The sequence below is a fragment of the Microtus oregoni genome, unplaced genomic scaffold (assembly GCF_018167655.1).
Source record: "Microtus oregoni isolate MIOR12 unplaced genomic scaffold, Mior012 000029F_ref0000214, whole genome shotgun sequence".
NCBI classification, from domain to species: domain Eukaryota; kingdom Metazoa; phylum Chordata; class Mammalia; order Rodentia; family Cricetidae; genus Microtus; species Microtus oregoni.
In genome coordinates, this window is record NW_024543088.1 from 30,040,001 (window position 1) to 31,005,000 (window position 965,000).

The 965,000-nt window shown below is 40.6% G+C and overlaps 2 protein-coding genes, 1 long non-coding RNA gene and 1 pseudogene across 5 annotated transcripts; 2 read left to right on the forward strand and 2 right to left on the reverse strand.

The window, feature by feature from the left end:
* The first annotated feature begins 153,487 nt into the window (after positions 1–153,487).
* On the forward strand, positions 153,488–154,938 carry LOC121464929 (annotated as a pseudogene).
* A 52,000-nt stretch (positions 154,939–206,938) lies between these two features.
* Fgf12 (fibroblast growth factor 12) lies at positions 206,939–737,523 on the reverse strand. 3 transcript variants are annotated; one of them, XM_041677851.1, is made up of 6 exons: positions 737,388–737,523; positions 737,079–737,221; positions 415,870–415,980; positions 390,043–390,146; positions 226,474–226,672; positions 206,939–209,129 (listed from the first exon to the last, which is right to left on the reverse strand). In XM_041677851.1, the coding sequence occupies exons 2-6, from the start codon at positions 737,089–737,091 to the stop codon at positions 209,011–209,013; spliced, it is 546 nt and encodes a 181-aa protein (XP_041533785.1). In that variant the 5' UTR covers positions 737,092–737,221; positions 737,388–737,523; the 3' UTR covers positions 206,939–209,010. The 3 variants fall into 3 exon arrangements, with proteins under 3 accessions (XP_041533785.1, XP_041533784.1, XP_041533783.1); XM_041677850.1 differs by lacking the exons at positions 737,079–737,221; positions 737,388–737,523 and adding an exon at positions 559,829–560,270; XM_041677849.1 differs by lacking the exons at positions 737,079–737,221; positions 737,388–737,523 and adding an exon at positions 461,886–464,049.
* Positions 397,568–400,464, forward strand: LOC121464769. Its single transcript, XR_005976555.1, has 3 exons — positions 397,568–397,631; positions 399,758–399,826; positions 400,448–400,464. It is a non-coding gene; the product is annotated as an uncharacterized LOC121464769 (long non-coding RNA).
* Positions 737,524–794,736: 57,213 nt separating the features above from the next.
* On the reverse strand, positions 794,737–893,586 carry Mb21d2 (Mab-21 domain containing 2). The gene is made up of 2 exons (XM_041678268.1): positions 893,135–893,586; positions 794,737–797,585 (listed from the first exon to the last, which is right to left on the reverse strand). The coding sequence occupies exons 1-2, from the start codon at positions 893,343–893,345 to the stop codon at positions 796,321–796,323; spliced, it is 1,476 nt and encodes a 491-aa protein (XP_041534202.1). The 5' UTR covers positions 893,346–893,586; the 3' UTR covers positions 794,737–796,320.
* Positions 893,587–965,000: the final 71,414 nt, after the last annotated feature.

The following is a 965,000-nucleotide window of genomic DNA, read 5'->3' on the forward strand; positions in this document are numbered from 1 at the left end:
TATATTTTAATTCAATCCTCTTCTTCTTCTCCAAAGTCTGGTCCTCAACTCTGATATCTATGGGGTTTGCCTTTTTATCATCTTCCTGGGCTGTATCTGAGAGCCTTTCTAAGAAAAGTACATTAGGAAGAAATCATATTCTCTCAGAGATAGCTGCCCTCATCATTGGAAGTCCAGAGTTTTAAATATGGTTGGTTCATGACTATTCTTTGCATTGTTTCTTGTGGGAAACCAGTTGACTTCCTGATATTCTGTCTGTACATGTCTTGCTTGGTTGTTAAATTGCTGATTTCACTCTTTCTTATAATGAAAATTTTCTTACTTTAACTTTCTTTTCCTATATTAGAGGATTATTATTTGTATCTTTCAATATTTCAAGTTGGTATTTTAAAGTTTCATAAGATCTTTACACCAAGTCAAGATTTTATTACCTAAATGTTAATTATTTAACATTTTATTTAAACATATAGAAAAATTATAATCCCACTCAAAGACCTTCTGAATCTGCTTACTAGCTATAGCACTAAAATTGGTTGGGGAAGGGGGAAATAAATATTCAGTTGTCCAGAGCTTTCTAAACTATGTGAACTGAGAACGTTGTTGCAGGGAAGTGGGTCCTTTGTCTGGGCCACCCGGCTATCTTACACCCAAAATAACCACAAAGAAACTGTGTTCACTTAAACACTGCCTGGCTCATTAGCTCTAACTTCTTATTGGCTAACTCTTACATAATAGTTTAACCCATTTCTATTAATCTTTGTATTTCCACGAGACTGTGGCTTACCAGCAAGATTCTAACCAGCATCCATCTCAGGCAGGACCTCCATGGCATCTGACACTCTTTCCTTCTTCCCAACATTCAGTTCTGTCTACTCTGCCTACCTAAGTTCTGTCCTATCAACTAGGCCAAGGCAGTTTCTTTATTCATTATCCAATGAAAACAACACACAAACAGAAGGAACTCTTATACCAGAACATGTTAGATTTCTTCCTTTTATCCATCAAAATGCACATCAGAGAAATGTAAGAGCAGGCAAATGAGTGGAGCTAGATAACATCATGTTGAGTGAGATAACCCAGACCCAGAAAGACAAATATCATATGTACTCACTCATAAGTGACTTTTAGACATAAAGCAAAGAAAACCAGCCTACAAATCACAATCCCAGAGAACGTAGACAACAATGAGGACCCTAAGAGAGACATACACGAATCTAATCTATATGGGAAGTACACTGGGAGCATGGGGACCATGGGAGAGTGTTGAAGGGGAGGGGAGAAGAAGGGAGGGGATTGAGCAGAGAAAAATGTATAGCTCAATAAAATCAATAAAAAAAAAAGAAAAAAGAAAACATGGACCAGGACTCTGAACTAAACACTAAATATTATATTTCCACAAATGCAAAGGAACTTTATGGCAATTATAAGGGAAAGTTAGAAATGAGTACATTAGCTAATGACATTTTATTAAAAATCGTATGAGCAGCATCAAAGAATTTGGAAAAAGATATTCATCAAGCTTGTCTGCTCTGGAATTCTAGCATCAGAGTGCTTGCTTACTTGCAGATGACCTCACATCTCTAGTGCCACTGTGCCTCTTGATGGAGCCAGCGATAACTAAAGCATCTTGTCCCATCCATGCTCCTTGTTTTCAGAATCTCCATGGAGATTTCAACTCTCCAACAAGGCTGAGCACAGGAGCATGAGAACAGTGGTTTACTTGGTCTTAGGACATGAAATCAGATCACATCTAATGTCACATGCTAGGCCGTTCACAGGGTCTTACACTTGGGTCTACCCACAAAACGTCTGCTTTTATAGCCTAACAAATTTAAAAAATGCATTTTTTAAAACATTGTTTAGCCTTTCTGCCTCACTGTTTGTTTCTTTAGTTAATAAAATGGACAAAGTATGTGGCATTTATGCAGGAAGTCACGCAGAGTAAGGTTCACTGAACCTAGGTTATAGTCACTGTCATTGTCAGATCACCGTTGTCGTTTTCGTTAAATTGTGTAGAAAAACCATCAAGAATTGGACATACTGAGAGAAAAACATGATCCAAGTGCTAAAGCACCAAATTCAGCATCAAAGCTCTGGAAATTACCATAGTATATATTGGCTTAGATGGCTTATTTTACAAATGTTCTTCAGAAAATGATCTTAATTATGACTAATAAAGATCTTGTCCTCAAGAAGATACACATAATAGCACTACACAAAATTGCAATCAAATCTAACTACTAGCTTCATGAAAATGGTAAATAAACTGAAATGTGATATTCTTGTCATGTTATGAACAATGCCCATCATTTTGAACCCCGTCACAGATGTCACATTTAACAGAGAAGTGGAGGGAAGCTAGAAGCTAGAAGTTTGTCCTCTCAGTCTAGAAAAATAGCAGCAAAACAGGTGAGAGCTGCTCTTGGTGTCCAACAAGAATTTATCTTCAAATTTCAGAGACACTAACAGTTAATGAGGTCCACAAATAACATGCTGACATAGACAAAAATGATCCTTGATGAATATAAATGCTAAGATAAGGCTAAATAACTGAAATCAAATAGACAGCTATTTTTCCCAAGTTAAGGAACATAATTTAATCGTCATATTGATGGTATAATTCAAATACTTCGTTATAAACTATGAAAGCTTTTTCCATTCATCAAAAAGTTAAGAGAACAAGTAACAAAATGAGACTAGCAACTGTAAAATATACTGCAGAAAAAGTATCATTATAATTAGAGAGTTACAGTGAATTCTTGGGACTGCAAGTGTTCCTTTATGCCAATGGAAAAGCATGGTTGTTTAGTTAAAAGAAAATTAAAGCATGTATATCTGTGTGTATATACATATGTACATAGTTATGTATATATATGGAAATATATAGTAAACATAGTCATAAAAATTGAAATAAAATAGATTATCCCTTAGGTTATTATCAAATATTTGATGAAATATGCAAATTAATCACAAATATTTTTAGCATAACATACTCACATTTTACAACTGATGCTTATCAAGCAGTTATTATATTAAGACTTTTGTTTACAGCATGTACATAAACTATATTACTTCATTAAATAGTCATACTATCCTCATGAAATTGGTATTTATTTGCATCACTTTACACATCATAGACAAAGGAAAGGAACAGAACAACCTAAATGATGCCCAAACATACTGTCAGTAAAGGCAGTCTTCATCTTGAACTCATGTTGTCTAAGTATTCTACCTCATTAGCCAGAGAATTGTGCTGGAAATCAGTCAGACTGATCCAGGAAGCAATGTATGCTCATGGGATCAATGTCTGAATGACAGCTACCCTATTTCATGACACTCCAGAATTCCTTCCTTGATATAACTATAATTTAGGACCCATTGATCAACATCCCCTCCTGCTGCCACGTCTTCACAAATCACCATTGTACTTTCAAACTTTTTAGATGGATATTTTTTCAGATTCCACATCACTGAGATCACGTGATTTTTTTTTTTTTACTACTGTATTTGGCTTACTTTCCTAAATAGGATGATCATCATTGTCAGCTACCTTTTGTAAAATGTCAGAACTTTGTCTTCTTAGTATGTTTGTTTTGTCTCTTTAAACACAGAAGACAATTCACCTCACTCATCTATTTATAGCTTTGTGTTCCATTTTAATATGACAGCTACTGCTTTTGAACTTGAAATACCTACGACCTAAGGAATGGAATGGGATTAAGTGGACAAAAGAAACATATTAATTCCAGTTTGGAATGTAATTATGGCGTTACTTCTTATATAATGTACAATTATATTTAGTAAACCACCCAAACAGTCCTGACATGAATGAAATGCATACATGTGGAGAAAAGATTAAAAGCTACAAGATGAAGGAGAAAAAGCATTCATATACACAATGTTTATTTCACCATCTTGTCATATTCCTGGATCCTTCACCAATGTCACATGAGAGAAAAAAAAGAACTGAAAAAAAGAAAAGAAAACAGACAAAAAGAAGCTGAAATCATAATTACCAATGTTATCCTGTAAAGAAACAAAGAAATTAAAATCTGGCATCTATCAGCAAGAGTACAATAAAGACAAGGCTGTTAAAAAAATCAAAAATAATGAGAGAGCAATAATAATCAAAACAGCATGATACAGATACAGTAACAGATATATTTATCAATGGAATGGAACAAAGGATCCAAATATAAGTTGCTGTAACTACAGGCACTCCATAATTGATAAAGTTGCCAAAAAAAAAAAAAAGGCATGCTGAAGAAAAGACAACTTCTTCAGCAAATGGTCTTTGGGCAACTGGATATCTTATGGAACTCAATGCTTTTCTCTCACCCTGCACTAAAATCAACTACCACAGTGTAGATTTGGTACTGTAAGAGGAAAGAGTAAGGACCATACAACAATATATAGCCCCAGGAAAGGACTTTCTATAGAGGCCTCCATTCACACAGGAAATAAGGCTATTTGTTAACAAATAAACTTGATGAATATAGAAAGTTTTTGTGTTGAAAAAAAAAAGAGTTGGGTGGCATGCCACTTTACTCCCAGTACTCAGGAGGCAGAGGCAAGTGGATCTCTGTGAGTTCGAGGTCAATCTGGTCTACAAGAGCTAGTTTCAGGACAGGTTCCAAAGCTACAGAAAAACCCTGTCTTGAGAAACTAAAACACAAACACAAACAAAGAAAAAGCTATCAATCAAGAAAAAAAAAACACAACCCATAGAATGAAAGAAAATCTTTACAATCTACTCATTGACACAGGATGAATATATATAACATACAAAAAACACAAAAAACTAAATAACTATATGAACAACCCAGCATAAAATGGATGATGAAACTAAACGGAGTTCTCAGATGAAGAAAGACAATGGAAATAAACAGTTCTTCTTGGTAAAATGTTCAATATCATCAGACTTCAGGGAAATGCACATTTTGAGTTTTCATCTCACCTCAGTCAGACATTTTATCACAAAATCAAATGACAAAATATTTTGGCTAGTATGTTGGGTATGGGGAGTATTTCTACACTGTTAGTGGGAACGAAGTCTGGTGCAACCATTGCAGAACTGGGCTAGAAATTTCCTCCCTGCTGGCCAGTGTCATTGTTCTGTCAAATCTAGATAGGCTCTAGGGAAGGGAGCAAATGCCTTGTAGTGGAAACCTGATCCTACAGAGGAAATCTACTATTGATGTTTTGGGATAAAGGTCTTTTGGATTTTGTTGAACGCTGTTTCAACATTTCATGAGATGATCATGTGCTTTTCTTTCTTTCATTCAGTTGATTGACATAGTGGATGACATTGACCAAATCGATTTTCATATGTTAAACTATCCTTGCATCTCTGGGATGAAGCCTACTTGATCATGATGGATTATTATTTTGATGTGTTCTTGAATTCAGTTTGCCAGTATTTTATTATTTTTCTCACAATATTCATGAGGGAGATTGGTCTGTAATTCTTTCTTTGTTGCATCTTTGTGTGGTTTGGGTATCAGGGTGATTGTAGCCTCATAAAAAGAGTTTGGCAATGTTCCTTTTGTTTCTATTGTGCGGAACAATTTGAGGAGTATTGGTACTAGTTCTTCTTTGAAATTCCGATAGAATTCTGCACTGAAACAATCTGGTCCTGGAATTTTTTTTGGGGGGGGGATTGGGAGACTATTAATGACTACAGCTATTTTCTTAACAGTTAAAGGCCAATGAAGTTGTTTGACTGGTCTTGATTAAATTTTGATACTGCTCCAGAAAATTGTCCATTTTTTTAGGTTTTTCAATTATGTGAAGTATATATAGATTTTTGAAGTATGACCTAATAATTCTATGGATTTTCTCAGTGTCTGTTGTTATGTCTACCTTTTCATATCTGATTTTGTTCATTGGAATATTCTCTCTCTGGATTTTGGCTAGTTTGGTAGGGTTTGTCTATCTTATTCATTTTCTCATAGAATCAGCTCTTTGTTTCATTGATTTTTTTTTCTATTTTCCTCTTTGTGTCCATTTTATTGATTCTGGCTCTGAGTTTGATTATTTCCTGTCATCTTCTCCTCCTGGATGAGTTTGTTTCTTTTTGTTCTAGAGCTTTCAAGTTTCTAGTGTGAGATTTCTCCAAATCCTTTATGTGGACAGTTAGTACTATTAACTTTCCTCTTAGCACTGTTATCATAGTGTGATGGAGGAAGGTCATTGGTTAAATAAAAAGAAACTGCTTGGCCCTCATTGGTTAGAAGATAGGTGGGAGGAGTAAACAGAACAGAATGTTGGGAGGAAGAGGAAGTGAGCTTAGATTCCACAGCTCTCCTCTCGGGAGCTGACGCCTCAGAGAGACACCATGCTCCCAGCTCGCAGGCAGACGCACGCGATGAAGCTCTGACCCAGGATGGACATAGGCTAGAATCTTCCCGGTAAGGACACCTAGGGGCGCAACACAGATTATTAGAAATGGGCTAAATTAATATGTGAGAATTAGCCTAGAAGAGGCTAGATAGAAATGGGCCAAGCAGTGATTAAATGAATACAGTTTGTGTGTTGTTATTTCGGGCATAAGCTAGCCAGGGAGCCGGGGTGCTGGGGACGCAGCCCTGCCATCCCTATTTACTACAATTAGGTGTAGGTGAGGGTTATGCCTCTAGGGCCCTCTGATTCTTCTCTTTTTTCCAGTTAGTCCAGGTGGGGGGCTATGCCTCCAGGGTCTTCTGAAGCAACTAGAATGGTGGTGGAACAGCCTGACCCCACATTCTTAAGCAATAAGCCTAATATTAGTCATAGGGCAGCCCTTAGTGGCTGTGTCTGTTTGGAACTTCTGGAGGATGATGTTACCTATTTTCACATGCCCTCCCTCCATTATTAGTCAGAACTGTATGCTTCTGTCTTATCACTGATAGCTTTAACTTACAGTGGGCCCTCATGCAACCTTATCATAGTCAGTAGTGGATTCTCCAATTAGGCACAATAGAATCTTTAGCCAGCCCATCCCTGATCTTTGTCTCTGCTATTTCTTCACGTCATTAGCTACCATCTTCACCATTTATTTTTCTTATCTTCACACATAGTCTCAGTATGATTCTTAAAATATCAGTGTTCAAGCCCAAACATGTTCAGCCAGCAGGGAGAAATACAAGATCAATCAAATATTTACTTACCAACCTTTGCTTTCATCCTGTTTTTAAAGAACACATCGGTACCCATCTGTCTCATATAGAATATTTAATAGAGGTTTCTGAGTTGGCAGTCTCCTGATTAATTTCTATTTTCTTCTCTTCTGTGGATGGATGACTAAGAGTTGGTGGTGGATTCCTGGGATGGGTGAAGGCAAGACTGAATCACTCTGGGTCATAAAAACCCATTACCTGGACTGATTTATTCCCACTGGAACCTGGAATTTGTAGTAAGAGGATGTACCAAAGTTTGGAGGATCCCCTATGGGACAAAGAATCATGTATTCACGGCAAAAACCATCATAAGCCACAGCATCTGATACATCTGGTCAACTAGAGAATACTGTGAAGGTTTGACTTAGTTCCCACTCATGCTCACAGTCCCCAAAATGTGAAATAAATTTTATGAAGTACAGAATCAAGTCTTTACCAAAGGCAGTCTTCAACATCGGTCCTACTGTTTAAACCCTAATGCTGTTTGCATTAACTGAATTATGAAAACCTATATTTTATGGCTTCTTACTTTTTATTTCCCAATTAGAAAACTTAGAAGAATTGAACATACTTGCTTCAACTCCATTAATTCGGTTTTTAGAAGCTTATCATCACAAAAAAGCACATGTAAACATTTCCTTCTGCATGGCTGGTTTTCTCTAGAGAAAAACCCGTTATCCTTCATCCAGCAGCCCAGTGTAAATAGATGTTTAAATATAGTGCAGGAAGCCAACTGACTATAGCTGGGCTAAGCCTCAGAACACAGACATTAAGCAGAATTATTTACCTACATCTATCGAGTTTTTTGTCCTATTTAACATTTCACTCAGAAATCAAGTAAACAAGACTGATTTAAATGAGGATGTAGGCCAGCAGATACTTAGCATCTATAAAGCCATGGGTTCAATCCCTGGTACACATGGGAGTGGTAATTCTATCCTATTTAATCCCATAATCCCCATTTTCTGCAAGTCTTTTAATAATTTAACTATGTCTGTTTTCACACTGTTTCAGCCCAAGCATCCTTGAGTTGCAAGGCTTCTCAATTCTCAGGATGTTTCAAAGTGCCCACACTCATGGATCAACATTCTCCATACAGTAGTTTAGTTCTTCTTTGAGTGGGAAGAGAAACTTGTGATTGTGAGCAATGCTTTCTTCCTGCTCTCCTGGGGAAGCCCAATGCCAGATTTCTCAGAAATTTTCTTCCTTTCACTGAACATTCCCAAGATTCCTGCTTCTAGTATGACCATGATGAGGGTAGTCCCCCTCAGTTAGTGTCCCCCATATAAGAGCTATTACACATCTAGTTGTAGCGGATGGTGGTACAGTACTCATAGTACAGGTGACTCACGTGGTACTACTTACTTCATGGTAGTTAAAAGTGTTGCTTTCCATCCAAGGACTCTGCATTCATCTTCAAGACGCTGAAGTTTTGTGGAGGCCCAAAAATGTGAGCCTGTTTGCACCTAGTCTGAAGGTCAGAGAGTTTTAGCTTACTCAAAGTTGTTGCCATTCCACCCTGAGCTGGTCAGAGAGTTGGAACTTACTTCTATCCCTCCAATGTTATTGTCTGTTTCTACTGCAAACAAAAGACCCACCTAGATTTAAGTCAGAGAGTTCTGCTCTCTCAAGGTTATTGTCAATAAGTGTGGGTAATATCCAGATCTTGAATATTAGGTATAGAGAAGTGGACCCGTTTCTTCCCCAAACAAAAGTCTAAGGATCCCACTAAGTTCCTACTCCCTTAGAAAAAAAACAGTGGATTCCACCCAAGGAGTAGTTTGCCTACAGAAAGGTTTGGTGTAGGGTGTGAGCATTACTTGTCTTGTTCTAGCAACAAAATGCTTAACTAAGAATGTGATCCTCAACCTTAAACTGGTATGTTCATTTCCTTGTATCATGTTAATACAGTTTTTTAAACTTATACTTACCATTTCTGGTCGGGGGATTTAAGCAAATGGAAATTAATTAAACATGGGCCCTTTTAAGTATTCGCTGGAACTCCCTCCCAATGCTATTCTCATATGATTTCTGTTTTATTATTTTCGCTCACATCTTCATCTTCTTTTCTAGCTTCCTAATCCCTAACCCCCTACCTTGGTAAGTGATATTTTTGTTGAAGCTGGTCTCTAACAAAGTTTGGTGTGGTGGCACATGTTTTTAATCTCAGTACTTATGAGGCAGTGGTAACACTGTAAGTTTGAGCCAACCTGTTCTACAAAGTGAGTTCTAGAACAGCCAGACATATTCCGGAGAGACAGTGAAAACCTAACTCAAAAAAAAAAAGCAAAAAAAATTAAATCAGACAATGTAGGGTTGATAATGAAAGCCCTTCATGGAAGAAAGCTGAGAGATTTTTCAGAAACTGAAACCTTAACATCTACAAGACCAGATTCCAGGCTCACACTGGAACTTGCTACGACTGTTCCTGAGAAAAGAACACAGAATATTATTCCCTTTGTCCTTTCACCAGGACAGCTGAGAAAGCACTGTTTGGGTATGGCTCTGGGAAAGCCTTGCATGGGTGTGGCTCTCAGATTGAGAGTCTTCTACACCAACACCCAGGAAATCATGCAAGTATGTGAGCAGCTGTTCTTCCAAGGAGCCTATCCCTCTCCTGAGAAATGTTCTAACTAGGACTCACTCTGATCCCAGCAGCTCCCTGTACCCAGGATGGTGGCTATGGACTCTAGTTTTTTATTTATAACAAGATTGACTATTTCTGATTTACCTTCCAAGAGGATAAGTGTGATAGTTAAAAGTTAAACATGCTGGAACAATCTACATGTAAATGCTAGATGCTAAGACAGCAGTAAGGAAGTGTTTATACTCAAATGCATAGAGATCGGACTTTGACTATACTTATCAATGACTGGAAAGTTTCCAACTTACAAATCCTTATATTTAAAAGTTGCATGAGGCTAGTGCTAAAGGGAACATTTTGAATTCTAATATTTATGTACATCCCTTAAAATCCCTGTTATAGTAACTTTTGATTTTGCTTTTACTTTTAACAGAAAAGTGAAAAATTATGAAATGTTAGCATTTATTAAGCATGCATGTATAGGGTGCACAGAGACTTTGAAGTTAATACTCCCTTTAAGATGAATCCATCTGGAGCCTAGAGCATTCACACATGAGTGCAATGAATAATAATATTCTCTAATTGCATAATGCTTTTTCTCTGGTAGCTTAAAGCGCCTTACATATTACAAAATCATGCAAATTTATACCTTTACATAAAGTCAGAAGCTAAATATGTTCCAGCAAAAAAAATGTTACTTGAGAGAATAAAGTAGGACTGAAAAATATTGTACACTTTTCAGTGATAATGATAGCAAATATTTATAAAGCCACCAATAAGCCACAAAATCATCAGGTTTTGTGTGTGTGTGTGTGTATGTGTGTGTGTGTGTGAGAGAGAGAGAGAGAGAGAGAGACAGAGAGAGAGAGAGACAGAGAGACAGAGAGACAGAGAGACAGAGAGGGAGTGGAGTGAGCCTCCCAATACCCAACACTCATAATCCCCACTCATTAATGAATGGACTAAGGATCTTGGACGTAATATAATATGTTCAAAATCTTCTAGTTACCATATAATAATAATCCAGGTAGGATTCATGTCCATAGCCCTCATGGTAACCGTAGTCCTACCAATTTTTAATCATACTTGTAGTTTTACAAAGCTCTTCCTAGAATGTACCCAACTGTACCAAATTTCACCTTTGTAACTATAATAATGAAAGGTTTCACCCTATTTAAGCACAATTCTTTGTATATCAGAGAAAAATAGTTGAAAATTAAAACAGCAATGGAGCATCAAACACTGAGTTTACATTAGAACTAAAGAAAATGAATCCCTTGCTAGCATTTTAAGTTGTATACTGTGAGTATAAAACAACTAAATGTGATGCCTCACTCAGGATGGTGGATGCAACATGCTGGCCAGGAAGAGGACCTTGTGGGAAGGAAGAGGTAAGGAAAAGCTTGAAGAGATGGAAGAAAGAAAGCATGGAGGGATGGAAGGATGGAGTGAGGGGCAGGGACTGTCAAAAAGAAGAGGGAGGGGGGGCAGGGTGGTTACAGGTAATACAGAGGTGAAGGATTTTATTTCAAAAATAATTTTGAGATAAGCTCCGAATATACTAACTGCTGTGACATGTCTGGAAAAAGATAATGAGCTTCCTTAGAGGCAGTACCAACCCTTAGTAAGATACACACAAAGTATGGCTAGGGGATGTAAAAATAGATCTGTGGGTAAAATGTTTCTTGGAAAAGCATTAGGACCTAAGTATAATTCCCAGCATCCACTTGAATAACTAGGCATGCTTCTGTGCCTGTAATTCTAGAGCTGAAGAAAAGGGAACACGTAAATCCCTGGGCTTGTCGACCAGCCAGTTTAACTTCATTGGTAAGCTCTAGATTCTGTGAGAAACCCTGTCTCAAAAAATAGGGATAGCGGAAGATAGCATACTGTTGACCTCTTACCTGCATATACATGCACTCATGCACATAAACCACAAACCACACACACACACACACACACACACACACACACACACAGGAGGGGGTATTGCTGATATTTCTGAAATTGGCAAGTATATTTAGATTAGAAAGGAAAACATCTGAATTTGCAGTGTTTGTGTGGGTTATGCAACAGCTACTAAGAAATAGATTAACAGAACTATATAACTGATGAGGTTTTATATTTGAGCCAGAAAAATAAACTTTTTTCTTTTTTATTTATTTATTTAAGATTTCTGCCTCCTCCCCTCCACCGCCTCCCATATCTCTCCCCCTCCCCTAATCAAGTCCCCCTCCCTCATCAGCCCTAAAAGCAGTCCAGGTTCCCTGCCTTGTGGGAAGTTCAAGGACCTCCCACCTCCTTCCAGGTCTAGTAAGGTGAGCATCCAAACTGCCTAGGCTCCTACCAAGCCAGTACGTGCAGTAGGATCAAAACCCAGTGTCCTTGTTCTTGGCTTCTCAGCAGTCCTCATTGTCCGCTATGTTCAGCGAGTCCGGTTGTATCCCATGCTTTTTCAGACCCAGGCCAGCTGGCCTTGTTGAGTTCCCGATAGATTATCCCCAAACCCCTGAACCCAGCAATACCACTCTTGGGAATACCCAAGAGATGCCCTATCACACAACAAAAGTATATGCTCAACTATGTTCATAGCAGCATTGTTTGTAATAGCCAGAACCTGGAAACAACCTAGATGCCCTTCAACAGAAGAATGGATGAAGAAAGTATGGAATATATACATATTAGAGTACTACTCAGCAGTAAAAAACAAGGGCTTCTTGAATTTTGCATGCAAATGGATGGAAATAGAAAACACTATCCTGAGTGAGGTAAGCCAGACCCAAAAAGAGGAACATGGGATGTACTCACTCATATTTGGTTTCTAGCCATAAATAAAGGACATTGAGCCTATAATTCATGATCCTAGAGAAGCTAAATAAGAAGGTGAACTCAAAGAAAGACATATAGTCATCCTCCTGGAGATTAACTTTCATTGGGCGATGAAAGCAGACAGAGACAGAGACCCAAATGGGAACACCAAACTGAAATCCCAAGGTCCAAATCAGGAGCAGGAGAGAGAGAGCACGAGCAAGGAACTCAGGGCCGCAAGGGGTGCACCCCCATACTGAGAAAAATAAACTTTTATTGGAGAAATTTGTGTAAATTATATAAAACTACCTTGGTGACTCTCCATAATGTATACATCACTGAAGAATGTAAATTAGTCCTGTATGGAATTCTGTGCTAAATAAAGGGAGTAAAACCGAAACATAAACAGAGAGCCTGGTCCACAACCTGAATCTGATACAGCTGTATATGTGTGCTTAATTGCTTCACAATTGTTGATAGCCCAGTCATTTCTCTTGACCAATCCTTTACATAACAAGCCCTGTAGCTTTTGAAGAAAGAAATTTGGAAGAAGAAAGAGGTTTTATTCTAAACCATGGTACCTAGAAAAAGCAGCTTTTAGCACCTACAATCCAACCCTAAGCTGGGTTCCCTGGGAGCAGATGCTGTTAGAGTTTGTGGGAGCAAGATGTTCTAAAGATCAACAGATGTGACAGAAAGTGATGCAAGCAGGCTTAGGCACAAAGAAGCCACACTGTGCTGCTTATGAGGGAAGGCTGGAGCAGTCCTGCAGGGAGCTTTGCAGAAGAAGGCAGGGCCTATACATTTTTGGGGGGGTCATGGAGCTGAGCCTTTCTAACCTTGCCTATTATGTATGTGGTGAGCCAGGAAGCAGGGAGCCTCAGGTGAGGACTAATTACAGACAAAGGAAGTTGGAAATATCAACAGTTGACCCTTTAGATAATACTCCTTCGTAAAGGACTGACTTTCCATTACCAGAAGAGCCATGGCAAAGACCATATCAGAAACAAAAACCAAAAAAAATTATTGCTATCCCTAATTTATCATAATGTTAACATTTATACATTATGCATTTGCATTATTTTTATTTATTAACATTGCAATGAAAGAATTAATTAGTTGCTAAGTGATTTTACAGGTGACGCCCCTTAAATTTTGCAATAATGTTTCCAGCAATGTCTCTTTGTCTGCCACACTTTTCTTAAAAGAAGAAAAGACCTGTCTATCATTTTTTCATGGAGTCCCTTCTAGAAGGCACAGGGTACACAGGAGCTATTAGTCCTGTAGGTGTAAAATATGGAGTATTATAATCAAAGCTCCATGGAACAGAAAACAAAAGGCAAACTTCATGTCCAATTTCTTTCTTTCTTTCATTCTCTTTCTCTTTTTCTCTCTCAATCCCTTCCTTCATTTCCTTTTTTTAGATGTTCCTATTTATTCTGTATACTGAGTATCTTTAGTGTGTGTGTGTGTGTGTGTGTGTGTGTTAGTGTGTGTGTGTGTTAGTGTGTGTGTGTGGGGGGGGGGGGGGGGATGGGTATGTAGGCACATGTCACAGCCTGTCTGTGGAGTTCAGAGTAAAACTCACCTAAATCAGTTCTTGCTTGCAACCTCACAGGATCTGAGAGTCAAACATGGGTGTTTAGGTCTTGAGCAAGCACTTTTACCTACTTAGCCATCTCTCTCATACCCAGTTTCTCCCAGCTATTTCAAATAAGTCCTTCCATTTCTAGGCAGACTTCTTGCAAAACCTATGCCCCTAGTAGTCATAGCACTTGATATAATTTAAATATGGTGTAGACCATATGACTGAACTACTACAGAATCCTGGCAGGTTTAATTGACCTAATGACATCTACCATATAGGTGAGAATTAGAGAAAGTACTCAACCCATCTCCCAGTAACTCACAATGTAAAAGCAAGAATTGTGGAGTTTCTCTGCACCATTTTCCAAATCCCTTAATACAATATTATATTAAACCACAGAAATTTAACACTGTATTGTAAAGCACATGATGGGTATTTTTCCTATAACCATGAATATATATTCAGCAGAAAATAATTTTGAAATACCTCCTAATATAGACTTCTTTATTTTAAAAAAGGCTAGATTTTTCACTAATATCCTAATCTCAAGACTCAACTGGAAAACAAATGGTTAGCGTCAGAAAACAATATGACCTCAACTAAGAAAAACCTTAAAAGAAAAAAGTAGACACCGGCCAGCAGAGGCAGCCCTCCGCAGCCGGCGGGGACCGAATGGGACAGACTGGGACAGGCTGGGACCGGCTGGGACCGGAGCGGCAGCAGAGGACACAGGCCTCAGGTGGCAGGAACCATCGTGGCAGCAGAAGCAGGCTGCAGGGACCGCGTACAACACCGAGAGCAGATCACCCCACTACAATTAAATCAAAGAGGTAGGCCTTCGGTTGGGGAGGTCCCTGACAAAGGAGGAGCCGGGTCCTATTCCTGAAGAACCTTCTGAGGGGTGAGAAGGATCTTGGCCCCCCGGCAGGAACCAGGAAAAAGAGCAAGGGCATTTTGTAAGAGGAGCCCCTGGCCAGCAGGGAAACCTGAACCAGTTTTAACAGACCCCTTAGATAGCATCGATATGAGGAGATGGGCAGGCGCCAAGGCAAAAATTCACCCAATAATCTGAAAAACAGCATGAAAACACCAGAACCCAATGATCTTACAACAGAAGGTCTTCAACACCCTAACACAGAAGAAGTGGAAAAAAATGACTTTATGAAAGCAATAGAGTCCCTTAAACAACATGTGAAAAATGCCCTTATAGAAATGGATGAGAAGTATAACCAAAAATTTGAAGAAATGAGTAAATACATACATAATACCCAGGGAAACCAAGAAAGAATGATCAAACAGGTAATGGAAACAGTTCAAGAATTGAAAACTGAAATGGAAGCAAGGAAGAAAACACAAACTGAGGACCAGCTGGATATGGAAAATCTAGGTCAACGAGCAGAGCCTACAGAAACAAGCATAATCAATAAAATACAAGAAATAGAAGAAAGAATCTCAGATTCTGAGGACACCATAGAGAAAATAAACGTTCTGATCAAAGAAAACTGCAAAGCCAACAAATTCTCATTACAAAACATTCAGGAATTATGGGACACAATAAAAAGACCAAACCTAAGAATAATAGGAATAGAAGAAGGAGAAGAGTCACAACTCAAAGGCCCAGAAAATATTTTGAACAAAATTATGGAAGAAAACTTTCCCAACATAAAGAAAGATATTCCTTTGAATATTCAAGAAGCATATAGAACACCAAACAGACTGGATCAAAGAAAAACATATAATAATCAAAACACAAAATATACAGGTTAAAGAAAGAATACTAAGAGCTGCAAAGGAAAAAAGGCCAAGTAACTTATAAAGGTAAGCCTATCCAACTTACACCTGATTTCTCTATGGAAACAATGAAAGCCAGAAGGTCCTGGATAGAAGTACTGCAGAAGCTAAGAGACCATGGATGCAAGCCCAGACTACTATACCCAGCCAAGCTTTCATTCACTATAAATGGAGAAAACAAGACATTCCAGGATAAGAACAAATTTAAACAATACATAGCCACAAATCCAACCCTACAGAAAATAAGAGAAGGAAAATCGCAACCCAGGAATCCAACATTGCCAACACTGCCTACAATAACCCAGGCATCTAGCGACCCTTCACTAGCACAACTCAAAGAAGGGAGACACACAAATTCTACTTCCAAAAACAATAAGAATATCCAGCGTAAACAACCACTGGTCATTAATATCACTTAATATTAATGGTCTCAATTCACCTATAAAAAGGCACAGGCTAAGAGATTGGATAGGAAAACAGGATCCAACATTCTGCTGTTTGCAAGAAACACATCTCAACCACAAAGACAGGCATCTACTCAGAGTAAAGGGTTGGGAAAAGGTCTTTCAAGCAAATGGTCCTAAGAAAAAAGCAGGTGTGGCCATATTAATTTCTAACAAAACTGACTTCAAACTAAAATCAATCAGAAGAGATCGAGATGGACACTTTATACTCATAACAGGAACAATTTGCAGGATGACGTCTCAATCCTGAATATTTACGCCCCTAATATAAAAGCACCCACTTATGTAAAAGAAATATTACTAAAACTCAAGACAGACATCAAACCACACACACTAGTAGTAGGAGACTTCAACACACCTCTCTCAGCAATGGACAGGTCAATCAGACAGAAACCTAATAGAGAAGTAAAAGAACTACTGGAGGTAATGAAGCAAATGGACTTAACAGACATCTATAGAACATTCCACCCAAATAGGAAAGAATATACCTTCTTCTCTGCAGCTCATGGAACCTTCTCGAAAATTGACCACATATTCAGAAACAAAGGAAACCTCCACAGATATAAAAAAAATATCAGTGTCCACCTGTGTCTTATCAGATCACCACAGATTAAAGTTAGAATTCAACAACAATCCTACCTCCATGAGCCGACAAACTCATGGAAACTGAACAGTCAACTACTGAACCTTGACCTGGGTCAAGGAAGAAATCAAGAAAGAAATTAAAGTCTTCCTTGAATTTAATGAAAATAAAGGGACAACATACTCAAACCTGTGGGACACTATGAAAGCAGTGCTAAGAGGAAAGTTCATAGCACTAAGTGCCCACTTAAAGAAAACAGAGAAAGCATACATCGGAGACTTAACAGCACACCTGAAAGCTTTAGAAAAAAAAGAAACAGACGTGCCCAGGAGGAGCAGAAGACTGAAAATAATCAAACTGAGGGCTGAAATCAACAAAATAGAAACACAGAAAACAGTCCAAAGAATCAATGAAACAAAAAGTTGGTTCTTGGAGAAAATCAACAAGATCGACAAACCCCTACCCAAACCAATTAAACGACAGAGAGAGAACACGCAAATAAATAAGGTCAGAAATGAAAAGGGGGACATAACCACAGACACAGAGGAAATTCAGAGACTCATTAGATCTTACTACAAAAGCCTGTATGCCACAAAACTAGAAAATGCAAAAGAAATGGACATTCCTTTAGATAAGTACCACATACCAAAGCTAAACCAAGACCAGGTGAACAATCTAAATAGACTTGTTAGTCGCGAAGAATTAGAAACCGTTATCAAAAATCTCCCTTCCAAAAAAAGCCCAGGACCAGATGGTTTCAATGCAGATTTCTACCAGAACTTCCAAGAAGAGCTAATACCTATACTCCTTAATGTATTTCACAATATAGAAACAGAAGAGTCATTTCCAAATTCCTTTTATGAAGCTACAGTTACCCTGATACCAAAACCACACAAAGACCCAACCAAGAAAGAAAATTACAGGCCTATCTCACTCATGAATATCGACGCAAAAATTCTCATTAAAATACTGGCAACCCGAATCCAAGAACACATTAGAAAAATTATCCATCATGATCAAGTAGGCATCATCCCAGAGACGCAGGGCTGGTTCAACATACGAGAATCTATCAATGTAATCCACCATATAAATAAACTGAAAGAAAAAAAACATATGATCATTTCATTAGATGCTGAAAAAGCATTTGACAAAATTCAACACCCATTTATGATAAAAGTCTTGGAGAGATTAGGGATACAAGGTTCATACCTAAATATAATAAAAGCTATTTACAGCAAGCCGACAGCTAACATTAAATTAAATGGAGAAAAACTCAAAGACATCCCACTAAAATCAGGAACACGACAAGGCTGTCCACTCTCTCCATACCTGTTCAATATAGTGCCTGAAGTTCTAGCAATAGCAATAAGACAACATAAGGGGATCAAGGTGATTCATATCGGAAAAGAAGTTAAACTCTCGTTATTTGCAGATGATATGATAGTATACATAAGCGACCCCAAAAACTCTATCAAAGAACTCCTACAGCTGATAATCCCCTTTAGTAATGTGGCAGGATACAAGATTAACTCCAAAAAATCAGTGGCCTTCCTATACACTAAGGATAAGGAAACAAAGAGGGAAATTAGAGAAGCAACACCTTTCATGATAGCCACAAGTAGCATAAAATATCTTGGGGTAACTCTGACCAAGGATGTGAAAGATCTATTTGACAAGAACTTTAAAGCATTGAAGAAAGAAATTGAAGAGGACACCAGAAAATGGAAGGATCTCCCTTGCTCTTGGATTGGGAGGATCAACATAGTAAAAATGGCAATTCTACCAAAAGCAATCTATAGATTCAATGCAATCCCCATCAAAATCCCATCAAATTTCTTCACAGATCTGGAGAAGACAATAATCAACTTTATATGGAAAAACAAAAAACCCAGGATAGCCAAAACAATCTTATACAACAAAGGATCGTCTGCAGGCATTACCATCCCTGACTTCAAACTCTACTACAGAGCTACAGTATTGAAAACAGCTTGGTATTGGCATACAAACAGAGAAGTCGACCAATGGAATCGAATGGAAGACCCTGACATTAACCCACAAACCTATGAACACCTGATTTTCGATAAAGGAGCTAAAAGTATACAATGGAAAAAAGAGAGCATCTTCAACAAATGGTGCTGGCAAAACTGGATGTCAACCTGTAGAAGAATGAAAATAGATCCATATCTATCATCATGCACAAAACTCAAGTCCAAATTGATTAAAGACCTCAATATCAGTCCGAACACACTGAACCTGATAGAAGAGAAAGTGGGAAGTACTCTACAACACATGGGCACAGGAGACCACTTCCTACGTATAACCCCAGCAGCACAGACATTAAGGACCTCATTGAATAAATGGGACATCCTGAGAATGAGAAGCTTCTGTAAAGCAAAGGACACTCTCGTTAAGACACAAAGGCAACCCACTGACTGGGAGAAGACCTTCACCAACCCCGCAACTGACAAAGGTCTGATCTCCAAAATATATAAAGATCTCAAGAAACTAGACCGTAAAAGGTTAATCCACCCAATTATAAAATGGGGCACTGAGCTGAACAGAGAATTCTCAACAGAAGAAGTTCAAATGGCCAAAAGACACTTAAGGTCATGCTCAACTTCCTTAGTGATCAGGGAAATGCAAATCAAGACAACTTTAAGATACCATCTTACACCTGTCAGAATGGCTAAAATAAAATACACCAATGATAGCCTTTGCTGGTGAGGCTATGGAGAAAGGGGTACACTCATCCATTGCTGGTGGGAATGCAAACTTGCGCAACCACTTTGGAAATCAGTGTGGCGGTTTCTCAGGAAATTCGGATTCAACCTACCCCTGGACCCAGCAATACCACTCTTGGGAATATACCCAAGAGAGGCCTATTCATACAACAAAAGTATATGCTCTACGATGTTCATAGCAGCATTGTTTGTGATACCCAGAACCTGGAAACAACCTAGATGCCCTTCAATAGAAGAATGGATGAAGAAAGTATGGAATATATACATATTAGGGTATTACTCAGCAGTAAAAAATAAGGGCTTCTTGAATTTTGCATGCAAATGGATGGAAATAGAAAACACTATCCTGAGTGAGGTAAGCCAGACCCAAAAAGAGGAACATGGGATGTACTCACTCATATTTGGTTTCTAGCCATAAACCAAGGACATTGAGCCTATAATTAGGGATCCTAGAGAAGCTAAATAAAGAGAACCCAAAGAAAAACATATAGGCAACCTCCTGAATATTAACCTTCAGCAGGCGATGAAAGGAGACAGAGACAGAGACCTACATTGGTGCACCGGACATAAACCTCAAGGTCCAAATCAGGAGCAGAAGGAGAGAGATCACGAGCAAGGAACTTAGGACCGCAAGGGGTGCACCCACACTGAGACAATGGGGATGTTCTACTGGGAACTCACCAAGGCCAGCTGGCCTGGGTATGGAATAGCCTGGGATATAAGCGGACTCTCTGAACATAGCAGACAATGAGGACTACTGAGAATTCAAGAACAATGGCAATGGGTTTCTGATCCTACTGCACGCACTGGCTTTGTGGGAGCCTAGGCAGTTTGGATGCTCAACTTACTAGACCTGGATGGAGGTGTGGGTTCCTTGGACTTCCCACAGGACAGGGAACCCTGATTGCTTTTCGGGCTGAGGAGGGGGGGGGACATAATTGGGGGAGGGGGAGGGAAATGGGAGGCGGTGGCGGGGAAGAGACAGAAATCTTTAATAAATAAATAAATTAAAAAAAAGAAAAAAAGAAACAAAACAAAAACAAAAGAGTGATGGTTTCAATGCAGAATTCTACCAGAACTTCCAAGAAGACCTAATACCTATACTCCTTAATGTATTCCACAATATAGAAACAGAAGGGTCATTACCAAATTTCTTTTATGAAGCCACAATTACTCTGATACCAAAACCACTCAAAGACTCAACCAGGAAAGAGAACTACAGGCCAATCTCACTCATGAATATCGACGCAAAAATCCTCAACAAAATACTGGCAAATCGAATCCAAGAACACATCCGAAAAATTATCCATTATGATCAAGTAGGCTTCATTCCTCAGATGCAGGGCTGGTTCAACATACGAAAATCTATCAATGTAATCCACCATATAAATAAACTGAAAGAAAAAACCATATGATCATTTCATTAGATGCTGAAAAAGCATTTGACAAAATTCAACATCCATTTATGTTAAAAGTCTTGGAGAGATTAGGGATACAAGGGTCATACCTAAATATAATAAAAGCTATATACAGCAAGCCGACAGCTAACATCAAATTAAACGGAGAGAAACTCAAAGCCATCCCACTTAACTCAGGAACACAGCAAGGCTGTCCACTCTCGCCATACCTCTTCAATATAGTGCTTGAAGTTCTAGCAATAGCAATAAGACAACATAATGGGATCAAGGGGATTCGAATTGGAAAGGAAGAAGTTAAACTTTCGTTATTTGCAGATGATATGATAGTGTACATAAGCAACCCCCAAAACTCCACCAAAGAACTTATACAGCTGATAAACAGCTTTAGTAATGTGGCAGGATACAAGATCAACTCCAAAAAATCAGTCGCCCTCTTATACACAAAGGATATGGAAGCAGAGAGGGAAATCAGAGAAGCTTCACCATTCACGATAGCCACAAACAGCATAAAATATCTTGGGGTAAATCTAACCAAGGAAGTAAAAGATTTATTTGACAAGAACTTTAAGGCATTGAAGAAAGAAATTGAAGAGGATACCAAAAAATGGATGGACCTCCCTTGCTCTTGGATTGGGAGGATCAACATAGTAAAAATGGCAATTCTACCTAAGGCAATTTATAGATTCAATGCAATCCCCATCAAGATCCCATCAAAATTCTTCACAGATCTGGAGAAGACAATAATCAACTTTATATGGAAAAACAAAAAACCCAGGATAGCCAAAACAATCCTATACAATAAAGGATCTTCTGGAGGCATTACCACCCCTGACTTCAAACTCTATTACAGAGCTACAGTAATGAAAACAGTGTGGTACTGGCATACAAACAGAGAAGTCGACCAATGGAATCGTATAGAAGACCCGGATTTTATCCCACAAACCTATGAACACCTCATTTTCGATAAAGGAGCTAAAAGTATACAATGGAAGAAAGAAAGCATCTTCAACAAATGGTGCTGGCACAACTGGATGTCAACCTGTAGAAGAATGAAAATAGACCCATATCTCTCACCATGCACAAAACTCAAGTCCAAATGGATTAAAGACCTCAATATCAGCCCGAACACACTGAACCTGATAGAAGAGAAACTGGGAAATACCCTACAACAGATGGGCACAGGAGATCGCTTCCTATGTATAACCCCAGAAGCACAGACATTAAGGGCAACATTGAATAAATGGGACCTACTTAAACTGAGAAGGTTCTGTAAAGCAAAGGACATGGTCACTAAGACACAAAGGCAACCTACTGACTGGGAGAAGATTTTCACCAACCCCACAACAGACAAAGGTCTGATCTCCAAAATATATAGAGAACTCAAGAAACTAGACTTTAAAATGCTAATTAACCCAATTAAAAAATGGGGCACTGAACTGAACAGAGAATTCTCAACAGAAGAAGTTCAAATGGCCAAAAGACACTTAAGGTCATGTTCAACTTCCTTAGCAATCAGGGAAATGCAAATCAAAACAACTTTGAGATATCATCTTACACCTGTCAGAATGGCTAAAGTCAAAAACACCAAGGATAACCTTTGCTGGAGAGGCTGTGGAGGAAAGGGTACCCTCATCCATTGCTGGTGGGAATGCAATTTTGTGCAACCACTGTGGAAGTCAGTGTTTCGGTTTCTCAGGAAATTCGGGATCAACTTACCCCTGGACCCAGCAATACCACTCTTGGGAATATACCCAAGAGATGCTTTATCAAATGACAAAAGCATTTGTTCAACTATGTTCATAGCAGTATTATTTGTAATAGCCAGAACCTGGAAACAACCTAGATGCCCTTCAATGGAAGAATGGATGAAGAAAGTATGGAATATATACACGCTAGAGTACTACGCTGCGGTAAAAAAACAATGACTTCTCGAATTTTGCATGCAAATGGATGGAAATAGAAAACACTATCCTGAGTGAGGTGTCCCAGACCCAAAAAGATGAACATGGGATGCACTCACTCATAATTCGTTTCTAGCCATAAATAAGGACCACGGAGTCTACAAGAGGTGAACCTAAAGAAGCTAAGGAAGAAGGTGAACCCAAGGAAAAACATATAGTTGTCATCTTGGCTAAGGGAAGTAGACCAAATTTCCGGGGAGAAAATGGGATCTTGGGGATGGGGTGGGATGGGGGTAAGGGGAGATGGGGAGAGAAAAGGTAGAAGGGAAGGAGGGGGGACCTGGGAAACAGGAGAATTGGGATAAAAGAAAGGTGGATAGGGGAGCACGGAACCACAATTCTTAGTTAAGGGAGCCAGTTTAGGGTGGGCAAGAGACTTGACCCTAGAGGGGCTCCCTAGTGCCCAAGATGGGGTTCCCAGTTAGTTCCTTGGGCAGCTGAGGATTGGGAACCTGAAATGACCCTATCCTAGAGCAATACTGACGAATATCTTGCATATCATCATAGAATCTTCATCTGGTGATGGATAGAGATAGAGACAGAGACCCACACAGGAGCACTGGACTGAGCTCCCAAGGTCCCAAGGAGGAGCAGAAGGAGGGAGAACATGAGCAAAGAATTCGGGACCACGAGGCGTGCATCCACCCACTGAGACAGTGGAGCTGATCTACGGGGAGCTCACCAAGGCCAGCTGGACTGTGACCGAAAAAGCATGGGATAAAACCGGACTCTCTGAACATGGCGAACAATGAGGGCTGATGAGACACCAAGGACAATGGCAGGGGGTTTTGATCCTACTTAATGTGCTGGCTTTGTGGGAGCCTAGCCAGTTTGGATGTTCACCTTCCTAGATATGGACGGAGGGGGGAGGACCTAGGACTTACCACAGGGCAGGGAACCCGGACTGCTCTGTGGACTGGAGAGGGAGGGGGGGTAGAGGAGTGGGGGGAGGGGGAGAAGGGTGGGAGGAGGGGGAGAAGGGTGGGAGGAGGGGGAGAAGGGTGGGAGGAGGGGGAGAAGGGTGGGAGGAGGGGAAGGGAAATGGGAGGCTGGGAGGAGGAGGAAACTTGTTTTTTTGTTTATGTTTTTTTTCTTCTCGCAATAAAAAAAAATTAAAAAAAGAAGAGTACAAAAAAAAGAAAAAAGTAAAAGAAATAGTAAAATAGAAGAGTATCTGCTAAGGGCTGTGGGAGAAATGTTCCACTGAGCCTACAGAACACAGTGCAGCAGGGTCATCTGCTTTCTGTCTCCTGATCAAAACACTGGGGGCAAGAGTTATGCTACAGATACTGAGGGGATGCTGAGGGCAAACAAGGTCATGGACATCAGTCCCAGGCACCGTGAGAGCCCCTCAATAAATGCACCAGTGTGATTGCCTGTGAGACAGATGGTGAGAAGGACCACTTCTTTTTGGCCTTTTGTAGCCCTAGCTCAGGTTTAACATGAAGATTCTCAGTCCTTGGGAGACACTTCAGGTTCAGTGAGTTCAAATCACTCGCTCACTGGATTTTCCAAGTGCTCTTCAGTTTATATAGAAAAGCCTCCACGATCCTTTGGCCCCCTGAAAATATATTTTAGCATATATATTTATATATAAATAACTATATATCCTGTTCATGAGCTCATCCAGGATTTAGTCAGAATAAGAAAAACTTGTGATAAATCTATGCCATGTGTTATAGAATATTTTCACTATGACAGTGTGGCTGATCTATTGGGAGCTCACCAAGGCCAGCTGGACTGGGACTGAATAAGCATGGGATAAAACCGGACTCTCTGAACATGGCGGACAATGAGGGCTGATGAACTGGCTTTGTGGGAGCCTAGCCTGTTTCGATGCTCACCTTCCTAGACCTGGATGGAGGAAGGAGGACCTTGGACTTCCCACAGGGCAGGGAATCCAGACTGCTCTTCAGACTGGGGAAGGAGGGGGAATGGAGTGGGGGGAGGGGGAGAGGAGTGGGGGGGAGAGAGAGAGGAGTGGGAGGAGGGGGAGGGAAATGGGAGGAGGGGAGGAGGTGGGAATTTTTTCAAGAAAGAAAGAAAGAAAGAAAGAAAAAAGAATATAAATACTAACTCCCCCCCCAAAAAAAACAGAGATGATGAACAGAGAAATATAGCTCAAATATGGTTGAAAAATGACAGTTGCTCCCAGTGATCTTACAAACAGCATAAACATCAAAAAGAGTACAAAAAAAAAGATGTGTTACACTTGTTTATGCTTTGGAACATTTGTTTAATAATGTAAAGATGTGTTGCATTCTTTTGTGTTGCATTTGTTTAACTCTGTGAAGTTGTGTTCCTTCGCCCATCTAAAATGCCAGATTGGTCTAATAAAGAACTATAGAGCCAATAGCAAGGCAGGAGAAAGGATGGGTGGGGCTGCCAAGCAGAGAGAATAAATAAATAAGAGGAGAAATCTGGGAGGAGAAAATCAAGGAGTAAGCAAATAAAGAGGGCACCTGAGGCCAGCCACCCAGCCACACAATCAGACACAGATAAGTAAAGAAAAGATATACGGAAATAGAAAAAGGCAAAAAGTCCAAAGCAAAAGATAGACAAAATAATTTAAGAAAAGCTGGCTAGAAATAAGACAAGCGAAGGCCGGACACTGTAAGAAAGAATAAGACTCTGTATTTATTTGGAATCTGGGTGGTGCCCTTCCTCACACCCCAGAAAAGTCAATGTTTATCGAAAATATACGTTTAAATTTTTGTATTTGTATATGTATAAAATAACTAGAGTAAAAATAAACCTCTGTGACGAACTTTTAAAAACTACAGTAAGAAAGAGAAAAGCCAAGCTGCAAACAATAATAATTATTAAATGAATATAGTTTGTGATGAGAATTCTGGTAATTCTTTGAAAGTATACTTACAGAAACTATTTAAGTCATAGAAATTTGTGGAAGACAGTTTCTCTATTTGTATCTGCGTATTCTGTCACCACCAAGCAGGCAATGGGTCTAGAAATAATCTCGATAGTGAGACTTGCCCTCAGGATTTCGAACTTCAGGAGTTAAGAATTAAATTCAACCTATCCTGGACTAAGAAAATCCTCTTTACTTATTGAATGGTATGTTAAACTAACAAATACCATGTTTGAAACAGTGGGTTCTTAAAAGTACTGAGCATGTTATCACTTGTAATATCAGACTTTGGTCATTGTGACAAACGTAGAGATTCAGTAAACTCACGTGTCCATCACACATTGTGACTTTCGTGAGATGAAGAACTGTCTGATTTTTCACAGAGGCACAAGTCTGGGATGCGAGAATGAGACTCTATCTCCTCACAATGCACAACTCAGGTAATAATTTCTCAGGAAACTTCAGGAACCATTGGCTATTCACAGTTCACAGTGAGTCCCATTTTCCCTCACTTTCAGTAAGACAGCAGTTAAGATAGGATTGGCACATATGTTCGACTTTTCAAACAATGGGTTTTTGTCATTTTCACAGAATTAGGAAAAGTTAAAAGATATGGGATGGTAGATTCAATTTTCCACTTCAGTTTATTTTGAGCTGAAGCAGCCTGGAAATACTTCAACAAATATTTCCTAGAGAACTAAAGATGACATTCAGCTGGAGGCTTTCTTAAGTTATTCAATGGCATGCACTTCTGCACAGCAATACCAGCATATGTGCAAATTAAAATGTAACCATCTTGGGATGCATCTACCTAAGGCTTTCTGTTTGTTCTGAACTCAGAAAGGAGCAATGGATTTTCATATATATATACCAAAAATACAAATAAAATATGCACTGGAGAATGGCAGTTTGTAATGGCAGTCTTGTTTCAAACAATCCACATAACACTGTATTTCCATCCACGTTGTACTGAATTACACTAGCGGATGCCCACACCAGAAGCACCTTTCATGTCTTCTGTCTGTAATTTCACTCACACACACTGTGCATCGCACCAAATGCTGTTTACTAGCCCCTTCTCCCTTTCCTTCTTTACTACACACAAAGGAAACTCCCAAATGGAATTACCTGGAAAGCTTGCTAAGTATTAAGTCACTGATCCTTGCTGTAGGTGGCTTATACATGAATATGACAAATCCCATTGAAGACAAGCTGAATAACAATGCTGAAGAAGAGGTCCCACAGGCCAAACCACTGCTTTCTAATACAAATTGAAAAGTCAAATTTTCCTTTCTGCAGGTCTGTGTAGTCCTGTGTATTTTCAGAGAGAGCTGATGCCTCTGACAAATGGCTGTCAGAGAAAGGTGGATGAAAGACCATAGCTATGTCCTCAATTCACATGTAAAGGAGGAAAGCCAACTCTGAACTTTGATCAATGCATCCATGGTGTAAGCAGAGGCCTGGGCAGTTTTGATCTGGAATATGCTTGGAGAATGTGGCAGAGGGGAAAGGATATAACAAGCTCCAAACTGCACACCTCAGAGTTCATACATCATTTTCATGTGAATTGTGTTGGCAGTTGGGAGTGACTTTCCAGAAAATCTTGGGACGGGAGGGGAGAGTATGGCAAGACTGAGGAATACAGTACTGTTATTTGTTGGGAGGAGAAGACCTTGGTTTTACTGCCCAGAGGTCTGACCCACCATAGATGCAAATCTGATGAAAACTTTAAGAAAGAATCGGGCTTGTTGGGTATGCTTCTTCTGCATCCAACCCTCTTCAGTATACACTGCCTTCCTAACTGGAACAAGGTGTACTGTTTGGAGGTATAGTCATCATATTGAGGAGAGAGGGAGCTAATAAACAAAAGACTATTTTCTATTTTTAATAACACTTTGTCTGACCCATTGTCTATTTTTAATAACGCTTTATTGGAACTTTCAAGTTTGTTCTTTTATTTGTTCTCTTTGGGGACTTTCATACATGAGGACAGAGCTGAGTAATAGAAATCTTAAGGTATACAAAGCCTAAAATATTTACTCTGACCTTTTAGAAGAATGTGTCTACTTTTATACTAAAGTTTTTAGTAGAGGATGATGAAACTTTAAATAGCATCTTTTATCTCCTACACGCTATGGAGTATTTTTAAAGGCTTGTTTTTTAGAGGATACAAATATTAAGCTATTTATTTGAGTCAGGGAAACAGAGTTTATTACCTACAATCAAACAGTGTTTAACTAATACATCTCACTACAGATAGCCCATGCTGACACACAAACTGTATCCAAGTGGTAAAACGTACTCCGAGGGGAAATCGATTGGTCCAGGCTCAGGCACTAGTCTACTCGGAAGGATCTTGACTACAGCTGGGAATATGGGTCTCCAGACCAGAACAGCATTTAGATGCATTGCAATATTGTTAAGAAATAAATCATTATATTGAAGAAGCTATAAATTAAAGCAAAGAAAATAATAACTATAATACATTCGGGAGAAATGGTGCAGATAGGTAGGCATCAATTCATGATTTCCCATTTGAAAGTTTGTTTGAAAGCATCAGATAAAAGTGCACACAGAAAAGGAACAGTGTGGACCTTAGAAAGTGTAGTGGCTGGAGAATTTACTAAATAGAAAGAGGGCACCATCACACTGAGTTTACTTTGTTCCACAGCCTTTTAGTGATTGGTTATATAATTCAAAAAAGAGGCGGAAGGAAGGAGAGAGAGAGACAAAGACAAAAAGACATAAAAAAAAGAGAGAGTGAATCTAGAAGAAAGGTTTTATTTAACATTCTGGGAGAAATTCTTATATCATTTTAAGAAACTGGATTGATGCATAACTCACAGTACTGTTGTGGGTTTTAGTTTTGCTTTGGGGGTTTTATTTTGTTTTTTAATTTTTTGAGACAGGGTTTCTCTATGTATCTCTGGCTGTCCTGGAACTCTATTTCTTGTAGATCAGGCTGGCCTCACAGAGATCTACCTGCCTCTGCCTCCTGGGTGCTGAGATGAAAGGTGTGCATCACCACCACAGGAATTTTTTTAAATTATTATTTATTTATTTTCTGTTGTATGTTTTAAAGTTAAAAATTCAGAGAAAACATGGAGCACACAGCTTGCAGCCTGGTAAGTACTTATTACATGTGAACAGTAACCACCTCACAGTGTCACCATCATTATTCAATATTATCAAGTTTCCTTGTTTCAGTCTTTCCCTTGGGAACATCTCTTATCAGTAGGATGATAGTTTACTATTCCCAAACCATAATCCTCTCTTTAATCTTGCATAGAAATGTGTCTTTCTTCTCCCATAGTGTGTTTTAAGTCTGTGATCTATGCCACAAATTTTATGCTTTATGAGATTTGTATTCTTATGTCTTTTTCAGCTTCATCCCTGCCTTTGATCATTTCTTCCATGTCACCAGTTTTATTTCCCTTATGAGAGTCTCAGATCCATTTTCCTTAAGGTCATGTTGTCTTCTTTAATTTGAAACAAGATCTTAAAACAGATTCCTGTAGCCTATATCCAGTATATATGCTTTTACCTTGAGTCTCCTTAACATTGATTTTACCCCTATATTCTACTACATTGGTTCTTAAAGTATAGGTAATGATCCCTTTCACAGGGGTCACCTAAGACATCAGAAAACACAAATATTATAATATTACACCGATATTACAATTCATAGCAGTAGCAAAGTTATTTATGAAGTAGCAATGAAAATAATTTTATGGTTGGGGACCATCACAACTTGAAGTTGCGGTATTAGGGAGGTTGAGAACCACTTTTCTAGAATTTTATTTAATATGTAGATTTTTGAAAACATTTTATTATATTTGTTTTCAAGAAAGGAAGAGAGATATAGAAACAAGACCTTATTACTGGACAAGACCAAGGACATCTCGGCCTGTTCTACAGTGTGTGGGCTTACTCAAATCTTTAACAGCCGAGGAAGTCGCTGCATGCCCCTCTGGAATCCTGGACTGAGCTTCAGTCTGTGCATCATTAATCTGTCCTTGTCTACTTCTGGCTAGGTCTTCAGTCCTTTAAAGGGATGGAACACACAATACGGTTGCTAGCAGGGTTGACTACTTGTGGCTGCACATTTCGGTTGACTTCTATGATAATGAGGATTATCCATTCTACTTTTCCGAATTCTACTAGTCATGGCAGAGTATGAAAACCTCCTGGACAGTCTATATATGAAATAGATTCTGACCACACTCTACACACATCCCAATCAACTATCTACAGGTACCAGCTCATGAAATAGCAACTAATCCAAGAGTTTGATTAAAAATGCCTGCAGCAGAAGAAAGGAACCAACTGTACCTCATAACAGCTTCCCTAACCTTTGTTCCCCTTTCATTTAGGATCATCCAGGAAAGACAAAGACGGGTCTTAAACAATCACACAGGCGTTTCTGTTTCTACTCAGCCTGTTTTCAACTTTCTCATGTTGGCACAGCTATGACCCCACACTGCCCTCTGCAAAGACAGTCCAGTGATTAGCATGAAATCAGCGCCAGCCACGAGTGATGCTGGCTAATTTTCTTGGGACAAACTCTGAATAAGCAGTCTCTTCATATTCTTCTTTGAGTGCTCTTCACTTATTTCCTGCTAAATTCCAATCTGCAGCACCTCCTCCTTGATAAAGACAAATTAATTTGTATTTGGAGAAATAATGCATCTTAGACAAAGCAAGAGCAACCGCAAACTAACATTTGATCAGCTTCGTTTCTTTATTAAGGGCCCTACCTTTGATTTACAAAGTGGTTTTCAGTGGTTTTATGTTCTAATTTTTTTAAAGTTAGAAGCATTTCCATTTATGTTTAAACAATGGTAGACAACATATTTATATTTCTCTAGATATTATGACACAAGTGCTAGTTCACTAAATTCAAGGTTAATGATGTGTTTTCAGGGGAGGAAATGTTATTATCACACACACACACACACACACACAGAGAGAGAGAGAGAGAGAGAGAGAGAGAGAGAGAGAGAGAGAGAGAGATTCTGATGATTAATGAGTCCTATTATCCAGATCATTTTTTTAAGTTTTCCATCAAATGTACCAATATTTTAGATGATAGTATTATTTTCCTGGAAGCAATCATGAACTAATTTAGTGAACCACTCAACTGTCTAATAAATGTTCTAATTAATGGGATACCTTCTAATTAAAGGAGAAATTTTACTTCAGACTTATGTTCCTAATAGCTTTATGGCTTTATGAACAGTGTGAGGACCCAGCACTCCCCTGCATTCTCACCAGAAGACAGACATCACGCTACTTAATAGCAAGCCCGGGGTCTTTTGGACTCTTTGAGGTGAGGAAAGTGATCTTCACAACTGTGCTTAGTGTGCTTGGAGTCTGTTTTTCTTGTATCTACTTTTCACCTCTGCACGCAGACTGTGTCCTTGAGACACAGAGTAATTTAAAGTGGTTCTTTGCTATTCCTAGTAATGCAGTCTTGTTTTTCTACTGCACACTCCAAAACTCAGTGTGAAACATTTATCCTACTTAATCATGACACTGTAGATGCCTGGGGATTTGAGGAATGTGGCAGTAGGGAGAAGATCCTGGCTCCTGCGTTGTTGCTAGGAACTGCAGTAGAATGCACTCTTCCAAAAATTTTAACAATGTTTTGTGTGTGTGTTTAGTGTTTCAAATGACCAATTTGCATTCTGTCCCAACCCAAATTTATATTTCTTTGTAACTGCATAGCACATATTATTACATATGCTTAAAATTAATAGAATGACTTCTGCCTTCAAATCCTAAAGATAAATTCAGTGTTCTTTATTTCTATCTTGTTAGTAATATTACTGTGTTCTGTGAGGCATTTGTCTCAGAGAATTCCATGAAGACAAACCTTATTTGAGCAGACTTCCGTATTTATTACAACTGTTCCTTGAAAACACAGAGCTATGTTGAAACCACTTAGCATCATGCTCAACCCTCTATCATTTGATTCCCCTGTGCTTTGATTTCATTCCCTAAATATGTATTTTACTAAACAGAAATAGTTGAATCACTTGAGTGCTATTAATCAATAATAATTACTGATACCCAAACTGGAATAGTAATTATGATTAAATACTTGTTATATGCTGTGCAGGGCGCTGCGGAGCTATAGTTCACAATAACCTCAAGAAGGAGAAGCCATTATATTATATCACACACACACAAACAAAACCAGCTCTGAAAACTGTGAAGGAATTTTCTCAAGGCCACATAGCCTTCAATTCAAGTCCGTTTTCAAATGTATGTCATTTTTGTTCATTCCTAAAATTCTCCATGATAGCTATGAAATATGTTCTCTGAGCCTCATAGCTATTAACATCTAATCAAAGAATCTATAATTACCTAAATTAGACCCTCAGCAAATGGGAGCCTACTGACTGCCCCTCATAAGTTTGGCTGCAGAAGTTCATCTTACCCTTGCATGAGAATCCAGCCCCACTTCTCTTACCAGTGTTGCAGGTTATTTGTACACTGTGTGAAGATGAGTCACTGTGATTGGATTAAAAAAAGAGCTTAGTGGCCAATAATTAGGCAGGAGAGATAGGCAGAATTACAGGCAGTAGAGCAGAAGAGGAGGAAGAATCTAGACACAGGAGATATCAGAAGATACAGAACAAGTCAGGAGTACAGAAATGTAGAAGAGGTTTAAAAAAATGCCTCCAAGTTCCTCCCCCCTCAAAGATGACCCTAGCCAAGACCCTAAGCAATAGCGGAGCAGGTGCCTAAACTGGCCTTGCCCTGTAGTCGATTGATAATTATTTTAAATATCACCATAGAGACTTTATCCCTTGTAGGTAGAGACTGCTCATTCATTTCCCAGCTGCCCAGACCCAAATAGTAACACAGAAACTATATTAATTACAACACTGTTTGGCTAATAGCTTAGACTTCTTTCTAGCTAGCTCAAATATCTTCTATTTACCCTTTTCTATTAATTTGTATCACTACGAGGCTGTGGCCTACTGGTAAAATTTCCAGTGTGTGTGTGTTTTTTTTGGAAGCTACATGAGAGTCAACCAGACTCTGCCTACTTTCTCTCTACATCTTTATTCTGATTTCCTGCCAGGCTTTACTCTACTAAGCCATTGGCTAAAACAGTTTCTTTAATAACTAATGGTAATAAAACATATTCATAGAATACAGAGGGAAATTCCACATCATCTCCCTTATTCTGTGTAAATAAAAAGGAAGGTTTTCATTTTAACATGTTAAAATTACATATAACATAAGAGATATTAAGCAAGAATTACAGTTACAATAGTTATATCTACTTTATCTTTTATCATAACTAAGGAAAACTATAATTATAACTATCTATTCTTCAACTCCCCCAAAGACTCAAGAAGAATATAATATTACCTAAGTTAACAGGAAGCAACTTCTAAAACTCTAGAATTGACAGAGACATTTCACTGTCTGACAGTCTCCCAAAGTTCTTCTGTAATATTGGGTTATTCCTCTTTAGCCTACAGACCCAAAATATTTGGCAGACTTTTCCATGAAGCAGAAAATTTAAAAGACTGTTTCACCTCTATTGGCAGTTTTCCAGTTACTTTCTTCTGAATCCTGCAGAATGTCTGGTAGACTTTTTCATGTAACAGGAATCCCAAAGAACTGTCTCACCTTTAGGCAAGTTCAGCAGTCATTTTTCTGTAGCTTCTGCACATCCAGTTCATACAGCATACCATCAAGAAGTTCAAGCAAGAGCAGTTTCTTGCCCAAACAAGGTGCTCAAACACAATACCTTAAGCAAGAGCAAAAATAGACATATAACAAAATCGACCTTAAATTTGTATAAATAAACCAAGATTCATAGCAACACAAAGTATTCATCTCTATAGCATATCTCCCTTTAAATGTAAACAAACATTAATAAACAATCATTTAGGGAGTTTTAATGTTGATCTCTAGACTAATTCCCACTTATTGGGGGCACTGTTAATCAGGTCTTTCATGGTGTATCTTGTGTGATAGGTCCATCTCAGCCAGCAGTCCTGAAGCTCTCAAAGATGTTGGACCATCTGGGCCATTACTTCAGGAAATCTTGTTAGATCAAACAATATTAGCTGGTAAGGAATCTGCAGCTTTCTACCCTCTTTAGAAACACAAGTCAGAGCCTTTGTGCCAGCACGACCAGGAAGCCCTCTCCTAAGGAAATGGAACAGCCTTCGATGCTAACGCTGAGTCAAACGTACCTCTCTTAAAGGAGTTGAGGTGCCCCTGCTCACTACCAACAAACAGAGCCCATCTGAAAAGAAATGCAGCCACCAAAATTCTGTACTAAACTCTCTTTTTTTGTGTCTGCATTTCCTTCCAAAGTTCTCTCAGGTTTTATGTGGATGTATTTGCCCGACATTGGCATGCCATTTTATAACCAATGCTAACAAAATTAATTTTTATTCATATTCATAGCATACAGAGGGGAATCCCACGTCAGTCTCTTCATCCTGCAACTATACCCTCTGATTGTGGGTGATAGTTGTATTTCTGGGGCAGACTGTGGGGCCACTGGAAATGACACCAGGATTTATCCCTATTGCTTGTACTGACTTTTTGGAATCCATTCTCTTTGGAGGAATACCTTACTCAGCCTACATATAGTGGGCAGGGTCTTGGTCCTGCCTCCAAGCAATGTGCTAGACTTTGTTGACTCTCCATGGGAAGCCTTAGCCTCTCTGCAGAGTGAATAGGGATAGGAATGGGGGAAGTAGGAGAGGCAGTGAGAACTGCAATTGGTTTGTAAAATGAGAAAAGATAGTATTTAAAAATAAATAAATAAAGATCAAAAAAAGTCACATGGTAGAATATAGACTAATTGAAGCAGATTAATTTAAGTTATGAGAGCTAGTTGAAGGCGAGCCAAAGATAAAGGCCAAACTTTCCCAATTAATGAGAAGTCTCTGTGTCATTATTCAGAAGTTGGCTAGTGGGACTAACTCACTGCACAACGGCTGCATGGAATTTTGTCACAAAGTTCGTGTTTTGAAAAATCCTAGAATACAGAGGGGGTGGGAAGTTAACTGAAGCTGGGACTAGATGAAACTATATGTGAGAGTTTTTGATGATCCAGCTGTTTGGGGGGTCAGTCACACTCCTGTCACTAGTGCTCCACTCATACTCATATAAGTAAGTTCCATGAATGCATTAGTTCAGTGAGCTAGGCATTGCAGAATATTTCCTTTAGACTGGTGTTTCCATTCGATCTAAGACAAGTAGACATTGCCTTGGGTTTCCCTAAGAAAAGCATGTGAAACAACTGACAAAAAATAGCTAAATATTATATTTTAAATCTGTATTAAATACCAGTGTTAAAAAATAAGGTGGGAATATATGATAAGAGAGAGCACATAATGTAAATAAGCCTTTCTCTTAGGTCATTCTTATAGACAGGTTCTTATGTATCATAAAATCTCCTCGAACTCGCTGTGGAGTCTAGGAAAACCTTGAACTTCTGATCCTCCTGCCCCCACTCCCAGTACTGGGCATACAGAGAATGGGAGAGAGGAACTGGCCAGGTAGGACGGGGATCCCCAAGCTCATATTCTTGCAAAAGGCCAGGAGTGTCCAGATAGTTTGTTTTGGGTTTTTGCTGTTGTTGTTGTCTCCTAATGACTGTCTGTGCCTAGTGACGGAAGTTGAGAGCATTCATCTGCACACCTGGTTAAACTAATCAGTGGAGAATCACCACTTATGCCTCCTCGCACAACTCATCCCAGTTTTTGATATAAATCCTTTAAAAAGCCTCCAGTACCTAATCCCTGGGATTCCTCCTACTATAAGAAAACTCAGTGCTTTCTACACCCTGTCCTCCTCCTTTTCTTCCCTTCTTCCCATCACTTCTTCCTCCCTTTTATGCTCCTACTTATAAATCTATAGTAACTATCTCTCTGAAACACACCCTTTGTAGACCATAAAGTCCATCTTTTTGCATTTACAAAAATCCAAAAGCCTCTAACTCAAGGCAGTTTAGGTGATCATTGAGTTTTGTAGGACCCTATCTCCCCCAAAAAGGTCCCATTAGTCTCAGTTATTCTCACAGATACCCAAGTATTCACTCATCAGTATTAGGAATTAAGCACAGGGCTTCATGGATGGTAGGCTAGTACTGTACTGTCTGAGCTCCCTAAATAATCTTTTCTTCAGAATTTGACATTTATCCATGGAAAAGAGAAATACATATACAGTACTCTATTTCACAATCAAAGTTGGTCACTATAGGAACAATTTCAGCCCTTCTGCCTCCTAAATACTTGAATTATGTGTGTCCCTAATAACTACCTGCTTGTTTTCTTGCTTTCTCCTTTCTTTTATACCTCCTTCCTCTCTTCCTCCCCTTCCCTCCTTCCTCCGCATCTCTCTCTCTCTCTCCGTCCCTCTCTCAACAGTGTTTCTTTAGGTGCTCTGTTGTCTTTTATTCATCCTAGACCTATGGTTTTTTATTTCACCTTCCAGAAATAAATTCCTTAGACCCCCTAGAGACCAGATTTCTTTATGTGTTTAAAAAAAATGCTTAAGTGTTACCATGGAGATCATGGTTCTGAAATGCTCAGCAAAGATTCCAACACCCAATCAACCTAGCTGATAAGAATTTTCTCTAACAGTTGCCCCCATTCCTTTGATTGCTGTGATCTTTCTTCTATTAAATTCCTACCTTAGGAATGCATAGGTGTCTGTATCCATATACAGCATAACATCTCATAAAGTACTCTGAGATAAGTATATAAGATCCAATATACCCAAAATTTCTGCTTACATATTATGACGCTAGGAAATCACTAAGCTTCCTAATGAGCTATAATTTATACTGTTAAAAATAAGATAGGTGCAGTGAGCTCTGACACCAAACACTCAATGAAGTAAAACTTCATAGGCTAATGGTTCAGTCTGCCATAATACTTTTTAACTTCAGACACCAGGCATAAGTTCAGGATCCTCCGGTCATCCTCGTTGACCAGTTGGCTACAAATCAGGATTCGCTAAGACTCACCAGGTTTGCTAATACACTGACTGTTGGAATTCAGAAAAGCACTATTTGGGTGGTCTCAGTTTTACCCTATCAAAGAATATATAAATCAGTGTAAGACAAAAGGCATTATACCTCAAGGCCTGGGAAGTTCTCAGAGGTAAAGAGGTATTATCCACAGATGGAAGAAGACTGACAACCTGAGATATTCATTCCAACCTCAACACCCAACAGTCTGTGGGATTTGTTATATATGACTGACCCAATCACGGGTCATATAGGTGAATGCTGTCTCTAACCCCTCATCCACCTGGGGCTATCAGGTAAGAGAGAATGTAATGGGAATTGGTTAGCAAGGAGATAGCCAAACTGTGAAGAAAGTGAGAATAGCAGCTTTTACCAACATTTCTTCAGGATGGGGAGGGATCCTAAGGTTGATTCTGCTAAAGGATTCTGATTGGATGCCTTGCAATACCCCTGAGTCTTCCCTTATCTCCTATTGGTCTCATGTATAGATCTGGAAGAAACTGCCATCTAAGAAAGCCTGTTTTCACTGCCCATCTACCTACATCCTTCTCCCTCATTCTTAACTTGTACCACAATGAAAGCCCCAGTCTGAATAATGCCAGGGCATTCTGCTGTGACCAACCTTATCTGGAACCATCTTTTAAGTATTAATTATTTAGGGTCCCTGGGGAGATGCCTCATTAGCACGAATTATCTGGAGAAGTCCCAGAGGTCCATGAGAAATTAGAATCCAAAAGACAGGGAAATGTGAAATACTCAGTGGAACAAGAGCTGATAGGTAAGGAATTCTCACTTTTCTACTAGGTGATACATAGTGTGATCCTTAACGACACCCAAACTTTCTTTTCTAACACATTCGTTGAAAGGGCCTCAGAATTCGCTTAGAACAAACACACCCAGACACCAAATTCTCAGCACAACCAAAATTGATTACCCTGGAGGAAGAAGCAGTGGTGCTGGAGGGAGCTGCCTCTGGATCAGGCATACAGCAGTAAGTATAGTTGCAGGAGTAACTTTTAATGAGAAAAAGAGAAAGTCTTTGCTAAAATGATTTGGAACATGTATATTGCACATGTTAGCCAGTGTAGCCAAATAATGAGTGTTGATTGCTGAACTATATTTTGATAGCTGAGTCTTGGTGATCAGCCTCCGGAATGAGACCTAAGGAACTGGCCAATTAGAATGAATGAACCTTGGTGGCTGGCTTAGGGGTTGTAATCTAGTGTTTTAACAAAGGAGAGGGAAGGGAAGAAGGCAAGACCTGTTTGCCATGCTTAGGCCTTTTAGAGAGCCCTTCACTCCTTGTCCCAAAATACTGAATCCAGGTACATTTTATCAAAGTAATAAGCTAAGGACGGGCATCTGCAGAGAACATTTATTCCTGATTATCTTTCACAAAGATGGCACAGAGGAAAGATGCCTTTGCCAACGGAAAAGAACTCCGATGAAACAAGGAAAAATATCCAGAGAAGGTGACTGTGGATACATGTGCCTGAGCTCAACCATCTCCCACCTAAAGCTTCAACTATACCAGTTCTAGAAACGGAGATCTGCTGCCAGATACTTTGCAAAAATATCCTGGAGACAAGAATTGGTAAAAGAAATGGGTTTATTTACAGTTTTGACCTGTACTAGGAAAAGAAAATTTCTCAGCTTCTCTTCCTTTTTGCCCTGTATTGCTGTTAAATTATAGAAATGATGCGACAGAAACTCGGAGGTAGCTACCAGCTCCCTGCTTAAATGGGTTGAGGCAACATCCATTATAAGAGGTGTCAAAGGAAAAAAATTACAATAATATAAAGTTCTCAACTGGGGTTACCAAGCAACACTTGATTCTGACAAGTAGAGTAAATGTTCCCAAGAGCCAAACCGAAGAGATTACTTTGTCTAGAAAAAAGCAGTGTTGATTTTAACCTTCGCGAGATGGTATAAAAAGAAAAATAGGTTGGTGAATGTCATGTTGCTTTCTGATACCTGGTTTGAATGAGGGTAAGACAGGAGGAACTTCCTCTTGTCATTTAAAATGGACTTTGGGAAATGTATCTCTCATCTCTTTAATCCTAATTCCTCAGAATATATTAGTTACTTTTCTCTTGCTGTGAGAAACCACCAGGACCAAAAACAACTTACAGAAGAATTTATTTTTGGCTTACAGTTCCAGAAGGCTAAGAGTCTCTGGGGAAGCATGGCATCAAGCAGTAGGTATGGAGGGCAAGCAGAAATCTGAGCACTTACATCCTCGCCCCAAGCAGGAAGCAGAGAGGGAAAATGAACAGAAAGTGAGTTGGGACAATAAATGCTCAAGTCCTGATCCCAGTAATGTGCTTTCTTCTTCAAGGCTTCACATTCCCATAGCCTTCCAGTCTTAGTTACTATTGCATCACTGCGAAAAGATACCATAACAGAATCAACTCTCCTATTTTGTGTTAATCCCACAGATCTGAGGAGAAAAACCACTGGCTCAAATCATCAGAGCCAAATTAATTAATGCAAGCTTCTTTTTTTATTCATGTTCTTAGGTTGTCTCTCCCTAAAGTGGGGTTAAAGAAATCAGCCTTGGAGATGGGGAAGATATTTATAGTTCAGGAATAGGAGATTTCCAAATGGAGGATTTGGTGAGCAGATAGGCAGGGTCACAGAAGCAAATCATAAGCACAAGTTGGTCATAAACAGTGTCCTGAAGCAAAGACATAGTTGCAAAGTGGTCATAGCAAGCTAGTCATAATAATCATTTGAAACAAAGGCATTGTTGACATTCCCTGTAGAGAACCATTTGTATTAATGTTACAGGTGGGGCACAGCCCATTTCTTGAGAAACAGAGTTAATCATAAAAAAATGAATGAATCTAGTTTGTTTTTATTGTAAGATGGTTTTCAAGTCAAAGATGGAGGCAGGCTGGTTTACCTCTTGCTTACAGTTTCAGAGGGTTAGCTCCTTGTCATCATGTGAGGGAACATTCTTGCTGCTGGAGAAGTAGCTGAGAGCTTAGCATAGCTAATTTGCTGCCAGTAGTCAGAACGAGAGAGAGACAGAGATAGTGACAAAGATGGACAGACACACAGACAGGCAGACAGATACTGAACCTGGCATGGACATTTGAAACCCCAAATCTGATCCCCAGAGGTACATCTTCACCAGTAAGGCCACAAATACTCCCAAAAAAGCTATGCCTCCTAATCCTTTCAATCAGTTTCAAAAAACTGGGAACTAAGCTTGCAAATATATAAGCCTATATGCAACACTCTCATTTAAAACAACACATTCCCAAATATCACCACCATCTAGGGACAAAAGACATAAATCCCTAAGCCTCTAGAGAACATTTATCATTAGACCACCACACAAGCCAAGGAAAAAGCGAGTTTTCTCTTGGAGATACAGAATTATAGTACAGAAGGCTCTATTCTAATTTGTGGTTGAGTCTACTGAAGTCTGGTACAGAAGCTTAGTCTGGAGGCTTCCTGCAACTTTGGTTTTATTTGTAAGGGAAGTGCCTAATACATTAGTGGCCATAGATAGCATCTCCCATTGACATGTAATGCTCTCATATACGTACCAGTATACAGATTGCCTGGACAGACATACAAGAGTATCTGTGCCATTCTTATGTTTTAAATAATGTGTACTCAGAAGGCTTTCACACGCCAAGTCAAAGTTTAATGAGTACGTTAGAAGAGAAAACGTTTCTAAGACTTAATGTGAAGACAAAAAAGGAATTAGCTGCAAGATTCCTCCATGCAAACATTCATTTAGCCAACATAAAGCCAAGTTAACCTAAATAAGGTCCCAAAAAGAGACATGTGCAAATTTGTCCTTTTGTGTCTCACTATAAGCCAATAATGTTGTTATATTCCACAATTTAGTGAAGCCAACTTTGCAGTTTAGCTGTTCTGTTGGCTAAATTTTAGAGAAATCACTCAAATAACCTTCTTATTAAGTAAATTTCTTATTGAATTGTCCCAAATACACACTTTGTAGAGATGTGACACAGAATGTTATGAAAGTGCTGGATGTGCTGCAAGATTTATTTGCCCTCTCTGATACCAGAAAACCCTGTAAAAACATTCCTGACATGAGCCAGGAAGAATGAGAAGTAGCTTTGTAGGAAAGGGTGCAGGGAGAGGAAGAATGATGTAAGATAGAATGAATGAACTTCCTTTCTACCTGGCTGTATAATAAATGGGAATTCATTTTACAGAATTGGGAATTTCAAAGGGTTGATTTTAATGTGGCCTGGGGGAGGGATTGAGTCCACATAGAGGAACAGACATACAAGAGTATCTGTGCCATTCTTATGTTTTAAATAATGTGTACTCAGAAGGCTTTCACACGCCAAGTCAAAGTTTAATGAGTACGTTAGAAGAGAAAACGTTTCTAAGACTTAATGTGAAGACAAAAAAGGAATTAGCTGCAAGATTCCTCCATGCAAACATTCATTTAGCCAACATAAAGCCAAGTTAACCTAAATAAGGTCCCAAAAAGAGACATGTGCAAATTTGTCCTTTTGTGTCTCACTATAAGCTAATAATGTTGTTATATTCCACAATTTAAGTGAATTAAGATTTAAGTGAATCTCTGTGACTGATTAACAACAAGAAAAAGGGAAGGGTTGCTCTGTGCTCCAATAGCTAGTTGCAAGTTTTTATAGATTGCCTGTAGGGCACACTCAGCATGCCCCATCCCAACAAAGCTCAAGTATTAACAGCTTGATCCATGATCAAGGCAATATTCAGAAGTAAAGTATGGGGTAACTGTTTGGATCATCAGGATTTTTCTTTCATTGATTGTTGAATTAAAAATCAAAATAGACATTGGGTGAGGCTAGGTTGTGGAAGGTAGGGCACTGAGACTTTATTCAAATCCCGTGTTTTGCTCTAGTTCTGCTCTCTCCCTCCGTTTTCCTTCTCTCCATCTCTTCCCTACTCCTCCCTCCCCTTCTCTCCTTTTCCCTCCCATCCACGTCCCGCCTATAATATAATAAGAATCTTTTCCTTCACTACACTTTTCCCATAAAACTCTGCCTCACCACAAGGCAAATGCACAAAATCATGTCACCATGGTGTTACTAGAGTTGCATACTGGGAAGAGAAAAAAAAAAGACATCCAATGACCTCTCAAGTCCACTTTCAGGCCCTAACAGAAGGTTTGGTTTTAAATAGCATTCAGGAGGCACACATAGCATCCCAATCCTTGTTAAACTGAAGTCTGACCATCCTTGGCCCAGCTCCATTCTCCCCTGCAAGGTGTTCAGCCTGATATTGGCAGTACTGTGTGAAAGCCAAACTCCTTTCTGGCTGCTGGACCTCAGTCTTTTCTGTCTTCTAGGAAGAGACTCCCATGGGAATCCCACTTTCTAGGGGTTCCTTGTTTCAACAGTCTAATAACCTAAGAAGAAAACAAAGAGTCCCTTCAAATAATTTGATCCCTGCTAGGAGAGTTCTAAAGGGATAAAAGGCTGGAAACTATGAGACTACATAATCTCCTTCTTCTAAGTTGTTTACATAAGTATGAAGGGAGAAATAACTAAGGTGTAAGACCTGTCTGCAAGCATGGCTGGTATTCCATGTCTGGGATCCAGAATCACCATGCATCGTTTCTTTTATTGACAGGGATATGAAAGGACACATACATTAAAATGCCTATCTTAGTCTTTCCTTCCATTCTAGCCTCTTCTGCAGCCTTGGGAATTTACTCTTCTGTTTCTAGGCTTAATTTGAAAACCAGATTTCTGGTCAGAATTCCTTCAAGCCTTAACTGCTCACTTCCTGCCTTGGCACTATCTCCTTACCTGTCTTTGTTCTTTAATTTGATCAGAACAGATAAGAGTTTGTGTCTCAATTTTCAAGATCAGATGGTGTGTCAATATCGCATTAGAGTTATCCATTTTTCCCGTACACAATGAACCTATCAGGAAAGTTGCATGTTTAGATTCCCAAGGGCTTCAGAGCCATGCATGGCACATAAAAGGATGCTGTCTATATACTTTCAAAAAAATTAAACCACATAATATTTTTACTGAAATTGTCAAATGAGGAATCATGCAGGCCTCTATAATAATTATAATTTTATGCAAGTAAGGCAGAATCTTATGATGTACAGTAAGCTTTTATTGTACGTCTTTACCCAAAATAGAAATATACCACCAGGTGTGTAAAAAACATTAAAGTACAGACTTATATTTTGACACTACATAATGTAAATTAATTTTCCATTTTTGAAGTCCCACACACTATTCTTTCATAGCTCATCCAACTAGGAGGTTTTGCTGTATAATTTTATACTCCCTTTGTTGATGTACCCAGATAAGTTATAGCTTTATGAGCTATAGCCTATTAGCAGGCATTCATATTGAGAAAGTTATTTTGCATAAAACATTCCTGGGGAATTCTAGATGCTGCAACTTATTAAAGCACCAGTAAAATACACTGCTTGTTGAGAAAAGGAAAATCCTTTGTTTCCTATCAACCTCTTTTCCTAGTCATGTTTATTTTAATAGCACTTCTCTAGCAATTATTTTCCTCTCTTTTTGGCCCTTTTAACAGACTTAATTTTAAAAATCTATAATAGTTGTATACTGCTTCCCATTCTGTGTTATAGAGCACAAGGAGGAAATCTGACTTTTCAGACTCCAGCCCCTGTAGGATGATGTGATAGCCTTACTATTTGGCTCAGGGGAGATAAGTTATTGAAGTGGAAGTAAAATAAATAAATAAATAAAAGACTCATTGAGATGAGAATTGATGAGCCCCTTCAAATCACCAGCAACAGCTTTAATTCTACAATTTAGAATTTCAGCTTCAATTACAGCTCTTTGGAGTGTTCCCTGACATCAGAGTGTGACCAGGAAACAGCTTCATGCTTTGATTTTTGACTCACTTGTGCCAAGTTAATTTCACTTCCTTTGGTTCCATCTCTCAAATGAGGTAAGACCGGATATTTAAGGTTCTCTTCAGATTGAATACTCTATGATTTTTAGCAGATATATTTTGGTACACTTAAAAAAGTATTCTACATTAACCTTTCCAAGCCTCTACCTGAATTTTTTGTAATTCTCTGAGAAATTATTTCATAATTTGTATAGGTAGGAATCCAAATTTGTTAGGATAGCCAGACAATAGTATCATATATTATAGGTACAATTTGTCTTTCAGATCATCAGCTCTCTTTGGTCCAGATCGAAGATTAATCTTCTGGGAGACAGGAATACAAATCAGGATTGAGTATAGATGCTTCTCCTTTATCTGCTACTCTCCTCAAATAAAGAACCTAACAAACTTGTACCCCTTTTAAAAACTTTAGTAGTAATTGAAAATTTCTATTTAAAACATACATAATTAAAACACCCTCCATATCTAGTTGTCTCATCATTGAGTGCCTCTATGTGCACTGATGTTGGTGAACAACATTGCTAGGACTTGTCCATCTTTGAACATTAATGAAGTCTAATATCGACCAGTAAAGCAACATCCCAAGTCTTTTTCTATCCACACCCTTCCTATCTGCCCTGACTCCTCCTTTCTGTACTTTCTAGAAAAGCTGGAATTTTTGACCCCCATTCCACTAAGCAAGATCCATTCCTTTGCTTCACAAAGAATGGTTAACCATAATTGCCATGAGAGAGTGGTTTTTAAAATTCTTTTTAAAGTTTTAATCTCTTACCTTAATTAATCTCTTTTATACCAACTTGTGCCCTCTAAGAATCTATCATGAGAACAAGTTTTCCAAAAGAAGCAGCCTGTTAGATTTTCAGTGCTTTGAATCTTTTGATTTCCATGGAAAATTATAAAGAATGCGTTAATTCAAATGATGAAATTATATTTCAATACTAGAAAATAGTCCACCTACCTGCTTTTATCCTGAAGGAGCATTTTTCAAATACCTTCTAGAAGCCAGTGTGTGTAGGGCCAGATCTGTGCCACTCCCTTTGTGTGCTCTGCCACAAGTCTGGTGAAAGTTTGGAAGATAGAAACCTGTCACTTTCTCAGGTTTTAGCTCCACAAACCGAAGCTCTTGCTGTCCGTTGATTCACTCAGGGTTCACATAGAAATCCATTACTAGAGATTTGTGTTGGATTCTTCAATCATTTCTCATCAGAAAGGATTTCTCCAGTATAACCATCACCATGGTGGACTCTCTGAGTCTCTGTCAGCAGCGATATGCCATGCCTGATGGTAAGATGGTCATGATCATCTCTCCCAAAGAGTTCAGCACAGCTGTAACATCGGAGCTAAAGCAGCAAAATAACCTCGTATATGGTTAGTAGCTTCCTTTGTCAAGCCTGAGAGTCACTCATTTGGCCAGAAACAAGATTCTGTGTTAAAGAAGATAACTTAGAAACATGTGGGGAAATTGGTACCTTGCACTATAGAGAACGTAAGACATCAGCCCATATTCTGGCATCAGCTACGAAAGCAACTACTGACAGGAGCTACTAATACCAATTGTCAATGACTAAGTGATTCCTAACTGCTTATTATAGGCAATAGGTTTTAATTTATGGGAGAAAGAGACTTAGGGTAAAGAGATAAATTTAAAATCCCGTATGAAAAGAGGTTACTGATACATTTTTCGAGGTTGTCTTCAAGATCAGAAGGTTAAAAGCCTTCATCATAAACAGCTTCTGTATACAAGGGATAGCAAAAGAAACTTACAAGATTTAAAAGAGTTGAATTAGGAGATCTAACTAGGAATTTATAAAAATAATGATGGAAAAAGAAGTTTTAGTAGAAGTTTTGGAGAGACTTAGAGGTCAGAGTAAAGCCCTTGGGAGGCACTGTCCAAATGAAATAGAAAACTTCAAGAGATCTGAGAGAAATAAGAAAAGTTGACAGAGGATCCTGTCAGAAATACTGACAAATCAACCAAGCAGCCTAAAAGGGATTAGATTTCAGGCAGTCTGAAGAAATGGGAATCTGAGTGGCACTCCTTGCAATCACTCAAGGAAGCAAAAATGGCCCCACCATTAGAGTAATAGTAGAAGAAACGAGACAGAGTGATAAATTTTCACTTCTGACAGCTCTACTGGCTGGAGTAACAAGATTGGTCATTGGTTCTGGAAGATACTGAGAAAGACCACACCAGGATTTCAAGAACCCATGATGGAAATGGAAGCTCAGCAGCAGTTTATGTCCAGCTCAATAAAACCTGATAGCACCGGTAATTTCCAAGGATAGTGGAATTCCAATGAAAGTTCTTTTTTTATTCCTTTTTTTTTTCCTTCCTAAGTGAAATTTGGTCATCCTGAGAATTTCCAAGGTACTGGCTCTCATTCATACTGTGGCAGTTTTTGAGCTTGTTGGCTTCCAGGGATATAACAACAAATATTAAACAACAGTTAAAGTGCATGCAGTAATTGTAGTTGGTGAGGCTTTATTGATTCCCTCAGCCAAAATAGTATCATTTCCGCATTTCCTTTTCTAGACTGTTCCATTGTTCATACATATGTAAAACGAGGGAGTCTCTGAAGGTGTCATTCAGGGAAGAGAACTGTTCAAAGAGATAAGGATGAAAATTCAGTACAAATTGACTTTGTCAACCTATATTATATTTGGGGGAGTCTAATATCAGGCAGTTCGTTATCAGCATGTTTTAAACACAGTAGAAACTGGGGGAAAGTTTCCAAGCAACAATCAGCCAAATTCCAGGTGTACACTAACGCAAGGTGTGACTACACAGAAACCCTTTTATAAAGTACATGTGACCGTGAGGGTGGGTTCTATAGCTAAAAGGCCTGGAATCTAATAACGTCTCTGACCAAGAGAGCATAGAGGTCAGCAGGACATAAAGTACATGTGGCACCTCCCCTAGGATGGGTAACAGCCTAGGGAAGGAAGAGTCTGGGGTTATCTTTCTGGGGGATTTGGGTGAGATCTGCCTCTATAGCAAAAGGTGGATGTAGTCTGCAAAATGGTCACCAGGTTGCTAACAAAATTCACTATCAGTTTTCAAGATGGAATGTAAGTATTTGATTTTTAGCTCCTCCATTGAGGAGATACCCCTGTGTGATGCGTAATTAACATTTCTTGTTTTCTTAGTTTTTCTCTGCAGGTACAGGGACCTCTGTGCCCCCAACATGTGTGTGTGTGTGTGTGTGTGTGTGTGTGTGTGTGTGTGTGTGTGAGAGAGAGAGAGAGAGAGAGAGAGAGAGAGAGAGAGAGAGAGAGGTAACGTCACTTAAAGCAGCATCTACTAGATCGTTGATCAGGAGATTCTGCCTTTGGTACAGACCTAGGTCATTGTGGTAATCACTCTAGCTTTTATTTCTTTGTCATTGGCAAACTAAATGAATAAAAAATCAAACCTAACAGAGAAAAACACTAGTGCTTTGGGGTAGTCATGAGTGGCCAATTCTTTTTTTTTTTTTAAAGAATAAACACCTTACAATAATAGATGAGGTTTGTCTCCCTACATCTAATGTGTCAGACTGTGAGGAAGGGGACCCATGCTAACCGGTATGCAATAAAGAAACCTTGCTTTTGCATTTGGAAGACTGTGGCCCCCTTGTGGTCTTCTTGGGGGTCTGGGGATTTAGGCACAACAATGGGAGGTCTTACCCTTTCTGAGTTGTAGCTGGGAAGGAAGGTTGGGGAAGGAGGAGGGGAGGGAGTGGGAACAGGGATAGCTATGTAAAATGAGAAAAGATTGTATTTTAAAAAATTAAAAAAATAAAACAACTCCCTTTTAAAGCACTGTTGGGTCAGGGTAAGAGCTATAGACTGTGGGTGCTTTCAGAACTAGGAGATCGTTTATGGAAACATTAGAATTACCCAAAACCAGAAAAGCAAGATATTAAAGAAGATAATGGTGGAATAATCTGAGGGGAAAAATGAGTCCATCTCAAAGTTCCTAATTTACCATTCACGCAGTAGCTACTAATGTGCACATAAGTATGAGCACAATCAGAGGATTCCCAGATGAAGTCGGCTTCAATATCCATCATGTGTGCTGTTGAGAAAGTTACTTCCTTTTAAGAATATAGGTTTTCAAAATGTACCCATGAAAGCCATTGATATGATAATAAAGACTTCAAATTAAATCATTAAAAGATCTAGAGTAAAATTTCAAAAGCTTTCCAAACAGCATTTGCCTAATTTCTCTAAAGAATAAAAGGTAGAGAAGTTAGTAAAGTAAGTTATACACATACACACACACGCACACCACACACACCCTAGATGTTTGTCATCTACCAAAATACTAATTGCCAACCATTTAAATATATGTGATTTCAATAAGAACTCATTGGGAAAAGAGTAAAATTCAAGGCAGAAACTGGGAAATCCATTTTGCACAATGAAGACTTGCACCATGCTAATTCTAACTACTGTAAAGGGCCAGATTAAAATCACCATGTGTACAATAAAACAGCCTGATTTAAAAAATGCAGATAAGTGCTCAGTAACAACTGTGTAAATATTCAAATAATCAATAAATATATAAAGAAACATTTAAAATTATTAATCATTAGAGAAATGCAAATTTGAATTATCATGTGTTACTAATACTGTCAACTAAAATGACAGAATACACACTGAATACCAAGCATTGTTTAGTAGTGACAGGAAACTTGGAGTCTCGTGGTTTTGAGGGAAGGATGCACATTAATGGAGGCATATTAGGGAGCTAGTAATGTTGACTAACACTGCCACATGAAACAAACAGATTAATCTTATACAATAAGAATGAGAAAATGAAGTTTAACAGAAAATACTCTATTCTGTAACTTTCCAATTTTTTTTTTTTGCATGATTCTTTTTTTTTTTTTATTTTATTTTTTTAAATTTATTTATTTATTAAGGATTTCTGCCTCGTCCCCACAACCGCTTCCCATTTCCCTCCCCCTCCCCCGATCAATTCCCCCTCCCTCATCTGCTCGAAGAGCAATCAGGGTTCCCTGACCTGTGGGAAGCCCAAGGACTGCCCACCTCTATCCAGGTCTCGTAAGGTGAGCATCCCAAACTGCCTAGACTCGCACAAAGCCAGTACGTGCAGTAGGATCAAAAACCCACTGCAATTGTTCTTGAATTCTCAGTATTCCTCATTGTCCGCTATGTTCAGCTAGTCCGGATTTATCCCATGTTTTTTCAGACCTAGGCCAGCTGGCCTTGGTGAGATCCCAATAGAACATCCCCATTGTCTTAGTGTGTGGGTGCACCCCTCGTGGTCCTGAGTTCCTAGCCCAGGACCAGATGGTTTCAATGCAGAATTCTACCAGAACTTCCAAGAAGAACTAATACCTATACTCCTTAATGTATTTCACAATATAGAATCAGAAGAGTCATTGCCAAATTCCTTTTATGAAGCTACAGTTACCCTGATACCAAAACCACAAAAAGACCCAACCAAGAAAGAGAATTACAGACCGATCTCACTCATGAACATTAACTTTCCAATTCTATGAAGGTCAAAGACCTTGACCTGATGGAAAATTTTCTCTATGGCTATGCAGTGCAGTGTGGGAAAAGACATTTGCCACTGCCATGCCGGACACCATAAACAAGTCAGTGGATCAATATATCACACTGTTACTTTCAAACCTACAAGTGATATAATAAAATTAAAAGAAATTGAAATCCAAAATGCTTATAGTTGTATTTACGAGGCAAGATCCACGGCGGTGTTCACTCCTGGTAAAGAAATCTACTTTCAAGTTATTATAAAAACACTAAAATGACAACAACAACCAAAAGAGATCATATTTGAGTAAACCTATTAGATTAAGCTTACAGAGATCAGGATTTCCTGCCATAATGTGAGTCTTCCCACATTGGTGACCTTCCCATCATTCTTCACTAAGTAATGAGTTTGGTACTTGGAGTGTTGAAGGCTGAGGGCTGAGGGAGGAACTAAGAAGAACTAAAGTAGATTGTTCTGCAAGGGTGGTCTCTTGACAAAGGCAAGCGGCTTGCTAAAGCTCAGGGAAAGCAGGAAAACTGAAGGAAACTTCTGGGAGGCACCCTAGGTATTTAATCTCCACTGCAGCTAGCCTCCAAGACCTGAAGCAGGGCAGCAGACTAAAGGGAGTCTTTGAGTCACACTACCCCTTTTAGTGTATGAAGTGGCCTTCTGGAGATGGGCAGAAATTCATCACAGAAGAGAGATAGCCGTAAAGGTCCAAAGCTAGAACAAAATTGGAAAGCAACGAGAAGGCCACAGACGTCACAAGTGGCACACAGATCTTATGGCAGAAATAGCCTTGCAGATCAAATGGAAAGTATCAAGAGACCTCCAGAGTTTCACCAGTGCTGTGCTCTAATCCTGGTTGGATAAAAGGATGTTACTCTCAATAGTTCTGAAACAGTAGCAAACTGGAGAGCACAGGGAGAGAGATGGGAGGATGGGAAGGAGAAGAGGGAGAAGAAGGAAAGGCGAGGGGGAATCCCTTGAAATCTAGATTACAAACAGACTCAGATTACCACCAGATTAAGGAGCAACACAATCAGAGGTAATTTTGTATGGTCTAATTTAACTCTTCTCTAAAAATGCAACATAAAGTAGAAAATGATTTTTAACATAGGGAGAAGAAAAGAGATCTGCTCGTGGTCAAGAAAGGAAACAGGAGATTAATGACAACTCAGAAGTATTTTACAAATTAGGAGAGTAACAGCAGCTTCCAAAAGACAACAACTAAACTATGTCTATGGCTTGGAAATGAGGCTCAAAGCCCAGACCAAATCCCATTCTTCTCTCTCCTTCCTCCAGTTCTCTCTGCATCTCTTTCTGTATCACCCAAATAACAAAATCACCAAACAGCTATTTTCTAGTAGAAAGGTGAGTCATAGTACATTGGGGGCATCTACATCCATTCCCAGATTCAATAACTACGAGGAAGTTGAATAGATCTTAGCATACACTCATGGATGTGAATTAGTATACCAAATTTAAAACGAATACCAGCAATGGAAAGAAGAGATCACACAAGCTCAAAGGAACCCAGATGTAGCATATAAGAGCCATTCACACTAGAGAGGCACAGGATGGATTATTTATCCCTAGCAATAATTCTGGCCACACATCCAAAACATTACCTATCATAGATTCTTTTTAGAGGCTCAGTGGCGTCTTGTTGGAAGCTAATCACGTAGGCATGCTTTATTTAGCACTTCAGAACATCCAAGGTGTCTAAAAATGAAAGTGACATTGAGCATGAGTCATATTGTCTCATAAATAGCATAGTCAAATATTATCATAGAATGACGAGGAGCATCCTGGAATTAAGTTTTTAAATATCAGCCATTGATCGTGGTAAGCAGATCTTTCTAAAGACAGTCCTCAAAGATAGTCTAGGTTAGCTAGTGAGTTCATTTGTTTTTGTTGCTGTTGTTTCCCTTGAACATTCAGAAATGGAAAATGTGTAGGCTATTTAGCAAAAGGAAAGAGGACATTTGGAAAACAACCACATACAGTCTTTTTATGACTTTATTCCTGACTTGCATATGTGAGGATCTGATCAAGGATGGTGAGAACTAAACTAACCCACATGGACCTATAAGTAGGACAGATTAGAACAAAAATGGTCAAGATAAAGTAAAGCTATCCAGCACTAAAGAGACACTGGAACCATTGACAAGAGAAAACACATTCGAGTGTTTTGTTTGATGTTAAATGGTCAAATGCTTGTAAAACCAATTGATATTTTCGAAGGGATTTCAAGCAATGGTTGGTCATATAATTTAATTTTCAAAATCTCCAGATACATGTACAACAAGGCATACTAAACCCTACAGAACCACAAAATTGTCAACTACAGTTGAAAATTTTAACCAGGAGATTCCAAGAATGACATAGAGCAAAGTTTGGGTGTTCTGAACCAACATTAAACACAGTTGCAAAGTTAAATTTCACCTGATCAATTGCAAGTGCCTCTGGCATAAAAGTAAAGTAAATGATAAAAAAAATATAAAGAGAAGCAAACAAACAAAATATATAAGAAAACCAAATATCAGAATTTTAAATTAATGATGTGGGATTCCCTCTGTGTGCTGTGTATACCATCAGTTAATAAAGGACTGCTTTGGATCTATAGCAGTACAGAATATAGATAAGTGGAGAAAATTAAACTAAATGCTAAAATAAAACTAATTCATTTAAAAATGTAATATAATACATAGTCATCTATAATAGTCAAACATGTAGTCATGATAGTTAAGTTTCCTAGATGTATGTACAGAGATGTATTTCATATGTATAGGCATTTTATTATTAAAATTTCTGCCTCCCTTTACCCCCCTCTCCCCACTCCCCTCCCCCTTCCTCTCCAGTCCAAAGAGCAGTCAGGGTTCCCTGCCCTGTGGGAAGTCCAAGGTCCTCCCCGCTCCATCCAGGTCTAGGAAGGTTTGCATACAAACAGGCTAGGCTGCCATAAAGCCAGTACATGCAGTAGGATCAAAACCCAGTGCCATTGTCTTTGGCTTCTCAGCAACCCTCATTGTCTGCCATCTTCAGAGAGTCCGACTATGTTCATAACAACATTATTTGTAATAGCCAGAACCTGGAAACAACCTAGATGCCCTTCAATGGAAGAATAGATGAAGAAAGTGTGGAATATATACATATTAGAGTACTACTCAGCAGTAAAAAAAAAAAAACAATGACATCTTGAATTTTGGATAGGCATTTTCAAACCTTTCAAAGACTACAAAATTGAAATTGTAATTGGCATTGAAAATGTTTAAGAATTAGGAATTTTCGTGACAATGAGACACATATGCTCCTGGCAGCACCAGTCTACTTCAAGAGGAAGATGGAAATTGAAGAGGCTCCTTGTAAAGGTGGTTAGCCATTTGGGTAAGAAACTGCACTTGCCTGGACTGCTTGATGAACTGACATGCAAGACCCACAGAGAAATGACTACTGAACATGCCTAAAGTTGAGGTGGTCCTTTGGCATTTCTGCTTCATGAAAGTGCCTGCTGGATATTCTGCAGGACATAGAAGAAACTGACTGGCAAACTGCCAATATAGAAGGAACTCTCTTTGGAATTTTCTGCTTTATTGAAAAGTCTGCCAGAGACTATGGACCTATATGCTGAAGATGGATGCCCCAATGGTACAGAAAAACTTTGAGTGACTGTCCAGGCAGCAAGATGTCTCTGTCATTTCTAGGGTTTTGGAAGTTGCTTACAATATATTTCCTGTTTACTTAGTTAATATCCTTCTGGAGTTTTTGATGGAGTTGAAATATTTCTAGTGATAGTTTTAGTTTTCCTTTGTTATGATAAAAGATAAAGTAGATATAAATATTGTAACTATAACTCTTGCTTGATACCTGCTTTGTTATATGCAATTTTACCTTCATTTTTATATAAACAGAAAAGGGAAGGTGATGTCATTTTCCCCTCTGTATACTGTGAATATCATCACTTAATAAGGACTGCCTTGAACCTATAGCAGTGCAGAACTTAGATAGGTGGAAAAAATTAAACTGAATGCCAGGAGAAAGGAGGCAGAGTCAGAGAGAAGCCATGGAACTGCCACCAGAAACAGATGCACTGAAACTTTACTGGTAGGTCATGACCTTGTGGCAATGCACAGATTAATGAAGATGGGTTAAATTAAGATGTAAGAGTTGGCCAAAAAGAAGCTAGAGCTAATAGGCCAAGCAGTGATTTTATTAATACAGTTTCTGTGTGATTATTTCAGTTCTGAGTGGCTGGAATAAACTTAAAAATATTAAAATTTCATTGAATGTTGTAATAGAAAAAGGGAGCTGTGGAAAACAAGAGTGAGTTAAGTTGGAGAACAGTCAATGGAAACAGTCACAGTAAGAGAATTATAAAGACAAAGATTGAAAACAATGAAGAAAGCAACAAAGCATATTATCAACCAACTGAAAGGGGAACCAATAAAAAGAGGAACTGTACTACCATTTAACTTCTGCAGTATTAATATTAAAAATGATATAAAAATAACTACAACTGGAAAACATAAAAGGAAACAGCAAAATTCTAAGTGGGCAAAGAACTAAAATTAACATATGCCCATAGACAACACACACCTGGTGCATGCAGGATACTTCATCTCTTAGTTGTGCTAACATTATCTAAGTGAAAATGTAAAAACTGTAATATGATATCATGTATATACTGATTATAACATGCTTATACTGAAAATAAAATATGTTAATGTGGTTGAGTATTGAGGCACGGACACAAGCTGCCATCATTCCTTAACATCATACTAGAAATATTTTTGTGTCTGGTTTTGAATCCTTTATTTTTTGTTCATTTGTTTTATTTTTGCCTCCCTCCCCCATTTTCTTTTATTGAAAGTAGATTTTTCTTCTATGATATATTCTGATTATGGTTCCATTTACCAAGTCCCTCTGGGATCCTCCACACCTCCTCTTCCATCTAAATTCATACCTTTTCTGTATATATTTAGGGTATTTCAATAATAATGACAAAATAAAATTAGAAAATCAGAATAGAAAAAATGTTTATTTAAAAAGAAGAAAAAGCACAAGAAACACAATAGAGTCAGAGATACACATGTTCAGCCACACAAAAATCCAATGAAAACACAGAAATGGAAGCCAATATATATATATATATATATATATATATATATATATATATATATACACACATACATACGTATGTATACATATGTATACATGTGTATACATATGTATATATATACATACATACATATATGCATATGTATACAAATGACCTGTGAAATAAAAAAAAATGTCCTGACAAAATGTTATGAGACAATATCCTTCATACATATTATGATACACTTATATTAAAAATATCAAACTTTAGTATTACTGTCATTCATTATCTCACACAATACTAGAAAACTTAACCTGTGCATTTAAAGGAAGTGTCGTGGAGAAGAAGGAGTAAGGGGAAAGAAGGAAGAGAAGAACCAAGGGAGGGAGGGACAAACTCTAGGTAAATACAAACTAACTTGGCCTTGCTTAGATCTTAGGTAGCTAACCAGAGCTGCTTGTGTGGTGACAAGTGAAAGGGCCCTATTATGTCTGGAAGACACTGTTTCACACTCTAACCTCTGCCATTTACAATACTTCTGCTTCATCTTCGGAGATATTCCCTGAGATTTGGAGGGAGGGTACATGATGTAGATGTTCTGCTTCTGGCTGAGCACTCATTGAGCCTTATTCTCTGCCCTCTGACTATCTGTGAGTTTGTATTAACCACAACCCACTACAAAGGTGAGTACAGAAAGATGAACTAACCTATGGGTACAGAAATATATATTTAGAAACAAGTTTGATACTATACCTAATTAGCAAAATAATAGTAGTAAGGTCTCCCCCATGCTTATTAGCTCCTTAGGTATGGGTTCTTGGACAGAATTGCAATACCAGACATCCATTTCCTTCTGTGGAAATTGGAAATTGGAAAGCAGTTGGTTACTCAAAGAACATTCATGCCACTATTCTTATGGGCAATAACTTCAGTTTTAAAACTTTGTCTTTTATCTGTTTTCTTATATCTCCAATGACACATTGGTTGTCATGATGGAAATAACTCTACTTGGATTCCTGTAAGAATTTCAACAAAATGGATTTAGCATTTCAAATTTACCCTTAGTTTTATTGATTTATCCAGAGATATCTTCTTATCTTTCTCTTCCATTTGGTTCTTTTATGTTGGTTGCTTGCTCTGATATTTTTAAACTTCTATCTGATGATTCATGCTTATTCGTTTATATATTTTTAAATAAACAGTTACCAATAGGCTACTTACGTACATGGTGTAGGTTTCTTCTTTCTTAATCATCCACCTTGAGTGAGAACTTTGACTGCAAGTTCTAAAACTGGAGGTGGAAATAGAAGAATTGCATACTTCACTTTAGGGAAGCATAAAAATAGACTCGCCCCTCTCCACACACTCTAAATACCAAAAGAAAAGGTTTGCATTCCACAGATACCGATCCACTCTTCTAACTAACTCCCTGCTGGTTATTTTCCTATTTTAGCAGAGACAAGTAGACGCATAATAAGCCATTGCACAGGAGTCCGTCAGTCCCTGTTTCCGTTGAAGGGTATTGCCCTCTTTCAATGAATAAATAGAAGAAAATTAAATAGATACTAAATATCTCATTTCCATGGGGCCAGCAAGATGGTTCAGTGAGTAAAGGCTCTTGCCACCAATCCTGAAAACCTGTGTTTGATCCCCAGAAATCCTCAATGAAGTAAAAAGAAATTGACTCCCAAGAGTTTTCCACTGATCTTCACATGTACACCTTGGTGCTCATGTGTCATTTCCCCACTCTATGAACAATAAGATAAATAAATATAGTAAAAGACAGACTTGTGTCATTCTGGGTACTGCAAATCTCAGTACATGCTTTATAATCCAGAATGAAAACACAGTACAATGCCTGCACTCTGGACATCCAGTTGCTAAAACCCTATGCCCGCAAAGAAAATTGCATATGCACCTACTCACCTAGTCTCAAATTCTCAGTTTAATAAATGTGATGGCTAAACACTGGAATTTCACTAAGCAAAGGCATAATGGAACAACGTCTTTATGTAAATGTTGTCCTTAGAACCATAAATCCACTGCATTTCTTGGGAGCCACAGTCATTTCTTATATCTCCCTATGTTTTCTGTGTACCAAGGTTTCCATCATTCATTATGCTTTTTGAATTTCACAATATTCTTATGAACTATGAAACGCTAAGACTGTAAAATGTTTCCTGCTAAAAGAAAAATAAGTCAGTATGGACAATAAGTAAATTGCACCTTAACATGTGTTCAAATCCATGGCTGTGAATTTCTGGTTCAAATGTTTCCTCCCCAGGAACACAACAAAGAACGGGTCAACAAATCCCGTACATAAGGAAAATAGGAGCAGCTACCTAACAAAAGGCTACAGACTTTCCGTTGACCTCTCAAATTTCTCTGTGGCCTTAGTAAGCCTCATTTTTTTTTATTATGATTATGTTCTCCTTTTCCAGCCTAAAAGTGCACAGGAGCATGTCACCCTGCCAGCAGAGAACTAAGACATGACCAGGTTTCAACTGTGATGTGTTCAGCCTGGGGCTTTTACCGAAGTGCCAGAAAACATAGTTCTGCTTTTCAACAAAACAACAGGCCCTTCTTTTAGCTTACTCAAGGCATCCCGAAGTACGGGAGCTGGGGATCACGCAGAAAGAACCAAAGTAATGTAATCTCTTCTCTTATTTTCCCTTACCCATGGAGGTGGTTTTAGGATTCAGCTCAATCTCTTTGAGGTCCATAAAAGAAACTTCAGCAAGATATACAATAGTGGTAGGAGGGAGCAGCCAGCACTTTTAAGCTCTATGATTTGTGCTGGTTTGGCATTTTTCACAGGCTTTCCTCGGGGATCAAAATATTAACCACAAAGTCTGCACACTCCACAGGGAAATCTGATGACTGGGCAAAGTCATTTCAAAGCCTCCCAGTATCACTTTGTGGATATCAAAGTGTGGTGTGTTTTTGTGTGTGTGTGTGTGTGTGTGTGTGTGTTTGTTTCTTGTTTTTAAAACTCAAAATTTGAAGCTTAGTACTTTTGACAGGTCATCTAAGGCCTTCACAGTAACTACAGGACCCTCTGGATTCCACTATTTAACATCCCTGGGTAAATAAAACATATTCAACAACAGGAGGGCAGCAATTGGCCATCTGAGAAATGTGTTCAGCAGTTAGACTGGAACTTCAAAAGACTGATTGATTTTTCAATGATGAAACTTCTCTTTTGTTGTTGTTTTGGTTCTTGTTATTTTTCGAGATAGAGTTTCTCTGTAGTTTTGCAGCCTGTCCTGGAACTAGTTTTTATAGACCAGGCTGACATCAAACTCACAGAAATCCACCTGCCTCCCGAGTACTGGGATTAAAGGTGTGCTCCACCATCACCAGGCTCATAAATCCACTCTAAATTCAGAAAATTCTTGTGTGGAATATATTCAAATGAAAATATAGGCAGACTTTTCTTTCTCACCCACCAACTTATTATTAATAACCACTCAGAGACTTATTATTAATTATAAATGCTCATCCAATAGCCTGGATGTGTTACTAGCTAACTCCTACATTTTAAATTAATCCATATTTCTTGTCTACTCTCTGCCACATGGCAGTAACTTCTCTCAAAATAGCAAACACATCTTGCTTCTCTCTGCATCATCATTTCTTTGACTTTACTGTTGTTCCCAGTGTCCTTAGCATGGTTCTTCCACCTAATCTATTCCTGTCCAGCTATTGGCCAGTCAGATTCTTTATTAAACTAACCACAGTGACATATATTCACACTACATAAAGGAATATTCCACATTTCCCCATTTTTGTCTAATTAAAACAAGAAGGTTTTAATTTTAACATAGTAAAATTATATACAAAAAACTGAAAAAGGCAGCCTACTGACTGGGAGAAAATCTTCACCAACCCTGCAACAGACAAAGGTCTGATCTCCAAAATATATAGAGAACTCAAGAAACTAGACTTTAAATTGCTAATTAAGCCAATTTAAAAAAAAATGGGGCACTGAACTGAACAGAGAATTCTCAACAGAAGAAGTTCAAATGGCCAAAAGACACTTAAGGTCATGCTCAACCTCCTTAGCAATCAGGGAAAGGCAAATCAAAACAACTCTGAGATATCATCTTACACCTGTCAGAATGGCTAAAATCAAAAACGCCAAAGATAGCCTTTGCTGGAGAGGTTGTAGAGGAAGGGGTACACTCATCCATTGCTGGTGGGAATGCAAATTTGTGCAACCACTTTAGAGATCAGTGTGAGGCTTTCTCAGGAAATTCGGGATCAATCTACCCCAGGACCAAGGAATACCACTCTTGGGAATATACCCAAGAGATGCCCTATCATATTACAAAAGCATTTCTTCAACTATGTTCATAGCAGCATTATTTGCAGAACCTGGAAACAACCTAGATGTCCTTCAATGGAACAATGGATGAAGAAAGTGTGGAATATAGACATATTAGAGTGCTACTCAGTTGTAAAAAGCAGTGACATACTGAATTTTGCATGCAAATGGATGGAAATAGAAAACACTATCCTGAGTGAGGTAACCCAGACCCAAAAAGATGAACATGGGATGTACTCACTCATTCTTGGTTTTTAGCCATAAATAAAGGACATTGAGCCTATAATTCGTGATCCTAGAGAAACTAAATAAGAAGGTGAACCCAAAGAAAAACATAGTTATCCTCCTGGATATTGGAAGTAGACAAAATTGCCGGGCAAATTTGGGAACTTGGGGGTAGGGTGGAATGGGGGTAAGGGGAAATGGGGAGAGAAAAGTGAGAAGGGGAGGATGGGGAGAGCTTGAGGGGATGGAATGGTTGAGATAAACAAAGGGTGGATATGGGAGCAGGGAAGTATATATCTTAATTAAGGGAGCCATTTTAGGGTTGGCAAGAGAATTGACTCTAGAGGGGTTCCCAGGTGTCCAGGGAGCTGTCTCCAGCTAGTTTCTTGGGCAGCTGAGGAGAGGATGCCTGAAATTGCCCTATCCTATTGCCATACTGATATATATCTTGCATATCACCATAGACCCTTCATCTAGCGATAATGGAGATAGAGACAGAGACCCACATTGGAGCACTGGGCTGAGCTCCCAAGGGCCAAATGAGGAGCAGAAGGAGGGAGAACATGAGCAAGGAAGTCAGGACCGCAAGGGGTGCTCCCACCCACTGAGACAGTGGGGCTGATCTATTGGGAGCTCACCAAGGCCAGCTGGACTGGGACTGAAAAAGCATTGGATAAAACTGGACTCTCTGAACATGGCAAACAATGAGGACTGATGAGAAGCCAAGGACAATGGCACTGGGTTTTGATCCTACTGCATGTACTGGCTTTGTGGGAATTTAGCCTGTTTGGATACTCACCTTCTTAGACCTGGATGGAGGGGGGAGGACCTTGGACTTTCCACAGGGCAGGGAACCCTGACTGCTCTTCAGACTGGAGAGGGAGTGGGAGAGGACTGGGTGGAGGGGGAGGGAAATGGGAGGCAGGGAGGAGGCAGAAATTTTTAATAAAAAATTTATATACAAAAAACAGTTATCAGGTAAGAATTACAGTTGCAATATCCAGTCCATTTGTATTTGGCAAAATAGAGTAAATAATCCATCAGCTGTCCTCTCCTGATAGTCCAGAGTTTCAGACCTAATTTACTTTCTACCGTGACTAGGAAAATGGCAGCTGTGACTGTTTTGTCTTCAAGGCCATCAAAGACCGGAGGAGGATTTAATACTACCTGAGTAAACAGAAAGTACAAAAGAAGTGGCTTCCAAAATTAAGAGATCATTGAAACAACTAATTGCCTGGAAAGTTTCCCTCGGTTCTTCTGCAATGTTGGGACATCCAGTCTTGGCCCACAGGCCTAGTAATCTGACAGATATTTTTAAGAAGCAGGAAATTTTGAAACATGATCTACCTTGTCTTGGCAAACTTTGGCAGTCACTTTTTTTTTGTATACTACTGATCCAGTTTGTACAGTACACTGCCAGCAATTGAAACACGGAAAGTGTTTTTGCCCAAATGGCTAACTTTTTTTTTTTCCATAAGGAAATCACACTCCATATGAAGGTTCTTTGTTGCCTATCATATTCTCTGAAGTAGACCGGTGCTGCCAGAAGCAGACTTGTCTCACTGTCATGAAAAGCCTTAGATTATTAAGCATATTGATTGCCACATTTGGTAGGTTTTTGAAGTGTTTGAAGATCATCTATTTATCTAAATATATCTGTGTTATGACTTTGAAAACATACCTAACATTACTATAAGTTTGACTATTATAGATGACTAAATACTAACCTATATTTTTAATTATACATTTTGAAATGAATTGCATAAGCACAATGCTCCAAACAAGAGTAGAAACATTTTTACGGTATAGCAAAAATAAATTGAAATGTATATCAATAAACCAAAATTCATACCAATGTAAAATATTTTGAGATTAATAGTTGTTTTTTTATTAGATTCAATGATCTACTCTTTTATCCTATGATTTCTATATTCCCTTTTATTTTCAGACCAGTCTAATATCCTAAATCTAATCTCCTTGGTTCAACTTTTTTATTTAACCACTACCAATAATAAATTGCAACCAACCTCCCTTACATGTTAACAAATATCAATAACCAATATTTTGAGAATGTGGGCCTTTTTCTCTAGATGGCTTCCTGTTGTCTAGGGGTACTGGAAACTTTGGGGAAACCTTGAAAAAAATCAGGATAATGATTTCATCTTGGCTGGCTGGAATAGTCAGTAAGATTGGACCTTCTCCATCATTAGCCTTAAAGCTAATTTGGATGTAGGACTCTGGGGAGACAGTAAGAGAGGTGTTTTGAAATACTAGATCACCTGGGCCTTCTGTTTTCATTGGTATCTGATCTCTTTGATCTGAAAATAAATAAACTTTTAAAGGTAACATACATATCTGCACTAATAAAAGTATAGACTGTACATTGTATGCAAGTCAGCCAGAAATTATTTTTTTGTTTTATGTTTAAGCAAGTAAAATATATGTCATGTGTTTTATAGTTTTTCTAGGTTTACTTCTTTCTATTGCAGCCCAATTTTTTTAGGATGTCTTCCTCAATCAAACCTGATCCATATCAACCTGAAATGAATCCATCATCTTTTATTTTAAGAGGAAAAACCTTTCCCCCAAAGAAACACATCTTTTGACCTCAATTTTGAGGTCAAAACATTTTAGAAATATTTAGTTTGGTGTAATCTAATAACTTTTATATTAAAATGTCTTTTAGCAGCTATCACTCCTTCTTTAGCAGTCAAAAATTTAAAGACAACACAGTGACATATAGGATTCAGACGCTCTATGTATTTCCCATCTTTAAATAGTTTATTATATTTTTATTACCGTATTCCTTGTTTTAGGACCTTACAATTTTTAAACTATTTTTTAATCTATGACTGTATATACCATTTGCCTTTTTTCCTCCCAAAACTATACCTATTTTTAAACACACTATATCCCATTTAGAGGGTTTTTTTCCCCATCTGGATCTGTCCTTATTACATATCTGTGATCTTTTCTGTCTGCAAAAGGACAACTTAAATCCACCATTTGGCTTAGTTCATAGTGTGCTGGCAGAACTCAGGTGGTGGCTCAAATCTATAGGCAGTAGTCAGGAGATGCATCTTCACAACATATCTGATATGAGAGGCACAAGATTAAGAAGACATACCTGGCTCCATTATTGTGTGTCTAGAATGCTTTTCCAAGACCTCTCAGGTTTTATATAGATGTAGGTGCCCCACATAAGGTGCTATTTGTAGGCAGAAGTTTTTATTTGGTCCACTCCCAAGTAATAAACAGCGGCTTAATATTAATTATAAATGCTTAGCCAATAGCTCAGGCTTCTTACTAGCTAACTCTTACATTTTAAATTAACCCGTATCTTATCTTTGCTTTGTCATGTGACTTGGTACCTTTGCTTAGTATGAAATAGCCATTGGTGTGGGAGAATTGTCTGTAATCTGTCAATCATGTGTTAAATAAATGCTGATTGGCCAGGCAGGAAGTATAGATGGGAAAACCAGACAGGAAGTAGAAATGATGCAATGAGAACAGGAGAATTCTGGGAAGGAGGAAGTTGATTCCTCCCACTCCTGCCCAGATCACCAAAACAGCAGGATGTGATGTGCCTCACTGAAAAAGGTACTGATCCACATGGCTAACATAGATCAGAAAAATGGGTTAATCAAGATGTGAGAGTTAGCCAGTGAGTGGCTAGAGCTAATGGGCCAATCAGCTTATAATTTATGGAGACCTATGTGTGATTTTCTTTGGGGCTAAACAGCTGGGAATACCAGGTGGGACAGAAACCCCAACAAACAAGCAGGCCTCTCATGTTACAACACATCTTGTTTTTGTATCTGCTCACTAATCCACACTACACCTTCCTTTTCCCCAGCATTCTCTGTTTGGCTCTCTGCCTAACCTATCCTGTCCAGTTATTAATTATTAACCAATCACAGTACCATATATTCACATAGTGTAAAGAAATATTCCACAGGCAACATTGTAGCAATTTCTATTCGACTGACTATAGCAGAACACTGGAAACAATTTTAAGGATGCTTACCAGAAACAAGTAAAAATCTCCAGTGATAGCAATAAGAGATGCCTATATAATGCATCTAAAGGTTTAAATTGTACTGTTTTACAAAATGGATAATATTATGTAGGAATTTATCTAGTATTGATAAATAGACTAATTTCATTCTAAGGTAATTTACATGAATTAGAATTTTTTATCAAATAGTTATTGTTATAGCTCTTTTTTGGATAAAAACAGCAATCTCTTCCCTTTCTTAAAAACCATACATAAAACCAACTTGCTTTTAGCCTAAAATTTTGAAATAGCTCTTTCAAGATCTAATGTGATAATGCATATTAAAATCCTCAATATTGAGAATTACTGTGTCAGTCAATGTAATATCTACTTACTGTTGCAATGCCCCAGAACATGAACAATTAAAACTTGAATAGTTAAAGTGAAAGAGATGAGGAGAAATGGGATTATCTTGTGTGAAATCTGGAAAAGGTTACATGCAAAGCAAATGCAATGCTGAGGGAAATGGAATAGCAAACAAATGTTGACTCAGACTTTTCAGCATCCCCCAAACTGTGTTACTTGCTCTTTAGTAGTTAAGCCTTGGGAATACTCCCCAAAATACAAGGTCTTTGCTCTTTTGGCAACAGGCTTATAAGATCACATTGTCCTCAAATCAACCATTAACATCTGCTTTATTCCAGTCTATTCTAGACCATTCAGTTTCCATTATCCCTATAAATAAAAAAAAAACCTTAAGATAAATTTTCTAATGTAATGTAAGACAAATGCATTATTTACTGAATGATTTAAAACTCTAAGTGACCATAGCAGAAAAAAATTCAGACTACAAACAATATATAAAATTTACCTGTCCACATTTCTACTAAAAGCAAAAGAGACAACACATTTGGAAAAGAGGAAGAAGGTAAATCTGGAAGGGTTTGGAGAGAAGGAAGAAAAGGGAGAAATGATGTAATTATAATCTTAGAAACATTAAAGTATTTATATATCTATGTTTAGGGATGTAACTCAGTGGTAGGCTACTTCTGATCATGCATGAGGCCCTGGATATTTAACTCTAGCATAGCAAGTAAAACAGAATTAAATAAACATGAGAGGGAGGAGGTAGGTAGAGATGGAGAGTAAGGAAAAGGGAAGGAGGGAATGGACTGGTGGAGTGGAGGAGTGGGATGAAGAGGTGGAGGGAGGAATACAGGAAAGAAACAGATGGATAGAACTTTCTTATCTAAATAGTTCTGCAAAATTTCAAAAATGTAGCATGAGATTTCTTTAGGCACATAAAACTAGCACAGTTTCACAGTAGGGTAAAATATTGTGTCTAGAGTTTAAACCAGTGTAATATTTAAGGTTAACAATTAAATATTAATGTAATCTAAAGTAGTAGAGATTATTTCTTACAAATACCTTTAGACTGTTATGTAATTCTGAATTACCATATTTGTCAAGAATTGTAATTCATGTGACAGGGTTAATAATGAGAAGGAAAGCCCCATTAAATGTTTTCAAATATGAAAATCAGACTGTCCTTTCAAATGAAACAATTATTTGGTGGATATGCTATTATAAAGAAATCTTGCATGTTTCATTAAATTGAGTATAGTGCTAAATGGCTATTCTTTTACTACAGACCAAATTGCATCAGTTTAAGAAAAATTCACTTGTTATTACCCATAGGAAAATAAGATGGAATGAAATAATAGCTTTCAATAAAATGAAAGACTATAACTTTTATATAATGGGAAGAAAATCAGATGTGTTTCTGTAGATAATCTTAAATTCCATTACATCTGTTTATGAGATATAAATCACTACTAAGAAAAGATAAAACAGGCTATAGGAGTAGTTCAGTGGTTAACATCATGCCTTCCAGGGCACCAGGGTTGGTTCCCAACACCAACATGGTGGCCCACAACCCTCTGCAGCTCCACTTCCAGGGGATCCAGTGCCCTCTTCTGGCTTCCACAAGCACCAGGCAAGCATGTGCTGCATAGACAAATATGAAGGCAAAACACCCATACACATAAAAATAGAAAAATAAATTAAATGTTTTTAAAACCCTTAACGTGTTAACAATATAAATTATGTATTTCAGTTTGCATGTTTATATATTTAAAACTAAAATTCAATATTTGATAAACAAAATGTTTAAGAAGGATTAAATTTTTCATTAGTGTAAAAAATAACAATGTCTTCATATTTGCAAAGTGCCTAAAACTATCAGCATGAATGACTATATTCATGGGAAAATTAATTATTTTCTAACATCTTTTATTAATAATTTTAATTAAAACATTTTAACAATGCATGTTACTTATTACATATAGCATTAACATTTCAATATTATAAACTTATATTTGGAGTTTGTGGTTAAGATTTTCATGTGTGCTATCAGAAAGCATAACATTTGAATGCAAAAATATTGAAAGTTTTGAGTAAAAATTTTCAGAGAAAACTGTGACCATTGCTGTAAACGATGTGTTAATTAGGGTCATCTTACTCAGTGTGTGCTCACCAGCTGGTATCTGGCACATCTAACTCTCAAGAGTTTCTTACTGACTCACTTTCCTTTGATGTGCTTCTCAAGGTCAACCTTCTCCCAAAGGTAACTGGTAGAATTTCAACCAACTTCTGTTTTGAGGATTCAACATGACATGTGGTACCTTGGATGATCCAGTAAAGTCAAGGGGGACTCCTAGGGCAGTTCATTCCTCAGTTCAGAGCTGAATCATGCTTCTTACCATCACTGCTCATTCATGTATTAGATTTCTCCAAAATAAGGAAGCTTGGTCTTCGATTTGCTTAGCATAGAAGTGGATAGTCATTAATAGACACTGGTTATATTTAAAAAGAACTCCCAACATGCTCCTTCCTTTGTGATGCCTTCCTGGTTATTTCTGCTTTCCCACTGTTATTGCAAACATTGTTTTCTTTCTACAAGGTAAGATAATAGCATGTCATGTTTTGTTGTCTTCAGTGCTTTGAACACTGGTATAAGAATAGAAATTCTTGGGCTGGGGAGATTGTCCAGCCAGTAATGTTACTTACTGACAATTTTGAAGACCTGAGTTCAGTCTCAAGCATTCACACAGTGGAAAGAAAAAATTCACTTCTACAAGTTGGCCTCTGATTTTCTGACCTTCATACATTTACTTTGGCAGTGCATGTGCATGTACACAGACACACACACTCATACATGTGCATGGAAACACATAAAAATAAATAAGTATAATGAAAAAGAAATAAATAGTAGGAATTCCCATAACTAAATTCCCTTTGCAAGGGGCTGGAAAGATTACTCAGGAATTAAGAGTGCTGGTTGCTCTCATAGAACATAGGTTTAAGTCCCAGCACCTACATGGTGCTTCACAAACATCATAACTCCCATTCCAGGGGATGAGATATCCTCCTCTGACCTCTAAGTGAGCCAAGTTTACATGTGCTGCACATAAATACATGTAGGCAACACTTACACATAGGCAATAAAATAATTATAAAAAAATCTACAAAACAAATGCTGAAGTGCTTAGATGTATGGTAGATAATATTAACAATAGTAATTTGGGGCTTCTGTATACATAGATTATACCCAAATGCCAAATACTTTTTCATTAATGTAAAAACCTAAAGATATTTGATTGATTATTTTGAAAGGTAAAAGCTAATATAGACAGAAGTGTAGAATGAGCTGCAGGCAGGCCTGCTTTTTGTCCTGCCCGGCTCCCACATGGTTAGCTTTACACCCAAAATAACAACACACAAATTGTATTCTTTTAAACACTAACTGGCCCATTAGTTCTAGCCTCTTCTTGGCTAATTCTCATATCTTGATTAACCTATTTCTAATAATCTGTGTAGCACTACAAGGTGGTGGCTTACTGGGAAAGATTCAGCATGTCTGACCTAGTGGCTGGCTCCATCGTGTCTGCCCTGGAGAGGAGAGGCATGGCGTCTGCTTAACTTCCCTTCTTCCCAGCATTCTGTTCTGTTTGCTCTGCCTACCTAATTTTCTGTTCTATGAAAGGGCCAAGGCAGTTTCTTTATTAACCAATGAAATCAACAGATAGACAAATGACCTTCCCACATCACAGAAGTAAAGCAACCAACATCACATAGCCAATATATGGTCAAATTGATTGATTTTTGTTGAGTCTGGTGATGATCAGAGGGATGGTGCACATCTGGTGCAATCACAGAAAAATGTTGGACTTCCAGTGGGTCAGTTGCTTTGAGTATAATCTACCATAACCCACAAGTGATAACAATGGTGTTTGCTAATGTGTCTCTTCCTCACCCTTCTGAGTGTGCTTCTTGGTTATATAGCTCCTAGGTGTTTATCATCTAAGTCTGCCTGTCCTTGACCCACAGAGGCTCTTTTATCGTAAATAATAGACATCTAGATAATAATTTCATCCTGCTAAAATTAAGGAAGTGTACTCTGGTTTTTGCAACTAAGAATTCTCATTGATATATGTTGCAAATTATTAACCGTCATATAGAGTGAAGACAAATGTAAAAGGTATTTCTGAGCAGAGAAATTTTCTATAAATTTTTAATTAAACTCAAATGGAATGGAATTTAAATTCCAACTATTAAATTGAGTAAAAGGAAGGCTGTAAGACAAAAAGTCTTACACAAAGTCATCATGTAAGAGAGATGTCTTCTTTTTTGCTGTGTGCTGGAATATTCCTTCCACAGGATTTGAAAATAACCTTTGATAATCACTCTTTCTATTTACTCCTGCTTGCATCCTCTGTTTCTTGTGCATACAAGTTGCTACAAAATCAGCTTTCTTTTTACCTCAATTTTTTGTCGTAATTCAGTTATTTGGAATATCACACCTGTCAAGTCCAATTTTCTGCTTTGTTTTTGTTTATGGAAAGCTATTGCTATGAAGAACTTAAGAAATAACTAGTGCAGCTTTTGATGTGTGCCTGTACTGAGACCTCGAGAAAGGTTGTGAACCAGCTGTGATTGGTGATGTTTTGTGAAACTTAACTCAAAGCTTCAGTCCTTGGATTCTAACACACATGCTTTTCATGCCCTTTGAAGTAAGAGAGCTCTGTCTCAGTATATGTTTCTCTGTAATTACTTAATTATGTACATGATATTATACTCTATATTCCCTACAATGTACAGAAACTAGATATTAATAGTTCCAGGTTAAACACTGTTTTTAAAAGCCTTATACTGAATAGCTGTTGAACTACAGTTTCCTTGAAAGGTCTGCATTATTAAGGCATGGTTTGTGATCATGGGAGCTTTCTCACTAAAGTAAATAGTTATTTCCAAAAGTCTTATGGATCATTTAATTTATTTCTTTGAGTGACGATGGTTCTACTTGGCTTAAAAACATCAATGTTTACCATGCATAGTAAATCCTAGAAATTATTAATTATATCACTTAAATAGTATACCCAGATACATCAATATTCCTTTCCTTAAAAGACTACTGCTTTGGAGGAAGGCATTTCTTAATGCGCATTTCTTAGAATAGAAAATCTTGCCCCAGTCACTAGAAGGGGTAACCAAGTAGTACAACAAACCATGTTCATGGAGAATCGAGTCATACAGGTATTCTCTCTTGGATGACTGAAAGTCTTTGGAATAAATCCAATTAAAGATAGATGTATTATTAACCAAAATAGCCCTTGGTCTGGATATCATTGATCTGTACCCTAATCTTGTACATTTTTGTTCCCAAAATGCTTTATTTTGTGCACCAGAAAAACCTTCTATTAAGATGAAAACCAACTGTGTCCTGTGGCAACTAAAACAGTAAAGGCAGGGCTCATCCACACCAGTGTCTGTTAACCCTACATCTGACCTTCAGTCTATGAGCAGGGCCCTTCCCAGTACAAAGAACACAGGAAACTTCAAAGCATAAATCTGAAGGTACAAAACTTGAGACTGAGGTGCATCATGGGAAAATCTGACTAGTCACATCAACTAAAGTAAGAGTCTTATTCTACCTTAAAGAGAGTAGACAGAGGCCAAGGACAAACCTACAGTGATCATCCTCTGATGATGTAAGTCACAAAACAATCCCACATCAGTACATAATTATGAATAATAAAAGGGTTATTTATTTAAGGGGAAAACATACAGATCACTGTCCTAGACAACAGTCCTCTGTATGAACAGGAACAGAATCTAACAGATGGTACCAACAGCAGGCACACATTTACCTCTGCTTTTATAGTATAAGAGACCATGCCTAGGTGGGCTGGTATCTTAAAGGCTATTGGCTGAAGAAGCAAAATGTGCTCCCACAGCACCTTCCGCTTTTGTTTAAATAAGAGAGTTCCAAACCCAATATAAAACTATATATGTTAGAAACAGATATCAAGTATAATTAGAATTACAAACAGTATAAACAATATTAAGCAAGGAACATATGCTAAATGTTTAGTAAACATTCTATCCTATAGAGTCTAAGTTTTGTATAGGAAATGGCTTGGCTAGATCATAAGAGTACAGTAACTATGATTATCTAATCTTCAACCCCATCGAAGGCCTGAGAAGGGAGATAATGTTCCTTGAGCAGGCAGGAAGTAAAATCAAGTAGCTTCCAAAGCAAGCAATATATGACAGAGACAATTAGCTACCTGAGCAATCACCCAAAGTTTCATTTTGTAACAATGAAGCAATCAACTTTGGCTAAGGCCTAGTATAACTGACAGACCATTTTCAGAGGCAAGAAATTTTTCAAAACCATATTACCTTGTCTTGGTAAGATTTGACAGTTCTGCTTATCCATTTCCATATACAGTGTAACTTGTCAGAAGTTGAGTCATTGTCAGTTTCTTGTCCTGATGGAGGAAGGTCATTGGTTAAGTAATAAAGAAACTGCTTGGCCTCATAGGTTAAAACATAGGTGGGGAGGAGTAAACAGAACAGAATGTTGGGAGGAAGAGGAAGTGAGCTCAGACTTGACAGCTCTGCTCTCAGGAGCAGAGATGCCATGCTCCTCTCTCCCGGGCAGACACACGCGATGAAGCAAGCCGCCAGGTCAGACATGCTGAATCTTTCCCGGTAAGACCGGGGCTACACAGATTATTAGAGATGGGTTGATCGGGATATCAGAATTAGCCAGTAAGGGCTAGAGCTAAAGGGCCAAGCAGTGTTTAAATAAATACAATTTGTGTGTTGTTATTTCAGGGCATAAGCTAGCCAGGCAGCCCGGGTGCTGGGGATGCAGCCCCGCCACTCATATTACTACATTGCCCAAAGGCCAGTTTTTCCAAGAAGAAAACAAGCTCCAAGTGGAATGTCTTGGGTGCCCAACATTCTCCAGGTAATAGATTGGTGCTGTCAGAAGCAATCTTGTCTCAAGTAAACAGAACCCTAAGTTATTTAAATGCCACATTCCACAGATCCTTGAAGTGCTGAAATATTACCTATCTAAACAGTGTATAATTTCTAAGTATCTAAAGAACCTAATTGATATGACTGTATGTACAACAAACAAGAACAACAATTGACCTATAATAACTGATACCTATATAACTTAAAGACTAAAATATCATGTCAGAATATTAAATAATCTATAAACAAATGTGCAACAAATGAGGACAATGACCTCAAAATGTAAACAATCTGTAAGAATCTTGATCAGGATTTTGTTTCAATAACCTGCCTGCAGGAAGCAAGGTAGGTGTTTTGTTTACGAACTACCCAACCAGCACAGAGATCTGATCTCAGGACCAGGAGAGCCATCATTGGGGTGAGTTTTGGACCTGTGGCAGCAGCCCGGGACAGGGAACTCAGACATTCGTTATCCTCCAATACTTCCTGGACTTCCTGCTGGGCCTATACTCCCAGCATACTGCCTCTCTCTTCCTATCCCACCCTGCTTGCATTGAGAACCCTCCCCCCTTCTGCCTCCCTTCCCCCTTTCGGGGTGCTGGGGCCGAATCTCGGGGGCAACCTAGCAGGAGGGAGCTCCTTTTTACAATAGCCTGCCTGCAGCAAGCAAGGTAGGCACTTTGTTTACGAGCTACCCAACAATCACGGAGAGCTGATCTCAGCACCAGGAGAGATATCACTCGAGCAACAGGAGAGCCATCACAGGGGAGTGCCATCACTGGGAAGGTACATCAGTAGGCAAGAAGACCTGGTCCTGTAAAGAAGACCCATAGGGAAGCATTCAGAGGAAGAGATGGGCAGGTGGCAATTCACCCAACAATCTGAAAAACAACATGAAACCACCAGAACCTAGTGACCTCACAACAGGAGGACATGAACACCTTAATCAAGAAGAAGTAGAAAAAAATCGACTTTATGAAAGTGACTGACGCCCTTAAACAGCAAGTAAAAAATGCCCTTATAGAAATGGATGAGAAGTATAACAGAAAGTTTGAAGAATTGAATAAATCAGTGAATGATACCTTAGGAAACCAAGGAAAAACAATCAAACAGATAATGGAAACAGTTCAAGACTTGAAAACTGAAATGGAGGCAAAGAAGAAAACACAAACAGAGGGCCGGCTGGACATGGAAAATCTAGGTAAATGAATAGAGACTACAGAAACAAGCATAACCAGCAGAATACAAGAGATAGAAGAAAGAATCTCAGATTCTGAAGATAACATAGAGAAAATAAATGCACTGATCAAAGAAAACAGCAAGTCCAACAAACTCTCATCACAAAACATTCAGGAAATATGGGACACAATAAAAAGACCAAATCTAAGAATAATTGGAGTAGAAGAAGGAGAAGAAGTGCAGCTCAGAGGTCCAGAAAATATACTTAATAAAATTATAGAAGAAAACTTTTCCAACCTGAAGAAAGATGTACCTATGAAGGTTCAAGAAGCATACAGAACACCTGATGTGGGAGTGTCATATATCAATCTGTTAATTTCATTGGTTAAGCAATAAAGAAACTGCTAGGCCCATTTAATAGGCCCACCCTTAGGTGGGTGGAGTAAACAGAACAGAAGGCTGGGAGAAAGAAGCTGAGTCAGTGAGTCGCCATGATTCTCACACTCCAGACAGAGGCAGGTTAAGATCATTCCTGGTAAGCCAGCTCGTGGGCTACAGCAGATTATTAGAAATGGGCTAGTCCAGGTGCGAGAGCTAGCCTGGAAGAGGCTAGATAGAAATGGGCCAAGCGGTGTTTAAAAGAATACAGTTTCCATGTAATTATTTCGGCTAAAGCTAGCCGTGGGGGCGGCTGGGAGCCGGGGACGCAGCCCGCCGCTCCTTATTTCAACAAACACCGAATAGGCTGGATCAAAAAAAAACATCCCCTCACCATAAAATAATCAAAACACAAAGCATACAGAATAAAGAAAGAATATTAAGAGCCGCAAAGGAAAAAGGCCAAGTTACTTATAAAGGTAAACCTATCAGACTTACACCTGACTTCTCTATAGAAACCATGAAAGCCAGAAGGTCCTGGATAGAGGTTCTCCAGAAACTAAGAGACCATGGATGCAAGCCCAGACTACTATACCAAGCCAAGCTTTCGTTCGCTATAAATGGAGAAAACAAAATTTTCCAGGATAAAAACAAATTTAAACAATACGTAGCCACAAATCCAGCCTTACAGAAAGTAACAGAAGGAAAATCACTAACCAAGGAGTCCAACAATGACCACAATAACTCAGACATCTAGAGACCCTTCATCAGCACAACTCAAAGAAAGGAAACACACAAGCTCTACTACTTAAAAAGTGACCGGAGTTAACAACCACTGGTCATTAATATCAATTAATGTCAATGGACTCAACTCGCCTATAAAAAGGCACAGGCTAAGAGATTGGATATGAAAACAGGATCCAACATTCTGCTGTTTACAAGAAACACACCTCAACCACAAAGACATGCACCTACTCAGAGTAAAGGGATGGGAAAATGCTTATCAAGCAAATGGACCTTAGACACAAGCAGGTGTGGCCATACTAATTTCTAACAAAATTGACTTCAAACTTAAATCAATCAGAAGAGATGGAGAGGGACATTTTAAAATCATAACAGGAACAATTCATCAGGATAAAGTCTCAATCCTGAATATCTATGCCCTTAATATAAAATCACATTCTTCTCTCACCAATGGACAGGTCAATCAGACAGAAACCTAACAGAGAAATTAGAGAATTAATGGAGGTAATGAATCAATTGGACTTAACAGAGATCTATAGAATATTCCACCCAAATAGGAAAGAATATACCTTCTTCTCTGCAGCTCATGGAACCTTCTCGAAATTGACCACATACTCCGGAACAAAGCAAACTTCCACAGTTACAAAAAAATATTAATAACCACCTGTGTCTTATCAGATTACCATGGATTAAAGTTAGAATTCAACAACAATGCTACCCCCAGAAAACCTACAAACTCATGGAAACTGAACACTCAACTACTGAACCATACGTGGATTAAGGAAGAAATAAAGAAAGAAATTCAAGTATTCCTTGAATTCAATGAAAATAAAGAAACAATAAACTCATACTTATGGGACACTATGAAAGCAGTCCTAAGAGGAAAGTTCACAGCACTAAGTGCCCACTTAAAGAAAACAGAGAAAGCACACCTTGGATACTTAACAGCCTACCTGAATGCTCTAGAAAAAAAAAAAAGAAGCAGACTCACCTAGGAGGAGTAGAAGACTGGAAATATTCAAACTGAGGGCTGAAATCAACAAAATAGAAACACAGAAAACAATCCAAAGAATCAATGAAACAAAAAGCTGGTTCCTGGAGAAAATCAACAAGATTGATCAACCCTTATCCAAACTAATCAAACGGCAGAGAGAGAATATAAAAATTAATAAGATCAGAAATGAAAAGGGGGACATAACCACAGACACAGAGGAAATTCAGAGAATCGTTAGATCTTACTACAAAAGCCTGTATGAAAGAAAACTGGAAAATGTAATAGAAATGGACACTTTTTAAGATAAATACCATATACCAAAGTTAAACCAGGATCAGATGAACAATCTAAATAGACCTGTTAGTCGTGAATAATTAGAAGCTATTACCAAAAACCTCCCTACCGGGCTGGAGAGATGGCTCAGAGGTTAAGAGCACTGGCTGCTCTTCCAGAGGTCCTGAGTTCAATTCCCAGCAAATACATGGTGGCTCACAACCATCTATGATGAAATCTGGTGCCCTCTTCTGGTGTGCAGGCATACATGCTCACAGAATGCTGTATACATAAGAAATAAATAAATCTAAAAAAAAAAAAAAAAAAAAAAAAAAACCTCCCTACCAAAAAAAGCCCAGGACCGGAGGGTTTCAATGCGGAATTCTACCAGAACTTCCAAGAAGAGCTTATACCTATACTCCTTAATGCATTTCACAATATAGAAACAGAAGAGTCATTGCCAAATTCCTTTTATGAAGCTACAGTAACTCTGATACCAAAGCCAAACAAAGACTCAACCAAGAAAGAGAATTACAGGCTAATCTCACTCATGAACATCGACGCAAAAATCCTCAACAAAATACTAGCAAACCGAATCCAAGAACACATCCGAAAAATTATCCATTATGATCATGTAGGCTGTATCCCAGTGATGCAGGGCTGGTTCAACATACGAAAATCTATCAATGTAATCCATCATATAAATAAGCTGAAAGAAAAAAAACCATATGATCATTTCATTAGATGCTGAAAAAGCATTTGACAAAATCCAACATCCCTTTATGATAAAAGTCTTGGAGAGATTAAGGAAACAGGGGTCATACCTAAATATAATAAAAAGCTATTTACAGCAAGCCGAGAGCTAACATCAAATTAAACGGAGAGAATGTCAAAGTCATCCCACTAAAATCAGGAACACGACAAGGCTGTCCACTCTCGCCATACCTCTTCAATATAGTGCTTGAAGTTCTAGCAATAGCAATAAGACAACATAAGAGGATCAAGGAGATTGGAATTGGAAAGGAAGAAGTTAAACTTTCGTTATTTGCAGATGATATGGTAGTGTACATAAGCGACACCAAAAACACCAAAGAACTTTTACAGCTGATAAACAGCTTTAGAAATGTGGCAGGATACAAGATCAACTCCAAAAAATCAGTTGCCCTCTTATACACAAAAGATATTGAAGCAGAGAGGGAAATCAGTGAAGCTTCACCTTTCACGATAGGCACAAACAGCATAAAATATCTTGGGATAATTCTAACAAAGGAAGTGAAAGATCTCTTTGTCAAGAACTTTAAGGTATTGAAGAAAGAAATTGAAGAGGATACCAGAAAATGGAAGGACCTCTCTTGCTCTTGAATTGGAAGGATCAACATAGTAAAAATGGCAATTCTACCAAAGGCAATTTATATATTCAATGCAATCCCCATCAAAGTCCCATCAAAATTCTTCACAGATCTTGAAAGGACAATAATCAACTTTATATGGAAAAACAAAAAACTCAGGATAGCCAAAAGAATCTTATACAATAAAGGATCTTCTGGAGACATTTCCATCCCAGAATTCAAACTCTATTACAGAGCTATAGTAATGAAAACAGTGTGGTATTGGCATTAAAACAGAGAAGTCGACCAATGGAATCATATAAAAGACCCGGATTTTTACCCACAAACCTATGAACACCTCATTTTCAATAAAGAAGCTGAAAGTATACAATGGAAGAAAGAAAGCATCTTCAACAAATGGTGCTGGAACAACTGGATGTCAACCTGTAGAAGAATGAAAATAGACCCAAATCTATCACCATGCACAAATCTCAAGTCCAAATGGATCAAAGACCTCAATATCAGTCCAAACACACTGAACCTGATAGAAGAGAAAGTGAGAAGTAACCTACAACATATGAGCACGGGAGATTGCTTCCTATGTATAACCCCAGCAGCACAGACATTTAGGGCAACATTGAATAAATGGGACCTACTAAAACTGAGAAGCTTCTGTAAAGCAAAGGACACTGTCACTAAGTCAAAAAGGCAACCTACTGACTGGGAGAAGATCTTCACCAACCCTGCAACAGACAAATGTCTGATCTCCAAAATATATAGAGAACTCAAGAAACTAGACTTTAAATTGCTAATTAACCCAATTAAAAAAAGGGCACTGAACTGAACAGAGAATTCTCAACAGAAGAAGTTCAAATGACCAAAAGACACTTAAGGTCATGCTCAACCTCCTTAGCGATCAGGGATATGCAAATCAAAACAACTTTGAGATATCATCTTACACCTGTCAGAATGGCTAAAATAAAAAACACCAACGATAACCTTTGCTGGAGAGGTTGTGGAAGAAAGGGTACCCTCATCCATTGCTGGTGAGAATGCAAACTTGTCCAACCACTTTGGAAAGCAGTGTGGCGGTTTCTCAGGAAATTCGGTATCAACCTACCCCTGGACCCAGCAATACCACTCTTCGGAATATACCCAAGAGATGCCCTATCATATGACAAAAGCATTTGTTCAATTATGTTCATAGCGGTATTATTTGTAATAGCCAGAACCTTGAAACAACCTAGATTTCCTTCAAGAGAAGAATGGATGAAGAAAGTGTGGAATATATACACATTAGAGTACTACTCTGCGGTAAAAAACAATGACTTCTCGAATTTTGCATGCAAATGGATGGAAATGGAAAACACTATCTTGAGTGAGGTAACCCAGACCCAAAAAGATGAACATGGGATGTACTCACTCATAATGGGTTTCTAGCCATAAATAAAGGTCACCAAGTCTATATTTGGTGATCCTAAGGAAGCAAAATAAGAAGGTGAACCCAAAGAAAAACATATAGTTATCCTCCTGGCTATGGGAAGTAGACAAAATTGCCGGGGAAAAAAATTGGGATCTTGGGGGTGGGGTGGGATGGGGGTAAGGGGAGATGTGGAAAGAAAAGTGAGAGGGGAGGATGGGGGGAACTTGGGGAAACAGGATGATTGGGATAAAGGCAGTTTGGATAGGGGAGCAGGGAAGCACAAATCTTAGTTAAGGGAGCCACCTTAGGGTAGCAAGAGACTTGAACCTAGAGTTGCTCCCAGGAGCCCAAGGCGATGTCCCCAGTTAATTCCTTGGGCAGCTGAGGAGAGGGAACCTGAAATGACCCTATCCTATAGCAATACTGACAAATATCTTGCATATCACCATAGGACCTTCATCTGGTGATGGATGGAGATAGAGACAGAGATCCACACTGGAGCCCTGGACAGAGCTCCCAAGGTCCCAATCAGGAGCAGAAGGAGGGAGAACATGAGCAAGGAAGTCAGGACCATGAGGGATGCACCCACCCACTAAGACAGTGGGGCTGATCTATTGGGAGCTCACCAAGGCCAGCTTGACTGTGACTGAAAAGGCATGTGATAAAACTGGACTCTCTGAACATGGTGAACAATGAGGGCTGATGAGAAGCCAAGGACAATGGCATGGGGTTTTGATCCTACTTCATGTTCTGGCTTTGTGGGAGCCTGGCCAATTTGGAAGTTCCCCTTCCTAGACATGAACGGAGGGGGGAGGACCTTGGACTTTCCACAGGGCTGGGAACCCTGACTGCTCTTTGGACTGGAGAGGGAGCAGGAGAGGAGTGGTGGAGGGGGAGAAGGGTGGATGGAGGGGGAGGGAAATGCGAGGCTGGGAGGAGGCAGAAACTTTTTTTTTCTTTTTCTCTATAAAAAAATTAAAAAAAAAGAATCTTGATCAGAAGTAAGAGTAATATATAATGCAATATGAAAATATATCCTAAAAGTTGTATCAGTATACAAAGTGTCCTAAACAGAGGTAGAAACATGCATATATACAATATGACAAAACAACTTTGCATAGGTTGTTTTACACATAATGTAAACAAAAGTAACAAATATAATTTGAACTTGTATCAATATACAAAAACTATACCAATGTAAATTATCCTTAAATAATAGCTCACAATTATTCAAGTATTCACTCTATTACCCACTATTACTATCCCTTTTTTGTTTTTTTTTTTTTGAACAAACATTGTTTTCACCCCTACCCTCTATCTAGTACAAGTAATAATCAATAACCCCTAAACAGTGTTCCCAACTCTATGGATAAACCTTTCTAGAATTGCTTCCCACTGTCATGATGTTCTCTTAATGGGATCCTGCAAAAGTAAAGTTATGGTTAAGTTTCAAAATTACCGTCTAGTATAGTTGCAAACAATTAGCAAGTAGTCGATAGGGGCGTCTAGCCTTTTCCTAAATACATGGTCCAGAGTGATTAATGAAGCTGCACACAACATTTGGATATATGCTACAGCATGTTTGATATTTGTGTTCAAAGAGTAGTAATTTTGTTTATTCCTCTACTAAGCATTTACTGAGTAATAGAGTAAAATACTAATGACAGAGGGTTTCTCTGTAGCTTTGGAGGTTGTCCTGGAACTAGCTCTTGTAGACTAGGCTGGCCTTGAACTCATGAAGATCTGCCTGCCTCTGCCTCCTGAGTGCTGGGATTAAAGGCATGTGCCACCATCGCCTAGCTAGCTTTATTTTTTATTTATTTATTTTTCAAATTCAAATTCTATTGTTGTTAAGATGTACACTTTACTCCTGGGGTTGATGTTAAACCCCCAAATGAAGCTAATTTTTATAATGATTTCAACATATATTTTCACAGTTCCCAAGCACACATTAGCCATCATACTATATTTTTGTTGTTTTGATTATTTCTGTTGCTGTTTTGTTTTGTTTTTCTTTTCCAGACAGGGTTTCTGGAATTCACTCTGTAGACCAGGACTGGCCTTGAACACCAAAAGATCTGCCTGCCTCTGCCTGCTGGTATTAAAGGTGTATACCACCACTGCCTGATCACCATATATGTTTTAAAAATATTTATCAACTGATGATATACATTGAATGTACAGTCATTCAAGTCAAACAAGTCCTTGTAATCTTGTAGGTAATCAGCCAGTTGCATTGTGAATTCCTGTCACTTCAAGGTCCCTAGTGCAGCCTCTGCTACAACCCAGGACACCTTGCCTTTTGCTTATGTACAGCCACTTCACCCTCCATCAGCACTGGTTTTGTCCTGACTTGGTTAACCGTCCAGTCATCAGTCTAGACTAATATCAAGGACATTAGGTCGGTGTTAAAACTATCCACAGTCAAGATTGCTGATCTACATTCCAAACTCCAGGGGCAGATGCTTTTTTCTTCAGATCTGTTTAGATGCCATTGCAGAATAAGGAACTTCTCATCTGTTTTTGGTATCTGGCTAGTGAGGAACTGTCACTTCCCTACAATCATCTGCTGTTTTAACCTACACACCTATGTAAACACATACTGCATATTGAGATGTGTTCCTTAAATAAAGAACTAGCTCATTTTGCAAAGAACAGTCCCCAGTACAAAATTCTTACAAGGAAATGGTGATAGTGATTTTTGTTCTGACAGAGAATTTCAACAAAAGCCTAGGCTTTCATTCAACATTCAACATGCTAATTAGACATCTATTGTGTGTCAGGCGTTACTCTATCAGTGGAGATAAAGTCATTTGAAAGAAAGGAAAACAGATTAAACTCCTGTACTCATGAAACTCATGAAGTAAACAAATACACAGAGTGAGAATAAAAATGGATTGTTGGTATCATCCTTGGCAACATTAAGTAAAGAAAATCAGGATTTTATGAAAAAGAACCTTCACCCAAGATTGCTTGATTGAATCTGTCACAGACGCTCTGTCAGCACCATAACCTTGCACATAAACTCCTGTAATCTCTCACACACAAATACTGGCTACATAGCATGTTAACCAATGTATTCTGCTATATGATCTGGGTTCAAAGAACTTTATTAGGGGCACAATCTTTTAGGAAATGCAACCCTTTGTTTTCAATTTCAGCTTCGTTGAAATACAGTTATAGGGATAATATTGATTAGTCTCCTCTTGCTATATCTCTGTAAACATGCTATTAATTGAATTAAACTCTTCAAGTAAACATTTGCCTATGAGCTAAATGTGAGTCTATTCACAAAGGGAGCCAATTGCTTTCCTCTGGCCCTCCATCCCTTCCCAACTGTCTTTGAGAAAATCAGTGTGATAATTTGCACAAGTGCTCCACTCTGTCACACTCAACAACTTTTTTTTTTGAATTTGGTAAGGAAAGTGGTGACTTGGTAACATTCAAAATTCCTTCATGCTATTGTCTCATTTTCACTCTAAGGAAACTTTACACAATAAAAAATGAACATAGCTTCATTTTAGGAGGGAATAAATGAAGCAAAGAGAAGTAAACAAATTGCTATCATAGAAATAGAGGGCCCATGTGTCCTGAGATGCTCCACCTAATGAAATGTATCCCCTGGATTTTCCCATCTACTCTAGACAGGCGGGCTATGCTCAGGATGTTAAGGCCTTTCACAGACTCAAGCAGGTTCTTCTTTTCTTGGCTTTGGGATGCAGAGCTAAGACTCCTGGGCTCTGACTTGGCGGCATTCTCCATTTAACAAGGCGCACAAAGGACATAGAGAGAGACAACAGGAGTCCAAAAGGCAGACCCTGCTTGCTTCTTGCTCTTTCCCTTTTCCCAGGATTTCCACTGCTTTATTTTTTGGGGAGCAGAGCCTCAGCAAGATTTCACTGTCATGAAGGCAGCAACTGTCCTTTCACCAGAAATGCCTCCCCTCCAAGGTCTGAGTCCTAAATAGAAAGGTTGCTTTCCTGAACTCAGAAGACAGGAGGGGAGAGTGACCATGCCCTGTTCTCCTTCCTTGCGTAGATTATCTGACCCGTCACCCAGGGCTCTTTGATCCTCAGCTGCCCTGAAAGCAGTAGCTTCCTACAGTTTCTGGGCTTTAATCCTTATGTAGTATTCTATCCTTTCAAGTTTGGCAACTTCATTCTTGATTGAATTTCTGTATACTCATCCCTTCCCCATCAAATCACTCATTTGGTTTCTGTCTCCTCTACGGGTCCCAACATAGCCTCTTCTCTAAGGCTACACTGCAAGTCATATTTCTGAAAAGGACTCCAAATGCTTCCTGCTAACATCTCTAAATGTTAAACATGTGCCAAGAAGTCGTCATGCCTCTCTGCATACTCCTTATTTTCCAAGAAAATGCATTTCACTTGTTTTACATACTCTCTTCAAATAGATTCCTTATGGCTCTTTGCGTAAAGTGAGAATTTTACTGTCTTTAATTCCTTTTTTCCTTCTTCCTTCATCTAGCTACATAACTACCTGTCTACACACCCATCCATCTCCAGCTTGCCACTTAGTCCAAATATTTCCCAACTCGCTCCACAATTTCTCTTCACCCCAAATATTTCTATTTATATAAGTTGTATAGATTAATTTATCACATACTTCATAAGTTATAATGTATTTATAGAAAATAATAATATAAACACAGTCTTATATTTTCAAAATAAATAATATTACCAAGTGTTATCTAAAGGAACCACAAATCGAAAACAACCTAAACGTTTAATATTCAAATGATGCTATTTATTCATTATAACATACATGTAATAAAATGTTGCAAAAATTCTAGAGACATGAAAAAAGGATTGACTTAACATTACATGAATAAACAGATATAAATTCCACCTTGCTAAGAGATCTCAACCACATTCAAATACAGAAAAATGACAAAAATAATTTATTCAATAAAAAAGAAAAGCAGAGAATAATAATTTTTAATAGTTTTACTTAGAGGCCACTGTAATTTTTCTATTTTTTTCCCATTGTATCATGTGATCATTGAAGAGGAACATTTCAGAAAATGCAGTCAAATTATTTCATGTTGCCCTCTGAACATAGTAGTATCAACCTATGTGGACAGATAAACTTATCTCTCTAAACACAAGTTACTACTTTAAAGATGATTTTCAAGGTGAATTGAACAATGTAAGGCATTGTATTTGTAACCTGAAGCTCAGAATGTAGTTTCAGGTTAACCCTTTATAATAATGAGCTTCAAGTAATTTATTTCACTTCTCTGATCTGTATTTTCCCATTCATAGACACATATTTTCAATATCCCATAGGACTGGTTTTAGGCAGACAGTTTGCTTTTATTGGTAAAGTAACATTATACTGACTGAAAAATCTGTATTTAGGAATATATATATATATATATATATATATATATATATATATATATATATTAGTGGGGAAAATGGCCATGAGATTGAAGGAGAATAGGAAGGGTTATGTAGGAAAGCTTTGAGAGAGGAAAGGGAGAGATACAATTATTTTATAATCTCAAAAATAAAATAAAAAGTTCTGTATAAACTAGAACGGAAATATAAAAAATATTTTCTTGCCACATTGTTTTCTTTCTAGGACAACTTTGTCCCAAATAATTAGAACCTCGCTCTTCAAGCTTCTAAATGCTGATCACTTGTTTCCTTTTGACAAATAACTATTATAATTCTACATTTTCAATTTGAGGAAATGGAATTTTCTTCAAGATTTAGTTGGTTTCAAGGATTTCTATATTCCTCTCTCCCTCCCTTCCTCCCTCCCTCCCTCCCTCCCACTTTCTGTCCCTCCCTGCCTCTCTCCTTCCCTTCCTCCCTTCTTACTCCCCTTGTCCTTCTGAGGAACTTGAGATCCCCTAAACCCACAGACCAAGCATTTATTTAAGATTGAGTTATGTTCTACAAGTACACACACAGAAGCAGGTTCCCCTGAGGTCTATATTGCTATAATATATCTTAATTGATCACTGTCAGCATTAGTCTTTTTAATGGCCTCATTATTCTATCCTTCCTCTGTTTGGGATTCTGAATGTTAAGAAGAATATATTTCACAGAGTGTTTTTCACAAACATGTCAATGTTTGGGTGATGTTTGGCTGCATTTGCTGTCAAGTCTATCTTCATATTTGCCTTATTCAAAGATTAATTTCTATATGTTTAATAATAAATCATGATTATTATATTTCACCAGTATTCAATTATTTCATAAATACTACTTCCAATGTAAAGATTTGCCATTATTTTGATCTTATGGATATTGTTAGAGAATACACAATCTCCTGAGCTCTCCATAAACATAAGGCCAGGAGGATTCCTTAATTCCTTCGTATTACTAAATAAAGCTGGGTGCTTTATTTAAAAAATATGTGTTTATTTTAGCTAAGAGATTTAGAGGCTTGTCATAGTTACTTTTCTATTGCAGTGATGAGGTACTATGATGAAGGCAACTTACATAAGGAGTTTGTTTGTGGCTTACTCTCCTTGACTTTCATGGCAGGGGCATGGTGGCAGACAGGCAGACATGGAGCTGCAGCAAAACCTGAGAGCTTATATCTTGAGACACAATCACCAGACAGATGGAGGTGGGGGTTCCTTGAACTTCCCACAGGACAAGGAACCCTGATTGCTTTTCGGGCTGACGGGGGGGGGGGGGACTTAATTGGGGGAGGGGGAGGGAAATGGGAGGCGGTGGCGGGGAAGAGACAGAAATCTTTAATAAATAAATAAATTTAAAAAAAATGCTTTAAAAAGTGAAAAAAAAGAGAAAGAGACTGACAATTAGTTTTTGAAATCTCAGATCCTGCCCCTAGTGACTCACCTTCTCCAAAACGTCACAGAACCTAATCCTTCTCAAACAGTTCCATCAGTTGGTAACCCAGAAATCAAATATAGGAGCCTATAAGGTCCAAGCTCATTCTAACCACCACAAGACAGAAACACCTGAATCCTCACAGTCTCATTGCACATCATCCCTGCCTCACAAAATGACAGGGGAGAATCACATTGAATAGTGTCTCATTATTCACACTATTCATAAGAATCTGGGCAGGAATCTGGAATAGACTCATTTGGCAACAAACCAGCTCTTTAAGTAAGTAAATCACTTGCACAAGACTTAACCCAATCCCATGAGAAGGGAATTAGTTTCATCCAAGCATGAACTATTGATGGAGGAAGGTCATTGGCTAATAAAGGAACTGCCTTGGCCAATTTTATTGGTTAGAAGATAGGTGGGAGGAGTAAACAGAACAGAATGCTGGGAGGAAGAGGAAGTGAGCTCAGACTCCACAGCTCTCCTCTCGGGGGCAGACGCCTGAGAGAGACGCCATGCCCCGCTCCCGGGCAGACGCATGCTATGAAGCTCCGACCCAGAATGGACATAGGCTAGAATCTTCCCGGAAAGACCGGTGCTACAGTTTATTAGAAATGGGTTGATCAGGATATCAGAATTAGCCAGTAAGGGCTAGATAGAAATGGGCCAAGCAGTGATTAAATGAATACAGTTTGTGTGTTGTTATTTCGGAGCATAAGCTAGCTGAGCAGGCGGCTGGGGTGCTGGGAACACAGCCCCACCACTCATATTACTACAAACTATGTCTTATTTATCTCCCATAAGTTTCCTCTTCTAAACAGTTCCATTTTCTTATAATACTGTTACATTGTGGATTCAGCTTTGAGTGCATGAAAGGATGGGGTAAGGAAGGTAAAACATATCCTGAACATAGTGTGTATCAAGAAAATAAACAACAATTTTCCACTTTCCTATATTTGGACTATACCAAAAAAAAAAAAACCCACCAAGTTCCCCCTGTCCTGAGTGGTCAAGAATTTATTTCAAATATCTTCCCAGTCTAGAAATACCTTTAAAAGTTTTTCAGACTATGCAAAAACAGCATTTAGAAAACTTCTTTGGAAATAGTGCACAAGCACATCAAGATATTCTACTGTTTTACACATAGATCTAATTTACTCATTTAAGCATTGAGCATCCTTAATTACAACGCTTGGAAGACAAAAATATTGTAGAAGTCAAGGCATTTACACACAGTGCCAAAAACTACTTGGTACTTGTTTCCTACTAAAGCCCTCACTCCACTTTGCTATGAATATGGTGACAAGCCTTTCATCTAGATGGAGAACAAATTCCATGAGAGCTGAAAGCATGTTTTGTTTTTGTTGCCTTTTATACCTAGCTATGTGTTCTGTTGGGTAACAAGTGAATAATGAGCAGAAGGTGAAATGTTTCCTTTATTGAATGGAAATAAATGAGCTTGTGCATACCAAAATAACTTTGGATTCTGATGCAACTGAGAAAAAGTTTTCTGCATTTTCCCAAGGTCAGTCTCATTATCAGAAGCAGCTCCCTTCAAACTCAGCATTTGCACTCCCTACTTTCCTCTATGTAGGCGGAGGCTGCTCATTCATTCCAACTGTCCAGATGCAAAATAATTACACAGAAAATATATTACTTAAAACACTGTCTGGCCAAAAGCTTAACCATATTGCCTGCTATCTATTATATCTTAAATTAATTCCTTTTCATTATTTTATATTTTACCACGAGACTCGTGGTTTACAGGTAAGGTTCTGGTGCATCTGTCTCCTGAGGCAGATACATGCTTTCTTCCTGACTCTGCCTTCATTCCTCCTCTCTCTGTTTGGAAGTCCTGCCTTGCTCTATTCTGCTAAGCCACTGGCCAAAACAGGTTTATTCATTAAATAATAAAAGCAACACACATACAGAAGGACTTCCCACACCACCTTTATACTTCATAATTGACTGATATTTTACTAAAAAGTTACCAGGATATAGTTATGCTTGTCAACATGGTCAACATATGGATTATCAAGGAATTAGATAGAAATGCTTCCTTAGATGCAAAATAATTTTTTGATTTTCAAATTAAAAATGAATTTTAGATGGGAAAGTATGATTAAAATACAAAATATAACAGGTCATGTTGACTGAGGTTTCTTTCCTGTCTGATTCCCACAGTCATTAAGTCCCAACGAAATCACACAGAGGTCTACATTAACTATAAACTGATTGGCCCATTAGCTCAGACTTCTTAGTAACTCTTATAACTTATATTAGTCCATTATTCTTGTCTATGTTAGCTACGTGGCTTAGTACCTTATTCGGCAAGGCAGTCACATCTTGCTTCTTCTGAGGTCTGGTCAGGACTGCAGAAAAATGGGCTTTCTTCTTCCCAGAATTTTCTTACTCTCATTGACCCCCCTCTACTTCCTGTCTGGTTGTCTCGTCAATACTTCCTACCTGGCTACTGGCCAATCAGAGTTTATTTAAAACATAATTGACTGACTACAGACCACTGTTCCACACCAAGGTCACAATTGTAAGGAAGAATGTGAGCTGGAAGACTTTTGGTTGGTTTTGGCTTAGTGTTTTTGTCCCTTACACACTTGGCTTGGTAGATTAAGTAATGTAAATCATAAAAATGCATTTTCCCCTATTTAAGCAAGAGAAAGTTGCTTAAAATGATTTGGTTTCTATTAATGCAGTGATTCAAGATTCTTGACCTCAGGTTTCATTAATTTATAGTAGCACATTTAGTCTCGACTAATACTAATTTTCTTGGGGTTAGAGAGTTTTGTGGAATTTCAATGGAAAATATTCTTAAGACAAAGGCATGTATTTCTATTGCTATGGGTACACAAACAGATTGTTAGCAAATGCATTCCAGCTAAGTCTCATTAGCCATAAGGGATTAGCACTGAACATAATACCATATATCAAATAAGACAGAGATACAAACATTTCATTCTTTTATTCTATACCTCCACATTTTTCTCTTCTGAGACATCATTTTAATGTATTAAATACCTTTTCTCTTAAAGTCTTTTCCCATCTCTAGCAGAGTTAATCATTTTCCATTTTGTATAGCCTGTCTATTAGATAAATTATCAAGCTTAATATAAATACAACTAAAAGCATCTCTGTTTTCTTAAAATTTCTTACGTGTAATGAAATTAAGAGACTTTAACTCATTATCGTTTACTTCTGCAGAATAGAATGTACAGGTGTAGATAATCAGTATTTATATTTTAGAAAAAATAATAATTAATTAAGATTGTGAAATTGGTTTTTGTATATTTGTGGTAAATATTATTGAGTTCATAATTTCTTGCTCTCTCCCTGCTGGTGAAGGGGAGCTAGGAGGATAGAATGGCTGGGTTATTTATTTCACACTGTGGCTTTGCAAGCTGATAAGTGATTGTGTTTGCAATATCCATTATAGATGCACAAAAGCACTGCTTTATAAATAATGTCCTATTCATTCATCTGTTTTTCTCTCCCAGATGCCACAGTAAGCAATCAATTTCAAAAATGATCAGCCTTATTCAGAAACCATATGTGTAATTTTTGCAAAGGTAGAAAACTGAACTGGTAGACACTTGCCTTCATAATTAAAAACAAGCAAGACAAACAAAAAAAGGAAGGAAGGAAGGAAGGAGGGAGGGAGGGAGGGAGGGAGGGAGGAAGAAATGAAGGAAGAGCAGGAAAGATGGTAGGCAAATTTTTCAATCACTTTCCAAATAGAGAAAACAGACCAAATGAGGTTTTCAAATGAAGAATTTTAAATTCCAAGGACTGGTTCAAAGTCCTTTGTATTTGAAAAACCAAACACCAACTTCAAAAACATAACAGATTTCATAGGAATGTGTTTATCCTGAGGATGAGTCAGTAGGCATATCAGCAGTCTCCACTGCCTTGCTTGGTCCTTCCTCATAGATTGCTTTTGATCACTATTAAAATAAATGCAATCTAATAAATCTAATTAACTTATTAATAAACTATGTTAATAGTATTATTACCAACGTTGTATTATTTCCTGATAACAAACATTTCAGTTGAAACAGAGTAAGCAATCATTTCCTATGGCTACTAGTAGGTAAATGAAATAAATGCATTGCCTCCTTTTTCCACTGTGTGCATAAAGAAAGCTTTTAATTCTCTCCACATATCTACCTACAAATCACTAAACAAAGAATGCTAATTTAATAGTTTCAGAAGAATAAATGACTGAGTTACAGAGAGGTGGAGAAAAGAGAGAGCTATTAGGCCAGTTAATTACAGGGATTTATTAATTACTTTTGTTTATTCCACTAGAGTCCAAGGAATAGGTCACAAAAAGAATGAAGTATTCATGTCTATTTATTGAAGGATTAAGCATTTGATGTGCAGAAATTTATTCTCATATTTATTCAACTGTACAAGGGGTAACAGATTTGCCTCAGCAATTTATCTTGTAAGTGGAAATAGCATCAACATAGATTAATCTAGCAGGTTTGTGGTAGTTGCTGGCTTTCCACACATTGTTTTAGTAGTAGTAGTAGTAGTAGTAGTAGTAGTAGTAGTAGTAGTAGTAGTAGTAGTAGTAGTAGTAGTAATAGTTATTATTAATAGTAATACTTAGGATTATGCTCATGGCTTCCTCATGAGTGCTAGGCAAGCATGCTAATATTAAGCAAGGTCCTTAACCAAATCTTTATTGTTTTGCTTGTTCACCATTTTCATTTTGCTTTTAAAAAACATTACATTTCTGCCGGGCAGTGGTAGCACATGCATTTAGGCTCAGCACTCGAGAGGCAGAGGCAGGCGGATCTCTGTGAGTTCGAGGCCAGCCTGGTCTACAGAACGAGTGCCAAGTTAGGCACCAAAGCTACACAGAGAAACCATGTCTCAACAAAAACAAAACAAAGTGTGTGTGAGTATTCATATGCATGCGCACGTGTGTGTGTGTGTGTGTGTGTGTGTGTGTGTGTGTGTGTGTGTATCTGTCACACACAATAAAAGTGTGAAGCTCTTTTCTTCCATCATGGGGCAGGGGTGGGGGGCCATTTTAAGATCAAACTCAGGTTTAAGAATAGAGACAAGTGTTTTTACCTTGTGAGTTATTGCACTAGCCCCATTGTGCTTTTGTGAGATAGGGTCAGATATAGCACTTGATAGCTTCAATCTTACTATTTATCCAGAATGACCTTGAATTCTTAATCCTCTTGTCTGTACCTCTCAAATGCTAAAATTGAAGCCACATATCTCTATTTTTACTTAAGGCTTTTGTTGCTTTGAGGGGTTTCTTCTATATCTAATTTTGAGAGGTTTTAATTAAAATTGGTTGTTGAATTTTGAGAAGTTAGGTTTTCCTTATGTAATGCAAAAATTGTGCAGGTTTTTATTCCTTAATACTGCTGTTATAGTATAGGACATTGATGAATTAGCAGGTGTTGAAGCACTCTGCACATCAGCCATGAAGTCTGCATAATCACGATGTAAGATTCTTTCAATGTGCTCTTGAATTTGGCTTGCTATTTTATTCATTTGATTTTTATTTCATGTCCTGTATGAAGTCAACTCAAAATGAGTTAAAGATGTAAGTATAAGACTTGAAACAAAAAAAAAATGGTATTGGAAACCACAGAGAAATTGTCACATTATCTGGGCAAATATTTTTTTTCCCTTTGGATATGACAACAAATGAATCTTAATCAGTAGCACTACTAAAGACATGTTATTGTACTAAAGTGTTTTTGAAAAAACCTGAAAGAAGGGGAAGAGAAAGAGTGAGGTAGAGAGAGAGGGAAACAAAGAAAATAGAGGACAAATGGAAGTCAACAGGACAATGTAGAATTTTAAAAGTTTGTTTTATAACAGTTTAGACTCAACTGTGTCTGTCAACACCTGGAAAGTAAGGAAAGAAAGCAGTTTGGTGGTTGGGAATTCTTCTGGTACGCTAATGCACATAGAGCAGTCACTCTACTGTGGTAGAATACAGTGGGAAAATTTTGTCCATGTCAAAAAGCTAGAGAAAAAGATTTTGAATACTTCCATCACAGAGGTGATGAATGATATTTGGGGAGATATATGCATTTATCATTAGTAAAATTATAGTGTGTATGTGCATCAAAACAGTACATGGTGCCTGATAAGTATGTACAATTCGTATGGGCCACTTAAAACAATCAGCTTGTGTGAGGGCAAATTCTTCAATGACAGCACTTATCAAGTTGTTGGTCAGGGGTATTCAGAGACCTCCCCAAATGCTGCAGTTTACTCTCATTGTTCTTGATGGCCAACCAGAACTTGATGGTAAGGCCCTATTACTGAAGACATCAGACACTTCGGTTTTAGGAAATAAAAAACCAAGTTGGTTCTGACTAGGAAACTTCTTCCATACTATATATCTCTAACAGTCCTAGAAAGTGCTGTGCCGACTGCTGTGGGACAAAGTCGTCAGTAGTATTACCCAGATATGAGCTACAATAATGAACAATTTAGCAAGATATGCCCATGGGTATGATAGTGGCATGGGTGTTATGCAGGTAACAAAACAGTTTCTGGTTGGATTTGGTTTTAAGGAAGAAGCTTATCTCTAGAACTGTAAATATGACCAAGAACCCACGGCTGAGGGAACTCATAGAGCTTAGGAGTAAGCCTGTCACTAATTTGCTAAATGAATATGGTATTTATATATATTTATATAAATTAGTGTATGTCTCAGTTTTCATCAGAGGAACTTCTTTATGCAGGGCATGGTGTAATTCACAACTAGTCAAAATGCAGAAAACATACCTGGGAAGTTTATATCACAGATATAACAAACCCCATCATGGCTCAGGGAACACCACAGAAGAGGAGGCAGAAAGATTGTACAAGCCAAGGTTGAAGAGGACTGCTGTCAAAGTCTCTTCTGGACACAGCAGGCTATTGCACTCACAATTTCACAGCCTGGACAACACCTAGACAAGATCAAGACCATCAGCATTCCAATATGATGAATGGGTAGAGAATACAAGAGTCTCTTCCATTAGGAAGAGTTACTATCAGTTTATGGGTACTGGAGAGGGATCAATTGTATTTAAGTTGTACTTCCCTGGTAGGCTGATCATGCTCTAGTGGGTGATTGCACATATATGGGCAGCACTAACTGGACTTAATAGGCTAGAAGTAAAAATAAAGAGAACCTGAAGGTGAGAGGGTTAACTTAAGGACACCTGGGAAGAACTGGAAGGAGTTAGCATAGAGTGAATGGCTGACTTAATAATTTTATTTGAGAATTTTAATTCACTATATGTAAGTCCAAAATATCTTAAACACAGAAAATTCTCAGTTTTTACTTAGACTGCAATAAAACTGAGAGAAAAAAAAACACTATTTTATAATAGATGTACGCACCCTGTAAAAATGGTGATTACATCTATATATTTCAGAGCTTAAGACAGGAGCTGACAGATACAGAGATCCACATTCATCTTTAATGCTGAATTCACGTCCACCTAATATGATTAATGCCACATTCTCCCCTATAGAAGATAACTGAGAATTGCCGTTATAGGACTGAGCAGTAAGCATAAGTCATTGTTGATTATCAGCATTCATGCTTTTCCACTTGGGGGATCGCCTGAATCAAATTGCATGTGAGATTGGTGGCAAGAGCCACAAACAAACCTTGGGTCCAGAGACGGCTCCACTGATATTCTGAACTATTCCTCAGGATTACTTGCCCAATTTTTGTTTCCTTTTAAAATATATTTCTCGGGGTTTCCTCAATTCTTTAATGGCTTACCACCAAATTACTAACAGATTGATCATTCCAAATTAGCAAAAATATGTTCCTATTGCAGGCAATGAAGCAGCCCCCAGTAAGCTGTCCGTAATAAGTGACATCTAATTGATTTCCTTAGAAAAGTTGCCCAAGTGGTCACAAGCAAGTTAACGATTACCAATAACAGTCCAAATAGATGACACTCTGCATTTCAGCAACTGACAGAAAATAAGGTCACAGGCAGGGACTGTTTTAAATTCCTCTCATTCAACCTAATATGAATAGCATCTGAATTCATCTCTAGAAACATAAGAATGCAAACACTGAGGAAGGGAACTATGTTGCTCTCTAGAAGATATAGCAAATGCCTATCCCTCGACCCATGACAACCGCCCTCAGTTAAGAAGTTCTGAGCTTCCAAGTGCTGATCCGCCAGCTGTGATTTGGTCTGGAAATTAATAAATCAATTTCTGGTAACATAGTTAAGTGTAAGTGCTGCACAAATTTAGAAATATAGCTTTTATCACTACTGCTAGAAAACAAAAGTATCACATGAGTGTATAGACCACTTATAGTTTTTATTGGAGTTATACCAAAAGCAGAGCTGACACTTGGGTCTTAGGTACCCTTTGCCAGTTCTAGTTGAAGAAGCACAGAAACAAAGGAAGGACTGGGGCAATACAACAACACTTTGATCTTTTCCCATGGGGAGGAAAGTCACAACCCCAGTTTTCAGAAGAAATGGGAGAAACTGTTCCCTAAGAACATTTCTTTGACGATCCCGCAAATGAAGCTTTCTAAGGCATCTACAGCCTTTTCATTGTACCCTCTAGGAATGGAAGCTATTCTGATGTGTTGGAAAAGCTGCTGGTTGGTTCCCGGCCACCTGGCTAGCTTAGACCCAAAATAATTACACAGAAACCTTATTAAATAAATCACTGCTTGGTTTATTAGCTCTAGCTTCTTATTGGCTAACTCTTACATATTAATTTAACTCATCTCCATTAATATGTGTATCACCATGTGGCAGTGGCTTACCATCAAAATTTCAGCATGTCTAACTCTGGCAGCAACTCCATGGCATCTTTCTGACTCTGCACTTCTTCCTCCCAGCATTTAGCTTAGTTTTTCCCACTTAGTTCTGTTCTGCCTTTGCCATAGGCTCAAAGCAATTCTTTATTCATGAACCAATAAAAACAACATGCAGACAGAAGGACCTCCCACACAACTGATACATCCTGCAACTGGTTTCAGGTACATGAACAAAGAGGTGTGAGAAATGTATAGAGTAAACCTTTTGCCATATGCACATTTAAAGACAGTGCATAGGAAGTAGGTTCCCTTTTCCTCTTGCTCAGCTGTTTTGAGGTGATTCAACATCTAAACTCAGGTCCAATGCTTTCTTTCCCTTTGGTAAACCACCATGAAGGCACCAGTGCACATATCTGAGTGATTCTCGAATCATATTTACTTCCTTGAATTGTGCTTCTAAGGATATTATACAACCTTGATCATTAGTGTCCTTGAGAATTAGCCATTGAGTAGACAGTGTCTTTTTTATCTTTTGCTCCTATGGCTATCTTAGCCATATTAGGATATCTGTGTTTTGCTCATTATGTCCCTCTTTCATGAGCCCCTAAGCACATTGTGCTAATGGTGATAGGAATTAATGCTGTCATATATTTTAGCTACTAGCCCATCTTTGTATGATTATGGTCAGATGAACCCTGAGCAGATTCCTGAATAATACTGAGGATTTAATTAAATAACCTTTAGGCAATTTCCCAGAGATTCTATGCCTTTATAAACTTTCTCCCAATCATCTCTTAGAAGGGCAGTTAACTTCATCTTTCTAAATTCATCAGCAAGCAACAGTGTAGATGACCTTGACCACAACAGCCTTCGGTATGAGAATGCAGTGTTGCCAGGATTGGGGAAATAATTGACAGTGCATAGTCCATTGAAGCTGGAGGAGTGGTGTCATTTCTCTCTGTGAAGTCAGACACATAAAGTATAAAGGCTAATCCATGGGCTCATAGAGCCCCACTAATCCCTGAGAGCCATAAGCAGCTTTGCAAATTTTATCATGAACTTGCAAAGCTTGTTTGCCACTCTATAAAAAATTCACAGAATTTCTGAAATGTTTACTTGGAGGACCCAGTAAGGTCACTCACTAGCATCCTTCATTAACCCCTCTCCAGTCAGCTTTTCTTAAAGCACCTCTGAGAAAGGAGTCTTCTAAAGTTCCAGTGTCCAGATCCTCTTCCTATTCTACAGCTCTCAAAGTGCACTTCTTCGTATCATTAATTTATACCTCTGTCAATCAATGAACTTCTTAAAATGCAATAGACAAAAGTGAAATAAGATTAAAAGTAAATAAATCCTATAAATAATACTAATGGGCTATATTAAACCAAATTCACCAGGTTTTTCAAAAATCCTGTTTTAAACATTAGAAGATGCATTTGTGCACTGTGCTTTTGTCCATATAGTGCATAACGTCATTCATTTTGGCCTTTACTAGTCTTTTTAAACTTTTCTACTACAAACCTAGTTTTCTTTCAGTTGTTTAATTTCAAGCAACAAACACAAGTTCTATCTACAGTACCTTGGTTACTGTTTTTACTTTCTCAAAATGTCAAATCAATATCACACTTGAAAGTACAATCTCTTGTGAGATTTTCCTAGCTACACATCAATACTCCATGACTAAATCATCTTGAAATGCAGTTCTTTTATATATTTCTGAAACAGAATATATCATAATATACCAAACCTATTTCTGTCTTATTAGGTCTATTTCCTTCAAACAGAAAACTAAGTATATTATTATCATTATGTTTATTTTGAATGGCTTGGAGGCCACTTGTATTAAATAATATTTGCTAAGTTACATGCTACTTATGGACTGTTTGGCTATGGAGAAATAAAGAAATGTTTCTCATTTTTAGTTTGATATGTGATAAACATTATTCCAAGAAAATTTCATCCTATACAGTTTCTTTAATCCATTGAAAATTGAGGTTGATATCAGAATAACAAACACATAACAAGCAAAATAGACTATCAATAAAGGAAGTTTTAGTGATCCCTTCATCTAGTAGACAAAAAATGAAAAGGTAGGTAGATATAAATAACACTCAACATTAAGTGATTAAAATTATTCCATGATTAAAAGTTATAACAATTAACTATGACATATAATAAGTAGAGAAAACTTTTATATCATATACATTATATTAATTATAAGTGTAAGAGTTTATAGAATATAATTACCTTTCTGAAGACTCTTGTGTATAGATAAAAATAACCTGAATAAATTTACTCTGAGTACACTGATTCTTATATATACTATCCTATTTTCAAAATATCTAAGACTTAGAAGATATGTGGAGGAATAATTCCATAAGCATCACTCTGAAAATGTCACTTATAGCATGTTCTTTTCACTGGATGGCTAGAACTTCAGATTTTAATATTTTTTGATAGATAAAGAACTGATGGTAGACTTTTTGAGTTCTTAAATTTTAAGATTAGCAAAAAATTACAGATTAATACTGTATAAATAAAGTTAAATAGCACAGTTTTATGCCTTCTATTGATTTTAACCAAAGTGAGTTAGTTTATAAGGTTTATCTTAGGCAATGACCAGTCTAGCCAAGAATGGGTGAATTTGCAGATAAGAGAGGGAAGTTTAGACAGAGGTTGTGTAACTTACGGAATACACTATCAGACAATAGCACTGAGCTTTGCAATCATGTCTCCAAACTCAGTGCCACATGGCCTCCAGCCTTGTATCATAGCTACCACTACTGTCAGGATACGATTTCCATAAATGTAAAAGAAGTCTTGATTTCTAGTTTCAGCTCTGACGTTTATTTCAGTAAGACTAATTAAGGCACTTTTCCTAGCTATATCAAAGAATTGAGGCCAAAGACATCACCAAAAATGTGAAAATAAAGAGAGAAGAATCCAAGATATAACACAGATATCAATAAACATATTAGAATAATAAAGAATAATTTTGATGAATTTCTGAAGATGAATGCAGACTAACTTAAGTGTGAAATATTTTTGAGGGCCAATATCCTGGTAAGATTCTTATACTGTTGCAGTTTGTGTATAAATGTCACACATAGATGTAAAATTGCCCACAGGTAATTGAATGTTGAGACTCCAAACTAGTGGTATTGCATTGGCAGATGGTGGAACCTTTAAGATATAAAGCTTAGTTGAAGGGAGTAAGTTGTTGGGGGCAGACTTTCACTGTAATAGCCAAGCCCTACTTCCTGATCTACCCAAATGTGAGCAAGCAGCTTCCTGCCCCTACTGCTACACCCAGAACCATTCCTGCTGCTATGACTTCCCCACCACAGGAACTGTAGCTTCAGTGAGGTAAAATAAACCTGTCCTCCTTTGCCTCTTCTTCAGTATTTAGTCATATCCACAAGAAATACAGGAAAATAAAATATTGACCCTGAGAATCAGTCATGGCTGTAATGAACTTGACTGTGTAATTTGTGAATTTTTGGAAATAATTTGCATGAGATACCAGAAAGATGTGAGAGATGTGAGTTAGAGTGGTGTAAGTACCCCTTAATGAGTGACTCCTGTAGATGAATGGAAGATGAGAATGCTCACAAAAACAAGGACAGTAGAGGCCAGTATCATAGGTTTAGGTGGGAAACAGAGGCTATGAGGTATTTAACTAGAAGCCATCTGTATTACATGCTGGGAAGGCATCAAATTATTTCTGCTTGTGTTCTGTTCTGATAGTTAAGAATATGACTTAATTCCAAAGAAGCAGACTAAGATGTTTGGCTGAGAAAATATCAAGACAACATAACATTTAGGCTGTGGCATGGTGAATACTCCCAGTTCTTAGTCTAATTTACAATGAAAGAAAACAGAAAAAAATTTAGGGGCAGGAAGTACACAGATTTTTTATTGAGCTCTACATTGTTCTCTGCTCCCCTCCCTGCCTCTCCCCTCCCCACTTTAACCCTCCCCCAAGGTCCCCATGCTCCAAATTTACTCAGGAGTTCTTGTCTTTTTCTACTTCCCATATAGATCTATGTAAGTCTCTCTTAGAGTCCTCATTGTTGTCATAGGTAGAACCTGGAAACAATATAAATGCCCCTTGACCGAAGAATGGATAAGGAAAATGTGGTACATTTACACAATGAAGTACTACACAGCAGAAAAAAAATAACAACATCTTGAATTTTGCAGGAAAATGGATGGATCTAGAAAACATTATTTTGAGTGAGGTAACCCAAACACAGAAGACAATTATCACATGTACTCACTCATTTGTGGTTTTTAAACATAAAGCAAAAAAAAAAAAAAAAAACCAGCCTACAAACCACAATCCCAGAGTACACAGATTTGTAAGAATAAGCTCAATATGGATCAGGAAATAACAGGTTAACAATTTTCCTTTGAATAGCAAGAAGGAACATGTCCTCAGGACACCTAGACCCTTTGGATATGCTCACCCAGCTTGTATAAATGTAAAGAATTTTTAAAAGAGAGAGTCTAGGTTAAAAATGTCACCACTTAAATTCTCTGTTAAAAAACAGCCATATAAGGAAGTATTTCCAAAGGTCAACAAAAAAAGGCACGGAGTTGTAATAGAAGTGACCATATCTTAATCTTGTCAGCAGTACCAAACGGTTTTGTTGATACACAAGGTACAAAGGTTAGCATGTCATGCAAGCTTATGCCAAGTCTCTATAAAGCTGGTAAGGTTCTGAAATGTGTGGCAGGTTCAGTGTCTCTACAAAGAGGCACAGAGAAAAAGGTTTTGTGCAAAAATGTGGAGGCAAAGCTTAAGTTTTAATGGTGACCCTGGGGTATTGGAGAGCTCCATGATAGCTACAATACAATATCCAATTATCCAATACTACAATGGGATATTGTAGAAATTTCACTGAGGAAAGCTGTACGCACCAAGTAGAGTTACACCAAAAGAATTCACTAATGCTACAAACAAAATACTGCAAGAGATGGGACTTCTTAGACCAATAGAGCATAGACCTGAGAGACCAGATCTGTAACTTGGGATCAGATGTTTTATTCTTTCTTTAGTCCAATATTTTTCTTGATAATTCATTATTTTCTCTTTAAGAATGTAAATATTTGTCCTGAGCCAAAGTGTATTCTAGTTTTTGTACTTTAGTTCATGTTTTTATAGAAGCTCACAGATCATAGGCTAACTGTGTCTAAGAACAGACTTTGAATTCTGTGGCTATTGAACAATGATCAAATTGTTTGGAAACTTTTGAAATTGAACTGATATCATTTTATGAATTATGAGAAGGTTATGAGCCTTCAGAAGTAAAACATTATGATTTGGATGTTAAATATCCGTCACAGGCAAATGTAATCAAAAATGTAGGGGATGATGGAAGCTTTCTTAGGTCACATCTCACTAGATAAAACTGGTCACTCAGAATGAGTTTTGAGATTTATAGGCTAGATCAACTTCTTTGTCCATCTCTACTTCTTTATGCCCTCACATGTAAGCAAATGGACTGAGTGTCTTAACCCCACAGTCAAGAGTCACTCTTTACTGCTATGTCTTCCCACATCACGGACTAAACTGAAACCTGACACAAAATATACCACTCTTCCCTTAAATTTCTTCTTCCCAGTTATTTGGTCACATTAATAATATTTATCTGTAAAATTTCCCATAAAAATATCAGTGTGAGCTAAGAGAATTCAAATGTCAGGTCTGGAAGAGGAAGAGGGAAGCCAGCATCATGAAGTATACACAAAGGGCTTCCCATACAAACCTCTATTCTCCAATAGAAAGATTTTTACCAGTTCTCCATGTGGCGTGAAAATAACATATCATAATTCCTAGTTTATTCTGCCTTCCTCTACTATCTAATTAGGACACACGAGATATATTGTGAATGTCACAGCTCAGAGAAATAGACCCATTAAAAGATAATACTTGTTCAAAGACTACAGAATGTTACTCTTTCCTTCATAGAATATTCTTCAACTTAGAATGGCATTATGCTACCATTAAACCCATCATTACTTGAAACTATGAAGCAGTGAAAATGCAGTAAATACAGCTAACCTAGTAAGTTTGATAGTTTACAGAACAATATTATCAAAGTATTTCTTTGCCCATGATCAGGACCCATAACTGAGTTAGTCACTATCATTAAGAAATAACATTGTAGCATAAACTGCTAGATTGGGAAATAAAAAATATTCCAAGTTTAAGGTATATTTCTAATGAATAGTATTACTACTTTGTATAACATTAATAAATAATGATAGTGATAATACTAATAATCTTTATTATTGTAAGTCAATTGTAGTATGTACTCAATGCTACATTATCAGGGCACCAATATAACAACAATATGATTATAGGTGGATAGACTCAAAGATACAGACTTGTTAGGAGAGACTACTTGCTAGTTTCCCAGATGGCTAGACCTGAAATAATCACATAGAAACTGTATTAATTAAAGCACTGCTTGGCCTGTAAGCTTATAAATATTTCTATCTAGCTCTTACATCTTAAATTAAACCATTTCTGTTCATCTTTGTATCACCACATGGCTGTGGCCTACTGATAAAGTTCTGTCTAGCATCTGGCATCTTTCTCCTGTGATGGCTACATGGGATCTCTCTGACTCTGCCTACTCTCTCCTCCTCTATCTGCTTGGAATTCTGGCCTTGCTCTATTTCTACTAAGTCACTGACCTAAACAGCTTTATTCATTAACCAACAAAAGCGACACATATACAGAAGGACTTCCCACACCATTTCCCCTTTTCTGTCTAAATGAAAAGGAAGGTTTTAAGCTTAACATACTAAAATTAAATATAACAGAACAGGTATCAAGCAATAATTACAATTACAATATTTATTTCTACTTTATCTTTTATCATAACTAAGGAAAACTATATCTATTCTTCAACTACATCAAAGATTCCAGAAAGATATACTGTTATCTAAATAAATAGGAAGTGCATTATAAGCAACTTCTTGTTGACAGAAGTTTTTGTTCTGCCCAGTCCTGCAGTTGTTTAGTCCCAAAGAAACACACAGAGGTCTACATTAATCACAAACTAGGTTGGCCTATCTGATAAGGCTTCTTATTAATTAATTCTTATATCTTAACCTATAATTCTTATCTGTGTTAGCCACATGACTTGGTACCCTTCATCAGTGGGGCATTCTCATCTGTGTCCTCTATGTCTAGGTGACAATTGCAGACTGACTCTTTCCTCTTCCCATAATTCTCCTGTTCTCATCGCTCTACCTCTACTTCCTGCCTTGTCACCCATCTATACTTCCTGCATGGCTAATGGCCAATCAGCATTTTATTAAACAAGTACAAGAAACAAATCTTTATAGGGTAAAGCCATTGTCCCTAAGCAACTTCCAAAACTCTAGAATTGACAGAGATATCTCACTGCCTGGACAGTCACCCAAAGTTCTTCTATGTTGTTGAGCATTCATCTTCAGCCTACAGGCCCATAGTATCTGGCAGACTTTCCCATGAAGCAGGAAATTTTAAAAACAGTTCTGCCTACATTGGCAGCTTGTCAGTTACTTTCTTCTTTGTCCTGTAGACTGTTTGGCAGACTCTTTCATGAAGCAGAAACCCTGAAGAACTATCTGACCTTTAGGCAAGTTCAGCAGTCATTTTTATGTGGGTCCTACATGTCCAGTTCTTACAGCATAACATCAAGCTGTTCAAGCAAGAACAGTTTCTTGCCCAAATATCTAGCTAATTCCATAATGAGCCTCTTCAATGCCCGTCTTTCTCTTGAAATAATTGGTGCTGCCAGGAGCAGATGTGTCTCATTGTCATGAAAAGTCCTAAGGTTTTAAAATATTTTAAATACCATATTCTGAAGTCTTGAAAAGTTTGAAGAATAACTATCCATCTGAATTATATCTCTGTTCATCTAGAAAACCTAACTAACATGACGACAAGCTTGACTGTTATAAATGACTGTATTTCTTAATTATACATTACATTTTTAAATGAGCTGCACAAACACAATACATTAATCAAGAACAGAAATATACATATAACAAAATTGACCTTAAATTTGTATCAATAGACCAAGATCTATACCAGTGCAATCTGTATAGCCTATTTCCTCTCTAAATGTAAACAAATATTTAAAAACAGTGTTTGGGAATTTGGATGTAGTTCTCTCCAAACTACTTCCTGCTATTTATTAGTCAAAACATTTCTAGCGTTTATGGAGACCTCTCAGGGAAATGGGTCTTGTTTCATCAAATCATATTAACCTGGAAGGAATCCACAGGTTCTCATCTGTGGAAACAAAAACAGAACATCTTTTTCAAAGCAACTTATCCTTAGATCTAAAGGTACCTTTAAAATATATATGTGGTGTAGCTTAACAGTCCCCAGAAACAAATATCTCTCTGTACTTAGCTCATTGACAGTCAAAAAGTTCCAAGAAAACACAATATATGTAATCCAGACTCTGTGTATTTTCCATCTTTACATGGCTTGTTTTTTGTACTCCTTTAATACATGACTGTCTGTATTCTGTCTCTTTAATTTTTTAAAAAACCAATTACTTCTTTTTATAACTGTCTATTCTCTCTCTCTCTCTCTCTCTCTCTCTCTCTCTCTCTCTCTCGTCTACGTACATTTAACCAACACTGTGGCCCATTTAGAGATTTTTTTTCCTTCTGGATTTGTCTTTATTGCATGTGTATCTGTAATTTTTTTTTTTTTGACCAGGAGCGCCTTTTAAAATAAATGCTAAGCAGGCATGGCTAGAACCAACTCTGCCACCCTGCCTGTTTGCTTCGATCAGTCCAACATGGTGAAAACATGTTCACTGCCTCTGAGACTGCTGCCTGGAAGCGGTCCTCACCACTTCAACTCTGAGAAGCACCATTTAGCATATAAACTCTTTTTATTTGAGTAAAAGATAAGTCTACCATGCAATGCACTGCATGACCTGAAAATATCTCATCATTTCCTAAAAAAAAAAGCACAAAACTAAAGGTCAGAACCTATATGTTATATGATCCTTACAAACCATGTATGTAGATCAAACCAACTACCCGTGTTCCCACTCACAGTCAATCACCTTTTATTCCTCTTGCAAACTGCACTCAGCAGACTTTGTGATATGAATCCCTCTTCAGTGTCAATTCACACATTTCCTAAATCCCCACAGAAAAATCAGTCCTGGTAAGCTCTATCACTAGACACCATTTTTCTGAGGTCTGAGGGGAAACAGGCAGGGATTATTTGGATAAGGCTCTTTGTGGGTTCTTAGTCTTGCTTATTAATGAGGGATATGTAGCATTCTTTAGATATAAATAAGGATTTTTCCTACAAATTTGATCTTTCTTGCTAACAGAGCCTTATATATTTTTTCTTTTGTAAATCACACAAAACATAGCATAATACTCTGTTAATCAGGAAGGACCAAATGAACCCATCAGTTAGACTTTCTTATACCTGTGGGCTCAGGAAAAGGCCCATTCTACAACCGTCAAATTTAAGGTTATCTATAGTTCCTATGGTGCTTCAACCTGATCACTGAAATTCTCTAAGTTTGAAGCTCTGCTTGTCAAATTTTAATATGCACCAGTTGCATCGCTGTTTGTTTAAATATATTCAATATTCCCTGCCACTATGGGTGAGGTCCAGATTGATATGTCCAATTGATAACTACTTCCCATTAATTCATTGTCATAGTCAGGTATGTGTTTATGTTCAGCCTCTGCTATGCAAGATGATGGTAAATGTTTTAAGAGATGTAGGAATTAACTCCCAAGCAAACCTACATTTATACCTTAGCTCAGCTACTGTGTCAGTTGTGATTTTCTTATTGGAACCTGTTATACAGGTCATTTAATGTCTTTCTATCTATAGAATTCTCTAGTGCATCCAAGGGGACTTATTTTTTATTAGGAACTTCCTGTGAGATTTGTATTACTCTGGAAACCTTCCCCACACCAGAAGCAGAAGTCAGAGCACAATTTCAACGTGTGAGATATGTTATTCCCAGAACCCAGAAAGGTTTATGAAATTCTGATACTTTCTTCCTGGTAAAAGTTGCAAGATAATCCTTTACCTCTGGAGAGGGGGATAAGTAACCTATTGTTCCCTTAACACTTGGTATTAATAAATCCAGATTGTTGCCTGAATTATGATGAAGTTTTACTTTTAAACGTTTCACATTTATATATAGAAGATATACAGCTATATTTTGCCACAGTGATGAAATTGATAGAGTTGTGATAGAGACTGTTTTGTCGGTAAAGAAGAAAATTTTTAGTATTTGGCTCTCCAGAAGCAGTCTGCCAACTGCCACGCTAAATCTCAAACATTTGATTACTTCTCCAATGTGTCAGAAATTTGAATGTTGGTGGCATTAGTGCCTCATCATTTGTATGCCATATATTTGACTACATTCCTTAAATACTCCCAAAGCCAGCTTGTCACTGAAATAAGTTTATGAGCTTGTTGGGGCATCTACTGACTTTTAATTTCACATTCATCGACAGTTTATCGTACTTACCCTTCCATTATCTTTCTCCTCTGTATCAGTAGTAGTCAACATCAGCCAAGTGACTCAGGGTAATTTTTTTCATCTCCCTCTACATCTCAGTTACCTCATGGAAACTCTCTGAGAGAAGTCTTATCTGCAGACAGAGCCCCACCAGTAAAACTCTGATGTATAACATGGCTATAGCTAGACCAAGGCTTAATCATAACACAGAACCAGAAGTATGGTAAACTCTTTAAGTCACACTCAAGTGCTTATCTGTATCTTTTCTGGATGCCAATTGTCTTGAGTTTACCCTGATTTATTTTTTATCCACCTGTTCACCAAATAAAAGATGTATTTGAATAAATAATTTCCTTTGAAAGAAAAAAAAAGACAATATGATTTGTACAGTTTCCACAGTGGTGTCTTCTAAAAATCAACTCCCAGAAGGAGTCAGGACTAGGCAAAAAGGGAAGCAAAATTGTAATGCAATCATAATGGAGGCTTAATCCAACACACGGGGACCTCTGTAGCTGAGCAGGTTGGGCTTCAGAGATGCCTCAGATTGGGACATCCATCGTGCTCTTTTCCCTATCATCTCACCTAGTTTGGAACATCTCAACTAGAGGGCGTAATCCTGGGAAGGCAGCCCTCTGTAGATGTGGCAAGTCCTGTACCATGTTACATGGATGAGATGTTAGCATGTTGTGACTCCAACAACTGATGAAAGAGAAATATGGACTCTTATGTTCAGAAGGTAGCGTGTTCTGAGCAACAGAACACAGTATCTGCTTCAGGGGCTGACAGGGAAAATACAGAGTATGGTAGCGTCACTTGTGAGATAGTTAAAATAGCAGAAGGAAAATAATAACAAAAGCTGGACTTTAGCATTCTTGGAATTGGTTCCCTGGAAGTAGAGACAGCACTGTCTGCAGCATCTTGTCTGCCACCAGTGGGAAAGTAAAATGGCAGCCACTCTGGAAAGAAGCATCTCAATTTCTAAGGACAACATTTGGTGCCTTCCATTTTTAGCTCCAGTTTGGGCTGTCATGTTGGTGAGACTTTATGGGAAAAGCTTCTGATGTTGCTAGAAGACACAGTCTCACAGCAAACTTCTTTATTCTCTGTCTCTTACAATGCTTTACTCCCTCTTCTGTAATGTTCCCTGAGCTTCAGGTGCTGGAGTCTCAAAGATGTATCTACAGGGACTGGGCTCAACGATTCTGAATTTTTATTAGTGGTGAGATGAACAAGTAGAACACCAATGAACTTGACAAACTGGACAAGAGGCCTCAACCTTACACAATGAACTAGAGTTAACCAAGGAAAGCTAAGAGCAGGACACACGGTCTTCCCCAAGGAAGCATGCACCAATTGGTTGTCCACTGCCAGACATTCATTCCTGAAAACATACATACAATTAACAAATAATTGGACATAACAGTTGTTTTGGAGTATGTATATGTAACTGTATGTGTGTATACAAATACATATATGCATAAAAATAATTAAAAGAAAAGAAGGCCATGACTATGAAGGCAAGCATATAAGATATCTGGGAGAGTTCAAAGGCAAGAGAAGAATGTTGTAATTAAATTATAATCTCAAAAAAAAACTGTATTGGTACTTACTTTCTGATCTAGCCCCTCCTCTAGGCTATATATTTCAAACAGAGGCAATTATATGTCCATTCAAAACTACATAAGAAATGCATACAATGACTTTATTCATAAAAACTAAAAACCAAGCCTTTGATGGATGCAGTGTTAAACCAGAGTATATTCACACTGTGTAATACTACTTAGCAATTAAAATTAAATAAAATATTGCTCATAAATAATCTAAATGAATCATCTATATCTATGAAAAGTAACAATCCAAAAGATTGCTCACTGCTTGCTGTGTGGTTTCCCTCATATTTCTTCCTTCAAATGTTAAAACTAAAGAAGTGAAAAACAGATTAATCATTTCCAGGAATTAATAATTGTCAGAAATCAGGGAAGAAGGAAGAGCAGAATTATCTAGCTGTAAAATGACAGCAAGTGAAGCCCCTAACAGGAGGGCTCTGCGTTTTCAAAATTATAAGACTCATACATAGAGAGGTGGCTGTGGAAAGCAGTGTTATCTGAGGGGGTGAGAGGGTTGGGTCAGCGTGACTGTTTGGGTTGTGTTACTGCACTACACTAAGACAAGCACCACTGTTGCAAAAAGCAAACTGATGCTCGTGTAAGAACTGCCTGTATTGCCGCTCAGGATGAATAATATAGATTGACATTGCTCTCAAAATAGAAAACTTAAAACTCCATTTATAGGAAGGTTACATCACAGAAAATGATAAATAGAAAATTTTGCAAAATCATAGTTTGTGAGGAGCTTGCAGCTGTGCTATAGGTGAGAATGTTTGTGTGTAGGACCAGTGACCTCTGGTTGGAGGAAGCAGATTGGGAAAGTTCTCTATTAGGAAACTAGAGGAATGGAGCAGAAAAGAGCAAAGGTCTTGTACCCTTTGTTTCTTTATTTTAATTGTTTGTTTCAAGGTAACACCAAATTTTTTTTAAAATACATCTATTCCATACTCAAGTTAGAAATATTTCTTTAGAAACATAGACACTGTCTTACAGGTCAGCACAGAACATTTCAACCAAAAGTGCTTGAATCTGAATATTGGGGTGCACTAAGGATCTGCGTTTATTTCACAAAAACAAAATCTTTAAAATGAGAATATTGCATTATTTTTACTTTTGTTTTTCAATACTCAGTTTGTTCAGAATTACACCTCCACTAGAAACGTACCGGAGGAGTTTTTCAGAGCAACACAGAAAGAATATATGTTATTTCAGGTTCTGCCCAGTAACAGAGTAAGCTGCCTGAGAGCATTGCAGGCTTTTCCATTTTCAAATTGATCCACATGGGGAAGGGTGGCTGGCAGGAAAGTAGACTTGTGGTTTTATTTAATAACCTAAGTTTTTCTTAGGACTTGAATTTCTATGAAACAAAATTTTTACATGATTCCTAATAATAAACATTTTTAATGAAAAAAATCTTTGCTTTGATTAGCCAAAATTAAATTTTGGAAAAATTCTAATAAATGCTGTTAAACCTATTGTAATGCCTAAAACTGGGAAGGCAACTTAGCAGTTAACAGACTATTTTGTTTTCTGAGAGTTCTGGGATTCCATTTCTGGTTTACACATTACGTAACTCACAACTGCCTCTAACTTCATCTATGATCTATGGAATCCACTGCAGGTAGCTGCACACACATACACACACACACACACACACACACACACACACACACGGGCACACACAATTTTAAAAATTAAAATCTTTCAGCCTAATGCCCAAGAAGATACACAACCTCTTTCGTTGTTTAATATTTTTCCACTAAATAAAGAAAATCAGGAGGGAACCACATATCTTCTGTGTATCAAATAAGATTTTTTTTCTTAAAGAATATTTCCATCATTCATAATTTGCCTTTAGAGTGATAACATCACTCCATTTCCTTCTTTGCCAGTCCTCCCAGAGTTATAGTAACAATCTTCACCAGACACTGTATGACACCGTCATTATGCCTTAAATTGACCCACTCCCTAGATATCTTCAGAAAGACAGTTAACTATCTTATGTTTCAAGATAAGTCATTCAGGAAAAGTAAATACATATTTTGTTGATAAAAATGATTTTACCAATGATGATTATTTGGTAATAAAAATGTGACATGAGAGAAACCCTAACAGAAAAATGTTTTTCAGTGTTACTGTAAGTACAGAAATTTGTTTTTATATAATAAGCAACTGTCTTTACTTAGTTATTCATGAGTAAATGAGTATCAGGGAAATGAGAGAAAGAAAACATGAGAGAATGTCAGAGCTTTGACTGATGAACTATACAGATTGAAATCCATATTTAGACTTATATAATGCCATGTCTTAATTATATATTTAGTGATTATTTTCAATTCATAGAAATTCCACAATCCAACCTACAAAACAAGTTGTTATTAACCTAAGTGAAGGGTATGCATGCCCTTGTAACTCTTCTAAGTCAAAGTCACTGTCATGAATTTGGTGTTTATGGTATTCCCCCTCCATTTCATACTAATTTATTCCAAGTGTTTCAAGAACTTCTATATATGTATAAGAATTGTATTTTGAATTAAATAGGTTAAGATGAAGTGTTTACTATTCAACAAGAGACACCAGCTGTGCTGTGCAATAGAAAATGCCACCTTAAATGCAAGATGCATTAGTTCTGTTCTACTGTCACCTAAAGTCACAAGGAGCCCTTGTTTTCTTAGTGGTTAGGATGGAATTGTCCTAGAAGAGTGAGTCCCAGCCTTTCATAAAAACCAGTTCTTTGTAGTATTTGAGTTTCAATTTTAGTTCTAGGGTTCGCCACACTGTAGAAGTACTTGGCTTTACCCTCCCAGTTCATAATGCTTTATGATGTCATCAACAAATTTCCTGATACTCATAAGGCACTCAGTGTTATCTTACTAAGTAAACTTAATTCTAAATCAAGGTTTAAAAAATTCCATTCTAATACTCCTGTAAAATACTATGTACATATGTTCTAATCAGTCAAATATGTGTATATGCATTTTAGATAATATTTGATACACAGTCTTTAAGTAAGTGAAGGAAATTGGATCCCAAACCTACTTTTGATCCAAGTGATAACTTAGCTGCTTGAAAAGAAAACCTCTCTTTAGAAGGTCTTCCACCCTCTGTCATCAGTCATATCATGCCAGTTCACAATGACAGCCTCATTCTCAATCAGAGAGAATAATAGATAAGTTCTCCTTATAACCAACATGCAGGCTTGTATTAAATTCATCTACATTTAAAGTTTGACTCTAAAGAGCAATTGCCTACATAACTACAAATGTCCTTGTACAGATACATTTGGAAATGGTGACCCTTATAGTAAATGGCTCAAGGATTCAAGTAGTTCAGATTAGTGGATGGATACCAAAGTGTAGTGTGTGGATGGCTGCCAAAAAAATCACTAGAATCACATAAAGTGTTAGTTGCAATTCAAAGTTTGGGGGAATTATTGACATAGGAGAACAGGATGCTCTTGACAAGTGAAAATTGACATTGAATATTGCATTTCTTTTTTTTTTAATTAATTGATTTTATTTATTTTTTTTTTAATTTATTTATTTATTAAAGATTTCTGCCTCGTCCCCACAACCGCTTCCCATTTCCCTCCCCCTCCCCCGATCAAGTCCCCCCCCCCCTCATCTGCTCGAAGAGCAATCAGGGTTCCCTGACCTGTGGGAAGCCCAAGGACTGCCCACCTCTATCCAGGTCTCGTAAGGTGAGCATTCAAACTGCCTAGGCTCCCACAAAGCCAGTACGTGCAGTAGGATCAAAAACCCACTGCAATTGTTCTTGAATTCTCAGTATTCCTCATTGTCCGCTATGTTCAGCTAGTCCGGATTTATCCCATGCTTATTAACCTTCATCAGGCGATGAAAGGAGACAGAGACAGAGACCCACACGGGAGCACCGGACAGAAATCTCAAGGTCCAAATCAGGAGCAGAAGGAGACGGAGCACGAGCAAGGAACTCAGGACCACGAGGGGTGCACCCACACACTAAGACAATGGGGATGTTCTATTGGGATCTCACCAAGGCCAGCTGGCCTAGGTCTGAAAAAGCATGAATATTGCATTTCTGAAAAGCTCTCTGGATGATTCTTCTGTTTTACAAGCTTATTTTGCACAAGAATCCAGTTTTTCTCATCAGTCAGTCCTGTGAGATCTGTCCCACTGTTGAAACTATAACAGCAATGATGAAATAAATTTATAACTTGAATCAGTAGAAACCCATCATCAGAATGGTCTAACCTGTGCTCTGAAGGACTCCACATTGGCTAATAGCTACATCCTTACTAACAAGAGTCCAGGAACCCTTGTTGGGCTCACTAGTGTAATCACAGAAAAGATTTGATGTCAATTCTTAGTTGCAGGCCTGATTTTCATCTCTGAGAACATAATATAATGACCAAACTGAAAGCATAAAATCTCACCCTAGAAGCAAAGCATCAATTATCTCACGCTCAGCAACATATTGCCTTTGCATTTTTACTTTATTTCTGAGAGAAGCTGTTATGCGTAGTTGGGGCAGAGACTCAAACACAACTCCCAGCTCAGGATTTAGAGGCAGAGACCAGCTGTCCAAATTAATAGGCAAGTCATAGGTTCAGTACCTGACACAAATTAGACTAAGGAGAAATGTTAATGGGAATTGAAAGGAATTCCCATAGCACCTGCACTGGGCTTCCCCTCACAACATGGGCTCCCAGCTGCACCATTGTGACGTCTGTCAAGAGCATGATCATAGCATCGAGAACCCTCTTGTGGTAAGAGGGAAGAAAAGAATCGAGGCCATGCATTGGATTTCCACTCCATTTGCAGGAGACCAAAAGAGTTAATCAGTTCTTTAAAATACTGAGTTACACAGAACGATAATGCAATAAAATCTATTGAAATGTGACTGTAGAAAAAATATTAAGAAGCTGGAGTAGGATCATCCTGAATGTTTACTTTCATTTTATCACAAATAGAAAGCATATGAATTCAATCCTTTGGATGAAATATATATATCGAGTGCTTGTGTGAAATACAATTGTGCTTGTGTGCTTGAGAACAACTAGGTGTGTGTGTGACCTTCTCGGGGAGTGAAATCACATAGGCCTCAGATCCCAGATAGTCACTGTGGTGTTGCTCTTGCCAGCACCTTCCTCTCCTGGGACCTTGTTAGAAATGATAAACACCAGGTTCCACCTTAGACTTGCTGAAGCCGACTCTGAACCCTAAGAAAATAGCAGATGGTTCTGGTGACATTTTCATTGTAGAAACATCAATTTAAGCCTTTAACTAAGCTGGTTTTTTTCTATTGGTTTGGAAATAATATTCGAAAGTTAAGACTGATATTTTGAAAGTCCCCTGAGTAGAAAATGATTTCAGAGTGGAAAGCATCTGTGGAATCATATTTTACAGTTCTTTTTGATAAATGGGCAATGTAAGGGCTCAAAGATGGAAACAACAAACCCAAAGCCACACACACAGCTGTTTCAGAACAGAGCCAAGTTCCGAAGTCTTTGTCTCCAATTTCAAACATGGAAGGAAAACAATATTCATCCAAATACAGGAAGATTAGTTTAAAACTCATGTTTTGTATCACAAAGACGTATACTATTATTTACTTCTTCCATTTGTGCAACTTCAAGAAAAAGCTATCATTTGTGTCTAAAACAGACTCCAAACTTAAACGTTTCTATCTCTAAAATCAGTCATTTACTCCTTTAGATCAAATGTGTTCTCTGTCAGTCCTTTGATGCCAGTATATTCATCTCTAATGAGAGATAAGCTTACTAACTATATACACCATTGTGATAAGAATGGGTGACCAGGAAGCCAAGGACAGTCAATGGCAAATAAGTGGGCACTAGAGGGCAAGGACTTTGATTGTTTTGTGTGTTTTTGAACAATGGGAAACTATAAACCTAACATTGCAGAGTCAGGCACAAGTCAATAAACCCTGAAGCCCCACACAATCAAGGCTGTTCAGAATGAAGAGAGGGTGACCACACCAACACAGAGTCCCAATGAGTGAGTGGCCCTGCCAACTCACAGCTACACTATACAAACTGTAGTCGCTGGGAGCATCAGCGACTATATATATATATATATATATATATATATATATATATATATGAGCATGTATATATATGTATATATATGTATATATATTTGTGTTTTTTCCTTTTTTATTATTATTATTAATACAAATTTTCACCGCCTCCCCTCCTCCCATTTTCCTTCCCCTCCCCATCCCCCCTCGCCCTCCCTCTCCAGTCCAGAGAGCAGTCAGGGTTCCCTGCCCTGTAAAAAGTCCAAAGTCCTCCCCCCTCCATCCAGGTCTAGGAAGGTGAGTATCCAAACAGACTCAGTTCCCACACAGCCAGTACATGCAGTAGAATCAAAGCCCAGTGCCATTGTCCTTGGCTTCTCAGTCAGCCCTCCTTGTCAGCCACGTTCAGAGAGTCCGGTGTGATCACATGCTCCATCAGTTCCAGTCCAACTAGCCTTGGTGTGCTCCCATTAGATCAGTCCTAACGTCTCAGTGGATGGATGCACCCCTCGCGGTCCTGACTTCCTTGTTCATGTTCTTTCTCCTGCTCCTCATTTGGACCTTGGGAGCTCAGTCCAGTGCTCCAGTGTGGGTCTCTGTCTCTATCTCCATCCATCACCAGATGAAGGTTTGCTCTTTGTAAAACATTGAACCAGCAATTAATGTAGTAGAACTCTCAAGAAAAAGATTGAAAAGTTTAAATGAAATACCTTTTAAAACGTAATTGAGGAAAGGTTGGGGGGATGTACCAACTGGTAGAGTTCTTGCCCATCTTGTCCAAGTGCTGAGTGTGACACCCAAGCGCGGAGTAAACTTGGAATGGTGGCATCGTCTACAGTTTCTGCCACAAAAAGCCAAATAAAGCTAACCAACAAACTAAACAAACAGAACTATGGATAAAACTTACAAAATTCTCAGCATGTAGAACACAGTGATTCTAAATTCCCTACAACAGCTGTTCACAACCTTCCTAGTGCTGTGACCCTTTAATACAGTTGTTCATATTCTGGTGACCCCCCCCCCAAACATAAAAATATTGTGTAGCTACTTCATAATTAATTTTGATACATTTAGGAATCATAATGTAAGTCTTATATGCAGGATATCTTATATGCGGTCCCCAGATTGAGAACCACTGCTCAAAAACATCTAAATAGTAAGTGACAGAAATGATGAAGCCATGCCCTGGGGTCTGAAGGAGCTGTGCAGCATATCACCACATTCAGATTTCCATCGGTCAGTTTAAGCACCTTAACTCCTGGGAGGTTTTGATACTGAAGTAGGCATAGGAAGCAGAGGAGGCTGGGGTGACAGAATGAAATCCAGAGTATACAATCTGATAAACACATGTGAAATAACATAGATACATAGTGAAAATACACATTTTAGTGTAAATGCCTTCCTAAAATTGAATTTCTTTGATGAATGTGTCACAAGTTGCACATTTTTTTTCAGACTCATTTCTGAGTATTCTATTCTGTTGAGACCACTCCAGTAATATCCAAAATTGAGATTTTTATATATGTTGAAAATTAGGAAGGGACTCATTACTATAACAAATATAATACTATATACTATTCGTTGGTACTTGTGTCTCCTACAAATAAAAAGTGAAACATTTTGGAATTCCTGGTGTGAAGCATGCACAAGCCATATTTTAAATTCTCATTGAGTCAGGTTATTGAATAGCCATATTGGGCATCTCCTTGTGACTCCTTAGTTTCCTCTGTCTGCACTAACACTCAGAAAGTGGCATGAATTCCCATACTGCTCTACTTCAGCTAAATTAATCTTTGCCTCTCCTCACTTTGTAGCCAGAAAGGCTTCCAAGACATACATACAAATGTTTACTATTTGACTTTAAACACAAGGTCACTGTGCTTGAGCTAACACTGTACATGGATCCAGGACAAGTGTCTGTATGTAGTCTGGGCTTAAATATCTTTCCTACATATACCTGCTTCCTAACCCCCAAACCTTTATGGTTACTCACATGGTAAAATTAATTAAGCCAGGAATATCAAGATGGGTAGGATACCCTGGGTTCTCCAGGCATCTGGTTTTTTATAAGAGTGAGACGTGAGAGACAGGCCAGAGAAAGACACAGGAAATCAGGAGCCAAGATTTGAGTGATAGCTATAGAGTAAGCATCAAGGTCACTTCTGTCAGCCTACTCCCTATCCAGCCTTCAAAAGTATCATACCCTGGATAGTTATTTTCAACTGCTAACCTATAGAGTTGCAAGATAATAAATAAATTTCTATTTGAAGAGATTAAATTTATGGTAATTATTAGAGTGGTCATTGAAAATGAACACAAGTACCTAGGATAAGCTGATGATTGTAAAACACAAAAAAGACTGAAAATTTTAATTTATAATACTGATTTTAAAAAGTATTGAGTTCACAGTTTATATAAATCCACAGCATAGAGGTGTGTGGTCCCATTTACTGGCCACAGTGTTACATGTCTACTGAACACTTAGAATATGAAATAAGCACCTCTTTTTGAAATAGATAGTAACTGTTGATGTTAGAAAATTTACTGGGAATAATTGGAAATACTCTAGAAATAATTTCAGAGGAAAATGTTATGGTTTGGATGAGATTGAATTGACCCTCGTGGGCTCATATATTTGAATGCTTAGTCCCCAGTCAATGACTGTAAGGGAAGGACTAGGAGGTGTGACCTTTGCTGAAAGACATGTGTCAGCAGAAGTAAATTTTGAAGTTCCTAAAACCCTTGATGAACACAATTAGATTTATCAGCTTTGTGCTTGTGAATCAAGATATAAGCTCTCACCTACCGCTGCAAGGCCATGCCTTTCTGCTCCTACCATGCTTCTAATAATAATGGCCATCATCTCTAACCCTCTGGAATCATGAGCCCAAAATTAAGTGTTTTCTTTTATAAGTTGTCTTAGTTATTGTATTTTGTCAAGGCAATAGAAAAGTAATTCAGACATAAGTATATACATAATATATACTGAAATGTCAATATTTGACATTGAATGAAACAGAATTTATCTCTAGAATTGGCTTCATCTACAAGGTTTTCCTTTCAGTACAGCTATGGGAACACATGTGATGAATGTTATTTTTCTACCTATAAAGCTTACACAAGTGTTTCACAGTGGCTCACATCTGAGATGTCTCCATGCATTTTGAAGTTCTATGCACTTATACCTAACCTCAAAATAGGATAGTGTAGGTTCTCACTAAGCACTATTATACAAATGAGAAATGTCTCAGCAGTTACCATAATACACTGTTCTCACAGAGAACTCAAATTTCGTTCTCAGTTCACCTAAGGATGGATCTAAACTGTAGCAGCAGCTCCAGGGAATATGGCTCCTTCTTCTGGCTTCTCAGGCACTGCCTTCATGTGTACACACCCACTGGCTTAGTGATTGTTCTATAGATGTGAAGAGAAACAAAGATCAAAGCTACTCTTATAAAAGAAATCATTTAATTGGGGACTTGCTTACAGTTTCAGGTTAGAGCCCCATGACCATGGCAGGAAACAGGCAGCCATGGCCCAGGAGCAGTCGACGAGAGCTACATCATGATGCAAAAGTACTGGGGGGGTGACGTGTAGGGTAGAAGGGAGAGAGTGAGAAGGAGGGAGACTTGGCTTGGCATGGACTTTGAAACCTAGTGACACACCTCCTCCATTAAGGAGTCCCACTCAGACAGTCCCACTCCCTGGGGACTAAATATATAAGCCTATGGGGTCCATTCTCATTCAAACCACCACAACTACACAGACATACACATATACACAGTTTCAAAAAAAAAAAAAAACCTTTAAAAATAAGATTGCATATAATGTTTAGCTAGCTCTGCCGCAAGGTATACATGCAGCTATTTTTCATATATATTAAAGACACTCAAGGAGCCTGCTCTGTGGTCTTACTGTCAGCATGAATTTGGATGTCTAATATTCTTTGAAATTACATCATGAAGCATGAAATTTCAATCTGCTTCAATGGTTATCTGGAGGTGGCATTGCTTTTCTCTTCCCTAAGATAAACAAATCTCTTTGAAACTAGAATAATGTGTCAGAGAGAATAAAGAATGACTTTTTACTCATTTTGGCAAACACTTGCATTGGTTTAATCATGTTCTCTATTGCATATAAGGCAAAACAATAAATTGAAAAACTATGCAAACCAATGTGATAAATCTGTTAATGGAATATTAGAAATATTAATAGGAATTTTACCAACTACTTTAAAATTCCAAGTAGTTTTAGGACCTCAGTCAATTGAAATATTTCCAAAGATATATTTTATAATTTCCTAAAGTTTAATTAAAATAAGCCTAAGTTTTTCTCTGTGCTTAGCAAATACTACTTTTTCTTTAATTAGATGAAATATAAATGCCCACCCCAAACTATCATACATCATTACTATTGTGTAACTACTGACGTTTTCAGTGTAAATCATAAAGGAGAAATAAAATAGTATCAGAGACGACACAATAAATTATGCTTGCAATCAGATCGTTCTTATAACCTTGAATAAATGAGAGGTAGGGTTGAAAATCATTTCCATAGCAGTCCATTTGTCAATTAAAATTATCTCACTATGGAAATACAAAGCCTTGTTATGACTGTTCACCCAATGTGTAGGAATGTGTTCCAAGTGCCACATCTGTCTTCTCTCTGTTCATATCCCAATTAATTTAAAGAGTGATTACTCTTAAAGGGGAACTTAACAGTCAGATTCAAACCTCTAATTTCGTTTGGGAAATCGGGTAAGAATTTGAAAACCTTTGGCCCATACAATAAATCCAGGAAAGATTCTTGTTCTGTATTTAAAATGAATGAAACTTAATTGAAATTATTATAAAACTTGCTGAAGTGTGAACAAAGAAAATTACTTTCATCTCTACTAAAGGTCCCTTGTGTTCCAGCTGCCTTGATCATCACCACTAGTCATATACTACAGAGAAAAATCCAGTTCACAGACCAAAGGAAGTTGGGAAATCACAGAAAGTTTGCTTCTGGATTTTTGTTTTTACTAGGCAAATAATTTTCAGTAGGCAAACAAATTGTAACAGGCTTATACCATGTCCTGTGAATATCAATAAATTGTGCAAATTGTAACTCCTGCATTCCTCTTGTCCTTGCACCATTCGCCAGCCAGGGAAGGGCCTGGAGATTGAAAGAACACACAAGAGACCTGGGTCATTCAAAAGGAGATCAGCCAAATGCTGTTTACACAAGCTTAGGAAAAACCTTATATACCAACTGCTGCACAATAGAATTCCCCCAAGGCAGGTGGGAAATTACCATGCCCAAGGTGGAGTAAACAATGGTCCTATAGCTAAACACCAGGAGAGGCAGAAGGAGCCCAGGAACAAACAGGATTTTTAGCTGGCGGGCCAGAAACTGTCCTTAAAATGAACCCCGGGAGAAGGGGTAGACCCATGGGCCCTACAGCAAATAAAGTGAAGAAACACCACATATTGAGGAGAGAAGGTTGAGTTATAAATTGTAGGACATTAGACTTTTCCTTTCAGGAAAAAAAAAAGGGGGGGGCGGCTCATGCAAGACAGTAATAATATTTTTTAAAGTAACCAAAGAAAAGCTAGAGAGTTATCTCAGAGGTGCAGAGTACCTGATACTCTTTCAGAGGACCAGCACTCATATGGTGGTTCACAATCCATAACTCCAGTCCCAGAAAACCTACACCAAACATGCATGTGGTGTACACACATACATGTTGGAAAAGCACACAATCACATAAAAGAAAATAAATAAATCTAAAAATAATTTAAAACTAGCCCAAGGGATGGGAAAGATCCCTGAGATGTGTCAGAAATGTCAAAGAAGCACAGCTTGGTAACTTTGAGTTGAATCTATATAGGCATCTGGGAGGATAAGACTAAAAAGGCCCTGTCAAGCAGAAATGTAAAGATCTTAGAAGAACCTGTTTTGGGGACATATGAAGGCATAAAGCAAGCCTTTTATTAATAAATATAGAATAGTAACACATTTTGAGAAAATTGTCATTTATATAATGTGTGTGCATTTGTATGGAACTTCTTATGCTAATCTCCAAATAATTGTGCTTCAATTTTATTCTCTGCTTTCATCTTATTCTTTTTACAATTTATTTTTTTTCAATTTATTTTTTAAAATGCCATGCCATCAAGCTAACAGTCCTGCCATATACTGCAATCTGTTTTAGACTGCTATGATCCTATTTTCCTCCATCGATCACCTCAAGGATGAGGGAGAAACAGCACATGATTCTGTGAGAAGATCAAGGGACAAGTGCCACTGAGTAGAAGCCATACATTCTAAGAACAATGACATTTATAAGCAGCGTTATGAAAGTACTAATAGCCCCCTGATATGGAATTATAATTGGACATCTCAATTTAAACCTCATTCTGCTTTTTAAAAATAAAGTTGCTGTAACCTTTAACCACAATCTCTAAGCAATAACACCAGTGGCATTGAGCAGATTCTGAGACAGTTCTTAATTGTTAAAATTCAATTTTTATATAAAAAATGAATGTTTTCTTTTTATAAAGAATAAAAAACCTATACCAGGCTAGGCAGTGTTCAAGTGCTAACAAAAAATATTATACCTGTTGCAAATTGGAGTGCATTAAAAAATACAGGAGTCTGTCTCTAGGAAATTTCTGTGGGTACTTTGGAAGAAACAGAAATTGCTTTAATCTATTTTATATAGAAAACATTGGAAAAACAATAAAATATTTGCAACCCAAATCTAAGAACACATTAATAAGATAATCTACATAATCAAGTAGGCTTCATCCCAGAGCTAGAGGATGCTTCAATATATGTAAATTGATAAAAGTAAGCCACCATATAAACAAATTGAAAAACAAAAACAATATCATCTCATTTGATCCAGAAAGGGCCTTTGACAAAATTTAAAATCTCTTCATAATAAAAGTTCTAGAGAAACTAGAACACAAGCGACATACCTAAACATAATAAAGGTGATTTACAGCAAATCCATAGCCAACAACAATATAAATGAAGCTCAAAGAATTTCCACTAAAATCAAGAAAAAGACAAGGATGCTCAGTCCCTCCATAGACTAAGAAATCAGGGAAATAACACCATTCACAATTGTTGGTAGAGCTGCGGGCCTGCTTTTCATCCTGCCTGGCTTTCGCACGGCTAGCTTATGCCCCGAAATAACAACACACAAATTGTATTCTTTTAAACACTGCTTGGCCCATTATATCTAGCCTCTTCTCGGCTAACTCTCGCAACTGGACTAGCCCATTTCTAATAATGTGTGTAGCATCACAAGTTGCGCTTACTGGGAAGATTCTAGCCTACATCCATTCTGGGTCGGAGTTTCATCGCATCTGCCCCAGAGAGGAGAGCTATCGAATCTGAGCTCACTTCCTCTTCCTCCCAGCATTCTGTTCTGTTTACTCCACCCACCTATGTTCTAACCTATGAGGGCCTAGCAGTTTCTTTATTTTTTAACCAATGACCTTCCTCCATCATTTCCCCTTTTTCTGTTTAAACAAAAAAGGAAGGCTTTAACTTTAACATAGCAAAATTACATATAACAAAACAGTTATCAAGCAAGAATTACAGTTACAATATTTACATCTACTTTATCTTTTATCATAACTAAGGAAAACAACTATAACTATCTAGCTATTCTTCAACTCCATCAAAGACTCAAGAAGGATATAATATTACCTAAGCAAACAAGAAATAAGCAACTTCCAAACTCTAGAAATAACAGAGACATCTCGCTACCTAGACAGTCACCCAAAGTTCTTTTGTACCATTGGGGCATCCATCTTTGGCCTACAGGCCTATAGTTTCCAGCAGACATTTCAATGAAGCAGTAAATTTCAAAGGCAGTTTAGTCACTATCTGCCGTGTCCTGCAGAATGTCTTGCAGACTCTTTCATGAATCAGGAACCCCAAAAGACCATCTCACCTTTAGGCAAGTTCAGCAGTCCTCTCTCTGTGGGTTCTTGTGTCCAGTTTATGCAACAGTCCAGGCAAGAGCAGTTTCTTGCCCAAATGGCTCTCAAACTCCATAAGGATCCTCTTCGATTCCCATCTTCTTCTTGAAGTAGACTGGTGTTTCCAGGAGCAGACATGTCTCATTGTCATGAAAAATCCTAAGTTATTAAAACATTAAATGTCATATTCTATAGTCTTTGAAAGATATGAAGAATGTCTATCTAAAATATATCTATGTACATCTAGAAAATCTTAACTAACATGACTACAAGCTTGACTATTATGATTATCTACTAACAACCTATATACATTACATTAAGTGAACTACACAATCACAATACCTTAATTAAGATCAGAAATACATATACATATGACAAAATTGACCTTAAATTTAAATCACTAAAGCAAAATCCATAACAATGCAAATTATTCATATCTATATCACAATAGCCTCAAATATCTTAAGGAAACTCTCACCAAGCAAGTGAAAGACTTGTAGGCTAATCTTTAACATTTTAGAGAAAGAAACTGAAGAAAATATCAGAAGATAGAAATATCTCTCATGCTCAGGGATCAGTAGAATTAATAGAGTGAAAAGGGGCCATCCTTGCAAAAGTAATCTACACATTCAATGCAGTCTCTCTCAGAACTCGAACACAATACTTCACAGATCTTCAAAGGGCAATTTTCAGTTCTATGAAAACCCCCCCCCACATAAACGCAGGATAGCTAAAAACAATCCTGAATATAAAAAGAATCTCTTTAGTTATCACTATCCCTGATCTCAAATCATACTAAAAACTATAGTAATAAAAACAATATGTCGTTGGCATGAAAAATATACATTGAAGCAATCAATTTGAAGAACCAGACATAAGTCCACACATATGAACACTTAATTTTTGACAAGAAGGCAGAAATAGACACTTGAAAAAAGACAGAATCTTCCACAAATGGTGCTGGTAAAACTCTATGGCTGCAAGTAGACACATATTTATCATCCTGAACAAAACTAAACTCTAAAAGAATCAAGGAGCTAAGATAAAACTAAATACACTTAACCTAACAGAAGACAAAATGAGGAATAACCTTGAAATCACTGACACAGGAAAAGACTTTCTGTACAGGATAACAATAGAAGAGGCATTAAGACCAAAAAACTAATAAATGGGACTGGTGTGGAATAATTCTTCTGTACACTGTGAATATGTATAACTGTCATTGGTTAGTAAAGAACTGTCTGGCCTATAACTGGGCAGGAAGTGATTGGTTGGTAAATGGCAGGTGGAAAAAGAAATGTACATCCACATGGGACCTCATGAAACTGAAGAGCAAAAGACACCAACATTCAAAATAATAGGTAGGTTACAGAATGGAAAAAGATCATTACTAAATTACACATCTTATAAAGGGCTAAGATCTAAAATCTATGAAAAACTAAAAAACAAAAACAAAAAAACTGGACTTCAAGAAACCAAATGACTCAATTTAAAAAAATGGAAACAAAACTGAAGAAAAAGTTTTAAAAGATGAACACAGATGGCTGAGAAACACTTAAAGAGATGTTCAAATTCCATAGCTATTGACATACAAAAGAATTTAACAATAGCTAAGAATGGAGTATAACAAAAGTTTATTTATCTGGGGATAAACTCACAGAAAGAATTGTGATCTGCAGTCCTCTGTGAGTTCTGGGAACTGGAACTGAATTCAACAGCCAAGAGGCCTGCTGGATTTAATTCCATTTCATATATATATATATATATATATATATATATATGTATATTACATGAAACCACACCCAAAGTGGGCTAGTATCTTAAAGGCTATTGGCTGAAAGAGTTCCCACAGCATCTCCCCCTTTTGTTTAAAAAAGGAGTTGTTTGGCCACGGTAGCCATCTTTCAGTAACTTGCCAAAATGACAAACACAAAGGGAAAGAGGAGGGGCACTCGCTATATGTTCTCTAGGCCCTTTAGGAAACATGGAGCTGTTCCTTTGGCCACGTACATGTGAATCTACAAGAAGGGCAACATTGTAGACATCAAGGGAATGGGCACTGTTCAAAAAAAAAAAAAAATGCCCCATAAATGTTACCATGGCAAAACCAGAAGAGTCTACAATGTCACCCAGCATGCTGTGGGCATCATTGTAAACAAGCAAGTTAAGGGCAAGATTCTTGCCAAGAGAATTAATGTGTGGATTGAACACATCAAGCACTCGAAGAGCAGAGACAGCTTCCTGAATCGGGTGAAGGAGAATGACCAGAGAGAGAGAGAGAGAGAGAGAGAGAGAGAGAGAGAGAGAGTTGTAAGCTGAATACAAAATTATATACAATGATATCAAATATCAAGTATTGTCAAGGGAAAAGAAGAGGCAAAGTCATAAATAAAAATTAGAATTGCAACCACCAGGAGCAACATCAACAAGAAATATATGTTCATGTTTTAATAGTTATCCTATCCTAAAGATTCTGAGTCTTTTTATTTTTAATGGCTTAGCTAAGTCATAAGAAGAAAGTCAATAAGACTGTCTAGTCTTCAACCCCATCAAAGACCTGAAAAAGGAAATAACATTACTTGAGTAAACAGGAAGTGAAATGAAGCAACTTCTAAAAGATACAATAAATGACAGAGTCAACTGGCTATCTGGGTAATCAACCAAAGCATCATTTGCAGCATTGGGGTAAACAACTTTGGCTGAGGCCTAGAGTAACTGACTGACCATTTTCAGAGGCAGGAAAATTCGAAAAATTGTCTTGCCTTATCTTGACAATGTTTGGCAGTCTTTTTGCTTGTATCCTGCTAGTACAGTTTTGACACAATGCAATTGTCATGGCAGTGGTAAAGGCAGGGTCAGTTCTTTGCCCAAAAGTCAGTTTTGCCAAGAATAAAACAAGCAACAAATGGAGTATTTTTTGTTCCCAACACTCTCTCAGGAATAGATCAGGGCTGCAGGTATCAATTATGGTTTACATCAAAAGAACGCTAAGCTATTTAAATGCCATATTCTATAGTTAAAAAAATAAGCCACATAAAGATGGAAAATACACACAGTCTGGATTATATATATTATAGTTTTTTCTTTAAATTTTTTTACTGTGATGGAGCTAAGTAAAGAGAGACATTTCATTGTATGGGCTGATATATTATCATAACTTCAGAATTTGATTTATTGCTTTGGAAAAGAAGGGTTTTTTTTGTTTTTTGGTTTTTTTTTTTTTTTTTTTTTTTTTTTTTTGCTTCTACTGAGGATGGGAACCTGTGGAATCCTTCCAGACTAAAGTAGTTTGATGGACCAAGACCTCTGAAAGATCATCATGAACATCCCCAAAAATATTTCTGCTCTTAATTCAGATATTGTTTTTGTGCAGCTCGTTTAGAAATGGGAGGTATAATTAAAAATTATAGGTTGATAGTATCTATAATATCAAGCTTGTAGCCATGTTAGTTAGGTTTTCTGAATCCACAGAGATAAATTTCAGATGGATAGTTATTCTTCAAACCTCTCAAAAACTAACATAATATGGCATTTAAAATGTTTTAATCACTTAGGACTTTTCATGACAATGAGACACATCTGGCCCTGGAAGCACCAATTACTTTAAGAAGAAGATGGACAATGGACATCAAAGAGGCTTTTCATGGAGTTTCTTAGCCATTTGGGCATGAAACTGCTCTTGCTTGGACTGCCTGACATGCAGAACCCATAGAAAAATGACTGCTGAAGTTGCCTAAAACAGGTGAAACCGTCCTTCAGGATTCCTGCTTCATGAAAGAGTCTGCCAGATATTCTGCAGAACACAGAAGAATGTGACTGACAAACTGCCAATATAGGTGGAACTGTATTTGAAATTTCCTGCTTCATTGAAAAGTCTGCCTGATACTATGGGCCTGTAGGCTGAAGATGGATGCTCCAATGATACAGAACTTTGGGTGACTGTCCAGGCAGTAAGATGTCTCTGTCAATTCTGGAGCTTTGGAAGTTGACTACAATACACTTCCTGTTTACTTAGGTAATAATATATCCTTCTAGAGTATTTGATGGAGTTGAAGAATAGATAGTTATAGTATTCCTAAATTATGATAAAAGATATAATAGATATAAATATTATAACTGTAATTCTTATTCTATAATTGTTTTGTTTTATGTAATTTTGCTGTGTTAAAGTTAAAACTTTCCTTTTAATTTAAACAGAAAAGGGGAAATGGTGTGGGAAGTCCTGTATATGTGTTGCTTTTATTGATTAATGAATAAAAAAGCTATTTTGGCCTGTGATAGGGCAAAATAGAGCTAGGCGGGAAAACTAAAGTGAATAAGGGAGAAAGAAGGAGGAGTCAAGAGAAGCCAGGTAGCCCCACCCCCAATTGGAGACAGATGCCAGATGCCAAACAGAACTTTACTTGGAATCAGCTAAATCCCAAGTCTGCTGGTCATGCTTTATTGGATCATTTAAGATTAGAAAGTGTACCTTAAATCTGTATCATTTGAAGTCAGAAAATAAAACCCTAAATTTGGACCACTCTTTCTGGTGGCATCTTAAATTTAAAAAGGACATAGAAGAAAAAAGCTTTTGCCTTTAGTGTGCTTGGCCTCATTTTCATAGGTAAATTTGTCTACTCTGATGCTGAGGCATTTCTTAGTTTGCAAAGGAACCTACTTCTTTGGTTATCCAGCATATACTGAAGACCACCTGAGATAGACCATAGCTTATGAGCCATATATATATATCCTATCGTTCTCTATAGAACCTTGATTAATACTAATTATGGAACCAGAAATGATTCCACAGTAACAAAAGCCTAAAATTAACCTTTAATTTCTGAAACGGGCTTTCCAATTTGCCAACATCTATAGCTACTAAAGTCTCTTCTAGAAGCATGGAGAGCCCAAAACAAACAAACAAACAAACCCAAAAAACAGCTATGTTATGGATTATTTAACAAACATACTGAGATAAATGCATGTGATTACTGTGATTCTCCAATCGTGAGAAGCAAGGAATTTGGTGACCTAATACATAAAACTTTTGACAATTTGTGGAAAAGTAAGGAAAATAATGGTGCTATTCAGTGGCGCCTAGCCACTCTGGATAAGCTGACAAAGAACAAGAGGGAGCTCCGTGATAAAATTAATCAACTTCTGACAACTTAGGATACAGGAACAAAGGAAAAGATTGAACTAAGAGATAAAAATAGACCTGTTCCATACGAACATAAACAGTCTAAAGGTTTCTGAGTGTGCCTTGCAAGAGAATCTTCTTTCTAGCTTCCAGAAATCAGGATCCCAGAAGCCAGCAAAACAACAAAGGCTATTGTCATCCTTCTTGGTTGCCCACAAGAGCTAGGACATAATACCCTACTGCTGAAAATACCATACATCATGCTTACAAGATATTTAGGGAAAGCAAGTTACACCTAAACTGCAAATTTCTTCCCTGCTGGTTGACATTCTAGTCCCAGAACATGCTAGGCAGGATGCTGAGCGAGATAAAGCCTCAAAGGTATTAAAAATTTGTGAACCTTGGGAACTGCAATACTGACCACATCAATGAGTATCAGCTGGTTATGGGAGCAGCCATAATTGTCCTCAGATCGGACTGGAGGCCTGTTCCTCATAAGATGCCTGATATAGTAAGCCTGGAAGGGAAAATAGAGCTTGTTTGAAATAATTATGGGTGAATCATAGTAATGTTTGTGCTAGTTTTCTGTATATGGGCAATATTTTCTGTATATTCACAAATCCTAAAATAAAATGAGAAAAAATTAATTAAAAATAATTTGGCGGTAGTGGTGCATTCCTTTAATCCCAGCACTCGGGAGGCAGAGGCAGTTGGATCTCTGTGATTTCAAGGCCAGCCTTGTCTACAGAGCTAGTTCCAGGACAGAATACAAAGCTACAGAGAAACCCTGCCTCAAAAATGAAAATAATAATAACTTGACAAAAATTAATATGTGTGTACATGTGTATGTGTGTGCACATGTGTATATGTGTATGTGTGTGTTGTTAGTCAAAATCATCAATAGAACAGTTTTCTTTAACTCTGTGGATGAATAAGAACTCCTGGTCATCCCTTCTAGCACATATTTACCTGTATTCTTCCACTACTTACATGATAATAATTCTCCATTTCTATTGTTCAATGCCAAAATCTTAGAAAACGTCACTAAAACGCTCTCTTCTCTATTCTTTCACACTTTTTTTCTAATACTTCAGAAAATCCTATTGGCTCTAAAATCCATACATATTCAGCATCACATTCCTCTTCTCTTGTCCAAACCATCTTACACACTCATGTGTACATTGCTAGAATACCTCCTAACTGCCTTGCTTCCATATTTGCTAATTTATACTCTATTCTCAACCCAGTGCCCAGAGTCATCCATGAGAGCACTCAGCAGCACAAAAAAAGCAGAGGATGACTGCCTCCCTCAACATCATCCCTTCAAAATAATTGTACTTTTGGTGAAAGTATAATCAATAAAGAAGGAGAAAGGGCCCAACAAAAGCACCTCTTAGGAGATAATCTGAAGGCTGATACATATGTTAATTCTTCCTATGCATGATTAACCAATACTTTTGCAAACTCACAACTTACTATTAGTATAAATTGGGACACTGCCTATATTTCTTGTTGATAAGGAATCCAGATAAAATTTAGTTCACTTCAGAAACTTTGGAATCTTTATAAAAGATAGCACAAAGAAAGAAAAAGAAAGGAAGGAAGGAAAGAAGGAAAAAAGAAAGGAAGGAAGAAACTGTGAATAATTAGAATCCTCCAATTCTCCATTCTTGTGTAATGATATTTTGTTTGTGATCTAACAAATAAAGCCTATCTGAAGATCAGAGTGCAGATCTTTAACCATAGAGGCCAGGGAGTGGTGGCACACATCTTTAATCCCAGGACTTGGGAGGAAGAGGCAGAGGCATCTCTTTTAGTTCAAGGCCACCCTAGGCTACACAATATTTAATCTGTCTAAAAGAGAAACAGAACTCACACAAAGATCCTATGCCTTTACTGCCAGCACTAGGGAGGTAGAGATAGGAATGATATGACTGGGAGGAGAGAGAAATATAAGGCAGAAGGAAACAGAAGGTCAGATGCAGTCTGAGGTTTTATAGAGAATTTATAGAGATAGCATTGTCCCTTCAGTCTGAGCATTGGTAGAAGTAAGAACTCTAGTGTCTGACTGCTCTGCTTCTCTGATCTCTCAACTTTCACCCCCTAATATCTGACTCTGGGATTTTATTATTAAGGCCATTTAGAATTCTTGCTACATCCCAGTGGCAGAAATTACAGCAATGTTTCTAGCTGTTGACTAAGCTTTCTGTTTAACTATCTGGATCCCCCAGTTTATACATCTGGGTATAACCCCTTCACAACTTTGTGTGGCTCCCACTGCATTGTCTTGGACATCATTGCACTGTATCTTTACCACAAACCTGAGGATGAGTTAGCACTTGTTCTACTTTTGGTGCAGGACAGCCTTCAACTATTGGTTCAGCAATGGTTTGAAGGTTCAAGAGTTTATCAGTGACCAAGGTCTGCAGTAGAACTCCTTTCTTACCATTCTTTTGCTGTCCTTCATGTGGGGACTGGCGAATTTTGTTATTTGTTTTTGTGGTGTAGGACAATTCTGTATTCTGTCAATTATGTTTAAATAAACTCTGATTGGCCTGTAGCCAAGCAGGAAGTATAGGTGAGACAACCAGACAGAAAGTAGAGATGGGGCAATGAGAACAGGAGAATTCTGGGAAGAAGGAAGCTCTTTCTCCAGTCCTGCCCATACACAGAAAAAGCAGGATATGACCTGCACCACTGAAAAAGGTACTGAGCCATGTGGCTAACATAAATAAGAATAATGGGTTAATATGAGTTATAAAAGTTAATAAGATGCCTGAGCTAATGGGCCAATCAATTTGTAACTTATGTAGACCTCTGTGTGATTTTCTTTGGGGCTTATTGGCTATGGGAACTGGGCAGGATAGAACCCCCAAACAAGCAGCCCTCATTGTTACATTTTTGTTTGTTGTTTGTTTGTTTCAGATTTTCTTTTAATTTACGTTTGTAGGTATGTGTATATCTCTGTTGTAGAACTTCTGCTATAAAGATTGCAGCCCACCATGTTGAGATAGCTCTCTGAGCTGGAAGTAAAATAAAGGACTTTTTTTCTCTGCTGGGTTCTTTTTTGGCGTCTTAATTGGAGAGTGTCTCTAAGCTCAGAGGCCTGACCTTATTTAGAGGATGACCCTGCTCAGAACTCCCTGCAGATGTTGTGTGACTCAGCACACAAGTCTTGCTCTTTCCTCCCACCCATATGATGATTAGGTGTTGTGTCATAACCAATCTGCTCTTCCCTCCTATAACCATGAGAGTTCTTATATACCTTACCCCGAGATCAATAAAATGAGCAGTCTCTCTGAAGTTGACTCTCAAGAGTTCTTTCTGTCAGGTTCACAAGCCATCTGAACCCTGCTAGTCACTTCTGCTCCGTTTGCTTTTGTAGACCAGTAGCCAACAACCTCCAAGGAAAGGGAGACCCACATGTTTCTATGTATGCTACATGTATGCAGGTACCTGTAGGGTCAAAAGAACCTTACAGATCTCGAGGAGCTGGAGTTACAGGCAGTTGTGAGCCGTCTGATACAGGTGCTTGGAAGTGAACTCAGGTCCTCTGGAAGGGTAGCAAGATCTTTTGCATTGCTTTCCTTCCTGCACTTACATACTGCAGTATGAGAAGCAAGCACTATAGAATGATTCTGAATTATGTCGACTGAATTTTCAGAAGCACAGGCTGAGAAGCACATTGCCTGCCTTCCAAGCTATGGCACAGCAGCATTGCTGAACATTTTGCCACAGCATAATGACATTTGTCAGTTTCACAACTCACAATATTTATGAATTTTTCCATCTGCTACTTTGTCCATGTTACATATAATCCTTTTTTTTTCTTCATGAATCATCCAACTTCCAGATACCATCTTTATTTTCCAACAAAAAAAAGTTAGCATTTGAAATTTAAAATAGATGTACTCAATGTGGATAGGTTTCTAATCTTGCTCTCAATTGTCACCAGTAATCAGCTAACAAAGAGGAGAAATAATGAATCAAAATAAGATCCTAAGGATCTCCATTCCTGCTTGGTGGGGGTGACACAAATCTTTAATCCCTGCACTCAGCAGGCAAAAGCTGGTGAATTCCAGAACAGCTTGGTCTATAGAGAGTTCCAGGACAGACTCCAAAGCTACACAGTGACACCCTGTCTGGAAAAACCAAATAAATAAATAGAAATTCTATTCCTGCTCCTATAGCACTACAGAGTTTTAGTCAAGCACATGTCTCTACATTTATTTGCAAAAAGAAAAAGGTGAGCCTCCATGCACTGTGACCTTAGCTTCTAGATTCTATTATTAGGAGTTGCCCCCTATCCATTATTATACCCAATAGAGATACAATTTTTAATGATTCAACTATATAGTATCTTTATTTCTATGGATTCCAGGAACCACCTGTGTTTAACATTTATGTAAAATTATTCTCTGACAAAGTAATTGCCAACCTTGTAAAGAGAGAAGGATAAAAGATTCCTTTAAATAAGTTTGGAGCAAAATGTATGAAGAAGAAAATAATGTTAAAAGAAGGGCACATGAATATAGAAGACATTTGATGGAAAATAAACATATGAAAAAATTTTTAGTATCACAAAACATTTCAAACCCATAATGATATTGTCTCTCACCAGCTAGAATGCCTGCCTCAAAATCAAATCTAACAAAGCCTGAGGAGGATACAGGAGACTTACACACTCGCGGTGAGACTTTAAATTAAGAGCTGTTGTAGAAGTGGTTTGACCACCACTATGAAATAGCTTTTGATTCATATATGATGTGAGATTCCACTCTGTGTGCTATAAACATGTTTATTTTTTTTCTTCTTCTCATTTTTCAAGACAGGGATTTTCTGTAGCTTTGGAGCCTATCCTGAAACTAGGTCTTGTAGACCAGGCTGACTTCAAACTCACAGAGATCTGCCTGCCTCTGCTCCCAAGTGCTGAAATTAAATGCATGTGCCACAACTGCCCAGCTTTACAAATATGTCCTATTACCATTGGTTAACAATGAAGTTGCTATTGCCTATGGCAGGGCAGAATAGAGCTAGGCAAAAAATTAAACTGAACGCAGTGAGAAAAAAGGTAGAGTCAAGGAGGTGCCATGTAGTTGCCAAAGAAGAAAGACACCAGAACCTTACCAGTCAGCCATAGCCTTCTGGTAGTACACAGATTAATAAAAATGGGTTAATGTAGGATATAGGAACTTGTTAGGCTTATACCTGAACCATTGGCCAAATAGTGTTGTATTTAATATAATTTTTGTGTGATTATTGGGTCTGGATAGCCAGGGAATGAAAATGTAGTAGCCTCCCTTTACACATAAATACTACTAGATCTCCAAAGGAAATCAAAACGCAGTATCAATACAGCACTTAAATGCCTCATGTTTATTTCAGTACTATTGGTAATGGCTAAAATATGGAAACAACCCAAACTTCCACCGGTGGATAGATGAATAAGCAGAATCTCTCTTTCTCTCTTTCTCTCTCTCTCTCTCTCTCTCTCTCTCTCTCTCTCTCTCCTGTTCAACCATAAAAATGATAAAACACCATCATGTGCAGCGGCACAGATGGACAGAAATCACTGTTAAGCAACATGAGACTGGCACAGAAAGATAAATCCCATACGTTTTCACTCACTGACGAATGAATTCAGTAGAATGGAATGTAACCGTGGTCATCAGAAACTAAAAAGCACAGCAGGGAGAAAGGACAGAATGTAGGAAGGTCACCAAAACACAGGTAGATACCAGAAATTAGACTGCTTCCAACAAACAAAATGCCGTAAACTATGTTTTCAGAAATAACTAGAAAATAAGAGTGTGTTTCCTAGCACATGAAAGGACGAACATTTGACAAGATGGAAGTACTTATGACCTTGCCTTGATAACTTCACTGTTTGTGTAGATCAAGTTATAATTATGTATCCCATGAAATGTATAATCAAGAAAATTTTTACAAACATGACATTGGTCATTTCATAAGACAGTAAGCAGTAAAACACTCCACCTGCCTCCAGCGGTAGATGGAATCAATCTTTTAAATTCTCTATAAACATGTACGAGACTTTTTCTACTACCTTCTTTCTTGTTTGTTTTAACTTCCTAATGAGAAAAATCACTTTGTATTTCTCAATGAACATAGACTTAATCTATATTTAATGATATTATCTTAATAATAGTCTGTAATATGTGAGCCACACAGCTTCCTAATTCCCTTATGGATAGACTTTACTTTATCTTTTTTAATAAATATCCATCACTTTATTTCATGTGGAAAGAAAGATATATTTCAATCTACAGTTTCTTCACATATACTTGTATGTATCTGTGTGTGCATGTGTATATATAGGTATGTGTGTTGGTGTGTGTACCTTGTGTTAGTGTTTACATATGTATGTGTGTGTGCCTGTATGTGTCTGTGTTTGTATATATGTGTATGTATTATGTGTGCATGCCCATGTGTACCTGTGTATGTGTGTTACCTACAAATTAGTACATACATGTCATTGTGCTTGTGGAGGTCAGTGAATAACCTGCAGGAGTTGGTTTTCTACTTCTACCATGTAGATTTTAGGATGGAACTCAGCTTTGTCAGGCTTGAATGGCAAGCCTCTTTAGCTATAATACAAAAGAATGATACAATTTTATAAACTATCAAATCCTAATCCAGTTATGTTATCACACAATTTTGTCAATGAATTAATTTTGTACTATAGCAAACTTTCTTATTTATAAAAGTTTAGTCCTAAAAAGGCATTTGCTTAAATTCAAATTAATAAGTGGACAGCATGAAACTCTTCAGCTGAGCAGTCATGACTGGCTCTACAATGGACATGAGATTGACTCATGCCTGGAGAAAGCAGGAAGGATTCATGCAGGGATGGGGTGTAAGAGGATAAAAGCTCCTTGAGGGCTTCATCTCTAGGCCTGACTGGGCTTTCCTTTTGCTGTGATGTCCATCCAGATCTCTCTGTTAGCACTGAAAAGCACAGCACTCCAGCTGTGGCAAAGCTTGGTTGATATTGCAGCCAAATGCCTATGCTTTCATACTATATTCAGTGTAAGGGAGGAGCTGCCACAGTAAAATCAATAAATCCATTAAGGGCAGCCTATCTTGAGTACCTAGGTGATACAAGGTATGAAAATAGAATCTTTGTGGAAACTAAGATCACCTATAGAGGTTATTACAACTCCAGAGATGATCCACTAACACACACACACACACACACACACACACACACACAAACATACAGAGAGTATTATCTGAGATATTAATTTTTTTATTTTTCGAAACATAGTTTTTCTCTATATAAAATTCTGACTGTCCTGGAACTCATTCTGTAGATAAGCCTGACCTTGAACTCACAGAGGTCTGCCTGCCTCTGTCTCTTGAGTGCTGGGATTAAAAGCATGTGCCATCATGCCGGTCCTTAATTTTAAATAACTATAAGTTAGTTTTTCCTTTTGGTCTGTGAATCTGGCTTCTCAAACTGCCTTGCTATTGTGCTCAAAAGTACATTCTCTTATGAATTTTATGTACATAAATTTCTGTGTCCCATTGTTTTTATGGAACCTGGCCTAAGACACATTTGCCTTTCCTACGTATCAATGAACTGCCACCGGGTGATAACACAGGATGCCAGCTCAGACTCATCAATTTGAAAGTGGAATCTTCTATTACATATTATGTGGTCCTTAAACTGAACACCCTTTCAGGCAACAGCCTAGCTCTGTTTTGCTTTAAATGACTTTGAATATTTTCAACACAAAAGCTCACCAACAAACTTGAAAACTCTGTCCTCCTGTTCATCAATTCTCAATAATTGACAGAATTGAGTGGATCCAAACGTCAAAGCCATGGCTTTAATCCTAGCAATTTAAAGATTCATGTGGTCAGAGAGATATATAGTAAAGATAATTTCAGATGAAGGAATTCTCTAAACTGTTTGCAGTGTAATTAAAAATACATGTAGGCTTGGGAGAGAATAGAAAAAGAATAAAGTCCTTAAAAAAGGAGAGAGAGAGAGAGTAGTTGTTTATGGTAGCACACACCTTTAATCGCAGCATTTGGGAAGCAGAGGCATGAGGATCTCTGTGATTTCAAGGACAGCCTGGTCTACAGAGTGAGTTCCAGGAAAGCAAAGATACACAGAAATACTCTGTTTCAATAAAGAATAAAAATAAAAGATATCTTAAAATAAAGCCATGTAAAGATAGAAAATACACAGAGAATCTGGATATTGTACTTTACTGAGTTGTCTTTGAATGGTTTGACAACAGCTGCTAAAAGATATTTGATTACAAATGCTGCTAGATTAATCCAACGTATATATATTGAAAATGTCTTGACTTTAAAATATAAGTCAAAAGATATGTTTCTTTGGAGAAGAGATTTTTTCTTTTGTTTCCACAGGAAATGAGAGGCTGTGGATTCATTCCAGGTTAAGAAAAATCAGGTTTGATCAAGGAAGAGCCCTGAGAGATCTCTGATAGGAGTGGATGGCCCAGATGTCTGAGTTCTACACCCAGAACAGCCTCAAGACTGTTTGTTGAGGTGATCAAGCATCACAGAATATTATAGTCAAGACTTGACCATAATCCCAAATTTTCTTTAGATCCACATAAAATTACCAGTGCCCCAAATCTGAAGGAAGTAGCCTAGAAAATTATGCCCACATTCCAAAAAATTATGGATTATGGATGTTTGACTCTGTTTAGAGTGTTGTTTGCTGTGGATAATAGTCTGGAAGAAAGTTAAACAAAGGAGATTATATTCAGAGTTTTTGTTTTGAAAAAAAAGGGGGTAGGGAGTGTTGTAGGACAATGGTCTTGTACCTTGTAAATATTTATTTGTTGTATTGGTTTAATAAAATGACGATTGGCCAGTACAATACAGGAAGTATAGGTGGGGCAACCAGAAGAGGAGAATTCTGGAAAGAGGAAAGACTCAATCTGCAGTCATCATCTAGATGCAGAGGAATCAAGATGAGAATGCCTTGCTGATAAAAGGTACCAAGCCACATGGCTGACGCAGACAAGAATTATGAGTTAATGTAGGACATAAGAATTAATAAGAAGCCTGAGCCAATAGGCTAACCAGTTTATAATTAATATAGACCTCTATGTGTTTCTTTGGGACTAAATAAATGGCTGAAGGACTGGGCAGGACAGAAACCTCAATCAAATTTATTGTTTATAACTATTTCTTTACACTTTAAGGGGGATATAGTATAAAGAGATGCATTGGTATGGATCTTGCTTTATTGGTATAAGTTTTAGATCATTTTTATGTATATTTCTGCTCTTGATTAAGGTATTGTGTTTGTATAGTTCACTTAAAATGTAATACATAATTAAGAAATATAGGTTTATAAATAATCTACTGTAGTAGTCAAATTTCTAGTTATGTTAGTTAGGTTTTCTAGATATATAGAGATATATTTCAGTTAGATAGGCATTCTTCAAGTCTTTCAGAGACCTTCAGAATATGGCATTTAAAACGTTTTAATAACTTAGTACTTTTCATAACATGAAACACATCTGCTCCTGGCAGTACCCATTACTTCAAGAGGAAGATGGGCATCGAAGTTTACTAGCCATTTGGGCAAGAAACTGCTCTTGCCTGGACTGCATGATGCTATGCTGTATGAACTAGGCATGCAGGACCTATAGAGAAATGACTGCTGAACTTGCCCAAAGGTAAGACAATTCTTTGGGGTTCCTGCTTCATGAAAGAGTATGTTAGACATTCTGCAGGACACAGAAGAAAGTGACTGACAAAATTGCCAGTATAGGCAGAACTGTCTTTGAAATTGCCTGCTTCATGGGAAAGCCTGCCAGATACTATGGGCATGTAGGTTGAAGATGTGTGATCCAATGATAGAGAAGAACTTTGGGTGACTATCCAGGCAGCAAGTTGTCTCTGTCATTTTTAGAGTTTTGGAAGTTGCTTATGATGAACTTCCTGTTTACTTAGGTAATACTATATCCTTCTGCAGTCTTTGATGGAGTTGAAGAGTAGATAGTTATAGTTTTTTTTTTAGTTATGATAAGAGATAAGGTAGATATAAATATTGCTACTGTAATTCTTGCTTGATACCTGTCTTGTTATATGTAATTTTACTATGTTAAATTTAAAGCCTTCCTTTTTATGTAAACAGAAAAGGGGAAATGGTGTGGGAAGTCCTTCTGTATATGTATTGCTTTTAATGGTTAATGAATAAAGAAACTGCTTTAAGCCTATAGCAGGGCAGAACAGAGCTAGGCAGGGAAAAATAAAGTGAATGCTGGAAGAAAGGAGGCAGGGTCAGGGAGACTCCAGGACACAGAAGAAAGTGACTGACAAAACTGCCAATATAGGCACAACTATCTTTGAAATTAGCCATCAGAGGGGAAAGATTCAAGCTGCCAGAAGGGAACCTTGTTGGTAGATCACAAGTCTCGTGGTAATATATAAATAATAGAAATGGGTTAATTTAAGAGATAAGAGTGAACTAGAAATATGCATAAAGTAATAGGCCAAACAGTGTTGTAATTAATACAGAATCAGTGTGATTATTTTGGTCTGGGCAGCCAGAAACAAACAAGTGACCTTCATACAACAACATGCAGTCATATTCTATAAAGTTGCTGCAAACCCTGAATCAATACAAAAACTTGTTTTTCATCTATTTCTGTCCAAACATACTTTAACATATATTGCTGATTTGGTCATATTGCATTTAGAAACAACAGCATTATAACTAACTCCTCATTGATGCCTATCTAATACACAAGGGTTCTTCTCGTGTTCTTCTTGCCATTAGGAACATGAGACAGTATACTTCAACATGGCATTAGGTACCCTATTAAATGGTGAGTTGGCCAGCACAGAGAACAAGCTTGTGAATGGCGCAATGAGGAGGCCACAGGGAGCACACTTGTCTACAATCCAAGAACCTCAGCAAGAAAGCAGCAGCCACTTTATTCTGTGCCAGCCAAGGACTTGCAGTTGTGTAGTTCAATTTTCTGGCTGCATTAATTACATACATAACTGATCAGGATGATGGCGCAAATGTTCTAGTTTACACGCAGATATTATCTGGGGGAAATTTTGCAAATGTAGGTAAGAATGCTAACAATGCTCAAACCCAAAGTTCAAACTTCTACGAGTTGTTAAGAGTCATTCTGTATTCTCTTGATTGCTGATGTTTTTCAAAACTCCAAACAGTTTCGTATGATCTTTTCATACTTTTCTGGAAAGTTTAGGTATTTACATGGGTAGAAGGTCTATCTGAATGGGGATGGTGTGGAGGTCAAGATAATAATAAAACTAGTGAAGCAGAACCAGAGACAGTTTGTGTCACCCAGCCATCCCTGGCCCCATTCTCCAGCCACGTAGAGAACTTTATCTCTGTGGACTGATATTTGTGATTGAAAGTTTTCTGCTACCTTTGCTGCTGTGTGAATGTTCTCATATAGAAAATCCTCTGCTGTTTCTTCATGAAAAAATTTCCTTTTCTTTTATAGCTATGTGGTTTACTTTCAGTTAAAACCAATCTAGGAAAATATATTTCACCTCACTTATAAAAAGGTAATACAAAATGCAGAGAAATAAGATCATATCTTGTTACTTGTTAAAAGAAAACAAAATTACTTCCTGCTTATGGATTCTATGGTGACAGTAGGTAGTATCTTGGGCTGCTTTTTTTTCTCCTTCATTTCAGGATTTTGACTAAAGAGAAGGTCAGTTGCTCCCTCAGACTTAGCAGTAGCAAATTGAAAAGAGACCTCTCCTACCCCGTGCCCTCCCTGCATTCTCTTAATCATTATCTAGCCTTGCAGAACAAAAGCCCACATGCTATTAACCAGATGATCCGCAGAGTATTAGAAACCCTGAAATAATGCACAACCATGCCCCCGAGGCAGGATGCATTGATACACACTGATTTTCTGTCTGCTCTAAATCATACTAGGTAATTTACAGCCTGTCATTTCCTCACTGAGTGGGAGGAATTCTTCCCATGTTATCAATGAAAGTGCAATATAATTTAAAATGTTCTGCTCTTCGATCCCTGGTATCAGTTTCCTCTGACAGGAAAGAAAATGCCTAAGTAAAGGAGAGCTATAAAACTGATTCTTCCTGAGTGTAATCAGTAGAAAAAAAATAATAAAAGGAATGGGGAGAGGAAAAGATGGAAGGCATGATGACAGAGAGGAAAAAAAACAGAGGTCCTTTCAAATCCTGGTAAGGAGAATAAGGAATGCCAGTGTGAGAATTAGGTTCTCCACAGGAAGGAGTGATAGTACGCCTCAGAGGCTGTCACCAGATTCCAAAATGTTTCAGTAAAGATGGCGGAGCCAATGCAAGTATCTTGTTTCATGCTCGCCTAAAATTAAGTGCATCTTGAAAAGAGGGGAATGAAGAAGGGGATGGAGATGACTGTCTATCCTAGTGGCATGGTGGACTTAATGACTCTGAACCTGGCACTTATTGTGGATAGAGAGATGGTTCAGTGGTTAGGAGCACTTGCTGCACTTCTAAAGGCCTCCCTAGCAGTTTCCACTGTTCATGCTGGGCAGCTCAACAGCCCCTTGTAAATACAGCTTCAATATATCTAATGCTCTCCTCTGGCTGATCTCTCCTCTGGCTGATGCTGTTACCTGTGCACATCACACACACACACACACACACACACACACACACACAAACATAAATAAAAACACGTCTAATTTTTACTTATAAAATGCAAGTTCAAGGGCCATAGAAATTCTTTTTTTTTCTTTTTATTTATTTATTTATTAAAGATTTCTGCCTCCTCCCCGCTACCGCCTCCCATTTCCCTCCCCCTCCCCCGATCAAGTCCCCCTCCCTCATCAGCTCAAAGAGCAATCAGGGTTCCCTGACCTGTGGGAAGTCCAGGGACCACCCACTTCCATCCAGGTCTAGTAAGGTGAGCATCCAAACTGCCTAGGCTCCCCCAAAGCCAGTAAGTGCAGTAGGATCAAAATCCCATTGCCATTGTTCTTGAGTTCTCAAAAAAAAAAAAAAAAAAAAAAAAGGCCTGGAGGGAGGGCTCAGCAGTTAAGGGCTAGGCTCACAACCATAGAAATTCTTAATGACAGAGGACTGGAGTTCCTAGAATCCACATCAGGCATCTCAAAACCACCTCTAACTCCACTTTGAGGAAGATCTAATACTTTCTGCTGGCCTCCTTGGGCTCCAGGCCTGTAGGTGGTGGACGTACATACAAAGAGGCAACACATAAAATAAAATGAACGCTTTGTTAAAAAGTAAACTTTAAGCTCAAAATATTGACAAGATCATTAGAAAATAAACATTGTTTTGATTGAATCCGATGTAGATAAGAAAAGCTGTGGGAAAGAAACCAGAAGGGAATAAAATGAGTACTGAAGCAGAAGAAGAGAGAGCTAACAGACTTAAGAGGTCCTGGGAAAGCCAGCATGCACAAAAGGGCCCAAAGGAAATACAAGAAATTTGAGAATCAAAATCTCCCAAGAATGAAAGAATGGAGAAGTCAAATAACATCTTACCATATACTGAGAGGACAGGACGGCCTGTGCCTGCCTGAGAGGTTTCCCAGGCTCAGATGGATCTGCATCACTCCTCAAGTAAGTTTTGACCTAAACATACAAACTTCAAAGTGACAGTTTCTCATATAATGTATTCAGATGAAATAAAAACGGGAGCTTGGCAGTGGTGGCACTCTCCTTTAACCCCAGGACTTAGAAGGCAGGCACAGGTGGGTCTCTGAGATGGAGGCCAGACTGATCTATAGCACGAATTCCAGGTCAGTGCTACATGGAAAAACACTGCCTTGAAGAAAACAAAACTGACAACCTACTAAATAAATAGGTGAACAAAGCCAGTTTATACTTTCAATTTATGTGACTATGACTGCAAAACTAGATATAGGCTGAAAGGATTTACTGTTCAATATAATAACTGGAAGAAATTATTTTGAAAAAGCCAGCCAAGAGCTAATCAACTACATGAGAAGCCCTTGGATTTTATTTGGTAATTTCATTCATATCTATTAATCTTCAGTCTTAATCAGACTGGAGAAATGATCAATAGGCAAACAGAAGGGAAATCTTCAAATACATGCATCACTAAAATGATTTCACAAAGGTTCTCTACTTTAACAAAATGTCTTAGGATGTAAAAATGAACATTGAAGATGTCACTATTTGAAATGCTAATTTTAAATTTTCTGCTTTTAACAACCCACTTGAGTTCTTAAAAAAGCCATTTACTCAGAAAGAAAACCTTGTCTCACTCCTTGAAGTAAATGTTTATGGATTATGCATGTGAATTATGCTAGCTGCATATCCATTTATACCTGAATGCAAAGCCAATGTGAAACATCTTACGAAGATGGCTGGATTCCCATAAACCCCAGCAACCACATTAGCCAAGCAGCTGAAATGCAGTAGGCTTCATAACAGGATAGTTTGTTTCCAGAAAGGTCAGAGTGACCTTGCCATTTCTGAGTCTGTAAATAGGTAATTTTTAAATTCACCAAACAAAGGGGCCCTATGGTCTGCCTGAGTCAGAATCAGTATTAGCACAAAAGAAAACTTGTTAATTTCCCACATAGTCCTTGGCCCTCCAGACATCATTCCTGAAGCTCTCAACATCTTAAGTGGGAGCCCTAGGAAAAGTATTGCCCCTTGCTAAGCACCTCCTGGTGGCATTTTCCAGATCTAATTACAGAGGCCCATGTCTCATCAATACTAAATACAGTGGGGATTCCTGCCAGACAGAAATTACTCAGGACTGTTCTAATTAATGCGTGTGACTCTCACAGGGATTAAATGCAGGCTGGGCTCAGAACTCTGCAGGGAGAGTAGTTGGATCTCCAAATCCCAGGGATAAAGATGTGTGCAAAAACAAGGTGGACTCTTCTTGACAGAAACGTCCTTCCATTTCTGCCAACTGTGACAAAGGTGGGGGGAGGGGTGCACAACTAGAGGCTGATCCTCCGTGAGGCACAGCCAATGGAGGGGAAGAACACTAAACACACACCTCCCTCATATATTTAGATTGATTGGCTCAAGGCATCACAGGGAAATCCAGAAGGCAATTAGACAACAGATACATAATACAATAAGAAGAAAAGATGCTGAGAGATGTGGTCTGTTAAAAGAGTGTTTGCCTACCATGCATAAAACCCTGGGTTTGATTCTATGTACTTTATAAACCAGGTGTGGTGGTACTCCGGGGAAATAAAGACCAAGGAATAGGGAGTTTGGGGCCAATAGCTACATGGTGATTCTGATGACAACATGGGCTGCATGAGACCTGTCTCAAAAAGAAAGAAAGGAAAGGAAAGGAAGACAAAGAAAGAAGTATTAGACATCAGAGCAAATGTTTTTCAAATTCAAAATAATCTAAAAAGCATACATCTGATAAATTTAAACTTCCAATTGTGTGTGTGTGGGGGGGAAGCCTAACAAAACACTGTTCTATACTAAAAAAGTTATTTGATGAGATTAATTATAAAATAGTTTCTGTAGAAAAGCAAAAACTGGAGTCTATTTCTTGTAGAAATAGTCTGTGGGATAAGAAAAAAGTCTTCAAGAAGAAGATAATTCACATGGATTTACAGATGAATAAGAACTGGAAATAAATGATGATGATATTAAATTTTATTTTTATTCTTTGAAATTTATTCTTTTTTTTATTCTTTAAAATCACACTAAATGTAACCATTAAAAGCAAATGTTAAAATTATCTATTTTGTGTCTATAATCTATGTAAAGTAAAAAGCATAACAAACAATAGAAAAAATAAAATGCAGCAAAAGAATTGACAACAAAGTATAAAATAACACTGTAATGCTTGAAGACAGACTTGAATGAAATACATATTGTTACCCTTAAAGCAAAATGTTATAAAAACTATAAATAATAAAAATAGGGCAGATAGCCGGGCGGTGGTGGCGCACGCCTTTAATCCCAGCACTCGGGAGGCAGAGGCAGGCGGATCTCTGTGAGTTCGAGACCAGCCTGGTCTACAGAGCTAGTTCCAGGACAGGCTCCAAAACCACAGAGAAACCCTGTCTCGAAAAACAAACAAACAAAAAAAAATAGGGCAGATAAAATAGGTCAAAAGCACATGTAATAGTGACTTAGTTGGAGTTCCTATTGCTGCAACTAGACACTATGACCAAAAACAAAGTTGGGGAGAAAAGGGGTTCTTACAACTTACATTTCCACATTGCTGTTCATCACCGAAGGAAGTTAAGACAGGAATTCCAGCAGGGTAGAAACCTAGAGGCAGGAGCTGATGCAGAGGCCACGGAGGGGTGGTGCTTACTGACTTGCTCCATATGGCTTGGTTAGCCTGCTTTCTTATAGAGCCCAGGGCCACCCACCCAGAGATGGCACTATTCATAATGGTCTGGGCCCTCCCCCATCAATCACTAATTAAGAGAAATCCTTATAGCTGGATCTAATGGAGGCATTTTGTCCATTGAGGGTCACTCCTTTTAGATAACTCTAGTTTGTGCCAAGTAGACATGAGACTAGCCAGCACGGATAATGACAGTTGTGAGCATATGGGTGAATTATTTGTTTCTTTAAGATGATGTATCTTTTGAAAAGTATTTATAATCACTAATTTTTATTATAATATATAAACATAAAATCAATAAAGAAAATGCTTTCTAAGTTACCCACAAATTCACTGAATTTTAAGTTTTGTACAGAAACATTTGCTTCCTAGTTTTTTCTTCTTCTTCATTCAGAAAAGGAGATGGTCACTCAGTGTATTGAGATTTGGTTTTGATAAATGAAATAATCCTAACCTGTGTATTTAAATGCATCACCTGGAATGTTTTTAACGCTCTCAAGGTTTTCATTTTGAACAGCTCACTTGTTATTTGGACTACAAAAGTTTTTGAAAAATGCCCACTCAAAACCCACACCTGACTTCTTTTCTTCTAGCTACAGGACTTGAGCCCTGAATTAAGTCCTTGAGAGTTAAATCATCTGTCACTTGGAAACTGTAGCATAGAAGTTACAGTGAGCGATGTTCAGGGCCAGGCCTTGGCTCTTCCCTGATTCACTCACTCAAGGATCTCAAGTATAGTAACAGACATATAAGTTATAAACATGAGTAATAAATTAGATTCCTCCTATTCGCCTTGCCACATGACACACATTTCTTGCCAAGGTTGCTCCATAAAGATGTTTTGTTTGAAGAAATGCACCTACAGCTTTACAGGAGCAATTTTTTTTTTATTGCGAAAAGAAGAAAAAAAAAACATAAACAAAAAACAAGTTTCCACCTCCTCCCAGCCTCCCATTTCCCTTCCCCTACTCCCATCCTTCTCCCCCTCCTCCCACCCTTCTCCCCCTCCTCCCACCCTTCTCCCCCTCCCCCCACTCCTCTCCCCCTCCCTCTCCAGTCCACAGAGCAGTCCGGGTTCCCTGACCTGTGTTAAGTCCTAGGTCCTCCCCCCTCCGTCCATATCTAGGAAGGTGAACATCCAAACTGGCTAGGCTTCCACAAAGCCAGCACATTACGTAGGATCAAAACCCCCTGCCATTGTCCTTGGTGTCTCATCAGCCCTCATTGTTCGCCATGTTCAGAGAGTCCGGTTTTATCCCATGCTTTTTCGGTCACAGTCCAGCTGGCCTTGGTGAGCTCCCAGTAGATCAGCTCCACTGTCTCAGTGGGTGGATGCACGCCTCGTGGTCCCGAATTCTTTGCTTATGTTCTCCCTCCTTCTGCTCCTCCTTGGGACCTTGGGAGCTCAGTCCAGTGCTCTACAGGAGCAATTTCTGATAATAACGCCGATTCCCAGTTTCTACTATCTCTAAAAAAGCAATACTCAGGCAGCAGTGCCGGAAATTTGCCGTAGCCTACACAGCACCCATGACCTCAGGTGAGGCACATTTTGCCTGTTTACACTACTTGCTTGGCTTCGACGACTATGCGAGTTCATGACACGTGACTACATCCTCAGAAGTCAATATTTCCTGCTGAGAAAAGATGTCCTATCATCTCACAGAGGTAAGCCAGTGTAGGCAGGGAGAGGAAAAGATGGAAAGCTAGTAATTAGCATGCGGTGAGGATCTTAACAACAGGGATGAGGAGGAAGCAAGCTGAATTTGAGCGCCCAGATGTACTAAGGGATTGTGCTAAACAATTACATATTTACACCACTTATTCATGAGGACATTCATCTCAGATATTATTTGCCTTCTTTATAGAGGGTTCAGGAAGGCTAAGAGGGGAGCCAGTCAGCCCCATCAAAGCAGATGGCAAGACAGCCAGGCCTGATTTCCCCTTTATCAGCCACAGGCCTGAACCACTGTACCTGCTGGGGCATGGGAGTCTCTGTTACAGAAATTAAGAGTTGTTATATCAATGTTATTTCATTTCATCATAGTACACATGGGCTCTTCTATTTTGAAAGAATTGGCACACTCCAGTATAAATACAAGTATTAATAAGCATTTGTATTTACAGGCTTTCAATGCAAGAAGGAACTTAAACATTATCTGTTTGGATGTTTCACAAACTTTCATGTTTGGAAATGGATTGTTTTTTTTCTTTGAATTTAACTCTATCTCGAATAACTTCATTATATATAATATATATAAATATATGCATATACACACAATTATATGGCTCTGCTATGTGCTTCAACCTGTTTTCCCTTTCTACTATCATTTTACCTGTATTCTTCTACCTTTCCCATTTAAATGTATCTCTCCTTCCAATGACCTGTTTGTAGTTCCCACATATATATCATTTGATACATATACAGCAAAAGATTGGAAACTAGAGCCTCATATATGAGAGAACACGTAGCATATGTCTTTGGGGCCCTGGGTCATTGCATTCAATGTTCTTTACAAACAATCCATATAAAAGTTCTATCCTGCAAGTTCCATTTTTTTTTACAGCTTAGTATGTTCCATTTGCCTCATATTAGCATTGTTCATTTGTAAGGTGATGCACATCAAGGGGGGATCCATTGCCTAGCTGATGTGAATAGAGTGGTGATTTGATATCATGATCATTTTTCGAAAAATCATGAATAGGTTCTTCTACAGAGCCTAAGAACTTCCTGGTTGCAAACTTGAACCATGTTTGCATTGTAGCCCTAGATGGCCTGAACTCATACTGTACACCAGACTAGAGATGAACTCACAGAGCTGTACCTACCTTTACCTCCTAAGTTCTCGGTTCAAAAGTGTGTACTATGCCTATAAATATTTATTTTTATATCCATATATTTGTTCTGTTGTCAACCTTGCCAAGAGAGGCTTCCTTTTGCACTGGAATAATGATTAATGTAGAGATGGATTATTGTCAAAAGGCTGAATGTGGAATATTCCTTGACACTGTGTGAATATATGTCACTGTCTTTGGTTTAAAAAAGAAGATGACTGGCCAATAGATGAACAGCACAAAGATAGGCAGAAGAGCCAAACTGAGAATGAGAAGAAGAAGGGCGGAGAGAATGGAGTCACCAGCAGATGCAGGGAGAAGCAAGATAAGCATGCCGTGCTGAGAAAAAGTACCAAACCATGTGGCAGAGTGTAGATAAGAAAGAGGTGTTAATTTAAATATAGGAGTTAGCTAGTAACAAGCCTGAGCTGTTGACCGAGCATTTATAAGTAGTATGAAGACACTAAGTGGTTACTGAAGAGAGGCTGCCAACACAGGAAAACTCCACCTAGAGCTGAGAACTAATATGTGTACTTAGGTGTGCAGCTAGCTGTAGATAGCACAAATCTACACTGTATCATCAGCCTAGCAAGGCTCAGGAAACGTCAAGGAATTGGAAGGAACACGTAGGAAAAGAAACATGGTGAGGATTGCGATGAAATGCTGTCCTCCGGACAGGACATGGCTATTGCACACATGAATTCACTGCACCTATGGTTATATAGGCAAGATCTGTTCAAGAAAAAGGCAGTTAAAATTGCAACATGGGGTTAGGGTGGGGCTCCCAAGGTCCCACTTCTAGCTGGGGGAGCAAGAGTCACTTCTCTTTAGGATTGCAATCACTGATAGGTTTCCCAATAACCCAGTGGATAGTCCCAAGTTCATGGCAACACTAACTAAATCCAATGGGCTAAAAATAAATAAACAAATAAATATGCAAACAAATAAATATAAAAGGAGGACATGAAGTTAGAAGGGAGTTAGGAAGGGAGATCCTGGGGAAATTAAAGTGAGACACAGGGGTAGATAATATCAAGATACATTGTATAAATGATAAATGTATGGAGTGTTCAAGGAATATATATATATATATATATATATATATATATATATATATATATCGCTAAGGCCTCTGGTAGCTTTAGCAAAGTGAGTCTGAAAATACTATTACTAATATCCTTTTAAAAGTCACTTCTATCAGTGAAGTTCTATTAGAACTTCAGAACGATGAGGTAGAGAGAAAGGAGATAAAAGGAAGAAAACCTTCCTGCCCCTTGCTTTTTTTTCTGTAGAGGGAGTCTAAAGTTCAAGCTCACATAGAAAGTGTCTGATTGTGGGGAGAATGTGGGAACTCAGGCTAAAGTGATAAACGGCACCAGTGCTGAAGACAGAGGAAATAGTGGCCCGATCAAAGTTTCAACTCATTTCAGCCCAGGTCTGGCTGAAGAGCCTTTTTAAAATGCTGTAACTCGAAAGTGATTCATCTTTTGCCTGTCCAGTGTTCTGTGGAAGATAAACTGCAGGACGAGGTGATGAGGGACAGAAAGCATCAAGAGGACAGGTGGTCGGGATAATTGCAGACCTACACACTCTCTATGTCCCAGTTCCGCAGTCTACAGAAAGGTAAATTGTCTCCACCATGCTAGAGGGCTGTGGTGAGAATTATGAGATGGGGTTAATCTGGAGGCTGTGCCAGTTTGAAAATATTAATAATAAACTCGAGTCACCAATACTTCATCAGTGTCACATTGAGGGAAAGAATAACAGCACTTACTCTTGGGGTCATTTGACCACCAAAGAGCCCAGACTTGCATTCTCTACTTTGTTCTCCCTCTATCTCTATATTGTATGAGTTTAAATACTGTTTTGTGAACCTGCCTGTCCTTGCCACTGTGCGTGAGAGCATGTGTCTGACTGTCTGTCTGTCTGTCTGTCTCTCTCTCTCTCTCTCTCTCTCTCTCTCTGTGTGTGTGTGTGTGTGTGTGTGTGTGTCTAAAAAAAGGTTTTGCTCTCTATCTGTGATTTACTAAACACCACAGAAAGCATCACATGGGGAAAGAATGAGGGACGTGACAGGCATCTTTAATAGAATTTTATAAGAGATCAAGTCACTGCCTCCAAATGACCCAGAGAATAAACAGTATTATAAACATTATTGTTTATCAAGCAGTATCCATATATCATCTCCAATATTTGTGAAAAAATATTCATTTTATAAGGTGACATTAGTCATTTTTCTGTTTCCAGCCAATGACTATCACAACACACCTACAAACACACATGCATTATCCCAGTCAGGTTCTTGGAAGAGTATGCAGCTATGAACTAGCTTGGGCTGTAGAAGTTGACTACTTGGGGAATCCAAAGGGAGCATGGTTGGTTGTTAGTGTTCCCTTCAAGGCAGCCTAACAAACTTGCTGAATATGCTGGAAGATGACACTCTTCACTCTTAAGTGACCTCAAGTTGTACTATTAACTCTACCTGTGAGTCCAGTTAAAGTTCCTATCTCTGAGAATGCAAGAGACCTTTTCATAATACTGCATCACCCTGGGAGGGGCTGAGGAAAGGAAATCCACATTAGCATTTTTAATGGCCAGAGTTACAGCTTAGCATTTGCATTGTTTGGGTCCCTCTGTGCTCTGCTGAGTGTGACTATTGCGTCTTCCTGTACCATCTCTGACTGTTATTATTTTTTCTCAACATACATGTTGTATGATTCAATTACCTCTAGAATGTCTGTCAGGCTGTGTTATAGACTCAGAGGCCCAACAACTTGTGCCACTTTGAAAACTGTATTTTGCTTTCAAAATAAAGCCTGTTCTGACAAAAATTCCCCTCCTGCTCTTGATACATGGCGGGTCGGCTTTGGGAGCCATTTGATGGGCCAGTTGCAGCCTGGCTCTTTGCAGAGAAGAGGCGCCTGTCAAGCTCACTCCTCTTGGCTTTGATCCAGACACAAGGCCTCTTCACCACCCCCACTATTTCCTGGCAGCTGGAGCAGGAGGCTGGAAGCCAGTGGCAAACTGTGAAGTCTGGCTGTTTTGGTCTGTCACTAATGACAGCCCCCACTGAATCATGACTCAATAACTGTGCCTTTCCTTCAAAAGGCTTTAAGTGAGGGAAAAGAAAAGGCCGCTCTGACCTCTAGCCTACCTTCCTGGGGTATAGAATGCTCCTATAGGCTATTCTCCTGTAGTTTCCTGGGAGGAAGCCAAATCACAGTGTAAAAAGGAAGTTAATGAATTTTTCCCCCAGCCTTGTTGAATTTAAAACACAATGGTGCTACTGCAGGAAGGTAAAAGAAAATGGAAAGACAAATCAAGATCCACTTGCCATGTTACACTGACATGAACATTGTGCATGCTACCTGGAGGTCCTAAGCTGAAGGAAGACCACGCTGGGAGTAATTGCTCAGCACCCCTGTGTCCCTCTACTCTCAGGCTCTGATGAGAAGTTGCTCAGTGGAGAACCTTTTCTTCTACCTCATCTTATGATGCACCTCTGTGGCGTCTACCAGGACCTTCTCACGCTTGTGTGTGGATCCAAGGGGTATGGAGGGGCATGCCCAGAGTGCTAAGACAGTTCTGCTGAAGCACCAGGGACTCCTCAGGCTGAGACCCAGCGGCACTTGAGGCAGCAGAATACCATCTGACAGGCGCTGGAAATGAGGTACAAGGATCAGTCAGGTGGAGGTCAGTGAGCTCTCTTTGCAGTCCACGTTCTCCAACAGTCACTGCCCTCTGAGCACTCAGAGGATGCTCTGGGAGAACCTGAGGCTTTTCATCCGCCTGTCATTCACCTGTCATTGCCGCTGATGTTGTTAGAGTTTCAATTCTCACTGTTTTTCTTTTTTTTGGGGGGGGGGTCCCAAGAACATTTCCCAAGTTTGCCTCTTTTCCTTGTTCCCCTCATTTGATCTCATTTGATATTCCCTGCCTAAATAATGCACCCCCTCTCTCCTCTCCTCCATCCTCCATTCTTGCTTCAACAACTCCACTATGAGAATGGGCATTTTCACCCTTCCCTTGTTCTCCTTCAGCCTCTCTTTGAATGACTCCCCTTTCGCTTACATTTATTCTTTGTAACCAGGGCCTTGCCTTTGTCCCTTTGTCTCTGAAGTGAACACTCACAAAGGCCAGGTAAACTGAGAAACACAGAGTACATCAGCAATTGCCCCAAAGCAGCGAAAACGTAGGCTGCTGTAGAGAGTTAAATGAAAGCTTTGGAGCTGGCAGGGCTGCTGGTAGTGTTATGCCTGCATTCCTAACCTTTTCTGATAAGCATGCCCAAAAGGAAGATAAAAGAAATCAAAGGCTGGTTTTGCAGCCTGGTAGTTTTGAAGTCTGCTACAGCAGTTGCTAGAAGCTCCCATTTTCCCTCCCTTCTGGAAAAAAAAAAAAAAAGCTGAGCCTCGACTCAAAATCAAATGTTTCCTCATTATTCCCTCTGGCTCCCTTGTCAGACTTTCTAGATACTGAAAACACCAAGCTTCACATTCTAAGACAAAGTGTTTTAAACATAGATGATCAATGAACATTTTACCTGGAGAAAAAGTGTGCTGTTGTAATTTGAGCAACTAATGTAGCCAGTGAGTGATTTCACTTTCTGTTTTAAGTGTGCTACCCTCTGAAGTGTGTGCCACTCTTGTGGAGGTCTGAAGGAAAATATCCCCCATAGTCTCATATATGTGAATGTTTGGTAAACTGCTTGGAAAGTTTCGGGAGGTGTGGTCTTGTGGGAGGAGGTGTGTCAATGGGGTTGGGCTTTGGAGTTTAGCTCTCTCTGTCCTATACATCCAAATAAAGACATGAACTCTCAGCTACTGGGTCTCCATCACTCCTGCCTGCCTGCTGCCAAGCTCCCCACTATGATGGTCACGGACTCTAACCCTCTGCAGCTATGAACCCAAATCAAATGTTTTCTTTCATATGTTTCCTTGGTCATTGTATCTTATCACAACAATAAAACAAAAGTAGCTAAGACACATCTCAAGATCTGTGGCCATGCTATTATCTTTTTGTCATTGGAATACAATATACGTTTGAAAATCTAACACAAAAATAAAAATGGAGTAGAGACCCAGTTTAAACAGTATGACAAGCAAGCGTTTCTTTAAAAGGCTGCCTTTGATTTTCAGTCAATGGATTTTATTTATGCCATGTGAACAGCCACCTATAGCCATAACAATTTAGTCTGTATTTTCTCTGCATATCAATTAACAAATACATTTTCCAATGCATCTTTCTCTTTGCTGCTACTTCATCAAGAAAATCAATTCAGATCCAAGAAACAGTGATGACCTACATAACTCATAATTCCTGAAAGTGCCATAGATTACCACATACATAATATAAGTATTCTGTTAATTATTTATTAGCACATAGAATATGATTGACATGAATGTATAAATTTGGTCACTTATAGTCAAATTGAATATTCATGTTAAAATGATAAGCACTTGTGGAAGTCATTTTTGGGGAAGAGAATGTTGGGAAACGATGTTTCCATGGAAATATAAGGATAATAACTTAGGAAACAAAAGATCAGAAAGTGAGCAACTGTATTCATCTTTTCTTCTTACCACTACAGTTTTTTTTTCTTGTAACTAACCCTGGGACTATCAAACCTATTTATTAGGCATTATTTTTTAAATATCTTTCAAGTCTTAATCTTTTAAAGCAATTAATTCACTAATGCATTTAAAGCTAAAAAGTGAGAATGGAGTTAGATAGGGGCTTTTGGAGAGTCTAATGATGATAAGAGTTGAATTAAACATGTAGATGGGATTATTTTTTAATGAAATACAAGGATTAGAGTGTATGATGAAAGTGTCATTGAAGAATATGGAAAAGAGAAAGACTTCTAAGATAATTCTAAATTATGTTCTTAGAAGAATGACGTTTTACAAGAGTTGATAAGCTTGATTTTAATGACTCTCTTGTTGTGGCTTCAGACTGAAAATGATAATATTGGAGTTTCTGAATCACAATTCCAGTATGCCTTACTGTAAACAGCTTCAGTTAGCATGCATATCTGAACTGGGTTCTTCAGAAGGAAGTGTCTATGTCAGGATATACATAACATGTAGGAAGTTTGATTTCACATCCCTAAGAGCAGACTTTCTACATAAATTAAATTTCTACATGGAATATTTATCTATTCTGTCCAATTTATTTCTTTTTATTCAACTACTTATTATATCAATATAAACTCATAGATGTTAATTTCATATTTTGGCATACTTTTGGTTACAAACTAGCAGTACTTTATTTTATTGAATAGACTGGTCCATCTCAGGACACTGGAAGTACTCTTAGTTGGTCTCTGTGTAGATTTAGCATCACTGTGATGAATCTTTTGGTTTGGGATACTACAAAGTTGTCAACAGATCTAATTCTACTACTGTCAATAACTTTTCTGAAGTTCTAAGGACATGAGTTCTTCCTTGAACTTTGGGAGTCATAACTAAAACCAGAGCTTTATAAATTAAATTTTAATATGATAAAATTAGTATTTAATAAATATTTTCTACTTTTCATATTAAATTTAAGTTCATATAAAAATAGGTGTTTTGCCAAAAGAAAAGGGTTTCATTCTCTGTTTTGTTTCTTTAATTCCTGTCTAGCATTATGAAACCCTCAAAAGAGAGTTAGCCATTTAATCATTAATATAATATTTGCATAGCAAAAGAGGAAATAATGGCAGAATACTAAAGGATCAGATCACTTTATTCATTTTTCAGGGTTTGTGTATGTGTCTATGTATGTGGTATGTTTTGTGTTGTTTGTTTGTGTGTTTTTGATTTGGGTTTTTGTCATATATATATATATATATATATATATATATATATATATATATATTGTTATATTGTTCTGTTGACTGTCCAAGTTTACAACACATTAAGTTGCACTGAATTTAGGATGAACCTCCTATGTCTCTGTGCCAATTGCTGAGATTATACTCACAGACTTCTATGGACAACTTAACTCAGTTTTAAATATTCTTTCAAATCAATGTAATTAATCATTCACAATAATTTTGTGTAAATTCCATCAATGAATCCTTTTCCGCACTTGCCTCAGTATTTAATGTTTTGGGAAGAAACCCAAAAAATATAGGACTGTAGTGAACATGTTACTCTAATCCTATGAGGTTTGCTGCAGAAGCAAGATTCAAGATTTGTAGTCCACGTGATGTTTCCCAGATTCCAGGAAAGAACCTTGTGCTTCTCAATGTACTTGCTGCTCTATTCCAAACTCCCTCTGGAGTCCATTCTCCTTGTATTGTTTTTCAAAAATTCTCTTGCTCTATTTTACCTACCTACCCTTCTCTGGGATACAATAAAATGTTTCTTTAGGAGCTAACCATCAAACACACATGCTCACAATACCCAGATATTCACACTTAGTCATCCTCATATATATGCGCGCACACACACACACACACACACACACACACACACATTCCACACACACACTCTCTCTCTCTCATACATACTTACACATACCCAGAGAAGCATACACTCACCTCACCCACCCACACATATGCAAACAATAATTACCAGTTTTCGATACGTTTTTTTCTGTCATAAGATCACTCCACATCTTCACATTACCACCTCTCCTTAACTGCTGTGTGTGTGTTTATGTGTTCCAGAACACTTACTCCTGTGCGTCACTTTCTATCAACAGTTTTTACAAAGCAGCAACATAATGCCAAGTACAGCATCAAATAAAATGCTCATCTGAATTCTAGTTCTGAGTTGAACATTTATGCTGCATGAACCTTGTATGTAACTTCCTTTAGTTTTTATATCCCTTTTATAAATATGAGGGTCTGTTGGTAAGATTCTTACTGATGTTTTAGCATTTTTTTAATGTAACTGGCTAAAGAAAAACAATCAGAATTTAAAATAATGCCATTTGAAACTAACAGTTTATTTATGTACATAACACTAATACATTAATTGGCTTGTAATTAGGCTTTAGAAAATACAATTTTATAGAGTGTTAGGTCTAAAAAGTAAGGTTCAAAGACAAATTTTCCTGATGTCAAAGAAATGTGATACCTCTACAACTGTAATAAATACTGTTAGAATTTATTAAAATCCCATTTTTCTTAGTTTAGGCTAACACTAAACCAGTTTGCATTATTTTTTTATCATCTGACTTCATGGGAAAAAAACACATTACTTAGTTCAGTAGAATTTCTGAAAACCTAATCCTTTTATTGTTGACAGTGATATAGGAGAAACTTGAAGTGAAAGAATTAATGCTATAAAGGATTTACTAATGGGTTTTCTTGTGAGATGTTAAATAGAATTTAGCTAAGGGAGCATTGCCTCTGAAACACTGCCCGCTCCACTCCCCCACCCCCAAATAACTAGAATGCTCTCCAGACCCATTAGAGACAAGCAGGAGCTCAACTCCAGTTAGGCTCTATTAGTACAACAAAAGGAAAACACTCTTTGACCTACAACAGGTCATTAGATTCACCCCAAAGCAAATACTCACATTTTTGGGGCAGCTCAAGACAGTGGAACATGGCCACAAACATCATTAAATCCTGGTCTGCCATTAACTCTCCTGTGTTCTAGTCAGGAAAAACCTGCTTCTGCCAGCAGAGTAAGATGAACCTGGTTAGCAATTATTCAAAAAGATACTGGTGTATTTAAAAAATAGTTCTGACAGTAATTTTTGCTCTGGGAATCTCTAATCTGGAGCTGGGACCTGAAAGAAATGACAGAATCACAGTGTTTCTGGATAGCATAAGCCTAAGGTGAATGCATGCTTTTGCATATACACTTTGAAAGTACATAATATCAAATTATGGTAGAAAAATCTTCTATCCATAGCTGGCTCCTCTTTGAGAAGTAACTAGAGTAAGACATCTACTATATTAAAGAGAATATTTCCTTTATTGATCTCTAAGTGTATAGTGACTTCTTACTGGGAAGGAATATTAATATTTATTCTAGAATTCGAGAGTCTTTTTGTGTTGCTGCTTGCATTTCTTTAATTTGTGTGTGTGGAAGTATTAGTGGGAGGGGCTTGTTCTATAATATCTGCAACAGTATTCTTCCTGGGAGAAAGTGAATGGTTTAACAGCATGTCTTCTGATCCTGGGAAAAGGGCAAAAAAGAATGATTTTCAAGTATTGCAAACCGGCAGTTTTATTCCAAATTAAAAAACAATAACAACAAAAACAATAAACAAAAAGTGGAGGAGATGAGCTCAGCCATTGGGGTTTTCCACATAAGTTGAAATGAGAGAAACCTATGATCAGAATTCATGGAAGACGACCTCCTCTCTCTTCCTATCCCACCCAGCTCGCATCCAGAACCCTCTCCCTTCTGTCTCCCTCCCCTCTTTGGCCACATAACATCTCCCAGCTCAGCCTGTTTGGGCGCTAGGACCGAATCAGAATCGGGAGGGCAACCAGGAGGGCGGTAGTTCCTTTGTCTCAATAGCCTGCCTGCAGCAAGCAATGTAGGCCCTTTGTGTACGAGCTACCCAAGCAGCACGAGATCCAATCTAGGCATGGGGAGAGCCATCATTGGGGTGAGTGAGTTTCTGACCAATGGCAGCAGCCCTGGACAGGGAACTCAGATGTTCCTCATCCCTCCTACACTTCCTGGTCTTCCTGCAGGGGCTATACTGCCCGATACATCCTCTCTATTCCTATCCCACCCAGCATGCATCCAGAACCCTCCCCCTTCTGCCTCCCTCCCCTCTTTGGCCACATAACATCTCCCAGCACAGCCTGTTCAGGAGCTGGGACAGGTAGGCCCTTTGTGTACAAGCTACCCAAGCAGCACAGAGATCCGATCTAGGCACCAGGAGAGCCATCACTGGGGAGTGACATCACTGGGAAGGTACATCAGTGGGCAAGGAGACCTGATCCTGTAAAAGAAGATCCATAGGGGACCATTCAGAGGAAGAGATGGGCAGGCGCCAATGCAAGAATTCACCCAACAATCTGAAAAACAACATGAAACCACCAGAACCCAGCGACCTCACAATAGGAGGCCATGAACACCTTAATCAAGAAGAAGTAGAAAATATTGACTTTAGGAAAGCAATAGAGGCCCTTAAACAGCATGTAAAAAATGCCCTTATAGAAATGGATGAGAAGTATAACAGAAAGTTTGAAGAATTGAGTAAATCAGTGAATGATACCCTAGGAAACCAAGGAAAAACAATCAAGCAGATAATGGAAACAGTTCAAGACTTGAAAACTGAAATGGAGGGAAGGAAGAAAACACAAACAGAGGGCCAGCTGGACATGAAAAATCTAGGTAAATGAATAGAGACTACAGAAACAAGCATAATCAACCGAATATAAGGAAAGAATCTCAGATACTGAAGATACCATGGAGAAAATAAACGCACTGATCAAAGAAAATAGCAAATCCAACAAACTCTCATCACAAAACATTCAGGAAATATGGGACACAATAAAAAAGACCAAACCTAAGAATGATAGGAGTAGAAGAAGGAGAAAAAGTGCAGCTCAAAGGTCCAGAAAATATATTTAATAAAATTATAGAAGGAAACTTTCCCAACCTAAACTTTCCCAACCTAAAGAAAGATATATCTATGAAGGTTCCAGAAGCATACAGACTGGATCAAAAAAAAAAAAAAAAAAACCATCCCCTCGCCATAATCAAAACACAAAGCAGGCCTCATTGCGTTACTTACCTTGACTCTTAGCTGTCGGGAACGGTAACCGGGACCCGGTGTCCGCTCTGTCACCCTCGCCTTCTAACCCGTAGCTACCATGTGTGAGTGCATCTCCATCCACGTCGGCCAGGCTGGTGTCCAGATCGGCAATGCCTGCTGGAAACTCTACTGCCTGGAACATGGCATCCAGCCTGACGGCCAGATGCCAAGTGACAAGACCATTGGGGGAGGAGACGACTCCTTCAACACCTTCTTCAGTGAGACAGGCGCTGGCAAGCACGTGCCCCGGGCAGTGTTCGTAGACCTAGAGCCCACGGTTATTGATGAGGTTCGCACTGGTACCTACCGCCAGCTCTTCCACCCTGAGCAGCTCATCACAGGCAAGGAAGATGCTGCCTATAACTATGCCCGTGGCCACTACACCATTGGCAAGGAGATCATCGACCTCATCTTGGACAGAATTCGCAAGCTGGCCGACCAGTGCACAGGTCTTCAGGGCTTCTTGGTCTTCCACAGCTTTGGTGGGGGAACTGGCTCTGGATTCACCTCCTTGCTGATGGAGAGGCTCTCTGTTGATTACGGAAAGAAGTCCAAGCTGGAGTTCTCCATCTACCCTGCCCCCAGGTTTCCACTGCTGTGGTTGAGCCCTACAACTCCATCCTCACCACCCACACCACCCTGGAGCACTCTGATTGTGCCTTCATGGTGGACAACGAGGCCATCTATGACATCTGTCGTAGTAACCTCGACATTGAGCGCCCCACCTACACTAACCTTAACCGCCTCATTAGCCAGATTGTGTCCTCCATCACTGCTTCCCTCAGATTTGATGGAGCCCTGAATGTTGACCTGACAGAATTCCAGACCAACCTGGTGCCCTACCCTCGCATCCACTTCCCTCTGGCCACATATGCCCCTGTCATCTCTGCTGAGAAAGCCTACCATGAGCAGCTTTCTGTAGCAGAGATCACCAATGCGTGCTTCGAGCCAGCCAACCAGATGGTGAAATGTGACCCTCGCCACGGTAAATACATGGCTTGCTGCCTGCTATACCGTGGTGATGTGGTTCCCAAAGATGTCAATGCTGCCATTGCCACCATCAAGACCAAGTGCAGCATCCAGTTTGTGGACTGGTGCCCCACTGGCTTCAAGGTTGGCATTAATTACCAGCCTCCCACTGTGGTACCTGGTGGAGACCTGGCCAAGGTCCAGAGAGCTGTGTGCATGCTGAGCAACACCACAGCCATCGCTGAGGCCTGGGCTCGCCTAGATCACAAGTTTGATCTGATGTATGCCAAGCGTGCCTTTGTGCACTGGTATGTGGGTGAGGGCATGGAGGAGGGGGAGTTCTCTGAGGCCCGTGAAGACATGGCTGCCCTGGAGAAGGATTATGAGGAGGTTGGTGTGGATTCTGATGAAGGAGAGGGTGAGGAAGAAGGAGAGGAATACTAATCTGTTCTTTCAGCCCCTGAATCATGTCCAACTCCCAGAACTTCAGCTTCAACGCCAGCTGACAGTCATTGATGCTTTCGTGTTACCATTGTTTTGTGATCATGTCTTTTCCATGTGTCCCTGTATGGTTTCCATGATGTCTCAAAGTAAAAGCTTTAAAGAAAAAAAAAAAACAAAGCATACAGAATAAAGAAAGAATATTAAGAGCCGCAAAGGAAAAAGGCCAAGTTACTTATAAAGGTACACCTGACTTCTCTATGGAAAACATGAAAGCCAGAAGGTCCTGGATAGAGGTTCTCCAGAAACTAAGAGACCATAGATGCAAACCCAGACGACTATACCCAGCCAAGCTTTCGTTCACTATAAATGGAGAAAACAAAATTTTCCAGGATAAAAACAAATTTAAACAATACGTAGCCACAAATCCAGCCTGAAAGAAAGTAATAGAAGGAAAATCACAAACCAAGGAGTCCAACAATGACCACAATAACTCAGACATCTAGAGACCCTTCACCAGCGCAACTCAAAGAAGGGAAACACACAAACCCTACTACTAAAAAAGACCAGAGTTAACAACCACTGGTCATTAATATCACGTAATGTTAATGGGCTCAACTCACCTATAAAAAGGCACAGGCTAAGAGATTGGATACGAAAACAGGATCCAACATTCTGCTGTTTACAAGAAACACACCTCAACCACAAAGACAGGCACCTACTCAGAGTAAAGGGATGGGAAAAGGTTTATCAAGCAAATGGTCCTAAGAAACAAGCAGGTGTGGCATACTAATTTCTAACAAAGTTGACTTCAAACTTAAATCAATCAGAAGAGACGGAGAGGCGCATTTTATACTCATAACAGGAACAATTCATCAGGATGAAGTCTCAATCCTGAATATCTATGCCCCTAATATAAAAGCACCCACTTACATAAAAGAAACATTACTAAAACTCAAGGCAGCCATCAAACAGCACACACTAATAGTAGGAGACTTCAACAATCCTCTCTCACCAATGGACAGGTCAATCACACAGAAACCTAACAGAGAAATTAGAGAATTAATGGAGGTAAGGAATCAATTGCACTTAACAAACATCTATAGAATATTGCACCCAAATAGGAAAGAATATACCTTCTTCTCTGCAGCTCATGGAACCTTCTCGAAAATTGACCACATACTCGGTAACAAAGCAAACTTCCACAGTTAGAAAAAATATTAGTAACCACCTGTGTCTGGTTCCTAGAGAAAATAAAAAAGATTGATAAACCCCTATCCAAACTAATCAAATGGCAGAGAGAGAATATGCAAATTAATAAGATCAGAAATGAAAAGGGGGACATAACCACAGACACAGAGGAAATTCAGAGAATCATTAGATCTTACTACAAAAGCCTGTATGCCACAAAACTGGAAAATGTAAAAGAAATGGAAACTTTTTTAGATAAATACCATATACCAAAGTTAAACCAGGACCAGGTGAACAATCTAAATAGACCTGTTAGTCGCAAAGAATTAGAAGCTGTTATCAAAAACCTCCCTACCAAAAAAAGCCCAGAACCAGATGGTTTCAATGCAGAATTCTACCAGAACTTCCAAGAAGACCTAATACCCATACTTGTTAATGTATTCCACAATATAGAAACAGAAGACTCATTGCCAAATTCCTTTTATGAAGCCACAGTTACTCTGATACCAAAACCACACAAAGACTCAACCAAGAAAGAGAATTACAGGCCAATCTCACTCTTAAACATCGATGCAAAAATCGTCAACAAAATACTAGCAAACCAAATCCAAGAACACATTAGAAAAATTATCCATTAAGATCAAATAGGCTTCATCCCAGAGATGCAGGGCTGGTTCAACTTACAAAAATCTATCAATGTAATCCATCATATAAATAAGCTGAAAGAAAAAAAACCATATGATCATTTCATTAGATGCTGAAATAACATAGGACAAAATTCAACATTGCTTTATGATAAAAGTCTTGGAGAGATTAAGGATACAAGGGACATACCTAAATATAATAAAAGCTATTTACAGCAAGCCTACAGCTAACATCAAATTAAATGGAGAGAAACTCAAAGCCATCCCACTAAAATCAGGAACACGACAAGGCTGTCCACTCTCTCCATACCTCTTCAATATAGTGCTTGAAGTTCTAGCAATAGCAATAAGACAACATAAGGGAATCAGGGGATTCGAATTGGAAAGGAAGAAGTTAAACTTTCGTTATTTGCAGATGATATGATAGTGTACATAAGCGACCCCAAAAACTCCACCAAAGAACTCTTACAGCTGATAAACACCTTTAGAAATGTGGCAGGATACAAGATCAACTCCAAAAAATCAGTTGCCCTCCTATACACAAAGGATATGGAAGCAGAGAGGGAAATCAGAGAAGCTTCAGCTTTCACGATAGCCACAAACAGCATAAAATATCTTGGGGTAACTCTAACCAAGGAAGTGAAAGATCTATTTGACAAGAACTTTAAAGCATTGAAGAAAGAAATTGAAGAGGATACCAGAAAATGGAAGAATCTCCCTTGCTCTTGGATTGGTAAGATCAACATAGTAAAAATGGTAATTCTACCAAAGGCAATTTATAGATTCATTGCAATCCCTATCAAGGTCTCATCAAAATTCTTCACAGATCTTGAGAGGATAATAATCAACTTTATATGGAAAAACAAAAAACCCAGGATAGCCAAACAATCTTATACAATAAAGGAACTTCTGGCGGCATTAACATCCCTGACTTCAAACTCTATTACAGAGCTACAGTAATGAAAACAGCGTGGTATTGGCAAAATAACAGAGAAGTAGACCAATGGAATAGTATTGAAGACCAGGATTTAAACCCACAAACCTATGAACACCTCGTTTTCGATAAAGGAGCTAAAAGTATACAATGGAAGAAAGAAACCATCTTCAACAAATGGTGCTGGCACAACTGGATGTCAACTTGTAGAAGAATGAAAATAGACCCATATCTATCACCATGCACAAAACTCAAGTCCAAATGGATCAAAGACCTCAATATCAGTCCGAACATAATGAGCCTAATAGAAGAGAAAGTGGGAAGTACCCTACAGGAGATGGGCACAGGAGATTGCTTCCTATGTATAACACCAGCAGCACAGTAAGGGCAACAATGAATAAATGGGACCTATTGAAACTGAGAAGCTTCTGTAAAGCAAAGGACACTGTCAATAAGAGCAAAAGGCAACCCACTAACTGGGAGAAGATCTTCACCAACCCCGCAACAGACAAAGGTCTGATCTCCAAAATATATAAAGAACTCCAGAAACTAGACTTTAAAATGCTAATTGACCCAATTAAAAAATGGGGCACTGATCTGAACAGAGTATTCTCAACAGAAGTAGTTCAAATGGCCAAAAGACACTTAAGGTCATGCTCAACCTACTTAGTGATCAGGGAAATACAAATCAAAACAATTTTGAGATATCATCTTACACCTGTCAGATTGGCTAAAATCAAAACACCAATGATAGCTTTTGCTGGAGAGGTTGTGGAGGAAGGGGCACACTCATCCATTGCTGGTGGGAATGCAAACTTGTGCAACCACTTTGGAAGTCAGTGTGGCGGTTTCTCAGGAAATTCGGGATCAACCTACCCCTGGACCCAGCAATACCACTCCTGGGAATATACCCAAGAGATGCCCTATCACATGACAAGAGCATTTGTTCAACTATGTTCATAGCAGTATTATTTGTAATAGCCAGAACCTGGAAACAACCTAGATGCCCTTCAATGGAAGAATGGATGAAGAAAGTGTGGAATATCTACCCATTAGTGTACTACTCAGCGGTAAAAAACAATGACTTCTCGAATTTTGCATGCAAATGGATGGAAATAGAAAACACTATCCTGTGTGAGGTAAACCAGACCCAAAAAGATGAACATGGGATGTACTCACTCTTAATTGGTTTCTAGCCATAAATAAGTGACATTCAGTCTATAATTTGTGATCCTAAAGAAGTTAAATAAGAATGTGAACCCAAAGAAAAACATATAGTTTTCCTCCTGGATATGGGAAGTAAACAAGATTGCCGAGCAAAAATTGGGATCTTGGGGTGGGGTGGGATAGGGGTAAGGGGAGATGGAAAGAGAAATGTGAGAAGGGGAAGATGGGGGGAACTTGGGGAATTGGGATGGTTGAGATATAGGAAGGATGGATATGGGATCAGGGAAGTATATATCTTAATTAAGGGATCCAGTTTAGGGTGAGCAAGAGACCTGAACCTAGAGGAGCTCCCAGGTGCCCAGGCGGATGTCCCCAGTCAGTGCCTTGGGCAGCTGAGGATAAGAAACCTGAAATGGCCCTATCCTATAACCACACTGATGAATATCTTGCATATCACCATAGAACCTTAATCGGGCAATGGATGGAGATAGAGACAGAGACCCATATTGGAGCACCGGAATAAGCTCCCAAGGTCCTAATGAGGAGCAGACGGAGGGAGAACATGAGCAAGGAAGTCAGGACCGTGAGGGGTGCAACCACCCACTGAGACTTAGGGACTGATCTATTGGGAGCTCACCAAGGCCAGCTGGACTGGAACTGAAAAAGCATGGGATAAAACCGGACTCTCTGAACAAGGAGGACTGATGAGAAGCCAAAGACAATGGCAGTGGGGTTTGATCCTACTTCATGTTCTGGCTTTGTGGGAGCCTAGACAGTTTGGATGCTCACCTTCCTAGATGGACCTAGATGGAGGGGGGAGGACCTTGGATTTTCCACCTGACTGCTCTTCGGTCTGGAGAGGGAGGGGAAAAGGAGTGGGGGGAGGGGGAGTGGAGTGGGAGGAAGGGGAAGGAAATGGGAGGATGGGAGGAGGCGGAAATTTTTTTTTCCAAGAAAAAAAAAAAGAATTCATGGAAGACTTAAAGTGGTCGAAATATCCTAGAGACCATGATTGAGAGAAGCAACTATATAAAGAATCAGAAATTTTCATTTAAAAAAAAATCCTTTGAGTCTTTGAATGAATATTATCCCATGTCTGAAAGCCAATCTATGTCTGTTAAACACAGCAAAATTGAATCAAGGAAAGTTTGAAAGAGAGAGCCATCAAGGATCATAAAATTAGTAGTTCCAAGAATTCATAAAGAGCTGTCAGCTAGAGTAAGGACACCTGTGGAATACAAGATGCATCCAGTAGGACTCCAGAGATCAGATACTTTGTATATGGAAGTAAAAAAAAATTATTCTAGATTAAACCCCTCTAAATAGAATAAAACCCCTAAATTATCAAATTAATATGCAAGTACTCTCACTACCAGTAAGAAGTAATATTTTTAATTAGAATATAAATTTCAGACAGAAGAATTGCAAATGAATAATCTATTCAGTTAAACAAAAGGTTAGCACAAATCAAACAAAAATGACATATTCTGAGAAAAGTCAATCAAAAGAAATAGAATTACAAAAGGTAGGGGTAAAGAATTAATATAAACATTCATTAAGGTATTATCTTAAATGGACTGTATGATATAAGAGAAGTCTAAAATGTATCTTAAATGTAAAGATAAAAAATGCAATATTTGAAAACAGTAATGTTGAGTGAACTGAGCAACAGATGGATCAACATACTATACAGAAATAGGAACTATATAAAACGAAGCAAAGGTAGGATAAGATGAAAAATCATTATAACTCATATGGAAAATATCAAATGACTTAAGATACTATAGCAGTGACTGAAGGCTCAGAAGACTCAAAGCAAAAAAAGAAGAGAGAAACAAAATTTGAAGACACAATGAACAAATTTTTTTACTCAGTGGATGAAAACTATCAACTTGGAAATTCAAAAACAATATCAAACCCCAATCATACAATCATGAGAAAGCACAAGCCAAAAAATATTTTAAATAAGAGGCTAAAAAAAGGTAATGAATGGAAAATGTTTAAAGCAGACAGGAAAATAAACCTACAAATACAGGTGAACAAAAGTAAGATTTCATGATTCTCATTAAAAACACTATAGAAAAGGAAGACATTGCAAAGTTTTCTCTTAATCTGTACAAAAATAATCTGTCATCTTGGAATTTTATAGAGGTCCAAAAGACCTTTCAAAAGTGGAGCAAATACATTTTTAGGCAAATAGGCTTAGATTATTTATTACCAACAATCTTATGATAAAAAAAAAACGATCCTAGAGAAGCTAAATAAGAAGGTGAATCCAAAGAAAAACATATAGGCATCCTCCTGAATATTAACTTTCATCAGGTGATGAAAAGAGACAGAGACAGAGACCTACATTGGAGCACCGGACTGAAATCTCAAGGTCCAAATCAGGAGCAGAAGGAGAGAGAGCACGAGCAAGGAACTCAGGACTGCGAGGGGTGCACCCACACACTGAGACACTGGGGATGTTCTATCAGGAACCCACTAAGGCCAGCTGGCCTGGGTCTGAAAAAGCATGGGATAAAACCGGAATTGCTGAACATAGCGGACGATGAGGACTACTGAGAACTCAAGAACAATGGCAATGAGTTTTTGATCCTACTGCACATACTGGCTTTGGGGGAGCCTAGGCAGTTTGGATGCTCACCTTACTAGACCTGGATGGAGGTGGGTGGTCCTTGGGCTTCCCACAGGTCAGGGAACCCTGATTGCTCTTTGAGCTGATGAGGGAAGGGGACTTGATTGGGGGAGGGGGAGGGAAATGGGAGGCGGTGGTGGGGAAGAGACAGAAATCTTAAATAAATAAATAAATAAATAAATAAATAAATAAATAAATAAATGAAAAGAAAGAAAGAAAGAACATTATCAGTCAAAGAAAAAATAATGGCAGATGGGAATTTTGATCTATTCAATTAATGAATAAAGAATACAAGCAAATTAATTATGCTGGGTAATTTTATATGATAGAAGCTGGAGTCATCTAAAGGGAGATAATCTCAACTGCGACAATGCCTCCATAAGATCTGGCTGTTGGGCATTTTCTTACTTAGTGACTGCTAGTGGAGGACCCAGCCCAAAGTGGGTGGGGCCATCAAAGTGGGTGGGGCCATCGAAGTGGGTGGGGCCATCAAAGTGGGTGAGGCCATCCGTGGCCCGTGTTCCTGGGTTCTATAAGAAAGCAAGCTTGTGCAAACCTTGAGGAGTAGCTCCTCTCCGTGGCCTCTGTATCAGTTCCTGCCTCCAGGTCCCTGCTGTGTTTGAGTTCCTGCCCTCATTACTTTTGATAAAGAAAAGATATATGGAACCGTGAGTGAAATAAACTTTTCCTTCCCATGTTTCTTTTGCTCATGGTGTTTCATTATAGCAACATCAATCCTAACTAAGACACAAAGAGTGTGCATAAGGGTCAATATCAAAGATAGTTTTTCATATGAAGTTTCTGCAAGACAATGATAATCAAACTCACAGTAAATTACATAAAATTCTAATTAATAATTGGAAATCTGTCGAATGGATAAAAGTGAAAGACAGACCCAACTTGACACTTTCTTAATAATATTTTAATTTTAAATGTGTAGAAAATTGAAAGCAATAGGAAGTATAAATATAGCTTCCAAATGCTAATGAAATGGAAATAGGAGTTATTAGAGTAATGACGATCAACATAGACTTCATAATAAGAAATGATGAAACAGTCAATTTGAGGGGCTGGGAAATGGCTTAGCTTTTAAGAGCATATACTGTTCTTGCAAAGGGCCTGAATTCAGTTTCCCTTACTCAAAAAGGCCTGTAACTCTAGCCCTAGGAGATCTGACTCCCTCTTCTGGCCTCTGTAGGTACGTGCCCTAACAAGTGCATACTCCCACACTAATGTACATATATTTGCAAAATTAAAACTAATATATATATATATATATATATATATATATATATATATATATATATAAATGTTTCTCAACTCCATGTGTTAGTTTGAATAAGTTGTGCCCCATAAGTCTTTGTCACTTGAGTACTTGGCCCCTAAAAGGAAGCTTTTGGGGAGAATTGGGAAGGTGTAAGGCAGAAGTATCTCTATGTGAGCCACTTTGAAGTTTCAAGAGACTCGTTCCATTTCAGGTTAACAATCCTCAATGCCTCCTGCTTTTCAAGACTGTATCCCCTTAAAAGTTCCTCTATGTTCCCCCTTTAAAATTTTTTTTTCTCTTTGGAAAATGTGTAATTGTAAATTCTTCCTCTGCTTCTTTGATATGTAAATCGCCTCCCACACTTTCGCTTTGGAAGTGTAATTACCAAGAAAATGGGTCCCTGAGCTGAGTCAGAGCCTGAGAGCCATCAGCAGTCAGCAGCACAGAGGATAACTAACTCACATTGACCAACCCTTACAACAATACCATCAATTTCTCTCTCTGCATTCTAAAAAAATTAAATTACATTTATTTATTGTTTGTCTATGGGCATAAAGGCCAGAAGAGAGCTTGCAGGAGTCAGGTCTCTCCTTCCATCATACCTGTCTTGGGGATTGAATTCAGGCTGTCATGATTCCTGGCAAAGTGTCATTATCTGCTGAGCCCTCTAGCTGGCCTAATATGTAACTCTTAGGACTGTGTGTGGAGTCTAGCTTGCATAGTGCCATGCTGAAAAGGTTGAGATTGGTGGAATCCTTGAACTCAGGAGATTAAAGCTAATAAGTCGGGGCAATAAAGAGACATCTTCACTCACCTATTCAAATGATCCTGTGATTTTTGTCCTTGAGTTCTTTTATTCAATACTGCTTTTAATACCACCAGTGAAGAGTAAGACACTACCACAATTTAAAGGCAAATTTGAAGGAAGCTTTAAGCAAACATTGGTCAGGTAGATGGATTTTGGCCAGGTCAATGCCCCCATTCCAGGAAATGACCACAAGTCACATTTTTTTCAGGGACTTAAAAAGGTAAAACCCCCAATTCACCACATTTGCTACCAAGTCCACTCAGGAGCAAGCATACATCCTGACATCTTTGCTGCCTGTAAAGATGATCAAGCACATCTGCTGCAGATGGGTCCAACAGACATAGGACAAACAGGAATTTATTCCTAACTGTCTTAACAGAACACTGAACCCTTAATCTACAAGGTATGGTTTTCCTGCTTTGGTCTCCCATTAACTTGCAAGGTATAACTTTCTTGTTTCTGTTTTGCTCTCACAACTACATTTATTAATTTGTGTATGTTGAATCATCCTTGCATTTGTAAAAGAAACCAATTTAATTGTGGTGTATGCTTTTTTCAATGTGTTCTTGAATTCAGTTCCCATGCTTTATTGAGAATTTTTGCATGTAGTTTCATTAGGGAAATCGGCTTATAATTTTCTTTTCAGTTGTTTTGTGTTATCTCGTTTAGATAGCAATAATGCTGGCTTTGTAAAAAAGAGTTTGGTGGCGTTCCTTCTTTTTCTGTTTTACAGAATATTTTGAAACACATTGGGGTTAGTATTTTTTTATAAGTCTGGTAGAATTCTGTCATGAATCCGTCTAGCCTGAACTTTTCAATTTGGAAGTTTTTCTCATCATTATTATTCCTTCAACCCCACTACTTTAATAGATGTATAAATTGCATATCTCATCCTGGTTTGATTTGGGTAGGTCATATGCATCTAGAAATTCATCCATTTCTTTCAGATTTTCTGCTTTAGTGGAATATATTTTTAAAACATGTCCAAGTGATTCCTGGGATTTCATTAGTGTAAGAATTATGTCAGCAGAGGCTAATGAAAGACTAGGCTCAGTTCAATTACAGATTGGTGAGAGTAGATTTTATTGGCCTGAAAGGTTGCCACCTCAAACCCTGCAGCTTGGTACCTGACATAGGGCAGAACTCTCAGTGCAGAGTGTGGCAGTAGCTTTTCTTGTCCTGATTAAAGATGGTGCAGACCAAGATTTCACCAGAATCAAAAACTCCTTTTTTAGATAAACTGCTTTTTTTGAAACTGGGGGTGGGAGATAAGCCAGGAAGCCTGTCTTTGCAATTTCCATCTGTGGGTTAAAAGTATAAAGAATATTAAATATGAGTCTTTTCTATCAAATACTAAAAAACTTGCATTTGGAAAAATGATTATTTTTTTAACTTCTCCACCTTATAAAACTTTTATTCAAATGTTTTAACCCCCCCCCACACACACACATACACACACACAACATAATAACTGGTAAAACTTTTATTTACACAAAAGTCCTCTGTTACTTTCCAGGAATTTGATGCCTTGAAGAAGTGACTCCATTTCGCTTCCTATGAGCCCGATGAAAATATAATAATATACATAATCCAGACTCTCTGTGTATATTCCATTTTTATGTGTCTTATCTTTCTTTACTTCTTTAATCTATGACTGTCTGTATTCTTCTATATTAATTTTTCTTTCTCTTTAAAGACTCTGTGTTATTTTTTTTAAAACTATTTACTTCTTTTTATAACTGTCTGTGTTCTTTTCCACTCTCTCCCAACCTACCTATGTTTTTTAAACACACTCTATCTTGTTTAGAGGGTTTTTTGGTCTGAATCTGTCCCATTGCGTATCTGGAATTCTTTTTTATCAGGAGCACTGTTGTGTTTTGTTTTTTTTTTAATTGCTAAACAGACATGACTAGGACATGATGGAGGTATGTTCACTGACTTCTGGGAACCATGCTTACCTTCCCATCTCCAGGCATGCAATGGGTTTACGTTGTCATTAAGCAATTTGTAACATTTGGCTCACAGTCCCCATCTAAGTGCAGGACCTCCCAAAAGAGCCAGAGTTCATTCTGCCAGCATAAACCAGGACGCCAGATCTTAAAGAAGCTGCACAGTTTTTGCTGCTTATGCTGGGAAAGCCTTCTTTTCGAGGAGCCACACCACTGCTTGCTGCCAACAAACAGAGCCTATCTTTAAAAAAAAAAAATGTGGCTACCAAGAAGTTGTGCTTAACTCCGCCCTGTTATGTCTAGAATTCCTTCCCAAGCTCTCTCAGTTTTTGTGGATGGAATGGCCCCGTATTGGTGCGCCATTTTGTAAACGGTGACTGCTCATTCGTTTACTGGTCGCTCAGACCCGAGTAATAGCACAGAAACTGTATTAATTATGACACTGCTTGGCCAGTGGTTCAAGCTTCTTATTAACTAGCTCTTACATTTTAAATTAACCAATTTCTATTAATTTGTGTATAACCACAAGGCTGTGGCTTACCAGTGGTAAGATTCTAGTGTCTTCTCCTTTGGCAACTACATGGCATCTCCATGACTCCACCTACTCTCTCTCTCTCTCTCTCTCTCTCTCATATATATATATATATATATATATATATATATATATATATATATTCCAGCCTGACCATATTCTACCCTGCTATAGGTCAAAGGAACTTCTTTATTAACCAATGGTAATAAAACATATTCATAACATATGTAAAGGAATCTCACATCAAACAGTGAGGGGTCTGTGGAGGTTTGAATAGGAATGGCCCCCATACACTCCTGTGTTTGAATGCTGGGCCCATAGGGAGTGGCACTGTTAGGAGATGTGGCCTTGTTTGAGTAAGTGTGGCCTTGTTGGAAGAAGTGTATCACTATGGGGGCAGGCTTTGAGGTCTCATAGGCTCAAGCTATGCCCAGTGTGGGATATAGGTCTTTTGCTGCCTGTGTATCAAGATGTAGAACTCTCAGTTCCTTTGCCAGCACCATATCTCTCTTCATGCTACCATGCTTCCCACCATTAAGATAATGGATTAAAACCAATTAAATATTTTCCTTTATAGAAGTTGCCGTGGTTATGATGTCACTTCACAGCAATAGAAACCCTAACTAAGACAGATTGCTTCCTTGTATGAATGAAAATTCTTGAACAGAAGTTGTGTCTGGCTGGCAACATAAAACACACATAGAAGGAGTTTCTCTGTCTGCAGAGGCTTTTGGACTGATTGGAATTTTAATACTCGGAAAGATTGGGATTTTGCAGGTTTAGAGGCTAACTATATTATCTCAAGATACTTTTAGCCTTCTGGAAAAGTCATTCCTTGCCCCATTCTGTATCTGACTAACACCTTGTGATAATAAGTAAAAACTTTTGATAATAAATAAAAACCTTTTGGAAGCTATTAACTTAGAACTAACATCTTTTGATAATAAAATAAAAAACTTTTACAATCTATTGACTTAGCAGAACATTAGCCTCTCCCAACCCAAGTGATAAGAATTCTATCAGATAGCATTGTAGGACTAGAAAGTAGCTCAACACAATGGACTCAAAATGAGTCCATAGTATACTATCTCCTATTCCTTTAACATGAAAACTGGTTTTTACATAAACAGTTATTTAAAAATTTTTCAACAAATTGAACAATGAGCATTTTTTGTTTTGTTTTGTTTGTTTGTTTACATTTTTTCCAAGACAGGGTTTCTCTGTATAACTTTGATGCTTATTCTGGAACTAGCTCTTGTAGACTAGGCTGGCCTAGAAGTCACAGAGAACAGCCTGCCTCTGCCTACCAAGTGTTGGGATTAAAGGTGTTGCCACCACTGCCTGTTAAACAATGAATTTTAAAAGATGAATTTGTTGCATTCTTCCTCTTTTCCCTGCTGAAACTTCAAAGCGGAATTTGTTGCAACATGCTTTTCTGGGACTCTGTAACTTTGGAAACAGCCGATTCTGATGCTGCTGAGCATGGTTAGTCTTTATCTTATCTTCTGAGCACTGCCTGGCTCCTCCAGTAACTCTAGTGTCATCTGTCAATTGTGTACAGAGCTAAGAGAAAGACACCAAGCAAAGAAAAATGTAGGCTTTGTGATCACAATCTGTAATTAAGAAGAGTCTGTCCTATCTCTTTCTTCTTGCTTTTATGCTGGATTTTTATATGCTGGAATAATAGAAAGTTAAAGCCCACATCTTGGTTTTATTGATTTGAATAGAATTCACGCAGAGAAAAGTACTGAAAATGGACTATTTGGGGAAAATGCAAACCACACAACTAATTAGATGCATACAAACATGAAACTGCCTCTGGGCATACTCTAAGAATTAAATATTCACTCTAATAAAATATTCTGATTACTTGTGAGTAACTGAAAGTGTAGCTAAGCAATATGGTTTTAAAAAATAAAATGTTTCCTTATGTTTGAATTTATTTTGCTTAGACTTCATCCACTTCAGTCTTCTACGAGGAGTCCCATTTTCATAGGGTCAACATAACCAAAGCATTTGACATTTGGCTAGAGGTGGGGGAAACCAGTTTCAAAAGAGATTTATACCCTAAATGATGTTTATGCTATATCTAAGCATACTTTATCACATCCAGGGATAATAATTGGTGGATCCAGTTATTTTAAACATTTTTGTGAAAGTTCAAAAAGAAAATTAAGACCAATTGCACTTAATTTGCTTGAACATTAATGGAAGTTGCAGCAAAGGCCGATTTTAGAAGTCTAAGGAAGGCAAGGTGATTTAGCAAGACAGTGACAAGGCTAACGAATAAATCCAGGCGTATGCCCACTCTTACTCATCTCGCCTTTCCCAAATAGCTTAGCTGGGAACGTCGTACAACCTAAGTACACACAAAGTATTGACAGTGTTAAACTTTTAAAGACTGAAAATTTTTTAATCTAAATGTGAGTTGTTGAAGTGTTGAGTATTAACAGGTTTTTTTAAAAATGAAAAGGTCATTTAATCATCATACAAAAATGATGACTAACTTTACTGAGCACCACCATGCACCCTCAGCAAAATCCTTTGCATATGCTGAAAGCCTCACGGTTGCAGGGTTTCTGGAATGGGTCAAACGTGTAGTCGACCTAGAGTTCCACCTACAGTGATGACATCAGAGTCTAGTTCTCTGCTTCAGTATCTCTAATGACAGCAGCAAAGCTGAAGCTCTAAGTAGCACTAATGAAGTAAAAAGACTCTATAGAAGCATCCTTCAAAATCCTCTAAGTTACTCTCCCTGGCTGTGGGTGGTGCCTCTGCTGCTCATGTTTAGCAAGGACTGCTTACTCAACATTCCAATGTATTAAGGACCAAAATGTCAGGCAAAGTCCTAATACTGAGATTTCTGTAAGCTCAAAAAGATAGGAAAGGCATAGGAGAGCCCTAGCAAATAGAAAGAAATTAACTTCTTTATATACAGAAGTAGATGAGAGAAAGCCAGACCACCCATTATTCACAGAACCTGTAAGCAAATCTCATTTTTTTCTGACTTACTGTAAGAAATAAGTCCCATCAAGTCAGTGAGTGATTCCGTGAGAACCATCATCCATGGACCAAACAGCATTTCTTTTTTTCCTAAGATTTTATACCACAGGAGCTGCTAGAAGATGGGTGAATGGAAAAGAAATAAATTAATGGGGTTAGGAGAGTTGAAGATGAATGGAGTAATTTTATAGGTTTGTATTTATAATTTTCTCTTTTTATGAGATGATATTTAAAATGAAACAGAGGATGCAGGTATATTTTAATTAGCAGATGAATTGACAAGTGCTGGTATTGTCTGTCCTTACTTTATGTGAGGCACAACTTTGTAGATCAATTGGCAAAATCTCAGCTCATGATGGATGTCCAGGCATACCATAGCTATGCTAACAGTCTTTTCTTGTGCTGGGACAATTTATTCCCATGTGCTGCCACACCTCAAGAAAACATAAGCTTTATTTCAAAGGGTGAAATTGGGAAAATGAGAAAAGTGTAAGTGTATTCTTAAATAATCACATCTTTAAGAGAATAAGGTAAAGTCCCCTATTTGGAAAGTACCAAGTTTATTATCATCGTCACACTGAATCATCAAATAAAAATGGGAAAATGCTACCATATGAAATATATTTTTATATTTGACACACTCACTCTGTGTGTGTGTGTGTGCGTGTGTGTGTGTGTGTGTGTGTGAGAGAGAGAGAGAGAGAGAGAGAGAGAGAGAGAGAGAATGAAGTCAAAATATATAGCAAAATATGCACAGAAACCAAATAAACATGTAAAGACAATGGCAAAACAGTAGTAAAACCATCTCTTGTCTGTTTATATATTTGAGTTTGAGCTACATAAATAGCAATCACTTGACATTCTAAAGTCGATGAATGTAAGATTCCTCTTATGGAGGATAAAGCTTTAAGGCATGGAGACAGATTCTTTCCCACTCAGAAGTAGTTTTTACTAACTAGGGTGACTAACCTTCACTCATAAGGACCAACTTCATATTTTTCTTCTAGCTTACAAAATATAACTTAAGAGGATTTTCATGAAAACACAAAACCAACCACAAATTGACAAAAGAACATCAAAAACACCTACTGGAACATTTATAGTAAACCTGACCAGATCCTGGTAGATAGGAGTTTATTCCACAGTGAAGGATGAAATCATGTCAAGGTGGCCAAAAATACCCCCTCAGTGGTTTTTATGTCTTAATATAAAGCAAGTTTTGATCAGGTAAGAAGAGTCACCTACAGTATCTGGAGAGAAAGGAGGAGCAGAGGAAGTGGAGGCAGAAATAATAGTATTGTATAGGTGTGGAGATTAATATTAGAATAGGAGTTAGAAAAATTGCATGGGATTGGATCTTTGACTCACACCGTCATTCCTGAATTGTGTGTCTGGGCAAGTTCTCACGCTAAAACTTGTCTTGAAGGAACATTTGCTAGAATTTAGTTTACGAACAGCACAGGTCTTTGCAAGGACATGGCACAGAATATGTAAGTTCCGAATATCCTAAAAAGATTAAGATGATAATGTTATAAACCAGCCAACAATTCCACAGGTGAAATCTTATCATTAAAAAGTTGGTAATCTTCAGTCCTTTGGATTTGTCCTCATGCAGACACATTTTCTCCTTAGTAAGTCCCATGATTAATCTCCAATTAACCTCAGCCAAGGTACCAAGAAGAAAGAGCAGGCTGTAATCATTTTCTACCTAGACTTTATGACTTATATTTGCAAATGCCAGCATTTACAAACCATCTTCCATAACTCCAAAAATTCATGTGGCATTAAGACTGTAACATACTCAGTCTAATTTTGTGGTTTTCTCTCTCTTTCTCTTACCTACCTTCCAAAGTTCTTAGATTCTAATGAGATATGAACAAGAAGGTTTCCCTGTTCTAAGTAACCCAAATCATGTGATATCATCTTACTTAAAGATGGTGACAGCAAGAGGGAAACATATCTCATTTCACTATTACATATTATTATATAAGATCATTTTACAACATGTCCTATTTCTCAAGGCTATGGAGATGAATGAAATTACCGTAACTGCAACGACCATTTGTGTGCTGTTTGTGTGTTCATTGAGAGCACTAAATGCCTCTCTCACTGTCTCTGCTCACTTCCTATAGTTTCCATCATGAACAGAGTCCATTCTGTCAGCCTCTGAGCTACCTCTATATGAGCCTTCCATCACTGCCTGAGCGTTCTCTGAAATGTCCTATGTTACAGTGTTTAAATATTGAAGGTCACCTTTCGGTTGACCCTGAATGGTTTGAAGTTTGGAAATTATGTAAAAGAATGTATTGGTTTCATATAGATGTCATAGCCAAATACTACAAGCTGCATGGATTAAGACTATGGAATTTTATTCTCTGTTGGTTTTGGTTGCTAGATGTCTGGGCCTAGTGTTGCCTGAACCATTTTTGCACTGAGATTCTAGGTGTAGTCTTCCTTGCCTTTCCCTGGATATTGACAGTGCTGTGATTCTTGGCATTCCTTGGGAACAGTGACATCTATTTAATTACTGCCATATGTCACACAGTGCTCTCTTAGTGTGTCTGCCACTCCATTGACAGCTCCTAGCCTTAGGAGAACTTGTATATCACACAGGGTATGCCCTAAGGACCTGATCTTAACTTGTTTGTGCACATAGAGAACTTGAAATTTCCACAAGTTTTTTTTTTCTGGTAAAATAGAAACCATGAATAAAAATTTTATAAAATGTAACAGCACAGATTTAGGACAATAATATTTGTATTTATATAATAAAACTACTCAGAATAATGGCTTCCACAATGTAGGATGTTAAATGTGTATTGATTGGAGTTTAATTGACTTTTGCCCCATGTTGACATAAGTCACCTTATGTTTCCTTAGTGACATTATACAAAAAGTAGAATAAAGTTCTATGTATTAGTTACTTTTCTGTTGCTGTGGTGAAATATGCTGATCAAGTCAACTTATGGGACTGGTTGAGGCTTACAGTTCCAGAAGTTTAGAGTCCACATGAGAGCAGAGAGCACACATGGCAGTGGGAGTAGCAAGCTGAGAACTCACACCTTGAACCAATAGCACAAAGCAAAAGACTTGGGGAAATTCCTCAAGTCTTTAAACTCTCAAAAGCCCACTTATGGAGATATATTTTCTTCAACAAGGCCACACTTCCTAAACATAATCAAGCAGCACGACCAACTGGAGAACTAAAGACTGAGTGTTCAAATAGAAGATTCTGTCTCTCTCTCTCTCTCTCTCTCTCTCTCTCTCTCTCTCTGTGTGTGTGTGTGTGTGTGTGTGTGTGTGTGAGAGAGAGAGAGAGAGAGAGAGTATTTTCATTCGAACCACCAGTCTAAGATCAAAAAACAAAAACAAATGAATAACATGAATAACAATAACAGAAAAACAAAACAAAATTGGAGTCAGTGATGCATACAGTCATTTCAGTGCAATAAGAGACATTTTCCCTATGGAAATCATGGTTAATTTCCCAATAAATTGTGTGTAAACTGAATTGTGTGTGTGTGTGTGTGTGTGTGTGTGTGTGTGTGTGTGTGTGTGTGCATACTGATGCACACACATATGGAGGTGAGAAGACAAATCACTGGAGTCAATTCTCTCCTTCCACCCTGGACATTCTAGAGATCAAATTAGGGTTTCAGTCTTGAGATGAGGTACATACTTTTATCTGCTGAGACATTTCTCCAGACCAAGAATATATATTTCACCCCTAAACAGATGTTCAAAAATCTTTACACTATATGCACATGAGTATATGCTAAGGTACTCTAGGCATTGTCTTTACAAATGGTAAGCATGTGAAATGTGCCCATAGGCATTTAATATATTTGAACCCTTTATTCCCAGATGGTGGCAGTGTATTGGGATATTCTGGAACCTTTAGAAGGTGGGATCTTGCGGTAAGAAGAATGTCACTGGAGGGCATGCCTTCTTAGTTATATATAGAACTGATCTGGTCAATGCCTGATCTCTCTGCTTTCTGCTACATCAAGATGTGAGTTCATTGTCTCACAAGCTTCTGCTGTCCCAGATGATGCCATCTTCTACCATACTTCACCACTATGTTAGACTGTAATCCCTAATCCATGAACCAAAATAAACGTCTTCTTTGTTAACTTTGATTTTCATAAGAAAATAATAATAAGCTGACCAATAGTTGCAAACTGGAAGTACTATTTTTTTTTTCATGAAGGCGTCATGATGACAGCATTTATGGTTGTGGCCTTGATCAATAACTAAAGAAACTTAATTTGATCTGAGAATTTGGATCTTGGAGAAAGAATTTGGGATTTCTGATTCGTGGGTCAAGATTTCTTGATTGATAGAGTGACATAAATTAATCTCATCTAAAACGTAATCCCAAATGAGAAATTGCTTCCATCAGAATAGCCTGTAAGCACATCTGTGGGACTTTTTGTTGTTGTTAATGAGTGATGTGCAAGAGACCAGCCCTCTGTGGGTGGTGCCACCAGTGGGAAAGTGGTTCTCGATTGCATAAGGAAAGTTGAGCTAGGCATGAGTGCAAGCTAAGGGACAGCTTCCTCTAATGGCCTCTTTGTTGGTTTCTACTTTTAATTCTCCAACTTGAATTCCTGCCCTGACTTTCCTTCACAATGGACTGTGACTGGGAAAGGCAAGCCAAATAAATTCTTTCCTCCCCAGATTGCTTTGGTCATATTTTATCACAGCAGTAGCAAGCAAATTAGGACAGTGCCACATTAAGCTCAATGTCCAGCAACATTGTGAAGTCCATGCTTATGATGCACTTGGGTTACAGAAGCTACTTCTCAGCCTAAATGGTACAAATCGCACACAGTCACTTGCCCACTCTTCTCCAACAACAGCAAAGCATCACATACCAAAACCATTAGCTTAATGATGCCTTCGAGTTTTCCAAAGTAAGGCTTCTGACTTTGTAAATTTTACTTAATAAACCAATTAAGATCTATTTGTTATAAATCCAAAGGATTCTCCAAGAAACAGGGCTCTTGCAATGAAACTGTCTATTTGAAGCATGCTCAAGCTGTCTAAAATTGCTATTGAAGCATTTTAGTGCTATGGGCCAGCAAAAATTCAATGAGATTTGGATTCATCTAGCAACTTGAGAGACAGATGGTGTTAAAAAGCTACCGATGTAGCAACTTCTATTGATTCTTAATATGCCCCTCTTTCTGTTGTCTTAAGCATTTTCATCAGTCAATAGAATACTTGTTTTGCCAGAGTCAATGATTTGCATAATAACTTGGGAGAAAAAAAAACATGAGCAATAACTGAAAACTTAGGCTATTACTGCTCCAAACAGGCAATGTTCCAAAAAGAAATTCTTAATTTTAGGAAGCCATGAATCTTTCATTGCTCATTCATTTATTCATTTATTTACCCAATAAATAATTTTGATCACTAACCACTATAGACCCGATGATAACCAATTGGGAATCTTAATAAGCATAATTTAATTATAATCCCTGTTCTTAAAAAAGTCTCTCAAGGGGAAAATAAATAATTAATAAGAAAACTCAAAGCAAGTAAAATGGTAAGAAGTGTCATGAAAGATAAATTACTATCAAATTGAAGCCTGGGAGAATCTACTTAGCAGATCATTTCTGGGAAAATAAAATTTAACTTGGAGTCCTGGGGTGCCTTCAGTAAATGAATATGAAAAGTCCGGCGCACAAATCCCCACTGGCAAATCTGTGAAGAATTGGGTGGCCTCAAATAAAATGGCAAAGGGAGAAATTGTCTATACTCTTCTGAAATAGAATGGGAAAGATGAAGTTGCTTTAACTTTACCAACTAGTAAGGAGCAATTGATATTATTTGAGTAGAAGCAGGTTGTGTTTAGTAAGAAAGTCTAACAGGAAATCTACAGTGAAGATATTTGGTTCCTGGGTGGTCTAGAACAGACAGACCTGAAGACAAACAAAGGTAAATTTATAGGGAAAAATGGGAGGTTCAAAAGGAAGACAGCCACTGGTTTTATAAAGTGCTGTCTGTATTTCCTTTCTAGAAGAGAGATAGATTTATAAAAATAGATCTGTATCTCACGTGTTTAGAAATATGACAGCTTAAATTAAGTATTTCATACATATTTATCCAATAAACTGATCATCATTCTCAGCTGAACACAAATCTCTGAAAGTAAAGCACAGTCCAAGGTTAGTGAAAATCCATTGTGGGTACAGAATTGTGCACTCTCTGTCTTGAGCACATCCAAGATCTTAGGATCTTGCTCATTTGGTGACGATTATGTTGAGAGTGTGAAGTTAAGTTCTTACTTTAAAGATAACAAATTTTCCTATATGCAAACTTCTCTCATGACCTGTCACATACAGAAATTATGTATATGCATTACTGGGATAGAAATTAGATCACAGTGTACACACTGTGGCAAATTCCGCATTCACTAAGCTCTGCTCTGGAGACAGAAGGCAGGTTTGCCAATATGAGGATAAAATAAGCAAGAAATTGTCTATAACCTTAAAAGAACTCATATTTCCAAAGATACACAGAAAGTTGCTGGAGGAGATGATACGATGGAAATAGCAACAGAAAGACATTAAGCCAAAAGAGAAAAATCAATAAAAATAGCAAATTTGTAAATTATATATCAAAGCTAAGTTTCTTAGAAAATTTCTGTACTGATTGGAAGTGCATTAGTTTATTATACATTGAAAAAAAGTGAAGAGTAGACTAGAAAAGGTCAACCATCCTGTAAATTGAATCTTTGGGTTGAGTGCAGCTGAGAGGCTTGGAATGGGTGCATTATTCATCCCGCAGCAATTACATTGTGTGTCTTTGGACAGTACCCATCTCTCTTTTCTTCGGGGTTCTTCCATCTCCACACAGAAGCCATTCTGTAGTCACCATACTGCTATTATTAAAATCCTAATTGCTATAATAACAACTTCTCATAAAATACCCAGAAAGAGTAACAGCAACAACAATAATATGTAACTTACCAACATGTTATTTCAATATGGAAGGACAATGTGTTCCATTTTCTGTATTCAACCTCTTCCAGTTTTATACGCTCCTCTTTGGCAATTTTCCGTGGTGTTCTATCCCCCACTGTGACTTGATTTAGAGGTTTTGTCCTCGGTTGTCCAAATGAATATGTTTTAAGTGACACCCATTAAAATTTATGTACAAACATATGAAATATATACCATTTCATAAATTTAAATATGAGCAATTTTGTCTTTTCAAAACTACCCAATTATTCACATTAGTGATATAAACACTGCAAAGCAATCTATAAATATTTAATTTATATCTCCTAGCTGTTTTATGTATTTATTGAGTCTTTATTGTACATGAGAAAAATATGTACACAATATTAAAAGCTTTGCTGAAAATCAGCTATTTAAATCTATTTATGAAACAGTATTAGAAGACAGTAAAAAGCAAAATTTTCTTGTGGTATCATGTTTTTTTTTTAACAGAACATATCTTCAACAGAGCATAAAATACTAAATATGAGGATAACATTGAGGAAAAGTCAATCAAGTGACTTATGAGTTTGACAGAATTTCTTTCTTTTGAACAATTATTTTCTGTATATTTCAGACCAATAAATATCTAATCTACAATTTTTAAGAATACTTGATTTCACAGTTTCTCAGTTTGTCATAGGAATTTTATCCAGAACTACATGTTCATTTCAGAACAATTTAATATGCAAAATATTCATGTGTCTACCATATCTTCTTCACTCTTATCTTTTACTTGAATAAATTTCAAGAGGGCCTTCAAAAATGCTTCTTCAATGATGAGAATTCTTCAATCAAAACTTAAAGTTATCATCAATCCTCATTGCTCAAAATCAGAATCAATTAATCTATAATAGATGATCCTATCCCTTCATGAACCTTGTTCTTTATCATTTATAAATGTGATAATGTTATCATACTTTATCATAAGAGATATAAAATGAAGGTTTTTTGTAAAATGAATGAATAAGAAGTAGAAAAGTATACATTCCCATATGGTAAAATGAAAACGTGAACATGAGTTGTCAACCCTTGAAGCCCAGGAAATATGATTGCCAACTCAGGTGTGTTACCTTACTTCACACACACACACACACACACACACACACACACACACACACACCATTACTTTTGAAGAGGTCCAAGAATAAAATTTTCTTAAATTTCAGCAGTTGGGAGCTATGAAAGTAAAAGTGCTTGGAATCAGGAGACTTGTCTTCCAGTTGGACTCTGTCAATAGATAACTGTTCACAGTTAGCTCCCACATTTTCCTGCTTTCTGTCTTGCCTTTTTACATTCCTCCAATGTGTCTACTGTGTGGCACTGCTACCCTTAGTGCTGTCGAAACAATGGCCCTAGTAAGCTCTTTAGCTTTTCACGTGAGATAAGAAATTATTGAAATTGTCTAACGGGGAAGTAACATAATTTGGTTTTTATTTTGTAAAAGATTATTCTTTAACTGTTTTATACATAATGGTCTAATGTAGATGAATGAATGAGTATAACAATAATCAGGGAATGGCTGTATTGTGTACAGACTTATTGAAGGAACTGTAATTACTAGAAACAATGACAAGCAGTAAAAGCAACTAAAGGATAGTTGCTCCTTACAATGTAGTTGTATATCAAGATATAACTACACATTCATTCAATCAGCTGCCATGCTCATGAGGTTCTGTATTATAAGTAATACAAATGTATTAAATTTTTTCTCTAAAGAGTGACATGGCATGCTGTTACTTGCTCAGACACCTCCATTTCCCAGTAGGTAGAGTGTATCTTGAAATATCATTCTCTTATATTTTTTAGCAACATTGAAATTTCAGAGAAACTTTTTATTTTTGACCCTTGTTGAGTCATGTAGATATTGTATGACTCTTACAAATCCTGAGAAATAATTCTTCCTTTAATTTGACTGTCATTGGTAATTTGGAATTACCAAAATGGTTTTACCTATCTAATTCAGTAATTCTATTACTATTATTTATAAAGGTTTAATCCCCTATGTATTATCTGTACATACTAGGGTTGTAGAAATTTTTTTATGAAGGCAAATATCTAAAAATTCAGGGAAGCATGATGTAAAGAGAGACTCCGTTTTCACTTCCCAGCTGCCTGGACCCAAATAATCACACAGAAACTATATTAATTGCAATACTGATTGTCCGATGGCTTGGGTGTATTCTTAGCTAGTTCTTACATCTTAAATTAACCCATTTCTATTAATCTATCTATTGCCACAAGGCTATGACTTACCAGTAATATTTGGGAATCTTTCTCCTTCAGTGGCTACCTTGTCTCACATTCCCACTGCCATGGTGGAGTTCATATCCACTTTTGTGTTGGAGGCATACCCACTGCCACTGCCATGACTTTCCCAATCTACATCGCTGAGCCCAAATAAGCCATTCCTCCTTTAACTTGTTTCTGTCAAGTATTTTTGTCCCAGAGACACAAAATTGGCCAACAGCCATGAAACTAAACTTCCTTGATTTAATTTTGTCTTCTTGTTCTTGCAACACCATGTTGCTCAACTTATAGTAACACATCATTGTTGATGCATTTAACATGGAAAGACATTCTTGACATAAATACTTTTAGGCAGTTAGTGGTGATTATGAGAAAAGCTACAAGTTTACTAAGCCAACTAATTAGAAGGCCTTTTAAAAAGAAAAATCAATAGAACGTTAATTAAGTTAAAAGCAAATTAATAGTATTTTTTTTTTTTGGCTTTGCTTCATTTTACAAAGGTCCAAGGGAAAATTATAACTGTAAATACCATTATAACAGATGGTCTTGGTGTACTCTCCACACCACCCAGCAATCGCTGAGATCTCTTTTGGAAACCTTGATTTTATCTGCATTTTTGTGCCCTCTGATCTTTGCTTAGGCTACTTCCTCTTACTGGTATGGTAATTTCTGCCCCTGTGCCATCTCCTCTTCTTCTATTCTCTTTATATCTCTTTATATCATTTACTACATAGTTTGACATATATTACATTGATTTTTTTGCATTTATTATCCTTGCAGTACTCTACAGAGGGGACAGATGCTGGCATCATCTCTGGTTTTTCTGCTTGGAGGGAAGTGCTTGACTCAGGTTTACCAGCAAGTAAATGGACTTACAAGTGCAGGATGCAGGTGTTGTGCTACTGTGAGCTGAAGTGAACTGATTAAGACACAGAAGACCAAGGTCCTCCAAGGTCCCCATTGCTCCACTGTTAAATGTCACTTCAAACATAGACAGTAATGATGATTCACAGCTTCTGAAAGACCATGTTTAAAATAAGCATCTGTTGCCTGGGAACAGAGCAAACACTACTGACAAGGTTTGTGGATTATCTTGTCAAACTAGCTCATATTAGCAAGAAACTCTTATTTGTACAAAAAAGAAAAATAGGGGAAAGGAAAGGGAGATCTCTGTGACCTCATTATAACTATCAGGGTCATTTGTACAGATTTCTACCATCCCATGATTCTTTACCCCAGACCCATTCCAAACACATGAGCTGCTATTCTAACATAGCATGAGTACAACATCCAGAGTTAGCCCTCATGCTACATCCTCCCTCCCTTCCTCCTTTCCTCCTTCCTTCCTTCCCTCCTCCCTCCCTCTCTTCTTCTCTTCCTCCTTCTCTTCCTTCCTTCTTTCCTTTATTCCATCTATCTATCTATCTATCTATCTATCTATCTATCTATCTACCTACCTACCTTTTATCTGTCTAAGAGAGCTAGATAAATGACCCAAGGTGACCTGAAACTCCCATTTCTCCTGTCTCAACCTCCTGGGTACTGGGATTAAAGCCCATGCCATCACACCTATTTTGTTCTTTCATTTATAAGTGGATTTTCACCTTGCTTCCTATATGGACATGGAAGTCTGGGAACCCAGTTTGATCCAATACTGGTGTGTGACCATGACAGAGAGCTGATGAAAAAGTATGCAGAATTCTGTTCCCTCTGTAGCTCTTGGTCAAATGGTACTTACCTACCAGTCACTCGCTGCTCATCAGTCAGTTGATCATTGCCTTAGAAAATGAGATTTGTTCTTAGCCAAGGTGACACAGGGAACCACAATTTACAAAGAGGGAGTCCAAGTTTCTTTATACCAGTGTCTCAAAACCATTAACTGAGTATAATACATACTCTAGAGTCTAGAGCATGTAACTCTATTAATAGGAGGAAATGAACAAGGTCTGGCAAACTTAACTGAGCATTGATTATAGTTCATAATATTTAATGATTTCAGAAACCAACATTTTACATTTATATAAATATAACATGATAAAGAAGACATCACAGTAATAGAGAAAATTTTTGAATTGTTCATATGCTTTCTTTAGTTCATTGCATTAGAATGAATAATCATAATTGACCTTTAGTTTATCCAAAATCAAGGACCAGCTGTCACTAAGAATTTTTATGTTTGTGTTTTTTTTTACCAAAAAAACACTAAAGTCAAATTGTACTAAAAATAGCCAGAATTGTAAGATGTAAGTTATCCAAAAGCAGTAAGTAGCAATGCCAGTTCATCTAGATTAATGTTACATACTAAGTCATTGTTATTCTTTAACACTTTAACTTAGCACATTAAAATGTCATTTAAGCCAACCTCCAGGACACTGAATGTAAAAGCACTAAATAGTTTTATTCAAGAGAAATAACAAGAGTCCCCTGGTACCTCCAAAAATAGTGAACACAAGAACGCTATTTAGAAAAGATTTTTGCCTCTGGGTTGGCACTAAAGAAAGGTGGCAGTATCAAAGGGAACCAAGAGGGTGCGATACCAATAGACTTCAGGTCAAGATATAAAGGTTGCCTACTGCAATGGCTGTAAGTGATTCCTACAGTCATGATTTCCAGCTTCCTCTTAAAAAATTCAGAGTATGGCTGAAATGTGTCTATCAGTTAGGTACAAAAAAAGACAGTCCACCCCATCACCGTTAGTAAACCTGTCAGAATCTGTTCTAAAGCTCTGAAGGATGCGTGTTAGCCATTGACATCAGTCTCCTTGAAGCATTCGTCTCACGTCTCTTTCTCTTCTGTCAATGCTGTGCTCCACAAACATTCTGTCACAAGGAAGACTCCATTACTTTCCACACATTTCTGCAGCCGTTGAGCCATTACACATGTTGTCTTTGATATTTTTTTTAGTTCAATGTCATTCTTCCATTAAAACATCACCAATCTTTGGAGCAACACAGAATATATTGATAGCATTGATTTAGATTATTTATGTCATAGCAGAGTTATTTTCATTTTTATATGTTAATTAGTTTAATATATCTTTAATTTTTGTCCTGTAAGTTTAAAAAAAGTGAAGCAGTCCCAATTTCCACCTCTGTATCTTGAAAACATAGCATGGAAACAGCACTTATAGAATCAAATTTGTGTTGACAATCTATTCTTAGATCCTTGATGTCTGAGCTCTAGCTCAGATTATGATATGAAAGAATAAATTAGTGATGTCAAAATAACTATCAGATCATTGTTTAACTACATCTGTAAATCTTAGCTAGTGATAAAATTACTCATTATGTTTCACTGCTAGACTGATATATTGCAGAATTTGAGAATTATACTTATGCATCCTTACATACCCATCACCTAGAATATGACACTCTCAGTTTATTTATTGAACAGCCTTACCAAGGGGATTCAATAAAACAGGATTAGATTAAACACTTAAGGAAAAACAAAAATGTATAAATGAAGCTGATGGAGATGAGCTGAGGAGGGTCAGCTAGATCAGGGGTTCATGACCCCTTCGAATCAGACAACCATCACAAAAACACAGAGATTTACATTATGGTTCACAACGGTAGCAGAATTGCTGCTATGGAATAGCAATGAAAATAAGTTTATGATTCTCGATACCCACAATATGAAGAACTATATTAAAGGGTGGCAGCATGAGAAAGATGGAGAACCAAAGAACTAGAGGAAGCACAGGTACTGCTTTATGAAGGGATAATTTGGTCAAGTTGTCTGTGTTGAAAGAGGTCTCTATGTCCATCAAACAGCTGCTTTGTAATCTAAGATGCGCAGATGGCAAAATGATGCTGCACTCTTCAGGGCACCTCAAACATGTTGGATACATACCTGTCTGTATCCAACATGACTGCTTTAAATTAAAGATTCAGACCGAAAGGATGCAGGCATGAGGTGGTGCGGGTCAACAGACAGGAAAGAAAGAAAAAGGGGGTTACAGTGAAAAGAGGAGAAAGGAAAGTAAGGAGCAGAGGAAAAGGAAAGAGGAAGCGGGGATGGGAGGAAGGAAACAATGACAAGAGAAAGGCGAGAAAAGACAGACAGTTTTAAACACACACTAAAACTGCCCATACACACTAGAAACACACACTGAAACTGCCCACACATACACTAGAAAAGGTAAGCACGTTGTACTTATGCATACATATTCTTCTCAGTCTTTTTCTGCACTGTGAATCTCAATTTCTTAGGGCTAAATCAACTGCAAAGACCTATGTGAAACGCATATTTTATTTTTATTGCTCTTATTCCCTACTGCACTATACTCAACTTCTAGATAGAATCATTCTGACACATGCGCTATACATCTTTAAACTCTCTTTGAATTATATTTGGTTTGTTTGGAGAGTCTTACACTAAACAAAGAAAAACCACGCTGCAATTCCTTGCCAACAAACGCCACAATTATGAAAATTCTCAAATGCTTTTCTCAAGGATTTGCACTAGAATTTGAGATCTGCCTGCCCGGATGTGGCTTTATAAGACTAAAGCAGGTCTGACATAGTGACTTCTATGTGATTTCTATAATAGCTTTGCCAGTCAACAATCCCATCAGAAGTACATATAGCTTTATATTTTCAGAAACAGGGCATCTAGTATGTAATTCAGATGTCCTGGATGCTCAAGTAATTGTAATCCTACTCTCCACACTGCAATGACTGACTTGCTAAAGAATAGCCTCTAAATGTGGGAATGGTGTACATTCGATTGGACCATTGTCTAGGACCTACCTCTGGCCAGCTATGGGACTTTTATAAGCTCTTTCTCTTTCAATTTTTCTATAATTGTACTCATTTAACCAATTATCCATTCATCTGAGAAAAATCAGTCATGTACCTACTATGTGGCTGAAGACTGTGTCCCTGGCTGCATTGTTTCCTTCCTGCAAGGGGAGTTTCCAAAGCAGGTGCTCTGAAGGTAGCAAGCGATGGACTGAGTGCTACAGTCAGAGAACTTTTGAAAGTTTAGGGAAGTTCTCCCTGGTACAGATACATTAATTTAAGATTCCAAAAAGAGACGGGTTGTTCAAAACACCATGAGTTCCAGGTGACTTTGGGTTGAGAGTAGTAGCATGACATGGTAATGACATCTTCAACAAGCCTAAAGAGAAACAACTGCCCACCCAGAGAGGGAGGAGGGGCCATCTAAAGTCAAAGAAAAGATGGTTGTAAGTCAGAGGGTCAGGAGCAGGAAGGGACTGCCCAACCGTGAAGGACATTGCAGAAAAAGAAAAGCATTTCATTGGAGAGCAATATCTGATGTGTAAGCATTCAAGAACTTTAACGATCGCCTAGCCTTTCCCTTGGTTTCCTTTAAGTCTACTTCTGCCATGATGGCCATTAGCCACATGTGGCTGCTGAATGCTTTCAGTGTGGCTGGTCTGAACTGAGCTGTATTGTGGAAATAAACACCAAGTTGCAAAGCCTTGCTTTAACAATCAGTAGAAAGTACTTATTGAGAATTTCACGTTGGATATATATTCAAATTACAATACTTTGGATTTATTGGACCGCATATATTATAGTATGAAAATAATTTCACTTATTTTCTTTTTTGGTCCTTTCTGTTTGGCTACTAGAAAATTCAAAATTATATGTATAACTCACCGTCTATTTATTGGACAAATCCCATGTTCATTTGTCTTACAGGCATCTACAGAGTGCTAAAGATTTCTCAGAGAGAAAACTTTCGAATGATCTTCTTTTTAAATATGAATAGTACAGAGTATTATGTCAACACTGAGATGGTTTCAGCCAGAATCCCAGGTAGAAAGCCAACGATGTAGATATATGCTGTGTTGCATTCAAGGAGAGCAGTTTAGAAGATGATGGGGGAGTTAAATATATGCAAATATCCCTTTATATATTAATGAAATATATACTTTGTGAAGACTCCCACGTACCACTTAGAACACTAGCTTAAACTGTTCCACCACTAGAGCAACTCAAAATAAAGGAGGGGAAAATTGAGCAACAGTATAGTGAATGCCACAAGCTCTAATTAAATAGTAAGGATTGTTTTGTAAAGAGTGAATTTTCTTGAATGCTCTTTAAAAACTATCTCACTAAGATTCGTTTTCTTTGGTGTGATCATCTCAATAAGCCACTTATCTCTTACTGAAATTTTCTCATTGATTTTTTTTTTCACATTTGAAACGATAACTAGTAAAAGAGGGTTGAAGAGATGGCTGAGCAGTTAATAGGATACCCTACACTTGGACAGAACCCTAGTTTGGCTTATACTACTATGTTTTGTTCCTTAGAGTTACCTGTAGCTCCACCACTAAGAGATTAGACTCTCTTGGCTGTCAACTACATGTACAATCATATACCAATCTCCCACAACCACACACCCACCTCTCATATCCATACACCCACCTCCCACATACACATATTCACCTCCCACATACACACACCCACCTCCCACATACACACACCCACCTCCCACATACACACACCCACCTCCCACATACACACACTCACCTCCCACATACACCCACCTCCCACATACACATATTCACCTCCCACATACACACACCCACCTCCCACATACACACACCCATTTCCCACATACACACACCCACCTCCCACATACACACACCCATTTCCCACATACACACACCCACCTCCCACATACACATATTCACCTCCCACATACACACACCCATCTCCCACATACACACACCCATTTCCCACATACACATACCCACCTCCCACATACACACACCTACCTCCCACATACACATATTCACCTCCCACATCACACACCCACCACCCGCATAAGCATGCTCACCTCCCACAAACACATACCCAACCCCGTACATACATTTCATCCTCACATATAGGTTATTGAAATAGATATTTAAAAAGAATTTGTTAAAGAAATTATAAAGAATATATTACATTCTGACTTTGCCAACCTAGTTGCCCAAACCTTACTTTTGGCCATCTCAGCTCAATAGGAAATGCTGATATAAACAAAACTGAAATGATGTGGAAAATTGGAGAACCAAGTTACATCTAGAATGCAAATATGTTTCTTCTGCGAGAAAACTTGTTAAAGAAAAAAAACGAAAGCTTCTCACCTTTATTATCAACCTTATCTATATTTTTGCTTTTAAAAAAAGACAAACTTTTGTTGTTGTTGTCATTGTCCCAGTGCTGGGAATGGAATTAGGACCCTCAGAAGTGCTAAGCAAGTCCTCTACCACTGAGCTACACCCTTAGCCCTTGTTTGCTTTTTAAACCAAACTGGGAACATACGACACACATCATTTTGCATCCAGCCACTTATTTGTTTCCCAGCACCCAGACTCCTGAAATAATCACACAGAAACTGTGTTAATTAAATCACTGCTTGACCTATTAGCTCTAACTTCTTATTGTCTAGCTAACCAATTCCATAAGGAGCCTCTTCGATGCCCATCATCTTCTTGAAGTAGATTGGTGCTGCCAGGAGCAGATGTGTCTCATTGTCATGAAAAGTCCTAAGTTCTTAAAGCATTTTAAATGCCATATTCTGAAAGTCTGTGAAAGATTTGAAGAATACCTAACTGAAATATATCTCTATATATCTAGAAAACCCAACTAACATGACTAGAAGCTTGGATATTATAGATAATTGTCTATTAATCTATATTTCTTAATTGTACATTATATTTTAAAATGAGCTATACAAACACAATACCTTCATCAAGATCAGAAATATATATATACATAGTACAACAAAATTGACATTAAATTTGTATTAATAGACTAAGATCCAAACCAATGCAAAGCTCTGTAATATATTCCCCTTTAATGTAAATAAACATTTATAAACAATCATTTAGGGAATTTGGGAATAATTCTCTCCAAACTGCTTTCTGCTTTTTGTTGGATGAAGTAATTTTTGGGGGTGTTCACAGCAACTTTTTGAGGTGTCTTGGTCCATAAAACCATATTAGTTTGGAAGCAATCCACAGGTTCTTATCCTCCGTGGAAACAAAAGAAGAACTTCTTTTCCAAAGCAATTTTAAAGTCAAGATACCTTTATGTTGGTTTAGCTTAGCCGTCTGTACAACGAAATGTCTCTTTGTACTTAGCTCCTTCATAGTAAAAAAAAAAATCAAAGAAAACACAATATACATAATCCAGACTCTCTGTGTATAACCCATCTTTACATGGCTTATTTATTTTTACTCTATTACTTTTGAATATTTATTTTATTATCTTCACTTCTTTAATCATGATTGTCTGTACTCTTGTCTCTTTAAAAACTTTGTTTTGTTCTTTTTATAACTCTCTATACTTTTTCTTCTCTCTCCCAAGCCTATGTACATTTATCCAACACTGTGAGCTATTTAGAATTCTTTTTTTCTCTGAATCTGTTCTATTGTGTATCTGTAATTCTTTTCTGTCCAGGAGCATTTCTTAAAATGCACAAACCATGCTCACAAACCTATTTTCAGGCCACACAGCAGGCCTATGTTGCCATTAAACAAGTTGTAATTCTCTGTTCATAAACCCCAGATAAATGCTTGGCCTCCCAAAAGAGTCAGATGCTAACAGCATGGCCCATGGCCAGGAAGCCACCATTTCAAAACTGCAACTGTTTTTCTGCTACTGCTGAATCAGAAAGACCCCTCTTAAAGGAGCTGCAGCACAAAGCCAGCTGAAAAAGAAATGCGGCTAAACTTTGGGGTTTTTTTTTTTTTGTGTCTAGAGTTCTTTTCCAAGCTTTTTCAGGTTTTACATAGACATAGTCGACCACGTTGAAGTGCCAATTTGTTGTATGAGGCTGCTTATTTGCTTCTCAGCCACCCAGACTCCTCAAATAACCACACAGAAATTGTATTAGTTAAATCACTGCTTGGTCTATTAGCTCTAACTTCTTATTGGCTAGCTTTTACATCTTAATTTAACCCATTTTCATTATTTTATAGTTTACCATGAGGCTCGTGACCTACTGGTAAGGTTCTGGCATGTCTGTCTCTGGCGGTGGCTCCATGGCTTTTCCCTGACTCCGCCTTCTTTTCCCAAGCATTCAATTTAGTTTTCCCGGCCTCGCTTTACTGTACCCTATCAGGCCAAGCCAGTTTTCTTTATTAATTAACAAATTATATTCACAACATACAGGGGAATCGCACATCATGTGTGTGTGCATATAGGTAACTATACCTGTACATGCACCTGTGCACACATGCCACAGAGTTAAGGCAGGTTTCCAGGTGTCATACCCTCTCATTTCCCACCTTATTCCTTTGAGATGGGTTCACTCAATGAGCCTGGAGTAAGACTGGTAGCCAACAAGGCCAAGAAATCCTCCAGTTTTCATTCCTCACAATGTGTGTGTGTGGGGGGGGGGGGGAGCAGTTACAAGCATAACATCTGGCTTTTTACATTTGCACTGACTAATAAAATTCAGGTCCTCATGCTTTCATGGCAAGTGTTATGAGTTACTGAGCCTTTTCGTCAGGCTCAGCATGTCAGTTACAAAAGCAATCCTTCACCCACAATGTTTTGAAAATTATATGGTTACACTGTATACTTAGGTGGCAACTGGGTTAAATGGAGACATTTTACTTTTCCCTGACTCAAACAGGATTCTTGCAATTTTGAGATATTTTGTTTTTATTTCTATTTCTCTTGGGCTTGATGTATGCATGTGTGTTGCTGGAAGGAGTTTTTGAAGGAAAGAGAAGACATCCATTCAGAAAACTGACTAGAGATAAAAAGTAAAACAAATAAAAAATAACATTTTGGGGGAGTTTTAAGAAACCTCGGGGTCCATTATGGATTCTATGTACTAACTGAATTTTCTTCAGTGAGTAGAAACTGGCTGGAATGCAAAGGAAATGTCTTTAGGGAACCTGAAAAGTAACCGTCCTAGATTCATTTATTTAAACCCATGAAGACTTTACCATATTTTCCTCTAATTTCTCTAGTAACAGAGCAGTAGACAAAAGGGTTGAGAGGGTGCAGAAGAAACCATCCAAGCCTGGCTTAAGTAACAGGAAAAGAAATTCAAACTTTTCAGATAAATATAAAAAAAATTGGCAATATATCCCTTGTTCATTTTCCTTCCCTTCCATAGCCAAATCCTAAACAACCTTAGGGAACAGCGGAGTCTCTATGGTCCCAAATTTTGAGGGTTCCAAAATTTACTCCATTAAGAGGACAGCTGCAATTCAAAAAGCAAACCCATCTTCACTGCCATTTGTTCCCTGCCTGTCCTTTTTCATGCCCAATGTCCACATACCAAGAAGTGTTCTGAATTATTACAAGTCTAACTCCCCAATGCAAGGCAACATGGAAGGTTACAAAAGACCAGGAGTGCAAGGAAGGTAGAACTTGAAAAATCATCCCAAATTGATGCTTAGAAACTGAATTATTTCCCAAAAAATAAGAACTAAATGCATAAGCCACTACTTATGTCTGAGACTGGGCACTGGGTTTTTCAGAAACTGACCAGTTTCAGATCAGTACCTCAAGGGCTTCTGATAGAATCACTTCATGATAAACCTACTCATTGTATGTTGAAAATATCACAAATCTTTAAAATACACATTAAATACCTAACACAGCAAACACCGTAACTTAGGAACCTAATAAGTAATGTAGTGCTGGATGCTGTGGCTGCCAGGAAACAAGATGGTTTCAGTGGAATGCTCATCACTGACTTAGGATAAGATAGCAACATTTTGATAAAGAATTTTACTGGATGTATCTCCCTCTCACACCATCAAAAAGCCGAAAGCTCTAAATCAGTCCATTCATTATGAGTCAAGGAGCATGTAAATTACTGTAACTGCTTTGACAGCTATGCTGGCATTGTATCCACATTACAGGAAAGGCATTTGCAGTTCCCTTGTGTACCCATCCAGTTACCGCTCATGGAATCAGCACGTTAACATTCTGTTTTATATTTAAAGATGATCCATTGATTCATAAGAACACATGACATTCCAAATGTGCAGGAGGCAATAACAAATCATGTGGAATATGAATTGACAGAAAAATACCAGCTTGTCTAGGAAAAAATAAATCAAAGGACAACACTCTGAAACGAATAAGAGGTTGGAATTAATGTGACCCCTGAAAATAAAGGATCATGGAATGTGTGCCAAATAAACAGAGGATGTAAAGAAAGACCAAAAGGAAAGTTTGGAATTCTACTCACAAAATCATTTGCAAAATTTTCTCATGAAAGAATCAAAAACAAAATGGAACTGATAGAAGAAGCAATAAATGAGTCTGAAGATATATCAACAAAAAAAGGATTCCATCTAAACAATGTGCAAGTATCAATGTGATGAAAAAATTCATAGGAATATGTAGGATAACAATAGAAAATTCTGGGTTCATGTTTTGAGAGACCTAGGGAGAAAGGTGCTGTGAAGCAAAGTGATGTGGGATTCCTTTCTGTATGCTGTGATTACCATTAATGAATAAAGAAAGCTGGCTTGAGCCTATAGCAAGGCAGAACAGAGGTAGGTGGGGAAAACTACACTGAATGCTGGGAGAAAGAAGGCAGAGTCAGAAAGAATCCATGTAGCCTAGCAAGAAACAGATGCCAGAACTTTACCTGGTGAGCCACAGCCTCTTGCCAATACACAGATTAATGGAGATGAGTTAATTTTAAGATATATGTCAGCCAGAAATATGCTGAAACTATTGGTCAAACAGTATTGCAAATAATACAGATTCTGTGTGATTATTTCAGGGGTCTGAGAGGCCAGGAATAAACAAGCCACCTCCTACTACAGCAAAGAACTGGAAAAAATAGCTATAACAAGTCAAAAGTAGCCATATAAAGAGACCTAGACTCACACTGTGGTGGTTTGATTAGAAATGGACCCAATAGACTCATGTTTTTAAATGCTTGCACATAGGGACTGGCACTAGTAGGAGGTGTAGCCTACCTGGCGTAGGTGTGGCTTTGTTGGAGGAAGAATACAAATGTCAAGGCAGGCTTTGAGTCTCCTATGCTCAAGCTACACCTGGTGGGAAAGTTGCTTCTGTGCCTGTGGATCAAGATGTAGAACTCTCAGCTCCTTCTCCAGCACCATGTCTGCCTGCATGACATATGATGTTAATGGATGAAACCTCTGAAACTATAAACTAGCCCCAATGAAATGTTTTCCTTTATAAAAGTTGCCACAGTCATGGTGTCTCTTTACAGCATTGGTAACCCTAAATAAGACAGAAGTTGGTACCAAGGACTGTGGTATTGCTGATAGGTCTGACCATGATTTTGTTTGGAGGGATGTGGACTTTCAGAGTTTGGATTAGAAAAGCATTTGAATGCTCTAAGTGATGATTGATGAGCAATACTAGTAGGAGCATGGAAAACAATGGTGCTGAGGCTGATCTGGCTCAAGAGGTTTCAGAGGAGAAGTTTAGTATGTGGTAGCCGAGAGATCATTCTTATAATATTTTGGTGAATAATGTGCCTGCTGTTTGCCCTTGTCTGAAAAATTTGCCTGAGGCTAAGCTGAAGAGTTTAGATTAATTCAATTAGCAGAAAAAAAATATCAAAAGAGCATAGTACTGACTCTGTTGTGTGGTTATTTGTAATCACACTTATACAGATCCATAGTGAAAAGAAATAAACTAAAAAAAAAATACACAAAATGTAAAATTTGAGGCAAAAGGGGGGGGGGGGCGGCTCCAAGAAGTGGAATGGAGCTAAATCCTGTGTTCAGGGAGATAAACAGATTAATAAACAGAATAAAAGGAATGGTGACCTCAGGCCAAGATCCCACCTAGCTAATCTTTCAACTTGTGAAAAGGAAATAAAGAAAAGTTCAGAGCCAGGTGTTATGTTACAACCTTTAATCCCAGCACTCCAGGCAGGAGCAGAGGATGAAGGATCTCTGAATTCAGGGTCAACCTAGTCTACACAGCAAGTTCCAGGACAGCCAAGTTTATGCAGTGAAGGAAATCATGGAAAGCAGAAAGGTGATAAAAATGTAATTGAGCAAAAGGGCAGTGTTTCAGCCCCGTGAAGCACAGAACTTGGCCCTTTGTGCCATGTGGTTAGATAGAAGAAAGGGTTTACTTTGACTAAGGAAATACTAAGACACATACCTTTGGTGAATGTCATATAAGATCCACTTGGAGACACATAAGAATCAGACTATGAAAAATTTAAGAGAAAAAGGAAAGAATTTTTTAAAAATTTATACCTTCATTATGTTATGTGCCTCCATGCATGTGAGTTTGAACATGTGTTCTTTAGCTGTTTGTGACATTTGGGACGGCTGTGGACCTTAGTAGGTGGAGCTTTCCTGGGAGATGTGTGTCACTGAATATAAGCCTTGAGGTTTATAGCTCAACTCTGCTTTCTGTTTACTCTCAGCTTCCCGACTGTGGGTGTGAATGACAAGCCAGCCTCCTGCTGACATTACTATGTCTTTCTTTATGGCTCTCATACTTTCTTCATGATGCTAGCATGGACCCTTCAAAGTGTGAGTCAAAATAAACCCTGCTTTCCTTCAACTGGTTCTTGTCAGGTATGTTGGTTACAGAAGTAAGACCAAAGCAAAGTAAGGCTATCACAAATGCTGAGGGTACATAGTCTCTAGAGACAGAGTCAGAGGGCAATCACTGAAACGTGAAGACAGAGGTGTATTAAAAGTGTTGTTGCATGAGAAGCACTGCTACCCTGCTCACATATCTTCCAGAATGAAAGGAAATTAAGACTGTTTCAGAAGAAGGGAAAATGAAAAGAATCCATTGCTAGCCAACCTGTCCCACCCCTAACATAACTAAGTAGTGATGATTGGGCCCAAGGGAAATAAGGATCCTAGAAGGAAGTCAGCAATGAACAGCAGCAGTTTGGGAATGATGCGAGTGAACACATTCCCTTCTTGAGTTATAAAGCCATGAGTGAAAGCAGGGAGGAGAAATCAGAACAGGAGTGAAGTGCAGTGTCTGCAGATAATCACACATGAGTGGGGCCCACACAGTGGCAGGCTTTCAACTTCCAACCCGAGTTGGTGAAATATTAATTCTAAGTAGACTTGAAATTAAATATGTATACTGTCATCTCTAGATAAACTGCCTGGCAACCAAAAAGATATTGGATAAGGGAAAGCAGAAGAAATAACAAAGAAAAAAAGAAAAAAAAAACAATAATTTAACAGTAAACTCAAACTAATGCTTAATGGTGATACATATACCCACTACATACCTGGAACTGGGACTGTATGCACAGCTGGTAGAGGTAGTGACCATGCCTCCACCATGTTGGACTGGGTAAAACCAAAAGACAAAACAGTCTTAGTCCTAGTCAAGCCACTTAGCATTTTAAGAAGTGGTCTTATTCAGAAAAGGATTACAGATATGCAATAAAGACAGATTCAAACGAAAAAGAACTCTAAATGGGTCACAGTGTTGAATAAATATTTGTAGGCTTGAGAGAGAGAAGATAAAGAGTACAGAAATAATAAAACAAAGTATTTAAAGAAACAGAGTATAGGCAGTTACAGATTAAAGAAGTAAAAAAAGCCATGTAAAGATGGAATGTACACAGAGAGTCGGGCTTATATATATTATTGTGTTTTCTTTGAATTTTTTGACTGTGAATGAGCTAAGTACAGAACGACATTTCATTGTGCAGGATGCTAAGCTAAACCAACATATATATTTTAAAGGTATCTTGGTTTAAAATTTGGGTCTAAGAATATATTGCTTTGTAAAAGAAGTTCTGCTTCTGTTTCTACAGAAGATGGGAACCTATGGATTCCTTCCAGCCAATGTGGTTTAATGGACCAAGATCCCCTGAAAGGTCTCTGCAAACCCCAAAATTTCTTTGCCAAATGAAAAGTAGGAAGCAGTTTGGAGAGAACTATACCCATTTCCCTAAAGGATTATTTATAAATGTTTGTTTACATTTAAAGGGGGATGTACTGTAGAGATGAATACTTTGCAATGGTATGGATCTTGGTCTATTGATACAAATTTAAGGTCAATTTTGTTATATGTATATTTCTGCCCTTGATTAAGGTATTGTGTTTGTGTAGCTCATTTAAAAATGTGATGTATAATTAAGAAATACAGGATAATAGATAGTAATCTATAATAGTCAAGCTTGTAGTCATGGTAGTTAGATTTTCTAGATCTAGAGAGATATATTTCAGATGGATAGGTATTCTTCAAACCTTTCAAAGACTAACAAAAATGGCATTTAAAATGTTTAAGAACTTAGGACTATTCATGACAATGAGACTCATCTCTTCCTGGTAGCACCAATTACTTCAAGAGGATGATGGGCATCAAAGAGGCTACTTATAGAGTTTGTTAGCCATTTGGCAAAGAAATTTCTCTTCCATGGACTGCTTGATGATATGCTTTATAAACTGGATATGCAGAACCCATGGGAAAATGACTGCTGAAATTGCCTAAAGAAGGTAAGACAGTCCTTCAGATTTCCTGCTTCATGAAAGAGTCAGCCAGACACTCTGTAGGATACAAGCATACAAAAAATGACCGACAAACTACCAATATAGGCAGACTGACTTTAAATTTTCCTACTTCATGGAAAGTTTGCCAGATACTATGGGTCTGGGGGCTGAAGATGGATTCCCCAGTGTTAAAGAACTTTGGGCTAGTTGTCTCTGTCAATTCTAGAGTTTTGAAGTTTTTTGCTAACCTAGGTAATATTATATCCTTCTGGGGGCTTTGATGGAGTTGAAGAATAAATTGTTATAATTATAGTTTTCCTTAGTTACAATAAAAGATAAAGTAGATATAAATATTGAAACTGTAATTCTTGGTTGATAACTTTTGTTTTATGCAATCTTACTTTGTTAAAGCTAAATCCTTTCTTTTTATTTAGACAGAAAAGGGGAGGTGATGCGGGATCCCCCTCTGTATGCTGTGAACCATTGTTTAATAAAGAATCTGCTTTGGGCCTATTCCAGTACAGAATAGAACAAGGTGAGAATTCCAAGAAGAGATAAAGGAGAAAAGAAGGCAGAGAGTCAGGGAGATACCATGTAGCCACCAAAATGAGAAAGACACCCATGGGAGCCTGTTGGAACCTTGCTAGTAGGCCACAACCTGTTGTAATGGTCAGCCTGTTTTCTTATACAAATAAGGATCACTTGCCCAGAGATGGTATCACCCCCAGGGGCCTGGGCCCTTTCATATTGATCATTACTCAAGAAAATGCCTCAGAGACTTGTCTGCAGGCCAATCTGGTGGAGGTATTTTCTTATTTGTGGATCCATCTTCCTAGATGACTGTAGTTTGTGCCAAACAATAAACCGACCAAACAACCAAAGAAAGAGCAGCAACACCAAGAATACATCAACAAAAAGGCTAACCAGTACAACTTACTTCACCTTTTAGTTCTATGTATATTTCCAGCACACTACATAATGACTGTTTACTGTACTGAGGTCACTGATGTGAATTCTCATCTCATGCAGAGATATCTCAAATAGATACACCCAAAATTATGCTTAATCAGTATCTTCTATGATCAATTTAATGCATAGAGTTGAGAGTTGAAGTTATGCTAGGTCATATCAATTGTATCACTTCTTTCCAATGGGACAGAAGGGACCAAATTTTCTAAGAGAAATGTACCAGTACCTGGGTTATTCTATTTAGATGTCTATAGTTTGCATTAGGTGGATCTGAACACTGGAAGTCAGAATAGTCTAGAGCAAATTTCTAACTTCTCCCTGGTCACTAGGGCATGTCAAAGGGAGTATGTGAGGCAAGCTGTGTTTTTGTTCAAAAGGGATACAAGCATATGAGGTATAAATGGGCTTAAATGATTGGTTATTGAAACAAGAACCAATGATTCACACAATGTTCTGAAACAGTCTCACGTTTCCTTTCTCAGGCTCTCATTGAATCAGTCAGGGTACATATAGAGGAAGAGTCCTATGCGGTGTCTTGCTTTCTCTAGTAAGTTGATGAGCAAAGAATAAAATGCCAAAGTGACAGTATTATTTAGAAGGAGCTGTGTGCTTTTAGTAGGTGTCAAGAAAGCAATTGTAACTTAATTCTATCCTGATAGCAGATGTTCAGAATCAAGGGAAAAAAGCAGACTGAGCATAAGCTACACTGTGGGAAAAAGGGAACTCTCTTGACACTGTCAAGAAAGTATGTCTTAGTGTATTTATTAAAATACTCTTGCACATGTTGGGAGCAGAGACAAGAAATAAAGTTGGTTGTCTAGAAAGGTCCAGATTCTAAATGGATGTCTTATATCAACTAGAATATTCAAGCAAGTGCTAAGTTCCACCTCAAGCAAATTTGTGTGTAGTGGTAAATTTTTATTTGGCATTCTTTGTTTGTTCACTACTTTTCTACTTCACATATATCTCTGCTTTAAGCTAACTATATATATATATATAATATCATATATTTATAAATAAATATAAAATATATAGCTTAATTGAAAGCTAATTTAGACTTAGGTAAAAACCTGAAATTTACCTATCATAAAACTTTTTTCTTTTTTATTCATTAAATCTGTCCTTTGACAGTATCAAACACGTATAAGCACACTCTCTTACTCAACTTCCAGTCTCCTACTTATCTCCCATCCACCTATCTTCATATAGTCTCCCCTTGGGCCCCTTTCCAGCATTCATGTCTTTCTATTTGGTTCTGTAACCTTTTGGTTTTAATCAGAACATTTTGTATGGGTCAAGTGTTTGGAACTATTCACTGAACCCTAATGAACACACCATTTAGTACAAAACTCAAGGCAATGACTATCACTCTCCAGGAATCTATCAAGTACAGCAAGGAGAATTAGGGCCCCATGATCCCTCTGTAAAACTCGACTGGATATTTATAGGCCTGGTGTTATGCGACCCATTGCAAAACCACAGAAGTTAAGAGATCATGTTTGCAATGACTATGTCATGCCTTTAAGACAGCATTTTCCATCTCTTCTCTTCTGGTTCTTTTCTCTCTTTCTTCCCTGATGTTTCCCGAGCCTCAGAGGGTGGTATAAATGTTCTGTTCAGAACAAAGCAATAAACTGATATTTATTCTTAGCACCTTGCAGATCTATAAATTGATGCATTAGCCACTATTTATTGCAAATAAAGGCTTCTCTAACAATGGATGAGACTAGCATTTGTCTATGAATACAAATACAAATATCGAGACTGTAGTTTTGTGCCATGGTCATGTCAATTTAATAAAAAACATAATATGTAGCCTTTCACAATTATGTTTTTTAATTAAATTGACATGACCATGGCACAACACTACTGGCTTTGTGGGAGCCTAGCCTGTTTGGATGCTCACCTTCCTGGACCTGGATGGAGGGGGGGGGGACCTTGGACTTCCCACAGGGCAGGGAATCTGGACTGCTCTTCAGACTTGAGAGGGAGGGGGAATGGAGTGGGGGGGAGGGGGAGAGGAGTGGGAGGAGGGGGAGGGAAATGGGAGGTGGGGAGGGAAATTGGAGGCCCGGAGGAGGCAGAAATTTTTTCAACAAAAATAAATAAATAAATAAATAAATAAATTAAATAAATAAATAAAAAAGTGGGGATTGATTGGGATGAGATAATAGGTAGGTTAGTATATTACTTGTGAGCTATTATTTATAGACAATTTATATTGGTATAGATTCTTGTATATAGATACAAATTACGATTATAGTTGTTATATTGAATATATTCCTATTTCTGTTTACCATAAAAAACATAATTGTGAGGTCCCCTGCTTTAAGTCTATGACCTTCCCAGCCATGTGGGTTTGTTTGTTTGCTTGTTTTGGTTTTTGTTTCATTTTCCAGATTAACAGTATTTGGTAGCTCTTTCATCCTGTGAAGTGGTCCTAATTCTAATCTAAAAGACTGGTTATTCCCACAACAATCATGCCGGTATTGCACCACTGGGCAAATGTTGTATGACTGGTTGGCATTATAATTCCTAGGGTTCATACCTTGATAACACCATTGATGTTTTATCACCCTTAGAAGTTTGCACAGCACCATTTGCACTATGAAAGCTACCCAGAAAGGAGGAATCTTTCAGCTTGCTTTCTCTATATTTTGCAATGAAAGTATATTGTGACTTCAGAATAAAGTTTTATTGCCTAGTTGAGGTGAGTGAGAAAGAGGAACGGCTATAGTTGTTGTTGATGGTGGTGGTGGTGATGGTGTGTGTGTACGTGTGTGAGTGGTGTGTGTGTGTGTGTGTGTGTGTGTGTGTGTGAGAGAGAGAGAGAGAGAGAGAGAGAGAGAGAGAGAGAGAGAGAGGGATATGTGGCCTTTCTAATCAAGAACTCATAAGAAGATGCATGATTCTAAACCACTAGAGTTTTTGTTTGATAAACAATGGCTTATAACATTAGCAGTACCCAGTCATGTAGGATATTACTGTAACTACCTTTTAGCTTATATGTTAATGGGATTATAAAATAGTGGGTTTTTGTTAACATTTTCACATGTTTTTTTTTTTCCACTTTGGGTTGCCTTTCCTTCCTGCCCCTACATCATGTCCACCCTCTTTGAACATTTCTACTCCCAGAATCCCTATTACTAATGTCACATCCTTTCTACTTTCACACCACATATATTCTACTTACCAATAGCTTATTTTTAATTTCCTGTATTCTACAGGTGTTCCAAGCTCAACCTATAAGGCTAAAGATTCAAAACTTAAAGCCACAAAGATATATGGCATATGTCTGTCTAGACCTGAATTACTTCACTCAGTATAGTATTTTCTCAGATTTTTTGTAATAATTTTTTACAAAAAATTGATTTTTTTGTAATAATTTTTTTACAAAAAATTGATTTTTTGTGGTAATTTTGCATCTTTACACTTTTTTTCAGCTTTAGGCATTTGCAAGTGGAATCACGTTTTTTTGTTTGCTTTGTTTTGTTTTTAATGTATTGGACCATATCATCTATATATAAGGATTTTCATAATTCTCCCTTCTTATTTATACCACTTCCTTTGTCTTTGAGTCTCTTACTACCCTAGCTTATTATGAAGCACTATACTGAAAAGGGGTGGAGAGAGTAGACCTCCTTGCCTTGCTCGATTTTAGTAAAAATGTTTCTAGTTTTTTTGTTGCTTAGCATGATGTTGGCTCTGGGGTTGTTACATGCTGCCTTTACTGTGTGAGCTATGTTCCTAGCATTTTTAGTCTCTCTGGGGCTTTTATTATTAAAAGATGTTGGATTCTGTCAAAGATCTTTTCTACTTGCTTCTACTGAGAATATTCTATGGAATAATTTGGAGAGGCTTCAGTTTCACCTTCTTTAAAGGTCTGGGAAAATTCTATGGTGAGTCCATCTGGACCTAGGCCTCTTTTTTGGTTTGAAGTTTTTTATTTTTTAAAACTTTTATTTCAATCTTTTTTTGTTTAAATTTGTTATCTGTTCTATGCTTAGCTTTGGTAGCACATGTATTTTAAAATTCATCAATTTCTTTTAGGCTTTCCAATTTGGTAGAATATAGCTATATGCCCTTATGGCTCTCTGGATTTCATTGGTATCTGTTATAATTTCTTCATTCTCATCTCTAATATTTTGTTCTTTGGGAGCTAATTTGGTTATGGATTTATCAGTTTACTTTAGCTTGTAAAAAATCAACTCATTTCATTGATTTTCAATTTTTTTTCCTGTTTTTGTCTTCTTGATTTCTGCTTCGATCTTAAAATCACCCCGCATTTGTTCAATCAGCATATCATGTAGTCCCCATGGATTTGGATATTTTCTGTCATTCTTGCCATTTTGATTTCTAGCTTTATACTATTATGGCATTCAGATAGAATGCCAGGAGTTAATTTTCCTGTATTTTTTATTTATTTATGCCCTCAGATGTGATTAATTCTAGACTCCATTTCTTAGAACTGCTGATAAGAATGTTTAATCTGTCGCATTCGGGTTGCATGCTCTGCTAAAATCTATTCAGTCAATTTTATATATAGTAACATTCATATTGACTGTTTATCTATGAACTTTTCTTCTGTATGACCTGTCTATTGGGGAGAAGGTAGGGAATTGAGGTCACCTATTGTTATAGGAATTAATGTGTGACTTTTTGTCTAGTTGTATATGTGTTATGTACTTGGCCATGCCTGTGTTAAGAGGATGTATAACTAGAACTGTAATGTCCTCTTGAAGGCGTACTACTATAATTAGTATGAAGAGACCTTCTTTATCTCTTCTTATATGTGTTACTTTGAAGTCTGTCTTGTCACTTATCAGAATATGACCCTTGCTTCCTGATTCATTTGCTTGGAACACCTTAGTCCCTCATTTCTAAGTTGTTATTACTCTTTTGTATGAAAGTGTGGTTTTGGAGGCATTTGCTATGAAGCAATCCCTCCTGAAATAAAATCAACATCTTGGACAGAAGATCCTTCAGATGCAAAATGTACTAAAATGAGGATAAACACTTCATATTTCAGGGTAGTTCTTTTGGCTCAGAAACTAAAACCTCTTAGGCTTCAGGAAATCTCTGAAATTACCAGGTGCATGAGCCCACCCCACTCTGCCCCATTGTTCCCAAGTGTATATTAGCAGTAAAGGCTGTTGAGACACTCTTAGACCAGCTTAAGTATAAAGAAGACTCTCAGACAACTGAGCTACTTGGAAGAAGAAAGTCTTAGTCAACCTGCCTGGAAAATACAGTCTTCATTCTTTTGCTCTCTTTGTAAGTCGTGTAATGAGCTCAAGGTTCCCACTTCATGATCTGCCACCCTTTTCTGGAGGTGGGAATTTGGTGATGCAGCTGTTTTGAATCATTTCTATTCCTCCATGTTATCTTACTCACACCAAATGTATGTAACCACAGCAAAATTCATTGTTTCACCAAGTTTGATTTGGGTGGTATTCCTATTTTGTTCTTTCACACTATCTAGAGTGGGTAGATATGTGTTCCTGTCTCTGTAGGAATACTGTCATACAACAGTAGAATCTGGATCAGAAAGATTTGATCTGCCAGTCTATGTCCTTTAATTGACAAATGGAGACTCCTGATTCAGAGGTATTATTGAAATGCATATAGGAAAACATACCACTATGCCATCTGTAAGTGGTTAAGCAAAGTGCTGGAATATAATAGGAAATACACGTGCATATTTAGGGTTAACATTGCCTGGTATTCATGTTATCTTTGCTATGTCAAAAACGGGAGGCTTCTATCTGTAATTTTAAGGACACTTACTACTTATAAGACCCCTGGAGATTGATCATAATTCAGCATTAAACAGGCATTTAATACTGACTGTGATTTCTCAGGAATTGTCTGAAGAGGGTGATTTATAGTCCCCAAAGATGAGAACTATTTTCTTTTAAGCTAATTAAATGAGGATTTTCAGGGACAAGATAGTACCCTTAATATATATTTTAGGAGTTCTAAGATGACTGCAATATTCGGTAAAGGTTAAGAATCACTGAGTTTGTCCTGAACCAGAATAGAAATTAGATCTCTATAGTAACCAATATAACAATATTTAAGTCTGATAAAATGAATTACTTTTGTTTGCTTAGAGAGATAGAAATGACTAAAAATGAAATAATCTCATATATGCATATTAGTGGTTTGCTCCTTTGAGCAATATATCTGGAAAAATGATACAAACATTTGACTAAAATCTATGCCTTAATTGTTGAGGGAAAAAGATGGTGAAGGTTCCAGGATGAAAATGAAGACCTAGGGAGAGTTCACTATAATTTCTCCCTTTACAGTCAAATTCTAGATGGGAACACACTTTACAACCTTGGAGCAGGCAGTCACCTCAGATATACAGGATACTAAGATAACTATGTTCTAATGGGTCATATTCATTTATTTTTCAACCACACCAAAAATGGTGCTATGCATAAGATGGAAAGTGGGTTGGTCAAGCAGGTGCGTGTCCCCCTGATCACAGTACATGCTGTGTTAATGTATGCATTGAGATGTGCCTGCTCTGGCTGCTGGTAACCATGTGAGTGGAGTTGTTTATCATCAAGAATGCTACATCTAGGTTTTATGATAGCCTATATCCCAGTTAACTTGATAACAGAGCCCACAGACTCTGCAAGGTGATATGAGTAAGGTTTCTGGGTGCCTCATACAGAATAATAATCCCATTCTAACTCATAGGACTGAAAGAAAGAAAATCCTTCCCCATGTAATTTCAATATGTTTCTGTTAACGTCCGATAAGGGACACTGAAGCAGGCTATGTTTCACATACAAAGTAGAAACAACAATGGTGCAATTTGTTAGAGAAATCATTATGCTGAATTGAACCGTTGTGTATGCTTCTTTGAGAGGAGGTGTAAAGGTATGTATGTGGGCACATCCATAGTGTGTATAGTGAGTGTGTTGGTGTGTGTGCATGCCTGTGTGGTGTTCCTCAGGAGCCATTCACCTTGATTTTTGAAGGAGAATTTCTATCTAGGATCCGGGATACCATTAGGTTAGGATGCCTAATCAGTGATCATCAGGGATCCTCTTGTTTCTCCCTCTCCAGGACTGGGGTTATAAGCACACAGCATCACCCCAAGGTTTGTACATGGGAGATGGGCATCAGCTGAGGCCCTGGTGCATGTGTGCCAAGCACCTTATAGGCAGAAATATTTCTTCAGTCTCTGAGAACTGTATCTTAATAGCCTTGTACAGTCTTGAGGTCCTATCGAATCAGGATGTGCTCAGTGCAAACCTCAAGGACAGTTGCAACTTGTGATATGGACTTCCAGTTTCTTACCCAGTGACAATGTTGCTCTCATCCCTATTAACACAATCCCATTTTCTTTTTGTTTTTTTTGTTTGCATTGAGACGTAAGATGAGGGTTCCAGCAAAAGATGCTATCCTGGCAGGGAGTCTTCTTATATGTCTTTGGCTTTTTCTTGTGTATAAATGTGCAAATGGTACCCAGAACTGGAACAATCATTTGAAATTTTGAATGAAAGATCTATTTTTCAAAAAGTACTAATTATTACAGACTTTGTGTTGGATGTTTTTGATTTCTCTAGATAGTATCTGCCAATTCTGTATTGATTTTACATTCCAATGTCTCCTAATTTACTTACACTGATATTCTCACGGTCGTGCAGGGATGTTTTGTGCCAAGCGTATCGATTAAAAAGTTTAGAATTCTAAGATAAATTGGCAACGCAGAAAAGATTTACTCCAAAGAATTTATTAGATATTATAATAAACTAAAGGAAATTTATAATAAACTTCATGACATTATCATAAACTAAATCAGAACTAAGATGGTCTACCAAATAGTAGGACAGTGAGTAGAAAAATTAGGCAAGAAATGAAAATGGGGCTGACTGGGAGAAGGCAAAGCTTGGATAGGCTTTGAAATTCATATATTAAAGGCCTCTTTTTAGAATGTCTTTGTGAGCTTCTCTGGGGGCATAAACATAATTTTAAAGATAATAAAATATAAGGGATAGTCAGTGCTAAAACACAAGGATGAATAAAAATACAGTGGAATAGTAATTAAGATACACTGTATTTTAGATGAGCTTACAAAAGCTAGAAAAATGTGATAATATGAATAGTATTTTCAAAATTTAAGAAACTAATTATGGAAGCTTGTGATTAGAGGATGCATGCTTTCTAATAAGCATATTAGCTCATCTGCAAAAATATAAAACTGAAAGTTAATGGAAAATAAAGGGAAGTTTTGAGAAAATGTAGCTCAAGGACAAACAAAAAAAATACAATCCACAACTGGGTGGTGCAGTTGTGAAAATTTAGATTATTTTCTCTCATCTTAAGTGTTCAAACATAGGATATTGTAGAGATTAGGGAAATCATGCATCCTGGCTGAATGACTTTGAAGTTCCTAATAACCTGGGACTATCTAGAATCAGTGTGGATATGACATTTAGAGCCTTTTGCAATGACCTAATACTAGAACTACTTTGATGGGTATTTGATACGTTAATATAGTACAAACGTCTGATGAGGAAGAGCCAACCTGCACTTTGCAGCTCCTTTGTGTGATGGTCATCTAAAAGAGCAATATGATGTGTTGAGTCACTGTCAAATATGTCACTTGTCCTTATATTGGCCAAGAGCTCCCAAATCTCTCCTTTACGTTTGTAGCATGTTTTTCTCCCTCTGTACTTCCATTTGTGGTCTTTTTCAATTATAGGAAATTCATTTTCTCCCATATTCTAGAGAAAATTCTGTGTCCCAGCATTTATGTTTTTTTTTCATCCATTCTGTTGATTCTTGGCTATACCAGTGTATTAACTATCCTGGCTGACAAAGAATTATCACTTTTATTTAAGATTGTGCCTATTCATCCTTTCCCACATGACCCATAATGCCTTTTTTACAGAAAGCATTTTATAATGTTGGGGAATTATAGCCATTGGGTAGTGATATCAGAACCCTGCCACATCTCAGATCTGAGTCCAAGGTAGCTCTTTAAAATGCACACATACGTAGCAGTGAGATGCGAGCAGATGTTTTCTTTTGCAGGGAATTTTAAAGAGAGACAGTATAGATGATGTGAATAATGCTAAGAAAACTAAATACAGCTTATGTCCAGTGGTGATATTGGCAACCTCTTTGTGAACTGCCCATTTGCTGAAGAGTTCCACATAAACATCCAAGAAACACCCTGCCAGATAAAAGACTCAATTCCAGAGATTGTACTGACAACATTTTGAGTAACTTTTAAGTTTTATTAATCTCAGCTCAGTTCTTTTGCAACCTCATATTATGTACGGTTTCTTTGCTTCAGTCCCAAACTTTGCATATTTATGGCTCTCTTTCAAATAATTTCTTCTGTCAGACTGTCCTCTTTCATCTTGGTTTCTACAGAGCAGGCATCTTTTCTGCTTTTGGAAGTCCCTTCTTTCTAGACTTTCTTTCTGCACCATCCACAGCGTTCAACTTCTCAGTGGCACACCACTGTGACACATTTTGGTGGGCATTCTATGACACATGCGTCTCATTTTCTTGGATATAAGAGATGATCAGTTTATCATCCTTAAACTCAACCAAGTAGAAGATGATAATAATGAAATAAAGGTTATGTCTTAGAGTTCTTAACCCTTAGAGGAGCGTGTGTCAGGCCACCATAGGTAGCTTTGCAATTAGAAAGTATTATTTAGCTTTGAATGTTGAATAAAATCGAATTGATTTCCCAACTGTAAAGCCATGTCTTTCTGTACATGACACACTTTTTCAGCCACACATTTTAGCATAGACACACTAAAAGAAAAAGAGAGACTTCTCAGTGAAGTTTAATTCTTTTTTTTTTTTTAAAGAAAGTGCCGATACTCTACATGCATGAGATCTCAAGATTTTAATTTCTTTTCACTTCAGGAAGGTTGAGATGTATAAACAGTTTACAAAGCTGATCTCAAAAAAAAAAAAAAACCCAATGACTTAAATAAACTGTGCTTTAATGAAAACAAATATTAATCTGCTTAGTTTCTCATATAACATGTTTATTAACAGCTGAGTGTCAATCATTTATTAAGATTATAACAGTTAACCTTGAAATGGAGCTAATAATGATTGTACTTGTTACTATATATTTGAGATTTTTAAACGACTTTGAGTAAAATGAATGCTACTGCCATTAAATTGTGCTTGGAGCAAAGACAAAGAAACAACAGCTCCTTGTTTCCAGCTAGTAAAACTAATGATGCAAGTTCATTACATGAGTTCAATGCTGTTAGAATGGTAAGTATTCTCTTTTCTGCTTTTGTCATTGAAGCGCAATATATCATCCCTGGAAATTAGCAATTTACACTCAATCTGGATTTAAATATTGGTTTTAAATATGGTCTCCAAAGTGCCCTGATAAAGCTCAGTATTTCACTTCCTCTCCCTACCTCTCAAACCTCAGGTTAAGATTTCTATTGGGAATAATAACTTTCCAAGAAACGTTGGACATTAAAGCATTATCACTGCATCAAAGGGGGTTACAACTCACCAACATTCCGAAGGAGCATGTGCTTTAGTACTGTTCCCATTTGACTCTTTTTTCTTATAAAGTGGCAATTTTTGCTATCATTAGAAATATACATTTATATATAAAGTTTTGCATTCAAATCTCTTTATTTTTGACTACCTAATGAAAGTCCACAGATCAAATAAAAACTTTATATAATATATCCTCATTTCAGAAGCATATGTATATATACACATATATATTTGTAGAACAATCCACAGTTTTAAATGTGATTCTGGCTTAAAAAATGCTATTTACAATCTATGACACAGTAATAAATCCAACCTTTAATGGCATTAAAATGAGCAGGAATTTTTAAGCTTGACTGTGTCTCATCTTGTGCAGAAGAAATCAAGCAACTTCATGGAAAGCCTTCTCAAAAGCAAGGTTTTGTATACTAAACACCAGGGTATGAGGGTAGAATTTCTATCTGGTTTGATGTTTTAAAACACAAATCACTGTCGAAGTAGTCATGCTTCTTATCTAAGCAACCAGGGGTCCCAGATTGGATCTAAAGGCAATTTAACACAACAACCAAGTTCCACTCCATCCCTTCCTCTTGTTTCAATACTCTCAACACTTCTCTGTGGCATGACAGAATCGCCAACTGAGAAAAAATACCTAGCAACAAGATTGCCATTTTCCTAGGTAGAAGAGTTATTCTGTATAGGTGTTTGAATAAGAATGAGGTCCATAAAGAATCGCATTATATTACATGGGTGTCTAGTCACTGTGCCAATCCTTAATGGCTAAAAATGTTTTATGAACTTATATGTAATTCAAAACCAAAACTATCACTATGATCAGGAAAAGGGTGGCTTGCTGTGTTTAGTCTCCTGAAGCACAAGGTCTCAATGTTAGCAGGTGGAACTTCAGCACCATTTGTTTCTAGGCCTCAAACATCTAGCTAAAATATCAAGTACAGAATATTGACCAAAAAGCCATTTTGTGAGACTCACAGCATTTTGTTTCCATTATTAAGACCATTCAGTCAAAACATAAGGTTTCCTAGAGTTCTCTACTGGAGTCCTTCCCTGGAAATATATTCTTGCATCGTTTTGGAAGCAACAAAAAGCAAATCCTTATTAAAATTAAAGAAAACCAGGTGATAGATGAGTTGAAGTCAGGAAGAACAGATATTAGCACAGTAAAGAACTGCTATACTTGGAAAAAAAGCTGAAAGACAACCATAGACACTGGCTCAGGTTTTTAAGTAAAATTGGATAGTTATATGCTTATATTTCTTCATGTATTTTAAGACTTAAGGCAGTGAGTATTGATTCTATGGTTTTAATGTATTTACAAAGCAACCAGAGAGTAAACAAATGTTCGCCCCGTGCCCTAAACCACACTTTTTCCTGGTTTATGAATAGAAGGAATGTAAGACTTTCAACTTGTTCTTGAAATCAGTTGTAAAGGAAGCAAAGTTAATTTCCAAAACACATTTACATTTGCTAAGCACAGTGTGGAGGGAATACAAGACAAATGGAGTGGTCTTTTTATCTACTGATTGGATGGGGACAAAGATGTGTCTGTATGATGAATGATTGACAACCACTGAAAATAGAGAAGGGATTTTATTAGAGATTGATATCAGATTATATTTTCATAAACAACATGATTGAATTTCTATCATGAAATCATCAATGAGATGGGCAACTGTGACTTCCACCAATTGCATTTCCTGTGGGCCCTCAGCTGCATTATGCTTGAGTAAGCACATCACCTTAAGACCTCCAGGCGCTTCCCCCTAGAAGATCCCATGACCCATTTTTGTTGAAGCCTCTTTATTTATTATTTGTTTCAAAGAAAATAAGGCTTTGTGCTTCGGACTTGTTTGGTCCTGGAAGTGACAGGTGCATTTATAATTAAGTTGGATCAGCAGTGACAATGAGTACATCTTCTGATTTTGTGTCTTTACGGTTATTCTCTTTCTCAGAAAGCAATATTCCTTGTATAAAAATTAAATGTATCTGTTACTTTCCTTATATTCTGATTTAAAATGTCTTTAAAAGCCTGACCTCTGTGCATAACTGCTATTCTTCCTAGCTTTATAGGAAAATTCCTCCAGTTCATTTCCTGCCATTGTTCAGAGAACATAAATAGGATACTTGATAGGACAAGAATCACATTTAAGAATAATGATTGTGTAGAGGGGAGACACTACATAGACCTTAAAAGAATACAGCAATCAGTGGAAAGGTTTGAGGTGAGGACCTAGATCTTCTGCAAAGTGTGCATTTTAGGAAGTCGCAGTTGGAGTAATACATGCTGGGCAGTAGATATATAGGAAAAGGTTACATGCTGAGTCTTCTCATTATGATACCCATAAATCTGCAAACATTTTAAACGTTCTGGTTTGTTTTGTTTAAATTTGGATGTTTCTATACCATTCAGGTTTCCAGGCCTAAGTAGATCTAGTAATTCCAGTGCCGTGGTATAACTTCATGCCTTTGCTAACATTTCCTAGTCCTTCAGTAATCCTAACAGTGTGTTTGCTTGCTCTTACATGGAGTTCGTTTTCACTACACAAACCCACCAACAAAACTCTGTCTATTGAAATCAAAGTTGTTAATTTTTTTTTCTCACAGTCCCTTGAAAATTCCATGTTTACTTAGTTACCTTCTGTTTTCTAGAACACAGAAACTAGACTTATCAATGTGGATAATACAAGCAAGCTACTGCCCTCATATATCGTAAGTCAGGAATTTCACTAATAAGTCTCCCGGTTTTTCATAGAGTTTGGAAAACAGTCTACACACAAAATTCTGCAAACATAAAAAGGCGATTAAATTTGCTTTGACTCGATATCCCAGCCCTATTTCCTCAGTTAAAACCCATCTTCCTTCTTCCCTGCTGCGAGACATGGCAAAAAAGAACAACTTTCTATGGCAGCTAGATATGCACATACACACTCAAAAGTACCCGCAAATCAACAGTAAGACTGAATGGAAAAGGCTAGAAGCCGGTGCTTCTTCACCAGATACAGCAAGGGCAGCGGGTTTTTATACCTCCTCAAAAATACAATAAAACCCTTTTCCTTAAATGTCTAAAAAAAAAAAAAAATAGCAAAATCCCAGATCAATACCCAGGGAAAATACGATATTCCCTTAGGAGAAACTCTTTACAAAAGAAATTAAATCAGCTAATATAAGTAAATTCAACACAAAATTTCATTTTCTAAAATAAAAAAATATTGTCAACATCAAGAATAATGTTTAAAACTGTTCTTCATACTAAATGGCTCCTGACTGATTAGACATTAGATATATGTCTGATAGACAATAGAAGAATGTAATTTTGACAAGTTCAATTTTAGGATTGAGAGAATATCCTGAAAACAGGAGGTAATTGTGTATCATTTACAGAAGTCTAAAGAAAATAAAAACATGAAACAAAACTGTGCATCACAGAATTCTCTAGAACTTAAAAGGATTTAAGATCCAACAACATCTTCTAAGTGGCTTTCTAGAAACCTTTTCCATCCATTCAGTGACTGTATTTTGTCTGCATTATAGTTGTGTCTTTATTTACAATTAGCCCTCTGTTAATAACAACACAGTTAAATTTAGTTTGTGGTGTCCTGATTCATTTTTCTTTGCTTTCATGTGAGATAATTGTTATGCATGTGAATTTTCTACCACATTGCAACAGGCAAGCTTTGGTTCAATTTTCTTGTCCTACACAAAGGAAGATTTTTGAGTGCAGAATCTCAGCTACTAAGTCCTGTGATGCCGTTTTATTATTTTTCTCTTGTTGGGGTGAATTTATTGGAGAAAACGGGGAAAGGGAAGGAAAGAGAAGGGAGAGGGTGGAAAGGGAAGAATAAGATGAGTCTTCAGCTATGTAGAGTCTTGATTCACAACTTTGCCTCCATTCATGGTGGGTGTTCCTGAACTTTTCCTCGAACGTCCTTGCTTTTCTCCAATTTCATGTAGTGACGGTTCTCTGTACATGCACACTGGAAAGCAAAATTACAAAAAAAAATTACTTATGACAATCAAAATAGACCTGACTTCATTGAACTTCCCAGTTTGATTTAGAACGTTCAGAATATTTAGAATTTTCAGGGCATCCTCTATCAGCAGTGATATCTGGATGAGGATAGAGAAGTAGAATAACATCAATATATTTCCTTAATTGTCCCAGACTTCCTTCACCTAAACTAAGGCACGGAGCCCATGGACTGTTAGCTATTTTCCAATAAGGAATGTGGTTATTTAACATAAGATTAAGTTCACATCCTCTCTTCTCTGTCTGGCTCCAAGGTTGTCATCTGAGAGTTATCAAGGCTTTAGCTCAATTATTGCTTAGAATAAGTAGGATTTTCCAATTCATAGTCAGTCCTACAAGATAAATCACAGTGAGTCTTTTAGCCTCCCTGGGCTGTTATGATAGAGAAGTATGTACACAGGCATATTTTACCAAAGGATCATGAGTTACTTTCCTTCTTGAAATAAGAACTGTCTATTCTGACTATCATCACCATGATGGTTCAGAAATTTGAATGTTGTTTTGAAAATCAAATAGTTTCCTCTGTTGGGTAAGACTAGGATGTTTATATCATCGGGAGCTGGACTATTTGGTCCATGGGCTATCTTAGCTGCTAACTGACTGTCAATTCAGACACACTTTTATGGCTGAAAAAAAATAGCAATTTCATCAACATGAATAGATAGCCAATATCTGAAAGGATCAAGAAAAGTAAAAATAATGGCATTTATTAAGATTTTAGACAACTTGTTTTAGAGAATGCAGAATAAACTGTTCTGTTCTAAGCTACTCCACTACTTCCAAAACAAAGACTAAAAACTGCAAGCATTTGTACAGCCAAGAGATAGGCTTTTCCCCCAAGTGTATTTAGTAGTGTGCAGTACTGTGCACTTTTATGAAATAGGGATATTGTTATTATATGACTTACAGGTCACAGGTTCTGTGGTGAGTTTGGGATTCTTTACTTTTACTAAGCTACCAGGTGATGCTGATAAAATACAACAGTCATTCTCTGAATAATATAGAATATAGCTATAAAAGATGCTTTTAAATGTCTTATACAAGAGTATCACACATCTATTTTTGAATGGCATGTTTAAACATTTCAATTATGTCTATGAATGCTTCTAATATCTCCAAATGCCACTGGCTGAAGTGGGAAAGTGCAACCTATAGGTAAGCTATGCACAAATAGCCCAGAGAGTGGATTCTGATGTTGTCAAGTGGTGTAAATAGGTAATTCACCTTCCTATCTTTAACAACAACAACAACAAAATATCCTGGAAAATTCTTGTAGTTTAGCCTAGTAGATCATTGAAGTCCCTCCAGTATACTAGCTCTTTTTTTATTGATTTTTATTGAGCTCTACATTTTTCTCTGCTCCCTTCCCTGATCTTAATTGTATTTCTGTTATGAGGAAAGTAGAACAGGTACCAAGATCTCCAAGGTGAAGGTAAACTTTTATTTGTGCATTATATATCCACTTATCTACAGCTGGCTAATGTACAGGGCAGCTCAAAGGTAATAAAGTGATTCCATTTGAAAGCAATCCTCAGGCAGCCAGGAAGCAGTTTTCTAAACTCCATCACCTATTAGACAGTGAAAACCTAGTCTCGAGGATTCGACATAGATCACTTAAGTCATAATCTCAATGCATAAAAGGAAAGTTTGTGTTTAAATACCCAGAAAAAATATTGGGGCATAGATAATTTCAACATCATATTAGGTGTGGTACTGCTGGATAACCATTAAAATAATGCATTTGTATATTTGAGCTTCCTATAATTGCAATATTCCTTCTGTTCTCATTATATAGATTCTTCCTGTTACCTTTTTATGCATTTACTATTTCTCACATAGATATAAAGTATTTCAAGTAGAAACACACAAATATTAGTACTAAAATTAGCACTGCAGGTAAATTTTCCAATAATTGAACCTTAGTAACCATCCTGAAATAGAATCTACAAAGAAATTTTACAGTTTATCAAAGTAAAACTCAATAATGACGTTACAACAGAAGATAAATTTTTTAGGGTAATTCAGCCATCCTATTTTATGTCCTATTAAATTAAATAATAAAATTCAGGGTTTTAATAAACCAAATGACTAACAGGTATGTTTTCCAGTTCGCTGAAAGAAACTGTCTTTCCTCCACCCTACACATCAAATACATTTCATTCTCTACATTATTGTTCACAAAGTATCCACGTTAAGCTGTAAGAAAAAGAAAACTCAGGGAAATCTAGGAATTACATGCAAATACAGAAAGTGGAAGGAGCAGGGGAGGAGGAAAAGAGGAAAGATGGGAGGGAGAGGGGGGAGAGATGAAGAGAGAGAAAGACAGAGACAGACAGAGAGAGAGAAAGAGAAAACACTATTACACCAATTACTTTTTCATCATCATTTACAAGTCCTGGAACCTAGCAAAACATCTAACTTTAGACTGTAACAAGTAAAGGGCTCTAGCCCTCAAAATGTAGAACAGAAATTACTTTACAGAGTGCAATTGAATTCAATGACATTGTAAAGGACAGGGAAAGGACAAGCACTCTTTAGTGTGATAACAGCCAACTCCGCTAGCTTTAATAACTGTCTTTGAGCCCAGTTTTGAAAACTTCAAAATAAATGATGGAACAAAATTTAAGAAGTGACAAAGGACAAGGCGTCCGACAAATATATTCTAAATCAAAATATAAACTGTTAATCCCACAACTAAGTCTGTCATTTTGAAGTATTCAGAGCCACTTTAAATGGATTGTCCTGTTCAGTAATTAGAATCATTTTGTGATCATCATAATAAGAAATTATATCTTCATATTTTAAACATAAAGGAAAATAAATGATTTCCCTAATATAAAGGGATGAGCAGTGGCAGAACCTGAAAGTGAATGTCTAGTCAGGAGTTCTGATCTAGACAAGCCTCAACAGACTAAATGATATTAGACAAGGTTTACAATATTATTGCTGCATGTTAATTAATATTCAAGTTGGCCTTACTTTTACTAAATATTTCTACTGTCACTAAGAAATGGCTTTGAAAATAAATATCACAGGGATGTACTGAAAAGAATAAGTAGAAACCAACAAAGTCGGCAGGAATGTGGTGAGATTGAAACTCTTGGGTATTGTTGCTCAGAATGTTAGGTGGCACAGCCACAGTAAGAAATAAGAATTGTTAAGACATGGAATTACCAAACAGTCCAACAACTGCACTTCTAGATGTGGATAAAATGTAAATAAAATGAAAAGGTTCTTAAATATATTTTTGCACACTTGTAATTATAGCCACATTATTTATAATAGCCAAAAGATGAAGTAAAGAGACCATTAACAGAATAATATATGAATATAATGTGCTATATATTCAAATATGTTACATTTTATTTAGTTTTTGAAAGAAAGAAATATCGATACATGCCACAGCATGGACGAACCTTGAAGAAATGGCAGTACGCCAAATGACCCAGCTCATAAAGCAAATACTGCATGAATCACTATGAGAAAATTAGGATAATGGTATGCATGAAGGCGAAGTAGAACTGTTGTGAGGGCCCTTAAGGAGAGAAGATGGAGAGCTAAGTCTGAAAAGGTGGAGAGACTCAGTTCTGCAGCATGAACAGTTCCAGGAGGGTTTCCAGGGATGGTTTGTAAGTTCTGGACAAGCGTACGGGCACTGAAATGTGCACTTGAAACGCTACATTTCAAGATTTCAAAGTGATAAATTCTCTTTTTGTATTTTCTCCTTAAAAGCATCCTAACAGCCCTGAGTGTAAGTAATAAATAAAGAAGTACGTATCTGGGTAGGAGAGATGACTCTGCAGATAAGAACTCTTTGCAGAGGATCCATGCTCGGTTCTCTGCACCCACACGATGGTTCAGAACCATCTGCAACCCCAGATCCAGTGAATCTGACCCTATCTTCTGGCCTCATCAGCCACAAAGCATGGATGCAGTGTACTTACACATATGCTGGCAAAGCACTTCAAACATATTAAAGTAAATAAATATTTTCTTTTAAAAGAACTATTTAATCCAGAGTTTTCCTGTCAGCATACGGATCGTCAGCCTCTCCTCAATAATCTGAAATGTCTTAGTTCTGAAAGTAAAAAGTGGGGAATGGAGGTGTAACTGAGAGAAGATAGGCGTGGAAAGAGGATCCAGGGCTTCAATGAGAATTTTAGAACTGTGTTCCTTATGCAGTATCAATTTAACTATGATGCTACGAACAATTAAATACAAACATCCCCACTTACCTGTGAAGGTAAGCATGAACACAGGATGAAATAACACAAGGAAGTGGTGAGGGAGGAGTGGCCAAGGACTCACGTCTCAGACCTTATCAAATCCCTAAACTGGAAACCATGACTGCTATACGTTAAAATACACAAGTATAAATTTGATAGTAAATGAAGAGTAAATAATATGCTCATCCAGAAAAATATACAAGTATTTGGGGGAAAATCAAATAATTCAATCATTTTTATGAAAAATATTTACTTGGCTTTAAATCAGCCAGGCAGCTTAGTTGAGAAAACTCAGTCAAACTGAATCCTGCTGTGGCTCTCAGAAAAAAAAAACACATTTGAAAATGTTATTAAATTGTTTAATTCCTTCCAAATATAATCGCAGCTTCATAGAAACAGTTCTAGCTCAGGATTCACTATGCACCTGAAAGCTACTGTGTCTCTACTGTGGCCTTTTCAAGTAGCAATTGTGGCTGCAATTGCAACGTGGTTTTTGTTTGATCAAGGTAGCTACTTTGTGCTTTCATTTGGAAGGAACTTTAGACCTTAAGGAGTTAAACACAACAATTGACAAATCCAGAATAATTAACTCCACATAAGAAATGACAATTACAGAGTCTATGGTAATACAATGATGATTTCATACAAACATCAGAATCAGAATGTGGAGTTTGCTTGTTAATTTCTAATCATAGGTCATCAAAATCATAGTAGGAACACGGAACAGGCATATCCATGAATCTGTCTAGATGCTAACTCTAATAGTAATAGAAATTTCATGGCTTCTTTTTCTAGCCCACGCCAGAAAAAGCTGTTTCCTCTCTTAGCAAAACAGGCTATATTGTTTCTTTGGTCATAGTTCAAAGCGCAATCATTGTTAGGGGGAGGGCATTTCCCCCACTTTCTGTTACAGTGAACCACTATCTCATTTGCTTTAGAATCTCAAACATTAAATACTTTTCTGTGGATGTTTTTCCTGTACACTTTGTGTTATGCATCTTGGCCCATTTCAGGAATAGAAGGCAAAAAATGACATTTTCTTCTTTTTTAATAAAAAAAAAATGTAAACTAGAAATTAAGTGAAAACAAGATGAAAAAAAATGCCCTATCCTTCCTGTCCTCTGAGATTCACACCCGCTTTCAGAAACCCAGATCCAGTGTCCCCTGTGACAGGTTAAGACCATGGGAAATATTATAAACCATTAACTGTATTTGGATACAGATGTGTGGACTATACTTCTAATACACACTTTATTTATTTACTTACTTATTTACTTATTTGTAGTTTAAGTGCATTGGTGTTTTGCTTGCATGTATGTCTGTGTGAGGGAGTCAGAAACCCTGAAACTGGAGTTATAGACAGTCACTGCTGAGTGCTGAGAACTGAACCTGCATCCTCTGAAAGGGCAGCCAGTGCTCATAAATGCTGAGCCATCTCTCCAGTCCGCCAATACAACTTTAGTTTCAAGAGGAGTAACTTAATGATATTTGGTATGGAACCAATTCTAATTGGACTTCTGGCTGTACCTCCCACCTGTTGTCAACAGTTTCAATCCCCGAATTTGTTCAAGATCTGAAGGAACAATATCTGAATGTTTGAAACTGTTTTTGTTTCCTTACATCTGGCTCGTCTGTGCTGTCCTTGATCTAGCAATTTCCCTTATTTTGGTTCAGTAGTGAAGTACAGAAAGTGGGCATAGCACCCTTTGTTTCTTTTTCACGCTCAGACTATCTCTGTGGAAGAACGACAGCGTTCCTCTGCCATCCCCTCTGCTACAATGGTTTTGGATGAATCGTACAGAAATGATGGTCAAAAAGGTGACACTTCTGCCTGGTTCTTTAGCACCAAGTTCAAATCAAGGCATGTTCTGATCTCAACTCTTTCCTTTCCCTTTTCCCCAACAACAAAGCATGGGTTTTCCAATGCAGACCTTTTGTCTAATGCTTTCTTTCCCATGTCCTGTTCACCGGAGGCTGCATTCAAATTCAGCTATCAGAATATGCAGGATTTCTACGCCACCATCACAGCTCGTTCCTCCTGTTTTTGTTTTTTTTTTTTTGTTTGTTTGTTTGTTTTTTTGGTTTTCGAGACAGGGTTTCTCTGTGGCTTTGGAGCCTGTCCTGGAACTAGCTCTGTAAACCTGCTGGTCTCGAACTCACTGAGATCCGCCTGCCTCTGCCTCCCGATTGCTGGGATTAAAGGCATGTGTCACCACAGTCCAGCCGTTCCTCCTGTTTAAAACTTGCAATATTCAATAATCATTACTATTTTTCCCTGAATGCTTAGATAAAGCCAATGATTTTCTTAAACATATAGAAGAAACAAAACACAGGAGTTGCTGTTATTTCTAAAGGTGACAGGTGTGAGAAACCGTGTATGTGGTGCCACCTCATGGATACCCTCCTGCTATGTCTCCATAGTAACAAACCTTGAGGACTGCTAAAAGCCTGCATTTTGATATAAGCATTCTTATACTTGTAAAACATTAAGAAGGCAAAATTAATAAACCAACAAAATTAAAACTTTAAAATGCTGCCAATTTATAACTCTATAACTCCTGTCAATGTTTTATACATGCATGCGTGGGCAATAAAACACACACACACACACACCACTCACACTCCTGATAGGAAAATGTTTGTGAGGTCTGAAGTTGAAAGCTATCATGTGGATCTGAGTTAATCACTTAATTCTTCTCTTAAATAAGTTGTCTCCCAATTAAAAAGGGGATGCTAGTTATCAACTTTTGTATCACCAAGGTCTCGGTGACTATCAAATGATAATCAGTTAATTCAACAGATTGAAACAAGAGTGTTGTGCAAAGAGGACAAGGCTGCAGAATGAGGTCTCAGTGACTCCTTTCCCACCACTACTTGATTCTCTAGAGATGAGCAGAGAGCAGGGACTTCTGGTGGGGATGGTGGCAGCTCCAACAGTCCCCACTGTCATGAAATAGTTCGTCGGACGTTTGGACAGCGCCATTGCAGTTGTTACTGACAAATTCTCCATGCAAATGGAGACAGGAGGCCCTCTGTTTTGTATGAAACTCCTATTTCTTGTCTTCTATCAGCTTCTATGCAAGAAAAATGAAATAAGACTAATATGTTTTATTACTGACAATTTAATCGAATCTTATTTGACCTTCTCTAATTTCCAAGAAATGGAAAGGTTAGATGGTTCTGTAAGTTAATGCACCATTGAAAATATCCAGCTGTCTCAACAGCAGATCATAGAAGGGATTGGGCAATTAGCATGAGGCAATTTCAAACCTTAATTAATGTCACATGGAATCTCGATGGAACTGTTGGGAGTGAGTTAAACCCTGGTTTGGAGGTAACAGATCACAGGGAAGTCCCCAGCATGCTCAAATGTTTATTGCAAAGGTTGGGAAAGTATGAATAAAAGAAGATGTATGTCATTATCTGAAGAGAGCAGGAACAGTACTCAAGTGTCAAAGAAAGACAGAAGTGGGTGAAGAATGTGTCAGGAAGAGGAGGGGACGTTTCATTCCAGAGACCAGCAGAAAGTGGCTGGGAAGAGTTACCGTGGGGAAAGGGAAACGCAAAAGAGGAAGGGAAGAAGACAGTGGGTGAGACAGGAAGAGGAAGGGAGGGAGATACCAAGAGAGAGAGAGAGAGACAGAGAGTCAGTGTGACTAGCCTTTCTGGAATATACTGTGCCAGGGAAGTCTATATTTTATTATAAATAACTAATAAATATTATAAATACTTTCTGTATTTATCTATAGTATGGGTCAGCCCCAAAGAGACTCTTTGTACATGAACTATCTAGCTTATTTCAGATGATTATGTGTGTGTGTGTGTGTGTGCGTGTGTGTGTGTGTTGGCATGCATGTGTTTATATATGTGTGTGTATACATATATTTGTATATATGCATTGTGTATATGTGTTATATATATACATATATGTGTATACACACACACACACACACACACACACACACACACACACACACACACACATATATATATATATTCATTTTCCCAGTTGCAGCTTCTGAACTTTAGAAACCCTGTGTGTACTTCTCTTTGGTGACTCACTGTGTAGCTGTAGGAGGATTCTCTGCTCTACAATCTCAAGATTCTTTGCATCAAATGTTTTACCTCTTAGCCTTTCTTGAAGACAGAAGATAAGGCAATGTACATTTTTCTAGAAAAATATTTAAAGACATTTTGCTTTTAATCTGGAAATTTTGAGGCACTGAACCTTCTTACCATGGTTAATCCTCATTTTATTTCCATGAAGCAGATGAAATTTATAACTGACTTCATTCTCAAAAGTAGTCAAGACTGAAAAAGGAAAATACTTTCCTCAAAATTACTTAGCAGGCAATTGCTAAAAGTAATCAGAACTAGACCATCTCATTCTTGGTTAGTTTGGTGTTCCTTAGGTTACACATTTTTTTTTGTTGATTAAGTTAGTAAAATAATTGGCATGACACCTGCCAACTCCATATAGTAATTAGCCTAGCACTAAAACACGTCTATCTAAGTAACAGTGATGAATTTCAAATTGCAACATGATTTGGATAGTTATGTTCATCGTGTCTGTGACAGAAAGTTCCTGAAGGGAATAAAACTCCACTGAACTCTCTACAAGGCTGGTGAACCGAGCCGAAGTTCCAGTGAAAGTTGCAGGTCCACAGCCTAATTAGAATTTCCCTTGGGGCAGCCTTAACCACTGTGCCCTCTCGTATTTGACCTGACATTCTTATGACTTAACAGGTGAAGCCTTTTGGAATGCGCTAACTTAGGAAAGCCCTTCATGGTTCCTAACCACAGGCTGTATTGTCAGAGAGCACCCAAGTCAGTAGCAGGGATGTCTCGGCTTTGCTTTTTCCGCTTTGTGTAATTCTCTCACAACGTGTTTGAAAGGTTCCTTAAGTTATGACTCTCTTTTCCTATCATTGTTAAAACTTCATCCAACTCTTACCACATTGGAATACGGCGTTTAAGGGAACTTAAACTGTGATCCTGGCCCATGGTCACGCACATTTGGTTCCGGGATAAACTTACTCTTATCCCTTCTGAAGTAAGAGTTGTACATACTTACGACACACCCAGACTTGATGAGGTCACTTGGAAGTTTGTGGCTTTTAAGAACCCCGCAGATGGTCATCATACCATTGTTTGAGATGCCACAATCTATGCTATTCTGCTAGGTCTTAAAATTACATAACTAGCCGGGCGGTGGTGGCGCATGCCTTTAATCCCAGCACTCGGGAGGCAGAGGCAGGCGGATCTCTGTGAGTTCGAGGCCAGCCTGGTCTACAAGAGCTAGTTCCAGGACAGGAACCAAAAGCTACGGAGAAACCCTGTCTCGAAAAATCAAAAAAAAAAATTACATAACTAACAAAGAAAGCAGATAGCATGTAATTGTCCCACAATGAGGAGAAAGTGAGAAGCATTATAATCTTCTTTCCCCATCAAAAAAGTGTTAGAAATGTATTAGTATTCCTAATTCAAACTTAATACTTTCACAGGGATGGATTTCAATAAATAAATATTTTGGTAATATCTTTCATTCTCCAGTACCCAGTCTTGGAAACTTAAAGTCTCTGGATAACATACAGGTGCATGCATGCATATCACAGACACACACACACATGCACGCACGCACAATTTTTCAAGGGGGAATAATTTGATTTTAATTACTCAACCACTTGCAAGAGCTGAGTAAAGAGCTTTTGAAAGAGGAGGGAAGAGAAACTGAGGTGTTTGTATCTTCTTCTTTGTCAAAGAGTCTTTTGCTCTCTATCTGATACTGGCAGGGGAGGTCACCTGAAGACAGTTTAAATCTGGGGTGTCACTTCTCAGAATAATGCTTGTTAGTGCTGTTGTGGTAAATTCCAGAAACAATCCAAGTAGAGGCTTGTTCAGTGTGCTTAGCAATGGACTTTAATACCAAGTCAGTGCACCCAGTAGATGTATCAGCATCCCCTCATTAACACTGTCCTTATGTGCAACACCAGACAGTGAAGGACTGAAGGGGAATGGGCGCGTGGTGATGATTATCATGTTATCTGTGTAAGAATTACTGATCCTTTAGCTGGGAAAAAATACAACACAGGAATGGGATTAAAGGCAAAGATGTTTGAAGAAAACAAAAACAATCACAATATTAAAATAGCACACTTTGGCTTTCTACCACCTAGGGCTAATCTACTTCACAAAAGAACAGCCCACTCATCATGCAGTGTGGGGTATGTCAGGGGGTATTGGTAGAAGCAGTGGGTTTTCAGGCTTATAAAGATTTTCTTGAATATTAAAAATAAAACACCCAACAACAACTTGTTTAAACAGCAATATGCCTAATTGCTTGCAGTGAATTTATTTCACATTTCTTTTTTAAAAGCATCTTCTAATTATATGTTTTATAATTAGACCATGGAGAGATTATTTAAAAAAAATAAAACCCTTCCTTTTAAAATACGGTTTATGGCTAGAATACCTTTCATCTTAAGTTTTGATTGAGAAGAAATAGGCAAGTAAATAGCAAATTACCAATGATAGAAATAGTTCATAAAACTGCACTTTATTCATTACTAATTTAATAAATGAAATGTGTCTAGACTATTTTATATGTAAATCTAATGCAAGGTTCCATCAGAACTTATGATTTTACAATGAAGTACTTGCAAAATGTGTGGAAAATCATGTCAGAGGAGATAAGACAATACCTCCCATCCTTACAGGACAGCTTCATTTCTATCTATCTATCTATCTATCTATCTATCTATCTATCTATCTATCTATCATCTATCCATCCATCTATCATCTATCTATCTATCTATCTATCTATCTATCTATCTATCTATCTATCTATCCATCTATCATCTATCTATTATCTATCTATCCATCCATCTATTATCTATCTATCTATCTATCTATCCATCCACTATCATCTATCTATCCACCCATCTATCATCTATCTATCCATCCATCGTCTATCTATCATCTATCTATCTATCTATCTATCTATCCATCCATCCATCAGCTATCTATTATCTATCTATCTATCCATCCATTATCTATCTATCTATCTATCTATCTATCTATCTATCTATCTATCGTCTATCATCTTTATGTCTGTCTAGCATCTATCTATCTTTCATCTACCTGTCTATCATCTATGTATCTATCATCTGTCTATTTTTCATCTGTTTCTTTTTCTCTCTCCTTTCCCCCTCTCTCTTCTATTTTATTCTATTGATGTATATGAGTGTTTTATCTGCATATTTATCTGTGTACTACATGCCTGAGGGTGCCAGAAGGTGCTGTTGAATCTCCTGGAACTGAAATCACAGCTAGTTGTTAGTTGTCATGAGGTTGCAAGGAACTGAACCTGGGTCCTCTGGAAAAGCAACTGGTGCTCTTATCTGCAGAGTTATTTTTCAAGCTCTGTCCATCATGTCCCCTTTCTCCAAGGTAGGGTATTAATTGAAGCTAAAATCTATGAATGGAGATAGCTACTATTAAGTGTTGGTGTTCTTAAAGGGTTTGGAGCACTTTCCATTCAAGGTTTTAAGCTGGAGCTATTTTTAACCAAAACCCAAGCCTACAAGTTACTCATGTCTTGGTTTTCTTATCTGTGTAATGAAAAAGTCATAAATAACCGACTTCATTATATTATTGATTGAGTTTAGTTTATCAAACTAACAATGTACCTGTTAGACATCAGTAGATATACCAATTTCCAAAATAAAAGCAACTATAAATGTGTGTGTTTGTGTGTGTGTATTTGTGGGAAACCCATACTATTTCATTGTCAAAAACTTTGGAAATAATGAATCCCTGATTATTTTGCATAGTGGAAAATTAAAAGTATTAAAAATAATAAGTATACAATCATTTTATACCTTATTCATATATTATAAATGTATATAATTGTTATATGTCCTTGTTGAATCGATTTCTTTTTTTGTCTCTTTGTAGAGTTTACCTCAAAGTATATTTTATCTGATCTAAGTATAGATGCTCCTGTCTGCTAGTGTTTTCCTTTAGCATGGCATGTCTTTTATTGTCTACTCATTGTGTCTATATATACTAGGGAAGGTCACTTCCTGTGGGCAGCAAACTGTAGGACTGGGTGACTCACTGAGTTATTTATTTCTAAAATTATTGCATCTTCATGTTTTTTTAAAAATACATTCAGCCTCTATATTGAAATTAATTTTCCCTTTTTATTTTTATTAACAAAAATAACAGGCACAAAGACAACACATTCTTAATAGTTTCAACTCAGTTTGAACACGGTACTACATTTGCTATCATGTACACATTTTCACTACGTAATTTTATATCACTTCATAAACAGTTGTCTTAATTCTGCCAGGTTTAAAACCAGCTTACTATGTGATTTTTATCATGGTCTATCGTGCTATGAGTGAGACATAGCCCTATAGTTTCAGGCATTTGGATACCTGATCTGCAGTTAATGATGGTGCTTAGGAAGGTTTGGGAGGTGCTGTCTGGCTGACAGAAGAATGTGACTGGGAGTGAGTGGGCTTTGAGAGTCTAAGGCCTTGCTCTACATTGGATTCTTTCTCTCTTTTCTGTTTGAAGTTCAAGATGTGAGTTCTCAGCCTCTGTTCCTGCTGTCTGCTTCCATTCTGTCGCCACCATGATGGATTCTTTGCTCTAGAAAACCATAAACCAAATTAAATTCTTTCTTCTGTGAATTGCCTTGCTCATTGTAGTCGATCACAGCAGCAGAAAAGTAACTAATGCATAGTACAACATTTCAACATTGCCGTCTGATCATCACTGACTTCTTGGGTAGCTGGGGCATTCACAGCTTATTTCCAATAACAGGGCAGTATAATGTAGTGGTAGGCGCGTATGCACTGGCTCTGGGTTGCTATGGGACAATGGTTTTACACTGTAAAGATTTGTTTCTTGTACTTTTAAAATAAAACACTGATTGGCCAGGCAGGAAATATAGATGGGGCAATGAGAATTCTGGGAAGAGGGAAGTTTCAGTCTGCAGTCATCATCCAGGCACAGAGGAAGCAAGATGTGACTGACTCGCTGAAAAAAGGTATCAAGCCACGTGGCTAACACAGACAAGAATTATGGACTAATATAAGTGATAAGAGTTAATAATAAGCCTGAGATACAAGGCCAATCAGTTTATAATTAATGTAGACCTCTGTGTGATTTCTTTAAGACTTAATGACTGTGGGAACTGGGCAGGACAGAAAACTCAGTCAACACTGGGTTTCTGGGATTGTAATCTCACTGTTGTATTTTTCTAAATTTGTGATCTTGAACATTTTACTTAATTGATTTAAATAAATGATTATTTATAAAATAGGAATAACCTAGAGCTATTGTGCTTCTTTTTATCTTTTAAATAAAGATAATATACACAACTTGACTAGTGAATGCTAAATTGGTAGGTTGTATATAGAAATCCAGAAGGAAGGAAGGCGGCGCTCTTGTACACAGAAAAGAAAAGCCTAACGTGACTTCAATTATCTTTCTTACTAATAGAAACCCAATATAGCTGCATAGAGAACTGATGGAAACTGGCTCAAATTTTCATTGACAATTACAACAGAATATATTTGAAATGTAAAAGACCTGACCAATTAATGTTTATCAAGTAATGTCTAAGAGCATAAAGCTCTCCAAGGATGTGCAAGGACTTTTATTTCTACACTGTGGTATATTCCAGAAGAAAAGGAGAAGCAACCACTAGTAGACATGCTCAGCAGCATTGAGTCCTCTTGCCTAGTGATTAGATTATGGCCACAGCCTTTCTTACTTAGACCAGCCCATGTCATCCATGTTCATGGAAGCTCAGCACTTGACTGCTTGAGGCAGAGTGCTTTGGTTTGAAGCCAAGGTCTGTTACCCACTGAATCTATGACTCGGGACTAATTACACACTGACTTCTATGCTTCAATTTTTTCAACATTTGCGAAGCAAATTATACTAGAACCTACTTGATAAAAATGGAATAAAAATGAGAAAATAATTGAGGCATACTTTAAAGCACCACCTAGAAGAAGAAAGAATTATAAAACTTCACTGATGTTGTTTGATTAAGTATTCTTTGTTCTTTAGAAAAAAGAAACATGACAAATACATGGATAGGGAATTAAATGGTCCTTGATGGGACAGCAGCTAAATTTATGTCTTCAGAATTGTCTTGTCACATTCTTTGTTTTTCACACCTAAGAGTTCTTTCCTACAAACGAACTACACAAAAGACCTTGGAGGTAAATTGAATTATTAGGGAATCTGATTTAAAAACAGACACTATTTTCCTCACAGTATGAAGGGGAAAGCCTTACGATTCACCAGTGATAGCAAAATTACAACCAACAACTAACATGGTTCTGGTCAGGGAACCCAGGGCATTCTAAAGAGAAGAATGATGTAATCTGGAGGCAGAACTGATGTCTCAGTACCCATTCTACCACTGCCCTCATAGACCTACATATGTATTTGACATGAAACCATCCATCATGAGACTATATGTTCATCTCCTATGTACCTAAGTATGGCTAACCATCTAGGTGTTGCCACTAAGGCGCTAAGATTATGTGGCGAGTGGAGACTATGGTGGCTTGAAAACTTGCATAGATTTTCAACCCCTTCTTCTAGTTCTTTCTTGCCCTATGAGTCTGGTAATGAAGCTGGCAAGATCACACACAGTGTGTGTGTGTGTAGTTTTTGACAAGGGTGCAATGCACAAGTCTAGGCATGCACTCTACACACAGCTGCATTTTGTGCATCATTCTGGCTGCACTGTGCAGATCTAAGGAATCACAGCAAGACACTAAGATGAAAGATGTGAAAGATTCAAGCAGCCGAGGTCCCCAAACTGGGACACCACAGCACCATTTCTGGACAGCTTGCTTCCACATTTAGTTTTGAGAGAAGTTGTATGACTAACCTGCTATTGACAGGTATTGTGTGAGGCCTATCTTAATTCTAGTTTATAACACTCTAAGAGTCATCTTGTACCTTCCCTGATTCATACAAAATGCAGCAATAAGCAGAACGCTGAAGTGCATCTGGGACTGTGAGCACAGTCATCCCACGTATTTCTTCTCACATATACATAAGACTTTCCATCTCAAGGGAAAACTCAACTAACCAGAGTACAGGAAGCCGCTCCAATTAAGGAGGTAGATTATAGATGTTCCCTTTGGGGGAATGGAGTGGGAGGGGTTCCACAAGACTCTATTATCTATATAAAGAATAAATAAAACTCATAGATTCTTTAAAATATTTTTCTAACTTTACCGAAGTTTGTTAATGGCATTATGCTACTTTTGCAAAAAACGAATACACCAGCTTAACTGTTAAAAAATGGTACAGGAGTTGAAAGTGTTATTTGCCAAAGCATTTCTAATTTTGAGTGTATTTCCTACAGCAGTATTATCTAGTTCTTAGGGACTCAGCCTTACAAAGTGGGCGCATGTCTTCCTTTAGCTATAGTATTCTTGGAATGCTTTTGTCTCTATTTGTATGAGTCTGGTCAAGTCTTCAATGATATATCCCTTTCTGTGGAAATGACGATACTCTCTCTATTTCCCAGTATTAATTCTACAACATGAAATACACTACCTCTCCCACTACACTAATGCCAGTAGTCATCATGTTTCATTCCTTGAAGAATATGTCCTCTGGAACATAGAGTTATCAGCCTTTACATTTCCTTTGTTCTTCCACGTGTTCACTTAGTCAACGGAGAACTGATTAAGTATCTCTTTACGCTATGCTAAATAACGCACATGACAAAGGAGAGATGTGAGGAAAAACCAAATCTACTCCATTCATTCAGAGAACGAGTTAACCCTAAGTGGGCAGAGACAGTGGGACAGTGGGCATGTCTAGGACAAGACAATCAGCAGAAAAACATACAGAAGATTCAAAAAACAAGCGCTGGATTCTTCTGGTAAAGGAATCAGAGAAAAGTAATGACAAAAGTATGAACTCTTGAATTCATCCTCTGCCAAGGTTAATAAGCAGATGAGTGGATGAAAATTAGGGCCAGCGAGATAGCAAGCGCATGGCCAACCACAGGGCAAGTTCAGTTTCACATGACTAAAGACTCGAGGTGAGAAAAGGCTCAAGAGGCATTAGGAGTAGCGACTGTCAACGTCCACCCAGCATTCAAACACAACATAAGATGAGCGAGATTGTGATTGTGATTGACTGCTATGGTCTGCTACAGTACCGTACGTGCTGCCACTGGGCATACTCTCCATCTGACCGCATCTATAACATTTACAGGAGACCAAGTCAAACTAAGTCAGGATTGCAATGCACTGTCGCAGTGGTGTCTATTGCCTCAGAAAAGGAGACTGGGTTATGGTTTAAGTTAGTATAATGGTTTCCAGAGAATAATGTTATATTGATAAGTGCCAATATATAATTAATTTTTTTGATCTGCATTGCATAAATGGTCACTCGAAATCCTAGGTAGAGAAGATTTGGGAACAAAATAGTTTCCTTCAATAGGCTTATTCCCCTGCTCAATTTGGAACAAGTCAGCACTATTTTAAGTGATGGAAGGAAGACAAGTTTTAGGCTCACATGAAAAGGGAAATTCTGCAGATCAAATAAAGTAGCACATTATTGTTCCTTACATATATGAAGAAAACTGATACACAATGTTATTATATTTTCTCATAGGGACGAAGAGATCAGTATCGCACATGTTTATAAAATTCCTTAGAAGAAATAAACTCTATAATAATAGTATTAGCATTTTTCATAGGTATCCCAAATGATTACATAGTGTTCAAAAAGAAGGAAATTACATTCCAAATGGTAACGGGCACACATTTTCTATATTCAGAAATTTTCTAGCTTCCAGATTCAAGTACATTTTTTCTAAGTATCACATATTTACAAGAGTTCTCTGGTCTCTGTTTTCCTCTTTGCTAGGAAAGTTCCTATTATATTTCCTGAATCTTTATTCCATCATTTTCCTTTAGGCAGAGCCTACAGAACAGAGGACAAGAAGCACCAGCTCCAACACATAGCTCAGGGTGAAAGGAAGGAAAGAAGCTGCTTTCATACCTTCAATAGGTTTTGGTACAAAATGAGATGAGGGCTTGGTTTTCTTCACTCTGTTCCCCTTCATGATTTGACCTTCTTTATTGAGTCCTAGAAACCATGCACGTCCTGATTCCTGCTGGCGATACAGGGTTGAGGAATAGATCACATAGTAGTTTTCAAACACAGACTCCTTAAATTTGCATTCCGGGGTAAAAACATCCTGCAGAAACAAGCACAGCGAAAGAGAAAGAAATTAGCAACGAATCAGCAATGGCTGCATCCAGCCAGTTTTAAACATATCCCCAGTGTTCAAAACAAGGCACAGGAAGCTGGACAAGATTTTAGTTAGTGCTCCTATAAGGAGTCACTATATGAAATCAAAACTCAAGATTCTTTTTATGGCCAACTTTTAGTCCAGAGAAAACAGCTGCTTAGGTATGGTCACACTTATTGGAGGTCTAAAATCTTAGCAAGTCAAATGTTCATAAATCAAAGTTTTTGACCAGTCCTCATTTTCGTGGCTGTTAGCATGGAGTTAAACTGGTAGAACTTATCCCTAATCAAAATCAAAATGCAACCACACACAACACAGGGACACCAGATGCTTTTGAAGCAAATGTGTGATATGCACAAAAATCTAAGACTCAGCAAAACACTTGCCCCTACACTTATCAGTATGCTGCTACTTTGCTTGATGCCTGTAGCTTCCCCTTTAATTCATTTAATGTCTGTAGCTTTTCCTTTAATTCATTTCAAATGCATACTTAATAATAAAAATGTTAGTTTGAGGCCAGCATGGTCTATAAGAGCTAGTTCCAGGACAGGCTCCAAAGCTACAGAGAAACTCTGTCTCACAAAACAAATCATCAAGCAGTAGGAGAAAATACTCCTCTTGAAGAATCCTCTGTGAAACCTAGAATGACACTGCTATTCCAGAAAGAAATAGTAAGAACATCTACTTCAGCCTCATCTCTTAAGTGAGAAAAATCAAAATGCTAAAGAGTTAGTTAAAAGATGCATAAAAATAAAATTGCAAACCAATATCAGAATTTCCTCTTAATTGTGTTATTTTTGGTTGTGAGCCTAGCCTTTAATAGCTGAGCCATCTCTTCAGCCCTTTTAATTGTGTTATAATCTCAGACTTGCCTCTCAGACTCAACACTTCTGTTTCGAATGATGCATAATACAATTTTATAATCAATACAATAAAATAATGCCTTAATATACCAATGAATGAAATGTATCTTTCTAAAGATGAATTGCCTCTTCTTCTGAGATAAGCAAAAGACAAATGTGATAGGATGCTACCCAGCTAACAGCAAGTAAACCCCCTTCCCATGCCAGGCATGCCCGCCATAATGAGTCTTTGTCACTGCACACTGCAAAGTTTGCAATGTGAAGCCTCACAAATTGATGCATTTACGCAGAGAACTGCACAAACAATGACTGCGTAGAAACAAAGCTGTCAGGAACCATGTCTCTATAGATGATAGTCCTGTCTTCGTTTAGAGAGAGATAAACAACAACTGGGAGGCTAGTGACGGTGGAGAGTGCTAAAGATGCCACCAAAAGTGTATTTGAAATGAGTTTCCTATTACTGAACAAAAGATGGGGCTGAGAATGGAAATGCAATAATAATAGTAACAGTACATTAACACCATTTATATTAAAACTGAAAATGACAATTCTTGTAGTACTCTTCAATTTAAGAATACTATCCTGATTATCTTGGAAATAAATGACTATAAGATATTAATGTGAGGCTGATAGAAACTGCCCAGTTAAAGGCGTTGATAAGGATAAGATTGTGAAAAAAAATCTGTAGCTCTCACAGATTGCTGATAGGACCACAAAGTGGAGTAATGGAAAAGGAAGTGGCCTGACATTTTCCCAAAAGAATAAAAATACAGTTAGCAAGGATTCAATCATCTTACTACTAGCCATGAACCTCTAGGTGAAAACATGAATATAAAAAAATTTATACATACATGTTGATAGTAGTATTGATTACAGAAACAACTTAATTATCTATCAACTGTTGAGTAGATCAACAAAATGTGGCATAGCTGTATAATGTATTGCTATTCATTGGGAGGAGTAATGGGATACTGATTAATTTGAAAACATAAATGAGCCTCAAAACATTATGCTAAGTGAAACACAAAACCATTAGGATACATGGTGCAAATGCTACATGTTATTTGATTCCATTTAAATGAAACATTACAACAGGGTTTGTAATATTGCGTATAATGAGAAACCCATCTCAAGAGATGGAAAATAATGGGTGTCAAGTGCTACCACGGAGTTGGAATAAAACAGAGAATGACTGCTTCCCTGAAGAAATGGAAATGAGTCTGAATTAAATAGTTCTGATATTTGTGTACCTTTGTAGAAATACAAAAATCTACTGAAAGTCTTTAAGTGTAAATTTTATTGTGTGCATATTACGTTTAATAAAAAACCATAGAAACAAATTGGCTGGAGAAGATGAGGGGAGAGAAGAAAACTATTGCATGCTCTTGCCTGGCAGCACTGCTCTTAACAAGGTGTGCTCTTTATGTCACCATGGCCATATTACCAAGAAAGAGTCAAATCGTTGCCAAATATAGATATTAAAGAAGTACAGATTCATTTAGCAAAAAGCGTCATCATCAGTCTTTTCAGGTTTTTATGTTGGCACTGAACCCAGGCCTTGTGTATGCGCGGCAAGTGCAGTGCCCGGAACTGCATCACCAGGCCAGAATTGGTCTGTTTGTCAAACTGATGAACTTCCTGATGCAACTTAATATTAAAAGAAAAATAGCTTATTTGAGCTGGTAGTTTTAGAGGCTAAAAGGGTTCTAGATAGATGATACAAGGGAGAACGAGGGGGTAAAAGAAATCATTTCACAAAATAGGAAGTCAGAGACAGACATGGATTCCCCAGTGCCTCCTAAGACCACATTCTTAGTTGACTTAAGGAATTACCACTATGCCCCACCTCTTATTTGTCCTGCTACCTTCCAATATTGTCAATATTGTCAGTCTATAAGAACTCAAGTTCTGGTTTGGGAACTAAGTTGAAAGATTTAGAAAAAGTTTAAATTTGCTATTATTTTAAAAGTAGACTGGGGGTTTGCAGAGAATATTTCATAGGTAAAATGTTTACCAAGCATGAGAAACTGTAATAGATCCCACAGAACCCAAATGAAAACATTGGGTCTGTCTGGGTCAGCTGAGACAGACAGATCTGTGAGACTTACTGGCAAGCCAGTCCAGCTGAAACAATGAGTTCCAGGTTCGGTGAGATTTGCTGTCTTGAAGTATAATATGGAGATATATTTGGAAGAAACCTATCATTAACCTCTCTGACCTCTGCACACATATGCACATGCATGCAGGTGCACTCACATGAGTATATATACACACACAAGCCCAAAATGACTGAGTAATTTCAATGCTTTTGTGTCTTGATCTATCTCAATACTAAATACACATAGTGTTATCTCTAGATGTTAAGAGGTTTTGAGACTTCAGAGGGAAACCTTAGGGCACTGAATCTGCATGGGCAATGACTTGCAGTATAACCTCTACTATACAACTGCTGTTTCGGTTTCAACATAAAGTTGGGCATCTGTGAATTTACACTATATTTTCTACTATACTCTTTTTGCATAATAAAAAATAAAAATCCTGGACTTGGAGTACCTACCAATAAAGACTGTGCTTCTACTACCATACATATTTTTTAATGAGACTTCAAGTCAGTGCCTAAAACCTGAATTTCCTATTTTTCAAAAGAAAAAAGAGGCACGCCAAGAGAAAGAGTTGATACAGATGGACAAACGCTATGAACTTTCAGAATGTATGCAGCACCATGTTAGCGTTATTCATGTGACAGGATGATTGTTATTTTTTCTCACAACAAGCTATTAGATTCTGTGCTTTTGTCACGCATTTGTGTCTTGCCTATCGTTCAGAAAGGCATGCACAAGCATACTTGACACGAAGTGCACAGTCATTTAAAAGCCTTTGGCCAAGACCTAGACAATCACATACGTTCAGATGGATTCTAAGATCGTTAAATGACTGTCTAGACTGGCGGCAGTTCATCTGGTGTGCAGTGAAGACACTCTGGGAGTCAAAGATGACAAACCCTAGAATACCTTGACCAATACTGAAAACAGAGAAAACAGAGCCATGGGCAGTAGAATAAGGAAGAGTTTTCCCTCTTGAAAATTCAAATTGCAATTTGTGAATTTTTATGTTTGTGATTTTGAGCTCTTACCTTAATGCAGAATTTCAATAAGGTTTATAGAAACATGTTTTGATGAAGCAGAACCTCCCCATAAGTACATCACGTACTTACAAGAGGGCAATGCTTATGATACAACCCAGTCACTTACTTTTAAAAAATTATTCATCCATTAGAATATGTATTACTTCAGTAGAATATGAATAGGTTGATAGTGTTCAGATACACATATTTATCAGAGGTTTCCGTGCTTTGGTTCTAGTACTATCCAAGCCTGTGGCAAGCTCCTTTTCACCTTCTGAACATGTCTCCAGCCTAGCCTTGTTCTTAACAGTTCAGAACACCCACCCACCTCAGTCCTGACGATGAATGAAAGCCAAATCCTTCCCCACGTCCTTGAAGCTCACCCAGTATCCCATCCCACCTGGTTCCAGTCTGACCCTGTAGAATTCCAGAGTCACACCTTCAAAGTGAAGGCTGTACTTGGATTTACTCTCATGTCAGATTTATTTCTGACTTTTTTTCTCCATTTAGCTTTCAGATATACATGGTCTCTGTCTTCCTAGTCTGTAGTTGACAACGATTTCCTTTTGACCAGGCTTTAACTGTGGCAATACAGACAGTTCCTAGCTTCATTTAACTGCGTTTTCTTGGAAGATGCAAATATCATGAAGAATAGGCAGATGGAAATTCAGAGATCCTAGTGAAAATATGACAAACATGCTGTATGTTTTTCACAGTTGACTACACTAACATAGCTCTCATCAAATGCTAGTTCCCAGGCACAAAGTACTTCCTACCTGAACAATGATGATGACATTCTCTTGCCCTCTCTATCCTAGATACCCATGAAAGATGATATTTACAGTAACATTAGGCGATGTTGAACTTTCCCGCCTTCATTTTCTCAAAGCATTGTTATATTTTTTGCAATATTTAAGATGTTGTATGTTTTGTCCTCCTCCCATACATCCACTACACTTTGGTTCATGGGAAACTGCTCCTTGTCACATTTTACAAATCTCAACACATTTGGCAGTCATTTTATTCTTGTTGAAATAAATAACAAGAATTACACAACAGGGAAACAAAGTAATGATAATATGTAACAATATAGAAGTGACAACCGAACAGAGTTGGTTGTGTTGTCTTAAATGTTATTTAATTTTGACTTAAATTTTCTCTTATCTACAAATGAGAAAAACAATTTTCATATTAAAATGCTACAAAAAATATTACTTCCTAAAATCTCCTTTTAATGAAGATTTTCCTTCTAATTTTACTGACAGAAGATTTATACCATTTTAATGTCAGTAAAACCTATAGGCTACAGGTAAATTTGATTCATAACAAAAATCTATAATTTGAAAGCCACTTCTGTATACATGTTGCTTTTACTGGTTAATGAATAAAGAAGCTACTTTTGGCCAATAGCTTAACCGAATATAGCCAGTCTAGTAAAAATATATACAGAGAGTAGGCAGAATCAGTGAGAAGCCATGGAGCCACCAGAGACAGATGCCAGATGGAACTTACTTGGTAAGCCACTGCCATGTGTAAACCACAGATTAATAGAAATGGGTTAATTTAAGATATAAGAGTAAGCCAGAAATATGCTTAAGCTATTGGCCAAACAGTATTGAAATAATATAGTTTCTGTGTGATTATTTTGTGGTCTGGGAAGCCAGGAAAGAACAAGCAGTCTCTGTCTACACATTAGGAAGAGAGGATACGGGGGTGGGCTGAAGGGTAGGTGAAAGGGAGCAGGAGGAGGGGTGGAAGGGAGAACTATGATTGGAATGTAAAATGAAATTTAAAAAATTTAAAAGATGATTTCTACAGACACAAAGGGTCACAAAGATTAAATTATATAACACCTGTCTTTTGATTACAAAACCAAGCAATTATTTGAAATCATTTTCCTTTCATTGAATAATATGATAATTTACAATATTTTTGTACTTTGTTATTATGTGAAATTGCATTAAAATTTTTGAAAGTGAATTAATTTGATTTTTTAGTCAAAGCCAAATCTTTTCGCAGTGGTAGTCAAGGAAGCTAAGTATATGCTAAGGAGGATCTCTATCAAAGCCACAGCCCATTCTCATCACAACCTTGCCTGGTTCCCCTTGTTTGAACTGTAATGTGCCCACTCTTGTACCTGGGTAAGAGTCTGTGATGTACATAGCCCTGTGTAGTTGACATGGTAACAGGGCACTATTCTGCTCACCCATCCTTCCTCTTCTTTGGCTGGCATGACCATGAGATGGATATGAAGTTGGTGAAGGCACAATCCTTGCCCTCCGGCCTCTGGTGTCCTTGCTGTTGCTCAAACACAAGTGGCGCATCCCATTTCCCCTCATTCCTGACCACCTTCCCTTCTTACCACCCTAGTTACTACCTTGGGGAGACCTTCCTTGTCAACACGCCATGGCCTCAGGAAGAGGACGGAAGCACCTTCTCAACCTGCTTTCTAACCTTTATCTTGATATTTCATTTTTCATAAAATTGCCCAAGGTCATTGAAAAGTGACCTTTTAAAGCTTTAGGAAGGGGGCACAGTGATTGTTATGCTCCCCCGGATCTCAGTAAGTCTGGAAATAAAAACGACTCGCTCCAAGGGAACGCATTTGGTGGTGAAGAGACGTCCTGGGGCCTGACTCACGCTGCTGTGCATTTCTAAGTTGTGTGAAGAGCGAGGCCCTTTGTCTTCTTGGGCGCTCATTTCCCTCAGTGCAAAATATAGCTGTTGGCCAAATTAATCAATCGCAAGCGTGTCTTGTGTCTTCACCTCCTGTAGCCTTATTATTCATACCAAAATTAGTTTCTTGGATGTAAAACAATTCATATAAAGTATCATTTCAAAATAGTTCTAACCTATTCAAGAAATGTCTCTATACTATTAAAATATTATGAGGAAAAATTTAACCAGAGGAAATAAGCTGTGTGGTTCTTTGAGTAGGAATGATCATTTTATGCTATTTAAACTTTTCCTTCTGTTAAAGGTTCGTCAAGATTTTGTTGTTGTTGTTTTGTTTCTTGTTCTTCTAGTTTTTATTTTCTTTTTTACTTTTCTGATCAAATAACTTTTTTTTAACCTATAACTCATGCTGGTCGCAACCTCTTAGTCTCAAGCTATAATACTGGCTCAGCCTACAAAGAAGATAGAATCAGGACCATGCCCCATTGTGCCCGGCCTTACCTTCTTCGAACTCTTTTAGCAAAGGAAGCTGTCTTAGCTGTTTGCTATGAAGTATTGTTACTAGAACATGTAAAAAGAAAGAAAGAGAAAGCAAACACTGGTAATTCTTGCAAACTTGGTTTGTATCTAACAATTCCAGAACGGGATTCTTCCACAGCGCTTTAAATGTCTGGCTCTGAAACCAGAGGTCTGCTCACTTCGCTGAAGGCTTTTTGATGCACAGGACTGGAGAACCTTATTATGTGTTGTCTAATATGATGATGTTAAATCAACTAAGAGAATTATTGCTTCCCATTTGCCAAGAAGCAAAGAAAATGCAAAATTGCATTACTTCAAATGAGGAGCAACTCTCATCCTGTGGTATCTTTGACTAAAGTCTAACATTATAACTTACACAATAAATACAAATATGAAAACCATTGTCTATACATTTTTGAGACTTTTTTTAAACTGGAAAATTACTGAGAGTGGATACCTCTAATTCCGTGTTAACTCAGTCTTTGCAGTGTCTGATGAGACAGCAAAGTAAATGCAGAGAACATGAAATAATGCTACCAGGGGCATTGGAACCGCAACTCTGGAGGAAGTTAGACACAAGTGTTTAAATTCCCATTATTGTACCTTGATCATGTTTCTCGACTTCTCCAAAACTCAATTCCAACATCTGACAGTCAGAGCTAAACCTCACCTCCACTGTAAAGCTGCCAATATTATATATGAAAAGACAAGCGTGTCAGGCATATTCCACCTGTTATCTCACGCTCTTTACCCTCATTACAAGTTTTAGGCGCTAACCGATGCCACAGATGGGAAAGGGGCCGGCATAAGCAGACAATTCATTTCCTTGGGGAATCAAACACTGTCCTGATAATGCCTTAAAGTGCAAAGGTCTGACTAAGATTACCTTATACAAGCTTTGCTGTGACCATCTGTCTGCAGAGTGCACAGAGAATGCCAATGGCATGCCATTTCTTGCCACCTCCTGCAGAAGAGTCCTATCCTAAGGACATTTGATTATCCGCCAGCAACAAGCCTCTAAGCCTAAGAGAGGTAAATCTGGGAAGAGGAAGGAGCTCAGTGAAAGAGAGGATGTATCATCTTACATTTCACTGTCATCAAAATTATTTCCACAAGGGGTTGAGAGGAAATGTACCACTAACAGAGACTGGGCAAAGAAAGAACACCAAAGTATTTGCATGTCACTAAAGAGGATGCCGGAAATAAATAGAAGTTACATTCTCACGTTGCAGCATACACTTTGACCCACTTCTACAAGTGCACACATAAAAACATGTGCAAAATAGAAGGTGCTGAAGAGTTTACATCCACAGTAAAGACGCTGGAAGTGTCTAAATACTGAAAACTACGCTTTTCAAAGTGGCAGTGATTGAGTAGTATCGGTCTTTTTCTACATAGGATGCTTGATGTAAATGAAGCTGAGTTCTTGATGTGAACAAAGCTGAGTATGTTGCACTATTCTTGAAAGACCTCCAAGACATTAAGAAAAGCTATATGAAAATGTACATGTACATCAATATGCCACTGTTTGTATTGAATACATACATATTCATAGGATAAGAATATATTTGGGCATTTTTGTTAAGTATGTCAAATATGTGTACATAAACCCAAATTAATATTTACTGCTATTGTACTTTGAAAAATCTACTGAAGGATGCCCACAGATAATGGCTGCTTCATGAGAAGGGATTAATATGATTAGAGAAGAGCTAAGAGAAACAGATTACTTTTCTAAATATGTAAGTATTGTATAAAAGTGTGTAGAGCTACTTCAAATACCAAATGAATGGGAAAAAATCAGGAGCCAAATGCCATTAATGTTCTAGCCAGATATAACCTAGAAACTCCTGTGATGGAATGCATTTACTAAGACCTAAGACATGGATGCTAGGGTAGAAACTTACTTCCCCAACCTCCCAATAAAATCTTAGAGGTAGTAAGAGTGTCCCAAACAATTATCTGACTCCATGTAAAGAAATGACACTGTCTTGTGAAAATTATCAGAGAATCCCAGCGCTCCCCAAGCTGAGAAAGGAGGATTGCTGAGAGGTCAATGCCAACATGGGTAGAAAGGCACATGGCAAGATTGCATAAAAATAAAAACAAAACAACTCCAAGAGACCAAAATAAAATTAAAAAACCCAAATTCTTGAAAGAAGATCCCATTATACCATTAAGTGAGTGCCACAAAATAAGCTAGATAAATGGAAGAAGAAAAAGAATCAATCTTTATCAGAAAAATTAGACTTTAGTACAGGAATATATATTTTAAACAAATACTTTTCTGGATGGCTAGTGCTTGTTGTCAACATGACTACATCTGAGATGAACTATAATTCAGAAGTGGAGGCACTCCTGTGATCTGCATCTTGAGGTAAGAAGCTTTAATCTGGGTGACACCTTTTGATGGAAGCCTATATAAGGACAATGGAAGAAGGAAAGGTTTGTTCTTCAAACCCTCACCCTTGCTAGAACATCCATGAGAGCCTACTTCTGTGAGATTCCAACATATCCAGAAGACCAGCTGAGATACCCAACCTTGTGGGACGGAGCAACTACCTGATTTCTAGACTTCCCATTCTAGTTGACAATTTTTGGATCAGTTAGACCGCAGCCTGTAAGTCATTTCAAAACATTCCCTATATAAATAGGGAGAGATTCATTCCATAAGTACCATGACTCTAAAGAACCCTCAATAATATATGCTCTTATTTGAATTTTGATTATTTCATTCATTAGACTTTCCATGATTTAAATTGCGCTTCGTTTTCAGTGGACCCCATGATCTACCTCCAAAAATATCTGAGTTTATTTCAAATTTTGAATTTCAAAAATACAATGGCATTTCACCTGTGGTAACTCAGCAAAAGTCTTTAGTTTCAAAGTAATACTTCACCAGAGGTACGGCACATACCTACTTTATTAGTTATTTTTCTGTTGCTATAACAAAAACACTGTGACCAAGGCAACTAGTAGATAGGAGGGTCTATTTTGAACTTACAGTTCCAGTGAGATGGGAATCAGTCTGGGAAAGCTGCAAACAGAGTCAAACCAGCCCAAGAGAAAGACGTGGGTTGCAGTGAACAAAGCTGAAAGGAGTTGATATCTTTAGAGTGGTTTGACATCAGAAAAGGAGATGTATTGTCTGAAGGTTTCTTAGCTGGTCTTTGGTCTTGCTTTGGTCCAGTATTTCCTTGCTATGCTTCCTTTGATTTTTACAGGTGATTACAGCTAAGAGATTGTATAAAGAGACTTTGAACTTTAGACTTTAAGACATTCTTGAGACTGTGATAGACTATGGTGACGTTTGAAGTTGGACTAAATGAGTTTCGCATTATGCTATTGTTATAAGATTATGGAAGCCAGAGAGTGGAATGGGATAGTTTGAATGTAATTGGGCCCTATAATCTCATAGGGAGTGGCACTATTTGGAGGTGTGCCTTTGTTAGAGTGGGTATGGTCCACTTGTGGGAGGAAGTGTGCCACTGTGTGGGCAGGCTTTGAGGTTTCTTATGCTTAGAATATCATCCAGTGTCTCAGTCGATTTCCTATTGCCTAAAAGATGAAGGACTCTCAGCTACTGCACTAGTACCATGTCTGCCTGCATGCTGCCATGCTCCCCGCCATGATGATAACGGACTGAACCTCTGGAACTGTAAGTGAGCTCCCTCAATTAAATGTTTTCCTTATAAGTGTTGCCACGGTCATGGTGGCTTTTCACAGCAGTGGAAAACCCCAATTAGCACAGTGTCTATCATAATGAGGAAGAATTGTACAACCAAGTATGGGAGAACAAACAATGAGAATTCAGTTCTCCAAGCACAGAGTTTGCTCCAAGAGACATAGTTCCTGCAGCCTGAAGCCGTACCTCCTAAAGCTACCCAAACCATGTCACCAACTGAAGAACAATTAGTTAGATGCCCAAGAATATGGGGATATGTCCTTCAGACCACCTCAAATGCGTGCTGTCATTGAGTCCCAGCCCCAGAACTTGGCATGCTCACGCGATAGTTCTAAATACAGTAAGTGACTGCAACCTCAAGTGAGTGATGGCAATGAGGAAGGAATTCAGGAAGTTGCTGCCGCCGTGAAGGTGGAGGCCAGAAGAACATGGCACAGAGCACCCGAGATGCAGGATGGCTAGAATGCTGCTGTCACTGTCACGTACAACAGACACCATAGATCCTTTTGTTAAATCCTTTGGAGGGAAAATAAGATTATAAAAAAGCAAAGCAAAGGACGCCTGCTAAATCTGGACCTGACAGTATATCTCGAAGAGCACTCACTGTACACGTACACCTTACAGACGCTCTCTGAGCTGGCGCAGTCAAGACTGCGTGTACTGTGACATCAGCCACTTTCACTGCAATAGCCTGAACAGACTCTGCTAGACAAGGAGCTCTGATAGCACTGCAAAGCTAGCGCTCTTTCCCGTGGCACGTCTTGCTGTGATGATGAGCCCTCTGAACAAAAATTCAAAGTAAACACATTTACCACCGAAAAGGAACGGGGAGAAAGGAGCCTGGCTCACTCTGTGCTCTTCTCTGAAGTTCAGGGTTAGAGAATAGCAGTTCCCTCTCTGGTGATTTTGATACGCGATTGTAAAGACAAAGAAATCACAAACGTATTTGTTGATTTCATGAAAGATACTCAATACAAAGGAAGTTCTTAGATCTATCCTCACGATGAGCAAAAGGATCCTTAAAATTTGGAGCTGAGGAAAGCAAGGCTGGACAGTGGAAAGAAGAAATGAGCCAATTGGGATCACAGGATTGGCTAATGGAAGAGTTGGAATCAGAGCCCAGTGCGCAGTCTAGAACATTCACCCCAGCATGCCACTCCAGGGCTTTCATTGAGTTTTGCTTTTACACAGATTAGCAATGGCTTGAACTTATTATTATGTATATTTCCAATTAATTAGATGTTCTTGACCAATGTACTTGGGCTCGTGTAACAGTTGTTGCTTTGATTTACTGCAACCATGAGTGCTTTATTTCTGGTCACTTTCATTGTAGGTAGCAACATTCTCTTTGCATGATTCTACAAAGCAAACTGAAGTATGAAAAGATAAAAACGTAACAAGGTGGGATCATTTTATGTAAATTAGGTAATGATAGAACAGGTTTGATGGATGATCTTACTAGGGATGGTTAATAGATTAAAAAAATCATTTTCAAAGTAGAATTGGCACTTGTGGGCAGAGAGAAATCAGAATAAAAGCAAAGGGTACGCTCAACCTGTGTCTCACTGTTACCTAAGAGTCTAATAAATGCACATTCTGAGTTCTATTCATTTGTCCTGACGTGACACCCCCTCCATATGTGTGCATACATGTAGAAGTCAGAGATTGATCGTGGCAAATTCTTCTACCACTCAACCTTAAGTTTGGAGACAATATCTTTCACCAAACTTGGAACTGACAAAATTGTCAAGGTTAAATGGCAAGCAAGTTTGGGTGCTTCTTCTGCCTCTGATTCCCCAGGGCTACAATCACAGGTATATGTAGGCATGCCCATCTCTTTATGTGGGCCCAGGAGAGCCCAAACTTGGGTCCCGTGGTTGTACAAGTACTTTAGTGACTAAGCTACCTTCTCACCACTCCTATAATGTAGCTTTATCTAGAAAAGCTCTTTCTTAGACATTGAAAATCTCTTCCTGAAACATTGTGAAAACCAGTGGGAAGATGCCACACTCCTTCACACTCCTCCAAACATGCACGTTTCTCTCTCTTCCCATGAACGCAAACAATGTTTGCCTACAGATTCATGCCAATAATGATTCAGACATGTACGGCTTGTGTATGTCATCTTTCTTTATCCTAAGAGTACTGCTAAGCAGCTGATAGATGTACATTGGCCTTTCACCTTTTACCCCATGGTAATTTGGTTACAATTTGCATATTTGTATTTCATTTGCTGTTGCTGATCTTTCATGGGGAGCATGCCCACTGAGCCAGTATGTCAGTTTCTCCTGTTTTCCCACACCTCCTTCATATTCAGCTCCCCGTACAGCATCTCTGACCTTGAAGATCATCCTTTTCTCTTTGGACTCCATCATAGAGCTCTATTTGTGTCTTTCTTACTATAAAAACTCAACACTTCATGTAGTTTTGCAGTGAGGACCTCATTAAGCACAACTTGTTCAAGACCAGAACCTTTGTTTCAACTTACAGCATCTGGCTACAGCAGGACCTACATGTGGAGTGGACAAGCTCAGCCTGTGCCAAATGTCCAGAATAGTTTAACAACAAGGCCCGGTAATGGCCCACCAAGCACAATACAAAGAGAATCCATAGCTAAGCTTCCATTGAACGACTTCCAGAGCTAAGAAACAAAATTCAAAATTTAGCCCAACTATTTGTGTTTTCATTCTTGAAGTATTTTTTTTCATTGGACTTTAAAATTATATCTAGCCATCAACGAACAAAAATGTGCAACATCTAAAAGGTAGCAACTTATTGTTTGAAAGTATATTAACTTTACTCAAAACAAAAAAACCCTACTTAAATATGAACAAAACAACCATTCTCTTGGTGTCCATAGTACCCCTTGATAAATACCATGTTTGAATCGGTATTTTTTTCTATGTTAGTTTACAAAAGATAATGACTTCATGTCAGGAGCCTTAAGAAAGATTGTTTCTCTCTTGACTTGAGAACCAATTACACAGTGATATAAATATATTTTATCTTTATGAACAGATATTAATGTACATTAATCACAGCATGTAAATGATGCTTTGGGCCTTGGAGAACATAATGAGAATATTAATGTTTCCAGTCTGAACACAGAGACCTGTATGTGAATCACTCAATACTAAAATACACCATTTTGTACACCCTACATAAAGGCTGACATAAAATGTCATTTGATAGATAGTAAAGTTTATGTACATGAATTATTCATACAGGTGTTTGGCACATATCAAATAGACTGGTATCATGAATAGCAACTTAATTTTTAAAATAAATTCACTCTAGGACAGTCATTCTGGCAAAATACATGAATAAGCTTTCTGCCTTACAACAAATGTAAAAATTATCAGTTCCCCTTCTGAGTAAGCCTGCTACTGTTTCAAGTCTTGAGAGAGGGAGAATTAGTGTCTCCCAGAGATGGGCCCCCAAACTGGCTTATCCAATGCAAGCTCGTTAGTCCTAAAATCATATACACACAAGCAATGAAAATAGATGAAGCAAGTTTTATTTATATATTTATGCATATATCACAACAACAACAATAATTATAGAGACGCTATTGATTTAAGAGGTTGTGAGGGGAATGTGGGAGGAGTTAGAGAGAGAAGACAAGGGAGGGGATGGAGGAAGGGAAGGAAAGGGGGGAAGCCATGTAATTGGGTTTCGATTAAAAAAAATAACAAAAATTTTAAAAAGCTATCTGTTCTGTTTTTCTTTCTTTGACATGTTCCTTTAGAGGAGAGAGGAACAATTGTTCCATTTTCTGTGCTAATTTCTTTTTGCAATCAACAAAAATAGAATAAAAAGTTAGATTGGTGGTTTGAGAAACATTTGGCAAGCCTTGTTTAATATGGACCACGTCTTCTGCTAAGTTTACATTGTTTTCCTTGTCTCCAAATTCAGTTTGGGTTTCAGTCTTTGATACGCAGTTGACTTTTGCACTCGGCTGCTCCTGAAATGGGCCCAAGCGTTAGTCACAGCCTTTGCTCTTCTCGGATAGTTTTCAGTTTGATATTTTAAGTTTTCTTTCATCTTTGTGTCTGTCTGGCTTAAGAGAGATAATGTGGAAAGAAAGTAGAGATCTTTTTTTCTTTAACCAGAGGCCAGTGCTTTGTAAAATCGAAAGACCTCACCATCCAAGTCAACCTCAGTCGAGTGTTCTGATGTGAAGCCAAGGGGCAGTGTGTTACAGCATCTCACCAACTTGGCTCATGCTCAGGATGATCTGAGTCCGGCCATTTCCTCTACTAGAATCAGTATGCAAATTTCCAGCATTCAAACTTTGGAAAAGCTGTGTTTAAAATTACTGTGTGGGAGAGCAGAATGATATATGCAGGAGAGATTACGTTAGACTCCACAAGTTTCTGCTGCATATAGTCAGCGGTGTTGGAGCAAAGGTAAAAATGCATATGGTATATTTGTTAATTTCTTATAAATCTATCAGAATATGAGCAATATATCTGCCTGTGGTCTGTATCTCTTTAATATATTTTATATGTAAAATGGCTACAGACAGGTCAGCCAAAGTAGGAATGAGAAAAGGGCTTCTGTGACATTGACAAAGTAATATACTTTGTACATAGTTCCAGGGAAATCACTGACATAGTCATATAATTGACCTAGTATTTCAGTGAACTTTAATAATGTGTGCATGTTCAATGTACTTTAATAATCAATCCATGTTCTGATGGCTTTTTTACACGATGTAAACCTAAGTGTCCCATGGGGTAAAACAGTTTGTGGCATTATGAAACATAAGACTGGAGGTTTCCATCCTGAATAAGGAGGACGGCGTATCTGACCTTGATAAATGCTTAAACTTTAGTAGATAGCTAGTGAACGCCAAGGGAAGAGGAAAGAAAAGGAGGAAGGAAAAAAGGAACGGGAATAGGGAAAGGAGAAAGACAGAAGATTGGTCAATTTTTATCAGCAGTTGTGAGTCACCCAGGGTTGGTATTCGGGAGCTGAAGAGCAGCAGATGGTAGGCACTGGAGCAAGAAGATCCTGAGTTTGAGGCTAGCCTGGATTACAAAATAAAACAGCACAAACTAAGCAACCACAAAGGTAGCATTGCCATGATCTAAGAGAAGAGAATGGGGAAGACAGCTGCGGGGAGGGTAGGGAAGTGTAAACATGCCTCTTGCCAATTCCAACTGTGGTGCCAGCTCTGAGGAGTTGAGGGCTAGAAGTTTCCCAAGGAAGGTGAGAGATGGACTTATTCAACCACCTAACAGATTGGTTTATTGTCCAGTAATAAGCTTATGATGTTATAACTTAATAATCTTGGCATCCTGTGAATGAAATCGAGAATTTAAGGCACTAATGAGGGAGCTTGGCTTCAGAGGCAGAAATTCTAGTCACAGGTCTTTTGTGTTCTTTACTCCACGTTATCCTGTCATTTAGGAGAGCATTGTCCTGACCTTTCCAAAGGTTACTATGGCCTTAAGACTGAAGTCTTGGCTCGTTTTCTTCTCAATTGTGTTTTCCTGAGGACATACTTAACCTTCAATTCCATAATGCTGCCATTAGGTGGAGGAGTAGTGACTTGGTTCCAACGGGCTTCAGTTGATACCACCAAAGGCAGTTAAGGCCCATGATTTTTCTTTCTCTTTCTTTTCATTTTTCTTTCAAAAACTGCAATGGGCAACTAAGAGCTAAGCTTCCATATTAAGCGGTCAGAAGCAATTGCACGGCACACAATACCTGGATTAAAATACATTTTCTGAGGCACAGAACAAAGCAAAAGAAAACCCAAGGCTGTGATTTATGTCTTTGATTTACTGGTTTTATGTCTGCCTGCACCATTTGTTAGTTGGGTGAAAGCCAGCATGTTTCCTGATTCCTATGAGGCACCGTTTTATCACATCAGCAATTCAATCATCACACTCATTTAAAGTCTGAGTTAGAAGATAAATAAAGTCATGTGTTGCAATGTGCTTTAAAAAGAACAATTGGTAACCTCCCAGAGATAACCCACTGTTTGATTTCCACCTAGAAGTATTTTCAAGTTCATAAGGTTTCATGTAGAAATCCGATTTTTCAGTTCTCGTTAAAAGTCAGAAGTTCAGGCACTGTTGGATCCGCTTTCTTCATACCTAAGAATTAGTTGACATTCTCTGACTGTCCCCTCCCCTCAGTCCTCAGGTGTACTAACTCTGGCTAGAGGCTCACCCAGGGCCCTGATGTGTTAATGACAATGAGACTACATAAGCACTTTCACGCCACAGATGGCTCCTGAGTATGGATTTCCTGAATTCTTGTGCCTTACTGAAACTGTCCTAGAGGACTCGGATGTTCTTGTTTTGCCTGTTTGCTCTTCTGCTTCCCTTCCACACTTAGAAGTATCCCAGGAAGCATGAAAACACAAATTACATCATCTCTATAGGAACTGACCGTCTCTTCTGTGACAAAGGCATACTTTTCTGTTCCAAAATTACAGAAAAACTAGCAGGGCCCAAACAATAATCACTCAGGCATCAGATTCATTTACTTACCTCAGAATATTGAAAATGTTACTTTGGCACGCTTCTCCTCCTCTGCCCTCTAGAATGGACAATATTATGCATGGCAGTAAAAAATTCCTATGTTGAAACTGAACCCCAGTACCTCAAATTATGACTGTGTTTTGAAACAGAGCATTGAAAGAAGTGCTCGCACACTAACACGAGGTCGTTAGAGTGAATATTACACCCTTCTGACCAATATGTTTGTAAAGAGAAAATTGGAACAGACACAGAGACAAGTGCACACAAAGGCACCGAGAGATGCAGAGAAGGAGCAACCAGCAAGTAACTGGCCACCTGAAATCCTAGGAGAAAGGCTACAGAGGAAGCTAGTCCTGCAGTCACAGGGATCTTAAACTTCAAGGAGCTCCAAGATGATCAGCAAACCAAATTCCATTGTCAAAATGACTTGCTCTGCTGTAGTTCATGACAACACCAAGTAAGATTTGATACAGCCTTTTGTGTTTGAAAGGTAGGAAAGAAAGAGTCAGAGAAACCTAAAAGACAGAAGGTGATAGAGAAATGTGGATTAAAAACAAGAAGAGCCATGGAAACCCCTGAGGCACACAAAAGAGAGAAGATTTTAGAAAGAAACCCCCAAGGCACACATAGTCAGTGAAAATAAGGAAAGGGGATGTTAAGAAGAAGTCTTGAGAAAGATGAAAATTTAGAGCATTTTGAACTTACATTGTTTAGGGCTGGCATTATTATCTACTTAGTTCTCCAGATTCAAACACAATGGGTCTGAGTTCTATAGTTGTTACATGAATAATACATATTTCAGTAACAAGCAAACTGACATGTCTTTTACATGCCAAATCTGGAATAAAGTTTTATGCTACAAGAATTTCCATGTTTCCATCAAAAACATTTTAAAGGAAAACTGATCAATGTGTTAATTTTCAGCCCTGTGTTGCAGACCTGATATTCAATCAGAAAGCAGTTGGTTACTCCATGAACAGTCATGCCACTCCTGTACCAATGGGTACAAGCAGGTTGGCATGCAGCTACAGGCCTCACTGCTGGGCAAAACCATGCATGATTTTCTTCTCCAGCAGCCTGTATAGCAGTGCAAGAGCTAATCAGGAAGGAGCAGGCTTCTAGCACAACTCCACCTGGACTGCACTGGATCCTACAACAAATGTCTGTTTTCTTCAGCAACAAGTTCTTATCATCTAGTTTTGATGGCTATCAAGAACCTTGGTAACAGCTCGTCTTATTCTAGCAGATGTATGGTTAATAATCATGCTGTCTGGGATCTGTATTATCTACCTCTACAGGGTGCCTTTCATATGTGCTTTTAAAATTATTTTTAAAACTAACTTGCAAAATAGTAGGTGCCATATGGCCTTTTCATACACAGTTTTGGTAAACCCTTGTTCCCAAAGATTCATCTCTCCCAACCTTCCTGCTCTTCCCCACTTTAACCTTCTTATTTTCCAGTTTTCCTCTCTCCAACTTTCATATTACATGTTACCAGAAAACGCTTTCAACATCCCAGCAGGAATGAAGATTCTAAAGAGATCACTGTGCCTCTCATTTAGCTCTGAGTCAATACATTCAAAAAACTGGATTTTCCTCAGGAACCTCCTGCTGTGGGAGAAAAAGGCTGGATTCTGGGGAGCTTGTCTCTTAGGAAGATATTTCATATAGCTCAGGCAATTTGTCAGAGATGGCAATAGAAATTGGGCCACAGCAATGATGGGCCAGGACTTACCTAGGACTGCTAAGGTCTGACTACCTCTATTGTCTGTTTAAATCTAAGCTTCATGTCTAAACCCCAAAGACCAGAGGACAGAGTCTTTGCACTATGCTACTCTTCCCAACGTGATCACATTTAGTAAGTCTCTTTCTCTGCTTTCACCATGACTTTTTTCCACTTCAATTGGCATATTGAGGATGGGTGGGTGAGCCCAGCTTGTTGGGTGGCCAGGTCACAAGCTCTGATCCCCAAAATTTCAGTAAAAAGATGACCTCTTCCAATGAACCTGCATTAACTTTGTTCACTTTTCAGGCTCTGGTAAGAGTGAATTGAGAAAAGCAGTAATATAAATTGTTTAATTACACAAGACTACTATTAATGATACCCAGGATCCCCCCCCCCCGGAAACATCTTTCCAATTGGTGTTTCTAGTATCAGTAGCTACTTTGATATAACATGCATAAATATTTTCATAAGTAGCTACAGAAAAACATGAAGGCAATAAAGAGATTGGTGAGAGTCATCTATTCAGAAGACATAACAGAGAACAGGATACTTTAGGGCAATGTAAATACAGGAGTGAGTATTTAAAAATGGATAAAAGACATCATACATGTGTCCAAACCCAAAAACTGTACAACAGCAAAGGCCAACTCTACAGTCAGCTGTGAGCTTAAGTGACAACGAAACAACACAGGGACATCAGCCCTAGCAAACATGCCACTCTTGGCAGGGGATCGGGATGATAGAAATGGTTGCCCATGTGTCTGAGCGAGGAAAACCTGGAAACTCTCTCCTCCTCCAAGTTTTCTGTTAATCTAAAGTATTTTCCAAAAACAACCTTGAGGGAAGAAAAAGAGAAGGATACAGAGAAATACATAAACACGGCAAAGGACTCCCCAGGAAGTTAGACAATTATGGATAACATTGTTGCTGTCACCTTATTCGTGGTCCTCTTTGCACAGGTAGTGCTGGGCATCCCTTCAGCGTCTGTGTGTGCACCATGATCGGCCGCTCTGACAAACTATATGAAAACTTCTGATAAAAAATATTGTCTTATTTGTTCCAAAATTCCATTCACAAAATGGGGATTAGACCTGAAAGCCTCGATCTCTAAATTTTCTCTTAGTGAAGAACAGAAATGGACGGTGATTTAATGACCATTTAATGAGCCAATCAAAATAAAAAACTAAACTATATTAGGCTTATCAGTGGGAAGGCCCATTTTTTTTTCTCCCTTTCATTATCCCTTACATACCCATACACACTCTTTTTGTCCTATAAAAATAATAAATTCACATTTTAAAAGAGTTTGTAATAAAGAAGACCTCACTAGATGTTTTTATTATAATTAATAAAGGATTCCCCCTTCTCATTTATAATTATATATATAATCATATAAATATACATATCATAAGATTATATATAAAATATACATATATATAATAATAACATAGAGTAACAGCATTTTCTAACACAAAGGGCAGAACATTTGATTTGATAAAAATGCCCTGGGTGGAAAAATCCTTCCATTGAAGTTTATTTTCAAGATGAGACAAAGCAGCTTTAATTGTATATGGCTGGACTGTGAAACCGTTCAACAATCACTCCTGGAAAACCATGGCAACATAGACTCACATTTCACCAGAACATTTGTAGGGCTTCACACGGTAGGACAAGGCAACCAGCATGTGACACCTTATATATGAAGCACTTCACATCATAAAACTGCCATTTAAATTGGGATGAATTACAATGATGTAGCTATCAGCAAGTGGTAACCCTAAGAATGCTTTCAGTATCCATGGTAAGAGAATCACATTAGACTTTGAGACTGGAATGGAAGAGTTCTCAGAGCAGGACAAGGATTGGCCCAGAATCCAGAATCACTGAGATTTTGTCTTGGTGACTTGGGTTTCCATGAAGTGTTTTGGAACCAGAGAGGGTGTCAAAAGTTTCATATGTGTTTTTAAATGTTTAGCAACTTCAGTCATTTCCGCAATATGTTGTGACTTACTTCATAATTTTGCCCGCTCTTCAGCAAACATGTCTGGATTGCCACCATCCTCACTGAAGCATGACTCTGAGAAATGAATGTGATGTGAGATGCAATCTAGCTGAGCCCTATGCTGGGGTAGACACTGCCACCATTACTGCCCAATCACCAAACAGGTCACAAGGCATATTCAGGACAGGAGCATGTCTCCTTCTGTGGGGGATGAAGGATCCACAACTCAATGGCCACTTTGGGATATTTTCATTAAAGGAGATCCTCAGGTAAGTTTCCCTTTTCACCAGTATCAGTTTTATTTTTAATAATAACTTTTCCCTGGACTCTTGTCTTGAAAATTGGATTTCTTGTGTAGACTGGGATAACAGGTCAGTAATATACCTCAAACCCAAAGTCATATTTCATATCAAAATTTCAGTCACAATCACAACTCTGTTTTATTCTATAGTATTATTTTAAGGTATGCTACATTTGTCTGTTCGCTGGAACATTTGTTTAACATTGTAAAGTTGTGCTGCCATTTTATGGTGCATTTGTTTAACTCCGTGAAGCTGTGATTCTTTACCTGTCTAAAGCATTTGATGGTCTAGTAAAGAGTTGAATGGCCAATAGTGAGGCAGGAGAAAGGATAGGCAGGGCTGGCAGGAGAAAGAATAAATAGAAGGAGAAATCTGAGGGAAAGGGGAGCAAGAAAAGGAAAGGGGGATGTGAGAGGCCAGACATCCAGACACCCAAGGAAGCACAGAGTGAAAATGTGATAATATGTACAGAAGTAAGAAAAGGAAAAAGCCCAGAGACGAAAGGTAGACGGGATAGTATAAGATAAGAAAAGCTGACAAGAAATAAGTCAAGCTAAGGAGGGACATTCATAAGTAAGTATAAGCCTTCCTGTGTGATTTACTTGGGAGCTGGATGTCATCCCCCCCCCACCACCAAAAAAAAAAAACCCAAAAGAGCCGAAACAAAAACAAAACAAAAAACATTTTTACAACACTGCTTATTCTGGGATGGACTCTCAATTCATGTTGAAACAAACTTAAATACCATAAAGGCCTCCTGCCCTCCTATTTAGATTACTTATCACCAATACCGTCTGTATATATATGTACAACAGTGTGACAAGCCGGAGGATAACGAGGATGTCATGGGAAAACAGCTGCCTCTGTCTTGCCCTCTCAAACCTGAGTTTATCTGTCAGTAAATGGCACCAGGCTTTCTCTGGTTTTCTTTTTACTGAATGGTACATGCTGGGCTAGCCAGTGTAGGCAGGTAAGTAGGAAAAAAAAAAGCACCATCTTCCAGAAATCTCTATTCCCCCTAACTCACAAACTGCTCTATTTGGGTCTCTGATATAAATGTCAAAAATTAATGTGGGAGATTTGAAAGGCAGCCACACCCTTTAAAAATGTGTCACTTCCTCTTTCTTTAAGAAGCTGATGAGCAGAGTGCGGTGCCTGATGCCTTCGGACCAGGGATTGGGAGGCAAAGGCAGATGGATATCTGTGAGTTCAGGGACTATATGCCAAGGTACATGCTAACCAGAACACATGGTGAGACCCTATCTCAAGAAAGAAAGGTTGGGGGTGGAGGGAGGAAACTGATTTAGGTGGAACTTGGTGGCAAAAGCCCATAATCCAGGCACTAGCAGGAGCATGGCCATGAGATCTACTGTAGCAAGATTTTGCATCAATAAACAAACCAAAACAAGAAGGGACTGGTGTGATCTGCCAAAATTCCCGACTCTTGCTTCAATGTTGTAGTATGAGCGGTGGGGTGCTTCCCGCCACCCGGCTAGCTTTACCCGAAATAATTACACGGAAACTGTATTCTTTTAAACACTTCCTGGCCCATTAGTTCCAGCCTCTTATTGGCTAGCTCTTACATTTTGACCTAATCCATTTCTAATATCCCTGCAACACCACGAGGTGTCTTACCAGGGAAGATCTTAACCTGCATCTGTGTCCGGTAGAAGAATCATGGCGACTCTTCAATCTGCTTCTTTCTCTCAGCACTCTGTTCAGTCTACTCTGCCTACCTAATTTTCTGTCCTCTTAAAGGGCCAAGGCTGTCTCTTTATTTAACCAATGAAATCAACACAAAACAGCAGACTCCCACATCACTTCAAAAACGCAAGGCTTTTTTAGTACACTGGCCTCAAGTCCACTGTGTTCTTAGGGCGATGATACGTGCCTAAATCTGTGAATTGAGCTGGCTGAGAACAGTGAAACCTGGAGATACTCCTTCCTGCATGTACAAAATTAAAGCCTGGTCAAGACCGAAGCTGACACCGGGAATGCAGAAAGATGCATGTGTGTTACTCTCAATGAATTTTATTCCTCACAGCTGTATGTGTCCACATGTGCTGATTTTCATACATTTAAATATGAACCACTCTAAAAATAAAGTGCCACACGCCGCTGGGATTTTTCTCCTTCCACTCATGTATATTCTATTAATGTGCCCTTTTGTGTGCCTTTTCCACGAAACGTTCCTTTTCATACTAGTGCCCCTATGCATTGTTTAAAAATCAACGCTGAATTTGATGTTTCAGAGTTTCTATTATTCTATATATTAAGCAATAATAAAAATATCAAAGCTTATAAGAGCCTGACAATTTGTATATGGCGTCTGTTTTACAGACTTCTCAACAAAGAAGAAATTAAAATCTGAACAGTACAACCAACATTAACTTTTCAAATTTATTCTTTGGTAATTTTATGCTTGGATACATGTGTTTAGATCGTATGTACCCCTTTCCCCCCACTTCTAGTTCCTCTCAGACCTTCTTCACTTTGCTACTCAACTTTGCCTCTTTTTCTTTTCCTATATGAATTTTGATTATTTGATCTCTATGGCAAGAGTTTACAGGATGTCTGGTTTGGATATGTACATGCACTGATGTTTAAAGAATAGTGATGATTTACTCTGTCCTCATGCAGTTTGTAGCAAAGTGGACAGAATCACCACTACTAGACATTTTGTGATCCATCTAGCTCAGGACCAGAACAAAGATGATGTCGGAGTCCCACCTGCAGCCAGCAGGTTTCCCTGATTGCTTTTTGACTTCAGCAAAGACATCTTTGCTTTTATTTTGGAGCAACTTTTAAAACTGACAAAATACTTTCATCATTTTATTTATTTAGTATTTACTCTCTACCCTTTAACTTGATTAAAAACACAAGTCCAGTATAAATGTAGTAATAAGAGTGGTGGGGCTGCATCCCCAGCACCCCGGCAGCCTGTCTAGCTTATGCTCCGAAATAACAACACACAAACTGTATTCATTTAAACACTGCTTGGCCCTTTAGCTCTAGCCCTTACAGGCTAATTCTCACATCCCGATCAACCCATCTCTAATAATCTGTGAGCACCGGTCTTACCGGGAAAGGTTCAGCATGTCTATCCTGGCGGCTTGCTTCATCGCGTGTGTCTGCCGGGGAGAGCGGAGCATGGCGTCTCTCTGAGGCGTCTGCTCCCGAGAGGAGAGCTGTGGAGTCTGAGCTCACTTCCTCTTCCTCCCAGCGTTCTGTTCTGTTTACTCCTCCCACCTATCTTCTAACCAATGAGGGCCAAACAGTTTCTTTTTATTTAACCAATGACCTTCCTCCATCATATAAATAAAAACCACTGAGGAAATGGGACGCTAAAGTCTGTGATGATGCACATGGAATTTGGAAATGCTGAGATCTCCGTAACACACTTGTGACCTCCTTTACACTATCCATAAAGTGGAGTGAAAAGGAAGAGATAGCAGTGTTGCTCGTATTTGTTTTTGTCAAATGAACATTTTAGTCTAAGGGTATGCCGAGCACATTGAAAAGAACGACAGCTGAGACATGGAAAATGCAGTAATAGTTCAAAGAGATGATGAGCTCTTTAGATGTGGCTCATCCCAGATTCCCCATGTAGAATGACTAATACCAACACCAAACTGATGAGGCTGGTGAGTGAAGGGAAGGTCCACGGAGAGGCAAACATGAACAGCCCACGAGCATCCTCTGCCAAAGAGGTGGCCTACGCTCCACTCAGCCCATCTCTGGCATGTCTACCGATATGGTGCATTACTTAGATAACGCCGTCATTTCTGTTCAGTAGTTCACTGACAGACCACCTCCAGATGATGTAAGTTTGTCATTCTCAAAACCTCTTCAGACAGGCTCTTCAGCAGTCCCCTGAAACTGTACTTAAGATAAGCTGGCTTATCTTAGTACAGTTTTAAGAAGAATATTGCAAGATAAAATACAAAGAACTAAAGCTGATATTTGTACTATAAGTACACATACCAACATATGACTTTAATTCGTTTGGTCTCATTTACTTAATCTGTAGAATGGGGATGCAGAAGAGATGTAACATGATGACCTGTGAGATTGATTCTAGTGATAGAAATTTATGACCTTAAAATCAGAACCAAAGATGACTGATTGCGAAGGAGGAGTGCATGGGCCTAGTATGGCTCTGTGCAGCAACGTTATTCACCCACTTTAACCTTGCATTCAGGATAACATTTCATACGAGAGTTATGTCACTGCAAATAACATTAAATGCTCTGCAGCCTTGAGATTTCTTACCTTTTTTGAAGGGAAAGGAGAGTTGGGACAAATAACCCAGAAGCTTAATTAAGCTAACACACAAAATGAAGGGCAAATGTATCACTGTTCTCCCAAAGAAACGTGTCAGCAGATACAAAATGACCATTTAACTTGTGATTAAATTCAGAAATCAAGAAGATTCAGCCTTTGGGGAAAGGATAAATCATTCAAGTAGCTACTTAAAGGTGTAATAAACAATACCTTTTTATCAAACAGGAAAGGCAAAGAAGCAAAGTACAGTCTAGCTGTGTGCGAGGGTTGACTGCTGTCCTCACACTCTGAAAACAAAGTGAGGATGTGACCGTATTATGCACTCTCATGCTAGGAAATCTCAAGGATCGGGCTGTCAAAATCCATCTGGAATAAAAGGCGTTTCCTTGTTGGTGACCACGAGGATTCATCATGTCAAGAGCTTATCATATGTATGTACTGGCTGAGGGATTATCAAGGCAATGTGTTATTGATGTCACATTACTTTGCAGAATCAAGGAAAAAAACAGCAGTGCTACACAGACCAATAAAAAAAGAACGGAAAACACTCATGTTTGAGATTGTGAAGATATTAAAGTAACAATGAAAATGAGAATGCCAATCAAACAGGGATAAAAATAATTCCGATGTACTGTTTTCCCTTTCTAGTGTAATCTAGAAAAAGAACTAATTATAAGAGATAACAGACCCAGACATAAATCCGCATGACTATGGATACCTGATTTTCACAAAAATAAAAAAAAAAGCCAGAAATACATATTGGAAAAAATGGCCAAACCAGATGTCTGCATGTAAAAGAACCCAAATAGAGCCGTACTTATCACCCTGAACAAAACTCAACCCCAAATGAGTCAAAGACCTCAGTATAAAACTAGATTCACATAAGCTAATAGAAGAAAAAGTGGGGAACAGCCTTGAACTCATTGTTAATGAAAAGACTTTCTCAACAAGGCACTGGTAGGGCAGGCACTAAGATCAATAATTAATAAATAGGACCTCACAAAAGTGAGCAGCTTCTGTAATACAAAGAATACCATTTTTTTCAGACAAAGTGGCAGGCTACAGAATGAGTAGAGATCTTTAACAATTACATATCTGATAGAGGGTTAGTATCTAAAATGTATAAAGAACCAAAAAAAAAAAAAACCACCACCAGCAGCAACAACAACAACAAAAAAACCCCAAAAATTGGAAAACTAGACATCAAGAAAACAAAATGACCCAAATAAAAACGTATTAAGCTAAGCAGAGTGTTCTCAAAAGATGAGAAACAGTTGCAGAAATGTTCAGCATCCTCAGTCATCAGGGAAATGCAAATACTTTGAGATTGTATTTTATGACACTTATAACAGCCACCATTAATAAAACACATGGCAACTTATGCAGGCAAGGATACCTGGGATAAGGTGAACACTCATGCATTGTTGGTGGGAGTGCAAACTTGTAGAGTCACTATGGAAATCAGTGTGATGTTCTTCAGGAATCTGGAAATAGATCTACTTCAAGATGCAACTATATCTTTTTTTTTTTTTTTGTATATAGAAGGACCCTACATTTTAGTACAGAGATACTTGCTCAATCATGGTCATTGCTGCACTATTCATAATAGCCAGGAATTAGAAGTAGCCTAGATGCCCACCAAGTGATGAAAGGGTAAAGAAATACATTTACATAATGGAATATTATTCAGCTGATAAAAATTAAATTAGGAAATTTGAAGGTAGACATACAGAACTAGGAAAAATGATCCTGAGTGAGGTAACTAACCAGACTGAGATAAATATTTTGTTTTCTCTTGTATGAGGATGTTAGCTCTTAAGCATTAGAGTAGTTAAGCATATAACTACAGAAAATAGGAGAGAAGGGAAATAGAATATATAATTATGAAAATCTGTGGGAATACAGGAACAGGAGTATTAAATGGTGAGAAGACTAGAAGAGAATGTAAAGGAGGACATATGAGAAGGGTCACCAGATAGTAAACTATTTGAGGGGACCTATGAGAATACTGTAAAATCTTTTTAGAATATATACATATATAAAAACTCTAGATAGAGTTGCCAAATAACAAGGGAGACAGTGTCTCAACTAGGCATTTTGCCACCAAGTGAAACTTTCCAGTGCGGGAATGGGTTACACCTAGTTGAATCATGGACCAAAGGGGACCCATTGAAACAACCAATAATTTAGGCCATTTTCAAGGCTTATTAATTGTTCTCCACAAACTGATGGTATAGGCCTATTGCTGAAGACAATACTTACAAATCACATTTTAACATAGAGAAATGGAGATGGTGCCTAACTAAAGGTTAGGTTTTACCACCAAGCTGGTAGCCTTCACCCATCATAGTTCTCTACATGCTACTGGAAGAGGAAAGCAACCACCTATCTAGCTACAAACCCAACAATGTACAACAGTAACCTGTCTGCATTTTATGCTAGGGCAATAGTGGCACAAATGTTGTAGGAGTAACCAGTCACTATCTGTTCAGATGCAAGGCCCACTCCTGGAGATGGAACACATGCCTGACACTACCTGGTTGACCAAGAGCCTGAGACTAGATAGGTCATGAGCCTAGGAGAAAACCAAATATTATTATTTTGTAAAATGAACATTGAAAAAAATAACAACTCCTGAAGACATTTCACTGTTTTCATAGGTCAGCGACCTCACAGTATCATCAGAGAAACTTCCTCTTGCAGTAGATGGGAACTAACACAGAGACCCATGACTGGAAAAAATGCAGAGAGAGAAATTTTGGAACATTCTGTCCCAAATCGAACATAATCATCAAACCCTTCTCCTCAAGGCTCAGGGAACTGTGTGGAAGAGGAGGTAGAAGGAATGTAAGAGTCAGAGAGCATGGCTAACTCTAAGGAAACAGTGCCTTTAACACAGAACGGGACTAATGCACATATGAACTCACAGGGGCTGGCGGCATGCTCAGTGCTTGCACAGGTTCATAACAGACAGATTCAGTCCCAGTGCTGAGAGGGAGGAGTGGAGAAAGCTTCCAGCTTGAACCAAGAAGCTATTTCCAATCTACATCTGCCTTCAAAGGAAAAAATAGCTTTTGCCAGTGGCGTTGAACTGCATATACAAACCACACTTACGGGTGGGCCCCATGCCCAGCAGTAGATGCTCCAACACAAAATGAACGCAATGTATTTTTGTCTCATATTGCTTTGTTTGAACATTTATATTTTCTTACTGATTCTTTGCTTATATAGGATAGTTTCTGATTTTGTGTTTCAATAGCTTTTGTTCTGTCTCTCTGTTTTGTCTTTGTTTTGCTTTTATTCTGGTTTGTCTGTTTGTTTTCTAAAGAGAAAGGGAAGGAAAGGATTTGGTGTTTGGTGCATGGGGATGCAAGGGAGATCTAGGAAAATTTGGGGTAGCGGAAATTGATCAGAACATATTGTATGAATAAGTTTCTTTTCAATGTAAAAGGAAACCCAACAAATGAAAGTAAGTGCAATTCCAACAATACTTCATTTTAAGTATACACTAATTCCTTGGACATATTCACTATCAGGAATTGTCATGCTTCCCTAAAGTAATTTAGCAGGTTTAAGTAATAAAAAAATGGGGTATTCTGTGAATAATATGCTTTGTGATTCTGGGCAAGACAGGCTCCCTCTCTTGCGGTTAATACTTACTGTCAATTTGACTGAGGGATGCCAATGAGATTAAACAAGTGCACTCAGCATGTACCTGTGAACCCATTTCCATAGCAGACCAATTAAGAAGGGAGACACATTCTGAATGTGGGATGCACTATTCTGAATGTAAGTGATCGTCATGGATTAAAAGAAAAATAAAGAAAGCCCACTACTACAGGCATCCCCTCACCCTGCTTCCTGTCCACTGTGAAGTGGATAGCCTCTACAGCACTGGCTTCTATCAACGTGATGTTCAACTTTATCATGGGCAAAGCATCAAGGGAGTGCAGAAGCATAGAGTTAAGTTTATCTGTCAGATATTTCCATTGCAGTGATGCAAAGGTAACTAATATAGAAAATTGGTTTTGTGAAGGTGCAATTATTGCTCTTGTTAGATTATTTAAAAGCAGCTTTAGGAATATAGAAGGTAGAAAGTGAGTGTTGGTCTGATCCTAGGCAGGGCCATTTTTATTCAAGGCAAGGGAGCGTTTGTCACACATGTATGCAGATGCCAAAATGCCTACAGAAGAGGATGGGTTGGGTCCTCTTATACAGGCAGAAATGACTTCCTTAGTCCACAAGGGATGCTAGGATGTGTAGTCTCTCAGCAGGAAACTATCATTCCTAACTCTCAGAGGATATAAAAATTATAGGGCAGGAATGTTATAGCTGTTTGCTTTAGAGGAAGGTTGGGAGGAGACAGTTCTGAGTCCACTGAAGAGAGGGTCCTCTGGTCATGTAGCAGAGGGGAGAGTCTTAACGTGATTGCCTGTGATGGATCAAGCAATTACCATCCTGTATTCCTGATGGGATGTGAAAAAATAAGCATTGGAGGCTATAAGCAGATGATCTGGCTACTGGGTAGATCTGAAAGATTTCCCAGGAAGATTGGGAGAGAGGGTGGAGATGGGAGAGACAGAGTGGATTGCTGAAAGTGGTCACAGCATTGGTTTAGGGTGACAGTGACTACTCCCATTGCCTGGACTGCTGCACCAAAATGGCTAAAGAAGTAGCAGGGAGCTACAAAACATCAAAGAAAGGGAGGAGAGAAGATAAAGGGCTACTATAAAGAATTATTATCTGAATAAAAGAGATTAAATTCCCTTTTAACAGAGTTTTCCCACAGCAGCAGCATCTAAGACATCTTTTCTTCTTCTTCTTCTTCTTCTTCTTCTTCTTCTTCTTCTTCTTCTTCTTCTTCTTCTTCCTCTTCCTACTCCTCCTCCTCCTTTTCCTCTTCTTCTTTTTCTTCTTCCTCCTCCTCCTCCTCCTTTTTTTTTTGATATAGCCAGAACAAATGGAGCTGTTGTAGGGTGACACAGCTATTGAGAGAGCTATCTTGGACATTTTGAGTATAGTGTGAAGTTCAGTAAGTAAAATGTTTAAAAGACAGGGTAAACACATGAGTATGAAGGTAATTAGGAGGAAGGATTGATTATAGGAATGAGCCAGAGAAGGAAAAGCCCATACATGGGAGGAGGCTGAGAGTTGGGTTTTGGTCTGGCCCTTGTCTCTAGGCATCATCTCAAACACGTAAGATTTGTTGGTATATAAGCAGCATTGTTAAGGAGGGCACAAATCCTGTCCTTAGCAGCAGTCAGACCTAGTCCTTTTTAGTTGTGGGGCACTGCAACAATCAAGGAACTGAGCAGGCGCTGAAGGATGCAAAGCTGTGATGCACTGTGGCAGTCAAGGAGCTGGCCAGGCCCTGAAGGATGCTAAGCTTATCCGTGCTTATGAGACAGAAAAATTAACTGCAAAGAAGTCCAGCAGTTTTAGTTCAGAATCTCACAAACAATATGTAGAGTGGCAAAAAAAAAAAAGATGTATTGGATGGCCCATGACCCACCCACTAGTATCCTTTCACAATCTCACAAACAATATCTAGAGTGGATATTTAGAGTGTCAAGAAGAGAGATGAGCTGGATGGTTCATGACCCACCCATTAGTATCCTTTCAGAGGCCACCTTAAGTGCTTTCAGGAGTTTAGAAACCAATCTTTCATGTAACCGTTTTATGGCTGACAGAAGAGGGAAGAGGGAGACAACAGCTAGAGTGTCTCAGAAGAAGGTCCATCCCAAGGGCCATGATAAAGCTTAACAGATGGAAAAATCCAGAACAAAGGTCAGGAGGTAATGCCTGAACTTTATAGCTGTTGGAAAAGGGAAATTGTTGGTTCCTAGTTGCCTGGCTAGCTTAGACTCAAAATAATCAAACAGAAACTGTATTAATTAAATCACTGCTTGGCCCATTAGCTCTAGCTTCTTATTGGCTAACTCTATATTAATTTAACCCATTTCTATTAATCAGTATATCGTCACAAGGCTGTGGCTTACCCAGAAAAATTCCGGCATCTATCTCCAGCGGGGCTACCTAGTGTCTCTCTGATTCAGCCTGCTTTCTCCGAGGATTCAGTTCCATCTTCCCCACCTATCTAAATTCTGCCCTGCTATAGGTCCAAAGCAGTTTCTTTATTCATTAACCAATAAAAGCAACACGTAGACAGAAGGACCTCCCATACCACATAGCGAACATTAAGAGACACTTACATGGGGAAAAGATTTAAGATTAACATGAGTCAATATAACCTTATGTTAAATAGAAAGTTAACTTAAGGGTAAAGGTGATTATACAATAGGCTGGACCACATATTAGAAGTCTATAAAAGAATAAGGTAGCTGTAATTAGCTGTCTGTTTACACCAGACTCCTATATAAGGAACAAACACCTAGAATTTTTGTAAAAAGAAACCAGTTAAAGTCAGGATCTAATGAATGAATCTTAACAGGAAGTATCCAAGTGATAGTTCTCCCTTATATATAAGGTGATAAACCTTATTTGTTTGTTTCATGTATTAATAATACCAGATATTATTTAATGAATAAGAAAGGAGTATCTCAAGTAAAACACAACCCTTTTTTTAGAAACAATTTGCTAAGGTGTTGTCTGGGTTTCTGTCCTGCCTGGTTTCTGTCCTCCTACCAGGTCCCACAGCCATTTAGCGCCCCCAAAATCACACAGAGGTCTATATTAATGATAAACTGATTGGCCCATTAGCTCAGGCTTCTTATTAACTCATAACTTACAGTGATCCATTATTCTTATCTATGTTAGCCACATGGCTCAGTACCTTTTTCAGCGGGGCAATTATATCTTCCTTCTTCTGTGGTTGAGACTGGACTGGGGAGAAATGGGCTTCCTCCTTTCCATAATTTTCCTGTTCCCATTGACCTGCCTCTACTTCCTGTCTAGTTGTCTTGCCTCTACTTCCTGTCTAGTTGTCCTGCCTATATTTCCTGCCTGGCTACTGGCAAATCAGCATTTATTTAAAACATTATTGACAGAATACAGACAATTGTCCTGCACTAAGGTAGGTAATTTTTTTAAAAAAAATTGAACTATTACCTTAAATATAAATCATATATATATAGCGTTTAAAGACATGACTTAACACATATCAAATCTTTATACCTAGATTTCAAGATTCTATAGCAAATTTTAGGTTTCATGTAGAGACAGTTTAATTCCAAGTTGTATTCTCCCAAAAGAAATGACTTTCAATTTCCAATTTAAAAACACTTCCAGAGACAGCAACTGGCCTGTTTTCTCCTTAACAGGCACTCTCCCAGAACACACTAGAAAAGTGACTCCCAATCTGTGATTTGAGACCTTTTTGGAGATTAAAGACCCTTTCACAGGGGTAGCATAGTAGATAGCCTACATATATGATATTTACATTATGATTTATACCAGAGCAAAATTATGGTTATGGAATATCAGCAAAAATAGTTGGGGGTCAGCACAACATGAGGAACTGTATTAAAGGATAGTGGAATTAGGAAGGTTGAGAACCCCTGCTCTAGAACATCCTAAGTTACCGAGACAGTGACTATTATGTCAAAAATAAAGGATATACTTTTCTATAATATTTTCATTCCATACACTGAAGCAACAGATGAAAGATGAAAGCAGTCAGTCCTGTCAAATCCATAAAAATTTGCATGTAACTTTGACTGAATGACAAAGAAGGCTAAAGTCAACTCTTTATTCTTTCTGCTGATGGACAAATCTGGAGGGCACTATATTCTGTCTGACAACAGTAAGAAGGCTTCTTAACAGCATTCCATTTTAAAATAGATTGGTTGTTTAGAGGCATAATTTGTAAAGCACGAAAACCAAATGAAATGAGCTCTGCCGAATATTGGCTTTCAGAATTTCTTAGAAAACAATCAAAGCATCACTGTGAAAACCTACATAGTCCTTATAGGCTTAAAGGTGAGACTGTAGGCACTGCCCCTGAAGTCCTCTATCGGGATAGAGACTAGATTACAGTCTCAGAGCCCTGCAGGTGAGCCCCGGCTGGAGTGAGTCTCCTTCATCTAGGTCATTTCCTCCTAAAGAACCCGAGGGCTTAGAATAGCACTTAATAGAATCATTTGTAGACTCTATAGATATAAAACCAACCTTCAAGGACACTGCTTAGATATTTTGAATAACTTTTCAAAGCTGTGGGTTTGATGGCAGGATAACTGGCATCCCCCTTGAAGGAGGGAACATGGGTAGTTAAGGGTATAGATCGTAATTAGCTTTTGCCAAGAAGGACTGAATACCAGGGTAAAGGGCATAGACCAATCTAATTAGTATGCAAGTCTCATAAGATTCCCCTCTTGTCAGTTCATGAGATATTGAGAGCAGAGTGATTGCTATTTGCCAATGTGTGGTTTGAGACATTTAGGATGTGTGTGTAGACTCTTGATATTTTTCCACTGAACAAGACAATCCATGCCCCTGTCATATGAGAAATGAGAAGATTTTATCTTTTCTGTAGATAAGGAGGATTTTGTTTTGTTGTTGTTTTTCTGGCTTGGCCTATAAGGTTAGAGCTAGTCAGGACTATGCAGCCTGAAGAAGAAGCATCAGACTCCTAGAAGGTCTTATTTCTCATACATCCTTATCAGATAATGAAGCTAGCATACAACTTAGACTTGTGGGAGAAATGGTGCTCCTAAGGGAACTTGTGCTCCATCCAAAGAAACTGCTTGAGCCTGGGGACTTCCTGTCATGTAAGTGTGTTGTAAATTTAACCCATTTTATTTAAGAATTCAAACTTTCATAATCAAAATTTAAAATGTACCTAATTTTGAGTATTATTTTACCTTAAACATAATCTAAGTTTACTTTAAACTTTTTTTTTTTTTTTTGCTTTTCTTGATTTAGGTTAAATTTCGACAAAATATGCAGAATACTATTTGATGAGAGATAACAGAAGACAATATGATGGGAGATAAAATTTGCTCTCTCACTGCAAGTTTCTCTCTGTAGATAAATTACATTTGTACTTAGCATGACTGACCAATAACTTGTGTATATTTACTACCTTTAGCAGTTTATAGTAAGTTAGTAACTCTTTTATAAGATTGGGATTTTCTAATTTTATCCATGTTAAGTTTGAACCTCAAAAAAATATAATTCTTAGGGACTGGGGGGAAAGGGAGAGGGGTAATTGTGGCCAGGTTTTAAAGTAAATAAATAAATATTTAAAAATATATAATTCTTAAATTAAAGCTCCTTTAGTATAAAAAGAAACTTTAAACCAATAAATAAAGTCTACAGAAAAACTGGGAACCTCATTTTCTGGTTTTTTAAAAAAGTATACTTTTAGAAAATGCCAGTTTTTTATATGACTCAGCTTTCAAACAAACAATCTTGGAAGCCTGGCATTGCCTCCTTAATCTAAAAAAGGGAATGCAATGATAAATAAGGGTATGCCATATAATCACCTTAACCAAGATGGCCATAAAGTTACATGGCATGCTTTCATACTGATGAGGTTATCAGCCAGCAGGGCTGCAAGCTGCACAGTTACTAGGTCATCAGCTAAGATGGTGGCAAGACACAAGATGAGCCTAGGTCATCAGCCAGGATGGTAGCAAGCCACATGGTATTGTAAGGTGAGCCCATTGGGCAGGTAACTTTTAATTGTACAGATCATTATATCACACTCAATGAACCTACAAATGCTGAAACACAAAAGTTAAAGTTCCAAGAAAGCTTTAAAGATAGCAAACAAAACCAAGGAAATAGAGTTAAACACCTTGTCACGAGCAACCTCTATGGGACATTATTTATTTCTTAATTGTTCTTAATTGTTTGTAAGCACAAAGCATCTTTTCTGGGGTTGTTGTGTTTTGCTTCTTTTCTCTGTGTCTCTGAGTCAGGTGGCATTGTCTGACCCAGAACAGAAGCTCTGGAGGAAAGTTAAATGAACACATTTGGGTCTGGAACAGTCTGGCTGAATTCCAACTCCAGAGCCAGCCTCTTCAGTAGAACAGAATACCATGAAATAATTTCTCAATATTTTTCCATAACCAAATGACAACTGAATCTCTATGATTCACTGAACCCAGCGATCCATAACCAGTTAATGTGTGTCTGCAAATGGGGCAGACCATTTGAAATTTTTTTTTTTTTTACCTCTTAGCTATTAATGATACAGGCATGATTTTCCAGGTAGAGAGACAGTGTGTACAAGTAGGCCAAAAGCACAAGGCAAAAGAGTTCAATGCTATCTCTCTTAGGAATTGGTGCACTTTTGGAAGCCCAGGAGAAATGGTGTCAAGCATTCTTACTCTGGGTGGGGCTGCAAGTCAGAGCCGTGAAAAGGGTTAAAGTGAACCGAGTTATATGGGGGAGGGGCCTCTGACCACATTGTCATTCCCTCTCAGCAAGATATTTGGGCCAACACTGGCCATTTGTCCCATGTATATTGAAGCCAGGTTTGGGTCGAAAGCTGAACAAGTAGTCAGTGTGAGGTCTCCCGAATGGAGCTTTTTAGATTAGCCTACAATCAATCAGTGTACTTTGGAATAGAGAATTTGGAACCCATGATGGAGCCTAGGATCAAGGTGAAAACAGGGGTCAATATCCAGTCCCTTAAAGATCCTCCAAGTCTCAAAATGACCAAAGATGCCTAGAAACCATGTTGTTATTCGGGAGGATTCGAACTCAGCCGACTTTAGAGAAACAGGCTAGAGTAGCCTTTTGCTAGAAAAAGCATGGCTTAGCAGATGATTGCAGTGAGAGATCAGCAGCCAGAATACTGGAAGGAATTCGGAGAGTAAAGACTTGGCTCAAAATAGTCCAGGTGGCAATGAAGATCTTATCGAGGATTTGGCTAGAGACCATTTATGTTACATTTGGGCAATGAAGATGCCCACATTCTATCCTTGTCCGGAGATTTTGCAGTCAGACTAGATATGAAAATCACTAAAGACTAATTTAATTTTGTATATGGAATTTCAAGCTAGCATAGCCTTAAAGCTGTGGCATGGTTTTAGCCAGGTTCACACTGAGAACTGAGTTGAAGAGACAGAACAGAAAAAAAAAAAAAAAGAGCACACTTAGAGTTATGGACAATATGAATGTTGTTGTTGAAATGATCACTATTATTGTTATTATTATTTTAAATTAAGCACTTTAAACCAGGATAGCAGGAAAGACAAATTAGTTTTTCTTTGAATAAAGAGCTCCCAGACACACAAGTGAATCGAGGATTCTTCCACATTTACCACTCAGACACTTAGGCCACCGCAGCTATGAGTCAGGCTACCGGTGGAGACGGCAGCAAATTTTGGTCTTCCTATGATACTCATTCTTCAGGCATGGAAAATGCAAGAGTTATGGGATCATGGAAGCTTCCACCCAGATTCCAAAGATTGGCCCAGGAGAATAAGCAATGTATAAAAATGTATACCAGGTAGGCAATGTATGAAGCGGTCATGGTGAATCACAAGCTTCAGTGGGAACTCTAAGATGATGGAGAGGCCAAAAACATCCATAGCTGCAGGCAACAGGCCAATCTAGCCCAAGGTAAAGACACCACAACCTGCAAAGAGCAAAGCCATGTGTGTAGGGTTTCACTTTCGACCTTTGGTCATATTACAAGCATGCCCTGGATGCAGCAATGAAGCTATAGGCAAAGCAACTGTTTTATTCTTCACCTTATCCTATTCTGACCTTTCAGAAATATATAGCATAGCTGATAGTTCAATTTCATTTTCAATCAAGACTTTAAAGTTGGCCTTTTGAACAGTGTTGGAACTATGAAGATTTTGCAGACTCTTGAACGTGGATCTCATTTGCTTTTCATTATGAGATGGGTGTGATGGCATGGGGGCAGAGACACAAGGTTATAGTTTGGATATGAAGTGTCCCTATCAGAAAGGTTCATAGGTAGAAGGCTTATTCCTTGGGTCGTAGTATTATCTTGGGCATATTTCAGAAGCTTATGGGGGTGTGACCTTGCTGAAAGAAGCAGATCTCTGCTTCCTGCTTCTGGTCCTCTAAGAGTTCCCCCCAACCCACATTCTTCTGCAAATGTGCAACTGTCCCAGCATGGGCCCTCTGAAACCCCCAAATCATAAGTTAATAGAAATACTTTTCCCTTAAAGTTTTATGTCAGGTGCTCCACCATAGCAACAATAAAACCGACAATTACAGCCATTGAAAATACTATGGCTAGCAAGTGACCCTGTCTTTTCCATCATATTATAAGAATATGCTTCTTGGAGAAGCAGAAGAACCAAGCTCCTCCATAGATAAACATGAACAAGCACACTACTTCAGTATGTTAAGGAATAGTGGAATATCTTCCTTTTGATGGCCAGAGGAAAAGGCAAATGAAAACGTGTAAAGTTTGTGCATAAAGGGCCACTGTTCCAGAAGACCTCACACAAACCATCTGCTTGGTGTAAAAGGTCAAGCTCAAGAAGGCCACTGCTGGACATCTGGATCCTTAAGGAACGAGATCTGCTGTGGGACGATGGTCTGTATTCTGTCAATTATATTTTAAATAAACACTGATTGGCCAGTACACAGGCAAGAAGTATAGGCGGAACAACCAGACAGGAAGTAGAGGTGGGTAAATGAGAACAGGAGAATTCTGGAAAGAGGAAAGCTTGGTCTTTAGTCCTGACCTGGCCACAGAGCAGGCAAGATATAACTGCCTCACCAAAAAAGGTACCAAGCCATGTGGCGAACACAGACAAGAATAATGGGCTAATATAAGTTATAAGAGTTAATGAGAAACCTGAGCTAATGGGCCAATCAGTTTATAGTTAATGTAGACCTCTGTGTGATTTCTTTGGGACTTAATGACTGTGGGAACAGGGCAGGACAGAAAACTCAGACAACAGAGATCAAATCCTGAAAAACTTTCTGTTGTTGTTTCAGCTGAACTCTGCATTCTTACCCTCTTTCTGAAAATCATGTATTGATACAGATAACCAAAACATTCCCTGTATGCCTGTGAAGGTAGAAATGTACAACAACTCAGTTGGAGAGATGTTGAGAGGGCAGGAATGAATTTATAAAGGAAGGTATGAAAGAATAGACCTAATCTGAAGGTTAATTTTTCATACATTTGAATAATATTATATTTTGAAGAAACGTCCACATTTGTCATTTCACTTGATCCTCAAAAAACTCTTGCTTGGCCATACATCCAGCGAGGAACAGTGGTGGGCCTGAGAGACAATCTCATATTCATCCCCATATGTATACCACCATCGTTGACCCATAAGTACTGAAATTCTATTAGCATAGGAACTCATTAAAATCATGTTTACCCTTTTATTAACTTAAATCATATTTTATGTAACTAGATGTCTCATTAGCTTATTGAAGTCATTACTGCCTGTCAGTCAGAGAAAGCAAATGAATGAACACCCTTCACAACAGCACAGCCAGCAGGGAGGAAATTAATGACTGATAATAGCAGCTTCGTGTTCATTCACATTGATTTTCAAATATGGAATACATATTGATAACTTCTGGGGAATCATACTCCCCTTTACTTATGAAGAACATATCTACTGAGAGTGATTAACAACATATCCTTTGAAAGACCTCTTCCAAAAAACTTTTTCACATGGTTATTCCTTCAATGCATGTTACCTAACTGGATCTGAATCATTTCATCAAGAGCTTTGCATTTCCCTCATTTAGAAGGCAAAAACAAATCCATCAAAGATACCATCCTATGCTTAAATGTTTCAAGAGGCAGAAAGATGGGAGTTCTCATGTCAGGCAGCAAGGTGCCGTGCTTTGTCTACAAGAAAACCAATATCCAAACAATTAAAGCCAGAGGTAACTGGTGGAGATTCCAGTCTCCTTTATGGTTGGACTTGGATAATATGAACTTGTTCTCTTTAATGTGGGTAAATATACTGCTTAGTGAAACATGTATTTTGTTTTTTATAAAAACCTGAGAAAGATGATAATTCGTGAGATTTTTTAACTGCATATATGTGCGTAGGTGTGAATGAATGTTGCTTATGTGAATGTTGTGTGTCTGTGAATGATCTGTATGTGTGTGTATGCAAATGATGTATGTGTGAGTGTGTGCACGTGTACATGCTCATGTGTGTAAGTGCAGGTGCATCTGTAGGATTTTGTATATGGCAGAGAGAGAACAACCTGGGGTGTTAGTTCTCAACTTATACAGTGCTTAAGACAGGGTCTTGTTTTACACCACTAATTGTGCCCGGCTTGTTGGTCTGCACATTTCCAAAGAGTCTCCTGTCTCACTCACACTAGAGGTAGTAGGTGGAATGGACTACGGTTCACCACTGTACCCACTCTCATGTGACTGTGGAGATCAACTACACATACGGTCCTCAGACTTGTATGGCAAGAGCTTTAACACTGGGCCGTCACATGTTAGAGCCTGACATGTGAGTTTTACTTCCATCAGTGACAATACTGTCCTTTTAAATTTTCAATTAGAATCTAAAAATCAAGAAAATATTTCATTTTTGTCTTGTAGCAGAAAAGAAGCAGAAGAGCGGCTATGGAGGAGCAGAGTGAGAGGAAAAGATATCAGCCTGTCTCTGGTGTTCTTGTCACAGGAAGCTGGAGACACTAGCGATCCATCTGCCGAAAGGAGGAGAACATACATGGATGTAACAAGGTTTTAGACGTGAAAATGTTCTGCAGTATGCTGAGCAACCACCTAGTGAAGCTGATACACCTTGAAAATGTGTGTAAGAATGTATCGTTATTTTTAGCATCGCCTTTAATATTTTTATAACTCCATCAATGAAGAGAGTTGGGAATGAAAATCTAAGCTACAAAGTGCTTGATGGTACAAATAAATATGTTAACAGATTTTATGGATCTGGTTATTTTTAAAATGTTAGTCATCATAGTAGAATGAGAAGGGGAGTCAAAGATTCCCTTTGTATAATCTTTTAGATACCAACTTCTTTAAAAATATTTTATGCCTATTGATGGTAGTGTGCACATATTAAATATTCTTTCCCTTTGTTGAAATGTCTGACAGGATCAGACATTTTATTTCCTAATAAGTTGTTACTTTTATACACACATGCCCTGTAACCTGTTTTTTTTTTAAACCTTGACCTACATTAATTATCTTCCTAAACAAGATCTTCTCTAGCTGAAAGTAATTAGAGTTATGGGAAATTGGCTGATGAAGTACAGCTTCACTTTCATTCATATGCACACAGATTTATTGAATAGTGTCAACGAAAGTGGGATTTGGAAGGCTGCAGCAAGCCTTTTTAAACATCACATGCTTGCATGCTTAAAGAAACCTGTCTTTTAAAGACCTTAAGCATTTCTAAGAAGGAATGGGATACATTTGTAACTACAGTTTCCACCATAGCCTCTTCTGTGTCCAGCACAAATGCAGCTGATTGCATTTCTTTTAAAAAAAAGTACTGACCAGCATTTTGTGTGATTAAGAATAATTAGTCATGTTGTTCAGCTAATCATTTTAATGTAAAGAAGAAAATCTGTCTATTGAATTATTTATGACTGATATAAATATTCACCTTTTAACCAGATGGATCAAAGGTTACCTAAAGGCTGATGTGGAAATCAGTAAAGGTGTCTGTGTAGTCTGGGATAACTCTGGCTGGTCTTAGCTCCACAGTAGGCAGATGGGAGTCCTCAGAGTACTAAGATGGGAGAGAATCCTGTTATCCTACTGCAGTGTTACATGAGTCTAAGCAAGCAAAAATGCCCACAATATAGCATCTGTAATGACAGAACCTGCCTCTTTCTGCACTAGCTGGTACAGTGGCTGCAAAGAACATGTGACCATGCGCATTCAGAATGCAGTTCTCATGACTCTGAAGCTACATTATTACAATTCAATAGACATACATTTGTAGGTCTAGAGCCTGTTGCGTTGGATATATATATATATATATATATATATATATATATATGTCACATTTGTTTTGTTTTGAGACCTGATGGGCTTAATCAGAGCCATTTTAGGAACATAGGTTTAGGACTGTCCAATTAATCCTGGAAGGCTTACCAGTGGTTATACAACTGATGACAGTGACTCTCCAGTTTAGTGAACCATCCCCCATCCATGATCGGTTGTTGACAGGTCCATTAGTGTGCATGTTTGGTGTAGTCAAGTGCAACTGCATGGAGTTCATGATTAACCAGAAGATGCTATTCAGTAGCCCTTTTTCTGTGTATTATTCAGCTCTTACATTCTTCCTGAATCTTCTGAGGCAATATTCCTTGAGCCTTAGAGTGAGTAATATGAATGCATCATTTATTGATGCACTCTCAGTACCTTGAGAAATCATATTTCTGTATCTATCACATTTCACTGAAAAAAAGAGGCTTCTCTGATTAAGGCCGAGTTTCACATTTGTCTATGAGTACCAAAACACAGAATTAGAAGGTAGCTTGATAACATGTACATTTGGCTACACAACATTGGTAAGTTCTTCTTCAGGGTCCAAAGACCCATACTAAAGTCCACAAGGTTCTAGCCACCTGATTTTAGACATCATGTCACAAACAAAAACAAAAAGATGACAACAAATGCAGGAGGAAAGAAAGCATCTGCAACAAATGGTGCTGAGGAAACTGGGCATCCACATTTAAGAGAAGGAAGTTGACTTCAAATGTATCAAAGACCTAGATGTTAAATGTGAAACCTTAGCTGGGCAGTAGTGGCACACTAATTAATGCCAGCACTGGGGACGCAGAGGAGGTGGATCTCTGTGAGTTCAAGGCCAACCTGGTCTACAGAGCTAGTGCCAGGACAGGCTTCAAGGCTACACAGAGAAACTCTGTCACGAAAAAACAAACAAACAAACAAACTGAAGCCTTGAAATTCTACAAGGGCAAAGAGGGATCTGAATACAGGGCAGATTAGGATCTTCTGACTGAGACTCCCTTTGTCTCAGAAGCACAGCTGACAGTGGGCATGGACTTCATGAAACTAAGAAGCTCCTTACAACAAGAGAGGCATCTAATCAAGTGAAGAGGAGTCCCAATTGGAAAAAAAACCTCATCTATACATCTGACAGAGAATTAATATCTAGTATATATAAAGAACACAAAGCTTCACAAAAACAAACCAATAAAAAACAAGAAGCAACAAACAAAAAACCTCAGTCACCAATATGAACAGAGCATTCTCGAAAGAAGAAATGCAAATGGCTAAAACATCTTAAGTGTATCTAACGTCATTAGTTACCAAGGAGAAGTAAACTGCGAGCAATTGGAAATTATCTCTCACCCTCATCTCTAGATGGCCATCATAAAGAAAACGTCTACAACACATGCTGGCAAGGATGTGGGGTGAGAGGAATCCTTATTCACAGTTGGGAGGGATATAAACCGTGTTGTCACTATGGAAATCAGTGCAATGTTTACTCAAAAATCTACAAATAGAAACACCATATGACCCAACTGTAAGATCCTCTGGGAGATCTAATTAGGACAATCATCAGAAAAGTGACTAATTTAATCTAATTCAGAAATTCTCCAAATGTAATGAACTTTTAAAATAGATTTTTGTGTGGTCAAATTGTAGTTGAACTCAAGATGTAAGTACTCATCATTAAACACTCCACATTCTGAATGGGCTTCCTATAATCAAAGACATGTGCCTTACATAGGGCTGACTGAGAGCTGCGATAATCACCAACTGTGATCTGGCCAATTATCCACAAGTTAACTTGGAAAAAGGACTAGAGATAAGTGGTAGCTTTTTCTTTTGACTAGAGGTAGTCTAGGTCTTTCGATGAATACACGGCTCAGAAAGGATAGTAAGTTCCCTTCTGCATTTTCGGTTTTGGAGAATGGAGAATACTTCACTCCCTGAAGCCAAAATGAGGGTGATTCCCACAGCAATGATCATATAATGATCGTTGCCAAGGAAGAGATTAAGATTAGCATCTTCGCTGGCTGCATGCTTGCTGAATCAAGCAAGCCAGCCGTCCTTTTCTAGTGATGTGCCTTGAGCAGGGGTGAGCGCAGAGCTCTTGGAAGACTGTGACCTGTGCGAGGTAAAGCATGAGACACGGAGAAAGTGGAAGACACTGCCCATCTTTGTGCAGGCTTAGAAATCAGGCTGCCTTCTAGAATCGGTCATGGAGGAGGCTGTGATGTGATAGTGTACAAAAAGGAGAATCAATAATGCTCGCTCCATTCTGGTTCCTCAACCTCGGAAAGGCAAAGCAAAAGTCCTCTGCTTTCTTCATACTCTGCAGACTGAAGGTGTAACTGGCTGTATGGGAAAAGAAAAGGATCTTCTACAAGAGGAGACATTAGTGAAGTGACCTACTCATGACATCAACTGAGACATATTTACCCTTATGAGAGAATTTTTCACAGCAGGGGAGCTTTACAATTGATCATTGATCATTACATCAATAAATCCACATATGTGGCTTCTATGGAGAATTTTACACCAACTGAAATAATGGCAGCAATGGATGCTGGGTAATCCAGAGCTATGACACGGATATTTCTTCAACTCCCTAGGCATAAAACACAATCTCTGCCTTTGATGACTTTGACTTTACAAAATCTTTTTATTCACTCTATAGAAGCTGAAGAAACCATTCTAACCTCCAAAGGGAAGAATGAGAGATTGAAATCAGGTAAGAGTTTATGTTAATGTGGGCATGTGACTCGAGAACACGAGATCCCATACGTCATTAAGAGGCAAGAATGTAACGCGAATAATGAATTTGAGTGACTCACTAAGGGCTCTTTGTAAAGACATATAAATAATTTTATCACAGACTGAGGAGAACAGATTTATGTTCTTAGAAATTTATATGTCTATGCATATGTGCACGTGTGTGTGTAACAAAAATTAATGAAGAAAGAGGCCATGAATTTAAAAAAAAGAGCAAGAAAAGGTATATGGAAGGATTTGGGGAAAGCAAAGGTAAGGTAAGGTGGGATGATGTAATTATATTACAGTCTCAAAAAATAAAGTATTTAAAAATACTTCAAGCTGAACAAGAATGGGAGAAAGGCCATATGAAAACTGCTATTCTAGAAACTTCCTAATGTACAAAATGAATTAAATTTACTAGAGTTACTTTATAATATGGAAGATAATGCTTGGCTACATATTTTATGTATGAAATAAATTGAAGAAGAGTTACTATATGATATGGGAGATATTGCCCTGGCTACATATTGTATAGTACCAACAGTCATCAGAGAAGCTCCTTTTTTTGTTGCTGTAGATATGAATTAACATAGACATCCACATGCAGAGAATAAGAGACTTTGGAATACTCTTCTCTGAAAAGGATGTCTTTATCACACTTTTCTACTCAAGGCTTAGGAACCTATGAAGAACAGGAGGTGATCAGAAGAGACAGAGGTGGTGAAAAATTTTATGGAAAGAACATTTTCCAAACACAATAGATCAGATGCCCATGCAAACTCACAGAGACAGCATTCATAAGATTTATACCAGCTCAAGGCAAATAAAATATCAGCACTGAGGGGAGGTGGTGAGCCAAAGCATACCCAGCCAAGAAGCTGTTTGCAATTAATAACTGAGAGGAAAATTAGTTTTTTTTTCCAGTGGAGTGAAACTGGGTATAAAGGCCATACGCCAGGACAGGCTTCACACTCAGGAGAAGTTGGCAATCACAAATCGGAATCCATATTTTTTTTTATTTTGCTTTGTTTACTTATTTATTTTGTTTTCTCTTATTTTCTTTCCTTTCTTTCTTTATTCAAAGAGAGAGAAAGAATAAGAAGTTGCATTATAAGTAGGGTTAGAAGATCTGGGCAGAGTTGCGTGGTGCAATAAAATATAAAAATATATTCTCAAGGAACAAAAAATTAGAAGCATGAATGGGGGGTTTGACACTGCACAGAGCAATGTAAAGCATTTTTTTAAAACAATGACATGGTACACTATTGTTTTTATCAATCAAGCTGAAACTACTCGATTCAATATGAGGTGTGGGTATATTTTTTCTTCTGCACACAATCAGGAACTCTATTAGTAAATAAACATTTTCAAATATCTCACAAAATTTGAAACAGAACAGACAAGTTCATTTTTGTAGACTTTTTCAAGAATAAAATCATTTGTGTGTGGTACTTGAGATTAGCTCTAGGACTTTAGGATAGCAGGCGTGTCAGGAAAACATCACAGGCAGGCTCTACTAGGCCCCATGGTGGAGTCGATAATGCACAATGAAAGGTGAGGGCCCCATTTATAATTTTATCTCTTCATTTGCTGAAACTTGCCTTGTTGGAATTGAGACCAAAAATCCATGGTTGGGGAGGGCGGTAAAGGAATAAAGGATTAGTTTAAAGCTTTACTGACAGGGTGGTTGCACCTGACTCCCGAGCAGGGAGCTAGCTCTAAACAATACAGGGAATCCCTTTAAAAGCTGCCTATGGGACTTTCTTCACATCAGCCGCAGTTGTGCTATCTTGTACTGAAGATGGTGACTGCAATTTTTAATGACAGCCTAAGCTCAATTTCAGAGGAAAGAACAAGATATGGAAAACATCCGGGCTTTGTATGTCCAAAATGGATTCAAGTCTTAGCACTACGTTTTATTAGTAAGTTTGTCTTGATTTAGGGCTTTACTTAGCACACTTGAGTATCCATACATCCATCAATGACATGGGCATAAGTGTCGTAATTTTAATGAAAGGAGCTAATGAAACATGTAAGTATGTAGTAGTACCAGGGTTGAGCACACACCCAAATGTTACCCATTCCTAATACAAGGATTGTGATGCCATAGCTTCCTAAGTTTAGAGGCTAGTCCTGAAGACTGACATCGAGATAATGGATAATATAATGGATAAGATAATGTAATAATCTTGCTCAGAAACGAGCATAATGTAAAGGGGATAGAGACATAGATGACTGACTTCATCCAGGGGCCAGAATGGTGCTGTCTGAGTGAAAGAAAGCTTGTGGCAGGTACAAAAGGTGTTGGGCACAGAGCAATCCAGGCATAGCTAAAGGCAAACACGGAGAAGTGTTTGCTATATTTGGAGAGTGAGGAGAAGCGATGTGTTGCTGGAACATATGGCATGTAGGGGGACGGGATCAGGAAATGCCGCTAGCAAAGCAGACAGGGTCAAAACATGAAGAACCGTCAGTACTCCACTATGGGGCTTGGCTTCAGTCCCACAAAGGGTGTGAACTGCAGACAGGGATCCAGCAGAGGTTTTCAGGGGCAGGGAAATGAGTGGACTTGTTTTTCAGGAAATATTATTTTGGCATCCAAGCGGCCGATGCATTCGAGTCCAGAGAAACGGGTTCAGATGCAGCAACAGCCTCCTGACTGGGCTCCCTGCCACCATGTTGGACACACTAAAACTAGGGTGACTGCAGGATGTGCAGAGCAAGCCAGTTTGTAAAGCTGACCAAAGGAAAGTCCCACTTGATGCTTGCTAAACATCAGAGCGATTACCTCCACAGCAAAACATCCTTTCCTTTGTAAGGGGATCCATTTGAGGATCCCAGTGTTCCCTTAACTAGCTCATTTCTCAGGGCATTTGGGCATCTCTCATTTATTAGCCACTTGGTAGAGGAAAGAAGAGTTGGGAAAACCTTAAGGATGCACTTTAAGCTCTTTAAAATTGAGAATATTCATGGGAAGAAAATAAAACTTTTTAATTTATCATTTATCAATGGGAAAAGGAATTAAATCTATAAAAGCCTTGATATATAATTTCCAGAAATGAGAAGGAAAACATGTTGTCCTATTCACTAGTGTTGCCCCGAGTTTCAACCTCATAACTCCAAGCACTTTTATGAGAATACAAATAGCCTGACTGAGACAGAAACACAAAGCCTAGAAGGAGTTCACTATCTCTAAGTCTGAATTGCAAGCACACGCTTATGTTAATTGCTTCTCTTTGTCATCAGGCATTTCTTCTTGGTCATCAGACAAATGCTGTTCACTGCTACATTAATCAGTAAAACATGTACTTGAATTTGGTGCCTGTGTGTGCATGCACGTGCATGTGTACGTGCGTGTGTGCAAGTATGCAGCACTCTGATACCATCATGAATTTTATTATGAACAGATTCATTTTTATCCCAACAAGGTAATTTCTAAGACACATATAAATGTTGAAGAAATTCAATGCTAAAATCAAACAAACAAAACAGCACTCTTGGGAACTTTTTTTGAGGACTGCTTTCAAAGCGCTTTTGAGGTATCATTCCCAGAAACAAATCTAAATTTTGGAGAGCAGGCAAGTTTCAGTTTGAGTCTCGTGCTTATCAGTTTCTAGGTGGCAGACATATTACCTACTGTCACTGAATGTCTCATTGCTAAAAATTAATATGTGCAGGCTTCATAAAATACCTTACATTCCACAGGGGCAGAGAATTCCTTATCGAAAATGAAAAGGTGTTTGCCAGAAATTGAAAGTTATATTTTCAGCTCTCAGTCTTAATTTTGGAGGTGTCTGATAAAAAACATATTTTTTATAGTAAGTTCCTTTAAGAACAAGAGGAAATATTCTGTTCCTAATGAGGGGTATATGTCATCATTAGGATCGATGTGGTAAGAAGAAATAAGTATTGTAGAGTTTTCAGGAAGCCTGATTATCATGAGCATATCTGGTTTGAACAAAGCTATTTTGTTCTTTTTGTTTCTCCCAGCTGTTAGGGTTATTATCACGGGATGACTAGCAGCTATCTTTGAATTCAGAGGTGTGTGGGAAAGCAAAATGAATGAATGAGTGAGTGAGTGAGTGAAGGAATGAGTGAAGACATACCCTGAGTGCCTGATGTCTTCTGTAAACCATATTCAGGTATGCTAGTTTAGACCTCTTTGTGCAAGAAAAACACATCTCTGTTAACACCTGTATTTTATATTTCTGTTATTAAAATGAAAATTTAATCTAAACAGACACAGTTTATATCAAGAGAAAAAATGTTCGTGTCTGCAGAAGTCAGGAAGATAAACACACAAGACAGATTAAGGGGAAGTCATTATCACTCTGAATGCCCTACTTTTGGCGATAACCATGATGTAAATAAAAATATCCTCCCACTGGAGTGTAGGATTTTAGAAGGAGAAATTTATATCCACGACCACATTTAATCCTTGATGCAATTCTGCGATAAGCAGCAGGACTTCCAGTTTCCATGGAAACAGGTGATGAAATTAAAGCTCATAGTGACCTGTTCAAGGTCAGACAACTCCAACTGGTAGAGGTGAAAAAGCAAATCCTTTCCCTTAAATCTATTGAGAAACTGAAATCTCTGGAGGTGAAAATTAGTCACATTGTCACGTGCCGTTGTAGCCTGATTTATTTATTTGCTCCTGTGTTGAAGGAAGGTAAACAGGCAGCAAACAAGGCAGAAAGATGAAAAGGAGGGAGGGAAGGAGGGAGGGAGGGAGGGAGGGAGGGAGGGAGGAAGGGAAAGGAAGGAGGGAGAAAGGAAAGATGGACAGAAGGAAGGAAGGAAGGAAGGAAGGAAGGCAGGGAGGCACACACGTAGGCAGGCAAGTGACAGGTAGGTCAGCCAAGCTTTGCTGCAGTAGTCTTTCACTGGGTTAGTTTACTTTCTCCTAGCAATATTGAAGTAAATGACTTGCTTTACCTTCCCAACTTAAATAACCGAGAATCATCTTCTGTAAGTATATATGGAGAATACTGGCTTTCATACACTGGGGAATGACAATAGGCAACTGATAGCTGAGAGAAGGAAAACAAACAGGCATGCTTGCCCTAGGAGGCAATGTTCAGAAAACAACATTCGACTCACTCATTCAAGAAAACAGATATTACAGTTTATGGGTTCAAAAAATGTAGCTAGAATTAGCATGGCAAAGTCTGAAGTTGGAGAAACATGACAAATTAATACATAGCTCCATAAGTATCTAGATGAACAACAGAAAGAGATTACCCAAGGCTGGAGGTGTGGGGTCTGGGAAAGTACCAGAAAACAGAAAGAACTAAATCTTGGAGCTCATACGAAGCTAGGAGTAGATCATCATTAGCGTAGCTGTCAGTGAGTTTATATGTCAAATAAAATGGAAAATAGTGCCTTTTCTTTTCTTAGTTAACAGCAAGTGTACCCTTCTAGTTCACCTCATGCACACACAAAAGAATAAACCACAAGAAAAGCTTTTGAATCACTCCGTACTCCTCTGTTCCTTCATACCCAAATGTAATCTGTTACGAAATTCTTATAGTTCTATTTCTTTTTCAGATGTATGCATAATTTTACAATTTCTCACGTGTCCATAGTTTTACTCTTTGACGAATGCCACCTTTCTGAAGTACTGGAGTAGCCTGCTGTCTTGTCCATACAAGTAGATAGAACTGATAACTTATGAAGATTTAAACAGTGCTCAACAAGGGAATTTCATCTGTCCTCTCCTACTATTCAGAGTTGGCAAAGCAAATATTAAAGTCAGCAGACAAAAGAGTGGGCACCTGGGTTTTTAAAGGATAAACATAAATAATAACTATAGGACTTGTGATTGAGAATTAATCAAGTCATTATTGGTTATTATCTTTCTATATATGAAGTATGGCAGTATCGAGAGATATCCCATTATCTTGGAGAGTATACTGTAGCAGAAGGGGCATCCTAATATAATAAGGATTATATTAAGAGTGATAAGTGCTGCATAAAATGTAATCGGGAGTAAGATACTAGAATACATGAGTGGGATAATGGGAAAAATGTAATAAAGTCATACATTCCCCAAGGAGCAGTAAGAGTCAGGTATCTGAGGGAAAAGTAAGTGAAGATTAGAACAAGAAAGGGATGAGACTAGAGTGGTACCCATGGGTTAGATACTGCAAGGACAATGAGAGTCTTTGTTCTTTAGTGGAGATCAGAGAGAATTCAAAATTTTAAGGATGAGTCTGACATGAGGCCACACACATTCTTATAGGGCTCCCTGGCTGCTGTGTAGCTTCTGTTCCAACGGACTGGTTAAAACTGGGATGACGGACAGCAGTCCATTCCAGTTCTTTAGAAAGGGAGCTTTTGTTCTAGGAGGAAAACTGTGGACATGTGAGAAGTGGTGAGATTTCTTCTGAAAAAACTGAACTCTAAGAATTTCATAACAGATTCCATTAGGGTATGAAAGATCCGAGGAGTATGGAGTGATTCAAATGCTGTTCTTGTGGTTTATTCTTTGTGTGTGTGTGTGTGTGTGTGTGTGTGTGTGTGCGCGTGTGTGTGTGAAGTGGAACTGGAAAGGTAGACTTGCTATTAGCACCATTTTCCATAGTATTGGACATACAAACTCACTGACAGCTACTTTAACAATACCCAATTTTCTATAAGGAAACATTCTAACAATGTTTAAGACCTATAACCTGAAAACTTTAAACTAATTTTTTAGAAGTAACAGCAAGAAATTTTCCTTCCAAAGAACATAATAAACTCTGCACCATTGTGTATTTTAGAGGAAGCAAGGAAACACAAAAGTTTAGGTCTTGCTACAAAGCGAAACCTCTCCCACATTAAACCCAGGAACACTAAACAGCCCACAGTGCTTCTCCAAATAGCCCACTGTGCAACTGGAGCAGCATGTATTTGCAATTTAACTTCTGGTTTTTGCTTAACTTATTTTGTAGACGCATTTCCTCTGGGTGGCGATGCCATCGTTTTTACAGACGTGCACAGCAGGCCCTACCTTAAACACTGAGACTGTCAGAAGTGGATGTTCCTCATATTGCTTATTTGGCTGTGAGGCACCATATTGTTGTCATGATTAACAGTTATTCTTTGCATTAAAACAGAGGAGTTACATAGCCAAGGTTTAGATCTCACAGACTGTCGGTGTCATTTTACAGATGTGAAAACTGAGGACCACAGGATGGATCATGAATGGTCAAGGACTGATGTAATCTAACCAGCTAGTCTTGGGAGAAAATTGTATGTAAAGGCACTATGGAGAAATCATAAGGGGAGAAAGGTGAAGTTCAAGCAACTTGTCATGCTGAGGACAGAAAGTGGCACAAAGTAGCTTTTCTGCTGCTGTCCCCCTTCCCTTTCTCTCCAGCCGTTCAACATCACAGTAAACCAGGCCAACAACGTACAAAACAGTTCTCACAGCCAAAACGACGGTTTCCTCCCAAGACTATTGAGCTCAAAGGTCATTTTTAATACCAACCTTTTTATCCTGCCCAGACTCAAGGCAGATTTAGGCTTCATCACGTAACAGTCATAAATAGTGTGCTTCCCCCTTTATGGTAATCCCACTGCTCATATTTTCTCTCCAACGTCCAAATACAACGAAATGAGAAGGTAGAGGGGGGACATGAAGGCAAGTTGGTCATCTCTGTTAATGATTTCACTTAGCCCCAAGCTTTTTTGGGGTACACAGTTAGCAACAATGCCATGTCAAAGAGAAATATGGACAAACAAGTGTCCTGTCTCATGCATAACTGTGCTTATCAAAGGTATCTGCCGACTCCAGAACTGTAAACCACCACGGGTCTGCAGCTCTGCTCTGCCTCCAGCAGAGCCTGTCAGAATATGCTGTCCCCATCTTTCATCAATGTCAGAAGCTTTCCACAGAAGGGTTCACACAGAATACTGTCATCCTTCTCGACAAGGAAAGGTTGCACGCTGTCACTCTCTCTCCTTGTAATGGAAACAACTGCCCCGCTGAGCCAGAACCAGAACTTGAAGGTGAGCGACAAGGGCTTCCTACTTTTAGGTTCTCTTTTGGTGAGTGGGCCTCTTATTTATTAATTTTTTTTGTGGAAATTGTATTTGTGGTCGGTGAATTGCATTTGTGGTCAGTGGGGACTACCAGATAAACGGGCCGAGGAGTTTCCATTTAAAGAGGATGCTTATGACTTTATATATGGTCACAACTCTGCCTCTAATGATAACACCCACCAATGTAAAGTTCACGTTAATGAAAAAATATCCCATTTTGCATCCTCACTTCTTCTCCTTATTCAGATTTCATTTACAAATTACTGTCAGCAGTTGGCTCTGATAATCCATCCAGGAGACAGTTTTCAATAAGACAAAGTACTTACCCAAGATCACTAAGTGACCAGACTATTTGATAACTCCATTTTCTCTCCTGCCACAGGGGAATTGTTGCGTGTATTGATACTGGAATTTATTTTCCAAATAATTGAATTAGTAAGTATAAACAGAGTTATAAAGGGTCTCATTGTGGCCTATTCATAGACAGTCAAACACTCAGAAAACCACCTACAGACCACGAGAGAGACAGCTTGTCACCTATTTAATGTGACTGAACAGCTTCTCAGTCTTCAGGGTCTCTAATGTTGGGGAAACTGTGGAAGCGGTAGTCATGGGACTTTGAAGGAGCATGGCCCAGGCTCCAAGGAGATGGGCCTATGGGCCAATGTCAGGAAGCACCAGGATAAGACCAATCTAAGTCAAGAAGAATGTCTTCCTTCAGCAGTTTCCTGTACCCCTATGTGGTAGTAATACTAATTCACTGAGAGTCGTTGCCTGACTGTCAGGCTCTTCACTGGGCCGCTTCTCAACTCACTAGGCTCCTTTAGTGGAGACAAGCCTGTGACTGTAACACACATACACACAAGCGTGCATCACACATCAAGTGTTTACGATTCCACACCCATTTATTCCTCCAAACAACCCAAGAGACTAATGGGACACCTGACAGTGAAGGAAGTTTAGATGTCAGAGACGGCAAGGCATTTCCCCAACCTTTCATTTTTAATAAGTGGGAGAACCCAGAATTGAAGCTATAGGAGCAAGATGGTAGTGGGATTCTAAGTAAGCTATTAAAATTTCGCCCGCAAATCTTGGTGCTTTGCATCTTTTATTTGAAAAATGTTCATTTCGGGGTGTTCAGGGGAAGATTACACAATAGAGATGCCATATAATTTTTGTTAAAGGAAGATTCAAAATGATGGGAAGTCTGGGTCAATATCAGCAGACCATCCACACGTGTCTGTACTGCCAGATGAAGAGGATCTCTGACTACAGACTGTCAAATAGATCATTCACATTTTCCCTGTTTCCAAATAGTTTTGGTTGCTATGATTGGGCAAGTTACATAAGAGTAAAAACCAACATAATAAAGGAGATTTGGCGATCAAGTTGTTAAAACGTATTTAAGGCGCCAGTCATAAGTGTGCTGAAATTATACATCTAGCAGCTAAGGCAAAGGGTACAGGCTGTGTTAGATATCAACTTTAGGACAAAGCCGATTAGCAAGAACAGCCGTGATCACATATGCATGGTTGGAAAAGAATCATTTTAGGACTTTTCATTTTGTGAAGAATATTTGAGAGGAACTTGGGTCACAAACACAATGACCCCATTCCTTCTGGGCACCATCATGCATAATGTAGACTTCTTCCCTGGAGTGGAAAACCCACTCCTAAGATGCTGCAAACACGGCTGGCTGATATTCTTCAAGTTCTCAGCTTGCCAAAGGTCTGCATAAGGCAGCTGCCTTCCACAAGTTCAGCGGCTCTGTAGTAGCAATGTCTAACCTTTCGGGATATCTAGGAATTCGCCTGGCTCACCACAATGCAAAAGAACTGGCTGTAGTTCCCGTTTGTCCTTCAGAACTCCCTGCAGAGCTGAATTGTAGAGAAGCCTTCCATGCAAATGGCATCCTAACCCATCAGCTCTCTCTGCTTGGCCCTCATTGCTTGTCTTTCCACAAAAGTGTGGGTAATGCAGCTTCACTCTCTAGCCACACTCTACCCCACTCATCTCCAAGTCCGTTTTGCTAATTCACGGAAAGGAAGAACAGAGAGATGCCCCAAACTCATACGTCAAGTAAAAAAAAGGACTTCCCGTCCTTACCTCCTGCAAGCTGTAAGACCCCCAACCTCCACATAGTTGTTGGTTGATCTCCATGGAAACTGTCAGAATAAGCATGCTTTTTCTATTAAGATGTTTCTCACTAATGATTACCGAGAGTGTAATTGCATTAGAATAAAATGGGCATTAGAAAATAGTACGTGTAAGAATCTTTCATCCTGGTTACCTACTCAGCAGCCTAGCAGACTTTCCATCTCTCCTCATCCTCCTCTAAGGGTCTCAGCACCACCCCAGAGCTCGACTGGTAGAGCATGAGTTTGTGGCAGGTGCTTTCTGAAGCAGTCACACAAAGCAAGTCCATTTCTTTGAAATATTTTAATTATTTGGCTACACGAAACCTTTCTAGCTTCCCTGAAAGCCTCATAGAGACTGCTTTGATTTTGCTTTAAGCCATCGCATCCCAAGATGCAATCTTCAGACTTTTTGAACAACTCTGCTGCCTTCCCTGTCTCTATCCATTTGTTGGAGTTAAGGTGCTGATCAAGGTGATGAATAACCTGTTGTACAAACATCTGAATTTCTACTATATGTAAGGCATCTCTATGTAGCCAGCAATGGAGTCCACAGAAATCTCACATTCCACAGAAATCCGGGGAACCCTTCAGTTTCTTTCCTCTAACTTATTTCCAGGCATTTGTTATAAAGCCCGTGTAGCATGTTCTTTTCGTTCCAGGTACACAGAACTGTTCCCAAATCACATAACCTGAGTCTCTTGTAAATGGGACAATCACATTGCTGTTACTTAGCCCCTCACAGTGCGAATGGAGGCCTTCCCTTGTCAGCCTCCTGCTCCTCTCTGGTTTGCACCTATTGTCTTGAACAATAAGTCAGAAATTGTTTCCCAAGTTTTTAGCCTCAAATGGAAAAGAAGAACCCCTTTTTTCCTGGAAAGTAGATGAAATTGCACATTGTTCTATAAATTGCAATTTTTGCCTTACAGTTTTCACATATTAAAATCCTTGCTTTCCCTTTAATAAAAGTATCTCCATATCCTATAGCATACAATACCTTTAAAATGCCAGACAATCAGAATCTTCCGTGAACAATTTCCCATAAAAGAAGTAATCAACCTTCCCTAGGCATTCAGGGTGGAAAATAATCTTCAGGCAATTATCTTGTTCCTTTGTCATTTTTATCTTAGAAATCAAATTTAATTCTTAAGGTTGTTGAGCTTTAAAAAAAAAAAGTCTTCAAAACCATCATCTGGAAGAAAGGCAATCGGAGCCCAGGGAGATGCAGAACACACCTAACTTACACTCTGGTTCCCAGCCTATCGCTTCAGTGTACAGGAACTTTTTTATTGCGCCGGGTGATAAATGTCTTAATAATTGAATATAAAGGGAGTGAGAAGATGAATTCACTGAAGCAGATAATTCGATATTTCCATTGTGTTTGCTTTACTTGATTATCTGGATGGTAGGCTGTGGGATGGGGAGGAAACCCTGAGTGGATGAGTTCTGTGTGAACGTGTGCTGTAGACAGTCAGGTCAAGGCCACCAAAGCTTCAGACCCACGGGAAAATGGCAAAGCCTTCCCTGAGCCTGGCTCAGTTAGATTGTCAAAGCTTCCCTTCTGGCCTGAGTGTGACCGTTAGCAGGGCACACATAAAAGGTCAGCCTGCTCTCCCTGCTCAGATATTTGCGGCCTGAAGACTGCTCCCTTCACAGAGATTAGCTAAGCCTGTCTCCTTTATCCAGCTGTATATCATGAACGCCTTGTTTATCTGTAGGCAATAACCCTGCCTCCCAGTTGAATTGTGTATAATAAAACATGCTGGACATCCTGGGTGCTATGGTTTCTCCATCAGTGTCCAGTCAACCTGACACCAGTTATTTCTCTCTGCGTGCTTGTCTTCACTCCCTCATCAGCCCTAGCCTGGTCTACTCCCGGAGATGTGCTGGAAGGGGCAGCAGGAAAAACAAGCTTACTGGGTGGCATTCGCTACACATTAAGTAGACAACAGGGCAGTGATCAAAAACATATGTTGTGAGTCATATAAACATGGCTTCTGATCTACTGCAATACCCACCCATTCCACTCACCTCCTGCCAGTGGGCCACACATTCACTTCTCTTGCCCTTAGTTTTCCTAAAAGAGATGACGGAAGAGCCAGCCCCATGGGCTAGGCTGAGGATAAAATGAGCTGGTACGTGTGGACTCCTGGAAATCCTGCTGGAGCACATGCATGTTGCTTCTGTGGCTGTCTTTATTTCTAAGAAACAAGTAATCCAGGAGACTTTGGAAGAATATGAATGAGCACAGTTAGGGTCCACCAATGGACACTAAGGTACTAGGTAGTTACTTAACTGATTGGAAGCAAATTAAAATGCCTGATTGAGGGCTCCAGTACTATTCAGGGTGAGGTCACTCTCAGCCTTGATTGTGAATCAGAATAACGTGAACTAAGAACACACTGATTCCTTAAAATTTGTTCCTCTCATGCATATGTAACTTTGTACCGTTTGACCAACAACTTCTACTCACCCTCACTCCTCCCCTTCAGCCCTAGCCCATCTTCCTTCTCTCTCCCTTTGCAAAATTAACTTTATCATGAGTTAGTGTATAAAATAGGCAGTTTTGTGTTTGTCCTTTTGAGCCTTGATTCTTCCTTTCAACCTAATAGCCTTCAAGTTGTTTATAGTCAACAACAATGAGTTATATACAGTTTGCCCTTAAGACAATGATTTTAAATGTCTCACTGCAAACATGATAGGGAAAGTCGATGAATGGTTTTACTGTGCCGTGTCGTATGCATGTATCAAACCATCACATTGTACCTGACGTAAGCCGTGTTGCACACCTGAATTCATAGCAATGGTGATGCTGAGGCAGGTGGATCTTGAGTTAGAGGCCAGTCTAGTCTACATAGTTAGAATCTGTCTCCAAAAATATATGTAACCAATTTATTGTTTTTTTTTTTAAAAAAAAAATAGTCACAGTTCCCTGAATCCATTTCCTAGATTTTCTGAAAAATTCTGTTCATGTGTATTTTGGGGACCCCCTCATAACTTATACTTTCTAGTATTTTACAAAGAGACAGGGATGGTCTTAGTTGTCGTCTTTAAAAATCCCTATTCTAAATTCAAGTAATTCTTAATGTGAAATGAGGACAGTCATAGCGCGATGCCTGTGAGCTCAGGCAGGCTTTGCAGGATTACATATTTATTGATCCCTATTGCTCTACCTCAGCAAAATATACCACGAGACCTGAGAAGCCTACAGACGTAATACCCAAGCAAAAACCATATATATTCGAATTATCTTCAGGATCGTTTTTATTTATTTATTTATTTTTAACTTCATGTTAGTTCCTGGGAAGCCAGTCAGAAAAGCACTTCTCTGAGATTCTGGTGGTTGTTACAAATATAGATGTTTATGTAATTTTTATAACACTGTCCATATAAACTGCTTCCAAGGCAAAAACTAACTTAAGTAGACAACAGACGACTAAGTGAGCACTGCCTTGTGGCCATAGATCAAGGCATGCATTTTAATTCTGTAAAGGCTCATCAGTCCCTGCAACCAGAGCCAGCCAGATTTGATGTTGTCCAAATACAATGACCACTTACTGGCTCTTTCTTTTGTTTTACCTGCACCCAGCTTTAGTCAAAGTACCTACCCTGTTGTAGACACCCATAAATTATATCCTACAGACTAACTGGCTTCAAAGAAGGCACGAAGGGTGTCAAAAAAATGCATTTAAATCTGGTGTGTTCAATTTATATAAATTCACCCTTTTAAAGGTTAATTAATACAATTTGATTTCTTGACTGTTTGCTATAAATTAGAGATTACTAGTGAGAGCAATTCAAAATAGTGTGTTTTGTTTTTCTATCAAAGGTGCCTCCTGCCAGGGGCCAGCATTCTCTAAACCTTCCTGATCTTGGCAATTTCCTGTGTCTGCGTCTCTTTGCCCAAACCCTGGATGCCGGCTGGCCTCCTAAGATTAGACTCTCCATCATACTTCCCTCCTTCATGCAGATTATGAGTTAACAAATCATATTGGATAGTGAGGCCTAGCTCCCACCAATGGGGTGAGATACTGTCGCCACCCTGTCATCAGGTAAAAACCAAGAGATCAGTCCTGCCCCAGTGAGCTTGCTAACCCAGTTTGGGTCTTTGCACACTGTTATGCAAAAGTAAATTGCCTTGTTAAATTGCTTTTACTTTGTCGGTGTGTCTGTTTGTAGGCTGGGAACCAGAGGATGGGACAGGAGGTCAGTGCTCTTTTCCAATGAAAATGGGCACTTGAAAATTTTAGAAGAACTGATACATTATACAATTTTTAATCTATTTAAAGGAAAGCATTGTTAAAGCCCCTAAATTAGTTTTTTTCCCCATTGCCTTAATAGAATACTAGGCATTTTAAGTTGTCCAGAATCTATTTTAAAACAGCTACAAGGAAATTTGTAGTAATTAAAACAAGTCTACAGATGCTATATAGCTCGGAATGTTTTGTGTCAATTCTGTGTGTATACTTTCCGTAACAGAGAACATCTGTCCAAGGGATTAGAGTCAACTCCACCTACCCACGTCTTCTCCTGGATGATCTTTCCTCACCTTAGCTTGATGCTGGTGAAAATTCTGATAATTAAAAATAAACTTGGAAAGAGTATGGGGAAAGTAATTTTTGAATTTAGCAAGAGGATGCCAATGGAGACTCAGGCATCCTGCCTGTGCAAGTGAGTGCATGTGTGTGCGTGTGTGTGTGTGTGTGTGTGTGTGCATGTGTGTGTGTGTGTTATTGAGGACTGAACTGAGCATGCTATGAGAACACTACACCACTGAGCTGTATGTATATTGCCAGTCCTTTATATATATTTTGAATTTTCTGCTTTAGTTAGTTTTCATTCCATTTGGATTGACTTTAGTTTTTGACTGTCTGCTCTGTTTTATTTTTCTCATGTTATACCTGTCTCAAACACTATTTCTTCCTGAAGGTTTTCCTAATTCATGAAATCTAATGCAATTTTACTCATGGTCTCTGCTTTTCTTTTCATTACAACTCAAGTATATTATTCATTCCACTCATACACACACACACACACACAAATATGATCATCAGGAAATAACATGAATCAATGAATAAAACTGTTGCCATCTGTGGGGGAAAGGGCTATGCTAAACTTCGAATGATTCATGAGTACTGAGTCTTAATAATAAAAGCACTATGGCACATGGCCAATCCAAGCACGTGATACACGGAGCTCAACGTAGTACTTCAGTATATACCAAGTTAGAGGCCGGCCTTGACTACCTGACACTTTATCTCTAAATGAACAAACAGAAACATAGACTGACTGCTAGCATCAGGAAAGACACTGCTTCAAATCATGTGGAGGACAAATAAACAAATAATATAATTATGTGATTCTCTAAGAAGTTGGTTTAAATGGATAAGATTGTGTGGCAGACAGACAGTGGTTTAACCACTGATGGTACTATTGGAAGTTTACCTGAAGTGCAAAACACTCTAAGGACCTCCTTGAACAGAGCTTCTTTCCCCTTTGATAAAGCCTTTCAATTCCACTTCTTACTCATGCATGCTTAGCATTTTATTTTCTTCTAAATAGACCATGTGGGCCGGGGGCCTCCTAAACATATTTCCACAAGTTCCTCACATTTACCTAAAATCATTTTATTTATAGATCCATTTTTGGTTTTATGAAACAAATCCTTAGCACAGGTTGGACTTGAAATCATTATGCAGCTGAAGATGATGCTGAACTCCTGTTCACCCTGCTCCCACTTCTCAAGTGCTGGGATTCCGTGGTTCAGATCAGGGTTTATTAAGGTTTGTTTGCTGAGACACTGGTCTTATTCAAATAAGAGCAACTACTGGGGTGGGATTTGGTAACTTCATATTCCTTTTTGTAAAAAAATACTTTCCAACATCAGCTAAGTTAAACTGGAAAAGAGATACACACACACCCTTAAGAACTCATGAAATAGGTATAACTTCCCTATTTCACAGAGATACTTGATTCTTTACATTAGAAAATTATTTCCTTGTTTCTTTCTTCTTTTACTTTTGAGGCTATAATATATAACAATATTAATTATTTCTCCCTTTTTGTTCCTGACTCCATACCCTCCCATATCCCCATCCTTGCTTTTTTCTCAAATTTATGGTAAGACATCTTTTAAATACTAGAGGTGTTGGAAAATGGGACTGATAACAACATCACAGGAACAAATGTCTTTGTTTTTTATAACACCATATAGTCCTTTAATATTAATATTTGTAATGGAATTTTGGATAATGTGGCTCAGGACAATAAGTGAAAAAAAGAAAACATTAATTTGAAAGAAATCAATGAGGTGTATATGATAGTTAGGAAGGAGGACTCTGAAGACAGAAATTATGTAATTGTAGTATAATCCCCCTCAAAGTTTTAAAAAGGAAAAGGGAGATTTATTATTTATTTTTTTTTTATTTTTATTTTTTTAAAGATTTTATTTATTATGTATACAATGTTTTGTTCTGTCTGCATGTCTGCTTGCATGCCAGAAGAGGGCATCAAATCTCATTACAGATGGTTGTGAGCCACCATATGGTTGCTGGGAGTTGAACTCAGGACTTCTGGAAGATCAGACTGTGTTCTTAACTGCTGAGCCATCTCTCCAGCCCTATTATTTATTTTTTATTCACAAAATTGATTATGTATTTGAGGAGTTCGAATAAAACAACAGACTTAAAAAGGAACACTTCAAAAAGAAGAATACATAGATTGGGGAACAGTGCACAAAGATAAAAAGAATATAATGAAAATCTTGGAAAACTGAGCACAAGATGGTCAAACATGTACTGATACTTAAAATATAGTAAATTAAAAAAAATATGTTAAGGATCTTCCAGGCGACTAGTGTAAAGTAAGGCACATGCTACATAAAAAACATTGTAATTTAATACCATTTAATGGTATGTGGACTTAAAGACACTAGATAAAAATGAAGGCCACTTTAAGTGAAAGATAGATGGTAACAACTAATATACATTTGCCCTCTAATTCCAACTCAGCCTTGGGACAGAGCTGTGATATGTAGTCAAAGCTGGACTCAGCATTTCACCATCTTCCTTTGGTCTCCAGAGGACTGAGATTAAGATTAGTACTGCTGTGCCCAGCTTCTAAGTTCAGTATTGGTCATGAAAGGATTTGGGGAGAAGAGGAACTTACAGGAGGAAAGAGAAAGACTATGGGAGAAATATAAGGACAGAAATCTTGGTTCTAATCAGATTAGTGAAGAAAATCCTGAGAAGTACATATTTCCTGTTCTCCTAAGATTAACCCTGTACTTCACTCATCCACATTTTGGGGAGTTGGACATAGTCCCTTGCTGAGATCACCTCACTGCACGTCCACAAGAAATTCAGTTTCCCCCTCAGACACCTTTGCATTTAACTTGAAGAATATGCTAGACTCCTTAGATGATTGGACTTCAGATGTTCCTCATTGGAAAGTGTCAACATTCAGAGATGCAGAGGAAAAGAAGCACCATTAACATATATTCTCGCCAAGAGGTTTCACCTGGCACAGGGTTCTCTGGGATGTGGAACTGGCAGAGACCAGTTGAATTGTGAAAATATATCCTTGAAGACTCAAAGATAATAATATAGTCTTGGAAAGAGACCATGTTGATTCACGATACATTTATCACATATGAAATAGGGGAAATCCTGACTTATCCATATGAATAATTGGCTGATATCTGTTAAGTGACCCTAGCACAACACATTACAAAGAGGAAATTTATTCCATCTACCAGACTAATTGTTGTTTATGGCAGCCTGAATTCTCAATTCGGTTCCTTTTGTTGAACATATTTTAACTATCTTTTCTACCTTAAGAACAAGACAGACTTATAGACTTTTAGATTCAGGCAAATGGATGATAAATTAAAATGCAGCCGCTCTATTTTGATGCAAATGAAAATGTCTCCACATTTCATGGCCTCCCTGTTAGGCCGGATAGACATATTTACTGCTTTTTTTGTTTTAGCTACCTTTCCACTCTACCTCTGCTCAGCCTTTATCATAGAATCATAGAGTGTATCTTTTATTATCAGTGTTTCCAGATCAAAGAATAACATTGAAAGAAATCTTGGAATTTTCAGCCATGTACCTTCGACAGTTTTTACTTATCAAAGGCGCCTGAACACAGAATGTGACAGGTTACCTAGGAAACTCACAGTGACTACACTTAAAAACAACACAAAGCTCTCAACTGAGGCTGAGTGCCATTTTTAAAACCTCTATTTTGGGGATGGTAAAAGAAATAGTTAACAAATAGAGATCAGCACACAGCTACTTCTTTATTTAGGTTCCCCCTCTCTTCATGATTCTGCACTTCAATACTTGCTAGAGTAGCTGTTAAAAGGATGAAAACCTATGCTAACAAATCAAGAGCAATGTTCTATATTAGCCTCGACCCTGCCCACAAGATGTAACATTTTAGGCCATCCAAAAGTGTAAAAGATAATTCTTTTAAATTTTAGAACTTTTGGTAGTCACTAACGTGAGGAGACTGTTTGTAGCCTTGTGTGGTTATAACAAAATACTTGTCTGTCTGTGCATACAGGGTAGTGAGTATCCTACTGTATCTCATGGTTTCAGTGCCTAATGTTGGGAGAGTGTGGTGGAGTAGCTGACACCAGGGCATCCAGAAAATAAGCCTCTGGTAAGTGGTTTTCTGCTGTTTACTCTATTGAAGCCGAGGCCTACTGGCTGGCTCCTCCCATTTTGGAGGAACCCTTCACTCCACACTGAGACGCACTATCTCAGTCTTCTAGGTGCTTTCCAGTCCAATCTCTGTAGACCAGGCTGGCCTCAAAACCAGAGATCCATCTGCCTCAGCCTCTCGAGTGCTGCTGGGATTAAAGGCATGTGCCACCACTGCTGACATCTAATTAATGTGACAATGATTTGTGACTGATTTTTTTTAAATTACATGTACATCCATGAGTTTATGTAGACCACAGCCATACAGGTACCCAGGGTGACCAAGAAAAAGGCATCAGATCCCTTGGAACTGTAGTTACGGATGGCTAGGACCTGCCCAGTGTGGGAGGTGGGAACAGAAGCCAGGCCCTCTGCAATAGCACTAAGTTTTCTTAACTATTGAGCCATCGCTCTAACTTTGAAAGTCCATTTTGAGTCAATATAACCTTCACATTTACCATCTGTCCTGTTTGTCTAATCTAATTGTAGTTGATGACAGTAGAAAATTATTAATGGTTCACCATTTTGCTTCAAAATTTTCTAGGCAAATATTTGTCTTAGTCACTTCCACTACACACAAACTCTATTGGCGAACACAAAGTTGAATTAGGATAATGCTACCATGGGGAGCTGGGAATGTACAGATTAACTGACAAATACCAACTGCAATGTGTGATTTCAATATTTTATAATATTTACTACTGAAATAGTATGGTCCTCTTGTATAATTCACTATCATAAAAATGACAAAAAAAATTCCTTTCAAATCCTCGTCCTAATGTAATAAATTATACTAAAAATGCACATCCCGTGGCTCATGAAATGGAGAGATAAAGTCCATACAGGGTGAGAAGTCACCTTGGCTGCAGTCTAGTCCTGCAGGCACCACTGAGAAAATGCCTGGGGCTGGAACTTTGTCTGATAATCTGAGAGCTGTTGCAGTGTTTTCTGAAATCCAATTACCAACTCCTTTATTACTACAGGCAGACCATGGAGCTTTTCTCTTCTTGAAGGTATCATCCACCCGTAGTCCTGTACAAAGAGGCCAGAGAAGAGTCTCTGGATGGCGATGCTGATGATTGACAGAGACGTTGAAGATGATGCTGAAGGATGAAAAATTCCATCTCTCTAGGACCCACTTTTCTAGAGTGCTCTGGTAAGAGCAAGCGAGAGACACTCCACCGGAGGGAGAGATGTGTTCCTCTCCTTGTTTCTCAACAACACTTCCTGTTATATGGTAAATAAAAATTCTATTTTTATAACATATAAGATAAAACACATATTTATAAAAATAAATATAAAATATATTTACATGGTATAGTAAGTAAAGCATACATTTTGGAGATTAAATTTTAAGTCTGCCACATTTCAGTTTTATATGTGTAAACCTCAAACACTTGATTGTCTCCTTTTGTAGTGATTAATTATAATTATAATCCTATCTCAAAGATTTGTTAAAATGAAACGAAAGGGAAAGTGTGAAATGTCTGACACTGTCAGTCAAGCTTGAAGATGATGGTGAGTTTGGAGCTGTAGACAATGCTCAGGAGGACCAAGGCTAGCACCCTCAGTGAGGCTCTTGCAGTGACTCTGTTCTCTGCAGTGTACTCTGGCAGATAAATAAGTCAGCAGGAATACACAACAAAAAACAGATTTTGGGTTCCCCACTCCAAACTCTGATTTAAAATATGCTCAGCAGAAATCCTGGAATTTTGTCTTTTTAATTGTCAGTGGGTACAGTGAAGGTAACCAACAGTGTTCTCATGGGATTTAAGGTCCAATCCTTAGTCAGGATCTCATATCTGGTCCTGTAAATCTGGTCAAAATAATTTGTCTGGGGAGCACATATACCTAAGCAAGGAAATTCTATTTGTTAGTTTACAAAGTAGATATAGTGTGAAATTATCTTCAAATATTAATACCTAAACCCATAAATAAACACAGCTCCCACCTCTTGTCAGAGGAGCTTCTCCCTGTAGTGGCTGGTGGTTAACCTAGTTGAGTGCAGGGAATAAGTGACTGTCTGATATAGAAACAATTCAACATTGGTAACACTACCATTGTCCCAAGGCTCCAGGGAAGACTGTGGAAGAGGGGGCAGAAAGATCATAAGGGCCAGAGGTTAGGGAGTGCTCTTAAAAAAGAGTGTCTTCTAGATATGACAGGACCATGGCACTCATAAACTTACAGCTGCCTCCACAAGACCTTCACAAGATGAAGCCAATCAATATTCCAGAGTGGAGAGTGTGTGTGTGGGGGGGCGGGGGGCTTATGAAGTCCTACCTTTACCTGAGAGCTATTAACACTCAATGGCTGCTGGAGAATGAAGTCAGTTTTCTTCAGGAGGTGGCATTTCATAAGTGCCATGCACAAATGCGTGTATGTCAGTTTTTGGATGGCTGCACAGACATGCACATAAAGGCAGCACTAATGAACACGTCTCAGAAAGGAAGAGGGATGTGATGTGGGATTCCTCTCTGTATGCTGTGAACACCATTGGTTAATAAAGAAACTGTGTTTGTCCTGTGATAGGGTAGAGTAGAGCTAGGTGAGGAAAACTAAACTGAATGCTGGGAGAAAGAAGGCGGAGTCAGAGAGAAGCCATGGAGTTGCTGCAAGCAAAGATGCAAGAATCTTGCTGGTAGGCCACGAACCTCATGGTAAAATATAAAATAACAAAAATGGGCTAAGTTAAGATCTAAAAGCTAGCCAATAAGAAGTTAGAGCTAATAGGCCAAGTAGTGATTTCATTAATGCAGTTTCTGTGTAGTTATTTCTGGAGTCTGGGCAGCCAGGAAAGGAACAAGTGACCTCCTACTACAGAAGAGGATATAAAGTTGTTGAGGATATCAGGGAAGAGTTTGGGAGAAGGTGGAGGAGTAAGAGGGTTTGGATATGACCAAGATGCATTGTATGCAAGTATGAAATTGTAAAAGGAAACAAAATAAAGTATGACAAATAATGTGTTCCTCAGTGTTAATTACCCTTGAATTTTTGCTGTACACATTAGCTTTATCTGCCAATTAAAAGAAAATAAAAACAGAAAATGTAATTGGTTTTCTTCTATCAATACACCTGACCAGGAGGGTCCATACAGAGTACCTGCAGCTGTTTTAGTTTCCAGCCTCCAAACTTGGGAATATAAGATATTGCTTTATGACAATTTGTTATAGAGTTCAAATGGGTCTCTCTCATATGGTAACACAGAAATACACATGTGCACACACACACACACACATACAGACACCTTTCAATAAGTAAATGATTAACAGCTGTATACAGTCTCCTTATGCCTGTTCATTATATCTATTTATTATGTCTATTTTAGAAGGCATTTTGGAAAAATATGTAACATAACTCCTGCACCGTCACAGGTATTCTAATCCTCTGTCTGAGCTGGCATCGTGTCTTTTCCCTTGTTTATGACAATGCCTGTTAAATTTCCTCTCTCCACAACTAGACTATTAAGCAGTCAATGGTGTACATATTAATCATTTCCTGGTGTTTCCCTTCATTTGTTCATCAGAATATATTTAACTGGGGAAAAGATTTACTGCTATGAGGAATTGCTAAAATCCCACTTCTTTTCTGCACATTAAAGGGCAGAGGGAGTAAGCAATAATTGTAGGAAACTGAGGAAGAATTGATTGTAAGTCAAGGGCAGACCTAAATAATCCTCATTGACAAATGCAGGCCAATTACTGCTCACTGAAGCCCACGGTATGCAGCTGTTACTTTCACCCTACGCTGGAAATGGAGCATCTTCAGAACAATTAGAAGTGAACAACTCAGAAAAAAGAACCATAAACGACAAAAGCTCATGGAAGTTGTGGGACATTCTATTTCCTCTGTTCCCTTTTTGTATTCTCTACAAGTGCCCATTCCTTAAAGCTGTGTGCATTTGTTTATAAGAGATAGAGGTGACGGGACGGAAAGGTAGAGCAGGTGTAAGGAGGAAGCCACAAACCCTAGGTTAGATAAAAGCTTTAGTGATCGACTGTACATTACGGTTTGGCGGTAGATCATGATCATTTCAAAACTGCTAAAAGAGTAAATCTGAAATGTTCTATTTGCAAAACTGTCAGCTCCGTGAGGCAACACCGATGTTAATCAGTTTAATTTAACCATTGCACAACGCATACATATATCAAAACATCACACTGTGCCCATAAATATATGCACTCACTGTTTGTTGATAAAGAATAAAACTAAGATAAATGATGAAAGAGATCATCTGTGAAGGAAGCGGTCCCTATCTCCACATGTTCCTCTGCTAAGCACATTGCCCCTAGTCATGCCAAATGCACTGCAGGCACTGAAGATGCTAAAAACCGAAACAGTCCCGGCGTACACAGCTTCATCTGTCTGTGCAGCAAGGTCTCAAAGCCAGCCTGTCAAGGCTCATCACATCTAGGCAGTGTTCCCTGACAAGACACTAGAAACGTTGGGAACTTAATCACAGTTACCCTGCCTTCAGGGATTTTCCCCTCAGAGTAAAAAATGACACAACCTTGTAGTATTAAAGATGAAACTGAATCACCATCGCTGCTTTAGAAAAAAAAATGCAGCAAGGAGTGCATGCTATACTACCAGGGAATCCACAGTTCGTGTGTGCAAAGAGTGCACGCCATACTACCAGGGCATCCACAGTCCATGTGTGCGTGGAGTGCACACCATACAACCAGGGCATCCACAGTCCATGTGTGCGTGGAGTGCACACCATACAACCAGGGCATCCACAGTCCGTGTGTGCATGGAGTGCATGCTATACTACCAGGGAATCCACAGTCCATGTGTGTGTGGAGTGCACACCATACAACCAGGGCATCCACAGTCCGTGTGTGCACGGAGTGCATGCTATACTACCAGGAAATCCACAGTCTGAGTGTGCCAGGGGCACTGTAACCAGTAAGACAGATACGGAAAAACAATACCACTTCACTAATTCCCTTCTAGCCTTGCTTGCAAGGTTTCAGTAATTATTTTGTACGCCTATTAAATTCTGTGTCTGGCAGAAAAAAAAGGATGGAAACTAGACACGATGAGATCTATGCGATCCGAGCTTTTGATTAACCTGTTCCATCCACTCAAAAAGTCTATGAATTACATGGACAGCGTGACCTCCATCCCAAAGCTGATAGATAACTGCAATTTCAGGCGCTGTAGAGTGTGTTATACTGTGAGAGTGACACCATCCTTATACCTCTTAGCCACTTGTGAACTGGGACATCCCAAACCAATCATCTGCATTCTAGGATCTGATATGCGGCTGATGTGCAATAAATTTTATATATCAAGTGAATAAAATTATCTAACAAGTAAGCCCTTAGCGGGTCAAGTCCATAGAATGAATAAATGAAATTTAAATAAATTTTTCCCTTAACAAGTAATGTTAGTCAAGTGATTATTTACATGATGATATAATATTAATGTTTGTAGATAAAGGAAAGAAATATTAAATTGTATTCTAATAGGTTAGTAGGTGAGAGATCAAACATCACTTTATGCTACACAACACAATGTAACATTTTGAAAATAAATTACAGGTTCTTGAGAGTACAAATGTCAGTTTTAAAGAAGATAAAATGAACTAAATTCCTATGATAATAAGCATTATAAATACATAAATGAAAATAATGTAGCCAAAGTATGCACAGCTAAAGAATATTATATAAAGAGGGAGATCTATTCAAGAAGTTTAAAGAACAAAGATATTATACTCTACTTAATAATTATAAAATTTTAAGTGTGAAGAGCTAGGGAAAGTGGCATTCAATTCAGTTTTCTTATCAGTAAAAGGGTAATCTTCCAGTAAGAGCTTTAGAGACTTATAATGCATTCCGTGAGAGACAGTTTTCAGAGATTCCCAATGTAGCCCAAGTTGTCCTGTGATTTGACAGAGAAACACATTCCAACCACACTGCTAAGGGGACCACGCACACGGGAGATGGAAAGCAAGTGCGTCAAAGTAAAAATCACTAACCTTAGAAAAATGCAGATTACTATGCTATATGCTGAGAAATTTAAGTGAATGCGTAGAGATAGGAACTTGCTGAGACCCTTGCATGGCACAGGCGCCCCCCATTTATGTTTGATGCCTGGATAAAGACTGAGCCTCTCAGGAGGGAGCAATTGCTTTCACATACTCAGTTTGCAGTGGCTTCAAGAAGCCACCATGTAAAGCTGGCTTTGCAAAATGGTGTAGCACTTTAATGGTGTAGATTCAGAATGCAGACACTCACATCGAAATCATCTGAAAATAAAGCCTCTCAGGATAGGAAAAAAAATATTTTTATTGGGCAACTGTGACTAATTTGGATGAGAATTCATATGAGACTGACCCGGAATCTTACACAGGAAAAACATTCGATTTTATCCTGTATGTTTTTTTATTGTCCTAAAGGTAAAGACCTATGTGAAATTTAAACAGGACAGTAACAGTAAGAGGCTTTGGAATACAAGTAATGACTGACAACTGTAATGAAGTCAGTGTACCAGCTCAGATAACCTCTTGTGCTACGAGATCGAACTGAAAATATAGATAGCAGACATTGTCTCAGAACTTTCTAAACAGGACTCGCCCATCAATAGAGCGAAACACTAAGCTGAGAATGACCTACTTGAGAAAATCATTGACCTTTCTAATCTTTAAGCACCTCAAAAAGGTAGTTTAGATGTACATTCTCTAGACATTGCTAAATTTGATTAAATATGAAATGTTGAATGTTCCATCTGGAGTAATACCCTAGATTAATTTTGTCTGAGTAGTGGGAATCTATGCTATTCTCTCTGGCCTTTTATCAATGACAGACTTTTGAGTTCTGTAGGTATTGTTGGTACATTATTGACGCAGCTTCCAATAGCACTGGACAAACTTTAGAACAGAGGGAAACCCTGGAAATGGATATTTGGACAGGTGGTAAACTTCTTTCTCACTAAACGGAGATTTGAAAGTTAGGACGCATAGAACGAGAACAACAAAATATGATTAGAGGTTACTATGTGTTTTATTCAACCCCAAAGAATGCTTTAAACTTGTTTCCTCATGTATTTTAAATCAGAGCTATGAGAATAGGAGGGGACTGACTGTTGTGGAAGCAGAAAGAACTCCACACAGCAGGAGCTGTTGGCTAGCTGGAAACAGATATCAAATTCCATAGGCAGAATTAACACATTAGATTTCTCTCCATTTGTTCCATAGCTTGATACCTAGATAATTATTTCTCAACAGATTATTTAATTAATTCTGGCAAACTCTCTGTAAACTCTCCAGAGTGAGAGACAGATGAGCGAGTCAGCAGAGGAGAGACAGAGAAAGACAAAGAGCGGTATACATCACCCACTGGTATATTCGATACCCGTAAGATTCGTGGCTGCTCCTCTTTCTTCCTGTAACAGAAGGCAAATGGATAAGGGCTGCCTTCATCTATTAAAATGTCTCATTTTCTCCACCGAATCACCTATACCCTGTAGTGAGTCATGTTTTTATTCTCAGTCACGATATTAAATATAGAGTAAGATAGCTTACCCAGAAAAATAATTTCAATTCAACAGGAAGGCTTCAGTGAGCTCACTTGATGTGCATAACAGACAACTGGAAACAGGGCGCTGAGACTTTGGTGCGTGTAGAAGGGAACTAGCCTCAGAAAGATCCCGAGTCTCTATGTTACAAATAAGTTGCGCATTCCTCTCTTTTTTCTCCTCTTCAGAGGCTGCCTACAGACCCAGGGTGCACTCTGACTCAGGGAAGGGGAATGACTTTCATCGCTCCTCATCAGACCTTGTGAGAAAACACTACCAGTAGGAAGACATTGTGCCTATCAATAGTTAGTCTGATTTGGCTAACTCAAGTTGAGTCAAATTCTGTTATCTAGATCACCAAATCTGATGAAAAAAAAAGATTCTCTAAACACTCAATGGGAAGTAGTCCATCATTCTGAAAGAGCAAGGGTTTTAGTCATACCTACCACAGTGACTATCCTTCAACACAAGCCTAGTTCTATCCTATGTTTCTAGTCCTCATACTTATAATACAATAGGCTAACAAGAACAGGATATAAGAAATTACTGTAAACATAATAGTTTCAGTGAGATGTATAAAATGATAGCTCTTTTCCAGTCTCTACTGAACAAAATCAGAACCCTTATACTTTTATATCTTATTCAGGGGTAATAAGAAGAAGAAATGCAAATGCATTCAGCATGTTCACATTATTCCAGAACTACCAAGGAAGTAAAAACAAATTCCTGCTCTCTTATGCTAAATTTCATGGAAGAGAATGACCATGGAAATTTTATTTTAACTCATCCTGCTTTTGTAATAGCAATGTGAAACAAAATATTAATTTGTGTTCTAACTGGTTAATTCAGCCACAAATAGAAGATAGAAAGTCCAAGTAAAAATCTGAGGGTTTAGTGGAAATGGAGAAAATGGAAGGGGTTGATTTATATTACCCCTAAGTCTCAGAAATAGGTTTTGTGATGAACAATCTTGTTCTTCACTTTGATTGAATTGAGAGACACCTAAGAGATTATTAAGGCATACCTCTGATTTAGGTCTATCCAGAGATACTTAGCATGCAGAACAGCAACTGAAGGGGAAAGACCTGCCCTGGCCATGTACAGCACCAGCCAGCAGGCTAGAATACTAGACAGAAGAACAGGAAGAGAGAGGATGCAAGCCAGTTGGTACAAGCTCCACTTCTTCCTGGTATGTCTTCTGCTGTTGCTATTAAATGAAGATAAGAAAGCAATATATCCAGGCTTGCAATAGGGACTCCCATTGTCTCTCTGGGGGTCTTCCAAGATCTGCAGCTTCAGGCTGGCACTGCATTATTGACCCCTCTTGTTCTGATTTTCCAGTTTCTGGGACTACTCAGCTGCTGTGCTTTCTGGATCTGCAGCATACAGGCAGCCATCGCTGTATGACCTTGTGACAACCATGACTGTCAATCTGATGACCACCATCTAGAAAACCCTGACTGATACAGTCTTCCACTGGAAGTTCAAGACCAGTCCTGACCTTCCTGGTAGAAGAAATCTCAGCAAGAATCTGAAATGTGAATTTGTCACAGATCATGCTCAAGTTAAATTTGGATGTTTACAACCCTTGTAAACCACGCATCTAATTACTGTTTATTAGAGGGTTGTATCCATCCTCTTTTCCATTGTTGAGGCAAAGGCTTATAAAATAACTTAAAAAAAAAAAAAGAAAGGACGATTTTGACTCCCAAGTTTAAGGTACAGTATATCACAGCAGGAAAATCGCAGCGGCAGGAAATTGGGGCAACTGACCAATCACACTGCGCCTGTGTCAGGAAGTAGAGTGCAGTGGCTGGAATAAGAATGGCTCCCATAGGGGCAAATACCTGAACTCTTGGTTTCGGGCTGATGACGCTGTGTGGGGAGGACTAGAAGGGGCCACTAGAAAACGTGCATCACTGAAGGTTGGCTTGGAGAGTTTAAAGTCTTATGCCACTCCTAGTTTGCTCCATCAGCATCTTGTTGAGGATGGGAGCTCCAGTTCCCTTTCTGTTTTCCTCAGTCGTACTCTTGCGCACGGAATACTCCTGACATCTATCAGCCTAGTCTAGAATCTCCTTCACAGACATATCCAGACATTCATCTCGTAGGTGATTCTAAATCAAGTTCAAAGTCAGTATCATGCAATGGTAAACCTTTTTGGATTTTTCTTCTCAGCCTTGAAAATAATCATCATTTTATAAAAGATATTAAGGGAGGTTCTAGAGAGAGAGCTCAGCTTATGAAGTGCTTGCCAGGCAAACATGAGGACTGGAAACTGGATCCTCACCATCCACACATACAGGGGTGGAGGTCTGTCTGTACTGCCAGTACAGAGGGGGGGGGGGGTGGGAAAACAGACTGGTCAGCCATTCTAGCCAATTTTTATATTTGGTGAAAAACCGTGTCTCAGAACAAAAGATATCCTATGTTAATCTGTTGCCTCTCTGCATGCATAGATACACACAGCACAAATATTTTCACACACACACACACACACACACACACACAATGTATGAACAATCAACTTTAGAACAAGGCTACTATGACTTACCTGATTACTACTACATATCTTCTGGGAAATGCTGACTTTCAGTGAATCTAAAACAATACCCCACTTGTAAAACCATTCATATTCTTGAAACCAATTTAGATTTGTTGATCTGTTGCAAATGAGAATGGAAATGTACATGTATGAAAATTATCTTAGCTGTTATTAAATGCAAAGGATTAAGCTCTGAATTGTAAGGGACACAAAAGTACTGACTGAAATCTTTTCAATGTCTAGTAAATTAGCGGACAGAGCACAATGATTATATTATGCAATTTCTCTTTCCATTTACCTGAATTCTGGTCACCTTCGTCTTCTGTGTCCTAATCTTTCAATACTCCATATTTAAGTCCTTTGAAAATCATAATATCTTGCCAAAAGATGTATTTGCCCTTCAACTTCTGAGAGCTTATTTCTCTATTTTTGTATTACTTGCATTTTCTCATTTTATGATATTATTGTTACTTTATTGACTATATACAATTTTTTTAAAAAAGATGTATTCTTGGCCAGAGAGATGTCTCAGTAGGCAAATGCTAGTCTAACAACCTTAATGTGATCCCTGGTACGCACTTGGTGGAAGAAGAAAACCAACTTGTTTTTCTCTTGCTTTTAAAGTTGTCCTCTGCCCTTCACAAGCAGCCTGACACATGTATGTTTCCCTTCCTACCATACAGACACCCACAGACAGGCATGCACACAAGCAGGCATGTGCACACACGAATAGGCATGATAAATAAATAGATTTAATCATTTATTTTAAGACATAGCCCTTACTTTTTAGGACAAGTGCTATTCTTCAAGATAATGAAAAAAATACTTTGACTTTCTGGAAGAAGAACAAATAAATTTCAGGGAGAAAATAAGAGAAACCCTAGATATCTGTTCAAATTTCAATTCTGAAGGCAATGAAGTAACTTCTCAGTTATTAAAAGCAACACACAAATATTCATGCACATATGCACACTCTGAGGAAGACAAAAAAAATAACGAAAGTTTCAAAGACAAAAGATCATGTCAGGAAATAACACGCCAGAAATGAAGTTAAGTATATCTACCCTGTGTCCTTCTTATGACTACTGTGTCATCACCACCTTAGCAATAACTGACTTAAAACATCAAACATCATCTTTAAGAAATTATATATATTATATTGTATACACATCTTCTTAAAAGAACAAGACACTTAGGTTCTCACATTGTATTGCACAAAGCCCCAATACCAAATTTGAGAATATCTAGATATAAAAGTGAAAATACATGGTATCAGAACCTATGGAACGTAGCTGAACTGTGCTCAGAGGAATTGCTGCATTATATATTCATAGAGACTAACAAAGAAAATGAATAAGCATGATAAGCCTGCATCTTCGGGAATTAAAAGATTAACAAGTTTTTGAAAAATAAAAGAATGGAGGAATGATTTAAACAAATTACTGAACTATAAAGAATATTGTAGGATTAGTAAGTAAATATAAAAACAGAATATTTGAAAGATAAAATAATAGGAGTCAGTTTTTAGTTTCCTGGATGCCTGCAGCACTCCGGAGAGGCAGCTGCTTGCTGTGGGTACCACTCTCCACTGAGGTGAGCATCATGCCTGCCTCTCTCTTCTCAGATGCTAGCAGTGCCCCCTTTTCTAATTTGTTAACAATACAAATGTCTGTGGACTCTATCAATTTTCTTCTAGGGGAATCAAAATTGTCCCAGTCAAGAGACACTGAAGTAACTGACACAAAGTGAATGGAAGGGCTAGAGAGATGGCTCGGTGGTCAAGAGCACTTCCCTTCCTCCTCTTGCAGAGGATTAGAGCTTATTTTAATCCTTATGTGGCCCACAACTGCCTATAACTCCAGCACTTAAGGATCTGAAAGCATCTTATTGCCTCTGAAGACACCTGCATGCACATCCCAGAACCCATCCCCAGCTCTGCATGTCACACAGATGAGCTACACAGATAAAGCTCTCAGGAAAAGGTTAGTATTTAGAGCACTCCAAGTCTGAGTTCACTCTGGACCAAACGATTATTTTCATCACGCAGACTGAAATTCTATTCCAGTTTACCATCTCTTCCACTTTCAGAGGTTTCAGTTCCTAGGTGATTACTGTGACTGTCACACTCTTTCCCCTTAACTGTGGATGTTATGATTTAGATTTGGAAAGATATCCAAAGACTCCGATAACGCAGGATTATCTTCAACTGTGTGCTATTACAGGGTGGGAGAGCTTTTATGAGGTGAGGTTTTAAGAATCGGAGAGATGGCTCAGCAGTTAAGTACATGCACTGTTTTTGGAGGAGGACACAGGATCGGGTTCCAGAACCCACATCAGGTAGCTCATAACTACCTCTGACTCCAGCTCCAGGTGGTTTAACTCCTTCTTCTAGCTTTCACAGGCAAGGTTACAAATCACACATATATGCACATAAGTAAAGTCAAACTTTTAGAAAAAGATGAAAGATCTAGTGAGAAGTGTTGGTCACGGGAGTTTGAGAACCTCAACCCTTTCCGCCTCCTTTGACTTCTCATGCCGGCCATAAGTGGGTACCCACCATACTCTGCTACTCCACCACAGGACTCAAAGCAAATGGGCTCAGTGACTGTGGGTTGAAAGCCACAAAACTCTGACTCAAAATAAACTTTTCCTTTTTATAAGTTGATATCTCGGGCATTTAACCACAAACCAAGAAAAGCGCCTTGGAGAGACTCAGAAATATTTATTCCAGCAATAATCATCCACTACTCTCCACTCATCGTATGTCGGCTGGGAATCCATCCCAGGCCAGATGGCATGCAAAGAGCATAGAAAGTAGCAACGCTGCAGTTCTGCTCTCAAGAGCTCACACAAACCTCACACAGGAAGATGAGGATTTGATGGAATTTGATGTGAGTTATCCTGTTCAATTGGTAGCCATAAGCAACAGTGAGAGACCTGAAGGCCGATACAGCAACAAACAGAGAGTCAGAGATCCTTACAGACCAAAGGGTACAGACATGGGCGTCATGGAGGTAAGGATGGCAGAGTTCTTGCTTCATGGAATTGTATACTAAAGTTGCTTAAAAGTTGTGATTATGGGGCTAATTAACATTTGACTCCTCAGCTGGAGATGCCCATTTTGTATCTACTTGGCTCATTGATTTCCAATAAGTTTGCTTGTGAAAGCATTGCGATTGTGTCAATAGCGGTAAAAGCCAAATTAGTACGTCCTTGAAGAAAATTCACATCTGAGGGGAACTTATAGTTGATTCATCTCATTTTGAAATTCCAAGTAAGTTACAACTTTAAAACATACTTTTAATGCAGACAAGAAGGTGGCGCACGCCTTTAATCCCAGCACTCGGGATGCAGAGGCAGGCGGATCTCTGTGAGTTCAAGGCCAGCCTGGTCTACAAGAGCTAGTTCCAGGACAGGAACCAAAAGCTACGGAGAAACCTTGTCTCGAAAACTCGAAAAATCCAAAAAAAAAAAAAATGATAGCTTTTGGTTTTAAATAGCTCCTCAAAAATAGCAAATCTCCAATCAAAGGCAATCTGTTTATGAATTAAAAATATGAATTCCAAATTTTGTATTCTCAGAATAATGATTAAAGTAATTAGTATTATGAATTTGTAAAAGTATTTAGAAGACAGTAAGATAATTGCTTGGCCTTTTTTGGTGACATACATGATCACTTAAAATAAAAGACGGGCAAGATTAACATCAAGAAGTACAATATAATTCTAAAAGACATAATAAAACATATAAATAAACAAATCACTTTTCACCATAGTTCTTACAGTTGAGCAAAACCATCACAAATACAAATTGTGCTGAATTCCGAGTTTTGAGACATTTAGCATTTTCTAGATGGAGACATCTTTGCTCTGACTCAAGCTTTAGGACTTATTTTATCTGCTACAGTGACCATTCTACTTAGGGATTGGCTCCACTCTCTGATACAAATTTCAAAGCAATATGAAAAACTATAGCGACCCTTAATAACCCAAGCATGTTGCGAATGGGAGACCGGTGACAGGAGAAGCTGCTGAGACCAGATCCATGCATCTCTCGCACTAATCCAAACCTGCATCTGGTTTCCAGCCTCATTCCAAAGACTGAAGAAGACTCGGTCTCCAGAAATTACCTCAGCAAGGAGCAGCTGATTCTAAACGTTGGATTATTGCATGCATTTTTGTTTGTTTATTTTCTTCCAGGCTACTGAGCTTAAAGGTCATTTTATTTTACAGTTACCCATGCATACAATTAGATATGGCATGAAGGACCCCACACACTCCAGAAGTAGCTGTTCAGTGTGATTTAAAGTGCAGCTAACCTTCACTTATCTGAACAGGCCAAGGAAAGGATGTCAGTGATATGATTGTGATAATAGCATATACTTAGCTGACCACTTTCCAAAACCAGATTAATGGCAGACCTTGACAGCTCAAGGTCAACAATTTAATTGTCTTCTTATTCAATTACTGATTCCCCCATTGCTAATGAGGAATATAAAAAGAAAACCAGAAGAATGTAAATCTAGAAAGGATTTTAAAGCTGTGTGTTTTTCAGGCACAAATAAGGGAAAATTGAGGGTCATGTGATTCTGAGTAAGAATCCACTGCTGAAAAATTTAAAAATGCAAGCAAATGAGCAAAACATCCACAAAAACCCACTTAGCTCCTTATAGCAGAGCTCAGAAAATGAACATAAACAAGATGGTGAACTCAACTTTTATTGATATCCAGACACTAACTTTTGTAACCTGGGATAGATGATCATTCAAGTTTCCTTAATCATCTGTAATCGACTGTGAGAATTGTAAAGAGGAAGGATGATTCATAAATATGACCTCTTCTGCCACGTATGACTACCTAGTGACAGTAGTGCCAACTAACGAAGGACATTTGTTTTCTCTGGGACAGATTTCACCTGTCCATTAGACATACTTGATAACAAATGCCACAAGCAGAAGATTGGTTTAACAGTCTTTAGTTTAGATACCTTTGAAATAGATACTATCCCTGAAAGTTTTCCATGAATGACGATCCTGATTGTCTTCGACATTGTTTCCTCGTCCTTAGATTTGGCCCTGAATGGAACTTTCTCGTGCCCTCTAGGCAGTTGCTTTCACCTATCTTAACATGTCTGTGCTGTCTGAACATAGGAAGTATCACTGTTCACGCTGTGTAGATAACAGTGTATAACTTAACACATCCTCCAGATGTGGCCTTCTGTTACTCTCTGTGTTTTAGATATATAAAGCTTTCAAACGCATTCCAGAATAGCTTAACTGTTATTATTTTTCAAATTTCTGAACTAAAAAAATACTTTAAGAAATTATTGACAACATTGACTTTTTCTATTAAATTCTAGCCACTTAATTAGTCATATTATCATTTTTTGCATTTTATTGAAAAATCAACAAATTGACTGGATTTACTGCATTTTTTGCTTTCCTTAGAAATATTCCCTTCAGAATTCTGTTTTATTTTTTAATTTAAAATTATTTATTAAAATATAACTATATTGTATTCCTTCCACTTTTCTCCCCACCAACCTATCCCAAACACTTTCTACCACTCTCTCTCAAAATCAAGGCCACTATTTTTTAGCTGTTATTGCTACACACACACACACACACATACACACACGCCTGAATATAAAAATATAACAGGTTTAGTATATTTAGTGTTTCTTAACTTTTTACCTTGTAAAATATATTTTATTAAATCTTTACTATAAATAACTTGCAAATAAGATAGAACACATCAGGCAATGAGATTAGTCTGATCCAAAGTCTATACCTCCCAGTGAACTTCAGTACAGTCAGAAAAGGCATTCGGAAACTGTGGAACTATCTATCACAAGATGTTATGCTTTTATTATCAAATACACATTTACACACTTATCCACCAAAGTGCACACAGAATAGAAGCCCCAGGACAGCACTAAAAGCATAAAAACCATTGTCTTTATAACTTCTGTCATGACTCATGTGTTCACTACCTGCATCCTATCCTTCTCAAACCTTTCCCTGCACTCAGTCGTCAATATATGACCAATACCCACTAGTGAGCCACGGGTTTAGAGTGGTGTTTTTAGCCTTCCCGTTGCTGTGATGAAAAACCATGACCAAAGGCGACTTACAGAAGATGGAGTTTGTTTTCCTCCCGGTTCCAGAGTCTGTAACGGTAGGGAGGGAAGAGCAGCTGGCAGCAGCAGCAGGAGCAGCACACAGCTAACTAATCCCATTTCCATCGACAGGTAAGAAGAGGAAAGTGAGCAAGAAAAGGGACAGGACTGGAAATCTCTCCAGCATGCCTCCCCTTGCTAAGCTTGCTATGGGTTCTCTAGCTTCTCCAAGCAGCAACACCTAGACAAGAGCAAGTATTCAAATACATGGAACAATAGGGGATATTGTTCACGCACACCACAATAAATACGTTAGTTTTATCGATTATTTTTGGACTCTAGGATGTGGTTATAAAAAAAAAGCTCCATCAACCTCAACCAAAGATTAGATAATGACTGTGACAGCAATTTTTATTATCAAGATCATTTAAATGCAACACACTGTAAGATTTTCAATAAGAATCATAAACTCATTAGGGGGAAAACGATTCAGTTTAACTCCCATGACAAACGTCTTTCACAAAGCAGATGTGGTTTCTTTTGTGTTTGTTTGTTTGTTTACATGAGGGCTTGGCTAATACAATACTGTGTCCGACAACTAAGATGTGATGGTGCAGTGTGCTGCTATAAAAGTCTGTGCACCGTTATTCAATATCTGCACCCGATATTCAACAAAGCACTCAGGGTAAAACAGCAAGGCTGCTCAAACAACTGCGTTAGTCATATTTGTGATACAGCTGCAGACTTTGTTGTTCCCAAATACTTAAAATATAATAATACATTAAAAGGTCTTCTTTACCACATCAAGGACAGGGAGAGGGAAGGGTATGAATCACGGTCTTTAGAATAGTTGGTTCAAAAGCAGAAGAGGAGTGTCTGTTCTCAGCACAGAGTCTGGGTCTTCCAGCCTGACAGTTCAACTCTCGTGATAGAGAAATTTGTTTCCTTATTTCTCTTTATTCAGGTAATCTTTTAAATTTAGCATTTGACACTAGGGATGCCATCCTTTGCCAAAGAGTCATCCACAGAAATGGGTTTTGATTTGGTGTACCCAGTCACTCCTGTTGATGAGTTTGATACAAGCTAAATCCAGGACAAAACCCCAGGGATCCTGAGCATTCTTGAACACTGCAAAAAACTTCTGCACATTGTGCGATACTGATCTCCATACTTTACAAACTTCAAGATAAAATTAGTCTATCATTATTAGCATAAGTGGTTTTGCTAAATAATATTACATTTTTACAAAATTAAAATATATTTCAATATTAAAATTCTGTTCATAAAATATATCTCTCATTAAGGAGAATAGTGTTTGTTTCATGGTAACAATAAACAATGATAAATATAGAACATTAAGAACATTGCTTTTGTCAGGCGATGAAAGGAAACAGAGACCCACATTGGGGCACCGGACAGAAATCTCAAGGTCCAAATCAGGAGCAGAAGGAGAGCACGAGCAAGGAATTCAGGACCGCGAGGGGTGCACCCACACACTGAGACAATGGGGATGTTCTATCGGGAACTCACCAAGGCCAGCTGGCCTGGGTCTGAAAAAGCCTGGGATAAAACCGGACTCGCTGAACATAGCGGACAATGAGGACTACTGAGAACTCAAGAACAATGGCAATGGGTTTCTGATCCTACTGCACGTACTGGCTTTGTGGGAGCCTAGGCAGTTTGGATGCTCACCTTACTAGACCTGGATGGAGGTGGGTGGTCCTTGGACTTCCCACAGGGCAGGGAACCCTGATTGCTCTTTGGGCTGATGAGGGAGGGGGACTTGGTTAGGGGAGGGGGAGGGAAATGGGAGGCGGTGGCAAGGAGGAGGCAGAAATCTTTAATAAATAAATTAATTAATTAAAAAAAAGAACACTGCTTTTTAATATTTCATCAACTGAGAAGTAGGGAGCAATGCCTAGCTAGAGCCTTCATTTTAGTGAAATCCAACACAACGTGAAATGAAGCTTTTGATGCCACAAAGAATGCAATGAATTATGGAACAACTAATAATAATTTAAAAAAATTTTAATGTATATGGACTACCAAAGAAGGATACAAGTTAATTCAAATAGTAAGCTGATCTGGAGTCAACAATGGAAAGCTACCAAGGCACCAATTTGCATGATTTACCATCTTCCCTGGAAATCTTTCATCACTGTCGTGCTCTGGGATTAAAGGCACACACTGCTACACCACAGAATTTATTTTTTGTTTCTGATCTAATAACACAGGTGTCTCTGACTCCTGTAACACAGCACCAAATTCTCTTACAAAACTACTCAACCCGCTCTGGAACCAGCAAGCAATCTCTGACAGTGTTGCTGATGAGCACTCACTCTCAGTCTGCCAAGGAAGACACTGTGACTCTCTTCCCTTCCTCTTCTCCTTGCCTCCCTGACTTTCTTCTAAGTGTTATTTGCAGAAGATTCAATTGCTTATTATAGGGATATTCCATTTATGTTTTATAAATAAAGCTTGCCTTAAGACCAAAAGTTAAAACTAAGCCATGAGAGGCAAGGCAGTGAAATCACATACCTTTAATCCCAGGATTTGGGAGGCAGAGGCAGATGAATCTCTGTGAGTTCAAGGTCAGCCTGGGTTACACAAGATCAGTGCAGAAACAGATGTAGATGGTGGTGGCTCACACTTTCAGTCCAGCGCTGGAGAGGAATATAAGCCAAGAAGAGACAGGAACTGGTCCTCTTTCAGTCTGAGGATTTCTTAGAGGTAAGAGCTCTCTAGTAGCTTGGCTGCTTTGCTTTTTTGATCTTCAGTTTGAACCCCAACATCTGTCTATGCTACATCTTATGACTCAATCTTGCTAAGTATCCCTAAAATTATTGGACATACATTCACAAATATAATAACAATAACTGCATGTTAGTATGGGAGAGCAAGGGTCAGACAAAGAGATGGAGGCAGATGGGGTGGAGCCTTTCAATGCAGATTTTGGGAACTGTGTGACATTAAGATCAGCCTCACTCATATTTGTATTCTCTACACCTAGCACAATAACAGGGAAGAATTAGATAACCATTAATCTTTGTATTAATGCTCTTATGACATGAAAGACTATGAACAGTTACTGATATATCCAATAAGCAAAGTTAAGACTAAACTCTACTCGATAGACTGTACTATAAACAATCATCTGGTTTTGGTCCTTACCATGAATAAAGTCCTATGCTTACTTTGTCCTTTGGTCTGTAGTACTGAGGGTGAACCCAGAAGTCTCGAGCATGATAGGCAAGCACTCTTCCTCTGAGCTATATTCCCTTGCAATCACTTGTGCTTAATGGGAAAAGCAAGATGACGTAACAACACATTACCGCCTCTATGAATAGTGATGCAGTGCTTTTACAGAGTTGAAGCTGCAGAAGAATCACTTAGGGAGAAGATAAGTCCATTCCCCAAATCAAAAAGATATTATCTCACGATGAGAATTCTGAGGGGATATCACACATGTCCAGAAATAAGCAAAGGAGAGATGGTTTAATTCAATTCAAAGAAATCATTTTTTCATTGAGGACAAAGAAACATTCAAGCTTAAGAAGCAATGCCACCTCACACCCCTAACTGACAGAGGAAATGAAATGTGTGTGCCCAATTGTTTGCCTCTAACTAGAGTTAATGGCTCTGGCAGGGGCTCCCTACTGCCAAATATTTCAAAAATACCCACTGTGTTCAAATAATACCAAGATCCTCTTCATTTGAGCAGTGAACGCTATGTACAAACGGTAAGGGGATAGTCATGAAAAATATTTGTTAACATACTACCTAATTCATGAGATACCTCTCTCTGTGAAATGCAAAACAAGAAGAGCCTCAAGAAAGATTAATGGTAATAAGAAGGACAGTGTAAAATGTGATTCTTTTTACCGCTTTGCTGCATTTCAGCCTTACTCTCATTATATCCTGGAGGAAATGAATTTTGTCTTACTGCCAAAGAAAACTAGAAAAAGGAAGTCAATCCTACTGACAGCTTAGCTATGTAAAAGTATGAAATATTATTCCTTGACAATATATTTATTGTCTGATTAATGGGCTCACAGATCATTTCAAACCAATTGAATATAAACACATTGACAAATTGGTATGGCGAAGTGTTTGCCATGGAAGCATGAGAACTTGTGCCAATGACTAGCACCCCCATGAGAAGTCTGGTAGGACAGTGTGAGTCTATATCCCCAGTCCTAGGGAGGCAGAATAGAAAGATCCCTGGGGAACATTGGGCAGTAGTCCAACTGAATCTTCTAGCCCCACATTCAGTAAGAAACCAGCTCTCATAAAGTAAGGTGGACAGCAACAGAGGAAGATGCCAGTGTTAACCTGTGGTCTTAGTGCACACATGTGCACACAATACACCCACACATACATGCACACAGAAACACAAAGAAAGGAAGGAAAGAAGAAAAGACGGAAAGTAAGAAGGATGGAAAGAGGAAGGAAAGGAGGGAGGGAGGGAAGGAGGGAGGGAGGGAAAAGAAAGGAAGGAAGGAAGGAAGGAAGGAAAGAAGGAAGAAGGAAAGGAAGAGATAACAGGAAAGAAATCATGTCTCCATTTTTTTTCACTGAAGGAGAAATGCACCCTGAATTTCAGGAGGCAACAGAAGCCTGGGATCTCTGGCAATTGGGATCTGAAACCTTTCTCACTACAATGCTATGTCGGTTACTCAGTCAGTCACTTCTTTTCAGAAACCAGAGCAGCGAGATCACTTATTGATTTTGGACTGTTCCTTTAGACATGGAAATGATTTAACTAAAAATGAGCTATGGGGAAGGAGGTCATATGAACATACTGATAAATGATGAATCTTGCCAGGATTCTCATGTGTTACAGAAATGCCTAACAAAGTGTGCAGTAGGGAGATGGGAAAGGGGCGGAGCAAAAGGGAGATGGAAAAACCTGGAAGGAGGGGAGGAGTTAGAAAAGCTAGCTCTAGTAAACTCAAGGAACCAAATGCCAAACCATTGTGTTCATGTGATTTTCTATAAAATATACCAAAACTATAAATTAACTCAGTATTGAAATTTCTTAAAAGGACTGAATACAAAATGTGGCTCAATTCTATAGTTTGAGAGAAGAGACAATATTATTATAATTATTCCTTGATTTTGGCAATGGTGATACTTTAATCCCATCACTCAGGAGGTAGAGACAGGTGGATCTCAGTGAGTCTGAGGCCAGCTTTGATCTACAGAGTGAGTTCCAGGACATCCAGGGCTACACAAAGAAACCCTGTCATGAAAAAATAATTATGCCTTATATCATAAGATTCTCATGGTATTGCAAGAAAGCTGACCCTGATACTTAAGCATAAAAACAATTTAGAACTTTTTTCCAAAAGTTGACTTGATTTATGAAACATGTTTACTTTATAAAGGGAATGAATCATTTATTATTGTTACCAGAGTATCTGTTATTAATGACATATCTATCCAAAAGCAGATATCTGAAATGCTGCCTTACTCTTTTGGATAAATTATTCAATTTAATCAATAAAAATTAAATTTCTCATCATATCTAAAGTGATGCTTTGAAATATATGTGAAAATGAAACTAATTAACAGAAATGTTATATCACTAAATTGTGACTTTTTGTGACTATCAAATAGGCAAAAGTACAGATATTTAGCTAATATGCCAGAATTAAAATAGAAAATTGAAGATGAGCTGGGTTTGGCGGCACATAATCCTGGCTACCAGTCTGGGCCATGGAGTGAGCTTGGGGCCAACATGGGCCACTTAGCAAGACTTAAAAATAAATGTTAAATGTTACAAACCTTTTCAAACAGTTGTTTTGAAAACTACCCATTACTATAGAAGATCTCCCTGCGCTTTCTCTCTCTCTCTCTCTCTCTCTCTCTCTCTCTCTCTCTCACACACACACACACACACACACAGAGAGAGAGAGAGAGAGAGAGAGAGAGAGAGAGAGAGAGAGAGAGAGAGAGAAGGGACGGGGGGGGGGGGAGAAGAGTTAAAATCCTGTAACAAGACCACAAAGCTCTCATAAAGTACCACAGAATAGCCAATAAGAAGCCTGGTGTGGGGAAAGGATTAATTTTGGGGTTACCTTGTTGGTCAGTGAGGTTTCCACAAATCTGAAATATTACAAGCTATTGCTGATAATACTGATTACTCCCAGAACTTTACATGTGACTCTGCCACTAATGGTATCACATAACTGAGTAACAGAACGAGGAGATAATCAAGCTCTTGCTGATCTGGAAGCTTCATCCCGACATGCTCTTTTCTTTGTCCTACCAGAGGAAAGAAAGCAACCATCGGTCTTAACAAGCTGGGGCTCCTGTGAGCTACAATGATGTCTGGCCTGGAAAGATATGTCCACTGGTGCAACACTAGCACCAACATCATATGATCAGCCAGTCCACTATCTCATTGTACTGAAGGCCACTCTACAAAATGAAATGCACACCTCGCACCATTATTCGGACCAGGAAACTGGACGGACAGGTCACAGACCTCAGGGAGAGCATATTATTGCTCTGCTAAATGGGAATAGCATAAAAGCAACTGCTAATGGGTGATTGTTACACCCACAGATTCATGCATCTCTGACCTCACAAAAGAAGCTTCTTTTTGAAGTCGATTGGTGATTAACAAATAGACCACTGGTCAAGGTGCAGTGCATAAAATACTGTGGAATGCCCAGCCCTAACAGTGACATCTACATCACACATCCCCTCCTGAAAGCTTAGGGATCACTGTGAATGAGGGAATGTGAAGAATATAAGTCCCAGAGGCTGTGGAAGACTACAAGGAAACAGTATCTATGAAACACAGCAGGGCAACTGCACCTACGAACTATCAGCTGTTACGACATGCCCAAGCCCAAGCCAGACCAAACCGCAACATGGAGAGGGGAGTTGGGAAGAAATTCCACTCATAACCAAGGGGCCACTGGCAATTGTTAGATTTGGGGAGAAGAGTAGTCATTTTTCTTTAAGCATATAGTTCCAGGCAAGTCCACACTCCAGTGGAAGGCTACAAATCCACATTATATATGCATAACACAACCTAGACTTGATGGGTATGAATATAAAAAACATACAAAACACAAAATTGGGTGGGTAGGGAAGTGTGACAGCTGATAATGATGATAAAGAAGAAGGAGAAGGAGAGAGAGGAAGAAGAACATTCCTCCCAGAAAAGGTTATGGAACTATGGTAAAAACAAACAGAATTATCTCAGACTGAGCACTTAATTATTACACAGCGAGTAAGGCTACTTGTTGTTAAATTAACCACAGAGTTAAACATGAATACAAAGAATATGTATACTAGAGACATTAGTGATGACAACATTAATTATACAAACATTGCTAATGCTAATATTAATAGTATTAATATTTATAAATGATATTAATTATAAATAACATTATTAGGAATGGTGTGATTTTCCCACTTAACATCCAGAAAAGGCCCATGACGAGGTCTAGGAGTAAGGCTTGCACATCACAATGTGGCCTGATCTGGAGAGGGAAAAAGTCCCAGTACTGTGCGTTAGGCACATCTAAGCTGATTTTACAGAGGGAGGAGTGCTACGGTGCTTATAAAAGTTTGAATTTTCAATGCACTATGGGAATCATGCTGATGTAAATAACAGCATATATTTTAATAATGAATTGCAATTCATAGTGTGGTAAAAACTGCATCCAGTCATCTCCTGTTTTACATATCAAACATAAACACGACTTGATTCTCTGTTATTATTTCCACTTTTCCACTTACAACCTCTGATGAGTCATAAAGGTAAATATACCATTATTGTTTAAAAGCAACCTCGGAAAATTATATTTGCTTAGAATTCAGCTTACATGCTCCCCGTGTCTGACAGCCTCCTCAATATGAAAGAGAGAGATCCGTTACCTGGGCTGTAGACAGGGCTATGCACATACATTTTCCAAGAGGTCTGTGCATCATTAAGCTGGTGGAACACCTCCAGTGGCCTTTAATGGCCTTCTCGGGGTAATGCAGCATCTAATGAGTGCCAGCCTGACAGAGCTCTGGTTGGCATTTCACGAAAATGAGGTAAAGCAGCCCATTCAGCGAGATTTATAGAGCTTCGTGGCACCGTTCGTGGTGTGGAGGGAAAGTGCCAGTCACTTCTGTGATGCCTTACAATGTTGAGCTGTTCCAGATGACGAATTTATAGACAGAAATATTCAGGGTCATTGTTGGGAAGAGAAGGCATGGCAAGTTGGCCTTTGTCCTGTCCTCTTTCCTTCACAATAATCTTCAACTGGCTACAGAAAAGCACACGTCCTTTGTGACTAAGTCATTTGTTTTGGATTTTCTGTTGTGGATTTATAAAACTGGGCTAACTATATAATAGCAAAGTAAAAGGACATTTTCAGTATTCTAAGTGAGTCTACATTTTCCTCTTTAAAATGAAGAGTCTATGTAAAAAGAAGAGAAGAACCTTAGGACATTTTGACAGTAATTTATCCTTTTATTGCTTTATATTTTCTGGTAGAAAAGCTCTTTCCTCTAGCATGACATGACCATTGGCCATGATGAAGCAGAGTTGCTGTGGTGGTCAACAAAGACCTTGCCCACAACCCAGGAGCTATGAACTGAACAGTAGAGGGTAGGTAGGCCCATGGCAATACTCACAAGAATGCTAACGTTCCTGCCTAGGAGGTTACAAGGGCCAAGGGACCCTCATGTCAGATGCCAAGCCATACTTTCACTGAGTTGCACACAGCATTGAGACATGTCAGGGTATATGGGAAGTACAAGATTAGCTATAGGTTGGGATTTTTTTCCATGACTGTGTGGGTCTCTTGGGCAAATGAATCACTTGTCCTCCTGTAAATAACCCGGATTAACTCACTATTGTATCAAAGTGGAATTGAATGAAATCCCTTTGATAATCTCTTGGTAACTCTTTGGGGTGAATAGACATTTCTTTACATCTCCCTAGGAAGAATTATATAACAAACGTCTCTGTAATTGAAACACACACACACTCAATCACACACTCAGACCAAAGCAGACACCATTTCATTGGGATAGCTCATGGAATCTGGGGCTCTACAAATTTTTGTTAGACTAGTTGAACAGCAAGTTCCAAGGATCCTTCTGTCCTTCCTCTTTGTTGCTGAGAACATAAGTGCGTTCTCATTGTGCCTGACCTCTCCACAAGGAGTCAGGAAAGCTCAGCCTCTCCTGCCTTAAGGCAAGCACTTTTTTTACTAAAGGAGCCATCTTCCCAACCCCTGGTTATGGTTGTTTTAAACATTTAAATATTCTTTAAGTAAGGCAGTTAAGTAAATCACATACGCCCTTTTTTCTTATTTACAAAAATGATACATGCTGATTTGCAAGTCATTTAATGTGGTTTATAGCATATATCCAATAAATTTGGTGTCAAAATATGCTTAACCCCTTATTTTTACTTCCTTAAAATAGTTTATAGCTAAACCAACTTTATTTAAAAAATAATTAAATAAAAATATTGCTTCTTTTGTAACAGTACCAAATAGTAAAGTGTGTTATAAAAATTTTACTGCAGATAGTTTCATTTAAATTATTTGTTGTACTTATTTATGGATAGATGCAGAGATAAATGGCATAGTATAAGAATAATTAAAAATTGAGCTAGGGAGATGACTTATAAGTTAAAAGCACTGATTGCTCTTCCAGAGAACCTGGGTTCGATTCCAAGCACACACATAGTAGCTGACAATTGCTATAAATCCAGTCCCAAGGGAGGTAACACCCTCTTATGGCATCCATGAGCACCAGCCATGCACATGGTACATAGACATATATAAAGTAAGCATTTAAGTACTTAAAATAATAAAATAAAAAAAATTAAATAATAATCATGAAAATTCTTTAACAAAAGCAAATTGGATAGTGTTGCTTTAAGCTTTGGTAGTTTTATTTAATTGGCTTGGGTATGTTTAGAGCTCAATTGGAAGTTAATTTCTGCCTTTACCATTTCTATTTTGAAGTTTGGGCTTACAGCAATATGACTCTATTTTCCATAAGCCTATAAAGTATAATTATATTCTGATAGAGCAAAGTGTGAGAGTCTCAGGTACTTGGTGCTATCATCCTCAGAAATCTGGCATACTGTTGCCACAGAATGCCTTCTCCTTTTCCTGGAGTTTACTGAATTTTTTAAGGACTAACTCGTATTATTTTGGGGTACTCTCTTTAGTTGTCAATCCCTGCCACAATTTGAGCATTAGCATTTGATAACAGAGCTAAGGTTTTTAATGCACATCTCAATATTTTAAGCGTGTTATTTAGCTTCAACAGCAATCAAAACAGAATCTGCCCATGATCTAAATGTCCTCTCCCCAAATAACAAAGAGACACATGGTGCCCGGACCCCTGTGCCAATTGTACACATATTTCCTGTTGTAATGTGCCTTCCAAAGTCTTTAAACCATTTCTCTTAAATCTTGGACTTCATCTGGAAATTTCGAATTTTTTCATTTCATAGTAATAGAACAGCTTTCTTCATACATTCAGTGTCAAAGCCATCTTGATTTCACCATTAGTGCAATGATGTCTAAGTGCAGTTCATCTGAATCATGTCTTAGGGTTGCTTCTACCAATTGGTTGGGGAAACAAAGGTTCTGGTTACTTGGGTCTTTACTCTTAGAGGAGAAAAGACTACCTTGCTAACAGTCTCCTTTGGACATGTTCTCATGCCCAGAGCAAACAACAGCTGTCGCCAAAGCAGAAGAAAAAACATCTGTTTTCTTAAGATTCTTGTAAGCATTCCATGTTGTAATCAACACGTAGCAATTCTAGAAAGCAAGTGCCCGCCATGAACCAAATTTCTCACATGTGTCGAATGTGTGTGTTTATATATCTACTCCTGCCATCTGTCTATCCATATTTCTTATATAATTGGAAGTTACTCAGCTGAATATATACTAATACTTGATTTAAAAAATAATTCTCACGAGAATCTAAAGAAATTACTTGGTTGCATTGAAGATTCAACCAGAACAGCTTTCCTTGTGTCAATTCATTAGAAGCTCAAGGACGACTCCTCTATTGAGTTCCTTTTTCAAGGTCATGGAACAGAGCTTGATTAATGTGGCTGCAAAACAGACTCAGACTCGGGAAATATCAATCTCAGATCGGAGAAGGCTTTGCTGGGAGACTGAATGGGGAAATCTTTACAATGTAAATGTTGTATAATAAGTTAGCAGTCACATTGTATTTTTATCACTTAGGGTGATGAGTAAGAAACAAATTCGATGCTGAGGCACAGTTGCATGGTTATAAAGCAAGTTGTTAGCACAAGAGATGCAGGCAACAATTATTTTCATAAAATACAAAAACAAGAGAAATGAGTGATCTGAACACAATTATGTTGCCACTACTGCTAGAACAAGGGCATTCTGAATGTGGAGGGGAAAAATTCAACAAACCCCTATCATGCTATGTCCAAACATGTGCAGGAACACTTGATTTTCATCAGAAAGAAAAAAAGGAAATTTTTAAAGGTAAAGGATGGCATGCTTTATACTTTATTTTTTCAAGAAAATCTGTAACTTGAAGGTAGTTTTAGTGTATTTGGTCCAAGGATAAGCAATAAGGAAGACACTCATTTTCACAGAATATGCAGTATGAAACTTTCCTTTCTACAAAAGTGTAGAAATGGCTTAAGCCATATTTAAAATATATGTATCAGATGCAGAAAAAAATAAATAAATGAAGAATCAAATACGAATAGCTCATGGTGTGGGACCAATGATCTCATTGAAACCTAAGAGTCCTGGTCTACTGCCAGCATTCTGTGTTATGAACTTATCTTGGGGAAGAGATCTTATGCTCTTCTCACCGTGTCCCTCATCTCTAAATGTCTTCATTGTTGGCACTCTTTTACTGAGGAAAACATAGATTCAGCCTGAACTTACCACATAGGTTGTAGCATATTCCAGGTCCATTTACATCAAAAGTTCTGAACCTTCCTAATGCTATGACCCCTTAATACAACTCCTCATATTATGGTGACCCTCCCCCAATATAAAATTGTTTTGCTGTTACTTTTTAACTGTAATGAAGACAGCTTTTATATTGGCCTGATTCACCTAAAGGTTTTGCTTTCAAGTCTTGAGCCAGAGTTCATTAGTCTACCCAGATAAACATGGGCTTACTAATCTGACAGCTCCTTTCCTTTTGTCTCCGGATTTGTGAGGCTAACACAGACTGTAATAGCGAGTGACAAAGTAAGACAGTCCATTTTTTCCTCTAGTTGTTTGTTTATTGAGTCAGCCTTCCAATCTGCAGGATAGATTGGCCTGGACTCGCTATCTATCCCTTCCTAGCCCCAAACACATGGCAGTTCTCCTGCCCTGGAATGACCCTGTTAAAGTAAGATACTCCAAGTACGACAATCCAGTTCCATGCCGACATTTCAACTGTAGTCTTTCACTTTGATGGAAAGCTTTGTATGCATACGTGTATGACTTTGAAGGGAAGGGGGTTGATTGATTCACTTACTGGTAAATTTAACATCTAATTACATTAATACCCCAGACTCAAATATGGTTACTGAAATAATTCCATATCCCATTTCCATGTATGTATGCATGTATGAGTGTCTGTGTGTGTCTGTGTCTATGCAGATATGGAAACACTGAGGGCACATTCAGGAACAAGTGAAAAATCATGTCCTCTGCCACAAATGTGAAGGGCAAAGAGAGGAAAAGTCTGTTGTTCACACTAGAAGGCATGTTTTGCTTTATCGGTTGCAGGCAAATTTGTGCAACGATTTCTATCTCCTCACAGCAATTGTGTGTGTTAAAAATTTCTCAAAACACAAAGGCATTTCATTTCTCTATCAACCAAGAGAGCGCGGTGAAGTGTTTGTCCTTGATGGGGGAAAGTGTGTGAAGGAAAAAGCATCGACAACAGTCTATGGAGAGTTTGCCTTGGCCTGTGTTTCTGTGAAAGCACCTACTTGATTTTCCTAGGATGGGCGGTAACTGCCAAAGACAACAGGGGCCACCATGCTGGTGGTTAAAGAACTAGAAAATGTGTTCGTGAAATGGCATGCCCAACGGAAAAGAGAAGGGGTGCCCAAAAGGGTCCCCAAAGAGTATTGTTAAAATCCACACTCATTTGCTCAACATAAAAACCCAGCAATTACCTACCAGTCCTTGGTGACAGATTGCTATTAATTTTGTGCTGACTCTATACATGTAAATTAAAGCATTGCAAGTTTCCCCACGTGCTACCTCTGACATTTGCTTTAAGCAAGTAAGCTGGCAACGGGGAGGCATAAAGTTTGCTCTTAATTCCCCTGGCCTCTGAGCTGCGGATCACTTTGTTAATTTCTAGAGAGATATTTTAAAAGTACTTTTGGGGGTAAGTGTTTAATACAATGTCTTCTGTTGCAATATCAAGTACTAAAATTTACAGTGTTACAAGGAGTTTTCAAAGAACTTAGATCTGGCTACAGACACTTAAGTAATATTATGTAATAAATGAAACATGAAGAATTTACATTTTTTATGAGATATCAAAAAATCTCATGTGTTCTAATTTAATGGGTCTTAGGGAGTTAGTACTTAAAAGACTAAATCAGAGAGAAGTACTTGACTTACTATAAACAATAGGTACTAAGAAGAAACTAACTTCTTACGTTTGAGAGATTTCCCATCCTTAATGAGAAGAAACTTACAAATTAGTCAGAAAACTCCAATGACTTACACTCATCTGTGGATTGAAAGTTTCCACTAGAGAGGACTAAGTGATCTAGTCACATAGCATGGAAATGCTGCTTGAAACGTAGTGTCCGAGACAGGAGGGCTGGTAAGTAGAAGGAACATTTCCCATGTAAGAGAGAGGACCAGAGTTTGCGTGCCCAGATCCCAAACAAAAGCCAGGAAGGCTTAGACCCAGTACTTAGGAGGCAGAGCCAGAGGTCCCCAGCAAAGACCCTATCTCAGTAAATAGAGTAGAAAGGGATGAAGGAGACACCAAGTGCCAACATCTGGCCTTCACAGGAGCACACGCCTAGTCAGTCACTGCTGCACATCTGCACACCCGCACATGCAGCAATACATAATCGAACTGAAACAAAATAAACTTATTTTCAAGCTTTGGAGACTTGGTTCTCTGATGTACAAGATAGCCAGGATGACACTGTCCCTCCCCGGCTTGGTGAGACCTGCTCCCTGTAAGTCTGTTGTGCCGAAAAAAACCCTCCGCTTCCACCACTTCATCTTTCTTTTAATAAAATTACCCTCTTGTCACGTGATCATCAGGAATCTTTACCCTTGCTCTTAATTTCTTCACATTGCCTGTCTCAAAAATTACACCGTGCAACAGCGTGTGGTAGAGATATATCACCCATCATTCATACCACCAATATTTCTCACCTTTTTTCACTTGAGTGGTAATCTACTTTTTTGAATTAATGCATTATTAAAATGAGTGAAAATGCCTAAAATCATTTCCATATACATATTTATTCATTAGAGAGAAAGAGGTAATTTAGGCTTTAAGAATTTCCAAATGTTAAGACAAGACTCTATGAAATGGCATAATATTGTTAATTTAAGTAGAAAACAAAACCTTTCCTTCCAAATTGTCTTTTTACTTCAAGTTACAATCATTAGCATTAACTCTTTTCTTCTATTTGAGGTATGGAAGCATAGGTTTGTGTTTAACTCTATATTTCCTGAAAGCCAGGGATAGTAACTGGTGCAAAGGACTGAATTAAGTAATCTCATAGTTTCATTATATAATTGTTTCATGTTTTTAATTATTAGACTGTTTTGAATAACTAATTAAGCCAAAATAATTTGATAGACAATTGTTTAGTTAAGGAATTTATGGGCCAATGAAGAGAACTCTAAGGCCCTTTAATTTATGTTGAATTCCTTGGATATCTGTAGTATACATAAGTTATTTATATTCTTCTAGACCAAAAAGGATAGAATTTTCACTCCTAGCATTGGCATTTCTACCAAATGTTGCTAGCACCCACAGTCTACTGCTGGCTGATTTACCTCTGTCTCTCTAAGAGAGAGGGTCTGAATGGATAGGAGTAAAGGGTCTCTCCGGGTATATGCACATATAGTGGACATCTTATTTTCTTGGGATATCTTCAGATCAACATTGTGTTCACTTTCCAAATAGTCAAAATTTAAGACTTTTTATCAATAGGAAGATAACTAAAGATAAGGGGGGGGAATATAAAAAGTATCTTGTTCAAAATTGACAAAAACACAACTTTGCTTCTTTTCAAGAGCAAGCCTGGAACATTTCTTAGTTTAATAATTTTAATTTTCATCTAGAAGACAGTCTTGCTATGTACCCCTGGCTGATCTGGAACTCACTAAATATGGTATGCTGGGCTCTAACTTGTGGCATCCCTCTGCCGCTATAGTACTGATTAAAGGCATACACTACCACACTTAGATCAGAGTCTAAACTTAACTCGGTTGAGTTCATAGCATTATGTTTTAGTGAACTCCTTATATTAAATGGAACAGTATCATATTCTTTAGTGTTAAAGTTTGGGGCCACTGTTCCCCTCAAACTATAGAGTCCTCAGTTATAATTGGGGTTATTCACATAGACTGGAATCCACACGAAGGAGTCAAATGTTGTGTGGTACAACAGCTTTTCACAAACAGTAGGGTTTCTTCTTCTTTGTTAACTATTGTCTGTGATAAACACCATTAAAACACTTGTTATATACTATTAAAGGTCAGTAAACTATACTCACTCAGCAAATCCAGGTCAGTCATCTGATTTCATAAATCTATTATCAATAAGTGTTTCTAATATTTCTCAACATTTTACAAAATAAAAAAATTGGACAAATTTCAATTTTGTATAATTCTCATAGTCATGGCTAGTCCTTCCCTAGAGCCACACCGTTTGTCTTGGACCTACAGTCGAGTAATTGTAAACGAGATTGTGTAGTGTACAATGCCTAGAGTATTTACTGTCTGGCCCTTTAACAAACAATAGACATTATTCCTGTAAATACAGTGTTCCATGTGGTCCATTGAGAAAGACTTGCCATGTGCTGTAAACTTCACAAAGACTCTAGTGACTTTCCTTCTTGTTTTCCCTTTGAGTCTGAAATAAACTGAACTTTGCATTTCTTCTACCATGTTGTGGGGGAAGACTAAAACATGGGTCACTGAAAATGATTCATTAGTCGGGTGCAAATTTCATGAAGCCATCATTTTTTTTACAACTGAGTAGTGCTCCACTGTGTAAATGTACCAAACTTTCCTTATTCATTCTTCAGTTGAGGGGTATCTAGGTTCTTTCCATGTTCTGGCTATTACAAATAATGCTTTTGTTATTAACAGAGTTGAGTAAGTGTCTTTGTTATATAATTACATATCCTTTAGGTATATGTCTAAACTTAGTACAGCTGGGTCTTGAGGTAGATTAATTCCCATAATCTGTTCCCCATGATGGATTACTTGTCCCAGCCTCAGCGTAAGGGAAGGAACTCGGTCCTGCCTCAACTTGATGTGCCATGCTTTGTGCAAGCCCATGGGAGACCTGGCCCTTTCTGAGTGAAGATGGAGGAGGAGTGGATGGGCACAAGGGTAGATGGGAAAGGGGAGGGGACAGTAGGAGAAGAGGGTGGGAAAACAGGTCAGTATGTAAAATAAATGAAAAAAGTTATTTAAACATAAAAAGAAAATTATTAATTAGTACTGTATTTTGTACATAGAAAATTGTCAATAAATTGATGTTTCTTTCAGGTGGAAGTCCAACCATAGAAAATTGTCAATAAATTGATGTTTCTTTCAGGTGGAAGTCCAACCTCCTCATCCCTTTTCTGTCTATTAAAATTCTATCAGCCTTTTCAAGCCAGGAGGAGGATCACACAGCAATCCTACTGCCTGAACTTCTTGAGTGTGGGAATTACAGGCATTCCCCACCACTCTTGGTGATACAATAACTCTTACTTAGTAATCACTATCTTTTTTAACCTCTGCATATCTAAATTTATGTAATAATTTCTATACCACTGAATGTTTAAGGTTCTCTTCCCTTTTACTATCACTGCAATTCTAACAAGGAAAGTCAACACCACATGGCTACTTCCCCAGCATGTGAGAGTGTCAGGGCAAATTTCCATGAGTTAGAGAAAGAAGTCAAAGAGTTTGAACACTGTTACCAAGCCTGTGTTAGGAAAAGAAATGTTACTGCACCTTTGCTTTGATGACAAATGGCAGTATTTGGGTTAGTGACTATGTATTACTTTTACTAAGGCAGAAGGTTGATAATCCTGAAATACCACAGGAAAAAAGAATAATTTGTGTAGGGTTACAATTTCAATTCTGGGTGCCATACTCTCCTGTATCTCAAGGTCAAAGGAGTCAAGACCTGGTGGCTTATTCCACGGAAGCTTTTCACAGTATAAAACTCAAAGCCCTTTACGCCGATGACCACAGTGCTCCTTTTCAGACGAATAAAGCTTTTCCTAGTGGTTTTGGAACAGTTTCCCAGAGCTCATTGGAAAGTGAAAGCATTTTCCTTCTCTCCAAGGAGCCTCAGGCTGCATGTAAGGCGGGCTTAATTTCCTGCACCTTAGTTGGCAACAGTTAGATCAGTTCAGGAGCAAGAGACTGGACTTTCTTCAGATTCTTTTCGCATGGTATCCTAGCACCGCAGCAACATTGCATCGAACGCCTCTTCGCCCTACTCTCATTTGGAAAAATCAACCAAGAGAACAAAAGGAAATAAAAAAAAAACAATCTAAATTCCTAAAAGTCAGAGCATGACCCATGAAGGAAAAGAAAGGCCTGAGTGCATTATAGGAATGAATAGACCCGAACAGAAAAGGCTAACAGGAGTTAACACCTCCCCCACGCTGAAAGTCTTCTCACTTTCAGCAAAGACAACAGAAATGAAAAATACACGTCCATACTGATACAAGCTACAAATCCTTCTATATTATGGGAAAGAACTATATAGTAGGTTGAAATTTAAGTGAAAAAAAATGTAAGAAAATATAAAAATCCAGTGAGAGGCATACCAGGGAAATAAAGTTGGTGTTGATGGGACGTTAGAGTTCTACTAATCATGACTCACATAGAGATAAATTAAATTGATGAATGGGTTTTCTTGCCATTCTGAGTTGCTCAGCAAGGATATTGGCAGACCATCTCATTCCAATCTGTGGGGATGGTGCTTTAGAAATCTGGACCATGAACAATCAATTAGACAGGCTACAAATCTCACTCCAAAATGTCATCTCAAAGTCATTAACTCTGGACACAAAACATGATGGATATTTTATGAGCAAGAGAGGCATGTGTCACTCTGCAAAGCCCCAACACATCAATTTAAACAAGCACTGAAGTCTAGGCTTGTAAGGGACTCATCACTGTTCATTACACCAAGGGAAGAGAATCTAGCACATTTGCTCTTTTGAAAAATAACTCTCAAAACTTATTAGAAAAGAAAAATAAAAACAATGGTTTAGCATTTCCCTTTGACTTCCTTCTTCCCCGCACTACTTTAAGTGTTTATCAACCTTGATTAACCTATTTGTTCTTGAACCTTCAGGTATAATAATCCCAAACATTGCTATATTGTGCCTCATCCCCAAATTACACCAGCTCACCCAAACCTCATATTTGAATATGTTAAAAGCAATCAAACACAATTTAGTGTTCATTGGAGTGACTCTCGAAGTGCTATATGGAAGAAACAAGAGAAGCTGAGGACATCAGGTTTGGCGGGTAACACAAAGAATAGTCATAAAGGATCAGTGTCTTGAGGCAAGATTCCTTAAAATCACTTAAAATGTTATCACAGGAGGGAGATTGAGTTCCAGAAGCAAACCTGTTCTTATTCATTCTCTTTTCCAGGACTAGGATATCCTGGGTGGGAAAAAAAAGGAAGAAATATTTATTGCCTTTCAGCAATGTTAAGAATGACTAATAAAAATGATAGGGAGTCTTGGAAGTTCAGAGTGCTGAAGAAAAAGAAACAGTAACAGCCAAGTTCCTTGGAGACATCTGAAAATGAACACTAAAACATTTCAGATAAACACGATCTACTCCCAAAATTTCCAATAACTGTTATTGCTGTTTTGAGGCAGCTAAGCCTCATGGAAGGTTCACTTCATTTCAGGCCTTGCTTTGTATTTTCATCAACAGGAGAAAGTGAAGTGGCGTGTATTATGAGTTCACTTCATCGGACTGGAGTTGCTGTGTCAAAATGTGCTCCTCGAAATACTGAATCTGGATGTAGAAATTGGAACCTTATTGACAGAAAACACTACACCAATTAATATAAATCTCCAACTATGGGACACAAGGCTGCATGCTGATACGTATATTCCTGTTATTCTTTCAAGCACAATCTCTCCCTGCTTGAGCAAAATTGAAAGGAAAACACATGACAACATAACTCGTGACATACTTTCACCAAATTCTAAGTTGCTTGGTAGACACCCTGAGCAGGGGTTAGGTATTCATTACTGGGATAGCCCAAGAGGAAGACTGACCACTGACTGCCAGTTCTTTAGTGGGGAGATCGTTTCCCACTGTAATGTCCCTTGATTTGTGATCTGCTGAATTTGGGGAAACACCACTTTCATAGCCTGCTTTAAAGACCAAATCCTCCCAGATTTCAGGATCAAAACATCGCCTTTCTACATCTACATCTCTTTTACAGGACCTTCACAGATAAGGACAAGGCAGCGAATAAATTTTGGAAATCAGTTGAAACGCTGGATGTGAAGCAGAAGAGAGAGAAAAACAAAAAGTGTAGGATACAAAATCGGGCTCTCCAGAGACTGAAGAGCAAGTCAATCACATTAAGAGTGTCCTTTGGAAGGAATTATTTTTCACATGCACATGTGTGTGTGTGATGTACATGGGTGGGGAGTGTATGCCGGTATATACTAAATGAATGAATGCATGGATCTCCTACACTGAGAATGTCACTATTCTGGAAAATTCACTTCTCAACCCATAAAACTTCTTTTTCAAAATTGCTAGCAACACGAATAAATGGAGGGATTCCATCTCCAAGTGAGAGCTTGAAGGCAAGCTAGGAAATTGCTCTCTCTCTCTCTCTCTCTCTCTCTCCCTCTCCCCCCCCCCCCCCCCCGTGTCCTTCCTGCTCAGTGGATTGATTCAAGGATTTGAGTCGTTAAGATGTGGAAGAAGTGACTCTTAAAAAGTAGCCCTGAAAACGTTGAAAAATGCCTGTCATCAGCAGCCTCATGATTGATCACCATCAGCCTGATAATTATACAGGCTGAAGACAGTTACAAACATCAGACCCAAAATGGATGCCTCAAGGTTAATACATCCTAATTACCTCTTGTGACAACCCATATACTCTTTTAGAAGATAAGCCTGAAAAAAAATAAAGGCAGGTAGAATTAATGTGGATCATTTCCTGTGTCCAGTGAGTCACTGGAATTGCAGGATAAATCTTCCCTTTACATTCTCACCTAGCAAGGGAGAGTAAGGCAGAGATTCTCCAAAATAAAAGCTTCCAGAAAATAGTATTAATTATTCACTATGGGCACTTGCTGAGGTTGCCATGGAAAATTCAGAGCAAGTGTTTGTATATGAAGTCTGTGTAGTGAGAATGACAGCAAAGCAAACATCATGTCTACTAACTGCTTGTACATGTTATGATAAGATACCTGTTAACTCACCTGAAAGAAGCTATTTAGTATTAAAAATAGCAAAGTGGGCAAAACACCTAATTCGGTGAGTGTTAACTAGGGGAGTTGGACCTTTTGATATTGGTAAGAGAGGCAGACAGAGCTAAACAAAGTCTGTATTCTACTTGCAGCTGCTTCTTAGTTATCCAACTTACCTACAGCTCAGGTCAATAAGATATTGGCTCTGCAATATTGGAACCAGATGATGTTAACTGTATCAAGTTGGGAACAGAGAGTGCCCCTCAATAATGTTACATATAATATAGACCTCTCCTACTTATAGTTCACTCCCTTCATATCACTACATGGAAACCTTTAGAATTGTTCTTTCCAATGCAGTTTATCAGTACTAAGCCCAGAGCTTACACCTTTATTTTAAAGAGGCCGTAGGAGCCTAGTGTATATTTGTTTTCTCATTCTTATGAGAAAAATGCATCGTTAGAACATTAAAATAGATCCATTAAATAACAGGATGATGAAGCTGAGTATTAATGTTTTAGAGATTAGCAGTAACAACAAATATGTCTGTCATGCCAGTACAGTGAAGATGGAGGTAGAAGGACAAAGATTTCAAAGAGGGCCTCAGCTATACAGAGTTCCAGCATAGCCTGGGCTACATAAGACACTGCCTCAAAAGAAAAAAAAAACAAACTAAAACAAAAAAAAAAAAACCTGCATCAGAACTCACTCCAAAGAGCTGCACAAATTCAAGCTAGACAAAAATCACAGCACAGAAAAGGGTGTAGGCAGACATGGAGAATGCTCTTTCGTTTCCCAAATAATCACACAGAAACTATATTAATTACAATACTGCTTGACATATTAGCTCAGGCTTCTTATTAGCTAACTCTTACATTTTAAATTAGCCCATTACTATTAATCTGTGTATTGGATGAGGCTGTGCCTTACTGGTAAGGGTTCTGGCGTGTCCTTCCTTCTCCTTCAGCATCTACCTGGTACCATTTTGACTCTGCCTACTTTCTCTCTCTATCTCTGCTCAAATTTCCCATCTGGCTTTACTCCACTAAGCCATTGAACAAAACAGCTTCTTTAACAACCTATCATAATAAAATATAGTCATAGCATACAGAGTGGAATGCCACATCAGAAGGGAAATGGCAGTATGCAAACAGACGATGCAGAAGCTGGTTCTCAGGATTTCCATTCTATGAAAAAGACACAGATATATGAGGGTAGAAGAAAAGTTTAATCTTTTTTTCTTTCATCTTAAGCCTGTATAAAAGCTGCTTAGTGGGATCCTTTGGAGGCCTTGATCTTCCCACTGAACTAAAGGGCACATTAGCAATGTTAAAACACAGTCTCAATGAAAGTTAGGAAGCAAAGGGGGATAGCCCATTGTGTGGTTGTATTTTAACTGACAAACTCTTCCAAAGTTGGAGAAGGAGAGACCATGCATTCCAAAGAATGTCACATGATAAGAGAAACTAGCCTAGAGTCCTTGTAAGTCCAATGTAAGGGGACATGGTGGTAAATAGAGAATTTCCAACAGAGGTCTATAGAGTAGAATCCACCATGGAGCTGATAAAGTTACAGCTGGACAGTTCAGGAAGAGAAGTCCCTAAAGGGCACAAAACCTACAGTGGGAATGAATTACCCCAGAAACCTTTCTTTCATTATAATCTAATTGTATATATTCATGTGGCATAGTATGACAACTTAATGCATGGAGATGATGAGTAATGATCAAATTAGTAATCTCACCTCAAGTATTTAAATTAAAGAGAGTGTGAGACGGGGTCTCAGGTAGTCCAGCCACCCTTGAACTTGCTAAGCAGATGAGGATGATGGAGCTCCTGTTGGAGATTTCTGGAGTGTAGGACAATGTCCAGCCCATTTTGCTGTGTTGATTGTTGTGTACTGATTGCACAAGTCTATCAGGTACAGTAGGATCACTCAGCACACACTCACAAGATCAAATCGGACTAATCAGCATTTTCTTCTTGGAATTATTCCTCCCATATGGAGCTTCTCTCTTTTTCCTCATTCATGCTGCTCTGATGATCTCGGGGCTATGAATGAGGATTGGAAGAAAAGTGGGGGTGTTCATAGGTGGCTTCCTGTAAATATGCCCAGCCAGGGCCTGACTCTAGTGAGAAGATAGAATGAATGACCTCTCAGTAAAAAGAGGAGTGCTCCTATTGAACTGCATTGGTCTGGGAAATCTGTATTAACTAAAGTAGTATATTGTTTTTCTTGCTTTTTTCTGGGGGAAGGCAGGGATGGGAAAACAAGATCTTCCTATGTAGCCTTGGCTGTCCACAAACACATGGCAATCCTTTAACCTCACCTTTCTACATGCAAAGATTACAGATATGTGTGACAATATACAGCTCCAAATTGTGCAGTACTTTAGACTTCAGCCTTGTTAAATGATTTTGCATTACATGGTATGCTATTTAAAAAAAAAGAAATAATTTAAGAAAAAAGATTCTTTCATAGACATGGGAAAAGATTTTCCCCTTGGTTGATAAATATTTAACAGAACAAGGGGAAAAAAACCAAGTTGTGGTTTTCTTTTTCTACTTATAAGTCATGCTTGTTTATTGTGTGATCACACACACACACACACACACACACACACCACCCATATATATTACAGCTGAGTAAACTGAGACTCTCAATAGCTTTATTAATTCACTGGCTCTGTATAACCACACACTAACATTCTAAGCAGTTTACACATTTACTAACATATCTAATTGTCCTGAGAGAAGTATGAGAGAGTTAATGTATGCTACACAGCTTACAGTCGAATACACCTGCTGTGTTGGCTGCCACACCCTTTCTGGCTCTGGAGCCCAGGGCACTGGGAAGCAGAGCAAGCAGGAGCCATAGCTGCACTGGCAAACCCCAGGGGAGCCTCTCTGTCAAGTACAGAAGCAGCAGCTGAAGCATAGAGAAGGTGGAATGGGAGCAGGGACTGCAACACAGTTGTCACTACTTCAGCCTGTGATAAAGAGTAAATAGTTTCCCTTCTCTGGGCTTCCATTCAGAGGACCAGACTGGCTCACCTCCAGAAGCCTTTGCAGATTTGGATTTGACTTCCAGCTCTGAAAGAATGCTTCTATGGTAGGCAGGTTATACATATTAAATTATGCAAATAATTCAGCTTAGCATCTGACTACATGGCTGATGAAACAGTTATAAATTTACATAAGAGATGCTCTAGAAAAAAATGTTAGCGTAACATGCAATCAACAATGTTTTTGAGACATGTGAACTGGATGAAAATCTAAGACAGTCTGAAAGATCTAAGAGCTTGTGACAGGGTTAGACTTTGACTCACTATTATTATTTTTAGAACCTCGTGGCTGTTTTGGCAGCCTATTTTGTGAATCCTGCTTTGGAAATGTAATGAGATTTTTCTTTTTCAAACAAACCTTAGCTAATGGCGTAGATAACCCATCTATTGCCTTGTCATAGATTAGCACTAAATAAGAAAAGCTGTGAGAATTCAGAGTATAAATGTGTCATGGAGTTTGGCCTCTTTGCTCACTAGTTATGAGATTAGAAAATACCTCATTATTTTCATTATTTCAATATGTTGTGTGATATTGTCTTTGAAGAGGAAACATTCTTAAGAATTTCAGGCCCACCATGGAACTCTCTAGGTATTCAAAGTCAAGACTCATGCTCCTACATTTGGCTGTCCCATCCAAGTCTGAGGCAGCTGACTAGGACTACATACTGGATGGTTCCAGGCCCCCACCTGTGTTGAATCTGCCTTCACGACTTTTGGCTTACTTAGTTCTCACAAGCCTACAGCTAGAAACTCCTATTACCCCCATGTGATTCATGAAGAAATGGAGGTAGAGTCATTTGCCTGAACTTGGTCAGTTATTACTCACAGACTTCAAGTATCATCAGGCTGTGGATGGTTGTAGAATAAAATCATTCGCAAAAAAATACTGAAATACTCTAAATTTTGGTGTGGAGGTTTTATATTTAGAGGTAATAGAACAGATGAACAGCACTAAAGGTCTGTCTTACAAATATAAATTGTATGCCTTTGCGGAAAAAAAATTCACCTATATTACAATGACAATTTGAAAGATCCTGCCTGTAAGAGAAATTTTGGATTTTTGTGTATTTACCACATTCACCGATGAAGCCTGAGAATTAGGTGGTATGCTTCGTTTTAGCTTCTAGTTTCTCGGTCAGTGTGAATTTCATTTATTTCCCAAAAATGTCGTGTAAATTACAGTAGCACTGGTGACTTTAAAAATTAGTAACATTTTCTCTCACGGATGTGGGGAGAGACAGCGGATTCATCTTCCTTCACACTTTCCATGAGAGACTCCTTTCTCAGCTCTTAGGGGTTTCTGAAAACCTCTATTCTTTAGCTGTGGCTATACTACCCAAGAGAAAATGCTTCCCTGTGTCTTGGTTCCTCTGCTTTCCATATAAGGACTAAGGGCCTGGAAATAGGTGCCCATCTTCAATAACATGAAACCCTCTAGAGACTGTTAAATAATTTTACCTGTAAAGAGCCCGTTTCCAAATGAGCTCACATTGTAGCTTCCAGATCAACATGAACTTTGGGAAAGACAACTGAACCTACTTCAGGCAGTAGGACATATCAGGAGAGATGACAGCCTAGCAATAAACTACCATCGTGATGCATCCAAACTCTCTATACCAAACGCACCCGTGTGTGTTACTCTACAGGCACTGATGTGGCCCCAGCCTGGGCACTTAGCAACACAGGAAAACAGGTTTCAGAGCCTCCCACAGGACTGAGGTGATGGGATTAGGGGCAGTCCTCTGGGTGTAATATGTCGAAAGCACAACAAATACTCATCTTCAGCCTTTCCAAACCTGCTTTCTACAGTTCTTACAGCAACTCAGAAATGTCAAGGTCTCAATGTTTCAGGTTCTCTGCCTACAGCAATGGCCCCTGAAGACAGCATGGATGCTGATCAGCAAGACTGTTCTCTATGAAATTTCACACAGAATTAATTCCTAAATTTAAAATAATGTTAAAAGCTGGAAAGAGGAAGCAAACCAAACTCTTCTAAGTGGTATGACGGAAAGCAAACACGCACTGCCTGCACCTTCTTCACCCTAAAAGTTTTAATAAATAATTCATGACAATTTAATAAAGGCCAAATGAATGGAACACACATTTGGCACTATAGTTAGGGTCTGTTTTCATCATTAACCCTTAGAATATTAATGTATTTCTGAAGAAATTGCCTAATTTTCTACAATGTAAATAAGTTCCAATGTTATTAACTATATCCCCGACACCTAGATAAATGTCTGGTACATGCTAGAGGTTCAACACATTTTGTAAATGAAGGGAGGAAGGGAGGAAGGGAGGAAGGGAGGGAGGAAGGAAGGAAGGAAGGAAGGAATAAACGCAAATGTAGGGGAAAGTTAGGGTTCAATATTGCCAGATAAACACAAATACTTCCTTCATTATCATAATCAACAATAACCTACCTTAATAGAATTATCTTTTTGATGGAGACTCTGACATTCTATGCCATTCCTCAGAATGCCTGCCTAAGAAGGGCTATTTGAAAAATTCCATTGAGTATGAGTAGTTAAGTTGGCTATGATAAAATAAAATTAAACAAGAAATATTTCTGGTTCTGTTTTTGACTCCAGGTCAATTCACTGCACCAAATCACAAGTGCCATAGGCTCTGTTGCTTAGTTCTTTTACAACTAGTTTCATATATGTATGTGTCTGTGTGTGTGTGTGTGTGTGTGTGTGTGAATGAATATACTGATTTCCTCTTTAAATTTAAAATTTTTGTGATTTGAATATTTTACTCACTAATTGTGTTACTTTTATTATCGATTCCTACAAGACTTCTCCAATAATCTGTGGACTAAGACAAAGCACTTTAGAAAGAAGCAAACTCCCAAGGTCCCTCACAGTGTGTCCTAGTTATTTTATCACTCTTGCCTCCTGTACTGAAAGAAGTCAGCGCAAAGTTAGGACAGTTTTGGGTTTACAGAGAATCTTCCCAGAAAGCACACAGAATTCCCCAATGCTCTTCCTGCCCATGGAATCTCCCTATGTGATCTTGCATTCCTGTGGTATGCTTACTGCAACTGATGACATTAATAGCTGGGCAGACTAAAGTCCTCTGGTTTAAAGACTGCACAATACTATGTGTCTGCTTTTAGAGTCCCACCATAGCTTTGCTGTCCTAAATCTCCTCCAAGCACATTTTTCACCCCTTCCTTCCTCACTCATCTCAGGATGTGCAAACACTGTGCTTTTCTTTTTTTTCTCACTTCTTTTACCCACATCTATCAATGAATTTTCAGCCTTTTCTTAATTTTTCCTTTTCTAGAATGCTATAGAACTAGAATTGTGAAATATAGAGTATTTCATATTGCTCCCTTCACTCAGAAATAAGTATTTATGTCTCTTACACATCTTTCTGTGGATTGGTTGTTTTATGGTAAAATAATATTTCATCTCATGGGCACTCTACACCCTAAGTCATGCATCTAATGAGTATTGATTTATTTATCTTTTCATGCATCTAGTGACACATTTATTCATCACTAAGATTTGGAAAGTTTGAATGGAGCTTACATAATATGCATTCATTTATAGTTTCTTGTATAACTGCTAAGTTCTTGGGTCATTTGGTAACCACTTATATATACAATTGCTGCACCATATAGTAAGCCTAAAGTTAACCATGCAACTAAGTACCAAATTGTCTTCAAAAACGGATTCAGTATTTTGTATCACCGCAGCATTGAAAAGGAGTTCTTTGTTCTTCACACCATATGAGCATCTGTTAATGCCAGTTTTTAGGTATACAATGATATCTCATACTCTAATTTGCAATTTCTTATGACTTCTTAGCATATTGATGCTGAGCATCACATTGCTAATTGATGTGAGTCACAAGTATTATGCAGTAAATGTACAGCTAACAGATTCATTAGATAAACCCACAAGTGAACAACTTATTGGGAGCCCAACTTGCAAAGCTTCAGGACCACTTATCTTTTGGATAATCACTGTCAATTCTGTAGAAATCTTGTGAAATCATGATGTTTCTCCCTTCCATAATGGGATTCATCCCAAAATATCCCAGCAGTGTATAAATCATCATTTAAACCTGACTTTTCCTGTACTGGCAACTGTATTCCTTTTCCCCCACTGTGGGGACCTGGTGTAAAAGTATTTACGCAGCCAAACTTTTGTTCTAATATTCAAATCTACATGAAGGTAGTCCCTCACAATTATCCTTATTGACAGGACTCATTGACAAGAAAGGAGCCCTGAGCAGGAGATACTGCACAAGAGAGACAGTATGTCTGTTCTTACTGATAAACAGGTCTGGGTAGACCTGAATTCTCTCACAGCAGACTCAAGAGCATATAACATACTGGTCTTTGCTCTACTAACAAGCTATTAATATTCTGTACTTACCTTCACCTTTCATTTGACAAAGGTCTTAGTCTAGGAAATAAATTGTTTGTACTTTTACCCCTAAAATATTCAGGAAAAAAGCATGGGTCGCTAAACCAGCCCCAGAGAAGAAAATCCTTCTCACCTTGGAGCTAGTGGATACAGCACTGTGATGCTTAGCCCGGAGGGTCAAGCTCCATTCTAATGTTCCTAGTATCTGCCAGGGATCTTCACAGTCATGCACCTTCTGGGACATAATGTGCCTACCTTGTCAGTCTTTTATCCATCTTGATTACCAATTTTCAAAAATACCACTTTTGGAAATCAAAAGAACAAATAATCCAATAAAATGGGGTATAGAACTAAACATAGAACTCTCAACAGAGGAATCTAAAATGGCTGAAAGACATTTAAGGAAATGCTCAGCACCCTTACCATCAGAGAAATGCAAATCCAAACAAGTCGGAGATTCCACCTTACACCTATAAGAATGGCCAAGATCAAAAACACTGAAGACAACTTATGCTGGAGAGGTTGTGGAGTAAAGGGAACACTCCTGCCTTGCTGGTGAGAGTGCAAACTGGTCCAGCCCCTTTGGATAGCAGTACGGCGATTTCTCAGAAAATTAGGAAACAACCTCCATAAAGTTTTAAAGAAAATGGTCTAGTGCTTGAGGTCTGAGAACAGTGCTACTGAAAGTTCTTTCTATTTGAGGAAATCCTTGAGCTTCTCAGAGACATTACCTGTAACAGGTTTTGAATTCTGATAAATTTTCTGCATTTATCACTAAAATAACATATTTTTATTCAATCTTTTCATGTGGTTGATTATATTAATCAATTTCAAATTCTGAAACAGCCTCTCATACTTAGAATAGATTCTAAATGATCATGCAGCATTATTCATTTTATAAGTTGCCAGAACCAATGTGCTATTATCTTTTTGAAGATATGTGTGTCTATATCCATGGCAGGCATATTCTATTCCTGTGATTTCTAATTTTGATATTATGGTAACACTAATCACATGAAATGAATGAACTGCTTCTTTTTTAGAGAAGTGAATGTAGAGAATTGACTCATTTCTTTCATAAATATTATATAAAATGCAGAAGTGGAATTACTTAAGCATTGTGATTTCTTATTCCTCCTGTGTGAGTTTGATAATTTCTTCAATGCTACACCACCTAAGTTAATCAACATGTTGATACAGTCCTTCTCACAATGTTCTCTATTGTTTTGCGAAATTCACACAAATAATAGTGACAGCCTCACTTCAATTTCTTATATTAGTAATCATAAACATTTTGCCTTTTATCAGATTAGCTGAGTTTGAGACCCATTAATTTTCTTGATCTTTTTAACAAACAAGCTTTAGGTTTTATTGACCCTCTGTATTAATTCGGAATTCAAATTCAATTATTTATGCCCAAATTTTTAGTATTTTTCTTCTTTTTGGATTTCCTTTATTCCTCTTTTTCTAAATTTCTAAATATCAGTCTTTACATATTTCTTCTTCCTAATATATGTATTCAATGCTATAGACTACTAAGAACCACTTCTATTACATCCTGTTTTTTATTTTATATTACTACATTTTAAAAGCAAGTTTTTCTATGTTCTGAGATGAATACAGGTAGTAGAAAGGTTACTTCTATAAGCAAATTAACACAGTCAAGATCTCATATTGCTACCTGTTTTATTTGTTTTTATGCCAAAGCAGGTACAAATTTCTTATTCAAAATGAATGATGCACAGTAAAACTCATTAACTATGGTCCTTGCATTGTATGTTAGTTCTCTAGATTTTACATCCTGCACGTTTGCCGTGTTACAACCTTCCTGAAATCTTCCTGTTTTTCTCTTACCAGCTCCATTCCTCTTTCATTCCTGAAAAATCAAGACTGTATGTTCTACCACTTTATATCTAATCTAATTTTTATTTATTCAATATTACACATGTAAGTTACATCATACTATCTTTCTGTCTTCCATTTAGCTAAAAAAAAAAAGTTTGTTGACTCTCCAGTTTTATTTGTCCTGCGTATTGATAAATCTCCAAGCCCATGGAAATTCTCCTAACTATATTCCACTTATTTATAATTTAATTCTGTGGGTATCTAGTAGTTTATTTTCTACAGTTTCTGTTGTTGTTAAGATGTAATTCACGTCCCTGAGTGCATTCTGTTTTGACGACTCTTCAATATGGGCTTGAGGAGGAATGTGTATCATGTTGTTGTTGGATGAAATGGAAACAGTCTATATGTCAGCTAGATACAGGTGATTGATGATGATGTTGAGTTGAACATTATCCTTACTGCCTTTCTGCCAACTGGTTCTGTCCAGTACTGATTGAAGGGTGCTGATAACTGGAATAATGGATTCATTTGTTTCTATCAGCAGCTGTGTAAGTAGTTGCCTCATACATTTTGATATGGTGGTATTCAACACATCAACCTTAAGAACTGTTGTGTTTTTGTGTGGAGTTACTGGCTTTATTATTAGATACTGCTACCCATATTGGATAATTTTTTTCTTGATGTGAAATCTACTTTGAAATGGAAATGTTTACTCCAGCCTTCTTTTGGTTGTTGTTGGCACAATGTGCCTGTCCCTTTACTTTAAGTCTCTATATACAGATTCATTTTCAAAGTGGAATTTTTATAGACACTGCCTTATCAGGTCATATTTTTCAAGTATGCTGACCGTTTCCATATTAATTGCTCTATTTATATCAAAAAGAAGGCGATTATTCCTACCATTAGACTGAAGCAGCCACAAGCGCGACTCTTGACTTTCTGCTCCTCTTCTTCCTCTTACTCCTCCCACTCCATTGTCCCGTGTCTTCCACTCTCTGCATTTAGTTTGAACTGAACATTTTATAATCACATTTTGTAACCTCCATTAGCATGTAAAACATTTTCCTCCTTTCATAGTTTTTTAAAAGTAATTCCCAATAGGGGTAAAACAACATTTATTAGTAAATGGCATTTAATATACCTTGGACTTCCAAGGTCGATTTCAATAAATTCTACACACAAATTGCTAAAGTGCTTTAGAAAAAGATTGTCCCAATTCTCTCCTACAGTCTCTATGTTTTTTTTTATGCATGCTGTGCTGTGTTTCTATTAGGGCCACTAACACATTAGTAACTCTGCTTGTCAAATTCCTGTTTCATTCTTCAATGGCTGCCATATTGGAGTCTGTTCCTGATGCTTGGCTTTTCTCTTCACACTTTCTTCTTGCCTTTAAGCACATCTTGTACTTCTGAAAGCCAGAGATGGTATTGGATTGAATGTTAGGTGTTGTGTTGGATAAAGAAACTGAGGTAAAAGTACTCAAGTGTGGTGTTTTGTATGTGTCTGGCTAGAAGGTAGGCTATGTTTACCATCCAATATAGCTGTAGTGGTCAGGGTTAAAGTTTCCTTTGTTGTCACTGCTTTGCTTCACCTTCTGTCTTTGCATTTTCCCAACAGCTCCTTTATAAATGGATGGGTTTTTTATTGTGTTCAGCTGTAATTTTCCATTATCACACAAAGTTCAGTTAATATGGTGTTAGCTCTACTGGGAACTCAACGTTCTTTAGCCTTATGATTAAGGCTGTCTTTTGTGGAGCCTGTGTTCCTGAGATATAACCTTTCCAATTGCTTTTCAGCTGCCCCTCTGTTTCCCCACCCTCACATGAGATGAGAAGGATGGAATGGACTGGAGTTATTCTTTTAGTTCATCTTGGTTTAGACCCTGTGAAAGTCCAAGATGCTCTAATAAAATTTGGTTGGCATAGATATTTGTTAGGGAGAACAAACGACCCACTTCTATCTCAAGACAGTTATTGGTCCTCCTCCTACTAGGTATAATAGACAGTTTTCTACAATCTTCACTTTTAAAATCTGGTGGGGATTCTGAAGGACAAATTCATGAGAATGTGCCCCAGCCTAAGCTTGGTCCAAAGGAATCACTATCTCTTAGGCTAGTTCAAACTGATGCACACATGAAGTCTAAAGACAGTGACCGCATGCACAGGGCCTCCCAGCTTCAAGGAAGTCAGGATCTCAGCACTGAGAGGGCAAAGTGGTCATACATACCTAGAGAGCTCCATAGCCTACCATTGAAATATCTGTACTCCCATGCTTATTGCTGTTTATTCAGTATAGAAGAAGCTTAACCAAAATGAAGAGTGCATGAAAAAAAGCTACATAGAAACCTATAATCACCGGGTGGTAGTAGTGCACACCTTTAATCCCAGCACTCGTGAGGCAGAGGTAGGTGGAGATCTGTGAGTTCCAAGCCAGCCTGGTCTATAAAGCAAGTTTCAGGATACCTAGAGGTCTTATACATGGAGACTCTGTCTTGAAACAAACAAACAAGAAACCTATGATCTTCCAATGCAAAAAAAAAAAAAAAGAATTTAGAGATGGCGTCCAAAAGGACTGGAAATAATGTCTACTCACAGTATAACTCAATATATACAAGTCAAATATTTAAAGAAGCTTAGTTTTAGTTGTTGAGACCACATTATAATCATGTTTTGTTAGGACTGGCTGTAAACTTCCCTCTGTACTAAAACTAAACAGATTTTAATTTTCTGTGTCTTTCTTTTTATCCCAAAAGAAAAGTAAGTAGTCAATCTTAATAGCAAATGTGAAGATTATCGGGCCATGTTAAAAATGTGACTAGGGTTGTTTATGTCCAAGCACATGGAAAGAGTACTTACTATTTCATCCCCCTGCCTGCTTTGTGGATACCGAGCACTATTTATGGTCAGTGTTCTGAAGCAGCACCAGGTTCTCTCATCTGAGGGCACAGAAGAAGCCCAGCTCTGTCTGTCAGAGAAGCTGTAAGAGGCCAACTACCTAAAGACCCTTTGGACCATCAACTGGCCCAGGTTTCTCTGTGATTAGGTCCTGAGGTCGACATTCAGATAACAGGTTAAAATCTAGAAAAGGGGAAACAGCAGTCAGTACTCCATTTCAACACTCTTTCTAACCTGAAATTTCTTTCATTTTGAAGACCTATTTATTTTTATTTTATGGGTATGGGTGTCTTTCCTGCATGGAAGTCTGTGCACCATGCCCATAAAGTGCTCCCAGAGGCCGGAGGTGTCATCAGATATCCTAGAACTAGAGTTACAGAGCCTCCATGTGGGTGGGAGGAGCCAACCTTGCATCCCCAGCAAGTCAGTGCTCTTAACTGCTGAGCAATCTCATCTCGTCAAGCCCCAAGCCTGAAAGTTTTTGATGAGAGGAACATCAAGGACATTCACTTAATATTGTTAAGTAGACACCTGGGTAATCAAACATTCAAAAATATGCTCAATTATAGCTGTCACCTACCATGCCCTTCAAGTAATTTTAACCATACATTTTCAACACAATCGTAAAAATGTAGTTATTATTTCTGTACTTTAGATTTCTAATGATATGAGTCTAGCTAGCTACATAAAAGGTGGGATGAGCAGGAAAAAAATGTAAAAAAAAAGAAAGTATAAAATGTATTGATCTATTTGAATATATAAAAAGCAGATCACAAGGCAAAAAATGCTTTTTAATGTATAATTCCACGGGGAGAGAATAATGTTTGTCATGATTCTCAAGTCACATCAACACAGTTGGGGAGAAAAAAGAGAAAGAGGAGAGAGAGAGAGAGAGAGAGAGAGAGAGAGAGAGAGAACAGATCACCAAAGACTCCAAATCTCAAGTTCCCAGTTTAACTGTAAAAATTTCTGGAGAGGGTTGAAGGGGTGGGGAGAGGCAAGAAGGGGAAAAGAGAAAAATGTAAAGCTCAATAAAAATTTCTGGAGAAACTGAGTCTTTAGTTTATTGGCCTCAGTATTATTTACTGAGCACAAGAATTATGTATGCCACAAGGACCTCACACTCAACAAATTTAATGATCAGCTTGGGAGTTTCCCAAGTTAGGAGGCACAAGCACGAGAGTAGAGAAAGCAGACTTTATTCAGTGGTATATTGTAGACATGTGATAACCTGCTTTAGTTAATAAATTATAATTTGTATTTAACATGGCCTGGTAAACAAAAATATCCATCTTAGGATATATACTGATGCTATAACACCCAATAAAATATGAATATCAGTCACCTTAGCGCTTACAGTCAACAGCAGACATCATTATCTGTAGAGTCACCTGCCATGTGTGGTGCTCTCCTTAAAATCTCATTCCCTTTACTGCAGTTTCAAACATGTGAAGAACTATTTTCTTGATCCATGGCTTATATTGAATATCAGCTTATTCTTCATAGTAAAGGGAACAGGTAAAAAGATGAAAGAATTAGCCTGCAGCATTGAAAAAAAAATATTCATAGTCTATATTTCTACTTTCATTCTACTGCTGTGACAAATACAATAACCAAAAGAAACTTTGAGAAGGAAATGGTTTGCTTAATCTTACACTTCCAGGTCTCAATATCCATCTTTGAGCAAAGCCCAGGCAAGAACATAGAAAAAGGACTAATTATTCGTCCATTTAACCTTAACCTCTGACTAAGGGATCACTCACAGATGAGGAAGAACAGTTACCGTGAAAACAGAAAGGGCAACAAGTGCCGTAAGAGAAGGAAACCCATTCACACAAGTGCTTGGGATATGAACTAGCACCTGCTATGGAAAACAGTACGAGTGTTCTTTAAGAAATATACAAACATAACCACTTCTCCATGACTCAGTGATCTCACTGCTGAGTGTTGCAGCACTGCATGTTACAGGCAAGAAACTGCAATGAGCTCAATATCAACCAACCGGTAAAGGGACAAAAGGAAGGTGGTGCATACACTCAACTCTTCATTTAAAAAGATAAACCTGCAACAACATGGGCAGGAGCTAAGAAGTTCTGAGAAGCTACTGCATGGTGGTGTCACTACAGATAACAGCATATAGTATATTTTAAAAGCTAGACATGGGGTTGAGGAGAAAATTCAGTTAGTAAAGAGCTTGCTGCACAAATGAGGACCTGAGTTTGGATCCCCAGCACCCACGTAATACACCAGGCAGAGCAGGACACACCTGCAGTCACAGTGCTGGCAGGGTAGAGATAGGAAGATTCCTGGAGGTTGCTGGCCAAAATCAGTGAACTCTGGGTTTAGTGAGAGACTCTCTAAAAATTCAAATGGAAAGAGATTAGGGAAGCTGCTCAGTGTTGACCTGCATCCTACATGAATGTGCACACATGTGCTCCTACAAACATATGTGCAGCCACATGTATGCATGTACATCACACACGCACGCACACACACACAAACACACACAAACTTAAAGAAAGATTTTTGAATGTTGAATGATTTCATCATGCATAAAAGATAAATTCTTTGTGGTTAAATGGAAAAATGAAATGTACTTGTTTTTTGTTTTTTTAAGAGATAAATATTTGAAGAAATAAATATATTTTCATGGTGTGAACATTATGCAATATGTACATCTATCAAAACATCACATAGTACCTCATAAATATGCACACATATTGTGAGAAAGTGAAAAAGAACATCAACTTAAAAATGGTGGATGTAAATAAATAAGCATTTTTCTAAAAAGTATACCACATAAAATGGTTTGGTAAATGATCTCCTTACAAATTCTGAAGCTCTTACTTTGCTTCCTACCCCTCCTAATGAAACTAAAATGCACAAGGCTTAATTATACTCTTAGTTTTGGTGTTCATGCTGCGATCCACCTTTTAGGTCAGACTAAGAAATATTTTATGGAGGCCCTTAGTAATTACAACTTCTTGCATGAAAGAACTGAAATGTTGCCACCTTGCAAAAACATCCTGTTAAGGGAGTATTTCAAGCAAGGCTCTACACTATTTGAAGGTTATCTTGGTTTGGGGAAGGTAAAAGGAAAACAAAAGTAATCAGGCCAACAAAAAACGTGCTAGCTGCTTGTTCCTGGGTGTTGGAGACATCTTTCCATGTAGTAGTACGACCTTCCCATGAGCACTCACAGATCAAGGAAGATGAACATAAGCTATTACAGTCGGTAAACACTTTTCTCAGTAAATGCATTGGAAATAAAAGTATTTGGTATTATAAACACAGAAAGGCAGACTTAGAGAGGGAAAGGCATCCACTCTCTTTTTGTGAAGGTTCCAAAAAGTGGTAACAACTGAGCCAAATACCGAAGGAACAAATAGACTTTGCTGCTGTAGCATGAGCTTGAGGTGGGGAGGGAAAGGCTTCGCTGGAGTTCGCATGGTCTCTCATCAGATGTTTGCCTGGATTTTCCATTAGGTGCATTGTTAGCACCCATCAGAGAGAGGTGAATTTTCCAAAATTTATAATTATGATTCATTTTTGTTTCTTCCATTTGTAAGCCTCCATAAGGTCCTTGCCAAATCACAGAACCCTCCAAGCCAAACACACATCAATGGTAGACTCTGGCTGGAAGCATTTCCATTCACAGTTTCTGGTGCTGAAGACTGTGGTGTTAGAGTTAGGGAGAATTTTGAGCACCCAGAAATCTGTTCTTTTCTCAGTTACTCACAGCAAGCTACAGAGACTGAACTGCCTCATTCTGGAATCAACAGCACAGTTTCTGTTGTTGTTTTTTAACTGTGCATGCTGTAGACATAGCAAATACATAGCTTTTTGACATAGATGTCTTTAACGTTTCCAAAGAGGCACATAGGACAAGATGGCATAAATTGTTCCAAAAGGGTAAGTGAAGACATTGTATACATTATTACTTAAAATGTTTAGGATGAGGTTTTTGGTTGTTTTTAGATAGATTACTGAGGTTTTTTTTTTTTTTAAGGTAAATTATGTTCAAGTGACAAAGTAATGTGACAACTTCATCACAGCTGAGGAGGGGCTCACCCGCTAAGGGGAACGTTACACATTATAGACTTGCTGGAGAGGCAGGGCATGTCATGACATGTAATGTACAGAATGCTTACTGTCTTTTGAAATGTGAGCACCTTGTGATCTGGGAGTCAGTCTGCTGTGTAAAATACACCCTCTACCTAAAATTTCTTTGGAATGTATATCCCATCCAATTTTAAGATGATGAAAGAACCCCACCAAATTTAAAATGTAGCTCTGCAACAACAACAGGGAAAAAAAATGAATGATCAATATAAACGGAAATTCCCTGAATGGCTCCATAGGAAATGAGAGACTTTCAGATCTAAAACAGCTCATACTCTAACCCCTCCTGTTTTTCTTTGCTTAACATTCAAGGTTGGTATCTAGTCACACAGCTGCCAGGGTAAGATACTGGTTTTTTGATTTCCTAATACCCTTACTAGTTTCCTTCACCCTGACCCCCTTTGCATTATTCACTACTGAGTGCATATTATCCCACTTATCAGTTGTGCTTTATTCTTTTAAAATACAAATTAATGAGGAATCGTGTCTTGCTCTTTCTCTGTACCCTGTACCAGCATGATACTTAGAACTATTATAAGCATTTGGCTTTGTTAGAAGTTTACAGTCCATACCATGAACTCTTTTCATTTCCTTATCATCTGGTCTACCATATCAAAGCAGGTTAGAAACAGCCATGTGGGCAAAGTTCTAAAAATCAAGATATGTGAAATTACTGAGAAAAGTTTGCCACCACAGTAACCCTAAGGTAGGCAAGGGCTACTCAGAGAAAGAAGGAGCAGGAGGAGGAGGAGGAGGAGGAGAAGGAGGAAGAAGAAGAAGAAGAAGAAGAAGAAGAAGAAGAAGAAGAAGAAGAAGAAGAAAATCATTGCAAAACCTTTAATGTTTTTAAGGATCTAACTGAAAAGTAACAAAATATAGATTCAGGTTCAACTTCAACAACTTAATAATTATATTAAACCAAATACTAAGCCAGAATGTGATCTCATAAAGGGTTCATAAATGGTATCTGTGACATCTTACTATCTATTAGTAGGTAGACTATAATTACATAATTATATAATATATATGTAATTATATTAAATATGTAATATAATTGGTAGATAGAATATAATATGTAATTATATTACACATATATTATATAAGTATAATATAATTATGCTGGTCTCAAAACCAAGTCCTAACTGCTATTATAGACAAAAGAAACTTGTGGCACCACAGGCAAAAGATGCTCTCACAGTGCATCCTCAGCCAAAAGGTATTTACTGCTTTGCTAACTTTATTTGATGACGTCAGTCATGAAGAAGAATGTAAAGCAAGTAACTTTCTAAGTAACTGTTTAACAAGGTATTGTTGTCCCTAGAAATAAGGTCAAAGAGATTTCAAATGAAATAATTTTATAAATGCTTCAGGATTTGGGATCTTCATTACAGGTATAATTTTATATAGAAAGGACGCAATTTCAAGCATAATGTGGACAGCAAAAAGTAAGTTTGTGAATTGCAATATAGTCTGTGTGATGAAGATGGCTAACTTACAAAATATAAACAATTACCTAACAGAAGAAAAATATTTCCCAGCAAGGAAATGAACAATTTATAGCAATTAATGCAGATTATGCCTAGTTATCAAGAAAGATTAGCCAAGCGTCAGCACAATTATACAAACCATCTGGGTGTCATTTACAAGGAAAACAAAACAGCAGATCTATTTTCCCAAGAGATTCATGAGTCTTTCTTCAAGAATTAGATTTACGCCTAGGATTAAACTTTTAAAGCAACAATCTTAACCTAAATTGTAATGTGATCTCTTAATACTGCTTCTGTCTATGTTCCTGCTTAAAATCCCAAAGAGACTTTTAGCCTATTTGATGACTCCAAATTTTTAACTAAAGCCTGCCTGACCATACACTAATGACCATCTTATTTCTTGCACCACCAACTCTACAGCAGCCATAATTTGGATTATGACTTTGACACATGCACTCAGGCAAGCAGAGCTCAGACAAAAATCTTTCTTATTGAGTTTGCAACAAAAGAAAGATCAATTTTAGTCTATTCTCAAACTAATTTGTGAGAGTTAGCAAAGATCATGAACCATTTTTATATTTACTTTTCTGTTTGGAAATGTGATGGAGGAAGGTCATTGGCTAATAAAGGCACTGCCCTGGCCCATTTTATTGGTTAGAGGATAGGTGGGAGGAGTAAACAGAACAGAAGGCTGGGAGGAAGAGGAAGTCAGGTCAGAGACTCCACAGCTCTCTCGGGAGCAGACAACTCAGAGAGAGACGCCATGCCCCGCTCCCGGGATGAAGCTCCGACCCAAGATGGACTAGGCTAGAATCTTCCCGGTAAGACCGGTTCTCACAGATTATTAGAGATGGGTTGATCGGGATGTGAGAATTAGCCTGTAAGTGCTAGAGCTAAAGGGCCAAGCAGTGCTTAAAAGAATACAGTGTCTGTGTAATTATTTTGGGGCATAAGCTAGCTGAGCAGGCGGCCAGGGTGCTGGGAACGCAGCCCCGCCGCCCCTATTACTTCATATGGCGCCCCACGTGATGGACTAAATCCACTTAAAAAACCTGACAAGGCTTAAAAATAAGGGAGAGAGAGTTTAACACAGATTTTTGCTGTTTGTTGGTGGCGTGCTGTAGAGAGATTTCCTGATTCGGCAACAGTAGCAGAAAAAATGCTGTGTCATTTTAAAGCGCGACTTCCTGGGGCTGTGCCGCCATTGTGATCTCTGTCTGGCTCCTGCGGGAGACAGAGCTTTTGAATAGAGCATTTGGAGTAAAGTGCTACGATTAGTTTGATGGCAACTAGACTCGCTGTGTTCTCGGGTCTGCTCTGCTTGTTAGAGGCAAGCATGCGCTTTCTTCTAAGAGAAGCTTCCTGACTCAGCTTTAGCTGCAAAGCCTGCAGCTCATTAAGAGGTCCTGCCATGAAACACTTAAACGGTGTTGACGAAAAGCTGAACGCATGCCTTTCAGGTTTTCAGCCATAGCAGGAAAAAAGCTGCGCCGTTTAAAAATGCCGGCTTTCTGGGCTGTCCTGCCAGGACAAACTCTGACTCTTTTACACAGGCGGTTTGTGAGGTTTGCAAGCACAGGCTGCTGAAGGTTGCTTGCTGGCTACAGCCAGTACCTCAGCCATGAGGCTGGAAAGCTAAGGAATGGGCTGGATCCAGCTGGCAAAGCCACGCCTTTAATCCTACTGAAATTGCTTGGTAAATTAAAGACTCGTGTGGTCAGAAAAAGAGAGATATACAATAAAGAAAGATTCAAAGACAAAGAAAATTTCTAAATGGTTTGAAGTGTGTTAAAAATATATGCAGACTAAAATTTAAAGTTCTTAAAGTAACAAAACAAAAAAAGGAAGAGAGTTGTTGTGTGTAGTAACACACGCCTTTAATCCCAGTGCCTAGAAGGCAGAGACAAACAGATCTCTGTGAGTTCAAGGTGTAGTAGTGTACACCTTTAATCCCGAATGCCTGGGAGGCAGAGACAGGCGGATCTCTGAGAGTTCAAAGACAGCCTGGTCTACAGAGATATTCCAGGTCAAAGATATACACTCAAAAAGCAAAAAGTTAACCTAGGAATGTCACAGCTTAGATTCTTAAGCGCCCAGTGATTTAAAGGTGCAAATCAAAAGTGCCCCTGGATAGTAAAAAATTGCAGATTCACAATAGGACAGATTCAGACCACTAAATGAGTCACACTGTGGATGAATGTACGTAGGCTTGGGAGAGAGAAGAAAAAGAATATAGAGAATAAAGTTGATGGTTTAAAAAAGTAAAAGTAAAGTCTTTAAAGAGACAGAGTACAGATAGTTAAGAGATTAAAAGAAATAAAGAAAAATAAGCCACGTAAAAATGGAAAATTCACAGAGAGTCTGGATTATGTACATTGTGTTTTCTTTAAAATTTTTGACTGTGAAGGAGCTAAGTACAGAGAGACATTTCATTATATGGGCTGCCAAGTGGAACCAGAACGGATATCATGAGGGTATGATTTCAGAATTTGGATCTAAGGATATGATACTTTGGAAAAGAGATTCTTCTTTTGTTTTCACAGAGGATCAGACCTTGTGGATTGCATTTATCCCGATTTGGTATGATGGATCACGCCCTCCTGAAGGGTTGGTGTGAACGCCTTCAAAAAATTGCTTCGCTCAACTGCCAACTGAGATGAAACTAGCACACAGGTTATACCATGAAAGACCTAATTAACGACGCCCCCATTCAGCAGGAAGCAGTTTGGAGAGAAATAACTGCGCCCATATTCCAAAAAATGTTTATAAATGTTCTTTTACATTTAAAGGGGGATATGATATAGGTATGAATAATTTGCATTAGTATAGATTTTGCTTTATTGATAGAGATTTAAGGTCAATTTTGTTATATGTATAAGTGTTTCTGATTTTGATTAAGGTATTGTGATTGTGTAGTTCATTTAAATATGTACTGTATAATTAAGAAATATAGGTTGTTAATGGATAATCATCGATAATAGTAAAGCTTGTAGTCATGTTAGTTAGATTTTCTAGATATATAGAGATGTATTTCAGTTAGATAGACATTCTTCATGTCTTTCAAAGATTACAGAATAGGACATTTAATGTTTTAATAACTGAGGACTTTTCATGACAATGAGACACTCTGCTCCTGGCAACACCAATCTACTTCAAGAGGAAGATGGGCATCGAAGAGGCTCGTTATGGAGTTTTGATAGCCATTTGGGCAAGAAACTGCTCTTGCCTGGACTATTGCATAAACTGGACACAGAGAACCCGCAGAGAGAGGACTACTGAACTTGCCTAAGGTGAGATGATCTTTCGGGGTTCCTGATTCATTTTGAAAGAGTCTGCGAGACATTCTGCAGGACACAACAGATAGTGACTGAACTGACTTTGAATTTTCCTGCTTTATGGAAATGTCTGCTGGATACCATGGGCCTGAAGGCTGAAGATGGATGCCCCAACGGTACAAAAGAACTTTGGGTGACTGTCCAGGCAGCGAGATGTCTTTGTCATTTCTAGAGTTTGAAGTTTCTTAGTTCTTGTTTACTTAGGTAATATTATATCTTTCTGGAGTCTTTGATGGAGTTAAGAATAGTTAGTTATAGTTATAGTTTTCCTTAGTTATGATAAAGATTATTGTAACTTTTACTTGATAACTGTTTTGTTATATGTAATTTTGCTATGTTAAAGTTAAAGCCTTTTTTTTTTTTGTTTAAACCGAAAAAGGGGAAATGATGGAGGAAGGTCATTGGCTAATAAAGGCACTGCCCTGGCCCATTTTATTGGTTAGAGGATAGGTGGGAGGAGTAAACAGAACAGAACGCTGGGAGGAAGAGGAAGTCAGGTCAGAGACTCCACAGCTCTCTCGGGAGCAGACGCCTCAGAGAGAGACGCCATGCCCCGCTCCCGGGATGAAGCTCCGACCCAAGATGGACTAGGCTAGAATCTTCCCGGTAAGACCGGTTCTCACAGATTATTAGAGATGGGTTGATCGGGATGTGAGAATTAGCCTGTAAGTGCTAGAGCTAAAGGGCCAAGCAGTGCTTAAAAGAATACAGTGTCTGTGTAATTATTTTGGGGCATAAGCTAGCCGAGCAGGCGGCCGGGGTGCTGGGAACGCAGCCCCGCCGCCCCTATTACTTCAGAAATGGTCTTTTAAAATACTTCCCCATATTTATTAATTTTTTTAATTTTACAAAATAATGGGTTTAATTATGAATTTCCATATGCATATATAATGTATATATGCATATATATACATATGTATATATATGGAGGAGGTGGAAATTTTTAATAAATAAATAAATAAATTTAATTAAAAAAAGAAAGAATGGCCATTCAAAATCACTCCATATGAGACGGAGCTTGCTATCTCATCCCAGATGCAAATGACCCATCGGCAGCCAAGCCTATCAGAGCCACAAATTTTTTGTAAGAATTTAGGTGACACTCAGGAAAAGCACCGAATATCACTCAAAAAACTGAAAGTGACATTAAAAATTTCTTACTCAATCTCAACCTATAAAACAAACTTGAGTGATGAGGTATAGCTTAAAATCATTCATCCATTCATTTATTAGCCAATCATTTTATGTTTCTTTTGCCCATCCCCACTCTAGAAATTAGAATACAGGAGCAAAAATGACACATAGCATCCTGGTTTCATGGCCTTTACATTCTATGACACACAGATCAATAGAGAAGAATCCCAAGTGCTATAAAGAAACCAAATTATGTCAACTTGACATGATCGTACATACTTGCAGTCCCAAAACTTGGGAGGCTAAGATGGGAAAACCAGCCTGGCTATGCATACAGATGCTGTCCCAAATAAGGAGGAAGGGTAAAGGAAAGGAAGGAGATAAGAGGACCAGTCACTAGGAGAGGAGAATCTAAGATACTCTGTGCCAGACGAAAGGTAAGAGGAAAGACAAGTAGGAACAGAAAAATGGAGAAACACAATAACCATTGCTAGTCAATATATGTGAGACAAGGACTAGAACTATGTGGGGTGGGTGCAGAGACCAGGCTTGAAGCTGAGTGAAGGAAGGGCAAGGTCAGGGCTGATTCTGCCTCTCACCGTCTGTGTTACATGGGGAAATAAGTCACTTTCAAATATCTGTTTTCTTGCTACAAAATGAGTTGATAGCATCTAAATTCGATTTTGTTAGTATTAGTTGACACGAGTGAGTACTTCATAAATATTAAGTGTTCAGCAAAAATCAATCCTCTCGTCATTTGGGGAATACATAGAATTTACTGGATAACTCTGTAGGTGAAACACCTACATAACTGTGAGGACTGAAGCTCAGATCCCCATCACCCTCATGAATTCAAGATGGGTGTGGCAGCCTTCCCATAATCCTAGTGCTCAAAGTATAGATAGGATCGCCTAGGACAAACCGGTACATAAGACTAGCCAATTCAGTGAGCTCTGGGTACAGCAAGAAACCCTGCCTCAGTAAAGAAAGGGGGAAATAATTGATGAGGATATCAACCTCTGACCTCCACACCACAAAATACAACTCTGCCTGCACACCCAGTTATAGACATGCATGCACATGACAAAGCGCCCAAGACTTCTGTTTGTACTGAAGTACTCATTGTGTATCTGTATACCATAATATACAATAGTGTTAGGCATAACCAAAACAAACAGCAACAACAAAAAAACCAAGTGCTTCTCATATGGTAGCGATAAAATGAGAATGCCTAGAAAAGGAACTACACATGTGTATAGATCATAAGTTGTAGACTCAACGTGAAGAACAAGTCTCCCTGAAGACACATAAGCTCAGACCTGCGATACACCCTTAGTAATTAGCTGCACTCCTAAATGAACTTCTTGACAATTCAGTCTCTCCTCTGTTAATACTAATAGAATTAACAGTATTTACCAAGATGGAAAACACTTAACATATTGCTTAGCAAATATCAAGGACTCGATAATTGGCAGCTATAATTATTAGAATGCCATTTCTCATTTGATAAAACATCTCATTGATTTACAAATGTCAATTTTAAGTGAATGTTTTTTCCATACTAACATATACCATTATTTCTCATTTTTAATACAAAAATCACACCCTCATTAAGGTTGTACATAGCTGACCAACAATGTGTCCTGATTTCTTCAAAGAATTAAATTAGGATTTTCTAATTCATGATACAAATAAGGACTCAAGGGCCAGACAGCCTTGCAGCTGATGGCTCATATGCAGGAGAGACATGTATGATTTAATATGTAGATGTCAGGCATCCAAAAATCACTGCTGCCTGTTCGATAATGCCTAGAGCCAAATCACAAGACTAATACACTAGAATCAGTCACTATTGTATTAATCATGGGGTACTTTATGCAAGTGCTTTAAAAGAATATTTATTGATAATGTGCCAGTGTTTTTGCCAAAATGGGCATTTTTGTGACTTCATTCCTCGGTTTTGAGCATGTTCCAAAAATTGTAAGAATCTCACATTTTCAGACATAATCTATCATTTGTGCACTTGTTCAGTTAATAATTATGTCACCACTCACTTCTCAGGAGGATGAAAGCTTAGTGTATGTGCACTGTAACTCAGTGAGGTGGTGCAAGTGCTGGAATTACTTAGAATCAACCTTCAGAGAATGGCTCTGCACTGACGGTGAGAAGCAGGGCCTGGATCTGGACCCCCAACCTACAGCACACCAGGAAACACATCTCCTTCAGAGAGAAGCTGAGAAACAACCCTGGCTATTCAGCAAAGGCAGATTAGTACAGAACATTTTATTAAAATGCATAGCATCCTTAGACTCACACCCACATCAGACACATACAATAACAAGTAAATGTACATATGTACAGGTATATAATGCATATGCATATAGATACATGCCTACACTTTTGTACATGTACATATATACATCTGTATGCTGAATAATCTGCAATTAGATCCTGTTTGTTGAGTACCGTTACATTATCATGTTCCTTCATAAGAATCTGTTATGGTCATTTGGTAATTTAATTCTATTAACTAAAAATTATTTGCAATAAAAATATCATATATAAGCCGGGCGGTGGTGGCGCACGTCTTTAATCCCAGCACTTGGGAGGCAGAGGCAGGCGGATCTCTGTGAGTTCGAGACCAGCCTGGTCTACAAGAGCTAGTTCCAGGACAAGTTCCAAAACCACAGAGAAAACCTGTCTCGAAAAACCAATATATATATATATATATATATATATATATATATATGTGTGTGTGTGTGTGTGTGTGTGTGTGTGTGTATGTATGTATCACATATACAATGAAAATTAATGCATTAATTATCCTATAGATAATAAATTGAGAATTGGGTGTGATTTTTAATTAAACTATAGCCAAAAGAATATTTCAGGATATTTCTTGAAAAACTTAACTTTTTCTTCAAATAAACAACTTGGGAAATAGAGACTTACAAAGACAAATCAAAAAGTATATGATAATAGACATAAATACAAGAAATTTATAGAATTAAGTAAAGGAAAAGAGCATTTGAGAGTAAATTATCCATAGAAATTCATTTTCCCAAGATTAATGGGAAAATACAAAAATATTTGACCTTTGACAATAAGCTCCTGGCACAACAGATTGTGAATCTTAATTAGAGGAAATAGAAAATGTTTCCCCAAAGTCCTGATAAAAGCAAAGTATGCTACTGTTGACAATATTTGTATCAAACTGAGCACTGGAACCATGTGTCTAACCCGACTCAAATGCTGCCTCAATGGAAACAGAAAATTATTTCATAGAATATGAAGCAAACAATGAAAATATAACATTGTTAAAATTCAAGCAGGAGGCCAGCTAGCCCCTAGCTAAGATTAAAGTCCATCAGTAACACCCAGAACCAAAAGTGTCCTCAGCATGATGGGCCCGGCAATACAAGGGCTTCACCAAGATCCACCAAACTGACTTTGGTCAAACCCCAGAGCTTGTTTCCACATTAGGTTGAGGAAAGTATCAATTTTAATTTCAGTATTCACACATCCTCCTGGCATCATGTTGTGAGACAGAAAACAATATTTTCCATCAATCATGATCCTTTCGTTCTAATTCTGTAAAAATTAAAATAATAAAGACAGTAATTTACTTTAGACCATGAGGATATGGATAATTGAATGCTTTTAAATTTACTTTCAGCATTAATTCCTTGCCTTAATAGGAGCTCTTTAGGTTTAGCTCCTCCCCCTTGGTATTTGTCTTTTTTTTTAATAAGGTTCTAGGGTCAGCTTATTAGTGTTAAAAAGAAAAAATTCCCATACACTCAACCATAGCAGCTGTTAGGTGGAGAAAGAAAAGGGAAAAAGGGCATCCCATTCAAATTGAGCAGGCAAGGAGATCAAACCCATCCTAGGAAGGGAAACTTGATACAGCAGGAAGCCAACACTGCATGGATGTGGCTGTGTTGGTTACTGTGCTAGGGGATGGAATTCTGAGATGGAAAAGAACGCTATCTCATTCAAGGGATAATTATTCTTCCTAACATTTATCAAGGATCTACTTTATTGAGGGGTGGTCCTACCTTTCTGAGGGGTGGTACCTAAGCCAGGTCATTGACCTACCTAACTGGAATGTTAGGTCTCTTGACATTATTTTCACTTAAAATTAAGTAAGTGTGGACATTTGAGGAAAATTATCATGTACTCAGTTATGCATATATTTACTTCCTTATCTACAGTACTGAAATACATTTAGGGAAATTATGTTAAAAGTCTATACAATTTTCTGGTTTATAAAAATCAATCATGTCTCTGAACAGTTCACTATTTAATCAAAAACCACGCATCCTATTTATATGTGCATATGTGTATAGATGCCAATAACTTTTTATTTTCAGTTGACAGGTAGCTATTAAGAGGCATATATGATAACTTGATATCACACACAATGTGTCAAAATTTAACAGGCATTTTAGTACTTGTGTGCAGAGACCTATCTCTTCTTTCATTGAGAATTTTGGAAATCTTCTCAACTGACTTTATTTATTTTTATTGAGCTTACGTTTTTCTCTGCTCCCCTCCCTGCCTTTCCCCTCCCCTTCAACCCTCTCCCATGGTCTCCATGATCCCAATTTACTCAGGGGATCTTGTCTTTTACTACTTCCCATGTAGAGTAGATCCATGTATGCTGGAGAGGTTGTGGGGTAACGGGAACACTCCTGCATTGCTGGTGGGAATGCAAGCTGGTACAGCCCCTTTGGATGTCAGTGTGGTGATTTCTCAGAAAATTAGGAAACAACCTTCCTCAAGATCCAGCAATACCACTTTTGGGTGTATATCCAAAGGATGCTCAATCATACCTCAAGGACATGTGCTCAACTATGTTTATAGCAGCATTGTTTGTCATAGTCGACTGACTTTATGAGAAATGATTTTTTTTGAGAAATGATTTTCATTTAAATACCTTTCCCAGACAGATGAAAGCAGTGCAGGAGAGGCACTGCTTAAGTCTGTCATAGTTTCCATGACTTAATCTAATCCTGAACCATTGTGATGTCTTGAAGGAAACAGAAGAGCAAAGTGTAGAAGAAAAAATCACTTTCTGTTGGAAAATAAAATTATTTTTCAGAAATGACTTGTTACTGTTTTTAACAGAAGAGAAAATGAAGTGTTAATATCAAGGGATTTCCACTGGTAAACTCTAACCTAATTTTTACAAGGCTTTCTAAAATAAAAGTCAATGTAACTTTCCATCCCAACTCACCCTAGGCCAGTTTTATTTTGGAATTATTCAAGTGTTTAGATTTTGTATGAGTTTGAAATGTCCTGTCTAAAAAAGATGTGTCAATTTTGTGAGATTTGGAAAAGAAGAATTTAGGGGCCTAGAGGCTTTGGTAAGCTATATATCTCAAAAATATAACACACTAGAGTGTCACTCATGATTAATCAAAGATGTGAGGATCCTGCCCACTCGAATTTTGCTTATTCTTTGTGGAATGGACTGGACTGTGTAGGTAGCACACCCCTGACTTTGTTTTCTATTCGGGATTTCCTTTTTCCTCCTCTATCTCCTTCACTCTGTTAGTAATCTCCCACAAAGTGCACTAAATGGATGGTCTATTAATAAACACATTTACTTCTCACATTCCCAGAGGCATGGACAGCCACGATGAAGATGCCAAGTGTGGTGACTGCTCACTCTGATTCATAGCTGGATCTCTCATCTGATGGGCAGGCACAGCTAAGTCTCTGAAGTCTCTTTACCAAGAGTTCCAATCCTACTCATGAGAGCCCGCCAGGCATAGTCACTGACCAGTGACTTTAAGTTCTAATGCTGGTACCTAGCAGATTTGGTTTTCAGCAAATGAATATGACTGGTTCAGAAACTCTTTCTTATTTCTCCCTTTAATGTTCAGCATCCTATCTCATTCAACAGTGAAAGGAACATTGTTTAATAGTTTTTAATAGCACGAAAGGGAGCCAAGTAATGTCTTTACCTACTGGTTAGAGTCCAAGAGATTCCATAAAAATATATTGTTGGGGCTGGAGAGATGGCTCAGAGGTTAAGAGCACTGGTTGCTCTCCTAGAGGTCCTGAGTTCAATTCCCAGCAAGCACATGGTGGCTCACAACCATCTATAATAAGATTTGGTGCCCTCTTCTGACCTTCAGGGATATATGCAGGCAGAACACTGTATACAAAATAAATAAATCTTAAAAAAAGTATTATAATATCTTTAGACCCTGTAGATTTGTTTTCTTTCTTCCTGGTCTTTTGATTGTATTTTATTTTGGAGTGAATAAGAATATTGGCAAGTTTTACAACTCTCAAAAAACAAGATATGTGGTGACAATCTATAAATTGATAAGGAAAAATTGGCTAGTCAGATTGACTAACCATGACATATAAAATATTTCTTTCGAAAGATGCCTTTCTCAGACATAGAGAATATGGAAATAATCAAGAAATTTGGTGCCTTGGGATAGAGATCACCAAAATATTGGCAATTCAGTCCTATCTATAAACATTAGCAGGTTAAATGTCTTACAATGTTAGGGGAGGGCTAAAAAATTACAGGCACCTTGTATCACATGGCATGAAATGTTAAAGCCTATGGCTGAGCATGCTACTGAAGAAAAGGCAGAACTATGCCTCAGTTCCGTCCACTTTTACTAGCTTTCACCCCTCCTCACTCCAGTTTATCAAGACAGACTCTTCCCACTGAGTTGATGTCTTGGATCCCTCTGGCCATGCTCTGTGCACTTTTGCATAGGACAAGGTGCAGGAATGAACTAGAATTGGATTTCTTCCTTCCAAGTTCACGTATCTACCACTATAAAGCAATGTGGAAATTCTGGAAATTCAGGCAACATTTTTACTAGTAGAACATTATAAACCTCCAGAACCCACTGCAGAGCAGGCATCTCCTCAGGGTTCACCCAACTGTGATGACCATGCTATAGCAGGACTAAGAGCAGATGCCAGTTCTCCTGGATTGCCAGTCAACAGATGCAAGACTTCAAGATTAGAGTTAAACCTAACACTCCAAACACAGAATACTCAAGTGTGGAGACAGCAGATTAACACCTACATTTCTCTTCCAATTTTCTGTCCAGTTAAGAGGAGCAGGTATAATCACAGCAGGGACAGCATTGATTCAACGCTACCGTGTTTCCAAAGGAAAGCATAGCAAAACTATAATAACCTACAGTGGTTGTTTTTAAAGGTAAATCTCGATTTGCTCTTTGAGAAACAACCCCATGAAATCAAATAACTTTTTCCTTAAAAACTATTGTCAAAGTCAAGTTTGGGAAGGGATTATTTTTATCACAAACACCCCCATGTTTGACAGCTATTCGAGCATAATTCTGGTTTTAAAACATTACCCTAGTGATATTTCATTTTACTTTTAAATGAAAGCTTCAAAACTTGCCATAATTTAGTAAGAAACAGGAAGTCTCAAAATATGACAAGGATACTTATCTTTTAAGTAAAGTTTCATTGATTCTTAGGTTTTTTTAAAGAACCTTTTAAAGTCTTCATAACAAATGAAAATGGTTGCCTTTCATAAACAGTGTATATATGCAATGTATAATTTTTGCATCAAGCTTTCATAATTCCTTCGAAAATGTCGTGAGAAATGGATGTTTTGAAATTTCAAAACCAAAGAACTTTATACTCTACGCATCGTATTTCAAAGGAAAATAGGAGGAAATATTGAATTTGTGTAGTCTAATCCTCTTATCGCATTTTCCCTGATGTTATCCTTCCTGAACACCTTGTAGCCCAAACCCAGACAATTCAGGCTTGATGACATGTTTACACAAAGCATCAAATTCAAATGCTCGGCAGAATGCCCCTAAATTAGATGACCTGACTGCATTGAAACGGCTTTCTATAGGCTTTATTATTCAGACTTTGTGGGCACAGCAAAGATCCTGCTAGCTTTTACTGTGTTCTATGGGACATTTCCTATGTTCAGGGCATACACACTATTGAGAAAAATTACTCAACTCAAAGAATTGGTATGAGTGCTTTAGTTTTCTTTTGTTGTTTTTGTTGTTGTTGCTGCTGTTTTAAATCAAAAAGGCTATTTGGCTAGAATTCTCCCACAATCTGATTCACAGCCCACAAAGGGGTCCATTCATTCACTTGTCTGAACGTATGCTAGAAACTAATATTTTAAAAGGGAGTGGCCACGGTTAGATTGCTACCCTGGTGCAGATACAATACTTTGAGGAGAGAAACACATACTCTGGAGTAATTGGAATTCAAGGACCATACTCTGCGCCACTCAATGCCAATCGCTTGATTGGCCATGCAAGGCATACTATAACATAATTGTTTTTAATTACCAATTCACATATTTAAAGAAAAAGACTGTAGAGTGATTCCTTGAGGTATCACTTTGCTACAGCAGGGAGTTAATACATCAAAAGTAGGCATTAGCAAACGGCATCTTTCCATATGTATCACTGACAAAACCCACAGCATAACAGTACCACTTAGAGTCTACATATGTCTTTCAATTTGCCAAATGCTTTATAATACCTCAATCTTGGAATACTCACTTGTGGGGAAAATGAGTAATGAGGTAAAAATTATGAACTACAAGCAACACATGGATTGGATAAGACCAAAAAAGAAAAGAAAAAAATGTTTTGAGAAGACAGAAATAGAATCATTCGCATTGCTCAAGTAAGAAACCTTGCTTTGACGTGGCTCACTGTCTGTTTTTTGGGAGCTGATAGGGAATCACTCCCATTGTTTGTTCTGATCATACACTAAAAGCTCGCCTCTAAGTCAAAGCGTGCTGGATATTTCAGAACAACAGATTTTTCCATACATTCTCGAAAATGGTAGACTCCTAACCTTTCTGTGAATCCATTCTTTAGCATAAAAACATGGAAGAATACAGGAGTTACATTAGACCGCAAGTGCACAAGTTCACCACGTCACTGAACACGGAGCATGGCATGCCACAGCCCGTCACCACACCTAAGATCGTCAGTAAAGAACTAAAACTCTCCTAGATTAATTCACCCCTTCATTTATTCAGTCCATCATTATCTGCTAAATTCTATTTACCGATTTATTTACAGGAAGAAGAAAGAAAGTTATGTATCTGTGTTTTGAATAGTGAATTAGAAAGAGGCTAATAAGAATTAAAAGGGGGGGGCTGGAGAGGTGGCTTAGCAATTAAGAGCACTGGCTGCTCTTTCGGGGACATGGGTTTAGTTCCCAGCACCTACATGGTAATTCATACCTGTCTGTAACGCCATTTCCTGAGCTTCTGACACCTTGACACAGACATACGTGCAGGCAAAGCACCAATGTACATAATTTAAAACAAGTCAAAAAATAAAGAATTGAAAAATGAGCATAGAGAGATGGCTCAGCAGTTAAGAGCACTCACTGTTCTTACAGGAATTTGATCCCCAACACCCACTAAACCCCTGGAACTCTAGGTTTAGCAGATCAGACGCCCTCTTTGAGGGCACCAGTCACACAGCAACCTACACAGACATAGATAAATAAAGGTTTTAAAGGAATTGAAAGTGATTAAGTATTTAGAGCGACGGAAGAACAAAAGTAGTTTGGGTTGAGTGAGGAGTCTGAACACTTCCCACAAGAGGCAAGCTTCATTTGATTTTGGATGAACATGATCTTGATAGAGAGACTAGCTGAGGAAAATACAGGAGACTGAGTGATAACCTCGGTGTAGGACAGCTCTTCGATTCTCACCAATTTGCACTAATCTCTGTGGCTGACATTGTATCTCTTTGACTACATTCTGCTAATTCAAACTCCATTCCCTTGCTGAAATGCTGGAGGAGAAGCGCTTGTGATTACCATACAGATTGGTTGCATGTAAATGTGTGCTTCTGCAGTGGTTACAGATGCAGCTTATTCGTCCATATTTTCTAAGATATCCCTAAGCTTATTTCCTCTCCTAATAATGGAGTCACAGAGTGGAACAATTTAAGCTTCTCTTAGATGCAGAGCTGAAACACAAGTTACACTACATCATAAATACTTATACAGAAACATAATAACTCTATGGAAACACTTCAAATACACATCTTCAAGGACAGTTAAAGGGACATAGGTGGACAGGAAAAGTGAAAATGGGTTCTCTGGTAGGGTGGCATCAGGTTTCCAGAAGATGCTGTGATGAGGGAAAGGAGGAAGACAAGGGCCAGGGTATCTGAACAAGACCAGAAGGTTAAAAAGGAAGGAAGACCCAGGGACCCTAAAAAACACCGGTCTAGAATCCCTGTTTAGCCTACTCACAGCCTCAGTTCCCATTCCATTCATTAGGGATATTGGTCTTCTGTCTTTCCCTGACATTCAATTCTTAATCAATCCCAGGGATTGAGATTCCCAGGCCCCTAGATAACCACCAAAAACTCCTTCATTAAAATCTTACCTGAACTTTTTTCTCTAGGCATTAAGAAGGAGAATAGGATAGAATGTGATTTCTAAAGGATCTCTTAATAGACATGACCCAATAAAATAACCGATCAGTGAATCCTGGTGAAATTTAACATTGCCTTGTGAGTGCTAAATTTCCAGAGAGTGAGGATGATGGCAGGCTTTATGGGAAAGGAGCGGAGAATCTGATGAAGCTTTTAAAAGGGCCCTCAACACAACCTGCAAAGCACCAAGCTTAAACCAGCCAGTGAGCTCATACCTTCCAGCGCTAAGGCCAGCAGATCCCATTGGGTACTCTTCCATTGAAAGGACTTAATCTCAGTACCAGAATCACAAGGCTAACACAGTTGTTTATGCTTTCTTTTTCCACCATGTGCTTACAGCTCCACCAGTCCCATGGGGTCTCTCTTTTCTCTAAGGTGTTTGTTCCTCTCCTACAAAACTCAGAAGGAACTTCAGCAAAGCTTCAGGGAACACAGCAAGTTCCTCCGGTACCCTAGTGATAGCTTAGGAACAGACTATACCCGGTGGCACCCAAAGACTAAGTGTCCTGGTTGGATGATCTCACATTGTCTGTCCTCAAATAATCCTCCTCCCAGTACTGGCCATCAGTTAATTCTCGGATTATTATGATCCATTTAAAGTTAGTAAAGTCGGGTGTAACTGACCTTAAAACAGGTTTGCATATTAGATGGAACAGACTTCTGGGTTTTTCCCCTGATGCTGTTTTAAAGTGTACCAAGGGAATTGTTTAGAAATAATCTTAAAGCTTTTGTTTAGACAAAGGTAACCGAGTCAGTTTTCACAATGTTGCAGTCACAAATGACCAATCTACTGTTTTCCAATTGTCTGAAGCTAGGCCCTGAGAGAGAGGTAGAAGCAGCCAGCTGTGGTCAATCCAGGTCTTTCTTAAAGGCAGTCATGAGAAGAGTCAAGAGCATAAATTGTAGTGTAATTTTCACTATACACAGTTATACTCTCCTTTGTATGTATATCTGGTTTGTATACTAAACATCATTAATTTTGAAAAGAGAATAATAGACATCACCAGACTGGTAAGGTGATCGTGGTCTGTAAATGGTAAGAAAGCCTGAAAGTGGTCTGGAAATTGGTTAATACTGGAGCACACCAAGTGCACTGGGCCCAAAAGAGACACAACAACCCGAGAGGAAGATCAGCAAGATTCCTCAAAGCCCAAACAAACACAGCCTGAGTGTTGCACTTAGAGAAAACAGACAATAGCAGTGGCTTTGTGAAGCGAGGGTGAGAGGCACTAGGCCTAGAGTTAAATCCTTCCAGGACAATCCCTGTAGGTCCTAATATTTCCTTCATCTTGCAACTTAGGTTTGAATAAAAAGGATCCCGTGAAGTATTCAGCTGGTAAAAATGGACAATAGTTACTACTAACTGGTGATTATGACATTAACCTAGGAAGTGGAACTTATTGCCGTCAGGTATCATATACAGGGTAGTGAATGTCCAAGGACATCAAATCTTACAGACCACCTCTGACTTGGGAAAACACATTAATAAAAGAACATAACGCTAGGAAATTGTGATAAATACTGTGGAGGAAGAGAATAAAGTGGTGATGAAGCCACATAGAGATTGGCACCAGAGAGCCGAAATTTCAACTTTTGAAGAAGAGCCAGGCCACCTTAACAAGGCCCAAGCAATGAGGATACCAAAAGACATGCTAATGTGAGAGGGTCCCCACCCTCCCTACTCCTAGACAAAAAACTTTAGGCAACTCAGAAATCCTGAGAGAGTGAGAATTAGTCTTCCCCAGAGATGAATACCCTAAGTGGTATATAATACCAAATGATCAGCCCTGAAATCATGTACATATAAGCAACACTAAACAGATCTAGCAAGTTGTATTTCTCTCTCTCTCTCTCTCTCTCTCTCTCTTTCTATCTCTTTCTCTCTCTCTCTCTCTTTGTGTGTGTGTGTGTGTGTAAGACAACAACTAATCAGATAAAAAGAGACTGTAGCAATAAGCAGAGAAGAGGAGAGTGAGTTTGAGAGGGAATTAGGAAGGACAGAGATACTGGCATTGAGGTCAAGGAGAACTAGCTGGAAGAAGAAAAGGAAAGGGGGAAATTATGTAAGTATATTTTACTTAAAATTAAAAACACAGATATTAAAAGAGAGGGAAGAGAGAGAGATATCAAACATTAAGGGGAGAAGAACTCACAGTTTGGTTGTGAGACATAGAGAATCCAGTCTCAAACCAACTGGGAAACTTCTTCCCTGGTTTCCAGCTTTTGAAGAGCTGGAAGATGCTATGTAGTCTGGTAGCCGGGGAAAATGCATCAGTGGTCTCACTAAGAACTGCACCCTGTATGCTGCAGTACTCGCCTGCCAAGTAAAATATGTTCGCTCGTGCAATAGTGGCACTACTGTTATGGTATAACAACGTCTTTCTGCCTGGATCCCAGACCTGCTCCACAGGATGGAATTCCACACCTAGTATTGTAGGCCTAGTCAGAAACCCACAGCTTGGAGATCAAAGACCCAAGGCTGGAACCTAAGCACTAGATAAAAATCTACTGTTATTTTGCTAAACAGACATGCTTCCAAACAGCCTTCAAAGCATTTATACCCAAGTTCTTGGTCGACTCTTACCTTTTGTCAGAGAAACTTCCTTTTGCAGTGGATAGGAGTTAATAAGGAGACTCATAACTGCTCAAAATGTTGAGAGTAAGGGACTGAGTGCTCAATCCTGAATGGGGTGTCTATTTCAACCCCTTCACAACTAAGGCTCGGGACTGATTGTGCAAGAGGAGGCAAAAAGAATGTAAGAGCCTTGGATAGGTAGGAAAGTTGTAAAATGTTTTCTGGGCACTCGTGAACTCACAGCAGCTGGGGTACCCACACAAGGCCAAGCCAGCCAAATTTCTGGCCTAGATGGGTAGATGATCTCCAGGTCCCACCCTTTTCTTAGGAGCTGTGGATGATTGAAAGTTCCCAGGGAAGAGAAGACTACTCTATTTTGAGTGCGTGGCTACTGGTAGGATTGTCATGATCCATTAGATTGCCACGGACCTGTGCCTGTATGGTAAGCACTACCTGTATTCAGTGCATTACCAGAGAGAGAGAGAGAGTTGAAGTTGGAGGGGTGATGTGTTGAGGGGAATGTGGAAAAAGCTGGAGGAAGAATATGACTATATTTCCTCATAGACGAGTATGAAATTGTCAATAATGTAGAAAACGATGAAAGGAAAGAGGGGAGGGGAAAACAACAGGAAGTTCATGTGGTGGTCAGCAAGTCCATATTGCCCCAATCTACTTCCATTTCCAAACAGCTCGGCTGGGGTTCAGAAGTCTAGAAAAGAGGTGGGTCTGCTTAGTGTTGAGAATTGTTATACTTCTCAATGTACAGAAGAAATCTGTGGATTCTTCAGCTTGAATGGAGGCTAAGGGAGTGGAGGACAAGGGAAATTCAGGAGGGGGCGTGGCTGACATACCTTCATGTACTAATTATTTGACTGTATGTTCAGCAGCCTCTTCTTTGACTGGTTTTCACCTGAGTGTCCAGAGGAGATGTTTGTTATTTTACACTCTTTATACGGAAGAGAATGGGGTAGAAAGAGGAAGGGAACCCCAATATAATTTCAATATTTACTGGGCTAAATCCATAGCTATGAAAGCTTAATGGAGAACACAGAATTGAGTGCAACGCTAACTTGGCAGAAAACATTAAGTGGGAGGCTGCGAAGAAATCTAAGAGACTGCCCAATAGGGGTCAAGTAGAGCGGAGTCACCTGCCCTCTAGGTGCCTTCAGGCATCTCAAGCCCCTTCTGGAAGCCTTCTTTTCAAGTCTGTCAAAGAGCCTGTGAGTCCCCCTTCCACATTAAACACCATGCTACATGGATCCCACTCCATGGTTAGAAGATGCTCGAAGACCTCCATGTATGGATGTGATCAGAGGCAGTTAGCACCTTCCAGCTGCCAGAGATGTTCTCTGCTTCGCTGTGGTGATTTAGTCATTTGGTTTTGACTTTTAAGCCTGGTCTTTGAGGTACCCGGATCTGGAATGAGATGCTCAGAGATACAGAGAAATACATTACAGTAATGCCCTTGTTAACACACTGAACAGTTGAGGGCTGGTCTTCGGGGCATTAACGAGTGGTGTCCACTAGGAACCAGGTGCAGTTCTAAGGACTAGGAATACAAACTCGCATAAAATACGATCCTTGGATCTTGGGCATTCGACAAGTGAGCAATGCTAACGGCCATAAGAAACAGCAGCTCCCATGGTGGTCTACGATTCACAGTTTCATCATCAGAGCCTGAGTACTGGTGCTAGGAACACATATGGGGGAAACTGACACAAGTCTTGTTCATCAACCCGACTTGAATGAGCAAAGATGAGTTGAGCCAACAAGGTGAAAATCTCTCAGGCAGACAGCATGCTATGGAAAGACAAGAAAGGAGAGAGTGGGCATAATGCTTTGCCTTCCTCGGCGTCTATTTCAGTGGCAATGCAGACAAACAGGATTTTCAACACGGGAAGCCACCCAGACAGAACTATTCTCACTCTTCTATTGCAGTCCTAATCCCTTAGGACATTAGAAAAATCTCTTTTGCAATCGCCAGAAAAATGATGCGCACCCAGCATTCTTTCTCTCTCTTTAAATAGCCTTTATTTCTTTTAACCTAATAATTACTTTCCTTCTAGAGAAGAAACCAAATTCTGCATTTCAGATGTTAGTTGGAAATTACTTATTCTTTTGTAAGGTGAGAGACTGGTCTGTCAGCAACTAAACTAACCTAGGTAAGGAAAAGGAGAAGAAACATGGGTTTCATGGGGGGAAAAAAGCAATAAAATGCATCAACATCAGAAGTTCTCTCGGCCCAGGTAATAAAAAATAAAAAATTAATAAATAAAAACATCAACGTGAAGGATGTCCTTGCAAGGTGAGGACACATTCCTTTTCTAGCTATTGTCAACCTGGGTTCAGTTCCACTCAGAAATGCCTGCCTGGCTGGCAGCTCCTGAGAGCCCACAACTCCTCCTAGCAACAGATGGAGCCAATCAAAAGCCAGCAGCAGTGATGCATGCTGTTCAATACACTGACATCTCATTTATCTAGCAACTCCAATGAAGACCGTAAAATGTGGAAGATAGTTACCAAGACACTGAAATTTACCTCCCCAACTTCCACAACTGTTCGGTTTTTACTCTATTGGACTGGAGAATTGTCTATGCAGGCTTAGGTTACAAAGAGATGTCAGGATACATTGGACTGGCTTCAAGAGAATATACAGTCAGGAAATTGACTCCGTTTTAGCACTTATCACCTATGAGTTCTTCAGCATGTGTCCCTGAGCCTTAATGTTTTTATCGTTAAGGAGACAAATAAATACACCCGATTTAGCTTATCTCACAGGGCTGCATTGATCATAAAACTATAAACGATAGAAAAGTCTTTTGAAATGGCCATGCACCACAAAATCAATATTACTTCACATCTTCTTATTATTAGATCAACAGCACTTAACATGGCTAATGGCTTCAGTTTCAAGAAGACCATTTTATTTTCCTTCCTCATCCATGTCTGTGGAAGACACTATTAGGACCTAATTCAGAGAGTCACTGCGATGACTGAATGGATGAACTGAAAGATCTAGTGTAGGGAGCACTCAAAGCCCTTCAGGGCTGCAATTATCCTCCCTATCACTTCATCAATTGACACAGTGAGAGCCTGGGGCATTGTTCAGTCAGACAGAGCTATTATCCCTATGTCAAAGCCTTAGACTGCGGGAAGGATTGTGCCCAATCCTCTCAGCCCTCAGAGGCTTTCTGCAAAAGCCCTCCGAGCGGGAGGTGATCCTATGCTTCCCACTGTCTCTGTAGAGACTGACACTGACAATACTTTCACCTCTCCCACTGTTCTTATATTACCTGCCTCCTACTCCCCACAGAAATACAACCTTCTGTTTGTCAATGGAGTAAGCAGTCCTGCCGAGTACATAGTTTCCATGGTCTTGATAAACAGAGCTCCCATGGCTTATCTGACTACAGAGTTGATCTTGAATAGAAGGCAAAGAGCAAAGATTTCATACTAAGGTACCGACAGTAGGCAACTTCTGGTTTCTCCTGCATTTATTTATTTGTGGTAATTTTTAAATATTAAAATGAATAATATATTATCGCATAATCCATATGGCATGATCACAGTTAACAACAGCAGTTTTTTCCTAGACATTAAACAGCAGGATTATATTCATAAACTGATTTCTACCCCATAAAGTTTCCTCCACACTCAGAACTTGGGCAGAATTCTCTCTGAATGCCTTTACTTTGTATTATCTGCCTCCCTTGCTGGACTCGGAACTCCTGTGGGAGGAGTTTGCTTGCACTGTATACAGACCAGAGAAGAAGGATAGGAAGGTGGAATGGAGGAGAAGATGAAGGGCTGGAAGAAAGAGAACAATTAGAAAGAGAGGAGGCAGAGAAAGGACATGTAGGGGGAAAAATAGGTACTGAAAGAAAAACTCAAGATGTGTATAAACACATTAAAGGCAGGGCAGAGAACAGAGGAACCTCAGTGGGCTAACTTCAAACTCTGCTCTGGTTTGAATGTGAACTAGCCCTCAAAGAGACAACACTTGATCCTCAGTTGGTGTTTGGATAGTTGTAGAGACTTTAACTCATGGGACTTAGCTGGCCTGCACAGTTCCAGAGGGGATAGAGGATTCTTCCTGAATAGTTGCAGAAGGTTCACCCTTACTCAGTGGTCACAGCTAGGAGCCATTCTACTGTCATGAGTGCCACCGTGCTTACACTCCTGTTCTGCCATCTTGCCTTTTCCACTATGGAACTGTGAGCTAAAGTCACCCCCACCCCACTAAGATGTTTCTCTCAAGGATGTGATCACAGCAACAGCAATGGCTGCTCCAGGTATTACATGTCAAGGTAAAGCCTTGGCTCCTACTGCCACTACTTCTTAATCCTGGGCTAGGCATCATGAGGGGGGAAAATGGAACTTTAGCTGACTTTAAATTTCCACGAAAAGTTTAAAAAGCTAAATGGAAAATGTCTCAGGCACAGACACAATCCTCTGTTTGCTTTCCCTTGCTCCCGGGAACATGATTCCATGCGCCTTTGCCCTTGACCAGCTCTGCCCCCTGGCCAAACTCCACAATTAGTCTGCTGTCTCCTGCTGTCCTCCTGGCTTCAAAACGTGGGCATCACTCTTTCAGACACACATCTCAGCCAGTAGTCTGGCGTCAAAAGGCAAATAAAAATCTTAGAAATGATAGACTCCAATGGGTGGTAAAATGGTTACTTTCCTAAGAAGGGAGAGAAATGAGGTGTAAGTACGCCGCTAACTCACTCTGTATTAGCTACAGAAATAATTACACTACTCTGAAAAACCCCAGGTTTGATTGGATCCAGTGTTATTATGAACATGAAAACCCCTCAAGCATAAACAGTATAATGGACTTAAAATTACAGGAACATTTTAAATGTTTATTTTTGATACAGACAAGAACCAAATCCCTTGGAAATGCTTTTGCATCGTCTACTACAGAAGCCCCAGGGCACCGGCACTCGGCTCCCACTATGGATGTGACGAAATGCCTTAGTCCACAGCTCAGATGAGTCCAATGCTACAGTTCCTATCTATGGAATACCAAAAGAAGATCATAAGGACACTGTTCTCTGAGGGTCATCATGATAACCCCCAAGTATCCGGATAAGGGAATACCTCTATAAACTGAAAATGATGTATTTTAGATAAGGCCCTTGGTGAGTATGTGGAAGAATGAATACACATTGCAGCCATCACAGGGAGCCGGGAGCCGAGCAGGAAAGCAGCAAAGAAAAGGAGGCACGGCAGCAGGCAGTGTGAAAATCAAGGTGAGCTTTCTCAAGGTGACCTTGAGAGGTCCATTTGGCAAGTGTGTTTATGCAGCAGCACAGCGATGCTTTGGGACCTGCGTTGCAGTTGAAGAGCACACCAAACATGTAGAACTAATGGTGCTAATCAAGTGGGGCTAATATAAATGTCATCCAACACAGAGGTTCAGCCTGATGAGATTCCTATTGGCAGGAAGGACGGTTAAAGGGAAACCAATGCAGAGAATGACTACAGACCAACGGTGACCTTCTTTTCCTTTCTTTCTACGGGTTCAACAGGAACTATAGCTTTCTACACGAAGATGAAGGTGGAGAAGTTAGAGCTCCAGTCGAGGTAAGCCTCTGGAGTAGGAAGAGCAAAGACGCAAACGATGGTCCAGGGTTGAGCCATGAGGAGAAAATACCAACACACTTGGAAACACGGGACTAAATAAACCTTAATAAACTAGTTCTCTGGGTTGTACTACTGACGAGTTATAAGAGGTTTTCTCAGGGCGCCAGAGAAGAGCACAGGAAAAGCAGAAAGGGCCACTGGAGATATAAACTGACTTGTCATTTGCACAGATGCTACAATTGGATAATCCTCAACAGTCCCACATAGAACAGTGAACTCTCGGTAAAGACATCTCAAGGGTAGGCTCTAAATGTCAATCTAACAGTGTAGGTATTGAAACAAATGGTTTATTTCTTTCTGCTTCTAAAATTTGGTGATTCTATTAATTATTCATTCATTTAGTTAAGTTATTGAAAGATCCACTCATATAAAAATGAACAAAGTCATTCGAAAGAACTGGATTTGGTTAATATTCCCGTGGAGACCATGACTACATTATATAGTACTTTAATGTGTTCAACAAATAATTGAAATTTGCAAATACTTTGTAAGTTCTTTCCACTAAGCATCATTTACTGGGAGAGATGATAAGTGCATATGGACAGATATGGATATGAACAATCACAATATCATAACAGAATGCAGATAAAGAAGGAGATATCTATTCTTCACAACGGTAAGAGCTTGAGGATGCTAATCACATACAAAGAACATGACAGGCAGCATAAATCTGTGTGACTTCGTATCACAGAATCAAAAACAAAGAGGAACACTGATCCTAAATGTAAATTAGGTAACAAATTTATTAATATCAGAGATGATTCCATAAAGACAGATTCTGTGTGAATATAAGATAGCCATCCCTCATTCTAATCCCCTGGGACCAGAAGTGTTTGTATGATTCATTGTTTTGGACTTTGGAATATTTTTTTATATCCATGAGGTCTTCAGGATGGCACCAAAATAAAAACACCAAATCCATTGCTGCTTTATCCGTGTTCTTTTACCTACTGGAGGGAATCACAGATATTTTCAGTGTGCCTGAATTTTGGCTGCTATTTCTCATATGTGTTCAAGTGGCGAATCGTCTACTGTTGTAGCATCATGTCCCCACTCAGAAGAAATTTTGGATTTTGAAGCATTTTAGAGATGAATCTGGAAATCGTGGATACTCAATTTGTATGAAGAACATAACTGATTTGCTTTTCTTTTATAGACTAACTCTGTAGAAATGAGGCCTGGGTGACCATGACGTTGGAAAACGGAGGCAGAAATGGTAGATGTGTAGATCTCTCACTATAGCAAGCGGTGTTCAAACACAAGCTGTCAGAGGCCACATTTGAGCAGGGCTTGCAGAGTTTGCTGGAAGCTGCCTCATAGAGCCAGGCACTGTGGGGTGCCAAGGAAGAAGCCAAACCTACAACAGTGCTCCAAGAGTTATCCTTCCTGCCACCCGAGATGAATATGTGCTTCTTTGGGGAAATGCTTTTTTTTTTCTCCCAACACTCCATTTTCCATTTTGGACTGTTGGCTTGGGCTCTCGAGAGTGTGGAATACAGCCAATTTCAGTCTGCATTTTTCATGTGAGACTTTGGCTGTATAACTCTATTTTAACTTGTCACATGCTATATCTTAGATGCTGGGGATGCTGCCTACATCTCTTCATTTGTAAAGAAAAAGGTGCCCACAACTCTCTGTTTATATAGAGATATTTGAGAAAAAGGACCAGGAAAGGCATACAAGAGGTCATAAAGAGGAGAACATGCAATCTACTGAACCATACTTCATACTTGCATTTGAGATTTCACTAATACATTAAGTCACTATAGAAGTGATGAAGTAACAGAGAACATTTAAAAATTTTAAGAATAAAAACCATATTCCAACAATGCATCCTAGCATAGAAATTAGACATGAGAGGGTGGGGAGCTGGTCAATGCTTAACAGAGCTTGCTGTTCTTCCAAAGGACCAGAGTTTAGTTCTCAGCACACATGCCTGGCAGCTCACAACCACCGATAACTCCAGATCTAGAGAATCCAACACCTATTTCTGGCCTCAGGGCAGCCACACAAATATGCCAGACACAGACATGTACCCACAAATAAAAACAAGATTTTAAATGTTAAAAAAAACAGGCATTGAATTTTAATTTATATTAATGATTAAAAGAACATACGTAAATTTTAAGAAAAATCTAAAACTTAATTTGAACTGTTCTGATCGTATAGTATCACTGGGATAAAAAATATCTAGGATCTGTATCTAATGGCCAAAAGAAGTAATTTCAAATGTCAGGCAGAAGATCCTCTGACCAAAGGCCTTTAAACTGCTAAACTACAACCATTTACCTCACTTCAGTATTGAGGGGATCCACAGACACATAATTTAATATATCAAATTATGTGAACTTTAGGCATACTAGCATTGTGAAACACAAATTACCTTAGAGTGAACACTGAAAATTAATTCCTGATCTGGGATGCTGCTTGTCCTATGTCACAGAAGGAAGAATCAAATGTAATAATGGAGACAAGCATGCTTTGCTAACAGAAAAACTGAGAACAAAACCCTAGAATGTAAATTTCATTTTCTCTGCAGAAATACTATTTGCCTTTTTCTAAAGTGAAGAATCATCTCTACTCTGTCACAGGGGAACAATTGCATTTTAATTTTTCTTTTCTATTTTGAAAGAGGCTCTTACTCGGCCCAAGTTGGGTCTGAACTTACTAACTACATAACTAAAGATGACCTTGAACTTCTGCTTCCCTGTAACGATGTCCAGTTAGCAGAATCATAGTTGTGAACCCCAACACCCAGGTTATATGCTGCTGGGGATCTAGCCTACGGCTGTAAGCATGCCAGGCAAGCACTTCAGCAACTGGAAACATCTGCAGTCCAACAACTCCATTTCCTGGTAAAATGTCATGTTAGTGCAAACTATAACCACGAATACATCATACAGATTTTAGAAATAATAGGCAGAGAGAAAAAGAACTGGGGAGCAGAATGAAGCAATGAAAACAGTCAGCTGGTGGACACGAAGGAGGTGTCTGCTGTGATAGATACAGCAGGTGAACAGAAAGGAAAACACACCTTGTACCATTCTCACTTTAGGTCTCTGATGGTTCTCTCAGTGAGGCCTGTCAGGCCACAAAGCTGCCCCATCTACCGGAAGAAACACGGAAGCTAGAAACTGTCCAAGGGATGAATCTGTCACCACTGTTAACTGGTCCTGGTGCAGGTGCCGGCAGGTGCTATGATGAAGAAATACATAAACACCTGGAAACTGAGTGGAAATCTGAGCAAGAACCATCACAGGGTTTACTTTCAAGATGCCGATTTGGCTCCAATCTGGAGACAAAAGCACGAGATGCACCTAAGATGGCAAAGAGGGCTTTTGGAGTTTCGTTAAAATAGAGAATCCAAGGCAGATCTGATGGTGGAAATAAAAAAGACAAAGGTGGAGTGTTAGGAAGGGAAAACAGAGCAAACCACAGTCACAATAGAAACTGTGAGAGATGGAGGCTGAGGGTATGAAAAGGTGAGGTGAGATCATGAAATGGTGCAAGAAAAGAAAGCTTGCCTGAAAGGGAAAGGAACCTGGAAATGAAGCCACAGAGGTCATTTAAGGTCAAAACTGTTCTAGCCTTTTGAAGGTCAGCCCCAGAGAGGAGATTTGATAATGTGCTCGCGAGACAATATTCAGCGAAGGTTTCCAGTGAATGGCCAACCTGGAGGGGGATAAAATACAAAGTAAGTAGGATACAAGATCCCAGGTAATGAAGTGAAGGGGACACCAGGTCAGAAGCAAAAGTGTGACTACCAACCTGCCCACACATGAAAGCATTTTTCAAATGCAAAGTATATGTAATGCACGAGATATCTTTGCCTTGCCAAGTACCTTGAAGGATTTAGGCGGCAGAAAGAAAACCTACGACTACTGCATGTTTTTCGTAGATTTAAGTTTATTAGTTGTTACTTTATCATTCCCAATCTTTCTGACAAGCCCTCCAAGTCATGCCATGGCCACTTTTCCAACAATCAAGAGGCGCTAGGAGACAGCAGACAGGTAAGTCACCCCATCCCAATCAGCAGCAGCAGGGAAGCCGGAACTGACTGCTCCCTGCACTGCTGTCTCCACCACAGCTGCCTGCCTGAGCACAGCACAGCAGACACAGGACCTGGCAGCCTCCAGTCTGCTGCCCATGCTGGTCTCCATTACTCAAGCAGAAAGCGCTCGAGCTGAAGCCTCCCCAACTAAACTGTATGGAGATCTGTTTAACTTCCCTGAAACTCTTTAGATCTCTGTCATTTTCAGAGCACTCCTTCTCCTCCTTTACGTTGTCCGAACTGAGCTTTACATAGATATGGAACATTCAAAGCAGCAACATGTCTGAGAATGTGCACCATCCAGTTATGTGACCTGCCAGTGGCCTTGAGGAGCAGGCATACTGAGGTTTAGGACGAACACAAGAAAGAGATTGTAGGACAACTGTCACAATGTCATTAAATGAACATGGCACTATGGCACTTCACAAAAACAACAACAACAACAAAAAAAAAAACCTGCCATTATGACCTGAGAGTGTGCTTATTATTTGCAAAAATAAAGATAAAACCAATTATGATGATGGCTCTCCACTGTGTGTTACTATACATTGATAGAGATGATCTGAAGGGATTGGCACACTATGTAACCACTAAAATAAACAAAGCAGATTAATCATGATATGTTTGACAGCAATAATCGCATATGGGAAAGGTTCCTGTTTACTTGTTTAATGTTATAGTCTCCCATTACATGCGAAAGTGTTTCTCATTTTACTTCTAACATCAAAGATGGTGGTTCGCAACCTTCCTAACATCGTGACCCTTTAACACAGTTCCTCGTGTTGTGGTGACCCCCAACGATAAAATTATTTTTATTGCTAGGTGTTATTTAGCTACTGTTATGGACTGTAATATAAATATCTGATATGCAGGATACCCAATATGCATGCAGCCCCCCAAGGGGTCATGACCCACAGGTTGGGAATGCTAATCTAAGCTAATGTACACACACTGTCAATTATAAACACACAGGTAGCAAATGACTGGATGAAGGGGAGGATGAAAAGCTTCACTCTCTCTGAATATCCATTAGCAGGCATTGACCCCAGTCAAGGATACCTGCACAGAGTTACTATGATAAGTTCTTTCAAACCCCGAAAAGGACTGCAAGCCCCTGGCTGAGAGTCACTGCACTAGAATGAAGCTAAATACATATATACATTGTGCATACACTTTATTAAGTAGCCTTAAGGTGGAATTTTAAGTCACACAATATTATAAAATGTCTCATAACAAAATTTAAAATTAAGCTAAGGAGAGAAGGCAAAAACATATTTTTGATTTAAACTTACACAGTTATTCAAATTAGTATCATTTTGTTGTTGACTGTGTACATTGTTTTAAAGCATAGACTAAAACTGCCCTTGAACACACTGGTGTAAGGGAACGGTAATCTTATAGAATTCTGCTCTCATAGTCTGTGTTTTGTGATCAAAATTATTAACGTTTTTATGGTTGTAAAAACAAAACAACAACAACAACAAAAAAAGCACAGCATCACCCTGGAAACACGGACTCCATTGCTTCTACTCCTTTTCCCACATTTTGCTGTAACAAAAGATGCTAAACTTCGTCTCACTTCTCCAAAGTGATAAAAATTCACATCTTTGCACTACCTTAAACAAGCAAAACATGCAACCCAACTGGGCTGCATTGACTACATTAAGAAAAATGTTGAGTTTACCCTTAATTGCTATTAAATCATGATTTAATTGACATTTTAAATAAAATTGGCTTTTAAGTCACCACCTTATTGATTTTTAATTCACATACTGTACAGTTTAACCACTCAAAATATACAACCTAGTGGTTTTTAGTGTACGCCCAGAATTGTAAGCAGTCAGATCAATTTGAGCTGGTCATGGGCCCAGGAAGCAAGCTCCGCCCCTTCAGCAGCACTCTCCTCTCCTCGCTCATAAGTGCCTTCCGGCATTCTGCACTACTTGACCAAGGACGATTGCTCTGTTTTCATATGATGGAGTAGCCTACTCTGGGCGTTTACTGTAAATAAAATACCTTTGCCTTTTATTTTATCCTAAAAATTTCTTTTAATTTTGCTTTTTAAAAATACCAGTTTCATATAATTTCACAGTTATGATTTTTTGTTTGATTTTACAGTTAATCTGTTTTGCAGTATGTGTCCGTGCCTTTCAATAGCCACACACATATGTTCTACTATGTGGTTATATGAAACTTCATCCATCCATTAGTTGAATATTTGAGTTGTTTCAGCTTTGGGACTATAGTTAATTATAATACTGTGGCTACTCAGAGTTTTGTGTAAAAACACACTCATTTCTTTGCAGTAAATACTTGGTAGTCTAACTGCTGGTCGTGTAAAAACTACATCTAACCTCAGAACAAAGCATCAGGATGTTTTCCAAAATGTGTACAACACTTTACATCCCCAACAGCAATGTACAAATAACACACTGTCTCACTTGCAGGTGTTACTTTCTAACATTTAAATATAGCCTTAGTACATATGAGGCAGTATCTCTGTGGGATTTTAATTTGCATCTTCTTGCTGGTTGGCAGTGTTGAGCATCTCTTCTGGTAGCTATTGGCTGGGTTTTGTGTGTTTGTTCCTCATGTTTACTGCTTGGGTTCTTTACACCCATTTGCTTCATTGCTGGGGGTGGTCCAGGGCAGGCTCCATCACTACACTTTGCTCAGACCTTTGCACACTTTAACCACGCCATCTAATCGCTGAGTTGTAGCAGTACTTCATATATTCCAGATATGAGTTCCTGATTGGAAAGGTGACTTTCAAAGTTTTCTTTCTTTCTATGAATTGAGCTTTCACCTGATCATATCTTTTGAAGCACAGAGGATTTTAATTATGATAAAATCCAGTTTATTTTCTTTTATTGATTGTTCCTTGGTGTCATTTCTACGAAACCATTCTTTCATTCAAGGTAATGAAGACCTACTTTTCTGCTTTCTTTAAAGTTTTATCTTACAGTTACTGAGTTCTAAGATCTATTGTGTAATACTTTTTCATATATGCTATTAAAATTATCTTAAAAAATAATAATTGGGGTTGGAAGATATGTACTGCCAATCGGAACTCTTAAGGAACTGAAATAATATCAGCATGCTAATAAGTGTCTTTTTGTTGAAATAACCAGAAATGTTCTTTCTTGCAAATCCCAAGAACATACTAGCAACTTTAGAAAACCTTTACGTATGTGGTTAACAAGAGTTTTGAAACTATACATCTTGTTAGACGTTCTACAGAATGTATACGACAAGTCAAAATGCACAGATACATGGTACAAAGGACAAAACCACCCTCAGGATGAATTAGTGAAAATTTGAAACTTTATGCTGAGAGCCAAACAAAGCAGATAGATCATGATCTTTCTGACAGCAATAATCACATATGGGAAATATTCCTCTTTATTTGTTGACTGTTGTAATCTCCCACTACAGTGAAAGGGTTTCTCATATTACTTTTAAGACAGAGGTTCTCAACTTTCCTAAGGCTGCGACCCTTTAATACAGTTTCTCCATGCTGTTGTCACCCTCAACCACAAAATTAATTCATTGCTACTTCATAATTTTGTTACCGTTATGAATTGCAATGTAAATACCTGATATGCAGGATACCCAATATGCGTGTAACCCCCAAAGGTGTCATGACCCACAGTTTAAGAGCTGCTGATCTCAGAAAATGTGTGCGCACGACCAGTAATAAACACACAAGTAGCAAATGACTGGATGGATGGGAGGATGGAAAGCTTCACGACCTCTGAATATTCATGAGCAGAGTGCTGACACCAGTCACAGATGCCTGCACAGGGATACTGCTAGGCGCTGCTCCATGGTACCTTTCGGTTTCCTCATGACACGGTGAGTGACTAAGAGTTGTCTGTCACAGTTCCAGAGAGAGCCTGTTCCGTCTGGTGAAGAATTGCTGTTGAGTAGCAATGCTTGTTTATTCTTGCCCTAACTATAGTGAGACATTTCAAAGGAAATCTCCAGCAACCTGATAGGAAAATTCAATAAGCAAAAAGCCTCTGTCCAAATTCCAGGGAAAAACTAATCTGTTTGCTTCTGAATAAAATTCGAGGTAATCTTTCTTCCCTATAGTCTCTAAAGTTCAGCATTTACTTCCATTTAGAAGTTCACAAGCTTGTTGACTATTATTACTTAAGTATTATTATCTATTACATAGATATTATGCAATTTAATGAAAAGACTACATCTATGATCTATGCCTCAATCTGTTTGTGTATTTGTTTCTTTCATAATCTGAAATATTATATTGTATACAGATTTTTGGTCTGAAAAGGTATTACAGCTGACAGGTATGCACCTGATATCTAGGATTTTTTTCTTTGTGTGTGTGTGAGGGGCACATATTCATGTAGGTGTACGAGTGTATGCATGCATACATGTGGAAGCCAGAAGACAACATTAGGTGTCATTCCTGTCACCATTCACCTTGTTTTTTGAAGCGGGGTCTCTTATTGGTCTTGAGCAATATTTTTCAACATTCCTAATGCTTTGACCCTTTAATATGGTTCCTCATGTTGTGGTGACCCTCTACCATAAAATTGCTTTAGATGCTATTTTGTAACTGTATTTTTGCTACTGGTATGAATCATAATGTAAAAAATCTGATATGCAGGATATTTGACTCATGATCTAAAACGGGGTCACAACCCATGGCTTGAGAACCACCGGTCTAGAACATCTTAAGTTGACTAGATGGCTGTCCAGCAAGTCTCAGGGATTTGACTGTCTCTATGACTCAAACATTTGGGTGCAGAAACCACCATCCTTGGATTTTAAAATGTGGGTTCTGAGGGTCAAATTCAGGCCATTGCACTTATGTAATAAACAGTATAAGCCACTGAATTATCTCCCCACCATCAATTCTCTTCTTAAGTCCTTTGCTAAGGACTAAATATTTCTATTTCTCTCAAACTCAAGGTGAGTCCTGCCCTCCAATGTGGTGGCATTTGAAAGGATCCTTTGAAAAGGAGTTAGGTCCCAGGAATGGAGCCCTCATCATGGAATTAGTGCCCTTGTAAGAACAAACCAAGAGAACCCACTTCCTCTCTCTCTCTAACCTTCAGCTCCAGAATTGTGACAAATAATACCATTATTTAAACTACCCAGTTGCAGAAATTTGTTGTAGATATTCATATTCACTAAGAAAACTATGATTAGGATGAAAGTGACATGCTGGTTTTCTTAAAATTAAAAACAAACCAGATGCATTAAAACAAGCACTACTCTGGCCTCGTTCCACCAAGAGGTGACCACATGACACCTTTGTAATGACTGAACTGTAAGTAGAGATTAGCTCGACTCCTGAGTGGGACTCAGTTTTCCTGACCACAGTCATTTCTCCTTCTACAATCCTTCCACTACCTAAAATGCATAACAGAGCTGGAGATATCAGAGCCATCTTGTCCCATGAGGAGAAGGCAGGATGAACCAAGCAGTGACCCAACATCAATAACTGCTTAGTTCAAGAATTCTGCTTACATCAGAAAACGTAGGTCTAGGATCTCTTCATGCTGGTGTTACAGCCCCCCTGTGGCTCATAGCCAAACCTACTTCAGTATTGATACAGAAAAATGAATTTATGAAAATTAAACCCAGTCACCTGTCATTTCCCCTCACTCAGAGCTGAGACAAGAAAGATTGTGAGTTGGGAGATCAGTTCGAGCTGTGTAATGAAACCATGACTTAAAAATCAAACTCAAACCCTGGGCCTGGAAAAAATAAAACTAAAAATATTACAAATTAGGCCACGAGGCTCTATGTTTGTACTGACACTCCAATCTACCTACTGACTCACATGGAGGATCAAGTTCTGGAAAGTGTGAGGCAGCTACATACTGATTTCCCAAATTCTGATACAGCACACCTCTGACAGCTAATTCAGTGCTGTCAATAATTACACTAAGAAATCAGCCCAAACTAGAACAGCTTGGAATGAACCAGGGCACATACTCTCCCCACGGGAGGGTGATGTTCTCTGTGGCTTCAAAATAATAAAGTCCTTCGCAGTTCATCTGACTGAAAGATACACAGCTTGTATTTTAATATGTGTAATTAAGATCCCCATTGCAATGGTTAGATTTTAATTTGAAAGAAGCAGAGAAATAATATTTAGGTGCTAGCATATGGTGAATGAAAAGAACATCCTATTTGTGGCCTCCTTCTGCCTACTACTGTTAATTAATCACCTATCACATCCTTTTGTGCTTGGTTCATTCAAGCTATTTTGCTCAGTGTTGTTTGCTTAAACAGCTAACTTTTCTACAGATGTGGCTATGGTGTCCTGCCTCTTGTTTCTCTGTCTTGCCACATCTTTTCCACTCACATCTCAATTAAAAAGAAAACCAAACGAATCTCTCAGTTGGAAACAGGCGGGGTTGGTTTCCCTTTGCATAATTCTGCTCCCATCTTCCCTCTTTTTCTCTCTGATGGTTCTGAAAGCCATGGAGGGTAGGTTTATTTCATAGAGTATGTTTCAAGTGACATGTGTAGAGACATTTCCAAAAGGGAAGTCCCCAGTGTTGGATCATGCTAGAGGATGAAGGAGGAAAAATGATTAAGCTTTGTGCTTTCTTGAAAAACTCAAGATACATTTGGAGATCAAAACTATTTATTTTTTCAGATGGTATAGGAGGAAACCAGATACGATTGAGTTTTGTTTGTCTATGTTGCCATTGTTGTTTTTTTCCCATCTTTTTTCAGAATGTCATACATTAGTACTGTATTTACAACATTTCAACCCCCTTTGCCTCAAATTTTTCCCATCTTCATGCACCCCCCCCCAACTTCCTCTCACATTCATGGCCTTCAATCTTTACTACTGTAATGTAAATGTAAACATACATAGAAGCACATATATACATATACATGCATACAACTGGTTGAATCCATTTACTGTTGCTTGTATGTATATGCATTTAACACTTAACATTTGAGATTATGAAATCTATCAGGGGACTTGGCCCTACTTGTTTTTGTTTTTTGTTTGTTTTTGGTTTTTTTTTGTTGTTGTTGTTATTCAAGACAAGGTTTCTCTGTAGTTTTGGTGCCTGTCTTGGAACTAGCTCTTATAGACCAGACTGGCCTCAAACTCACAGAGATCTGTCTGCCTCTGCCTTCCAAGTGCTGGGATTAAAGGCATGCACCACAGACCAGCTCCTGTTTTGTCTTTAAAGTCAACTCTTGAGGCTTAAGTTAATTGCCCATGATTAGATGAGACATATTTTGCAAATGATCACCCAGTAGCCCAGGTAGCAAGAGATATGGGTTTGGTGACTCAGGAACCAGCACTATAACTAAGAATGTGGGATGGACCCCACATAAGTCTCATGCACTGATGCCCAAGAACTGACTATTCTGCAAGCCTTCTTTGTTATGGCTGTTGCTGACATGCATGGTAGTTCATCTTTAATCACTACTTTCTGTTAGCTGAGGCAGAAGTACTGCAGTCCCTGGAAAACATGGGTCACATTAAACTCTAGGCCATGTTGAACTAGAAACAAGGCCTTGTCTTAAAAAAAAAAACAGAATAAATCATGAGTAATATGCATTTATGTACATGAATTATATGTATCTGTGTGTATATATATATATATACATATATATATGTATATATATATACAGTCTGCTACTATCATTCCTATGGATAATGTTAAATAACTATACTACACACTGTCCCTAAGTCAGAAAGAAAAAAATTAGAAATTCGGTATGATTTCCAAATTAACTAAGCCCAGGTTCTCATTCACACTGCTCTGAGAAGTGGTCTCGCTTTTATTCTTCAATGAAAAACATCAGTAGAACCACATGTTAATTTTTACAGTATAGGTCAGCTGTATGGGTAAAGTAAGAATGTTTTCTGGAAGTTACAAACGGTAGGAGCAAGACCAACATAATTCACTACTGGACGGCAAAGCAGTCAAAATCTACTCAAGTGTAACATTAACTGCTCTGGGAAACACACAGGGTCACAGTCAGGAAATCCTTGGGACAGAACAGACGTGAGTTATTGCAAGAACTATACTCTCTACACTCAGCAATCCCCCATCAACTTATTCAACAAGATTTAAGCCTTTGTGTAGGAACTGCAGTTTGCAGTGTGAAATATTAACCTATAGTATATATAATCTCTAACTTTGGAGGACATGTAGTGTGGAAGGATAGGAAGGTATTCAAAATGTCCTATGTGGTGAGTGGTGTTTACAATTACTTAACCAAGTTAAAGCAAAACTGGTGACATTAATTCTTTCTCAAGAAAGGCAGAATAACCCATTGAGAATTTATACCTCCCATTGGTAAGTACCTAACTGTCAGGTTCCTGTGCTGTCTAGGTTCTGTTCTTTCTATTAGATCAGCATCCCAGTTCAAATAACTAATATATATGCCGTAAAATTGAAATAAACAAAAGAAGTGTTTGTTTGTTTGTTTGTTTGTTTGAGACACGGTTTCTCTGTGTAACAGCTCTAGTTGTCCTGGAACTAGCTCTTGTAGACCGGGTTGGCCTCAAACCCACAGGAGATCCACCTGCCTCTGCCTCCTGAGTGCCTGGATGAAAGGTGTGCGCCTTGGCCAGATGATGTGGCTGAAAACTACTCTAAGATGAAAAGAAATGATTCAGATTTCAAGGAAACGATAGATTAATAAGATAAAAATCTACATTCGTGACTTAGATTACATTTTTTGTTGTTTGTTTGTTTGTTTGAGACAAGTTTCCTCTGTGTAACAGTCTTTGCTGTCCTGAAACTAGTCAACAAGAGCCAGATGACATTCTTAACAATGAAATCATTTAGCAAGCTTCTGTGGTTTGACCTTTCACTTTCTTTACTTAGGCATCATTGACTTCAAAACTCCCGGATGCATTTGATATTCATGGCGAAGACCCACCTGTTTCTCTCCCTCAGGCCTTCCCTCTCTCCTGTCATCTGTTTTTCTCTCTCCCCTCCCTGCTAGATACCATGCTTCCTAAGAGACCACTCTGAATATGCCTCAGATTTTAGATGTTTCCATATAGAAGGTAGCTGATAAGGGGATTTGAAGTGAAATGGGAGAGCTGGGAAGCTGATTAAGAGGATGGAGTGCCTTGAATACAGCCACGAGGACCAGAGATCAGATCCCTAGCACAGGGGTGCACGTCTAATCCCAGTACAATGCACAATGTACAGTACAGGTGGAGACAGAAGGATCCTTGGGGCTCACACTCACTGGATAGCCAGTCTTGCCAACCAGTGATTTCCAGGTGAGTAAGAGACCTTATCTCAAAATAAGGGAGAGAAAGTCCAAGAAAGACATCTGCAGTTAACCTTTAACCTCCATATGTGCACAGATGTATAGTCACACATGAGAACATGAACACATATATCCGCTCACATATCACACACACACACACACACACACACACACACACACACACACGCGCGCGCGCGTATTAACAAATGGAGGGATGTTTGTTTGGATGGATGGATGGATGGATGGATGGATAGATATTCTGTAGGGAGTCGTTTTCGTTTCTCTGTTCTAAATACATTATGTTTTAGTATACTACTTTATAGGCTAAGGCAGAGATTTTTCACTGAGATGGGAGGAAGTGTATGGCCTCCAAGAAAAATGCCATGATAAGTCTTTACCCTCTGCTCCTTGCATAAGCAGTGTTTCCTTACAACAGAAAGAAAAGCACAGTGATACAAAGTTTTAAAGCTATATCCTTGATCAACCTCAATACAAGAGGCTCGTGATTGGCAATTTTACAGACCCTTACACACAAGCCAGAAATTATGCAAAGCTGAGTTGGGGAGTATGAATCGTCACAATCAAAAACATGATTACAAAGATAACTGCCGGACAGCCAATTAATTATTGCCAGAACTAGGCTGCAGGACGTTGCCACCAACTAGCCCAACAAGGTCTTGGCGATGTCTTCATCTGGGGACTGCAGATTTCAACCACGTGAGATACATCCTTATCGCATAGGATCTCTCCCTTGGAGCCTGAGACAGGATCGACAAGGCATGAAAACAATTAATTCTAACAAAAGGAGAAGCACAGAAAACGTCTTCTCAAAGCCCCAAATGAGGAAACTATTTTGGTTGCAGTTCATGAGAAACGTTTATTGTGTATCTATTAACGTGAACGCTTGGGCATCTATAACAAAGAAAAGGATAAATAATTAGAGGCAGGAAGGGAAGAGCAGGTTTCTCTCTCCTCCAACCTGTGAGTGTAAAATGGTCTCTGGCAGCTCTCAGTGCTGCTTCTCCTGTCTTCTCCCCCAGAGCCCCCATTCTCTGAGCTTCTCAAGAACTGTTAACTCTTCTTCAAAATAGATAGTCCATTGTGGGATGAAACAAGAGCCATGTTGATTGCAAACATGAGCACTGAGCTAAAGTTCCTGCCTTTGGGCCTTCCTTGACTCTGCAAAGGGACATCACTTTATTCACTTAAACTTTCTGTTTCCCAGGGAGACCATCTGTCTGTCACTCAGTAATAGTAAACGTCAGAGTTATTACAAAGCACTAATGAGATACTTTATGTTAAATGGTGAGTGAGACACGAAACAGTTCATTATGAAAGGTGTCATTACATATAAAGCCAAGGACATAGAGGCATCATGAAAATCCTATGGGTTTTCAGTTCAGGCCTAAATCCTGTTGCTAGAATCTGCTTATTTAAGTCAACTACCTATCTAAGTCTCAATCCTTCATCAACGGCTAATACTTAATTTTTTCCCCTTTTCCCAACATTGCTGTGGAACCTGGACACAAATCTAAAAGCACTTTCAAGGTAACAACCAAACGAAATGTATTATTTCTACAAACACAATCATTAATCCTGTTGCTACGGCAGCTCCTACAGCTGCTGTCATAATAATTTACTGCTCACCAGAACACAGACAGGCTTAAAGGAGTGAATTTATCACTGCCGTGGATTCATATACAATCGCTACAGGTTAAGGCAGCATTCAACAAGAAATTGTGTTCACGTCATTTTAACTGATCTCTCAGTTAAAGAAAACTATCGTCAGTTTATAAACTACCTAATCCATATTTGAGAGATAACTATTTAAAGTTTATAAAATAAACAATTATTACAATAAAAAGTAGAGCTTTCCCAAACATATTAATCACTGTTAATCAGTGAAATGTCAGTGACATGTGTGCTACGTACATCAAACTGCTCATTCAAATGCAAATTACATCTTAAGTATAATTTTTCCAGATGCAAATGTCAAGACTCTCAAATTTTCCAAACCATTCACTTAAGTTCTTATTTCCCAAAGGCGGACATACCACAGGCTTAGCTCCAAACTTTCTCTTTTCACTGTTTCCTTCTAGGATGGGACAAAAAAAAAAAAAGATGGCAGGAAAGATGGTAGGAAGAAAGGACATACTCATGCTGGCACTAGAGCTGGGCTCCTAGAAGGACTGTGACTATCAGATTCAGAACAGAGAATGGAGAACATGATCATGTCAGCAATGGGACTGTAGTGCCATCCTTGAACATTTATTAGAAATGCCACTCTACACAGGAATTACAGAAAACACTTTACCACCGATGTCCTAGCCACAATATGAAAATGATGTAGATTTGCAAGATATTCTAAGAGCTATTTCTCTGCAGTTCAGCCATGTATACAAGCTCAGTTCAAATTATTTAAGTATAAAAAAAGTTGCTGGAAATAAATTCATAGGGTAGGTAGACTTCCCTCTGTGTGTGATGAAATATTCCCTCTTCATTTGACTCACACCTAAATACAACAAATTAAGGAAGTTTAGATGTCTTATAGGCATTTTCAAAATTTATAAAACTCAAAGAGAATAAAATATAAAAAGAAAACAGATCAAACTTCAAGGCAGAACAGGTTAAATCGCAAAAAAAATAAATAAATTACAGAAACTTAATGTATATGTATGTAATGCTATTCATACTTATAATGAAATTTTCCATGAAATGTCTGTTTCAGTTGGTTCTTTCACAGGATATGGAACACGCTTCATTTTTCTCTACTTAAAAACAAAGTGTTATTTAATTTTGTTAAAACTATTTTCTACTCCCTTTTGAAAGGCACAGTGGGTTTAAATTTAATCAAAGAAGTGAAAAGCTTAGACACTTCAAAATTTCTTGCTATAAAAAAGTCAGAAGATAAAAATGAATGAAAAGACATCCCAAGTTCATAGATCAGACTATTTAATATTATTTAAATGTCCACATTTACCTTAAATAATCTATATGTCCAATATAATGTCTATTAAATCTTGATGTCCTTTTTGTAAAACAAAAATATCCATATTTAAAGTAAAAATAACCCCCTCAAAAAGTGGAAAACTCAATAAAGCAATTACCCTCATAATTTCTGACCTTAGAATATATATACAGTTACAGTACTCCGGTGGAATAATCCTGGCACAAATTTTTCAATTCATGATACTAGGAAAACTTTCTAGCCACATGCAAAGAAATGGAAAAGTCCCTTTAATGGGACATATTTTTTTAAAAAGTCACTGACAATAAGTTAAACACTTAAATGTGAGTGTTGACATTAAAGCGTCTTGAAGAAAATTGGAAGAAAAAGCTCCATGACATCAAATTTGGCGATGATTACTTCAATATGACACCAAGAGGGCAGGGAACAAAAGGGGTGAACTTCACCAACTAAAAATTCTGCACAACAAACAACCAAGAAAGTAAAGGGCACCTGTAAAGTGAAAGGACATATTTGCAAGTAGTATCTGGTAGGGAGCAAATATATGCAAGCGCTAACTCAGAGCTTCACACACTGAAGCAAGCAAATGAAAGAATTGTCAGAGGAATTAAATATGCTCGTATCCCAGAAGGCTATGCAGAGAACATCATAATAGACACGGGAAATGCCAATCAGCTTTGGGATATTGAAAACCAAGCCTTAATTCAGGCTACACTTGTGCATATCCTAAGTGGTGGGATGACCAATATTAAAAGAATTTCCTTTTAATTCAGAAAACGTCAAGTATTAACTGGGAATGCGCATTTGAACCGTTGTGTATTGTTGGTAGCAATACCAAAAAGTGCTGACACAAGGCAGACAGTATGGGGTTCTGCAAAGGAAATAAAACAGAGTTATCTGCTCTGGTAACTTTGTCTCTGGCATACATCCAGAGAAATGGAAAGACTGTTGAAGGTCTACTTGGAACTTTGTGTTCACTGCAGCATTAATCCCATAACCAAAGAGTAGACGAAACTTAAGTGCTTTTCAATAGATTGAGCAAACAGATACACAAAATGGGGTTTTATTAATGGTTTAACACAAATAGTGCATGTTATCACACGGAAGGGATAAAAACATTTTTGCTAAGTGGAATACGCCATAGGGAGGAAAAAAAGGGAAATGATTTTAATGGGTGTGCAACCCAAGTGCTTGCAATAGGAAAAAGGTATGGAGATCTGTTGACCAAAGTGGAGATATGATTAACAGTAGAGGGCATGCAAGACTATTAAGATGGAAACTTTACTTTATGTACTTTTAACTAAAAAGGGAGAAGAGAGAGAGAAAGAGAGAGAGAGATTCATTGTTTGCTCACAGTAAAGGCAAGGACAGTAGGATACAAAACTTAAGGCCTATCCACCACTTCAAGAACAGTACTGTCAAAACAAACACAACATTCCCATGGAATAGAAATGACACCACAGCCAGTTGCATATTCAGGCAGGCCTGGCTTCGGGTCCTGGAGTGCCAAAAAAAAAAAAAAAAACCTCCCTCGTAGAAACATAGAGCAGTCCATTACAAGAGCAACTAGACCAAACTGTGCCTTAGCCCAGGCTCCTGCATTCACCCCACTGTTACTTTCATCCAGGGAATGCCTTAAAACTAGTCTAAACTTGAGGTATTAGCAATTGGAGAGAAGCCACCCCAAAAGTTGCTAGAACAAAGAGACAGACATCACAGAAAGAACTATCAAAGAGAAAAGGAAAGGAATATGCCCCAAACCAAAGTGCCCCAGTGCACTTAAAGAGTTAATTCTAAAGTGTAGCTTGAATGTGACACTCAAGAAAATTAATGCTTAAAATGTGAGTTCATAACTAAGAAAACACTGACCAATTATGCTAGAAACGCTTGGCGAGATAAGCTAATAACTTTCTGTAAGAAGTGAAAAAAGTCATAAAGTCATACACTAAAAACAGGCAGAAATAAATCAAGGATGGGAGGATATTAATAGAAATCATTCAGCATCAGAATGAGAGACACCATGATGAAATCACAAAACAGCTTAAAATTTGAACACACTGAGTTTGAATGTTTTTAACTTACAACATAGACATGGTGTAAAAGAGTGGAAAGCATGGTTGAGAGGTAAAATGGATATGGCATAAAAGTTAAACTTTGTAGAATTGGAGAATTATAACTCTTTAGATTATAAATTCATTAAAAATTTCTAACTGGTAAAGACAGTTTAAAAACAGGAAATATAAAGTGAAAATATTTCTATGTTTCCATAGAGATTACCTCAAAGGAAATATTAAATTGACAACAAATTCCTACATCCAACAACAGATGCCAAAATCCAATGGAATAATCATTTCATGGATGTTATGGGAAATGCCAGTCCAGTGAGATGTTTACAAGTAAATGAACTACAGTCAAAGGGAGGAATGGAAGAAAGAGTGTGCATGGACTTATGAGGCAGGAAATTATCTGCTGCGCAGAGATCCTTATACAAAACCCGAGCAGTCACGTCATAAGGACCCTCACAAAAAGAACAATGAAATATGTAGTTTGGAGAATCAGTAAACACAACAAGACTAAATCTGACACACACAGAAACTGTTCGTAGAAATTATTTTCCAAATATGATAAAATGCAATCACTATCTACAAATAATTTATTGTAAAATACATTCATCCAGGTTGGTGAAATGTGTTTTAATAGACTCATGAACTGTTTAGAAAATAGAAACACAAAAATATTTATTAATAAATGTAATCATGGCTATATGCAAACTGAAAACTAGAAGCAAACTAAAGGAAAAGAAATGCAGCCTAAGTTTAGAAGAATAAAAGAAAAATGGAAAATTTTCAGTAATGCATGAGAGTTAAACTCTGGGATACAGTTTTGTGTCCTCCATTGTCTGTCTATGTGATTTTTTTGCTGTCATTTGTCCATTCTGTGTCTTTAAGTGTCCGTTTTAAAAATTGTTCTAGAGCCTTTCTTCTAGCCATGGCATGATGTTTAGTGAAGGCAATGTATACTTACCATAGTACTTGGACTATGGTAAATACCTTGTAACTATTACATATAATAAGTCCTTCATATACCGAAACACTATTTCTAAGTGACCAAATTTATTTTTCAATAATTTGTACAACCTGAATAAAGTTGCAGAGATCTGAGTCATAACATTAAAAAAAAAAAAGATAAAAACCAAAGTAATTTTAAACAGGCAAAATGCAATGATTAAAAAAACAAATCCTGATACATCAAAAATCTTGTCTGATATATCTACATCTTTATTTATATAACTATATAGATATATAAATCTATATGGATATAGATACAGATGATATATATAGACAATATAGATAAAAATATAGACGTAAATAGATAAAGATAAATATGAATATGAATACAGATTATATGGATGGATATAGATATAGAGATACACATTAGTTTGCCTGGATTTTGAGAACAGACCTTAACCCTTTAGCTCTCCCCACGCTACCCAGCAATCAGCCCACCTCCACTACTCTTCTCTGCTCCTGCTTTTTAGTGAATGAAGAGAACTCAAAGGTAACAAGGGAACACACCTCCAGCTTAAATTTAAACAGAAGCCAGAAAATGACAGTATGGACAGGATCACACTTGGCCTCAGCTTCTCTAAGACTTCTCCAGTTTGGACACCACCCACCATCCCTCCACATGTCCCTTGATGGCCCTCACTGATGTGTCCCACTGCACTGGTCAGAGAAAACAGAAAGCTTCTTTGCAAATAACTTCAATTCTTTGTATGTGGTAAACACACCCCGGGAAAGCTGGGGTTACCACCTGCCTCTGTAACCACCACAAGGCCTCTGCGCCAGTCTGGCACTGCAGCACACCAGACAGAGGAGCTGGAGGACACAGTGTGATGTGCCCGTACACTCTGATACTGGTCCCTAGAGTCCTATTAGAGACTGTTAAAAACCAGTATGCACCCTACCAGTCGGGGCCAGAGATAGGGCCTTTAAAGAGAATAGAACAAGCTCACCTATGCTAGGGATGATCTGCTTAGCATTATAGGGCACTTGCCCCTGGTGCCCTAGCAAAGAAAGCACCACGACTCTATGGGTGACAAAAACAATCTTATGTAGCAAGCCATGCAGAAAATGATCACTGGCTTTACAAAGGTGTTGGCTCTATTTTTAAGTCAGGACTGCAAACAAAATTGCAAGTTTCTTTAAAACCTCTCCATCCTTCAGACCCCAGACCCATGCATTTGGCTTCACTTCTAAATAAGAAGTATAGAAAGAACACAATTCTGAAAATTGATTGAACCCCTTTTGCCCATCCATTCTACACACAAACCACTGGCCAATGAAAATCAACTCTAGTTCAATGGCCCAAGTCCTACAGTAACATTGCACCCTCTGCCTTTGTACCCTGAGCCTTTGCAGGCTTATGTGATGTATTCATCTTTAATGCCATCCTCGGGTCATCTCCACATTTTTTTTTATCCCAGTCAACGTTTGTGTTGCAGCAGCAGTTTAGCTAGCTAGAATTATCCATCATAGGGCCCCTCTTTATTCTTGTTTTATTTTTTTTTTCTATTTTGAACCAATTTGTAAGGGCTTGGGGCTATAGCTTAGGGGTAAAGTGCTGGCCTAGCATATGCAAGTCCCTAGGTTCAATCTCTGGTGATGAAAAATTAAAGAAAAATTTAAAGGGGTTTCCTGATGATTTCACATGAAAAATTGTTAGTGTATCTAACATGATGCATGAAAAATGAATGCTTGTCACTTAGGCTGAAAATATTTCATCTTTAAATGTTATTTTGATCATCATCTTGAAATGTGTGGATGCGTATGCCAAATATAAATGGTTACCCAGATCTGAATATGCTCAGAAGTAGACCGTCACCTTTGATCTTTTTAAGTTATGTTGTGTTTTAACTAACACAGCAATTACAGTTATATTTGTGAGGGACTTTGTGACATAGCAATAAAGGCAAACAGCATGCGATGATCCCTTCAGAGTAACTGGTCTATCTGTAACCATGATATTTATCATAGGTTGTTGGGAACTTCATTCATATGATTGCAGCTTTAATACATATGGTGACAGATGCATTACTAATAAGCAAGTATAATATACGAGATACTCATTTAGTAGTTATTTGATGTCTACTACAACTATTCAGTGTTGAACCCGTAGCTGAGAAACACAGGTGAACATCCTAGATAGTCAATACAGTGGCCAAGATTACAGAATGGGTAGAACTCGTTAGCTGTGATTTTCAAAAGGACATTTTTTTATAAAACACAAATAAACAATTCCCATATGAAAAACACAAATTATTCTGAGTAGCTACATCTTCAGTGCATGAGACAGAACAATCAGGATAGCCTTAACTTAAAATGTCTTAAATGTTTAAAAATATGTCCGTGCTCACAGTATAGCCCTGGTAATACACAAATTGTCACTCGTAGATTTTAGGAGATAGTATACAAAGGAGGAGCCAACACCAACCCACTAAAGATCCAGAAATTAAGATAAGGTGGAAAAGTTATTTGTACACACACACACACACACACACACACACACTATACTGACGTGTGCATACTACACTGATATCCTTGCTCCTAATCCAGAGCTCACTCTGCAAATTCATTGCCTTTAAATTAAATAATATCTACAGTCTAAAAAATATGACCCTACAAGGACTTATTAAGCAAAAACAAAAGCAGAGTCTATGAAAATTCTTTCTCTATAATGAAATAAAAAAGACCCTCTATAAACTATCTTCTGTCCCTGAAGGGACATTAACATGGGAAAGAAAGAGTATCTTACTCCTTGAACTGAACAGACAGGTAATTCCAAATTCAAACTTCTCTGGAAGTTGAAACTAGATGTAAGAATATATAACACAGAAAGTAACTGGTTTATTTTCATTGCTGGGGCATGATCTTTTTTTTTTTTTTTCTGGGGCATGATCTTTAACACCTAAAATGTAACAGTATCAATTTGAAAATATAAAATGACATCAGTTCCTTGATCTGACTGCTTCACTAACGCCACACACACACACACACACACACACACACACACACACACGTGAGCTACTTACTGAGCTGTAGAGATAGCCTTCCCCATTCATGGCCACATAGAGACTGGCCTTCACACCTTGGATGGCCACCACCCGCAGTCCCACAGGAATTAGATTGAAGAGGGCTAGAAGAAGAAGAAAAAAAGACAGAAAGATTAATGACCTAGTGAATAAATCATCTTGCTCTTTATAATATTCTTGCAATTTTCAAAATCAAAATTCTTTTATTGGAAACAGCATGGACAGAGTGATGGAAAGGGAGAGGGAGTGGAAGGGAGAGAGGAGATGGGGGGCGGGGGGAGGAAAGAGAATTAAAACAAGTTGGGGACTACACTGCCTTGGCTTGCCTCTCCAATACCATTTATTATTCATTCACAGAAGCTCCAGTGAGGTGTGTGATTCAACTAAAACAGAAATGCTAGGTTAGAAGAACTGCGAAAGTCTACATGGATTGGAATGTCTGGAATCCCTGCTCCCCAAAATAAACACATGAAGTAGCACATGACAGTTTTCTAACAACTAACTTGCAACAAGAACCCCTCAATAATAAAAGCAACAGTAAAATATAATCTTTAAAACACAGCCCAACTTGCTTCAGTCTTCTTGTTGTGATCCTGAAAAGGTCATGAACACAAACAGTGAACACAATCATGGACTAACACGGACCAACAGTGGGGAGAGCCTACCTCTTGAGATTTTGAAACTTTGCATGGAAATGAAGATACACTGATAAATGACGTGGTGGTTTGAATGAGAGAGGCCCCCACAGGCCCATCTATATGTATACTCGGTCCCTAGTAAGTGGGCTGACTGCTTGGGGGAAGGATTAGGAGGTGTGGTGTGTCTCTAGGAATGGATTTTGAGGTTCCAAATGCCCATGCCAGGCCCTGTCTCACTCACGATGCCCTCTGCTGGTGGGTCAGATGTGAGCTCTCAGCTACTGCTCCAAAGCCATGTCTACATGCTTGCTGCCTTGCTCCCGGCCATAGTTGTCAGGGACTCGCCATTTGAAACTGTGAACGAGGTCCCCATTAGATTCTTTCTTTTATAAGTTGCCTTAACCATGGTGTCTCTTCACAGCAATAGAACAGTAACTGAGACAAGTAAACAGGCAATTTATAGCTAGCTTGAGCAACAACAGATATACGTCATAGTTAAAGAAAAACAGACTACATAAAACATCAAAAATTAAGTTGGCAAGCTGATTTAAACAACCTAAAATCAAACAGGAACATTGTTATCTTTATGTATTCAAATTACCTGTGACTCAAAATACTAAGGTACTGGGTCCACTCAGAGAAAAGCAAATGCATGGGCCAGAAAAGACAAAGGTGGTTTGGTTTCCTACGCTTCGTCTAGCAATGTCTTGTTATGAAGTATATGTCACGGCTCTGGGACCAATTGCTTTTGATGTTACAGAATAAGCATAGGCAGAAAATATGACCCTGAAAATATTTGCATTACACATGGGAGGGAAGCAATCACCCACCTAGTTAGACTCTGCAGATGGCATTGCCGGGAGGCATAAAGTATCTCATGACTATTTTTGTAAAAGAATCCTTGCAGTTCTCTTTAATAAACTGAGTAGCAGAGATCGTGCACCCTTTCTACAGATAAAATGCTTCATTTCTGATACTGTCGAAGTTTAGTAGAGTACCCCCACAAATTAACTTTCTTCCTTCGACCTGGGTTTTTTGAACTCGAGACAGTAAGCTATCTGCACACACAGCTCCAACACAGGCATGTACAGTGTTTAGATTAGTCAAGTGTTCAATTGAGACTTGGAAAGGATCAAGCCTTATTCCAGTGGCCGGACTGTTTTTCTAGTTGATGACACTGGCTAAGTCTCTCCCTCCTTAAATCTGTTTTCTGATTTGCACAGAAGTATAGACTATGTTAGAATCGTTTAAGGATTAATTATTCCTTCAGTTTAGACCTGGGCTAATTTTAGTTCCTTCTATAGGCTCAGCATGGATCATGCACCTTTTAAATTACTTAAGAAATATAAGATAGTCTGTTTCAGGATACAAATTAAAGACATACGGAGTAACCTAATACAGTGCACAATTTATTTTTATAATCAAATAAATATATACTTCTCTGAACATAGCTTGTATGTTTGGGAAGTTCAGGGGAAAACATGAAATCTCTTCGTGGCCTGAGGTATTTAGGAAATATTTCACACAGAGCACAAGATTGAAGCTGACACGTAGGAAAGCAGAGGAAGGCTGAGGTCATTCTTGGGAAAAATGAGAAAGCACAAACTGGAAATAGACAAGCATCCTCCTAATCATAGAGATGTGAAGTTTACCAAACAGACAAGAGAAGCCTGACACACAAAGACTAGAGCAGCAACGCAGATTAAGCAGATTAAGAGACAGAGAAGCCGGGCGCACGCCTTTAATCCCAGCACTCGGGAGGCAGAGGCAGGCAGATCTCTGTGAGTTCAAGTCCAGCCTGGTCTACAAGAGCTAGTTCCAGGACAAGCTCCAAAAATCCACAGAGAAACCCTGTCTCGAAAAACCAAGAGAGAGAGAGAGAGAGAGAGAGACAGAGACAGAGACAGAGAGTGTGAAGGTGAATGTTTCTAGACCAGCCACTCAGAGTCACAAGGCTTTGAAGTCCGCGTCCCCTCCAAGTGGGCATAACAATACAGTGCACACAATACAAATGCTTATACAAAAAACATGCGCTATGCTCTTGAAAGTGTTTCACAAATAGTTATTTAACATTAACAGTGAATGTCCCCTTTTGTACATGGATGACTGATGTCCATGGATCCACACATGCCACACTACACATGTGGAGGTCAGAGGGCACCCCAGGTGTCTGTGCTCATCTTCTTCCTTATTTTGAGGCAGAGTCTCTGGGTTGTTCAGATATGTAACCAGATTATCGGGTCTGCAAGCTCACATGCTGTGTCTCCGCTGTCATCTCAGCAAAGGAGCTCGGGGATTGCTTACATATGACCATACCGAGATTTCTATGGTTCCAAGGATTTGAATTCGGGTCCTCACATTAGTACTCCAAGCACTATACTCATTGAGCCTTCTCCCTAGCCCAATACCTAATAATTCCCATAAGTCATGATCCACCATGTATAAAACATATTTCCTTAATAATTTTCTTAGTTTGTACTCGGCACATTGCTTAATGCTTCAAAAGATAATATTTCATATCTATGCATTTTCAAAATGCTTATAAACCCACCAATTAAATTTTATCCTAAACTATAAATGGCATGAGGAATTTCTGGCAGAATGAGGATTGCGTCAGTTTTTAAGACAAACTACTTCAGAGAGGTAACTGAGCTGATAGTGACGCTAAGCAGAGGGCTTCTAGCTCACTGATGTAGTAACCTGTATAAAACTATGTTTCTTCTTTGTGCCATTTAAACTTCAATTTCCAAGGATAACTGGTTTTATCTGAAAGACCTGGATAAGTCCAGACCTCCCCAGCAGGAAGAAAATAGCCAAAAATCCAAGCAGGAGGAGAAGAATCAAAAATCTAGTATTAGCCAGTTAGTGACTGTGTTTCAGGAACTAGCTGAAGATAAAGTTAGGTTGTAATCTTGAGAATAATCTTGAGAAACAAGGAGTCTCCCCCTTGTGATTGTCATTGTAATGTGTTTTAAGAACTAGCTGATAATGACCTTGGGAGTGGTCCTGAGAGGCAGGGGGTTGCCCCCTTGTAATCTTCACTGGTATTTTCGGAATTTTCTGTGACACACTCCCTGCCAATTACGGATCACTGGGCTGTGGTTTCTTCCCTAAAAATCGCTTCTCCGGGTCACTTGGGGTCGAACTCTCCCCCTGCGTGGGTTATGAGTCTCACCAGTGCACTGGTTCCCTTCTCATCTCATCAATTAAAACCTCCTGTGATTGCAGCAAGGATGGTCTCTCATGAGTTACTGGGGGGTCCTGTTATCCCGAGACTTGAGTGAGAGTCTCCCCGTATCGGGGGTCTTTCAATCTTCTCACAAACTAATATGTATCTTAGCTGCTTTCCCTACATTTGCTATGGCTAGAGGTAGCTCTTAGGGACTCACTATTTGACACAGGCAGACAGACCTAATATGCTTAAAGAATCCTTCCTAAAAAAGCTGAATTTTAGTTAAAGTTAATTGCTTTGCTAACCATTATTGAGCTATAGTTCATCTCTGTCCAACAAACATCCATGCATCCTCCGCAAAGTATTTAGTTTTTCTTTAAAAATTTCATACATAGATGCAATCATCTCAATTCCACCTTCCTCCATTTACTTCTTCTGGTACCCACTAACCTCACTCCTCTCCCAACTTCATGTCCTCATCTCTCTACAAATAATTTAGTTCAGCCAATGAAAACTGAGCTTTCCTGACGCTTTTATCACTTGCATTTTTTGTTTTCTATTATTTATTTTAAAAAAATAAAACAATCTTTTTTCATTTTGCATACCAATCCCAGTTCCCACATCCTCCCCTCCTCCCCTTCCTTGCACCTAACCTCCTCCCACTCCATCCCCCAACCACTTTTCAGAGCTGGTTAGTTAGGCACATTGCTTTGGGGAAGGTCCAAGGCCCTCCTGGCTCTATTTAGGCTGAGCAAGGTATCCATCTGAAGAGAACAGGTTCCAAACAAAAACAGTATAAGCAGTAGGGATAAAGCCCTGCAGTCTGCCCCAGCCATACAACTGTCACCCACATTCAGAGGGACTAGTTTGTACCTATGGTGTTTCCTTCCCTGTTCAGCTAGTGTTGGTGAGCTTCCATTAGCTCAGGTAGGCTGTTTCAGTGGGTGTTTTCATTGCAGTCTTGACCTCTTTGCTCATATTCTCTTTCCTTCCACTCTTCAATTAGACTTTGGAAGTTCAGTCCAGTGCTCCCATACAGGTCTTTCACTTCTGAATGGTTAGAGTTACTCCCAAAGTATTTTATGTTCTTTGTGACTATTGTGAGGGTGATGTTTCTCTGATTTCTTTCTCAGCTTCTTTATCATTTATATATACTGAATCACTGACTCTTGGTTTGATAGTGCTAATGTCATTGTACATATGAATGTATTTATATATAGTCCTATGAGATTACCACATTTTTTCCAATGTTTTTTTTTTACCATTTATTTGTCTCTTGAGTGTATGACATTTGATATATGGTATTAAATGCATTTATATGTTAAAAGCTAAAAAATCCGTCCTAAAGAAAATACAAATATTTCCTTCACTAATTCTTGACATTTCGTCTTTTACTGTTTTGATGGGAGTGGTGAGGCACCAGGATCATCTCAGACTTAAAAACAAAGGCTACTCCCAAGTGAGTGATGGCAGATGGGTGGAAGAAGCAGAGTCCCAGAGAGTTCTGGGAGTGTGGCAGGGGTCCAATGCTCAATTACTAATCCTTGCTTTCAGGAAAAGAAAGGTCCTCACTGCTTAAATCTATGCAATGCAAAACCTTCCCTAATCCTGACAGAGATTGCTAAGGAAGGCAGAATTTGTGTGCAAAGTACATCTTAAATGCAAGGTACTTATGTATTGTAAATAAAAGTATCTACTAGTAAGTATCAAATAAGATCATGGTTCTTGTGAGAAAGAATGAAGGAAAAAGAACCTGAGAATAATGGCCCCTAAGGAAGAGGCTTCTCTGTCAAAGGTTAGAGCACGGCTAATGCAAGTGGATTGGAAAGGGAAAGCTGTTCAATGGCTTCCCCTCCTAGAGGGGCTTAAGGAAAGAACTAATAACCCCCGGTGAGGGACTAGCACACACCGGAAAAAGTCCTCTACAAACCACAAGGGGATAAGGGCTTTGGGCGGGGGGGGGGGGGGGGGGGGGGGGGGGGGGGGATGCTTCTGCAGACTTAGCTTTTGCTGCCAAGATTCAGTAAACAACTTTAAATAAGACTGTTGAGTGTGAAGAACTAAAGAAATCTCCTCATCCGGACTTGGAGTTGGGGCTTAGCCGGTAAGAACTGCTTTAGAAGTACTCAGACACCCAGTACCTGCATCTGGCAATCAGAAACCACCTTAAGTCCAGCTCAAAGGATTCCATGGCTTTTCCTACCACCTGGGCACCTGAACACATGTACATATGCACACACACACACACACAAACACATGTATACATATGCACACACATACACACGCATGCTCGCGCACACACACACAATTAACAATGATATAAATGTTTAAAAAGACAATTTTCTTAGGAAAAGTCTTCATCTTGGCCCCCTAAAATCTCAGAGTGTGGCAAAAGCTTTACTTCTGTCTCATCCAGAGTTCATGCTCGCTCACAGAAGCCCTTCACACTGGGTAAGAATTATTACTAGATGTAATCTTCATCCTTAAGGCCCTTAGTAATGAGGCTGTTGTAATCGACCCCATTCTTCAGCATCTACTCATGCCATTTCCTTGCTAAAAACCTCTAGTGTCTCCTCTGTCCCCATTTCTTACAACCTGACACCATCTTATATTTACAGGTGTAAAACTGCCTGTCACCCACGCCGTCCACCACAATAATCAAAATATAGCTTTTATCCATTTCCTAACTTCCTCTTGGCTTTAAGCTAGAATAGATTTTGTCCTTTTTTATCTTCTATCTCTTCCTGGAAAGACTGTTTTTCCACTTGTAGATGTAGATTATTATTGATAAAGGTGTGTGTGTGTCTTTGTGTCTGTGTGGATGTACAATGTGTGTCTACAAAGGCCTACAGATGCCCTAACGAGGGTGTCAGATCACCTGGAACTAAAGTTACAAACGGCGATGAACTGGCCAGACTTGGGTGCTAGGAACTGAACTCGGGTCCTTTGGCAGAGTAGAAAGCACCCTTAACCACCGATCCATCTCTCCAGCCCCATCTTTCCATCCTTCAAGCTCTAATATTTTTAACTCCACCCAAGCCCCGCAGAAGCCCGTCAGAGATAGGTCCCTTTTCTCCATGATGCACGTTGTAAATGAGCCTGAGAATAATTGTTTACCTGTCTACCTCCATTCCTGAGTGCAAATCTCTTGAGGGCATTTCTGCCGTGTCTTGTCTGGTAATATGGTCACAGTCTGTGTTCTTTGTATGTGATGACACACAGGTCTACAGAACTTTGTCAGTATCTACAAACTATGCTTGCTTTAGAGCTCTCTGATACTTTTGTAAAGATCTACGGTGCACTTACACTATGTCAAACGCCCTACGAGTGAGCAGGGAGCCCGACAGATCAATCCCCGGTGAACAGACACCCCTCTGGGAGTGCTTCCCAGGCTTCCTTCCCCTTGAAGGCACTGGAAAATTTTATTGCTGTTCGTCTGGCCTAACATAGAACCTTGGTCTAAGAAGCTGTTATTCAATGTTTGCCGAATAAATAAAAGCATCAGCATTCTCTAGCTTGCTTATTCATATCCTTTCTAGGTCATATTTCCATAATTGACTATGCAAGAGAAAGGGAAGTTAATATTTACCGCACATGAAACACATTTGAATATGGAATCTAGCAGAAAAGAGGAACCCCAGACAGTTCGTGAGCTGCGGAACGAAGAGGGCAGGGGCTTCCGCGAGAGAACATGTATGTGTGCTGTGTGGCAGGAGATCTCGGTGCTTACAGAGTAATGAAAGGCTGGAAGGAATGGAAAGGAAGGGGGCAGTGTGCAGGTACAGTTTGTTGTAATCAAAGTATTATAGCTTGTTGAGATTGCTTTTAATGTCAACTTGCCACAAATAAAATCACTGAAGTAGGGAGCCTCCCAGTTGCCTCTGCCACGGGCTGCGCTTCTTGATAAAACGGTATGGCAGAGGGAAGATTATTCGACCTTTGTTTGCTCCACCTTTCTCCTTGCCTCCAGGTTGCTGCTGCTGATTCCTTCCCTATATCAGAACCATTTTATTTCCAAGCTTTCATCGTACACTATAGGCCAGCAGTTCTCCAGGAATCTTCTGGGATTCTCGCACAGGCTTGGAGTTACTGAGACACCCAGCCTTGCGGATAGAACAGCTCTGGGCTGTTACTCCCCAGGCAGAGCTATCAAGAAACTGCACTGACTGTTGAGACCCTCGGCATCAAGGAACACATAACTACAGAGTCAAAGTACTCAGGTCTGATTCTATTGTGGTTGTTACTTTAAAGATTACTTAGTTTAATACACACACACACTCACTCACACACACGCACGCACACATATCCTTTGAGTTTTGTTCCTCCTGAGTACCTGACTAACACACACATCTATAAAAATGATACCGGAATAGGAAAATGGTGTTTTTTTAAAACGCTATGCAATTTTCAGTTTAATTTCCAGCTGTGTATTATAGCCCTCAAGTGACAAGAAGATAACAATAAATCCAAATCATATAAATAAAATATACGAGATTCAACCAATGAAGTCACAAACAAGAAAAAGGGTAGAGAAGAGAGAAAGTCCAAAGGAAATCTCCTCTGAAAGGTACAAAAATCGGTGTACTCAGAGATAACATTTTAAATTTCATTTTGTGCATGCATGCATCTGTGTGGAAGTGTATGTTCCGGCTTACGTAGGACGTTAGAAGGCAATTTACAGAAGTTGGTTCTCCCCTCCCGGCCTGTGAGTCTGGTCCGGGGAATTGAGTTTGCTTATCAAGCTCCGTAGCAGTATTTTTACCCACTGAGCAATCCCCTTGGCCCCATGAATGAATTCCAAGGACAATGTCCTTGTGCTTGTTATAGCGAACTGGTATAAAAAAGTGGGCTGCATTTCAAACTCCTGGTTGACTTTTTTTGGGTGGGCAGTGAGAAAAAGAGAAAAACCTTATGACTCATTAGAGCCTTAATGGAAGACACAGAGAGAATGAAGATACTGAAAATTAATTTTTCTCAATGTTTTGAAGCTGTTTTCAACAGAGATATTTTGTTAAAGTATGAATAGCCTCTTAACGATATCAAAGCCTTAACCTGAAAGCGAACAAGCAGATACACTCGTTTTCTCCCTCAATCCTAAAGACTATTGACGTATTTATAATTGTAGCATTTACAATAATGTTTGTAAGCCACTCAACTCATCTTTCCTTAGTCAAGAAATTAATCTTTGTCTTTAGTAGTTCGTTTATTTATGACTCACTAATGTCAATTCTGCAACCTTTTTCTGTTGTCGATAATAAAATGCCATTGTTAAATGTTCGGCAAAAAAAAAAGCACTGAAGTCTTCTATCCTTCAATGCAAAGGTGATTACATAAATTATGGGAGGATGAGACTTGCTTATTCAAGCTGATGATTGACCCCTTATCCCAGTCTATAGTACTCTACACACAGTATCTATCTCGCAGATATTTCAAGTTTGTGTATTTGCATGGGTATCTCTTTAAGCGTGGTATTTTCAAGAGTATCAAATTGATAGATCATTTATTTGCCAATGACCTTTCAGAATACTTGCATCCTGTTGAGCTCTTCTAGCTATGGTTAATGTACATTTGCATGGCTGAGGCTGTACTGTATGCATAAGTGGTGAGCTTCACTTCTGAAATCAAGCTGCTTCAGCAATTTTCTTTGAAAGGCTATCAGATGTTGAGATTTTTACTTTCCGTTTTGTGATATCCAGAGTGCCTGCCTTGCACACTCACAACACAAATAACTGTATTTCATGTTTTAAAATAGCATTTCTTACAGAAATTAAGAAAAATTCATTCCTTTAGTTTCCAAACCAGGAGCACAAAGTCAGCATGAGGTGCAAGTCCATAGACCCTGGTTGTGACATTACCCACTTTGAGACCTTGGTGACTAGGATTCTTTTCTGCTTGGACTGTATAGGTCACCGGGCTTTTATGAAGATAAATTAAAGTAATACAACAGAAACAAACTGGACCTCAGGCTATCAAGGTAAAACGAAAAGCATCCTTAATTGGTTTATTGTTTTCCATCTCTAAATCTGGAGTTTTGGAGGTGGGAGGGCTGGATGACAGCTGCCCCATGTTTTACCTCAACTTTCTTAAAATATCTTGAGGTAGGGAGAAGCTCTGCATTTTGTCTTCCACAATGCATATCCGGGACTCACAAACAATACATACTTTAAATAAGATCATACACAAGCGAGCATCAGCATACTTCCCGGTGTGCCGGCTCAATGCCTTCTGTCTGGTGCCCTGTTTTATAAACAACTGGCCAAATCATCTCACTGGCTGATTTAGTCTCCCCGCTGAATTTGTTGACTTATGGAACTGATTAGTGGTCTGGGACTTAGAGACTGAGATTTTTCTTCTAAGCTCTGCCTGACAGCACAGATTGCGGATTTCCAGCCTGGTGAAGATGTGCTGCCTGGTGATCTCTTGCTTTGACGAAAGCTAGCAAATATGTACACCTGAGCTCAAAGACAGGGCCTGCCTTTGGTTTTTAATGATGAGATTACCATATCACCCTCTCTATGATACCTCAGAGATGCTGAAAATGCCCTGCATAATTAACAAGTCAATTCAATAGGAGTCTTTTTTTTTTCCCCTTTAGGATGAAAAATGAAGCAAATCACTATCGATAATGGAAGCAAATGCCTTTCATCACTCATCCCCGCAGCCAATTCGTCTTGCACAGAAGATGTGTCTCCGAGCCCGTTTGGGGAATTCAATGAACGGTACAGGTGTCAGTCCCCAAGATCAATGGGCAAAGCAAAACATTCAAGAAATCTTTGCTTGCTGTAGAACTTTTACAATTATGTCTCCTACAGATCTTCCACTCGGTGCTGCAGCTGATACTGATATTATTTCCTCTTAGTCTTAGTCACTACTGCAGGGTGCATAATCCAGACGCAGAGCAAGGTACCTCTAACACAGCGGTGGAGGGAGATACTTGTGACCTTTGTCATTGTAGCAGTTAGTTTAAAATATTAAAAAATACGTTGTATGTTCTGTGTGGTCATATTTACAGACTAGAAAATCAAAAGGCAAAACTAAGGTTTTCCCAGGATCATAAAGTCAGCTAACAACCTGAGATGAAACCTAAGTCCTGGTGGCTACAAGATGATAACTATTGTTTGTGAAGAGGAGCTGAGTGAAGAAATTAGAATCCAAGAATTTTCTAGGCACCGGAAATATTCCAGTGAATAAAATATAAGCGTTCAGTTCTTAGCTCAAATCACACAGAGGAAGTACAAGACTCCTTGAGTCAACTATTTTAGACATTCTGGACCTGGACTGTGAGCCTCATTAGCGTAAGCCACCATGCAACAGTGCATGCCTACCTCACTCTAAACTGTTAGGAGTGTCCACAGAAGTAAATACAGTGTGGCAAGACTTTTTTAGAAATGGGATGATCAAAAGGGACTTAAAAAGAAAGTGCTGATTCCTTCCTTATTAATTCTCCACACAAAAGCTCTGCTTTGACTCATCCCTGCTCTAAAGGATAGCTAGAATGCTTCCAGAGCATTGCATCCTGCGCCCACTGACCTGTGACTACTGAGTCGCTTTCACGAACTCTTTCCTGCCACGGCAACTTTGCACCCCTCTAATGCAATCCGAGCCACTCTGAAACACGGCCCAGCAACGCCTCCACACAATCTCTTTCCAAGCTAGTCAACTCATTTTTCTCCAACCTGACAGGAGCTTTCTCCACCAAGTGATTGCCTGCTTCCTTATCTGAAACTCGATTTTTCTAATCTTAGCTTATGTGTCCTGCTCCTATTCCTCAAGATTCAATTTACAACTAACCTCTGCTGAGTACATGGCTTTGGGGGATCTCTGATCTTTGAAATCTCAAGACTCATCTGATCACTCCACAATACCAGAGGTATCTGACATCAAATTTTGTTTTTATGTGAAGGTCCAACCACCTCTAATGTTTGGAGAACAGGAAGGAGCCGTTTAAAATTCCTTTGTGTAGCTCCATAACTAGAAGGCTTTTAACCTTCAGTATGTTGATCTGAATAAAAGTGCGGTATCTGTAAGACAGCCATGGTTAACAGTCACTCACCGTGTGGCAGATGCCTGAAACCGCACCAGAGGAAGCTATCTAAAGTCAGGCAAATAGAATGTTGTAGAAATTCAGTGGAGCCAGCTGGGCAGACTACAGATTTATTATTCCCAGCTCTTTAACCTACTTTTAAAACAAAATATTGGAAAAATATTCCAGGAGCTAATGCAACGATAACCCTGAACTTGAAGCTAATTAAAAATCTTAGCTGAAGTTGCACAATAAGTTAATGCAGATTTGGAACACAAACTTCAAAAGTGAAATTCCCAAGATGAGTTTACCTCATTGGTTCACAAACTGCTATGCAACACAGAATTCTAGGGAGGTTTTGTTAAAAACAAAGTTCTGATGTCTAGGTCACAGCCATATCAATTAAAAAATCTATGATGGAAAAAATCAATATTCTTTAACTCTACAGATGATTTGATGGTGCTGAAATGCTGAAAAGCAATCTTGAAGACAAGAGATTAAGGTTTGAGCTAGCTCCCTGGAAGTGCTGATGCTTCCCAAACCTTCCCAGCCACCAGGCCAACACCCTGACGTGCTCACTGGACACCAACTGCATCCATTGAAGCTTTGTGGGAAGGCAAAATGTGGGGCCCCATCCAAGATTCCTGGAATCAAAATGGACATTTTAGTCAGATCTCTTTGTAGTCATAACTACTCACTGAAGGTTGGGTCAGTGCTCTACCACAGCAATGCCTCTCAGAGTGTGAACTTGGGATAGAAGTGACAGTACCAAGGACGGCCCAATCTTCTGATAGGAATCAGAGTGTGAACGCAGTATAGATGTGACCACTGCCACCACCATCACGCAAAACCGGACCCAACCTTCTGATCAGAAACTCTAGAACTGACTGAGAAATAGCATTTTCCAAACACTGGTAAGCCTTAATGTACGAACATGAAGAAGAATAACTGCACTTTATTTGAGGTGGTTCTCAAACTCACTAGGTTGCAAGATGATCATGGATTTCTGATCCTCTCTCCACTCATAAAGGGCTGAGATTAGTGGTATATGCCACCAAACCCTCTTTTATGGGATGCTGGGGACTGTGTCCATGGCTTCCCGCATGGATATATAAATACTCTACTAACTCTGCTTCATGCCCAAATCCATATTAGGTTATTTCTAAAGAACACTGATTCCAAAGTTCTAACTTAGAGGTTTTGATCTTATTATTCTAGGTGATTCTGTGATAGCATTGTTCAAGAGCATTAGATCACAGGACAGGACAGGAGCAAGGTTCTTTTGCACAGGAAATGTTGGTATTTCCCCGTCCAAATTATCAGTCATCAAGGACGAAGAAGTAGTCATTACAACCTCCCCAAAGTAGAGCCAGTAGATTCCAGTAAAGTTCCAAATTCTGTTCTTTCTCCCTTTCCTCCGAACTAAGCCATCGCTCCTGGAGCTTCCTGGATATAGTCTTCATGAATTGTTATTCATTGTAGAATGGACTCCTTGATGATGCAGCTGTCTTCAAGTCATTCCTGCCCCCCTTCACCAGTAAAACTTTGGCCCATGTGTCTGTAAGCAGTACCCGACATACACTCCTGCAAGTAGCCACAATAAATTCATTAGTTCAACAAGCTAGAGTTGGGTGGAATACTTCGGTTTCCTGTTGGCATCCTATCAATTGAGAACAGGCATTTTTTAACATTTCACCCAAAAAAAGCCAGGCAATGCCTAATTAAATTAAACTTCAATTGATTTTCGCAAAGATGAGAAGGCTAAGTCTAAGGCCCGAGTGGGTGATGGATGCTTTGCACACGACTCAAGGCTGTGCTCAAGTTCTCCACTTCCCCGAAATTACTCTTGACTACACTTCAGCAAGCATGGGTTTCTCTACAAAGGAGAAACCTAGGCCGCTTCCTTCCATGAGTGAAAAATAGCATAAATTTGACATTAATATCAATCTACCACACACACACACACACACACACACACACACACACACAAGCAGAAACTGAGGCTTCAATGTGCTAATCTTTCCAAGTTCACACAACTGGTAAATGGAGAGATTCCTATGGTACCCGCGACTATCCAGGTATCCACACAGTTCCTGTGTGTTTCCTCCAGTCTGGAGTAGGGAAAATGAGCCCAAGTGCATACTGAAGAAACAACAAAAGTGATGGCTTCTATGGTTCCTAAAAGAAGAGGCAGTAGATAAAACTTCTGCAGAATGGTTTAAAAGATTCCACCAAGATACTAAGGAATAGGTTTAGTGAGGCTGTGCAGATGTAAGGTGACATGGATGGGGGCCCCACATTCTATCTCACTGTCGGAGCAAGCAGTTTATGAAGAGCAGCCACACTAGCTCTTGGCTGAATGCCTCCTTGGTACCACTGTCTATGGGATGCTAGAAAATATGTGAAAATGTATACACTCACAAACAAACACGTCCCACCCACGTCAAACTTCCCTAGCCAGAATATAGGAAATAGGAAAACAAATCCAATCTCTTTAAGGTTACCATATAATGGTTTACTACTCTCTCTTAAGCAACACTTTAATCACCAAACATATTGAGGAAAAAAAATACTCAAGTTCAATGTTTATCCATCTAAAAAAATAGCATCCTAATATTGATCTGTCAGTTACACTCCCTTCTTAATGTTTGGTAGGTGTTGTCAGAGGGATGCATGCACACAATATAAAGAAATGTTTGCTAGGAATGGAGGGATAATCATCAGGAAAGAGACCCTGGGGCCACAGTGGAGCCTGGGTCCAGGACTCTGGAGTTAAAACACAACCTGCTATGTAATATCAGTACAGCCATGGGGTAATTATTTCATTTTCCTGTTCCTCGGTTTACTCAAAAGGAAGAGTTGCAGTTCCTGTTCTTACATATGTCTAAGACAAAAGCAAAATTTCTAAATATTTCATACAAGTAGTAAACAATTAGAAAACTCTCAGTAAACATTAATGGTAGATACATCCCAAACCTACAGGTTTAAAAAAGTTCCTGGGGTATAGGAGCCGGATTACTGGGTAAAGGAACTTGCTGCCAAGAGGGAGGACCTGACATCAGTCTCTGGAACCCACATGGTAGAAGGAGAAAATCAACACCCCAAAAAAGGTTTCATGGCATGTGCATTTCATACCCAAACACACATAAAATAAATAAATGTAAAAATATTAATGAAATCATGTCGGCATGTCCTGATTCCCCTTATTAAAGATATATAATCCCTCCCTTAAATTTCAAGGCAATATGCCCTGGAAACACCAGTCCACATGTGTATGCATACAGAATTTGTCCCTATTCCTTTATTTAATTTTGACTATGAATAAATAATTAAACTAGCCACTCACCATAAACTTAACTACCATGAGTTAAGCACACAGCCAAGGTATACTTATTGCCAAGGTATAATTACACAGAGAGGACCCAGCCTGCACTCCAGAGGTAGTCAGCAGGCTGCACACACAGTAAATGCACCAGCTGCAACTGTATAAATAAGAGATGCAGTTTGTTCAGAAGGGAAAGAAGACTTTACAGTTAAAGAAACAAAAAAAAAAAGGAATTGGCAAAACAAAAGACCAACAGCCATGCTTGAAGAGACAGACTAGGCAAGTATGGGTGGAGAAGAATATGTATTCTGTATGGGATTGCTTTAGTAGTATCACTAGACAATAAAGTCAGCTTATTGAATAAGGAGCTCTAGAAAACGAAAAAGAATTTGGGGATCTAAAGGAGAATGTTAATAACAGAGATTGAAATTTATCTAGATAAACCAGAAAAAAAACCTGACTGAAATACACTTATTACAGAGAAGGATGCTGAGCAAAAGGAATGCCTATTCTAGTGCCCTCAGGTGGAAAGGAGCTGATGTGTTTGAGGAACAGCAAGGAGGACAGAGAGCACGGGCAGAGAAGCCTGAAGGCAGGAGGTTAACTTACATCAAATTTTACTCGTCAAATTCCAGCTTTCCTCTTAGCGACGTGCAACAGTAAAACAGAAACGAAAAGAAAAGAAAGAAGTTGAGCAAAGCAGTGAATTTGTCTCGTATTATGCCTTGACCGTGGCGGATGAACAAGGAAACCTAAGATAAAAGGATCCCCTAGGAAATAAACAACTGCAAATGTCAAAGACAGCGGAGGCTGGCTCAGGTTTGTATGCTTATTGAAGGTAGGAGGGAATGGCATCATTGTTTTCAAATTCAGCACAAAACCAATTGCACTGCTGGATCCTCCATCTTTGCCATTTTTAATAGTCCTTCAAAAGTTAAAAATAGACATCGTCAACTTATAAACTTGAAAAGTTTCAGATTTTAAGCCTGTCTTTTATAAACACATCATTTTGCAGAGAAGAGACTGTTAAAGATTCAGCAGGGTGGAAACTGGGTGACCTGGTCCTAGATTCAAGCTGCTGCAGCTCTCAATGGGTGATGCTGAGCAGATGGGAGCTATTCCTTCACTGTCCGTACTCCCTTATCTTTCACAGCCATTGACTGAGAGCCACAGCCACCCTGAACTTGAAGGTCTTCGGGCTTTAAGCAGGGGGCAGGAGAATAAGAAAAAGTGAATGTGTCTATTGCTGAAATCTGTCCAACTGTTTTCATTTGAAGTAACTCAAGGAGAGGAAGCACATGTGTCCCTGCGGTTTGAAATCTTGGAACGTGTTCATTGCTTGCTAGGAGAACAAATAATTAAGTCGTACCCGAACAGGGAAACACAGATGCAGCTAGTCTGTGAGTGTAAGGTGATCTGTGCAGATGTAAACAGATGCGCAGATGAAGTGAGGATTCTGTGGCCGGGCGCATTTGCTGAGCATACACAGAGTTGGTGTGCCATAGATGGAGCATAAGGACTGAGAGGGGCTCTGGTGTGAGGGGGGTGACTCATCATCGTGTGCCTTAACTTTAATGTTGCTGTGACAAGCGACCCTGACCAAATCTGAGAAAGAAACCGTGTATTCTGATGCACAGTTTCCGGATCCGTCATAGCAGATCAAAGCATCCAGAGCAGTAAAGCCGCTGGTCATATCACATGCACAGTCAGGAAGCAGCGAGGGTTGAATAGGAGCTGTGGTTCGTTTTCCTTTCTTCATTTATAGTCCAGGAGCCCAGTCAGAGAAATGGCACAGCGCCGTCCACAGTAGGTGGGTCTTGTTACCTCAACTAACATAATCAAGATAATTCCCCCAGTATGCTCAGGTAGAGTTCTACCTCCTGGGTGATTCTAGATCCTTTCAAGTAGATGATACTAACCATCATACCACATGAATAAGACTGACGATGTTCAAAAAAAAATCAGCATGTGTAAAATCATGAAAACATAAATCTATGTAGTACATAGCTTTACTTACACTATTAAGTCATCTGTCACTTCTCAAATTTTACATTTATTTATACATCTGTCTAGAGTTGAGCTGGAGGATCTGTTTCTACAAGATCCCCCATATAATGCTGATGATGCAGGTGAGGGGTCTCCACACCTTCTGAGCTATTTTACTTAATGATTTCAATACCCTCCAATGGAAGCACATCAAACGGTTTTGTACAACAGCGGCCACTGAGAAGAATTCTACGTCTGCCAAACAGCCACTGTCTATGAGCTGCTTGCAAGCAACCACCCCCCAAAAATCCGAGCAAACAAAGCAGGCCGTCTAGCTCTAATGAAGAGATAATAATAATGGGTGAGCTTTATTAAGAATTACTTTTAAAACATTTTTCATAAATTGTCTCATTTAATAGACGCAAAATTCCTGAGATCTAAGGACCAGTACACTCTCCTTTATGGAAAGAATGTATTAAAGATATAGAAAAGTTAAATTACTGGCCCCAAGGCACACACAGTCCTCTTAAGCCCCATCATGGATGGAAATGGACATGCAGGGGACTCTTTGGGTCTTTGCGTGCATCTCAACGATACGATGCAGTGCTCTGCAAATTGATGACTTCGTATCTGCTTACAGTATGCCTCTCAGGGAAAGCAGGGGAGGGAAGCCATAAAAAGATTTACTGAGCACACATTTATTTCGGCACAAAAGCAAAGAAAAGAAGTATCAAGGGTTTAAGAGGTTATATGTCCCTCTCATCTGGTACAACCCAAGCTCATCTACATGGGAGAAAGCTTATGTGACTGACCCAAGGCCAAACATTAGTTTCCTCATGGAGCCAAGAAAACACAAAAGGCAACTTAGGCCTCACCAGCATTCAGGAATCCACTTAGCTATGAGTTTTTTTTTTTTTTTTTTTTTTTTTTTTTTTTTTTTTTTTGTGGTTTTTCGAGACAGGGTTTCTCTGTGGTTTTGGAGCCTGTCCTGGAACTAGCTCTTGTAGACCAGGCTGGTCTCGAACTCACAGAGATCCGCCTGCCTCTGCCTCCCGAGTGCTGGGATTAAAGGCATGCGCCACCACCGCCCGGCAGCTATGAGGTTTTAAAAAGATTCTAAACCCGTGTATCCCACAAATACAAACCTACAAATACATTATAAACTGTGGGAGAGAACCATTTCAACTGTCTCTCGTTTTCCTTTTCTGAGCTAGCAGTTACACTGGAGCAAGACTTTCCCCATCAGAAAGAAATCAGGAAGAAGGTGACAGATCCAGGTTAACGGAGCCAAGGGAGTTAGTCCTGGTGATATCAATAAGGTGCTGAACTATTCAAGGAAATAAGTGGGTCTTGTTCAAGCTTTCCACAAATATAATTTGGAGGCAATGTTATTAACAACAAAATATGCATTTCTAATAAATGCCAGGGATACCTTCTATAGCTCCAAATCAGGTTACAAAGGTTTTTTTTTCCTTTCTAAAAAATTTATCCAATGGAATAAAAGAATTCACAAGTTAAGAGTGACAGCTAATTGTGCTACTGAGAGGTAATAACGGGAGGAGTGTCAGCCCTGCATGGGCCAAAGTGCTACTTGGCAGGATAAAAGCTTTGTCTGGGGATACCTGCTGGATAATGCACCCATTTACTTCTCTTTCAACTCAACCTACAGGTATAATTTCATAAGGAATAATGACAATGTCCTAAAATACAGACGACTCTAGAAAACAGAATTAGATAAGGCATCGCTTTTCTGCCAAAAGCTCTAACAAACGTGCTCAAGCGTGTGAAAGAGGAAGAAAGTCTGGGCCCCAAAGACCCATCATTAGAGACAGGGAATGTCTTCAAAGCTTTTGGAGGCATCTGCATGTATGTCCTTATAACTAGATACACGATTCCCTTGATAATTTTTCCCTCAAGCAACCATTTGGTTCTTGTTTCTGTTCAAAGTTGGGCAGGATGAGCTCCTGCTGGCTTTGGCTGTGTCTATATGCTTGTGACTAGTGTATCAAAACATCATATGCTTAGTATTGTATAGAAAACATAACTGGATGACTAACTTCTTACATTTACAATGAGATTTCTGAAAATCAGATACAGGCAGTTCTGAAATACGTTTCCTAACACTAAAATCATAATGAAGTTAAAATATTATGAGATCTAATAAACTGTAATTGTATTTAAGATGAACAGGAATATGAAATATTATAAACTTAGAATTAAGGGATCTATTCCCTTAGTTACCTATATGCTAACTGTAAAATAAAGAAAAAATAAAATATGCATTACTAGAATAAACAAGAGACTGAAATTTTCAGTCTAGGAGGAGTAGGGTTTATGTGTGTGAGAGAATGTGTATGTGTGTGTGCATGCATGTGTCTGAGTGTGTTTGCCTGTGAGTGTGTGTGAGAGAGAATGTATATGTGCATGTGCATGCATCTGAGTGTGTTTGTCTGTGAAAATGTATATGTGTGTGTGCATGCATGTCTGAGTGTGTTTAACTGTGAGTGTTTGTGTGTGTGTGAGTATGTGAGTGTGAGAATGTATATATGTGTGTGCATGCATGTATCTGAGAGTGTTTGCCTATGAATATGTGTGTATGTGTGTGAGTGTGATTTTAAGTGTGTGTGTGTGTGTGTGTGTGTGTGTGTGTGTGTGTTACTGAGGACTGAACCTAGGGCCGCCAACTTGCTAAGCAACCGCTCCACAATCTTCTCGCTCCCTTCAGCTCTCCTTTGACCTTATGTTCATAAACAGGGTTTCACTGAACCGCCAGGTTGGTCTTAAACTTAGTAGCTCAGATAGGCCCTAAAGTTCTGATCCTCCTGCCACATCTTCCCTAGTATAGGCCTGTGTCACTAAGCTAAGCAGGAATGAGTAGTTTAAAAAACAGGGAAGAAAACAGAATAAAACTATCTTTAAAGTGGAATAGAATAGAAAGCCAATACAAAAATGTTCAAAGAAAACAAATTGGGCAAGAAAGTTGTGCAACACAAAGAACAAAGATGATACTGTGTAGATTTAATTTACATAAAATACAAATTATGAGTGTCTTTTTTATGGAGTAGCATAAAGGCTACCAGAAGGCTTTGCTTGATGAAATAGCAGTGACACTCACCAGCCAGGACTGAAAAGTGGCCATTCAGTCATTTCTACTGCTTCCTGGTCGTGTCTGTGCTCAAACATGAGTCCTGAGTGCATTTGCTTTTATTTTCATCCATCTCATCACCGGGGCCTTGTGTGACTGTGCCAGGGGCGTGGTTTATAATCCACCTCCAATGGTACAGCAAGGCCTACTAGGTGTAGGGTTAGCATGGCTGTTCCTCACATGGTTTCTCAGTTGAAAACTCACTTGTGCCTTTATAATTCTGCCACACACGCTTGAATTTCCTTCCCAAAAATATTGCTAAAAAGAAAGGATTGGGGGAGGCTCCAGAGTTCGCCCCTCACTCCAAGACTACTCAAAACTTTTGCTTCTTCACACTACATGAAGGGGCTTTCCATGGCCATCTCCCCTCACTCCAGGTGGGTAAAGTATGGACCCCACTCACCAGTCTAACAGTGACGCTAACCTTAGCATGCAGTCCCTCTCCACAGGCAGAGGGCTCTTCATGTAATTTCCCTCCAATGAAATGAGAACAATACAATTGGTTACATCATCATCATTTTCTTTGCAGCATTGTTTAACCTCTTTAAATGTATCTACTGTGAGAACGTATAGAACAGAATAATGAGCTTTTAAATTTTATGTAAAATATTCCTATTAATACCCTCCAAGCTGCAATTGTCTTTTTTTGTAGCAGTGTTCCAACACAGCCCTGCATTTTTGTTATCATTACATTTGTAGCGATTCTTATCTGCCACTACAGAAAAAAAAAAGCCATTTGCTTTGTACTCAATTACATATAATTAGTCTTTTCTCCATGAACAAAAGAGCAGGTGTCTATCAGTTCTCTGAAGATGCCGTGGTAAAGATGGTTTGGACCTAATGAACCAAACACAACATTTCTGGCAGATGCTTATAGTAACAAGAGTTTTTTTTTTCTTTTTTTTCAAACAATCAACTGCTTTTGCTCCCCACCCACACAGAGTAGAGAAGAAAAGACATGTTAACAACTTAGAGGCTTATAATTTTTCTATTAAAAACATGAGTTGAATTGGAATGTCTCTCTGGCATTGTCTAGCCTTCATCTCCACGTAGGGAAAAGATTTTTAAAAGTTATTGTTTCATTTAACATTTTTTATTGGTACATGTTGTGGGAGAGGGTCAAGAGAAAGTTCACTAATTGACGTAAGGATGTTGTAACCCAGGAGATAGCATTGTAAGTGTGTTCATTTCCTGGTTTTGATCATTGTTCTGCTGTTGTTTGGAACAATGCTATTAGAGAAAGCTTCGTGAATACAAATGTGTTTGCTACAATATCTGATTTTGCTAAAGTCTAGAATTATTTCAAAAAAACAAAAGTAGAGCTGGAGCAGTGACGCAGTGGTTAAGAGCACTGACTGCTCTTCCAGAGGACCTGGATTCCAACCCCATCACCCAGATAACACTCACAGGGATCTGTAACTCCAGTCCCGAAGAATTCACCACCCTCATTTGACCTCTGGGCACATTGTACACATGGGGTTCACAGACACAAAGGCAGGCAAAATACCCTTACACACGAAATAATAAAATAAAATTTTAAACAAATAAAAGGTAAACATTATGTAGGAATTATTTAGCCAACCATTGCAAAACCTGTTTACAAGAAGACCTGTCCATTTAGGCAGCCAGCCAGCCAGCAAATGTGTATTATGCATGATAGACCATTATAAATATAAAAAAGGATCAAAACAAAACTTCTTCACATAGGAGCTTACCTTTATAAATATAAAAAAGGATCAAAACAAAACTTCTTCACATAGGAGCTTACCTTCTGGTAAATGAGATGAAATAAATAAATAAAGAGCAAAACAAATATGCTGCATAGTCACAGGAGTTAAAGGTAAGAATAAAATGGATATAAATTTGGATCTAAAATAGCACCCAAAGGTCCATGTGTTTAAGGCATGATCCACACTGCGGCATCATTGAACACCCTTAATAGACACATGACTTAGATAAAGCAGGTAAGTATATTACCTGTAAGAGTCTCATAACCATAATAAAATGGATGGCAGAATGTAACATGTATATTACAATGCTCTGCCTTATATAAAAGCTTAAAATATACTAGACAATATGAAGAGTGGTTTCAGCATATAAACAGAAAAGGTTATTTTTAAAACGGTATGTGTAATGTACGTTATGTTGGTAAATTGTCCTGTGTTGTTGGAGCTCACTGAGAAGCTGGCTCTAAAGTGAGATCAGTCCCTAATCTCAGAACCCAAGCATGTTGATCTCAAAATGTCCTTAAAGTCCCCTTGCTGGAATAGGCTTCCCCTCACTACAAGATCATCCAAGAGTGTGAGCATCGTGCCCTTGAGAAGAACAGAGGTTACTATTGTTTAGCCCTTATTGCAGAGCTCCTGTAGTGGGAAAGAGAAACCAATTCGCTTTTGGGATTAACTCCATCTATGGGTTAAAATCTCACTCCAAAACTCAAGTTTACTATCTCAGCTTGCCAGCTTCTGTGGGACATTGTGAGCTGCTGAGTTGATGATATTATCTCTATATATTCCTATTTGTCCTTTTTAGTGTTTCTTCTCACTTTATTCTTTATGATTGAGAATTTCACACAGGTATACAAAGAAATAGGATATATCTAACCCTAATCTCTCTCCCCAGCTGCTCCAATATCTCCATTCACCAACATGTACCACTCCCAACTTATTTTTTTCTTCTTCATTTGGAAGCCTCACCCAAGGGACCCTCTGCTATGCCAGAGACTTCCTCTTCCTAGAATTCCAAATGACTGTCTCAATGAAGCCTTCCCCGTTGATTTCTGCTCGATGTTTGGATGATATCTTGCTACCTGTATATATCTGTCTGTCTATGCAACTATCTCTACATCAATTACTATTTACTCCTTTACTTTAGATTGCTAGGTGATGAATAAACTCACTCATCTAAATGAGTATTTGGCTATAATAGATCATATCTAAATAAGCAAAGTCAAATTTGGGGAAGTTATGATATATGATAATCAAGAAAAGCAGAATTTTTTTCTTGAAGAGAAGGTATGAATGTATTAAAACAATAACATTCATATTGATATCTAAATGAACTTACATTCAACTTTAGAGTGTGCACACCAAAGTTATTTTGATAATAATTTATCAAAGTTATTCATGGTAGATCATCATAGCTTAAAAACAATGGTATAAATTTCCAAGTTTAAATCAGTTCTGTAAGCATTTTATAGAACACATCATCAGTTACCCTCAATGTCTGTGGTGCATGTGTATCAGGAATTCTGGTGCTCTATGTATTTTTCTTGTATGCCTGGAATACATGTGCATACATGTATGTATGTATGTATGTGTAAGTATATATAGATATGCATGGATTCAAGTATGTGATGAGCCTAGACTCAGAGTAGATCACTTTCAGTTATTTTTCTGGCAACAATGAAGGATCTGTGTGCTTGGATCCCATGGTGTTTGCTACCCTCTCTCCTCTGGGTGGAAAGTGTTACACAGCTGGCTGGGTTCAGGCAGCATCCTGTAGAACAGAGAGAGAATAGCTACATGACTTGCTTAGGGAACAAACTGGTTTCCATCAGTTTATAAGTCTTTCATATAAATGGTTTTAATTGTTGGTGCTTTCTTACTTGTACACAGTGAAGAATCCCCCTACTACTTTCTCTTACTCCACTCTCATCCTTCTGACCTCCTTTTTCTTCTCAACTCTTCCCTCTCCAACTTCCCTGTCCTTTCTATGTGTCTTTCTTGTGGTCTTGGCTACTATGCATACATGTTTACCATGGCCTTGTCACATGCAAAAGACAATATTTTAAAGAACTCCTCTAGCTCTCAGTTCTGTCACCTCATCTCCCGAAATGTCCCCAGGGTCTCAGCATGGCTGCTGTAAGTGGTAACATTAAGTTTTCAACTTTTAAAAATGTCCAATGGGAGGTGTTGAAAGAAAATGCTGCTACTGTTTTTCTCTTTAGTCATTTCTTGTGTTAAACATGGAACTGAGGTCTAGAGATACCTCACAATCAACACGAGAGGCACAGCTAGGCAGTTCCCTGCCTAAGTTTATAAATGTGGCCCTCTCAATCAGACGTTCAAGAGCAGATGCAATAGATGACCGACATATGCAGGGAGTATGGGCTCTTCATTCTTCTCGCCTGAATTGAAAGCTTGAACCACTTAGAGAATGCATTCATGGAAACACAAATTAACAGTGTAAACCACAATGAAGCAATCAACTGCCTGGCCAAAAACCGAAAGAAAAGTGGAATGGGATTCTTCATAATAAGATCTTTTCTTTATTGTAATTCATATTTTGTAATGCACAATATTAAGTAAACAAAGAAAATTCAAAAGGGGTGGACAGGAATGTCTCAGCGCTTTAAGAGCTTTAAATCTTGCCTCAAACGCCGTTGTAAATTTAAGAGTTTCAGCACCATAAAAAATCTGATTTTCTAAGTTACCGTTGAAGTGTGAGAGGTTTTCAGGGTGACAAAATCACTTTCATCAGAACCACTGGGTGTGTATTTGATGAACATTCACTCTGTGTCTCTGATTTTCTCCTTTCTTTCTGAGGTGCAGCCTCGAGTAGCCCAGGCTGCCCTTAAAGGCACTATAAAGCCTCACATAATGCTGAACTTTTGACTTGGCTGCATTTCCCCTCTAAAGCTCAATTATATCATGTGCCTACCACGCCAGGTTCATTCACTGTACATTTAACACTACAAATCTAGCAATAAATACGAACCAATACGTCATGATAAAACCAATATGTCACCCTGAGCAATTGTAGAACGGGGAATGTGCCCTGAGGCACCTGCATGATTGTAAAGACATTCTCACCTCTGAAGCACGTGTATTTGTTGTTTCCAAAATATGAATACATTCTCTCGAACCTTGATGAACTGCATTTCCCTTCTGAACTTGTCAACTCTAATGACTGTTTCTGGGAGACTTTTTGAATGATCGTTAACATTCGCAACTTTTATTTCAAGACTGTCTTTAAGTCCATGTTAGTTCTACCAGCCTTTACTAACTTATTCCAATTACATGTACTGAACATCATGAGGCTGTTCAGATGTTGTCCTTAACTGCAATGAAATGACATATATATATGTGTGTGTGTGTGTGTGTGTGTGTGTGTGTGTGTGTGTGTGTGTGTTTCGTGTTTGCCTGAAGAAGTAATGTTTTGCACCAAAAAAAAAAAAAATGTTCTGAGAATTATAATTTGTTTGTCACTTGGGTCCAAGATTTAAATATCACCTTGTGTTGGAAAGTCTGTATTATTTCTATGAGTGCTTAGCGCACTGGCAAAAAAACAACCCAGTAAGAAGACATCTGCATCTAATGGCTACTGAAAAATCTTTCAAGCACTCTGCCTGCTCAATGAACGCATATCTCCTCTGATATAGAGCTGTATTTTCTGTAAGAATAAGAAACGAATGCTACAAGAAGGTTAAATGGGGAAGACTAGTTCATTTATCACTGTAAAGTCCAAAAAGCAGCATGGCTATGTTGGGCTACATATTCAATTTGCACAGCATTGAAAATAGCTGGTGTTCCTTACTGTAGTCGCTGTTTTCATCCTTGGTTCCATCAATGGTACCATCTGGATGCATCTGCAGGAAATATCCCTGCTGGCTGAATAACCTTGTCACAATCCCTTTCAGCTGGGGTTCTGCAAGACAAGATGAAATAATTATTCGCTTTTTATTTTGTTTATAAAAATGCACACTTGCAAGTTGTTAAGTACATTCCATAAGTAAATGCATAAGTGCCCATGTTATAAATATTGAAATTAGCATTTGGAAGGGGGTTGTTTCTGTGTAATAGCTATGCCATTCTTCTTCCTAGGGGCAGAACCATAATGCTTTGAAGTGTGTCATGTGTCAGTAAATATTAAAGCTAATTATGGTTAAAAAACACAGACAAGTTAAAAAGTAAATTATTCCCCCTTCTTCTACAGATGGTGCCTCCCTGCAAGATGCTCCCAAGTTCACGGCTCTATTCCAGCATCACCGAAAAGACAAAAATGCCATGATAACGCCTATGTTTCCTGACATCATAATTGGTGTCTGAATGACTTCTTATTTCTGTATGTCAGGTACCTGTCAGAAGCACCTGGGTTTTGAAATTCTGGTCAAATTCATTCAAGAAGAACTACAAGTGAGATGAAAACTGTGCAGGAATGAGACCTTCACAGTGACCCTTCACCACAGAGGTAAAACTCATGTCTCTAATACAAAGCAACACAAACCTCAAGCCAGAAACATTTATTTAATAAAAAAGTTAAGCCATAAGTGGTCCTCACTTTTAAACAATTTGTATAACTAAATCCTCAAACTCCTTGATACAGCACATTTATATTTCTGCGTATCAATTTATATAAATATTTACAGGTTTTCCATTGTGGTGATGCCTATAGCAACCAACTGGTTTCTACAGCGTTGCCATCCTTTCTTGTCTAGTGCTGGATGGAAATTATCAGGATACTTACAGCTCCAGCTATTTCATAAACCATAAGCAGAAACAGAGAGTGTTATCGCTGATGGTAGAAACCAAGGCAAAGATGGAAACCACATTACTGAAGTTAAGAATGAAGAATGATGCCTCTGGAAAAATCATCACTGAATTTGTGCCTGTCAGCCTAGACCTTCATGTTTATTCCATGAATATCAGCCAGGAATTAACTTTTTTCCCCCCTCTCTAGAAATACATCAGGTAAACCGAACACTTTCATGGTGTGTGGTTCTAACAGGAATTCAGTACGTGACTTGATAGCCATAATTGGAAATATAATGCAATATGTTCGGCATCAAAGGTGTCATAAGAAACAAAAGAAATACTAAGAAAATTGAAAATAAGCAACAAGGGGTGAATGTGGAACAGAATTAGAAACCAGGCATTCTGGTTAATAGCAATATATTCTCTTGAATTAAATTTAAATTCAATACTTTTAACTTGCAGGCCTAAATTTCCTTATTGAGACAAGCTGGAAGCCAAACTAAGTGGGCCTTACATCCCTTTTATAATTTGCTCCCTGCCACATTAGAGGGCTCTACCCTTAGTGGTGACAGGATTTGTCCTCAGTGCTTGTCCTCCATGGACCCACTGAACCCTATAAGCACACCATGGCTACATCAGAGAAACATACAGTTACATAACAAACAACTGCATTCATCTTCAACAAGCTGGCATGGCTAGGCAAAGACTTCTGGTATGACCCACTCAGCTCTAGGGGCATAAAACCCTTCCAAAAGCCCCAGCTTTCTTAAAACAATGTAACATCCGAGTTTCAGGTTTCTCATGTAGATTTAAAAAAATTCTACTTATATAGTAAACACTAAAATGTCAAATGAGTAACTATGTGATGCTATGAACCAGAAAACTGCACAAATCTATAAATCCTAATCACTACATAAAGTTTCAACTATAAAAATCAAGGAAGCTAGAAGGGTGAAGAATGCACAGCCTCCTGGGTCTGCTGTGGTAAAATACCGATTGGACTTGTGAAGGCTGAGATTTGACAGAGAGAAAATGACATGGATATGGTCTCTCAATCCATGTCTTTCTGACAAGCTTCAGGTCACTTTAGGAAGTCCTGTCCTCTTTGGTAATGAGATGTATGGCCGATTACTCATTAGAGCCTGCAAATTCTTGTTTGTTTTCCTCCTGCTTCTCTTTCTGCACCTGCAATTAAACACTGTTTTTTTTTGCCATGGTGAAGTTATCCCCCTGTTGGGACTTTGGGAATTCAGGTTGGTAAGTCTTGTTCAGAATAATGAGCACGAGACCTTTACACCACCTCCCTACGCCAAGAGCAGGGAGGAGTTAAAGCTGGATCTGAGTTTTAATTGCGTGATGATCTAGACACACAAAGGTCTTAGACCACAGAGATTTCACAGGAGACCAGCACATCTACTGAGCATGCCCAGAGTCCAGTGCAGGCCACTTTGAGCTGTGCAGCCCACTTATACAACAGTGACCTGTTATGTTCTCTCTATCCCTACCAGCCTTTCTACTTTCTAACCCCAGCCAAAAGCAGTCCCTCAAGAAATGTTGGCCAATGTAAGTGTGGGACTTGTGTGAGGGAGGGGAGTGTCTTGCTGTATGTGAAAGAAATACTAAATATCTAGGACCATTTTTTGACATATAAAGCATCCTGTTCATATTAAAAACATACATGTTCTTTGTCAATCTCTTCTTAGGAACATAAGAGATGGGAGTGTGGAAAAGCCCTGTGCTATCTTTAGGGAGCACCTAAGCTAAGATATGAAACACAAATTACACTAGTGTCAAGGGAGGGGCTGATGAATGATTGAAGCAATGTGGCATGATGTCCCCTGCCCCAGAAGCAAGGACTAATTCTGTCTAAGTAGACGAAAATACCAGTGCCACTTGAGGAATGGGCAGGATCCCCTCACCCACGTATGTGTGTATTTGTGTACAGGAAGGCACGTGCATACATGTGTACATGTTTTCACACGCATGAAAGTGTGTGATGGGGGAGATGACAGGTAGGTAGATAAGTAGGCAGGTAAATGGATGTATAGATAGATAGATAGATAGATAGATAGATAGATAGATAGATAGATAGATAGAGGTGATAGTGAGGATGCCAGAGGACAGCTTCAAGTATTGTTCCTCAAGCACTATCTGCCTCCACCTTCTCTTGATACTGGCCCTGCTAACTGGCCAGCCAATGAGTTCCAGGAATCTACCCAGGAATCAATCAATCTCTCTCTCTCTCTCTCTCTCTCTCTCTCTCTCTCTCTCCCTCTCCCTCTCCCTCTCCCTCTCCCTCTCCCTCTCCCTCTCCCTCTCTCTCTCTCCCTCTTGTCCTGAGATTATGAGTGAATGATACCACACTCAGCACTTTTTATTCGGACTCTGGGGCTGAGCCATCTCCACAGCCTATGCATAGAACGTTCGTCTGAAAAGATGAAACAAGTAACAAAATCAAAAAGCGAACAGAGGCATTCCAAACAGAAAACACAGCAAGCAGATGCTGACCAACAAGTCCAGGATGGACAGAACATAGAGGGTAAATTCTCTAATGCCAACATTTGAGTTAGTATGCCCAACAAGTGCTAACAGATCAAGAGTGAATTTAAAAGAACAGTGAAATTAAATAAGACATCTAAATAAGGGTCATTAAATTATTTATAATTTAAGCAACTTTTAGGTTGAGAAGTATTTTATTCATCTTTTTTTTTCTAATTTCTAATGAGCTGATGGCCAAATTATCTAATGGTGATGGAGGAGTTAGTCTGTTATGCTTTAGATTACTAAAGCAGAGTGGTAATACTGCAAGCATTTTCCCTCAAATCCATTTCCTCCTTTTCCTGGGCTCCCAGCTCGACCATATGTCCTAGCCTCCCTTGCAATTAGGTTTGGCAGATGAAAGAGTGTCATATGGAAAGTAAGTGGAAGGGATATGTGCCATTTTCAGGCCAAGGCTTTCAAAAGCAAACATGCTCTTCCCCACTCTCTCCGGATTAAGATGGCTAAATCCTAGGGGAGGCTGAAGCAATGGAATGGAAGAATGCCGTGCCCTGAATAGCCAGTAGAGAAGACAAAATGGCTATCAGAAATACCCACCTTGGGCATTGAGGTAAATAACAAACCAATTTCCATGGGCTCAGTGTGGTGGCTTCCTTCTAATGAGAACAGTATGGAAAAGAGGGGAGGGAGGATTTTACTTAATCATGACAAAACTCTACTTCAGTATGGTGACCAAGGAGAACACCGACAGTAGCAAGTGTATCCTTGGCATAACAGGCTGAGGTGGCAATTTATCTCTGCAACTTTTCGTCAAAAGTACATAATCTCTCACTACGGGAGAGACCCAAAGCAGATCTCCACAAACCAGCACCCAAAACACTTGTTTCAAACCCCTCAGAACTGTCAATGTCGTCCACAAAAGCGAAACAGTCAATGCCAAAGGCAAGAATAAAGCAGGAGCCCAAAGGGACGTGACAACTAAAGGGAATGTGGTATTTGGGCGCTGAAAAGGCAAAACAATACATTTTATAAGAAAAAAGCTAGGAGGCATGGTAGCACATGCCTGTAGAAGTAGAGATTGGTAGTCTGGGGCAGAAGGATCACACGTGTTAGGTGACTCTGCTAAAAAAAAAAAAAGACAAAAAGAAAGAAAAATGAATAAAAAGAACTAGGAAAAGAAGGAGAAATAATTATGTATAAAAGTGCATATCTATAATCCCAGTATTTTGGAGTCAGAAGCAGGAGGATGTGTGGTTCAAAGCCAGTCTAATAATGAATTCAAAGTCAGCCTGAACTACATGAGCCAAAAAGTAAAGAAAAAAAAGGAAAAGAGAAAAGCAAAAAAAAAAAAAGAAAGAAAGAAAAAGAAATCTAAACTCCTACTATCAAGTACACATATAGGTTATCACAGCAGAAATTATAGAAAAAGAAGAAAAGAAAGTCTTTCTCTGACTCCTCTAAGCTGCTGAGTGAGGACAGAGGTAAAGGGTAGGTAGGATCCCATGCATAGCGCCAAATCCTTGAGGCTAACAAGTCGATTTCAACAGGACGTTTGGATTCAGGCATCCTCTGAGAAGATGATACTTGAGGAAGCTTTCCAGGTATTTCTGATGGCTTGATGGGCAATGCCACTCAGCAGTTATCTAGGAGCACAGAGGAAATGGGAGCAGAGAGGGAACCCCAGAACCTGGTCATACAGTTTAAAATAAATTAGCAGAATGCAGAAAGCAGAAGGCGTCTTAAAAAAATGGGAAGCCCGTGGCATCCAGTGTTTTCCCATCACTTTCTATTTTGCTCTTAGCTTTTTGAACAGTATTTATGCTACTGTAGACCAGTCTATCTAGCCCAGGCTGATCTCAAAGTCAAGCAATAAGCCTGTTTCGGTTTCCATCGTGACAGACTTACAGGTGTAAGTCCCCACAGTAGGTCTTACGTCATGTCCAAAGATAAAACTAACTAAGCACAAGCAAACTGAGGCTCAGAGCAAAGGTGTTTTTGCTCAGGTCACCCAATTGACACACAGATGAGGGACCATCAGAATCCATTTCTATATAAATAACATCCTCTGCTCTCCAAAGAATGGAAAGACATAGTGCTTATTTTGAGCAAGCAGTGGGCAGGAAGAGCAAAGGGCATCAAAGAGAGAAGGAGGTGGGAAGGTGATCCAGGAAAGCAGGGCAATGTGGAACTATCTAGCTGAGCATCAGTTACCAGAGTGGCGAAGAGCCTTTGACCCACAGAGTGGAGAGTTGTATAATTTATTTTAATGGCTCAAGTAAAAACATTCCATCGACTATGTTTTGTTTATTTCACTGTTGATCTGCGAACCAGGTACTCATTTGTGAGAATTTGAGAATGAGGGCGGAGTAAAGAAATAAAGGAAACTGCATATATTGTGTGTCCACACTTTGAAACTAAAGTTGGCTTGTATTTAGATTACACCAACTTATCAATATCTGTCCCCCCAAATTAGGATATACGCTGGCATGTAAACTCCACTCTAAAATTTAAAGCAAAACGGAATGTGTGACCATGATGCAAACCATGAGGAAGACTGCAGCTAGAGGCTTAGCGGTTCTCTTTTTCATCCAAGTGGCCATACTTTGAGCCCTCTTCCCTGGGAGCACTCGTCTGTATTGTCTTAGTGATGCTGCTAAGCCTGTATTTAACACTGACAACAAGTGAATATGTCACTTATGCTCTTCTCATATTACAGGGAAGATCACAGACGTCCACTAAAGATGTATCTCTTAGCCCAGGTTCCAGAGCTGTAAGGGATGAAGCGGGTTAGGTTCAGAGGATTAGGGTCCCACCATTCTCTAGCACTGCTAGGTCGATTGTCTTAAAAGGGGCACAGGAAAACAGGCATACGTCCAGAAGAAAGCAAGCAAAGCAAACAGGGTTTGAAAGACTATTTTGTACGAAGACAGACTGAATAAGCAGTCTGTTCTGATGTCTGTTCCCTGAAGAAGCAAGAGGTTGGGGGACGCCTGGACTTTCTCCATATTCCAGAAGGCAGACGCAAACAATAAGCAGCCATTTTGGTGAGCTCCTCAACAGGGCCAGCACTAAAGACATTGAGTGGAACCTAGAAAAGCGGGTCAAAGGGTGTTCTGTAAATTGTCTTCAAAGAGAACAGGTTGCCCAAGGAATGAAGATGCGGGAAAACCACAGGTCAGAGCCCTGTGAAGGGCATGGGCATCTTCAAAGGATGAGACACCCTGAGTGACAGTGTGTCTGGATCCTGATGCCTCTGGGAAGTTTGGGGTGAACCAGTGGTTGCTAAATACAGTTTTCCTTCTCTGTGCTCTTAGTTTATGCTTTCATCAGGGAAGTGAAAAAAAAACTAGTAGTTGGAAGCTGAAAACGCAAAATTCTTTGATAACGACAGCACACACACACACACACACACACACACAGGATCAGTTGGTCGATTACAAGTCCGCCTGTTGTGTTATGGCTTAACACTGCCCACTTAAAGGAACTGAGATTAAGGAGGCTGTTAAATGAGTTTTGTCAAGTGTTTCTGGGGCCTTCTCTCCCTGCAGATTTCAAAACAAGACTACGGGGGCGAGAGGTTATTCATAAGAAGTAATAAAACTAATCATAGCTGAAGGGTATAGATGAGGATATAGTTACAAATCATAAATCAGAGCACCACATAAATAAATCAGAAATGGAAAATAGTATAACACACGAAAAAGAATAGGTCTCATCTGGAAACAATATAAAAATGATAGCCACACTGAGCTATGGTTATGCATTAAAAATACATGCTTTTTAGTAAAAAGTGAAGCAGCCTGGAGGCCCCTCACGCACTCCACACTGCAGTGAACAGACAAAAGGAGAATCTTCAAGAACTGAGGCATGAGGCTGAATATGTGTCATTGCAGACGGGCAGGATCTCCTCCAAAGCTTAGAGAGAGCCACGTAGAGAGAATCAGGAGTCCCCAGTCTCCACATGAGTGAAACAAGGCAGTGAATGCCATCAGCAGTTACCTACCTATAGAGCATGAATGTCCCTACAAACCTTGGATAATTAAAAGGATGTTCAAAATTTGTATATGAATCAATTTTCTCCTTCAACTAGTACTAATGACACATTTCATTCAAATACACACACACACACACACACACACACACACACACAAAATTAAGCACCGGACCTGATTTCCACAGGGTTAATTCCTCGTTTAAAAAAAAAATCTCAATATAACCCATTTTAAGTAGTTATTTGACATCATGAAACATGGAGCTGAAGCTAAGATGATGTCATCTCCAGCAACACCTGTTCATTGCTGGATGAAACAAAGGGGACCACATACAGCACACAGCCTCATAAGAAATTAGTTAAAGAAACAGGAAAACAGGTCTTTAATTGGGATTTTGGTAGAAGTGCTGTAATTAAAAATTAAAACAATAGAAAAGAACTTCACATACCAGAGGGGAACGCACTATGATGAGCAGCTAAGAAAATGAATCACATGCGCCTGGCCTGAGTGAAGAGCCAGAGGAAGTTACTACAGAACATCCCTGGACCACAAACAGTGAGTGCAAAGTATTTCTAAACTTGAAAACCCTGGCCCAAATCCGGTCAGTTTCGAGGCTCCCTGAAGAGCCAGCCTTCCTCTATAATAAGTGCACAAACCACAGCCCTGTCACTGTCGATTTGGTTAAGAAACTTTATTGGCACACAGCCATGCTTGGCCATCGCTTTCCATGACTGCTCTTTTACTCCAACCAGAGACGGAGTAAACTGTTGTACTCCACTTGCTACAAAGATCTTAAAGTCTGCAAAGCCAGACAATGTTAACTATCTGCCCTGTGCAGACAGTTTGCCAACGTTGGCTTCATAACCCTTGTTCCTTCTACCATTTCCTTTGTTCTACATTCATGTTCTCTGCCTTCCTCCTCACTCTGGACTCCTCATCAGGAAGACTTTCCCAGATGCCCTAAAGCAGAATCCATCCTCTGTCTCAGCATTCCCTCTCACACAGGCTAGCAGAGGACTCACTGCAGGGTCACAGTCACCTGCTAACATCCCTCTCTTCAGAATACCTATGATCAGCTCAAGGGCAGGAACTTCAAATCATTCGGTACTCTCGCCCGAGTCCAGCACAGTAAGAGGCACAAGGCGAGTGGACAGTGCTCAAGCAGCCAATGAGTAAGTTATAGCTGGCATTTTCCACTGTCACCTGTGACTTTCAGAGGAGCTCATTTGTAAGAAAGAGCCATTCACAGCCCTTCATGCAATGCCTCCAGCCTTCACACTGCACAATCTGACAGACACAGAGGCAGCCTCCGGAAACTGCACGGTCTCCAAAGCATGGAGCTGCCTAGCACTTCAACAGGAATCAAGTGACCTTGAGGCAGGCTATCCTTAACCTTCACGCTGCCTCAGAGCTAAGTGGAAAGAAACACCCTGCTTTTCTGGAGTGTCCTTTTGCTAAAGCAGTCTGAGCTGAGGAAGACAGCAAGGTAGAAATCGGACCAAAGATATAAAAACCTCAACAGAGATGAGATTTTTTTGTAGTGAGCCAGTTTCATTCTTCATAGCATACCCCACCCTCTCCCTCCAACACCCTACCCTTTAATGTGCTCGTGAAAGTTTAAAATAACTCAAACACCATTTACTGACTTCCGACGAGTGTGAGGCGCCCGCTACAAAGATGAGCAAGAAGCATTTCCTGCCTTGAAGGCACCCACGGCTCATCAGGGAGGCACTCACAACCAATCATTCCACCAGCGCACACCAAGAGTGCTGTCATACATAACAAATAAAATGCCACCGATTCACAGAGTGAAGAGGCTAATTTTACCAGGGATGGCGGGTTGTGAGACAAAAGGCAGTTAAGAGAGACTCTGAATAGGAAATTCCATTTTAAATAGCCTTGAATAGGTAAGAGGACTTTTGCTTCTGGCAGGAGCAAGCATGCACTTAATATAGTGAGAGACTCCAAAAGTAAATGGGGTGGCCAGGGGTGCAAATATGGCTGGAGGGGACAATGGAAAGAACACAGGGTCCAGAGTATCACAAGGTCAGTCAAACAATCCCAATGCTTTAAACAGAGAAGTTTAATTTCATCCTTTAAACAAGAGATCAACATCATTTTTACTATGTGTCCTATATGTTCAAAAACTTAATCTACATCTTCTATATATGTATACTTATTTATAGCCACATGCATGTTATTTCTCTCCAAACTTTGTATATGTGATGAGGCAAAAAAAAACCACATTTTAAAATATATCAGTACTAGTCATAAAAACAAAATCTTTCCACATGCTGAAGGGCTATCCTGCTCCCAACTCCTCAAGGAGCCTTTCTTCAGGACACAGAGAAAACGTAAGAATTTGTGGTTTTTTTTTTTTTTTAAAGTCAGGGGTCAAAGTGAAGATAACTTTGTTGTTATTGTTTGTTTGTTTGTTTGAAGAAGGCTTCATTGGGGTACTGTGCCGTGGTGATCATGGTAGCCAAAAATTATAAAGGCCCAAAAATTATAAGGGCAAAGACATTCACAAAGATCTCGCTGACACAGTTATGTTTATGTTTAAAAAGCCTCAAGATGGCAGATATGATGTCTCCCTCAACTGCCCAGAGATGTCAAACTTTTCCTCCCCAAGTTCAAATACATCTCAGATCCCAATAGAGTCCATGAGTAAAGGAAGCTTAAGAAAACCATTTCCAGCAAAAGAAATGATTTCTTGCTTCCTCAGGATCTGGTTTCAGATAGGGTAGTCCGATTGTGGTAACCTCACCAGGACACAGCTCCTTGGTTTTCTCAGATGACCCTCCAGAGATGTAGACCTGGAATGAACATGGTTTCAGGGATGGTTCACAATTGATACTGAGGTTCTGGAGAACACAGATCACAAGATAATGAGAGTCTGAAGATGAGCCCTGACTAAAGAGTTAAGATCTGGGAGAACCGCATAGGAAGAGCTAAATCAAGGCTCACTTTTCAGGTGAAGAAGTAAAATACCAGGAAGAGGAAAAACCACGGTGTCTGCAAGTCCTTTAATTCCTGGACTCAGAGCTCTTTAATCTGCACAGTGACCTCTTTGTCTTCTACTCCTGAAAATGAAAAGCATCTTTCATATCTCCCCAAGGATCCTTGAGCTTTTCTCAAACTGGCCACTCAGACTTCAGAAAGCTATTTCATTTGCTCAAGCACAGGCATACTTTGCTTCTTGTGTGCTTGTTACAGCGACCAGGACCCACTTCTGAAGGCCTTCCTAGGGATTTAGAAGCACATATTATAATACATTGCTAGGAGGTAACCAAGCTTCTGAGGTAGATTAAGTTTTGAGACACAGTAAATACAAATAAACCCATAGCAAGAACCATAAACATGGAGAATTGCATGTAAAGATAGCAAATGTCTCATATTCAGAACCACCAGGCACTTTATGCGGATTGTAACATTGTGTTCTTATGGAAATAATCACATACGGTAGGTACTAACACTGAGTGTATAACTGTGCATATTCTATAGAAACTGGGAAGGTTGGAAAATCGACCCAAGTCACAGGGTCTATCTTCCAGTAAGCCAGATGTAGGCTTCCAGGATGATCTCTTTACTGAACACACCTTTTCCTCACTAATCAAGAATTGTCTTTCCAGGTATAACATAACTACAGTTGGCCTAGGAAAACTACAAAAGAAAAGGCAAGAAGTAAAAGGGAAACATTAGTCCCAAGTTGAAGACAGCTTTTGGCCTCTTGGCACAAACACAATCAAATGAAAAGGGTTGAAGGGAAATAGACACCTCTGTGCACATGGAAACTGTTCTATAATTGGCCTAGAAAACAATCTGTTACTTGTTACTCTTTAATTTCCTTTTTTTTTCACAGATCCATCTTTCAGCACCAGAAATAAGTGAGCAGTATGCATTATTTGAAAGAGGCGACACTTGACAGTTTTCTGACATCACAGTTCACATACAAATGTTGATCCTCTGCCAGACTGCCCAGCATTCCAAACAAGAAAAGTCCAGAGAACTCCCCTACATTCCCCAGATCCAAATTACCTACATGTAAAACGATACCGTGACAAATATAATTTTTGTCTAACATCTTTTTTATACCAAAGTCTCTAGTTGATTGAACCAGTTGACTGATAATAATAGCTTCCTGTAAAGCACAGTTTAGAGAGCCGTAGGGTACATCCATCAGCCATGAGGACACTCCCACCAGCTCTGCACTGGCAAATCCAGAACAGGAAGTGTCCACCATGGGATGCACAGATCACAGACTTGCAGTCTTCTTGGCTGATTCCAACTGCAACCTCTATCTCCAATCTGATCACTTCTGTCCAGCCTATCATTTGACACTGACCGCTTCCCTCCTAACACTGTCCAAACCACACTGACATCGAGGTAATGTTTTACAGTATAAACTGGCTCACGCTGCTCTCCTGCCAAAGACCTTTCATAGTTTTCTATTTCATTAACAATGAAATAGCAAACCCTTACTATAGCCTGAAGAACTTCATACCATCCAGCTCTTCCTGCTGACCCATCAGTATCTCAGTTTACTCTGCCAAGCTCACTAGGTTCTCAGCATATGCCTTCTCCCTCCTCAGACTTAGGCATCTCTGCTCCTGTGCTCCCTATACCTGCACTGACTTCTCCTTGAGATGAGTACCAGTCTTTTCACAGATCTCTTGCTCAGTCCCCTAGTCTAAATTTACCTCCGTATTCATTGTACACATCAACACAGTATTTTCCCTTCACTGAATGTTTCCTGATAGATCAGTAGACAATTTCTATGCATTGTTTTGCATCTACCTCTATACCTAGACTGTAGCATGCACAAGGGGGAATGAAACCTTGTCAGTTTTAGCCATCAGAATATGCTCAATAATTAACAGACACCATTTAGTAATCAAAGTTCTTTAAGTAACTAATTAATCCCTTCACTCTGGGCTTCAGGTTTCATCTATAAGATAATAGAAGTGAGAAAGTTCAGTAGCTGCAAAGATAGGATCAAAGAAACACAAAGAATTCAAACGTAGAAACAGGTGCACCAAAGCTATTTGTAGCAAGGTAGAAATGAACGTGGAGAAAATGGTTTTAACAGATGAGCATCTTTCTGCACTGTAAGTTGGTAAAGATTTAAAACTTTCCAACTGGATTATAAGTGCTACAAACTGAGGGGGTGCAAGGCATTGATTTTTTTTTCTTTTTTGACAATACAATACACAGAAAGGTACTGAAGTTTTTTTTATCAGTGTGAACAGCACACTTGAGATATAGACGTGTATGGGGTGCTAGATCCCACATACACTAGGAAAGCTCTCAGAGACAAGTCCAACATAGGTACCAGCCACCACCTCTGTGACTGCAAATTTAGAGCCATGACATGGACCGTGAGATCCCACGAAGAAAAGAAAGCCAAGACGTTGCTCTCCAGAGTAGCTGCTCTGACGGCAGAGGTCTGAGACTAAGTGCTCACTGATCTCATAGCAAACCGCAAGAAGCATGCTTTAGGCTCCCATCAAGTGCTGATTTATTGGAGAACAGCTGATGAATCTTCTCAGCCCAGAGATGGAGGACAGGGAGCTTTTAATGACCAAAATCTATTTTTTAAATGTAATCACTCTTACATTTATATGGTACCGACTCCACATAGAGCTATAATAAAGAGGAACTAGAGACAGCTCTGCATTCAGTAGCTCTTGCCTGCCTTGAAGACCACCTGGATTCAGTTCCCAGTACCTACACTGTGGCTCACAATCATCTGTAACCCCAGTTTCCACGGATATGAAACTCTCCTCTGACCTTCACAGGCCAGGCTCCTGCACACATGTGGCATACACACAGATACACATATACACATAAAATAAATATTTTTCAAAGGACAAAACATTAAAATATAGGTTGAATTTTATATTTCAGAGTCAAAACAGGAAAACAAAAATACATTTATTTGATATTTATTTATTTATTTATTTTGGTTTTTCGAGACAGAATTTCTCTTTGGAGCCTGTCCTGGAGCTAGCTCTTGTAGATCAGGCTGGCCTTGAACTCACAGAGATCCTCCAGCGCTGCCTCCCAAGTGCTGGGATTAAAGGACTGCACCACCATCGCCCGGCTTATTTGACATTTTAAAACGTGCTTTTTGCTCAAGTCAAAAGAAAGCTTGTTCAATTTTAGAATGTCAGATTTTTTTTCTCTGAAAAAAATCAAGATGCCCCTTACAAGTGTATATCCATACAATCAATTTGCATATGGATCTTTGTTTTCATAAATGAAAAATCCATTAGCTAGCATGTTCATGGAATCTTTTCTTTTAATTATGATATTGACTGTCTAACAACTTCTTGATGTGCCATGTAACAATTTGATCTGTGATTGCCATTTACAATTTCTGAGGATTAGCATAATCATAATTTTCAGGTTTATACTCATCTTACCTATCCACCAATTATTTCCTTTCGCTAATCTCTGTTTTATAATGAGCTATTTTTTGGCATGTGGAAAGTGTACAGCTAACAATGAAGGGCGTCCTGGAAGCTACCACATTCCATATGTAAAGGGCTGAGACTATGGACTTGTTGCCTCACAGATATCCATACAGCCCATACAAATTATCAAACATTAGCATGTGTATGATTGCTTTAAACCATTTTCCAGAATCCAAACATTACAGGAATCCCCTTCATATTTTTCCTCCCCTAACCAGAACCAATCATGTATTTCTGAATTTATAGTGTAGCTTTGCAATCCACACATTTGTGATTCTATTCCCTCTGTCTACAAATGGTGCCTAGTGCAATTTTGTGTATTGTACATTTTTTACACAAAACATACACATATCATTCAAAAGCTAGTTTGTTTGATATTATATTGTTTTTTTGGGGGGGGGGATCTTGAGTTTTCATCTGATCGGGGGATTCCTCCAATAAGCATTTTGTGTTTGTTGTAATCTGATTGATTTATTTATGCATTACACCTCAATTTGTATTTTCTGTTACTCATGTACTTCTAGAATGTATAATCATTATGGTTCTTAATTCAAATTGATCTTCCCCTTATTCTTCCTCCAATTTTTTTTTTTCCTATTGTAATTTGGAAATTACAGTTTGGGGTGTGTGTGTGTGTGTGTGTGTGTGTGTGTGTGTGTGTGTGTGTGTGTGTAACAGACTCCAGAATAGCACAGACTGGCTTCCAAGTCACTAAGAAGCCAAAGACAGCCTTGCACTCCCTATCCCCTTGCCTGTTTATCTTGAAGTGCTAGGGTGCGCAGTGTACAGTGTGCACACTTGGTTACCCTTTCATAACTTATGTGAATTTCTAATTTAGCAAGTCCAAGTGTAGATTATGTCTCAGCCTCGATTTTTTTTTCTTTTTAAGCCCCCACATTGTCATAAGATCTTTTCGGCATTTACTACAGTTTTGCCAACATTCCTACTGTCCATTGTTCCTTCCTATCCCTTCTCCCCTACAATTAGTTCCCTCCTTTTGAATCAAGACTGAAGATGCAGAAATGGGAAAGATTTCTTAGTATTTGCTACTGTAGTGTCCTCTCTTCTGCTCTCTCTCTCTATTCCTCTTCCTCCCTCTCTGCCTCCCTCTCCCTCCCTTCTTGCCTTCCTCTTTCCTTCTCTTTAACTGTGGTTCACTGAATATGCACCATCAAAAGGGTGTATATGTTCTCTCGGCATCCTGAAATTGTGGTCCCGTATTCTCACAGAAACTCTTATCACTGTGGCTAAGAATTTATCTTTCATTGTATAATGTATCGTTTTTCTCTCTGTTTTTGAGAAGGCTGTGCTTGTGTCGTGTAACTTTACCACAGTGTTCGCAAATCTGGATTTTCTTAAGAAGCTACACAAGGGAAAGGGGTTATGCGAACTATTGAGTTTTGCAACTTCAATTTTAATCTCTTTGGTTACAGACGATGCAGCATTGGATCCCCCTCAGGACTCCTGTGGCATGCAGGTTGGAGCCTCCTTTTCTGTGCTCCATTTCCCTTACAGGCACACTCAGTGGTTTTCACTTATATCTTAATCTCTCAGGGAAGCACTCTGAGTGACTTATCTGATTTCATTTCAAATTCAATCATTTTTCTCTTCCATTGTATATAGCCTACTTTTGAATACATGCATAGATTTTTCTCTCCTAATAGAACTACCACATTTTCATTCTTAATGCCTATCTTATTTCCCATGTTGTCCAGTATTTTCTATTTGCTTTGGGCCTTCTGCCTCTTTCTATTAATAAACATTTCAAATATGCTTACGGAGAATTTATCTCACATCTGCCTAGTGGTTAGAGCATAAGGATTTATTTGCTGCATGGTTTCTATGTTTTGTCCATAATATTTTCTTAGTAGGGATCTTTTCATATTGCGCTACACTGAGAATTTCATGATGGTTTTGCATGCTATGGATTTCTCTAACTGAAGAGAAGTTATTATATGGAATATAATGACTGGAACTCCAGTTGGACAAGGAGAATTTGATGCTGGACTTTACCTGGGAAGTTGTCCAGTGACCCAGTGATTTAGCAATACACCTTATCTTCCCTCCTAGATGGGCATCAGTTTTACTTAGGAGGTAGGAAGTTTTCCCTGGTCATTCCTCCCCAAAGGTAGACCAAGCTCTCTGAAGAAGTCTCTGTCTGGCAAGCACAGGCCCAAGGCCGGTGCAAGCATGAGGGTTCATCACAAAGTCCATGTCATAACGTTTACATCGAGATCTGGAAAATGCCCATGAAGTACACAAACCACTTCCTGCTCCTTTATGCGCCTACAGATTGGCTCTTCATTTCTGGCACCTGAAGATTTCCCCATTTCATTTTGGGCTGGGCTGCGCATTTTAATTGTTGTTGTTGTTGTGATAGTCTTCCTAAGGATGCATCTATTTCAACTGAGATAGAGGCCTTGGGAAACAGCTCACATAATAGTCAAAGCATCATCATTTCAGCACCAATGTTTCTTACACTTCCTGCCTTTAACAAATGGCACACCGTGAGACTAACATGAAAAAAGATGTAACAGAAAGATGCCTGGAATGACTGGGATGTCCTATCCCACTGAAGTATTCAGCAACTGCAAGAATAATAGGGTCAATTACTATGCAAGAATCTTGGGACACCGCAGGAAGCCCCTAAGTTATTTATTCCTGAACTTTAAGTCTTCCAAGTATTTTAAAACTCCTCCTCTGCAGCTTAAGGAGATTCAGATTTAAACAGGTATTTTCCCTAGAGGATTACAAACCACTCATCAGAAGCTTACTACTAGTTCCGTCGTTATTTCTCACGTGAGGACACGGAGCACCTACATGGAAGAAATGACTTCTGATATGTATTTCAAGGTCACCAGCTATCAATCAGACCCTTTTAACTACCACCGGAGATTTTCTTTTTTTTTTTTTAGTTTATTTATTTATTAAAGATTTCTGTCTCTTCCCTGCCACCGCCTCCCATTTCCCTCCCCCTCCCCCAATCAAGTCCTCCTCCCTCGTCAGCCCAAAGAGCAATCAGGGTTCCCAGCCCTGTGGGAAGTCCAAGGACCACCCACCTCCATCCAGGTCTAGTAAGGTGAGCATCCAAACTGCCTAGGCTCCCACAAAGCCAGTACATGCAGTAGGATCAAAAACCCATTGCCATTGGTCTGATCACCGGAGGTTTTCTAAAAATGTAAATGTAGAGGCTCAACTACCTTTGCAGCCGTGAATACAAGTAGCTAAACCTTAGATTGTCGATTAACATAATTTAGTTAATTCATTGATGATTTAAAGACTGTCTGCTGTGAGCACCAACTGCTTGAGTTATATCAACTTTCTAAAAGTAAGGGAAGGAGGGTTAGTTTTCTTCATTTTAGTAGAAAGCTCTGTAAAAGTATTCTCTAGAATGCTTACACTCTGAATTAAGGAAAACACACAACTCCTTAATTTGCTCTATTTGACTTGATTTTCATCTTATTATTCCCAAAGCTGGGAACTGGGAGCATTTCCCACCTGTCTTCAACAGTACCTGCCTACTTTTCTAAGGACCATGCAACATATACCCAAAGAGTGCTTCCTAAACACCAATGTACATAAAAGGGAAAGTTACAGGGTAACCAAATTGTCCCTTAGAGCAGGAGAGGATGCACCAGAAAAACCTTTGCATTCTTTATTCAGTTTTACCATGAACCTCTAACTCCTCAGGAAGCCAGTGCCACAAATATCCTTCTGTGCTCTGTCACTACAGCAATAAAGGAGCTGTGTAAAAACACGAAGGACACTCTCAAAGATCCAAGTTCCCTCAGAAATCAGCAAAGCTATGGAATTTACAAAGCACCTGCTTCCTAGAACTCAAGGAAATTCCCTCACGTCTTTCCCTCTCTCCTGCCCTCCTTCCGCACCCCCAACACACCACTGATTGTGGGTTCTCCCCCAATATTTGACATGCTTAAGAATGTTGTCTTTTTAACAAGTATCACAGTATTAACTTCTGGTCAGGACACTTTGAAGCAGTTAAAGTCTCACAAGAACTTAGAGGAAACATCTCTACCCTGAAGGGGAGGGGGTAAAGCTTACTCTCTGGTCCCAGCTCTGCCATTTATGTATTTTCATTCATGACTCGGCCTTTTCATCTAAGGTAAAAGGAGTTTCATCACTGAAACTTTCTCTCTCTCTCTCTCTCTCTCTCTCTCTCTCTATCCTATGGTTTTATAACAATACTGGTATTAGGGATGAGACATTGACTTACTGTTTTATTGCATATTACTTACTGATATCATAAAATACCCAGATCAGAGCAGGCTCAACCACCACAGTACAGCATAATGAATATGCTTTATACCTTAGTGCTTGTGGGGGTGGGGATTTCCAAAAATTAATACCAAGACTTAAATTAACGGCTGTGCCAGAAATCTCAAAGAACTCTAAATCAGTTCCAACTTTAAGCCATAATAATTAATATCCACTAATAATTAAGTGAATGATGTGTAGCTTCAGTTCCTGGTGCCTAAGCTTCCCTTTCTTGGCTCATTATTAAGAATTACAATTGCTGGTGCTGCAGACGATCCTTTGGACGAAGCATATTTCATCTGCTCGCCTAATGGACTGGCATCTTCTTGGAATTCAGTGTTCTAGAACTTAGTATCAATGGCAGGATAATTTATAATTGATTTCAACATCCCATTGGCAAAAGGTTCAGAATATTTCAAAACTTAAGAGTCTCCCAACTCTCACACGCGCTTATGTGAAAACACCAACCTTCAGTTAAGGATTTAGCATAAGAAAATACAGATGGAGGCTATTAATTGTGGGCAGTCACAAGAGAAAACACATAATCTAAGCCAGAAACATTGTGAAAAGGTGGCAATGATGTTATTTAAAAAACAACATCCATGTGCAATCAGTCCACTTATGACAGATCACAAAAACAACTCCGGAAGAATGAAGTCCTACTTGATCCATAAGCAGGAAAGCTGAGCATCCTAGACTTTCCAGCACAGCAATGCTGACAGCAATTGTCGCTTCATTTTGTCACAAGGGCTTTCCTCCTTTATAAGGTCTGGTAGCTGGAGAAAGAATGCCACATTCTTTTCCAAGGTCAGGACTACCTGAGCATTGCAGTGTAATCCATCTAGGCAAGGTGAAATGGTCCAGGTTGTCACATAAGAAAAGGGTCACCAAAGGAAGTGGCACTATTCAGAGGATTGGCTTTGTTGGAGTGGGTGTGGCATTGTTGGAGGAAGTATGTCACTGTGGGGTAGGCTTTGAGGTCTCCAATGCTCAAGATACCACCCCATGTGCTAGTCTACTTCCTGTTTCCAGCATATCAATATGCAACAGCTCCTTCTCCAGCACCACGTCTGCCTGCATGCTGTCACACTCCCTGCCAGGATGATGATGGACTGAACCTCTGATACTGTAAACTGCCACTTCAGTTCAATGTTTTCCTTTATGAGAGTTGCCAGGGTCATGGTGTCTCTTCACAGCAATAGAAACCCTAACCGAGACACTCAACAATGCATTTTATTTAATATAATACAGCAGAAATATGAGGCCAAGATACTTTATAGTCATTTTTCTCACACTGTCGTCAAAATCTACTGTGTAGATTATAATTACAGCATATCTCACTTTGAACTAACCACTTTCAAATGTTCAAAAACCACATGCAGCTTGTGGCTACAGCATTGAAAGGCACAGTCTGAGTTGGTTGCACATTATGACAGTTGTATTTTTCCAAACGGCGCTTAAATGACTGCTTTACAAAACAATACTTATTTTATTGACTTAACAATGTGAATCCTGAGAAGATACAAGTAACCAACTACCACATGTGTTCTTAATTTTCTAAAATTTTTTCAACACAGAATTTTCCTAAGTAGCCCTGGCTGTCCTAGAACCCACTCTGTAGACCAGGCTGGCTTGGAACTCAGAAATCTGCTTGAATCTACCTCCCAAGTGCTGGGAATAAAGGCGTGTGCCACCACGGCCTGGCCCATATATGTTCTTAACAATGTATTCCAAAATAAGGTGAAAGACCAAAGCCCTGTTCTGAGCATGCCTGGTCCCGTTCCTTCCACTCTTAAACAGACCTTTTCCTTCCCCCAGTATTCTGCCCTTGATCTTGTGCCAAGGTATACAAGTGTAAATATGACAGATTTGGACAGTGGCCTGCTAAAATTGCCCTTCTAGGGGAAAGGATAGAAAGTAATAATTTTACAATTAACAAATGGTGAATACAAGAAGGATGCTGGGCAGTGTTGGCTCACATCTTTAATCTCAGCACTCGGGAGGCAGAGACAGGCAGATCTTTGTGAGTTCAAGGCCAGCCTGTTCTACAAGAGGACAGCTAAGGCTGTTACACAGGGAAACCTTGTAAAAAAAAAAAAAAAAAAACAAGAGGGGTTCTGAAAGAATGTTGGGACTTACCTCTTCTCTAAGAAGGAAAATGGCTACTTCTAAAACATAAAAGTTGGTAAGTCCAGAAGAATAAGTAGTGACCAGTCCAGAAGAACACGGATGAATGGGAGATATGAGAGCTCGAAAAGGGTATTCCACAAAAGACCAAAGAGAAAAGAAAAGTTTCCACAGCAGAAAGGGCTCTGTTGAGTCTAAACGTTGAAAATGTAGCTGGAGTTTAGAGACTGAGAGCGAACAGTGACCCAAGGTGACAAACAACAAGTGGTGGCACCAAACCAAGGGTCTCCAGGGAAATGCAGGGCAGAAGAGGAGAAAGAACCAGGAGCACAAATCTGGGAGCTAGAGCAACATGTTCTTATTGCATTATCCCATCAGATGCACAACAGAGAAGAGGTTCATCTGCATCCAGGCTGGCCACCTCTGTATTGGTCTTGCCAGTCCTCTAGGACTTGAGATGGACAGTCGTGAAATCCCAAATAGGACAACATAGTCCTTGACTTTATTCACCATCTGCCCAAAGCTAACAGCTTCCTACTAGCTTCCCTTTTCTTATCAATCACTCGTGTGTTCAAAAACACAATGGAATATAAGGATCCCTCAGACAAAGCAGGTAATTTAACCAAGTGGTCGTAATTTTCCCTCCCTTACTATTGCTAATCTAAGGCCAATAATTGACCAAAAGAGGTTGGCTATGAGTAAATTATACTCCTTGTGTTGTGGTGGTTTGAATGAGAATAGCCATCGGATGCTTGATCTCCAGTTCAATGTCTGTGGAGGATCAAGAGGTATGGCCTTGCTGGAGGAAGTATGTCACCAGGGGCTGGCTTTGTGGCTTCAAAAGCCTTGCAACACTTTGAATTAGCTCTCTTTGCCTACTGCTCATAGATCATGATGCTGAGCTCTCAGCTGTTCCTGCCACCAAGCCATTGCTCCACCATCACCCTCTGAAACCATTAAATTATTTATTTTATAAGTTGACTTGAACATGGTGCTTTATCACACCAATAGAAAAGTAACTAAGACACTATGGTAGCATTATTACTTGTATTTATACAATATGCTTGAATTATTTATTTTAAATAGTAAAATATATGATTATTAAGATAGAAAAGACATACATTATATTAATATTATATATATATATATATATTAAATTGGGGTTTTAAAAACTTTTCTAAATAAAGACTATTTACAGATTCTTATTTTTGTGCAAAGTAGTGAACGGTAACAGAAAAGTTTCAGAATAAAAATATCCAACCTGCCCTGTTATTTTAAAAAACACCATAGAGAATCCTAGAGAGAGCACAGATGGGAGAATGGACAAAGGGGCAAGTAAGGAAGTGGCAGCATTTAGCACATGCAGACTGATGGAGAGTAGACACTGATGTGCCCAAGACATAGAGATAGAAAGTAGTTTAGGATGTAGCATTGTCTTGACTTCTTTAATAACTTCATGTGGGCAGAGACAAAAGATGTGTGGGAGGGCATCAAAAATAGGAAGTGGAAGTGTATAACCAGGGCACAGTCAGAGTTCCCTTCATAGGGTAGACCCCTGGCTGGTCTATTTCACTCCAAATAGCATAAGCCTCCTTGAATGGCAGCAAAGAAAGCAAAAATGTATACCTCCCTGAGCCAAACAAGACCCCCCCTCCCCCCCACTGAACAGCACTGACCCAAGGAGTCTGGCAGTGTGGAACACCTCTGTGAATCGTTAGGGATCTGTGACAGTTTCAAGGCAGAGCTATGTGATAATCTGAATGGCTGCTCTTGGCATGTTGGCCAACATGCTAATACACCACAGCGGTGAAAGGCGGTCTGAAAGAAGTCTATGAGTTTATTCTTGGCAGTGACCCCTTCACCTTCAGGGTTACTAACTTACCCAGGAAAGATGGGGATGGAACTCTGAGAAAAGGGAAACGGTAGATGAGAAACCGAGTTTATCATATCTACCTGTCCAGCGTGGGGTATTTGCAGGTAGAAGGAGAAAGTGGAAATGAACACAGAGGTGAGAGCACAGAGGAGAGGTCTTGATGGAGGACATCAGTGCCGTGGAGCGTGGCGGGTGAGGACTATAAGCTGTGTGCTAAGTACCCAGAGCAGGGCCTTGTGAATGCACAGATACGGAAGAAGAGAGGGTGAGCTGACTAAGGAGAACGAGGAGTATTCGGACAAGGGTAAAGAATATTTTCAAGGGAAGGACTAACCAACAATGGCAAATGCCACCTGTGGGGTCATGGGATGTGCACTGGTAACTTTCCATTAGGCTCAAAATGTTGGAAGTCACTAGCAGCGGAGGCAAGAGGAGTTTGTCAATGATGATTATAGAGGCCATAGTCAAAAAGAGTGGAGAATGAAGAAACATTGACAGTAACTATGGGAGAGGTCCTAAGAGGTCAAATATCAACAAGGAGGGTGGCTTCTACTCCGCTGCACCAAACAAAATGAACAAAGAGAAAAGATTATGGGAAGGTTGCTTTGGGTTTTATAGAACTCAAGAGAAAGGGATTAAAGGTAACACACGTTTGTGGAAGTGAGAGTGGAGGGAGCAGCACCCAGGACAGTAGTCTCTCTGCTAGAAGAAAACAACTTCATTGAAACAGAAGGAAAGAATGATAGAACAGATGTCAATTTGCTTATTCAGTTGCAGAAGTGTCGAGGAGATTCCAAATGTGGTGACTCCTCTTTATAGCAAATAATTCTCACCCAAGAGTTCCAGTACATATGTGAGGATTTTTAAGGAGAAAAAAAAACCACATCTCCCAGACTACACTGAGTGTCTTCTGAGAAGGGTTGTTTCACAGAGCCACTGCCTCTGCTGCTCTTCAGAAGTTCCACTGGAAGGAGGTCCTGTGAGTGACAGCCCCCTACCTTGGAAGTGGGCAGAGCACAGTCAGTCCCTATCCCTTCTGATAAGTTACCCAGTGTTCCCCAGGAAGACAGAAACAATAAAAGTTGGTCTCAAGTGCTACCCATGCTTGCCTCAATTCCTAACTCTGTCACTAGTCTGTTGGCTGATCCGCTTCCTTTCCCTTTGTCCTCATCTGTGCAAAGAAGCTGCAGATTGATAATTCAGAGCTGTAATGAGTTAAAGATAGATGACAGGGAGGGAGGGAGGGAGGGAGGGAGGGAGGGAGGGAGGGAAGATAGAACGTAGACAGACAGGTGCATAGATAGGTAGGTGGGGGGGGAGAGAGAGAGAGAGAGAGAGAGAGAGAGATATTAAATAGGCTAGTTACGGGAAAGCATGTGAAATGGTGCTGTGTAGTTGTAGTAAATGAGTACTTGCAATGGCCCGGGGAATGATGTACTAAGGTCCATGCAAAATATCAAGTACCTCATGACCATGGAATTCCTCCAGTTAGAGTGTTATGTTTATACTTTGACAGCAATAATAATTTATCATGTATTTATGTATAATGTTTATAAATTAAGTAACACTAACAAACATGCACACATGCTTTGTACCATAAAATGTGCTTTTAAGTTGGTTATTATATATGCTTATCTCTATTGGTAGGATCGAAAGAAAATGGAGGCCCACATAGCATGTCTAAGCTAAAATTTATAAATCAAGATAATTAGCTATTATATAAAATGTTTTGCTTGGGGATACAGAGATGGCTCAGTGATTAACAGCATGTACTGCTCTTGCTCAAGTCCAGGAGTTTAGTTCCGGCACCAATGTTGTGCAGCTCACAACCACCTATTACCTCAGCTCCAAGGGCATTGACACCTGTGGCCTCCTTGAGCAACTGCCCTCAAATTCACACACACACACACACACGCACGCACGCACGCACGCATGCATGCATACATGCCCGTATACACTCATGCACACATACTCACATACAAAATTAAAACAAAACTTTTGTAAGTTAGGTCTTGACACTTGAAAATCCTATCTTCCTAATTCATATATATAGATTTCGTCAACACCTCAGAGAAATTGTATCAGTATTATTATTATTATTATTATTACTGATTCTTTGACAGTTTCATATTTGTATTATTTTCAAGCTATATTTTATTGATTTTATTGAGCTATACATTTTTCTATGCTCTCCTCCCTCTTTCTCCCCTCCCCTTTACCTTTTCCTTTGGTCCCCATGCTCCCAAATTACTCAAGAGATCTTGTCTTTTCTACTCCTATGTAGATTAGATCCAAGTATGTCTCTCTTAGGGTCCTCATTGTTGTCTAGGTTCTCTGAGATTGTGAATTGTAGGCTGGCTTTCTTTGCTTTATGTCTAAAAAAAACCACTTATGAATGAGTACATATGATATTTGTGTTTGTGAGTCTGGGTTACCTCACTCAAAATGATGTTTTCTAGATCGATCCATTTGCCTCCAAATTTCAAGATGTCATTTTTTTCTGCCGGGTAATACTCCATTTTATAAATGTACCTCATTTCCTTATCCATTCTTTGATTGAGGGTCATTTAGGTTGTTTCCAGGTTCTGGCTATGACAAACAAAGCTGCTATGAACATAGTTGAGCACATGTCCTTGTGGTACAATTGAGCATCCTTTGGATATATATACCCAAAAGTGGTATTGCCGGGTCTTGAGGAAGATTGTTTCCTAATTTTCTGAAAAACCACCATACTGATATCCAAAGGGGCTGTACCAGCTTACACTCCAGCCAGCAATGTAGGAGTGTTCCTTTTACCCCACAACCTCTCCAGCATAAGTTGTCATCAGGGTTTTTGATCTTGGCCATTCTTACAGGTGTAAGATGTAATCTTAGAGTTATTTTTGATTTGCATTTCTCTGATGGCTAAGAATTTTGAGCATTTCCTTAAGTGTCTTTCAGCCATTTTAGATTCCTCTGTTGAGAGTTCTCTGTTTATGTCTGTACTCCATTTTTTTATTGGATTATTTGTTCTTTTGATGACCAATTTCTTTAGTTTTTATATATATATATATTTTGGAGATCAGTCCTCTGTCTGAAGTGGGGTTGGTGAAGATCTTTTCCCATTCTGTATGCTGCTGTTTTGTCTTGTTGACCATGTCCTTTGCTTTACAGAGGTTTTTCAGTTTCAGGAGGTCCCATTTATTTTTATTACACCCATTTTTACCCTGTTCCCATTACTACTAACCATCTTCTTCCCCCAAAACAGTCTTCTGCTGTCATCTCTTCTTGAGTGTAGGACCCACTGACTCTGAAGAAGGTTACTTATATGAGCATGGGCAGGGCTTGTTCACTACAGTATGGGCAGTAAACCTGCAACTACACCACAAAAGAAAAGACTCCCCCTTTCTAACAACTATGAATGACCATAAGCTTCTGAGAGAGATACTGGCCCCATCAACCCCTCCCCCAACAGGGAAGGGATAGTTGAATATGCATGATATGAAAATAAACTGGGGAATTTTGAAGTTGGAAAGGTTTGAACAGGAACGAGTCAAGAGATTTGGAAGGAAAAAAAGAGGAGGAAAAGATTTACCAATGCCACGGTTATGAGAAAGCCATATCAAAACCTATTATTATTAGCTAACAAAATATAAAATTAAGTTGGGTGGTGGTGGTGTACACTTTTAATCTCAGCACGAGGCAGAGGCAGTCGGATCTCTGTGAGTTCGAGGCCTGCCTGGTCAACAGAGAGAGTACCAGGACAGGCTCCAAAGCTACTCAGAGAAACCCTGTCTTGAAATACAGATAGATAGATAGATAGATAGATAGATAGATAGATAGATAGATAGATAGAAAAAATATGAATGATGTTACCATTGGACTGATAATGTTTTTACCTGAAGCCATAAATTATTAAATAAAATTCTTGTTCTGGGTGCAGAATATTTCCCTATAAGTTGTTGGTCAGGGAGATACCAGGGATCCCCACCAAAATAATACAGGCTATTGTCATTCGTAATGCTTGCCACCAGACCTCTACAGTGATACCTTACTGTTGAAGACAGTACACAATTTAGTTGCACGAGATGAAGAAATAAAGTTAGAATTAAGTTGCAAGTTTCCTTTTTGTTTGCTGGCTTTAACAGTGCCAGACAGTGTTAACCAGGCCCCTGTGGAGTAAGGTCAGAGTGGTCCCATCCCAAAGTAGACCCTATATGGTGTAATAGTGACCTACCAGGCAAGATATGGCACAATGGTACAATAATGTCATTACTGTTAAGGGGGTAACCAACGACTTTCTAATTTTGCTTGAGACTCATCCCAAATCTGCTCAAAAGCCCATAGTGAGGAGGTTATAGGCCCTCAGTGTGAACCTATTACTACTGTTTCGTTAACGGGATGTGTTATCAAACTTTCTTCTAAATATTTATGTTTATACCCACAGATCAATGCTAGTCCCAGCTTTACTGAGCGGTCTCTTTCATGCACTGAGCACAGTTAATGAGTTTCATAACTGGTCAAAATATTGAGAGTAAGTGATCATTGAGGACTCTGCCTTTCAAACAGTTACACTAATCCAATCTGTGCTTCCTTAGTCTGAATATGAACATCACTATAAATAACAACATAAATAATGGCAGGAATATAAAAACAGACAACTGCAGCAGGATCTACACTGCAGCCATGGGAGAATACAGGGAAATGTTCACCATGTCCCTGTCCTCCATGTACTTACTGCTGCGCTTCAAATCCTAGGATACTAGTCAGTTCTCATTATTATTAGGGAATCCTGGCATGCCCTGGCAGGTCTGCCTATGGGATCACAGTGAAGGAGCTGCTTAATAATTTATAGTGACTTCTCGAAGGAAGAGCTGGGATGGCATCTCCTAGTTAGCCCCCCAGCGATTTCACAGAACAGATGTGACATGTGTGAGACCAATCAAGGATTACACAGAAGCTCAGAATTTGAAGGTTCCAATGGACCAAGGTTGTATCCAACTATCCAGCCAGAGGATTGGGCATCCAAAGATATATTCTTTTGGGTTAGAAGAGGTACAATGATTCATTTATATGATAATTAAGAATGTCAGGTTTGCTTAAGTAATCACTGATTATTTTTTAAAAAAATAGATTTTATGTCTTATTTTATTTTTTCAATGAACTTGAGAACTTATTATTAATAAGTACAGTAATCAGTTTGAAAGTAAAAACATCAAAGTACAATTATAGCTGTTCTTTATTATTTTATGTAATTGGGCATGTGCAAAATTATGTTCATGAAAACAAAGGCAAAGTAATCCAAATCAACATACTGGGATAGCACCTATCATAAGTGAATCGCTATATAGAGACACTGGAATTCATAATGCATTTTATTTAATAATTGTGTAGACCACAGAGACTGTTGTATATTAAAGGAGGGTGTTCTTTTGCTTCTGTTTTTTTTTTTTTGATTATCTATGAAAGCACAGTGGTATACCAGATATCAGATGCTGAACAAGTTACAGGTCGAAACTGGATGGGAATCATGCCCCAAATATGTCAGCCTTCAGGAAGATGCACAACTTATAATCACAGAGCTGTGATACAATGACAAGTAGAATATGAAGCGGAAGTAAAGGCATACAAAAGTAAAATAAAAACCATTAAACCAAGTCTCCATATGATGTCATACTGAAGAATCTTAAAGTTAACTCTTTAACTTTGAAAATACTTTGAAAGAGATGCTCATTGTTGTAAAATATGAAACAAGTGGAAAGGAATGAAAATAAAATAAACCAAAACTTTCATGGATGTCTTACGAAACACAAACGTTAACAAATTTTGCCACGTATTTCTTGATAGTAATGTTGGAGAGAATCTTACAATGAACTGTAGTTGAGTGGCTCGTGCATGGGGAAAGATTTGAGAACTACATGCATTCAAAACCTTCCCCTGAGACCTAGGGAAAGCAGGACTAAGAAATCTTCTGGGACTGTTCGAGACTCCTTGCACAAACCATAACAATAGCTTTTCAAAATGAGCACCCCCATTTATTCCATTCTAGATTTTGAAAGGAAATGAACCATTTCCAGTCTTTAGTGTTGAACTAGTTTAATAAAATCAAAAATAGCAAAAACTTTGATCGGTGCCACATTAATTCCACTTAAAGTCACTTTCAAACCTTTATTTCACACTTAGGCATTATCTTTTGAATTATTCAGTAAAACCCCATTTTTTGAATATATAATTCCTGTGAAAGTTTCTAAACCAGCAGTATTGGGTGCAAGCTACAATTAGACTAGATGATAGCTCAAAATTCAACCCAGGAACAAATGGTAAGATAATATCATTTCTGATTAAGCCCATCATCCAGAGTGTCTGGGCTGTCAAAAGAATTTCTTTTATTTAAATATCATGCTCTAAAGTTCTCGTTTTGAAATTTAAACTTACTCTAAATGAAGAAGGGGCCCCATGATAATCCAGGTATCTCAAGGCAGAACTTGCCAAAAGCTGATTCACATCTTCAGACACGCTAATTCATGAAAGGCTCTCCAATCTATCGAGTTCTGTTTTCCCAAATTAGACCACATCGGAAGCAGCTGCTTTGCCTGAAAACTAATGGGAACTATCAAAGAGGGGAGACGAGGAAAAGTCCTGTTATCTGTTATGTCATGCATTTCTGAGTCTGGGGAATTGCTAAAATATACAGCCACAGTTTCTTCACCGCCTGTTTATGTGTTCGTGTGTTTTTCTGGCCATGTTTTCTGCTTTATTGAAATTCCTCTCATCCTTTTCCCTGGCCTAGATCAAATGCCACCCTGGCAGTGTAGGGGCTATAGTTAAATACCCAAGAGAAAAGAAAAAGAGATTGGCTGAGACAAAAGGTCAGGGAATCCTAGTCAGTTTAAAGCCAGGGATATCTGCCACCATTTTTATAGGAAAGTAATATGATATCAAATAGGTTTTTCTTTAAATTATGATCAGATAGTTGAGAGAGGAGCCACACCAAGTTCAAGACTTCATAATACTCTACGTCATAACAAGCCCCTTAAGTATGACGAGGAAGATGAGAAAACAGGAGAAGTGGGTCACAGGATAGTTCTAAAGTTTAGCTTTTTGAGAAGTCCCCACATTGATTTCCATAACGGCTGCACCAGTTTGCAATCCCACAAATGATAAACAAGGATCCCCTTTCGCCAAATCCTCTCTGGCATTTGTTGTCCCCTGTGTTCTTGATCTTCACCCTCCTGGCTGGGATAAGATGAAATCTCAAAGAAGTTTGAATCTGCATTTCCCGAATTGCTATATATATTGAATACTTTTAAAGACATTTCATAGACATTTTAATATTTTCTTTTGAGAACTCTCTGTTCAGATTCACAGCCCATTTTTATGTTTTTGTAACTCTTGTTTTTTGAGTTCTTAGTATATTCTAGATGTAGTCCTCTACCAGATGTGTAGCTGCTGCAGACTCTCCCACTCTATGGGCCTCCTCATCACTCAATTGATTATTCCCATTGCTGTGGAGAAGTTCCTTAGTTTTAGGAGCCCCCATTTGTGAACTAATGATCTGTGGTCCTCAGTGAATGGAGTCCTATTCAGAAACCCCTTCCTTACCCCTGTATTTCATCGGGAACAACATGCATTTTCTTCTAATCCTTTCAGCATTTTGCGTTTCTCGATAGGAGGGAATCCATGCCCTTGTATTGAAAACCTAGCCAGGCAGGCCCTCCTGACTGGGAAGATGGGGACCCGAGAAGAAAGCCTATCAAGGCCACTTTTCCAAACCAGTATAATTCCCATCTAAGTACACATCCACATATCCCCAGCTCAGCAGAGCTCCCATCCCTCATTAAAGAAGCTGCTTATTGTAGTATAGGGGAGACCATCATAGAAACCCACAACTGGTCAAATACGGAAAGCCAGTGACTAGTAGAGGGTGCATTCCAAACTGGTATATCAGGAAATATTACAGAAGAGTGGGGAGAAAGATTATAAATCAGTGGACCAGGATTTCTGCTGTGAAACAGAATCTTGTATATATGACTGAGAGATGCACCCATTCAATCTTAATACCATGATCATCTAAAAAGGACCTATGCAATGACAACATGAGCTGACACTCCATCCTGGGTGGAGAAAATCTCCCTTAAATCCATAGATAAAGAGCTATAAGCTGCTAAGAAAGAGAGAGTCTTTTCAAGGAACAAGCTCCCTTGACGGTTATCGAACCCCGAATAGTCATTCCTAGACACATAGGAGCAACACTAAGTGGCCCCAGTAGGTGGTGATGGTGGTGGTGGTGGTGGTGGTGATGGTGGGTGGGTGGGTGGGTGTATGAGAGAAAGAAAATGATTGATAAATTGATAGATAATAGATAGATACATACATGACAGACAGACAGATAGATAGAATCTCAATTAAAAAGTCATAAATCTGAAAGGGAGGCAGGGGAGAAGGGAGAAGCTGGATGAAGGGAGGAAAGCAGGTAGAAATTATGTAAATAGAGTACTTGTGTATGTAATTCTCAGAAAAATATAAAATGAAATTTAACAATATTGAGCCAAGGATGTCAACTACGTGACATAACAACTTTACTTGAATCAAGCTATTACCCCTTGTAGTTCCTGGAAAGTCCTAAATTAGTGCCTGGTGAATGAATATGAGTAAAACACTGATGAGACAAGACCCATGAATGTAAGTGGGGAAATAAAAGACAGGGATCAGGGAAACGGGAACTTTCAACATGGCAGACAAAAGAAGTTGGTGACAGAAAACTGACATGTTTGCTAGTGTCACTCATTAAGTGACAGTAAGAAAACACACTAAGAAAACACAAAGCAGATTGGGACCTGGAGGGAGATCATAATTTCAAACTGAGGTAAGCTCTATTTGAGTGGCTTGTGGGAAAACTATAGAAAGATATCTGGGATATAGTCAGACATGAAAGAGAAACTTCGACATGATGTGAATCAGAAATAGAAAGCAAGTGAGCCATCACCAGGGGGGAAACCATAGTTGGTAAGAGAGAAGGGGGACACACAGAAGCAGAGAATATCTTTGTCAAGACTTACTATTCAACAACATTAATATTCAAAAAGACAACCCGGATTTCGTGGGCCACTGTCAACAAGCTCAAAAACCTCTGAGAAATAACTCACTTGAAAAGGGAAGTACTAGAGAAAATGATTCAAAGAGTAACTTGGAGAGGGCGAGGAACTTCTATGGGAAGCGGGTCTGTGTGACGAATAGGGGCCTGCAGAACTCCAAGGAAGATAAAGAAAGCTGGCATTTGAGAATTAGCAGAACATGTATCTTTTCGTTACATTAATTTGCTGACTGTAAAGTACACTTGTGAACAACACTATACTCAGAACCCTTGAAAAACTAAACACAGCAAGGCCTCCAAGCACATAGCTCCCAAGCTGTGAATCCTACCTGGGAATATGCCGAAATCAATTCAGATGAGGTCTAGACCAACTGGAGACCTAATTTAGAAAGCCTGTAAAAACCTCTTAAGAAAATCCAAAGAGTTGGGCTAACATTAAAAAAATAATAAAATCCCTACTGTGAAATTATAAAGTTCTCGTCTCAAACCATATTCTAAGCATTAGTTCTGAGCACAGCTAACCAAATATTACTATGCAGAGGAATAAAGTGATCTCCTAAAGGCCTCATACAAATACTAAATTCTAATGCCAACTGAAGATATTTTGGGGTTATCAGACCAAGCATGGGTGACTGTATTTTATTCCAAGAAACACTCTCTATAATAATATTGACATACTGAGATGTTTCTAAACTAGTAAGCTAATCAAGGTCAATATATTTCCTATATACAATGCAATCTCAAGCAACTTCAACCCAAATTTAAGCTAGGTGTTCTAATTCTCAGGCTAGAAAAACAAGGATATAAAGTGTAAATCTCTCTCGGTCTTCAAGCTTGTTAATTGTATGTCTCTAGAGTGGGGCAGAGCCACAGAATGAAAGCCACAGGATAGAAAATAAGGAAAAGTTAGACCGGAGGTCATAAGACACAGAATAAAGATAGAATAAAAATCTGGGATAAACCACGATTTTTGTTTTAAGATACCTAAAACCTTGGCATTCAGTGTTGTCCATAGAACATGTAAAAATTTCCATGAGTCTGGAATAGTCTTAATATGTTCTTGACGGTAAAGTGGTATGATGACAACCCTCAATGTCTTGCTTGCACGTTAACGTTTGGATAACCAATGGGAGGGGCTGTTTCTTCCACTCTCAGCATTCCTTGGTTGCTTGTAGTTCCTCTAGGGTTGAGGCCCCATGAGATTCTCCCCTTCCATATTAGCATGTCTATTAGTATTGTCTTTATTCAGATTTTGTCTAGGCAACTATGTTCTTGAGATTTGGTAGGTATAGCTTCTCAGCCCTGATTTATAAACATACTTTATATGGACTGAAAGGGAGATATATATATATATATATATATATATATGAATGAACGTGCATAGAGTGTGTGTGTATGTTTGTGTGTGTGTGATAATGAAAGAAATGGAGATAACATCAACAGAGAGCATGGGAAGGGTTGGAGAAGGGAAGTGAAAGAGGAAACTAATATAACCATATTTTAATTTCAAAAACATTAAAAAGTTTTTAAAAGTTTGAAACTACTAATCTACAGAACAATTACACATAAAAAGAAATAAATAGCGCTTTTTTGTTTCTTGTCCATTCTCACTCCAAAATTTAAGAAGTTTCCAGGAGAATCATTTTGTATTAACACTGGAGGCGAGGGAATCAATAGAGTTAACCGCAGATGGTATAGTTGGCCATTGGCCAAAATAAGATTCCTCACTCCTAAATATTCAAATACAAAGCTGTTCCACGGATGATATTAGTAGTGCTCTAGCTCAAAGTTTCCTTAAGAAAGAAAAATAAAACAAAAGCTCTTGTCTTCTGTGTGAATTCCTTCTTCAGTACTGGGGTAGATTATAAATAAACAATAGATATTTGTCAAATAACTGAGAATATAAATGAATGGAAAGAGGAATCACAGAGTTGCACATTTTGAGGTGATCACATGTCCTCTAAAGTCAGCTATATCCCTAAGACTACAATCACATTAATGGCGCATTGTCTTGCTTTGAATTGCACCATGTGTGGGGGAAAAATTGATCAGGAAAGTTTACCTCCAATTTCTGAAAGAAGAGCAGCACTGATGAAGATGTTGCTGAGCATTGTTGAGTGTCCTCTCTTCCAGAACTACCTGTATTTATCTAGTTTTATTAGGCATATGTCATTTTCAAGAAAATTTATTCAACAAATCCATTTCCTGCAACACCAATGTGTTAAGCAATGTGTCTGGATTGTCTTTTACTACAAAACAGGCAAAGAGCCATGTTCCATTGATGGGTGCCATGATTTCATCAGTCAACCAACTAGCGATATGATAAAGTCCTATGTACACCCTAACATCTACACAGGAATCATACAAATTATTTCTCCAAATATCCTTTATATTTGATACATACTATGAAGCAGCCTCAACCTCATAATATCATGATAGTGTCTTCTAAAACAAGAAGAGTCTTTCCTAAGGAATAGCTAAAATGGACTGGTGTAGAATTCAAGTTCAGAACACTGGCTAAACTTATTTTCTGGCAATGTAAGATAGCATGGTCAATGACTAGAAAAAAAGAAAGGAAAAGTTTAAATACCAGTAACACTTCCAGGAACACATGATAAAAACTAAACATCACTGTAAGCAGTATTTCAATTAAAATCTTCAATTCTACATCCTCTAGCAGAGAGGCACAATCAATTCTCATAAACCATATAAAATATTAGGAGTTATGAAACTCAGAGAATGCCAGCCTTGATATATAATAAATGTTCTTTCTGTCACTTAACTAGTAATAAAAAATGTGCCTCAAGGGAGATCCCAAGGCCTGAGATATCTTGAGGTTTGATAATTTAGGAATGAATTTTCTCTCCAGCACTGTTCCATTTCATGTGGTATCCTGTACTTTGCCATGTTTCTAATGTCCAGTTTAAATGCATCTAAAATATGATATTCCTTGAATGGATGAGATTGTTCAACAGGTAGGGTACTTAACACCACGCATGATGACGTGTTATCCCCAGATGATAAAAGGCAAGAATGGCTGACTCCCACAAGTTGTCCTCTGACCTTGATACACACATAGCCCGCACCCCCCCACACACACACAAATAATAAACATGATATCATACACTGACTTAGTCAGAAATTATTTTACTTCACTGCATCAGTGGCTCCATTCCTGTCTGTTTCATTGTTAGCATCTCATTGAGTTTCCACTGGTAAACAAATCAACGTGTTTTCCAGTAAAAGAACAGCAACAACAAAATGCTCCCACAGTTCATTGTTTTTAACCACTCCAGCTTTGAGGTCCAAGCAAGTCTCTCTTGAATAGTTAGTGAAACTCTACAAAGTAAAATCACAAGAGAAAATTTTCAAAAAATTGATCATTGCATGATCAATTATATTAATGTAGTTAAAGAAAATGCAGGTAAGAAAGGAATTAAACATATTTGCCAATTTTTTTCTTTCCATTTAGTATGCACAGAAGCTCTTATAAAACTTTAAGTAAAGTCTATTGTAAAACTATTTTCTTAAAACTAATATAGAGACATCTTAGAATCCTCCATGGGTTTTCTACTTAGCTTCAGCTAGACAGAGCCAAGAGCTGTCTCATAGAGTCTCAACTGAGGGATTTCTTGGACCATATTATACTGTGGGGATATATTTGAGGCATTATTTTCTTGATTGGTAATTGCTCTAGGAAGGCCCAGTTGACTGTGAGTGGTACCATCGCTAGGCAGGGGTTCCTGAGCTGTATAATAAAGCTAAATAAATAGAAACTAGGGACCAAGTGAGTAAGCACATTCCTCTACGGTTTCTGCATCAGTTCCTGCTTCCAGGTTCCCACTGTGCCTTCCCTCATGGATGAGCTACAAAAAGCCAGTTGAAATGAACCCTTCCCTACTAAAATTGGTGTCAGCCGGTGTTTTCACACAGCAACAGAAAGGGTATCCGTAGCAGAAGTATGCATCAAGAATAATAGAGCTGAATCTCAGAATCCCCTTTACCCTAATTGAGAAAACTGAATGAGCTACGGAAGACAAAGGACAAGGTCAATGGGGCTCGTTTTTGCTGCAGTGAGTTGGGACTGATTTAAAATCTTCCATTCAGATGTCTACAGGCAATAAAATAAACACAGAAGATAGTGGCGTATCAACAGCTTTTGAAAAAGGAACTAGACAAGAAGAAAGCCAGCAGAGGAATAAAGTGTTGATAGAAGGCAACTTTTTAATTAGAACCAATCAATATTTTATTCCCCCACCACTTACAACCTCCCCCAGTAAAGTGAGACCAGAGTGAATATATTTCCTGAGGAGTATTTAACACCAAAATGACTTGCTGGTCTCAAATGCAAATGTAAGGACCAGACAGGACTAAATTTGAAATCAATAACAAAGGCAATTCCTCATTAACCCAACATTAAGAAACCAAAGTTCATCAAAAGAAAAATGGGTCCTTTTCTAAACTGCTTACAACAGTAATCTCTCAGTTCCAAGTCAAACACATAAGACAATGTAACAAGGTTCCTTCTGCATCCATGCAGAAGTTACCTCCTCCCTAAGAAGTTACTCTGCTTGAGAAAAAGGAAGCCTGTAACACAACCAAGCAAAGTATGAATGAGGTGAATAGCCATTAGGATTGAACTGGGGAGGAAGGGAGGCCATAAGGTTCCACACATTTACTTAATAGCTACATATCAAGTGAAAATGTATCAATGATATTTTGCTATTTTAATATTAAGAAAAATTAGGCTAAAACAGTGATTTCCTGTCTTGCCCAAGATTTTCCAGTTTATGGAGCACTGTCCTTAAAATTTAACTAGTACTGAGTCTATGAGCACACTAGTCATTAATAGAAAACTGTGTTTGGATGAGGTATTTCTGACCACCACTAAGGAGAGAGTTTGGTATGACAGAGTTCTTACCATCCAGGAACTCACACTCCAGAGGTAAAGACAGCACTTACACCATAATTACAAGATAAGGCAGAATGAACTGCACATAATGGGTACAAAGCCTGGGCAGGAAGTGATTCATGCCACCTGGGAGGAACTCAGAAGATCGGGCAGGAGAGATGGGAGTTGCGCAGAGCTGGAAATAATGGCAGCGCTGCAGCAGGGTGGATAAAGACAAGAAAAAGGCGTCTGGATAAATGCAGGATGGGTACAGAGGTAAACCATACCTCTACAGAGAAAAACAAACAACGAGAAATGGAAAGACTGAAACAGATGGATGAAGAAAATGTTCTACGACAGTGAAGAAGATTGCAGTTGACTAAAGAGGTTCGTGGCGAAGGTGGAAAAAGACTTGGTAATCCATGCTGGTGAAGCTGTATGTTCAGCTATGCGTGCATTTTTTTAAATTTAATTTCATTTTACATCCTAACCACTTTCCCCCCAACCCCCTTGCCTTTCCACCCAGCACACCTCCCATCCACTCCTCCCAAGGAGTAAAGGCTCCCAACAAAGTCTGGCACATTAAGTTGGGGCAGGACCAAGGCCCTCTCCCTGCATTAAGGCTGAGCATGGCATGCCACCACAAGGAATGAACTCCAATAAGCGAGTTGATGGAACCAGATGCAGACATCCACAACTCCGTATGTATTTTTAAAGGACAGACTGTGACTATGTATTAGATAATTACTCTTGAAATATAGGCATTCAAGAAGAAACTTTCTGAAAGAACACAGTGAACGTACAACTTAGAATGCAGTATAATATATATTTGACTAGAGTTCTATTACCTTGCTCGTAAGGACTTTCCAATTAGTTCTATATGCTCATTCCCAAATAAATGACACACCGAAATTCAGCAAATGTCTGGAAACTGACTTGATTATAACTATTCAAGTACAGTTCCCTCTAACAACTGCATATATTTCAGTATCAGCATTAAGCAAAAGCCCCAGAGACAGGTGTGGTATTGCAAGGAAGCATAGAATTTAGGGGAAGCCCAATCCTTTCTTCATCTTTTTTAAATTTGTATTTTCTAATTTACCCATGATCCTCTCGTGAATGGGTTGACTGCAATTAGTTCCTTTTTTCTCAATTTAGAGGAACAAAACCTTTAAATCCTAGACACAGCTAGGTACACATCCCAAGACATGGGTCACAAATAGGCATCCACAAGGATACATTGTATATATCAAGGCCTGAGGCAAAATGTCTAACTAAAATATCATTTCCCAAAACAGAATTTCAGACACCCGCCTGGAATCCAATAATGGACCAAGGTGTGTACAGTTGCTGCTCTCCAAACCTCACAGGTATACATCAGCTCAAGTAAAATCAGATGCAAGTTGCAGGATTTGTGGGCAGCTAGAAACACACACACACATGTGCGCACACATGCGTACACGCACACACACACATACACATGCACACACACTCCTCCCAACTCCTTGTCTGAGCAAAAGCTACATAAGACAAAGCCCCCAGAGCCATGTAAGAAAAGACAGAGGAAGCCAGGAAGTAAATGATTGGAAACTCTCTCACTTTACAGAAGGAAAATCAATCTCTAATCTCTCAGAGAAATGCCCTGTGTATATAGGACTACCGACATTGCTTCCTTTCCTAGAACTAGAAGATTCAGAATGATCACTCACATACCATTTCCCCCTTCTTCATAACTGCACTTTGGTTACAAAAATCCAGCCCAGTTTTCTTGAACAACAGAACATGACGGGAGCAATTCTATTTCTGTCCATAGGAGACTTGGGTTTCCTTAGAACTTGAGGTTCTCTTTACTTCTCAACATTCTTTTTTTATTCAGACATAGAAAAACTTTCTTACACCTCCCTGGAGCGATTTTTGGTCCTTAAAAAATAAACCTAACACCACTGAATCGATATTCTGTGGGTAGAACAGGTAGAGTTCTTTGCCTTAAATGGAGTCAACTTCTATGCTCACCAGGCGATTTGTATACACACATGAGTTGGGGTACTTAAATTTTGTCCCTCACTTCTCCATTTTGCAAATTTATTCTGACCTGAGGCCACTGTAAGATTATCTGGTTCATCATCAGAATCCCCTAAATTAAAATACAATACATAAATGACAAACGCAATAAAATTAAAATCTTTTCTGGAAATTTTCATCTGCTCTTTTTCTCTTTATAACAACTTACATAAGATCCCAGGTTTTCTCTAGTGAATCTCATCTGTGCTTCATTTCAATCCCATTTGACCTTAGCTTATAAAACATAGCAAACACTGTAGCACATTGGGTTTTATTTCAAATCCTCAATGAGACAGAATAGCCCCCAAAGTGAGGTAAAAACAAGCAAAGACTGATATTTTAGACAAAGATATCTTTGCTAGCAAATCACAAGTAATTAAAGCAAGGGACACACAAAACAGCACCCTAACAAAACAAGCCTGTCCTTCCTAATAAGCATGGAACAGATTCATGGTTTATGCCTCCAGTCACGTGTAGTTTTTCTCCTATGGAGAAAAGAGCCAGAGCAAATGGCCTTCCAAGCAAACAGATCTTTAGCTATGCTTCTTGTTTTCAAAGAAGAAAACCAAGGTTTATTTCAAGCTCTAACAGCACAGAATGGACACGAGATTATGAAAAACAAACCTAAATTAAATCTAGAATCTAACCAATACTGCAAAGTTAGAGACCCTGATTTGGAGGGCCTTACTGTCCTAATGCGGAGAGTGGAGACACTAACTGAAGGCCCATTCTTTGCTGAGCAGGCTGTTGAGACATCTCAGTGGTTCAGAAAGCAGTTTCTGTTCTTAAAAAAGATGGGGCTTGATCCCAAGCTCCCACACGATGACTTAAAACTGCCTATAACTCTAGTTTCAGAGGATCCAAGTCGTCTTCTGGCCTCTGTGGGCTTCTACACACATGTGGTACCCTTTACATACACTTAATCCACACAATACACTTAAAATTAAAAAAAGCTAAGAACTGTACATAAACTCCAACTAAGAGGCATTAATCTACCTGTGGCTAGAAGGAGGGCATCTGTGGGATGCAAATACTACACACTGATCAAAGGCAAATAACAGACAAATAAGTAGCCTTTGCAAAGAATATCTGTTCAATGTTGACTCTGTCCAGATAAATAAGCTTAGTCTAGACTCACTTATGTAACTCTATATTCTAAATTGTTAGTGAAAACTGTAACTTACATCATTTTGGAAAGCACTCTAATGTCTAGCTTCACTGAAGGCAGCTTAATCCCCAAACCCTGTGGGCTCAGTTTCTTGTTGAGTATTGTTGTCGGTGAAAGTATATTGAGATAAGCTGGTCTTACTCCAAAACATGGTTGTAAAAGTGGGGGGTCATGTAATTGTATTTATCAAATAGTTCCTAGGAAAACCCAATCAGAGACAAAAAAAAAAAAAGAGGGGGGGGTGGTTTGCAAACAATGGGATTTCTATAAGAACTTTTTCTCTTGTAGACTGGGAGACTTTTCAAGACAACCCTAACAACCCTTCACACTACTCTCAGATGTCAAGGCCTTGGGGTCCAGCCATGGCCTTGCCATGCTTCCTAAGTCACCCTCTCCTGGAGCTGCTACTGTTCTAGTTTTCTTTGGGGTCTCCCAAGAAACAAAGAAACATTGCCCTCCTCTGCCTTGAACGTCTCAGCCTTCCACCCTTTTCTGTTTGTCTCATCTTTTAGAACTCAGCTTAGACAATACTCCAGGAGAGAGGTATGATGTAAGGAAAAACTAGATAGAATATCTCCATTTCACAGTCAGCAAACTGAGGCGCAAAGAGATTAATAAGCACACTTAATGTTCTTAAAAATAACACCCAGAATTCATACTGACATCGCAGTCTACAGTTCATTTGTCTAATGGTTCTGCTATGAGTTAAATGGTTACCTAAACAAAGAAAGAAGATTTAAAAAGCTAAGAGAATAATCATGCGAGGCTATGATGAATTCACTAATAGCCACATGACTCTGGAAAACATCTGAGAAACTTCTGAAGCAAGTGTTTATGTTTACACTCAAGAAAGTCTGCCCACTGGGCCCAAGTCTCCCAGTGGATCCTCTGGTGCTCCTAGGGGCACCAGTCGCTGTCTCTGAGGCTCCTGACATACAAAGGGAATCCCAGCCAGGAACCTGGCCCAGAGCAAGATAGCCTTGGGATGCCTCCTCGGCACAGAAGATCCCCATCAGCTTTTCCATTTCACTCTTCTTCCTTGGGGACTTTAGACCACACACAGGGCACAGAGCAGAAAAGCCAGGCAATCATTCTCTACTCTTCTTGATCTTGGACTGAGCTGTCTTTCCAGAATACTTTTCCAGCTTCGCAAAGCAATTAAGTTATTTAGAACCAGAACCTCCTAGCTCGGTGGGGTAGCAGACGAAAACAATGGGGCTTAGTGATGACTTAGCCTCTTTCTGATTACAGTAGCTAGAACCAGTCTCACCAGCACACTGAGTATGGTGTTCTCAGTTTTCTATGATTGGGGGCAGGGGGCTGGATTCACTAATGCATTGCTAGAAAGACTGGAAAAGAACGTTTGGAGAAACTGTAAATCCCAAAGCTATTTATAAAATGTTTGCTATAGTGTCAGGCAAGGTGGCACACCTCTTTAATCCAGGCACTAGAAAGGCAGAGTCAGTAAGATATCTATGAGTTCAAGGACAGTCAGAGCTACATAATAAGACCCTGTCTTAAGAAAGCAAAAACAAACAAAAACCGGTTTATTATATTGGGTTATTTTAAAGACATTTGACAGCAAAGGTTCCTTCTCTCATGGGCTCTCAGGTGGTGACTTTGGAGGCTGAGCCCCATAGACACAGTGCTTCTTTCTCTAGAGAAGGAAAGTCCCATAGATCCACAGGCAAGTCATTAGCTGAGGTCAAAAGTGTTACCCAGGATGGCTATCTGTCTAAGAAGGCTGTGCTGGGAGGCCTCATACAGTCTGCAATAATCCCACAGCGACACACCAATAGCAAGCACCCGGTAAAATGAAGCTCTGGAGGAACAGACAAGATCAATCAATCATGATTCAGACCATTACAGAAATATCAACACACACACACACACACACACACACACACACACACACACACCTGTTCACTAGGAATAGAACCAAACAGCACGGTGCTCCCAAACCTGGGAGGATTTCTAACAATCCAGATTTATGAGACAAAATCCTTGTTTCGAAAGGTCTAAAAATATTCCTAGTGCTTTCTCAACTACAGAGACTGTCTCATTTCCTGCAAACTGTTTTCCTAATTCTGTTCAAGAATATCAACTTCATTAGAACGTTAAAGATTGAATCCTGTGTGGGGACTTGATGAAAGGAAGCCAGACACCGCAGTAGCTACTGTTCTACAATGTCCTTACAGTGGGGATAGCAGTTGCTGGTGAGAATGTCCTGCCATGTAGAAATGGGATTTAAAAAACAGTAAACATCACTTTAAACAGAAAGACATCAGATAAAATGAAAACGTGGCTTACTAAGTTAGCGGCTGGGTAGCAGTATGTCTTTAACAAACATCAAACCAAATATCATCTGATTAGACTGATTTTGCATTTCAGACATAAGCCTTTTAAAAGGAAAATGCAATAAAGGTATTTGCTGTAAATGTAAAATCGCATGTGTCAGACTATACGCACTCCAATTTGTAAAAGTCTACTTTCCGTTCCATAGACCCCAGGACTAAGCATTCTTTCGCCCCTTGGGTACATATTCTTAAAGATTTTCTTTTTTCGTGAGGCTTCCGTCCTTTGCATGGAAGGATATTTTTAGACGTCTTGGCAAGTTTGATAGTAACATGTTGAATGAGTATGCTGCTACATGCTATTTTAAACATCTGCCAAAGGAAGCTGGAAGAACACTGAAGTATTGTAAACAACTATAATTTTATGGGAGAAAGAAAAAGGCTCAGAAAAATAAGAAAGAAAATCAACGAAATGTGGTAAAATTGCAATCACTTCTCTGATTTAATTTATTACAGATGTAATCATACTACGTCGTTTTAAAAAAGGAAATGGTGTAGAAAACCAAGGGCTTTAATTAGAGAAAGTATTCTTTGTGGTTTGGGGGGGGGATTTTTTTTTTCCTTGTTGGTGTTTTTGTTTAATAGCTTAAGGGAAGGGACTCAATTACACAGGGAAGCAATAACGAAAGCAAAATGTACAGATTGGACTTAAATCACACAGAATTTAGATTTATCTAGTTATTCTGTGTTATTCTGTTATTCAGAGAGAACGCCATTTGCAAAATGATAGCGACCCAGGACAACTGCCAAGCACCTTGTCCACTCTGACAAACAGCAGCAATTCCACCTTGTCTTGATAGGGCCTTCTACTGGTGTCTATTGAGACAGGAGGAAAATACCTGAGACTGACTGCGCCTCTTGAAAAGAAAACAAAAGCCAGACATAATAACCCATGTCTGGGGGGCAGACGAAAAGACCAAGCGCAGGGCATTAGGCAGTGCCCACATTTCAGCCGCTACTGCAGCAAGTTTGGCTCATACAGGTACTTCACACCAAAGGAATGTCTCCGATAATGACCATCGCATTTCTCTATTAGGAAGTGAGAGAACAGAAATGTTCGAAGGGCTTTTTCATGGTCCAATAGACTCAGACAGCACGGCAGTTCAGGGTCTCCAACATTTCATTTTTCAAAGAACTACAACCCACACAGTGAACAAGTTGTTAACAAGACCTGCGCTGGTTTCAGGATTTCACTATCTCTTCTACTTCAGTGATTCATGCTGGCTAGAGGTGACGGTAGTCTCAGAACTATAATTGCCATTGTTAGCCTTCACGGAGTAACCTCTACACTGTGCATTCTGATTGTGAAATAATATGGATAATCCTACCACTGCTACCAATATCTATCAGTCAAAATAATTATTCCCATCAATTGACAGCAGACACCCACCTCTCCTGCTAATTTTTTCTGTTATACTGCTAATAGAGCAAAACAAAATAAATGAAGTGGAGTTACTTCCAGTCTCAATTTTGTCATGCTTTAGGTGTGTGGTATTAGATTGAAAAAATTGGCATGAAAAAAAAAAGAAAGAAAGAAAAAATTGCATGGCCCTTGTATTTCTCATCTCTTCAAATCAGGATTCTGGTGCGCAGTCCCAGAGTACACCAGCATGCGATGCCCCAGGGACCGTGCTCTCAAAACACAGTCGCACTCGACGGCCCTGTGAGGCTCTGCCTTGCCAGTTTCCATGTCTTCAGTCTGCATTTCTGGGCGCTTAAAAACAGAGCCATTGTACCATGATGAGTTCTAGATTTGCGATGTGTTTGTATGGTTTTGGCTATTTTTTTTTTTCCAGACTAGAACTTGGTGAGTTTAGAAAAGAAACAGGGAGATGTTCACTGTGTCTGCCCTGAAATCTGAACCACAACCATGCCCTTGCCATTAAACACCTAGCTTAGGCTCGGTGCCTGAGCTGAACTCTCCTAAAAGTCTAGTCCCTGGAATGTGTGTCTCAGTGCTAGAAGATCACGGTGGAAACTCCTTCCTAAGGCAAGTTTTTCCCCTTCATCACTTTCGCGTGTAGGACTCAGTTTGCCAATCAGAAGGACTTGGCTTGGAGCATGAACAGTTTTGAACGAGAACTCAAATATTAGGTGACCACACCATCAAAGCACTTACAAAATGGAAAACAGTTCCCCTCTGTTGGTGCTGAGTGGCTTCCACTGGATCCACTGAAGGAGCCTCTGCGGAAGTGCGGTGTGGAAGGGGCCAGTTCAACAAACAGTCTCATCCCACAGTATGGGAATCATGGTCGCCGACATAAAATCAACACATTAATTATCTGGCTTTGTTAGTAACAATAATAGCACAACTATCATCTTCCCCAAAAGCTCTTCCACACCCACACCTCCGTTTCTGCAGAGTTAAGGAGGTTTTGCAACAACCCAAAGCCTTTGGTGTACGAATGCATTCCTTGTGTCCTTTTGCTAAGGAATTCCTTAGCAATTGCTACAGTCTTTCTGCTAGGTTGTCATGTGACCCTTTAGCTAAAGCAAGTCAGTCACCATGATCCTCAAGAAGAACACTGAGTGTGTAAACAAGAGAAGCAGATTAAATGAGCACCAAAGCAAATAGTAAGCCCAGAGAATCCCCTGTTTTCTAATAAGGCACTAAGGAGAGAACCTCAGGAAACAGTATACAATCCTTTCCCCCAACACACAAAGTCATGTAACTGTTCATCTACAAATCAACATCTGCAAACTGAGTTTATCGCATCCATTCACAGTTATGAGCAACTTATTACTTCTATTAGCTTGTTAGCTGAGAAGGTCAAGTAGCATCGCCTCATAAACACCACACAAGTATCCCAACCACAGTGCGACCTCCACTCCAGAGTCGGCAACGTGAGTCACACTGGGTCTAGAGCCTTCAAGTCCCTTGCAGATTCCATAAGCCCCAAGAGGAAGGTTCCAAAGGATTTATACTTTAAAATGCAATGTTCAATATGTAGAGATAATTCTGCTTTTCTTTTCAGTCTCCACTTCACCAAAGGCACAGGCCACATTAATAGGATGTAAAAAGGAAAGACTTTGGCAGCTGCTGAGATAGGACCATCAACAGTTTTGTTTACTCTTGAAATCTGCCGCTTTGCGGCCTTCAGAGACTATGAAAATGAGACACAAATGGGATGAGGAACGTCAGGGAAAATCGATGAAGGCTAAAGCGAAGCACCCACCCTCCCAAAGCTCACTCTCAACATCTTAACTTATTCTGAGCTTCACATTGGATCTAACTTACACACTTCATTTGTGGAACTCAAGAGAGTGCCAGAGTCAGAATTGCTAACAGGATAAGGTAGTCAACTCAACAACAGCCAGGAGCCCTGTTCACCCCATCCTTCCTTCAGCTATGAGCACTGAGGGTGCTGTAGACTACAACTGTCTCCGTGGCCACACCCTAAGGCTTGAGGAAAGCACCAACTGGAGATGTGCTTTTGATCTCTCAAGGTGGAACACTGTCCTGGCTTATGGTGACAGTGAAAGTATTCAGTTTTCCTTCGGTAAATAGAGGCATATGAGAGACCATTTGGACCTGACTTAGCTTCAGAAAGACTGTGCCATAGAAATGTCTGAGAAGTCAACTTTTCTTTACACTCTCTGAAGCCAAACTTCAGATATCACGTCATAAAAGCGACTCCGAAGTGTTAGTGTGCAGTGACTGGTAATGGGACAGAAAGTTCATAATAAGAACCCGTGGTAACTATCAACTGGTTGGGAAGAAGTCCTATTAGAAAGGAGCACACGAACACATGAGAAGATGGAAAATTGGTAAACTGTGATGGTTTAAAAGGTAAAATAGCATGAGCTTGTTGAAGACAGAGAAAATCGAGATAATACTAAGTTCATCTGCTATCCAGCATAATTCCTAATCCTCTGCCGTATGTGGTTATGAGGAATATAAAGACATTTATTCATCTTAGAGTTCTCCATAGATAGAAGGATAGATGGATGGATGGATGGACGGACAGAACAATAGGTGACAAGTAAAGAAATAAATGAGTTAAGAACACACCAGTCACTGCCCTCCAGGACATTTCAAGATTTCGGAACCTAGGAGCATCTATACAAGTGGCCCTCATACTAGTCAAACTGTGGACTTACGAAAGCAGAAAGTGTTTTCTTGAATAGGAGACAAGCTATTAACTGACACAGGGTTGGTGAAAGAGGATGGGTCAGCATGGAAGAAAGGAATTCTAATTCCCTTCCACGAGCAATTCCCAGGAGCTTTTAAGAAAGGGGATGGGAGGATTTCAGGCTTTGGGGAGCCCACTGTTCCAGCTGCTACTGACCTGGTCTCCGCCTCACCGGCCTCTTGCGGCCGCTGCAGAAGCGCACTTTGCTGAACACCCCGAGGACATGCCTCTCACACAGGGAGCGTCCGTCTTTGCTGGGGCTGGAGCGGCGCTTGGAGGCTGACACCCGGTCGCTGTTGGACTCCCTCGCCTGCCGCTTCTGCCGGATCAAGGAGCTGGCTATCGCTGCAGCCATAGCTGCTCAGCGCCGGCCCCCGGACCCCGGGCTCCACAGAGCCCTCGGGTTCCTGCTCTGCTGGGATGAGGGAAGGACCTCGAGGGCCTGGAGGGATGGGGCAGGCGCAGGGAGGCAGTGCTAATATTTGAGGAGGTTGCAGTATTGAAAACCTGGAGCCCACAAGGTTAGTCAGAGTCTGGGCAGTGGCAACAAAACGTGTGAAAATCCAGATGTAAACTTCCCCAACCACTGGCGGAGGGGGCGGGGCGGTCCCAGGCCTTCTTGCGAAGTAGACGTTTGTACCCCAAACTTGCACCCTCAAGGCGATCCACGTCCAAAGGGCAGTGAGGAGTTTGGTCACACTGCGTTCAGGGTACCAAGTGGAGAATGGGAAAAGATGTCCAAAATAACAAGCCGTGCCCCGGTTGGAGAGGCGCAAGCGTTGTAAGGTGTCCAAAGTATTCCTACACATACATACATAGAAAACCCGTTTACAAGGCAGAGTCTGGACCGAGGCGAGAAGCGTGCCCCTGGCTTTAAAAAAACAATAAAGAAAAGAACATACTAAAAAGTGAATAAAACGTTCCTTTAGAAAATGAGCCACCAACCGCGACAGAGAAGAGAGGAAGGCAGCAATTCAACTCCCTGTGGCCCGCGGTTCTGGCGATTAGGAGGTCCGTCCCGGCTGGGTGAGGTCTACGGAAGGCATCGCACGGGCTGCGGTTCTCCAGGGGCCGGCCGGCCTCCCCACTTCTGGAATTCCAAGAGGGAGGCGAGAAGTGGGAGCGGTTAGCTAGACTCGGGGTTGGGGCGCGGGGCGGGGGCAGCTGTTTCCAGCTGCGGTGAGTGCGCCTCTCCTCCAGCAGCACTGCAAAGAAAGCGGGAGACGAGGGAGGGGGAGGACTAGCAGGAGGGAGGGAGATCCTCGAGGGCCAAGCACCCTGGGGATCCGCGGGGGTCCCGAGAGCGGGAGCTCTTGCTCTCTCTGCCTGCGTTCCGGCACGAGACGGGCACAGTTGGTGATTATTTAGGGAATCCTAAATCTGGAATGACTCAGTAGTTTACAGAAGCCCCTCCAAAGGCAGAGCTGCCGAAGGTGTCCTCCTCAGCTCGGCACCCACACGCCTTTCACCGGAGCTCCCCGCCACCGTGCGCCCGGGCCGCCGCACCGAGCCGGTCTCTGCACAGACTGCGAGCGAGCCGGGCAGCAAGGGACGGGCGCCCTGGTGGGCTCGGGATCAGGTCATCGCCACGCCGCCCGGACCCCAGGCTCGGACGCCCCAGCTGTCGGCTGCTCCCGGCCGCAGCTCAGATAGGGGTTACCCGGGCGATGCTGGGCCGCTCGTTCGGTCCCGCGCTGCCCATCCCGGCCGTGGAAGGAAGTGACCGCGCGCTGCGAGCCCCCGCGCGTCCGCTCGGGTGGGGCGGGGGCTGGTTGAGGGCGACGTCGGCTCGCGGCGGCTGCGGCTCCGGGTCGCAGCTGCCCACCATGGTCTGGCGCCCGGGCGCACACAGGGTCCCTAGGCCACCCTGGGCGACGGCGGGAGGCGGCCGCGCACGCCACCTGGGCTCCCCTGGCCAGGCGCGGATTCAGGGGCCAGGGAAGGGAGGCAGGTGAAGACGGCCACCAACTCGCCCAACTTGCTGCGCCGGGGACGGCTGGGAGCCGCGGGAGCGCGGGGCGCCCCCCGCCGCCTTCCCTGGACCGGGAGGGGGCGCTCAGGGCGGAGTCCCATTCATTGGCCGAGGTTCCTGGGCGCCGCCGCGGGCTACCTCCGTCCGAGCGCTAGCTCCGCAGGAAACTCCCGGCAGAGGCGACAGCCGCCGAGACGGCGGGTGGGACTAGGAGCCTGAGTTGCCCAGGCTCCTGGAGAGCTGGAAAGCCTCCTAGTGGGACTGAGTTGGGGGCTGGGCTGGCGGAGCACTGGAAAGCGTGGCGCTTAGGTCCTACTCCCTTTCCTCGCGCCCTCTGCTCCCAGACTCCCCCCCCCCCGTTCTCCCCCCTCTCTGTCTTCTGTCTCTCCCCTTTTCTCCTCTCTACGCAATCCTACGTGATTGAGGTTTGGATGAGAAATTCTCAGAGGCTGAGTGAGGGAACTGCAGCTTGGGTCTGCTGTGTCCGGTCCCTCCCCCTCAAAGAGAAAAACAACATCCACCAGCTCCTTGAAGGACCCTGGATGGCCAAAGACAGGGTGGTGCAGGGAGCAGGAAGATGCAATCTGTCCTCTCTCTAGTGACCAAAAATATATAGCATTTTTCAGGAAGGAAGGAAGTGAACACTGGAGAAAGTAGCAATGACCTCCTGCTCACCTATGTTGCCCCCACCACCCCGGGCGCGCGCACCCCGCCACATTTTGGAACAGCAAACTGTTTCCACCTCTTTGGAACCCAGATTTCTTGTTTCTGTTGGGAAAGCTACAAAGCAGATTCAGTGCCTAGAAAGGTCTCAGTATGAGCAACCTGCCTCGAGGGTAAATAATGGTGGGATGCTAGATTGATGTGAACAAGGGCAGTGAACAACAGCACTGGAGAGCACGCTTGTCTACAGAAATGCTTGCCCTGCTCCTGGTAGGGAGCATCAAAGGAAACACAGCATTGGAGATTCTGGAAACTTGTGTTCACCCTTGGTTCAGGCTGTGGTCTGTCTGGGAGAGCCCCTTAGTCATGTTTGCATTTTCTCTCCAACCGGTCTTCAAATAGCACCACTCTCTCTTCATTCAGAGGGTGATCTGCAAATGGAGGCTGAAGTTTTCTCAGAGGTTGGGGGAAAATACCAGCCCTGCACCCTGCTGAAAATGGACCCAAACTCAGAGGGACCCAGGGGTTGTCTAAATATGAGCACAAATCTGCTGGACTACCTGAGATTCACTTGGGCCATGAGAAGGGCTGAGGTGTGAATCTGACAACCCAACCAGGTGTCTGGCCTTCCTGACTACTGGGTGGGCAAAGCAAAGACTGGTGTGACAGTTGAGAGGAGTATTAAGGAGGGAAGGTATGGGAGGAGGGGAGAGCATAAAACCATTGCAGCAGCCCAGTTTGGCTGGCTGGGGATGATAGATTCATTCCTGGAATTTGAACAACACCAATCAAGATAGGTGAAAAAGATGTGCACTCCAAAGTACATCTGACAAGACAGAAGGGATTGCTTGAAATCAACTGGCAACACAGCCAATTAGGAAAATGTTCAATGTCCACAAATAAAATTATTATTTTCTTTCCTTGGCTACAGGAAGGCTTGCCTCATTTTTTTCAGCAAGGCAGGCACAGATAGTACTGGCTGGCTTTGGGGAGGACCCTGTCTTTGGCAAATCAACACCCCCAACAGCAAAAGGTCATCTAAGGGGAATCTCAAGAGTGAACAAGAAGGCAGAGACTATAAGGAAGAACTAAGGAAATCAGCTCAACTTGGTCCCTTTCATTCTCACAATGAAGATAATCGTCCCCATCTACCTCACAGAACAGAATGTGCATATGTAAGCATTTTGACAACAGGGAAACACCAACTGAATGACAGAGTTGATGGTGGTGTTTTGAATGCCTCTGATTCACCTGAGATGTTTGCTATAAAGATGCAAATTCCTAAGGAGAGGCTCTGAGAATATGAAACAGAAATCTCTATGATTAGAACATATACTTTGGAATTCTTAAAAGCTTCTCCACGTCTCAAAATATAACTGTGTACTGTATACATGCAATACATACAGATAATATTAGAAGAATACAGCAAGATTCTCAAAATTAGTTACATTCCTCCCAAACTGCAGTCCTCCGCCCCTCTTTTTCTTCAAGCAGGACTAAAAAAAGACATGTCTTCTCAAACCTTTACTCTTTAATAGGCTGTGGAAATACACCTAGAAGCAAAGGAAAGTTGTAGAGGAAGAAAGGAGGAATCAGCTCCTGCTAGTTGAAGTCCTCCCGTCTTGACATGTTGTTATTATAGGATGTAAAGACTAAATATCTTTTCAACGTCAGGTCTCTGAGAGATACATTAGCCCTGTCTTGGATCTCTATTAAAAAGAATGGGGTGTTTGGGTTTCAATGAATGACAAAGACATGGCATTCCCTTGCACTTCTGCTACTGTTGACGCATTTTTTAAAAGCTATTCTGTCCTTAAATGTTTCGTCAGCACTACCATCTGCTTCACTTCCCCAGTGGAGAAAAATAGATACACAGAAATCTGAAAAACCTAGGTCCTGAGTTCATGAAGGTTGACCTCAGAAGAAGTATGTAAATGAGGTTTTTATGAATCAATTCAAAGCTTCTATATCTGTTTCACTGAATTACAACCCTTGCCCAATGCTTTTCTGGGTATGTTCAATAACTCTGCCTTTACCGATGAGAAGATACATCAACCTGCTGATGGTTGAGATATCTCAGAGCTATACAAATCCCAATTTTTCTGCTATCTTTCCAAGGATAAATGAAGAATGTCCCTTTCTAGTTCTGAAGACATCATGAGTAGGAAAAGTTTTAGTTTGGAGAAAGTTGCCAAATACACATCAGAAGAATTCTTACATAGCTGTATTTATATCTCTTACCTCCAGTCAAACAAAATATAGACAGTATTAGTCATCTCCATATTTTAAAATTAAAAAAAAAAACATAGAGAGATTTAATTGTCTTTGGCTTGCTCACAGGCCAAATCTTCCAACTCCCAAATCAAAGTAGGATTACCTCACACATCCATTTTAAACACGGTATTGAGTACACCTGGTATTCAAGATGCGGTGTCAATAACCCAAGGGAATTACATACGCTTCTACAATTCCCTTGCCACCAACAAACTTGAAGTCTATGCTTTAATGTAAAGTGTACATTGAACTTTTCTTTCTTTTTTTTTTCCGTTTTGGTTTTTCAAGTCAGGGTTTCTTTATGTAGCCCTGGTCTCTGTAGACCAGGTTGGCCTTGAACTCAGAGATGTGCCTGACTCTGCCTCCTGAGTGCTGGTTTATCATCTCTTTACAGTAAGCTACTGGATCAGCTCTCTGTGCGACAGCTGCAGCACTGGTGAATGAGATCCACCCTCACAGCTCTAAGCAAGGTCACGGAATACCAAAGATTGTGACAGTGATGTGCAGTGTAAGAAAGAGAATGCTGTCCTTTACCTATCCGTCTGATCAAGTCCCTGCTCTAACACACAGACCTTGCAGAACACTGATTCTGAGATTCACACACATCATCACTCACTCCCGTGCATAAGGTATTTAATGGAGACTGGAAAGCTACATGAAGTGGGTGATTAACCTTGCAATGACAGGCATAATGCCATCAGTAAAATACTGTCATTGTCCTTGTCTGTTGGAAGCACAAGAAGGCCCACCTCTCTACGTCCACCATCCTTCTGGGAGATTAATCCTTTAACTCAAAGTTCAGGAACATAGGCAAGCTGGTTTTGACCACAGCAGGCTTGCAAGATAGGCAAACTTGTCTCCAACCGTCTGTCTTGAACGGTCCCAGAACTTGAAGCAGCTTCACCCTCTCAGAGGGTCAATTAAAGAAGGCTGACTGAAGCAATGTAAACAAGTACTGTCTAATCATTTGTGAATTTCTTTCTGTAGCAAGTTCATTCTTGTTTTGTTATTTTTTTATTCAACAGTTCAACAATGGAATCACCCTGTGTATATGCATGTCTATTCTGGACATCTTTCAAGACAGGAAAGGAGAGGCCTGATTTCTATTTATGACAGACAAAGATGAATGTCTTTGCTGCTTAAAAAGAGAAATGTTCAAGTTTTGAATTACATCCGTTTTGATGAGAAATATTAGGGATAAGTGTCTTGAATACCTCTAAGCGCATCACAGTTACTGACACTCTGAGTCCTTGTGACAGTCCTCTAAGGTGGGCTTATCATAATGAAGAAACCAGACACACAGAGGTCAAGTTGCTTAACTTAGGACACACAGATTAGTGTCTGAAAAGTTTGTAGAATACAACATTTTCAGTGATTCTCTTTTATTACGATTTTGATATTGTATGCCAACAAAAATAGAATGTCATCATTAACAAGTATAAACATGCAATGAATTTCACATTTAAGAATATAATTGCCACTTCTGTTACCCCCATAGTTTTCTATCCTTTTGTTTTCTTTTTTGAGACAGGGTTTCTCTGTGTAGCCCTGGTTGTCCTAGAATTCACTTTGCAGACCAGGCTGGCCTTGAACTAAGAGATCGACCTGGTTCTGCCTCTCGAGTGTTGGAATTAAAGGTGTGCGCCTCAATACTTGGCTACCCTTGTTATTTAATGTTGAACACTAATCTTTCATGTGTTTTCTCACCAAGACTAAAGAAACTTCTAACTAAAGTTCCCAGCTACTGTTATTTTCTGTTGAACACTATTCTTCTAAAGTGAAGGGGTTAATTATAACCTGATTTCATAAACGAACACTTAGTGGAATGGCTTCCCAATGTCACACAATGAAAATCTAGTAGTTACACTCAGGCCTCCTAGCCTTGATGGCTACACTGTCCTAATTGTAACCACACAGAGGGGAACAATGGAAATTCCAAGCATCTTTGCAAGCACGGGTCTCTACCATAGTTTTACAAATCACTTTCATTGGGACCTTGGGAGCTCAGTCCAGTGCTCCAGTGTGGGTCTCTGTCTCTATCTCCATCCATCACCAGATGAAGGTTCTATGGTGATATGCAAGATATTCGTCAGTATTGCTATAGGATAGGGTCGCTTCAGGTTCCCTATCCTCAGCTGCCCAAGGAACTAACTGGGGACATCGCCTTGGGCTCCTGGGAGCCACTCTAGGTTCAAGTCTCTTGCCAGCCCTAAGGTGGCTCCCTTAACTAAGAATTGTGCTTCCGTGCTCCCCTATCCAGTCTTCCTTTATCCCAATCATCCTGTTTCCCCAAGTTCCCCCCATCCTCCCCTTCTCACTTTTCTCTCCCCATCTCCCCTTACCCCCAACCCACCCCACCCCAAGATCCCACTTTTCTCCCCAGCAATTTTGTCTACTTCTCATAGGCAAGAGGATAACTATATGTTTTTCCTTGGGTTCACCTTCTTATTTAGGTTCTTTAGGTTCACCAGTTGTAGACTCCATGACCCTTATTTATGGCTAGAAACCAATTATGAGTGAGTACATCCCATATTCATCTTTTTGGGTCTGGGTTACCTCACTCAGGATAGTGTTTTCTATTTCCATCCATTTGCATGTAAAATTTGAGAAGTCATTGTTTTTTACCGCAGAGTAGTACTCTAATGTGTATATATTCCACACTTTCTTCATCCATTCTTCCATTGAAGGACATCTAGGTTGTTTCCAGGTTCTGGCTATTACAAATAATACTGCTATGAACATAGTTGAACAAATGCTTTTGTCGTATGAACGGGCATCTCTTGGGTGTGAGCTCCCAAGGTCCCAATGAGGAGCGGAAGAAGGAAGAAGATGAGCAATAAAGTCAGGACTACGAGGGGTGCACCCAGTGGTGGGCAGAGTGGGCACAAGCATCCTACATTCTGTCCTGTTCGGGTGTGACCCCCTCTGAGTTGGAAAGCTAAAGTGATGGTCTGTTTTATTTTATTTTATTTATTTTTATTTTTTCCCCAGTCTTGGCTAGGAGAGTATCCTTTGGAGTTTCCATTGCCTTCATTGCTGTTCTTAAATACTGCACACTTCTCTGTCACATCCACGCACATAACTGTCTCCCTTCCCAGGTGGACTGAGGTGTCACAATACCGCCGCTGGCGCAAGCCAGTCCCTCTGTACAGGCTGTGAGCCACAAGGATGGGGTTCTGTCAGTTTTGATATTCCCAGTGTTTGAAATGCATAGAAAACATTCATCAAACACTCAGATGATGGGATTAATTCATGCACCCAATAGCTTTGTGGTTGTGGCTCAGTGTAGGAGTCATGCTGAGTATGTTTGAGATCTTAGGTTCATTCTCTAGTGCTAATATGAAATTCATCCTACCACTCATGTATCTTTTAAAGCCAAATAGATACATACGTCTCCTAAAGAGAAGTGGGGGCACATTCATTTTTTGTAACAAAAAAGAAAATCAAGGTAACCTCCATATTCCCAAGTGGACATTTTGTTTCAACAGAATACTTTAAAAATTATCTGCCTTGAATAACCTATCTTAAAATCTAGTAGCCTGAAAAGGTATCTGGAGTCGTATTTCTGCTCTAACTAACAATCCTTCATATCTAGATTTATCTTTTCAATTCTTTCTGTGTGTCTCTCTCTGAAACATGCACACACACACTGATGTACATGTCTACACCCATGTTCATAGTAAAACTGGAATAAATTAATAAGAGAGGGGAGCAAATATGTCAGAACAGTGATGAACCAGTATCTGAAGTCTCGGAATGCAACTAAAGTGACTTTAAAATGTTTTGATAATTTTAATATTTATACTGACACCCATCTTCTCGGAGCTGCTCCTCCACGGGCCATTTCTAGTTGCTCTCATTTCTAATTTTAGTTTCCAAATTTCCAGGGAATGTATCTAGTTGAAATAGCACATAACTAACACTTAAAATATACTACAAAAATCACAATAAAATCATGGTTTGGTCCTTTACATTGCACACAGCACTGGGCTGTGAAAATGTACAAACAGTTCAGAAAAAAATGTGTCAAGGGATCCAATGACAATTTGCATCCATATGATGCATTCGGATTTTACAGTCAGTGAAGACGTGGGACTTCTTTACAAGTAAGCTAGCCAATTGCCTGCCATTTGGTTGAGTATGCTAACCACTGTGGCACTAGAGAAATGTATTCCTTTCTCCACTTTTTGGCAGTCCCATCTCCTTCTGTAAAAAGGGTAGAACAAGGAAGCAGTTAGAACTAGCTTTTAAAAGAGACTTAATCAGAAACTATGATGATTTGCTAAGACAAGAGTTAAAAGTCGGCTTCAGGATAAATTGAATCTAGTGCAAAAACAAAACCATAAAGGAAACCATCTTAAATGTGCTCTCTAGATATGATTAAATGTAGAATTTGGGGGCAAGAATTGAATTAACAGTTTTGTCACTATAAACTCCTTGTAGAGTATTTTGAGTATTATAGCTACTTGCAAGTATATTGACTAAATGTGGCTTTAAAATATTAATGTACAAGATGAAGAGGGGTAGTTCAAATTTTATCCTGAAGAAAACACCTGGAAAAGCTTTTTATCAGTAGCAGTAGTACCACCTTTATCCCCTGATAGCATTATTTAATCTGTGGTTATCCTACAGAGAAGTACACTGCTGATGAAAGTGGGGGTTCCTCATACTTCCCATTTTCTAAGAATGTCGTTTGAATAAACCCTAGATAAACCCCACCATTGTAGAGAAATAAATGGTTGATACCCACATAAATAAGAAGTTAGTTTCAGAAATCAGATAACAAGGAGGTCTGTGTTTATGAAGACATACCAAAAGCTCAAGGAAGACTGGGCGGCATGAGCCCTTGTAACTGGATTTTGAGATTGTCCCACGTTCAAGATTATCTATCAAGGGATGAGTCGTCTTCTATACAGAAACAGACAAAAACTGTGAAAACAATTCCCTTGTGACTCCTGAGATTTGATAGCTTCAAGTTATATGGCTGTTGTTTTCAAAATACTCTGTGCTCAGCCTTCAGGAAGTCTTATAGTAACATTACTGCTCAGCCTTCAGGAAGTCTTATAGTAACATTGCTGCTCAGCCCCCTTTCATGTTGCCAATAAAAAAAATTGTCAATGATAATACTTAGGATAGGCTCCACATCACACTTGATATCATGGAAGTTGATCATTGCTGGGAAATACTCCACAATTACAGTTTAGGAGGAGAAAAATCAAAACAAAACAAAAACACTTTTTTTTCAGCATTACTGTATTATCTTCAGGAGTCTTTATATAATTTCAGAGAAGATTTATGTTTACTAATTTGAAGCATGCAAAACCACAAAAACATAGCAAATACAGGAAGGGTGCTTCCCATACTGGCCATATTCCTTTGCAAGGAGACAGAAATTTCGTCTTAGAAAACTACAATATAGTCCTTGACATAGGCCTAGGGATCAGAAAGCTCAATTAACCTCCCTACACCAGCTCACTTGCCTATAAGATGACTAATGGAAAAAATTGCCGGTCCTTATAATTGAAGCCCCACAATAAAAGAGTCTTGGAGTCAATGGCGATAGTTAATTTGGGATTCTAAAGGACAAGGAACATGTATACTCTAAGGTACCCCACTAGAGATAGTGGCAGTGGTGACAGAAATAATGAGATATTTTGTTCTCTTTGGAGCTAGAACTAGACAGGATAAAGCTGTTCCCACTATAAGAGGAGAGGGGTGGCAATCAAAGATTTTTGTTTGAAATTTTAATTGTAAAATTTTTAATGAGTGTTATACATATATGTACATAATCAAAGTCACTGATGACCAATTCCACAATAATTCATAGCCAAAGAAAAATTGTTTTATAGTTAAGAAAAGTCAGCAGAAAGTTGATTATAATTGGACTCATTCCTAGTTTTAGCAGAATTTTCACTCAGGCGCTGTCTAAATAGAAGCTTGGATAACTTTTCCCTCTCTATAAAGTCCATTTTTTAAACCCAAAGTGAAACTATCCAGATGGTTGCTTAATTCTTCCTCTCCAACATCCTAGGTAGGACCACTGACCTGAAATGCTTACCAGTACCACTTCCCTTAAGCAAAACAACTTGGGGTGGATTCCTTTGTATTTACCCAAGCACTTCTGGGATAGCAAATTAAATTGTTCTTGTCTTTGAGCTGGATGTTATTACTAATGACCAAACAATCGGGTGAGGGAAAAGATTGGATATAGCTCATCAAGGGAAGGACCATGATGGAAGGACACAGATCTGAGACCTCCACCCTTTCTTGTCTCTTTGTGCCCACCCCCAAAATGTTCTGGAACTGCTGGTGTCAACCATGATGGTTATAGCTTATGGTACTTTTTGTCCCTATATGAAAATGAAAAGATGTAGCTAGGAAAACCTCATGTAAAGAACCTCAACAAAGACATTGGGGAACACATTGTCCTGTTACAGACTCATGTTCATCTTAGGTGAACCTTAGTGCTAATAATTCCTATGAGTTTCTAATCTTAACTGATCCCTGTAATGCTACAGAATCTCTCACTTCCCTTCTCTCAAAATTGGGGACAAGACATCCTGCTTCTGAAGTACAATCAGGCCCTCAGTGTGTGTCATACTGATTTTCTTCTTTGTCAGAGAGCCCCCAGTTACATAATCACTGTAATTGAGTGTGTAAAGCTTTGCTAATCATTTCTCCTAAAGTCGAGAAAATGTATGTGAGTTGTTTTGTTTTGTTTTTTTTTAATTGTACTGCCAGTATCCTTAAAATGCCAACCTGTGATTTTTCTTTCAGAGTGTTCAATCCCATGGAGCTACTGTGTAAGCATGAGCCTAGAGGAGCAACTCAGGAGTAAGGCATTGAGCCCTGAGAGCTGGCTTTTTGAAGCATAGAGGCTATTTGCCTGTTAAGAATGCCTGGGCAAATGCCGAACTTTCTGCTACTTGGGATCATTCAGGCAGCAAACAGAATAGATTTTTTTTTTTCATGACAGTGATTCATGTAGAACGACCAAACGTAAGAACTGGGATAGAAAGACCCGTTAGAATCATCTGGGCCAATGCTTTCATTTCCAAGAGGATGAAACTGATGTCTGAGAAAGACACGGCATACTTCCAGTGGCATAGATCCTGATGGCAAGCAGAAATATAGCCCAACTCCCTTGTTCTGCGAGTAGCGATCCCGTGACGTAAGGTTAATTTATCAGTTAGTGGTCACATCTTTGGCTTTGTCGTATAAAGGCTAGCAAAACTTAATATGTCTAACACGTCACCGTTTAGAATGAAAGGGATTTTTTTTCTCTCAATGTCCACAACCACACAGTAAGATACAGTGTGACCCTTTAAAATGCCAAATTTTTAGATGCAAAAAGAGGCTTAAAGGGCAGCAGAAGTACCGGGAAGTCACATACTTAGTAGATAGTAGTATACCATCTACCTTTGATCATCCCAATGTAATTTCATTTATTTCCTTTGAAACTTTTCCTCCCTCTAATCCTTTGAAGTTTAGATGACCAAATTAATTATTAAATCTTTGTAAACAGCTAAAAATGCTTTTCTTAAAATGTCTCCAATTGGTGTGCAGTCTTTTCAAACTAAGTATTTTACTGGTTTATTAGTAGTAGAGACAAGGGTCAGGATTCTCTTTAAAGCTGTGGAAATATCATTGAATTACATAATTCTTTGCACTTCTCTTGAGATGCCCCTCTCAGCACCAAGCAGTGCTGTTTGCCAAACATCTGGTCCTGCCACCAGGAACACAAGGGTCCTGAGATGCAATACAGCACCCTCGTCTCAGGATTTTATTTACTAGGTACTCCAAGACAGAAACCATCTTTAATGCGTGCCTTCAACGCTGGAGCATCTGATAATTGCATTAAAAATTCCCTTAATTAATTCACCCCTTGGCCATCTTTAGCTTCAAATAGTCAATTAAACAAAACCAGCAATTTGTTCTGGGAATATTCATTAGGCTGTAAGTTATCCTTAGAAGCAACTAGGGGAAAACGGGAAGGAATGAGTTCGCCTGTGTTGACTGTATACAATCTGACTCTTCAATTGAGAAGGTAAGCTATGTTTGTTCTCTACACATCTCACTTCCTATATTTATAACCTGCTAAATTATTTGTTGACAATTAAACATATCCAATGAAATTCAATAATAGACCCTATTTCTTTTATTCCATCACCAATCTCCTTTCCTTGACATTTAAAAATTGTGTATACAACACCAGTATGCACAACAAAACCAAAGGGGCAGTAGTGACTCACAGTTATCAACGGCTCTCTGAGTGGACGGAAGGCTTGCTCGACAAGTAGGAAACCATGCCTGGTGCTGGAAAACTAGCCAACTACCCAGAGCTAGTGAAGCCATGAATCCTGGCGGTGAATCTACAACCACCACTTTACTAAGCCATCATCAGTCATCACTGTACACTAAATATCTGTCCTTATACCCACAGATAACTGAGGTCCTCACCACAGTCAAGGAAACTTCTCTTTGCAAGAGGCATAGACCATTACAGAAAAACCATATCAATCAGGAAGTAGAGTTGTGGAACCCAGTGACCGTGGATACAGCTACAGCACAGCTCCTGCACCTAAGGCTCAGGAATCATTTCTGAAGAGGGCAGTAAGCTTGTAAGAACCAGAGGATCAGGGAGTTTACCGTGAGCTTGTGTTTCCTAAAAATTTCAGAAGCTACACCCATGGAGTATCATCAACATGGCTGTCCAAACATGAGCTGAACAAGGACGACACCAATAGACATGCTTACAAGGAAGCAGGGAGCTCCAGGGAGATCGAGGGACTTCAAACTTGGAGAAAAAACTACAGGTAACCAAGGAATGATCAGCGCAAGATAAGTAGTCTTCCCCAGAGAAAAGCATACCAACTGGGTTTCCAATACCAAACGGTCTGACCTGAAAACACACATACAGGTAACAATATACAGACTGTATATATATATCTAAAAACACACACCCAGTGTATATATATTATAACAACAATTAAAGAAAAAGAGGCCACAAATTAGAAAATTAGAAAAAGAGCAAGCAAAGATGAAGTGGAGATACACAGGAGTTTGTGAAGGAGGAAGTGGAGGAGGGAAATGATATAATTATATTAATTTCAAAAAATTGAAATATTATTTTAAGATTTTCAATTTGTGTGTATATATGTATATACTATACATCCAAATATGTATCTGCATATTTAAATTTGTGCTTCTGTATGTATACTTATATATGCACAATTGTTACACACAAAGATATGTAATACGCACATTAAGCAGTGCATTTATTTTCCTTTTTTTCTACCCATCAAGGAGTGGATGTAATCCCATCATTGGACATTGAACATATGCTAAATTCTCTAGCAGGTAGGAGGCATAAAGACATAAAACATAATTTCTTTTCTCCAAGAAGTCACTGTCTAGTGGATGAGGCTGACTGTTTCAGTGACTACAGAATGAGACACATGCTAATGGGAGGTAGGATCATGCAGGGACATTTAGAAGAGAAGGTTACTCTTCTCAGTTGAAGGGACCTTGCCAAGTTTCATCAAAAAGCACCATGAGAACTGCACACTCATGAATAAGTGGGATAGAACCTCCCAGAAATAGGACTAAGAAAGAGCTTCTCAACAGAAGATGAGAAGGAAGCACACAGGTGCCAAACATCAAGGTTTTGAAGTCCCACGTTGTAAGAACTGAATCTTGTTTATTATTAAATTTCATGGGCCAAGTTCATGAAGAAAAAGTAAGTTAAAGTAACAAAACAGCCAATGGATGCATGAGGTGGGTGGAGTCAGGATTCACCTTGGTCTTCCTTTTCCTAGGAACTGACTGGAAGACCTTGAATCTCCTGGCCCTGCATTCTTTCTGAGCCCAGCACCTAATTGTTGCTCTGAGACCTTGGAATTCCAGTGAGGTGTCTGGAATGGGACCCTCAGACACAGCTTGCATCCATTTCCACATTTAGTCCAAAAGACACTTAGAGTACACATTGTGGTATCTCTTGAAGTGCATCCCCCGACAGAGTATAGTCCTGACAGAGCGTGAACATGACTGAAACTCAAAGGCAGGGATCAGAACCCTTCTGTGTCCTTTCCAACAGGCACAGAAGCAGCCCACACACTGCAGCCACCTGCAGAGGAGAGACCTCAGGGCAGGGTTCCTTCTCTGAAAATGGAGGCTGCTCGTTCGTTTCCTAGCTGCCCAGACCTGAATAATCACACAGAAATTATATTAACTGTAACACTGTTTGGCCAATGTCTCAGGCGTATTTCTAGCTAGCTCTTACATCTTTAATTAACTCACTAGTGTTATTTTATATTTTCTTATGAGGCTCATGGTTTGTTACCTCTTGCTTTTTGGGAAGCTACATGGTGTCTTGCTGACTTGCCTTCTCTCTATAGATAGATAGATAGATAGATAGATAGATAGATAGATAGACAGACAGATAGAGATATCGATCTTCCAGCCTGGTTATATTCTGCCCACTGACCATAGTCCAAAATAGTTTTAGTCATAAACCAACAAAAGCAACACAAGTACAGGACATCCCACATCACTTCTCAAGCTTGGTGACATCTGGCAAATATTTATTATTTTTATTCTGCATTTTATTTTATTCTGCATTTGCTTGGATCAAGGTTCAGACTCTATCCACCCACATAACCAGACACAGAGAATCTTAGAGCTAAGTAGTTCTTTTGCAGCTAAAACCAAAAACAAGATTATAATGTCCAAAGTGGAGTCAGAAAAAAAGACTTCCTTACTCAGGCCCCTCAGGATCCCTCCAAATTGCAGTGTTCTTGTGGGTCAGCCAGACTTTATCTTTTGGATGACTAAGGTCTTGTTGGGGTTTGTCACAGGAAAAACAGCTTCCTACTTTGTATGAACTTGATTTGCATCTTAGTCATGTCTTATTTCACCCACTAGACTAGGAGTTCCTAGAAGGTGGGGACTCTCACTTGCTCATTCTAGAAGCTTCCTTCTAGAAACAGTATTATAATTAAACGTGTGCTGGAAAAAAAGAGGAGGAGAGAAAGGAAGGAGCAGGAATTGAAGTTCACATGTAAGAAAATGAACAATAAGAAGCGAGGCTGCCAGCAATCTCTTTTCAGTTCATGTCTCCCTGAGATCATCTACTGTGGAGGACCAGCTTGCTCCTCTTCCTCTGAAGCAATCCCATTCTCTTGGCTTTTTCACAAGACTGGTGGAAGATGGTTTTAACGAGCTTCATGATGGTCAGACTGTGAGCACTGGAATAGGCCATGGTTCAATGTCTTATTCATGAAGCAGTGAGCCTGACGCAAGCTATTGCCCATATCCACCAATCATATAGCTTTACAGCAATAGTAGTACAGAAATCTCCCTTTTCATAGGCTCCCTCTATATTTCGGTGGGTGGATAGAGAAGATGTGCCTTTTAATACATAAAGAAATCAGATCTGGTTGGAAAATCAACATTTATCAATTTATACATTGATGTAGAAGTGGTCCATGGAGGCCAGAAGGACAATTAATATGACTGAGAGACTCAAGGAAGTTCAAGGTAGAAGAAATGACATTTAATTTGGGTCAAACACAGGACCATTCATTTCAGACAGAATTGCCATGCATGGATTCAAGGGAAATTTGATCCATATGAAATGTCTAAAGAAACCATCTCAGTTTTAAAAATGTTTTTTTTTTGTTTTGTTTTGTTTTGTTTCAGAATACTGGGATTCAAACTAAGAGCATTGTAAGTCCTCTACCACTGCCGACCTATAACCCCTAGCCTTAACCTTAGCATCCATAGTTAAAGTTAAGTGCCTGGAATAATTAATTCTTAATGTTGTTTCACATTCTTTCTGAGCTTCTGAAAAATATACCAGAATTGATTACACATTTTCTCACGTGTTTCACTGTTTCAACTTCTGATATCGGTATCTTGCCATTTAAATTTTCATTACCACTCTCGAGTTATAGACCCATCTGCATATATTTCTCAAAATAATAAGCAACCTCATTAGAAGATATTTAATTCATCAATTGAGCCTTATTTAATGTCAAATAAAAGTTCTCTGTCTCTGATATGAAAGGGGAAAGAATAAAATAGCTTCGATAAATCATAATTTTTATATAAAAATTATTATCAAAATGTCAGTGCTAACAGAGACTTAGAGAGCACAGTCAAGAAAGGACAGACTTCATCAGCACCGAGTCAAGTGCTGGTGTACTCAGCATGCATTTATCATCTGGATTCTACAGGCCCATAGTTTCCAAGTACCTGGATTATATATAATACCAACAATTTTCAAGTCCTGTGAGACCCTTGTTAGTTTCCAGAAACCCTCAGGGCTTTCACATCATGCCCAAGTCACAATGCAGTAAAACCTCTTCCCCAAGCATCATGTGTTATTCCAAAGAGATCTTAAAAGCCAAAGAATGAAGGAGCAGAGGATGACAGGAGTTATCTTGAGGATTCCAACACAAAAGGCATCAGAACTGAGAAATTGCTCATGACAAAAGTAAAGGTTGCCTCTAACCACCCACAGTGAGCCTGGGAGATAATCTCGCTCACTCCACTGGCAGGAACTAGTTCTGAACAGAGGAACTTACTTTAGGGGCACCCGGAAGCCATAATAGGTAAAACCATTCAATCTGAAATTTGCGTCGGGTCGATTTTTCTTGGAAGCCAAGATAGAAAGGAGCTGGTTAGATCTCTGCTAAAGGGAACAGACAAAACAGCTCGGATCCTCGGATCCTGAGAGTAGAGCACATTAAAAAAGAAAAAGTCACTGAGAGGTGATTTGAAAAAGATAGGCAACTTAATTCTTATGCCCCTGTTTCCAACATGACTAGAGCCCTGAAGTGAGAAACCAAGAGGGTCCTTTTCCATAATATCTATCTACCTCCTTTGATCAAAAATGACAGGTAAATATGACAAGCCATCCCCCAAAACAAACCTGCTAAACACAAAACAGTTCTGATAAACCCCAGCATACCAGATAGACGTCTGTGCACATTTGCGATCCCAACACCTGGAGACTGACGCAGAAGGCTCATGGGAACAAAAAAACAAACAAAAAGATCTCAGAATCCTAAGCTGAAGGCCACACAGCCCAACTTATGAAGAGGCAAGCACTTTTGAAAAACCTCAGCAATGGCCAGTCCCAGCCTATGGACCTCCCTTTCATCACGGGACGGCTTTGACCCTAAAAATATCCTTCAGCCAAGAGAACGTGAATCTTCCAGGCCTTAATCCTACTCTTTGGTGCACTAGAAATTGTGCGGGTTTCCCTTATGCAAGATGGCTTTTAGACTCTTTTGCAGAAACCACTTTCAGCCATTGCATTTCTCCTGACTCTATTAATGAAAACTCTTTCCTTCAACTATTGCTCACAGAACCAGTCTAGCCTCTTCCACTCGAATGAGCCCAAGTTCTCAATAACTCTCTTAGTTGCAACACCTTTGTGGCTTTTAAATATGTTAGTCCACAGTCCTACTCAATTTCGAACACATTCAAAAATGATTTTTGGGCCAGTGACATGGCACAGCAGGTTTAAGGACTCACTGATCTTTGAGCGCAAAGCCCCATATGGTAAAAGAAGTGAATTGACTCTCGGAAGTTGTCCTTTGACCTACACAAAAGTAGAGAGAGCAAGAGACAGACAGACACACACACACACACACACACACACACACGTTGTGTGCGAACGTAACTTTTTTTGTTTTGTTTTTTGCTTTTTTTGTTTTTCAAGACCCGGTTTATCTGTAGCTTTGGAGCCTGTCCTAGAAGTCACTGTGTAAACCGGGCTCGCCTTAAACTCACACAGATCTGCCTGCCTCTGCCTCCTAAGTGCTGGGGTTAAAGGTATGCGCCGCCCCTGCCCGGATGTAAATATAATTTTATTAGAATGTTTCAATTTAGTAAAGGATACTAGTTACTTCCATTTGTGTCTTGATATGTTACTACTTAAAGCATCATCTAATATTCGGTTTTTCTTGCAGCCTTTCTCGTCCTGCTGCTCATCGGATGAGAGCACTAATCTCCATCATCAGAGCACTAACCTCCATCTGGCTGGTAAAGAGAAAGCACTGAGCACCACCTTGGGCTCTAACTCATCCCCATCCATTCGCCACATACACAGGACCTCACATGCTCATACACACATTGCTCAGGTTCTGAGTATCCCCCTGCTGCCTCTTTTCTGTTCACACTGCTACTCTCTGTGTCAGGTGTCCCCTCAATGCAGACCTGGGCAGTAGCACACACACACCAACTTTGCCTATGCTTCCCTCTTAATTCCCGTTCCCTGGGGGGCTTATTTCAGCATCTAGCTTTCATAGCTCTGCCATGAGTTAGGTTCTAGGCACTGTGCCGTGTTCTGACAGTTATAAAATGAATGTAGCTGCTTACTGGTTGAGACTTTAATGGGGGGGATAGTGAAATCCAACAAATAAGAGTAGAATAGAGCAGAACAAAAGTTCTTTGGGGAGCAGGGGAACAGTTAAACTGGACCTGACAGTGTAAGAGAGCCAAACAGTTCACTTTAAAATGATGTCTTTAGCCACGTTCACAAAAGGCAAGACCAGGACTGGCTGAGCAAACTGAGGTCTGGCTGGTGGCTGGTGTGTGAGATGGGTTCACCCAATGGAGAAGAGGACTGAATGTGTGAGAGAAGACAACCTAGGTGTTTACAAAGAAACAAGAAACAGTCTTTACGCCATGTTTTAAAAAATGAAATCATGTGAGAAATAGAATGTAGAACGAAGAGAAAGTCTATGACACAAAGCTGCAGGATGTGTGTCATGCCAACTTTATATAAACGTGTAAAGCTGGGCACAGTGGTGAATGCCTGCAATCTCAGTATACTCGGGAGTATGAAGCAGAAGAACGCTAGCTGAAGGGCAGCCTGGTCTTCACAGAGAAACCGGCAACATATTACAAACCGTGTAAATAGCAAACAGGCAGCGCTTATATATCTGTTTGGTAAATTCTGACGTGTACTAAATTACATTTTAACAATTCTTGCTTACTTTTTTTATCCAGTTACTGCAAAGAAGGTTTAAAATAGTGAAGAGGGCTTACAGTGCTAACCAGAAAATAATTTCTCTCCTACATGCTGTTTTGAAGGAAGAAAGAACTCTTAGATGTAAAGGGGAAGTGGGAATGGAGGAGGAACTCTAATGTGAGACTGTCACATGGGCAAACGGCAAGCCATGGCATCCACACCCATGGGAGCACTAGGTGGAGCTCCCTGACCATTGACGTTTTAAGGTTTCGGTTAGAGTGTCAGCACCTCTTTCACTAATTTTATTCATTGGCTTTTAAGGTGGCAATTCTGATCAAAACATGGGAGGCAAAAGCTCTAAAAAGAAAGTCAAGATTCCCATCACAGAGACAAAGACATCTGCCTGGGAAACTTTTCAGTCATTACTAGTCCACAGCTGGATCCCTGAAAGAACAAATTAATCCAAAAATCTGTGGGAGCTCCCAAGCCACAGGCAATCCCCGCTTCCTTCACACTCCCGTGGCACCTTGAAGAGCCCTGTGCAAATCTATAGAGTGTGGCTTATAGAAATTACTGTTGATAACCCAATGTCTCCTGGAGATTTCTTTGATTCACACGTGTGTCCTCCTCGGAGAAGTGGTACACGTCAGAAAGCGGAAGAGAGCAGAAGGAAGGTACTTGCGTGCTGGGCTCTACACCACCAGTGCTTTGTTTACTCTACCGTGAGGATTCTTGGTGAAGAGAAAATACAGGAAACCCTATTTTTCAAACACTACTGGATTCATTTTATTTCTTTCAGTGAACTCAATGGACCACTATACAAATATTTGCCGAATTCAGATGTAAATTTTGGGTTGGAGAACTCTCTTTGGAGAGCGAGAGGGTAAACTTGAAGCCCCTTGACATGAACTGCGCTAGTCACTGGATGTACACACATTACATTTGCAAGGCACTGGCCCCTAGGATAAAGACACATCACTAAGTGGTTTCCCACGTCACGTGCCCATCCAGTGCCCTTCTGTGGAGACCATCAATCAACTCCCAAGGACACCTGGGAATGCTTCAAACATCTCTGGCTGTGAAGTCAGACAGACATTTACTTGAATCTGGACGCTGTGTCTGCAGTAATTACTTATCTCCTTCGCATTACCGGTGATCAGATTAGAGTCCTTGGGTTTGTTAGACAAGCACTGTCCCACTGAGATCTACCCCCACCCTTTATCCATTTTATCTTATTTTCAAACAAGGTTGCACTAAATTGCCCAGGCTGAACTTGAGCTTAAGTCGAGACAGGGCTTGCATTTGTGAACCTCTTGTCCCGGTCAGCTGAGCAATTGAGCCAGGGCCACAAGGCTTGACTGATGTTTTATAAATTGGTTTCTTGATCTTGAAAAGCATTGGGTACTCACAGGCATCCCAAAACACAATTCTGAGACATAAATAATGAATATGAATAGCGCACATAAGGCTAATGCTCGAATTTGCTTGCCCTTCCCTTTCATGGCAGGTCAGTATTCTAAGAATCCCCAGGACCTCCTTGGCATACACGACCTAAGCAATCTGCTGCTTTTGAGTGGGAGTAGGACTCCGGATTGGATGAGACAGCGGCCTGGATTAGGCTATGCTGTGTAAGATTCCTCCTTAGCAAACTGGAGAGAGATCATCCTGCTGGTCTGGGGAAGCCAGCTCCCATGCTGTGAACTACCTATGGAGACAGCCACATGGCGATGCCTCAGAACAGCCTTTAGGAGCCCAGAGTGGTCACAGCCAACAGCTAGAGAAAATACTACCTCCTGGCTCCACAACCACAAGGAAAGGAATGCTGCCGGCAGCCTGAATGAACTTCAAAAGGTATCCTGAGAGCTAAATCATGATAAGCACTGGGACCCCAGCCTTCTGGGACCCTGAACAGAGTACCTGGGTAAGCTCTCAGCCACAGGAACCATCAGATAATCGGTATCTGGTACTTAAGCCGTTAAAGTGTTGAAAACTGAAATAGTCTCATCCTGAACGAATGAACCAACTGATTTGAAAGACTGAGCCCTTGCTGAACTGGTCACTTCACTACAGCAATAGTCATGATTGCCACACTGTTCCCAGGAAGAATGCCCTTCACATCACCAAGGATGCTTCAGAAGAGACTCCAGTGGGCATCAACACACCCCACTCAGCCCAAACCTCAGTGTTGTACATCGAGTTCCTATGGAGGGCATTGATCCAATGTTTCTGGATGAATTATTTTCAAGGGCAATGAAGGAACCCTAAAATGCCTTTGGAGAAATACCACGATCATCACAAAGTTCAGAAATAGCTTTAAAGACGTCACTTTGTTTCTACCTGTGTTCATTCTGTCTTCACACAAGAGCAAGGCTGCAATGGTTTGTTTTTTTTAATAGAAAAAACTAGATGATTCAGTTCCCCTTTAATTTGTTTAACTGATTTCCTTTTGTGGAAAGGTAAAGTAACGTTAAGCTCAATCTTTACCAGTCATGCAAGGAAAATATTTATGGTTAGTGATAAATTCGATTTCAGAAGAAAATTGAATTTTATTGCATGTGGGCTGAAACTCAGAAAAATTTCCCAGAGATTCATTTCTGTACTTCCCTCCTCCACATGGCTATGACACACCACAAGACGGTTTCTTAGCCCCGGGCTTGGTGTCATGCCCCCCACCAAGCCAGCACATGGGCAATTGGACTATTTCTGTCCATTTTGACTTGGGGAGGGTTGGCATGGAGTTCCAGGAAGTTGCTGTGAACATAAATGGTAATCCTAACAAACCTGAGCTGAGACCTCTCACAAATGAACTCTCTCTTCACTACATACCGAAAATGGCAGGGAGCACTCCACCACTTTTCAACAGGCACAGCGATCTAGGGAACAAATAGCAACCTTAACTGACTGTGGTCAACAGATCTTGCTTTTTCAAATTTACACAGATGAACATGTGACTGTGGGAAGGGCTGTCCCCGGGACCACGGGGAGGTCAGGGGAAGTCTAGACCCCAGGAGCTACAGCTGAACTGTTGGTTTGTTCAGAAGAGGGGAAGACAACAGTTTTATATAAATAAAATCCATGAGACAATGTAGTAGTTTGAAAGAGAAATATCCCCAGTAGGCTCCTATATTTGAACACTTGATCCCGGGTTGATGGTGCTGTTTGGGAAGGTTGTGGAAGCTTTAGAAGGTGGAGCTTTGCTAGAGGAAGAGTGCCACTGGGGTCAGACTTCTTTTTCTTCTCTGCTTCTTGTGGCTGGGTGAGATACACGACCAGCCAGCTCGCTGCTCCTGTTGCTTGCTTCCACCATTACTGACTCTATCCCTCGAAAACCTTAAGTCAAAACTTCTTCCTCAAGTTGCATTTGGTCCTGATGTTTTATCATGGCAATAGAAAGGTGACCGACACAGATCACCCAGGAGACGACTCTTAGACTACGGCAGAAAAATAAAAACAAAACAAGCTGGGGACTGCGTTGTGCACAGGCGCGTTTGCTTTGATCATCCAGGAAGGAAGACCTCTGTGAACTCAGCCTTAAGGTGGCATTTTTCTTTCCTTTGTTGTTGGAGTTCGTGCTTGTTCCACTTGATTACAGCAGGAGTGCTGTAGCAACAGGGAGTGCGTTGTGGAGTTGAGTTTGGGTTCTGTAAGGAGGAATCAGCAACTATGCAAAATTTATTTTGATGAAGCGAGATCAGAAAATCAAACTCAAGGCTTCCTCTAAAACCAAACACTACTTAAAACCAACATAACCAAGATGGCGTCTCCTGACATCATCTAGGAGGGAGGCAGCAGCTCTTTTGCTTCCTTTTCATGAGCACTTTCTCCGGGGGGGGGGGGGGGGGGAGGCAGGGGGGTTAGCCATGCGAAGGCTCAAGGAGCATGAAGATGGAATCAGAAAACACAGTTCAGACCCTTTCTTACCTTTAACTATCTAGCAGTGGCGATTTCCTCAACCGGATGACTGGGCAGCTAGCTGTGCCAGATTTCTACCACCTGAAAAGCTTCAATTCTTTTTCTCTTTAAACCACAAACCAAATGATACAGCGTTGCTGGCTGTAAAGGCAGAAGGACAGTATGAGTTGTCTCGGATCTCGTTCTCATTTAGACCCACTTTTGAGGCAGGAAGAAAAAAAAACACCTAACTTGATTTCCTTGAATGCTAAATGAGGTGTGAATTTTTAATTATTGTTAAAGGAAATAGAGTGAGAATTTCAGCTCTGGAATGGAAAGCCACTCAGTCAAGGTGGGAGGACTCTGCAAAGCCCAAGGAAGAGCTCTGCCTGCCTGCCTCCCTCTGCCAGCCCCTGTGATAATCCCTGGCCTCCCCTGACTTGCAATGTCCAGGAAGCCCATGACCCACTTTGGACAGGTGGTGCAAAGGAGGATGTCATAGTCCCAGAGCAGCTCTGCCCAGTGCTAACTGTGGACTAGCCACAGTTCACTTCCTTCTCTGGGGTGTTAGAGCTCGCTTCCTTCCTTCAGCTGTGCAGGAAGCCTGCACACCTCTTTCTGTCCCAAATATCTCTATTTCCTAAAAGGCATGCATGTTTCTCTGAGGTCCGGAGCAAGCATTCCATATTGCTGGTACAGTATACCAAGCCTTAATCAAACGATATACCAGGCCTTCCTTTTTCTGCTCTGCGGGTTCTGGTAACACAATCTGTTTCTAGAGCATTCCCTGGGCGGAGTAGGATCTTCTGTGTTACCATGCAAAGCCTCCTTATCGCATGCTCAGAAGCACAAATGGTAAATACCATTTGCTTAAGCAGACTTCGCAATCACTTGCATTTGTAAAAGATTATTTATTTCAAAGAATATCTTGAAAGCAGCAAGTTTCAAGGAAAACATTATGCCATCGTGATAGCATCTGTTTCTTTGAATAAGACCAAGTCATCTTCACTATGTTCTTCTACCCTTTGCTAAAAATACTCGTTTCACTCCAGGCCCCGGGATAATTTGGGAGGCTCAGGAAGGAAGAGAAGAAAATGACCCTGGCATGGCACAGGTCACAGTCCCATCTTCAAGAGACTCGTTCTCAGTCTAGCTGGAGGTTGCACTGGAACTGATTTGCAGCGGGACGTCCCAAACTTCCAATATCATTCACTTGGCTGCGTTGGGATGCCAGAGAGAAATAGCCTCTCTGGCACCCAGATTTACCTGAGTCCTGGGAGTAGGAGCTGAGCCCCTGAGAGAAGTGGTTCCCAAGCATCCACAGGCACCAAAGTCCAGCGGAGGACTGACTCAACATAGATCGTCCAGCCTCGTTCCCACATTGCCAACTCGGCAGGACTGGGTGGGGGACAGTATAAATGTTATAAGCTCCCAGATCCTACTGATGACACCCCCCCCCCCCACACACACACATTTAGGGACCCTGACTCCAAAGGAAGCCATAATGAAGGCAGCTAATCAGCCTGGAATAAGGCTGACTTTGATGGGCTTCCAAAGCCTGCCCAGCTGTTTCTAATGTACAGCCAGGCTGGAGAGCCACTGGCTTACACTTTTTAGTGTTCCTTTCCTTGCCAAGTGCTTTAAGTTATGTATGGCCTGATATGTGTTTCCTTGCTCCGTAGATTCAACTTTTTAGTGAAGTTATGCTTCAGGTGACACAGCCGAGGAAAACCTGAATGGCGCTGGCTCCCGCCCATTTGCTGGCAAACGCCTTCTTTCCCAAACATACCAGACGTCAGAGAGCAGAAAGATGGGAACCCACGTCAAACTAGATGTTAAGGGACACATGGATTAATTTATTCAAAACTATGCATTCAAAATATTCTTTGAATGTTCACTTTATGCTGTGCCTAAGAGTTCATGCTTCCGTCTTTAAGAAGAATGTTTTTGAAAAGATGAATTGGGCATGGTGGCATGACCTCATGCTTGGGAGACTGAGATGGGAGACTTGCTGCAAGTTTGAGGTCAGTTTGGACTGTACAGCGAGTATCAATCAGGCCATACGGAGCAAGACCCCCTAAACAGCAACAAAACGTTGGTCCTGCCTGATGGCTCAGTGGATAATGTGCCTACAACACAAGCTGAAGAGCCTGTGTTTACTCCCCAGAATCCAAGGGAACTTAGTGGAGAGAACTAATTCACTAAATTGTCCTGATCTGCATAGTTGAACCATGGCAAGGGTGTGCCCTTTGCTACAATCTACACACATAATAATAATAAACACATTAATAAAGAAACAGCAAATAAATAAAGCTATGGAAGGTTTTCCAAGATAAGAGGACCACAGTCTGAATTACTTCTTAGTAGTGTATGTGACTCACTAGATGTTTCTAGAGCCGGAGAAGCTAGGAGCAGTAAGCAGAGGCCAGAGTGGAGAATTTCTAGGGAAAACATGGAAGTTATAGGAGGGTGTGGTGACTACAGAGCAGCCTTCAAGTGACGGGTCTGCAGAGAGGACAAAAAACCCCACTAATGCATTCTCAAGAGAATGGAGAAAGCAGAAATGCTATCACCATGTTGACAAGGTGTTCAGAAAGTCCAAAGGTGACAAAGGCGAGCAAGGCTGCCGTGTAAAGAGCAAGCTTCATCCAGACGTTTGAAGGAAATTCAGAATATATAAGAAAACTCAGTGAATGATTTGCTATGAATCACCAGTCTCCTGTCTCAAACCTATTCTTCAGCTACTCCAGAATCTGGGGATATAATCCCTTCTAAGTAAAAATCTAGCTTCTGTTGGCTTGGGGACTCATACTCATTGCCCACTCCCTGGCACAGTTCGGTTTCCTGCCTCTCCTTCTCTTTGTTCCCCAAAGAAAGGTGTTCTCTGAAGTCTCTTCTTCAGCAACACTGCCTCCTAAATTAAAACAAACAAACCTTTCTGTGGTGAAGGACTGAACAGTTTCCCCAAACTCCTACAAATATCCTGCCCTTGAGCTTTTGACTTCTGGTTGACCTGCAGCTCATTTTCCAAGTTAGCTGATCAGCACCCCCACTCTGCAGGAGATGGTTTTGCTCACACCAACCATTGAGGAGCACGCACTCCTCTTTTAAAGAGCCTCAGATGCTGTCTGCAGGCATTTTAACTCCGACTGAATGTGACTTCTGAAGGGCAACTCCCTGATCCCTCTTTCCCTACCTACCCTTTAGGTTTCCTCTCCTCGGGATGTAAGAATTATTGACCATGAGGAATCTGTCATGTTTACCGACACATCTGCAATCCGAGGCTTTCACAAATTCACATCTCAGGGCAAAGGTTATCAACTGCTACAAAGACTGAAGTTTATGTCTTTCTGGAAACTTACAAGAAATTAAAAAAAAAAAAAACCTCTTTGGGGATGAGGATAATAGTTCAGAGACAAGAACAGGGATTCCTATTTTCTGATGTTAATGGCTCTACTGATCCAGCCCTCCAAGGGTGAATCCAGAGCAGTGTCCCCAGGAAAGAGGGCAGACTACAGACAGACAGGAGAGACTGCCTATGGGGACCCTCTTGTCAAAGAGAGGCGACCTAGCAGAATCCTAATACGAAAAAGCCCTGCTTGGCCAACACACCACCATGAGGCACCTGCAGTGTTACAGAGGAAATCAGTCCCAGTGCTCCTCAACCCTGCCAAGCCTGTTAGCTTCAAAACTTCTTCTGGAGGTCTCTTTGAGAGGGACTGAGCTTGGACTAAAACACAAATGACAAGAAAAGCAAAACCACAGGCTGAATTGTCTTTGTCGTGACTCACGATGCTAAGTGTCTGGGTCTGAGTCTCGCCGCAGGTGCAGTGGTCTCTGAGAAGCAGTTAAGAACCAGCGTTAGCTAAGCAGGAGTTCCTGCCTTCTCTCACTCTTATGGGGGTTTGTAAAGGGCAATCAGATTTGGGGTCTAAATATCAGGTCTAAAATTCAAGCAAACTTGAGTTGCCTGAAATCGTTGGTTGAAATGGAGATTTTGTTTGCTACAGTAGCTTCGTCAGAGAGGGGTCCACTGATCCACACGGAATCTGCCCTGTTGATTTACAATCTGCCACCCTCTGCTTTCTTCATACAAGTCTAGGCCTCCACTGGTAATTCCTCCTATCACTCAGGTGTCAACACACTGAGTGATTCTTTCACAAATCCTCAGAGGAAATGAATGAGCTTCCTACTTTCCTAGGGGTAATTGCTCTTCCTGGGAGATTTTCTTGTAAGCCATAGCTGGAATCTCCCCTTCTTGAAATCAAAATGGTTCCTTTCGCCTCAGTCACTCATTCCTCAGGGGTTTAATCTGCATCTATAATGCTAGCCATTGTGCTGTCCTGGGGGCTCTAATACAGAGAAAGCTGAGCTAGTTCTCGCCACAACCCAGCTTACAGTCGATGATGAGGAATCATAATCATGGAAGCTAACCACAAACTACATTTGTGAAGTAAGAACATGGTTGTGTACAACAAGGAGAAGGCAGATAGAAGAGGCTTCACTGGGAAACTAAACAATGACCTGAGAATCAAATGCTAAGAATGGACATCCCTAAGTGAAGACTTGGTCAGGTAGGGTTCAGTCTGCCATGAGACTAAAAAGGAAACTTTTGTAAAGGCTGGAAAAAAAAAATCCTGAATAAGCCACGGAATATAAATCCTGTTTTAAGAGCACACATAACCTTGGAATAGTTTGGAGGAGCTGTTGGAGGAAGTGAAAACATCTATATTATGGAAAAGTCACTGACTCTGATCTTGAAATGACCAAGTGGAGGGGACATTTCTTGGAGGAGGGTGATCTGGCCAGTGATAATTTTCAAAAGCCCAGATGATGGAAAAAATGAAAGCGATGGCAACAGCAATGAGGGTAAGTCAGGTAAGACTTGGGCAGAAGCAATAAAGCATGTCCAAGGTCACCTCCAGGTCCCCAGAAAGGTGGGAGAGTCTGCTGCCAGTCTCCAAGCATGGCGACAGTGCCAACAGACACTAACAGAAGAGTGTCAGTCTGAACTCAGATGTGTTAAGTTTTCTGCTCTCTTCTGTTGACCTTTTTTTCTTTCTCTAGTTTTTAAACATTTTTTCCATTCTTTCCTGTGGAATTGCCACAAAGTGGAGAGACTATAAAGATACCAACCAGACTCTCTTGACATTCTGTTCTGCAGATGGTGGGGAGTTTTCAAACATCTGCCATGTTTGACAACCGAACTCTACTCTCTCTTCTAATATTTATTAATCACTCAACAAGCTGAAAGTGAAGCAGCTGATGCCAACTTCACCAGTATGAGTAAACTCCACTGCCCTTGGGAACACCCAGGGTTAGGCTGAAACAGCGTCTCACCACACACAACCTTAAAGCTCAGTCTCTAAATGGTATTCAATAGGGAACTACTCTTTTAATTTACATGTAAAGCCATCAATAGTAGGAACCACATTATGTATTCCATGTGTGTGTCTATGTCTGGATGTCTGTCTCCCTTGCTTACTTTGTGTGTGTGTCTGTCTGTGTCTCCATCTTTGGTTCTCTCTCAAGAATGTTGTCCCTTATGTGCGCTCTCTCTCTCTCTCTCTCTCTCTCTCTCTCTCTCTCTCTCTCTCTCTCTGTGCGTGCGTGCGTGTGTGTGTGTGTGTGTGTGTGTGTGCATAGTCCACACATGGGCAGAATCCTTCTTATCCCTTTAGGGCAGGGTCTCCCACTGAACCAGAGAATAGGTAGGTAGCCAACAAGTCCCAGTGATCCTCCTGTCTCCACCATCCACAAAGAGCAGGAGGTATAGACACAAACCCAGACAAATTTTTATGCAGGTGTTGGGGACCTGATGCCAGGCTTCACACTTGTGGAGGAAGCACTCTTATGCACTGATCGATCACTGCATCACTGTGTTACACATCTCTAAGATGCTACAGAAAAAGCTCACCAATAATATATCACTTGCACGCAACCTAAATACAATAAAAACATAAGTACATGTGTTCCCCAATCTTGGCATGCTTTTAAAACACTAGTTAAAAAAAATCCCAGGTATGGTGGGACAACTCTAGGAGGCTTATATCTGAAGGCTGGAGTTGGACTGACACTCTTGGTACCTAGCTAGCTATATGAAAATAGGTGCAGTATTGCATTTCCCTGGGTGTCAATCATTTCGATTATAAATCTCAAAGTTTCAGCTCTTGGAGCCAAAGTACCATGGGACTCAGGACTATTTTCTTTACCTTTTAAAAGAAAGATGTATTTTATTGTAGGTGCGTGACTGTTTTTGCTTGCACGTATGTATGTGCATGACGTGTTTGTCTGGTTTCCAAGGAGAACTGACACTGGCTCCATGGGAACTGGAGTGACATGTAGTGTGAGCTGTCATAGGGATACTAGGAATGGAGCCCGGGTCCTCTGCAAGAACAAGTGCTCTTAACTGCTGAGCCGTGTTTCTAGCACCAAGCTTTCCTCATCTTTCTTGAATGCACAGGGAATGAACCTTGACACGAAGGCGTGAATATCTGACTGAGTGAATCTGAGAGACGATGCAGCCTGTCAAAAAGGGTCTTGTTCTGTAGCCAGGAAAACAGAGGTTTAGAGGTCTAGCCATGTTCAACCATTTGCTTACTCTCTGATCCAAAGCAAATCCTTTCTCCTTGTGAGCCTCAGTTTCCTTGTTTAACTCCTCGCTCAGTGACATTGCATTTTTTCTGACACTGTTATCATTGTCCTTGCTCTAGTCACAAAGAGAAGCACTTTACTCAATTATATCCCTTCGAAAAGGAATAAAAGGGACAATAAATTGAAAGCATAGTTCATTGCTAGGATGAAAAGACCTCTTCAAATGAGAAATTGCAGCACTTAGATTCACCCTTAAGATTCTGTCTATATCACTTTCTTGCCTTTGTTTGAGCAGCAGCAGGATCTAGTCTATGTTGGGAGATGTCCTTAGCCTTTCAGGTGAAGAACCTGGTGGGTCACAGCCGGGCAGGTACCAATCATCTCTCAAACAGGGTCCTGGTTTGCAGATGAACAACTTCAACTGTTAGGAAATGCCTGATTCACAGCTCAAAGTCCACACAGTGCGTCCGGCAACTATTCGGTAGGACAACTCACCCAGTACAACTCGTGGTCTCATGAAAGACAGCTTTGAAAAATTTGACTTTGGTGTTTGCGGGATTCAATCCCACCAACTGTTCCTACATTTGAGAAGCCTCATTTTAATCTACAGTATGCCAAGCAGATCGAAATTAGACTATTGTTGAAGGTCATCTTCATCGGCCAGCAGGTTCAACAAATGCAGAGCGAGAGAGAGAGAAATACACAGCGAACTGCAAGAGGCCGTTGATCAGAGACACCCATGGAATCATTTGTGTATGGAAAACATGTGTTTGTCTGCTTCCCAAAGAGGCCAGAAGAAGGCACTGGATCCATGGGAACTGGAGCTACAGGTAGTGTCAGGGTAGAGGGCAAAGACACAAACTTACGTTTCCGGTTCAGCTCTGAGCATCCATTTAGCTGATGCTTGGCTCAATGATTAGGCAGCAAAACCACAGACAGCCCTGGAAAAGAGGCGCAGCTCCCCTGTGCTTGGCACCGAATGGTCGGAGTCGTTATTTATTGATAGCGCAATTAATTGAGATCGTTAACATCATTAAAGCAAAGAGACTGGGTACAGGGTAGACGAAGATGCTGATGATCTTAGCTGGGTACGCTGTCTGAGGTTCTAGGAAGAAAATCCTGAGTTTGCCCAATAAACAGCTACCGATGTCATGCGTATCTTGTACAGAGCTGAAGATGATAAGATTAGACACATGGGTTTTCTTTGGAAAGATGATAAAGAACCTCAAGCTTCTATAGTAACCGACTCAAAATAAACTCACAGTAAGTAAACCCCCAAATCTTTGCATATAAATGAGTTATTTCATTTGGATATTACCAATACAATGCTGCAGATGACTGCGCGGACTCTGGCGGAAACCAGTTCTAATTCTGGAGGGGGAACCAGAAGCCACCTGCTTTCTGCCTTTCCCGTGGCTGAGGCTTGCGCCAGGTTAAAGAAGGAACCTGATTTGGGAAGTCGGCATCTCAGACAGACTCATCAGAGAGCCATGTGGACACCTGCAGGGAGAGCCAGCTTCCCAGAAAAGTGTGGAAACATCGGTTACTCAGGAATAACCCTGAGCTCTCCCTGCTCTGTAAAACCCTCTCACAGGAGATCCAAAACAATGCTCGCGTCAAAATGAATAGAAAGGGGTAGAAGAACCTCTGCTTCTCATATGAAAATCACCCAAAAGTGCAGGGGACCCTACATCCGACACTTGATAAAAATATAAGCATCAGTATTATGGGAAGTCATACTTAAAGAAAGGTTAGAGGATAATATCAAGTACCTATTTTAGTACCTATATTTTAGACTTCTGGAGATTTAAAAAAAATGGATATAAAATCAATACTCTGAATTTACTAAGAAAAGTTAATCATTTTCTTTTTGCTGAATATTTTATATGAACCCTGGGACCTAAGTACTGGGAATAAGTACATATATGGAGTTAAATGTAGTGTGAGTTCTAATTGGTCTTAATAATAAAATCCCAGAGTCAGGTATTAGGGGGTAAAAGCTGAAAGATCAGAGAAGCAGAGCCCCTAGTTCTTACCTCTACAAAATCCACAGACCAAATGGGATATCCTTTTTCTACAAGTCCTCAGACTGAATGCCGTCTCAGACTGACCCCTGAGCTCCTGTCTCCTCCCACCTTATATTTCTCTCTCCACTCAGCCATATCACTTCCTGTCTCCACCTCCTTAGTCCTGGGATTAAAGGTGTGAGCCACCACCACTGCTTGGTTCTATTTCTCTTTCAGACTGATTCCATCTTACATAGCCCAGGATGGCCATGAACTCACAGAGATCTGTCTGCCTCTGTCTCTTGATTGAGTACTGGGATTAAATGTGTGTGCCTGGCTTCTATGATTACTAGTTAGTGTGGCTAGCTCATCACTCTGATCTTCAGGCAACCTTAATTTGTTAAAGCACAAACAAAATATCACCACAGTTAAGCTTAGTAAGAAAACATAAATAAAGGTCATTTTTAGCTCAGCCAAATCAGCTTGATGGTTTGAGCTTTGCTTCACATGAAGTATTGTTAGAAAATCCCCCTGTGGCCAAGTGAATTTCTGGGTTCTCGAAGTGGCAAGAGGAACAGGTAACTTGAGAGCACTCTGTGATCCCAGTCGAGAAACACTGGTGCTGTGTGTGCAAGGCCAGCACATGCCAGGCACTGGGCTTGGCCCCTTGGGTGACGGAATGCAGATCTACACTCCACTTAGGAGCCTTAGAATCCCCGAATTCCCAAAGTCCCACTAATGTCTTATGAACTAGTAAGGCTTATCAAGCAACACAAAATGGACTCAAAAGTCATATATATGGTAATTTCTAATATGCATACATGTAATGATAATAATTAAAGGAAAAGAGGAAATGAATTTAAGACTAAATGGTGGAGGGGCAAGGATGTAAATACAGTACACATAGATGAACAATTTTAAATTGTCTGAATGCTTCAAGAACATCACATTGCAAACGAAACTAGTGAGATTTTTCTTAATCCCAGACATTTGCATGAACCTTTCATCTGTTGACGCTGAAGAAATGTAACAATAGCCATCAGTCTTCAGCCTTGATTGCCACAGCCTTGCTATTGCTTGTAATCTATTTTCTCTTAAGTCTGACCTTGAAATTTGACATTGGGAAAAGTAAAAGAAGCCGGGATTCGGCATCTGCCAGGATTCCCCTATTCCCTTCTTTCCTCTTAGCTTCCATTACTTCCTGGTCTATGGGTTAGTAGAAGGGTCGTACACGTTTGATTCTAGACCTTTCTCTCTTTTTATCTTTTGTCTTTTTCTCGTTGTCCTGGGAAGCTGTTTTGCCTCTGATTCTTCTAGAGAGTCCATTGATCCTTACATTGTTTCTGGAACAGGATAACGCGACCTTCAGCATTGAGACAAGCTAAAGCAAGCTGGTAAAGAGCAAAGAATATTGTCACTCTGTGTTCTAAGAATAATTCAAACAAGGCCATTCGGTAAGGCTGACTGACAGGAGCTCCCCAGATTCTCTGCCTTGAACACCATCACAGCATCGCTTGCTAGGAGGCCAGGGATGGGGGACGGGCGCCACCTTGTGGGCTGAAGTGGAAAAGGCCTCACTCTGTGAGCCTTTTTACTCTCAAATCACATTGAAGAGAATTGTGTTTCTCGGGGCTTGAACACTTTCTAGTCACTGAAGCGAAGAAGCCTGATTATACAAATTCCCCCATCTTAGCTCTGCTCTGAATAGTGGGAGAAAAGCAGTGCGATGAATCTGTTCTCAGGTAAGATTGAAGGTGAAGGACAACCTCGCCTTCTCTAGATAAAGAATTTGGAAATTCAAGGGGTGGGGGGAGAAGGGGAACACTAATTATGCATGTTTCATTCAAATTAAAATTTACATAGCATCTGAGCAATAAATTCCACCCATACTTTGAGACAGAGAACTAATTACTTCTCTTGCATTAAATCTTTCCTGGACAAGGGCTCTTCTTGCTTAGGAGCTACCGCCCATTTGCAAAAGCTACTCAGCTGTCAGAGCAGCGGTTATGGGTCATTTACATGGAGACCACCTATAGTTGTTGTTTGTGTGCGTGTGTGCGCGTGTGTGTGTATTGGGGGGGTCTTCTTGAACCCAATTCGAGATAACTCGATCAAAATTTCTGGGTCTGGACCTCATGAAGATACATTTGCAGTGGAGGCTCTTCCATAGAGCAGATTCCCCTCTGTATGCACCCCAGAAATAAACCACCATGGCAGAGACTTGTCTTTACCACTGGATGTTCTACTACTAGTAGGTTTTCATAGCCCAGCTTCCTACAGTACCTCATCCAAGAACTTTCCCCAAAAAGATCATCCTTCCTCTGAGTACTTTGTCCCGCCTATCTCCTTGCACAATAAATATACTCTTCCTTTTCACTTTAGCACATGGAAGATTCGTATCTTCGCCGAGAAAATTGGGAAGATGGGCTTTAGTGCATCTCCTAGTGCTCCCTCCTCCCAGTATAATCTTAGGATATCTTGCATATAAAGGAGTTTGCAGAACTCACTCTCAAAGTCTAAGGACTTTCTGCTTTGTAATCTAGTTTAAAACTGATGAGTTTAGTAAAATCAGCTCCTGTAGGGAAGCCCCTAGAAAAGGAACTTCTACCCAACCCGGAAGAAAAGCAGTGGAGAGCCAGCCCTTGCTCCAGCACTCAGAGGCTGTGATAGCAGTTTTCCAGACACAGTAATCATGCTGCAACTGCTTGGCTCTCTGCAGTCCCCAGGAATCCTGAGCAACAAAGAAGACAGCCTTCCATTCCACAGCCCAGCAATTGTGTCATTAAACAAATTGCTCCGCAACACCAAAAGAGGCACTCTTGGTGACAGCCGAGTGATAGAATTTGTCTTGATTCCAGACACCAGGGGCATCTGTCTGGAATTCATGCGTGTCATTTGATGTTGCAAGTTTATCCGTGGGAAAGAAAAAAACCACGGCCAGATACCGAACGCAAGGTACAAACGTCATTGTCGCTTTGAGCACAGATGCATGGAGACCACGCTGCTCACAAAAAAAATGAAAACCACAGATGGAGTCTGAGACAAAACTGCTTTTCAAAACAGGCAAATTAATCTGCCTGAGCCGTTGAGCATAGCCAAGGTTCCTGGTTAAACTGGTGCCCCTGTCAGCTTCATCTGTTTCCAACGCTGACACCACATGGTGTTAAATAACTAAATAATATGAGCTGAGTGTCAGCTCATGTGATGGTGTGGGGATAAAGGAAGGAGAGCACGGATGGACACGTGCAGTTCGGTGAAGGCTTCAAGAAGACATTGTTCTTTATGTGCCTTACCACCTGATGAGACAGAAGAAACAGCATGGGCAGCGGCAGTCCACAGCCACTCCTGCCTTTCTCCCTCCCACCACCCATCGTTATCCCCCTTTTCCCCCACCCCCCTTCATTATCCGCAGGGAAGTTGATGCACTCAGTGAAGCTAATTCATATGACTGATGTTACGTCAATTTGAACAAAGAAATATCGAGGTGGGTATTCCAGCGTGGGTTTACTGAGGAGGTAGGGAAGGCCTCCTTTGAATGCAGGGGACCCAGTCCTATAGGCTGGGTCCTGTTAGAAGAAAAGGAGAAGGCGAGTTCAGCATTGGCATCCCTGTTTCTTTCTGGCTGTGACAATATCGACTGATGTCTGTCCTAGCTTCTCCACCACGATGGAAAGAACCCTCTGAAACCACGAGCCAAATAAAACTTTCCTTCCTTCAGCTGTGGATATTGGGAAAGTCACTGGATGTACACATCCAGCGCCAGCTCTCAGGCCCTTGCCAGCCACTCTTGGATGCTCCCTGAGTGAGCTCCTCCTCTATCCCAATCTAGCAATTCACACCATGTCACACAACATCTTATGCCAACTCTGATGTCACTGTCCGCAGCGTGCCACTCTGACTCAGCTCCTTCCAACCTCTGTCCCGTCCCTCAACAACTCCCCAACAATTCCTCAGTGTCATTGTGTCACCGTAGCTGTCCTCACAATGGCCCCACCTCACACATCCTGGCCTTCTATAAATGGAGCAGTTCCCTAAATATTCATCTTCCCAGGAATTACATTGTAGGGTTAAACCAGCCCCTTTAGGGGGCGGGTTTGCCTCGGGCGAATGCATACCAATAAATGGGCACAAGGGAGGCGGCTCCACCCTTTTCTTTCCTACCTCCTGTGCTACACAGGAACCTCGGTTCTGTAAGTTTTATTTAATCATTAAATTTGTATATATTCTTTAATATTTGCCTGCGTTTATTCACGCTGATACATTACATCAATAGTAAACTTACTAAAAGTTGATCAAAAATTTTAAAATTTGAAGCAATAGAAAAGTGTTTTTGTTACACTACCATTTTCTACAACACTGCTAAGAGTTCATGTATTATCTTCTAGGCGTTTGTTTTACACAATGGGGATAGTATGGCACACTCAAATTTAGTTTGGCAATAAGAGTCAACAAGGTAACATCAGCACCCCTTATCGACCATGGGCAAACTCTAGGGAATGTCATACAATGGCTACCTGACATTAAATTGTAATACAGCATTTTAAATTGTTATTTTCCCATGTGTAAACTCAAGTTTTACCAGTTGTGGTCAGTTGTGTTCAAAATGAATGTAGATTGGCGGCTCTCAAGTTTAGCTTTGCTGAACTGTGAGGTTTACCTAGGCCTATCCCACACAGCTGTTGCTAATTACTTGACATCAGCAGCATCTCGAAACCTTCTAGGTTTCCCTTGGCAAACCCCTGAAAGGCAGCCTCGCCATTATCCTGATGCTGCAAAGCACCATAAATTAAAATGTGCCTGGTTCTGAATGTCGCAGTATTTTACCTGCTTAATAATATATCTGAGATTTATCCATGCCACACACCCATTGTCATTTAGTTAAAATAGTCACCCTGAGTGTGTAGCTCAGCCATAAAGCACTGTCTAGCATTTGCAAGGCTGCAGTTTGATTCTCAGTACAGAAAACACGTTTTCCTTATATAATCTAACACACTTTTTGTAACTATTACCAGGACTTCTTTGGAGATTATTTATGCACATTATTTTAATCCACTGACATTTCTGTAGCAGCAGTTTCAGATAGTGTCTCTTAAGGTTGATTTTATAATGCCTAATCTATTTTCCAGTCAAGTAAAGCTTTAAAATATTGTACTGATAAATGCTCTGAGATCATGTATATTTTTTTTTCAGTCTGGATAATGTTACTCGTAATGTGTATGTTTTCAAGGCTGACCATTTGGTCTGAGATAACCAGTTGGTGTTATCATACTTTCTTAGTAACCTGTTGATAGAAGTTAGGATAATTTCTAGGACAGTGTTTTTACACATAAACTTTTGTGATTAATGATCTTAACCTAGTCATACTGTTAGCAGAAAATACTTCTTAGCGAATAGAATCATGGAAATCTGCTAACAAAACAGAGGACCATGCCATAGTCAGCTGTCCCGCACTCTGAAAAGAAGTCATTTCGAATGTGGAAAGCAAGCAACCGACTATGAATCGATTTTAATTTACTTATTCTTTGTATCTGCCAACAAATTTGTGACATACTGCGAAGTATCTAAATATGAACAGAAGTGCCATTTATAGATTTAACAAGCAGGTTGGCACCATACTCATGTCCACACACATACTGAAGTTCCAACGTGAAAACTAGAGCCCTCCTTAGTGAACGTGTGTACAGAAATTCTCAGCAAATTCTGGAGATCCTAGTTCAGGCAACACATCAAGAAGTTCATTTGACTGCAGGGTGCAAGATGGCTTCAGCACAGGCAAATCAATATGTGTAATCCATCACATAAATATATGTAGAAACTCAGTTGATTCAGAAAAAAGATCTCAACAAAGTTCAATACTCCTTTATGATGAAGGATATAAAGAAATGCCATGAAAAGACTCTCTGAGGCAAGCCCCTTATGAACATTATAATAAATGAGAAAAAAAATCAAAATAATTTCCTCTAAAATCAGGAATAAGATATAGATGGCCCGATAGAACATCCCCATTGTCTCAGTGTGTGGGTGCACCCCTCGCGGTCCTGAGTTCCTTGCTCGTGCTCTCTCTCCTTCTGCTCCTGATTTGGACTTTGAGATTTCTGTCCGGTGCTCCAATGTGGGTCTCTGTCTCTGTCTCCTTTCATCGCCTGATGAAGGTTAATGTTCAGGAGGATGCCTATATGTTTGTCTTTGGATTCACCTTCTTATTTAGCTTCTCTAGGATCGCGAATTATAGGCTCAATGTCCTTTATTTATGGCTAGAAACCAAATATGAGTGAGTATATCCCATGTTCCTGGGTCTGAAAAAGCATGGGATAAAACCGGACTTGCTGAACATAGCGGACAATGAGGACTACTGAGAACTCAGGAACAATGGCACTGGGCTTTTGATCCTACTGCAAGTACTGGCTTTGTGGGAGCCTAGGCAGTTTGGATGCTCACCTTACTAGACCTGGATGGAAGTGGGTGGTCCTTGGACTTCCCACAGGTCAGGCAACCCTGATTGCTCTTCGAGCTGATGAGGGAGGGGGACTTGATCGAGGAAGGGGGAGGGAAATGGGAGGCGGTGGCGGGGAGGAGGCAGAAATCTTTAATAAATAAATTAATTAATTAATTTAAAAAAGATATAGATGGCCATTTTCTTAAGTCTTATATAATGCAGTGTCAAGGTCTTAGCTCTAGCTATAAGAAAGGAGAAAGGAATAAAGGATACACAGCAAGAGAGAAGCCCAATTATCTGTATGTGCAGATGGCATTGTCTTATAGTTAAGAGACCCTAATGACTGCTCCAGAAAACACTGAGAACTGATAAATACTCCGAGCAAAGTAGGATACACAAATCAACATACAAAACTTAGTTGTTCTTCTATGTACAAACAACGAACTTGCTGCAAAAGAAATCAAAGAAAAATTCCATTTTCAATAGCTTAAAAAATACTTAGAACTGAGCCTAGTGCGGACGGCAATGGGGAGGGTTGCAGCTGGGGACTAAATATGGTGGCCCTACTTTGTATGATGATCTATAATCTTATTTGACAATGCTCTTTTACTTTATTTAAAAACACTACTCATGACTACGAGCATGGAGTCTACTTTATCGTAGGAGCTCAAATAAGGCAACGTTCAACTTAACACTCCTCAAGTGGAATCATGAAGTAGCATTCCCCCAAAGAGCTAACAATTTCTTTGTTACAGTCATTCCAATCTGACTTTGGCATACTGTAGATTCATATCTGTTTGTGTTCAATTACAGTAAACCACTTTCTGTAGCAACAGTGAATTTCCGTGCCGTGTTTCTGAACTTTGAATTCCAAAAGTCATTCAATCCTTTTGATACCTCACAAACTCTAATCAGTGCTAGCCGCTGACTTGTTCCACTTCCGCTTCAATCTACCCATGACTGCGTATACGTGTTGATAGGGTTAGACCTTGCAGAGGTCACCACCTTACACCAAGCATAAGCTTTGTTGGTAAAGAGCTCTGGGGGAAAGGTGGGGTTTTTGTTTTGTTTTTGTTGGTTTTTCTTCTCAGTTTTCAATGTACAACTTTATTGACTTTTTTTCTGCTATTCACACTGCACAATAGCCAAGTGTAAATTGAAAATGGAAAATACAATGGTTCTGTGTCCCAGTCCCACAGAACCAGAAGGAGCAATCCCTTGGTAGTTTGTGACTCTGATCCCAGCCTGGTGACCACCTTGCCGTGGAGTTTTCCAATGTGGGTGCTCTATATGCCAGGCCTCATCTAAACAAGCACCTGTCATCCCCATCCTTCCTTGCATCCACCAATACTCAGCTCCCGCAGCATCTGTGCATTCTGCAGCATTGGACTCCTACAGCGCACAGTTTCCTTCAATGTCCTGCCTCTGGTCTTGGGAGCTGCAGTGTATAGTGCCTGCCGGTGAATAGCCATGGGCGGTTTCCTGCAGCACTGGCTCCAGCCACTCTGCAGCATGTCTTAAGGTGTAATACCTTGCTGTAGATTGCGCTGAGGACTCCAGAATGCGGGTCTGTTGTAAGTCCCAGGGATAGGCACTCAGTGACTTGGATCATCCATTCTCCAGAGCAATCTGGAGCTCTGCCTGGGGCGCAGTTGGAGCTCTGTCCTAGCGCCCTGCCTCAGTCCTGTGACAGCAGCTGCTCCTCTTGTGTGACAGCGCTGCTGTAGAATTCCCTTTTCTAGCCAAGTCTGTTATTTCCATCTGCACTGTCATTGGCATATCTTATATTAACCTTTCTATTTTCGACGTCCTGAGTGGTGTCTGTCTCCAGATTTGACTGTAACTGATAGCACCACTCACCCTAGACAAAGCCAGGCACAAACACAGACCTTCTAAACCCCAAAGGCTTGTGGATTTCCACTATATTAAAGTTCTAGTCTCATGATGAAGGTCTGTTGATGAAAAAAGGAATAAATATTAAAGTCAATAAAGTTATTAGTCTGGTAATCACTTTAGAGTGGCCTCCTTCCAACTCATTTTCTTGGACAGAGTGTCAGGAATGTCACACTCTACAACATCTTTGTGAGTGCTTTTCACTACACAGAGATATGCTATTAAGAAAAAAAATGACGAAAAATAACACTGCCCATACTGTGGTGTTTTGAAAGAAAATGGTCCCTAAAGGCAGTGGCACTATTAGGAGGTATGACTTTGTTGGAGTGGACGTGGCCTTATTGAAGGAAGAGTGCCATTGTAGAGGTGGGCCTCGAGGTCTCATATATGCTCAAGTGACACCCAATGTCTCAGACCACTTCCTGTTGCCTTCTCAAGATGTAGAATTCTTAGCTACCTCTCAGCATCATGTCTGCCAACATGCTACCATGGCCCACCATGATGATAATGGATTGAACCTCTGAACTCTAAGCTCCCACCACAATTAAGTGGTTTCCTTTAGAAGAATTGCCATGGTCATGGTGTCTCTTCACAGCAATAGAAACCAACTAAGACACATACCCAACTTTAGTAACAAAGCAAACTCTAGAAACCATAGGCAGTCATCAGCACAGATAAGACTGGGCACAGGATACCAAGAAAACCTCAAAAAGGATCACTGGTAAGTGCCCTCAGGATACTAGATAAATGTCATAGCTTTAAAGGACACAATGTCTCAGGCCTTCGTTTATTTTTTGATAATCCAATAAGCCAAATCAAATGAAAAGTTTCCTCGATTCTTAATAGTAGCCATGAGCCACGAACTTATTATATATAAAAAGCAAAACTTACCTCTTAAAATGATAGCAAATAAAACAGCATAATACTGCTTGATAGGTTATGCATCAAAATTATTAGGCTGTCCAGGATCTCATTAATTAATCTCTGAGAGTGAACAGCTCATTTATGAAGCTTCCATGGTGGCCTTAATTTCAATTAAAATATCAAAGTCACTAATAGAGTTTGATGGTGTCCACCTTTAACCGCAGCACTGGTGAGGTAAAAGAAGAGAGTCAGAAGTTCAAGGTCATCCTTCACTGCATAGTGATATTGAGGCCGAAGATACATGAAATTCTGTCCCAAAAATAAAGAAGCAAAACAAACCGATAGAGCCAAACTCTGATTTGACTCTATCCCTCTTTCAGCTTCCAGAATGCTTACCCAAAGGTTCTGGCCCTGGGTCAGCTCGACATAGGCCATCAATGCTTATGTGCACTTTGTGTATTTCTGGTCCAGTTATCACTTCAGTAATGAGACCTTTTCTCATCTCCACCATCAAAATAAACCGTGACTCTTCTATCCTTGGTGTTCCATGGAGAGACTTATGCTTTTCTAGTGAATATCTGCGTTGATTGCTATGCTTACCCTGTTTGTATTTCCTCTGTCTCTCAGATCCTTGTAGTTACTCAAACACAAGGAATACTTAATTTTGCAACAGCACAGGACAGACAGTCCCTACACGGAATGCTCAATAAGAAGTGTCTGGACAACTTCTCCAATTCACATAGTAGGTAAAGAGAATGACCAGGAATGGAACTCATGCCTCCCCAGCTTCCTTAAATTCTTCTCTGCCGTATCCATTATAAGAGTTGGAATGTAAAGGTATTAGCAGGAGGATGTTGGAGTAGAGAGCCAAAGACAGAAAAGGGCTCTGTGAGTCACCAGTTACACAGCTGGACCCGTACTATAATTGACAGCAGGAAAAAGAAACTTGGAAAGACGGACTATTGAACAAACTAAGAATTGAAAGCAGCATATACTACTGGAAACATGCTTATGCCTCGCCATTTTATTAAACAGAAGAGTGGCGCATAGAATAGCATGTATCATATTTACTAGACAATTAGGTTCCCCGCTGAAGGACGATAAATCAGACAGTGGGCTGAGGAGATGACTAAGCTAAGCAATAAAAGCCTAACATGTCAGGATGGTACGCCATTGCATAGATTTAGCATACTCCACGTAATACTTGGCAGTTGGTTTTTAATTTGGTAATCTATTTCTTAAACTCCACCATGAAGTCCATCTAGCTACAGTTTATTTTCTGCGCTGTATAACATCCCAGTGGTCACTTCCTGTTTCATTGCTGGTGAAACGGGGGCTGTTAAGAGCTAGCTAATTAGCACTGCCGTGGACCATGTGTCTTGGTATTATGAGGCCTTACTGTTGGGTAGTCACCTCACAGAAGCAAAGGGTCTTGTGGAGGATTCACATCTGTAGCGCTGATGGTTATTTTTTCTCTTTCCTTTGCCTTCTTATTTTCCCAAAGATCTCCAAGACTACACCGATGGGAAATTCTACAACTATTCGCTTTGTGGCTCGTAAGCTTATTGATGATTTTGCAGATGTTATTCACACATTGAAAGGGTTATCAACATTTCCATTTTGTTAGGAGATTTTTGTATTTGAAGAACATGTGTTCAGTTTTGTTAAAAGTTTTCCCTAGATCTGCTGAGATAATCACGCTGAGACCAAAACAGATAACAGATATTTACATTACAATTCACAATTCATAACAGCAGCAACATTTTGGTTTTGAAGTAGCAATAAAAATAATTTCACGGTTGGGGGTCTCCACAACATGGGGAATTGTAAAAGTCCACAGTATTAGGAAGTTTGAGAACCATTGGTCAAATATATTAAGTTCTTGAACCTTGGAGCATGTAATCTCTTTGGTTTCTTCACCTAGTGACTCACCAGAGATTGTTCATTTAGGAGGGTTTGGGTGATATTTTACCTTAAGGTCATAACTAATTGTAATTTTGTTATACCGCAGGAACTTTCTTACCCCCTAATAAACCAAATCCCTAAATGTAACTATATGTCTCCTGAATCTTGATGGTTTATTTAAAAATGACTAGAGGCACTGGTTTTCTTCAAAGAGGATTCTTTCCGGACAGAATGCCATGGATCTATGATCTCTATGACATGCAGGATGATCCTTGCATGGCTGGGGCTCAGCTCACCCTACTACCACAGGTAGTCCCAGGCCTGAGGACCATCTCATGCTCACAGTGATCTTTGCTGAACTGAATACATGCATTGGAGCCAAATGTAACTGTTTTAAATTCATCTCTTTAGCAGAGCAGAGATACTTTTTTTTAAATTTTTTTCTACAGTGCACGATCTATGTAAATAATTATATTTAGAACTCAGCAGACTGCTTCTTTCTGTGTAATGTTCGTGGTCTGTTATTCAGTTTCTAAGCAAGGTATGGCAAAAAGTTAATTAGGTACACACCCATATTTCTCCTCCCAAGACAAGCTGTGTATTTTAGTCTCACACGAAGACAAAGGATGCTTTCGTTTTATTAGCAGAATACAATTTACAAGGTCAGCTTTCAGTACAAATCAGTCTCTTGTGCACCCAGAGAGAGAGAGATTCATAAAAGCAGGGAAATAACTGAATGGTAGCAAGAGTAGAAAGGGCCAACTTTCAGGTACAGAAAGCCCACTTTGTAAGTTTATTATGAGATATGACCGCAGGCCACGAGAAAAGAGGATGGGGGTTTGTTTCAGAAATGCAGCCATAAGAACAGAAAACAACACGTCAGGGCTGGAGAGCACATGCTGCTCTTTCAGCGGGCCCAGGTTTGGCTTGCAGCACACACAGCAGCTAGCAACCACTTGCTCCAGTTCAGGGGATCCAGCACTCTCTCCTAGCATCTGGGGGCACTTGCACTTGCATACATGCAGGCAAAACACCCATGCACATAAAACAACAACAACAAAAAACTGAGAGCAGCACAGCAAAGGTCGATCTGCCAGATTGAATATTCAAGCCTTTCTATCCTGGGAAAGAAATTTCGAGAAAATGATACAGGGTGGCAAACTATTCGCCAGGATCCCACAGAAGTTATATAATTTTGCTGGTGTCCCATGATTTGGCTCTTGCTGTTTGCAAACAGATAATTTCTCTCATCTGTCTAGAGCCAAAATCTTCCTCTGCCCCAAAGAGGATGCTGAGCCACATTGCCAATCTGCAGCCCAGCAGGCTTGCCTGTCCCTCAGTGGACATTCTGAAAATATGCATGACATTTTCATTTCTTACGGGAAATCAAAGACAGAATGCTTGCAATTTAATTGTAGTCCTAAAAATTACAAATGTACTGTTTCGTACTACAGCTCTATCTAGTTTTCAAAAATGAACTTGTGTTTTATGGAGCTTGTTGAAGAAGCTGGAAAGCCAGTTTGTCCCTGAGCACACTTGCTGGGAGTAGAGGATCTCTCACCCGGAAGCCTCCTTCCAAGCAGAACTGGTGGATTGAGTCTTAAACAGTTCTGAAAACTTCAGTAAAATATTTTCAGAAGAAAATTTCCCTATTATAAATGTGACACATGCTTACTGTGGAAAATTTCAGTAGAAATTCCCCTAGAAACAGCTATATTTTATGTATTTTATTTATTTAACTATTCAATCATTTTCTATTTTATTTCTTATCTTCTATCAATTTTCTGCCTCTGTCTCTCTATCTATCTATCTATCTATATCTCTGAAGTAATTTAGTCATTACAGGGATTTTCTTTAAAAAAAACAACAAGAAAAAAAAACAAACCCCAAAATAACAACAACAACAACAAAAACCTAACTGCCTTGTTAGTTAACTAATTATGAACATGGGTAGTTAATGCCTTCGTCTTTTCATTTTCTCCTGACTTTTTTTTCTTTCCCCTAAAACATACTGACATACCCACTCAGAACACACACACACACACACACACACACACACACACACACATCTGTTAATCCCTTAACCCTAATCACATTCAACTATACTTGGTTGAGCTATCTAAGATTAGTACATAGCCTTAGACCCCAACCAGAGACAAAGCATGAAGCTTAGAACATCTGGTGACTGAGGGCAAACAGATCTGCTGGGCTGCAAGCTGGCTATGGAACCCAGTGCCTTCTCCAGACCTGAGAAGGATTTCACCCCTAGACTTGGAAGTAAAACAATGAGTCTGTAAAAAGAGGGCCCAGACAGGGAGGAAGCTCGAGTCATCCTGGGGTTTTCTAGGCAATCTCTACTCCCATGAAAACTAAATCACCAGGGCTCTGGACCACCAAAGACCATTTAAAGAGTGGATTGTCTTCATTTCCAGAAGAACTTCTGTGGTTGCAAAGAGACTAACACTAAACCAGACGTGAGTTTTCTGTTGCTGACATTTACCCATGCAAACGTCGTCGGCAGCTTAGTGGTAACACCCCAGGGATAATGGCCAAACCAGCTGGGGAATAAGGGTGTGCAGGCAGAGGAGCCACACTTCCTGTTATGCCAACCAGCCTCTCCCAGGGCAGCTCCCACAGAGCTTACATCATCCTCAGCGCTCATTTCCTCAGGTGGCAGTTTCTGAATGCTAGTCAGATGTGCTTGTGGAATAAAACCACCCTCGGGAGAAGGAGCAGGTTCCCTTCCTTTCAAACTGAGACCCTTAGTCTGATAGGCAGCCTCTGAAGCGGGGTGGGTGGAGAAAACAAGCGTCAGCAGGAAATTTCAGATTCACTAATGAATCAATAATGGGTCCTTATGGACAGGGGAGATTTTTCTACACTTTTCTTTTTTGTTTTGACCAAGCAACCAAAGTATGAAGGAAGGACTTTAAACTTGTTAAACGTAGTTAAAACTCTAACAACCCAATCCATCAAAATAATATGCATGAGGGCTGGGCAGGGACATTCTGAAAGATGATAAGATTCTGCACTGGAGGAAAAAGAAGCATCCTGCATTAAAACCCTTCCTACTCCTCTGCTCATAATGAGTGACAAACAGTCAGGCTGGCCTGTATGCTTGCTCACTTAAGCCATGTTATGTTTGGAAGACAAGGGGATACAAGATTTGTGGGTCTCTTGTCTTAGATGCTCTCTCAAACAGGATTTTTGTAAACTTACTTGCCCATAATCTCTAAGCGCAATGCTCTGCAACCATCAATGTGGGCTGAGACGTCCTACTCACACTCCCTGCTCCCCACGTCAAACCTGCACTACAGGCTGAGAAGTCCTACTCATACCCCCTGCTCCCCACATCACCCCTGCACTGCTCCAGATTCCTGTGTTTCAAGTAAGAGCACTAAAGTATCCTGTCATAGCTTCCGACCTGCGCCAGCACAGTAGGTGACAGGTTCCTGGGAGGAAGGACCAGGAGATCGGAGGATAAAGAAGATAAGAAACTTGGGCTCAGGAGGTCTTGCATAAGTTATATCCATGCCAAGCAAATTGATCAAGAAGTTACAGTATCTTCTAAACAGCTTGCCAGGAGGAAACTGAGACAGAGTTGGCAGGAAGCCATCATACAACAGGGCAAAGGAAGCTAAAATCAAGAAATGTTGCAAGATACCTCAAGCAAGTGGCAGACAGAGCACACAATGCCCTTGGGACTGATAACTCCAGTCTCTTCAGGGGTAAAGGTCAAGTTCCCAGGAATCTAAATCTTCACTCCTTCGAGATCTCAACCTGAGGCCCAGCATGGCCTTGCCAAGTCTGCTCCTGAGCAGGGAAACAGAACTGTGTTCTTTTTTTCCTTTCTTCAGGGCTTCTAAGAAAGTCCTGGATTGGTCCAGCTCTCAAAATCATGATTTTCAAGGTCTGTGTAAAATTCCTTCCATCAGAGACTGGTGTAATAATCACCTGCTAAAATAAGTTTTCTCCAATGGAGTGTCACTGGTCTATATCAGCTGCACCCTGGGCCAGGCCTCATGCCAAAGAGGAAATGGCCAAGACAAAGCAGACTCCATTTTTTTAATGTGCTTTTTTTTTTATTGGTCCTATTTTTTTGTTCTGTTTTGAATTTTGTCTTTGTTGATGTTTATCCTGCTTTGGGGTTTGAGGGGGATTAGGGGTAGGGATGTAATGAGGATCTGGGAAGAGTAGAGGAGGGAAAATAATACAACCAAAATATATTGTATAATTTTTTTTAATAAAAAGTAAAACAGAAGAAGAAAAAAAATTGAATTTATTGTTAAAAGGCCAAAATACCAGTCAGGCAGTGGTGGCACACTCCTTTAATCCCAGCACTCGTGACGTAGAGGCAGACGGATCTCTGTGAGTTTGAGGCCGACTTGGCCTACAAGAGCTAGTTTCAGGACAGGCTCCAAAGCTACAGAGAAACTCTGTCTCAAAAACAAAACAAAAGGAAAGACTTTGCCCTTGTCTCCAGTGAAGAATTGTGGGGCACCATTCTTCCTCTCCATTGTTAAAGAACATGCCCGCTGCATTCCCACAGAGCTATACAGGTCTTTGGAAGCCCTTGCTACAGATTGCTCGAGGTGCTTTTCTGAACTGTACTGTGAACTAGTCAGGAAAAGCATCATGATGCTCAGGGGTGAAACAGAACCCCAACAGACCCCCAACAGCTCACTACTGCATCAGAACAAGACTCTAGTGTGTGTATCTCCATATTTCCCAGCATGCACTGCTACTGCCAGTCTTCCATTTCAACCAAAGTGCTTATGTTTACTAAGATTGGTAAGCTTTCAAGTTGGTGTTTAGTGGCAGGAAAGAACAGTTTGCAAATCAGTGAGCCACTCTCTACTTCAAGGAACTTAAAGATTACTCAGTATAATAAAATACACAGAAACTCGCTCTGAAATCCAATCCTGTAGACACTGATTTTGAAGAATGCACACTGAGGGGCTGATGAAATCCCTCAATGGTGGCTCTCCATCGCCTGTACCGCCAACTCCATGAGAATCTGAAACACTCCTCTGGCCTCTGCTGGCCATGCACACACATGTATACACAAACACACACACACACACACACACACACAAATCTCTCTCTTTCTCTTTTTTAAAGAACCAACTTTGTGGGCTGTAAGGTGGATCAGTGTGTAAATGTGCTTGATGCCCGACAGCCTGAGTTTGATCCTCAAGACCTACACGGTGGGTGGAGAGAAGTGACTCTGGCTAATTGTTCTGTAGTCCTTACATAGGAGTCTTTGCGTGCACGCACACACACACACACACACACACACACACACAGAGAGAGAGAGAGAGAGAGAGAGGGAGGGAGGGACAAAGGGGGAGGGAGGAAGAGGATCAAGGGCGCTGGATGGGAGAGACAGGAGGTGTCCTCTAGTGCTTCATTTCACTGAGATTTCATGCAGATCACTGAATTTAATGCCCCCTGGCTTTCGGTTACAGAAGAGATAGCTCAAAGTAGAGAAGCAAAGCAAACTTTACTTACAAAACTGCACATGATGATGTACACTGTACGTAGAGTTTGCCCTTACATTTTAAATCAGCGGTAGCATTCAGAGAGCCCGCACAACTGCAGTGTCTTATGAAAAGCATCCAGGAACATGAAAAGGTTAATGCTTGTGAAGACGCAAATACACACTCACGCCATTGTGCCAGACGAAAAGGACCAACTGGCTCTCACAGCTGTAAGGGGTCCATATCTGTGGAAGGGGGACCAACAGACCTGAACGGCCACACAGAAAATGATGCACCACTTTCCAGGATAGGGACGCAAACCTTATTTCCACCTGCTGAAAAGACGGATGATTGTGTTATCTCTGGAGAATAAGTTACCTGACCAATCAGGAAAGCGGTCACAGCACACTTCACAAGTTGTGCATTTGATTCCCAGGTGCTTGGGGCAATAAGGTGGCTCTGAGCTAAGGGCTACTGAAGAATATTCACACTGCAGCTTTCTTAAAAGTACATGTAAACTAGCTTCACTTCTCAAAGAAAAAAATAGTGCTCAGCCTGACCATAATGGCAGACCTAAATATCTTTCAAAATATCAATTTTGAAACAAGCCACATAGATAGACAAATAAGGCCAAATAAGAAGCCTAGAGTGTGCAAACACATTGTGTATGGAGGTGTAAAACTAAAAATCAGCACACGTGCCGTGGGAAGGTATGCAGTCTTAGAATAACACGGTTATAAAACGCCCGAGATTTATTCTGCATGTGGACTCTGTAAAAATAGTCTCTATTAGGCTGTTTGGATTGTGAACACTATGTGGGAAAATCCATAGAACAGGCCTGCGGTTCTTTCTCCAGATGGGTGGTGTCAGAAACTTGGGTTATCGCAGGGACGGCAATCACTGTGTGCCCATGTTTACACAGACAGGCGGTTTACACCACTGACTCTGACCGGCTGCCTGTTACTTAGTATGATCGCCTAGCTACCTGGGAGCTGGACTCTAATGACTGCCCCGAGAATTATATAGATATAGAAACCCTGTCTCAGAAACAAAACAAAAATAATAAAATAAAAAATAAAGAAAATACAGATCTACATAGGCCTGATCCAAAATCATTTCACGTTTCTTGGTTTCCCCTTTGGGCAAAATGAATAGTCTGCGAATCTTCTTGTGTGTCTAACAAATTGACTTCAACCACACTGAACACCACAGGGATCAATGTGAGTCCTCTGGGGTCAGTTCCTTACCAAGGAAGGGAATGATTCATGTGAATTCAAGGTATCTTCCACCTCTCTGTTCTCTCATTCTCCCTGGATCTCTTAAGTGCCTTTGCCTGGCCTTACAGTACCAACAAGTAGCCACACGGGGGCAGCACAACTCTACTTTTGCCAGCTGTTAAGTCCAGTGGCCAGAAAGAGATCGCTGTATTGAAGAAGTCAAGGTACCAGATAGTTGCCTTATTTAAAGCTGCCCCGTGTTAACAGACTCGGACACTCTGACTCAGAAAACACCCATGCATCTATGTAGAAAGCCTGTGCTTTTGAATTTAAGAGTACCGTGAGGTTTCAGAATCATGAAAATACAAGTTTTCGAGGCCCGGATTGAAGACAGAGCAGGAGCCCTGGAGAACCCTGTGCCACCCAGTGCCTGACTGCTGGGGAATGGAGAAACTCAGGGAGGAAGCAGGTCTTAGAACTCTCAGACCAATATCCTGAACTGACACAATGTCTTGGAAACCACATTTGTGCTTGGAAGTGGGAAAAGTTCAGAGGGAAGCTATGTCTCTACCTACCAGACTTTGGGGAAGGAAGACATACTGGCTCTGGTCACCTACTTCACAGACACCGAAAGCTCAACTCCCTTGATAGGAGAGTAAAGAGACAAGCAATTCTACGACCGCAAAGGCCAGGGTTTCCCATTGGGCGCACTTAAGGACTTTTTTTTTTCTATTTAAAGCTAATTTGGAACATTTGCACGGTCTCTTTATGCCTGTCAACCAGCCTTCTGTGATGGGAGATTATCACCCAGTCACAACACGATTTCCCAAACCATCAAATGTATTTTACCATATTCAACTACAGTTCTTACTTAAGGTTATTCCAGGTTTTCTACTAAGGCCCATTTTTCATTCCTGCCATTTTTCTCTTTCCACCCCGTGAAGCCCAGGTTAAACTCGGGTTATCTATCAGGCTTAGAGGCAAGTGTCTTTACCTTCAGGGCGACTCTCCGGTCTCAGTTTCTTTCTCTTTTCCACTTTTCCTCTTCTTGACACTTGTGTAGATGCTGCTCCCTGGGCCGACTGCTCCACATGAGGTTGTAGCTATGCATTGTTGGGGGACGAACATTCCAGAACTTGTGCTAAGTCCTTCTTGGCCACAATATCCGAGTGAGTGGTGCGGATGTGCCATGTTCCCAGTGATGTTTCTCCCTACACGGTCATCTGGTTAAAGTGACGATTGGTATTTTCAGTGGAAACTCTCTGTGTATCCATTCATAGGTGATAATGAGGGGTCTTGGAGATAGCGCGTGTGGCTTGTCTCTCCAGCCGTCCACTGACGCTAGCTTGGAAGAGGCTGCCTATCTGCATTTGCTATGACTACTGGCTTGCCCAGCAGTCACTCCTCTATCTCCTTATCTCCTTCCACTGTTGGGATTCGTCTGTAATGCAACGTCCATTCTCTTCTATTCATATATTAAATAATTGATTCATAGCAACTTCGATCCATTTATTGTATGAATTAAAGTCTAACTCTAAGAATCATTCCTTGTCTTTTTAAAAAGTAGTTTCATCTTAAGATTGTGTTGCAGAATATTTGTTTAACTATGTAAAGATGTGTTGCATTTCTTTATGTGGTGGAATATTGGTTTTACTATGTAAAGATGGGTTGCATTTGTTTATTTACGTAAAGAACTATTGCTGTTTTATCTGGCCTGCCTAAGGAACCTGATAGGTCCACTAAAAGACTGGACAGACAATAGTGAGGGAGGATGCATAGACAGGTCTACCAGACAGGAAGAGTAAGGAGGAGGAGGAATTTAGGCTTGGGGCTTAGAGAGAAAAAGAGATGCCAGTGAAACACCGGGGACAGACAGCCAGACACGGAGGAAGCAGGAAAGTAGAACATACAGAATAAAAGAAAGGTTAAAAAGTCCCAAGGCAAAATGTAGATGAAGAGAAACAGGTTAAATTAAGATAAAAGAGCTAGTGGGACAAGCCTAAGCTAAGGCAGAGCATTCATAACTAATAATAAGTCTGTGTCTTCACTTGGAGCTGTCTGGGAAGAAAATGTCAGCTAGAAGGTTGCTTTGATGTTCTTTGACAAGCTTCTAGCCTTGGATGTAAAAATTCCATCCATTTGCCTGACTCAGCCCCAGAATCTAAGCACTTCTCCAAGGTGTCTCTTTTTGTTGGAGAATGCCAGTCAGTACCCACACTCTGGATAAGTGTGTTCACTGCACCTCATGTACCTTTGCTCCTAGTCTGCTTTGCCAAGCGACCATGACATACACGCATCTTCCTACCTACTTCTCTGTCTGTTCATCTGTCTCTCTACTCTACAAAGGCATGCTAATATTCCCAAAGCTAGTCAAGCATCACAAGGCCTTTCTTTATTAGCACTTTTGTCCTGGTTGTTATGTGGGCCCGACTGTTCTTTAACCGTCTACTCAGCCAAGACAAGAGTTCTTATGTTTAACAAATTGTGTAGAATAAACTTTGCTTCTGACAGGAAGAAACCCTTCTATCCTATCCCCATTGTCTGAAATGATGATCTCATTTCAACAGCTGTGTCGAGTTTCAGGAGATGAAAACAATTTAGTTGTTCCACAATGGGGCAGTGGGAAAGGGAAAGGGGATGGACATGAAAGGTGGGCTGTGCCCAACAGACTAAACCACAGCCCCGGAACACAGCATTGGAAGAAATGACACCATCAAGACCTTTTAGAGTTACTTATAAACCTGCATAAAGCATGTTAGTTGATGAAGGCACATACCTCTGACACATCTTAGACTCCGTATATCATGCGTAGATCATGGCAAGAAAAGGAATGAGAACAGGAGTTGACTGTGATAAGAAACACTACTTTAAGAAGAAAAAAAGACCAAGAGACGGCATTTTAACTGGACCAATGTGATTAGTTAAAGATCATAAATCAAGTTTCCTCACCGCAGGTAAAATAAAAATGGGCATCTAGTGAAAAGTCCAGTAACAAGCTAGGGATTTAACTTTTAAAATGTAGCTTTTGGCATTCAAAACTTCAAGGGACTTACAAGGAAAAGAAATTAAATTCAGCAGTGGCAGTTTTTAAATTTAAAATGGCAAGATTTAAACTGTGTGAAAGTATCATGATGCTTTGAGATTCCACAGGAGATCTATTAATATGTTTGCTTTAATGTGGGGTACAGAGGCCTGCGCAACATCCGTTGCTATTGGAATCTAGTGTCCCTCAGCTTTAAAAGGTTGTGTCTTTAAGAAGAAAAAGGGGCTGGGTTCCGTGGCAGAGGGGTTGCCAGGCATGCAAATGTAGAGGCTTGATCCTCAGCCTTAGAGAAGAGAGAGAGAGGGAGAGGGAGAGAGGGGGAGGAGAAGGGAGAAGAGAGAGAACACAAACACCAAAAATCACTTTCTACTGAGGAAAGATGATCTCCTCGGTGATCATTGGGCACTGGTCCCTTCAGCCAGAGCTGCTCTACCTCCATATTTCCATTATTTCCATGACACTGGCTCCCAGCTAAAGGTATTTCTCCAAACATCTTGTCTGACCATCTAGCTTAAATCCTCTCTTCGAATCATTCATCACCTGTCACATTATTAATTTATTTTCTGATTTAATGTATTTTATTTTACAAAGTCATTTTTTGCTCTTTCCTCATGGGCTCTGGGCAGCAGGTATTGGATGCTTTCCTCACATGGTGCTTCCCCTGCAGATACCTGCTCTCTGAGAATTGCTTCCCTCAGATATGAGCTTCATCCCGGGATGGAGGGGGTTCTGCATGCCCACTTCCAGCTTCAGGAGCTAGGTAGTGATACAACTAGAGGATTTGATCCCAGAGAAGATCTTTGCTATTGAACATTCTTTCACATCCAACAAAATATTTTGGCAACATTAACAAAATAAATTGTATAAAATGATTTTTATGGAATCCTCTATATAATCCAGTCACTAATAACATTAAGCTAATAAAATCAGAAACTATAAAGTAGCATTGATGTACTTTTTTAGAAAAGTGAGAAAATGTGTTTCATTTACTTCATGGTGTTGATTCACATGTGTGTCTGCATGTGGTAGACACAGGAGGACTCCTGGAGATCATTAGTCAACCCTTCTGCTCAAATAAATAAATTTCAAGTTCAGCAAGAGACTCTGTCTTAAGAAGTAAGGTGAAGAGTGATGTAGGAAGACACAGAACACCAACCTCAGGTACACACATGCACCTGCAAGGACATGCGCACCTAAATACAATAACTATGTGCACTTCTGCTCAAATTGATCTTTTTTTAAACTCTTTCCCTTTGCATGGTGTCTAGACAGCACTTTTTATTGTATCTCTGACATCTTTTGATTTCTACCATGTCCTAGAGACCAAATGCACCCGAATCCCACACTTCAGGGTTTCCAATAAAAGTTTGAAGGCTTAAAATATCCTAGAAACTACAGGATGGCCCACAAGGCAGAATTCTCAAAGGGTACCCAGCTGTTCTGAAGAAGGGGACCAGAGAGAAAATCAACACATTGCACTCCTGAAAACCCATTCTCTTGTGTTCATGCCCCACCTACTTGCTTCTTAGTCCCTTCTCATCATCTCCTTCTACTCTGTGATATAGGATGTCCTCTGTCTATGTGTTGCTTTTATCAGTTGCTGAATAAAACTGTTTTGGCCAATGGCTTAGCAGAGTGAAGCCAGGCAGGAAATTCGAACAGAGAAAAAGGAAGAGAGAGAGAGAGTAGATGGGGTTAAAGGGATGCTATGTAGCTGCCGGAGGAATAACATGCCACACCGGTAAGTCACGGACTCATAGCAATACAAATATTAATAGAAATGGGTTCATTTAATTGTTAGAGCTATCCACTAAGAAGCCTAAGACATTAGACATTAGTCAAACATGTAACTGATAACAAGCCTCAAAGTGGCTATTTCATAAGTGGCTTTGGGAATAGGAAGGCAGAGAAAAGCCAGCTCAGGGGGACCAGCTGGACAGAGAATACTTCTAGCTACAACTCTGAGTCCTTGCTTTCTAATAGAGGTCTTAAAAAAAGTACAACCCGTGTTAGTGAGAATTGGAGTTCATAATTGCTGTTTTCATTGCATGGAGCTTTCTGGGGTTACAAGCAACTTCTACAGTAATGTTCCCTGTTACTTTATCACAGGATGGTTTCCCCCATCTGCCCTCCATGCCAGCCTTCAGAGCTTTCTCCTGTTAACACTGCACTGAAGAATCACACATTAATTTACACGCTATTATGGATAAGGAAAATGTGATACATTTACACAATGGAGTACTACACAGCAGAAAAAAATAATGACATCTTGAATTTTGCAGGCAAATGGATGGAGCTAGAAAACATCATTTTGAGTGAGGTAACCCAGACCCAGAAAGACAATTATCAGATGTACTCACTCATAAGTGATTTTTAAACATAAAGCAAAGAAAACCAGCCTCCAAATTACAATCCCAGAGAACCTAGACAACAATGAGGACACTAAGGGAGACATACATCATCTAATCTACATGGTAAGTAGAAAAAGACAAGATCTCCTGAGTAAATTGGAAGCACAGGTACTTTGGGAGAGGGTTGAAGTGGAGAGGCAGGGAGGGGAACAAAAAAAATGTAGAGCTCAATAAAAATCAATAAAAAATTTACATGCTGTTTATTCTATAGAACAGGACCTATGAGTTCATTCATCTGTAATTTTCACATACTGCCTGTTCAATATATGGATACATATTTGCCCGAAACAGGAAATAAGGGTCCAGGACATTCTTGTAGCCAACTATACCTGAGGGATAGAAAGAAGTCGTTGACGGCGCCTCATATCTCAAGCCACAGGAGCATAACATAACTTCAGGAACAGCTGACATTGATTTGTGTGTGTCTGTTTTTACGAAGCCTCACCCTTTCTCATTCTTAGCCGTCATGTTTTCCTTATGATGAGTTGGTGACTAGCACAGGGTGATCAAAAGCACAGTCATCATCAAAGGCTGCATAGACAGCGAAAAAAGCAAGGAAGCAAAATGCATATCTGACACATGGCTGATGCCACTCCACATCTGCCTCTCTACAGAAAAATAATAGCAAACATTAAACTAACTGCCAGTGGTTCCTTTACAAATGTATATCAGGTAAGTAAGCAGAGATATACTATTTTTTTGAAAGGTGGAGCATTTTCAGCTACTTTCTGTTCAGTTTCTATAACACAATTGCCCATCTACTCATTGCTGAACAGGCACCACACATTCTGCAGAGAAGGCTATATCCCATCCTCACCTCTCTGAGTCTAATCTTGGCTATATTACAGGTGCTGGACCAAGAATAATGCACACTTGTCTACCATGATTGCACAGAGGTGTTTAACTGGAAGCTCTGTTTAAGGTTTGTTACTTCCCACCTCGACCACAGAAGCTCTGTGTCTCCGTGGGCTTTCTCTTCAGCAAGGCCAGAATGGAGAGATGGCCAGAGTAGAGCCGTGCAGGCTGTAGTGTAGCCCTGCATCTCACAGTGCGTGGGCAGATGTTAAACAATAATTGGTGTGAGCCATTCAGTCTTGTAGTTATCAACCAAAAATATAAATGTAAAGTCAATACCTAGAGCAGCTTACTAAAAACATTTTAAAATTTAAGGTTAGCAAATATAACCATCTCTTTATAATCTGGAAAATAGAACCTATAAAGTAAATGCTTTGGATGAATATAATGCCAATAATGAAAAATAGGTTTTGCTTAATTATGAAAAATGTATAATTTTGATTTAGTTTCTTTCTGTGGATTGGACAGTCAGCTGTTTTCACTGGTCCAGATTCTCTTCCTCTCCTGCCAGGAAGAGCAACCCTCCCTTTGTGAGGTGACTGATGCATAGAAGGATCCCAGTCAGAAGACACTGAGCTACCAGGCCACAGGAGCAGGCACATAACCCAGATTTTGCCAATGGAAGCACCCAGGTTCCCCTGTCATGGTGGTTGGTACCTAGACACACACATCACTCAGGATGCCAGTGTTCTTTCCTGCACACCCTTCCTTTATCAATGTGGTCAGAGAAAATCCAGTTTGCCTCTGAACCAACAGCCACCATAGACTGCAGCAATGCTCAAACATCAAAGAGACAATGGAGCAGAGTTGCCCCAAGGAAGATTTCAAGAGTTAAAAGGGGGGATCTAAGGACTTGAAATAGCAACTCTGACCCCATCCGTGCAGCTCTTCCTGTGAGCACCCCTGCTTCCTTCTAAGAGTTGATTCTTTGCTTAAGTAAACACAAACCAAGGCTCTGCATCTATGATTCAAATACGGTTGCATATAAATTGAACCAAAGTAACTTTCAATCACTTATTTTATGATGAAAAACAAAGCAGACCTCTATACTGATCCAATCTAAGAGTTTAGGGTTTAAAGCATGTCTTTCGGACATGCTAGAAGGCCAAGTCAGAGATCGCTGCTAGCTGTAAATTAATGAATTCAAGTTACTCAGGCCAAGCTTCTCCTCCCTCATTCTTTCCAGATCGTCTGTCCACACTCAGAGAACATTCTGCCTTACTCTGGTCCCCAGATGAACAGGATATAGAAGCCTCACAGCACATCTGTGGGACGGGAGAGGATGCACAGGCACCTGGCCTCATAGGACCTGGAACAACAGCTTATTCCCAGTTTAGACAGTGTGAGAAAAGAAGAGACTGGGAGATTCTCCATGCACTGGCAGAAAGGTCAGGATGCTGAACTCGACAGACAGACAAAGCCAGGTTTCCTAAAGTGAGGGCGGGCTAAGCATTATGAATAATAGGTCTTCCTGAAAATCTCCTCATATCATAGATTTTCAATGACAAAGGAATGAACACATTATAAATAATTGTATTGCTGCTCATATCGCAGGGATGTGTAGAAGATCAGCACATGGCTCCTTTGTCTCTGGAATAAGACTTTAGCTTAACAGTAATAAAACAGTTTTCAGGAAGGTTGCAATCCTAAAGTCAGTACAGTAGATAAAATTCTACAGAAAAAAAAAAGCCTAGGCAACCAGGTAAATAGTGCTACAGTCCATTAATGTGCTGGACCATCACCCAAAAAAAAAAAAAAAGAGAAATAAAGTTACTTCATCCTCATGAGAGCCCTGGGATCAGGTAAGGTGATGCCCAGTATAGACCCACAGCCACTCAGATGAACAACAGCCTCATATGTGGCCAAGGTATGGGCTCCAGAAATCATGTATGAGTTTTATACTTGAAAATGTAAAATTAAGAATGATAGTTAGAGTTCTAAAACTTTTTCCCTATATCTAAGCGACTCAACACATTGGCTGTCCCATGCACTACTCCCAGAAGCCTATGAGAAACATGTTATGTTGGGTTATAGAAGAGAACTCAACTCAAAACAACTCAACTCATGAGTGGTAGAATCAACCTGTGAACCAACTGTGTGACTTCAAAGCCTGTGTCTCCCCGCTGAGACATTACCTTTAAGGAATTGCTCACCATCCTGCTATAGCATGCAGAAGAGCTTGGTAAATATTTGATAAAGCAATGGTAGTGAGTCCCAAATTCTCGGAGGCATCTGTGACCCTGTGATTGTGCTCCTGTCGATTCTGACTGTGACTTTTCTCTACCACAGGTCCTACCGTCAGCATGCCAAAGGGCTAAAGAAGGCTTCAAAATTAGGGTCTAATAGCTGGGCTAAGGGGCTCACGCCTTTAATCCCAGAAATTGAGAGGCAGAGGCAGGCAGATCTGAGTTCAAGGCCGGCCTGATCTATGTAGTGATTCCAGGTCAGACAGAGCTACATATCTAATAACCTGTCTTGAAAAAAAGAAGATAAAGGGAAAAAAGGGTCTGACTGCAGAATACCAAATGGTTTGTCCAAGTTGACATACCAGGTAATGCAGCTTGGGTGGAGTAGTGGGTACCTAGAGGAGAAGAATTCTAATTTAAAAACAGAAAGATTGATTGACTGATTCTAGACTGCTTTTAAAGCTTCAGAGGCTCCTCCGCCGATAGTAACACAGAAAACTCTGAATGGGTGGAGAAAAGAGGGCTAGGCAGCATGATCCCTGTCACATGTATACAAGTATCCAATGCTTTAAAAAGATACTTATAATTAAAAAAAAATATATGCATGATTACATGAGGATCACTTGATGATGGCTTAGTTACAAGGGAATTAATTGCAGGAGAGAGAGTCAGATTGTGGAGAAATAAGGTTAGAAGCCATAGGTGGCTACGACAAAGCTGGGCTGTTGTCCAGTCACAAGAAAAGAGAGGGCTACCTGCACCCAGGAAAAAGGACATTCTGTTATGTCAGATTGCCCAGAAGAGAACAGAGGCAATCTCACATGGGGTTCAGAAACTAACGAAAAGAAAGAAAGAAAGAAAGAAAGAAAGAAAGAAATACCCAGGCAAATAAATCACTTGGACAGAGTTCCAGGAAGACAGCACATGCAGAAAAACAAAGAAAGGACTTGGGGCCTCAAGTTGAGGACAACTGGCTCCAGATCTTCCCTATAGTGAAGAAAATACAGTTATTTGTACTAACAGATGCAGAAATGGTAGATGCACTATTCAAACAGAAGAAATAATTACTAGTACACAAAATAATAAATCCCCAGCAATTAAATAATGTGGCGGTGTTTGGTCTTAAACAACAGGGCCAAGTATAAGTTTCTGTAAGTTTCCCGCCCCACTGCCACCAAGGTGGAGTATGGGATAAGGAGAGGGGAGAGTCAAGAAGGACTCTAAAGTTGAAATAGGGGAATTGATCGACTCGGAAAAACTAGCTGGGAATTACCCACAGAAGACACTGAACACAGATAATTAAACATTAACTTCCCTTGAAGCCACATATTGATATTAATAGTTTAATATGCTGTTTGATCAACTATGTTTTTCAAGTTCATGGAAGAGTAGGATGTTTCCAGAAGTAGGCATGTAGGCACTTCCTCAACAGAACCTAAGGGGCAATGCTTTACAACATCAGATCCCTTGGTTCCATTAGCGGAACCCTGCTGTGCACATGAGTGTCTATAACTCAAATATTGCATTTCTATACAATGAAAGAGAATCTGTGCTCTGATTTGTAAAAAACACAGGTCAAAATTCTCTAATTCGGTCTGCCCAGAACTGGTAGCACCAGAATAAACTTGATAGGTGTCAGATCTGAGAACTGGTCTCGTTTCAGCTCCTTAACCTTGGGTAACTGGGCTGGTTCTTTTTCAACAAAATACCCGAGCTCTGCTGAAGCTCCCCCACAAGGACGTATTAAACAGTTACTCTTTCCTGAGCAATGCTTCATCTCCCTGTTTATCCCAGCAATCTAAGAAGTAGGAGTGACAGTTTTCCCTCAGGTTTGCTTCAGAGAAACCCGAATTATATTAACACAGCTTCAGTAAGTTGCTTTTAGACTTAATGCTCTTGGGACTGGCACTCCGGCTTTGGCCTGACCACAAACTGTACAACGAAACACTTCCCTCCTATGCCACAACAGTGCTTTGGGATTTGAATGAAAAAAAGAAAAGACCCCACGTGAAGACACAGTGCAAAGGTAATAAAGATAAAAGTCTACAGCATTACACTAATCATGTGTTACAGATTCCGATATGCATCATCACCCCACGTACATCTTTTCAAACAGATCACTCTATTCATTCTTTGCATAAATATTTTATCATATGTTAATGATTTTCAGCCTTCCTCTGACGGAGACAGACTTTTCAAACACTAGATTTGGAGACAGGATGTTTGAAGTTATTAAATTGTGAATACTCTCTGAAAGATAATTGAATCTAGTAAAAAAAACCTAAAAAGTACCTGTTTCATTATTACAGAATTTATCTCCTTACACTTCAGAATGCTCCTATTTTGGAGTGACTGCTGGCTTCCACACACCCAAAGTGTATGTAAGTGGTTAATACTCTGGTGAACGTGCAACCTGCTATCGATGGTGCACTGTGTATTTTAATTCTTACTACAGATGTTCTTTGTTCAGAACCTGCTTGGCCAGCCCACTCTCCTACAGAAGATAAATGACTCAAGTAAATAAATTTCGGGTTGTGCATATGGTACACATACAGAGGTTTAGAACAAGCATATGTTTGAAAAACACTGTGAAACAGTGTGCAGATGTGTGTTCCCATCTAAAGCTCAGTCCTTCCCTCCTTCCTCTTGGTTAAAAAAAAATACCATTCTTTCTGAACAAGCAATAGACCAATGCCTATGTCTTTGCCCCTAGCATTTGCCCAGAGGGGACTTTTTCACTTCAAATCTTTGTCAAGATGATGGGAGGCTATACTGGTGAAGTTATATTTAGAGTCTGAACATCATCATGTTCCAGCTACTTAACATGATAGAAAAGTGAGACGGGTTCCCACTAGCAGGTACCCACCTGCACAGACCCCACCACTGCCCTCGCTGAAATATATGATCAGCTAAAAAGGTCTACAAACCTCTTCTATAAGCCTAAACAAAGACACATTCTTTGCTCGTGAATGGTAGAAATGTGTACAATAGGAGGATAAATACATTAACTTAGGACAGTTAAATAATATTACACTTCGGTCTCTTGACATAGTTTTGTCAGGCTCATCCAATTCCTCCTTCTTTAGTGCTTCCTCTGTACCCAGTCCCGGAGACACGAGGACTGCAAAACTTAAATTATTTCTGTAACCTCCAGTCCATCCAAGTGTACAATGTGGATAAAACAATGAAAGAGTAAGATGATCCAGACAAAAGAATAAAAACAATGGGTGTTAAAGACATTAAACAATCTGTAAGTCATAGTGTTTGGGAGCTAGGGAGAAGGCTCAGTGGGTTGTACAAGCACTAAGTTGTGAGTTCTGAAACTCAGTGCCAAGTGAGCAGCCAGACAGTGACACACAACTGTAACTTCAGCTCCAGTGGAGCGGGGACCGGCAGATCCTGAGCACTTGATGGACAACCAGTCTAGACAAAATGCCAAGCCCCTTGTTCAGTGAGAGACCATGTCTCAAAAATGAGGTGGAGAGAAATAAAGGGACACCCGACATTGACCCTTGGTCTCCACAGACGCAAGCACAAGCAAATAATAGGAATGCATAAATAAACCAGAGTGTTGGAGAGAGTCTGTGACACAGGTGTAAACAACCCAGTGTGTAAATGACAGAATTTCCTTTGGGAAAGAGAATGGTTTTCCAGGATGTCATAGGGGTGGGAAAACTCATAGCAGAGACGTGAGTGTGCCTGCCCTGCTCAGCAGAGTGATGATGGAGAATGGCAACCAATGAACCTAAAGATGAGTTGGCTGAATAACCTGTGCAGCTTGGCAAAGGAGCCGTGCCATCCTTGCCCGTGAAATCTAATTTCTTTTTTCTGTATCACTAGGGCCACGTGATTCTAATGTATCCCTTGTTATAATCACATTTAAATATCAACACTAAAGTCCTTTCATCCTTTATATACACCCAAGGCACTGGATATCAATATAAGTACTTGGAGCCAATTCCAGGCAATTAACCAACCGCTCAGTGTAGGAGCTACATGACCAGGGGGAACAGGATATTTGATTATGAGAAAGAACAGTTTCTCTTTCCTAACAGAAGTGATCTGGTGCTGTAACACACAGAAACAAGAAGAGAACAAGATAGGAAGACTTTTGTGGCATACACTAAGTGCAGAGCCTAAGTATTGAAGCCAGGAAAGAACAAGCAATATCTTTCCACTCTCTCTGAACTCATTCAGCACAGAAACCTCCTGCCCAAAGTCTCCATGACCAGGCATATGGACACAAAAAGAGTCCTTAGACTCTTATGTCATAGAAAACATGCAGGATTTTAAAAATAAAAGATAAATCCATGTGTTTTGAAGCTTAGGAGGGAATCCAAAACAGTTTAACTGCATTATCTCATGACATTTACTGGTTACTATTGATGGATCAAAATGATTTCCTTGCTACATACTGAGCTAATCCAGACTAATCACTCCAATATCTGTTTAAGAATTAAATCAAAGCACACTGTGCCCTAATTGGTTGGCTGTAATCATGAAGGAAGGCAAGCAAGTAGCACTGTTAATGTCCCTGATATTTAATTTATTTTCCTGAGAGATGCTGAATTTCAGATCCCCCCAAATGAAGACACCACAAAACGGACAGAGGACATGTTTTATTTTTTTTTTTTTGTATATTTCTGAATGCTGCAAGTAATGGACCATCCAAAGCTGCTAGGAGCAAAATGAGCTATGTAAACATAGTAAAGAATTAAGAAAACTCTTCAAAAACAGAAAAAGTAAAACAGTTTGAGAAGCCATGTAGCCCTGCCAGAGACAGACACTGTAACTTTAGCTGGTAAGCCACAGCCATGTGGCCATACACAGATTAATAGAAATGGGTTGAATTAATATGTAAGAGTTAACCAATAAGAAGCTAAAGCTAATGGGCCAAGCAGTAATTTAATTAATACAGTATCTAGGTGGTTATTTTGGTTCTGGGTAACAGGGACAAACAAGTGGTCTCCTCCTACATAGATCCATGTTCATCTAGATTCATAAATACGAGTCCTCTCACCTTCAGATAGATGGACTATCCACTGGTGAATGAATGATAGTTCTGTCACCACAGAGGTTTCTGAAGTTTTTCTCTGTGTGCACCCACCCTGCCCACACTGGATGCTGTCTCGGGTACCATCCTGTCTGTGGCCATGAAGATAACCAGCTAACAACCCTGTAGGTTTCAGAACTGAGGGTGACAAAAATTAATTCTGAATGAGAGTGTTGTGTCACCTGACCGGGCAGCCTTGAAGTTTGCTTGCTCACAGGTAGGCTCCTCAATACAGCGAACCGAATAGCCAGCACTGGTTCTAAGCTGGCTCGCACTCTCTCTGTCCACTTTTCCTCAGAAGCAGTTTTACCGCAAGGCCAAATACAGAGATCCAGTTTCCGCAGAGCCTAGCAGAGTCTGATCATTGGGTTCATGTCGTCTGTGTAAATGTGAAGGTTGGTTACGTTGACTTTCAAAGGTTCACCCCCTCAGTGCTATCAGAAGAGGAAGTCAGGCCTGGTGGGTTAGATCTATAATCCAGCTACAGGGGAGGCTAAGGTTTGAAGAACAAACTTTCAAGGCCTGCCTGGACCTTTTGTAAGGTCAAAGCCAGTGACAGCCTGACTCAGAAAGCAAAACGCAGGCTGAGGATGTAGCTCAGTAGAATAACAAGTCCCTGGCATGTGTAAGGTCATAGGTTCAAGTCCCAGTACTGGAAGAAAAATATGTATCCATGGTGTGTGTGGGGTGGTGTGTGAAAAGTTACTGCTACCATTCCCATTGGTATCAGGAGGACCAGAGCTGATGGGAAATGGCACAACAATGCCTTCATCATTATTTACATGTGACATCCTCAAAAGGGTTGAAATCTGTTTCTGGAAAGTATCACTCCACATTGTGTGCACAGCTGGAAATATCACAGTGAGCCCCACTAACATGCTCAATTTCTATGAGTTAAGGAAAACAGATATTTCTTAAATGCATGGTAAAACACTGCTCTATTTCCATATTGAAAGCCTTTAACTTCCCATTCTTTCAATAATAAATCCCAAGCATTGAAAAGAAGAACCTGGAGTCTCTATAGCCTGTGACTTGGATTAATGTCCACCCCCAGCTTCAACGCCAGAAGCTTACCACCCCTGGCACCAGGGAACCCGCAGGTGGAACCCAGACACACTCGCCACTGTGGCAACCCTCTTAATCTCTCATTCCTCCTCCCTAACTCTGTTTCTTTCTTGCCCTCTCTCCTCCTTTGGCTGCTCTATCCCCTACCTATGCCTTTGTTCCTCTAAATTTAAGAGTCTTCGATTTCATTTCAAATGCCACATGCATCCTTCCTACAGGGCTTCATTTGCCAGCAGGATTTGGGAGTAGTCTTCGCTGAAGTCTTCCACCCTCCCACTTTTAACGTGTTTTCTTGTAAAAGCAAAAGGAACATTATGCAATCATCTCATTAGAAAATGTCTTGTTTTTCTTATGGATTCTGAAGCCCTTAGGAGAAGAATCACATCAAATAGGGTTCTGTGTCCTGGGGGTGCCAAAATGAGACAGCTCAGAAACACACATTTTAATAACTAACAAATCAATTAATGGCCACAAGAAACAGACTAAAAAATGTTTTAGAATACAAAATGAGCTCACATTAGAGACACATGCGGATGGTGAAAAAAATCAAAGCCAAAGAATTGCCAGTCAATGTGAAGGCCAATACTTGCATGTGGAGCTGAGGCAGAGCTTGCAGGAAGGATAGGATTCGAACTAAACGAGAAGAATCTGACAGACAGTCCAGCCAGAAAACAAACTATAAAAGCAGTAGCCTAGACAGAAAATGTGTTTCATTTGTGTCCAAGGCAGGGAAATATCCAAGGTATGGTATTGTGAAGTGAAGTACCATCCCCCACCACGAACTAATGTACTTGAGCTGGTTACTAGCTAGCGGTAATGACTTGGAAGACTGTGGAACACTTGGCAGGTAAGGTCTAGCTGGTATAGGTAGAACACACTTGGGGTAGAGCACACTTGGGAGGAATCTAGCTAGTCGCCCACAGTTGGGATGGGTCTAGCTGGTGAAGGCAAAACACACTTGGCATGGGTCTTCACGATTATATCCGTATCTCATTGCACCTTGCTATTTCTTGTTTTTCTTTCCTTCTTTGTCTTTTTTAATTAATTAATTTGTTTTTGGCCTGTCACTCTGATGAGCCACCTCATGCTTCTGCTCATGCAGACCAAGCTGCTCCTTATGCCTTGCCTTCCTGGCCATGATGAACTGAAATCCCCTTCAACCTGGAGCCGAAATATACCTCTTCCTTAAAGATATTTCTGTTGATTGCTTTACCATAGCAAAAAAAAATTGAATAATTTATATGCCATCTCACAATGGCATGTGGTGAGCTAGAAAGGGATGTCATATAGGATCCAAGAGATTGAACACTTTTTGTCTTTTAGGCTGCAGAAATGAGATCACCTCCTTGAAAAAGCTTTAGCATAGCATACGTTCCAAAGGAAAACGTGTGAACTGTATGTAACTTTTAAATATCAAGACAATTAAAATCACACCTTAAGCAATAAACCGAGTTTAAGCTAGAAAGCTGGAGACTGACTCCTTAGGAAAAGCCAGTGCATTCAATGGGCCAGACTAGATGGCAAAGCCTGTTTTGGTCTCGCTGAATCACAAAGGAAGACACCTTGTGAGAGTGACAATGACAGGACAAATGTTTCCTGAGAAATAGATGATTCTGTTATCACCACTGATAGCACTGATAGGTGTACCATTGAGTATAAAATTCTGATGTCTACACACAAGAGCACTAGCAGGTACTTTTTCCAACATATGGATGGAGGAAGAGAAGAGAGAGAGACAGAGAGACAGAGAGAGGCAGAGAAAGAGAGTGAGAGAGAAGACAAGACACACACACACACAGAGACACACAGAAATAGAGAGTGAGACAGAGAGAGAGATTTGGATTTGTTCATTTAGAGTTCTCTACAATAACCCCAAATAAATAGATTCTGAAGTGGCACGCGACCCTCAGTCCACACTGTCATGTGATAAGCACATGTGATGCTGACTATGGCTCCTCTGCCTCCTCAAAGCAACACCCAGCCTGCTGCCTATCTTGTCACTGTATGGTTAGAGAATTCATCATGTACAAGCATCCATTTTCAGGATGCCATGCAATCCCCTTTGTGAGAGGAACCCTCGTTAAAACCATCGCCAAAGCGGATGAATTGCTATGAGAGGTGAATCAGGGTAACTTCGAATTCTCTGGGAGGAAGGAGAATGCAGTGGCCATGCAGATGGACACATGGTATGGTGCGCACCCCTCGGCCTGCAGGCTGGCATTGCAAAGCTACAGGGAGCACTGTTCCTACTGCCCTGTGTGAGATGGCATGTCTTGAAGCACCATCCCTAAAGTTACGGGAATGGTGTCTCCAGAACTGCCTCATACACTCACTGGCCTTTGTGTGGAATAGAGCACAATTTGGAGAAAACAGCAGGAGGCAGAGAGTTTCTATCCTCTTGGTCTGCATTTATTTTGTGTATCCATCTCAAGACTTGTCCAGAGACCTGTTTTCTGCCTTTAGAGCCTAGGCAACAAGAGTAGAGTGCAGCAGATCCTCTCATCCACCGTTTCCAAAGTTAGTTCAGGATAGAGATGGGAGTGTCCATGGAGATGTAAAATTGCGTGAGCATCCACATAAACATCTACCCACATGTACTGAAGATAGAAATGCTGTGTCCATCTGAGATCAACAGGTAGGCATTCACTAGGACACCAGGACAATGACTTCAATCAGCTGATGCCAAAAATGCTGAAACCAGACTTTTCACCCTGGACATTTTACCTTCAGAAAACACCAGATTAAGTCCCTGTGAATTAAGTAAACAGTGATTTGTGACAGCTCAGTTGGAAAAATAGCAAAATCACCTGGCTTTTTAGGCACTTACAAATAACCATGAGTCACTTTCCTTTACAGACCAGCTTACTTCAGAGACCACAACTGTAAGTAGACCATGGCTCTATCAACTACCGCCCACAGTGAAGGGTAAGCAGCAAATACTGAAAGAGAAATCCCAGGCTTCAAGTCCCCAACTAGCTCACAATTTAATATAGTTTTCAAGAATGCTATCTTAGTATCTTAAAAAAAATGGGGGTTATAGAATTAAATTTAATATTTTAGAATTTTAACAAAACTTTAATCAAGTAAGAGATCTAATTATTATCAGTTACCAAACAAAAATGAAGAAATTATTAATGTAATTTTGTCAAATATGCTTATGTGAATACTCTAAGTATAATTTAAAGAAATGCATGGGAATATTTAATAGAGAAATATATCAGAATGAGCTATAAAATTAGGCAATTTTATTTGATTAAAATTACATACATTCTCAAGTCAATTAATGTGAACTGATCTGCTTTTGTATAAATGTACTGATAACTTCATTTGTAGCTTCACAATGCTATAGATAAGATATTCTTTTGCAATACAATATTATGATATATAATTTTATATCATATTATAGTATGATATAAAATTATAATGTAACAATTATTACTATAATTACTATAATTATAATATAAAATTATAGTGTACTATTCTCTCTTTGGAAAATTTCTTATCTATAGTATAGCCTTATACATAATACATAATGGGATGATTTAAATTTATATAAAGATAGTCATCAGCATAGATTTTAATTAATAGAGATGAAGTTCTTTCTAAACATTAAATTCGCTGCTCTAGAAGTTCCAGATCCAAAGAATATATCAGCAATGAACAAAGGTAAAACACAAATCTTCCCTTTCTTTAGAAATGTAACCATTCATCCGTATTTATGAGTGTCTAACTAGTGCTAGACAAGGAAGTTATATCAGTGATCATTGATCATTATAGGCATATAATGCCTGCTCCCCAGGCATTGGATAACCAAATGAGCAAGACAGATTCTCAGCATGGAAGTAATTTTTTGAATTAATTTGCATTTAATATGCAGTCTTATAATAAACAGAGTTACTGATCCCCTTGAAGAGTTACTAGCAGGGAGGTTGTCCTGGAAGTCAAGGTGTGTATGATGCACTCCAGATTGAGGATTCTTTCCTGAAAACAGGGAATTGACGTGGGTGCCAAAGCTAGTGATTCCAGAGGAAGGAATGACAAAACCCCAAGTCCTCAGTGCAGAAGTGCAACATAACTTAGAAAATGAAAGATGACCAGTGTGGGTAGGAAACAGGAAGGAGCATGTTCTGAGGTGGGCTTGCAGAGGCAGGTGAAGAATGCCTTCAGAAGCCGGGGAGGCTTAGTAAGGAGCTGCAGTGTTACTCTGGGGAAATGGGACACCAGAGAGGGATACAGCAACCAAAAGCACAAAGATGCAAGCTGATTTCCACTTGGAAAATGTCAGACTGAAATGAGCAAGAGAGCTAGATGTGTCATTGCCATAAATGCTGCGGACTCACGAGGAACAACACTGCGAGCCAACACTGCCTGGGAGGCGGGGAAAGGCAGTGTTTATTCAAGCGTTTTGTGTTTGAATTTACAATCAAAGTTTCAGGACGTTACCTAAAATATCTGTACTCTCTGAATCCCTGGAGATTAAAACAAAATTCTTAACCATCCAGTGACACTGAACTTACCTAGAACCAATGGGCTGGAACCAGGGGCAGCTGCTGCATTTACCCGTTTGGAAAACTCCATGATCGTGTGTTAACCACAGCAACTCCCCCATGCCAAGACACTAGTTCACTTCATGCACTTTTCTCACCTTCAAGGTGTATATACACAGTTTCAGTAGTCACATCTCTGCAGGGACTACAGCAACCAATAGCTACAGCCCTTGATAGTCATCATTACACCTGACACAAAATCTCACGCCCATACCTGGTGTTTGTTTGCTGGACAACTCCATGTTCCTTCATCCGTTTGACCCTTTCAAGACACGAAACATCTTTAAAGACTTATAGTTCTTTGATCCTACTGCACGTACTGGTTTTGTGGGAGCCTAGGCAGTTTGGATGCTCACCGTACGAGACCTGGATAGAGGTGGGCAGTCCTTGGGCTTCCCACAGGTCAGGGAACCCTGATTGCTCTTCGAGCAGATGAGGGAGGGGGACTTGATCGGGGGAGGGGGAGGGAAATGGGAAGCGGTTGCGGGGACGAGGCAGAAATCCTTAATAAATAAATAAATATAAATAAAAAAAAAGACACGAAACATCAATTCAACTACTGTGTGCCCATATCCTCATCCTTAGCTTTGGTTTTTTTGAGCCGTTTTCCCTGATCCCAAACTCACATTTGACCAGGTCTCTCTGAAGATATGCACACTTGAATTATTCTGCTCTGTCTAGATCGACTGTTGGAGTAATTTCTAGGGCCTTTTCATAACCAAGAATTCTAAGGCCAATTACAAGCTACTTACATGATTTTCTAATTCAATTACAAACTTGAAAAGTAAAGCATACATGAATCTTATTGCAAACATGCAACTCCTTCCGGGAAACTTAACTGAAGTCTATTACTAGGTTTCCCTTTTACTTGCACCATCTAGAGTGCTTATACTTTTTGTCAACTCCCTAAAAAAAAGCTCCTAAAGGACTACAGCTACTTTAATTTGTTTAATCTGCACAGTTGTTAGTGCCTAGAACAGTTGTATGTGTTAGTTTCTCATTAAGGATTCTGCTGTACTTCTGAGTGAATGCCAGGCCACTGGACATACAGCCCAGAATCTTGATTTGAATCTATTAATCTATAAAATAAAACATAAGGTGCATTTTGTGAGAAGGTGGTCAAATAAAAAACACCATCCATATTGCTCTCTTCCTTCAATCCCAGCAGTTTCTTAACTGTAAGCCCCGGCTTCTAGCTCACATGCTGCTGTCCTGAGCCTATTTATATTCTGAAACTGTGGCATCTCTCAGAATAATAAAATTTGCCTAGTTAGCTAAGATTTCTCCTGTTCTCCTGCAAAGCAGTTCAGCGGCCATCATCTTTATGAAATTCTAAAGCCGTCTGGAGAATGTTTCCTCCTTAGGGAACGATATGCTAATCATTATTAATCATTTATGCAAACAAGTCCATCAAGATTTACTACGGAACCCAGGCCTGAACCGGGCTTTCTCCCTGTGCTCAAATCTACCGCCTCGTCTCTCTGAGCTAATTTCTTAGACAGAGCAATGTTTGCCTTGCTTGTTATGAAACTGAAGTCTGTTATTTCTACCTCTATCAATATTACATTAGAGACAACACGGTCAGTGATTCTGTTCTTTCTCTGTAGCCCTCTTAACAAAGAAAAAAATCTATCCCTGACAAACTAACGCTGCCCCCACATACCCTAACACAGCCTGAGCACATAACCACAGGGGATAAAGTATGTTCTATGATGTTTAACTGACTATCCAGCTCATTTTGTTGCTTGTAGGAAATAGTCAAGGAACTAAATTTATAGACTGACCTCATTTCTAAGCCTGCCTTATTCAGAAGAACCTCATATGACCATTTGCTTTTTGAGGTCAGTGCATACCAAGTTTCGAAATATCAGAATCGATGCATTTTTGCCTCTGAACCAAAACCCACTGATTTAGTGGCACACTGATTTTTCTGAAATCAACAAATTCAGGTTAGAAGGTAGCAATGAAGTCACATGAAAGACCAAATTGGGCTATTTTGGATCTGTTAGCCTTCTGATGGGATGTTTTAATTTATGCGACTTAGAACCCTCTTTACACCGCTCTGTCTGTAATTGCAGCAGCTCACGACACTTGCCTGTTCTTCGGTTTCATTTCTGTTCTGGAGAAGCTGTGTAAAAGGTCACTTTACATAACAGCTGATTTGCTGGCACAAGTGCATTTTAAGACACAACAGCTAACCTGCTTTCCCTCACCAAATCACTACTGGCAATTGTCATGATGATGATGAAATAGTAATAGTCATTATTAGCATGCTTTGGTAAGTACTAATCATCACCAATTAATAAAATAGCGTATTAATTTTTCATTTTTGCTAGTTTACTATGGGAGGTCAACATCCTAGCGTGTAAAGCCCCATCCTCCAGACAGCCCTTCATTTGAGGTCCTCTTTGCTACAGAAGACTCATATCATCTAGTTGTCTTTCTAATATACAGTTATTTTGTTCTGTGCTAAAAATTCCCAACAATGCACTTAGTCTCAGAAATGGGTCCCAATCAGTAAACCAAGCTTACAGACACCGTCCTGAATTTCCATGCCTTCTTTAAGGCAATGAGACTGAAGAAGGAGGCTGTGAGGAACACTGGGGAATATGTTTCCCTGGTGAACAACAATGCCACTGACATCCCTAGCCACGTTATTACAGGTTTGGATTGAAACTTGCCTCTGGAGCCATCTTTAAAGAGGCTTCATAAAGAGAGGGAGGGAAGACATAAGTGGATGGTGACATGGTAAGGAAGCCACATTGGAAAGGTACATCCTAGGTCCTGGGTGTCTTTGTCGTAGTCTCTATGAAAACCAGCAAAATGTATACACTCAAATACTTAAAATGCAAGGAAAATCAGCCCTCATCTAAAATATGCACTGAAGTCTCTAATAAACAACTGATTGGCTGTCTGGCCGATAGGATTACCTTTTTGTAAAATACCTAAAATTTCTCCATATTCCTATATAAGCTCACCTTCTATTATGACTCTCAAAGAGCACATTCCTGACACTTTATTACTCCTCCACCTTCCCATGGCTCATGAAAGGTCTTTACAAAAGGTTCTTCTCTCTCAGGGAAGTCTTCTCCTGTCTTTGTTTTTCCTCATGAAAAATTCTGGCAGCATAGGCTCATTCCATGACTCAGCAAATATATTCATGTGTATTTCCACAAACACAAAGACTCATCAAGAGATAACTATAAGACTATTGACTGGCTACCATTCATAATAACCCGGAAATGGGAAGGACCCATATGACCATCAGTAGCCAACCTGATGATTAATATGAACATTATTATGAGCATTACTATGAACATGAGCAAACGACAAACCACATGCAATTAGGTGGGTAGAACTTGCAAAAGTAACAGTAAATGAACCATGAATATGATGGAGAAGAAGGCCTGTTCTATCCTTTCACCCACTTAAAGCTTTAGAACAGGCAAGCTCATCTGTACTGTCAGGGCTAGATAATTGTTGGCCTCAGGAAAGGCAGTGACCAGAAGGAGGCACCTTGGAGCTACTGGGCTGCTGTGGTGGCATTCGGTTTTCCATCTATGCTATGAGTGTCCACTTTGTGATTTCATACTAAGTTTGCAATGTCTACAAGTCTATGCATATGCTATCTACACATATTATTTAAACAACAATATTTCAAACAAAGTATACCGCACTACAAATAATCAACATAACAATTTGTTCCTGAAGTTTCCTCTGATTTCACTTTATTTTAGCTTTTTTTTCTTATTCTTATGTAAAGATTTGCCACCACTGCCATATAACACACACCCCAGGCTGCTTCATATAAGGTGCTGGGGAGCATATTTCCTGTCCCTCTCAATAAGACTAGTCTCTTTGGAGGTGCCGTTTTTATCTGCAATGTTGTTCTGCAATGCACCCAGTAGGTTGGGAAGCATCCTTGACCAGGGCTTTCTTTCAAAAGGGCTTCCTATGAGATACATGCCCAAAGTATCTATTGCTCTATTGTATATATAACCTAAAGTCTTCATGTTGTAATAATGTGAAACTTTGATTTAAGAAGGCAGATGTATTGTGGGAAATGGTGTATTGGATTAAGCAGTCAATGCTTTTACCAGAAAGATTCTCTTGCCTTTACCTTGAACTGTGGGAATTTATCTCCAAAAATGCACCCTAGGCTTCCATCTTTCTTCATTTGAAATATGGCAATGGTCATGTTTGCCTCACAGAAATACTATGTGTTTCATGCACATGTTTTATGAACTCTAAAAGACAGTACAGGCTAGAAGCAATGCAGACATAGAAAATTATAATTATTGCTTAAGTACTTTAAGTCAAATAGCAAAGCTTCTCAGGGCTGGAGAATAGGTAAAAGCACATTGACTAGGAAACTCTATTTTGATAAAGCACAAGTTTATTGGAATGGAAAATTCTGGCTATATAGGATCAATCTGTTTTGTATTTTCCTCGGGTATCATGAGAGCATCCGGTGGTATATGGAGCTCAGAAACAAAAGGAAGTTCTAGGAGACAGACCACCCTAAATGTCATCTCTAACCAAGCACAGCTGTCACCCACCATCACAGAAGAGCACCCACAGCAGAGTCAAATGCCCAAGCATGACGTTTCTTTACATCTATATGGACCTTCTTCTGGCGACACTGCAAGAAAAACTCTTGAAACTGCTTTGATTTGGATCTTGTGTTCTCGTGAGAGTTAATTTTTGAGCAGCTAATGAAATATTTGAGAAGGAAAGGAATACTTATTTCCCACACTTTCTTAATCATGTTGAAAGTCAAGAGAGCCTTATCATTAGTTAACATATAAATGGAAACTCAAACTCTCATTTCCTAATGAATTGTTTTTGATTATTTCCTCTTCATCTCCTTTAATCCCATGGAGAAAGAAAAATTCTAACCACAAAGGTAGGAGTTGGTGTTCATTTGAGTTTACTGAGAATCTCAGAAGACAGAGAGGAATAAATACTTGTTGGACATTGTTTGAACAGAGTTCACTGAAATGGTTCATTTCTTCAGTCTCTCCCAAAGTACCAGATTTAAAAAAAAAATGGTTTCAGGCAGCATCCAGCTAAACCCTTATAAAGTATAACTGTATGAAATAGCTTTGTGCTGTTGGAAAAATCACAGGATAATAAACAATTGCAAAAATGAACTACATTGATTTTAAGTGTATTGATTTAATTGGTAACTGATATTACTGGGAGAGTACAGATAAAGTGATAGAGATGATGATGTGTAGGTATGTGGATTTCTCTAGTTTCAAGCTACTTGTTGGAGGTGTTTGTGTTTTCCTTTAGATATAATGAGCTGTGTGAAGTTCACTTAAACATTCTCTTCTGGAACAGTTCCAAGGGCAGTTTCATCTCATATTCGTGATGAAAGAAAAGTGATCTCCAAGACAAAATCGCTTCCTTGAAAACCTGTCTCAGCAAGCAATTGTGGGAACAATCAATGTACAAGACTAATCAACCAACAGAGTTACAGGATGCCTCAGAAGATGGTGGCAGAGGGTAAGTGTTAGTTTAATTGTGAGACAACATATCTTTCACAGATTCCTGACTAGAATCCAGCTTGCTCATCAATAAAAGCACTTATTTCTGAAGTGCCTTTCAGAAATACCAATGCACCAGGCATTAACTACATCACAACCACATGATGCTGGTACGCATGGCAAAGGAAGGTTGTTAACTAAGTGACCTATATATTACTTTATAGCTTTTACACTCATTGTATTTATTTATCTGAAAATATTTGTTCAAGGTTTTACAATTTTTTGAGACACGGTTTTCCATGTAGTCCTGATTGTCCTAGAATCCACTTTTAAACCATTTAAAACTCACAGAGATCTGCCTGTCTCTGCCTTCCAAGGGCTGGGACTAAAAGGGTGTGCCGTCACCACCCAGGGAAGATTTAACAATTTTATTGATGTAGGCGGGTCTTCTATCTATCTGGTGCTTTCATTGGTTAATTAATAAAGAAAACTGCTTGGCCTGATAGGTCAGAACATAGGTAGGCAGGGAAGACAGAACAGCATGCTGGGAGGAAAAAGGCAGTGAGGCAGACACCATGAGCTCCGGCCCAAGATGGACGTAGGTTAGAATCTTCCCGGTAAGCCAACACCTCATGGTGCTACACAGAATATTAGAAATGTGTTAGATCAATATGTGATAGTTAGCCAATAAGGGACTGGAGATAATGGTCCAGGCAGTGTTTAAATGAATACAGTTTCCATGTAATTATTCAGGGGCATGCAGAAGCCAGGCGGGACAAAAAGCAGGCCCGTAGCTCCTTCTACATTTTATGGTGAGTTTTACCCCATGAAAGCAAATGTAAAAACACCTCAGATAGGGACATTTTGAGTGTGTGTGTGTGTGTGTGTGTGTGTGTGTGATTTAAATGCAACCAAACTATGTACCAACAGCAGTATTTTGATCCCATGAATCAGAACAGAATGACAGAACTGAGCCCAGAAACTTACCTTAAAACTTCTGAGCTGAAATGTCAAACTCTTATGTTCCTACGCATCTGAATTAAACTCAAAGTCCTCTGTAGCCCCCACCCACCTCTCAAGATCAAAGAAAGATAACTGTCTCTATCTTGGACTTGGCACAGAGTTTTAAACTAGAACTGACTTCATAAGTCATGAGTCTGTTTCTCTGCAGTAGACAAAACAGTCACTGTGTTTTCTATAATTTCAGTGACTCTATTGCTTGTTGAGGTCAGACTTATCTCAATCTGTAAAACCTATTTTTACTTCCTTGAAATCACTGGAATATCATATTCTACCTGAAGCCTTTTTCTCTAAGACATATGGTCTCCTAGATCATCTGCTCTCTATGAATCATGATTTCAATCCCTGCTGATACTCCCATTGTTAAAGGCGATGGTACCTCAGAACTAACATCCCCTCCCCTTCGCTCCTGCACATGTTTTGTGATGTGTATGGAGCATCATGGCACAACCTGCATTATTTCTTCATTGGTTCCCTGTAGGATGGAGATTGAAACCTAGCTGTCACGCAAGAAAGGACACCAATAGATTGCTAGGGCTTGCTTACATGTTTGAGGAAAGCATGAGTGACAAGGCTAATATGTCATTCTATAGTTTTATTAGCCATAATCCAAAAATTATCCTAACCCCTTAAGAGATCCAGTAAGAATAACACTGAGCAAAGAAAGCTACATACCAACAAACATATTTTTGTATATGTGTTTGCACGATCATATGTGGATATATAAAATATCCATTTATACATGTGCAATCACTTTCAGTCCACATTACCAATACACACACAAATACATGAGCCTTTTTCATCTTCTTTTGCTTATTTGAATTTATGACAACAGTAAGATGGAAGCAAGGAATGTATTTGTATACTTAATTACTTCATATAAAAACACAGAATTTGTTAAAATTCACTCTGTAAACTACAGAATCAGCGTCTTTGGTTTCCAGATTCAGTCTTCCTACAAAGTGTTATTTTCCCAAAATAAACAATTTTCTGAATATCTAGATCAGTGGTTCTCAACCTTCCTAATGCTGGAACCCTTTAACAGTTTCTTGTGTTGTGGTGATACTCCCAAACTATAAAATTATTTTCGTTGCTACCTCATAGCTGTAGTTTTGTTACTGCTTGTGAATCATAATGCCAATATTCCTAGAGGTTTTTCCAAAGGGGTCAAGACCCACAGTGAAGAACTGATGATATAGATGGTTCTAAGACTCAGTTATTAGTCTAATAATAGAAATATTTGCTTTTCTTTCTCAAGACAGGGAGTCACTGGGTGTCCCAGCCTGTTTTGGATCTCACTCTGTGAATCAGACTGGACTCGAACTCAGGAGGCAGAGAGATCCATCTGCTTCCTGAGTGCTAGGATTAAAGGTATGCCGCACCACCACCCAACCTATTAAACTTATTTATTTATACTTTAATCTTAATGGTCTCCTTAACCCAGTTACTGGAATGTGTTCAAGCTGGATGTGACAGTCTCAAGGCTATTTCTGTATATCTCTACAAGACAGGAAGGCACATGATACTCGTGTTTTAAATGGGAACCACTTGATTCAATTCCTGATCAAATATTTCCTAATTACAAACAGTGAGAACTAGGTAGACACTTCCATAAATAATGCCTCCAAAGAGATACACCGACTCTCAAATTTTGTCCAGCTTGGGAACCCTAAAGGACAGAATCAAACTGCACACAGACCACAACAGTATGGGATTTGTTGTGCTTTGGTCTGCAGGGATGAGAAATGTCCCAGAGCCTGGTATATGCTGCACAATGGCACTACCATCATCGTGTGCCCTGAAGCCTTCACTCACTTTTTTATTTATCCATTTTTGTAGATGTATACATGCATGTATGTATGTGTATTTCTGTCTGTCTGTCTATTTAATTATTTCCTTCGTGTGTTTTTACTTTGAGCCAGGGTCTCACAAAGTTGTACAGGCTAAATTGGAACATATTTTGTAGCTCAGACAAGCCTTTAATTTGCCATTTTTCTGCTTCAGCCTCTCTACTAGCTAGAATTATATGCCTGTACCACGAGGTCTAGACAAATATCAGTCAGTCTATATTTTATTTATTCATTTTTAGTGTTTGTGTGTACACGCGAGCGTGTGTGTGGTGCTTACACATGAGTGTGCCACCGCATGAGTGTGGGGGCCAGAAGACAATCCTCAGGAGTATGTTCTCTTCTTCTATCCTGACGTTCTAGAGATCAAACTCAGGTCAACAGACTTGCCTAGCATCTCATCTACCACGCCCCCCCCCCCAATATAATTCTTAAGAGGGGAAATACAAAATCAAGAAAAGCCAAAGCAACAAGAATTAGTATTCACAAAAAGCCAAACTTTTTTTTTTTTTGTCACCCCACACTAGTGAATGCTTATACTACCACAACACCTCATGCTGTGTTAAACAGGTTCTTATGCCTACTCCCTCTGTGGGAGATTCCCCAATAAATAAACAGCCATTCTGACGTGTAAGTGGTCCAGGGGTGGGAGAGTCTCATGTAGAATAAGTGTAGAATAAGGCAATTTGCTTCCTTAACAAGCCCAAATCAACTGTGTTGTGGCTGTCCCAATCTGGCACTTGGCAGTCATGGAGGCCACTTACAGATGCCACATCTTGTTCCTTCTACAACATCTGCTTTCCTTTGTCTAATATTCATCATCAACAATTTAATATGTTAAACTATTTTTTTTTTACAGAATGATACTCCCTGGTGTCACATCTCCTCCATGAAATTCTCCATAAATTTCACTGCAAAACTCCTGGGAGGTTTTTCTGTTCGTTGTCTTACTGTCTCGCTTTATAGTTTCCTATGCTCCCTTCACACCCAGGGAGCCACTAAAAACTGCTTACCCAGGTTACCAATGACCTCCACGAGACCCAGTTGATAAACCAGCCTGGGTCTGCATATTAATGCTGTCTCTGTGTCTTGGGAGCCAGTCAGTCATTTCTTCCCAACACTTCTTTTCTGTGTCTCCTGAATTTTCTCCATCCTCTAGTTACCCACTGTGTCTTTTTGGAAAGATTTCGTTTCTGGTGGTTGAATATAGGGGTACCAATGTTTATGCCCCAATGTCATATCTTTCAACCCTAATCCTAAGTGGACTAAATGTGGCTCTCTAATCCAAAATACCACCTATATAATGATGAACTACACACTCCTTTCCCTGTCCTAACTTCTAAATTTCAGAATTGAAGTTTTCTCCAATGTCTCTAGTCTGAATCAAATTCAGCACATTCATAATAGACTATCCTGGCTGTTACTGCATGGTGTTAGTCTATTTTCACTACAATAAAAGATGCCATTCATCAGCTAACGCTCAAGCCTAACTATTTGGGTCAACTTTGATCCTTCTCTGCTTCTCACGTCGCATTGCTAATCAGTTATCAAATTCTGTCAGTTCTGTTCTAAACACATCCTAACTCAGATCACACACAACCACCTTGTACAGTTCAGTTTGTTCTAGGGACTTCACCATGAAGTCTGTAATAATGAACAAAACCGTCTCCCTACCACTGTCCATTTTCATACTGCGGTGACAGAGACCCATTTAAGACACAAATGGCTTATTGTGGCCTTATTCAAAACCTTCGGTGATAAATTCTGGTACCTCACAGTCCTCAAAATAAATTCAAAAGTGCTTGCCACAGCCCATGCGATCACAACTAATCTTTCCTCCTATCCCGCTTCTTTGCTTTGCTCATCCGCACTGCTTTGTGCTCCCTCGGGAATATGCTCAGCTTTCCCCTCCTCTTGCTGTTTCTTACAATGGGAGCAGGTTTTCGCAACACATCTGTCGGCTTGCTCCCCTCCTGCCTTTGCTCTTTCCCTCAGAAAAGGCCATCTATCTGGAAAGTTCTTCTTTTCACTGACTATTCCCTTAATGCACTTATTGCTCTTTATAGAACTTAGTACCAACCAACGTTATCATCATGCATGGTTGTTTACTTATTTATTGCTTTACTTCTGCACTAGAAAGTAGGTTCTCAAAATAGACATCACTTTGCTCAAAACCGAACCCCTACAATTAGAATAATAGTACTTGGGGAAAGAAGTAGGCCATCAATAAATGAATAGACATGAACGGGAGAAGAAGAACATCATGAGCCTGCAGCACACACTCCTTCTTGACTCTGGCCCTGATGCACCCCCCCCCCTTTAAATAAAATGCTTGTTTTCTTATCGTTTTCTATACCAAGTGGGTGACTATAATTCTTTAATGTAACTCAGGTACCATCTGTTATCAATATTTACCCTCTCTGGCTGCCAACACACATGCGCGCGCGCGCACACACACACACACACACACAGACGCATGTACTATATCCACCACCATTACATTCAGAGAAACTGCCATTGTTATTTGCCTCTAGGGTAAGTTATTCTTTTCTTTAGGACTTAAGATTTTTTTTGTAGGATTTTTGTTTTGTTTTGTTTTTGTACATTGACATATTATGACCTCCTTAAAGCATGCACTGATCTATCCCCTTCTAGGCACAAATGCTAATACACAGTAGGAAACACATGATGTATATACGTTAAATTGCTAGTAGACATGAGTTTCCACTAGTTCCTTTTGTGTCTTGTGTTTTTTTTTTTTTTTTTTGTCGTTGCTGTTAGTTGTTGCTATTCATGAATGGGTTATCTCACCTAAAAGGAATACAAACTCTCAATAATGTAAGTTGGTCTGGATATTAGAGTTCATTTCCACATACAATGTAGTTTCTAGTTGTTAGTGCAAGAATTTAAAGTGAATTTGAGTCGACAAGACTCCTTAACTTTTGTCATGTTATCCCACGTTATGCTGTAGAACAAAAATGTTCTGTTATTTGATGGAATAGCATTCTCTTCAAACAGCTGCACAATAAAATAGTAAGGTGAACTGTGCTTATTTGTAAGCAACCAGATTCCACAAAAACCCACTCTGTACCAAAGATAGTCACTCTATCAAGGTGAAGTCTCCCAAAAGTAGTCTAATGAAAGGAGGGATAAACATGATCCCTTTATAAATGAGGACCATAATTTTCACACAACTAAGATGCACTGCTTCTCTACATTGAGGAAATGGAAGAATAAAGTTTCACTCAGCTCTTAGTCTCCAGTCATGATTACAAGAAGGGTTATAAGCAAGCATTCAAAGATCAGGTTCCATACATAAATGCAGGGCTTTGCACATCCATTCAAACTTGCCAGACCTGTCTCTTCACCAACACCCCCCCCCCCCCATTAAAAGAGGTTGCCCATTCCCACAGTTGCTGCTGGCACTCAAACATTACAATTCACTGAATTTCGAATCACTCACACTCTCAATGTAACATAATACGTGGTCCTTCCTCATTACCATTACAAGGTTACAACCCAAACATTGTCTTTGTTGGCTAACACTTGTGCTATGGATGCACCAGCAGGAGAGTGCATTGGAACTTCTGGAGATTACCCTCATAGACGAGTCTCAGAGGGTAGGTAGAACAATCAGGACAAATGCTAGCTTACTTCCAATGAACGCCTTAGAATGCCAACCTGGTTTGAGCTAGCTGGCTATTTTCAATTAGAAGGAATTCATTGAGGAGATCCAGGTGGCTTAAACTCACACCTGAACTCATTGGTCATTCTCAGAGACACGTTTCCTTATTTTTTTTCCTTTCCAACCCAGAGGCTTTTGCTTCAGTCTCAAGTGCTCACTCTAGCCCCATGCCAACCAAAAATCATCCTTTGCCAATTTAAAAGGTGGGATAGCAATGTGCATTAATTTGCAATTTCAGGAAGAGGGGAAGGAGGGTGAAATACACAGTAAAAGTGAAAAGGAATTAGATGCAATCCCTTCAGAGTTGCTCTTGTGGGAAAGGTGGTATACTAAATCCACCTATTCAAATCCATTCTAGAAAAAAAGCTGAAGCTCTATCTCTGGGATATATTAAATACATAAATACATAGAGTGAACAGTTATAGATATCATAGGAGTACTATGTAAGGGGCATGAAAATAGAAGCCAGATACAGGTTCTAATGAATTTAATTCTTTCAGTAATCTTTGAACTCTTCACCAAAATAAGGAATAAAGATGATCTAAAGCTATCAACATGTTCATTCTTTTTGTGAAGTTTTATTATATTATCCATTGATCACATTTTAAGTCTAAAAAAAAATTGTCACATATCCCCTCCGCTGTTTCCAGTATCGTGCACACCATTTCTTCTTGAGGTCGTGGAATCCACAAGTATTGTAGATTGGAAAACAAAATCATAATGACTATTCTGCTAAGGCTACTTAGCTTCGTGTTAACTACTAGAAGATTCTGTCTAGTGAGGAAAACAAGTTAGTCAATCAGCTCAATGAACTGAACACATGCAAACAATCACAAGGACCAGAGTAATTGTCAAAGAAGATAACAAAAAAGTGAAAGTACCAAGGGAAAAGTGGCCCCTGCTGGGCACTCGACTGTCTCTTCTAGAATAAAGGCAAAGCTGACTAAGACTGACTTGTTTGTTTTGGTTTTTTGTTTGTTTGTTTGTTTGGGAGTTTTGATTTTTCGTTTTTTTTTTGTTGTTGTTGTAAGGATCAGCTATACTAAACATACTTTCTGACTTATCAAAACATATATCCTTTCACAGTGGGGTTAATGCAGGCCCACTACATAGCATATGGTGTGGACTTTAATATTGCTGACTGCGAAATACAAATGAATAAAGTGTTATTCTAAAATGACTTTGGTTTTTTCAAATGTTTCCCAATGTAATCATCTATGAGTGTAAGCTTCTTCCAACTTGATAAACACCTCTTGAGGGGTTCTAAATCTCATGCCTGGGGTAGAGATCACAGCACCTACCTGGTGATGACCAATGTTGTGTTTCGAGAGGGTCTCCCTTTTTGAAGCTCTCTAACCATACATGAGTCATTTTTTTTAACTCTTTGTTCTTAGACCTCCTGCTTCTACCAACTTGTGGATGATCCCTCCAAGATGTCAGATATTCTGTTCAACACTTGAATGTATTCTGAGGTGAATCAGTTTTTGAATTTTTTAATTTCCACCAATACTGCTCTGTTTCAAAATTTCTTGTTTCTTTTTCTTGGAAGATCGGTGTTGCTTGTCCAAAGGGCATGAGAGAAGAACGTTCTAGGAAAACCTCAGCAGACAAGGCTTCTCTCCAGTCTATTCAGAGAAAAAGAAGGTAGAAGGTACTGTGCTCCATGACATACTTCTAGCATCTGGTACTTCAAATGGAAGGGTGCAAAGACTTAGGAATGTGCTGTACCTAGTATGATTGCTTTTCCTAATCTTGTCGTGGGAGTGAGTATGCCTTGGATGACATAGTGCTAGTCATAGGCACCTTCAACAAGAAAAGCCATGGCCCTTGGAGCAGCAGTAGGGATAATTTCTCTCAAGAGTGGAAATTTGCCTACTTGCCGAGGGGGACAATGAATATTCACCATGCAGAGACAGAACATCATTAAAGAGAAGTGGCTGGGAAGCTCAACCTGCTGGGACAGCAAGCTTTCTGTGGTAGCAAAAGACTTGCCTGTACACTTCCGTGAGCTTGCTGTACACAAGACTTTCTCAGAAATCATGTTCAGAGTGGCAGAGCTGGAGGAGGTGTCACATTTACAGGCAAAGCTTTCAGTATGTACATATATGAAAGAGTTCAACATTGAGTATCATGGAATATTAAGAATAAGTCATGCATCAAGGGCAACTAATGTTTCTACTATGATGCTAATTCCCCAAACCCCATTATTCAAAGTCACATAAAGTCACTCAAATTATCTTTATAGGTGAATCATTCCCAACGTCATTTTATTTTATTCTACTGTTTTGTTGTTGTTGTTGTTGTTGAGACTGGACCACAATCTGTATCCCAAAAGAACCCGGAGTTTATTATGTAGCCCAGGATGTTTTTAAATTCATAGCAATTCTTCTGCTGTAGCCTCTGAGTGCCAGGGTTATAAGCACAAGCTGCACCTGGTCTTTTTTTTTTTTTTTTTTTTTGGTTTTTCGAGACAGGGTTTCTCTGTGGTTTTGGAGCCTGTCCTGGAACTAGCTCTTGTAGACCAGGCTGGTCTCGAACTCACAGAGATCCGCCTGCCTCTGCCTCCCGAGTGCTGGGATTAAAGGCGTGCGCCACCACCGCCCAGCATGCACCTGGTCTTAATGCCATTTTATAACTGTCTCTACCAACAAATTCAAATTTGGGATTTTTCTTTATTTTTGAGACTACTATGGTGATAGTTTAACAGAGATACACAGGAATTGTGACAAATTAAATTGACTAAATATAAGCAGTTGTGGATTTTTATAAAAGCAAGGACCCATCTTGATATGGCAACGTTCGACATACCAATCGAAATTATAAACACATTCAAAGATTTAATACTTTTATAGTTCTTTACTATAATCAAGAGAAGGAATAATTCAGAATAAACCGTACATACATACATACATACATACACACACACACACACATATATATATATATATATATCACTCATCACGTATCTTATGACACTGGGAAGGGCAGACAGTGAGAATAACAGTAGCATGAAAAGTTCTGTACTGACCACATGGCCAGAAGAGTACAGACGTAAATCTTGTAGACAAAGCATGAGGTCTTCTTGGCTGACAGGAAGTAATATCATTAGGCCCTGCTTCACATTGGGGCTCCAAAATGACAAGTAAGTCCCCCAGAGCCACATCGCCTGTGACAGCTGGGCCAAAGCCTTTCCTTGAAGTTCACAAAATAAGTCTCCCACTATCTTCCAAGAGTATGTTTTTTTTTTTTTTTTTTTTTTTCAAGAGTATGTTTTGAGAACCACTTGGTGGCCCTGAGGCCACAAGATACACATCTTACTGGGTCAATTCAACTCCTAAACTTCAATGAGAGGCATCTCATCTTTACTCTTAGCCTTGAATTCTTCTCCATGATCTTGCGAGTTTCTTCCATTCTCCCTCCATTTCTTCTTAATGGGTAAAATACATCCACAATGGAGCTCTCTTTCCCTCAGTTCCTGCCATTTACATCCCTCACAAAATAGTTTCCTTTTTCTTAACCCTTCTTGAGACTAGATCCATAGGTCTTCTACTTTGATTCCTACAATTGCTCCTTTAAACTGTGCTCTGTTGTGTTTAAACATAGGCAAGCATCAATGACTTACATCATCCCAATTGGTAGAGGAGCTAGTCCTCCTCAAAAGTTACATCTGAGCTAGGCAGTGGTGGCACACACCTTTAATCCCAGCACTTGGGAGACAGAGGCAGGTGGAGCTCTGCAAGTTCGAGGCCAGCCTGGTCTACAAGAACAGTTCTGGGACAACTAGAGCTGTTGTACAGAGAAACCCGGTCTCAATAACAAAATTACAGCAGAAATTTGAATTATCTTTTACCCATCGCTCCTTAGGCTTCTCTTCTGCCCTTTTGTACTCTATATGGGCTTCTTTTTTATTTAGCCTCTCTCCATTCGTAACCATAGTATCTAAGGGACTTAGGGAACAAGAAGAGAACAGAACCTCAGGCAATTTTTTTTTTTAAAAAACTATCTTATTTTCTTATATGTTCTAACAACAAAGATTTAAAATGTGCTCTATGTTCCCTTTAACACTAGGAGAAATAAGAAAAATAATATAAAAACAATCAAAGGTGTTCCACAGCAAAGAATAGAAGCTAAAGTCAGCGAATCGGAAAACACGCAGACCAATTCCTAGGGCCTAGCAGGAAAAGTGAAGGCAACCCAAGAGTGGGTCAAAGTCAAAGGAAGATTGGCCAGTCTGATAATTACCTTTCCCCCTCCTCTAAGACTGCATCTAAAAAGCTGTTCATCCCTAGTTATTGGGTACTAAGGGCATCCTGTTTCCAATAAATGAGGTATCAACACCCAAAATTGATTGTATTTTTTTTTTACTAAAAATACAATATTTTTAATTGTCATATTTTTATGACACACACATATATATGAATGTATATATATACATATATACATATATATAGAACATATGTGCTCTTTATAGGTGACAGAAACCATATGGAGCACTACATATCAGAATGAAGGTGTGGGAAGCTGCCACCCTACAGGAGGTAGTACGTGGGTCAATGGATAGATGATAAGCAGATAAATAGATGAACAGATGGGGAAGACAGAATATACACACAAAGAAAGAGATTCGTTAAATTTACTATGCTACCTAAATGAACACTGTGCAACTGTTCAACTCATTTTAAAGAAGTATTTTAATATGAAGAACACTGGTGATATAACATTATATTTTAAAAACTTAGAGAAGATAACACCTACACAGCTCACTTAACATGGAGAAGTCAAGCTAGTGTCTAAATAGAGCCTTCAGTCCTATTGACTAGTGTTCATGGTGCTGGAGCATACTCCGCATGCTACCGAAGGAGGATGAAAACCCCAAACCAGCTAAAAGCTCTTTGCTCTACAGTGATGACTTCCCTGCAGGATGCAATAGTACAATAGTGGCACCAAGCTCATGGGAGTAATAAACCTCTATGTAACTGGATTTAAGGCCCGTACCATGAGATAGAACCCATCCCCAACACTGCTCAGGGACCAAGAACATGAGATTAGATAGCCCATGGACCTAGGGGAAAACCAAGTACTACTCTACTGCTAAAGGAACATAACAACAAAAAGACTCCTGATGACATTCTGCTATATTCATATATCAGTGCCGTGCTCTGTCACCATCAGAAAAGCTTTCTCCTGCAGTAGATGGGAACAAATACAGAGGAATGCAGGTAGACACTATGCAAAGATAAAAACCTTGGAACACTCGGTCCCAAATGGGGTGCCTCTACCACATCCCTCCCTTCAGAGGACAAGGAGGGACCTGGGAAAGTTGGGGGACAGGAAACTGTATTCAGAATATCTAATATAAAAAAATATGTTTAATAAAAAAAAACCTAGAAAACATTTAAAAAGTACAGACTAGTCTATAATGTAATACTATTATATAATGGAACAAAAGGGTATTGAACAAGTTAGAAGTTATTTGATGTGGGCTCATAGAAAGTTTTTATATTTGTTTAGGTTGTCGGTGCTTTGTTTGTTTGTTTTTTGTCATTATAATTAACCTGGCAAGTTTAAAGGTTTTAAGGAAGAAGTTCTTATTTTCATATATGACACTCAGGCCTTTAGAACATTGTAAGAAAAATGTACCTCTATGGAATAACTAGAAATTAAAATCGAGAATAGGTAACAATGACTTTCCCCTCATTTTCATGTACTAGACTAGAAAGTCAGCCCAACAAGGAGTTATCTCATATCCTCCATCATGAGTAAAACTGAGAGTTCTACTTTGTCAACCAGAAGAAAAAAGTTAGCTACAAGAACATCTCACCCAAAATGACATGATAAAATTATTTAGGGAATAACAAAGAATTTATTGCATGTGTGCTACAGAGCAGTTCCACAGCAGAGGGTTGCTGCATCTTAAAACTCAAATAGCAAAATAAAAATATACTTCCATGCATATAGTATAAAGGACAAGAAACTGAGGTCAACAAATATTTTAAAATAAGATTAAACTCACATCCTATCAGGCGACACACTATTTTAAAGATACACATATTACATCACAGAGAAGAAACAACTAGTAGAAGGCTGAGAGGAAAATATCACGTGACTGGCAGGAGTGTAGGCCCTGGAAGATGTGCCAACTCCTCCCTCCCCACCCCTGAGACTACTCATGTTCTGGAAAGTTGCACACTGTAGAAGCTAACATTGATCCTCCCATAGTCTCCACTTGCATCTCGGTCTAAGAAACAAGGGTTCCTGCCTTTTCCAAGGTGCTATAATGCGACACTGTGCCCTCCTAGCCAGTTCATTCTTTGGCAAGGCAGGAAACCTTCTCAATGATCAGGGAAGGGAGGGAGCCATGCAGCAATGTGAGTCACCCGGTTATGCATCACCTTTGTGTGGGTCGTCCTGCCCATGCGATGCACACTTTCTGGGCATCCAGCTGGGCTCCTACACATGCCTTTGTAGGTACATACTGAGTCCAAGATCTCTCTTATCACTACTGAAACTCCAGAGAAATGAGCAGGATCTCCTCTGCGCTCTGGTGATGTGTATGACACACTAAGATTTTCCTTAGGAAAAAATCTCATAGGTTTGTGCTTAATGATTCTGCAGCCTCCTGGGAGGTAATCCAAGATGAGACAAATACATATAATAGCATCTACCGAACAGCGTTATCTACCTCTTTAGTTGTTTTGAACTCAAGATTAAACACAGGAGAGAAATAAACGTTATTACTCAAATTCTTACCTCAGCCCAAAGCACACAAAGATTTCTATGCAAAATATTTCCCAAGGCAAAATCTAAAGGCATATAAAGTGAATATTGGATAAATACTCAATTGCAATTGTTCTAAAATTACGCTTAAAACGACCTTATGAAAACCCCACATCCGTTAGTGTTTTCAATATATACATATATTTTAAATATATACTTACTTTTTTAAAGTGCAAGTGATACACAGTTTCTCAACTCTGATTATTAGGCAAACAAATTCCTATTCATATCTTTAGAAAAAGCCTTGAAATACAAAAAAGCAAACCTCAAAAAGGGACATAGACGTCTCCTTTGCTATGACTTCCAAAGACCATTATGACCAGCTTTCTCTAAGAACTTCTTGGAAAACAATTTCAGATAATTTAATGTGCTTATTACCACATTTAGAGTAATTGTTTAACTTTATAAGAAAAAGCTGAATGCAACAACCCTTCTGCACTAACATTTGTGAAGACTCATGTAGAGACTGAAAGAGGTTCTGTCAAAATATTGATATTATGGGGTTTTAACCTATGAAGTCTTTCCATGGTCAATGTTTTCTGCTATGAACAAAAGCTATATAATATGAAAATTATACTACCAGGCTTTAACTTTAAAGGAAACACATCATAAGGTACAAAGCAATTCTTCCATCTGTCCCATCACTCTCCAAAGGTGTCACTAGCAATGCTGATATTGCTAATTATGTATTCTCCCCCACCACACAAACACAGAGAGAGAGAGAGGCTTTATAGAGGTAAAGTTGTTAAAGTTGCTCGTAAAAGTTTAAAATTTGTGGAATAGATATGTTTGTTCATGTCTGTAATCCCAGTATTTGGGAGGCTGAGGCAGGAAGGGTGCCATGGAGCAAAGGCCAGCGTAAGCTAAATAGTGAATCCCAGGCCGTCCTGGGCTACAGAGTAAGACCCTGTCTCAAAATTATTTTTTTCAAGATGAAAGAAAGAAAGGTACATAGATAATCTTCCCCGGGAAAGGCCTAATGTTCTAGTTTGTATCACGTATCTATGAAAGATCCGCTGCCCTGCCAATCTCATGAGGAGATTCCTAAGTAACAGTCATGAGAAATGTTCCTATTACTCAGCTTCCATACTGTAGCAGATTCAGAAAAGACAACACCAACCTCTTGTGCCCTCTCTCATCGCCTCTTTGATCCCCACACTGCTTGTGAATATTGGACTGTTGTCGCCTAAGCCTAGACTTTGACTGCCCACATTCCTGATGGCGATTCATCTCCTGATCTCTGTCTTTGTGTAGCTAGAACAACTGACACACCTGCTGTCCTTATGTGTCGGGGGCAGAGTCCTAGGAAAGGAGAGAGCCACTATGACTTTGAGAATGGTTTCTTGTCTACGACTGTGCTCTCAACGTACGAGATCCTGGGGTCAAGGTCAGCCGCCAAGCTAACATGGACAGTCACTTCTCGAGCTCTTCCAAGTTAAGCAAATAATTAGTGCTTTAGAAAGCGGTGCAGCTAGCACCAACCCCTCTCCCCTCAAAGAGGAGATTCATTTTGTGCCGCTAAGTTTTATTTAAAGACCGTGCAATCGCATCCCAGCTGGCTTCATTGAAGCAACAACGTGGGCAATCAGTGACACCAACTGCAATGCCTTCGTTTCTATAAACAGTAATGAGTGGAGGGGGTAGGATGGTACTAGAAGCTTATGTATAAACAAGAAAAATCATTTCGGCAAGACAGATTGTCTGGGCAGATTCGCAGCCTCTCTGATCGGGCATCGGAGGAGCCAGAGATGTCCAGTATTTAATGGCATCAGAAGAGATGCTGTGACATGACATTCAGAACGCTGTGTAGTGAAAATAGCACAGCACAAACACTGAAATTGTAGGCACTGAGCTGAACAAAGCGAACAAGTAAAGCACTGTGTAAAACATTCCACGGAAATCCAGGGAGCAGATCTGTAAGTATTCCCCAGATGTCCCCCTCTGGTGCCGCAGACTGGAATTTGTACCTCTGTAGGAAGCTGATATAGTTCCTCTGGCTATGGATAAATAGACATGTGGATGTGTGGTCAGATGCAAGATATAAATAATTAGGAAGAATATCTGACGATGGCCACTGCTAAGTTAAATTGAGATGTACGTCAATTGCTTTCATAAAAGTAATATTTCTTAAGTATTTTTAAGGGAGTGTGGAGATGTTACCCCCTGCCCCTTGAATCACAGCTGTTATTTTGCATACCCTAGCACTTCCTTTTTAATTCTTAGGGGCTTTCCAAACTCAAGGAGATTGACATGAATCCTGAGCAAATGGGTTTTTCTTCCCTTGATGTGGTCCTTACCATTAAATCTTACAAAGCTTGGGTAGCACGAAACAAGCAAAGGCGCCCACGTACTTTACTGGGGCATTTATTTCATCCTTTGTTGTATCATGTACTTTGTTTTCATGTATATCTCTTCCTGCTGGGTCTCTATGAACTTCTCATCTACTGTGTACCTGAGATTTTTTTTGCTGAACTGAATTACCAAAACAAATATGTCTGAAGGCATAACATGCATAAATTTCTACCCTTGGGAAGAGGATGGCAGGAAAAAAGGGAACAAAGCCTTTCGGAGAGAGATAATTGGATGATACAAGTATTCTAGGCTTCAGAAAAGGTCTGGCTTGCTCCCTCTCGTCTGCTGTACTTAACACAGAGCCAGAAAGACAGAGTGAAGATCATGACCCAAATGAGAACAATACTGAGCCCGATTCCTTCCCCATGAAAAGCACCACCGGGTTTCTTCCCAACGCACGTTGTCTGAGTGTACAAAACTAGGGAAGAAACACAGTGTTTATTTGCTATTTCTTGTGCCTGCAAAAGTACTATAATTGTGTCGTGGCTTTAAGCAACACAGTGAGTTCTTACCTTTCCAGATATGATTGTGGGCATCTGATCTTCACATTTCTAGGTAAGCAAAAAAATAGCAACTCAATTCCTTTGAGACTAGACTTACAATGAAATCACACGTGTAAAAAGATAATCACAAAGTGTGGGGAACATCAGTGGAGAATTGGTACAGCGGTAAAGGAAGAGTGTTTCAGCCATGCTAAGAGCAACTGCTAGCATTCTGTAATAAAACAAAGCTTAGGAGTGTGGCATAATACTCTGATCACTAAAACACCACAAATGGATGTCCACAAGTATGTTCACTAAATACTACAGAAAATATCAGAAAGAAACTGGAGTGTGGAAGTCAACACATATGTTCTTTAAGTACTACAGAAGATATCGGGAAGAAATTGGAGAGCTTTGGCTAGGAAGGACCCTAACCCTGACTGTTTTTGAAGAAGCACCGCTTGTCCTATCAATCAGAATAGGGCAGATAAGAAACTACCTTTTAAAGGAAATTGCTTACTAATGTGGCTTTAACGTCTGTCTCATTTCTATTAAACGGCCACCAGAGATCGTGTGGTGAACTCTGTGAACAACAGAAACTCAAGGACACAGATTAATGGATTAACCAATACCCTGAACACCACCAACCACCAGCACCAGAAAAATAAATAAATAAAAAAAGCTTGAAGTATGTTGTGCTCTAGGCTATTAGAGTTTCCACACGCCTGTATCACCTGCCCGCATTTCATTAGCCAATACTAATCAAATGGGCACACTTAACTTCATGGGAATAGCATAAAGCTATCTGAAGTGATTTAAATATGGAATGTTCCCACAGGCTCTAGTGTTGGAATACTTGGTTCCCAGTGGGTGCTGCTGTGTAAGGAAGTTTAGGAGGTGCGGCCTTGCAGGAGGAAGTATGTCCCTGGGGAAGGTCTTTGGGAGTTTGGAGCCTCCTGCTTGCATTTGAAGCTGTGAGCTCTCAACCCCTACTCCTGCCACCATGCCTGTTGCTCATATCTCCTTGCCACGATGGACTCTTAGCCATTTAGAATCACAAATCAAAATCAACTCTTCTCCAAATCGCTTGCAGTGATGCTTTTCCTCACAACAGCAGAGGAGTTACTAAAACATCTGACAGTGTTCCTAGGAGGAGAACCCAAAGTGCAGACGGAAAGATGCTAATGGCAGCTCCACAGCAAGACAATGAGCAACCTGGTTTCTTTGTTTTTTAAGAAATCAGACATCACAAGGACATCTCAACAAAGAAAATACATAAATGACACACAAGCATACAAAAAGATATCCAATATGATATACTATTAGAGAATTTCAAATTAAAGCAAAGGGATAGGGACTACATACCTATAAAACTGCCAGAAATCCTACAAATACACAACAAAAAATTCAGTCAAAGATACAGAGCAAAAAAGACTCATTCACTGATGGTGAGAGTGAAAAATGTCAGAGCTACTGTTGACATTTCCTTACAAAATCAAATTTGCTTTATTACATAATCCAACAATTGGTATTTGCCCAAATAGGTTGAAATTTTATGTTCACACAAAAGCAGTCCATTGATGCTTATAGCAACTTCATTCATTATTTCTCAAACATTTAAGTTACCAAAATGTCCTCTGACATGTGAATGAATAAATAAACTGCCATACATGTCAACAATGGAATATGCTTTAGAGCTAGGAAGAAATGAGCTGGCATGGCATGAAATAAAAATGGAAGAAATTTAAATATTTATTAAGTGAAAAAGTCACTTTCAAAAGGCTGCATACTATATTACTACAACAATATGATAGTCCAAGAAATGTAAAAGCATAAACAGAGTTTTTTTTAAAGCAGTGATTTTTATCATTTAGGGGAGGTGAGTAGTTAGGGAACAGATTTTGGGGGGCAGTGAGCACTCTGAGTTATACTATTATGGTAGAGATATGCCATTATCCAAACCTATGAAATGTATAAAACCAACAGAAAACACACAATGTCAGTGCGATTTCATGCATTGCCACAGTGGAGTCGCGCTGATAGGAGACACTGGAGTTTACAAGACACCTCTTTACCTTCCTTTCAGTTTGGTTATGAATATACAACTACTCTAGAAAGTGACATAAGGCTCCTAATGACACTACATTAATACATAGACTTTCTTTAAAAAAAAAGGTGGGGCAACAATAAACAACATCTTCTTGAGTTTTCTGACACTGACTTTGAAAATCTAATGTGAAATTTAAAAATTAAAAAGTAAAATCCATAAAAAACTATAAAGAACTATCCTCAAAAGGTAGATCTTTTTCATTCATTTCTTTAAAAAATGTGGTAGATGTTTTTTCACATGCTTATACGTGTGTGTGTGTGTGTGTGTGTGTGTGTGTTTTGCTGGACATACAATATCAAATCCTGATCCTCAGACAACCAGGCAAGCCCTCTACCACTGGGCTATACTGTCAGTCCATTGGACTTCCCAATAATTTTCTAAAGATTTCTAAAGAATTCAAAATATCCTCAAGCACAAAATAATTGTAATTTCCATTTTTCGTCATAGTCGGCATCTGTCCCTTTTACCTTTGATGAAAAAACAAAGGGCTTAGAGAGTAACTTGTTCAACAGATCTCTAATGTTGACCCTGGAAATAAGGCTCAGCGGGTAAAAGTGCTTGCTACACAAACATGAGAGTCTGAGTTAGGATCTCCAGAACCCATATAAAAACTGTATGCAGTGTATCTGTGATCTTAGCGCCCCCATGGAGAGACAGAAAGCTGGAGCCAGAGAATCCATAGACGTTCATAGGCTAGTTAGCCCGCTACGTACAATAGAAAAACAACAAAGATACTCCATCTTAAACAAGGGGCAAGGAAAGCAAGATTCACTGGATGCGAGGTTATCTTCTGACCTTGACATGTAGGCCATGACATAGGAATGCCTGTATTCGCACAAACACAAATGCAAGCCCACAGATACATAAACACATATTACAACACACACACATACACACAACAATTATTCGATGTTTTGAGTGGAGGTATCTTGATAGGAAATGAGCTTATGAACAATAACTGTATGGTAAACAAATATCATTTCACTGCCATGGAGGAAAATCAGAGCTTAGATACCCAAACCTGATGTACAGTGTTGGAGACAACTTGTGTGTGTACTCTTATCAGGCTCAATCGATGAGTTATGTTTGCCCAGGGTATTTGAATTCTATGTCAAGGAAACTAGATGTCCTTGTTGGGCTCCATCTCTAGACATCTGCCAGGCTGGGAGGCCCCTCCCTTACTGCAGGTTGCAGAATAATCACAACCATCACTTCCATGTGGCCTTTCTAGAATACTTTAGTGGCTGCTAAATCAAGCAAACGTGCATACACACCTACCCTTCCCTTACACTTACCTTACTCCTCCCATGGAGACCAACTCCTAACAGGGGCTTCCCTCTCAGGGGCCTAGGTGTTAGGACAGCATTTGCTCCTTTACAAAATCAGAATGGACCCTGGTGCAGTGAGAAGCCTGTAGCCCCAAGCTCATTGATGAGACAGCACAACTTTTCCCTACCCATCAGCAGAGGGATGGAAGTAGGCATGGAAGCCATTGTTTTCATCACCACTCTTTTCCTTGCAAAAGCCCCACCTCTTTGTTTCGCTCTCTTTGATCTAAAGGCTTTTTTAATTCATCAGTCTGATAGGAATGTCATATATATTCTCTGAACAGAGATGTTTAGACTTTCAAGTTTCCAATCTACCCTTTAATAGACTGGCTCCATATGCTTAAATTTTGCTTAATTTTGGCAAATAAGTAAAAGAACAAAACCCAAGTAACAAAAGAGGCTGAGAATTCAGCCTTGAGCAGCTGACTTTAGCATGTATTAAGATTGCCTTCCATGTATTGCTAGCATTTCCATCCTTCTGAAGTACAGTGGTAGACTTACTAAATTAGCATGATATCAATGTTTAATAAGACAGATGAAAGGCAAGAGTAATAAATGTCCCTAAAAAGCTCAAAACCAGGGCTGGAGAGATGGCTCAGTGGTTAAGAGTACTGCCTGCTCTTCCAAAGGTCCTGAGTTCAATTCCCAGCAACCACATGGTGGCTCACAACCATCTGTAATGAGATCTGGTGTCCTCTTCTGGCCTGCAGACATACATGCAGACAGAACAGAACACTGTATACATAATAAGTAAATAAATCTTTTTTTAAAAAAAGCTCAAAACCAATGGTTAATTTAAATTTTAGGCCCATATAAACAAAAATAAAATATTTACAGTTTTAAACAGCTTGAACATGTTAATATAATCTCTCTCTCTTGTTTTTTGTTTGTTTGTTTGTTTTTTGTTTTTTTTTTTAAGACAGGGTTTTTCTGTGTAGCTCTGGCTGTCCTGGAACTCATTCAGCTCTTCCTGCCCTGGAACTCACTCTGCAGACCACGCTGGCCTCAAACTCGGGGAGATCCATCAGGCTCTGCCTCTTAAGTGCTGGGATTAAAGAGAATCTCTTAAACCATTGCAGTAAATCACATTCCATGCCCCTCGGGTATGAGCTCAGTTCCACCGCAAAGAGAAATATCTAGAACAGAACTGTCGATGCGTGCCGACATTGTTCAAAACATTGCCAAATTCCTTTCAGGCAAGATTTAGAAATTTACAGTGTTTCATAGCCTGGTTTCTATAAATTCACTTCATGAAAAGTTTCTGGTTTCTTTACCCCAATTTGCATGAGAAAGTTGGGCATATCAGTGTTACCTGCAAAATTGCTGTGAGGTTTTGCTAATGGCAGAAGCCATGGTAAAGATACCAATTTAAAATAGAACACACTGACAATATCTAAACATATTATGCTAAGCATATTACACATGAAAGGTGAAAAGCCCTTAGAATGTCACCTGATATACAAGAGTTCAATGAAATCTTTAGCTGCTATCAAATCATTTTATTCCAGCTATGATGTGTGCAATATGATCATGGTAATTTAGATCTGTACACAAACTGACAGCCAGGTTATGTTAGCTGCATACAAGCACAAACTAGAAAGAGTCATAATTTGAAGAAAGACTCTGCAGCTCTAGAAACACTCTTATCACTATTAGCTGTATATTAATTATTCTGTTTGGGAAAGACTTGGGTAAAGGTCTCATCTTCATCTTCCCTGTTTGGTCCTGTACCCTTTTACAAAAAAAAAAAAAAAAAAAAAAAAGAATGTTCTAGAGTGGCAGTTTCCCCAACCAAGTATTTGCCCCACTAAGTAAAATTACATGTACAAATAAGACACCACAGTTCTTACAGAACCACATGCTAAAAGCAGGTGAAGCCACAAGCAGAGGGACCAGGAAAGTGCTAACAGCATTTTCACATGTTAATTTTTCAGACAAAAGTCAAGACTTTTTAAAGTAAAGGGACTTAGGGAAACTGCCTCACAACTGGATCTCTTGACTTGTAAGCCCCACACTTGCAGCAGCCCATGCTACCTAGTCACACGGATCACCCTTTCCTTTTGCAGCTGTTACTATTTGGGAAAGGATCTCTGCCTGTTATCTGAAGATTTTATCTCATTTTATCTGAGGAAGTGCCTTGTTCAGTCATACACCACGCATACCTTGAATCACACACCTGGGAAGCGAAAGCCTTCATTAGAGTCTATTCACATTCTATGTAATGCGAACCAGGGGAACTGAGACAGTATCTGCATGCATCTCCAGAGGCTTCCTGGGTCAAGTACCATTAAGATGCAAGTCTTTACAGGAAAGCTTTTTAGTTGAGAAATGTGGATGCATTTTTCAGCACTCACAAATACGGTAGCAAAACAAAAAGAAAGACTCGCCAACCTCCTGAGTTACATAGAAGTAAAATATGTGATCACATTGCCAATTTCATTTCACAAGCATGCTCACAAATTTCGCTTGGTTAAATTTTCTTGTTTCTTTAAAGCTATCTTCTAGTTTTATTTTTTGACTGGTGAGTAATTAGAAAGTACAAGTTTCAGAAAGTATGAATGAAGGTATATATATATATATATATATATATATATATCCAAAGATATATATATATCTTCCCAAATATAATTTTCATAACTCTAGAACAGAGTGAAAATAGGTGTCATTACCAAGTGAATCAGATCCCCTAAAATAGCACGCAAAGTTTCAAACACAAAAGCTATTATAATGCTGCTGAATTTGTTAGTTATTTGGGGCTTGTGGATCAAAAATATATTCTTTACAGAGACACTCGTTTAAACATGATATGGTGCCTTTTCTGTCTCCTCACACCCCACCTCTACACTTGAGAAAGCAACTGAAGAGCACAGAAACTGAATTAGAGCTTGCAAGATTAATTGATGATTGGTTTAGGAATAACTTTCATCTTTTAAAGGAATCAGACAAAGGACCAGACCGACAGGAAGCACCACCCCATCTTGCAAGACTTCTGCAGAACAGAATGGCTTGTTTGCTCCTAGTTTGGTACTGTTTTTTTTTAAGTCATTAAGTATTTCAACATTTTTTTTCTCAATATCACAGTTTACACAAATGATCCGGGTATTTGGGTTATATATATATATATATATATATATATACTATATATATATATAGTATATATAATATATATATTTCCTTTCTTTAAGGGAGTAGATTGGCTAAGCCCTAGGCTACCCGAAATCCTCCTGCTTTGGCACCAAGGACAGAAGTCGCTCCATCTCCGCGGAAAAGGTAATCCACCTAACCACCGCCAAAAGTCCACTTTCAGACAAAGCAAGAAAAATAAGATACCTGTCTGCCAGCCACCTGTTTAAAGTCCCCTCTGCGGCCGAATGCACCAGCAACTTCTCCGAAGAGACCCTGAACAACCGTAAGTCCCAGGCCGCCCTCGCAAGTCACAAGGAGCAGTGAGGCGCGAGGAAGTGTGGGAGCCGGTCAGTCCCTCCCGCTCCCCGCGTCCCGGACCCGCAGGCTCTGTCTCGGGTGCGGGGCGACGGCGCGGGTGACTTGAGGGCTACACACACTCACACACACGCGCACACGCGCACACACGCGCGCGCTCGGAAGCCGCGGGCCCTCTGGGCGCAGGGCTCCCGCGGAGGGCAGCCGGGGAGGGGACGACGGCTCACCGCTAGGGCTGTCGCTGGACCTCAGGCTCCTTCCACAGAGGCACTGCAGCATATGCACTCCTTTCTTCAGAGAAAGCGCAAGAATCTTCATGGAGAGACGCGCGCGGGGTCGGCCGGCTCCCCGCCCACCTCCGCTACTCCTGCGACCCGGCGGTGGCCTGTGCGGAGCGCCAGGGTCCCGAGCCCATGATACGTCCCGGAGCCTCGCCACTCGTTCGCCGGGCTGGGGCTCCGCCGGGGGCGGCCCTCCCGGGGGGCCCCGGACTCGGCCACGCCTCGGCGGGCTCCGCGCGACACTTTGGGACTTTCGGGAGGGCGGCCCCACTGCAGGCGGGAGCGCGGGCGCCACGGCGCGGAGGACGTCACCGTCGCCGCGGGTCGCGCCTCCTTCGGGTCCCGCGACCTGGGGCTCCGCTGCCTCGGGGTCCCCCGCTGCGGGTGGCTGGGGGCGTGGCGCGCGGCGTGGGAATCCGGCGGAAGGGAGCGCCCGCAGGAAGGACTGCACCCGGGAGGCCGCCGAGCGTCAGAAGCGACTCGGGGGACTGGGGGGCGGGGGACAGGGAAGCGGGGTGTGGCATGGAGAGAGCTTCGGGCGCGGGCGGTGAGAAAGTGAGCCCAGGCGGTCGCTGGGTGCTGCTGTGGGGACCCGGACTCTTGGATTTCCTGGCTAGGGCTGTGACCTTGGGTAAGTCTTTTGCCACCTTGGGCACCTCTCCATAAATCTGGACTGGGAAAAGGGTGTGAAATGGGGGGAGGGAGTTGGCAGCTTCTGCTAGTCTCTTCCAGGCTCCTGGACATGTTTAGCATGGGCGCAAATGGGAAGACGAGCCTGACCGGAACACCAGAGTTGGAAAAGGAGAGGCACGTGAAGTAGAATCAGGCAGAACCAGCGAGTATTCTGGTACCTCTGTTCCTGCCAGAGTGCTCAGTTATCCTAGAAGGATCTGCTTGGTGTTAAAGGGCTCACGGTTCTCTACAACAGCTGCTTTGCGTCTGGCCCCTCACTTTCCAGAGTTTATCAATGTACTTTTGGAAATGGGGTGAAAAACACTCAAATAGTGAAGTTCATGGGACTTCTATGTGTTCCTTCAAGGACAGCCGTCTTAGAGAACACCGATGCACGTGACTAAGCCTGAATTCAAGTTTCTCTTTGTTGTGTGATCTTCAACACTAATTTTTTGGTGCTTCTGGGTTATCATAGTTCATCATTAGTGACCAGGTAGCTTGTGTACCCCTTGTCGTGGCTTAAGAATGCACTGGTTTAAGTATTACCATGTTAGCTGCCTCCTTCCCAGTGAAGGCCAATTTGCATACTATTATCTGCACAATCCAGGTGACAAGAAATTCAGTGGCTCCTCCAGGCAAATCATTGTGCTAAACCTGTTAGAAGTTTGTCCCTGACCCTGAGTCAGAAACATCTTGAACTCTTTCTGTCCACTGTCTCCAGGGCATCTAACACTACTTGACTTGTTTTTCCAGGAAGGAAGGAAGACTAAATGACTGTCATCACTTCCTCTCTCTTTACCTCCTCCCGGCTAAGGAACTGCCACTGATCTTCATGTGCTCCCCAAAAGTTGAAATCAAGTTCCCCAGAATGTCCCTTTTCCTTTCAAAGGCAGTAGAAGAAAGGTCAGAGCAAGTGGAAGGACCTTTTGAGCCCTCTGTCCCTGCTGGTTCCATGCTCTCAGCTCCTTTCAGAAACCAGCTACAGACTAGGCCATTTAGCATGGTTCCATGGCTCCCTCCCCAGTCTCCCACCAAGTCCTGGTCATTTAACTTGGGCAGAGCTCTATGGGCTTCAAGGTCCTTGAAGATCTTGCTAAACTCCCTTCTCTGCCATTACCAAGATGGTTCTGAGGCCCCAAGACAACAAAGAGCATGGCCTTCCTCTTTCCCGTCTCTGCGGGAATTAGTAAGAAAATTGTCTCATCTGGGATTTTACCCATCGAGATTCCCCAAGGAGGGTGAGACAATTAACCAGAGGAAAACATCTAAAAATAGCTCTTGGTGCCATAGCAAAAGACAGCACGTTTTCCGGTAGCGCCCTCCTGCTCTGGTACCCAAAGCCCAGAGCTCCTGCTTCAGTTTGAGAGTCATGGTCTTGCTCAATAAGGAGCAAATGAATCAACAGAATCATACCTTGGTTCTCAATGGAACTTGAGCAGAGTAAAATAGTCCATAGGTGAATTCGAAACACACCTGAGCTTGTGTCCAGACTTATGCTGAGCCTCTTTGCCTACCTGGCAAGGTTGTCACAAGAATTCAATGGACCGAGCTGCATGAACGTGTTTGAAGATTCTAATTAGTTTTTTGCAAGTTGAGGTGCCACTGTCAGCTTTTCTGGATTCTAGGGCTAATGTAGTGGCTCTATTATTGATAGCAGGAAGCACTTAAGTGTGAATCTTCTGATTCCTCATTAAGCCTGTCGCTACACCCGCCTCCCCACACCCCCGTAGAAAGCAGGGCACTAAAGTCATCTCCATCACTTTTAGTATTCGGATGGCCTGCTCTCATGTTCACAATACCATGATTTTAGGACCACGAATACTCATTGCGAAGAAAAAGGGAACTGAGGGATTTCATTCACACACTCACTCATTCTCAAACCTCCAGAAGTCTGATTAAACCAGATAGCACAGCATATTTTAATGTGACTTTTCTTTTACTTTAGATCATACATGTTTCATTAAAGTGGGCCACAAGCGTAGTCACTCACTAGAATTTTATTATTTGGGTTGTTTTAAAAATGTTTTTTTTTCATCTCTATCAGGGTTTTCTTGGAGTACTTTCGCATGAGATTGGCATCAGTACCCATAGTTCAGCTTCTGTAAAGGATGGTAGGCAGGACTTGAGAAGAATTCCCTTTATTAGTGCTATTATGTAGAAAAAAAGAACAAATAAAAACTGCAGAAGCCAGGAAAGTGGTATACCAGACTATTTTGGACAAAAATTTTCAAGTTTTCTTTCTTGCATTTCTAAGTCAAATTAAGAATTTTTGTAGCAATGATATTTTATTTTAAATGCAATACACATGGTTGACTTGATGGATAAACATTAAGATATATTTTTTGTCTCTGGGGCTTTTACAGTTTTCTGTGTTTTCTATTTTCTAACCAAAATGATACCTTGGACTAATTCTAACATATAACTTAGCAATGTAGTTTCACAATGAAATAATTTAGCACCTTTTTTAGGAGACAAGAACTTGCTGTAAAACTCATGATCCTCCTGCCTCAGAATCCCTAATGATAGTATTGGAAGTGTACACAGACTAGCCTAGTATATTTAATAAAAATTGATTGGTACATAAGTGAACTTGTCTAAATTTTGAATGCCTAATCTTTACTTTTAAAACTGTTGTTTATTTACAGTTTATATGAATTAATAATTGTGTATGGGAGCAGTGCCATTTTCAAATAATGGCTAATGTAAGGTATTTTAGTTCATATTAGACTCAGGAATCTGCCCATGCTTAGCATGAGCTGTGCAGCTACTGAATTTATCTTTTTGGAACCCTACATTAGACCAGTAAATAACCCATTAAGACATTGTCAGGCCCCCGTATTTTTACTGAGTATCTAAATGACTATAAAGTAGAGAGCAAATTTCTCCCTCCCAACAAACCAAGCAAGCATATGAGCTAAAGAATTGAAACCAGCGTAGCATGCAACAGTGTATTTGTTACATCATCTCTAGGGCTGCAAACCATGCCTATGCCTCATGTCTTAAAGTCACTTCCAACCAGGGGATGACAGGCAACCATGGCAGTTTATCCAGACTGACAAAAACAGTCCTCAGAAGCTATCCAGCTTTGCTTGTTTTTCCTCATCAAGTTTTTGAGGTTTGGCATGATTTTCAACTTGTGGAAAAATTATGCAGGGTTTGGGTGCAATTTATCTAACTTCTGCTAATATTCGCTGTTTTTTAAAACCAATTTGCAAACATCAAACTCAGAATTTTTACATTGGCCCCTGATGATCCTATAAAATACAGGCTTTACCGGGGCCCACAGAGGTGAGTCTGTTCCACCCTAACTGGAGGTCAGAGAGTTTGAGCTTATTCTTGCTCTATCAAAGTTGTTGATAACAGGTGTGGCTTCAAATAAGAGATCCTGACCTAGGTTATGGTATTTATTATATTTTGAGTATAGAGGTGGATCTGTTCCACCTTGATCAAAGGTCAGGGAATTCAAGTCTTTTTCTGCTCTTTCAAGGAGATTGGCAAGAGGTTCCAGGCACTGGCTGCCTGCAGAATACTTGATCTATTCTTTATATCATGTTAATCGTGTTAATGAAGTCTGTTGCCTACCCCTCCCCTTTTTGGAGTCTAGTATATAAGATGGAAAATAAACATGGGCTATTGCAGTATTTACTGAATTTCCCTCTTGGTGTTTCTGTCTTTTATTTCTCTCATTTCTCTGTTCCTTTTGCTTAATAATTCTAATCCTCACACTTCTACCCTGGAATGGGCAAACTGCGTCCAGGCTGAACCTCCACAAAGCTTTATTAACTTTCACAGAGTTTCCTCTTACTGTCCATTTTTTCTGTTTCAGAATTCAGCCAGAACCTGTTCTAATTCCCAGATGGCTTCAGCATCCTTCAGTCTTGTGACAGATCCTCAACACTTTCTTATCTTTCAAAACCTCGACACTATATAAACATCAGACTGCACTGTGAAACACCCTGGCAGTTTCTGATTGTTAGCCTACAGTTATTCAGTTTGGAAAGACTGCCACAGATCGACAGGGTTGCTATGACCTCAACATCACACCACTATTAGGGGAATTCATGCTGTTGATCAGTGGTATTAACATTGCCCAAGGAAATAATGTAGTGTGTGCTAGATTTTTATATTATAAAGATCTATTTTGAAATTTATTTTGAGGAATTCTGCGATACCAATGTCCTGTTGCTCCTTTATCTCTCATCTGCTACTTTCAACATTTATGGGCAGGTCCTATTTGTGACAGTCATTACTGTACTGTGTGTATAACAGTGAGTTCAAATATCGTTGATTTCTTCTATAAACTGGCAATTATTTTAAAAGTCTATCCCCTTCCCCCACTTCTTTTTTCAGTTGTTTATATAGATGTGGCCTCAAGAAGGGTTTTTCTGTAGGTTGTGGTTCCCTATCTTTGTCCTGTGGCTGAGTTAGTTTTGCATTGGGGGTGTTTGATTGGATCCTGTGGCCTTTGTACAGTTTCTGTTTGTAAATCACTTCCTACTTCCTTAAATTTCTGCAGTTATAGGAATCTCCAAATTTACTTTTGTTTCTATCTTCTGTTTATCATGCCCTATCCCTAGAATCAACTAATTCCCCAGTGAATCCTAGTTCTTGTATCAGATATGATATATAAGAGTATGGATCTGGATGTTGAGATGTTTTTTTGGATAGGTGCATTAACTGCTGCTAGATTCAGTAGAGAATTAGAAATTGATACTTATGTGAAAGCTGTATAACAATACATCATTAATTTCTATATTTTCTTTATCAAAGAGAGACGTGAATAGATATACCCAAAGAACATCATACAAAGATTGAGATGAAGATGGCCAACACCCAACTTTCTGTCTAATAGCACAGTTGCAGTTTAGTAGTGGCTCTTGCCTTGTTTGTAACTTCTTTTCCTAACAGCACAAACCCTGCCTTTTCTTGTTTACATTCTGTTTATTTAACCTTAGTATACATGTGAAGTAGCCACAGAATCTGTAGCCAGTACTCTGATGAGAAACAAACTCACTATTGGGGTCTCATTTTGTACAGGAGTGTTTGTCACAGAATTCTACCAAAATGTTATTTTCCCATGTTTTTAAACAAAGTGTTTGTTCCTCCTCAGTGAGGGTATTGTTCACTTGCAACTTCATTAGATTTATTTATGATTTATACACCATGCTTGATGGTTTTAATTATTGTACTAAAATCATTTATTTAATACTTAAAATGTTGTTTGGGTGCAAATGTAAAGCTTTATAAAAACACATCTCCTCTAAATACTGCCCCACCCCCTTTGTTTTTCCTGACTGGTATCACCCTACTTCTATCTACCCCTTTCCTGAGCACACTCTATGCACACAATACTATCTAGATCTCTTCATTCACACCCAATGAAGATACACAGGCTTTTGTGGCAGTAGACACTGACCTGAGTCAGGCTAAAGATGTGTTGAAGACATGGTAATCTGGAGAATGAATATTCTACCCCTTTTGAAAGTATTGCTTTCTGTGCCAGTGTGCGCACTGATGCACATATGCATGAACCTTGGGCAAACCTCAAACCCAGGAGTGTCACTCAGCTATAGGAAAGAGCCTGGGGGAAATCTCAAGGCCCTTTCTCCACAGTGCAGGCCCCTTCTTTTCTTTCTTTCCTCCCAAAAGCGTGCAAACAGCTTAGTGAGGGATCTACATGTACCGTCTCTACATTAGCAATTCCTGTTCTTTCCTTAACTTGTTGTATGCTGTCTTTGGCCCACACAATCCCACCTAAGTTCTTTTATGTAAAGTCACAGTAAACTAGGCTATTCCAGATTCAAGTAACACATTTCATCCTCAAGATACTGGAAGTTACTGGTCCCAACCAGTTTCATTAAACTCTTCCTCTTTAGGAACAATTTTCACCTCGGCTTGCCTTTTGCTTCTCTGCAATATTGGTTTTCTTTCCAGCCACCCTGCGTCCATCACTCTTTTACACAGTTGCCTCCTGGAATCATTTTCCTTTTATGACAATTTCTTTGACCTTTGATGATTTTGCTTTGTTTTCTTTTGTCAATACAGAAACTTAACTCCCCTTATATACTGATTTATGCAGTTTCATGATCATGTTGATATATGTTCGCACAAGTTATTCTACTCTCCTAAATACTCCGCCTTGCTTCTTAGAGTGAGTGTATACACAGCATTCAAAACCCAGTCCAGCATGAACCCCCTCCTTTCTACAGAACCTTCTCCTGCAGGTGTTGCATGCTCCTCTTTGAGATATCAGCTCCACATAGTTCTCAGTACATAGCTGTCACTCAATAACCCCTGATACATCTTTTTGGTAGGGCTGTCTCATAATCAAGGAGCCAAAGTACTATTTGGAAGTTCATATAAATAATCCTTCTAACTAATGTACAATTGTGACTATGACTGATGAGTAAAAAGAGAAATACTTGGTTCTGAAGTCCCTAAAGAGGGTTCAGGGTGAACCTGGGAAAATCTGAGACTCATTACAGTTGACATCACTTGTAACATTGGGTATAGTTTTAGGTACATTTCCTTACCTCATGTGAACATACATACATGCATGCACAACCCCATGCACATATAAAATTTTTTATCTCTTTCATGGAAAGTCTGAGATTTTTCTCTTCATAAAATATTACAGATTGAATGTTTCCATACATGTGGAGATTCTCAGAATATACTGATTGGTCAAAAAATATTTTCTAAAGGGAATTTAAGTCTCATCAAAAGCTGCAGGGGGTTATGCAGCTCGTTTTCTTTCAAGGTAGAGTTAAGCATACACCTCCCACGAAGAAAAGGCCCTAATCAAATTGATCAGAATCAACTAGATACAAAAGCAACCAAAATGCTTTATCTGATAATAGGTCATTAATGAGAAGCTGAGGAGGTATGGCTTAGTTGCCATGCAAGTAGGCGGGCTTGATTTCATAGTCCCATCACCCATATAAAAATCCAGATATAATAGCACATGCCAGTTTTGGAAGATAGGAGGATCTTCATAGCACACTGCCCAGCAGTCTAAACAAAACAAAACAGAGAGTTCTGGATTCACTCACAATCCCTGACTATATATCTATATCGATATCTATCTATCAATCTATCTATCTATCTATCTATCTATCTATACGCAGAGAGTTATTGAGGAAGATAATCAATGATGACCTATGATCTCTACACATACATACACATGGTATAGGACAGAAAGATAAAAAAAATAGAAAATTTTACTTTTCTTCATACCTATTTTTGTCTCTATCATACCTTTCATTGAATATACATCTGTATAAATAATTTTTAAGTTTTCCACAATGAACAATAAATTTTCCTGCAGTAATCTTTGAAGTTTCCAGGAAGAAGATGGGGCCCCATAACAACAACTCCACCTGGTTGATATGATGTCATGATGCTGATAGCACTACTATAAGACCTGTTTGGGGTACCAGCTGCTCAAGATGGTTCCAACTTGGTTAGCTGAAATGGTGCACTTTTTTACAACGTTTTGGCCAGAACTCCAAATAGGAACCTCAGAAAAATCCTACCGAATACTCAGAGACTATTTGCAATTATACCATACAGTAATTTTGAAACTTAACCATCATTTTACTTTCACAGGATCCCATAGAAAAAGCCCCCATGACAGCTGGAAGTAATTCTAGAAGACAACATCCCCTTTTCCAACAAAGTTTGTACTCAAGGTTAGGGACATCATTTAGGGGTTGATTATAATTGTTATAGGGTTGAGTGTTGGGGGGAAATTATGTTAGCTCAGAGATCTCTTTGAAAAAAAATAATAAAACAGAAATTGGATGGGATAATAGATTAGTGTGCACTTACACTAATGATAATAGTGAGTAATTGAGTGAATACTGGTGAGCTATTATTTATAGGCACTTTACATTGGTATAGAATCTTATATATTGAATATGTTCCTATTTTTGTCTACAATATTTGTATACCTAGGCAAAGCTATTTTCTCATATTGTATGCATGCATGTTTCTATCTCTGCTTAATACTCTATGTATTGATACAGTTTTAGGATATATTTATCATATTGCAAAATACATTTCTACCTCTGATCAAGATACGTATACATTGTTTACATTTTGAGGTCATTGTCCTCGTTTGTTGCACAGTTGTTTAAAGATTGTTTAATATTCTTATATGAAGTCTTAGTCTTTAAGATATATAGGTATTAAGAATGATAGGCCAATAGTCATCTATGTTTGTTGTACTTATAGTTAGCCTAATCAAGTTCTTTAGATACATAGAGATTGTATTCTGAATAGATAGGTAATCTTCAACCACTTAAAAGAACTGTAGAATATGGCATTTAAATAAGTTAGGATTCTATTGACATGAGATACGATTGCTCCTAGCAGCACTGATCTATTCCCGAGAGAATGTTGAGTGCTGATGACACTCTACTTGGAGTTTGTTTTCTTCTTGGCAAAAATGGCCTTTGGGCAAGGAACTGCTCATGCATTGACTGACCACCGACAAAATGCATGATATCCAGACAGGACAAGCAGGATATGAGAAAAAAGACTGTCAAATATTGTTAAGACAGGGTAAGATGGTTTTGAAAATTTTTCTGCCTCTGAAAATGGTCTGTCAGTTACTCTAGGCCTTAGCCAAAGTTGGTTGCTCCAACGTTGCAAATGAGACTTTGGGTAATTGCCCAGGTAGCCAGTTGTCTCTGTCATTTGTTGCACATTTTGGAAGTTGCTTGATTTCACTTCCTGCTTACTCAAGTAATTTTATTTCTTTTCTCAGGTCTTCGATGGGGTTGAAGATTAGATAGTTGTAGTTACTTTCCTCTCATGAGTTGGCCAAGTTATTTATAATACAAGACTTAAATTCCTTAGGGTAGGACTATTATTGAAACATTTATCACATGTTTCTTGCTTGATATTGTTTATGCTGGTTATAATTCTAATCTTTATACCTGATATTTGTTATTATTGTATATAATTTTGTATTAGGCTTAGAAATTTCTTATTTAAACAAACAGGGGAGGTGCTGTAGAAATTCCTACAGCCAATAGCCTTTAAGTTACCATGCCCAAGTTAAGCACAGCTTCTTGATAGCAGCACTTTCTCAGGTGGTAGAAACTGACCTTGCTAGAGGCAAGCACTCTCATTTAAGAGAGGCTTCCTGGCTCAGATTTAGCTGCAAAACCTTGCAGCTCTTTTAAGAGATTTTGCCATGATATACTTAATTGGTGCTGATGAAACCTGACTGCATACTTTTTGGTGGTGGCCGGATCCTTGAAACACTATAGAGTTGTGTCAGTAAACATGGCTCTGGCCAGTACCTCTACCATGAGGCTAGACTCTCAGAAAAAAAGCTAAGGAACGGGCTGGATGCAGCTGTCAAAGCCTCAGCTTTAATCCTAGCTATATTTCTTAGCAAATTAAAGACTCATGTAGTCAGAAAAGAGCAATATACAGTAAAGATAGATACAAAGATGAAGAAAACCTCTTAACAGTTTACTGTGTGTTTAAAAATATGTGTGCCCTTGGGAAGAAAGAAAAAGATAAAGTCCCTTAAAAGAAAAAAGGAAAAAAGAGAGTTCTTGGGTGTGGTGGCCACACCTTTAATCCCAACATATGGAAGGCAGAGGTAGGGGGATCTCTGTGATTTCAAGGACATCCTGGTCTACAGAGTGAGTTCCAGGACAGCTGAAGATACACAGAGAAACCCTGTCTCAAAAATCCAAAAATTAAAAATGAAAATAAAGGAAATAGAAGTTAAAATAAAGTCATGTAAAGATGAAAAATACACGGAGAGTCTGGATACTGTATGTTATTGTGTTGTCTTTAAATTGTTTGATGGCTGAGGAAGGAGCAAAAGCAGCTATAAGACATTTGATTATAAATGCTGCTGGAGTAATCCAATATATCAAAGCATATACATATATATATATATGTGTGTGTGTGTGTGTGTTGAAAATGCTTTAACTTTAAAATTTAAGTCAAAAGATATGTTACTTTAAAGAAGATGTTTTGCTTTTGTTTCCACAGGAAATGAGGGACTGTGGATTCAATTTGCTTTAAGAAAAATCAGGTTTGACCAAGGAAGACCCCCTGAGAAATCTCTGGTAGGAACGGATGGCCCAGATGTCCGAGTTCTACATCTAGAACAGTTCAAAGACTGCTTTCTGAGATGATCAAGCCTCACAGATACTCCAGTCAGGACTTGATCCTAATTCTAAATTTCCTTTAGGTCCCCATAAGATTATCTATGCCCCCAATCAGCAGGAAGTAGCCTGGAAAACTATGCTCATATTCCCAAAAAATGGATTATGGATATTTTCCTTTGTTTAAAATGTTGGTTACAAGTTTTTATGGATAATTGTCAGTAGAAAAGCTAAACAAAGGAGATTTGATTCCGAGTTCTTGTTTTAAAAAGGGGGGGGGGTTGCTATGGGACAATGGTCTGTACCCTATCACTTATATTTTAAATAAACACTGATTGGCCAATAGTCAGGCAGAAAGTATAGGTGGGGCGTCCAGGCAGGAAGTAAGAGTGGGGCAACAAGAATTCTTGGAAGAGGGAAGTCTGCAGTCATCACCCAGACAGAGAGGAAGCCAGTAACAGAACAATCCTTGCTGAAAAAGGTACTAAGCCATGTGACTAACACAGACAAGTAGGTAGCATTATGAAGCCATCTTGAAACATCTTTGGTTTGTACAAATAATTGATTTGGATGTAAATGTTGTTTTTCGTTTGGGTATCTGAGCCTTTTTTTTTTTTTTTTCTGGAGCTATGGGGAAAGCTTGTGCTTTCGAACTGGACCTGGGTTTGCTCCTCAGCTCTGACACTTAGACATCAGGCTTCAGGTATTTTACGTTGTGAAATGCAATGGGTATTGCTAGCAGTCATATTGCCTGCCATACAGTAGATGCTCAGTAAACATCAGTGCCATATGAGTTCTTGTGACAAAGTTCCCTAACTTCTTTGGGCTAATATAAGTTATAAGAGTTAATAAGAAGTCTGTGATAATAGGCCAATTAGTTTATAATTAACGTAGGCTTCTATGTGTTTATTTGGGATTAAATGGATGTGGGACCTGGTGGGACAAAAACCTTGGTCAACATACACACACATGTACACCCGTACAGATAAACACTCACACAAGCATACTTACAAAAGTAAAAATATGTCCTTAACCACATTTATGACAAGGTAGCTTTTCTGTTATGTACAAAAACAGCATTTGTGTTTTCTTTCCTGGAAACCAACGGCATGACGCATTTACCAGATGGCTCTGCGTGTAATGTTGAAAATAAGGGCAGTCTTCAACAGATCTAAGAGAGGCTCACGCTTGGGGACCAGCAGCCCTTTAAACCCTTAAGTCGACTTATCCCTACAGAGGTCAGGAAGACTAACAGTTGGACACTGTGGAGAAGGGTCTACAGCATGAGTCTGAAAGGTTAATGCTTCCAGACACACAGCTGCTCTGTTCTGGCTTGAGGATTAATTATCATAGAAGAAAATGGGAGAGGTGGAAAGATCCGGTTTCTCTAGTCTCATGCAGGTGCACACATATTACCACAAAATCAGGTGACAAAGAGGTCACTAGGATAATGTTTCTAGTAGGTAGCATTATGAAGCCATCTTCAAACATCTTTGGTTTGTACAAATAATTGATTTGGATGTAAATGTTGTTTTTCGCTTGGGTATCTGAGCCTTTTTTTTTTTCTGGAGCTATGGGGAAAGCTTGTGCTTTCAAACTGGACCTGGGTTTGCTCCTCAGCTCTGACACTTAGACATCAGGCTTCAGGTATTTTACGTTGTGAAATGCAGTGGGTATTGCTAGCAGTCATATTGCCTGCCATACAGTAGATGCTCAGTAAACATCAGTGCCATATGTGTTCTTGTGACAAAGTTCCCTAACTTCTTTGATCTTTGTTACACTCTTTCACAAAATGAAGCTAAGAACTTGGTTTGCAGGTTATATGGTGGTTGGAGGGCATAATCTATGCCTACTAGCTCACTATTAGTCAAGAGACTGATGCAGGAGGATCATCATGAGTCTTTAGCCCCATGTGATCAATATAGCAAGTTCTCAGAAAGCATAGGTAACAGAATGTCACCCTTTCTTAAAACCAAATGGAAAGGCAGAGTTCTGTTTTTTTTTCTCTTTTTTGAAGATTTGCTTAACAATAACTAGTCTGTTTTAAAAGAGTTCTTATTCTTATCATTATTGTTATTATTATTATTATTACTTAAGGTCAGAATTTTGTATGACCTTGGAATTCTTATGTTTCAAATTTATTGTTCTGTTAGTGTGTTCCTCATTTTTTTACAGCAAGCCTGACTCAATCACTCACACCTACGGCTGGGAAATGGAAGCCCTTTCTGCCTTGGAGATGACCTGAGCTCATGGATGCTGCTGGTTTGAAGAATGGGCTTTTGTTTTTCAGTTTTCAACTCAAGTTTTTACCTAGACACTCAACCAAAAGCTTCCTTCCTGGCTTAGCATGTACCAAGATGACTCTGTTCCCACTTTATTTATCTTAATAGAGTCCACCAGTGTAGAAGGTAAGTAAACAGCCTGTTCCAATATTTCAAGTGTGCATCAATTATTTGTACACCTGAAGAAACACTGAAAATGACTACATGAAAGTATACCAGTGAGTATTTCTTCTCTGAGACTACTTGGTTGACTGGTGGGAGAGTTTCAAGTATTCCTGTCCAGAACATGAGCTCTGGGCATGGACCTCAGTTCTTGGCATGATGAGTCTGTCAAGTAACCTTCCCAGCCCTCAGTTGTTAATTTTTTTTATATCAAATATGAACAAAAGTGCATCACAACATGTTTATGTGGGATAATGTATCTAAAACATGAAGTATGGTACCTATAGAACACTTAAGAAACTCAGCGAGTATTTTTATCACTAATCTTTTACAAGTCTTTTCTAATATCAAATGGACAGGAATGAAATATTTATTAAGAGAGAGCACCATCATGTTTGCATCCACGAATAATTTAGAGCTTCCATACTAGAGTGTAGGCCATTGGCAGAGTGCTTGCCTAGCTTGTAAGGTCCTGGGTTTAATCCCCAAGTACTGAAAGAGAAAGTCAAACAGTAGTCAGAAGTTGACTGTCGAGGTAATACTATCAAACCCATTCAAAAATATTTCACTGTGGGCCGATCCAAATGCTTCATCCTTAGTCTCCTGTGAGACCCAGGAAATGTTTGTAAACATGCAATTAGTACTTGATTATTCTCCAGTCAAATATAGATGTTTTCAGAAAACTGTACACTATGATTGGGGTGAGCTTTCTCAGTCTCTGAAGAGACACTGAAGGATTGAAATCTTCTAGGAATCAAACCTAAGAATGTCACTAAAGCAGCTATGAAATGCATGAATAATGTGCCTAAGAATGTCACGAAGGTGGCTACAAAATGCATAAAAAATCGACCAACGTATGGCCTAATTATATGTGCCTGCCACTGCTTCCAGCCTCCTGAGTCCTATTTTTAAAATTTAAAATGAGATGTACTTCTATTTCTGAGAACCAATACTAATTCTTATACACATGGGAAAAATGGAAACTCCATCCACTCTCCAGACAATCTAAGAGAGGAACAATGACGTGGGTCCAGCAGGCTGCCTATTTCCAAAACCAGTGTCCACAGACTTAGAAGGAACACCCACCACACACCAAATCAACACCATCACTGCTCAACTAACTCTCTCCACCTCATCAAAATGAAACTTTCTCGACCTGGTCTTCAGCTGTCGACAGAAAAAGAATGTGAACAAAAATTGAATGAGGGTTCCTTTTTCTGCCTGGTCCTTTTTCCTTTCAAGAATGTATTTCCTCGTTTTGAAAGAGAAGTCATTTGGGGACAACAAAGTCTGGCCGTATTTATGTGGTATGACTCTCAGTGAGCTGCAAATGCAGGCTGAAATTGCTTTCTCTCACCCTAGTTCTCCCACACACCTTTCCCAGGAAAGAAATGATAGATGCAAATACCTGCTTTCCAAAGCAGTTTGTCTGACATCATTCTCTTCCTCAAAGGAGAGCATCGCAATCTTCGGAATTGTTTGGGGAGAGAAAATTTCTATGCTCAGAAATACAAAGCAATTTAAAAATATTATTTCACTGGCTTTTTCAAAAACCTATATATAAAATACCACTAAATGGACTGACCGTGTCGTGTTTATATATTTAGGGCTCTCTCTCTCTCTCTCTCTCTCTCTCTCTCTCTCTCTCTCTCTGTGTGTGTGTGTGTGTGTGTGTGTGTGTGTAAAACAAAAACAATTTAAAAGAAATAAAGAGACCATGAATTTGGGATAAAAGGGGAAGGGTACATGTGAGGAATTGGAGGGGGATAGGAAGGCAGAGGAAATGATATAATTATATTTTCACTTGAAATAAACTTATTTTTAAAGTCTATGATGATTCTCTACAGCCATGCTTTTCAACCTTCCTGATGCTGTGACCCTTTAATGCAGTTCCTCATGTTGTGGTGACCCCCAATCATAAAATAATTTTCATTGCTATTTCATAACTGCAATTTTGCTACTGTCATGAATTCCAAATTGCAGAAGATCTGATATGTGACCCCTGTGAAACCTCCAAAGAGGTCATGACCCACAGGTTGAGAACTGCTGCTTTAGGGGCTGAGGTCGAATTTCTAACCTTTAAAGATTGGCTTTCAATAAGCAGCACCATGTGTGCCTGGGTCTCTGGGTTGTAACTTGTATAGCTTGCTTTCACTACTAATTATTTCAGTTCTATGGGACCTTACCTCAAATAGTTGGAAATAGAATGTTCTTTGACTCATGTTTTGTTTGTAAAAAGTAATAAGATTAGTGCATAAAATAGAAAGTTAGGAAGTCCCTATATTTAGAACTGCACGTATAGCTAGACATAGTAATGTTTCTGCAGTAAAATGTCTACATTGTCTTATAAGTGAGATGAATAAACCTTGTCAGCCCCTGGGTAAGTTTGTTGCAAACCTAAGGGGTGGATATGGCTGTCAGGGCTTCTTGGATTTAGAAATTACAGATAAAGCCTGTAAGTCTCTGCTTACCTTATCTGGACATGGGCTTCGGGGCATTTGTTTCTGTTCTTTCCTAGTCAAGAACACGACTAAGAATCCTCGATATCAATTCTAGTTTATGTTTTGTCATGGTCCAGCCAAAATGTCAACTCTTTATTTGTGCAAAGCATGCCGAAAGCCTGGTATCTCTACTCTGTTGCCATCAGTTTGAGTGTCTCTCCCTCCTGACTAGAAACTCCTGAAGACAGCTCTGTGTCTGGTTAGCCTGTGAGCCTGTGGCTCCTGGGCATGCATTTTCCTCAACAGAATCAGTGAGTGGAATGATGCAAGCCCTGGACGAATCCAGTTTCTGGTTAGTGCCATGCTCAGAAATCATGAGTTAAAACATAACTGTCTCATACTACACATTTATTTTTCTAGGTCTTTGATCAAGCCTTCATTACTTCCAGAAGAACAAATTAAGATATTCAGTGAATTAGAATTGTATCTTTCTATTTCATAATCTTAACAGTGCCATGAAGCATGTGTAACTGTAGTAACTAGTTATAATCTAATAACTCATCTAATAACTGTCTAGAGCATATACACAAACCTTTAAAAATATTTTGGTGTGGGAGGTCCTTGTGTTTATGTATTGCTTTTATAGGTTAATGAATAAAGAACTGGCTTGGTCTATAGCATGGGAGGAGGAAGACAGAGTTAGAGATGCCATATAGCCCAGTTGGAGACAGACGCCAGAACTTTAGCCGGTAAGCCACAGCCACGTGGCCATACACAGATTAATAGAAATGAGTTAAATTAAAATGTAAGAGTTAACAAATAAGAAGCTAGAGCTAATGGGCCAAGCAGTGATTTAATTAATACCATTTCTGTGTGATTATTTTGGGTCTAAGCTAGCCGGGTGGCCAGGAATTAACAAGCCTCCTCTTTACAACCATATTTAAAGAAAGGACAAAATAAACACATCTAGTACCCACAAATGAAACCGTGGCACAAACCTTCATGTATTTTCCTTCTATAATCATGTTAATTCTTTGAATATTTCTGTTTCCTTTATGCTACATACTATGTCACCACACTTGGCAGTTTAAACAGGGGTTGATGGATTGCAGTCTACAGACCAAGTCCCTAATTGCCCAGAGATAGATTCCTGAGAATAGCCCTCATGGCCCTCATCTGCCTACACCTGTGACAGCTTTGGACCATGGCTGTTTAGCTGAGTAACTTAACTTTTGGGTTTACAAAGTCTGAGGCACATAGGATCTGACCTTTATGAAGCAGTTTACTGAGTACTGGCCTCAGAGGCCAAAACTAAAAGCAATAGATCAAAACAGGAAAGAAGACACTACCTATTACAACCAATCAAAAAACTGTCATACACTCAAAAGTCACAATAGTGATGCCATTGGGGGACAGCAAACATTGGCAAGTACCTTAACCAGTTGTTAATATATTAATATTTTATTTTCTTCTTTTTTCTTTTCTTCCCCTCCAAGACAGGGGACTTTGTCTAGTACTGGCTGTCTTGGAACTTGATTTGTATAACACCCTGGCCTTGAGTTCACAGAGACCTGTTTCCCTCTGCCTCCTGGGTTCTGGAAGTCAGGGATACAGATCCCAGCACCTGTGTAAGAAGAGCTGAATATACCCTGCTTCTGCCACCCTAGAGCTTAGAAGTCAGAGATACCAATCTCAGGAGCCTGCTTACTAGCCAGATTGTCTGAAATGACAAGTTCTAGATCCACCTAGAGACCTTTTTCTAAAAAATAAGTTAGTATAAAATCAGGAATCAATCCCTGGTGTCCATATTTGTAGGTAGGGTCAAGAACACAGACCACACAGATATGTCACACAAACACACATACACACACACGATAATGATAATAATAAATCTGAAGAACATTCTGTGAAATATTATAAAAATATGTGAAGCTTTGTAGTTTAGGGTTTTACAGAGCAGGCTATAGACCCAGACTTACTGCACTCACACCAGCTAATTGCTTGCCACTGACACAAAAATCAGAGGACACCCATAGGCCTTGGGTACCCTTCAGCTCAGGGACCAGTTTGTCTAGATAAGAGTGATGTGAGATTCCCCTCTGTATGCTGTGAATATGTTTGATTACCATTTTGGTTAATGAATAAAGTTGTTTTGGCCAATGGCTTAGCACAGCAAAGCCAAGTGGGAAATTCGAACAGAGATATAGAGAGAAAGTAGGTGGAGTCAAGGAGATGCCATGTAGCTGCTAAAGAAGAAAGATGCACAGAACTTTACCAGGTAAGCATATGGTGATACACAGATTAATAGAAATGGGTCAATTTTAGGTATAAGCTAGTTAGGAAAACTCATGAACTATTAGTTAAATTGTGTTGAAGTTAACATAGTTTCTGTGTGATTATTTGTGTCTGAGTGGCCTAGAAATGAACAAGCAATCTCTGCCTACAAAATGGCACACATACATTTGGGACTAACCTGTATGGCCAGCCACACACTTCAGGTCCCGGTGCTTATATGCCAGTTGGGGGTTAGGAGGAAAGCAGCTGAGAGCATACCTGACGCTCAGCACCCAACTTGGGAAAGCAAGCCTTAAAGTGGCTTACAGTGAGTAAGTCTTTCTGAAACTAGTTAGAGGAGGTAATCCCTAGTCACACCATCCTGAGTTTCTTTATATGACCTTTCTGCCCCTTTAGTAAACCCCAGTCTCTCTCTTCTCATCAGTCACATCTACTTATTTGAGGGAAGTGGTCTGTAGTCATTTTTGTACTTTGTAATGTGATCTTAAAAACCCTTAAAAGTTATCTTAAAGTCAATTAACTTTGATATTTATACATAGTTAGATTACACTGCTATAAAATGGACCACAGTGAAATTATGATGGATTCTGAACAGTTTTTCTGAATGCAAATCTGGATCCAAAGATAACATCAAACATTGTATATCCAGTGAGTTCTTCAAAATACGTGATCAAGGCCCATGGTATGAAAGGTTAGCCACTGAAACTAGCATTCCCCCCACAGCACCGGCCAGAGTTACCTACTGGCCACAAAGGGGAAAATGAACATTTCTGCTCCATAGCTAATCTCACATTTTCTTGATTTTCTGAAAAGAGAGAATCCTTATTATTTAAAATCTCTTCCTAAGGTGAATGGTGTTGTGGTTGGAATGAAAATGCCCTCCATATATTGATAAGAGTGACACTCTTAGCAAGTTTGGCTTTGTTGAAGTGTGTCACTAAACCACTTTGAGGTTTAGAAGCTCCAGCCCAGTCCAGTGTCATTCTCTCTTCCTGCCGCCTGAGGAACCAGATGTAGAACTCTCAGCTCCTGTTTAGCACCATGTCTTCCTGCATTACACAATGATTATAATGGACTAGACTTCTGAAATGTAAGCCATCCCCAATCAAATGTTTCCTTTATAAGACTTACCATAGTCGTGGTGTCTCCTCACAGCAATAGGAACCATAACTAAGACAGAAGTTGATACCAGGGTCTGGGGAATTGTTGTGATAGGCCAGACCATGCTTCTTCTTGATGGAATGTGTACTTTGGAACTTTGGAAAACTAAAAATTTAGAAAAATCAGTTGAGCACATTAAGTGGGGCTTAATGGGCCATACTAGTAGGAACATGGAAGACAGTGGTATTGAGGGTGATTTGAACTGGGTGGGGCTGACTCAAGAAGTTTGAGAGAAGAAGAAGAAGAAAGAAGAAGAAGAAGAAGAAGAAGAAAGAAGAAGAAGAAGAAGAAGAAGACGAAGAAGAAGAAGGAGACCTAGTGACTGTTCTTGGGATACTTTAGGGGAAGAAAGTGGTTGCTTTCTGCCATTCTCCAAAAAAATCTGCCAGAGGCTGAGTTGAAGATTTTGGATTAGCAGCTTTAGCACAGAATGTTTCAAAGCAACCTGATACTGACTGTGTGGCATGGTTATTACTGGCCAGTCTTATGCAGATCTATAATGAGAAGGAGCAGGCTGAGCAAATAAAAATACACATAAATCTGGATGAAAATTTTTAAAGAAAAAACCCGATTCTATAAATGGAATAAAGGTAGTGGTGCCCTCAGGGAAAGATGGTACCCAACTAACCTTCCAGATTATGAAAAAGGACTAAAGAAAAGCTTAGGGCCAGGCATGGTAACACCTACCTTTAATCCCAGTTTGGAGAGGAAGAGGCAGGACGATCCCTGAGTTCAAGGCCAGCCAATCTTAGGGAGTGAGGGAGACCACCAAAAACAGAAAACTGATGAAAATGTATTTTAATGAAGGAGCCATGTTCCAGCCTCAGATAGTAATAGAATTTGGCACCTTCAGCCATGTGGTTCTGTTTTTAGAATCATGGATACAAGAAGGGAGTTATGGAATCTCCCTCTGAGACTAAGGAAAGCTGCTGAGGTCAGGTATCTGTCAGGGGTGTCTCTGCATAGAGGCCTACATAGGTCATTGCATGAAGCTATGAAGGTAATACTGGTTTGTATTGGAAACCCCCAGATATTGGAAATGCTGAAGTTGTGGGATACCTGCCAAGGAAAGCTTTTAACAGGGAGTGTAACCAGCCCAGGAGACTTATCAGCTAGTCCTGGTGGGCAGTCAAGAAGGTTAGCAACAACCTATACCATGTGTAGGGCTTCATAAGAGGAATTAGAGATGTTAGACAGTCAGGATACACGTTTTTTTATCCTTGGGATATCAAAGAACAAGTACAATAAAATTCAAATGAGAGAAAATCCTTTTGAATTACTAATTTAAAAATTGTTCCTTTTAATAAGAAGATGACTAGAAGCATAACTAAGGTAAGATATCTTTAATGAGTTCGTGGTTGGGGCATGAACCCTGTAGCTGTACTTCTGTGTGGGTACTTTCTAACAAAACTTCAGAACATACGCATTCTCTTTCTCTTAGAGTGTCGGGTCAGGGTATGCTGAGAAAGGGAAGGGACGATTTCAGTTCAATACATAAAGACTTCCAGTCAGTTTGCCTGTTGTCAGTTGTTTAACTTAAGACCTAATTTCTAAAGTATTGATTTATATGTTTAAAATATAAACTGGGGGCTGGAGAGATGGCTCAATGGCTAAGAACATTGACTACTCTTGCAGAGGACCAGGGTTCAGATTCCAGCACCTACATGGTGACTCAAAGCCATCCTCTAGCTCCAGTTCCAGTGACTCCAATGCTGACCTCTCTGGGTAACTATATGAACACAGTGCATCAGTCAGAAACATACATAGACACACGAACAAATAATAAACAGATCAATATAGTAAAATATAAATTACAAATAGAACCTTAAAATTCCAAATTTGAGTTTTAATTGTTAAAGGTTTCAGATATTACCCTGTCGAAAACCTTTATTGAACAAATGGAAAATGTGTAAGGAAACTGATCACAAGGGATGGTTAGTAATGTGTATTCCTTTGTTTTCTATTGCTGTGATAAAAAAAAAAAAAAAAAACCACTACCTAGGAAACTTGAGGAAGACCGGGATTATTTAGGGTTTATATTTCCACAGTGACAAATCCATCACCATCACAGCTGGGAACCATGGCAACAGGCAGGCATGGCAATGGTGGCAGCAGCAAGCTGAGAGCTCACATCCTAACCCTCAAGCAGGAAGCAGAGAGAGTAAACTTGGGAGGGTAAGTAGCTTTTGAATCTACAAAGCCAGGCCCTTGTGACTTTCTTTCTTCCTCCAGCAATGCTACACTTTCTAAACCTACCCAAACAGTGTTACCAACTGAGGATCAAGTATTCAAATGCCCAAGACCATGGGAGACATCTCATACAAACCACATTTCGATGCCTGGCCTCCACAGGCTTCTGGCCATATCAGAATGGAAAATGCATTTAGCTTAACCCCCAAATCTCCCATAATCTCTTCATTTTTAATACTGTTTAAAGGTCATTGTGTGTGAGTGTGTGTGTGTGTGTGTCTCACTATTCAAAATAGCAGGTTGGGGGCACAGTGAGGAAATACTGAACCAAAGTAAGGCAATACTGAACCAGCAGGTCAAAGGTCAAATCCTGTAGTTCCATGTCTGCTGTCAAAGGCTTAACTGGTTCCCACCCTCCAGCTTTGCTGCCTGCAATGCACATTTCTCTCCTAGGTTGCTTCTACTCCCAGTCAGCAACTCTACTTTGCAAACATCCCACTGCTTTGGCATCTTCAACTTCTTGGGGTTTCCAACACAATTCAGGCTTCACTTCCACAACTCCAGGAAATTGCTTTTTAAAAAGGTTTCCAGGCAGAGAAACCACTCACCTGGCCTCAATGGCTCTCTAAGGAGAAAGATTCCACAACTCCTTTACACACGGATCCTTCATGACCACACTGTCAAGTTTGGCTGCCTGACCTCTTTTATCACAACTGCGGCAATATGTTTTGTTCATTTCTAGGGGCAGCAACCTCTTAGGCCTTTTCCTTTCGTAGGTTATAAGATGAGCTGGGTAGAGTGCTGTTCTAAGGGCACCTTCCCTTTATTTCAATATAGATTAGAGCTCTCCTTAATGGCTTTATATCTTTCATTACAAACCTTGGCGGGAATATTAAATTCCTGGGTGCTCTTTTTCTCTCCAAGCTACTCATTTTGTAATTTTTTTTCTTCTCCACTTATTTTTCTTTTGCAGGCTGGCGTAAATGTCATTAATACAACATAGCAGTTAATAGTAAGCTGTTTAAAAAAAATAATAAGCTGTTTTGGAATCTCCTCCAGGAATGAAATTAGCCTATTACTTTTTGATTTTGCCTCTGGAAAGTTCTTAGGACAAAGGCAGATAGCAGCCACGTTCTTTGCCAAAATATCACAAGAAAGTTGCTAAGAGTGTTCCCTTCTGACACTCTTCAGCTGGGCCCCCATAGTCCACATTGTTCCCAGCACTGTCTTCCCAGCTCCTACTAGTTGTATAGCATCCAACAGCTAGTCTAGAGCCCTAGTTCTTCTAGAATTCTCAAAACAAAACAAAAAACCAAAATCGTGGTCAGGTCCGATCTGTCACAGCCACTGCCTATTCCTAGTAACAACTTCTGTGTTGCTTTATTTTTCATTGCGGTGATAAAACACAATGCCCACACCAACTTATAGAAGAAAGGGTTTGTTTGACCCTATGGTTCCATGGGGTTAGGACCTATAACAGAAGGGGCAGTATGGCAATAGGTAGCAGACAGTTGAAGCTGGGAGCTGAGAGCCAAGTGCTCACATCTCAAACAGCAACCAGGAAGCAGAGAGCAGACTGTGGTGTCTGACATGGGGAACCTCAAGGCTCCCTTGAGTTGTTTGCATCAAAAATATTTTTAAGGAGCTCAGCAGTTAAGAACACTTGCTGTTCTCTCAGAAAACTCCAGTTCTGTTCCCAGAACACACATGATGACTCACAACAGCCCTCAGCTCCAATTCCAGGGGATCTGGTGCCCTCTTCTGATCTCCATGGGCATTAGGTACGCATGCACACATTAATTTGTGTATGTAGAACATTAATATGCATAAAGTCTTTCCCAGCAAAGTCTTTACACTGTTTTATGCTCACAATGAGCATAGCAGATCATATTTCCTACACTACACCATCCAAGCTAGCTACACTAATTGTTATTAGTCTGAAAAGTCTGGACTTTTGGGGCTGGAGAGATGGCTCAGTGGTTAAGAGCATTGCCTGCTCTTCCAAAGGTCCTGAGTTCAATTCCCAGCAACCACATGGTGGCTCACAACCATCTGTAATGAGATCTGGTGCCCTCTTCTGGCCTGCAGACATACACACAGACAGAATATTGTATACATAATAGATAAATAAATATTTAAAAAAAAAAAAAGTCTGGACTTTTTAACCATGTAAAGTCACTGAAATACTTTAATTTGCCATTTTCTCCAATCAAATCCATAATTCAAGAAATTCACTCTGGTACCAATATGGAGATGGGAAGGATCAAATGGTTCAGTCAATAAATTTAAGTTCTACGTTACAATAAATACAGATATTATTTTTAATAATGGTATTATTATTAAAAATGATGGGACTTGACGCTTTGGGATGTAATACTGACTGAATGTGGAAACTCACTGTACAGGGGCAGTAACACTCCTGACATCATACCGAGAACGAAGGAACTCAAAATCCAAAGGAGACCTCATGACACTCAACTGTGATAGAGTAACAGCTGTTTGTCATAGTCTTACGATGCGCCCCATACAGTGTTATGGTCTGGATGTGAGCATGGGCTCATTGGGTTGACGACTGAGTAGGACTTGAGGGTTGTAGCCCAGACACTTCTGGCCCCAGCTCTCTGCTTCCTACTATTGCTGCAACAGGAATATAAGTGAGTTCCTGCTACCATGGACCAAATTCCTACATACTAACTTTCTCTGCTATGATATACGCTCTATCCCTGAGCTGTGAGCAAAACCTCACCTCTCCTATCTTGAATTGCTACTGCCAGGATATTTGTCACAACAAGATAAAGGATGCTGCACATCAGCAACAATGAAGTCAAGATAAAATCACACTTGAGCCAGACATGAGGAAATTGTGATGGCTTAACCCATGTGCCAGCTTGACCAGGGTGTTGAAACATTTAACCAAACATTATACCAGCTGTGTGTGAAAGGCTGTTTCTGCATGTGATTCATATATGAATCAGTAGACAGAGGAACGCAGGCGTTCTTCCTGTAGTAGGTGGCTTTTTCCCATCAACTGAAAGACTGAATAAGAGACCCCTCCCGATAGGCTGCCTTGGTTTAGGATGTTGGTCTTGACTAGATTTCAGACTGACAGTAAAGCAACAACTCTTCTGGGGCCTGGAGCTTGCCAGCTTTATAACTAGGTCTTATATGATCAACAGTACATCTCATCAATCGGACATGGAGTGGAACTACACACCAGTTCTCCTGGGTCTTTAGCCAGAAGGCTACAGATACTGGGACTTTTCAACCTCCATGTTTTTATAAACAAGCTCCCCGCCCCCTTTATTTTTCTCTAGAGAACTATGAATAATACAAAAATCATATGAAGGAATGGAGTGCACCGAAGATGCTCCACCCTAATGAAGGATGGGGCCACTTGAAATATACTAAAGAGACAATCAGAACAGCAAATCGGGTGGAGAGATAGAGGTAGAAAGGTGGATTGGAGTTACAAAGTGAAGGACTCCTGAAATATAGCTAGACAGTTCAAACGTTACTTATGAAAAAATTATTTATGCTTTGTGACTCAGGCTTATAGGACAAGAGACTCAGAAGGCTGTAGGAATATCACAAGCTTAAAGACTGCCTGTTCCTCAAAGTGAGTTCATGAGCAGCCTGAGCAAGGCAGGAAGGCATTGTCTCAACATACAAAGTTAAAAATAAAATATAAAAAAATGAGCTATTTCTCAGTGATATAATACTTTTCAAGCATGCAAGAGACTCTCAGTTGAACCCCTAGGATCATACACAAAGAACAGAATAGAAAGAAAAAAGATGCATCAAAGTTTTGGAAGGCACTTTTAAAATAAAATGACCAAATCTACTGTAAAGTATAACCACCCGGACCCAGAGCTAGGACTTGGCACATTCCTTCATCAACCCTATCTTGTATCTGCTGGAGCACACGAAGGGGTTGGTCCAACAAACCCAAAGTTACAAAATTGCCATGACACAGGACAACAACAGGATATCCAAGAGGAGCCCCAGTGAGGGTCCAGTATTGATGATGTAGAAACAAACAGAGATCTCGAACCAGATCAACGACTTCATGCAGTCAACACTTGCAAGTAACAACATGTGCACTAAGGGACTGTGTGGCTCACTGTGTCACACTACAGTTTCAACAATGAGCCTTTTCCTTCCTTTTAAATTTTAGCTCGTGTTAGCTGAGGTTGGGGGAGGTGTAGCAAGGTGCAAGGGACAGGGAGATGAGTGGGATCGATAAGCGTGATGTGAAAGCCACACACACACACACACACACACACACACACACACATCAATAGAAAAGTTAAATTTTAAAAAAGTAATCATTACAAACAATAGATTATGAAGTCATGATATTTTCAATTAAATGTATTTTATATAAGAAAAAAATAAATGTTTCAAATATTTTGAAGGATATAAATATTCATTTTTCTCCTTTGAAAATGATAAAAGGGAAAGTCTTCTCTTACTTTGCTCCCACTGCTTGGAAGACACACAACTGTCATGTCTAGTGAGTCACTTACTGAGAAAATCTAGCAACTGTGGATAGATTTTACATGTCACGATAAACCAAAAACAGTATAGACAGTTCTCAACTTATTTCTACTCATGGCGGAGTAACTAGAATAGTACTTTCCTTCCAGTCATAAAAAACCTAAAACTTACAAAAGACCTCCAGAAATATTCATTCTTCCCTTCATGGATAGGATACGCTGTGTGACCCTGATCTTCATGAGCAGTGGAAATGAGAACAAACACCCAGCTACTCCAGCTTTTCTCCTGGGGCCCCTTTCCAGGAGTCAGCATGGAAGAACAGGTCTGAAGGAGGATGGCAGTCTCAGACAAGAAGATCTGGTCCACAGTAGTGGGAGCTCGTTGATATTTCTAATGCAGCAATGAGTAGGAAACAGGGAGCTCAGGCCAGAAATGACAGGGCTACAGCCTTCAGCATCTAGCATACTAGGTGTGGATCACATTTCAGCATTGCTAAGATATTTAGAATTTGTGAGTCAAAGTACCAGAGAGAGAGAGGACTGTACTGGGTAAGTTCAAAACCCCAAATTTCTTTAAAAATTGACTTAGACATCATACTAGGTTAGCAAATCTGGGTTGTATAATTGAATAAAATTTCCTTTTTGTACTACATGTAATTAAACTGCCAAAACCAATTACTTCAAATCACACACACACACACACACACACACACACATTAAAAGCAAATATGTGTAAAAAAAATAAAGCGAGACATCTTCACAAAGACTCCACTCAGGTCCCATTCCAAAGATGAGCTATTTGTTTGCATGTGAAGTTTCTGTGAGGCTCAGCAGGCAGCAATGGGTGTACAAGTGCTTCAGTGTTCCTCAGATGGAGATCAAAGACCTTACTCAGCACTCAGTGATGTCAGACTTCTAACCCAGGCAGAGTGAGTACATCTTGATCAACAACTCATTTATTTAACTGAGAGGTCAGAAACATTATGGTCATGACACAGGGCTAACAATGAATTAAGACAAAATGTAAAATCAATTCTAACACAATCAACAAATAGAAAGTATGGGTCAGTATGTAGCTTACACACTGGCCAGATCAAAACCAAGCACTCTTCAGAGCAAAACAACACAGGACAGGCTTTCTATACTATACAGTCCTTATTGTCAGACATGCATCTGACATGAATACTGTCAGACATGCATCAAAATAGGGGGGAAATTTTTCTTAATTCATCAAGTCAAACTTGAAAGAAGTTGACATAAAACAGATCTGGAGTTGGTACAGGCATTACAATAAGAAATAGAACTTTCCAACCAGATTAGATATTAGCTGGTCAATAGATAGGCATATGGATAGAGGGATGGTTGATAAATAGGTAAAGGTATAGATTTAAAGAATAATGTAGACATTTTATACACACAATGATAAGTAGGGGATTCTCTATATAGAAAAGAAAGTTATACAAATAGTTAAATGAGAATTATAGGACTGAAAATATAATTTCTGAATAAATTCCTTGGGAGAAACTGAACATTTGGTTGGACATACTAATACAATGAACTTGAATATATGAGTAAAAGCTAACCAATTTAATGACAGGAAAAAAACAAAGGAATAAAGAGATTCTTAATATTTCAGGCAATCCAAATTTGTGTAAACCCAACAGAAAAGGAGAAGACGAAAAAGAGATAGATAGATGAAAGACATATAGATGGATAGATGATAGATAGGTAGATAGATAGATAGATAGATAGATATAGATAGATAGATGATGTGGGAGTGTCATATATCAATCTGTTGATTTCACTGGTTAAGCAATAAAGAAACTGCTTAGCCCTGATAGGTTAAAACATAGGTGGGAGGAGTAAACAGAACAGAATGCTGGGAAGAAGAGGAAGTAAGCTCCAAGACGTCATGCTCCCCTCTCCCGGGCAGATGTGATAGCTCTGCTCTCTGAGGCAGACACATGAAGCTCAGACCCAGGATGGACGTAGGCTAGAATCTTTCCCGGTAAGACTGATGCCACACAGATTATTAGAGATGGGTTGATTGGGATATGAGAATTAGCCTGTAAGGGCTAGAGTTAATGGGCCAAGCAGTGTTTAAAAGAATACAGTGTCTGTGTAATTATTTTGGGGTATAAGCTAGCCAGGCGGCCGGGGTGCTGGGGACGCAGCCCTGCTGCTCTTATTACAACAGATATAAATGGTACATCGATGGTAGATCATATATATATGTAAATTATATATAAAGATAAAAATATATGACTGGCTAGATAGACAGATGAAGATTGATAGATGGTAGATAGATAGATAGATAGATAGAGGACCGTAAAAATCTGCCTTACAAGACAACCTTGAGATCCAAGAAACTAAGGATAAATAGACATATATAGATATAGATTTAGACAGACAGGCAGATATTTTACATCTATTTTACAATACAACCTGATATTCAAGAAACTAAGCAAAACTCTGAAGCATGTAAACAAAACACAAACTTATAGCACACTATAATTGAACTGCTGAAATCAATTGAATCAGTGGCCACAAAAAAAAAATAAAAGTCTTAAAGACATTCATGAAAAGAAGAGCCATTCACTGGGTTTTGATCCTAATGCACGTACTGGCTTTGTGGGAGCCTAGGCAGTTTGGATACTCACCTTACTAGACCTGGAAGGAGGTGGGTGGTCCTTGGACTTACCACAGGGCAGGGAACCCTGATTGCTCTTCAGGCTGACGAGGGAGGGGGACTTGATTGGGGGAGTGATGGAGGAAGGTCATTGGCTAATAAAGGGACTGCCCTGGCCCATTTTATTGGTTAGGACATAGGTAGGTGGAGTAATCAGACCAGAATGCTGGGAGGAACAGGAAGTGAGGTCAGAGAATCCACAGCTCTCTCGGGAGCAGACGCCTCAGAGAGAGACGCCATGCCCCGCTCCCGGGCAGACATACGCCATGAAGCTCCGACCCAGGATGGACTAGGCTAGAATCTCCCCGGTAAGCGCACCTTGGGGTGCCATACACAGATGATTAGAAATGGGTTAAATTAATATGTGAGAATTAGCCTAGAAGAGAATGGGCCAAGCAGTGATTAAAAGAATACAGTGTCTGTGTAATTATTTTGGGGCATAAGCTAGCCGAGCAGGCGGCTGGGGTGCTGGGAACGCAGCCCTGCCGCCCTTAACTACTACAGGGGAGGGGGAGGGAAATGGGAGGCGGTGGCGGGGAGGAGGCAGAAATCTTTAATAAATAAATAAATAAATAAAAATTGGATAGTGGGACCAGAAAAAAAAGAGCAATTGCCTGCAGATAACTATTCAGAAAGGAAACTAAACTAACTTATTAGGGAAATGATCCTTGCTCAGCCATCATCAGAGATTCTTTCTCCTGCAGCAGATAGAAACAAACACAGAGACCCACAGCCAGACACCATAAAGAGTAAGAGATCTTGGAACACTCAGCCCTAAATGAGATGTTTCCATCAACTCCCTCCCCTCAAGGCTCAGGGAACTCCATGGAAGAGGAGAGGGAAAGAAAGAACAGAGCCGATGGGGATGGAGGACACCAGGATCAGAGATCGTAGGAACTCAGAGAGACTGGGGCAGCATGCACAGGGCCTGCACAGATCTGTACCAGGTCCTCTGCGGATATTTTATGGCTTCCAGTTTAGTGTTTTTTTATGGGATTCCTGAGTGTGCAAATGGGTGAATCTCTGATTCATGTGCCTCCTCTTGGTCTCTTTTTCTTTTGTTTGTCTTGTCCAACTCAGGTCTAATAGTTTCTACTTTATCTTATCATATTTTATTATTGTCCCTTAGAAGCCAAGCCTGTTTTCTAATGAGAGACTGAAAGTGAGTGGATGCAGATGGAAGGTACAAAGGGAGGAAAAAAATATTTGGTATAAATTATGTGAGAAAAAAATCTATTTTCAATAAAAGGGGAGAAAGTACTATATGAAATGTTGTTTATCTAGACTATTGGTTTTGGTAACTTTATTAAATTTTATTCTCAAAAAAACTGCAACATATTTTGAATTTATTACTACTCAACAAATTTGACATTATAAAAAGAAAAAGAGAAAAAGACAAAGAAAAAATGTTCCCAGACTCTTTTGAAATAATGCTTTAAAAATACTTTAAATAAATCCACAGTCAGCCAAGAATGCCATATTGAGTGGAAGCCATACTACCAACATTAGGATGAAAAGAGTTTGATGATGAATAGCTCAACTAACCAGAAAGGTGAAATAACTGTGTATGTGTGTGTTATGTATATCTAATGACTAAGTAGCAAAATACATGAAGTAACATTGACAGAAACACAGGGAGAAATGAAACCTAAAAGAAGGACACAGCAGCACCCGCTTTGATAAGGAATGCATCACCCAGGCGGAAGCCGTGGTGATCTGCAGGACTAAGTGGACATAAACATTCAAGGAACCTTCACTCAAACCAGCAAACACACTGTTCAAGCTCACACAGAATGTGCTGCAGCGTAAGTCACATAAGGCAGCATAGGTCACATAAGGCCATGAAAGAAGCAACAAATAGTTAAAAAAGACTGAAATCATACCCAAATGTCTCTCCGCACAACCATGGATGGACACAGAATCAAGACAGAAGGCAAAACTTGATTAAGTGGAAACCACAATGAAAATTTTTGAGTAAATGAAAAACCAATGTGTCTAAGGAGAAATAAAGCAGAAAAAATAGACACCATCTTCAGGAAAATGTGAAGTGGGAAAAAGAAAACAGCATACAAAACTCAACCGGGTGCAGCAACGCAGTCCTAGAAAGGACATTAATAGCAGTCAATAAAAAGAAGAAAAGCTGCGGCAAACAATGCTGTGGCGTTCTTAAAAGGATTAGACAAAGAAGAACAAAGTAAGCCCAAATGAACAAAAGAAACTAATGACATAGGAAACAGAAAAGCGATAGGACAAAAAAAAAAAAATTCAACTCAAATTCAAGTTTTTAAAAGGGGCTTAAGCAACAAATTTTCAAGACAGACAGAGGAGAAACCATGTAAATTTAAAATAAGTAGTCATAATGGGACAGGGACATTGAATTAGGCCATAGAAAGAAGAAGAATTATTAGAGACTGCTGGAGAAATGAGGGAGGGAGGGAGGGAAGAAAGAGAAGGAGGGAAGAAGAGAGGGAGGGACGGAAGGAAAAAGATAACTAGAAACACGCCTAGATCATAGAGACAAAATCTAGGCAGGACTGGGGCAGCTGCATGCACCAGGCTCCCATCCCTTCAGGTCCACTCCTCCCATTTTCACCATTTGCTCAACGCCAAGGTCTCAGTCACACAATCCTGATTTCCCCTTCCCTGTCTCTAGCAGCTGCCAATGTTTTAATGCAGCATCTGAGGAAGGATTGGGGAGTTTCAATCTCTCCCTAAGGAGTAAAAAAGATCAAGCCGGGATGGGAACATCAAGGGATACCACCTTGGCTAGAAGTGGGCAAGTTCCAGTGTGAACCCAGCTGCACCCAGAGCAGCTACAAGGAGCACAAGGCCTGTGAGTGCAATGAACAGTGTGCTGAAACAGAGAAAGGCCATGAATTTGCTCAGTGCTCCACTCTGCCACTATCAATAGATGACAATAAGCACATGGGCACGTTTAACAATTGAACTTTGGAACCACGATACTTAGGTTGCAGCTCTCTGTGTCCCAGATTTTCCATAGACCTGTTATGTGAATTAGCTTCATCTCAAGATGAAGGAAAGTGTGAGTAGACACATGTGCTTGCTGTCACCAGGGGGAAGACCTGCTTAGTATGCCAATATTTTTCAAAGATTTCGCTAAGTCAATAATCAATCATTTATTCTGAAAATGAGACCATATGTTTTGACTGGACATAGAGAAAGGGCAGACTGCTGCTCCTGCTCCAAGGGCTGAATGTTTGTAGCTCTTCCTGTTTCAAGGCCATTATTTCTAGGAAGGTTTTCCTGCACTGGAGCAGCCAGGCTGCAGAAGGTACTTTGTGATAGGCCTCACAGCATGCAAACTGGAATGGAATCATTGCCTTACCTACTGCAAAACAAACAAACAAATAATAAAAGCTTAAAAATACTTGGTCGTTGAGGTGTCCACACTTATAGCTGTCCATATACAACAGAAATCATTGTTGACACTCATTATCGCATAGAGTGCAGATTTCAAAATAGCTGACCTCGTGCAACATGAATACACCTTTGAGTTTGGCGATCTGTGCAGCACTGGGTTGATATATATTCTTCAAGTTTCTCCTTGGATGTGCAGGAAGCTCACAGCAGACCTGAAACCAAGCCTTAAAGAAGGCTTATTCACAGTGCAGATGTTTCCTGGGAAGGTAAGCTCTAGACACAATTGCCCTGGCTCTAACCAGGTCTGCGCTACCTCCATGTGGAATTTAGCCACACATTTGTTGAGTTAGTACTGACCTCCAAGCTGTGTGAGTGTTGAGTACGGTCATCCATGCAAAGCCTTCTGAGCTGATCCTACCACATAGCAAATGCTCTATGAAACTGTGATCATTGTCTATCATCTACAACACACACACACACACAAATCATGGTGTATCTTGATGATTTAATCAGAATTCCAAAAACGGAAGTGGGTATACCCAGAAAAGAGTATTGACTTCCCACTTACGTATCCAAAATGCTGTCTAATTCCTATAATCTAAAAGTAATATGTAAAATTGAGGATATGGAGATTAAAACTCATCTGATTGTCAAAGGAGCCCATGTTCACTGGGGAGGAGCAGCAAGATCAGATTCAAGCTTAATACTGCACTAGTAATATGCACCTACTGCGGCATGTCACAGGTCTTTACATAAACCTGCGGGTGGGGACTGCAGTCACCACACAGCAAACTCAAGGAAACTGACTTACCAAGTGTGTAAGTGGCTTCCCAGCTCACCCACTGCGAAGGAAAACAATAGTTTTGAGATTCAACTGCAAGAAGTCTGACTGCAGACTTAATCCCTGGCTTCCAGGCCAGCCTGGTCTACAGAGTGAGTTCCAGAATAGGCAGGACTACACAGGAAATCCCAGTCTCAAAAAACAAACAAAAAATTTTATCTACATCAATCCTTCAAACGGTATTTGCAAATCTAGTCTCCCAGATTTCCTAAAACAAGAACAGATGGAGACAACAGTAAACTAGGGGTTATATTCCCAGTTTTGGTTTTGTTTTGTTTTGTTTTGTTCTGTAAAGAAAAATCCGTTTTGCGAATTTCTAAAAGTATGCTCCACAAATCCGGTGACACAGACAAATGCCAGTGTGGCCACACGATGGCAGCAAAGCACAGCTAAAGGCGGCCTTCGGGGTGGCCCGGGCTTCTCACAGGCGCACCCACAAATTCCCAGTGTTTTCCGGGAAGTTCCTAAGTGTTCCGTCAGCAGGACGGTGGCAGCACTTCCGCAAAGCACTTCCACGCTGCGCAGACATTGCCTCATCGGCTCCAGCCCACTCCTGACTCCTGTAGGGTTAGAGCCGGCTGAGGGAAATGGACCTAGTGTAATTCCAGGTACCAGGAGCCCCTGGGAGGTCATAGGCCAGGCAAAGTGCCACACCTTGTCTTCCACCATCATTTCCGTTTCTGCTAACATGTGTTCCCGGGAAGACAGTAAGAGTGCAGGAACTAAAACTTCAAGGACCAAACGAAATCACTCGAGAGAATTAATGGGGAAAGGGAAATGATTTTCATTTTTAAAAAATAAACACACACACACACACACACACACACACGCACGCACGCACGCACGCACGCGCAACACATCATCTATTATAGAAAACTTGACTGAAAAAGAAGTAACGGAAATAAACTTAGAGGAAAACCCGTTCAACCTTGAGGCATGACAGCATAACTGCGTCGCTGTCCTACAGATGTGAGTTTGCTGACTTGTGCAAACCTTCGGCCTCACAGCTAAGGTTTCAGAGCGGCCTGGTCAAAATCAAAGTGCTCACAGGGCTGTGCTCTCTGGGTGTTTGTCGGGAGCACGTCTTAGAAGAAGGCGATTGGCACCTTCCTGGCATGCGTGGCTCCACTCTTCTCTTTGCCTCCATCTTCATGAACAGGGCATCCCCTCCAGGTGCCTCTCTTCAAAAGACGCCTTAATTTGGCTTAGGATCTACGCAGATATAAAGGACAGTTTTACCAGGAGAATTAAATCTTCAAAAATCCTCCCCAAGAAATACCACACTCGTGGGAGCTCAGGACTAATGAATGGATGTTGGATATAACATTTTCGGGTTTGCCATACAACCATGGCAACATTCCCATGGCCTTCCCTCCTCTAGCTATGGGGAGTTCATAAGTGTGTATCCTACAGTCCCCAGCCGTTCATCATGTTTAGCTGTCTTATGTAATAACTTCTGACTTGGGCTCCAGTTTGATATCTCCTTGCCGTGTTCATGTATGTTTTTTTCCCTGGGGGCTGATCTCACTTGTAAGTTAGACAAGCTAGCTGTCACAAAATTGTCTAACACTTAGGCAGTTAGACAAGCTAGCTGTCACAAAATCAAGGGGCATTGGGGGCAAACGGGAATAGCAAATGTGGCTGCTTCGGTGAAGTAAGAGTCCCCTCACCTGATGAGGGCTGTCAAGTGTCATGCTGTCTGAACTCTATGGCTAGTTTTGAGAGTGCTTTCCCATTGTATTAAATGTTTTCTCTATACCAAACACTGCTCTAGATTGTAGGGATGCCCTGAAAGCCAAGGCAGAATCCTTTCAAGGAACCTCATCCCAATCAGACAGTCAGAGCCATGATGTCATCATTGTGATCTAGGGTCCAATGACAAAGAAAAGGGTCTCACATACCAGAGCATGGAGACAAGTGAGCAGCCTGGATTGTGGACAGAAAAGGTGTCCCGAGACCCTCTACAGAGCCGTTGGTCCTCAGCGCTAAATGAGTATCAACAGAGCCAAACAAGACAGTAGATGCAGAATAGTCTCAATGTTTTAAAATGCTTGAATGAGAAACAGAAGAAATGGGCATCACAGCATAAAGAATATCCTCAAAAGTTAGCCCAGCAAGGATCAGGTAAACCCTAAGTTCAGAAATAGAGGAAAAGTCTAGTATTGAGGAATTAAGTAAACTAACTACATACCACCCTTGCTGTTCTTATTTTTTTTTAAAAGAAGTAGAGAAGTTAGTTACCCAGTTTCACATGACAAGTAAGTGACAAAATGAAAATTTGAGCTCGTGCCTTCCCAACTTCAAATCATAAACTTCATGGAGACGTGAATGTGTCTGGAAGTGAGTCGGGACTTTACTGGGGAAAGTGTACTTACTCGGGCTTGCAATTTAGAGAAATGGGTGTAAACAATAATTGGAAAGGGAAACATATGAGATGAAAATCTTAAGCAATGTTTAAGGGGAAAGCAAAGACTCTGAACTGGGCTGTACCCGTGAAGACAATGAACAGGCAGTTGACCTAAAGGCTACTGTGTGTATTTCAATAGTAAGTGTCTGCAAAACAAGAAAAAGGATGGGTGGCGAGTATGATGAGCAGACTCAGGCTTGGGAGAGCAGACGGGGGGAGTAGAGGCAATCTGTTTTGTTTACAGTAGGGGACATCATAGCTGCTGCAGATTTCCATGTGTCAAACTTCGCTGCTCGTGGAAACATGCGTAGCTTTGAAACAGTTTAATGAAGGATGTGTATGTGTGGTTAGAAGAGGTGTGCAGTCAGGTCCAGTGAGCATCTAATATGCATCTGCATTGTAACTTTATCAAAGAGGATTCAATTATAGTTAAATATTGATCGATGACCTTTCCAGAGGAGAGGAAACAAAGGAAAAACTATAGGAGGCATTGAAGGACCCTAGAATACAGGTCAGCACATATGTAAAGTTAGCTGTCTTTGGTCTCCTGGTCTAAGTAGGTATTGAATCTAAAAAGATTTCTCCAAACACAGTTGGCTACATCACACGACAGGAAACAACCCATTATCTACATTATCTGGGAACAATGTTGAGAGCTGGGTATTTAGAGCACCATACTGTCCATACAGCACATATAGTGGGAAGCAGGTCCTCAAACTTCAGCATCCTAGAAGCCATGGTGTTCATGCCACCTTTTGTACAATGTTTGTAGTTATCAATCTACACAGTACCGATAATTATAGCAATGCGTGTAAAAGCAGAAAGAAAAACAGGAGCCAGCCTTATGCTCAATAACAATTCCAAACTGGACTCTCTCCTTGGCATTCACCCTGGGAACTCAAGCAAAGAAAAGGATGTATCTGTGGAGAGAGGAGGCATGGCAGGCAGGGAGTCCTACACATTTCCGGTTCCCGTGATACCATTATTCTTCGGATGTTGCACAGTATCTCCACACCTTCCATTTGTCATGTGTACCATTGGGTTAAAGCAATAATATGCAGCTTATTAACTCCACACAAACATCTTCCGCTAAACTGCTTTGGAGGCGCTACCATTGTTAATATGGTTAAGACGCAGTCAATGTCAAATGTAAAAACCTTTCTCCCGGAGAGCCGTTCCGTGATACTGCTTCTGTGCTCAAGCAGAAAGTGAGGTATTCTGGAAAGTCACTCTTTCTGCAAACATCATGGCCTGTGAAATCTGCTCAAAAAAGAGCTGATCATATGCCTGTTATCCCAAAATAGCACCTTCCTCCATTATGCTGAGATTCGGCGCAAAACTGACTCACGCAGCTCCGGGCGGCCTGCCAGGGCAGTGGAGAGTAGAATGCTTTCTTAACAGGCCTAAGGTGCCTGGTCAGCCTGCTCTGCCAGGGTCTGACTTCCTACCCAGCAGAGCCAGACGAAGTTCTGTATTATCTTATAAGAAAGTGGAAGCAGTATTGGGGTATCTGGCTCATTAACTGACCCCAGCGTGTTCGAGGTCTTTTGGTCTCCCTTATTGTCCAGGATACTGCTTTTGTCTGCCTGCTGACACCCAACACCAAAGCTGCCATTGGAGTAGCGGCTTCTTCCACACACAAAGACAGACTACCCCCTTTCTGAACGCTGCCCTAGTACCAGTCTGGGCATTCAGTCTCTCCAGATCTCACAATGCACCTCCTAAGAAAAGGATCAAGGGGACCCAGAACTTCAACACCTCCAAGGAAATTACTGACTGTAGTGCCCTCAGCGCCATTTTTTAAAACATTATAGTTATAGTATATGATTCCAGCAGCTCTCGATGTGCACAGGCTACTCACTGTCCAATTAAGTGACAGAAAAATTTGGGAGCAAATTAGCATATAGATGTAGAGTTAAAGATCCAGAGTTCTTCATGAACACTCCGTGATGATGGAGATCATAGTAGAAGGTGAATGCAAGCGCACACACAAACCCTGTTCCCTTCTTCCTTGTTTTACGTTCTTCTTAAAAAGGAGTTGGGCTGGGCGGCAGTAGCACACGCCTTTAATCCCAGCACTGGGAAGGCAGAGGCAAATGGATCTCTGGGAGCTCCAGGCTAGCCTGATCGACATAGTGAGTCCCAGGACAGCCAGGACTGAAGAGACTATGCCTCAAAACAAAGTGTTAATTTGCTGAAATTGAGCTCTTTCTCTTCTTCCATTCTCCCAGACCATAAAACTGACGACTTTTTTCTAAATTATTCTTGGTCTGAGTGCCCAGAGTCCTCTTCCTCAGGTCTACCTTAGAAACTCGTGCAGGAAGAGGAACCTGGACAATGGAACGTCCACAATCAGGCTGCATGTGCCTCTATTGTTGTTTAATGATCAACATGGAAGATACTAGCAAGAGAACAAACAGCCATTACCACAAATCAACAAGTTATAGTAAGAGGAACCTAGCATATAAAGGCAGCAAGTTGACAAAAGTAAGCGAGGGGGATAATGATACAGTTCTTAAGATGAAGGACTAGTATTTAGGGACCACGTGCTTGATACCGGGCCAGTGAAGGTCTGAGTGATGTATGAAGACCTGTGTTCCTGAGTCTTAGTTTACATGTGCTGTCTTGGCCTAGGAAGGACACTTTTGAAAGGCACTCCTACCTTATAAGGTAAGGGATCATGTGTGCATATGGAACAGTTACCTGAACTGATTTTAAACAGAACCTTAGGAGTGGTGATGAATTCACGTTGAGTAGTTGAAAACAAAAAACAAAACCCACAGTTAACATGTCTAAAATGGTTCCTTCCTTCCTTCCTTCCTTCCTTCCTTCCTTCCTTCCTAAGATTTATTGATTATTTGAGTGTTCTGTTTTCCAGAATGTCTGCAGGACATCAGAGGGCATCAGATCTCATTAAAGATGGTTGTGAGTCACCATGTGATTGCCAGGAATTGAACTCCAGACCTCTAGAAGAGCTACCAGTGTTCTTAATGATGGTGCCATCCCCCGTCCTCTTTATTTTTTTTTTAAATTACAACATGACTGGCATTTTCTGAGTTGATGATGCGGGTGGTCTTTTGGATGAGACCAATCTTAAAGTCTCTAGAATTGGTAGAACACAGGTTGCCTTCTATCACTAGAGTGAACCTTTGCCTGTCAGATAAAGACCACAATAAAGCAAATGGCCTTTGCTGAGAAATGTTAGCTTTCCCTGGCCCTGCATGCAGGCCATTAAAAAGAGGCTAGCTAGTGTTGTGCCCTTTGGGGGCTAACCATGCTCCACAACCACATGAGCCAGCTCATTAAAATCCAAAGAAATCTCCTTCTGGTCTGTTTCTCTGGAGAACTCCGCTCATAGTTATTACTTTTGTAATATTCATTCGAAAGAAAACAAAACTCCATTCAGTTAGCAAATAAAGAAGGGGGCAAGAGTAGTGATATGCAATGATACACACAATAATCAGGGTACAAGACCATTCTTGGGGCATCAGGGTTTAAATGATACCCACACTGCCATGTGTCAGCATGTCTGTCTCCTCTCACAACTCCAAAAAATGCTACCAAGTCTGTATTCAACCTGAGAACAAAAAATACAGTGGCAATGTTGACTCCTTCTTTCTTCTCCAAGTCTTTCTACCCCGAGGTGTCCTGAAGTTAGGGCTATATCCAGACATCTCTAACAGAAGATCACAGGAAGGGGAGGAAGCTGCTCCTGCTGAACATTACCTTGGAGCTGTGAAACTAAGAGCATCTTCATCATCCTGCTCTGAATGGTGATTACATACACAGTCAGATATTTGGGACTCTTGTACACAACGCACCCCTGAAGTGACTAATTCTACATTCCTATTATACTACATGATACCAAAACCCAAAAAAGTACAAAAGTTAGCTTGTCCATATTGCTTGCATGGGACATGTGGAAATCAAATCTTTAATATGAAAACAATCCACTGTATGCCACACAATAAGCATGAACAGATCTGTAAACCTAAATGTGATGAATGTCAGACCCTTAAGCCTCTACGACTCAAGGATAAAGCCTCGGATGGAAACTTTATACAGCTCTGTCAGGTGTGCTCTACCCCTACAGGATGGACAAGTCCCAAAACTCCAACTCGCAAGCCATTTTGGTAGCCCTCTTTCTATTGGAAAATGAGTCACTTCTTGTCAATGAAGCCAGGAAGTGTAAATCTTCAGAGCATTCTCCATTCAAACAGTAATTCTTTCAGCTTAGCATAGATAGCAAAGAAAGCGCATCCAAGCTCCTTGGGTTGAAATTTAAGGCCCTGGAGCATAACTTAAGCCTCGTGGTTCTCAACCTTCCAAATGCTGATACAGTTTAATACAGCACCTCGTGTTATAGTGACCCCACAACCATAAAATTATTTCGTTACTACTTCATAACTGTAATTTGGCCACTGTTATAAATCATAATGTAAATAGCTGATATTTGGGATATCTGATATGTGATCCCTGTGTAAGCCTCATTTGATCCCAAAAGGGATTATGACCCACAGGCTGTGAACTGCTGCTCTCTAGCCGCGTGAATTTTATAGCCACCCAGTAGGCACTGAGTACAGTGTGTGTGTGCGTGTGTGTGTGTGTGTGTGTGTGTGTGTGTGCTTCAAAAATGCAATCCCAGCCCAATCCAAATTCCAGAGAATTACAGATGCAGGAAAATCTGGCCAATACCCCAATATCACAGGAAACTCTGAACCGGAGGCACTAAGCCGTGCCCCCACCAAACATCTCTCGCACAGAAACTGTTAGTAAAGGGGTGAATGCTGAGTTATTTTAAACAGATACCGTTTTGGAAAATCTGTTGCACGATGATGGATAGCTTGTGCAACCATCAGGAGATGAACATGTAAACTAACTGGCAAATTCAGAACCAAACTGAGCAATAAAAAGATGATCTATTGCAGACTGAAGTTAGAAATCCAAGTGTCCTACAGATTGCAGGAAACAGAGTCTCTATTTGTAGTCCAGTACCTGACTTTGGTCCTGGAAGCTTCCACTTGGTGGAAGGGGAGAATTGATTGCTGCAAATGGTCCTCTGACCTCCACAAACACGGGCTCACAAAACAAAACAAAGTGTCTTTCAAACATTCAAACAACCTTTGTTTTAAGTCACTGGACAAATTAAGTCATTGTGGAAAAGGGGTGAGCTGGAGTTATGGGTTAACAAACCCTTGGTAGACAAGGCAGTCCAACAGGGCTCTTTACTAACATGGAGACAGCCAGCTATCTCCTGAAAAATAAAGAAAAGAAACAGAAGAATCAACCTTGCCTTTGGGTTAGGAAAATGAAACACAAACAGAAAACAGTCTTTTCTCTTATAATTGGTAAGACTGTTTTTCTGTTCGCTATCCCCATTCCTTTTTGCCCATAGGTGGGGGACAAGCACCACACAGGCTAGTGTCCTCAGGCTGTTTCCAAACTGGTCATGTTTTTCCAACTCTCAGTCAGTGGAGAAAAATGGTTGGGAAAGAATGGGAGATATGGAATTTCTGGGAAATTCAAACTTGAGTGATGTCCAGTGCTTCATTTGAAAAGTCTCTTTTGCATTTACACAATGGAGTACTACACAGCAGAGAAAAATAATGACATCTTGAAATTTGCAGGCAAATGGATGAATCTAAAAAACATCATATTGAGTGAGGTAACCCAGACCCAGAAAGACAAATATCACATGTACTCATTCATAAGTGATTTTTCTTATTATTTTTTTCCATAAGTGATTTTTAAACATCAAGCAAGGAAAATCAACCTACAAATCACAATCCCAGAGAACCTAGACAACAATGAGGATCCTAAGAAATACATATACGGATCTAATCTATATGAGAAGTGGTAAAATACAAGATCTTCTGAGTAAATTGGGAGCATGGGGACCATGGGGAGGGTTAAAGAGGAGGGAAGAAGCTGGGAGGGGAGCAGAGAAAAATGTATAGCTCAATAAATCAATAAAAAATCCACAATGGAGGGGAAACAAAAAAGAAAAGTTTCTTCTAATAATAGTAATAAATAATCATGATAATGACAATGACAATAATAGGATTTGGAAAATGACAGTCAATTCCATCAGCTACCTCTTTTACAAACACTCATGTCCTGGGGAAAGACTTTAATTTAGCATGGAGTTTAAAAAGCAGACAAAGAACATTTTAGTCTCAAATCTATTGGGCAGCAGGAAAGGGGACATAAGTGTATCCACACATAACCGTCATTATGTTTTTTTCTGGTTCTGACGCAATAAATTATTTATTCTTGACTTTACATATCCATTTTGAAGTGCAAGCATGTATTGTTGTTCTCTGCATAAGAAAAATAATAATTTTCACCTATGCATGATGGTTCATGCTTGTAATCACAATACTCAGGAGGCTGAGCCAGAAGGACTACTGTGAGGCTAGGGCCATTCTGGGCTGCAGGAGAGACTTTGGAGAAAGGGGAGAGGGGGAGGAGGGGGAACTTTTTAAGGAGACACAAGTTTCTGACTATCATTGTGAGGGTCAAAATGCTTGCTCTCCTGAGCATGTGGCCCCCGTGTGCTATTATTTTAGATTGCAGGAGCTAAACCTTTGATGAGGATTCTAAAACAGGAAGGAAACACGATCCTGCCAGATTTGCCTGGATATTGGAACACTCTGGCTCTATTGGAGATGAAACTGGACTGGCCCTGGAGAGAAGCTGGGATGGAGAACAAATAGAGAGGAAATTTGGCCATATGGCACAGCAGAAACCTTTGTACAAGAAGAGAATGCAGGTCAGCGAAGATGTGGTTTATAAAGCTACCCATCATTACAGCTGAGAAAATTCAAGTCCCATGGATTTCAATCTAATAACAACCACATTGGGGACTTGTATTTTACTAGTAGCACAGGCCCGGATGAAAGTGGACACTGTCATCTAAGAAGAGCTCATCCTACAATCTCAAAACGCTGGTTTGGTGTGGTGGATGAAGCCCTAAGGATGTGTTTCAATTAAATGGGGTCAAGATTGTGGTTCAATGGTAGAGCACTTGCCTAATATGTGAGGCCCCAGGTTCCAACCCTAACATTGGAAAGAAGCAATCGTATTCTTATCACAAGTGGATAAAATTGTTAGTAAAGGAGGCAGAGAGCAAGGCTTCTGGTAACAGGGATTATGGGAACACATTTGAAAACAGCAACACTGAACTTACATCACAAGGGATAGCCTTATTCTCTATTGCAAGAGAAACTACTTTGGGTACGTTGCCTTAAAGGAGAAGGCAGACCCCACGAAATGAATATCAAATAACAATCAAGGACATTATTATGTCTAAATAGCAACTACAATGTGCCCGAAACTTCTCTAAACACATTAATAAGTAAACAAATTCAATTCCCTCAAACTCCTCCATCTGTAGGAACTATGGCTTCCCCCAACCTCCTCCTTTATATTGACGTGGGTACTAAAGCACAGAAACATTAGAAGCAGTAGATACAAGATTTGAATTCAAGCCTTTTGGCTCCAGATTATGCATTATAAGCTTTCTATTGTCTTTTAAGGGCAAACCACAAGTGTATGTAAAAAAAAATTGTAATACAATTTTTAAATTGTATTACTGCTCTTATTCCCTAACACCCCAGTGAGCACAGAAGCTTGATTTGCAATCCAGATCTCTCTCTTTACATTTTGTCTCAACAAGTCCCATGCTACCTCGTCCTGTCCCCATCACACAAGCAATAGCACCGGCCAGGCTTCACATCCTTAGAATCCAAACCGCCTTTGCAAATACACCCCTTTCACCCAAACTGTCATCTGGAGAGAAAGAACAAGCCTCTGCGGAGTTAATAAGAAAATAGGGAGAACTGGGTCACCATATGTGAAGTGATGTACAGCTTTGATTTTAGCTTTCTTATCAGTGCAGAGTGAGTAAGCTCATATTATTCCCACCTGCAAAGGAACAGCCCTTGGGAACTACATTTTCATCGCATAGACACAGGCATCCACTTTCTATAAGAATGCTCAGTCCATCTGCTCACATTTAAAAATATAAATCGAAAACCTCCCACACTGCCTTGGTTTGTAAAATGTCTATCACTGAGTCTTCCTTCCAACAGCCTTTTAAGATGATGATTTATTTTCTTTCTCCCTTTTAATAATCTTCATTGGTTCTCCAGTACCAGCTCCTCACGACAGTCTCGTAGATCTTGATCTTGAGGCTGCTGGGGGTGAGGCTCCAAGGTGGTACCTAGTGTGCCCGAGCTTTGGACTAGGTGGTAACCAAGAAAAATGAAGGGAAGTGTCTCACCATTATTCCCATCTATGATGTGTCTTCATTTGATTAAAAATTTCAGCTTTAGAAAAGGAAATGTTTCCGGCTGATAATGAGCCTATTTTCAACAAGAGAATTAGACACTTCAGCTCTCTTCAGGAAGACTTAATTCTATCAACCACAAAAAGCAACTCTTAAGATGTGCAGAAAAAGAGGGAGGCCCTTTTCTGTACTGGCCCATAATCCCAGGCTCTGGGGGCTGACACAGGAAGATCTCAAGTTCAAGCCCTGCCTGGGTTATAGCGTGCATTCAAGAGTAGCCTAGGCAACTCGGGGAGATTTTGCCTCAAAATGAAAACTAATAAGCAGCCAGGGATGGGTTTCTGTGATGAGCATTTACTTAGCACCATAGTGCGTGTTCATACTGGTGTGTGCAGAGTTTTTGCAGCATTTCCATAGCAGCATATTAACTTACATTGCCTGAGAGCAGATAAGAGTTTTCTTTAGTCCATACCCATGCCAATACTGGTTAATTTTTAAAACTCTTTATTGGCTATCCTGACTCTGGTGAGATGAGAATTCATTGGTTTGGTCTGATTTGAGCATTATATATCAAACACATGTACCAACTTATTGTATTATGTCCTATAAATGTGTGGAAAGAGTCTAGTAATAATTTTTAAAAACATTGGAAGGTAAATGAGAAATAAGTAGGTGTTCCGGGGTTAACCTTGAAAAAGCATGCAAAGAAAGAGAAGGCAACATTGGACAGATACCTCACATGTAGTGGCACCGCTCAGGCCATGTTTAACAGATGCACACGGTTGCTGTTAGTGCAGAGACCTGTCTTCATAGAGATATGGCCCCAAGCTGGGCGTTTTCATGACCTACGTCGTCAGAGACCTGCTGTCAACCCTGTGCTCTTCTAATAGCCTAAAGATGCCTGTTCACACATCCATTCATTTTTCTCAGCCGCTGACTCATTCAGGAATTTAACTTGGCATGAATGAGGCCATGGCACATACACTCACAAAGGAAAGAGAGGACAGTTGTGCCCAGTGACCTGAAGGAACTTAGAGGCTGGGGACAAAGGAACAGTGTCACCGAAGCTTCGTTTCAGTCTAGTGCTCTGTCTTTCTTTTCTCCCAAGTCTAAGGCAAGCAGCGCTGTAGTCTTCCTGGTTCTTCGCTTGCTGGCTTTCGTGAGGTGCTTCAAAAGAGACGTTATATAACGATGCTTTTAAAATTCCAAACAGCATGCACTTCCCCTAGCAACACAGGTAACAGGAGTATGTCCCCATCATGACAGTTGGGTTTTGTTAGCACAAATGAAGCCCTTATCTTAAAAATAAATGAGACCAAGTTTTTTTCTTAATGCCAACACAAAGATAAAGAGCTGATGATTGCTTACCAGGAGAATGTGACATGATAGTCAAACGCTGTGGCTTAGGGTGTGGCTCCAAATATCTTGATCTTGTTTCTATTCGAAGGCAGCTGTCACATGTCCTATGTATTACACTTTCCAAATATGCTTCTCAATAAATATTTTGAAAGAAAATTAATTTGCTCTGTAATTTAGGGTTAGATTTGTTTGATTACCATGTGAATTCTTACATGCTGTATAGATTTTAAACAGTACATTAGATTTTAAACTAATAGTCAGAGGTATGGATGAAATTTTCATTAAATTTTTAACTTTTGTAATGGAGAAATAGTGAATACAATGTATTCAGTAAAAGGGGCTGGTGAGTATGAAATTAGCTGACATAAATATACTTTCATAAATCATTAGAGAATAGTATAGACCAATAAATACAATTATTCCTTGGTGAATAAAATACATGGAAAACTATTTATTCTAAAACCAAATAAAACATATACTTCAATGTGGCTTTAAAAATAAGGAAAACAGTGTTTGTCAGAATGTCAGTGATATCAACTCCACTGACACTATAAAATGTGTTAATTTTGTCAGGCTGGCTTCAATCGTGACCTTCCTCCTGCCCCAACTGAGCCACTCCGCCTTCACTGCTTTTTCCTGTCAAGCTGTCTGACTCTCTCTTCCCTGATTTCATCGCCTGGTCCCAGGCCTCACCTGGTGAAGCCTCTGCTGCACCCTGCCCGGCACCACATGCCTTGCCCGTCCTGTCACCACCTGTCACACCCTTCATTCCAGTTGGGATTTCACTTCATCAAGAGGAAACCGAGTTCTTTGAAAGTGAACTCCGACATGGCTGCCATGCTTACATCTATGGTGTCCGTGCCTAGTATACTGTACAGACATATGGTTGATATGCAAGGAACGTTTTTGGGACGAGTAAGACTTTTCTGGGTTGAGCATGTTTTCCTCGATAAACACTTATTTCTTTTGCAAGTCAAAAAAAAAATGAATGTTGTATGTGCTGTGGCAGCCTTGGGAAACTTCTTTAAGATGTAAATGAAAACAGTTGAGACGGCTTCAGAGTTTTTCATCTTTCAGAACCCAAATGGCATGATGGCTTCCTAATCCATCTAAGTACACGAAAATTGAAAAATTTCCCCCCACGTCTTTCAGAATTTAGTTGGCATGCTGAATTCTTAATCCATCAATGTGATGAGTACATTTACCTCTAAAATATCATTATGTTGAATTAGCTGAAAAAAAAATGTGAACAGATTTGAAAATGCCAACACCACGAAGCCTTCTTCTCTTAGGGAATCCAAATATCCTGCTGGATCAATGTTGTGCTCATTGAGAATATTTCTACAATTTTGAATTCATTCAGGAGTTATGAGAAAATCAAATGATACTAGTTTAGTAGACGACTCTAAACCCTTGACTATAAGAACACCTATGCTGATGCTAAATTGAGTTAAACACAATTCACCTTTGCATTAAACTTTACCATTTTATTTCAGAATTTCTCAGATTATGGCAGATTTAAAAATAGCTCTCAGCTTCTAAAAAATAATTATGACAATTATGACTATATATTTAGAATCTCTATAAATTTAGTTTTAGATGTTCAGCAGATCTTCTACTCTTTCCCGGTGTGATACCCAGTTCCACCAGCTTTGGAGAATACCAGCTGACCTCTCAGTAGATCGGCTGCTGTGAGATCTCCTGGGGACCAGCAAGTTTTAAACTAACAGTAAACTTCAAATGCTGGTTGGGGGTAAGGACAGTCGTTATCTCTGGTGACAAGATGGGGCAGGAAAGGCTCCCACAGATGGATGTCCTTGCTACATTCCTGGAAGATTACAAAGATGTGAGAATCAACCAGAATCATTAGGACACTAAGGAAGTTGGCCAACAAACAGTCCCTTTGCTGAACTTTGCATGCTGCCTGATTTCTCATTGGAGTCCGTGGGCCAGCCCCTCATTCTGCACTCTCGTCCCTAACTGCAGCACAAGCATATAGGATACTTCTCACTCCTGACTCTACAACTTGCCTAATCTCGTCTCCTTCCCTCTCTTCTCAGCATTGGTCGCCTGACCTAAATGTTACTTGATCCACTCCCCAGTCATTCTGCAGACAGCCCTGCTCCCACACATCAGCTCATGGCTCGTTTGCTTCCCTGGGTAATTCTTTACTCTGTGAGCTCTACTTCCAAATCATCCTTTTCCATATCTGAGACTTCATTCTGCCTCAATTAGCCTGTGCTTGAATCCCACCCCCCCCCCCCCGGGTCCTGTCTCTGTTGGACATGGCCTTCACCTCATTTCTCTTGTGTTCTCCACAGAACCTAATATAACGTGGGAATGTTGAAGGCATACAAGCTGTCAGACAGCAAACATTCACTGCTTAGTAATATTATTGTTTATAATAATGTATGTGTTTCTAGGTATTTTCCTAAGTATTTGCTTATTTTTATTTTGTGTGTATGGGTATTTTGCCTGGCTGCATGTCTGTGCACCATGCCTGAGAGAGCATTATATCCCTGGAACTGAAGTTATAGAAGATTATTAGCCATCGTGTAAGCACTAGGAATAGAACTTGGGTTCTCAGAAGAGTAGCTAGAGTTCTCACCAGATAAACCAGCTTTCCGGCTTCTGCTTCTACAATGCCTTTACACTATGATTCTTTGTGCTCATGTGTTTATGTTTTCTTGTACAGCCCAGAATCACCTGCCCAGAGGATGGCACTGCCCACTGTGTTTTGGGCCTTCCCACATCAATCATGTATCAAGAAAATGCCCCCACAGGCATGCTTATAGGCCAGTCAGATGGAGGAGCTTTCTCAATTGTGGTTCCTTCTTCCCAGATAGCCTGGCTTGTCTCAAGTTGACATAAAACTGACCAGTATGACAACGTGTTTGTTTTCAATTCTCTTCTACCTCATAAGAAATTAGCCTTCTTGAACCCAAGGAAAAACATATAGTTATCCTCTTGGCTAAGGGAAGTAGACCAAATTTCCGGGGAGAAAATGGGATCTTGGGGGTGGGGTGGGATGGGGGTAAGGGGAGATGGGGAGAGAAAATGTAGAAGGGAAGGAGGGGGGACCTGGGGAAACAGGAGAATTGGGATAAAGGAAAGGTGGATAGGGGAGCACGGAACCACAATTCTTAGTTAAGGGAGCCACTTTAGGGTGGGCAAGAGACTTGACCCTAGAGGGGCTCCCAAATGCCCAAGATGAGGTTCCCAGTTAGTTCCTTGGGCAGCTGAGGATTGGGAACCTGAAATGACCCTATCCTAGAGCAATACTGATGAATATCTTGCATATCATCATAGAATCTTCATCTGGTGATGGATAGAGATAGAGACAGAGACCCACACAGGAGCACTGGACTGAGCTCCCAAGGTCCCAAGGAGGAGCAGAAGGAGGGAGAACATGAGCAAAGAATTCGGGACCACGAGGCGTGCATCCACCCACTGAGACAGTAGAGCTGATCTACGGGGAGCTCACGAAGGCCAGCTGGACTGTGACCGAAAAAGCATGGGATAAAACCGGACTCTCTGAACATGGCGAACAATGAGGGCTGATAGAGACCAAGGACAATGGCAGGGGGTTTTGATCCTAATTAATTTGCTGGCTTTGTGGGAGCCTAGCCAGTTTGGATGTTCACCTTCCTAGATATGGACGGAGGGGGGAGGACCTAGGACTTAACACAGGGCAGGGAACCCGGACTGCTCTGTGGTCTGGAGAGGGAGGGGGAGAGGAGTGGGGGGAGGGGGAGAAGGGTGGGAGGAGGGGGAGAAGGGTGGGGAAAAAAAAGAAAAAAAAACTTATATCTTATAAGGTTTCCACATTTGGATAATCATAAGAGAAAATAAATCCTCCAATCTTTTTGATTAGCTCTAGGATATAAATTTGAGTGGCACATTGGTATATTAAAGTTCTTTCTCGTCTCCCGATAGTATTCATAAAAAGGTGAAAATAAAAACTTGGAAAGACTGACAATAAAAAAAAGAAAGAAAGAAATTAGCCTTCTTTCTACACTTTAATTTCTGTTCCTATTTTGTATACGTGAGTATATGCCTCTAAGAATTTTCATAGAGAATGCACACTGGGAATCTTTGTTGAAAACGGAGATCCTGGGAAGTCTCAAGACACACTACGGTCTTGTCTTAAAGAGAGGTTTTCTGAGTTCAAAGCTACTGAGAACTCAAGAACAATGGCAATGGGTTTTTGATCCTACTGCACGTACTGGCTTTGTGGGAGCCTAGGCAGTCTGGATGCTCACCTTACTAGACCTGGATGGAGGTGGGTGGTCCTTGGACTTCCCACAGGGCAGGGAACCCTGATTGCTCTTTGGGCTGACAAGGGAGGGGGACTTGATTGGGGAAAAGGGAGGGAAATGGGAGGTGGTGGCGAGGAGGAGGCAGAAATCTTTAATAAATAAATAAATAAATAAATAAAATAAATCTAAAAAAAAACCACAAAGCTTGAAGCACTCTATCTAAAACAGTGGTTCTCTGCCTGTGGTTCGCAACTCCTTCGGGGTCAAATGACCTTTTCAAAGGGGTCACCAAAATAATCTGAAAACATTACAATATGATTTGTAACATTAGCAACATTACAGTTAGGATGTAGCAATAAAAATAATGGTTAGGGGTCACAACAACATGAGGAACTGTATTAAAGGGTAGCAATTAGGAAGGGTAAGAACCACTGATCTTTCGCATTGCTTAGCTGCGGTTCTGGATTCTTAAACAATGGTTTTGTAGAGGAGATTCAGCTATCTTCTGTTGCATAACAACATGCCAGCCGCATTTCTTGTATTTATTTATCTGCTCTGCTGCCTCTTTTCTTACCACTGAGGAAGAGATAACGCAAGGCAGGCTGTGGGTAGAGAGAGCTCCCTGGTAAATTCCTTGCCTAGTATCCATTAGGTCCTAGGCTCACTGCTCACTATGGTAAAACAAAAGTATTTCGGGGCGGCAGTGGGGGGTGCTCTTTCCCATTGGAGTAGAGAAAGCATGACTATGGGAGCTTTCCTGTCTAGGGTGGCAGGCATTTGAGGCTGGTTAGTCACATTGGGAGAGACAGGGAGCAGAGTTCAGGCTGGAATCAAGGGTCCTCTGCTATAAGAAGACACAAGACCATCAGGCCTCCTGCAACCTGCTTCCTCCATGTAGACCCTACTTTCTCAAAGTTCCACAATAAAGTCCAAAGTTGGGGTGAAGGTAGGGGTTGGGGGCGGCACCATCTAGGGACAAATATTCAACCATGTGAACTTAAAGAGGAGATTTCACATTCATCCCGTAAAATAACCAATCCCTGGACATTTCACTAAAATTTGGGGGCAAAATCTGAACCTCATTCCCTTTTACCCAACAGGGTTGTTCCAAGCGGTCCTCACTGCCTTTCCCTCAAGCCTTATTCACTTCTAAGATTCTTTCCTCTCTTTGCTTTCTCTGCTGAGCTCAGCGTCCTCTTCGAAGCCACTCCACGTTGCTTTTCCTCTGCTGATACGCTCCTGCAAAACTGTCATCATCCAAATCCTGTTCTTCTACAAAAGATGCCTTTCTCATCTTCAGGTGACTCTGGGGAGAACATATATTCTTGTCACTAATCCACACCAGTCCTTGATGTGCCTGGTTGCAGGCAGGGGATTGGTAAAAGACTAAGTGCCGTCCAGTTATTTACGGGTCCGTTTCACAAAGAATTAGGCTTCTTTTGTTAGATTCCAATAACAAGTAAGGAAAAGCCACTCTGGCTTTCCATAAAGCCGCAGTGGCAATAGCAGAAACGAATTTGGTATTTAAGGGGCAAACTGTGGGGGGCATTAGATACTTTTCAGGTCAGGTACAAATGTTTACAGAATGTTCCTACATGCTGGGCCCTGTGCTTCCCGGCCGCGTATGCCAACTTTGCTAGCTTACTTTAGACCTCATAAACAGCTTGGAAAGCAGAAGATAAAACCTAAATACCTGGGCCCAGACCCCCCATATTGTCTACAATATGCAACAACTCTTGCGTTATAGCCTTTTTCCAGCTGTGGGGGTGAGTGGGGGCACTGTCAAGTCTCCAAATATACCATTAAATCCAACTGTGCTGTGGTTTGGCACCACCTGGTGGCAATTTTATGACTCCCACTTAAATATCCACAAGAGATTTAAGCTCCTGAGTGGTTGGGACTTGCAGACATTACCAGCTACTGTTTCTGCCTTATCAGCTTGACCCAAGGAGACTAACCCTGTGGAGGACCACAAGGACTCTTTAACCCATTATGTACCTTCCCACCCCCTTACCCCACTGCTGCCCATCTGGTTTCTGTTTCCTCAATCCAGGCGCTCCCTAAACTCTGTAATCACCCCCCAAGGAATAGCAACAGTAGCAATAACAAAGAAAAGGACTGTGGTAGAAAATTAAATCCATTAGTCAATTATGCTAAATTATGGTAGCGGGGAGATTACATAATATCATGGCTAAGAATTCAGCATCATTTATGGAACTACATAACACCTATGCCTACTTGAATCTTTTTACTGTATTTATCTTATCTAGCAAGCAAAGAAATCATCAGCAGGAATAATATACAAAAATGCAATATTGAATTGAGTTACATTATCCAAATGAATTTACAACTTGAAAGTGGGGAGGGGGAAATTTCCTAAGTTGAACATACAATTTTATCATTGAAGAGAGATGGAGTCTGGTAATTAGGCACCTGTAAGGAGATGTAGAAGACGGCTTAGCGATAAACAACATATAACACCACCTAAAGCTGCCCATCCTCGAAGGTTAGCACATAGATGAATCATATATTACAAGCCCTAAGCCCGAAGACCTAGACCAACTGGAATACTGACATGGGTGATGTATTCCTAAACATGTCACTTTGTAGCTTTGAAAATTTCTGAATTGCAACTTCCCCATCTGTACATTTTGACTAATATCATCCACCCCAATGGTTGCTATGAAGTTATATGCAATGTGCAAATAATGGGTTTGGAGCAGTACCTGACACACAATCAATCCTCATTCATACAGAATATGAGCAGCTAAATGATTAGCAGGTGTTCTCTATCTTTATTCTTAATATTAATTTGTCTAAGGATGGCACTCATAATACTGATGTATCACCAGAGGGAGATTCTGCTGTAATATAATTTCCACTGGACTACATAGGCAGCAGAAGCCCAGAAAGGAGGGTTCTATCTTACTCCATCCATCCGATGGTTTGATCGATGCCATTCCGGAATGGATGGGTAACTCACTATTCTGAGCTCCATCCTTACGGAAGTTTTGCAGGTAGTCAGTGAGTACAGTCAGTCTTTGAGCAGGTTAAGGTGAGGCCGCAGAGATGTACTTAATTCTGTTAGAAATGTGTGGCTTGTATCTGGCTAAAGACGGAAGCAAACCCTCTTCTGATTCTTTTTAAATCATACAAATCTTGTTCCTGAACATTCTAATGGAAAAGCTTTTCTGTTAAAATGCTGACATTAATATTTCTTTGTTACTATGGTCCTTACGTTCATACATTTCCCTCGTGGGTCTATATAAATCTAACAAATTATTATTTCAGAAAGAGTCTAATAAATGTGAGAGAAAACTTCTTTTGCTTCCTAGAGTTGCTGACCCTCCAGGGTAGCCTCACAGAACTTACATATAAAATCTAAATCACTTTCAGAACTGCATGGTCTTTAAGTTTAGGATTCACACAGATAGCTGAAGGAAAAGAGCAGCTCAGACCCTTTCCAGTCAGGCACTTTTGTCAATGAAAGCATCACGCCTTTCTGGTGGTCATGGATCTACGCACCTTCATTGTCAACTTAGGTAAGGCTGGGTTTCAGAACGGTTATCTTCTGGTGGTGGGGTGGCATCCATCCACCAATCAGATGGATGTTGCTGGTGCTAAAGAAGGCACCTGTGGTACCCACCTATTCTAGGAGTTGTTTACCAGACCAAAGAGTAGGTCAAACTGCAGAGAGGTTGAGAAGAGCGTTGGAACAGAAGAGTACAGACGTATTTGAATATTATGTAATCAGATCAGTAAAGTTGACAGGTAATGTCTGAGCACCACATTGGCACTGCATTTGCATATCGTGGCACAGGCATCAATTTCTGCTCAATATCAACTACAGCTATCTTTACAAAGGTGAGAAAGTAATAATATTTTTCATACCTTGGACACGATGATAAAATGATATGTAATAAGAGAATTCCTCTCATTGCATCAGTGATTCTTACAGACTTTTATTGGGCATCTATTTTGGGAGCATTTTATAGCCCTCTTTTAAAGCAATATGAATGCAAGAAATAAAGCCTTTGCTATTATATAATAACAATGAAGGCAACAGTAATAGTGGTGTTGCTGCAAGGAAAAGTGAGTTCTTTTGCAATAATGGCGACATTTGCGCTTTAGAATTTTGAGTGTTCTTTTCATATGCCAACTTTTTAAATCCATTCCATGTCCCTGGATACAAGACTTTCACCTCCGCCTTGTTCATGAAGATATTGAGTCACAGAAGACTAACTCGAGGCCCCATTGTGCAGACACATTCTGGAATCATAGTTGTCTTTTGTTTTGTTTTATTTTTCCTTTATACAGATTCCTAGTGGTTTTCTTCCTTTCCCTGGAGATTATAAGAATAAAGTATGTTATCACTTTACCTTGGTAGCATTGGAATGGATTTGCAATCACTTCTAAGGATCTGATTCCAGCATCAGTGATACCCAAATGCTGAGACTGGCAGTGTGTGTGTGTGTGTGTGTGTGTGTGTGGTCCCTGGGGTTCTCTATCAACCTAGTTAAGGGCTTCCTGGACTGTAGCAAGGCCATTTACATAGGCAGGTTGTGCTAATTTGTCAGAATACAGAAAGTTCTCATAGACTTGCAAACCATAACACGGGGGGGGGGGGGGGAAGGGTTAGCTAACAAGAGGGAAAACATCTGTACACAGGAAGGACGCACTCCACCATTCTGCTAATCTCAGCTCAAGTCTTCTTGGATGGCCCATTGCATCCCCACAGTGCTCCCACAATGGGAGCCACACTACAAAGCTCAGAAAGAATGCAGGTGTGATGCCTAATCTCTCTGAATGACAGTGGCAGAAGGAAGGTTCTCACAGTCACCTATGGTCCCTTTACAGAAACAGTGAAACCCAAGGGGCGGAAATCATTTCCCTGAGGTCATACAGCTCTTGTAACTGGGAAAGAACTCTGCAGGCACGTACTCTACTATTGGGGGAAGGAAAGTGGCTAGGAAGAGGGGAGAGGAACAGACACTGTTAGCTTCTACATTGGCCAAGTATATTGAGAAACACATATCTCTTCTCAATGGAGCTGGAGTTTAGTGTGGTTTCTTATTACCGTGAAAAGGGGGGGGGGAATCTTACAACATATTTCTAAGATTTATGCACAGTAATTCTACATACCTATATAGTGAGGCATTTCAGTAAATGCATGCGACACATAGTGACCGGAACTGAGGAAATGGCACATCTAAGGCCTCAAACATGCCATCTCTGCAGTGAGAACATCCAAATTCCACTCAGTTAGGTAGTTGAAATAATTCATTAATTGTTTTAGAATGTTACATGGCTGAGTGCCAGGGCTTAAGTGTGAAATGTCATCTATAGGCTCATGTGTTTGAAAACTGATACAGCTGTTCCCAGAGGTTACGGAACTTTTAGGACATTGGGCCTCACTAGTGGAGAAAAGCCACTGGGGTGAGGCTAGGTAATTATAGCTTCACTTCTGATCGACTCTTTCTGCTTCCTGATCCAACAGGATGTGAAGAACCTCTGTTACGCACACCTGTGTTGTGTAAAATTAGCCAGCTTTAGCTCCTAACTAACAAGCCTCCCCACTATGATAGATTGGATCTCCTGAAATCACCACTCAGAACACATCAATCCCCAGGTTTTCAGTTTCTGTCAAATGGTCTGTAAATTCAAGAAGAAGAGGAATTACCCTCCTCCCATCGCCCCTCAACATCCCTTGTTGAATCTAATAACTACCATTCTAGAGAACAAGTCCCTTAGGATGGACACACACACACACACACACACACACACACACACACACATCTTTTGATGTTGACAAAGCACAAAGTTCTGGCATTAACCAGTGTAAATTTAACCTGGTCAATATATGTGTATAAATATATATATATATATATATATATATATATATATATATATATATATATATATATTCCAAGTTAAATATATATAAACTTATGTGTGTGTATATGTACATATGCACACACACACACACACACACACACATCTCGTGAAACTAAACTAACAATTGGTGAGGAGGAGACTTCTAAATCCACTGTTCCTTCCTTGCTACTTATCCAAAGCTCAAATTTTCAAATTATGTACAAATTCAAGATTAGAATCTAGATAATCTAGCTATTTCTTAAAAGTCAGTATGTGATGAACCAGGGAAATGCATAGACTCAGAAAATAAGTAAAGGAAAAACCCTCAAACCATGAACAAAAAAAACATAAACTGCTTTGCATATTGTTGGTATTTATAGTGAGTTAACTTATTTAGAAAACAAATATAATTCTTAGGAAATTACATTCCTTCAAATGTAATTCATTCAATCATAAAATGTTCGTGGGTGTATCAGTGGGAACTATGGGTAGTTCAAGTCTTTCAAACATCTGAAGGTTTTACATTTTAGCAGGAAAATATTTTTTTTGAAGTAGTATAAAAGATTTTAAATACCCTGTCTCGAAAAACTAAAAAAAAAAAAAAAAAAAAGATTTTAAATAATAGAGAAGTATTTGTTCCAAAACAAGAAGCCCACAGAAGTCAAGAGCTGCTGAAATTCTCAAAAATCACAACCATTCTTTAAAATGAAGCCCTTCCTTTTGCCAAAGAAAGACAGGTTAGGACAAGTTCAGGCTCCATTGCTTCAATACCACTGAATAACGGTGCACACCTCATCACATTTTCTTGAGTTATAGGCCTTGGGAAATCACACTTTTTAGTCTAAGATTTTAAACCCACCTAAATACAGAACCATGAACTCAAGACTTTGACATGACGAGGACCAAAGGCTCCAGCCAAATGTTGATGTGGCGAAGCTCTGTTCATAGACCTTGCTCTCTCCCCTATTCCCTGTGCTTCCTTTCCCAGAGAGCTGCATCTTAACTTCTCTCCCTTCCCTCTCCCATCCCTCTCCTTTTCTGGCAAAAACACAGACTCAGCACTCTCTTTGGGAGGCTTACGTCCAATTGTCCAATTGGAGACTTCTCTCCTTTGTCTACATGCATTCCTTCCCCCCAGGCTGAGAGATGGCTGTGCACCTAAGTGGGCGATCTCACCGAGAGGAGGAAGGCTGTAACCACAGAACCCAGTTCCTCCACAGGTACTGTCGACATACTGCAGTACCTTCTCTCGAATGACCTCTGAGAATGGGGAGTCCTTGACTGGCCCTTTGGATGTCATAGGCGCTAAGACAACAGAGACTGCATTTGTTACCCCTTGGGAAGTGGTGTCCTTAGGTCTCTGGACAGGGTCAGCTTGGTTTCCCACCCCCATGGGCTAAACAAAAGAGAAGTCCCTGAGGTGAAAGAGTTGCAAATTGAACTGATGAGACTTTTCATCTTGATCTGATGCCTAGTGGTATCCAAGGCCAGTCAAACTCTCTGTCTCCAGCCAGGTCTGACAACAGCCTTGGTCTATGGCACACTTTCTGAGCATCATTCATTGATAAGAATTTTTTTTTTCCGGTGCTGAGCAAGGCACTGTCACCAGACCCAGGGTGAATGATGAAAACGGGGACAGGATGGCTGAAAATGCTTACACGGTGGTGCAGAGTCCATCAGGCTACGGTAAACGAAGTAGACTTCCTACACAGCCCTTCACTTCACAGATGGGAACTCCGAGACTTGAGAGAAGATGGGTGTTTGTGTGGGGGTGGAGGAGAAACTAGGGTGCAGCTACGTCTACTCATACCGCAAATAAAATTGGAAGATATTAGTACTTTTTAATCGAATTTCAGTGGTTTTGCCAGAAAATTTTATAAAGTAAATGCATATAAACATTTCTTCCTTTACAGAATATGTAAACAATGAGAACAGGCAGAGGGAAAGGTTCCATGGTCACAGATAATCCTGGGTGCTTGACTTCCTCCACTGAACTCAAAAGTCTAGAATTATAATCCCCCCTTTTAACTCATCTCTGATAAATAGCAATTTGGTCTGGAGTCATTTTTCTAGTGTTTCTTACAGTTATTTACAAGACTCTGACAAGACAAATTTTCCTGGAACGAGAGGATTCTGTTCTGGATACGTGTAGAATATTCTGGGTATATTTCAAACCACAGGGTCTCAGGTATTGAAATCTAATCCTTATCCACCTGTCAATGGCAGCTTCTTTGGTCCCAGCTGGACCCTGATAATCAGGTCTTTGTATAGCAAAGCCCAGCCACTGATCCATCCTTTTCGAGTCTTTCTTTCTGAGTACCATTGTTACCTTCTCAAGGTTATGAAAAGACTTTGTTTTCTACATGCAGAATAGTAAGTATGGGAGAAATGCCTCTCTAGTCCATGTTCACAACCTCACTCACTGACCTATTATTAGCTCTTTATCATTCTAAAGCCATAAAGTATGCAGCCCTTCGCCACAAAACCCAAATTTATCCTTCTTAGACAAAATAACTTTCTGTCCCAGGAACCCCTTAGCTGAGTCAATGGTCTGCAACTTCCTGTGATACCCAGAACTCAGCCTGAAGCAATAATGAGACAACAGGGATCATTTCTTTGGGACTAGGTCTGTCAGCTCAATGCACAGCTCCTCCAGCGACTCCTTTCAGCCTATTCACCGTGACCATCTCTCCTTTGGTGACCTAGCATGCCGATCGCTCCTGAAATTCCCCCGAAGTCAATAGACCTCACCTCCATTTTAATTCCACTGGATGAGAGTAAGACCACTACCACAATTTTGAGCCAAATTTGAAGCAAACTTTAGTTAAATACTGACCAGGTACATTTCTGGATTCCCAGAAAATGGCGACAAGTCACACCTTGCAGTGGCTACCCCATAAGGCCAATCAGGGGAAAGCATATATCCTCATGTACTTCCTGACTGTGTACCTCCCACCTACATCCAATATGGGGCAAGCATCGTATGATGTATTACCTGCCCATGTACCTCCACCCTACATGGGATCAATCACATACTTGGCATAGTTGGGCCTACTTGCTAGGGAGAGTGAAATCTGTAGCTTGTTATCTCCCATAAACAACAGCCTCCAAAGCCGGGCGGTGGTGGCGCACGCCTTTAATCACAGCACTCGGGAGGCAGAGACAGGAGGATCTCTGTGAGTTCGAGGCCAGCCTGATCTACAAGAGCTAGTTCCAGGACAGGAACCAAAAGCTACGGAGAAACCCTGTCTCAAAAATCCAAAAAAAAAAAAAACAGCCTCTAGCATTTCAGGAAGTACCTGTCCTTGGGCAAAGGGCTTACAAGTCAGAGGCATTTTTGTCTCATCTCTTAGGCATAGTAACTAAAACTTTAAAGAGAACTTTGGCTCTCACATCTGCTCTTATCCTGGTTGACTGAGCTAGCAGCCCCTTTCCTTGTATTATTGCTGCCTCACTGGTCTTCCTGTTTGCTAGTTCTCTAGGGTCAACATATACCCTGAGTCATTTATAATCAAGTTACATGAGATCACCACTCTGCTCTATAAACTTCCCTCATTGGTTTTCCCATCAATGTTAGCAGAACGTAAGGTTCAGGCATTAACCCATATTGTGGTGGTGGGATTTCAAAACATTTGTCAAATACTCTTGGGGCAGAAGCCCTAGGGCATGGTCTTGTCTGCCTACTATACAGCTTAAAAGCTGAGGGAGAGGGTGGCAGGCTCTCTTGCTCTCCCCCTCTCTTGGGAGGTCTAAGTGGAACAGGTAGGTGAAGGAGAGACAGCTTGCAGTTGGTGCTTTTCACCCCTGGGCAGAACAACTGGACCAAGGCAGCTGGATCAGCAGCGGCGTCTAGTTGGTTCTGTATCAGTATTTGTTCCTGTCCTATACCTAAATAAATTCTTGAGATCCTTTAACAATCTCTCGTGGTTTTATGTAACACGTTGTGGATTTAATTTGGAATGTCCCAACAGGCTCATGTTTTTATTGCTTGTTCACCACCTTATGGGATTATTTTGAAGGATGGCGGGAGAGTAAACCTAGATGATGGAAGTAGGTTAAGATATGTGGGCTTCCCCCCTTTCTAAATTTATTGACTTATTTATTATGTACCAATCCCAGTCCCCCCTCCCTCCTCTCCTCCTACCCCTCTTCTTCCCACCCCACCTTCCATCAGCTCCTCAGAGAGCTTAAGGCATCCCCTGGGAAGTCAACTTAAAACTGTCCTGTCCCATGGTTGAGGCAGGACCAAAGGCCCCCCACACCATGTGCCTAAGCCGAGCGAGGTATCTCTATAAAGAGAATATACAAAGTCAGTTCACGCCTTAAAGTTAGTTCCTGGTCCCACTGCCAGGGACCCCTTATACTGCCCAAGCCACACCAATATCATCGGTATGCAGTTCCCCAGTTGTCAGTCTGGCATCAGTGATTCCTCCGTAAGTTTAGATCAGCTGATTCTGTGGGTTTTCCCATTGTGGCCTTGACCTCTTTGTTCATATCATCGCTTGTCCGTCTCTTAGCCTGGAGATCAGCCTAGTGGTTAGCTGTGGATCTCTATATCTGCTTCCATCTTCAGCGTTAAAAAAACAATGACATCTTTAAATTTGCAGGCAAATAGAGAGAACTAGAAAAAAAATCATCCTGAGTGAGGTAATCCAGACTCAGAAAGACAAAGATAGTATGTACTCACTCACAAGTGGATACTAGATATAAAACAAAGGCTAACCAGTCTACAGTCCACATCCCCAGAGCTGAAACCCTCTTCCAGAAACAGACAGGTGGGCTTTTGAAGGTATCCATTGCGGGTTCTGACCTCTTTCTTTGCCTCTTGGTCCACTGCCATGGGAGGAGTCTCCAAGGCACACATCCCTGGCAGAAACATGGCTTTCCTCATGAGGATAGGCTAAGAATCTCTGAAAGCAGAATCCAGTGTGAGTCTCTCCTTCCATCTTGTTCCTACCAGGCTTCTATCACAGCCATGCAAAAGTAACTAATATACTGAGAAGCTGTCTGTGCTCTCCTCTCTGTACTTCAGCCTCCTCCACTTTGGGCCTGTCCACTTCAGGCCTGTGCAAGTTGTCTGTGCTAGGAATCTAGGTGCCTGCATGGCTCTCCCCATACTTCATAAATCTGATCAGTTACCACACGTACTGTCCTTCTTCTATGATTGTATCCAACTACTACACCTCTCTCTATGTTTTCTGGAATCTACCTGTCCACTTCCTTTCCTTTGCTTTTCTTTTCCCACATCATGGCACTTGTCCCATAGGACTATTATTTGTTTATCTGCTTGTGTTAACTCTACCCATCAGAACTTGAATCCATGAGAACATTGACTTCTGTATTTCCAGTGTCTATACCATTATAATTCTTAGTGAATAGTTCTTCAGTGAAGAAGAAACATTGAATTGGGTGCCTATAAACATTGACTCTCGATACACAAAGTAAATCTGGAAGTGGAAGCTAATCCCACTAAACCTTCACGGGAGCCCAACTATTTTTGTTGCGGAACACATTTGAAGGTCTAGTTTGCAACACAAAGCAGAGCATTGGTTTCTTTTTCTAGGGTGTACAGGCCCTTTTCTGAAGGTTAAAGCTGTTGTCAAGGGTACAACTCTGGAACAACAAGCTCTGGAACAAGCTCTGGTACAAGCTCTGGAACAACAAGGGGAAAAAGGAAGAAAAGGCCTCTGCATAAAAATCCTCGAACTGCTTCCCCTACCAGAGACTACTGTGGCCTGGATTTACATGACTTTGGTCTAGCTCTAGCTGTGGCTTTCATTCCCAGGCTTACCTTGAGTCTTAAATGTTGATGGGGAAGTGGCTCAGCTTTTAAACTAAGGTTACACAGGGAAGCAAGCATGCTATTTTCCCTGAGAACGCAGGGGAGATGAGTGCAGGAGTACTTGGTAAAGACACGTGCACAGGAGATTAACTGTTAGTTTTGCTTTCAAAAGTTGAATAATAGGCTTTCCTTTCAAAGCACAGTGCTTTCTTGGCACAGTCCAGAAAGTAAAGAGAATGAGAGACACCAATCAGTGAGCAGAATGTCTTTGGATTTTGGAAATGCAGTCATAGTTCGTGTCTAAGTTGCAAGGTAGCATGTTACAGTACTAGTCCTACAGTATGCTTTATTTAGGCTACAGCTAACGCAATTTCTATATGAACCCTAGTGCCAGTTTCCTTTTGAAAATGCAGAGTCTGTCTGTCATACTTTCTGTCTAATGAGAAAAAGTTCTGCAAAGCTCTGGTGGCATTGGTCTACATATCCAGCTACTTAAGAGAATGAGGCAGGAAAGTTACAAGTTCATGGCCTGCTGGAACCTACAGAATGAATTCAAGTACTGTAGGGACAACTTAGTGAGAATCTGTCTCAAAAAATTCAGTAGTAGAGTATATACCTAGCATATGCCAAACCCTATATCCAGTTCTTAGCAACACACACACACACACACACACACACACACACACACACACACACACCAAACTTTAGGAATAAGACACCAAATATTATTGCATGTTCTTTCAGTTATATTGTAGCATTGTTTAATAAACCTACCAAAGACTTACTTAATCATGTATATCCTTGACTCCAGGTATAAAATATTGATTTATTGTTTGATATTGATTAGGGCCAACAAGACTCTATAAAGTTAGATGTGAATATATAGAAGATTGAATGCTTGTGAGTTATTTTTGTTGGGAGGAACAAAAGACCTACAGGTAATATTTTCATTTCCCATTTCCCTCTTGAGCATTAATCAAATTTGTTATTAACCTAAGTTTATTTCAATATTCTTCTAGTCACCATATGAAGACATCCACCTCTCATTTTCTCTTGGACAAGTCTTTCTGACTGCTTACTCATGAGCCAGTCTGCAGAGTGTGTCCATTGCAGTCTTGTGGTTATCCTTTGGAGCATTGCAGTTGGAAGTGTTCCATCTTCCTAAATGACAAGCGAGGATGGAATGACCACCAGCTGTTCCAGGAGCGGAGGTGGTCTGCAGTTCACCACTGTCCCCTTCCTTCACCCTGACAGTGTTGTTAACTCCACCTCCTCCTCCTATGTCCTTTATAAGTCTCTGAGTTGAGTGTTACTTACAACTTGAGTCTTAGCAGAGCAGTGGCTCCCATTCTTGATCAAATCAGGGTCTCCAGCACAGTTCATTAAAGCAGATGACAGAATGCTGCTCTCAGACTCTGATTCAGACCTGGGGGAGACTCATGAGCTTGCATGTCTAGGATTTTGTCAGTGGACTGCAAAGGTGGGTAGGTTGAGGACTATGCCTGGAGAGTCACCTCTGTGGTGAGTAGTGGGACTTCGGTTTCATTTAGATTGATGAGATCATTTCCAATATAACCATGTGGCAAGTTGGAAAGAAGATATAAGGGAGTGGGTTAACAAAGGAAATGTGGGGTTCTATCAAATATCAGGGTTTTCCTAGTTATTCCTAAATGTTTACTACATGGAATAGCTAGCCACTAGCACTTATTATAAATTCACTAAAATGCCAAAACACGGGGGGACTTCTGGGTAGGACTGAATGGAAGCTACATTTGTGCAGTCCAGGGAAACAGCAAGGATTTTTTTTTTTTTTGATTTTTCGAGACAGGGTTTCTCCGTAGCTTTTGGTTCCTGTCCTGGAACTAGCTCTTGTAGACCAGGCTGGCCTCAAACTCACAGAGATCCGCCTGCCTCTGCCTCCCGAGTGCTGGGATTAAAGGCGTGCGCTACCACCCCCCGGCTAATAGCAAGGATTTTTAAGAGAATGAGCTGAGAGAAAAATGAATAAACCCAGGTGGCGTTTTCTCAGGAAGACAGGAGCATGTGCCAACTCCTTTGCGGCTGCAACCATACTGCTCACACAGGATGGCCTAGACAGAAGCTACCAGGAGGGTGCTGTTCCCTCTGAACACAGGTGGCTGCAAGAAAGGTGTGGTGCTTTCAGTAAGAATGGCACCTATAGACTCATATATTTGAATGCTAAGTCACCCTAGAGTTGAACTCTTGAAAGGACTGGAAGAATTAGGAGGTGTGACCCTGATGGACGAAGTATATTATTGGTAGTGGACACTGAGGCTTTAAAAAGCCCATGCCAGGCCCATCCCATCCCTTACCCCCCATCCTGACCTGTGGATCAGCTTTTAACTACTTCTTCAGCACCATGCCTGCCATGTCTGGCACTATGTCCCCTGTCATGGTGACATGGATCAAGCTTCTGAAATGGTAAGGAAGCCCCCAATTAAATGTTTCCTTTTATATGAGTTGCCTTGGTCATGGTGTCTCTTCACAGCAACACAGCAGCTCCTAAAACAAACAGTGAGCCAGAGAAGGGCAGGGTTGGTTCTGGAGACCGAACAGGGGATATAAAGATGTAGGCAGAGTGTGGCATGAAGCCGAGAGCTGAGACTCTCCACGGGTTCTTAGATGCTAATAGTCTAAGAAGGAATGAGCCTTCTATAGCCTGAGCTAGTGCTGCGGGAATGCATGAGGTATACGGCTGAACTTGTCTGTGTCTCCCCAGTGGGCAAGACCAGAGAAAGACAATCCTGTGCTGAAAGCCCCCTGAACAGGAGTCTTCATCACAGAATGTCCTGTGTACGATACTCAAGCACCCAGGGTGAAGTTGGAACTGGTTGGCAGGGTGTCTCTGCAAAATTTAAAGTCCCCACAGTGAAACTCCTCTCAGCAGGAAAGATGCAACGAGGTAACCTGTTACACTAGAAGGCGTCCCCTACTGGCAGACTGCTGCAACTACACAATTCAAAATGAAACCAGTCTAAATGACCAGCCACAGATGAAGAATGTGATATACATACATACATACATACACACAACCTTAAAGAAAAGTAAAACTGCGACATTCATGGAAAAATGGCTGAAACTGGAGATTGTTGAGTAAGATAAACAAGACACGGAAGGATAAATACCATTTTGTCTCATATGTGGGTTGATTCTGGATTTTAATTTGTATGTGTGTAGAGGTGGGGAAGAATGGGGATGTAAGTCATGAAACTAGAAAGGCGACCATGACAAGGGAAGAAGAGATTTTTTTTAAAGGAGATTTATTCTTATTTTGTGTTTATGTATGTGCACTTGAAGGTATGCATCTGTGTCGCATGCTTGCTAATGCTTTTGGAAGCCAGAAGAGGACACTGGATCCCCTGGAACTGAGGTTGCTGATGGTGGTGAGCCTCCATGTGAGTCTAGGGGAATTGTGAGTGCTCCACCTAGGTCCTCTGCAAGAGCTGCCAGTGCTCAGAGCCAAACAAACAGACAAACCAACACCACGAGTTAAAAAAAGAACAAAAATAAATATAAATAAATGTAGGCCCAGCTTGCTGACTGTAAGTTTTGTTTCCCTACATTTTCAGCTCCTCAGGGGAAAAAATGCCCCTTTGGTGCAGTGCCTAACATCGGCTTTCAGCTGAGCCTGGCAGATACCCACTGACTCTTGACAGCCCATCTCGATGGGTGGTTATGGTTTCTACGCCAGCCATGACACTTTGAAACACCACCTCACTTCTGTGAATTCTTACTGCTTTCCCTGTAAACAAATCCCACACACATATTAAGACCTTAATCTTTTAAAGGATTAAGCAAAGCATCCACAGAAAGAACAAAAGAATGGGCTAACACTGTGAAGACTTGAACACGGGGGAAAGATGGGTGATGACATCCAGCACGCTCATTTCCACTAACTTCTTACAGGCTGTAGAATTGTTCCCGCAGCAAAGCAGAGCACATGCCAGACAGAGCACATTGCAGTGCAATACAATTCCCCGTTAGTTGCTGTACTAAGGAATCGGCAGAGCCTCTCGGCCTCTTAGCAGGTGCTTTAAATGGATGTCAGATGCGCGTATTGTATTTCCATTTGATTGTTGTGGTGCAGGCAGGAATCAATGAGAGAGAATAAGGCAACAGCTTGGGTTACAAAGAAGAGGAAATGGGACGAATTGCACCTCTTCTGGGTGCAGAAAACACTGGATGATTATCAACAGCATGAAAAGAAAGACACATAATTATAGTCTGCATATAAGTTTGGAACAAATGGGAGAGGAAGGGTAGCTGTGGAGCGTGCAGAGGGAAGAAAAACTGAGAAACCGGTGGTTCTGCATTCCAGGCACAGAAAGATTTCTTCCTGGAATATCCTGCTGGTTGGACTTGCCAGTTATGGATATGACAAAGCAGAAAACAAATGCACTGATCAAAGCCCTGAATTCATCCTCAGACGCAAAGACACCTACAGCAAGGCAGCTGGCTTTTGGATGCAGACTGTACTGGCAAAGTCAACATACCTGGACCAAGCCACCTTGTCCTCCCTGGCAAAATGCTCATAAACAGTTAAATGCGTAGTAAGGGTTGAGCTCGGGACAGAGACATAACAAAGCAGACAACACTTTGTTCCCTAATGTAAGAATGCAGCAGCTTCAAGTGGTGCTGAAATTGGCCGCCCACATCATCCCTGGGAGAATGCTGTAAGACTTCTGTGATTTGTAATCAAACATCAGCTCTCCATGGAAATGGCATTATTATCATCGCAGGGTTACAGATGTGCTGCCTTCTGAATGCTATTATGGAAATATACCCACTACAGTAGGAAGTGCTGACATACTAGGTACCCACCCTACTACTGAGTCATGGCAAGAGAAAAGAAAAAGAAAAAAAGAAAAACCTGAATTTTCTGTGCACTATTGAAAGAGAATATTTTATGCCGTGTGGGAGTTAGAGACTGGCTTGTTCACCCTCTGCTACAGTCAGTCCACTTCCCTGGCTGATGTTTCACCCCTTAAGTAATTTATCAGGCTGCGGAGTGTTTGGTAGGTACTAGGGAGCATGAAAACTCAAGCACAGAAGCTGTGGAAGCCAAGGTTGTTTTCTCTGTTCCTTGGATAGGGGATGTTACTGGAAGCCTTGCTGTTCCCCCTTACAGAGCAGCATTGCTCAGACACACATATCTCACACATTTCAGGCCACCTCAGATGTCCTCGGATATCACCCATTGTTGTGGGGTGGGGATGTCTTTCCCTCACTGGCCTGAGACTCTCTAAGTAAGTTAGTCTGCCTGGACGACAAACACCAGGCAGCTACCTGTCTCCACTTCCACAATTTTTTTCAAAGCACAGGTACTGATGGGTGAGTCCTGAGGGGAGTACAAAATCTTCACATCTTCTAAGGATTGCCCTACAGCACACAGCCAGCCGAAGGTAGGTGCAGCATGGTGTTCAGGAGACCGCAATGAGTATGATGGCAGGTAAATTAACCAACTGTGTTCCAGAACCATGGTCTAAAATGGATTAGTGTGATGTTTCCCCCAATGCTAAACTAATTAAGGAACTTCAGCTTGGAATCTGATGACCCTGAATTTGGGGCGTAGTCTTGATATTTTCTAGTGCGTGACCTTGGATAATTTCTCAGTTTCATCATCTTACATGAACATGGCCATATTTCTTGTAAGCAGAGATTGCTCTTATGTTTCCTGGCCACCCAAATAATCACACAAAACTATATTAATGAAAACATTGTTTGGCCAATGGCTTAGGCATATTCTTAGCTAGCTCTTATATCTTACATAAACCCATTTCTATTCATCTGTGTATCACCATGAGGCTGTGGCCTACCGGTAAGATTTTAGCATCTTTCTCCTTCCACAGCTACATGGTGGCATCTGCCTGGTTCCACCCTCTTTCCTCTTCTATCTCTGCTTGGATTTCCTGCCTTGCTATATTCTGCCCTTCCATAGGTTAAAGCAGCTTCTATATTAACCAATGGCAGGAAAACATATTCACAGCATATGAATCCCACATCATCTTTTTATACACTACCTATGTTATCCTATTAAAGTGGTACCTATCCCCAGGTAGTTATACTGATTAAAGTAAATAGCACACGGGGTATACAATGTGGGATCTGGTATGTGGAAAATAAAAAAAAAATAGCAATATCTTCCTGGCTAAATTGTAAGTATCTCCAACCACCAATTCTAATATTAGTAGAAGGATACAAGTAATTTTATATGATTTATTCAATGACTAAACTCTCATTCAGGCAGAGTTGAATCCTGAGGATTGACACTGATTTCACATAGTGAGAGAAAAACAAACAAATAATATAAGGAGCAGTACGTATTATAGCACTTAGATGAGATGTCTCTCATGATACTTGATCTCCAGTTGGTGTCTGTCTGTGGAGGATTAAGAGATGTGTCCTTATCAAGTCCCCCTCCCTTGTCAGCCCGAAGAGCAATCGGGGTTCCCTGCCCTGTGGGAAGTCCAAGGACCACTCACCTCCATCCAGGTCTAGTAGGTGAGCATCCAAACTGCCTAGGCTCCCACAAAGCCAGCAGGGAGGAGGCAGAAATCATAAATAAATAAATAAATAAATAAGACATGTAAAATACAAAAGGGACAGTGGAGGAATAAAGACAACTGGAAAGAAGAGGACAGTAGACAGCATACTTAGAGTGCTGAAGGACCCTGGGATGAAGGTCAAAGTGCATAATATTTGAGAGAAATGCTTTCTGGAGAACCTAATTCTTTGTTTGTCTGTTTGTTTTTCAAGACAGGTTTCTCTGTGTAGCCCTGGCTGTCTTAGAAACTCACTCTGTGTTGTAGACCAGGTTGGCCTTGAATTCACTGAGATCTGCCTGCCTCTGCCTCCCAAGTGCTGGGATTAAAGGCGTGCGCCACCACCACCCAGTGTGTAGAACCTAATTTTGTGTGCAGAGAATTTACATCACTAAAAATATTTCTGGATAATAAAAATAAATAAACTATGATTTTTATACAAAAAAAAAAGAGATGTGTCCTTGCTGGAAGAAGTTATGTCCCTGGGGTAGGTTTTGAGGCTTCCAAAAACCATGATGTCTTGAGTTAGCTTTCTCTGTTTCTTTCTGTGGTTCAGGATGTGAAATCTCAGCTGTTGTTCTAATTGCCTGCTTCCTGCTACCTGGATTCTTCTCTTACGAACTCTAGTCCTCTAGAACTGTAAGCCCCAAAATAAACGATTTCCTCTATAAGCTGCCTTGGTCATGGTGTCTCATCATAACAATAGAAAGTAAGTAAGACAGAAGTCAGATCCGAGAAGAACCTGACCAGGTTGTTTTTAGAGGGTTGTGGAAGACTGTGAGATCTTCAGTTAGAAAGGTGGTGAAACGCTTTAAGGAGTGCTCAATAGGCTACCAGACTAGGAACATAGATGGCAATTGCTCATCTATGACTATCATCTTGGCCCCACTCAAGAGGCTTCAGAAGAGAACAATATTCGCAAATGAGCTAGACACCATTCTCATGATGCTTTGCAAAGAATGTGGCTGCTTTCTGCTTCTGTCTTAAGAATTTGCCTGAGTCTAATTGCTGGAGGAGATTTTAAGACAGCGTAATATTGACTCTGCTGGGTAATTGATAGCAACTGTTAGTAGTTATTAGACCTACTCTTCATAGGTCAAAAATAAAAAGAGGAACTGAGGCAAAAAAAAAAAAAACCACTACAAAATGTAGTTTGAAGAGAATGAAAACTCCAGGAAATTTAATTTTGAAGCCAAGGCTTGTGCTTCAAGAGGTGAGTAGATGAAGGAGCAGGGTGATGCACGTTGGAATAACAGAAAGGGTGACCTCGGGTTAAGCCCCCACCCACCTGAGCTTCCAATTTGTGGAAGGAAAAGGTCTAAGGAATTTTCTGCTCCTAGCAAGGAGTGATGCACATCTGAGTTTCTGGAAATATGATCCAGAGGGCCAGGGGTCATTCCAAGTTGCTAGCTCAGCATTGCTGTCTCTGGCTGGCTTGAGGACCATGAGGGATACACAGGTGATCCTTCACCATCACAGGTACTAACCCTCTGGAATTCTAAGTCCCAAATAAACTTTTCTTTCTATATGTTGCATTGGGTATGGTATTTTATCACTGCAATAGAAAATACTGCTTCTAAAAAACTGTAGTATCAAGCTAGACATGGTATGACCCGTATACCTGCAATCCCTGAAGTCAAAAGGTGAAGACACAAGGATAAGGAGTTTAAGACCAGATTTGGGATGCATAGCATGGTTTTTACCTTTTTGAACAACACAGGGAGAACATCACTCAGGCAAACAAAATGAGGCAAAAATAAAAGCATAAGGCATTAGGTGTATGTGATTATAGAAAAAATCAAAACTATGGAAATAGAAGAAAGATTAATTAGTTGTTGCCAGAGTTGAGGGAGGAAATATAATTTAAAAACATGGAGGAGTTTTCGAGCAGAGTAGCTAAGCTACTTTGAGATACTGCAGCGCTACACACTTGGCAAGAGTCTGCTAAACTCAGATGCTGTGCTGGACACTATGGCCTTCAGTGCTACTGCTATGTGCTGTAGACTCATCAGTTACAACAGACCTGCCATTCTGGTGGGCAATGCTGATGGTGGGGAAGGTCGGGCACATGGGGTGGGACAACTTTGTCCTTTCCAATTAGTCTTTTTATAAGCTTAAAGCTGCTCTAACAAGGTAAGTACATTATTAAAATAAATCAGCATAAAAATGATAGATAGTGCAGATTAGGATGAGGTTATCTAGAATAAAATTCATCAAGTAAGTTCCCTCTGAGCAGCCGGTGTCTATGCAAAACTTGCATCACAAGAAGGGGCCAATTACTTATCTTTTCCTTCACATTGGACATTGGAGGCTGTACATGTTGTCAGAGCTGGGAAGTGAAGCAAGATTAGATTGAAGATGAGAGTCTTCTCTCCAGGTAAGTAAACTGCCATTGCATGTACAAGTCAGTTACAAAAGCACAGAAATTCCAGATGCTTTATTTTCAGGAGTTAGATCTATGACACCACTGCACAATGCAGGAAGGACTTTACTACTGAATGTCTTGTGGTTTTAGTTAAATTAGCACACACGAAGGCTTGGAACTAACAGGTGTGCCATGGTCGTGGCTCTCCTTGTCTCAGCAACCATCACTAAGGAACCCTATTCACTGGCTTGTTTATGTCTGCTTGCTTGATACAGGCTAGAGTCATTGAAGAAAAGAGAACCTGGAGGCAAGCCTATGGTGAATTTTCATGAGTAATGATTCATGTAAGCAGGTCCACTTCATTGTGAGTCATGTCACTCCTGGGAAGGTGGTCCTGTCTGCTATATGAAAGGTGATTGAACAAGTCATGAGAAAAAAAAAAATCAGTAAGTAGCACTCCTTCAGGGCCTCTGCTTCAGTCCCTGCCTCCAGGTTCCTGCCTTGAGTTCCTTTTCTTACTTCTCGGGGTGGTGGACTCCAGGCAGTAAGATGAAATAAAACCTTTCCTCCCCAAGTTGCTTTAAGTCATAGTGATCTACCACAGTAATATAAACCCTAAGATACCCTATAACAATGCTGTGGATGTTCTGTCTGTTATACTATGAGAAATATGACTTAAAAGATGAAGTGAGGTTTCTTAGCTCATAAGATATTAGACTTTAGAAGCTGGGTGTGGTGGTACACACCTTTTGTTGTTATGTCCTTGTGAGACTAAAGTAGGGTATTGTCATGAGTTTGAGGACATGCACCAGGGAAGTACCAGGGCATTCAAGAATCCATATCAAGACCCTGTTTGTAGTGGTTTAACTGAAATTGACTCCCATAGGCTCATATATTCCTATTTTGTCCCTCATTGGTGAACTATTTGGAAGGATTAGGAGACATGTCCTTGTCGGAAGAGGTATGTCTTTGTTGGAGGAGGTAAGTCCTTGTAGGAGCAAGTATGTCACTTGGGGTGACCTTTAAGGATTCAAACATCCATGCCAGGCCCAGGATCTGTTGCTCTCTGTGGATCATGATGTAGCTCTCATCTACTTCTCCAGCACCATGCCTACCTGCATACCATCGTGATGAGCATGACCCAACCCTCTGAAACTAGAAGCAAGCCCCCAGTTCAATTTTTCCCTTTATAAGAGTTGCCTGTTCCATGTTGTTTCTTCACCACAACAGAACAGTAGCTAAGACACAGTCTCACCACCCCATCCAGATAAATGCTGCTTTTCCTTTAAGTTAACTCTGTCAAGTAGCTTCCAATCAGGAGCCTTGACCCAGGACACTTCAGCCTTCCCTCCTGTCCAGAAGCATACATTGCTTTGTTCCAAACGCTGTGGTCTATTCTATGGTAATGACAGCAGCATGCTGAGCAAAACCTGTGACTCTCAATGTTTACTGTTGGAGCAGAGAGTATAGAGACACAGTCTGAGAGAGCATGCACACGTATATTCACGATTTTACCATGCATCCTCTCACAGCTTCTCCCAAACATCTAACATGTTCTCCTTGTTGGGGGACTACAACATGAGTCACAAGCCATCAACAGCTGGACCAAGAGGCCACCTGCTTAGCGACTGTTGGAGAGAAAGTCATACTAAGCCACCACATCTTGCCAGTTTCTGTAAAATCCCCTTGTGTCCAGGTGACTTAATTAAGATCTCAAGGGCTATATCAGAAAGACCAAAAGGAAGCTGAGACTTGGAGCGAGACAGAAGCTGTCCTGTTGGGGATAGTGGAAGAGGAAGTGCAGAGACGTCTGCTTTGTGTCTTTACCATATTGCTCACTAAATCTACTGCTATGTGGGCTTCTGCTTCTTTCCAGCATGCAGATGGCAGTGCCAGAGTGAAGGGAGGCTCAATGCCATTACATATGCCTGACACATAGCTAGCTTCCAGAAGAGGCCAAGTTCTTTTGTTGGAGTAAAAGGTTTACATCATTTTCAACTCGCTGTTTAAAAAACACATTGATGACTCGTTATTCAAGTGCATGGTTCACTAATTTCATTGAAGATCACTATCCATTTCAAAGTGTCAATTTTGACAGCATTTTTAAAGCTCTAAAATGCTCACTGGTGGAAATTTTTGGTCATCTCTTTCCGTTTGGATGCTGAGAATAAGGACACTTACCATTGGCTCAGCACTTTCTCTGGGCCAGGCTGACTCTGCCTCTCAGTGAGACTGTGATGGAGGGCTGATGATGCCCCACTGTACAGATGGGAAAAGGGCAGCACCAGGGAGTTGGTTATATCGTTCTAAGACACATGATGATAAGTCTAGACTGAAACTCAGAACATGGCCCTTGTAATACACAGCTATGTGTATTAGAACAAAAGGAGTATGGCTCAAATTTGACACTTCGTGAGGAAGCATATGACAAGCCTGTTATTTACAATTGAACAGAGCTTACTTCTATGGCAGAATTCTCAAAAGCAGTTCAGACTGGGCAAAGCCCAGAACAGTCAGCAAAGAGAAATGGCCGCAAACACCTTTTTTAACCTTCAGAGAAGATACTCTTACATTGAGATACAGATAATAATTCTGTTACTTCTGCTTTGCTGTGGAACTTAAGATTGCTGACAATGAAATAATTCAGTCCTCCGGCAAAACCCAGCTCCTGTGGTAACTCTCCCCGTTATGTCCACTTGATAGGCAGTACAGACAGAACAGGGCTCTCTTTAGGTTGTTCTAAATTTACCTAAGCTCTGAAAGATTTAATGTAGAAGTCCATCTTAGCGTGGTCAGTTCCACAGATTCCGGCACTTAACCAGCTCAGTGAGGCAGCTTTGAAGAGGAGGATACTAAAAATGGCTTTTGGCTGAGCTATTATGGGCATCTCACTTGAGGGATAGAATCTGTAGAGTCTGGAAATGCTGGGTTCCAGCTGGGTAGAGTTTGTTTGGCTCCTTTCTGCCTCTGGGCTACTTTTTTTAATTATTAGGAAACAGATAGGTCAAATAACTCAGATTCTGTAAAGTCTTTGTTTATTATGTGGCTGACTGTGTTGATCCTAAATGGTAGTCATAACTGTGATTCAAATAACTGAAGTGCTAAGTGGGTGCTCATATCAAGGTCTTGAGTGCTCCTGTTCGGACCCACACAAGAAAGATCTTTCTGAAGACACTCATGAATCTGAGTGCAGTCTGTGAAAGGTCTTAAGATAACTTACTAATACTCTCTCATGCTTTTGACATGAGGATGCTCGATGTCTGAGTTGAGGTTTCTATTGCTGTAATAAAAATACTATGACCTGAAACAACTTGGGGAAGAAAGGGTTTACTTCATCTTTCAGCCTGTAGTTCACCACCAAAAAGAGTTAGGGCAGAAACTCAAAGAGGGGCAGGAACCTGGAGGCTGAATCTGAAGCAGAAAGAGGAAGTTTGCTTATGACTTAATCTTCATGTACTTCTCAGCCTACTGTCTTTTTATTTATGTATTTATGTATTTATTTATTTATTAAAAATTTCCACCTCCTCCCATTTTCCTCCCACTCACCCCACTCCCCATCCCTCTTCCCTGCCCTGTGGGAAGTCCAAGGCCCTCCCCCTCCATCCAGGTCTAGTAAGGTATGCATCCAAACAGACTAGGCTCCCAAAAAGCCAGTACATGCAGTAGAATCAAAAGCCAGTGCCATTATCATTGGCGTCTCAGTCAGCCCTCATTGTCTGCCACATTCAGAGAGTCCGGTCTGATGCTGAAGAGGATGTGTAGTAAGGGGAACACTCATCCATTGCTGGTGGGAATGAAAACTTGTGCAACCACTTTGGAAATCAGTGTGGCGGTTTCTCGGGAAACAGGGAGTCAACCTATCTCAGGATCCAGCAATTCCACTCTTGGGAATATACCCAGGTGATGCCCAATCATACTACAAAAGCATTTGTTCAACTATGTTCATAGCAACACTATTTGTAATAGCCAGAACCTGGAAACAACCTAGGCACCCCTCAATGAAAGAATGGATAAAGAAGGTGTGGCACATATACACATTAGAGTTCTACTCAGTGGTAAAGAACAATGACATCTTGAATTTGCATGCAAATGGATAGAAATAGAAAACACTACTGAGTGAGATAACCCAGACCCAAAAAGATGAATATGGTATGTACTCACTCCATTAGTAGATTCTAGCCATAAACAAAAAACATTGAGCCTATAGTTCGTGATCCTAGAGAAGCTAAATAAGAAAATGAACCCAAAGAGAAACATATTTATCCTCATGGATATTGGAAGTAGACAAGATCACCGGGCAAAAGTTGGGAGCATGGGGGTGGGGGTCCAATGGGGGAAGGGGATATGGGGAGAGAGAAGAGAGAATAGGAGGATTGGGGAGAGCTTGGGAGAATGGGATGGTTGAGATGGAGGAAGGGTGAATATGGGAACAGGGAAGAAGATATCTTAATTAAGGGAGCCATTTTGAGGTTGGTAAGAGACTTGGTTCTAGAGGGGTTCCCAGGTGTCCAAGGGGATGTCCCCAGCTAGTTTTGTGGGCAGCAGAGGAGAGGGTGCCTGAACTGGCCTTCTCCCATAGCCATACTAATGAATATCTTGCATATCACCATAGAAACTTCATCTGGCGATGGATGGAGATAGAGATGGAGACCCACATTGCAGCACTGGACTGAGTTCCCAAGGTCCAGTTGAAAAGCAAAAGGAGGAAGAACATGAGCAAGGAAGTCAGGACTGCGAGGGGTGTGTACACCCACTGAGATGGTGTAACTGATCTAATGGGAGCTCACCAAGGCGAGCTGGACCAGGACTGAATGAACATGTGATCAGCCCGCTGTCTTAACACACCCTGGACCACCTGCCCAGGGTGACACCAACCACAGTGAGCAGAGGTCTTGATTGATCAATTATCAATCAAGAAAAGTACCAAAGGCTTTCCAACAGGCCAGTCTGGTGAGGCCAGTTTCTCAGTTGAGGTTTCCTCTCCTAAAATGATCCTAACTTGTGTCAAGTTGACATAAAACTAGCCAGCACACCGGATCTCACTGTGCTAGGAAGCACCCGAATTGGAAAAGAGGCACAGATTTAGGGAAATAATATCATACTATGTGTCTATTACCTAAATTAGAGTTGAATCCTTGCCTGGGATCTTGCATTTCTCTTCCAAAATGCTACAAAATACGAGATCAGTGTTATTTTCTTATGACCTACTGATCATCTTAGCTTCCTCTTTACACTAATCTGAAGTCTCAGGCATGACACAGCTACAAAGTTGTAAGCAAATGTGTGTGGAGGGCAAGAATTTGCAGAAGGCTGATTTCATTTTCTATGTCAAATTGTTCTCGATTCATTTTAAATGCAAAGTGTTCCCTTCCAAACTGGATTAAAAGGTGATACCCACAGCTCACAATATTCCTTTACATTTCCCTCAAAATGTCAGGTGCAAAGTAGGCACGAGCATGTCTGTTTACTACACTGTCTCAGTGAGTTTGTTAGATCTGGCAGTGCCTATGTGAGGCTGCATCAGTTAAGGTGTGATGTGATTTACACCTATGCATAAGGGTAATTTATAATCAGCCAGCTAGATGCATGGCAGTACCTGCTGCCTATGCAACTGATGTCTCCAAAGATCAATGTCTGTACTGGGCCAGTTTTAAATGTGTAGAATGTTACACATGGCCATTAATATTTCCTTGTAATATACTGTGACTATCGGTGCTGCTCTTATGCACGAGATGATGAAGTTTTCAGTCCTTGTCCATCCAGAAATTTTTCCTAGTTACTAAGCACTACCTAATAACGATATCTCGGTATTGGGATGCATGCTCAAACCCATCTACTGCCATTCTCTTCCGGGATAGCGTTCTCTTTAGATTCATCCATAGTCTGGTCCGCCAGTATCAAGAAAAATAGAAAAAGGAAAACAAACCACTGGGGGTATATTCAGTAAGATTTACATTTTTCAACTGTAAATGGGGCATAAGAAGTTCTCACGGAGCTTCAAGAAAATGTGAACGTTCATGTTATTACAGTTTATATTTGGGGAAGAAATTATGGGTTTTTTCGTAGTCTTGGTCATGTTAGTTCTTAAATCACAGCTTCTTATTACTAACCTGGCTTCAAATCACCAGCATCCTTGTCTGTGTTGTTGCTGTTGACTCCTGAATGGTTGCTTGTTCTTACCTATTACCTACATTGGTCTGTTCACTGTGGCGACCAGAGTGATCCAGTTACATGGTATTTCCAGATCACTTGTTAAAGCCACCGGGGATATCTTATCTCCGTAAGAATGAAAGCGGTGTCACTACTACAGCTTCCAAAGGTCCATAAGGCCTCTCCTCTTCATAGCTTGTCTGACTCTCTCTTAATCGGAGTCATTCAGCTCTTTTTTGGACACTGTATGTATACTCCTGTCCCCTAGCTTCTGTTCTTGCTGATCTGTTAGGCTCTTCTACTTTTTCACAATTTCAAACCATGTCTTTTTAGGGTTGCAGAGGAAAGCACCCCCAGAGAGCCACCACAGAAGGGTGCCTCACCCCAGCTCTTCATGCATTTTCTGCCTCATTTTCCCCTGTGCTCCTTGTCACACGCATATTATTTTCCTGATTATTTTCCAATATATGTAAAGGCACAGAATTTTACCTGTTTCATTCACTAGCATATTCTCAAGGCTTAGAACTGTAGTAAGAAGGCTACTACTTTTTTTCCTGGCCACTTAGCCCAAAATAATCACACAGAAGCCATATTATTTAAAGCACTGCTTGGCCCATTAGCTCTAGATTCTTTTTGGCTAACCATCACATCTTAATTTAACCCATCTCCATTAATCTGTGCATCACCACGAGGTCATGGCCTACCAGCAAAGTTTCAGCACTTCCTACTCCAGCAATGGCTCCATGGCTTCTCTCTGACTCTGCCTGCCTTTCTCCCAGCATTCAGCTTAGTTTTTCCCTGCCTACCCACATTCTGCCCTACACAGTCCTTTACTAACAAATGGTATTCACAGCATACAGAGGGGAGTCCCACATAATAGGACAATGCCCATTATTTGTGTGCACACAGTCATCAGTTACAGGGTAAAGGAAAGAAAAATAAAGTATGAAAGATCAGCTCTGATAATTTTGGATCTAGAATTTTAACACATATACAGTGTTCTGTCTGTATACATAATTATGCGTATATTTTTATGTATACAGTGTATACATTTATACAACTATGCATGTGTGTAATTTTGCTGTGTATATAGTATTCTTTCTCTGTGTGTGTGTGTCTGCAGGCCAGAAGAAGACACGAGATCTCATCACAGATGACTGTGAACCACCATGTGGTTGTTGGGAATTGAACTCAGGACTTCTGGAAGAGCAGGCAGCACTCTTAACTGCTGAACAACCTCTCCAGTCAAAGCTTAAGGTTCTTTAGACCTTGACTAAAAGCATGGCATCCTCAGAAATTGTGGTGCCTTCTAGACCTCGACAAAAAGCACAGCATCCTCAGGAAGTATTGATGGCTTCTTATTGGATTACTATTGGCTCTTAAAGTCTACAGAGCCAGTTGTAACTAAGGCAGGCAGCTAGCAGGGATCTGCCTTCTCTTTGATTTTCATCTTACTTAAACACGGTTTAAATATCTAAATAATGTTTTAGACCTACACTCAGTCAACAAATGTTTATTGAGAACTTGTTATCTGAAAGATCCCTGATTTAGCCTTAAGGGACTAGAAGCTATTTTGAATACATTCACTGAAGCACTTAAAAACTACATTATGAAACTGCAGAGCCCAGCATCGCTGAATAATAGGTAGAATTGCTTAGAAAGCTCAACTCTATACCAGTTCCTGGGGCCTCATTCCAGAAATCTGAAAAGCAAGAAAGCATTTTCAGTCTTGCCACTGAGTTCAGTATTTGTTCTAGATTTTATGGCCGCTGTAACACAGAAAGGACAGATGTGGAGGAATAGCAGCTAGAAGTGCAGGATATGGGAGAGATTAGATAATACCTCACACTGTCTGTCTCGGTTTATATATCTGTATATCTCTCTCTGTCTTTCTCTGTCTCCCTGTCTGTCTGTGTGATTGCATGAAAAATAGTCTGTAACTGAAATAAATTCAGGAACTCTTCATTCTCACTTCCCCTTCTGGAGGTTCAACAGCTCGGTGAATCTCTTTGTACCTCAGTTGGCTGTCAGAGGTGGAGACAGATTCTGGGGCACTTTTAGCTTGTTCGAGATCTTGTAGAACAGCCAGGCTGGGTCTTTGATATTCAAGTCCTGTTCCAGCTCCATGTGCCACATACTTCCCTTGACGCTCATTAATCTTAGCCATGTAGTAAGCTCCAGCCAAAGCCATTTCTTTGCCATGAAAACAAGCCAGACAGGGACTAATTGTTAATATATATATGCTTAAAGGAACTGGATAATATGTGCTCTAGTTAGCCTCAGGTAACATATCTAACATTTTGTATTTGATTAACTTTTTTCTATTTTACAAGATTTTTGAATTTCTTACTTTGTCTAATTCACACATAATTTTTTTGCCTGACTTTTGTAAGAAAATGAACAATTGAGCAAAAAGAAATAAATTTTGCTTTATGATACAATTCATGATCTGTAATGGATGTAAGTAGAATTTTAAAGTGGCATTAGGCTTGTCTGACTTCTTTTTCAGTTGATGTTACTTTCTTTCATAAAAATAAGAAGATGGGCTGGTGAAATGGCTCAGTGGATAAAGGCGCATGCCACTGTGCCTGATCACCTGAGTTCCATCCCCAAACCCACATAGCAGAAGATAACCGACTCCTGAAAGTTGTCCTCTGGCCTCTACATGAGCATCTGAGCGCATGGGAACAAAGGCATATGCACACACACAATAAATAAACATAAAATCAATCAATTAACTAATTGTTTAAAAAAATACTTTCTAGAACTGAGGATATTAATCAGTTGATCGGGCAATTGCCTAGGGAGTAACAGGCAATTGATCCCTAGAAGCACATAAAAACCAGGAATGGTGGGGCACTCCTCTATTTCTAGCACTAATTCTGGTGAAAGTGGGGAAATGAGAAGATCATGGACATTCTTGGCTATTTAGCAAGCTCAAGGCCAGCTTGTACTCTGTACGTGTTCTATTTCCCAAACACAAATAAACCAAACAAGAAGGCTTATTAAATTGTCTTGGATCAGTCCGGTGAAATACATCAAAGAAAATGTCCACCATATAAATAAAAGGGATTGTGGTGGAGGATAAAAAGCTCACCAAACACACGGAGCTTGAAGAAAAAGTACCTACCAGTTATGTCCATGGGTAAGATTAGAAGGACAATTTGTCTCTTCTGTTACTTGTTTTACATTCCATAAATATTCTAAGCAGAGAATATACTCATTTCGAGACAGGGAAAGTTGGAAAATTAGATCCAGTTATTTTAAGGTTTGAAGAAAAACCAAATAAATAGAAATATTTTTCTTTCACTCTGTCCTCCAAGAAATACAAACTGCCCAAATTTTACTTTAAGACTTAGTTGGCATAACTGTTTCAAGTCAAATGTTTCCAGACATTTTAAGGGAAAAACTAATTAATGCTGATAAAATACTTTGGAACCACAAACTGCGAGATAGACAAATAATTCTGAAAACACAAGATGGTGACCTTTCCTTGCTAATTTTTTTTTCTTGCTGGGAAGATGTAGACATCCTTGTTTGCTGCTCTTTTTGCTGATCATCTTCATTTTGCTTTCTTTTATTTATTTTTACTTCAAAACAAAAGGAAAATATTTTGCTGACCAGTCAAAAGCTTGTTAATGTCAGTAATTCCTTGATGACTTTCTTTGCACAATCTCCTTTCTGAAAAATGTCTCAGAAGAGAGGAGGATGTTTTGTTGTTGTTGTGGAGGTGGTAGTGGTGGTGGTGGTGGTGGTGGTACAGCAATGTCAGCTGATGTGAATTAAGTGTTTTCTCATATTTAGGGTACACTTTGGAAATCTGGGTGGCAGGCACCTTTGTTATATAATAAAGTAACCGAGAACTCTGAGAGCTATGGCTTGCTGGTTCCTTCATTGGTTTTTGCTACTGTGTGATAATCAAGATTTCGCTGCACAAATAGAACTCTGAAGGCTGAGGGGACAACCACACAGGTCCCGTTCCACTACTGATCTGAGCAAGTGGCCATGTTTGGCTTACAGATACACATATTGACTTAATAATCAAGAAAAAAGACCTTTCTATAGAATATCTATTCTCTGTTATTGTAGACACTCAACATATCTTCTGGAAACTCACCAATATCTACAGATATTCCTAACATGTTCAAAGACAAAGCAGGTGTGAGCAACTTCCGGTTAGAGAAATCCTCTGAGGAAATTGAGGGAAGTGTCTCCTCAAGCACACTGGCGAGAAAGCCATAGGCATAGGCCCTGGGTACTAACTCACTCATGGAGTATGCATCCAGGTCTATAATGACTGAAAAATGCAAAGTTTTAGTAAGTTTTACAAACTTTTAGTTGTGTATAAGATCTAAGCCATCAGTTATGACTTTACAATTGTAATCAGGCCATCAAATGAAGGGATGTAGATTATTTGTTTTTCAATGGCAAAAATGATTGACCTTGAAATAATGGATGAGTTACTTGCTGGATAACTCACAATGGCAGGAAATCCCCTGCATTGTACCATTTCCTGTTAAGTTCCCATTGTCTCCAAATGGCAAGAGCATTATTCACCTCTCCCAAACACACAGGCTTTCTCCCAGGAATATAGGGGATGAAGACTTGCCATTCTGTATCTCTTTCTCATCAATTATTTCTAAACATCCATTTCTCCATGCTTTTTACTCTCTAGTTACATTGTAAGGATTTTATCCTTAAAGGCTGATGCTCACTAAAATCAAAGTTAAATTAATTTCCTCTGAAGTCTTCTTTTCAAAGGAATCTGATGTATGGGATTCTTTGTTCGCTTATATTTCTACATCTAGACCAAAATTAAGATATCTGAGAGACGTGGTGGGTAGGATGGCAGAACGGGAGTATCTTCTGAGGACTTCGTGAGTTAGAAGAATTAAGGCAACAAACGAAAAGTTATATTCTGAGAAGGAAAGAGAACAGGAGATATAAGAACATAGACAGAAGTGAAGAAAGGCAAAAACAGCATGGGGAAGCCAAATGGCAACTCAGAGGGAAGCTTCAAACACTCAGCATCTCCAACTCAGGTTCCCTAGGGGCTGGACAGGGACCAGATTCTGTGGGCACAATAGCTACAAAGTGCAGGCAGCCTGGTGATGATAACAGGCGGACCTAGCTACAGGAGAGACCAAGGTTCTTAGAAGTAGTAAATACAAAACTTGAATTTAGTCTAAATGTGGCCTACTCCCAACACACACACACACACACAACAAGCTCAATTTAGAAAAGAAATCCATTATATCCCTTACCATGCCCGAGTGTCATAGAGAGCCATCTCAAGAGAGGCCTCTTGGCTCAAGAGAACTAGTTTAAGGCTCTGGAAGCATGGGGAAATCATACTGTGAGGCTCCTCAAGATGCCCTGTCACAGTGGGTTTGACTATCGTGGAATAGGAACATCTGTAACAAACTAGCTAAGAAATTTAAGCTGTAGAGTCCACTGGCCATAAAGAGAACAGCAGTAGCTGGTGAGCAAAGAAACCAGGCGCATGGCTCAGCACAGAGGTCACATCTGAGAGGACAGGAACAAAGACTAACATATAACTTCATTCCCATAATACTCTTCAAACCCCAAACTCAAAGGTCCATTTGGGTTCTCTAACTCCTCAAGCTTTGGGTGATATGACCTACTGTGGACATTTGTACATCCTGTGGTCCATGAGCGGAGAGAGGGCCCATTCTGTCAACATACTTCCACAGCTGGTGAAGGCCAGAGGGGGCTTGTGTTAAAAGTAATTTTAAAAAAGGCAGAAAGGGGGGGGGGCGAGGGAGGGATGGAGATAGGGAGGGAGGGAAAGAGGAAGGGAGGGAGAGAAGAAGGGAGGGAGAGAGGAAGAATGAAGAAAAGAAGGAAGGAGAAAGAAAGAAGAACCAGAGCTCTCAGGTGTGAACACAGACTTGCCATGGACAGCATACCCCTAGTCATCCCATTAAAAGACCTAGGGTAAGGGTCAGTTACACATCCAGCACCAGACAACATGTTGGGATCTGAGAGGAATCACGACACGCCTCAGCTAGAAGCTGTCATGCCCAACCTGGAAAGTTGTAGCTTCGGAGAAGCCCGGAAGGATCTTTGCAAGTTCAAGTATGTCAGCTAGGAGGGCTTTTCACCTACTTTTAGTTTTCTTTCTTTTTAAATAATATTTTAAAACACATTTTAAAAGATCAAACCATGCTTTAATTTCAAGGGTTCAACAATAGAACAACATGTTTAAATCAGTAACTAACATAGCAACATGAATTGAATCAAGGTTAAAAATCTCATTGTCACTTTAATGTATGCTGAAAAAACTTCAATAAAATCCAACCTCAATTCATGGTTAAAAAAATACTAAATTAACTGTGTGTGAAAGAATTCTATTTTAGCAGAGTAAATCATGCTTAGATATGAGCCAGGAGCAGAAAGGCGATATTATACAATATTATAGCCCAAACATTTTCACAACTAATAATAAATATTTGAAGAGATAAATAGATTCAAACCAATTGAAGCATATATGTATCAGCTATTATGCCACAAACCCTATTATAACTTTAAGGTTTTATATTTGTATTTAAAATAATAAAGAAAACTCCATTTATGTATTGCCCTGTGAATTTGCTCATTACCTTATACGTACTCACAGAACAAAATAAATTATGCCCATATTGCTACAGGTGTTAGAGATAAGACTTTTAAGCTAAAATGCATTTTCTCTCAGTACTGCCTAACTGTTTTTATGTGGTGTCTGTGTGTGTGTGTGTATGCGCGCGTGTGTGTGCGTGTGTGCGCGTGTGTGTGCTCGCATGCTCACATGTGCACAGACATGTTGGAGGTGCACGTGAGGAGGCCACGGGTTAGTCTCAATTGCTCTTTCTTAGTTCCCCACCTTGTTTTTTTTGAGACAGGCTCACTGATTGGCTAATTTGCATGGACAGGTAGCTAAAGAAAGACTTGCATTTCCAGCCCCTGTGCATCATGGTTATAGATACATTCTGGTTTGACTTCTACATGGGTCCTGGGAATCCCACTCAAGTCCTTAGGTTTGGGCAGCAGGACTAAGACTAAGCTACCCCCAGCTGCAAACTAAGTTTTAAGAGAAAACATTGCTAATGACATGATATTCTCTATGCTGTAATATGCCAGATCAGAAGAAAGGGAGGTGGGGTTTCAGGAAATCTCTCTTAGAAAAGTGAGAGAGATACAGATCTGGTTTACTGGGATCCCTATATTGAAAGAAATCCTGTACAATTAAAAATCATCAAGAAAGATCTATAGCCTTCAAAAGATAAGATCAAGAATGGCCTTTCAGAACATTCTTATTTGTTTATAGGAATATTTTTTTCCCATTGCATTGCTGCTCACCTGAGAATCCTTCAAGGAAATAAAATTAATTTAACAAGATCTCTTTTTGATGCTAGTCATCACAAGGGAAGAGTCTACACACTGGTCCTGTATCTGCTGTACCCCATTTGTCAAGGCTTCATGGAGACACATGCAAGACAGTCCCCAGTTCTGCCCTCAGAGTTCACAGCTTTTCTCTGTCATTCTACAACATAAGGAAAGCAATGAAAACCTTTCCTAAGGGATTTAAAGATTACTAGTTCTATACACACACAAAAATACATCAATTACACATTTCAATGTGCTTCTGCCCTTTTTCCTATTAGGAAGTAGAAAGATGAGAAATTCTTCTTTGTTTATAATGATAGGATTGAAATTTCCCATCATAAACCCACAAATTTAGAGTGCTTAAAATTAGTTAATTGGCAAGAATTTGAATCATTTGCTAGCAGATAGTTTTAGGTTTTGCCACAATTCTAATTCGTTACATCCTCACTCCCATGTTTCTCTACCCCACATTCCACTGGAGAACTGTGTGGTAAATAAAATTTTAATCAAAGATAAATCAAACAGCCAACTCATTTAATGGCTAAATATGACATGTTTATAATTTTAATTATCAGTCCCAATTTAAAGAATTTCAGCATTAGATTATAGAAATGGTCAAAATTTATGTTCAAGGATATTTACTTCAGTAATACAATGAAAAGTTTAATGTAACACATATACAACATATAATAATACATTTCTGTATAACATATATGTATATTGTGTCATATATAATATATGTATATATAGATAGAGGTATCTATTTATATTCAGCAATAAAGGGATGATAAAATGAATTATGGGTACATACATTTGCAGGTATATTATGGAATAACTAAAAGTGAAAACAAAAAGGATTCTGGGGGAAAAGCCATCAATATTTTTCCCAGTGTAAACTTCGTAAGCTACGGTGCCAATCTACTAATCTAAGACAAGATGTGCTCACAGTGCACTAGTAGTATGATTATGACGGGATAACCAACCAGTTTCTGATTGGATGTGAGAGCTGTACTACATGAGAGAATGCATAGTACTAGAAACCCTGTCATGAGCCCATGACTGGAGAGTTCATAGGCCCCAGAAAAGAACTTAACTACTACTATTCTGATGAATCTTCATATTGCTAAACTGCCTTCAAAATATTCACGCCTATATCCATAGATTAATGTTGATTTTAGCCCTCATCAGAGAATTTTCTTATGGTTATGTACGGCATTTAGTGCAAAGACCCATTACTGGCCAAAGTGGGTTCAGGCCCGAGTTGGAAATCTGTATCGCGCTCATGCAGAAGGCTTGGGGTACACTGTGGAAGAAAAGAAGGGCATGGAGAGAATGTAAGAACCAGAGGGAAAGGCGATTATTCTGAGAAAACAAAACCGAGAAAAGTCAATGGCCATGGCACTCACGAAACCAGGGCATCTGTGAATAGCTGTGAAAGACCTATACATACAGAACCAGTCATCGTGTGTGCGGGAGAGGCTCGTGAGGGTCTACCTCTACACTGGAGAATACCGGCCACTAATGGCTTCTGAGGAGGCAACGCCATTTTCTTCAGTGATGTAGCCATTGAAAAGTTGCCCATGTTCCAGTAAATAGCCTCCCATCCACTGCATGCAAGCAACATTACTTCCATGCATTCACATGTATGCAGCACTAACTACACTCAGTGGGTCACAGGTAAATCACATGGGACACAGAAGGAGGAAGAGAAAGAACTTCTTGGGAGAAATAAAAGTTCCAGGGAAAGATGGAGGGGGATGAAAGAGGGTGAAAATGACTACAATTTATTAAATACATCTGTGAAAGAGTCAAAAGCAAATAAAGATTTTAGATAATTAATAGGAAAATATATTCAATGAAGATACATGGTGTGATAAAGACAATACACAATGATATCCATTATGTTTAGTATTTTCCATGAGGAAATGCATACCAAAATATGATTTGTCTGAGAGAAGTATGATTATTGATGATTTTAACTTCTTTGTGATTGTCATTGATTATTACACTGTTTAAATCTCTAAAATTTTTAGTTTATATTTAGAAAAAATATACATTTTTAAATATAATATAAAATTAATATATTGGTAAAATAGTATATCTTATAGTCACCCCTATGTTTTCTATTGCAATGGAGCAAAGTCTCCGAAGGAGTTTATGTTTGAATATTTGGATTACTGGCTAATAAAAGCTGGCATGTCACAACTGCAGAGAAGTTTCTCATTTTTGTTATTTCTAAAGTCTTATGAGCTATAACCTGAAAGGGATTAAGAAAAATTTTAGTGAGTCCTGCTGTTTGTGATGCTATGTTTGGTTAAATTTGCACTCATCATCTGGGGATGCTTAAGCTATAGCATGGTTTCCCCTGTCAGTTCTACGATGCCCTGTGAGTCTCTCTTTCTAATATTCACGAACTTCAATAGCTGTGGACATACGCCACTCTGAGCAATGGACTTTCAGAATTTTATTGCTTAAAGAATTTTTAGAATGAATACTGAAGAAATTAAAATGTAAACATAAAATATAATAAACTGATCATAAAGCAATAATATATATTATTATGTACTAATATATACATATGTATATATATATGTGTACATACATATATTCTTTAAGAATGGGTAGAAATACCTCATCTGACTGATACATAGCAGTTCATTAAGTAATAGGCTTATTTTTCATCTTTATAAAAGTCTGCTTTTATATCACACATACCCTCTTTACGGTAGAATATTTTTTACCCTCCCATGACTTGCTTGGGATCTTTGGTTCATTTTGTGATCAATGCCTACAACCTTTCTTAGAGCAGTAAACAAGGTTCTATAAATTTCACTTGAAATGAAAAATTGTGAGAGAAATTAGATTATGCAGTAGATACAAGAGGGTTGTAAGACAGGATTTAAAAAACATGTTCTTCTAATATCTAAAGCACAATTATGTGGTGTAGTGGCATTTCAATTGCATTTTAATAAATACTGCTTGAAGATCTGAGAGTAAAACAGTTCCACTGGTCAGCCTTACAGACCAGGTTATGGTAATACACACCTTTAATCCTAATAGCGATAATGACATGCACCTTTAATCTCAGTAGTCACACTATTGCTATAGAAACTGGGTGGTGCATGCTTTTAATGATGGTGGTGCACACCTTTAATCCCAGCATTAGAGAGGATTATAAAATGGGAGGGAACAGTTCTCAATACGCGATCTCCTTCCGAGATTCCAGGAGGCAGGATCGCCATTTCAGACTGAGGTCAAGGTAAGAGCCAGTGACTGGCTGTTTTACTTTTTGATCTTCAGGTTGAACCCAATTTCTGACGCTGAGTTTTTATTAATCGTGCTTCATTTAATAGTGTTTCAATGTGGAAGAGGGATTAAAGGTGTATTTTTCATCTCCTAAGAAGAAAAAAGAAATAGAAAACATACATTTTTGAAAGCATATGTTAGATAGATACAAATAAATACAATATTGTCTAGTTAAATCCAAGAAATCAAGAGTCCAGATGTGTGTGTGTGTGTGTGTGTGTGTGTGTGTGTGTGTGTATAAAACTGTAATATATTATGGGAAACTGGTGAATTCATAAACTATTTCTAGGTTATTATTTTTCATTTTGAACAAAGAAAGAGCAAGAGATAGTAGATTTCCCAGAGGTTTGCATAACTTATTGGAAAAGACTTGAGGGTAAAAAGTCAACTTCTCTGCTCTGCTTCAGGAGAAGGGGGCTAGAAGAGGTGGCACTGCTAAGCATGCAGCTTTAGGGAAATTCCTAGAGAAAGAAGCATTTGGAATACGGCTACCTAGAGTGTGAGATGAGTGACAGGCGCAAAGGTAGAGAGGTCACTCTCCAATTTATTACAGAGCCATCCTCCCCTGGGCCATTCAGATCTGGGTCATCGAGCAGAACCTCCTGTGACCCTGATGTTGTTGCTAGATTATTTAAGGTCACTTATAGTCATCTTAAGGCACATCCAAATAGTATTAAGCCTTTCAACCCTAAATGTAAACACAATTTGCCTGAGGAACCAGATAGACTGCTGATCCAACAGTCTGAAGTGGTCAGAATGCTTCCTTGTTTCAAATAAACTCTTTTTTTTTCTATTTTTTTTATTGCAAAAAGAAGAAAAAAAAACATAAACAAAAAACAAATTTCCACCTCCTCCCAGCCTCCCATTTCCCTTCCCCTCCTAAACTCTTGATAGGTATTGGAGATGTCAGTCCACCAACTGTTAAATGGTAAGAGATGAGCAGAGATCTTTGCAAGGAGAATGAAATGATGAGAAACTGAAATGGAGGAGGAAGAACATAGAAGATGCTGAACAGGCTCTGCAACTCACATAGTGTGTGGTTTATGGATATTCTAGGTTTACACTCCACCAAAGTCAAGGTAATGCTTGAAACACATTGAATTCTACAGTTGTATTAGGTATTGCAGGCAGAAAATTATGAGTTTGGGCGACTGATGTAAATATGATTCCATCTATATACTCAGGATAGCAAAGAAAAATCAAAGTTGCCCAAAAAAGCCCTGCCTTAGTGTGGAAGAGCATAAATTGCTTTCTTCAGAGCTCAAATTGAACCAGGAAACCTTTTCATCACAAAAACTACTTTGGGATAGCTGCCAAGGTCCTGCTTATTCTCTTCTTCTCTGATAGTATGAGGTAAACACTAAGGTTATACAGAATGCATTTTTAAAAGAGAACTCATGTTGCCCACTCAAGGGACAAGATCTAAAGTGATCCTGGTTAACTAGAAGGGGCTGCAGGGGAAGCAAGATTGCAAGCTGATAGGGTCTCAGAGCTCAAGTGTGTATTTCTTGACCTTAGACAAACTCTATACAACTTTTGACAGACTAATTCCATTTGATCTAAGAGAAGATAAGACATGGATAAATTTCTAAAAATTAATGACCATTTTGAGGAAAGAAAGGCGAGTAGAGGGCAGGAGAAAGAGGAAAAGAGGAGAACAGACAAAAGAAAAAAGAAGAGAGGAATAAAGGAGAAAGACAGGAGAGGAGAGATTTGGTTCTGAAAGTTATGAGATAAGATAGTATATGTATTATAAATATGCAGTGTGTTAATAATATATAAATGACAGTATATTAATAATAAAGAAATTTGAATTTTCTCTTTGCTAGAAATAGAGACAAAAACATCCTCTCTAGCTCTTTGGCCCAGTGAAGCAAATTTTGGTCCTATCCTCATCTGGAGCTGTCATATAGATAAGAGCCACAGATGAAAGGGAAAAAGTAATGACTCTGTTCAACACCAAATGCTTCTGTTCTCACGGGTCGAGGACTGACTGACACAACTGGTTGGACCAAATGCTAAGTTACCTTTTCTCTGGCTGAGGACGAGTTCAAGGATGACCTCAAATTACCAATCTTTCTAAGTCCCTTCTTAGATATATATATATCCCTTGTTCTTCCTAGGTAAGATTAGTGACATTTTTGAGAAACATCCAAAAATGGACAGACGGGAAACAACATGTCCCTAGCAGAGAGAGGTGGGAATTCTACAGGAACTGGTCCAGGGACAAGGTTAGGTTGCATGACCAGAGTATAGCCAGAGTATGGTCATTCTTCACTGGATCTACTGGATATTTTTGTCCAGTTCCCTCTGAGTATCTCTTGCTGACATCTGTGAGGCATTTATTTGCTCTCAATGTTAAAGTCTTTATCTCAGAGATGCCACTGCTAACTGTGGGCATAGTATAATTGTATGGTGATGACCCACCAACCCACCCAGGAATGCGTGGGAGTGGGCATGCGTAGTTAAGTCCATTCCTGATACTCTCAATAGCAAGTCTTTTGATTTTCCTCGTTTACTTTTCTTATACTCTAAGAAATTTGAGCTAAATTACTCTAAACCTATACATTCTCACCATTTGCAGAAGAAATGGGAATATTGGCTAGAGCTGGGCTTTCATTTGCAATATCCTTAATCAGAAAGAAGTCTCCAGCTGGGCAATTTTTGTCCAACAAAAGCAAAGAAACAGAAGTTTAGCAACGTGGGATAATGGGGCCTCCAGCCACTAGGCAGTGTTTTCTCTCTAACTCTTGGGAATAGCTAATGAGATGGGCTCCAGGGAGAGAAATAATCACCTGAAAAACCTTTAGACCGTTTCAGATGTGAATTTGTGGTCGGTGGGTGGAAGAAGCACTAGGAGGTCTTTACTCTGACCCCTGTTGTCCATATACCAACCCTCTTCGGTATCACACCCTGCTCGCTCTTCATTTTTGCCTACTGACCCCATCCCCTCAGTTGATATAGACATGAAAACATACCCTAGCTTTGAATTTAAGAATAAAATACCACTTGCTTCCCCCTCCCCACAGATGAAAACCATTTCTGATTTCGATAAACTGAAAAATAAGAAAGCGCCTATTTTCTTTCTTTCTTTTTTTTTTTTAAAAAAGAAAGCACTACTTACAGTGATTGGGGAGCTTGCCAGAAAGGCCTCTGAGGCCCATATTTCATCTCTCCCAAATGGCTGTGATACACAAGAAATAATATGCATCTTTCCCTGCTGAGAATCATTTGCCTGGTGTGTGCTCTGAATAAAAAGGATACAGTAGAAAAAAATGTCACCCTGCCTGCCCTAGCCAGTGTGTCTCTTGCTTGCTACCCAAGTTCTGCCCCTGACAAGCTGCTGAGGAGAGAATCCATGTGGTTCAGCTTTGACAGTTTTGAATTCCAATACCGATGTTCTCCTCATGTGCACCATCCGCCAAGAACATTATAGACTATAAGCCCCATTCTTTGGTTTTAATTTATGGCTGCTGGATATCCCCTAGCTACCTCTCGAAGCTCAAATGTCTAAACTGCTGAGTATTCAGCTTTGAGTACCTTGTCAATGCAGGGAGCATGGAGTTCTCCTCTGAAGTAATCTGAAATACTGCCCTAGCCAAATTCATCCTGGATACCCTGGAAGACGAAGATGTTCAGCTCTGAAGTCCCGGCAGGCCCAGGTACTGAGACCCTACCTTCCATCCGCATCTACAATGGGCAGGTGGATCATCTGATTCTAGTTTATCATAATCAAAGATAATCATAATCGAATGCATTTTGATTCAGCAAGCTATTGGCAACCCAAAATCCAAAGTTCACTTTTCATATTTCCACACTCCAAATCATGTGTGCTTTCCCTTCATATTGTTGGTCTGCATCTAGCTAGTGAATTTTTAAAAGCAATTTCTTTCCCCCCAAATCTTTTGTTTCTGTCCACAGTTTTGTACCACAGATAGCAGATTGAGTGAGAAAAACTGTGTGGATCTGAAGTGAATTTTACATTCTGAAAAATGAGGTTTGCGTTTAACTGAGCTATACAGCATTGAATGCATAAGGGAAGTTTGGGTTTTGAAACCTAAGAGTAGAGTTGGAATTCAAGTTCTGCTACAGTGGATGTGAAGGAAGTGTTGGACTGACTGCAAAGCACAGGGAGGGAACAGTTCTTTCTCCCAATGAGACAAAAAGAAAAGAAGCATTTTAAACACTTTACTCAGCATTTATGAGAGGGGTAAATAGCTGCACCCTACTGCAAGGCTTTTGTAAAGACTGGAGATAATGTATAGACCATTCCCGGAGCAGAATACCATTTGCTACACGGATCTTTTATGGTGAGAAAACTGCATCTTCCTTTCAGAGATGTCACAACATGAGTTTAAATAAGTAGACTCTCTCACACACACACATACACACAGGAGAGAGAGAGAGAGAGAGAGAGAGAGAGAGAGAGAGAGAGAGAGAATGCTTATACACACACAGGCACACAAATAAAGGAAAAATAACGATAAACACAAACACAGAAGCCCACATTTATTCATAACTCAGAACCTCCTGCCTCCAGCCCTAAGACTATACTTTTATAAAACAGTAAGGGCATCAAGAAATCTGGAAGGATTGGCCAAATGCCTGGCACCTTGCTCCACTGTCAAGAGTAAAATGTTATGTATGCAAGCTCTCTTTAGAGCAAGATAGGAAATGGGTCCACATCTCGCACACTAAGCATCTGCCCTGTATGAAGAAGAACAGTATCTACAGATTTACACACAGAAAGCTGTAAACATTAGGACTGAACACTCAGGTTTTTGCTGTTCGCCGTCCCCAGAGCAAACATCCTTCATTCTAGTTCTTCTCTCGATGCAAGCCAAATACTAAAGCTTACTGTTGTCAAACGGCGTGGCTACAAATAAATATGCTCAGCATGGCTTCTCTGTGCCAACTGGCACGTTGATGTAATCATTTTGCACAGCATGGCCTCCTTCAGCTCAAGGGCACTAAGCAACAATCGGCAACTAAGAAACAGGAAGCCTCCAGAGCTGGCCAAAGAGAACCGAGGAGGCAGGCTGGACTGAATCATCTAATGGACTGTTCCTCTCCACCTCACCATGGGCCGCTCTTTCCTAAAAGATAAAATAACAGGCATGTGCCAGGTAGGAAAATGACTGATCAGAGAACACAGGACTAGAATGCAAGAGTCACTGGGCCACTTGAAACACCTACAGGAGGCAACTTCCTGTCACAGAAACAGGGCTGACAAAAGTGAGAAGTTGGGGCAGATGTGGAGTTTGAACGAGGTTCAAAGATTCCTGGGAAATGCCATTCTCCTGTTAGAGGAAATAATAGGTCTAAGAAAGAGCCAGTCTTGGTTGCATCCAATACCTAGTAGGGGAACTCGGACAAACCGTTAGGCTGCTGCTCTTAGTTTAGTTTACTTAACTGTAAACGAGAGGAAACATTCCAATGTTGCATTGGAAATCAAGTATGCTCATGAGAAAAGCATGGCTATACCTTGGAAACTGTGAAACTTCCCAATACCCATAAGTGAACAGGGTCACCTTGTCCCTCTTCTTAGAACACACAAACACACACACACACACACACACACACACGAGCGTGCGTGCATACACACATACTTGCCTCATCAGTTCTAAAGGTTAGCAGGTGGATAGGTTAGCAACTTCTGCCTGCAGACACCAAGTGCTAACCACATAATCTTTCTGGATTATGACACTTAAAGCAGGACCTTGTAGGACAATCAATTTGTAGTTCATATCCAGCTCTGCCTTTCCCGTCTATTTACAACAGAATAATGAAAACATTACTCATAATTAAGCTCAGTCAAATAAACATTAACTGTATAACAGTTATGGACCATGTTCCCCAATAGAGACCATGCTGGATACAGAGAGAAACACATACTCCCTACCCTAAGTTTTGCTTACATTGTAGATTAAGGAAGAAATGAGAACAGTGATGATAGAGGCAAAGGTGGGTCCAGCACAACAGGGATACAGGGATTGTGAATGCAGAATGGTATATTCTTCCTCCTCCTCCCCCTCCTCCTCTTCTCCCTCCTCCTCTTCCTCCTCCTCCTCTTCCTCTTCTCCCTCCTCCTCCTCCTCCCCCTTTTCCCCCTCCTCTTCTTCTCCATCCTCCTCCTCCCCCTCCTCCTCTTCTCCTCCTCCTCCTCCTCCTCCTCCTCCTCCTCCTCCTCCTCTTCCTCTTCTCCCTCCTCCTCCTCCTCATTGTTTCTCTTTCTCTGACTCTATATCTCTGTGATTATCTCTGTCTTTCTCTCACACATACACAGGGACTGTGGATGCACAGAGTGGTTTTCTTCCCCTTCTTCTCTCTCTGTCTCCCTCCGTCTCTCTATGTCTGTAACTATCTCTGTCTCTCTCACACACATATACACAAAGCAGTGTAAGCCAAATATGCTTTTTCATAGTAGTTCTGGGTCAAGTTTCTAATCAGAGAAATCAAGTTTCTAATTCTAATCTAATGTTTGTGAATATTATAGTTTACTTCTTTTGCTAAAATAAAAATATCTACTGATTTGGATGTGAAGCCACAATGTCCGTTTAATTCCTTCTGAATTGTTCTAATTATCATGCCTCCCTCCCGTGGTTGTTTTGGTTTTGTTTATACAAAATGTGCCTAGTGTTTTCTCTGTCTTCAATTATATATATATATGTATTTAATATATAACATCTTATATAAATAGTCCACTCATACACAGCCTCATATACATATATATCTATAACTATATCTAGATAGACAGATGGATGGAGATAGATAGATAGATAGATAGATAGATAGATAGATAGATAGATAGGAACATATACAAGTAAATTGGTGCTTCATTGGAAAAGCTTGTAGTACTCTTTCTGAATAATGAAGTCCATTATCATTACTCCCTTCTCCGTGTCTTCCCAGAGCAGCATGTTGCCCACTACGAGCACAATAAGTCATTCCTGGTGCAGAAAATGCAAGAATGGAGGACCATGGATAGTAGAAAAGCCAAAGAAAACAAAGTCTGCTCCCTCGCTCCCTGATGCTGTCAGCTCTTGCAGGTTTCTTTTTCTGTTTTTTTTTTGGGGGGGGGGTCTTGGTATGTTTGTTTTTTTGTTTGTTTTTTTGTTTGTTTTGGAATGAAACATCTAAGACACTCACTGAGGCCCACTATTGAAGGCTGGAAAGCGGTCATGACCTGATGCCAAAACTGTGTGTTTGAAAATGTAGTTACTTAAAATGTTTCTTCAAAACATGTCCGAGGGTAGATAATCCATTCTAAGATCGGGTCATCACTGCATTAGACAGAGGTTCATTGAATGCGAAAACACACATTCTCCTGTGCTGAACTGAAATGGCATTGTTAAGTCAAGTACTTTAAACTCCTGCCACCTAGCTCCTCAGGACTCAATGCCAGAAATTTCTAACAAGAACCAGTGTTCTATAGAAGTCCATACAAGGAATCTTCCCCCTTGACAAATGGAGAACAATTTTAATTCTTTTTTGTTTTAAATCATAAATAAAAATAAATCAAGAACTACTAAAGCCGGGCGGTGGTGGCACGCGCCTTTAATCCCAGCACTCGGGAGGCAGAGGCAGGCGGATCTCTGTGAGTTTGAGGCCAGCCTGGTCTACAAGATCTAGTTCCAGGACAGGCTCCAAAACCACAGAGAAACCCTGTCTTGAAAAACCAAAAAAAAACAACAACAACAACAAAAAAAAAAACTACTAAAATTCCTACTCAAATTAGGCTGGCATATGCAATGGTACCATTAGTCCTGTTTCTACTTATGTGAGAGCACTTTATTTAAGCGAATATATAAATATTAATACACCTATGTACCTAAATTTCACTGAATACATTTCAAAAACCATCCTAATTTTAGCTAATGCCAGACAGAAAATCCAAAACAAAGGGAAAGGCAGAAGAGAGGGGCCTCACACACACAGGGGCTCTCATACACACAGAGGACCTCACACACATAAGAGACCTCATACACACTGAGGGAGTCTCACACACAGAAGGGGCCTCACACACAGAGGGAGCCTCACACACTTAGCTGTTCATTATATCCTATGCATGTGAATGTTAATAGAAGCAATTAAATAATCTAAATGTGATGGAGCTCAATTCTCAACCTTCTAAAATCATTTCTCATCATTATTATAAAATAATTATCTTTTTGGTTTGGAAAGAAAAATAAAGAAAAAATTAACTTCAGCAAAAGGATAGTTGATTGTACATATGTTGATCTGTTATACATTTGTACAGGCATTATTATATGTCATGTTAATTTATTTTCTGATTAGGAAATAAGCATTCATCATCTAAAACTCAGAAGAGAGTGATCATCTAAGTCTCTTCTATGTCTTTCTTGCTGACATCATCCTTCCACAGAATAGAACGTCTGTCAGGGTTCCTGTTTGAGCTTTTTTGGAGGAGCTTCCTCTTTTGTTTTAATTTTCTTTGAGACAGAGTTTCACTGTGTGACCCTGGGTTGGCTAGAACTCTCCATGTTGACCAGGCTGGCCTTGAACTCACAGAGATCCGCCTGTCTCTGCCTCCCAAGTGCTGGGATTAAAGGCATGTGCCACCATGCCAGGCCATTGTCATGATTTGATGAACTTTTTGACTGCTAAAGTAGGTGGGTTTCAGATTGCTGTCACAGTTCACACCTGTGCTCTGATGACTCAACAATATTGCTAAATGTATATTCCATCTAGTACATTATGCTATCTTGTTTTTTAGATACACAGAAATCCCCTTAATAATGTTCCACCATCACCCTGAACAGTCACTACCTAGGTTATAGCCAGTTCTTTGCATCAGAGATGACAGGATTCAATTACTATAGATATTTTCATTACACACGCCTGTACATATCTAAATAAAAGTCCTAGATGTAGACTTTCTGGATCAGAATGCATGCACTGATAAATTGGACTGATAGCTCCAAATTCCCTTCAATGAAGATTATGTCATTCCTACATGGTTATTGTATGGATACCCATATACTCTGTGACCCAGTAAACTGGGTTATAAAGTATTACCATCTTTGAAACTTCAAGAACTTAAAAACGATAGACCAGAGTCAGGCAGCGTGGTGCACAGCTGCAATCCTGGTGCTTGGGAGACCGAGGCAAAAGGCTCTAGAGTTTACACTCAGCTTGGGCTACACAGCAAGACCTTGCTACAGAACTGTTTTAAAAGGTAGATCAGTGTCTACATAATTTGAATTTGCTTCCTTATTTAATTGTGATAGAGTACATTTTTGTAGATCTAAGAGCTGTTAGACTTTCCTCTGAGACAATAACTTTACTGTATTAAGAATAAAAATGGAGGCCCCGTTTTTTAATTGTTTCTCTCAGTGTCTCTGCTACTGCGGTTATATTTAAGAAGTAGTTCCCTGTGCCAATGCATTCTAGTGTACTTCCCACTTTCTCTTCTATGAGGTTCAGTGTGATTGGTTTTATGTTGTGTTTTTTGATCCATGTGGACTTGAGTTTTGTGCATGATAATAGACATAGATCTATTTTCATTCTTCTACATGTGGTATCCAGTTATTCCAGCACCATTTGTTGAATATGCTTTCAAAGCAAAGGACATGGTCAACAAGACAAAATGGCAGCCTATAGAATGGGAAAAGGTCTTCACCAACCCCACATCAGACAGAGGGCTGATCCCCAAAATACACAAAGAATTCAAGAAATTCAAGAAATTGGTCCTCAAAAGAACAAATAATCCAATAAAAAATGGGGTACAGACCTAAACAGAGAACTCTCAACAGATTAATCTAAAATGACTGAAAGACACTTAAGGAAATACTCAACATCCTTAGCCATCAGAGAAATGCAAATCAAAACAACTATGAGATTCCATCTTACACCTGTAAGAATGATCAAGATCAAAAACACTGACAATAACTTATGCTGCAGAGGATGTTGAGTAAAGGGAACACTCCTCCACTGCTGGTGGGAGTGCAAACTGGTACAGCTGCTTTGGAAATCAGTATGGCAATTTCTCAGAAAATTAGGAAATAACCTACCTCAAGACCCAGCAGTATCACTTTTGGGTATACACCCACAGGATATTCAATCATACCACAAGGACATGCACTTAACTATTTTCATAGGAGCATTGTTTGTCATAGAAAGAACCTGGAAACAACATAAATGCCCCGTGACCAAAGAGTGAATAAAGAAGATATGGTACATTTACACACTGGAGTACTACCAACAGAAAAAATAATGTCATCTTGAAATTTGTGGGCAAATGGATGGATCTAGAAAACATCATATTGTGTGAGGTAACACAGACCCAGAAAGACAAATGTAATATATAGTCACTCATAAGTGATTTTTAAACATAAAGCAAAAAAAAAACTAGCCTACAATTCACAATCCCAGAGAATCTAGACAACAAAGAAGATCCTAAGAGAAACATACATAGATCTAAATCTTCATGGGAAGTAGAAAAAGACAAAATCTCCTGAGTAAATTGGGACCATGGAGATCATGGGAAAGGCAGAAGGAGAGGTGGGGGGAGGGGAGCAGACAAAAATAAACAGCTTAATAAAAACAAAAAAGTCATTTAAAAAGAATAAAATAGGAGCACTTGGCAGTGGTGGTGCATGCCTTTAATCTTAGCACTAGGGAGGCAGAGACAGGCAGATTTCTGTGAGTTTGAGGCCAGCCTTGTCCACAGACTGAGCTTCGGGATAGTCAGGACTGCTAATAAGTAAGTAAGTAAATAAATAAATAGAAAGTTATGAGTTCAGAAAAGTTTAATATCTTTTCATGGTTGATAATAGGCTTATAATCAAACACTAATGGCTTCCCTAAAAGAGTATAGCTCTGAGACCATGAATGAATACAGAAGCAGGAATATGAAAATATGGAATCTCTATTTTCAGAAAACATCCAGTCTTTTAAAAGTTGTAGTTTGCAAGCATTTTGTTACCAGGTGTCACAAGAAACTTTCAGATTATGAAATGTTTTTAAACATGTGAAAAAGGTTCAGACTTGCTTGAAAATACAAACCAAAACTACACGGAAATTCTATCTCACCCCAGTCAGAGTGGGAGTCATCAAGACAACAAATAACAACATATGCTGGTAGGGGCGTAGAGAAAACAAACACTTATACACTGTTAGTGAGAATGGAAACGAGTCCAGCTAGTGCAGCAATTAGTATGGAAGTTTCTCAAATAAACACACAACAACAACACAAATTCCAAACTCCTAAAACTAGAACTTCGCATGACCCAGCTATACCACTTGGGTATTTATCCAAAGGACTGCAAGTCAACACATCATAAAAGAAACTTTCACATCAATGTTAGCTGTGGCACTATGAACAGTAGCTAAACTATGGAACCATCCTATGCCTCTGTCAACAAAGCAAAGGATAAAAACCTATGGCATATATCCACGGTGGGATTATTTTCAGTCATGAAAAAGGTATGAAGTTATTTTCAGGATACTGGATACAGCTGGAGATAATCAAATTAAGTCAACCTCAGGAAGACAAATATTATATCCTTTGTCTCGCTTATAAATCATAGATTTTATATAGATACATAAAATTATATATGTAAGTAGATGTGAAATCATCCAGGGATGCAAAAGGGATGGAGAAGAGGCAGGTAAAAAAAGGTGAAGTATGTGAGGGAAAATATGCTCAAAGAATATTATAAATATTCTCATGAAAGTGACTTTATAAGTATAATAAAAATAATTTTGAAGACCCAAAATTTATTAAAATAACAATCAAAATAAGATTTGAATAATGAACAAAATTATGATTAAGCATAATGTGTTTCTGAAGTTTAGAAACTATGTCATGAATTGCACTTTTCAGAAGTTCTTGGGTTGTTTAATGGCACGTCATAGAGAGACTGATTGGTAGATGTTTGGATAAGCTAGATACATTTTATTGGAATAGATAGATGAGATAGTTCCCATTGACTACATTCTGTAGTTTTTTGTTTCCAAAGATCATTTTCTTTCTCACAGTGCTGCAATCTCACAGGTCTACAAGCTGTTTGGAAGGCTGGTAGATGCCTCTTCAAAGTCAAATTAAAAGTTCACTAGTGGTTAAGTGAATGTTTAAATGCCTCCTAATGTATCAGGTAATTGGTTTGAGTTCTCAATACTAAAGTCAACATGTCATATCAGTGTATGTGAAACAATTGTCATATATTACCTATTTTGTAATCTAACTAATTTCCCAGAAAGATATCTCTCTACTGCCAAAATGAAGAGTATTTTTTTAAAGATTTTCTTTCTGTTCTTCAAGATCAAATCATATTATTTAGTTATAAGGTGCAAATTTGACTACAGCTAAATGCTCAGTTCACAGACTCTCACTATCTTAAAGAATGTCTAAGGATGCATCAGGCCATAGATGTTTACAATGTTCTTTACATATGGACCACTGTAGGAGTTGTAGGTGTGAATAATGCATGGATGGAAATTAATCACTAATGGTGTAAAGAGTAGGAATAAGTTTAGTATTTCACATGTGTTCATATGTACCTCATTTAAAAAAGTATCATATGTCTATGTCAAATGTGAAAGTTTCTTCAAAGCACAAGAGTACAAACAGGGATAATATTATTACCACGCAAAGACAACTGCTATTTCACACCAGCCTTAAAAGTCATATGCTTGGAAGAGTTAAAGCCGCTTTCATTTTTATTAAGTATGAATGTTGCTAACAAATGGCTACTGTAAAAAGAATGGGTCCAGAAAGAGATTTAGCAATCTGACCCAACTCAGACATCTAGGAAATGTAAGCTATCAGATCCAGGTGTTGGAATATAGTTTCTAAAATAACTAACATTGTCATCTTAACTCTTGGACTCAGCATTATCTCATGAGCTTCTAGCCAATTAACAAGTATTTTGGACATTTTCATGTGATCATCATAAAACTATATTAAAGATACTTATGGACGATTGTTTCCTTTACTTCTAATTATTTTCCTCTGACTTTGGGTGTAAAATAAACAGGTCAAATGATTTTAAATGTGTCCTGGGGAGATGGATCTGTTGGTAAAGTTCATGCTGTGTAAACATGATAATTTGGGCTTACATCCCCAGTACCCAAGAGGAGAGCTGGGTGCAGGGGTGAATACCTGCAATATTTGCACTGCAGAGTCTGAGAGAGGACCCCTGGGCAGGTCCTCTCAATCAAAACAACAACAGCACAAAAGGTGGAAAGCAATTGAGGAAAACAACCAAGATTGGAAGACAACCAAGACTGACCTCTCCTCACGTACCTCACCACACACAAAGGAAAAACAAATTCGCATGTATCAAATTTTGAAGTTTGAAGCAATTTGAGCTTCCACAAGTATATAGTATAGAGGTCTACTTTGCTCCCCTCAGCAACACTGCACAGCGGCACACAAACATCCTTTTGCTCAAATTGACATACAGCATTCATAAAACTAGCTTTCTGCAGGAATGTCTCTTCTCTAATTGAAATGTTTACAGATAATTATCAATTCACATGAAATTGCAGGAAGTAATACAGAGATGACCTCAATATACCATCCAGTTTCAAACTTGCAAAACTAAAGCAGAATATTACAGGGCATGGGATCTACCCGGCTCCTCAGTTTGAGCTGTGTGCCAACACAGGCTGCTCAGTTCTGCTGCACATAAAAGGTTATATAGAATCCCCATAGGCAGACTCTGAGAGTTTTTCCTCACAAAACTTGCTTGTGTTGACCAGCCATAACCACCATTTCCTTTCAGTCACCACACCAGCCAATCACTACTGCCTGGAAATAACAGGGTCTCCACTTCAGAAATCTTGTCATCTAAAAGATTATAGCCATGGATCCATAAACCCTATAACTCTGTGGGATTGGCATTTTTCTCTTGGCATAATTTCCTGGAGTCATTGAAGTAGTGGCATAGATTAACAGTTGATCTACTTTCACGGCAGAGCATATGTGATCCCCACGTCTGATGAAGAGCATATATGCTGCTACCGGTGTGGCTGTTTCAGACCAGCCCCGGAGAATAATAGTACATACTCTTTGTGTGAACATAGCTTTAATCTCTCTGAAACCAAACTCCAGAATCCAATAGCAATGCACTGTGATAATTTAATGTTTTGCTTAATAAGAACGGTTAATCTACATTCATAACATGTATATATGCATACATGTCAAGCTATAAAAGAGCTGTGCTATTTTTCCTTTTCCACCAGAAAAAACTAATGAAATTTATTTCTACTTCCTTTCCCGCATTTTGTTTCTTTATAACTTTTTCATTTGGTCATTCTGTTGTGTGTTGAGGCGACTAATGTTCTGTATCAACTCTTCTGAACCATAACGTACCCAGACATTAGGATAAATGTTTTTCTCTGGGTATCTATGAGAATAATTGTAAATGAGATTATCTTTGACTTGGAGGTATATTGCCTTCTGTAATGCATACAGGTTTCATCTAATCTGTCAATGGCACAGGACACGAAGAAGGACCCTTTCACGCATCAGACCTCCTATCTGGCCACCTCATGCTTGGGAATTGGATTTTTTTTTTCCTGCCTTCACCTATATACTGAATGCAAACTCCAGTTCTTTCGGGCTATCAGGCTTGCTACCATTTAAGCTGGAGCTATGCAATTGGGCCTTGAATTTGACTAACACGTTTGGTTTGCCTATACCTTCCAAACTGACTGCTGATCTGGGCATATGTCAGCCTTATATTTCTCCACCCCCCCCCCATTGTGTGTGTGTGTGTGTGTGTGTGTGTGTGTGTGTGCACTTGTGCCACTGTATTTTGAACACACACACAGCTAGTTTCATTTCTTTACAGAGCCCTTAAGCCCATGAATGAAAATGATAGCTTTATTACCTTTATTGATCTCTGACTATAGAACTAAGAACCAGAGGTTGAGATTTTCTTGACACTAATTTGATAAATGATCTCAAGTGAGTTATTTTATCACTCTGGGGCATGGTTTCAATAAATCAGAAATGTTAATGATCCTTTTAATTTTAACTTTATGAGAATATAGATACAGACTTCCAGGGCTGATTACAAAATTTTAAAACTTAGGCAAAGTTTCTGAATTATTTCCAACAGAAAAAAAAATTTGCTCACTGAGTAAGGAATGATATTTCTGAAGATCTATAAAAGCCCCTGAACATACCCCCCCAAAGTAACCTAATTAACACATCAAGTAGATATTTTAAATATAAGATGAACTCCAATGAATTTTTTGCAAGCAGATTTAATTTTTAATATGTGTTCGTGTGTCTGCCCATGTTTATGTGTGAATGTCTCCATCAGAAACCAAAGAGGTCAGATCACCCAAAACTATAGTTGCCAGTGGTTATGAGCCACCAAACACAGGTACTGGAAATCAAATTTGGGTCCTTGGTAATGGCAGTATATACTCTTAACCACTGAGCCAGCTCTCCAACCCATCTAAGGGGTATTCCTTTTATCTTTAGGGAAGTAAGAATCGCCTAAACATCACAATGTCTATCGTATATACCTATGACAATCATTTTTCTCTAGAGAATTTGAAATACATGGTAGGTGTTACTAATTAAACTTCAGGAAGGTGTCATAGAACTTTGAAAACCACACCAATGATCTTGAAGAAAGCCAAACTTCACATGTGGGATGGGTGAGTGTGAGATTTTTCCAGAGACTTGGAATAGTTTGTGCTTCTGTGAAGGCAGAGAAGACAATAAGCATAGGTTCTCTGCATCTTTCAGCTCCTCCAAGTCTCCATTGGGAATGACATGCTGATAAACTTGTATTCGATCTTTGGCAACATCCCCGCTTATAAACACAGAAAGATGCAAACGTAAGTGATGGAGAGAAAACAATAAAACTGTGACGTCGAAGAAGCTCCATTTTCTAGTATCATTGAGTTCTGTGTAAATTTCCAACTTAGAATTGACTCGGAGTCCTTCGTGCTGACACTATTTGACCACCATTCTCAGCCCTCACTATGCACCAACATAGAGACAATTTTCCTAACTCCTAGCATAGCAGGAGGAGGTGTAGTTGAAAGTCTCTTCTCTGTCCTGTCTGGTCCCACTGGACCAATTTCTCTCCTGCCCACTGGTCCCTGCAGTCGCTTATGACATAATAATTCAGAGGCTTAATGATAATTGTTTGGCCAATAGTTCAGCCTTCCTATTGGCTAGTTCTACATATAAATTAACCCATTTCTAATAATCTGTATATTGCCACATGCCCCATGTCTTTCCTGGATTGCTCTGGCACCTTCTCCTGCGGCTGCTGGCATCTCCCTGACTCTGCCTTCTTTCTCCCTTTATCTTTTTGTTTTGTTTTGCTTTTTCTTCAAGACAGGGTTTCTCTGTGTAACAGTTCTGGCTGTCCTGGAATTAGCTCTTGTAGTCCAGGCTGCCCTCAAATTCACAGAGATCCACTTGCCTCTGCCTCCCAAATGCTGGGATTAAAGGCGTGCATCACCACTGCCCAACTTCTCTTTATCTTTGTTTGGATTTCCAGCCTGGCTCTATTCTGCCTAGCTATTGGCCAAATCAGTTTCTTTATTAACCAATAGCAATAAAACATTCACAGGAGCTAGGCCGTGGTGGTGCATGCCTTTAATCCCAGCACTTGGGAGGCAGAGGCAGGCGGATCTCTGTGAGTTCGAGGCCAGCCTGGTCTACAAGAACTAGTTCCAGGACAGGCACCAAAGCTACAGAGAAACCTTGTCTTGAAAAAAAAAAACAAAAAAAAACAAACAAACAAAAGACAAAACAACAACGACAACAAAACATTCACAGGACACAGAGCACAACCCACATCAAGGAGACATTAGCTCACTAACTCTCACCACATCTTACTTAACCATGTAGCCTTGTGTAGCTAACATGAGCTCTGACAAACCACGCTACTTTATCCTCTGTGAGTTCACTTAGTTATGACCAGACATACCATACTAATGACAAGGTACATACTGGATGGTACATTTACTTATCATTACATTTCTAGATGCAAGATAGTAAAAGAGAAGCTGGCAAACGCAAGAGAGCAGAAAGACTTAAGATAAATTATGGGATACAATAATGGAAAGTAATTCCATGGATAAAGAACTGGGAAGAGAGTTCAATGGATCTATTGGTTGCTGTGCAAGAATAAAGACCTACATTCAGATCCTGAACACCCAAGTAAAATGTCAGACCTGATGGCACACTCCTGCAACCCCAGTACTGAGTATCAAGGACAGGTGGATCCCAATGGGGCAAGAAGGCTTTCTATCTAGTCAAAATGTCTCAAAAGATAAGGTGGAGAACAAAAGAGAGGACACCAAAAGTCAACCTCTGTTGGGGTATGCTCGCTCCCTTCCCACATACACACATACACGCACGCATGCACGCACACAAACACACGTGCATTCACACACATGCACACACAAGTTCTTGACTATTTGAGGGACAGGGAGAGGTATGGAGAGGCTGAGGGTCTTCTCACATCGTGTGAGACACAACAAGTGAGCAGAATCCCAACATCGCAAGAGTTCAGCTCACTTGTTTTATAACCAGCCTGGCCCATTTCTGCCTCTGTGTTGTGAAGGAACACAACTCGTGGTTCCCTCAGGAGAGCAATAAGAACAGATTAGTCGATATTTACCAAACCATCTGAAAGTGAGCTGCAGTGGATGGCTTCACATGCCTATTTCCTCCAGGGACTCCAGATTGCACTTAGTACAAAATACAAGGGATTCCTTCTTGAGAAGTTATGGGTTTTGTTAGAAAAGGTAAGCACTAATGGAAAAACGGAGGCTGCCTTCAAACTCCACTTTGAGGTTAGACTGAACACACGTTTTTCTTACTAATCATCACATAGTGAGCTTTCACTGGTCTGTGAGAGGAAGAAGATTCTGGATAAAGAAAAACATCACAGGGTGTTGGCAAAAAAATACTTTGTTTTACTCCCCCCCCCCCAAAGTAAATACCAGCACATTTTATTACTATTCTGTTCCAAGGACCAAGATGCTAAAATAATATTAGACAGTTTTCTTAATTCTCCCGTGATATGCTCTCCCATGGCAGCGTGGGAATAAGGTGTGGCATGCTGATACCCAATTAGTTTTCAGACACTATCAAGCATCCTATCATCTTAGAAAGCATTTTCAAGAGTAAATATTTGCAGACCACTTTTTAACCAGCAGTCTCTTCTTAGTGATTCTAGATTTTTTAGTCTCAACAAAGCTTAGATGAAAACCATCATCCCTTCTCTGAAATGAAGGAAAACAAGCTTGAACATGTGTTAATTTTCCAGGACTACCGTGACAAATACCGTACCACAAAATGGACATCTTAAAATAGTAAAAATGTATTCTATTCCAGTCATGGAAAAGCATGAATATAAAACAAAGTGCTGGCAGAATTGTTTTTTTCTAGACTCTAGAATCTAGAGGCACTTAAGGAGAATATGTTCTGTACACACCTTCTAGCTTCTGGAGATTTCTGCTCATTCCTGGTGCCTTTGACTTGTGGGAGCATCACTGAAATCTCTGCCTTCATCTTCACATCATGTTTTTTTCTGTGTCCCTTACTTACAAGCACATCAGTCAATGAATTTAGAGCTAATGCCAATCCACTGTGATAAACCCCTATCCCAAATGAGGTCATGTGTTAAAGCTATGCATGAATGTGGACTCTATTAGACTAAACTTGCTGCCAGAGAAGAGTTAATAGATTTCGGAATTCTCACTAGATGATAAATCATGGAATAAAGACTCAAATTTGGGTGTTTCTAGCTCCCATCTAAATTATGGCACACGGTGCACCCTCTGGGTCTTTACTGGCATCATTCTGCCTCATTTTGGCAAAGAGTCCCTGCTAAATTCAAAGGTTTTCAAGTTAGAGCACTTAGCACAGAATTAAACATGGTGGCTGTCATCTACGACAATAGGAGATGACCACTGTCAGTAGCTTCTCTTACATCCCAGCACCACTTCCTGTACCATATTTTCAATCAATGTGTTTTATGTAAGTCCTTTTCGTCTACCTTAGAATTCTTTACATCCTTGTTTCTTTTCCAGTGACTTCCCTTCAGTCTGGATATGTATAATCAAATTTAAGAGTATTCATGTCTAAAGGCCCAGGGCAGATACAAATGCCTATCACCCCGCTTCCTATTGAAAGGAAGCTGATTCTAATCAACACCTAATTTTTAATCATAGTTTATTCTCCCCCCATTACCCTAACTGTCTTTACTTCTTTATTTCCTTTCCTCTCCCCCATCCTTCTTTTCTCATTTCTTTCTATAAATTTATAAATGCGTTTTTAAAAATATTTGAAAAACAGACCTGCATTAAACATGTAATATTCCCTAAACAACACAACACAATTTTATAAAATATTTAGATTGTAGGAAACATTGTAAGTAACAAAAAGACATAGAGCAGGGTGAGTGGTTTATTATATACAAATACCATGCCATCTTGGACCAGGAATTTGAGTATCTATAGGGGTGGGTATCAGAAAAGTCCTGAAACTGATGGCTCAAGCATAGTGGGGGAAATATCATACTCTTGTGCAAGACGGTTAGATATATACGCACATGCATTCATGAACATATTCAGCCTCAAACATAGAAACTAATGTTGTAGGAAGGATCTTAGCTTCCCACTTCTGAGTGTCTATTACAATACATTTTAATGAAGATGTTTTGATGAATCATTGATAAATGAAGCCATACATTTAAATAAGTTGAAATTTCTTCAGCAATATATGTACAAAAAAGAACTATGAAAATTTAAAATAATAACTGATTTTAAATATAAGCTCACAGTGAAAAACAGAGTGTGTGGTACTTTTATGTGAACACATGTTCTCTGTGTTTAGTGTCTTCCTCAATTACTTCTCCACCTTATACTTAGGTAAACATTCTCTTGGTGTGGGAGGTCCTTCTGTATATGTGTTGCTTTTATTGGTTAATGAATAAAGAAACTGCTGTGGCCCATAGCGAGGCAGAATGTACCTAGGTGGGGAAAACTAAACTGCATGCTGGGAGAAAGAAGGCAGAGTCAGCGAGATGCCATACAGCTGCCACTGGAAACAGACAAGCCGGAACCCTGCTCCTAAGCCATAGTCATGTGGCGATACACAGATTAATAGAAATGGGTTAAATTAAGATACAGGAGTTAGACAATAAGAAGCTAGAGCTAATGGGCCAAGCAGTGATTCAATTAATACAGTTTTTGTGTGTTTAGCCAGGAACAAACAAACGGCCTTCCTACTACAGTACCTTTTTAGACCTAGAGCATATCCTTTGGTTATGCTGGATGACCACAGGTCCCAAGGATTTTCTCTGCCTCCCAGGTGCTGGCAGTACAGACACCTGCAGGCCCTATGCTTATATATTGAGCACTTTACTGATTAAGTCACCTCTTCATCCTTGATGATTATTTCTTAAATGACATAATCTAGTACTACAATCACAAATAATCGCAAAGTCTCCTCACAGTCTAAAGTGCCAGTCAAATGGTTTGCTTTCAGACGATGTCTAAAGCACCTGGTCCAGTGTTTCAGACTGTAAAGGGCTCGAACTTTTCTCATTACCTGTTTCCGTCTTTTCTAAAGCACTTTAATTGAGATATTATTATAACACTTTGCCCTTTCCCTTTCCTCCAGCCCTTCCTATGTCCCCCATTCTCAAGTTAATGGCCTCTTTATTATTGTTGTTGTCATCATTATTATTAGTGCATGTATATTTGAGCAGAAATATATAACATAACTGCTAAGTCTCTTTTTGTTGTTTATGTTGAACATTTTTCAAGCGCTTTTTCTGAATCTTCCTCTAAATACCAAGTCTTGTGTTTAAAGAATATCATTATGAGGCTCGGTCTGAGAAATAAGGATGGGGGGCAAATTCACTAACCCATTCAAATCCTTACACAGTTATATACAAGTTTTTATTTTATATGCCCATTCATATGTTTGATAGAGCATTGCTTCTTTATTTAGGCACACCCATCAAAGCCCTATTGATGCTAGCATACAATCTTATAAACCTTTGTAACTTGGCATTGAACTCTGTAAATGTACCAGTACCTAACAGTACTAGACCTTCATGTATTTTTATAATTGCCTCAAGCTGTGGGTACACTAAGTTAGGAACAAAGGAGGAACAATGGTTCTTTTATATCACTTCAGGAAATAAATTGATTCTTTAATTTTTTTTTTGTTTTACATGTTTTATCTCAGGTTTTTTTTTTTTAATGTACTGGGAAGCTTGTTGGTTAGTGGTGCAGGACAATTGTCTATATTCTGATTGGCCAGTAGCCAGGCAGGAAGTATAGGTGGGACAACCAGACAGGAAGTAGAGGTGGGTCAATGAGAACAGGAGAATTCTGGGAAGGAGGAAGCCCATTCCTCTACAGTCCTGTCCCAGCCACAGAAGAAGGAAGATGTGATTGCCCTGCTGAAAAAAGTACTGAGCCATGTGGCTAACATAGATAAGAATAATGGGGTAATATAAATTATGAGAGTTAATAAAAACCCTGAGCTAATGGGCCAATCAGTTTATCATTAATATAGACTTCTGTGTGATTTCGTTAAGACTAAATGGCTGTGGGACATGTGGGAAGACAGAAACCAGGCAGGACAGAAACCCAGACAATGTTTGTTGGAAGTGGAAAACCACTCTTTACCTTATCTTGGTATTGAGTAAGTGGCTTCTCTATTAGCTTGGGCAAAGAAGTTTGGATAAGATGTAGAATCAATCCTGTTTTAACTGATAGCTTTGCACAATCCTACAGCAAGACCTTAAAGATCTTCTAGTTATTAAGTCCTAATTGTCAGTGTAAATTGCAAAGTGTACTATAAATTTGACCTTAGAAGTTCAGAACACCAAACAGGCTTCTGATCACAGATGCAGTCAGTAATAGTAGCTGGAACAGTGCATTGTGGGGTATCTTAGGATTGAGCCTGGGAGCTCAGAGATGAATGGCAGCTACATTTCACATGTTCAAATGCCATGGGTGACAAGGAAGCAATGTATTAGACAAAACAGAAGCAGAACTTTCTCACTACTGTAGGAAGTTCTCACGGGTAGGATGGCTGTTTGTTCAAAAATCAATATAAAGTATCTACATGTCATCATGTTAAAATGTGCACTAAATACTTAGCAAAGGGGTTCATCAATGTCCCGGGGCAACATGCCGCTTTTTATTTCTTCTGTCCTGCATGAATTAGGAACTGGTCTCCTATAAACTCAAGGTCTCTCTCTCTCTCTCTCTCTCTCTCTCTCTCTCTCCCCTCTCTCCTCTCTCTCTCTCCCTCTCTCTCTCTGTTCCCCCCCTCTCGTGTGTTTATGTGAAGGGGGAAAGAAGGAAATTGAGAATATTGGTGTGGAGCTCAAAAATGTCATAAATATTATCTATTTTCCCTGCTGAGTCTTTTCTTGCCAAAATGTGACTTAGGCATATTGGTCAAAATGGTGACATCATATTAATGTCTCAAATGCTAGGCATAACCACAAAGATGTTATAAAAAAAAGTAGGCCTATTCAAAAAATCTATGCTTGTCTCATTCCAAATCAAAAGCAGTAATGGAAATGAAGACAGATCCAGTTTGGCCATGGTGCTAGGAAGGATAACAGCAGCAAAGAGAGGGTTGCTGACTAGGATCAGGGAAAGAAGGCAGAGGCAGATTTGGCTGCATGGTCATAGAGTCACCTAGGAAACCACCTTTCACCTGATTGTCATATGCAGTTATCCCTCCAAGCAGTAGATAACTAAGGATGCAATGATGAGCAGCTGTTTCCTGTATTCTTTCCATTGCGTCTCTCCTGCCCCTGGTCCTCTGGAGAAGGCTACATTGCTACATGCTGACAATGCTTTTGGCTTGTTTTGTAATGACACCTCAGTGGTGACAAGTTCCTACTGCTTTCTTCCGAGGATGTTTCTCCCTCGGCCAACAGTGTTCAGTCTGCCTGGTATTTCTCTTAACCCTTTCACTTCTGCTTCTTTTCGGCTCAAATAGAACTGTAAGTGTTCAGAGGACAACACTGTCATCGCTTTCTCTGTGGCACACGGCAGGTCTTAGCATGGGGCCCTGATTCTTTGGGTGTCATTACCCCCAGTGTCATTACCTGCACATGGACATTGCATTCTGGCTCTGGAACCTGGTTATCTGTGAGGCGTTGCCTCTGCAATAGCAGATTGCTAACTATACCCTTCAGGGAGTGGACACCCTTGTTCTCAGTTTCCTCCTGCAAATAAATGGAGCTGATGGTATCCTTTTAAAGTCCCCTTTTAGCCTAGAGTCTAATGCAAGGTAAATATTCATGATATTAATAAACACTGCTGGGAATGCTAAATAAACAGAGATTAAGCTTACCTACTACGGCTATCTTATTCTTGATAATAGGGATTTCAAAGACGAGAGAGAGATTAAACAAACACCCTAAATGGAGATACACACAGGGGGCAGCTCTTGGCCACATTCTCAGGATAACCAATGACAGGGAAGTGTGATGAACACCCTAGTGAAAGGCTTTCCATTCTGCCCCATGCTTTTCTAAGATGATCCTTTATGCCCAGCATGCTATTAACTCTGCATGGTGACCAACTGTCAGGCCAAGGATCCTCTTTAATTGTACCAACTATACAAACTGGGTCCTGGCACACTATCCGTGGCAGACCATGACCACAACATCCTGGAAAGCCTGCCTTTCAGATATGCTGTTTCACATGTCACACAGAGTATTAAGTGTATTGTCGTTTTTCACAGTAGTAGATCTAAGAGTGAGCGTTAGCACATCAACAAAACTCCATATCCCTTCCAAAGCTCTTATTCTTTCTCAAATATAAGTGATCATATAGATAGGCTAACAAGCATCACTTTATCTGTTTCTATGTATGAATGTTTTATACAAATATATAAACAGATTGTATAGTAGTCTGTGTACATTTTATTCTGTACAACACCTGAGAGTGAAAGCCTAGCTTTTAACACTTGCTTGTGAAATTATTTCTTGGGTCAGAACTATTAAATCTCCATAACGGAAGGAGAAATCAGCTCTGAAACAGGCCTTTTCAAGCCCCTACCCTATAGTGTTAATGTGCTAATAAATCAAAACTTGCAAGTCAAGGCACTGTCCAGGACGCTCAGCACTAGGGAAGGCATATCATGGCTCTTCTTGGTCCAACTTTGTCTATATGACTAGACAATTCCAGTATTATCTGGATACACCTAGTACATGACAGGGGTTAAAATACTGAGAAAATTTATGGCTGGTAACTTGTCGAAAATCATCAAAATATTCACCTTACTAGTGCTATTTATTGAATGATTCCCTTTGTTCATTTAACAACACTTCTGTAGTTCAAGAATTATACTTGTCCTACAGCGTATAATTGAAGTCCTCAAAAAATGTTTTTATGTGTGTGTTTAATATGTCAACTTCAATTGAGATGCAAGATCATTGAATGCCAACATTGGAAACAATCTCTTGGTCACTAGATAAAAGAATTTAACAACAAAACTCTTTGGATGCACATTTAAAAAGAACTTTGAAATGTAGAAGAGAAATAATACATATAATCTAGAGGCATGAATGCTGCTAGGTTTATCGGAAAATAATTATTGGTAGAAATCTTGTTATATTTGTGCCTTAGGTTCCCAGGAGCAGCAACTGAAAATCAGCGATGTAATAATTTTTATGAGGAGCCTGAGATTTAGGGAAAGAAGGAACTTGCTAAAAAAGAGATGAATTGAACCTCTGTAGAGGTAGCTGGACCACAGTCCCATGGCCCTTTTAGTATAACATGTGGCTGATTTTCACAGTTTTTGTAAGTGGGAGTTGAATGATTTCACATCTTATAATATGCCCTTCTGAACTAAGTCGAATATTATGGAAGCAGGACTTGGGACCGGTATCCAAAGGCTCTAACCCTACACAAAGGTCAACTACAACCATTAAATCCAACTCATTATTTTTCATCCCGCAAGACATCATTTAACATCCCTAAGTTTATTAACATTATTAAATCACCTTATCTTCACTGTAAAAATTACCTTATTCCTTTTATACTTAGACACAATTACTGTTAAATACTAATAAATGTGAGCATTTAACAGAATGTGCAGCATCTATGCTAAGTAATAATCCTGGGTGTGGGAGGAAGGAGGGGGAGAGTTCATTAAAATGTTACCTGTAGCTTCATGTGCCCTACAAACACAGTTAAGTGCCAGCCTCTTTCAGAACTACTGCCGTTTTATACTAATAATGAGGTGCCTCCTGGGAAATAACAGAGGAAATAACAAACAATAATAGCTCTGAGCATTGAATAATACATTTTACTCACAGCTTTGAAAGTTCCTCAGAAGTGTTAAATAATTAAGTTTATCCGCATGCCCACAAAGTAGGCATTAGGTTTCTTGTTTTATAGATGTGTTCATTTATTATAGTATGAGTTACAACCCACGTTTGTGGGAGTATTTGGAATAAGAAAAATTATACTGAAACATACCCTTTGCAGATCCTGGGAAGTGTGGTGATAATACGGTTGCAAACCTTAGAAGGCTCTGAAAAATAATGCTCATTCAACATACCTAGTTCAGTACTGAGAAATTTGAGAATCAAGGGAAGACTAACATATCAAGACACAGACATCAGCTTCTGCTCATCAATATACTTAAAACTTCAGTATGGTCTGCATGGCAGCAGAGGCAGTAGTAAACATTATGTAAGAGCTATATATTAAACAAATATTGGCAAATGATGTATATAATGCAGGGCCAACATACAAAATTTACAAAGAGCTCATGTAATTCAATAAGGGAGGAACAATTCCCTTTAAAATGGGCAGAGAACCTAACTAGACTTTGACTAAGGAGAAAGCACATATAGTAAAGAGCTATGTGAAGAAGTGTTCAACATCCTTCCTCAACAGAGCAAGGCACGTCAAAACCACGGTAAGATGCCACCTCCCATCAATTCAAAATTAACAAAAGCTAGTCAGTAGTAAGCTGGCAAGGATGTGAAGAAGGAGATCTGAACAGTCTTGGTGGGAATGTGAACTTACAAAGCCACTACAGAAAACATCAAGAACCTCATAAAGAAATTTAAAGTTGAACTGTCAGAGTAATCCTGTTTTTGGACATTTGTCCAAAGAAAATGCAATGACTGCATTGTAAAGATATTTGTATTCTCCTATAAATTCAGTATTCACAATAGCCAAGACATGGAAATAACCCAAGGATCCGTTGATGCGTAAAGGGATACAGAAATTGCTACTTAGACCTATCTGGAACAGTGTCATTCATCCTTTAAAAGCAGAGTTTTGCCACTTGCTACAACCTAAATGGAAACTGAAGATAATAGACTAGAAAAAGCCTAACAGAGAAAGATTCACACTGTACAATACTTGTATTTGGAATTATCTAAGATTGCTTATTTCTGCTCACATATTAATTCACAGAAACAGAGAATAAACATGGTTACCAAGTAGAGGGAGGAGGAGCAGGATGAAAGTGGGGAGTCATCCAGTAGTAGCTGTAATAGTGAATAGAAAGGCTAGTGCATCTAGAGATCTAACTCAACCTGAAGAGAGACTTCAACAAGATGCTACCGAGTCTGAGATTCTTGCTAAATAAACAGATTTAACTGCTCTCAACACAAAACTAATTGACAACGGGGGAAACTATGGGAGATGATGGCTATGTTAAATATTTTATTATTTATAAATAACCTCTAATACTATGTTTTCAGAACACATAATAAAAATTCTCTTTAAAATTTCCAGGGTCAGCAAAAACAGCTCACTGGGTAAAGAGGGGCAGTGAAGGTCCCTTTGAGATCATCAAATGCCATCGCCTTGATTTCTGGAGGAAATGGGACCTAGAGGGCATGAAGGCCTACTCACCTTCACAGGCAATGTGTCTCGCTCAACTTCAAAGTAAGGCTAGCCTTTGCTCAGAACAGGTGGAAAACATTGGTGAACATAAATTTTGATTGGCAAAAGTTTAGTTTTCTTCATGAAAATCTGTTCTAATTTTGTGATTCAAACTTAGCCTGTAGTTTCCTTTAAATTGTTAAAAATTAGAGGTGATTTTTATAGCCTTAAATAGTAGAAAAACAATGCAAAGAATACTGTTTGGGGGTAAGAGCAGGTTGGGGGCTCATTGCATAGCTTGAGTTTGTCTGAAACTTGCTCCATAGCACAGGTCTGATTCCATTTCAGCTCTCTTGTGCCCAAGATTGCCAAGAGGTAAGATTAAAGGCATATGCCACGGCACATGGCTAGAACAGTATTATTGCTAGTGAAAAATCGTATGATAATCAGATTTCAGTGCCAGTAGATAGTTTTATTAAAATACCACAATGTGTATGTGTCTGCTTGCTATTTTCAGTAACTTTCCAGCCACAGGCAGACTGTACAATGACAAAAAAACACAACCAGAGCCCCCAAATCCCATCCTTTATTTGAATTTTTTATAGAAAAGCATGCCCAATCCCCTTCTAAATGACACATCTTAGAGATATATATCACACGTGTTTGTAAATAGATTTTTATAAACCATTTCATTCATATCTATGTCATTTCTACATCTGCAAGCATATCTGACTATGTCATCAATATCTCAAATGTCCTGGAATTTTTCTTGACTTTTAAATAATTGATGTCTATTTCACAATTTATATTTAGGCAAATATTTATCATTTGAAAATATTCTCAAGACTAATTATTATTTCAGTAATCTCTCACAAAAGCCATTTGTAGTATACCTGAGAAGACTTACTCTTCTGCTTTACAGAAATAAAAACTGAGGCTCAGGTACTTTAAGGAATTTTTCCAGGAGCAGGGTTCCCTCAGTAAATCATTACTCCCCCAACATGAGGATTCAGGTGGTCTTAAGAGAAAAAATCACTCTTCCTAAAGGTTACAAAATGGTGAGATTAGTAAATCAGTAGTAGTATTCCAATATGAAAACCAGGTAGACACACCAATAACAAAAACTACAGGCCAATACATGTCATTAAGGCAGATATAAAATGCCTCAACAAAATACTTGCAAAACAAATACAGGCATATTTTAAAAAGATCACCCACCAAGATTAATTTGACTCTATTTCAGAGATTCAGGGATGGTTCAACATATGCAAATTAATAAATGCATTAAATAATATAAATAGGCTTAAAAACAAAAGTCACATGACAAAATCCAGCATGCCTTCATGATAAAAGTTTTAGAGAGAGTGGGTCTAAAGGAATATATCATCATAGTAAAGGCCATATGACAAACCCACAGCCACCCTTATCCTAAATGGAGAAAAACTCAAAGTAATCCCATGAAAATCAGGAATGAGACAGGATCGGTGTCTTAGTTGGGGTTTCTATTGCTGCGAAGAGACACCATGACCATGGCAACTCTTATAAGAAAAAACATTTAATTGGAGCTGGCTTACAGTTGAGAAGTTTAGTCCATTATCATCATGGTAAGACATGGCAGAGTGTAGGTAGACATGGTGCTGGAGAAGGAGCTGAGAGTTCTTTATCTTAATCCACAGGCAACGAAAAGTGAACTGTATGTCACACTGAGCTTAAAGAAGACCTCAAGGCCCAGCCTCACAGTGACACACTTCCTCCAACAAGGCCACACCTACCCAACAAAGTTACATTTTCACTAGTGCTACTCCCTATAGGGGGTCGTTTTCTTTCAAACCACCACAAATACCCACTGTATCCACTCATTTTCAAGATGGTGCTGGAAACACTAGCTGGAGCAAGAAGGCAAGGCAAGAGACTTTAATAAATACAAAAAGAAAAAATAAGAAGTTACCTTATCCCTATGTATGATATTATACATAAGAAATCCAAAAAAATATTCAACCAGAAAACTTCTAGAAATGATTGATAATTTCATCCAAGTGGTGAGATCCAAGGCCAACTCAGAAAAATCAGTAGCCTTTCTACACTACAAATAAATGCCCTAAGAAAGATATCATGGACAAATTCAAATTCACCGTAGCCTCAAGGAAAATAAATTGTCTAGAAGTAAACACAACCCTTATATAACAAAAACCTTTAAATACTTGCGGAAAATATTAAATCTTTGCAGAAAATCTTGAAGAAGACACTAGTAAATGGAAATACCTCCTGTTCTCATGGATTGGTAATTTAATATTGTGAAAATGACCGTTCTACCAAAAGCAATTTACAGATTCAGTGCAATTCCATTTGAAATTCCCACACAATGCTCATTTTAAAATCTCTAAAATTGATATGAAACCACTAGAGACGCCCAGATAGCCAACACAATCCTGAACAGAGAGCATGATGGTAAGGAATTACCAATCGAGATTTGAAGCAATGGGTCACATATGACAGAGTAGGTAGAAGCAATAGAAGACCTCAGAGCAGCACAGCTGAAAGACTATGAGAACCTGTAGGATATTCATGTCTGTGAAAATACAAAACACATTCGCAATCAACTGCTACCTTGTGACATGAAAAATTAGAAGAAGAAGAAGAATGTGAGGTATCACCGAGGTTTCAGCTTATTAGCAAGAAAAGTTTTGAGGCCTCTTCGCAGGGCAAATAGAGGCAAGGTTGGAAGGGGATGACTAAAGCCAGTTTAGGAAGTGCTGACTCTGGCGTTCTGTGTGAACCTTCAGATAGAGACATTAAAACAGCAGCCCGCACCAGAATGGAGTGTCAGGACTTTGAGAAAGATGCCAGGCAGGGAGCCATCAGAGAACAGGTAGTGACTAAAGCTCATTGTGTATCCAACAAATGTTTATTGAACACCTATTGTGTGCCAGTTTAGCTGCTAGGGGAATGGCAGAAACAAAACAGAGTTTTTAAAATTCAGTCCTCTTGGAGCTAACGATGTAGTGAAATTATATGCTCTAGGGAGTATACATAAAGCAACACTACAAATTATACCAGTGCCAGAGCAAAATAGCACCGAGTGCTGCAAACAGAAACAACAGAGTACACATCTTTATTGGGAGACCGTGGACTTCACTGAGAAATGGTGACAAGTTAGGTTAAGTGAAGAACTCTCCAAGAAGAAACTGCATACGTGAAGAAGTTGGAAGATGATTTAGTTTTCTTATATTAATAATTAAAGTATAATTACATCATTCCCCCTTTTCTCTTTCTTCCCTCCAACTCCCACATTCCCACTCTCAAACTGATAGCTTCTTTGATTCTTATTGTAATGTACGTTCACACGTTCAGATAGATGCTGGATATTCATGCACAAATACATAGATACAACCTTCTGAGTCCATTTTGTTTTTGTTTGTGTGTACATAGTTTCAGGGCTGACAGCTGTAGTGGATGAACAATTAAGAGGCCTATTTTTGGATGAGGTTAATTCTCTCTCTCCAACCAATTCATTAGTTGCCTGTCATTCTTTAACAAGATCACAGAAGAAAACTTCCCCGAACTAAGAAAAGACATCCCATACAGATACAATAAACACACAGAGCCTCAACTAGACAAGACCAGGAAAGAAACTCCTCAAAAGCATATCATACTTAAAATATTAAATATACAGAACAAAGAAAATGTATTGATAGTCGCAAGAGAAAAAAAAATCACAAGTCACAAAAAGGAAAACCTATCTGAAAAGTGATTTATCCTTGAAAATCTTATATGATCGTGTTTGTAATTTATATCATGTCTCCACTTTTGAAAAGCAGGACATTAAACTCCTTAGATTCATGAGATGACTCAATCACTCACTCTACAATGAAGTCTCAATTCTCCAGGTTCATGCAGGGACAATAACACATTGGTATTCATCTGCTTGTTTGTTTGTTTTGCTACACTGGGGGTTGAACCTAGGACATTGCATATGCTACTCAGGTGCTCCGCCATTCAAGTACAGTCCCTGCCCAGTAATTATTTAACCTTTTAGGAGCATAAATTCTCACATTAGTGAGCATTAAAAATGAGTCAGTTAGTGGTAGGGCACCTTTAATCCTAGAACTCCGGGGTCAAAGGTGAGCAGCAGATCTGAGTTTCAGACCAGCATGGTCAACAGAGCAAGTTTCAGGACAGCCAGGGCTACACAGAGAAACCTTGTCTTGAAAAACCAACAAATATCAACCCCATCCAGAGCTGGTGAGATGATTAATGGGTAAAACCCTTTGCAACCAAGCCTAATGGCTGAATTAAACCCAATCTCCAAAGCTCACGTGGTGGAAATCAGGAACCAGCTCTTACAAGTTGTTCTTTGATCTCCATACTTGTATCATGGCACATACGTGCGCACATGCGTACACACAATAGAAATAAATGCAAAATAAAGCAATTAAATTAAGACTGCCAAATTGTCAACTGTCCCTGGTTTTCCTTCTTCAAACAGATGATCGTTGAAATGAATTGTAATTAATTTGATTGAAATATTAATCACAAGTTGCTCTTTACTTCAAAATTTAGAAGGAATATAGAGAATTAGAAATGACATCATAAGAGAGTAATAGGGAAGAAAATGACAGGGAAAATGTTTGCCAACATTTTAACAATTTTCCTTTAAGGTAAAGTTTCAATTAAGAAACAACAGAAATGTGTTAAAATTATAGTACGAGGCAAGACAGACACAATCAAAATTAGGGTAGATTCATCTCCAACATGGGCTTGGATAGATTGATGGATGGTTTTTCAGAGTTATCTCAATGTGCTTAAAGGCCAGAACAGGCATTAAGTACAGGGAAAAAGTTCCAATCACCAGACATCTCAACACGGGGTTGAAAATGACCACATCCAGCATGTATGTCACAGTGGAGGGCTTCAGAGTCACCATGTCAACTGAAATCATCTCAACCTTCCCAACCGTAAACCTATCAGTGGCCCCACATGATCCAATTGAGTGTGTCATAGACAGTGAAAAATTCATTTCTGTAACGCAGCAAGTGGACCCATTTCTCATCTGTCAGCAGGGGATTGCTCACTAAAGCCAATACTGCAACACTCTACACAATTACACGGGTTACTCAAGAGGCCATGTCTACTAGTACATAAGGAGTGCTTGCCCCCATCCATGGCAAGTTTTGGTTCTCAGTTTGCAAAATAATCTTGGCAATCTAGTTTCTTCCTCTTACTGTAATTTTGTGATAATAAATACCCTGAATTTCATACATTATAAAAGTTATACTTAAATCTTATTTTTAAAGCATTCCCATTTAATGAATTCTTTCTATAGAATAGTCTTTATAAAAATGCAGCTCAGTGAACAAGGTCAACACCAATGAACATGCAAAACTGCACAGGGGAAAGTCCATGAAGCCTCAACCCTATTCAAAGAACTACAGGCCACTGAATAAAGTCAAGAGCAGGCTCTCCCCCACTGAAGATCACACTAATTGCTCGTTCAGTGTCAAATAACCAGCCCTGAAAACATACATAGAAGTAACATTACACAGACTCAACCGGTTATATAGTAAAATATATGTGATATATGTGTGTACAAATGCATACATGCATTCAATAACAATTAATGAGAAAAGAAGCCATTTGAAGGAGAGGAGTAGGTGAGGGCTTGGAGAGAGGAAAAGAAAGGGAGAATTACCATTAAAATATAATAAAAAAGGTAAACACAAACATTGCAGCTCAAACAACTGACAAGATGGTTAAATGGGAAAAGGGACTTGTTGGCAACTTCAGTTTGATTTCTGGGACCTGCATAGTGGAAGAAGAGAAAAACTCCCCCAAACTGTCTTCTCATTCCCACACATGCACAGTAGAACATATACACATACCTGCATATTCACTTAAAATAATATAAATGATGAAAAATGTGATGTGGGGGTCCCCTCTGTTTGCTGTGATTGCCATTAATAAATAAAGATACTGCCTTGGCCTGTTGATAGGGAAGAACTTAGATAGGCTGGGAGGACTGGACTGAATGCTGGGAGAAAGAAAGGCCGAGTTGGAGAAAAGCCATGGATCCACCACTGGAGATAGACGTGCTGAAACTTTGCTGATAGTCCACGACCTTGTAGTGATATACAGATTACTAGAAACGGGTTAAACTAAGATGTAGGAGTTAGCCAATAAAAAACTAGAGCTAATGGGCCAAGCAGTGATTTAAGTAATACAGTTCCTGTGTGATTACTCCGGTTCTGGGCAGCCGGGACAAACAAGCAGCCTCCTCCAATAAAAAAAAAATGCAACTCAAACTTGCACTACTGCGTATTCATCTATTGCTGTATTTCACACTAGCAGTTTGGGGGTAAATACGTTAGTTTTGAGGGAAATTTGTTTTCACTGATAACTTGATAACAGGCAAGCTCATCCCCTCTCTGATTATCTCTCAAAGGAAATCACTTCTCACTGTATTACAGACCACAAAGAAGAGGAACCAAATGGTTTTGTAGAAAGTAACAAAGATAACTGTGCATATGTAACCATACCACGTTTCAAAAAAAACAAAACAAAACAAAATCTCATCTTCAAAACTCAGTCTTGTCAAACATTGCAGTGGTCCTTTCAACTTTGAAAAAAAAATGTTCGTTTTCCTTTCAAGTTCTATTAATAACCCAAACTAATCCTGCGCCCTAGGCTTACGACCCTTGAGCATGCCACCCTGCTCCATGGCTCCTGCCTTTGCATCTGCTGCTTCCGCCACCAGAGCTCAGTCCTTCCCCCCATTTCCTCTCCCGAGAAACTCCCACTCACAGTGGAAGGCAGTTCCCATCTGCATGAGCTTTCCCGAGCCACCCAAACAGCTGCCCACTCCCTTGTGCATGCGCCAACCCTATACCTATTATTTATCTCATTTTGCATGGATGACTCTTCCCTGCCCTAATGAGCTTCTCCCACCAGCTTTTAAGGTTCTCCCAAAGACCATGAACTGCTAAGCTCTGTTTCATTAGTAATTGACATAATATCCGAGACACATGAAATGGTGTCCTATTAAACATTTCTGAATCAAGCCAACCTGTTTATGACCTAAAGAACGAAACATCATCATTGAAAGATGAAGAGTCTTTAAATTCCACAGCCAAGTGTGACACGTTGAACATGAGTCCGAGAGGATATTCACGACTTTATTTTGTCCTTTCTTGAGAACATTTATCTTGATTTTTAAATTTAGAAAACATGAATAATATGGAGATATGGAGGAGCTAGCACATCTCAGTGGCCAGCATCTAACCCTACCCAAAAAGAAGTTGAATTCTTTTTTTCCCTAATGTATCCAGTTGCTAGGAAAATGCCGATAACCTAGACTTCAAAAACTACAGCTGTCAAGTTAAATCTGTTTCTCTCTGTCCATTATAGTCATAGGCATATACCTACTAGATAGCCAAAAAGGTAACATCAGGGGAAATCCCACAACACTTCATTTAAATCACTTGGTTCAGTGGACCCCAAGAAAGTGCAGAAACAGGCTAGAAGGCAAGTGGAACACTGCACTCTCTGCCTCACTGGCATTTACAAAGTTCACCGTCGCTTCAGTTAGCATGGAGTCACTGTGTAATCGATGGGTTTCTAACGACAGGTTCACACGAGCATACCATGGATGTTGAGCATGCTCACCTCTGCCCATCCCTTTCTCTAGAATCCCTCCTCAGTCCAGTTACTTCCATGCATTGTCCCCAACAGAGTAGGATCCACAGATGAGGGAGCATGTGACGCCTCTCAGAGTCGGCCCCGATTTTAGGCAGGGTGACTAGGGTGCCCATCAGCTGCGTGAACATGAGCAGGAGACTAGTCTCTGAATTCAGAGTCCTCCACTGTAAGGTGAGGGGGGTCTATATACACAAACCTGAGTGTGACACATCAGTTAACCTGATTTGGCCATTCTACAATATACATCTATAATATTACATACCACAAATATAGTTTTTGCCTATAGGTTGTACTAGTAAATAATAAATTGTGCAATAAAAGATTTCTTTTGATGACTTATATTGTCTCCTTGTACTGGTAGACATCAGTTTTAACATCCCTGAACATAAAAAAAATGGATCATATAAGAGAAAACTAAGAATTGATGCCATGACACAATCATCTCATCTCTGTTGGTGATTGGAGCAGATGGCTCCTGTGGTCCTATTTTCCATAGATTAAGCTGATATTATGGGCTGGATTTCATTTAGACATTCTATGATAGCACATTCCAAAGGGCTCACAAGTAGACATGGAAACATGCTCTTTATGGAATTCCATGTTACAAGCAAGCATGGCAACTGTAGAAGACTGATTTCCCTACCACTCTCTGGCTTGACTGGTTGCTATTCACTTTGGTATATGATCACACGTTTCTTCGTGTTGTTATTCTGACTAGGCTGTGTGGTAGCAGTTAGTTACTCCTAACTGCTTTCAGGGAGTTTTGTCTAATTGCTTTGCAGCACTGACAAAACAATCCACCCAGTTTTCTCCAGTTTCCCTGATACCCACCTTAGAAATTACTCTCAGGGATCTCTATCCAGACAAATCTGTTTTTGTTTCTCTTGGGAGGTCAGTTGTGCATCTAAAACTCACTGTGCATCTAAAACTGGCCTTGAATTTACCAAAAAAGTCAAACAGGAAAGCCTTCTGCCTCAGCTTCCTAAGCACTAGGACTGCTGCTCCACCACTGTCTATCGCTGAGAAAAGTGTTACAGTTAGACTCAGTCTCTGCTCACTCCACCCGATGACATCTTATCATAGATAGTACGGATCAAAACATTTCTCTCTTATGAAATTCTGTGACCTCCTGAGAATTCAGTAAGATCTGTATTATTAAAATATTCTAATTAGTTCCTGTATGCCTTGTAATTTCTAATTAAGAAGAAGACAATGGACCAAACATTCATTAGATCAAAAATAAATAATTAAAACCGTTAGCAATCAGGGTCCTTTCCTTGCTCGATTTCTCAAAGCGATGGCGATAGTGCCATCCAAATTTTGTACAAATGATCTTGCCTAAAAACTTTAAGAATAATCTTAGTACTGTGTGAATATATCAAACAATAAGGAATAAGATACGTTACTGATGATATGTCTCTTGGAAGTGGATACCAGGACTCTTGCGCTTTGTGGAATTTTTCGAGGCCCATAAAAGGATGTGGAGTTAAACAAAGGCTTTCTGGCCATGCTTCCTAAATCCTTCCTGATTAGCATTAGTGGGTAATACATACTTGTAATATTACACAACAGAATCTTTCATGAGATAATTGGACGCTACTGGAATTTTTGGAAAACAGAAATTGTTTCCAAAATAGCAAAACTTGGATCTGTATCAAAATAATAAAATAGACTCCAGAAACACAAGAGCATTTTGCATTCACACAGTCTTTTCTATGAGAATTTGAATTTGGAGGAGCGGGTTTGAGACAGGGTTTCCCTATGCAACAGTTCTGTCTGTTTTGGAACTTGCTCCGTAGACCAGGCTGGCCTCCAACTCACAAAGATCCACCTGCCTCTGCCTCCCTGGTGCTGGGATTAAAGATGTGTGCCACCACCACCACCTGGCTCTATGGGATTTTAAATTTAAAATTCACCATCATTCTGTATAGTGTATCTCACGATAGCACAATAATCAATACACTTCAGGAAAAAATGAAACAAATGACAGCCAACAACGGATTACTTGTCCCATTTCCAGATGGGAGAATGGAGCCTTAGAGTGGGGGAAAAGACAGTCAGGAAATGAGCATGAAACAGAAGAGACTTCTGGGGTGAATTCACAGCACAAGGGCCTCGTATTTTCACAGGATTTCACAAGTCAAACTGCCTTGCTTTTCATACATGCCAGAGACTCTGTGACAAATGTCACCTGCATACAGAGATGTATGGGTAATCAGTGGAGAAAAATTAGTCAGGTAGATGGGGTGAGCCTATCTCACATTCCAGAAGAACATGAACAGTTTTGCACCTCATTCCTTGGGGCAATGATATGGATTACATTGAACTACATTCTCATGTGCCAAGAAAAGATGTTGGAGTAATAATTCAGTGTTGATATAACAATCCTTCCCTAGGAAGGATATGAAACATTGTACTGAAGTTACAGCTCATACGCAGTAGAAACATCAAAGGAATATGCTCTTCTCCAAATGGTCTTTGTGCAAAATGATGGTGTCTGACTAAATTCTACTCTCATGTTTTTCTAATTTATACAATGCCTGTACTGTCCACACTGTCAATGTACATACGTATGTATGATATGCTTATGTGTTCTCCCAGCCATCCTTGTAGATAGGTACTAAAATTTAAACAAAACAACTTTAATTTAACAATTTTACAGAAAGAGAATATATTCCATTGAAATTTCACCCTTTGCCTTTCTCTTTCCTCCTCCTCTTCCTCCTCTCTCTCTCTCTCTCTCTCTCTCTCTCTCTCTCTCTCTCTCTCTCTGTGTGTGTGTGTGTGTGTGTGCGTGTGTTTATCTGTCTGTCTTTTTCTCTCTGTCCTCTGTGCATCTCTCTCTGTTTCTGTGTCTCTGTCTCTCTCTGTGTGTGCATCTCTTTCTCTGTCTCTTTTTGTCATGGCTCTCTGTTACGGTCTGTTGTCTCTCTGTCTCTCTCCCTCTTTCTCAGACTCCTTTGCTTAATACATGTGATGGTTGAATCTGCAATAGAGACACAGACATTTGTTTAAACTAGGAACTGATCTTGAGAGTTGAACGCAAATATCAGAGCGGAAGGACAGAGAAGAACTTAGAAACTAATGACATCATAGCATCAACATACCAACTCCTTGACTTCTATGCTAAGGGACAATTAATTCTATTTAGTTTGACACTTTTACTTGCATTACCAGTGGGTCAATTTAATCATAACTATTGAATTTCTGCAAACATGAGAGGAATAAAAAATAGTAACATTTTATTTTCGGCAAAATTTTAAATTAAAGACAGCTGGGTGATACACGGACAAGTATTCCATACTATTGTGGGATAAAAAGAAGATAATTTTCCCCTAAATGAGGCAATCAGAAATGGAACTTTATCAGGAGTCTGACTCATGCCAGGAAGAAAGTGATGGAGTTTGGAACTCTGCATAGTGCTGCAGAGACGAAGCAGAGGGTGGGGAGAGAAATCAAGCAGGAGGACTTTAGAGCAAAAGATAGGAGGATCTACAAGGGAAGAGAAGGCCGAGTGGTACCCAGGACCCAGGAGACAGTGAGCCAAAATAGAAACATGGTCCAGAAGCGAATCCATCATTGTCTGTTGTTTGAAAGAACTCAGGTGGACCAGAGAGGTATCTATTCTTGTGATATTTTTATAAAGCATTTTAACAGATGCAAACTTAATAAATGTAAATTGATTAAATGAAAGCCATCAAAAATAGGAAAGCTTTTTTTTTCTCAAAAGCCTGCATGAGACACACTATTTCTTCCCAACCCTTCCTGGGACTTCGTCACTATATTCACAAGGGTTTGGCTGCAGAGGTAGAAAACTGACATAAAATATATGTGTCAGAACCTCATTGCAGAAGGGAAGGGGAACTTTAAAACACTTATTATTAGCTTAGCAATCCAATTTTAATCTATGTACTTCATATGCATCCTGGTTTCTATAGCTTGGTGGTTCTTTATGGGATAATTTTATGTTTCCCCCCAAGATATTTGACTATGTTAAAAGCCATTTCTTGTCCTTACAATTGTAGTTGGAGGAGATAGTACTGACATCAAGTGGACAGAAACCCCCATTCCTGCTACACACCCACTCAATGATGCAGAGGATGCCTACCTACCCCCTGCCTCCCCCAAAAAAGTCCCAGAATTATCTCACACAACAGCCACTTTAAGGTTATAGCAAATCTATTTTTGTTCATGTATTATATTCAGAGTACCCAATGAGAGCACATACCTAGCAGTATTGAATCATGAATATATTAACTGTGGTTCATGATCCTTGGTGCTAAACAGTTTCAAATGCATTTTTTGTTTATAAAATACCTAAAATGAGTAAAAGACATGTTTATGTTTTCTATGTTTATGCTTATGGGATATATACTATTTGGCAGGCACAATGTGAAGACTTTACAAAGATATTACTGAACCCGCAGAAGACTCCTAAAGCATGAATGTCATAATCATTTTACAGAAAACCCCTCGATAGCACTGATACGTAAAATTCCATGCCCAAGACCATGGAGGATTCTAAAACATGCTGAATACAGGGAGCGTAACACGTATGAAAGAAACAGATATTATTCTGCATGCCTTTCTTCTCCAGAAGCTTGACTTCACATTTTCTAATTACACAAAGCTTGAAATATCAATTAAAATCTTAATATGGTAAGGCAATGTGAAGATTCAGAGTTTTCTTCACTTTGAGAGACTATGTTTCTCCAGGTTGCCCTAGGGCATTTTGTCGAGCTTTTTTCTTCCTTCCTTCCTTCCTTCCTTCCTTCCTTCCTTCTTTCCTTCCTCCCTCCCTCTCTCCCTCCCTCCCTTCCTTCCTTCCTTTCTCTCTCTCTTTTTCTGAGAAAGGACTGTGCCCCTCTCAGCACCTCACACCTTCTGGTAGAAGCTGGAACTCTCCCAAGAGACTCAGATTTATTCAGAGGAAGCACACAAGGAGACACACCAGTGGTTCATGAAAATCACAGAAAAATCTCTATACACTACTAAATATTCAATTGTCCCATTGGTTTAAAGATTATTACACTTAAGTACATGCTTTTATGGGCACAGATAGGTGATGACCTGTGCCCATGTCTTGGCAGGCTGAAAGCTGATCTCAAAGCCAGCAGTAGTCAGGTGCCCAGAACTTAACATGTCAAAGTGCTGGATTGTTTCTGTGACTTGCCGCTTGCCTCTTTCAATCGAGATCAGCTGCTGGTTTTCAAGAACGTTCCCTTGGGCCCTTAAATGCTGCTACCAGCAGTTTGCCATGATGTTGTGGAGCTGAGCAAGCAGCAGTAAGGTCATGATGGAGAGAAGAACAGGCTGGAGCATGAGGGAATATGCGTTTTGAGTGCATAAGTTCAACTCTGGAACACAGGGGACTTGGCTTACTTGGAAAGTAGAGATGGGCTAGAGAAGAGATTTAAATGAACGTATTCTTTGACTATTTCACACACACACACACACACACACACTCCCCACCCCCTTTCTTTTTTCTTTTATAGATTTATTTTATTTAATATATGCTTGCACAACAGAAGAAGGCATCAGATCTCATTTTGGAGTTGTGAGCCAGTATGTGGTTGCTGGAAATTGAACTCGGTACCTTTTAAAGTGCTCTTAACCTCTGAGCCATCTCTCCAGGCTCCCACCCCCTTTCTTAACCTCTCCTTCTCCCAGAAAGTTCCTCCTCTCTTGATAATATCTTTTTGTGTTTAACCAGGGCCATTGATGTGGGTGAGCGTGGAGCTATCCACTGGAGAATGGGCAATTTGCCAGCGGTTACACCACTAAAGGCAATGGCTTTCCTCTTCTAGCAGCTAAGGAGAGGAGATTATTTAAAAGCTCCTTTCTTTTAAGTCATAGTTTTAGGTAGCCTGACTTTTTAAAGAAACTACTTTCCAGCAGAAGAAGCAATGGGAGGTTGATACTCCAGTTAAAATACAAGAGAATAACAAAGCATAGATGGGCTACCCATGAAAACAGCAGCCCAATTGGAAGCTGAAGCTGAGACTGAAAAGACAAGCAGGGCTGAAATCAAATCGCCATAGGTTTTTACCACTGTTCTGAAGAAAACACAATTGGACACGTCTGGGAAAGCAGGTGCTGAGCCCTTTGCAAATGCTTAAGCCCAACTGAGCCTCACTTAGAAGTGAAGTCGGGACACTCAGCTACCTCTCCACAAGCCTGGAATAGCACATAGGATAGGATAAATCAGAGTGGAAAGCCATCACAAGACTGGTGGATGAGTTCAGCTTCTGATGCTGGGTTTCGACTGATAGCAATCTAGAAGCCAAATAACAGACCTCTTCTTTCCTACAAGGACTCTGGGAATGTTTAACTACCAAAGGTAAACCATTCCAGCACGCTGCTGTGGCTTCCTAGAAATGAGATGCCAGTACCTCTTTTTTTGTTTTGTTTTGTTTTTGAGACAGGGTTTTTCTCTGTAGCTTTTGGAGCCTGTCCTGGAACTAGCTCTTGTAGACCAGGCTGGCCTCGAACTCACAGAGAGCCACCTGCCTCTGCCTCCCAAGTGCTGGGATTAAAGGCATGCACCACCACTGCCTGGCTAGATGCCACTACCTCTTACAACTTCACTCTCCTCCCCCCATCCCTTACACACACACCAAATAACCTGACATTCTAGAAGCAACAGAAACTAATGATATGTAGCATTGGGTTTTCTCCAGAACCCGGGAGAATCAACACTCCTCTGGGTGAGGTGCCAACATGGACTCCTCCCCCTTGGCTGTAGACACAGGGCTAGAGTAGCAGATGCTACCAGTGCCTGTATGGTTAGCTTCATCACGGAAGATGCAGACATCAGAGACCGGAGGTCTACCGCTCTGCATGTATGCACCTAAACACAAAGAAACCTCAGAGATCAATCCCAGATACGTTTCTTCCTCCTATGGAAGCTCTTGTAGTCCAGATGTCGCAGTCCATGCCTTTAAGACCAGCATTCAGGAGGCAGAGACAGGAGGAAGATGTCTGCAAGTTTAAGACCAACATGGTCTACATAAAGAGTTCCAGATCAGCTAAGGCTGCATAGTGAGACCCTGTCTTAAAAAAAAAAAAAAGTGAGGGAATAAAGGAGAGAAAAAGAAACATCTCTTTAGTCTTAGTTTGAGTTTCTAGTGTTGTAAAGAGACACCATGACCACAACAACTCTTAACGGAAAACATTTAATTGAGGCCAATTTACATTTTCAGAGATTTAGTCCATTATCATCATGGTGGAACATGACGGCATGCAGGCAGACATGGTGCTGGAGAGGGATCTCAGAATTCTACATCCACAGGCAACAGGACTTGAACTGTGTCACTGGGCGTATCTTGAACCTAGGAGACCTCAAAGCCCGCCCCCATGGTGACATACTTCCTCCAACCAGGCCACACCTACTCAAACACCTCCTAATAGTGTCACTCTCTCTGGGGGACATTTTCTTTCAAACCAGTACATCTATTTACAAATAATTAGTTGCGGCTGTTAATAGAATGTTGAAAATTGGGGTGCGGCTGTTGCTCATTTGGGAGGGTGCTCGCTGAATCCACAATGCCCTAGGCTTGATCCCCAGCACCACATAAACTAGACATGATGGCAATCTTGTGACCCCAGAACTTGAGAGGTGGAGACGGGAGGATGAGACGTTCAGGATCATCTTCTGCTCACAGAGAACTTGAGGCCTGCCTTGGATATGTGAGGCCCTGCCTTACAAAGAGATAGATGAGTAATTCACTGTTCCAACTGTGGTTTGAGTTGACTCCTTTAAAAGGAGATTCCCTCTCCTGACAACCAAGTAAATCCATTATGAGCTATAAGAAGACGTACTCTCGAGAAGATGAAGCGACTTTATAATCCAATAAATTAGCACTCTGGATTTGATGAGTAGTAGCGACCAGAGCAGTAGGAGGACGCGCCAGTATTCCTCATTCTAAAACAGGCACGGCCATGCCAGGAGGTTGAAGCCACTCCCACGCTTCCTGGACCACATATCCAATCTTTGTGAGTCTTAGGTTACAGAGCAAAGACTCCTCTTAGACTCCTTCCTTAATTTACACCAGAAAAAAGACTGAAAAATCAGCCCTGCATAGTTTGTTTCATTATTGCTATTTTTTCTGCAAGAAATAAATACATCAGTACAAAATTCTGTGCCTCCTTCATAAAATTTTAGTATCATTTGGGTTGTTTTTTTTTTGTGATTGCTGTTGTTGTTTGATTTGGTTTGATGTACAGTAAAGTAATAATGAGATAGATAGAAAGCTTTGGAGAGCAGAATGAAGCAGAAGGATTCATCCAGAAATGTCACTTGTCATCCATCAGGATTTTTCTCTGCATTCACCCTAAGAAGATTGTAAACTTGGGTAATTAAATACAAGATTTCTATATTAAGAATTCAAGCTTCACATTGATTCCAAGTAGTCACAAATGTTTGCTGAACGCATGTTGAATCCCAGTGCTGAGATAGGGTGGGTCAGTTAAAAAGGACATGCAATATTTCAATGGTGACTGGCTATGCTTTAAAAAGCAGCCCAAGAAAAGAGGAGGAAATGAAGACTGAGCTATAAATAAGCCAAAATGAGAGGTCAGATGACTATCTCATTCCAGGAGACAGTAACTCTAAAATCAATAAAAGTGCTTGCTTGCTTTGCCTAAGGTCTGAAATTGCTGAGGCCCGAGATGCAGCACACAATTGCTAGCTCAGGACATTCAGCGTAATTAATCACAAAAGAAGCCCTTTCATAGACAAGACACTATCAGTAATGGTAAAAAACGAATTAATTATCAAAGCTCATGGTGGGTGTTGTTTATTCCTTTTTTCCCCTGTGGTCTGAGTTCATTCATCAAATTTGAATATCAGTAAGAAGCCATCTTCATTTCCTATGCAATTAAGACAAAGCCAATAAAGGCTGCTGCTAAAAAGAAGGAGATGAAGAGTTTGGGGAATGCATGAATTCTGAAAGTTCTCTCTCAACTTGCTAACAAGGAAATGAATATAAAGAGAACTGTACAAAGTCTATTGTTTGTTGCTTACATACATTCAGTTTGTTGCAATTTGAGACACAAATTCAGGGTGCTGTATGTACTAGGGAGACACTGTGCTGTTGAGTTGCACCCCTAGCTCACTAAATTTACTTTCATTCCATTATTACTTAAAAGTCTGATGCCCCTATCCTTTTTCCATTGCATTGAATCCAGCCTTTCTCATTGTAAGAACCTACAGTCACTATATGCATTTTCTTTAAAAAGCAGCAAGGACTTTATCATCTTTTCTATCATTTTCAAACCACTAGAAACATGGGTGGGCGTTCATTTGTCATCCAAATATTTGGAGAAGGGTTTACAAGTCTTCTCCCCAGTCACTTCTCCAGATGTAAGTTGAATCACAAATGCAAGCTTCATGACTCCTTCTGCAAGACTCAAAAAATCATATTACAAACAAACATGATGAAACAGGAGCTTCACTCATATGTATGGCTGAACAGGTGGCTTCGGCATATGGTTCAAACTGACTGGGGATCAGAAGTCAAACTAGGAGATCTAGAAGCTACCTTGGAGATCTGTCCGTCCAACACTTTTGTTTTCTACCAGAAGAATCAGAGCTTCACCTAAGGTGTATAGTCCCTGCAAATGCTCTCACAGTCCAGTGTGTGGCCTCTCATGGCAGACTCCAGAGGAAATTTTCTTCAACCTTAATAACACTGTAATTGCTCCCAAAAGTCGATAAGACAGTGCGTTATTTAGAATGTACCAACACAATGGATGTAATTGCATTGATTAGAAACAATAACAATAGCGTATCTATTTAGATAGATAAGAATGTGACATGGGACCGGTAGCCCTTCCTGATATAAAAGTATGTGGTGTGTATGATGTAATGCACAGAGTTATGTAACAGAACCATTCTTTGTCAGACATTAAGTACCACTGTGCATCATGCAGTCCTTAAAAAAGCCATCATTCATGAAACCTCGATATATTGTTAATAATAACATATTATTGAACTACTCCTCCATCTTCCGATTTTACATCTGTGTGGCTTGATTTATTAATTTATGTTCACCAAAATACTCTTTCTCACAGATTGAATGTAGAAGCAAAGATGAGGATCCAACTGTCTTCTATCAAGCCAGACATCATAAGAAATTCACAAAAATGTATAACAATGCTGTTCTTCATTCTAATATTTTTGTTTAGAAAATATGGCTATTTTAATAGGACAGTTTTTCTTTTAATTTTAAAATGAATTAGTGACTTGTTTAATTTATGGTTGGGTAAACATCAATATGTATAACTCACATAACCACAAGCTCATAGGAAGTTTCGATTTTGAAATATGCAAATCTCCTAAGACCAAAGGTTGAAACCTATTAACAGAAGAACAATCTCTAACAATAACCGTATTTTATTTATGTTGATGCTTTTGTAAATAGCCTAAATGATAAACAGCAAAAGTCATAACATGTATTCATTTGGATATATGGACAGGCAAATAAACTATTCTAAAATTGATTGGACCCAATAAACACACATGTGTTTCTGGGCAAAGATTTGTCACTTGTGTGGTACTTTGACACATAAACTGTAAAAACAACGAAAAATGTTATTGACTAACAAAACTTCAAGAAGTCCAGCCACACACCCCAATGGGAATGGCAAATGTATTATTTGTGCTTTTATGTAGGTATATGCAAAGCATAATGTGAACTCTAAGTATAGTAAACATTGACTGGAAGGCAATAGGAAACTATCAAAGGAGCGATAGGAATACTTCTGTTTTGAAAAAAAGTAGCTGAAGTAACCAAATGCATGTTTCATGAGACAAAATAGACATCAGGAAGCCACGGAAATGTGAAGAGAGTGATTTAAGATTATACTCCATTTACGAAAAAATAACCCATTAAATTTAAAGAGGAAATAGAAATTTTAATAAAAATCCCATGAATGTGTTGAATTCTCTAACCGTCAGTTTTCCAGCAACCAAAAGTTAACCAGGTGTGCAGGATAAAGCACAACACACGTAGTACAGATGACTAGAAATGGCCTTCACTGCTCATCAGCTATCTACTCCTGGGACAGTCTGAGGCTTTCAGTTCTTCTAAGTAAAATAACAGAGATAGCTCCCATGAGGATGTGCTTTATATACAGATCATATGGGACAATGAGGAAGCCCTAAAAGCCTTAGAAACACTCCTGTCTTTAGGCGAGATGAATAATGTTGACCAACAACAAACAACTCACATAAAAATATCCAATATTTAGCTTCTCTAGGATCACTAATTATAGGCTCAATGTCCTTTGTTTATGGCTAGAAACCAAATATGAGTGAGTACATCCCATGTTCCTCTTTTTGGGTCTGGCTTACCTCAATCAGGATGGTGTTTTCTATTTCCATCCATTTGCATGCAAAATTCAAGAAGTCCTTGTTTTTTACTGCTGAGTAGTACTCTAATATGTATACATTCCATACTTTCTTCATCCATTCTTCCATTGAAGGGCATCTAGGTTGTTTCCAGGTTCTGGCTATTACAAACAATGCTGCTATGAACATAGTTGACCATATACTTTTGTTGTATGATATGGCCTCTCTTGGGTATATTCCCAAGAGTGGTATTGCTGGGTCCAGGGGTAGGTTGATCTTGAATTTCCTGAGAAACCGCCACACTGCTTTCCAAAGTGGTTGCACAAGTTTGCATTCCCACCAGCAATGGATGAGTGTACCCCTTTCTCCACAACCTCTCCAGCAAAGGCTATCATTGGTGTTTTTTATTTTAGCCATTCTGACAGGTGTAAGATGGTATCTCAAAGTTGTCTTGATTTGCATTTCCCTGATCGCTAAGGAAGTTGAGCATGACCTTAAGTGTCTTTTGGCCATTTGAACTTCTTCTGTTGAGAATTCTCTGTTCAGCTCAGTGCCCCATTTTATAATTGGGTTGATTAGCATTTTGTGGTCTAGTTTCTTGAGTTCTTTATATATTTTGGAGATCAGACCTTTGAGATCAGCACGTACTGGCTTTGAGGGAGCCTAGGCAGTTTAGATGCTCACCTTACTAGACCTGGATGGAGGTGGGTGGTCCTTGTACTTCCCACAGGGCAGGGAACCCTGATCCTCTTTGGGCTGATGAGGGAGGGGGACTTGATTGGGGGAGGGGGAGGGAAATGGGAGGTGGTGGCGGGGAAGAGACAGAAATCTTTAATAAATAAATAAATTTAAAAAAAAAGTCACCCTGGGCCACCACGTGTTCCCAGGGGAAAAAAAGTTGCTTAATAAAAGTAGTTATGTGAAAAAAAATACCCAATATTAAATAATAAATGAGAAGCTAGCCAAGCATATCTATGCTCACTGCAAAAATCATGGGGTGTTAATCTAAAAGTCCAAATTACTTTTCATTATAAACACAACAACTAGCTGTCTTTCGGATCACCTGAGCCAGGAGCTCAAGCAGATTCCCTTATGTGACCAATGAAGTAACACCAGGAAGAGAGATGGCTCAAGGCAGAAGAACCAATTGGTCCTCCAGCCAATCATCTTTAATAATCCACTGCAGGGGGGATGATAATGGTAAGAAATAATGCATGGGTTTTTTTTGTTCCACTGAGGCACAGGGAAGGTCTGGAATAGGGTAAGAGAAAGTGATAGAGACAAGTCCTCTGGCATATACTCCCCAGGATAAAAACTTTGAAGGTAACTTTAACTTTTTATAAACACAGCAAATAATGATTACCTATGAAAAATAAATAAACTTTCCAGTACCAGCTTGTTCTTTCTATTTGGGACGTTTGGAGTGTGCAAACATGAAAAGGTCAAGTCAATGAATGTGGGTCAAGATTGTTACTGCAGGCTAATGCTCTTACACTCATCTCTGTTTACCTTGAGCTCCTACACACACACACACACACACAAACACACACACATTGCCAACTGGCTTGGAAGAATGCATATAGCTTTTCCCCATGACTAATCATCACATTTTACCACTGTAAGCCCAAGGGGACAGATTAGTGAGAAGGCAGTTATGTACCAAACTGCAGACATGATAACACAAAGAGGCTTCTTCAGAAGAAAAAGAGAGCAAGAGGAAAGGATGGCGTGGCTTCTTTCAGTTCTCTGTTAATCAACTTGGCAAAGTTTCCATAAATGTTTCGTCTGTAAATCTTCTTGCTTCAAGGAGCCCATCAAGACAGCAGAAATACTCACTCAGCCCGGGGACAATGGAAACTTCCCTCTCTTGGCCCTAGAAGAGGGACCGGAAGCATTGCACTAGAAGAAAAAGGGCCGCCCTTGTTGGATCTACAGGCTTCACTACCCTGCATTTCCCGCTCAGTTCCAGTCCCATGCAAGTTCCTGCTGTGTGCAGGTTTTTGTGCAAGGCATTCTTGGGATACACAAAATAAAACACACACTAGATTGAAGCATTTATCTAATTATTTTTTATCAACAAAAAAATCAGGAATCAGATAATAGAGTTAGAGCCTGAATGAAGCAGTGGAGAAGCCACCAGTGAGCTCCTACTTCCTCAGTTCCTTTCAATAGAAATGGCTGAGATCCTCTCTCAGCCCCGCCTTACCGCTCCCCATCTCCTATCTGTCCTCAGTCCTTCAAGACCACTATGGTTAATTTTGGTCAGCATGTGGCTAGCTCTGCCCTCTGACTCAAAACAAACTTTATTGTCAGAATGCGGTCAAAATATCACACAATGTTAGGTTGCAGTAGTTAAGACAGTGAGAAGCTTGCATCAGAGAGGGTGGCCTAGAAGCTGAGAAATGGCTTAAATTGGAAAAGGTGGTCTTTGACAAAGGCCTTGGTAGGACACTGAGGATCAGAGAGAAACGAGCAACCCAGTATCCTCCTGACTATGAGGATCCTCCAGTGATCCACTGTTTATATAGGACACACACTCATGCCAGCAGGCTGCTTGAGGAACCCCAGAAAGGGAGCAGCTAAATGATGCCTTGGTGTGGTGTGAGACATAAAAAGCAACTGCGAAGAACCTTGTCACTCAGAATTGTATTAACAAAGTACTCTAAAGGAACACTTGCATTTGTGAGACTTCTCCAGGCTTCTGGGTCTCAACTCTAATTCACTCCAGTCATGACTGAACTTTTCATGACTCCTCACTCCAGAATCTGGATTTGCAGTCCAATGGATGGTCACACTTATGTTCAGTTTCTAAGGTCCTATTTCATTAAATTAAAAGTGGCAATGCCATGTCCTTTGATCTGTGGTTTTGCCAGTCAAGATACTATGAATGTTGAAAGTCTGATACTAAAGTACAGCCACTGTAACCCCCAATAGCAGGATTCACAGTCTATGTACTTGTGTTCCAAAAAATCTATGGAGTCCATCCAGAGTTATCTATAGGTGAGTCTCTATTATGTCTAACACATTATGTCAAAAGAACAAACAAATGATTTGAACCATATGTTAGGAGTGAATCCTGAATCTGGAGTCTTGGCACCAGGCCCTTAGTCAATCATAGAAAAACAATTACTAATCAATCTCTGAGCATCCATTTTCTTACGTCATAAAAATGGGATAGGAGAAGCAGAATCTGTGCTATCCGAATTAACGCCTAAAAAGTTTAATGATAATAGTAATAAAAAATATTAAGAACCTTGAATAAAAAAATCCCATCAAAAGGATATTCTCCAGCCTAGAAATCCTCAATGATACAACTGTTCATTCAATGGGGTTAAAAGATACAACTACTGTTTTGCCAGCTACAGGATAAGACTTTCCTGGAGATTTGTCTTTTCCCAGAGGAAAAGGGAAGGTCTAATGAAGGGGAGAGCTAAGGAATATCAGCGTCAGGAATAAATGCAGAGGACAGAGCACGTGCGGGTTTGCAGTCATTGTCACAGCAAGAATGGGAGGCAGTTCAGAGCAAGGCATTAGGAACAAGGTCTTTTCTGAGGCCAGGTGGCCTCTCCGTGCCTTGACTTATTCTGTCACCATCTGTCCACAAGTGGAATCAGTCGCTTTGTCCTCAAGACCTAGAGGACTTGAGTACTTGTCACAAGGAGCAGAAAAGAGAGGGAGGAGTGTAGAAGTTGGCATTACCCTGAAGACAGTGTGGAGATAGAGTAGGTGGTGGCGACAGATCAGTGGAGAAGTTAAAGCCCGAGCCTTGGCTCTTCCTTCTACAGCAACGAGCAGAGGGAGGATCCCTTCAGTCATACATGGTGGCTGTCTCATCAGTCACACAGGCCTGGGGAGGGTGCTCATACTGAGGCACTTAGTCTACTTTATTAGGAGGCAGTTCTCCACCTCTTGTTAAGGTTGTTGTTCTGTACTTTTATCTCTTTCTTTGAGAGACTTAGAAATCTGCTGTGAAACGGATCCTGTTATGTAGTTCAATTTAATCTCAGGAGCCTGTAGTCCTGACCCAGCCTCATGGGGGCTATAGTACTACACTCTTCCTATAGCTCTTAAACATGTATTTAAGTGAGAATATTTAAGAAACCAATAGTTTTATTTTTTGTTGGTTGGTTAGTTCATGGTTTGTTTTTAGTTTGTTTGTTTTGTTTCTGAAGCATGGTTTCTCTGTATAGCCCTGGCTGTCTTGGGAACTCACTCTGTAGACCAGGCTGGCCTTGAACTCAGAGAGATCTTCCTGCCTCTTCCTCCCAAGTTCTGGGATTAAAGATATGCACCATCACCACCCAGGCATTTTTTATTGCTGGGCAATTTTACACATTTATAATAAATTTCAGTTGTTTTTAACCTCCATTCCCATCTCTTATTCCCTCACTTCTTCTCAAGAAACCCCAGTCTGAATTCTTGTCTTTGTTTTGTATGTGGGCCATTGAGTTTAGTTGGAGTTTCCTACTGGAGCATGAGCGGGAGGTTTCTTAACGTAATGAGAGCAACTTGTGAATGGCTACACCACTGAAGAAGAGACATCTCCTCCGCCCTCAACAACCATTGTCGATAATTGCTCATGCAGGGGCTCCTCCCCATCTGGAATGACACGTTAGAGGCTCAAACTTGTACAAATCTTCTGTAGGTAACCATAGCTGCAGTGAGTCCATGAGCTCAATTACTATGTTATTACCATGACAATTACCATGCCATTACATGAGTTCATTGCTATGTTCAGAAGACATCTCTGCTGCATATTCCCTACAATAACTTCTAAATTGTGTTCCTACCCCCTTTCAGGATGGATACTAAGCCTTTAAGTGGATGATTTGTCTGTCCCATTTGAGGCACTTTTCCATCACTTATTCTTGGCACTTTGGCCAGTTACAAGAGAAACCAGGATTTAAACTATCCATATAATTGCATGAATGAGAAAAGCAGGAATACCTATGCTAATATTTTCATAAGTTTTACACATAATGTATTACACACACTTAGATGTTTTTGAGACTATGGGAGATGCTATTACTACTCCAAGATGAAACATAAAAGAAATAAATGGTCTCTCTGCCTGTGATATTCTGTGTCTGTTAGTCAGTATTTCATGTAATCCACTTGTACCACCAAAGATGGAGATAAGATAAAGTTTTTCCATAACTATTTTATAGTTGAGAAATCTGATGCTCAGATATGTAGACAGTGAGCTTACAATAGTTCAAAAATAAGGCTCAACTTTTACTTAAGCTGGGAACATGTTTAAAAACAAAATTCTGCTAGGGAGATAGCTCTGTGGTTATGAACATACATTGCTCTTACAGAGGACCGGAGTTATGTTTTAAGTTCTTCCATCTATAGTCAGCTCACAACTGCTCATAATTCCAGCTCTGGAGAGATGAAATGCATTTGGCCTTCATGGGTACTGGCATTCATCTCACATATACACAGATGCACACCTATACACGTAATTAAAAGCAAAATGAATAGCCAAAAGAAAACACAGAAGACTGAAGGTGAATATGATAGGAAATGCACAGCACACAGGCTTGAGAGTTTCATAGTGAAGTCCATCATCATGCAGAATTACAATTTAAAAAAGGGAAGCAGTAGGACATCTGAGAGTCAAACTCAATCACTGATGTTAGAGTTATAAGTTAGTGGTAGACTAGTAAGCATGGACTTGGGTTTGATCTTCACTACTACAAAGAAAAACATAAAGCAAAATAAGCAAAGCTAACCAAGAGCAAACAAACAAGTTTTGACCATTAAACTTACTACGTGTTCAAGTCAGTTTATGTTCTGTGTATATCTCAAGACCGTCAAGAGCACCAAAACAGACCCCATGAATGCAATTAGGGACTGTACCATGCTAATTCACTGCTTATGAAGAAATAAAGAGAGTAAGTTAGAGGGCTTGGTGGTAAAGGACTTAGTACCAAGCCTGATGATACAAGTTGGATCCCCCAAACACTCTCTCTCTCTCTCTCTCTCTCTCTCTCTCTCTTTCACACACACACACACACACACACACACACACACTCACACTCAAAGCAATTTATTAATTGGTTAATTTTAAAAGTAAGATCTACAAATACCAAAAATTCCCTAGGGTCCCAAACCTAAACTCAGATCGTCATGTTCATTCAGGTTGACAGATCCCAGGGAATGGTATATATGAGTACCTATTCCTTTAACAAACTTCCCAGTGTGTGGAGGATGAAGAGATGAGTGAATACCCTGCTGGGAACCCATAAATCCAATATACCAGAGAGACCCAGAAGTATCCTTGATGGTTCAATAGAGGCATAAATCAATTCTCCCTCCTCTGTTGTGATGAATGATTGCATCATCCCCTGGGAATCCCGTGGACCCAACTCACATCATCACAACATGAAGAGTATCATGATAATTTATGATATTAACCGAAAGCAAACTTCCTAGTTGGCACAGCATCTCCAGAGATTAGAGTGGGAAGCAATCTGAGACAGCAGCACTGAGCCACCTTTTAAGATTATTGATCAGGGACTGTGAAATCTGTGTCCTTGTCACTTTGTGAATTAGAGGTAAACCAGGCAACACCTTCAGGCTTCTTGTTACATGCTCCATAGTGCACCATAGCTGTCGCCAGGTCACAGTGCATGAGCTCGAATTAAAGTGTACTCACTATGTGTGAGTTAAAAAACAAACACCAGCATGTTGACATTTGAATCAGCAACTAGTCAAACATGGAATACTACTTGGAAATGCAACCTTCACAAAAGTAATGTGAATTAAATGAGGTCATCATGCGGGGTCAAATTCAAGACGTTCAATCCTTATAGAAAGACCATCTAGGATGCAAATATCCAAATGCACACAGGAAGTCTCCATGAGGAACGCTGACACGGGGCTATCTGAGGCCAGGGATGAGCCATGGCCCAGACTTTCTCTAAGAGCATTCAGCAGGAGGGAACCAACCCTGCTGAATGCCTGACGAATGCCATGCCTTCGGCCTTCCAAGTTCTGCAACAATCCATTTCTACTGCCTCAGCCACTTACTCTTGCGGTGTTTTATTACAAGAGCGTGAGAGAACTAAGACAGCATCTGTAGTATTCACACAGCTCTTTTCCTGTCTCAGGAGTCTCTGTCCACAGCCTGGATTTGCTCACTCCACAGGGTCAGGCCCTTTGGAGACCTAAATTCACACCACAGTGATTGCTTGACGTTGCTCAGTGTGACATGTCTGGCACACGGCAGGTGGTCTTCACATGGGCCTCACTCATTCACTTGGCAATCTACAACCTTCGCCAAGACCTATTCCTCCACCTCTACAGTGAGCACTCACAGAGCTTGGTTCTGTATTTGAACCTGAGCCCAGAATGAATAAAGCTGGTGAGCTTCAGGGTTGAGCTACCTTGCCCTTCTTTCTCTCCCTTTGCAGATGGTTCACCCCACCCCCGCCAGAGAAACTGTGGAGGTTGGCTCTAGCAAAGTCTAGGCCACACTGTTAACACTGTCTGATAGCTCTGGCCCAGGTCATTAAACAAGGAGAGAATTCCCTTCACCTTGAGGTGTACTTTCAAGTGTTTCATTATGAATATTGTCTTCTAATCATTTTTCTACTTAGTTCGATATGTCACTGCTTTCTTCTAATGTAAAGAAAAAGACACTAAAGAATAAGAACTCTAAAAAATCGATAGTTAAAAGTTACTTATCTACACCAAAGCAGAATGTCTGAGCTCCAAAAGATGTGCTATGATCTCATTGATTTTATTTTTCCTGACAAGTTTCTCACCCGAAGTCTAGAGGGTGGTGTGAGAGACACTTCTGGAATATCATTACCCCAAAGAGACTTCCCCTGATGTGGAATCCCTGACCAGAAGCTCTGAGTCAGAGGTAGTAACTCATCGCTCCGAAACTCTCTGAATGGAAGTCCATTGCCAAAAGAGGAAATGCTGGTGCCATCTCCAAATTATATTATAGTCTTCATTCTAAATTACTGCCCACTGCAAAATGACTCCCCTGAGGCAAGCAGAACTTACTGTCTAGATGCATTCAGAACCCATGAGCAAAATATTATAAGACACTTGATACACAGCCTATCACCCAATTTCTAGCTTTCCAGTTATAAAGAATGCTATAATCATTCCAAATGACAAAATAATAACAAATACCTAGTGCTCAATAGGAACTTAGGCTCAATAGGAACTTAGTAGGCTAACTACTCCAAATACTTTTGCTATTGTGTGTGCGTGTGTATGTTTAATCTCTGAGAGGTTATATTCCCATTTTACAGACAAGAAGATAGAGGTAGAAAGAGAATGATAAAGGCAATAACTCAAATTCACACAGTAAATGCATTAAGGTACATGAAGCTCAGCTGGCTTCAGTAATTGTTCTATTAGCTACTATCCTTATCTGCGTCCCGAAAGAGCCCACTGTTCCTGTTGCATCTTGCTTGTTCCACTGTGGCCTGTCCATGTCTGAGGCTCGTCCTTTCTCAGCCTTCTAACTGTGTCCCCTGCATTTGATGGTTGTTGCTGAATGACTCGGGTTCATGTCAATTGTCATGCCCTAACTGTGAGACATCCTCGACCATCCTCCCACTTAGCTTCTCAGTTCTTGACAATTTCTGCCTTCTAGCAATCTGTACCTCTTAAATCTCCCTTCTTCTATACTATCTATATGTATGTCAAACTCATTGTGGGCTCATTTCCCTGATGCCCACTCTTCTGGTTGGTTTTTTGGTCAACCTGCTACAGATTAGAATTAACTAGGAAGAGGGGCCTTAGCTGAGCAATACCTGCATCAGACTGGCCTGTAGGGAAGTCTTTGGGGACATTTTCTTGATTGCTAGTTAATAGAGAAAGGTCCAGTCCACCAGGATCAGTGCCAGTCCTGGGTAGTATAAAAAAGTAGGCTGAGCAAGCCATAGAGAGCAAGCCGGTAAGTAAGCATTCCTCCTCCATGGCCTTTGCTTCAGCTCCTGCCTCCAGGTTCCTACCTGGAATTCCTTCCTGACTTCCCTCAACAGTGGATTATAAGCTATGAGCTTATAAACCCTTTCCTCCCCAATTTGCTTCAAGTCATGGTATTTTATCATACCAATAGAAGAGAAACTAAGATACCTACTGTGTTCCCTTACACTGATTAAGGCTTTTCTCCCTAAGTCTCTATATGATGAAAGAAAGAAGAATCATTGCTGTGACTTGATGCTGAGTCTGGGAACTCCAAAGAGTTGGCTCAGGCACACCTTATCTTCCGCAAGATTCACTGTGGCCTTTTGAAGGCACTGGCAGAGGAACGCAGAGGACTGGGAATTCACGCTAAATCAATGATTATCATGATGAAAGACTTTGGAATCTCATGAGCACTTTTTAGTACAGAGTGCTAAGCTTACCCCAGAGTTCCCAACTCAGGAATCTAAGATGGGGCCTGGGCATTTTCATTCTTAATAAAGTTGTATCCTCATACCCTAACTACAAAACCATTTTGAAAATTTTGCTCTACAGGAAAGATTTCAAGTATGAAAGAAATGCACAGGAAAGTAGAAGCGCGGTGGCAGAGTGTGGGAAGGGAGCATCGCAGAGCAGGGTCAGGATTCTGTGGACGTGAGCAGCCACAAAAGGCTGGAGTGTGCTATGTACAGAGCGGGGTGTGGGAAAATGAGTAGAGCGGTTGGACTGGGCTCAAAAGATAAGTAGCTCAGATTCATCTCTAAATCACAAAGTGAGCTGGATTCACCTTCTCATATGAGGAGGTGCCGGATCAACACGGCCATACAGGGATCACAGAGAAAGGTCAAACATCTCAGTGTTTTAAAGCATCTGTGCCACCCTGGCTGCCCTCTGTAGCTTCTCCAGGCATGTGAGGTGGCCAGACGTGCAGACTTTTAGACATTACAGCCTGAGCAGTGACCTTCCAGAGTGGCGGGACGGGAGAGGGTAATTGTCACTGAACTGGATGCACAAATGGTTCTCTCCCATTCTGTTTGCTGACAGGTGTGTACAAGCTAGAAAAACATATCACCATTTAAAGATGAAAACAACGAACTCACCTTGGCAACAACTTTTGATACTATGGGCTTTTTCTCCTTACTAGAAAGAAAGAAATAAAACTTATCCCATATGTCTCTTACTCTCAATACTCAGAAATCACTTTTTAAAGGCAGAAACGTATCTACCAGGGACAAAGGAGAGGTCTTGCTATACCCTCAGCAACAACTGGAAGTCTCAATACACTACTCTGAGCCTAGAACAAAGATTTAGAGAAAACAGGGAGTGACTGAAGGTTCCTGCTACAGGCGGGTGCATGGGGGTGACTGCTGCCAAAAGAAATGAGGCAAAGAGGAGGACGGACAATGCCTGGGCCCCATGTTGAAAAAAACTGGAGCAATGGAGACCTGGCGGACTGAGACAGGAAAGCAGGTGGTGCCCCTTGCCTGGAGAGTTGTGCTAGGATGAAGAAATGAGTACTTGCAAAGAGTCATTTGGGTCACTCCACACTGCAAACCAAAGGCATATGAAGCCCAGTGCCGACAGACGAAAACACACAGTGACAAGAATGAGCAGGGATGTCACAGCAGGGAGGTCCATGGGGACAGGAGAAGCATGGGGACAACCAGGCTAGACAGATTCTGTTTACAATGTGATTTACTTCCTTTTATCCACACACAGTGTCTCTATCCATAAGTGAAAGGATCCTATTATATTTTCTCTGCGGATCCTTCTATCAAGTGCATAAAGAATTTTTTCCTGCATTCATTCAGTACACAAAACCTTGAGTACCTACTATTTGCCAGGCAATCAGACAAGATATTCACAATAAATAAATAAATAAATAAATAAATAAATAAATGCATCCCTACCATCAAGGACCAGACCCATGAGCTGCCAAAAATAACTGGATGGGAGTTTTTGAAAACCTACTCTAAATTAGACTGAATGACTAATTGAAGTGAAGACACATAATAAGGATCTGGTGCCCGGCTCAGTAAAATAAGCCCTCGAGTTATTCTTGTATTCAACAATGTAGTCAGCTATAGAGCACGCTTGTGCACACTCGCTTGTCCAATACTGTTCCTGCATGCAAGCCACCTGGGTCAATATAACAAAGTGCACAGAACTTACATCATAGGATAGACAATGAAGGAGAAGAGAGGCCAAGGCAAAGCATGGAAGACCAGCTGGACTGGGTCACAGAACATAAAGGAAGAAGAAAGGAGAGCCTAGAGAGAGGCAGCAGAGTAGGAGGGATATCAAGATTCAGACTGGAGGGGCTTGAAGGGAGCAGAGCAGGCCAGGCAAACAAAGGGACATCCTGAGAATGACTGAGCTCTGCACTGAGGGCCTTCATGGCTTGGGTGCCATGTGGCAAGCTGAGGAAAACACAGAGAGGATGGGGAAGACCAAGTGCTCAGCTTGAGTCTGGAGAGCTTAAGGTGCCTTCAGTTGGATGCTCGGGTGAAACCTTTTGGAATGGAGAAAAAGGACAATAGCATTGCAATAGGCAATTGATGACCGGGAGGAGACCTAGCTTCTTGTAAGACATGTTTGCATCCTAGCCAAAGATAGTCCCAAGACAGGAAATCTCCCCCTGACCCTCACTTCAGCTGTACCTCCCCTGTTCGCTGTCCACTGATCTGGGGACCAACTCCTTTCGCCTCTGGGCCTCATGTCTTCACCTGTCAAGTCAAAGATTCACACTAAATGGTTTCTAAATTTCATTTCTCTTCTTACAGTGTATGTGGTTTTCTAAAAGCTAAGACTTAATCTGAAGCATAACTTTATAGAAATGAGAATGAACAGCAATTTCTGTATTCTTTATCTGGATATCTGAAGGCACCAAATCTCCAAATTTCTGTAAATAAGGGTCTGTCATTGGTAGTGACTATTGAGCCACACAGGAGTGCCAAGTGAGATACGGTGCATGGACTGGCCCTGCCACAAGGACCAACCCATTAATTTTAGAGTGGAGACATGGCACATCGGTGACAAATAATGCAGTAAATCACACCTATATAAAATCTCTCTACCTCAAAGCCCAAGTGAGCTTCCTGATTGGAGAACATGTCCATGCATCAAAGGACGTGCCTTGATGGCATCAGAAGACCCCAGTGGGTTCTGACTGAGACCCACCTAGACAACCACCTATGCTGTTCTTCATTTGTCTGGTCCTGAATGAAACCCTTTATAATACTCCTATAATCCTAAGTGTAGCACTTCTCTGAAGTCAGCTGAAAAGGTCATGGAATGTGCGTCCTTTGATAAGCGAATGAAACCAGAATAGCTTCGACAAGTGCCCTCTGGTTTATGGTCTTGGCAGCACTAGGGTGCTGTGTGATTTTCACAGATAACCCAGTGACAGCATCTCTAAATCACACTTGTGCTGGGGTGGTGATGAATGGCACAAGAAGCTCTTCTGAGACGTCAGAAGGGACAGAGTCATCCGCACCAGCACCCCCAACAGGGCTTCAAAAAAAAAAAAAAGAACGCTTCCCTGATATATTAAATAGCAGCAGTTGCAAAGCATCTATCATCTCTAACCACTTCTCTCTGTGTGGCTTCTCTTCTTCACTCACAAGCAATTCAAACGTTGGTCATCCAGAAAATTCATTCCTCTTGCCTTGCTACAGGCATATGGAACAGAATTGAGATTACTGATGCAAACTGAGCCAAAACATACTTAAAAATATTTTTGTTATGACTCAAACCTAATCCCCTGTGCGGCCATAAGCACAGTTAACTGCTATTAATTAGCATAGGAAATGTCCTGAGAATGTTGTGGGCAGGTCAAGTTCAGTTCTGTATGACACTTGAAACAATCAGTTGGCCTCGGTGGCACTTAGCCTCTGTGTCCCTCAAGGCCACCCTGGTCCTTTTTCCCAGTGCAACTCTTTAAAATGCTCTCCCTGAGACTCTGGATCAGGTCCAGCTGCCCTGAGGAAACACTAACAAGTGCTTCCCATTTCTCTCCCTTGGAGCCCACGGGGAACTGTTAATGGAGCTGGAGCAGAAGCCAGCATCAGCTCCACTTCATCTGTGATTGGCGTTGGTGAGTAATCATCACGGGTCATTGTTACAGGGACGCATCCTGTAACAAAAGCTCCTTGATGCTGAGCATGCCAATCAAGATCAGGGTTTGGGTTTTGCTTTGGAAGAAGGTCAGATAGCTTTCCATTATCTTTTTTTTTTTCTCCCTGGGGCCAGTTGCAGAAGTTCATCTGTTCATCTGTTCATAACAGCTGTTCCTAAGTAGAATCGGTCCTGCAGAAAAGCGACTGTAGGGCCACACTCCAGAGGTGACATAAGTTAAACTCTATTCTGATGTTGCTTTCCTTTGATGGAAAAGAAAATAAGGAAGTAGACTTCCAGTAACTGAAAGCTGGGGTGGAAATGGTAACGCTGCTCACATCATTTCTCTGGAGCTGAATTCTTACCACACTCTCGTCCTAACATGGTCATCATGCATGCCTATTTAATACTGTTAGCAGAAATCAAGGGATTCACTCATTATTTGCTGTTGTGTAGTTTATTCACTTTACTTGTCTCTCCCAGGGTGTTCAGATATCTTGCAAAGAGGCAGGGCATACAAAGTTTCCCCGTGGTGGACAATATTGAACCCAGATGTGGAATAAAGGGTAAAAACCATGTTCACGTGCCAGCTCTGCCACTTACGGTTTACTCATACCAGAGGTGGTAAGCTTCACCACCCTGTGCCTCAGTTTCCTCATTTGTAAAATGTGCATAATAGTGCCTTCCCTATCTATCTATCTATCTATCTATCTATCTATCTATCTATCTATCTATCTGCCTATCTATCTGCCTGCCTATCTATCTATCTATCTATCTATCTATCTATCTATCTATCTGCCTATCTATCTATCTGCCTATCTATCTATCTATCTATCTGCCTATCTATCTATTTATCTATCTATCTATCTATCTATCTGCCTATCTATCTGTCTATCTATCTATCTATCTATCTATCTGCCTATCTATCTATCTATCTATTTATCTATCTATCTGCCTATCTATCTATCTATCTATCTATCTATCTATCTTTGATGTGTGTGTGTATTTATAGCATGCACTTCTCTATGTGTGCTGTCACAGTGTGTGTGTGGAGCTCAAAGGTCAGCCTAGGCTTTACATCCTTGCCTTCAACCTTACTTAAGACAGTCTTTGGTACACCATTACAGATGCCAGGTTGGCTCACCTGGGAGGGTTCTCTTATCTCTTCTTCCCCAGCTGATCATGGGAATACCAGGATTGCAGAAGCATGCCCCCATGTCCAACTTTAATAATAAGCACTAGCTAAAAGCTTATAAAATCACATGTAACAAGGACTTATCTATTTACACACTGAGACCCTGTCAAGGCTGTGTGGATATGAGGTTTTCAGCACGGCTCCTATCTTCCAGGTTCCCTGAGAGTAGGGTGAGAATGGAGGCAGAACATTGCATAAATATAAGGAACCGTGAGAGGGTAGAAAGAGCACACTGGGTGGGGCAGGGAAGCAATTGACAGTAGGTACCAGCTCAGGGCAGAGGATTAAAAGATGAGCAGGAATTTGCCAAGAGCACTGCACTGAAGGAGTAGAAGAGGGAGGGAGAGGGATTCAGGTCAAGGGGAGTTATGCATGAGGAAGACTATGTCCACACCTTTATTAAGTATTAAATAAAAGCACCTGCACTTTCTTACATCCTGACACTAGTCTTCCAAGCTCATCTGAACTGACGCCGCCTTCGAAATGAAGACCTTGAGACTTAGAAAGGCTTACAGTGTATTTCTCAAGGAGACTATACTGTGAGTGGTAGTGCCCATCTGTCTCCAAGACTGGATGAGCTACACAGGCTGTTTCTTAGGCACTACAGCCCTAGAGGCAGACGTCAATGTTATCCCAAAGAATACTTTGAACAATGAAGAAGTTCGTGGACAGAGCTGGAAAGAGATGGAAGGTGGAGATAATGACATGCTGTCTGCCCTTTTCTGAAGAACTGTAGGTATGATGATAGCCAAAAAGCCAGAAGAGGATGAAAATTCACATCTGGGGAACAGCTGTTGATGCTAATGCTGACTCTGCAAGGAACTAAAGGGGACAGGATCCAGGGCAGAGGATGAGACCCTTAAAACACAGGAGAAGTCCACTCCACACTGAAGATGTAAGGGGTAAAATGGGGGCACAGATGGTGTTGAACTAGTATGTGCTGCAAAGGTGTCAGAAGCCCGGAATTCTGACAAAAATATAGTGACATAGTGAACAGTCTCTAGGTTAGTGGAAGAGCCCCTACCGCACTCTCTTCCCTCCAAACAGCATAGCCAGCCTAAGCACATAACATTGTGCCCTCTCTTACTCCATCCTACAGGTCCTCAGAACACAGTAGAGTTGTTTATTAAAATACTAAAATACTAACTAATGTCAGGCAGTGGTGGCGCACACCTTTAATCCCAGCACTCGGGAGACAGAGACAGGCAAATCTCTGTGAGTTCGAGGCCAGCCTGGTCTACAAGAGCTAGTTCCAGAACAGGCTCCAAAGCTACTCGAAAAACCAAAAATAAAATAAAATGCTAACTTAGATAATTTCAGTGTTAAATTGCTGTTGGAAGTAGACTTCACGAGGTGTTATTTCCAGTAAGATGAGCAGAGGTGTTCCGAAGATTAGTGCTGAGAAAGCATGAGAGGCACTAAGGAGATGTCAAGGTTCAGGGATGAGGGAGATACATAGGAAAGAGACCTCTTAGGAGCATCAAGGCAGGGGCAGACACAGGCCTGAAATGCAGTGGTTCTCAACGTGTGGGTCACAACCCCTTTAGTATTGAACAACCCTTTCACTGAGGTTACCTAAGACTATTGCAAAATGCAAATATTTACATTACAATACATGACAGTATCAAAATTAGAGTTATGAGGTAGCAACAAAAGTAATCTTATGGTTGGGGTCAGCACAACATGAGGAACTGTTTTAAAGGGACACAGCGTTAGGAAGGTTGAGGACCCCTGCTGAAGACCAAAGGCTCATATAGGGAAGTCAGGGTAGAGAATGGCTACCATTCTCAATGGTAGTGTTGTGGCTTCAAACAGTACTTAGAGAACTGGCCTCTTGCCTTGGTAACAGTCCCCTTCTCCACCCATGCCACACACTCCTCTATAACATCAATGCCCACAGATGGAACATCGGCTCACTGGTTAGGCAAGCTAAGAGCAATAATGGCTGACAATGATTTCACTACCAGCAATGGAGACTCAGAGTCAGATTCAAGTGAGTTTCATTCAAAATAAACAAAAAGAAGCTGCTACTTTTGTCTGTTTTCCAGTCCAGAGGCCTATCACCACTGTGCAGGCTGACCCAAGAAGCAGGCTAGTTCCTGTCATCCTAACCTGGCATGTAGTAAGCAGCCGACCCTTCTCCCATCACTGTGTTTGTAGCCCAAATTGGTCCCTTCATCTGTATGGCTACTCACAGCTTTGGTGCTCATGATCCCAGGGCACAGCTTGCCTCCAAAATCCTATGCATGCATACTGTTAGCACCCAGTATAACATTTGCACCTACAATTGGCCCTGCCCAATACCTATGCTCTCACGGGTCACTATTCATGCATATGCATATGCCTATGCCTGCAGCTAGGCATGGCTATCATGCATGTTTCAATATCTGGCCACTACAGCTGAGTATGCTACATCATTTGCTTGCTGTCCTCTGCAGGCAGCCCCACAGCTTTTGCCACCAAGGACCGAGTAGTTGCCCATGCTATGAACACTGCCTTCCTGGGTTGTGAAATACCAAGCCCTGCTTTCAATGTGGAGCAGAAGTGTGCCTTTGTTTTTAGCAGTTAGCTTCTACAGCAAACTGAAGCATGCTTCCTTATGACCCAACCCACCCGGGGAGAGGTCTTATTTACCAAAACAACTCAGTAAAATTTGGAGGAATGGAGCCTCTAAATATGCAAAGACCTTCTGCAAGGCTATCAAGATTGTAAGTCATTGGTGTAGTAGTATCATAAAGGAAGATGGTTTATTTCCAGTATCTCACCCCTGAAAGTTAGAGGTCTGTTTACTTCCTGTCAAAGAACTCAAAATATTCATTGTATGGCAGCCAAGTAAACTAAATATAACAAAAAAGATAGGAAAATGAAATAGAAATATTAGGAGTGAAAACCACAATGACTGAGCAGTAAAATGCAACAGAGAACAGGTTAGACCACCCAGAAGAAAGAAAGAACAAGCTGGTGACTTAGTCGCTCAGCGATGAAGAAGGTCACTTGAAATTTGTGAAGCATGAGAAAAATGGGTGGGAGTGAAATGGAATAAAGTAGCCTTCAGATCTCTGGAACATGAGTCTCAAAATGCTGTGTTGGAGGTATATGTGAAAAGAGAGAGAGAGAAATTCCCAAAGAAGAGAGAAAAATAATAAAAGAAAAGAAACTTATTAAAAGAAATAGTAGGTTGTACGGTTGGGACACAAGTCCTTAATTCCAGTGGAAGTAGGCAGATCTATATAAATTCAAGGCCAACCTGGTCTACAAAGTGAGTTCTAGGACAGCCAGAGCTACACAAAGAAATCATGTCTGGAGAGAAGGGAGGGGGAGGGAGGGAGGGAGGGAGGGAGGGAGGGAAGAAAGGAAGGAGAGAGGGAAGGAGGGAGGAAGAATGAAAGGAAGAAAAGAAATAGTGCCTGGAAACTTCCCAACCATGAGGGAGAGATGAATACATGGGTACAGGATTAATGTCAAAAATAAAAGACAAAGAAAGAATTTTGAAAGCAATAGCAAAAAAAAAAAAGATATATTTTTCTATAAGGATATTTTCTCAGGGAACAATCTTGCAAGTTAGGAGAAAGTGAGATGATACATTTGATGTGCTGTAAGTAATTTTTTCAACCAAAACTTCTTAACCAGGCAGGGAAGCCAAGAAAACAAAGATGTTCATCAAGAAGACAAGGCAGCCATAGTCAGTTCCCACAGCACTTGCCTCACAAAGTTGGCAAAAGAATTTTTCAAGCTAAAGCAAGGCTGGTAGTCATAACTTAAAACCATAAGGAAGTATAAAGCTCGGTATAAAAGGTAAATTCATAGTCAAACTCAGAATAATATTGGTGTTAGTGAATAAATCACTTAGACCCTAGAATACACATTAAAAGAAAAAGATATTCAAGTATCTAAAGCCATATAAAATATGACAACAAAACTGGCATTCAAAAATATAAGACATATGCAGTTATTGGCTCAAACTGTGAAGCTTTTATATGCAACCAAATTTAAATTGTTATCAGGACATTTAATAGACCAGCATAACTATAACATGTTTTATATAAGCCTCATAGCAACCATAAAGCAAAATCCTGCAGAAGCTACACAAACAAGAAAGAAGTAATCAAAGTATGCAACTCCAGAAAACCATCAATCACAGAGCCTACAAGAGAGGAAGAAAGCAAAAAAAAAAAAGATCTAAAACATAAACAGAAAAAAAATAGCACTCAATTGTGAGTCCTGAGTTATCATTAAACATAAGTGAAATGTGTTCAATTTCAAACAAAAAGACAGAGTAGGTAAATGAATTAAAATTATAAGGCCCATGCTGCCTGCAAGAGACTCAGTTCATCTTTGATGAGACACATATAGAAAATATAAGGAGAAAGAAAAAGATAGCACATGCAAATGAAAACCCAAAAGGAGCAGAGGTAGCTATAATTACAGACAAGACAAACTTTGAGTCAAAAGACTGTCATAAGAAACAAAGGCAGCAATTGTACAAGGATAAAGAGATTAATTCACAAAGTAGGCAAGATGAGATGACATAACAATTATAAACATAAACTCATTCAACCTAAGTGCCCTAAAAATGTCGAAAGCAAATAGTAACTGATCAGCAAGGAGACACAGACTGCAATATAATAATAGGGACTTCAAACTGTTTTCAACAATGGAGGGATTGGCTGATCAAAAGTACAAAAAGGAAATACTGGCCTTGGAATCCATTTTCATCCAAATGGAGCTAAGAGAGACCCACAAGATATCACATCTATCAACAGAAGAATACATATTTTTCTTAAAGATACACAGACCATTTTCTAACACAGATCATACATTAGGAAGTATGCTAGCACAATTCTGTTATAACTGGAGAAGAGAGAAATCATGTCAGGAATCTTTATCCAACCATACCAACGTGAAACTTGAGATGTAAACTATCAGAAAATCCAGAAAACGCACATGGGAGTATATTCATCTGAGCAATAAAAGCACCAAAAACTAAACCAAAAGGCAGCATTTAAATATCTTGGAACAAATGAAAATTTAATAAAACACTTCAAGCAATAAATGTTTACTTATTTAAAATATCTCCAATAAAGAACCTAATTAATATCTTAAGAAAGACTTTAACACTATGTAGACAGAAAGGAAATTATCAAGATCTTAACAGAACTATGCCAAATAAAGACTATATAAACTACAGGATAAATAAAATTCAGTTAGTATTTTAATAATACTTAAAAATTTATTCTTTGAAATTTTCATACATCTATATTCACTCTAATTACTCACCTAGAAGTCCCCCTAAATATTCCCAACATATCTTCATCTCCAGCTGAATATCTTTGTATTTTTAATTTATGTTTACCTACTGAGTTCAATTAGCTCTACTCAGATGGGCATGGGTGTGGGGTCATTTACAGAGTCATGGAAAAATCTGCCACTACTCTACCAGTAGACACATCTTGTCTGTCAGGTCAGGACTGCAGCGTCTAGTGCCTAGTTCTGGGTAAGACCACTGTTGTCTTTTCCCCCTTAACAACATGCATATCACTGTTCAACACTATGAAAGCATGAACACAGGGAAAGAATGTCCTGGTCAGTTAAAGCTTGATTGTTCTGTGTCCTGCAACAAAAGGATGTGGTTTCTTACCATCAAGTTATCATGGGCAAACAAGAACAATGAATGGCAATGCTCTCTGTTGGTTCAGATGCATCTTGGGACTCTCAGTCCAATAACTAAAAGAGAAGAAGCCATGACTATTGAGTGAATTGATTGAAAAAATATTATTAAGTTTGACAAATCCTTAGCTTGACCAAGAACAAAAATAGAGATGGTACAAATTTAAAAATTAAAATTGAAAACATTATAATAGATGCCTCAGAAATAAAAATAGATCTTAACATGAGCAATTACATGCCAACAAATTGGGAAAATCAAAGGAGAGTGCCAAAAATATACAACTCATGAGACTCGACCAAGAAGATATATGATAGAAAGTCTAAATTGACAAATAACAGAGAGTAATACAAAAATCAAACACCTGACTAAAAAGCTCGTGACCAGACGAGTTTAAGACTGAGTCTCCCAAACAATCAAAGAATTCTTCTTAGTCTGTTCCAAATTAATAAAGATGGATACAGTCAAACATATTAAGATGCATCTTATAAGGCCCGATTACTCCATTCCTAAATAAAAAAATGTCACCATGTAGCTGCCAAAGGAGACAGACACTCCAGAACCTTACTGGTAAACCACGAGTCTCGTGGTAAAATATAAAATAATAGAAATGGGTTAATTTAAAATATAAGAGTTAGCCAGGAATATGTCTAAGTCATTGGCCAAGAAGTATTGTAATTAATATAATTTCTGTGTAATTATTTTGGGTCCTCCTACAGGAAAGGATGCCCACTGTCCCCACATCTACTCATCATAAACTGGAAGTACTAGCAAAGTCAACTGATAAAGAAAAGAGATAAGAACTAATTCTAGATTATGGATTGTATGGGCCAATATATAGAGTACCATAAAGACTTTATAGCAAAAGCAAAGTTAGTGGGTGAATTTAGTAAAGTAGAAGATTACAGAGTCAAAATTCCAAAATCAATTGCAATTCCATATACTAATAATCGCCTATCAAAAAAGAAAGGAGAGTGAGAAATGAGAATGCTTGGCTATAGCTCAGATGAAGCATGTTCGCTGAGCATGTAGGAGGCCTTGGGTTATAGTCTCAGTATCTTTCCTTTCAAAAACAGAAGCGAAGAAAGCAAGTCCACTCTTAAAATCACTGAAAAAGATAAAATACTTAGGAATAAATGAATAAATTCAACCAAAGAAATGAATAATCTGTATGCTGAAAACTCTAAGATAATGATAAAAAAGCTAAAATAAAATATTTTTGATATCATAAAAGATCCTGAAACAAAAGTGAGAAAGAACAATGTTGGAGTTATTACATATTGCCATTGAATTTAATTTCACAAAGATATAATAATTATAAAAGTATGGTACTGGCATGGAAACAGACACATAGATCAAAAGTACAGAATTGAGAGCTCAAATACAAGCCCAAAATCTAGAAAGTGAAGGGAAGAATGTTCTTGCCCTCAAGGGTATCTCCATCCAACATATAACAGTGGTTGTTAAACACTGAGCCTAGCTGTTAGAGGAGATTTGGACATTCTCACCAAGTGAAAGAAGCAAAGATAAAGTCTATGAGATGATTGGTGTCTAACTACAATCTTTCTGCTATTTGATTAATCTTGGACTTCTTCACCCTGCATAGTTGCATCGTTTTACCCTCTGACCTTAGCCCCCACAGATCTTCATTTCCTCATATTGTCTAGAAGATCTCATATACAAAAATCCTAGATTATACGTTTCTATGTCTGTATCACGTTTCAGTGACAAATGGGAAGATTTAACCTGAGAGTTTTACTCATGTTGATAATTACAGCTCAGGATCTGCAGCACATTCTCTTCTGCTGTGTGGTGGTGGGGCACGCCTTTATTCCCAGCACTAGGGAGGCAGAGGCAGGTGGATCTCTGTGAGTTCAAGGCCAGCCTGTTCTACAGAGTGAGTTCCAGGACAGCTAGGGATACCCAGAGAAACTTTGTCTCAGAAAAACAAAATCAAACAAAACAACAACAAAAGAATCCTATCACTCCAGTCAGATGTCCAAGGAGGAAGCATGACTCACTCGGTAGACTAGGTCTTACCCACGTGTCAAGTGCGTTAGTCAGCAAGAACATAACTTCTTCCTGCCATCTAAATGGTATCTAGTCAAACCTTTACATCCTGAAAGGGGGCATGGTAATGTTTTTAGGACTGCAGTAAGCCAGTGAAGGACAGTCAGCAGCTGTGGTGAGCGCCTGCTTTCCTATGATATTAAACTAGACAGTATTGTTACTGTGTCCCAACAATCATCTGTTCTTCCATGAGACCAGATAAGGATGGGGGAACCTTTTGTTTCCTAGTTATCTTCACTTCAGTGAAGCCTGAAAGGTTTCGTAGAGAAGACCAGTGCAAGTGGCTGAAACAAGCGCTTATCAGAACCACTCACTATCTGACTTCAGAGACGACTAGTTTTTCTTTTAGGAGCCTGGATATGCAAGACAAAGAGGTTGTGGAGTAGACAATATTCAGAGCTGCAGGATAGGGAAGCATAGAGCCTGCACGGGATGAGGTTCAAGTTCACTGCTTCTAGGGTACTGAGTGACCTTGGCTCAATAGCCCAACTCTACCGACTTCTTAATTTAAAAGGGTTGTAATGGTAAATAGGGACATGTTTACATCATTGTGTAACTAGGCTATTTGGAAGTAAAGAGGAGACTGGATGAGGTAAGGGGTGAGAAAGTGCTGTATCAACTGTAACACATAAAGAAGTTCTTATGGTTAGCAATAAGAAGCAAACACAACCGTGTGTGCACACGCGTGCGCATGCACACACACACACACACCTAGTAAGAGTTTCTGTATCTTCCCAATGCCTCAGTCATCAATGCACTTGGTTTTTTACCCAATGACTGGTTTTGTTAACAGAAGCTACGAGATCAGACTTTTCCAGAAGGCAGCCGGCAATTTAGCAATCAAATGAGTCCCCAAAGGTTCTTAGAAAAAAGGGGCCCTAATGAACTTTGTTGGGAAACACACACACACACACACACACACACACACACACACACACACGGAGAGAGAGAGAGAGAGAGAGAGAGAGAGAGAGAGAGAGAGAGAGAGAGAGTTATTGTGGCATACATATAGATGTGCACATTTTCTGAGGGGAAATAACTGTTACTGTCTCAAAGTTCTCAGGTGGAGGACATGAAGAAACTCCTAGCCCCAGTGCAGAACTTTAGAGACACCTTTGTTTAAGCCTAGCAGAAAACACCAGTTACAGTTTAAGGAAAACAGTCTACATTAGAAAGAAAGGAGACTGTCTACCCCAAGGAGTGTCCTATTGAACAGCAGAGATTTGGCTATGATGGAAGCTATTAGTCAGGACATGTGGATGAAGGGAGACCACTCCTAACACACTCTATTAGGATGAAGAGGAACTATGCCTAACATATTCTGTTGATCAGGACATGTGAATGAAGAGGAACTATGCCTAACATACTCTACTGGTCAGGATATATGATGAAGAGGATTGTTCCTAACACACTCTTTGTCCTTGTCTTTGGTGGCCTTCTTGATGCTCAACAAATACCGCAGGAACATTCTCTCCTCAGTCTTTGCATTGCTGTTCCTCCCATGTGAAATGCTGTTCCCTAGACAGGCCATGTATCCTCCTTTAACTAAATAAAATAGACTTTGTACACATGTCACTCCTTTGACTATTGTGGCCTTAATGATGAAAGTTCTGAATAAATCCCACCAACCCTGGTGTCTCCTATCACCCATAACCTTTCTTTTCTACACATAATTTTTTAGATATATTTGTTTCGTTTTTCCCTCCCACTTTTTTTATTTTCTCTTTGATAATTTTGGACATTATCATTGTGATCATATTCATCCCTTCTGCCTTCCTCCCAGATCCTTCCCACTTCTCTGCCCACCCAACTTTTTATCTTATTAAAAAAAAATAACAAATACAGTTGATGCTGTCTATATACTGTAGAATGTGTGGCCTTCCACTAGAGCTTGATCAATCTATCAGAGCCACACCCTTAAAGGTGACTCTTCCTGTCCTAGCAACCATCAGCTGTCAATAGCTCCTTAGCTAAGACTTTGTGCCCACCCGTCTCTCCATCCCGGTATTCTTTCTGACTTGAGCCCGCACGGGTTATGAGCATGCTGTAAAAAGTGCTGTGAGTTGATTTGGGCAATTGCCTTTTTGTGTGTCCAGAAGACACTGGCTGCTTGTATTCTTGTAGCCATTCACCACTTCTGACTCTTACACTACTTCCACCCTTCTGCTATGATTCATGAGCTTTGTGGTGGGGAGGATGCAAAAACAGATATCCTGCTCAGAGCTGAGCATCCTGTGCTCCCTTATTCTCTGCATCTTGACCAGATGTGGGTCTCTGTGTTAAATGCCACAGACTGAAAAAAAAAAAAACAAAAACAAAAGAGCTTCTGATGAGGACTAAGAGATGTACTAATATAAGATATAAGTATAACAATAAATCATTAGTAGTTAGACCCTGCATCCATTTAGAAAAGTAATAGTGGTAGATTCACCTTCCCCTCAGACCTGCTAGCCATGGATTCTTGGCACTAAGATCAGTGTTGGTCATGTGTTTCGATTTGTGGGAGGACCTTAAACCAAATTAGAAAATAGTTGGCTGTAACAGAGCTGTTTTCCCTATGGAACCATTCCTATCTTTCTGCAGAAAATAAACTCTACTAAACTGACACTTTTGGGGGGTTTTGTTCACCTTCTGTGTAGATATGTACTTAGTATAAACACCGATCTCCAAAATTTGGTAAGTGAATGAATGAGCCTTTTAACTCATTAGCTAATAAAGAATGGAGCTACTAAATTGATAAGTCTCAGATGCTTGTGAAAATTATGTACAGGGATCTCTCTAACAAAATTGTGTACTCAAAAAGGTAGTTGAGGTAGCTGAGAGGCATAAATAAATAAATAAATAAATAAATAAATAAATAACTGGTATGGGGAAGTTCCGTTCATGATCTGCAGCCTCAGTTTCTACTGCTACTGTAGAAAGGATACCTGATTTTAAGCCCCTTCCAAACACTAAAGCTAGAATAGTAATCGCTTCAGACAAAGCAACAGGATCAAAAGTACTTATTGAATGAGTCAGACTTAGCACTGTGCTAAGAAATCTAAGAGCCAGGAAGGTGACAAAACAGACCCCAATAGACTTGCTGTTAACATAACAGAGAGAAAAAAATATGCAAAGTGAGGACCAACCAAATTCTTGCATTGAGCAAGAATGAGAGCTGAGAGTCCTGCCAGCTCTGGAATTGACCTTGGGCTGTAGGGGTTTTGGAGGGGAGGACACGTGCCAGAAATGAGCAAATAGCAATGAAGACTTTACTATCGCTTTAATCTTTTCCTTTTGCTCAAAGGGAAATTGTGAAACATCTGAACTGCAAATGGCTCATCTGCCTGTCAAGGTGCTCATCAAATTGTTCTCTTCTTTTTAAAATATTAGACAATAACATACAATGGTTGCTCAAAAATAAGACTCAGAAATAGGCTACCACTGTTTTGAAGAGCTATCATTTACTATCTAGGCTGTTACTAATAGTCTCTGTTAGATGAGGATAAAAAGAGAGTTAGAAGTTTAATCAGTATTATTTTAAAAAGTAAACATGCAGAACCATTTGGTCACGTAATATATACTCAATGCAAGATGATTATTATAGCATTATGCATGGTAATATTTACTAGTTAGTCTGGGTGCAAATCAGCAGCTAGTTCATTGAATTTCCAGCTGCAAGACCAATGATGGTGTTAACCAGGTGTCTTAGCTATTTATCTGTGTTCTATGATTTGTCCATTAATACCTTTGCCACGTTCTTTGTCTTCTGAATTTTCTTTTCGTGACTAAATTTCTAGCTATTCAACAGTACTATAATTTTATGTGCATACTTTTGTGAATAAAACATTCAGCCTCACATATATAATGCTAAAAGTGTTCTTATTAAAGCAGTATACACTCAGAGGAAGGTACCATTTGAGGGACATTCACGATCTACTCACATCTTCAGCCCGCATCCAAATCACAGAGGAGAGAAACTATTTCTGAAGCTTAGAAACCACTCTCGCACCCATCCAGCCTCATCACATCCGAGTGTAGCTGCTACCCGGACTCCAAACACTGTGAATGAGTGTGCCCTTGTGCTTCTTTACACTGAACAACTAACTACACTCACACAACATGGTACTTTCTTTCGCTTGGCTTTGATAATATGGAAATTTGTTTTGCTAAGCATTTTAGAATGTTTATGTGCTTAAATATTTCAGTCAAGTTAGAACTTAAAATGTAAATGGAGAAAGTATAGTTTTACATAAGATCAAAGGAAAAAGAACAGTTAAACATCCTAGTCTAATTGTAATGTCATTTTAAGTAATTATTTCTCCTAAAACAATGTTTATTTTTTTAAGTAAAAGAGAGAAGGGGTCTCTCTCTCTCTCTCTCTCTCTCTCTCTATATATATATATATATATATATATATATATACACACACACACACACACACACATATATGTAGATATATATAATTGTCCCAGTTATAAACATTGTTTTGTGATAGTGCTATGATCATGAGAAATATGCTTGCCTTTGCCTGTCTGAGAAAATGAATGTAACTTCGTTTTATTCTTTAGAAAACCACCATTGGGTCAGCTGATAGATCTGATGTGTCTGTAACTCTCCTCTTTCTTCCTTTTATCTTGTTTTCAGTCCTCATTTGATATCAAAACTCCAGCCTTATCTTTTTATGGCTTCAAGATATATAGCTGCCAGATTTGGGGCTGGCAGGGGGCAGACAAAGCAGCTTTCCTGCTGTTAATAGCCCTATTATTTTTTCATTCATTAGGATTTTTCCATAACCAGTAAGTCAGTTTGAACCTGTCTGCCCCACCCTTTCATCCACATGGTCACCACATAGAAAAGGGGTGAGTCCATGGTGATCACGGCTCTCACAAAACTCTACCTCTGGGGACATTACCACCCCTGATGAACGTGAAAAATCCATCCCAAGAAAGGCTGTTCCAAAAGGGAGGCTAGAAGACATCCTCCCACACATTTATTTCAGGCTCCTGAGAACAAAGCAGTCATCTGGAACACATTGTGGAATTCTGAAACTCCTAACCACAAGCTGCCTTCGTTCACAGAATCCACCCTTCCCCAGCCCCACGGGCAGAGGGGCACTGCTTAATGTATCCCGAGTTTGGTCATCCGTCCGAATTTATGTGATGACCAATCACACCAACACAAAGTCGAGCATCCAGTAATCTTCAGAACAACAGAATAATGGAAACGTTCCCTTGGACACTTACGTCATATCCATACATGGATTCTCCACAACCTTCTTTGAGCTACCAGCGGTCACAAAATAAATCCTTTCGGTCTTGGGGTAACTCGTTGTTTACTGAATCTCTCCAGAGATAAATACAGAACCAAAGGATAATTGGAGAGAATGTTTTGTTCAGAAGTGAGAAAGGATAAAAGCTCAAATGTCATTAGCTCTTACACAAATCTTCAGGATGAAAACCATGGTCTACCTGCGTGAGAACCTGCTGTGGTCCATCCCTTTAGCAACAGAAGAGACCAAAAATCTCCTTCTAAATATTTTTTTCTTCAGTCACTTCAGGCCAAGGGTTGTGATTAGGATAGTTTCTGAGCCTTCTTTTTTCCATGTTAAGCAACTTCAGTGCCTTTAACATATCATTAATTAATTAATTTCATATGCATACTTTACTTTGACTAGGTTCTTTTAAACTAAGAGTCCAAAATAGAACATAATAGTCTTAAAACACATGAATAATATAGAATAAAAGCAAAGACCACACATACAAGGACCCAGAAAATCATACTTCTTGAAATAAAATTATATTGTAGCCACAGTTACTGAAATTTAAGATCCACTACATTTAATGTGCTCAACCGAAACAAAATTGGAATTTTACTTGGCAATAAAACCCAAATAAAGCCCTTAACACCACAATAAAAAGACACATTTCAACTTTTAGAGCTGTGTCACTGGAAACAGAGCAGAGCAGAAGCTAGACCTCCTTGCCACATTTCACTTTAAGAGTGGAAGTATTGCCGGGCAGTGGTGGCGCACACCTTTAATCCCAGCACTCGGGAGGCAGAGGCAGGTGGATCTCTGGGAGTTCGAGGCCAGCCTGGTCTACAAGAGCTAGTTCCGGGATGGGCACCAAAGCTACAGAAAAACCCTGTCTCGAAAAACCAAAAAAAAAGAGTGGAAGTATTACCACAACTCAGTTTTTGAGTAGACATACCTGAGAAAGCATATTAAAAGAGAATATGGGGCCACAAGAATCGCATTTTCTCAAAACATTAGCATTGTCTTCATTGACAGCTTTAGCCACCATGTTAATTATTTTTAAGAAGTATTCATGTAAAAATACTGTGCTGACAACACACACACACACACACACACACACACACACGCACACACCAAGCCAGTCTTGGGACTCTCCATGCCAAGGTCTACTTGCCATGTCTCTGCTCTGACTGCCCTGTGGTGGCAAGGAAATTGGTCCCAGAGATCGTCATAGTCCTGACTTTGTGTTTGAGAATATCTATACCTAATGATAACCTTAAATAAAAATAATACCCCTGCCTAGACTAGAAAAACAAGCCTTGGGCCATTCTTACTTAACTCAATTTGCATTTCTGCTGATGCCAGAGGGTATATGAGGCAAAACTAAGGTCATGCCCACTCCTTGGATGAAGGCTGAAGACACCAGGATGGGTCCAGATAGCCTAGGGATAACTGCGAGCCATTCCCTTCCTTCATGTCCTCTCCAATTCATTCATCCAGAATGAACTAAGGATGCAAAAACAATATGGGACTAATCACCCTGTGTGTTTTCTACTATTACCATAGCTTTCAATAGGAAAGTAAAAGAGACAGAACCAAGATCCCCAAGAGAAGCAGGCTGTTGTTGTCTACTGATTTCATGTCCTAGTTGTGGACTGAAAATCAGAAGGGACTCTCTAGAAGCCCACAGGAAGAGTGTATCCCAGGCTATCTTACAGAATGAGTCTAGGTAGGCCTGACTCCAGGGCTTTGAAAACAATTGTCTTTGTCGGTACTGGTCAAAGGTCCTGACAATTTGTACCACTAAGGTTGAGGATAGTTTAAAAGGTAAAGCCAAACATGCCAGGAATGGAGAGCCACTGGAGAGCAGATGGAGGAACCTAGGGCAATGAAGAATCTCGATTTTCTTCATTGTATAAGGAAGAGGAGTCACTTTGTTTCTCATCTTTAGCATCAGAAGAAAAATTACTACTACCCAGGTAGAGGAGACATTTTACACCTAACCTAATTGCCCATGTTCCTGGGGACAAAAGGAAGTCTCACAACCAAGAGGATCCATTACTTAAAGAGCTGTAGCTTTTAATTGGGGTGCACAAAGAATGACATTCAAAAGAGAAAGCCGATATGGAAGCATGTGAGTTACCTGTGTGTCATCCTGAGTCTTTATGCCTACCGTCTAATGAAGAATGCTATGAAAATCAAGCCATTGTTTTTTATATATATAGTATGTTCTGACCTTCCCTGTTAACTTTCTAACAAAGGCTTAGTTTGTGCCAAGTCACTGGGATAACAAAGAGGAAACAAATAACATTTGCCTTCATGGAGTTCATAATTGAGGAGAGGGGGTGACCCAAGAGATGGACAGACGGTAACAAAGTGTGACAGAAGTCAACACAGCAGATGAGGACTAAGAAAAACATTGTTGAGAAAAATGCAATCTAATTATCTCTGCCTACAACAGAGTAATATATGTTGGAAGATGTCGCAAAATCTCACTGGGGTTGTTGGATCTTGCTTTCAATGAATAACGCATTACTGAGTGTTACGTTCCTGATGAAGTATCCAATAAATGATGTGTCCTTGTTCTTCTTAGTGGCTCTATAATACAGTATTTGATAACCATTAATGCAGTTCTACAACCATAAATTGAACAGAATACATCACACCCTTAAGGAGAAAGAGGAGACATAATTCCCTGTAATATATATATATATATGTGTGTGTGTGTGTGTGTGTGTGTGTGTGTGTGTGTGTGTGTATGATGCTTATGTATATTGTTACATGTATGTATATATTGCTGATGTGTGCTTTTAAGACACTGTAAACGTGAACATTTGAAAAGGATGTTACAAGGTGCCACATCCAAACTTTCTGTCCCCGAATTTGCTGCATGAATTTAAACTCAATCGACATTAACCTGTACACATGAAGACAGCTCTGTCCTTTTGGTTTAAAGCTCTGACCCTTTGATCTTTCAAGACAAAATGGTAGTGAGGACTCTGTGATGGTAGTGAGCCATTCTTGTCCAGTGTTGTAGAAGTTTGGACCCCTAAACCTACATGCAGAGTACACACAGACTTCATCCAAAATGCTGTTCTTCCATTTTCAGATGTTCTTAAAATCAGTACTTCCAGATTTCTGAGCCTCATAGTCACAACTTAGAATTTTTAATCATATTAATAGGCAGCTGGGCATGAGGATGGAGGATTGATATGACTTGGTGGGAAGAACATTAGTATAGTAATTTTAAATTCTGAGTTTCAGTCTTGACTTCACCAAGACTGGGTCACATCTTCCCTTTGTCTCAGATGGCACAGAGAAAAATGTAGATTCTAAAATCACGCCAAAGTCTCTTGGGGCTATAAAGAGTCTGGCAATGACTGGGAGTTATTAATTTGGGCTTATTTCAAACTGACAAAAAGGTTTTTTATGGGAAATGATGTCTTTAATAATGAGAGTGGAGACATTTGCAAACACAGGTCTTAAAGTCAGGTTGAATCTCTGCCCTTTGCATAACCTCTAGCCTGGGTTAACATGTTTATGATGGTGTTTACTATAGTATATACCCAACAGCATGTGTAGCTCAGGATATGTATTTAGTTTCTGGCTGTCGTGAAGAGTGGATGAGTGTGTTACCGGCAGGAAAATAACAGCAGGAGATACAGAGAAAGTAGAGCCCTCTGAAAACAAGTCAATTACCAAACTTAAAAAACATCTTAGGACTAGCTGAAAAGCCTTCATAGTTCAATTTGCTAGTCATAAAGAGAACTTATTTTCACAATCATAATAGTGCGGCTAGTAAATGCCTACCTAACCAAAATTAAGAAGAAAGCCTGGAAGACAAAAGGATGAACAATTGCATTCTGGGTTGGGAATGTAAGAAGTGAATATTATATAGATTGTGGAGGTAAATATAAAACAATTCAAAGCTATTGACTCTATAAAAATGGGAGAAGGGACAAGAAACTACTGTCTGTGAGAACGAACCTCCATAATTGTGACAAAATAATGAGCAAATGGAAGAAGATGAAGAGGGGCCGTTTCTACACTCAGGAGGCCTTTTCTACACATCAGAAGGGTGAGCGCCCCTGGAGGCTGCTGCACACCCACCTTCCCTACTCAGGCTTGAATCAGTGGTCAATGGAGATCAAAAGGCCTTGACTCAGAGAAAAGATCAAGCTGTCCTTGCCATCTGTCTAACCATTCTTAGAGTTTCAAGATGAAAATCCCCTGATGCCCGTTATTCGTAAAAATGTTACTCATGAACATTGCACCAGCCAGTCTGAGACCTCCTGTATACAATGTCCCATTCCCGTCCCCATTCCTTGAATGTGGCCATCTAGTTTGGCAGCATCTGCTTTCCTTGGGTGGATTTTTAACTTTGATTAAAAAAAAAAAAAGCCATATATTTGCAGAGTGACTTTTTGTTTTGTTTTGTTTTTTTAAGAGAGAGTTTCTCGGTGTAGCCCCAGCTGGCTGTCCTGGAACTCCCTCTGTAGACCAGGCTAGCCTAGAGCTCAGGCTACCTGCCTCTATCTCCTGAGTGCTGGGATTACAGGTGTGTGCCACCCCTGCCCGCCTTTCAGAGTGGCTCTCATGCTGACGTGAAATCAAAGATGATGACTATTAGTATGTGCATGGAGTTCATCAAAACAGTCAGCCTTGGAAGTGTTGCCCAGGGGTATAATATGAGCCTACCATTGCCAAAGACCCTGCATCCATTCTCAGAACCACCAGAAAGGTTTTAAACATTAAGCCAGTCTGAACCCATCAGACTCAATAAAAGCCCAAGGCTGTGACTTTCACCCAGAGGTTATAATGAGGCAGTTTTGAGATACAGTACTTAAAATAAATAACAACGCTTTGCTAAGTGATTACTATATGAGAATACAAGCTAAGCACTTTCATATCTAATCTAATGTTCAAAACAGGTCGATTAATAGCCACTAATATTAGCTAGTGTTTTTATCTCCATTATATGGATAGGAATATCTAAAACAGTGAGATCAGGAATCTCGACCAACGTTGTCAGTTAGAATGTACTCACACAAAAGCCAGAAAAAAGTTCAGAAATTGCCATTGGCTTCTCCCTCTTCTTAAAATAAATTGTGTCTTGTGAATATCCAAACATACTACTGCAAGAGGGTGACTAAGACTGAACACAAACGTGTCGCACAAATCTTTCATACATTCAAGAATAGAAGAATCTCATAAAACGCAATGGCAACATATAAGGATATTATTAGTCTTTGCATGGTTTTAGTTCTGTGTTTATTTTCTTGAAACTTGCTTATTATTTACAGATGTTCAGAGAGTCATCTTTTAAACTTGATACATTCTGAAAGATTGTCTGGGCATTTCTCCCAAAAATACAACTCAAAACCTTTCCATGTCAGAACTTGCAGAAGTCAGGAGTCAACAGCAACAGGAAGGCAGTTGGTGGAAGTCATAAAGGGGAACAGTGGGTTGGGGCACTTCTGCCGGCCATGCGAGTGGGTTCATTGGTGTGCTTTGGGTTTTTATTTCTTTTTTTATTTTATTTATTTATTTATTTATTTTTGCAGCAAATGTGTTCTTTAAATGCTACTGGATAATTGAAGCTTTGTGATCGAAAATCCCCAAGGTATCTAATTTTTTTTTAAGTGATCACATCAACTGTGGTTTTTTTGACAGGTGAATGAAATCACCACCTATATAACATAATTTGTAACAGGCTTCCACAATTGCCTCCTGACCTTCCTTCATGATTCATCCTTCCATGTTTCCCGTCCCCATCTCTTTGTGCACGAAGGCAAACATTCTACACTTTCACCCTGTATTCAGCCTCTAGAAGAGCGCTGGCAACCAGCACAAGTATCTGATGGATGGATGAATCGGACCATCTTTTACATCTTCCTGGTTGCTGATGATACACTCTCTACTGTGTTTTTTACCACTCCCTCACCATACGATGCTTTTCCAATGTTTAAGTTTCATCCTTTCTATAAATGCTAATTTATTCCCGGATTTGGACCTTTTCCTCTCCGTCCGTACACATTACATTTCTTTTATATGATGCGATAACAGATGACACAACCATTATTTTAGTCATTGCTTCCAGAGCCATCTATACAGAAGCTATATAGGTAAAAGCAAATTTAGACTATAAATTTTCTCCTGCATCACTAGCAGCCAGTACTTGCTAAGTTCTTGTTTGCACATATCTTTAGTTGCTGACTTCAAAGGTGTTTCTCAGATAAAATAAACTATGATCTTTTATCGGTAGTCCCAATGATAATCAGAATATATAGCAAAATGGTAGCTAAATGGCCACCAAATCCACAACCTTGTATAATTAACTATTTCTGTGGTTTATTTCCAAGATGCAATGCCATTTATTCTTTTAAGCTATGCATGGTCTTCCATCATGAGACTGCTACTTCAATTCCTTATTCTTAAACAATCAGAAAAATAAAAATCTATTTCTGGAGTCAAATTGAAGTATAAGTCAATATTAAAATAGTTTTTCTATGACTATGGTTCTTAAAAATCAATCTCTAGAGTAGCAGCAGTGTCCTCTAGCAAGTTCGTAAGAGAGCATTCTCCAAGGTCCATCACAGACCACGCAATGAGACCCTCTGGGTGTGGAACCCAGCAATCCTGTCCCTGACCTAACCAACAATATTGACATTTTTTCTCCAATAGTCAAGTTTGCTCTTCTGAGGAAACAGAACTTCATTTATGTCAGAGAGTGAAAACAAGTTAATAAAATTTTAATTCAAATATCCGTTGTACCAGCTAAGGTCAACACTGTTTGCTTTTATTGTATGATTTAAATTACACCTCACAGTTGCCTGATACTCTAGTAGTTCTAACCAGAGGAAAGTGAGTGAAATCAGCTCAGCCAAGGTATGAAAACTAACAGAAACTACAAGGATCAACAGTTGAAAGAACATATGGAGGAAGGTAATCAAGTTAGACTATTGCAGCTCGTGTCTAGGCAGGGTGAAGGGTCAGTGCTAAGGGAAGAAAGGATAATGGCATAGAGATTAGAAAGATTCCAGCTTCCAGCATCAGCTAACAACACCACCATGCATCAACTGTGGTCTCCTACAGTGGTGCACAGGATACCAGAGGACATATCCAGTTCTATGCTGAGGAGTTAACATGAAGCTTCAGCTTCAAAGGAACAGACGATAAAAGTATCAACCAAAGAAACAAACACAATCTATCACTGAGTTCTGGCTTTAACTTGGCTCTTCATGTCTTTTCTTACTGGCCCCATTAATCTTGAAAGAAATCCCTTCTACAAATTAGGAGGAAAGGCACACAGTTGTATCTTTGCTGGTTCAAGGGATGCAAAGGTTGTTAGTGCTATGTGTAACTTCCCAGTGCAGTGGCTTTCCCGGATAAGCAAGGCAGCTACGTAGTGTGGGGGTTAAAAAGATGCTACAGTCCTTGACTAATTAAGCCACTGGTGTTGGAACCAACTTGAGGTATCTCAAAGCACCAGGTTCCTTCTTGAACCCACCTGAGAGTCAGAAGGAGCTCACAATAACTCTTCAAGCCTGGCTTGTCTTGACTTGGGGCTTATATGCACATCTAGCCACAAAGACTGTTTTGTTTTTCCTTAGTTACTATCATATCACCAGTACTTCAGATCATAATTCATGTTCACAAACATGTTAACGGTTATTGAATATCTTACTATCTCACACTCTTGGTGTCAGCAAGACTTTCAGTTTACTAGCCATGAAACAAGCAGATAGTGTGTGCCCTGAGGGTTAGTAAAATCTGTATGTACACGACTGTTTTGTCTTTAATGGAGGAAAGGTGATGGTCATACCAGACTAGAGTAAAGTACACCTAAGATTGGGTAGTGTTCAAGGTAATGTTCTGAAGACAGTCCATAACCCAGCACCTTTGTGGGTTCAAATGCAAATTACTTGCCATCACTTTGTTCGAGTTTCCCAGGTCATAAACTATGAATGACGTGAGGTCGCTGTGAAGATTAAACGGGATGGCGTGAAAAGTACAGTGCCTAATACAAAGCTAAAGCCAGAGAAACCTCATTTCGGAAAGGCTGTTGTCTTTTCAAATGTCCTCTCAATGTCTGGCATGAACAGAGTGTGAGGTCGTGAAGCACGAAGAGAGGGATTAGGTAAAGTTTAAATAAATATATTGAGCAGCTTATAACTGAGTCCGATACTCACTGCACCATGCTTAGACTGCAATAAGAATATCAGATTGATGGGATATGTGAAAAACAATAAAAATCCACTCTGTTTAGTCACTAATCCAATCATACTACCCTTTGCTTATTTCAATATGTTATTTGTCCATGGTGTGTTGCTTATTACTGGTATCAGGCCATATGCCCACAAACACTGTTTTCACAGCCACCATTGTATCACACGTAGTCCTGATCGTAATTCATGTTTTAAAATACGTTAAAGCTGTTAAATATTTTGCTTTCACCCTCTGCATAACTAAGAAACTCAATTTAAGTATTAATCCATTCTACTAAGTAGGTTTCCATTGGAAATGACAATACTTCTGTCTCGAAGGAGCAGCAGAGACCTGAGTGTTACAAGAGATGCCTACATTTTCCGAATTATCTAAAGACGACAGAGCTGCATGCATTTGGTTTTGATGACTGAAAGTAAAAGAAAGTCGAATCGCCTGCCTGTAACACGAGTTAAACACTCAGCACGGAGTGCTGGATGTGATTGTTACTTCCGCCTCTTCTCAGTGGAACGTGCTTGCTAGGTCTGGAAGAGGGAAGATACTGCATCAACTTCACATAAAAAACAACCTTAATTGTAAGAAGGATACATACAAAGATGAAACTTAAAAATGTTATAAAAACATGATGCTGAAGCTGCTGAGCAAAAACACTACCACATTATCCAAAGGCAAGAAGGAAGGAGGCACCAACCATAAATCATAAAGCGAACATCTACTGTTTTCTCTACACAACCCCACAAATTCTCAGAATTCCTCAAATCCAAGGACTTCTGCCTCTGTGTTCTTTTGTTTCACAGATGAAGAGCAAGGCGGCGGGGGAGGGGGGGGCGGAAATGAGCACATCAAACTCACATAAACGAGTTGAGACACAAATCATGACTCAAATCTAGACTTCCAAACTTCTAAGACAGGGCAATTTCTGTAGGGCTCCATAGCTATTCATCAATGCAAATTTACGGTCATACCACACATAATGCTAAATATTATGGCCCATGTAAAGAGATGTCCCCAACAAGCTCATGGCTCCAATGGGTACCTCTATTTTGAAGGTTTTGGAGCCTGTAGATGGTAAGGTTCACTGTGGAAGGTATATCACCAGGGTAGGTGTTTGATCAGTACACTACTCCCTGACACCAGATATAATTTCTGCTTTCTGGACTGTGCCTGACACCCACTGTTCACGCTCCTGCTGCCTCAGATGATGTCATTGCTATCCCATAATGTCTTCTTCGTGGTGACTGACAGAGATTCTTCTGAAACTGTGAGCTGAAATAAAGCCTTCATTGAGAGAACTGTCTCTGGCAGGTATTTTGCTCTCATTGACATAAAAGTAACTAATATTCCAAGTGATAATTCCAACAGGCCTAAGGCTTCTTCGCTCAGAACAAAATTGATTGCCAACCCAGTTACATGCCCAAAATCTCAGTCTTGAAAATTATTACATAAAAAGGTGGCTTAGAGCTGGACATGGTGGCACATGTTTTTAATCTCTGAAGGCAGAAGTAGGTGGATTTCTATGAGTTTATGTCTAGCCTGGTCTACACACTGAGTTCCAGGCCATAGCGAGAGCCTGATACACACACACACACACACACACACACACACACATATCAAAGACAAACAACTTAAAAAATGCTAGCTCAACAATGCATCTTTAAAATAAAAGTGATAATTTGGACTGCGATCCATTATGTTTTGTTTTCCATAGCAAGCATGCATAGGCATCAAAACAGAATATTAGAAAGCTGACAAGATAGCTGATTCCTCTACAATAGGAGAGTGAAAATGGGCAGAAGGAGGGGAGGAAGAGAAGGAGGAAGAAGAAGAAAGGGAGGGTGGAAGAGGAGAGAAAAGGTGGGGAAAGGGTAGGAAGATGGGTCAAGGACACAGAGATATAAAAGGATTTTTTTTTTCTCCAAGGATCCTTTATGAAATAAGTAGAGGAAACATAACTTAAGTACAGGACTTCTGGTCTTGTTCCATGTTTATTCTACAACCCAGGTACCAATATAGCCTCAGCATTCTACTGGTGTGTATAAATTAGTTTTCAAAGTTCAACCTCAGAACATCTAACACATCAATTCTCAAAAATGCTGCTCATTGATTCAATCCACCCATCATCTGACACTGAAAGATGGATGCTGATGGTCCGTGTGCATCTGTCTGCCTCCCTTCCTCGGGTTATTGAGAGCCTTCCTGTATTTGCATCACTGCTTTGCCTTTGATGCTGATGCTGACGCTGACATAAGGCCCGTAGGTAAAAATCCACACTGAATCTTATTTTGAATTTGCAGGCTCACAAATAAAGCATGATTTGCAGAGTCTTTCTCCTTGCCGCACAGGAAATATTTCTTCTTTAAATCCTAGATAAACAACAACACAGAACTGAACTAAATTCAGTTTTGAGTAGTACTGGAAAGGGTGAAACTATTTTGAAATGCAAAAGGAGCCTTTGGAAAGGCGGTTTCAGATTTCCCAGATTTTCATTCCCAATTAGAGCAATCATATAAAAGATGCTTTTTAATTACCTTATTTATAGAATCTAGTATGTGAATGAAAGTTGGAGCAAAAATGAAAAACACTTTAACGTGCTTTGAGGCCAGAAACATTTTTCCAGTATCCAAATAGCTGGAGATAAATTTCTCAATTTGCCTTGTACTGAGCTCTGTTTAGCCTAGTTGAACACAGTCAGTATTTGAGGATCTAATACAAGCCTGACTGCTTCTCATGGGTAGTCATTGTAGGAGCAGGGGAGATTCCAGGGGGTAGAGATTGGAATGGCTGCCTCTTCTTGCTACAGAAAAGTTATTTGTACTTGGTGACCCTTTGAACAGCCTGTAAAAGCTTCTGGGTCTTTTTTTCTGCTGTCCATCCCTTTGGGCTGTTCCTCTGGCTAAACACAGAAAGAGCAGAACCAAAGCCCATGATCCCATGTCTGCAGAACCAGCCATAGGGATGTTAAGACAAGGACACCGTGAACTTGAGGCCAGCCTAAGTTTTTCTTTCAATGAGAGGTGCTCTTTGACTCCTCAGTAATGGGGTCCCTTTTGGGCCAACATCCAAGCAGCTTAGATGTTAAGGAAAAGAGAAAGTATCTGTGAAAAGACAACAGGTGTCCTTTTGGACTTCTGCCTAGGCACCGTCAGTGGCATCACAACAGCTATGTCACTTAACTTCTCTGGGTGAGAACCTCACATTGGTGAGGAAAAGAGAAGGGGACTTTAAAACGTAACTGGAGAGATAAGAAAACTAAAATTAGTTTATATGCGTAGGTCCTAGGAAAACTATACCATGTCCTATAAGCAAGGATGCTAACAAGATGAACCGCTTGTCTTTAAGCTCAGTTTGTTTTCATTTATTTTGTGTATTTATTGTCTATCCCAAGTCTATAACAGAGGCATCAAATCTTTCTTTGATGCCCATGCTCTCTTAACACTACATAATGCTAATAAGAAAACAAAACCAAGGCAGGAGCCCTACAGTGTTCCTGATTAAACACAGTTCCCAGTTCTAGCTTCATCAGAACCACCATGCCTAATTTCCTGAGTGCTCCTTAATAGCCGAGTGCCCCAGGTGCCCTGTGGCTACAATGTGAGAAAACCTGTTGATGGACAGAATTTACACAGTGTTTTAAACCCATTCATTGTATGCTCTACCTGAGAAATCTAAAGCTACCACCAACAAACAAAAATGTTGAACGTAACTACTTCAAAACAAAGTCCTCATGCCAATAGTAACTTAATAACAAATTCAGTTATGGAAAAAGTTTATACTATAAATGTAGTGGGATGTGGCTGGAGAGAATAAAAAGGCAAGGCTAAGAAAGTGGTCACCCTTGGACCCATTGCTGGGGATAACAAATCTGCTAATGGCTGCTTAAGTCATACAATCCATTCCCAGCCAAGCAGCTGGTCAGCTGGAATCACTTTCAGAAGAGAGCACAGAATAGTCGGTGTTCACATGTTCTCCCACACAGCGAATTTTCTTTTGAAGAAATCAAGGTAGAAAGCAAACGAAGGCATTACTGCTGCGGAACATTCAGTCTTCTCTCAGGGTCTCTAATTATAGTAGAATTCCACATTCTAGCCTCCTGGGTCACCTCCAAGGACTCGGAAGGATGAATGGAGCAGTAGCGTGTCTGCAATAAACAGCTCCAGAGCCTGCTTGTGGGTCCCAGCTACAAGTGCAGAGACTGGGAGCCGGGATACACATCTCCAACCCTGCACTGGGCCACATGCCTGGAACAACATGGCAATTCAGCAAGCCTTTGAATCAAACGAGCCAAACGCTCTAGACTACTTAAAGATCTTGAGTCCCAGAAAGGCAAAGAGATCTCTTCAAAGTACCACCCCTAGAACTGGACAAGAAGCTGTACGTCCTGCAACTGGTGCCCATTCTACCACATCATATGTTAGATTTGACTTCTCCCACTGCAACGCTCTCTCTGGTTCTCATTGTTGTTTAAAGAGGAAGCGACTTTTCACAAAATTACTTCCCAGTTCTGCTAAATTAAGGACTGCGAAAGCATTTCCCTTCTCCTCCGGAGGGCATGAACAAATTTCTGTTGGGAAAACAAGTTGGTTTCCTGCCTTCTGTCCTCTGGAAACAAATTGATGTTCTCCACAATGCCCATGTAAAATATCAGCTTTATCTTTCCCAGTCTGGAATCATCTCAACGCATGAAAGTGATACTTAAAGCTACTATCTGTCCAACTCAGCATGTAAAACCAGTGTCCCTGCTATGGAAAATAAATCATTTTTCCAGAGGTGAAACTCCAGGATACCTGCTGAAATGTTAAAAACTCAAATTATGCCCTCAAGAAGACTAACCAATCTATTAGCAAAGACATGGGGTAGGAGAGCAAGGTGTTTAAGATCAAGGCTTATGTCTTAGCTTTTGCTACCTAGACAGAGTCTCAAGTAGCCCAGGCTAGTCTCAAACTAACTATATTGTAGAGGCTATCCTCCAACTCCTTATTCCCCTGTCACTAGTCCCTGGGTGCTGCAATTATAGCCATAGCTACCACATTTAACTTAGTTTTCTCTTAGATTTTCAGTACTAAGCATGATGGTCACATAGTAGGTGCTCATTAAGTATTTGTTTAAATAAAAATCCCTCGATTGCTGGTGTAAGGAATGCAGCATATTAACAACAAATAGGTATTTCAGCTGCATAGAGTGCTCTATTAAATATAGCCATGAAACATAGAAATCAGGAAAGACAGTGCAGAACAATGGTGTCAGAGAATGGAACAAAGATGCAATACAATGGACGGAAGCATCCTGTACTCTGCTAAGATGTACCCTGGCTTAAGCAGTCCACTACCATCACTTAACCATGGGCTAACAGCAGTAACGCAGCAGGAGTCCACAGTGAGTGTAGGGAATGCATGTTTAAAGATAATGGGCCGCTGAAAGTAAACGGCTAGAGTAAGAACAGAGGGGATACTTGAAAGTGAGTCTGTTTAGGGTTCAAACCACAAGGCAGACTTTCTTTCCTACTTTTTCCCAAAGCAAACAGAGGTCTGGGACCCGACTCCACACACATAAACCACCACACAGAATAGATAATCTCTATCCAAGCTTCTCCACTAAGTCATCTTATGCGGATGCTTTCTATTACGATCTGCTTTGCACGATTGAGACAAGAGGTTCTGAGGCTTTAACACACATACAGACAACCATGTGATTTTTTTTGGAATATAGATTTGAATTATAAATCTGGAAAGAGCCTGAGAGTCAGCATCCTTAACAAGCTCTGGGGCAATGCCTGAAATGTAGACCAAGAGTGGTGAGGCCTGAGATAAATGGTTACTGGCTGGCTAGTGGCGTCACTAGGTGGGTGTGGTGCTCTGGATGAGAAAAGCCCCCATATTGGAAGGCTTTGTACACAGCTAGTGGACCTCTCTGGGGAGGGGAGGAGATATGACCTTTTTGGAGGAGGCATGTCACTGGGGAGGGTGGGCTTTAAGGTTTCAAAAGCCCACACCATTCCCTATGAGTCTCCCCCTCTTTCTTTCACTCTTTCTTTCTGATCATTATTCTATGTAAGCTCTCTGCTGCTGCTCCAGAACCAAACCTGCCCGCCACCAAGCTCCCTGCCATGATGATCATGGACTCATCCTCTGAAGCCATCAGCAAGCCCCCAGCCAAATGCTTTCTCTAATAGGTTGCCTTTGTCTTGATGCCTCTTTAAAACAAAGCTGACTAGTAGCATGGAATAATTTTATATTGTTTTGGTTTGTGTTTTTGTCTTAAGGAACTATGCACAAGTCCCTCCCTGGAACCAGCTAAATCTGAATCTCAAGAGGTGCAGTCTGAGCCTCTCTACATAGAAAATGTTCTACAGGTGTTTGTATAGGCAACCTGCATCAAGTTGAGAACCTAAGCAAAGAAAAAAAAATGATACAGTCAGGAGAAAGGGGAACAGAAGAGAAATGTCAGTTACCTCTATATCATCTCTCCTAAAACTCTCCCCTGAATACAAACCACCTAGGGCTTTGTAGAAATCAGTCTGTTCGACAGGCCTAGAGCAAAAACGAGCATCCAGCAGTTCTAAATGTGTCTGCAAACCACAGTCTGTCACCCAGCACCTCAATATGTGGTTCTCAAACACATTGCACCTGAGACGGTTAAAAAATGGTGCACCTCTTTGTTCCCATCCAACATTCTAATTAATTGTTTTGGCTATGACCCTGCATGAGAACGTTTACGAAGCCTACCAAGTGGTTCTAGAGTGCAGGCAAGTTTCCGAACCACAAGTTTAAATATTAAACACTCTCCATTATTTCTGCGGCTCTAGCCCCCGAGATATAATTTCTGTGAAAGTTACTTCAGATACATCCAACTCAGTCTTTGATACAATGTAATTACCATGAGATACAAAGATCCTTGACTCTGACTCTGAATTGATCTATTTTCCTCTTTATCCTGGATGACAGGAAGTGATGTTAAGGAATAAGGAAGGAAGCAGACCTGATCTTACTTGTGAGTAAGGATACTCACAGGTCTGCTTGGCTGGTCTGCTTTTCAAACGGCAAAGGCAATGTGAAGGTTGCCTGACGCTGGTGACAGGGTTTATGTCTAAATAGGCCATTAGACTATCGGAAAGCATTGTGCAGTCAAGTGAATCACGTGATGACTCTTTGACTCTATTTAAATTAGTTCTAATACTAATACTTAATAATGTTTTCTCATAATTACACTTGAATTTACGGGGGGAAGAAGTTGATTGCAATAAAAAATTAAAGATGTTCCAATTAGAATGGAATACAGATGCAACTGCCCCTTGATATGCTCCTTTAGCCTTCCAGAAGAAAAAATTAAAGTTAGCTGCAGTTTTTTTTTTTTTTAGCATGCCACATTCATTGGCTTAAAAAGCAGAAGTATTAGTGTCAGCATGATTGATATTTGAGCAGCTCAGCTTTCTAAAGTCCAGGAATTAAAACTCATTAAGATTTTCATTTCCTCCTCATTGGTATAAGTAATTATGAGCCCTCTGCAAAACGACCACAATATTGGCTTATAGCAAGAGCTATCATCACCTTTTTCACAGAGCTGGGATCCACAGTATCACTGTTGTCTGACTTAACATAGAACTTTTGGCCCAGTTCCTCTCAGGTCTATTTCTGAAATCCCATCTCCCTTCTGAGCTCCCTAGACTAGAAGCACGGCTGGAAGTCTACTCTGATTATGGGGCAATGTAAACCACCTGAAACTCTGAGAAGCAGACAGTGTTCTTTATGGGCAATAAAAAAAAGCCCACAAAATATCGCTGAGAGACATGTCTTCATTTGACGATTGACCATTAATTGCTGTATAAATTAGAGGCAAAATGTTACCAGGAACCATTGCCAAATAACCAGATTTAATGGTCAAATACCAGGTGTCGCCTAAGCAGAAAAACAGTTTTTCATAGTAAAATGATACTCTGTTGTTAACCCAAGGTCCAAGAAATGCTTACCTAACTAGAATATTATATTAATCAATGATTTATGAAAGATTGGGTTTTCATTTTAAAATGGATTCTGTTATACACTATGTATATATTTAGAGATACAGATCTTTTCCCATATGTACATTGTCAGACAAGGAAATACCCACCGTGTCACGAGAATAGTTTGCCCCGTCTGAAAGCTACCAGCTAATCTTTACCTGCAGCATTTCAGATCTTTCCACAGTGCCAAGGTTTACCCTAGGTACGAAAACGATAAACCTACTAACTAAATACTCCAATAACCATACTGAGCAGATAGCTGCTCTTGTCAACACTCTAGTTTGGTTAATCAGCCTAGAAATTGGTAGCTCAACACCACTCCCCGAGCCTAAGTACATTGCCACAGTGACTGACATTCCAGTTAAAAATAAAACCTCGCTTCAAATATAGCTTCTCCCGTTCTGGGTAATGAATATGGTTTCCTAAAAGTTGACATCATTTCTCTGATTTCAGCAGGGTTAAATACATCCTCTAGCCCTACTGGGTATCTGGTCACATCACAACCATGTGTGGGCATTTTAAGGAGGGGAAGGGACCTGCACAGAGGGGGTTAAGTTCAAGCGACATCCAAAGTTACAATTTTAAGAGCTGCTTGGTTTATATGCATCAGATATGCTAACCAGAAGTTGATCTCCACAGTTCAGATAGCAGTTGGTGGGTGTACATTTTGCAGATTTGCTTATGAGGGGAATTTTAATATGGACATGTCCAAAACTAGTGAACAGCATCGCGTTCAGGAGCCAGGCAGTACTTCTCTACCCTGATCTTCTTAGAGGTCAGTTCCTGGGCACGCTGTTTCAAGTAGATACAATTTTTTTTTTATCTGATACCCATTCAAAATGCAGTCGAATGTGGTCATACACACCCAGAAGCACCATGTTTGTAGGGTGGGGTGGAGGAATTCAAACATTTTTTTTAGCAATGCATTATTGGATATCAGCTATAAATGTCTCATCAGCAATCCTAAAGCAAACAAAACAGATTTATCCAGTCCATCCATTTTAAAGGAAAGAAATCATATTACCAGCACATCTTTCCTCCCCCTCCATTTTGGGAGGGTATCTTCTCCATCCCCCCCACCTCCCCGCCGCCCCCCGCGCGCGCGCGCACACACACACACACCCGGAGGGGGGAAAAAAAAAAAACTCATCCGACTTCACTACGCAACTAATGGGAGTATTAAACATTGACTTCCACGCTGTGGGAGTTAGTGGCCTTCTCGCTACATTCCCGCTGCTGCAACGGACATAGCATATCCTCCTCCTATCGACCTAGTGTGATGCTCCTCCCGCTCTGGAGCACTGCAGTCCCCTCGCCGAGGGCTGCCCTGGCCACACGCACAGGCAGCGGGAAGTGCCCCGATGGGGACAGGCACATACCTTTGCTCTCCATTTCGGTCCCTTTAGAGTGCTGGGAAGTTCAATGGAAGTTGGCAGGAAGATGTGGGCCCGCTTCAGATCCCCAAATCTGGAAAGGCAATCTGATGATTTCGCCCGTACTTCCTTCTTTCCCTTCGGGCTTCCTGAAAGATGGGATTTCTTAAACCTTGAAGCTGCGATCAGCCACCAAAGGACACTTAGCAGCAGCAGCAGCAAATTGTTTCTACAGGGGTTAGGTGGCTATGCACAGCTGATACTGAAAAGCATGCACAGGCCCGCGCAGGATTGTATTTATTTAATTATTTTTACCTGCGTCTGGAAGCTGCGAGCAGGAGCTGTCCTCGGAGCGTGGTGCTGCAGGTGTAGTGACAGATCATCCCACTTTGCTCTGGATGTACAGCAGATTTGCATGGGCGCTGGCACGCATGCGCAGAGAGTCCCCCCCCTCCCTTTTTCACCGCCCCCCGCTCCCCCGCCCGCCCTGGCTTCTCTCCCCAATAAGGTCCTCAGTATCCCAGCCCTAAAGCAGTAGCATTCGGTCACAGAAAAGCGCTGCTAAAAATAAACACCGGACCGGATTCTCCCCTGCAAACTAGAAAACGGATTGGACTGGAACGGCGCTTCAATCCCATCCGATTTTCCAGGACTGCTTACTGAAGCTCTCTAGAGGAGGCTAGGGTGTCTGAACTGAGCACGTTGCGGTCCCCAAAGCAGAGGGATTTATGAATCCTGCTTAGTGGTCATGATGTGGACTCCTCTTGGTTGCTGCAGTAACTTCCCAGGCGCCTGCCTCCCCTGGTCTCCCTACAGACTTCCTACATCTTCCTCCATCCCCAGGCTTGTTTGTTTTGCTTCTCGGGTAGAGTGGCAGGAGTTCTGAGCTGTGGTGCTTTAGCATCCTCTGTTTTCTGTGCCATCCAGACTGGGTGTCTCCTATGGCCTCCACCCCAACACTGTTCCCTGAAGGCTCCAAGGTTTATAAAGTTGTCCAAACAAAGCGTTCGTCCCGGGGTGTTCCAAGGTACTCTGTTTATCTTCTTTCCAACACCTACACAAAAGGAAAGTTCCCAACGGGTGGAATGGCACCTTGTAGACATAACTATATTATATTTTGAAATAGAAAAATATGTCCCTTCCTACTTTTTTAAGTGCCAAGGCAAACATTTTTTTTTCTTGTTTCAGGAGGTAGAGAGGGCACAAAAGGCCAAATACCACAGGGTGCTATTCTCAAGCCTACACTATATTTTGTTCGTGTATAAAATGCTCAGTTGGGGAAAATGTTATATACTTGCTATTTCTTAATTGTCCAAATTTCCCTAAGAAAATAGCTGCTCCTCAAAACAGCAATCTTTTTCTTGGGCATAAAAGCAAATCTAGAAGACTCAGATAGCCGCAAGATCTATGGAAGGAGATAAAGGGATTACTCACACACATCAAAGAGGAGGTTCTTTCCACAGTAGATTTCCACCCCAACTTGCAAAACACGGAAATGAAATAAAATTTACTCCCAACAAAGAGCGTGGGGCCCATGATAATTTAATCTTTTAGTGATTCAGAAGGAATCCTGAGATTCGCCAGTGCCTTAGGCTATGACTACCAATTTTTATCATCACATGACTCAACAAGACATGGACTCTCATCGGTTATGGTATCCTCTGAGTGACTTCCAGGGATGTAACAAACAGTGGAGGATCAGATCACAGAGACCATAAACTACCATCAACTAAGCAGTAGATTCTGAATATATGCCTAGGTTAAAGATTTGGAGAATTATAAAATATAGTTGTGGTTTCAACGATCCAGGGGTGTAGGACGTTCAGTGAGAGTAGCATTGTTCTGTAAGAGCATGTCACACAGAGATGACTGTACCTCATGATGTACTTATTCCTTAAAGATATTTAGAGTGACTTATAGAACATCTCTGTACATTCTCCATAGTCATTCATACTCATTCTCCTGGACCTTTCTTCCCTTCCTACTTGTCCCTTCTCTGCCTGTATATAGTCCCCATTCTACCTTCATCGTTTTTAAATCTAGACTCCAGATATAAGGTGAAAAAAACCTACAATCTTTATCATTCTGTCTCTGGTATATTGTGCCTAATATTCTGTCTTGGTTCTAAACATACAACATGTGTACTTTTCCTTGTGCAATCGCCACACCACAGAACACCAACAGAAGCTGCCTGAAACATCATGGTTTGCATTGGAAATGGCTATGTGTTATCAGTTGTGGTGTTTGTATTGTTTATACGAGCTTTCATTACAGTTAACAGACTGTTAATAGCTTCCGACATCATCCTCTGGCATGCAAACTTTAGTATTTCTTCGATTTGTTTTGTAATATATATGAAATATATATTATATACTTGTGTTCTGGGGATTGTACCTAGGGTATCCATCATACTTGGGAGGCAAACACTCAACTCCTGAGTTACAGTCTCAGTCCTAGAAAGCTTAATTATTAAGGATAGCCTTTGAGTTGATGACTTTTGTTTCACCTAAAAAAATAATCACATTAATTTGCCTTGGGATCAGGACAGAATCTCTAACAATTTCTGAACATGCTTCTGTCATGTTCTACTAGGAATTTGTGCAAAGCATCACCCTTTGCATTGATTGATGATTTAAAATTCAAAATATCGATTAACTCCAAAATTCTTGAAGATGCTTTGCATTCCATGGCATTAAATATTTAGCCAAGATTTAATTCTTTGTGTAAAAAAATAAATAGTCAGTCTTCTCATTGCAACTTGATATATGATGGTTAGTTGATATTTATGGGACATCTGCCCTTTTCTGAAGAGAAATGGAGGAGAGAAGGTAGAGAGAGGGGCTTGAAAGAAAGGAGGGAGAGAAAACTGCTTTGGGGATGTAAAAACAAAAATAAATAACAAACAAATAAATGAGAACATATTACTGATTAAAAGTAAATAAATAGGCATATCCATCACAGTAAGAAAACTTTGCTTTGTCATTAGTAAGTGATAAATTTATATATATATATGAATTATTTTAAAACAAATTTCTTTATAGCTATCAGTAAACATGTTATTTCTATGCCTATTTTATTTATATACCTGCTTTCACATTTAAAAAAAACTTGATGCAAAAGGATTTATATGTCAAAAAAATTAAGAGTCACTGACATACGCCATGTTTTCTTACCCACTCATCTGCTGAGAGACATCAAGACTGATTCTGTAACTTGATGATTGTGAACAATTGTTGTAATAAACATGGATGTGCTTATATCTTTATGGCATTTAGACTTTATTCCCTTGTGTATACTCGGGAATCATTTTTCCTGGATTCTATGGTAATTATATTTTTCAGTCTCTTGAAGTCTATCCATAATGATCTCTATAACAGTTGGATGAATTCACATTTTCCCAATAGTGCTATACCTGGTGTTCTTAATAGTGATGTTTTTACAGATTAAGGAACTCAAGTGGTAGTGGGTACTTCGTATGAGCTCCACTGTGGAGCAGAACCAAGCTAAAGGTCTAGTTTTAAGGATAGAGGCAACCTATCTTCTCCAGGTCACTTGTACACCTCCCCATCTAGAAAGAACAAGAGCAAGAGCAGTACTCATGAGCTTTTATTTCTTTTATTGACTGTTCTAAACAACAAGCTGCCTTATTAAACCCAAATGTATCAAATATAATGCAAAATCTATGCTCTACATCCAGGAACTTTCCCTTCATCTCCAAGCTCAGCTTCTAAATGTAGTTGGTAGGGTACTAGGCAATTCTCTAGATGTTACTTTCATGCACGTTACATAGTCCTTACTGGGATGCCTTTGCCACACCACTGCAAAACCTCAAATACATATTTATCTGCATTTTAGAGTTTTCTGAAAACCTCACTAAAATTTTGTCTCATTTCCACAGTCTCCCTGACTCTCTAAGTATGAACATACTCCATTGAGAATTGGGGGGGGGGGGGGATTCTTTGTCTTCTCCTATTTTCTATTGGGCATCATAATTATTTATGTATATATCCTTTTTCTGTTTCTCATTCTTACTACAAAATACAAAAACTGGCTTCTGAGTCATTTTGGAAGTCAACAGAGTTTCTTGACCAATGGAACACACGAGATGAATTAACCCCTTTGCCATATTGGTCCTTGTGTGCTTGTTTTTTTATAACATTGACGAAGACATTGTGGTTACAAATAATGTTATTACTCTTGAGCTAGTACTAAGAAGCTACTGTGTGCTCTGTACTATAATAATGGTTGCAGATGCTTGAATTAATCTTACCTTCACAAAACTCTCTGGGGTTAGCGCTCTCTATCTTGAAGACAACCTAAAACACAAAGTCTATAAAGTATGACTAAAGCATAACCCTACAGAAGCATATCAATTTTTAAAGATGATAGAAACAAATGATATTTAAAATGAGGACTACTGAGAACTCAAGAACAATGGCAATGGGATTTTGATCCTATTGCACGTACTGGCTTTGTGGGAGCTTAGGCAGTTTGGATGCTCACCTTACTAGACCTGGATGGAGGTGGGTGGTCCTTGGACTTCCCGCAGGGCAGGGAACCCTGACTGCTCTTTGGGCTGACAAGGGAGGGAGACTTGATTGGGGGAGGGGGAGGGAAATGGGAGGCAGTGGCGGCAAAGAGACAGAAATCTTAAACAAATAAATAAATAAATAAATAATACCGTATGGTAAAAGACAAGCTGCCATCAGTAAAGCGAAAAGGCTAAGACTTGGCTACCGTGAGACTGATGGTGTTAAGAAAGCTGCCTGGAGGAGAGACACCACACTAGGTTTTGAGGTCTTAGCTTCGCAAGGCTAGACTTGTGGCCACACAGGACTCCAAAAGAACTCTTCAATATAAGAGGTTGCTAGTGTTTCAGAGGTTTTCCCACAAAATATGAGTTACGGTGACAAAGGGGACATGGAAAGAGGCAGAGACCATCATAAATATGAATGTGTTATACCATCCGTAGTTCAAATTGATTTCACTCACTATTATATAATAATGTGGAATTAGATTCAAACACATTAAAAATCAAGGTTGGGAGCGTTCGAGTCCCCAGCTTTCTCTGGTAATAGGGGCTAATCTTCTCACCACACTATGGGAGAATATTTAAGGAAGGAAATGCTTCCTGAAAGTTTCAATCAGAGATCATTTGATCTAGTTATGATAAATTTATAAATGAAGAACCTGAAACTCAGAAATGGACGGCATGCTAGCATTTAGCTATTTCAAATGCCAATGACTAGATGATACTAGTTCCCTGTTCTCAGAATAACCTGATATTCTAGCGTTCTTGTTGTCCAAGGTTTTCATTTTTGTACCCGTTGCTACAGCACAGTTTTATTTATTTACTTATTTGTTTGTTGGGTTATTTATTTAGTTAGTCAATTGGTTGGTTATTGGTTAGTTGGTTAGTTAGTTGATTGGTTTGTTATCAGTTAGTTGGTTAGTTAATTGACTTGTTATTGGTTAGTTGGTTAGTCAGTTAGTATATCCTAGGGCCTCTCACATGTTAGGTTAAGTTGTCCAGTCAGGCCTTGAAGTTGTCATCTTTCTCTATTAGCCTTTAGAGTTGCTGTGATTACAATGCTTCTAGTTTTGTTTCTTGCTAGAATATACAGAAATAATTCACATGATTGGAATTTATTAACACAATGCATTACCACGCAATTAATTTAAACTGTATTGCTACTGTCAAATCAATTCCCAGCCACATATATTTATTACATATACTTACCCAATTCTTCTGGAAGACCTGAATATCAATGGAGAGGATTCATGACCTGTAGTACAATTTATAAAAATCCAGAGACAGAAATTGGGGTTCAGCCAGAAGGTCAGAAAAGCAAAGCACCCAGATACTGGCTCTTACCTCAACTTCAGTCCAAAATGGCGTTCCTGCCTCCAGGAATCCTCAGAAAGAGACTGTGTCTGAGAGCTGTCTCATCCCATCTTATACTCCTCTCTAGGGCTGGAATTAAAGGAGTGCACCATAACCGTCCAGTTTCTATGGCAAACTAGTGTGACTACTGGGATTAAAGGTGTGTGTCACCTCTGCCTGGCCTGTGAGACTGATCAGGTCTGTGAGGGTGTTTTACTCTCTGATCTTCAGGCAAGCTTTATTTGTTAAAATACAAATGAAATATTACTACAATTATCTGGTCTTCATGCTCAATCACCTTCTTTTTTATTATTATTTCTTATTGAGCTCACCATTTTTCTCTGCTCCCTTCCCTGCCTCTCCCCTTCCCCTTAAACCCTCCCTCAAGATCTCCATGCTTCAAATTTACTCAGGAGATCTTGTTTTTTTCTACTTCCCATGTAGATTAGATCCATATAAACCTCTCTTAGTGTCCTCATTGTTGTCTAAATTCTCTGGGATTGTGGTTTGTAGGCTGGTTTTCTTTGCTTTATATTTAAAACCCACCTATGAGTGAGTATATGTGGTAATTGTCTTTTTGTGTCTTGGTTACCTCACTCAAAATAATGTTTTCTAGCTCCATCCATTTGCCTGCAAAATTCAAGATGTCGTTATTTTTTTCTGCTGTGTAGTATTCCATTGTGTAAATGTACCACATTTTCCTTACCCATTTTTTGGAGGAGGAGCATTTAGGTTGTTTCCAGGTTCTGGCTATGACAAACAATGCATCTATGAACATAGTTGTGCACATGTTCTTGTGCACAACTAAGCATCCTTTGGATATATACCCAAAAGTGATATTACTGGGTCTGGAGGAAGTTGTTTCCTAATTTTCTGAGAAATCGCCACACTGACATCCAAAGGAACTGTACTAGCTTGCATTCCCACCAGCAATGCATAAGTATTCCCTTTTCCCCACAACCTCTCCAGCATAGGGTGTCATCATCTTGGCCATTCTTACAGGTGTAAAGATGGAATCTCAGAGTTGTTTTGATTTGCATTTCTCTGATGACTAAGGATGTTGAACATTTCCTGAAGTGTCTTTTAGCCATCTTAGATTCCTCTGTTGAGAGTTCTCTGTTTAGGTTTGTACTCCATTTTATATTTGGATTGGGTATTCTTTTGGTGACCAATTTCTTGAGTTCTTTGTATATTTTGGAGATCAGACCTCTGTCTGATGTGGGGCTAGTGAAGTTCTTTTCCCAATCTGTAGGCTGTCATTTTGTCTTGCTGACTGTGTCCTTTGCTTTACAGAAGCTTTTCAGTTTCAGGAGGTCTCACCCACTTATTAACTATTTTTCTCAGTGTCTGTGCTGCTGGGGTTATATTTAGAAAGTGGTCTCCTGTACCAATGAGTTCAAGTTTACTTCCCACTTTTTCTTCTATAAAGTTCAGTATGACTGGCTTTATTTTGAGGTGTTTGATCCATTTGGATTTGAGTTTTGTGCATGGTGATATATATGGGTATTCTTCTATATGTTTATATCCAGTTATACCAGCACCATTTGTTAAATATGCTTCCTTTTTTCCATTAGATATTTTTTGCTTCTTTGTCAAGAATCAGGTGTTTGAAGGAGTGTGGATTAATATCAGGGTCTTCTATTCAGTTTCATTAGTCCTCCTGTCTGTTCTTATGCCAATACCAGGATGTTTTCAGTACTTTAGCTCTGCAGAAGAGTTTGAAATCAGGGACTGTGGTGCCTCCAGAAGTTCTTTGATTGTGCAGGATTGTTTTGGCTATCCTGAGATTTTTGCTTTTCCATATGATGTTGAGTACTGTTTTTTCAAGGCCTGTGAAGAATTTTGCTGGGATTTTCATGGGCATTGCATTGAATCTGTAGATTGCTTTTGGTAAGATTGCCATTTTTACTATGTTAATTCTGCCTATCCCAAGAGCATGGGAGATCTTTCCACTTTCTGGTGTCTTCTTCAATTTCTTTCTTTAAAGATTTAAAGTTCTTGTCATACAAGTCTTCCACTTGTTTGGTTCTAGTTACTCCAAGATACTTTATGGTATTTGTGGCTATTGTGAAGGGTGTTGTTTCTCTGATTTCTTTCCCAGCCCTTTTATCATCTGTGTACAGGAAGGCTATTGATTTTTTTGAGTTAATCTTTTATCCTGCTACATTACTGAAAGTGTTTATGAGTCATAGAAGTTCCTTGGTAGAATTTTTGGGATCGCTTATGTAAACTATCATATCATCAACAAACACCTTCTTAATATCCCACCCTTTATAATTGAATAATATAAATATATTATAAATGACAGTTGGCCATCTGTAACTGAAGCATATTCATCCCTATAAATGCATACTCATCATAAAGTAAAAGAAGAGTTCAACTCATTACTCCACCAATAGTGTTCAATTCAAATATCACCAGTATATACATTTCCTAAGGCCAGAGCACATGGTGACTTGACTCACTACTACATCTCCAGCTTCCAGAAGAGTGTATTATACATGAGGTACATGAGAGCTAGAGAGATGGAACTGCCTGTTCTCCCAGAGGTCCTGAGTTCAATTCCCAGCAACCATATGGTGGCTCACAACCATCTGTAATGGGATCTGGTGCCCACTTGAGGAAGAGACCTGGTCAGTCATCCTCATCAACTTAGACCATGAAACCCAATATGGACAAGTTCAACAGAACCACCATATATGGGCTGCCCATGCCTGCTGCAGCATTGCCAGGGCATAAGTTTCATTTTTTTGCATTATATACTATCTTTACATAATACCTGGCTGAAACAATCTGATGGAGAGTGACTTATTTTAGCTCCTGGTTTCAGGACATTTAACCCATGGTTGCTCAGCTCCATATGCTTAGACAGAATATCATGACAGGGAGAGCTTTACTGAAGCAGTTCATAACTTCATGGTAGACAGGAAGCAGAGGGACAGAGACTGGAAGAACCCAGTGTCCAGCTTCTTCCAGCAGGATTCTACTTGCTAATGTTTGCAGAATGCTCTAAAATAGCATCACTAGCCAAGGACCACGGCTTTCATACATGAGCCTATGAGGGATCTTTAATATTCAAGCTATAATAGTTTTAGTTACTACCTCATGATTAAACAATGAGTTTAATGAGATAATGCTTTCTAACAGCAATAAAGCCAATTTACTTGGCAAATGGGAGGCATCCATCACTAATCCTAATGGCATACACTAAACTAGGTCTTCAGTAACCAAAAGAGGTAGGAAGAGCACCACGAGGCAGGAAAACGGTTAATGGATGTGCTCATGGCTTATTAAGTCCATAAATAATAAGGCTCAAACTCAAGAGTCTCTAAGCCTGAATTCAAGGGTCCATTTTAAGTAGCCAATGTCTTCATAAACAGCCTGGGATGGAAGAAATTAGTCACAGCAGAGGCGAGAATAAAGTAGACCAAAAAAAAGTTTCAAAAGTCAAGATGATAGTTCAATGTGGTAGGTGTGTGTGAGAGGGGAGGGGAATGCTGTGGACAGTGAGACGGTCTTTCAGGCAGGACCCTTGTTTTGATTACTTGCTATTTGTAAGGTTCTCATTCTCACTTCCTTGAGTGATAATGTAAGAATAACCTCCCTAGGAAAAAAACATTGAGCGGTAGTTTCCATAGAAACGGTTCAGGTCATGAGTAAAGAATAGGCTATGGAAGGCTGGCCAAGGCAGGAAAGCAAGCACATCACCCGGGCATGATTTACCTGTCCATGAGGTTTATTGGTGATCCCTCTGGGGATTAGTAGAAGTCTGAGAGACTTGCAGGTACTGCAGCTGGGTAATAATGCATGGGTGAGGCTCTGGAAACCAACTGAGAGCCATTTTTGACACTTCTTGTTAAGCACTATGTCCACTTGACAACGTGAGAGAATTATACATGAGCCATCAACTGACAGTTTCAGGATCCATCTGTTATCCTGGCATAATGCCCATTTAAAATGGGATCTGCCAATCTCATTAATGTTTAGGTCTCAAGTTGACATAGGTTGAAATAATCAATCTAAACAAGATCTGGGGGAAAATCATGTTTTCAGCTTAGTGTCCCTTTTTACTGTGGTAATGAAAAATAACCAGATAAAATAATAATAAACTAAGACAATTTCTTGAATTTACTTGAGGTCATTATGAAGACCAACCTAGCTCTTGATTTCTGACCAAGAACAAAACCATATCTGGCTTTAGTCTGAAGACTCCTATCAAAAATCAGGCTTTAGAAAAATGTAGATAATGAAATAGAACCATTCTGTCCTCACCTTGAACTTCTCTCTCTTCAAAATTCTGGATAGAAACATATTTACTACTTTGATTATATATATATATATATATATATATATATATATATATATATACACATATGTGCATGTGCACATATACATATATACATACATATAATAGATATTCAGTCCCAAACAGCTAAGAAACCAATATTCATTATTCATTTACTGACTAAACATTATTAATAGCAGACTGTGTGGAATGGATAGAATATAGTATCAGTCTGTGGGTTAATAGAATTTAAATTGTAGTTTCAATGCTGGAAAAAATCCATAAATCTTGTAGTTTAAATTCTTATTAGGAAAAAAAGTGGTAAGGAGTCCAAAAAGTAGGGTGAAAACACAAGTTTCCTCAAGTCAAGGAACCAGTTAGAACAAGGAACCTCTTAGAAACAAGATTATAAAAAGCACAGTTCCATGGTGTCCTCCTTCACTGCCACCCTCACCAGAGCAACGTGTGTGTGTGTGTTTGTGTGTGTGTGTGTGTGTGTGTGTGTGTGTGTGTGTGTGTATGCGCACATTGGGGCTGTGCTGTTTGCATCACCGTGAGCAGGTTCAGAACTCCACTCCTTTTACTTAGCAAACACAACCAGAAGTTCAAGTTAAGGGCTAGGAAATGGTAACCACTGAATGTGTTGCCGACAATAAACGACCTCCATAATGTGTTCTCCACGGTGCCTGGATGACAGGCACAAGTGTGTCGTCTGCGTGATGAGTGATAGCCAAGCTTTATTCATGATCACTTTTGTTCTTCTTCAGTGGGAACCATGCTGGCTCACGCTCGTACTTAAGGCCAAGTCCCAATTCACACAGCAGCCATGTCGACACAGGTAAAGTGAGACGTGGCGAAGAAACAATCAGTTTCATTGCTGTTGGAAAAAAAAAAACAATCTGCTATTAAAAAGTGAGGAAATGATTAATCATTAACTTCTTCCGAGTGAAATTAAACAACAGAAGAGACGTATAATAGCATAATGGATCTTCCAGCTGCATTAATGAAAGGTCGTTACACTCAAGGACTTGGAGGTTCGTGACCAACCGCAACATAATGATACTGACATTCTATAATTGACCGAAACTGAAAAGACAACCAGATTTTTCTTGTTTTCTGACTCCCACCCCTCTGTTAAGGAGGCAAAAACCATCTTGAAGTTACAGGTGGACCCAGACTGCTGCTCCGCACAGGGTCATGTCTGATATTCCAATCTCCAGACCCCGAATTCTGATGCTAATGGTCCTAGGCCATATTAACGTCACCTGAAATTTATTTCAATTTAAAACACTAAACAGAAATGGTTTTCCTTTATGCAATAAACATTTTTCCTGCTTTCTGGAGAAACATCAACCATAAACAATTAATAGCTGTTTTTACTGGTAGCAGAGGGTTAAAACTCTGCTCCTACTTTTTTTTTTCTATAAGAGAAAGATGTCTTCTGGCTCTCATGCTAGAGAGCTCAACATTGGGCTGCAACATCATTCCTTGAAAATCATTCAGGAATATAACATCAATGTCATCAACGCCAGAGCCAAGAAGGGCCCTAGTTATCCTCTAGGCCAATGTCCTGTTTTTATATGAGTTGTGCACAGCTCAGAGAGGTGAGGACTTTTGTACATGAGCTTGCAAGAGCATCATTCCAAAGTCAGTATCCACAACAACTAGCTTCTGCTATCACTTTATCACTGCAGATCCTGGTGTATGGATGAAGTACAAGTAGTTGAACAGAAAGTGAATGAAGACAGAATGTTCCACCCAGCCTCTGAACTGAGAGATACAAACCCTGTTTTCCCCTGCCACACTCTTTCATCTTCTTTCTGATTGTCACTGGCCTCTTTTATTTTTACCTCCTAAGTCCTACCATCTGCTCAACCTGATAGATGATTCAGGCTGTGGTAAAGAAGAAAAGACAGTTTTGTGGAGCTTTAGGACTGTTTAGACATGCTGGGCTTCCTGCTCACCATACCCCAACCCTTACCCACGAAACTCTTCTCTTTCCAAACCTAGGTAAAGTGTTTCCTGAGAAACCTTCTCAGAATCTTAATAGTACCTTCAATCCTTTTTGTTCATGTCTACCGTGCATTTATACTTTTGCCTCTTGATGAAGGAAGTGCTATAGATTGAATACCTGTGGTCCCCGAAATTCATATTGACATCTAATCCTCAGTGTTGTGATATTTGCATGTGGGCATCTTGAGGACTTAAGTGAGCCATAAAAGCAGACCTTCATGGATGGGACTAGTGTCAGTCCAAACAGGACCCTAGAGAGCTACTCTGCCTCTTCTTTCAAATGAAATTACATCAAGACAGCTGACCACAGTCCAGGGAAGGGGCCTGCACTAGACACCAACTCTACCAGCATCCCGACTTTGGACCTCCCAGATTCCAGGCCTGTGTTCAGGCATTAAAGCTATTTCTGTCCTAGGACAAGTTGGGTGTCATTCTTATCACTTCCCGGAGTACCAGCACAAAGCAATCAGACTGAGCCTATTTCAGATTCCCCAGTGAGTCAGTGGAACCATGGCTGAACCGATAAAGCCGGGGCTGACACTGCACCTTAAAACTGTTTGGTTCTCCCATTTCTAACATGCTAGGAGCAGGTGAGAAGGAACCTCCACTGGCAGTGCTGATTCTAGGCTGGGTCTGCCTGAGGAGCTTCAGCGTTGTCCACTCGTTGGATTCATTCTTGCTCCTTAATTGCTGGATCTTCAAGTTGTAGAAAGAGATCTTTGAGGGTTTTGTCTTGAGCTTTGGCCCACCCTTCATTGCCTTTCCTCTGGTCTTGGGATTCTGATATCCTGAAATGCTCACCTTCCTCCCACCATCAACACGGTTTCCACAGTCCTCAGAGGCTCCTGCTGGCCTCCAGAGGCTTTCAGAAGCTGAACCATTACCCTCATGTGGGCAGAGGAAAAAGAACCATTTAGGAAAAGAAATGCATAAATGATCGTCTGTTAAGTTTTATTTTCCAATCCTGAGCCCACGGATATATAGCTGAATATTCAGATTACCCGTTTCCTATAGATTTGTCCAATTGTTACTTCCCTTTTAATCAGGAAACCTAAAATACCTTGTCCTGACTAGGATTACTATTGGTGTGATAAAAAAAAACATGCCCATAAAAATTTTTGGAAGAAAGGGCTTATTTCACTCACACTTCCATATAACAGTTCATCAGGCAGTCAGGTCGGGAAAGAAGCGAGGCAAGAATCTAGAATCATAAGTCACGCAGGAATGCTGCTTGCTGACTTGCTCCTCAAGGCTGACTTAGCCTGCTTTCTTATAGAGCCCAGAGTTGCCACTATCCTTAATGGGCTGGGACCTTCCCCCTTTCGATGACTAGTTAAGAAACTGCCCTAAGGGCTTGCCTACAGCACAGTCTTGTGGAGGCATTTTCTCAATCGAAAGGTTCCTTCCTCCCAGGTGCCTCTTGCTTGTATTAAGTTCACATGAAACTAGACAACATCTATCTCAAATCTTTCTTTCTTCATCCCCAAACATGGTGTTTTTCTTCCTTTAAAGAAATGTTAGCTTCTATAACTAACTATAACAACTACCTATAAAGAATCCTCCTGCTTGAAGGAGAAGAGGCACCCCACCTTTCCAAAAGATGCTGGGGCGGGGGGGGGGGGGGTTCCTCAATTGAAAGAAACTATGTTGGAGAAGCATATTGAAAAGGATGATGCATTCTAGAAGGATACATTACTGTGCATTTGGAAACCCATTTCCATATCAATGCATGTGCCAAATCATTTGCTGTGATTACAGCAAGCATTATCTGCTGTGGGTAATAGGGCCAAAAGACTAATGTCTCCTAAGTACAGAGGACAAACACTCTGAGGCAGCAGAGATGGAGATGGGGGAAGTGCAAGGGGAAACAGCACCATTTTTACTTTGGAGTTTTGTGTATGTATGTGTGTTTTCAAATTGTTTTAAAATATGAAGAATAATTATTATTCCAACCTTGAATGGAGAACCAGTAAAGTCTGATTTTGGGTGAGCTAGAAGAAAATAGAGGGAGTTGGGGAGACAGGATATCAGGATTCAGAAGAGACAGTTCTCAGAAAGTCAAAGAGCCTATGAAATTAAACTGCACAATGTCAACTTTCACCAGGGATTATTTACAGAATAAATTCAGAATGTCAGCACTATGTGACTATAATGATCAAAATAGCATAACTACTGAGAGCAGAAGGGTTTGCTCTTGTACAGCCTCGGAGAACCGAAAAGAGGGGCAGAGTGATGATTTAGAAAACCTTTTTTTTTTTCTCAGATGCAAGGTGTACAACTAGTTTTCACTTATGGTCAAGATGTTCTAAATTCCATATGCTAAATTAAGTAAACAAAATATCCTAATTTTGATTGAACGTAATAGCTACTTTATATCTACTATCTTAGTAATTTCCCACAAAAATAACCATGCATTTTGAAACCCATGGAATTGAGAGACTCCAAGAAGATGTAAGATATGTTATTTGTGCAAAATACAGCAAGTGGACTGTGAGCTTAGAAGGAAAATTAATCACAGAATGTAAGATTTAACCTTTGAATACGCTTCAAGGGGATATATAGTTAGGTGAGGCATCTTCCCACCACTGCTGTGGCAAGGAAGAAAAGAGGAGGGGAGAGGAAGAGAGAGAGAGAGAGAGGGAGAGAGAGCGAGAGCGAGAGAGAGAGAGAGAGAGAGAGAGAGAGAGAGAGGGAGAGAGAGCGAGAGCGAGAGAGAGAGAGAGAGAGAGAGAGAGAGAGAGAACCAAAAAGAGCCAGGAAGCAATGAAGGATGGAGAGGTCTTTCCCAAAAAGGGAATTCCTTGCTGAGCCTCAGCAGCAAAGGCTCTGTGGAGAGAGTAAGGGGACATTGAAGGTAAATTAGTGCTGTGTTTCTACAGTAGAAAGACAATGAGGAGAAAATAGTGCTGAGGGTGGATCAAATATGTAACCTCGACCCTCCTGAGAGTCTAGTGAGCCTCAAGTGTACCATATCTGAAGGGCCAATTCAAATCCCTGTCCTGTTGGACTTGACCACTTAGGACTGTTGTGATAGCATCATAGCAGAGGAGCTGCCAGCTAGAGGAGCCAAGGTGAAGGGGTCTTCCAAGGTAATCTGATAACTGCTGGTGAATCCTTTGGCCTCCTTTTCCTTGGGTCAGGACTGACTATTTTTGTTTGCTTATTCTGCCATATATAGCTCCTTGACTGTTGTCTTACTTAGGGTCACTATTGGAATGATAAACCCTGTGACCTAAAGCAACTTAGGGAGGAAAGGGTTTGTTTCACCTGATAGCTTACATCATGAAGGAAAGTCAGGGGATAAACTCAAGCCAGTATCCCAGAGACAGAATCTGAATTAGAGACCACGGAGGAGCCATGGACCACGCTTCCTGGCTTGCTCTCTTTTTTGGTTCCACGTTCTTTCCTATAGCACACCAGACCACCTACCCAGGGAGGGCACTGCCCACAGCACCCTGGTCTTCTCACATCAACCATCACTCAAGAAAATGCCTCACAGATTTACCTACAGGCTAATCTGATAGATAATTTTTTTTTTTTTTTGCTCGATGGAAATTCTCTCTTCCCAGATGATCCTAGCTTGCATCGAGTCGACAAAAACACCACCCATAGCTGCTGCCAAGGCTAAGTCTTGTTCTTAACTCTTTTCCCCATATCTGCCTTTCCCAGCAGAGTCTTTTTGAAGACCTGACCTTGACTTTCCAAGCTACTGAGGCTGCAAAAAAGAAATCTGGACAAAGTGCAACTCTACCTCCTCCTGCTCCAGGCCCGTGTACTCAGCAATTTGATGGGTTCTCTTTCTGCCTGTTTGTGCATCTGACCTGTCTTCCCCACACACACCCAACACCCTACCCCTCACCCCACCCCCTCCAGTGGGATACAGCCCAAGCTCTGGCCTCGCCACCCTTTCAACTGTGGTTCTATCTCCCCCTTTAATTCTCTGAACTCTTAAACAAGCTTCAGAAAATCAGTCCTACCTGGTAGGTATCCCTGTGTCCATAGACCCTCTTATTGGCTCCCTGCTTCCCTCTTCCTGCTCTGAAGGAGAGGTTCATTAGAGCCTGATAAGTAACCCACACAACTGATGAATAATTTCCCCTAGATGCTATATACTGCGTGTGGATGTATTAAAGGCATATTTTCATTTTATCTATGTGCATGTACGTGTGTGCCACATGTGTGGAGGTGCCCATGGAGAACAGAAGAGCATGTTGGCTACCCTGGTGCCTGAGTCAGATGGTGGTGAGACACCCAACATGGGCGCTAGGAACCAAAGTCTCTTTCTCCAGAAGAGGAGCAAATGTTCTACCTGCAAGCCATCTCTCTAGTTCTACATTTGCCAAATAACTAGCACAGAGACTTAATATGAATTATAAATACTCGGTCAATAGTTTACGCTTATTACAAAAACAACCTCTTACAACTTAAATTAACCAATTTATATTCAACTATGTATTGCCATGTGACTCATGGCTTTACCTGTTTTCCAGCATGTCTTGCTCCCTCTGTGTCTCTTGGCCACTTTTCTGACTCTGACCTTCTTCTTTCCAGAATTCTCCTAGTCTGGCTTTCCCTCCCAAACTCTCCTGCCTAGCTATCAGTCAGACAGATTCTTTTTTTTTCTTTTTTTTTTTATTGAGAAAAGAAAAAAAAAAACAAATTTCCTCCTCCTCCCAGCCTCCCATTTCCCTCCCCCTCCTCCCACCCTTCTCCCCCTCCTCCCACCCTTCTCCCCCTCCCCCCACTCCTCTCCCCCTCCCTTTCCAGCCCAAAGAGCAGTCAGATTTCCCTGCCCTGTGGTAAGTCCTAGGTCCTCCCCCCTCCGTCCATTTCTAGGAAGGTGAACATCCAAACTGGCTAGGCTCCCACAAAGCCAGCACATTACGTAGGTTCAAAACCCCGTGCCATTGTCCTTGGGTTCTCATCAGCCCTCATTGTTCGCCATGCTCAGAGAGTCCAGTTTTATCCCATGCTTTTTCAGTCACAGTTCAGCTGGCCTTGGTGAGCTCCCAATAGATCAGCTCCACTGTCTCAGTGGGTGGGTGCTCCCCTCGTGGTCCCGACTTCTTTGCTCATGTTCTCCCTCCTCTATTAAATCACTTAGAACAACATTTATTCACACAGTATAAAGGAATATTACACAACCTTTATAAGAGCCCTTGGTCTGCAGGAGAGTGCCTACACCCAACAGATAGTCAACAAGGAGGATGAGATGAACAGGAAAAGAGGGAACTCAAGACCCAGAAGAGGTGTGTGACTTTCCCATCATTGCAAAGCTGCTTGATAGTTGAATCCCTGCAATTTCTGTCCTTTCCGCTTTTTAAAGAACCGGTTTGAAAGAGTGAAAGTAGGCATCCATAAACAGTCACGGTTAAATTCATGAATTTAAGAACCTGAAAGAGAAACAAAGTTAAAACTGTATTTTGACAGTTAGGTAAATGAGCTGAATCTTAAATCACTGAGAATATTATAGTCATAAATGAAGAATAAAAGGAAATAACACACAGAAAGTAGGATAGTATTTATAATTAAAGCAAGGGGGAAGATGAGGCTATGATCCAAAGGACTGTAACTGAAAAGGAAGAAAGGAAAGGTTTTACTTTCCTTTTTATTCTTACCCAGGCCAGAGTATTTTCTATCAAAAAAAAAATCTAATGGCTCAGTAGACTTACTAAATCTCTAGGGCACCTTTACCAAAGCAAGAAAATGATTCATGATACTCAAGCCAAACTCAAAAGTTTGAAAAACCCCTTTCTGAAGTCTTTTGTGGACTTTATTTATCAGGAAATTCAATGGCATTTAATAAGAGACTAGATCTCCATTTACCCCAGGAAATCTATCACACACAGGAAGCTAAGTAATTATGAACCAGTAATTATAGAACTAAAGATTTAGGTTATACTTGGCAATCACTAAATGCCTCCAAATAGCACTTTAGTGTCTTGCAGCATTGCCTATACAATTACACACAAGTTGAGCTGGCAGTCAAGGTGACCCTCAGGAGCCTCTTCAAGCAGCATGGTCTGCACACAGTCATTTCTGATGCCTAGATCAGCTCCGATACATCTCTACCTCCAGAACATTGTTCTCATCTGGAACACGTTCTTCCTTTCCCACCTTGTCAGCTTTTTTTTTTCTCAAAAATTTTCTACTGAGTTTTCTACAAAGCTATCTCAAATATCACATTATAGAAATGAAGCAAACAAGATTTCTGTTTCCACTAAATCCTTTTTACTCTTAGAAGAGTATGCCCTGGGTAAACACATTCTGTCGTGAACTGTTTGCTGAGCATGTGTTCCCGTCTAATTATTGCTGTAAGTTCTTCATCATCCAGAAGTAAGCTCTTCGAAGGAGATGACTCTGTCATCTCTGTGTCTGTCTTAACGTCTATAATCTTTCGAGAAATGTGACAGATTGCCAACAATTCCATTACAGTAATACATGAAACAGAAATTTTAAAAGCCACAAAGAATCAATGAAACTAAAAGTTGGTTCTTTGAAAAGATAAATAAGATTGACAAACTTTGTCTGAATTAACCAAAAGAAAGACAGAAGACCCAAATTAGTAAAATTGGAGAAGAAAAAGAGATTTCAGCAGACACCAAGATTTGCATAATCACAAGAATATACTTTAAAACCCTATGTTCTACTTAACTGAAAATGGATGAATTTCTAGATGCATATGACCTACCAACATTGAGTTAACATTAAAATAAATTAATTAAACGGAATTAAAACACCGATGGTAATTATAATCTCCCAACTAAGTGATTATGGGATACTCAGTCCCAACTGCTATATCTACATCAAGGTTCCTGAACTTAAGGCTCAGGGAACATTATGGAAAGGGGGGCAAAAAGACTGCAAGAGCCAGAGGACCTGGAAATCTGTTCAGGGATTGTATCTCCTTCAAATGATAGGAAAGCTTCAACTGTGATACTGCAACAATATGACTACCTAACTGAGACTAGGACAATGCTAACATGGAAGATGGCAATCTCACAGATCCCCACCGTGGACAAAGAACTATATGCAATGCTGAAAGCAAGAGAAATAACCCTCCCCAGGAAAGAGTCTCCTAACTAGTTATCCAATGCCAAGTGGTCAGTCCCGCGATCATATACATACATGTAACACCAAACAGACTGAAAAAGACCATAGCTATTTTTGGTAGAAAATGAGTTTGATGGGTTAGAAAAATGGCTTAGTGGTTAAGAGCATGTGTTTCTCTTGCAGAGGATCCAAGTTCAATTCCCAGAATCCCGGTCAGGAGGTTTACAACTACCTGTAACTTCAGCTCCAAGGATCCAACAACTCTGGTTTGTGCAGGAACCTGCATTCACCTGCACATACCTACACACAGGTGGACACACACATACACACAATTCAGATAATAATAAATCTTTTCTTAAGTGAGTTTCAGAGATTTCAAGCCTTCAAATGGAAACACGCATAGCATCCTTACAGCTTTTGAAAGAGCTCCGCACATCCCTGAAGCCTTCCTGCCTGGTGAGTCACAAGCACATGAAAGAGGAGCTTTTATCTCGGAACCTTAAACATCCTCCACTTGGAAGAAAGAGGCCCTTTGTCTCAGGAGGATGAAAGCAAAATTGTAGCAGTGCGAATGTGTCTGCACGCAGGTGCAGGCTCGGCAGGTGTCATCCGGGGACAGGCACAAATCCCTCTTAATCAATAGCTGGATTTAAACTTTTCTCAAGTGTCTGAGGCAGAGTTCAGAAATCTAACCCCTGCTACTCTGGTCATACAATGAGTCTCTCTGCTTCTAACGTAAGTTCTCATTAAGGGCACAGGATGGCAAAGGGTCGCAGTGGGTAGAGATGGATAACAAAGGGTAGGTGCTGGCCTCGGGGGTCATGAAGCAACTATTTATGGCACAACATAGGCCACCACCCGTCCTAAGCTCCACGCTGCACCCCTGCCCTCTGCCTCATCTGAGCATACAGCTTTGAGGAATCTGGTTTCTCATGACATAAGCAAAACGTGAACACTTGTCTGAAACGCTGCCTGATGCACAGTGGGCGCACAGTGACTTTGGAAGAAGGGTGGAAGCAGCTGTAATATCTGTAATCACAGAAGAAAGGAGCCCTCTAAATCAGTGCCTAGTGCTGCTAGCATTGGTTGGCATACCTCATCCCAGCCATCTTAGTTGTATTACCTATTGCTAAGATAAAATAGCCTTACAAAAGCAATGAAGCAGAGGAAGCGTTTGTTTTTGGTCACAGTCCTTCATGGCACAGATGTCGCCATGGGAGGAGCTAATGCGAATATATAATTAAAACAGAGATCAGTGAATTATGCATGCATGCTTGTGCTCAGCTTGATTTCTTCATTCTGATACATTTCCTGTCTAAGGAGTTATGTCACCCACAGTGGGCAGGTCCTCCAGTCCAATTAAGGTCATCAAGATAATTCCCCACAGACATGCCCACGAGCCAATCATATTCGGACAACCTCACATTGAAATTCCTTAGATGATTCTAGGTTAGATCAGGTTGACAATTAAAACTGACCCTCACACTAGATTTGAGTTAAATTTGTAAACACAGTCTGTATACTTAGAAGCACCCAAAGGAGCTGTACAGGCTCCATTTATATGCTATGGAATGACTTCTAAAATAATAATACTGATAATAATAGTCTCCATTATGCATGATGTTCTTTTCAGCTTGCAGAACACTTCCAAGTCCATTATCACGTCAACTCCATTTAACAGACGCCATTATCTTCTGGCTGAAGGACCTGAACTCAAAGAAAGGAATGACTGACTTATCTACAGTGTCATGGCCGGCAGGAAGTAAAACAGGATCTCAAAATTAACTCTACCAGAAAAAATTCTCCAGGTAATATGTTTTCTTTTTCTACAAAGGACAACTACCTTTAAAAGGATTTATTTTTTAAAATATGTTTTAAGATACATATGTACATCTTAACAGAATCAGAATATATATGTATATATGGATTTATATATGTGTGTATATATGGATGTGTATATATGTGTGTATATATGATGTGTATATCATATATATATATATACATAATTCATTAGTAATTTCTGTTACCCATACTCCAATGGATTTCTTTTTAAAGAAAGGAGAATTACAAACAAGCTGGCAGTGGTGGCACATGTCTTTAATCCCAGCACTTGTGGAGACAGAGGCAGGCGGAGATCTGTGAATTTGAGGTCAGCCTGGTCTACAGAGTGTGTTCCAGGACAGTCAGAGGTACATAGAGAAAGCCTGTCTCAAAAAAAAAAAAAAAAAAAAAAAAGAAAACAAAAAAAAAGAAAAAAAATTTAGACAAAACTATTTAGACAAGTATCAATTAAATTTTTAGTTACAAAAAATTAACTTCTAAATAGACTGTTCAGCTTGCTTTTGAACAAGAATTATATCACTGTAAAAATCACAGAGCTACCTAAGACAAGGCATTAGATCATGTTAATTCTTTTACCAGTTACCATTCTTGTGGAGAGGAAAAAAAACAGAGCATATGTGCATTAAAAACCCAAGTGAGGAGATGGCAGAGAAGACATGCATCCAGGAATGATAGCCCCAGATCAAAAGTGTTCCACATTGTCCTCGGGCTGAACAAGAGACGTGTTGGTTAGAAGGAACACTGGCTTCTGGTTTGGAGCTTCAGGGAAAGTGAACGGCATGTTTGTTAGCCATTAACACTGTAGTTTCTTCTTAGTTAATAAGCAAAACCATTGTCTCAATGAACAAATGCTTAGGCATTACTTGGTTCTTTCCCTTCAAATATAGTAGAGTCAAAACGTACCAAGTATCTAGATGTAGTAGTTTGTGGCTATCGGCTTAGCTACTGTAGAGAGTGGCTAATGTGGGAGAATCCCTTGATTTGAAGAGTTTGAAGTCCGCCTAGACAACATAGTAAGACCCCTTACTTAAAAAAATATATATATAGAAAATGCTGCTGAACCTGGGCTTGCACACAGTTTCATATGTTCATGGGCATGGAACAATTAATACAGGTATCTTCTCTGAAAATCATCAAGCATGTAGTAACTAAAGCCGGTGGTGCGTGAGGCAAAGTGAAAAGAACCTGGGGTGGGGGACAGGAATTCAAACACTGTGGCTTAGTCCTTCTTTGTCCTTGTCCTTGGTCAAATAACATTCCTTCTCTCTGAACTTCTTCACAGCAAAATGATACTATTTTGGCCATTGCTTATCACCAAGCTTGTAAGTACACAGGACTGAAAGTTGTCTATAAGACATAAATGAACATAAAGTCCTGATCTGAATGAACATACCATTCTGACCATCTTGTTTTTAGTTGATTGCATATTAACCATAAATGGAGCCTCAGAGATCATCAGCTCCAAAGGGCTTGACCAAATAAGGGAACAGAACTAGAATCATGAAGCCAGGCTCTCAAGGTCACTCTGAACATTGATATCAAAACTGAAACCAGAGTTGTGACTTCCAGTTCCCAGCCCAGGAGTCACAATGTGAGCCCTTCCAAACAAGACAGTGAGGGTAAGACTGGGGTGCCTTTTAAAATATCCGGTGTGTTGACCCAGAACACCATAAGAAAAATTATAGCATGTAAATTTAAAGAGAGAGTGGTCATTGATAGGTCAAATGCTAGGTCCAATTTCCCACAAGAAGACAGGAGAGAGAAACAACAAGAAAGTCAGCTCCCTGCTGGAGCTCAATCTTATGGGTGAGACTGGTTTGTGCAATTCCTAAAATGTCTGCACTCTGTTCGGAGATTTTGCCCCTCAGATCCATGCACCACACAGACCTAAAGATGTCCTGTGAATAACTCCAGGGCCCTGTGTGAGTAACTGAAGTCAGGCAGAAGTAGAATAAGCACTCTGTACCACTTAGCCCCTGTCACACCTATGCACAGTCTGATGGCCTCAGCATCAGTTCATTTGCCTGTGGGACATTTTTCTGATTTGTGATTGATGTGGGAGGACCCAGCCCATTGTGATCAGTGCCCTCCCTGAACCAGTGCTGTCCCGGAGTGAATAGGAAAGTGGGCTGAGCAAATCAGAAGGAGCAAGTCAGTAAGCAGCATTCCTCCATGGCCTCTGCTTCAGTTCCTGCCCAGACTTCCCTCAGTGATAGAAGGGGACCTGAGGGTTGTAATTGGAAATAATCCCTTTCCTTCACAAGTTGCTTTTGGTCATGGAGCTTTATCATAGCAATGAAAACCTAACCAGACAGAGCAGCTTGAGTGAATGATCATGACTGCTAACATCCCGCTTCTGGGACTGGCTATGTTTGTGTACTTTCGTTAATTTTGGTAGGGGTGCACAATATAATGTCTCAGCAGCTAATGATCATATATGAAACAGAAGATCTGAATTCTTCACTTATATCTGCCACCAACTAGATGTGTGGCACTAAACAATGCTAGTCCCTCTTTCTGAAGTAGACTGGTAGACTGTCAGTTATAAATGTAGAATTATGGGCTACCTAACTTCTTGCAATGATGTTCTAAGATGCAGAGAATTGACCACACCCACTTTCTATTTCTCAGTAATGCTTTTTGGCAAACTTAGGAAACAACTCAGGAATCATTATGTCAGCCCTTCTCCAAATCCTACCCCATAAGCCCAGCTCTCACTTACACTTACCTCTAGGGTGTTAGCAAAATCAATGGAACTGTTTGTGTTCCTCGGATGGAAAAGTTTCACATGAGCATCACTACAATTATATTGTGGTTAGATCTATCCCATGAATTGTTTATGGCTGTTGCTTCTGAAATGGCCTGGGGTAGGTATAAAAACCACAGAGTCATGTTAGACTAGGAAGTTACTCTTTCCAAGATTCCCCATCTGCAACATGGTCAGGAGGCAAAAATCAGGCAAATATCACCCTCCATATCTACGAACTACCTCCCAGCATAAATAAGTTAAGGAAAGAGACATGGAGACATGGAAAGAGTATCTGTGGCAGAGTCTTTGTTCTTTTGTTGTTAGTTGATGGAGGAAGGTCATTGGCTAATAAAGAAACTGCCTTGGCCCATTTGATAGGCCAGCCTTTAGGTGGGTGGAGTAAACATAACAGAATGCTGGGAGGAAGAGGAAGTGAGCTCAGACGTCATGCAGCTCCTCTCAGAGGCAGACACAATGAAGCAAACTGCCAAGTCAGACATGCTGAATCTTTCCTGGTAAGACTGGCGCTACACAGATTATTAGAGATGGGTTAATCGGGATATGAGAATTAGCCAGTAAGGGCTAGAGCTAATAGGCCAAGCAGTGTTTAAAAGAATACAGTTTGTGTGTTGTTATTTTGGGGCACAAGCTAGCCAGGCTGCCGGGAGCTGGGTGGCAGAAAGCAGCCCGCAGCTCCTTCAACAGTTAGTTTTTATTTTGTTTTGTTGTTGTTCCTTTGCTTGGTTTTCCCTCTTCCCTTGTTTCTGGCCAGGAAAGCCTAATGCACTGATAGTTTCTGTAAGCAGTTATATAAATATGAAGCTTCTAAACCAGCATTTCTATGTAAAAAGCAGAAATAATAACATGCCTATTTAATGTACACTAAACTTCATTATATACACACATATGCATACACATTTTTTTTAGTCATGAAAGTACTGACAACCATACATACTATCATAAATATTCACTACTAATTTGATGATATAAAAATACATGACTTGCCAGGCATGGTGGTGCACACCTTTTATTCCAGCTTAGGAGGCAGAGGCAGGTGGATCTGTGAGTTCAAGCCCAGCCTGATCTGCAGAGTGAGTTGCAGGACCGTCAGAGCTATATAGAGAAACCCTGTCTCAAAAGTAAAATGAAACAAAATTCATATTTTGATTAAATTCTCCACTCATTTCTAAAGATCCATGTGATTTGTTTAATAAGTTCTGACTTATGAGAGTCTGTCTTGAGTCTATCTGGAGTCTATCTTGACAATGTTCCCTTATTGCATTGATATCTAAGGTCCAATGTCATTTCCCAAGACTCAACCATAGATGCCATCCTAAAGACTTTCTACATGCTAAACATGGTAAGTCCTTTATACTGCTTATGTCATTAAATATAATTAATAATTTTTTGAATTAGGTGTAAGTACTACCTCCAATCTATATAAAGGGGACTTGGAGCTTATGCTGAGCATACACACAATAAACACTAGCCTCCTTATTTCAACCTGCCTCTTAGTAAAACAGCTTGAATTCATCTTTCTTAATATACCAAGGGAATTTCTACTTTCCCGAGAAGTGCATTATTGCTAATGGTCTCCATATAATTTGTTTTAAGATCTGAGTGATTCAATAGTGGTATCATGGCTAAGGCCTTTAGAATAAGCACATTTCACCACCAAGGCTGAAGTTGCATGTGTTCACTGCTGAGCTACTTCCTCAGCCTGCTTCTGATATATTTTTAACTGAAAAACCCTATACTTCGACTCAAGGCAAAAAGTAAACAGCAAAAATTTCTTTATAAGCCAGATAGGAATGGTGAGAGAACTACTAAAAAAATTCGGATGGGCAACCTTGCAACCTTCCAGGAAAAATGTCAACTATACCTTAGTCTTAATTTGGGCTACTTCACTTGGTTTGTTTTTTCTCCTTCAGGCATAACTTGGTTTCTCTTTCTTAATCACCAATTTTTATTTCTAAAGTAGAGCTTTAACTAAATCAAGGCACTCTGACATATGAATGTTCTATAATGATTGCATAGAATTGAATCAAAGACTATTAGAGTCATGATGAGCCCTATACATCCAACAGTACTGGTCATTGAGCTTATAAAGGGTACACTGGGACCCACACAAGAAAGGTCACACGGTAGGTTAAAATTCTTCCATCCTCACAAAATTCCATGAGTCTAGAATTTAAGAAACTGGAATAATATTGCTGATTACTGTAATTCTCCATCTTTATCTCAGCTCATTCATCTGGGGCAAAAATAAAAAGAACAAATTAGACAGGCTCAAAGAGAAGATTACCCATAGTCTAATTACTTCCTGTTTTATTCATCCTAAAACCATACACAACCATTGCACATGTACTCGTACATCCTCATCTTTATTTCTTCTTATATTTAAATAATCGCATCAGCATTCCAAGTTAACTTTCAATTTTAAAAAATTCTGATAAACAGGAAGTTACTGGTAGATAACTTTTTGTAAATCTCATTCTCAAACTGAAAGGCATTCTGCTGAGAGAATGGGTCCTGAACAATGTTATCACTGGCATAATATTCTAGCTAATGAAGCACTGTCAAGAACAAGGTCATCATTTTCCTTACCAACAGAATTAGTGCTACCCTACCCTACACATTGACCCAAATTGTCTTGCTCAAGAGAGAGTCTCTTTCTCTGAGTTATTTGACCTTTGATCCTAGAACAGCATCAGTGTCTTGTCGGTAGGCTGTAAGGTCAGCATGTAAGTCACCATTGATATTGCCAGGTGTGTTTTCCAATATTTTGAGAACGCTGGCCTTAGTAAGATGTGAAAGAAGCTATTTCTAAAGAGAGCATCCTGCAGATTCTCAGGCCCCTGACTTCAACTGTTTTCAAAACCTGTAATGGTTTTGTTATGGCAATATGTTACAGGATACACTGGTTTTCCTTCAGTGAATCCTTGTTTTGCTCAAATGCCTGGGGTTTTGTCATTTATGTTATGCAGAACCTGACCAAGACAGATCCTTTCATGACACTATACCTTGTTCTTGACAGTGCTTCATTAGCTAGAATATTATGCCAGTGATACCATTGATGCTGATGTTATCCCTTCCCAGCTGGAAGTAAATTAGTAGTCCATGACAAGAGGGAGGCCTGAGCTGCTGCTAGATTGGAAGTACTGTGTTCTCTGCGAATACACACTCTTTTCCTGAGGTGTGTGATCTTGAGTAGCCACCAACGGATAGCTGCTGTGGTTTAAGAAGGAGATCAGGAGACTAACACCACGTCCCTGTATCAAGAAGACCGATGTATTTAGCTCCTGGGAGTAGAATGATTTAAAAAAAGGAGGATTAGATCATGAATACTAAGTGTTTTTGAATTATTTAAAACAAATAGAAACTTCTTTTTACTTCTCCTCCTTTGATGGAGGAGAAAGTTTATTGTAGATATGAAGGAGAGCACAGTCAGAGGCAGAGACAACTGGGAGAGTCCAGAGTGGACATGACAAGCAAGGTCATGTGAAGAGACCAGGAGATCAAGCAGGCCTGGAGGGTAAGGGGCACATCAAAAGGATGGAGTTGCCCAAATGGCTGGATTATATAGGGAAGCTTAGCTAGGGAAAGGATGGTCCAGCCCCTGGAACAAAGAAGTTTAGGGTAGGAGGTGGAAGATGCCAGATGTACACTGTAACTGATAGGGACACAGGACTGTTGGGGTGGCCAAGCACCCTTTGATATGTTAAACAGGCACCTCAGTTAGGGATTTGTCTTGGGTTTGAGACCTAACATCACATCCTTTTTGCTTATAATAAATGATAAGGGACGTCACATCTTTTCTATGACTACCTCCTGCTGACATTGGAGCATTGTTGTTGGGGACCCAAGAAATCTGGAATGCTGATTTTGTGTGCTGACCCCAAGGAAATAGTTCCCAGAACATTTCAAAATGATGGAGGTCTCTTTAAATCACTGGTAATTCTTTATCCCCAGATTACTATCACCAAGTGTTCTAGCAGAGCAAAAGTTTTTTTTTTTTAATATTTATTTATTTATTATGTATACAATATTCTGCCTGTGTGTATGTCTGCAGGCCAGAAGAGGGCACCAGATCTCATTACAGATGGTTGTGAGCCACCATGTGGTTGCCAGGAATTGAACTCAGGACCTTTGGAAGAGCAGGCAATGCTCTTAACCACTGAGCCATCTCTCCAGCCCCCCAGAGCAAAAGTTTTGCTTCAGTGTCACTGGTCTCTTTTCAATAATATCTGATTCATCCACCACTATCTGACCAGAAACCACAACTTCTCAATTCAATGGATCATATGAACAGCCCTCATAGCCTTGGCTTCCCTCTGAAGCTTTGCAAGGCAGGACTCCATGTCTTCATTGCTCTTGGAATTATCTTATAATTTCCCATAAGAGCTCATTAAGCTCCAAACACTTTTATTCCAAAGTTCCAATTGTTTCCAAAATCTTTCCCCCCAAACCAAAATATCAGGTCAATCACAACAAGTTCCCATGTTCCTGGTAAATTTTATTTGCTTCCTCTTGCTGTAATATATAGACAGAACAGACAAACAGACAGAGACAGATAGACAGACAGACAGATGATAGAACAAAATTAACTTTTGAGTAACTAACAAATATTTGGGCCATAGGTTACAGCCCATTATGAAAAAAAAAGTCAATGTAAAAACCTAAAGGCAAGAGCTGCAGCAGAGACCATGCAGGAATACAGTCAGCTTGCTTTTCATAACTTGCTCAGCTTGCTTTCTTATACAACCCACAGTGGATTGGACCCTGCTACATCAATCATTAATCAAGAAAATGTCCCATAGACATGCCACAGGCCAAACTGGTTGGGACGATTTCTCAATTGAGGTTCCTTCTTCCCAGGCGACTCTAGCTTGTGTCAAGTTGACAAAAAGTACCTGGCACAATACACTTATCTAAATTAAGTATAATCCATCACTTTCATTCCTTTGGGTTAGAACATTTAAAATGTTTTCTTAACTTTTTGGATACATAATACATTATTAAATACAGCTACTGTTTCTTATGATTTAACACTAAAGGTTATTTCTTGTTTAAGTGTGTCTTTGAGCCCATCGAACAGTGTTTTCGTTGACCGCTCTTATTTTCAATGCCTTGATGGCTGCTGTTGATGAGAATCAATCAAAAAAAGCAAACAACAAAGTTAAAGATCAGTGTTTCTCTACAACCATATAAATATCTGTGTAGTGATGAGGTGAGCAGGCCTGCTTTTCATCCAGCCTGGCACCCGCACAGCTAGCTTAGCCCCGGAAATAATAACACAGAAACCATATTCATTTAAACACTGCCTGGCCCATTAGCTCTACCCTCTTACTAGATAACTCTTACATTTTGATTAACCGATTTCTATTAATGTGTATTGTCACTTGACTGTGGCTTACAAGCATGAGTCTAACTACCATCCGTCTTGGGTAGGAGAAGCATGGCATTTGCCTGACTCTGCTTTCTTTCTTCCAGCATTATGTTTAGTCTACTCCACCTATCTAAATCCTGCCCTATCAAAAAGCCAAGACAGTTTCTTTATTAAACAATGAAAGTAACAAATAGACAGATGACCTTCCTACATCATATCTGGAACAGTTGAAAGTAAGTTTAAAGTATCTAAACTTTTTGCAACAGACAATAGACAATCACACAGAACTGTAGCTGGCCAAAATGCAGCCAATGAGTGGCTGGAGTACCCAACCCCATTTATACGTCTACAATGAAACCATTACATCCAAGGCTCACAGAAAACTGTGGGAAAGGTGTTGGAGCGATTGTAAGAGCTAGAAGGCCAGGATGCCTGCTGTTGGGATGTGTCTGCTAGACAGGACTAGGAAAACACACCTGTGAAAGCTCAACAGTGTGGGTTCCTATAAAAGGCCAACATAATAACAACATTAGTTAACATGCCAATGAAGACAGAACATTCCACCTGGTCCCACCTCCAAATGAAGAACTACAGGTGGTCAATGGCTGCTGAGAGAGGAAGAACATGGTTCCTCCAGGGACAAGCTCCCATACTGGTAGTCTAATGTCAAGTGATCATCCCTGAACATTTATACACATGAGCAAAGATAAGTGGTCTCAGTAGGCTGCATGTATCTATGTGTGTAAATATATGTGTATGTATGGATAAATATTTGTATACATATAACAATAATAAATAAGAGATCAAGAATGGGAGAAGTTGGAAAGGAAGAGAACACAGTAGGAGTGGTGTAGATTCAGTATTCATATAAGTAATTCTAAAAAAGTTAAAATATAAAAACTTCAAACACAAAAGAATATTTCATTTTCCTAGCTTCTCTTACCAAAGTCATTGTTAAATTTGTTGTAATCACGGTACTTGATTTCAAACCATAATACAGAACTACAGTACCAAAGCCAGCATGGTATTGGCTTCCAAACAGACAATCAAATAAATGGGAAAGAATGGAAGATCTGGAAACCCATGCATCTACAGCCAGCTACAAAATGCACATTGTCAAAACATACACTGCAGGGAGTGGAAAGTCCCTTCAACAAAAGGCACTGGAAAAAGTAGATGTCCACATGTAAATTAAGCTAGAACCATATCTCTCAATTATCACAAAAATCAGTTCAAAATGGATTAGAGGTTTTTATGTACTATATCTGGATTAGTGTCTGAACATATGAAGAACTCCAATGTCTAACTGTCAACAAATCATCTAATGAATAAATAGGCAAATAAATTGGAACCTTTTCCAAAGAAGATATGCAAATAGCCAATATTCAAAAACATGTCCAACATCATTAACCATTAGATAAATGTTAATCCAAACTACCCTGAGACACAATCTCACTCCAGGCAAAATGACTAGCACTAATAAAACAAACAACACATTCAAGCAAAAATGCAGAGAAACCAAATATTAATATGTAGTCAGAGGCTGTTAGTTTGTTCCTGGATGCTCAGACCTGAGATAACCACAAAGAAACCATGTTATTAGCAATACTGTTTGGCCAATAGCTTAAGCATATTTCTAGCTAGCTCTTATAGCCTAAACTAACTCATCCCCATTAATCTGTGCATCCCACAAGGTCGTGGCCTAATAGCAATGTTTCAGCAGACTCTGGAAGAGGCATCTCTGTCTCTTGTGGCAGCTACATGGCTTCTCTTCAACTCCACCTAGTCTCTATGTATATCTTTTCCAGCCTGGCTATGTTCTTTAAGCTATTGGTTAAAAGCAGCTTTTTTATTCATTAACCAATAAAGGCAACACATATACCGAAGGACCTCCCATACTTTATACATTGCTGGTGGGATGTAAAGTAGAACAGACACTGTGGAGATTGATAGGAGTTTCCTTAAAAAGGAAGCATAGAACTGATGTGGCCCAGCTATGCCACTCTTGAATATATAGAGGAATAATTCTAAGTATGACATAAAGATACTTAAACATCATGTTTACTGCCAGGAGTCACAACAGCTAACATGCAAAATCAAACCAGATTCCCATCAATCACTGAATGGAGAAAAATAATGTGGTCTACATACATAATGGAGTTTGATTCCACCATGAAGAATGAAATCAGCCAGGTGGTGGTGGAGCATACTTTTAACCCCAGCACTTGGGAGGCAGAGGCAGGTGGATTTCTGTGAGTTCAAGGTCAGCCTGGTCTACAGAATGAGTTCCAGTACAGCTAGAGCTACAGAGCTGAAGCACAATTAAATAAAGCATACTTAATAAAAACTCAGGGTCAGAAATTAGGGTTCAACCTGACGATCCAAAAAGCAAAACAGCCAGCCACTGGCTCTTACCTTGACCTTAGTCTGAAATGGTGATCCTGCTCCTGGAATCTCAGGATGAGACTATGTGTTGAGAGCTGTTTTCTCCCATTTTATAATCCTCTCTAGGGCTGGGATTAAAGGCATGCACTACTGGAATTAAAGGCATGCACCACCTGGTTTCTATGGCAACTAGTGTGGCTACTGGGATTAAAGGTGCATGTCATTGTGGCTATTGGGATTAAAGGTGTGTGTTACCATAACCTGGACTTTAAATCTGACCAGTGGGACTGTTTTACTCTCATATCTTCAGGTAGTCTTTATTAAAATACAATTGAAACACAGCTACACACAGTGAAACCCTGTCTTGAAAAAAGAAATCAATCTCAATGATAGTTATCTTGGGCTGAAAAATTACCAGATGACCATCATCAATTGTTCCAGTAAAACAAAGGTTTCACTTCAGTGGTACTGGTCTCTTTTTAATAATATCTGACTGTATTATTAGCTGTAGTAGGGAGCTACCCACCTATGTTCTAACCTATCAGGCCAAGCAGTTTCTTTATTAATTAACCAATGAAATCAACAGATTGATATATGACACTCCCACATCACTCAGCAGCCACTATCTGACCAGAAACCACAACTTCTCAATTCAAAGTATTATATGAACAGTCCTGGTCATCTTTGCTTCCCTCTGAAACTTCATGGGCTTCCTTTGTTCTTTCCACTGTCTTGAAAACAGTTGCGATGAAAGAGTTTGCCTTGAGTGAGAATCTCAGTGACAAATCACACAGATATTTTTTCTTTTGAGATTGTTGCTTTATTTAGTCCTCAAAATAAAAGGTTTCAGTGTGATATCTTTCACAAGCAAGTACGCATTATTGTACTTTGCTCCTGTTTTGCCTTCATTACTCTCCCCTGTCTATGCTCTGACCATCTAGCTGGCCCCTTCTTCCTCTCAGACCCCCCTCATTCTGTTTTCACACCAAATGTACATAGAGACACAGCACACACACCTTTAAATCTAGATTCTCCACAAGAGAAGGAAAAGCTTTCTTGTTCTTCTTCCTCTTTCCCTCTCTGCTCTCCTTGCCCTCCCTTTAGACCTTTCCTCCATCTTATTCCCCCTTTTATTTTCATGTTCTCTGACATTTAAATGCTTAAATATTGATTCTGTGGTAAGGGAGAGAGTGAGAGCTTATTTCCTCACTATGAACACATTAGAGCATCTTTGTCCATAGAGCCCATGTTTAGTTGTATATAAATTCCCTGTCAATATAACTGTCAAGATAAAACATAGCCTTCTTTAAAACAGAAAAAAAATGTATCTATTCTGTTTATGAGAGAGGGTAACAGTTTTCTTTCTGAGTCTGGTTCTTTTCACTTAGCATTGTGATCTCTGCTTCTACATCATTTTCTTCAAGGGACGGGACTTTTTGCTTAGATCACATAATAATAACCTCCTGATTTTCTTTAAATCAAACAAGTCTTCATTTTATTTACTTTTTTTAAAAAAAAAAAAAGGCCCACGGTTTGGAGCCTGAAGGGGTGAAGGGTTTATTGTGCAAGCATATGGACCCCAGTTCAGATCCCCAGGACCCACATTAAAAACAAACACACACAACACTGAGCATGATGCTTCACCAAAAGTCATACAATTCTACTAAAACGCCATTGCCAGGCAAGGAAAAACTCCTTTGAGTTGTGGGCCATGGGGTCCAAGAGACTCCTAGAACAAATAAGCTATTGCTATAGCTCTGGGTTGTCTCCTAGAACTTAAGGGAAACCCCTATTTTTGAAGACACTATACATCTGGACCTAGGACTTAAAGGAACTGAGTGTGAACTGACCTCGAAACCTCCTCCCTAAAGAATAGCTCTCGGACTATTAGATGGCTCTATACAAGCTGCCAAAGAAGAATAGCAACCAATAGTCCTATCCAGCTACAAAGCCTACCAACCACATCGCTGATTAGCTTGGCAAGACATGCGCAATGTGGCATATATAACAGAGGTAAGCACAGATGTCTAATGGACTTAAGATCCACTCAAAAAAGGCAGGGAGAGGTTGTGCCTATCACTAACCGAGTGCCAGAGGCTGGAGAGACCACAGACACTAGAAGAGAACCTATTATTTCTACTTTCCTAAATAAATACAGTGTCTGACTGCATTCTAAATGCTTACCCTTCTGCACACAGATAAATGCAGTCCTCACCTCTCATCTAAGAAGCTATTTTATGTGGCCGAGAATCACAATTGGTCAAAATGCAATTACAAGTGATTGTGGTACCAGGCCCTATTGGCACATCTACAATGCAACCTCCACACCCATGGCTGGGGAACATCTCAGAAGACAGAGCAGAAAAATTATAGAACCAGAGACCCAAGACACCTGCTGTGAGGAAGTCTTCTATGTATGACAGGGAAATCGCAGAAATATATACATATGTATGTATATAGGGATAGGGAAGAATAAACAAGATGTAAATACAGAACTCATGTGTGAAATTCTCAAAAGAAAATTTAGAGAGGCTTCTCCTTGTTATTTTTCCCACTGCTAGGAGGCCAAGGTGGAGAGTTCTTTGTAGGCCAGTCAATTGGTGACCTCTGGGTTCAGTGAGAGAGACCTTGTCTGAAAAAGCTGGGGAGAGAGAGAGAGAGGGAGAGAGAGAGAGAGAGAGAGAGAGAGAGAGAGAGAGAGAGAGAGCCACTCACACAGAGACAACACAGGTTGGAAAGAAGGAAGGAAGGGAGGAAGGGAGGGAGGGAGGGAGGGAGGGAAGGAGGGAGGGAGGGAGGCTAGAAAATGAGTGGGTCACATCACAATAATGTGAAAGAAGACACATTGAATAAATAAAAAATAGTTTAAAAAATGAGAGAGAGAGAGAGAGAGAGAGAGAGAGAGAAAGAAATCCTCCCCCAGCCCCAACTTTATCCTCTGTGTGCTCTAACAGAGACTTTCGGGGGATATCTCCACAGAGACCCTCGTGGGATATCTCGCCGGATGAGAAACTCAGGCGTTCCTCTGCATCCTCCTAACTTCTAACATCTCAACTGAAGGGCAGCATGTACTGGAGACACCCCCCCCCCCTTCTTCCTTTACAGCTCTGTATAGAAAACAGGAAACAAAGTCACTCCAAATTGCAGCTGACCTCATGGCCACCTCCCACCCTCCTGCCTCCTGAATTTTCAGAGCACCTTCTGCGTTTACCAAACACAGTGCCCAAATCATTTGTTTCTATGTCTTAATTTGCCCATTAGCAGATTAACTTCTCATTAGTTGTTCCTCAAGTGTCTGCCCCACATCAGGTAAGAAGTAATTATTTGATGAAAGAGTTAAGTGTTCCTAGTCTGGAGTAGTGTGCACACCTTTAATTCCAGCCCTGGGGAAGCTGAAGCAGGCAGATTTGTGGGTTTGAGACCAGGCTTGTCTACAAAGAGAGTTCCAGGAGAGTCAAGGCTTCACAGAGAATGACTATCTCAAAAAGAAAAACAGAGAGGGGGAGGAGAAAGAGAGGGAGAGGGAGAGAGAGAAAGGAAAGAAAGGAAGGGAGGAAGAAAGGGAAAATAAAAGATAAAGGGACGAAAAGAAAATTTTCTGTTCATTTGCCTTAAATCTCCATCTTCCTGGCAAAGCTGCAGTTCAATCTCCAGAACACAAAGTTTGCATTTTTGTATTTTCTTGATCTTGACCCCTTTCCACTCTGCCTTCCTATTTTCACCTAGGATTGAAGTGTCCAGGACCCCAAAATGCCTTCAAACTCAGTAAGCAGGATATCGACTGCTACTCTGCTGCCCCCTAGAGGACCCTGGACAATTCCAGCAGGCTTTGTGCTATTGTATCATCTAGGAAACCTCCAAGGGTCTGGGTCTGGAAAAACAGAGTGATCCTTATCTCTGGAAGCTGTTGTAGGAGATAGTTACAACAGCAGGTTAACCCCCAAGGCTGAAACACTCCCTGTGCACGGAGATAATCTCACACTTGTGGACTGCAGAGAGTTGCAGTAAGTCCATACTGCGCTTTGTTACTCTATGGCTAGTTCCTTTCTAGCAAATCATGAGCATTTTAAAATAATGCTTGATCCCAGAAGAAATACAACTGAAATTACATAAGATATAAATTAGTCTTTTGTCTTTCTAAACTTGTGCTTTTTCTCTCGGCACAAGTTTTATATTTTTATCTTTTCATGATGAAGTTATATAGGTGTTTAATAGCCGTTTGACTCTCTAATAATAGTCCCTGCTAGATAATGCCTATAGAAAATTCTCAAGTTCTGTACCAAAAGGGTCTATTGCTGCAAAGGCCTTGAGTATTACTATCACTAGAGCTATATGATTTAAATAAATATGTTCCAATATGTATTATAGAAAAACAGAAGCCGCAGACTATATAAAGTAGAGACATTTTTATGCCAGAGATTCCCAATAAAGCCTCGGAGAAGTCAGTTTGTAATGCTAACATTCCAAAATGAAGAAAGAAAATTCAACCCAAAGTTTGAAGTCATCTAAATTTTGAATTAGTGTAGGTGGCGTTCACTGAAGAGACTGTATATAGGGAAAGAATGTTCTTAAATCATAGGTCAGATCTAAGATTATGTTTTGTTTTACTCAAACGAGAATGTCACAAATTTAGAAGTCATGCTAATACATGTCCTACCCCAAAGGGTGTCGGATATTAATAAAGCTACACTTAAGTGATAGAAGGGAGCACATTTGGAATAAGACACTTTGTTCACCCCGGGATAACCCACGTATATTCTTCATACAACCCTTGTCATGTATGAAAAAAAGCAACTCCTAAGCAAACAAGTTCATTAGTCTTCTTATTGCCGTGATCATATCCCTGATAAAAAGCCATTTTCAGAAGGGTTTACAATATGTCATAGCTCGGGATGACAGGTCATCTGAAGGCAAGGCATAACATGGCAGAAGTTGCATTGTGTGGCTCTGGTAGTCAAGCGAGAGGCTGCTGGCTTGCATCTCTGGGACCTGACGGGGAATGTGAGCACTCTGCTCCTTCTCTCTCCTTTCTCTGTTCTTCCAGCCTGGAGCCACAGTTCATAGGATGGTTCCATGCATTCTGGGTGGGTTCCCATTCCTCCCTGAATAATCCTTAACAATCAAACTGTCCCTCCTTAATGTCTTAGGTTTCTCTTAATCCAATCAAGTTGGCAACAAAAATCAGTTATTACATTTAAAGATAAACAGATTGGCACAGCACTAACAAAGCCCGGGGTTGGCGGGGGGGAGGGGGGGAGATGAAATAAGAATCAGCAGACTCAGCAAGTGAAAAGCATCGCTCAAACAACCACAGAGGAAGCTGTAACCAACAGTCCTATGTGAATTCAAAATAGCCACATACACATGTTCAGATATAAAAGAAAAGCGCAAGTGGGGAATTTTAAAACCCACAACAAAGGTGTACGTGGAAAAAGAAAACAGTGAACTAAAAAGTGGGTGGAATCTAAGAAAGATTGGAAAATAGAAAACTATCTCAGAGAAAACTGTATTTTATTTATCTATCTATCTATCTATTTATTTATTTGTTTTATTTTGTATTTTGAGACAGGGTTTCTCTGTAGCTTTGGAGCCTGTCCTGGAACTAGCTCTTGTAGTCCAGGCCGGTCTCGAACTCACAGAGATCCACCTGCCTCTGCCTCCTGAGTGCTGGGATCAAAGGCATGTGTTACCATTGCCCAACAAGAAAACTGTATTTTAAGGTGCTCAGAATTACAAATTTTGTTATTTTGAGACATGGTTTTACTATGTAGCCCTGACTGGCCTGGAACTTACTCCGTAGACCAGACTGGCCTTGAACCTACAGAGATCTGCCTGCCTCATTTCCCTCAGTGCTGACATTAAAGGCATACCCCACCATACCAGCTCAAAATAGTAAGTTGAACTGAAAACTAAAATCACAATTTGACAATTTAATTTAAAATATTATTTATAGTGCCATAAGATTCTAGTACAGATATAACTCTAACAAATTTATCTTAGTTTACTTTCTATCTTAGTTTACTTTCATTGCTGTGATTAAATAATAGCCCAAGTCAGCTTTGGGCAGGGGAGGGTTGATTTCAGCATACAGGCAAAAGCCATCATCAAGGGAAAGCAGGTCAGTAACTCAAAGCAGGAACCTGGAAGCAGGAACTTGGAGGCAGGGACTGAAGCAGAGGCCATGGAGAAATCTTGCATACTGCCTTGATTCCCCTAGCTTACTCAGACACTTCTCTTACGGAACTTGATCACACCTGCCTAGAGATGCCATCAACCATAGTGGGTGGGTTCCTTTTCCATCAAATAGAAATAAAGAAAAGGCGCCCATAAATATCCCAAAGGCCAATGGTGGAAAAGCTCCAAATGAAATTTTCCTACTCCCAGCTGACTCTAGCTTGTGTCAAGCTGACAAAATCTAATCAATTTATTCTCTAACTTAACTTCAAACTGCAAATCTAGCTGCCAGAAATCTAAGGTCTTGAAAATGAAGAACAACATCATGCCTGTAGGTTGAAAAAATACAATGTTTAATTGCAAGTCTTTCACAGATTATTAAATATTCTTTTCAAATTACTTTAAAGTCTTACTAATTTGCAAATTCCAATCAATTCAAGGAAACTTTTATATATGGTGATAAATGATGTTAGATCACTTCAAGTAAGTTTTGTGTATGTTTGAGAATCAGCAATCAATTCTAAAAACTTACATGAAAATGAAAGAAAACTTAGAAAAGCCAAGGACATTTTAGGATGGGGTTATATGTCCAGAGTTCAAGACTCACTTTTTGTTTTGTTTTGTTCTTTCAATATTTGAAACAGGGATTTCCCTTAGAGGGAGTGGCTCACAGAATCCCAACCCTATCTGAGGAACTATTGGCAGTAAAAGGGTTCTAGGGGAGGGAGTGTCATTTTTTAGGTTGTGATCTCTGGTAGATTGCCCTGGGCTTTAGAGAATGGTCCCACACCCATACAAATACTGGTAGCACTCACTGAACTTGGTGGGTTATTGATGGAGGAGAGTCATCTTTCTATCTGTTGTTTTATTGGTTAAATAAAGAAACTGCTTTGCCTCTGATAGGACAGAAAATTAGGCAGGCGGAGTAAACAGAACAGAATGCTGGGAGAAAGAAGCTGAGTCAGGCAGTTGCCATGATTCTCCCACTCCAGACAGACGCAGGTTAAAATCTTTCCTGGTAAGCCAGCTCGTGGTGCTACACAGAATATTAGAAATGGGTTAGATCAATATGTAAGAGCTAGCCAATAACAGGCTGGAGCTAATGGGCCAGGCTGTGTTCAAAAGAATACAGTTTTCGTGTAATTATTTCAGGTAAAGTTAGCCAGTGGCCGGGCGGCAGGAACGCAGCCCACTGCAGCTTCTTCAACAAGTTATGTTAAAACCACAGTGCCACAGTGACTAAGCCTGGGCCACTAGTACATGGAGGGAAAAAGCAATCACATACATAATAAAGTCTATATATGTGTATGTATGTGTATGTCTGTCTGTCTCTGTGTCTGCGTGTATATCTGCCAGAGTGATTGTTTGTGTGTAACTATGTGTCTGTCTGCATGTGTGTGTATTTGTGTGTATGTATGTCTGTCTCTGTGTCTGTCTGTGTGTATGTCTGCCAGTGTGATTGTGTGTAACTGTGTGTCTGTTTGCATGTGCATGTATTTGAGTGTGTGTATCTATTTGTGTGTTTGCCTGTGTGTGTTTGTGTGTGTACATGTGATCATTTAGTTTTCAAAGGTACCCATGCAGTACAGAGGAACTGCATATAGAAACAAAGAAATAAAAAGCACTTACTCCTCCTCCCATTCAGAAACCCTGACTGGTCATATCTAATTCAAATCTTGTACAAGCAACTACAGCTTCTGAGAGTTCGAGAGTGCAATCACCCTGTAATGTCCCAGGACTTACAGCAGTCTTCACAAACTCAGCCTCTCCTGTTCTTCCCACAGCCTCTTCCATGACCTTCCCTCAGCCTTGGCAGGGGACATGTGAGACAGATATCATTAGGACTGAGAACGCCACAGTCACTTATTCTCTGCATGTTAATCAGATTTGAATCTCTGTAGCAACTGCTATCCGCTGGGGGTGGGGTGAGTTTTTCTGATGAGGGCTGAGAGCTGCACTAATCTATGGGTTAAAAAGACAAGTATTTAGAAAGCAGTTTGATACTATGTCCATTTAGCAAAATAATAGTATTAGGTTATTCCATTTCCCAAGTCAGTGTTTCTTGGAAAGAACCTTAAATCCTATCAAAAAGCAGTTGGTTACTCCAATGATACCGGTGCACCAATAGGCATGTCTTACCAGGCTGATCATCACTGTGGCTCACAGGACTCACAGATGAGTAGGGGTGTATTGTTCTTGCCGCTGCAGAGCCTGCATCCCATCTTCCAGCACCATGAATGCTAGCCAGCAAGGAAGAAACTTCCATAACACTATCAGTTTGATTTCTACATGTCCTGAGATGAAAGGATGTAATGTCTTCATCTATAGAATCATACCATCAAATTATCTACCAAAACAATGTTTAAAACTAAAAACTGGGCTGCTCAGACAACTTATTGGTAAGTGAACTAGCTGCCAGCCAAATCTGATGACCTTGAGTTTAATCCTTGAAATCCTCATCATGGAAGGAGAGAGTTGTCTCTTTCAAGTTTACCTCTGACCTCCACACACATCTGTGGCAGATGCGTGAGCTCAAACACACATGCACACACACGGATGAATGGATAGATGGATGGATGAATGGATGGATGGATGGATGGATAGAAAAGCCATACAACGTGATGAGGTTATAGAACAAGCAGAGGTCTCATTTGTCACTGGCAGAGCATAAATTGTGCCACACTAAAGATCACTGTTTGGGACTATTTAGTGTGCACTGACTCACACATTCTATTTCGAGATATACACCAGAGGAGCAAGTGCATATGTCCAATAAATGCATGTACAAAATGTACATGGTAGCTTTATTTTTAGCCATAAAGAACTGTTGAAATAGGCTAAGGCTACAAACAGCCCTAATGTTCCCAGATGGACCATAGCTGCCAAGCTTGTAAAAACATCATGGTACTTTTACAAGGTAATATATGTAAAAGACCGGTTTCAACCACGAGTTCAGGAAGCCATTTCCAAATGGAATGAAAAGATGTGTGTACTTTATATTAAAATAGAAGCAAGAATGTCTACTTAGTAAAACACATCCTTAAGAGACCAGAAAGGGAAGACTCAGAGTAGAGACACTTGAAACACACAACTGAGAGCAACCTACCTGCCATAACCTGCTTCCATACCCAGGCAGTGAAATTCAAGTATACTTTGGCACAGAAATGTTAAAGGTAAGCTACAGGGTCACACTTTGTGCTTGTTTCAGAATGGTTTACACATACACACACATTTATTAATTAAATATATACATTAAGCTTTATTTATTAAAACATAAATGAAATATCACTATATTTTCCCTTTTTGTCTAAAATAAAAAAGAAGGCTATAACTAATATAAGAAAAACTACATACAATAAGAACAATACTATATACAATATATATAGGCAATAAGTACATCAGCAACGTATGTGTATACTTTAATTTTATGTACATTGGTATCTTGCCTCTGTGTACATCTGTGTGAGGGAGCCAGACCCCTGGAACTGGAGTTAGAGGCTGCCTGTGGGTGCTGGGAATTGAACCCAGGCCCTCCTGAAGAGGAGGTGCTCTTAACTGCTAAAGCCATTTCTCTAGCCCCCTGCTTGCTTTCTGAATGGTTTGCTTCTCGGGAAAGACAGCATGACAATTCCAGTTTCAACAACTGCAGAGGAAGCAAACAGCTTTTGCTTTGTGTATAAACCTGAATTAGTCTGAGAAGCAAATGAAAAATAACTGTGACTTCATGTTATATACAATCAGAAGACAGCCATGAGAGTGATTTGTGTGGGGTTCTACCTTCTAGAAATGTAACCTGTCAAATGTACAGAACATGCATGCTGTGAGCAGGGAGTCAGAGTGGGCCATCCACACACTAACCACATGCTACCCCATCATACCTACCATTGTTAGAGATACTGCATAAGCTCCTGTGGTAGACTGGGTGGGAAGGAAGATTGAAAAAATGATTATTTGGACACTATGTTGGAGACTCACATATAAAGCTAATTAATGATCCATTTGAAGATTACAGCATCCAGCCCACCAGGATGAGTGGTTTCTAGCTCAAAGGAAAGTTTGTCAAAAGAGTTTAAACTTCACCACTTTCATCGTTTAGGCAAGCATATTTGCCAACTTAAACCAGTTAAAGTAAGTTCCCGAGAAGCTGTGAAGCGAAGACCAGCTTTCCACATTAGCACCGCCCCGTGCTGGCGTAAAATGCTTATTAAACTGCTGAAGCAAGGAGATGGTTTTTGTCTCTCTGATTCCTTAAAAATCTATTTAAAACAGTCTCTAAAAATTCTAATGTAGCCCTCCTACAGCATGGCATCCGTCCTGTTGGCTCTAATGAAAATTCCTGTAAGTACTCAAGGAACAGATCATTCTTAATATTTAAAGCTTTGAAAATGAATTTTTAATGGCCATCCAATTAATTTCACAAGGCTGGACTTACACCCTATTACACGCCTCTCCGCAGCTGTCATAACTAGCAAAAATGCATAATAGAAAGAGAACGAAAGCCACATTTGCAGTGATAAAAACCACGAAAGAAAATGGAAAATTTTACTGAAATCCTGATGGAAAGGAGAACTGCTCCATGTTTCTGGAAAGGACCAAGCGATATAAAAATATCAATTAATTCATTTGAAAAAGTAGATTTTTAAATATCTGGAGTAGTCAAGATGAGGTTTACAGAAATAAAGCGATGGCCTAATAAGTTTCTTCATATACTAAAATGTATATACATTCAAAATACAATAACACACTGCTGATCCATAAACAAACTGAGACAAAGCAGAGGGAAGAGTGTGTTGAGCTATATGATGTCTCCCTCAAAGTGAAACACTACACACCAGTGGAGGAAAGACAGATATAATAAGTACGGGGAGAAAAAAAATGATAAAGTAGCTATAAAATCAGTAATCATCCATGAAAAGACAGGTAGACTTCAGCAAAAGCATCAATGACTCTGTTTACGCTGAGACACCGCGGGTACCAGATGAGGTACAGAGCAGAGGATGACCCATTCCTAGTCACTCCATTGTCCTTTAGGTGGTCAGCGGGGCAACAGCAACAAAGGACATGTGAGAAGACTAAAAATACTCCCTCTGACAAAGGTAGGAAACGCCATGGCCCAAAGTCACGTATATACAAAGAAGAGCTGCCAAGTCTGGTAAAAGGAAAGAAAAAAATACGGCCAGTCAACTGTCAAGTAGAAGCAACTGACCACAAAAGCCTCTGAGCCGTGAGGATCACTGGGAAGGGCAAGGACAATCAGTTCTTTTTGAAGTCACGAGGCAGTCTTGGAGAAGCAGCTCCGTGGGTCTGTCCTGGCTAAACAGGTTTTAGTGGTGAGACCAAAAAAATGTCACTGAGTTCTGAAGCTGAGAAAGGTGCCGAGACATCGTAACTGCCTGCCTTCCAGTAAGGAGCTCTAACAGGCAGCTTTAAAAGGGGGGGCACAATATAAAGGGAGGGTGGCTGGTGCATGATTAATAAAAACTCAGGGTCAGAATTGGGGTTCAACCTGAAGATCTGAAAAACAAAACAGCCAGCCACTGGCTCTTACCTCGACCTCAGTTGGAAATGGTGATCCTGCCTCCTGGAATCTCAAATGGAAACTGTGTCTGAGAGTTGTCTCCCCCACAATTCCCCGTTTTATATTCCTCTCTAGGGCTGAGATTAAAGACGTGCACCACTGGGATTAAAGGTGCACGTCACTGTGACTGCTGGGATTAAAGGTGTGTGTCACTGTAGCTACTGGGGTTAAAGGTGCGTGTCACTGTAGCTACCGGGATTAAAGGTGTGTGTCACTGTAGCTACTGGGATTAAAGGTGCGTGTCACTGTAGCTACCGGGATTAAAGGTGTGTGTCACTGTAACTACCGGGATTAAAGGTGTGTGTCACTGTAGCTACCGGGATTAAAGGTGTGTGTCACTGTGGCTACTGGGATTAAAGGTGTGTGTGTCACTGTGGCTACTGGGGTTAAAGGTGTGTGTTACCATAACCTGGTCTGTAAACCTGACCAGTGGAACTGTTTTACTCTGAGATCTTCAAGCAGTCTTTATATATTAAAATACATTTGAAATGCCACTACAGGTGATGATAAAATTTAACACTACAAAATATAAACTAAAAGAAAAACTGTTAAAAAATAAAATATTTTTATTGTATCTTATAGTTGTACACAGCAAGGTTCTTCTCAAGCTTCTGGGGAACAATAGACACCAGTGGTCTCAGCCCGCACTGTTTCCTGCACAAATACCGGCCTACCAGGGAAGACGGGCCTGATATTACCATGAGTGAGAATGGACCACAAGATATTCAACAAAACCCACTTCAAGAGTTTTATTAATAAAGAGAAGGGAAATGGAAAGAAAGAGAGGGGTGCACAGATCTGAAAGCAACGTGGTAAGAGAAGGTGGAGCAGGTGTGTCTGACTTTTTTGTTTGTTTGTTTGTTTGTTATTTGAGATAGGGTTTCACTGTAGCTTTGGAGCTTGTCCTGGAACTAGTTCTTGTCACGTCTGCCTTTTAAAGGCTGTTTATCACATGTGCATAGGATCTTTCGTAGCCACCTCATGCATAGATTATGTGACCGCATTACACATAGATTACATAGGGCATAAGGCCGTAGGGTAACTCACAGTTTGCCTGAATGCTGATGGCGCATGTGCGGCCCTGGAACCCGGAAATGCTAACGCCTGGGGTGACTAAGATTCTGCCTGGGCTGGCGGCTCTGGGACACCAGATGTGATGGAAATAACAACAGTGGCCCCTGGTACAATAATGGCATGATTGATCAGGAAGTCACCAGTCACTTTCTGATTGTTTCCAACCTGCTCCATAGGAGAGATTTCATTCCTGGTACTGTAAATGCAGTAAAAATCCATGGATAAGAAGGTTATGGGCTGACTGTAGGGGGAAGCTACTGTTGTTTTGATAGATGCTGTTGCTGTCAAAATGCCTTCTAAATCTTTATATGTATCCTACTCATTTGTGTATCTGTTATCCCTAGTCAGAGAAGCTTCATTATGCACTGGGTAGTGGCTAGTGTAGAGATTCATTCAAGGAACTGACAACAAGTGACTCTCAGGGCTCAACCACAGATGGGCCACCTCTTTCAACCTCCTCTACCCAAGGCTTCCAGAACATGGTCAGAGACAAGGAGGAAAGAATGTGAGAGCTACACGATTCCTATGTGTGTGAAATTCGATCTTCCAGACGAGACATGGCCGCAGGACCCATGACCTCACATGCACCCTATCAGAAAAGCTATTTGTGGTTCATGATTACCGAGGGAGGGGAAGTCGTTTTTCTTTGGGAGTATGACCACAAGAAGACTGCTTAACGCCATAATTGAATTTTAGAAGTAAAATTCTCTCGATGAGAGTAATAGCTCTTGATCCCACAATGTGGACCAGAGACATCTTATGCTTGAAAGTAAAAAATTCTGGAAGAGGAGCAAGAGTCAGCTCAAGAGAACACAGAAGCTATCTTTGAGGAACCCCCACTGCACACAATGGGAAGGACTTGATCACCAAACTAAAGAAGGGTCGCGAACTTCATTAAATTCATCCTGGAATCATCAAGGCAGGCGGAACTGAGAGGGCGATGAAGAGCAGGGCAGTTACACACTTTGAAAATAGCTCATTACCAAACAGGCAGAAAAGGAAAGAAAGCCTCCCAGTGGAGAGAGATGAACAAAATCTTAGGTGAGAAAAATCTAAACAGTGCAATTACTTTTTTAAAAGTCAGTGTTGTAATAAGATGCAGAAGCCAATAGCGGACTTGCAGAAAATCATCAACTAGACCAAATGAAATAGCATTCCATAAAAGAGCTGGCTACTAACCTTCAATGATGTCAGGGTCTAAAAAACCACAGAAATCGGGTGAATTGCAGCAGACAGCAAAAAGCTGAAGGAGCATGACCATCCACATCAGGCTGATTGTGCCTCTGTTATCAACAGACTTGTACAAATCTGACTGCAGTGTGAGTATAAGAGAGGCACACACAGCAGCAGACAAGCTTTGATGTTGATAGAAAACACAATGCTAAGAAATTAAGAATGAAAATAATTTAAAGAAAGAACAGAAATAAAAGCCTGGCAATGGGAATAAAGTGTGATATATCATAAATAATAAAGTCTCAGAAAATAAAAACGGATACAAAACAAAACCCTCCTCAAATAAAAAAATTACATATATTGAAACAAATATCAGCCTTTCTCTTACCTGAAGAATTTAATGGCAGACATAATTATCTATGCTATGATGTAAAAGTAGAGAGGAACATACTGGGGAGAAGGAATTCCCATTACCTGGCATGCTCTAATACAGAATTTTAAGGTTAAAGAAAAGCAAAACACATGGGAAGTGGTAAAAACATAAAAACTTTTTAAATGGTACCTGGAGCAAAATCCATGATCGATTTCAACAAATGGTTTTAAGCTTTTGTTCTTGACTGTTTTTCTAATTTGCTTCCTACGGCTGTGGTAAACACCACCACTAAAAATAACTTAGTCCATCACTGACAGGAGACTGAAGGTGGGAGCTGGAGCAGAAACCAGGAGGAAGCCTGCTTCCTGGTTTGCTTCTCCCTGGCTCGCTCAGTTGCCTTTTTTCTACATCGCAGACCTACCTGGCTAGGAATGGTATTACTCACAGTGGGCCTGGACCCTCACACTTTAATTAACCATCAAGAAGAGACTCCCAAAGACAAAACAACAAGCCAATATGATGGAGGCAATTCGTTAACTGACATTCCCTCTTCCCAGGGAGAATTATCCTTGTGAGAGCTGACAAATAAAATAAAATCAGCACAGCTGCTGAAAAGTGGACAAGTGCTACCAACACTGTTCAGCTGCGGATCTGAGGAACTGACGGTCGTGTGACTCTGCAGGTGTGCGCACACTCACTAAAGTTTCAAAACTCTTAAGGAAAATTCTATCTGTACCATCTGAGGTAGATTCTGCTCAAATGTGCAATGACTGATAGTGTGTGGATGTGGGCATGTGTGGTGTTTGTAAGTATGTGCATGGTGTAATGGTGGTGTTATGTGTGTGTGTGTGTGTGTGTGTAGTATATATAGTATGTATGTGTACATGTGTATAATGTGTGTATGTGTGTGTGTGTGGGTGCATGCATGCATCCATGTACGGAGGTGCACTTACCTATGCATGAACTTGTAGGGGCCAGAGTAAACTTCATGTGTGTTCTTCCACTGTGCTCTACTTTCTCTTGTGGAACAGCCTCTCACTAACTCAAGAACTCACCCTTTCCTCTACACTTGCCAGCCAGCAAGCCTCAAGGATTCTACTATGTCTAGTTTTGATCCCCCAGCTCTGAGGTTATAGGTACAAGCTACAGAGACAAGCTACCAGGCATAGCTTTTGTATGGACACTTGCACGTCAGCACTTTATCCACTGATCAATTTCTCCATCCCATCATTGTATTGTATATGACAAGCTGTGTTGGTTGTGTTGTATTGTACTGAGTTGTGTTGTATTGAGTTGTGTTAAGTTGTGTTGATTTGTGTTGTGTTGAGTTGTGCTGCTCTATATTGAGTTGCACTGTGTTGTTTTGTATTGAGTTGAGTTGTGTTGTATTGAGTTGTGTTAACTTGTGTTGATTTGTGTTGTGTTGAGTTGTGCTGTGTTTTGTATTAAGTTGTGTTATGTTGTATTGAGTTGCACTGTGTTGTTTTGTATTGAGTTGTGTTATATTGAATACTGCTGTGTTGTATTGTAATTATTTTGAGACAGAGTATCACTAAGTTGCTTAGGCTGGCTTTGCACTTATGATTCTCCTGTCGCAGACTCTAGTGGATGTTTTTGATTTCACAATCACACAGAAGACTGATAAGATAGTAACTGGAAAAATATCCTCATTTATGTAATGTTTTGGCGTAGGCTAAGAAAATTTTCTGAATGAGAATTGCCCTCTGCGACTATCATTAGACCTTGAATGGCTTTGGAAATTAACATTTTCTATAGATTTGATTTTTTTAATGAATCTCATCAAAATTAATACAGCAAAATAGCTCTCACATGTGCACCTGACTCAGCAGAAACATCATTTCAGTGACAACAAACATCTCAAGTACAGCCAAACTGCTTTATAAATGTTCCATTCATTAAAAGCTAAGCTAAGGGAGATTCCATCTCCACACGCTGCCCAGGCTGTACTTATGAGGCTGGTACTGCTGCTGAGACAGTATTCTTCAGACCTCCACCTGTAAAAGATGAGCATACCACCACGCGGTGGTGGCGCACGCCTTTAATCCCAGCACTTGGGAGGCAAAGGCAGGTGGATCTCTGTGAGTTCGAGGCCAGACTGCCCTACAGAATGAGTTCTAGGACAGGCTCCAAAGCTACAGAGAAACTCTGTCTCAAAAAAACAAAAGAAAAAAAGGATGAGTATACCTCCATTTCCTATCCCATCCCCATCACTCCTCCATGCCCCTATAAAGTCCCCTTTAGTGTAGAAATCTTTCCTAACCATCTTTCTGTAAAGCCACATTAGACTCTAAAGCCTTTTCTACATATCTAAGTCCAATGCTAAGTTCAACTTTGATAATAACTGCTACTGATTTTCCATTTGAACTTTTCAGAATAGTTCTTTTGCTATTTACTATATTTCAAAATTCATAATTAATACCTCCTCTTATATTCTTTATGTTCCTTGAAGAAAACACTACATCTATACTTAAATTTTATATGTGTTGTGTGTGGGCGCATTTGTGTGTATGTGTATTTGTGTGATGGGTATGAATGTATATATGGATGTGCATATATGTGTGTATATATACATATATATGATAGGCATGCACTTGTATGTGTGAGGGTGCACATATGTCATCGTGTACACAAGGAGGCCAGAGAACACCTCACCTCCTACCTCATTTGAAACAGGGTCTCTTGTTCCCAGCTGCATGCCCCATGTTAGGTGACCTATGAGCTTTTAGAGATTCCCCTTTCTCTGTCACACATCTTGTCACAGGAACACAAGGATTATAGACAAGTGCTACCACACCCAGCATTATGTGGGATCTGAGAATTCAACCTCAGGTCCTCATGTTTATGTGGCAAGCACCTTAGCCACTAAATTTGCCACCCCACTTCCTGAAAAGCTACTTCTTGATGAATATAGACCATACCCCCTATAGGTAATAAACTGTTGCTTGATTAGCTGCTGACAATCGTTTTGGCAGCTCTAAGAATAAATATGATGAATGGGGATCTATAGAAAGGCTCAGTGGTATTTCGACAATCACAAATACAATCCAACAAGCATTGGCTAGGCATGTGTTCACTCTTGACTAGGCTAGACACGAAGCTAAAACTGTTTCTACCCTAAGGAAAGAGAAGGTAAGTTAGGATGCTTGACTACAGTATCTTTCAACTATAAGCAACTGTATCCCCAAAGCGCAGCTGACAGTGCCTGCAGATACTTTTTTTTAAATACATGTGGGATGTGTAGGATGCTACTGACATGTGGTTGGTTGTCCAGGCAAGAGAAACTGCGGAGAGCACAATAAATACACAGAGCCATCATTCACAGTGAAAAGATGCTTGACTCAAAACCTCAGCTGTAGCAAACAGGAGATAACCTAAGTTGGCATTACAGTGTCAACTGATGTGTGTCTTTCAAGTTATGAAACGTTCACAAAACTTCTAATTTTTTTAACGAATAACTAGGTTTATTTCTCTTTGATTCATATGTAAAAAAACTGGAAAAAATTTTATTAAGGGATTCCAAAAAAAATAGTGGTCTTAATTTGGGCTAATTCTCATATTCATAAAACATTGTTCAAATTTAAAATATTGTTTAATCATAAATGTGTTATTCTTAAATTTTTCCATCAAACTTAAATGTGATTTGCACAGTGACTAGGAACATTTGTGTTATATTCACCTTCTTGGTGCCATTCTTTTCCTGATAAACACAATAGCTAATTTTTTATTTGAGCATCTAGGACTAACGTTTGTTTTCCACCTCCAGGAGACTGGAAACCAGTTCTCTCCTTTAAGACTCTCAGGGTTTTTCCAAATATTTCTCAAGTGAATAATTAAGTATTGAAAAATTAGCACATTCCTCATTCTCCAGTATACTGACTTGGCATTTGCATCCAAGGGCCCTCCTACCTACCAGGCAAGCACACTACCACTGAGCCTCCTCCCAAACTCCCTTTTCACTTCTTACTCGGAAACAAGTTACCCATTCGGTAACCTAGAATGGCTATGAACATCTGGTCCTCCTGCATTAGCCTCCAGAGCAATGGGATTATAGGTCAGCGCCATCTTTCCTGGCTGGAATAACTATCTTTACAACCCATCTCCATGCATGCTTTTTAACAGTCATTGAAAGTAATGTGGTTATTCTCGGAGAGTTCCTATGCTCTTCCGTAAGGCAAATACATGCAGTGCTGCACCGAACCAAAGGACACTGGCAGCACACCGTGGCAGACGCTGTCCCTCAGGACTGAAAAGGGACACACTGAAACATCCATGAGCAGAACTGGATTAGAGACAAAGTGACAGGCGAGCTCCATGACTAGACAGGGGTAGATGGCCGCTGCCGGTTATGAAGTGCTCTGGAACACACAGACAGGACAAAGGCTCTCATTTTGTTGAAATAAGCTAGCAACACACAACCTCTTAGGAATGCGTGGCTAAAGACATCTGTGTGGTGGTCTATTTCTCAGGACTGATTTCTTCCCCACATTCTAATCCCTTTCCACAGGATAAATGTTCCACAAGGCTCCAATTCCCTTTCGGTCTTGTGGGAAATCCATTCAAGCCTGGCACAGACTATATGTGCCCACTACTTGGACCTTTCTTTTTGAATCGTTTCCTTCCAAAGCATTCTGTTCGGAGAACCACGTAGGCCCGTGGTTTAAGTGGTTCAACCTCCCTACGGCTGTGACCTGTTAATACAGCTCCTCACATTGCGGTGAACCCAAACCATAACATGATGTTGTTGCTACTTCATAACTGCAAATTTCTCTGCTGTTATGAATCGTACTGTAACTAGCTGGTGTGACCCCAGTAAAAGGGGTCGTTCAGCCTCAAAGGGGATGGCAACCCACACATTGGGAACCACCGATGGAACGGGGAAATTCAAACATTCTCTTCAGTGTTGGCTTGTCCTTTGGGACAGGTGATTGATTGCTGATGGCACGGGCTGCTGCAGAAGGGCAATTGGAAGCAGGAGGACCGAGAGGGTGAAAACACAGTCTGGAATGCATTGAAAACCCCAGCACCGGTAGTTTTCTTATCTAAACTCCAGAGGGCTTGTCAAGATGATTTTGGCGGGATAATGGGCATGCTTAGAAGACAAATTTTTCTAAGACGTCATGGGAAACTGGAAGGGGGGGGGCGGTGGTGGTTGGGAGTGTGTGAAAGAATGAAGAAGCTGAAACGTGAGGGTGTGAGATCTATCAAAGGATTGTAAGTTATGAGGAAAAAGGAAACAGGCAATTTCATGGACAGATTTGAGAGGGACCTCTGAATTCACCCATGTCCCGTATGGCTATTACCTAAAAAGACTATGAAGACAGAGACTGGGCCTAGATATAGGGAAGTAGTGGGCAACTGGGGCCCAATTCAGGAGTCATCCATCCTGAGATCATGCTTATAAAGACGAGGGAGTCATTCTCAGATCTGCCCAGCTCTCTATTCCTCTGCCACACTTTGTAGGTTTCCTCCCGGAGACATTAGCATAGAGGAGAAGGCCAGAGGTGAGTGTGACCCAGAGGAAGGTTTGTCCTGGCTGGACTCACGCTGTGATCCTGTCAGAGTCACAGGGTTTTGATGGGAGACATTGTCCCCAAAGGTCTCCACTGCAAGGTGAGCACATGGGACGTAAAGATCAAATTTAGGTCAATTATATATACAATCTAGCCACTGTCACATGATCCCAAAGGTGACTCACTTTTTTTCTTTTAGAATTCCTATACAGAACTCAACAAAAGTGATGTGTGGATTAGTTAAGATCAATGCGTTAGCTATATTTTAATCATTCCAGAGCTGCAAAGCCTTCAATTTTCCAGCAAAAGAATCCTCTTGTAAGCAATGAATTTAAAATGTCACAAACAGCTAGGTGGAAAATACAGAGAGATCTAGTTGTACTTGTGACAGTGGGCCTGACTCTGGGGATGGTCTTTAGACCACATCACCAAAGAACAAAGGCTGGAGCAAGGTCTGCTCATTGCTAGATTCTATCCAAGGGATGCCTGCCACATCATTCCTTCTCAATTCACCTAGAGCCCATGGCCCGAGTCTGCAAATTCCACCAATCAGCCTGACATAGACTGCAATTGTTTAATCTTCTCTGTGCCCACCTTCCATCCAGGGGACAAGTTTCCCTCTGGAGCCAAAAGTTACCCATAAGAAGGGGATTTTTAAAGGTCTACAAATCTCACCTCTCGGTGTATAAAGAGCAAGTGAGTGCTAGAGAGGGAATGCACTGCCTCAAAGACATATAGCAGATGAAGCGACAGCCCGTGCTCCAGGTGTCCCAGCTCATCTGCACTGTGGTGTGCACAGGGCCGTCTTCTTGACCTTCCCAGCAATTGAAGAACTCCCCTCTTTCGCCAGCTTCCCATTCTCAGAGGTCCACTCAGGGAAATGTAAGAAAATATTTTGGAAGTATCTGCCCATCAGCCACAACGGATCTGATGTTGCTCAGTTTTTCTTCACATAGTGAAGTGGGAAGTCTCTGTATTTTAATCCCTTAAGCAAGGACAAGTTTGGTTCACACAACAAGTACTTGCATAAATCTTCCAAGAAAGGCTGTGTGGAGGATCAAAGAACAAAAGTTAAAAACAAAATTCTGTTTTGCAAGCTAGCAATGGTCACCACAAGGAAGGCACGAGGACCAGGCACTTATGCTGCCATTCCAACTGTATCTCACAATCTTTCATTCTTAAAGCTATGAATGTAAAAACATAGATTATAGAGTGTAGAGGCAAAGAATTTAGAGTGTGAAGTGTCTCTCAATGTTTTCAATAAATGCTTAAAATTTGTTAAGCATCCTATTTTTAAGCCTTATGATAAATACACCATTTGAAGACTGCAAGGTGGTATATTCACATCTTTCATTTTTATATCAAGTTGCTGGCTGCCTCCAGCTGTACTGAAGCCTTAAATGCAACTAGGACCCCCACCTACACCTTTTCTTCAAAAACACTTGTCCCCTTACATCTTGAAAGAAGTAAGGCTTTGTTGATAGTAACCTTTTTTTTTATTTCACTTCCTCTGTCTACAATGACAGTAGAGTCACTTTGACCATTTCCCTCCCATCAACCAAAAGTTGCATGCAAGTGGTTATTTTTCTCCTCCTTGGATCATTCAGTGATACATTTCTCCAGAGACTCATCTGTTCTGCTGTGAAAACACTCTGAAAGTTTGCCCAAGACTTATGCTATCCAAATGCAGGTCCCTATACATTATATTAAGCAATTGTGTGCTAAATAGTAAGACTAGATTTAAACCCCAGAGACATCATACATAGGAAGTTTTAAATTTCTTTTTAGAAAGATTATTTTCAGTTATGTCTATGTGTGGGGGGAGGGGTAGTTATGTGTTCATAGTGAAGACCTGAGGTAGCAAGAGGTACTGATTCCCTAGAGCTGACATTACAGGCAGTCATGAACTGCCCAAAGTTGGTAGCAGACACTAAACTCTGGTCCTCTATAAGAGCAGTACATGCTCTTAAGCACTGAGCCTTCTCCTTGGCCCCAAAACTTTTGAATTTATGAAAAAGACAAATGAGTCTAAGCCCTGACTCTTCCATGTACTTAATTATCTGTAAACTTGAATAAGCTACCTAATTTGACTTAATATTGAGATGTACAGTGTTCAGATTTTGGGATGATCCAACAGGCTCGGACAAGAACTGCTGTGGGAGAATGCTCTTGTACACTGTAAAGATTTGTCACTTATGTTGGCTTAATAAAACTCTGATTGGCCAGAAGCCAGGCAGGAAGATAGGCAGGGCAATCAGACTAGGAGAATTCTGGGAAGCAGAATTACAGAGTCGGTTTACCAGCCAGATGCAGAGCAAGCAAGATAAGAATGCCTCACTGAGAAAAGGTAACAAGCCACGTGGCTAAACATAGACAAGGATTATGGGTTAAGTTGTAAGAGCTAGTTAATAAGCCTGAGCTAATAACCAAGCAGGTTATAATTAACATAAGCCCCTGAGTGTTTCTTTGGGACCGAACGGCTGTGGGACCTGGCAGGGCAGAAACTTTTATTTACAAAGAACTTCCGTAACAGGTGTGTTGGAGGTGCCTGTGCTGCCCACTGGACATATTGCTGCAACTTAATGAGATTCTTAATTTTTTAAAAAACGTGCTGGGAACATGAAGACTTCAAGCTTTTAAAGAAGTGGGCTTATAGATCTAAAATTGAGATTTTTTTGGAGACTGAGGCAATTTAAGATAGCTAGTAAAAGCCAATGAGGAGGAAAATATAATCTCAAATCCTCTGTTTTACAGACATGAAAGCAAAATGAAATCTTATGGTTTATTTTATGCTCTCACATTTAACCCTCTTTTCCTTAATTATGTGATAGAGTTGACACCAAAGGAAACTAAATCCTTACTAATGCTCCAGTAACAGGCCATGGATCCTAGACAGAGAGGTGGCAACCCAGATAACAAGTGCTTATCTGAGATGCTGTCCCAAGTTAGATGAATTATGTCTTTAAGGGCCTCTGTGTAATAATGGGTCCTTTGTTGTGTAGCTCTAGTTGTCTCGAGAAAGGGCCTCATACAGAAAAAGCTGGCCTCTAACTTGCTATGGGGAGTATAAAATCTTTTAGTTCCTTAATAGTGAGCACACTGAGGGGATGCAAGAATGCCAAACAGCTAGACCGGCATCCTTCCAGGTGACTGGCTGTTGGGCTGTGCTACTCTACAGTATGGTGTAAAAGGCTGCTTGATCAGGCTGTGCATTGTCCTAGGTGGCTCCATTTTAAGAGCATATGCAGAGGCAGGGCGACTCTGTACCATCAATACACAAACACCCTCCATCACCACTCAAGAGGCACAGGATGGTAAGAAAACTTATTTTTAAGAGTGAAAGTAGTACAACTATAAACTTCTCACAGTCGCACTCAAGGGACGGGTGCATGGGCACATTAAAATTTTGTCAGTGAAACCAGGCCTGAGAATGTATTGAAAACACCAGACCAAGGAAAAGGCTCCACCTCTTTCATCCAGACCCCAAAGGACACTCCACACCGTGATGGTGAAGGACCCAACTGATCTGTCAACACTTGGTATGTGCTTCAAGGGGCGCACAGATCTCCCATCTGTCCCAGCTTCAGCTCTGCTCAGCCCCCACTACTGATACAGCCTACTCAAGTTGCTGCCTGTCCACCCTCAAATTCATTAGACCCAGCCCTGTCTTTGACCTTTATGGCCTCCATGGGAACTCCCTTCTGTAGCCTAAACTCAAGTCTGAGACTCAGCTCAGTTCTGGCCCCATGGCTGGATCTGACAGCATCAGCAGCAGCTCCCCCACCAGGGTTAGTGATCTGATCTCCCCTATTCCCATGAAATCTGTCTTACATCCCTATCAGGATCATGTTTCTGCTTCTTGGTGAGGCATTTTTGGGAGTCTCTGAACTCTGTGGCCTCTTTAACTCTAACAATTTTGTAACACACACAGACACCTTACACGTTGGGAGTGGTAGAGAGCTGGTCCAGTGGTGAAGGGCACTTCCTGCTCTTTCTGAAGAACAGAGTGTGGTCTTGTTCTCTTCCTGCTGTCTCAGATGTAGAACTCTCAGCTACCTCTCCAGCACTATGTCTGCGTGTGTGTTGCCATGTTTCCTGCCATGACAATAATGGACTAAACCTCTCCCAATTAAATGTTTTCCTTTGTAGGAGTTGCCATGGTCATTGTGTCTCTTCATTGCAATAAAAATCCTAAGACACAAGGTCAGACCCCAGTAGACACATCAGGTGACTCACAACTGCATGTTTGTTGTCTTCAGCTCCAGTGCCTCTGACCATAGATACCTGCACGTGCATGTGCAAACACATGCATAAATACATAATGTAACATTTTAATAATTAAAAAAAGCTGAACTTTTTTTAAAAACCGGGGAGGGGGGACTTCTCACAGCAATGGAAGTATCTGAACCAAATAGCCAACAATGGAGAAGGTGTTACAAAGTCAGTCCGAAGAAATGTCCCGTTGGTGAAAGAATACCTAAGTGTGCACAGGGTGACATGGGAGTGTTGGCTCTCACACTAGGCCTGGACGCCTCCTCCATTCTCCTCATACCTCTACCCCAAAGCAAACGTAGCCATGTAGTTCCATGTTTTCTATTAACTTTAGAAATAGACTAGCCTTTAAAGGGTTTAAACTCGAGTGGCCCCACTACCTCTGAAACCAGCTTTTACTTGCATCTGTAGATCCTCCACTTCAGAGGCAAAAGGCAGAGAAAAATCTACTCTTGATATAAGCAAGACCCTGCCCCATTAAAGAGCTAAAAGCCTGTTGAGTAATAACTTGTAAATGTCTCCAATTAAACACAAAATCAGCCACATGTAGTAGAAGTATGGCTCCAGCCTTAAGGACTTTGCATTTTATTTGAAACACAAATGAGATAAAGCAATCCTCCAGGCTGCAGAATGGCAGCCCAGTGGGTACTCAATGGAATATGTTTAAGGAAAAGGTATTAAGCAACAGTCCATACATTTACCTTTGACCTCAGAGTCTCAGGTTTGTGGCCTGGACAGGAATTCTGGAGATTAAACAATGGGTGCTAAAATTACTAACACCCAGAAGTCTTTGCTCTTTTCTGTGTGATATTTAAATATTGGGATCGCCACTATGACTAGATGTGGCAAGGGGAAAAGATCAGAATGTGCCAAAACCTTATGATGCCTGTAATGAAATACCTGAAAGCCTTTATGGAAAAGCATTTAAGATGAAGTTAATTGCACATGAGATGTTGGTTCTGGGTATGTTCTCACAGTACAATAGACTTTAGAGCAATGGTTTGGTAATGTATTTGCCCACGTCAACTGTATACCTGACTTTTGTTTGAACCTATCCAATGTAACACAGTGGCTAAAGTCGATAGACTATGATAGAAATCAATGAAATCGGCACATGCCAGCTCTAAATACAGATACAAGGGTATGAATCCTTCATAGCTATCCCAGAAAGAAAGGGACATACACCATCCAGTAAGGCTCAGCTTGGCGCATTTGACTAAATATAGTGATGAAATGAACCCAACTCAAAACTGATTAAAATACTGGCAATGAGGAAGACCACATAAGAGAAGAGGCCTTGGGCTCAAGGTTCCAATCCATTTCCTACAGTGCTATCCGACGTCAGCTGCCATGACAGGGTGATACCTGTCAGTACCAACATAAATCAAATGCTTCCTCCTCCGTATCTGGGAGGAATATGTGCTTCTGTCCTGGCTCTCCACAGGGTACATCCCCGGATGGAAGAACTGGGATTGGATGGCACGCCTTCATGTTTGAGACTAAAGAAATGTTGGTTTGTATCCACTGGCTTTTCCAATCAAGAGGCACATCTGGATCTGGGAACCAGCTCTCTAATGAGACTTAATGATGTTTAATATTTGTGTGGAAGGTAAGGGTATACCACTCGGAACATGGGAGGAAAGAACACAGGCGTCTCACTATGTAGACTTCTTCTAAACTAAGGCAGGGGCTGTACTGCCTGACCACCACTTCACTGCTAAGATGAAAACCATTTCAAGCTGGGTGTGGGGATACATAATGGATATCCCAGCACTGAGAGCTCAGGCTGAAAGATCTAGTGTTCCAGGCTAAAAAGAAGGGGCTTCTTAGTGAAAATGGGAAGAAAGACGTGGGGGGAGAGAAGAGGGAGAGAAACTTTGAGATTACAAAGCAATAATGACAACAAGATTCCAAGGCCAGGAGTTTCTTTTTTATTTTTGTTGTTTGACTTGAGATTGTTGATTTATAAGCATATTACATTAATTCCCATGCAAAACTCCAAGACCACGTATGTCTGATTTCAACTGGCCAAAATCCAACCTGTGAGTCTGGACGTTCAAGACCAAAAGCCACCGTGTTGCTTGACTTTTCCATTAGCAGACATCATGGGCCATCTCGATCAGCAGGCCCATTAATGACTCAGACACCGTCTGCCTTCGGGTCACACGAAAACAGAGGCCAACGTCCCGCAGCACCTAAATCTGGTAAATCGTTTCAGTCAGAAAATAGGACTCCTTTATTCCAACACAGCCATTTAGGTATTTCCTGGTTCCTGCTCTACAGGGAAACCTGCTTTGAACAGGCATGGTATCTTCAATTTGGGGATAATTCTGCCTGTCAGTTTCCAGCAAGGTCTCAGGAGAAATAAAAGAGACTTTTAAAAAGGAGAGGGGAAGAGAAAAATCTCTAGAACCCCCAAAGAAATAAATACAAAGACACCCACTTTGTCAAGTATTATCTTCCCAAGTTCTAGCTAGTCAGTGAACAGGTATAAAGCATCAAAAACTTCCATCGGTAAGGCAGGAACCAGATCTACCAAGGAGGGTAAAACGGGACCCACAATTAAAGGAGAACTAGACAAATGCAGAGACTCATTCTATCGACCCAGAGAACTGGACGAAATGAAAAGCGACGACGTTTCCGGAAAGGATGTTAATGTACACTGAAACACACACTGCAGCTATGACAATGGCGAAGACTTCATTAGTGCAAATAACAATTCGAATGGTGTGATCCTTAATAGGATTTAAATAAGGCTTCAAATAATTACAAACACTAAAACTAACATTTGGAAACCTTAATTCTGTTTGGAAAGCTATCAAATCCTCCCTCCAAACCATCCAATATTTGCTGATTCGAGGACAATTACATTCAATGAGGTTGCTCGGAAACGCAATGTGCATCGTTCTCTCTTGAAAGTTTCCGATCCGGTAGAAACGGGAAACTCTTCTGATCAAAGAAAGAAACGTAGCCAGCATGCACAGGGCCTCCAGGTTCTTAGGACTTGCAGATACCCATCTCAGTGAAAACTCAGGAGAAGAACAAGGTCAAAAAGAGAACAAAAGCAGAGAAAGGGTTCGAATATGCAAGAAGGAAGTGTGTTCCCTCAAATCTGGCAACAGATCCACACCGAGTGTGAGGCAGAAAGCAAGAACGAGGATTCATGGGCAGTGTCGTCTATATGGCTCAAGTTCTCCTTAAAAATGACATCATAAAAAACAACAACAACAACAACAAAAACCATGTGACAATAACTAGAAAACAAACAGCAAAAATCAGGCAGAATATGAAATAGTAATAATACTGTTTCAGAGCCTGCACCAGCCTGCAGAACCAGGAAACTTAAAAAAACGTGTCCTTAACAAATCCAATGTAAGCTGGATATGTAAAAACAGAATGACAATATCACAAACCACGCTACACGTTACGGAAGTCTTAGAACCAAGAGGAAGAAGAAAAAAAGGTCAAGTCACTCAGAAAAATTTATCGTCGATTCTGAAATGGGGCCTCGTGACGTCATCGGGGTTAATAAAGACCGAGATGGACTTCCCCGGATTCTCAGTCACTAGCTGCTGCAGTTTTTTGGCCAGGCGGTCATCAGGCTGATTGGGGTCCCCTCCATCCGACTGCGGGGAGGGGATGCTGGTGGTGCTGCCCCGGCGCTGCAGCTTCAGGGTCAGCCGGTTGGCTGCCTTCACGTGCTCGATGGCGGTGCGCAGGTGCTCTGCAGGATCGGAGCGCACGGAGGACAGCTTCCGGGCGTGGAGCATGACCGTCTCCTCCGACAGGTGCTCCAGCATGTTGCATTGAGGGATGAAATAATTAGGGCACATCTTGTTGACCAGACAGTGCTGCAGGTCGTCAATGAGACCCAGCAGAAAGTGGGCTGCATAGTCTTCCTGAGCCAGGTAGCTGGCTGGGAGTCGGTCACAGGCCCAGAGCATCATGCTCCGCAGGTGATAGGGGCTGATAGCCTTGGGCCTTGACAGGAGTTTGATGATGATGGCTTTGCAGGCCTGGTAGGCTTGCATGAGACTACCAGAGATGCACTTCTTCAGCTGCACCTCGCTCCTGGCAAAGGACAGTCGCCACTCATTGTCCTTCTTACCCTTGTAGGAGCAAGCTGGCACCAAGTAAAAGCCACTGATGACCTCTTCCTCAGTAATCTTCCCATCCCAGAAGTGGTTCTCCATAAGCCAGCTCTGGGCCACCGCGGGCCAGCCTTTGAAGGACACCACAGGGACGATGTCGTACAACATGCGACTGCTCCCCACGCCCAGGATGATGGAGATGATGGTCCCGTTTTTTTCCACCTTCTCCACCTTTGGCATCCCTCGCTGGGGTTTCTTCTGTATCTCTGAGAGGACAATGCTGATGGAGTCATAGAACCAGTCAGCCACTTTGGTGGGAGAGAAGAAGTAGTTGGTGGCACCGTTGATGTGATCGGCGATTGTGCAGCAATCTTTCCACTTACTGATCGTCCCCTCATCAAAGAGCCGGAGGCTCAGCCAGGAGTGGCACAGGGCTGAGTGACGCATATCAAGGGTCACAGGCTGATTGCGGTCATGCAGCTTAAGGGCTGGCACCAGGAGGGTAAAGTCCATGTCGTAGTCAGTGCCCCGGGCATAGACATTCAGCTCATCCAGGTCCAGGTCCACCACACCTTCTCGGACTCCTCCGGAGAGCAACAGGTACTCGTTAGCCACCGGAAGTTTCTGATCTAGCTTTTGCACCATTCCTAGGAACAAAAAGAGAAAAAAGACTATTACAGGAAGTACATGGCTAAGATGTGTTAATAGGAAAAAACTCCTACCTCCGTGGAACACACGGGCGCCAAATCAGACCTCAGGCCCTGCACAGGCCCAGCTACCAACACTGCCGAGGGCTTGCCCTTTCCCAGGTGGAAGGGCTCTGTGGGATCATCAGCATGAGCAGGAATACCACTTGGCCATCACCCAGGCCTCCTCTTCCCCAGCCATCCCCCTGAGGAAGGGACTTTTCCACACGCTCAATAGTTCAGGCTGAGAGCTACCATACGTTCCAATACTCTTGACCTTGCATCTCATCCCCTGTGTGTTTCTCGCCGCTGTCCCTGTTCACGCTGAGGCCATCACGTGAAGCCAGCCTCGTGTTTTGCCAAGGCAGTCTCGCTCACCCCGTCCTTCCCCCACAGTGGACAGTTCTCAGTGTGACTGCAGAGACTTTCAAAGGACAATGTGTTCCTCTCTCTACCACATTGTCTGAACTCTCCTCCTGGCACCTGCCCAGAGTTTACCAAAGCCACGGTGTGTGTGGCTATGGTGACTTTGTGGGTAAGTCAAGGCAGTGTTCTGAAACAGCACCGGGGGCAATGGTTCTTTCTCCCTGGCATGTGCTATTTCCACTAACAGTAACAAAGTGAAGGCTGGGGATGCAGCCCAGGGGGAGAGGCTTTGCCAAAGCATGTGCAAGGCTCTAGGTTTGGGACCCAGCATTACAAACACATGCATAAAGTAATAAACAGGCAAAAATCCTTCATGATTTGGAAATAAACAGGTCAGAGGAAGAGGGGAAAGGAGGAAAAAGAAGAGCATACATACACACACACACACACACACACATAAATATGTATACTATATATGTGTGAGTGTGTGTATGGAAAGATCATAATGAAACCCACTGTTTTGTACAATAAATACGCTAACAATTTTTAAAGAACAAGAATCACTGATGAAGAAAATTGGTGGTTTTATTGAATCTCACTCTGTCAATCACCAGAAAGATTTTGTTTCCCATCGTTGGGGTGACAGGTGGACTCCTCTGCTCACACTCAAGTCAGGAGGCTGATGTCAGGAAAAGCACTCTGTCTTCCCTTCTACCTGCCCTTCCTGGCTCCCACCCAGGAGTACAGATGCTGGAAATGTTCTTCAGTAAACATCCCTAACCCTATCTCAGAGGTTACTCCTGAGGTCCCCCAGCTGTGGCATGGCAACCTACCCAGGCAAGCACAGGCTGAGGATCCCCAGCCATGACACTGCCCCCTACCCAGGCAAACACAGGCTGAGGATCCCCAGCCATGACACTGTCCCCTACCCAGGCAAGCACAGGCTGAGGATCCCCAGCCATGACACTGCCCCCTACTCAGGCAAGCACAGGTTGAGGACCCCCAATTGTGACACCTCATCCTACCCAGGCAAGCATGGGCTTCTCTGAAAACCACACAGAGAAATTTTATCTTCCTTTCAATATGAAGAAAGCCAAATTAGCAACAGGTAGCTAAAAATCCCCAAGGCAGTTGTTACTGTGTTTCAATATCAACCTCCTCTTTTTGTAATGTAAGACTACTGACCCCAGGATTTAGTCATAAAAGGATCAGATTGAGCTCTCTGCTTTCAAAGTATGTTACGAACTCTGCTTTGGAGTCTAACAGCTTTTTTCTTTTTTTAAAAAGTAGACTTGTGTGAAATATTAACTAAAAAGCTCCCTTCTCCTTCTGCTGGCCTGGAGATGCTGTGGCCCTTGCACCTGGTGTACATATCCCTAGGGGTTGGGAAGCGGGAGTGTGGTAAGCTAAAACTCCCTTTCGCCCTCTGCTGGACTGGGGAAGTAGCGGCGTTTACCAGCTGCATACACTCTGCCAGCCACATAGGAGTCTTCACTTCTAACAGCTGCATCCACACTTAATTAAAATAAACTTTTCTTCTTAAGAAGGCAATATAAAGTGCTTGGCTAAACTATAGAATTCAGGAGTTAGGCTGGTTTTGAACACTGCTTCTCTCAAAAGATGCAGAACTTCAGCAGCTCAGGGAGCTATAGTCTCAGAAGCTGGGAACTCACTTGTTAAGGCAGCATTCATCCCATGATGACCACACTTCCATCTGGCCTTCTTGAGCCTGCTAGCCTGCAGTTCTATAAAACCGTGACGACAAACCAGAGCCCTCCCAGCCCTATCCACTCCCAGCAATCCTCTTTGCAAACTTGTCCGGCTTATGTTTAAGCCAAGCTGAGATGGTATTAGCTATCATATCAGACAGATTGCCAGGGCTGGGAATGGACACAGAGGGGGGCGGTGCGGGGGGAGGGGGTAGTTCACTGCACCGGTGGATGGGAGGTTGGTTACTCTGAACAGATTCACTTTTGCTATTAGTCACATCTGACCTCAGATCAGAGCACCAGAGGAAGCACCAGCTTTCCCGAGTTGGCCCTCCCAAGAAGCACTGGCTTCTATTTGTTCCTAAGAAACTCTACAGTAAGGCCATCTTCCCATAGTCCTTCAGGTCAATGATTCTCAGCTTTCCCAATGTTGCAACCCTTTAACACAGTTCCTCCAGTCATGGTGATCCCAACCATAAAATTGTTTTTGTTGCTACATCATGACTGTAATTTTGCTGCAATATTGTTTGGAGATAGAGGTCTGCTCTACGCTTTGGCTTCTTCTTACTGTGTAGTTTCTACTGACGAAGACGTTAATGTTACTCTTGACAGACAAGGAGCTCTCAAGCTTAGGGAGTGAGCGCCACACCACCTTCAGAACATCAAGTTAAAGAAGAGAGGTAAGCCCACCTCCCTAAGTCCCAGTGGATAACATCTGCCACACCACACAACTTTAGGAAGTGATTCAGTTCAGAACGGCCCGTTGAAACAGAGACCTGAAACCAATTTAACTCCATCATTCGCATACAGAGTGCTAGACTGTTAGCATCATAGCATAAGACACAGAGTCCTATCTTCAAAGCCGCCATTTAATAAATACTATGTGGGTACGTGGTATCAGTGTCTAGGTAGAGGGTCCTTTAAACACGCGCGCACACACACACACACACACACACACACACACACACAATGCTGGAAAAGAGTTGTAAAGTTTTAACGTCTTGTAACTATAGTTACACGAGATACATTATCTTTGGTTAGGTACATAAGTATCTTGTATGATCTCAAAATATTGCTGGTTTGGGATAAGTATGCTACCACTTTCTTGTCTTCAACTCCTGTGACACACACACACAATTAAACAAACAGAGCCTTCTCTGAGCAGTGACTCTTAAATGATGGGCACAGTGTGGGACGGTGGTGAAAAAACCCTGTGACTCTGAGACACCCCCTAGGGTGACAGTGCCCTGGGCTGATAGACACTGAGAACACGCCTGTGAGGATATCACAGCTTCTACTCTGCAGGAAGACACACCTTTGTCACACTTACTCGAGATCCTAAGCAGCATCCTTAGAGGTGGGCAGGGCTATCTTTTTCTAGGAGCATCACCAGCTACAGAATTCTTAATGGTCCAGTGTGTAGGCTTTGGCATCTCTCGTTCATATCCAGAAAATAATCTGTCTAAGGTCTCTGCTGTCTGTCTTTCTGTCTGCCTGTCTGACTACCTGTCTGTGGGAGGTATGTGGGTAGAGGGGGATATAAAAAAATCAAACACCCAGGATTCTGAGAAACAACTCACTGAAGGCTTACGTGACATAAGGGAACACTGCCCCCTTCTCGTACATGCTACAGAGGTCAGAGTGTCACATGCATACTGGTCTTTCCGTAACAAGGACCTGGCTTGACTCGAATGCAAAGTGGCTCAGAAAGGAAGCAGCCCAGCTCAGCTCTCCTGACAAAGCACTGGCTTTGTATTTTTTGCTGTTGGAAGCTTTACTGTGACCTTGGACCAATAACAACAGATCATATCTAGCTACCTACATTTATCAAGAAAGAATGGACCCAACTGGCCTTGAAAATGCCATTAATATTCTCCCAATACATAGACTGCACAATGCTGAAAACACAGAGGGTCTGGTGGGGCCGCTCAGCTCTCCAACCATCTCCTAGTGACTGCTAACGCTCTCATTACGGTTAAGATTGTATAAGCCAATGCGTCAGTTTTATTTTGCACAATTGCTTTGACAACTTCCCGTAGCTTCACTTTAACACTTTAAAACTCCAGGCAGGGCTAGGGTCATGACTATTCAGTAGTGTATATACATGAGAAGGAATACCGAAAAGATGTTCCCCCTCAAGGAACTTCCTTGGTCTTTGTCCATTTTGACCCTGATCCATATACATGAGTACTGGGACCAGAAGGAGAGGCCTGGGAGGGTGTCCTGGGATTGTCATTTACAATTTAGATGAGCCCGATAAGATATTTAACCTTCCAGAGCTTCCAATTCCTTATTTAAGCAAAGACACAAACCACCATTATAGAGCGGATACCAAGTATCTAAGCATATAACAGACATAATTCATTTTACTCGTATGTGCTCCTGTTTCCACCACCTATAAGCACAGCAAACGAGACTCACTCCATCGAGTGGGTTTGAACATCTAATTAAAGCCATCTAACAGAAGCCTCTAGCACATTCAAGGCACACAAAAGATTAGATGAAGTGAAATGAACAGTGTAGCCTCGCCTATGGATATAACAAGACTTCTACTGGCCCAGGGACGTGTCGTTGGGTGGCACCATGTTGGTGGACAGGTAGTTTGGCAAACAGAAGGCGAGCTGGATTCACCAGTCTGCCTGTGATCTGTGGACTTGGAAGCCTTGATCCGGACTAAAGATAGCCTTTTCACCACCTATGATAGCGACAGGCGGGCTCTGAGGTCCTCTTGTTCCTAAACCAGTTAGTAACAAAGCATACCTGGCATGCAAATTAGCAGAGCCAACGAAAGCTAAGCCATAGCTAAGTCCAGCAACTCCTGGGAGTCAAGGTTTTATTTACCCATGTCTAAGACAGACTTCGGAATCGGAAGACAACTGCTTGTGCAATGTATCAGGTCTTTCAGTCGGTTTTAAAGCCTCATTAATTACACCACGACTCCCAGAAGGGCTGGCAGCACACATGTATAAAATGGTATACTGTTGTCAAGGAGTCAAGTAGGGCAAAGGGAACAAAAAGCCTCGCTATTTCATTATTTTCCTTTCAAATTGAAGTTCCGAAAGTCGGTGGCCTTTTCAAAGCCTTCGAAGCTACTGTAGAGAGCAGGAGGGTTTCAAATCTGCAGGTGTACCATGACCATGACTAAGCTCGCTTTTCTTAAAACTGCAAAATAACGACTCTAAGTCTGTAAGGTACCCATGGTGAAACACAAAGCACACAGCTGGCAATTAGCGCTCGGTTGCTCAGTTATCAGTCAGCCAGTACCCCAGGAGTCGAAACTTGTACAGGGACATACATCAGCAGCACTTTCCTCACCAAGGAACACTGAGCTCAGTTTGGAGGATACACAAAAAGCACGGCTTCTGTAACTCAGAACTTACTGGCGAGACTCGTGGATCTTGGCTTCACACAGCCATGTTCAAGAATGAAGAATACTCATTCCTCAGCAGCAAAGACAGACAGCAGAAGAAAGAGCCAGTGTCAGTGTGGTGCCAAGTGACTGTGTTAGAACAGGAAGATGGGTCGGAGACCACATGCAACAGAGTCGAAAACCTCATCAGAGACCTTCAGACTTAAGTTAGCAGGTCCAGCCACCTTTGCAAAGGAACCAGGAGGCCACTTTCCACTGCTTTCTCTTGGGGTTGTGTATGCGAACTTTTGAGTTAGTCACTCCGAAATGGGAAAGTTGAGCTTAGTGGGGAAGGAAAAGGACTCAGAATTTGTTCAATTTAATCATGCATGGGATATAAGTATTACACCCACAGACACTGGGGATAGCGGGGTCAAGAGAAATGGTCTCCCACGCATAACGCTTATGGTTTTGCAAGGAAGCCAGATGCTGGTTGTATCCATCAGGAGAGCTGAGAATGTGCTGGGTAGTAAACGCAGCATCTCAAGAGACGTGAACAACAGTGTTCTGCTTTCCAGTCCTAATTGTATTGCCAAGGGTAAATTGAGGGTTCTCCTGCTGTGTCCCCAGTGTGCTCCCCAGTCCTTCTGCAGCAGTGACAGGCAATTCCTGCCCTGTGACAGTTTCCTGCTTCCAGGGCCTCCTGCTGATCCAACCACACCAGAAAGTCCAGGAGCCCATCCCACAGCACAGCCTGGGAGGCGTCCCCTCCCCATGTGGGAGAGGATGGGGATCTCGGTGATTCTAAGTTCTCACAGCTTCCTAGAGAGTCCAGAAGAAAACCCCTGCCCTCCTCAGCTTACCTGTCACCTGGCTGACTTTTCTTCCTTCTCAGCTGCTTCCTGCCCTGGCCCCAGTACCGCCACAAGGAACTGACACCTCTCAGAGGCCCTACTGACCACAACAGCAGTCAATCAGGCCAGCAGTGATGAGCTCCTTGTTATATCCAGTTAGCACATGGAATGTCTCCCTGCTCTATGCCTTACCAAATGAGACCTGAGAAAAACTGTCCCCAAAGGTCACTGGGCACTCAGATCGGCAAGCATGTGTTCGATATGTTTTAGTTAGCATCTAGTCTGTTTATTTACTACCACATGGATGATCTAATTCTGCTGACCAGTCAACAGCATTGGATTTTCTGGATCGTTTTCAGAGCATGAGGAGTTCATGTCCTCCTTTGGTAAGGGTTTAATGTTCTCCTTCGGTACAGGTCTCATGTCCTTCTTAAGTAAGGGTCTCCCATCTCCCTTAAAGGGTTTCACATCCTCCTTAGGTATGGGTCTTATGTACACCTTAGCTATGGGCCATTCCTACTTCAGTATGGAGTGAACCATGGAGCCTTGCAGGGTGTGTGTGTATGAGACAAAGGAGGCAGCTTCCACCTTGTCCCCGTTCCTCTGAATTCTGTGAACGAATTCCAAATGCACATTCCATCTCTCCGTTTTCTCTCATGCCAATTATTAACTATTCAGTGACCCACTGGGTCCCCTGTCTGTGAACCTATGCATCTGCTAACAATGTAAGTTCTGCAGATATAAACTGCATCAATGAACAGATCATATACCCTGGAGTGAGCTGTCCTTACAGAGGATGAAACTGGTGGGTAAAACGCTCTAGAATGTCAGTGTTAATCTGCTCAGCCAGACAGTCATTTTATTTTATTTTTTTTATTGAGAAAAGGAGAAAAAAAAAAAAACAAGTTTCCGCCTCCTCCCAGCCTCCCATTTCCCTCCCCCTCCTCCCACCCTTCTCCCCTCTCCCTTCTCCTCTCCCCCTCCCTCTCCAGTCCAAAGAGCAGTCAGGGTTCCTGGCCCTGTAGAAAGTCCAAGGTCCTCCCCCCTCCGTCCATGTCTAGGAAGGTGAACATCCAAACTGGCTAGGCTCCCACAAAGCCAGCACATTAAGTAGGATCAAAACCCCCTGCCATTGTCCTTGGCTTCTCATCAGCCCTCATTGTTCGCCATGTTCAGAGAGTCCAGTTTTCTCCCATGCTTTTTCAGTCACAGTCCAGCTGGCCTTGGTGAGCGGTCATTTTCACACGTCATAATAAATTGTATCTCATCCATATCCCCAAGCAAAAGCATCAGACGGACAAGAGAAGCCCATTAATGGAGCGACTTTGAAACAATCTAAAGCCACAGCCTTTTAATGAGAGGGGAACAGTCAAAAGCCATGGAAGTACTCCCTCTTGTTTTCTGATGGCTTCCACTCCGAGACACTCCAAAGCACCAATTCCCAAGCAGCAGTGCCAGCAAGCGTTGGGTGATTACAGTGTGATCGATATTCTAATTCCCAGTAACCACCAATAGGTGGCACCCGTGCTCCATCCATTTACTAAGCAGTATCGCTGGCTCCCAAATCAGCAAATCCTCAAAGAAAAGCTGGAGGCAACCAGAAACTTACCAGAGGGAGATGCCCCTGTAGGGGTCAGTTTAAAACCATCACCCTCGATCTCGTAGCTTCAGAGAACCTAGATCAGGGTTTCTCAATCTGTGGGTCTTACCTTAGAGGTCAAATGACGCTTGCCTGGGTTGCCTTAAGACCACGAGAAAACACAGACATTTACATTATGTAGCAAGATTACAGTTATGAAGTAGCAATAAAAATAATTTTATGGTTGGGGGTCATCACAACAAGAGGGGTCACAGGGTTAGGAAGGCTGAGAACGGAGGTTCGAGATGCCTCCTGATTCGTAACTGACATTTATGTCCTGAGAAAGGAAAAGCCTAGTGTGGGGTTGCAGCTCCATCGACAGAGCCAAGGCCAAGAGGTTCAGAAGGAGTTCCTCACCTAGCAAGGGAAGACACAGGCTCCTGGACGCTGAGCAGCAAGTCAGGGCAAGCACGCTCACCTAGCTCTTTGACCTCATTTAGACTGAAACTAATGGGTCCTCCCCATCGTTATTTTAGAAGAAGGAAAGAAGGATATGTCATCTGGGTATCTCCCCAAGGTGCCAATGTGTTTTACAACAATGGGCTCAAAGGTCAAACGGAGAGTGGGCATCTACGGATGGTATTCCTGTCATGTCTAGACTAACTGTATACAGAGGGCCAACAGGTCCTTATTACCCAGGGAAATAAACACACACACATCACTCCTGGGGGGGGGGAGCTGCTTTTAAGTGTTAATAATCATATATTTAACAACTATTAACCAGTTTTCCATATGATTTATTAATAAATACCCTGCCTTTACTTTTATCTCAAATATAAATATTCCCTACTTGTTTCTAAGCAAAACGATATCCTAAGTTCCTCCAATTTGAAAATAAAATTGATGAAGTTAATGTGCTTCAAGACTTTCCCACAGCATAAGGCTGGCATGCTAAAGCTCAGACTAGGACATGCACACCCACATGTACAAGCTAAGTGGGGGACGGCCAGACAAGCTCCAGGGCAAACAGTCCCAGGAAAAGGTGCCTAAATTCCAACTGGTAACAAAGAACAGAATCGTTTTCAAGACAGAATGGGCTACCTGATAATTACGTTCAATATCAGGAACAAAACATACTTCATTGTTTGAGTTTGAAGATGCTTGCATGAAAGAAAGAAAGGCTACTGAAAACAATCAGCAATGTCCTCGATGGAGGTGCACTGGTACAGGTTAGAGGCACAGGCGATCTTGGAAGAAGGCTGTATCTCAAATCCGCATCTGCCACATAAAAGAAAGCAAAGGCCAACCCGAAGGCCACCCTTCTGATGCTTACACGGGAAGTGGTATGAGAGCCTAGCTTCTCTGCACTGCGCTCCCCAACCGATGAAGAGCTGTGGCCACCATTCCAGCTAGACACCAACAATGATTCTGAGAGGAGCATGTACCCATGGGTCCTTCGACTCTCCTGTCATCTGACCAAGCAACAAGCTGGAGATCCCAGATTCCAGGGAGTGGAGCTTAATACAAATGTGCATTGCCCACATAAAGAATGGATGAGCTGTTACTGGAGCCAAATCTGACTCCCGGTATTATGACCAACTGCCATGGTACAGATCAGAACGCAGGAGCACACAGCCAAAGAATGCCAGAGTATCGAACTGGCAACCCAGAGCTCTTTCCACATCCCCCCCCCCCCCGTGTGTGTGTGTGTGTGTGTGAAACTTTTGAGTCTCCATGTTTTACTTCAAAGTGCAGAAACACAACCTTTCAGGAGATGTGTGTTTCAAACTGTCAAATACAGAGGTTTCTCCCCCAATTTTTAACCAAAGTTTAACTGTACAGAATCAGGACTGTGCGAGCAGAGAGGCTACTCTCTGGATTATGGAAGGAGGATATAAGAGAGACATTTGGAAGTACAGCTGTGATAAAAATCTCAGGGCAAAACAGAAGCCGCTTCAACTGCGAACTCACTCCCATCTCTAACTTCCCAGGTGTCCACTTTTCTTTAGGAGGAAACAGAGCCATGTGCTTTGCCAGGGTTTTCCCGATGGTTATGTCTGCCCTCATCTTTATCTCCTTCACCAGCCAGAGAGGGGCCAATCCATCGTCAGCCTGCACAGAGTGCTTGCGCTGAGTGTCCTCCAGGAGAACTGGCGGACACTCTACCCTGAAGATGGGTCAAGGAGTATCAAGTGTGTGGATTGGCAGCACAGCGACAGCCTGTGGGGATAGCACAATTACAGCGCCAACCTTGAAACCAAAGACACAGATGAAATCGTCCAGCTCCACCCAGGTCTACAGTTTCCAAGGCCATTAGCAGCTGAATTCTGACCCAAAGGAGTAAACACAGGCCTGCACCACATTCACACTGGGCGCCATTCAATGCAGTTAAGTAGAAAAACGAGTACAGGGTTGAGAAAAGTCATTGAAGGAGATAATCCCTGCTGTGGTCTAACTGTGATGCAGAAATCCAAGATGGTGGCAAAAGCATCCAGATCTATTTTTTTTCTTATATAAATGTAACAGCTTCCAACGTTGAGATAAAACGTTGAAATTCTAAGTCTTGAAAGGGAGAAGAAAGGGCCTGGGGAGAAATCCTCCAGCAAAAAAAATTCTGATAATTTTTGTTCTAGCCACTGGAGGGTGCATTTTACTCAGTCTCCACTCGAGGGCGCCACTTCCTAACTTTTCATTACAGTTGGACAGGCTCAAGCCCAACAAAGAGGTGCCTGAAAAACTCCTAAAGGTTTGACATAATTTTGTATAATTCATATGTGATTTTACTGATATGCTTTGATAAATGTGTCAGGATACTGTGCTTTGTGCTGGTGAACCTGACACCTGGAGGCAGTTTGCAGCAAACCCCCTTTAATGGGATGTTGCAGATTCAGGATGAAAAGAGGCCGACGGAAGATGCCCTGCAGGTAATGTGGATGGCGTCAGCCACACGTTCTGAATCCAGGAGCACAGACAGGCATCAAATTTATGTGCTTTGCAGGATTTGGATAAACTATTTAACTGCATTGTGTGGAGGCTGCTGTGTGCAGGTGCACGTGTGTGTGTGGAGGCTGCTGTGTGTGCAGGTGCACGTGTGTGGAGGCTGCTGTGTGCAGGTGCACGTGTGTGTGTGGAGGCTGCTGTGTACAGGTGCACGTGTGTGTGTGTAGGCTGCTGTGTGCAGGTGCACGTGTTTGTGTGGAGGCTGCTGTGTGTGCAGGTGCACGTGTGTGGAGGCTGCTGTGTACAGGTGCACGTGTATGGAGGCTGCTGTGTGTGCAGGTGCACGTGTGTGGAGGCTGCTGTGTGTGCAGGTGCACGTGTGTGGAGGCTGCTGTGTGTGCAGGTGCACGTGTGTGGAGGCTGCTGTGTGTGCAGGTGCACGTGTGAGGAGGCTGCTGTGTGCAGGTGCACGTGTGTGGAGGCTGTGTGTGCAGGTGCACATGTTTGTGTGGAGGCTGCTGTGTGTGCAGGTGCACGTGTGTGGAGGCTGCTGTGTGCAGGTGCACGTGTGTGGAGACTGCTGTGTGCAGGTGCACGTGTGAGGAGGCTGCTGTGTGTGCAGGTGCACGTGTGTGGAGGCTGTGTGTGCAGGTGCACGTGTTTGTGTGGAGGCTGCTGTGTGTGCAGGTGCACGTGTGTGGAGGCTGCTGTGTGCAGGTGCACGTGTGTGGAGACTGCTGTGTGCAGGTGCACATGTGTGGAGGCTGCTGTGTGTGCAGGTGCACGTGTGTGGAGGCTGCTGTGTGCAGGTGCACTGCGTGGAGGCTGCTGTGTGTGCAGGTGCACATGTGTGGAGACTGCTGTGTGCAGGTGCACATGTGTGGAGGCTGCTGTGTGTGCAGGTGCACGTGTGTGGAGGCTGCTGTGTGCAGGTGCACGTGTGTGGAGGCTGCTGTGTGTGCAGGTGCACGTGTGTGGAGGCTGCTGTGTGTGCAGGTGCACGTGTGTGGAGGCTGCTGTGTGCAGGTGCACATGTGTGGAGGCTGCTGTGTGTGCAGGTGCACGTGTGTGGAGGCTGCTGTGTGTGCAGGTGCACTGCGTGGAGGCTGCTGTGTGCAGGTGCACTGCGTGGAGGCTGCTGTATGAAGGTGCACGTGTGTGGAGGCTGCTGTGTGTGCAGGTGCACGTGTGTGCAGGCCAGCGGCTGATGTCAGGTGTCCTCTCCAGTCACCATCGACCTTAAATATGTTAAGACAAGGTCTCCTGCTGTCCATGGACTTAATCAATCTGCGGGCTGGTGAGCTCTCGCGACCTCCCTGTCTCCAGCTCCTCAGTGCTGGAGTTGGAGATGGGCAGTCACACCTGGCACTCTAGGTGGGTACAAGGATTCTGGACTCCGCTCAGTGGTGCAAAGCATGTTACTCGTTCCTCCCCAGGCCCCACTGACTTTCCCAACTTCAGTTTCTTCATTTCTAAAAATGTGGAGTTAATACTATCTATGTCACATGGCTCCTGTCACACTTGATTAAAAGTTTCATAAAGCTTTTTGTGCCATTTCTGGAGCTTGGAGGATTCTGGGAAAATAAGAAAATTCTTTGTTGAATATGATTCTATTCATACTACTCAGGTCAATGAACAGCACTGACTTTTAGCATTAACTGAACATGTGGATTCGTCGTGTGTGTGTGTATGTATGTGTGTGTATGTGTGTGTGTGTATGTGTGTATATGTGTGTGTATTTGTGTGTGTATGTGTGTGTATGTATGTGTGTATGTATGTGTGTGTATGTATGTGTATGTGTGTGTATGTATGTGTGTGTGTGTATGTGTGTGTATGTGTGTATATGTGTGTGTGTTTGTGTGTGTATGTGTGTGTATGTATGTGTATGTATGTGTGTGTGTATGTGTGTGTGTGTGTGTGTGTGTGTGTGTGTATTAGCTTATTTTCTACCTATTCAGTCAGTTCCCTTCTCTTCTGTGGTGCATGGGCTCTGGCTTGTGCCACATGCATGGTTGTGCTAGAGAATTTGTTAGGATCCGACTGGCTGGGCCTGCTCCTTAACTATCTGCTTTGGTGGGCTTGCTCCTAGACTATCTGCTTTGGCAGGTTTGGACAATTGGCATTTCTAGTAATTTCCCAGGTAGCAGAGGCTGCCAGTCAAGGACCGCACTCCGAGGAACCCCGCATGAGCACGGCTGCAGAATTTAGCATCAACTGTGTGACAGAAGAGAAACCAGAACAATGATCTCGGACCGCAGCCCTAACCTTCCAGCGATTCACTGTGACGAGGGCAGGCCTGGCCATCCATTTTCTCCTTTGCTCCATACGGAGGAGTCATATCTAGGGATGAGGTCAAAACAGAGTCAAAGAAGGAGAGGGATAAACCAAGACCTAAAAAGAAAATCAGCTGGGCCCATGGGCTGACACGGGACAGCACAGTCCTGGGAAGAGGCGGGCAGGAGGTTGAGGAGTTCAAGGTCATCCTCTCAGGTAGGCTAAAGTTGCCCTACCTCAGAAGATGAAGGGGAGGAGGAAAAGGAAAAGAAGGAGAGGGAGAGAGAAAGGAGGGAGGGGGAAGAGAAGGGGGTGGGGAAAAAGATGGGAGAGAAGGCGGAGGAGGAAGAGAAAGCAGCCATTACATTGCTGTTCTTAGTGTATCTTGCCCACTATAAGTAGTCAAAACACGGCACCTACCTCAAACACGTGCCCCGGCCCTTAAACCAGCGCTTGAGCAGGAACTGGAGCTCCAGGCACCATGGTCAACACCATCGGCCCACTTGGGGCCAAGAACAAGGCACTTCCACTCCAAGTCCAGAGAACACCCAACAGCGCTCTGAGAAGCGCCTGTCTTGCCCATTACCAGTCGCGGGCATCAAGAGTGCCCAGCTTCTGCCTCCCGTGCAAACGTATTTAAACCCAGGTCACTTCGCAGTACCGTTACTGCTGAAGGCGACATACCTGTCATCAAGAGACGGGTACACCCGAGTTGGGCATCATCAATTCAGCTGTCAAACATCTGACATCCTGTCTCCCATCACCACCACACAGCAGCATCCCCAACAGGGCTTCTAAGGACAGGCTCCAGACACAACACAGCCTGCATATGCCCTCTGGCTGTGCCCCATCCTTGCAGCCTAGACCTCCCACGCTCAGGCCCATCTCATTCCACTCCTTGCCTAGACTTGTGTGCTCCCTGAGCTGCTGTCCCAGAAAGGATTCCCCAGAATATGTCACCCAATCAAACACTGGCTTGGGGATTCAACTTCCCAATCTTTTTTTCACACTCTCTTTTGTTTTCAGTCTCTGTTTTGCCCCGTATCCTTGACTACTGAAATCATGCTAACTCTACCTCCTGGAGAAGCTTTTCATCTCCTAGCAATCTACCATCTTTCTTCTCTGCACAGCACTTTGCGTAGGATGATATCTTATAAGATTTACAGTGTGACCAAACCATGCATTTCATCAGGATGGAGACTGCTGTTCTATGTCCTCTTGTGTTCTTAGCTGTTGGTCATTGTGTCCTACAAACAGCCCTTCGTATAACACGAACTGACGCGGACAGGACTGGAGAACTGGGCAGTTCTGTCAACACGCTTCAAGCACTGTCATTTCATATACAACTTTCCAAGAATGCTAAGATCTTGTACAACCAAGGAATAAGAGTAAGCAAACTGCACGCTAACACAGCAGTACACAGCCCCCCCCCCCCCCCCCCCCGGAGAGCGATGCCCATGGTCTTCCTAGCCAGGCTGCACCCAATGTTCAGGGAACTGGTTCCCTTTCTATTCAGTCTATTCTTGTCCCCAAATTCCAACATCTAAGTCTTTTTCTAACAGGCCATGGTGTATGGATATTTTGTGTGTCTGCGTGTGCATGTGTAGGTGTCTGTATACTAAGGCAGGATCATAGTATATAGTTCTGACTGGGCTGGAAACTCAAGGCATAGACCAGGTTGGCCTTAAACTTACAGAGATCCATCTGGGTCTGCTTCCTGAACCTTCGACCAACTTTTAAAGGTAAAGCCCTATGTTGGCATGGTATTTATTTGTTAGTATTTGCTAATTGTTTTCACTAGTTTTCTGGCTGTAAATTCAATCGCCCATGACCCAATCTTTCCAACAAGCTACATTAGTTTGGAAATGCAAGCTTGCAGAACACGCTGATGTCAGGACATTGTCCACAGTAGTTTTTGCATAAATGCCTGGGCCACACTCCACACAGCCAGGGAGAGAAGGCAGAATTTCCTTGCCTGTGGGTTGTGCAGGGCAGCTGGGGTTGGGGCAGGGGTGAGCCTCTCTGCTAGAAGCTGTAGCTTCCAGAAGGAACGATCTTGATTCCGACCGACTAACCCAAGCTAACAGGGGCACAGAGTGGCTCTGAGCTTTCCTAGAGAGCTGAGAGTTGGCAGAATGCTGATGCCAGAGCTACCCACCTCCCAATTCTGCCCCAGTGCTTACCAAAGATCCTCTCTATTCCGAGCACTGTGGGAGGAGGGGCCCCAATTCCCTACCTCTAATCATTTCAGGGCTCTCTAAAAGATTTCCTTTTGGCCAACTTTCCTCCCTGTTCAACTAATTCTACCCGTATCCAGACATGCCAAGGCAGAGACAGCATCTGAGACACCAGGCCCTTCAGCCAGTGCTCTACAGACAAGCCCTGGTAAGCCCCGGGTCCAATGCAGGACACCGGGGCCCAGCCGCATCTGACCAGGAGTGATGTCAATTCTCCTACACACTCCTCTGCTTCTTTAACTGCCAATGAACTTCCTGAACAAAATGGCCTGTCATTTTCTGACTTTTCAAAAGTCTCTGAATAAAACATATGTTTGCTTTACGGTGTTAAGAGAACAGGGGGAGAGATGCTGTGTTTAAAACATACAATACGCCGAGGCTGGAGAGAGAGTGAGCTGCTCAAAGCCACACCCCTCTTCCAGAGTGACCAACTTCACTTTTCAGCACCCACGCGGGCAGCTCACAATCACCAATAAGCCCAGCTCCAGAGGGTCTGACACCACACAGGGGCCTCTATCTACACAGAGACATACACATATACACAGGTGGTTTTCAAAAAATATTACTTTGGTCAGGCTGGTTGGCACCAATCAGGAGGCTGGCAAAGAGGATTGCTAGTTCAAGGCCTGCCTGGTCATTTTACTGTGGCTCTGTCTCAAAACAAAACGTGGAAGGGAGCAAGGAAGAAAGCTCACAAGAAGAGAACTTGCCAGCTGAGTGCAAAGTCCTCACTTCCAACCCCAGGGCAAAACAGAAATCAACAAATAACGACAGTGTGTGTAAAGAAGGTGGCAAGTGCCTAACTAAGGGGGAGCCCCAAAAGGAAGGTGCTGCTGGTTCCCGGGAAGTGGTGTAGAAAAGTATTACAGCTGAGACCCCAGGAAAAGAACACAAGGAAAAGGGTGAGGAGCAGTGAGAAGAGAGTGGGTGTGACCCAGCTGGTGCAGGGGTCATCCAAGAAGCCACTCTCGGAATTAAATGCCTGAGCACAAAGATGACTTAGAAAGAGAATGGCTAAGGACCTGATGATATAGAAAGTTGGCTCTTTGTGTCTGGGACATAGCGGGGACACATTAGGTAGTTATGATTAACTGATATAGTCTTGATGGTTTAAAATCACCTCCAAGATAAATATGTATGATAGCTCTTCATATATAAGTGTATATGACAACCCACCCAATGTGTCAGTATATTAAAATAAATGCATTAATTATTTCCTTTTCATATATAAGTATATTATAACCTATGCAGTGTATTAGGATAGTAAAATAATATATTAATTATTTCCTTTTCATATGTATTATAACCTACCCAGTGTGCCCGTAGATTGAAAAATACATTTATCAATTATATTTTGATGGCACGAGATTGAACCTAAGGTCTTGAAGACGCTAGGTAAGTGTTCTACCATCCAGCCATATCCCCAGCTCTAAGTGGACAGTGACCCCTTTTGTTTCTTTAAAAGCACACCACACAAGAACAACAGAAAAAACGCAAGACTCTCACCAAAGTTCAAGCGGTTGAATATTATCCACACTTTCATTTCTTTCCTAGGAATAAATTTTGTTGGATTTTTTATTTTTTAAAAAAAAATGGAACTACTAAAAATGTATTGGTAGAAGTCAGACCCACAGGCTGAAGCTCAGACTCTTCCAACAGATAATTTCCCAAAAATTCAAGGGTGCCAGGGAAGTCATTGTCAAATAGAAAGCAAGGTCATCTAAGTGCTGCTGCTGTGTGTAACTGATGCAGTATGAAGGGAGCTGGCCCCATGGCCCTGTGACCCCTGAGCACATAAATAGTGATTTCAGACCTCTCCAAAAGACATTCAAAACCCAAAGACAGTGCTCCGTGCTGCAAGGGCAGGACACATGAAAAGTTTCTTTGGAGTGGTTAGAAAGAAAATAATGGGGGTTAGATTTACAGCCTTCTGCAGGCGATGAAGGACATGGCACTTTCCCCTTTGGGCACTGAGAACGCATGGCTCCTGCTGAAAGTGTGTGTGTCTGATAACAGCATGCATCCGGCCAGCATCCCGCCAGCATCCCGCCCAAGGCCACCATGCAAAGCCCACCATGATTTAAGGAGCTCTTTTGGCTTTGTTTGCATAGACAGAGAGCGCCACAGTCAAACTCCACCACCCGCTGTCCACACCCACCAATCCGCCAGTCGAAGGATAAGTCTCCCAGCGTTTTTCTTGCAAGAAACAACGCACACACATCTCTCTGAACGATGCTGCAGCCCCCAGATATTCCTGCCCACCCATTCTTGAACTCTTAATGACTGTCCACTTGGGGCCGGAAGGGTATTTTTATTTTACCACTGTCTTGGGGATGCCTCTGTTGATGTGAAGAAGTGGGACAAACTTGAGGCTAGATGGTCACTCAAGTGACACAGCCTGTGGATTTGGTGTTTGAACCCAAGGGTCTTGACTCCCAAGAAAACACTGGCTCACACACAGACCACACCAGTGAGTGACATAAACCTTCTACCCTGCCCCGCCCATTCCTTCCGGCCATCTTAACAGTCCCGCTGCTGTCTTGGGAGACAGCAGAGCCAACCCAGCCTTTCACATTCCAGGGGTCCCAAAATGAAAGAATCTGGGAACCCATGGGCAAGCAAGGAGGGTTATTAAGCCTGAAGACGGGATTTTTTTTTATTTTTTTTAGCTGAATTTCCTGGCTTTACCCCCTCATTTTGCCTGGAAACACTACCAATTAAGTTCACAATTAAGAAAATGGAAGTTAAAATGCTAATTACCACTTAATCCCCCAAATGTGTTCAACTGGAGTTAACTCTCACAGCAGCAGAGAACATCTGCCCCTCGCGGGGAGAGTTTAGAGCATCAGAATTGAGCATCTGGGTCTCACTGATTTCAAGGTGGGAGATCAGCTAAGAGGCCAGAGGACAAGAGAGGCAGCCAGGGTGTACTGACCGTCACCGAGATGCGTGGATGATTTTGTTCAGTTTCTCTCTTCTTTCTCTCCCACCCTCGCCGTAGTTTCTACTTCCCCACATCCAGGTTAATATGCTATTATTATTCACTGGCAAAACAGTAGCAGCTGTGAGCCTAGGCGCCACCAGAGAAGCTTTTACCCGGTTAATATGTGATCTGGTTTTTAAATTTATTACCGATCATGTTTCTACATGTAAAGTTACCAAGAAACAATTACATGTGCCAACAACCAAACAGTACTGGTCCGGGGGAAAGTGGGTGGTGGCTATGCCTCAGCTCCTTGCTCCTAACAGAAGCAGGTTCTGAATTTAGTTAAAAAGGAAAGTTCAGGACATCCTGGAGTCATTTACTTTTTGTTTTAAGAATTACTTTGTTTTATTTTATGTGCGTAGGTGTGGGGCTCCATGTATGTATGTGCACTATTTGCACGGAAGAGTCCGTGGAGGGCACCAGGCCACCAGATCTCATCACAGATGGTTGTGAGACACCAGGTGGTTGCTGGGAATTGAACTCAGAACCTCTGGAAGAACAGCCAGTGCTCTTAGCCTCTAAGCCATCTCTTCATCGGTCTTTCTAGCCCCCTAGTCTTTCTTTGTTTCTTTGTTTCTATTTTTTTTTTTTTTTTTGGACAGGGTTTGTAGTTCAGACTGGCCTAAAACTCACTATGTAATCCAGACGAGCCTCAAACTCACAGCTTTAGCCTCCAAGTGAGCAGTTCTCAACCTATGGGTTGAGGCCTCCTGGGGGGGTGTCCACACTTGGGCAAGGGGGAGGGTTTTCACAGGACTCACATATGAGACAGCCTACACAACAGCAGTCCCAATATGCTTCCTAACAGTAACAAAAATTACAGTTATGAAGTAGCAAAGAAATAATTTTACTTCTATTATATTATTATTCAATTAATATATTATTGGGGGAAGTCACCACAAGTAACGGCATTAAAGGGTTGCAGCACTGGGAGTTGAGAGCCACTGCTCCAAGGGCTGCAATTCTGTGAGACACCACACTCAGCTCACACAGCAGCCTTGGCAGCGCGCGAGAGAATTCAGATCTAGATGGAGACTGGAGAATGGACTTCATTCATGCTGTATCTCTTGATGCATCATTTGAATACCTGCCTAGATGTTATCCTGACAGACTGAACAGCCAAGGCAAAGGCTTGGGGTTGGTGACAATAAAGGTAGAAGGCACTCTCAGAGTGATGGAGACCACAGAGGTCAAGAAAAAGAGAGGAGCAAACACGTGAGGAGTGGCCCCCCACTGATGAGCCCGCCCTTTAGCTGTGGCTATGGGTGGCCCTGTACATTCTACAGAAGGCAGGAGTGCCTCAGGTCCATTCATCCCCAGAGCATCTTAGCTACAGGTAAGAACACCAAAAGCCATGGGGTCTGTGGCAGAAGGTCACATCGCTGGTGTCTGAGCCAAGATCAGACTATGGTCCTCTCTTAACTCTTCAGCCTGGGCTCCCATACCACAGTCAACTGATACAGTGCTGAGAAGACAGAGTGTGTGAAAATGCAAATCCTTCCCAGGGCAGTCTGGCCATCACACTGATGGCCACATCCAGCCTTCCTCTGCTTTCCACAAGTCTGCACCCAGCAGCTATGATGGGGTGTAACAGTCTGGGTCTGACAGAAGTCATAGCTGACACATTGTTAAGTATGCATTCAAAATTAAAAATCAAATTTCATATCTGAATTTCCAAACTGAATATCCTAAGCTTTCCCAGGGGCTTTGACAAAACACATTTAAAATAAAGTCAAGATTACTTTGAAATTCTCTTTAGAACAGATTCAACTTTAATTAAAATCACATAAACATGGATCTGGTTTACTTTCAAACCAGGAGGTAGGCGTGGTAGCCAAGTCCTATAATCCCAACTATTTAGAAAACTGAAGCCGGAACATCACTGAGCTAAATTCAAGGTTATCTTGGGCAACATAACTACTACTTTATATTTCATATACAGAAATAAATAAAATGCAATAAAGGTTTTAATTATATGTTTGTAAGTGAATGCATTGGCAGATGAAAAAAATTAAAATTATATGCCTGGATCCTTTCACCTGAGGACATTCCTCCACAGTCAAGTAACCATTTCTAGAAAGACAAGATCGCCCAGACACCTCTCTGTTCGAGTTCAGCAGGGATTTGTCTTTGTGAGAAAAAGAGAGGAGAAGAAATCTCTTGCCGGAACATATCCGGATTTATAGAGAGTTTTGGACAGGGAGAATAAACTCGGATCACAGAGGGACTTTATCCCAAGAAGATTTCATCCTTTAAAGCGACATGAATCTTCACACTCGAGCCTTTGTGAGCATAAGATTTGCTGGATTAAAAAAAAAGTCAAATAACTAAAGGAACGTTAGGATGTAAGAAGACCTCAAGTAACGTGACAGAAACTCAAGGCACAAACCAGGGGCTGGCAGTAAATGAAGACGCGAGATTGTATGCACAACGCTCTCTAGAGGCAGGAAGGAGCCTGGAGGTGTAGAGCCCGGCTCTCTGCCAGTGAGCCCCACCCCAGCGGGAATTAGCTCAGAGAGAAACACAAACCCACATCCATGGATATCAATTATCTCAGGGGACAAGGATGGGAACAGAAAACCTGTTACACAGTTTCAACGATTTGATTGAAATAGGAGGTTCTATAAAGGGGTGTTTCTGCTTATTTGTGGCCCAAAGCCTCAATTTAAGAAGAAAAATACAAAATTAGATCTTTAAGATTTTCTTTGCAGTTACACATTTTAAGCCTTACATGTCAGATCCGTGGCCATCTTGTTTCCTCCGACCTCTGTACATCACCCCTTTTCTCTCCATGTAATCTTCTCATCTTAGCAAGCCCCATGTTTTAGGACACACTCACATTCTTTCCCAATACTGAGGAGAGCTCAGAAGGGCTGCAAAGCACACAACACAGTTCCCCGGGGGTTTGTTCCAGGCCCAGCCTCTCCACCTGAAAAAGCTCCTGATTGGTGGACGGCTTTGGTCCTGCCCTGTGCTCCGCTAGCACATCCCCCAGATACCTGCCTGTCTCCTACTAGAATGGCAGCTCTTGAGAGGGGCCCGGGGGACGCTCCAGATGGCCACCTCCTTTATTTCTGGCACACCACACACGTGTTGAATGAATGAGAAGCTGAATGTTGTACCAAACAGAAGCCTGTGCGGGGGTGCAGATTGTCTCAGGCAAATTCTTATGCCACAGAAGTGAAGGGGGAAAAAAAAAACAGAGCTTGGAAGAGACCTTAAAGCCCATTTTCCAGAAGCCAAGGCATCTTGGCACAGTGCCCCATTTAACATAAAAGAACATTTCGCAGAACATATAAAAGAATACTAGGAAAAGCAATACTCTCTCCTAAGGGTAAAGACTCCAAACCACACAGTGTGCAAGTAGAATTAATACTTCACAAGACGAATTTTATTCGGCTTTTATTAGTGGCTTCAAATCTGTCCACCTATTACCTGCTGGTGTCGAGGTTCCTGGGCTCAATTACTTAGTATGCAGATGAGGCGAGAGTCTCCCATCCCTCTCTGTTTCACTAGCCTTTCGATGCTCATTAGTACTTCCAACAGAAGGCAGAGGAAACACAACTCCAATTTATCAATGTCAACTGTTGAACCAGCAAATCGCATCAGTCCCGCCCCCTCATGGAAGTGTTTGGACAATTCTGAATCAACAAGATGTTGGCAGCTGTGTTCCTATGGTTCAGTAATTGCATTGTTTCCTACTGTGCTCTATGGGTTGTGAAATGAATTTATTAAATAACCCACACAAAAGAAGAGTGTGCCAGGGGCTAAGGGAAACAGCTCTGGGCTGGTGTTGGGATCTCGTCCTTATCATCTCCCACTAGGACCAGTTAGTTGTCTGGGCTCTAGTTTCTATAATTATCAGGCTCTAAAATTATTTGAGAGGATGGTAATTCTGCCTCGGGTAGCAGGGAAACAGTTACCACATAAAACAGGGTGTGCGTTCTTGCCCACACAGAGATTTGACGTTTATATTCTCTGCAGACTAGAAAATAGCACGCTTACCTTCAGGCTCAAAGCATGCATGCCTGTTAAGTTCAGGAAAATATGACAAACAGTGATCCAAGAGCCAGAGAAGACGCATTAGAGCCCTGACTGAGCATTTTACTACTGGAAAGTGAAGGTCAGAACAGAAACTGGGACAAGACACATGGAACACGTGAGCCTATGACAGAGAGATCCACGCTCAGGTGAAACCCGAGGCAATTCTGTTGTCCTGGGTATGTCTGAGAGTTGACTCTTGGCTGGTTGTCTCCGGACTAAAACTAGCTGTTGTTTTTCTGCTCTGACACACGAATGTGTAATGGGAGGAATTTTCTCGAGGGAAGATAAACTTTCTCAAGTTAAAAAGACTTACTTAGAACACGGCCACCATTGTAGAGCAAAGGATTTAATTCTCCTAAGACTCAGTCACAAACCTACTGAGGTTGATACACACCCGTAAGCATTTGCTACTATCTACAGGCAGAGGAATGGCTCCGGCCAGTTCCATGACTGCTGACAGACAATGCCCCTTCACGATCCTAAAAATACCAAGTCGCACGTAAGATATGTGACAGAGAGCCCAGAGGGTCAAGCCAGCACTAGGCTGGAGAAACCCAGTGAAACAGGACAGTAGGAATCATGATGGATTGCTTGTCGACAAAGAAGTGGAATGGCTCACCAAGACATGAAGGCGACAGTGAAGAACCAGGACCTGATAACACGTCTACTTCACGCAGACTCTCAGGTGCTTTGTATTACAAAAGGCCGGTGTAAAGTTTTCTCCTGACTGACAGGCGGGCACCTGCAAGGCACTCTTCTGCAAACGCGAAGGGCTCTGCGTTGTTTTCCTCAATGCCTACATAAAGGCAAAATAGCAATGCGCACATGCAAATCAATGGTGGGAAGCTGCGTTTGGGGGTTACGAGCTGGATAACCAATCTGCTTCCTTTCCTAAGGAGGACATGCACAGCCAGTGGCAGGGTAACAGTCTGCTGGTTTGCGCCACTGAGCGCAGGCTGAGAAGCGAGAGCGAACACTTGGTTTTCACCTAGACTCTGCCATGGGCAGGCTGAGGCTCCAGTTACTTCAGGACTGGGCCCAGGAAGCCTGGGTCCCTGGTCACAAGATGCTTTGTTATTTCCTCATGGGGAGGGGGGAGAGGGGGGAGAGAGAAGGAAGAAGGGAGGGAGGGGCTTTCTATCATCTCTCAAGGTTTGCTTATTGTCCTTTGTAGTGGATTGCCTTCTCAGGTCCCAGGCAATCTCCGATCTCATTTGTGGGGATAATTTTGGGATTTACTGAATAACAACACCTGAACGGCACAGCATGTAACCTTGTGAGACCGCCTTCTCCTTCTGTTTACCATGGTGCATTCCATTTTATCCACTTTGTTGATTCATCATCCCTTACCTGCTTGCTTCTTTTTGCGGCTGAGTAGTGGCCCACTGGGTACACGTAAGGCAATCTATCTAAGCACCACCTTAGAATGTCCTGCTGTTCTGACTGTCATCAATGTTTGTGTGCGGGGGCCCTCCTGCAGCTCAAAATCCCACTTTTCTCGGGTAAATACTTGGGGTGCAGCACTGCAGGGTGTGGCCCAGTCATTTTTTTTAAAAAAAAACAAAGTGTTACATTATCTTTTCAAAGAGATTGTAGCATTTTTGCATTCCTAACAGACATCTACAACCTGGCTAATACTCAGCAGCGTGCCTCAGCCAATGACTCATGTCACTGCAAGTGACTGTCCCTTCTACTGAATCTTCTCCAGCAGAGCCCCTATGCTGTGCAGCGTGCAATGTCCACCTACACGGCACCAAGCGCCCATGCAAGGCAGACACTGGACTCGGTGCTAAAAGCCTTCTCCAGCCTTGTCACGTTCCTCCAAAACACTGGGCAGGAGAACAGAACTCCCTGTGAGCTGCAAGAAGGGCCCGCCATGGTTTCTGTCTGGTTCACACGCCCGGAGTCCCCTCCCACCACACATACTGCTGACGTCACTGTTCCAGCACGTACAGCTGCACGTGTGTTCACGCTTTAGATAAACACGGCGGCACAGGGAAACAAAACCGACACAATCCTATTGCTGTGGCACCCGGTGCGTTCCTTTTAAGAGATGTGTTAAGCACACAGGAGAGAAGTTTTACCAGAGGCGAGAAGAAAAGCAGGTGCCACAGCCGGCATTCTGGCTTCTGTCTAAGCGGTTTAACGAATAAGTAGGCGGCTCTCATGGGACCATTTCAGCTGTAATTTTATCCAGAGAAACAGTTTCTGAGTGCAGAGCTTCTCTGATTGCTAATACTTCAAAGGTGTGAGTGAGTGTGTGTATGTGTGTGTGTGCGCGGGCATGCACACACACACACACACACACACACACACACACACACACGTAACAGGAAGAGGGTAGCGACCTGAGAACCAGCAGGTATCTGCAGTCTGAAGAGAACACTGGCGCGTCTCATCTTAAGGCTGCTCTGGGTCCCACTCCACCCTTTCCCAGCTCTCCCCCTGCAAGCTAACTACCTTTCCATTCAGAGCACCCATCTGTCGCCAACCTGAAACTTGACCTTCCTTGTGAGGAGGCTCACAACTCAGCAAGCTGCCTCCTTCCTAACGTGTGGGCCCTCCTCTGCCACATACCCTTTTACAACTAACTGGCTTCATGAAGGAGGTGGCTCTGTTTGCCTGACTTTTGTCTGGCCAAACCGTTCGCCTGTCTGCCAATTACATAGAAGCAGGGGCACTGGAAATCGAGCTACCTGCTGGTTCTATCTGCTTTGCCACGGAGAACATTACGGACAAAACCAGAGCAAGAGAGACACCAAATCTCAGGCCCATTCAGAAATCAGGAGGCCTGCTTTTCACAGCTGACGCTGGCGCCTGCAGGCTCATTACAATTCCAGAACCGCTAGAACGGGGCACAAGTCACAGGGAGTTTTCATTCTCAGAAACGGTGTAAGGGGCCGAAATGGCCAGTATGATGCAAACGAACCACTCTGGAAAGGCACTACAGTGTGATGGAGGCCGAGCCAGCCCCAGTGGCCTTCACCCCCAGAAGCCCATGCCACATGTGATACCTCTCAGTGAGCCAGACTAGCCTATGTGGCAAACGGGTGTATTAAAGAGACATCCTTGGAATCACTGCAGAAAGCCAGTCGCTGTGCTGTGAGGATGGATGTTTACCTTGGCAACTGTGGGTCCTTTGGCGTTGGAGTGACAGCAGTTTCGGCTTTCTGAAACCATGGCCTTTCAGGTTAAGCCAAATAAGAACCAGCTTAGCCTCCTCCTAACACTGAGCCCCAAGAACTTATGTGAGGTAATAGTCACTTAGTAACCCACTGTGTTTGGGGTAACTGATAGTAACTAACTAGTATAAAGGCAGGGAGCCAATCCGGAGTCCCCTGGCTCACAGTGGTGTCCCCTGGTGATATCACCTCCTTGGCATTTCAGAGGGTTGTAAATGGAGCAACCTCTGCTAATCGAACCTGTCTCCTAAGTAAAAAAATCTTAAATGAAAGACATCATCAATCCTCCTGTCACAGCAATGTGAGGGGAGACACACTCTGAAAGCTAGAGAGTCCAGTTATTAACCTTTTCCTTTCCACACTGGGATGCTGTGAAGATCAACACGGTCACAGACGAGCAGGCACCTGGAAGGAGACCCAGGCAGCAGCCCGAAGCAGCAGAACTTGAGGAAAGGAAATGGCACTTGGGCTATCCAGGCCAGCTAATTAAAGTGGCCCTGCTGGACTCCATCTTCTCCCTTGCAATGCTATTGCCTCAAGCTCCTATCGCCGCTGTTTGTTCTTGAAAAGGCTGCTAGGGAGCACAGCTGAGAGGGGAAAAAAGGGCAAGGAAACAGCATCCACAGTCTTTGTGCTCCTTCAACCTGTTTCAGCGCAAGAAACCACTTGGTGCTATTGTTAAGAACCTACAGAGGCCCTGACGTATTAATGTCAGGAAGGGTGCGGGTGATGGGTATTAACCAGAGCCCAACAGATGTCTGGTGAACATACAGATTTGGAAACGCAGATCTGAGCAACATAATGACCACACTCACTGACGTTTGTACTTCGTATCAGATTGTCATGGAAACCTACATCTGGGCCTTCTTCATTATGTTTACTTCTCCAAGCACCTGACGTCAACACACACACACACAGAGAGAGAGAGAGAGAGAGACATTTTTCTTTCTAAGGACAGTTTGCCATCAACTGAAAACCTCGGTGGTGTTATGGCAGGTGGCATTATTCCACACTGATTACAAACACCACATGGTGTGCGTACTAAAGAATACGTCTACCAGCAAGTGGAACTGTCTCCTTTTTTTGCTAACATCTCCCCCGGAGAAGGCACAAAAGGACACACAAAATACACAAAATATCTTTAAGCCAGGCAGGTAGTTCAGCCTGTCATTTCGGCACTCAGAGGGGCTGAGGCATGAGCATCGCGTCAAGTTCAAGACCAGCCTCGGCTGCAGAGTCAGACTCTGCTCAAAATAAATCAATAGGCAAGCAAATACTAAATAACTTCAACACGGCTCTCCAAAAAGGCGCCTGCAGCATTGCTCTCAATAAAGGACACTAAAATTCCTCTTGGTTTTTATGCACCTCTCTGTTTTCTTCAGATTTCCAACTGAAACTCATCCACGAGCTGAACTTCTAACTACCTCATAAAGGGCAGTTACAGCCCAGGCTGGACCCCTGCCATAGAAAAGCATTTACGGATAGGTGATCCACCAAACACGAGTAGGGGAATCCTCTCTACACTTCCTCGGGCATGCAGCATGTGGAGTCGTGGGGCACTGGGAGCTGTATATCCGCAAAGAGAATGACTCTAGAGTGTTGAGCAGGGCCATCGTTGTCCCTGTGAGTACTTTAAGACATTACACAACTTCTTCATAGGCTGCTTGTGCTAACTGTACTTTGCCTTCTGGTAGAAATTTTTTTTTTTTCTGTAAAGCCCTCCAGACTTCTCTACTCCGTGGAGGTTGGTTGATCCCATCCTCCCCTGCATGCCTCCGTCACTCACTGCACACAGCCAGTTGTTCACTGCGTCTGTTTATCTCTACTGCTGGACCTGACTACCAGAGGCTAACTAACTATACTTCACTTTCTGGTGGAAAGTTTTCTCTTCTGTAAAGCCCTCCAGACTTCTCTCCTCCGTGGAGGTTGGTTGATCCCATCCTCCCCTGCAAGCCTACATCACGCACTGCACAGAGCCCGTTGTTCACTGTGTCTGTTTATCTCTACTGCCAAACCTGACTACCGGCGGCCAAGGGCCCCAGTTCATTCATCTCAGGTCTGGAGTATTGCCCTGTCTATGGTAAGTGTGGAAGCAGCTTATACAAATAAGGGATCGAAGAATATTCAGAGTCTCTGGTTTACATTCAGTCATATCATAAATAAGGACCCAAGCCCAGAAGAGAGGAGTGGTTTGCCCCAGCCACAACAAAAAAGAAGAAAAAGACATCTTTTAAAAAGACAGACAAAACCCAGACTCTTGCCGCCTATCCATCATGCCCCCTCTCTGCACGAGCTGTTCCCCGGATTGAAGTCCTTGTCTTCTGGCACACTCTCTCCAGTCTCTCCAATGAACTCAACTCACTCTTTCCCTTCATTCTTGCCAGGACTCGGTCCTCAGCAGATCCGTCAAGCCTAGAGCAGGCGTTCTGGTCTGCTTCAATTATCTTTAGCATTCACAGTCCTTCCTTTGGAGAATTCACTCCAAGCAGGATGCATTCAAACCCAAGTTATTATATTAAAACCATTTGCCCCTTACTAAGATATGAATTCCCCGAGAGTAGAAACCATGATCCTTGTTAATGTTCACTCCTCCTGCCCAGCATGGAAACCTATCTCAAATTTTGTTGAATAACTCACCCGTTGAAAGAGAGAATGGTTCTACAGTACAAACACGCTATCTCACGATTAACGCAGATACTATAAGTCCAGCTAACTGTTCTTGCATGTTAAAAGATATCTCTTGTTTATGTATTCAGAAAACTTGCTTTATAGATAACATGTAGCCAGCTGAGAGTCAGACCTAGGCTTCAGGTTAGGAAAAGTCTAGAATGTCATTCTCTTTTAATGGCTTCATATGAAGTGTTAGGCCTGTGTCAGGAGAGTGAGAACAACCGGGATGCCACGGGGCCTCTTCAAAGCCAGGAGTGGGTGGAAATCCTCACCGGCCAGGGTGGACAGCTGCTTCCTAGCACAGGGACAAATTTCCCGAGCATTATTCGTATCTGACCGTGTCGTCTTAAAACCACACATCTGCAAATGTCACTCAATTTAGAGAAAAGCCACTCACATCTGCTGCACAGATTCCAAAAAGCAACGGTGACCAGATGATATGACACTGTAAAACATGGCAACTGTCTGTTAGCTCTAAAGCTGGTTAGACGCAGGAGGACTCATTTCCCATCTTAATTCCAAATTACACACAGAAACAGATCACTTCAGCTACTGTCTCTTGCTGAACCCAATTCTGTTACAGAATTGACTCAGCAGCCTTGATCCTCAACTCATGGTGAGAAAACCAACCTCCTTTAGGAGATCAAAAAGAAGAAAGCATTTTTTTTAAAAAAGTACTCCTTTGGACAAAAAGCCTTTGATTACACAATGTTCTTAGCACATTCCTGGTGAGGTATTCATCACAGGCTCCGTCCTCGGAGCCTGAAAAGAATAGCACACCGCTCATGTTGGAGCATCTCTGGGATGCTGGAGCATCTCTGGGATGTTGGGCTAAGGCCACAGAGAGGTCAAAGAGTTTGGCTTTCTGTCCTCATTTGTCTTAGAGTGGGTGGAACTGGGTTGTAAACCAAAGACCTCATTATAAACCTAGCTAAATCCGTTCCTGGCCCTCAGCTTCTTTAACAGTAAATAAGGATGTCATTCAAAGGCCCCTTTATCACTGTTGGCATCCTGTGTTTCTAACTTTAACACCATGGAACCCACAGAGAGAATCTCAGAACTCATTTCCAAAATAGCCAAGAAGGGACCCAGTGTTCTTAGAGGTCACCCTATTTTGCCACGGCCATAGGGACTTAAACCCTGCCTCACAGGGACTTCTAACACCTAAGGGGAATGGAGGGGGTAGTCTGTGCCACCCTAAAACTCCTCCTGAAGCCCTAACTCACAGTATCTTAGAATGTGGCTATATTGGAAGATAAGGACTTCAGGTGACATGACTATAGTCAACGTGAACCTCTTGGGTGGGCTGTAGTTCAATTGGCCTGTGGTTCCTAGTAAGAGGAACATTATGCACAATGAAACACCAGATACACACAAAGGAAAGACCATGTGCAGACACGGTGTAAAGGAGGCTGTCTGTAAGCCAGCATCCCCAGTGCTCTGACTTCACACTTTCAGCCTCTACAAAGTTGAGGAAATAAATCTGGGTCACACATGTCACCTTGTCTGTGTTTTATTCTGACAGCCTTAACAAATAGATACAATACTGAAAAAGGACTGCCTATTTGGGTAAGAAGGTGTCACGCTCGGCAATCTTGCCCAGGTCTCTCCTTTCTCAGACGGCTCCATTCTGAAGCTGCCACGGCAAGTTCTCAAACTGTCTTACTCAGGGGTACTAATTGCTGTGATGAGACACCATGACCTAAGCAACTTGGGGAGGAGAGGATTATTTGGCTTATGATTCCACATCATTGTTCATCACTGAAGAAAGTCAGGACAGAAATTCAAACAGGGCAGAAACCTGGAGGCAGAGGCTGATGCAGAGGCCATGGAGGGGTGCTGTTTACTAGCTTGTTCATACCTTGCTCAGCCTGCTTTCTTATTGAACCCAGGATAACCAGCCCACCATGAGCTAAACCCTTCCCTACCAATCACTAATTGAAATTAGTGCCCTTCCAGCTTTCCTACAGCTTGGCCATCTTATGGGGGCATCTTCTCAACTGACATCCCTCCTCTCTGAGGATCTAGCTTGTGTCAAGTCGACATAAAACTAGCCAGCACAGGTGACAGTGTTACTTAGCAACTAAGAATGGTGACATTGAGCTCACCAGGTACATAGACCTTAGCCACCTAGACCTTTTCCCCTTAAGCAAATGCAGATCATACAACACACACATTGATAGCACTTGTTTGGAACAGAATGTATCACATTCATCTTGCCCAGGTCACACTCAGTATAGTTATGAGGCTTGCAGAACCCACTTTAAATTAGGATGATAGCATTTCATTGGCAAGTTGAAAGCACATTTAAAATGGAAACTCTGTCTTCACTTGTTAACCAAAGAAGTTACAAGACTCGCTGCTCCTTCATTCTAGCCGGTCAACAAGGTCTCTCCTGAGAGTGTTCTCTATAGCTACTACTCCCTTTAGGGTTCTTTCCTACAAAGGGACCTCTGAAGTCTGTGCACATGGAAAGACTCTCATACATAAACATGCCTGTTTTTCAGAATAACACTAGGCAATAGCCGAATGTTGGCATTTCAGCCTGTCTCCATTCTTGACTCACGATCACACTCAATGCTGAGCCCTTGGACGATGTCTTGGAGGTTGGGCTCAAAGTCAAAAACAAAATAGTTCATCGAGCTGAAATACCCCAGGCACAAAAAGCATGAAGAATGCTTTCAAAAGAGAACAAAAAAACAACACCTGAAGCAAACCTTGATGATCAGACCTGAAAATCTTTCTGGGGTGATTCCCAACACTATTCCAAGAATAAGTTCCCACTGCCTGTTACTGCAGCTCTGACTTGATTCTCTATGTGTCAAACGACCCCTTAGTTATTGTCTAATTTAAGAAGCCTGCTGCACATTTTTCAGAGTTAAAAGAAAACATGGGAGTGGTAGCGGGTATCTACAAATCCCGGTCCCGATCACTGACCCCTTGCCTTGAACCACCAGTGCCATCAGAAACTGCGGCTTTCCAAGGCACTATTCAGTCATCTTGTGGCAGCTCCCTAGCACTGCACAACACAGAGCCCACAATTTTGGGACCTGTTAACCATAAACATTGCTTATTTTTCAATTTCTCTAAATTGAAATTTTAGGAGATCAGGCTATAGGGAGTAGGCAATTGGGAGGGGGTGTTTTCTCCTGACAGGTTTCTCTGTGTAGTCCTGACTGTCCTGGAACTCACTCTAGGGACTCAGCTGGCTTCGAACTCACAGATCTGCCTGCCTCTGCCTCCTCAGCGCTAGGATTAAAGACGTGTGCCACCACTGCCTGGCTTGAGACATTTCTTATTCATACTTTCTCAGTAGACTACACTAAAGTCCCTGTCTGGGGCGCCCGTCATCGGAAGGCCTGGCTGGGGCAGAAACAGCCATTTACAAATCTTTGAGGGAAGAGCCAAGTTTCCTGCTGCTGCCGGCTGATGTCTTTGTTCTTCACTTTGGACTTCTGTGTGACTTGCTCACTCGCCTCAGGATCAGAGCTGTCTTCCCAGAGAGTAAGTCATCGGAGAGCACCAAGGCGAAAACCACGGTCTGTTAGGACTGACTTTCCCAAGTCCCACGCTGTCACTTTCAATTCTCCTGCTCATTAGAAACAAGGCAGAAATTCTCATCTAAATGAAGAACAGGTTGTCTTTTGAAAGCAGAGTCAGAATCTGCACATATGTAATATAAATATATGTGTTATGTATCTATAAACACAATAATGTTCAGTGTCTGTTATATACAAAGAAGAAAGTAAAATAGCAAAATACACACACCAACCACACGCCCCCCAACCCAACACAAATAAACCACTACTTGGCTCATTTGAGAGGGATACAGTGGAAAGGGGGGTGGGGCAGATGGGACAAGGATTCCGAGAGGCAATGCCAGGAGGATCCACAGCGGTGCTGGACAAAGCTCAGTGCTCCACAGTTCCGATTATCAATCTCCTGTTAGAACACACTTCTCAGGAGGACAAGAGGCCAGGGAAACAGGTGATCCCTCCAGTCCTTTAGCATATACACACTTCTGGATCAGTGTGCCTTCTGTCTGGATGCGAAACGGCACTTGACCATATGGGAAGGAAGTTCCATCCACAGGAGATTTGTCGGTCTATCTCCCTCTTCCTAACCCTGTTTCACGTACCTTTGGTGTTTCTGGCGAAGAGAATCAGATGGGGCTTTAAGATGGACCTCCGTTTCTCCCTGAATGTTTATTTATATTGAACATGACAGTATGACCGAGAAGACGCTGAAAACAAATATGGAAGTTTCTAGAAGCATTTTGTATATGCGGGTATAATACACAAGTATTATTCATACAGATACAGGTGCAATATGAAAACATTCTAGTGTTCTAGGATTCCAGCATCAGGAGGGAGCGTCCCCAGATCACTGGAGGAAAGAACGTGCCTCAGAGGGGACTGGCTAAAATAAGTATCACTCTACACAGGAAACCTCCATCACCTCCCAGAAGCAGGAAAGCATCTAAAAAGCCCATTCTCAATTCTTTATCACATTCCCTCTCCAGCTTCCCCTTTTTACTGGTCTGCACATGTATGTATATACACAAGCACATTCATCACATGCACACACACACACACACACACAATAAGAGCATAAAAACCAATTCCATAAACCTCTAATCATGCAGGGAAACAGAGCCAGAAAAATTCTCATTCTTGAGAAATATCTTTTTAATGTTATCTTGAGCCCTGATGAGTTTTTCAAAACGCCAACAAGCACTGTGAGAACAAGTATCAAAGTCCCCCGCAGGCACAAAAGTGATAACAGGAAGGAAGGCAGAGTCACGGCCTGGGGTTTTAGAGAGCCACCTGCAGCGTCCCCCTTTTTAAAGAGTAAAAAGGAGAAAGGCTGAAATTAGAAACACAGACTCATCCGACACTTTCAAAGCCAAACACGGGGCCCTGAAGAACTTTGTTCAAAAGGAAAAAGGAAACCAAAGCGCCTTTATTAAATTCAACCAGCAGAACTTCATGCTTGCATGTCAAGCAAAGGCCTTTTCCTCCCTCTGCGGCTAAGGCTCGGTCTCTTAAACCATTTACTGGGGAGATTTGGTTTACAGCCCAACACCAAGTGGGAAGCCTACAGCCATCAGTCAAGTATTTTAGTAGAAAGTTTCTCATAAGGGGAAAAGACAGGTGAATCCCCACAGAAGGACGAAGGGCCTGCTGAAATTCGTGCACAAGTAGACCTGTTGTAGAATATTATTTTAAGGGGTGTTACTTCTATTTATGCTGCATTTGTTGAACTCTGTGAAGTTGTGCTACTGTGTCTGTCTAAAACACCTGATGGCCTAATAAGGTGCTGAGAGGCTGCAGAGAGAATTGGGCGGGGCTAGAAGGCAGGGAGAATAAGTGGAAGGAGAACTCTGGGAGGAGAGAGGTGGAGGAGTGAGAGGAAGCAGCCAGAGGAGGAGGAGAAAGAAGACATCAGAGGTCAGAGTCCAGCTATACAGCAAGCCCTGGAGTAAGTCACTCCTAAGTCTTTCTGATGTAAAACCTGTGGCTTTTTTTTTTTTTTTGGATAAAAGCTATGTGCTGATTTTTATCTTCTAAGCTACTTTCTACAGGGTGTTTCTGTCAGTTTTGTGGAAAATTAAGGAGATTAGCATTGTGGCAGCCAGTCATTACTAGATCCAGATATGCGGTTTTCACATTTAATAATTCCATATAGGAGGTGTTGTACGATGTTCTAACCACCTAAGGCCTTTGCCTGTTCAGTTGAGGATGTTCACCTATTCAGTGGCTGCCTCTCCGAGACCTCAGTGTTGTCCTGGACATGGATACTAAGGAGGTCTGTGTTTCAGTTGTTTTACTCTTTAGGCTTTTTCAAGGGGCCCACTACCCAGCTCTCAAATAAATCACACATGGATGTGTTTGAATACTTGTTCCCAAGCTAGCAATGCTGTTCTGGGAGGTTGCGAAATATTTTGAACACAGTATGGAGCTGGGGAAGGCCACCAGGGCCAGGTCGCTCATAGGTACAATGTGGCCCTATTTCTGTTCCATTCTCTCTGCTCCCTGATCAGTCAAGATGTAAGGAGTTGGCGCTCCACACTCCTGCTGCCACAGACTGAACTGCTCTCTATCACCGCAATCCCTTTCCTGCTGTGATGACCTGCCAGGCCATGGATGGGGCTGGAGAGACGGCTCAGAGGTTAAGAGCACTGACTGCTCTTCCAGAGGACTCAGGTTCGATTCCCAGCACCCACATGACAGTTCACAACTATCTGTAACTCCAAAATCTGACGCTGTCACACAAATGTACGTGCAGGCAAAACACCAATGTGATGTGGGAGTGTCATATATCAATCTGTTGATTTCATTGGTTAATCAATAAAAAAATTGCTTGGCCTGATAGATTAGATTACAGGTGGGTGGAGTAAACAGAACAGAATGCTGGGAGGAAGAGGAAGTGAGCTCAGATGCCATGCGGCTGCTCTCCAGGGCAGACGCGACGAATCAAGCCGCCAGGTCAGACATGCTGAATCTTTCCCAATAAGACTGGTGCTACACAGATTACTAAATATGGGTTAAGCAAGATAAGTCACCACCTCGTGGTGCTACGCACATTAAGAGAAATGGGCCAAGCAGTGTTTATATGAATACAGTTTGTGTGTTGTTATTTCGGGGCATGAGCTAGCCAGGCAGCCTGGAGCTGGGTGGCAGGAATGTTGCCCGCAGCTCCTTCAACACCAATGCACATAAAAACAAACAGATAAAAACCTGGGCCAGAATAAAACCTTTCCTCCTAAAATCATTTCTGTATGGGGAGAAAAGCGGAGGCACAGGTCACACAGAATACAGAAAGGCCCTTAAGCAAGGACGATGACTGGGTTGTGACCTTGGGTGACTGAGACTGCCCCTAGGGAGCACACAGGTGCTACCTGCATCACACCAGAAGCAAATTCAAACAGAATCCTGTGTAAGCAGGAGAGAGGTGTCTGCAGTGGAGCTGGGCCAAGTAGAGGCAGATAACAGAAATGAGAAGCATTCCATGGCCCCGGACCTACACAGCGAGCATCAACCTCCCCATTACCAGCTGCCTATGGAACCAGAGGCCTAGAAGCCCACTAGCTCATTTAATCTGTGCATATTTAGTTATGTGCCAAAGGATAGTGTCACCATGGGACACATTTTTTCAGTCAAATCACCGCTATCATGTATACAGCATGCTGTTCTGGTACCCAGCGCAGTGTGCTACAAAATTAATGCCATAAATATGGTGGGCTTTATAGACAGAAAATCATAGCAGATATGTAAACTTTGTTTCTTCTTAAATGGCCCTAACCACAAGAACTGAGCCCAGACCTCACTGTTATCTTTAATAAAACAAAATCGAATCATGGTAATAATAAAAGGGGATACGCTGCAGAACTCAGGTGATTCAGAGCCCCGTCCGGAAGAACCATGGCAGGGGGGAGGAGGGGAGCCCTGAGGATGGTATTAGCAGTATCAATCTCATTCAGTAGTCCTATGACAGGGAAAAGCCAATGCAAATCAAAAGCCATTTGGGCCCTGGAACCTTCCTTCGGGGTTCTTCGGCAGATGCTCACTGTCCAGGGATTCAGAGGCTGTGGGATCCGCTGCTCATGTTTAGTTCAAGTAAAGCCCATCTGGGAATCAGGACAGGACAACTGACAAAAGGGCCCTACCCTTGGGCACACTGTCTTCGCCTAACAGAAGCCTAACAGGTACTGGAATGAGCTTTATGCCACCAGGGTACAAGAACACATGTGGCCATTCTTTCCTATATACAGAAGGCCAGTGCCCATCTGGTCTAACCTGCAGTACTCCTTTTACAGTTAGGGAAACTGAGGCTATGAAAGGTTGAAGCTGCTCACTCAAGTCACAAAGTTAGGTGATTCAATAAAGACTAGCATTTGTCTGAGTAAAAGAATAGCGTGACTCAATCCCAGGCAGACAGAGGCTCATTCCACACCCCCGAAGCTTTTCAAGTCTATCTGTTAGAACTGTTGAAAGCTCTACAAACCACACTAGGGAAAGAAAGCATCTCACTGCTGTTGACAAGTCCTGCGAGGAGGCTGATCAACCTTCCAGTGATGGGTAAGTGACAAGAACCACCTTGACAGTTGGGCATGGAGGCTCATACCTGTAATCCTAGTACTCGGAGAGTAGAAGCAAGAGGATCCAGGGTTCAACGTCATCTTTATAAATTAAATTCAAGGACAGCTTAGGCTCAATGAGACCCAGTCTCAGGAAACACAATAGCAAACAGACTGGCATGCAGACAGACAGACAGACACACAGAATTAGCTTCTTTCCTTCTTTTCCCTCCTGCTATACTGAAACAAAGGATTTGACACAGATCTCCCATTACCATCTGTTTTGGTCCACAGAACAACTAAGGGTCCTAGATTCCCAAGCAATGCAAGAAGGAACATTTGCTGATAAAACCTGAATGGGATAAAACTCGCAGAAATATAAACATTTGTATCTGGGCAACAGTGAGGTCTACCAAAGGAAGTGTGCACACATACACACAAACAAGAAAGCTAGGCCGGACTCTCTCAGGCTAGAGGCTGTGATAGAAACCATGGATTTACCTCCGGGCTTTGTTGCCAGTTATGGCGCCTAGACATCACTTCACCTTGCTGAGCCTTGGTTTTGGCAACTGTCAAACAGAAATGACCGTTTCTTTTCCTATCTACAAGAGAGAAGAGCCCCCAGTCCTGGGTGCAGGGTTAGAAGCAGCCAAGGCCTCCCTCCACGTACCAGGAACTTCCTGAAACTCAGATGTGTTTGTGTACTGAGTCCCCCAAGACCAACATGGATTACAGCCCCTATCCTCTCCACTCTGGTACCCATTCCTCTCCCGCCACACCCTTTTACCTGCTGATTATTAAATACACTATTACTGCTTGGGTTTCAATTTCTGTTCAACTTTATTCTTCCTAGTTCGACCTCCTTGGTCAGAGAGCTACCCTGAAACAGCCAGCCCTAAGGAACATGACCAGGCCTTCTCATTTACTTTGCCCCTGCCTTTATACTGGGGCCTTACATAGCATCCATCAATACACAAATTTATTCTTCCTTCAAAGGTTTTAGATATCTGAAGAGAATGCTCTTGGTTTCCATTGTCCTAAATGTTAGCCTGTGATTTACTCTTCCTAGCTACCACCCTGCTTTGGTAGTGTGGCTCTCTCTACCATGGGTGTTTCAGCTGCTGAGTGTCCTCCCGAGTCCTACACCAGGCTCCCAGTGTCTCCTCTGCTGCAGCCCCTATAGCCACGTCCACAGGTTGATGAGTCTATCAGCAGATAAAGCTCAAAGGGCATTGGGCACCGCCTGTACCTTTGTCTACAAGCACAGCTGCCCACAGAGCCGGTGAGAAGCCCCTAGAGAGCAGATGGATGCAGGAGCCATTTCTGCGACACAGAACCCAGATTCGATGATCAAGGGATCCGGTGGGAGAGAAAATGCCTTGGTGAACCCTGGCTGTGTGTGACTTCCCCGTGTGTACTCAAGCTCATTCCAAACTCTCCCTTCTCATACAGCCATGCTTCAGCCAAGCAAAAGAAGCTGAAAACAACACACAGGCCCTTTGATGTGAAGGCAATAGTCCCTGTCCAGCCTCCCATCTCTCTCTCGGCCAGGGCTGGCAGCCTCTTTGCCTCTTTTTCCTCCAAAGGAGGCCAAGAATAAAGCTCGGCCCCTCTCGTTGCCACTTGGCACGTGTACAACTGGTGATTAACAGCCTCTTAAACAAGACCACTCCTGGACTCACTGCGGATCGCTAAGCGAAGTTGATTCAAATGTAAAAGAAACATGTCTTCACTGTCTCATTTCCTTGAAAAACTCTTGAGGTTTCACACTCGTTGACGGGAAAAAAAAAACAAATAATAAAGAGTAAAGAGAGGATTATCAGGTGACTAGTGCACGCTCTTCCCATGAATCATCTGCTGAGTCAGGCTTTTTTCCCCTGAGTGAAGAGTTGGGGTACAGGAACTTAAACCACTTTCATCAGTTACAGTCATGAGGACAATGTACACTCCAAACCCAGACAAGACCCTGAATATCCTGAGGCTCTCACTTCCACCTCACACAAAGCATTTTCTGCAGGAGATGGCTTGTGACCGAGCATCACCACCAAACTAGACCATATCTTCCTGCCTAAGCCTCACCGTGACCCCCTGTCCCCAGAGGGCTGCAGGTGACGAAACCTCTATCCAATGCCTCTTCAATCCTGCATCTGCGTCACCTGCTAACGACCCCATGACCTTTTAGCTTGAAGGCCTCTGCCTTCCCACAAAGCACTCTGAAGGGACTCCACGAAAGGACAACACAGACAGAAACATGAAGTACCACCCTGGCCCCTCTTACACCCAAGGCTAAGAAGAAGCATATAGGAGCCCACATCCATTTTGTTCTCTAGAACAATGCTTTCCCTCAAATCATCCTAAACTTTCGATTAGATGATCAACCCTGTAACCCATCTGCTTTACACATTATCGTATTTGCTGCATAATTCTGTGATTTATGAATGTCATAAAACTCACACAGCATCTCTTACAAAACCACATAAGTCTTCATCCTATGCATGCATCATGTATATAGAACAACAATAACAAAGATGCAATAATAACACAAAACAGTATTTATTGAGTACTTGTGAATCTTAAGGCATTTCATATATATTATTTCAACAAATCTTCATAAAAATTACATGATAGAGGAGAGCAGTTTCAGCGTTCAGTTTGTTTTTATATCTAAGTGCCTGCTCTATTCCACTTTTATTTGTCCAAACTACAGATCACCACACACACATCCCCATCATGGGGTTACCCACTGCAATCCCTAAGCCAAATTCACAACATCACGTCTCCTGAGAGTGTGGTTTGGGGCAACTGGATTTTCTTTAGAAACATACCAATATTGTCCTAAGTAAAGCCATGTTCAGAGCCCAGAGCACAGGCACACACATTGGTGCCCCTAGAACACATAAAGCCAGGGGCCACTTTCCCTTCCTGCTCCTCGCATCATAAACTCTGAGGCTGTGGGCTTTCTTGGGATTTCTCATCATTTTTCTCTTCTAAGGTAAGCAAACTGATTCCTGTGAACATTTCACTGACACCAATGTGCATGGGCACACTGGTTCCTGTAAATACTTTACTAACACCAATGTACATGGGCACACTGGTTCCTGTAAATACTTTACTAACACCAATGTACATGGGCACACTGATTCCTGTGAACACTTCAGAAACACCAATGTGCATGGGCACACTGACTCCTACAAACACTTCACTAATGCCAGGGTGCTGGAGCACACTGACTCCCAAGAACACTAATACCAGTCTGCTCAGGCACTGATTCTTTTGAATACTTTACTAACAACCGAGTGCACGGGCACACCGATTTCTGGGAACACTCCATGAAGATCAGTTAATTTAAGATCTTTCATCAAATGATTTTTTTGTTTGTTTTTGTTTTTCAAGACAGAATCTCTCTGTGTAGCTTTGGTGTCGATCCTGGAAATCACTCTACGGACCAGGCTGGCCTCAAACTCATGGAAATCCGCCTGCCTCCGCCTCCTGAATGCTAGGATTAAAAGTGTGCACTATCACTGTTTGGCGGTCATCAAATGATTTTTAAGAATCCCCTGACTGACTCCAGTTGGGCAAAACTTATCACCACATTGGAGCAGAGGATCTGGAAATACCCTAGAAGCAGCTACTCTGAGCCTTCCTTGGTCTAACTCAAGGGAGTTGAGAAGGACCTGCACCCTTGTTAAGTCTCCAAGTAATCACATGATCATTTGTCAAAGTAAGATATGTTCTCAGAGATCAGCACCAATTTCCTGAGCATATGTGTGTGTCTGATACCCCCCCAAGTAGAGACACAGACAGACACACACACACACACACACACACACACACACACAATGACCTTTATGTAAGCTGCCGTGTGTCAGCAATGTCTTCACACAGCTACAGTTACGGAACTCCATTCACCAAAGCATCCAGAGTCGATGGCATCCTTGCAGGACCAACAGTCCCCAACTCAATACAACTGCCCAGATTCTTCAGAGCCATAGCAACCCCTGAACCTGGCTGACAGCTTACTTTAGACTGCATATAACACCCCAAGCTGTTTGCACTGTACTTTTGCCTGGGGGACCGGAGGTGAAAACGACTTCTGAGAAACCATCTGAAAAATGTAAACAGTTGCATTCATCTTGCACGAGCTTTGGAAATGCCAGCCAATAAGGGCAGGAAAAATTAATACCCATAAGAAAATTCAAACATAAACTCAACTTAAGCTTAACTTGAAAATTCTACCACGCTCAAAAATAAAATTAAAATCGACCAAAATATGGCCATGTCTATAGCTGCAGCATTAATGCTGGTGGCAGTGTTTACTTTCGTCAGCCAAGAAGTGTGCTCTTCCATCTGGTCACATAGCCAGCATTACACACATATTTTAAAGTTATTCAAATATTTCACTTGTGAAAACAGAGAGGTTATTCCATGTAGGCAAGTTTGGGAGCGGTGGAGTGTTGAATATGCTACAGAAGCTCCTGTTTAATCCGGGAAAGTGATGTTTTTTTCTTCTAGCCTGCCAGTTAGATGCCTACTTCGCTTCCTAATGCATTCATACTCTTCCGCAAAGCCATGTGCTGACATTTTGTGAAAACCACTATCTTACAAGTCTCTAACAGGGAGGGGGAGCGGGAAGTGCAACCGCTCACTTTCAACGCGGGACACAGAGAAATCAACTTGCCTCAGCAGCAAACTCTCCCTGATGCCTAGTTTACAAGGTGTGAGGAGGTGCCACGCAGACAGCTCGGGAAGAAAGACATCAATGTCCCACCCACCACTACACCCTGCATGCCATCATTCCAATCTGTCTGGCAAGACGGACACACAGGTCTAATAGTAGCGTAACTTAGGGAAACCAGCCACACCTCTTACACAGGCGCAGTTCATGCCTGTTACTACTATAAACCTGGTCAAAAGACTAGGGCCGGGGAGAGCACAGGCCTTAGGGATGGGGTAAACCAACGGCTGTTGTCATGCTAAATGATCATGCTGTCCAACTGCCTACTAAATATTTCTCTTTATACCCACAGGTTTGCCCTCAGTTTTGGTCAGAGAGGTTCCTTTTACCTTGGGGAGCAGTTACTGCAGAGACTGATGTCTGATCAGAGACAAGTACAAGTAACTGTACTAACTGTACGTGCTAGCTGGGGCCAGGCCATCTCTATTAGCCTCTCCCCAGCCAAGACTGGGTAACGTCGGTGAAGAGTGGACAGACAGAACACACGTTGGGAGGGCGGGAGGAGAGCTATAAATTGATGATTTCTGGACATGCCATGGTAACTGTATGCATCAACTCACGCAGCCGCTGGCAACCTGCACAAGATGAAACCTCTCACAGTTCCAGTGTAAATGGGGGACAGGCCCCACCCTTGGCAAGGGAACTATTATCAAGAATGGCTGCTGAGCGAGGGAGAGTCTTTCTCCTTTGGGGATATGGTTGTTGGCAAGTTGCACACAACTTAACGGATGGTTCCAAACCTGTACACATATGAGCAGCAGTAGCCAGGCTCCAGGGGTTATGAGTAAGAAAGAACATAAAGACGGCATGAACTTGGGATGGTCCTAAAGTAGGAATCACTAGGGGAACCAGAGGGAGGTAACAATGGGGACATATGATCATACATTGTATAAATGTATGAAATTTTCAAAGAATAAAACTTATTTTAAAATTCCAACCATGTTATAGTCCCATTGCCATTTTTCCTTTTATTCATAATGTTTATTTTATGACCTATTTTTAAATCATGATTTATATATGATTATTGCTTCTTATTTTCCCCTCTTCTAGAATGACTGAGATTCAAGACAACAAAAGGTCTCTTGTTCTAAGGTGTTTAAAATAACTCCTGGCACAGGGCTGGGGCCAGCTCAGTCAGGGCAGGAAGTGCGTGTGCAAACCCAAGGCTTGTTGGGCTCAATTATGTGGATAAAGCCGGGCACAGTGACACACACCTGTAATTCCAGCCTTGGGGAGGAGAATTGCTGACCAGCTGTTTTAGCCTGATCCCTGAGACCCGGCCAGTGAGAAACCCTGTCTAGAGAAACATAGTAACCAAGAAACAAAGACTCCTGATGAACAAGCAAGTTGACCTCAGGCCTCCATGAGGAATGATAACCACGGCTGTCCTCTGGACCTCCACAAACATGCGCACACACGTATCTATGCACACACAAAGCAGCTCTTTAAATATTTGCTGAATGAATAAGTAAACTGACACAAACAGAACTATTGCATCACAGAGTAACTTCTCAGACTCCACTAAAACAAAGACCGGGTGTGGAGATGTTATCTCCCAGAGCAGACATTAACACTATCTGAAAGTGCTGGGATGTCCCCAAACAGTTAAACAGAACAACAGAGACACAAGGAGACATGGGCAGGGTGTATCACAGTGCAGACTGCAAGGGAATCCTCCTGTGGACTCTTCAGACGGAGGTGCAAAGTTCCCAAACACGGCACCCACCAACCACACCGCCCAGTTACTCGTGCTGTATCATGTATGTGATGACCTGAGCACTTTCTGTGATGGGTGTGGAACTCCTCTATGTCCCAGAGAACAGAGCCGCCTGCTCTCAAGTCTCTACTTGCCTCATCCCACGCAGGGACACGTCTGGAAACCTTTGGCCTCGGGCACAGCCCTTCCCAGTGTTGAGTCAGCTAAGCAACCGCACATAAGAGTGGAAGCCCCACCCAGTTTTACAACACTCCTGTAGCCCTAAATCTACTGCTATTTTCAGCCATCCACGGGTGGTAAAAAACGATTCAAGTGAAACAGAGTACAACACCAGGGTATCTAAATCACAGGTCTGAGCTAAGGAACCCCACAGCAGTTTCCTTAAGGAGCACCATAACTTTGTCCCCAGGAGTCATATTAACATAGCTTGTACACTCTGGCTTGTGGGATCATGGTGGTAAAGAGCACAGTCTGCAGTTAAACCAAGTTTGTCAGTCCACTGGGAGCTGTATAACCTTTGCACACTTTCTCCCTTATTCCAAGAGAGTGATAACGATTGCATCTACAAAGCAGGGTGATTATGAAGACCAATGAACTCCAGGTAAATCTCATGGGACTATGAACACGGAGAACGCTCCAAACACCGCTCCTAGAAAGAAAATGTGGTCCGTTACCAGATGACCCTGGAATCCTAGGCCAAGCGAAAGAAGGCAGACACACAGAAGGCTGCTCACAGCGTGAGTCATGAGTCTACTAGACAAGAAGTTCAGAATAGACAGATTCTGTCTTAGACGACTAGAAACTTCCAGTTGTTGTTGCCAAAGCCTGTTGTGGGTAGGAGGGAAGAGGCGGTGGTGCCAATAAGAGTGGAGTATTCACAGCAGTCAATAGACACTTTTGTGAATGCACTAGAACTACTGTTCGACACTTTAGCATAAAGAAAGAAATGTTTTCAAAGGTAATATTCTTCTGTGAGCTACGAGAGGGCAATACTCAAATCTCCTCCCAATACGCCCTGAAGTGTCGAAGACAAAGTAAGTTAAACTAAGTGTCCAATAAATCAAGTATCCAATGACAGATGTGGAGCCAAAGTTTTCTAGGAAATATCAACAGACTTGAACTGCGGAGCAGCTCAGGAGAACGTATGGCCAGCACGGGCAAAGTTTCATCCCCAGGGCATCTGGAGTAGTGCCAGCCCACACTTGATTCACTGTGGCTGGGGTCAGAGGCAGGTTCTGCCAACAGTGGGAATGATCAAAGCAGAACAAGGTCAAACTCGTTCAGGGAGAGAAAAGACGGGGGGGGGGGGGGGGGGCGTGGGCGGGGGGGAGAAACCTCCCTCACTGCTCCCCCAGTTCACCGTCAGGGACAGCAGTGGCTCGCACGGCATCCGTGCCATGCAATCAACGTTCCAGCTATGAATCTGAATGAACCGGGAAGGAGGGCTGTATAGAGAGAGCCGTCAGAAACAAATAAGCTTTTATTTCAAAGCAACAGTTTCTTTGCTGGGACTGGCAGTGAGCAAAGAATTCTTAAATACATCCCAGGGCTTGGCTGAGCCGTCCTTGAAACGCATCCCATATACACGTTCTCAGGGTCATTCTCTCAGCTGAACATTTTGATGGGGAAGAAAGCAGGAGAGGAATAGATGAGGCAGAGTTTCCAAAGAAGGAGAGGAGTCTCTTTTGATAGGAAAGAGGAGGCATTCGATTGTTCCCTCCCACATTTTCTATACTCTGCAAACTATCCACACAGAAAAGTTAAACCAAGGAGAGCAAGGCAAAAGCCAACGCCCACTTGTCAGGAAAGATGAAAGAACTGGGGGGCACAGGGTAAATAAGAAAACTCACAGCAAAATCCTGAAATTGTGCCTAGACTTTCCAGCACGAGCCCCAGCAGTCCTGTACAATCTTTCCAACATTTTTCTTGCAGCGCCCACTGTCCTGGGTCTGCAGAGGTCTGGATGCCTCTGGGAACTACTCTGGCTTTGCCTGCTCTAACTACATGATGACCTGAAACATCTCAACTCTGAAGAGTACTCCCCCTGCTCCTCCACTGCTAGACTTGGGGGTGGGGGCTCCAGATCATCTCTGATTTCTTTTGACTACTTCTCCTTCCCATTATCGCTGTCCTGAACACAGTCCTCATCTCTTTCCCCTGAGACCATTGTCATCGCCTGTGACCTGGTTTATCTCCCGTGTGTTTACTCTGGTCTCTCTTCTACCCAGGCCCAGCATTGTAAATATACAAATAATGAACAAAGCCCACCCTCTTTAGCCTGGCCGTCACATCACCACACCCACCTACCCGCTTCCCGGCTCCCCCTGCCCTCTCACTAAGTCCCAGGTGCTCAGCAATAGCATTCTCTTCCGGGATAGCTGGTAGAACTCCGGGGGCTCCCATGATAAGCACTGTTCTACATTAAGGTAGTATTCAATTCAATGTGACTTTAATCATCGGACACATCAGAGGTTCACAGTGGACATAATCACATCTTATCTGCCATGCCCTCCCAAAAGCCTGCAATGGGCCAAATAGCAATGACCACAGTATCAGAGATTTCCTTCGGAGTTCTCCTCAGTAAGTGCACAAAAGGGTGCAAGAGCCAATGATTCTAGGAGGAAACGGTACCTGCAAATGTTTGTTTTTCAGCTATGCGAAATGATTGACACACATATGTGAATTATTATTATTTTTTATCCTTCAAAATAAACTTTCAAATGAGCATCTTCATTTTATAATAAGGAAACTAACGTTCCCATTCCTGTCTCAGAGTTGAAAAAACAGGGGTGGGGGGTTGGGGCACCAGGATTAAAACTTAGATCTGTTGACTCTGGAATACATTCCTCAATATTAAAGTCTTCCCACTACTCATCCCCTCCCCCGCCTCCGGCTCTTCTGTTTTATTTAAAAGCCAGAAAATAATGTGACAGAGAAGTTGTACAGCAAGGCAAAGGCCCAGAGATAATGCCGTGTTTCCAGAGTTCTGAGCAAGTCAGTCAGGAGGAGTTTGCACGCAGAGGTGGGGCCGTGCCACTCGTGACACCCATCGCCACCTCGGCACACGGGTCAGCCACCTGCAGTGGATCCTTTCATCTTGCAGACCTCATGGGGCTGCGAAGAGAAAACCCAGCAAGCAGGAGACTCAGCCGAGGAGAGTCATGAGCACAGACTCAGTTATGGCTGAGGTCGGCCAGGTGTTTTGTTTTTCTGACAACTGTCCCTCTACTCAGGAATAAGTGTGGGAACTGGGTCAACATGAGACACAGTAAGCTGGGTGTGGTGGTGGGTCGGGATACAGACCAAGAACAGAGATGTCTGAGAATTCTGAGTGCTTGTAGAAGAAAAACAAAACAAAACAAAAACAAAAAACAAAACAAGAGTCTGTGACCTCGGTTTCTTCAAAACATGGAATTTTTCTTGGAATGTGTTTTCATACTCCTCCCAGGTGCAGCGGCTAGGAGTGAGTTTACTTCAGCCATTGTTGGTCACGTGCCTCTATGGGAAACATGTTTGTTGTCGTGGCGTGGCTTGTCCTTGTGACTGAACACCTTACTCATGCGATTCTTCTTAACCCTTGGATTTAAATTGCCCGATGTTCTGAATAAAGTTAGCTATGGCATGAGACTTTAGTTGGCCTCGTTCCCAGACGCCACTCTTGCAAATTCACGCCGCCAACAAGGACAGTAAACAGTGGCTCACAACTGTAGCCACAGGACTCCAGGCTGGGGTGGGAAGGCTGCAGGTTCAAGGCCAGGAGCTACAGAGAGATGGGGTGGGGTGGTTATTATTATCTATCGTTGTAGAACATATGCCAATAATGATGCTAGATCACAAAACTATAGAGTACACAGACAAGAAAATGAAGTACAAGAATTGATTTCTTTGCAGCCGCCATGACAGCGTGGTAATGAAAGAGACTTAAGGGGAGAAAAAGGAAACACAAATGGTCACGTGACTGACTGGAGCAGGAGACCTAACTGATGCCCTAAATGTCTAATCAAATGGTGCCGTCTTTGCGGTATAAACCAAAAGGCCTGCTCAAAGAGAAGCAATTTAAAGTCCAAATTGAACAGCCTTGGCAATCTCTGGGAGAAGAGATACTTAGAAAAGATGTCATGTGGGAACAAAGAACAAAGCATTTTTATCTGAATCCCAGACAATTAAATGAACCTGCCAATTCTATAGGCAAGATGGGCTTTAAAGGGCCACCATCAAGTTGGGGCGCATTCAGCCAGCCAGTCAGAACTCATTAGATGCCCGAGGAGAAGCCACCACAGATTTCAGAACAGGTGTCTCCAACCCAAGCCAAAAGGAGCCCATGGCTGCTCGGCTGCTGAAAACCCAAGGGAAAACACTCTCTACTTAACCCTTCCAGTGTGTTCCTCTTGCCTAGCTTCTGGCCTTGGTTCCTCTTGCCAGTGTTACAAGTACATAAACCCATGGCATTAGTGAAAGGCCACAGCAGGAAAAGACTCTTGTTGCTGGTCAGGAAGGTAGATGACCAAACTTGACTCCTCCCTTCCAAAGACAGAAATTCCTCTTCATCTGTCACTCAAACAGGAAGGGGGGGCATCCTGTGGGGAAATCGGTCCTTTAAGCAATGGAGCAATCAAAATCTTACAAAGTAAGTTTTGTAAAGCCATAAAATCATGTAAAAGGTAAGACGGATCTTTCTGTACACTGTGAAGATGTGTCTTTGCCAAGGCAACTTCTAATTGGTTTAGTAAAAGAGCTGACTGCCAGACAGGGACACTGGGAGGAAGAAGGGTGGAGTCTTGGGAGCTGCAAGAGATGCAGACAGAAGCAAGGTGCTGTGATGAAGGAAGGTACAGCCACATGACAAGGTAGATAATAAATACGGGTTAATTTAAGATCTAAGAGTTAGCTAGTAACCAGTCTGAGCTATCGGCTGAACATTTATAGCTAACAGCAAGTCTCTGAATGGTTATTTTGGAGCAGGTTGCAGAGACACAAAGAAACTCCGCCCACAGAGAGGAGGTAAAGGAGACATTCCGTGTACTTTTGGACACCCTGGAAATGTTCTTGACCTCATAGCCAAGTTACAGTCTCCCACCTTAAGGGTACCAAATCAAACTGAGTGTTATGAGTCCTATCTCAGTCCTGGGGGTATCTGAGGATTAACACCATGTACAAACAAAGCACTCACAAATCACACTATGCCTGCGACACCCTGAGAGCCTCCCCAGGTCAGAGTTCACTTTCTTCTCCCCGGGATTTCTACCATCTAACATACAACCTCTCTTGCTTTCCAGGCACTAGACAAGATCTGGAGAAAGACAGGGATGACATGACGAGTCAATTAGTCCTAACGAATCTTCAACTGTAACTTATCAAGGTAACAAGGAGGTCCCTAGGCCTGTCTTGCTACTGCTGACAGCTGTGTGGCCATTTTCTTCAGGAATGCTTAATGCAGAAGACGACACACCTGGATTTGTTGTTCATAGTGCACAGAGCCCAAGTCTGGACATAGGAATAATTGGTGAGCTGGAATCATAAGCACAGGCTTCTACCTGAGGCGGGGAGATCAGAACACACATGGAGGCCTCACAAGAGGGAGAAGAGCCTTTTGCAGTCATTCATGAAACCCCTTATTCAAGGTCAAGTTAAAAACATGGGGAGTGTTCAGAGGGCTCCTAATCTCAATAGGCAATGCCTGTCAGCAGACCCCAGCACCATCACAACGAAGAACGGGGTCCCAGAGGGATTCTGGATCAATCCTTGAGCAACACTATACAATTCAGAATAAATCTATCTTCATCTCACTGGGAATAGCAGTACAACAAGCCTGAACAACAAAACTCACTTTCCAAACACAAATTAAAGACTGAGAAAAACCACAAGCCAGCCTCCCTCTGGGCCGGCCTGTTTTAAGTTACAACACGTTCCTTGCTCTAGCATCTGACATTCTGCATGTACACACCAACACCCACCCACACCCACACACCGTCCCCCAGGAGAATGTGAGGACTGCAGGCACATCAGGAACTCGAGGAAAAAGGTTGGTGAAAAGAACAAATAAAGGGGAAAAGAGAAAAAGTTTCAAGAAGACATTTATCCTTAACTGATAGATGGTACTGAAGGAAAGCAGATATAGTTGAGAGGTGAAACAGGAATGAGATGCTGAAGATGGAGGGGACAATGTGGAAGAAAAAAATTAGGGCTAAAAAACACCAGCTAAAGATTGAAGCAGAAAATGCAGAACACAGCCTAACACTTCTGCCAGACTCTGTGAACCTTGGACTGCATAAATAGGGGGTGGAGGAGCATCCCAGATTCTGGAGAATCAAGCTGGGGATCCCCTAATTTATACAAGTCCTGATGGCAAGCAAGTCTGCTGGAGGTTTGGAATGATTCCTGGAAGCCAATGAATGGCGCTGCCCCTTCCAAGCCGTTCCTCCCACAGCACAAGGGTTCTCTGAGCCAAAACCCTGCCTCTCTTTCACTCTTGACTCTGCCTTGACAGGCCAAGAGGGCAGCAGGGGCTCCCCAGCACAGCAAACCAGTACTTTCCACCTCAGACTAAGACATGCTATCAACCTCTGGACTGACAATCACCCTGATGTAGAAGGCTTTCCTTTTTCTTAAGTCATTTCATTTTTTTTTATATCATAAAGACTGATCTAGGAAACAAATACGTTTCAAAAAGAGGAAAGTCATTACTGTGCATAACAAATAAAGGCCGGAGGTTATTGATTGTGGCAATTTAGGAACACTTGGCATGGGGTGCCGCTCCAGGTCATGGAAATCGAGAGAAAACACAGTCCGCATGGCATATTAAAAGCAGATGGCATGGTTTCAGCATGCAGGCAGTTTCTGACTGTGCACAGTTAGGCTTTGTATGGTGCCAGCCTGCCCAGGAGCCAGCTCAGAAAGCACCTCCCAGCAGAAGTGGGGAGACTGGACAAAGTTTGGGGGGAAACGGACAGGGCAGTCTCTCCACTCACATCCCTCAGTTGGAGGACAGCAGAATCTCCCAGGCAACACAGACACATCTGAGATAAATCCACAGACATGACAGAGGGACTCAATCAATATTCTAGTGAGAAAGACCGAAAATGCCAATTCTATTTCTTTCTCTTCCTTTATTCTGCTAACAAAAGCAGACTGGTAAATAAATGGCAGAAGCTAATGAATTCTAAAGTGCTAAATGGTTCAGAGAAAAGAGCATTGGGGCAGACGCCAAAAGGCTGGATGTAGTTCCTACTTTGAGTGGGCAAACAAACGACTTGGAGCAGACCACTTGACGTCCTTCAGCTTCCCCTCTGAAATGTACCTGAGCAAGCATCGCAAGGACAATCCACTTCAGGGCTTGACATCCATGCACCTGTTAGCCTCACTGGGCAAAATAAGTTGTCCCAATTCATAAGCAGGCCAGCAGTTCCTGAGCTTGGACGAAGGCAAACTCCAGGTGACCTGGAACTGGAAATCTAGTGAAGAGGCTGGAAGTGGCATCATCGGAAATATGACATTTTCTCTCCCCTCTCCATCAAAGGAACAAAATTGCTATAAGATTATTATTTCATACTCATGCTAACTGGAATGATGCGGGGATTCTTAAGCCTAAGACTGTAGAGAGCAAGGAAAGTCCTAAGTGAATATGTATTGTTTGATATTAACTGGCCACGTCAAAGTCCAAGGCGCGAAACCAATGGGAAACTGGTAAGGTATTCCCCATATGGGTCTGATTTGGAATTGGCAAGGCCTTCTTCTGGTCCAAGCGCAAATATTGATAGTGTGTGCAAGAAAAAGTGTTGAAAAATGATCGATCAGTGTGTGCAAAACCTAGGAACTTCAGTTTCCTCTTCCCAGATGGTTATAGCCCAAATCTGCTACCTACAAAGACTAGTTAACTCCTCCTTGTACGGCAGATAATAAACCTGCTGAGGCTGCTGCACAGTTGAAGGCACACTCCATCAGTGTGTGCATGACCCACTGGACCCCAGGGTGTCTGTGCATGTGTCTGCCCTTTCTTCAGACCCTGAACACTCCAGTCAAATTTCCAGGCCCAAGTCTTGCAGGATACAATATATGCTTTTTTTTTTATTTTTCAAAGTTGCTGTCTAGTTCTGTACAATGTGCCTCTGAGAGAGAAACCCTAGGGATGCTTCTCAAATATGAAGTAGCTATTGGGAGGAAAGACTGCGAGTTAAGGAGTCAGCTTCAAAACAGTACAGTGGTTGAGCTGTGTCCAGCAACAAAGCTGCACCCAAGCCTTAACCCCTCTCCACCCACTCCCATCTGGAAGTGTGAAAAGTGTGACTTTCTTCATAGAAATGATCAAGCCACAAAGATTCAATAAAAGTTAAAAGAAGTTTTAAAAATAAGAAAGGAAGAAAGACGAGAAAAAGAATGAGAAAGGGAAAGCTAAGAAGAGAAAAAGGAAGAAAGAGCAAAATAAAAAAGAAAAGAAAGAAACGATCAATGTAAGATGCAGGCATATTAAACTAAGGAAGGCTGAAAATCCAATGATTTGCAACATAAAGGGGGGGATTTGTACACAGAGGACTGCCTTGGTCCATCTGGAATAATATCACAAAATACACAACCACAAAATGCTTTATAAACAGGCATGCACTGCTTACAGCTCTGGAGGCCGGAAAGCCTAGTTCCAAGGCACCAGCAGATTTGTGAGAGCAGTCTGGGGAGGGCTCGCTGCTTCAAAACCAGTGCCTTTTTGCTGGGCTTCCACACAATGGGAAGGAAGACAGGTTCCCTGGGGTCCCCTTTATACAGCCTCTCATTCCACTCACAAAAATGGAGTTCTCAGGATTCAGGTATCACCAAAGCGCCTCTTTAAGATGCACTGGGCTTGAAATTTCAACATATGAACATAGAAGGGGCCGGAAACACTGAGGTCACACGAAGTTCATGTTAGGATAGAGGAAAGGCTAAGGAGATGCAGCTGTGAGGTAACAACTGCTGTGGGCTGCCACGTGACTGTCTGTCTGTGACCACGGACTGACTGTGACCATGAACTCACTGTGGCCATGGACTGACTGTAACCACAAACTGTCTGTGACCATGGACTGGTTGTGACCATGAACTGACTATGATGACGGACTGACTGTGACCACGGACTGTCTGTCTGTGACCACGGACTGTCTGTGGGCATGGACTGACTGACTGGGACCACGGACTTACTATGAACACGGACTGACTGTCTGTGACCATGGACTGACTACCTGTGACCACAGACTGACTGTCTGAGACCACGGACTGTCTGTGAGCATGGACTGCCTGACTGTGATCGTGGACTGTCTAAGAGCACAGACTGTCTGTGACCACAGACTGACTACCTGTGACCACAGACTGACTACCTGTGACCACAGAATGACTGCTTGTGACCACAGAATGACTACCTGTGACCATGGACTATCTGTGGCCATGGACTGACTGTCTGAGACCACGGACTGACTGTGAACTATAAACTGACTGCCTGTGACCACGGACTGACTTCCTGTCACCAGGCCAGAAAAGGAAGCAAGAAATCTATCTAAGGTCTTCAGAAGAATAAGCTTGCCATTCCTTGACTTCAAACTTCTAGAATCCAAACATGTGAAAGAAAAAAGCATTTGTTAGTGATTCCAGCAGCTGGGAGAAATTAACGCACATGAAGGCCTGGACTGGCAAACATTTCCTGAGCAGGAATGGGAAAGCACAAACACTAACCTTGAATCTGAGGTGAAGTTAGAAAGCGGTTCCGTTTTTTACCATTTTAATTCATTCATAACATCATTTAGCATGCACTGGGTGCTAAACATTTTCACAAATTGTGCTAGGCCATAAGGAGGTAAGGATAAGGAGGAGATAGTTTGTGTATATCATGTGTATATTCACCAAAGCCCTGAATTAAAATTTTAATCCTAATGGGGATTGTATTAGGAGCCTCGGGAAGGCGACTAGGTTACAAGAATAGAGCCTTCATGGAGGGATTAGTGCCTACACAAGAGAGATGGAGAGAGTGCCCCTAGCCCTTAGGGCATGAAAGAACATAGCAATAGTGGTCATCACTGAGCCAGGAAATGGGCCTTCACCTGACATAAGTCCCTTGGTGCTCTGACCTCAGATCTCTCAGCCCCCAGAACTGGGAAATAGAAGTATCTGTTGTCTAGCCTCCCACCCCCAACCCCCGGTGTGACACTTGGCAGCTGTGGGAGTTCTGAAATGTCCTTCTCTAACCTCTCCCCTATGGAGTTCCGAGGCCTTCCAGGGCACTCTCACAAGTCACCGGCTTTCATTCCCATAGCAACTGAGGCAGCTGAGCAGCACCAAGGGGGCTGAGGGCAGGCTCAGAGGTTACAGCAAGTCAGCAGCTCTGCCAAGGTTGGCTCTCCCAAACCCAGGCTGCCAACACCCTCCCTCCAGAGCACTGGCGTTTCCCTTGAAACCCATACAAGGCTTTCTAGGAAAATGCTCAGCAGAAATAAATAAGACACATCCCAGGACCGAGAATGAGACAGAGAAAAAGAGCAGGAGCTGCCTGCCTTCCCGTAAGGAACACCTCATGAAGGACTGAGAAAACTGCGACCCGTGCGCTGGGCTCCCGACTTAAGGGCCACGTAAGAGCTGAAGCTGGAGGTATACAATAGGTGTGATGGAACTCAGGGAGCAAATATGGCCCATGAGTCTGTTCTCCACCACACCCATCCCTGCCCTTCTAGCCTTGTCCTTCTTCCCTTCTTCGCTTAGTATACAGCTGTCTGGGTCTTCCACCTCTAAAGAGTCCCTGATACGAATAGTGATAAAATCAATTTGGAGCCTGACCCTTGGGTACCAATGGACTTTTCCTCAAATAACATAATTAACTTCATGATCACGTACCCACACACGGTCACACATACAATTACCACAAACACACACAAAATTAAAAATAAATCTTAAAATCAAAAGCAACTGTGGAACCAAGTGTGGCTGCACATGCTTCTACTTATAGCAAGGGAGACCCAGGTACAAGGGGTATTCATTCAGTCTAGACTACATACACAGCAAAACCCATCTCCAAATGAGGCAACTGCAAACTTAAACTGTTATTTTTATATGGGCGTTTTACCTGCATGCATATCTAGGCACCACATGCATGCATATCTAGGCACCACATGCATGCCTGGTGCCCAGAAATGCCAGGAGAGAGCATCAGAGACCTTAGAGCTAGAATTACAGGTTGTTTTGACACACCATGTGAATGCTGGCAATTGAACCTGGGTCTGCTGAAAGAGCAACAAACATTCTTAATCACTAGCCATCTCTCCAGCCCCAACTGCAAACTGAAACTGCCACGTACAAGTGTAAGCAAGAAACGACCTTCTACTGAAAACAGGGGCTGGAGAGATGGCTCACGGGTTAGGAGCTCTTACTGCTTTTGCAGAGGACCTCGGTTTCATTCCCAGCAGCCACATCAGGCAGCTCACATCTGTAACTCCAGTTCCAGGGCATCTTGCGCCCTCTTCTGGCCTCCAAAGACACCTGTATGAATGTGGTATATAAACACACACAAGCATACACAAAAAAACTTTTGGAAACATTACTGGCAGTCTGTTCAATCTGCTAGAATTTAAAAATAAAAATATAAGAGAAGTAATCTCTCTTTCTCCCATTAAGGAGAGAACTGATGTAGAGTACAGGAATATGAATCTCTCCCCTGAGCCTGTCTCCTAACTGATCCCTGTTCTCAGATATTCTGTGGTAAAAGCACAGCACTTCTTGGCATGCGTGCACACACGAGCACACACAAGCACATTTAACTCTAAATTATAGAGTAATTTCTTTTTTCCAGGTGGCCAGGCCATCAATGAATTCTCGATTAACTAAATTGTTTTGCCTGTCTGTGAAGACTGCCTTTTTTTTTTTTTGAGGCAAAGTCACATGAAACATAGGCTAGAAAAACAATCTGTTCTCGTGTTAGGCCTTGGGTAACTTGGGAGAGAGAGCTGTTATCTCTGGGAGTGTTAATTGGCCTGCCGCATGGCTGGGCTCTCGGGCTACCTCTCAGACACTCAGAAACAGACATCAAGTCCCAAGTGGGAAAACAAAAAAGGCTGAGGGAGAGGAAATGAAGAAAGGATGAAGAGGGCTGCTTCCCGTCCCTGTCCCTTTTGTGCAGGCAAGCACACAGATGGCCCAAAGAAAATAAACCCAGAAAACACCACATAACAGGTTATAAAATGACTGACTTTCAAACATGGCCTCATGACCAGAGGAAGGAGCGTGGGGTAAGAGAAGACGGTTCAAGCAACAAACAGCAGATCTCAGCCTTTTCCCAAGTTAGAGGCACCAAGGGCAATGGAAACAGTCTCTCTCTCTCTCTCTCTCTCTCTCTCTCTCTCTCTCTCCCTCTCTCCCTCTCTCCCTCTCTCCCTCTCTCCTTCTCTCCCTCTCCCTCTCTCCCTCCCCCCTCTCTCGCCTGAGGCTGACAGGCAGTACTTTGCTAGTGTCTTACTGGTCTGAGCAACAAACAGCTCACCCTGGCTCACCTGCTGGAATGAGACTCAGGGTGGGGAAGAATGACTCGGAGATCCAAAAAAAAAAAAAAAAAAAAAAAAAGGAAGACAGGAACTCTGGAGGATTGGATACTGTTGTCTTCATTTTATTTCTTGAAGGAGGAGAGGGAGGGTTCCAAAACACTGGACCAATGGCTTCTCTAGCCAGAGGACCTTAGGTTCTAATCAGGAAATAGAAGCGTAGTCAACCAGATAACAGTGACAGATCACAGATTTTCCAAAAATGTTCCTTTCAAGGGGAGAGGCTAAGTTCTCTCTGCTCTGGGACCAGAGTAGGTTCTGTGACTGCAGGAGGGGCAGAGTAATGTGGGGCTGGCTCCCAGGCTCCAGACTCAAGACACTGGCAGATTCTATTTGCCTCTCGGAGAGCCCAGATACTAGATACAGAAATTCTGAATTAGGCTGCTGAGCTTCAAAAGAGGCCAAGGCGATGGTGGGAAGGAGGGAGACTGGAACCCCGGAGGACAGAGGCGTCTGGCCAGTCCCACCCAAGGAGAGTGATTACAGGCCATCCATCCCTGTGTCTGGATAAATGCCTGACCCTCAGAATCACTAGGGTGTGAGCCAGTTTTTATACACTAACTTCACTGGGACTTGAATAAGACCTTTGTTACTATCCCAGTCTTCAACAACCCAAAGCCTTATGTGTTGACAGTTTGGTCCCCAGCTGCTGACACTAGCTGCAGAGGAGGGGTCTAGTGGGCGGCAGAAGGAAGGTGGGTCATAAGCGCTTGCCTCTCCCTGAAAGAGCTCCCAGAACCAGATGCTACCTCCCTCCTCCCGCTCTCCCCTCGCATCTGTCTCCACTTCCACGTATCTCCAAGCTGCCATGACCTTTCTTTTACGATGTGCTTCGGCCATGTTGCTTCCCACAGCAACAGGAACACATGACTACAGGCTGCGACATCTCTGAAGATGTGCAAGACTTTCCTCCTCGGTCTTAGGGCTTCCATCCTGAGTTACCACACCGTTCCAACCCCAACCCTCATTCCGTGAACTCCCGCCTTTCTGTGGTCCTCCACCTCTTAGCCCATCCTCACTCAGGGAGCTGAGTTCTCAAGTTAGCTGGGCTGGACACTCGGTTTCACTGTTGAGCTCTTCAGAATCTACCTTTCCTTTAGGCTTTAAAGCAGGCAAGAGGCAGCTGAGCAGGCAAAGTAAACCTCTGGAAATGGAATTCAAGGCAATGGGCACAAAACCAGGAAAGGTTGGAAACCGAGGACCAAGGTCTCACCTGACTCGTCTGAACAAGCCAGCTCTACAGAGGAAATTTCACTAGCACAAACCAAATACACTCAGATTGTTCGGGTTGGGTTTTCGAGAAATATGCTGCTGCTCAAACTAACTGCCAGTTAACGGGAAGGAGTTATCAGGAGTCCTTGTTTGGTTTTTTTCCTATTCTTAATTAATCAATCATCAGTAGAAAAGTATCCTGGGGGGGGGGTGGACATAATGTGAAAATACATGAAGGCCCGACTTTCCCGTCTTTAAAATGAAAGACTCTTCTGCGCTGTGTCTAGGGAAGGAAGGATCATCAGCACTTGTGAGGCTTGTCAGTGTGGCTCCCTCAGGCTCTTCCCTCCCACAGTAACACAGAAAGAAGCCGATGCAGCCGAATGGACACAAAGTCAACTGCCATTAGAGTATCACGTGACTTGACAGAACCAATGAAGTACAAGTAAGAACAATGCCATGGACTGAAACTGTATCTGCGAAATAAAACAAGTGACTGCCCAGGCTACAGACTCCCTGTTGGAACACATATACCACTTTCCAGAATGAAAGAATGAGAAACTGGGCTGGGTGGTAGAGGAACGAACACAGTGTAGTGAAACGGGTCCAGAGCTTGGAGCTGCCCCCAGCTCAGATCTGAAGCAATAGTAACTCTACCCTCTACCTCCTTAGAATAGACTCTACACAAACTAGTCAGAGCCCCACTAGATGGCTGAGCCTACCAGGTGCTAATGAAAGTTGGGGTCCCTGACTGGGCCCCAAGAGAGTGAAGGGCTGTGTGCATGGTTTAGCAGCACAGGGCTTGCCAGGCACACACAACACTCAGGAAAGCACCTGTTACCTACACCCACGCCAGTCCTTTCACGCTGTCAGGCTGACTTGGCCTTCAACTTGAAGCTGTGCTCAGCTTCACAGGAAGGGTAGGTACTTGCAACAGAGGCCATCAGTTAGCCTATCAAAGCCTGCACAGACCAAAGCAACAATGATGCTGGCATCAAAGAGAGAGAGAGAAATCCCACTCTTTGGGCACCAGTGAGCACTGTCCACCATCTGCTGGAGGGAGCTATGCCAGGCATGTGAACTACAGGAGAGCGTGGAAGTCAGAGAACCTGCAGCCTTCCTGAATATCGGTGTCACACAGGACGGTTTTCAGTGGGAAATACATCCACAATGTTTGGTTGGATCATGCTTAAAAGTAAAGCAAGGGTGTACCAGTTCATCAGAAGGGCTATTATGCTACTAGTTATTAATAATCATACCAAAATAAATCATACAACTAAATATGGTGCTTTGGACTCAGGAATATCACTATTTAGATACACAAAACTCTTGACTGCACACAGTCATATGAAAAATGGGATATGTCTGTGCAGGCAGGGACTGAATCCATCCCTTCTGTATGTAGCCTATCGTCTATCCATGCTGACAATCACCCATGATGAAAAGCTACCAATATTTTAAATATAAACACAATTTAAAATGATGGTTACTTAACAGTTGAGAATGATTACTGTAAAGGTTAAAAAATAAAAACTTTGGGGGCTGGAGGGATAGCTCAGGGGTTAAAGAGCACCTCCTGCTCTTCCAGAATACTTAGGGTCAATTCCTAGTCCCACACAGTAGCTCCCAACTGTCTGTAAGTCCAGACCCCGGGGACCCAACTCCGCATCTGTCCTTTAAGGACAACAAACATGGATGTGATATACAGACATGCATACAGGCAAAACACCTATACACATAAAATAAAAATAATTTTTTAATGTAAAACCTTCATTACTGTAAACCATGTATCTTAGTTTTCAGTGTGTCTCCTGACCATATACTAGGCACTGCATCAGGTACTGTATCAGTACCTGATACAGAAGGATAACAGGTACTCGGGATTACCTCCTATAAAAATGACTGACATCCCGAGTAACAAATGACTATCAGATACAGACATCAGAACTCCAAAGAAAAAACCCCAGCCTTACCCATGGGGCCAGGAAAGCAGATCACAGGTATAAGGAGATGGAGGAGGAAGGACAATGTGTTCAAGGTGAAAAATCCCGAGCTAGACGGGGGATCAGCTCAAGGTCATCCTCTCAGCTACTAAAACTACTGCGTGAACCCTGTCTCAGAGACACAAAGCAAACTTAAGTGTAGGCCTGTCAGGCTAAAGGAACACAAAGAACTCCAGAACTGGGGAAATAAAAGGGTGGAGACTTGGGGAGGGGGGAGAGGTGAGCAAAGACACAGTCGTCCTTGGAGACTGCTTACTAGGTTGAGGCTGGAGAAATGGCTCCTTGGTTGAGAGAGATTGCTCCTCCAGGGGATCAAAGTTCAGGTCTCAGGACCCATTCTGGGCAGCTCATAACTGCCAGGGACTCCAGCTCAAGGGGACCTGATTCCATCTTCTGGCCCTTGAGGGTACCCTCCCAGGAGGTATACGATGTCTGTCTGGTAGTTTCTATGCAGCAGGGCCATCTCTCTAGTCCTTGCATTTTCTTTATTGTTTTCTTTCATTAAATCCCCCACCACATTGGAGGAGGGATTTGCATAGGAATGATTTACAAAGATTAGCCACAGTGCAATGCCCAGCTCCCCAAGCACCCGTTCCTCTAATCGGTGAAGCCCAGCTTCATAGCACCTAGCATTCAGAAGATATCCAGCTGCCTGACAATGCCTGGATGGATGGATGGATGGATGGACGGACGGACAGACGGAACAACGGACTGATGGACAGAAGGACAAACAATATGGTGACATACTTAATGAAAGAAGAACAAAAATAGAAAATATACAAGGGCTGGAGAGATGGCTCAGCAATAAGAGCACTGACTGCTCCTTTAGAGAATCTGGGTTCCATTCCCAGCACCCACGTGGCAGCTTACAACAGACTTTTAACTCCAGTTCCAGAGTATCTGATGCCCCCTTTTGGCCTCTGTAGGCACTGCATGCATAATGCTACACAACCATACATGTAAGAGCAACACCCATACGCATTAAATAAAAATAAATCTTTTTTTAAAAGGAAGTAAAAATGCAAATTAGAATTACCATAAGGATGTGTCAAGAAAGGATTGTAAGTATCAACTGCGGCTGTTGTTACAGGGAAACTGTGGGTGGGTTGTAAATTTTTAATTTTTCATTAAATTTGCTGTTTATATAGCAATAATACATAAAAAGAAAATATTTTTGTTTCACTGAAATCTGGAATGAAAATGGAAATGTTAACAAATATACATTCATATACTTTATGGATACACAAACAGCATACTAAAATAAACTTCAAGAGACGACCAAATGATTAAACATTAAAGCCGACTTTCCCTCTGCACATCGCTATTAAAGAGTAATTAAGACTTTCCACTGAGTTAAGCAACCACTTGCCTAACAAAGTTGCCATAATCATGTGCAAACGGGGCAGATGGAACCTGATGAGATGCAAATGGGGCCTGGTGCCCACACGGGTTTACGGTCTGCATTCTGACTGTCAGCAATCCTTCCCAGAGGAGGATGCGTGGCTATACGCTTTTGTGTCTCACGTGTTTCCAGAGACCACTAAGCCTTCTAACAAGGAGGCTGGTGACATGGGACCCCGTCCTGGCTCCACCAGTGAGTGTCTATGTTTCCCTAAGCAAGTCATTCAACCATTGTACTCTCTCCTTTCCCTCACTGGTAAACTAAAGGTCCCCACCAAACCCCCAGTCCCCACCGGTCCGATGCATGTGTGATGATGGTCTCTTCCTCTAGTGGCAATCAGTCCACGGGGAAAGGTGTGGGGTTGGTATCACTGCCTGTTGTTCCCCAGCTCAATACCTCCTTCTCCTCCTGAGACCTGTTCCTTGATAACCACACCCCTCTTCTGAGGACAGATCCATGTGGTCTGAGGCTGCCATCTTGAGTTCCTGCCTCTCCTTTACCTCCACGTTAAACACCAGCCCTGCTTCATTTTTGTCTTCTACTTATCGCCTGGATCTGCTCCATTTTCCCCAGAACTGCAGGCTCTTACTGTCTCTTTCCTAAACTAGGGCAACTCATGCCTGCCCTGTCTTCCTTGATATTGTGCTCACACCATTCCCGACCACAGTCGCTGCAGTTTTCCCCCAAAACACATGTCTTTTGCTTAAATCTTTACGTGGACACTGCTATCAAGGTACTGCCCCATGTCCCAGGTTGGTGCACACAGCTCTTGCTTCCTGTATCACTTCCCCATGCATCCCACTGTCCAGTCAAACTAAAGAACTGCAGGAAACCATCATCCGTGGGCCCTGTGGCTTTTGAACGTGTCTTCTACTGAGAATGTCCTTTCTTCCAGTCTTCCTAGTTGGTCTGGCTATGTTCTAGCATTCACTGATCCTTCAGGCTCAGTTCCCTCTTCCTCGGGACCCAAAATTGGAGTCACTGATTACTATGGCTTGAATGTAAAATGTCCTCTGCATGCTCATGTGTGAATACTTGATTCTTAGCTAGCAGCGGTGTTTGGGGACGTCGTGGGGACTTTCGGGCAGGAAGTATGGCTAGTGAGGAGAGCCAATGATCAGAGGCCTTAATGGTTATTTATGGCCTGGCACCTCTCCTTCCCGTTCTGCTGGGATGTAAGTGTGGTGGCTACTGGCTCTTGACACTCCAGTTGCCATGACTTCCCCACATGATGGGCTGTACCCTGTCCAGTCCTTCCTCCCTTAGGTCACTTGTGTCAGGAATTTTGCTGTCACTAATGAAGAACCCCTCTAGTCCTCTCAGCAGTTGGCATTTACTCTGAGATTCTGAATGCTGTCTGAGTGCAAACTGAGGGGGAGGAGGTTAGTCCTCACTGACTCCCAGGCCCCAGAGAAACATCTGTGTGAATGGTCAGTGCGTGCTTACCGATGACACCACGAAGAGAGAGAAAGGGGAAGAGGGTCTGAGGTCTGCTCAAGACCCGACCCTACCTACAAAGGAACTATGCTACCAAGACCCCGGAGACTGCATATGGGCCTCTGCTAGACACGTTTTCTTAGTTTTCTAACTTAGGCGATGGAATAAATCCCCATATGTAATCATAGCTATTCTTCTGCCTCAAGCATGATTACTTTCCAATCATTCCAGATGGCTATAAACATCAGTAAAGGAACATCTGTAACTATCTAGGTCATAATCTTCACTGAAAAAAGAAAAGAAATGGAATAAACTTTCAAAGCCAAGATATCTGATAGTCATCCCAAGACCAAAATCATTTCAGACTAACTCCCTGCCCTTCATGAAGAAGGTCAAGCACATTCTCTAACACCTGACCAGCATCATATGAGGGAGTTCATGCCTCTCCCTCTTCCCTAAGCTCAGTCCATTCTAAAGGCCAGCTCATCTGTGAGCTGTCCCTGACCATCTATATCAGGGACTCACTGTCTTCCCACCAGATTTCACATGGACATCACCCCACAGTCTCTGCAGTTCCTCAGTGAATTCTCGAACACACTCTGTGTGTGTGGTTACGTATTGCCTACGTGCCAATCAGTCACCTGTTACAGTGACTCGGTGTTTGCTCAAGATACCTATCTCCAACGCCTAGCAGATCTGAGATGTGTCTGATTAAAAAGTAGAGTCATTAACCACTGAGTGACACCATAGCTACTCAGTATGGGGTGGGGACAGAGGATCAGGTCAACCAACCAGCAAGTCAACTAGACTGATACCTGCGTTTTACACTTCTTTCTCTCCAGAAATTGCCATGTCTAAGATCTGGAGTTTATGTTTGTTGCCAAAACAATTGACGGGCAAAGATACAAGTTCTTGAAAAGTTGGGGCTCCCAAATTACTTTCTGCTATAAACTTGATATAAAACATGCCACACAATCCCCAAGGCCAGGGTGATAAAAAAAAAAAAAGTACCACTATGGGAAAGTACTGGAATCTTGTATATATGGGGCCTAGCAGAAAGCATACAGAGCCGTGGAGGCATGCCTTTATCTGTCTCACTTTATTTCCTGTATGCCCGGAGGGGACAGGAGCCCCCACCACCCATGTGTTTCCACCCACTCTAATGCCTTGCCACAGGCCCATGTCAACAGAATCAAATGGCTGTGAACCCTCTGATGGCTCTAAGCCCACGAGTGATAATAAATCTTTCTTCCCTTTCAGCTGATTACTTTGGGCATTCGGTCACAATAACAGAAAGCTAGTTAAGACAGACACGGACATACACACACACACACACACACACACCCTTCACGTCGCACCTGGAAATAAACAATGAATCATGGGAAGTCCTGACACAGCAGTCCTGGGCAAAGTCCTGGGCTCAGTGGACTCTGACCCTACACAAAGCCCTCAAGCAGTTTCCCCTTGTTCTTTCCAACACCAGAATGAAGACCGTGAACTAAATTATTTCAAAAGGCTTTTTGACTCTGTGGTATATTGTCTATTTCTAACTCCTCTTCCCCTAGGCAAAAATCAGTGGCCAGACTAAGTCATTTGAAAAATGGACACAGATGAACGCCTTTATAGACCTCTCTCCCCTTAGCGAGAAAATTGGACAAGAAATAAAAAGCTTAGCGATTTCTTTGGTATCAAGGCTTCGCCTGCTGCCATCTACAGAGCAGATGAATTCAGCTGCACCTTCTGCTCCAGACTGCCCTTTCAGGAGGGGGAAAAACAACTTATTTATCACAGCTTTGAAAACCTCCATTAAGTGAAGGCTTTGAATGTCTATGTTTATAGGAGTTTTGTCTATGGACCTCCCTGTGAAAATCCAACTGCTGGTTTCATGCCGGCCACGTGACGAACACTGTGTTAAACAGCAGAATTTGAAACAACCCTCCCTCTTCTTCCCCTGAAAAAGCAGCTTTCTATCTGCAGGCCTCCCGGGTCCATGAAATCTAGTGTGGCAGTCGGTCAAGACAAAAGGCTGCAGGTCCTGAAGTGAGCGATGATTTGGGAGTTGGGGTGGGGGTGGGAGCAGGACACAGGTGTCTCTCTTTGCTTTCAAGCATCTAGTAGAAATACTTCTATGTCCTGTTCTATCCACTGAAGGTTCCAAGGTTCCCTGCCCAGGCACACCTCACTGGGACACAGGGTACATGGGATACTGCCTATGCTGAAGTCACTAACACCAGAGCTGGCCAGCACCAACAACCCTGACCAAGGTGTCCAAAGGATGAATAGATGGAGAGGGGTGAGGTGCACTGTTGCCCTCAGTACTGGCCAAGATGGAAGGCATTTGAGCAGGCAGAGCTGAAAACAAGTATCTCTTAGGCCTGGGAAAGGCCGTCCTTTCTTCTTCCATGCCTGCCTCTCCATCCACTGCCTCTCTCTGGTCCACTAGCAGCACAAGCATTTCAGCTAGAAAGCCAGACTGGAGGCGCTGTGCCGAGAGCAGCTCCGAAGGACATCAGTCATCATGTGGAGGGACTGAACCAGCAGCATCAAGGGCTGTTACTGGAAGCAAAAGTAGAATTCCTAATTCATCAACCCCACGGAGTTTCCGACATTCAGAGACAACACTCCCAGAGCAAGTAAATCTTTAATTGATTAATGTCATAAACAATTAAAACCGGTTTTCACTGTGAAGACTACCCCCACAGCAAAAAAAAAAAAAAAAAGAGAAAGACCTAAACTTCCTCGTAAATCCACAAAGCAGTCAGTGTTGACACCTGGCCCTAGGCCAAATTCTTCACATGCCAAACCTGCCACCAGAGGAGAGAGAATAGAAAAGAAATATGGGAGCCGGAGCACCTAAGTCCCACTGGTACCCAAGTAGACACCAGCAAGGGACTGCAGTAGGTAATAAAGACAAAATACACTGCCCCATGGCTGTTTCACAGGACCAGAGACAGACGCAGAGCTAGGGCTGGAAATATTCAAATTAGAGGAGCTCCCCCAAAAGAGGAGGAAGAAAGCCAGAAAAGGAACCTTCTACCTCATCTTTAACTGTCTCTACCTGTAGGTCCCCCCAGGAAAAGGATGGCCCAAGGCAAAAGGTCTCTGCAGCAGACACCCATCCCTCCCAAAGGAGCTGACAGCTAGCAGAATTGTCTGTCTGTCTGCATGATCTTGTACCATCACCAAGTCCTCCTGCCAGGGGAACACTGGTGGCATATCTGTACACTCAGCCACCCCCTTATTACATGGGCACACCCTTCACTCTGTTTAAAATTAAGTCCTAACGAGTTAAAAGTTTAGCGTCCTATTGTTGGCAATAGGCTAATATAGGAAAAATATAAGCAGGAAAATTTTCCATGTGTACTTAAAATAACTTGAAAATTGGTTATTGTATCGGAGAGAAACATTTGGGAAGAAATGCAGGCTCTTCTTATTTTCTTGAGTCATAAAGATATAAACGTGCATGTGCAGTAGATGGAGGTGAGACCTGCTACGGCAGTGAGAAACACCCTAGACTAGAGAAACCTTCCATCCAGTGATGCACCACACGGGTGCTCCGTATCTCAATTTCCCCATGTTAGCTGTGGGGAGACAGGCGGCGAGGGGCTCCTAAGGCTCCTTCCAGCTGGATGTTTTATAGTTCTAACAAAACTGGCAGCTGCCACCACACCCACTGTGAAAATAAAGAAATTAAGCTTGCTAATAATACACAAAAGACCCTGACTAGATGCTCGGATTTGCAGTAGTATGAAAACTGTACTGGCCGCCATGAAGTCTGAGCCCTCTGTCAGTTTCCAGGGCTTCTGGAGGAAGAGCAGCCTCTCGGCCAGGTCTTTACACAGAAGCTGGTGAAGGTAAGGCTGCAAACTGACCCAACGAAAACTGAACACATCAGTCCTACACAGACTATTGGAGAGCATGGCAGCCACATCCATCCTGCACAGATACGGGGAGGGGGCGAGGCAGCACTGGCTGACTGGGATTCGCCAGCTCCAAGTGCAAATGCTCCTGTAAAATGCTCACTAGGGAACTTCAGAAGTAAAGGAAACACAAAGAACCGGCTTTCATCCTCGTCCCCAAAGGATTGGGTGCTGGCTGTCATTCAGTGTGACATTTACACATTCTCCTGGCTTTATGAGCCATAGGACCCAAAGGGCTGTGAGTCATAAGGAGCTTCGCCTCTTGGGGAGAACATTTACCTACACGACTCCCTGAAAGATGCCAGGGAGCAGCCCCAGATCTCTGACAGCCCTGTGCTCCACACCATTACACATTTCTAGTGCCTACCTTGCCACAACACAAACTAAGTTTCCAAATGAATGAATACATATGCTCCCAGATGAAGTGCAAGGACACAGGGGCTATCAGGATGCATTAGGCAACTTGTGAAAATAAAACAGCAGGGAGGTTCTGTGCCCTTTCAAGATCAGATTGGAGCCCTATTGTGCAGAAGCCACACTCCAGCATCATCTGACTCCCAAGAAATGCTGCTGATGCTGTAGATCTTGTAGAGTTACGTGTCAACGTGGAGGTGTGTGTTCATTAGAGGTATGACTTTCCTGGCTGGAGACCCCTCAGTGTTGCTTTATTGCCCTGTCAGGACATGGAGCAGCCCTGCATCTGCCCTGTTCCAGGGCCTACTGCTACACGGGCCACTCAGTACTTCCTTTCCTAGCAGTCTCCTGTCAAGGAATTAGATCTTCGATGTGTGCTTACTTTTCATTTGTAACTTTTAAAAATTATATTGACAAGCAAAATGCAAAAAAAAGAGAAAACCTAATGTATAGCCTCTTGTGAGTAAAGACATGGAAACAGACACATATTTTGTAGATGAGCAAAGCCAATATAGCTATACCAAGCTCGGAAAGCGCGGGGCATTCAAAAGCTGGCTTCAGGTCAGTTCATAGCTACGTCTGGTAGTCACTGTCAGGGACAGAAATCCCTATGTATACCTCAAAAGAAAGGAGTGTAGAAGTAGACCCTCAGAGTGGACTTAGAAGACCCTCTGTCTCCGCCACAGGAAAGTCAGTGATTAAAATTGAAAGGTCCTGGAAAATACGATGGCGGATCTACCGTCTGGATGCTAGCCTGCGGCTCTGAAGCTAAAGGATTCCTGAAAATCCCTTGACTTGAGAGAGGTCACGCCTCACCTGGCTTCCTCCAGCCCCTTCAGCAGCATCTCCCTAAAGATAGACAGAGGACCTCCCACCTCCGTCCATATCTAGGAAGGTGAACATCCAAACTGGCTGGGCTCCCACAAAGCCATCACATTACGTAGGATCAAACCCCCGTGCCATTGTCCTTTGCGTCTCATCAGCCCTCCTAGTTCGCCATGTTCAGAGAGTCCAGTTTTATCCCATGCTTTTTCAGTCACAGTCCAGCTGGTCTTGGTGAGCTCTCAATAGATCAGCTCCACTGTCTCAGTGGGTGGGTGCATCCCTCGTGGTCCCGACTTCTTTGGACTGGAGAGGGAGGGGGAAAGGAGTGGGGGGAGGGGGAGAAGGGTGGGAGGAGGGGGCGTAGGGGGGGAGGAGGGGGAGGGAAATGGGAGGCTGGGAGGAGGTGGAAACTTGTTTTTTTTTTTTCTCCTTTTCTCAATAAAAAAAAAAAAGATAGACAGAGGAGCCTGCTGTCAGCTTTTAGAAGAACTAGGCTGCATCCAGGGTGCACTGCTGCAAATGTGGTTGAAACCCTTCAACCCTAACAGACTTGGTCTCCTTCTGAGGCTGTCCCTGGACATCTGAGACTCAAAAGACCTGGACTTAAGAGTCACAAGGACAAAGTCTCACACAAGGAGAGCCAGGTTCAAAGTCATTGGGGTTTTAAAACTGTCGGATATTTGGGATGTCTCCTTGGCTTTCAAAGTCAGAGGGTACTGTCCATGTGTGCTGTTAAAATTGTGTTTTAAGACTGGGTACAGTCCCAGTGCTCACATGGTCCCAGCTTCTTGGAAAGCTGGAGGAACAGGATGGCCTGGTCCAAGGAGATCAAGACCAGCCTGAGCAACGTAAGATTACCCTATGCAAGAAATAAATAAAATGGAAAATAAATGAAAGACTGCATTACTGCACTGTATTGCAATCCATGGTTACTGTTTATCTTTAAACCAGTCAATTACAGGCCAGGCACTCTGCAACTCTCCCACCATTTCATACGAATCCTCATTCCCTCATCGCTAAACACTGCTGTGCAGTCCCAGGGAACTCCAACAGGCTTGAAAGTGGAGATAAACAGAGAAATCCGCAGGTTTATAAGTCTGTCCTCATAAAAGTCAAATAATTCTGAGAATGAATGGAGTCTTTTTCCACGTGTGTGCGTACACATTCCTCCTCCCCATGGCTCTGCCTTCCTCACGGTGCCCACCATGGTGCCCTCCACAAGGAAGGAAGCGGGTAAGTATCCGGTGAGTGGCTGAATGAGAAGACAAGGGTCTGAACCATTCAGATAGGAAAAGGCCGAGTATCGGTCCCATTCCTGAGAGGTAAAACCTGCTTCAGAAAGATTTAGTGCCGGGTAACAGCCAAGAAGCAATTCTCCTGCTACATCTGGCACGATCCAGACCCTTAAAAGATAATTATATATGTTTTTAGAAGATCAGAAATATTTGAGAGTTGAGATAAGAGCAATAAATATGATTCAGGGGACAAAAAACCAGTTCTAGCTGAGAAATAAAATCCTACTATCGAGGGTCGGATTAGACTGGAGGCATCCTTGGGACTGTCTGCACATTCCAGGTGACTGCAATTGGGGGCTCCATTCCACTGCTCACAATAAAACATCCACAACTGGAGGCCTCGATGCTGGACCAAAAGCACAGTACTGAAGGTCCCGAAACACAGTTCATCATTTCTGTCGCCACAGCGTATTACCGTTATTTCTGTTCTCCATCCCAGCATGGGCACGTGGGTTTGAAGGCCCAAGTCTTCCCCATGGCCAGAAAGAGCAGCCACAGCATTGGCTGCTCGCACGAATAAATGTCACACATGTGACCTTTATCACACCCTCTAGGCATGGATTATCATAATAGGAACACTGATCAGTCCCCAGGGCGTGCACAGCAGGCAGACTCTGAAGTAAGGAAGGACTTCCTAAAGGGAAAGGTAATTAATGAGACAAAGGTTCCTTGAAAGTCCCTAGACTCCCGGCTTGGAGATCTTCCACACAACCCAGTCCCCTCAAATGGCTCAGCAGAGGTCCTGTCTGGAGATGTGACAGAACAAATGGCAATGCGGTGTGTGTAACCATGAGTCTAAGATGTTTAAAGGCCACAAGGCCACAGCAAGCTGGGAAGGTGCCACACTGACTCTTTTCTGGAAGTAGCAGAGCTATGAATTCCAATACAAAAGCAACTCATCCCACCTTGTCTCTGTCATCGACAGTGGTGAGGGGACCAGGACATACGTTGAGTAATAGAAGATTAGTTCAAACTCGGGCAATGCCCACACTTCAAAGAATTAATATTTTAGACTTTAACTCAAGCAAGAGTCCCACCAGCTAGATTATTTTCATAATGTTTTTATGTAGTTTTGATCTTTTTGTGATAAAATGGGAGTTTTTTTTTAAATCATATTTTGGCTATATGTGATGGCATACCTATTTGATCCCAGTCCTGGAGAGGTAGAGGCAGGAGGATCTCTGTAAGTTTGGGACCAGCCTGATCTACACAGTGTGACACCGTCTCTCTCACTTTCTTAAAAAATTTGAGAATTTGAGTTTATAAACAATTTTTTACACAAATTGATTTCTATCAGGTTTAAAACAGAAAGTAAAAACAAGAGGTCAGAGGTATAACAAGCCCAGTAGTGGTAGTGCATGTATTTTAGCCAATATAAGACCCTGAGTTCGAACCCCAACAACACCAAAACATAAATAAAATTAAAGCAACCAATTTCAGCATTTCTATGGTATTTCCAAGCACACATAAATAGCAGGAAGAATGTCATAAATACCAAATACACACCCACAGGCTGGCGCTCACCCCGAAGTTTACCATACTTCCATATATCAAAAAAATAAACATCTACAGATACAAGTATTCTACCCACCTCTCCTGTCTTCACTGAGGCGGTTCCTACCCTGAGAGATATAGGCCACACTCCCCAGGACCTTCTCGTACTTTTACAAGTATGTATCCATAGACAACGGATACTACAGTCTCATTAGGTAGATGAGCCAAGTATCCTGCAACGTGCTTTTTTGAACTTGTGCAAGGCTGCATGTCCGTTACCTTCATCCAACTCAAGGTTCATGGGAAGCAGCTGCATGGAATGATTAAGTAAACCACGGATTCTAAGAAACAAGTGACTCGGGCTTCACAAGAAGACGGTGCTCTTCCCACTGGAACTCTCAGATGGACTGCTGAAGGGAAGAGACCGGAGACTACCAAATCCTCACGAAAATCCCACTGTGCTGCACTCTGAGGACAAAAGAAAACCCTTACCGTCACTGCAATCTCCAGATTTTTCACTGCGCCAACAGGACCAGCAGGAGGAGAGTATTGAACTCATGAACTCAGTGCCCTGATTGTTTTAAAATAAACACCAGTCTGGGGAATGTGGCATTTCCTCATGAATCAATGTGACTTTATTTTGAGACTGGGTGTGGAACTCTCGCTGTCGACCAGGCTAAGCTCAAACTCAGAGATTCACCTGTCTGCCTCCTTGGCTCTGGGACTAAAAGCATGTGCCACCAAGCCTGGTCAAGGCTTGCTATTTGTGCTATGGTCACCTTAAGAAGGGGGGAAATGATGCATAATGGCTAGAGAGTTAGCTGTGCAAGATGCAAAGTGTTCCAGAGATGCACTGCACAGCAAATGCTACTATCAGACTAAACCTGCCTCCCGAACGCTTCAAGCATTCTACCCAGGGTTTGACAGAGAAAAGTTAAATTTAGGGATAAACAGAGACCCACAGCTTACCTCTGAATTGGTCTCCCTATTTTTATATGTTTCCATTTCTCTTAAACTAAAGGTTTTAAATAAAAGCATTTTAGCACGACGACAAAAGAACAATTCTATTTCATCAGTGAGTTGATTGGGGCTTTTAAGTAGAAATGAAACTGTTGTTTGTTTTGTTTTAGGTGCTAACAGTCCTCAGACCATCTTTACCTCTGATGGTTCTAGAACTGGCAAGGTGACGGACAAGTGCTTCTCCAACAGCAGTATGGAGCATAGTCACCTCAGTAAACTGTTGACACGCTGACCTCAAAACACTGTATCCTAACTTGCTCCTGGGTAAAGCTGCGGACAGACTACACATGAGGAGTGACCAGAAGGCAAGCAAACTTCTGCAAAGGGAAAAGCCAGTGACTTTAATCAGTTTGCTCTAGAGACCAGTGGCCACAGACACTACCAGCCAGGAGGAATCTTCCACCCTTTGCCTAAGGACCAGCTAGCACCACTCACTCAGTGGTAGTCTACCAGAGAACACCATAAAAAGAAGAAGAAGAAGAAGAAGAAGAAGAAGAAGAAGAGGAGGAGGAGGAGGAGGAGGAGGAGGAGGAGGAGGAGGAGGAGGAGGAGGAAGGGGAAAAGAAAGACACCAGCATCAGTTTCATTTCTTTGGAGACAGCCTCTTATATTTAAACTCATTAAATAAAAATAAAAACTTCTCTAACCAATCAGAGTCTGCTTCTAATCTAGTACATGATGACTCTTCAGGAAAGACTTGGTCCAAAGGGTCAAAGTTCAGAGCCCTGGGCAAGTCTTGGGAATCATTAACAAACTGGGAGAAGACTAAAAGAAAGGAAAAGGAGTTTGAAAGAGCAAACCATCTCAGGAAAGGTTTCCAGTTAGAATCTAAATACCACGTGACTAGGAGCTGGTGGAGCTTTGGGGAAACGACAGAACTGTGAAGATTCTGACTTCACCAACGGAAGAACTGGTTGATTGAAGCCCATTCTGATTTTATTACTGGGAGATGGTAGAGACTCAGGAAGGGAGAAGTGGGTCGGTGGGGACATGCTTCTGGAGGACATATCTGGTCCCTAACCCCTGATGCTCTCTGGCCCCTAAACAGCTTCAATTTTCTCCCCCATGCCCTAGCATCATGTTTCAACTTGGCCTCAAGCCCACAGCCAGGGAGCAAGCTACCCGTGGGCTGAAGTCTCAGAAAGTCTGAGGAAAAATAATGACTGTCCCCCCCCAAGTTGTTTGTATCCAGTATTTTGTCAAGGTAACAAAAAACCAGAATAAGTTCAAACAGATTTCACAGAATGAGGAAATAGATTCATTTAAGCATGAACACGCCTACTCAACTGACCTTAAAAAACAAAAACTGAAGTATTTCTACTCATTAAAAAAAAGCTCACAAAATACATTTTTTTTCTCCTAAAGAATTACAGTCACCAGGTTGACTTAGCCAGTCTCTGTTTTATATCAAACATGCTCACAGAACAGAGTCCAAACTGGTCGGCCATCACCAGGGCAATCCTATCCCCCACATTCCCGTTCAGTGAGCTCACTCAGGTGCAAGGCCAGCAGTTTCACTGCACAGGAATGGTCACACGAGACCCCATCCCGATACACTATATCACGTCCCTCTTCCGAGATGTGCACTGCTACTTTAAGCCGCGAGTGACAGACAGGTTCAGGGGAATGTCCCCAACCTCTGCATTCACACAGACCCACGTGGAGAGACAGCCAGCTGGGACCAGAAGCATGCCAGAAGATTTGCGCAGAGCCCCACCTTTAGCAAACAGTTTCCACTGAGAACACTACTAGGGAGGAAATCTGTAAAGATTTTTAGCGTTTCATTATTTACTAAATGGACATACACAATCAATCTCCCTACACATCAACCTACCTACTATCTACCTACCTATCTCCATCTACATATCTGTCTCATTTATGTACACACACACACACACACACACACGAACACATCAACCTACCTACTATCTACCTACCTATCTCCATCTACGTATCTGTCTCATTTGTGTACACACACACACACACGAACGCACTCACGCATACACACATTTGTGCAAGCAGAGATAATCCTTCTGGCAAGTGATGAAAAGACAGGTACTCGCAATGCATGAAGGGAAACATGAGCTAGGCAAGGAAGCATGTGAGAACCCACAGCCGAGTGCACTGTGGAACGCCAGGAATGCAAAGACCTACACTGCTGTGCTCCTGGGATAAAAGAATTCAGTGCCCATTCTAAGAGGCTAGCTGGCTCAGAATCTCTTAACGTACATTCAATTTTCACTTAATAGACAATATTCTTTAAGAACAATAAGTAAGTTTCATTATGATCAGCCCTGAAAGCATTTTCCTGAAGCTACAGCCTGTACGTGAATTTAACAGACATGCCCTGGCCCTGGATTTTATCACAGGATGATACATATAGCTCTCAAGATGCCTCAAACCCAAGGCAAACTATCTTTCCAATTATTTAACAGGGAAGTGAAAACTGCGCGTTCACAGTACAAAGACTTGAAAAGCGTTGTGTGAACCTGCTGGAAAGCAGGCGCCATGACAGTCTCCTACTATGACAGAATTTGTCACGTGCGATTGCTAAAGTCATCCTCCTAGGATTAAACTCAGTCCAAAGACTTTCTATTGGAGGAACGAAGGCCCTAAACACATGCCCACCCAGTCCACGATGAGTTTCACAAAAGAAAGCAACAAAAATGTTGTTCAGTGAATAAGGAGCCCCTAAGAGAATACAAGGGAAGAAATCCAGAAACTTCTCTGTGAAGGATAGATTTCAAGAAATCCCAAGGCCGTTTCTGAGGCCACAGCTAACCAGACAGACAATGCCTCTCGCCTGTGTGTAGTCCTGGACTAGACAGTGAAGTTTTTCCGACATCACCCCACTGTTGCTGGAAAAATGTCCCCTTTGTCTTCAACAGTTGACATACTCCTGTGCCCCTTGTGAGTAGGTGTAAGGAGGCCCTGGACGGAAAGCACCTGGTGCACAATGAAGCCAGGTTCCAACAGCACTCCTGTTCTTGCATAAATGGTTTGTTTCTATGGGTCACAAATGCCAAAGAAAATCCCAAAAGAAATAGATCAACTAAGAAGACATATTTATTTTTTTTCTGGTACTTTTAGCTTTGGAAGATCATTATTGAATCAATCTTCGATATTCAGGACACCAGACACACAGATCATATATACTTACCCCTGAAAGAAAACTAAGCTTTTCTAAGTTGAGAGGCTTGACATTTATGCCCAATGGGACATGACAACAGGGTAAACCCAAGCTGAGCTTACGTCCTATGTGATAATCTTCTTGGTATCAAAAAAAAAAAAATCTGATGCAATCAATTTTAAACATAAAAAAACGACCTATAGCACTGGCATCCTATAGCTATAAATTGAATTCCAGGCAAAGAATGGGAGGGCGGGGAGGGGTAGGAGGGGGATGTGATCAGTTGAAATATCACTATAAAACCTCAAAAACTGTTTTGAGTGTGGAAACTGATGGTGACCACCTTCAACCCAAATCAAGATCCGTATCTCCAGAGGTCATTTCAACTACTTCCTAGTAGCTTAACAACCCACAAGGAGGAGAAAACGGAACCAATGACTTCATTAAAATGAAAGACATAGCTACCTTCTAACTCCTCTTTAAATTCCTCCGGAAGTTTCCTGACCAGATTAAGGGGGTTAATCACTTTATTACAAATTAGTTGGTTTGGTCTCACCTACCATAAGACTTGGCTTAGACTAAACCCAAGATGCTAGCATGCTCAGTCCCAGGAAAGGCCCCTCATGTCAGCTGTTAACTGCCAGTTCAGGGGTTCTGACATCCTTGTCTGGCCTCTCCAGGAGGGACATAGACATACATGCACCCCTAACATTCATAAACATAAGTAAAATAATCTTTGTCTTTTAAGAGTTACAGAAACAGACAACAAAAAACTGGGCAGGGGCTCACACTAAGGACTGTCCAAACTCAAAACCTTTGTTCTTCGGTATTTCCTTATCTCTGCAAGACATCAGCAAAGACAGCACAAGTCAGAAGTCGCTGAAAGTGCCTTCTGATTGACGCTGTCACTTTCAGGCATTCTGAACTACTAGAGAACTCCACGCATGTGCGCCCACCTTGCTGTGACTAGTCACATGCCTATGGCCGTGGGGTCTGAAGGTGCAGGGATGGGAAGAGGACAGAAGGCAGCAGTGTGTCTATGAGGAAGGAACCCTGATCTTTGTCTCCATCCAATGCACAGCAGTTCTCAACCTGTGGGTTGTGACCTTGCAGGGTAGAACAATTCTTTCACAGGGGTCACCGAAGACCATTGAAAAACACAGATATTTGCACTACAGTTCATAGTAGTAGCAAAATTACGGCTATGAAGTAACAACAAAAATAATTTTATGGCTGGGGTCACCAGAACACGAGAAACTGCATTAGGAAGGTTGAGACCCACTAATCTAGTGTTTCACACATGGTTCCCTCTACCCCAAAACAGAATTTACACACACACACACCCCAACCTGTGGACTGGGAGAGTTTTGGAAGACAGGCTATTCCTTGTGGTGGAATATTATTTTAGCTGGGCAAAGATGAGTTACATTTGTCTATGCTGTGGAATGTTACTTTAATTGTGTAAAGGTGTGTTACATCTGATTATGCTGCATTTGTTTAACTATGAAAAGATGTGTTGCTGTTTCACCTTCCTAAGGCACCTGATCGGTCTACTAAAAAGCTGAACAGCCAATAGCTAAGCACTAGAGGGCTAAGCAGAGCTGGTGGGCAAAGAGAATAAGCAGGAGGAGAAAGCTAGGCTTGGAAGAAGAGAAAAGGAGGAGAGACTGAGGGAGAAGGAGAGGGAGATGCCCACGGCCAGCCAGGCAGCCGCCAGCCAGCAGACACAGTAGGAAGGACAGAAAGAAAGGTAAAAAGCCCCGAGGCAAAACACAGATAAAGAGAAACAGATGGAAATAAGAGCTAAGATAAGGCCAAGTGGTCAACACTAATAACAAGTCTCCCTGCCTTGATCTGGAAGCTGGTTGGTGGCCCTAAAGAGAAATCTTCATTCTTTTGCTATTTCTATTGCTATTAAAAGAAGAAAAGTCCCGGGGTCCTTTGGATTGTGGAATCACTGGCGGGTTACATTTGGCCCTCGTATCCTTAGGGTTTGCATTCATAGATTCAACTAACAGGGACCAACACATATAAAAAAATACAGAAAACTGCATCTGTATTGAACTTGGACTGTTGTTATTCATGCTGCATTATCTATTTTTCAGATATATGTTTGCAGGGAACGTACATATGTGTATGTATGTTTACAAGTGCGGTGGTACAGTGTGAGCTTGGGCAGACACACGAGTGGGCATGTATGCGGACTATCCTCTGTTCTTGATCTGTTCTCTGTCTCACAGACTGCGACGAGGTCTCTCACTCCACCCAGAGTTCACGCATTCCTCGCTCGAGGTGTCCCTGTCTCTACGTCCCGAGTGTCCCGAGTGCCAGTCACCCATCCCACCCACTCTGACATGACTGTCGGGAGACTGACAGCTACTCCTCACACTTGTCCAGGAAGCACCTTAGTCCCTGAGCCACCTTCCCAGCTCCAGGGTCAGCTATCGCATGTGACCTAAGGAGAAAACATTATGGAGGGCATTCTAGGCCAGTTCTAGGCCATGTTATAGAAGGGGCTTGAACATTTGAAGATCTGGGTGTTCTTGGGAGTCCGTGAATCATGAGGGTCACTGTGCTTAACATCTCCACTTCAGCATCAGCATCTCTCCAATCTTCTGGCAAGAGACCAAGTTCCAAGACATATCAGGTCCTACTGTGACTGCAGAAGTGATGGGAACCCTTTCTGCAACAAACCACAGTACACGAGATGAGAAAAACTTCCTGAGCTGTAAACTCAATCCAAAAGGTGGAATGGCTTGTCTTCCAACTGGACCGTAGGTGTCATGCCTAAGCCATGTGCACCTTCATTGCTAGGCTACAAAATGACAAACTACAACCCCATTTATTTTACAAGATTGAGAACGGAAGCGCCATACAGACTACCATGCCACAGCCCAAACATGTATGAGACTCCCTGTTTCACAGAGGCACCCCTGAGACCATCAGGAGGCTCGCACAATACCTCCTTGTTGCCCACACTGGGAACTGTGCTGAGTCCCATCCCTGCTCCCTGCCGATCACCTCTGAGTATACTACCTCACCCTCCCTCTGTCGTCCCTCCGCAGGTTTCCACATTCACCAGGGCCTGGGACTTGAGATGACAGCCCCATTTCAGGGCAGATGAGGAGTTAGTTAGGTCACTGGATCTGGGAACCCACACTGCACCCTGCTACTGGCATTACTCAGAAATATCCAACAGAAAAAAGACAAGGGCATCTTAGTTCAGGCATCTGCTGGATTCCCTTTAATTTTTAGTCACGGCTTGCTAATATGGCCAGCACAGGCAGACTCAGGGCAAATATAACAGTAATCCAAAAGGCTCTGTAATTACCCTAATGTTCCTAATAGAGTTACACAATGGGCAGAGAATTATGTACAGAGGGGGAAAATTGTATTAGACACCTCTGAACCTTTGAAATTGTATTACTGAGAACCTTGGCAAAGGAGCAGTTAAGTATTTAAAGAAGATTAAGATGAATTTCCCATTTGGTGTCCTACTTAATTTGCACGACAATATTTGGCTGTCACCTTCAGTGTAAACTGCTCAGGGCTTTCCTGGTGCCTTTGGCCCTGCAGTTCCACTGCCCAGAACTGTGGCAAAACCAGCAGCAGAAGAGGCCAGGGTACCAGCCTCCCAAGGAGGGCTTGCACTCTCCTGGGGCTGAGTCACCGTGCTGAAGGTCAGGGAAGTGTGTCATGTGTGATGTCACAACTTCCTCAAAACGAGAACACAAACTTGCTTTCCAGAAATTCCATTAAAAGGTGATTCCATGCCTGCCAAACCACAGCAAAATTTCATGCTGGCCAGGAATTTCACATATGTAGCTCTTTAGCAAGCGGCTTATTAACCAGACAGAAAGCACTAGGTACGAAATCCTAAGTCCCTGAGTGGGAAGGGAAGCCCAGCTTCCTACTTCTACAGATAGGAACCCGAGAGCTGAGGAAAGGAAGTGGTTGGCTGGCATCTAAGCCAGTGGTTTTACGAGAAAACTCTGCTTTTCCGGGAACATCTGGGAAACATCCCTAGCATCTCTCAGCACGATAAAAAACATCTGCACCAGATGCTACTCAGGGGTCAGCCCAGGCTTCCCCCATGGACCCCAGGGCTTGTGCTCTTTCTCCTGAAATCCCCTAGCCCCATTCTATCCTGTCAGGCTCTTCTCTCCTAACTGGATTCAAGGGGGGGGCTGTCTTGCCGAGCTCAACCCTCTACCTGACTTCTCCTGAAGACAAGTAGACAGCTATTTTCACGTTGACATCTTCACCCCCTCACCCTGAAAGAAAGACAGGGGGTAACTGGAACAAATATACATGTTGCTAGAATCTTACAAACTTTTTACTGGTGGTGTGAATAAAACAAACAGTCTTAATTCTTTCTGAGATGCAATTTGAGCTTCTACAACTATTTCTGAAACAGACTGAAGCTTCCCACACCCACTGGATCCATATCCTAGCCCTAAAGGAGCTTGTCTTCAGACACCCTGCACTTCATCCTCCACCTCCCACCTGAGCGGCAGGAAAATGCATTTTGTTGTGGTTTGAATGTAAATGTTCCCCACAGGCTCGTGTGTTTGACCCCTCAGTATCCAGCAGGTGGCGCTGTTTGGAAAGGATGCAGATCCTTTAGGAGATGGAGTCTTGTCGGAGTAAGTCATCACTGAGCATACAAAGGCTTTGAGGCTTTATACCCTGGTCCCTCTTGCTGTTCCCGCTCTGCTTCCTGAGTGCAAATGGTGTGGAATCAGGCCAATTCCTCCTCCCACTACCATGCCTTCCCTGGCTGTTGCATGGCTCCTATGCCCCTGGAACTGTAAGCCTAAATAACTCCTTTCTCCCTTAAAGGGTTTTCACAGGACTATTCAACCACAGAAACAGAAACGGAACTAATACTCACCCCAAATAGGAAACCACTCAGTTCCAACGACAGCTACCCCTTCAAGGAGAGACTGATGTCAGACTTCTCCTCACCTGGTTCTGTACACTAGGACTAAGAATGGCAATACAGAAAAGACTAATGAGAACTCCTCTTTGAGGGCCTGGTGAAGTTGTTCAGCAGTGAAAGGCACGTACTGGGCAAGCCTGACAATATCAGTTTAATCCCTGTAACTCCCATAAAGATGGAAGGAGAAAATGAACTCCACAGAGCTGTTCCTCGACTCCCTCAAGAGGATCAGGGTGGTCATGAGCATCACAGAAGTCTGGGTGAGCCACACCACGCCACCCAAAAACACCCCAATCAGGGCTAACAGAGATGACTCATTAAGTCCTCCCTCTCTTCTTTGCCAGCATAAATATCAACATAAGCATCAAATTTAACCTGTCAGCGTATGTTAACTCCTCCAATTCAGCCAGGCTAGATGTTCTGGTGTGCGCGTGGTGTGCATGTGTATGTGTTCACGCATGCACACATGTATGAATACCAGTGCCCATTTCTGTAGATGTGGAGGCTGAAGGACAGCCTTGGGTGTCTTCCTCAATCATTCTCCACCTTGGTTTTTGAGATAGTGTCTCTCTCACTGAACCTGGAGCTCATGGGGTTGACTAAGATGGCCGGCCAGCAAGCCCCAAGGATTGGAGGACCTCGGCCTCAGTGCTGAGATGATAGGCCTGTGGCATGGAGCTGGTTTCTTACATAAGTGCTGGGAATTCAAACTCAGTCTTTATGTTTGTGCTGACTGAGTCGTCTGCCCAGCCTTGGCAATTGGGTTTTAATCCTTGTAATTAGTTCAGTGAGGTGGAGAGGCACTTCTCCATCCTATAAGCCCCATGGGGAGGGTTTACGCAATGACCAGTAAGCACCTCATTTGACCAATCCTATACTGCAAAACATCCGGGAAACTACTAAAGGAAAAAGGAATTTTTTTTGTTTTTTATGTTTCCTGAAAAAATCACCTAGCTTTCTTTTATTGACAAAACCTGAAAAGGTGCTTCTACGTACTCAACAATTTGTTGACAAAACGTTTTCACAAAGAACGGCAGGAGCTCTAAGCAGATCCTGCTCGCTCTGGTGCTCAGGCTGCCAGGCCAATCTCAGCTTGGGAGAAGGGAGAACGGGGTTTGAGGAAGAGGTTTTCTGTTCTGTGTGTCTCAGGTGAGACGCACAGAGGCACGGTCAGTCTTCAGTGCAAGCCTCTGACTTGGCTTTTCCCTTCCAAAGCTTTGAGCATCTACCACAGGCTGTGCAATGGAGACGACCACACTCGCTTGCTCCAGTTTCCTAAGGAAGATGCTAACACTCATGGCAGCTGCTCACTGTCACTTGGGGCTCCAGTCCTCCTGACCCCAAGCCCACATCCTCCTTTCTCACTGCACCTCTGTGGAACTTTCCTGTTCCTCTAGCCTTCCTCTCCAGACACAGAAGGATGGACACAACCGCACTGTTGCCCTCAGACAACAAAACGTAACAAGGGAACTACAAATTTTGCCTAAACCACAGCTAGAAACCAAACCGTCCAAGTCAGCCTCATTCCCATTAGCAGAAATTATCAACACCGCAATTCTTAGTTACCAAATATCTCAAGAGGAAATGATCTAAGCAATTTGAGATTTAGAGAAATTTCTTATATTAGGGTATAGTGGGCCACTGTAAGAACACATAGGGTCACAGATGGTCATCAGTACCTTCCAGCTGCCCAAGTACAAGAACAAAAACAAAACCATCAATAACACTAACAAGATTTTTTGAGGCCCTCTCAAATCTTCACTGAACCATTTTCCTGAAACAAAAGTCTATATATGAAGGCCCATCTTCGAGATGTTAAGGCAGTAAGAAACTTCAGAGAACAGTTATAAATATTGACAAATTCATAACTGATCAGACCAGCTAGGACCTGTGAGGCTAGAGTACCAAGTGCCACTTCTCAAGGAAAGCTCATTAGCTGAGGCTACACTATGAGGGCACGTGAGACTGGGGGGGAGGGGGAGGGGAGGCCGAAGAGAGGGGCAGGGGAGGCAGAGCGAGGAAGTGAGGCACCTGAGGCTTAAGCGCAGGGACACCTTAGACAGGAGTGCGGTGGCATTCAAGGCTGGAGGAGGCAGCACACTAACTGTACCATCGTGAATAGTACTGGGTTTCCACCTTAGCATACAATGCAACTCATAAGGGACCTCAGAAAGTGCCTGTCCCACCCAGTCCAGCCACATGTGTGGCACACACCTGTAATCCCAGCACTGGCAAGGATGAGGAAAGAGGCCAAGTGTCAGGAATTTGAGCCAGTCTGGGCCACCCAGACCCATCCCAAACCAAATCACACAGAAATAAAGTGACAAAGATTAACGTAGTTTTCCCATAAGCATCTGCGTGGTTCAAAAGGGGCCACCCTTCAAGGCCACTTACGTTTTTGTGGCGATTTTTATTTGGTGATGGGGCAGGTCAGAAAGAGGCTTCTCTGTAGATTCTAACCCCGCCCCACTGACATCAGTACCAAGACCTCAAAAATCAACCTCACCCCAAGGACCATGCCTTGTTCTTTCCCTGTGACAGAACAGTCTTCAGCGACCTATGGGACAAAGAGCTTGTCCACCTGACAGTTCAGGTTAGTGATCAATGGCGGGGACATCAACTAAGGGGGAACTTGGGGTGACACTGCATCCTAGGTCAAGAAACAGAGCAGCAAATGCATGCTGCTGCTCAGCTCTCTTCCCATGCTGAATCCTGCCCAGGACAGGACCAGGTGATGCGGTGGGTAAATCCTCCCACCGTGGATGGGTTTCCCGCCTCAGCTGATGGAACTGAGATAATCCGGCACGGTTATACCCAGAGAGGCCCATCTCTCATGTGACCCTAGATTCTGTCAAGCTGACAGTCAACACAGCCATCACTGGCCTGGTGGCATATGCCAACATGTTCAATGCTTTACAAGTTCATATAATACAAACACAGGCCCATACAACATGGGGAAATTGGGCAGGCTATTTTTTTTTTTTAACAAAGCACTCACAAACAGTAGGGAGGCAGGTTCCTTCATTTGCACGAGACCCAATTCAGGCTAATAAATTTTGCTTGCAAAATAAACTTTTAAAAAGTACACTGCCATCAGCCTTTCATTGGGAAAACTGTCGGATCCCCATCACCCCAGGACAGACTCCATTAACTACGCCCTCATTAAATGTGCTAAATCTGGAGTGAAACCCACTGGGGTGGGAAAGGGAGCATCACAAAACTGCCCTAATTTACTCAGCGCCAGGAGCCCAGTTGACTTCTGGAGGGCTTAAATCAATCAATTAACTGGGGCCCACCTTCTTACTTTCAAATAGAGGGGAACTGGGGACAGGATGAGGTCTCATACAAAAGACTATTCAACACACAAACTACAGTGTCAAAAGAATGCTGGTCCTGAGGGCTGCCAAGAAACAGGACGGTGCCAGCCCCGGGAACAGCAAGACCGCTCTGTTCTCCACTTCGCCTACTATTCCTCACTTCCGCTTGCCCCTGAACGTTGTCACCAGCCCAGGTATGTCCATCGTCTACCACACGGAGCCTGGGATAATCAGCTTCCTCATGATGGACAGAAGGGAAGAAGAAGCCATGCTGCCCAGCTGTCTCCGGTATTAACCCGAACAAGTGATTTCAAAGCACGGATTCCCTCGGCTGCAAAGCGGGGATGGCAAACAGCCAGGATCAGGTGGGTCGCTGATCCGAAAGTACCCGAAACGATGGGGAAAGTGTCCCCTGGTTTCATCTTCAGCATCACTGCGGCCTGGCCTTGAATAAGTCGCTGTCCACTATGCGAGTTAAGCATCTTCATCTATATGGTGATGCGGAGGGTAAACTGACCTCAAGACCAGCATCATGCTCTGCTACAGAGCTCCCACTCTCCTCACCACGGGGAGGACCGACCAGCCTTCCTTACCCCGGATTTGGATTGTTCGGAGATCAAAATAACCATCCGAGTTATGGAAACGGCTCAGGTGTAAAAGGACACACTTCAGAGGAAAGAAACCAGAGAAGAAGGGACCGGGAACAATCAAAAAGACCAAAGCAAACATGACAGACCAAAATACACTCAGCCCATGATCCTTTCTTTTGAGCATCCTGCCTCTCACAGCAATTAAGAGAACTTCAAACTACTAGGAGGCTTTGTAGCAGAGAAACGTCCCCTACCTTGCAACAGAGCCCTCCTGAAAGGACTTCAAAGCCAGGCAGTCTTCCCTGGGGGCAAACACAGAGCCAACTGACTTGTGTGCAGACACCTTGTTCAGGTTCATCTATTGCCCAACATTCTCCTAATCTCTACTCTACCCAAAAAGTGAAGCTGGGGCTCAAGATAATGGAGCCCCTCCTTGGAGGCCCTCAGTTTTCAGTTTCATGATGGTAAAATGGAGGAGGAAGGGAATCCAGCCACCTAATTCTCACGTTTCTTTGGAAGGTTAAATAGTGAGAGTCTTTCAATTGCTTCCACTTTGCACGAGAAAGGTTTCTTTACGTGTTTTCATTTTTTAAAAAAGGGTTTTGGTTTTTGTTTTCTAAAAGAAGCCTTCTATTGGAGCTGAAAAGATGGCTGCTCCTCCAGAGGACCTGGGTTCAATTCCCAGCATCCGCGGGGCAGCTCACAACTGTCTATAACTCCAGTTCCAGGGAATCTGGTACACCAGGCATAGTGCAGGATACACAAACCTATGTGCAGGCAAAACCCCCATACACAAGATAAAAATAAATAGAAAAAGAAAAGAAAGAAGGTATACACTTATGTACTTATGTCCTGGTTTGTTTTCTGTCACTGGGATAAATACCATGACCAAAAGCAACTTGGGGAGGAAAAGATTTACTTCAGCTTAGATGTGTACAGTCCCTCTCTGAGGAAAGCTAAGGCAGGAACTCGAGGTAGGGACTGAAACAGAGACCATGGACAAATGCTGTCTACTAATGGCTGCTCCTCAATCCTCACTTGGCTTACATCTTCACAGGACCCAGAACCACGCGGGGGGGGGGGGGGGGCAGGGGGGGGGGGCTGGTCAACTACAGTGGGCTGGGCCCTCCCACATTAATAAGGCACACAGATTAATAGGCCTACAGGCCAAACTGAGGGAGACATTTCCTCAATTGAAGTTCCTTCTTCCCATATCACCCCAGCTTGAGTTGAGAAAAATCTTAACTAACACAACTTATTTGTTTTGTGCTTGAAACTAGACTTTGCAGTTCCGAATCCGCACTCCACCAAGCGGCACCATGATGCCTGGCATCACTGTTCTGAGTTCTCAGTTGCAAAATAAGGGTCACTGCTGCCTTCTTCACGGCACAGTTAATACCAATTTAGTTAATGAAGGACAAGAATAAAATCCTTAGAATTGTGCCTGGGACAGAGTAAATACTATTTAGTGTATCATTATTTCCAATGCTATATAGCTGCATTTTTCTATTTAAAAATAAAAAGTAGCAGGACAGCAAGCGAGGGCAGACGAACACACACACACACACACACACACACGTCCACATACACAGAGGAAACATGAGACACACATACAGACAGGAATCATGAGACACACACACATAGACACACATACAGAGGAAACATGACACACACATATATACACACAGAGGAATCATGAGACACACACACAGGAAACATGAGGTCATGATTACCCCCATCCCACCTCATGTAACTAGATGCTCTTGAATGAACTATGGGCCCTTTCTGGGCCTCAGTCTTCTCAGCAGACAGCCCAAGGACTCCCTCATGCATTCAGACCAGAGGAGATTGGCTAAGCGGTCCAGTATTGTCTGACCTACAGCTTCAAACCCCACTGTATTTCTTTAAAGAGTTTCTTTGTTCTCAATATTTAAATTTTTTTATATTTCTCCTTAAAGCCCCCAAACATGTGAAAGCTATCAACCCTGGGTCTTGAAGCCGTGGCTTTGGAAGTGTGGTTTCGGAAACAGTGGCTAACTCCCCAGATGTGTTAGAACTGCGTATTCAAGACTCCATCCCACGCCTACACTTGGGAGTGAAGCCGGGGACCCCTGCTAAAAGCAAAAGTTTAATACACAACACATTCAGGCTCTGAAACCACCCAGATGTCAAACACTGGAAAATGGTGGACCCCAAGACACACCTCCACTCCCTGACTGATGGTGAAGGTTGGGTTCCATTGTGAGCCAGCCACAGCATGTACCCCCACCATCCAATTAGGCCAGGGCCTTCAGGCTACCAGCTTAGCTTTAAATGGGTGATTCTCAACCTGTGTGGGTCATGACCCCTTGGAGTCGCAGATCAGATATTTTACATTATGATTCACAACCATCACAAAATTACCATTATGAAGTAGCAACGAAATAACTTCATGGCTGGGGGTGACCACAACACGAGGAACTGTACCCATATGCCAGCAGGACCGTGTTGCTCAAAATCAGAAACAGCCTGCATGGAAGCGAGGGCACAGTTGCGAGAACAAACTGTTGAGTTCCTTTATTAATCACAACACAAGCCGCAAGCGCAGCTGCCATGGGGAACAGCTGCAGCTGCTCTTAAGGGTTGTTCTTGAAGCAGCCTGGAGAAGGGCTTAAAAGCTGAACGACGATCCAGGCATGGCACGTGGAGAGAGAGAGACAGAGAGAAAGAGAGACAGGCTTTGGGCTTTGTTCTGCCTCAGATCTCTGCACCTCGCGGGGATGCAGAAGCTTGCTTCCTTCCACTCTCCAAGACAGACCATGCCAGAGCTGGCATCGAACACCAGGGTGTTCTTCAAAGGACTGGGATCTGATAGCCCCACCCCCAGCCCTCCGCGCTGTCTGTGACCTTCAGCAAGGTGTTGGCATTTCCTAGATCATCCTTCTTCCCAGGGTGTACCAGGAACAATAACTGTTTCACGGGGTGAGGGGAAGTCAGGAGGATGCACTGTATGTGACGGTGCTTGGTAAACTAGAGAGGACTGGACAAAAACAAAAGGCTTACTGCCATCCCCTGAACACCGCAGTGTTCACAAATCAACCCAGGATTTATTTATTTTTTCTAGCCCGGGGGTTATTGGAGGTGAAATCAGAGACCGGCAGGGCTACAAAGGGCTTCTCTGGCATCTGTCATCCTGCTGGGCATGATGGTGCAAGTTTGTAATCCCAACAATCAGGCTCACCACTGGGGATCCTGATGCCAGAGGTTCCCAGGCAGGCGGGGCTACCCAGTGAGTTCAAGTCTCGCCTGGGCCACACAGTAAACTCCCATCTCCAAAATCACACTAGATGATCATAAAGGTTTGGCGATCTAACTTTTTATGTTCCCCTCATCTCCATCCCTCTCCCTAAAGGCCAGGGACAGGAGAGCACTGCCCAAGGGTGGTCCTGCCTGGAAAGCCGCCATCTGCAGGAAATGCACGACATTCTTCAGCCCAGGACAGACTGAACACAAACCATTCTCCCCCAGAGGGAACACTGGCGGTAATTAAGTAGCCCTGAAAGAAGCTTCCACCTGTACCTACCCCCTTATGCTTTGTCTACCTGAATACACCGCCACCTGGGCCTCCAGCAGCTGGCTCCTTCTCGGGCTGTAAGTGGACGTGCTTCGAGGAAGCCCTCTGGATCGCTGGCGCCGCAGCCAACCAGTGACCCCTCGTTGTGACACTCTGGGCTACTTGTTTTCCTATGCACACATCTCTATTCATTTGTGAGCTTTAATCACAGTATCCATCCTCTGGAGAACAGAAGCCTCGGAGGTGGCCTTGCTGTTCTTACTCACCACTCCGTGTTCGTACACAGTAATCGCGTGATGGTAGCTATACCGGCACGCACTTGGCACGCCGACCATGAACGAAGGCGTGAATGCCTCGTACCATTCATTCACTGTTTGTGTGTACGTGGTAGACATTCAAGCCCTAGTTAGAAGAAACAAAAACATGAATACGATCGAGACCAGCCTGCGCTCTGGGCTTTGTTTAATTCACAAATAGTAATCAAGTCTTCTATACTGAGGAAAATATATTTAAAAAAAATAAACACATTGCTGAGCAATGGTAGTGCAGGCCTTTAATTCCCAGCATTGGGAGGCAGAGGCCGGCGATCTCTTTGAGTTCGAGGCCAGCCTGGTCTACATAGAAAGTTCCAGGACAATCTATACATTGAAACCCTGTGTGTGTGGGCGGGGGGGGGGGACAAACAAACAATAAAAACACCAAATTGAGTTAAGACTTCCTTACATGGGTTTACGTATGGCAGTTCTGTCTCTGATTCTCTTGTGGGGGGAGGATTCACAAAAAGGCACTGGAGAGGATGAGAAACAAATATCTCTTCCCTGGGGACAGGGCCACATGGAATGGCATAATTATAAACTATCCTTAGATGACCACTCAGCTCAGAGCAAGCAATGCCACAGACCTTAAGAACAAGCTGGGCGGGGCCAAGCAATCAGGAAAATGTATGGCCACGGGGTTAAAACTGATACATCACTCTCAAGCTAAATTGTCTACGACATATCCTCAGCTCGGGCAGTCGCGGGGGGGCGGGGAGGGGCAAAAACCCCTCGGGTGAACAACAATGCCTGCATCCCTGGCCTTATCCGAGAAACCCGTGGAAGACATCTGGGGGTAAAACGCCCCATGAGTTCTTGGCAGTATCCTGCAACAAGAGACGCCTGTAGCCGGGTTGAGTCTTGCTCCACAACTAAATCTGCAAACTTGAATGAAGCGCCATGACCCATGCATAAATGGGGGTTATGGCTGCCTATACAATCTCTCACAAAGGCCCAGCCCGGCCCATTTACACAATACAAGAATGCGGACTGTAGTCTATAAAACACTTTGCTTACGGTGCAAAGATAAATTATTACTGACTGTAAATACTCCACTTATAACAAAGAATTGCTGGAATTGGAGCCACAGAGGAAGCATCTAACCACCCGAAGAATGACTGATAAACCTGCTGAACACTTTACTGGGCACAGTGACTGGTATAAAAACCAGGCCTGGACGGGGCGATCCAGGAGATGCCCAGAGCACAAAAACCCAGGGCCAAAACAAAGGACCCATGCCCAGGAGGATACAAGGTATGGTTTGCTGCTCTTGGCAGGCAGTCCCCAGCGGTCACACTGGTCATTTCTTACACTGCCCTCGGGTATGTCTTAAGGAAGACAGGAATGCCTCATGTAGGACAAGTCAGCTACATTCCTCTGCCACAAAAGAGTGGAAGACCAAGATTCCACAGCCCCAGAAAAGATGATCAAGTGTGGCTTAACAGATGAGAAAACCATGAGACAATTTTCAGCAGAGTTCATTTCCTTTTTTTAAAGATATTACCTTTTATAGGTACGAGTATTTCACCTGCACAGATACATGTGCACTGGAAGCGTGCCTGGTACCTGAGGAGGCCAGAAGAGGGCGCTAGATCCCCGGGAACTAGAATTACAGGCAGTTGTGGGCTGCCATGTGCGTGCTGGAAATTGAACCCAGGTCTTTTCCACAAGCAGTCAGTGCTCTTAACCACTGAATCATCTCTCCTGTCTAAAGAGCTCATAAAAAGAGCTTAAAATAAATTGGGAATTGGTGACACACACCTTTAATCCCAGCACTTGGGAGTTCAAGGCCAGCCTGGTCTACAGAGTGAGTTTCAGGACAGCCAGAATTGCTACAGAGAGAAACCCTGTTTTGAAAACCAAACCACAAAAAGAGCTTAAATTAATAAAGAGTTAACGTGAGTTATCTTACATTTATTTAGTAGACACCTACTGTGTACACTTTTTTCTTTTGAAAAAGGGTCTCATTATGTAGTCTAGGCTGGCTACAAACTTGCAGTAATCCTCCGACCTCAGCCTCCCAAGCGCTGGGATTACCAGCATAAGACACCATGCCTGCCCTGTGTACACATTTTTACTGAGTGCTAGAAACAAAAGCACAGGAAAAGAATGTGCTGGGGGCAACAAGGTATTAGAACGCCAGGGAGGGACATTCTTTCTCCTCAGGGATACAGGAAAGTCACCTGCTTAAAGTGGCCTTTGAGCAGACAATATGTCAGGTTAGGACCCTTCACCACGTCTGTGGCCTAGATCCTTTGTCCAGCCCAGTCTATTCTAGGAACTCCTGCCAGGAACAGTATTGCTTGTTCAGTGGAGTTTGAGACAGGGTCTTAGTGTAGGCCAGGCCAGCTTAAAATCACTGTACAATGACTCAGGCTGGCCTTAAACTCAAGGTTCTCCTACTTCCCAAGTTCTGGGTGAGGGGTGTACCCCTTCACGCCTGGCAAGATAAGGACATGGAAATGAAGAGAACAACATTATGAAGGTTTTTCAAAGACAGTCAGCATTAAAAAAAAATACACATTTTGTTTGTAAATCTGAGATAGGTCACATACGGAAATGGAAGCTATCCAGGTCAGGTGGCCACCTCTACGTGAAACTATAGTGGTGTCTTTTGAATTCTTATGGCAAGTATCTATTTTGTGTATATGCACACACGTGTGTGCCCAGCATTGATGTGGAAGTCAGTGCACACTTTTGGGGCGCTGCTTTTCGGCTTCAACTATGTCAGTGACAGGGATTGTGCCAGGGTCATCAGGCTCGTGGGCAAGTACCTTCAGCCACTAAGTCATCTCACCGGCCCTGTATCTTCTGCAATACATGCGACATTGTATTACAAAGTGAAAGGCTGGAAAGATGGCTCAGTGGTTAAGCACTGGCTGCTCTTTCAAAAGACTGGGGTTCAATTCCCAGCACTCACATGGCAGCCCACAGCTGTCTGTAACTCCAGTCCCTAGACATCTTGCACCCTCACATAGACATATATGTACGCAAAATACCAATGCACATAAAAAATAAGCCAAAAAGAAAGAAAGCAAATGAAAATGCCTGTGATTTTTGCTAGGAACAAAAACCGAGCTATTACTTACTGATACTACTATAGTCTGCCACCTATATTTATAGTGGGAGGAAATGCTTTGTTTCAGAGGTTAATAAAAGTGAAGACATCCTTTCATCTCATTCAAGTTCACAGACTCCATTAACTGTTTCTATGGAGCGGGGTTAGGAAGCCAATAAAGAGAGCAATCCAAGAAAAAGGAGGAAAGTAAGAAGCGTAAGTCTTGTGTTTAGAAGTGCAGAATGGGACAGGAGAGGCACCAAAGTCATGCATGTCAGGGGTCTGTCACCCCCAATCACAGAATGAGCTCTGAGTTGAAGAACGGCATCTTCTCTTAGATTAAAAAATAATGAGTGAAAGAGGGGACGAGACCATCGTCCCACAGGCTCCTGGTGAGGTAGATGACCCCACGTTGGTGAACCTGTAAAGACAGCATCAATCCCATTCGGATCTCTGTTATCCCAAACCATATGTATGTAAGTACGTAACTACAGGTGTGAGCACGGTAGAAATATAAACACAGATGTCTAGGAAAATGTGCAGGGAGGAATTATTAGTGATTGGCATGCAGAATGCTTTGACTTCTCTGTGTTTCCAGCCATGAAAAATGCACAGAAAAGAAGCCCGACAGCAGTGAGGAGACACGGGGTCACACGGACATCACAGACTACAAAACAGATCTCCACAAGGCCCTTCTTTGGGGCTGCACAAAAGAGTTCGGACTCAGAACCAGATGTAATCAACACAGAAAGTAGGTACAGTTATTAACCCCAACTAGCATGCTTTTACGTAGCCGGAAACTGAGACTCATTTTCCAAAACTGACTTGCCAAAAATCACACAGCAAGTCTTGAGGTAGAATCTGGGTGTCCTAGGCCAGTTGAGCAGAGAATACGGTTCTGGCTGAAATCAAAGGTTTGTGCTTGCCTGACCTTGGTTAGATTTCAGCTATGCTGTACTTGCTGGTAGTAAACTTGGAAAATTTTCTGAGGTCTTCCACTCACTGGACTCAGCAGCATGGATCTAGTCTTCAAAGACAGCAGGATGACACTCGCTGCCCTTAGGAAGGGCTCTAGCAGAAGGAGAACGCACAGCCTCAGGCTGTAAGGCAGGCAGGCAGACAGAAGTGCTGAAGGCTCAGATTGGAGATCTCTGGGGATTCTCAATCAATAGCTCTGAAATGGGACCAGAAAGTCTGAATTTTCCTAACGCTCCCCAGGAGAATTGAAAGGACTTAACATTCAATGGCAAGTTCTTCGTTAGACAAGAGGGGCTCAACAGGCTGTGAGAACAAGGAAGAGGCTCAGTGTCCAAGAACGATACTAGGGCCACAAGACCCAGGACTCACTGCAGCTCCAACAGGCCTCCACAGAGGATGAACGGCCCAACCACTGAGAATCAAATGAACTTAGCACAAGGAAAAATGTGCAGAGAGACCCTACTGCCCACCGTGTATAATGTCGTCAGAGACAGAGCAAACTAGAAATCATCTTGGAATTCGGAAGAGAAAAACACAGTAGTAAGTGCAACTCTAAGGAAGCGTCCAAGCGATGGGGGAGGGGGCGATGCAGTCACATTCGCAATGATCTGGCTGGGTGAATTGGCATTCACGGATCAGAAAGTCACAGCTTCCAAATAGCCTCCTCAGGAGGTAGAAGGATTGCCTAGAAATATGGTAGATCCAGGAGCACTCACTCAGAAGTACTTTGAAGGGGCCAGATGGCGCTGACTGGGCTAGCTGGGGACAGCCAGGAACCTATTCTTAGAGTGAGTGTACAAGCAGGAGCACAGTGCTGGGGCGGGGGTGGCAGGAGGTCACGACAGACCCAGGTGGATTTCTCAGCTTTTACTCCCTATTTTAGTCTCAGACTCCTGCTAAGGGTTTTTAAGAAACTGTTGGTAGGTTTTAAAGAAAAAAACAATGGGCTTGAGAGATGGCTTTGTGATTAAGAGCACTGTGGCTATTCCTCCAGGAGACCCAGGTTCAATTCCCAGCACCCCCATGGCAGCTCACAACTGTCTGTAACTCCAGTTCCAAGGGAATCACCTTCACGAAGACATGTATACAGGTGAAATACCGATGCAAATAAAATTTTAAAAAGTATTTTTTAAAAAAGAGGTTCAGAAAGAAGCAGATAGCAATGAATGGGCAAAGAGAATCACCCCTGCTCTTACAAGCAGAGCAAGGCAGTAAGTGGAATATTCCCCAGGATATAGGTCCAGTTCTCTGAGCAAAACATGAAAGGGATGAATGCCTTTACAACCAAGACACCAGCGTTTAAACTCAAGCTCTGTGTGATCGTCTTAGGAGAACTCGACCTCTCTGCACCTCTGTGCTCCATCTCTAAGATGGCATCTGCTCTATCTTGAAAACAGATGGACGGGACATGTCCTTCAGGTTGTCGGATTACAGGAGCTGACAGACTGAGGCAATGGAGCTAACTTCAGAGCAGGTACATACTACAAGCTAAACAAATATAGAGTTAACCGTGCTCCCTTCAGCCACTGCCTGTGTCTTCGCGGCAACTGCAAACTGTACTCCATGGTTTTTTTTTGGAGCAAGGCTGCAGGAGTCATTCCAGCTGACGTTCACTGAGTTTTTCTAATACAGCACGTTCCTTCGAACAAATAATAAAATCATGTCTGTTTCTTTTCCAGGTACCAAAGTAATTTTCCGCGCAGGCATCATGCAGAAAGGGTGCACTACTGCTATCCGTGTCTAACAGGTTATAAAAACAAAGAGCACACAGCCAGCCAACAGCAGAAGGAGGCTGGAACTACAGACAAGATGACAGCTTCTCTGTGATTTTCCCAATCAAGGATTCAAATAGGTGATCTTGTCACAGAATAAAGCACTTGAACTACAGGGGCTTCAGCAGTCACTCACAGAGGCTGCTTGTGCTGCTTGCGGGACGAGAAGACTTCTCAGCTCAGCACAGATGCGGAAGCCCGAAACAAGTGATTTGTCAAAAAGCAAGCCCTCCTCCCTGGATCTCATGCTCCTAGTTTTAATGGACTTGAGGAGGAGAGGCAGTGTCTTCGGTCACTAAAGTCTACTACCCACTCTTCTTTGTTCCTTTATCCTACAAACTGTCCGTTTCCTCACCTGTGAAATGGGAACAGGCCCCTGCTCAAAAGCCCCATGGAGCTCCTGCCCTGAGAAGGTGTGGTCAGCAAATGAGAGCTACTCTCTTGACCAGACCAAAACACCAAACCCTTGTCTGGGGGTGACTACATGTGTCTTGCTGCCTCTTCCCTCTCCCGCACACCTTCCCTTGCATGCATGTTCCACGAAAACACCACCAGTCTCCATCCAACCTCACCAGGGAATGCAGGCAACAGAGATCCAGCAGAGACCGAGACCGTATGCAAATACCAAATATTATTAAAACATTAATGAACTCTGGCCATTTCTCTGAAATTTGATAAACGGTGTTTATTATGTACTGCCAACCCCCTCACACAGTCTGGGCTCTCAAACATGAACTAGATAATAACAGCAATCATTCTCCGAAAAAGAAAATGGTGTAGAGAAATGGAAGTCACTCTTGATGATGCCAGCTAACACCTGCCTCCAAAGGAAGCAGAATGTCTCCACAAAGGACAGATTCCAGACTCTCCCATGACCCCGCAGTGGGTGGTTGAGCCTGTGTGGATTCCTGCTTTGAGGGACGCTGGGCGTCCTACTGCTGAAGGGTCACTGATTGCAGCCGTCTGTCTACCTCCTTCACTGGACTGCAGGAAATCCCCTCCAAGTTAGATGGAAAGATGGGAAGCTCCCGGGACCTCAGCCCAAGCTAACAATCTTGTAACAGATAGGGGCTTGCCTGGCCATCATCCTGGGGCCCACAACTGCCTTGCTACGGAGGACGCATTACCCACATTCCCACTAAAGAGGTTTAGACAAATACCTTTCCGTTTCATCCTGAGAGGATAACATTTTTTAAGCTGCAGACAATCCTCAGGTGCAGCTCAGATAGAGGCAGAACAGAGCCCAGAACTAACCTCCCCGCCCCCAACAACTCCCTGAAATGAATGCCTGATGCTACCCACCCAGTGACACCTTAACAAGCTGGGGGCATTAAGACACCTCATCCGCATATTCATAAAGGACTCAGCAAGTGAAATAAGGTGTACAAAAGGAGATTTCTCTTTCTTAAGTCCAGAAGGAAAAAAAGAAAACCTGCTTTAGAAAAAGCGAATCCACATGGGGACCCTTGCTGTCGCCAAACCTTCACTTGTCTAGAACAGCCTCATTAAAGGAAACCAGGGGATTGGAAAATGAATGCAGCACCACACACAGGCGAGCTCATTCCGCCATCTGTCTGGTAGTATCCAGAGGGGCACAGGGCTTAAATGACACTCCTGAATTCTCTCTCCTGCAGGTGCAAATGCCAAAGTCCCAGGAGGAAGAAAGCATCCCTTCCAAGGTCAACAGGCTGAAAAGGAAGAGAAGGCAATCTTGTTTCCCTGTCAGCGCGAAGCCACTGGTGACATTAAACACGTGCATAAATTAAGCACCCTGGAATAACTTACCCTTTGTACAAGGCTTTAGACCTTATGAAGTCACTGTGTCGGATGAAGGAACTGCGCAGAAGTTCCTACTGAGCCAGGCGTTTAATATTACCCTTCCCATCATCTCCCTCTTCTAGATCCATGACTATCCACCCTCACCTCTTTCCAGTGACGGTCCTAGGGAACCGGTGGGAATGGGGGCTATAATGACAGGCGGTGGTTAGTAATGACAAAGAGAAAGGCCATGATCAAGCAACTTAAATAACTGCCCTGAGCTTTCGGTGTCCCATCCTGTGTGTCGTCCCCTCCCCACCCCACCAGGCGCCCAAGTCTTCCTGACAATCACTGGTTTGGTTTTTGGATGCCCCGGCTTTGTAAAGGGTTTAACCTCCTTTGTGAACGCTGACTCCCACAACATGTTAATTGAAATAACAATTCACTTAAATAGTTGAACAGTCAAAAGACCTCAATAAAGATCTTTTCAACCACATTCACCTTCTAGAATACCTAGAATACACTTGTGGGGTGAGCAGCAACAGGAAAACATAGTCCCGTGTTTAGCATGGCCTGTCCAACTTGCCTAGTTCTTCATAGTACCGGTGGGTCACATTCATTCTGTATCTCTTCGACTTGGGCAAGGGAGGAAGAGAATCTGGAGGGAATAAGGGACCTCCTCGAAAGAGACACAGCAACAGTAGGCTGGCTTGTATCTCATTAGATCGCAAGGGAATGCAAAGACTTCGTCCTATGGCCACAGGCCTTTGCCAATCACATTTACCACTATCTGAAAAATTGACCGTGGAAACGTTCATAGAGCACCGCTCCTCCAGTCCAGTTCTGCTGAATGTAAACCACGGGGCCACCACTGCTGCATGACAGCGCTACACTCGAGGTTCCCAGCAGCGGCTGCTCATTCTACAACTCAAAAGCAATAATCCCACCGCAGGACGCCAGGGATGGGGTTGGTGTCCCCCGGAACCTATAATTTTTCTTTACCTTTCAGGGCCAGTAGGTGAGGGACTGGGGGATGCAGTGGGGGGGGGGGGGGGGGAGATTTTCTTACACAAGGCTGCTCGGAGTAAGAAAGTCTGTGCACCTCCCGGCCAGCATTAGGACAATACACAAAGACCAGGGGGGGCACAACGCTCCTCTGCAGCCAGAGCTCTGCGCCTGGACATTTTCGAGCAAGGAATTAGGAATTCTAAGCTCAGCAACAACCCGGAGAAGCACCGGAAATACTTCGGACCTTTTCAAAGGGAAGTCGATTTGCAAATCAAAGTTGCGGCAACTCCGGGCACCCGGACTACTTCCGCGGGTTACTCTGGAACACCCAACAAGTTTGGACACCCAGGGCTCCGCGTGATAGCGCCGCGCCACAACCACGACAGAAGCAACTTGTCGCTCAGGCGCGGGTCGGCCTCCTCACGCTGCTAGGGCCGCACAGGCTTGCAGGGGACCCGGTGTCAGCCGGCCCGTGCCGTTTCAGGGGCTCCCCCAGCCGGGAAGTGTCTCCAGTCGCCGCCTCACCTGCCTGGCGGCCCCGCGGTCGAGAAATCAACAAAAGAGAGGACAATCGAGAAGGAGAGGGACACCCCGCGCTGAGCGCAGGCAGGAACGGAGGGGGGGCGGCTGGGCTGGCGGTGGAAAGGAAAGAGAAGCTCGCGGAGCCAGGGGTGACACCCCGGGCAAGCGCCGGAGCGGGGACCAGGGCTCCCACCCGCTCCATCACACCCGGGCGCACACACGCACAGTCACACACCTCTCCTCCCCACCCCACCCCCCCGCCCGCCTCATCCCTCTCCTTACCCAGCATGGAAAAGATGAAATCCTTGGCAGTGTGGATCTCCAGCGCTCTCTGGTCGTCGTATTCCCGCTGGTCGTGCCTGGTGAATTCCTGGATGAGTTTGTTCAGTTCCTCCACCCGAGCTCCAGACCTGAAATCCAGCTCCGGGAAGGCAGGCTTGTTGTTGCAGCCCAAGGAGGCTGCCTTGCTGGCGGTGGGAGCCGCCATCTTCATGCAAAACGCGCCGAGCGGTGGCTCGGCGGCGGCCGCGGCACCCACCCCCGCCCCCCACCCCGCCCCGGCCTCCCGGCGCGGCTGGGCAGCCCGGCCCGTGGGCGGGAGGGTTGGCTTCTGGGCGGGCCCCGCGTCGCGCTGCGCTCCGGGCGGCCGCGCTCCTTCGCGGGAGGAGCCCCGACTGCGGCGAGGTGCGCGTGTAGCCCCGGCACCCGGTCTCCGGTCCCCGCCCGCTGCGCCGCTGCGGGGCCCCTACCCTCCCCGAGCCGTGCTGGTGGCGGTGGCGGCGGCGGCGGCGGCGTCTAAAGAGCCGAGCCGAGCCTCCCCCGGGGCAAGGAAAGTGAAGTGGAAACAATGTGAAATTCACCAGCGCCGAAATCAACAAGCTGCCGGCTCCCGTGTTACGGAGCCAGCACCAGCATTCCCATTTAAAGGGACAGCGCACCCGGTGGGAAGAAAAAATAATAATAAATAAATGGCAGAGGTTCGCGCGCCCGGATCACTTGCCAGTCTGTACTCCAGCAGACGCGCGTGGTGTGGACGCTTTTCTTTCTCCACCACCACCACCCCCCTTTAGGGGCAGGGCTTGCCCAGCGCAGCCAAGGAGAAAGGAGTCTTCCTACTCTGATCTTAGGGCGGTGTCCCGGGCGAGAACGTTTCTGTGGGCGCGTTTCTAATCTCCAGCCCACGAACTTTAATACCTTTAGATGGTGGGGAAATGTGAAATGTATCTTCTGTCCTTTTTCGCCTAGATTGCGGAGAATGATAAAATTAGCGAATGAGAGAAGAGTGCCCATCCCGCCGCGGATAGACACTTCCAATTAACCACTCAAGTATCTCTTTACCTTTGCCCTAGGTAATTAGTTTTCCTGGATAACAACTCATTCAACTTAACATATAGTGCCTTAATGAGAGCCAACCTGCTCGAGCATATAGAAAGGGATCCAAATGCGGGGGTGGGGGGGAGGGGAGGAGAAGGAAAACAATGAACTGCCCCAGGGTATAAAGAAGATTGGAAAGGGAGAAACTCTCCCTTTTGGCTAAAAGAATTTGAGCACTCTGTTAGCCATACCGGAATGACAGGAAGTGGGTGGACAGGGATCAGCCAGAGGAGTTGCGCCCCCACCCCACGCCCCTGGAACTTAGGGCTGTCACGACAAGGCTGGTGCAGTCGGGTGTTAGTCCTCTAGACAGGATGGCAGATGTGGTTTTAGTGTCCATGTGATTCGCACACTCAGGAGGCTGCTGACTCCTAGAAACAAAGGTGAATTGTTCTCTTGTCTCCATCCGGGCCTGTGTTCCCCACCTGAGTTCTCATCCCTGAAAACTCCACAATCTTGTAAAACCTGGAAAGGACGTCTGGGCTCTGCCCTACTTTCCCATGTGAAATGGGATAATAATAATGACATCGTCATAGGCTGCTTTAAGAATTACGGAAATAAGACTGGAGGACCAGACTTAGTATAAGTAGCGATTAGCTGCGTCAGCTTCTGCTGTTGATAAAACTTTCGAGTGTGTGTGTGTGTGTCTGTCTGTCTGTCTGTCTGTCTGTCATGGTTCCCTGCTTGCACGGGCACTGTATTCTTGCCTGGTACCTGTAGAGGTCACAAGAGGGCATCAGATCCCCTGGAACTGCAGTTCCAGATAGCTGTGTGATGCCACGTGGATGCTGGGAGCTGAACCCTGATCCTCTATAAGAGCAAGTGCTCTTAATTGCTGAGCCATCTATCTCTCCAGCCCCTTCCACAGGATCTTTACAAAAGTCATTGCTCCACACTTGTTTCTGCCTTTTCTTGTGATATTAGCATCATGGAGATTTGCAGCGGAAATTACTCTGATTCTAAGTTAGCTTTGGACTTGGTAGTTTTGAATGGCAGGGTCAGTTGATCTTTCTTGTCAGCCAGATCAGAATCTTATGAATCATTGACCTCCAATGAACCTATTTATATTGACAGTATTACTGAAATGTAAATATCTTTCAGGCCTGTATTAAGATGGCATATCTATCTCTCTGAATTGCGAGAAAGAGAGAAGATAAAGACATACTCCTCAGCAGACTATTGGAAGATGTTTTGCCCTCTGTCCTACTACACTGCAGCTCTCCATCACTTTTCCAGACGACTGGATTTAATAGTTCCTGCCACGTCTTAGGTCCTATTTTTTTTCCTTGATTTTTTTTTTAAAGACCAAGTCTCACTATGCTGCTCTGGCTGACCCTGAACTCATTATGTAGTGAGGTTGACACAGAACTTCCTGTGAAGGCTAAACTAGCCTGGAACTCAGAACCCTCCTGCCTCTGCCTCCTGAATGCTGAGATTACAGGCATGTATCACTATGCCTAACCATGTTGTGATTTTAATTAATGAATGTGAATGAAGAGACATCATCTCTCAAAGTCCCAGAGATCATTGTTCAGGTGAGAGCAACCACACAGGACAATGTCAGCTACCTATGGCTTTCCATCATCACTTAAGAGCTGTTATCAATGAAATGGGCAGTGGTGGTGCAGGCCATTAATCCCAGCAGAGGAGGCAGAGGAAGGCAATCTCTGTAAGTTCAAGGCCAGCCTTGGCTACAAAGCAATATCCAGGACAGCCAGGACTGTCACAAAGAAACCCTGTCTAGAAAATCCAAAAAGAAAAATAATAATAAGAAGAAAGTTGTTATAAATGAAGAGATTTCTTCTTGAGTCAATTAAATTAAATGCTTTCTCTTTTCACCTCCTCTGCTTGCTATCAGATGTCAGAGAAGAAACAGGGCTGGAGACAGTGGAGAGCAAGAACAGCTTCTCTACAGAGTCATTGCTGTTCAAGCCTCGATAGGTATGTGGACATGACTGAAGAATCCATCATCTAAGTAAACACTCAAGTAGGCTTTCTTCACGTGTTCCTCCAGCTGCCAAGCAACCAGAAGAGCTCCATGTTTCCCACGGGGGAAGGGACCTTATCCTTCTTCCTGGTGTCACAAGTACCTTGAGAAAGAGGTCTCTGTGTTTGCCCCTCTAGAGCTGTTTGTTTTTAAACACAACTCTGAAAGTTCATGGCAAACCGTCAGCCGTGAATAGCTAGACTGTGCGGAGTGTGTATTAAAAATAGCAGGCTCCACATCCACATGATGAAGGAACAGAATATAATTTTAGCCAAAGTTTGTCTGGCCTGACAGGGATTTAAATAGCAGTCTAGGCTACAAGATGTGGCCTTCTTGGCCAGGCGGATGTTCAGTAAAAGTCTAACAAGCAGAAATGACCTAGGTTTCTTATGATTTCCAGAGATACACAGAAAAACAAAAGGCAAACATCGCAAGCATGTTGATGGCAGAAGGGACTTGGGAGGTCAAGCCCATCTACCATCTTTATAGTGCAGATAGGAAAATCAGAGCATGGAAGAGGAAAAGAACCTCGCATGAGGTGTGGAAATAGCGCTGTTCCTATCTTCATACTAGCTTCGAATTTAGTCAGTAATTACTGTATTTCCATATTGCCAGAGGGCAGAAATGTCCCCATAAAAATTACATAACCATGATTAAGGGGGATGCGAAAGGAAGGAAGGGAAGAAGAAAGGAAGGAAAGAAGGAAGGAAAAGAAAAAAGAAAGGAGAAGAAATAGCCTTTGGGCAAAATGCACTTACTTCACTTGAGACTGAAATATTAAAAAACCAGGAATTACTGACATTTGGAATCATCTGTTTTATGTTTTCATATCGTAGATGCATAATTAGGTCTAGAGCTAAATCAACCCGTGAGGTCTGTATTGGAAGATGTGCCCCCATATACTCAGGTATATGGACACTTGGTTCCCGAGTTTGGCACTGTGTGGAGAAGCTTGGGTGGTGCAGCCTTGCTGGAAGACATGCTTCACTAGGGACCATCTTTGAGAGTATATAACTTTGCCATACTTTTAATTCTGTCTTTCTGCTTCATGTCTTCAATTAAAGATTGGAACTCTCAGCTTCCTGCACTTGATCCGTGCCTGTTGGCTACTACCCTTCCATCTCTGCCATTATGGATTTTATCCCTTTGGAACCATAAGTGAAATCTTTCTTCTTCTTCTTTTTTAACCTTTTTTGTTTGTTTGTTTTTTGTTTTCGAGACAGGGTATCTCTATGGCTTTGGCGCCTGTCCCGGAACTAGCTCTTGTAGACTAGGCTGGCCTTGAACTCACAGAGATCCTCCTGCCTCTGCCTCCCGAGTGCTGAGATTAAAGGCGTGCGCCACCACCATTCGTCTCGCGAAGTCTTTCTTCTATAAATTGCCTCAGTCATGTATTTTGTAGCAATAACCGAAAAGGAACTTCGACATAATCCCCTCATCTCTTTCTCATATGTGATAAGCAGTTGAACTTGGTTTCTTAAACAAAGGTAGGAATAGTCTCAGTCCCAAGACAGGCTTGTGATCCTCCTGCCTCACCCCCAGAGTACTTGGGATTACAAGACTGTACCACCAGCCACAGTGAAATCTCTTGAATTTCCAAACTCCTTTGATGACGATCGTGAAGAAACCAAGTCACAGGAAATGCTGGTGAGTGGTGTGGGGAAGAGGAACCCTTATTCATTGTGGGAAAGTAAGCTGGAGTAGCCACTGTGGAAGTCAGTGCGGAGGTTTCCTAAAAGCCTGAAGATAGACTACAGTATGATGCAGCAATAGCACTCTGGGGTACAAGCACAAAGAATGCTTTATGCTAGCACAGAGATACCTCTGAACCCATATTTATTGCTATTCTAGTTACAGTAGGTAGGAAATAGACTCGGCATAGATGTCTGCCCATCAGCTAATGAGTGGATAATAGAAAAGTGGTACACATAGACAATGGAATCACATTCCGCCATTTAAAAAAAAAATGAAGGCACCGTAAAATGGCCCAGAAGTGGAGAATGTACTGTGTGTGGACTGGAGAGATGGCTCAGTGGTTAAGAGCACTGACAGGTCTTCCAGAGGACCTGGGTTCAGTTCCCAGCACCCACATGGCAGCTCACAACTGTCTGTGACTCCAGTTTGAGGGTTTCTGACACACTCACACGGACATAAATCCAGGCAAAACCCAATGCACATAAAAATAAATAATATATATTTTTTAAAAGTGCATACTACTCTTGCAGAAGACCTGATTTCAGTCCCAACACCCACATCAGGTGACTCACAGCCTCCTGTAACTCTAGTTCCTGGTGATCCTGTGCCCTCTTCTGGCCTCCAGAGACAGTACACACACACACACACACACACACACACACACACACACACAACTACATAAATTCTTAAAAGCAAAAAAGTTAAATTCTTTTTTAAAAGAAAAGAAATGAAATAAAATTTTCAGAAAATGGATGGAATTGGAAAATATTGAGTGGATAATGGAGGCTCAGATAATGTTCTCTCTCGTGTGGATTCTAGCTTCTAATTTTCATGGGTGCTTACATACAGGTGATTGTGTGTAGAGGCCAGGAAACTAGAAAGGAGCCCTTGAGAGGATAAGGAAGAGCCTGTATGGGATAGTGATGTGGGATTCCCCTCCGTATGCTGTGAATATGTTTTGTTAGCACTGGTTAATAAGTAAAACTGTTTCAACCAATGGCTTAGCAGAGAAAAGCCAGGCGGGAAATCTGAACAGAGAAATAGAGAGGAAATGGTCGCAGTCAAAAAGAGGCCATGTACCTGCCGAAGGAGACAGACCCCAGAACCTTACTGGTAGGCCACTGCCTTGTGACGATACACAGATTCATAGAAATGGGTTAATTTAAAATCTAAGAGCTAGCTAGAAATATGCCCGAGTCATTGGCCAAACCGTGTTGTAATTAATATAGTTTCTGTGTGATTATGTGGGTCTGAGCATCTGGGAAATGAAAGAGCAGTCTCGGGTTACTGGAGAGAAGCAGGGAGAGAGCATGGAATAACATGTGATACGAAAATCAGTTGGGGGAAGTGCTAAGGGGAGAAGGGTCAAGAGGAGGGGGTGAGGTGAGGGGGAGAGGAAGGCCCACTGAAACTGAATACGTATGAGAATATTAGAAGGGAACCTGCTACAGAGTAAGCCCATTTAAAACGAAACAGAAGAATCTTCCTCAAAACACGCAAGTCTCTACTTGGGACAAACCGGGCAGGCTTGTTTCTGTGAAAACAGGCCATCGCTATGTTAGAAAAACCCCTGCCCACCAAAAATATGGCTGCGGATCTTCCCTAATACTTGATCTCCACCCGTCTGGACATGCTCATGTTCCTATGATTCTGAGAACCTCGCCCAACCTTTTCCAGTTCTCTACGGAAACCACGCTATGGGCCCAGAGAGTCTAGCCATGAAGAAAAACCGACAGCTGTGAAGTCTCTCAGCCTAGCCTGTTGTTTCAATCTCTCTTTCTGCTGTACTGTGCTTGGAGGAAGGGAAGAGAGAAGCTGTAACTGTGGGGAAAGAACAAAACTTAGAAATGTGTCCGACAAGATCAGATAACATGGATGAACACGCCTTCCGTGGTGGGGGCATGACAGGTCAGCAAAGCACTGCTGAGGAAGCTGCCTCAGTTTCCCTTCATGATGGGTTTCTGACACTATTCCCCTTGCTGAGATAAGATGCGCTCAGCAAGATGACCTTAGTTCTGTCATCCAGTCATTTGCTAATGGCCCTCGAATTCCACTCCCTCGGCGTGCTCACTCTCCGAGACCTGTATCAACTCTCATTGCCTTTATACTTTCTACCGCAGCCTTGATGCTCAGGCTTCATAAAAGCTGCCTGGTGTCTTTTGTGTCTCCCTTAATGTCTGTTTTATATGCGTGGTAACTGTGTATATATGATCGCCGATACATTCCCAGTCCCTACTACTGAATCTCAAGTGCAAGACAGTCGGTGTTCAGTAAATGCTGAGAGATTTCTAAAACATAAATAAAGGAACGAGTGGCCTGCTTGGGCCCCCTAATATGTGTTCTTTCCTTCAAATTTCACTGGCTCTGTTGGAGGCAGCTCCTGAGCATAGAGAAAAACACCAGTAATCTCTCCCAGTTTGGAACGTGCAAACTCTTCATTCAGCATTTGACGCGTACCACCTGGGTCAAGATTTCTCTGAAGTTTGCGTCGCTGTGAAAGTGGGTTGCTTCACCACATCAACACTTTAAAATCTAAGCATAGGCCTTTTGCTCAATGAATTTATGGCACAGTAATGCAGGAAAAAATTACATCTGAAGTTTCCTTTCTTCCTTCTCCTAGAAGCACCTGCTTGACGTTGTTTCTAAACATCAGGTGAGAACGGCAGGGTGATTGATTTCCAGCAAATATCAATAACTTTGGGTAGACCCTCTGCACATGAACTCTGGGCACCGTCTCAGAATGCCCGACAGAACAATTTACAGGAGGAAAAGTGAATTTGGGCTCGTGGTTTAAGGGCATCTTTTCCTGTGGCCGTGGGAGGGTGGAGTGGCATGTCATCACATGGAGGCAGGCTAGAAGCGGGACCAGCCATTGTGGCTTAGTATCTATCCTATGCTCATCACTCACACCCTGCCTCTTAATGATTCCCCGATTTATCATTATTTCCCTACCTCCTCCACTTCCCAAATAACATGAGTCAGAGAATGACTATTGAACCAACGAGTTTAGTGGACTTACTTACAGGGAACATGAATGAGGAGTTGTCCACTAAGCCATGGGTATCTCAAAGGCCGTGCTGGTACGGGGGATGACTCATGAAAGCTTTCTGGTCAGCTTGCAGGCAGCCTCTCCCCAACCTGTGTTTCCTATATGGGACTTGGGGTAGGGGGACAATTAAGAAACAAACCTTGACAAATGTCCCTAACCCATTAGCCTTCCTGTGAAAACTGGGGAGGCGTCGTAACCACCAAATCCTGACATTGTTACATACGTCCTCTTCTGGCCCATGAGTGGACTCAGAGACCCAGTTCTAGGTCCTCTGTGGCGAACCAAGGCTTCCTTCCTTTGAGTGTTCGCTCATGTGTCCTAAGTGGAGCATGGTACCCTGCCATGAGAAGAGTGAGAATGTGAGGCTTGTTCTACTATGTACGGCTAACAAAATAAGAGGAAACTAATTTGGAGTGTGTGTGTGTGTGTGTGAATGTGTGCACGCGCACATGAGCATGTGTGTGTGTGTGTGTGTGTGTGTGTGTGTAAATAGAGATCAGAAGCTGGAGAGATGAACAGAGAGTACAGAAATGTGCTTCAGAGATAAAGCCTGGGGAGTGGAGAGATTTATAAACGTAAGAACCACTTTGCCACAGTGTGCTGCCTGATGGAAGAGTGAACGCCCTGTGACACGTGTTCTGAACCGTGCTACCTCTCCAGCAGGCTCAGGGGATGAAGGAATACCTTCCTGAGAGAACACACCTCACACAGACGATGCCCAGCACTAGACACCACGAGGCACAACATACTCACTTTCTCTAAAACCTCATTTGTTTCTTTTCTTTTTTTTTTTTTTTTGGTTTTATATACACATACAAATGCATGCACACACAGACATATACACACATACAGAAACACAGAGATAGACACACATATAGACATATACGCACATACACAATTTAAAGCAGACACAGACCTATACATGCACACAGCCGCGTGTACACATTTCCTTCCTTTTGGCTTTCTTAATGCTTATTTCTAGTAAGTTCTTCCATTTCGCCTTAACCAAAGAAATTTTGTAGTACAGAAACATGCCATAGACATCACACACACACACACACACACACACACACACACACACATCTCACATCATTTTGTATTCGGAATGGATCTCAGGAAAAAGACAGTTTCTTCCCTCAGCGCATTAATTTCCTCACTCTCTGACAGAGGTGGTCAGTCCTCTGAACAGATCTATTCCATTGACAAGGGAATCATTGCAATACCTATTTTGTTTTCTGGTCCTTGTCAAAAGAAGTGTCTCTAAACCCCACACTGTAACAAGTTTCTTGTAAGCCTTGGCTTCCTCCTACCCCAACAATAAGTGCCCAGGGTGGTTGTGAATAGAAAGGGTTGTCTCACCTCATCTGAGACCTGGTGCGTTGCATGATGGTCCAAAGCTCATTTTCAATTCCAAGCTGCAGAACCTGGAGTGAGAGCATTTGAAGAACTGCTGATATCCCTTTAGCTCTGACAACATTATTGCACACAGCCATAAATATAGTTCCTGGACCATGCCTTCTGATTCCGAGTTCTCTCCTAGCACTGTCTAAGCAGAAGCAAACAAACAAAATGAAAATCCCACTCTCAAATGCTTTGTATTTCTCCCTGTTTCTTGCATAGGCTAATGCAGAAAGAGAGAAAACATTAATAGGAGACAATAAAAGGAATGAAAACATGGAAAAGAAGAGAGCAAGCCATAATTGTGATTTTGTGCATTTTACTGAAGCTTGCCATAATTTTTTAAGACGTAGGGTAAAGCAGGAGGAGGCAGGAGACATGCCGGGAATGAGTAAACTCAAACAGAGAGTGATCTGCATGTCGGGAATGCTTATTCCAGTGCGGTGCTACCCATTAGTTAGCTTCATGAGTGGAAGAACACCCACATCTCCCTTTCCTTCTGTGAATGAAATAGAACAAGATGTCATCCGGGCATGATACTCCAAAACTGTATCTCTAACATGCGAAGACAGATAAAGCAATATTGTGTCCCTACACACTTTTCACACGCTTCATCTGTTTATTTCACTCAGTCTATCCTTGTCATGGCTTTTCACTCCAGTTAGACTTCCCTCCCTGCAGCACCGCCCTCCAGATCTTTGCTCTAAAAGAATCAGCTTGAAACCAAAGCAAAGAGGATCAACAAGTACATTAAGGCCACCACCTTGGCATATCCTGGCCCATTGCCTCTTACTCCTGCTGGGGTGGGAAGTACATTGCTGATAGCCACTCTGCAGCTCTACCCTGGGACTTGATTCTGCAGCCTCGGGTCCTTAGGACCCTTCAAGGCACAGCAGGTGTGTCAGACTCAGACATCTTCCGCTCCATAAAATGAGAGTAATCTGAAGGTATTCAAAGAAAGAACTCAGGGAGTATTTACAAGAGGCTACAAAACAGCAAAGCAATTGTCAGTGTTTGCTCCTCAATTTCAGAGCAAAGGTTAGTGGTTTGCGGACCAAATACAGGGCAACCAAGGCACAAAGAAACATGACTCCTTTAAGAGTAAAACTTAAAAGACTATTTTATTCCTTCACCGACTGGATAGGGCAGAAATTCAGTCCTGCAAATTGCGGCTGTGGTTTGTGTATTTTGAGAAGAGCAATTTAGAAAAATCTGAGGAACTAATTGATAGTTGTCTGGTTTTCTTTAAAGAAAGGAAAACCATTGTACAGTAATTAATACCTGAATAGATCAGTTTGTCAGCGATCAAAAATAGATGCAAAATTAAGGCTACAGCTCTGAACAAAAATGACACATATTAAGGAAGAGAGGAAGACATCCTGAAGAGTCACAGCACGGCTGTCACCTTACCGATGCAGATATAAGGAGAGCAAAATTGCCTGTGGGGACACAGGGAGCCTACTGTGGGCTTTATGCATTTTGGGTTTTATTTTCCCTGCTACACACATCACTAAGAGCCTGTGTGCAACTTTTTGGGTTGGGGGAGCAGAGATACCTCTCCACTATAGATAGGGCACCACCAACTGACTTCCCAGCTCTAACTTGGTGAACCAATGAGTTTATTTGGATTACTCGAACATAAATTAGGGGTTGCATACAAAGCCATGAGTATCTGAAAAGCAGCTACATTGCCAGAAAACGCACTTTGATAAGGTGGGCTTATGAAAACTACATCCATATGTTGGCGTAGGCTGCTCGTTCGTTCCTGGCCACTCAGACCAATTAAATCACTGCTTGGCCTATTAGCTTAGGCATATTTCTAGCTAACTCTTAGGTCTTAAATCAACCCATCTCTATTAATCTGTGTATCACTACAAAGTCATGACCTACTGGCAAGGTTCCAGTGTTTATCTCCTTCGGTGACTACATGGCATCTCTCCGCCTATTCTCTCCTCTTATCTGCTTGGAATTCCCGCCTTGCCCTATTCTGCACTGTAATAGGCCCAAAGCAGATTCTTTATTAACTAATGGTATTCACAGCATCCAGAGGGGAATCACACATCATCCATGGAGATTCCTGGTCAACTGTCCCCCAGCCTGTTTCGTGCATTTGTGATGTTAGGAGGGAATCCTCTGAATCGTGTAGTTTTCAGAACATCTTGAAATCTCAGGAGCCTTCCTTCTCCATTTCGGAAGAAACGTTTTCTTTTGGAAACAGTAGCTACACAAGAGAACCAAATAATGTGAGATCCTATACACCAGATATCCATCACTTAGTCAATGCACACTTCAAATTTATAAGTACCCTATTATATCATGGCAAGCCTGGAACTTGCTATGTAGACCAGACTGGTCTGGAACTCATAGAAATCCTCCTGCCTCTGCCTCCTGAGTACTAAGTTAAAGCCACGGGCTACAATGTCTGGCTAAATATGCCTTTTTTATTCCTTCTTCATCGCAGCATATGCTTACAGAGCCTATTTCATTCACAAGGTCGTTCCTTGACCCTGAGGACCCAAAGGTGAACAAAACAAAGATGCTTGTCTTCCCAGATTTACAAAATGTAATGCCAGGTCAATTACATTTCAATCACCACCTGGATATAGTTTGCCAGGAGCGTCTCTCTGTTACAGAGTTCTCTAGAAAAGCCAGACCAATAACAGATCTACATGAAGAGGTTTACTTCAGGAAATTGGTTCATCAGTTGTGAGGCCTGACAGGTCCAACCTGCTGTGCAGGCAAGTCTGGAACTACTGGGGCAGAGGCAGGCTAGAAGCTCAAGTCAGTCTTGATGCTGTGAGAACCCTTCTGCAAGCCGCAGGCTTTGTCTTCAGGACATCTCCGCTGGCTGGATATGACCCATCTACACTGTGTGGGCTCCTCATACTGTGAGCCATACTCTTGAGTGGAGTTGCATAACTAGATAGGGTGTCATAGAAGTGTTGACAATAAAAGGTTTCTGAGTGCACAGCAAGCAAAAATGAGTTCAAATCAAACACATACGGGATGCCAGGTGTTTTTGATAGCATTCGCCTGGATTTTCATGCAGCTTCATTCATTTCAGCCTTGGTTCTGAGCACACAGAAACACTTTACACTCAGCTTGCCCTAGTAACACAAACCACCCCAGACACCCTGGCTCACATTTAAAACCGCCGCCTAGGTGTCCATCAGCAGGTGAATAGACAATGGCCATGTGATAGTTACAACAGGATTTTATTTGACTTAAAAAATATTAAATCATAAAACTTGCAGGGAAATGGATGGACCTGGGTTGTATCATATTACATGAGATAACCCAGACTCTGTTGGAAAGATAAAATCTCATCTGCTCTTTCATATGCGGATCACAGTTTATTGTGTTTATATGTTCGGATGCAATGTGTGGAGGTTGGGTGTAGTCTGTGAAACTAGAAAGGGGGCTGCAAGAGACTACCAGAGACAAAAAAAAAAGGCCTCTGCAAGGGGCGGGAACATAGGCAGACCTTGCTGTAACACCTGAACTCAGATTTGCAACCACTAGGTATTATGAATTGTGGTGTTTTCAGTGTGCACTCAATTATTTGCTCTCATGGGAACACAATGGCTTTGTTACAGAAAATAAGGACTTTTTAATATTTTTTCAGCCATTATTCCTCAGCAAGTAAATGTCAAATTCGTGTATCTTTGGATTGGGTTGTACTAAAATGTTCAATTTTAAAAATTGCTGTCCGAGTTGCTGACTTGAGTTTCATAAGAAGAATCTCGAAATGAATTTTGCCTTGGGATTAAGACACAATTTCCAACAATCTCTGAAATATCCCTAAACACACTTCTGCTTTGTTTTTTTTATTTATGCAAAGCAGCATTCTCAGCATTGAGGAGTATCAAATCAAAATATCAGCCAACCCTGATAAAGAACCTGCAGGATCAAGTAGTCAGCCAGGATTTAATTCTTCATGTAGAAATCAACAATCACAGCCAACTCATTACTATGTAAATTTGCTCTCATTTTTCATAAATGGTAAAATTATATGGATACTAAAGTGTTGCCTTAGAGTAAATTTCTTGGTAATTTATTATCAATACATGTTTGACTTGTATACCCATTTTGACTTGTATTCCTGAGTTCATGTAAAAATGTCTTGAGTGACATGGCATCGTGGTAGAAATGTTTGAGGAATCCTTTATCTAGAATAATTGACTTCAATTTATTGTAGATTTTAACTATATTTACAAAATGCTTATGCAACAAACACCTAGATTAATATTTGACCAAATATCTGGACCAAGATTAGTCAAGCTGGTACTAGAAATTTACCATCACACCATTGACTCAAGAACATTTATTGAATATTTGTCACATACCAAGCACTGAGATGCTCATGGACACCCGCTGTCCCTTAAAGGAAAGGGGGACCTACATCATTGACAGAAACACATGACTCTGCAGTCGTAACAGAGAGAGCACCTGCTCTCTGCAGATTAGGAAGAATGTACAATCCTTTCAGGTGAAGAAAAGAAAAAGCTGAACATGCACACTCACGCACACACACAGACACACACACATCGACTTTGGCCTTGAAAATGGGTAAAATTAGAGCAAGGGAAACGGGAGAGTGGCTGGTGTTCCTAAGGGGAGCGAGTGGTAAGAGCAGAAGTGTGGAGTCAGGGAAATGGGTGGTGAATATAGGAACACTGAATGGCACAGTGTGTCTGGAAATACAGAGCATTCATCAAAATTGCATTTCTTTAGCCAGTGATTACTCCATCATTAATCAAGTAGTCATTCCAAATGCACCAGCACATTTGTGGATGAAACAGAGAGCCCGGGATTATTCCCAAGTCACACAGAAGTGCTTGAGGGTGTGCCTCACACAGGCTTCCCTCGCGGCTTCTCAAGCTGAGCTTTGCCATCTCTGAGGAGGGAGCAAGCTGGGTTCTGTTTTGTTATTACTGTTTTCAGACTTTTAAATTTTATTTTATGTGTATTAGTGGTTTTATTCTTTCATACATGTATGTGTGTGCTCGACTTTCCATAAGAAGGTATTAGGTCCGCTAGAACCGGAGTGACCAATGCTTTTGAACCACCATGGAGGTACTGGGACTCAAACCCAGGTCTTCTGCAAGAGCAACAAATGCTCTTAATCACTGGGCTATCTCTCCAGCTCCCATTTCATCTTTGAAAAAAAGGTCCTTTCATAAAGGGAAGAAATTGATGAGGTCTTGACATTCAGTGAACAGTGGGCTATTGATTCTTCAAACAAGATGTTCTGTAATTTGTGTGCCACAAAATTAAAATCTTGCTGCTTTTACCAGCCAACAGGGAGTGTGCTCTGTGTTTTAGCGTGTAGAATATGCAAGTGCAATGATTAAATGGCTGTGCTCAGGGGAATTTGTGTGCAGAGAAAATACAGGAACCTCATCTCGGTAAAACTCACATAGACACCCATGATTTTCTAGTGCTCTGTTTTCTATATTCGTTCTCAACAATCTTATCTCAATGCCTCATGTCACACTGCAATTTCACAGACTAGCTGTTGCTTAGCAAATGGTTAGAAATGGACTAGTGCTGCTTACTCTGTGAGCAGCTCTTGCCATGCTTGCCTTAAACTCGATCATCCTTTTTGTCTCATGTACAAATGTGAGGCAAAACAAGCAATGAAACAGTTCTGAGTTTTCATTGAGACCCAACGTTTTTATGACATTCAAAACAAGGAGCCTGGCTTTGAGCTTGGTGTAACTAAAAAATAAGATTACAATATTAGAGCTGTCAGACAGTTTCCAGAAAGATGGTTTTGATTTGTTTTGTTTTGTTTTTCAGATTTACAGCAGCATGAATTGAACAGAAGCAACTAGCCCCCCCCCACCACCACCTTTTCTCATCCCCATCCCGCTTTCACTGAATGGAAGGGAAGCTGAGGCTGCAACCAGGAAGTGATGTCATCAATTGCCTGGCTTCATATCTCCCCATAAAATGCATTACTTTAATTAAATCTATCAAAGAGGTTAATAAAAGAGAGGCTGGGGAGAAATGATGCTATTGATCAGAGGTATTACATAAGTGGTTGTCACCAGGGGTGAGCGTTAACAGGCATGCGGGGCACTCAAGGGGCTGCCAGAGTTCAACTTCCTCCGTGACTAGCTCCACTTTTGTCTTATGGCGGTGCTCTTCAATCCTCTTCCAAAGATGAGTGCGTCTCGAGGCTTGTAATCAGCTTACCTCACATTTACACAATGCTTTAGATTAATTGGGCACCGTCCCATTTTAGTGCTAAGCCCCACTACAATTTTGTAAGACAGGCAACCTATTCATTTGTAGACTTCTGGGACCACATTTCGGAGATCAGAGTTCATCCACGCCATTGTACATCAGGATACAGGTGCTAGTTGCTGCTTTGTGGACTTGACCCACGCTGCAGTCATCTGAGAAGAGAAAATCTCAGTTGGAAAAAAAAAATGCCTATATGACATTGGCTGTGGGCAGACTGTGGGTCATTTTCTTAATTAAGCCCTCACTGGGCTTGGGAGTGCATAGCCCAGTGAGGGTGGTACCACCCCTAAACAGGTCAACCTAGAGAGTCTAAGAAATGAAGGATAAGTGAGTCAGGGAGAGCAAGCCAGTAAATTGTTTTCCTCTAACTTTCTCTTGCATGGGTCCCTGATTGAGTTCCTGCCTTGGCTCCTCTCAGTGATGGACTATGACCTGAGATGTGTGTGTGTATGTGTAAAATAAAACCTTATCTCTCCTGAAAAAAATGATTTTGATTATGGTGTTTATCCCAGCAATAGAAAGCAATCTAGAACAACATCTGAACAGGAAGAGGCCCTGGAGGATGCTTATGAGAATAACATCTCTCAGAACGGCAGATAGCAAGACAGCTGTGATGAAGATGGTGGCACAATAAGGCCTTTTAAAACAAATGTGTGATCCAAGAAGATATGTTAGTCTGTCTTAACAAGAAACAGGAGTCACCCTACCATCTTCCACCTTACTCTTATGTCTTATGTGGGGGAACCTGCCTGATGGTCTCAAGGAAGACAGCGGCAGCATTGGGATTCCAGCGTCAAATTGGTCTAATTGTCTTCATGTCATCTGAGATTTTCTATTGCTGAAAATATATATATATATATATATATATATATATATATATATTATAGATTGCTAAGCACCTGTTGCATTCTTTCCACATGCCAGGTACAGCATCATTTAAGGACCAAGAGATGCCTGTAACTTTTCCAGTTCACTTTGTGTTACAACCCCACCTCGGAAGGCAAGATACCTGACTCTGTGTCTCGGCCCTGTCCACCCCACACTGGCCACCCAGGGAGCTAGGCCTTTTGTACGTGATATCCCCTCTTACACCTCAAGCTCCCACCAGGCATGAAGCTGCTTCTTTCCTCCGTGTCTCAGACTTGTCTGAGGTTGTCTCTGACATCCCTGATGCTTGTATCTGAGGATGTCCACTGCTTTTAGAGGAAAGCCTACCCTATCCAAAGAGTAAGCACCAGACCTGAACTTGGGCCTCTGTCTGTTTGAGTAGAGGTCTGTGGTCTTCACCACCACACCGTGTGCACTGCCCTCCTGTTCATCTTCTAGAGAGTCTGATGACACAGTGGATGGGTCACGTGGGAGGGGATAGGACTGCATTAGAGGAAAGACTGCGGGTTTTGCCATGTGATGGTTGTATGAGTTAGAAGTTCCTTGGCTTCTCTGAGTCTCACTATCTCTCCTCTGCAAAGCGGGCATTACCTTTCCTGCCTAGCTACAGAGTGATTGTAGGAGACATAGAAAAAGATGGAAAATATAATACAAAACTTAAAAGGATGAGAGATTGACAGCTTTTTTAATTCCGTGTCTTTTTTAACTTTTGTTTTTGAAAGATTATTTATTTGTGTGTGTCTTTATATATATGCCTGTGAGTGTATGTCTGTTTTTGTGTGTCTGTGTGTGTGCATGCTTGTGTTCTGTGTCTAAGTGTCATGTGTCTTTGTGTGTACACCATAAGCACATCTGTGGAGGTCTGGGACAACTTCGTGAAGTTGATTCTTGCTTTCCACGTTTATCTGGATTCCAGGAATGAATCAGGCCATCAGGCTTCTGTGTGTCTCACTGGCCTATCAGGTATATTTAATGTGATCCAAGAATTGATGAGTTGGAGGCAATAACTTAATGGAAGACAGGAAACATGTATTCCTTTCTCAAGTACTCCATACGATTATGTGTCTGTAGTATGGAAAAACAGGGATCCAACAGCATCCAAATAGTTGATATGTAAAGACTTTGGAAATGAGATGACCACTTTGGTCAGTTACTGGGAACTTCCAGGGAAACATCGCTTATTGGAAGACCTCTCTGAGTTGCTAACTGAGTTATAACACCCTTGAAAACAAAATAAAGAAAAAAGTGACCTTACTGCTGGCCTCCAGGAAGACTTTGGTCAATCAACACCTTTTGCAAGCAATAAATTCACTCCTCAAACTGTTGACTTAGTTTATTTTCTCTCTCAAAAGGAAAAAAAATGTAACCTTTTCAAAATTAAAAATTTACATACCATTGAAATATCACTGTGGAAATGCAATTCAGCAGGCTTTGTCCTGTGTTTTACGGGTCCTGTATTACAGTATGTACTGAACTGTTGGAAGCTACAGGGTGTAGATGTTGTTGTTTTATCAGTGCCTGGGAGACACAATCCTTGCTGGCAGAGTGATAATAATTTCCACAGGAACGGTGCTAACACAGGTAGATTTTCAGAGATGGAAACGCTTAAGACAAATGGACCAAAACGAGATGTCTATATAAAAAATAAGTTGTCATTTTTATGTATTTGGATTAGGAAAGGTGGACCCTTTCTGGGAAGGCTTTGGAAGGGAAGCAGGGTGCTGTAATTTTTTAGGAGTCGTCAACGCTTCAGTAAACACAGAATTGTAATATGATGGAAGAGGAAACATTCAAACCCAGAGCCATGGTAGGGTCCTTTTAATTCTGAAAAATGTTATCTGAAAATTATTATCAACAACAACTCAAATTGAAATAAACAACCGAAACAAAAGTTGTCAGTGGAAAAGCCTATGGCCTCATTTAGCTGGAAAGTTTACATAGTGACTTTGCTCTTGGGTACCCAGATATGCAAACAGGATTGTCAGCTGCTTCACTGGCTCTGTATCTATGGAGCAGTAAGATACCTTCCAAGAGATGGAGGCTTGCATGGGCTCCAGAGACTATGGCCCCAAGGAAAGAGCCTTTAGAAGGGCACCACAGGGAGCTGTGACAGGTCTAGCTTAGCTTATGTGCTCATTCCCAAAAATTCCACGTGTCTGGAGGAGTGAAGATCAGGGATCCAATAGCATCCGGATAGCTGATAAGTAAAGATTTTGCTCAGGTTCTTTGCAACCTCTGATCAGGTCCTCTGCAAAAATGAAACTGAGGACAAAACCTTTATCCACACGAACGGGTGAGCTACATCATAAGGTTAATGCAGTTTCTCAATGTAAGAGACATTGGGCAGGCTCCAGCACACACATGCACACAAGCAAACACTCATACACATGCGTGCACACACACTCACACACATAGACCCCAAACAGTCTTCAGCTTGATAGCACACTTGCAATCTGAGATATGATGCCATTCTTTTCTTGTACTTTGTTTCTTTAAATTTGCTTTTGTTCATTTATTTTTAAGGGCAGTTGATGCATAAGTCCTACTGTGTAGCGCCTTCCACAGAAGCCCCTCCACTTCTCAACAAGGAAACAGGCTATTTGCAAAATAAGTCACAGGGCTTTTTGTCTGTAACAGAAATAAGGAGGGATTTGATCTTATTGTCTACAGCCTCATTTCCATTGCTTAGAACTGTGTTAGTCTAATCAGGCGCGGTAGAACACAACTTTAATCTCAGCATTCAGGATGCAGAGGCAGGCAGATCTCTGTGAGTTTATACAATGTGATTTTCAAAGCCTTGAAACCAAGCATTCATTTTTCCTTGCTACTATCCTGTAACATATATCCAACAATAACCCACTCTGTTATTGTTGAAAACTGTGGAGACAGGCCAACTTTCTCTCTTGACAATTTCTGCCCACACTCTAAAGACAATGTAGTTCGTACTGTGTCTTTACTTAGTGTCTCTTCGCTTAGATCCTGAGACCCACAGACTATCTAGGACTTCTCACATTCCACCTGCAGGAACACCAAGCTTCACCCTCACAACCGTTAGCAAATGCAGAGTCTCCTGAATGAACACACCCCGACTCAAGTGCCCTGCAGGCTCACCAGCCACGTTTCCTCTGCTCTGGGTGAGTACTGCTGATGGCAAAGGTATAGACAAGTTCTTGCATCTGGAATAGTTCTTTGTCCAGAGATCTTCTTGCAGTCAAGTGTACTGTAAGTTTTTAAATAATCCCTACCCTGTTTATATGCTTGCATGATTATCTTATTCCTTTCACTGCATTTTAAATACTTTTCTTGCTTTTGCATTCATTGAGTATTGTGGATTAATGATTGTTGCTAAGCAGCTGAAAACCTGGCACACATAGCATAAACATATATATATATGCATATATTCTACTGTAAATATATATATACACACACACATATATATGTATACAAACACACAGTAGAATATCAAAAAATAAATATTTGTTTTGTGTTGGTTCTACAATCAAATAAAAAAGCCAGTGTCCTCTATTGATGGTGGTTCCAGTTGACCTAGTTTTGTAACATGAGGGCCTGCTTGTTGGGGTTTCTGTCCTGCCCCGTTCCCACAGTCGTTAGGTCCCAAAGAATCACACAGAAGGTCTACCTATGGTATAAACTGACTGGCCCATTAGCTCAGGCTTCTTATTAACTCATAACTTACATTAGCCCACTATTCTTCTCTGTATTAACCACATGGCTCAGTACCTTTTTCATCAGGGAAGGTCACAACTTCCTTCTTTGGTGTCTGGACAGGACTGCGGAGGAATGGGCTTCCTCCTTCCCAAAATTCTCCTGTTCTCCTTGCCCCGCCTCTACTTCTTGTCTGGTTGTCCCGTCTATACATTCTGTCTGGCTACTGGCCAATCAGCATTTATTTAAAACATAATTGACAGAACACAGAATTGTCCCACACCATAGTTTTATGGGGTTTTTTTTAGCTTTGAAAACTTGTATGGATGCTCTTGAGTTGTAGCATGTTAGAGGGCTGGAAAAGTTTTGTCATCCAGTTCAGTACCTATGCCTTTCAGGAGGGAAACCTGAGACCAAGAGACTAGAAGCTACATTTCTAATTCGACAGGTAAAAACTTCATGAGAATGTGAACGTTAATAACATGTGAGAATTTTTCAGGTTTTTTTTAAGCCCGCCTTGTCAATCAATATTTTAAACATACACAGATGTAATTTTAACTGGCACATAATAATTGTATACACTTACGGGTGAGGCATGATGTTTCAGTACATGAACATTGTGGAATTATCAGGTCCAAAGAATGGGAGGTTCACCAACGTGAAAGCCCACCAACTTTAAATTCACATCCGGTTCTCAACAGCACAACTTCTCCTCTAAGCCCCTGTGGTAGTTTGAAAGTAAGTGAGCCCCATAAACTAATGGGGAGTGGCACTATTAGGAGAGGTGGCTTTATTGGAGTAGGTATGGCCTTGTTGCAGGAAGTGTGTAACTGTGGGGGTGGGCTTTGAGTCTCGTGTATGCTCAAGTGATGTTCAGTATCTCAGTTCACTTCCTGTTGCCTTCAGAACAAGATGTAGAACTCTCAGCTCCTTCTCCACCACTATGTCTGCCTGCACACTGCCATGTCTCACCATGATGATAATGGACTAAACCTCTGAACTATAAACCAGCTCCAATTAAATGTTTTCCTTTATCAGTGTTGCCGTGAACATGGTGTCTCTTCACAGCAATAGAAACCCTAATTAAGATAGTCCCTTAAGAAAGTCAATCTGGAGTAATTCATGGGGGCTAAAGTAGAAACCCACTCAGGGATATACGGGGTAATGTGGTTTCTTGAGGGTTCTTTTAATTCTTAGGCTCTGGATATAGGACTAAGAAAAGCAGAAGCCTAAAAAAGCAGACGATCTGAAGAGCTGGGAAAGGGAAGAGGGGAGGCGTTTGGTGCAGGGTGAGAAGTTTAAGGGTCCTGATACTGTGAGAATTCAAAAGAATGAGACCAACCATGTGGTACTTTGCATAAGAGTGGTCACTATATACTCATAGATCTGAATGCTTGGTCATCAGGAAGTGGCACTTCTTGAGAGGGATTAGGAGGTGTGACCATGTTGGAGGAAGTTAGCCACTGGGAGTGGTCTTTGGGGTTTCAAAAGCAGAAGCCAGTTCTGGTGTCTCTTTCTTCCTGCTGTCTGTGGCTCTCACCTACTTCTACAGCACCGTGTCTTCCTGAGTGCTAGCATATTCCCTGTTGTGATGAAAATGGGCTAAATGTTTTCTTTTCCAGGAGTTGTTGTAGTCATGGTGTCCCACCACAGCAACAGAACACTGTCTAAGACAAACCATTTTCCCTTTACTCTTAGAATCAGTCACTAAGTTGAAATGCTTCCATAAATGAATAAAAACAAGTCATTCCCATCGTCACCAGACATTCTAGATACCATTCAGTACGTTGTACTGAGGAGACTCCTGCTTTCCCGTCCTTTATTTGAGATATTCCTAATGTCCATGGGAAGTTAAATCAAACATTGCGATTGAGAGGAAAGCAGCCTATTGTGGCTTGAAGGTAAAATGTGAGCCTTGCTGGCTGGTCTGTTGGACTGTTTTGGGAGGGTGTAAAATTTTGCAGGGTGGAACCTTGCTGGAGGAAGCAAGTCAGTGCGTGTGTCTTGAGGTTTTGCAGCCAGACTGTTTCCTATCTGCTCTGTGCATCCTGATTATGGAGGTGATGTGGTAAGCTGCCCCTATGCTGCTGCCTCGCCCTCCCAGCCATTTGGGACTGTATCCTTCACAGTCAAAATACACTCTTAAGTAGTTCTTGTCAAGCATTTAGTTACAGCAGCAAGAAAAGCAGCTAATCCTCTGGGCCGTGGTGGTGCAAGCCTTTAACCCTGGCACTTGGAAGGCAGAAGCAGGCAGATCTCTGTGAGTTTGAGGCTAGCCTGGCCTACAGAGTGAGTTCCAGGACTGTCAGGGCTACACAGAGAAACCCTGTCTTGAACACTTCCCCTGCCACAAAAAAAAAGAGAGAAAAAAAAGAAAAGAAAAAGAAAATGAAAATCTGCTTCTTAAGCCATGTTTCTTTATTTTCCTACTGGGAATTGAACCCAGGACCTCACACATGCCAAACAAATGTTCTACAATTGAGGTGCAGCTTCTGGCTGTCTGTTTCTGGAGATAGGGTCTGACTGTATAACCCAGGCTAGCCTCAATCTCCTGATTCTCTGGGGTCTACCTCCTAAACTCTGGGATTTCAGACATGTGCTGCTATGCCCAGCCATCATTTTAGTATTGTCATTGTCACAGAACTGAGGCACCTGCTCTTTGTCCACCAGTTCCATGGACAGTGCAGAGATTGGCAGACTGAGGTTTCCAAGGGTATGAGCTGAGAGCACCTACTTTGTTTGTGTTGCTCTCTCTACCTCCCTCTCTTGTCTCTCTATTTCTCTCTCTCGTCTCTCTCTTGTCCTCTTGTCTTTCTACCTCCCTCTTGTCTATTTCTCTCTCTCTATTTCTCTTTCTCTATTTCTCTCTATTTCTTTCTCTCTCTCTCTCTCTCTCTCTCTCTCTCTCTCTCTCTCTCTCTCTGCATGTATTAGATACAAGCCTTAGTAGAAAACTGGATGACACTCTATTGGGTAATCAAAGCCAAGTTGGAAAGTGAAAGTTTGGAAATTCTAGCCCAGTTCCGTGTATCCCTTTGTAAGATTAGAAATTTTCTGTGTTTTTTTTTTTTTTTTTTTTTTTTTTGTGTTTGCTGGTGTCTGTTCCCAATTCTGATTGTAGTAAAGCTCTTTAAAATGGAGGCTGGCAGCTAGCCAAAAGGTTAGCATGGAAAGCCGGGTACCATTTCTTTAGAAGTGGGGAGACAGTAGATCCTGTTCTCTATGACTGCAAGCATGCATGCCAAAACAATCTCCATTCTTGGTATTGGCTCCAGAACTGAATTTTAGAAAAAATACACAGAAGGTGAAGAGCAGAGTGGGGGGCAGTGAGGCAGCCTGACTGCCTCTCCACAGCTACTCCGGTCATGTGAGTACACCAAAATGTTGCTGACTCTGTGGGTTACACTTAGAATGAGTGGGCACAAAGCAGTAGGGAGCACCCAGTGCCCTTGAATCCACAGTCAGTGCCTATGAGCACCAGAAAGAGCAGGAAAGGAGTCTCGTGGAAGAATGAAAAGAGGGCTTGAAACCTAACTGGTAAGAGAAGACATTATTTGTATAGAGATTCAGATTAATTCAGAAGATTGGCTTTTCTGCAACTCAGCATCGTAAAGATTTTTAAGCTCAGATCTCAGAAGGAAGAGATTGAAGGTAAGAAACTATTTTACGAACATGGTCACATCAGTATATATTCAATTACACATTTTGTTGTTGAAGGTATTTTTCTTGATTCATGAGTAAAACCAGATATTTTCCCGTTCATGCATCTTGGGCGCTTCTAGGACATCAGGGAAAAGAAAGCAAAGGAAAACATTGACTTGATTTTTAAAAACATAATTAGCAAACTGGATATCTATACAAAAGTGATTCTGTACCTCAGCAAAGGGGTGCAGTCAGCAAATAATTCACTCCTGTGTCTTTTCATTAGCTAATTCTCCCTCGGGGCAGCTTAGAGGGTAAAGCCCGACTCATCTACTTTCTCAGCTTCTGATAGAATTGACTGCAATTCACAAGGGAAGTAAAATTTCAAAAAAGAATTAAAAAACCACAACTAAATGAAAAAAGCCATGTCACCTCTTCCCAAACTAAGCCTGTGATGGAGGTCGATACCATTTTGCTGAGTGACTCATAAACCACACATTTTATGTCTATACTACTCGCCTTCTCAAAAGTCTTGTGATTTAGAGCTAAGCCCTGTTTAACAAGAAAGAAATCTGTTTGGAGAAGTTAACTAATTTTTCCAAGTCACAAATTATTAGATGGCAGTGTTTGTACCTCTGACACCCATGGCCCTTCTGTTCTACTTCTTGGTTTTAAAACAGTTCTCCCCTTTAATCTTACTCCATGGGATAAAATATCCCAACCATCATTATGTCTCCTGGGATAAAGAAAGTCTAATAGAAAATGCAAATACTTCAATCTGCCAGGGGCAAAAACGTGACCTCATTGCTATAATGGTTTTCATAATTTTTAATGCCGTAAAAATCTTACTCACAGCCTACTTATAAAAACACACTTTATTAATACATTTATTTGGTAATGTATCTAAATGCATAACATTTGGTTATTACAAAGAATTGAGTTATCTTTATAATTATGAATATTTGATATTAAGGGCAATAATACATTTAAAATTGGTTCCACTTTTAATGAAATATAAAACATTAAATGTTATTTGATACACGTCTAAAAAATATGATAATCTTTGAGTCTTTCCTTAATTTAGAATGGGGGTAAGAGAGCCAAGAACCAGAGCTTGGGAAAGAGACTGTGATGTAAGGATTTACGTGTAAATGAACACAACTGGGTCACAAACCATCCCCCAAAATGAGAGTAACCAGGAAAGGGCAAAGTTTAACGAGAGCTCCAGAGGGTGACAGTTCTGGCTGGTTGATGGGGTGGGAGTCTTGGGAGACTTCGGAAAAGAGGTGTCTTTTCAAGGCTATCTGGGGTAATGGATGCTGTTTTAGAGAGAATACATTTTCAGATGTAGGGGACGATGATGATGGAGGAAGAGAGCAAATGGTGGAGTTAAGGATGGGAGAAAAGCTGCGGGGGGAGGGGGGGTCGGGTGAGCAGAACTGGAAAAGTGGTCCCCAGGCTAGAGATAAGGGGCCACCAAAAACCGCTGTGGGGCAGGGAAGTGGTGCTGTTCTTCTTGTAGACAAGCCTAAAGTAAATTCCACGAGATGGCTTAAAGAGGGAGAGTGGAGGTCAGAACAAATCACAGGAGAGGGCATTGTCCTGGGGGAAGGAGTTGTGGTAAGGGAAATGATTAGGCTTTGAAACGGAGACCCTAAAACAATGGACTCCAAAAACTAAGACTTTGCACAGAGATTTCATGCTGGAGAAGGTAAAGATTAAACCTGGGACAGAGGAGAAAGCTGACTCCCAGGAAAAGATCTCACAGTCTTAACAGCTTATGTAACAGTTAAAAGAACAGTTAAAAGAACACATGCATACTGCCTGGATTTTGTTTTATTTTTTCCTATAAAATTGGAACTATTATGGGAAAGAAAGAGAAACTAAGTCTCTCTCTCTCTCTCTCTCTCTCTCTCTCTCTCTCTCTTTCTCATTAAGCAAAACTAAATTCTAATTTCTTTGAGTGCTAGGAAGCTTAGGTGGTGTGTTCCTGTACCCAAGTGCCCAGTAGCAGTCTGAGGCTACATGGTAGGAAGGGAAGAATACAGGTATATCCTTGTGTGTCACCCTCAGTAATGTCTCCCCAAATCCATGTCTTCTTGAACCCTGTGAATGTGACTTTCTTTGGCAATAAGATCTTTCCAGATCTCAAGTTAAGGTAAGGTTATCATAATCTAGTGCCTGGTACTCTCAGAAGAAGAGAAAGGTGATGTGGGATTCCCCTCTGGATGGTGTGAATATCATTGGTTTATAAAGGAATTGCTTTGGGCAGGGAAAACTAAACGGAATGCTGGGAGAAAGAAGGTAGAGTCAGAGAGAAGCCATGTAGTCCCACAGGAGACAGACGCCAGAACTTTAGCAAATAAGCCACAGCCACTTGGCAATACACAGATTACTAGAAATAGGTTAAATTAATATGTAAGAGTTAGCCAATAAGAAGCTAGAGATAATGGGCCAAGCAGTGATTTAATTAATATAGTTTCTGTGTAGTTATTTTGGTTCTGGGTGGCCAGAAAGAACAAGTGGAGAGCAGGAACCAACAGCGGCCCCTCCAACAGAAAGGTCTGGACATATGGAAAAGCACATCCCTACCTTCCCTGCCTCTTCCCCCTAAACACAAAGAGAATGATATGGCTGCAAATTGAGGGGCACCAGGGATTTCCGGCAGATGTAAGAAGTCAAGAAGTGGCAAGGAATGGCGTTTTTCTTTTTCTTTCTTTCTTTTTTTTTAAAGATTTATTTATTTATTATGTATGCAACATTCTCCCTTCATGTATGCCCACACGCCAGAGGAGGGCACCAAATCTCATTACAGATGGTTGTGAGCCACCATGTGGTTGCTGGGAATTGAACTCAGGACCTCTGGAAGAGCAGCCAGTGTTCTTAACCTCTGAGCCATCTCTCCAGCCCGAAATGTTGTTTTTTCTAGAGGATGGCCCAGTGGGCACGCTGATTTGAAATTTTGGCCTTCAGAGCTGTAGGAATTACTTTGGTTGTTTCAGCCAACAATTTTGTGGCCACTTTGTGAAGTAGCCCTAGGAAATACACACGTCCGCTGTCTTAGTTAGAGTTTCTATTGCTTCAGTGAATCACCATGACCAAAAGCAAGTTGGAGAGAAAAGGGTTTATTCAACTTGTGCTTCCACATCTTAGTTGATCACTGAAGGAAGCCAGGGCAGGAACTCGGAGACAGGAGCTGATGCAGAAGCCATGGAAGGGTGTTGTTCAGTGGCTTGCTCCTTGTGGCTTGCTCAGTCTACTTTCTTATAGAACCCAGGACCACCATTCCAGGGATGGAACCACCCACTATGAGCTGGCCTCTCCTCCCTGATCAATTACTAATTAAGAAAATGCCTTATGGACAGATTTTATGGAGGCATTTTCTCAACCGAAGTTTCCTCCTTTCAGCTTGTATCAAGCTGATGTAAGACTAGCCACCCATTGGTACAACCTGAGACAGATGGGATGGCAACTGTTACCCTAAGGGGCAAACAGAGATCACACAAAGTCAGTATCTCAGAGTCCACACTTTATGAGATATATTCTCCAGGTGCCTCTGTGGAGACAATCAAGAGTCTATTGCTAATTCACGAGTCTCACGTACTGATCAGTGGAGAGTCTGAACATCATGGAAGCGACTGGATCACAGAGAACATCAAGGAGACAGAGAGCTGGGGGAAGGAAATGACTAAAATTCGCTGCATCACTGAGCTTCCATCTCTCCAGTTCCGTTGTTTGTTGTTTGAGACAGGGTTTCTCTGCATAGCCCTGGCTCTCCTGGAACTCACTCTGTAGACCAGGCTGACCTTAAGCTCCCAAAGATCTGCCTGCCTCTACCTCCCTAGTACTGGGATTAAAGGTGTGCCTTACCACTGCCCGGCTTCCTTTCCAGTTCTGAACCCAGATTGTTTACAGGATGACAAAAAAAGAAGAAGCCAGAAGTGGTACACACACCTGTAATTCCACCACTGGGGAGGTGGAGGCTGGAGACCAGGACTTCAAAGTCAGTCTCCTCTTGGACCAAAAGTCCTTGATTTTTCTTGTTGTTTTCTGTTGTTGTCTGCTTGTTTTTTTTTTTTTTTTTTAAATAACACCATGGAATGGAAGGAGAGGATTTTGAAAGGAGGTCTGGGCTTTCCTTGAATTCATCCCTGTTTTTTAAAATCTGCTCAAAATGGCAACATGATGATTAGCTTGCTGGTCCCCCATTCTCTACCCCCTCATCTGCCCTAGTGTCTGAAAAGTGCTGTCCTGTTTCTTTTAGCTCCCCAAAGAATGACAGTGATGATATCATCCCTTTGTCCATTTTTAATCTTATCTGCAAAAAAATTTGAAACTTAGAATAAGTAGGTCACCACAAGTTCAGAACAAATGTGTCAAATATCTCTGACGTCCCTGCCTAGAGCGGAGACAAAGGGGACAATTCCGCTGGGGAGGCATCTGATACATGGGCCTCATCACACAGTGATACTGCGCCCCAGCTTCACTGGGAAACCAGGCAGGCCATTTAACTCCACTTATAAAGGAATAGCTAAAACATGAACCACTCTCAGAAGAGATGATCTGGGTGCCAAGATACTATTTAAGCCTTTGGTCAAGGGTCATATTTGTTGGCTTATGGCTCCTAGGATGCTGTGGGAAACTCATCACTAGCCCTCTTGGTGAATTCAGACAGTCCTGGAATAAGTTCTTGTCAGACTACATAATCTTGGGGTTCACAAAGTTTGATTGATACTATTCTAAATAAATGAGTGACTAGCATTTGTGCATCTCTCTCTCTCTCTCTCTCTCTCTCTCTCTCTCTCTCTGTGTGTGTGTGTGTGTGTGTGTGTGAAAACTTAGAGACAAATCAATCGAGACACACAGAATGTTAATTTCCAAGGGATCTGAGCGAGGCTTGAGTCTGAGATTCCTGTTTAATGATGAGTATATCCTGCTCTGCTCTGGAACACTTTGACGGCAGATTTCTCTAAGAAATCAGAAGACTGATTTAGCCTAACTGTGGAGGGCTTGGTTTCCTGGGCTCGACTTTTGTCTCCATCAATTTATAAGCAAATAAGTGACCTGACAGAAACTCATGTGTCCCCACCAAGCAACTGCACCAACTGAATTGCTCCCACAATGTAGCTGTATCAGCATCATGTGGCCTCCAGGTGAACATCTTGGCTTGGTTCAGGCAAACCACAGGGTACCTGGCTTCAAGTCCTCATGCTCTCCTTTGTCCACTATCCTGAGATTTCTTGCTGCCACTTCAGTACCTCTGTCTTGGGAGTCCTGCTGAGTAGATATAAAAAGTGCCCCTTTGGGGCAGATGGAAATTGCTGGACAAATACTTTCTTCTTTCTGCGGTTATGTGACTGTTTGATATGTGTGTCATGCAGCTGCTGGGTGTATGGCCTCCTGAGGAACCAGTCTAGGAGATACAGAAATCCATCACATTTTGGGGTACCAGATCCATCACATGCCGTTGCACTGATTCTTTCTCTTCCCCCTCCCCCACTTACTCTTGTTTTCCATGGATTGCACTCTGAATATTTGTACTTAGCTTTGTTCTGAATTCAGATGAGGAGAGATGGCATCCGCCTTAAAGGATTGCATCAAGGAAATATTAAACATGCATGCAAAACTGGGTATAGTACTTTGGATAGTGCCTGGCAAATTGGGATTACTGTGTAATTGTGAGCTACACCTTTATTTTATATTGCTGTCATCCCCTATGAGATGATAAATAATTAGACTGTGGCCACATGGAAAAATCTGTGTGAAATGTTAAACAAAATACCAAAGCAAAAGTATTACAGGGAATATAACCCTACAAACATTATCTACGCGGAGCAATGATAGAGAGCAGAGCTGGTAACGGTGATGGGAGGAGGTACCATCTTTATGTTCCCACAAAGGGAGTTAGTGATTCAGAGTGGAGTTAAATAGATAGAATAAGCACGCTCTTTTGGAGGCTCTATACACATTTCTACTCAGACATACTGGTCTGTGCTGATAACCCTTTATAGCTGCAGAATTCTTAGCTGCAGGATTGTTTTTATTATTATTATTAGTAGTAGTAGTAGTAGTAATTTTACAGACAATCCTCACTATGTAACTCAGGTTGTCCAGGAACTCGCTGTGTAAACCAAGCTGTCCTCAAACTCACAGAGATGTGCCTACCTCTGTCTTCCTGGGATTAAAGACGTGTGACTACAGCCTTTTAGGACTCTCATTTTGTATACTGTATGTTAAGATGACTACTTCTTTTATGAAGTTATTCATGAAGATTGGGAGCTGTACGCAGGGTTTATACTTTGCACACAGGGGTCAATGACTACCTTCCTTGGGTTCCCTGGGGCTATGAGATGGTGGGCTCCTACATTAGGGACAGCATTGTCTCTCACTTGGGGACTCAGCCTCCTCTGTAGTGAGTCCTGAGTGGATCCTGGCTCAGCAAGAGACAGAGAATGGATACCCTCTTCTCCTCTTCCTTTTCCCACAGTTACAGCCTTGCAACCCAGGGTAGGAAGAAGCAGCATACAAATCTAAGACTTGGACCCTGCACATGGCTTTTGTAGAGCTGCCACGTGTCATCTTTGTTCAGAGATTAGCTTGATGTGAGCTGGGAACATGGGGAGGGATGGGGGGTTGAGAGATACTTACATTTCCTATTTTCATTTTGTTTGTTTGAGTTCCTTGTTCTGCATTTGTCTACATGACCCATCCTGGCCTAAATGCTCTAAATGGCTTCCACAGTACTTAGGCTTAACCCTGCCTTTGTCCTAGCTGTAACCCCCTTCCATCTGCTCTGCCTACCTTTTCAAACCTGTTATTTGTCTTTCTTGTACCTCACTACTTTCTTAACTCTAACAGTCATTTTGGTTTGTTTCTTTATCTTGCTAAGGATGTTTGTGTGTGAGCCTCTTCAGATGAGTGGCCCAGAATACTTCCTCCTTCGAACTAGCTCTGTAGACCAGACTGACCGGGAACTCACAGAGATCCACCCTGCCTCTGCCTCCAAGTGCTGGGATGAAAGGCGTGGGCCACCACTGCCTGGCTCCAGGATATTTCTTCACGTCTTCCCACTGTTTCTTCTCTTCATTCAGAGTACAGTGTGAATGTTACTTCTTCAATATAACACTAAAATGAAATAAACCTTTAAAAATGCTCCCAAATCCTTGAATAAATACTTTATTAAACAAGAAATATAGAGGCAAATAAGTGGCCACAGAAACTCTCAATATTATTATTTATTTATTTAGGTAGTTAGTTAGTTAGTTAGTTAGTTCTGGGAATTGAATCCAGGGCTTCATGCATCCTAGGTCTCAGCCTCCCCCGTGTAAGGTTTATAGGTCTGGGCCATCAGGACCAACTTCCATGTCCTTTTCAGACCTGCGTAAAGCACTCAATAGTAAAATGCAAGTAAGGCACCAAGAAATAATGATCCATCTATTTGAATAACTGAAATATTAAAAAGTTATAAAGCCAGGTTCTGATGAACATAGAACAACAAGGACTCTCATTCGCTGCTTAGGAAAAAGCAAACTTGATAAGGTGTTCAGGGAAACAGCTTGGCCGTTTTTATTGGTTAAGCAAACGTCATGTGACCCAACAACCCGCCCTTCGTGGTGAACTTCGATTCATGCATGTTAAGCATTGATCTGTGAACATTCTCAGAAGTTCTTTCCAGAATGATTACAAACTGAGAGCAGCCCCAATTCCTTTCAAAAGTGGGACGAATAAACAAATAGCCCCCAGCAGACAATGGGATCTAATCATCAACGGAAAGGGACTGAGGATAGTTACGAGAGTCAGTGTGGGTTAGGTTCAGCGCGGGTTACTGCGTGATAAAGGCCGGCTTTGTAGAGAATCCTCCACGGGTTTCACGTTATATCACATCCTCCAGAAAGTAAGACTGTAGTAAGAAGTGGTTAGAATGGGGAACACCGGAATCTGCCTGGAAGGAGAGCTTAACCCCAAAGGGTACCAATAAGGAGCTGCCCAGAGGGATGGTGACACAGACCGTGGCCACGTTAAATGTCCAACTGCCCTGAAAAGGCCAATTCTGTCACATGCAAAAGCTTAAAAATACAACTTTAAAAAATGGGACATAGGACTGGGAACATAGGTGACTTGGTAGAGCATGTGTCTTCTATTCACGAAGCCCTTGGTTTGATAGCCAGCGTAGCAACAGATTAAGAAACAAAACCAAGCAAATGTAAACAGCTAATTATCAAGACCGTGAATCTAGGCCTCACTTCTTTCCAGCTATAGTGTGTTGGGCCAAGCACTGTGTTCTGTAAGCTTAAGTTTTCTCATTATGTAACATGGATATAATAAGGATATACCCCTCTCCCTGGTTTAGTGAATTAAACAAGGTGATGCAAATAGAGTCATGTGAGACAGTAGTGTCGCGATGGGCTGGCTAAGTTGGGCACAGTGGCATTTGCCTGTTCTTTCAGCAGCCAGGAGTCTGAGGCTGAGGATTGTTTAAGCTGAGTGGTTCAAGGCCGGCCTGGGTAACACAACAAGCCCCAATCTCAGCAACAACAACAATGGGGAAACCCACAAGGAAATGAACACTATAAACAGTCAAGTTTTGAATTTGGTCAACATGCTGACTGCCCTCTCTGAACTTCAACTTCCTAATCTCAACTCTTGTATAAAATTCACCTTACAACGTCGTGGTGAAGATCACCAGCAATATGGAGACCTGGTACTTAGTGGATGCTCAATAAAAGATAGCCAGTACAAGTATGACTTAGAGTGCTTCAATAAGTAAATTGTAGTTTCTTGACACTGCGCTGGGAAATGATGTTTACAGATGCATAATCCCAAATGATTAATTATGCAACCGAGGAAGAGCTGATGTTATGCAAATGTTTTACTTTGCAATGCACTGGCCATTCACATATTTTCCTATTTATAGACAAAATAGTAATTGCTTGACATGAGCACTGCTGCATCGCAATGAGCTCTTAAGGGGGAAAGCACTCCTCTAGCAGCGCGGAATGGGTTGTTTTATGGTAATGTGGCTTTTCCATTTTGTTACTGTAATTTGCAAAGGGAGCCCACAGTTCTCTATCCTCTCTCTCTCTCATCTCTCTCATCTCTCTCTCTCTCTCATGTTATCTCTTTCATCTCAAGGGTTACTTTCTGAGTTTGCTGAAGTCTGATTCAAAGGATCTTAGATCTCAAGAGCACTATGGGTCCGCTGTGTAGACACGAGATGAGTTCTTACTTGATTTGCTTTTCTGCTGAGCTACCTCCATTGCTGTCATCATCTCTAGGTCTGTTTGCCCAATAAGGGCTCTTTATTTTTGTACAGCATTTTTGGAGGATTACTTAAGCCATTGTTAAACTTCTCTCTTTATTCGTTGACCCATGAAAAGGGAAAGCTTTAATATGGTAAAATACTGAACATTAAGGGCAATAGCATTCTCTTACTCAGATACATAGCAACACGCCTCCATCAAAAGGTATTTTTGTAAGTTAGGTTATGTTTCCATACAAATAGAGCATGTTCTGAAATGGCTGGCATGCTTTGTTGTTGCATACGATGGTGTAGGGCGTTTTCATGGGAAAGGAAGAATAGAATAATTGAAGCACAAAATGGGAAAGGACCTTAGGAATTGAACCCCAGATCAAGAGGGTAGAGAAAGAAAGTGCCTTGCAGGTGCCACTCAACAAGCCTGAGACAGAAGATGGGAGCCCTCCTGTCTTTAGGAGTATTCAGGGCAGGATAACTACCCTACTGTACCATCTCTCCCAACATCCCTTGGTTTTCTTTTCTGTTTCTGTCTCCATTTCTGTGAAGCTTATTTCATTGTACTCCTCTTCTGTCACTAGTGATCCCTACAGTCTCCCTTGGTTAATTACTATGCACCGTTCTCTACTCTGTTGTTCCTAGTTTTTCCCCTAAATACAATCTTTTGTTTTCTTCCTGTTGTTGCTATGAGAAATACCCTAATGGAAGCAACTTAGGGAAGATGGGATTCATCTGTCGTTCAATCCCCTATTATAGTTCATCACCGAGGGGAAGTTAAGGCAAGAATTCAAAACAGTTAAATCTGGTCCACAGCGAAGAGCAGTCAGAAGCAAATGGACTCCTGTTGCCTACTTGCTGCACCTGTGTTTGGCTGGTTTTCTTCATTCTTACACAATCAGGGCTCAGTTTAAGGAAAGGTGCCACCCACAGTGGCTTGGGACAGTTAACAGTCAAGTCAATCTCCACAGACATGCTCACAAGCCAACCTGATCTAGATAATTTCTCATTAAGATTCTTCTCTCAGGTGATTCTGGACTGACAGTTAAAACTAGCCAGGACAGCTCCCAGCCCCCAACGGACTGTATTTGCTATATCTCTGCACATCACTTCCTGTATGTGTTCTAATTTACCTGCAGCTAACTATAGTGTGCAGGCAATCTTTGCTCAATCCTGGGCTTCTAGGTCTAGCATTGCATGATTATTTTCTCTTAATCAAGCACTCCATCATACAGGGAGGAAGGAGGTTCGTAAGAGTCAAGAAGCTAAAGAAATTTCCAAGGCTCATGAAACAGGAGATTCCCAAAGTCCAGAGTGGAACGGCACACGCAGTAAGAAGTAGATGGTGAGAGGAGGTTCACCAGGCAGCAGCTCCTTGCAAGATGGACAGGGAACTGCAGGGGAGTGACTTTCATGAGCCATTGCCCTGGTCAGAGGGACTGAAACAGACACATGAAGTGGTATATACATATTTAAAGACATTTTCCATTTTAGAAACATAAAATATAGTCCAGTCATGGTAACAGATGTAGGCGGAGGCTGCTCATTTGTTCCCAGCCGACCAGACCCAAAATAATCACACAGAAACTATATTAATCACAACATTGCTTAGCCAGTCACTTATGCATATTGCTAGCACTCTCTTACATCTTAAATTAACCAATTTCTATTATTCTATATTTTACTATGAGGCGCGTGGTTTACCAGTAATGTTCCCAGGCGTTTGTCTCCTTTGGTGGCTACATAGCACCTCCCTGACTCCGCCTTCTTTCTCCCAGGATTCAGTTTTGTTTTCCCACCTAGCTCTATTCTTCCCTGCCACAGGCCAAAGAAGCTTCTTTATTAACCAGTGATAATAAAACATATTCACAGCAAACAGAGGGGAATTCCCACATCAAACAGGCAGGAAGGCCTGGGAATGACAGAACAGAGATAATTTAATCAGAGTTAAATACTGCTCTCTGGCAGCATAGTTGTCTTTGACTCACTTAGGTTCCTGTAAATAACCTCACTTGTGCTCTTTAAGCAATCCTAATAAACTCATCGCTTCACCAGATATATCTGTGTGAAATTGTTTCTTCATTCAATTGTGACTGAACTCGCCGGGGAGAATAGAAATCACACAGCAGTTAGTCTCTCTAGCATGCCTTGTATTCCAACACATGAATGTGCCATATTTTTACCTATCCATTTTTCTATGTCGATATAAGGTCATTTCTGGCGTTAAAACCCAAATACCACCACAGTGCATTTGCAACCCTACCTACATTGTGTACTCACTGAGAAATTTTTTCCTGGGTATTCCCATTAGTAGGATGGCTGTGTCATAGAGTTTACCATTAGATATTGCCAGATGCCTATATACAAAGACTGTGGGTCCGACATAGCAAAACCGACAACGCCCGAATCTGTCTCCTCATGTTCTCATCAATATTTGTTGTTGTCTGTTCTCATCTTGCTATTTTAAGGGCCATAGATTTGAGTCTTGTTGGCATAATTTGTTTCTGACTGCTGTCTTCCTTTTAGGAACCATTCTTGTTACCCATTTAAAAAGACATTTCCATCTACACATTAGCTCTTCATCTCATTTCAGGTACTTTCTGTTTGGTGTCTTGTTTCCTTCCACTGATTTTTGAGAATTCTAATATACTGGTTCCACTTAGTATTTCATCCGAAGAATTTTGAAGTGGGAGAAACTTTTAAAAAGTCACCAGTACCAACACACTTTAGAGTTTTTTAATGTCTTCCTGTTACGTTACAAGTGTCCCTTGCATACTAACTGTAAGGCATTATTATTGTCAATATAATCCTACTTGCATCTTCAAGGTGATTGGTTGGTTGTTGAGAATAAGGGATAAGACACCATAGCAAATGCTATGCACAGTGAGGGACCAATCAAAAGGCCAACAAAAGCTGATGAAAGGGACAGGGATGGGTTGTCTTTGTTGTTTAGTATCACTGAACCACAGAAGCCTGGGGCTGGAGCAGCAGTGACTGAAGAAGCCAGTTGTTCATTCTCCCTTCTTTCCCTACCCCCACAAATCAAGTATCACTCATACACTTTTTAGGAACTTTGTACTTTTTACCCCCACTATTTCAGGGGGTTGGAGGGACTCTACAGATTGAAATTTCAGTTCAGATTTCAGAAGAATAATGATGAAAGTACTTAATATAGTTACCCAATGAATGTGCAGTCTCACTGTGTGCACGACAGTCTCTTGAGTGAGCCTTGTATTTAGCTACTTTGGAACCAGATGCGATTAGCACTCTCTGTCTCTCTCTGTCTCTCTCTGTCTCTCTCTGTCTCTCTCTCTCTCTCTCTCTCTCTCTCTCTCTCTCTGTGTGTGTGTGTGTGTGTGTGTGTGTTATTTAAGGAAAATTCTTGCTAACAGTCATTTGTTCACAGGAAGCTAGAAAGAAATCAAACTTCAAACCTGAGTAAAGATAGAAAGATTTACCGTAGGAAGCAAAACAGTTGTTGAGAAACTACTGTAGTTTCTACACAAGGAAAGCCTAGCCTAAGCATCAGACTCCTGGCAACAAACCAAACTTTATTCTTTAGGAAAATTCATTGGGACCCCTAATCTTTATTGCATTTTTAATGGCATCTTTAGCTAACAGGGTGGTTCAGTAGAATAGTCCAGTTCTGCCTTCACACCTGTGCAGAGAGCTCAGCAAAGGCAAGAAAAGCAATTAGCCTTGGATGAATACCTGGTAAAAAGATCTGTGTGTGCAGGGTTCCTCCCACATGCCTGTTCATAAGCTTGGGTGATTTCTTTGTAATTTATATTTTAACTGATACATGTAAACATTAAAAAGCATACTTATTAGTGAAGCCCCATATAATATTTTATTTATGTTGTTTTGTGAAGTGCTTAAAACATTTGAAACAAATCTCTTCTAGCTCTCTACGTAGTGCTTACTAGGTGATTGCTATCCATACTCACCCGGCTGTACTAAAGCACCCCAGATATCTTGCTCTTATCTAATGCTATCTTATTATTCATCTGTTAATCTTTCTCCATTGCTCCTCACCCTTCTCTCCATGGTCTCAGGCAAGCACTCTATTCTCTAGTTCTATGGGATGTTTTGATTTTCCTTTTTAGATATTGAGAGCATGCAAGAGTTTTATTTCTTTACATAGCTGCTTCTGCCCTTTCTATTGCCTTTCCTGTCCCCTTTGGAATTTCTTCTGCAGTGCTGGATATTGACTCTGGAGCCTTGCACTTGCTAGGCGAGCTCTGTACCACTGAGCAACTTCTGCCCAGGACCTCTGTTTCTTGATAGTGTTTTTGTTTCATTGGGTAGCCCCAGCAGCCTGAAACTCAGAGATTTACCTGCCCCATCTTCCAGAGTGCCGAGATTCAAAGCATATGCTACTCTCTTCGGCTTCCAGGGTCGTGATTCGATCTGCAACTCTGACCATTTGCTCCCGCTTTCCACGGTCTGATAAGTCTAATGTTTCTGGGCAAGATGAGAAACGAGGAGTTTCTGTCATTTCCCCCATGAGCCAAAGGAAGTGAGTGACTCACTCCAGCATCATGGAATGTCTAAAAGGGGCTTTCTCTTTCTATTTGAGAGAAATTTTGGCAGGAATGTTGGCAAAATATTTTCCAGCTCAGGGAGTTTTTGTGAACTGTTTGATTCATGTACAATTGCAATGATCTTTTATTACATATTTTCCCTGGGCTGGAGGATAGAAAACATTAATCTATTGATTGACTGCATCCAATGTAGGCAATTCCATCTATGTCCAATCTCAGGTTTACATTCTCATGAAGGAGAACCATGATTCTTCACCTGAAGACTCCAAAATGTTCAAGGTTAGATCGCAATGGTAGACAAGGGTTTGGCCACAGATAGAATGGGTAGAAAGTCAAAAATGTGGTGGGGGGGACGTGATCTTTTATTCTCCTTTGTTTCAATAAGATATAGTTGTTTCCTCTCTAAATAGCTCTCACTCTGTGTGAAGGAGCCAGAAAAGAACACATCATTAACATACAGCGTAATCCGTGCTCCAAGAAGGTGAGAACAGAGCACCAAAGAAGCTGTGCCAGGGAGAACCAACTTCAGCTGTAGTCAACAGTGTACTTGACTATGTGAAGTTTTTAAGACATGTATACACCTGGAAAGGCTTGATCTGGGACTACCGAAGACCATAACTGGTGAAGGCATCAGTCCCTAGGTGAGCAAGACACTCATGTCAGATTAGTTCATATTCGTTACCCATTCCTGGTGACAGCCACATTTATATCAATGACAGTCAAAAGCAGGTACTTCTGCCTCCCTCAAACCACTGCTTAATGGCACCCCCTCTTACACTTAACTCAAGATCTAACTTGCTCATTTTGAGTCTCGAGAAGCTGATCATTCTGTTTGTAGTTAGTTCAGAACCTTTCTTTCCTCCTCTTACAGGTTCCACATTCTTCCCTGTTTTCAATTCATGCCTCCTTCACGGTTCTCACATACCTAAAGTTTATCCCAATTCCTCTTTGTCAACCAAATACAGGCAAGAAGCTTACATTCCATGGGGAAATTACCTGTTGGTTAAGATCTCACTGCCTACTCTGTCTGATTTCAGAAGAGTGGGCACACTCTTGGGAATATACCCAAGAGAGGCCCTATCATCCAACAAAAGTATATGCTCAACTATGTTCATAGCAGCATTGTTTGTAATAGCCAGAACCTGGAAACAACCTAGATGCCCTTCAATGGAAGAATGGATGAAGAAAGTATGGAATATATACATATTAGAGTATTACTCAGCAGTAAAAAACAAGGACTTCTTGAATTTTGCATACAAATGGATGGAAATAGAAAACACTATCCTGATTGAGGTAAGCCAGACCCAAAAAGAGGAACATGGGATGTACTCACTCATATTTGGTTTCTAGCCATAAATAAAGGACATTGAGCTTATAATTTGCGATCCTAGAGAAGCTAAATAAGAAGGTGAATCCAAAGTCAAACATATAGGCATCCTCCTGAATATTAACCTTCATCAGGCGATGAAAGGAGACAGAGACAGAGACTCACATTGGAGCACTGGACAGAAATCTCAAGATCCAAATCAGGAGCAGAAGGAGAGGGAGCACGAGCAAGGAACTCAGGACCACGAGGGGTACACCCACACACTGAGACAATGGGGATGTTCTATCGGGAACTCACCAAGGCCAGCTGGCCTGGATCTGAAAATAAAACCGGACTTGCTGAACATAGCGGACAATGAGGACTACTGAGAACTCAAGAACAATGGCAATGGGTTTTTGATCCTACTGCACATACTGGCTTTGTGGGAGCCTAGGCATGCTCACCTTACTAGACCTGGATGGAGGTGGGCGGTCCTTGGACTTCCCACAGGGCAGGGAACCCTGATTGCTCTTCGAGCTGGTGAGGGAGGGGGACTTGATCGGGGGAGGGGGAGGGAAATGGAAGGTAATGGCAGGGAGGAGGCAGAAATCCTTAATAAATAAATAAATTAAAAAAAAAAAAAGAAGAAAAGCAGGCACCTACAGAAGCCAATCATCTCTGGTCCTCGATATCAAAACCACCTAATAACCAGAAGGATAGAGAAGAAAGCAAGAGAAGAGAAAAGGAGCCTGCCAGTCTATGCTCAGAAAAATAGAAGAGGCATTGCAAAATGCTGGAATAATATTGGAATAAATCAGCACTTTTTAGCAGTCTAACAGAATGGTATCCCAAGAGCCAGTAGGATTTGAGGGGAAAATATCCATCTTCGGGAAGCTTTATCCTTTTGAGCTCAAATCAGTGGGCATCATTATGTGCGATCAGTCTCTGGTCCAGGACAGCCTGAGTTACAGCTGTCCCGCCACAGTGTTGGATGTGTGCACTGTTCGGCATGTAGGCATTAGAGGACGGTCCCCAGAGCATGGCCCTAGATGTCGCTGGCCTGGAGACACCACCACAATCCTGCCGTGAAATCAGAGCTCCCATTGTGCTTATTCGAGAATTCTCTTACCCTAACACGATCCCAAACCACACAGGTTGTCCTGGATTTTTCTTAATTACTTGTAGTTTTCAAGTTATTTATGTCAAAATAATAAGATAAAGTATCAGTGTCTTTTGGTAACTCTAAGATATGACAAGTAAAAGGAAATTGGTTTTAATATGTGAATTAAAATAATTCCAAATTTGGACTGGAGAGTAGACTCAGTGGTTAAGAGCAATCGTTGCATTTGTAGAGGATCTGGGTTCAATTCCCAACACTCATTACTGCCTGTAGCTCCAAGTCTAGGGGATCTGGTGTCTTCCTGTGGGCACAAGGAATGCAGATGGCACACATGCACACTTTTAGCAAAGCATACATATACTTAAATTAATAAAAATGTAAATTTTTAAAATCTTTTAAAAAATCATTAAAAAATTCCAATTGGTTTAGATGTTTTTAAAATTTTTTCATTCAGGGATATATTATTGTTGTTGTTTTAAATTTTTAATTTATTTTACATACCAACCACAGTTTCTTCTCGCCCCCTTCTACTCCACCTCCCCACTCCCTATCCACTCCCCCAGAAAGGGTAAGGGCTTCCATAGAGTCCACAAAGTCTGGCACATCACTTTGAGGCAGAACTAAGCCCCTCCCCGTTGTATCTAGACTGAGCAAGGCATCCCTCCGTAGGGAATGGGCTCCAACAGCCAGCTCATGCACTAGGGATAAATCTTGATCCTATTGCCAGTGGCCCCAGAAACTGCCCAAGCCACGCAACTGTCACTCACATTCAGAGGGCCTAATTCAGTCCTATATATACAGGCTCCTCAGCCAGTTAACTGTCTCTGTGGGCTTCACCATTGTGATCTTCACCCCTTTGCTCATAGTATCGCTCCTCCCTCTTTTGAACTGGACTCTGGGAGCTCTGCCCAATGCTTAACTGTGGATCTCTGTACCTGCTTTGATCAGGTACTGGATGAAGGTTCCGTGATGACAATTAGGGTAATCATCAATCTGATTTCAGGGGAAGGCCAGTTCAGGCACCTTCTCCACTATTGCTTATGGTCTTAGTTAGGGTCATCCTTGTGGATTCTTATGAATTTCCATAGTGCCATCTTTCTTCCTAACCCCATAATGGATCCCTTTATCAAGATATCTCTTTCCTTGCTCTCCCTCTCTGTCCCTCCCACAACACAACCATCTTGTTCTCTCATGTTCTCCTCCCCGCTTCCAGTCCCTTTTCTCCTCTCCCGTCTCATTCTCTCATCCCCCTCCCCCTATGTTCCCAGTTTTCTCAGGAGATCTTATCTCTTTCCCTTTCCTGGGGATCTATGCAAGTCTCTCTTAGGGTCCTCCTTGCTACCTAGCTTATCTGGGGTTGTGGACTGTAGGCTCATTTTTCTTTGCTTTATGTCTCATATCCACTGTGTTTGACTTTCTGGTTCTGGGTTACTTCACTCAGGATGTTTTTTTCTTTCTAGTTGCATTTATTTGCCTAACCTTAATCAGAATATACTGTATTGGAAAAATCTATTTTCAATATATTTTTAAAAATCAGTTATTCATATATAGATCCACCTGGAAAGGGGAAATAGACAAGATCACCTGACAAAATTGGGAGTAAGGGGGTGGGGGAAGAAAGGAGGGTGGAAAGGGAAGAAGAGGGGAGGGAGAAGGGGGAGGAGAACTTGAGGGAACTGGATAGTTGAGATGGAGGAAGGACAGAAATGAGAGCTAAGAAAGAGATTATCTTGATTGAGGGAGATATTATGGGGCTAGCAAGAAACCTGACACTAGAGAAATTCCCAGGAATCCACAAGAATAACCCCAATTAAGACCCTACTCAATAGAAAAAAAGGGTGTCCAAACTTGCCTTGCCCTGTAGACAGATTTATGAATATCTTAAATGTCATCATAGAACCTTCATCCAGCAACTGATGTAAACAGAGACAGAGACCTACGGCAGAGCACTGGGCTGAGCCCTCAAAGTCCAGTTGAAGAGTGGGGGGAGTGAAAATATGAACAAAGAGACCAAGACCACGATGGGGGCACCCACTGAAACACTTTATCTGAGTTAATGGGAGCTCACCAACTCCAGCTGGACAGGGAAGGAACCAACATATGTCCAAACTAGTCCCTCTGAATATAGATGACAGTTGTATGGCTGGGGCAGACTGGGGGACACTGGTAGTGGCACCAGAATTTAGCCCTACTGCATGTACTGGTTTTTTTTGGAACCTATTCTTTTTTTGATAGATACCTTGCTCAGCCTAGATATAGTAGGGAGGGCTTTGGACCTTGCTAAAAATTATTAGATTACATCCCTAAAGTTAGTTACTAAGGTTTCTTCCTTTATTTAACCAAGTTCTTCTCCTGAGGTTGACTATTAAGGTCCAGCTGTCAAATATTGAAGTCCAGCAATCAAAAGCCTCATTTGACTTACCTAATTAACATTCCTAATTAAAACCAAGAGCCTCATTGTGACACTGGGCTTGGCCCTTTACCTTTTTAAACCACCATTTTCCCATGTGCCACATCTGTCTCCTCTCTATCCTGAGGAGTCCTTTGTTCTCACTCCAGGACAGATATCCCTGACTCCTCTCCCTTGTTCCCTTTCCCTTGTCCCTTGTTCTCTTTCTCCCATGTTTGTCTTTTATTCCCTGCCCTTCACTCCTTGCAGGCAATAAATCTCCTTTGTGCAGAGAATTTGGTCTTAGGAGTCCTGAGCCAATACTTTTTCTTTCACCCATATCCACAAAATGAAAACAATATATTTTTAAAAAGTAAATACCTCAAATTTGTATCAATAATGCAAGGTCCATACCAATGCAAAGTATCCATCTCTATAACATATCCCCCTTTAAATGCAAACAAACATTTATAAACAATATTTGGGAATTTTGGGGTTTAGTTCTCTTCAAACTACTTCCTGCTGTTTATTGGGAGAAGTAATTTTGGGGGGGGTGACCTTTTGTGGGGGTCTTGGTCCATCAAACCACATTAGTCTGGAAGGATTCCACAGGTTCTCAACCTTTGTGGAAACAAAAGAACAAGCTCTTTTCCAAAGCAACTTATCCTTAGACACAATTTTGAAGACAAGATATGCATATGTGTGAGCACATGAGCACACACCACTAAATTTAACTACAGCTGACTGCATGAGTGTTATTTATTGGAGCATGGACAATTTTTCAGTGCCTACACCAGAGAAGAAAGTGGCTCTGTAGGGTAATGTTCTTGTACGCTGAAAAGATTTGTCACTTGTAGTGGTTTAATAAAGCACTGATTGGCCCATAGCCAAGCAAGAAGTATAAGTGGGGTGATCAGATTAGGAGAATTCTTGGAAGAGGAAAGGCAGTGATACAGTCAACATCCAGAAGGAGAGGAAGCAAGATGAGAATGTCTTACTGAGAAAAGGTACCAAGCCACATGGCTAACATAGATAAAAAAAATATGGATTAATTTAAGTTGTAAGAGTTAGTAATAAGCCTAAGCTAAGAAGCTAAACAGTTTGTAATTAATATAAGCCTCTGTGTGTTTATTTGGGAATGAATGGTTGCAGGACAGAAACTTCCATCTACATTCCCTAGTAACCATTAACTGACAGTGTCCCTCAGGAGAGGTGGGACATCATGTGCCCTGTTGTCATCAATTATGAGATATGGGTGGATCCAGTCTTGTGTAGGTAAACATTGTTGTTGTTTATCCATGAATATCACATACATGCCTGTAGCTGAATTTTTATTTTGGACTGCCAGCTCACAATAATGACACAGAGACTTATTAATTATGAAAGCCTGACACTAGCTTAGGTTTGTTTCTATCTCTTATAACTGAAATTAACCAGTATTTTTTAATCTATCATTTTTTAATCTTTCACGAGGCTCATTACCTCATCTCCATATTGTTCATTCTGCTTCCTCTGCATTGGGCTGGTGATTCCAACTTTCTTCTTCCACGAGTCCTCTCTGTCTCTGGAAGTACTGCCTAAACTCTTTCTGCCCAGCTACTGGCCATTCAGCTCTTTATTAGATCTATTAGAAGGCACCTTGTCAAAGACACTTCTTCATAGGGTAAACAAATTGTCTGCAACTTGTCATATTTATGTAGGAAGGAACACTTCTCTATCCTCTTAGTTCCTTTGGCTCTTACATTTTTTTCTCCTCATCTTCTACCATGTTCCCTTAGGGACTATCTAGATGTACGGTTCAGGGATGGTCACATAATAGTCACTATTCTCAGCATTCTGAATAGCTATGCAGCTGAATCTCTTCTTTGATGACTGCTTGCTGTAGTAAGAAACTTCTGGAGAAGGCTGAGGACTGCACTAATCTACAGGCATAAACCTAAGTACTTAGAAACCAGTTTTACAGTATGTCCATTTGCAAAATAATGGCAGCATATTCCCTTCTAGAGCTGATGACCTCCTCAGCAAGAGCTCTTGATCAGGTTTACAATTCCAGAGATGAACTTTTCTTCCTGTGGATTTGTGGTGTAGAAGGTCCTTCTGCATATGTGTTGCTTTCATTGGTTAATAAAGGAAACTGCTTTGGGCCTATAGCAGAGCTGTAGGGGAATAGAGCAAGGTGGGGAAAACTAAAAAGACTGCTGGATGGAAGAAGTCAGAGTCGGAGAGAGACACCATGGAGCCACCAGAGTCAGACATGCCAAATCTTTGCCAGTAAGCTACTGCCACATGGAGATATACAGATGAATAGAAATGGGTTAAATTAATATAAGAGTTAGCCAATAAGAATCTAGTGCTAATGGGGCCAAACAGTGTTTTAATTAATATAGTTTCTGTGTGGTTATTTTGGTTTTGTGAGGCTGGGACGAACAAGCAGCCTCCTCCATACTACAGATTTGGTGTTAGATCCAATCAGAAAGTGATTGGTTACCCCATCACAAACATGCCACTATTGCAACAGTGAAGGGATATTATCTGGAAGATCAGTATTGAAGCTTTCAGTGTTCACAGCTAGGTAAGAGTATCGGTAGCTTTCCCCCTCAGTAGCCTGCATAGCACCTCCCAGCAGGGAGAAGCCTTCTAGCCCAGTTCCAGCTTGATTTCCCTGTGTTTAGTATTCTGCTCATGTAGTTAGTATCTGCAGATACTAACTTCTTGTGGCAGCCCAGAGAAAATGCAGAGGGAAGAGCTGCTTTGTCTTTTGCCTACTTGCATTTACCCTTATTGACAAGTTTATCTTGCTGTTTCGGCCATGGATACTAAAACCTGGTGGTGCTGTTCCTCACTGGGTCCCACTCCATCAGCCCGTAATAGAGGCTTTGCAAGGCACCATGACTTCAGGCTTAGAAGGAGCACACTAGGGCTTCCTGAAGACAGAAGAGCAGCAGCTCCCCAGGGATCCTCCAGGCCTTCAGTGTCAGGTTGAGACTGATGAGACATCCAGCCTAGAGGATTAAGGAACTACTGGATTCTAGGCTTCTCCAGTACGAGGTAGTCATTGTTGGACTACCCAGGCCCTACCATTTAAGGCAATCTAATAAAACCTTTTTAATAGACATTCATTTTATAGGTTTTATTCCTCTAGAGGGCCATATCTGATCTAGGAGGTATCCCATACCTGGCCCTGGGATTTCTTTTTAATATTTTAGTCCAATTGTGCAAGGAACGTTTGACCTGAGGACTGACTTGTGCTGATCAGGCACACATAAAAAACTTAGAGTCCTCTTGGGCTAATGACTCCAGGTGATGTTTTAGTTTATTAATGAAGTCACAGGTTCCACTAATTTATTCATGAAATCATACATTCTGTTAAATTGGAGACCCAGAGTGCAGAGGCAAAGAGTTGAAGGGAAGAAAAACTTTCATTATTGACTTCATTTCTTCCTCTCTGGAGAGTGAGGTTCATTCCACAGACTCCAGGGCATCTCCTAGCTTCGTGCCCTGCTCTGAACCTCTTGAATGCAGCACCATTCTCGGTGACTTCCAACTGTGGCAACCATTCTTACAGATTCTGAGGCTCCAGGAATCATCAGTAAAGCAAGCACAAAGGAAGACATTTTGCTGTCTTCTCCCGGGAGTGACACCTCACTCCAGTTGTGTGCTTTCTTCAAATCTGAAGTCACTGTGTGCCTTACGATGCCTCCCCTGCAGACTGGTGGAATGGGACCCAGTGAGAAGCTGCGCCATCAGGAGCTTCTCTATGCCAAGACCTTCCATCTTGCCTTGGCTGTCATTTCCTGAGTTTATTGCATGGAGTTAATTCCCACCTTTACTTCAGTGCTGTTTGTGAACATTTTTTTTTATGAAAAAAAAGATTCAAGCAAAGACTTAGTAAGAACATTCGTTCTCTCCCACCACTCAAGCACTTTAAGAGGCAGTCGCTCCATTATCTGTAACCATAAGGCTCATCAACACATACATTCGCTAGCCAGTCATCAGATACTAAATAAATACGGCTCTGCCTCCTTCCTTGCTACACTAAAACATTAGGTATACTTTGCGATGTGTTTCGCTACTTTATACATTACAGGCACAACATATTTCCTCATTTAAAATGTAGCATGCATTTTGTACATAGATAACTTCCATATGGTTTTAGTTTTTCTAGATCTCACTCAATTTATTTTTTAGACACGGAGACACAGCTTATCAAGATGTTATAATGGTGTTCCAATAGCATTTGGAAATATATACTTGAACTACATCTGGGATTTATAAAGTGGAAAAATGGAGAATCCAAGACAGATGGGAAGAAATGCTATGCAATGGTAATGGCGGTTTAAAATGAAACAGATAAGAAGAGAAGTGGAAACATGGGGAATCCTATTACAGGACTCCACATGTCACACTTCACACTTTTGGTCTTCTGCTTTCCATGGAGATGACAAACATCCACCCTGCCCATTGTCTGCTGGCTTCTGACCTGTCCCTGGTCCCACCCTGAAGGGATAGGGCAGAGAGGAATTGCCCCAGAGTTAAAAACATGCTTGTTGTAGTTGCTGTAACTTCAAAACCATTCGAGCCAGGTTGTAGTGATAGCCCTGAAGGGCGTTTCCAGTCCTCAGATTCAATTATTGTAAGCATTTGAGAAATTTTCCCTTTTGAACTAAACCTTATAGGAGAATTTGGATTAGTTACAAATTGAAAGGAAATGCGTTTTTTTAATTCTAAGTTCATTAACAACTTTTGAGACACCATCGTGTTCAGGTGATGATGTAAGCACCAAAGGGGATAGAGACCTTGATGAAGAACCGAGAAATTCAATGGGCGAGTGAGAGGTTTGCTGAAAGCGTGAATCTAAAACAGAGGTATGACACTATGACAGGGTGGCCAGAAGCAATTGTGACTACTGGAGAAACAGCAACAGTTCAGGGTCTTGATGACATAATCATTAACGTGGACAACTGATCGAGAGAGACTCAACAGTCCTCTGAACCATAGACTTATAGCAGTGAAGATTCTAAAGGCGAGCACAGAAATACAACTTAGTTATTGCACAGGGAGCCATAGTGCCCCAAGGTCATCGGGTGTCTTTAGGGTCTTGCCACTGAAAACACTCAAGACCCAAGAGCTCCCAACACAATGGATCTCTGCCCTGTGACTCAGCTGCAGATTCTTAGTAACGAGTTGGTTGGTTTGGCTCCAATCACATGCTCAATCACTGTGTTTTTATTGCCAGAAAAGAGAAGTGAGGAAAGATTGGCAGATGGAAATCTGGGACTGGAGTTGACAGCCCCATGAGAAGCACTTGTATTGTCAAATGATGGCAGGCAAAAGCTACACAGGTTCCCTGCAAACGCCTCCTAAGGAGACCTGGGGCGGCTTGGCAATGGAAAATGTCAAGCTAGGCCTTGATAAATAGAAAGGAGCTTGAAAAGTGAATTGGGGGCACTAGAAGAAAAGGCATTCTTTTGAAAAGATATTTATTTTGGAATTAAAAATACAATCACATAATTATATAATTCCTCCCTTTCCTTTCCTCCCTCTAATCCCTCCCCCATAAACCCCTGCTGTCTCTCAAATTCATGACCTCTGTTTCTTTAATTGTTGATATACCTATATGTATTCCTAAATACATAAATACATCCTTTTCTTTCTGTATTATGTTACTTGTATATGATTTTAGAGCTGACCACTTAGTATTGAATAACAATTAGGGGACTCTTTCCTGGGTAAGACTCTTTCTCCTGCTCTCAGCATTCCTTGGTTGCCTGTAGTTCTTTATCTAGGCTTGAGACCACGTGAAGTTTCCCTTCTGTGTTTACCCATCTATAGGTGTCATCCTCGCTTGTGTCTTGTTTAGAAGACTTCTTGGGTGTTGTGTCTCTGGCATGAGAAAGACCATTATTCTAAGAGAGAACAACCTGAGCAAAGGTATAGAAAAGGAAGCCCTTGGTGTATGGGAGTGGCGTGAGGTCTAGCATGTGTGGCAGGTGAGGATGCAGAGTTGGTAAAATGGTAGGATTATGGGCTGATGAAGCGTGGCATAAAGCTTCTAAGTAACTGCACAGAGTGACAGAGATATTTGGCTGCAATAATAGATACACGTGCTTTTTATTTAGACTAGAAAATACCTAAATATTCCAAGGAGTTTTGCATCTATGAACTAGTTTTCATATTTTAGGAAATATGCATTCTTTGCATTTTCACTGTGTGCAAAATAAGAAGCAGGAGTAGAAAACCTGACCATAAAATTCTGCAATTCCCCGGATGTAAGCTTCAGTGTGATATATGCTCCACAATGATAGTGACATCCAGATATGCTGGTTTATAGCTTACATTTTTGAAAGACAGATTTTCAAATACATCAATCCATTTTGCAGGGATAAAAATGCCTTTAAATGTTTATTTTTAAGCATCTCATATTATGCAAGCCCTTTGCCGACATTTGTCCTCACTAACCCAACCCTGTGATAAAGGTTTGCTTATTATCATTCTGTATAGGGGGAAATAAAAAGGAATTCTTGGAAAAGCTGATGACTTATCAGGGTGAAGTGGTTGGAGTATGAGCCAAAGTCAGGCAGGATTCAGCACTGGATCAATGGGGTTCTAGAGAGAATGCTTCTTGGGTACCATGATTCCACTACTGCCCTTACCTGACATAGCCTTATCCTCATTCTTTTAAGGTCCCAGAGAGAATGCCGTGTCCAGATAAGTATAACATTATTTGACTATGGAAAGATGTGAGATGGCGGAGAGATGGATGTTTTTGATTTTGAACATTTGAAGGACAGAGCTAGGCTTTATTCAGTGCTAACTTGTAGCCCAGAACCGTTATATTGCATTTGGTCCTTGTTAGGTGAGAACTATTCTGCTCGCAGTAATTATCCAAAGACAGCAATGGAGACAGTCATTATCCAGTCATTGCTCAAGGTACCTGCTGCGAATTCCCAGTCTCCTAGATGCTCTGGAAACCAAGCAAGAAAAAAATCCCTCACGGAGCTCACATTCTAGGGTAGGGAGGGAGGAAATATGTGCAAAAACAAACAAATAAACAAAAATCTTAATTAAAAGCCATGTGGTAAATTGGTAAAGAAAGTTGAAAGTGCTTTGGAGGAAAAGGTAAAGTAGGAGAATTTATAATAAAAATGAATTTTAATAAGATAGCTTCATCATCGAACCCAGAGATTTGTATGGTGATTTGTCAAAGAATAATCTTTTCTTTGTTCATAGGCTCACCAAATTCAGTGTGTGTGGGGTGGTGTCTTTATCCTTCACTTTCATCAAGTAAACTAACTGACCTTGATGGAAATGTGAAGGAAGCCGCTCCACCCCGCCCCCAACCCTTACCCTCTGCCAGGTAGGCAGCTAACTTATCCAGGATCCTTTTTTCAGTTCAGTGACTACAAGTGTGAGGTCATTCCTTGAAATCAGAAAAGACAACAGCCTGGGAATGTTGATGCCTGGGATCTAATCCCGGGTGTGCCATTAAGTACAATTTGACCTTGAGAAAACCTTCCTCTTTTGTGAGCTTCTTTTCCTCAGCTGAGAAGTCCTGTTGGCATCTAAGGGCTACCCTTGCTCTCACACTTCTGGGCTGCAAAATTCTGCTGAAAGTTTCCACAGTGTCCCAGGTAAAATTGTTGCAGCAGACTGATGATCCCAGTGCAAAGAATTTACCTGGTCCCATTTTGTGAGGAAACTTCAGCACCAAATCCTCTCTCAAACTTGCCTGCAAATTCCAGCCACCAGGTCAGTGCCCTGCTCTATTTTGGACAGAGTCGGTAGCAGGTGCTCTGGTGCAGATTGTGCAAGCTCCAGGACTCTCTTCCAAGGGTAGCTCAAGGTGTTGGAACCACTCTGCAGAGCCCCAGATGGCTTGGGACCTGGTTACCTTAGCAATCGGTTCCCTCCCTATGCATGTCAATTAACAGGCAATTAAAACTCTTGATTGTTCGATTGTCGGGCTATTAGTTCCAGGGTCACCATGCCACAGAATGAGAGGCAGGGAGGATTTCACTCCTTTATTTCACCTTTAATTCCAAGTCCCATCAAATTTTGAAAACTTGAACATACTTTCGGCTCTGAAAGCTGTCCTGTCATGGGAGTTGTAGAAGAGTTGTGTATTTGATCTTTTTGCCAGTTGATTTGTACATTTGTCATGCCTCTTTTCTTTTCTTTTAATAATTAGAAACCCTTTCATGCTTCTAGTCACACAGAGAGACACACTGGGAGTATCTGCATCGCTGTTTGTTGCTAACCCGCCTGTTATGTAGACTCACTCAGTTCCTGTTAAGTCTTATTTCCTTCCAAACACTCACTGTTTTGCTTTCTGTTGAGAGACAGGGTTTTGTTATGTAACCCTGGCTAGATTAAGTTCATATGATCTCTCCTGCCTCAGCTCCCCCACCACACGGGGCACAGTCTACTTACATCCTAGCTAAAGTTTTGCCTTCTGGTCACAAGTCTAAATCGTTTAGTTCTATAAAGCTGGCTTATTGTCACTGTCATGGTCAGGTTAGTCTTGATCCTCCCCCCCTCCCATGAATTGTAGCTGGAATTAGAATAACTTCACTTTACACCCATTCAAGCTAATTATCGTAATCAATTTTCTTCCAACTCCTTGAGGTAGGAGTTGCAATTTGCATTTTTCTCAGTCTCTACCTGGTACAGGGATGTCCATCACTAAGGTCTATTTAATAGGAGCTTAGGAAGTGCTACCATTATATGCAATTTGGTAAAGATGGGCATTTGGGCAAGAACATTTATAACCACGTAATCTTCCAACCTTAAAGCACAAGGGACTTTCATGATTAATATACTGATTTCTTCCTGTTACAGACAAAAAACCCAGGGAGAATGGGAATAGTAACCTGCTGAAAGTTAAACCATAAATAAATGAAAAGTCTCAGACTTGCAAGCCATGCTCTTCCAACTCCCAGTAATTTAAACCCTTTTCTCTATGACACATTTGATGGATGATGTGCATCTGACCGGGGGCTCCTTTGTGGGTTCAGCTGGGCACTTGTGCAGTTGCTGGAGAGAATAACACATTGTGGTCTCCACTTCTACCACTCAAGAGGTACAGCCATAATGCGAAGGAATCATATTAAGTTATTAGTTGCCTTGCCACTTCTCTTAGTTTTGAAAAATTGCAGAAATCCTTGCTTTAAATATTACTAGCATCAGAATGATTCCGCAATCCCATTCTTGAGATCTAGCCAAAGATATGACACTAGTGACATTAATGACCAAGAGATATCTGCAAACCCATGTTGTTATAGTACTACTTGCAACCGCCAAGGTCTAGAACCAACCATCCTGAGTATTCATCACTATGGTGTGTATACACAACAGGATGATGCCCCATCTTTAAAAAGGGGGAAACTGACTAAAGCAATAGAGATGAATCCGGAGAATAATATATTAAGTAAAATAAAATCAGATACAGAGACATAAATATCACATGAAGAAATCCAAATAAGCTGTAGTGAAGTAGAGAGCAGAACTGTGGTTATCAGGCACTGGGGACAGATGCAACTGGGGATCCTGTACAAGAAAAGTAAGTTCAGGAGACCTATGTGTAGACAGAGGCTGCTTGTTTGTTTCCCAGACATCCAGACCCAAAATAATCACACAGAAACTGTATTAATTACAACACTGCTTGGCCAATTAGTTCATGCATATGTCTAGCTAAGTCTTATATCTTGAATTAACCCATATCTATTAATCTATGTATCACTATGAGGCTCATGGTTTATCTGTAAGGTTCTCTGGCATCTGTCTCCTTTGGCAGATACATGGCATCTCTCTGATTCTATCTTCTTTTTCCCAGCATTCTTTTTAGTTTTCCCACGTAGCTCTATTCTGCCCTGCCACAGGCCGAAGTAGCTTCTTTATTAACCAATGATATCCCACATCACCTATGATGGCCATAGTTCACTCCTAGCCACATAAGGGATATTGAAAATGTCTTGCAATAGAATTTTAGTGTCTTGTCATAGAATTTGGTAAGTGTGTGAAGTATTGTATGCCTTTTACTTGATAATTTTAGCTGTTGTACTATGTACACATGTTTCAAAATACCAAATCAAACACCAATCATGTTTGTAATGTTTACCTTTTGATGAAAAGCAAATTTTAAATATGTTAAGATAAAGTGCATTGTAAAATATGTTGTTATGAGGAAAACTGCCATCTTGTGAGCATTTGGTAACAAGGAACAAGTGATGTTAAACTTCCATTTTTGCTGTCATGGCTGGGGCTTTGTGAGAGTTAAGGTTGAGCTATAGCTGGTACTTCCAGGGCATGTGGGCATTTCAAAGCATAGATCAGCCTGAAAGAATAGAATTGCCAGGACCTGAGAGGCTGGAGAGAGGGAGGTGTGCATGGCAGAGCAAGCAAGTCCTGGGGTCAGAGGCAGGGCTGGGGCAGAAGATCACAGAAGCGGTAAAGATGGAGAACGAATGGCAGGGAAGGAGAGAGAAGGTTGCGATGGCAGAGATATCCAGGGAGGGAAATTGGAAATGACCTTTGGGTGGGAAATGAGGATAAAGACAACAGAATGTTTCTGTATAAGAGATAGGATTGAAAGCTTGAGTGTGAGACGAGGGAGGGCAACTTATACAGCGTATGAGATGGGCTTGTTTTCACAGTAGACACTTTAAAATTCTTTCTTGTTGAAGAGAGAGGAAGCAGTTGTGCAGGTGGCTGGGGGCAGACAGGAGGCTCTACAAGGATTCTTTAGGGTTGTGCATGTTGCTTCGTGATGGTTGCATTTGTGACTATAATAGATTCCTTGCGGCTCCACTGTCTCTGGTGGATGACTGTATTTTTCCCATTCATGTAAGAGAGACTCTACAAAACTGCTCACCTGGCCATGCCTGTTAAGAAATTTCAAAAGCTTCCTAGGAATCTCTTTGTGAAGCAAAATTCAGTTATTAGTGCCTCAACAGTAAAATATACATTAAATGCTTAAATGCCTCTATGCCTCAGTTGCATCATCTGTTAAGGCAGATAATAATAGTTTTATTGTAGTGTTAGATAATTATGTCATTATGAATAATAATACTTCTGTAAGAGGATTATAGTGAGTAAGTAGCTGTCTGTAGGGAGAACAGTACTTCACAAGAAATGCCCTATTGACTGTTGGGTAAATAAAACAAGACAGTATGGCACACATGGTTTGTCAGCACTGCAGGAGGACATGCTGCTTTTGGAGACACAGCTGGGTTCTAAAGCAGGGCAATGATGCATGGGGTCATAAAGGACAGAAGGTCTCCTGAGTCCTAACCAAGGATTCTTCTTATTAGGAAACACACAATTGAGAACATTGTAGAGATGCACCAATTCTGGCTTTGATATCGAAGTAGATCATCAGTATCCACGGGGTTGGTGCTGTCCATTTCTTCATTCATAGAGACAACCTGGATGAAATATGCAGAGGGCCCTACATGCATTCACTCAGCAAATGGGGTCCTCGCATGAGTTAAGTCATGATGGCTAAGAATTGTTTCTTAGAACAGATAAAGTAGGACATCGTTGAATGACGAGTAAAGCTTTAGGTGAGGCAATTTTCCCCGTTGTCTTTCAAACTTCGTATCCAAGCAATCCATATCCATGCACCTATCATCTCTCAGGAAATGCTTACTTTTAAGCAATTATGAGGCCGAGCACTGCGCTAGCACCTGGCCACTGGTGCCAGGGCCCTGCCAAGCTGCACTTCTTTCTCCTCACGGGATGTTGGCAGACAGCACTGTTGAGAAATGCCTCACCTTGCAGAAAGGGCTATGAGGCAGTAAGTTGCCCCACTTGCTGGCCATGTTTCATTTAATAACAGCCGATGTCTCAATATCAATTAAAAGTCGTCAGTCATGCAGAATTTCTCAATTCATGTCCCCCACTGCTCCCTGAGTTTTAAGATGTTTACTTCCCGTCAGCACTATTTTTGCTCAGTTGGATCCTGTTGGGGGCTTTTTAATGTGCTTTTCCTGTTTATTCTTCTTCCTGTTTCTCAAAATAGGAACTAAAAGATAAAGATGAACAATTGTGGCTCACTTTATAGTGACCTTTACAGAGTGAGTGTTGCGTCATCACAGATTTTTCTGCTCTGCCCAGGGAAAGCATTCAGTGGCTCGGCAATGAGGGAGGGAATGGAAAGGGTGAGAACAAGGAGGCAAGAGAGGTTCGTAGTACTAGTGGTTGTATTGGGGTATTGATTATGGGCAGCTCACTGTCATCACACGGACCTGGAGAAAAAGTTCTTCCACTCAACACATCTCAGGTCAATGACTTGATTTTTATCTCTTCCTTGCCCATAGGTGTCTCTCATGGCACTGGAGATACGTCATGTTTTATATGTCCTACTTGCTTGGCAGCTGGCTTTTCTCATGACTCTCCTGACTCCACCCTTCTACTTCCCATCATCCTTAGTTTGGTCACCTTCCTGTATTTCCTGTCTGGCTGCTGGTCAATCAGCATTTTATTAGACCAATTCGAGTGGCAAATTTTTGCAGTGTACAAGAGGATGATTCCACAGCATCTCCTATTGCCTTTGTCCTGGCGTGGCACTTGCTACTGAGGAAGTTGACCTTGAGCTGGTAGCAATCCTCCTGTCCCAGTCTTCTGAGCGCTGGGATTGCAGGCTTGTGCCACCTCATCTGGACTTTTTCCTTGCCTGCACACATAAGGCTATTTCTTTCTAATGCTTCCTCTCTTCTAATACCATCAGCGTCTACCTTCACATAGCATATGAGGACGGTTCAGTACTTCTTAATTGAACATCTCTGGACTGTCACTGGCTACGCCATTTCTGTTCAGTTTCACAGGAGAATTTCCATGTTTTCTTTTCCAGCTGTCTTTGATGTCTGCCATCCCATCTGCTCTTTCATATTCACTGCAGAGTTGGTTTTCTTCACCTCAGCAACAATAAGGCAAAACAATAGGTAGGGAGCGGTCACCTCCAGGCCGTTAACTCTAGTACAGTTACGTGGTTTGGTTTGAAGTGACATGACCTGTTCACCCACTCAGTTCCGTCCTTCCCCAAGGTGTCTTTTATTTTCCTTCTGGATTGTTACTCTCTCAGTTCCCTTTTCACCACACCAGGCAGTCCTGCCTAGCCTTCCTCCTTATTTCTCTAACCTCTGTATGACGGACAGCTGGGCATCACTCTTTGTCTTCCATATTGCCATTCATACTGTTCCCATTTAGTTTCAATTCTCTGAGTGCCATCCATGTACTATCATTCTTACATGTATAACCCTTCTTATATTAAAAAAAGGCCCTGGTTGGTTGATATCCATGAGAGACCTGCCCTTTTCTGAAGAGAACTGGCCGAGGAGTGGATGGGGGCAGGAAAGGAAGAGGGGATGTGGAGGTGAGGACCTGGGAGGAGAGAAGGGAGGAGACACTATGGCTGGGATATAAAAAATAAATATAAATAAGTAAAATATATTAAAAATAAATGTATCTTTGTCTGTGTACACGTGCCCATGAAGGCCCTAATGGTTGCTGTCTCACGAAGCTGGGATTAGAATCCATTGTGAACTGTCTGATTTCGGTGCTGGGAACTGAACCTGGGTCCTCTGCAGCAGCAGTATGAAGTCCTAAGCACTGAGCTACCTCTCCAGCCTCAAGCTCTGTATACCTTGAGCAGAGTCCTTCAACTGAACTTAATGTTCAAAGCCAGTGCCCACCCATGTAGCACGAATTCTAATTGATCTTAATAAAAACCCAGACTCCGGATATAGGGGTGAATGCTGGAAGATCAGAGAACCAGCGCCACTAGTTCTTACCCCTACGAAATCCTCGGACCTAATGGGGTACCCTGTCTCTACACATACTCAGGCTGAATGCCGTCTCTACGAAACCTCAAACTGAATCTTAGTTCCTGTCTTCTCCTGCCTTATATCCCTCTCTCCACCCAGCCATATCACTCCTGTCTCCACCTCCCTAGTGCTGGGGTTAAAGGTGTGAGCCACTACTGCTTGGCTTTGTTTCTCTTTTAAACAGATTCAATCTTCTGTAGCCTAGGGTGACCTTGAATGTTCAGAGATCGGTCTGCCTCTGTCTCCCAAGTGCTGGGATTAAAGGTGTGTACCACCACCGCCTGGCCTCTATGGCTAACTAGTGGCTTAGCTCTGCACTCTGATCTTCAGGCTAGTTTAATTTGTTACATCACAAATAAAATATCACTACACACTTGGATTCTTCTGGATGTCTAAAGCACCTGAAAGCTAACATGACCCAGCTCTCAGTTCCCTTCACTCCACTGCCCTGCCTCTCCTCTGAGTGTGTGGAGACGTTATCTTTCCAGTTGTTCAGCATAGACCCATGCCTGAACTTCTTCTGTATCACCTCCAGGCAATTAACACAATCCTACGTTTAAAACCAGTGCAATTTTGGCAACCTCACGGCATCCTTTTTTATAGCGCCACCATTTTTCCTTTTGGTGATTACTATGGACAGACTCTTAACTGCTTTTGCTGTGTGTGTACCTTTGTATACAAACATCTGCTGTTTATTGATGTGGGAGTGTCATATATCAATCTGTTGATTTCATTGGTTAAGCAATAAAGAAACTGCTTGGCCCTGATAGATTAAAACATAGGTGGGAGGAGTAAACAGAACAGAATGCTGGGAGGAAGAGGAAGTGAGCTCAGACTCGACAGCTCTGATTTCAGGAGCAGAGACGCCATGCTCCTCTCTCCCTGGCAGACGCGATTCAGCTCTGACCAGGGATGGATGTAGGCTAGAATCTTCCCGGTAAGCGCACCTTGGGATGCTACACACATGATTGGAAATGGGCTAGCCCAGGTGTGAGAGTTAGCCAAGAAGAGGCTAGATATAATGGGCCAAGCAGTGTTTAAAAGAATACAGTGTCCGTGTAATTATTTCGAGGTATAAACTAGCCAGGTGGCTGGGGTGCTGGGGACGCAGCCCCGCCGCTCTTATTACTACAGTTTATTCTCCCTCCTCCTCTTTTTCTTCTCTTCTTTTTGGTTTTTAGAGACAGAGGGTTTCTTTTCATGGCCCTGGATGGCTGGAACTTGCTCTGTAAACCAAGCTGGCCTTAAACTCACAGAGATCCGCCTGCCTCTGCCTCCTTAGTGCTGGGATTAAAGGCGTGCGCCACCATCGCCTGAATATTTTCTTCTTTTTAAAATGGCTTCAAACTGGCTTTCTCCCCTCACATGGCATCATCAGCTCTGGCTCCCCTCCTCTCATTTCTGACTGTGGTCTTTCCAGTTGTCCTGTCCTCTCCATTATGGCCTTTTCTCCTCTCTCCCTTACCCCTCCCTAGTCCCTATCTGGAATTTCTGGTTTCCTGTGTTGGAATTGAGTCCAGGGCCTCATCATTACTGGACATTTTATTACACTAATTCACCGTCTCAACTTGCTGTCTTTTGAACGTCCATGGCATACCTTTGTTCTTCTTAGTTTATTCTCGAAATGGCGTTTCCTCACGACTCACTCCATCTCTCTGTTTAGATTTCAAGTTAACAGGCAGGGTGTGGGGGATGCGCACCTTTAATCCCAGCACTCTGGAGGGATGTAGAGGCAGGTGGACCTCTGTGAGAATGTGGTCAGTTTGGCTTACATAATAAGTTCCAGGACAGTCAGGACTACATAGTGAGACCCTGTCTCAAAGAAATAAGCATATATACAACAAAAAAGATTTCAGGTTAAATAATCTTCCTTGATTAGATTCTCTCTGTCAGAGCTACTTTGTACCGTGCATGTGGGTGGACATTGACTCACTCCCCATCTTGACCCTAACCTTGCTTTCCCTTTTCCCTGGTACTTACCACTGTATCACACACAACGTATTCCTTATTGTTGACCTTTTCTCTAACTTCGCTCCTTCTGTACATTTGATGCATTCATTTTGATTATCCACAACAGGGCCTAGACTATAGCAGCATTTAGTAAATATTTGGTGAACAGATGACTGAAGATGACTTATACAGTCAGCCCATGATGTGTATAATGGAATGGCTGAGCACTTCTAAGCTTTTCCTAGAACCAGCCTTTCTAGCCTTGTGGTTATTCTGGGAGATTTCTCTGGAGGCAGCCATGCCTAATGTCATTCTGACCCCATGGCTACAGTCATGGGCCAGGATGGAGAGCCTCAGCCAATGCTTTCATCCCCGGGAATTTGTTACTGGTACGAACAAAAGCCAAGCCTTTCAGCGACTCTCCAACCTGTCTTTCCACAGCTGCCGCAGGTCTTGTGTTCAGCCAAATGGACCAGATGTAGAGGTATCTATCAAAAGAGAGAGCAAAATGTTGACCGGACAAAAGGACAGGTGACAGATGGCCAGAGAAGCTGTATATAACTCAGTTCCCTGTTACCAGTTGCTCCTCACAGCCAAAGATCCCGGCCCCTCCTGATACATTGTGAAGCACCAGTGTAGTACCTGCTGATAATGTCGGTGGTGGCTAACCACTAACTGAATCAGAATCAGCTGTGATCATCTATATAATCTGTTCAATCTCAAAACCTTTATAAGAAACCAAATCTGGTTATGTTGCAAAACAAATGTTTTCTGAACGCTTGACATCTGGCCTCATTTGGCAAAGATGGAAGGCAGCATCACGCGGTTCAGCTCGCCCAAAAGCAAGCAGTCCAAGCAACTTCTGGTCCAGCATCACTCTGATTGGCTAGCAATCCTCTTAAAACCCCGTGCATTCAGATGCAAAAGGGAAGGGTTAGGGTGGGTGGCCAAGGGCTTGTTTTCCCAATCTAGATGTCCTAAGTTGGGCACCAAACGGAGGGATATTCTTTTTCTATTGATAAATAATTCAGGTGTTTAAACAGTTGTCCTTTCATGTCGCTGTCGCAACTGAACTCTTTCATTTATGTAGAACATTTGGCTTCATAAGTCTTAGCAGGAATAAGGTGTGTCTCCCGCTACACACGCTGAAAACCCACTTGTGTTTCCCTTTCCCTTCTCCTCTGTCTGGAACCAAGTCACAAGACAGCAGCTCAGGCTCTCAGACCCAGCCACCTAGACTGCATGAGGAGTTTATCAGCCAAACAGCGGAAGCAGCCAAGAACCCATTCTCGCTGCAGGTGGCTGCAGCAGCTGCTGCAATGTCACGCTGCATCTGGGATCTCTCAGGTTCGAGCTGCAGGTACAGTGGTGGCAGCATGGCAGCCAGCTCTTGGGGAGGGAGCCTCTGCTTCTTCCACCTCCACGGGAAAGGTCTCGTCCTTCTGAGACAACCAGCCATCTTTGCTAGCAACTCCCCATTATTCAAATCCAAAGCTCTGTTTGGAAAGCCAGATTAAACATGTGCAGGAGAATCGTAGGACGGAATCCTCACCCCAGTCAGTGTGTGGAGATGAAGTGAATGTTGCCAAAGGCTCCTCTAATGCTCCAGAATCTGTCACGGACACAGGAAGAATACAGGAATATCAGAATCAGAGTGAACCTGAGAGACAAGGATGCTGGTATCCTAATATTCCAGAAACCATCTCACCTGTAAGAGGAAATAATTGGTGGAGCACCACTCAGGTAGGTCCAGATTTGGGATGGGTACTCCAACCTCTCTAGCACATTTCTAGAATTTTTCTTAGTGTTTCAACTGCCTCTAGGTAGATTTTGTTTACATGTCCATCCACCACCCCCGCCACCAACCAGAACTGCTTTGTATGGGCCGCGAGTCCAATGTATTATTTGCCTTATCCTGATGCATCAATTATAAGTGTCTTAGCCTAGGAGAGGCATTCAGGTTTTGCATTGCAAGAGAAGTACGATATCCAGCACTTATCAAAGATGCAGAGAGCAAAAGCAGGTTCCATGTTCTAGGAATGCTGAGGACTCTTTCTTCCATGATGTTTTGATGGCTCTACATTATACTGTGTTCTATGTAGCACAGATCTGCACATTGTGGTTTTTCTAGGGAAAACTCCCAACCGTCAGGATGATTATTAATGAAAGTGAGCCATTGAGATAATTGCCTGTGAAGCCCAGTGGGAGAAGACCTCAGTGGTGGATTCTGCTGTCCATCAAAGTGAGATGAATTTCTCTCAGCAGCTAAGCTCCACCTCTACTTGGTGCTTTGCATCCTCCCATTCCATCTAAAACGCGTCCATGACTCATGTAGTCATGAACAGTAGCCTGTATCGCATCCTTCAAAGCAAGAGCACTAATGCTTTTTTATATTTGATTAGTTTATGAGAACCACCATTTTCTCTAAGAGTCTCATGGAATAAGCAGGGGAAGAATTACTCTCCTTTGAATAGTGTGCCCATACTTCACATAGTAGATTTGAAGTAATTATTATCTGCCATATGCTCTTCTTGGTATTAGTATTTAGAGGAAAGCAGATAAGGTTCTTGTCCATAAAACCTTACATGCTATTGAGTTGGTAGATTTTGGTGCTGAAGACAGTGGTGGTTTGAATGAGATGTCACCATAAGTGCCAGTCATTTGAATACTTTGGTCCCAGTTGGGGGCAGATTAGCAGGTGTGGCCTTGCAGGAAGATGTATGTCACTTGAGCAGATTTTGAGATTTCACAACTCTCCTGCTATTCCCAATGTGCTCTCTCTGCCGCCTGTTTGTGGCTGGTTCGAGATCTGAGCTCTCAGCTGTTCCTACCGCCATGCCTTCACTTTGCCATTATGGACTCGAACCCCTGAACCCACAATCCCGCATTAAATGCTTTCTTCTTGCATTGGTCATGATGCTTTATCACTGTAGTAATACGGGTGGCGGGCCTGCTTTTCGTCCCGCCCGGCTCCCACACAGCTAGCTTTACACCAGAAATAACAACACACAAACTGTATTCATTTAAACACTGCTTGGCCCTTTAGCTCTAGCCCTTACAGGCTAATTCTCACATCCCAATCAACCCATCTCTAATAATCTGTGAGCACCGGTCTTACCGGGAAAGGTTCAGCATGTCTAACCTGGCGGCTTGCTTCATCGTGTGCATCTGCCCGGGAGAGCGGAGCATGGCATCTCTCTGAGGCGTCTGCTCCTGAGAGGAGAGCTGTGGAGTCTGACCTCACTTCCTCTTCCTCCCAGCGTTCTGTTCTGTTTACTCCTCCCACCTATCTCTAACCAATGAGAGCCAAGCAGTTTCTTTTTATTTAACCAATGACCTTCCTTCATCATATCACAGCATTAGAAAGTACCTACGACAGGGACATTTTACCAAAAGTTTACCAAAATTTACCCCAAACACTCAATCCAACCAATTTCATATACCACCAAAGTTCGTACGCTGTTGCAACAGAGCAAGGAAACCAAATTGTAGGTTGTGATTGTTGTGAAAGAAAATGAAGCTTGGGTGTAAAAGAGGCATTGGTGGGGGGTTAAGAGGTGATGGCACAAAGAACAGCTTCACCTTCAAGGATGGAGGAAGGATTCATCGAGGAAGTGACCCGGAAGAGAAGAACTCAGTCAGGTGAAGGGTAAATTGCTTCAGGTAGAGGATGTCTCATGCGTCAAGGAGCATTGCAAAGCAAGAAAGCAGTTGGAGCATTTGAGGAAAAAGAGGCTAGTGTGACTACAACATGGTGAGTGAGGCACATTAGAGAAACTGAGGCAGAATGTGCTGAGCAGACTTGCCCAGATTCACAGACCCGAGGACATGCTCCCTTATTTATTGTGAACCTCACGTCTCGCTAGCTGTGACACTCCTCTCACTAGCATGGATTACATTTTCCTTGGCCACCATTCGTGGTCACTGGTGTAGTCTGTGACTTATGCAAACAATGATTTGGCTGATAGAACTGGAGACCTGAATTCAGGAGTCACTAAATACGAGGTAAGTTCAGGAAAGTGACATGATTTCTACGAACTATTTTCTTCCCAGTTTTCAAGGTAAATTAATAAGTTGAGCCAGTGTCTGTTCACCTGCCAACCACCAACAGGAAGTTTCTTGGGGTTTATAGTGGCTTTGGAGCTGTGTTGAGTGGAACTGGTTCAAGACTTCAGCTCTTTTTTTCAGGTTAGCACACATCTGCAAACTGCATTAAAATTCATTTCACACACAACTGGAAACGTATCTTAGAAATATTTTGTTATTATATTTTTAATTGTTATAACCAAACAAGGAAAGCCATGCCATTTAGGACTTACAGTTGCTTAAGAATGAGTTACATTGAGATGTGAACTGAGAAGCACAGAAACAAGTCACTGAGTGAGCAAACCAAAACTGAATGCTGTGAGTTTTACACTGTGTAAACACTGACCTATTATGTTCCTGTACTTGTTAGTTTCTCTGTGAACTTGACACAAACTCGGGTCATCCTGGAAGAGAGAACCTCAATTGAGAAGATAACTCCATTAGAATGGCCTGTGGATAAATCTGTGGGGCATTTTCTTGGTTGTCAAGACCCACAGTGGTGAATCTGTCACACCCTGACTAGAAGTCAGAGAGTTCAAGTTTGTTTTGCTCCTTCAGAGTTGTTGACAAGTGACTACAAACCAAGAAGTCCTGACCTAGAGAGGTTAATTAGTATTTTGAGTACAGAGGTTTATCAGCTCCATTTGGTCAAAGGTCAGGATGCTCTGTTTGTTCCTTTTATCATGTTGACATAGTCGGTTGCCTCCTCCCTCCCCTTTTGGAGTGGGGTATAAAAGGACACATGGAAAATAAAGAGGTGGTTCAGTTTCCACTGCGTTTCCCTCCCAATGCTGGTCAGTGCTTCCTCTCTTATTTCACTCTTATCTCTTTCTCTTTTTGTTTAATAATTCTAGTCCTCACGCTCCAACCCTGGACTATGTGACTCTGGTTGAGGCTGGTCCTTGACAATTGTTGGTGTGGGAGGGCCCAGGCCACATGCCTGGGCAGGAGGTTCTGGGAAGAATAAGAATGGTAGAATTGTAAGGCCAAGAAGCAAGCTGGTAAACAGCATTCCTTCATTGTCTCTGATTCAGTTCCTGCCTCCAGATTCCTGCCTTGCTCAAGTTCCTGTCTCGGCTTCACCCAGTGATGGACTATGATCAGGATATGTAAGCCAAATAAACAATTTCCTCACTCAAGTTTGTTTATGTCAGTGTCTTATCACAGCAACCGAATAGACAAATAAAATAGTTTCCATGTGTTTTTCAGCCTTCTCCAGTATGTATTTAGTTCTTATTATATGTACATATGTATACATATATACGACTGTATTTACAATATAGTAATAGCCTATTGAAATAAAATGATGTAATAGACTACATAGAATTAAAGTCGACAATTGGGAAAATTTGGACCCATGGCCACATCTCTAAATTATCTTCAGGAAGACAATCAATGGTCATCATTTTCCATTTACTTTATTCCTGTTTCCATCCATCCCTGTGAACCCTCCTTACTCTCCATCGCCAGTCTTGGGAAGCTTCTCATCTCATCTCTGTTTATAGATGGCATTTTCTAGGGGCTGAAAAGATGGTTCTGTAATTAAGCGTGCTTGGTGCTCTTGCAGAGGACCAACGTTTGGTTCCCAGTACCATTGTTAGGCACCTTACAACTGCCAGTCTTCCCATTTTCAGGGAATTCAGAGTATTCTCCTTCCTCTGCAGATCCCTGCACACACCTGCAGGTTTACATCCTGTAATCTCTAAAAAGGAACAAAAAAACAGGATTATTTTGAAATTTCATACAAAAGGAATCTTATAGTATGGATTCTTTCGGGTTTGGCTTATTTCTCTCAATTTCTTTTATCATATTTGTTTTGAGATTTATCCCATTGCTGGTGTGAATGACAGTTTATTCTGTTGATATATGAATAGCATTTCCCTATACAGATAGCACAGTTTGGATTTGGTAAAAAAAAAAAAAAAACAAAACAGGCTTGTTCTAAATATCTACATGCATTTTTGTATTATATAAATCTTTCAACTATTCTGGGTAAATATGTTGGCATGTGTTGGCTGGTTTATGTGCTATAGCTTCCTCATATTAAGAAACCGTCGTACCTCATTTTCAGAGTTGTTGGACTATTACATATTCTTTTAGCAGCGCATGAAGCAATAAGCTGCTCCATATCCTTGCCAATATTTGTCAGGTTCAGTCTTTTTATAGCCATTTTAATAGCTTCAATAATGGTATCATTGCGGTTTTAATTAGCATTTTCTTAGTGATTAATGATGTTGAGCATTTCTTGCCAGATATCTTCTTTGTAAAATTCGTCTTTAAATAATCTCTCCATTTAGCAAATAGGGTTGTTTATTTCATTAGCTTGAAGTTCAGAGAGTGCGTTTACTTAGTCTGTATACAGATGAGCGATGGGATCGGCCGCTTTAATGATCAAGCATTTGTCTCTTTTCTCTCAACAATAGTGTACTTTTAGAATTCTGCCTTCATTCTGATGAGGTCTAATTTATGAATTTTGTTCTACTTCGAGGACCTGCTTCTGATGTGTGCCAAGGAAATCACAGCTGTAGTTCAAGGCTATAGGGGCATTTTTTTTTCTGAAAGTTTGATAGTTTTTAAGTTTTACATTCAGGTCTGTGATCTGTCTTGATGCAACTTTTTTTTGCTGTATTTTTCTATTTTGTCTGTGGCTATCCAATTCTTGTACCACTGGTCAGAGAGACTATCTTTCTCTATGAATTACCTTGTCTCCTGTGTCAAAAATCAATTGCTCAGAACCCCATCTACTTGATTCTGGACTCTCTACTGTGCCATGTTTTCTATTGATTGATCTTCCTACTACGCCTACAGTTTTGATTTTTGTAACTATAATTTGTTCTGAAGTCAAGTTGTGTAAGGTCAATTTCGCTGCTGGTCAAAGATTCAAGTATTTTTATTTAAGATGCTCAGGTCCTTCCTTTGCATTTCCATGAGAGTTAGTATGCTGTTTTTTTTAATAAGTAAAATAAATTAACATAAAAAATTCTGCTGTACTATTGACAGAGAGTTCGTATAGTTTATATATCAATTCGTGGAGAATTAACAGTGAACATAGTAAGGTTTTGATTACTCATTTCTTCTTTCATTTTTCTCAGTAATATTTTCTATTTTCCAGGATAAAAGCTTTGACTATCCTTTATGAGTTTATTCTTAAGCATTTGGTGGCCACTGATGTCCTTGCACACAGTCCTATACTTTGCAATTCTGTTTCTGGATGTGGTTATATAGCACACTGAGATGCTCACATAGGCTGGAATCTTCCAAAACTATGCATTGTTTTCAGGGATGACCTTTTACACACTGAGAAATAGCCTCTGCAGTTTGCAGAAATGGCTGTTGAATCATGTATGCTAGCGGTTTATCAAGATTATTATTATTCTTTTAAAAACCTGTGAGTTCGAGACCAGCCTGGTCTACAAGAGCTAGTTCCAGGACAGGCTCCAAAATCACAGAGAAACCCTGTCTCGAAAAAAACCAAAAAAAATAAAAACCTTCTTGATGTGGTGATTTTCATAGGTTTAATATTAAAATGTTAAACGGTCTTCCATGTTTGGAGTATGCTCACTTAATGATGATGAACACCTTATTTTTTATTTTTTATTTTTGAGACAGGGTTTCTCCGTAGCTTTTTTGGTTCCTGTCCTGGGACTAGCTCTTGTAGACCAGGCTGGCCTCGGACTCACAGAGATCCGCCTGCCTCTGCCTCCCGAGTGCTGGGATTAAAGGCGTGCGCCACCACTGCCCGGCTGATGAACACCTTTTAAAGTTACTGTTAATTTCAATTTCCTGAAATAATGTTTAGAGTTTCTGAACCTAGGTTAACGAAGGATATGTCTATGTTTTCTATACACAACATGACATTGTTTAGTTTTGATATCAGAATACCAAAGACTGGCCTTACAGAACAGGGCTCAGTCCCCAATTACAGTCAGAGAGAAAGAGAGAGAGAGCTTAATAGTGACAATGCCAAACTGTATAAGATATAGGCATACACTAAAATTAAGTCCCCTGTGTATCAGCAAGTGTCATCAAACAAAATGTCAAAGCTAGTGTGAATGTGTTATGAAGTTAAAAATTGATTAGGCTAATTATGGAAAGAGTAATTTTTCTCTTTTAGGTGTTAGAAATGATTTCTCTTTAATAAACGGTTTCTTTGCTTGCCAGCCCCTTTGGTAAGCTGATTTCCATTTTGTTCAGTTGGAGTAATTCTTTCAACTAGGAGCTATTTGGAAATGTGTTATTTAGCTTCCAAATATTTTGTTATTGTTTTCTTATTTCATTGTGATGTGGTCAAAGATCACTTTCTCTAACTCTTAATTTTTAAATTTTAATTAAAATATAATTTCATCATTTCATTCCTTTCCTTTTCTTTATCTCCTCCAAGCCTATCCCTGTCAATTCCCTCCAAACCCCTCCCATGTCTACCTTACTCCCTCTCAAAGCCATGGCCTATTTGTCTTTATTATTGTTTCACACACACACGCACACACACACCATATAAATATAAAAACACAATCTTCCAATTCTGATTAGTGTTGCATGTTTGTAAATGATTTCAAGCCTGACCACTTGATATGGTATTGTCAGTCAGCCTTGGGGAAGACCAAGTTTCCCCTCTTACTAGTCATTAGTAGTCTGTAGTTCTCTGTTGAGAGGTCGGGCCACATGAGATTTCCTCCTTTTGTGTTAGCATGTGTATTGTCATTGTATGTTTCAGGTCTTGTTTAAGCAGCCATATTGTTGTAGTATATCATGAATGAAACTTCCCTGCCATTTCTAGAAGACACAGTCTCACAGCAGATTTCCTGGTCCTCTGGCTCTTACAGTCTTTCCACCCCTCTTCTGTGATTTTCCCAGACCCATAAGTGCAGGAGTGGTGTTGTAGTTGAATCCCCTGGGTCTAGGCACCTCATGGTTAGTTTCCTCTGCATTTTGACCAGTTGTTGTCTGTGATGGCCTCCTACTGCTACAAATTGAAGCCACTTAGATAAGGGGTGAGAGTTACATTTCTCTGTGAGTATAAGGATAAATATGTAGAATACAGTTAGGAATTATGCTGTCTAGTAAAGTGGAGGTAGATGGCTCTTCTCTAAAATTCATGACTTCGTGAGCCCTGAGTGGTTTGTCTGGATTTACATTGCACAAGGCGTGATTTCCCTCCTCCTGAGTGGACCTTCATATTCAATCAGACAGCTGTTGGTTACTGCCCAGATGTGAGTGCCACTAGTGCATCTTCGGTCTTGCTGGTTATTGTGGCAGTTCACATGCATCATAAATAGTTAGAACTATTGACTGCTTTCTGCCTGTGGCAGCATAGCAACTTCTGGTATGAAATCTAGTTGTCAGGAAGGACACTTTCAGATCAATGGCAGCTTAAATCTTTGAAGTGCTGTGTTCAAAGGACAAGATGAAAAACCACACAGTATAACTTGAATCCCCTTAAATTTATTGAGAATTATCAGGTACGAGAATATTGATTTCTTTGGAAAATATCTTACTTGTATTTTGAGAAGAATGTGAATCTTAGGGCTTCTATTGCTGTGATAAAATACCATGACCAAAGCATCTTGGGAAGAAAAGATGTATTTCCGCTCACTCCATCCCTGAGGGAAGTCAGGGCAGGTACCTGACTCAAGCAGAGACCATGGAGGAATTCTGCTTACTGGCTTGCTTTTCATGGCTTGCTCAACTTGCTCTTATACGATCTAGGACCACCTTCTTCCCAGAGGTGGTACTGCCCACAATGGGATGGGTCCTCCCACATCAAACATTAATTAGGTAATACCCCGCAGACTTTCCTATAGGCCAGTTTTATGGAGTCATTTTCTCAATTGAGGTTCTCTCTTCGCAAATGACGCCAGCTGGTACGGAATTGATATCAAACTAGCCAGCACAAAGCATATTCTGAAGCTTTTGCTTAGTAGCATGTTCTAACATATTCAGCTAAGTTGAATCTGTCAGTTGTAATTTTAAAGTCTTCTACATTTGTGCGCCTGCATGGGACTATTTTGGGGTATGTTTGTGTGAGTTCAGGTAATTGTGGAAGCAAGAAGAGGGTCTTGGAAACCCTGGAGCTGGAGTTACAAGCACTCCTAACTATTAATCCATCTCTCTACCCGCCTTACTAAGTTTTCATAAGTCTTTCTAGTATTTATTGGGAGAGAAATATTGAAATCTTAAGCTCTTATGACCTATCAGTTTTTCAGCTCTTCTATTAAGTACATAAATGTTAGGGTTGATACCCCCACTTAATGAATTAGCTCTTTCTTATTTGAAAATGATTCCTTTTGTGCATGGCACTATTGCTTGCCCCCCAACTTTCCAGTCTGCTGGTAATCAATTTGTATTTTTCTAGACCTTTATTTTTAATCTGTTTGTATTTTAATTTGAAGGTACTTCTTTTCCATAGTGTGTGGTTTGATCCTGTTTGTAAAATACAATTTGATGACGGTTTTTGCTTTTAAATTTTTTTATTATACTGTTCATGTCTGATGTGATTTTTATATGGTTAGGTGTAGCCTATGATTTTAGCATTTTACTTTACTTCTTTGTTTACCATATAGCATTTGTCCCTCCTCTTGCTTTTATATCATCTTTTGGTATCCTTTCAGTTTTAGTATTTCATTTCACCACATTTTTTATTGGAAAATTAGGCATAACTCTGCTATCTGATTTTAATGTCTGGTTTGGGATTTGTTATATTCATCATAAGCTTGTTTTAGTGTTTCTTTAAATCACGTCTATATTAGTCACTCTTTCTGTTGCTGTGATAAACTCCATGGCCAAGGAAACCTATAGCCCGATGAACTGACTTTGTCTTATGGCTCCAGAGAGATAAGGTGAGAAGTCCATGAGGGTGGGAAGGCCAGCAGTAAGCAGCAGGCACGGTGGTTAGAACGAGAAGCTGGGTCATGTCCTTTACTACGCGTATGAAGGAGAAAGAGTGCAAACTTGCAACGACACAAGACTTTTTACACTTAAAGCTCATCCCTAGCTACATCTTCTCACAAGGTCACACCTCCTACATTTCCCCAAATAGCACCAACAACTGAGGATCAAGTGTTCGAAATATGTGAGCCTGTGGGGGACTCTTTATTCAAAGCACCACAGTGTTATAACCATTAGCATTGCGTTATTTGAGCAACAGGATTCTCCTGCTTCTTCTCTTGGCCTTTGGGATCTCTCATACATTTAACTTTTACATGTGTTTTAAACCCTGCATACATTGAAATTATTTTGATTAAAATTTAATAACCTTTAATGAGCCTTAAGAAAAATAAAAGCATTTCTGTAGTTACTCATGTTGTTCCCAGTTCTAAGCTTAGAGCCTTTTTCTTCATCATCTCCTTTAATGCAGTTTTAGTGGAAATACAATCTTAAACCATGGTTACAATTTTTCTTCCTGTTGCTTTATCTTACCTTGCTGTCAGTGAAACTGAAAGCCCCTGGCTCTCAAGGAAAGTTGCGTTTCTGGTCATCAGCAAGTCAGCTTTGCATAAGCAGTGCAGGGACATCAGTCCACACCTCTGCAAACTTGCTGAGCTCCTCACAGTGCGCTAGCGCTCCCCCTCCATTGGCATCTGTAAAATGCAATGTGCCGGGAATCACTTTCATCTGTCCTTCCAACACTGAAACCTCCAAGTGAAGTTGACATGGTAATTTGGACGGCTCATCACCTCCTTAGCTCTTGGCATTACCACTGTGTTCCAGGATTTGCCAAGGTCTCAACAACTTCTGACTTTGGCTGTGGGAGCTGCAGGTGCCACGGGCAGATAGTGTAACAGATGACCGCCAGGAACATGGCGAGCACAGATCAGATTTTGGAGAGGAGACTCAGTCATTTCCTTCCCTCAGGATTGGCTGGCATATAGAATGGGAAGCTGAGTTCCACAGCTGATTTAAGTGGGCCAGGTGCCTAGTGCCAGCCTGTTCACATTTGCTGGATGTTTTCTCTCTGCCAGCATTGCCAGGAAAGCTTGTTCTGACCTTGTGAGAAACTAGGAACTGTGCAGACATGGTGAGACTTTGGCTTGTGCGTCTCCCAGGCTGACAGAGGAGCGTGGGTGTAGGTCAGGGTGTCTTGTGTCCGTTCTGTGAGCCCCCTCAGAGTTGTGTGGTTTTCAGAGGGGCTACCAGACTCTGGCTGGCAGTTGTATCCCTACAGTTTCCAAAGAAGCTTATAGGGCTGGGTAGACATTGCCTAATGCAGAGGAGAGTTTCTGCTGAAGCTGAGGGAGAGGCTGTATCAAGTTTAATTAACACTTATCAATTGGTACAGGCATGTGGCCGGGGCTGAGAGTAATTCAAAGTGTGATCCGTGTTCTGGTCTTCTTCAAATCTGATGGAGACGCAGGTCATAATAATAAAAGATGATCAAGTGATAATAGACAGTAATTTAAAATGACTTAATAAGGCAACATACTCATTTCTACATGAAAATGCTAATGGTGACTGCATGGAGATCAATGCGCATGGAGATTGGTGATTTCCCAATGAGCCGTAGAAAACATATCCTCTCATCTTTCTTGTTTGTTTGTTTGTTTTTCTACTCTGATCTTTCAGTGGGTTAAAACCTCAGACCCAGAAGAAACAGTGAGGCAGTTTGAAGGAGATGAAACGATGTGCCCAGGATCAGAAGAAGCCAAGTTCTTGGGGCAGAAGGAAGCCGAGGAGGAGGCCGAGCCTCACTTTAGTGCTTCAATAACTGAGCATTTGTTGTGGAGCCAAAGTAATCGATGACACAGGAGTCTTTAATCTGTCGTTTCCTGGCTGGCCTTATCTTTATCAACAAGTTATCTTACTCTCTTTAAATTTCATTTCCCTTTTCTGCAAAATAGGATGTGATTAGAACCCATCAAAGGGTTTTAACGGGATTAAATGATTTACCACATAGTAATGAGCCATGAATTAACACACAGCACTTATCTGCAGAGCATCACCTGTTAGGGTAAATACATTGTAGACATTATCCAATCATGATGGTGGTATCCGCAGTAGTGGGGCTCGGAGGGACTGGGCTCCTGAGATCTGTCGCCTGACACTGAAAATTTTACAGTTACCTTGGGGTTCTGATTTAAACTTTCTGTTTTTTGCCAGTTTCACTGACTTGCTTTGTGTCTCACACTCAGAAAGCCAGGATTAGCGGGTGAAACCAATTAGGGCCTGACCGGACAGAATCGAACTCACTCCCTGTAATTCGTTGTCATCCCTTCGATCGCGAGTGAACTGTGCATTTCTGTTCAGGGCTCCTTACCTTGGCATCCACCAGCATCTGACCACCAGCTGGAGGGGCAGCGGGGAGAGCCTGGCATTTGACGGGGAAACTGCTGTGGGCATCCCACATGGTTCTGGCAGCCAGCCCACACCTTGTCTGGGCCAAGTCCTCTTTGGCCAGGTTTCAGGTCAGCAGAAAGTGATTCATTTTTGCTGAGCATTTGAAGAAAGCACAAGAATCACAGAGCTTTAATGAGCGTCTTTAATTGGGGCTTTTTCTCAAGAGACAATTCGTCCTCTTGATGCCTGTCATAGGAGAAGGGAGATGAGAATCCTAATGACCTGAGTACAGCGGGGCTTCATTTCAACCAAGGCAGACTTAACTGTGGGGTGGCGATAGGATGTCAGGAAGAGGCACTTCCGGGAGAGTGGTTGCTTGAGAAGCAGAGAGGCCCCTGTCGCTACACGAAACCGGCAGATAGGATCCTTTTTTTTTTTTTTTGGTTTTTCGAGACAGGG

Excerpts from the sequence above, each read along its gene's own strand:
- Fgf12 (XM_041677849.1), bottom strand. The coding sequence starts at position 462,084 with ATGGCTGCAGCGATAGCCAGCTCCTTGATCCGGCAGAAGCGGCAGGCG. Across the intron at positions 415,981-461,885 it reads GCCGGTGAGGCGGAGACCAG|AACCCCAGCTGAAAGGGATT; the intron begins GTCAGTAGCAGC and ends CTTGTCTTGCAG. Across the intron at positions 390,147-415,869 it reads GGATGAAAACAGCGACTACA|CCCTCTTCAATCTAATTCCT; the intron begins GTAAGGAACACC and ends TTCTTCTTCTAG.
- Mb21d2 (XM_041678268.1), bottom strand. The coding sequence starts at position 893,345 with ATGAAGATGGCGGCTCCCACCGCCAGCAAGGCAGCCTCCTTGGGCTGC. Across the intron at positions 797,586-893,134 it reads TTTCATCTTTTCCATGCTGG|GAATGGTGCAAAAGCTAGAT; the intron begins GTAAGGAGAGGG and ends TTTTGTTCCTAG.